This window comes from Bufo bufo, chromosome 3, assembly GCF_905171765.1.
Source record: "Bufo bufo chromosome 3, aBufBuf1.1, whole genome shotgun sequence".
Classification (NCBI taxonomy): Eukaryota; Metazoa; Chordata; class Amphibia; order Anura; family Bufonidae; genus Bufo; species Bufo bufo.
This window is the reverse complement of record NC_053391.1, coordinates 403,706,962-404,860,394: the sequence shown is the minus strand read 5'-3', so window position 1 is coordinate 404,860,394 and position 1,153,433 is coordinate 403,706,962. Positions and strand designations below refer to the sequence as shown.

General features: G+C 42.8%; 3 protein-coding genes, 2 long non-coding RNA genes and 4 other non-coding genes across 10 annotated transcripts; 2 read left to right on the top strand and 7 right to left on the bottom strand.

The window, feature by feature from the left end:
- Positions 1 to 95,155: 95,155 nt before the first annotated feature.
- On the bottom strand, positions 95,156 to 102,580 carry LOC120995554. Of its 2 annotated transcripts, XR_005777624.1 has the most exons (10): positions 102,518 to 102,580; positions 102,029 to 102,070; positions 100,168 to 100,228; positions 99,562 to 99,588; positions 98,321 to 98,352; positions 97,580 to 97,639; positions 97,354 to 97,390; positions 97,114 to 97,140; positions 96,817 to 96,836; positions 95,156 to 95,235 (listed from the first exon to the last, which is right to left on the bottom strand). It is a non-coding gene; the product is annotated as an uncharacterized LOC120995554 (long non-coding RNA). The 2 variants fall into 2 exon arrangements; XR_005777623.1 differs by lacking the exon at positions 95,156 to 95,235 and having other exon boundaries at positions 95,995 to 96,836.
- LOC120996835 lies at positions 97,192 to 97,329 on the bottom strand. The gene has a single exon (XR_005777934.1). It is a non-coding gene; the product is annotated as a small nucleolar RNA SNORA8 (small nucleolar RNA).
- LOC120996843 lies at positions 97,708 to 97,831 on the bottom strand. Its single transcript, XR_005777942.1, has one exon. It is a non-coding gene; the product is annotated as a small nucleolar RNA SNORA18 (small nucleolar RNA).
- On the bottom strand, positions 99,058 to 99,545 carry LOC120995555. Its single transcript, XR_005777625.1, has 3 exons — positions 99,391 to 99,545; positions 99,308 to 99,309; positions 99,058 to 99,126 (listed from the first exon to the last, which is right to left on the bottom strand). It is a non-coding gene; the product is annotated as an uncharacterized LOC120995555 (long non-coding RNA).
- Positions 99,640 to 99,777, bottom strand: LOC120996834. Its single transcript, XR_005777933.1, has one exon. It is a non-coding gene; the product is annotated as a small nucleolar RNA SNORA8 (small nucleolar RNA).
- LOC120996852 lies at positions 100,997 to 101,127 on the bottom strand. The gene has a single exon (XR_005777950.1). It is a non-coding gene; the product is annotated as a small nucleolar RNA SNORA40 (small nucleolar RNA).
- Positions 102,581 to 124,859: 22,279 nt separating the features above from the next.
- Positions 124,860 to 157,257, bottom strand: C3H11orf54 (chromosome 3 C11orf54 homolog). Its single transcript, XM_040424823.1, has 9 exons — positions 157,195 to 157,257; positions 150,311 to 150,440; positions 147,092 to 147,190; positions 144,714 to 144,787; positions 144,278 to 144,379; positions 131,471 to 131,647; positions 130,558 to 130,707; positions 129,553 to 129,669; positions 124,860 to 126,036 (listed from the first exon to the last, which is right to left on the bottom strand). Exons 2-9 carry the CDS (start codon positions 150,366 to 150,368, stop codon positions 125,863 to 125,865), a joined length of 951 nt encoding a protein of 316 aa, XP_040280757.1. The 5' UTR covers positions 150,369 to 150,440; positions 157,195 to 157,257; the 3' UTR covers positions 124,860 to 125,862.
- Positions 157,258 to 157,438: 181 nt separating this feature from the next.
- On the top strand, positions 157,439 to 172,179 carry TAF1D (TATA-box binding protein associated factor, RNA polymerase I subunit D). Its single transcript, XM_040424822.1, has 6 exons — positions 157,439 to 157,607; positions 158,691 to 158,844; positions 159,999 to 160,371; positions 164,462 to 164,637; positions 168,284 to 168,329; positions 172,053 to 172,179. Exons 2-6 carry the CDS (start codon positions 158,720 to 158,722, stop codon positions 172,134 to 172,136), a joined length of 804 nt encoding a protein of 267 aa, XP_040280756.1. The 5' UTR covers positions 157,439 to 157,607; positions 158,691 to 158,719; the 3' UTR covers positions 172,137 to 172,179.
- A 10,986-nt stretch (positions 172,180 to 183,165) lies between these two features.
- On the top strand, positions 183,166 to 768,747 carry LOC120993823 (dynein beta chain, flagellar outer arm-like). Its single transcript, XM_040422290.1, has 98 exons — positions 183,166 to 183,228; positions 203,378 to 203,486; positions 206,126 to 206,298; positions 206,465 to 206,652; positions 208,470 to 208,592; positions 211,970 to 212,188; positions 217,296 to 217,444; positions 218,294 to 218,402; positions 221,284 to 221,408; positions 222,499 to 222,684; positions 225,813 to 226,044; positions 226,325 to 226,444; positions 226,700 to 226,867; positions 233,686 to 233,789; positions 247,614 to 247,692; positions 249,312 to 249,437; positions 250,062 to 250,226; positions 251,128 to 251,363; positions 252,496 to 252,709; positions 255,376 to 255,546; positions 255,995 to 256,090; positions 264,604 to 264,749; positions 273,469 to 273,604; positions 275,045 to 275,185; positions 276,856 to 276,978; positions 283,465 to 283,677; positions 287,803 to 288,014; positions 288,648 to 288,867; positions 290,133 to 290,286; positions 291,032 to 291,186; positions 292,476 to 292,652; positions 297,626 to 297,835; positions 298,572 to 298,707; positions 300,310 to 300,453; positions 303,374 to 303,519; positions 307,881 to 308,073; positions 308,443 to 308,618; positions 309,699 to 309,825; positions 312,146 to 312,261; positions 315,342 to 315,446; positions 317,641 to 317,784; positions 318,124 to 318,253; positions 328,666 to 328,840; positions 331,301 to 331,437; positions 345,015 to 345,119; positions 345,226 to 345,324; positions 369,460 to 369,663; positions 394,323 to 394,513; positions 394,999 to 395,156; positions 401,699 to 401,798; positions 402,439 to 402,487; positions 408,904 to 408,968; positions 409,414 to 409,576; positions 418,899 to 419,026; positions 422,624 to 422,794; positions 425,009 to 425,137; positions 426,824 to 426,984; positions 438,604 to 438,730; positions 441,944 to 442,149; positions 448,191 to 448,263; positions 448,755 to 448,918; positions 463,054 to 463,225; positions 472,565 to 472,816; positions 475,657 to 475,899; positions 477,706 to 477,852; positions 483,097 to 483,281; positions 489,461 to 490,011; positions 490,143 to 490,315; positions 490,412 to 490,570; positions 503,706 to 503,921; positions 511,203 to 511,422; positions 512,923 to 513,015; positions 521,409 to 521,588; positions 523,271 to 523,430; positions 530,287 to 530,438; positions 532,610 to 532,827; positions 536,786 to 536,926; positions 537,294 to 537,497; positions 541,387 to 541,507; positions 591,147 to 591,276; positions 602,208 to 602,325; positions 621,887 to 622,085; positions 623,518 to 623,639; positions 629,354 to 629,534; positions 632,541 to 632,632; positions 637,307 to 637,403; positions 639,470 to 639,654; positions 642,383 to 642,560; positions 650,056 to 650,197; positions 679,839 to 680,022; positions 680,679 to 680,768; positions 698,775 to 698,976; positions 701,177 to 701,355; positions 708,146 to 708,279; positions 710,515 to 710,635; positions 744,459 to 744,616; positions 750,283 to 750,395; positions 767,936 to 768,747. Exons 2-98 carry the CDS (start codon positions 203,389 to 203,391, stop codon positions 768,565 to 768,567), a joined length of 15,834 nt encoding a protein of 5,277 aa, XP_040278224.1. The 5' UTR covers positions 183,166 to 183,228; positions 203,378 to 203,388; the 3' UTR covers positions 768,568 to 768,747.
- The last annotated feature ends 384,686 nt before the right edge of the window (positions 768,748 to 1,153,433 follow it).

Genomic DNA, 1,153,433 nt, shown 5'->3' with positions numbered 1-1,153,433 from the left:
CGTCCTTGAACACTTCAATGCAAAGTTTTCAGAAGTGTACACCCCAGAAAAAAGTGCGTAGGCAAATCCCTATTACTTTTCGAAGGGAGGATAAGATTCCGCCAGTACATGCGCAGCAAGCAGGAAAGGTATGGCATAAAAATGTAGAAAATCTGTGAGAGTAGCTCTGGGTACACTTACAAGTTCCGGGTTTACAAAGGGAGGGACACCCGGATTGAACCCCCAAAATGCCCCCCCGTCCTAGGAGTTAGTGGGAAGATAGTGTGGGACTTACTGCACCCACTGCTGGATAAGGGTTACCATCTCTATGTGGATAATTACTACATTAGTCTACCACTGCTCCAGTCTCTAGCTTCCAGAGGTACTGTGGCATGCGGCACAGTACGCAAAAATCAGAGAGGCCTCTCTAGATCCCTTGTAGGGCAACCACTAAGAAAAGGAGAAAGCCGTGAGAACATGAGAACAATGAGAACATGTTGGTGGTTAAGTACAAGGACAAGAGGGATGTCCTTTTACTGACCACCATTCACACTAACACCAGCTCCCCTACAGCTGTACGAGGTACCACAACCACTGTCCCCAAGCCAGACTGCATCCTGGACTACAATAAACACATGGGAGGGGGGGGGGGGTGGATCTTTCAGATCAAGTTCTAAAGCCCTACAGTGCCCATTAAAAATAAAAGTGTGGTACAAAAAGCTGGCCGTGCCCCTCGTACAGATGGCGCTGTACAATGCGTTTGTGCTTTTTGAATCTAGAGGCCATCCAAGAACATTCCTACAGTTTCAAGAGGTGGTGATAAAGGCCCTAATTTTTTCTAGCCAAGCAATCGAGGGCCCCAGTACTTATGCAAGTTACGGTGCCCGAGTTGTACCAGGGCAACATTTTCCTGGTGAAGTCCCCCAAACTGCGAGAAAGGAAAGGACCTAAAAAAGATGCAGGGTGTGTTTCAAAAGGGGGATAAGGAAAGACACCATTCACCATTGCGAAACCTGCCCTGAAAAACCTGGCCTGTGCATCAAGGATTGTTTCAGAATCTATCACTCATCCATGGAATAATTTCATCCTTGATGTATCCTGTAATTTTACCACCTCATAACTGATTTTGTCCACAGAGCTTACATATCCACTTTTCACAAAAAAAAGTGCCCTTTCAACCCCTTAAAATGTTCGTACGGGGGGGTGCTTTTTCCAAAACATTTTTTTTAATTTCTGGGGACCTCAGGAATTTTTTAACATGTGACATGGCACCTAAAATCCATGTCTGTTTATTCAGGCCTGCAAAACAGCAGGTTACAAGCACATATGGGGTGTTTCCTGAATAGGTAGAAAATGGGGAACACATACTGGGGTGCATTTTCTTCTTTAACCCCTTGTGAATGTGAAAATTTTGGGTCTGCTAGTAATTTTTTATTTTTACAAATGTGTGCTTTGAAATTCTTTCTCTAGAGGGAGACTTATGTGAGTCACCTGTTTGCTGAGAAGTACCCTTTCTACCACTTAAAATGTTCGTACAGGGGTGCTCTTCCCGAAATAGGGTCACTTCTTGGGGTTATTTATTTCTGGGGACCTCAGGAAATGTATTTAATGCGACATAGCACCTAAAATAAATGTCTGCCAATTCAGGTCAGCAAAATCCATATTTAGCTGTTTGACTCTAGAGCCCTGTTGTGCGCCCATACATAATTTTTTGAGCATATATAGGGTGTTGGCATATTTAGGGGGCTATGGGGAACAAAATGTGGGGTGCATTTTGTCCTGTTACCCCTTGTGAAAGTGAAAAATATGGTTGTAAAGCAACTTTTTTCTAGAAAAAAAATTACATTTTTCATTTTCACAGCCAAGCCTTTCCTAATTCTGTGAAACGCCTGATGGGTCAAAGTGCTCACTACACACCTTGAAATATTCCTTGAGGGCTGTAGTTTCCGAAATGGGGTCACTTTTTGGGGGCTTCCACTGTAGGGCCACCTCAGGATGTCTTCACATGCGACATAGCTCCCAATTACCATTTCAGCTAAATCCTCTCTCCTAACGCCATATGGTGCTCCTTCCACTCTGAAGCCTGCTGTGCGCCCATACATCATTTTTTGAGCACATATGGGGTGTTGACATATTCGGGGGGAAATGAGGAACAAAATGTGGGGTGCATTTTGTTCTGTTACTCCTTGTGAAAGTTAAAAAAAATGTGGGTGTAAAGCAACTTTTTATGGAAAAAAATAGAATTTTTCATTTTCGCAGCCAAGCGTTTCCTAATTCTGTGAAACGCCAGATGGGTCAAAGTGCTCACTACTCACCTTGAATTATTCCTTGAGGGGTGTAGTTTCCGGAATGTGGTCAGTTTTTGGGGGTTTCCACTGTAGTGTAACCACAGGGTGTCTTCATATGCGACATAGCTCCCAATTACCATTCCAGCTAAATCTTCTCTCCTAACGCCATATGATGCTCCTTCCACTCAGAAGCCTGCTATGCGCCCATACATTATTTTTTGAGCACATATGGGGTGTTGGCATAGTCGGGGGGGAAATGGGAAACAAAAGGTGGGGTGAATTTTGTCCTGTTACCCCTTGTGAAAGTGAAAAATTTGGGTGTAAAGCAACTTTTTCTGGAAATTTTTTTTTTTTTCATTTTCACAGCCAAGCCTTTCCTAATTCTGTGAAATGCCAGATGGGTCAAAGTGCTCACTACACACCTTAAAATATTCCTTGAGGGGTGTAGTTTCCAGAATGTGGTCACTTTTTGGGGGTTTGCACTGTAGGGCCACCTCAGGGTGTCTTCACATGCGACATAGCTCCCAATTACCATTCCAGCTAAATCCTCTCTCCTAATGCCATATGGTGCTCCTTCCACTCTGAAGCCTGCTGTGCGCCCATACATAATTTTTTTAGCACATATGGGGTGTTGGCGTATTTGGGGGAAATGGGGAACAAAATGTGGGTGCATTTTGTCCTGTTACTCCTTGTGAAAGTGAAAAATGTGGGTGTAAAGCAACTTTTTCTAGAAACAATTGTAATTTTTCATTTTCACAGCCAAGCTTTTCCTAATTCTGTGAAACGCCTGATTCGTGAAAGTGCTCACTACACACCTAGAAATATTCCTTGAGGGGTGTAGTTTCCGGAATGGGGTCACTTTTTGGAAGTTTTTACTGTAGGGCCACCTCAGGGTGTCTTAATATGTGACATAGCTCCCAATTACCATTCCAGCTAAATCTGCTCCCCAAAAGCCATTTGGTGCTCCTTCCACTCTGAAGCATGCTGTGCGCCCATACATCAGTTTCTTAGCACACATGGGGTGTTTCTGTAAACTCCAGATTCAGGGTAATAGATTTTGAGTTTTGTTTGGCTGTTAACTCTTGATGTGTTACAGAAAAAATTGATTAAAATTTAAATTCTGCTAAAAAAGTTACATTTTCTAATTTCATTCCCATTTTCATTTAATTCTCGTGTGGCACCTAAAGGGTTAACAAAGTTTGTAAAATCAGTTTTGAATAGCTTGAGGGGTGTAGTTTCTAAAATGGGGTGATTTATGGGTAGTTTCTAATATGTAAGCCCCAGAAAGTGACTTCATAACTGAACTGGTCTTGAAAAAATTGGGGTTTGGAAATGTTCTTAAAAATTTTAAGATTTGCTTCTAAACTTCTAAGCCGTCTAACATCCCAAAAAAATAAAATGTAATTTTCAAAATTATCCAAACATGAAGTAGACATATGGGGAATGCAAAGTAATAACTATATTTAGAGTTATTACTATCTATTATAAAAGTAGAGAAATTAAAATTTGGAAATTTTTCTAATTTTTGGGTAAATTTGGTATTTTTTTTATAAATAAAAAATTAAATTTAAGTAAAAATTTTACCACTATCATGAAGTACAATATGTGATGAGAAAACATTCTAAGAATGGCCTGGATAAGTAAAAACATTTAAAAGTTATTACCACATAAAGTGACACATGTCAAATTTGCAAATATCGGTAGTGAATGGGGTAAGGTCGGTCCCTTTACACTGACCAAATATCGGACAGATAATCACTAACAAGCATTCGTATAAATGGTCGTTAGCGATTATCTGCCGGTGTGAATGTGCTGCCGATTACCTGATAAATGTGCGAAAGACTTGTGCAGTCACCTAAAACATCATTTTCCAGCAGCAGATTGTGCTGTCTAAACACACTCTGCTGCCATCAAGCAATGATTCTGTTTGGGGACAAGTGATGGCAATAGCAATACAGCGGTCTTCTTCACTGACAAAGCCACATATAAAACAAAAAATAATGGAAAATCAATGGTAAAGAAAAATGCTTAAAGATTAATCTCTTGAAGAAAAGGGATAAAAACAATAACTTCATAAAAGGATGCCGGTATCCATTTTTCTTGGGAGATTACTTTTTAAAGGATTTGTCCACTTTTTTATATTAATGACCTACTGGGACTATTATCAAGAAACTTGCTGGAGAATAGTCCCAGTAAGAGGACTGAAACATCCCAATGTATGGTGAATAAAAGTACAACACTTTTTAACTACAATGAGAGTTCTGGAGAATTTCTTTAGATAGATTAGATAGATACCAGTAGATAAATAGATAGATAGCCAATGTCCTATTGACAGCACAATACACTGCACTACATAAGTAATACAGTTTATTACATGAGCGATCAAAGTTCCCTTGACAAAAAACACTACCAGATTTGCTGTTTATTCTTATCCGCCACAAAAAATACTGAATAAAAAGCGAAAATACCATGTCCCCCAAAATGATACCAATGAAAACTAAACTTTATCCCGCAAAAATTAAGCCCACACACATGTTCAGAGAAATGAAACTAAAAAGTAATGGGTCCTGGCATATGGCTATGCAAAAACATTTTCTTTTTTTTAAAGGGTTTTTATTTTTCATTATAAATTATATTATAAAACTATGTATATTTAATATTGCTGTAATCATACTGATCCATAAAGTAAAGTTATCATGTCACTTATTCATCTACCAGTGTGCTGACCTACTGGTGTATTTGAATCACCTACAGTTCTGTTGCCTTGGCCATGTCTACCAGTGCAATACCTTGCTGACGTAGACCTGCCTTGTGAAAAGGCTGATTGTTTGGATTGGAACCACAAGCCAGCATTATGACCATGCCTAACAGTTTGCTGACCCCGTCTACTTGTCTTGGCCACACTTTTTACTAGTTTGGCTCCAAGTACAACATGGGAATCCAGCCCTGCTTTCAAGTGAATGGGGCTGTCCAGAGTCTGTTCCCCAGCAACTGGGTACATTGGGTGCCAATTGCTCCAGCTCTGCAGAGGGTACGTGACATAGGTCTGAACATTGGCTAGCTGCTACTTTACTTGAGAGAATGAGCACTCTTTAGGGTTAACAGGGGCCTTTAACAGCTACATAAATCCAGCAGCTTAGTAATCAGAACTATTTTCAGTCCAGTACTTGTAACTTATAGGGAACCTGTCACCGGGATTTTGTGTATAGAGCTGAGGACATGAGTTGCTTGATGGCCGCTAGCACATATACGCAATACCCAGTCCCCATAGCTGTGTGTGCTTTTATTATGTAAAAAAACGTATTTGATACATATGCAAATTAACCTGAGATGAGTCCTGTACGTGAGATGATTCAGGGACAGGACTCATCTCAGGTTAATTTGCATATGTATCAAATCGTTTTTTTGACACAATAAAAGCACACAGAGCTATGGGGACTGGGTATTGCGGATGTGCTAGCGGCCATCTAGCAACCCATGGCCTCAGCTCTATACACAAAATCCCGGTAACAGGTTCCCTTTAAGGCTCCATTCACATGTCCGTGGTGTGTTGCGGACCTGCAAATTGCGGATCTGCAACACACCCGCCCAGCACCCCTATAGAAATTCCTATTCTTGTCCGCAGCTGCGGACAAAATTAGGACATGTTCTATCTTTTGCGGAGCTGCGGACCGCAAATGCGGATGCGGACAGCACACTGTGTGCTGTCCGCATCCATTCCGTCCCCATAGAGAATAAATGGGTCTGCACCCATTCCGCAAAATTGCAGAACGGATGCGGACCCATTTGCGGACGTGTGAATGGAGCCTTACTTGTAGGTGCTTGTGAGTTGTGGAAACACTCAAAGACTCTATGGATAACACTCTCAGTCTCTCTTTAAAGGGGTTCTCCAGGAATTAGGAAAGTGAAAATACGTAAATATTACTTTCTTATAAATAAATTCCCAAATACCTTTCGTTAGTTATAATGGCTTGTTTTCTCTGGGGAGCAATCATTAGGAGAAATAAAATGGCTGCCGTCCTATTAGTACATACAAACCTGTCCTAATCACACAGGAGGACAAGATACTTCAGAGCACTGAGGTAAAAAGCTGCCTCATTTTCTCTGCTCTGCTTGTCAGGAATCATGATCCTGAATACAGTTTAATATGATCTTCAGCTGAATCTCTGTAGGAATGGAGTTCATGAGGAGACATGAGTGCAGCGAGGATGTGGGGATGTGGCTGTGTCCTGTGTGATTAGGACAGGTTTTGTGTGTACTAATAGGACGGTAGCCATTTTATTTCTCCTAATGATTGCTCCCCAGACAAAATGAGCCATTATAACTAATGAAAGATATTTAGGAATATATTTATAATAAAGTAATATTTAGATATTTTCATTTTTTAATTCCCGGATGAACTCCTTTAATCCAAAAAAAGAAGGGTGGCGATTTTTTTTTCAAGCACACAGGTTTTTAGGTTCTCAGGGCTATACTTGTTTCAGGGTCACACTCTCAGACCCACTTCAGCACCTCTCATTTCACAGTTACTTCTTGGTGGTTATTTGGGCACAGACTTTTACCCAGTCTCACAGCAGGATTCATTGCATTCCATAGGCTCACTTGGCAAACACTTGCCAGGTTGTGATTTGCCTTTTTGAGCCAGCTCTCTGGGGTCTACAGTCTGCTATCATGAGCTATGCAGACTCCTCAGGCGCTTAATGTGGTCTCAACCATACACTTACTAACTTCCTGCGCTGCAACTCTTTTCCTAGACTATGCTAGTACAGTGGCATCTAGTGGCAGGACTTAAGTGTATAGTACAATACATAAAAGTACGAGAATATATATACTTTTTTGTATTGGGGCAGAGGGAAACGTGTGTTTGGTTTATTACTGATACAACTGGCAGGTTAAAGATGTCTTCTGTTTGAAGTATGTAAAAAACTTCAATGGGTATATACAGTCATGGCCGCAACTGTTGGCACCCCTAAAATTGTTTCCAGTAAATGAAGTATTTCTGTCAGAAAATAATTGCAATTACACATGTTTTGTAATTCCAGTCGAGAGGTGTAAGAAGCTTTTTGATGGTTAAAGGAGGCGATTGACTTCAGTTATTTCTTCCAAAGGGTGTGCAACCAAATATTAAGTTGAGGGTGCCAGTAAATTTGTAAGGCCGATTTTTGTAGTTTTGTGTGAAATTATATCATTTTTGTTTTTGTTTTTTCTGTTTTTATCCACACAAAGGAAATAAACATGTTTATAACAAAACATGTAATTACAATCATTTTCAGAGAGGAATACTACATTTTCTAGAAAAATGAGTACACCCCTCACATTTTTGTACATATTTTATTATATCTTTTCATGGGACAATACTGAACATATGACACTTTGGTACAATGTAAAGTAGTAAGTGTACAGCTTGTATAACAGTGTAAATTTGGTGGGCCCTTAAAATAACTTAACACACAGCCACCAATGTCTAAACCGCTGGCAACAAAAGTGAGTACACCCCTAAGTGATCATGGCCAAATTGTGCCCAAAGTGTCAATATTTTGTGTGGCCACCATTATTTTCCAGCACTGCCATAAATGGGTTGTCCGAGTTCACAGCTGAACCCAGACATATCCCCATTTTCACCCAGGCAGCCTCACTGATATGAGCATTAAACCATTTGATGCTTTTTTTTTTTTTTTAGATCCGGTGATGTACTGGGCTCTGCATGGGTAAACTAGACGGAGGCTTCCGCCTAGCAGTGAGCCCGGTGATGCCACTGGCACTAATGAGCAGGCTTTAGCGCTGCCCTAGTCTGTAAAACAGCTAGGGCAGCACGAAAGCCCGCTAATCAGTGTTGGTGACATCACTGACAACATGGCTAGGCAGAAGTGTAAAATATATAAACAAACAGTCCTTGCCCTGCACTATACAGTGCAGGGCAAGAGGGAGCATTGGGGGGCTGCCTGGGGGAAAATGGGGATATGTCCAGGTTCAGTTCTAAACCTGGACAACCCCTTTAACTCTCTTGGTCATGGAGTTCACTAGAGCTTCACAGGTTGCAACTGGAATCCTATTCCACTCCTCCATGACAACATCACAGAGCTGGTGGATATTAGTGACCTTGCTCTCCTCCACCTTCCGTTTGAGGATGCCCCACGAATGTTCAATAGGGTTTAGGTCTGGAGACATGCTTGGCCATTCCAGCCCCTTTACCCTCAGTTTCTTTAGCAAGGCAGTGGTAATCTTGGAGGTCTGCTTGGGGTCGTTATCATGTTGGAATACACCCCTGCGGCCCAGTTTCTGAAGAAATGGGGTCATGCTCTGCTTCATTATGTCACAGTACATGTTGGCATTCATGTTTCCCTCAATGAACTGTAGCTCCCCACAGCTGGCAGCACTCATGCAGCCCCAAACCATGACACTCTCTCCACCATGCTTGACTGTAAGCAAGACACACTTGTCTTTGTACTCCTCACCTGGTTGCCGCCACACACACTTGACACCATCCTAACCAAATAAGCTTATCTTGGTCTGATTAGACCACAGGACATGGTTCCAGTAATCCATGTCCTTAGTCTGCTTGTCTTCAGGAAACTGTTTGCGGTCTTTCTTGTGCATCATCTTTAGAAGAGGCTTTCTTCTGGGACGACAGCCATGCAGACCAATAGTTTTTTATAATATTAAAAATGGCAGCCTTAATACGTACATTAAACATCTAGTCACTCAATATAACCCCCTGCCAAATAGTGACCAATTCAAAAGCATAACCCCATAGTGGGGTGAGGTAAAAACCAAACAAAAAAAAGAAAAACCCTACAACCTTACAATCTACCATAAAGACCATATTTTGGACCATACTTCCAACTTATTTTGGGAGGTATATCTAATCTTTTCATATGCCTTCACTTTATTAACCAAGCTAACCCAGTTGTTAATATCAGGAGCGACTCTGGCCATCCACCCACGTGCTATAATCACTCTAGCCAACATAAGCACCATACAAATGAGTTTAAACTTGTACGCTGAATCCTTATCTTTCTCTATATCCCCTATTATAGCCACTTGAACATTAAAAGGCAGCTGTACCCCAATCCTATTTTTAATAATTCCATATACACCCTGCCAAAATACCTGAACATATCTACAATGCCAACAAAGATGCATGAACTCGGCAAACTCGTGGGCCCCCCTAGGGCAACCCGAGTTGGGCCCCCCATGCATCCTTGCTATTCGAGCAGCAGATAAGTATAACCAGTGTAGAAAATGGAATTGTATTATAGTATAGTTTGCATTCACTAGATATCTACTCATATTCCTATAAATCCTATCCCAATCTGCCTGTACTAAACCAGGACCTCGCGTCTCCATCTCACCCAACTAGGATACGACACTCTACCTGCCATGCCATGGATCAATCCCCTATATATATATACAGTACAGACCAAAAGTTTGGACACACCTTCTCATTCAAAGAGTTTTCTTTATTTTCATGACTATGAAAATTGTAGATTCACACTGAAGGCATCAAAACTATGAATTAACACATGTGGAATTATATACATAACAAACAAGTGTGAAACAACTGAAAATATGTCATATTCTAGGTTCTTCAAAGTAGCCACCTTTTGCTTTGATTACTGCTTTGCACACTCTTGGCATTCTCTTGATGAGCTTCAAGAGGTAGTCCCCTGAAATAGTTTTCACTTCACAGGTGTGCCCTGTCAGGTTTAATAAGTGGGATTTCTTGCCTTATAAATGGGGTTGGGACCATCAGTTGCGTTGAGGAGAAGTCAGGTGGATACACAGCTGATAGTCCTACTGAATAGACTGTTAGAATTTGTATAATGGCAAGAAAAAAGCAGCTCAGTAAAGAAAAACGAGTGGCCATCATTACTTTAAGAAATGAAGGTCAGTCAGTCAGCCGAAAAATTGGGAAAACTTTGAAATTAAGGGCTATTTGACCATGAAGGAGAGTGATGGGGTGCTGCGCCAGATGACCTGGCCTCCACAGTCACCGGACCTGAACCCAATCGAGATGGTTTGGGGTGAGCTGGACCGCAGAGTGAAGGCAAAAGGGCCAACAAGTGCTAAGCATCTCTGGGAACTCCTTCAAGACTGTTGGAAGACCATTTCAGGGGACTACCTCTTGAAGCTCATCAAGAGAATGCCAAGAGTGTGCAAAGCAGTAATCAAAGCAAAAGGTGGCTACTTTGAAGAACCTAGAATATGACATATTTTCAGTTGTTTCACACTTGTTTGTTATGTATATAATTCCACATGTGTTAATTCATAGTTTTGATGCCTTCATAGTCATGAAAATAAAGAAAACTCTTTGAATGAGAAGGTGTGTCCAAACTTTTGGTCTGTACTGTATATATGTGATAATTTAATCTTCCGCTCCTGTGCCTTAGTCAAAACATCTATTAGTCTATTATATTCTACTGTAAATAACGGAGATTGGCCTTTGAACGTGTAGGTGGAATATAGTTTCTATATCTAAACCAATTAATTTTACTAATACCTTCTAAATGAGAAATCTCATCTAATGTAAGAATAACCCCATCCCTAAAAAGTTGGGAGATATAATTAATACCCAGATTTATCCAAAACTTATCTTGTGACATATTCAGAAATTCACCCAAGTGAACATTTCCCCAAAGTGGCGTAAAATCTAGTGCAACAGTAACCTCTAATAGCGTCCTCATATAATCTCACACCTTAGTAAGAAGTTTCGCCATGGCACGGCAGGTAGGTCCCCCTTCCCCTGCTTCAATTGTCCAGATTCCAACAGCACAAATATATTTTTATATCCTGAGTTGTGAACCAAATTATTTAGCAGTGGGTCAAGCTGCCATTCCCTTATCCTTTGTAGCTGAGCTGCCAAATAGTAACCTCTAAAAATAGGTACACCCAGTCCTCCTGAACTAACAGGATAATGCAGATATTTTATTTTCATTCTGACATGTTTTCTCCCCCAGATTAGATAATTGAATAACTTATCAATAAGTGAGAACGTACAATTATTAATCCAGACTGGTGCAGCCATGAACAGATACAAAAATTGCGGGAGAATAATCATTTTAATAAGTGAAATTCTATCGGCCATTATTAGTGGTAATTTAGACCAGATCGCAATCTTAGCTTTTGTTTTTTTAATTAGCGGGTTGATATTAAGTGGAACAAAAACATCTGTAGAGGAAGAGACTCTAATCCCCAAATACTCAAAAGATTCCTGTGGCCCCAATATCCTCACTCCCCCTGTGTTAACCAACATCATATCCTCCAGAGCTAACAGAATGATCTTGCTCCAATTACCGTATTTTTCGCTTTATAAGACACACCTGATTATAAGACTCACCTAGGTTTTTGAGGAGGAAAATAAGAAAAAAAAAAATTTGAACCAAAAGGTGTGCTTTTGGTGGATTTTTAACTAATGGTGGTCTGGGATGACATTTTTATGGGGGACCTGTGTAGGACGCACTGTTATGGGGGATCTGTGGCTGACGCACTGTTATGGGGGATCTGTGGCTGACGCAATGCTATGGGGATCTGTGGGTGATACACTGTTATGGGGGATGTGTGCTGTGACACATAGGGCCATGAGGGGGACCAGCATAAGATGCTATATGTGTGGATGACACACATATAGCATCTTATGCTGGTCCCCCTCATGGCATTATGTTTCACAGCATTACATTAACATGTGTCCCATTACACTCTGCGCACAGCAGTTACAGTTTTGCGGGGTGGGAGTAGGGGCTGGAGGCTGGCAACTCGCGGCGGGGCCCAGTGCAGTCACTGTAATACACCAGGCACTATGCACAGCAGTCTCTTTGTATGTAAATTCTATTTCTTTAATGCTGAAGCAATCGCTCTGCTTTCATAAACTAGCCTAATCACCTGAAACAGTACTCATTCTATGAATGCAGCGGTCCGGCTGACGCTTGACGTCACTCAGTCAGTCACGCTCCTCCCACTTCATTAATGATGTCACGCGCCGGCCGGACCGCTGCATTCATAGAATGAGTACTGTTTCAGGCGATTAGGCTACTTTATCAAAGGAGAGCCATTGCTTCAGCATTATAGAAATAGACTTTACATACAAAGAGACTGCTGTGCGCGGGGCCTGGTGTAATACAGTGACTGCACCGGGCCTCGCCGCGAGTTGCCAGCTTCCAGCCCCTCCTCCCACCCCACATAACTGTAACTGATATATCGCCGGCCGCGCTGTGCAGCATACCGGCCCCTGCTACATCAGTGTCAGCCATGTAAAAATAACACTATGGCTTTATAATACGCACTGCCATTTCCCCCCACACACTTTTGGGGGGGGGGGGAAGTGCGTCCTTTAAAGCGAAAAATACGGTAATCTCTAACTCCAACATACCCCCGAACTCCTCCACACTGTGAATAATATTCGGGAATCACCCAAACAGAATAGAATATCATCAGCATATAAAGACACTTTTCCTACACTCCCATCTTCTCCAAAACCTCTTATTGAGCCCTCTTGCCTGATCTTTAAGGCCAAAGGTTCTAAAAACAGATTAAATAGAAGAGGAGATAGGGGGAATCCCTGATGCATACTCCTCGATAGTAAAGCAGAGGGGGGTTAAAACACACAAATTTAAGCCGTCGGGTTTATATATAGCATTCGTGTCAGATTAATAAAATAATCCCCAATTCCAAAGTGCCTCATTGTTGTCCAGAGGAAACCCCACTCCACCCTCTCACAGGCCTTAGTGGCATCCAATGACAGGATGCAACGAGGCCCCCCCCCCCCGTTACTTGCATACTAGAGAAGAGACGCCTTATGTTGTAGTGAGTGCTGTTCCCCGGAATGAAGCCACATTGATTGGGATTAGAGATGAGCGAATCGAAGCTGACGAAGTGGAATTCGTTTAGAATTTCAGGAAAAACGAAAGCGAATTTCCTCATGCTTCATGGTAACGAATTGCAATTTTCCTAAAATGGCTGCTACACGTGTGAGGACTGAGGACATGGGGCAAGGAACTCTGGGAAGGTGGGATCACCCATATTGACATTCCTGCTTGCAGCCAATCAGCAGCCAACCAGCCTTGTGATGTCACAAACCTATAAATACGGCAGCCATTTTAGATTCTGCCATTTTCCAGCATTTAGGGTGTAGGGACAGACGTGTGAAGGCGCTAGGGATAGCAACTGGAAAAACCTCATTGTGGAAAAAAAAAGACAGAAAAAATGATTTATAAGTGCAGAGAAAGGATAGGGAGGAATCATTTCAAAGCATCTTAGTGCAGTGAGAGACGTCAGAAGGAGCTAGGGACATTGATAGGAAAGTAATTTACAAGTGCAGGGAACGATTATTTGGGAATCCAAATAGTCATTAGACAGCTCTGTCATTCCAGCTTTTTGTTATTGGGCCCTTAGAGGCTTATATCTTAGTATCTTATTCAGTACTACAAGAAAAATATATACACATTTCACTTTTGCAGTTATTTCTGGTCAAAGCGTATAGGGGCGTATTTCAGTACAACAAGAAATATATATACGTACTGCACTGTTGCAGTTATTCCAGGTGAAAGCGTATAGGGGCGTATTTCCGTACGACAGGAAAATTATTTACGCACTTTACTCTTTATTTTTTTTCTGGTCAAAGCGTATAGTTGCCTATTTCAGTCCAACAAGAAATATATATTCTCAGGTCACTTCTGCAGTTATTTATGGTATATTTATGGTATAACGTAGAGTATAGGGGCGTATTTCAGTAAAAAAAAGAAAAATATATGGCCAAACTAGAGACCGAGAGATTAATTGTCATAGAGAGTAAAACTAACTGTAAAATGTTCTTTAATTATAGAAATGTTAAAAAGTATAAATCTGAAGGTGTCGGCCCTTTAAAGAGTAATGAAGGGGGAGTCGCAGAGAGCGACAAGGAGAAAGCAAAGCTGTTAAATATTTTTTTCTCCAATGTATTCACTGAGGAAAGTGCTGAATGTAAAAATAAATTCCCCATTAAAAGTGTCTTGTCTGACCCAGGAAGAAATACAACAGCGACTTAAAAAGATTAAAATAGACAAATCGCCAGGACCGGATGGCATACACCCCCGTATCCTAAGGGAATTAAGTAATGTCATAGCCAGACCCTTATTTCTGATATTTGCAGACTCTATACTGACAGGGAATGTCCCACAGGATTGGCGCATAGAAAATGTGGTGACAATATTTAAAAAGGGTCCAAAAACAGAACCTGGAAACTATAGGCTGGTAAGTTTAACATCTGTTGTGGGTAAACTGTTTGAAGGTTTTCTAAGAGATGCTATCTTAGAGCATCTCAACGGAAATAAGCAAATAACGCCATATCAGCATGGCTTCATGAGGGATCGGTCATGCCAAACTAATTTAATCAGTTTCTATGAGGAGGTAAGTTCTAGACTTGACAGCGGCAAATCAATGGATGTCGTATAGCAGAGCTAGAGAGGGTCCAGAGGAGGGCAACTAAAGTAATAACTGGAATAGGGCAACTACAGTACCCTGATAGATTATCAAAATTGCAGTTATTCACTTTAGAAAAAAGACAACTGAGGGGAGATCTACAGAGATCTATCCCATCATCTATTTATCCCCAGGACTGTGACGAGGGGACATCCTCTGCGTCTAGAGGAAAGAAGGTTTGTACACAAACATAGAAGAGGATCCTTTACGGTAAGAGCAGTGAGACTATGGGACTCTCTGCCTGAGGAGGTGGTGATGGTGAGTACAATAAAGGAATTCAAGAGGGGCTTGGATGTATTTCTGGAGTATAATAATATTACAGGCTATAGCTACTAGAGGGGTCGTTAATCCAGGGAGTTATTCTGATTGCCAGATTGGAGTCGGGAAGGAATTTTTTATTCCCCTAAAGTGGGGAAAATTGGCTTCTACCTCAGTTTTTTTTTTTTGCCTTCCTCTGGATCAACTTGCAGGAACTGGATGGACAAATGTATCGGCCTTATGTACTATGTTACTATATACGCACTGCACTGTTGTAGTTATTTCTGTTAAAAGCGTGTAAGAGCGTATTTCAGTAAAAAAATAAAAATAAATACGCACTGCACTGTTGCAGTTATTTCTTGTGAAAGCATATAGGGGCGTATTTCAGTACTACCAGAAAAATATATACGCACTTCAATCTTTAATTTTTTCCGGTCAAAGTGTACAGTGGCCTAATTCAGTCCAACAAGAAATATATCTTCTCAGTTCACTACTGCAGTTATTTCTGGTGAAAGCGTATAGGGGCGTATTTCAGTACTTCAAGAAATATATACACACAGTTTACTCTTAAATTTTTTTTTTCTGGTCAAAGCGTATAATGGCCAATTTCAGTTCAACAAGAAAAATATATTCTCAGGTCACTTCTGCAGTTATTTCTGGTGAAAGTGGGCGTATTTCAGTACTACAAGAAAAATATATTTTCACTTTACTGTTGCAGTTATATCTGGTAAAGCGTTTACTAGCGTATTGCAGTAGAAAAAGAAATATACCGTACATTGGCCATTCACTGGTGCACTTACATGTAGAAAAACCTTTATTGACGTATATCATTAGAAAAAGAAATATGCATTTGCCATTCGTTCCTAAACTCACAGTATATCTTGAAAAACCTTTAGTGATGTATATCAGTAGAAAAAGAAATATATATTTGCCATTCACTGCTGCACTTATATCTTGAAAAACCTTTAGTAGCGTATATCAGTAGAAAAAGAAAAAGATATTCGGCGTTCAGCGCGGCAGTTATATGCCGTAAAATCTTTTGGGACTTATTTTGGTGGAAAAAAAATTGTATTCAGCGCTGCAGTTATATGTGGTAAAGTCTTTTGTGACTTATTTAGATGGGAAAAAATTGTATTCAGCTTTTTGCGCTGCAGTTATATATGGTAAAATCTTTTGTGACTTATTTTGGTGGAAAAAAATTGTATTCAGCGCTGCAGTTATATGTGGTAAAATCTTTTGTGACTTATTTCGGTGAAAAGAAAAATTGTATTGAGCGTTCATCACTGCAGTTATATGTGGTAAAATCTTTTGTGACTTATTTCGGTGGAAAAAATTATTGTATTCAGCGTTCAGCGCTGCAGTTATATGTGGTAAAATCTTTTGTGACTTATTTTGGTGAAAAAAAATTGTATTCAGCGTTGCAGTTATATGTGGTAAAATCTTTTGTGACTTATTTCAGTGGAAAAAAAAATTGGATTCAGCGTTCAGCGCTGCAGTTATATGTGGTAAAATCTCCATGATGTCTCTATGATAAATCTGCAGCGTGGGGGCCCCTGTGTGGCTTCTATACACTTTCAAAATAATCCTTCAGCAGAGCGAATAGATGCCGGATGACCGGGACGCTCCATGACCTTCCCAGGAGCTTGTATTCAGCGATGCTGTTATATGTGGTGTAAGGGATCGCCTCTTATTCGGGGGTCATTCTCACAATGATCTTCATCGACCACAGGGTTAGGGGCCAAACATTGCTTTTATTTTGCCACCTCAGCAAAACCAAAACAAACAATACAAATAAAACACCTGCCCGGCTGGGCATGAAGTCTGGATCGCTCAGAAGCTGCAAGTTCCTCTTGAAGTTGGAGAATTTCCGCTTCTATTAGTGACTCTAGTTCCTTCAGTTCATTCATCTCTTTCTGTGACTCCTCTGGAGATTCCTGACAGTTGCTCTGCGAGAACCACTAGCCCCGTCTCTAGTGTATCTACGGACTGTGCAGAGCGAACGAAAACATCTTCAAGTTTGTAGCTGTACTGTCCTGTCAGGTCATCTACAACTGTCTGGATATGAGCTTCAGACACTAGGCTGTCACCTGACTGAACTCTCGTCTCGTCAGATATAACTGTCATCTGGTTACTACCCGTAACTACGTCAATTTGCCAAGAACTCGACATGGCAGCCTCTCTCTCTGAGTTGCTATTCTGCATTAAGCGCTGCACTTATGTGCGGTAAAATCTTTTTTGAATTATTTCGGTGGACAAAAAAATCTTGTATTCTGCATTAAGTACTGCACTTATATGCGTTAAAATCTATTTTTAATTATTTCGGTGAAAATACAAATTTCCACCTCCTCTATTAACTTCCTTATCTCTTCATTAGCATCGGACACACTAAATTTACCCCCCCCCCCCCCAGCTATATATATAAGTGGTGCAAATAAAGGTAAATGACACTGCCAGCCTGTTAAAGGGAATTACAGCATGATAACACAATACATTTGATATGATAGTTAGCAAGAGTTTAAAGTGCCCACATATAGCATATAGTGGGACAATGTATCAAGATGAATCAGGCATGGATCAGCCAGGATTTCCACACACCAATGCCTGTTGCATCAGACTAGATCATCCATGGTGACGCACCAACAATTTCACAAAAGAGACCGGTTTCTTCTAGCTACCTGCCTCAGCTACTATTCTGATGCTGTTACCCGCCTGATGCCACACATCTGATGCCAAGTGCTCCTTTTTTCACCCACCATCTTCAGCGGGTACTTGTATTGCCATCCACCTCCACAGTATGTCATCTGTCATTGTGCCACTCTGTGGCCTACTCATGCTGCTGTCACCTCCAGACTCTGTCATTGTGCTGCTCTGTGGCCTCCTCCTGATGCTGCTGCTGCCGCCACCTCCAGACTCTGTCATTGTGCCGCTCTGTGGTCTCCTCATGCTGCTGCCACCTTCAGACTCTGTCATTGTGCCATTCTGTGGCCTCCTGATGTTGCTGCCACCTCCAGACATTGGGCCACTCTGTGGTCTTCTTATGCTGCTATCACCTCACCACTATGTTATAGGTCCACTCTGTGTACTTCTCATGCTGTTACCACCCTCCCCACTTCATGACTGGTCCACTATTTTGGCTTTCGGCTTTGCTGACATCATCATTTATTGACACTTCTTCTGATCTGTCAGAAGGAAGGAAAAATGAGACGCACAACGGATCCTGTCTGTGTAGCAGCTTTAAGGCCTGTATGGTCCCATCAGAATTGGCTTATGATTTGGTAGCCAAAAGCAGGAGTGGGTAGAAAACACAGAAGACATGCAAATATTCCATTCACGTGTCATCTCTGTTTTAGATCCGCTCCGTTTTTTTTGCCTTTAGTAATACTGATAGATTATTGAGCAAATGCTGACCGAGTGAAGGCGTATGCTCCACAGACAGGATCCGTTTTTTCTGGGTAATTGTTCTGACGAATGGGGAAAATTAATCAGTGACGTCAACACAAACTTACTGCTGACACCCTCTCCACTGGCTCTATTTGTATAAGCGTTTAATAGAACAGGTTCTGTAGACATCTATGTGGAATCAACTATAAAAGGAGTGAGCTTCTTCTTGACGCTAACATCTACCTGTAAGGCTGATTTGATACTTGAGGTATTTGGTCAGTTTTGGCCCTTTGAATGCCCAAATAGGTGAAGTATGCTGTGATTCTAAGAGCGACGCCTGTCATCTGCATGTCATACGGACTCACAGTATTATTTCACTACCAAAGCAGACTCCCTATGCGTGTTACTACAAGGCACAGTGTTCTACACCACTATAAAGGCTCTCAGCAGCCAGGAAATAGCCGTTTTTTAACGTGATTCGCCGCAAATTTATTTGGATCAAACCAAATTTTTCCCGAAAAATTCGGTAAACCAGCGAATCTAATTTTCAAAACTTCACTCATCTCTAATGGGGATGTATAATATAGCTTTCCTAAGTCTAATAGACAATACCTTGGTAATGATTTTAATATCTGTGTTAAGCAAAGATATAGGTCTGTATGCACTGACCTCCAACAGATCTTTCCCCTTTTTTCCTATTAATAGCCTCCATGATAGATCTTGGGAATTCCCCCTCCCGCAATGAGTCATGAATTACCTCTACCAGGCAGGGGGGGGAGCAGCACATCCCGATACCTCCTAAAGACCTCAAATGGTAACCCATCTGAGCCGAGAGAAGTGTTACCTTGGATTGAATCCAAGGCAATTTGTAGGTCAATCAAAGAGATCGGTGCATCCAGAGTAGATCTCTGGTACTCAGATAACCTTGGAAATTCAACATGGCTTAGGTAGTCTTCTATCTCCTGTTCAGTTGCCTTGCTTTCAGTTCTATATACTGTAGATCTGCAAAATAACAATAAAAAGCATACCTAATTTCTTCCTGACTCTGAAGGATATTACCTTGTGATGAATTTGGGATATTTTGAATGGCAACCAGACGCGTTTTGGAGCTATGTTATGCCTGCTCCTTCATCAGTGGTATAACATAGCTTCGAAGGAGCAGGCATAACATAGCTCCGAAACGCGTCTGGTTGCCATTCAAAATACCCCAACATCTATCGGAGGACCGATTATATCATGCCGGCATAGATAATCTTCTCGAAAATCATAAAGCTATTACAACATAAAAGGAAATCAGCATATTCCTCCACTTCGCAGCTAATAGTGGAAAAACACAGAAAACCCCACGTGATGACGATGGGATCGTGAAGTCTTCATTAAAGCTGCACATCAGCGGTAATCCCACGAGAAATCATTGGGATCTCGGAGGTAAGTGTACACCAGCTGATTTACACGTGGGACGCCACACAGCATGGACTAACACCCAGAGAAACCCGACTACCAGTGAGTACCGCATAAATTTGTGAAGGTTTAAAGTAACGAAATCAAATTGTGTAAAGATGCTAAGAACGAATATGTTGGGATAATTTACGAAAAATCGCATGAATAAAAAAATCGCATTACCATCAATCAGACGAACATTACAAACAGCTCAATGCGATTTTCCTTCATTATCCACTCTATTAGTTATGTGGGACTTTGTACAGTGCTTTTTTGCTCAGCAAGCATCGCATAAATTTGTGAAAGTCTAACACAAGATCAAGTTGCACATATATCCCAAAACGAACATATTTGGATAATCCATAAAAATCGCATAAAAATAATCGGATGAATATTGCAACCATCTCAATGCGATTATTTTAAAATAGGTTCCATGTGGGACTTTGCTTAGAGTAAAATTACACAAGCGGTCCTTTGTAACGGTCTTTCGCACAGACGGACAAAATTGTACTAGTCCAACTTATGCGTAAAAGTGTATTAATATGCATTTTTATTTTTATTAGAATTCCGGATTTTATTATGTGTTTTAGTGTGAATATATGTAATGAATCGTATTTCCATTGTTTTATCTATTAAAATGCCTTCAGCATGAAACGGATATTGAGTGCCGATCGATTTTTCTACTATATTTTTTCACGTGATTGGAGGTGTCATATCGACCAGAGCACCAACCATTGCCTTTGGGTCAGTTGTGCCACCCTTTATACATAGATCTAAATTTAATAATACCAGCCCATAGCAGTACCCCATGGGGCTCTGTGACCGTTACTGATCCAGCCACGGACCCATCCATCTGGTCCGTTAAGAGACACTCTCATCTCATCAGTCCGTAAAATCTTTGAAAAATCTGTCTTCAGATATTTGTTGGCAAAGCCTTGATGTTTCAAGTTATGTGTCTTGTTCAGTGATGGTCGGGTTTCAGGATTCCTTCTTACCTTGGCCATGTCTCTGAGCACTGAACATCTTGTACTTCTGGGCACTCCAGGGAGGTTGCAGATTTGGAATATGACAATACTCAGAGGAAAAAAAAGCAGTCTGGTTTGAGAGCTGCATTTATACAAGCAGTCAAACAACGTGAGTTTATGAGCGTTCGTGTTTTTGAGTTCAAGTGTGTGCTTGTATTAAGAGTGTGACTTTAGATTACATGAATTTAGATTCAGGGACTTTAGGAGGGGACTACAGTAAGTTAGATTCTTATCACTGCATTGTATTGTATTTTTTCTCTTTTCTTGCGTAATCCCCATTTAGTATGTGTTCCATTATTGACAGTGCAGTCCACTGCACATCTTGTCTAATGTATGCAGTCCTGGAACAGCCGTTTGAGGGTGCTTATCTTTGTTCAAAATGTGAGCAAATTGCCAGTTTGGAATCGCACATCGAGTTTCTAACCGGGCAAGTTTCAACACTGAGAAGCGTTGACAATTTGGAAAAGAATTTGCTGCTCACTGAGCAAGGAAAAGTGAGGTAGCTAGCTGGATAACAGTTAGAAAACAGGGTAGAGGGAAGAGTGCGAGGGAGGCTAGCCCTGATCTGACACACCCCAACAAGTTTTCAAGGTTGGTAGATGAGGGGGATGTCAGTTCAGGGAGAGCACTGCTGCAGCCAGACCCTTCCTCTGCCAGTCAGGGGAATGTCAGTTCCAGTAAGCAGGGGACCAGGAGAGCAGGGCAGGCCAGACAGATGCTGTTAGTGGGAGACTCAAATATTAGGGTACAGATAGGGCGATCTGTTACAAAGACCGGGATCATCGAATGGTGTGTTGTCTTCCTGGTGCTCGAGTTCGACACATCGTGGATCGGGTTGACAGATTACTGGGAGGGGCTGGAGAAGATCCCGCAGTCATGGTCCATATCAGAACCAATGACAAAGTTAGAGGTAGGTGGAGCGTCATTAAAAATGATTTTAGGGATTTAGGTCAAAAGCTTAGGGCAAGGACCTCAAAGGTAGTGTTTTCCGAAATACTACCTGTACCACGAGCCACACAAGAAAGGCAGTGGGAGGTTAGGGAAGTTAACAAGTGGCTCAAGAACTGGTGTAGGAAGGAGGGGTTTGGGTTCCTGGAGGACTGGGCTGACTTCTCTGTCGGCTACAGGCTATATCGTAGGGATGAGCTGCACCTCAATGGGGAAGGGGCAGCTGAGTTAGGGGAGAATATGGCTAGAAGGTTCGAGGAGTGTTTAAACTAGGGACTGGGGGAGGGTAATTACGTTATAGGATGGGAAGATAGTGCAGATAGAGACTGGGGCAAGGTAATGGGACTGGTGGGGGAATGGAAGGAGGGACTAGAACAGTTCAGAAGGAAAGGTGTAGGGTAAAAAATATACATAAACCTCTTAATTGTATGTATACTAATGCCAAAAGCCTGACTAATAAAACTGGTGAACTGGAATTAGTGACGTGTGAGGAGGACTATGACATAGTGGGAATAACTGAGACATGGCTGGATGATAGCTATGACTGGGCGGTCAACATACAGGGTTGCAGTCTGTTTAGAAAGGATCGCAAAAACCGGAGAGGGGGTCTGTCTTTATGTAAAGTCCTGTCTAAAGCCCACAGTCCGAGAAGTTATCAATGAGGGACATGAACATGTGGAGTCACTGTGGGTAGAAATACATGGAGGCCAAAACAATAATAAAATACTAATAGGAGTTTATTATAAACCACCTAATATACCAGAGTCCATAGAAAATCTGCTACTATACGAGATGGACGAGGCGGCAGTTCATAATGAGGTCGTTATTATGGGGGACTTCAACTACCCAGATATAGACTGGGAAACGGAAACCTGTATATCTCATAAAGGAAACAGGTTCTTGGCAATAACTAAAGACAATTACCTTTCCCAACTGGTTCAGGACCCGACTAGAGGGACAGCCATACTGAACTTAGTATTGACCAATAGACCTGATAGAACAACAGATGTGCAGGTTGGGGGACACCTGGGAAATAGTGACCATAAAGTAATAACCTTCCATTTTTATTGTTCAGGGAGGAACAAAAATACCAAACTTCAAAAAAGCTAAATTTAGACAACTAAGAGAGGCCATAGGCCTAACTAACTGGGACAAAGTCCTCAAAAATAAAAATACAGCCACAAAATTGGATATTTTTAAAAGCATCCTAAAATCTAATTGTGAGAGGTACATACCTTATGGGAATAAAAGGTTAAGGAACAAGAAAAAAACAATGTGGATAAATAAAACTGTAAAGAAAGCAATAAATGGCAAAAATAAATAATTTAAATCACTAAAACAGGAGGGTAGCGAGGAAGCACTGAAAAACTATAAGGAAAATAATAGAATATGTAAAAAAACTAATAAAAGCAGCCAAACTAGAGATCGAGAGATTAATTGCCAAAGAGAGCAAAACTAACGGAATCGGAGGGCGGGCATATGCAGAGGCTGGGGCGGGGGAACAATGAAAAAAGGCAGGGCAGCCTGGGCACCAACACAGTGAAGGCCGCCCCTGGGCACTTGCGAGCACTCATTTAATTATCAATCAAAGTTCGTTTTTCCAGCTTCTGCAAGTGTAAAGACAAAGACAAAGGTACCATAACATTCATGTAAAGATTTGCTATAGGGCAATGTAAGCACTGTATATGGCCATATGGAGGTGATAGACTCCCTTTTAGCTGGGTGAGATATTAAAAGCTGGATAGTGTTGTTTTGTTCAGAAGACTAGTTTCTGAACTGTTGGTAAATGATAAAATCTGGACCGGCTTTGTTGGAGTGTTGAAGAGGTGGTGGTGGGACTCACCACTCCCACTCCCACTCCACTACAGAGAGTGTGGGAAACTCAGCATTTTCAGCTGAGGAAAAAGCATGTCTCATTAGAGATGTTTAAAAGCCTGAGTAAACCAGTAGGGCTTGCTGGGAGAAGAGCCTAGCTGACAGACACAGGCAGTCTGCAGGCTGGTAACAGGTCCGAGTCTTACCAATGTCCATGGGAGCGGGAGGCAGTAGTGCTCAGTTACTACAGGAGCCGAGCTAGGTGAACGCTGTTTGGTGCTGTTTCAGTTTTTTTTTCTGTCTAGCTCGCCTGGAGCTGAAATAAAGCTTTACGTTACTTTACTCGGACTGGTGCGTCTGTGTCACCGCCACGCGGCTCTATCATGCTTCCAAACCTTACAAGTGGTGGAGGATGCTGCCAGTGGAGCCGTGGGTAAGAGCTACAGCGTGACACGTATAGACGCTAAAAGATTCTCCTCAGCGGCTACTAGGACATTGCCTGTGAATCAGTAGGTCCACGAAATCTCTGTGGTTTTTCCAAGGAGCCTTGCCTGTGTACCGGCGGGTCCACGAAAACTCTGCGGTTACTCTGGGGAGCTTTGCCTGTGGATCAGCGGGTCCATGAAAACTCTGCGGCTACTCCGGGGAGCTTTGCCTGTGGACCGGTGGGTTCACTAAGATTCTGGCAGGAACTATATGGTGTGTTGTTGATGTCCTGGGTGAAATACCTATCTACCATGCAGTCACAAACCCACCCTATGGAGGAAGTGGTAAAAACTCTGGTGCAGGCCCAAGAACGTGCCTTGGAGCAGCAGCGCCAGTCCCAGGAACAAACCACCAGTCTAATGCTGGAACAGATGGCATTGTTTATTTATTTAATTTTTTTAAATCAGATAATTTTTATTTAACTTTTTGTAAATCGCAAAAATACAGAGAAAGAAAATAGTCTGTACAATATACATGCAGCAGTCAATAAAAGTATTACCAAAGCATTACATGATCGGTCATAGAATTAATTCCATGAATACAATATGTATCATCAAGCATATTAGAAGACGTACATGAGATCAAGTAATATGATTACACAGTATACCTTGTACAAACCAAATTTCCCACCCAATACGGTTTATAAACAAAAGACCGTCCCTCCCTACCCAACTAAAGCCCATTGCCCCCCACCCGAGTGATGGAACGGGTCCGACCTCCAAAATCGGTTACATTATCAATACTTCAAAAGAATAGCCATTGGTGTACTTCTCTTATCTGTTTAACAGGCCACTTCACACCCATCTTATGTCGTTCTAATCACCTTCAGACAGCACATATCCAAAGCTAAACAGAATAAAGGAGATAGAAAGCACAAAGAAACAAGGTCTTTGCTACTACCCACCACATAGCACAATTAGGGGAGGGAGCTAATCCGGGCACTGTATCCTAAATTTCTCCCAATTTTCCCATATTTTGTTAAACTTCGTTACACATTGTCTTTAAACATATACACCTTTTTCTAAGCGCAGTATATCTGACATCCTATTGACAAATTCTCCCCTAGACGGAGATTAGGGTCTAAGCCAATATCTGGCTATCAGTTTCCTAGCTTGAAATAACAAACGCTGTACTCCCAGACGATGATGACGATTTTTGATGTCCAATATCCCGACCACACATGCTCTTGGTCCAGGTGTAACCGTAATATTATATGCATCTTTTATAGAGGCCAGAACCGCGGTCCAGAAGCTCCGGAGCTCCGCACAGTCCCAGAACATGTGTAGCAAGGATGCAGGACTTATGCCACATCTAGGACAATCCGCACCTGCCCGAACACCTATCCGGCATAAAAACTCTGGAGTCCTATACACCCGGTGTAGTAAAAACAACTGGGACATACGTTGCCCCTCACAAACTGACAATTGCGGAGTGAGCGCTAAAAGTGACTTCCATTGCTCTTCTGAAATCGGCCCTACCTCATTTTCCCATCTAGATTTAACTGCTAAAACGTCTTGTTTCAGTGATTTCACATACAAGTTCCTGTAAGTAGATGATATCAGACCGCTCGAGAAACTGTTTGTAAGAAGTTGCTGAAACAACGGAACCATAGTACATTTCAACGATAAGGATTTAGCCTGTGTCTGAAAGGCATGCCGTAGTTGCAGAAATTGATAAAAGGCCGTGTGTGGGAGACCAAATTAATTTCTTAACTGTTCAAAGGACTTAAAAACATCAGCACTCTGTAGCTGACATAAATACCTCACTCCTTTGCGCTCCCAGGGTGAGAAGCCATCTAAATGGAATAATTTAGGGAGGTGCGTAAACCCTTTTATTGATAGCAGCGCCCGACATTTCTGCTAGACCTTGTGCATCATGAAAAGTGTGGGATGCCCTGTCAACTTGCCAACAAGTCCAGTATTTTCCAATAAAGCCACCGGAGAATTGTGACCAATAATGTGTGCCACCAATCTGGCTGAGGCAATATCCCCAGGAGTCCTCCCCCATCCCCTCAACTGTTGCAATTGAGCCAAAATGTAGTAGAGCCATGCATTCGGGACTGAAAGCCCACCCTCCTCTTTCCCTCTCTGCAGAGTATCTAGTCTAATCCGGGCTTTTTTATGGCGCCAAATCAGATCCCTAAATAACCTATCAATTTTTATAAATATCCTGCGAGGAATCCATACCGGGGAGTTATGCAAGATGTACATGAGTTTGGGCATGAGAATCATTTTAAGAAGGTTACTCCTCCCAATTTCAGACATTGTGATCAAAAGCGGCTCTATATTAAGTTTAATATAACTGTTAGGGTTTGCGGTAACTATTATCCCCAAATACTTGACCTGATGCGCAATTTGCAATGGACTAGACTTTGGGAGGAGAGTCATAGCAAATTCATCTAACGGTAGGAGAGTGGACTTATCCCAGTTGATACGGAGACCAGACCTATATCTAAATTCCCGTATAAGTGCCATGACAGGACCTAAGGACTGTTCCACATTACCCAAATATATTACCATGTCATCAGCATATAGGGACACCCTCTCAACCCAGGTCCCACAGGGAAATCCTATGATCCTATCAGATGAGCACAACAAGCAGGCAAGCGGCTCAATTGCGATAGCAAACAGAAGGGGGGATAATGGGGATGGCATTGTTAAAAGAGATGGTGTTGGCATGTTCTGTGACCCACATAGGGAGGGGTTCTGTGAGCTGGAGTGCCAGGGAAATCGTGCAACGCTCCCATCAGAAAATTACTCCCGAGGACGATGTGGAGACTTACCTTACTATATTTAAAAGGGCAGCCCAAAGGGAGAAACTTCCCCCGGAAGAGTGGGTAGCTGTACTTGCACCCTACCAGATAGGTGAAACCCAGAAAGCCTATCATAACCTCAGCGAGCAAGACGTTCGAGACTATGCAAAACTGAGAGCCGAAATTCTTGCTCGTTTGTAGGTCACCACAGCGGTATGGGGCCAGAAGAGTCAGGGCTTGGGTATACCAGTCGGACAGGCCTCCTCGTTCATAAATGTTTGATTTGTTTCATCTGGTAAACAAATGGCTGGAACCAGATGGCTGCACTCCAGCCCAGATTGTTGAGAGGGTGGTCGTCAACCTTTTTTCCCGGGCTCTCCCCAGTAAGCTGCAGCGTTAGGTTGGCCAGGGGGATCTCCAGGGGCAGAACAGCTAGTGGACCTAGTGGAGAGGTTTGTTGCCACAGAGGGAAATCTCCAGGAGGGGCTCACCGACCCGGGGACCTCTTGGAAAGGTAGGGCCACTATGGGCAAATGTCGTCCTGTGGCAAATGGGGATCACAAAGAAACCCCAGGTCCCAGGAGAGACTCCATGCTCCGGAATCTGGGGCAGGTCCAGTGTTGGAGGTGTCGGGAGTTTGGTCACGTCATGCCTCAGTGTCCACTGACCACGGAAGCTATGGAATGTAACTACAGCCAACATCAGTCCCTGTTTGCAGCCCCGTCATGTCTGGCTACCGTGGGCCTAGAAACTGAGCCACAAGTGTGCAAACTAGTGGTGAACGGATGCCCGGTCACATCGTTGCTAGACTGTGGTAGTCTGGTGACCTTGGTACATGCCAGTCTTGTTCCGGAACATATATATGTGATCGATTTGTGAATGTAATAAGTATTCATGGTGACACCAAAAGGTATCCTGTGGCCCTCGCAAAAATCGAGACGCCACAGGGAATAGTGGAATTGGAAGTGGGGGTGGTGAAAACCCATATGCATAGTGTAATTGTGGTGCGGGATTTCCCTCTGTTTTGGGAACTGTGGAAAAATGGGCCTGTAGCAAAGGAAGACCAGGAGCCTCCTCCGGACAATAGTGTTAAGGTCGACCTCAGAGGGAAGGAGGAGACTTCTCCGCTACAGGTCTTCGTGGGGAAAGATGAAGTTGACCCCAACCCCCAAGAAATGCCCGAGTTAGAAGTAAACCGAGATAACTTTGGCACAGCTCAGCTGAAGGATGATACCCTAAGACATGCCAGGGAAAATATAGGGGTTATTAATGGCGTTCTGCAAAGTCCAGGGGCTGATCAGCAATTTCCTCACTTCACTATAAATAATAATCTCCTATATAGAGTGGTCCTGGAAATTGTTGAGCAGTTGCTGGTTCCCCAGTCTTATCGACGTAAAGTGCTGGACATGGCACATAGCCATGTTCTAGGGGGACACCTGGGAACCAAGAAGACCCAAGAAATGGTTCTCCAGAGGTTCTATTGGATGGGGATCTATCGGGAAGTTGAGGAGTACTGTAAGTCCTGCCCAATATGCCAGATAACGGCACCGGTGAAGCATTTTCGCAGTCCCCCGATACCCCTCCCCATCATCGAGGTACCCTTCGAGAGGTTATGGATGGATTTAATTTGTTTCATCTGGTAAACAAATGGCTGGGCCTATTGTAAAGTCAGGCCGGGGACACTAGTACATCCTCGTGGTTGTAGACTATGCCACACGATATCCTGAAGCGGTTCCCTTGAGAAATATAGCTTCTAAAAATATTGCACGTGAGTTGTTCTTTATGTTCTCTAGGACGGGGATCACAAAATAAATCCTACCAGACCAAGGCTCCCCATTCATGTCCAGGGTAATGAAGGAGCTGTTCCAGTTGTTCAAAGTGGCGCACATATGTACCTCGGTGTATCATCCCCAGACAGATGGGTTGGTCGAGCAATTTAATAAAACCCTGAAACGTATGCTAAAAAAGGTAGTGGAAAAAGACGGTCGAGACTGGGACTGTCTCTTTCCATACCTGATGTTCTCCATTCGGGAGGTGCAACAGGCTTCTACAGGTTTCTCGCCTTTTGAGATGGTTTATGGTCGACACCCAAGGGGACTGTTAGATGTGGCAAAAGAAACCTGGGAAGCCAAGGACACCGGCACCCCATATAAAAGCGTTATTGAACACGTGGCGCAAATGCAGGAGTGAATCAAAAAGGTTTTGCCCATTGTTACACAACACCTGCAAAAGGCACAGGAGGCCCAACGTAGAGTATATAACCGGGCAGCGAAAATTAGGCAATTCAGCCCGGGCGACCGGGTATTAGTGTTGGTGCCAACAGTCGAAAGTAAGTTTCTAGCAAAATGGCAAGGCCCTTATGAAGTAGTAGAAAAGGTCTGAGAGGTAAATTATAAGGTGCATCAACCAGGAAGACGGAAAAAGTATCAGGTGTATCATGTGAACTTAATAAAAAGTTGGAATGATAGGGCGGCCTTGGTCGCTGCTAGTCCCAAGAGTAGCAGGTCACCACATCCAGCCCCCATAATTAAAGTAGAAGAGACCCTCTCCGAGACCCAACAGCAGGAAGTAAAACAGTTCCTGCAAAGGAACAAAAGAAAGTTCTCGGATTTCCCCAGGAGGACCCACCTGATAAAACAAGTTATTGTTACAGAGCCAGGAAAAAAAGTTAACCTAAAACCCTATAGAATACCGCAAGCCCGTTGGGAAGCAGTCTCGGCCGAAGTGAAGCGTATGCTGGAATAGGGAGTAATTGAAGTGTCGCAAAGTGAGTGGTCCAGCCCATTAGTGTTGATTCCCAAACCAAATAGGACATGGCGATTTTGCAATGACTTTAGGAAGCTAAATGAAATCTTAAAATTTGATGCATATCCCATGCCCAGGGTCGATGAACTGATTGATAATCTAGGTGGGGCCAGGTACATGACGACTCTGGACCTTACAAAAGGGTATTGGAAAATTCCCTTAATGGATAGAACCAAGGAAAAAAATGCGTTTTCCACCCGGAAGGTTTGTTCTAGTACAAAAACATGCCGTTTGGGTTACATGGGGCGCCAGCAACATTCCAGAGGTTGATGGATTTAATTTTGAGACCCCATAGTAGTTACGCAGGAGCTTACCTAGACAATGTGATTGTGTTTAGTGCAGACTGGGGAAGTCGCCTCCGTAAAGTACAGGCGGTACTAGATGCTATAGGTGACGCAGGCCTTACAATAAATGCAGAAAAGTGTGCCGTAGGACTGGAAGAGGCCAAATAGATGGGATATGTTATTGGCAGGCGTATAATTAAGCCTCAAGTTGAGAAAGTAGAGGCTATACGGAATCGGCCTAGGCCAGCAACAAATAGACAAGTGGCAGCATTTATAGGGATTACTGGATACTACTGAAGATTTGTACCAAATTTTTCGTCAATAGCAGCGCCATTGACGGACTTGACAAAAGGAACAAAGTTCGTAATGGTGTCATGGTCCCCAGAAGCCAAGAAAGCGTTTCTCTGTCTTAAATCGGCTCTGTGTGAACAACCGGCGTTAGTGACACCGGACTTCAGTAAGGAATTCTTGGTCCAGACAGACGCCTCTGACACAGGTCTGGGGGTAGTCCTATCGCAAATGGTAAATTGTGAAGAACACCCAGTTTTGTATTTAAGCAGTAAGTTGACGCCGGCGGAAAAGAACTACGCATTTGTAGAAGGTGAATGCTTAGCAGTGAAGTGGGCATTGGAATCCTTGAAGTACTACCTGCTAGGTAGAAAATTTAAACTGGTTTCAGACCATGCCCCACTAGTTTGGATGAAGCATAATAAGGAAAAGAACGCCAGGGTTACCAGGTGGGTTCTCGCGCTACAGAATTTGAATTTTCCCTGGAACATACAGTACAGACCAAAAGTTTGGATACACCTTCTCATTCAAAGAGTTTTCTTTATTTTCATGACTATGAAGGCATCAAAACTATGAATTAACACATGTGGAATTATATACATAACAAACAAGTGTGAAACAACTGAAAATATGTCATATTCTAGGTTTTTCAAAGTAGCCACCTTTTGCTTTGATTACTGCTTTGCACACTCTTGGCATTCTCTTGATGAGCTTCAAGAGGTAGTCCCCTGAAATGGTCTTCCAACAGTCTTGAAGGAGTTCCCAGAGATGCTTAGCACTTGTTGGCCCTTTTGCCTTCACTCTGCGGTCCAGCTCACCCCAAACCATCTCGATTGGGTTCAGGTCCGGTGACTGTGGAGGCCAGGTCATCTGGCGCAGCACCCCATCACTCTCCTTCATGGTCAAATAGCCCTTACTTTCAAAGTTTTCCCAATTTTTCAGCTGACTGACTGACCTTCATTTCTTAAAGTAATGATGGCCACTCGTTTTTCTTTACTTAGCTGCTTTTTTCTTGCCATAATACTAATTCTAACAGTCTATTCAGTAGGACTATCAGCTGTGTATCCACCTGACTTCTCCTCAACGCCACTGATGGTCCCAATCCCACTTATCAAACCTGACAGGGCACACCTGTGAAGTGAAAACCGGATTAATATATCGTCCAGTTAGTCATCGACAGATAGCGCCCATCCTATAGAAAGCCAAACCACTGAGGAAGGGGTCACCATCTTAAAACCCCGAAACTCGTCTGGTACTAATCCCCCCATCTGGAGAAAGGACATTGCCAGACTAGGGAGGCCTGGACACTATTGCACGAATAACGAACTGCCAAAGCGAGAAATTACCATTACACGAGAGATATCGAGACTACGTGTATTTAACAACCTCCTTTGGCGCCAAATTCGAATTTGAACAAGCAGCCCTTGAGAACGGAATCCCAAAGGAAAACACGCCGAGTCGAGGGCTTACAGTCCAGTAGCAAGACATCCTGGTAAGACTGCGCATATCCTACTTGAAACTAAGCGATCGCTTTCTATATAAATACAGCGGGACGCCGCTGTGCGTATGAGCAATTGAAACATTGTCTACATAAATTACCTAATGCTACATACGCGCTGAATTCTGGCCACTACAATGCATGTGTGTTAAAGGACTGGCCATGAGTCGACTATTCTAATTATTCGACAGAAAGCAATTATTCATAATATTTCGAATTGGAAAAACGCATCGAATAATTACCAGTGAAAAATATTCCTATGACCACCCTCTTTCGATTATATATCGAATATTCTAAACTATTGTCTTTTAAATTATTTGTATATTGGGATCTATATCTTGTCGATTTTACTATTTTAGGTTTTAATACTTTATTGAATTTTTATTATTATACTGACCAATGATTTTTACACTATTGCTGATTTTTACTATTAATGTGATATACATTGTTAATTTTATTGTTAATCTTGTTATGTTCAATAAAAGATCCCTTTACTTATAGAGAGTGCCCCACTTCTATTTTTCATTACCTATAATTTGTTGGGCACTGATATGTTGCAAGCCCTAGGGGTACGTATACATTTCAATGAGGACGGTACCACACGGGTAGATATAGGAGCCTTGGATGAGGTTCTGTGTCAAGTTATGGCTTTGTACCTAGAGCCCGAGACAGGATGTCAGTTACATTACAAGAATTGTGAGGAGTTACAGGTGATCCCAAACAAGTTGTGGGTATCCACAAAGTTGGACATTGGGAAACTTAATGTTACCCTTTTCATGGTTCATCTCAAACCAGGTTGCCAACCACCCCGTGTTAAACAGCACCCCTTAAGTCATGCCCAAGAACAAGCAGTAGCCTTACAGGTGAAGCAGTATGAGAGAATAGGGGTCTTAGTAAGGACCAGTTCACCAGCAAACACACCCCTGTTCCGAGTTAAGAAGAAGCTAGTAAAGGGACAACCAGTAACATACAGGATGGTTCATGATGATCTTAGGGAGGTGTTAGCGGTTTTTCTTCAGGCAGGTTTATGATGGTTATATGATGAGGCATCAGACCTCCATCCCGTGAATATTTCCCTGTACAATGAATATCCGGTTTGCTTCTGGCCAGGAGGTAAAGATCAGCCCAGACTGAACTTGGGTTGTCAATACCTGAAATCTTTATTTCACAGCACATACTTATAGGGGTTTTTGGGGGTGGGAACATAATGTTTGGCAAGATACAACTGAAACAATACTGGTATTCTTAGGAGGCCTTGGGGGTGGGAACATAGTGCTTGGCAAGATATAACTGAAACTTTGTTAAACAATACTGGTATCTGCAATATGCAATACATGAAAGGGTTATTTTACATATTGAACAGGTTTACTCTAAATGCTAATAAGTTGAATGACTTGTCATAGGTTGCTATCATTGTATGTGAGGTGTGATTTTAAATAGCCTTTTGTTAAGGGAGGCTGCTACTCTTTGGGGTACTGTATTCCACAAGAGATGAGGCTTGTATATCTTGTATAATCTATGATGTCTAAATAGTAAAATTATGAAAAATCCCTTTCAGGAGGTCAATAAGGTCACAATGCTGCAGACTCCCATTTTGCCAAACCCGCACACTTTGTTGTCCCATGTGCCACCAACTGCCACAAGTTTCACTGTGATAGACCTAGCAAATGCATTTTTCAGTGTTCCCCCCCTCCTTTCTGATTGTCAATATCTGTTTGCGTTTACATTTAAAGGTAATCAATATGGCTGGACAGTTTTACCCCAGGGAGCACAGAATTCGCCTACTATGTATATGCAAGCACTCCAGTCAGTTTTTAACTGGTTGGTCAATTCCTGATGATGTTGTGTTACTTCAATATGTTTATTATATACACCTGTGTGCAGAAAACTGGAAAAGCTGTAGGGAAGCCACGCTGTCATTGTTGATATTTCTTGCAGAAAGTGTTTGCAAAGTTTCCCGAGACAAGCTGCAATATTACCAATCAAGGGTCACATTTCTGGGACATTGTCTCTCAGAGAGTGCAAGGCACATTACTGAGGAGAGAAAACAAGCGGTGAAGGACATAATACTCCCTCAGGGGCCAAAATCCCTCAGGGTGTTTTTGGGTCTGGCCTCGTACTTCAGACCCCGGATAAGGCATGCATCCATGCTTATGCAATCTTTGTATGATTGTCTGTCATCAGAATCTTTTTGTCTGACGGAACATGCAATCGAGTCCTTTTTCACTCTGAAATTGGCAATATTGTCTGCACCGGCATTAGGAATCCCAAACTATGATCAACCGTTTAGTCTGTTTTGTTCAGAACTCCAGAGACACAGCATAGCAGTGTTAACCCAGAAACATGGAGATAGGCAGAGACCAGTAGCATACTTCTCTGCCAGACTAGATCCTGTATCTCGAGGAGCTCCTTCATGTGTCAGGGCTGTGGCGGCTGTCCAGCTCATGGTGGAAAAAGCATCTGAGATAGTCCTCGACTACACCCAAGTGGTACAAACACCACATGACATCCAAGGTATTCTTAGTCAAGTTCAGCCAAAACACATTTGCATGGCTAGACAACTCAGACTCCAATGTGCACTCCTCATGCCAGACAATATTTCCTTCAAAAGACGCACTACTCTGAATCCTGCTACTTTGTTACCAATTACAGATTCAGAAATGGGGGAGGGATTTGGCTGAAAATGATCCTCATGATTGTATACCATTGATGCAACAAGAAACTTCTGGATTTTCTTATGTGCATGAAAAACCTCTTGATAACCCTGATGTTGAGTATTTTGTAGATGGAAGCAGGTTTATGGGAGAAGATGGCCGTTTCCACACTGGATATGTAGTGGTCACACAGCATGAGGTAGCCGTTGCTGAACCACTCCCTCCGCACATGTCTGCACAAGAGTTGAAGGCACTCACTGAGGCGGGTAAAATGGCGGAAGGGAAGAAGGTGAACATCTACACGGACTTCAGGTATGCTTTTGGTATTGCACATGGCTACGGAGCCATATGGCAGGCTAGAGACTTTTTGACTTCTGCTATGGACCCATATGGCGGGTTAGAGAATTTTTTTACTTCTGCAGGTCAGCCCATTAAAAACAAAGACTCTGTGCTTGAACTAATGAACTCTTTACTGTTGCCAGAAGAAGTTGCTATTGTGAAAGTTAAGGCTCACACAAGGTGTACCACGGCAGAGGCAAAAGGCAATGACAGAGCTGATAAGGCAGTCAAGCTAGCTGTGCTCCGGCTACTGAATGCTGATGCCACCCCGGTAAGAGCCTTAAAACCTGTGAATATATCCAAAGACACTCTGATCAAATTGTCTGAGCAGGCCCCACCTGAAGAACTATGGACTAAACAAGGGTCTGGGCCAGATGACCAAGGACTATGGGGAAACAAAGACAGAATTTGTCTACCACGCCCTCTGTACCCAGCTATGACTCAGGAGGCCCATGGGCCTACACATCTACCGAAAGTTGCCATGGTAAATGTGGTAAATGAAGGGTGAATTGCTCCAGGGTTTTCTGCAGTAGCCCCTTGATTTGTACAAGGATGTATTGATGTGCATTGAACAACCCTGGCCAAGTGGTAAAGACTCCAAGTGAGCACACTCCAAGGCCATTTTACCCATTCCAGAGACTGCAGATAGACTATATTCAACTGCCTAAGGTAGGAGTATATGAGTTTGTTCTTCTGTGTGTTGATCTCTTTTCAGGGTGGCCGGAAGCTTATCCCGTGTCTAAGGCAAATGCAAAGAACGCCGCAAAGAAACTGGTCAGTGAACTGATATGCAGGTATGGTGTTCCTGAAGTTATGGAGTCAGATAGAGGTTCCCACTTTACAGGTGTAGTGATAAAAGAGGTTATGCAAGCCTTAGGGGTGACCCAAGCCTTCCATCTGGCATACCACCCACAAAACAGCGGCCGTGTCGAATGCTTGAATGGGACAATAAAACTGAAAATTCAGAAAGCCATGCAGGAAACAGGTAGACCATGGACAGAGTTTTTGCCTCTAGCCTTATATTCCATAAGAACCACCCCGAAAAAGAAGACAGGGTTGTCCCCCTTTGAGGTATTGTTTGGCAGTGCGCCAAGGCTAGGATTGTATTTTCTTCAACAGTTGCAGTTGCAGACTGATAGTATGGTCAGTTACATGAAGCCCCTTACTGAAAGGTTAGATCACACTCATAAACAAGTGTATGCTTCCATTCCAGACCCTGATTCAGTAGAAGGCACACACAGTCTTGAGCCTGGAGATTGGGTGGTGATAAAGAGGCACGTGAGGAAAACCTTTGAGCCCAGATTTGATGGTCCCTTCCAAGTCCTGTTGAAAACTGCAACCTATGTAAAAGGTGTAAGAAAAGCCTAACTGGATTCACGCCTCACATTGCAAAAAAGGTGCCCAACCCTGAGGATGGAGATCCTTGCACTGCTACTCCTGGGTCTGAGCATTCAAGCTCTACATGTGAACCTAAAAAGTGACTGGGACAATGCCCTTATTAGGCGTCATCAGGTCATGTCAAAAATATATGACAGATGCGGACAATTATAAAAATTGTTGGATCTGTACTCACAGTCCTGTGAGTTCAAAGACTATGCCTTATTTAGCGATTCGGGTACCATGGTTCGAACTTGCTGACATAAATTGTAGAGACTTCTTATCTATCTGAAGACCAGAAAATGAAAGTTTTAAGTTTAACTCCGCTGACCACCTAGATGACCAAATATGGGCTGTGTTAGGCCTTGTAAGCCAAACTAATGATGTACAATCTCAGTTAATCGTAGTTACTAACCAGCATACTCTAGTTTTAGACTATCTTACTGCTAAGGAAGGAGGAATGTGTCCAATATTAGGATCTGCTTGTTGTCATTATATAGATCCACAAGGTAACCTTCAAGTAAGAGCAGGTATCGAAAAAATGAAAGAAATCAGAGATAAATGGCTGGATGCACATAGTCCTGACAAGGACTCTTGGTAGTCAGATACCTTCTCTTTCTTGAATCCAGCAAACTGGTTTAAAAATGTTGGTGGGTGGCTTATGGGTATAGTACAGGGAATAATACAGATTTTGTTGATTGTTGCACTCATTTAAATTGTAATTACGTTCACATTGATGTGCTTGAATAAAATGTGTAACAGGGATCGAAACAGGAGAGATTATGAGACATGTTGAGATGATCCCTCACACAGGTGCAGATTTGCAGAATCTGGGAAACCAGCAGCAAGGGGAATGTCCGGCTGAAGTATGTGTATCTGACAACTGTGGTGAGTGAATATCTCAAAATGGGGATATTGTGAGGGTTAAGACTCCATGTTGTGTCCTGAGCCTCCATGTTTGTATTTCATACTGCCATTTTTTGTGTAATGAACTGTGAGCTTCTTGTGGAAAGTTACTGTAATTTCAAGGTCACTCTTTGCCCCCTCCAACGCTTGTTAGAAAGGAATCTTAACAAGCATCAGGAGTACTAGTATGTGGCTAGCACCCACAGTTAAGATTAGGAGACAGTCTAGTCGTATAGCCAAGAAGATACTCATTTCAGATCGTGTTTTTAATGAGTTAATGACGTAAATGTTTGACTGTCTTCAGTTGGAAATGATCCAGAAATTTGCTTTATAACTCTGCTTTCTTTCAGTAAACTCTTGAAACCCAGTTCTATGCCTGTGTTGGTTTTTCTCTATGGATATCCATAACTTCTAATTCAGAGTCCACCACTCATCCGGCATTGGTTTTTTTGCCCTAACAGAGGTCCATCAGTACCTGGCAAAGGTATCGGAGGTGACAATCAAAAGTCCTTTGAATACAGGAGGCGTCCCATTGCTGAATTTTTGAAAGCCATCAAGTAATTTGTCCGCCCATAAGCTCCAATGTCAATGGCGACAAACTGATAATCAGAATTTGAAGCCACTTCCAGAAGGTTTTACAATTCATATATGTTTCCCATCCACAGCTCGGACACAATTAGGGAATTGGCAGGTTTCCAGGAACTTGTCTCCAATCTGAAGCCACTGTTCTGTAGTTGGATGGCACGACAAGTATCGCGGACTATAATGGAGATTGTCGAAATTCCCATCCTATACTGGTAATGCAGTGATGACAGACTTTCTCCCGTAGCAAGAAACCTGTGACAAAATGAAAAAATATGAAAAAAAATCATATATACGGCTGTACCAAAAAACATTAGGACAATCCTTACCTTATTGTCACCATTAGCCGCTCTGCAGGAGAAATTGCCCTTCTGAAGCGGGTATCCTGTCTTTCGATGCGTGTCGAAATGCGCTGCAGTAGCTAGTCATTACTCTTGACAGTCATGCGCATATAGTTGAAATTTTTTTCTGGATGAGCACGAAGCTCTAAATACAGGACGGAAAAAACGCCTCTGGTCATCCGTTTGGAAGTTATCGGGTGGACCCAATACCAGTGTCTTCTTCTTTTCTGGGCACGTCTTCTCCATCTCACTTTCAGGATTAGTAACCTCAATCACAGATGTAAGTGTGCAGGCAACATGGTCCCAAAACACAAAGAGCCTAAATGGAGGTTTCCCTGCTTGAATACACTGTAAAAGTGGGTGTACACTTTGAGACACGCCTCTTCCTTAAAAACAGATCCGCTAAACGGAAGCCAAAACGGAAACAAACATGACGAACAGATCCACTTTACAGACGGATCCATTTAAATGGTTTCCGTTCGTCTCCGTTAATTCAAACGGATTCATGAAACGCAAGTGGGAAAGTAGCCTTAGAAAATAATACATTTTTCCAAAAAAAGGTAAAACATATTGACTCAAACCTACTGTTAAGGTGATGTACAATGTGTCACGAAAAAACTATCTAAAAATAGCTTGAATAAGTAAAGGCATAACGTGACACCTCCGATTTGCTAAATTAGGCTTGGTCAGGAAGGGGGAAAATGGCCTGGTCCGGAAGTAGTTAAGGGACAAAAGATAGATTAAACTTGGTACATTTACTATGTGCGACTTTTGCAAATGTTGCATCACCACGCAAGGCAATCCCCTGGTGTACTTTTACACATATAGGTGTGAACCACATTGCAATGACTCCAAATATATTATTAAGGTGCGCCATTTCATAAATTTGGCACAGACATACAAAGCAAAGCCAGAAAAAAATTACACAAAAACTTCTGCAAATGATAAATTTCCCCCTGAATTTATATTTTTATGTTGGTGTTTCCAGTGCTTGTATTTCTAGTGATCATGGTGCCCCTAGATTTGTGTTGGGAAGAAAAATAGATGTACATTAGTAGTGTTGATCGAGCACCAAAATGCTCGGGTACTTGAGTAAAACACTTTGGGATGCTCGGGTGCTCCTGAGCACAATGGAAGTCAATGGGAGAGCCCAAGCATTAAACCAGGCACCCCCTGCTCTGAAGAGGGGAGGGTGTCTGGAGGGTGAACTATGTTGTCCGAGTAGTACGCCACTTTTACAGACTGACAATAATACGCACCAAACCGAAGATAAAATGGATTTTAGAAGAAAAATTGTTAGGAAACATTCTTTCCTGTATATTTACTTGTATATAAAGTGCAAGTGCTGCCAAAAATTACAAGGAAGAGGCACTCCGATACAACCTATATATCACATAAAGGAGGGCCTCATTCACATTGTGGTACAATTGTTTAGGTAGTGGGACTCCTACCCTCATAAAGCCTATGCACTAAGTGAAAGGGCTGCCAAAAATTACAAGGAACTGGCACTCCAATACATCCTTTATTACACATAAAGGAGAGCATCATACACACCCTTGAAAAATTATGATTGATGGCCTGCTGGTGGCCCTCAAAAACATTAGAAGCAAGGGCCTGCTGGTGACCCTCTCAAACATTAGGGATGAGGGCCTGCTGCTTATCTGACCATCTAAAAAATTAGGGATGAGGGTCTGCTGCTGCGCTGACCATCTAAAAAATTAGGGGTGAGGGTCTGTTGCTGAGCTGACCCTCTAAAACATTAGGGGCGAGGGCCTGCTTCTGATCTGACCATCTAAAACATTAGGGGTAAGGGGCCAGTGCTGAGCTGACCATCTTAAAAATTAGGGGTGAGGGTCTGCTGCTGAGCTGACCATCTAAAACATTAGGGGCCAGGGCCTGCTGCTGATCTGACCATCTAAAAAATTAGGGGTGAGGGTCTGCTGTTGAGCTGACCATCTAAAAAATTAGGGGTGAGGGTCTGCTGCTGATTTGACCATCTAAAAAATTTGGGGTGAGGTTCTGTTGCTGAGCTGACCCTCTAAAACATTTGTGGCGAGGGTCTGTTGCTGAGCTGACCATCTAAAACATTAGGGGTGAGGGCCTGCTGCTGATCTGACCATCTAAAAAATTAGGGGTGAGGGTGTAAGCGCTGCTGCAGTGTTGCCAGACCGGCGGCAGCTGTAGCTGACTTTCGGAAATGGGCACACACGCGACACACCTTCACCAGTAGCTCAGGCAAGTTAGGGTAGGTTTTGAGAAACCGTTGAACCACTAAGTAGAACACGTGGGCTAGGCATGGTATGTGTATGAGTTTGCCAAACTCCAAAGCCGCCACCAAGTTACGGCCATTATCAGACACAACCATGCCTGGTTGTAGGTTGAGTGGTGAGAGTCCCTTATACCCTGCCACAGCTCTGCGGCGGTGTGCTGTTTGTCACCTAAGCAAATTAGTTTCAACACGGCCTGCTGCCGCTTCCCCACTGCAGTGCTACACTGCTTCCAGCTACTGACTGATGGCTGACTGGTGCTGCAAGATGAGACTTCAGAGGTGGAAGTGGAGGAGGAGGTGGAGGAGGAAAAGTGGGGGTTGCAGCCTCTAATGTAGGTGGTGGTGGAAATCCTGATGGAAGTAGGGCCCGCAATCCTTGGTGTTTGTAGCACCTGTGCCATCCCAGGGTACGACCCGCTCCCAGCCTCCACAATGTTCACTTAGGGTGCCGTCAGAGAAATGTAGCGTCGCTGGCCAAAAGCACTTGTACATGAATCAGTCGTTAAGTGGACCTTCCCAATAAACTTCGTTGGTCAGGGCACAGGTGATGTTACGGGACACATGCTGGTGTAAGGCAGGGATGGCACACCGGGGAAAATAGTGGTGGCTGGGGACTGAGTAACGAGGGACCGCCACCGCCATCAGGCTGCGGAAAGCCTTAGTGTCCACAGGCCTAAATGGCAACATTTCCAGGGCCAGCAATTTGGAAAGGTGCGCATTTAGTGCTATCGCCTGTGGGTGGGTGGCTGGGTATTTGCGCTTTCGTTCAAAGGCCTGGGGTATGGACATCTGCACGCTGCACTGGGACACAGAAGTGGATGTGCTAGCTGATGGTGCTTGCGAAGGTCCAGGTGCAGGGCGGGAGGCATCTGGGCCTGCGTCTTGGACAGGGGATTGGCCAGCACATAACACAGGGGAAGAGGAGGCAGTGGTGTCACCCGCAGACACTGATTGTGGACCCAGGCGTTCGGCCCACCTATTAGGGTGCTTTGATGCCATGTGGCGGACCATACTGGTGGTGGTGAGGTTGCTAGTGTTCACGCCCCTTCTCATTTTGGTATGGCACAGGTTGCAAATCACAATTCTTTTATCGTCCACACTTTCCTCAAAAAAAGCACCAGACTGCGGAACACCTACCCCTTGGCAAGGGAGATTGCAGCAAGGGGGTGCTCCAGGGAACAGTTTTAGGCCTGTTTGGTGTGGCCCGCCGTCTCCTTTTGCCACCCTACTGCCCTTTTCCAGCCTGTTGCGGTGCTGCGGATCCCTACCCCTTTGTACTGCTGTCCTCGCTCGGCTTGTCACCTTCCCAGGTTGGGTCAGTGATTTCATCCTCCACCACCTCCTCTTCCACTTCCTCACTCTGGTCATCCTACTGACTTGTTGACCTAACAACAACCTCAATTATTGACAACTGTGTCTCATCCTCATCATCAACCTCTTGAGACATTAATTGCCGTTGACTTATTGGCAACTGTGTCTCATCATCATCATCCACCTCGTGAAATACTCATCTTTTTCTGACTGTGGATGCTCAAGAGTTTGGGAATCTCTTCACATGATCTCCTCAAGTCCCTCTTCAAGCGGGCTTGGCGAGAGGGCCAAATCAAGGAATGGCGATGAAAAGAGCTCCTCGGAATATCTGAGTGTGGGATCACTTGTTTGCCAAGACAAGATCAGGATGAGGATTCTGTTGACCAGACTATTGGCTACTGAGACTGGACTTTGTGGAAGACAGGGTGGTGCTTAACAGACTGGAAGCATTATCTACTGCAATCACAACCGACCACCTGGTCGCACTGGTGTGACTTTGAGAGTGGTGTTCTGCGCCACCTTGCAAACTGGGACATGAAGCTAGGTATCGTGGATGAGTGTGTTTCTTGTGCTCTGGCAGCAGGCACAGTTCCACCGCGCCCAGGGCCACGGCCTCTGTGTGCACCATCAGCAGCATGGCCACTTCCCCGTCCCTTACTGCTTGGCTTGAGGATATTAAATGGTATATATGTTTGCAAATATGTCACATGTACAGTAGCGCAGGTTTTGTAAGTGTATGCGCAAATAAATTAAGCTGAATGTCACAGATATTTAGGATGCGCAAACGTTATACAGGAGTTATAGCGCAGGTAATGTCGCTGTCACCAGTGGCGAAAAAATTAAACTGAATGTCACTGATATTTAGGATGTGCAAACGTTATACAGGAGTTATAGCGCAGGTAATGTCGCTGTCACCAGCGGCGAAAAAATTTGACTGAATGTCACTGATATTTAGGATGGCCAAACGCTATACAGGAGATGTAGCACAGGTAATGTCGCTGTCACCAGCAGCGAAAAAATTTGACTGAATGTCACTGATATTTAGGATGGGTGAACATTATACAGGAGATGTAGCACAGGTAATGTCGCTGCCACCAGCAGCGAAAAAATTACACTGAATGTCACTGATATTTAGGATGCGCTAACCTTATACTGGAGATGTAGCAGAGGTTGTGTCACTGTCAGCAGCAGCCAAACAATTGTACGCAATATAGCACAGGTTGCTCTAATAATATATATGGCAGCCAGATAAAACAATAGTCATTAAAAGGACTTTTGGGCCTCTAACACCTTTCACCAGTAAACGCTGCCTAAAAAAAAATAACTATTCCTGTCCCTACACTATCTGTCCCTTCTGCTGCAGCTCTCCCTGACTAAGACTGAGCCGAACCACATGTCATCGGGTGCTATATAGCACCCGATGACGCGTTACGGCCAGCCAATTACTGTAATGCCAGTAACCAACATGGCTACAGCATGACAGTGAGTGCCAGTACCTCCACGCACGTTTATTGGCTGCGTAGCGTAGCAGCCAACTAACGTGCGGGGAGGAGACTCTAGTAAAAAAGTGTTCGGCCGAGCATGCTCGCCCAACACTATAAAAGAGGTTATCTGGGAGTTTGATATTGATGACCTATCCTCACGGTAGGTCATCAATATTAGATTGGCAGGGGTGTGACCCCTGAGACCCACACCCGTCAGCTGTTGAAAGCGGCTGCAGCGCTTTTACTAAGCCAGTAATGTCACCGTACATCATTCACATGGCCTAGGCATAACTCAGTCCCATTTAAGTGAATGGGGCTGAACTGCAATACCAAGCACAGCCGCCATACAATGTAGTGCGCTGTGATTGGTAATCTGTGAAGAAGCCACAGTGCTCACTCTTCAAATAGCTGATCAATGGGGGTTCCTATCTGATATTATTTACCTATCCTGAGAATTCCTAGATAAGCCTTTAAATCATAGCTTTTCCCTAACACAAGGATCACCCAGTGAACTTGCAATGACCGGGCTCTACAGCAAATTTTTGAATGGGGTTTCCATCCACCCCAGCAAATTCTTTACAACCTCCTCCTCCCATGCAACCCCCACTTCTGTGGCTATTCAAAATCTCTCTCTCAGATGAGGCCGGCAGCCATTCAGTCCATTTCCTATAGTGTCTCAGTATGTAATGTCATGTTGAGGAAGCCCTGACAACAAAATCTTTTAGACCTCCTCTTGGATGGGCCCCTTCTGATTTCGGGCCCCAAAGCAGCGGCTTCCCCTGTTTCCCCTATAGCTACGCCCCTGTGATGACCTATGAATTATCTCTTATAAGGAATTTCCATATATACAGTGAGGAACAGAAGTATTTGAACACCCTGCGATTTTGCAAGTTCTCCCACTTAGAAATCATGGAGGGGTCTGAAATTGACATTGTAGGTGCATTCCCACTCTGAGAGACAGAATAAAAAATAATAATCTGGAAATCACATTGTATGATTTTTAAAGAATTTTTTTTGTCTTGCACTGCTGAACATAAGTATTTGAACACCTGAGAAAATCAGTGTTAATATTTAGTACAGAAGCCTTTGTTTGCAATTACAGAGGTCAAACGTTTCCTGTAGTTCTTGACCAGGTTTGCACACACTGCAACAGGGATTTTGGCCCACTCCTCCACACAGATCTCCTCTAGATCTGTCAGGTTTCGGGGCTGTCGCTGAGCAACACGGAGTTTCAGCTCCCTTCAAAGATGTTCTATTGGATTTAAGACTGGAGACTGGCTAGGCCACTCCAGAACCTTGATATGCTTCTTACAGAGCCACTCCTTGGTTATGCTGGCTGTGTGCTTTGGGTTGTTGTCATGTTGGAAGACCCAGCCACGACCCATCTTCAATGCTCTGACTGAGTGAAGGAGGTTGTTGCTCAAAATCTCACAATAAATGGCCCCATTCAACCTCTCCTTAATACAGTGCAGTCATCCTGGCCCCTTCACAGAAAAACACCCCCAAAGCATGATGTTACCACCCCCATTCTTCACAGTAGGGATGGTGTTCTTGGGATGCAACTCATCCTTCTTTTTCCTCCAAACACGACATGTGAAGTTTAGACTAAAAAATTCTACTTTGGTCTCATCTGACCACATGATTTTCTCCCATGCCTCCTCTGGATCATCCAGATGGTCATTGGCAAACTTCAGACGGGCCTGGACATGTGATGACTTGAGCAGGGGTACCTTCCGTGCAATGCATGAGTTGAGACCATGACGGCGTAGTGTTCTACCGACAGTGACCTTTGAAACTGTGGTCCCAGCTCTCTACATGTCATTGACCAGCTCCTCTCTTGTAGTTCTAGGCTGATTTCTCACCTTTCTTATCATCAGTGATACCCCACGAGGTGAGATCTTGCATGCAGCCCCAGTCCGAGGGAGACTGACAGTTGTCTTTAGCCTCTTCCATTTTCTAACAATTGCTCCAACAGTTGTTCTTTTTTCATCAAGCTGCTTGGCAATTGCCCCGTAGCCGTTTCCAGCCTTGTGGAGGTCCACAATTTTGTCTCTGGTGTCTTTTGACAGCTCTTTGGTCTTGCCCATGGTAGTAGTTGGTGACTGACTGTGGGGTGGACAGGTGTCTTTAAAGAGCTCAGACAGGTGCTACTAAGTTAGATTAATGAGTGGAATAGAGGTGGACTTTTTAAAGGCACAGTAACAGGTCTTTGAGAGTCAGAATTCTTGCTGTTTATCAGGTGTTCAAATACGTATGTTCAGCAGTGTAAGACAAATAAATTATTTAAAAATCAAACAATGTGATTTCCTGAATTTTTTTTTAATTCAGTTTCTCAGAATGGGAATGCACCCACAATATGAATTTCAGACCCCTCCATGAATTCTAAGTGGGAGAACTTGCAAAAGCGCAGGGTGTTCAAATACTTCTGTAGCTATTATCTTTCTACGGTAAAGTGAACAGATAATACAGCAGCATAGCATAAAGTCCCATCCATGGTTATGAAACATGGTAAGCAGATTGCAGGCTGTCCTGGCTGCTGCCATTCTGTTTATGGTACACCAGACACAGGCTGTCATAAAACAGCCTTCCATGCTCCATTAGGCTACTTTCACAATACTGAAATACAAAACTGAACTGAACAGAACGGAACAAAACAGACCCGTCCCCCATTGACTTTCAATGGAGTTTATGACGGATCCGTCTTGGCAATGTTAAAGATAATACAACCGTTCATAACAGTTGCAGGCGTTTGTATTATTAGTAACGGAAGCAGTTTTGCTGAACCCTACCGGAACCAGCAAAAACGCTAGTGTGAAAGTATCCTAACTGAACTGCTCTTGCAGGTTCATTTCAGGGTCACCAAAGACAAGCTATGGGACTGTATGCTGTCATATATTTTTTCTATATTGTACTTGACCTTCATGGTCTCATTTCCCCTCAAGCCATCATTTCATCCACATGAACAGCTAAGACCTTTGTTACAGAAGCCTGGATATATGTTATTATGATATAGTATACACTTTAGACTTAACCAGCATGAGCAGATGATTCACTTACCTAAATCTACGATATACAGGAAGCAGTTAATGAAGAAGGAAGAATTTGCTGAATTAATGGATTTTAGTAAGAGTCAACATATCTGCAGAGGTCTATCTTTAGATTTACCTTCTTTTAATCTGCCTGTATGGTTGCTATGCTAAAGGTCACCTTTGTACCTTGAGGTATTTGTCTGTCCATATGCTTTTCTTGTGTTTTTCCAATATTTACTATGACAGGGGAAACGATTAAAGCTCATCAAGAGCAAACTCTTCGTAAACCAGATTAATGAGTCTGCCTAATGAAAAGTTAAACTGCATTACACTTGAGCGTGATGTGTATAATTGGTTTGTCTGTAATAATCTCTACAATGGAAATATTGCCAGTAGAGAATGAAATGAAAGCAGCCATGGGTGTGACTGCAATAGTAGAAGAAATAGCAGCTGCAATAAGGCTACTTTCACTCTTGCGTTTTTGCCTGATCCGGCAGGGATCAGTAAAAACACTTCCGTTACTTATAATACAACCGTCTGCATCCGTTATGAAAGGATCCGGTTGTATTATCTTTAACATAGTGCCAGAGAAAATGGATCCGTCCCCGTTGCTGCAGTTTGCTCTCCGGTATGGGAACGCAACCAAATGGAACGGAATGCATTTTGGAACATTCTGTTCTGTTCAGTTTTGTTTTTCCCCATTGACTTTATGACATCACTGCTTTATTCCTCAGCTTAAATTTTGATGAGTGGATTATTCTTGTATTGTGAAATTCCTGTGTGCATTAGCTCTATACAGTGATATCACTGCATGTACTATGCCTGTTCTGTACAAAAGGACAGTAGTTAAGTGCACCGAGGGTGGGCCCAGGCCACTCTGTTCACCCTTGCTCCTCTGCCAGCCCCTCCCTTTCTTTCCTGATTGACAGTTACAGGCGAGATTACTATGCAGGAACCTGGCCCTGTCAATTAATTTGACCATGGCATCTGAGGGGTTAAATGTATGTAATCAGCATTACCACTGATCGCAGACAATAGTTTGGGGCCTCTGCTGTTTGAAACAACATAAACCCGACGGTTATGATGCCTGCTGCACTGGTGAGTGGGCTCCATCTTTAAAGACCGGACTTCAGACATTTTTTGTACAGCAAAGATCTGGAAAGGGTTAAACAATAGGCCATTTTATCGTGAAACCTTCCCTTTAATATGTCTCTAAAGGTGAGCCTTGTATAGCATTTTCCTCATGCACTTGTTGCGCTAGGCTTACAACTTGGCTTTATGAAGCCAACGTCATGTTCTAGTGAAGTAATTGGTTCTAGGAACAATAGTAGTCCTTTATAATATGTATAATATGCAATTCTGGCTTAGCCATTGTTTCCTACATGTCTAGTTTCTTATATTTTTTCTCAAAATATCTATTAGTATTTTCATGAATTCATTGTTAGGTCAGTGGGAAATGAGATATTTTCTTTTCTGTCTGTACAGTGTATTTCATATGATTTTCATCTATGAAAAGTTACACCCTGGATTTATAACATGAAGTTAAGTCAAAGTTGTAAAATAATTGTAAATATCCATGTTAGCTAGTAGACATGTAGTGAAAATCTTGACATAACAAATGGTTCTGGGGCCTCAGGTTATTCTTTAGATGACTCAAACTCTAGGGTGATCATGTTGAGTATATCTAGAAATAACATGCACAAGCAAAATAAAATTGCTGAGCCCTATGGAGAACTACAGTAGATCAGCAACTTTGACAAAGATTTGTCAAATATATTAAGGCACAATTTTCTAATATTTTTTTGAGAGTATATTCATAATGTCAATCTGAAATGACAATTTGTCAAAATGATTTTCTAACATGCTCATAAATCATCTCTTTAGGCATAAACAATTAATTTTTGCCCATGAAATGGTAGAAATATTGAATGAAAACTCTACCATATGAAGCCCAACATCTCTTCATTCTATAAAGCAGACATAGCTACAAGAAAAGCTATCGCTGTGGATCGTGGCAAATTAAAAGGCCAGCCTTCACTGTTAAATGATCTTCATAATTGAGGGGGAAATACGGTATGGTTAGACCCTAAAGTGCTGAGAGGGCAAGAAAGGGAGGAAAAGACACAGGACACAAAGTGAGGCCTTGTTCCGATTCCAGTGTTAGTGTCACATCCATGAAAGAAAGTGTACGTGTTTCATCTGTGAAGATGTCCGTGAAGGATCCGTGGTTGATCCGTGTGTCCGTTTTTACCATACGTGTGTCATCCGTAATGCACTGACGTTGCTCAGCTGAAAATTTATAATTTCCAAAGAATCTCCTATTAGTCTTCAGTGCAATGTCGACGCAACATGGACACAACACGGATGCTATCTGTGTTGTGTCAATGATTATCAAGGACCCATATACTTCAATGGGCGTGCTTGGTATGTATCACAGATCAAAGTAGGACATGTCCCCGTGATGTTTTTACTGAACCGCGGTCAGAAAAAAAATACTGAAATGTGAACAGACACATTTAAATCAATGGGTACGTGTTGGTGTCCAGAGAAAATGCGGACAGCACACCTCAGTGAAAAACGGAAATGTTTACGAGGCCTGAAAACCATGGTCAAACTGGCTCATCAGCTCAGGCCTAAACATTTAGCACTGATCAGCACCATCTATAAAGGAAGTAAATGATATTACATAAAATTAAAAGGATAGATCTCACTTGTGCAGATCCTGAGAATTATAATATATATTATATAATAGGTGGGATAGTTGCTGAGGTAAAGTTTTAAATGCTAAATAACAGGGTAATACTTTGAATGATAAATAATTTTATAAAGGGCAATATTGGTCGTGTGCGCTGGTTCTTGTAGGGGAATTTATGAAGGGTTCAAGAGAGGGTGTAGATTCTATGTAAAACTATGGATTACATTTTATGATTGATTTGAAAAGAATCAAAAGCAGAAATGTAGGTCCAGCACCAGGTTCAGAGGTAAAGACAATCCTTGATTTAAACATGTTTAAAAATCTAACTATGTTTAAATCAAGGATCATTTTTCTGCGTTTTTTTACTTTTCTGCTTTTGGATCATGCACATGTGACTGACACAGTAACTGTGCGCAGACATCGAGGTCCTATAGAAGCAGGTGGGCTTGAACTACAATTACTTTTTGCTGATTTGAAAAGAATAAAATGTGGAGAGTGGACCTTCAGAAAAACTTTCTCTGGTGGTCCTATTCCAACACTGCTTTTTGTATTTAGACTTTTCCATTTGCTCATCATGTCAGTAAGCCCTGTTCTACAATTTGATATAAGTTGTTATGGTTACATGTTATGCTCATATAGAATTGGATTTGCACAGAAATCCAGCTAGACATAAATCCTGATTATCCATTGGCACATTCGTTTGAGCCAATTACATACTGGGATATTTTACTTGGATAGAAACAGGAAAAATAGGAAACATACAAGTAACCAACTATAACAAAGTATATATAACAAAGTATAAATTTGTGTTATCTTTTTGAGCTTTTGATGGTCTTATCACACAGTACAGCATTTTGCTATACAAGTATTAATGTTCTGTATTGCATTGTACCTTGTCATTTTAGGACAAAAGGAAATAATTGCTATTTGCGCCCCTTTGTTCAGAATGAAGTGCAGGTTAATAACAATGGTGTATGATATTTCCAACCTGTGAAGATTGTGCTAGCATCTCCACTCGGCAAAGCATTGCTGATGATATATTGGCATCCAGCTTGGAAACAGTTTGCCTCAGGGTCTTCTCAGTGACTCACTATAAAGACTCTGAAAATGATGTCAAGTCACACAGCTGTAGGAAAGATACTGAGTTAAAACATATTTTACTACTTATTTTTAGACTGGAGATTTATCATTGCATTTTATGGAAAAAAATGATTCAGGCTTCTCTTCATTATAGATTTCTAAAGAGCTGGTCTTCTGCCGTTTTTCTTTCTGGATCGCAAACCAAAGCAGGAAAACCTGGACCGGAATCTATTCTCACCATTAGGTCATGGAGCGATCCCTTGAGAAACCGAGCGCGTAGCCACCCGCTGCGACCTTCTGACCCCAGGCACAACAGGGTAAGAGATAGGTTGTGACACCCCCGTGACAGCTGAGGTCAGGGCAGGCAGAGTACATGCTATCCTTTAAAAAGCCTGAGGGTGGGCAGCTCAGAGTCATTATGGAGATCAGGCAGAGGTCAGGTCAGGCAGCGAAGGGTCAAATCCAGAAAACGAACAGAAGTCAATACAAGGGCAACAGACAGGATTATGACACACCTTTGCAGAGAACTAACAAGCTAGAAAACATATTGCTCATGCATCCTAAAATAGGGGAAGGTGCCATTGGGCCACAGCTTGCATGGATGGACAGAGCTTCCCTGTGCCTGCTGGGAAGAAGAGGAGAAGGGAGGTGGGTTTATGATCCCAGGAACGGGAACAAACATTTTTTTGAAGATCAAAAACTTTACAGTGCAAAGGGAACCTAAGAGGGTGAGGTTCAATAAGTTTTGGGGACACTGTATAATATTAGTAAATAGTAGAACTGCCTATATTGCAGATACTACAAAATAGGAGTAAATACTGATCCTAATAGATGCCATGTTGTAATGATTCTACAAATATCACTTTGGTGACAAGACCTCAGTGTGAAAATGTGGCATGAGTGTGTAAAATGTGACACCATTGTACTTTAGTTCATTTGTATCAAAATGACTACGAATAACCTCTGGTATCATGGGAATGTTGAAGTTTGTTGTTAAAACATTTGAGCAGATTTTCTAATGCAGTCTACTTTTAAAGGTCCTTTAACACGGACCGATATTTGGATCAGTTATTGGGGATAAACGTTGGTAGAAACACTAGATCCCAATAATTGTCCTGTGTAATAGTGGCAGCAATCAAACTCTTATTGGTTGGGTGATCATGTCTTTCAGCCGACACTAAAAATCAATGCTTCTGTGCAGCACATCTACCTATGTAAACAGAGATCTCCTGCCCAAGAACAATGATTCTCTTATGGGGACGAGTGATTGCGATCGCTAGTCCCCATACAGCATGTAAACGCAGCTCTCACCTTCTCATATGACCAGGCGATTTTCAAAAATGTTTGACTCATTCATGATAATTGTCTTGACCTTTATGCAGTGTGGGGGGAATTTATCATGAGGGCAATTTTTAAAGTCAGCTCTACAGGAGTATACATTGTTGTAATTTGTCGCAAATGTGCCAAATGTCACATAAGGTTGGATCATTTTGATGCATCTTTAAGCTTAACACCATCTTGAGACGTTACTTTAGTTTCTATACCACCTCTTTACTGTGGTATGAGTGAGACAATTTTTGCAACATAAAAAAAAAAGAAAAAAAAAGTCTTAGTTGACAAATCTTGAGTGAAACTAATTAGCATTGCTAACCATACTCTGTTTCTGTCACAAACGTACCTGTCTGGGCTCCAGTGGTGAGATCTCCAACTTTGGCGCAACTGCGCCAGGAGACACATGCTGTTAACCACTTAAGGACCACAGGTTTATACCCCCCTAGTGACCAGGACCTTTCTTACAAATCGGCACTTCACAACTTTAACGGTTTATTGCTCGGTCATGCAACTTGGCACCCAAATGAATTTTACCTCCTTTTCTTCTCACAAATACAGCTTTCTTTTGGTGGTATTTGATTGCTGCTGAGATTTTTAGTTTTTCTGATATTAATCAAAATAGACCGCAATTTTCTAAAAAAATGTGTATTTTTAACTTTTTCTGGTAAAATTGTTCAAATATAATTACATTTCTATACAAGTTTGTGTCAGAATTTATTGTGCTACATGTCTTTGATTAAAAAAAATCCAATAAGTGTATATTTATTGGTTTGCGCAAAAGTTATAGCGTTTACAAACTATGGTACAAAAATGTGAATTTCCGCATTTTGAAGCAGCTCTGACTTTCTGAGCACCTGTCATGTTTCTTGAGGTGCTAGAATGCCAGGATAGTATAAATACCCCCCAAATGACCCCATTTTAGAAAGAAGACACCCCAAAGTATTCGCGGAGGGGCATGGTGAGTTCATGTATGATTAAAAATGTTTTCACAAGTTAGCGGAAAATGACACTTTCTGAGGGGAAAAAAAAAAAAATAAAGTTTTAATTTCTGCTAACTTCTGGCAAAAAAGATAAAAAATCTCCCACGGACTCACTATGCCCCTCAGTGAATACCTTGGGGTGTCTACAGTTCTGGCATTTTGGGTGGGGCTAAATTGTGAGCAACCCTGTAAAGCAGGGGTGCACAACCTGCGGCCCGCGGGCCGCATGCGGCCCCAAGAGCCATAGTTTGCGGCCCCCGCCCTGCTGGGCGAGAAACACAGCTGATCCTGCAATCAGCTGTGTTTCTGCACAGAGCGCCGCACAGCAGATGGATCACAGGTTTTGCTCCTGCACTGTAGCAGGAGAGAAAAAGGTCCCTGGCTATTAGTGAGAGCGGGGAAGCCGAGGAGAAGACAGAAGCGCTTTATTAGCGCTTCTGCCTTCTCCTCTATGAGCGCTCTGTGTGGACCCGGCGATCACGTGATTGCTGGGTGTCTCGGGAACAGAGGAGCGCTGCCCTGGTACAAAGCCTCCGCAGCAGGCTGGTTTCCCTGTAACTGGGGCTCCTTTGGATGCTCCAGTTACAGTGGAAATAGTACAAAATAAAGTCACTTATTGTCTCCCAAAGGTCTTTCAGTGACCTCTTGGGGATAAATTGTGGTAAAAATATATATAAAAAAGTTACAAAATGATTTAAAAAAATTTAAAAAACTAAATAAAAAATATAATAAAATATAAATAAAAAAAGGGAAATAAAATATTATGTGGCACAAAAAAATTGAAAATGATTTAAAAAAATAAATAAATAAAATACAATAAAAAGGAAAAAGTGCTTAATAAAAAGTGTTCACTGTCCCACAACAGTCTTTTTATGACCCCTTTTTATATATTTTTACCACAATTTATTATTGTTTAGAATTTTACAATTATTTTTTTTTTTAGAATTTTCTATAATTTTTTTTAAATATATTTTTGCCACATAATATGTCCCATATTATGTGGCAAAAATATATTTAAAAAAAATTATAGAAAATTCTAAAAAAAAAATAATTATAAAATTCTAAACAATAATACAATAAAATATTAATAAATTTCAAATAGAAGTAAAAAATACATAAAAGAAAAAAGTGCAAAATTTAAAAAGTGACAATGTCCTCAAAGGTTTTTTTATGACCTCTTGGGGGACATATTATGTAGCAGAAATATATTGAGTAAAAAAAAATACATAAAAGAAAAAACACCCACACCAATCAAAACCGTCACCATTACCGCCCCATTCACGTGAAACTTTTCATATTATATAGCAAAATGACCTACACGAAATAGGGAACTAATTATAATAATTTATTTTGGTGTCAGTTTGCATATTTAAAGAATAAGGAGCTATAGTTTGAAAAAAATATACTTTTTAAAAACGTTTTGTACAGTTTCCCCCAAATAAAAATTGTTGCAAAAATTATTAGCAAGGTAATGTTTGGGATTACAAGGAAATGGTAATAACCAGTGAGCTCCGTCCTCTGCAGTGAAGGAAAACGATGATTTATAAATAGGAGGCAGGATGGAAGGAAATGTCGCCACTTTTCTGATAAAAATGATTTTTAACAAGTTCCTGCAGCATGGCCTCTGAAATAGAAGATTCATAATTACCTGCTCCACTCCGCTCTGGTCCTCTGCGCTGCCCCCGCTGCCTCCATCTTCTGATTCCTGCTCTGTTTACACCTGACAGTGCATGGCCATGGTCACTTGCATGGCTCCAGTCAATGACTGGCTTCAGCAGTGACACGTTGCTTGTGGCCACATCACCGCGTAAGCCAGTCATTGGCTGGAGTGGTGTATGACCATGTCCATGCACTGCCAGGTGTAAACAGCGGGGGCAGTTCGAAGGACCGGAGCGGCGGGGAGCAGGTAAGTATAACTCTTCGGTTTCAGGGGCTATGCTGCAGCACGATATTTGGGACAATTACTGGGAACAAGTGTTCATAGGAGAGCTCATATCTTATATCTGGCTGGTATAATTGTACAGCTGATCAGTCGATAAACAAAGAATCGCTCATTTGTCAGCTGATTTGCATATTTTATCAGGATGAAAGATGTCCGATTATCTGCAGCACATCTCCCTGTGTAATCTAAATGAAGATGGAACGACTGTGGCAGCGATCACTCCTCCCCAGTCACTTTGCACTGGCTTGTGTAATAGGCAGATGAGCGCCGATCAACATTTTTTATTTGCGGCCCCTTGAAATAGAGCGATGTGACAATGCGGCCCCCAGACCAAAAAAGGTTGTGCACCCCTGCTGTAAAGCCTAAAGGTACTCGTTGGACTTTCGGCGACTTTACGCCCCTAGGCTGCAAAAAAGTGTCACACATGTGGTATCGCCTTACTCAGAAGAAGTAGGGCAATGTGTTTTGTGGCGTATTTTTACATATACCCATGCTGGGTGAGAGAAATATCTCTGTAAATTGACAACTTTGTATAAAAAAATTAAAAAGTTGTCATTTTCAGAGATATTTCTCACACACAGTATGGGTATATGTAAAAATACACCCCAAAACACATTTCCCTACTTCTTCTGAGTACGGCGATACCACATGTGTGAAACTTTTTTGCTGCCTAGGTGCACAAAGGGGCCCAAATTCCAATGAGTACCTTTAGGATTTCACAGGGCATTTTTACACATTTGGATTCCAAACTACTTCTCACGCTTTAGGGCCCCTAAAATGCCAGGGCATTATAAATACCCCACAAGTGACCCCATTTTGGAAAGAAGACACCCCAAGGTATTCCGTGAGGGGTATGGCGAGTTCATAGAAGATTTTTTTTTTTGGCACAAGTTAGCGGAAATTTATATATTTTTTTTCTCTCACAAAGTCTCCCTTTCCGCTAACTTGTGACAAAAAGTTCAATCTTTCATGGACTCAATATGCCCCTCAGTAAATATCTTGGGGTGTCTTCTTTCCAAAATGGGGTCATTTGTGGGGTGTTTGTACTGCCCTGGCATTTGAGGGTCTCCACAATCATTACATGTATGGCCAGCATTAGGAGTTTCTGCTATTCTCCTTATAATGAGCATACCGGTAATGAGATTATTTTTTCCGTTCAGCCTCTGGGCTGAAAGAAAAAATGAACGGCACAGATTTCTTCATTCTCATCGATCAATGTGGATGAAAAAATCTCTGCCAAAAAATGTGCAAAAAAAAAAAAAAGAGGGGAAAGGCGTCTGCCAGGACATAGGAGCTCCGCCCAACATCCAAATCCACTTCAGCTCGTATGCCCTGGCAAACCCGATTTCTCCATTCACATCAATCGATGTGGATGAATAAATCATTGCCAGAATATATATTTTTTTTATACAAAGTGTTTGCCAAAGCATATGAACACCGCCACCTCCTCAGCTCATAAGCCTCGGTAAACGTATCTTTTTTACTGCAGAGGAGAAATCTCGTCTTGCAGCACCGCATACACCGACTTTGTGTAATCTGACAGCAGCGCAATGCTTCTGTCAGAATGCACATCAGTGCTGCAGCTGGTTGATCGCTTGGTCCACCTAGAAGCTAAAAAAAACAGGCAGCAACGCAATAAATTTATTAACATCAACTTTTATAAACTTTATATAACATTTGAAACAGAACATTAACTTTTTTGCTTACCTGTGATTTGTTTTTTGTTTTTTACCTTTAGAGGACAAACCTCTCCTTCCCCATGGGACAATGTGCAAAGCGCAAATCGCCCAGAGATGTGGCGAAGTACATTATGCACTTTGTCCCAGGTGAAAGGAGAGGTTTGTAGCAGCTCTGTGTGAAAGGGGCCTAAGACCCCTGTGTGACTGTCCTGTGTCACGCGATCCCTACACTAATAGTGTACCTGTGTGTGGTACTTGCGGAAACACTCCCCTATGCATAGGGCAGGCTGGTCAGGACAGTCAGCACAAAAAATGGTGGTGTCACAACTTATTCCAGCCCTGCTACAGACACGACATATTTTTCTTGGCGAACGCTGAGTTGGGGTACCAGAATAGACCCTCGGGAAGTGTCTGTCATGTAGCCGGCTAACTACATCAGGGACTTGGGGCACGGACCCTCCTGGATACAGGAGTTCCGAAATGATCTCTTCCTGGAATTTTAGGAAGGATCCCGTTCTCCCAGCCTTACTGTAGAGAACAAAACTATTATAGACAGCCAATTGAGGGAGCTAACATCTGGTCATTGAAGTCCACCCCTCCCATGTGAAGGTTATAGTCGTGGACAGAGAGGGGTTTCTCAATGACTCCAGTTGCCATTTCAATTTGTACTGTCGTGTCTGCGTGAATGGTGGACAGAAGGTAAACGTCCCTCTTGTCCCTTCACTTCACCGCGAGCAGTTCTTGGTCACACAAGGCAGCCCTCTCCCCCCGTGCAAGTCGGGTATTAACGAGCCGTTGGGGGAAGCCCCGGCGACTAGGTCGCGCGGTGCCACAGCATTGAATTCCGACTATATGTAAGTGCCGAAAGAGGGCCAAGCTAGTGTGAAAATTGTCCACGTATAAGTGGTACCCCTTGTGGAGTTAGGGTGACACCAAGTCCCAGACAACAGCAGCAGAGAACATGGGCATGTAATGTATTGGGTCTTTAGAACAATAGGACCGCAATACATTTTTTTTTTTAGACCCATGCTGAGGATAAGGCCCAAAAATTTAAAATTCGGAAACTGTGACTGCTTTCCACCGGAAAGGCTGGGCATAAAAGCTTTCCGGATTGGCGGTTATATACTGTGTGGCGTAGCGGTTGGTTTCTGCCACAACTAAGTCATAGAGATCAGCGGTGAATAACAGCTCAAAAAACTCAAGGGCTGATCCTAAATGAGCTGTCTCCATGCGAACTCCAGACTGGGCGGTGAAAGGGGGCAATACGGGTGCGGTGGAAGCAGGGGATTGCCAATTTGGGTTTGCCAGCACCTCTGGGAGACTAAGGGCTCTACGGGCCTGTGAACGTGGTGGCTGCAACGGGGGAGTTACTGCACGTGCCACCGTACCAGCTTGAACTGCCCTTCTGGTGCTCGCCACTTCACCAGGGAATACGGCAGTGCTGGTAGAAGGTCCAGGATGTGCTGCGCTGCTGGTGTATGCCGCACCATAAAAAAGATCTGCGCTAGAACCACTCTGCTGCAAATGAGGCTCATCACGCGGTTTATGCAGAACACTGACATAGGGTCGGGTACGCCTGACCATAGCAGGGACCTCAACCTCGTCATCTTCACTAGCGGTTAGAGTGCCACTGCTGTCTACACAGGTTCATATTCTGAACCACTGGATTCAGCGGGTGAGGCGTCCCCATCGCTTTCATCCATCAGGGCCAGAATACCCCTTTGACATTTTGGGCTAACTAAATTTAGGGGGTATTCCTCTGAGACTACCCAGGAAAAAGAGCACACCTGCCTAGTAAAAAGGAGTGCTTGTGAAGTAAAGCTGCGATCGCTAATAAAGATCCAGAAGCTCAAAAGTGATCTTTATAGCGCCGCAGCGATTTTATGTTGTTTTGTTAATATAATTTTGTAAAATATTTCTGTCACTGCGGTGGGGCGGACTGAACGCAAGTGTGGGCACAAGATCAGGCCTGATCGGGCGAACACTGCGTTTTTTGTAGAGCCTAAGGTGACCCTAATGTACTGATATAGATCTGATTGCGATCAGTCTTGATCACTTACAGATACTATATAGTACTAGTGCTGATTAGCGACAGCGATGACGCTAATCAGCGACTAATCAGTGACTGCGGTGCGGTGGGCTGGGCGCTAACTACCTAACAAGTAGCTAAGTAACTGGCGGTGATAAGGGACCCTTACAGGGGGGTGATCAATGACAGGGGGGTGATCAGGGATTCTATATGGGGTGATCAGGGGTTAATAAGGGGTTCATAAGTGACAGGGGGGGTGTAATGTGTGTGTGTGGTGTTTGGTGCTACTTACAGAGCTGCCTGTGTCCTCTGGTGGTCGATCCAAGCAAAAGGGACCACCAGAGGAGCAGGTAGCAGGTATATCAGACGCTATTTACAAAATAGCATCTGATATACCTATTTGATTGGTTATTTTAAAAATCTACAGCCTGCCAGCCAATGATCAGCTGGCAGGCTGTAGTTCAACTTGTTTACTGCGCGATCCTGTGAACGCGCGCTCCTGTGAGCGCGCGTTCACAGGAAATCTCGGGTCTCACGAGATGACGCCAATAGGTGTCGCTGAGACCTGAGAGCGCCACCGTCCTGACGCCTATCGGCGTTAGTGTGACGGTAAGTGGTTAAACCCCGCCCCTGGTGACGCAACAGGATACAATGCTCTTTCTCCCCACAGCTGGAGCAGACTAGCAGTGGGCTGATTGCTCAGCTGATCTATTCCTGTGTGCTAGGGTTCTGACTAATGGAGTGCCGAGTCATGACCTATCAAGTTCTGATCCAGGGACTAAGTGCTCTCACTATTTGTGTTCCTGGTTGCATATATTGAATTACTAGTGTTTTGACCTCGGTTTGTCATTTTGACCACTCTCTAACGTATTGGTACTGAATTTCCTGTTTGGTTCTGATCTAGGCTTGGCTATTTGACTACTCCCTGTCTCTCAATTTGGTACTTTTTGTCCTTTTGTTTCTGACCCATTTCAGGATGACTGTCTCTGTGGCTTTTTTTTGTCCTGTGGTGTTTGTCTCGCACCTTAGCAGAGTAGGGAACGTCGACCAGTTGCGGACTTTCTACTTAGAGCTTGTACTGCAAGTAGGCAGGGAAAGCGGGCGGGGTTCTAGTTAGACCTCACTGTCCATGTCCGGGATGGACATTACAGTTTCCCATCCACTTTTCAAAATTGGAGTGAGGGGTGTAAAAATTCCAAAAGTTGCAACATTTTTTCGCAAACAAACCCAATAAATTGCCCTTCTTCCTAATTTTTGAAGCTGAAGTTCTGGGTGCAGGGCGTGATAAATTTCATCCTGTAAATTTAGACTTAGACGACTTATACATATGTGGTAAAGGTATCTGGCACGCTGCTCCCACAGAGGAGAGGGGGCAAACAACACAGCAAAAAACAATAGTACAAAGGTGTGCCTCATTTATCATCCAGTATCACATTATTAGATTGACTAAGTCTAGTATAAAATGCACTGATTCTTGGTGGAAGCCAACTGAATCCCCGCCAGACCCTACTGACTATAATGACCCTTGCCTGCTCCATAGGAAACTAGTAAAATCATCATAGAGTATGTAACAACAGCAATCTAATGATTAATTGTTATAGTTACCTATGAGAGGCACAAAAAATGGAAAAAGGCAGAGTGGATCCAACATGAATGTGGGTCCAACACTCCCTGAATTTTATGGCGGTCATTATGGCGCATAACAGGTAGTATTTAGTGTTAGGACCCGTCTAACAGAGATCGCCTTGGCGTTCGGCAGACGGGCTTAGATGGTTTTGTACAAAATGCATTGTCCAAGCATCTCGCTTTTATATATAAGCGTAGTATTAGCACCATAATTTTTGTAAGCATTGTTGTACTTTGTCTGATTTGCAGAGTGCTGCTGCATTGTCTCTTTTTTTTCCTCTAGGTCTTTGCCATGGCAGCGTGCACCTGTGCACTGGGAGGTGCTGACTAACCCCCTTATTTTGCAGATTTACAATGTTGGGGTTGTGGCACTCCAGCGAGTCGTGCACTCCTGATAAGCCTGTCTGCCCCATAGGCTGATTTTAATTACTTTCAGTATAAAGCTGTAGCCTGTTTTCACTACATTCATTGGAAGCTGTCTAGCACCAGGAAGGGTATAGAGTGGGCTCAGCATGCATGTTGGTACCTGCATCCCTTGTAATGGAGGCCATTTTGGCACAAAAAATGGAAAAAGGCAGAGTAGATCCAACATGCATGTGGGTCCAACACTCCCTGAATTTTATGGCGGTCATTATGGCGCATAACAGGTAGTATTTAGTGTTAGGACCCGTCTAACAGAGATTGCCTTGACGTTCGGCAGACGGGCTTAGATGGTTTTGTACAAAATGCATTGTCCAAGCATCTCGCTTTTATATATAAGCGTAGTATTAGCACCATAATTTTTGTAAGCATTGTTGTACTTTGTCTGATTTGCAGAGTGCTGCTGCATTGTCTCTTTTTTTTCCTCTAGGTCTTTGCCATGGCAGCGTGCACCTGCGCACTGGGAGGTGCTGACTAACCCCCTTTTTTTGCAGATTTACAATGCTGGGGATGTGGCACTCCAGCGAGTCGTGCACTCCTGATTAGCCTGTCTGCCCCATAGGCTGATTTTAATTACTTTCAGTATAAAGCTGTAGCCTGCTCTCACTACATTCATTGGAAGCTGTCTAGCACCAGGAAGGGTATAGAGTGGGCTCAGCATGCATGTTGGTACCTGCATCCCTTGTAATGGAGGCCATTTTGGCACAAAAAATGGAAAAAGGCAGAGTGGATCCAACATGCATGTGGGTCCAACACTCCCTGAATTTTATGGCGGTCATTATGGCGCATAACAGGTAGTATTTAGTGTTAGGACCCGTCTTACAGAGATCGCCTTGACGTTCGGCAGACGGGCTTAGATGGTTTTGTACAAAATGCATTGTCCAAGCATCTCGCTTTTATATATAAGCGTAGTATTAGCACCATAATTTTTGTAAGCATTGTTGTACTTTGTCTGATTTGCAGAGTGCTGCTGCATTGTCTCTTTTTTTCCTTCGTTATAGTTACCTATGAGAACTATCAAAAAGTGTACAAAAAAAATAATGTTTTTATTAATAAATAAAAAAAATTAAAAATATTGCGGATGTCCAATAAGTGCCTTGGGAAAGGGTGTATCAGATGAAGGGAGAGTGCAAACCCTTTGTCTGCCACAATGACAAATCGGGGTTGGTTGTCCTGAAGAGCCAGGCAGGGGCTGGGCTTCAGGTAGGGACAGCTGGTTGTTATGAAGTCTCTCTCCCATTCTTGAAGCCTTTAAGATACCAGCATCTGCAGTGCTCCCATAAGCTCCAATATCCACACTCACAAAACTATAGTTTCTGTCTGCCAATGCCAGCAACACCACTTAGAAATACTGCTTGTAATTATAAAAACAGGCCAGACTTTGCAGGCTTCTTTACATGGATGTGCTTTCCATCTAGTGCCCCTATGCAGTTGGGAAACTGGGCAGCATCCTGAAACCCATCAGCTATTCAAAGTTGTCATAGATCAGCGGATGTGAACCCACCGTGCCACTGACTGGCTATACTCTGGAGGGGCGTGTTTAAGCAACTACCTGGTTTTCACTCAGATGGTGAGGATAGACTTGAGCCATTAGGGTAGTTGCCAGGGGCTACTCCAGAGCAATCCCCGAGTCAGTGGCAGCTGGTCCAGACGTTCCAGGAGGTACCTGAGTAGGTACCAAAAGTACAAGCGCAGTCAGGTGGGCAGAGACGTTACCAGGAGCAACAGTGCAGGACCAAAGGATGAGGCAGAGTTGTAGTCAGACAGGCAAAAGATCATGGCAGTCAGTACAGGAACAGGTCAGGCAATCCGGATCGGCCACAGGAGAGTCAAGGCAAGCAGGCATGGATCAGACGAGTAGCAGAATCCAGGAACAAGGTATAGGTCAGGAGCACACGTGTACGGCATACATATTAGGACATCATCAGACATCATCCACAACTCCATCCTCCGTCAGGCAAAACTCCATCAGACCTCAGACAAAACTCCGTCCTCCCTCATCCAAAACTCCGTCCTCCCTCAGGGAAAACTCCGTCGTCCCTCAGCCAAAACTCCGTCGTCCCTCAGCCAAAACTCCGTCGTCCCTCAGCCAAAACTCTGTCGTCCCTCAGCCAAAACTCCGTCAGACATCAGCCAAAACTCCGTCAGACATCAGCCAAAACTCAGTCGTCCCTCAGCCAAAACTCCGTCAGACATCAGCCAAAACTCCGTCGTCCCTCAGCCAAAACTCCGTCGTCCCTCAGCCAAAACTCCGTCAGACATAAGCCTAAACTCCGTCAGACATCAGCCAAAACTCCGTCGTCCCTCAGCCAAAACTCCGTCAGACATCAGCTAAAACTCTGTCAGACATCAGCCAAAACTCCGTCAGACATCAGCCAAAACTCCGTCAGACATCAGCCAAAACTCCGTCAGACATCAGCCAAAACTTCGTCCTCCCTAACTCAAAATATGCCCTACTACACACACTCTTCACCTGACAGAGCTGCTAGCTGCTGGAAAGGCAAAGGACCTGTGATGATGTCATGACCATGTGACGAGTCACGTGTGTGGGAGGGGTCAGATGTGCACAGCAGCTGGTAGAGTGTACAGAACTGTAGCCATCAAATAGAGCTCTGTACTAGAGATGTGTGTGTAACCTGCATGTAGCAGTGTTGTGTATTGTGTAGCAGGCTGTATGTGTAACCTGCATGTAGCAGAGCGGTGTACTGTGTAACCTGCATGTAGCAGAGCTGTGTACTGTGTAGCAGAGCTGTATGTGTAACCTGCATGTAGCAGTGCTGTGTACTGTGTAGCAGAGCTGTATGTGTAACTTGCATGTAGCAGAGCTGTGTACTGTGTAGCAGAGCTGTATGTGTACCCTGCATGTACCAGAGCTGTGTACTGTGTAGCAGAGCTGTATGCGTAACCTGCATGAAGCAGTGCTGTGTACTGTGTAGCAGATCTGTATGTGTACCCTGCATGTAGCAGAGCTGTGTACTGTGTAGCAGAGCTGTATGTGTAACCTGCATGTAGTAGAGTTGTATGTGTAACCTGCATGTAGCAGAGCTGTGTACTGTGTAGCAGAGCTGTATGTGTAACCTGCATGTAGCAGAGCTGTTTGTTTTACCTGCATGTAGCAGTGCTGTGTACTGTGTAGCAGAGCTGTATGTGTAACCTGCATGTAGCAGAGCTGTATGTGTACCCTGGCTGTAGCAGTGCTGTGTACTGTGTAGCAGGCTGTATGTGTAACCTGCATGTAGCAGTGCTGTGTACTGTGTAGCAGATCTGTATGTGTACCCTGCATGTAGCAGTACTGTGTAGCATAGCTGTATGTGTAACCTGCATGTAGCAGAGCTGTATGTTTAACCTGCATGTAGCAGTGCTGTGTACTGTGTAGTAGAGCTGTATGTGTAACCTGCATGTAGCAGAGCTGTATGTGTACCCTGGCTGTAGCAGAGCTGTGTACTGTGTAGCAGAGCTGTATGTGTACCCTGCATGTAGCAGAGCTGTGTACTGTGTAGCAGAGCTGTATTTGTAACCTGCATGTAGCAGAGCTGTATGTGTAACCTGCATGTAGCACAGCTGTGTACTGTGTAGCAGAGCTGTATTTGTAACCTGCATGTAGCAGAGCTGTATGTGTAACCTGCATGTAGCAGAGCTGTGTACTGTGTAGCAGAGCTGTATGTGTAACCTGCATGTAGCAGTGCTGTGTACTGTGTAGCAGAGCTGTATGTGTAACCTGCATGTAGCAGGGCTGTGTACTGTGTAGCAGAGCTGTATGTGTAACCTGCATGCAGCAGAGCTGTATGTGTAACCTGCATGTAGCAGAGCTGTGTACTGTGTAGCAGAGCTGTATGTGTAACCTGCATGTAGCAGAGCTGTATGTGTAACCTGCATGTAGCAGTGCTGTGTACTGTGTAGCAGAGCTGTATGTGTAACCTGCATGTAGCAGAGCTGTATTTGTAACCTGCATGTAGCAGAGCTGTGTACTGTGTAGCAGAGATGTATGTGTAATCTGCATGTAGCAGAGCTGTATGTGTAACCTGCATGTAGCAGAGTTGTGTACTGTGTAGCAGAGCTGTATGTGTAACCTGCATGTAGCAGTGCTGTGTACTGTGTAGCAGAGCTGTATGTGTAACCTGCATGTAGTAGTGCTGTGTATTGTGTAGCAGAGCTGTATGTGTAACCTGCATGTAGCAGAGCTGTATGTGTACCCTGGATGTAGCAGAGCTGTGTACTGTGTAGCAGAGCTGTATGTGTAACCTGCATGTAACAGAGCTGTGTACTGTGTAGCTGAGCGGTATGTGTACCCTGCATGTAGCAGAGCTGTGTACAGTGTAGAAGAGCTGTATGTGTAAACTGCATGTAGCAGTGCTGTATGTGTAACCTGCATGTAGCATTGCTGTGTACTGTGTAGCAGAGCTGTATGTGTAACCTGCATGTAGCAGAGCTGTGTACTGTGTAGCAGAGCTGTATGTGTAAACTGCATGAAGCAGAGCTGTATGTTTAACCTGCATGTAGCAGTGCTGTGTACTGTGTAGCAGAGCTGTATGTATAACCTGCATGTAGCAGTGCTGTATGTGTACCCTGGCTGTAGCAGAGCTGTGTACTGTGTAGCAGAGCTGTATGTATAACCTGCATGTAGCAGTGCTGTGTACTGTGTAGCAGAGCTGTATGTGTAACCTGCATGTAGCAGAGCTGTGTACTGTGTAGCAGAGCTGTATGTGTAACCGGCATGTAGCAGAGCTGTATGTGTAACCTGCATGTAGCAGGCTGTGTACTGTGTAGCAGAGCTGTATGTGTAACCTGCATGTAGTAGAGCTGTATGTTTAACCTGCATGTAGCAGTGCTGTGTACTGTGTAGCAGAGCTGTATGTGTAACCTGCATGTAGCAGAGCTGTATGTGTACCCTGGCTGTAGCAGTGCCGTGTACTGTGTAGCAGAGCTGTATGTGTAACCTGCATGTAGCAGTGCTGTGTACTGTGTAGCAGATCTGTATGTGTACCCTGCATGTAGCAGTGCCGTGTACTGTGTAGCAGAGCTGTATGTGTAACCTGCATGTAGCAGTGCTGTGTACTGTGTAGCAGATCTGTATGTGTAACCTGCATGTAGCAGAGCTGTGTACTGTGTAGCTGAGCTGTATGTGTACCCTGCATGTAGCAGAGCTGTGTACTGTGTAGAAGAGCTGTATGTGTAAACTGCATGTAGCAGTGCTGTATGTGTAACCTGCATGTAGCATTGCTGTGTACTGTGTAGCAGAGCTGTATGTGTAACCTGCATGTAGCAGAGCTGTGTACTGTGTAGCAGAGCTGTATGTGTAAACTGCATGTAGCAGAGCTGTATGTTTAACCTGCATGTAGCAGTGCTGTGTACTGTGTAGCAGAGCTGTATGTATAACCTGCATGTAGCAGTGCTGTATGTGTACCCTGGCTGTAGCAGAGCTGTGTACTGTGTAGCAGAGCTGTATGTATAACCTGCATGTAGCAGTGCTGTGTACTGTGTAGCAGAGCTGTATGTGTAACCTGCATGTAGCAGAGCTGTGTACTGTGTAGCAGAGCTGTATGTGTAACCTGCATGTAGCAGAGCTGTATGTGTAACCTGCATGTAGCAGGCTGTGTACTGTGTAGCAGATCTGTATGTGTACCCTGCATGTAGCAGAGCTGTGTACTGTGTAGCAGAGCTGTAGGTGTAACCTGCATGTAGCAGAGCTGTATGTTTAACCTGCATGTAGCAGTGCTGTGTACTGTGTAGTAGAGCTGTGTGTGTAACCTGCATGTAGCAGAGCTGTATGTGTACCCTGGCTGTAGCAGAGCTGTGTACTGTGTAGCAGAGCTGTATGTGTAACCTGCATGTAGCAGTGCTGTGTACTGTGTAGCAGATCTGTATGTGTACCCTGCATGTAGCAGAGCTGTGTACTGTGTAGCAGAGCTGTATGTGTAACCTGCATGTAGCAGAGCTGTGTACTGTGTATATAGAGCAGTGTGTCTAACCGCATGTAGCAGGGCTGTGTACTGTGTTACAGAGATGTGTGTGTAACCTGGGAACTATAAAAAAGTGTAAAAAAAAACCATAAAAATTCAGATCACCCCCCTTTTCCCAAAATGAAAATAAAATAGCTAAAAAAATACACATCATGGGTTTCACAATGTGTATAAACACCCATTGTATAAAAATATATTCCCCATACGTCAAACAGCAAAACAGAAAAAAAAAGAGTCCAAATGTCCGATTCGCCGTTTTTGGTCGCTTCATTTGCTACAAAAATTTAAATAAAAAGTGATCAAAAAGTCTTAAACACCCCAGAATGGTATCAGTGAAAAGTTCTGATTGCCCCGCAAATAATGAGCCCCCACCCAGCTCAAGGGCTCAGTTATAGGGCTCAAAATATGGCGACAAAAAAATTAATCAGATTTTTATTTTATTTTTCTATCACTAATAAAACGCAAGAAAAACTATACATATAAGGTATCGCCGGATTCGATCTGACCTGTAGAATAAAAGTAAGTCAGTTTTATCGCACATCGAATGTCGTAAATAAAAATCCTGTAAAACTGTGGTGGAATTGCTTTTTTATTTTCAACAGGAAGAATTGGCAGTTTTACCATCTGAGAAAATAAAGAGCCTCATCCACAACTACCACAAAAGACTTCAAGCTGTCATTGATGTTAAAGGGGGAAATACATGGTATTAAGAGCTGGGGTGTGTAAACTTCTGATCAGGGTCATTTGGGGAGTTTGTGTTGTGATTATGATTTATAAAGAGTAAACACAGTTGTTTGACATAAATGGCTTCAGCCGACCACTAACCATGAGCGAGAGACAAGTGTCCGTGTTAGCATTCATATTCTCTGAACAATGGTTAAAGGGGTATTCCCATCATATTGATCACTGTTAAATCTGTTAATGATTTGACAGTGATCATTTTTCTAAATACATTTTATTACCCAATTCCCACCCTTTTTTAGAAAATAAGTCACCTCTTACCTGATGTTGTCTTTGGTCTCCCCTGGTTACGGCCACCTCTCCTGTTGAATCCCGCCGGGCCGCGCAATGTCCTGAACACGCATGCCGCCGCGCATGCGCCATGATGACTTCTTCCTGGCCAGTATAGTACAGAGCCGCGAACGCGCACGCCGACTCTATACTATACAGGCCAGGAATAAGTCACCATGGCACATGCGCGGCGGCGTGCGCGTTCAGGACATTGAGCGCCCCGGCCGGGAGAAAATCTTCAGTCTTCTGCGCAAGCACGGCCCGGCCGGGAGAAGAATCCAGGAAGTCAACGTCGCGCTCAAGAAAGGCAAGTATAAAAAAGTGAAGATGAGAATACCCCTTTAAGAAATCATAAGTTCTGCAAGGGTATGTAAACTTATCAGCACAACTGTAAGTAGCTGTGTGATATAAATCTGTGGAATATGGGAAGCATAAGAGGATGTGCACCATAAATCCCATCTTTGTAAGGCCTCTTGCACATGGCCGCTGTGTGCCTGTGGTTGTATTGTGGACCACATACGGCGGTTCCGCAATACACAGGGCACCAGCCGTGTGCATCCCGCATCCGTGATGTCGACCCATTCACTTGAACGGAACGTAAACACGGATCGGATCCCCATAGAAGCACTACAGAGTGCTTCCGTGGTGTTTCTGGCCGTCCCACCGCACAGCAAAAAAGTAGAACATGCTCACTGACCCATTCAAGTTGAATAAGTCTGGATCTGTCCCAGCCGCTGCACGCACGTTGCCCGTGCATTGGGGACTGCAAATTGCTGTCCCTAATGCACGGAATCGACCAACAACGTTTATGTGTAAGAGGCCTAACACTTGTGATCTAGTTTTGTGTGAAGAGGCATATATACATTCATGTTGCATGTATTTATTAATTAGGGCTACCAATTCTGAGTAACTCGGAGTGACAGGAGATTTCCAGAATCTGATTTATTTATTTTTTAATTTAACCCCTATAACTTTTTTGTAATTATGTTTACGGAGCTGGGTGGGGCTCATTTTTTGCAGGGCAATCTGAACTTTTCACTCATACCATTCTGGGGTGTTTAAGACTTTTTGATCACTTTTTATAAAAAAAAATTGTAGCAAATGAAGCGACCAAAAACGACGAATCGGACATTTGGACTCTTTTTTTTTCTGTTTTGCTGTTTGCCGTATGGGGAATATATTTTTATACAATGGGTGATTTTACACATTGCGACACCCATGATGTGTATTTTTTCAGTTCTTTTATTTTCATTTTGGGAAAAGGGGGGTGATCTAATTATTATTATTTTTTTTACACTTTTTTATAGTTCCCAGGTTACACACACATCTCTGTAACACAGTACACAGCTCTGCTACATGCAGGTTACACACACATCTCTGTAACACAGTACACATCTCTGCTACACAGTACACAGCACTGCTACCTGCAGGTTACACATATAGCTCTACTACACAGTACACAGCTCTGCTACATGCAAGTTACACATACAGCTCTGCTACACAGTAAACAGCAATGCTACATGCAGGTTACACATACAGCTCTGCTACACAGTACACAGCTCTGCTACATGCAGGTTACACATACAGCTCTGCTACATGCAGTTTACACATACAGCTCTGCTACACAGTACACATCTCTGCTACATGCAGGTTACACATACAGCCCTGCTACACAGTACACAGCTCAGCTACATTCAGGTTACACATACAGCTCTCCTACATGCAGGTTACACATACAGCTCTGCTACATGCAGGTTACACATACAGCTCTGCTACACAGTACACAGCTCTGCTACATGCAGGGTACACATACAGCTCTGCTACACAGTACACAGCACTGCTACATGCAGGTTACACATACAGCTCTGCTACACAGTACACAGCTCTGCTACATGCAGGTTACACATACAACTCTCCTACATGCAGGTTACACATACAGCTCTGCTACATGCAGGTTACACATACAGCTCTGCTACACAGTACACAGCCCTGCTACATGCAGGTTACACATACATCTCTGCTACACAGTACACAGCACTGCTACATGCAGGTTACACATACAGCTCTGCTACACAGTACACAGCTCTGCTACATGCAGGTTACACATACAGCTCTACTACATGCAGGTTACAAATACAGCTCTGCTACACAGTACACAGCTCTGCTACATGCAGGTTACACATACAGCTCTGCTACATGCAGGTTACAAATACAGCTCTGCTGCACAGTACACAGCTCTGCTACATGCAGGGTACACATACAGCTCTGCTACACAGTGCACAGCTCTGCTACATACAAGTTACACATACAGTTCTGCTACACAGTACACAGCACTGCTTCATGCAGGTTACACATACAGCTCTGCTACACAGTACACAGCTCTGCTACATGCAGTTTACACATACAGCTCTGCTACACAGTACACCGCTCTGCGACATGCAGGTTACACATACAGCCTGCTACACAATACACAACACTGCTACATGCAGGTTACACACACATCTCTAGTACAGAGCTCTATTTGATGGCTACAGTTCTGTACACTCTACCAGCTGCTGTGCACATCTGACCCCTCCCACACACGTGACTCGTCACATGGTCATGACATCATCACAGGTCCTTTGCCTTTCCAGCAGCTAGCAGCTCTGTCAGGTGAAGAGTGTGTGTAGTAGGGCATATTTTGAGTTAGGGAGGACGGAGTTTTGGCTGATGTCTGACGGAGTTTTGGCTGATGTCTGACGGAGTTTTGGCTGATGTCTGACGGAGTTTTGGCTGATGTCTGACGGAGTTTTTGCTGAGGGACGACGGAGTTTTGGCTGAGGGACGACGGAGTTTTGGCTGAGGGACGACGGAGTTTTGGCTGAGGGACGACAGAGTTTTGGCTGAGGGACGACAGAGTTTTGGCTGAGGGACGACAGAGTTTTGGCTGATGTCTGACGGAGTTATGGCTGATGTCTGACGGAGTTTTGGCTGAGGGACGACAGAGTTTTGGCTGATGTCTGACGGAGTTTTGGCTGATGTCTGACGGAGTTTTGGCTGATGTCTGATGGAGTTTTGGCTGAGGGACGACGGAGTTTTGGCTGAGGGACGACGGAGTTTTGGCTGAGGGACGACGGAGTTTTGGCTGAGGGACGACGGAGTTTTGGCTGAGGGACGACTGAGTTTTGGATGAGGGACGACGGAGTTTTGGATGAGGGACGATGGAGTTTTGGCTGATGTCTGATGGAGTTTTGGCTGATGTCTGAGGGACGACAGAGTTTTGGATGAGGGACGACGGAGTTTTGGCTGATGTCTGATGGAGTTTTGGCTGATGTCTGATGGAGTTTTGGCTGATGTCTGATGGAGTTTTGGCTGATGTCTGAGGGAGGACGGAGTTTTGTCTGAGGTCTGATGGAGTTTTGCCTGACGGAGGATGGAGTTGTGGATGATGTCTGATGATGTCCTAATATGTATGCCGTACACGTGAGTATCAGGAGCTCAGCAAACACAAGGACCTTGCCACTGAGGCATCTGGGAAGGGGGATGAGTCACTTAAATACATGCAGGAGAGCCAGAGTTAGTCAGTGAGGTCACTTGACCTAACCCACACAGCCCAGGTAGTGATGCGCTCCGCCCTTAGAGCAGTGTAACACGAAACCAGCCAAACACGTGCTGTGTTCAGGGCTGAGTGGAAGCTGTGGAGCGGATTCCTCAAAAGCAAACACCTACAGAAACAGAGCCCAGGACCACAGCGGTGAAATAGGAAGCATCGGCCACATGTCACCGCTGAGCGTGGCGCCCGCGACCGCAGCGATAAGCGGGGGAACAGCGGCGTGAAGCAGCCGCTGTTACCGCAGCCAGTCTTAAGGTGTGGGTTGAGGTATCACCATCTCCTTGAGGGTCATCCAAATGAGGTGGCAGGTAGAACAGATAATCCCACCATTTGTAGATATTCCCAGCAGTAATTTGAAATGGAGAGACACAAAATGGAGTTTCTAGCAGTAAAAAATCTGCACAAATTGCAAAAAGTTAAATGAAAAGATCAGCATATAGTATAATTTTTTTATGCATTATACCAGTTTGATACAAATGTGTAGATCTCCACCGTATGGCAACAACTGTCATGGCCAGGAGTGCAGGGACATTGCAATGTAGCGTTGATACCACATTGAACTCTGGAGTCTGCTGGATTTTATGAGATTCAGGAGTCACCGCAGCCGTGTGATTTATGTTACAACCATGTAAACATATTAATTATAAACACTTGGATTTTAAAAGGGAAGATAGTAAAATTTCTTAGTTGTCCATCAGCTTTTACCTTTCACTTTCAAAAGGAGCTCTGAAAAATGAAAGGTGGAATCTGATTGGTTGCTATAGGCACCTAAGCCAGTTTTCCTTTACATCAGTTTTGAAAATCCTAGCCCACTATGTTTTGCTTACCTCAAGGCAGGGGCGTTGCTAGGTTAAAACATTCGGGGCCTGGGCCCCTGATGTTTTGTCCCAGCCCAGAATGTTCTGCCTGCCAGCTAGATACAACTGTATTGCCATCCTCAGGACGGCAATACAATTGAATCTAATGCAGTGGAAGGAAGTGATGTTATTTACAGTACAGACCAAAAGTTTGGACATACCTTCTCATTCAAAGAGTTTTCTTTATTTTCATGACTATGAAGGCATCAAAACTATGAATTAACACATGTGGAATTATATACATAACAAACAAGTGTGAAACAACTGAAAATATGTCATATTCTAGGTTCTTCAAAGTAGCCACCTTTTGCTTGGATTACGGCTTTGCACACTCTTGGCATTCTCTTGATGAGCTTCAAGAGGTAGTCCCCTGAAATGGTCTTCCAACAGTCTTGAAGGAGTTCCCAGAGATGCTTAGCACTTGTTGACCCTTTTGCCTTCACTCTGCGGTCCAGCTCACCCCAAACCATCTCGATTGGGTTCAGGTCTGGTGACTGTGGAGGCCAGGTCATCTGGCGCAGCACCCCATCACTCTCCTTCATGGTCAAATAGCCCTTACTTTCAAAGTTTTCCCAATTTTTCGGCTGACTGACTGACCTTCATTTCTTAAAGTAATGATGGCCACTCGTTTTTCTTTACTTAGCTGCTTTTTTCTTGCCATAATACAAATTCTAACAGTCTATTCAGTAGGACTATCAGCTGTGTATCCACCTGACTTCTCCTCAACGCAACTGATGGTCCCAACCCCATTTATAAGGCAAGAAATCCCACTTATTAAACCTGACAGGGCACACCTGTGAAGTGAGAACCATTTCAGGGAACTACCTCTTGAAGCTCATCAAGAGAATGCCAAGAGTGTGCAAAGCAGTAATCCAAGCAAAAGGTGGCTACTTTGAAGAACCTAGAATATGACATATTTTCAGTTGTTTCACACTTGTTTGTTATGTATATAATTCCACATGTGTTAATTCATAGTTTTGATGCCTTCAGTGTGAATCTACAATTTTCACAGTCATGAAAATAAAGAAAACTCTTTGAATGAGAAGGTGTGTCCAAACTTTTGGTCTGTACTGTACATAGGACTGTATATTGGAGGGGGCTGGAGAGATGGTGTGATGTCATTTACATGGGACTCTATGGCGGAGGGAGGGAAATAGTGTAATTTACATGGGACTGTATTTTGCAGGGGCTGAAGGGAGGGAAGTGATGTTATTTACATAGGGCTGTATTTTGGAGGGGGGGGAGATGCTGTGATGTTATTTACATGGGACTGTATGGTGGAAGGAGGAATATAACTACATGGGGCACTGCAGGGAGCATTAAATACTGGGGGCAATTCAGGGTGAGCATTTTAACAGTAGGGGGCAGTATAAATACTGGGGGCACTGTAGGAGTATTATAAATCCAGGGCATTCTTATTACTACTTATGGCTCTATAGGAGGGACTTATAGATCCACCTTATTTCTACAAAGAGCACTATGAGGGGTCTTATTACAACTACTGAGGGGTCTGTAGAAAGCTTTATTACCACTGTGGGAATAATAGGGGGCATTATTTCTACTGGGGGCTCTGTGAGGGTATTATTAGTACTGGAGGGCTCTTCTACTAATGGGGGTACTCTTGGGAAGTGTTATCACGGCTGGGGGCACTGTAGAGGGCAGTATTACTAATGGGGGCATTCTTGGGGAGCATTATCACTGTTGGGGGCACTGTAGGGGGCAGTATTACTAATCAGGGCATTCTAGAAGGGAATTACTATTGGTGGGACTATGAGGAGCACTATTACTATGGGGGCACTCAATTTTCTTCAGGATAGTATTTGGGGGTATTGAGGGGCACAGTGAGCAGCAGGATAACAGTGCTGGGACTCCAGGTTTGGAGATGATGATATAAATGTGAGTAAGCTGAGATGTCTGTGTGTCACACTCTGCACAGACCAGGCATGGCTGAAAGAAGTTGTATAGACCAAATGGAGAAGATAATGACAGAGAAGATCTACATCAGAGGAGATATCACCTGTGAGGCACTGGATGTGACAGGTATGTGCTGCTGTATTGCAAGTACAGCAAAATGCAGTGTGTGGGGGGAGGGGGGGAGAACTGGGCCAAATTCATTGGGGCTTCCACCCTGGATTTTTTGACACCATAGCAACGCCCCTGCCTCAAGGTAACGATGAATCGTTCATGTTGGTGTCTTCATACAGTACAGACCAAAAGTTTGGACACACCTTCTCATTCAAAGAGTTTTCTTTATTTTCATGACTATGAAAATTGTAGATTCACACTGAAGGCATCAAAACTATGAATTAACACATGTGGAATTATATACATAACAAACAAGTGTGAAACAACTGAAAATATGTCATATTCTAGGTTCTTCAAAGTAGCCACCTTTTGCTTGGATTACTGCTTTGCACACTCTTGGCATTCTCTTGATGAGCTTCAAGAGGTAGTCCCCTGAAATGGTTTTCACTTCACAGGTGTGCCCTGTCAGGTTTAATAAGTGGGATTTCTTGCCTTATAAATGGGGTTGGGACCATCAGTTGCGTTGAGGAGAAGTCAGGTGGATACACAGCTGATAGCCCTACTGAATAGACTGTTAGAATTTGTATTATGGCAAGAAAAAAGAAGCTAAGTAAAGAAAAACGAGTGGCCATCATTACTTTAAGAAATGAAGGTCAGTCAGTCAGCCGAAAAATTGGGAAAACTTTGAAAGTAAGGGCTATTTGACCATGAAGGAGAGTGATGGGGTGCTGCGCCAGGTGACCTGGCCTCCACAGTCACCGGACCTGAACCCAATCGAGATGGTTTGGGGTGAGCTGGACCGCAGAGTGAAGGCAAAAGGGCCAACAAGTGCTAAGCATCTCTGGGAACTCCTTCAAGACTGTTGGAAGACCATTTCAGGGGACTACCTCTTGAAGCTCATCAAGAGAATGCCAAGAGTGTGCAAAGCAGTAATCAAAGCAAAAGGTGGCTACTTTGAAGAACCTAGAATATGACATATTTTCAGTTGTCTCACACTTGTTTGTTATGTATATAATTCCACATGTGTTAATTCATAGTTTTGATGCCTTCATAGTCATGAAAATAAAGAAAACTCTTTGAATGAGAAGGTGTGTCCAAACTTTTGGTCTGTACTGTATGTCAAACAGCCCGCAGCAACATCAGCAGCCTGTCAAACGTTGGAATGGACATCTGACAGAATGCAATAAATTTGTCCCGATGCTGTCGCAGGTCCTAGTAGAGAGTGCTGAAGTGTCCCTTCCAGGCCGGTTGAGAGACTGCGGGGTGAACTCAGTAACACCGCCTTTTCTTCATGGGTTCTTCTTCAAGCATTTTCGGACGCTCTGCAAATTGTTTAGAAATCAGCCATAGAAGCAGCACACGGTCCATTGGTTGTGAGAACATGCTGCTCTCAAAACAATGCAATAAAGGTGCAAAAAAAAAAACACTGAAAACAAACAGAGAAATCCTACAGGCTCTCTATGCTCTTGAAGCAAGAGAAAATGGCTTCTGGGTTGATCACGTGACCAACCTGTGGGTGTTCTAAAAAGGGTGGGTTTAGAAATAACTTCCAATCAAATTTATCCATTTTTAACATGCGTTTTTAACGGACATTAAATACGGATGCAAAACGGATGAAAAGCGGACACATGGGCAGAAAATGGATGTACATACTGATGCAAAATGGCCATGAAAAATTTACAGTGTGTCCGTTTTTAACTGACTTTTTTTTCACTGTTATGTGCATGTAGCCTTAGGGATAAGTATATGCTAAAACCTATTAACATTTATGGGTATGCATTAAAAGGCAGTGTGGCTGGATCTGTCTGCAGCAGCATCACACCACACACTTTCTCTGTCTGCTTACCGCTGACAAGTGATCTGCAGGGAACTGCAATTTATAATCTCAGTCATGTGATCTCCATATTGCTTGAGTACTTGTAACATTAGATCATGTAAACAAAACTTCCTGTGCACCTAACAGCACATTATACAACAGCAATAACACTGTTGCCCACTAGGTGGCAGCATAACCACGTTGCTATTTACAAGGTTTACAATGTAGGGCCTAGTTCACACGAACTTGTGTGATCCGTGGCCGTATCACGGATGCGGACCCATTCACTTCAATGGGTCCGCAAATCCGGAATTGCGGAACGGCCGCACGGAACAGGACCCCTCGGAAGCACTACGGAGTGCTTCCGTGGGGTTGCATCCCGTACTTCCATTCCGCAAAAAGATAGAACATGTCCTATCTTTTTGCAGATCGGGCGGATCGCGGACCCATTAAAGTGAATGGGTCCGCGATCTGATGCGGCTGACCTACGGCCGGCGAACGTGCATTGCGGCCCGCAATTTGCGGGCCGCAGCACGGGCACGGGTCACACACGTTCGTGTGAACTCTGCCTAAGACATCATACCAATGAAACTTGGCCTAATACCGCAACAAGATCAGTAATTATGTCTAACTAGACACATGTCTATGGCATAGATCAACTATAAAACCTACAAAAAAGCTACCAGACCGCATGAAAATACACTGCTCAAAAAAATAAAGGGAACACTTAAACAACACAATGTAACTCCAAGTCAATCACACTTCTGTAAAATCAAACTGTCCACTTAGGAAGCAACGCTGAGTGACAATCAATTTCACATGCTGTTGTGAAAATGGGATAGACAACAGGTGGAAATTATAGGCAATTAGCAAGGCACCCCCAATAAAGAAGTGGTTCTGCAGGTGGTGATCACAGACCACTTCTCAGTTCCTATTCTTCCTGGCTGATGTTTTGGTCACTTTTGAATGCTGGCGGTGCTTTCACTCTAGTGGTAGCATGAGACGGAGTCTACAACCCACACAAGTGTCTCAGGTAGTGCAGCTTATCCAGGATGGCACATCAATGCGAGCTGTGGCAAGAAGGTTTGCTGTGTCTGTCAGCGTAGTGTCCAGAGCATGGAGGCGCTACCAGGAGACAGGCCAGTACATCAGGAGATGTAGAGGAGACCGTAGGAGGGCAACAACCCAGCAGCAGGACCGCTACCTCTGCCTTTGTGCAAGGAGGAATAGGAGGAGCACTGCCAGAGCCCTGCAAAATGACCTCCAGCAGGCCACAAATGTGCATGTGTCTGCTCAAACGGTCAGAAACAGACTCCATAAGGGTGATATGAGGGCCCGACGTCCACAGGTGGGGGTTGTGCTTACAGCCCAACACCGTGCAGGACGTTTGGCATTTGCCAGAGAACACCAAGATTGGCAAATTCGCCACTGGCGCCCTGTGCTCTTCACAGATGAAAGCAGGTTCACACTGAGCACATGTGACAGATGTGACAGAGTCTGGAGACGCCGTGGAGAACGTTCTGCTGCCTGCAACATCCTCCAGCATGACCGGTTTGGCATTGGGTCAGTAATGGTGTGGGTGGCATTTCTTTGGAGGGCCACACAGCCCTCCATGTGCTCGCCAGAGGTAGCCTGACTGCCATTAGGTACCGAGATGAGATCCTCAGACCCCTTGTGAGACCATATGCTGGTGCGGTTGGCCCTGGGTTCCTCCTAATGCAAGACAATGCTAGACCTCATGTGGCTGAAGTGTGTCAGCAGTTCCTGCAAGACGAAGGCATTGATGCTATGAACTGGCCCGCCCGTTCCCCAGACCTTAATCCAATTGAGCACATCTGGGACATCATGTCTCGCTCTATCCACCAACGTCACGTTGCACCACAGACTGTCCAGGAGTTGGCAGATGCTTTAGTCCAGGTCTGGGAGGAGATCCCTCAGGAGACCGTCCGCCACCTCATCAGGAGCATGCACAGGCGTTGTAGGGAGGTCATACAGGCACATGGATGCCACACACACTACTGAGCATCATTTTGACTTGTTTTAAGGACATTACATCAAAGTTTGATCAGCCTGTAGTGTGTTTTTCCACTTTAATTTTGAGTGTGACTCCAAATTCAGACCTCCATGGGTTGAAAAATTTTATTTCCATTTTTAATTTTTGTGTACTGTTTTCCCTCCTTGTAAATCTCACATTTGATGGACCACAGGTTCTCAATGGGGTTCAGATCAGGTGAACAAGGAGGCCATGTCATTAGATTTTCTTCTTTTATACCCTTTCTTGCCAGCCACGCTGTGGAGTACTTGGACGCGTGTGATGGAGCATTGTCCTGCATGAAAATCATGTTTTTCTTGAAGGATGCAGACTTCTTCCTGTACCACTGCTTGAAGAAGGTGTCTTCCAGAAACTGGCAGTAGGACTGGGAGTTGAGCTTGACTCCATCCTCAACCCGAAAAGGCCCCACAAGCTCATCTTTTATGATACCAGCCCAAACCAGTACTCCACCTCCACCTTGCTGGCGTCTGAGTCGGACTGGAGCTCTCTGCCCTTTACCAATCCAGCCACGTGCCCATCCATCTGGCCCATCAAGACTCACTCTCATTTCATCAGTCCATAAAACCTTAGAAAAATCAGTCTCGAGATATTTCTTGGCCCAGTCTTGACGTTTGAGCTTGTGTGTCTTGTTCAGTGGTGGTCGTCTTTCAGCCTTTCTTACCTTGGCCATGTCTCTGAGTATTGCACACCTTGTGCTTTTGGGCACTCCAGTGATGTTGCAGCTCTGAAATATGGCCAAACTGGTGGCAAGTGGCATCTTGGCAGCTGCACGCTTGACTTTTCTCAGTTCATGGGCAGTTATTTTGCGCCTTGGTTTTTCCACACGCTTCTTGCGACCCTGTTGACTATTTTGAATGAAACGCTTGATTGTTCGATGATCACGCTTCAGAAGCTTTGCAATTTTTAAGAGTGCTGCATCCCTTTGCAAGATATCTCACTATTTTTGACTTTTCTGAGCCTGTCAAGTCCTTCTTTTGACCCATTTTGCCAAAGGAAAGGAAGTTGCCTAATAATTATGCACACCTAATATAGGGTGTTGATGTCATTAGACCACACCCCTTCTCATTACAGAGATGCACATCACCTAATATGCTTAATTGGTAGTAGGCTTTCGAGCCTATACAGCTTGGAGTAAGACAACATGCATAAAGAGGATGATGTGGTCAAAATACTCATTTGCCTAATAATTCTGCACGTAGTGTATGTAAAGAACAAAGTATTTCAGAAGAATATTTAATTAATTCAGATCTAGGATGTGTTATTTTTGTGTTCCCTTTATTTTTTTGAGCAGTGTATAATGACAATTTATTGAGCATAATTTAAAAGACAATACACTGTAAAACAAACAAAACAAGTGCAGGGACAAGGCGACATCACCAGAGGAGAGCACACCGGCAACAATTCATACTGCTCCACATGATGAAAAAAAGATAAAGTGCAAACGCAATTGTGTCAATATAATGAATCATCAAGGCAGAATATATTATCCATGCTGTGCCTCCTCCAGGATGGCGCCTACCCCCACACGTGTTTCGGCGAACCTACAGCGACTATAAACTATAAATGAACAATAAAATATTTATTACACAATTACAAGTCTACAGTCAATTATTTACACTATATCTATATATATTGATATCAATGGTTATATAAATATTTATATATATATATATATATATATATATATATATATATATACGCACCCAGTACAACACTAACAGCACTCTAATAATACACACCTATCTACACTAACACAACACACTCCCAACTACAATTCCACCCCAAAATCTATCTAATTATACACTCTCACACACGTACACTATTAGCAGGGCCCACCCACCTGGCTATAAACTGCACAAATGCAGGGGTATTCAGGGGTTAATATTGATTGGTGGCAGTGGGAATGTAGGGGTTAATATTGCAGGGATCAGGGCAATATAGGGCAGGAATATTGCAGGAGTAAATAATAATGCTGGGGTAATTTAGGGGTACAGCAGGGGTTAATATTGTTGGGGTAATTCAGGGGTACAGCAGGGGTTAATGGATACTGCAGGGGTTAATGCCCGTTGGTTTAGGGGGTAGGGAAAGGGTTACTCAGCCAGTCTAGGATTCCAGGGGTTAATGCTTGTCTTTAGGGGAAGATCCTCGCTTGTGCTCGTCTTTCAGGGGTTAATTCCCGCTTGTTTGTTTTCTCAATGGGGCTGCTCGGCTCAACTGCTGAGCGATCCGCACGCCTGCAGGCAAGTGCACGTGGGCTGGCGCGGTGATATGACGTCACCGCGCCAGCCCACGCATACCAGCGCTTCAAGGCGGAGTATCGCTTTGATCCTCCTGCCTTTGAAGTGACCGCACATCTCCGGCACTGAAATTACAGTGCCAGAGGTTTGCGGCATACAGGGGCAGGGGAGCTCTTTGTTCCCCTGTCCCTGCCGGAGGTGTTAAGCAAAAGGAAGAGGATCTCTTTGATCCTCTGTCTTTTGATATGCCCGCAACTGGACACTTGTCCAGTTATCTGGGTGGCATCTCCGCCCCTGCGGATTACTCAGCTGGGGGGTCATATTGGCGGCATTTAATGATATAAGTATATATATGTATATAGATGCACGCCTAAACACATATCTACAGTCGTGGCCAAAAGTTTTGAGAATTACATAAATATTGGAAATTGGAAAAGTTGCTGCTTAAGTTTTTATAATAGCAATTTGCATATACTCCAGAATGTTATAAAGAGTGATCAGATGAATTGCATAGTCCTTCTTTGCCATGAAAATTAACCCAAAAAAAACCTTTCCACTGCATTTCATTGCTGTCATTAAAGGACCTGCTGAGATCATTTCAGTAGTCGTCTTGTTAACTCAGGTGAGAATGTTGACGAGCACAAGGCTGGAGATAATTATGTCAGGCTGATTGGGTTAAAATGGCAGACTTGACATGTTAAAAGGAGGGTGATGCTTGAAATCATTGTTCTTCCATTGTTAACCATGGTGACCTGCAAAGAAACGCGTGCAGCCATCATTGCGTTGCATAAAAATGGCTTCACAGGCAAGGATATTGTGGCTACTAAGATTGCACCTCAACAATTTATAGGATCATCAAGAACTTCAAGGAAAGAGGTTCAATTCTTGTTAAGAAGGCTTCAGGGCGTCCAAGAAAGTCCAGCAAGCGCCAGGATCGTCTTCTAAAGAGGATTCAGCTGCGGGTTAGGAGTGCCACCAGTGCAGAGCTTGCTCAGGAACGGCAGCAGGCAGGTGTGAGCGAATCTGCACGCACAGTGAGGTGAAGACTTTTTAAAGATAGCCTGGTGTCAAGAAGGGCAGCAAAGAAGCCACTTCTGTCCAAAAAAAACATCAGGGACAGATTGATCTTCTGCAGAAAGTATGGTGAATGGACTGCTGAGGACTGGGGCAAAGTCATATTCTCCGATGAAGCCTCTTTCCGATTGTTTGGGGCATCTGGAAAAAGGCTTGTCCGGAGAAGAAAAGGTGAGCGCTACCATCAGTCCTGTGTCATGCCAACAGTAAAGCATCCTGACACCATTCATGTGTGGGGTTGCTTCTCATCCAAGGGAGTGGGCTCACTCACAATTTTGCCCCAAAACACAGCCATGAATAAAGAATGGTACCAAAACACCCTCCAACAGCAACTTCTTCCAACAATCCAACAACAGTTTGGTGAAGAACAATGCATTTTCCAGCACGATGGAGCACCGTGCATTAAGGCAAAAGTGATAACTAAGTGGCTCGGGGACCAAAATGTTGACATTTTGGGTTCATGGCCTGGAAACTCCCCAGATCTTAATCCCATTGAGAACTTGTGGTCAATCCTCAAGAGGCGGGTGGACAAACAAAAACCTACTAATTCTGACAAACTCCAAGAAGTGATTATGAAAGAATGGGTTGCTATCAGTCAGGAATTGGCCCAGAAGTTGATTGAGAGCATGCCCAGTCGAATTGCAGAGGTCCTGAAAAAGAAGGGCCAACACTGCAAATACTGACTCTGCATAAATGTCATGTAATTGTCGATAAAAGCCTTTGAAACGTATGAAGTGCATGTAATTATATTTCACTACATCACAGAAACAACTGAAACAAAGATCTAAAAGCAGTTTAGCAGCAAACTTTGTGAAAACGAATATTTGTGTCATTCTCAAAACTTTTGGCCACGACTGTATATACATATAAATATACACATACACAACCTGGGGCAAATTAATGTATAAATAGATATGCACACAATACAGGGGCATACAGTCAGGTCCATAAATATTGGGACATCGACACAATTCTAACATTTTTGGCTCTATACACCACCACAATGTATTTGAAATGAAACGAACAAGATGTGCTTTAACTGCAGACTGTCAGCTTTAATTTGAGGGTATTTACATCCAAATCAGGTGAACGGTGCAGGAATTACAACAGTTTGCATATGTGCATCCTACTTGTTAAGGGACCAAAAGTAATGGGACAGAATAATAATCATAAATCAAACTTTCACTTTTTAATACTTGGTTGCAAATCCTTTGCAGTCAATTACAGCCTGAAGTCTGGAACGCATAGACATCACCAGACGCTGGGTTTCATCCCTGGTGATGCTCTGCCAGGCCTCTACTGCAACTGTCTTCAGTTCCTGCTTGTTCTTGGGGCATTTTCCCTTCAGTTTTGTCTTCAGCAAGTGAAATGCATTCTCAATCGGATTCAGCTCAGGTGATTGACTTGGCCATTGCAGAACATTCCACTTCTTTCCCTTAAAAAAACTCTTTGGTTGCTTTTGCAGTATGCTTTGGGTCATTGTCCATCTGCACTGTGAAGCGCTGTCCAATGAATTCTGAAGCATTTGGCTGAATATGAGCAGATAATATTGCCCAAAACACTTCAGAATTCATCCTGCTGCTTTTGTCAGCAGTCACATCATCAATAAATACAAGAGAAACAGTTCAATTGGCAGCCATACATGCCCATGCCATGACACTACCACCACCATCCTTCACTGATGAGGTGGTATGCTTAGAATCATGAGCAGTTCCTTTCCTTCTCCATACTCTTCTCTTCCCATCACTTTTGTACAAGTTGATCTTGGTCTCATCTGTCCATAGGATGTTGTTCTAGAACTGTGAAGGCTTTTTTAGATGTCGTTTGGCAAACTCTAATCTGGTCTTCCTGTTTTTAAGACTCGCCAATACTTTACATCTTGTGGTGAACCCTCTGGTGAAGTCTTCTCTTGATTGTTGACTTTGACACACATACACCTACCTCCTGTAGAGTGTTCTTGATCTGGCCAACTGTTGTGAAGGGTGTTTTCTTCACCAGGGAAAGAATTCTTCGGTCATTCACCACAGTTGTTTTCTGTGGTCTTCCGGGTCTTTTGGTGTTGCTGAGCTCACTGGTGCATTCCTTCTTTTCAAGAATATTTCAAACAGTTGTTTTGGCCACGGCATTTAATGATATAAGTATATATATGTATATATATGTAAATTCAGAAAAATGAGCGGCACTCCACGGATAAAAGCAGTGAACCCTTTATACACACCGGTGGTGCAACGTTTCGGCTCTAGTCACGAGCCTTCCTCTTGCTTGAGGAAGGCTCGTGACTAGAGCCGAAACGTTGCACCACCGGTGTGAATAAAGGGTTCACTGCTTTTATCCTTGGAGTGCCGCTCATTTTTCTGAATTTATCCATCAGGGAAACCAGTCCATTCCCTTTGGGACGTGCACCCGCCTTTTCCCTCTGGAGCCAGTGCCGCCATTTTTCTTTCTACAATTTTTCTTTCTGTATATATATGTATATAGATGCACGCCTAAACACAATTGCGTTTGCACTTTATCTTTTTTTCATCATGTGGAGCAGTATGAATTGTTGCCGGTGTGCTCTCCTCTGGTGATGTCGCCTTATCCCTGCACTTGTTTTGTTTGTTTTACAGTGTATTGTCTTTTAAATTATGCTCAATAAATTGTCATTATATTTTCATGCGGTCTGGTAGCTTTTTTTGTAGGTTTTATAGTTCATCTATGCCATAGACATGTGTCTAGTTAGACATAATTACTAATCTTGTTGCGGTATTAGGCCAAGTTTCATTGGTATGATGTCTTAGCAAAAACGTTTGTGTGAACTCGGCCTATCTCTCTGATGGGTTTGTTGTGTTTTTTCAGCCTAATGATGGCTTCCTTCACTGATAGTGACAGCTCTTTGGATCTCATCTTGAGAGTTGACAGCAACAGATTCCAAATGCAAATAGCACACTTGAAATTAACTCTGGACCTTTTATCTGCTCATTGTAATTGGGGGAAATGAGGGAATAACACACACCTGGCCATTGAACAGCTGAAAAGCCAATTGTCCCATTACTTTTGGTCCCTTAACAAGTGGGAGGCACATATGCAAACTGTTGTAATTCCTACACCGTTCACCTGATTTGGATGTGAATACGCTCAAATTAAAGCTGACAGTCTGCAGTTAAAGCACATCTTGTTCGTTTCATTTCAAACCCATTGTGGTGGTGTATAGAGCCAAAAATGTTAGAATTGTGTCCATGTCCCAATATTTTTGGACCTGACTGTATATGCATATCCATATATACATACAGTGCTGCCTAAAATTATTCATACCCCGGGCAAATTTTGACTTACAGTTACTTTTATTCAACCAGCAAGTAATTTTTTTGACGGGAAATGACATAGGTGTCTCCCAAAAGATAATACGACGATGTACAAGAGGCATTATTGTGGAAAAAAAAAAAATTCTCAGCTTTTATTTACATTTGAGCAAAAAATACAAGATGCTCCGCACTGTGGAAAATCTCAGAGGACGTGGTCGGAAGCCATAAGTGACACCTGTGCTGGCCAGGAGGATAGTTAGAGAGGTGAAAAAGAATCCAAGGATCACCACCAAGGCCATCCTGGTGAATCTGGGCTCTGCTGGTTTCAATGTCTCAAGGCAGACAATCCAACGGACAATGCAGACCAATGAGGACGCCACTTCTCCAGATAAGGCACACAAAAGCTCACTTGGCCTTTGCAAAAGCTCATCTGGACAAAGAAGAAGACTTCTGGTCTTCTGTGTTATAGTCAGATGAAACAAAAATTGAATTGTTTGGTCACAATGATGTTTCCTTCATTTGGCGTAAAAAAGGAGAAGCCTTCAACCCAAAGAACACCATCCCCACTGTCAAACATGGTGGTGGGAACCTAATGCTTTGGGTGTGTTTTTCAGCCAATGGACCAGGGAACCTAATCACAGCAAACAGCACCATGAAAAAAGAGCAATACATGAGGATTCTCAACGACAACATCAGGCAGTCTGCAGAGAAACATGGCCTTGGGCACCAGTGGACATTTCAGCATGACAATGACCCAAAACACACAGCAAAAGTGGTGAATAAATGGTTAGCAGACAACAACATTAACGTTTTGGAGTGGCCCAGCCAGAGTCCAGACTTGAATCCAATTGAGAATCTGTGGAGGGAGCTAAAGATCAGGGTGATGGCAAGAAGACCCTCCAACCTGAAAGATTTGGAGCTCATTGCTAAAGATGAATGGGCAAAAATACCTGTGGAGACATGCAAAAAGCTGGTCTACAATTATAGGAAGGGTTTGATTTCTGTAATAGCCAATAAAGGGTTTTCTATTGATTATTGAGAAGGGTATGAATTGGACTGGACACTTTTTGCTCAAATGTAAATAAAAGCTGAGAATTTTTTCCCCCACAATAATGCCTCTTGTACATCGTCTTATTATCTTTTGGGAGACACCTATGTCATTTCCCGTCAAAAAATTACTTGCTGGTTGAAAAAAAAGTAACTTTAAGTCAAAATTTGCCTGGGGTATGAATAATTATGGGCAGCACTGTATATCCATGTACTGGTATATATATATATATATATATATATATATATATATATATATATATAAAAACCTATACCCCTACTGACCATACAGGGCCAATATATATGTATATTATAATTGAGACATACACTCACCTAAAGAATTATTAGGAACACCATACTAATACGGTGTTGGACCCCCTTTTGCCTTCAGAACTGCCTTAATTCTACGTGGCATTGATTCAACAAGGTGCTGATAGCATTCTTTAGAAATGTTGGCCCATATTGATAGGATAGCATCTTGCAGTTGATGGAGATTTGAGGGATGCACATCCAGGGCACGAAGCTCCCGTTCCACCACATCGCAAAGATGCTCTATTGGATTGAGATCTGGTGACTGTGGGGGCCATTTTAGTACAGTGAACTCATTGTCATGTTCAAGAAACCAATTTGAAATGATTCGAGCTTTGTGACATGGGGCATTATCCTGCTGGAAGTAGCCCTTTAGAGGATGGATATATGTTCTCATTCTGTTTACGCCAAATTCGGACTCTACCATTTGAATGTCTCAACAGAAATCGAGACTCATCAGACCAGGCAACATTTTTCCAGTCTTCAACAGTCCAATTTTGGTGAGCTCGTGCAAATTGTAGCCTCTTTTTCCTATTTGTAGTGGAGATGAGTGGTACCCGGTGGGGTCTTCTGCTGTTGTAGCCCATCCGCCTCAAGGTTGTGACTGCCGCATACTGGATGTTTTTCCCTTTTCACACCATTCTTTGTAAACCCTAGAAATGGTTGTGTGTGAAAATCCCAGTAACTGAGCAGATTGTGAAATACTCAGACCGGCCCGTCTGGCACCAACAACCATGCCACGCTCAAAATTGCTTAAATCACCTTTCTTTCCCATTCTGACATTCAGTTTGGAGTTCAGGAGATTGTCTTGACCAGGACCACTCCCCTAAATGCATTGAAGCAACTGCCATGTGATTGGTTGACTAGATAATTGCATTAATGAGAAATAGAACAGGTGTTCCTAATAATTCTTTAGGTGAGTGTATATACATATATATTTAAATCTCCCCCTTCCCTCTACAATCCCCTGTTGTCGAGTACATGACAATAAAGTTTAAAGGGAAGGGTTGGGATGTATTTGCCTCAAAGGAAACTAAAGGGGCAGTAGACTAGTGTAAAAACATCGCTTTAATTAAATAGGAGATGTATTTGCCTCCTCAACCCCACTCACTGTTGGTAACAGTTCAGGAAGGACTGAAGTATAATCCGGCTTTTAGGTACCTAGACATCACCCCTTGTGGCTGTGACCTCTTCCCTGCCCTTCACCATAACCTAACGTCTCCATCCACAGAATACACCGTCTTCTCTCTGGATCTTGCTCTGGAACTTTCTTGGCTCCAAAATGAAGCTCTTTCATTTTTGCTGTCAGTGTCGATCTTCAGGTATCAGCCACTCCCACTGTCGTCTTTTATTGGTCAGACTCTGAGATGGCGTCACCCTCACAGTGTCTAGGTCGATCCACGTAGCACCTCCTTCTTTCTGGGGTATGGTCAACCGTGGAATGGCCTCCTTTCAGCATAGGCACGACTTTCATCCGACACTTCCATCTTGATTGAAGTGTTGAGATTCTCCCATGGACAGATACGTAGGTCTTTACAAGGCAGGTCAGACTTTCTTGAATAAGAGGTGATGTCATAGTACCTAAATTCTAACTGCGTGAAAGAACACTGCACTAATTGAAATTCAGTCCATCCCTTACGAACTTCACCGTTCTTAGGTTTAAAGTGGCAAATATCATAGTAAAGGAGGGGCCTGTCCCTCAAGTGCCCTATTCTTGTCCCCATTCATACAAATCCCATGTTTTCACACCCCCATTTTGCGGAATGGAACGTCCGGGCCATAATAGAAGTCCTGTCCTTGTCCGTAATGCAGATAAGAATAGGACATTTTCTATATTATTGCGGATGGCACGGAAAGGACATACGGATGTGGCCAGCATGCAGTGTGCTGTCCACATCTTTTGCGGCCCCATTGAAGTGAATGGGTCCAAATCTGACCCGCAAAAAATGCCAATCAGATGCGGACAAAAAATAAGTTTGTGTGCATGTGCCCTTAGTTTGAGACAAAATTTTAAATGTGGTGCCTCAGGTGGCGCCACCCATAGAAAAGTTGGGGTCAATGGCAGGACCATGAGGGCTTCCATTATGAAAGCGCTCATTTCTTGATATTCAACTGTATCTGTATCATCATCCTTTTGTATTGGCTAACATTTTCTTTTGTACTAGCACAAGTCAAAGGCACAATGGGGACATTGATTCTATTGGGGGCACTAAAAGGGTTATTTTTGTAATGGCACGAGTTATAAGGGACATTTTTGTGCTGGCAAACATTATAAGGGGGTATTTTTGTACTGGCACACATTATAAGGGGGCATTCTTTGTGCTGGCACACATTATAAGGTACCTTTTTTTCTACTGACACATTATAAGAGGTATTTTTGTACTGGCAAACATTTTAAGGGGGCATTTTGTGTACTGGCGTAAATTATAAAGTTTTTTTTTCTACTGGAATACATTATAAGAATTATTACTATTGGGGGACTATCAGGAACATGATTACTAGGGTGGGCACTATGGGGGCATTGTTACTTCGGGTAAACAATGGGGGACTTTATTACTACTGAGGGCACTGTTAACACTGGCAGAGAATTATGACGGTGGGACTTTGCAGAACACTTTTACTGTGGGGAGCACCCTGGCACAGTATAAGCTTAGCACAATTATTTTTGGGGGACACTATTAGCTGAGTGGTTATTTATTAGAGCACTGTATGCCAATAGTTATTGTGGGGGGCACTATCTGTGTGGTAATAGCATATCTACATCAGAAGAGACATCACTCTATGTAAGGCTACTTTCACACTTGCGGCAGTGTGATCCGGAGGGCAGTTCCGTCATCGGAACTGCCCGCCGGATCCGCATGTAACTGAAAGCATTTGTGAGAGGCATCCGGATGCGGATCCGTCTCACAAATGCATTGCAAGAACGGATCCATCTCATCCGTCCTTCCGGCCTGCGCAGACCGGTAAAAATGTGGAAAAAAAAACAAGACGAATCTGTCTGTCCGCATGACAAGCGGAGAGACGGATCGTTCTTGCAATGCATTTGTGAGACAGATCCGCATCCGTCTCACAAATGCTTTCAGTCAGCGGCAGATCGGCGGGCAGTGCCGTTTCCATTATCGCCTCAGGCAGCAGAAAGACCAGTTGATGATACATGTGACCTTTTCAATTTTTTTTTTGCAGGCTAATCCCACATCACAGTGCCGTAATAGTACATTGCTGTGTGCTACCTACTTGCAGTCGTTTACTACAGTATTACAGCACCAAGTGATAAGGGTTTAAAAGTATAGAAGTACTTGGCATTGCCACTAAAATGCTATATAAATATTCTAATTATTGTGATCATTTTAAAGTTTATTCGTTTTTTTTATATTTATTTGGTGGGCTTGTCTAATAGGCCACATGTTTTGCTATTCTCCCATAAAGCTAGAACTGTAGGACATCTCACATCTCAGCCACATAAGTATCTTGCTTATCTTTGGTCTGGTGGTGACATTCCTTGCAGTCATTCAGCCTGCGAGGAAATGCTTCTCCATTTACAACTATACCACATTTACGATGACTGACTCAGTGGAATATTTAAGGACGTGGAATTTGTTAGGATCTAATACAGGTTTTGGTCATATTGTGGATTCGTGAATTTCACATCAAAATCTGCACCTTGTGAATTATCGGCCCATAGTTACTAATATGAGTCCACTTAGATTTTGGCACAAATTGCGCCAAAATGTGGTGCAATTAGGGTTATAGAAATTATCTGCATGCAGCACAACTGATAACAGAGTTATCACTGTGTTATCAATGTCTTACATGGGACTGCAGGTGACATCTACTACATGATCTGTACTCAGAGTTGTCACTGTTAGGCTACTTTCACACTAGCGTTTTGGCTTTCCGTTTGTGAGATCCGTTCAGGGCTCTCACAAGCGGTCCAAAACGGATCAGTTTTGCCCTAATGCATTTTGAATGGAAAGGGATCCGCTCAGAATGCATCAGTTTGCCTCCGATCAATTTCCATTCCGCTCTGGAGGCGGACACCAAAACGCTGCCTACAGCGTTTTTCTGTTCGCCATGTAGTGCGAGCAAGACAGATCTGTCCTGGCACACAATATAAGTCAATGGGGACTGATCTGTTTTCTCTGACACAATAGAACATGGATCCGTCCCCTATTGACTTTTAATGGTGTTCATGACAGATCCGTCATGGCTATAGAAGGCATAATACAACCGGATCCGTTCATGACGGATGCATGCGGTTGTATTATGGTAATGGAAGCGTTTTTGCAGATCCATGACGGATCCGCAAAAAACACTGATGTGAAAGTAGCCTTATCTGTGGTGTTAGGACTGCATTATATTATGGAGGGGGTGGTCAACCCGTGGCTCGCGAGCCGCATGTGGCTCCTTGATTTGCGGTTCGCAGGGGAGCGGTCCGGCCAGCTCTTACTATCTAGGCTGCTGCGCAGTCTAGTATCTACTCATAACAGAACATGGCGTGTGCCGCGCTTAGCGCGTGCTATCTTCTCTATGGCCAGACAGTGGATAAGGAGGGAGTCCCTCCATCCTATGACGCAGACGCCACTGAGCCCAATGAAAAGAGCGGGCTCTGAAGCTGCCCGCACCACTGAATGGGCAGCTAATTTAAGCAGGAGGAGGGAATGAACTGCTGCGCCGTCTGAGCTAGTGAGCTCGGCAAACAGGAGCAGCAGCCTCCTGAGTGTCCTGTCCTCAGCCCCGGAAGTCAGTGTGCATTAGTGCACTGAGCAGCCAGCATAGCCGGGACCCCACCCCATACAGTGCAAAATAGAGGCAGGCAAAAAACATATGTATTGGGCAGCCAGTAAGATTGGGGTTAATGTGACATTAAAAATAAATGACCCCCATCATGTTTAAAACATGGCAGTGGCAAGATTGGGGTTAATGTGACTCATTAACCCCAATCTTGCCACTGCCATGTTTTAAACATGATGGGGGTCATTTATTTTTAATGTCAGTCTGGGCACATGCTTTTGGACTTGACCCTATGTGTCTCACATTAATAGTAAGTGACCTACAAAGTACCATTTCCCATAATTTGTTTGAAACCCCTGCTGGTGACAGATAAAGCAACTACTCAAATTGAGATGATTACTTACTGATGATTCTTACTGACACACGTTAGGCTACTTTCACACTAGCGTTTTTGATGGATCCGGCAGGGTCCAGCAAAAACGCTTCCATTACTGAGAATACAACCGTCTGCATCCATTATGAACGGATCCGGTTGTATTATCTTTAACATAGCCAAGACGGATCCGTCATGAACTCCATTGAAAGTCAATGGGGGGCGGATCCGTTTTCTATGGTGTCCGAGAAAACGGATCCGTCTCCATTGACTTGCATTGGGGGTCATGACTCCGCATCCCAGGACGGAAAGCAACCCGCAGCATGTTGTGGTTTTCTCTCCGGTATGGGAACGCAAAAAGACGGAACGCATTTTGGAGCATTCCGTTCTTTTCAGTTTTGTCCCCCAATGAATGGGGACCAAACTGAAGCGTTTTTTTGCGGTATTGAGCCCCTATGACGGAACTCAATACCGAAAAACTTTAACGCTAGTGTGAAAGTACCCTTAAAGAATTGCCTCGAGTAGCAACGACTGAATACAAGCCAGATTTGAAACACATTGTGAAAAACAAAGATTGCCAGAAGTCTCACTAAGGGCTCTTTCACACCTGCGTTATTGTCTTCCGGCATAGAGTTCCGTCGTCGGGGCTCTATGCCGGAAGAATCCTGATCAGGATTATCCTAATGCATTCTGAATGGAGAGTAATCCGTTCAGGATGCATCAGGATGTCTTCAGTTCCGGTACGGAACGTTTGTTGGCCGGAGAAAATACCGCAGCATGCTGCGCTTTTTGCTCCGGCCAAAAATCCGGAACACTTGCCGCAAGGCCGGATCCGGAATTAATGCCCATTGGAAGGCATTGATCCGGATCCGGCCTTAAGCTAACCGTCGTTTCGGCGCATTGCCGGAGCCGACATTTAGCTTTTTCAGAGTGGTTACCATGGCTGCCGGGACGCTAAAGTCCTGACAGCCATGGTAAAGTGTAGCGGGGGAGCAGTATACTTACCGTCCGTGCGGCTCCCCGGGCGCTCCAGAGTGACGTCAGGGCGCCCCAAGCGCATGGATCACGTGATCCATGTGATCACGTCATCCATGCGCATGGGGCGCTCTGACGTCATTCTGGAGCGCCCCGGGAGCCGCACGGACTGTAAGTATACCGCTCCCCCGCTCCTACTATGGCAACCAGGACTTTAATAGCGTCCTGGGTGCCATAGTAACACTGAAAGCATTTGGAAGACGGTTCCGTCTTCAAATGCTTTCAGTACACTTGCGTTTTTCCGGATCCGGCAGGCACCTCCGGCAACGGAAGTGCATGCCGGATCCCAACAACGCAAGTGTGAAAGAGGCCTAAAGCTGTCCACGTTACAGGTAGGAAAGGTGGTTTAAATACACTTTTAAATGTTTGAAAACTGCAGTAATACTGTCGTGTGCACGCATATTTGTGTAAACGGATAGCTTGTGGCTCCTGGCAGTCATACGTTTTCTTTTTCTGGCTCTATGTCTGTAAGGTTGGCCACCCCTGAATTATGGGATCAGCCAGACGATTGTCGGGAGGGAAGTGTTCCTTCCTGGCAATCGCCTGCTCATCAGCGGAGGAGACCACTGCTATTACATGCAGCGATCTCCTCCAGAGTACAGGGAGGAGCGATCACTAATGCCATCGCTCGTCTCCATACTGACTTGTTGCTTGCCAGCAGCAGAACGTGATTAGACATGCCTAAAAATCTTGATTGCGAGAAGAAAGAGCTCCTTCATCGGTAATCTGCCACAGCTAAGACTTTTATGGTAAATCCCCAGGGGTCCGATAAACCATTCTCAGATCGATGTAAATGGAGAGCCACCTTCCTATACATTGCAGTAGACAAATGAAGCTCTATTCTCTAGATAAAAGTCCGATTCTATCGGACTTTTATGGCATATCCACAGAAAAGTCAGGGATAGAAATATCCCTTTGAATGATGGACACACGATATAACCGTGTAGTTGCTACTTGGGGATGCACCCTTAACAGATTGCCCACCTTTCACAATGTTATCGCCCAGCTACCCAACTGCTGCACGCAGCAATTGCAGTCTTAGGCCTCTTTCACACTTGCGTTGTTGGGATCCGGCGTGCACTTCCGTTGCACGTGTAAGTGTACTGAAAGCATTTGAAGACGGAACCGTCTTCCAAATGCTTTCAGTGTTACTATGGCACCCAGGACGCTATTAAAGTCCTGGTTGCCATAGTAGGAGCGGGGAGCGGTATACTTACAGTCCGTGCGGCTCCCCGGGCGCTCCAGAATGACGTCAGAGCGCCCCATGCGCATGGATGACGTGATCCATGCGCTTGGGGCACCCTGACGTCACTCTGGAGCGCCCGGGGAGCCGCACGGACGGTAAGTACACTGCTCCCCCGCTCCCCGCTACACTTACCATGGCTGTCAGGACTTTAGCGTCCCGGCAGCCATGGTAACCACTCTGAAAAAGCTAAATGTCGGCTCCGGCAATGCGCCGAAACGACGTTTAGCTTAAGGCCGGATCCGGATCAATGCCTTTCAATGGGCATTAATTCCGGATCCGGCCTTGCGGCAAGTCTTCAGGATTTTTGGCCGGAGCAAAAAGCGCAGCATGCTGCGGTATTTTCTCCGGCCAAAAAACGTTCCGTACCGGAACTGAAGACATCCTGAACGGATTTCTCTCCATTCAGAATGCATTAGGATAATCCTGATCAGGATTCTTCCGGCATAGAGCCCCGACGACGGAACTCTATGCCGGAAGACAATAACGCAGGTGTGAAAGAGCCCTTAAGCCTCATTCACACGTCAGTGCTTCACGGACGCGTGATGCATGTGTTCTCCACGGACAGCACACGTCCCTATTAATTTAAATGTGCGTATTCAGACATCAGTGTTATAGCACGGTCCGTGTTTTTTTTTTATTTTCAGCTGTTCAGTGTCAGTGAAACACGGATGCATCACTGACCATCTGCTCACGGATCTGAGCACGGACATGTGAATGAGGCTTTAGAAAAAACATTGTTGTCAGGGTCTGCTCAGTGAAAAACTGAGTTTTTCTTGCAAGTTTGATCCGTTTTGTCTGCGACCGAGTTCAGGGTTTACGTTTTTTCCATCCAAGTTGAATCAATTTTTCACATGAGTGAAGAAAAACTGAAGAACACACAGCATCTGCTAGTAAGGCTAAATGCACACGACCGTTGTGTTTTGCAGTCCGCAAAACACGGATGGCGTCCGTGTGCGTTCCGCAATTTGGGGAACGGCGCGGACAGCCTTTAATATAACTGCCTATTCTTAATGGCACGTTATATTTTTTTTGCGGACCATGGAACGGAGTAACGGATGCAGACAGCACACTGAGTGCTGTCCGCATCTTTTGCAGCCCCATTGAAGTGAACGGGTCCGCATTCGAGCCGTCAAAACTGCAGCTCGGATGCAGACCACAATGGCCGTGTGCATGAGGCCTATCATTGAAAAATGAATTGCATCCGGGTGCCTTATTTTTATTTTACACAAGCCCCATTCATTTTGTGAAAAGCACACAATATAGAACATACTACTTAAAGTGCCCAGTAAGCATTAACCTCAGCAGGAGGCCAGGGCTTGGGCACTGGCAAGGTGTGTCTGGGCTCATTTTGCCAAGATCCACACTCATTGGGCACATTACAGGCTCATTTCCATTACAAAGTTATTTTTCTGAACATGGGAAACACTGACAGCTTAAAGAAAGCATCTTATTGATAAACGTGCTACTTTGCAATTCCTGTAGGTGACAGATTCCCTTTAAATGGCCAATGTTAATATGTATTACTCTTGCAATTTGTTACAAAAGTGCTTGTTACTCAATAGTCTCTTTACTTCAGTTTATGGGTGCACAGGTGTTTAGTGTGGTAACATGTACCCATGGAGCAGAATAAGCTTGATTGGCACCTGTTGTATGTTAGTTACATAAAAGGACCCCCCCCCCCCCAGTGCCAAGGAGAGCTGCAGTGGAATGTAAACACCACCTTGAATGTTAGCCTATTAGGGTACTTTCACACTAGCGTTTGTTTTCCGGTATTAAGTTCTATCACAGGAGCTCAATACCGGAAAAAAAAATAAAAAAATGATCAGTTTTATCCTAATGCAGGGGTAGGCAACCTCCAGCTGTTGTGAAACTACAACTCCCATCATGCATACTTGCTCTTCTAAAAACTCATAGAAATGAATGGAGCATGCTGGGAATTGTAGTTTCACAACAGCTGGAGTGCCAAAGGTTGCTGATCCCTGTAAATGCATTCTGAATGGAGAGCACTTCGTTCAGGATGCATCAGTTCAGTCCCTCTTACATTTTTTTTTTTTTTTTTTTGGGGACGGAGAAAATACCGCAGCATGCTGCAGTTTTTTCTCCGGCCAAAAATACTGATCACTTGCCAGACCCAGCATTAAATTACATTGAAGTTTATTAGTGGCGGATCCGGCATTAAGTGTTCCAGCAAAACAGATCCGGCTTTCCGGTCTGCAAATGCACAGACCTTTAAAAATGCAAAAAAAAAAGATGTTTTTCCAGATGACACCGGAGACAGATCCGGTATTTCAATGCATGTCAGACAGATCCATCTGACAAATGCCATCACTTCATGTCCAGATTGCCAGATCCAGCAAAGAAACTGGCTGCTGTAAGCCTCTGCCGCAAGTTCTGCTCTCACCAGTCATGGTGGCCCAGAAAACAAACCAGTGTTTGTACTTTAGCAGCAAGACTTGGTAAGTAATTAGCTTCTATGGACTTCATGAATAACTGATCTGGCACCATGTATCCACAGTGTATTCTGACAGCTTTATTGCAGAGAGCTAGTGTCTCACTATGTATTATGCAAGAAAGTTATGTAGCAGCAGCTGTTTGGAAAGTTGTACCTACTTACTACCTCCACTTTAGCCGCTGCAAGTTTCTTTTGCATTGAACATTTAAACAACACAATACAGTATTATTGTAGTTGTAGACCAACCAATGCAGGACTGTTCAGGAAAGAGTCAAACAGACTTTCTACATCACTGTTTATTAAGAAACCAGGAACAGCACAGCATAGAGTAAGGAATGCCAGGTAAGTCACCTCCACCCTAGAACCAAAGAAAATGTGTGAGCTATGTCCAGTTCCATAAAATGTCAGTGTTAGAGGGTTGTGCAGTGGCTTAAGATTGAGGACCCATCTTACTTATCAAAACCATTCTGAGATATTACTTAACATTCCACATATGTCTACTTTATGTTAGCATCATTTTGTAGTTTTCTTTTTAGGACGTTAGAAGCAAATCTTGAAATTAAGAACTTCCAAAAACCACTTTAAGGACCATTTCAGGTCTGAACTCACTTTGTGGGGCTTACATAGTAGAAATCCCCAATAAATGACCCCATTGTAGCCCCTCAAGTTACTCAACTAATTTCACAAACTTTGTTAACCTTTTAGGTGATCCACAAGAATTAAAGGAAAATGGAGATAAAATTTAACTTTTGCAGATTTTCCATTTTAAATTTTATTTAACTTATCAAGGGTTAACAGCCAAACAAAACTATTACCCCAATTTTGCGGTTACAGAAACACCTCATTGTGGTTGTAAACTGATGTAAAGGCACATGGCAGGGTGCAGCAGAAAAGGAATGCCATATGGTTTTTGGAAGGCAGATTCTGCTGGCCTGGCTTTTAGATGCCACATCCCATTTGAAGCCCCCTGATGCACCCTTACAATAGAAGCTCCTAAAAAGTGACCCCCATTTTTTGAAACTATGGATAAGGTGCCAGTTTTATTGGTACCATTTTTGGGAACATTAGATTTTTTTTGATCATTACACATTATGGGGCAAGGTGACCAAAAAAATTGTTAATTTTGGCAGTTTTTACAGCATTCACCCGAGGGGTGCAATTGCCCATATTTCCTGGATTCTATTCATTTTTCCATCACATTATACAATGTTTGTATCTATGTATGCGACCACCCTGCAATCCATCAGCGGTGGCTGTGCTTGCACACTATAGGAAAAAGCACCAGCTATGCATGCTCCTGGCCAGAGGTTGGCTCTGTTCCCTAGTGTTCAAGCACGACCACCACTGCTGGATTGCAGGGTGGTTGTAAACATGGAAATGAGCAGTATATAATGTGGTGGAAAAATTAATCCAGCCAGCAAAGGAGGCAATATGGACATTAGTAAGTGGCTTGTATTCACTTAATCTACTTAAATGCCATTTGCTGAAGTGAGACAACCCCTTTAAGGGTATTACTTGTCACCCCTGCCAGTCAGCCATTTGAAGGGGTAACAGGACTTAATTATTACTTCCTCTCCAAAACTGCCTTCACGCTCCTGCCACAAAGGAGATGGCACACAGGTAATTTTGAAGAGGCAGAAGCATTCAGCTGTTGGGCAGGGATGCCAGGAGTCAGGCCCCATTCATCCGAAGAGAGGTCAATAATAAGCCAGAGCATAACCCTACTTATCGTTCATACAATGCATTGTCCTATATATCCAATATGCCTTGTTAAGGCTGCTGGCTATCTCCTCTATAATAGACCACAGTACACACATGTAGTGCCCACAGTATCCTGTAGAGGATTTTGTTATTGGTCACAGCGTAAGGACAGCTGGTTTGCAGCCAGAAAAGCCCTCTTTGAAGTGACCGCCAAGTTGTGGAATCCTTCCATTCATACCTTCAATGGACACATTTAGCCTGCAAGAAAAGAAGCAGCAGGATTAGACTAGGTCTTTCATGGGGAAAAACACCTCAAATTGTAACAGATTTGTCCTTCAGAAGGCATATTGCTGTAACCACAGCATTTTTGGAGACCTTCTGAAACTTTACTTTATGGTCATGTCCACAGCAAACTACAAACCAACAGTTACAGCCGCTTTGGTAATGACCAGTAGCTTTGTACACGCTGTGCAGTGGAATTACCAGCAGGCATCTTGTACTACATTATCACTGCTGTGTACCAGTATATATTTACCTGATGTGATGGAGCGCCTCCAAATATCTGCAAGAAAAGCAACAAGTTAGCTTTGAACACCAGCATTTTACACTGAAATGTTGTCTCAGCCGTAAAACCAGGTTTACAGACACAAAAAGGCCTGGAAACCAACGATGCCATTTGCTGATTTAGTGTTGCACTGTTTAATGAACACCCCAACAGAAACTCCATTGAGTGCAGATACCGTTCAGTGCGTGAGGGACCCGACCACCAACTCACCTCAACTTCCCCATTCCAGCCTCTGTGGGAAGGGCTCCTGGAAAAAAGTTCATATGGGTTAACCAAGCCTGAAAACTAGGATGAGCCGCACTGTTCCATACACATCAGTTGTCAGATTTACATGCTTCGTTCACACTTTGGTCACACAGCAGTTGAACTTCAATATCATCACATGAACTAAAGTTAATCCCGTGGCCTACCATTATAGGGCTACTCCAGCACTTACTTGCAGCTTTGACTTTTACAACTCCTTATACTGCATGGCTAGACACCAATGGAGAGGCATCTAAAAAGGAAGAATGTAAGCATAAGTACCTGGCCAGATAGAAGAGCACAAGGTACAATACTAATCTCGTGTGTTATGCAGTCAATAACCTACTAATCAGAGTTAGCAGGCAAAGCTAACTGCAAGCTTTATCTCTGAGGCATTTCCAACGACGAGGGCATACTGCAAAACCCCATCGGGATAGACCTCAATCCAGCCCTATCACCCTCATCAGTGCCCAGTGACGTATTATATAGAATTGGGATGCATGTTCTGCACATCACAGCCCAACCCCATTCAAGTTAACAGGGCCAAGATGCAATACTGGACACAACCTGGTGCCATTTCTTGGAGAATAAGCCTGAGCACTTATACGGAATCATTTCTCATACACTATATAACTTTAAATCCCTGCTCATTCTAAGCCTTGAAGTCAAGACCATCCTATCAGTGACCTCCTTCCCTCTGACAGTATACACATATAGCCGCCAGTCACCGATAGGCCTGCCTCCTTGACTTCAAAGCCCAGAACATGCAGGAATATAAACTACAGGTTCTACGGAGTAGTTTCCCCTAAAACTCTCAATCTGCTCAGCTCCTCCTGCTCTATAACATGCTGCCTGTAGCTTACACTGCATTTTCATGGTGACTGTTCTGTTATAAACGTCAATAGAGTATATGGGCATAAATATAGCATTTTACCTTCATGTCCTACTTCATCTTCCAGTACCAAGCTTAAAAAAAAAAAAAAATTATTAGATTTGAAATGAGAACATCTTTTCCCATTACAGACATGTGAACTGTTCAGAAAGTCTTATGTCCTTCACCCTAGGTCAGAGCAGTTGAACATTGTTGGATCATCAGAACAGTCAGACAGGTGTTAGCTGGGACAGGAATTTGTTAGCTACATCTTAACCCCTTAATGACCGGACACAAGTAGCTCTGTTCCTGCAGCCTAGAAGCATGAAGTCCCATCCTTCATGTGCCCTGCTGCGCTCATTCACTGGCCTCAGCAGCACACAATTGCAGAGGTCACTGAACTGCTGCAGCACTGCAAATGACAGATGAGATGCACTTCCAGGTCACAGAGGTCTGGGACAGCCTGTGCTGGTGTGGAGCTGCCTTGTTGGAAACATTCTAGCTCTTCAGAGTTACCCACTTAAAGGGAACCTGTCAAAGGGATTTTGAGTATAGCGCTGAGGACATGGGTTGCTAGATGGCCGCTAGCACATCTGTAATACCCAGTCCTCATAGCTCTGTGCTTTTATTGTGTAAAAAACTGATTTGATAGATATGTAAATTAACCTGAGATGAGTCCTGTCCCTGACTCATCTCATGTACAAAACTCCTCAGGTTAATTTGCATATGTATCGAATCGTTTTTACACACAATAAAAGCACACAGAGCTATGGGGACTGGGTATTGCAGATGTGCTAGCGGCCATCTAGCAACCCATGTCCTCTGCTCTATACCCCAAATCCTGGTGACAGGTTCCCTTTAAAGAGGACCTTTCACTACTGTACAAACTAAAAACTAACTATATATTAGTGGGCAGAACGGCGCCCAGGGGTCCCCCTGCACTTACTAGTATGTCTGGGAGCCGCTCCGTTCGCCCGGTATAGGCTCCCTCTGACTGATTTTTTGTATGAGGCGTGTCCCTTGCTGCAGCGCTGGCCAATCGCAGCGCACAGCTCATAGCCGGCTGGGCGCCTTTCTGCCCACTAATAGTTAGTTTTTAGTTTGTACAGTAGTGAAAGGTCCTCTTTAAGGACAGCAATTTACCATTTGTTGACTCCTGCCCTTATTTTACCATTCACAGCTCTACAATGACTTTTTTGCAGGACAAGTTTTTAATTTCTAATGGCGCCATCTTATGTAATGGCAAACCAGAAGGAAAATGGAGCGTCCTAATATACTAGATTATTATACCAGTATATATTTACCTGATGTGATGGAGCACCTCCAAATATCTGCAAGAAAAGCAACAAGTTAGCTTTAGACACCAGCATTTTACACTGAAATGTTGTCTCAGCCGTAAAACCAGGTTTACAGACACAAAAAGGCCTGGAAACCAACGATGCCATTTGCTGATTTAGTGTTGCACTGTTTAATGAACACCCCAACAGAAACTCCATTGAGTGCAGATACCGTTCAGTGCGTCAGAGACCCTACTAGGGATCAGCGAAACGACTACGGATGAAACATCTGAAGTTGATTTGCATAAAACTTTGTTCTTATACTGTACGGAGCAGGAGCTCCATACAGTATTAGAATGTATTGGCTCTGATGAGCTGAAGTTATTGCTTTATGAAGTCTCACGGGACTTTGTCCAAATACTTCATAAATTAATTTTTACTGTAATTTATGAAGTAATTTGACAAAGTCCCGTGAGACTTCATGAAGCAATAACTTCAGCTCATTGGAGCCAATACATTCTAATACTGTATGGAGCTCCTGCTCCGTACAGTATTGGAACTAAGTTTTATGCGAATCGACTTCAGATGTTTCATCCGTAGTCGATTTGCTGTAGAGAAAGTAAAACAGCTTACCAGATCAGGGGACATGATCTTCCAGGACCCTCATATCATGGACAGCACACATGTAAGCCACCTGGAAGAAGAGGTGTAAATCAGATCACCTGATCTGTGTATAGACTTCACTCCTGGTTTTGACTCACAATAAGGGCTTGTTCACACAAACGTACGCGTTCTGTTTCCGTATTGTGGCCCGCATACGCAGATCCGCAATACACGGACACCGTTCCGTGTGAATTCCGCATCACGGATGCGGACTGATTCACTTCAATGGGTCCACAAATCCAGAGATGCAGAACAGAAGCACTTCGGAGTGCTCCCATGGGGTTCCATTCTGCAAAAAGATAGAACTTGCTCCATCTTTTGGCGGAACAGAAGGATGCAGACCCATTCAAGTTGAATGGTCTGGATCCTTCCAAGAGCCTGCACGAACGGTCGCCATGCATTGGGGAAATTGCAGTGCCCAATGCACAGAACACATACGTTCGTGTGGACAAGCCCTAACTGATGGAAATAACGGAACAGATAACTGATGTGTGAACCTGTTGACATGTCTGTTTTAGTAAATAATTGTATTCCAGAAACTGACAATTCTAGACCATTTTCTTGTAAGAACGCTCTGACAATCAGACTGCAGGGGCACTCCCAACCTGGTGACACCCAGCTGTATCTTTATTCATAAACACCTTGAGGTGATGAGGAACCACAACAGAAGAAACAGCTGCTTCAAAACTAATACATGGGAATGTAAGCAGTTACTAAAACAGACATGTCAGGAGACAGGTCCTCAATAGGTCTATTAACCTTGGAGCCTTCGATGGATGACAGGCAGATAGAGAAGTGCAGTGTCCCTTCCCATAAGTAACACAACTCCTACAAGTCAAGTAGTTGTGGGTTGCAAGAGAAGGTTTTAATCTTAGCACTTCTGCCAAGTTCACACCTAGAAACAGGCTGAACTGAAAAACAGCAAGTGCTGTTAAGGCTATAGACACCATCACCATTTTACACATTCCTGCATTAAAAATAAAAATGAAGTTAGATTAGTTTCACACTAGCAGCAGGGGACTCCGGCAGGTGAACAGCCTGTCGGATCCGTCCCCATTGATCAATGTGGACGGAGTTCCTGCGGCGGCAAGGCGAGAGGCAGCAGTACTCCAGAGCCGTCTCTTGCCATCCCGGCGGCAGAACTCTGCCCCCATTATAGTCAATGGGGACAGAGCGGTAGTCCAGGGCACACGTGAAATAGCGGCAGGATGGACCAGACAGGCTGTTCACCCGCTGGAGTCCCCTTACCCACCAAGTGTCAGGCTGCACACCCATCCGTTTTCAGACTCCTCCCGTTCACAGGCTGCTGTGGCCCCCATCATTACCCTGTGTACAAGCTGCTGATCACATGTGGCACACTGCTCCATGAAGCCCAATCACTCACCCCCCTACTACAGGTAATTGCTGACCAGCCTTTGTTTATGGATGTGTCCGGCAAGATGCTGCTCTCTTCACTAGCTCTCATTAGCACAACCTCATTCATGGTCCAACTTTCAGCAGCTTATAAGGGATCACCTCTCCTTTGTGCTGACAGTCACGGACACTGAAGAGTGCATGACTTCCCTCTACACAGCCTTTATGACTCCACGATTTCCTCCTCATCTTCAGAACTGCCATCTGCCCTAGATACTTCCTACACTACAGTTTTTGTCCAGCCACCTCTAGGCATGTTTGCCGTGCTGCAGCCACATCTCCCACCCATCCCCATTATAGTTTCCCTGCCTGACACTCCTAATGCCAGTGTGAAAGCAGCAAAAGATTTTTTTAATGAAGGCTACATAGAAGGGCAAAGCAGAGGGCATAACAGAAGATGCCATAGGTATTAACTTACCAAATCAGGGGACATGGTCGACCAGAAGTCAGACATGAACACCTAGGAAAGAGAAGAAGACTGTCACTAATGCATAATTCAGAAACCCAGGGAGCACCATCAGGAGGCAAGCAGCCCCCACAGAGCGCCATCATGAGGCGAATAACCCCTTCTTTGACATCTGATTAAACATTGTGCAGAGACAGCTCTGCCTGTACCCTCCATAATGTTGAACCTACACAGCCTTACACCAAAAAAAAAAAAAAAAATCAAGCAATGCCATTTACAGCGCCCGCTAGTGGCGGGGGTTACATGTGCCAGGTCTCATTGTCACCATTGCAATCCGGATTACATGATGGAAGCAAAACCTGCCCGTTCATATGGCCTCGCTGTAGAGACACAACCATGTAAGACTGCGCCCGAATCTAGCAAGGCCGTGTCAACCGCACGACTAAACATAGGCCAAGTAGAGACTCTCCGGCCCAAGCAGGCTAGCACACGCCACCTTACCTCTCCTCCGCAGGCCGAGCAATGAGACCGAGCATGGCGTGCGAGGGGCTTTTATAGCGCGAGAGAGAATCGCCCTCAGGACGTCCCGTTCTCGCGGGATTTCTCTTCAGCGCTTTGCGCGATAGTGACGTTTCCCCGGCGTGCTTCTTTTTTTTGTCGGAAATAGAACAGGATAATTACAGGATGCGGCGTGTATGTAGTTTAGTGGCTTATAGCTCAGTGTCACCAGCCTTTTGTCTCCTCACCCCTTGCAGGAGAGGAGGTCACTTCTAATGTGAAGCCCAGTGCTGATACATCCAGCTATAGGAAAAGGGAATGGGGTATCCTAAACAGCTCGTCAGTGTTGCCAACTCGAATTTTAGTTTTTTCTGCACACATTATCCCAAAATCACGCACAGCTACCTTTTTTTTATGGATAAATTGGAAAACCATAATGAATGGTAAAGATTATAAGGTGGATTTAGACAGGCGGATTCTCTGACCGCGTATCGGGAGCGAACATTCCTGCGAACACTCGTTCATGACAATCTGCCCGTGTAAATGTGCTGCCGATGAACGAGCGAAACTCTTGTTCAGGGGACGATCCTGTCGTTCGTGCAGGCACCTAAATTATCGTTTCTCAGCAGCCGATTGTGCGGTGTAAACTAGAGTTGTTGCGATACCAAATTTTTGATTCGATTTTGATACCATAAAAAAGTATTGCGATACTCGATACCATTCGATACCACGCAAAAAAATAAACCAAAAAAGCCACGTGCATTCCGCATTTTAAAAAATGGCGAATCGCGCACTTTTTATTTCTTTTTTCTGTTCCGACGTTCACCGCATAGACTTTTCTGACGTGGCGATATGTGATATGTTTATTTATTTATTGTTTATATATTTTATATGTGAAATTGGGAAAGGGGGTGATTTATACTTAAAATTTGTGTATTTTAATAATATTTAATAACTATTTTCCCCTTAGGGGCCAGAACCTGGGATCTTTTAATCCCTTGTCCTATTCACCCTGATAGATCTCTATTGGGGTGAATAGGACTTCACACTCTCCCTGCTGCCCTGTGCATAGTGCACACAGCATCAGGGATGTTACCATGGCAGCCAGGGCTTCAGTAGCGTCCTGGCTGCCATGTTAACCGATCAGAGCCCCAGGATTACACTGCTGGGGCTCCGATCAGAAGCTGCCACTGCCACCAATGATTTTAATACTGGGGGGGTTGAGAGGGGCGGGCGCACTGTGCCACCAATGATTTTAATACTAGAGGGGTTGAGGGGGGGGGGGGGGCACACTGCGCCATCAAGGATAATTAACCCTTAATACAGGAGGCGGGTACTGGCAGCAGATCAGCGGCAGTTAACCCCTCAGGTGCCGCACCTAAGGGGTTAACGGCGGCTGATCACAGCTTCCTGTCAGAGGCAGGGTGCCGGCTATGCGATTCTGCTGCCGGCACCAGCCTCCTGTATTATGTGTTAAAGACTACCTTATATGGGTCCAGACTTTAAGTAGCAGGCTACACAGAGCGGCGCCCAGAGATCTCCCTGCACTTACTATTATTCCTGGGCGCCGCTCCGTTCGCCCGCTGTGCCCTATTACTGTCTCCTGCTCCATATGCTAATTACTATCGGAGCAATGGGGAGGAGACATCAGCTTCTCTAGTGGGCGTTCCTTCTCCCTGCTGTATCGCTGTCCAATCGCAGCTCAGGGAGAAGGAACGCCCAGGAGAGAAGCTGATGTCTCCTCCCCATTGCTCCCATAGTAATTAGCATATTGAGCAGGAGACAAAAAATGGGGCACAGCGGGCGAACGGAGCGGCGCCCAGGAATAATAGTAAGTGCAGGGACATCTCTAGGCACCGCTCTGTGTAGCCTGCTACTTAAAGTCTGGACCCAGGAAAAGTCCTATCATTGGTGGCGCAGTGCGCCTGCCCCTCTCTCCGTTTATTGGTGGCAGCACAGCGGGGAGGGAGAGACTGCTTCCTTCTAGGGTTGGACGATATCAAAAATATTCCCACGATAACGATATTAAGAAATTTATCGCGATAACGATATAGATCGCGATAAATGCCCATTTAGAAGAAAAAAACACTTGGGTCCACAAGGAGACATTATACTGTATGGGGGCAGCCACAAGGAGACGTTACACTGTATGGGGCAGCCACAAGGAGATGTTACACTGTATGGGGCAGCCACAAGGAGACGTTACACTGTATGGGGCAGCCACAAGGAGACACCACTGTATGGGGGCAGCCACAAGGAGACACCACTGTATGGGGGCAGCCACAAGGAGACACTACTGTATGGGGCAGCCACAAGGAGACGTTATACTGTATGGGGGCAGCCACAAGGAGACGTTATACTGTATGGGGGCAGCCACAAGGAGACGTTACACTGTATGGAGGCAGCCACAAGGAGACGTTACACTGTATGGAGGCAGCCACAAGGAGACGTTAATTGTTATACTTTTATATGTCATTTTTCACCATTTCGGGTATCTGTAACTAGTCGAGCCTCTGATCAGCCCCCCAGCCTCTCCCTCTTATCAGCCCCCTCTGGTAACTCAACCCTCCCCCCCCAGTATTAATCATTGGTGGCAGTGGCCACAGGGTCCCCCTCCTCCCCCCCATCATTGGTGGCAGTGGGCAGTGCGCCCCCCCCTCCCTCCCCTGTATTAATCATTGGTGGCAGTGGCCACAGGGTCCCCCTCCCATCATTGGTGGCAGTGGGCAGTTCCGATCGGAGTCCCAGCAGTGTAATGCTGGGGCTCCGATCGGTTACCATGGCAGCCAAGACGCTACTGAAGTCCTGGCTGCCATGGTATGTTTGTGAGCAGCATTATACTCACGTGCGCTGTGGCCGCCGGGCGCTCCTTCTTCTGTCTGTGCGGTGCATTTCTAATGCTTATAGCATTAGCAATGCGCCGCACAGACCTATGAGAAGAAGGAGCGCCCGGCGGCCACGGCGCACGTGAGTATAATGCTGCTCACTAACATACCATGGCAGCCAGGACTTCAGTAGCGTCTTGGCTGCCATGGTAACCGATCGGAGCCCCAGCATTACACTGCTGGGACTCCGGTCGGAACTGCCCACTGCCACCAATGCAGAGACTGAAGAACATTCCCGGCACCCGACCTCTGAGAGGACTCTGTGATCCGCGCAATTAACCCCTCAAGTGCCACACCTGAGGGGTTAATTGCGCGGATCACAGCGTCCTCTCAGAGGTCGGGTGCCGGGAATGCGAGTCACAGAATTCCTTCCCCCACGCCGAACTGCTAAGCAGGTGTCGGGGACATTTGCACGAGTACAAGTACTCTGCAAATGTCCAGTATCGGTTCATGCTGGGGCGGGCGGACGCAGATTTAGAAGCGGTCAGCGCACATGACCGCTTCTATGATGTCACAAAATACAGCGGTAATTAGGAAACAGTGATATCGCCATATCTCCGTTTTTTTAATACCGCGGTATATAGTGATACCGGTATATCGCCCAACCCTACTTCCTTCTCCCCTGTGCTGCTGAGGGAACCAGCGCGCTCATGTTCAGAGATACTAGACTGCGCAGACCAGTATCGAAAAAAATGGAAATCCCGGTATCGTATCGATACCGGGACAAAAGTATCGATTGGGTATCGAAATTTCGATACCCGCAACAACCCTAGTGTAAACAGCGTTCTGCTGCCGGGAAACATTACAGCTATATGAGGACGAGGGATGGTGATAGCCATTGCTCATCATACTGTGGAGGTGATCGCTGCAGCTTCACCTCCATTTAACATAATCAACACAGGCAGGAGAATACACATTGCCCTCTGTCCTGAGACACAATCGAATTACAACTCGGTTGTCTCCAGGACAGAGGACAATCGCCAATACACACAGAGAGACAATGGAACAGACATCACTTACTCAAACATACAATGTCCCACCCTTTACAATACACATAGACATTTAACACATCCCAAAATGGCACGAATTAGACCAGGAATTCAAAAGTTAATACAAGTCTCTTTGGCCTGGCTGTACTCATGGCTTTTCTGTCCAAAACCGGTTCTACACACTCTTTTGTCCTGGAGACAATTGAGAAGTGATCCACTTATCTCCCAAGGACAGAGGCAAGACTACTCCCAGCGACCGTACCTTGGGCCCAATTCCATTCAAGAATACTCCAGGGAGAGGTCCTCTCTACCTGGGACAAAGATCACTGATCTTTAAAAGCCAGGATAGCTCTCTCAAACAGAGCAGTAGACTCCCTCTCCTGGTGGTTGGTAGCAGAAAATCTGTCAAAAGGTGTCTCCTGGAATATGATGCCTCTCAAAATAATAACTACAGACGCAAGCAGCCGGGTTTGGGGGGCTCATTTAAAGGACCAGTTCTTTCAGGGCAGATAGTCCAATACAGACGCCCTAAGATCCTCAAACTACAGGGAGCTGAAAGCAGTTTGGGAATCTTTGAAAGCCGCAGAACATCTCCTCAGAGGTCATCATGTCAGAGTCTTGTCAGACAATATGACGACAGTCTGCTACATAAAACGGCAGGGAGGGACAAAGAACCCTCAACTCCAGAGTCTGGCGGATCTGATCTTCGAGTGGGCAGAAGAGAGGGTCTTATCCATTACAGCTACGCACCTGAAAGGGACCCTCAACTCCACAGCAGACTTCCTCAGCCGGCACAGAGTCGAACCGGGGGAGTGGAAATTAAACAAGGAGGTGTTTCAAAAGATTTGTCAGGAATGGGGGAATCTGCAGGTGGATCTGTTTGCGTCAAGCCAAAATACCCAGCTGGACTGTTTCTTCTCGCTAGACCCAGGAGGGAAACCCATAAATGGGACATGAGTCTAGCTTATGCATTTCCTCCAGTTCCCCTCATCCCGATAATTCTGAAGAAGTTGAGATCAAGTACAACTACGCTGATTTTGGTGGCACCAGCCTGGCCCAAAAGAGCCTGGTTTTCAGTTTTGTAGATAATGTCTATCAAGGAACCGATGCCCCTTCCAAAAAGACAGGATCTCCTGTCGCAGGGGCCGCTTTTTACATCCCAATCTGGACAGACTGAATTTAACAGCCTGGATCCTGAGAGGCAAGGAGAAATTCAGGATAGGAGAAATTCAGGCTTTATCTATTAAAGAACCATACTTGAGGATTTTGGATGATCGCATAATCCTGAAGTTAGATCCAGCCTTCTTACCTAAGGTGGTCTCAACTTTTCATAGGGAACAAGTGCTAACACTCCCTTCATTTTGTGCCATTCCCAAAAATATATATAGGAGGAAAGATTCCAGTGCCTGGATGTTAGAAGAACGATTCTAGCCTATCTTGACAGAACAAGTACCTGGAGAAAATCAAATAATCTATTCATCCAGTTTGGTGGGAAAAATAAAGGCATGAAAGCTTCAAAACAAACTGTAGCAAACTCACCTTTTTGCCAGAGTTTGCCATGAGCTTTTGGAGGGGGCTGCGTGCCCGCCTCTTGCCCTGGGATTATAGTCCCTTAAATTATTGGGTCTTAAGGCACTTGGGACTGAGCCCTCTGTCCCTGGATTGCATCATTTGCCTTACTTGCTTGGATTTTACTATTCCCATGGTGAGAACAATGGATAAAGCACATGGTGAGAACAATGGATGGCGGCCATTTTAACTCACAGACACTGTTCTGACTTTTCTACACGGTGCTATCTTGCCTGTATTTGGTGCACAGAGACATCATTCAGTAGTTTAAAAACTACCAAACAGGGGACACATTTATTAGTGACTATTTTCTGTATAACTTGTGTATTTTCGGTGTAACTGGCATAAAACTGTATCTAGAAAACTACTGGACGGATCTGGGTGAATTTTGGATATGTGGTTCACCCAGATCCCCCGGTTCCGAGGATATACTGGTTATGGGGTTATTGCATGTTTTGGGGTTCCTGTGATATGTTTTATAAAACTGTATTTCTCTGCCTGTGATAATTATATTCGCCATTGTGTTCAGTAATCTTATCACAGGCCGGGAGGAGGATTTGGTGTGGGAGTGTCTGTGTTTATTGTACGGATTGATTGGTTGTATTTCAAACCCCTGTGGGCAGTACTATGTTTGTGGATTGTAAATAAAAGAGGCTGTATGCCCCAGGACAGGGAGTTCCTGTTTTAACCCTCAAGGTGAAGTGTCGTCTCATGCTTGGGGGAGGATTGATGGTATGCTGTCCCAGTTTGACTGCTAGGAGTGAAAACCTATTCGTATGGTTCCTATTCAACTGCCTACAGCATTCACATGCTTGAAGAGGATTTCTAGGCTTCTTCGGTTCGGTGATTGTGGTGTCTGCCAGAGTGCTTGGAAACCTCAGGAAAACGCTAGGCGCATCCGTAAACGGAGGTACTCAGTCGGGGTGCCAGGTGATCCGTTACATTGGTGGCAAGCAGTGGGATGGCGTCCTGGTGTGAGAGGAACAACACCCTGGAGACACAGGAATTATTATGGAGCGGCATAGAACCAGCGAGTCCCTGGACGACGCTCAAACGTTGGCACGGTGGATTAAAGAAACTATTAAAGAAGCGTACAGACTTCAGGAGAAGACCTGTCCTCTAATTCTGAAGGTGCATTCTACTAGAGCCGTGGCAACTTCCTGGGCAGAGAAGGCAGATGCCACGGTTGATCAGATTTGCAAGGCTGCAACCTGGTCTAGCTTCCTGACTTTTGCCAGATATTACAGACTAGATATGATGGCCAGCCAGGACTTGGCCTTTGGGCGGAAAGTCCTGCAGGCAGTGGTCCCCCCCTAAAAGAAATTAAGTTGTTAGTTCTCCATGGGTGCTGTCATGGAGGACGTCCTAGAAATACCCCATATTACCCTCCCTGGTATATTGGTTCCAACCTTTGATGGCAGTGTGAATGTAACATTGTTATTAATAAAAAGAGTTGAATCCTATCCGGTGTAGTAATTTAAAAAAAAACACTGGAGAGTGGGGTGGGGAGGTGCCTTTTAATCACTCTCGCTTCCTGTCCCTACAGAGACCAATAGGACAACCTCCATGGGTGCTGTCATGTCGGACTCCTGGAAAAGGATTTACCGGTAATCTAAACCAGTATTTTGATGCTTTTAATGCAGAAATACGCCTTGCCGTGGAAATTCTGACCCATGTGCAGTACTGACTCTGTATTCTTCATAATATTAATAAAATAAGTATTTCACCCAATTTTGTGGGCCCTATAAGTAGATGAAGAGCTCATTCACATTGGCGCTTTACTATTGCTAATCATTTTGCTTGCTCGGCTCTGTTAGGCCTCTTTCAGACAAACATGTCCTGTGTAGAAATCACGCAACATGTGGGAGCGTGATTTTCCATGGACACTGCTTGTTTCACAGGCTCTCACAGCCTTCTAATTTCTAATGCTGTGTGTCTCTGGCCAACCTTGCATCTACCGAATTATACTGACCGCGTTATGGGCTCATTTAGACGACTGCGCCTTGTTTTGCGGTCCACAAATTGTGCGTTCTGCAATTTGCGGAATGGAACGAGCCGGCCCATTATAGAAATGCCTATTCTTGTCCACAAAACGAACAAGAATAGGACATGTTCTATCTTTTTGTGGGGCGACAGAACGGAGCAACGGATGCGGACAGCACACGGTGTACTGTCTGTGTCTTTTGCGGCCCCGTTGAAATGAATGGCTCCTTTGGGTTTCTGTTCTGTTGTACATCATTTTATGCATGAAGTAATTTGGCATCAAATCTGCTGACATTCTGCATCCAGTACAAGTGAATAGGCGTATTTCATAAGAAAATCCATCTTCTAAAACACATTGCCGCTTTCAGTGTTTTGTGGCTCCGTGGATCCGCAAAACAAGTTGAGGACATGTGAATGGAGCCTCATGCTGGAAACCCAACGGATCCCATTATAGTGAATGGGAATTCAGTGGTGTCTGGCTATGTTGGATACGGTAATTCTGGTCTGGTAGCTTGGCAGATTTACCAAAAGCAGATGTGAAACTAGCTTTATTCCATACTGTAAAAAAAACTAAACAAAAAGAACCCCAGATGATACTCTAAAGTAAGTATAAAGGGATAGCTTCCCTTCCTTTCTTCATTACTAATGATAAAGGAACCATTTAATTCCCAGCTCTTGTTTTTCAAAGGCCATTTTGAGACTGACATGTAGAGGTAATCATTCAGTACTCCTGGGTTGCAGGCCCATACATCCAAGTAGAAGAAGTGGGACAGCACTCACTTTAATGCAAGACCGTCTTCACTTTATTGCCATAAACAAAATACAGACAGATGCGACGCGTAAGCCTTTTTCAAACAAGCGTGTCACTAGAGCTTGAAAGTTTGTGAACCCTTCAGAATTTTCTATATTTCTGCTCACATTTGACCTATAACCACTGAAGTCCTAAAAGTAGATAAAAAAGTCTGAAATTTATCGAGAAGAATGGTCCAATATCACAGGTCTGTGAGTGGGAAAAGTATGTGAACCTTTGCTTTCCGTTTGTGAGATTTGTTCAGGGATCTCACAAGCGGTCCAAAACGGATCAGTTTTGCCCTAATGCATTCTGAATGGATAAGGATCCGCTCAGAATGCATCAGTTTGCCTCAGTTCCGTCTCCTTTCCGCTTTGGAGACGGACACCAAAACGCTGCTTGCAGCGTTTTGGTGTCCGTCTGATGAAACTGAGCCAAACGGATCCGTCCTGGCACACAATGTAAGTCAATGGGGACGGATCCGTTTTCACTGACACAATCTGGCACAATAGAAAACGGATCCGTCCTCCATTGACTTTCAATGGTGTTCAAGACGGATCGGTCTTGGCTATGTTAACGATAATACAAACTGATCCGTTCTGAATGGATGCATGAGGTTGTATTATCTGAACTGATCCGTCTTGGCTACGTTAAAGATAATACAAACGGATCCGTTCTGAACGGATGCAGACGGTTGTATTATCTGAACGGATCCGTTTGTGCAGATCCATGATGGATCTGCACCAAACGCGAGTGTGAAAGTAGCCTTAGGCCCCTTTCACACGGGCGTTGTGGATTGGGGCCGGATGCGTTCAGGGAAAATGGTGCGATTTTGACACTAAAACAAGTCAGTTTTCACTGCGATTGCATTCCATGTTTGCTTTTTTTCCGCGCGGGTGCAAAACATTGTAATGCGTTTTGCACGCGGGTGAGAAAAATCGGCATGTTTGGTACCCAGACACAGAAGTTCGGGTTTGGGTTAGGTGTTGTAGAGATTGCTAGGAGACGATCGGGATGGGGACCCGATCATTATTATTTTCCCTTATAACATGGTTATAAGGGAAAATATTAGCATTCTTAATACAGAATGCATAGTACAATAGAGCTGGAGGGGTTAAAAAAAATAAAAATAATTTAACTCACCTTTATCCACTTGATCACGCAGCCCGGCTTCTCTTCTGTCTTCTTCTTTGAGGAATAGGACCTTTGATGACGTCACTGCGCTCATCACATGGTCCATCACATGATCTTTACCATGGTGATGGATCATGTGACGGACCATGTGATGAGCGCAGTGACGTCATCAAAGGTCCTTTTCCTGTGCACAGCAAAGAAGAAGACAGAAGAGATGCCAGCTGCGCGATCAAGTGGATTAAGGTGAGTTATATTATTTTTTTTTAACCCCTCCAGCCCTATTGTACTATGCATTTTGTATTAGGCCTCTTTCACACTTGCGTTGTTGGGATCCGGCATGCACTTCCGTTGCCGGAGGTGCCCGCCGGATCCGGAAAAACGCAAGTGTACTGAAAGCATATGAAGACGGAACCGTCTTCCAAATGCTTTCAGTGTTACTATGGCACCCAGGACGCTATTAAAGTCCTGGTTGCCATAGTAGGAGCGGGGAGCGGGGGAGCGGTATACTTACAGTCCGTGCGGCTCCCGGGGCGCTCCAGAATGACGTCAGAGCGCCCCATGCGCATGGATGACGTAATCCATGCGATCACGTGATCCATGCGCTTGGGGCGCCCTGACGTCACTCTGGAGCGCCCGGGGAGCCGCACGGACGGTAAGTATACCGCTCCCCTGCTCCCCACTGCACTTTACCATGGCTGCCAGGACTTTAGCGTCCCGGCAGCCATGGTAACCATTCAGAAAAAGCTAAATGTCGGCTCCGGCAATGCGCCGAAACGACGTTTAGCTTAAGGCCGGATCCGGATCAATGCCTTCCAATGGGCATTAATTCCGGATCCGGCCTTGCGGCAAGTGTTCCGGATTTTTGGCCGGAGCAAAAAGCGCAGCATGCTGCGGTATTTTCTCCGGCCAAAAAACGTTCCGTTCCGGAACTGAAGACATCCTGATGCATCCTGAACGGATTTCTCTCCATTCAGAATGCATTAGGAAAATCCTGATCAGGATTCTTCCGGCATAGAGCCCCGACGACGGAACTCTATGCCGGAAGACAAGAACGCAGGTGTGAAAGAGCCCTTAAGAATGCTATTATTTTCCCTTATAACCATGTTATAAGGGAAAATAATAATGATCGGGTCCCCATCCCGATCGTCTCCTAGCAACCGTCCGTGCAAATCGCACCGCATCCGCACTTGCTTGTGGATGCTTGCGATTTTCACGCAGCCCCATTCACTTCTATGGGGCCTGCGTTGCGTGAAAAACGCAGAATATAGAACATGCTGCGGTTTTCACGCAACGCACAAGTGATGCGTGAAAATCACCGCTCATGTGCACAGCCCCATAGAAATGAATGGGTCCGGATTCAGTGCGGGTGCAATGCGTTCACATCACGCATTGCACCCGCGCGGAAAACTTGCTTGTGTGAAAGGGGCCTTAGTGTTTTCAGTAATTGTTGATTAGTCCTGCACATCGGCTTGGAGGAATTTTATTTTAGCCCATTCCTCGGTACATAACAGCTTCAACTCTGTAATGTTGTTGGGTTTCCTCCCATGAACTGATCGCTTCAGGTCCTTCCACAACATTTCTGTTGAATTAGGCCCCTTTCACACGAGCGAGTTTTCCGCACGGGTGCAATGCCTGACGTGAACACATAGCACCCGCACTGAATTCTGACCCATTCATTTCAATGGGTCTGTGTACATGAGTGTTTTTTTTTTCACACATCAGTTCTGCGTTGCGTGAAAAACATAGCATGTTCTATATTCTGCGTTTTTCACGCAGCCCTGGCCCCATACAAGTGAATGGGGCTTCAGTGAAAAACGCAATGCATCCGCGGGCAAGTGCGGATGCAATGCGCTTTTCACTGATGGTTGCTAGGAGATGTTGTTTGTAAACCTTCAGTTTTTTATCACGCACGTGAAAAATGCATCAAAACGCATTGCATCCGTGCGGGAAAAACTGACTGAACTTGCTTGCAAAATGGTGTGAGTTTCACTGAACGCACCCTGAATGCATCCGGAGCCAATCCGTCATGCTCGTGTGAAAGAAGCCTTAAGGTCAGGACTTTACAGCCACTGCTACAGCTCAGGTATAAAGTGGCTGGGATAGGAGCTGTTGCTCATGCATGGCTCATGCACATTCTCGGCCACCAGAGAGACTGCTGCTTTTTCCTATATTGTGCAAGCACGACCACTGCTGCTGGATTGCAGGGTGGCCATTACTCATGGAAATGAGGAGTGTACGATGTGATGGAAAAATGAATCAAGCCAGCTTTGGAGGCAATATGGACAATCACAATACATTAGTAAGTGCCTTGAATTAACTTTATCTACATGATAAATGCCATTTGCTGAAGTGAGACAACCCCTTTAACTTTATTCTTCTTTAAAGGGGTTGTCTCAGGAGTTATTATGTAGAGAAAGTTAATACAAGGCACTTACTAATGTATTGTGATTGTTTATATTGCTTCCTTTGCTGCAATCCAACAGTGGTGGCCGTGCTTGTACACTATAGGAAAAAGTGCCAGCCTCTCTGGTGGCTGGGACTGCAGGAACACACATAGGCTAGTGCGTTTTCCTCGTGGTCAGGTATATCCATTGTTTCTGCCTGAGACCCAGGCTATGTCTGACTATATCAAAGAGAACTTGGAAAGGAGCTTTATACAAAATTCTTTCTCTTGTCATAAAGAAGGGTGGCTCTCTTTGGCTGTGCATCGACTTCCACTGTTTGAATAAAATAACGATCAAGAACAAGTATCCCCTGCTGTTGATGTTTCAGTTGTTTAACAGGATCCGTTGAGATGGATCTCTGTGAAGCTTATAATGTAATCCAGATATGTAAGCAAGACTAATGGAAGACGGCGTTTAAAGGGGTTCTCTGGGAATTAAGAAAATGTAAATACTTAAATATTATTTTCTAATAAATATACTCACAAATACCTTTCATTAATTAGAATGGCTCGTTTTGTCTATTGAGCATTCATTAGGATAAATAAAATGGCCGCCGTCCTATCAGTACATACACACAAAACCTGTCCTAATTACACAGGAGGACAAGTTACTTCACCACAATGAGCCATAATGCTGCCTCATCCTCGTCTCTGCTCTGCTTGCCAGGGGTTATGATCCTGAATAGAGGTGAATCTCTGTGGGAATGGAGATGATGAGGAGACATGAGAGGAGGGTGAGGTGTGGCTGATGAGCAGCAGCTCTTGTATGCAGTCTACATTACCACAGCCTGTCCTGTCCATCCTCTCTGTACTTCATGTCTCCTCATGAACTAAATTCCCCAGAAATTCAGCTTAAGTTCTTATCATCTGTATTCAGAATCATAATCCCTGACAAGTAAAGAGGAGGATGAGGCAGTTCTTTACCTCAGTATTGTGAAGTAACTTGTCCTTCTGTGTGATTAGGACAGGTTTTGTGTGAACAAATGGGACGGCAGCCATTTTGTTTCTCCTGATGATTGCTGCCCAGACAATACGAGCCATTATAAATAATGAAAGGTATTTGAGAATATATTTATTATAAAGTAATATTTAAGTATTTTCATTTTCTTAATTTCCAGAGAACCTCTTTAACATCCATGATGGCCACTATGAATATCTCATTATGCCCTTTGAACTGTGTAACGCTCCTGCCATCTTCCAAGAATTTGTTAATGACATCTTTCAGGATCTCCTTTGCGTTTGTGTTGTCTACCTGGACAACATCCTGATCTTCTTCCACCGATCTGACTAAGCATCACAGAGATGTTCACACGTCCTCCAGCATCTGCTTAGGAACTGGCTATATGCCTAATTGGAAAAATGTTTGTTCGAGAAAAGGCCCCCTTTGGAAAAAGGTATTTCTATGGATCCAGGGAAGTTGTCAGGGGTCTTGGAGTGGCCCCGTCCTAGTGGTCTGCGAGCTATTCAGGAATTCCTCAGGTTTGCCACCGATTACAGTTTATACCACATTTCTACTCCCTGACTGCTCCCATGACTTTTCTCACCTGAATGGGAGCGGATGCTAAGAAGTGAACTCCTGGAGCTGAGTCAGTCTTGCAGTCCCTTAGGGCTGTTTCAAATGAGCGAGTCCATTACAGGAATTATGCTCCGTGTGTCAGCGTGATCCTCCATTCTGGACCTACAGGAGCACACGGCATTATACTAATTTATAATGCTATGTGCCTCTGCTTGACCTTACTTCTACAGAATTATAGTGATACAAGGCTGTCAGTATGATTTTTTAGCAATAAGGTCAAGTAGAAGCACATAGCATTAGAAATCAGTATAATGCCGTGCGTTCCTGCAAGTCAAGAATGGTGGATCACACTCAAACAGCCATTAACTCCTTAAGGACCTTCATTTTCACCTTAAGGACCAGGCTATTTTTTTGCAAATCTGACCAGTGTCACTTTATGTGGTGATAACTTTAAAACGCTTTGACTTATCCAAGCTATTCTGAGATTGTTTTTTCGTCAAATATTGTACTTCATGACACTGGTAAAATGGAATAAAAAAAATTCATTTTTATTTTTTTTAAATACTAAATTTACCAAAAACTCCAAGTTTTAATTTCTCTACTTCTATAATACATAGTAATCCCTACAAAAATAGTTATTACTTTACATTTCCCATATGTCTACTTCATGTTTGGATCATTTTGGGAATGACATTTTATTTTTTGGGGGACGTTACAAGGTTTAGAAGCAAATCTTGAAATTTTTTAGAAATTTTCAAAAACCCACTTTTTAAGGACCAGTTCAGGTCTGAAGTCACTTTGTGAGGCTTACATAAAAGAAACCACCCAAAAATTACCCCATTTTAGAAACTACACCCCTCAAGGTATTCAAAACTGGTTTTACAAACTTTGTTAACCCTTTAGGTGTTCCACAAGAGTTATTGGCAAATGGAGATGAAATTTCAGAATTTAGATTTTTTGGCAAAATTTTTATCCATTTTTTCCAGTAACAAAGCAAGGGTTAACAGCCAAACAAAACTCAATATTTATTGCCCTGATTCTGTAGTTTGCAGAAACACCCCATCTGTGGCCGTAAACTACTGTACGGGCACTTGGTAGGGCGTAGAGGGAAAGGTGCGCCATGTGGTTTTTGGAAGGCAGATTTTGCTGGACTGGTTTATTTACACCATGTCCCATTTGAAGCCCCCCTGATGCACCCCTAGAGTAGAAACTCCATAAAAGTGACCTCATTTTGGAAACTACGGGATAAGCTGTCAGTTTTGTTGGGACTATTTTTAGGGTACATATGATTTTTGGTTGCTCTATATTAAATTTTTGTGAGGCAAGGTTACCAAAAATAGAAATTCTGAAATTTCATCTCCATTTGCCACAAACTGTTGAGGAACACCTAAAGGGTTAATAAAGTTTGTAAAATCAGTTTTGAATACCCTGAGGGTGTAGTTTCTTAGATGGGGTCACTTTTATAGAGTTTCTACTCTAGGGGTGCATCAGGGGTTCTTCAAATGGGACATCAAAATCTGCCTTTCAGAAACCGTACGGCGTTCCTTTCCTTCTGCGCCCTGTCGTTTGGTCATACAGCAGAGTTTACGACCACATATGGGGTGTTTCTGTAAACTGCAAAATCAGGGTAATAAATATTAGGTTTTGTTTGGCTGTTAACCCTTGATTTGTTACTGGAAAAAACGGATTAAAATGGAAAATTTGCCAAAAAATATTTTATTATTTTGACCGTATTCATCTGAGGGGTTAGGTCATGGGGTATTTTTATAGAGCAGATTCTTACGGACGCGGCGATACCTAATATGGCTACTTTTTTAAATTTATTTTAGTTTTACTAAGTAATATTTTTTAAAAATTTTTGTTTTTGTTTTAGTGTCTCAAGTCTGAGAACCATAGTTTTTTGGGGATTGTCAGTGGCTAAATTGAATTAAAATTGGTGAAGGGGATTATAAATTTTGTACTCCGCAAGCTGCAGCACCCCTGACTTCCCCCCCCCCCCTAAACTTTCCCTGACTATCCCTACCTATCTAAGCTCTCCCTAACCTGTCCCTATGTACCTTTTTAGTGCCAGATGGCCCTATGGTGGCTCAGTAGGGGTGCTGGGCTCACTGGGCTCCGGAGCTGGACGACGCAGGCTGCTCTCTCTCCTGGATCCCGACACAGAAAGGAGGATCAGGCAGAGCTGCAGTAAGTTTAAACCGCCCGCCCTGCAGCCAATCGGAAGCGATCCTCTCCTGGATCCCGACACAGAAAGGAGGAGGAGGCAGAGCTGCAGTAAGTTTAAACCGCCCGCCCGCCCTGCAGCCAATCGGAAGCGATCCTGAGAGGTGATGTCACCATCACATTCACAGAATGGGGTGGCTCTACCAATCCGTAGGATAGAAAGGTGCTCACCATCTAGGTGTTAACTCCAAAAACACCAGAAAGTTAATAAAATTGTAGTAATAAAGATATGGCACTCAGTATCTGGAGGACTGCTCAAAACAAATTACTTTATTATTTCTACTAATGCAATTCTCAAATGTTAAAAAATTTAAATGTCATACAAGATACGTAAATTGTACAGAAATTAAATAACAAAAGGATAAAACATCACAAATGACGATGGGATAAAAGTCACTCGAGGTATAAATGTATATGTCAGACAGCAAATAGGTGCTTTCTAAATTTCTGATTAGTTCACCACAGAAAAATTAGTTATCGATAATTTGGCACTACATAAGCTGTTTGTCGATAATTCTCTGAAATTTTCGATAGTCACCAATTCTTCAGTTAGTAAAATATTCGATTCTTGATACTATAACGCAATGATCGACTTTTCGATTTAATTATGAAATCTTAATTCGAATGTATTAAAGAGTCATGTGGCGAAACCGACCTCGCCACTGGGTTTTGGAGAGGACTGGCTGCTGGCCTCTTGCCCCAGGATTATGGGCCATATACTAACTTTTAAACCTCTGAACCGATTCAAGTGAATTTTGGATAGGTTTGTCCCCAAGTTAGGCTACTTTCACACTAGCGTTCGGAGCGGATCCGTCTGATGTTTCATCAGACGGATCCGCTCCTATAATGCAAACGCTTGCATCCGTTCAGAACGGATCCGTTTGCATAACAGTTTATTTCAGATCTGATTTTTCACTTCGGAAAACTCAGATCCGACAGTATATTCTAAACACAGAAGCGTTCCCATGGTGATGGGGACGCTTCAAGTTAGAATATACTGAGAACTGTGTACATGACTGCCCCCTGCTGCCTGGCAGGTGCTGCCAGGCAGCAGGGGGCAGACCCCCCCCCCCTCCTGTATTTAACTTATTGGTGGCCAGTGCGGTCCCCCCTCCCTCCCCAGTATTAATTGTAACCAGTGCGGCCCCCCTCCCTCTATATTCATCGGTGGCCAGTGCGGATATTAAATATGAGCAGTGCGGTCTCCCCCTCCCTCCCTCCCCAGTATTAAATATGAGCAGTGCGGTCTCCCCCTCCCTCCCTCCCCAGTATTAAATATGAGCAGTGCGGCCTCCCCCTCCCTCTATTCATTGGTGGTCAGTGCGGATTCAAAGTATTGTGATCAGTGCGGCCTCTCCTCTCCTCTCCCCCCCCCCCCCCATCATTGGTGGCAGCTGAGAGTACCGATCGGAGTCCCAGTTTAAATCGCTGGGGCTCCGATCGGTTACCATGTGCGGCGCATTGCCTATAGACCTGTCACTTACCAGTAGGAGGAGCTCCCGGCCGGTCACATAGATCGCAGCTCTTCAGGTAAGTATAATGCTGCTATTTGTTGCTAAGTAACCATGGCAGCCAAGACTGCAATAGCGTCTTGGCTGCCATGGTAACCGATCGGAGCCCCAGCGATTTAAACTGGGACTCCGATCGGTACTCTCCGCTGCCACCAATGATGGGGGGGGGGGGAGAGGAGAGGCCGCACTGATCACAATACTTTGAATCCACACTGGCCACCAATGAATAGAGGGAGGGGGAGGCCGCACTGCTCATATTTAATACTGGGGAGGGAGGGAGGGGGAGACCGCACTGCTCATACTTAATATCCGCACTGGCCACCGATGAATATAGAGGGAGGGGGGCCGCACTGGTTACAATTAATACTGGGGAGGGAGGGGGGGCCCGCACTGGCCACCAATAAGTTAAATACAGGAGGGGGGGGGGGTCTAGTGTGAAAGTAGCCTTATACTGTTTAAATTGATGTAAGTTATATGTATGGCCAATGTAAACTCACAAAGTTGTAACAATTTATAATAAGTGTAACTTGTCAGCTTGGGAGGAAAATGCTGGGTGTGTTTCTATTGTGCCATTGTCCCATTGTGTGTTTAAATGGTGATGTCTGTTCTGTTGTCCTCACATGTGTATTGGCGATCTCCCTTTGTCCTCAGAGATAATTGGATTGCTCCTCAGGTTGTCTCCGGGACAGAGAGGAGGAGACCATGATGCATTGTGGGGATATGTTGTATTTGTCCTATGTCACAGTCTTCATTCTGGTCCTCTGGGGGCGTGAATGATTGGTTGCTGTAGTTACATTGTATGTGTTGTAAATTACTGATTGGTTGTATTTCAAACCCCTGTGGGCAGTACTATGTTTGTGGTTTATGAATAAAAGAGGCTGTACGTGAAGTACAGTCAGACCACTGCTTGACCCTCAACACGGAGCCTTGTCTCGTTATTGGGGGGATCCGCTGTATGCTGTTAGAAGACCGATTGCCAGAAGTGTAAGCTGATCCCTGTTCGTCTGCTAGCAGCTATTCGTGAGGTTCCAGTTTGGAGTGCTATTTTGTATCCCGTTCGGGAGTTTGGTATTCTGCAAGTAGCTGTGCCTGTCTCTCAGAAAAGGGGCTTATCGCCTAAACGGATTTTAACCCCTTGTCTGCTGAAACGGTCCGTTACATTGGTGGCAAGCAGCGGGATCGTTCCCACTGCCCAGAAGAACAGCTACAGAGAAACATGATTCCCTGGAATTACAATTTGAGGGCAACGCATGTCCCAGTACAGCGACCCTGACAGCACCAGAATGGAAACAGCAGTGGAGTACGATGAGGGTGTCATGGATGACCGAGATGCAGTCCGCAAAGGCATCTGGTACCAGGTACTGGGTATTGTGGAGTATATGCAGGACGAGAGACTCCCCACGGAAGACCAGCGGTTGCAGAAGCGAGTAGCCCTGCGGATGCCCTTCCTGGGAGAGCAGCCCCGGGAGGAATGGGTAAAGGAATTGGAACTCCTAGCATGGCGGGAGCTGTGGCTGGAAGATGCCTACCAGGCGCTCTGGTGGTATGGGGCACAGTACCTACCCAGGACAGCTGAGCATGACAAGCCGGAGGGAGAGGAGTTTGATGGTCCTGGCTTGTTATGGTAGACTTTTTCAGAGCTGGAGTTTGGGAGCCCTACACAAGCCCGGTTCCATGATCTCTTGGAATGGAGGGAGAGCAGGTATGACTGGGACGACACTCATGAGATTGAGCAGGACCTGGTCCACCTGGTGACCCGGGAGATGGAGCTGGAACAGGGCTACCAGCAGCTGTTCCACGCCAGTGAGAAGGCTCAGCAGGACAGTAAGGTGACAAACCCAGTCTCCATTCCCCAGCGGCAGTGTGAAGTGCAGGGAGAGGAGAGCAGCGTCCTCCCTCCCCAGCGGCAGGCTGAGTTACAGGGGGCAGAGGTAGTTGTTCCTGCCCCCCAGCAGCAGAGTGATATGCCGGGAAGGCAGTGTGAAATGCAGGGAGAGGAGAGCAGCGTCCTCCCTCCTCAGCGGCAGGCTGAGTTACAGGGGGCAGAGGTAGTTGTTCCTGCCCGCCAGCAGCAGCATGATTTTTTGGGAATTGGGAGCCCAGTCTCCATTCCCCAGCGGCCGTATGAATTATTGGGGATTGGGAGCCCAGTCTCCTTTCCCCAGCGGCAGGCGGAGTTACAGGGGGCAGAGACAGTCGGTCCTGTCCCCCAGCGGCAGAGTGTCCAGCAGGGAATAGAGAGCCCAGTCTCCTTTCCCCAGCAACAGGACACTGTATTGGGAGCGGAGACGGTCGGTCGCCCTCCCCAGCGGCTGGAAGTATGTATGGGAGAGGAGCTTGTTACCCCCTCTCCCCAGCGGCAGCTTAACGCACCAGGGGGAGACAGTAAGCCCCACAACAGTGCAGATGGGACCGTGGTCTCTGCACTTACAGCACACGGGGTAGAGACAGTCGGTCTCCCCCTCCAACAACCAGGCTCCAACCAGGCTTCTTCCGTGGTAGCACTGGCACCAGGGCAGAGTACCGCTGATACCTGCCCACAAAGCAACCTCCACTCCAAGCCAGGGAGCAACACAGAGACCGAGAGTACCAGCTTCCAACATAACCTTGGTGGACTCACTGGACAGAGACAGGCTACTAAAGTCAACAGGTCCAGTATTTGGTTGTGGGTGGGCTGCCAGACTAACTCAGGTACCGACCGGCGTGAGGTCAGGTATCTGGTTAGTCTTCCCTGGGGGGGAGATGTGTGGCGAAACCGACCTCGCCACTGGGTTTTGGAGAGGACTGGCTGCTGGCCTCTTGCCCCAGGATTATGGGCCATATACTAACTTTTAAACCCCTGAACCGATTCAAGTGAATTTTGGATAGGTTTGTCCCCAAGTTATACTGTTTAAATTGATGTAAGTTATATGTATGGCCAATGTAAACTCACAAAGTTGTAACAATTTATAATAAGTGTAACTTGTCAGCTTGGGAGGAAAATGCTGGGTGTGTTTCTATTGTGCCATTGTCCCATTGTGTGTTTAAATGGTGATGTCTGTTCTGTTGTCCTCACATGTGTATTGGCGATCTCCCTTTGTCCTCAGAGATAATTGGATTGCTCCTCAGGTTGTCTCCGGGACAGAGAGGAGGAGACCATGATGCATTGTGGGGATATGTTGTATTTGTCCTATGTCACAGTCTTCATTCTGGTCCTCTGGGGGCGTGAATGATTGGTTGCTGTAGTTACATTGTATGTGTTGTAAATTACTGATTGGTTGTATTTCAAACCCCTGTGGGCAGTACTATGTTTGTGGTTTATGAATAAAAGAGGCTGTACGTGAAGTACAGTCAGACCACTGCTTGACCCTCAACACGGAGCCTTGTCTCGTTATTGGGGGGATCCGCTGTATGCTGTTAGAAGACCGATTGCCAGAAGTGTAAGCTGATCCCTGTTCGTCTGCTAGCAGCTATTCGTGAGGTTCCAGTTTGGAGTGCTATTTTGTATCCAGTTCGGGAGTTTGGTATTCTGCAAGTAGCTGTGCCTGTCTCTCAGAAAAGGGGCTTATCGCCTAAACGGATTTTAACCCCTTGTCTGCTGAAACGGTCCGTTACAAGTCATATTATTTCTTATGTCACAGTTCTTAAGCTTATCGAATTGTGGAAATTCGGGAGTTAATAGCTCTGGGTGGCGTCCCACCTATTATCGAGCTGTCTCATTCCCTTACCTCCAACCTCTGAATGCGGCTTTTTCGTTTGATCGCCGTTCCTTGAGCGTCCCACGTGTTCGGCTTCTCATTAACTTCGATTGGATTGAGAATGGAACTGTGTCCTTCCAGGAAGTTTTCGAGCATAAGTTCTTATATAGGACGAGTCAGTCACTTAAAGGGCTTCTGTCACCCCACTAAACCTTTTTTTTTTTTTTGCTTACTTATAATCCCCACACTGCGATTTATGCCTACATAATCAAATTAATCATTTTGGTCCTGTAGATTTTGTTTAAAACATGCTTTTAAAATATGCAAATTACCTTGCTACCAGCAAGATATCAAAATCTGGCGCCTGCACCTGTCTTCAATCGGCGCAGGCGCACTGAGAGGCGGCCGCTTGCTCGGCCGCTCCATCCTCAATGCGCCTGCGCCGATGACGTCACATCTACACCCGGTGCAGGCGCATTGAGGATGGAGCGGCCGAGCAAGCGGCCGCCTCTCAGTGCGCCTGCGCCGATTGAAGACAGGTACGGCGCAGGCGCCAGATTTTGAATGCTAACAGGCAAAGCCAGCAGAGAAAGATCCTGTCCGCTGGCCCTATCAATCACAATGCGGAGGGGGTGTCTTTAGGATCGGCGGTTTGCCGCCATCGCCGATATTGGGGGGGGGGGGGGGGTCCGCGCATTGTCCCAGGGTGCCTGCTGATTGATTTCAGCATGCACCCAGTTCCGATCACTGCCCGCCGCGCGGCAGTGATCAGAAATACACATGACGTACCGGTACCTCATGTGTCCTTAAGTACCAGGACATCATGACGTACCGGTACGTCATGTGTCCCTAAGAGGTTAAACAGGCCTTCAGCTCTGTGTCTATTCTTCATTGGTCGGATGTCAAGAGGTAATTTTATGTGAAAGTGGACGAATCCTCCATAGGGCCAAGAGCCAAACTCGCCCAAAAAGGGGATTCTGAGAAGATTTATACCTGTGGCTTCTTTTCTAAAGCCTTCTTCCCTGACGAATGCAACTACTCTATCGGTGAAAGGGAGCTGTTGGCCATTACGATCTGCTCATGTACCACCTTCTGCTGCCTGACCAGACCCTGCAGAAAGCACCAGTATTGATAAATCTCCTTTAATGTGTTTGGATCACAGGTTTAGATATTGTTTCCTTTTATGTTATTTGCTTTTGCAGCTGCAGCCTGGGTTCATTACCTTGCGTTTATCAATGTGGAAGCAACGGGGCACAGGCCTGCTTGACTGTTTCTGTAAGTCTGGCCAGTGCTTCGTCCAATCTAGCCATGGAAACAGCAAGATGGGACAACTCCATTAATTCTTTACACATGGACATCCTCCTCTGATCTCTGCAGATGCAATGTCCATACTATGCTATAGTGAGGTAAAGAATCATACCAGTATTTTGAAAAAATGATCACTTGAACAGCATTACCAACATCCAGAAGCAGATCAGGTTGAAGATGTATACATTATTACAATTCTTGCTTTACATACTGTATGTTACTGTAGAACTAGTAGGGTGTTGTCCTGGCCACCAAAGGTGGAACATGTGCAAATACCTCTGGCAGCAAAAGGATTAAAAGTGTAGCACAAAATACAATACACTCAAAGTCAATCATTTCTTTTCATTATTTAATGTTATTATACAATAAAGCCTATATTGCATACGAGCATTTATTTCTGAATACTGCTGATCATTTAAAAAATGGCATTATTAAGGGCTGTCTGCACATTTAAACATAATCATTCATCAGAAGATGGTATTAAATCTGCCACCCCCATTTTGGACTATTATCTACAGTAATACATGAACAGTAGAGCAGATAAGGAGTCCATATCACTATTTTTTATTTAGCTACTGCCCCCCTCCAGTGTCAGGACTGCTGTGAATGTGCACGAGTCCTCTCCCTTATGTTACAGCAGTCCAGATTGTGTATTTCATTGCAGCTTTGAGCACTGACAGCGAGGGAACAGGGGGCAGTAGGAAAAAAAAAATATAGTGATATGGACTCCTGTTCTGCAGTACTACTCATGTATGACTGTAGATAATAATACAAAAGCGGGTGACAGATTCCCTTTAATAGAGCCCATGACCTTCTAGTAAGAGCAGTGTCCCCTTAGCTTCTGTAGCCTGTCCGCAGATTTCTGAATAGAGCTAGCAGTACATTATAGTGCTATTCAAAAGGTTTTCCAGGATTTTAATATTAATGGACTATTCAAAAATAAATCATACGAAGCACAGCCGCTATCCAGTGGAAGGTGCTGTGCTTGGTAAGCTGTAAGGAGGCTGCGGCCCCCTAAAACAACTGATCGCCAAGGATTTGGACCCCCTTTCAGTCAGATACTGTTGACCTATCCTGAGGAGAGGTCATCGCTATTAAACACTCAGAAAACTGCTTTAATAATCCAATAACTCTTAGGAAATAATCATTTTAAGCATTAATAATACTCATTTATCATTTTGCATAGCTTCTAAAAGACATAGAAAATCTAATAAAATGATTTTTATATAGTCTGCCTATATGTTATACATTAAAAAAAATAAAAAATAAAAAGGATTAGCTGAATTTATCTGTGATTTTCCTTATCAACTTGACATCATCCTAATCCCGTCCAATCATGTGTGAAACAGCTGGTCTGTCGATGCGGTAGAGGTGCTCTGCTGGATGGAAATATCCAAGGTATTCAACGGAATCTGGTGTTGTGTCATTATGGTAGTGTCCTCCTTCACCATGATGACTGAAGCAATGGGTATGCTCAACACGCAGGTCAAAGCCCTATAATCAAGCATACATTTTTATAAATATATATATATATATATATATATATATATATATATACACTGCGTGCAGAATTATTAGGCAAATGAGTATTTTGACCACATCATCCTCTTTATGCATGTTGTCTTACTCCAAGCTGTATAGGCTCGAAAGCCTACTACCAATTAAGCATATTAGGTGATGTGCATCTCTGTAATGAGAAGGGGTGTGGTCTAATGACATCAACACCCTATATCAGGTGTGCATAATTATTGGGCAACTTCCTTTCCTTTGGCAAAATGGGTCAAAAGAAGGACTTGACAGGCTCAGAAAAGTCAAAAATAGTGAGATATCTTGCAGAGGGATGCAGCACTCTTAAAATTGCAAAGCTTCTGAAGCGTGATCATCGAACAATCAAGCGTTTCATTCAAAATAGTCAACAGGGTCGCAAGAAGCGTGTGGAAAAACCAAAGCGCAAAATAACTGCCCATGAACTGAGAAAAGTCAAGCGTGCAGCTGCCAAGATGCCATTTGCCACCAGTTTGGCCATATTTCAGAGCTGCAACATCACTGGAGTGCCCAAAAGCACAAGGTGTGCAATACTCAGAGACATGGCCAAGGTAAGAAAGGGTGAAAGACGACCACCACTGAACAAGACACACAAGCTGAAACGTCAAGACTGGGCCAAGAAATATCTCAAGACTGATTTTTCTAAGGTTTTATGGACTGATGAAATGAGAGTGAGTCTTGATGGGCCAGATGGATGGGCCCGTGGCTGGATTGGTAAAGGGCAGAGAGCTCCAGTCCGACTCAGACGCCAGCAAGGTGGAGGTGGAGTACTGGTTTGGGCTGGTATCATCAAAGATGAGCTTGTGGGGCCTTTTCGGGTTGAGGATGGAGTCAAGCTCAACTCCCAGTCCTACTGCCAGTTTCTGGAAGACACCTTCTTCAAGCAGTGGTACAGGAAGAAGTCTGCATCCTTCAAGAAAAACATGATTTTCATGCAGGACAATGCTCTATCACACGCGTCCAAGTACTCCACAGCGTGGCTGGCAAGAAAGGGTATAAAAGAAGAAAATCTAATGACATGGCCTCCTTGTTCACCTGATCTGAACCCCATTGAGAACCTGTGGTCCATCATCAAATGTGAGATTTACAAGGAGGGAAAACAGTACACCTCTCTGAACAGTGTCTGGGAGGCTGTGGTTGCTGCTGCACGCAATGTTGATGGTGAACAGATCAAAACACTGACAGAATCCATGGATGGCAGGCTTTTGAGTGTCCTTGCAAAGAAAGGTGGCTATATTGGTCACTGATTTGTTTTTGTTTTGTTTTTGAATGTCAGAAATGTATATTTGTGAATGTTGAGATGTTATATTGGTTTCACTGGTAAAAATAAATAATTGAAATGGGTATATATTTGTTTTTTGTTAAGTTGCCTAATAATTATGCACAGTAATAGTCACCTGCACACACAGATATCCCCCTAAAAGAGCTAAAACTAAAAACAAACTAATAACTACTTCCAAAAATATTCAGCTTTGATATTAATGAGTTTTTTGGGTTCATTGAGAACATGGTTGTTGTTCAATAATAAAATTAATTCTCAAAAATACAACTTGCCTAATAATTCTGCACTCCCTGTATATATATATATATATATACACACACACACACATACATACATACATATACACACACAATTTAAATGTGAACACAAAATGTTTAAACTTTCATTTATTGAAGAGAAACATTTATATAAAACCTGTACCCCATTGTCTTAGATGAGACAACCCCTTTTTTATTTTGTTTCCTTTGAGCAATTCAGAGTTGGCTTGTGTGCTCTGGATCATTGTCCTGCTAGCGTAACTCAACTGCTCTTGATCTTTCAGAATTTATTAAGGCTACTTTCACACTAGCGTTTTAGTTTTCCAGTATTGAGATCCGTCATAGGGGCTCAATACTGGAAAAAAAAATGCTTCAGTTTTGACCCCATTCATTGTCAATGGGGACAAAACTTAACAGAACGGAATGCTCCAAAATGCATTCCGTGCCGTTTAGTTGCGTTCCCATACCGGAGAGCAAACCGCAACATGTTGTAGTTTGCTTTCCGTCCTGGGTTGCGGAGCAAGACGGATCAGTCATGACCCACAATGCAAGTCAATGAATACCAGGGCTGCAGTAAACTATTATTTTAGTAATCAAGTATTCTACTGATTATTTTTGCGATTAATCGAGTACTCTAATAGGAAAAAATGAATTAATAGACTGTTCTCCTTTATAAAAACTGTCCCCAACACCCTTTGTGCATCAGTTTCCCCCAGTGCCATCAGCTCCGTTCCCCCAGTGCCTTCAGCTCTCCCCCACCCCAGTGCCTTCAGCTCTCCCCCACCCCAGTGCCATCAGCTCCCCCTCCAATGCCACCAGCTCCCCCTCCAATGCCACCAGCTCCCCCTCCAATGCCACCAGCTCCCCCTCGTCATCAGTTGCTCCCCCTCCCACTGCCCCTCCTAGCCATCAGTGCCCAGCCGCAGCGCCAGTGAACTAAAATGTTCTGACGATGTGTGTACGTCAGGATCCAAAGCAGCGTTGTGCGAGCAGGCGGGTGACCACGGAGCGTGAGTAATAGCAAGCTCTTCACTCACACTCTGTGGTCACATGGCACAAACGAATCATCGATTTGATTTAAACGATTCAAGGATTTTTTTGTGTCGAGTAACCGAGTTAATCGATTAATTCGAGTAATTGTTTCAGCCCTAATGAGGACGGATCCGTTTTCTCTGCCACAATAGAAAACGGATCCGTCCCCCATTGACTTTCAATGGTGGTTATGAATGATCCGTCTTGGCAATGTTAAAGATAATACAACCGGAGCAGTTCATAGCGGATGCAGGCGGTTGTATTATAATTATTTTTATTATATTTCTGCTACTGTTGTCAAAAAATGTGCACACAAGTAAAGAAGATTAGAAACAATGACATCACTCTTTCCCCATGTCTGTTCTGGGCGCTACCTGATGTTATACCAGTTTAATGCCAATCTAAGCCAATCAAAAGTCCTCAATTCTCTTTTACAGCATGCAGCCTCACAGACACAAAAAGAGAAAACTGCAGCTGCATACCACTCTTCCCTGTTTACGGTTTTATTGTACTACTGCAGACATTACTTTTGGGGGGACTGAGGAGGTTTCTAAATGTTTTCCGATATCTCATGGGCAGAGAAAAGGGAATTACAGGATGACTGAAGGTGAGGAAGATGTTTCTTACCACTCAAGATATTATAGAGATCTAGGTACAGTTTAATATGTCACCTTTGTTCTCCCGATTGGAAAGATGCACGTAGTGCATGCTGGCCAATATAGTTGGCAGAGTGACCATACATTGCCCAAGGAATCTTGTTAATTAGGATAGGACCAGTGCATAAGAATCCTCGAGTGGCTAGTAGTGTCTAGTGTGAACTAGTAACCCTCCACACCAAATATACGGAGAGGCAAAAGTACAGAAACTTAAAATGGAAAATAAAGAGGGACTTACAGGGTCATGAGAAACAAACACTGACTGGCAAATGAGAGGTGCCTTCATGTCGAAAAAATGCATCCAGCTTTCTACATCTTCGTCTGTGTTTAAGGGACAGGCAGAATATTCACGAGGCTGTGGAAAAGCACAGTTTAAAGATGTATAAAAACAGGTCTGCAGTGTCAGTGAACACAGGTTAAAATGTTAATATCTGTACAGTGATGAAAAGATGACACAGCAAAGGCTACTTTCACACTCGCGTTTTGGCTTTCCGTTTGTGAGATCCGTTGAGGGCTCTCACAAGCGGTCCGACACGGATCAATTTTGCCCTAATGCATTCTGAATGGAAAAGGATCCGCTCAGAATGCATCAGTTTGTCTCCGTTCCGTCTCCATCCCGCTCTGGAGGTGGACACCAAAACGCTCTCTGACGAAACGGAGCCAAACGGATCAGTTCTGACACACAATGTAAGTCAATGGGGACGGATCAGTTTTCTATGACAGAATCTGGCACAGTAGAAAACGGATCTGTCCTCCATTGACTTTCGTGTTCAAGACGGATCCGTCTTGGCTATGTTAAAGTCAAAGATAATACAAACGGATCCGTTCTAAACGGATGCAGATGGTTGTATTATCTGAACGGATCCGTCTGTGCACATCCATGACGGATCCGCACCAAACGCGAGTGTGAAAGTAGCCAAAGGCGAATATGCAAATGCAATCTTAACAGACTTTTTCTTCCCCTGGCGCTTCCAGTGTCATGTTCCGGTCCTACAGTGCTGACATCCTCTTCCTGGCTGCAGTGGTGATATCCCATGTATATCAGGTCAACGTGCAGACAATCACTGGCCTCTGCAGTATACGGCACGTGACGGTAAGGCCAGTGGTGACATGTGCATGGGACATCACCATTGTAGTCAAGAAAACAAAAGCACAATACTGGAAGCGTCAGCGGAGAAAAATGGTATGACTTCTTTTGTTATTTTCTCAAACTCCCTTTCAAGGCAGAAGATAAATGTCTCACCATTACATGGAGATTGGCTCTCCCCTCTTGTATAATAAAAGAACCTCCCATTCCAACAGATTTGTCTCCATAATGCTCCTTTAAAGATTTTCTCATGCAGCTCACAAAGTTATCGTTACCAGTCCTTCTTTTTAATTTGACTTCAATGACCTGTAAAACACATTCATCAATCAGTGGATTTTTCAGGGAGATACAAAAAATAGGCCAGATAGGATTAAATAAAAAAAAGCGCTTACTACTCAAATGTTACCGTACTCTCTTCTACCGATCCTTCAACACTGCTGAGGTCCTCAATGCTCTGCACTTCTGTTCTGGCTTAACGTGACAGGAAAGACCCTCTCAGCCAATCAGTGGCTGAGGTGGGTCACTACTAAGGCCAATGGTTGACTGAGCGGGCCTTTCCTGGCATTTTCACCATGTCAAGCCCCAGGACAGGAAGTGGAGAGCAGCGTGGACTGGAGTAGCACAGCAGCTATAAGGGGGAGATTGGTGGAGGTGGTTCTTTTTTTTATTTTAACCATTTCTGGCTCTTTTCTTTTCTAAATAATTATCTCCCTGAAAAATCCATTTAACTGAGCATAAAAATTCACCTTCTTATTTCAAGTTATTTCCTTCACTGGGCATGTACTTTCATTGTTTTTGTGCCAATGGTCTGATTGTGGCAGAAGTATTATTTTGAAAATTCCAGGGATGCTTTCTGCTCCGGTTATATAGCTCCTCTACAGAACAATGGCATGCAGAAAACCTCAAATAGAAGAAGCTGAATTTAAAGAATTACACAGAATCCTGGACCAGACCTCGGGCCTTAAAGGGGTTGTCCGAGATCAGAGCTGAACCCGGACATATCCCCATCTTCACCCCTCCAGCCCAACCCCCCTGATATGAGGATCAGATGTTTCAAGTTACTACTTACTTTTCCTGGGTTCCCCTCAGTGGCAAACAGGTTTGACAGAAGCCCAAAGTCATGGTCACTGTACTTTTCCCTGTATTTCTCCAAAAGACAGCTGTTATCTGCAGGGTTGAGGCTGGCCAGATAATTTCCATTCACAGCAGGTGAAGTGGGGCTTTCTGCTTTTATAGAAAATATCATCTGCAAAGTAAGCATAGGACAAATATCTCATATACTGTGTATGTATGTGTGTGTGTATATATATATATATATATATATATATATATATATATATAAAACAGTACAGACCAAAAGTTTGGACACACCTTCTCATTCAAAGAGTTTTCTTTATTTTCATGACTATGAAGGCATCAAAACTATGAACACATGTGGAATTATATACATAACAAACAAGTGTGAAACAACTGAAAATATGTCATATTCTAGGTTCTTCAAAGTAGCCACCTATTGCTTTGATTACTGCTTTGCACACTCTTGGCATTCTCTTGATGAGCTTAAAGAGGTAGTCACCTGAAATGGTCTTCCAACAGTCTTGAAGGAGTTCCCAGAGATGCTTAGCACTTGTTGGCCCTTTTGCCTTCACTCTGCGGTCCAGCTCACCCCAAACCATCTCGATTGGGTTCAGGTCCGGTGACTGTGGAGGCCAGGTCATCTGGCGCAGCACCCCATCACTCTCCTTCATGTTTAAATAGCCCTTACTTTCAAAGTTTTCCCAATTTTTCGGCTGACTGACTGACCTTCATTTCTTAAAGTAATGATGGCCACTCGTTTGTCACGGCTGAGGATGGGGGAAATCCTCAGCCGTGTGGAGCCCGGTGATGTTTCGGCTGCTTGGCCATGAAGACAGGATTAGGGAGCAGGTCACCTCCTAAGGCATCCCTAACCTGACCCTAGCTCCTAGCTGCATGGGCCAACCTTGATGGTAGGAGGGCCCATGCTCCGGAACCTAAAAGTCCCTGCTAGCCCTCAAGATGACCCTCACCTAGGAGCTAAGTAAGACAAGCCCACTCCTCCTAGACACGGAGGAGCAGGAGTCTCAACGGCCAAGCTGCAGGAAAAGGGGAGACATAAACAGCTCTATGGATATGGCAGGTGAACAAGGAGTTCCACCTACCTGCCACAGCCTTGCTGACTGGATCCCTGTGTTAGCAGGGTGCAGATCACAAGCGCATCCCTACACAGGGACCCAGATCCATAGCTGCACAAAATCACATATAAAACATCACACGGACATCACACATAACTGGAAATAACTAAAGCACAATATGGTTATGACATTAAGGTTTATGACCACAGGGGTGGCTCTTACTGGCAGGTAATAAATACATGAGGCTGCTCTCAGCTAAGCATGGCTGAAGCAACCTGAAGGCCTGCAAAAGCAGTGAGGCTTTATAGGCCAAGAAGCCACACCCCACAGTCGGACACACCCAGTGATCACACACACTAGGAAGGGGATTAACCCTTCCAACACCAGGGAAGGGAAAACACCACTTAAAGGGAACGTGCACACAATAACATAAAACACAGTGCACACATCCACACATCACACACAAAACCGCATGCGCAGGGTAGCGAGCTGCATGGCACAGCTCAGCCTGCTACGCTGCCACATACATACTGTTGCCAGCGGCAACCACAGGTGAGGCCAATACCACAGCCCTCACCTGTGATTGAACACCAATGAAAACCGCTGACAACCGCATGCGGTTCAGGAGTCACGGTCATAGCCATGGCCGTGACATCGTTTTTCTTTACTTAGCTGCTTTTTTCTTGCCATAATACAAATTCTAACAGTCTATTCAGTAGGACTATCAGCTATGTATCCACCTGACTTCTCCTCAACGCAACTGATGGTCCCAACCCCATTTATAAGGCAAGAAATCCCACTTATTAAACCTGACAGGGCACACCTGTGAAGTGAAAACCATTTCAGGGGACTACCTCTTGAAGCTCATCAAGAGAATGCCAAGAGTGTGCAAAGCAGTAATCAAAGCAAAAGGTGGCTACTTTGAAGAACCTAGAATATGACATATTTTCAGTTGTTTCACACTTGTTTGTTATGTATATAATTCCACATGTGTTAATTCATAGTTTTGATGCCTTCATAGTCATGAAAATAAAGAAAACTCTTTGAATGAGGTGTGTCCAAACTTTTGGTCTGTACTGTACTGTATATATATATAATTTTATTTTAATTTATTATTTTATTATTTATTTTCACTTTGGGTAGGTCTGTGCTGTATTTTAATTTGATATTGCCATAATTTATGTGATTGTAAATATACTATATTTGATCTATGTAAAATGGACTTTATGTATATACTTTATACCTGAATGTGTAACAGCGCTATGTACAACATATTTTATGATATATGCAGATGCATTGCATTTGTTTTATGTATAATAATATGCCCTTATGTATACATTGCGTTTCTTCATATACTTCACTACGGTATATGATACACTGTTTTATAATTAGATTATGCACCTTTAGTCTAGATTTCCTTGTCTGACATGGCGCGCGCAGTGTCACGGGGCCGCGCTCTGTGTCCTCCCACCAGACGTCTCCATGCCAACCGGGGGCGTCACGTGACTATTGTCATGTGACCCGCCGCGTCATGGCATGACCCCTTGAGGCGGGATCACGGAGCTCCGGCTGCCGCGCTCGGCGCGGCCACATATGTTCAGGTGAGGTAAATCACCATTAGAGCTTTGATTGGCCAGAGGCAGTTTAAATAGTAATCCCCACAGTGATGGCGTTACCCCCTGACGAAGGTAAGCCGAAACGCGCGTCGGGGTAACGCCATCCCAGGCACTCAGGTCTCCATTTTTTACTGGTGAGTCCTTGTTACTTCCATTCATGCATATGATTTGTCACATATAGTTAGGATACGGTCCAGAGGCTGCACACTGCAGCTTGTTGTTGCGTCACACTATACAGCACCTTCTGGGAGCATTGTTTGCAATTGAGTAGCTGTACCGTTTGGTATCCTTGCTGTGATGTTATTCACCTGGACTTGCCTTCTGTAAAATTATTGTGCATGTTATTTTGATATGTACAGGGAGTGCAGAATTATTAAGCAAGTTGTATTTTTGAGGATTCATTTTATTATTGAACAACAACCATGTTCTCAATGAACCCAAAAAACTCATTAATATCAAAGCTGAATATTTTTGGAAGTAGTTTTTAGTTTGTTTTTAGTTTTAGCTATTTTAGGGGGATATCTGTGTGTGCAGGTGACTATTACTGTGCATAATTATTAGGCAACTTAACAAAAAACTAATATATACCCATTTCAATTATTTATTTTTACCAGTGAAACCAATATAACATCTCAACATTCACAAATATACATTTCTGACATTCAAAAACAAAACAAAAACAAATCAGTGACCAATATAGCCACCTTTCTTTGCAAGGACACTCAAAAGCCTGCCATCCATGGATTCTGTCAGTGTTTGGATCTGTTCACCATCAACATTGCGTGCAGCAGCAACCACAGCCTCCCAGACACTGTTCAGAGAGGTGTACTGGTTTTCCCTCCTTGTAAATCTCACATTTGATGATGGACCACAGGTTCTCAATGGGGTTCAGATCAGGTGAACAAGGAGGCCATGTCATTAGATTTTCTTCTTTTATACCCTTTCTTGCCAGCCACGCTGTGGAGTACTTGGACGCGTGTGATGGAGCATTGTCCTGCATGAAAATCATGTTTTTCTTGAAGGATGCAGACTTCTTCCTGTACCACTGCTTGGTAGGTGTCTTCCAGAAACTGGCAGTAGGACTGGGAGTTGAGCTTGACTCCATCCTCAACCCGAAAAGGCCCCACAAGCTCATCTTTGATGATACCAGCCCAAACCAGTACTCCACCTCCACCTTGCTGGCATCTGAGTCGGACTGGAGCTCTCTGCCCTTTACCAATCCAGCCATGGGCCCATCCATCTGGCCCATCAAGACTCACTCTCATTTCATCAGTCCATAAAACCTTAGAAAAATCAGTCTTGAGATATTTCTTGGCCCAGTCTTGACGTTTCAGCTTGTGTGTCAGCCTTTCTTACCTTGGCCATGTCTCTGAGTATTGCACACCTTGTGCTTTTGGGCACTCCAGTGATGTTGCAGCTCTGAAATATGGCCAAACTGGTGGCAAGTGGCATCTTGGCAGCTGCACGCTTGACTTTTCTCAGTTCATGGGCAGTTATTTTGCGCCTTGGTTTTTCCACACGCTTCTTGCGACCCTGTTGACTATTTTGAATGAAACGCTTGATTGTTCGATGATCATGCTTCAGAAGCTTTGCAATTTTAAGTGTGCTGCATCCCTCTGCAAGATATCTCACTATTTTTGACTTTTCTGAGCCTGTCAAGTCCTTCTTTTGACCCATTTTGCCAAAGGAAAGGAAGTTGCCTAATAATTATGCACACCTGATATAGGGTGTTGATGTCATTAGACCACACCCCTTCTCATTACAGAAATGCACATCACCTAATATGCTTAATTGGTAGTAGGCTTTCGAGCCTATACAGCTTGGAGTAAGACAACATGCATAAAGAGGATGATGTGGTCAAAATACTCATTTGCCTAATAATTCTGCACGCAGTGTATATACTTGAATTTATTGATCTGTATTGCCGGGATGGTGTTTCTGCTCCCTATTCCCCCTTTTTTATGGTAATTTATTAACTTTCTATTTTGCAACTAATAAAGTATATTTATTTTTCATAATTGGATGTCTATGAGCTTCAGTTCTCTCAGTTTTTACAATGTTCATTAGTCAAGCTTGATCCTAGAAGTGGAGGAGGATCCTTCTGGTTGTGGAATGTGTGAACACTTCTTGCATCCCCTCCCAGAGGAAAACTAGACTGGCTAAGTTTGATAGGTCAGAAATATGATCTCCCTTCTTTCAAATTTACAGTAAGTGCCACCACAGCCTGGCATTTGTTCACCCATCCAATCTCATTTCTGTAAGATTTAACAGTTTCGCTGCCGGTAGCCAGGACAAATTTTATTCACACATTTGACATGTACAAATAAAACCTATATTACAAAATAAAAATCACGCTAAAGCTCATAACTATATATTTTCTGAAAGCAGACACCTGGTACATTGTCAAATTCTACTCAGAAGTTTATATACACAGACACATTCATACAACTTTACATGTACAATTGTGAGGGTTAAGACTCCATGTTGTGTCCTCAGCCTCCATGTTTGTATTTCATACTGCCATTTTTTGTGTAATGAACTGTGAGCTTTTTGTGGAAAGTTACTGTAACTTCAAGGTCACTCCTAGCCCCTACCAATGCTTGTTAGAAAGGAATCTTAACAAGCATTAGGAGTACTAGTATGTGGCTAGCACCCACATTTAAGATTAAGGAGACGTTCTAGGCGTATAGCCAAGAAGATGCTAATTTCAGATTGTGTTTTTAATGAGTTAATGACGTAAATGTTTGACTACGTCTTCAGTTGCAAATGATCCAGAAAATCGCTTAATTAACCTCTGCTTTCTTTAATAAAGTTTATAAACTCTTGATACACAGCTCTATGCCTGTGTCTGTTTTTCTCTATGGGTACCCATAACTTCAAATTCAGAGTCCACCGCTCATCCGGCATTGGGGTTTTTGCCCCAACACATATCTTCATAAAAGCACCAGAACAGAAAAGACAAAAAATCTGGTTTTAAAGAAGACTTGTCATCACAAAAATGCAATGCAATCTGAATGCCCTATAATAGAAATACCTATTCTGGGCCATAAATTTTACAAGAATAGAACATGTTCTCTCTCTTTTGCGGGGCTGTGGAAGGGACATACAGATGTAGACAGCACACGGTGTACTATCCCCATTGAAATTAATGCTTCCGCATTCGATCATTTAAAAATGCGGATCGGATGCAGATAAAAAATATGGTTGTGTGAATGGACCTTTACAGAGCAAGAAAAGTTGAGCAGATTGATAGATATTTTTGTGGGAAAAGATTCAGTAAAATGTTGGTCCTATCCTATATATACAGTGCACTTTTGGATTAATATAAATTTTTTGTAATTTTAAACATTTATATTGTTGCTTTTTGCCCCTCCTGTGAACAACTTTTGGTACAGGGAGTAGGTATCATCAGTGACTGACAGCTATGTCTGTATGCACACATACACACAATTCTATCAGTCACTGATAACCCCTGCTCCCTGTACCTACAGCTGTCCGCAGGAGATGGAGATAAGCAAAGATATAAAAGGTATAAAGTACAGGTTTTATTTAACCTTTTCCCATAAAACTATACATCAATCCACTCAGCTTCTCCTGCTCTATAACATGGTGCTTTCAGATTGTAATGCATCTTGTGGTGACAGGTCCTCTTTAAAGGGATTGTGCAAGAATGAAGCATCCCAGGGAAGATGACTTCCCTGCTTGCTTGTGCCAGCTGGGCTCCATCGATATAAACATCTGGTTTGACATTGCGGCAGCCAATCACAGGCCACAGCGGTGTACGGCTCTCTTTGTGTCATGCCCAATGGTCAGGTGATGCAAGAGGAGCTGGATGTTTATGTGGAAGTGCTAATCTTCTCACTTTTCTGGAAAAAAGTCCCCAATATTTGATAATCAGAGAGCAAGTATGCTCTCCGATCGATAGGGGAGGGGGGGGGGGGGGATTGATAGCATGCACAGAGGTCTATGCTATTCTCCCCCTGGGGACATATACAGTTTGATAGGAAGAGACAAGCTATGCTTCTCCCAGTGCAGCCTGTCATCACTTCTCCCCCTGCTGCCCCAACCTCCAGGCTGGGCGACATCTCAGCTGGCTAAAGGGGGGAGGAGCACTTTCTGCTGGTATAGCTCAGGCTATGTAACAGCTAGAGATTAATGGTGGTCTTGTTTTACTATAAAACCAAGTTCAAGTCTCTAGTCATGATATATTGCAAAGTTAGAGCACTTAGAAATTGGTTTGGGAAGGAAAGCTGATGGTAAATTCAGCTTTCACTAAGACCCGTCTGTCAAAATCCCGCCCATGACAGGGATCAGAAGATCTAGGAGACTGCCTGGACGTGATTGACAGCCTCTTTGGTTTCACTTGTCTGTGTTGTTGCTGGGGATGACCACACCCCTTGTCTCAGGAGTAGCTTAAGTGGTCATTCCTTCTCCTTTATTTAGTCTGGCCTCACCCATCATGCTATGCGGTTGATAGCGCCTTGTTTGCGGAAGTCCTGGTGTTGGTTCTCTCTGAGTTCCTGCTCGTTCGCATACTTTTGGAAGTTAAGTGTATCTTCTTTGTTGTTTTCCCCTACCTTCTGGTATTAGGCCTGAGGGAGTCTCCTATTCCTTCATCTGGGAAGGAATAGGCCATCCGTTGTCCTGACACTATCTGCAGGGCCCTGTTAGGGTGAGATAGGGCTTAGGTTCCTGCATATGAACATTCCTACAATCAAGGTCTGTTCATACTGATAGCAGTCAGGGCTCGGCATAGGGACTCTCTAGGTGTGACCATTCCCCTTTCTCTAGGTTCCAGGCCTAATACCTTTTCCCTTCCCTTCTGTGTTCAGTGTGGAGTGTATTTACCACACTGCGCCGTGACATTATCAACCGCCGCAAGCCGTCATTTTTTTTTTTGTGTCAGTGAGGCTATGGATCCTATTGCTGCACTGGCTGGACAATTGCAAGGTCTGTCTTTGGACGTAGCTGACCTCCGCATGCAGATCCAGGGATCACAGGCTACTGGTGCCAGTAGTACTTACCAGGCCTGTTCTGAAACTAAGGTTGCACTTCCGGTTAGTTTTTTTTGGGGGAAGTGACAACTTTATCTGGTGATGAGAGTCAAAGAGTTGGCAATATTATTTTGTTGCTTAAAGGGGACGCTCAGTCTTGGGCTTTTTCTCTACCGACCGGATCACAGTCCCTCCGGTCGGTAGATACATTTTTCAGAGCTCTGGGTCTTATCTACGATGACCCGGATCGGATCTCCCTGGCCGAGACCAAGTTACGCGGTTTACGGCAGGGAAAGCGCTCTGCGGAGATATACTGCTTTGAATTTAGGAGATGGGCTACGGATACAAAGTGGAATGATCCAGCTCTCTAAAGCCAATTCTGTCAGGGTTTATCCGAAAGGCTAAAGGACGCCTTGGCCTTTCACAAAAATCCTGATTATTTGGAAGTCGCTATGTCCCTTGCCATATGTATGGATAGATGCCTGGGAGACATCTAAGATCCCTCACTCCCAGGAAGAACTATCATATAACGTTGCGGCTTCCTCCGACACCTTGGGAGGAGAGACTCCCGAGTTTATGCCTGGTGACGAACCCATGCAGTTAGGGGAGGTTTGTGGTTGTGTATCTGGATGACATACTCATTTATTCTCCAGATATGAAGACTCATCAGGATCACGTGAGACAGGTGTTGCAGATCCTAAGAGAGAATAAATTGTATGCTAAGATGGAGAAGTATGTATGTGCAGTTCAGGAAGTGCAATTCCCAGGTTACCTACTCTCATCTTCAGGTTTTCGTATGGATCCAGAGAAGGTACGTGCTGTGTTGAACTGGGATCGACCCGAAAATCTAAAAGTGCTTATGCGGTTTTTGGGATTCACCAACTACTACCGTAAATTAATTTTGAACTACTCGACTGTGGTCAAACCTTTGACGGACATGACTAAGAAAGGTTCAGATGTCTCAGTCTGGTCTGACGCGGCATTACAAGCCTTTTCTGCGGTGAAGGAGTGTTTTTCTTTTGCTCCTATACTGGTGCAACCGGATGTGTCACAACCATTCATTGTGGAAGTTCACGCATCCAAGGTAGGGGTAGGAGCAGTTTTGTTGCAGGGTCCTTCACCTAGTAAATGGCGCCCATGTGCTTTCTTCTCTAAGAAACTCTTAGCTGCAGAAAGGAATTATGACTTGGATAATAGAGAGTTGCTGGCCATTAAGTTAGGTTTTGAGGAGTGGCATCATTGGTTGGAAGGAGCTATTCATCCTTTTACTGTGCTTCCAGACCACAAAAATCTGGCTTATCTGGAGTCGGCTAAACGACTGAACCCAAGGCAGGAGAGATGGTCGTTGTTTTTTACCAGATTTAATTTTATCGTCACCTATTGCCCTGGGGTTAAGAACGTCAAGCTTCCCGGGGGGGGGGGGGGTATGATTTGGAAGATCCTGGTCCGATATTGTCTGAAGGGGTAGTTATATCCGCCCTATATCCCGACCTTTGCGAACCACAAAACACACACAGCCATTTGCATGAGTCCTTATGGGCATGCTCTGTGACATGTGCAGTAACTGGTGAGGGAAAGGGGGGTGAGGAGTCCCATCACCTTTTGTCAATGGTATGATCCAGTGATATCTGCTACCATCCATAAAATAAAGATTTTACTTTTCTTTGCAATCTTGAAAGTATATGAATACACTCTGCTTAGCTCTCCAGGGAAATCCAATCACAGCCAAATAGGTACAACACTCAGATTTGTCTGCTTTGTTTCAGTGTTTGTAAGGGTCTCAACACCTGGACCCCAGGAATCAGAACTTCTGACATGTCATCATGACCTTCTGAAACTGGAGTTACACTTTAAATGGGTTCTCCGTGAATAAAGAAAATGAAAATACTTAAATATTACTTTATTTTAAATACATTCCCAAATATCTTTTATTAGTTATAATGTTTTTTTCTGTCTGGGGAGCAATCATTAGGAGAAATAAAATGGCCACCATCCTATTAGTACACAAAAAACTTGTCCCAATTACACAGGACAAGTTACTTCAGAACACTGAACTAAAGAGCTGCCATGTCCTCCTCTCCTACTTGTCAGGGATTATGATCCTGAATACATTTTAATATGTTCTTCAGCTGAATCTCTGCAGGAATGGAGTTCAGGAGGAGACATAAGGGTGGAGTGTGGTTAATGAGTAACAGCACTTGTATTCAGTCTCCATTACTACAGCAACATATTACCACAGGTCTGTACTTCATGTCTCCTCATGAACTCCATTCCCACAGAGATTTAGCTAAATATCTTATCATCCGTAATCCCTGACAAGCAGAGCAGAGGATGAGGCAGCTCTTTAGCTCAGTTAAGTAACTTGTCCTGTTGTGTGATTAGGACAGATTTTGTGTGTACTAATAGGACGGTGGCCATTTTATTTCTCCTAATGTTTGCTCCCTAGACATAATGAGCTATTATAATGAAATGAAAGGTATTTGGGAATATATCTATAGTAAAGTAATAATTAAGCATTTTCATTTTGTTAATTCCCAGAGAAACCCCTTTAACCCCTTCAACCCCGGGCCTGTTTTCACCTTCCTGCCCAGGCCATTTTTTGCAAATCTGACATGTGTCACTTTATGTGGTGATAACTTTAAAACGCTTTTACTTATACAGGCCATTCTGAGATTTTTCGTCACATATCGTACTTCATGACAGTGGTAAAAATGAGTTAAAAAAAATAAATTTTTTTTATTCATAAAAAAAATACAAAATTTACCAAAAGTTTTGAAAAATTAGCAAATTTCCAAATGTCAATTTCTCTACTTTAATAATAGATAGTAATACCTCCAAAAATAGTAATTACTTTACATTCCCCATATGTCTACTTCATGTTTGGATCATTTTGAAAATGACATTTTATTTTTTGGGGACGTTAGAAGGCTTAGAAGGTTGGAAGCAAATCTTGAAATTTTTCGGAAAATTTCCAAAACCCACTTTTTAAGGACCAGTTCAGGTCTGAAGTCACTTTATGAGGCTTACATAATAGAAACCACCCAAAAATGATCCTATTTTAGAAAATACACCCCTCAAGGTATACAAAACAGATTTTACAAACTTTGTTAACCCTTTAGGTGTTCCACAAGAATTAATGGAAAATGGAGATGAAATTTCAGAATTTCACTTTTTTGGCAGATATTACATTTTAATAATTTTTTTCCAGTAGCAAAGCAAGGGTTAACAGCCAAATAAAACTCAATATTTATTACTCTGATTCTGAGGTTTACAGAAACACCCAACATGTGATCGTAAACTGCTGTATGGTTTTTGGAAGGCAAATTTAGCTGAACTGGATTTTAGATGCCATGTCCCATTTGAAGCCCCCCTGATGCACCCCTACAGTAGAAACTCAAAAAAGTGACCACATTTTGGAAACTACGGGATAAGGTGCCAGTTTTATTGGTACCATTTTGGGGTACATATGATTTTTAATTGCTCTATATTACGTTTTTTGTGAGGCATGGTAACCAAAAAATGGATGTTTTGGCACCGTTTTTTTTTTTTTTACAGCGTTTACCTAAGAGATTAGGTCATATGACTTTTCTATAGAGCAGATCATTATGCACGTGGCAATACCTAATATGTCTACTTTTTCTTATTTATTAAAGTTTTACACAATAATACCATTTTTGAAACCGAAATAATGATATTTTAGTGTCTCCATAGTCTGAGAGCCATAGCTTTTTTATTTTTTGACCGATTTTCTTAGGTAGGGTCTCATTTTTTGCGGGATGAGGTGATGGTCTGATTGGTACTATTTTGGGGGGCATACGCATTTTTGATCACTTGCTGTTGCAATTTTTGTGATATAATGTGACAAAAATGTCTTATTTTTTTACAGTTTATTTTTAATTTTTTTTACATGTTCACCTGAGTGGTTAGGTCATGGGATATTTTTAAAGAGCTGGTTGTTACGGATGTGGCGATACCTAATATGTATACTTTTTTTTATGCATTTCATTTTAGCACAATAATAGCAGTTTTGAAACAAAAAAAATGATGTTTTAGTGTCTCCATGTTCTGAGAGCTATAGTTTTTTTATTTTTTGGGCGATTGTCTTAGGTAGGGGCTCATTTTTTGCGGGATGAGGTGACTGTTTTATTGATACAGTTTTGTGGGACATACGCCTTTTGGATCACTTGGTGTTGCACTTTTTGTGATGTAAGGTGACAAAAATAGCTTTTTTTTTTACACAGTTTTTTTTTTTTATGGTGTTTATCGGACAGGGTGGATCATGTGATATATTTATAGAGCAGGTCATTACGGACGCGGCGATACCTAATATGTGTGGATTTTTTTATTTTTTATTATAAAATAAGGGGAAAGGGGTGTTTTTTTTTCTTTTTTACTTTATTAATTTTATTACTTTATTAATTTATTAATTTTATTAAAAACACTTTTTTTTTATTTTTTTTCTTTACTTTATTTATGACATTCACTTTTGGGGGTCTGATCCCCTCTGCAATGCATTACAATACATCTGTATTGCATTGCCTGTTAGGGTATGACACTGAGTAATACACTAACAGGTTGCCTATGAGACCCAGCGTGAGGCTGGATCTCCCCGTCACCCGTAGAAGGCAAATCCAGATGCTGTGCAAGGCATTGGGCAGCCTCTGCACGGCATCGGGCCGCCTTGTGTCGCATCGGGTCCCCGCCACAGAAGCGCGAGGACTAGATGCGATCACTCACCCGACACAAACCCCTTCTATGTCGCGGTCAGCACGGACAACAGCGCGATACAAGGGGTTAATCCGCCGCGCAATCACTATGACGTACTATTACGTCAAATTGCGGGAACGCAGTGGTTCCCATGACGTAGTAGTACGTCATAGGTCGGGAAGGGGTTAACGATATTTTTGATCAATGAATATAGCTGGGTCCTACATGTTATGAGATCATTTTGGTGCCCTAGGCTCAACAGAGCCTAGTCTGTTTAGTGTACAGAGGTCGCCTTGTATGGGCAGATGACCACAGCAGCATGCTTCTGTTCAATAGTTTTGTATTTTACTTTGTTTGCATAGAACCTTATACAGGGTAAAAAAATAATAATTTAAGATTTACCAACCTCAGCATTCATCCCAACAGATTTATATGAAGATGCCCCAGCACCTAGCATGTAGGCTCCAGGTAGCTCAATCTTCTTTGCTACAGTGTTGATGCTATAAACCTTCAAACCAAACATGAAAATTATAAATGTAATACATATTTACAATGTAAATTACCTAACTATAAGGGGAGATCTATGTTTACAATATTTCTTGACAGGCCATTATTGTGCCCAAAAAGTGGGCATTACACAATGGTACAATTTTATCTAGAAACCTCTGAAGGACACAAATTTATAGGCTAAACTATGGGGCATGATAGTGGTTATTGCTGTGTTACTAATCCGAGGCAAATATTTCGGCATGAACATGAGCAACACATCTGTAATATTTATTTAGAAATAATGGGTGTTATTAAAGCATTTAAAAAATAAAATCTCTCTATTTATCACATACTTTATCAGGGTGTGCAATGGGCACCAAGTATGGAATGCCTCCGACGTCTGCAATTCTTGTCTTCCCACATAGACCTGTAAGTTTTACAAACAATCTAAGAGTAGTTAACAGCATCAGTGCAGCTCACCTGAAGGCACTTGAAAGCATGAAATGACCTGGATCAGGCTAAGGCATATAACAACATGTGAAAAGGAGGAACTCCAGCTTCCATAAAAATGTAACTTTATTTTGGCAAGAATATACCGTAAAAGCCAAATAAAGAAGACAAGCAGCAGCTACGCGTTTCAGGTCACCACATCAGACGCTTACTCATGACATATGCTGCATATGAAACAACATACCTATATAGTCAGGCACAGCCAATAAGCATGCATCATTAGTAATTCCAAAACACATGGACCGGATCATATACAGTATGGCAAAAGTAGAATACACATACGGTATATCATGATGAACATATACATGAATAAAACTGTTGCCCAAGACTAGGAACAAACATAAACCTATAATCAATAGTGTAAATTTAAATCGTGTCATTTATTGATGCCATGTGGTGCACATGTATTAAGTTGGAACATCCAGAAAGACTCCTTGTTCAGGAGCTTCCTGCGAGGATCCCCTCCTTTTGCTGGAGCTGTAAGGGTCACAAGGAGTTTTTTGGATGAGGTTTTGAAGCAGATCGATTCGAAAGGAATCGGAAATATAAATGAAGGACTTCTACTTCTCCATCTTGCTGAATCCACTTTGTCACAAAGCGCTCTCTATGACTGTATCCTTACAGCTCCAGCAAGAGGAGGGGATCATCTCAGGAACCTCCTGAACAGGGAGTCTTTTTTGGATGCTCAAACTAAATACATGTGCCCCAGTGGCAGACTGACCATATACTCTACAGAGAAATGTGCCTGAACCCCTCTCATGGCCATGGGCTAAGAACATAACAATCTGATGCTCTCAGCATTAATGCTAGGATCTTATGCATCTGGCCAGCAGCCACAAGTGCCCTCCTGAATCCTACTGTATCACCATCCTCAGTATGACCATAGGGCAGTATTTTATGCTGCACTGTGGTATTTGGTTTTGCTGGGGTGGTAATTTGTGCTGCACTATGGTATTGCTATCCCCGCCCATTTGTGTTGCCCCACCTTCTGTCAATTTGGACTCGCCTACAACTTGGGGCCACTTTCGGGTTATTTTCCAGGGCCACTTTAAGTTCCTGGTCCGCCCCTGATGTGCCCCACATAGCTTCAATAAACTCAGACTTGTAATATACCAAATCACTGGTGCAAATGCTGTGCCCCACATTTATTATGTCTTAGACATGTGCTCCTTGCCATCTCCAGCAGCACCATAGAGTTGCATAGAATGACAGCATGCATGTGTGTCTACCAGTCCATTCAAATGGGGGAACATGGGCTCCCGTTTTAGTGATCGCCGTGGGCCCCAGCAGTCAGACCCACGTCAATCAGATGCTTATCTCCAACCAAGTTATTGTAATAGGACAACCCCTTTAAATGAAGAGACAGCACCATAGTCTCTGTGGGGACAGACTTGCATATCATTTTTGAGCTCTTGGCTTATCATTGCCAAACATACACTATATGGACCTAATAGTACCTGACCATCACACCTATTTGAGTTTGTCGCGGTTTTCATTTTGAAATAAGAAAAGGGCCTTTACATTACTCGAGCAGACAGTTGGCATTGTACATGGTGATCTCAGCCATGGAAACCCATTTCATAAAGCTGCTGATGATACATCATGTGCTTCATCACTCGGTGGCACTGCTGTGTGGGTTTGCATGGTTCCTCCACTTCGTGGCTGAATGCTTACTGATCTCTTGTACTATACACTGGAATTCTTCTGTATTACACTGCATAATGATTCTGCCATGCAAGATGTAATAGCTACCCGGACATGGCAGGCCTAGGGGACTTCAGAATGCTGCCAACTGCCATGTCATTTGGAGGACAGAGGGAGCTCCGCTCAGATGCCATGGTTGCCATTGACCGCAGCATCTGAGAGGCTGAAATGCAGGGAATGGAGTTCTAGGAGTATAATACAGCTGAGCCCGTACCAGAACGTCATTTTATGGCATAAACCATTAACTACCAACGCTCTGTGACGTATTAGTACATCACAGAGTGGAAAAGAGTTAATGTATGTTTGTAGCCACTATTGAAATGATAAATGTGTTGTATTCCAGGTATTATTGTGGATGGCACACGCTGTAGCAATTTAACAGTGTGCCCCCATCCAAACAATGGTAGGTTATGGAGCTCTATTATTTACATTAACCTACTATTTTATTGTGGTATCTTGGTAAAATAATAATTAAAAATAACGAACAAAATCTTGTTAACATACAAGAATTAGTTACCTTTTACTGGAAATCCAAATGGATCCTGTGTAAGATCAGGGCAATCTACAACCTCAACGTGGACTTCTGCATAATTCTTTTTCAATCCTTGTTCCAGAACTAGAGTAAAAAAAAAATAATAATAATAACATTGTGTGAATAACAGCTTAGGTTTTTATTTCATGTGTATGGTCAGCCTAAAGGGGTTTTCCAGTACCTTAATATGAGATTGGCAGGGGTCAGACTCTCAGCACCAAGCCAATGGTAGACGGAGCTGTCTAGTTCCAGCACAAGAGCTACCGCAGAATAGCTGATGTGCGGGGTGTTGGATCCACGCTGATAAGATATTGATGGCCTATCCTGAAGGTGGGCCTACAATATTAAAGTACCAGAAAACACCTTTAATGGCGAATTGGCAGACTAGTACAATATTGGCTGCAGAGTCAAGTAAGTGGTCAACCAGTAGCACCCCTAGTCGTTGGAAACCATATCGTTTCCTTGCACAGGAACCCTTGCTGGCTGCGATCAACACATCTCCGCTAAAAAACTGTGCTAGGCATGAATTATAGGATGCTTTACCTGCCCCTATACAAACTTCTTTGTTGTAGGAGAAGGAATTTCACAAGTGGAATGGAGGAGGGGAAACATACTCATGAGGTTCAATATAGCATTAAAGGGGTTTTCTTGGTTAGTTATTGACAACTTATACTCGGGCTGGGTCATCAATATCAGATTGGTGGGAGGCCTACAGATCAGCTGTTATGGGTGCTGGACACTAAATGTGTATGGAGCAGAAGGCTACAATCAATGAGCTGCAGTACCCAGGCACGGCCACTACACAGTGTAGGATGCCGTTTGCCTTCAGTTCCATGCTCTATATCAGTGTTTCCCAACCAGTGTGCCTCCAGCTGATGCAAAACTACAACTCCCAGCATGCCCAGACAGCCTTTGGCTGTGCGGACATGCTGGGAGGTGTAGTTTTGCAACAGCTGGAGGCACACTGGTTGGGAAACACTGAAGTTTCTGGCACCATGGCAGCCCATAACAGCTGATCAATTAGGGTGCAGGGTGTTGGACCCTGACTGATCTGATATCGGTCACCTATCCTTAGGATACGTCATGAATATCTGTAGCCCGGAGAACCCCTTTAAGGTTGGAAATCTTTGTTATAACACAGAGATGTTTTCTGGAGAAGTATTGAATTTGTGTTAATGTACATGGCTAAGTGGAGCTACCTGTGAAAAGGGATGAAAATGGCTATGCACATTGGATCCTCCGAGGGTGTCGACTACAGCAGTCAGCAGTGATAAGTCTGTTTTGACATGACTGTTCTGACCAGGGGTTGAGCCAGCTGACATAAAAGAAAATCTGTTGGGGCAGATTTACTAATACTGTCAAAAAGTAAGACCGTCTAATCTAACACTAGGGGTTTTACGGGATTTTAACATTGATGACCTATCCTCAGGATAGGTCATCAATATCAGATCGGCAGGGGTCCGACACCCGGCACCCCCGCTGATCAGCTGGTTGAAGAGAAGGCCGCTCTCTGTGTGAGCACAGCCTTCCCTTCATGGTCTACCCCCTCGCTGTCGACATCGCAGTGGGGAGCAGGTGTAATTACAAGAAGCAATCCCATTTACTTCTATGGGACGGCTCCTTCCTATACACTTGTATATAGATAAATACTGCCCCCAAAGGTGTACATAGCCTTTAAGTCCTATTTCCGCTAACCATACCACCTATGACAATAAATTCCTATGGATTATTTCAGAGAAAAGGAAATGTTTTGACATAAATGGAGGTTCCTTCCACAGAAGTCCTTACACTGAATGAAACACCTGGTTTCCATTGGCAGGAGTGCGACTTTGTCTAATTGGCCATAGTGCAGGCAGCGCTCAAATAGTTACCTATAGCAGTGATGGCTAACCTCCGTCACTCCAGCTGTGGTGAAACTACGACTCCCAGCATGCTCCATTCATTTCTATGGAGTTCTGACAACAGCCAAGCAAGTGTACATCTTGGGAGTTGTAGTTTTATCACAGCTGGAGTGCCGGAGGTTAGCCATAACAGTCCTATAGAGTGTGACCTATTTCAGATGAGCGTGTCCACTGCGAGAATTGTGCCGCACCTGAGGGGTTAACTGCCACGGATCGCAGCTACCTCTCATAGGAGGTCAGGTGCCGGCTATATGATTCTGAAGCCAGTAGCTGCCTCTTGTATTTGAATTAATGGGCGAGTTATATTAATTGGTGGCACAGTGCACCCCCCCCTCCCCAACACCAGTATTAAAAACATTGGTGGCGCAGTGCGCCCTCCCCCCACAGCCCCAGTACTAAAGTCATTGGTGGTGCAGTGGCAGCTTCTGATCGGGGCCCCAGCAGTAAAATTGGTTACTATAGCAGCCAGGACGCTACTAAAGCCCTGGCTGCCATGGTAATCTCCCTGTTGCCGTGTGTACTATGCACAAGGCAGCAGGTAGAGTGTGAAGTCCTATTCCACCTAATAGAGATCTACTAGGTTGAATAGGACAAGATTCGCCATTTTTTAGTCACCTTGTCGTCCCCCAAAAATAGGATAGGACTGTTCTATTATGGGCCGGACATTCCATAAAATGCAGAATGCACGCAGCTTTTTTGGTGTTTTTTTTTTGTTTTTGCGTGGTATCGAGTATCGCAATACTTTTCTCTGTCCAACATTGCATCTACTGAATTGTGCTGACATAATGCAGTCACTACAATTCAGTAGATGCAAGGTAAGACTGGGACACACAGCATTATAATGGTACCTGCACACGAGTGCTGACTTCAAACAGAAAATCCATGTGTTTTTTCGTGCAGATTTCTGTGTGTATCCACACCAAAACCAGCAAGTAGTGTGTGCGGTTTTTAGTGCAGATTTGATACGGATTTTCTGCAGATCTTACCCTTGTTTTGGAAAGGGTGAAATCCAAAAAATAATTTAAAAAAATTGCACAAACAATTGATAGATAGATTTGTCTAATCCCATAGATTGCTGGTACTGTACTACGTTGCGGTTTTTCTGCATGTAAATCCGCACAGGAAAACAGGTAATCCGCATTGTGTGCAGGTATCCTAAATCATTATAATGTAATGCGGTCCTGTGAAAGGAGCAGTGTCCAAAACCGGAAATTACGCGTCCATGGGGAGTGCGTTTCCATTAGTGAACACGCTCGTCTGAAATTAGCCTATACTTGGGGAAAAAGATGTAATGATAACTCACCACCAGCAATTTCTTCTAGAGCCGGATAATAAAGAGGACAGCTTTCAGTATCTGCCATTTTTCTACACTGCAGCAGCAAACTGGAATATTTAATAGAAGACGGTTCCAGAAAAGACCAAAGTTCAGGCAACTGTGAAAGAATGTAATTAATGATTAAAAAAAATGAAACATCAGTAAATTTGGTTTTATTTGGGTCACTGAAATTCACAAAGCAAGTATAATATCGTGTGGCAGTACCATAATGGTGCCTTCACACATTGCAGAATTTTCAGCAACAAAATCTGCACCATAAAAACATCCCCTATGTTAGCCTATGGGGATGAAAAGTGTCAACACTTGCATACAAGTCCTGTGTCAAGTCCTGCATGCAGGACTTTTATTCTATCTAAAATAACGGATCTCAAAAGGAAATGGCTAAAACAGATGCCAAATGTGCATAAGGCTACATGCACACAAACTTATTTTGTTTCCGTGTCTGTTCCGTTTTTTTTGCAGATAGGATGCAGACCCATTAATTTCAATGGGTGCGTAAAGAATGCGGATAGCACACCGTGTGCTATCCGCATCCGTATGTCCGTTCTGTAGCCCCGCAAAAAAAATAGAACATGTCCTATTCTTGTCCGTTTTGCAGACAAGGATAGGCATTGTTACAATGGATCCACAAAAAAACGGACATCATTCGTTTTTTTGCGGTTCTGCAGTTTGCGGACCGCTAAACACATACGGTCGTGTGCATGTAACCTAACAGATGCTTTTCTTTATTTTTCTGCTCTTCTAACAGATCAGAAGAACAGAAAAATAAACAGTGATGTGAACCCGGACATAGTAGGATAGAGGTATTATCTTAAAGTGTGTGCCTATTGGCTTGAGGGTACCTGAGGATTACTGCTAACTAAAGAAAATTTCCAGACACATTGGTCCGTGTAAGGACCTTAAAGGGTTTATGCAAATATTTATATAAAATTATCACATTATTTATCCTGCTGAATGCTGTACAATAAATATACAATGCCAGAATTGCATTTTTTTTTTTTGCAAAACAAACTATTTTATAGAATTTTAGATGTTGAGCCAGATACAGTATTTATTGGTGATATGACCAATAACCCGGAAAGAATCATTACAAAATATGAATACCCTTTTTCTAAAATATGAGCCTTTTTCTAAAAGTCTCATTGACAATTTAGTTCACAAACATAAACAACACAATGATAATTGCACAATATGTCGTAAGATCGCACTTAAAGAAATAGCCAACATTCTGGTACTACATGGCAAAACCTGTGAAGATTTTGGATTGCCTTCCACAATGCCAACTACTGATCTACGTTGGAATATGTATGACAAGGAATTACAAAAATACACAGCTGAAGAAATGGAGAAAACATTAAACAGAGAACAAAAAACAGCTTTAAAAATTCTCCAGGCAAAAATGACAACCTTTGCAACCGTTGTTTTTTCTTAGATGGTCCAGGAGGTAGTGGTAAAACCTATCTTTACAAAACCCTTCTCAGCAAAGTTTGTGGAGAAGGTAACATTGCACTCCCTGTGGCTTCAACAGGTATAGCAGCAAATCTTCTTGAGGGTGGAAGAACATACCACTCTCAGTTCAAATGATCTGTTCCGGTAGTTGAGAACTCAATATCAAATATGCGTCTCAATTCTGCTGATGCTGAAAATTTGAGATCATCTACAATACTCATTACAGCGGTCGACAAACTGCTAAAAGAAATAATGGGTAAATAGAACTGTAAAGAAAGCAATAAATGACAAAAAGAAAGCATTTAAATCACTAAAACAGGAGGGTGGCGAGGAAGCACTGAAAAACTATAAGGAAAAAATAGAATATGCAAAAAACAAGCCAAACTAGAGACTGAGAGATTAATTGCCATAGAGAGCAAAACTAACCCTAAAATGGTTTTCAATTATATAAATGGTAAAAAGTATAAATCTGAAGGAGTAATGAGGGGGGATTTGCAGAGAGCGATGAGGAGAAAGCAAAGCTATTAAATATTTTTTTCTCCACTGTATTCACTGAAGAAAATAAACTGTCAGATGAAATGCAGAATGTAAAAGTTAATTCCCCATTAAAAGTGCCCTGTCTGACCCAGGAAGAAGTACAGAGGCGTCTTAAAGATTAAAATAGACAAATCGCCAGGACCAGATGGCATACACCACCGTATCCTAAGAGAATTAAGTAATGTCATAGCCAGACCCTTATTTCTGATATTTAAGAACTCTATACTGACAGGCAATGTTCCACAGGATTGGCGCATAGCAAATGTAGTACCAATATTCAAAAAGGGTCCAAAAACAGAGCCCGGAAACTATAGGCCGGTAAGTTTAAAGGGGTTCTGCAGTTTGTTTAAACTGATGATCTATCCTCTGGATAGATCATCAGCTTCTGATCAGCGGGGGTCCAACACCTGGGACCCGATCAGCTGTTTGAGAAGGCAGAAGCGCTCTAACAGCGTCGCGGCCTTATTACTATTTACCGCTGGCCCAGTGACGTCACGACTAGTATCAACTGGCCTGGGCGTGGCTAAGCTCTATTCAAGTGAACGGAGCTTAGCCCCACCCAGGCCAGTTGATACTAGTCGTGACGTCACTGGGCCAGCGGTAAACAGTGAGAAGGCCGCGGTGCTGCTATAGCTGATCGGCAGGGGTCCCGGGTGTCGGACTCTGGCCGATCAGATGCTGATGATCTATCCAGAGGATAGATCATCAGTTTAAACAAACTGCAGAACCCCTTTAACATCTGTCGTGGGTAAACTGTTTGAAGGTTTTCAGAGACGCTATCTTGGAGTACCTCAAGGTAAATAAGCAAATAACGCCATATCAGCATGGGATCGGTCATGTCAAACTAATTTAATCAGTTTCTATGAGAAGGTAAGTTCTAGACTTGACAGCAGCGAAACAATGGATGTCATATATCTGGACTTCTCCAAAGCATTTGACACTGTACCACATAAAAGGTTAGTATATAAAATGAGAATGCTCGGACTGGGAGAAAACGTCTGTAAGTGGGTAAGTAACTGGCTCAATGATAGAAAACAGAGGGTGGTTATTAACGGTACATACTCAGATTGGGTCACTGTCACTAGTGGAGTACCTCAGGGGTCAGTATTGGGCCCTATTATCTTCAATATATTTATTAATGATCTTGTAGAAGGCTTGCACAGTAAAATATTGATTTTTGCATTTGACACTAAACTGTGTAAAGTAATTAACACTGAAGAGGACAATATACAGCTACAGAGGGATCTGGATAGATTGGAGGCTTGGGCAGATAAGTGGCAGATGAGGTTTAACACTGGACCTAGGAATTTTAATAAACAGCAAACTAAGCAGTAAAAACCAGTGTCAGGCAGCTGCTGCCAAGGCCAATAAGATAATGGGTTGCATCAAAAGGGGCATTGATGCCCGTGATGAGAACATAGTCCTACCACTTTACAAATCATTAGTCAGACCACACATGGAGTACTGTGTACAGTTCTGGGCTCCAGTGAACAAGGCAGACATAGCAGAGCTGGAGAGGATTCAAAGAAGGGCAACTAAAGTAATAACTGGAATGGGGGGACTTCAGTACCCTGAAAGATTATCAACATTAGGGTTATTCACTTTGGAAAAAAGACGACTGAGGGGAGATCTAATAACTATGTATAAATATATCAGGGGTCAGTACAGAGATCTATCCCATCATCTATTTATCCCCAGGACTGTTACTGTGACGAGGGGACATCCTCTGCGTCTGGAGGAAAGAAGGTTTGTACACAAACATAGAAGAGGATTCTTTACGGTAAGAGCAGTGAGACTATGGAACCTTCTGCCTGAGGAGGTGGTGATCGTGAGTACAATAAAGGAATTCAAGAGGGGCCTGGATGTGTTTCTGGAGCGTAATAATATTACAGGCTATAGCTACTAGAGAGGGGTCGTTGATCCAGGGAGTTATTCTGATTGCCTGATTGGAGTCCGGAAGGAATTTTTTTTCCCATTAAGTGGGGAAAATTGGCTTCTACCTCAGAGTTTTTTTTTTTGCTTCCTCTGGATCAACTTGCAGGATAACAGGCTGAACCGGATGGACAGATGTCTTTTTTCGGCCTTATATACTATGTTAATTATATACTATAACCACAAACCCTTTGGAGGAAAAGTTTTATTACTTGGTGGAGATTTTTGGCAAATACTTCCAGTGGTTCCTCATGGTGACCGGACACAAATTGTAGAAGCATGTAGAAAGTATAATAAACTGTGGAAAAACTTCCAAATACTTAACCTTACAAACAATATCCGTTCAGTTGACACTGAATTCCGCAAATGGTTGACCCATGTTGGCAATGGTGATACACCACACATTGACGGTTTGCCCGAAGACATAATTGAAATCCCTTCAAAAATGTTATGTACAGAAAATATTGTCAAAGTCTTATTTGGAGAAAGAATTCCAGTTGCTGATGTCTCAAAGATAACAAAAAAATGTATTATTTGCCCAAAGAACTCTGAGGTTGATAGCATAAATGAAGAGGTGCTAAACATTTTGGAAGGAGATACTGTGACATTCCTCAGCTCAAACTCAATTGATGACTCAGCTGAGGAAGATATGCAGAACTATCCTATTGAGTTTCTTAATGAGCTAACTCCAACAGGAATGCAGACGCATAAACTGAACCTTAAAAAGGGAGCAATAATTATGCTCCTCAGAAATATAAACACTAAAAGAGGATTGTGCAATGGAACCCGCCTCTGTTAAAGACTTGAAAAGAAACCTCCTTATTGCTCAATCCTCTACTAATTTACCATTTACCTTAAAGGGAACCTGTCATCGACGTTATGCTGACCGTACTGAGGGCAGCATAAAATAGTGACAGAAATGCTGATTTCAGCGGTGTGTCACACATGAGCTAAAAGTAAGTGGTTGCCGAGAACCAACATCACAAACATTGCAGACTGGGCCTGGAAAAGAGTCCCGGCCACCTGAGAAGAGTCCTGGTTATTCATGAATTCCTGCTCTCCCTGCACATCTGCTGAAGATTGACAGTCTTCTATCTAGTTTTCTCCCTTTCTCTCTAGGAGATAACTGCCAATCATCAGCAGATGGGCGGGAGAGCAGGAGATTATGATAACCAGGACTCTTCTCAGGTAGATTTGACTCTTTTCTGGGCCTGGGATGCAATGATTATGATGCTGGTTCTCAGCAACCACTTACTATTAGCTAATGAGTGACACACCGCTGAAATCAGCATTTCTGTCACTACTTTATACTGCCCTCAGTGAGGTCAGCATAAAGCCGATGACAGGTTCCCTTTAAGGCGACAATTTCCAGTTACATTAGCCTTTGCCATGACAATTAATAAAGGTCAGGGGCAAACCTTAGAAAAAGTTGGCATTTACTTGCCAGAACCAGTATTCTGCCACGGTCAGTTATAGGTTGCATTATCAAGAGTTAGAACTTTTTCAGATGTGGTTGTAAAGGTTGTAGATGGCCCTGGACAAACTTTTGCCAAATTCAGAAAGAATATTTACAAGAAATGTTGTGTAGAAAGAAATTTTATAGAAGACTTTCAAGAAAATACATTTTCCCTGAATATCTGCTTCAGATGTTGTATATTGCAGATTGTTACAAAGTTTTACACTAAGGCAATAATAATTATACTTACTGTATTGTGACATATATATATATATATAAAAGTTTCCATTTTATTTTTATTATTATTTTACAATGTGGTCAAATTCCCTTGCCATTTAATATAGACTGTTCCTACTAATGTTTATGCACTACTGTTCTAGCGCCCGTTATTGTAACGGGCTTAATGTCTTGTAAGAATAGATGCCCCAGAATTGTTATTACACGGGGAATGCATGAAGCTATTAAAACAGGCCTGTCAGGAGGGGTGAATGGTCCTCTTTATTGTGCACCCAGTGTAAAATGGTAGAGGAGTTTTCAGTAGCCGATTTGAATAACGCTTGAGAAGTGACATGTTAGTTGTTGGAAGCAGATTTGATTGTGGATTTCATAGAAGTCAATGGGGGAAAAAAAGAAACCTCATCCAAATACTGTACTAATACCCTTGTATAAACTCCTCTAAAACCTCCAACAGATTAGAAATCTGCCACCAAAGTAATCTGCTACTGATTTATCTGCCGCTGATTCTGCCATGTGAAGATAGCCTTAGCTGTGAGAACATACCCTGTATCATTGTTTTGTTAATATTTGACTTTTGAGGTTTTTGTATAACAGGTCGTATAATCCATTACAGGGATACTTTGGTCCCAAGAAACTGTCCAACTGTCCACATATCACCGGTATAATGCTGAAACACACCGGCTCTGGATTGGCGGAGGATTCAGTGGTTCGATCCCCCAGCGGTCAGTTAGTTATCCACTGTCCTGTGGATAGGTGAGAACTTTGAAGACGTGGCACAACCCCTCTAAGGATGATATATACACAAAACTGGCATCACTAGGATTACACACAGGTGAGGAGCCATTTACCTTAATGATAATTACTTCCAGAATAAATAACCTATCGCTTATATCACACGGCGAACACTGTAAAAACAGCCCAGAAGAAGAACTGCAGTGGAGCATTTTTTACTTTCCTACTCTAACCCCCCCCCAAAAAAGAAGAATAATAAAAAAATAAGTTTTCAGTATATAGTGTAGGCCCCTCAAGATGGTGCTGAACCGACCCCCGAGGAGAGTCACACAGAAATCCTGTATGAGCACAGCATCGTTTTCCCTTTACACCTATCCTCCCTGGCTTACTTCCACAAATCAAGAGGTTTCATACAAAAAGTCACGTGTGACTCCAGCGAGCGCCTGCCATCCACCTGCCATCCCAGCACAATGCATTATTAGCACATAGAAGGCACGGACCTCCCTACCTGAGCTCCTGCAGCCAGGTACACCGAAGTACAGTACAGTAGTACACTTGTCTTGTGAGCCCCGCCCACCCACAGTCATGTGACAGGCATCAGCTGGTCCCCACATGACAAGGCCTCTTTGGTCTACAAGAAAATGTCTCCTGCGCGGAAGCCGGAAGTCAAGAGCGGCCTGAAGTCCAGTGCCATCAATCTGAATCAGGATGCGTGCGCTTTGCGGTCACGTGATGCCAGTATGTCACGTGCCTCCGTGACGTCAGAAGGTCCTTCCCGTTCATGGTCCTACCTTATGAAGAAGAAGAAGTAAAGGGAGGCGACTCGGAGCATATAGAGAGAGGAGTCTATACCTGCCCCAGTTTAGGCTATGAAAACTGCATCAGAACAGCCTGCGTGAATGCATCCTTTCAGCTGTCTAGGTGGGCTCAAGTACCATTAGGGGGGATTCATCTGCATACCTCAGACGTGTAGGATGGGAAATACTCCTGATGTAGACCTCTCTGATAGAGCAATGCAGAGGATCATTTAGTAAGTGTACTCTATAACAGGAAGCATGGCGGCCCCACTGTAAATCAATGGGGTCTGTTGGGTTCCAGTGGTATCACAGGGCAAATGTGAAGCGAGTCTTAGATGAGACTTCTAGGACCTGCTGTATAGCATTCGGCTGCTGACCTGTGCTTCTAGGAGGTGGGTTACTCTGTGATTACCCTGGTATAATGGTCCTGAGTAGTGTTGAGCAAACTTGCCGTCTAAAGTTCGGGTTATTGAAGAATCGCGTTATGGATTCTAAATTCCGTTATGGTCCGTGGTAGCGGAATCCATAACGCGATTCTTCGATAACCCGAACTTTAGACGCCGAACTAAAAACACAAGTTCGCTCAACACTAGTCCTGTTCTTTAGCTTTCCAAATAGCATAGTCCCCAGTCAGTATTAATCAGGATCCATTCCAAAGCAGATCTGTCATGAATCTGGAAGTCATGTGAACAGAGCTGAAAGGGGTTCTCCAGACATTTCTGAGAATCCCAGAGTGTTCAGATCCTGTGACGGAAGTATGGTTTCCTCTGTACCTACAACTCCATCACACCCGATGTTGACCGTGTTCCTGAGTCTTCCTGTTCAGCTGCTCTTCTACTCAGGACCCAAGGGGAAAAGCCCACAGCCAGTGGGACATGGGGCATCAGGGGCAAGTACACAGGAAGCAATCTTTACTCCACAGGGTCTGAAGGCTCTGGGATTTTCAGAAATGCCTGCGAACCTCTTTAAGGGGTTTTCCAGGATTACTATGTTTTTTAACAGACCTAGTCGTGTAGTTTCTTACCTCATGTACATCTTCCCCAAGCTTTTCCTTTTTAATTTGGACTCTTATGACCTGTTTTCACCATGTTTCCATCCTGTATGTAGCACTTCTTGTTGCTGTATCCAACCAAACCCATGATTCACCTCTCAAAAACATCAAGTCTGTGTGAAAGAAGCCTTGCCTTTTTCTGTGTCGTTTGCCCAGGCTTATAGTCGGAGTCCTGCAGTTCTCCAATGGATCCTTCTGAGGGTGAGCTGGACAGCGGATCAGCGGGGTGCAGTGTGCCGCTCATCCCTGATTCAGAACATAGACCTGAAAGGGAAAACCTCTCCTCCACAAGTGAAACCGACGAAAACTGGTAGGACCTTCTCATTCAGTTACAGTTTTCCACATCCTAGTTGTTACTAAAAGGAAATGATTTTAGTAGAACCCTTCATGGTCCTAGTAGGACACCATAAACGTGATTGGTCGGCCCCGTTTTTTCTCGTATGCTGAATTGCATCAGAAGTAAGCAATGTTGAAAAACCTAGATGGTTCTGAAATGCGTGGCTTGTGAACGTGAAACAAGTGCTGTCAACTCGTTTCACCGGTGGACGCTGTGCCCAAACGCCATGGGAAAGTGCATGCAGTTTTAGCTCCATGGTACTAGACCACTTGGCACACTGCAGGTGCCATTCAGCATGTGAGAATGCGAACATCTTAACCTTTTTCCGTTTATGCCATTTTTAGAAATGTACACACGTATATTATCACCTATGCTGATTCTGATAGATGCTCTCTGATGCCGTCACCTAAGTTTTCCAGATGTTAAGAAAAGGATTCTTTAGGTTTAATGCGCAGGCGGCTTATATTTTGTCTAGGAACAAAGATAAAGACATCTATCGAGATTTGATGTCCGTAGCACTGAAAGAATCCTTTTTATGTAGACTGCATGATTTGTTTTCTCCAGCCTGTTACCAGTTGACTTCAGTTCCTCTGACCAAGCAGCTCTAGAGAAAGACTTGGGTCACACATGCCCATGCTATGTATTGCTGCTAAGCACAACACGAGGCTATTTGTATGTATAGGCCTACTCACCACATTGAGCGGGACCTTACACTGATTTAGTCTAGCATCACATGGTAACCACTGCAACACAACGTATGCAGGTGGTGAGACCTGGCAGCCTTCAGCTTCCCTGCTATCAGGCCAAAGCCACTTGGCACTGGGCCACACCAACCCACAGATACCAGTGAACTGATTGCAAAAGTTTGACGTTTTATGTGGTCTCAGAAAAGAGCCAAAATCGGTATTGACCCTTATGGAGTCTCCTGCTAACTGAAAGCAATGCCTCGTTACCGTCATTCTCCATATATGCCCTCTTAGACAACTCTATGTGCGTTTTTCCTCTCTCCCTGCCTTTTAGTTTATGTATGTTTCATTATTTTAACTTCTTTCACTTTTTTAACTTATTTTTTATTTTTATTTTTCAAAACTGCCGGTTAAAAAAATAAAATAAATATCTTGTGCTAGTTTGTTCCAGGATGCAGTTAGTTATCCTCTTAGGAATACAAGAATACGAAGAGGTCAAAAACGGAAATTGAAGTCTTCATCTGCCTCGATTTCATCTTCTGACGACACTTTTAATGTTCTACCCTTGAAGAAGGAACTCTCAGAGTTTGTTAAACATCCCTTCCGTAACTGGAGGAAATGGAAACCAAGTAAGACAAGAAAGATTAGGTCTTTGGTGAAAGGTAAAGGGCCACGGAGAAAGAAAACCACTACCAAACATAAACAATATTCTGTTCCCTTGGAAGAAAGAAGGCGCCGACTGTTGGATCAAGGAATTAAATTTCCTTTTACACCACTCAAGTATCTTCCATTGAAGCTGTATTTTAAATATGAGGTAAAGCACTGGCTCCACACATGCACTCTCTGTTTCTTAGGGTTCATGCTGACAACCGTGATCGGCTTGGAGAACATGTGCCATGTGTTGGCCACACTTCTCGGGCCGGCTGCGGCTCCCCTGACCCCAACTGACTGCATCATAGTAGTTTATGAAACAGTCGGCCTCTGTTTGATCGCAGGGCTAGTGTAGAGTACTTTCATCTTCAAGTGAGCACACTGCAATAGCCCCACGATCAGATAGGAACTGACTGTAGTATAAATCAGTCGGCCTGGGAGGCACCAGGCCATGTTTCCCGGACCGATCACGGTCGTGTGCATATATTGCCTTTCAAAAAGTGGAGATTTTGGAGAGAGAGAAAAAATTGATTGCCGTTTCTTTAATGCCCCATGCGCGCGACCATATCAATTTTGCGGTAAGCAAAACACTGATATACTGGTTATGTGCATCCCATGTTTTCCCGTTCCACGTTTACCACTCTCTTACAAATGCTTTTTCTTGTCAGCAAAATGGACAAGAATTTCTATCTTTTTTTTTTGTGGGACAGCGGAACTGACGTACGGATGCGGACAGCACAGTGTGCTGTACTTATTTATTGTTGACCCATTGAAATAAATGGGTCCACATCTGATCCGCAAAAAATGTGGACTGGATGCAGACCAAAAATAGTCATGAGCATAGGGCCTAAGTCCTGGAAATCAGTTGCTGTCACTGGTGGAATCTGGCCAGAGAGGGCAGGGGCATGGGTGACTCAATTAGAGAATCAAATATTACACTAAGGCCTCACACGCACACAACTATTTTTGGTCTGCATCTGATCCGCATTTTTTTTTGTAGATCCTATGCAGACCCATTCATTTTAATTGGGCTGCAAAAAATGTGGGGAGCGCACCATGTGCTGTCCGCTTCCATATGTTCGTTCCGCCACCCCGTTTTGCGGACAAGGATGTTTTTTTTTTTTTTAACATGGCGTGGTAAGTGCAGAATGGGTAAAATGCGGGCCGCATACAGCCGGTATCCATGTTTTGCGGACCGCAAAATGGATACGGTTTTAGGCATGGGGCCTAATCAATGCAGTGCTCTTCTGTGGGCATCTTTTTCTAGGCTTATCAAGAGAACAATAAAGCTGTCAAACTATCATCCCAATTCTACACGTACTACAAACCGGATTCCAAAAAAGTTGGGACACTAAACAAATTGTGAATAAAAACTGAATGCAATGATGGGGAGATGGCAAATGTCAATATTTTATTTGTAATAGAACGTAGATGACAGATCAAACGTTTAATCCGAGTAAATGTATCATTTTAAAGGAAAAATACGTTGATTCAAAATTTCACTGTGTCAACAAATCCCCAAAAAGTTGGGACAAGTAGCAATAAGAGGCTGGAAAAAGTAAATTTGAGCATAACGAAGAGCTGGAAGACCAATTAACACTAATTAGATCAATTGGCAACATGATTGGGTATAAAAAGAGCTTCTGAGAGTGGCAGTGTCTCTCAGAAGCCAAGATGGGTAGAGGATCACCAATTCCCACAATGTTGCGCAGAAAGATGCAAAGTCTTTGCAATTTTTCGCTGGGTAGCACCTTTCTGATATTGCTCCACTATCTATCATCATCAACTGTGCATAACATCATCCGAAGATTCAGAGAATCTGGAACAATCTCTGTGCGTAAGGGTCAAGGCCGTAAAACCATACTGGATGCCCGTGATCTCCGGGCCCTTAAACGACACTGCACCACAAACAGGAATGCTACTGTAAAGGAAATCACAGAATGGGCTCAGGAATACTTCCAGAAACCATTGTCAGTGAACACAATCCACCGTGCCATCCGCCGTTGCCAGCTGAAACTCTACAGTGCAAAGAAGAAGCCATTTCTAAGCAAGATCCACAAGCTCAGGCGTTTTCACTGGGCCAGGGATCATTTAAAATGGAGTGTGGCAAAATGGAAGACTGTTCTGTGGTCAGACGAGTCACGATTCAAAATTCTTTTTGGAAATCTGGGACGCCATGTCATCCGGACCAAAGAGGACAAGGACAACCCAAGTTGTTATCAACGCTCAGTTCAGAAGCCTGCATCTCTGATGGTATGGGGTTGCATGAGTGCGTGTGGCATGGGCAGCTTGCATGTCTGGAAAGGCACCATCAATGCAGAAGAATATATTCAGGCTCTAGAACAACATATGCTCCCATCCAGACGTCATCTCTTTCAGGGAAGACCCTGCATTTTTCAACAAGATAATGCCAGACCACATTCTGCATCAATCACAACATCATGGCTGCGTAGGAGAAGGATCCGGGTACTGAAATGGCCAGTCTGCAGTCCAGATCTTTCACCTATAGAGAACATTTGGCGCATCATAAAGAGGAAGGTGCAACAAAGAAGGCCCAAGACGATTGAACAGTTAGAGGCCTGTATTAGACAAGAATGGGAGAGCATTCCTATTTCTAAACTTGAGAAACTGGTCTCCTCGGTCCCCAGACGTCTGTTGAGTGTTGTAAGAAGAAGGGGAGATGCCACACAGTGGTGAAAATGGCCTTGTCCCAACCTTTTGGGGATTTGTTGACACCATGAAATTCTGATTCAACATATTTTTCCATTAAAATGGTACATTTTCTCAGTTTAAACTTTTGTTCCGTGATTTATGTTCTATTCTGAATAAAATATTAGAAGTTGGCACCTCCACATCATTGCATTCAGTTTTTATTCACGATTTGTATAGTGTCCCAACTTTTTTGGAATCCGGTTTGTATTACCCTTCAAATAAGATAACATCTTCCTCTCAAAGCAACAGTAAACTGACAGTGGGTTACCTATCTTGGTTTCATCATTGCCTCTTTAAATTAGGAGTATCTTTGCCATCCACCAGAAACAGAAGTCTACGCCACCTAGGCTCTGGCATATACAGTACTTAAGCTTTAACTTACTCAAGTTTCTGGTGAAAGTTATAAGGGCCAGGCCACCTCTTCCCTGGCCACTTTGGAAAAGTGGCGAGAAGCTCAAAAAGTCTTAAATATGATGTGTGCCATAAGTTGCGACTTTGTAAGCCACAATTATGGCGTAAACTCTGTTTAGTAAATGCCCCTTTCTGTTGGAATACTCCTTTAAATGAATTGGATAACTGTGTGATGAATGGTCGTCCCTAGTCCAACAGTGTGAGAGCTCCTCTTTCTAGCATCTCTTTGCTCTGGTGCAGAGTGGGGCCCCAAGCAGGATATCCCTTCTGCGATGCCCACATGCCATAAAGAGGGACAGTAAGTTATCCGGACATGTCTGTTCTAGTAAATACTTGTATTCCTCCTGATATAACAATTATGGAACTTGTTTTTATTGAACTTTGTGTTTATGCAGTTACTTTGTTATTCCTATTAGAAAGTTATGAATACAGTTGTGGTGTGCCCACAATGTGGGGACTCACCCCTTTGACATATGGAGTGGTAACACCCAGTTACCAATTTATTTATACGTTTCTTGGAGATATACCAGAGGAACAAAGCCAAGTTATGAGTAAGGATGCTCCAGAATTGCTTATTCATGGGGAATGCAAAATAAAACAAAATTGTCAGGAATGGCGATAGGTCTCCTCTAAAGGGGTTTTCTTGGATTTTCATATTGATGGCCTATTCTCAGGATAGCTCATCAATATGAGACTGGTGGTGGTCTGACTTCTGGCATCACTTAAATGGGGCTGAGCCGAGCCTAGGCCATGAGACCGATGAATGTGATGTCCCTGACAATTACCTGGGCTCAGGTTTTGTACCAGAATCTTGCCAAAAAACTTTCCAAATCCAGTGTCATTTTATTCATCTCTTTCATATGCAGCGTAAGAAATGTCTGGAACTTGCATCATTTTCCAGATGAAAAGCTACAGATTTGCCTCTTTGACAGACGGTGTCATAAATCTAAGTGTCTGCCTAGGGTTTCTGCTATTATTCTCTGTAAAATACATGTCAGCATTTGCTATAGGTGTCACTGGCTTTAATGATGGCATTAATTATGTATTTAGGTTATCGTCAAATGATAGTGGTAGCTTGGCTCAGGCTCTCCTAATTATTATTTACTCATGCAGTGATTTCTTTCATGCAGCAATTCGTTTTGGGTGGATTCTTAAACCATGTAAAAAATCTTAAATACGAGCGTTCCTTAAAGCAGTCTCTGGAGGACATGGAAGGAGATGAAAATTTGAAGAATGAGAACTTTGGAATAAGGGAATTCTCCTATTTGGATGAAGATGAGTCTCTATCGCCCATTTCTGATCCTGGGTAAGCATAATTCCTGTGTTGTCTTCTCTGGATCCTCTTGAGCAAACTATATATTATTATTAGTGTTGAGCGAACCTGGGGTTCCGGTTATCTAAGAATTCCATTATGGATTCCGCTACCATGGGCCATAACTTATGGTCCGTGGTAGCGGAATCCTTAGATAACCCTAACCTTGTACTCCAAACTTGAGAACACAAATTCGCTCATCCCTAATTATTATATATTATGAATTATTTTTTTCCACATGTATTTTTAGGCTGCTGGCCATACACAATTGATAGCTGTTGGCCTGACCCATCTGTACACGTGCATGCTTTATTTGGCCAAAAAAAATCTGTCTTGTCTCTCAAGATGGACTTTAGCTGTGAATGATCAGTCCTGGAGATGGGGTGGGGGAAGATAGCTGAGTGCTTGTACTCTATCTCTGGCAATCCTATAGAGTTGAATGGAGGGACAGTGCTCACATGTGACAGCCTCTCCATTCATATTGGGGGACATGAGCTCCGTTTTCGTGTGCCAGCAGTAGAACCCATGTTGATCAGACACTTGTGGGTAGGGGATAAGTCTTTGTCATGGGACAACCCCATTAAAGGGGTATTCCGGTTGTTTGAAGTTATCCCCTATCCACAGGATAGGAGATAACTATTAGATCGGTGGGGGTCCCAGAGATAACTTCATGTTCCCCCATATGAATGGGACGGCTGGCACACATGAGCACTGTCCATACATTCATCTCTGTGGGATTGCCAGAGATAGAGTACAAGCACTCGGCTATCTTCCCCCACCCCATCTCCAGGACTGATCATTCATTCTTCATTCACAAATAAAGTCCATTTTGAGAGACCAGACTGATTATCAGCTCACTGAGAGATCTGGTTATATGCTGCCCATAGAAGTCTTTGGATAGTTAAGGGAGTGGAAGGAGGAGCTGCTGCTGGCTCTATTAAACAGAATCTTTCACCACACCTTGAAATCAATCCAGCTGGCATGGGAGCTGTGCGCGCGTCAGCAGATTCTAATGCTCTTGGTTCCATGTTGATACATGGCCCAGATTCAGAGGGGTAAGCCTTTTACATTTATGCAAATTAGACCCTTGGAGCAGCAAGGGTGTAGCTGATTACATTTTCTTTGCCAGTTGCACCCCCACTGCCTTGTCTAACAGGGCCTGGCAATGTAAACATAATCCCACCTGGACCTGAAATCTCACGGTTACGCATGCACCCTGTCACTCAAAGTGGTTGGCATCTCCAGCAAAGAAAATGAGCAGAGTCTCGGATGCAACAGGAACGTCCTTATTGCACCGAGGGGGTAATTTGCATAAAATAAAATACATTTATTTCTCTGGATTTGGGCCATGTATCAACATGGGACAAATAGCATTAGAATATGCTGACAAGTTTGCATCTCCCATGTTAGCTGGATTTATTTCAAGGTATGTGGTGACCGATTACCTTTAAGTTTTCTATCTCGCCTCAGTACTGGTTTCATAGCTACACTGCTCAGTACTTCTCTGTGTTCCACCATGCTGCTGCTGCTACTCCCACAAAGTCAGAAGAACATAATCTCCTGTTCTGAGTGCAGTGTATGGGAGATATCATAGCTATTTTTCACCAACTCTTTCTGGGAAAAATGACAAGTAGAGACTAGGGCTGCAGCTATCGATTATTCTAGTAATCAAGTATCCAACGATTAATTGAGTACTCCATTAAGAAAAATACTAATTAAGAGAACATTTTCCCTTATAAAAACTCATCAGCCCCCCCCCCGTGCCTTCAGTCCTCAGCGCCATCAGCTCTCACCAGTGCCATCAGTCCTCTGTGTCATCAGCACCCCCCCCATAGTGCCATCAGTCCTCTGTACCATCAGCACCCCCATAGTGCCATCTGTCCTCTGTACCATCAGCACCCCCATAGTGCCATCAGTCCTCTGTACCATCAGCACCCCCATAGTGCCATCAGTCCTCTGTACCATCAGCACCCCCCAGTGCCATCAGTCATCTGTACCATCAACTCCCCCAAGTGCCATCAGCCCCTCCATGCCATCATGTCCCCCAGTGCCATCAGCCCCTCCATGCCATCATTATAAAAAATAAAATGGCTGCACACCATTATACATACAAACAATAGAGCTAAGAAAGGGTCATTCTAAATAAAAGTGGTACAATACCGACTATAAATGAGTTAATGGAAGCTCTTAGCTCACATATTTGATCAAACGTGTCGGGCCCATCTACCAGGTGTCAAGGTGGCTTCCGCAGATGGGTCCCTAACACTAATATACTGCCTCTCTTTGGACTTACCTAAGCCTACAATATTCAGGGCAGTGTAGGAACCAGCTACATAAGTACTCTGCTCAGAAGCCCCAGGTAGATGGGCGTGTTCCGTCTAAAAGAGGCGCTACCCTCAATATATACTACAAGAGAATTTAGACTAGAACCTTCAGAATCACAAGTGCATATCCATGAAGCAAACATGATTATAAAAAATAAAATGGCTGCACACCATTATACATACAAACAATAGAGCTAAGAAATGGGGATCATTCTAAATAAAAGTGGTACAATACCGACTATAAATGAGTTAATGGAAGCTCTTAGCGCACATATTTGATAGATGGGCCCGACACACATTTGATCAAATATGTGAGCTAAGAGCTTCCATTAACTCATTTATAGTCTGTATTGTACCACTTTTATTTAGAATGATCCCCATTTCTTAGCTCTATTGTTTGTATGTATAATGGTGTGCAGCCATTTTATTTTTTATAATCATGTTTGCTTCATGGATATGCACTTGTGATTCTGAAGGTTCTAGTCTAAATTCCCTCCATGCCATCATGTCCCCTCTCCCCCAGTGCCATTAGCCCCTCCATGCCCCCCCCCCCCCCCCTGTAATACTTACCTTTCCTGGTCCGGTGCGTGGCTGGCCGATATGGAGTCCGCAGGAGAAGGACCGCAGCGTCGTCTTCCCAACGTGCACTGGGTCCTGACGTCGCACAGCGCCAGGCAGCGCACGCTGACGATGTGTGCACGCCAGGTCCAGGACAGTTCAGCACTGTGCCGTCAGGAGACCACGGAGCGGTGAGTGATAGCCGGCTTTACTTCACTCGTGCTCTGTGGTCACATGATCAAAACGAATCGAGGATTTTTTTGTGGCGATTACATTGAGTAATCGTTGCAGCCCTAGAAGAGACAAAAGCCTGCAGAGGAGAAAACTGGTGACAAATGTAAGATCCAAGTCATATAATGGCTACAGTGCGACTCCACATGTACGCACAACTGCTTTTTCTGAAGGTCACCTGAAATGACAGGTATGTTTTTTCCTTATGGCAGAGGATTGCGCGTAAGTGAGTGTCCATACACCAGCTGTAAACCAGTACCCACCTCCCATCCATCCTCAAAAACCCTCTTGGTTGAAGCCTCCTTGTCCATACTATTTGGAATTATTACAGTGGCCATATATTTCAGAAGCACTTAGTAACCCCAATTCCCCAAAGGATTTATTCATACAAGCAATGTAAAACTCATCCATGTTCTGTCTGCTAAAACTATTTTCCATTAAAGTTTTTTTTTAGTTTTTGTTTTTCCCCCAGGAAAACTGTATTTTCTCAAACAGTGTTTTTGGTAACATATTTGCATTAATTCTAGGGAAAACCTTAATGAAGACGAAGCGGAGGAAGAAGTAAAAGTTGTGGTGAGTGTCCTTGATAGTCTGTCTCAGCAGGACAGTGCCAGCGTGCCTCAGTTGAAACTACTCCTTGAGCAGTTAAAAGTCCATGTTCCTGAGATTTAGGTCTTGAGTGTGTAATCTACAGGACCATGCCGGAAAATAAAATAGATGATATGGATATTGCGCAATTTAATTACTAAACAGAAATAACAATGGCAGAGCTTGTTTAAAGAGCTTTTTGTACCTTCGGGTGAGGTTGGGGGTCCAGGAGGTGGCACTGCCATCTCAGACATTTATGGCATATCCTGTTTGGTTAATAAGTATCTGTGGGACAAGCATCCTTATTCTTAGAAAAATTACTATATTGCCCCCTACTCCTTAGCAGACAGTGCCAAAATGATGTAGGTCAAAGTAACTACTTCTTGCATAACTAGATAGTATCCCATACATAACTAGTGTTATCCCACTAATGACCACTGATACGTATTTTGGGGCAATCATTAATGCGCATTATGCTAGACTGTTGCCTTTTTGCGGCAACCTAGAAAAAAAGCAATGCATGGGTAACCAGTGCGGATGAGCAGGGGCTTGACTCTCCTAAAAGTGCCTGCATTAAGAGGAAAGGGGCTCCATCTGTCTGCAGGGTGCAGCTGGGAGCCTGATGAAGGCCCCAGGTCTATCTGCAGTATATGCAATCAGGCCTATTGCTGTTTTTTGCTTATTTCCCACCAATAACAGAATAAAAAGAGATCAAAAAGTGTTATGTACCTCAAAATGGTACCAATGAAAAGGGTTTTATTGTGCAAAAGTAGTAAAAAAAAAAAAAGTGTGTGTGTGTATATATATATATATATATATATATATATATATATATATATATATAAAGAATAAAGACACCGCAGCACATCCGTTGGTGAAAAAGAAGAAAGTGTGAACCTTTATTCACCCTTGCGACGTTTTCAGTCCACTTGCTGGGACTTTTCTCAAGCTGTCATTGAAATTACTCAGAAAATATTTATGACGCAAAGTGAACATAGCAAAATTTACAATGTAAAAACTCAGTGGCAGTATTGCTGTTTTTCTTCCCGTCCACCTAAAAAAGAGTTAAAGGGAATGGGTCATCAGAAAATGACCTGTTGTTTAAATCACTTTTTTATGTTTAACATATTGTTAAATAATTTTTAATGTTTTAAATTTTCTTTGTCACTTTTTATATTTAAACTAAAACCAGAAATCCTGCAGTTTTTGAATTAGCCACTATAACTAATAATTGGCGCCACTTCTTGCTTTGTACATAGATGATCCAGAGGAAGGCAAAAACAAACAAACTGTGAGGTAGAAGCCAATTTTCTCCACTTTAGGCCACTTTTACACGAGCGTGACGGATTAGGTCCGGATGCGTTCAGGGTCCGTTCAGGCAAACTTGCACCATTTTGAAAGCAAGTTCAGTCAGTTTTGTCTGCGATTGCGTTCAGTTGTTCAGTTTTTCCCGCACAGATGCAATGCATTTTGATGAGTTTTACACGCGGGTGATAAAAAACGGAAGGTTTACAAACAACATCTCTTAGCAACCATCAGTGAAAAACGCATCGCACCCGCACTTGCTTCCGGATTACAATGCGTTTTTTACTGAAGCCCCATTCACTTCTATGGGGCCAGGGCTGCGTGAAAAACGCAGAATATAGAACATGCTGCGATTCTAAAACAACGCAGAACTGATGTGTGAAAGAAAACACATGGGTACAGGATTCAGATGCGGGTGCTATCCGTTCACGTCATGCATTGCACCCGCGCGGAAAACTCGCTTGTGTGAAAGGGGCCTAAGGGGAAAGAAATTCCTTCCCAATTCCAATCAGGCAATCAGAATAACTCCCTGGATCAACGACCCCTCTCTAGTAGCTATAGCCTGTAATATTATTACGCTCCAGAAATACATCCAGGCCCCTCTTGAACTCTTTTAGTGAACTCACCATCACCACCTCCTCAGGCAGAGAGTTCCATAGTCTCACTGCTCTTACCGTAAAGAATCCTCTTCTATGTTTGTGTACAAACCTTTTCTCCAGACGCAGAGGATGTCCCCTCGTCACAGTTACAATCCTGGGGATAAATAGATGAAGGGTACAGATTACTTTACAGCAGTTAACTCATTCTAATCCTGCCTGTAATGATATCACCTCTGTGTATAGATAACACAAGATCCACCATTCACAATAGGTGATTGTCAAAGCTTATCCATTCTTCACTTGTACAATGACTTCTGCACAGGTCACAGAGCATGGCTAGAAGACTCTCCCATGTAAGTCCAATAGGGGCCCCTCCTGACCATTGTTTATATGGCCCATGGGGCTGCCATAAAGCATTTTCTTTAATGCTTTGTAAATGCTGTGAAGAAGAGCTCAGGCAAGATGGCTGCCCCCATAATAATGGTTTTAACTGGCATATACAATTTTTGGTGACACATTTCCTTTACCAGTAATTATGTGTATTCAGAAATGGTGCCATTAAAAATTACAATTTGTTCCAAAAAAACAAGTCCTCATACGGCTGCATCGATGGAAAAATATAAATATTATGGCTCTTGGAATGCAATGATGAAAAAAGAGGAATCCATGCAAGGGGGTTAAACGCGTCACATCTAGCATAATGCCCTGTACTGCAGTTAGCCTTGTGTGCTTTCCACATCCATGTGTCCGTTCTGCAGGCACCTAAATCATCGTTTGTTGGCGGGAGATCGTCCTGTGTAAACACGCTCTGCCGTGTTGAGTGATGGCGTTAGCGATTGCTCCTTCCCATACACTGCTTCCTTCCAGACAATTGCCTGCTCAATTGAAAAGTAGAAAGGGGCCATAAGACTGATGTTTGAAATGAGTCTCTAGTTACTGACCCCAACTGTGTGCTCATTTTGATTAGCAATAAGTTTTAATTAAAGGGTTTCTGTCATCAGAAAAATCGTTATGTAGCTGGCTGACATTGGCGATGTGCTAATGTCCGCAGAACATAACTGTATGACTTATATCTCCCTGCCTGTCGCCATTTGCGCTAAATAATGACTTTTATAATATGCGAATGAGTCTCTAGGTGCTAGTGGGGCGTTGCTGGAGCACCTAGAGGCTCCGTCCTCTCACCGTTTGGCACGCCCTTGTAAAGGTGATTGACATCCTCGGTCTCCTCCGTGCCCCGCAAATCCTGCGCCGTCCATTTTAGTATTAGGCACAGTGAGTGAAGGACGCTCGCCTGCTGTCGTCCTTCACTCACTGCGCCTAATGCTAAAATGGACGGCGCAGGTGCGGGATTTGCGGGGGCACGGAGGAGACCGAGGAGCTGCAGCAACGCCCCACTAGCACCTAGAGGCTCATTTGCATATTATAGAAGTCATTATTTAGCGCAAACGGCAGCAGGCAGGGAGATATAAGTCATACAGTTATGTTCTGCGGACATTAGCACATCGCCAATGTCGGCCAGCTACATAACGATTTTTCTGATGACAGAAACCCTTTAAATTCCCGCCATTTAGACTGGGTTTACACGTTGTGGAACAGTCGTCATAAAAAATAAATAAAAAATGCATTGTGAAAACTGCATGCTATTTTACCGTTTGCACGGTTTTGCAATGCTGTTTTTACAGTTGAAAGCATGTTAAATGTTTCACCTGTAAAAACCACGTGGACAGCTACTACATCGCAGAACCGTGGCATTTAGCTGCATTGTGGCTTTCTGGTGCTTACTGACATTTTTCCTATGTTTCAGGAGAACAGTGCCTTCATTTTGAACTGCAAAGTACCCAGCAAGCAAAACTGGCAAATGAAGAAGAAAAAATCGGCACATGAATAAAAGTTAATGTGGACTGACAAAGGCTAAATGTTTTGGTCGTATTTAAAATGCCTAGTTAATGTTCAGTTATTTTTTATTTTTTTATATATATATATATATATATATATATATATATATATATATATATATTTTTTTTTTATTAAATGATTAACTGCTATGAGAACATGGTTTCTGAGCAGACTGCACTGAAAGAGGGAACTGAGAAGTGGCGGATGCAGGGCCCTTTTAAAACTGCAGCCTGCGTTATCTGTCCCATCAGGGGCATTTTTTATAATGGTAAGGGTAGTGTCATATGTGGTAGATTTTGATGCAGGTTTTTTTTTTTTTTTGCGTAATTCAAAAGTGTATCCAGCAGACAGAGTTGGATTGGCCCTCCAGAGCACCAGAGGATCCTCCAGTGGTCACAGGCCCTGATACTATAGTGGGCCCCAAAGGTCCAGGAGAAGAAAAAACTTTTGCTTGCCTCAGGAGGCAATCAATTTCTTCTAGGGTCTGTTTATTGATTCAAAATCTATAAGGGCTGTTTCACACGAGCGAGTCCATTGCGGGAATCACGCTTGGTGTGTGAGTGTGATCCTCCACTCTGGACTTGCAGGAGCGCGCGGCGTTATCATGATTTCTAATGCTGTGTGTCTCTGCATGACCTTTTTACCACAGATTCACAGTGACATAAAGCTGTCAGTATGATTCTGTAGCAATAAGGTCAAGCAGAGACACACAGCATTATAAATCATGATAATGCTGTGCGCTGCTGCAAGTCCAGAGAGGAGGATCACACTCACACACCGAGCGTGATTCCCGCAATGGACTCGCTCGTGTGAAACAGCCCTAAGACTTTATTGATGATATTAGGGTAGGGCCTCCAGAATAATTTCCCCTGGTGGGCCTAAGGAACCCCAGTCCAACTGAAGAAGTAGCATAAATCCTTCCAAAAACTGTCCCAGAAAGCTGTGTGTGACACCGCTCTATTAGAAGCATTGCTTTGTAGCGGTAAGAAATTGAAATCATTTTTCTGAACTATTAAAGATACAGAGATTGTGCTGGTCATGTTCATCAGTGCTATGTTTCTCTGTTGGTGTTATTGACTTGTGTGTGTGTTTTTTCTCCTTTTGAATTTAGCCCTACTGAATGAATGAATGATCACCACATTAGTCTTGTATGGGCATCATCAGTAGTAATACACATATGTTGGCAAATAAATTCACCCACATGCTGCAACATTTTTGGACTTGCTGGTGGATGAGAAGCGGTAAAAATCCCACATCACTGCAATGTGAATATCCACCTTCTAGAACAATGTTTTTCTTAATCCAAAATTCTATGCTCAATTTCTTTGAAGCTGTAAACTGAGCTGTAAATCCACTACATTAGGCATGGCCAACCTATGGCTCTCCAGCTGTTGTAAAACTACAATTCCCACCGTGCCCTGCTGTAGGCAGTCTGGGAATGCTAAGGCCTCTTTTACACGAGCATGACGGATTAGGTCCGGATGCGTTCAGTGAAACTCGCACTATTTTGCAAGCAAGTTCAGTCAGTTTTGTCTGCGATTGCGTTCAGTTGTTCAGTTTTTTCCGCGCGGGTGCAATGCGTTTTGATGCGTTTTTCACGCGCGTGATAAAAAAACTGAAGGTTTACAAACAACATCTCTTAGCAACCATCAGTGAAAAACGCATCACACCCGCACTTGCTTGCGGATGCAATGCGTTTTTCACGCAACCCCATTCACTTCTATGGAGCCAGGGCTGCGTGAAAAACGCAGAATATAGAACATGCTGCGATTTTCACGCAACGCAGAACTGATGCGTGAAAAACATCGCTCATGTACACGGACCTATTGAAATGAATGGGTCAGGATTCAGTGCGGGTGCTATGCGTTCACGTCACGCATTGCACCCGCGCGGAAAACTCGCTCGTGTGAAAGGGGCCTATGAGTTGTAGTTTTGGAACATCTGGAGAGCCTCAGGTTGGCCATCCCTGCCCTACATGTCTGCAGCTGTCATTTGAGGGAGCTCCCTCTAGAGGTGGCTGCAGGTAGCCAGAGCATTATGTCATAAATCTATGACTATTTGGGCGATTTGTGGCTCTGCATTGGAAAATGAAAGCGCTTTTTACTATAAAGATATATTTAGAAATGGATCCACACCAAATTTTTAACATAAACTTACAAAAATGGTATTCATGGCTTTTTTTTTTTCCCTGAACAATTGTGTGAACACCTTTTTTTTTTTTTCTGGCGTTTTATTACTGTAGAGAAGATGTCAAAAGGCCAGAAAAACTAGCTGGAGAGCTTGACATGCTGCATTATTAAACAAATATTAGAGACCCAAAAATGGCAGTAGCAAAAAAAATGCTCGTGTGTCCCAGGTTTCATGTTTCCCATAGACAACTAGCACCAAAATTTGTAGGTGTCTTTTGGGTCACTTGAATTCTTTTAATTTTTTATATTTTTTTGGTCCCATAGGCATCCATTTTTTTTTGTAACAATGTATTTTTCCCATACTGTCTAGAGGGCTTGTGAAAGTACAGGGTGTACATACTTTCTTATATAAAAAGCAAGGCCTGCAAAAAAATTAAAAAAGCAGTGTGCTCAAACACACTAGAAATGACCAAAGATGCTGCACAAATCAGGTGGTTTTGGATGTGTTTATTTTGGGCCCCAAAAAATGACATTATAAACCTATGTCCCTTGAGCTAGCAGATTCACTTTTGGGACTCCCATCAATGTGGAGAATGTAGAAATGCAGTGACCGGAGGGAGCACACCGGTTCGTGGGTCCTGCCTGGTGTAGTTGGAGTTCCCTTGATGTTAGGTGTTGGGCTGAGTGCAAGTTAGGAAAGAAGGTTGAATGGTGGAGTCCGCTACCAGGCCAGTTGATATCAATAAATAAGTCACTTGTGTGCATGAGTCCTAAATCAGATGTCTTGTATTAGAAAATACAGTCAGGTCCATAAATATTGGGACATCGACACAATTCTAACATTTCTGGCTCTATACACCACCACAATGGATTTGAAATAAAATGAACAAGATGTTCTTTAACTGCAGACTGTCAGCTTTAATTTGAGGGTATTTACATCCAAATCAGGTGAACGGTGTAGGAATTACAACAGTTTGCATATGTGCCTCCCACTTGTTAAGGGACCAAAAGTAATGGGACAGAATAATAATCATAAATCAAACTTTCACTTTTTAATACTTGGTTGCAAATCCTTTGCAATCAATTACAGCCTGAAGTCTGGAACGCATAGACATCACCAGACGCTGGGTTTCATCCCTGGTGATGCTCTGCCAGGCCTCTACTGCAACTGTCTTCAGTTCCTGCTTGTTCTTGGGGCATTTTGCCTTCAGTTTTGTCTTCAGCAAGTCAAATGCATGCTCAATCGGATTCAGGTCAGGTGATTGACTTGGCCATTGCATAACATTCCACTTCTTTCCCTTAAAAACTCTTTGGTTGCTTTTGCAGTATGCTTTGGGCCATTGTCCATCTGCACTGTAAAGCGCCGTCTAATGAGTTCTGAAGCATTTGGCTAAATATGAGCAGATAATATTGCCCGAAACACTTCAGAATTCATCCTGCTGCTTTTGTCAGCAGTCACATCATCAATAAATACAAGAGAACCAGTTCCATTGGCAGCCATACATGCCCACGCCATGACACTACCACCATGCTTCACTGATGAGGTGGTATGCTTAGGACCATGAGCCGTTCCTTTCCTTCTCCATACTCTTCTCTTCCCATCACTCTGGTAAAAGTTTATCTTGGTCACATCTGTCCATAGGATGTTGTTCCAGAACTGTGAAGGCTTTTTTAGATGTTGTTTGGCAAACTCTAATCTGGCCTTCCTGTTTTTGAGGCTCACCAATTGTTTACATCTTGTGGTGAACCCTCTGTATTCACTCTGGTGAAGTCTTCTCTTGATTGTTGACTTTGACACACATATACCTACCTCCTGGAGAGTTTTCTTGATCTGGCCAACTGTTGTGAAGGGTGTTTTCTTCACCAGGGAAAGAATTCTTCGGTCATCCACCACTGTTGTTTTCAGTGGTCTTCCGGATCTTTTCGTGTCGCTGAGCTCACCGGTGTGTTCCTTCTTTTTAAGAATGTTCCACGCCTAATGTTTTTGCTATCTCTCTGATGGGTTTGTTTTGTTTTTTCAGCCTAATGATGGCTTGCTTCACTGATAGTGACAGCTCTTTGGATCTCATCTTGAGAGTTGACAGCAACAGATTTCAAATGCAAATAGCACACTTGAAATGAACTCTGGACCTTTTATCTGCTCATTGTAATTGGGATAATGAGGGAATAACACACACCCGGCCATGGAACAGCTGAGAAGCCAATTGTCCCATTACTTTTGGTCCCTTAACAAGTGGAAGGCACATATGCAAACTTTTGTAATTCCTACACCGTTCACCTGATTTGGATGTAAATACCCTCAAATAAAAGCTGATAGTCTGCAGTTAAAGCACATCTTGTTCGTTACATTTCAAATCCATTGTGGTGGTGTATAGAACCAAAAATGATAGAATTGTGTCGATGTCCCAATATTTATGGACCTGACTGTACATCTTCCTTCATCTCTGCAAGGATTGCAACTGCACTCTAAGGCCCCTTACAGTACATAACGCTGCCAGTGTTATCCAATACATTCCAGAACTGTAAGGGTTACATAGCATCATAAATCAATATAATGCTATGTGACCCCGGCAGTTCTGGGAGTTCAGGCCGGGAGCTGTGCTGCGGACACACTCTTGTTTGCAAGGGGCCTAATAGTGCAGCTGTAGGATCAGGTAGCAGGCTGTCCGTGCTTTCCATGAAGAAGGCAGCGACGTTTTTTTCACTGCCCCTGCCTTCCCTATTGGTCTATACCAGGGGGGCACAACCTGCGGCCCTTGATACCATTCTGTGCGGCCCCCATTCATCTGGTAACAGACCTTGTGGCTGCTTACATGTATTTCTGCCATTAGATGGGAGTCCTGGAAGTGTAACTAAACATTAATGGTATATAATGTGTGTTCAATATGCCATAAGTACAATATTTCAGTTGTTAATACACCTTTAAATTTTTATTTCGGCCCTCGTCATTGGTTCATTCTGGCAATGTGGCCTCCTACCAGGAAACGTTGTGCACCCCTGGTCTATACAGAACACTCAATGAGCGCTGTATATAGAGAGACCAGGAAGTGGTAATGGCACTTCCTGCTCCGGTCCCAGCGGTCATGTGATAGACGGGAGTCTGCTCTTAGCAGACCCAAATCAGTTCTTCACTGAGGTTGTACATCCTTGTACAACCTCACAGGGGGCTGTATTCCCCCTGTACTATTACTATTATATCCCAAGTCAAAGGAAAAATCTGCATGCACCGACTCCAGGCACCCCCGCCGATCAGCTGTTTGAGAAGGCTGCCATGATCTGGTGAGCGCCGTGGCCTCCTTTATAGGTACATCGTATAGCAGCTGTGCTTGGTATTGCAGCTCAGCCCGATTCACTTGAATGGGACTGAGCTGCGCCTAGGCCACGTGACTGATGAACGTGACATCACTAGCTTAGGAAGAGGCCTAAGCCCCGCAGCCTCTTCAAACAGCTGATCAGCGGGGCTGCCTAGAGTCAGACACCCTCCAATCTGATATTGATGACCTATCCTGAGGCTGGGCCATCAATATCAAAATTTCGGAAAACCCCTTTAAACAAAGACACAATTAATTAGTGTATTAGGGGAATTTACACAAGTTGTCTAAGATTTTAATACTGATGACCTATCCTCAGAATAGGTCATCAATATCTGATAGGTGGTGGTCCAACTACCAGCACTCCCAATGATTAGCTGTTTGAAAAGGGTGCAGCACTCCGGTGAGCATTGCAGCCTCCTCACAGCTTATCAAGTATGATGTCATCCATTGTATAGCTGCAGTGTTTGGTATTGGAGCTTAGGCCCTCATAGAACTGCACATAGGCCACATCTGATCAGTGGGGGTCCTGGGAGTCCACAGTGACTGTGGTTGCAGCTAACTACGAACTCTGGTTATTTAACTCCTCAGATGCCGGAATTAATAGTGACTGCCCATCTCACCTCCAACCCTCCCCCTGAAGCATAATCACCTTTGGCAGGACTTACTATAGGTAAACCGCAGAATCATATAGCCTGCAGTATTAATCTATTAACATACAGCCCAACCTTTGAAAATCATAAAGAGGGACAATGGCAGCAGTGATGCAAATTTTTAAATAAGCCATGCTTCTAACTCCACCCGGTGCATATCTATACACACCCAATCCCGCCCAGGCTCCTTAGTGCACCCACACAGAAGTCATACCTACATTGTGCCCCCTTTACAGCAATTATACCCACATTTTTCCCCTTCACAGTAGTAATGCCCATATTGTGCCCCCTTACAGTAGTAATGCCCACATTGTGCCCCCTCACAGTAGTAATGCTCACATTGTTACCCCTCCCAGTAGTAATGCCCTCAATGCACACCCACACAGTAGTAATGCCCACCTTGTGCCCCCTAAAAATACAAACCGGATTCCAAAAAAGTTGAGACACTAAACAAATTGTGAATAAAAACTGAATGCAATGATGTGGAGATGGCAAATGTCAATATTTTATTTGTAATAGAACGTAGATGACAGATCAAACGTTTAATCCGAGTAAATGTATCATTTTAAAGGAAAAATACGTTGATTCCAATTTTCACGGTGTCAACAAATCCCAAAAAAGTTGGGACAAGTAGCAATAAGAGGCTGTAAAAAGTAAATTTGAGCATAACAAAGAGCTGGAAGACCAATTAACACTAATTAGGTCAATTGGCAACATGATTGGGTATAAAAAGAGCTTCTCAGAGTGGCAGTGTCTCTCAGAAGCCAAGATGGGTAGAGGATCACCAATTCCCACAATGTTGCGCAGAAAGATAGTGGAGCAATATCAGAAAGGTGTTACCCAGCGAAAAATTGCAAAGACTTTGCATCTATCATCATCAACTGTGCATAACATCATCCGAAGATTCAGAGAATCTGGAACAATCTCTGTGCGTAAGGGTCAAGGCCGTAAAACCATACTGGATGCCCGTGATCTCCAGGCCCTTAAACGACACTGCACCACAAACAGGAATGCTACTGTAAAGGAAATCACAGAATGGGCTCAGGAATACTTCCAGAAACCATTGTCAGTGAACACAATCCACCGTGCCATCCGCCGTTGCCAGCTGAAACTCTACAGTGCAAAGAAGAAGCCATTTCTAAGCAAGATCCACAAGCTCAGGCGTTTTCATTGGGCCAGGGATCATTTAAAATGGAGTGTGGCAAAATGGAAGACTGTTCTGTGGTCAGACGAGTCACGATTCAAAGTTCTTTTTGGAAATCTGGGACGCCATGTCATCCGGACCAAAGAGGACAAGGACAACCAAAGTTGTTATCAACGCTCAGTTCAGAAGCCTGCATCTCTGATGGTATGGGGTTGCATGAGTGCGTGTGGCATGGCAGCTTGCATGTCTGGAAAGGCACCATCAATGCAGAAAAATATATTCAGGCTCTAGAAGAACATATGCTCCCATCCAGACGTCATCTCTTTCAGGGAAGACCCTGCATTTTTCAACAAGATAATGCCAGACCACATTCTGCATCAATCACAACATCATGGCTGCGTAGGAGAAGGATCCGGGTACTGAAATGGCCAGTCTGCAGTCCAGATCTTTCACCTATAGAGAACATTTGGCGCATCATAAAGAGGAAGGTGCAACAAAGAAGGCCCAAGACGATTGAACAGTTAGAGGCCTGTATTAGACAAGAATGGGAGAGCATTCTTATTTCTAAACTTGAGAAACTGGTCTCCTCGGTCCCCAGACGTCTGTTGAGTGTTGTAAGAAGAAGGGGAGATGCCACACAGTGGTGAAAATGGCCTTGTCCCAACTTTTTGGGGATTTGTTGACACCATGAAATTCTGATTCAACATATTTATCCCTTAAAATGGTACATTTTCCCAGTTTAAACTTTTGTTCCGTGATTTATGTTCTATTCTGAATAAAATATTAGAAGTTGGCACCTCCACATCATTGCATTCAGTTTTTATTCACGATTTGTATAGTGTCCCAACTTTTTTGGAATCCGGTTTGTAGTTATGCCCACATTGTGCCCCTTTAACTGTAGATATGCACACATTGTGCCCTCACAGCAGTTATGCCCACTTTTTAGTAGTGCCCCCCCCCTGTTATTAAAATAAAAAAGAAGGAAAATACTATGCGATCACACACTGCTCTTGCTAGGCTGTGAAGTAGGGGCACACAGACGGATTCCTGGACTTGCACACTCCTCCTACACAGCCCAGCAGCGTGATTTGTGAGTGACCACATCGTGCATACTGGTCAATTCACCATTTTTTTCCTCACTTCACCTCCCATGAAAAATTTATAAACCAAAACATTATACACTGCCCAAAATAGTACCACTAAACAGTACAGATTACCCCCAAAAAAAATGACCCCTCACACAGCTCCATATACACAAATATTAAAATGTTATGGGGGTCAGAATATGGCAATGAAAAGAAAAGAAAAAAAATTTATATATTTTTTCAGTATTAGGGCTCATGCACACAAACGTATTTTCTTTCCATGTCCGTTTCATTTTTTTTGCGGACCGTATAAGGAACCATTCATTTCAATGGGTCCACAAAAAAACGGAAGTTACTCCGTGTACATTCCGTTTCCATATGTCCATATTTCCGTTCCGCAAAAAAAAAAGTCCTATTATTGTCCGCATTATGGACACGGATAGCACTATTCTATTAGGGGCCAGCTGTTCCGTTCCGCAAAATATGAAATGCACACGGATGTCATCCGTATCTTTTGCGGATCCGTTTTTTGCGGACCACAAAATACATACGGTCATCATATGATTTATGCATGAAATGTTAAGGTTGGATTAACGGTTGGGAATGATAGGAAGAACACTGATGTATGCAAGTGAAAATGAAGATGTATGTAATATTGGGGAGTGATACAGTTGATCTATATAAAAAACACATAAAACGCATTGAAAACGCATGGGCGTTTTTTAAAATAAATTGTGATATGGAAAACGTAATAACATCATTGAGCAGTAATGTAAGTAATGCAGTGATGATACATATGCGTTATTTAATAAGTTGTGATGTGCAATTTTTAATACTCCATTTATAGTAATGTGCACTACAATTAAGAAAGCTTTTAATATGTTTATTTCTAAGAAGGAAAGGAAGATTAGATTTGATAGAATCCATAGTAGTCAATCTCGACTTTTACTACCATCTTTGACAGCAATTAAACTCCGACCATATAAAAGGAGGAACCGCCATTGCTGTAGTACCACTGAGGAAGGAGAAATTATCTCCGAAACGCGTTTGAGTTAATACAGCAATAATAATCACCAACATAGATATGGAAGATTGATAATATCGCTATTTTTGCAATCACTGCAACAGCTACTCCTCGAACTCGCTCTAGGACCGAGCGGTGATAATATACAACCGATTTCCTTATCACGTGGGACGCGGCGGGGAAACCTAATAGCCGCTGAGACGGATCCAGCACAGCTAGCGGAGTGAGAGAGGAGATTGCAGGCACAGACACAGGGGTGGGTAACGTACCGGAAGGAACGAGTGGGACTCGGACACTTTTATACTGTGAATATAACAAAAGTCTAACAGTATTAACCGGCTGCCAAGGTACCCATGTGTCTGATAGAGCTGCTGAAACAAACACCACCTGCACTTTCTGCACTATGTACTTTGTATGTAGTAAGGAGATTAACAATACTAACTGAGATCATGGATGCTAAATGACAAGGAGCCAACTAATGGAGTGACACCTGGTGGTGACATTGAATACTGCGCAGTATTGGATATTCTGTTTTATAGTATATTGTTGTTTATGAATGCATACAGTTTTAACAAATAAATAATTTTATAAATGGAGTGATCTATGCAACCCCTCATATTAAGTGCCAACCAGCCATAGTTTACAATATTTTTTCTATACAAAGACATAGGGGTGTGTCAGCCGGAGTGTGCGCCGTACTGTGCTGAAGTGAGGTTTGAGCCACTGGACAACACATATATATTGCTAAGATTAAATGGTGCCATTAGAAGGTACAACTTGTCCCGCAAAAAACCCTCATACAGCTAAGTGAACGGAAAAATAAAAATTCTATGGCTCCGGGAAAGCAGGGAGTAAAAACCGAAAATGGAAAATCGCTTGATACTGAAGGGGAAAAACAGTCAAACTACCCCTCCAAAACTAGTGAAGCATAAAGAAAGCGACATAAATGTTGTATCACTGTAAGGGTCCATTCACACATCCATGCGTGTTTTGCGTATCCACAGATCCGCAAAACACGGACAGCGGCAATGTGCGTTCCGCATTTAGCGGACCGCACATTGCCGGCACTAAGAGAATATGCCTATTCTTGTCCGCTATTGCGGACAAGAATAGGACATGTTCTATTTTTTTCAGGATCGGAATTGCGGACCCGGAAGTGCGGCCCCATAGAAATGTATGGGTCCGTAATTCCGTTCCGCAAAATGCGGAATGGAAATGCGGATGTGTGAATGGAGCCCTATCATACAGACTCACACAACACAAGTAACATCAGTTTTAGGGCACAGTGAAATTAGCAAAAACAAAACCCCAGAAATGATGTCAGAATTGATTTTTTCAATTTCACCCACAGATCATTTTTTCTCCTTTTTCTAGTACATGACCTGGCAAACTAAACATTGCCATTAACAATACAACTTGACCAGGGGGGAAAAAAATCCCCCATTGGAACACGTGAACGGAAAAGTAAAAAAAAGTTGTAGATTTTGGAAGGTAAAAGGAGGTAAAAATAAAAAAGGAAAACTGTTTATGGCAAAGTTGGGCTGACAACTCCGGTATATGAATCTCCTCAGTGCAGCAGGTGAGGAATGTGCACCTCCTCCCTTTCACCTGTAGGTGGCGCCAGACTACATGCTGGTGCCAGGCAACCAGAATACAACACTGACGCTGTGCCTGAGGTGAAACTGCTGAGGTGAGGGGCGCCGTGCTGCTGCTGTGGGTCCACTTCTGTTTATACCAGGTACATAGTCCTTTTCTGTGTGTGTAGATAGTATTATGTGTAAATCCTTCACATGTAGGTGACTAAATATGTGTGCTGCATCTCTGTGTACTAAACTGCATACATATATGTATCCCCTCATGTCTGTGTATTATATCATCTCATACATGTGTAACTAGCTGTATATAGGTATATCTGCATGGATATAGGTTATATCATTTCATACATAACTATATATAATATGATTAGAACTTCATAAATGTGTGCTTAGAACTGCATTCATAGGTATACATAACATCATCTATATATCTATACATCTTATCGCTTCATATATGTGGATGAAACGGCATGCATGTGGGTATATAACTGTATAGATGTAGGTATAACACCATGCACATGTGTATAAATGTATACATGTGCATATAGCAATATATCTGTGGATATAACTTCATACATGTGTATATAAATACATATATACATATGTACATACATGTGTGTATAAGTTTGGGTTTGCATAACTTCATGGAAGTGTATATATCAGTGTACATGTGTATCTCGTACACACATATATAAGTGTATACATGTGTACACAGATTCATACATAAAACGTGCATAGTTCTGCCATGGCATTGACTTCAAAGGGGGATAATGTGCACATGGAGACGTGCTATTTGCTTTAAAGACCCCTTGGATCCGGACTGCATTGCTGTATGAGTGGCGCTGCAGATAAGGAATCCAGAGCAGGATGTTTATTTTCATACTGCCCCCTGTTCTCCCACTATGAGCGCCCAAATCTGTGCTAAAATAGGTACAGGGACTTTTATCTACCCCTGTATTCCTGAAAACCTGCCTCAAATGTTCGCAAAGTTTGGGGGAAGCTCCGATTGCACAAAATTTTCTACCCATTTGAGGGTGTTGCACCCTGCTCATCAACTGACAGTGGACAGTGCAGGGCTGGGCCTGGCCGGCCTGGCATATCTGTACTATAGTCTATATGCCATCAAGCTGGTGTAGAGTATACCTGAAGTGTATCCCGGCTCCCTTGCTGGTGTAGATTTCAGATCTGGTGCACAGACCTGCACAGATGCTCCACAATACTTAAGAGGCATACACCTCTTAAAGGGGTTGTCCGGGTTCAGAGCTAAACCCGGACATATCCCCATTTTCACCCAGGCAGCCCCCCTGGGCAGTTCAGCGCAGGGCAAAGGCATTTTCAGAAGATCCAGTAATGTACCGACTCTCCTGCGGGCTGCCAGGTGGAGGCTTCCGCCCAGCAGTGTATTCGGTGACATCACCGGCTCTGATGGGCCGGCTTTAGCGCTGCCCTAGCCGTTTTACAGGCTAGGGCAGCGCTAAAGCCCGCCCATCAGTGCCGGTGACGTCACCGAATACACTGCTGGGCGGAAACCTCCGCCCGGCAGTGTATTATTGTAAATAAAAAAGCTAATATTACGCGATCAAAACAGGCGTGGGTCAAAAACGAATATATAGCACTATAGAATATATTCGTTTTTTAGAATATTTGTAATTTTTTCCATCTGAAGTCAGGATTCCTCCTTGCTTAAGGCCTCTTTCACACGACCGTATGGCTTTTTCAGTGTTTTGCGGGCCGTTTTTTCCGGATCCGTTGTTCCGTTTTTTTTGTTTCCGTTGTGTTTCTGTTTCGGTTCCGTTTTTCCGTTCCGTTTTTCTGTATGGCATATACAGTATACAGTAATTACATAGAAAAAATAATAGATGGTTCCGCAAAAACGGAACGGATACGGAAGACATATGGATGCATTTCTGTATGTTTTCATTTTTTTTTGCGGACCCATTGACTTGAATGGAGCCACGGAATGTGATTTGCGGACAATAATAGGACAAGACTCAAAATGAAGCGGAACGGAAATGCGGACATACGGAAACGGAATGCTCACAGAGTACATTCATTTTTTTTTGCGGACCCATAGAAATGAATGGTTTCGTATAGGAACGCAATAAACGGCCCGTATACGGAACGCAAAAAAGTTTGTGTGAACGAGCCCTAAGGAAGCCCCACAAGGAAGAAGCAGGGAGGAATCAAGACTTCAGATGGAAAAAATGACGAATATTCTAAAAAACTAATATATAGCACTATATTCGAAATATTCGCAAATTCTCGAAGTAGCGATATTCACGATAAAAATTAGCTTTTCGAATATTCGTGCTCAACACTAGTGACAGACTGCCTTTAATATGTGGCTATGTGCATATAGATTTCAGTAGGGAATGGGGATGTTTCTTTTTTATTTCAGTGGCATTTAGTATATAAAAACCGGACCGACAGGTTGTTTGTTTTCCTGGATGTTACTGTAGGGCAGTGGGGTAAATTTTTGGAGTTCATTGATTTTCATCCTAGAGCAGTTCCGTTAGGCTAGGGCTATATGGCGACAATAAGTCGCCCAACTACACTGTGACATGTGTCACAAGACACTCCTGTCGCGCAACATTTTTTATAATGATAGTTAATGGTGTCGCACTGCGACATGCTGAGATGCGACAGTCGCACAGAAATCCTGTTTGGATGGATTTTTTGCGACTGTCCTGTCACCATTGACTATCATTATAAAAAAAGGCCCGCAACTTTTCTGCGACAAGAAGTCACACGACATATGTCGCCGTGTAGCCCTAGCCTTATTGATCTAACAGCGTCCTTTGATAAAACTGTCATCAGCTTGTAGCAGATTGTATGGATTTCACCCTTTTCAGGTTTTTGGGGTGGAAATGCACTGAAAACTCATGGAAACCTGTTTGCATTTCCTGTTAGTAAACCTGCACCCGAGTGCTGCTACCCTTAGGCTAGGGCTACATGGCAACCAAAAGTCAGAGCACAATCATCGTCACGATGCCACTTCCGTTATTCTACAGTGGAAAAAAACACCCTTAAGTTTTTTTGTGTCTGGCCCTTGACCCTGATATGGTACCCCATTCAATTAAGGATATCACAGTAAGGCCTAGTTCACACGAACGTGTGTGATCCGTGGCCATATTGCGGGCCGCAATACACGGCCACAGTTCCGTGTGCATTCCGCATCACTTCAATGGGTCCGGAAATCCGGAATTGCGGAACAGCCGCACTACATAGTGCTTCCGTGGGGTTGTGTCCCGTACTTCCGTTCCGCAAAAAGATAGAACATGTCCTATCTTTTTGCGGAACGGGCGGATCGCGGACCCATTAAAGTGAATGGGTCCACGATCCGATGCGGCTGACCTACGGCCGGCGATCGTGCATTGCGGCCCGCAATTTGCGGGCCGCAGCACGGGCACGGGTCACACACGTTCGTGTGAACTCGGCCTAAGGCCTCATGCACACGGCCATATTTATTATTGAGGTCCACAAATCGCTGAAACTCCTACTGTCTGCAAATACGGACAAGAATAGGACATGTTCTATCCTTTTTGCAGGGCCACGGAACGGACATACGGAAGCGGACAGCACACAGTGTCTTTTGCGACCCCATTGAAACAAATTGGTCCACATTAAATCCGCAGAAAGTGCATATCTGATGCGGACCAAAACTACGGTCGTGTGCATGAGGCCAAACTGATGCAAACACAGCAGAATTGAAAAAAAACCAGAACTTTACTCCAGTTGGGGCAACAAATGGTTTCAGACTGTGCTGTGCTCCCACTGTGGAGTCCTCGTTATCCATGATCTACTGGGTCGCCCACCCACCCACGTGCTGCTGATTGAGAGCCTTCTGCCTGTGCACAGAATCAGTGGTACAATGGCAGATCCGCCACTCATGAATACAAGGACTCCTGGAGCACTCAAGCTAATTTTATGTGACACCGCTATAATCAGGATGTCCCTCTCTACTTCACATATTTCAGCTGGTGATAGAGTCCCTGGTGGATGCACACGCAGACCACGTGCAAAAAAAAACAAACGCACATAAATCAGCGCTATTTATCGCATGTTTGGTATGTTTTTAGTGCATCTTTTAGTGCAGATGTGATGTGGATTTTCCGCAGATCTCACCCTTCAATTGAAAAGGATGAAATACGCACAAGAAAAACACAACAATTGCTATGCTGCAGATTTCACAATCCGCACAGCAGGTCCCCACCTAAGAAAAAAGCAAAATGTACATGAAATTTGTCTAATCTCATACACTATGCTGGTACTGTGTTACGCTGCGGTTTTTCTGCACAAAATCCTCACGGAAGAACCACGTGTAATCTGCAGGAAGGTATTGGATTGGACTTCTGGATGAGGTTCTCTTGCTGCTCTGGTCATTTTTTTTTTACCTTTTACATCAGTTATAGTAAAAATGTCCCTAGAACTGCACCTACGGGAAACCAAGATCTCATTTTTCATATGCGTATTTCATTTATTTCTTACTGCAATTTTTGCAATTGAGATTTAAAATGAAACTGTTTCCATAGACACATAGCTGTGGTTGAGCTGATTAAAATGCTGTTGTTGAGTTCTGATACTTTTCTTAGGCCACTTTCACACTTGCGGTAGCCTTTTCCGGCGGGGAAACAGCCTGCTGGAACCATACTACTGCAAGTCCACCATGCCGCCGGAAGTCCGCTTTGGCCCCATTCACTATAATGTGGGCGGGCTGGAGGTCCGGCTGCAGCACGGCAAACATGCCGAGAGGCGGCCGGAATAAAACTACAGCACTCTGCGGTTAGCACGGATCCGGCAGGCTGCTCCCCCGCCAGAACAGCCAGCTGGAAAAGGCTACTGCAAGTGTGAAAGTAGCCTTAACCTCTTCCGGACATAGGGCGAACAGGTACGCCCTGGTACTTAAGGACACAGGGTGTACCTGTACTTCCTATGTATTTCCGATCAACGCCGCGCAGTGGGCGGAGATCGGAACCCGAGGCCTGCTCAAATCATTGAGCAGGCACCTGGGGACAATGCGCCGGGGGGTCCTGTGTTCCCCCCTTCCCCCCCCGTGTAGGCAATCACAGCAAACCGCAGGTCAATTCAGACCTGCGGTTTGCTGCGTTTCCGAGTTATTCGGGTCTCTGGGGACCAGATAACCCAGAACAGGATGGTGATCGGTGGTGTGATAATACACCACCAATCACCATCCTGCGATCCTGAGAGGTGATGTGACATCACCTCTCGGGATCGCCTCTCATTGGTTGGCTGCAGGGGCGGGCAGTTCAAATTACTGCAGCGCTCCTCTCCTCCTCCTTTTCAGTCCGGGAGCCGAGGATCTCCAACCAGCACCCCCATCTGTAAAGAGCTCAGGATCCAGGGATCGTCAGCCAGCACCCCATCTGTGCCCCAGCACCCCCATCTGTGCACCCAGGTATTTAGGGGAAGGTTAGGGAAAGGTTGGGTTAGGCAGGGATATTCAGGGAAAGTTAGTGAAAGAAAAAAATAACTGTTTGTGATTGCATCACCCTAAGGCCTCTTTCACACTACAGTATGTCGATTTCAGTGTTTTGCGTTCCGTATTTCACGGATCCGTTGTTCAGTTTTTTTGTTTCCGTTGTGTTTCCGTTTCGGTTCCGTTTTTCCGTTCCGTTTTTCCGTATGGCATATACAGTATACAGTAATTACATAGAGAAAATTGGGCTGGGCATAACATTTTCAATAGATGGTTCAGTTTTTTTTGCGGACCCATTGACTTGAATGGAGTCACGGAACGTGATTTGCGGCCAAATATAGGACATGTTCTATCTTTCAACGGAACGGAAAAATGGAAATACGGAAACGGAATGCATACGGAACGCATTCCGTTTTTTTTTGCGGAACCATTGAAATGAATGGTTCCGTATACGGACCGTATACGGAACGAAAAAAACGGCCCGCAAAAGGGAAACAAAAAACGGTCGTGTGAAAGAGGCCTAAATCGGGTGTCTGGGGTCCACAGCACAACTGTGTGACCCTAGACCCTCCAGGGGTGCTGCAGCTTGCCCCCCCTCCCCCCCACAACGTTTTTTGGGGTGCAAGCAGTTTTTCTTTTTTTTTTTTTTGTGCGTACGCTGACTGTGGCCGGCACTCTGTTAGTGCATCGCACACCCCACCGCTGATCAACTTCGGACGGTTGATTAGCGATTTTTTTATTTTTTTATTTCTTTTTTCACATTTTTTGGCCTTTTTTTTGTTAGTCTTTTTTTTTTGTCTGTTAGGTTTAGGGTAAGTTCGCGAACACCCGTGCCCCCACACACACGCACACCAAATAAAGTTTATCACGCACACACACGCACACACAAACGCGCACACACACGCACACACACACTCCCCTATGGCCCGCCGGATGCTCTCGGCCGAGGAGGCATACGCCCAGCTTGCCTCGGACTTCGAGAGTCCGAGTGAGGACGAGGATGACCCCACTTTCCTTTTGTCATCCGTGTCCTCCTCATCATCTAGCGATGATGATGAGCCCCCAAGGCTGCGGAGACACCGCCAGGCGGAGCAAGGGGACCGCCATGCTAGGGATCCTGTGGCCCACCCTAGTATGAGCAGCTCTGGGGCTAGTACTAGTTTTCCGGCCCACCAGTTGTCCACTGGAGCCCCCTGCCGGTGAACTTGTCTGGTATACCCCAGAGCGATTTGAGCCCGTGATTCCTGATTTTGTAGGCCAACCAGGAATCCAGATTTCCACAGTGGGCTTCACTGAATACGACTACGTCTTTTTTTCAGTGACCACTTTGTAAATCTAATGATGGAGCAAACAAACCTGTACGCCCAACAGTTTGTTGCTCAACTCCCGGGCTCCTTTTTGGCTAGGCCTCGTGCTGCACATGGGCCTAGTCAAGAAACCTAGTGCCAGGCATTACTGGAGTGGGGACGTCCTCTACCAGGCCCCACTTTACAGTACGGCCATGACACGCTCCCGGTTTAAGGCCATCCAGAAATGCTTGCATTATTCAGATAATGCAGCATGTCCCCCCCCAAGGTGATCCTGTCTATGACCGCCTGTACAAAATCAGGCCGGTCATCGATCACTTTGGGGCCAAATTAGGTATCGTCCATAAAAATCTGCTTTATAAAAATACCACATGACCTAACCCCTCAGATGAACACGGTAAAAAAAAAAATGGTGCAAAAAAAGGTATTTTTTTGTCACCTTACATCACAAAAATTGTAATAGCAAGTGATCAAACAGTCATATGCCCCCCAAAATAGTGCCAATAAAATCATCCTCTCATCCCGCAAAAAAATGAGCCCCTACCTGAGATAATCGGCTAAAAACTAAAAAAAAAATGACTCAGACTATGGAGATACAAAAATGTTTTTTTTTTGTTTATAAAAATATAATATAGTGTAAAACATGAATAAATTAAAAAAAGTAGACATATTAGGTATCGCCGCATCCGTAAGAATCTGCTCTATAAAAATACCCTATGACCTAAAACCTCAGATGAACACGGTCAAAAAAATTAAATAAAAAAGGTGCCAAAACAGCAATTATTTGGCACATTTTCCATTTTAATCTCATCTCCATTTGCCAATAACTCTTGTGCAACACCTAAAGGGTTAACAAAGTTTGTAAAATCAGTTTTGAATACCTTGAGGGGTGTAGTTTCTTAGATGGGGTCACTTTTATGGAGTTTCTACTCTAGGGGTGCATCAGGGGGGCTTCAAATGGGACATGGTGTAAATAAACCAGTCCAGCAAAACCTGCCTTCCAAAAACCACACGGCGCACCTTTCCCTCTACGCCCTACTGTGTGCCCGTACAGTAGTTTACGGCCACATATGGGGTGTTTCTGCAAACTACAGAATCGGGGAAATAAATATAGCATTTTGTTTGGCTGTTAACCCTTCCTTTGTTACTGGAAAAATTGATTCAAATGGAAAATTTGCCAAAAAATTGAAATTCTCAAATTTCATCTCCATTTGCCAATAACTCTTGCGCAACACCTAAAGGGTTAACAACGTTTGTAAAATCAGTTTTGAGGGGTGTAGTTTCTTAGATGGGGTCACTTTTATGGAGTTTCTACTCTAGGGGTGCATCAGGGCGAATCAACCTGCTAAACGCAATGCTGTCTTTTATACTCTACAAACGTATCAACCAGCAATTTTGTGCCTCTCAGAAACTCATCTTACTTCTGAGAGAACACATCTTATTCACAAGGCTTGGGTGGCACAGAAGTTCCATTCCTGACTATTCCACGCAGTCAAGAGGGGTGAGCGTGTTGGTACATAGAAATCTCCCCTTCATCTCAAGGGATGTACACGTGGACGAGGAGGGTCATTTTGTATGTATTAATTGCTCTGTGTTCCATTTCCAAATGGTACTAGTAGCCGTTTATATACCTTCCCCATATTCCTGTGAAGTCCTCAAAAAAGTATTATGTTTTACCTCCAAATTTCCAGATCTACCAGTTTTAATAGTTGGCGACTTTAACATGTTCTTGGACAGATCCCTAGATAAGTTCCAATCTGATAGTGGGGCCTCTGGCCCTTTTCTATCTTCACTGGCCAGGACTCTCGTTGAAGTAGACTTGTATGATTTGTGGAGGACCAGAAATCCTGGTGTGAAGCAATACTCCTGCTACTCGTCATCGCATGGCTCTCTCTCTAGGATTGATCTGGCTGTAGGATCTATGGGAGTGTTAGATACGGTTCAGGATATTAGATATTTACCCCTCAGTATTTCTGAGCACTCCCCGATATTGGTACTAATGGATTTACGGAAAGGGCTATTGGGTCCAAGACAGCCGTGGCGACTAAACCCGTTTTGGGTCCAGTTAGTTGATACTGGTACTGTATTATCTGCTGCTTTGACAGAATTTTGACAGCTAGCCACTCTGTTGTTTGGGACACAATGAAAGCTTATGTTAGAGGGATATATATTAAACGGATTAGCTCCCATAAAACTAAAAGCAGGGCACTCACAGCAGAACTGCTGGATAGAGTTCAGACTACAGAAGCTAAATACGTCTCTAACCCTTCTTTAGAGAATACTTTGCATTGGACGGAAGCGCAGGATCTACTAAAGGAACATTTGATCAGTAGAGCTGGGGACAAACAGTTTTTTAAAACCCAACATTATTTTATGGAAGGGGAAAGTACAGGTCACTTACTAGCTACTATTATTAAGACCCAATCAGGCCCATCTTGTGTGACGGTAATCACTAATACGCTGGGTGTTCAGGTAGCGGGAGATGATAACATAATAAATGTGTTCCATGAGCATTATGAAGATGTCTATAGGTCCAGGCTAAGGATTGACTGCAGAGAAAGGGAGCAATACCTGCACAATATCCAGATGCCCAGCCTGTCCAATGAAGAGAGGTTGTTACTAGATCGGAACATTCAACTAGAAGAAATGGTATTGGCGGTACAATCGCTTCCTAATGGGAAAACAGCTGTGGGAGACGGCTTACCTGGGGAATTCTATAAAAAACATCAAGAAGTTTTGCTCCCGCATCTCCTACAGGTGTTTAATGAATCCTATAGGACAGGTATTTTACCAAGCTCTTTGAGAGAAGCATTGGTGGTGGTGATCCCCAAACCGAATAAGGATCCCAATATGGTAGATTCATATAGACCTATCTCGCTTTTAACGGTAGATATAAAAGTGTTGGTCAAGATACTAGCTAATAGGCTCCTAAATGTTATCTCCCGCATTATTCATGACGATCAATGCAGGTTTATGCCAGGAAAAGCCACGTCATTAAACCTTAGGCGTTTGTTTCTCAATATTCAGATGGGGGAAAAGAATGGGATGTGGGATGCCCTGCAGTGATCTCCTTAGACGCTGCATAGGCCTTTGATAGCGTTGAATGGGAGTACTTATGGGCGGTCATGTCAAAGCTAGGGTTCGGACCTGGATACGTTAACTGGGTAAAATTGCTTTATAGCCAGCCGAGAGCAAGACTGCGAATAAATGGCAAGCTTTCCCCAATGATGACACTGGAGAGAGGTACCAGACAGGGATGCCCTTTGTCACCCCTCCTGTTTGCTATTGCTATAGAGCCCCTGGCTTGTATTTTGCGTTCTACGCCACTGATTCGAGGTTTGGGAAAGGGGGCAGTGGAGGAACGAGTCTCGCTATACGCGGATGATATGTTATTGTATGTGGGCGATCTGGCATCATCAATAGATCCCGTTATATCATTAATTTCAGACTTTGGAAAGCAGTCTGGCTTACTGATTAATTGGAACAAGTCAGTTGTTTTTCCACTGTCCCCTCTTCCGGAGTCTCTCTGTTTGAATCACATCAATTTGAAAGTAGTTTCTTCTTTTAAGTATATTGGAGTCAAAATTTCAGTTAAGCCCCGATCATATGTAGTGGATAACCTGGTACCGCTAATGGCTAAATTTAAACGGAAAGCGGTCACTTGGCATAAGCTTCCATTATCGGTGATAGGTAGAGGTAATCTTCTTAAAATGATCTGGATGCCGCAATTACTTTACATACTGCATAACTCACCAGTATGGATACCAATGCATTACTATTATAAGCTACAGCAAATATTTAGATCTTTATTGTGGAAAAATAAAAATAGTAGAATTCGGTATGAAACGCTACAGTGAGATAAAGAAGCGGGGGGACTGCCGTTACCTAACCCCTTCCTGTATTTTCTAGAAGCTTAGTTGCAACAGTTCAAAGGCTGGGGGTCCCCGGGAGGGATGGGAAGATGTGGAGAATTGGTGAAGTGGGCGTCTGGTTTTTGTCCTCCTATGTCGATCTTGGAGAAAGATTTATCTGATTCTTTTAAACCCCTCCCAGTAGTAGGATTAATGAGGAGGGTCTGGGGAAAAGCCAGGGAAATTCTGGGTGTTCCGGAATTATTAGACCTGTCTCCGGTCTGGACTAACTCTCACTTAATAGAACTGTCCAAGCTGCAGGGATTTTCTGATTGGGAGCGTAAGGGGTTATGGAGTATAGGTCAACAGTATTCCCAAGGCATCCTGAAACAATTTGCACAACTTTGTACTGAATATGGTTTAGTGTCTACCCATTTCTATAAATACCTACAGTTAAGGCACGCTATAAGTTCGCAAGATAGAGTGCGTCCTGTGCAGTTTGTATCTCATCACATACTCACCAGGCCCCGTAAAAGGAGCTATCTCAGGCACTTATAAAGCTTTGCAATATGAACAGCTGAAAAAATATCCGCTCAAGTTAAAGTTAAGTTAAAGTGGGAGAGAGATGTGGGTCCCATCTCAGACACCCAATGGGAGGACGTCCTTGCACTAACTCCTACTCTGACCCCTAGTGAAGCGGCTAGACTATCTCAACTCTATATGATACACAGGGTATATAGAACTCCAATTTTCTTATGGACAGTGGGTTATACGTCTGATTCCAGGTGTACGAAATGTGGGGAAGAAGGAGCTGGAATGTTTCATATGCTGTGGAATTGTAGTGCGCTGCAGGGTTATTGGACGGATATAATCAACTTGATAAAATTTATAGCGCTAAATATAAGCTGGATCCTAGATTATGCTTGCTTGGTATGTTGGATTCGGATAACTTGCAGCCGAATATTACAATTCGAATCAACAGAATCCTATATCAGGCACGTAAAACTCTAGCTGCTAAGTGGATACAGCCGCTTCCCCCAAATATATCGGAATTCTCTGCAAGAATGAATACAGTTATAAGATTGGAGAGGGGAGTATATATGAAGCGTAACTGCCTCTCGAAATATGACAATATTTGGGGCCCCTGGATAGACAGATCTGGAGTTTGTAGCTCATGGTTGACTTTGCAAAATAGTTTAAGGCTTTTTTCGGGCTAACTCTGGTGGGGAAAGGTGGGGCTGATGGTATATTGTATGTTGTATATATTCAAGCCTAATGCGCTGAACTTTATAATACGTAGGTGATATAATGGCCTGCTATTGAATTGAAACAAATAGGTCTTACACATGTTTGTGCTTATTTATTCTCACAGTGGGTGGGGGGGGGGGGGAGTTTGTGGGGTTCTTTTTGTCAAGGATCTTGTTTATTGGCTATTATGCTTTGTACAATGAGTATTTTTACACTGTATTGAACAAAATACGTGAGGAAAGAAATTTGTAATATGATACTGTTTATTTTTACAAATCTAAGGGTACTTTCACACTTGCGTTGTTTGATTCCGGCAGGCAGTTCCGTTGCCGGAATCAGTCAGAAAAATGCCTGATCAGTCAGAAAAATGCATTGCAATACCGGATCAGTTTTTCCAGTGTCATCAGGCAAATCGGATCCGGTATTTATTTATTTCTCATTTTTAACCACTTAAGGACCACAGGTTTATACCCCCCTAAAGACCAGGCCCTTTTTTACAAATCGGCACTACACTACTTTCACCGTTTATTGCTCGGTCATGCAACTTACCACCCAAATGAATTTTACCTCCTTTTCTTCTCACTAATAGAGCTTTCATTTGCTGGTATTTCATTGCTGCTGACATTTTTACTTTTTTTGTTATTAATCGAAATTTAACGATTTTTTTGCAAAAAAATGACATTTTTCACTTTCAGTTGTAAAATTTTGCAAAAAAAACGAGATCCATATAGAAATTTTGCTCTAAATTTATAGTTCTACATGTCTTTGATAAAAAAAAAATGTTTGGGTAAAAAAAAAATGGTTTGGGTAAAAGTTATAGCGTTTACAAACTATGGTACAAAAATGTGAATTTCCGCTTTTTGAAGCAGCTCTGACTTTCTGAGCACCTGTCATGTTTCCTGAGGTTCTACAATGGCCAGACAGTACAAACACCCCACAAATGACCCCATTTCGGAAAGTACACACCCTAAGGTATTCGCTGATGGGCATAGTGAGTTCATAGAACTTTTTATTTTTTGTCACAAGTTAGCGGAAAATGATGATTTTTTTTTTTTTTTTTTTTTCTTACAAAGTCTCATATTCCACTAACTTGTGACAAAAAATAAAAACTTCTATGAACTCACTATGCCCATCACGAAATACCTTGGGGTCTCTTCTTTCCAAAATGGGGTCACTTGTGGGGTAGTTATACTGCCCTGGCATTCTAGGGGCCCAAATGTGTGGTAAGGAGTTTGAAATCAAATTCTGTAAAAAATGACCTGTGAAATCCGAAAGGTGCTCTTTGGAATATGGGCCCCTTTGCCCACCTAGGCTGCAAAAAAGTGTCACACATCTGGTATCTCTGTATTCAGGAGAAGTTGAGGAATGTGTTTTGGGGTGTCTTTTTACATATACCCATGCTGGGTGGGATAAATATCTTGGTCAAATGCCAACTTTGTATAAAAAAATGGGAAAAGTTGTCTTTTGCCAAGATATTTCTCTCACCCAGCATGGGTATATGTAAAATGACACCCCAAAACACATTCCCCACCTTCTCCTGAGTACGGCAATACCAGATGTGTGACACTTTTTTGCAGCCTAGGTGGGCAAAGGGGCCCATATTCCAAAGAGCACCTTTCGGATTTCACAGGTCATTTGTTACAGAATTTGATTTCAAACTCCTTACCACACATTCGGGCCCCTAGAATGCCAGGGCAGTATAACTACCCCACAAGTGACCCCATTTTGGAAAGAAGACACCCCAAGGTATTCCGTGAGGGGCATGGCAAGTTCCTAGAATTTTTTATTTTTTGTCACAAGTTAGTGGAAAATGATGATTTTTTTTTTTTTTTTTTTTTCATACAAAGTCTCATATTCCACTAACTTGTGTCACTTTTTTGCAGCCTAGATGCGCAAAGGTGCCCAAATTCCTTTTAGGAGGGCATTTTTAGACATTTGGATACCAGACTTCTTCTCACGCTTTGGGGCCCCTAGAATGCCAGGGCAGTATAAATACCCCACATGTGACCCCATTTTGGAAAGAAGACACCCCAAGGTATTTAATGAGGGGCATGGCGAGTTCATAGAAATTTTTTTTTTTTTGCACAAGTTAGCGGAAATTGATATTTTTAATTTTTTTCTCACAAAGTCTCCCGTTCCGCTAACTTGGGACAAAAATTTCAATCTTTCATGGACTCAATATGCCCCTCACGGAATACCTGGGGGTGTCTTCTTTCCGAAATGGGGTCACATGTGGGGTATTTATACTGCCCTGGCATTCTAGGGGCCCTAAAGCGTGAGAAGAAGTCTGGAATATAAATGTCTAAAAAATTTTACGCATTTGGTTTCCGTGAGGGGTATGGTGAGTTCATGTGAGATTTTATTTTTTGACACAAGTTAGTGGAATATGAGACTTTGTAAGAAAAAAATAATAATAATTCCGCTAACTTGGGCCAAAAAAATGTCTGAATGGAGCCTTACAGGGGGGTGATCAATGACAGGGGGGGTGATCAATGACAGGGGGGTGATCAATGACAGGGGGGGTGATCAATGACAGGGGTGGTGATCAATGACAGGGGGGTGATCAATGACAGGGGGGTGATCAATGACAGGGGGGGTGATCAATGACAGGGGGGACATCTGAATGGAGCTTTACAGGGGGGTAATCAATGACAGGGGGGTGATCAGGGAGTCTATATGGGGTGATAACCACAGTCATTGATCATGCCCCTGTAAGGCTTCATTCAGACGTCCGGATGCGTTTTGCGGATCCGATCCATCTATCAGTGGATCCGTAAAAATCATGCGGACATCTGAATGGAGCCTTACAGGGGGGTAATCAATGACAGGGGGGTAATCAATGACAGGGGGGTGATCAGGGAGTCTATATGGGGTGATCACCACAGTCATTGATCACGCCCCTGTAAGGCTTCATTCAGACGTCCGGATGCGTTTTGCGGATCCGATCCATCTATCAGTGCATCCGTAAAAATCATGCGGACATCTGAATGGAGCTTTACAGGGGGGTAATCAATGACAGGGGGGTGATCAGGGAGTCTATATGGTGTGATCACCACAGTCATTGATCATGCCCCTGTAAGGCTTCATTCAGACGTCCGGATGCGTTTTGCGGATCCGATCCATCTATCAGTGGATCCGTAAAAATCATGCGGACGTCTGAATGGAGCTTTACAGGGGGGTAATCAATGACAGGGGGGTAATCAATGACAGGGGGGTGATCAGGGAGTCTATATGGGGTGATCACCACAGTCATTGATCACGCCCCTGTAAGGCTTCATTCAGACGTCCGGATGCGTTTTGCGGATCCGATCCATCTATCAGTGCATCCGTAAAAATCATGCGGACATCTGAATGGAGCTTTACAGGGGGGTAATCACCACAGTCATTGATCATGCCCCTGTAAGGCTTCATTCAGACGTCCGGATGCGTTTTGCGGATCCGATCCATCTATCAGTGCATCCGTAAAAATCATGCGGACATCTGAATGGAGCTTTACAGGGGGGTGATCAGGGAGTCTATATGGGGTGATCACCACAGTCATTGATCATGCCCCTGTAAGGCTTCATTCAGACGTCCGGATGCGTTTTGCGGATCGGATCCATCTATCAGTGCATCCGTAAAAATCATGCGGACGTCTGAATGGAGCTTTACAGGGGGGTGATCAATGACAGGGGTGTAATCAATGACAGGGGGGTGATCAGGGAGTCTATATGGGGTGATCACCACAGTCATTGATCACGCCCCTGTAAGGCTTCATTCAGACGTCCGGATGCGTTTTGCGGATCCGATCCATCTATCAGTGGATCCGTAAAAATCATGCGGACGTCTGAATGGAGCTTTACAGGGGGGTAATCAATGACAGGGGGGTAATCAATGACAGGGGGGTAATCAGGGAGTCTATATGGGGTGATCAGGGGCTAATAAGGGGTTAATAAGTGACGGGGGGGGTGTAGTGTAGTGTAGTGGTGCTTGGTGCTACTTTACTGAGCTACCTGTGTCCTCTGGTGGTCGATCCAAACAAATGGGACCACCAGAGGACCAGGTAGCAGGTATATTAGACGCTGTTATCAAAACAGCGTCTAATATACCTGTTAGGGGTTAAAAAAAACACATCTCCAGCCTGCCAGCGAACGATCGCCGCTGGCAGGCTGGAGATCAACTCTCTTACCTTCCGTTCCTGTGAACGCGCGCGCCTGTGTGCGCGCGTTCACAGGAAATCTCGGCTCACGCGAGATGACGCCTATTGGCGTTAGTGTGACCTGGGAGCGCCGCAGAAATGACGCCTTTCGGCGTTAGCGTGGCGGGAAGTGGTTAAAGGTCTGCGCATGCGCAGACTGGAAGGACGGATCCGGCATTACGGTATTTTGAATGCCAGATCCGGCACTAATACATTCCTATGGAAAAAAATCCGGCATTCAGGCAAGTCTTCAGTTTTTTTCGCCAGAGATAAAACCTCAGCATGCTACGGTTTTCTCTTTTGCCTGATCAGTCAAAATGAACTGAAGACATCCTGATGCATCCTGAACGGATTACTCACCATTCAGAATGCATGGGGATATGACGGATCAGTTCTTTTCCGGGATAGAGCCCCTGTGACGGAACTCTATGCCGGAAAAGAAAAACGCTAATTTGCCAATAACTTTTGTGCAACACCTAAAGGGTTAGCAAAGTTTGTAAAATTAGTTTTGAATACCTTGAGGGGTGTAGTTTCTATATTGGGGTCATTTTGGGTGGTTTCTATTATCTAAGCCTCACAAAGTGACTTCAGACCTGAACTGGTCCCTAAAAATTGGGTTTTTGAAAATTTCTGAAAGATTTCAAGATTTGCTTCTAAACTTCTAAGCCTTGTAACGTCCCCAAAAAATAAAATATCATTCCCAAAATGATCCAAACATGAAGTAGACATATGGGGAATGTAAAGTAATAACTATTTTTGGAGGTATTACTATGTATTATAGAAGTAGAGAAAATGAAATTTTGGTAAATTTGTTATTTTTTTATAAATAAAAATTATTTTTTTTACTTCATTTTACCAGTGTCATGAAGTACAATATATGACGAAAAAACCTTAGAATGGCCTGGATAAGTCAAAGCGTTTCAAAGTTATCACCACTTAAAGTGACACTGGTCAGATTTGCAAAAAATGGCCAAGTCCTTAAAGGGAGTCTGTCACCAGCATATGAACATATACAGCGCTTACATTGTCCTGTAGCACACCTATACATGAATGTAACGGTACCTTTGTTATTTTCTTTGCACTTGCAGAGGCAGGAAAAACGATGTTTAATTCATATGCAAATGAGCTCTCGCAAGTGCCCAGGGGCGGCGTTCAGTGTGTAGGTGCCCAGGCTGCTCTGCCTTCTTTTCACTTTACTCCTCCCCGCCCTCCAAGTCTCTTGCCTCATCGATAGGTCCGGCCGAGGGCATGCACACTAGGTGAAGCGATAGAGTGCCCACAATGGGCATCACCGTGCGCATGCCCCAGCCCAGCGAAGCAGTGCACAGGTATGGGATCTTGGCCGGACCTAGCGATGACGTAAAGGACTTGGAGGGTGGGCAAAGGAAGAGGCTGGGGAGGAGTACAGTTAAAGAAGACAGAGCAGCCTGGGCACCTACACACTGAACGCCGCCCCTGGGCACTTGCGAGTGCTCATTTGCATATGAATTAAACTTAGTTTTTCCTGCTTGTTCAAGTCTAAAGAAAAGAACAAAGGTACCGCTACAATCCTGTATAGGTGTTCTACAGAGCCATGTAAGCGCTGTATATGGCCATATGGAGGTGACAGACTCCCTTTAAGGTAAAATAAGTTAAAAGGGTAGATTTGTACCTCTAGAACTGGCTGACCTGGTACCCGCGCACTTGGCAGCTGAAGACATCAGTGTTGGTCCCATATTCATATGTGCCCGCATTGCTGAGAAATATTAAGACCATCTCTGCCCAGTACGCAATGGAAGGTCTGGCAATGGAGCTACTCAGAAACAGCTATTCGGAGAGAGCTGAGCATATGCCATCAATTTTAAAATTCTAGAATACCCCTTTAATTTCTTCTACTGCAGCTCCAGGCAGTTATCCTGCTAAATCAACTGTTTGCCCGGGTGTCAGAAGCCAGACCCACAACAGGTCTCTGTGGCAGGTCTCAGATTAAAAAGTTGTGTGTGATGATGCAATTTCTTTAAAGGGGCTGTCCAAGTTTTTATTTTACTTATTTTAGGCAAAATAGTACATGTAGAAACAAAATCGGGAACTCCTTTGATTTGTATGCTAATGTAGGGGCCTCAGAATTGTAATAAAAGTGTGAAATCTTGGTTTTCTTAATTCTATTGTTACTTGTAGCACACTTTCAGCAATACTGGTCCAGGCCATTTTTCAGTATATATGCTAAACGCGCAGGGGTATATAAGGGGTTGTCTGTCCCCCAAAATAAAATTTATTGACCCTCGGAATATATGCAAAATAAATTTAAAAACCACTCACCACTTGTAAGCAGCTCCATTCCAGCATCAAAGGTCCCATCCTCACTGCTTCTGGTCCCAGGAAGACCGTAAGTGTGATGTCCCATCCATGGTCACAGGCACCGCTGCAGCCATTCACTGACCTCAGCCCTGTTGTCATGTGCCACTTGGGGACATGTCACTGCTGAGGTCAATGAACAGCTGCCGCAGTGCTCATAACCACGGATGAGACATCGGACTTCTAGTCTGCCAGGTACAGAAGCGGGAGGGATGGGATGTTTGGCAGTGGAACGGAGGTGTTTTCGTGAGGTGAGTAACTTATTTTGCGGGGTTGATAGTTCGGCAAACCGTCTTAAAGGGGCTGTGTCACTTCAGCAAGTCCATTTATCATGTAGAGAAAGTTAGTACAAGCCACTTACTAATGTATTGTTATTATCCATATCGCCTCCTTTGCTGGCTGGATTCATTTTTCCATCACATTATACACTGCTCATTTCCATGGTAACGAGAACCCTGCCATCCAGCAGCAGTGGCCGTACTTGCATGCTACAGGAAAAAGTGCCAGCCTCTCTGGTGGCCAGGACCATGGGAGGCCACGTAGGCTGGTGCTTTTTCCTATAGTGTGCAAGCACGACCACCACAGATCGATTGCAAGGTGATTGTAACCATGGAAACGAACGGTGTATAATGTGATGGAAAAATGAATCCAGCCAGCAAAGGAGGTAATATGGACAATAACAATACTGTAGTAAGTGTCTTGTACTAAGGCCTCTTTTACACGGGCGTCATGTTTTTTGGCCAGATAAGATGCGGGTGTGTTGCGGGAAAATGCACGATTTTTCCGCACGAGTGCAAAACATTGTAATGCGTTTTGCACGCGCGTGAGAAAAATTGGCATGTTTGGTACCCAAACCCGAACTTCTTCACAGAAGTTCGGGTTTGGGTTAGGTGTTGTGTAGATTGTATTATTTTCCCTTATAACATGGTTATAAGGGAAAATAATAGCATTCTTCATACAGAATGCTTAGTAAAATAGGGATGGAGGGGTTGAAAAAATAAAATAAAATTTAACTCACCTTAATCCACTTGTTCGCGCAGCCCGGCTTCTCTTCTGTCTTCATCTTTGCTGTGCAGTAGGAATAGGACCTTTGATGACATCACTGCGCTCATCACATGGTCCATCACATGATCATCACCATGGTGATGGATCATGTGATGGACCATGTGATGAGCGCAGTGACGTCACCACAGGTCCTTTTCCTACTGCACAGCAAAGATGAAGACAGAAGAGAAGCCGGGCTGCGCGAACAAGTGGATTAAGGTGAGTTAATTTTTTTTATTTTATTTTTTTAACCCCTCCAGCCCTATTTTACTATGCATTCTGTATGAAGAATGCTATTATTTTCCCTTATAACCATGTTATAAGGGAAAATAATAATGATCGGGTCCCCATCCCAATCGTCACCTAGCAACCTTGCGGGAAAATCGCATTGCATCCGCACTTGCTTGCGGATGCTTGCGATTGTCACGCAGCCCCATTCACTTCTATGGGGCCTGCTTTGCGTGAAAAACGCACAAAATAGAGCATGCTGCGATTTTCACGCAACGCACAAGTGATGCGTGAAAATCACCGCTCGTGCACAGCCCCATAGAAATGAATAGGTCCGGATTCAGTGCGTTCACCTCACGCATTGCACCCGCGCAGAAAACTCGCCCGTGTGAAAGGGGCCTAACTGTCTGTACATGATAAAGGCCATTTGCTGAAGTGACACAAACCCTTTAAAGGAGTAGTTTTTACTAGACTGTTGTTTTCTTAGAAGGAAGAGGCCCAGCAATCAGCTGATCGCTGCAGGTCTGGCTTCTAAACCCCTTGGTGATTGGCTGTTCTAATGATTGTGGAATGAATTGCATTGTATTAGTTGATAATTGCTCTGTACGTGTTTATGTGCATTCCCCGTTCATATTGCATGTTTAATAGAAAAACATTTGTTTGCAGTTGTTGCAAGAATGGATGAACTACTACATTGGATTGAAATCAGGGTGACGTCATCTTTGAGACCACGGGCTGATGACCTGAAAGCTCTGCTTCTAGATCGCACATACAGGTATTAACATCACCAATGTATGTTTACACACAATCATTCATGACGAAGGGGGGAATTTGGAAATTTTTGAAGTTGTTATTTTTTTCTTGAATTTGCATTGCTGTTATTTGCATCACATTTATCAAATGTCAGAAGGTATTTGACATGTTTGGCACATCTTTAAAAATGTTTAGAGACATTACTATTTTATGCCATTTTCCTTACTTTTGTGACATTTGTGTGACTTTCTAATTTTCCATATGTGGCCCACACCTCGCTAACATAGCTAACCACAGCCACTTTTCAAATGTGGCGAGAGTGGTGTAAAATCACAAAGTATCACATTTTCTATTTTTGTTAAATAAGCCCAAAAAGTTGTGACAGTCTCGTTTTATGACTTTTTGAGGCCAAGATATTTTGGGAAATGTTCATCTTTAGGGAAAAATAGTGTTGTGAAATTTGTTTACACACAATGTACAGTCGTGAGGGGTCTTCTGGTGGTCCTCTGTTGTATATTGTTTTTTTCACAACCATCTTTCTGTACTCTTAAATGAGTGTTCCAGGATTCTCTTATTGATGGCCTATGCTCAGGATAGGCTATTAATATATTATCGCTGGAGGTCTGACACCCCACACCCTCACCGATCAGCTGTTTCAGAGTACTTCGGGCGCAGGAAGTCAGCACCGAATCTGCATAGCTTCATCCATTGTATAGTGGGCGGAGCTGGTACCTGCAGCATACTGCCATTGAATGCATGGAAGCAGTTCTGTTACCAGTTCCAGCCACTATACAATGGACTGAGCTGTACTATAAAACAGCTGATCAGCGGGGGGTAGGGTGTTGCACCCCTGCTGATCAGATAGTGTGAGGCCTCTTTCAGACTGGTGTCCCGGATTTTCTCCGGATGCGTCCTGGGTGCATTGCAGGAAACCCGCATGAGTGCACACACAATTTCAGTCAGTTTTGACTGCGATTATGTTGCGTTGTTCAGTTTTTATTGCGCATGATAAAAAACTGAATGTGGTACCCAGACCCAAACTTCTTCACTGAAGTTCAGGTTTGGGTTTCGTGTTGTGTAGATGTAATTATTTTCCCTTATAATATGGTTATAAAGGAAAATAATAGCATTATTAATACAGAATGCTTAGTAAAATGTTGCTTGAGGGGTTAAAAATAAAAAAAATTAACTCACCTCATCCACTTGATCGCGCAGCTGGCATCGTCTTCTTTCTTCATCTTTCAGGACCTGCAAAAGGACCTTTGATGACGTAATCGCGCTTCATTCTATCTTCATTCAGCAGGACCTGCGCTGACGTCACCACGCTCACCACGTGGTGAGCGCGATTACGTCATCAAAGGTCCTTTTGCAGGTCCTGAAAGAAGAAGCAAGAAGAGGATGCCGGCTGCGCGATCAAGTGGGTCAGGTGAGTTAATATATATATTTTTTTTAACCCCTCAAGCAACATTTTAATAAGCATTCTGTATTAAGAATGCTATTATTTTCCTTTATAACCATGTTATAATAGAAAATAATACAGTAGATTGACTTTAATCGATTTACTAACATCATCTCCTAGCAACCATGCGTGAAAATCGCATTGCATCCACACTTGCTTGCGGATGCTTGCGATTTTCATGCAACCTTATTCACTTCGATGGGGCCTGCGTTAAAGTGAAAAACGCAGAATATAGAACATGCTGCGATTTTTACACAACGCACAAGTGATGCTTGAAAATCACCGCTCATCTGCACAGCCCCATTGAAGTGAATGGGTCCGGATTCAGTGCGGGTGCAATGCGTTCACCTCACGCATTGCACCCGCACGGAATTCTCGCCCGTGTGAAAGGGGCCTTAGGCCATCAATATTAAAATCCTGGGCCTTATAACCTTAATAGCTCTTGACTGAAAGCGTTTCCTCTCGACCTCCCCATATACATGCACAGTTCAGTTGAGTGTGCATCTGTTGTGAATCGGGAGAGGGCAGTAAGCCACCGCCACTTCAACATGTCTGATTATGTTTTTCTCCAACATCTGCCAAATGAACTTCGTCTGAGCAGCAAATACTCATTAGATGGTCATCCACTCTTGACAAGACCGGCAGGTTCATCTGATCATATTCTAATGTGTATGGCAGGGATGGCCAACCTGTGGCTCTCCAGCTGTTGTAAAACTACATCTCCCACCATGCTTTGCTGTAGACTGATAGCTATAGGCAGTGTGGGCATGCTGGGAGTTGTAGTTTTGCAACAGCTGGAGAGCCTCAGGTTGGCCATCCCTGGTGTATGGGTTCCTTTACACTTGCTAGCAAAATGAAATCTCTGGCAGCCAAATGTGTCGCATAAGTGGTAATTGATCATCAACACTAATAGCCAAATGACTGGCTTTAATTCACCTTTCCACAAAATAATTGGGGAAAATAGAAAACTCATTGATGTTTCCTATCACATGCAAAAACGTAGCCCTAAAATAGTCTTTCTTTTCGAAAGTAGTATCTGAGCAGCTGAAGCTTGAGTTAAACTACAAGAGGCTGCCTATAAGATACAACAGGACGAAGCAAAGAAATAGTTGTACATGTACTTTACCATATCTAATGCAGTACACTACAGAAAGAAATATCCAATGTCTTTTTTCTTAACTTCTTAAATTCTTCTTCCTTAGGAACAACCTCTGTGAATTTCTGAAGAATGAAGATGTCCACACATTATATATTTTTTTCAAGCTTGAAAAGGCATCTCTTGCAGCCTCGGTTCGACCTCCTTCGACATTACAGAGTAAATGCATATGCTTTGTCAAGCTGGCATCTGCAATTACACTCACAACTGAAAACATAGGTAAGTGCTAGTAGTGATCATATTCTTAAAACAGCGGACTATGAGTGCCCCATGGAGGGGGTTAAAAGTATAACTATGTACTTATACTGGTTAAAAAGTCACAAGGCCATGTTTATATTACGGTATATGACGGTATATTAATCTTCTGTGTTCTGAATTACTTTAGGTAATCAAGTGATATCTGTGGACTGTGCTAAATTTCCTCTAAGGTACTTTGACTCGGTTCTCCATCAAGTCTTCCTGCCACTCCTCAGCAACGACAGTATTACAGTTGAATCACATAGCACTGATAAGATTATTGAAATTTTGCATAGGTTCACTGGAAACCTGGAAGTTATAGCAGGCCATGCAGAGGTAAGTTATATAAGCACTGGGAGATTTACAGATCAAGGCAGTTTTAACATGTACGTTCTACTCAAGACACCCAAGTGATGTTACCAGGCAGCATAATGTGGTCACAGACTCCCTGATTATTGCTGGGTGCCACTTGATTTTTTTTTTTGCAGTGGTTGAATAACATTCACAGCTTATCAGGTGCAGTGTTGGAATCTAAAAGGGGTTGTCTCACTTCAGCAAATGACGTGTATCATGTAGAGAAAGTTAATACCAGGCACTTACTTATGTATTGTTATTGTCCATATTGCCTCCTTTGCTGGCTGGATTCATTTTTCCATCACATTATAATTTCTCGTATCCATGGTTATGACGACCCAACTATCCAACAGTAGTGGCCGTGCTTGCACAATATAGGAAAAAGTGCCAGCCTCTCTGGTGGCCGGGACCGCAGGAGCCTACATCACTTACAGCACTACTGCTGGATTGCAGGGTGGTCTGTAACAATGGAAACGAGCAGTGTATAATGTGATGGGAAAATGAATCCAGCCAGCAAAGGAAGCAATATGGACAATCACAATACATTAGTAAGTGCCTTGTATTAACTTTCTTTACATGATAATTGCCATTTGCTGAAGTGAGACAACCCCTTTAATGATGTGTTCTCTGGAGTCCTCAATATTTCTGAGTTGCCGGCTCCGCTACCCATCAGCCGCTGATTGACAGCTTTCTTACCATGTACAGTAATAGGCAGAACGCTGGCATTCAGGAGAGGGTGGGGGGGGGGGGGGGGAGGGGGGGAGCCTGCTGCTCATTAACACAAGGTATCCTGGTTGAAAAACAAGGCCTCATTCATATGACCATGGGGCCACCGTGCCCGTGTTACGGACCGCAACCCACGGGTCCGCAGAACATAGGCACTGGCCATTTGCACTCCGCATCGTGGCGCAGGCCCATTGAAAGATAGAATATGCTTTATTCTTTGCAGTGCAGGTGCATGGACCAGGCCTCCATGTGTTTCCGTGGGCTTCCGGATCCGTACTTCCGCGCTGCAAAAGATAGGACATGCAACTCCAACATTAAACAAATCGCAGCCAATAATGTGTGATAATGCAACAACAAGCACTAATTCGAGAGCACACATATTCAAAATATCACATTTTATTATATACCATGATTACACTGTAGACACAATAAAACCCATAAGGGACAGATTATGCAGGAGAGAATATGGAGACAATGTGTGTCCCCGGATTACACTGAACTGGTGAGGACACAAAGGCAATAACATCAAAATATAACCATCATGGTTAAGTAACAAACCCTGCCCGAATCCTACACCCACCCAGCATCCATCAATAACGCTCCACCTCAGAGGGCACAATGCCTAACTGTGTAGTAGAGACAAGTGCCTGCACCCCCGACCTGGAATGCTGACAACAAGTCCCCAACACAATATTACTCTTGAGCAGCCTAATAGCATACACATACACGGACACAACTGTGGGAATACCAACCAGCGATCAGGAGACACACCACCCCGACGTACATTTCACCGTACGCCGGACATGCCCTATCTTTCGCTGCATCTTGCTGATCACGCACCACGATGCGGAGTGTACATAGTCGGTGCCCATGTTTTGCAGACCCGTGGTTTGTGGTCTGCAACACGGGCACAGTAGCCCCACAGTCTTGTGAATGTGGTCTAAGTGATACATTGCTGTAATCCAATTGTCTGTCACTACTTTATACTGCCCTCCGATAGGGTAGCATAAACCTGGAGAATTATATTTTACTGATGCGGTGTTAATATGTCTCTGTTTGGAAATGTTTCACAGGGCTCCATTGTGCTTCCCATTCCCTCAACTGAACTGCTACAAAACACTACATTACTCAACAAACAAGGAGCTGCAATACACATTATGGAAAGCACAGTAATTGGTTGGATAAGGCAGATCAAGGTAAGAAATACACTGCCAACCCACAGTCCAAATTAGTTAAAGGGATTGGCCAACTGTTGACAATTGTGCTGCTAGCATGACTATATAGCACTTACTAATACAGCTTTTGTTGAAATTCTGCACTATTTTCTCTATTTCATTACATATGCCCCCTTGTTTGCCAAGTCTTTTGTGCTGTCCACACAAAGGTCTTGTTCATAAATTGGCTGCTGATGGCATTGACCTGCATGCTAAGTCTCCTCCATTCCCATACACTGCACCTGTCATCTGCACTTGCATTGTTTGGCGTATAGTACAGGTGCAGTGTGTTAGAATAGAGGAGGCTAAGTCATACGTCTGGTCACGTGACCCTCACCGGCCATCTTATGGACAGGACCTCTATGTGGACAGCACAGATAATTTGCCTAACAAGAGGCAATGGCTAATGAAATATAGCAAATGGCACAGAATATCAACAAAGGCTATATTACTAAGTTCCATGTAGTCATCATACATACGCATTGGTCACCAGTAGCCAGAAAGTGGCCAGCCCCGAGAAATATAGATGAGCTTTTCATAGATTTATGTTACTGAAAATCTGACCCAGTGTATTGAGAAAAGTTACAAACCACTGATAATATTCGCAGTATGTAATGTAAAAGTTCTAGTAAATAAAAAATACAAACTGAGCTAAAGATGTTTGAAAGGCGACCTGTCATCATTATTTACACACCCCTTCCCTCCCAGCCTGCCGGCAATCAGCTATCCAGGAGGTGACAGCTTCACCACTATGTCCTTTTATCTTCATAGCATTTTGACATGTCAGAAAAGGCTTTTTGATTGCTAAGCTGCATCTTTTAATAGTTACACTGACTGGTCCCCCTCATGGCTTGATTGATGTCCTGTAGGCCAGGTAGACCTCTAGTGACATCCACAGCATGCCCCAAGCTCCTCAAGAGCCGGAGAGGAGGATGGGAATGGTAGTGGCTCTAGCTGCAAAAGTCTATCACAGTGGCTCTCCTGACACTGTCACTCCGTAGGGCCAGGGCAGTAAAAGCTGGGCGCATCGGTCCTTTCCTCAGGGCACGCCCTAATGTTGGGACTCCTTCCTGATGATCGTTGGGGGTGCCCTTGGTGTTAACGTTTTTGGTGTGGGTGCCAGACAGGAGATGTTGGTGAGGTGGCCGGCGGGTGGTGTTGAAGATAGTAACCAGGCCAGATGCAGAAAAGTAAAAGTCTTATTTTACTGAAGTGCAAAATGAGGGTCATAGTACATCCAACAGTCTCAAAACACAATTCCAAAAATTCACACTGCAGGTTTCCCTAAATGGGTTTGTGTAGTATAGACCAGATCTGAGAATGTGGTACCCCTTCTATCTTTCTCTACAGAATCTAAGGCTAGGACTAAAACTTTTAAAATGATAGCTGTGGTCCGTTACTGCTGCGTACAGTTTAAGATATAACTGGCCAGGTCATGTCTAAGGGTCCATTCACACGTCCGTGTGTGTTTCGCGGATCCACAGATCCGCAAAACACGGACACCGGCAATGTGCGTTCCGCATTTTGCCGACCGCACAAGGCTGCCACTTAATAGAAAATGCCTAATCTTGTCCGCAATTGCGGACCAGATTAGGACATGTTCTACTTTTTTTCGGGAACGGAATTGCGGACCCGGAAGTGCGGATCTGCATTTCCGGATCCGGGCAGCACATCGTGCGGCCCCATAGAAATAAATGGGTCTGCAATTCCGTTCTGCAAAATGCGGAAGAGAATTGCGGACGTGTGAATGGACCCTAAGGGCTGTTTCACACGAGCAAGTCCATTGCGGGAATCACGCTCCGTGTGTGAGTGTGATCCTCCGCTCTGGACTTGCAGGAGCGCACGGCATTATACTGATTTATAATGCTGTGTGCCTCTGCTTGACCTTACTTCTACAGATTCACAGTGACATAAAACTGTCAGTATGATTCTGTAGCAATAAGGTCAAGCAGAGGCACACAGCATTATAAATCATGATAACGCCGTGCGCTGCCGCAAGTCCAGAGCGGAGGATCACGCTCACACGCAGAACGTGATTCCCGCAATGGACTCGCTCGTGTGAAAAAGCCCTAAGTGTGGATGGTATCTTAGCAAATTCCCACTCACAACAGTAATGTGTTTGGCTTTTGATAGCTTTTGATGCTGACTCTGTTTGCTCGGCCGTTACACGTCCTGGAACTTCCAGCTCTGTCCTCTCTCTCCTTTCCTGGAGTACTGTATTGTGCAGGTGGTTCTCACTAGATGGTTCATACAGAGATGTTTAGTCTCTGTACCTTGAGGCCTAGTACTGAGGAATGAGGCAGAAAACAACCTCTCACTTCTTGAAACAGATTACAATACAGCAGTCAAGCAGTTTTTTCTGACTTGCGCTGAATCGCTCAGAAGATACAATGACATCATTGGGAAGCTGGAGCGATAGTGGAGAAGCACGCCATGTGTAGGGTGCGGTGCAACCAAAAAGGGTTCTACAACCAAATTCAAGTCTGATATACATTCAATGTGGATCAAAATTATATCTTGACGAGATGTTTGTACATAATTTCCGTTGTCTCAGCAAAAATTAAAAGAAAGGGAGAACATTCATGATTTAAAGAATCGTTTCTCAACATGATGATGATGACGACGTTTTGGCTTTTTCAAGTCTCATCGGTTGGTACGCATGTAGAGGGGATTGCCTATCGTTGGGAAGCTGTCACCATCCTGGATAACAGGTTGATGTCAGTTTGGGGCCCAAAATCCTGATGACAAGTTCCTTTAAGTTCTTTGTAGAGTCCTTTCATTCAGGAAATCAGTGGACTTTACCAGTAAGATCTTCCCATGTATATCTATAGAATACTGGATCATTTTAACTGGATGTCCCTTTAAACTGTGTCATGGAGAGTTCACATCACCGTTATTTTTCCGTTCTTTTGATCCATCAGTACTAGTTTTTGATTGCACCAATTACGCATTGAAAACAGTTTTGCACTTTGCAGAAACTTTCCACCAATAAATAGTTGTATAATTTATGAACTTAGTTACCAGAGATCCAGAGGTTTGCCAGGAGCTGCCAGAAAGATACATATATTTTGACCCTTACGATTTTACATTTGCTTCCTGTGAATTCAGAATAATGACTATATTTGTAGGCTTTGTAGCTATGAATCCCGTCATTTTACAATAAGCTACTGATGTAGATTTCTAGGGCATGTTCATGGAATTATGGCTGACATCTGCATATGCCTATACAATCGTTCATTTGACAGCATTGGGATGGGATTTAACCAGAATGCATGGTCTGGTTGAAAATGACAAACTACTGCAGTCTTCTTGAAGTTCTGACAAGAATATGTATTTCTTTCTTCATATATTTTAAACAGGTTGTACTTAAACATGACCCCTTTGCAGAGATCAAGTCCAAGGGGGTATTTGCAGGGATTTACCATGAAAAAGAAATGTGGGAAGTTCATATTCACAACCTAGAATCTATCAAAATGCAGTTAAATTCTGCTGAAGCCAAAGAAATCGTCTGCCACCTGGAGCAGGCAAAAAGTATGTATGGAAAATCCATTACATCGGTGACTCAGGATGTGAAGAAAGTAAGTACAAGCATCTTCACAGCTTAACTTCATGGGATTTGTTTCCTCCTAAACGACTAGTTGTGCCTTCTAGGAGTATCATTTGTCTTATTGGGGTCTACTGCTTGTTCAGGCAAGGACAGGCTTACAAGCTTAAAATATAAAAAATGTAAACCCATACAGAAAACGGCAAAACGGAAAAAAGTCAAAATGGCAGATTCGTAGTTTTTGGTCGCTTCTCCACCCACATAAAATGAAATAAAAAGTGATCAAAAAGTCGCGCAGGCCCCAAAATGGTAGCACTGAAAAGTACAGATCGCCCAGCAAAAAATGAGTCTTAACATAGCTCCGCATACATAAATACAAAAAAGTTATAGGGGTCAGAATATGGAGAATATGGAAAAAAAATATATTTTCAAGGTTTTTATTTTTTTATCAGTATATAAACGCAATAAAAAGTAAACATATGTGGTACCTCCGGATTCGTACTGACCTGGAGAATGAAACTAACTGGTCAGTTTTATGATATAGGGAACATCGTAAAAACAAAACTCCAAAAAACTGTTTTGGAATTGTGTTTTTTCCCCCCAATTTTACCCCATTTATAATTCCCCCCCCACTTCCCACCACATTGTATGCAACCGTCAATAGTGCCGTTAGAAAGGGCATCTTGTCTCGCAAAAAAACAAGCCCTCATACAGCTTTGTGAATAGAAAAATTAAAAAGTTATGGCTTTGGGAGGGCTGGGAGTAAAAAACGAAAAAAAAAAAAAAAAAAAATGAAAAATCGCCCAGTCATGAAAGGGTTAATTACAGTCTCAATGCTACCAGAGAAGACCCATTGTAGTGACTTAAATAGAAAGGTGCAATGATTTCCTGTGGGCATCTTTATCTTTTTGTTCTATTAGGCCCCTTTCACACGGGCGAGTATTCCTCGCGGATGCGATGCGTGAGTTGAACGCATTGCACCCGCACTGAATACCGACCCATTCATTTCTATGGGGCTGTTCACATGAGCGGTGATTTTCATGCATCACTTGTGCGTTGCGTGAAAATCGCAGCATGCTCTATATTCTGCGTTTTTCACACAACGCAGGCCCCATAGAAGTGAATGGGGTTGCGTGAAAATCGCAAGCATCCGCAAGCAAGTGCAGATGCGGTGCGATTTTCACGCATGGTTGCTAGGTGACAGTCTATTCACTGTATTATTTTCCCGTATAACATGGTTATAAGGGAAAATAATAGCATTCTGAATACAGAATGTTTAGTAGGTGATCAATTGAGGGTTAAAAAAAAATAAAAAAATGAACTCACTTACTCCTCTGGTTCGCGTAGTTCCCAGGTCTCTTCTTTACTTCTTAAAAGATGATGGACCATGTGATTGGAGCATGTGATCTGACGTCACCAAAGGTCCTTTAGCCCACAGCTCCCACAGCTCACACGGTCCACGGTGATGGACCATGTGATTGGAGCATGTGATCTGACGTCACCAAAGGTCCTTTAGCCCACAGCTCATCATTAAAGAAGTAAATAAGAGACCGGGAACTACGCGAACAAGAGGAGAAGGTGAGTTAATTTTTTTATTTTTTTTTAACCCTCAATTGATCACCTACTAAGCATTCTGTATTCAGAATGCTATTATTTTCCCTTATAACCATGTTATAAGGGAAAATAATAACATCTACACAACACCTAACCCAAGCCCGAACTTCTGTGAAGAAGTTCGGGTTTGGGTACCAAACATGCGTGATTTTTCTCACGCGAGTGCAAAACGCATTACAATGTTTTGCACTCTCGCGGAAAAATCGCGGGTGTTCCCGCAACGCACCCGCACATTTTCCCGCAACGCCCGTGTGAAAGAGGCCTTAAGAGAACAGAAAAGCTATCATACTGCCAATTCTTCACCTACTATTATCATTCATATCCATGAATAAGGCCTCTTTCACACGAGCGTGACGGATTAGGTCCGGATGCGTTCAGGGTGCGTTCAGTGAAAATCGCACTATTTTGCAAGCAAGTTCAGTCAGTTTTGTCTGCGATTGCGTTCAGTTGTTCAGTTTTTTCCGTGCGGGTGCAATGCGTTTTGATGCGTTTTTCACGCGTGTGATAAAAAACTGAAGGTTTACAAACAACATCTCTTAGCAACATCAGTGAAAAGCGCATTGCGTCCGCACTTCCTTGCCCTATTCACTTCTATGGAGCCAGGGCTGCGTGAAAAACGCAGAATATAGAACATGCTGCGATTTTCACGCACCGCAGAACTAAGGCCCCTTTCACACGGGCGAGTATTCCGCGCGGATGCGATGCGTGAGTTGAAGGCATTGCACCCGCACTGAATCCTGACCCATTCATTTCTATGGGGCTGTGCACACGAGCAGTGATTTTCACGCATCACTTGTGCGTTGCGTGAAAATCGCAACATGCTCCTCTTTTTTTTCACGTAACGCAGGCCCCATAGAAATGAATGGGGTTGCGTAAAAAATCGCAAGCATCCGCAAGTAAGTGCGGATGCGGACGGTTGCTAGGTGACGATAGCCGGCCCTGCGCCGGAAAGGAGGACAGGGAGTCTGAAAGCCGGACTATCCGGCCTAAAACCGGACCTCTGGCCACCCTAGGAGTTGGCTGCTGTGGAGGTCACAGTAAAGGGGACGGTCCGCTATGGAGGTCAGTGTTAAGGGCAGATTGCTGTAGAGGCCATTGTTAAGAGGACGGGGTGTTGTGGAAATCACTGTTAAGGAGATGGGGTACTGTGGAGGTCACTAATAATGGGGCGGGCTGCTGTGGAGGTCACTGTTAAGAGGGCGGGATGCTGTGGAGGTCACTGTTAAAGGGGCAGGCTGCTGTTGAGGTCACTGATAAGGGGGCGGGATGCTGTGAAGGTCACTGTTAAAAAGGCGGGCGCTGTGGAGGTCTCTGTTAAGAGGACAGGGAACTGTGGAGGTCACATTTAAGGGGACGGTCTGCTATAGAGGTCAGTGTTAAGGGGCGGGGTGCTGTAGAGGTCACTGTTAAGGGGGCCGGGTGTTGTGGAGGTCAAATTTTAAGGGAACAGAGCTCTGCAAAGGTCACTGTTAAGGGGGCGGGTTATTGTGGAAATCACTTAACGAGACGGAGTACTGTGGAGGTCACTATTAAATGGGCGGCCGCTGTGGAGGTCACTGTTAAAAGGGAGGGCGCTGCGGATGTTACTGTTAAGGGGGCAGGCCGCTGTGGAGGTCACTGTTAAAGTGGCAGGGTACTGTAGATGTCACTGTTATAGTAGATACTTGTAGATATCTTTTAACAACACACACAAACATTAAATGAAATAGATAAAATATACCTGAGCAAAGCCGGGTCCTTCTGCTAATATACACTGCTCAAAAAAATAAAGGGAACACAAAAATAACACATCCTAGATCTGAATTAATTAAATATTCTTCTGAAATACTTTGTTCTTTACATAGTTGAATGTGCTGACAACAAAATCACACAAAAATTCAAAAATGGAAATCAAATTTTTCAACCCATGGAGGTCTGGATTTGGAGTCACACTCAAAATTAAAGTGGAAAAACACACTACAGGCTGATCCAACTTTGATGTAATGTCCTTAAAACAAGTCAAAATGAGGCTCAGTAGTGTGTGTGGCCTCCACGTGCCTGTATGACCTCCCTACAACGCCTGTGCATGCTCCTGATGAGGTGGCGGACGGTCTCCTGAGGGATCTCCTCCCAGACCTGGACTAAAGCATCTGCCAACTCCTGGACAGTCTGTGGTGCAACGTGACGTTGGTGGATAGAGCGAGACATGACGTCCCAGATGTGCTCAATTGGATTCAGGTCTGAGGAACGTGCAGGCCAGTCCATAGCATCAATGCCTTTGTCTTGCAGGAACTGTTGACACACTCCAGCCACATGAGGTCTAGCATTGTCTTGCATTAGGAGGAACCCAGGGCCAACCGCACCAGCATATGGTCTCACAAGGGGTCTGAGGATCTCATCTCGGTAGCTAATAGCAGTCAGCCTACCTCTGGCGAGCACATGGAGGGCTGTGCGGCCCTCCAAATAAAGGCCACCCCACACCATTAATGACCCAATGCCAAACCGGTCATGCTGGAGGATGTTGGAGGCAGCAGAACGTTCTCCACAGTGTCTCCAGACTCTGTCACGTCTGTCACATGTGCTCAGTGTGAACCTGCTTTCATCTGTGAAGAGCACAGGGCGCCAGTGGCGAATTTGCCAATCTTGGTGTTCTCTGGCAAATGCCAAACGTCCTGCACGGTGTTGGGCTGTAAGCACAATCCCCACCTCCGGACGTCGGGCCCTCATATCACCCTCATGGAGTCTGTTTCTGACCGTTTGAGCAGACACATGCACATTTGTGGCCTGCTGGAGGTCATTTTGCAGGGCTCTGGCAGTGCTCCTCCTGTTCCTCCTTGCACAATGGCGGAGGTAGCGGTCCTGCTGCTGGGTTGTTGCCCTCCTACGGCCTCCTCCACGTCTCCTGATGTACTGGCCTGTCTCCTGGTAGCGCCTCCATGCTCTGGACACTACGCTGACAGACACAGCAAACCTTCTTGCCACAGCTCGCATTGATGTGCCATCCTGGATAAGCTGCACTACCTGAGCCACTTGTGTGGGTTGTAGACTCCGTCTCATGCTACCACTAGAGTGAAAGCACCGCCAGCATTCAAAAGTGACCAAAACATCAGCCAGGAAGCATAGGAACTGAGAAGTGGTCTGTGGTCACCACCTGCAGAACCACTCCTTTATTGGGGGTGTCTTGCTAATTGCCTATAATTTCCACCTGTTGTCTATCCCATTTGAACAACAGCATGTGAAATTGATTGTCACTCAGTGTTGCTTCCTAAGTGGACAGTTTAATTTCACAGAAGTGTGATTGACTTGGAGTTACATTGTGTTGTTTAAGTGTTCCCTTTATTTTTTTGAGCAGTGTATATATGGTGGTACATGTGATTCAATGATATGTGCATGTGTCAGTAGGCCGTAACTAAGGCTCCCATAATGTGGCAGGTTCACCACTGCTGGTATATACTGTATATGATGCCTTTTGTTGATTGCTCCTACTTTACAATGCATACAGTACATGATGTTTTTTTTTATAACTGTCTAATTTATATTTGTGTTAGGCACATAATGAAGCAACAGAAAATTTGGCATTTTTGAAAACCCTAACTCATTGTTACGATGAGCTGAAGTCTGCTGAGACTCCAAAAGAGAAGAAGAAATGCTTCTTTCTAATCTTACATAATTTATACTTGGTTTGGATACATTCAAGGTAGTCATTTTATGGGTAGCGCTGCAGTGTTCATTTCGGGGTGTTTTAATGTTTCAAACTACTCATGTAATATTTATGTCAGTGTTTTCCTCATCACTGAGGTAACTAACTTGTCTTTACATGGATCAAAGACCATGTCTCTGAGGCATTGTATTTGTTATTATATAATAGTATTGTTGTCATATATAGGTGTATAATTTTTTTTTATCCTTGTTGCTTTCAGCCCCCTTCTACCATTTTTCTAAGACCTCATGCACATGACCGTATTTTGAATCTGCGTCCGATCGGCATATTTTATTTATTACACACGGGTCCTTTGATTTCTAACGGTCCGCAAAAAAATAACAAAAAGGACAGCATCTACTTTTTTGACAAGAATAACCATTTCTATTAATGGGACTGAGAAAAATGCAGATTGCAAAACAAAAGTATTCGTATTTTGTGGATCATATTGGATTGTGGACCACTAAACAGATACGGCCATGTGCATGTAGCCTAATTATGGACATCTTGCAGAAAGAATTTAAAATTGGCATAGAAACTCAGTCTGCTTGTCTGAAAGTTATTTTTTAATACTTTGTGATCACTTTTTATCTTGGTAAAATAAGACTTTCCTATTCCCTATTTATGGTGTAGGTTCTGACACACAGTGTCTGTTTACACACAGTGGTTTAGATTGATATACTCTTATTGGATAGAAACTGAACGTACAATTGTGTTCATATTGGCACCTAATGGCTACAACACAGGGCCCACATATGTGTATGTGAACACTTCATTTTACCTTTATCTAATTTAACCTTCTTTTTATGATAAATAGTTTTCATTCTATTTCCTTCTATACTACAGATATTATCATCAACCCAAGGTATTTGCAAATCTTCTCAGGCTAATGTCTAATGAAGTGAGTGAGATAGCAAAGTGTCTCTTGGGAACTAATATATTAGACAGTCCTCAGGTAAGTGTCTATCTATCATATTTATATGTTTTGTCTATATCTATTGTGGCAATGTGAATAGTGATGTGTACGGTGAAGCCCTGAAAGGGGTGTATATCTCACCTAGGTGAGATAAGTAAAGTCTAGGAAGATGGCGCTGGCTTCAGCAAACCAAGTTGCTGAAGCTATTTTCTTTATTTGTTCAGGGCTGGATTTTATTGGATTGGGATGGTAGGTTTGGCAGTGGGAACTCCCAATCTACCCCCTCATTCCAGGGCATGTTTTCCTCTCACCTGAGGTGATCGCAGGTGAGGCCTGCTGTAATCAGGCCGACTTAAAGCACCACCCAGAGTGTCAGTCTGGGGAGGGAGAGAAAGAGTGTTTGTGAAGTACAATCCTGCTGAGATTCTGGGTGCAGTGGCGTCTCTAGCTTTCAAATTTTGGGGGGGCACACTGGGGGCCAGGACAAAAGTAGGGGGGGCAGCTATAACAACAATACATTTACACAAGTATGCTTAGAAATGATGCAATACTTTACCCAATACCTACAGATCCCCCTCCCTATAACAGTGTCATCTACAGATTCCTCCCCCCCCGTAACAGTGTCATGACATCGACAGACCCCCGATCCCCCTCCCTATAACACTATAACAGTGTCATCCACAGATCCCTCCCCCCCATATAACAGTGTAATGACTAATGACATCCACAGACCACAGATCACCCTCCCCACCGCTCACATTTGAACATGATTTCTCTAAAAGGTAAAGTAAACACTGTAATCATCCAGGCTGCACTGACAGTAACTTTAAAGGAGTTCTGCACTTTCATTTAACTGATGATCTATACTCTGGATAGATCATCAGCTTCTGATCGGCGGTGGTCAGACACCCGGGACCCCCGCCGATCAGCTGTTTGAGAAGGCAGCGGCGCTCCAGCAGCGCCGCGGCCTTCTCACTGTTTACCGCCGGCCCACTGACGTCACGACTAGTATCAACTAGCCTGCGCGCGGCTAAGCTCTGTTCACTTTAATGGAGCTTAGCCGCGCCCACGCTAGTTGATACTAGTCGTAACTCGTGACGTCAGTGGGCCATGTGATGAGCGCAGTGACGTCATCAAAGGTCCTATTCCTCAAAGAAGAAGACAGAAGAGAAGTCGGGCTGCGCGAGCAAGTGGATTAAGGTGAGTTAAATAATTTTTATTTATTTTTTTACCCCTCCAGCCCTATTGTACTAATCATTCTGTATTAAGAATGCTGTTATTTTCCCTTATAACCATGTTATAAGGGAAAATAATACAATCTACACAACACCTAACCCAAACCCGAACTTCTGTGAAGAAGTCCGGGTTCGGGTCTGAGTACCAAACATGCCGATTTTTCTCACGCGTGGGCAAAACGCATTACAATGTTTTGCACTCGCGCGGAAAAATCACGCATTTTCCCGCAATGCACCCGCATCTTATCCGGGCCAAAAACATGACGCCCGTGTGAAAGAGGCCTTACACTATCAAATTATCTATCTATTCATCTATCTATCTATCTATCTATCTATCTATCTATCTATCTATCTATCTATCTATCTATCTATCTATCTATCTATCTATCTATGTCATCTATCATATTTTTGATTAGAGCATACCTTGTCATTCAGTATCAGTAAGTATTAGAGAACTATCCAAATGCTAAGAAGCAGAATAAATGATACACCCCACGTCTTCTCTAGGTTCTTAAAATACCCTCTAAATCTTAAAAGCTTATGCATGTTTTATTCTGATAAGGTCAAACCTGCCACTACACATTTATTATGAAAGCTACCTGAAAACCTGTCATAGTAAATCTATCGTTACACCACATTTTATACTAGACACTAATATAATTTCATTCTTGTCATGTTGGATAGCTGTGGACAACTTTATCGATATTTTGTAACTACTGTATAATATTTACTTGCACTTTAAATTAAGATAAGGTAAATGGTATTTGTTGGTTGGATCTATAAGTTGCAATTTTGCGGAACAGATGTGGACCCGTTAATTTCAATGGGTCTGCAAAAGATGCAGACAGCACACCGCATGCTGCCTGCAGCCGTACTTCTGTTCTGTGGCCCCGCAAAAAAGATAGAGCATGTCCTTTTTTTGTCTGTAATTGCGGACAAGAATAATCATTTCTATCATTGGGCTGGCCATTTCGTTCCGCAAAATGCAGAACGCTCACGGCGGTATCCATGTCTTGTGGATCTGCAATTTGAGGACCGCAAAACACATACTGTCGTGGGAATGCACCCTTAGGGCTCATGCACACGGCCGTTGTTGTTTTGCGGTCTATTTTTCACGGATCCTTTGTTCTGCATCAGAGTTTTTTTTTTCTGATTTACGTCCTCTTCCGTTCTGTAATTGCACTAAACGTATTCGTATGGTTTCCGTATTTGATCTGTTTTTTGCAGATCGGAAACGAAAACAGTAACTTTTTAATCACCAAACACATGAGCAATATGGGCTGGGCATAGCATTTCTACAATAAAGATCCGCAAAATACGGATGACATATGGATGTGTTCCGTGTGCGTTCCGTATTTTTTGCGGACCCATTGACTTGAATGGGGCCTCGGACCGTGATTTGCTGACAATAATAGTGCATGCACTGCTTTTTTGCAGAATGGAAATACGGAAACGGAATGCACACAGAGTACCTTCCGTTGTTTTTGCGGACCCATTGAAGTGAATGATTCTGCATACGGTCCGCAAAAAAACCCGGAACGGAAGCGGAAAGAAAATACGTTCGTGTGCATGAGCCCTTAGGCTGATTGTGTAGCTTTCTGCCCATAGGCAGCTTCTCCTGTACCAGCCTTGCAAGAATTTTGTTTTCTTTGCATAACATTTAATGTTTTTTTTTTTTTTTGCAGGCTTACAGTTTGCTTAAGGAAGCTTTAAAAATATGTGCAACTTTCCGCGGAAATTATCTTGATGTAAAAATTAAGGCTGATGAAATCAATGTGAATAAGATGGAGGAAATTGCTTCTCTAAACAAGTATAGTAAAACATTTATATAGATTATGTATCCAAAACATTTTAGTCACTTGATAGTCTTGCCTGAGATGAGATTGACAAAATTTTGGCAGGCTTTGCATAGTTATTTTGCCCAAGCTTAGCTGGAACAGCACTGTAAACTTAAACTTCACCTTAAAGGGGTTCTGCACTTTCATTTAACTGATGATCTATCTGTGGATAGATCATCAGCTTCTGATCGGCGGGGGTCCGACACACGGGACCCCCGCCGATCAGCTGTTTGAGAAGGCAGCGGTGCTCCAGCAGCGCCGCGGCCTTCTCACCGTTTACCGCCGGGCCGCCGGCCCACTGATGTCACGACTAGTATCAACTAGCGTGGGCGTGGCTAAGCTCTGTTCACTTGAATGGAGCTTAGCCGCGCCCACGCTAGTTAATACTAGTCGTGACGTCAGTGGGCCGGCGGCCCGGCGGTAAACAGTGAGAAGGCCGCGGCGCTGCTGGAGCGCCGCTGCCTTCTCAAACAGCTGATCGCCGGGGGTCCTGGGTGTCGGACCCCGGCCGATCAGAAGCTGATGATCTATCCAGAGGATAGATCATCAGTTAAATAAAAATTGCAGAACCCCTTTAAAGGGAACCTGTTACCACGAAATTCAGTGCAATCTGCAGGCAGCATGTTATAGAGCAGCATTAGCTGAGCAGATTAATACATAGTTGTGTGGGAAAAGATTCAGTATAACCTGTCATTTATTCATTTAAATTCCTGCTCATTCTGGGCTTTGAAGTCAAGGATTTGATCCTATCAGTGAATGACAGCTATCTGTGTGTACACAGTCATAGAGGGAAGGCTGTCATCACTGATAGGACCGAATCCTTGACTTCAAGGCCAAAAATGAGCACAAATTTAAATGTATAAATTACACTGCTCCCTGTAGGCTACACTTTCATGGTGACAAGCTCCCTTTAAATTCTGACATGCATGAAAGCTTGTTTTCTCTGATTATCAGAGAAGAAGTAAGACATATTGATAATTGTATAACTTTGATTGGACTGGTCTTTAAGACCCTGTATCATGAGATTAAATAATTATACTGAAATAATTGTATTTGCCACAGAAACAAAAAGTCAATGGAAGCATCTCAGAGCGTTAAGATGTATGAAGTTCCAACTCCATGGGTGTATGGACGCGACCAATTCTCTGATTATAAGAAGCTGGAAAATGATGACTCTGTTTGGATAGATTCTCCCTGGCCTCTGCACAATGCTCCCTGTTTTCAGAATATGAACATGTTTATGGAACGGTAATATCGTGATCATACAGGAATTATAACAATGATAATGTTTTACTGTATTGCTACAGGAGAAGCACAGCCAAAGCAGCAATTAAAGTGGGGTGCAAGCCTCAGAAGGGCGAATTGCAAACTCCTTCAGATTAAACATATCTCCAGTGAAGAAGCAGCACTCCAATATCTTGATAAAGTCCAGTGATTTATTCACCTAATGAAGAGCTGTTCGTTGGGTGAATAAATTGTTAATTTTTTCAAGATATTGGAGTGCTGCTTCTTCTCTGGAAATATGTTTAATCTGAAGGAGTTTGAAATTCGTTTTACTGTCAGTGTTATGTTCATACATCTGGTATATAGCATTTATACACATTATAGTATTTATCTTCTGCAGTACTCGACTGTTCATAATTGTGTTTTTCATATTTCACTTATAATTTCTTGTGTTGCAATGGACGTTAATTACTAGCAATGCTGAACCTGTCCACGTAGACCTGTTATCAATTTATGACAAACCAATGCATCAGTATTAACACTTATACTTTCTTTTGGAACCAATCATTAACTTGTTAATATTGCAAAATACTGACTAAATATGCCTATGTGAAAGTAGCCACTGTACACATAAAAATTTTGCAAGTTTCTAATAGACTTTCAGCCCCACCATTTTCAAGATATTTGTGGCCATTATTGAGGGCATTCTTATTTACTTGGTTACTTATAATGGGTGGAAGCCCCAACAGTCATAAAGTTGTCGGTCAAATGCTTCTTTCCGAATTCCCAATACTCATGCCTCCTCGGCTCTGCTTAACGTACATGCATCCTGTCTTGATGGGGAGTCAACACACCCTCATACACTTTATATAGTCTAATAGACCAACTGAAATTGACGGATTTGGCCGACTTTACTCTTCTGTTTATGGGTACCTTTATATTTCTCACCGTTTTCTGATACATTCTAACCACACTGTAGGGGCAGAAGAGAGTCTTGTGCTGCTGATTTACTTAAAGGGGTTTTCCAGCTTTGGCAGCCTTTCTATCTGCCCCCCCAACCTTGCTTGACCTGGGTTCTGTTGCGATCTCATTGCTTTGGTCCCCATTTGTCAATTTCTGGCATTGACGGGGATCATATGTTCCGCTGCAGCCAGTGACTGGCAACAGTGGTGATATGCCCCCTAAAACCGCAGTGATGGGCCAAAGGAGCAGGAACTCAGTGGTGGGGAACAGGTAAGTATGCTTCCCTCTGCTGGTCTGGCGAGGTGGGGGATGGAGGGCAGAAAGGCTGCTAAAGCTGAACAAACCATTTAACTCAGAACTGCCTAAATTAGGTATCATTTTAGCAAACTCTCAGCTATGAGCAAGACCAGAATTATATGGTTATTGAGACATTTACCAATTTAACCATTTACCAAATTTACCATTTTTTCTAGGTATGTGGTTGGACAATGTTCAAGAAAACCATGTACCACCTTTGATAGATACAGTCCTGATCAAAAGTTTAAGACCACTTGAAAAATGGCAAAAAATCATATTTAGCATGGCTGGATCTTAACAAGGTTCCAAGTAGAGCAACAAGAAGAAATGGGAGTGAGACAAAACATTTTTTGAGCATTCAATTTAATGAAAACAACGAATAAACTGAAACAGGCTGTTTTTCAGCTGATCAAAAGTTTAGGACCACACTTTCAAAAAAAACTAAACCCCCCAAAACAGAAATCCAACTTCCAAACATGAACTCAGTAATGAGTAGCTCCGTTGTTATTGTTTATCACTTCCAAAATTCGTTTCGGCATGCTTGATGCAAGCGTTTCCATGAGGTGAGTGGGAACATTTCTCCAAGTGGTGAAGACGGCCGCACGAAGGCCATCTACTGTCTGGAACTGTTGTCCATTTTTGTAAACTTCCCTTGCCATCCATCCCCAAATGTTCTCAATTGGATTTAGATCAGGGGAACACGCAGGATGGGCCAAAAGAGTGATGTCATTCTCCTGGAAGAAGTCCCTTGTCCTGCAAGCATTGTGTACTGTAGCGTTGTCCTGTTGAAAAACCCAGTCGTTACCACACAGACGAGGGCCCTCAGTCATGAGGAATGCTCTCTGCAACATCTGGACATAGCCAGCGGCCGTTTGACGCCCCTGCACTTCTTGAAGCTCCATTGTTCCACTGAAGGAAAAAGCACCCCAGACCATTATGGCACCTCCTCCACTGTGGTGCGTAGAAAACATCTCAGGTGGGATCTGCTTGTCATGCCAGTAACGTTGGAAACCATCAGGACCATCAAGGTAAAAAATGTTCTCATCAGAGAATAAAACGTTCTTCCACCTTTGAATGTCCCATGTTTGGTACTCTCTTGCAAAGTCCAAACGAGCAGTTCTGTGGCGTTCAAGGAGACGAGGTCTTTGAAGACGTTTTTTGTTTTTGAACCCCTTCAGTCTCAGATGCCGTCTGATGGTTATGGGGCTACAGTCAGCACCAGTAAGGGCCTTAATTTGGGTCGAGGGTCGTCCAGTGTCTTGACGGACAGCCAATTGGATCCTCTGGCTCAGTGCTGGTGAAATTTTTTGGGGTCTTCCACTTGACTTTTTTGTTCCATAACCCTCAGGATCATTTAAGAAATTCCAAATGACTGTCTTACTGCGTCCCACCTCAGCAGCGATGGCGCGCTGTGAGAGACCCTGCTTATGCAGTTCAACAACCCGACCACGTTCAAAAAGGGAGAGTTTTTTTGCCTTTGCCATCACAACGTGTGACTACCTGACAGAAAATTACAATGAATCCACATCTTTGCACAGATTTGGTCTTTTAAAGGCATGTGGTCCTAAAATTTGGATCAGGTGAAAAACAGCCTGTTTCAGTTTATTCGTTGTTTTCATTAAATTGAATGCTCAAAAAATGTTTCGTCTCACTCTCATTTCTTCTTGTTGCATGTTGAAGCTCTACTTGGAACCTTGTTAAGATCCAGCCATGCTAAATATGATTTTTTTGCCATTTTTCAAGTGGTCTTTAACTTTTGATCACGACTGTATCTTAGATTAGTGTTTGAGATGTTTCAAATCGATGTATGAAAGAAGATTTGTTTCCCTTAGGGCATTATGTGATGACTGTAGAGTAATGTGCTTTTGTTATTTTTGTGTATTTCCTTCTAGGTGCAATGATGTTCTTGATGTGGTGGAGACAATGAAACATTTTGAGGCTTTAAGTGATGTAGCTGTGATAGGCGGTGCAGGAACCCCAAGTTATGATGCCATGTTACAAGAAATCTGGAGCTCATATTGCCAGGCCAAAGAATCTTTTATGAATCAAGTTACAGATGTTTTAACTGCTGGTAAAAACAGTACTTTTCAGAAAGCATTTTTTGACTTGAGAACTACAATAAAGGTACGTCACATTTTTTTTCTACTAATGTAAGCTTATTCATCTTGGATAGGCTTGCTTTCATAATACTAGTGTGCAGTAAATGTAGACCAACATCATGGTAGCCTGTTCCAAAAAACAAAGGTTACAGAATCAAAGTACTGTAAATATAATGCCAGCAACATGAATTGGACCCAGAAATAAATGCAATGATTCACATCTTTAACCAGCATCGTTTTCGGTCACACTATAAATTGTCCCTCTGGCAAATGTGGTATAATTGTGTTCATTCTTCTTTCTACAGAGCCTGGGACATCAGCTCGGAAATATTATTAGAAATAGTCTTGATCAGTGTCCTACTATGGCTTCCCAGCTCAAGCTGCTGGAATTGTTTGAAGGAGTCACCAGAAGAGATGTTGTTAAGGTAAGGCTTATAACTTGATATTCAATTACTGTGTTTCCATTGCTTATTTACAAGTGGTTGTCCTGCTATGTACGGTAGCTATGCTGCATTTCATAGCTTCTCTGACATGAAAATATATATGTGTACAGCTTGATTTATATTGTCCGTTCAGAAGAGGTTTTGTCATAGTAATTATTTGATAAAAAGACCCATACAAAAATACGATATATTTGACAGAAATTTCATCAGAATAATCTCTATTTTTATATTTCTCAGGATCATCTAAAGGATAAAGATCACTGCCTTCTTAATATGTTTCTAGAAGAACTCAGACAGGTGAAAGACATGTACCAAACAATGGCAAGCAATCCACCTTTGCATTTGAATATGACTCCCACTATCAGTAAACTCTTATGGATAAAGGGACTTCGAGCAAGAATCTATGTAAGTTGATACAGTATAGGCTGCTTTTAAAGCTATCCTGCAGTGGTATACATTATAACAGTAATGGTGGACTTAGAAATATTACCTTATCTACAACTACTACATTGCGCCATTCTATTCTCATCTCTTTAAGGTGAGCTACATGGCATAGGTTTTCTGGCCTATTGAAGCAGTATTTAGTATTGCATAAACCACTTTTGTTGATCTTGTATTGCTTTCATAGTTTTCAAATGAAAAAAGAAGGTGATTTGCCCACAAAGACAGCTATATACAACTGCTGTCAGTGGGAGTAATGTGCTTTAGGCCAGTGACCTTTACCGCAAAGAAACCCCTGGAAAACCCACTGTCATAGACTAGCAGTGTGAGGGCAAAAATCATCACATTGCTCAGGCATGAAAAATATTCCGTCCATCCTATGCTAAGCATTTTTGAATATGCTGAGGGTAAACAGATCATTCCTTCAATTTAACCCTTTTCCGACCACCCAATGTAAATTTACGCCAGCGGCCAGGCATTTCAAAATGGCAGCTGCTGGTGCGTGCAGTGGGCGCAATAGCTGCCGGATGCTTATACAGCAGACACCCGGCACTATTACATTACCACCGATTGTGAACTTTTAACCCTTCAGATGCCGTGGTCAAATGTGACCACGGCATCTGGATGCCCTAAAACCTAGAATCGTGTACTTCCGGGTGTGCTCTTGCTCCCCCTGGCGGGGATCAGGGGAGACGGAGCATGTATGCGGCAGCCCCTGTCCTCCCGTGTGACAGAAGGCTGCTGCATATTAGTTTCTATGGAGCCCCCTGTGGCATGGCTCCATAGGAACATAGTAAAATTCTCATTGACTCCAATGCTTATGCAAAATGTAAATAAAAATAAGTAAACAGTAAAAAAAATACACATCATGGGCATCGTTGTGTGTGAAAATGCCCATACTATTAAAATATAAAACGGAAAAACGGAAAAAAAGTCAAAATGGCTGATTTGCCATTTTTTGGTCACTTCACACCCCCCCCAAAATGGCATCAATGAAAAGTGCAGATTGCCCCACAAAAAATGAGCGCTCACACAGCTGTGTACACATACACTATTCACAAACAGTTAGGGATATTTGCTTGTGGGTGAAATTTTATGAACTTAAAATGCACTCTAACCTTTACAGGTGAACTTAACGTGACCTTCTCTAAACATTTGACTGTGAATGTCCAACTGTTCAGTGTTTCAGTACTTTTTGCACAATTTGCTGTTCTCTAACAAGGAGCTTAACGGCAAAATGCACAACAGGTGTTTGATCCCTGAATCCCCCAATTAATTTCCTGGTTTCAAATATAATTGGTATTTCAACAGTCCTCCTCATCATGCTGTTCACATTTTGACATCATGAGACCAAGACGACATCTAACAATTGAAAACAGTAACATTAACAGTACCTCGCCATTGTGAGGCTTCAAGCAGGATGTTCTTAGACGGAAGTGGCCACTGAGTTTAGAGTGTTACAGAGTGTCATCAGCAGGTTGCAACAGTGATAAAGAGAGACTGGAAGAGTCACAGAAAGGCATAGAAGTGGATGTCCTTTGACCACACTCCACACTTGGTGAATGGTACAGTGACAAGCTCATGCTACTTGAATAACATCATTAATACAGTCATTGTGCCTTTACATGAACAACACAGGCATCATTTCATCTACATGGACGAAAATGCGCCAGCTCATCGAGGTTGCATCATCAGGAAACGGCTGCTGGAGACTGGGGTACCTCAAATGGAGAGACCTGCACTTCTCCAGACCTGAATCCCATTGAAAACCTATGGGATCAGCCTTCACTGTGTAAAGGCTCGTAATTCTGTACCCCATAACCTCAATGACCTGAGGGATGCCTTTCAAGAAGAGTGGGATGCCATGCCTCAGCAGACAATAATTACAGTTGCAAGAAAAAGTATGTGAACCCTTTGGAATTATATGGATTTCTGCACAAATTGGTCATAAAATGTGATCTGATCTTCATCTAAGTCACAACAATAGACAGCCACAGTCTGCTTAAACTAATAACACACAAAGAATTAAATGTTACCATGTTTTTATTGAACACACCATGTAAACATTCACAGTGCAGGTGGAAAAAGTATGTGAACCCCTAGACTAATGACATCTCCAAGAGCTAATTGGAGTGAGGTGTCAGCCAACTGGAGTCCAATCAATGAGATGAGATTGGAGGTGTTGGTTACAGCTGCCCTGCCCTATAAAAAATACACACCAGTTATGGGTTTGCTTTTCACAAGAAGCATTGCCTGATGTGAATGATACCTCGCACAAAAGAGCTCTCAGAAGACCTACGATTAAGAATTGTTGACTTGCATAAAGCTGGAAAGGGTTATAAAAGTATCTCCAAAAGCCATGCTGTTCATCAGTCCACGGTAAGACAAATGGTCTATAAATGGAGAAAGTTCAGCACTGCTGCTACTCTCCCTAGGAGTGTCTGTCCTGTAAAGATGACTGCAAGAGCACAGACTGCTCAATGAGGTGAAGAAGAATCCTAGAGTGTCAGCTAAAGACTTACAAAAGTCTCTGGCATATGCTAACATCTTTGTTAGCGAATCTACAATACGTAAAACAATAAACAAGAATGGATTTCATGGGAGAATACCACAGAGGAAGCCATTGCTGTCCAAAAAAAACATTGCTGCATGTTTACAGTTTGCACAAGAGCACCTGGATGTTCCACAGCAGTACTGGCAAAATATTCTGTGAAATCACAGCAGTACCATCATTCTAAAATATAACTTTTAATAATAATATATAAAATATAAAATAGTCAATACATCCCTTTTATATAATTATATAATAGATAATAGAGTGAAAAAAGGAAAATAAATCAAAAGCTACGGTCAGATTGATGTTAACTAGCACAATATTAGCGATATAGTTAGTAGAGGTTAGTAGAACCTACTTAGGGGTAGTGACCCTACTTCTGACCCTAATGTAGTGGCCCTGCCTAATTACGGAATAGCCGCCCCGATAGGGGCGATCCCGTTTCTCGTGCCTCCTATTGTCCCTGGTTAACCCTGTCACGGGATGGATACCTATGTGATGAGGGACCCTATAGAATGACCTGGGCTAATCTACACACAAAAAAAGAAAAAAATATATTGAACGTATATAATTACCCAAGATGGGTGACAGACAACACCCTTTGTTAAGGTTAAATATATAAGAAAGAGATTATAGAATAGTAAAAGTGGAATGTCCAATTGTCCCTACGTGTTTCGCCTGGTTAGTGTCAGGCTCATCAGGGGACATATTTGACAAGGAGTACCTATCACCATAGAGTATTACAGATATTATTACATATATATAAATTTATTTTATTTTTATTTTTCCTTTAAAGATATACACACAGATGTTAGAATATAAAATCAGATAGGCCAATAGCTAGGAACAGTACTGATCAATCAATTCAATGAGATTATCAGACCACTTATAAACAGGCCAATAGCTGGAAAAAATACTGATCAATCAATTCAATGAGATTATCAGATCACTTATTATTAGCAGGAAATAATCAGTAAAGCAAGTGAATAGGCGTTTTCAATAATGATAGAAATAGAGAAAACCGCAAGTTGTTCAAATGGCCGCTCATCTGCCGGACGCCACTACTCTGGGTCACCCCGATGCTAACACTGCCACTAACATCTACGGACACCACCACTTATCTATCTAGCTACAAAAGGGCATGCAAGTATTATCGACGGACTCTGTCCGCCATCACTTGATATCGCACAGTGATTGGTGATACCCTATATGTTTAATTGTTGATGTTTACCGGTAGATGCTAGTGTGAGTTGACTAAACAGCTAACATCATGCTGCTATAATTGACAGATTTATTCATGTGTCTTATCTGACACCTGTCAGAGGCATTATCTTATGGTGTGGTTCTAATATATAGGCATAGCTCTTATTAAGGGACTGAGGATTAGATACCTAGATATATGATTTGGTATATCCCAGTCTGGCCACATTTTCAAGCGCGAGATATGTGAACAACTTGGGGTTTTCTCTATTTCTATCATCATTGAAAACGCCTATTCACTTGCTTTACTGATTATCTCCTGCTATAAAATAAGTGATCTGATAATCTCATTGAATTGATTGATCAGTATTTTTTCCAGCTATTGGCCTGTTTATAAGTGGTCTGATAATCTCATTGAATTGATTGATCAGTACTGTTCCTAGCTATTGGCCTATCTGATTTTATATTCTAACATCTGTGTGTATATCTTTAAAGGAAAAATAAAAATAAAATAAATGTATATATATGTAATAATATCTGTAATACTCTATGGTGATAGGTACTCCTTGTCAAATATGTCCCCTGATGAGCCTGACACCAACCAGGCGAAACGCGTAGGGACAATTGGACATTCCACTTTTACTATTCTATAATCTCTTTCTTATATATTTAACCTTAACAAAGGGTGTTGTCTGTCACCCATCTTGGGTAATTATATACGTTCAATATATTTTTTTCTTTTTTTGTGTGTAGATTAGCCCAGGTCATTCTATAGGGTCCCTCATCACATAGGTATCCATCCCGTGACAGGGTTAACCAGGGACAATAGGAGGCACGAGAAACGGGATCACCCCTATCTAGGCGGCTATTCCGTAATTAGGCAGGGCCACTACATTAGAGTCAGAAGTAGGGTCACTACCCCTAAGTAGGTTCTACTAACCTCTACTAACTATATCGCTAATATCGTGCTAGTTAACATCAATCTGACCCTAGCTTTTGATTTATTTTCCTTTTTTCACTCTATTATCTATTATATAATTATATTAGAGGGATGCATTGACTATTTTATATTTTATATATTATTATTAAAAGTTATATTTTAGAATGATGGTACTGCTGTGAATTCTTAAGTTGATAACCATTTTCTACTATAGAATCCCGTGAACAGGATTATGTTCAAATCTGTGAATACAAAAATATTCTGTGGATAGATGAAACCAAAGTTGAGTTGTTTGGAAGAAACACACAACACTATGTGTGGAGAAAAAGAGGCACAGCACACCAACATCAAAACTTCATCCCAACTGTGAAGTATGGTGGTGGGGGCATCATGGTTTGGGGCTGCTTTGCTGTGTCAGGGCCTGGACGGATTGCTATCATCGAAGGAAAAATTAATTCCCAAGTAAATCAAGACATTTTGCAGGAGAGAATAAGGCCATCTGTCCACTAGCTGAAGCTCAACAGAAGATGGGTGTTGCAACAGGACAACGACCCAAAGCATAGAAGTAAATCAACAACTGAATGGCTTAAACAGAAGAAAATACGCCTTCTGGAGTGGCCCAGTCAGAGTCCTGACCTCAACCCGATTGAGATGCTGTGGCATGACCTCAAGAAAGAGATTCACACCAATCATCCCAAGAATATTGCTGAACTGAAACAGTTCTGTAAAGAGGAATGGTCAAGAATTACTCCTGACCGTTGTGCACGTCTGATCTGCAACTACAGGAAACGTTTGGTTGAAGTTTTTGCTGCCGAAGGAGGTTCAACCAGTTATTAAATCCAAGGGTTCACATACTTTTTGCACCTGCACTGTGAATGTTTACATGGTGTGTTCAATAAAAACATGGTAACATTTAATTCTTTGTGTGTTATTAGTTTACGCAGACTGTGATTGTCTATTGTTGTGACTTAGATGAAGATCAGATCACATTTTATGACCAATTTGTGCAGAAATTTATATCATTCCAAAGGGTTCACATACTTTTCCTTGCAACTGTATATTGTGAACTGCATGAGATGTCATTGTCAAGCTGTAATTGATGCTCAAGTCCACATGACAAGTTATTGAGACATTGACATTTTTTGTGGAGGTATACCCACAGCTGTTGTTGGCTTTTGCTTTAATAAATTGTTTGACATGAGGAAATCATGATATATTATAACTGTAGCGTGAACTTTTTACGTTTTCCATAAATTTCACCCGAAAGCCAAGTAACTCTTTGTGAGTAGTGTAACTACAAAAAAGTTAGAGGGGTCAGAACATGGCGATGAAAAGAAAAAAACTGCATTAAAACACAAGAAAAACTATACATATGTGGTATCTCCGTAATTGTACTGACTTGGAGAATAAAAATAACAGGTCAGTTTTACCGCATAAGAAACGGCGTAAAAGAAACTCCATAAGACTGTGGCAGAATGGTGTTTTTTTAATAATGCCACCCCACTTGGAATTTTTTTTCCACTTCCCACCACATTTTATGCAACAGTGTATGGTGACATTAGAAAGTGCATCTTGTCCTGCAACAAAACAAGCCCCATAGTAACATAGTTTATAAGACTGAAAAAAAGACATTTGTCCATCTAGTTCAGCCTGTTATCCTGCAAATTGATCCAGAGAAAGGAAAAAATAAAACGTGAGGTAGAAGCTAATTTGTCTCATTTTAGAGGAAAAAAATGTCTTCCCAACTCCAATCAGGCAATCAGAATAACTCCCTGGATCAACGACCCCTCTATAGTAGCTATAGCCTGTAATATATTGTAGCGTTATGTGAATGAAAAAATAAAAATGTTATGGCTTTGTGAGTGCTGGGAGTAAAAAACCAACAATTTTTTTTTGAAAATTTCCTGGTCATTAAAGGGTTAAAGTGGGACTTTCTGTCAGGGAATGCTAGACTGAGTTCCAGGGAATCCTGTCTGGCATGCTCTGTTCTATGAATATGATTATTGTAGTCTGTTTGATCTTTCAGTTGTGCTTAATTAAATATAGCTAACTTGTATAAAACATTGACAAATGTCTTTCTTACTGGAGGATCCGATGGTGAAGTTGAGGACAGTGTCACCGTTAACTCTTGAAGGGGACAAGGGCTGGGAACTAAGACATCTCTATACTGAACTGTCCGATGAACTGGAAAGGTACATATGTTCTTACAACATGCCACCACAAATTGAACTGCTGCCGCGTACGATGCCATGAACTCCTCTTATTAACTTGACATGGACTGCTATTTATGTGAAACTATCCTTTCTAAGGGACGTGACATACTTATGATATGTTTATGTCATTTGTGTTCGTAGCACTGACTTTCCTATGGATAAATCTGCATAAGTTCTTCCATAGGCACATTTTACTAGATAATTCAAGGGGTTGGCCACCATAAGTAAAAAAAACAATAAAGTGCCCCAGACAGTAACTAAAGCCAAGAGGTATTTGTATCATGACAGATATACTGTGTATATATAATTTTTCTACCACATTCAGAATAGCATGTGCGGGAGGAGCAGCTGCAAAGTGAAAGTAAAAATCCCAGCATGCATCACAGAAAGCATCTTCAGAAGTGCATGACATCTCTGAATACTTGTGATGCCGTAGTGACAACAGCCCCTCAGGTGTCATCTCATCAGTCCTCCAGTGAAATAACTACACAGAGAAATCAACATAATGATAGCAATCCTACATTCCTAGCATTGAATGAAGGTTACTGCTTTTCCCACAATGTGATATACTGTTTTAAAATACATACATGTGTGTGGATATGTATATATGTGTACAGAGTGTGTGTTTGTATATATATGATATGTGTGTGAAGATCGAGAGATATTTATCATCGTTTGGCCTCATGCACATGGCCGTTGTTTGGGTCCGCATCTAAGCCGCCGTTTTGGCGGCTTGGATGCGGACCTATTCACTTCAATGGGGCCGCAAAAGATGTTGACAGCACTCCGTGTGCTGTCCGCATCCGTGGCTCCGTTCCGCGGCCCCGGTAAAAAAATATAACATGTCCTATTCTTGTCCGCGCTTTGCGGACAAGAATAGGCATTTATATTGCCGGCGCCTGTTCCATTCCGCAAATTGCGGACTGCAAAAAACGGCACGGCGGTGTGCATGAGGCCTTTACCGTATCTATTTACATCTCTATATCTATCTACTGTATATCTACTGTGGTAATGTGTACCTCAGCTGGGTGAGATAACTGAAATCCAGAAAGCTGCAGTGGTTTCAGCAAAGTGTAGTTTGCTGAGATAGGTTTGTTTAGATTCTGTTCTGGGTTTTAGTTTTAAGGGCTAATGTCTGTGATTGACCATAATGCCGATCGCAGACAGATGCCATGGTGTTTTGTAAACTCGGCATCTGAGGTGGCTTTCCCCAAGAGTACTGCGCCACAAATAGTGGTCCGCAATGCACAGGTACCAGCCGAGTGCAGGCAGTTTGTAGATGTGGACCCATTCAGTTCAATGGGTCTGCGATCCGCAAGATACGTTCCGCACCACAAAAAGATAGTACATTTTCTATTTTTTTGCGGTGCAGAGACATGGAGAAAAGTAGTGCTTCTGTGGGCTTCTGCTCCATGCCTCTGCTCCATACCACTCTGTATCTTGCAGATTGCTGACCCATTCAAGTCAATGGGATGTTTTCTGTCTGCAATACAGGCACGGGGCACACATGCTTGTGTGCATGAGCCCTTAGACAGCAAATGCTAATTCACAGCAGTCTACAGGAGAAGCAATCTAAAGATTGCATATTCAGATCACTCTTTCTCCAAAATAAAGATAAAAATAAATATAAATAAAAATATAAATGATCTTTGGCACCGCCGCTTTTCCAAAAAAGCTATCACTATTAAAATTCGGATCCCATAGGGTGAACGGTATAACGGAAAAAAAATCAAAATGGCAAATTAGACTTTTTTTATTGCTTCATTGAAAAAAAGAATAAAAAGTGATCAAAAACACACTCATGCACACACTCCAAAGTGGTATAAATAATAAAACTACAGATCACGATGCAAAAAAATGAGCCCTTAGTCATCAACGTAGACATAATTCTAAAACAGAAATGGGGATCTGAATATTTAAAAAATAAATAAAAAATTATATAAAAATATACTATATACCGTATATATATATATATATATATATATATATACTGTATATAGATAGATATATTATACTAATCTAGGCTCTGCCCACTTTTTGTTAACCCTGCCCATTTTCGGTTCGGGACAGTTCAGGGACAGTCCCTGCAAAGTTGAGACAGTGGGTATATATATATATACAGTACAGACCAAAAGTTTGGACACACCTTCTCATTTAAAGAGTTTTCTTTATTTTCATGACTATGAAGGCATCAAAACTATGAATTAACACATGTGGAATTATATACATAACAAACAAGTGTGAAACAACTGAAAATATGTCATATTCTAGGTTCTTCAAAGTAGCCACCTTTTGCTTTGATTACTGCTTTGCACACTCTTGGCATTCTCTTGATGAGCTTCAAGAGGTAGTCCCCTGAAATGCTCTTCCAACAGTCTTGAAGGAGTTCCCAAAGATGCTTAGCACTTGTTGGCCCTTTTGCCTTCACTCTGCGGTCCAGCTCACCCCAAACCATCTCGATTGGGTTCAGGTCCGGTGACTGTGGAGGCCAGGTCATCTGGCGCAGCACCCCATCACTCTCCTTCATGGTCAAATAGCCCTTACTTTCAAAGTTTTTCCAATTTTTCGGCTGACTGACTGACCTTCATTTCTTAAAGTAATGATGGCCACTCGTTTTTCTTTACTTAGCTGCTTTTTTCTTGCCATAATACAAATTCTAACAGTCTATTCAGTAGGACTATCAGCTGTGTATCCACCTGACTTCTCCTCAACGCAACTGATGGTCCCAACCCCATTTATAAGGCAAGAAATCCCACTTATTAAACCTGACAGGGCACACCTGTGAAGTGAAAACCATTTCAGGGGTCTACCTCTTGAAGCTCATCAAGAGAATACCAAGAGTGTGCAAAGCAGTAATCAAAGCAAAAGGTGGCTACTTTGAAGAACCTAGAATATGACATATTTTCAGTTGTTTCACACTTGTTTGTTATGTATATAATTCCACATGTGTTAATTCATAGTTTTGATGCCTTCAGTGTGAAGCTACAATTTTCATAGTCATGAAAATAAAGAATACTCTTTGAATGAGAAGGTGTGTCCAAACTTTTGGTCTGTACTGTATATATATATATATATATATATATATATACACTGCTCAAAAAAATAAAGGGAACACTTAAACAACACAATGTAACTCCAAGTCAATCACACTTCTGTGAAATCAAACTGTCCACTTAGGAAGCAACACTGAGTGACAATCAATTTCACATGCTGTTGTGCAAATGGGATAGACAACAGGTGGAAATTATAGGCAATTAGCAAGACACCCCCAATAAAGGAGTGGTTCTGCAGGTGGTAACCACAGACCACTTCTCAGTTCCTATGCTTCCTGGCTGATGTTTTGGTCACTTTTGAATGCTGGCGGTGCTTTCACTCTAGTGGTAGCATGAGACGGAGTCTACAACCCACACAAGTGGCTCAGGTAGTGCAGCTTATCCAGGATGGCACATCAGTGCGAGCTGTGGCAAGAAGGTTTGCTGTGTCTGTCAGCGTAGTGTCCAGAGCATGGAGGCGCTACCAGGAGACAGGCCAGTACATCAGGAGACGTGGAGGAGGCCGTAGGAGGGTAACAACCCAGCAGCAGGACCGCTACCTCCGCCTTTGTGCAAGGAGGAACAGGAGGAGCACTGCCAGAGCCCTGCAAAATGACCTCCAGCAGGCCACAAATGTGCATGTGTCTGCTCAAACGGTCAGAAACAGACTCCATGAGGGTGATATGAGGGCCCGACGTCCACAGGTGGGGGTTGTGCTTACAACCCAACACCGTGCAGGACGTTTGGCATTTGCCAGAGAACACCAAGATTGGCACTGGCGCCCTGTGCTCTTCACAGATGAAAGCAGGTTCACACTGAGCACATGTGACAGACGTGACAGAGTCTGGAGACGCCGTGGAGAACGTTCTGCTGCCTGCAACATCCTCCAGCATGACCGGTTTGGCATTGGGTCAGTAATGGTGTGGGGTGGGGGGCCGGACAGCCCTCCATGTGCTCGCCAGAGGTAGCCTGACTGCCATTAGGTACCGAGATGAGATCCTCAGACCCCTTGTGAGACCATATGCTGGTGCGGTTGGCCCTGGGTTCCTCCTAATGCAAGGCAATGCTAGACCTCATGTGGCTGGAGTGTGTCAGCAGTTCCTGCAAGACGAAGGCATTGATGCTATGGACTGGCCCGCCCATTCACCAGACCTGAATCCAATTGAGCACATCTGGGACATCATGTCTTGCTATATCCACCAACGTCACGTTGCACCACAGACTGTCCAGGAGTTGGCAGATGCTTTAGTCCAGGTCTGGGAGGAGATCCCTCAAGAGACCATCCGCCACCTCATCAGGAGCATGCACAGGCATTGTAGGGAGGTCATACAGGAACGTGGAGGCCACACACACTACTGAGCCTCATTTTGACTTGTTTTAACCCCATAGGGACACAGCCTTATTTCACCTTAAGGACCAGGCCATTTTTTGAAAATCTGACCACTGTCACTTTAAGTGCTGATAACTTTAAAACGCTTTGACTTATCCAGGCCGTTGTGAGATTGTTTTTTCGTCACATATTGTACTTCATGACACTGGTAAAATGAAGTCAAAAAAATATTTTTTTTTGCACAAAATAATACCTAATTTACCAAAAAATTGGAAAAATTTGCAAATTTCAAAGTTTCAGTTTCTCTGCTTCTGTAATACATAGTAATACCCCCAAAAATTGTGATGACTTTACATTCCCCATATGTCTACTTCATGTTTGAATTGTTTTGGGAATGATATTTTATTTTTTGGGGATGTTACAAGGCTTAGAAGTTTAGAAGCAAATCTTGAAATTTTTCAGAAATTTACAAAAACTCAATTTTTAGGGACCAGTTCAGGTCTGAAGTCACTTTGCGAGGCTTACATAATAGAAACCGCCCAAAAATGACCCCATCTAAGAAACTACACCCCTCAAGGTATTCAAAACTGATTTTACATACGTTGTTAACCCTTTAGGTGTTGCACAAGAGTTATTGGCAAATGGGGATGAAATTTGAGAATTTCATTTTTTTGTATAATTTTCCATTTTAACCCATTTTTTCCACTAACAAAACAAGGGTTAACAGTCAAACAAGACTGTATTTTTATTGCCCTGACTCTGCCGTTTACAGAAACACCCAATATGTGGCCGTAAACTACTGTACGGCCACACAGCGGGGCGTAGAGTGAAAGGTGCGCCGTTTGGTTTTTGGAGGGCTGATTTTTATGGACCGGTTTATTTACACCGTGTCCTGTTTCAACCCCCCTGATGCACCCCTGGAGTAGAAACTCCCTAAAAGTGACCCCATCTAAGAAAGTACACCCCTCAAGGTATTCAAAACTGATTTTACATACGTCGGTAACCCTTTAGGTGTTGCACAAGAGTTATTGGCAAATGGGGATGAAATTAGAAAATTTCATTTTTTTGCCTTATTTTCCATTTTAACCCATTTTTTCCACTAACAAAGCAAGGGTTAACAGCCAAAGAAGACTGTATTTTTATTGCCCTGACTCTGCCGTTTACAGAAACAGCCAATATGTGTCCGTAAACTACTGTACGGCCACACAGCGGGGCGTAGAGTGAAAGGTGCGCCGTTTGGTTTTTGGAGGGCTGATTTTTATGGACCGGTTTATTTACACCGTGTCCTGTTTTTAACCCTCCTGATGCACCCCATGAGTCGAAACTCCCTAAAAGTGACCCCATTTTGGAAACTACGGGATAAGGTGGCATTTTTTGGGGGACTATTTTTAGGGTACATATGATTTTTGGTTGCTCTATATTACATTTTTGTGAGGCAAGGTTACCAAAAATTGAAATTCTGAAATTCCATCTCCATTTGCCATTAACTGTTGAGGAACACCTAAAGGGTTAATAAAGTTTGTATAATCAGTTTTGAATACCTTGAGGGGTGTAGTTTCTTAGATGGGTTCACTTTTAGGGAGTTTTTACTCTAGGGGGGCATCAGGGGGGCTTCAAAAGGGACATGGTGTCAATAAAAAAGGCCATCAAAATCAGCCTTCCAGAAACCATGTCGGTCCTTTCCTTTTGCGGCCTCCCTTTTACTGATACAGCAGTTTACGACCACAAATGTGGCATTTCTGTAAACTGCAGTATCAGGGTAATAAATATTAACTTTTGTTTGGTTGTTAACCCTTGTCTTGTTACCGAAAAAAACGGATTGAAATGGAAAAGTTCCAAAAATTGTGTTTTTGGCACCGTTTTTTAATTTCTTTTTTAACCGTGTTAATCTGGGGGGCTAGGTCATGGGATATTTTTATAGAGGAGATTCTTACGGATGCGGCGATACCTAATAAGTCTACTTTTTTTTTTTTACAATTATTTAGGTTTTTGACCATATTATCCTTTTTGATACAAAAATAAAATTTTTGTATCTCTAAAGTCTAGGTGTCATTTTTTTATTTATTTTTTATCCGATTATCTTATGTGGGGGCTCATTTTTTGCGGGACGAGCGGCCGGTTTTAATGGCACTATTTTGGGGGCTATATGACTTTTTTATCGCTTGCTATTAAATTTTTTGTTATGTTTAGTGACAAAAAAAATCTTTTTTTGCAACTTTTTTTTTTTGACCGTGTTAATCTGGGGGGTTGGATCATGGCGTATTTTTATAGAGGAGATTCTTACGGACGCGGCAATTCCTAATAAGTCTACTTTTTTTACATTTATTTGGGTTTTAGACTATATTATCCTTATTGATACAAAAAAACAATTTTGTATCTCTAAAGTCTAGGTGTCATATATATATATTTTTTTATCCGATTATCTTATGTGGGGGCTCATTTTTTGCGGGACGAGCGGACGGTTTTATTGGCACTATTTTTGGGGCTATATGACTTTATGATCGCTTGCTATTAAACTTTTTGTTATGTAAGGTGCAACTTTTTTTTTTTTCCCTTGACCGTGTTAATCTGGGGGGTTAGGTCATGGGGTATTTTTATAGAGGAGATTATTACCGACGCGGCGATACCTAATATGTCTACTTTTAATAAATTATTTTCGTTTTTTTTGGGTGTCTCAAGTCTGAGAACCAGTTTTTTTATCCGATGTCAGTGCTAAATTGGGATATAAATTTAGTACTCCATGGAAGTGTGATACTCCCTGAAGCAACCGTCAATGCAGAGGCCCGGATGATCGGGGCACGTGTCACATTGAGTAGTGGTGTCCTTCCGTATCCCCCTCCTGTGACACACTCTGCACCTTTTTTGGGTTCGTCCCTTCTTTCCAGTATGGGGGACCACACCTGGAAAGTGTTGGCCAGGGACGATCCGGGCACCTACAGTTCCCGAGGTACTCCGGCCTGCTCTTTCCCGGTCCGAAAAGATCAGGGCCATGAGGACTGCCTCATAGAACTGGAGGAATGTCCCTGTGCTGCCAGCGCTTCGGGATAGTACAAAAGAGTTGTACATGGCAACCTGCACCAAGTAGACCGCAACTTTTTTGTACCATGCCCGGGTTTTGCGCATGGCGTTATATGGCTTGAGGACTTGATCCGAGAGATCAACTCCTCCCATATACCGATTGTAGGCGACGATACAATCGGGCTTGAGGACCGTTGCCGCGGTACCTCGCACAGGGACAGGGGTGATGCCGTACCATGAATTGTGGACAGCATAAGGACATCCCTCTTGTCCTTATACCTGACCAGCAACAGGTTTCCAGTGGTAAGGGCACGGGTCTCACCCCTGGGGATAGGTACCTGGAGGGGGAGGGCAGGGAGGCCGCGTTGATTTTTCCGAACGGTCTCACAAGCGAACGTGGATCTGGCGGCAAGGGACTGGAACAAGGGGATACTGGTATAAAAGTTATCCACGTACAGGTGGTAACCCTTATCCAGCAGTGGGTACATAAGGTCCCACACAAGTTTCCCGGTAACACCCAGAGTGGGGGGACATTCTGGGGGTTGAATCCGGGAATCTCGCCCCTCGTATATACGAAATTTGTAAGTGTACCCTGAGGTACTCTCACAAATTTTGTATAGCTTCATGCCATACCTCGCCCGCTTGGAGGGCAGATACTGGCGGAAAATGAGTCCCCCCTTGAACGCAATGAGAGACTCATCAACTGCGACCTCCCTTCCAGGTACATAGGCCTCCATGAATTTGGCCCCAAAGTGATCGATGACCGGCCGTATCTTATACAGACGGTCATGGGCAGGATCACCTCGGGGGGGACATGCTGCATTATCGGAATAATGCAGACATTTCCGGATGGCCTCAAACTGGGAGCGTGTCATGGCTGTACTGTAAAGTGGGGTCTGGTATAGGACGTCCCCACTCCAGTACAGCCTGACACTGGGTTTCTTGACCAGGCCCATATGCAGCACGAGGCCCCAAAATGTCCTCATTTCGGCTGCACTGACCGGCGTCCAGCCACCGGGCCTGGCCAAAAAGGAGCCCGGGTGTTGAGCGACGAACTGTTGGGCGTACAGATTCGTCTGCTCCACCATCAGATTTACCAGTGGGTCACTGAAAAAATGACGAAAAAAGTCATATTCAGTGTAGCCCACTGTGGAAATCTGGATTCCTGATTGGCCTACAAAATCAGGAATCACGGGCTTGTATCGCTCTGGGCTACACCAGACAAGTTCACCGGCAGGGTGCTCCGGTGGATTTAACTGGTGGGCCGGGAAACCAGTACGAGCCCCAGAGCTGCTCGTACTAGGCTGGGCCACAGGGTCCCTAACATGGCGGTCCCCTTGCTCCGCCTGGCGGCGTCTCCGCCGCCTTGGGGGCTCATCATCATCGCTAGATGATGAGGAGGACGCGGATGACAACAGGAAAGTGGGGTCATCCTTGTCCTCACTGGGACTCTCGGAGTCGGAGGCAAGCTGGGCGTATGCCTCCTCGGCCGAGAACATCCGGCGGGCCATAGGGGAGTGTGTGTCTGCGTGTATATGTGCGTGTGTGTAACTCTTTATTTTGTGTGCGTGTGGGCACGGGTGTTCACGAACTCACCCTAAAACTAACAGAAAAAAAAACAACAACTAACTAAAAAAAGGGCAAAAAATGTAAAAAAAAAAATTCAAAACCGCTGATCAACCGTCCGAAGTTGATCAGCGGTGGGGTGTGCGATGCGCTAACAGTGGCCGGACACTAAGTGCCGGCCACAGTCAGCGTACACCAAAAAAGAAAAAAAAGAAAAGGAAAAAATGCACCCCAAAAAAGGTGGGGGGGGGGGGGGGCAAGTGGCAGCACCCCTGGGGGGTCTAGGGTCACACAGCTGTGCTGTGGACCCCAGACACCCTAACTTAGGGTGATGCAATCAAAGTTCTGAAAAGTTCAGAAACTAACTTTCCCTTTTTTTTCCCTGCCTAAACCAAACTTTCCCTGTGCTGTCCCTATGTACCTGATGGGGGGTGCTGGGGCACAGATCGGGTCCTGGGGGTGCTGGCAGCGATGGCAGACACACGTGCAGGCAGCTCCTCTCTCCTCCGGCTCCGGAACACAAAAGGAGGAGGAGAGGAGCGCCTGCCTCTTTTGAATCTGCCGCCGGACCGCCCACAGACCAATCAGAAAGCGATCCTGAGCGGTGATGTCACCATCACCACTCAGGATCGCTGGATGGTGATTGGTGGAGTGAAATCACACCACCATCACCATCCTGTTCCGGGTTATCGGGTCTTCAGAGACCCGAATATCCCGGAAACGCAGAAAACCGCAGGTCTGAATTGACCTGCGGTTTTCCGCGATCGCCGACATGGGGGGGGGGGGGGGTCACAGGACCCCCCGGCGCATTTGCCCCAGGTGCCTGCTCAATGATTTGAGCAGGCACCGGGTTCCGATCACCGCCCGCCGAGGGGCGGTGATCGGAACCATTCATGACGTACCGGTACGTCATGTGTCCTTAAGTACCAGGACATCATGACGTACCGGTACGTCATGTGTCCTCAAGAGGTTAAGGACATTACATCAAAGTTGGATCAGCCTGTAGTTTGTTTTTCCACTTTAATTTTGAGTGTAACTCCAAATCCAGACCTCCATGGGTTAAAAAACTTGATTACCATTTTTTTTTTTTTGTGTGATTTTGTTGTCAGCACATTCAACTATGTAAAGAACAAAGTATTTCAGAAAAATATTTAATTAATTCAGATCTAGGATGTGTTATTTTTGTGTTCCCTTTATTTTTTTGAGCAGTGTATATATACACAGTTAAAACCAGAAGTTTACATACACTATATAAAAAGACACATATGCATGTTTTTCGCAATATCTGACATGAAATTAGAATAAACCTTTCCTGTTTTTAGTCAATTAGGATTACCATAATTAATATTATTTGCCAAATGCCAAAATAATGAGAGAGAGAGAATGTTTTAAGGCATTTTTATAACTTTCTGCAAAGTCAAACGTTTACATATTTCATTAATATTTGGTACCATTGCCCTTAAACTGTATGACTTGGGTCAAACGTTTTGGATATCCTTCCACAAGCTTCTCACGATAGTTGGTCAGAATTTGGGCCCATTCCTCCTGGCAAAACTAGTGTAACTGAGCCATGTTTGTTGGTCGCCTTGCTCGCCCCTGCCTTTTAAGCTTTGCCCATAATTTTTTTTAGAGAATTGAGATCAGGGCTTTGTGATGGCCAAAACATTGACTTTGTTATCCTTAAGCCACTTTGTAACCAGTTTGGTAGTATGCTTCAGGTCATTGTCTATTTGGAAGACCCATTTCCGCCCAAGCTTTAACTTTCTGGCTGATGTATTAAGATGTTGCTTCAGTATTTCCACATAATCTTTCCTCATGATGTCATCTATTTTGTGAAGTGCACCAGTCCCACCTGCAGCAAAACAACCCCACAACATGATGCTGCCACCACCGTGTTTCACAGTTGGGATAGTGTTCTTAGGCTTCCAAGCTTCTCCCTTTTTCCTCTAAACGTTATGATGGCCAAAAAGTTAAATTTTAGTTTCGTCAGACCACAGGACATGTCTCCAAAAATGAGGTCTTTGTTCCTGTGTGCATTTGCAAACATTAATCTGGCTTTTTTATGTTTCTTGTGGAGTAATGGCTTCTTCCTGGCAGAGTGGCCTTTCAGCCCATGTTGATACAGTACTCGTTTCACTGTGGATATTGACACAATCTTACCAGCTTCCGCCATCATCTTCACAAGGGTTTTTTGCTTTTGTTCTTGGGTTGATATGCACATGTCGGACCAAAGCATGTTTATCTCTGGGACACAGAACCCGTCTCCTTTCTGAGCGGTATGATGGCTGGACATTCCCATCTTGTTTGTACTTGCGTATAATTGCTCCTTCAGGTATCTTGAAATTGAACCCAAGGTTGAGCCAGACTTGTGCAAGTCCACAATTATTTTCCTGATATCTTGGCTGATTTCTTTAGACTTTCCCATGATGCTACACACACAAGCAGTGTGTTTCAGGAGTGCATTTAAAGGGAACCTGTCACCAGTTTTATGGTGTCCTAACTAAGGGCAACATAAATAAGTGACTGATTCTCTTAGCAAAATGTTGGGTCACTTTCTTTAATTGACCCAGTCAATCTGCCAACATCTTGTATTGAAAAGCTCCAGCTCATAATGATGAGTCCTGAATATTCATGATCTCCTGACTCTCCCTGCCTACCTGCTGCTGATTGACAGTTATTTTCCATATGAATCAGCAGCAGGTGGGCAGGGGAGTGGCTATAGCTGTTAATTAAATAAACGCTGGACTCAATGACATCACGCTGGACTCAAATCAGCTCATTAGCATGCGGCATGTGGCATCTTTGTGTGTATATTAAGAGGTAACCATCTGTCACACCAGTAAGTGAATACATCTAAGGCACTTTTTAGTAGTTAATGATTGTATATAATTAGTTCGATTATAATCAAATATCCACATGACAGGTTCCCTTTAAATACGTCCACAGGTGTGTCTCTAAATAATTCAGATGTTGCCAACAAACCTAACAGAAGCTTCCAAACACATGACATCATTATATGGGCAGTCCAGAATTGTTTAAAGGATAACTGTCATATTTTCATCAAAAAATAATTTTTTGCAGATGTTATTGCTGCTGCAGCATTATGCATAAAGCAATCTTTAGTTTCTTCACTTACCACTTTTTTCCTTGAGCTTTCCCCCTTAGTTACGGCACTTTTGAATCCTACATTATGAGGATCTTCTCAAGATGGCTCCTCTGCCAGTTCTGAGGCCAAAACTGCATTCCCTCAGGTCACATACAAACTTGCTATAGCCAGCAGCTTCCTGCCAGCCAATCAGATTGGATTACTGAGAGACACGCCTCCTCACTCTGAAGCCTAATGCAGCCATGCAGTGTGAAGGACCGCCCCTCCGACTTCCTGTCTTCTTAGCCAGAGACAGACAAGCCATAGCAACTGTCTTTTAAGGGAACAGTGGAAAGGGACATTAATGAAAGATATTTTGGCAATCATTGACAGACTAACTTAGGTATACATGCCTAGCTCTAATAAACTAACAAATAAATAAAAAATAAGACAGTTATCCTTTAAAGGCATAGTAATCTTAGTGTATGTAAACTTTTGACATTGCCGAAAGTAATAAAAATGCCTTAAAACAGTCTCTCTGTCTCATTATTCTGGCATTTGGCAAATAATAATAATTATGGTAATCCTAATGGACCAAAAACAGGAAAGGTTTATTCTGATTTCATGTCAGATATTTAGAAAAACATGCATATGTGTCTTTTTATATAGTGTATGTAAACTTCTGGTTTTAACTGTATATACTGTGACACAGTGAGGGGAATGGTCTGGGAAAACAAGTATTTTCCTCCCAGCGTGTGCTGCTTGGCTGATTTGCAGCCAGGTGGGGTCAAATACCAGACTGGATTTTAATTGCTGGTCCGGGTTTTTGGCAGCACCTGGCTGTCCTTAAATAGGCAGCTGGGCTCAGCAGCAGGATCTCTGTGTTGGGATCTCAGGCTTGGTGCCAGGTTGGAGGGCTGAGACCCTTAGGCCGAGGAAACAGGCCCCCTAAAGCCTGCCGTGGACTGCTGAAGGCAGAACTGACATCAAGGTGACTTGTCTTATATGAACTTTACAATTTGTGTGAAGTAACACCAAGATGTATTTTCCATTGTGTGTGAACACCAAGACTGCAAAGTAACGCATTGTTTTGTACATTTGCCTCAAGTGTGAATAAACACTGAAGTCTTGCGTTAAGAACTTGTCTTTTGCCACTGTACTGCGTCCGCGTACCCTATTTACCAGAGCGAAACCCCACAAAACACATAAGATATATATATATATATATATGCTGCATATACACACATAATATGTGTATATATATATATATATATATATATATATGTCAATTCCACAGTTCCCTATTTCTATATACTATACAAATTTATACAAGTGCCTTCTGTATACAGGGGCTCAGGAGGGTTTTATGGCAGGGAACTTCAGGGAAGTGCTTGTCCTCCTTCTCCACTAGCTGCTGATCTCTTATAGACTACGAAGTCATCAGTGAAAGGGACAGACTGTGTACATGCTCTGCTCTTACAGATGAGGGAGAAGAGCGCAGGCGCAGATAGACTGCACAGATGATCTGGCATGGACGAGCTTGTTGTGAAGCTCCTCCATGTCGCGTGCAGCCATGGACAAATTCGGCTGCAGGGCAGAGCGGCTCAGGGGGCGTGGCTTCAGATAATAGAAAACACAGTAGTAGCAAATACATGGAGAGTGGCCAACCCCTTTAAGAAAATTGCAAATTGTGACAAAGTATTTGCTCACCACAAGCTCACCACTTTCCTGTCTTAACCTTTGTTTTACCTTTACTTATGTCAATGTGAAAGATTTGAGAACAAACTGGTGACATCTTGGCTGTCTGCTGTGAACAAAGAACTGAATGACTCGTTAAAACTTCCATTACTTGTAAGTATGACATCTTCAGAAACTTCTGCTACTATGTTCACATCCTTATTGTGTTTTCTGTATTTCTCCTCTGCCGGAGGAGCAGTAAAATGGAAATAAACTCACACGTTTTGATCCCCATTTGTTTGAATGGATTATTTTGACCATCATTTGTGCTCAGTTTATGTCAGTTCTGTCAGGTTTCGTTTATTTTTACAAGTCCTATCTAAGTTCCTATATGTAGAAATTTCAGTATTCTTTTCTGGAAAAAAAAAACTGGAATTGCTAGATCCAGCGTATGCCGAACACCGCTGGCACCTGATGGATCCCATTGACTCTGGTTTTAAACATTGACACTGACATACTGGCAAAATACAGCTGCATGCAGTGGTGTCTCGTCCCTTTTTTTGTTGCCAGTATCCATGTCAGAGGCTCCTGCCGAAACCTCCACCACATATGTGAACCTAGCATCTGTTGTAGTTTTTCACCCATCAGAAATAATCTGGCACAAATGACGCAGCTGACAAAAACTGAGCACAATGGATGCTCAAAATAAAGCCGATCTGTTTCTTCTCATTTTTCTGTTCTCCTGGCAGAACAGAAATACAGAGAGCACAAAGCCAATGTAAACTTAGCCTTAAAAAGGTTCCCACATAAAAGAACCTTTATGATGCTTTCAACTTTATGTAACTCCCATTCATGCGTTTGTATGTCCTTACCCACCATTGCCTGGGACTAGAACAAGCCTGCACTCAGCATCAGTCTGGGTTCCAGGGGTCTAGTCTCAAAGATCAATGCTTTAAAGGGAACCTGTTACAATGAAAATCCAGCGCAATCTGCAGGCAGCATATTATAGAGCAGGAGGTGCTGAGCAGATTGATTTATAATTTTATGGGAGATTCAGTAAAAATGTCATTTTTTAATTTGAACCTCTCCACGTGCTTTGCTTAGAATTCATGTAAGCAGTCAGTGTAACTCGGTGATTGAGAGCCTTTAAAGGGGTTGTTCAGGTTCAGAGCTGAACCCGGACATACACATAATCTCACCTAGGCAGCCCCCATGACTTAAGCATTGGAGCAGTTCATGCTCCGATGCTCTCCCTTGCCCTAAGCAGGATCATGCTCTTTTATTTACTATAACGCACTGCCGGGCGGAGGCTTCCACCCGGCAGTGTGTTCGGTGATGTCACCGGCTCTGATGGGCGGGCTTTAGCGCTGCCCTAGCCGTTTTACAGGCTAGGGCAGCATTAAAGCCCGCCCATCACTGCCTGTGACGTCACCGGGCTCACTTTTAGGCGGAAGCCTCTGCCTGGCAGCCTGAAGGTTCGTCACAGGAACTCCACAAAATGCCTTGAACTGCATGAACTGCTCCAATGCTCTTGTCAGGGGGGCTGCCTGGGTGAAATTCTGTGTATGTCCAGGTTCAACCCCTTTAATGTATGCTTATTCATGCAGAGTTATCGGTCAGTCACTGACTGGACTGAGCACATGACTCCTAAACATAGACAGAGCATAGCCAGAGCACAGGTCTAAATGAATTGCAAGTTGTACTGAATGTTTCCACATAAACCTATATATTTCATTATTTTATGTTGTACTTAATATGTGCACTAGTTTTATTTTCTTTATTTTGTATTCCAGAAGTCCTCTGCTTCAAGCCATGATCCTGTAGAATATCTGTACGCAATAGAGGTCAATCTTAACTCCGATCTGCTGGTCTACCTACGTGAGGCAGAGTACTTTCTGAAACCTCCATTCACGTTGATGGTAGAGAATATTGATTATACTTTATGTGTGCAAATATGTCTTTAATAGAGGAAGCCATTCAGTGGTGTCCGCCTGTCATCGGATCTAGGCAATAATAATTCGAATATCAGTGTGGACAAACTCATTTTGGAGGGATCACTCAACATTCTGATGTGTATGGGTGGGGGTTATCTGTATATTATATTTATTAATTTCCATTTACAAAAGATACAGCTTTTTATGTAACCGGATTCCCCCTTTAACTTTCATATTAGTATAGAACAAGTCAGGCTTCATGTAACCATCTGTTGTAATTCATACATTCTCAGGAGACATTACGTACTTCTAATTGGAGTTACACGTTCAAAGTATATCTGTTCACCATGATTACCATGTGTGTAATCTGAACCAGCGTGTTATAGTCTCCTCCATCAGACCTGTTTCTTGTTAACCTACAGACAGTAGAGGAGGGGGGCAATACAAAGGGAGTAAACTTGACAGCAGGATCACACTAAACACTGGGTTTGCTATTAGTTTGTAACCATGGAGGCTCGTAGGTCTGCATAGGATCTGTTGGCACATAATGTGCTAAATTAAATATAAAATTTGGAACATTTAACAATATTTTGTCTTCTTTATTTTTAGCTCCCTGAATCAATTGGATGTCTTATCAGCCATATGAATAACAACAGGTTTAAAGTGCTTTGTACTCGCTTGGAAATGGTGGCATCCAAGTACAATGAAGTGCTAAAAACAATTTCTCATCACCAGAGGGCGCTGTTTGAGAAGAAATTACTGAAGATCTCTGAGGTATAGTGTACATGCTATGGTATTAACCACATCAGAAGAGCTGTTGGAATCTGTGACTCTCCAGATCCTGGAGTGTCACAGGGTATCCTGAGACTTCTCAGCAGCTGAACAATAAAGGTACATTCACACATGGCTGATATGCTGCAGATTTTTCTGCCCGCAATTTCAGTACCAGCAAAGTAGATGATTTTCAAATTTCCAAAATCTTATCTACATGCCAATTCTGCATTAGAAATTGACCTGCAGTACAGATTTTAAATCCACAGGATATCAATTTATGCTGCAGATATCACCCTTTGCAAACCAAAAATCCGCAACAAGATCAATCCTAAATCTGCATGTAACACTTGCAGATTTTGTTGCAGATTTGACATAGGCTGACAAAGAATCACGGCAAAGTCCACGGCAGAATATCTGTCTTGTGTGGCGGTATCCTTATATTTCATGAGTTTTGTTGGCCTTTAGTATCTATAGTACTCTAGGCAAACAATCCCCGCCTGATGATCTGAAAAGCATAACCTTTTACAAATTAATTTTACTTTTACTACTATAAGTGGATCAATTGTATCCAACATAGCTGGATATTGCCAAAGCACCGCCAGACCCCATTGGCTATAATGGGACCTGGTGGGGATCCAGTCGGTTTCCGCCATGAGTGTCGGGATTCGACTGTACAAAAACTGGTGCTTGCAGATATTCTGATTGCCTGATTGGAGTCGGGAAGGAATTTTTTTCCCCTAAAGTGAAAAAAATTGTCTTCTACCTCACAGGGTTTTTTTTTTTGTTGCTTTTTTTTTTTTGTTGTTGCAGGATATCAGGTTGAACTGGATGAACAAATGTATTTTTTCAGCCTTATAAACTATGTTACTATAATTTCACCATTGTTGTTTTTTCCCACTAGATTTTGAAAGATGGAATGAACGTTTTCACTTGGAGCATGGATGAGAGCATGGATTATACTGAACTTGCAACTTCCTACATTTGTACAGACCTCTATAAGAACTTCAGTATTGTTACAAATAATTACAAATCCATTAGCGAGATCACTGCAGCATGGTGCACAGCAAATCTTGATGTTTTTACATGCCGGGAATCCCACAGGAGCTATTCTATCAGTGAATTAATATCCGAGCAAAAGTATGTCACCTTTATATACAAAATGTTCATGTGCTTTATATAGTACTTCTGTAATAATTAACTATAGTTTCAACGAAATCACAACATTATTGACAGATTAACATTCAGATATAGAAAGGCACATACACACTCTCTTTAAGGCTTTATGCACATGGCCGTATTATGGCTCTTTGTTGCATAAAGTTGTAATAGGGCTTCCTGTATCTGTGTATGCCTGCAGTTTAAAAAATGTGGCATGCTATATCACATGCTGTATGTGTTTCTGCGCTAAGCTAGTGCAGTCTGTTGTTTTCTATACAGTAAAAAAAAAGTATGGCAGGGCATAGTACCACAGTCCAAAGGGGTCTATGTCTACATTCAGGGTATGCGCAAGAAGTTTTCTTGGTGTGTACCCCAAAGTGTGATCATAGTCTGTAGGTACTCTTCCATAGAATCATCCTGAACAGTATCATACAACACTACATGGAGGTTATATAACTCCATGCCAAAAGTTATAAAGCAGCAGGATGCTACTGTCTGGTGGCTGTCCCTGCATAAGAGAAGTAATTTGAAGTTGTATATAGTGTGGGGTTTCGCTCTGGTAGATAGGGTAAGCGGGCGCAGTACAGAGGCAAAATACAAGTTCTTAACTAAAAACTTCAGTGTTTATTCACATTTGAGGCATTTGCACAAAACAGCACGTAACTTTGCAGTCTTGGTGTTAATTCACACACAAAGGAAAGTTCATATAACACAAGTCATCTTGCTGGCAGTTCTGCCTCCAGTAGTCCACAGCAGGCTTTAGGGGGCCTGTTTCCCCAGTGTGCGGCTCTCAGCCCTCCAGCACGGCACAAAGCCTCAGATCCCCAAAAACAGAGACATCTCTGCTGAGCCCAGCTGCCTATTTAGGGACAGCCAGGTGCTGCCAAAACCCGGAACGGCACTTAAACTCCGGTCTGGTATTTGACCTCACCTGGCTGGAAATCAGCCCAGCAGCACATGCTGGGAGGAAAATACCTGCCTTGCCAGACACAACCCCTCAGTGTGTCACAATAGGCACGATCACACTACTGATATGTGAAAGCATTTACAAATCTTACGTTTACGTAAATTATAAATTATGTTGACAATCAATTGTTTTATGTGCTTTTAGGAAAATTGAATATGAGCTGGAAGCGTTACTCTTTCCTGATGGACAAAAAATTCACACCCTTGTTCAGCAGTCCTTTACAGCGTGTTGTATTAGTGAAGCATCACCTGCATGGCAGGAATTCATTATGCACATTGATGCCATCGTTCTGCAAGGTCTAAAGAAAGTTACTATATCTAGCCTGGCTGCACTGCTAAATACATTGCTGGACTACCATGTAAGAAGAATTAAAGGGGTTATGTTATGATTGATGTAAAAAAATGAAACTAAGACATCATATAGCACACAACAAATCTCTAAGAAAGCTAGAATCAGCACTTCAGCCCTGTACCTCACATGGATCCAGAGATACCCTTTTAATGATCCTATTGCTCTGTTAGATTTATTTCAAGCTGAAAGCTGAGGGTCTGTGTCCTTTCTGCTACAGGTCAGGGGCGTGTCCTTTCTCAGAGGATATGTGCTTTTTTCTGCAGCTCACTACTTGTAACTGTCACAGCATCTAACAGGAGATATGGCTGGTGGCAGTTGAAGGATGAAAATGAGCATGTGCGTCCACCTCAATGAGATGGACAGAGAAATAGGGAAAAGAAAAAATAGCAGGTGGTACTATACAGATAGAATTTGTTTAATAACTTAGGGGCACATTTATTAAGACCGGAGTTTTAGACTCCGGTCTTAATAAACCCCGAAGCTGGTGGTGGATCCGCCAAAGTTACGAAGAGACGCTGGCCTGTTCATAACTTCGAAGCCTCCAGCGCCAGTTCTAAATATAAGACAACTTCCTTGCTGTATTACATTTAGACCATTTTCTATGCCTAAAACAGGCGTAGAAAATGGTAAATGGGACGGGCCGGCCCACGCCATGCCCACAATTTTTGACCTGGCTTTAGCCTGGTAAAGTCCCAGATTCCAGAGCAACTAACCATTGCGCCGCAATCTGCGCCTGAAATACGCCTGATAAATGACGCCCTTAGTGGCTATACTAAGTTTTTCATTACATGCTATTACAAAAGTACTCAGATCCAGGTGCTGGTTTGTAAAATGTAGAATTTTTTGTTGTGGCACAACGAGTCCTTACTTTTATTGAACATCCCTCTGTCAGGCTACTTTCACATATGCGGTAAATCCGGCAGGCTGTTTCTGGAGAGGAACAGTCTGCCAGAGTTCATTGTATCCAGCATAGCCGGATAGGGCCAGAGCACCGCCAGACTCCATTGACTATAATGGGACCTGGTGGGGATCCAGTCGGTTTCCGCCATGAGTGTTGTGATTCGGCTTTACAAAAACTGGTACTTTCACTAGTTAATGTCCTGCCAAATGACTGTACTCATGCTGGAAATAACAAATCTGCAAATTGTGCCCTTCTGCAGTGGTACAGAGTGTACCTCCCGCAGTCTACCACACTGTAATCAACAATTGTATTGGAAGGGAGCAGTAGTGACTAATAAAACATAACTTTTAATAAATAAATGGTAAAAAGCGTAAGGGAATAACATCAAAAGTCCCTAAAACATCAAGCCCCAAAAGAAAACCAAACAAAGAGTTCTAGTGGACCCAAAAAGTACCACGTACAAATGCTTGACCCTTAGTAGGGTGTATAGGGTGGACAGGTAAATTGGTAAGTAGTTCTTACCCGTCCGGAGGTTCAGTAGCGCATGGACGTGGCTTTGCATCGAAGAAGGTGTATAGTGGCTCTGTCTTGTTGAGGTTGTGCCTCTGTCAGCACATCAGTCCATCTGGCTGGCAGGATATGGATACGGCCCAGGAAACACTTGCATGTGTTGTCATTCAATCATCTTGATAATGTAGATGCTGTGTTCACTCTTGACGCCACACCTGGCGGATAAAAACAGAGGGCCAGGTACTATTCTGACTCTAGTGTACCCTACTTCGGCTAACGGACCCTAATGACCTCCTAATACGGAGTCATCGCCCTGAAAAGAGCACCCCCGTCCGGAACCTTACCCTATTACAGGACCCTACACAACCCTATCACTTACAAAAAATATGTAAGGCTAAATGGGAAAGAGAACTGTGCTAAATACACTAAAAAACCTGCCACCAAAAAAAACAAATAAAAAAATAAAAATAAATAAATAGATGATATAGTATAACAAAAACTAGACAAACACGGTATTGTGTCCCACAGAGCCACTATACACCTACTTTGATGCAAAGCCACGTCCATGCGCTACTGAAGCTCCGGACGGGTAAGAACTACTTACTAATTTACCTGTCCACCCTATACACCCTACTAAGGGTCAAGCATTTGTACGTGGTACTTTTTGGGTCCACTAGAACTCTTTGTTTAGTTTTCTTTTGGGGCTTGATGTTTTAGGGACTTTTGATGTTATTCCCTTACACTTTTTACCATTTATTTATTAAAAGTTACGTTTTATTAGTCACTACTGCTCCCTTCCAATACAACTCATGGTGGAAACTAGCCGGATCCCTTCTGGGTCTCATTATAGTCAATGGGCTCCTGCGGTGAATGATAGTACTGTATCTGGCTATTTTTTGATATGGTGAACTCCGGCAGCTGTTCCCCTGCCAGAACAGCCAGCCAGATAGCTTTAACACATATGTAAAAGTAGTCTTAGTTATATTCCACTTTAAATGTTTATATGAAGTGAGATTACTTTAAGATGACATCTGGGTTATCGACAGATCTGTTATTGACTCACTATTCATGCCATGTAGTATTAAGATATTTACTCCTTATGTGAATATTAACATGTAATGAATGAGGCATTTTCTCAATGGCCACTTGACCAGTCACTTACCACTACAAGTGAAATAAAAGATCTGAAGATGCATACAGTATGCTGTTGCTTATTTATTAGATGGATGATTATGTAGCTAAAAGTTTTTTCTCTCCCACAGTATGTACCTGCTCTTAGCATCGACGTTGAATTGATTAATGGTGAAGTCGCCTTTAATCCACCACTTGATAAAAGCACTTCTGATACAAGTGTGATCGAGAATATAGAGGAATGGCTTAAAATGTTTCTCCTTAGAGGTTCACATATAAAGGGACTTTCATCTACAGTTAAGGTAACACAAAACGACACAGTATGATTAAGGCCACATCCAGCTGTATACTTAATGGCAACCGGATGGTTTTGTTTCGGGGGGTTTTGCCTATTTTGTCCTATTGGAATTATATTCCAGTCTTTGCACTAAATATTCTGCTCTCATACACTCATATTATATTACTTCTGTCTGAATGTTTTCTCACCTGAATGCAGATAGATTATGTACAAGCATGTAAATTAATCTGGCCTTAAACACATAGATTGATGAACATGTTAAATCATAGTTTTCTACCAGGTGAGATGATCTGTCCACCATGTGCTATATACTATGAACTGTTTCTAGATCTCATTTCATTATTCCCTTTAATCACAAAAATGTTTTAGTATGTGGCAATTAAACATTATTATCCAATATACAGTATATTAATTAATCATTGTAGTAAAAGTAAACCATGACTGTATTTCAGGGAGGATATCAAGTATATGTGTCAGAAGATGATGACGCTTTGGAGTTAGTTGGCCACATACTACAGCAAGTGGACAATGGTGTTATTGAGTGTCAGGTGAGAAATGTAATGATATAAATATGACCTGCACAGCCATGTTTTTGCCACCAGGTGGCAGTATTGCTCCATGAATTGCATCCCCACTCTACTGCATAGTTAAAAAAAAAGCAATTTAATTATATTAACATAAACAATGCTATAAGTCCAATTATAATATTCACCAAAATAATAATGGATGATACATTATTTAAATTGTGTATCCCTTGTCAGTAAACTAATGCGCAAGCTGAGTATTCTTGATGAGATTTTTTGTAATCTTTATTGGACTTATTAGTCAAAAAGTATTCTGCTAATTCTTTCAGCTCTTCTTCATTTTAGGTCTTTAGATCTTCTTCATAAACTTTTATGAATGTTAAAATTGATACTACTAATAAGAAAACACCAGAGAGAAGATCTGATCCATTGGGGTGCAATCACACGGCAAGGTCATACGAGCTGCAGTGGGCTCTGATTGAAGTGATGAGGACCACACTGTTAAGACAGTCTGCATTGTTAATGGCCGTGCAACACCCGACGGTACCGCACAGCCATTAACAATACAGACTGACTAAATACTTTAAATAAAGCTCGCCGAGTCTTGTATTGCTGAGCTGTACTCAATCACAGTACGGTAGCATCGAAACCACAATATGACCACACCATTTGGTCGTACCCTAATAGTGCATTAACTAGTCACAACTGATACAGATGCATATATAGCTGAGCTGAATTTTTCATTTACTTAGGTTATTGCTGTGCAATATTAAAACTCAGTGACCTAAACTCGTTCCTGATAACCTGGCCATCTAAATGTGCCGCCAATCATCTGATGAACAAGCGATGCTGTCGTTCATACGGGAACATCAATCATAATTTTTGGGCAGCAATTCATGCAGTCTAAACAGCGATCTGCTGCCTGGAAACAATAGTAACATAGTAACATAGTACATAAGGCCGAAAAAAGACATTTGTCCATCCAGTTCGGCCTGTCATCCTGCAAGTTGATCCAGAGGAAGGCAAAAAAAAACCTGTGAGGTAGAAGCCAATTTTCCTCACTTTAGGGGAATAAAAAATTCCTTCCCGACTCCAATCAGGCAATCAGAATAACTCCCTGGATCAACGACCCCTCTCTAGGAGCTATAGCCTGTAATATTATTACACTCCAGAAACACATCCAGGCCCCTCTTGAATTCCTTTATTGTACTCACCATCACCACCTCCTCAGGCAGAGAGTTCCATAGTCTCACTGCTCTTACCGTAAAGAATCCTTTTCTATGTTTGTGTACAAACATTCTTTCCTCCAGACGCAGAGGATGTCCCCTCGTCACAGTCACAGTCCTGGGGATAAATAGATGATGGGATAGATCTCTGTACTGACCCCTGATATATTTATACATATTAATTAGATCTCCCCTCAGTCGTCTTTTTTCTAAAGTGTTAACCCTAATTTTGATAATCTTTCAGGGTACTGTAGTTGCCCCATTCCAGTTATTACTTTAGTTGCCCTACTCTGGACCCTCTCCAGCTCTGCTATGTCTGCCTTGTTCACTGGAGCCCAGAACTGTACACAGTACTCCATGTGTGGTCTGACTAATGATTTGTAAAGTAGTAGGAATATGTTCTCATCACGGGCATCAATGCCCCTTTTGATGCAACACATTATCTTATTGGCCTTGACAGCAGCTGCCTGACACTCTTTTTTGCAGCTTAGTTTGCTGTTTATTAAAATTCCTAGATCCTTTTCCATGTCAGTGTTACCGAGTGTTTTACCATTTAGTATGTACGGGTGACTTGCATTATTTCTTCCCATGTGCATAACCTTACATTTGTCAGTGTTAAACCTCATCTGCCACTTATCTGCCCAAGCCTCCAATCTATCCAGATCCCTCTGTAGTAGTATACTGTCCTCTTCAGTGTTAATTACTTTACACAGTTTAGTGTCATCTGCGAAAATTGATATTTTACTATGCAAGCCTTCTACAAGATCATTAATAAATATATTGAAGAGAATAGGGCCCAATACTGACCCCTGAGGTACTCCACTAGTGACAGTGACCCAATCTGAGTATGTACCGTTAATAACCACCCTCTGTTTTCTATCACTCAGCCAGTTACTTACCCACTTACAGACGTTTTCTCCCAGTCCAAGCATTCTCATTTTATATACTAACCTTTTATGTGGTACAGTGTCAAATGCTTTGGAGAAGTCCAGATATAGGACATCCATTGATTCGCCGCTGTCAAGTTTAGAACTTCTCCTCATAGAAACTGATTAAATTAGTTTGACATGACCGATCCCTCACGAAGCCATGCTGATATGGCGTTATTTGCTTATTTCCGTTAAGATGCTCTAAGATAGCATCTCTCAGAAAACCTTCAAACAGTTTACCCACAACAGATGTTAAACTTACCGGCCTATAGTTTCCAGGCTCTGTTTTTGGACCCTTTTTGAATATTGGCACCACATTTGCCATGCGCCAATCATGTGGGACATTCCCTGTCAGTATAGAGTCCGCAAATATCAGAAATAAGGGTCTGGCTATGACATTACTTAATTCCCTTAGGATACGGGGGTGTATGCCATCCGGTCCTGGCGATTTGTCTATTTTGATCTTTTTAAGTCGCTGTTGTACTTCTTCCTGGGTCAGACAGGACACTTTTAATGGCGAATTTATTTCAACATTCAGCATTTCATCTGACAGTTTATATTCCTCAGTGAATACACTGGAGAAAAAAATATTTAACAGCTTTGCTTTCTCCTCGTCGCTCTCTGCGAATCCCCCCTCATTACTCTTTAAAGGGCCGACACCTTCAGATTTATACTTTTTAACATTTATATAATTGAAGAACATTTTAGGGTTAGTTTTACTCTCTTTGGCAATTAATCTCTCGGTCTCTAGTTTGGCCACTTTTATTTGTTTTTTACATGTTCTGTTTTTTTCCTTATAGTTTTTCAGTGCTTCCGTGCCACCCTCCTGTTTTAGTGTTTTATATGCTTTCTTTTTGTCATTTATTGCTTTCTTTACAGTTCTGTTTATCCCCATTGGTTTCTTTTTGTTCCTTAACCTTTTATTCCCATACGGTATGTACCTCTCACAATGAGATTTTAGGATGTTTTTAAAAATATCCCATTTTGTGGCTGTATTTTTATTTTTGAGGACTTTGTCCCAGTTAGTTAGGCCTATGGCCTCTCTTAGTTGGCTAAATTTTGCTTTTTTGAAGTTTGGTATTTTTGTTCCTCCCTGTAGAAACCCTCTTTTGAATGATAATTGGAAGGTTATTACTTTATGGTCACTATTTCCCAGGTGTCCCCCAACCTGCACGTCTGTTGTTCTGTCAGGTCTATTGGTTAATACTAAGTCCAGTATGGCCGTCCCTCTAGTCGGGTCCTGAACCAGTTGGGAGAGATAATTGTCTTTGGTTATTGCCAAGAATCTGTTTCCTTTATGAGATATACAAGTTTCAGTTTCCCAGTCTATATCTGGGTAGTTGAAGTCCCCCATAATAAGCACCTCATTATGATTTGCCGCCTTGTCTATGTCATTTAGTAGTAGATTTTCTGTGGACTCTGGTATATTAGGTGGTTTATAGTAAACTCCTATTAGTAATTTATTGTTGTTTTTAGCTCCATGTATCTCTACCCACAGTGACTCCACATGTTCATGTCCCTCACTTTTATCTTCACGGAGTGTGGGCTTTAGACAGGACTTTACATAAAGGCAAACCCCTCCCCCTCTCCGGTTTTGGCGATCCTTTCTAAACAGACTGTAACCTTGTACATTAACTGCCCAGTCATAGCTATCATCCAGCCATGTCTCAGTTATTCCCACTATGTCATAGTCCTCCTCACACATCACTAATTCCAGTTCACCAGTTTTATTAGTCAGGCTTCTGGCATTAGTATACATACATTTGAGAGGTTTATGTATATTTTTTACCCTACACCTTTCCTTCTGAACTGTTCTAGTCCCTCCTTCCATTCCTCCCCCAGTCCCACTACCTTGCCCCCGGTCTCTATCTGCACTATCTTCCCCTTCTATAGTGTAATTACCCTCCCCCCAGTCCCTAGTTTAAACACTCCTCCAACCTTCTAGCCATCTTCTTCCCCAACACAGCTGCCCCTTCCCCATTGAGGTGCAGCCCGTCCCTACGATAGAGCCTGTAGCCGACAGAGAAGTCGGCCCAGTTCTCCAGGAACCCAAACCCCTCCATCCTACACCAGTTCTTGAGCCACTTGTTAATTTCCCTAATCTCCCGCTGCCTTTCTTGTGTGGCCCGTGGTACAGGTAGTATTTCGGAAAATACTACCTTTGAGGTCCTTGCCCTAAGCTTTTGACCTAAATCCCTGAAATCATTTTTAAGGACTCTCCACCTACCCCTAACTTTGTCATTGGTTCCGATATGGACCATGACCGCTGGATCTTCTCCAGCCCCTCCCAGTAATCTGTCAACCCGATCCGCGATGTGTCGAACTCTAGCGCCAGGAAGACAGCACACTGTTCAGCGATCACAGTCTTTGTGACAGATTTCCCTATCTGTTCCCCTAATAATTGAGTCTCCCACTACCAGCACCTGTCTGGCCTGCCCTGCTCTCCTGGTCCCCTGCTTACCGGAGCTGACATTCCCCTGACTGGCAGAGGAAGTGTCCGGCTGCGGCAGTGCCGTCCCTGGACTGATATGCCCCTCATCTGCCAAACGTGCAAACTTGTTGGGGTGTGTCAGATCAGGGCTAGCCTCCCTGGCACTCTTCCCTCTACCCCGCTTTCTAACTGTTACCCAGCCAGCTACCTCACTTTCCTCAGCCTCCTCTCTGTCACCCTCCCCCTCATCTACCCCAAAGAGTGCTTGCTCGGTGAGAAGCAAACTCTTTTGCAAATTGTCAATGCCTCTCAGTGTTGCAACTTGCCCGTTTAGAGACTCGATTAGCGATTCCAAACGGGTAATTTGCTCACATCTTGAACAAAGATATACACCCTTGAACGGCTGTTCCAGGACTGCATACATCATGCAAGATGTGCACTGGACTGCGTTGTCAATTGTGCAACACATACTAAATGGGGATTACACCACAAAAGCAAAAAATACAATACAATGTAGTAATAAGAAACTGGCTAATTGCAGTCCCCCACTGAATTCCCTGAATCTAAAGTCACTTAATCTTAAGTCACACACTTACGCAACCACGCGTCGCGGTCAAACTCGCGTTATATATCTCCTTATATAAATATAAATGCAGCTCACTACACCAGCCTGGTTTGTTTCCCTCTGGATTCAAAAAGGGGAACATCAATCATAATTTTTGGGCAGCAATTCATGCAGTCTAAACAACGATCTGCTGCCTGGAAACAATGAATCTCATACTGTGAAGGAGATCACTGCATGTAAATACAGGGGTCTTCTTCACTGAGCGAGCAACCGACTGTCGGTAAGGAATGCCTCCTATCTGACATTTGGCCACGCCATGGGACCATCTAAACCCACCTTAATATGCTGCCAGACACTGCTCTTACCGGCTTATCTTCCTTGAGAACAAAATGATCAGGCATGTTAATATCCAGTTGCTCAATCCCTCTTTCCTCCCAACATCTACTGTCCGGGAAAAGTCTTGATGCCCACATAGACATTAAATAGCTGCCCGGTCCTGCACAAATCTGCAGGTTCAGCCAAAATTCATGTGATGTGTATTGCTGTGTTAGTGGAAAGAATGCAAATCATTTTATTAGGCGTCCATAAGAAAGTACTATAGGTAGCGGTAGAGTTCTTTTAGGATGAACATGTTGGTCAATTAAAGCATCAGAGTCAAAGAGTAGAAACTAGATGTAAGGGAATAGATTCAAGAGGATAGGTGGTTAGACAGACAGAGAAATGGAGAGATTTCATTCTTTATTAGAGGTATTCAGGAACTATGAAATATTTCACCTGGAAGAATGTGATATTATCTCTTCACAGATGTTTTCATTTTTAAAAGAGGAGGTAAGGTGAAGAGCATTGAGATTAGTGACAACTGTCTATTATTTTGGACCATCAAGGGAAGTTAAACTTTTAGGCCCCTTGCAGACGAGTGTTCCTCCCGCAGCGAGTCCGCAACGCAGCTCCCGGCCTGACCTCCCAGCGCTGCCGGGGTCAAATAGCATTATATTGATTTATGATGCTATGTAACCCTTACAGTTCTGCAATGTGTTGGATAACACTGGCATAATGCTGCCAGTGTTATCCAATACATTCCAGAACTGTAAGGTTTACCTAGCATCATAAATCAATATAATGCTATGTGAATCCCGTCCCTGGGAGGTCAGGCCGGGTGCTGCGATGCGGAATCGCTGCGGGAGGAACGCTCGTCTGAAAGGGACCGTAGAGAGGCATTTAAGTTTTCTTTTGGATTATCGAACAATCAAGCATAAGTTCTTAACGATAGAAGTCTGCTGACATTTATCACACCTAAACCATCTTTGTAGATACAGGTTTCAGCTATGAGTCAAGTCTGTATATTATGAAGATTTTTTATAAACTCGTAGGATACTTTATTAGATATCTAATCTGCCATTCTTCTGACACCAATGCAGTGCATAAAAACTTGCAGAAATGGTCAAAAAAATACAGTTTATGATCGCTTAAATCTCTAGAATTGGGAGACATGTAATTGCAGACCAGGACTATTGATGCCATACAGGGCGGCTTGAGAATCTTAGAAATGAGAGATTTTATCATTTGCAGAGTTGGCCATGCACTGTACTACATTCTCTACGCTTCTGTATGGTATTCCGTACAGAAATCAAAGGAATGCGGAGACACCTTAGAGGGATCCTGTCACCAAAAAATATTATGTAATCTGAAGGCAACCTGAATATATCCACACAGATATTTATCCACACAATCTGGAATCTGCTTTAGGTTCATCAGAATATTTATGCCACTTTTTACTTTCATTCTAAAATGCTTTCTGAAATGTAGCTGATAAAACAGTTCGGGTTTGTAAAGTATACAAACTCTACGTTGTACTGCTCAAACTATTTGGTGACAATTTGGCTGCCCTAGCCCTAGGCTCACAATACATTTGCACAATAAAAACCCCTTTAAGAGGTTGCGCAGCGGGTACCTGTTGATGACCTACCCCGACTGATGCCACCCCCATTGATCAACTGTTTGAAGAGGAGGTGGTGCTTGTACAAGTGCTGCTTCCTCTTCAAGATTACACCGCACGTCATCTCGCTTGCAGGGGCAGCACAATGTAATTAAAAGTGCTTGTTCCATTCAAGTGATTGGGATAAGTATTTGTAATTACATTGTGCGGGCCCTGCAAGCGAGACGACATGCAGTGTAATCTTGAAGAGGAAGCAGCGCTTGTACGAGCACCAGTTCCTCTTACAACATATAATCGGCAGGCGTGCTAGGAGTCGGACCCCTGCCGATCAGATATTGATGACCTATCCTGAGGTTGGGTCTCCAATATGTACTTGCAGCACAACCCTCCTTAAAGGAGTTATCCCAGAAATAAAGGAAAAATACAAATATCTGGAGTAATCACACCATTATTTTAACTATGGTGCACAGCAAATCTTCAATGCAAAAGTACTGTTCTCCAATGTGATTTTCAGTTTTTTCTCTTTTTTCACTCAAATTATCTGAAGGACTTCTCTCTTTCCTTTCTATTGGTGGACAGCAAGCGGTCAAGCACCTGCAGCCCCAGGAGCGCATTGCAAAAAGCTCTTGTTAACCCCTTCTCCCTTATGCATAAAAAGTAATCCCTCGCACACAGTACCAGAGATTCCTGTAATAAATAGCACTATGTAACGGATGTAATTTCCTTCTCCACTGTACGACATAGCTGTATATGTTGAATTTAGAAGTAAGGATGAATGACTGAATAGTGTCTGGGCAGCTTCACTATGTGATCATTATTAGTTCGACTCTGAATGCAGGAGAAGGGAGATTCGAATTTCGGCCATGTGAGAAACAGCAGGGGGCGCTGCCTGAGAATGTATTGTACATAAAAAAACATTACATTTTTATGGCGTGTATATTGAAATAATATTTCATTTAAAGTGCCCCGTTCATTCCATAGTAATACTGTTCATGGGGTAACACCTTTAAGGTGGCCATACACATTCAACAACTGTCAGCTGATAGCTATTCCCCCCAACTTGCCCATACACATGCTTGGTTTGAGGGAGTGTGCATCTATACTGAATTGGAAGAGGGGAGTAAGTTGCTACCAGATACTTTTGGCAGCAGCATATCTCCTTTAAGAACAAAGGATCCTGCATGTTGAAATTCAAGATCCATTTTTCTTTCCAAAACAGGCCAAACGAACATTGTTAGAATGCCCAATACACATTAGATGGTCATTTGGTCCCGCTGAATTTGGTGGGTTTGGCCAAACTTGGACCGCTTTACACTGAAAGCTGCTACTGTAGGTTGCACATTTAATATGCCCTGCACTTCTGTGATCTGGTGTCCCGAATTACATTATATTTCACTTGGTGATCATATTACAGGGTTACTTTTTTCTAATAAACTGTTATATTCTATAGGCATTTTTAAACGGTTTAAACAAATATTCCTATTTATGGAAGAAGGATGTTCATGAACAATTCCAAGATTTCCTGCATGGAAAGCAAATAGTTAAGACATTACCAGGACAGGAACATGCTGGGAATGAGCTACCACTAACAAACAAGTAAGTATATATTACTTCTCCCAACGTGAATTGTAACTTCTCCTGACTATAATAGTAAAATTCTGTTTAACAAGGCATATTCTTATTTGATTACCAGTAAGCAATTACTCTACAGCGTAAGGTTGGTAAGCTAACCCTAGTATGTGCAGTCAGGAGGAACCTGAGAGGTTTTACAAATTTGGAATATCTATCTATCTATCTATCTATCTATCTATCTATCTATCTATCTATATTGTGGGGTTTCGCTCTGGTAGATAGGGTAAGCGGGTACAGTACAGAGGCAAAATACAAGTTCTTAACTCAAAACATCAGTGTTTATTCACACTTGAGGCAATTGCACAAAACAGCACGTAACTTTGCAGTCTTGGTGTTATTTCACACACAATGGAAAGTTCATATAACACAAGTCACCTTGCTGGTAATTCTGCCTCCAGTAGTCCACAGCAGGCTTTAGGGGGCCTGTTTCCCCAGCGTGCGGCTCTCAGCCCTCCAGCACGGCACAAAGCCTCAGATCCCAAAAACAGAGATATCTCTGCTGAGCCCAGCTGCCTATTTAAGGACAGCCAGGTACTGCCAAAACCCAGAACGGCACTTAAACTCCGGTCCGGTATTTGACCTCACCTGGCTGGAAACCAGTCCAGCTGCACATGCTGGGAGGAAAATACCTGCCTTGCCAGACACAAAACCCTCACTGTGTCACTATACTATATATATATATATATCTATATATATATTTATATATATATATATAGATATATATATAATATAGAATAACAATGTACCCTAGTGGCCATGGTGGAGTTTAGTGACCATTTAAAAGTATAGGACCAAAGTTACATTATTTGTATAGAGATCACAAAACCTCATGGTAACTTCTAATATTATTCCTTTCTTTAGTAGGTGGTACTTTATTCCTGCTAGCACTTTAACTCAGCTGCCACAGAACCTAATTGATAGGCAGCAACCGTACCCTTATGGCAGTTATTTGAATGTCATGAATTGCCCTCTTCTTCTTAATAGACACACTGGCATGTGTATTACACTGGGAGGTACAGTGACCCCCTTACAGTGGCTGGCACTATTATGCCATCCAAACTGCGCCAGCTACAGTACCACTCTACAAGCAGGGTCAGTCACAGTGCCAGCCAAGGTGACTACCATAACAATGCCAGCTAAAAATACCCTACATGCAGCCATAATGCCTTTACACAGTGCCAGCCAAAAATACCTCAAATGTAGTCATAATGCCTTTATACAGTGCCAGCCATAGTTTCCAGTAAAAATTGCCAGGCACATTTTCCACCAAAGAGTGCCAGTCAGTCTGTAGAAACAGTGCCAGCTACAGTTGCTCTGTAAAGTGTCAATCTCATTCCCTATTCTCTCAACCACCAAGTCCATTAGTGTGTCCTCTAACTGAAAACTTACCTCCCACTTTCCCTTGCTGATGTTCTCATCCATATGAGTAGCCAGTCAGCAGCTTCTCATGTGTACCTCCTCCCTTCCCTTTTTCCTGTACCATAGCTTGGCACAAGAAGATAAACTCCTGGTGGCAGCAATCTGTGACTAATACATCTGTAGAGAGAGATAAATGGTGCCCATATAACTCTATATGATGTTTTCTAACTTCAGAATGTGCCAGTTATACTATTATTACAGTATTTGCATACAAGTCAGTGAAAAACTGCATGCATGTGTTTATTAATATGCATCTTTTTCTCATGAAACTAACATTATCTTTCAATGTGTGAGAAGAGAACAGTAACCTTTCCATTTTTGTTTTCACTTGTACTGTGAATCTTACAAAGCCTAAAGGGGTTGTCTAATTCCCAAGGTAAAATTAACTAAGGCCTGGATTGCGTTTAACACAACAAAAAGGAAGCCACTGACTTGTTCACCAGCACTCTTCTGTTCCAGCTCTGAGGATCCTGTCCCCACTACTTCTGGTCCCCTGTGGACAGAAGAGCAGTGATGGTCAGTTCACAGTGTAGCTGGACTGGAAGTGCACTATCCTGTGCATTGTCATGTTTATCACTGCAGCCATTCTTTGACCTCAAGGGTCAAATGTCACTTGGAGACACGTCACTGCTCATGCCAAAGAATAGCAGTGCACATTATGACGGGCAGGGTGTCACTCATCTGCAGTGATGGTCAGTCCGCAGTGTTCGCCAGCGAACACATGCGGGCTGCCATCTTGACTCACCCGTCCGGCAATGCACAGGTAAGCCCTTACCTGTGCCTGTGCCGGGAGCCAGTCTGAAATCAAATGCGGTCACCGGGAGCAGGCAGTTCCGAGAACAGCCACCGGGGGCCTTCATCGGGCTGTTCTCGGAAACTGCTTTCTCCCGGTGACCGCATTTGATTTCAGACTGACTCCCGGTACAGGTAAGGGCTTACCTGTGCATCGCCGGACGGGTGAGTCAAGATGGCAGCCCGCATGTATTCGCTGGCGAACACTGCGGACTGACCATCACTGCAGATGAGTGACACCCTGCCCGTCATAATGTGCACTGCTGCAGCTATTCTTTGGCATGAGCAGTGACGTGTCTCCAAGTGGCATTTGACCCTTGAGGCCAAAGAATGGCTGCAGTGATAAACATGACAATGCACAGGATAGTGCACTTCCAGTCCACAGGGTACCAGGAGCAGCAGTACGTCTGGAACGGAACACAGGTAAACAGGTCAGTGGTTTTAACTTACAGGTCGAACAACTTCTTTAAAGTTTATAGTTAAATCCAAGCCATAATTATGAACACTGTATATTTACACTTATTAAGAATGCTTATATCCCCACATATTCCATGAATATAGAATAGTGTCACCTGAGGTTTCAATTAAATAGCCTTTTTGTGTCCACTTCAGTAAATGCTTCTCATTCTGCTTTTTCAGGTACGCAAAGATCCCTGGTTTGATGAGCAGGCCGCTTCTATAGCTGGAGTATCTTCTCTACTTGTTAGAGGAGATACTGAGAAAGTAGTAAAAGAGTGAGACTGTTAATGTAATTGTACTTGCTCAGTAACTCTTCTGACAAGCAGAGAAGGCTCTGCAGCTTTAGATGCAGCAGACTTGCCACACCAGGAATCCCACACATACCTGAAGAAGTAAAGAGAAAAGCAGGACTGAGCATGTGCGTCCACCTCTGCATATTTAATGAAGTAGACACAGAAAAGTTGATTAATAGAAACAGCAGGTGACACTAGTAGTAATAGAGTAATGAGCGAGCACTCATACACTTGGCAACCAAATTGACATGTGCAGAAAATATTTATTATATCCCCATAAAATACAAGTAATAAAATTTATAAGAACAATGTAGCAATAATATACAACATTACAGTCACATATTGTGGTAGATATGATCAACACTATATTCATATGACTCAATAGTGTCGATAAATTCAATAATATATATCACACCAAGAAACTTCAAGTATATGCTGTTATTTGGGAAGAGGGGGTATTATCTTCTAGCGCTCTATCCCAATTTGGGAAACTGAATGTCACTGAAAATGTTGTAGGTGTATTCACTGGGAGCGCAATATGTTCATAAAGTGTCCACAGGAATCCTGATAATGTGAAAAGTCTCTTATAGCATATCCTTTTAAGCTCGATATGAGCTTTGGATTGGAGAAAACTTTAAATCGATGTTTGGCTTACCGTCTAGCGTCTGCTGTCTCCCTATTGCTTCAATGGAGCTTTAAATATTTGCCGGCTTATTCAGTCGCTCCATACAGCAAGCTGGTTTAAATTTCGCAGGAGTTCCAAAGATCGCAGGAGTTGCCACTCTGTTCCGCAATTTCCTTTGGTGCAGCTTTCGACGATAAGAATAGTTAATCCTTTACTGTAGAGATTTTCTTCTGTATGGCCATACAGTATTATCGGAGGCTTTTCAATGCAGGTACATCACTTGTTTCACCATACGCGTTACGGGTAGATTCACTCTCCCTTCCTCAGTGGTCAAGTGTCTGCCTGCTCTGCCTCCATTTTTATCCATTCCTTTGATTGCTTCCCAAATCTCGGACACCTGTTGTTCATGCTACTCCCAGTTTGCAAGGGAATCCTCCCACATAATCAAGGGATAATTCTATACAGCCTTGATTTAAAAAAAAAAAAAAAAAAAAAAAATAATTTTTTTTTTCTCTTGCAGTTTCCATGCGTTTTTTATGCGTTTTTTGGGGACACATGCGTTTTTTGGCCCAGATGTCCCAATTGGTGTGATATATCATTGTGTGAAATATAAACTTGATATCTGATTGCCAACACTTTTAAAATGACTTTTTATAATAAAATATTATTAAACAAATTTTCAAGATTAAAATATCAATATAAGAATATAAAACAATAAATAATAAATGTGAGGAATCTTGAAAGTTTCATAGGAATCCTAGAGTTTGATACAATTATTCGGATTTGATAGAGAAAGAAGGGTGGGTATCTCGGAGCCAAGGACACGTCGCAGCGCCGATAGACGGCCTAGCATGCGACGTGCCGTCGGCCTCGAGACATCCAACCTACATAAATCCAAAAATTTCCAACTCCGAATTAAGGCCTTTCGCATAAATGCGTCTGGATTCTATCCTAGACATTTGTCTGATAAAATCACCGCCTCTCCAGTGTTTCTCCACCTTCTCCAGTGCCGTAAACACCAGACTTGATGGATCCTGATTATGCATCTCTTTATAATGTTTAGATAGGGAATGTTTATCGTACCCCTTCCTGATGTTGGCAATATGTTCGGCCACTCTTTTTTTGAATGGCCTCTTGGTACGTCCTATATATTGTCTGTTACAGGGGCACTGGAGAAGGTAGATAACTCCACTGGAGTCACATGTAAGACAATCTTCTATCTCCCAATTATAGTTGTTCTGAGTCGAGGGGACATTAGTCGTCAGGCGGGGTTTTTTATTCATTCTACAACCCATACACCTTCCACATTTATAAAAACCCTTCAAACTCAGCCAAGTTCCTGAAAAACTCAACTTATTCTGTTTCCACGGTTTTACGGTAGGGGCCACCTTGATACCTAGATTGGGTGCCCTAGTGAAGGTAATCATCGGAACAGTCGGGAGTAAGTGTCCCACAATTTTGTCATTCAACACATGGTGCCAATGGGTTTTAATAATTTTCTGAATCTTCCTATAATTCTCATTAAATGGAAGAACAACTCTCATGGCTTCTTTATTTAGTGTTTTATCTTCCTCATTATCCATCTCATTTTTATCTTTATTGTCCTCCTTATTAAAGAACTCTCTTCTATCTAATTTCCTAATTTGGTTGAGTGACTCCTCCACTAAGTTTTCAGGATATTCCTTCTCAATAAATTGTCTTTTCATCTCAATGGCTTCCATCTCAAAAGTATGTCCCTCTGTGCAGTTCCGCTTAATCCTACGGAACTGACCAGAGGGAACATTTGTCAGCCATTTCGGCAGGTGACAGCTAGAAAAATCGATATAACTATTTCTAGCTGTGGATTTACAAAATGTCTCACATATATATTTATTACCAGATTGTGTGATTAATAAATCCAAGAATTCGGTGCTCTCCTGTATGTTTGAGGTAAAGACCAGATTTAAATTATTAATATTGATTGTTTCTAGGAATTTTTCCAATTCTTCTTTACTCTTTTTCCAGATGAAGATCACATCATCTATATAACGGCGCCACAGGGCCAGATCCGTCCCCAGCCTTGGCTTGATGTGGTTATATTCCCACTCGGCCAAGAATAAATTAGCATAGCTTGGGGGCGAATCTGGTCCCCATGGCGGTACCCCGCTTCTGCAGGAAGAATTCCCCCTCAAAAAAGAAGTAGTTGTGGCTCAGGATATACTCTATTCCTTTCGTTATAAACTCTTTTTTTTTTTTTTTTATTGCTCCATACGAGCCATCTCTTATTAATTGCATTTTTACAGCTTCAATTCCTTGCTGATGTTCAATCACAGTATAAAGTGACTGAACATCAAGTGTGCCCATAATCCATCCAGTCTGGACATCTAAGTTTTCCAGAATCTGTATGATTTGGGTCGTATCTTTAATATAGGAATTGGTTTTCTTGACTATTGGCTGTAACTGTACGTCTATATATTTGGACAGGTTGGATGTGATAGATCCAATCCCTGAGACGATAGGGCGTCCTGGGGGATCATTCGGATTTTTGTGCACTTTGGGCAGACAGTAGAAGCATGGTAGCCTCCTCTGCATGCCCAAAATGAAATCCAGTTCCTGCTGTGATATTGTACCATTATCCAATCCGTCCATACTGTATCTCCTGAGCTCCAACTCAAATCTCTCAAGGGGGTCTCCCCCCAATTTTTGATAGGTCTCCCCATCTGAGAGTTGTCGGAGACATTCCCTATTATAATTAATTGTGTCCATCACCACTACCGCACCTCCCTTATCCGCGGGGCGTATAGTGATGGAGTGGTTTTTTTGTAGTAGTTTCAATGCCTCAAACTCTCCTCTGGTAAGATTGTTTGTGGCTCTTGGTCTAGCTTTTAGTTTGCAAATATCTTCCTCTACACACTTCTGAAAGGCTCCTATTTCTTTACTGATTTCACTCCTTGGGAACATATTTGATTTATTTTTTAGGAGGTTTTTGTTCGGGTTTTTTGTCTTTTTTACGTTTTTTTCAACTATCACTTTCTCATTCCTCACAATTGGATTTTTGATAAAATATTTTTTGAGGCAGATATTCCTTATTAGTTTTTGTACTCCTATATACGTAGAGAATTTATCCATCCTATTGGTGGGGGCAAACTTCAGACCTTTCTCTAACAGATTATTTTGGGTTTTAGTCAGGGTGGTTGAACTTAAGTTAATTATTGCGCTGAGATCCGTTGCTAGTGATGTCTTTTGTGATATGTGTCTCTTCCTCTTACTTCGTCTTGTCTTTCTGACCCTCCTCTGTGCCTTGAGTGTTGGTATCTTACTTGTTCTATGTGGTTCATCTTTTGGGGTGCATGGTGATCCTGTCTCTGTGATATGTGATGTTGTCCCTTCCCTGTGTTCTGGTATTGATAAGTGCTCTTGGGTCTTAAATTGTAGTGATGTGTCGGTGATTCTAAACTGTGATTGGGAGGTGTCCTTTCTCTGTGCCGTATTCGTGCTCTGTGATGTGCTGGGGTATGATCTAAAAAATGCCGATCAGACAGCTCCTCATATCTGTTAGTCACAGAGATTGAGTAGCTGTCTGATAAGCCCTGCCGATCCCTATCCCCTTCCCTTTTCTTCCCTTTTGGGATCTCATTCTGTGATAACTGAATTTGTTCCCCAGATCTTTCACCCTGGTGATTTCACTGGGAGTAGCATGAACTGGGAGTAGCATGAACTGGGAGTAGCATGAACAACAGGTGTCCGAGATTTGGGAAGCAATCAAAGGAATGGATAAAAATGGAGGCAGAGCAGGCAGACACTTGACCACTGAGGAAGGGAGAGTGAATCTACCCGTAACGCGTATGGTGAAACAAGTGATGTACCTGCATTGAAAAGCCTCCGATAATACTGTATGGCCATACAGAAGAAAATCTCTACAGTAAAGGATTAACTATTCTTATCGTCGAAAGCTGCACCAAAGGAAATTGCGGAACAGAGTGGCAACTCCTGCGATCTTTGGAACTCCTGCGAAATTTAAACCAGCTTGCTGTATAGAGCGACTGAATAAGCCGGCAAATATTTAAAGCTCCATTGAAGCAATAGGGAGACAGCAGACGCTAGACGGTAAGCCAAACATCGATTTAAAGTTTTCTCCAATCCAAAGCTCATATCGAGCTTAAAAGGATATGCTATAAGAGACTTTTCACATTATCAGGATTCCTGTGGACACTTTATGAACATATTGCGCTCCCAGTGAATACACCTACAACATTTTCAGTGACATTCAGTTTCCCAAATTGGGATAGAGCGCTAGAAGATAATACCCCCTCTTCCCAAATAACAGCATATACTTGAAGTTTCTTGGTGTGATATATATTATTGAATTTATCGACACTATTGAGTCATATGAATATAGTGTTGATCATATCTACCACAATATGTGACTGTAATGTTGTATATTATTGCTACATTGTTCTTATAAATTTTATTACTTGTATTTTATGGGGATATAATAAATATTTTCTGCACATGTCAATTTGGTTGCCAAGTGTATGAGTGCTCGCTCATTACTCTATTACTACATTTGCCTTTAAGAGAGGGTGGGGTGATTCCCTCTATATGAGCTTGCAGCACCATACCTTAACTACTTGCTAGTGAGCCACCACAACCTACCACTATTTTTTGTAAGCAGGTGACACTAGTCTAACATTATTTCTTGAATATCTGGGGATATAAGTTTAAATACAAAAATGTTCAAAAATATGGTCTGGCATGTTCATAATTATGGTCTGGCATGTTCATTATTATGGTCTGGCTTTAACTTAACTATAAAGAATATTTTTGTGGGACTGTAGAAATCTGAGGATCTTCTAATAAATAGAATATCCTGTCTTGTATGTCTATGTAATAACATTGCCACGTACATTTATAAGAGAGTATAACAATTAAATTTCACACAGTAATCATGTTTCTCATTTGGTGCATTTAATCACTAAGCCAGTTTATTGCTATTTTCTGCTAATTTTCACTTCTAATTTAACACTTTATTTTGTTTACTATTTGAACCACGGGTTTGATCAGTAGATGCAAAATAGCTGTCATATCTTTACTAATATTGCCTCTTCTCATGCAGCAATGGCTCTGCAGATATAAAGTCTCACGCTAGTTCATTGATAGCAGCAGAAAGAGCATTTATTCTGCCTGCAGTTACAGCAGAGAGTGATGGACCACTGTTAGAAGACTTTGACTCTAAAATCTCTGCTTACAAGGTTTGTAGTTATCAAATTTACATTCCGTAGTTATAACCTATATGTGAAAGGTTTTCATGCACTAGCTACTTAAAGGATAACTGTCACACTTAGACCCTAATTTCAATTTTCATATATGTAGTTACTAATAACATGATATTCCAGAATCAGTTACTATTAGACTGACTTACCCCATATTTAATAAGATTCAGCCCTTAGCAACCAGTCTGCATAAAACTGCAGTTTCACTATTCAGTTAAGATGGCCGCCACTGCCCTCACCCTGAGGCTAATCCCGCCTACCCTCACTACCCACAATGCATTGAGCTCCTCACATGCACTAGCCAGTAACAATAGCACCCCAAAAGTGTCAGACACCAGAGCCCTCCCCCCTAAAGGGTTAATCTCCTGCAGCACAAAGGGGTCCTCTTACCACATGTTGCTTTCATTTATACACTGAGCAGATGGCAGATCTCCCTTCCCTGGTCTGTACTGCTCCAACTCTGCATTCTCCAGCTCTGCTGAGTGAGGGAGCGTCTGCCAAGTGCAGGGACAGGGAGAAGTGCACACAGCCCAGGCACTGTTATCAGCTGCTGGGGAGGACCTGGCTTTAATCATTTACTTACAGTCCCTGGCTGTCAGTAATCTGACCTTGCACGCAGCGTCCTCCGTCCTTCAACAGATAGACGGACCATGCCTAGCAACCCTATTTTAAGCACATGTAAAAGTAGGCAGTACAGGGAACAAAACTGTAGAATTATGGGGTAATTGAATACACAGTGAAAAATTGAAATAGGGCCACCAAGGTGATATTAATCACCGCAATCCAATACTCCAAAAAAAAAAAATATGACAGTTATACTTTAAAGCTTCACTGAGTTTTAGAAAACTTTTTATATGCCATAGAGACATATCAATGGTTTCGATCAGTGGAGGTCTGAGCACTGAGAACTCCACCTATCACTAGATTGACAAGGGAGAAGCGCTCACATATGGTGTTCTCCTCACTGCAGAGGAGGAAATCGATACGGGCCCCTAGACTTCTATTGAGCCTGTTTTCTGGAGTGAGGAGAGAGAACACGATATGCACTCACTTCTCTCTTCCTGTTCTAGCAGTGGGTGGGAGCCTCAGCGCTCAGAACCCTCAGGGATCAAAACTGTTGATATGTCTATATGACAACAAAAGTTTTACCAAAAGTCAGTGACCCGTTAATTGTTAGATGGCTCATTCTAGAAATGGCTGTTGGGTGGAGGAATGTTTTTAACATCAACCCGCCCTTTCTCTGCCACAATGTCAGTTGATCCCGAGGACACATAGCATCTGTAGGATAGAGCTAGACTGTTAATTCACTAAGGAACCATGTCCTCTATGTTTGTTTTTTTATTAGTCATAGCATATTTCCCATACACATTATAGTGCAGATTGCCAGAATATCCTATAATGTTATTTTCTTTATATCAGGATGCCAGAGACAGCATTCAAATACTCCCAGATCATCAGCAATGCAGATGGATTCTAGTGGATTTTCGTCCTATCAAGCAGGTTCTTAGTGCTTATGCCCTCCAGTGGATGTGGATCTTTACAAAGTACCTCATAGACCAGGTGACATGCTTTTCTTGGTATGATTGGTGATGACTTATTACTCTGAACGTAGAAAGGATTATCCAAATGATATCACATATGTGTACATTGGTGTATATTAGGACCTTGTGTTATATTCCCTAACAAGTAGCAGAGTGTGTAGCTACAAATGTAGAAGATGGCCTCTTGGAATATTAGCATGGTGGTTTCCTGTACATCATAATTGACCCAAGGATTTTCTTGTGGGTTTGCATATTTATACTTGTGTGCATCAAAACAAGGCAGACAAAATATGGATTTTGGACAGTTAAAGAAGCACTCCAGGATTTTTCTTTGGCCTATATAGTGTATGATAGGCCATTATTAAAGAACAGGAGAGAGGCTCTTGAATATGCCTTGTGTATACCTGGTTTATTTGATTTTCAGTGTGTGGGTTGTCTGCCATCTTGATTCCTTCCTCCCCTTTGATATGGCTTTCCCAATGAATCCTACATTTCCCAACACACCTGGCTTTGCAGAGACAGAGGGGATGGAGTCTCATCACAAGGCACTGCTCTGAGTCCTGTGTAAGGGCAGCCATATCAGACCAGTGACACTGAACTGCTGTCCCCTCACCCTGCAAGGTCTCCATGTTTTTCTTTCTGATGTAGAAAAGGGAAAGGCTGCCAGAGCAAAGTAGAGGAGCAAGGGTGCACAGAGTGACCCGGGCAGTTGTGCACTTAACTGTTCATATGCACGTGGTTTAAAAAGAATGAATCAATGGATCAATACGTGAAAGGTATTATTACAATTAGTGGAGCTAGCCCTACAAGACAGTATGCCTTGTTTAACAGTGAATTTCCTGGTGACAGGCTTCCTTTAAATTCAAGAGAAGATAAAAGGAGAAAATGAAAGGACATAGCTTTGGAGATTAGACCATGGACAAACAGTAGTTTTGAGTTTTACTTATTTCACATGTTAGCCAAGATTTTGAGGGAGATATCTTGTGATGTCTACCCTTTTCAGATTTTATTCCAGGGTCCCATCTGATCTGTTGTGGTAATTGTAATGCAGATATTGCAGATACCAAATGTTGAATCTTGCCATCGGCACAGATAAATGATATCTGCAAATAAATTTCCAGTGCATATATACATATCAGTTACTTGCAAATGTAGCACCTGCTGTCTTGAGATCTCCTAACCAGGCAAAGTTTGTTTCAGACACAGTTGGTTAAAATCTCTAAATGTGAAAAGGTTTAAAGATAATGCCCCTTACAACAATAAAATCGTATGAACAAAACTAGCTATGGCTAATTTAACATATGTGTGGTGAACTCCGGTAGCGTGTTCCAGAACAGACTGCCGGAGTTCACCGTATCGGCACAGCCGGACACAGATGCACACGGCTAGATCTCCATTGACCATAATGTATGCAGGAGTTTTTGTCCTACCAAAAGCTGGCATTTATGCCAGAAAGTGGCTGAATCCCCGCCAGATCTCACTATGGCCAGTGGAGATCTGGGGGGTGCACGGCCATACAGTATATGGTGAACTCCAGCAGTCCGTTCTTCTGCCAGAACAGGCTGCCTGAGTTCACAACACATAGAGTGTGTGAACTTTGCCTAACTTTACGCAGAAGAAAATAAAAAAGTAATTGAATGTCTTTTAGTAGTCCACCTAGTTATTCTTATCACATTTTCTTTATTGTAGACAACTTCTACATTAAAAAGCTTAGATTCTTTTTTGAGAAGTACTGAACCTCAGATAGAAAGTATAACAGGGGAAGAACGGGATACAGGATCTTTCATGAAGATGATGCGTCTTTTTAATGAGGTAACCACTTTCCTTTACACATACAGTATATTACTCATTTTCCTTCACCCTAACCATATGTCATAAGTATTCGTGGTGGGAAGACTCTGTTTCTCATACTTTTTCAGATTTCTGCCAGCGATTAGGAAGATTGTTGTTGACATCCAGAGGTGGAATACTTATAAAGACCTAGGGCTGTGATGGCTGACCTTCGGCACTCCAGCTGTGGTAAAACTATGACTCCCAAGATGTACGCTTGCTTGGTTTTTCTCAGAATTCCATAGAAATGAATGGAGAATGCTGGGAGTCGTGGTTTCACCACAGCTGGAGTGTCAGAGGTAAGCCTTCACTGACCTAGGGCGTCATTAATTAAAGGGAACCTGTCACCTGGATTTTGGGTATAGAGCTGAGGACATGGACTGCTAGATCGCCGCTAGCACATCTGCAATATCCATTCCCCATAGCTCTGTGTGCTTTTATTGTGTCACAAAAACGATTTTATATATATGTAAATTAGGCTACTAACGTTTCCAGAGGCCAGCCACGCCCACTGTGAAGGAGCCCAGCACCGCCCCACATACTCCGAATCTCCTCCTTGCTCCCTGACGTCACAAAGCTAGAGCACCGTAATCTCGCGATGCGCGAGCTAGCGCATGCGCAGTGTCGGCATAGTGTTCTTTCCCTGTGCTGGCATCAGCCTCAGGGAACGAATTGCGCATGCGCTAGCTCGCGCATCGCAAGATTACGGCGCTCTAGCTTTGTGACGTCGGGGAGCAAGTAGGCAATTCGGAGGATGCGGGGCGGTGCTGGGCTCCTTCACAGTGGGCGTGGCTGGGCTCAGAGTCAGAGAACGCTGGACTCATCTCTGAAGCATGGAGGAGACAGGTCTCATCTAAGGTTCATTTATATTTCTAAAAAATGTTTTTTTTTTTAAACAATAAAAGCACAGAGAGCTATGGGGAATGGATATTTTGCGGATGTGCTAGCGACCATCTAGCAGCCCATGTCCTCAGCTCTATACCCAAAATCCACATGACAGGTTCCCTTTAAGTTTTAAAGAAAATGTGCCACACAAATTTGTATCTGCCAGTTAAAACCAGATAGCAGCACATATCCATCAGATTTTATTTTCTGATTGCAGATTTATTTTTTCTTTTTCCTGAACATTATTATGGGTGCAGCCATCTTGCCTGAGCTGTTCTTAACAGCATTTACAAAGCATAAAAAGAAATTGCTTTACAGCAGCCCCCCATGGGCCGTAGACACAATGATCTGGAGGGGACCTCATTGACTGTTATGGTCATTTGAAATGATGAATCAGACGGGCTGCTGCCTAATATATGTGTATTTCTGATAGTAAATGACTAATACTTATGAAAGTTGAGAGTTTGCTACAGTGATATCCGATTCAGGGAATCCTCCATGAGCTAAGAAGTCTTGACTCAAGGATAATACATTTTACTTGCTATAATGAATTGTAAAAAAAAAACAGGCCAAGGAATTGATTTGTACAGTCAATGAGGCTCATTTATCAAGACTGGCATTTGTACAAGGTTATTGATATTTTAGATGTTGTTACACCTTGTGACACTCAACATATCTTATTCAGTATAATTATGGGATTCCTGCCACTCATCCTTCCGTATATTAAACTAATATTCCTTCCAGTATGTGTCAATAAAGCTATGAGCAGAGCGGCTCGATGGAGCATCTTTATTTTTGTTATAATTAAACAAATGAGGTATCATTTCTGTTGGCAGAAGCTTAAGAGTTCCTTTCTGTTGACCTGTTTTGTTTCTGCTAATGTGACCTATTTAACATAACTGGATGTGACTACAATTATTACTGGCTGGCCTTTAGTCCAGTCATACATCAAGTCTTGCCCTCAGCACACATTAATTAGAAGATAAATCCTTATGCAGGGAGGTTGTGCCAGTTCCCATGAGTGGCTAGTCCAACTATTTCACTCCAGGTCAGGGTTATTTGACATGCACACTTGCACATGAATTTTGTGGTGAACGAGCTATGAAATAACCATAAGTACACATGGTACAGAGTTGTATTGCATAAAATTCAGTATCTACAGCATGAGGTATTTGTTCCGTCTTCTAAAAAGAGCTCCAGAAGTCCCTTTCTAGTGTCCCTTTCTGTGGATGTCCCAGTTCACAGACTCCCACTTATCCTCAGATTTTAATATTTTTTTGGTAGATTGCATATGTTTAGCTGCCTCCATATACTCAAAACTCATGAGAAGTTGTGGAAAATGGAAGATAGGATTGGTCCAGAATATGCTCACGCTAATGGTTATATTTGTTTGAAGGTGTAAAAATATTATATTTGCCTTTTTTAAGAAACATCTTAATAAAACAAATAACCTTATGAAAAACAAACAAAAAAAAAAGCTAGGAGGAGGAAATATATGTATACGTTGAAGGTTAGGGCAATAGGGCATTTTATCCAACTACTGGTAATAACTTTGAAACAGATATTGTTTGTGCATTCATGTGTGAGGATAGTTTTTCTCATTTTTTGCTTTATGTGTAGAGCTACTTTATTTTTTTTATTGCAAGAAAAGGTCTGATGCCTGGCACCACAATGATGAGCTGTTTGAAGGGGCCACGTCGCTTGCACAAGCCCTGTGTCCTCTTCATTGTTTGCCAGCGCGCTGTCTAGATTATACTGCCATTTGAATGTAGACAGCATGTAAACAAGTAGTATAGCACCTTCAAACATCTGATAGATTAGAGTGCTGTGGGCTGTCCCCTCACCGATCTGGTATTGATGATGACGTATCCTGTGGATAGCTCATCAATATTACAAAACTCGAGTATTCCTTTAAATGTAGGCTATGTTGTTTTCTTATTAACCCCTTCCCAACATGTATATACAGCGCATCGGGAAGGGGTTAACGACCAGTGGCTTACTGTTACAGCATGCTGATTAGGCGGGCACAGGAGCAGTGCTTGCCCGATCAGGAACAGGGCCCTGGCTATCGATAATGCCCAGGCTGATGCTGTAAACCTCAGAGTTTTCACCGATGCTGGCGTATTCACCCCTTAAAAGCCTAAGCGCTTTACATCACTTCCCGCAATGCGATCATGTGGTGATAATGATTGCTATGGTAGCCTGAGGCCTTACAAAGAAAGAAAAAAGAAAAAACTTCTGGTTGTCAGCAGATAGCTGTAGTGGTACCCAAGAGGGAGCAACAGCAACATGGTGCCCATGTACCAATTTATCAAAATATGCACTGCAAAAGCCAAAAGTTGGTCTTTGCCTTCTGCATCCTACAGCTTACCCATACAGCAGCTTACATCCACATTTATGGCATTTCTGTACCCAGTAGAACCTGCCTATGAATTCAAGAAGTGTGATGTGAGTCTCAAATGGCACCAGCTGGGTACAACATATAGGGCACTGAAATGTGATATCTGTGGAAATATTGCAATTTTCAGCTGCGTGGTCCACTGCTCAGTAATTTCTGCAAAATACCTGTGCCAACAAAATGCAATCCATCCCTTAATATCTTGAGGTGTGGCACTGAAATGGCATATCTGTCGAAAAATGTTCACTTTGCACATTATTTTTTGCAAAACATTTGTGTGGTCAAAATGCTCACTCCACCCATTAATAAATACCCTGAGCGGTGTAGTTTCCAAAATGGGGTAACTTCTACAGTTCAAGCTGCGTAAAATATCAGATTGTGCAGCAAATGCACATAGTTCTCTTTTACTCCTAAGCCCTGTTGTATGTCCAGGCAAAAGATTAAGGCCACATGTAGGATGTTTCTAAAACCACAGCATAAGGCCCCCTTTACACTACAGTATGTCAATTTCAGTGTTTTGCGTTCCGTTTTTCACGGATCCGTTGTTCCGTTTTTTTTGTTTCCGTTGTGTTTCGGTTCCGTTTTTCCGTTCCGTTTTTCCGTATGGCACATACAGTATACAGTAATTACATAGAGAAAATTGGGCTGGGCGTAACATTTTCAATAGATGGTTCCGCAAAAAACGGAACGGATATTTCCGTATGCATTCCGTTTTTTTTGCGGACCCATTGACTATAATGGAGCCACGGAACGTGATTTGTGGCCAAATTTAGGACATGTTCTATCTTTCAACGGAACGGAAAAATGGACATACGGAAACACAATGCATACGGAGTACATTCCGTTTTTTTTTGCGGACCCATTGAAATGAATGGTTCCGTATACGGACCGTATACGGAAAGCAAAAAACGGCCCGCAAAACAGAAACAAAAAACGGTAGTGTGAAAGAGGCCTAATAGTAAGAGGGATAAGGCTAGTTTCTCACTAGCGCTTAAATCTTCATAATATACGGTGTAACCATATACTGCCTTTCCCCGCTAGAGCCCATTGACTGTAATGGGGCACAATGGGGATCTGGCCTGTTTCCTGCACTAGTGAAAAAAAACGCTGCTTGCAGCAGTATTTGTCTGGCCAAATCCTGGCACTAATGGCAGAAACAGGCTGGATTCCTAATTGGGACCCATTATAGTAAATAAAATGAACTCCAACAGGCTGTTCCTGTGACAAAACAGCCTGCCGGAAGATTTTAGCTCTACTGTGAAGCTAGCATTACTTTTAACAGTGGCACACACTGGATACAACCTACTGGTCATTGAAATTACATATCTGTGAAAAAATTGCAATTTTCACTTTGCACCATCTGCGGTACATTAAATTTTGCTAAGCACTTGTAGGGTCAAAATGATCACAACACCCTTTGGTACATACTGTAAGGGTGTAGTTTCTAAAATGGGGTCACTTCTTGGGGGTTTCATTTTTTTATTTCACCTCAGAACCTCTGCAGTTTTTGGCCAGTGCTGTATAAATCACCAGACTAGGCCTCAAATGTACAAAAAGCTCATTCTCTTGTGAACTCTGCAGTCCGCCTAAACAGCATTTCTTTACCACATAGAGGGTATTGTCGGGGAAAAGTTATGTAAAAAAATGGGGTGTTTTTTCTCCTATTACCACTTTTGAAAATGAAATATTTGAGGCTAAAACTACCTATAATTGAAATACAATGTATATTTTCTCAATCTTAAAAAAAATTGTGTGAAACACCTGTGGGGTCAAGGCAATCACTATACTCCTAGGTGAATTTACTTTCCAAACTGAGGTACATTTTTTGGGGTTTTACACTGTACTAATACCTCAGCAGCTCTGCAAATGTGACATGGCAACCATTCAAGCAAAATCTGCCCGCTAAATGGCCCTACTTTCCTTCTGAGCCCCGCAGTGTGACCATACAGCAGTTTACAACCACATATGGGGTGTTGCCATATTTAGGAGAAAATTGGTAACCAAATGTAGGTTTCTTTTCTCCTGTTACCACTTGTGAGAATGAAAAATGTTGGGCAAAGCAACATTTTATTGGAAAAATTAAGTTTTTTATTTTCACAACCAATTCTATGAAATGCCTGTGAGGCACTCAAAACACTCTCAGCACCCCTCGATAAATTCATTGAGGGGTGTAGTTTCCAGAATGGGTCTTACTTGTGGTCTTTCTGTTTTCAAAATGTGGTCACTTTTTCAGAGTTTGCCCGGGAGGGGTACCTCAAAGTTTCTTTAGGTCCGAAAACCAGTCCAGCAAAAACTGCCTTCAAAAAGCCAAATGGTGTTCTTTCCCTTCTGAACCCTGCAGTGTGCCTGTACAGAAGTGTACTACCAAATATGGGCTATTGCCATATTAAGGAAAAAATACATAACAAATTGTGGGGTGCTTTTTCTCCTGTTAGCCCCTATGAATATGAAAGAATTAGGGCTAAAAGTACATTTTATTGGAAGAAATGAAACTTTTCATTTTGTCTATAAATCCTATTAAATGCCTGTTGGGTCAAAGTGCTCACTGCACCCAATAAAAAATTTCTTGAGGGGTGCAGTTTCCAAAATTGGGTCATTTTTGGGGTGTTTTTCTACATCAGGGACTCTTAAAATGCGACAAAAATTATTCCAAATTCCAGTAAAATCTGCCCTTCAAAAACCATATGGCGCTCCTTCCCTTCTGAACCCAGCCATTTCCATGCAGCAGTTTATGACTTCATATGTGGTGTTTCTGTAAAGTGCAGAATCAGGGTAATATACATTGAGGTTTGTTTTGCTGTTAACCCTTGCTGTTTTACAGGTAAAATGGATTTAAATGGAAAATCTCCCAAAAAATGAAATTTTGAAATTAAATAATTGAATAATGTGAGGGGTATAATTTCTAAAATAAAATTACAGATAGTGGGGTGAATGTCTTAAAAGCTGAGAATTGAAATTTAGAAAATGGTGGCAGGTGGACCACAAACCACTTCTTTGTAGCTACAGGTACGATTCCTTAGCTGTGCAGACATTTACATGTTTTACTGGTATATGCATTCCCTATACTAAATGAACAGCTATTTAGTGTAATTTCAATATATTTCAAACCTCGTTGAGTGGTTGATAAGGCATTTGTTTTAATGTGTCTATGTATTGTCTAAGTATTTATTTCTTTACTAAACAAGGTTTCTTCCAAGCAAGTGGAAATGGAGGTGCAGTTCGCTGTGTTGCAGAAGACAGTGACTCTTTTAGGAAAGCATCTGATGTCTCTTCCAGCAGAGAGTGACGTTCTTTATAGGACAATGCCTGCACGCTGGAACAGTATGAAAACCAAGGTGTCACTTGCCAAGCAACGTCTGGGTCCTAGGATACAGCACGAAGCTGACATAGTCACCAGGGTAATTTCTCTGACTAATCCTCAATAATCCCTGTATTGATTGCGTTAATTTTAAGACAGTCTATATAAGATTGTTACAACTACTGAAAGCATTATAATCTTTATGTATTTTCAAGTGAGAACTCTTAGAAAGGCCTCTACAAAGCTAATTTTGCTAAAATATTTTTGCTGCCTTCTCACAGTTTTATTTTGGTGCTGAATTTCAACCTGTTGTGCAAATGCATGAATATTAAAATGTTTCATACATATTATTTGCATGTACAAGAAACATTTGTGAAGCAGAACAGTTGTTTTACTGAAACTGCTGTAATCTATTACTTCTTTATAGTTACTGGATCAGGAAATAGCAATTCCCCTGTGGGCCCCGGTGCAAGTGGCACAGAAAACTGACTGTACAACATTTAGCTAGATAATGTACAGCAGCTCAACCAGCCTGACATCAATAGTGGGGAAATTAATGGAAACCATACTTAAGGAGAGGACTGTGGAACATCTAAAATCCCATGGATTGAAAGATGAAAAACAGCATGGGTTTACTTCAGGGAGATCATGTCAAACTAATCTTATTGATTTTTTTGATTGGGTGACTAAAATAATAGATGGCGGAGGTGAGGTAGACATCGCTTATCTAGACTTTAGTAAGGCTTTTGATACTGTCCCACATAGAAGGCTTATCAATAAATTGCAGTCTTTGTGCTTCGACTCCCATATTGTTGAATGGATTAGGCAATGGCTGAGGGACAGGCAACAGAGGGTTGTAGTCAATGGAGTATATTCAGACCATGGTCTTGTTACCAGTGGGGTACCTCAGGGATCTGTTCTGGGACCCATATTGTTTAATATCTTTATCAGTGAAATTGCAGAAGGCCTCGAAGGTAAGGTGTGTCTTTTTCCTGATGACACAAAGATTTTTAACAGGGTTGATGTTCCTGGAGGGATACACCAAATGGAAAAGGATTTAGGAAAACTAGAGGAATGGTCAAAAATCTGGCAACTAAAATGTAATGTTGATAAGTGCCAAATAATGCACCTGGGGCGTAAAAACCCAAGAGCAGAATATAAAATCAGTGATACAGTCCTAATCTCAGTATTTGAGGAAAGGGATTTAGGGGTCATTATTTCAGAAGACTTAAAGGTAGGCAGACAATGTCATAGAGTAGCAGGAAATGCTAGCAGAATGCTTGGGTGTATAGGGAGAAAGAGGGAGGTGCTCATGCTGCTCTACAGAGCACTAGTGAGACCTCATTTGGAGTATTGTGCTCAGTACTGGAGACCATATCTCCAGAAGGATATTGATACTTTGGAGAGAGTACAGAGAAGAGCTACTAAACTGGTACATGGATTGCAGGATAAAACTTACCAGGAAAGATTAAAGGACCTTAACATGTATAGCTTGGAAGAAAGACGAGACAGAGGGGATATGATAGAAACTTTTAAATACATAAAGGGAATCAACAAGGTAAAAGAGGAGAGAATATTTAAAAGAAGAAAAACTGCTACAAGAGGACATAGTTTTAAATTAGAGGGGCAAAGGTTTAAAAGTAATATCAGGAAGTATTACTTTACTGAGAGTAGTGGATGCATGGAATAGCCTTCCTGCAGAAGTGGTAGCTGCAAATACAGTGAAGGAGTTTAAGCATGCATGGGATAGGCATAAGGCCATCCTTCATATAAGATAGGGCCAGGGGCTATTCATAGTATTCAGTATATTAGGCAGACTAGATGGGCCAAATGGTTCTTATCTGCCGACACATTCTATGTTTCTATGTTAATTTAAAAAAAAACTGTGTGGATTATTTAAGGAAGTGCCTAGTTTATTATTATAGATTCATTGGGTGGCTGAGGTAAATTCTAGGTAAAAGATCCTCTTTAATGAAAATGATGTGAGCATTGTATAAACATGTCACTGAAGTTAGGATCAGAAGCCACATTTGTATGTACCAGAGGAAACCAACTGATGTGTGGCCACTGATCAGCTGGGAGGAACTGGCTGCTCAGCATTACAATTGCCAATAAATATTGCTAACAGTTGATTGGTCATGCCCATTCTGCCAGAAGTATCAGTCTCATGGCATATAAGAGGCCCCACAATTTAAACTGTATATGTTTTATACTTGTTTTGCCAAGAGTGGAGTAGACAGGGTGCCTCCTGCTTCTGTGTAGCCCAAGGATGGTCATACACAAATTATAAGAAACTTGAGGAATGACTTACTGTGGGTTCCAAATGCGGCAAACACTGTATTTGGTTAGCAATGTGCATAGTGGAAACACTATTGTGTCATGTTTCATGATGGAAAATATTTTATCCTCTAGGCCTAATTCAGCTTTATCTATTTCAAATAAAGTGACTATAGCAACCTCTTCTTGTAATACTTTACTTTTTAGGGGTCAAAATTAATAAGTGAAGCTTAAAGGTTTAGAGATTCAGATGTTATTTTAATTTAAAATGTACATGGACAGAGGAGGTCAATCTAGTTTAATTACTAAAGTACTATTGAATTGAACTACTGCTTGCAAGCCAGTGTATTCACTTGTATGCTATTCTGTGCAGGTTAAGTGGTGTCACCGAAAATTACATGATGATTTTCCACTGATGTCTTGAGAAAAACATAGCTTTCTTTAGAGCTTAAAAACAAGAGCTTTTCTGCTTGTATAAACTAAAATGTGATAGCCCCTTTTAAAGACAGCGACAAAAAATATATTTAACAATGCATTAGACTGAGCTGCTGAGCATACATACACTGTACAATATCACACACAACACATACTGGTACACAAATATTAAAAGATCGGCATGGATCCCATTGAATTCTCCCAACAAAAAAAAACATTTAACTTTCTGCCTGTATAAACTAAAATGTGATTTTAAAGGGTTATTCCCATCGCAGACAATAGGGGCATAGAGCTAGGATAGATTGAGAAGTTGTGGATAGCGCACTGCGCGTAAGCAGCCGCCCTCTATTCATTTCTATTGGGGCTGCCGAAAATAGCAGAGAGCTGGATTTGCTATTTCCGTTGGCCCTATAGAAATGAATGGGAGAGGTGGCTGCGCAAGCGTGGTGCGCTGCCATTCACTTGTATGGGGAGAGCGCTTGTTGGTGGCCGGACCCCAGGAAACCCGGGGTACTCCAGCTACCACTTTCCCTGTAACATTCTTGGCTCCACTTCTGGGATCTGCACCTATCAGACAATGGGGGCATATCCTAGCCATATGCCTCCATTGTCTTTTGCTAGTTTATTAGAGCTAAACATGTATACCTGAGTTAGTCTGTCAATGATTGTCAATAGAACTGTAATTACTTTATAATAACAGTCCTGTGTCCCTTTCCACTGCTCCCTTAAAAGACAGTTGCTATGGCTTGTCTGTCTCTGGCTAAGAAGACAGGAAGACGGAGGGGCGGTCCTTCACACTGCATGCCTGCATTAGGCTTCAGAGTGAGGAGGCGTGTCTGTCAGTAATCCAATCTGATTGGCTGGCAGGGAGCTGCTGGCTACAGCAAGTGTGTATGGGAAGTGAAGGAAAGCAGATTTGGCTTCAGAGAACTGACAGAGGAGCCATCTTGAGAAGGTCCTCATATTGTAAATGTTTAAACAGCCGTAACTAAAGGAAAACAGTGGTATGTGAAGAAACTAAAGACTGCTTTACACATAATGCTGCTGCAGCAGTAACATATGCTAAAAAAAATTAGGTTTTTTTGATGAAAACATGACAGTTACCCTTTAAGGACTAATACACTTCTACAATTATTCACAATGCATTAGACAATACAATATTTTTCACACCCAACACATACTGGTACACAAATATTAAAAGATTGGCATGGGTCCCTGGGGTAGTCCCCCAACTAATTCCCCCTCAAAAAAAACATTTAACTTTCATGTCTTCATTTAGCAATTTTTTGTCTAACTGAAAACACTGCAAAAGTAGTAGTTAGTATCTTGGTGTTAATATTTGAACAATGGGGGAGATTTCAAAGGTGGTGCAAAGTAAAACTGGCTTTGTTGACCATAGCAACCAATCAGATTCCAACTTTTATTTGTCAGAGCTCCTTTGGAAAATGTCCTATGTCATTTGCTCCATTTTGAAATGTCTTTTTATTGTATGTTTATTTGATTTTTGTAACAGGATTTAGAACTGTTTCAACGTACGCTTGATGTTCTGGGCTCTGATATTGAGACTTCTGAGGTATACAACTATGAATGCACATCACGGGAAGCCTTTAGAATCATTTATAATTTCAACGCTCGGGTTCAAATCTTGCAAAACGAAGCAAAGGACCTAAAAGAACTTCAAGAGCTTCTGGAGGCTACGGTGGTTGATTTCTCCATTTTAAACAAGTATGTGTTATCTACATATTTTCTTTTTTTTTTTTTTTATAAAAGATTGTAAGATCTTTAGACTAAAACTATGTGGAGACTTTTGGACAGCAACTCAACGTGTCATCTGACTGCAGCTGTAGCTTGAAACTATAAAACCTCGAAAACCAGCCTACTGCTGTTGTCCAGTTAGAGATAATTTTTTTTCACATCTAATACTGAATCATCCCGGTTCTGGTAACTGCATGTGGATTGCCACCAGGTGCAACCCAGCAATTAGCGGCGGCAATCTGCATACAGTTACTGTGGCCGGACCCGCTCCATGTACCAGCACCCTCAGGGCTTATTCCAACACCGTTAAACCCTTCCATGATGTGACTACTAAACACAATGAAGTTTTGAAACTGGCCTCACTCAGATGGCGTCAGCATGCTGTCCAGTGTTTTTGCAGACCTAATGGTGAGTGAATGAGTCTTGAAGGAAAATTGGAGCTGGATTGTGCATGTTGTGATTTTCTTGGCAAGGACCGGAATGTAAAATTGGTTATATGAATTTGACCCATTTACTACCCAGATAGGAAAATCATTCATCTGAATGAGCCCTTATCTTTTCTGCCATGATTACTTCTGATATTATTTTTTTGACCTGTCTTAGCTGTGAAGACCTGCTGCAGAAACTCAGCCTTGTGTGGAAACATGTAGATTCAATTCTTCAAGAGCAGGACATATGGAAGAAGGAGTTGTGGCAGAATATGAACACAGATGAAATTTACAAAAGGACAAAAAAACATCTAGCTCTTTTGCAGTCTTTTCCTGGAGAGATCCAAGAATGGGATGTTTACAAGAAAGTGTTGGAAGTTGTCAATATCATGCATGTAAGTTCTTTTTTCTGACATTTTTATAAATGTAGTGTTTTCTTTTATGAGGATCCTATGTATTATAATCCAAACTGCTTTAAAAGGGTTGTCCTATTGTAACAACTTAGTTAGCTCCCACAGGATAGGACTTAAGGGGGTCAGCAAAGTACGCCACTTTTTGGCATACTTTTGTCGCAGATTCAGTTGCGAAAGGCATTTGCAACTGAATCTGCGACTTTTCCTCGCACACGCAACTTTACTGAGGTGGCGGAAAAAGGCGGTGTGGTGTGGGTGGCGAAGTGGACTGGCCGGCCTGCCCATCTCAATTATCATTTTCTATGCCTGTTTTTGGTATAGAAAATTACTTAAATCTCCACCAAGGTAGCTGATGTAGATTTATGCAAGTTGCACGGCCAGTGCCTAAGTTGTGTATAGGCTGGCACCTCTACATAACTTAGGCGCATCAAGCGCCAGCTCAGGGTTAAGACCGGTGTCTAGAATTCCGGTCTTAATAAATGAGATAGCCGACATAAACCATTTTTAAAGGGGTTGTGCAAGAATGAAGGGGGGGGGGGGGTAGGAGTTGGAAAACCCCCTCACTTGGCAGGGCCTGTAAAGGGAAGAATACATACCTGCTTCCCTGCCCCTCGCTGCTTTTCCTCCCAGCCTGTGATGCTCCTCTGGGCTCCCTCCCTGTCAACATGCTGTTTAACATTGCCACAGCCAATCAGAGGCTGCAGTGGAGACCGGCTCCCCTTACCTCATGACAAATGGCCACATGGAACAAGGGTATCCAGTCTCTGCAGCGGTCAGTGATTGGCTGCAGCGATGTCAAGCAGGATGTTGACAGCGAGGGAGCCCAGTGAAGCATTGCAGGCTTGGAGGAAAACGAGCTGGGAGCCAGAACCAGGAAGTCGTTTCAGTTAACTTCTATTTACAGGTCCTGCAAAGTGGGGGAGGGGGGTTTGCCTACCCTCCCCATTTCTTGCACGACCCCTTTAAAGTAATACTATGGCTCTGTGCAGACTGTATTCGAGTCTATGATTAGAGATATACATCGGCAAGATTTCCTTATGTATACCAGCAGAAGACTATGTCATATGCTACTGTATATGCATACAGTGCCATACTGTAAGTTGATTATTGACTCTAGTTCCAAAAAAAGCATATACAGAGATGTACATTTTTAGTGGTGACCCAATAATATATTGAAAGTGGTCTTTATTATTAGATTGCTATTCAGTCTATACCGTACCTAAAGCATTTGATTTTTATTATTCTAGATGACCTTGCCTTTAATAGAAGACCTCAGTAATCCTGCAATGAGGACAAGACATTGGAACCAACTTGTCCGCCAGACTGGGGGCATGCTTCGAGTTACTGCCGATAGCCTAAAGGCAATGACCCTGGGTGATCTACTTGCTATGGACTTACAGAGTATGTTTTACAAATAACTGGTTTTGTTAAGTTCATTTAAGGGGTTTGTTTTTTTCAAAAGACCAAATTTCCTAGTTTATTACATACAATGATACCATGATATCCAATAAAAAGAGCCCAAAATCGAATTCATTTGTCCTGTATATTTATCTTGTTAAATGGGTGAGAACTTGAGCAATAGAGTAACTGCCATGCTGCACCACAGTAGGGAGACTTTTTATGTGAGTGTTTCTGTTATCTTTTCGCCATTTTAATGAATAGGGTTGGGCTTCAGGTAATTTTCAGCTGAAGGTTGTGAATGCTATAGTCACAGCCAAACCATTATACTGGTTTCATCCTCGATAGTTTTACATACTGGTAGCCAGCAATATGTGCCAGCCTGAAGAAATCTGGAAAATAACTGCAAGCTCTTTGTTCTAACCAGCCCCTCATCCTCTCCATTCCAGCACATACAGCTAAATCTATTCCAACAACTTTATTGCATCTTGATGGCCTGTGATCTAGGCAAAGATATAAACTACTATGGATGATCCTTTATTGGAATCTTTTAATCTACAAAGTGTAGTTTGTAAAGAAAAAAAAGAAGAAATCATAGAAATATGTTTATGATTTACAATTGTGCTTAATTAATTTCGCCAAATTATCAGCTCCACTGTATAGTTGGACACCGAGAGATTAAAATGTTAACAATGGTGTATTGTATCAAGGCTAACAGACTGTTTCATTGCAATTTATGTTATATCAGAGCACATAGAAGATGTAAGGACAACTGTACAGAGAGCCATTCGAGATGTGACAATTGAAAGCTCCTTGAAGAACTGTGAAGAAGTCTGGCTAAGTAGAATATTTGACCTTAGTCCTCACAGCAGACTCTTATCACCCAGGAAAATGGAAAATGAGGTATGTGACTGAAGAGAGTCACAAAATGATATATGATATGCATTTCAGCTTAAGGAGTTTATGAAGGGCGAGGAGTTTACCAACAGTAATTATCACCAAATAAAACGGTTTACAAATGAATAGAACTACATCATATCTATGCTCTGTAGATTGTGAAAAGGTGTGATTTAAAGCTCTAGTGACCTAATGCAAAATCTCTAACATGGCTCTGCATCTGTCAGGTACCAAGTATATCACTGGTGCCTTCTTATGTGGCAAAGGGGCACTTGGGTCCCCTCATCTAACGGGGCTGGTTGTGACTCCTTATAGCTTCGTCCCCTCATGGGCTTAGAGGTTTATAAAACATTATAATCTTATAACGTAGTATAAATTTTTTTATGCATGGCTATAAGAAAGCATTGTGGGGAAGACGTACTAAAAGTGCACCAAAAAAATGGCGTACATGAATTATACCACATTTGTAAAATTTCTGCCTTGTATAATATGGGGGTGTCGCTTAGCTGTAAACATGCATACATGCCCCTTCTGAAAGGGCATGGCTTAAGATGTGACAGTTTGTTCCAAAAAATGAGCCAAAAGTATGTGCATTATTTTAGTGTAGAGCAGGCCAACTAAAAGACTAGACAGCCTAAAGGTGCACCAGATTTATCATCCAGCATCATCCACTGTGATAAATCTGGTGCAGTTTAGTCTAACTTTACAGGGAGTAATGTAAGAAAGTCTTTGAACCAGAAAAGTGAAATGTCTTTAGCTGTTTGTCTGTGACGTACGAAATGTGCAAATATAAAAAGTATTTGTGACATTTTAATGTATTTTGCACCATTCTTGTCACTCTATGTTTTCTAATGGCTGTGATGGTGTTTTGTACAAAGTTACATTTTAAGCCAGGTTTATCAATTTGAAATGTTACAAAAAAAAGTCACAAGTCCACTTCAGTTGGCATAGAAGCTGATGGAAAATAATAATAGGCGCGCAACATTTTTTACATTTGGCACAAAAACGAGACAGCCAAAAACAGAAAATCCAGAAAATGACTTCCTTGACCGTTACTCTCATGATAAATTACCCCCACACTGTCTAAATCTTAAACACTGTTAGTAAATCTGCCCCAGTGTGCATTTTGTTGTTTTAAAATTCAGAAAGTATAGTAATATATTATGGAAACCATGAAGAAATTTTTATTGTTATGTTTCCTTTTTCTGTCTTCAACTTAAATTTTTGTATTCTTATTCTTGTGCTCTTGATTTAAAAATTCACATAATCTCAAGTACAGATGTGATCTATTCCAGGAAATTACCAGTTCAATTTCTGGTAGTCACTACACCAAAGGAGACATAAACCGTAATACAACAACTGGAAAAGGCAGCCGAAGGCTTAGTAAGCAATCAGACCGTGGATTTCACCTTTCCAGAAAGACAGGCAGGGGTAGCACGCTGTCCTTATATGAGTCTCTGAAACATATAGAGGTAAGGAAGGGTATTCTGCTTTGTGTTTATTAAAGGGAATGTGTAATCAGAAAATGATCTAAATTACATTTTATGTTAAAAACATTTGAAAGAGTTTTTGGTGATGTCATTTTCATTTTTCATGTCACTATCGATGTTTATATAATATAACAAAAACAAAGACAGGTGCACTCTGCGGTCTTACTAAGCCCTCAAACTGGTGTTAAAATTGAGAGAATAGCCAACATGTCCTACATGAGGACATGTCTGAGCCCGAGCACCGCGCCAAGGTTTCTCAAGTAGCTCGGGACCTAACGCTAAACCTACCTGGGCCGTATGGGCAATACCAGGAGCCAGTGGGCGAATTACAGGAGCGCAAGGTCTGACTCAAAGCAATCTCCCAGTAACCTCCAGCATGTGACCATGCATACAATGGGAGGAGGCAGAGAGCTCTGAGCCCCACCCAAGACTGGCTGATATTGCCCGGCCCTCACATGTGCACCAGAATGCTGCCTGTAGATGGAAATAAAGGCTCATTCAGACTAGGAGTTTCTACACCTCCAAAAAATTCAAAATACAAACTACAAATTGGCGTGGTATTAAAAAGCAGGAGGTGCTCAACCCCATATGCAGTGGTGCATCTATACCGGGGGGCAGATCCTGCACTTGTGGTACGCTGCTAATTGCAATCCCCAGAAAAAATTCATACAATGGAGGATGCCTGCAGCGGACCACAAGTACCACAATGGACATCCTACACAGGATAGCAAATGTGTGGATGTGATAAACAGTATATATAATATAACAAAAACAAAGACAGGTGCACTCTGCGGTCTTACTAACCCTCAAACTGGTGTTAAAATTTAGAGATTAGCCAACATGTCCTACGTGAGGACATGTCTGAGCCAAGCTCCACGCCAAGGTTTATCACATCCACACATTTGTTATCCTGTGTAGGATGTCCATTGTGGTACTTGTGGTCCGCTGCAGGCATCCTCCATTGTATGCATTTTTGCTGGGGATTGCCATTAGCAGCGGACCACAAGTGCAGGATCTGCCCCCCCCCCCCCAGTATAGATGCACCACTGCATATGGGGTTGAGCACTTCCTGCATTTCAATACCACGCCAATTTGTAGTTTGCACTATCTATGTTTAAAATAATCCTGCAGTTTTTGCACTCACCACTAAATGCCCCCGACCTGAAGGTGAAGGAAGTCAGTGAAGGAGACCGCTGCAATTACATGCAGAGATTTCCTCCACTATGAGGAGGAGCGATTGCTAATGCCATCCCTCCTACCCATACGGAATCATTGTTTGCCGCCAGAGGCTGTTTAGACGGCACAATCTGCTTCCGGAAAGCAATGATTTAGGTGTCTGCACAGACAATCCTATTACCCAATGAACATTGTTTTGCTTGTTCATCAGGTAATCGGTGGCACCTTTACATAGGCATATGAAGGCTCATTAGTGATAATCTGCCCAAACATCAGGCAGTGTAAAGAGCCTAATAATGGGCACCACTTCTTGGTCTGTACAGATTACTTTTCACCATTATCATCATAGGCAGAATTCCAATGACAGTCACCTCTATAACACAGAATCCACCATGCACAATATGTTATTGTCAAAGCTTATCTGTTCTTTTCCTTATACAATGACCTCTGCACAGGTCACAGAACATGCCTAGAAAACCCTCCCATAGAGGTCAATGAGGTCCCCTCCTGTCCATTGTGTCCATGGCCCATAGTGGCTGCTGTAACGCATATCTTTTTAGACAAGGCAAGATGGCAGCCCAATAATCATGTCTAGGAAATACTGTAGAATAAACAAAATTTGCAAATAAACAACACATTAGAAAAAAAGATATGTCTCACTATTTGGTTTTAACTAGTAGAAAAAATTATAGGTGACACATTGCCTTTAATGTCACTTTTTATTCTGTTGGTGGTATTCTCTTGTTTAACCCCTTCAGGACACAGCGATTTTTCACCTTTAGGATGCAGACTAATTTTGCAAATCTGACATGTGTCATTTTATGTGGTAATAACTTCAAAACGCTTTTACTTATCCAGGCCATTCTGAGATTGTTTTCTTGTCACATATTGTACTTCATGAAAGTGGCAAAATTGAGTAAAAATATTTCATTTTTATAAAAAAAAAAAAAAATGTGGAAAAATTTCCAAATTTCAATTTCTCTACTTTTAGAATAGATAGTAATACCTCCAAAAATAGTTATTACTTTACATTCCCCATATGTCTACTTCATGTTTGTATCATTTTGAAAATTACATTTTATTTTTTGGGACTTTAGAAGGCGTAGAAGTTTAGAAGCAAATCTAAAAAAATGTAAGAACATTTCCAAAACCCAATTTTTTTAGGACTAGTTCAGTTATGAAGTCACTTTGTGGGGCTTACATATTAGAAACCACCCATAAATCACCCCATTTTAGAAACTACACAAAACTGATTTTACAAACTTTGTTAACCCTTTAGGTGTTCCTCAAGAGTTAAAGGAAAATGTAGATGAAATTTCAAAATTTCACTTTTTTGGCAGATTTTCCATTTTAATAATTTTTTTTCCAGTAACAAAGCAAGGGTTAACAGACAAACAAAACTCAATATTTATTGCCCTGTAGTTTACAGAAACACCCCATATGTGGTCGTAAACTGCTGTAGGGGCACACGGCAGGGCGCAGAAGGAAAGGAACGCCATATCATTTTTGGAAGACAGATTTTACTGGGATAATTTTATGTTGCTATGTCCCATTTGAAGACCACCTGATGCACCCCTACAGTAGAAACTTCCCAAAAAATGACCTCATTTTGGAAACGGATAAGGTGGCAGTTTTGTTGGTACTATTTTAGGGTACATATGATATTTGGCTGCTCTATATTACACTTTTTCTGAGGCAAGGTAACAAAAACAAAAGCTGTTTTGGCACCGTTTTTTTTTTTGTTATTTACAATGTTCGTCAGACAGGTTAGATCATGTGGTATTTTTATAGAGCAGGTTGTTACGGATGTGGCAATACCCAATATGACTTTTTTTTGTTGTTTGTTTCAGTTTTACACAATAAAGCATTTTTGAAAAAAATGATTTTTTAGTGTCTCCATATTCTGAAACCCAGTTTTTTGTTGTTTTTTTTTGGCGACTATGTAGGGGCTCATTTTTTTTGGTATGAGATGACGGTTTGATTGGTACCATTTTTGAAACAAATAAAATCATGTTTTAGTGTCTCCATATTCTGAGCCATAGTTTTTTTTGGGGGGCGATTGTCCTAGGTAGAGTCTAATTTTTTGCAGGATGAGATCACTGATTGGTATGATTTTGGGGTGCGTATGACTTTTTTATCGCTTGGTACACTTTTTGTGATGTAAGGTGACAAAAAATGGCTTTTTTTTACGGTGTTAATGTGATCATTTTATAGAGCAGGTCGTTACGGACGTGGCAATACCAAATATGTATATTTTTGTATTTATTTAAGTTTTACACAATAATATCATTTTTGAAACAAAAACTGCGGCATGTGAAAGGATGCAGCAGGGGATGGGCTATCAGTAATAGCCGGGCCCGTGCTCCGGATCGGGTGGGTGCAGACTCCTCCCTGGTGAACCGATAGTAGAAATTACCATACAGCGTGGGAGAAGGTAACGGGGCCACAGCGGGCGAACGGAGCGGCGCCCAGGGATGATGGTAAGTGCAGTGAGATCCTGCAGAGGGCATGGCAGTTGCAGAGAGAGCACAATCTCTAAGTGGAATTGCACCACCCCTGTTGCCCCCATTGCTGACAGATGCCCTTTAAATGAAATAACATATAAAGATCTAGGCTGTGACCGTAGTTGGTGAAATGCATACCAATTTTTTGAAGACCCACAAATAATGCAGTAGACCAACAATTAATAAATAAAATCATTACTTTTTAGATAAAAAAAGATAAAATACACTTAAAACAACATATCTAAAATTAGGCGGACATACCTAAAATAATACAGTGACAAAAAGGTACTAAATAATATATGGTAACCGGCTGGCTATTCCCACAACCATACCAACAATGAGGTCTCTGGACTTATCCTGGGGCCAACAAATAGGTAATAGCTAAGAGTTAATAAGTGACCAAAGTGGAGCACAGAACTTCCCGATGTACGTTTCGCACTCAAAGATTCTACTGGGGGGTTTCCTTTAATAGATGTAATACTAGGTACTTACAGGATTTAAAGGCCTATTACTTTTGTGTATGGTAGTACATTTTTCCTAAGGTTCAGACATAAGACTTCCTTATCCATTTCTAACACCTTTAGGGAGCAGGCGGTGACCTGCCCATGTCCTTCTTCCTCTGCTTCTCATTTCCCTTGGTCCCATATCAGGGGATTAGTTACACCCACAGGCTGGAACAGTAATCCATATGTACTATGCACTTGATATTATGTAACTCCCTTATATCTTGTGTACGTGAGATTTGTCTTGATGGTTTCTTTTTCTTTATTTACCTTCCTGAAAATACGTAAAACCCATTGAAACAAATACTCTGCCGCCTTGATTAATAGAACCTCATAAGGGCACCTTATTCCTTAGTGATAATAGTGTGACAATCACATTACTACATAGCAAAAATATAGCAAAGGCATTCACAACTGACTGTGAATGTATCCTAATGGTGGACAAAGGGAAAACAAATCTTAATGCATGTATCTTTGATGCTTCTGGAAGCTAACTGAATATAATTTTTACAAGCCATCAGCATAAGTGATTCATTTTTAATTGTGCCCTGTAGATATACGGTATGTAACAGTTCATTTGATATATATGCATTCTGAGTGCATATTTTTGCAGTGAAGTGATTTATAAATTACTATATAATCTCAGCTAGCATTTAGCATTTGTAGCTATATAGGTTTAACATACAGTCACTTGCTTTTCATTGACAAATAATGTACTGGCGCTTAGTGTAATAACCTGTCATGTATATTTGTGTGCTAATTATACCACTAGGAGTTTGGTAAAGTTCTGCTCATAAGAAACACAGACTCTATATTCGAGGAACTAGAACATCACCAGTTGGTGTTGACAAGCATACAGCCCTATGCAGAAGCTGGATCCTTCCTGGATGATGTGACCAAATGGCAGAAGAAGTTGCAAGTCATTGAGACAACTGTTCATCTGTGGCTGTCTGTTCAGGAGAAGTGGACTCAGATGGAAGAGGTTTTTTCATTATTTCTATTAATAGCAATATTAGTTTTGATCCATTGATTTCTATCATTCTCCTTAATTGAGGTTACCTGATTTTAAATGGAAGAGCATCCATAAGGATACACGTGTGCTTGTATGAAGATGCTCTACAATGGGTTTTGATCCATTGGTTTGCATCTGTCAGCAGCCATGTGCACTTGGTGGCTGAAGACATCTGTGTTGGTCCCAGGTTCATATCTGTCCACATTGTTGAGAAAAATGATATTTTGATTTATGCAAATGAGCCTCTAGGAGCAACGGGGGTGTTGTCGTTACACCTAGAGGCTTAGCTCTCTCTATAACTGCCGTGCCCTCTGTACTTTAATTGACAGGGCCAGGCAGTGGAAACTTCATAATGCTTGGCCCTGTCAATCAAAGTGCAGAGGGCATGACAGTTGCAGAGAGAGCACAGTCTCTAGGTGGAATTGCACCACCCCTGTTGCCCCCATTGCTGACAGATGCCCTTTAAATGAAATAACATCCATAATGATACACGTGTGACCGTATGAATGTACTCTATAATGATTGGCTTAAAAAAATGGTTTAGCAGTCTAATTAACCAAGAGTCTCAGAATACACCTAACATGCGGTCTCCAACCTGTGGCTCATATGTATGCGGGAATTTTTTCGTTTTACACCAGCTGTTGAGCCACAGGTTGGAGACCGGTACATTGCAGTGTTTTTCATTCTTTTATATTACTCCCTTCAGGTTTTCTCTACCTTAGCATTCCGGGTAGCCATGCCAAGAGAAGCCAATTTGTTTGCTGACGTCCATCACCATTTTTGTCGGCTAATGAAATCGGTTGAAGAGAATACAAACATCTTGCAGAACTGCACACGAAGAGGTGAGCCCATTAGTTATTTCATGTTGAAGTGCATAAAGAGACTTGTGATAAAGGTCTTCACCTCTGAAATTTGGTGTATAATTTACTTATAGAAATAGCTAGAGTTATAGCCTGTATTATAGTCCACAGCTCATTCCCAGTTCTGCTGTGCAGAGAGCTTTTCTTTGGTACTTTGCAGTCTGGCAATTATAGTCTTTTATCAGGATAACACAGGTACTAATACAGGAAAAAGAATCCGTCCAACTGTGTTATGTGCACATACTCTTTAAAGGGGTTGTCCTGTGTTTTTATATCAATGGTCTATCAAGGATTGGTCATAAGTATCTAATTGGAGGGGGCCGGCACTCCACACCCCCATGATCAGCTGTTCCAGCATAGCTCCAGTACCAGAACTGTACAGCTTCATTCATTGTATAGTAGATGGAGCTGGTTGCATTCACTTCAGTGGGGTATTGGAACTACTCAGGAACAGGCTGGACAACCCCTAAGGTTTCCTTCACACACAGTTCGGTATTTTAAAATGTAAAAAATGGAAAGCATTTTAAGTATTTCTAATGGTGCTGTTAATTGTTTAAGTATATATATATATTTTTTTTAATCTTTTCAATATTGTACTATAGACTTTTAGTCACAGGATTTGTGGTCCCTTGAAAAGCACACAAAAAAGGCAGCAAAAAACATCACCAACTGCGTGAAATCGGCCTAAGTGCAAGCTGGTATATATTGCACAATGCAAATATACAAAACTAAGTTATATATAAACCCCTAAAAATGCCAGTAGTGTGGCGAAACATGTCTGGGGGCTTTGAATTATACTTAGCCTTGGAACTGAGACCTAGTCAACTATGTCAGCATCAGGCTTCTGGTCCCCACCTGTAAACTTCTTGCATGGAAGGGGTCATGTGCGTCACTGCAGCCAATGAGTTGACTCAGTAGTAATGTGTCACCAATCGGCAAGTCACTGCTGGGTCACATGCTGCTTGGAGAGCAAGTAAGTATAACTCTTTTAAGGGTATGCTTACACGACTAAAATCTGCCACCAATCTGCCACTGATTCAGCAGCTGAAAATGGGTGTTTTCAGCTGCTAAATCCACAACCATAACTCACCAGCAGTATTCCCATCGACTTCAATGTTAAAGACTCCACCTTGTGCACAGTAGCTGATTTGAAAAACGCTTGAGAAGTGATGTGTTATTTCTTGGAAGCAGATTTGATTGTGGATTTCGTAGAAGTCAATACTTTTCTAATACTCTTGTAAAAACTCCACTTAAACCTCCAACATATTAAAAATCTGCCACCAAAAATGACCTGTTTTCAGCTAGTAACCTGCAACTGACCTGCTACTAGTTTTTCTGCTGCTGATTTTGCTGTGTGAATTTAGCCTGAAGCAGTTAATACAGAGAGTACTTCACAGTGTAGACCTGCCCTTGGCACTGCAAGCAGAATAGAACTTCATATTCACATTACTCCTGATGAAAATGAATTGCTTGAAAATGTCTGTACTGCTTTCCCCAGCCCCTGCCTAGTGCTGTCAGCAGTTTAGCTTGGTGCTGACAAACTCTACTGAAAGATAATATAAAAAATATTTTTTTTTTTACCAGGGTTGCAGTCTCTGCTAGAGATGATGAACTATAAACTTGAACGCTGTCAGCGTGCTGTTCGACTTCACTTGGAACAAAAGCGACAGGTTTTTCCAAGACTCTTTTTGTTATCCTTGGAAGATACTCTCAACATTGTGTGTTATGGTATGTATGCATGTCATTTCTAGTATTTTTATTTACTTATTTACTGTATTTTTGCAAAATCAACATGTTTGTGGTAACGATTATATCACATCCACATGCAGGGACCAATTTCATAGAAAGCCAGTTAACCCATTCTCTCTTTTTTTTTTTTTTTAAGTAAGAGTAACATCTATGTTGTATGTTTACTGAGAATTTTATTGATGGAAAGAAATTTTAGCCCCAGGGACCAGAGTAGAGGAAGAGGCCCAGCCCCAAACTTTGCAAGTTACATCGGCCATGGCTCAGTGTATAAAGTATCATATATATATATTTTTTTTATGTATTGCCTATGTTGCATGTTCCCATCTCATGCTACCCTCAAATATGGCAGAACGATCTTAATGACAGGTTTCATTTAATCTCTGCTGTCCTAAATTCATGTTCTTGTATTATGGTTAGTACCCGGTCTGAACACTAACCCATTATATGCAATAGGCCAATTCACATGTGTAATATGAGCAGTGAATGAGTCTGCAAGAAAAACGGACAGTACACAGACGCCATCTGTGTTCAGCGAATTAAAAAACATAGCTGTTTTTACACGCTGGGACACGGATGAGTTTCAAATAGGTCATCTGAAAGAGCTCTTCTGCATCTGCTATGTTCTGAAGAACCTCTCTCCAGGTTCTGAGGAGCTTCAGGGTTGGTTCATATGGAGTTTTTTGGAGGAGGAGGATTTAAGTCAGATTTTCCTGCAGTTTTTTTTCCAGCCCCAGCCAGCAGTAAGGAGAAGAATATACCCATCCTTTTATATTTCCATTTTTTTTTTTTAAATCCACTTCTAATGTTGGCTGAAAAGACTGCAGAAAAATCTGTCTCAAAACCTCCTCCAAAAAACTCCTTGTGAGCCTACCCTTATGGTTCGGAATATGAAATGGAAAGTATGTATCAAGTGTGAACAGACATAAAAAGAGAAAGTGAGTATTCTACGTACAATATGTCCTGCAAATTACAGGCCTGCTCTGAATCATCTAGTGGAATAGCGAATTCAGAAGAGGTAGTACCCCTCATTTTCTTACAAGAAGCACCCTGGACTATGTAAAAGTATTGCTACTCCGTGCTGATCATCTCTTCAGTAACCAATGGTAGCTTTCTGCTGTGACAGGTTCTGTCTACTATAGAAACTAGGCAATCTGTTAAATATGCAGACGATTCTGTTTTAAGACAGCACTTGCTTGTTGTCTCATCTCAGGCCTGTTTATTCTGGACGGAATGATCAGTCTCTCATATCAGTGAATGAAGTCTTTATATCCCAAGCCACCAGGTGCTTCCGAATTTGAGCTGACTATAAAGCCAATCTGCCTGTGATCCAATATCAGTGGTTTATTGTTCCGAGCAGCATGATCTTCATCAAAACGGCACATATTTTATTCCTTCTGTGGGATTTCCCAGCATTTAATTCTTTCTCGATCTCGAGCATGAGCATAAATAAAGCATCAGAGGCATCTCGGGTCACTCTGGAGTTACATATGTTCATTTGTCATTCAGGATGTTCCCTCCTCAGCCATTGCTGCAAATTCCCGCTAGCTTTTTCTGTTGGATCCCAACATCAAACTCCGCATATGCACAAACAACAGCTGATGGTGTCAGCGGGGCCTCAGAATGCTTCAGCGTGTTCACAGTGGTGATCTGTCAGTCACAATACTCTAGCTTTCCATCTAATATCATTATCAGCAATGGGATTCTCTCAGTTACTGTTCCATCTTTGTAATGGTATTAGGAACAATGGGACATCATGGGGTATGTTCCTGTTGGGATGGTGCTATACTTAACATGTGTTATTCATTTTCTACCTGCATGGAGCTGACTATATAATTATTCAATTTAAACTGATTTATTACAATATGACAATTTGAGGAAGGCATATGTCTCTGCAGTCATATTATATTACATTAGTTCATAAACTTTTGAGGCCAAATAATCTTAGTGTGCTTATTTACAGCTGATAAACTGCTGTGCCTGTGCCATGTTACATAGGACTGCCAAATGTATGCTTCCAATCAGAAATCCTTTCTCTGTGCTTTACAGTCTGATTTTCACTTCTTTCAGCTCTTCAGTATGGAGGACATTTATGTATTAAACACAAGATTTGACAAACTCCTGAGACTTTAACAGACCGTACCACCTATAGTTATTATTGTACCACATATGCCAATTGTAATAACATTACCTGAATTATTGCTGAATTTTTTTTACTTATTCAAGTTATCAATATAAAAAAACCTTTTTTATAAAGGATGCCAGATCCAGAGCCAACCATTAAACTTTTGGCCAATAATACACGTGGTTTCAATTTGAATCAATAAAGAATTGGAAAGTGATGTGTTTGATGGTAAAACGTAACTTCATTTTCTATATTGTATTTTATCTTTATAGTAATAAGAACAGTAAAACATATAATAATGTAATATGTAATAGGGCTGGGATCAGCAACCTGCGTCACCCCAGCGGTGGTACAACTAGGACTTTCAGCATGCACAGTTGCTTGGCTGCTCTCCTATAGAAGTGAACAGAGCATGCTGGGAGTTGTAGTTTTACAACATCTAGACTGCTGGAGGTTGCTGCTCCTTGATTTAGGGTTTTGTTCACAATTCATTAAGGGTTCCATTTTCACAAAACCCATTATAGATATGACAGTTATGCTTTGCTATATTTATAACAGATACTAATGGATCCCACTGACATATAATGGGCCCATCATGTTCTAATTTTTTTTTACTAGATTGGATAACATACCATTCTGCCCCTCAGGGACAAATGAAACCTGATGGATCAGAGTCATGTGAAAATAGAGCCTAATAAGTATAGAGATAGGCTGTATGCACGTAACATATTTGCCTAGTGCATCTAATGCAAATTAATTTGGCTCTGTTTATGACAGGATATGATCTGGAAGTTATAAGTGGCTATATTGTGAAGATATTCAGGCATGTGCAAAGTCTTATTTATCAAACAAACTCTCAAGAAGGTTGCCACCAGATTGTGGGTGTAAGAAGTTTTTTAGGAGAGGAGCTATATCTTACCAAGGTAAGCAGCGTAAACACTTTCTATCAATTTTAGATTTGAGTGTAAAAGAGTAAGGCCTCATGCACACGACCGTTGTTCGGGTCCGCATCCGAGCCACAGTTTTTGCGGCTCGGGTGCGGACCCATTCACTTCAATTGGGCCGCAAAAGATGAGGACAGCACTCCGTGTGCTGTCCGCATCCGATGCTCCGTTCCGCGGCCCCGCAAAAAAAATATAACTTGTCCTATTCTTGTCCGTTTTGCGGACAAGAATAGGCATGTCTTCAATGGGCCACCCGTTCCGCAAATTGCCGAAAGAAAACTGAACGGTCGTGTGCATGAGGCCTATCACTGTAGTTTAACAAAAATTGTTTCTGTAATACGATATGATGTGTACATGAATCAGGTGAATCAAAAACAGCCTATACTTCCTTGGATGGTGTCATTTCTCCTTGGCAGGCATTATCCATTTGTTAGGGCTTATCTAGATGATTTATGTTGTTTTACAGTGACAACTTTCTTTATCACTTTTTATTTTATTGAGTGTGGTTTTGACAGATTGTACAATGAGCTACTTTCACTCATGCAATGTAGTCTTAAAAATGTTATAAAAGCCTGCCTTGGCAGCAGCGATGCTGTACAAACTTTTACCACTAATGCACCATAAATACTAAATTCTAACTCATAGATTTTTTGTTGCTTTGATCTAATAAGGGGTTGCATTTCCCCAAATCGCCTGCATTGACATATAGTTCAGTTGAAAAATTCTCTCTGCTAGCACCTATCATTAGGGGAAGCTTACTGCATAAAATGTATATTGTCCTCAATAATATAAGAATATATGATAAACCCTATGGCCCTCTAGGGGTTGCCGCATCCAAATAGAATTTGTCTTTTTTATATAGTTTTGCACAAATCGATAGCACATCTGAATACCTAGAACTGTGTAATATATCTGATTATAGAAAAGTTTGATCTTAATAAGGGCTCATTCATACGGTCATTGCCCCTCCGTTGCCGTTTTGCGGCCCGCATACGGCGGGTCCGCAATACACAGGGCACTGGCCGTGTGCATCTGCATCATGGATGCGGACTCATTCACTTGAATGGGTCCCCAAATCCGGAGATGCGGTGCGTAACGTAACCCTACGGAGTGCACTACGGAGGGGTTCCGTTCCTCCGCACCGCAAAAAGATAGAACTTGGTCCACAGCACGGACAGGGGCAACGGTCGTGTGAACAAGCCCTTAGTTTCAAGAAACCTATTGTCCCCCTTTCCACTTCACCATAGGCTCTCAGTAAATGTTCTGAAACAGCAGGGTAGATTGATGAGCACACACAGCACAGCTCTCCATCACCACACATTTACCAAATATAATAGAGAAAAAAAATCTATGTAAATATAAAAATATATGTATATATACACACACACAATTGATACAAAGGGGAAGGGGAAAAAAAACAAGATCTTAAAGTATAACTGTCGTATTTTTTTTATTTTGGAGTATTGGATTGTGGTGATTAATATCACCTTGGTGGCCCTATTTCAACTTTTCACTGTGTATTCAATTACCCCTTAATTCCACAGTTTTGTTCCCTGTACTGCCTATTTTTACCTGTGCTTAAAATAGGGTTGCTAGGCATGGTCCGTCTATCTGTTGAAGGACGGAGGACGCAGAAGCACGCAGCATGCAGGGTCACATTACTGACAGCCAGGGACTGTAAGTAAATGATTAAAGCCAGGTCCTCCCCAGCAGCTGATAACAGTGCCTGGGCTGTGTGCACTTCTCCCTGTCCCTGCACTTGGCAGACGCTCCCTCACTCAGCAGAGCTGGAGAATGCAGAGTTGGAGCAGCGCAGACCAGGGAAGGGAGATCTGCCATCTGCTCAGTGTATAAATGAAAGCACCATGTGGTAAGAGGACCCCTTTGTGCTGCAGGAGATTAGCCCTTTAGGGGGAGGGCTCTGGTTACTGACACTTTTGGGGGGCTATTGTTACTGGCTAGTGAGGGCAGGCGGGATTAGCCTCAGGGTGAGGGCAGTGGCGGCCATCTTAACTGAATAGTGAAATTGCAGTTTTATGCAGACTGGTTGTTAAGGGCTGAATCTTATTAAATATGGGGTAAGTCAGTCTAATAGTAACTGATTCTGGAATATCATGTTATTACTAACTACATATATGAAAATTGAAATTAGGGTCTAAGTGTGACAGTTATCCTTTAAGACATATGATACATGATGATCTTGGATGGGACACCTGTCATGAAACCATAGATTATGTAGCATTACAGACATTGAACTGAATGTGGTCACAGTGTGGCTCAAAAGTAACCACAACCCTAGACACTGCTGGATTATTTAACAAAAAGAAAGAAATTACATAGCAAAAACACAGTTAATTAAAATAAAATAAAGCTTTATTGGGCAATAATTTTTTTTTTTTAAAAAGACACCACAAAGGTGGGAGGTCTCAAAGGTGTATATATGTAAGAACATCACCCCTCAGCGCAAGCACCTAAGAAAGAGGTCCAATAAACCAAATTAAATAGTACGGTATTTACTAAGAGATTTCATATATAGGCTCCAAATGGAGTTACAGAAATGGGTGACAGAATGGAAACTATTTAGACCACATAATATTCATAAGTAGATGAAACAAAACAAAAAAAAAAAAGCTCATAATAAAATGTGACATCGCATGAACGAAAACAAATAGCTGTAAACAGTGGAAATAAATACCATACGACCCGTTATGGTAAGGAGAGACCTCTTTCAAAGTGCTGTGGGACTGAGCCCCACGTGAATCGCTGACATACATTGTGCTGCTTTATGCTGGATTGCTAGCTATACAATCAGATATACAGGTATATGCAGTTCTCACTGGACCCATTTATAAAGGCTGTATCTCGGGCTGTAGCTCGCCTTAGAGATATGACCAGACTCTTTTTAAAACCTGCTAAGCAGCCTGAGATACGGCCATCAGTAACAAGCAGGTATGAGATATGTATTTTGCTACTGAAATGTCACCCTGCAAGGATGTATATGATATGTCCTTGGCAGGGAAATGGTCAAGAGAATGTGCCCGCCATGTGTGAGACACAGTGTAAGACTTGTGTACCCCTTCTAGAGAATGAACTACTTACAGTGACATCAATCATGAGTGTTGTGTTGTGCTTCTACCTGAGGAAATAAACTTGAATGATGTGGAAAAGCATAATTGCTACGGATGAGCAGGAAGACAGGGTTTTTGGTCATTAGGCAGTCTATCCCTAGCATCCAGACTGTGTGACCTTACTCCCCTGTTCAGTTAACAGCAGAGAAAAGCAGTTAGACATCATATTTTGCCCATTTAGACAAATGAATAGTGGCATCAATCATCAGCATAAATCTCTACAATTGTATTGTATTGAGGTTTTTCATGTGTATAAGCTACAGAAGAAATACCAACTAAATCTTAAAAATTCCAATGTGTGTACGTAGCATGATTTCTGGTCATTATATCACGTGTAGTCTGCATTTTTCAGTTTTTCCCTGTGCAAGCTCTACTGCTAATTGCCAATTTCCCCTGAGTTAGTGGCCAGAGGCTAGCTGCTTTGATGTTTCCCATACACATTATACAGCTGGAAAACTTGCTAGAGTTTGCACCAACAGTGCCCTTGTATCACTCTGCAGCTCACTCCTTCCCCTTCCCACTCCATAAACCGCTGTGGTACAAATACCAATCCACTCAGTGTCCACAGTGGATATTCACCGATAAAAGAAACCAGATAATACAGGAGGCAAATTACGGTAATCATTATACTACACATAAAGATGGTATAACCCCACTAGATAATCCTATAGAGGAATTATATACACACCAGTGTATTGTATGCATGGGCGGCATGTAACCTAATCCCTCAGTTTTGTCTCCCAGGATGGATTTAAACAGTGAAATGAGGATGAATGATCAGTTCAGGAAGTAGTGTGAGGAGAATAAGTGGAGAAAACTAATTTTTCGTTAAGATGTAATGCAACGTTTCCTATATTGGTTTGTAATATTGATTCTGTGCCTATGTAAGTACTGTAGGCTATGGCTCTACTGGGAAACCTTGCTGCAGTCAGGAGCCCTGGCCTAACAGACAGGATCTGCTATAACAAAGCACCCATTTCCAATACAAATAACCCCAGACAATATTCCTGCAGCTTTGTATTTAGAACTTTTGCTAGTTTCACTGCGTAGTGCAGATATTTTTATTAAAGACATCACTTCTATGAGATAACGTTATGCCGATCAAAGAAGTTGCCGATATGATTCCAAATAACTGACAAAAAACGTTCTGAGACCCTTGGAAAACCTCCTGACTGGTGCCTAGCTGGTAACCTGCTTTCTTTGTTATCGCAGCCTCTTGAATGTAGCAGCCCTGTGGAGAACTGGCTTCCACAGCTTGTAAATAGCATAAAAGAATCTCTTCAACATCATCTGTGGGCAGCAATGGAGAACACAACAAGAAGAAGAGAGATACACAGTGCAGGGGCCCGGCGGGTGGTGATAAACAAAACGGTCTCCAAAGAAGAAGCTGCAGAAGAGCAGAGAAGTATGCAATAGTTATTATATCTAAATTAGTTTCCCAGGTTTCAAGCAGTATAGTATATAAATGTGTGTACGCTTTCACCTGTCTGGTAGGCATACCAGTTTATAATGCTCAAACCAATGAAAGGTCCTTTTTAAAGGACGGTATCTTCATGAAAAATGCAGAGGGACACTATTAATTCTTTTATAAAGATGCATTGCATAATAGATGACAGTCAATGTTCTACCAGCAAAGAAGTAAAATATTGGGACAGATTCATAGGCAAGGTTGCTATTGCATATAGGACAATATATTTGTTTTATTACCAATGTGGTTTTAAAGTAATTTTTTCTGGATACGATTTTCTGTATTTAATAACTTTGTCATTTTCAGAAATGAGTCTGTCCCCGAAAGAAGAAAGTCTTTCCATAAAATCTCAAGGTGATGGACACCAGGAATCCAAGCATTGGCTCCTCAATACACTGAGTGATGTTGCATACCTTTATACTCAGATAAAATTCTGCCAAGAATTTTATGGAGACAGTGAACATAGTAAAGACACTGTCCAGGTACTAGTATTGGTCATTCTTCTGTTTACGCTTTGAAGCTTGGTTTATACATATATAATGGTTAAAGAGGACCTTTCACCACTCCTGACATGCCTATTTTAATAGCTCCATGCATTCCCCATGTAATAACAATTCTGGAGCATCTATTCTTATGTCTGTATGTTGTGCCATTTCTTTATTACTCCTACTAGAAGTTATGAATGAATTGCAGTCTGCAGTAAGGGTACAGAGGGGTAACCAGTTGGGGGGGTTCCTGCACAGGCTCACTCTATCCAGTCAGTGCTGCTATTGTCAAACTGTGCAGGAACACCCCCCCCCAACTAGTTAACACCCCTCTTTACATCGCCGTCACTTAATAGAAAATGCCTATTCTTGTCCGCAATTGTGGACAAGAATAGGACATGTTCTATTTTTTTCGGGAACGGAATTGCGGACCCGAATTGTCTGCAATTCCAGATCCGAGCAGCACATCGTGCTGCCCTATAGAAATGAATGGGTCTGCAATTCCGTTCCGCAAAATTTGGAACGAGATTGCGGACGTGTGAATGGACCCTAACAGTGGTGTGGTCTCCCTCCATGGTGACTAATCCACTACCCCACTTCAGGGGCCCATAGCACTGGTGCGGCCTGCTTTCAGGACAGGTAATGCCATTTGACTTGAAGTCATTCCTGTAAGGTGCTGTTTTATTAGATGGGAAACTGCATTTCGAGTTTGGGCTGATGCATATAACATTCTGCTTAGTGTACTTCACTATTATACCATAAGCCATTTGCAGTTTATGTGGAAGAAAATCGTGGTTTTGCCAACAGTATGAATGTGCATGATTGACCCTCCATAAAAATGAAAAGGAAGGTATACTGGTTTACAGTATGAGTGGGCTGATGGCCATAGTGGCCAGAGGTCACAGTGTGAGTATGATCAGATGCATGTGCTGCTGGGGACATGTGGAGAACATTACACGCTCAGAATTCACCAGCTGCCAATGAGGTAAGCATAATAAAGTGCTTTGAGTTAGGAGCTCATTGAACAAAATCATTTTGCTGACTCTAGCAATAAAATATTCTACCCTATATTTATAGGCCTGCCTTAAGATTCTGACAGAAGGAATTGAGCATGCTGCCAAGATATTAAATGAAATTCCCCAGAAAGACATTCTGCTGCATTCTGAAAGGACCTCAAAGGCAGAGTGGAAAGGAAATGGGCAAGGTAAGTCATACTTAATGGTCTTGGTTGGCGTCCATTGATCTGCTCCAGGATCCTCGGAGAGTTGGATATCTATAAAAGTCTTTTAAAATGGTCTGTATGTTCATTTTTAACATTAGCAAGTGCCATTGTTCATTTGTGTTAAAACACACTGGAATTTTCCGTGATCCAGCTATTTCCCAGAAATGATATAAAATGGCTTCAAAAGAGTAACACTAGAGAATAATCTGAAAAGAAAGCAATTGGCTTGTAAAGGCTTAACACGTGCCATGACTTATTTCTTACGTAAGTCACTTACTAGGCCATGTGCATGAGCTATCATTTTTTTTACCCTTGTGTTACTTGTTTGTGGAAATTGTTCACAAAGTCTTCAGATCTGTTTGATGGCAGGCGTATGACTGAAATGAGTTAGTTGTAAGACAGCAGTTGCTGGTTTGACTTTGTGGAGCATGCTGGGATAGAGTCTCACAGTGAGTTTCCTTACTGCCCGATATAAGTGAAGACCTCTTTTCACAAGTGCTATTTAAAGTGCAGTAATCTACATTGTGGGCAATGTAATAATATTCTACAACATTGGAAATATCGATTCCTTTGTCGAAAGTAAAAGCCGGTATACTTGTGTTTTTTATAAACAGGTTTGATGGATAAGTAAAGGCAAAAAGCTATTGATCCGCCATGATTTTTTTTATAAACCCATGTAACCTGTGCTCAGTGCTCATCTATTCTTGCTTAGGAATCAATAATTGCTTAACCCAGCACTTTAGAGCTGATTATATGCTTTCTAGTCAAGGCTTATGTAGCCTCCCTTCCTTTTTCAGATTTTGCTAGCCCTAGGTTACTGCTTTTTTTTTAAAATCAGGTGCAATATTTGTCTATGAAAGCTTTATATTAACATTTTTTTGTCAAAATAATAAAAATGTACAAAAATAATATTAAGGGGGTTGGCTCACAAAAGATATTCTACATTTTCAAACCAGCACCCGGAACTGAATACTGTTGTAATTGCATGTGGCCAAAACTTTAGTTTAGCCAATGATTTATTTAATAAAATGTATCTGTATAGTGCCACCTGCTGTTGGTTCTTTTTCTTATTTCTCTGTCCACCTCAGTAAAATCGCTGAGGTGGACACACATGTTCAGTTGGATCTTTCAACTGCTACTAGCTATACCTAAAAAGCTGTGACTGTTACAAGGTGCAGGCTGCAGCAGAAAACACACGCCCCCTGAAAAAGAACATATCCCCTGAGCTGCAGAAGAAAGGACACGCCAGCTGCCAGCTTGAAATCTAGCAGAACAGTTGGAGCAATGAGTAGGGAGAGCTCAGGCTCCATGTGGCTTATCGTTAGAAAGAGATTGCCTTGTACTGTATGTCTAATTTACATTTTTACATTAATCACAAGATAACCCATTTAACGTCAGGAAGTTTACAGTGAAAGTCCAGTCAACTTGAGTTCTCCCTTTGTCAGAAGCAGACCCAGTCAGTGCCTGAGTGCAGATGGAAGTCTTTTCAAAACAGCACCGATTATACAGAGTGTGGGGTGGGTCCCAGAGTCGGTGGGCCAGTGCTCCGTAGCTATAGCTGAGGAATACTGACTTCAGGGGAGGGGTTGGTTTTGAATCCCCTGCTACCACCTCTGAATCCTCTAGCAGTGGCGGCTACCCTTCAGAAGACGAAGCCATTTACTGGATTAACGTCTCAAACACTTGCGAGTTACTAGCTATATCTGTTGAATGCATAAATCAGTGGTTCAAAAACAAGATCTTGTTAGTGTCTTGTTAAAAATACACCTTAAAGGGGTTCTCCTGACTTTGGTAAAAATCTGAGTTCTGACCTGTGAAGGTAGGATGGCTCAGTACTTTCCACTCTGCTGCACTGCCGATTCTGCAGCGGGAGCTGAGTGGAAGAACCCGCGTCTAGTCTCCATGGTCACATCAGCACAGTGGAGACAGCAGAATTGGCTTTGAAGCGAAGGGATAAGTACGGAGCAAACTATATTTACTCCACAGGTCACTACACAGCAAGATTTTCAAGAAAGCTCACAGAACCCCTTATAAATATATTGTTTACATTATATCTAATAATTCCACTGCCATAATTTATTCATATGTAATGCAGATTATGTCAAATTGTGTAACTGGAACTCATTGCTCACTAGAAAATGCTAACCCATAGTGACTACTCTTCTGGTGACCACTTTAGTGTCAAGCATTAACTTCCAGTCATAATCACTAAAATACATACAAACTTCCATACTGTTTATTTAAGGAGCCAATTGTAATCCATGTTATAGCTTGTACCTATCTTTATGTGTATGTCTCACAGTTGGGGATACGAACTTGGGCAATGAGCAAGAAGATGGCCTGGTTTCTTTTAAACCTTCATTGTCTACAAAGGATGTATTGAACCTCACTAATCATATCCTGCTACTACTATATCAGGTAATCCTTATACACTATAGATGCCTGTGCAATCCTTATAGACTATTACAATATACATATATCTAATATACTGTATAAAGCTGAGTGTTTGTGTGTGTGTGTGTGTATGTATGTATGTCCGCTAAAGGAATCTGCACCGTTGCATTTACAGTCACAAAATTTGGCACACAGGTACATCAGGTGTCCGAGAAGGTTTTAGACCAGGTCTCAACTCTCGAGGATGTACCGTTCCTGAGATATTCCCAAAAAATGCATTAGCCAATAGAAGCTTGATCACATGACCCTTTATCAGGCAATAGAAGCTCGCAGGCCGTTAGCCTCCACATACACAGTTTTACTCCAGGTTTCCATAACAACCCAGCCATTTTTCTTCACTGCTGTAGGTGAGCTTTAAAGGAAATCTATCACCAGAATAATCGCTATTGAAGTAAAGCCATGGCCTAATAGCACTTAGTACCTTATTTCAAAATGTGCCTTTGTTACAACAATAGATGCTTTTATCCTCTGAAAATCCAGTTTATTTGGTATGCAAATGAGCCATTAAGGTGCCCAGAGGGGTGTCACTCTTGCAGGAAGGAGCCCAGACACGCCTGCCACAATGTGTCAACCCTCAAAAGACTTAAAACCCCGCCCCCAGGTCTAAGCCACGCCCGTGATCCAGTTAGGCCATGCCCCTCCCACTACTCAGCCAACTGAGATTGAAAAAATGAAGTTAAAAATCCACTTCTAGGTCCCGCTAAGCCACGCCTCGATCTTGTTAGGCCATGCCCCCTCCCACCCTTGAGCAGACGGGGATTAAAAAATAAAGGTAAAAATCTACTTCTGTCAGCTGCAGAGGTGGGAGGGAGGGTGACTTTCTCCCTGCAGCTCACACTCAGACAGTACAGTGCTGCTGTCTTAAAGTGAGCTGTTCAAAAGGACATGCCCCCGATTCTGTTAGGCCACGCCCCCTCCCACTCCTCATCCGACTAAGATTGAAAAAATTAAGTTAAAAATCAACTTCTATGTCCCGCTAAGCCACGCCCTGATTTGGTTAGGCCATGCCCCCTCCACTCCACAGCTGACAGGGATTGAAAAAATGAAGGTAAAAATCAACTTGTGTCAGCTGCAGAGGTGGGAGGGAGTGTGACTTTCTCCCTGCAGCTCACACTCAGACAGTACAGTGCTGCTGTCTTAGAGTGAGCTGTTCAAAAAGACACGCCCCCGATCCAGAAAAGGCCACTGTTAAGGGGCGGGCCCCTGTGGAGGTCACTGTCATGGGGGTGGTATGCTGTGAAAGTCACTGTTAAAGGGGAAGGCTGTTGTAAAGGTCAAAGTTAAGGGGGTGGGCTACTGTGGAGGTCCAATTTTAAGGGAAGGGGCACTAAGGGGGTGGGGGGCTGTGGAGGTTACTGTTTTGGGGGCGGGGTGCTGTAGATGTCACTGTTATAGTGGACAGTGTTGATATCTTTTAACGACACACACAAACATTAAATTAAATAGATTAAATATACCCAAGCGAAGCCGGGTCCTTCAGCTAGTTTCTCATATAGTATTCACATAAAGTATAAAATGGGAATATTGTTTGAAAGTTTCTATAAGAATAAAAAAGGATTTATCTGACTTAAATATGGATAACTCCTGGCTCCTCCGCTGATCAGCTTTTAAAAGGGGCTGTATAGCTTCAGTCTCTTCCTCAGTCTGTGATTTCAAGTCCATTGATCATATGGCCTTTGTGCAGCTCAGTCTCATTCAAATGAAAGGGTTTGAATTGCAGTACAAGCACAACCACTTTACAATAGTGCTGTGCAAAGCACACTATGAAGAGACTTCAATGCCCATCTAAGCAGTGTGGCCCCTCAAACAACTGATCGGCAGCAGTGCTTTATCAGTTATTGGTAGCCAATCCTGAGGATAGGTCATCAGAATTTAATTCCTGGAAAACCCCTTTTAAAAGTGGGGCTTGCAGTTCTAATGAAGCAGGTGATTGTCAGGAAGGAAGTGTTCTTTCCCTGAGGATCGGTCATTAGAAATGAAATCCTGGAAAACCCCTTTTAAAAGTGTATCTTGCAGTTCTAATGAAGCAGGTGATTGAACACTTCCTTCCCGACAAATATCTGCTCGTCTTAGGAGGTGAAGCACTACATTTTTATGCCTTGTGTGGGGCTTTACACTGTAAGGTGGCTTTATACTGCCTGATTGTTGGGCAGATCGTAGGGGTCAAATTTTCACACGTATGCTCGTTCCCGATATCTGCCCATGTAAATCTGCCGCCGAACACCAGATGAACAATCAAAGTGCTTGTTCATCGGGTGAAACAATCATTCATGTAAACACCTATCTTCTCATTTCTGAGTAGCAGATCGTGTTTGTCTAAACGGCACTATACTGCACAAAAAACAAAAGTCTGTATGAGGTCAAGCGACCTCATACTGTGGTGGGCATTACTACCTCCACTGACGAGCAGACATTTGTTAGGAAGGAACGCTTCCTTTCCGACAGTTGCCTGCATCATCGGCCCATGTTGCAAAGATTTCTCCAATAGTCTCCAATTTTTTCTAAAGGGGCTTAGAAAGATCCTTGTACACGCTGCAGATTAGAGATGACCAAATCTCTTGAAATTAGTTTCCTCCCTGAGTTAGCACATTTTTCAAAAAGTTCAGTTCATGTCCAAATTCAATTCTACCTGAATCAAATATGTTCCAATTTCACTGAAAATTGGTATATAAGAAGGTCTCCTACGACATATTTTTTTCTCATAGAAAACACGAGAGAGAGAGGGGAGTAATACTTCTCTTAGTGAGAGCCCATTCAGACAAGAGTACTGAATGTATTATGCATCTCTGACTGAAATATGCAGTGAGATACTGTTCCCTCCCTGCATGACACAAAGGTCAATTTTTACTAATCAAAGTGATTTATGGAAATATGAAAACATCCATACTGAGATTCTAGATGGTCATTTTAGAATGTGGACTGCGGTAGTTGGCTTAGACTTTCCTGTGATCTTCTTGTGTGTTTACAATAGTGTACGGCAACAACGATTGTTCTGAAATTATATTGATATATTGATAATGTGATATTTTTGACTGTAATTATAGCGTGATGTTGTAAAAGAAATACAGTTGGGAGCAACATCTGGATGGAAACAAAGCCTGGCACTTTGTTATGAACAGGATGATAACACTAAGGACATTACTGTAAAGGTGAGTAGGCTTTTATGTAATAAGGTATGGCAGTAATATTTTACAAATCCTTAAAAAAAAAAGTGAGGTAGATTTACTTATACTGTCTAGTAGTTAGATAATGTAAACTTAGACTACACAGATTTAGGACACTTTCAGACGAGCATGTCCACTGCAGTAAACGTGCCCTGTGAGGGAGCGTGATTTTCCAGGTTGGACACTTCTCCTGTGACAAAACCACATGGCATCCTAATGATTTATAATGCTGTGTGTCCCTGCCTGACTTTCTCTGTAATGATTTCTTGTCACGTAATGCCATAAGTCAGTCATTACAGCGGAGGTTGGTTAGAGACACACAGCATTATAAATAATTATAATGCCTTGCAGTCCTATCACAGAAGCAGAGGTTACTGTGGGAAATTACGCTCCACATGGAATGTGTTTCACGGAGTGAACATTCTCCTCTGAAATTAGCCCTAAAGGGGTTGTGCAGGCCATATATATTGATAACCTATCGTCAGGATATGTCTTCAATTTCTGATGCCTGACACTCAGCACCTCTGCCAATCAGTTGTTTGAAGAGGAGGCTTCAGTGTTGCTTCCTGTTCATTACACTACACGTTGTCTCCTCTGGAGCATTGGCGTAGTGTAATTACAAGTACGCTCTCCATTAAAGTGAATGGAGCAAGTACCGTACTTGTCATTACACTGCACTATCGAAGCTTCTGAGACGATGGGCAGTGTAATTAAGACAGACTCTGCCGATCAGATATTGATGACCTATCCTGACCATAGTTCATCAATTCTGCTTACCCTGACGAAAGGCCACTTCTTTTGTCCTAAAGGATTTATTTCATATGTGGTCATATACTGTATGTTCTAGAATGTACAGTAATGATCCCCTCACATTAGAAAACATTATACCATATTTTTCGCCCTATAAGACACACCGGCCCATAAGCCGCACCTAGGTTTTTTGGGGAGAACAATTATAAAAAAAATATTTTTTATTAGACCTTAGGTCAGACCAGCAGTCAGAACATCAATGTTAATGTTTTTTTTTTGCCTTCCTCTGGATCAACTTGCAGGATAACAGGCCGAACTGGATGGACAAATGTCTTTTTTCGGCCTTATGTACTATGTTACTATGTAATCAGACCTCAGCTCACAGCCCCTATCAGACCCCCAATGTTAATAACAATAAGACCTCAGATCATACCCCAATGTGAATGACCCCCAATTAGACCTCAGATAAGAGCCTCATGCCTCTCATGAGCCCCCATATGCCTCTCATGAGCCCCCATATGCCTCTCATCAGCTCCCATTGCCTCATATCAGACCCGATATACCTCTCATCAGTCCCTATACCTCTCATCAGCCCCCATATGAGCCCTCATGCCTCTCATCAGCCCCATATGAGCCCCCCATGCCTCTAATCAGCCCCCATATGAGCCCTCATGCCTTTGATCAGCCCCCATATGAGCCCCATGCCTCTTATCAGCCCCCATATGAACCGCCATGCCTTTTCTCAGCCCCCATATGAGCCCCCATGCCTGTTAGCAGCCCCCATATGAGCCCCCATGCCTCTTAGCAGCCCCCATATGAGCCCCCATGCCTCTTAGCAGCCCCATATGATTCTCCATTCCTCTTAGCAGCTCCAAAAGGAGCCCCCATGCCTGTTGGCAGCCCCCATATGAGCCCCCATGCCTCTTAGCAGCCCCCATATGAGCCCCCATGCCTCTTAGCAGCTCCCATGCCACAGAGAACTTAAAATAAAAAAAAACACTTACCTCTCCTGCTCCGGACACTGCCCCTCCTCACCCACAGCACGATCCTCTTCATCCTGCTGTCGGCTGTGCTGTGATCTGACGCGCACAGCGTGAGATCACAGAGCGCCCTCACGCTGTGTGCAGCCACTGCACAGCCGACAGCCGAGGACCAGGAAGCGGTGAGTACTGAACCTTCACCGCTTCCTGGTCCTCCCATACTAATGAGCGCTCATTAGTATTTGCCCCATAAGACTTTTGGGGGGGGGGGGGGAATGCGTCTTATGGGGCAAAAAATGCGGTAAATAGGAGGCACCCGTTCAGCTAAAACTCAACATTGTTAAAAATACTACTTGAAAGTTTACTTTTTTATAAATCATTTTGATTTACCGTTGGTGTTAATTTAGTCCTTTAGTAAACATTTCTTTTTATATTCTACTAATATTCAGATTGGGGATATTAAACTTCACTATGGTTATGAGTACCAAGGGTCAGCTGAGCATATGTTCATCACACCACTAACTGAACGGATCTTTCTAAGTGTTATGGGTGCAGTGTCTGCTGGAATTGATGCCATGTGTATCGGACCACAGGTAAGATTCACTGAAAGTAACCCATTTTCCTAGGAAGGTAGTAATGTTGTTATATGTAGTGTTTGTACACAATAGAGGGAGTATAACAGTTGTTGTAAGGGATACTGTTATGATGCACCTTGAAATGTGAACACATTAGAGAAGTTATTTAATCTTATGATGGATGACTCTAATGGTCCATAGTTGTGGGATACATCCCTCTAGAAAAGGGTATTCAATCAAATTATTTTTGACAGTTAATTTAGTGTGTACCCTGTAAACATATTATTACAAGGCATGTATGTACCAATATTACAAGTTTTTTGTCTTTGACTGTACTCTTAATTTTCTGTTTGTTAGGCCTCTGGGAAAAAGTCTACCATCCAAGAGTTATCTCTCGCACTGGGAAAACCTCTGTTCAGCTTTCATTGCACAAAGAACTCAGATCACAGCATTTTGAAAGACATCTGCAAAGGACTAGCTTCCTCGGGTACTAGTTTTTCTCATTGTCTGACATGTTAAACCCCCAATATTCACTGTTATCACTGTTATCACTCTGGGAGCCATATCTACCTTGGTTGACCGCTGTATGGGAATGGTTTGCGTGAATGGGCTGGGTGCATATGCACAAATCGCCTTTGAGACAACCCCTTTAATTAGACAGACTTTAAGGCAGATTTTTATGTGATAAATCTAATTCTCTTTATTCCTCCATATAAAATTGGGGGCATATAGAGACACAGAAAAGCCCTATAGACTTCTGGGGGTTCCATGTTATGGCTGTGTACAACTTTGAGGTTATACAAAGCCACAATAAAGTAGTATGATTGAGCAATAAATCAAAGTACGCACTCCACAGGATAGGGGCTAACTATTAAATCGGTGGGGGTTCTACCCTTGGGACCCCAACTGTTCACAAGAACAGGGACCCGTACCCCATGCAGCCCCTTTAAATGAACATAGCAGCCAGTTGGGCATGCGCGGAGTACAGCACTCCACTATCTCTGAAACGTCCAAAGAAATAAATGGAGCAGCCACACTCTTGCCTGACTGGCCACTCAGTTCATTTTGTGGGGCTCCATGGGGTACGAGGCCCCTGTTCTTATGATCGGTGGGGGTCTCAGTGGTAGGACCCCCACCAATCTAATAGTTATCCCCTATCCAGAGGATAGGGGATAATCTAATATAACTATAGTACCACTTTAAAAAAAGATAGTATTAGCATTTGTTGATTATGTTGCTAAGTGAGTTTTTCCTTAATCCTATCTAAGTGGAAAGCTCCCATCAAGGGCAGCATTTGTGCAAATTAGCATTTGCCCCTTGGGGTTGTCCCTTTGCAAACACTTATCTCCTATCCACAGGATACAGTGTTGTAATTGTCAGTGGGGGTGAACCCACTGTCCTACGTGACCAACCTCCTTAGAGGGGGATGACTAAGTGTACCCATCGTTTTTCACAATACCTCTGATGGTGAGGATAGACTTTCCCAAGGGGTACACCCTGCCCTACCTCTGAGGGCGGGCTGGAACACAAGGAAATGAGAACCTGGGTGTGGACCCACTGGACTGACCTCCAGATGGTACAGGACACCCAGGGGGCCACAGGCTGCTAGGGGGCCATAGGCTGATCAGACGGAGGGAAGGCAAGGTCGGGATACAGAGTCCGAGATCAGGGCAGGCAGCAATATGGCGAAGTCCGTAAACGAGGTCAGGGCAGGCATAAGACAAGATACAAGGTCAGGACAGGCGGCAGAAAGGCAAAATCTGTTAAACAAGATGCAGGGTCCGGAACTCACAAAACACCTTCGCTCACGGGAACTAGACAAGGCTAGGAATCAAAGTTGCTCAGGTGCCTTCCTGTAGAAGGAGGCACCTTTAAATACCTCCTGCAGACCAGCCTATACGCTGGGGAAGATAGGAGGCGTGCGCATGCTGACTCACATAAGCAGGAGAGATATACCCACACACACCCTTAATGCACACAAGGAACTTTGAGCCAGAGTGCAAGCTCTTCTCAGAGCCAGGAGGGAGATCCTAGTGGCAGGAGTGCAGACCACAGCTAAGAACCTTGCTGCCCACACCTGTCAGCACTGCGTGCAGCAGCGGGCAGGAGTGAGGAAGCCCAGTGCCTGTACTTGCGTGTGGGGACAGAATCACAGGCACGGGCAGCCGGGTAAACAGGTGTGTGTCTGACCGGCAGGGGTCCGGCTGCTAAAGCCCTGCCAACTAAGAGAACTCCAACTGGCCTGTCAGTTTTTGCGCCGAAGGATGACCCTTCTTGTATTCAAATAAGAGAACAGGGACCCTATATTCACCTGTTTGAATGGAATAAGTCTATGTAGTGGGACAACCCCTTGAACAGTTTTCTAGGCAAAAATAGATGGCTTGAAAACCTAATTGCCTGCAGCAGTAAATCTTTTGTAACATTCCTGCCATTGCTAAAATTAAAGATTGCATTATTCTATGTAGGACGTTTTTCCTGCTAGGGCCATGTCAATGGGCTAATTTGTAAATTCTCCTGCTACAGTGATTTAATGTTAAAGGGAATCCTTTCCATTACAGTAATACAATTTCAATTAGCTGTTACAGAACTACAAATAAGTCTTGTGGACATGTTGGCAGCTGTGGAGCGAGAGTGCAGATGAATTTTTTTCATAATAAAATAACATTTTAGATTGAACACGGGGGCTATGTCATGCTAATTGTGTACAGTGCATATCTGATTATCATGGAAGCACACAAGAAAAGCAGATGGTAATTTAAACATGCCTTTGATTGTCACTAGGATTAATTGATCAGAGGTTGTGATGCTTTATTACATTTACACCAGGAGACATTGTAAATTGGTGTTGTTTTAAAATCATTTACAATCTAGCAATTAAATCCTAATTGCCTTTTAGTTTCCAAATTCTAGTATGCTTTAAAATAAGGGGTTAAATGAATGTATTTTAGCCTAACTAGCATGTACTGTGTAACTTTTAAAAATACTTGCTAAATAGTAATAAAAGGTTATTAATTATTCCAACCTGACCTAACCCATTCCAGAAAGTTTATACAGTGACATTACCAATACATTAGTAATTGTCTTTTTTATTTGCCAAAGAAAGTGTTACACAATAGTACACACGTTCCTCAGAATGCCCTGAAAGTGGTAATGCGTAATGAAATACCTCGGTAATGCACCATTCTTCTATAGGCATGGTTGTATAGCTGGGGCATCATTAGCTGCCATATAGGTGCTGATCCCCAACATACACTAGGGTCACTTTCATAGGAAGTCAGATTACCTATTTGTATATTTTTGGAGTGTGGGAAGAAACAGCCGGACCTGGAGGAAACATGTGGAGAACATACAAACTGCATGTAGATTGTCCTTGGTGAGGTTTGAACCCAGGACCTCAGTGCTGCAAGGAACCACAGTGGAATATGCAGCACTGAGCCACTATGCTGCATTGTCACAATAATATTAATGACTGGTGTCAATGTCATTTGAGTCAGAAGTGAAGCAATTGTAACCAGTTGAGCTCTGTTTGTTTTGCGGTCAATGCATCTTCTGATGGTAAGAGCAGCCTGTGATCCTAGGTGACTCAGTGGTACCAGCAGTCTCTGGTATTCTGTTGGTATGTGCTCTATTTCTGCTTGGTTACTTTCTTATCTTGGACTAAAGGTCACTTTATAAGGGACGATATTACAGCGGATAGTGCTCCTTCCCAACAATCTGCTGATAGCTAGTGGCGGAGGCCGCTGTATTTACATGCAGTGATCTCCTCCAGAGTACAGGGAGGAGCGATCACTAATGCCATTGCTCTTCCCCATACTGATTCGTTGTTTGCTGGCAGATCGTGTTTACACGGCACAGTAAACAATCATTTATACTTGTGCACGAACGATCGGCTTACCTGATGAACGAGTGTTCCGCATGTTCAACAGGTAATCAGCAGTACATTTACACCACCCGATTAGATTACTATGAACGCTCATTAGCCATAATCTGTGCGATATTTGGCCCATGTAAAGGGCCCTTTAGAGATGGTTTTGACTTCCATTTCAATGTGAAAACTGAAGTAACATGACTCCTAAATCTAAAGTTTACATACAGTACTCTAACAGAAACATATTTAAAAAGTGTAAAGAAAGGAAACCTGAAAAGGCTGCTGCTCCAAGATACATTTGCCATACACAGACTATTTTTATAGAACTAGTGAATGCCACAAGTCTTTCTATCATTACTGCATCTGGCAATAACGAGACTATGAGGAGGGGGGATTTATCAACCTGTTTTCTGGCTGAAAAAAGCTACACATTTTGGTGTTTTTAAAAAATGGCAGCTTTTTCAGTTTTACACTGCACTCGCCTCTTTTGTAAAAAGCAGGCAGGGCTTGGTAGAGGGACAAGGCCTCCTACTGCTCAACAGATTTACTCTAATTTATGCCAGAACCTAGCATATAGCGCAGTTCTACACCTGCTCAAAGCTGCTGAAGATTGGAATGTCTGTCACACTGACAGGTGAGGATGTGAAAAACATTAAGAGGCTTTTGCCTCTTAAAGGGACTCTCTGGAAAGGATTTAAAATGACCACAAGCAACCTGTACTAGAATGTGAGCAGGACTGGTTGGTGCCACTTGCAGAGCTGCCTGGGCAGGTGAGGGGGTTGCGCCACACTACACACTACGCTTTTGCATTTGCATATACTACATATTCTTGAGTCTGTCAGGCTGCTCAGCCACGATGGCATATCATAGACAGGATCCCATAATTTCCATTTATTGTAGAGCAGTGTGTAGTGAGCTCCCCTTCCCCCCGGAAGCTCTGCAAGTGGTGGCAACCAGTCCTGCTCAGATTCTAGGACAGGTTTAACATTCCGGGAGAACCCCTTTAAAAAATTAGTTTTAGCTTAATTCAACACAGTGTGGACCATGGGTGGCATATAAAATGCAGGTCTTAGTAAATTCCCCCCTGTATGTTAGCATGCTAATATAATTAATCTAATATACAGGGTGGGCCATTTATATGGATACACCTTAATAAAATGGGAATGGTTGGTGATATTAACTTCCTGTTTGTGGCACATTAGTATATGTGAGGGGGGAACTTTTCAAGATGGGTGGTGACCATGGCGGCCATTTTGAAGTCAGCCATTTTGAATCCAACTTTTGTTTTTTCAATAGGAAGAGGGTCATGTGACACATTAAACTTATTGGGAATTTCACAAGAAAAACAATGGTGTGCTTGGTTTTAACTTTATTCTTTCATGAGTTATTTACAAGTTTCTGACCACTTATAAAATGTGTTCAATGTGCTGCCCATTGTGTTGGATTGTCAATGCAACCCTTTTCTCCCACTCTTCACACACTGATAGCAACACCGCAGGAGAAATGCTAGCACAGGCTTCCAGTATCCGTAGTTTCAGGTGCTGCACATCTTGAAGTAAAAGAAAATCCAGCACCTCGTATCTTTGCTTGACGGTGTTTATTCCACAATCCAAAATCTAAGCGGTAACGGAACCTTCAAAATACAAGCCCCAATGCGGTCTACATGTTTCGAACCAGATGGTTCTTAATCATGACCTCCACAATAAATTTCCAACACAGTATATATATAGACGTGAACTTAACAAATCCCTCCCCTATTAGGCCTCTTTCACACTTGCGTTGTCCGGATCCGGCGTGTACTCCACTTGCTGGAATTACACGCCGGATCCGGAAAAACGCAAGTGTACTGAAAGCATTTGAAGACGGAACCGTCTTCCAAATGCGTTCAGTGTTACTATGGCACCCAGGACGCTATTAAAGTCCTGGTTGCCATAGTAGGAGCAGGGAGCGGGGGAGCGGTATACTTACCGTCCGTGCGGCTCCCGGGGCACTCCAGAGTGACGTCAGAGCGCCCCATGCACATGGATGACGTGATCCATGTGATCACATGATCCATGCGCTTGGGGCGCCCTGACGTCACTCTGGAGCGCCCCGGGAGCCGCACAGACGGTAAGTATGCTGCTCCCCCGCTCCCCGCTACACTTTACCATGGCTGCCAGGACTTTAGCGTCCCGGCAGCCATGGTAACCACTCTGAAAAAGCTAAATGTCGGCTCCGGCAATGCGCCGAAACGACGTTTAGCTTAAGGCCGGATCCGGATCAATGCCTTTCAATGGGCATTAATTCCGGATCCGGCCTTGCGGCAAGTGTTCCGGATTTTTGGCCGGAGCAAAAAGCGCAGCATGCTGCGGTATTTTCTCCGGCCAAAAAACGTTCCGTTCCGGAACTGAAGACATCCTGATGCATCCTGATGCATCCTGAACGGATTTCTCTCCATTCAGAATGCATTAGGATAATCCTGATCAGGATTCTTCCGGCATAGAGCCCCGACGACGGAACTCTATGCCGGAAGACAAGAACGCAAGTGTGAAAGAGCCCTTAAACTAGCAGGGCGGTGCTGGTCATCCCAGGTGTTCTAATTAGAAGTGTTCACAGAAATTTAAGTGCACAAAAACACATTTAAAGTTAAAATCCGGAATAAGCCATTATAAACAGACATTCCATAGTATAAGGTCCAGCAGATAGGGAGGAAAAATACAGACAAAGACAGGTCAGGGATATAAAGAAATAATAATAATGAATAAATGAATACATGACTCAGTATAAATACACTGAGGGATCCCAGCATAAAAAAAACGCTCCGTCTGAATACTCCTCTATATCTGCTGGCTACAATACATCACAGTTCAATTAGGCTATATTTTCTTCAAAGTTGCAACATGGTATGATTTAATGCTATTAGTAAATATACATGAGTTCTTTTCTCTGATTTAATCCTGCAGGGGATCTGGAATTCAGTTTAAGAATCCAGAAAGCTTCTCTCTGGTATACAAGCCTTTGGAAGTCTCCACCTCTTGTGGGCAAAAACACTCTTTCAATGGCATAAGCTGTAAATGAAGATAAACTTCTATTGTGTGCCATGATAAAGTGCTTTGCCGCACTTGAGATGTTGACATATGCAGGATTTAATATATAGTTGATGTGTTCAAGCAACCTTACTTTAAATTTTCTGGTTGAACAACCAACATATATTAACCGGCATTCCTCACATTCGATAATATATATAATTCCTGATGTGTTGCAATTAATGTAGGTTTTAATATGATATTTATTAGTTCCATCTGAATCTTGGAATTGTTTTTTTGGAGTGACATAATTGCAAGCTCTGCATGGTGAGCTACCACATCGTGTGAAGCCTGTATACCGCAACCAGCATGTCCGTGATTTTCTCACTGGGTTTGAACTAAAAAATGACGGAGACAAAACGGTAGCCAAAGACGCAGGTCTCTTGGATACCACCCTGTGTCCTCCTCCTAATATTTTATATAATTGTGGGTCTTCATACAGGATTGGGATACATTTAGATACCACTTTTTCTATTGTGGAAAATTGATTACTGTAAGTTAATACGAGTGTTGGGATATTAGTTAGTTTATCCTCATGGTCTGATTTAATTTTATTTCCCCTCACCTGTCTATTTACAGCATTTTTTTCTTTATTATTATCATTTCTATTGGATTTTTTATAATTCAAGGGGCTTCCAAACAAAAGGTCTTGCCTTACTTTATTTTTGGCTATATTGGTTGCCCTTTCAGTCATCCACAGTGGATATCCTCTATCGTGTAATCTGTTTGCAATTATCTGTGTTTCTTCATGGAAATCAGTGTCCCTACTACAATTGCACCTGGCTCTAATCATCCCACCCACTGGGATGGCTTTTATCGTATGGAGCGGATGATGGCTGTCAGCTCGAAGTACCGTATTTTCCGCTATGGGTTTACGGTAGGTTCGGGTACATATTGTCTGGCCTGGAATACCAGTCAATGTTAAATCCAGGAAATTAATTGTGCAGCCGTCATGTGCTCCAACGAACCGCAAGCCATAGAGGTTATCGTTCAGATATTGCAAGAAAGAGGGTATGGCAGATATATCCGCAGACCAAATGAACAGCATATCATCGATATATCTGCCATACCACTCTATATGCTGCCCAAAGGGATTGTCAACATCATATATATAGCGCTCCTCCCAGTATGCCATGGTGACGTTTGCAAGTGACGGGGAAAATTTAGCTCCCATACTCACACCCTGTATTTGTAAATAAAACTGGTTGTCAAAACTAAAATAATTGTGTGTGAGTAAGAAATCTGTTATCTTTAAAACATAGTCAATGAAAACGTCACCATGGACACTGTAGCGATGTAAGTGATATTCTAATGCTGTAAGCGCTACCTGATGGGGAATAGATGGATAAAGGCTGACGACATCTGTTGTCAGCCATGTATAGTTTTGGGACCATTTTTTGTCATAAAAGCTTCTCAGTATATCTCCTGTATCTTTAATGTATCCTGGTGTTCTCTTAACAAGAGGTTGTAAGATTGTATCTAGCCATTGGCCTAATTTCTCTGTTAGAGAACCAATTCCCGAGACTATAGGGCGGAGCGGTGGTGGGAAAAGACCTTTGTGAACCTTATGTAAGGCATGTATAATAGGGGTAACTGGACATTGTACATTTAGATATTGGAAATCACTGTGGGAGAAGATTCCCAGATTTCTACCTCCTTGCAGAATATCCATTAACTCCCTGTGATAACCCTCCAAGGGATTGGAGTCCAACTTACAATATGTAGTTGTGTCCCCCAAAATTTGCAACATTTGTTGATGGTACACAATTTTGTCTAAAACCACCGCCCTTGTCTGCCATTTTAATGACGATATCTTCCCTGTCCTTTAGTTCCCCCATGGCGATTTTTTGCAATTTAGTCAGGTTGCTATTTCTTTTAGCATGATTTTTATTATCCGCCATATCAGCATTAATTTGCACTAATTCTCTCTCTATTATTTCTTGGAATGTGTCCATTCCATTACTGCGTGATTTAAGGGGATAAAAAGTCGGGTTTTTCACCTGAAAATTTACTGCATTTTGTTCACATTTATCTTCTGAAACTTCCTGCAAGCTATGCAATTGCAATAAAGTAACCTGTACCCGGAATGAGAAACCTGCATAATAATTTTGCTGATGTTCAGCAAACGCATCCGTCACTGAGTCTGAACTGTTCCCAACCTCACTGAAATGTTTTTTTACCGTAAGTAATCTGATGAATTTATTAATATCCAATAAGGTTGAGAACAGATCAAAGTCAGTGGCAGGGACAAAATTCAAACCCAAACTCAACAATTCCAATTGTGGTCTAGTTAAAACAGCAGCTGACAAATTAATCACTTCATGTATTTGAGTCACTGTTTTCTTTGGAGACGCGTAGCCATATTGTGTGCTTTTCTTGTTGTGTTTTCTTCATCCTCTTCTGACTCGTTTTTGGACTTCATTTTTGATTTTTTGTAATATGAGGACTGAGCTCTTGTAGAATTACTTTTGGTGTCCATTATTTCTATTGGTTGGATTTCCATGCTGGTCTCAAAGCCCTCGTAATCTGATGAGTCAAAACTGACAGTTGCGGTTTTTGTGCGTTTTTTTGAATGTTGCTGTTTTTTCTTTGTATTTTTCAATATGGATTTCGGGGTTTGGTAGGGATTCTCTCTACGTCCCCACTCATATACTTGATCCTTATCATAGTCGTATAGATCCCTTTGAAACTTTTTATGTTTTAGCTCAATGATATGTTCCTCAGCTTCTTTGAGGTTGTTATTAGCTTTCTGCAACAGTTCATCATATTTGTGGGTGGATTCATATTGAGACATGGATTGTTTGCATTTCTCTATTTCTGGTTGTATCAAAACCATTTTTTCTGCTTCATATTCCACTATCAATCTCATAAGTTTGAACGAACACTCATTGAGTATATTGTTCCATGTTTGTACAAAGGTATTCGAATATACAATAGTTGGAATCTTTTTAATTCTCAGACCTCTGGGTATCATATCTTTTTCCAGATATTTATTAAGGGTGGTATGGTCCCACCAAAGTCTCAGTTCTTGAGATTGCAGGTTTTCTAGTTGTAAAAACATGCTTTCCATATTATATGGATTATGGACAGATTGGTCGCTTCTTGAGAAAACCTGCTCCGCTTTTGTTAGGCGGTCCGGTCTTGTAGCAAAAGCCATGTGCAACAGATTGTGTTTGGGGCTTATTATGTAGGTAATCCGTTGTAACCGCTGGTTTGTGATCGTCTAGCACATTATTCCAAGCAGGGAGACACGGTAGCAAACATCTTGTATCATCTGAAGGCAATCGTCTATGCTGTGAAGATACGAGATGTGCAGCACCTGAAACTACGGATACTGGAAGCCTGCGCTAGCATTTCTCCTGCGGTGTTGCTATCAGTGTGTGAAGAGTGGGAGAAGAGGGTTGCATTGACAATCCAACACAATGGGTAGCACATTGAACACATTTTATAAGTGGTCAGAAACTTGTAAATAACTCATGAAAGAATAAAGTTACGTTAAAACCAAGCACACCATTGTTTTTCTTGTGAAATTCCTAATAAGTTTAATGTGTCACATGACCCTCTTCCTATTGAAAAAACAAAAGTTGGATTCAAAATGTCTGACTTCAAAATGGCCGCCATGGTCACCACCCATCTTGAAAAGTTCCCCCCTCACATATACTAATGTGCCACAAACAGGAAGTTAATATCACCAACCATTCCCATTTTATTAAGGTGTATCCATATAAATGGCCCACCCTGTAGTTTGTATGACAGTGAGCATCAGTTAACACTATCTTATGTTTGAATTACAAATGTAGGTTGTATTTTTGGTGAGATTTATTCCCAGCGGCTCCAACCCAACCACTGATAAGATCAGATACCCAGCACATATGAAATAAGTAATATGAAAAAATGGTTAGAGGAATGCTAATTCAGGCAATTTCGTAACTTGTAGTATTAAACAATTTCTATATTTGTTTTCAGGAGCCTGGGTTTGCATAAATGGAATTGAACAGCTACCTAAACCAAGCATGATGTTGCTAGCACAGTTTCTGACACAAATTCAATCAGCAAGACATTTTGGGAAAGAAGCAGTGACTTTACAGTTGGAAGAAGTCCCTTTAAACCCAGCAGGTGCATGCATTGCAATCATTAAAAGGTATGGAACCCTTGATAGGTATGATAATTGGGCTAATTGTAGAATTCTCACAGACGTATATATATTTGGCAATTACTTTGCTGAACACTGACTGATACTGCTATGAACTTTTGTTGACCATTCAATTCTCTAAATGTGTTGTTTGCATAACTGTATTACATAGTATTTTACCAACAAATGGTAGGAACATCTTAACACTCAGGCTACCTGTTGTTAAGGTTAGGCTTACATCTGCGTTGGAGATTCTGTTTTCCACCTCAGTTTCTGTCAAGTTTGCTGGAAAAAATAAGTGCACTATAAAAGACACTAAGACACTATAATAGAACCTGACGGAACATGTGAGAAGTCAAACGGAACCCTTCAGGCATGGACCAATTGCAGCATTGAATTCCATTTTTCTGTTCCTATGATTGAAAAAAACTAAATTCTTTTAGCAGAAGTGAACCCTACCTTAGCAACAGCAACAATATTGTCTTTAGCAATTGCAGCCATACTGTTCAGTTGCACAAAAGAAGTCCAATATGCAGACGCTTTTTTGTGAGTAAGGGTGCAGTCACATCACCGTTTAGCTTTCCGTTCTTCTGATCCATCAGAAGAAGAGAGAGAGAGAGAGAGAAAACAGGATCCTGTAAAAAAACAGATCTTGTTGCATCAGTAAGGGTGGGTTCACATCTGCCTTCTGGATTCCGTTATGGCTTTCCGTTATAACATGGTTATAATGGAAAATAACGGAATCCATAAGACGGAAGCACAGATCCGTTATGCTGCCCATAGACTTGTATTATGACGGAATGCCTTTAAAGGCATTACGTTTTGCTTTCCGTCTTAATCGAAGTTTATGGGGAAGCATAACGGAACTGTCTGGTTTCCGTTATGCAGAACGGAGAAAAAGTCCTGTCGACAGGACTTTGTTTCCTGTCTTGCATAACGGGACCCAGACGGATCCGTTATGATTCCCCATAGACTTCTATTAAGACGGATCAAAATGGAATGCCTCTAAAGGCTTCCGTTTTGACTTCCATCTTATGGATTCCGTTATTTTCCGTTATAACCATTTTATAACAGAAAGCCATAACGGAATCCAGGACGCAGATGTGAACCCACCCTTATGCATAGGATTGCATAGGATCCGTTTTTTTACAGAATCCAGTAAAAAAACTGATCCTTTTGTATCAGTTGTCATCCGTTTGAGCCATTTCTGTCTGAGATCCGTTTTTTTAGATGGAAACAAAAGTACTGCATGCAGTTTTTTCCAATGCAAAAAACAGATCTTAGACAGAAATGGCTCAAACGGATGACAACTGATGAAACAGGATCCGTTTTTTTTAATGGATCCTGTTTTTTTTTCTCTCTCTCTTCTTCTGATGGATCAGAAGAACGGAAAGCTTAGGGTACTTTCACATTAGCGGCAGGGGACTCCGGCAGGCTGTTCTGGCGGGTGAACAGCCTGCCGGAGTCCCCTGCCGCTAGTGTGAAACTAGCCTAAACGGTAATGTGAATGCACCCTAAACAGCATTTTGCCAATTGAAAATCATTGTGAGGTTTGGTTCACATATGGTTATATATTGTAGAAATGTTCCTGCATAGAGCCCTGATTTGGCACTGTCTAATTCCCATGTTTTCCCATATTTGATCGAATACCTTTTAAGGCTACATTCACGCGACCGAAGTGTGCGGAACGCACATGCCGCCACTACCATAGAAAATGCCTATTCTTGTCCTCAATTGCAGAAAAGAATAGGACATGCTCTATATTTTTTGCGGGGCTGCGGTACTTAACTACGGATGCGGACAACACACTATGTGCTGTCCGCATCTTTTGCGGCCCCATTGAAATGAATGGGTCCGCACCCATTCCGCAACATTGTGAAACAGATGCAGACGCATTCATACGGTCATGTGAATGTAGGCTAAGGCTAATGTTTCCAGTGTTATGTAGCAGAGATTTGATTCTCTAGTCTACTATATATAAAGATAATGAAATAGAGAAGGCCATTATGTTGAATATAATTAAATCTATTGTACATGAGAAGAACACCCACTGGTAACAAACGTAGAATTTTCCAAAATTACTCTCTACAAACAACAATCTGAAAACCACCACTTCGGTGTACATTTACAGTCGCTATAATGATGATAGTATTGCACTTTTTTAACATATGTGTTAGAGTCCATTCACACGTCCGCACACGACCCATTAATTTCAATGGGGCCGCAAAAGATGTGGACAGCACATGGTGACTTCTGTTCCATGGCCCCGCAAAAAGGATAGAGCTTGTCTTATTCTTGTCAGCAGCCACCGAAAAGAATAGGCAAAATGCAGACCGCACATGGCCGGTGTCCGTGTTTTTCAGATCTGCAATTTGCGGACCGTAAAACACTTGTAGACATGGGAATGGACCCTTAGTCATCATAGAAGTGTAACTTACTTTTGTTGCATTCTGTTTTATCTAAATCTAGGTCTTCTTGGGCCACTTTGCCTACAAACAACTACTGTAACTCATATCTACCTGATAAGTTTCTGAATTGTTTTCGAATAGTCGGAGTTGGTGAATTTCCTGTCAGGTTCATTCTTGAGGCAAAACTCCTTCTAAAAGGTATTTAAAACACACTTGCTAGCACAACAGAAACATAGAGATTTGAAGAACATAGCAGTATTCTGAGTTGCATTCACCATGTATAATTAGAGTTTTACTTGTCTTACAGTATATTTGAAATATTTCTTATTCTATATAATATTGAATGGCAGGTTATTATTATGATTTTATTTTACTGAGCATCTTAAAAGTATAAAAAGGACGATGCTGCTCCAGAAATCATTTATTTGTGATAAATTACATATTACTTGCTGTAAATTGCTGGCAAATCGAAGAACAGACTTTATGTGGTTCTTGGAGTTAGTGTTGAAAATGTACAGCTGAAAAGACCTGTAAACTATTTTTAATTGCAGTTCATTCTTGGCAGTTATACGAGACAGAAATAACAAAAAGAACTGCATTTGGCAGTCTCAGACAGCAAACAGCCTGTAAGCCGCCATAACAGATGGATGGTAGTACATTAAGCCAATAGAACATATAAATGTACCTCTAATGTGCGTATTGTGGAGAGCAGTCCAAGCCAAGGGATGAGGCGAAAGCACTCACCAAGCTGGTTGCTTCAGATTGACAGTTAGCTATACCCACAATATAACCATGTCATTGGTTGACAAGCCATCATTCCCATCCATAAAAAGGCTGCAGATGGAGAGGCATGTGACCATTCACATCACTAATCCTCTTCTACTGTGTCGGTGCTAGTTTCCTATGTGCACCGCATTACTATGGAGAATGTAAAGAGACATGTCTGGTCACATGCCCCTCCATTTGCAGCCATTTTATGGACCAGTGCAGCAGGTAGAGGGCAGAGGCTTGCCAACCAAGGACACTGGGCATCACCCTGGCAAATGGCGCAGAAAAACAAGTGGGATGTATGGTTCTTAAGCCCTTCAGGACCATACCAATTTTGACAATTACAATTAAAATTTTTCCTCCTTGCCTTCTAAGAACCATATTTTTATTTTATTTTTCCATTGATACAGTCGTATGAGGGCTTGTTTTATTTGCAGGGCAAATTGTAAGGTTTTTTTAACAACACCATTTAATGTTGGGGTGAAAAAGAAAACACTCAATTCTGCCATTGTTGTTTGGGTTTTGTTTTTGCACTTTTCACTATAGGGTAAAAATTGACACAATGGCCCAGATTCAAGAAGCACTTGCGCGGGAACAAGTGTGATTTGCGCCGCGCAAGTACTGATTTGCTCCTATGCAAATTTGCGGCTGATTCTGTAAACCAGTTAAGCCTGAAATGCGGCCATTTTTCCGCGCACGCAGCCTAGCTGTTCCTGCGCAATTTTCGTGCAATTTTGCGCGGGGTGTAAGTTGCGCCTTCATGGAATTCCCTCAGCGAATATGCAAATTAGGTACTGCCGATGATTCAGAAACATGCGCGTGTGATGCGCATCTTGCGCTGGAAGCGTGCAAGCTTTTTTCCCTGGGCAAACTTGCTCCTGTTAAAAGCAGGGGCAAGTTAGCAAAAGATGGCCAAATGTCATCTGAAGGAGCGCGCAACTTCAGCAGCACCTAGACAGACGATCTGAACAAGCAGAGCACCCACATTTTCGGGACCTCACATCTGTGCACCAACATGCCAGGGGCAGCTATGGTTCTTGATATTCTATTGACTGAGCCGACTCGTAGGAGGGCACGGGAGAGGATTTACAGAGGGCGCTACAACCTTTTTCAGATGACTGATACTGAGGTGTATCGCATGTTTCGCTTTAGCCCTGAAGTCATCCTTGAGTTGGTAACAATCCTGCAGGATGACATCAGCAGCCCGACCCATCGGGGACAGGCAGTGCAGCCACTGGTGAAGGTAGTGGCAACCCTTCATTTTTTGGCAACTGGCTCATTTCAGCGCACAGGTGGAGTGGTGGCGGGGATGTCCCAATCCAGCATGAGCAGGTCTGTGCACCAAGTGATCCCTGCAATACTCAGACGAATGGGCACACAATTTATCAAACCAACCACGGCTGACGTGCGGCAGAAGGCAATCAGTGATTTTTATTTATTAGCCAGATTTCCACGCACTGTGGGTGCAATAGATTGTACCCATGTGGCACTACGCCCCCCCCCCCCGGCACCTCGAGCATATCTACTGCAACAGGAAACATTGGCATTCGATAAATGTGCAGATGATTGTGGATGCACATGGCCTCATATGGCATGTCCGTGCCAAACACCCAGGGTCAAGCCATGACAGTTTTATTTACCGACACAGCCCCATCCCAACCGAGTTTGACCAGAACATGTATGGAGACAGCTGGCTGATTGGTGAGTGACATGGGTGTCAGGTATGACTGCCCCCCCCCCCATGATGCACACATCACAAGGGGCATATGCACGACTAACATCCTCCTGTCTTTTCCCTTCCAGGTGACTCTGCCTATGCCCTGGGACCTCACATGATGACCCCATTTCGTAACCCTCAAACACCAGGAGAGGAAAGATATAACGAAGCCCATGCACGTACCCGTGCGGTGGTGGAGCGCACATTTGGCATCCTTAAATCTGGATTCAGATGTCTGGATAAATCAGGGGGGACCCTATTGTATTCACCCAACTTTGTATGCCAAATCGTAGGGGCATGTAGTATTCTCCACAATTTAGCTCAAAGAAGGGGCATGCACATTGAGCTACGCAATGACCTTACCCCCGAACCACGCAACCCCCCCCCCCAAGAAACACTACCGGATCTTCTGAGGGAAGAGCAATCCGGAATGGTCTTGTGGAACGTCTCTTTGCACATTAAACACACCCTGATCTTGTCACAAGTATAATGCATGTATGTACACCACTGTAGTCCCTAGCACACACCCGACACATGCACCCCCAATTGGATTAGACCCAACAATACCCCATGGTATTAGGGAGCAGCAACGCCGCGTCAAGGCTCCAATTATGTTGCTGTCCATTCATACACCTTTCACATGGCAGAGGGTGACACCCCTTTTCCAGCAGGAGTGCCACCCCCCCCCCCCCCATTCACACACCAGTCACACTGTAGTATACACTCCTCACCGTGTGTAGGGACTACAAATAAATATAAAAACTCATATCCTGAGCATATAAAAAAAAAATTATCTCATACCCTGAGCATATAGAAAAATAATAAAAAAATCATATTGTGTTGAGCAAAAAAATGTAGACATAAAATTATTTTTTTGTTTTTTTCTTTGGGCCAAGGGTGCCCCGGCTCTGGCTCCTCAATCTCCGTGGTGCGGAGGAGGCATGGGGTGGGGATGGAGGGGTGGGGGGAGGAGGAGCATCAACCCCTACTTCCACACTCCTTGCAGGTGGTGGCTGCATGCCCTCCATGGCGTTGGCCAGGCGGGCAAGGATGGTGTTGGTCTGGGCCAACATCCGCATTTGGCGGGTGGTGGTATCCCGCTGATGCCGGCGGGTAACTCTCGCCTCCTCCTGCACTGCAGCGGTGTTGGCCTGCACCGCAGCTGTCATCCTGCTTAACAAAGCTGGTGTGGTCTCCAGAGCCACCAAGCAGGTGACTATGGCCTTAGAGTTGCCACTAATTTCCCCCAGGCTCTGTGCCACATGTTTGTCCCGGTCCTCATGCAGGGTGAGGGCATGCTGCATAGAGGTGGAGGTGGATGCCATGCTGTCCGCCAGACGACGCACCTCTCCCACCATGGCCCCTATATGGCGGGTCTGCAGGGCCTGCTCCTCCAGCAGACCGTCACGGAGGCTGGAGGATATATGCCTCGTTTTGGACAGAGCCTTCCTGGGAGGAGAGGCTCGGCCACGGACAGAGGGAGAAGGGGAGGGGTCCACAAGGGAGGGGCTTGCCCTGGAGGGGCTTGCCCTGGAGGGGGATGACGTGCTGGGCGGGGGGGGTGGTGGGTTGCACAGGGATGGTGGTATCCTCCTGGAGGGAGCCAGAGTCCTCCTGGATGAGGAAAAAGGAATCCTCCTCCAATACCACTTGCTCCTCCATACTTGGCCCCGGTATGATCTCCTCCTGGACCAGCATAGCCAGAATGTCCATGGGGCCTGACTGGACCCCTGGCTCTGGTCTGGATGGGCTGGGTCGAGCCGCAGCCGAAGACGGCCCAGCTTCTTCTTCCTCATCACCACCTGTGGATGACACCAAAACGACATATTTTGCTGGTGCAACACACTTCTCATATGTTCACTTGTACCCCCTCCCATGATGCACAGCAGATATGAAAGAAAAATAACTTACCAGTCCCCAAGTTCCCAACAGTGGAGTCGTACCCTTCAAGTCCCTCCACCTGCTCCTGCACGAACGTTTGTGCAATAAGCTGCTCCTCCTGATTGAGCCGGATCATACATCGCGGACCACCTCCCGTGCCACCGGTATGCTTCCTGATAAGAGCCAGTTTTTCACGGACCCTGCGCCTCATATCATTTAATTTCTTCTGGATGTCATCCCAGGTACGCACTTCATTACCCAGGGCATTGATGTCCAGGGCAATGGCTTCATATATAGCCCTCCTTTGGGCAATGGTGGTGTTTGCCCGCTGGGCACCATATAGGACTTCCTTATGCTGCTGGAGTGCAGCAATCAGGATGTCCATCTCTGCAGCCACAAAGTTGGGCTTCCTTTTTTTGGTCCCTTTGGGAGGTGCCATGTCTTGCAAAAGGGCTGAATTTCCTTGCTCAGGGGGGGTAGGAAAAAGCAGGATGAAATTCAGCAAAGAACCTGCGCAAGTCTGCTCCTATTTATTTGCTCAGTGCAAGCAGCTGAGCAGGATTTGCCCTGAAATTATGCTAGCAAACCTCTGCTGAGCCGAAAATTCCTCATTTACATAGGGGCACACCCACTTTGACTTGCACGGCCTTGCGCCCTCAGCTTTGCCTTAAACAGGAGCAAATTAAATGAACAAACGATTCCTGAATCAGGTGGCAATTTGGCAAAATTGCTCCAGCGCAGAGAAATTCAGCTGAGCGGCTCAGGTGTAAGTAATGGGCAAATCTACCTGAATCTGGGCCAATGACTTTATTCTGCATGTCAGTACGATTATGCTAATACCAAAAATTCAAATAGTTTTGTGTCGTCATATTCTGCCACCCATTACTCTATTTATTTTTCCTGTGGACAAAGGTGTGTGAACTTATTTTTTGTGGGCTAAGCTGTAATTTTTATTGGCAAACTTTTGGGGAAAATGCAGATTTTTGATAATTTTATTATTCCATTTTATTGAGGAGGTCACAAAAAATCCACAATTCTGGTGTTGGAGTTTTATTGATAACATTCACCACACAAGGTAAATTTAATGATATTTTAGTAGGTCAGACACTCGATTGCTTGTACCATACACTGCAATACTGCGATAATGTGGTGTATGATGATTTTACTACCATTTTATTACACCCTGCCAGAGACAGTTGAGGGACAGAGGGAGCCCTCGCCCTTTCAGAGAGGATTGAGCGAAAGAGGGAGCCCTGTCCTTCTTAGGCTACTTTCACACTTGCGTTTGGGGTTCCGTTTGTGAGATTCGTTTGAGGGCTCTCACAAGCGGCCCCGAACGTTCATCCCCAATGCATTCTGAATGGATAAGGATCCGTTCAGAATGCATCAGTTTGGCTCCGTTCCGCCTTCATTCCGCTCTGGAGGCCGTGCGGAGCCAAACTGATCCGTCCTGACTCAATGGGGACGGATCCGTTTGACGTTAACACAATATGGTGCAATTGCAAACGGATTCGTCCCCCATTGACTTTCAATGTAAAGTCAGGAGTCCCTATTAATACACCATCGGATCTGAGTTTTCTCCAATCCGATGGTATATTTTAACTTTTCTCCAATCCGATGGTATATTTTAACTTGAAGCATCCCCTTCACCATGGGAACGCCTCTATGTTAGAATATACCATCGGATTTGCGTTAGATCGTGAAAACTCAGATCCGACAGTATATTCTAACACAGAGGCATTCCCATAGTGATGGGGACACTTTAAGTTAGAATATACTAAGAACTGTGTACATAACTGCCCCCTGCTCCCTGGCAGCACCCGATCTCTTACAGGGGGCTGTGATCCTCACAATTAACCCCTCAGGTGCCGCACATGAGGGGTTAATTGTGTGTATCATAGCCCCCTGTAAGAGATCAGCTGCTGCCAGGCAGCAGGGGGCCAGACCCCCCTCCCTCCCCAGTTTTAAATTCATTGGTGGCCAGTGCGGCCCCCCTCCTTCCCCGGTATTAAATTCATTGGTGGCCAGTGCGGCCCCCCTTCCCTCCCCAGTATTAAATTCATTGGTGGCCAGTGCGGAACCCCCCCCTCCCCAGTATTAAATTCATTGGTGGCCAATGCGGCCCCCCTCCCTCCCCAGTATTAAATTCATTGGTGGCCAGTGCGGCCTCTCCTCTCCCCCCCCTAATTAAAATCCCCCCCCATCATTGGTGGCAGCGGAGAGTTCCGATCGGAGTCCCAGTTTAATCGCTGGGGCTCCGATCGGTTACCATGACAGCCAGGACGCTACTGCAGTCCTGGCTGCCATGGTTACTTACCAATTTTAGAAGCATTATACTTACCTGCGCTGTCTGTGGCCGGCCGGGCGCTCCTCCTACTGGTAAGTGACAGGTCTGTGCTATAAGCAATGCGCCGCACAGACCTTTCACTTACCAGTAAGAGGAGCGACTGGCCGGCCACAGACAGCGCAGGTAAATATAATGCTTCTAAAATTGCTAAGTAACCATGGCAGCCAGGACTGCAGTAGCATCCTGGCTGCCATGGTAACCGATCGGAGCCCCATCGATTAAGCTGGGACTCCGATCGGAACTCTCCGCTGCCACCAATGATGGGGGGGGATTTTAATTGGGGGGGGAGAGGGGAGGCCGCACTGGCCACCAATGAATTTAATACTGGGGAGGGAGGGAGGGGGGGGTCGCACTGACCACCAATGAATTTAAAACTGGGGAGGGAGGGGGGTCTGGCCCCCTGCTGCCTGGCAGCACCTGATCTCTTACAGGGGGCTATGATATGCACAATTAACCCCTCAGGTGCGGCACCTGAGGGGTTAATCGTGCGGATCACAGCCCCCTGTAAGAGATCGGGTGCTGCCAGGCAGCAGGGGGCAGTTATGTACACAGTTCTTAGTATATTCTAACTTGAAGCGTCCCCATCACCATGGGAACGCCTCTGTGTTAGAATATACTGTCGGATCTGAGTTTTCACGATAGTGAAAACTCAGATCTGAAAAAGCTGTTATGCAGATGGATCCACACTGAACGGATACCATCGTTTGCATTTATAGGTGCGGATCCGTCTGTGCAGATACCAGACGGATCCGCACTTAACGCAAGTGTGAAAGTAGCCTTACTTACCACTTAAATGCTATGGTCGCTATTTACTTTGGCATCTGAGGGGATAAACATCCAGGATGAGAGTTATCCTGGCCACAACAGGCGGGTTTCAAATGTATAACACAGCCGGCACCCGCGGTGTATGGAGTAGGCTAAGTTCCTGTAGCCACTTCATGCATCCTTCTCGCAGCTCTGACGAACATATACATCGGGATAGATAAAAGTAAACATTGTTCAACATAAGTCCTAAAGCAGCCAAACTCTTTAAAGGAAAACAGTGAATTATCAAATACCAAGATTGATAAATATTAGACAGTTTAAACAATGACTGTACAGTACATCTCAGGATTTTGCATACAAAGGGTCAGTCAAATGTATATAGATATCTATTTGGACTGCACTCCAGGCAATGGAAAACGTGGGTGTGTGCCTCCCATGGATAAGTTTCAATGCCCCCAAGCAATGAAAAATCTAAAGTGATAAAGAATGGAGACAGCACTCCTTTATGCAAGATTGGTGATCCACTAATCCAGATGCAACGTTTCAGCTAAAAGGTTGAAAAAGGCTTCTTTTAGCCAAAATGTTGTATCTGGATTAGGGGTTACCAATCATGCATAGCAGGAGGGCTGTCTCTTTATCAGGTTGGATTAATTGCATGGAAAATGTGTCATCACATGTAAATGTATTTTTATTTTAATTTTTACATTAAAATGACATAAGGATTGCACGGATTTGCACGTGGAAAACCCATTATGGAATATAGTTGCAGCAAAGTGCATGAGATTTAAACAAGAAATATTTCCATGTGTATATTAATATGCAGTTTGGATTTTAAATCCACAGCATCTCAATTCTGTGGATATTCGCTGCAATAGGAAGGGTTAAATTCACTGTTTGTTCTCTCTATGAGACTGAAGGAAATAGCTAAGAGCTTAAAGGGGTTTTCCAACTTTTTTACACTGATGTGACCTATCCTCCAAATAGGCCTTCAGTATCTGATCTTTGGATGTCCGACACACCCTGGACTCCCACTGGTCACCTCTTTGAGCAGGCTGCAGCACTCCTGTGAGTGTTACAGCCTTCTCGCAGCTTACTCTAGGCCAGTGACATCACCATACAGTCACGTCAGTCACATGGCCTATGCACAGCTCAGTCCCATTCAAGTGAATGGGGCTGAGCTGCGATACCAGCACAGCCGCTATACAACGTACATACTGTGCCTAGTAAACTGTGGTCTCCTTAAACAGCTGATTGGCAGGGGTCCGAAACCTGGGATCAGAAACTGACATTCTATCCTGAGGAGAGGTCATCAGAATAAAAAAGTTTTTCTCCTTCAACTGGATCAAAACAGCCTTGTGTTAACAAGGGTGTACCTCCTTAATATGTATATCAACAAAGAGAATCGGTACAACATATTTACCTAATAAAGTTACATTTTATTATGACATAAAACAACATACAAACATAAATGTAGAGACCATACAGCGTGCCTCAAGAGGCAGTCCACAATACATCCACTGCTGGCAGATTTAGATTATTTCAGTTTCCGCAATCACATTAAGGATGTTGTGGGTGCAGGGTCTAGATCAGCATGTATTATTCAAAGCTGCATCTAGCCATAATATCACAACTATCTCCGATGTGAGGCGGATTAAGCATAAGTGCATAACGGGCATGAGTGACATCCATATATTTTGATCATACCCATCCAAACAATTAAGTTACTCATAAATAGTCAAAATAAATGTATCGGATCGATCTGAATTGCTCACCTACCCGATATCCAGTGGCATGCGTGTGGGCTCTCTCTATCAGGCGTACTCCTCGACGTACGTTTCGCTAATGCTTCTTCAGGAGGATTCCTTTCTAATGGCTAGGGAGGTCTTTTTAAATGACTAGTGGCCAATGGCTGTTAATCCCTGCGTCATGTGATTCCATTGCTGATGATTCCTATAGCGGCGCATCCCGGAATCGCCGGATATGGGTACATATGGGACTTCCGCCCTTCCATCAGCGCGATCGAAGTCACCATACAGTCACGTCAGTCACATGGCCTATGCACAGCTCAGTCCCATTCAAGTGAATGGGGCTGAGCTGCGATACCAAGCACAGCCGCTATACAACGTACATATTGTGCCTAGTAAACTGTGGTCTCCTTAAACAGCTGATTGGCAGGGGTCCGAAACCTGGGATCAGAAACTGACATTCTATCCTGAGGAGAGGTCATCAGAATAAAAAAGTTGGAAAATCCCTTTAAAGTGGTTATCCCATTTTATAAAATTCATGTCTATCATTAGAACATGCCATTAATATTAGAAGGATCTGCAGCCTGCCAACCACCTTTTTAAAGGAGCCTTTTCAATGGTTACCTCTGTTTGCAGGCTGGTTCTTTCTCAGAATGATGTACTTTTTGTAGAAGCTGTTCTGTGTATTGCAGCTTTATCCAATTCAACAAACAGGCCACAAAACTCTAGAACCCCTTTAACCCATAGGTAGCCACCATCTGCATTTAGTACTCTCACTTTTTGTCCACATGCTGTTACTGTATTGTTGGGATGAGGTATAATCTGGGAATCTGTAACTGTCCATTTGCATTAGGAAATTTGGGAAGCCTATTTCCAGATATTACCAAGCTACTATTGCTAGGACATAAAAAATGACATTCACATGCATAGCCAAATGTCATCAGATAGCGGGATATTTACTGTATTAAAATTCTGTCTACAAAAGGCATATAATTCCCGCACAACCACCAGCATATCATAGATTTATTTTATATACATTACAATGGCGGAGAAAAGATTACAATTGAGTGTGGCCTTTAGTGCTTCAGGTTATTTGCCCTGAATCCTTATTGTTAGTAATCTGAAGTATTGCAATTTATTTAGCTGAAACTACCGCAGCCTTCTTTTACCATCCAGTCTTATTACCCTAATTTCTTACAAATAGAAAAATATATGAATACATCCTTATATATAATTGCAAATCATCATTAGGGTGTGCATGGTTTCCATTTCCCCAATGCCGTCCAATAAATCTTAGTGGATTTTAATTACACAGATCTATCACCATGCTTCACGGATAAGTACATCCATTATTATATATTGTAAAGCATTAAGAAACTTGAAATAAACTTATCAGTGCTTGTAATTTTCTTCTGCACGAAATGTGCCGAGAGAATGTTTTTTTTGTAAGATACCAGTTCTTCTGGTATCTCTGTATGAAAGGAAACTCATCTTGGCATAGAATCATAAATCTTCAAAACTCTATTAGCAAATGTGTTATGTTCTCGTCCAGCATGAGATAAAATAATTAGTCTACAAAGATGGGTAATTATTATAATTTAGACTGTTGCTTCTATTGATGTTGTTTATAGATGATTCAGACATACTGTATTTCAGAGGGGTGTTTGTTTTTGCTCTTCTTGCGTCCAAATGTGTCTGAATCTATGAACAGAATCAAGCAAGTTATGCCCATATACATGCTTTCTAAATTGGCAGAATTGTATGTACAGAGGATATAAAAAGTCTACATACCGCTGTTAAAATGTCAGGTTTCTGTAATGTCAAAAAATTAGACAAAGATAAATCATTCCACCTTTAATGTGACCTATAAACTGTACAACTCAATTGAAAAACAAACTGAAATCTTTTAGGTGGAGGGAAGAAAACAAAAAAAATAATAATAATAATGTGGTTGCATAAGTGTGCACACCCTCTTATAACTGGGGATGTAGCTGTGTTCAGAATTAAGCAAGCACATTCAAAATCATGTTAAATAGGAGTCAGCATACACCTGTCATCATTTAAAGTGCCTCTGATTAACCCCAAATAAAGTTCAGCTGCTCTAGTTGGGCTTCCAAAGCATCAGAGGAATCTCATTGTTAAAAGGTATCAGTCAGGAGAAGGGTACATAAGAATTTCCAAGGCATTAGATTACCATGGGACACAGTAAAGACAGTCATCAAGTGGAGAAAATATGGAACATTACCAAGAACTGGACGTCCCTCCAAAATTGATGAAAAGATTAGAAGAAAACTGGTCTGGGAGGCTACCAAGAGGCCTACACCAACATTAAAGGAGCTGCAGGAATATCTGGCAGGTACTGGCTGTGTGGTACATGTGACAACAATCTCCCGTATTCTTCATATGTCTAGGCTATGGGGTAAAGTGGCAAGACGAAAGCCCTTTCTTACGAAGAAAAACATCTAAGCCAGGCTACATTTTGCAAAAACACATCTGAAGTCTCCCAAAAGCATGTTGGAAAAGGGGTTATGGTCTGATGAAACCAAGGTTTAACTTTTTGGCCATAATTCCAAAAGATATGTTTGTCACAAAAACAACACTGCACATCACCAAAAGAACACCATACCCATAGTGAAGCATGGTGGTGGCAGCATCATGCGTTGGGGCTGTTTTTCTTCAGCTGAAACTGGGGCCTTAGTTAAGCTAGAAGGAATTATGAACAGTTCCAAATACCAGTCAATATTGGCACAAAACCTTCAGGCTTCTGCTAGAAAGCTGAACATGAAGAGGAACTTTATCTTTCAGCATGACAACGACCCAAAGCATACATCCATAGAAACATAGAATGTGTCGGCAGATAAGAACCATTTGGCCCATCTAGTGTGCCCAATATATCTGAATCCTATTAATAGTCCCTGGCCCTATCTTATATGAAGGATAGCCTTATGCCTATCCCATGCATGCTTAAACTCCTTCACTGTATTTGCAGCTACCACTTCTGCAGGAAGGCTATTCCATGCATCCACTACTCTCTCAGTAAAGTAATACTTCCTTATATTACTTTTAAACCTTTGCCCCTCTAATTTAAACCTTTGCCCCTCCAAATCAACAAAGGAATGGCTTCACCAGAAGAAGATTAAAGTTTTGGAATGGCCCAGCCAGAGCCCAGACTTGAATCCGATTGAACATCTGTGGGGTGATCTGAAGAGGGCTGTGCACAGGAGATGCCCTCGCATTCTGACAGATTTGGAGTGTTTTTGCAAAGAAGAGTGGGCAAATCTTGCCAAGTCAAAATGTGCCATGCTGATAGACTCATACCCAAAAAGACTGAGTGCTGTATTGAAATCAAAAGATGCTTCAACAAAGTATTAGTTTAAGGGTGTGCACACTTATGCAACCATATTATTTTATTTTTATATTTTTTCTTCCTTCTACCTAAAAGTTTTCAGTTTGTTTTTCAATTGAGTTGTACAGTTCATAGGTCACATTAAAGGTGGAAAAAGTTCTGAAATTATTTATCTTTGTCTATTTTTTTTTACATCACAGAAACCTCACATTTTAACAGGGGTGTGTAGACTTTTTAAATCCACTGTACCTTGATTAGAATAGGATTTTCCTTCCATGTTTGCACACCCCTTTTACAGTTCAACCGCTGGGTCTATTAGCTGATCACCCTAGGTCTTGCTGTTGGCACCCTTGGCTAAATCAGCCTGTCAACCAGGCATTTACCTTGCAGCGGTCTCTGCAAGGGAAATGTAGTATTAGTTGGTGGCAAATGAATGACAAACTCTGTTCTGGCTCTTAAAGGGGTCCCAAACAGGAGACCCCTCTGTATGATGCCTATATTCCCTAATTGGATATATGGATAGGGTTTGTCTTCCTGGGGTAAATCCTTCATGAGGGGCCAAAAAGCCCCTCTGCCACATAAAAAGGCTGCAGCATTATAAATGGTACATGGTAAGTGTCAGGCCTGTTACACAAATTGCATTGGTAGGTGTCAGGCCTGTTACACATTTTGCATCGGTAGGTGTCAGGGCCGTTACACATTTTACATTGGTAGGTGTCAGGCCTGTTACACATTTTGCATCGGTAGGTGTCAGGGCCGTTACACATTTTACATTGGTAGGTGTCAGGCCTGTTACACATTTTGCACTGGTAGGTGTCAGCTACTTCAAGGTAAGATTCTGACAGTAGTTATTTATTACCGAATGCCAAACTAAGTAGTCGCTGAACAAGTGTGGGCTGGCTGTCTAGCTCAAAGGACCCTCCACCAGAGCTGATCATACTGAAATTATACAACCTTGTGACCACTATACACTATACACCTAATGTAAACACATAAACAATAACTAGGACTTTAGCACCCTACACTTTAAATGATAAGATAGGCACTACTGTTTGCTGCTAATATATATTTATAAGTAGCGGTTGTATGTGGAACGAGGACTGTCAGCAGTACTTCATCAATCACCATTTTCTTTGGATAAATAAATAAGACTATACCAATATGTAAGATGACTGATTCGAATGATCTCTTCTCGCACCTTTACAGGATTTTCAAATGTTGCGGGTTTGGCTCAAAAACTCTGTGCCATATTGGATTCTTTCTCAAAATTATATAACGCAGATGTGATAGGATTTGATTCATCTATAAATGGTAGGCATTGTAAAGTATACACAATAAAGTTACAGTTTGTTATGTAATTTGTTTTTCCATTTTGCTGAATTAATAATATTTTCCCCTGTGCTTATTTTATTTTAAGGAAAAAAAGTTGGCTTTTCAATTTCTGAGCTCAACAATCTCCTTAATGAGGCCAGTCATACTCTAAAGTATCTGTGTAAATGCCACTCGGAGAACCAAGGTAATTGATGCTTTACAAATCTTTTACTTGCCCGTGTAGTAATTAGAGATGAGCGAATCGAAGCTGACAAAGTCGAATTCGTTTAGAATTTCAGGAAAAATTTGATTTGCAGCGAATGGGAATTTCCTTGCGCTTTGTGGTAACGAACTGCATTTTTCCTAAAATGGCGGCTACAGGTGTGAGGACTGAGGACATGGGGAAAGAAACTCTGGGAAGGTGGGATCAGCCAGCCCTATAAATACGGCAGCCATCTTAGAGTCAGACATTTTCTAGTGTTCAGAGTGCAGGGACAGACGTGTGAAGGGACTAGGGACAGCCATTGGAAAAACTATTGTGGAAAAAAAAGACAGAATAAAATATTTATAAGTGCAGGGAAAGGATAGAGAGGATTCATTTCACAGCATCTTAGTGCAGGGAGTGACAGTTATTGCAGTTATTTCTGGTGAAAACCTATAGGGGCGTATTACAGTAAAAAAAAGAAAATATATGCGCACTGCACTGTTGCAGTTATTTATGTTTAAAGCGTATAGGGGCGTATTTCAGTAAAAAAAGAAAAATATATACGCACTGCACTGTTGCAGTTTTTTCTGGTGAAAGCATATAGGGGCGTATTACTGTAAAAAAATGAAAATATATACTGTAGGGGTTCGCTCTGGTAGTTAGGCTAAGCGGGCGCAGTATAGAGGCAAAATACAAGTTCGTACTTCAAGCTTCAGTGTTTATTCACACATGATGCCAAAAACAGAACTTCACTTTTACAGTGTTGGTGTTACTTCACACCCAATGGCAAGCTAATATAAGAAATGCCACCTTGGTGGCAGTTCTGCCTTAGAAAGTTCAAATAGGCTTTAGACGGCCTGTTCCCCTGACACACGGGTCTCCACTCTCCAGCACAGCACAGGCCTCAGATCCTAGCACACAGACCTCCTGAGCTCCACTGTCAGACGGAGTTAATCCTCTCCACCTGGCAGTGCTGGCTGGTTTTATGCCTGGCAAAACCCGGCTAGGAACGTGGGGAATAGTCACCCACCCAGCACTTTGACTACTCCCAGTAAGAGCCATCCCGGATCAGCTATTACAGCCATGCTAAGTACCAAGGTGTCAAACAGCAACTGCTGCTGACACATAAAAACCGGCTCTTACTCCATCGAGGCCAGGAACCTCGGTGACACATACCTATCATCCACGATGATTCCTTGTACCTTCTTACAATATGCACTGCATTGTTGCATTTTTTCTGGTGAAAGCGTATAGTGGTGTATTTCAGTAAAAAAAGGAAAATATATACGCACTGCACTGTTGCAGTTATTTCTGTTAAAAGCGTATAGTGGTGTATTACTGTAAAATAAGGAAAATATATATGCACTGCACTGTTGCAGTTATTTCTGTTGAAAGCTAATAGTGGGGTATTTCAGTAAAAAAATAAAAATATATACACACTGCACTGTTGCAGTTATTTCTGTTGAAAGCTTATAGTGGTGTATTTCATAAAAAAAGAAAAATGTATACGCACTGCACTGTTGCATTTTTTTCTGGTGAAAGCGTATAGTGGTGTATTACAGTAAAAAAAAAGATATATATATATACGCACTGCACTGTTGCAGTTATTTCTGTTGAAAGCGTATAGTGGTGTATTTCAGTAAAAAAGAAAAATATATATGCACTGCACTGTTGCAGTTATTTCTGGTGAAAGCCTATAGGGGCGTATTTCAGTAAAAAAAGGAAAATATATACACACTTCACTCTTTAAATTTTTTATGGTCAAAGCGTATAGTGGCGTATTTCAGTCCAACCAGAAAAATAATTTTCTCAGTTCACTTCTGCAGTTAATTGTGGTGAAAGTTTTTAGTGGCCTATTTCAGTAAAAAAAAGAATAATATATTTGTCGCTTTTAGGGGTGTTTTTAATTTCCGTTTAAATTTGTTTAGTTCAGCTGCAAGTATGTCAGGCAGAGAAGTGCCAGGCCATGCACAGGATTGGCAGAAGCCTAAATGTTTCTGACGCAAGCAGAGGTCACAGCAGATTAAGGGGGCGTGACAGCAGGAGTCGCAGTGAGAGGCCTGAGCTCCCGGTGTCATCTAGCGGTCGTGTCTTGACCAGCAACCCTGCGGTTCTTGATTGGTTAACTCGGTCATCCACATCATCCCAAGTGACATCAGACACCCCCAGCAAAGAGTCGGTGGGTTTGTCAGACACAACCCTTAGTTGGCATGGCCCGGGAGCAGGCCCTGTGCCCTCACCTGTCCTCAACCTGCCTTTCTGTTCCCTCACCGCGAGAAGTACTACATGCTGTGGGCTCAGCTCCACTTTTCAGCGAGAAAGAGCTACTAGAGGACAGTCAGCAGCTACTGGCCACCCAAGATCTGGAGGAGACATCCGCCGCCTCCTCCACTAGGCGGGCAAGTAGTGATGAGGAGAGTGGCGTGGGAGGTGGTGTTGCGAGTGGTCAGGCTCCTGACCCAGAGACCGTTGAGGAGGACATCAGTGACGTGCAGACACTACTTGATGAAGCTGATCGCACTTGGGAGCCGGGTGCAGAAGGGGCTTCATCATTATCAGGAGAAGAGGGTGGTAGCTTGCCTGTGAGGCAGCGGCTGAGCCAGCAAGGTAGCAGTCACTCAGTACGGACTGTTGGGCGGAAACTAGGCGGTGTGACAGTTTTTTTGTGAAACCGCCAAAGGAGGTCAACATGGCCATATGTAGAATATGTGGGCAGAAGGTGAAGCGTGGCCAGGGTGCCAATGTTGGCACCACGGCCCTGCGTCAACATATGCAGCGTCACCATAAAGTGGCCTGGGAGAACTGTGGCTCCGGTGTGGTGGTCCAGCCTGCTGCAGCGACCGCTGCATCACCCAGTGGCACTCATCCGGTATCAGCCAGTCAAGGCTCCACCTCCTCAGCCGAAGGGAGCTGTCATTCCCTTCTTCTGCTGGTCCAAATGCTCCTGCTCCTACTCCTCGTCAGTCATCCCGTCAGCAATCGATAACCGAAGCGATTGCCAAGAGACAGCAGTATGCGTGCACGCATCCAACGGCGCAGAAGCTATACGTGTTCCTGTCCAAGTTGCTGGTGCTGCAGTCCCTCCCTTTCCAAGTGGGGGACTCTGCACTTTTCAGAGAACTGATGGCTTGTGCCGAGCCGAGGTGGAGAGTCCTAAGTCGTCATTTCTTTGCGAAAAAGGCAGTACCAGCCCTGCACAAATATGTAAAACAGAGGGTGGGCCAGTCTCAATGGCTGCTGGAGAGGGGTGGGGTGGCAGGAGCAGTACCAGCTCCATCAACATCAGCCTGAGTCTACAGTCGCTGATGAGTAGCTTTCTAAACCCGCATAATGAAGAAACTACTCACCAGCAGCAGCAGGTAGACCTGGATCAGGACCTGAACCAGCAGGTGGTGGCATACTTAGACAGCACCCTGCCACCCCACATTGAAGATCCGCTGGACTACTGCGTAGCCAAACTGGATTTGTGGTCACATTTAGCAGAATTTGCCATGGAAAAGCTGTCCTGCCTGGCCAGTAGTGTGGTATCAGAGCCGGTGTTTAGTGCAGTGGGGGCCATAGTTACCCCATGGAGAACTCGCCTGTCCGCCCAAAATGTGGAGAGACTGACCTTTGTCAAGATGAATCAGGCGTGGATCAGCCAGGATTTCCAACCACCAATGCATCAGACTAGATCATGCATGGTGCCACACACTTTGATTAAAGAGACCGGTTTCTAATGACTACCTGCCTCAGCTACTACTCTGTTGCTGCCACCCGCCTGATGCCACACATCTGATGCCAAGTGCTCCTTTCTTTCAGCCACCTTCATTAGTGGGCACTGGTTTTGCCACCCACTGCCCTACTCTGTTATCAGTTCACTTTGTGGTCTCCTGATTCTGCTGCTGCTACTGCCATCTCCACACTATGTCACATTGACACTCTGTGGTATCCTCTTGCTGCTACTGCTGCTGCCATATCCACATTCAGGGTCGTCTTTAACAAGGGGCAAAAGGAGCAGCTGCCCCGGGCCCAGTTGCTCCTGGGGGGCCCAAGGCAGCTGCCTCTTGAGCCCTGCTGGCCACTGCCCCGGGTGTCAGGCTGTCAGCTACACAGGGGGTGCTGCCATGCCTGCCGGCACTCCAGGCAGCGTACTGTGAGAGCTGTGATTCTCTAGGACCTTAGATGACATTATCACTATGTGACCAGTAACCTAGCAATATTACTGGTCACATGGCTATGAGGTCATCAAGGTCCTACCAGGAGTGTTGTGACAGAAGTTTGCCTTAACTGTGGAGCTTTTTTGTTGTTGTGAAGATTACATCAGAAAAAGGTGACAGAGGCTGTTATGCTAATATACTGTAAACTACTGTATAGTGAGGTGCTGTATAGTGTGGGGGCCTGTATAGTGTGGGGGCCTGTATAGTGTGGGGGTCTGTATACTGTGGGGGGCTGTATACTGTGGGGGGCTGTATACTGTGGGGGGCTGTATAGTGTGGGGGGTTGTATACTGTGGGGGGTTGTATACTGTGGGGGGCTGTATAGTGTATATTGTGGAGTGCTATACTGCTGTACTGTATACTGTGGGGGGCTGTATACTGTGGGGGGGCTGTATACTGTATATTGTGGAGTGCTATACTGCTGTACTGTATACTGTGGGGGGCTGTATACGGTGGGGGGGCTGTATACTGTATATTGTGGAGTGCTATACTGCTGTACTGTATACTGTGGGGGGCTATATACTGTGGGGGACTGTATACTGTGGGTGCTGTATATTGTGTAGTTCTATACTGCTGTACTGTATAGTGTGGGGGGCTGTATAGTGTGGGGTGCTGTATCATGTATAGTTTGGGGTGCTGTATACGGTGAGGTGCTATACTGCTCTACTGTATACTGTGAGGTGTTGTATACTGTGGGGTGCTGTATATTGTGGGCTGCTATACTGCTCTACTATATACTGTGGGGTACTGTATAGTGTGGGGTGCTATACTGCATACTGTGTGGTGCTGTATACTATAGGGTGCGATACTGCATACTGTGTGGTGCTGTATACTATAGGGTGCTATACAGCATACTGTGTGGTGCTGTATACTATAGGGTGTTATACTGCATACTGTGGGTTGCTGTATACTATAGGGTGCTATACTGCATACTGTGGGGTGCTGGGGCGCACTGTAACACTAGGGTGAGCCGAGCCCCGGTCTCCTTCCTGCAGAGCGGTGCCCACTTCCAGCCTGAGCCCAGCTGCCCAGAGCACTGATCCTGAGCCGCTGGAGTCTTCAGAACTGGAAGTATTTACAGTCATTCACTGTACTCTACTAGATGTGTGGATTTTTTGTGTGTGTTGTGGTGGAGGGCGTGATTGCCTGCTAAGGTGTGGGAAGGCGGGATCCAGGGGGCCTAAGTAAATTTTTGCCCAGGGTCCAATCAATATTAAAGACGGCCCTGTCCACATTATGTCACTTTGCCACTTTGTGGTATCCTCCTGCTGCTGCTGCTAGATCCAAATTTGCCAGTGTAGGGAGAGGTTGCTTTGTGAAGCAGGGACAGACTGTTAGGGACACCAAACGCTAGCTAATTGGGCCACAAAAGTCCTTTTAAGGACTGGGATAGGTGTGCTATCGATAGGTGTGATATAATGAGGGGTGTGATATACCTATAATATACTTTCTAACATAGAAAGTATATTATAGTGCATTTGTATTGTACAGCAGTTGTGTGCGGTTCTGCTGCGATACCGCAGCTATATAGAGGGACAAACGCTATTGGAACAACTATTTGCAATGGGTGTGATATACCTCTTGCCCCAAAAAAAAACGGATTGAGGGGTGCGATATACCTGCTTCCACCAAATATTGATTCAGGGGTTCTATATACCTGCTTCCACAAAATACTTATTGAGGGGTGCTATATACCTGTTTCCACCAAATATTGATTCAGGGGTTCTATATACCTGCTTCCACAAAATACTTATTGAGGGGTGCTATATACCTGTTTCCACCAAATATTGATTCAGGGGTTCTATATACCTGCCTCCACAAAATACTGATTGAGGGGTGCGATATACCTGCTTCCACAAAATACTGATTAAGTTCTGCTGCCATATCCACATTAAGTCACCTTGCCCCTCTAGTCTGATGATGCTGCTGCCATATCCATATTATGTCACCTTGCCATTCTGTGGTATCCTCCTGCTGCTACCATATCCACATTATGTCACCTTGCCACTCTGTAGTATCCTCCTGCTGCTGCCATATCCACATTATGTCAACTTGCCACTCTGTGGTATCCTCCTGCTGCTGCCATATCCACATTATGTCACTTTGCCACTCTGTGGTATCCTCCTGCTGCTGCCATATCCACATTATGTCACTTTGCCACTCTGTGGTATCCTCCTGCTGCTGCCATATCCACATTATGTCACCTTGCCACTCTGTGGTATCCTCCTGCTGCTACTGCTGCTGCCATATCCACATTATGTCACCTTGCCACTTTGTGGTATCCTCCTGCTGCTACTGCTGCTGCCATATCCACATTATGTCACCTTGCCATTATGTGGTCTAATGATGCTGCTGCTATATCCACATTATGTTACCTTGCCACTCTGTGGTATCATCCTGCTGCTACTGCTGCTGCCATATCCACATTAGGTCACCTTGCCACTCTGTGGTCTCCTGGTGCTGCTTCCACCTCACCACAATGTCATAGGTCCATTCTGTGGACTTCTCATGTTGTTCTCACCCTCCCCACTTCATGACTGATCCACTATTTTGGCTTTCGGCCTGGCTGACATCATGATTTGTTTGACCTTTTTTCTGATCTGTCAGAAGAAAGGAAAAATTTGACGCACAACGGATCCTGTCTGTGTAGCAGCTGTAATGCCTGTATGGTTCCATCAGAATTAGCTTATGATTTGGTAGCCAAAAGCAGGAGTGGGTACACAGAAGACATGCAAATATTTCATTCAGGTGTCATCTCTGTTTTAGATCCACTCCTGTTTTTTTTTGGCATTAGAAATACTGATGGATTACTGAGCAAATACTGACTGAGTGAAGGCGTATGCTCCCCAGACAGGATCAGTTTTTTGGGGGTTATTGCTCTGAAGGATCAGAGGAAAAATAAGCAGTGACGTCAACATAAACTTACTGCTGACACCCTCTCCACTCTGTCGGGGGGCTCTACTTGTATAAGCGTTTAATAGAAACAGGTTCTGTAGACATCTATGTGGAATCAGCTGACGAGGCTGTAAAAGGAGTGCGCTTCTTCTTGACACTAACATGGACCTGTAAGGCAAAGGTTTAAAAGTAACATCAGGAAGTATTTCTTTACTGAGAGAGTAGTGGATGCATGGAATAGCCTTCCTGCAGAAGTGGTAGCTGCAAATACAGTGAAGGGGTTTAAGCATGCATGGGATAGGCATAAGGCCATCCTTCATATAAGATAGGGCCAGGGGATATTCATAGTATTCAGTATATTGGGCAGACTAGATGGGCCAAATGGTTCTTATCTGCCGACACATTCTATGTTTCTATGTTTCTGAGTTGATACTTCACTTATTTGGGCAGTCACGGGGCCAAAACGGACCAAATAACTGAAGTGTGCAGTGATTCTAAGAGTGACGCCTGTCATCTGCATGTCATACAGACTCACAGTATTTCACTACCAAAGCAGACTCCCTATGCGTGTTACTGCAAGGCACAGTGTTCTACATCACTAGAAAGGCTCTCTGCAGCCAGGAAATAGCAGTTTTTTAACGTAATTTGCAGCAAATTTAATCAGATCGAATCGATTTTTTTCAAAAAAATTTGACGAACCGGCATCTCTACAAATAAAACAAACCATAAAATGTATTTCCAAAATAATAAAGCTGTTTTGATGTTTAGTATTTAAACTGTTCTTAAAGAAGTTTATACTATAAAGTGGATTATGCTAAGTATAGTAATTAAAGATATGCAAGCAATATACATTGAGATGTCAGTATATTTTAATGTTTGACATTTTTTGGAAACATATTTTTCTGCATACTGAAAACTTTATGCTGAGGACGAGGTGTTTGTCTGGTAGGGTCGATCCTGCTGATTACAATGAGATACCTGTCTTGTGAAAGATGTTTGCAGAGTTCCTGAGAAAAATAAACTTTATTCTTAATGCAAACAAGGGCTTCAGAACACAAAGGGGCAAGGACTAGCTCCTCAGTGCACCTCAGCTACTCAGCTTTCCAGTGCTGGCCATCAGTGCACTGAAGGAATAAAAATATTTTTTTTTGTGGCAACGCCGCAACCGGTTTTCACTTTTTTTAAATTACTATTGACTCTAATATCAAACCTTTGATATGGATACCAAGAAAGCCTGTAGTTTCTGACTAGGAGGTCTACTAGAGACAATTGAAAGCAAATGATACATGAAGAGAATTTATCATTTTTATATAGAGAAAGAAGTATTGTACTACGGCAGGATGATTTACAGATATAAGCTTACTGTATATCTCTGTAATGTATCCGCCAGAAAAAGAAATACCGGCACTGACTCGATTTCTAGCTGTTTGATGTAAACATAAATTGGTGACTTGTTTATATCTCAGTGCACATTTCCTAGAGACTACATCAAAAAAAGCTTTAAGGATATTATGTGACATATTTATGTTCTGCTTTGACCATTGACTTTGTTCTTGATGAACCAGAGGTATATCTTTGCAGATGACACATTGCTACATAACTTCATGCTCGGATGAATCTCTCTTTGCCTCCAATGAGTCACAAAACACTTTTCCTTACAGCTAAATAATTGCTTGTTTGTATTGCTGTATCTGGGTCTATTGTCTTAGCAGGAAAATCTAAACACGTATCTCTCTGTGAAGTGATGTAAGAAATATATTTCACCAGTACATACTAAATGGTAAAACACTGGTAACCCTGACATGGAAAGGGACTTAGAAATTTTTGTTGACAATAAACTCAATTGATTCTAGCAAACAGTGTCAGGTAGCTGTTGCCAAGGCAAATAAGATAATGGGTTGCATCAGAAGGGGCATAGATACCCGGGATGAGAACATAGTCCTGCTACTTTACAAATTACTAATCAGACCACACATGGAGTACTGTGTGCAGTTCTGGGCTCCTGTGAGCAAGACAGACATAGCAGAGCTGGAGAGGGTCCAGAGGAGGGCTACTAAAGTAATTACTGGAATGAGTGGACTACAGTATCATCAGCCTGATGAAGGTGGCGGCCTGCCACTGAAACGCATAGCTAGCCTTTTATCTTTATTTTACTATGTATGTTTTTAATAAACTACCAGTTTCTTAGTCAATCCAGAAGCACGCCTTTGATATTTTTCTCATCCCATTAAACATTTTTTCATTGCCTAACTGTAGTTGGGAAGGATTTTTTTCGCCCTAAATTAAGGAACTCATGGAGTTTTTTTAATTTTTTCTGGATCAACTTTGCAGGATAACAGTCTGAACTGGATGGACATATGTCTTTTCCAGCCTTACAAACTATGCAATTAAACTAAAAATAAAAATTATAAACATCTTTAAATGGAAATGTAAACTTTAATATGGGTAGCAGCAGTGATCTTATAAGGAGAACAGGTCTCTATGATAATATCATTGAGACCTGTGTTTTGGAACCACCATGATCAATAGTACTTCTTTTAGATCATAAATTTCTATTACTTACGGGTTGCTACTACTATAGTAGTCATATTTACTACTGGAATCACTGAAGCTGTATATTAGGGAGTATTTTCTACACAAGTGAGAAGCACAGTAAGGATTAACCCAGAGTTCATGTAATTAATTTGGCGACTACACGTGCTAGTAGGTTAACTAAATAAATAGGTGTCACTAAAATATAACTTTTATTGGATATATATTAAAATGATTGGGGAAGATTATTATCATAGAATGTAGTCCAATCCCCCTAATTTCTCAGGGATAATTCACCAGGGGGTAGCCAGCCAACTTGCAGGCACCTCTATCTCCCCGGGGACAAAGAATGTCCAATAATTCCTCACGACATTAAGTGTATAATAACACTATTGCCTAATGTGTGCCTGGACCTCAGTATGTCACTGATACTATTCACATTCAGTTAGTAGACAATGGCCTCTCCCACACACTTCCTTTTCCACTGCTCACCTCCAAAGATTTTCCCCACCTACTATACTATAGTGCTGGCTATGAACACATTAGCTCTAGCTGTCTCACTTTCGCTGTTACTAGCTCTGACTGTTAGATGCTGTCATACACTCATGCTGTGAACTGTGACATCTGTGCCACATCTTGTTTGTCAAGCTTGCATATAACATTTAATATGCGCAAGGCGAGCAGTAAGGGACGGGGAAGTGGCCGTGATGCTGATGGTTCACGCAGAGGCCGTGGCCCTGGGCGAGTTGAAACTGTGCCTGCTGCCAGAGCACAAGAAAAACAATCACCTAGCTTCCTGTCCCAGTTTGCTTGGCGTCGCAGGACAAAACTCTTGAAGTCAGACCAGTGCGACCAGGTGGTCGGTTGGCTTGCAGCAGATAATGCTTCCAGTCGGTTAAGCACCACCCTGTCTTCCACCAAGTCCAGTTTCAGTAGCCAAGAGCCTTGTCAACAGAATCCTCTCCCTGATCCTCCTTCCTCCCACCATGGAGAGTCTGGCCAAACAAGTGATCCCACACTCGAAAATTCCGAGGAGCTCTTTTCATCGTCATTACTTGATTTGGCCCTCTCGCTAAGCACGCTTGAAGAGGGACATGAGATCTTGTGCCCTGATTCCCAACCTTTTGAGCATTCACAGTCACAAAAACATGACGGTGGGGAACGGCAATTAGTGTTTAATGAGGTGAATGATGATGAGACACAGTTGTCAATCACTGAGGTTGTGGTTAGGTCAACAAATCAAGAGAATGATCAGAGTGAGGAAGTGGAAGAGGAGGTGGTGGACGATGAGGTCACTGACTCAACCTGCGAAGGTGGAAAGCCGAGCGAGGACAGCAGTACAGAGGGGGAAGGATCTGCAGCACCGCAACAGGCTGGAAGAGGCAGGGGGGTGGCAAAAGGGAGAAGGTGGACCACACCAAACAGGCCCACAACTGTTTCACGGAGCACCGCCTTGCGTAAATCTCCCTTGCCAAGGGGTAGGTGTTCCGCAGTATGGCACTTTTTTGAGGAAAGTGCAGACGACAAAAGAATAGTAGTTTGCAACCTGTGCCACACCAAAATGAGTCGGGGCATGAACACCAGCATGATCCGCCACATGGCATCCAAGCACTGTAATAAGTGGGACGAACGCCTGGGTCCACAATCTGTGTCTGCGAGTCACACCACTGCCTCCTCTTCCCCATGGTATGTTCTGGCCAATCGCCTGTCGAAGGTGCAGGCGAGGATGCCTCCTGCCCTGCACCTGGACCTTCGCAAGCACCATCAGCGACCACATCCACTTTTCTGTCCTAGCTCAGCATCCAAATGTTATTACCCCAGGCATTTGAACGCAAGCGCAAATACCCAGCCACCCACCCACAAGCCATAGCACTAAATGCATACCTCTCAAAATGACTGGCCCTGGAATTGTTGCCATTTAGGCTTGTCGACACTGAGGCCTTCCGCAGCCTGATGTCGGCGGCTGTCCCACGGTACTCTGTCCCCAGCCGCCACTATTTTTCGAGGTGTGCCGTGCCCACCTTACACCAACATGTGTCCCGAAACGTCACACGTGCCCTAACCACTGCAGTTACTGGGAAGGTCCACTCAACCACGGACACATGGACAAGTGCATTTGGCCATGGATGCTACATTTCCCTGACTGCACACTAGGGTTGAACGGTATACCGGTGTTCACGATATACCGCGGTATTAAAAAACGGCAATATCGCTATTTTCCTAATTACCGCTGTATTTTGTGATGTCATCGAAGCGGTCATGTGCGCTGACCGCTTCTAAATATGCATCCACCGCCCCTGCACCTTGCATAGCGCTGAGTATGTTTACTTCCCCTCCCACCACTCGCTTCTGGCTCCTTCTTGCTCCGCCTCCCTTATTCAAGTCTCCACACTCCACCCACCACCTGACATCACCGTCCGTCACCCACCCGTGCCGGTTCTATTGTATGTGGCGAGACTTTTCCTGCGGCTGCCTTGCTCGTGTGCTCTGATGACGAAATTACAAACGTATTACTTCCCGCAGCGGGCCGCCCCCCGACTCTCCCTCCTCCTTGCTTCCATATTCAAATCCCTGCCCACCGACATCTGATGTCAGAATCAGAGCACACAAGCGAAGCAGCCACGGGAAAAGTCTCTCCAGACTCCCTCCGCAGAAGAGTTCGCCACTTCGCCCGACTCCTGGCCTGCGAGGAGTGTCCAGGCAGAGGAACAGGAGGGAGTGAGAGACCCTAAAAAGCATAGAATAGTGTCAACACATTGATCTATAATAGCAGGCATTAGGGAATAATGAGTCACATGAGTCCCCCAAACATGAGCAACAAGAAGACATTACTGTATGTATGGTGGCCTGTGGCCACAAGACTTTATTATAACATCTCCTTGTGGCCCCCGCCCCCTACAGTATAACGTCTCCTTGTGGCCCCCATACAGTGTAACGTCTCCTTGTGGCCCCCCATACAGTATAACGTCTCCTTGTGGCCCCCATACAGTTTAACGTCTCCTTGTGGCCCCCCATACAGTATAATATCTCCTTGTGGCCCTCATACAGTATAACGTCTCCTTGTGGCCCCCCATACAGTATAACGTCTCCTTGTGGCCCCCATACAGTTTAACGTCTCCTTGTGGCCCCCCATACAGTATAATATCTCCTTGTGGCCCTCATACAGTATAACGTCTCCTTGTGGCCCCCATACACTATAATGTCTCCTTGTGGCCCCCATACAGTATAATATCTCCTTGTGGCCCTCATACAGTATAACGTCTCCTTGTGGCCCCTATACAGTATAACGTCTCCTTGTGTCGCCCATACAGTATAACGTCTCCTTGTGGCTGACCCCATACAGTATAATGTCTCCTTGTGGCTGCCCCCATACAGTATAATGTCTCCTTGTGGCCCTCATACAGTATAACGTCTCCTTGTGGCCCCCATACAGTATAACATCTCCTTGTGGCTGACCCCATACAGTATAATGTCTCCTTGTGGCTGCCCCCATACATTATAATGTTTCCTTGTGGCTGCCCCCATACAGTATAACGTCTCCTTGTGGCTGACCTCATACAGTATAGTGTCTCCTTGTGGCTGACCCCATACAGTATAATGTCTCCTTGTGGCCCCCATACAGTATAACGTCTCCTTGTGGCCCCCATACAGTATAACTTCTCCTTGTGGCCCCCATACAGTATAACATCTTGTGGCTGACCCTATACAGTATAATGTCTCCTTGTGGCTGCCCCCATACAGTATAATGTCTCCTTGTGGCTGCCCCATACAGTATAATGTCTCCTTGTGTTTTTTCTTTTAAAGGGGTATTTATCGCGATATATATCGTTATCGCGATAAATTTCTTAATATCGTTATCGTCTTAATATTTTTGATATCGCCCAACCCTACTGCACACTGGGTGAACATTGTGGATGCTGGGAGCGAGTTGTACCCTGGGATGGCACAGGTGCTTCCGATGCCGAGGATTGCAGGCCCTAATTCCTTCAAGGTTTCCGCCAGCACCTACGTTAGTGGCTCCAACACCCACTTCTCCTCCTCCGCCTCCTCCTCCATTTCCACCTCCGAATTATCCACGTGCAGCACCATCAGCCGGTAGCTGCAAGCAGTGCAGCAATGCAGTGGGGAAGCGTCAACAGGCCGTGCTGAAGCTAATATGCTTAGGGGCAAACAGAACACCGCCACAGAGCTGTTGCAGGGAATAAGAGACCAGACTGAGCTGTGGCTCTCGCCACTCAACCTACAACCCGGCATGGTTGTGTGTGATAATGGGCGTAACTTGGTGGCGGCTTTGGAGCTCGGCAAGCTCACACACATCCCATGCCTAGCCCACGTCTTAAACTTAGTGGTTCAGCGGTTTCTCAAAACCTACCCCAATTTGCCTGAACTACTGTTGAAGGTGCGCCGCGTGTGTGCACATTTCCGCAAATCATCGACAGCTTCAGCCGGTCTGTCAACGCTTCAGGAGCACTTGAAATTGCCAGCTCACCGGCTGTTGTGCAACGTGAGCACGCGCTGGAGCTCCATGCTCCACATGTTGGCCAGGCTTTGTGAGCAGCAGAGGGCAGTAGTGGAATACCAGCTGCAACATGGTCGTCGCCTTTCCAGTCAGCTTCCGCTAATCAGAAGCGAGGAGTGGGCATGGATGTCTGACCTCTGTGAGGTTTTAAGAAACTTTGAGGAATCAACACAGATGGTGAGCTGTGATAACGCTATTATCAGCGTCACCATCCCACTTCTGTGTCTACTCAAACACTTGCTGCTCACAATTAAGGACAGCGCTTTGCATGTGGAAAGGGTGGAAATGGGGGAAGAAGACATTACACAGGGTGATAGCCAGACCACCCTCCGTCCGTCTTCTCACCGCGAATTAGACGATCAAGAGGAGGAGGAGGAGGAGCAGGAGACGGTTGCCTCCGCTACAGAGGGTAGTACCCATGGAAGTTTAATTCCATCTGTTCAGCGTGGGTGGGCAGAAGAGGAGGAAGAGGATGAGGAGATTGAGAGTGATCCTCCTGATGACGACAGCAAAGTCTTGCCTGTTGGTACTCTGGCACACATGGCTGACTTCATGTTAGGCTGCCTTTCCCGCGACCCGCGCATTATACTTATTTTAGACAACACGGATTACTGGGTGTTCACCCTTCTCGACCCCCGCTACAAAGAGTACTTCTCATCTCTCATTCATGTGGTGGAGAGGACGAGCAAAACGGTGCAATACCAGAAGGTCCTTGTTGAAAAATTGAGAACGCTGGCGGCAGAGTCCGTAGTTCCTTGGCCAACCGAGGAGGGGAGACAAGGGGAACAAACAGCAGTTCCAACAGAGGCAGGGCAACACTCTTTAAGGCCAGGGACAGATTCATGACACCCCGCCAGCACCCTCACCCTGATGCGCTTTCTAGTGTCACAAGGAGGGAAACGTTTTGGAAGATGGTTAAGGAGTACGTAGCAGACCGTGTCAGCATACTCAGTGATCCTTCAGTGCCTTACAACTACTGGGTGTCCAAGCTGGACACATGGCATGAACTGGTGCTCTACGCCTTGGAGGTGCTGGCCTGCCCTGCCGCCAGCGTTTTGTCTGAGCGGGTATTTAGTTCTGCTGGTGGCATTATAACAGTTAAGCGTACCCGCCTGTCAACTGAAAATGCTGACAGGTTGACTCTTATAAAAATTAACAAGGCCTGGTTTGCACCAGACTTCTCGACTCCAACAGAGGAATGCGGATGAACAAAGGCACTTTAAATGTGTTGTTTATTGTACTCAATACACTGTATTCCCATGCACCCCTTCCACCACTAAAAAGGTTATATGGTTAAATCTTCCTTTTCTCATCCTCTTTCATCATATTAACATGCCTATTCGTCGCATATAATGCCCTCGCATATATGCCTTTGCATATAATTTTTTACAGGGTCAGCTCCACTGCAGGCCCTCGCATATAATGTTTTACAGGGTCAGCTCAACTGCAGGCCCTCGCATATAATGTTTTACAGGGTAAGCGCAACTGTAGGCCATCGCAAATAATGTTTTACAGGGTCAGCTCAACTGCAGGCCCTCGCATATAATGTTTTGCAGAGTCAGCTCAACTGCAGGCCCTTGCATATAATGTTTTACAGGGTCAGCTCAACTGCAGGCCCTCGCATATAATGTTTTACAGGGTCAGTTCGACTGCAGGCCCTCGCATATAATGTTTTATAGGGTTAGCTCAACTGCAGGCCCTCGCATATAATGTTTTACAGGGTCAGCTCAACTGCAGGCCCTCGCATATAATGTTTTACAGGGTCAGGTCACCTTCAGGCCCTCACCTAAACCTTCTACAAGGTCAGCTCAACTGCAGGCCCTCGCATATAATGCTTTAAAGGGTGAGCTCAACTGCAGGCCCTTACCTACAATCTTTTACAGGGTCAGCTCAACTGCAGGCGCTCGCATATAATGTTTTACAGGGTCAGCTCAACTGCAGGCCCTCACATATAATGTTTTACAGGGTAAGCTCAACTGTAGGCCATCGCATATAATGTTTTACAGGGTCAGCTCAACTGCAGGCCCTCGCATATAATGTTTTACAGGGTCAGTTCGACTGCAGGCCCTCGCATATAATGTTTTATAGGGTTAGCTCAACTGCAGGCCCTCGCATATAATGTTTTACAGGGTCAGCTCAACTGCAGGCCCTCGCATATAATGTTTTACAGGGTCAGCTCAACTGCAGGCCCTCGCATATAATGTTTTACAGGGTCAGCTCAGCTGCAAGCCCTCGCATATGTTTTACAGTGTCAGCTCAACTGCAGGCCCTTGCATATAATGTTTTACAGGGTCAGTTCCCCTGCAGGCCCTCACCTACAATCTTTCACAGGGTCAGCTCACCTTCTGATGATGACAGCGAAGTCTTGCCTGTTGGTACTCTGGCACACATGGCTGACTTCATATTAGACTGCCTTTCCCACGACACGCGCTTTATACCCATTTTAGACAACACGGATTACTGGTTGTTCACCCTTCTCAACCCCCGCTACAAAGAGAACTTCATCTCTTCATCTCTCATTCCTTTGGTGGAGAGGACAAGCAAAACGGTGCTATACCAGAAGGTCCTATACTAGAAAGTGCTATACTTGAAGTTATCTAGAGTCAACAAAACGGCAGCAGGCCCTCACCTACAAGTCCAGTCTCAGTAGTCAAGAGTCTGGTCAACACAATCCTCACCATGATGGCACACTGGGTGAACATTGTGGAGTTGTGACTGCTGGCCCCAGACTTGCCCTCAAATAGATCCTCGTTAACGGAAAGTGTACTCATTCCAATAACAGAGCCACTTAGGACTGCTGTATTGCTATTTATGTCACTACCTCCCCGATTCGGGAGTGGGTAATTGCCGCATGCCTGCTGCCTTCGTTGGATGCTTGTGCTTTAATATCTTGACCCACCCTCTATGGATGGTTCACAATTAGAAAAAAAAGGGGCAAGGCAACAACAGCCAATCAGATTTCAGCCTTTGACCTCCTTTGGATGTGGTAGCCCTTTCTCAGGCTCCCTCTCTGGCATCTAACCCTGATTGCCCGTGATCACAATGGTAGGCGCAGAAAAGAACATCGAAAGTTGATAGTGCAGACATCCGAATGGATCGTCGCCATCACGAGGACATACAATCGCCCAGAGGTTATCTAGAGTCACCAATGCGGAAGCAGACCCTCGCCCCTAATGTTTTAGATGGTTAGATCAGCAGGCCCTTGCTCCAAATGTTTTTGAGGGTCACCAGCAGGCCATCATTCATAATTTTTCAAGGGTGTGTATGATGCCCTCCTTTATGTGTAAAAAAAAAGGGTGTTTTGGAGTGCCGGTTCCTTGTAATTTTTGGCAGCCCTTTCACTTAGTGCATAGGCTTTATGAGTGTAGGAGTCCCACTACCTGAACTATTGTACCACAATGTGAATGAGGCCCTCCATTATGTGATATACAGGTTGTATCGGAGTACCTCTTCCTTGCAATTTTTGGCAGCACTTGCACTTTATATACAAGTAAATATACAGGAAAGAATGTTTTTTTTTTTCCCGGTTTTGTGAGTATTATTGTCAGTCTGTAAAAGTGGCATACTACTCGGACAACATGGTTCCCAGCAGTGACCTGGGAGTCCAAGATGCTTTGAGACATCCTCCCCATGCTGCTCCTGAACCATTTCGGTGGTGTTTCCATTAATTTCTGACCTTTTCCTATGAACCAGGCACCCTCCCCTCTTCAGAGCAGGGGGTGCCTGGTTTAATGCTCGGGTTCTCCCGTTGACTTCCATTATTATAGCATCCCGATATGTTCGGCCAGAGCACCCGAGCACTTTGGTGCTCGATCATCAGTGGTTCATATATATAATACAGATAGTTAGTGGGAGATAGTCAGTGTAGGTTACATAGTGATATAGTGTAGCAGATTCCAGTGCAGGGTGCTAGGTAGTGTGATATGAATTACTGTGCTGTGATAAGGATTAATGTCTCTGTTAGACATAGTGTGATGTCACAACAATACTTAGTGCACCAATCAGTAATATCTACTCAGACCTGATAAAATGTGAAGTTGCATGTATTGCGTAAAACAAAATGTGCATCAGTAGTGCTGACTGGAGATTGTGAATTCTAGAATTTGCAAATTTATTGCGAATATTATACGAAAAATTTGCAAAATATCGTGAAAATGAATATTGCCTATGCCGCTCATCACTATTCAGCAGCACAGGTTTTTTTGCTACTTTTATTAACAGAACAGTGTGACCTACATATTGCCCAAAAGAGTGTCATACACAGATCCTGCCAAAATAGTTTCATCCACAGATCCCCCCAAAAACAGTGTCATCCACAGATCCCCCCCAAAAACAGTGTCATTCACAGATCCCCCAATAAAGTGTCAACCACAGATCCCCCCTAAACAGTGTCATCCACACATCCTGCCAAAATAGCATCTTCCACAGTTCCCCCAAAACATTGTCATCCACAGATCCCCCCAAAAGAGTGTCATTCACATATCCAACCAAAAGAGCGTCATCCAGAGATGCACCCCCAAAACAGTGTAATCCAGAGATCGCCCATAACAGTGTGTCACTCACAGATCCCTATAACAGTGCGTCATCCACAGATCCCCCATAACAGTGTCATCTACAGATCCCCCATAACAGTGTGTCATTCACAGATCCCATAACAGTACATCATTCACAGATCCCACATAACCACCATTTGGTTCAGTTTAAAATATTTTTTTTCTTATTTTGCTAGTTGAGTCTTATGGTGTGGGAAATATAAAGTATATGATATGACTTACTAATTATAGTAATTTGCAGTTGCTTACAGTAACAACCCCTACTCCCCCCCCCCCAAAAAAAAAAAGGCTAAATAGCATATTATATAAACCATTGGACTAAAATGTTCCAATAATACTTCACGTCAAAGTATCACATCCAGTGAATGTTTGCATTGCTGTGCTATACATGTACATTTCAATTTGCTGCCAAGTCCCCAGTGATAAAGATGACAATCGTTACATGCCTTTTAGTTGGCCAAATTTTGCCTTTTTATGTAAACCATTCCTTTAAAAATGTTATTGACATTTTTTTTTGCACCATGGATCAATATTCCCTTGAAGGTTTTAGCTGCTAAATGTATGGGATCAATTCCTAAGAGGAAATGTATAAACAGCTAATGCTCAAGACTTCAGTGCAGGATAACTATAGTGTTTTCTCAAAGAGATGGCATATTGGAGTAATGCACAACTTATGTGTCTCTCTCTATACATCAAAATACAAGTGACAGAAGTGATTACAGCTTGTGAGTAATACTGCAGAGCTGGCTGCCTCCAGGAGACATGGCATCTCAGCTATTTTCCGTATTCTTTCACACACTTTAATAGACCTACTGAAAGGACCATCTTTCTTTCTGGAAGAGCAGTTATTAATCTCTGAGCAGTATATTTCCATATCATTTTGGACACTAATTTTCTCACTCTGGTATTAGGGAACCCAGAATTTGTGTCAGTTTTGATGCAGTGCGGCATGCCAGAATATGAAAAAGCCATAATTACTGCTGCTTTCATTTGAATTGCTAACCAGATACTGACATTTTGAAATCTGACCAATTTCTTTGTGATCCAGAAATTAGATGGAAAAATATGTGTGTTGAATTAGAATTCAAATGTTGAGACACTGAGGACATTAGGTAAATCACATCACCACAAAACAAGAAGGGCAACATAATGAAGTAGTATTGGATATTGGCTCAGCAGATGGATCAGATCTTCAGAGGAACATGATGCACAAGATGGTTTTCAAACCTTAACCATGTTACTGGCTGAATCATTCATTGTAACTGTTCTGCACAACGTTTAGTTCCCCTAAGTGCGTATGCATTTACAATTCTGTTTCCCTGGTTAAGAAATGCCATTGATTTAGTAGTCTCTCACCTGCTAGAAAGGGAAAATTGGTGACCTGGAATTTTAGAGAATTCCGTTCAGTATGCATCAGGATGCATGAGTTCAGTCCCTCTTACGTTTTTTGGCCGGAGAAAATACTGCATTTTTCTCTCTGGCCAAAAATCCTGAACACTTGCCTGAATGCCGGATCCGGCATTAATTTCTATTAAAATTGCCGCATTGATGGATCCGTTCTTCCGGTCCGCGCATGCGCAGACCTTTAAAAATGTGAAAAAAATTAATACCGGATCCGTTTTTCCGGATGACAAACGGAAAGACGGATACGGCATTGCAATGCATTTGTCAGGGGGATCTGCATCTGGATCCGTCTGACAAATGCGTCCGTTTGCGTCCGGATTTCCGGATCTGGCAGGCAGTTCTGGCGACGTAACTGCCTGCCGGAATCCTCTGCCACAAGTGTGGAAGTAGCCTAAGATAGTATATAAACATGCCCCCAACAACCATACACAGAGTATGGTTGTCGGGTGTGTGTTTATATACTATGTAAGTCATTATACTAATCATATGTTTGATCTAAGTGGGCGGTCCTAGTGGGGAGAATGAGGCAAGATTAAAGGGAACCTGTCACCGGGATTTGATGTATAGAGCTGAGGACATGGGTTGCTAGATGGCCGCTAGAACATCTGCAATACCCAGTCCCCATAGCTCTGTGTGCTTTTATTGTGGAAATCGTGAGATTACGACGCTCTAGCTTTCTGACGTCGAAGAGCAAGGAAGAGATTCTGAGAATGCGGGGCGGTGCTGGGCTCCTTCACGCTGGACTCATCTCACGTACAGGACTCATCTCAGGGTAATTTGCATATGGATCAAATCGATTTTTTACACAATAAAAGCACACAGAGCTATGGGGACTGGGTATTACAGATGTGCTAGCGGCCATCTAGCAACCCATGTCCTCAGCTCTATACATCAAATCCCGGTGACAGGTTCCCTTTAACCCTTCATGTACTGCCGAGGACGAAAAGGGAAACACACACAATGTTTAGTTCCCCTAAGTTTGCATGCATTTTCAATTCTGTTTCCATGTTTGCAAAAAAAAAGCCATTAATTTAGTAGTAACATAGTAACATAGTAACATAGTACATAAGGCCGAAAAAAGACATTTGTCCATCCAGTTCGGCCTGTTATCCTGCAAGTTGATCCAGAGGAAGGCAAAAAAAACCTGTGAGGTAGAAGCCAATTTTCCTCACTTTAGTCTCTCACTTGCTAGAAAAGAATATGTGTCTTTTAGACTTTTATGCGTTCTGTCTGTTCTGGCCTGACTTGAGCTGAAATCAGAGGATGGATTAATGCTGGTGCAATAGTTAGATAAATCTCTTCAGATAAATATCCAGTTAATCAGTTTTCCATTGTGTGAGGGAGCTCATAGTTTCACTACTTATATATGTCACCTACAGAAAAGTTGTTAACCCCTTAAGGGCCAGTTTTTTTTTTTAGTTTCTGCCTTCCACTGACAGGGCCATATGACGGCTTGTGTTTTGCGGGACAAGTTGTATTTTGTAATGGCATCACTTAAGTCACCATGTCTTTTATTGAAAAATGGAAAAAAAATATTTGTGGGGTGAAATAAAATAAAAAAAATCACAATTCTCTTATTGTTTTTTGGGTTTTGCTTTTACGACTTTCACTGTTCATTAAAAATGAAAGGAGAGCCTTTTTCTGTGGGTCATTATGATTAAAGCAATAACAAATGTATATAGTTTTTTTATGTTTTACAAAAAAAATATTGAATTTTTTTTTTTGCATTGCCTGTCTACATAGCTGCGTGAAGGCTTTTTTTTTGTGGGGCAAGTTTTACTTTCCATTCGTATCAGTGTGGAGTACATATTACTTTTTATCGCATTTAATTCATTTTTTGGAGGGGGGCAAGGAGACAAAAATTTGCTATATTACATTTTTTCTGTTATATCATTCACTGCACATTACAAATATTTCTATATTTTAATAGTTTGAACATTTTCAGATGTAGCAAAACCAGCTATATTTACTTTTAAATTTTTTTTGTTGCATTTTTTACATAAATTTTTAGTCCCCTCAGGGGACTTGATACTGTGATCATTCGATTGCAATTACCATAGACTGCACAGCATACTATTTTAGTCTAAGGGATTTTTACTGCCAGCCTACTGAGCCCTCCTGTAGGCAGAGCTTAATAGGCAGTTTATTATGGCAAGCCTAGGATACTATGCCATAGTAACCTGTCAGAACCCTGCGATTTTGCCAGGGACTCCGATTGAAGGACAGAGACCTCTTAGATGCCATAGTCACTATTGGCAGCAGCATCTGAGGGTTTAAATGACCAGGATCAGAGGTATCTTCAGATGTGTCAGCTGCATTACACAGTTGGTACCTGCTGCACATGGAGCTAGCTTAGCTTATTTACTATAACTGTCAGCAGAAAGTGACGGAAGTTATAGCTGAAGTCTGCACCAGCCCCTGGCTGACATAGACTTCAGTTTCAAGCACACAACAGATGCGCCTAAATGTGAGGTATCTGCCTCTTAATAAATTAGGCACATCTCACTCCAGTTCAGTGAGATCAAGACGGTATATGGGTAGTCCAATGTTTGCTATATTTTATCCAGGCTGACTATCACTTACTAAATGTATCCTAAACTCTGCTTTATCTTTATTTCCTTCTCACCTTTGCGTACCTTACTATCCTAAAATATAAATTCCATTTACCACTGTCTTACATTTTGAGTTATTTTGAGAATTGCAAAGGTATAATGTATTGACTTTTATCTTAAAGGATTTGGCCAACAAACAACATTTATCACCTACTAACTATGGGTGATAAATGTATGATCCCTGGGGGTCTTACTGCTCGGACCCTCACTGATCATGAAAGCAGGGGTCCTAGAGTCCTCTGTATAAAAATAAGCGATAGTTTGCATGTATACACACTGCCCTACTCACTGGGAAGGCTGAGTACAGTGCTTGTCCATCTCTGAGGCACTCCATACTTTATTTAGTGGCTGTGCCTGGTACTGCATCTCACAGCAGCTTAGGCCCACTTGATACCAGTGACAGCACTACCAAATGCACAGACCTGTGCCTAGTAAACAGTAAAGTAGACGGTGCCTTTAATCAGTTGAACAACACCCCTTCTAAACTGATCTGATTTTGATGATTAATTCTAAGAATAGGCCATGAATTTTGTAGTCCTGGGTATCCCCTTTAAAGATTTCAAAGCAGGTTTAGCTTACTAACATTACTGACTAAAACTTGTCTGAGGCTAGAGTTGTTTTATAATGTCTTTCTATATAATATATCCACTATTGGGTGACAATATAAGATCTCTATTGTCTTGTGTGATCTGCCTGTGTCACTGAGAAATTCCCCAGGCCACTACCTATTCCTTACATAACATATGACAATTACCACAACATCGCCTGTCTCCCTTCTTACAGAGGAGCTCTTGCTCCCATTCTAGAAATGTGGTTAGTCACCAAGTAATGACTCTGCCCTCTGCTTTCTTTTATGTGAGGCTATTGTAATTTCTGTAAATAATATGTGCCCAAAAGCTGGTTTGGAGAATTCCAATAGGTTACATTTGGCTTTAACAAAAATAAAATTATGATTTAGATTACAGGGGTTCCCTGAGCTTTTCTCAAAATCCTGGAGTTTTCAGATCCAGTGAAGGAAAGATTGTTTTGTGTGTACTTGCTCCGCCTTTGCCACCCAATGCGTCCAACTCCACTGTGCTTAGACTGTCAGACTTGGGTACATATTTGGTTGGGACTCGAGCAGAAGAGCCCCCAGCCAGTCCGAGTGCAGTGGAGATGGTGGCATCAGGGGGTTCCTCCACAGCGTCTGAAGACTCCAAGATTTTCAGAAATGGCATTGTTTTTATTTTAATGACATCAATTTATAAAATCAGAAAAATTTGTGATAGGGATTTATCATCCTGAATCTCAAAGTCTTTTTGTTTTATAAATATAGACGTGGACTTTCTAGACCTTTTCATGTCATGGTTCATAATGACACCACATTGTCTCTTTCTGAGAACATTTTTGAACTTATCAATGATATTCTTATTTTATTTCAGGTAAAGACTTGGAAAGTATGCAAGAAAACGTCAAGCAGACCCTTGAGGATAGAGCAGTGGTCGCTGCAATACAGAATTGCTGGTTATCAAAATTATCGAATAATGAAGCAAGTGCTTTAAGGTCATTTATGAGTGCAGAGTGGCCAAGCATCCTGAATTCCCTGAATGACTCATGTAACACTGTTATGTTTAATAATGAACCAGGTAAGTTGGTCAAAGGACTTTTTAACATATTTTTTCCTGTTCACATAAATATTATAATCAGTTAGAATAATTCATATATTTCTAGATCAAATTAATTTTTATAACATATTTGCCTTCCAATTTAACTTGTTATTCAATTTAAAGATTTGTACAATTTCTTTTAATAGAAATAACTTGAAATGCTAAATATGTAATATATATTTTGTGTGCAATATAATAAATAGTAAAAAAGGTTAAGACTCAAAAGCCATTCATATTACTGTGCACTACTTATATTCACCTATTCATCACATTGAGGTCAGTGAGACAAGCTCTGGCTTTTATATTCTTTTCAAACTAAAAAACTGAAATGTTTCCTGATAAAATGAATGTACGTTAAGCAAAAGCAAGAGCAAGCAGTGGCGTAACTATAGGGGTCGCAGTAGTCGCAATTGCTACCGGGCCCCTAAGCCAGGGGGGCCCACAGGGCCCTCCTTGCCAGTGGCACACAGCCAAGACGCAGTGCAGGGGGGAGGTGGCTTTGGGCTGTAGGACTGCACAGTGCGCATCACATTTTCCCCTTAAGGGCGCACCAGAGCCGATAAATACGGGCTGGAGGACTGGATGCTCTGTAAAAGAAGACACCAATGAGGATGTCTGCAGCTAGTCCCGCGCGCTTCAGTCTCCGACTTTATAGCAGCTGTTACCTTGCCCCCTCCTCCTCTGGTTATGAGGCCTGCTTCTGAGCTCCAGTAGTTGCGCCCATCCCCGACTCCCAGCATAACTTTTCAGAGCAGGAACCCTCAACTTTGAGAGACTGTTGGCTGACTTTCCAGCTGTTAGCTGGAGCCTGACAGGTCTGCTAGTCTCCTGTTACTGCATGCAGCTCTGCATGGGCAGGGAGTCTCCATCTACTTCAGAACTGGAAGAGAAGTCTGAGGAAGCAAGCTGGCAGCAGACTACAGGTGACACAGGAGAAGGGGAGGCATGTGTGGCTTCTCATATGAGGTGTGTCTGCATGTATGTATTTAAGCTTGTGACCTCAGTAGATGTGACCTCAGTAGAGTAATCAGGAATAGTATGGTTTCAAGGATTTATCCACTTGTTCCCATCTCTCAAACTGGCCCTCAAGGCAAAAAATACTGTATTCCCACACTACAACCTTCCTCGTGTGTATTATAGGTGTTTTTTTCATAAATGTGTAGGGCAAGTCAAGTGATTCTGATTAGTGAAGACCCCCGTGGCTCACTGTTGATGCACCTACTGCCTCCCTCCTATATCTCTGGCCATATATACTATACATATTCTGCCCTGTCTGGCTGACATCAGTACATCGTCTGTGGTGAGCGCTGACAGTGTATGATATGTGTGATCTGTCCAGGAAATGCAGGAGATCAGACAGTGATCTCATGCTTCTCCTAGGAGCTAATTAGGGTGCATTCACACGACCGTATGAATTTAGCAATCTGCAAAATGCAGATCTACAGAAGATACAGATGACATCTGTGTGACGTCCATGTTGCATCCGTTTTCCCCCAGACCCATTGTAGCAACGCCTATTCTTGTCCACAATAATAGGACATGTTCTATATTTTTGCGGAACTTTGGTATGGACAAAGGGATTTGCTGATTTTTTGCGGCCCAATTGAAATGAATTGTTCCACATCCCATTGTCAAAAAAATTTGGATTGGATGCAGACAAAAAATATGGTTGTGTGATTAGTCAGCAATACAGATCACACATAGGGCTTGTTCACACGACCGTTGCCCTCCATGCCCGGGCTGTGGACCACAAATTGCAATCCGCAATGCACAGGCATCGGCTGTGGGGCTGCCGCATGCGGATCGCGACCCCATTTATACGGCTGTTCCGTAGGGTTCCGTTCCATGCTTCCGTTCCACACCGCATCTCCGGATTTGCGGACCCATTCAAGTGAATAGGCCCGCATCCTTGATGCGGAATGCACGCGGCCGGTGCCCCGTACATTGCGGACCCGCCGTATGCGGGCTGCAATACGGCAACGGAGGGGCAACGGCCGTGTGAATGAGCCCATACTCTGTGAGCGCTCACCAGTGACAGTGTATAAAACAAACAAAGTATGTGGTAAAAATAATCAGAATCACTTGACTAGCCCTACACATTTAAGAAAAAAAAAAACATGAATAACAGGTACACTATAAAAGCCTAAGTGAGGTTATGAGCCTGTCGGTGCTCTGTGTATAAACATGTAGTATTACACTGTATTGGTCATCAGCAAGCAGATTGTTCTGATTTCTTATGTGCCTGCAGGTCACATTGCCACTGTAAGATCAACACCCAGAAATGCAGGTCGCAATTATTAGATAAACTCCGCCCCCCCCCCCCCCCCCACCACCACCACCATAATTCACTAGCAATTTGGCATTCCAAGGGTTTGGGGTCAATGACATTATTGGGTGTACGGAGTACGGTGACAGTGCAGCACAGGCCCGGAGAAAGACCAGGGAGCGCGGCTGGAAGAGAGGACGATGGACCTGAGGCATTGCAGCGGAGCAGGAGTTAATTTTATTATTTTAAGATCTGATTTGATATGGGCATCTGACATGGAGATCTAATGAGGGTCTGATCTGAGGTCTGATATGGGGGGTCTGACATGGAGACCTGATCTGAGGTTTGATGTGGAGGTTGACATTGAGGTCTCAAGGGGGAGCTGATCTGAGGTCTGGTGCAGCGGTCTGACATGGATGTCTAATGAGGGTCAGATCTGAGGTCTGATATGGGGTCTATGTCAGAAGAATCCAAGCAAACGCTCAGTGTTTCAATACGGTATTTTCTTTACTTCAGAAGATAAAAGATAAAAAGGATGTGTTTTGGTCTATCAAGCCTTCCTCAACTGCTCTATTAGGGCTCATGCACACGAACATATTTTCTTTCCGTGTCCTTCAGTTTTTTTTGCGGACCGTATGCGGAACCATTCACTTCAATGGGCCCACAAAAAAAATGGAAGTTACTCTGTGTGCATTTCGTTTCCTTATGTCCGTATTTCCCTTCCGCAAAAAAATAGAACATGTCCTATTGTCCGCATTACGGACAAGGATAGTACTGTTCTATGAAGGGCCAGCTGTTCCGTTCCGCAAAATACGGAATGCACACGGATGTCATCTGTATTTTTTGCGGACCGCAAAATACATATGGTCATGTGCATGAGCCCTTACCCTGTATGTTTCGTACAGCTGTAGGTAATGTTTTCCAAGTATATCTTCAATAGTAGGGCACCAGGCCCATGAGCGATTAGCTACGCCCTTGAGAGCAAGTCACCGTCCTGGTAACCTTCTATTGAGTCATTATAACCAAGGAATTAGGTTGAGAATTTGGCATGGGGGGTGCCATTTCAATTTTTATCTCAGGCAGAAAGGCAATGTGCTCCCCTGCCCATGGCCACAAAGGACTGAGGGACAGGGGGCCCAAGCTGAACTCTTGCACCAGGCCCATGAGTGATTAGCTACGCCCCTCAGAGCAAGTCACCGTCCTGGTAACCTTCTATTGAGTCATTATAATCAAAGACATGGATACTGTAAGAGCAGATTAATGAGTTCATTACAATTTCTTAAATTCCATGATAACATTGGAGATGTGTGACAAATCAAATTTTCCTGTCAATTTCAGTTACATGGGAACAGTAAATACTATATGGATGATGTAAAACATGAACTAATTAAGATAGCAAATATGTGCTGACACTCTGTATACAGAATATTTATAACAAAGAAACTGTAATATAAATAGTGATTTCCTTTCTGATTTATGTGGCTGCACAATCTGCTTTGTTCACTATTTGCCAATCTCTAGGGATACAGTGGTTAAAGGGGTTGTGCCACAAAATGTTTTCTACATTTTTCAAACCAGCACCTGGATCAGAATAGTTTTGAAATTGCATGTAATATAAAAAAATTAGTTTAGCCATTGAGCTTTTCTAAAAAGTTTCTCTGTATAGCGCCACCTGCTATTTGTCGTTTTCCTTATTTCTCCATCCACCTCACTGAGGTGGTTGCATGCGCTTAGTTTAAATCTTCAACATACAGTGGGGGAAATAATTATTTGACCCCTCACTGATTTTGTAAGTTTGTCCAATGACAAAGAAATGAAAAGTCTCAGAACAGTATCATTTCAATGGTAGGTTTATTGTAACAGTGGCAGATAGCACATCAAAAGGAAAATCGAAAAAATAACTTTAAATAAAAGATAGCAACTGATTTGCATTTCATTGAGTGAAATAAGTATTTGAACCCTCTAACAAAAAAAGACTTAATACTTGGTGGAAAAACCCTTGTTTGCAAGCACAGAGGTCAAACGTTTCTTGTAATTGATGACCAAGTTTGCGCACATTTTAGGAGGAATGTTGGTCCACTCCTCTTTGCAGATCATCTCTAAATCCCTAAGGTTTCGAGGCTGTCTCTGTGCAACTCTGAGCTTGAGCTCCCTCCATAGGTTTTCGATTGGATTAAGGTCCGGAGACTGACTAGGCCACTCCATGACCTTAACCACCTCAGCCCCCAGTGCTTAAACACCCTGAAAGACCAGGCCACTTTTTACACTTCTGACCTACACTACTTTCACCGTTTATTGCTCGGTCATGCAACTTACCACCCAAATGAATTTTACCTCCTTTTCTTCTCACTAATAGAGCTTTCATTTGGTGGTATTTCATTGCTGCTGACATTTTTACTTTTTTTGTTATTAATCGAAATTTAACGATTTTTTTGCAAAAAAATGACATTTTTCACTTTCAGTTGTAAAATTTTGCAAAAAAAAAACGACATCCATATAGAAATTTTGCTCTAAATTTATAGTTCTACATGTCTTTGATAAAAAAAAAATGTTTGGGTAAAAAAAAAATGGTTTGGGTAAAAGTTATAGCGTTTACAAACTATGGTACAAAAATGTGAATTTCCGCTTTTTGAAGCAGCTCTGACTTTCTGAGCACCTGTCATGTTTCCTGAGGTTCTACAATGCCCAGACAGTACAAACACCCCACAAATGACCCCATTTCTGAAAGTACACACCCTAAGGTATTCGCTGATGGGCATAGTGAGTTCATAGAACTTTTTATTTTTTGTCACAAGTTAGCGGAAAATGATGATTTTTTTTTTTTTTCCTTACAAAGTCTCATATTCCACTAACTTGTGACAAAAAATAAAAAGTTCTATGAACTCACTATGCCCATCAGCGAATACCTTGGGGTCTCTTCTTTCCAAAATGGGGTCACTTGTGGGGTAGTTATACTGCCCTGGCATTCTAGGGGCCCAAATGTGTGGTAAGGAGTTTGAAATCAAATTCTGTAAAAAATGACCTGTGAAATCCGAAAGGTGCTCTTTGGAATATGGGCCCCTTTGCCCACCTAGGCTGCAAAAAAGTGTCACACATCTGGTATCTCCGTACTCAGGAGAAGGTGGGGAATGTGTTTTGGGGTGTCATTTTATATATACCCATGCTGGGTGAGAGAAATATCTTGGCAAAAGACAACTTTTCCCATTTTTTTATACAAAGTTGTCATTTGACCAAGATATTTATCTCACCCAGCATGGGTATATGTAAAAAGACACCCCAAAACACATTCCTCAACTTCTCCTGAGTACGGGGATACCAGATGTGTGACACTTTTTTGCAGCCTAGGTGGGCAAAGGGGCCCATATTCCAAAGAGCACCTTTCGGATTTCACTCCTCATTTTTTCCTGAATTTGATTTCAAACTCCTTACCACACATTTGGGCCCCTAGAATACCAGGGCAGTATAACTACCCCACAAGTGACCCCATTTTGGAAAGAAGACACCCCAAGGTATTCCGTGAGGGGCATGGCGAGTTCCTAGAATTTTTTATTTTTTGTCACAAGTTAGTGGAAAATGATGATTTTTTTTTTTTTTTTTTTTTTTCATACAAAGTCTCATATTCCACAAACTTGTGACAAAAAATAAAAACTTCCATGAACTCACTATGCCCATCAGCGAATACCTTGGGGTCTCTTCTTTCCAAAATGGGGTCACTTGTGGGGTAGTTATACTGCCCTGGCATTCTAGGGGCCCAAATGTGTGGTAAGTAGGTAAATGACCTGTGAAATCCGAAAGGTGCTCTTTGGAATGTGGGCCCCTTTGCCCACCTAGGCTGCAAAAAAGTGTCACACATCTGGTATCTCTGTATTCAGGAGAAGTTGAGGAATGTGTTTTGGGGTGTCTTTTTACATATACCCATGCTGGGTGAGATAAATATCTTGGTCAAATGCCAACTTTGTATAAAAAAATGGGAAAAGTTGTCTTTTGCCAAGATATTTCTCTCACCCAGCATGGGTATATGTAAAATGACACCCCAAAACACATTCCCCAACTTCTCCCGATTACGGAGATACCAGATGTGTGACACTTTTTTGCAGCCGAGGTGGGCAAAGGGGCCCATATTCAAAAGAGCACCTTTCGGATTTCACAGGTCATTTTTTACAGAATTTGATTTCAAACTCCTTACCACACATTTGGGCCCCTAGAATGCCAGGGCAGTATAACTACCCCACAAGTGACCCCATTTTGGAAAGAAGAGACCCCAAGGTATTCGCTGATGGGCAAAGTGAGTTCATGGAAGTTTTTATTTTTTGTCACAAGTTAGTGGAATATGAGACTTTGTATGAAAAAAAAAAAAAAAATAAGCATTTTCCACTAACTTGTGACAAAAAATAAAAAATTCTAGGAACTCGCCATGCCCCTCACGGAATACCTTGGGGTGTCTTCTTTCCAAAATGGGGTCACTTGTGGGGTAGTTATACTGCCCTGGCATTTTCCAGGGGCCCTAATGTGTGGTAAGTAGGTAAATGACCTGTGAAATCCTAAAGGTGCTCTTTGGAATATGGGCCCCTTTGCCCACCTAGGCTGCAAAAAAGTGTCACACATGTGGTATCGCCGTATTCAGGAGAAGTTGGGGAATGTGTTTTGGGGTGTCATTTTACATATGCCCATGCTGGGTGAGAGAAATATCTTGGCAAAAGACAACTTTTCCCATTTTTTTATACAAAGTTGGCATTTGACCAAGATATTTCTCTCACCCAGCATGGGTATATGTAAAATGACACCCCAAAACACATTCCCCAACTTCTCCTGAGTACGGCGATACCAGATGTGTGACACTTTTTTGCAGCCTAGATGCGCAAAGGTGCCCAAATTCCTTTTAGGAGGGCATTTTTAGACATTTGGATACCAGACTTCTTCTCACGCTTTGGGGCCCCTAGAATGCCAGGGCAGTATAAATACCCCACATGTGACCCCATTTTGGAAAGAAGACACCCCAAGGTATTCAATGAGGGGCATGGCGAGTTCATAGAAATTTTTTTTTTTTGGCACAAGTTAGCGGAAATTGATATTTTTAATTTTTTTCTCACAAAGTCTCCCGTTCCGCTAACTTGGGACAAAAATTTCAATCTTTCATGGACTCAATATGCCCCTCACGGAATACCTGGGGGTGTCTTCTTTCCGAAATGGGGTCACATGTGGGGTATTTATACTGCCCTGGCATTCTAGGGGCCCTAAAGCGTGAGAAGAAGTCTGGAATATAAATGTCTAAAAAATTTTACGCATTTGGATTCCGTGAGGGGTATGGTGAGTTCATGTGAGATTTTATTTTTTGACACAAGTTAGTGGAATATGAGACTTTGTAAGAAAAAAAAAAAAAAATTCCGCTAACTTGGGCCAAAAAAATATCTGAATGGAGCCTTACAGAGGGGTGATAAATGACAGGGGGGTGATCAATGACAGGGGGGTGATCAATGACAGGGGGGTGATCAATGACAGGGGGGTGATCAATGACAGGGGGGTGATCAGGGAGTCTATATGGGGTGATAACCACAGTCATTGATCACGCCCGTGTAAGGCTTCATTCAGACGTCCGGATGCGTTTTGCGGATCCGATCCATCTATCAGTGCATCCGTAAAAATCATGCGGACATCTGAATGGAGCTTTACAGGGGGGTAATCAATGACAGGGGGGTGATCAATGACAGGGGGGTGATCAGGGAGTCTATATGGGGTGATCACCACAGTCATTGATCATGCCCCTGTAAGGCTTCATTCGGACGTCCGGATGCGTTTTGCGGATCGGATCCATCTATCAGTGCATCCGTAAAAATCATGCGGACATCTGAATGGAGCTTTACAGGGGGGTAATCAATGACAGGGGGGTGATCACCACAGTCATTGATCATGCCCCTGTAAGGCTTCATTCAGACGACCGGATGCGTTTTGCGGATCCGATCCATGTATCAGTGCATCCGTAAAAATCATGCGGACATCTGAATGGAGCTTTACAGGGGGGTGATCAGGGAGTCTATATGGGGTGATCACCACAGTCATTGATCATGCCCCTGTAAGGCTTCATTCAGACGTCCGGATGCGTTTTGCGGATCCGATCCATCTATCAGTGCATCCGTAAAAATCATGCGGACATCTGAATGGAGCTTTACAGGGGGGTAATCAATGACAGGGGGGTAATCAATGACAGGGGGGTGATCAGGGAGTCTATATGGGGTGATCACCACAGTCATTGATCATGCCCCTGTAAGGCTTCATTCAGACGTCCGGATGCGTTTTGCGGATCCGATCCATCTATCAGTGCATTCGTAAAAATCATGCGGACATCTGAATGGAGCTTTACAGGGGGGTAATCAATGACAGGGGGGTGATCACCACAGTCATTGATCATGCCCCTGTAAGGCTTCATTCAGACGACCGGATGCGTTTTGCGGATCCGATCCATGTATCAGTGCATCCGTAAAAATCATGCGGACATCTGAATGGAGCTTTACAGGGGGGTAATCAATGACAGGGGGGTAATCAATGACAGGGGGGTGATCAGGGAGTCTATATGGGGTGATCACCACAGTCATTGATCACGCCCCTGTAAGGCTTCATTCAGACGTCCGGATGCGTTTTGCGGATCCGATCCATCTATCAGTGGATCCGTAAAAATCATGCGGACGTCTGAATGGAGCTTTACAGGGGGTTGATCAATGACAGGGGGGTAATCAATGACAGGGGGGTGATCAGGGAGTCTATATGGGGTGATCAGGGGTGATTAGGGGTGATCAGGGGCTAATAAGGGGTTAATAAGTGACGGGGGGGGGGTGTAGTGTAGTGTAGTGGTGCTTGGTGCTACTTTACTGAGCTACCTGTGTCCTCTGGTGGTCGATCCAAACAAAGGGGACCACCAGAGGACCAGGTAGCAGGTATATTAGACGCTGTTATCAAAACAGCGTCTAATATACCTGTTAGGGGTTAAAAAAAACACATCTCCAGCCTGCCAGCGAACGATCGCCGCTGGCAGGCTGGAGATCAACTCTCTTACCTTCCGTTCCTGTGAGCGCGCGCGCCTGTGTGCGCGCGTTCACAGGAAATCTCGCGTCTCGCGAGATGACGCGTATATGCGTGACTGTGCGCAGCGCTGCCACCTCCGGAACGCGATCCTGCGTTAGGCGGTCCGGAGGTGGTTAATGTGCTTCTTCTTGAGCCACTCCTTTGTTGCCTTTGCTGTATGTTTTGGGTCATTGTCGTGCTGGAACACCCATCCACGACCCATTTTCAGTTTCCTGGCAGAGGGAAGGAGGTTGTCGCTCAGGATTTCACGATACATGGCTCCGTCCATTTTCCCGTTTATGCGAATAAGTTGTCCTGTGCCCTTAGCAGAAAAACACCCCCAAAGCAAAATGTTTCCACCCCCATGCTTGACGGTGGGGACGGTGTTTTGGGGGTCATAGGCAGCATTTTTCTTCCTCCAAACACAGCGAGTTGAGTTAATGCCAAAGAGCTCTATTTTGGTCTCATCAGACCACAGCACCTTCTCCCAGTCACTCTCTGAATCATTCAGGTGTTCATTGGCAAACTTCAGACGGGCCTGCACATGTGCCTTCCTGAGCAGGGGGACCTTGCGAGCCCTGCAGGATTTTAATCCATTGCGGTGTAATGTGTTTCCAATGGTTTTCTTGGTGACTGTGGTCCCTGCTAATTTGAGGTCATTAACTAACTCCTCCCGTGTAGTTCTAGGATGCTTTTTCACCTTTCTCAGAACCATTGACACCCCACGAGGTGAGATCTTGCGTGGAGCCCCAGAGCGAGGTCGATTGATGGTCATTTTGTGCTCCTTCCATTTTCGAACAATCGCACCAACAGTTGTCACCTTCTCTCCCAGCTTCTTGCTAATGGTTTTGTAGCCCATTCCAGCCTTGTGCAGGTCTACAATTTTGTCTCTGACATCCTTGGACAGGTCTTTGGTCTTTCCCATGTTGGAGAGTTTGGAGTCTGCTTGATTGATTGATTCTGTGGACAGGTGTCTTTTATACAGGTGACTAGTTAAGACAGGTGTCCTTAATGAGGGTGACTAATTGAGTAGAAGTGTCTAACCACTCTGTGGGAGCCAGAACTTTTAATGGTTGGTAGGGGTTCAAATACTTATTTCACTCAATGAAATGCAAATCAGTTGCTATCTTTTATTTAAAGTTATTTTTTCGATTTTCCTTTTGATGTGCTATCTGCCACTGTTACAATAAACCTACCATTGAAATGATACTGTTCTGAGACTTTTCATTTCTTTGTCATTGGACAAACTTACAAAATCAGTGAGGGGTCAAATAATTATTTCCCCCACTGTATGTTCTGTTAGAAGCTAGCTACAGCAGAAAGGTCATGCCCCCCTGTTCCCCTCTCAAAACACTGACTATGCGTGGTTCTATGCAATATTTTATTTTTGAATTTTTCAATAACAAGAACCAAACAGAGAGTTCAATAAAACATAAACATCTCTCCTATGACATAGAAGGATAAAAATGTAAATATCAAATACAAACTTGATTGTATACTAATAAAGGTACAGAATCAGTAAGGCTTACAATTCTTTTTCAAATAGGATGCTTTGTATCATAGGAAGGAAAACATAAAGAAAAAAAACAAAAAAAAAAACAAAGGGGTGTGAACCCAACAACAGAAGATAAGTGCAGAACTAGCCTTCAAATCTAGGAAGAATAGTAAGAACTATTACGCCATACGTCCCATCTAAAATGGTATATGTTAAGTTTGTCCTGGACCCTAGCTATAGACTATGCGTGGTTCTAAACGGACAGCTAAACACTTGTCCGAGACTCCAGTAAACAGAAGCCCACTGCTTGTGTTGTCTACAGAAGGAATCAAACTTTATTTTATTTTGTGAAACTGAAATACAATACAATAAAAACATATCAGTATACATAGAATAAACTAGTATAGCATAAATAACAGATAACACAACAGAAAGGCACTTACAGGTGACAATGTCTCAAGCCCCTTGGGAGAGAAGCAGACAGGCTGCATCCATAGAGAATAGCAATCTAAAATGACCAAGGGTCACTTCCTGCCTGAGTGATTTACATAACTTGGGTAAGACTGCCACTCACTTTTGCCACTAAATGGCAGTGATAAACTACACAGCCTATATAGATACTATAACTTAATTAGCCTGTAAAGGCAGCACACCCCCTGCCTGATATAATACATTATATCACTACCTATACATATCTACTGTACAGGGAAAATACACTAATAAAGAATACATTCCAGACTAGACTGGTAACATAAACTATAACATGAGTCTATAATGTCAGTGTCTCTTGACTGTGGTACTTCAAGCTGATAGCCCACATGAAGAAATAGTTTGGTCCATAACTTCTGCCATGAAAGTACTCAAAGTCTCATGAGTCAAATGAGTAGGTTTAGCTAGGAGTAACATTGCATCCAAAATGCACCTAGCTACACCTATTAATCTCTCCCAAGCACCTCCCATGTGAGATGAGTGTGGAGTGTTAAAGATCCATGTGCATCCTTCGTCTTCAAGATAGTCTAGAAGTTCTGCATCATTTGAGCATATATCCAGCTCCTTGCATGCTCCTACAAAGTTAGTACCTCTTTTAGAGAGAATCAACTTAGCCGGACCACGAACAGAAAATAATCTTCTTAGAGCATTGATAAAACTGGATGCTGACATGGACTCAATCAATTCTATATGCACTGCTCTTGTAGAAAGACGTGAAAAGAACAGCCCAGCATTTGCTGTCAGCGCTACCTCCTCTAGTGCAGCGTTTTACAACTGCCCAGGGACCAAACACATCAACACCCACACTAGTGAATGGAGGCTTAGGATTGACTCTATCTTTTGATAACTCTGCCATCTTTTGGCTTTCCAATCTCCCTCTGAGCTTACGGCACACAACACATTTGTGAATGATTGTAGACACTAGACGTTTTCCACCAAAAATTTAGAAACCTGCAGCTCTGATTGCTACTTCTGTTATGTGGCACCCTTGGTGAGCTATTTGATTGTGATAATATCTTACAATCAATGTGGTGATCATGAGGAATGATGACAGGCTACTTCTCCTCATCTGACAGAGTGGTAAAGGATAAACGACCACCTACTCTCAATAGTCCCTCTTGATCTATAAAGGGACTGAGTTTTGTAAGACGGCTCTGTTTTGGAATTGTCTTTTGTTGTTCAATACAGTCATATTCTTTCCTGAAATATGTGTGTTGTATAGAAGAAATTATAACTGTCTTGGCTTGTGAAAGTTCTTCTAAACTGACTCTTTCATGGAAAACTCCCCAGCTTCCAGGTCGATCATCATTGGTTTTCTTCTGGAAGCTTTTGGCAACATGAATTAATCTTGCTATTTTCCTGCTTAGTCTCTTCCAGTTAGAAAATCTTTCGAAACAATGTGGCCGCAGTCTAGTGTCAAAGGCTTTAGTACTGAAGCTTACTACTTCTGACCCAATTTCACGTTCAGCTTTAGGTTCCACTAAAGGGTAAACATTGGTGTCATCAGGATTATTTGCAACTGTCTGATACAGAAAAGGTGGGCCTGAGAACCATATAGAGTTCTAAAGGCAAGCTATCTGTGTAGGCCTGGTAGCATAATCTGCATGTTTTTGTTCTGAGGGCACATAGAACCATTGCTCTGGATGGATTATTTGTCTGATCCTATTCACCCGATTGGAGACATGCAAGAAGAATGTCTTTGTAGTCTTGCAGATCTAGCCTAGACCAGTTTTACTGTCTGTAAAGAATTTCACAGCATCTAGGCTTAGGTCTATCTCGTCTCTCACTAGCTCATACAGTTCAACCGCTAGTACAGCTGCACATAACTCTAGGCGTGGAATTGTATGTGCCAGCCTAGGGCTAAGTTTGGATTTTCCAATAACAAATCCAACATGGCAGACATTTCCTGCATCGCTTACCTTCAAGTAAATGACTGCACCTATTGCTATAACAGATGCATCTGAAAAAATGTACAGTTCTCTTTTGCAGACTTGTGACAATGAAACAGGAACATAACACCTGGATATTTGTAAACATTGTAAGGTTTGTAAAGACGCTGTCCATTGGACCCACTCATAGAGTCTCTCTTGTGGAAGTAAGGCATCCCACTCACTTTCTCCACTTAACAGTTCACAAACTAAGGCCTTACTTTTTATGGTGACAGGTGCTACAAACCCGAGAGGATCATAGAGACTGTTCACAGTGGATAGAATTCCTCTTCTTGTGAATTGCTTTTCTGCTGAAGAAACATGAAAAACAAAACAGTATTTCCAGGGCCGGATTAACGTAGGGGCTGATGGAGCTGCAGCTCCAGGCGCCTACCATAAAATAGGCCCATCCCCAGCCAAAAGGCCGTCGGGAGAGTTAAAAGTCCTCTGTTGTACACAGCGCAGCGTCACACAGTGCACAGACAATGCACTGACACTCACCTCACGCTGGCAGCAGGGAGCCTGAGGGAGGGACTCGGGAGGAGCGTAATATGATCCTAGAGTGGAAGCTGCTTCTGCCAGCCCCTCCCCTCCCCGCCCACCAACCAATCAGAGCTGAGGCAAGGCAACCCCTAGGAGCTCTGAGTCGTCTGAGTAGTACAGGGAGTCATCACAGGTCCTGTAAGAGAACTGCACAGTGTAAAGTGTAGTTCCCAGGTTAGAACAGTGCATCTGCCAGGACCTGTGATGACATCATCTTCAACATCACAGGTCCTGCAGAATCTAGCAAAGGAACTGCACCAAAAATGGTGTAGTTCCTAGGTTTGAAAGGTACATCTGCCAGGACCTGTGATGACATCATCACAGGTCCTTCAACCCCTAACAGCAAGTATTAGAAGTTCACAATCAGCTCTGCATTGATCCATACAGACTGGAATAAAGTGGTAAGAGGAGGTCCTCCACTTCTCATCATTTACCCCCCCCCCCTCCATGCCCTGTTTTTACTCATTGCTCACTCATGTATAATACTTCAGACAGGTACAGTGACCACTACCTCATGTACTTCACACACACAGTGACCATAATGTATAACTGACCACATATTTCTATAAACACTGCATCTACAGTATTATACCTTGTATGCCTCACACATATATATATATATATATATACACACACACACACTGCATATATTAAACAGTATTATAGATGCAATATGTACAGATATATAGTATATACAGCAGTGTACTGATATGTGAGGTACGAAGTATAATAGATGCAGTGTGTACAGATATATAGTATATACAGCAGTGTACTGATATGTGAGGTACGAGGTATAATAGGTGCAGTGTGTACAGATATATAGTATATACAGCAGTGTACTGATATGTGAGGTACGAGGTATAATAGATGCAGAGTGTACAGATATATAGTATATACAGCAGTGTACTGATATGTTAGGTACGAGGTATAATAGATGCAGTGTGTACAGATATATAGTATATACAGCAGTGTACTGATATGTGAGGTACAAGGTATAATATATGCAGTGTGTACAGATATATGGTATATACAGCAGTGTACTGATATGTGAGGTACGAGGTATAATAGATGCAGTGTGTACAGATATATAGTATATACAGCAGTGTACTGATATGTGAGGTACGAGGTATTATAGATGCAGTATACAGATATATAGTATATACAGCAGTGTACTGATATGTGAGGTACGAGGTGTAATAGATGCAGTGTGTACAGATATATAGTATATACAGCAATGTACTGATATGTGAGGTACAAGGTATAATAGATGCAGTGTGTACAGATATATGGTATATACAGCAGTGTACTGATATGTGAGGTACGAGGTATAATAGACGCAGAGTGTACAGATATATAGTATATACAGCAGTGTACTGATATGTGAGGTACGAGGTATAATAGATGCAGTGTGTACAGATATATAGTATATACAGCAGTGTACTGATATGTGAGGTACGAGGTATTATAGATGCAGTATACAGATATATAGTATATACAGCAGTGTACTGATATGTGAGGTACGAGGTGTAATAGATGCAGTGTGTACAGATATATAGTATATACAGCAATGTACTGATATGTGAGGTACAAGGTATAATATATGCAGTGTGTACAGATATATGGTATATACAGCAGTGTACTGATATGTGAGGTACGAGGTATAATAGATGCAGTGTGTACAGATATATAGTATATACAGCAGTGTACTGATATGTGAGGTACGAGGTATAATAGATGCAGTGTGTACAGATATATGGTATATACAGCAGTGTACTGATATGTGAGGTACGAGGTATAATAGATGCAGTGTGTACAGATATATAGTATATACAGCAGTGTACTGATATGTGAGGTACGAGGTATAATAGGTGCAGTGTGTACAGATATATAGTATATACAGCAGTGTACTGATATGTGAGGTACGAGGTATAATAGATGCAGAGTGTACAGATATATAGTATATAGCAGTGTACTGATATGTTAGGTACGAGGTATAATAGATGCAGAGTGTACAGATATATAGTATATACAGCAGTGTACTGATATGTGAGGTACAAGGTATAATATATGCAGTGTGTACAGATATATGGTATATACAGCAGTGTACTGATATGTGAGGTACGAGGTATAATAGATGCAGTGTGTACAGATATATAGTATATACAGCAGTGTACTGATATGTGAGGTACGAGGTATTATAGATGCAGTATACAGATATATAGTATATACAGCAGTGTACTGATATGTGAGGTACGAGGTGTAATAGATGCAGTGTGTACAGATATATAGTATATACAGCAGTGTACTGATATGTGAGGTACAAGGTATAATATATGCAGTGTGTACAGATATATGGTATATACAGCAGTGTACTGATATGTGAGGTACGAGGTATAATAGATGCAGAGTGTACAGATATATAGTATATACAGCAGTGTACTGATATGTGAGGTACGAGGTATAATAGATGCAGTGTGTACAGATATATAGTATATACAGCAGTGTACTGATATGTGAGGTATGAGGTATAATAGATGCAGAGTGTACAGATATATAGTATATACAGCAGTGTACTGATATGTGAGGTACGAGGTATAATAGAGGAGGTGTGTACAGATATATAGTATATACAGCAGTGTACTGATATGTGAGGTACGAGGTATAATAGATGCAGTGTGTACAGATATATTGTATATACAGTATTGGATTGATATGTGAGGTACGAGCTGTAATTTATACCTCATATATCAGTACACTGCTGTATATACTATATACCTGAACACACTGCATATATTATACCACATTCCTCACATATCAGTACACTGCTGTATATACTATATACCTGTACACACTGCATCTATTATACCTCATACCTCACATATCAGTACACTGCTGTATATACTATATATCTGTACACACTGCATCTATTATACCTCGTACCTCACATATCAGTACACTGCTGTATATACTATATATCTGTACACACTGCATCTATTATACCTCGTACCTCACATATCAGTACACTGCTGTATATACTATATATCTGTACTCTGCATCTATTATACCTCGTACCTCACATATCAGTACACTGCTGTATATACTATACATCTGTACACACTGCATCTATTATACCTCGTACCTCACATATCAGTACACTGCTGTATATACTATATATCTGTACACACTGCATCTATTATACCTCGTACCTCACATATCAGTACACTGCTGTATATACTATATATCTGTACACACTGCATCTATTATACCTCGTTTGTGTGCCAGGCCTGTTTTGTAATCCCAATCCGGCCCTGATGGCATAAATTATAAAACAGCAGCGAACATAGTTCATGGTACAAAGAGAGAGGCCTGGAATGGGTAGTGGGAGGGGCTATAAAAGGGGAATGGGGGCCCAATTTAGATTCTTGCTATGGGGCCCAGTGATTTCTATGTACGCCTTTGACAGGAGCAGAGAGATAAGAGACGTGACAGATGACACAGAGTTTAGATTACAGGTTGAATTAACCCTTTAGGATCAAATTGGCTTCTCAGGAGATATATATGTTAAAGGCATCTCGTTGAGTAGCTATATAACTAAGGGTGGGTTCACATCTCCTTTATGGATTCCGTTAAGTGGGGACTGTGGGGACTATTTTATTATCAGCCAGTGACTGTGTTACTGTAATACTGTTATCAGTTCAGCGCACAGTTTTTCCCGTGCATTCACATCTCACTTCACTTGGTTGGTTGTACTACTGTCAGTGTCAGACTGTTGTCACTGTGGGTAACAATGCACAACAGACAACAATGCACACCACAGGGACAGCTCCTGAGTCCTCCTGTCCGGCGTCAGCCTCAGCTTCCCTTCACTATCACTATAATCAATCCCTCTTCCTGATCCTGACTCACTCATTAGAGAGCTGAAGAGCCGACTGAGTCAGCAGCAGCAGCAAGTGAATCAGATGGATAGCATCTGCGCATGCGCACCGGCACCTAGAGTCTTCGGTTCACTTGCGAGTCAGCTCAGCAGTCAGTGACTCAGCAAGTGAACCGAAGATCCGATTCATGAACCGATTCATCTGAAAGATCCGAACTTCCTATCACTACTGAGGTCATATCCGGCGGGCCGCGGCATTACAGGAACAGCACCAGCTGCTCTGACGTCCTGCCGCCGGATATACGTCACAGGATATCCGGCGGCAGGACGTCAGAGCAGCTGGTGCGGTTCCTGTAATGCCGGCCCACCGGATATGACCTCAGTGCGCCCGCGGTTATCCCTCCTGCACGCTGCGCTGTGTACAACCTGCTCAGCAATTCCAACTAGCACACGGCCCACAGCGCTCAGCCACACCAGCCCGCGAGACAGCAGGAGCTTCTGGAGCAGGTATCAGATAAACTCATCCAGTTGGAAGGGAGGGCAATCATAGTGCTGTTATGATTTATGGACACAGCTCTCAGCATGCTCAGCCAGCCTTCTATCTGACTGTTTCTGAGCCTGTGGACTGTGACTCTCAAGAAGCACAGCCAGATAGAAGGCTGGCTAAGCATGCTGAGAGCTGTGTCCATAAATCATAACAGCACTATGAGAATTACTGACTGGCTAAGCATGCTGAGAGCTCAGTCTAAATAACATAACACATTAAAGAAAGTACTGTTTCTAGCTGCGAGTCCACAGTCCACAGCAGCTAGAAACAGTAATTTCTTTAAAGGGATTCTGTCACCAGGATTCACCCGTCAGCTAAAAATATGCTGATGTTCAGGGCGTCTTCACGATTCCTAATGTGGGCTTATAAATGTCATCTGTGGGCTTATTTAGCTAAAAAACAGCTTTTACTAACCTGTCAGTCAAACAAATAAGGTGCCCAAGGGGATGTTAATGGGTGCAAGGTGCCCGCCGCACCCGCCGCCGTTCGTGCCCAGCGCCGCCTTTCCGGACTTCTGCACCGCCTCCTAATCCTCTGTGCCGCCTCTCGCTCTCCCTCCCTCCCCCCTCCTTCTGCTGTAAGATCTCGCGCTTGCGCACAGGGCTCTGCCTGATGCGCCCGTGCGGACTTCTCCATTTGGCTTCTTACAGCGAAGTGCGCATGCGCCGGCACTTCGCTCAACCCCTGTATGCGCGAGATCTTACAGCAGGAGGACGGGGGAGGGAGGGAGAGCGAGAGGCGGCACAGAGGATTAGGAGGCGGCGCAGAAGTCCGGAAAGGCGGCGCTGGGCACGAACGGCGGTGGGTGCGGCCGACACCTACATCCCCTTGGGCTGTTTGACTGACAGGTTAGTAAAAGCTGTTTTTTAGCTAAATAAGCCCACAGATGACATTTATAAGCCCACATTAGGAATCGTGAATACGCCCTGAACATCAGCATATTTTAAGCTGACAGGGGTGAAACCTGGTGACAGAATCCCTTTAATGTGTTATGTTATTTAGACACAGCTCTCAGCATGCTTAGCCGGCCTTCTATCTGACTGGCTAAGCATGCTGAGTGCTGTGTCCATAAATCATAACACAGCTCTATGAAAATTACTGTTTCTAGCTGCTGTTGTCCACAGTCCACAGCAGCTAGAAAACAATAATCTTCATAGTCATGTTAAATGATCACTATAGTGTCAGGAAAACAAAGCGGTTTTCCTGACACTATAGTGCCCTGAGGGTCCCCCTCCCGTGGTCCCCCTCCATGTTGCCAAGATAGACGCCAAATGAAGGGGTAGTTGCAGGAACAAAATACTTTAATGGTATCGATAAAATATATATGTAATTAAGACACTGAGTGCAGTTCCATAAAAAGGCCCAGCAAAATCCTCAGCACCAGGCCCATGATGCTCTTAATCCGGCCCTGAGTATTTCTCTAGATCCCAGCTTAAGCCTAAACTCTTCTGTAAAGGAAGGGTGTCTGTTCCCAGTCAAAAGTTCTTTGAGATCTTTAGCTCTGTCTTCCGCGGTGAAAGCTTCCATGACTTGTTTGCTGTTAGAGGCAATCTTTTCTAGTCACAGATTAGACTCTGCCAGCATTTGTTTAGCTTTGTTGAGAATGTTGACTGCTCCTTGAGGTGTGTTAGCTGAAGCAAGTCCATTGTCTACATAGAAATGTCTTATCACAAAGTGTTTGGCATCTTGACCATAATGTTCTGCACCTTTCTGGGCTGCTTTGCGCATGCAGTATATGGCAACAGCAGGAGAAGAGCTGTTACCAAAAACATGCACTCTCATTCTGTACTCTGTTACCTCTTTATCCTTGCACCACAGGAAACGCAGGTAGTCACGATGGTCCTCTCTCACTAGGAAACAATAAAACATCTGTTGCACATCACCTGTGAAGGCAATAGACTCTTTCCTGAAGCATAAGAGGACACCCAGAAGTGTGTTGTTTAGATCTGGGACACCTAGTAGTACATCATTTAATAAAACACCTTCATGTTGAGCACTGGAATCTAACACAACTCTTATTTGGTCTGGCTTGTGTGGATGGCAAACACCAAACATTGGCAGATACCAGTGTTCTTTACCTTCATCCAGTGATGGTGCTACTTCAGCATGATTATTATCAAGCATCCTTTTGATGAATTCTGTAAAGTCTTTTTTCACTTCAGGTTTTCTTTGTAAAGTTTTACATAGTGTATTACTAGGTAAATAACACCTTGGTGTGCGAAAGGGTAAAGGAGCTACCTAATTGTTGTTTTCATCTTAGAAAGTGTCTTTATCCATGATATGGAGAAAGGCTCGATCATCTGTAGACATTGCTTGTTTGTTGTCATCTTTTGTTCTCTGGAATACTGAGTTCCCTAAAGTGTCAGACTTCATGCCACTATTAATGTCTCTATTGTAACTAGAAGGAAAGGCACAGTATGGTTTTAGGGTGTTAAGGATTTCTTTAACAACAAAGCTATTCTGGCATGGACTAAGAAGGGACGTGCGCCCATTCACTAGCACAGATGTCTTTGAAGTGTTGACACTGTAAGGCCGATGTGTTGCTCCCAGACAAACTTCTCCTACTATAACCCACCCAAGGTCAAGTCTTTGAGCATAGGGGGCATTAAAGGACCCATTAATTTGTTGACGTACCTTATGTACCTGTAGAATGTCTCTTCCAAGAAGTAGAAGAATAGAGGCATCTGTCTGGATTGCTGGAATAAGGTGAGATTTTGAATTGAGATGAGGATGATGAAGGGCCACTTCTGGTGAAGGGCTCTCTGATTTATCATCTGGTATCATATCACACTATCAAATTTGGAAGTGAGAGATGGACTCTCTTGTCAAGAGACTCAATAGTAAAGTCATTAGCTCTTCTTCCTGAAGTTTCTATCACTCCTGCACATGTCTTTAGGGTGTATGGGACTGCACTCGATGTAATGTTGAAGGCATCGACAAAGTCTGACCTTGCCAGTGACCTGTTACTCTGTTCATCCAGAACCACATACATCTTAACTGCCTTCTCCTTTTTCCCTGTGTGGTACACTGTTGCTAGGCAGATTTGGGAACATGAGTGTGGATTTGTACTGTCACCACAGATTTTAGTGCATTTGGACATTACTGGGGTAGCTGAATTATCTTTTTGCTCCCTGCCCTCATCTTTTGGCGCTTCAGTGATCTCTAGTGGTTGATACAATGTATCAGGGTGTAAAGCTATGATGTGTCTGTTACACAATCCGCTTGTATTTTGCAGTCTTTGGCTATGAGCATAGTAGATTCACAACACTTGAAGCAGATGCCGTTTTGTCTAAGAAAGGCTAACCTTTCCTTGATAGGTTTACTTTTGAACCCTTTGCACTTGTTTAGAGGATGGGGCTTTTTATGAAGTGGGCAAAGTCTGTCAGGGCCTTCAAAGGTGTTTACCTTGTAGCTGCTTAGACAGTCTGGGTCCTCAGAGGGAACCGTTGTCTTGTGGGCGATCACTGAAGTCCTATTGTAGGACCTTGGTGGCTTTTCTGCTTTCAGCAGTTGACTGCTGGTGATGAAGGAAAAGCTGGGATCACACCTGATCTTAGCTTGCTGCTGTACAAACCTAGAAAACACAAGGAAAGGGGGGAAGGGGACATCATGTTCTTCTTTGTATTTGGCTCCAACACTCACCCATTTTTCTTTTCTTGCAGGTTGTGAGGTAGTTTCTCCACTATAGGCTTAGTACTGTTGGCGGCATCTAAATGTGCAAGTCCTCTTAAATAGCCTTCTTCTTTGGCACACTGGACTTCCCAAAGAATATAACCCAGCTTTTGCAGTTTTAAATTGTCTTGGCTGTTTAGCTTAGGGAAAGACTCAAGTCTTTTCATTAGAGCACCTTCAGTTGCCTCTGGTGATCCATATCTTTCCTCTAGCCTTTGTCAGGCCATATCAAGTCCTGCTGAAGGCTTACATACCATTTTATCATCAGGTCTAGCATCTCAGCTGCTGATAAGTCTAAGTCTTTGATTGCATTCAGAAAAAAAGACTTCCATGCCCAGTAATTCTCGGGTCAGTCATCAAACTTGAGAAAGCCTGATTTAACCATTTCTTTACGGATAAGATATTTCGCAACATCTTGTGTACTCTGGTGTTTGGATAGCTGTAGTGAGGATTCATCTTTAATCGCTCTGGTACTGATGACCTCATGGGTTTGTTTTCGTACACTCAGGGATACTGCTGGTTTTGGTTTAAATTTAGCTGACTCTGGATTGGGGAACTGTTTTGTAGCATTGCTGCTTGAAAGTTTTTGGACATACTCCCTTGGGCGTTCTACTGAGGAAAGGGGTTTCTCAGGCACATTTGGGCCTTCGTAGATAGACCCACTTCCAGACCGCTCAATATCAGCATAAGCTGTGGCCTCTGCTGCTGCAGCGGTGGTTGCACACTGACGCTGAAGAATATGCAACCTTGCTTCCTTGTCTGATTTTTCTTTCATAATGGCGGCCTCTTTCTCAGCAAATTCTAGCTGAACACGAGCTGCTTCTGCTTTGGCGCGAGCCCTGACTAAAAGGGCACTTGCTGATGAAATCTGACTGGGCCTTGATGATCTAGACTGGTGTGAGCGTGTATTATCTTGCTGTACACTTGGCATGCTCTCCCTGCCTTGATGTGTCCTGGGTAGCTGATCTTCAGCCTTAGGCCTCCTGCACATGACCATATGGCTTTTTCAGTGTTTTGCAGTCTGTTTTTTACGGATCCGTTGTTCCGTTTTTTGCTTCCTTTGTGTTTCCGTTACCGTTCTGTTTTTCCGTTCTGTTTTTCCGTTTGGCATATACAGTATATAGTAATTACAAAATTTTCAATAGATGGTTCCGCAAAAACGGAACGGATATGGAAGAAGTACGCAGTACATTCCGTATGTGTTTCTGTTTTTTTGCGGACCCATTGACTTGAATGGAGCCACGGAACGTGATTTGCGGGCAATAATAGGACATATTCTATCTTCAACAGAACGGGAATACGGAAACGGAATGCTTATGGAGTACATTCCGTTTTTTTCTGAACCATTGAAATGAATGGTTCCATATACGGACCGTATACTGAACGCAAAAAAACGTTCGATTGCAACAGGCCTTATACTGTCTTCCTGATCTTAGACTCTGATCTTAGACTTCCTGATCTTAGACTTAGATTCTGTCTGTGCAGTGACTCCTATCTCCTTGTTGTGCTACACCTTTTCATTGTTCCGCTCTCAAAACACTGACTATGTGTGGTTCTAAACGGACAGCTATGTGTGGTTCTAAACGGACAGCTAAACACTTGTCCGAGACTCCAGTAAACAGAAGCCCACTGTTTGTGTTGTCTACAGAAGGAATCGAACTTTATTTTATTTTGTGAAACTGAAATACAGTACAATACAATAACAACATATCAGTATACATAGAATAAACTAGTATAGCATAAATAACGGATAACACAACAGAAAGGCACTTACAGGTGATGATGTCTCAAGCCCCTTGGGAGAGAAGCAGACAGGCTGCATCCATAGAGAATAGCAATCTAAAATGACTGAAGACACTTCCTAAACCAAGGGTCACCTCCTGCCCGAGTGATTTACATAACTTGGTTAAGGCTGCCACTCACTTTTGCCACTAGATGGCAGTGATAAACTACACAGCCTATATAGATAACTATAACTTAATTAGCCTGTAAAGGCAGCACACCCCCTGAGCTGCCATGCTGAAGATAATCTAGCAGAGCAATGATTGCGGAGATATCTTGACCTATGTGCAGTACAGGGCTGGTTCTATCTTTTTAGAAATAGATTTTCATGTACTGCATGATGTCTGATTAATTTTTTACATCAGTCATGACATACCTCTTTAACAACCACAGTTACTACAGTTTTTTATGTTTATGTTGGGCAACATGCCCTCAGCATCTGTCTCAGATTGCCTGGTTTAGAAAACTTTTTCAACTGCTCTATTGAGGACTTCTGTGTTAATAGAGGGGGAAGGGGTCCCTTGTTCATGTGTGTGGCTTCTAGAGCATCTCTCCTTCTGGAGACCCCAGGATGATGAATTGACTCTCAATCGACTTTAAGATGGTTATATAAATCCATATTTTCCCACAAACTGTATTAAGGGTATAAAAAAATAATAATCACATGGAAAATAGAAAGTGCATTTTTTCAATTTTCATGTGTTTCATGTATTATCCATCAGGTGACTTATTTTTGATTTCCCAAATGTGTATTTTTTGTTGTTTAAAGTTTTAGAGTCATGAATTTATGCGTTTTCACAAATTTGTTAGGAGCTGTTCTATATTTTAACACCATATGGCTTTTCATAACTGTAACAATTAATATACTTACAGTAAATGCACACATAAAAAGCAGGGGCTCTTCTCTGTAAATTCGTTATTTTTTTTTTGTGTATAGCAGTGTAAACTATTTTCTACTACTAAATCTGTTATGTCTTTGGCTCCAGATGGTCTGATCCCTGCAGTCATTGCTGGAAAATATGGTCCTGGACAGCAGGTTCCCTCATCTGAACGTACAGAAGAAACCAGCGTCCCGAGTGCCATAATAAAAGCTGCAGAAAAATGTCATATTTTTCCCAGTAACACATTTGTATCCAAAGTTTCCCATCTGGTTCAGCTGGCACCAAAATACCAAACAGTAAGTACAGATGTAGCTCATAATGACTAATTTGAATGCATCATCAAAGTTATTGGAATGATTGTGCTTGCTGCAGGCTACATATCCATGAAGTACAGATGCCTGGTAAACCATGGATATTTTCAGTCGACATGTTACCGCCATCCCTGAGCTAGCAAAGCCTTATAAACAGTGGCATGCTGGAGCTACAGTAACAAAAGCTCCAGATTTTCCTTAGTTAATTCTCCTTTTGGATAACATGTAATATGTAACACCTTTAATCTAAATTTTGATGCCAATGCAAATTGTACATTTTCATGCCAAGTAATTTAATTAATAATCTTTTCAGTTACATTGTCAGTTTATTATCACTTTATAGATGCAATAATACCCACTGCACGGAGTGTTAATGGTATAACCTAGATTATGCAGTATTGCAGATGCCTGAGATGAATACTAAACAGTAGAAAATATGGCTCACAATTCTTTTTCCTTTTTGTGCCCAGGTGGCAGTGACAGGGCCCGCTGGCTGTGGGAAGACTACATGTATCAAAATGTTCATGGAAACACTCTCCATGCAAGGCAAGATTGTTAAGGCAGATACGGTTTACACCAAAGCTCTTCAGACTGGCCACTTATTGGGGTTTATAAATAAAGTCAATGGGTAAGTGTCTGTAATTGATTGGGGTGCATAAGTAATCAGCTTTATTGTATTGTTGTATATGGACTGGGGCAAACGGTAAATGTTTCATTGCAATTATGATGTATTTCATATCTAGATAATACCCTACTTGTATTTCTATAACTGATAACATGGCGGGTGATTTGTTTAGTACTGATTAATGAATCTCCATATCTGAGTAATTGTTTTAAATTAGGTTTAAATGAACATGAATGAGCTAGTCATTAGAGATGAGCGAAGTTTTGAAAAATTCAATTCGGCAGCTCTGCCAAATTTTGACAAGAAATTTGATTTGTTACGAATTAATTTGTCACGAATCGCTATGTTAAAACCCTATTCAGCCTATCAATCAATGGGATCATTTTTATCGGCCGCTTAGACAGAAGTGCACCTGTCTAATGGCCGTTAAAAACGGTACTATGCTTTTGGGCTTTTGGGTTTAAAAAAATAAATAAATCACTCACCTCATCCACTTGCTCGTGCAGAGGCAGTCCGCTCCTCTCTTGAGTGAAAAAGTGAAAAAAGAGTGTGATGACATCAATGCACGCTCCCAGTGTGATCACTTGGTGATGTCATTAACTGTTGACGTTACCACGTGATCACTTTGGGAAGGCGCTGTGACATCATCACGCTCAGCGCAGGTCCTTCTGCAGGTCTTTTCCACTCAAGAGAGCAGCGGACTGCCTGTGCATGAGCAAGTGAATGAGTTTTTTTTTTTCTGTTCTTTCTAAGACAACTTTAGCTGCCACTTTAGGAAAAATTATCCATTACCACGACGCACAAGGAAATTCAGCTTTGCGGCAAATTAAATTTCTCCTAAACTTCCGAATTCCGCTTCGGCTGCTTTGATTCTCTGACCACTAATAGTCATACTACAGATGAACGGGCTAGCATGGTGTTCTTGTGACCTAAGCATTGATTCTCCTAGATCAGACTGCCCAGCTAACCAGTTTAGCTGAAACTCTCTGCATTTGTCATATCTCTGGTTGGAGGGGCTACAGTACATAATGAGCATCCTTAACACCCACTTTATGTTCACATTGTTGATGTCCCTGTTTATAATGCATTTTTACATGGCGTACACTACAAATGCTGGTTTCAGCATTTGACTTGTCACATTGGTAATAAAGTATCAAATATTTTTTGGTTGCATGCAAGTCATGAAATTATTTATCCAAGTAACTTGGAATAGAGGGACACTTGGAATTAAATGGAAGCTGACATCAGAATGGGTTACAGTATTTTTTTGAAAGTAAATATTCATAGAACATATTTCTTTTAGAATTATTATATTTATTTTTTATTTTTTATTTCACCAGTACTATTCCATTGAAAATAAAATACATAATAAGGTTCTTCTGTAGCAGTAGTATCAGAGAGATAAAAGTCCTGAATTAGACAACATCTCGGTTTACAACACTGCTGGAAATATATTACCTGCAGAGTAATCCAGATTAAAATAGTTGGTGAAGGATTGGAATGACTAACACAATGACAACTCTGTTGTTTATTTGATAGACCTAGATAAACATGCAAATAGAGTAGCAGTGCAATGATAATTGTAATCTGAGAGGCACTGACCTGCCACACTACTGGGATAGCGTGTGGTGCTCTAATCGAGTCACCACCTCAAATTCCTCCCTGGTCTTACTAATGATAACACCACGCAAAACAAAAAAAAAAAATTCGGCTGCTACTGGGCAAAAAAACATTTGTCCTATACTAAATCGAGTGTGCGGACAAATCCGAAGTCAGAATTGTTGTAACACGTCACAAAATATTGCTATGCATAAGGCTACTTTCACACTAGCGTTTTTCTTTTCCTGCCTAGAGTTCCGTCCTAGGGGCTCTATACCGGAAAAGAACTGATCAGGTATATCCCCATGCATTCTGAATGGAGAGTAATCCGTTCAGGATGCATCAGGATGTCTTCAGTTCAGTCATTTTGACTGATCAGACAAAAAAGAAAACCGTAGCATGCTACGGTTTTATCTCCGGCGAAAAAAACTGAAGACTTGCCTGAATGCCGGATCTGGCATTTTTTTCCATAGGAATGTATTAATGCCAGATCCGGCATTCAAAATACCGGAATGCCGGATCCGTCCTTCCGGTCTGCGCATGCGCAGACCTTTAAAAATGAGAAAAAAATAAATACCGGATCCGTTTTGCCTGATGACACCGGAAAAAAACGGATCCGGTATTGCAATGCATTTTTCTGACTGATCAGGCATTTTTAAGACTGATTAGGATCCTGATCAGTCTGAAAATTGCCTGATCAGTCAGAAAAATGACATGCGTTGGCAAACAGTTTGCCTGATCAGGCAAGCAGTTCAGGCAACGGAACTGCCTGCCTGAATCAAACAACGCAAGTGTGAAAGTACCCTAAGTATTCTTAAATGAATTAAGCACTTGGAAAGCATTGAATAATTTTGAACAGAATGAGTTTTACTCCAACAATTACCTGATCTACATAACAGTTTGCGTAGTAAACAGTGTATGAAAATGTAATGGAATAACAAAATTTCAAAAAGTCTAATTTTTCAGTTTAAAAGTCTTACTGGAGCAAGGCCCAGTACTGTTAAAAGTGCTTCAGGCATCTGCTTTTGCATTTGCAAAAACAAGTGGTAGTCCCCCATCATGTTGGGATTCCAGAGGCCTTGATACCTGTTCTCCATTGTAGAAATATCTTTATGGAACCTGTCTCCATGTTCGTCAGTTACGTGTCCCAAATTGGGTGGGAAAAAGTCAAGATGGGAATATAAGAAATGCACTTTCAATGACATTCTGCAGCCATGTTATTCATATGCTGTAAGCATGTTGTCTACTAATTCAGCATGGTTTGCAGCTCGTCTGTTCCCAAGGAAGTTCTGCACTACTAGCACAAATGCATCCCAAGCTACAAGACGCACTCGCTTTGTCAGATTCTTGCGCTGATCATAAGTAGTATATTTGCCACATACTGTATGTAGCAGAAATTGTCTGGATCGTTAACATATTTGCATTTATCCATCTTAAGTTTCAAAACTGATAGCACTATAACAGATCACTTGCCTTATATACTTACTGCTGACATCAGCCTGAGTGTGTCCGGACAGGTCTGGATATGTCCAATGGAATATCTCCAATATAATGCATTAATATTATAACTGAATAGGCTTTGCATGTATAACTTAAAATCTAGACGTGTCAGGCAAATTCCGAGTTCATATTTGAGCTGCATCTGCGATCACCCCCCCATCCTCCATACAGCTCAGTCCTGCTGTGTAGTGGGTAGCGTTAGCCAGGTCTGTACTGAACCACTTCACTGTGTCGTAGCTCCGCCTCCGTGTGGTAATGTCAGAAGATCCGCCCCCTGGTGGTAGCCCCGCCCACATGTGGTCCTCTCCTAGCGCTTCTGGTGCTTAATGTGTGAGGCCTGCAGCAACTTAGGAGGAAGTGAGTGAGGACCGGAGGCTTCCCCAGTGACCACTGTCTCTGCCAGACACTGAACTTGACTAGGTATGTATGTTGTTTTTTACCCCACCCATCCCACTTGTCCCCCTCTGGCCCTCCTGTGACTGTCCCTTACCCACATACTGTGAGGCTACATTAACAATGTATTTTGCGGTCCGCGGATCTACAAGATATGTATGCCGTCCATATGCGATCTGTATTTTTTTGCAAATTCATTAACTTAAATGGGTCTGCAGTCCGCATTTTGTAGAGAAATATAGGACACGTAACATTTTCCATCTTGTGCAGAACGGACATACAGATGCAGAAAGCACATGGAAGTCATTTGCTTTCCGCATCTGTATGTCTGTTCCGCAAAGGATAGAAAATGTGACATGTCCTATACTGGTCTGCAACATGCAGGCTAGTTAATAGGTCTGCAAAAAAAATGCAGATGGCACATGGGCGTCATCTGTAATTTGCAGATCATAAAATACATATGGTCCGTGTCGTGTAAATGGGTTAAAAGTGTTGCCCAGACATGCAGGGGGTCATTTATTAAGACTGGTGTTTTAGACACCGGTCTTATTAACCACCAAAACTAGAAGTGGTTCTGCTGATGTTATGAAGAGGCACCGGCCTCTCCATAACTTCAGCGTATCCAGTGCCAGTGTAAATGCATATCATCCAGACTGAATCCTGACCCGTTCATTTCAATAGGTCTGTGTGAGGCAGCATATGTCTGGCAATAACTACTGTGAGGGGCACATATCTGGCCATAGCTAATGTGAGGGGGCACGTATCTGGCCATAACTACTGTGAAGGGGGGGCAATATCTGGGCATAGCTACTGTAAAGGATGCACATATCTGGAGATAACTACTGTGAGGGGGCACATATCTGGACATAACTACTGTGAGGGGGCACATATCTGGACATAACTACTGTAAGGGGCACATTTCTGGACATAACTACTGTGAGGGGGGATAATATCTGGGCATAGCTACTGTGAAGGGGCACATAATTTGGCATAACTACTGTGAGGAGGCAAATATCTGGACATAACTACTGTGAGGGGGCACATATCTGCACATTACTGTGAGGGGAACATATCTGGACATAACTACTGTGAAGGCGGGGACAATATCTGGGCATAGCTACTGTAAAGGAGGCACATATCTGGCCATAACTACTGTGAGGGGGCACATATCTGGCCATAACTACTGTGAGGGGGCACATATCTGCCATAACTACTGTGAGGGGGCACATATCTGGCCATAACTACTGTGAGGGGGCATATATCTGGCCATAACTACTGTGAGGGGCACATATCTGGCCATAACTACTGTTAGGGGGCACATAATCTGGCATAACTACTGTGAGGGGGGCACATATCTGGCATAACTACTGTGAAGTTGGCACATATCTGGGCATAAATACTGTGAGGGGGCACATAATCTGTCACAATTACTTTGAGGGGGCACATAATCTTGCTTAACTACTGTGAGGGGGCACATATCTGGCATAACTACTGTGGTGGGCACATATCTGGGCATAACTACTGTGAGGGGCACATATCTGGGCATAATTACTGTGAGGGGGCAGATATCTGGCATAACTACTGCGAGGGGGTACATATCTGTCCATAGCTACTGTGGAGGGGGCACAATGTGGATATTACTACTGTGTGCTGACACAAAGGGGCAAAAATTACTATGTGGGAGCATTAGGAGGACATTAATACGCACCACAGTATCTGAAGGGTTTCCTCTATCTTTGATGCGACTGATCACCCCTTCCTCTCCCTGTAGGATTGGGGGAAGATGACAAATTGGGGTCCCTTCTGCTGCCACACCTCATTGTATTAATCTTTACCTATGGCCTATGTTTATTTCTATATGTGTGGTTGGGGGGGAGGGGCAGGCACATTCTTTGCACAGGGGCCCTCTGCTGCCAGTGTCCGCCCCTGGTGATGTGCATTGTTGATTTTTGCTGTTGTATTATAACTGGGTGTTGCTGTCCATGGTGCTAAACTGACTATTGAGTAGGCATACTTTATAGAATACTTTGGTTTTAGGTGTACTGGGTTAGTTACAGTTAGTCAATCTTTATGGATGCATTATATCTGGCTACTTTGCTTAGCTTAAGCTAAAAAAAATGTGCTTATAAAACAGAGGGGGACATTTATTAAGCCAGGCCCGTCCCCTTCCCCGCACTTGCCATGCCCACTTTTTTAGGCTGGGAAAAGTCTCATATTGCGGCACAAATAACTTTCACGCCGCAATCTGCACCAGTAATATGCCTAATATAGCCGTATTTCTGGATAGTAAATGAGTGCATATTTTAGAAGCTGTAAAAGGACAAATTTCATTAATGCTGTTATAATGTTTATTTTATCTAATTTTGCATTTCCAGGAATAAGACTGCATAATACATTTTACTTTTTAAAGGTGTTGTTCAGCTTTTTACCTTTTTAAATTTCAACCCCAGCTTGCTGTATCAACATACTCATCTGCTCACCACCTCTCCATTCTGTCTCCTTGGCTCTCTTCACTGGCCTTCTGGTCCCCATCCTGTTAGCTTCAGTATGAAAGGGGAAAGTCACTGCTAGGTCATATGCTGCTTGGGGATGTCACCGCTGAGGCTACTCATTGGGAACCCTGTCTGTCTGGAAGTCTGCAGGACAGGGGCCAGAAGACTATTGAAGGGAGCAGTAGTAACTGAGCGGAGCCGAAGCAGGTCATTGTGGTTTTTTGCACAGGTACAGCAGTAAAAAAAAAAAAAAGAAACAAAGTCTTAAGACAAATATATACAAAACTGTAGATAGTGTCTGTTCCATTGTAATCTTTCTTCTGCCAAGCTACTAGTAGGTAAATCTTAAATATTTGGATTTTTTTTAAGTAGTCAGGTATATTTCTAAAGATTTCTTCTAACATTTACTCCAATTACTGCAATTAATAAATGGTGCAAACATACATATAACAGCTTTATTCTGTGCTGAAAGCTAGAAGTCACATTGCTAAATAATAAATACTGATACTGTTAAAATAATGATACTGTTAAACCTAACAAACACCATTTTTTATCTTTCAGGTGGAATGATGGGTTGTTACCGCAGTTGTTAAGAACATGCTGTAAACCTTGTACAGTAACTGATACTAAGCAAATGAGCATTCTGCACTTGGATGGAGAGGTGAGGATAACACCTAACGTCATGTATCTGAAGTTGTTTTATTACTAATAGGTGATAATAAAGTGCGTGCTTGAATGGCTTGTTAGGTTGGTATATCATGTTCTCAGAAAGCTACCAGCGTAACATCATATCATACTTGCAGTTAATTAATTGATGCTTTTTAAGCTCTACGTGACTTTATTTGATTAATATAATATAATAGTTGCATTGATATGTTCTTAAAAGAACTGTTAGTACCTTTAATCAGAAAAACAACCAAAAAATACATTCTGTGCCCTAGCAAGTAGACAGAATATAAAATCGGATTTATTTGGAAATATACATTATATACATAATGCAAAAAAAAAGATATATAAATAGCTACAGTATAATAGCTTAAAGGGGTTGTACAGGATTAATAAAACATGGCTGCCTTCTTCTAGAAACTCCACTCCTGTCTACTGGTTGTATGTGGTAATGCGCCTCAGCACCATACACTTCAGTAAAGCTGAGGGGCAATATCAACAACAGCCCATGTTCAGATGTAGCTTTGTTTTTTAGAAGAAGAACCATATTTTTTTAGTCCTGGACAACTCCTTTAGGAATAATAATACGACACGGAATGGCTTTGACCTTAATCAGTAATGTTATATTCGTCCAGGTAAATGGTGCGGAAATGGAGATTATGCAGAACTTATTCTGTGGAGAAGGTAAGTCATTACAAATATAATATTCATATCCACCTTTTAACCCCACGTTGTTTTATGGAAATTGCAAACGCTTTCAACTGTTAGTACTGTTATTGGACTTTTTGACCTTCATGTTTTAAGCCTTTTCTTTTCAGAGTGCATATCATAGAAGGTCCACAATCTGTAATAATTAATTTCTTAATTAAAGGGACTTTCCCATTAAGACAACCTATCCGCTATCCACAGGATAAGGTATGTGTCTGACTGGTGGGGGTCTGACCACTGGGGCCCCACTGATCTTGAGAATGGGGACTCATGCTCCCCCATTTGAAAGGAGCTATGGTCACGGATGCGTCCAGGTGAGGCTGGCACACTTACTTTGAAAATACATGCCAGAATGGCTGTGTAATCTTCTTCTGAAAATTTCTGCACCTGATATTAAAATCAACAATTGATGAATGCAGCTAGAGAGTGAGAAAGGTGGGTGGAGACTGAGTTAAAGGGGTTGTGCAGTGTCATTATATTGATGACCTATCATCAGGATGGGTAATTAATATGAGATTGGCAGCAGTATCCCCACTGATCAGCTGTTTGATGGGGCCAAGTGAATTGGACAAGAACCTGTAATTACAATGCAACAATCCAGATGGCTTTTAGGTAAACATTGAAGAGGACGCAACACCCGCATGAGTGCTTTAGCCACATTAAACAGCTGATCAGTGGAGGCATCGGACTCCCACAGTTCTAATCTTGATGACCTATCCTGAGGATAGGTCATTAGTATCATGACACTGCAAAATCCCTTTAAGCTCATAAATACACTTGAACTCGTGAGTTCTGGGAGTCTAGAGCTGTAATGCTTATTAGCACATGAGGAGGGAAAACTTTCGAAAAATAATTACACGAACATTCTGACATGGAATTTTAAAGTAATTACACCAGCTTCATCAGGTCTATGAGATCTGGTGACAGGTCCAGCCTCAGTTAGCTGAAAAGCCCCCTCTAAGTAACTGTTGCGAGCCATAATGTTTTCATTGTAGCTCCAAATGAAGCTCAAGACACAATGAAGATACACTTCCCAAAATACCATTTATGCTTGTAAACAACAGCATAACTAATGCTGAATTCACGCTGCCTTTGCGTTGTTTATTTTCTGTATGTGGAAATTGCCATTGCATATATCAAACCTATCTATCCATAGGTGTCCATTCACCTGATGGAGGCCAAAAGAGTTTCCTTTTGACTCCATTTTAGATATACTAACAGCTCAGCATTACATAGATTTGGTTGAGGAATCAGTGGTAGAGTCATTTCTCCACAGTTTTTCAGAAACCGTTTGTCAACAGGACAGCCTATGTGACCTAAATGGGGTACCATGACCTGCAGCATCTATGGACTTATCTCCCATTGAGCATATTTGGGATGTCATTGGTCGGTAGTTGCAAAGAAAGCTGCCAGCAGTGGATCTTGATGATTTGTGTTCCAAGTGAATTCAGCATGGCAGAACACCCCTTAGTGCTATATGGAATGACAACTTGCCATGGCAGTTGTTTGGATTTGAAGGTTCATCACGTTAGGAAGTGAAAATTAAGTGAAATAATGCCATCTACAGGGTGGGCCATTTATATGGATACATCTTAATAAAATGGGAATGGTTGGTGATAATAACTTCCTGTTTGTGGCACATTAGTATATGTGAGGGGGGAAACTTTTCAAGATGGGTGGTGACCATGGCGGCCATTTTGAAGTCGGACATTTTGAATCCAACTTTTGTTTTTTCAATAGGAAGAGGGTCATGTGACACATCAAACTTATTGGGAATTTCACAAGAAAAACAATAGTGTGCTTGGTTTTAACGTAACTTTATTCTTTCATGAGTTATTTACAAGTTTCTGACCACTTATAAAATGTGTTCAATGTGCTGCCCATTGTGTTGGATTGTCAATGCAACCCTCTTCTCCCACTCTTCACACACTGATAGCAACACCTCAGGAGAAATGCTAGCACAGGCTTCCAGTATCCGTAGTTTCAGGTGCTGCACATCTCATATCTTCACAGCATAGACAATTGCCTTCAGGTGACCCCAAAAGATAAAAGTCTAAGGGGGTCAGATCGGGAGACCTTGGGGGCCATTCAACTGGCCCACGACGACCAATCCACTTTCCAGGAAACTGTTCATCTAGGAATGCTCGGACCTGACACCCATAATGTGGTGGTGCACCATCTTGCTGGAAAAACTCAGGGAACGTGCCAGCTTCAGTGCATAAAGAGGGAAACACATCATCATGTAGCAATTTCGCATATCCAGTGGCCTTGAGGTTTCCATTGATGAAGAATGGCCCCACTATCTTTGTACCCCATATACCACACCATACCATCAATTTTTGTTCCAACAGTCTTGGAGGGATCTATCCAATGTGGGTTAGTATCAGACCAATAGCGGTGGTTTTGTTTGTTAACTTCACCATTCACATAAAAGTTTGCCTCATCACTGAACAAAATCTTCTGCGTAAACTGAGGGTCCTGTTCCAATTTTTGTTTTGCCCATTCTGCAAATTCAGTGCGCCGATCTGGGTCATCCTCGTTGAGATGCTGCAGTAGCTGGAGTTTGTAAGGGTGCCATTTGTGAGTAGCTAATACCCGCCGAAGGGATGTTCAACTAATGCCACTCTCCAGTGACATGCGGCGAGTGCTACGCTGTGGGCTCTTGCTAAATGAAGCTAGGACAGCCACTGATGTTTCTTCATTAGAGACAGATTTTATGCGTCCACATTTTGGCAAATCCAACACTGAACCAGTTTCACGAAACTTAGCAAGCAGTTTGCTAACTGTAGCATGGGAGATGGGTGGTCTCGTAGGGTCTCTTGCATTGAAATCTGCTGCAATGACCCGGTATTCACCAGACATCAACACAATTTCTATCCGCTCCTCACGTGTTAACCTCGGCGACATGTCAATGGCTGTAAACAAATAGAAACTTGTAAATAACTCATGAAAGAATAAAGTTATGTTAAAACCAAGCACACCATTGTTTTCCGTGTGAAATTCCCAATAAGTTTGATGTGTTACATGACCCTCTTCCTATTGAAAAAACAAAAGTTGGATTCAAAATGGCCGACTTCAAAATGGCCGCCATGGTCACCACCCATCTTGAAAAGTTTCCCCCCTCACATATACTAATGTGCCACAAACAGGAAGTTAATATCACCAACCATTCCCATTTTATAAAGGTGTATCCATATAAATGGCCCACCCTGTAATTGGATTAGCAGCTCTGACATTTGCTTGAATTGCAGGCTATTCTGCAAATCCCATTTAAAATGGGCTGTAAAAAGTCATATGTATTTAGTGATTTAGCATGAAGTAATTAGCATATCAGGTCCAGCAGTGAACACTTTTAATCTTTCAGTGTTAATCAGAGTTGTTTACGCACCAAAATAGTTAGGTAATTAATGGTAATTAATATGTTTAAAATATGCTGCATGTCTGTACAACAAAACTAAGTATAATTATAGCAATTATTTATCGTTCTCTGCCACACATTCTAATTATACTATGGTCAGCAAGATGAGCAGATAACAAGATAATTACATCTTGCTACCATGTTTTACCGTGTGATTATGTAAGGTGTACATACTCTCTGTTTGTACAAAGTGCTTCCCACCTTCCTGGGACTTTTCATTTTTAATTGTGTAACAACTTTTTATCGCAGTGGATTTAATTAGGTTTTGACTGTATACCGTCAAATTGCTAAGACATACTCGTTACATTAATTAATCCTAAATAAATTGGATATATAACTATTCAGGTCTGTTACAATGAAATGCCTAAATCATCGCAGTAACCAGATAGTTGGTTTTAGCAGTCCCATAATTACTTACTCTCACGTGTCACCAAGGTCTGTCAGTTATTCTAGTGTAAGTACGACTGCTAATGAGAATTAATCTGCTGATCTAAATAACTCCCCGAATCACCACCCATCTCCATTGAACTAGTAACAGTAGCTTATAAGATTATTACACTCAAGAAAAGTGTTCAGGTTCCTTTTGAACTCTTTTAGTGAGTTTGCCATGATAACTTCCTCTGGCAAAAACGTCCATACTCTCACAGATCCTATACTAAAGAGCCATCTTCAATGCATTGCCGTTCTTTATCTGCCCAACGCTTTCCCTGGTTAGTTAGTAGGTGATGGGAAGTTATAGAACAGTGCTGCAGCAAACAGTAAGTGCTTATTAATGTATTGTTATTGTCCATATTGCTTCCTTTGCTGGCTGGATTAATTTTTCCATCACATTATACACTGCTTGTTTCCATGGTTACAGACTACCCTGCAATCCATCAGCAATGGCCGTGCTTCCACACTATAGAAAAAAAACACCAGCCTATGTGAGCTTCCACAGTTCTGGCCACAAGAGAGGCCAGAAGTTTTTCCTATAGTATATAAGCACAACCACCACTAATGGATTGCAGGGTGGTCATAACTATGAAAACAAGCAGTGTATAAAGTGATGGAAAAATAAATCAAGCCAGCGAAGGAAGCAATATAGATTTTAATAATACATTAGTAAGTGGCTTGTATTACCTTTCTCTACATGATAAATGCCACTTGCTGAAGTGACACAACCCCTTTAAGCTGTATTCAGTAGAATACTGAAGATGGATTCTTCTTAGTAAACTTGGTGTTGCTAAGGGGACACTTTAAAGACAGTTTTTAATAAAATTACACACCTTTCTCTAATAAAGTACTGTATATTACAAAAGTTATTTAAACGACTGTCTCTATACTTTTTTTTTTAGGGCTCTTTCACACTTGCGTTGTCCGGATCCGGCGTGTACTCCATTTGCCGGAATTACACGCCGGATCCGGAAAAACGCAAGTGAACTGAAAGCATTTGAAGACGGATCCGTCTTCAAAATGCGTTCAGTGTTACTATGGCAGCCAGGACGCTATTAAAGTCCTGGCTGCCATAGTAGTAGTGGGGAGCAGGGGAGCAGTATACTTACAGTCCATGCGGCTCTCGGGGCGCTCCAGAATGACGTCAGAGCGCCCCATGCGCATGGATGACGTGATCCATGCGACACGTCATCCATGAGCGTGGGGCGCCCTGACGTCACTCTGAAGCGCCCGGGGAGCCGCACGGACGGTAAGTATACTGCTCCCCCGCTCCCCACTACACTTTACCATGGCAAACAGGACTTTAGCGTTCTGGTAGCCATGGTAACCATTCAGAAAAAGCTAAACGTCGGATCCGGCAATGCGCCGAAACGACGTTTAGCTTAAGGCCGGATCCAGATTAATGCCTTTCAATGGGCATTAATTCCGGATCCGGCCTTGCGGCAAGTGTTCAGGATTTTTGGCCGGAGCAAAAAGCGCAGCATGCTGCGGTATTTTCTCCGGCCAAAAAACGTTCCGGTCCGGAACTGAAGACATCCTGATGCATCCTGAACGGATTTCTCTCCATTCAGAATGCATTAGGATAAAACTGATCAGGATTCTTCCGGCATAGAGCCCCGACGACGGAACTCTATGCCGGAAGAAAAGAACGCAAGTGTGAAAGAGCCCTTAGTTGAAATTACAATTACACTTTAAAGACTTAATCTTTTCTCAGTTTTTTTGCAACTCCAACAGCATAAAGTTTTAACAAGTGACTTAAGGAAATCTTTGCCAGGTTCGATTAATGCTAGGACTGATGTCAGGATAGGCTATCAATGTTTCATTTGTGAAGTTCTGACCTCTAGAACCCCATATAATATCACAATCATGAGGCTGTGGTGCTCCTGGGAGCACCATGTCCCCTTCATTATATGCACAAGCACAGCATCGCATCTGAACAGGCTGCTTTGCCTGGTACTGTAGTTGCAGCTGCAGCCACATTTGGCGGGGTTCTGGATCCAGACCCCCAGCAATCAAACATTGATGCCTTGTCCTGAGGACTTCTCCTATAATATTCGGAAGTGGTCAGAATTCAGGTTGACTTAAAATTTTTTATTCATATATACTGATGTGCTGTCTATCCACGTTATGCTTTTAATCATTTTGTATGTAGTAATTGTAATGATTATAAATAACTTTTTACATACTTGTAAAGTTATATTCACTCAGCCCCATTCACACATTGTTAAAATAAATTAGCATTGATTTTATGATGCTTACTAAAGCATTGTGTGGCAGTGTATGGGGTTATTTAGTTTTCTATAGTTAGCATTTTGTATGTAAAGCTCTTTCACCTACATTTGGTGCTCTTATTTGGGTCCTTTATAACATGGTTATTTCTGCACTGTATGAAAGTATACTATATTGTATATTGTGTGTGAGGGTAGGGGGCAACATAGTACTGCTCATGGCTTCATCCAACATGAGCCTGGTCCTTTCTGGGGTACAACTAAACCTTAATGTGTTTGAGAGAAATTAACAAACATTTGCCCTGTTTTATCAGAATTTTTTATCTCAGCAAACAATGAGCAGATAAGGATCTCCGACTCAGTTCTTGTTTTCTGGGAGGTAAGCAAAACTTTATTTTTCATGTTTTCTTTATTAAAACAATGTCAGTTGTTAATATTCTGAATGTTTTATTTTATGCTCTGCCTTTTCAGACATTTCTCATATATGTTGCTTTTTATTTTAGAAATTGATCTAGTTTTTGAAGGAGCTAATTGTACTATAGTAAATATTATCAATTGAAATTTAGTTGGTTGAAGCTCAGCCACTTTAATTAAGAATTACAAAACAAGATGTAAAGAAGATTTTGACTTGTTTTTCTATTTGCTGTATTTCTATTTGGAACTTAGATCCTGCTAAATGAAATACTGTGATTTGAACTCTTTTGAATTAGAAACTGAACAGAGGGTGGCACTGTGGTCACATGAAACATGCACAACCAAGACCCAACAAGATCAGTTGTTTTGTTAAAGATACCATATCCTCTCTTTTCCACTTTTTTTTTTAGCTTGAAACATTAGCTAATGTGAGTCCTTCAGTTTTGTGCTGTGTGGGCATCCTGGCCATGACAAGTGATGATATAGATTGGAAATTGCCTCTCAAAATGTGGATGAAAACCCATGCGGAAGACCGTCAGTTGCATCTACTCCAGCTTGCTGAGACATACTTAGGTAATTAAGTTCCTTCTCCTTATCACTCAAGTTTACACATCAAGGCATCACTTACCTTTAAATCAAATTTACATCAAATACATTTTTGTTATTGCTTTTATTACTGAACCATTTGCAACAGTAACAGGTCAAGTTGATCCTGTCCCTCCAGTGATCCACTTGGAAACCTATGTGGATATAGAGTACACCTCAGGGTGAAATTTCAAGTTTCCAATCTATAATTAAATTGTAGCTTTTTATCTTATCCATTTCAGTATAGGGCAGAGGGCAATGAAAGAGGAGCCTGACATTACTGTGACTGTTCTCTTCCTCCTGGTGCGATAGATAGCTAAATAGACAAAGCACTAGATACATAATCTAAAATAACTTGAATATCAGTGAAACTTGCAAGCTAATAAAGACATGTGATCACAGCAGCATTAGCACTGATTCAAGCAGGTAGTCTCTCCAGGCAGACAATGATAATTTCAGAAGACTTAAAGGTAGGCAGACAATGTCATAGAGCAGCAGGAAATGCTAGCAGAATGCTTGGGTGTATAGGGAGAGGCATTACCAGTAGAAAGAGGGAGGTGCTCATGCCGCTCTACAGAGCACTAGTGAGACCTCATTTGGAGTATTGTGCTCAGTACTGGAGACCATATCTACAGAAGGATATTGTTACTTTGGAGAGAGTTCAGAGAAGAGCTACTAAACTAGTACATGGATTGCAGGATAAAACTTACCAGGAAATATTAAAGGACCTTAACATGTATAGCTTGGAAGAAAGACAAGGCAGAGGGGATATGATAGAAAATTTTAAATACATAAAGGGAATCAACAAGGTAAAAGAGGAAAGAATATTTAAAAGAAGAAAAACTGCTACAAGAGGACATTGTTTTAAACTAGAGGGGCAAAGGTTTAAAAGTAATATCAGGAAGTATTACTTTACTGAGAGAGTAGTGGATGCATGGAATAGCCTTCCTGCAGAAGAGGTAGCTGCAAATACAGTGAAGGAGTTTAAGCATGCATGGGATAGGCATAAGGCCATCCTTCATATAAGATAGGGCCAGGGGCTATTCATAGTATTCAGTATATTGGGCAGACTAGATGGGCCAAATGGTTATCTGCCGACACATTCTATGTTTCTATAACAAAATCCTGTTAGATGGAGAGCTCTGCAGCACAAACAGCTGGAATTTGCAGTGGAAGGTATAACAGCTACTTTACAGGGACTGCACATGAGGTTCTAATAGTGCTTTAAGGTTTTTTATGTTTAACTCTAGGTATGTCTTAAACTCTCATTGCTCAATGGGATATCATGTTTTAGTTTTCATAGGACTGCAATAAGGCATTGGATTAGCACTGTATATTAATACTAACCATATATACCATAATATTACCAGAGTTCACATATACCAGAGGATCACATGCTCATAATATATCTGTCATAGTACTTCTGTATTAGATACAGATTCCTTAAAAAACTGTGAGTTGTAGAGTTGTAGTACACATCCAATAGTATCAGTATTAGTGCATATGTAATAGTGTCAGTGGTAGTGCACACAGAAATCAAGTTCATCCATAATAATGACAGCATTTTCACCTACAGTATATAATATAATATAACCATAATGTATATCTATGCCAGCATACTGTTATACATGCAAACAATAGAACTAGGGAATAGGGATTATTATGGATAAAGTGGTACTATACCTACTATACATGAAAAATGGAAGCTCGTTGGGCACATCTTTGATCAAACCTGTCTCAGGCCCGTCTACCAACGTCAAAGTGGCTTCTGCAGATGGGTACCTAACACTAACAGAACTGCCTCTCCTGGGCCTAACCTAAGCCTACAATCTTCAGGGCAGTGTAGGAACCAGCTATATTTATACTCTTAAAAAACTGTGAGTTCCTTAAAAAACTGTGAGTTGTAGAGTTGTAGTACACATCCAATAGTATCAGTATTAGTGCATATGTAATAGTGTCAGTGGTAGTGCACACAGAAATCAAGTTCATCCATAATAATGACAGCATTTTCACCTACAGTATATAATATAATATAACCATAATGTATATCTATGCCAGCATACTGTTATACATGCAAACAATAGAACTAGGGAATAGGGATTATTATGGATAAAGTGGTACTATACCTACTATACATGAAAAATGGAAGCTCGTTGGGCACATCTTTGATCAAACCTGTCTCAGGCCCCTCTACCAATGTCAAGTTGGCTTCGGCAGATGGATACCTAACACTAACAGAACTGCCTCTCCTCGGCCTAACCTAAGCCTACAATGTTCAGAGCTGTGATTAAAAATGTGCGCAAAGAACTACCACCTACAAAAATATTTAATTGGTTTCTTTAATAGCAAAAGTTTTCAGACAGACGTTTTTTGCAAAGATATCACATGAGCTTGGAAGTTACTGAACAGTTATTATTGAGTTTGACAAGAGTTGTAGTTTTCTGTCTTCAGTAAGCTGCCCATAGTGTTAGCTGTAGGTATTAAAAATGTTATCATTTAACTAGTAGTGTGGAGGGAATTTGGGCACAGTTTTTTAAAAGTCAGCTCTGACCCTAGGAACTTAAGACCACAATGCTTATAGTGTATCAAAATTCACCCAGACGTGGCAAATATCACTTATTATCGAAAAGGAATTATTTTTGTTAAAAACAATGCCTGATTACTATCATTATTGAACTGTAAGGCCACTTGCAGACTAGTGTTTGTCACTCTGCGAGTCTGCAGCACAGCTCCAGGCCTGAACTCTCAGCGCTGTCGGGGGTCACATAGAATTATATTGATTTATGATGCTATGTAACCCTTACAGTTCTGGAATGTATTGGATAACACTGACATAATGCTGTATAATGTATAATGTACAATATACTGACATAATCAGTATAATGCTATGCCACCCCGTCAGTGCTGGGAGGTCGGGCCAGGAGCTGCTCTGCGTAGTCGCAGCGTGATAAATGCTCTTCTGCAAGGGGCCTCATAACGAATATCTTCTCAAAGGTTTTTCTTATTTTTGTGGCTTCCAAGGTCCCTTGTACAGATGTTGATCAGAGCAATTGAGTAGGTAGAAACATAGAAACATAGAATGTGTCGGCAGATAAGAACCATTTGGCCCATCTAGTCTGCCCAATATACTGAATACTATGGATAGCCCCTGGCCCTATCTTATATGAAGGATGGCCTTATGCCTATCCCATGCATGCTTAAACTCCTTCACTGTATTTGCAGCTACCACTTCTGCAGGAAGGCTATTCCATGCATCCACTACTCTCTCAGTAAAGTAATACTCCCTGATATTACTTTTAAACCTTTGCCCCTCTAATTTAAAACTATGTCCTCTGGTAGCAGTTTTTCTTCTTTTAAATATTCTCTGCTCTTTTACCTTGTCGATTCCCTTTATGTATTTAAAAGTTTCTATCATATCCCCTCTGTCTCGTCTTTCTTCCAAGCTATACATGTTAAGGTCCTTTAATCTTTCCTGGTAAGTTTTATCCTGCAATCCATGTACCAGTTTAGTAGCTCTTCTCTGAACTCTCTCCAAAGTATCAATATCCTTCTGGAGATATGGTCTCCAGTACTGAGCACAATACTCCAAATGAGGTCTCACTAGTGCTCTGTAGAGCGGCATGAGCACCTCCCTCTTTCTACTGGTAATGCCTCTCCCTATACACCCAAGCATTCTGCTAGCATTTCCTGCTGCTCTATGACATTGTCTGCCTACCTTTAAGTCTTCTGAAATAATTATCCCTAAATCCCTTTCCTCAGATACTGAGGTTAGGACTGTATCACTGATTTTATATTCTGCTCTTGGGTTTTTACGCCCCAGGTGCATTATCTTGCACTTATCAACATTACAGTTTAGTTAAATCACCTGCGGTCATAATATAAACGGGCCACTCCCGTAACTAACAGAATAACATAACAAGAAAGGAGTGAAAACCACCAATATAAAGAAATAAAAATCAATTTTATTAAAGTATCAATAAAATGTACAAAATGCTTAATGTATATGGAAAATAAAGCAGGGACAGCCACAGTCCTACATCACCCTGTTATCAGCCCAGACATATAAAGTGTGAAAACAATATCTCAATGAATAAACATAAAATAAGAAACAATTCATCTGAAAGATGTAATGCCCAAATAGACAGGAGATATATATGATATGTATCTGAGCCCCAACACTATTCAACGGCAATGCGGCCTGGATCCTGAAGAAACAAGTGAAAATACCAGGTCATGCACTAAGTGGTGAGGCAACATACCTATGAGGCTGGGACTAAGGTCAAGGCAATGGCGCTCCTCGACGCGCGTTTCGCGTGTTGTTCGCTTCCTCAGTACATTTTAGTTGGCAGATTTTTGACCATTCCTCAAGTTTTCCTAAATCCTTTTCCTTTTGGTGTATCCCTCCATGAACATCAACCCTGTTACAAATCTTTGTGTCATCAGCAAAAAGACACACCTTACCATCGAGGCCTTCTGCAATTTCGCTGATAAAGATATTAAACAATATGGGTCCCAGAACAGATCCCTGAGGTACCCCACTGGTAACAAGACCTTGGTCTGAATATACTCCATTGACTACAACCCTCTGTTGCCTGTCCCTCAGCCACTGCCTAATCCATTCAACAATATGGGAGTCCAAGCTCAAAGACTGCAATTTATTGATAAGCCTTCTATGTGGGACAGTATCAAAAGCCTTACTAAAGTCTAGATAAGCGATGTCTACTGCACCTCCTCTATCTATTATTTTAGTCACCCAATCAAAAAAATCAATAAGATTAGTTTGACATGATCTCCCTGAAGTAAACCCATGCTGTTTTTCATCTTTCAATCCATGGGATTTTAGATGTTCCACAATCCTCTCCTTAAGTATGGTTTCCATTAATTTCCCCACTATTGATGTCAGGCTTACTGGCCTATAGTTGCCCGATTCCTCCCTACTACCTTTCTTGTGAATGGGTACATTTGCTAATTTCCAATCTTCTGGGACGACTCCTGTTGCTAGTGATTGGTTAAATAAATCTGTTAATGGTTTTGCTATTTCACCGCTGAGCTCTTTTAAAAGCTTTGGGTGTATCCCATCAGGCCCCTGTGACTTATTTGTATTAATTTTAGACAGCTGACTTAGAACCTCTTCCTCTGTAAAGACACATGCATCAAAAGATTCATTAGTCTTCTTTCCTAACTGAGGTCCTTTGCCTTCATTCTCCTTTGTAAAAACTGAACAGAAGTATTCATTGAGGCAGTCAGCTAGTTCTTTATCTTCTTCCATATACCTTCCTTCTTTTGTTTTTAGTAACATAGTAACATAGTTCATAAGGCCGAAAAAAGACATTTGTCTATCCAGTTCGGCCTGTTATCCTGCAAGTTGATCCAGAGGAAGGCAAAAAACCCTGTGAGGTAGAAGCCAATTTTCTCCACTTTAGGGGAATAAAAAATTTCTTCCCGACTCCAATCAGAATAACTCCCTGGATCAACGACCCCTCTCTAGTAGCTATAGCCTGTAATATTATTACGCTCTAGAAACACATCCAGGCCCCTCTTGAATTCCTTTATTGTACTCACCATCACCACCTCCTCACCATCACCACCTCCTCCATGTTTTAGTATCCTTTTTTCATTTATGTAATATCCTGCTACTTTAATACATTTAGCTATTGTTACCAAAAGCTAATATTTGGTTTTGTGAAGATACTCCATGAAGATCTGCTCAAGTCTGCCCATTCATTCTGAGTACAGAGTGCCAATTTAGACAATACATTATTTATCATTGTTGATAAAATGTAGCAACTTAATTTGAGAAGGAAATTGTATTGGATGAGAATTTTCTTTAGCACAGTAACTAAAACATGGTTTCCGTTTATTGAGTGAAATTGGTGTGATTGCCACCAAAGGCTGCATTACATTGGTGAACTGGAACCTTGATAAAGGAGTTTTATGTTGCAATGACAGGAATAGATTTCCAATTTTGTGTAGAATTACACTATCATTGCTCATGACTCAGGCAATTTAGCTTGCTTTACAGAACTCGTTGTGGGCTGTACATCATATTGACAGCCTGATCTTGTGCAGTGCATGGATTTTGATGAGATATTGCAAACTGCAATCATAATAAATTATTTTCTATTGTGAACTTGGGCAACGTAAACAGTGGCGTATATTCAATGGAGATATACCACGCGACGGCTATGGACCCTATGTTGGAAGGGGGACACAGCACTGATTTGGCTTTGCACTTTTCCAGCATAGTCAAAGGAATCTCCTGCAGCTGCCACTAGGAGGAGATCACTACATAGAGATTTATACAAAGGCTGATTTCCTATTGTGTTTTATTGTACCTGTATAAATTCATATATACCGAGCTCCCCTTAGTGGTGGCTGCAAGAATCCAGAACGTTATCATTTTCAATGGGATATGAAGCTCACTGAGGAAGATTAATCAGTGTATTTATGGCAGTTCTATAGCATAAATATATTGAAAAATATAACATTTGGGATCAAATGACCAATTTTTTTACATGTTCAACTGTCACACATAATATTGCTAATCTCCATCATTATAATTGTGGTTTAACCTGTCAGTGACCAGATCTTAGTGACAAAGCAGGGTTTTTTCCTAATTTTTTTATTGTATCATTCCGAGAGCTATAACTATTTTATTTTTCCATCGATGTAGCTGTATCAAGGCTTTCTTTTTTTTTTGCTAAACAAGAGGTAGTTTTTAATGGCACAATTTTGGGGTACACAAGTCATTGATTAATTTTAACTATTTCTGGGGAGGGATAGGAAAAAAACATTAATTCCGCCAAGTGTTTTTGTAAACATTACAACGTTCACTTTGTGGCATAATTAACATGATTACTTTATTCTCTGGGTCAGTATGAGTATAGCTATAAGAAAGATATATAGTTTTTTATGTTTTACTAATTAATTGCACACAAAAAAACACTTAAAATAAAATGTTTTTGCATTGCCACATCCCAAGACTCAACTTTTGTGTTTTTCTTTCTACGGAACTTTATGAGAACTTGGTTTTTGTGGGACAACTTGTCGTTTTCATTGGTACTATTTTGGGGTACATAAGGCTTTTTATTCCTATTTTTGTGGTGAATAAGCAAAATAAAATCAATTCTGGCTAAGTTTATCTAATTTCTTTTTTACGGAGTTCACGGTGCAAGTGCTCTTATACTCCTGAGCCCTCTTATACATTCAGGTAAAAGATTAGGGTTTTCCTAAAACTAGGAAGCACAGCATAATAATGAGAGGACTTACTTTTCACACTGTCACATGCTGGACACAAGATTTTGGGTACTGAAATGTTATATCTGAGTAAAAATTTCAATTTTCGACTTCACATTCACACCTGCTGTGAATTCACTTTTGAGCTCCTTCCCTTCTGAGCCCTGAAATTTGCCTATACAGTAGTTTATAACCGCATATGGGGTGTTTCTGTATACAGGAGAAATTGCATAACAAATTGTGAGGTGTTTTTCTCCTATTACCCTTTGTGAAAATGACATTTTATTAGAAGAAAATTGTTTATTTTCATTTTCATGGGCAAGTGTTTTTAAATTTTATGAAACGCCTGTGGGATGAAAGCACACAGCTCGATAAATTCCATGAGGGGTGAAGTTTCCAAAATAGGGTCACTTTTTGGGAGATTTGAGATTTTCACTGTAGGGGTACCTCAGAGTCTCTTCAAATGTCACATGGCACCCAAAAACCACTCCAGCAAAATCCGCCCATATGGTACTCCTTCCCTTCTGAACCCTATGGTATGTCCATACATCAGTTTAAGGCCGCATATGAGGTGCAGAATCAGGATAACAAATATTGAGGTTTGTGTTTCTGTTAACCCTTGCTATGTTACAGGAAAAAATTGATTTAATACGGAAAATCTGCAAAAAAAAAGTGAAATATAAAAATTCCACCTCCATTTTGCTTTAATTCCTGTGGAACACCTTAAGGGTTAACAAAGTTTGTAAAATCAGTTTTAAATAATTTATGGGTAGTATCTATTATGTTAGCCCCTCAAAGTCACTTCAGAAATGAATTGGTCCTTAAAGAAAAGTCAGTTTGGACATTTTCTTAAAAATATTAAAAATTGCCTCTAAAATTCTAAGCCTTCTAACATTCTACAAAATAAAATGACATTTACAAAATTATGCTACATAAAGTAGACATGTGATAAATGTTAATTAATAACTATTTTATGAAATATCATTGTCTTTCTTAAAAGCAGATGAATTCAAATTTAGAAAATGGCAAATGTTTTTCACATTTCTGTAAATTCTGTAAAAATTCTTTTTAGAAATAAAGGTAAATTTACCACTCTTATGAAGTACATTGTGTCATGAGAAAACAGAATCAGAGTCGGGTGGATAAGTAAAAGCATTCCAAAGTTATTACGACATAAAGTGACACATGTCAGATTTGCTAAATTTGGCTCGGTCCATAAGGTGTCCTTAAGGGGTTAAAGGCCAGGTAATGTATTTAGAATCAGTGCAGCAAACTATTTCCTAAAGGGCAGCATTTTTCTACTTGTAGCTCTCCTGTTGTAAAATGATAACTTCTGCATGCTTTTAGAGACTGTCTGGCAAGGCATGCTGAGAGTTGTAGTTTCACAAATATCAAAACTAAATCCATATATAATTGATATGTATTGATCAGCATGCGGTGAAGACACTGCTATTATCTATTTTTACAGTACAGGTGAAACTCGAAAAATTTGAATATTGTGCAAAGTTCATTTATTTCAGTAATGCAACTTAAAATGTGAAACTAATATATGAGATAGACTCATTACATGCAAAGCGAGATATTTCAAGCCTTTATTTGTTATAATTTGGATGATTATGGCTTACAGCTTATGAAACCCCAAAGTCACAATCTCAGGTATCCTTTGCTCAGGGAGTATGGATTAATTAGCTGACTAGAGTGTGACACTTTGAGCCTAGAATATTGAACCTTTTCACAAAATTCTAATTTTAAGCTGCATTAATGCAATTCCTTTTAATTTGCATTACTGAAATAAATGGACTTTTGCACAATATTCAAATTTTTTGAGTTTCACCTGTATGTCTGAGAATATTGTTGCTGGAACCATTAAGAAACCGAATACAGAAACATCCCAGCAGATAATATATTAAATTCATATGGCCATTTTATGTAATTCTTTCCAAATTGGTGGTCACTCAGAATGTTAACTGTTTTGAGGTGTTACATAATTTACAGTGGCTGAAGTAATTATAATGTTGTTACTGCTTGTCTTAGAGGGTACATATATTTTAATATTTTTTCTGTTATATTCTAGAGCCTAGCTTGCAGTTTCTCCGAGATCACAACATTTTTCATAAACTTGAAAATGGAAGCAGCGGGACACAAAGAGATGTTTTCCTTTGTGAAGCAAATGTACTAAGGACATTCTGTAGGGTCTCTGAGGTAATTCACATTTATACATATCATTTGTTTGGCTTATGTAAATAGAACTTAACCCCTTCCTCCTGTGTGCATTTTAGGGCTTAGCGACCAAGCAATTAGTTTCAGTTTTTGATCGTCGCCTACCAAGAGCTATAACCTTTTTTTTTTCGCGAGGGCTTGTTCTTTGCAAGTCGTAGTTTTTATTGGTGCCATTTTGGAATACATATAAATTACATAGTAACATAGTTTGTAAGGTTTAAAAAAGACATTTGTCCACCCAGTTCAGCCTGTTATCCTGCAAGTTGATCCAGAGGAAGGCAAAAAAAACCTGTTAGGCAGAAGCCAATTTTCCTCGCTTTAGGGGAAAAAATTCCTTCCGTCTCCAATCAGGCAATCAGAATAACTCCCTGGATCAACGACCCCTCTCTAGTAGCTATAACCTGTAATATTACACTCCAGAAATACATCCAGGCCCAGCTTGAACTCTTTTAGTGACCTCACTATCACCACCTCCTCAGGCAGAGAGTTCCATAGTCTCACTGCTCTTAACATAAAGAATCCTTTTATATGTTTGTGTACAAACCTTCTTTCCTCCAGACGCAGAGGATGTCCACTCGTCACAGTCACAGTCCTGGGGATAAATAGATGATGGGAGAGATCTCTGTACTGACCCCTGATGTATTTATACATAGTTATTAGATCTCCCCTTAGTTATCTTTTTTCTAAACTAAATAACCCTAATTTTGATAATCTTTCAGGGTACTGTAGTCCCGCCATTCCAGTTATTACTTTAGTTGCACTTCTCTGAACCCTATCCAGCTCTGCTATGTCTGCCTTGTTCACAGAAGCCCAGAATTGTACACAGTACTCCATGTGTGGTCTGACTAGTGTTTTGTTGCAGGACTGTGTTCTCATCCTGTGCATCTATGCCCCTTTTGATGCAACCCATCATCTTATTGACCTTGGCAGCAGCTGCCTGACACTGGTGTCTACAGTTAAGTTTGCTGTCCACTAAAAGTCCTTTTCCATGTCAGTGTTATCCAGTGTTTTACCATTTAGTATGTACTGGTGACTTGCATTATTCCTTCCCATGTGCATAACCTTACATTTGTCAGTGTTAAACCTCATCTGCCACTTATCTGCCCAAGCCTCCAATCTATCCAGATCCCTCTGTAGCAGTATAATGTCCTCTTCCATGTTAATTACTTTACACAGTTTAGTGTCGTCTGCAAAAAAATGATATTTTACTGTGCAAGCCTTCTACAAGATCATTAATAAATATATTAAAGATATTTTGGCCCAGTGCTTACCCCTGTGGTACCCCAACCAGTGACAGTGACCCAATCTGTGTACTATTAATAACCACCCACTGTTTTCTATCACTGAGCCAGTTACTTACCCATTGAAGCTCTGGTAAGCGATGCAGGCTCCCGACAGCTTTCCAAGGACAGTGCCATACATCGTATAGTGGCAGTGCTTGGTATTGCACCTCAGCCCTTTTGACTTGAATGGGGCTGAGCTGCAACTAGGCAGTGTGACCAATGTACAGTGATGTCACTGGCCTAGGAAGAGGTTGGGGCACTCAAGGCCTCCTTTAACAGCTGATTGGCGGGTGTCCTGGATGTCGCACCCTGACAGATCTGATACTGATGACCTATCCTGTGATTAAGTCATTTATATCTTTTCTTGGATAACTCCTTCTCCCCAGCTGCTAAAGCAGGCATTGTGAATAGAGATGGAGCTGCGATTAAAAGAACAACTAAGCTTGCTGTGATATTATCATAAATCCCATAGAAGTGTCAGCATTACGGAAATGATCAGCAAGCTTGGTTATTTCCATATTCCCAACCACCTTGCACTTGCAGCAGCCACTTCAGCATGTGTGTTGGTAGTTGATAGACACCTGTTCTGGAGATATGTGAAAGTACTAGAGTTAGATATGCCATAAATGCCTGTGGATGTACCATAACTGCAGAATACCTGTTTAAGTCTGCAAGGAACATATTGTTAGTGTTCTCATATCTATGAAGCAATCCATGCCATTTGCACTTCACTTTCATTTCAAGATGTGATGTACAGTATGCACGAATTGTTGAGTCACCATTCAAATAGTGTTGTACTTATGAATGCAACCTATATACTGAAAAAAGACAAAAAAAATTTTTTGCATCAATTTACTCTACACAAGGTGGTCTAAGAGAAATCCAGAGGCAGTACCATTATTATACAGTGAATTTTTATTCCATATTAGCATGCTCTCTTCGTTCTTCCCTGTGCAGATGGTTCATTTAGCTGCCAATTAATGTACCCTTCATAAATGTGAGAAAAATTATTCAACAAATGACATAAGATTTCCTTCTACTACATCTTATTAGGCCAAAAGCAACAATTCATACTCAGACAGTCTCTATATTACTACCATCTTTCAGTCTAAAAGCTCTATTTCTTTTGGATGAAGTACAATAATCAATAATTTTAATGGTTTTAAGTAAGTAGAAGGAAATGTATTTATAATACAATCTAGATAATGTCGGAAAATGTCCTAAATATTTCACATAATAAGGTAAAGTATGCTGTAGAAACATTGTATTTATTATTAATGCAGTATGACCACTCTCAGGCATTTATGATGCTCTAGGGGAGCAATCAAGATCTCATAATCTTAAAAGTCTGCTCAGAAAGGGGTGTTCTTGTAAATGTAATGATGATGAAATCTCATAGGGTTTCCAAATAATTTCAATTACATCATCAGTACTTAAAGCCTAATTCCACTATAGAAATTCCTAATTCCACTAAAGGCCAGTCAGATAATGAGAGAGACATCTTTAATATAAAATACAACAAGTCTAGTTGATCTGACCTATTATTACTTATATCTGTGTAGAGTATATTGTAATTTTTTCTAATAGTTCAAGCATGTGTTCTCCAAACGTATTGCAGGACTAGGAACCATCTTCTATTACTGTGTCCGTCTTCTTGTGTGGAACCTCGTTGTCCTCTCCCAGGACCTTAATTTATTTTCTTCAATGGATACATTTAAGTTTGTTAGAATACTAGATTCAATATGGTCACCAAGAAAGGAAGTGATATAATTTTGGGTGTGTCACACAGGAAACTGTACTATTCTGTTTTACATACAATTTATAGTAAATCCACATAAATTACAGTAACTTTCCCCACACTGTTCCATTATTAATTGTACTGGTCCTAATCTACAGCCTGTGTTATAATCCAGAACTGCATTCACAATTCTGAAGGCTTCAAAGCTGAACTTTTGTACTGTTCCTTGGTTGCCCAAGTACTCTGGAGATTCACTTTCTGGGAAGTGTAGCCTTTACACTTGTACCTTAATGTGGTGCCTGCAGTATGTAAGGGATTGCCTCTGATAACTTTTTGTTATGTCATGCTATAAATATTTCTTCAGTTTTAATAGAAAATGTGGTTCCCAGGTGCCATTTCGAAAGTGTAGAAAGTAGGACTGCAGATTCTTTGCAGAACAGTATTTTAAGTGTCTTTATGTATTTGGTATGTTATACATTGTCATTGTTCATTTTTTCAGGTTTGAAGCTAAATATAATATAATGTCCTTTATGCTTTTATCCATGCCTTGTATTATAGGCTTTGGCACAGCAAGTTCCTGATATGCTGGTTGAAGATATCAAGAAGTATTTCATATTCTCCTGCATATGGTCTTTTGGAGGATGGTTGGACTCTAATGAAAGAACTTTATTTAGCAACTGGTGGAGAAGGACATTCAGGAGCCATGCAACATTTCCTGCAGAAGGAGAAGTAAAGGATATTGTATTATATATACTAAAAGGATACATTTAATTTCAATTTTCTCTGATGAAGGCTGCTTCAGACTGTTTAGATCCATCGCCACTTCTAAATGTAAGACAGCTTCCTTGCTGTCTTACATTTAGACTATTTTCTATGCCTAAACCAGGTGTAGAAAAATGTAAATGAGACAGGCCTGCCGGCCCATCCCCTTCCCTGGTCACGCTGCGCCCATATTTTTAGGCCTTGAGCGAGGAAAAGTCGCTGATCGCAGCACAAAATACCTAAAAAATGTAAATTTTTTTAAAAAAAGGTAAAACTTTAATTTCACTTGGACCTAAGTATTCAGACCCTTTGAATTTTTGAGATATTTCTACTCCTTGATTGGAGTTTACCTGTGGTAAATTCAGTTGATTGGATATAATTTGAAAATACATACTCATGTCTCGATAAGGTCTCTCAGCTGACAATGCATATGAGAACAAAAACCAAGCCATGAGGAGAAAAGAACTGCCTGTTGTGCTCAGAGACAGGATTCTGTGGAGGCACCGATCTGGAAAAGGGTACAAAAAAGTTTCTGCTACACTGACAGTTCTCAAGAGCACAGTGGCTTCCATAATTCCTAAATGAAAGAAGTTTGGAACATCCAGCAAACTTCCTTGAGTTGGCTTCCCCACCAAACTAAGCAATCCAGGGGAATAAGGACCAAGAGAGGTGACCAAGAACCCAATGGTCCCTTGGCTGAACCGCAAAGATCCTGGGCCAGATTTATCATTACTCTGACAGCTCACTCCACTTTCACATATGGCTAAAGTCAGTTTTAGCCAAGTCAGATTTATGATCGGCCCTTTAAGACTGTAATAAATATGGTTTGACGGTAGCAGTTTATCCATCAGTAAGCAGCTTTACAAAAGTCGCACGTCTTTACGGAAAAGTCGCATGTTCTATTAAAAAGTCTCATAAGATAAGCATGGTCCTCATTGGAGTAAAATTGCGCATTTTTTTGCGACTTTTTAAATAGTCGCAATAGTAAATCTGTCTAGAGATTCATTTACTTAAGAAAACACGCCCACTTTCAGAAAACTGCCGAGCATAGTGCAGAGCAGAAAAAAGTTGCAAATTTTTGCGCACTTTTAGCGATTGCACAAAAATTGGCGATTTTTTCACTCCATTATTCTGACTTGAGCTAATGATAAATCTGGCCACCTGTGTGCAGATTGAAGAAACTTCCAGAAGCACCTTTCAGTCAAAAACAAGATTCGGTTATCTGATGAAACTTAACATTTAACTTTCTGTCCTCAATTATGTTTGGAGGAAACCAAGCACTGCTCATCACCTACCCAATACATCTCTGTAGTGAGGCATGGTGGTGCCAGTATCATGCTGTGGGGAAATTTTTTAAGCAGCTGGAACAGGTAAACTGGTCAGAGTTGATGGAAAGCAGAATGGAGAAAAATACAGAGATATTCTTAATAAAAAGTGATCCAGAATGCTCTGGACCTCAGACTAGGACAAAGTTTCACCTTCCAACAAGACAATGACCCTACGCACATAGCCAAGACAACACAGGAGGGGTTTAGGGACAACTCTGTGAATGTGCGTGAGTGGCCCAGCCAGAGCCCTGTCTTGAACCCAATTGAACATCTCTGGAAAGACCTGAAAATGGCTGTCCACCGACGGTCTCCATTCAACCTGACAGAGCTTGAGAGGATCAGCAGAGAAAAAAGTCAGAGGATCCCCAAATTCAGGTGTGCAATCCTTGTGGCATCATACCCAAGAAGACTAGAGGATGTAATCGCTGCCAAAGGTTCTTCAACTCAATACTGAGTAAAGGGTCTGAATACTTATACCAATGTAATATTTTAATTTTTCCTTTTCAACAAATTAGCAAAAATTTCTAAAAATTCTGTTTTCACTTTGTCTTTATGGGGTATGGAGTTCAGAATGATGGGGAGAAACTTGAATTTTGTTTAAAATTTGTGTGTGACTGTGCATTAAAGAATGAATGCATTGTAAGAGTTAATGAGCCATCTTCCTTAGCAGACAAGCATCATCTTTAGAAGAGACAATACAACTTGGCACTGCTTTTCTTCTGGCAAGGCCTGATCATGTTGAAATGATGTGCCTGCGAATAAGTGTCAGGACCTGTCATCACTACTCAGGAGCATAAATATTTAATCCCAATCAAACGTTTGTTGCTGACAATCCGTATTCCTTTTGCTGTAGGTCTGGGACTATCACATTGACACTGAGACGAGACATTTTGTCAGATGGCATGACATACTGTCCTCTTACGCCGTTAGTCATGGGCAAAGTGTGGCCTCTGAGGCGTTCGTTCACACAGTACACAGTGAGGTAACAATTGGTGCAGCACTTATTTTTTATACTATGATTTAAATAAAAATACTAAGAACAGTTGGCTGAAACAAAGGTTTGAAAAGAGTGCATAATGCATAAATGTATGGTGTATAAACTATGAGTATATATATATATATATATATATATATATATAAAATTATCTATCTATCTATCTATCTATCTATCTATCTATCTATCAGTGGGGAGATGGAGCATTGTAGTAGCAAAGGAAAAGCTACAGGCTACAGTAATTATTCAAAGAAAAGGAAGACAGATAGAGCCTAATTGAATACTGTGGAACAGGTTGCGCAGCCAGTACATATTGATGACCAACTGGCCTCCAATGAATTCAGGGCAAGCAGATTCCACATGCAGTATGTATGGGACCTACTCTGCATGCTACCCTCCCTGGTGCTAGCAAGCCTCCAATGAATACAGGAAGAGCTGGTTCCAGCTCTATACTACACTTAAAGGGGTTATCCCATGACTAATGTAAAAAATTAAAATCATAGACATCATATAGAACGTGACACCCTCTTTCTAACAAAGCTAGAACCAGCCCTGTACCTCACATGGATGAAGAGGTCTCCTCATTCATTGCTCTGCTAGATTTATATCAAGCTGAAAGCTGAAGAGGAGTGTCTTTTCTGCTGCAGGTAATGGGCGTGTCCATGGTCTCCCTATCACAGCTCAGAAGGCAGTTGAAGGATGAAACTGAGCATGTGCGGCCATCCCAGTATGCAGGTCAAAGAATTAAGAAAAAAACTGACATCAATTGGCGCTATACAGATACCTTTTTTTGAATAACTCAGTGGCTATGCCACCATTGATATTAATACAATAGAGGGGGGGCCGGGGGGGGGGGCGCCGCACACTGGTCACCAATGATAATACAATAAAGGGAGGGAGGGGGGGGCCGCACACTGGCCACCAATGATATTACAATAGAAGGAGGGGGTCCGGGGGGGGGCCGCACTGGCCACCAATGAAATTAAAACTGGGGAGGGAGGGGGGTCTGCCCCCTGCTGCCTGGCAGCCCCTGATCTCTTATAGGGGGCTATGATATGCACAATTAACCCCTCAGGTGCAGCACCTGAGGGGTTAATTGTGCGGATCACAGCCCCCTGTAAGAGACCGGGTGCTGCCAGGCAGCAGGGGGCAGTCATGTACACAGTTCGTAGTATATTCTAACTAGAAGCGTCCCCATCACCATGGGAACGCCTCTGTGTTAGAATATACTGTCGGATATGAGTTTTCACGAAGTGAAAACTCATCTCTGAAAAAGCTTTTATGCAGACGGATCTTCGGATCCGTCTGTATGAAAGTAACCTACGGCCACGGATCACGGACGCGGATGCCAATCTTGTGTGCATCCGTGTTCTTTCACAGACCCATTGACTTGAATGGGTCCGTGAACCGTTGTCCGTCAAAAAAATAGGACAGGTCATATTTTTTTGACGGACAGGAAACACGGATCACGGATGCAGCTGCAAAACAAAGTATTTTCCGATTTTTCCACGGACCCATTGAAAGTCAATGTGTCCGCGAAAAAAACCTGAAAACGACACAACGGCCACGGATGCACACAACGGCCGTGTGCATGAGGCCTTAGAGTGACAAAAGACAATAATTATAAAACTAGATTTTAAAATGTAAATGAAGACAAATTACTTTTCATTGCAGCAACTCCTGTACCTTTCAAGCTTGTTGATTACATCTGGTTGTCCTGTTCTATTTGCTGGAGATGGAGGATGTGGCAAATCCGCTATCAGTCAGGAGCTACTGAATGGTCTATGCTTGGGTGATGTTGCAGAGATGTCTGAGCTAAGAATTCCCATCAACAGGTAAAATAGTAACTTTACAAATGAAAATAAGAATTTTCATATGTTTCTGAAAAAACTCACATCTGGGTGCAGGAGAACACTAAGGGGTACACAGAATAATACATTATATTCCCTATTTAAATTTTTTAGACATTCATCTATATTTAAGAAACACTGTAGTCCAAAAATAAAATGTCTAACAGATTGTATTATGCACAGCTGATGTTTTAATGCATAGGAATAATGGCAACGCTCACATTGTTCTTGATGATATGAACATCGGGTATAAAACAACTAATAAGCAGAACAACATGTAATATGCTGAGCCTTCTTCTGTGTCTGGTCTGAGGTAGACCTCTGTTAAGAAGTAAGGATGTGCAGCATCATCATTGGATCATGTCCTGAATTGTCTCAGTAGTAAATACATTCAACCTTTACTTGAAGTATTTGGTCTACAGTCAGGGTATTTTTCAGAGAAAAGCACACGCGATTTCTGCATTTGTATTTGCTTACTTTGTGTAAAGTCAAATGCACATGGATCCTGTAATCTGACCAAAACCAAAGACGGCATTCTGTAAGCAAGCATAGGTTAAGCAGTAGAACATCTCCATGTTCAAGACATACTGGGGAGAATGTATCCAAGCCGTGTACTCTATTATTCTGGCTTTAAAAAGTCCAAAAATTGGGCTTTGAGTCTTTTTGGGCTTATTTGCTCCAGTCACTCCAGTTAAGCTGGTTTAAAAATTATTGTTTTCTGGCAGCAGATCGTGCCATCTAATCATGGTCTGCTGCTAGCAAATAATTATTTTGTATGGGGACAAGCGATGGCGTTAGTGATCGCTCCTCCGCATACAGTGGACGAGAACGCTGCAGGTAGTAGCAGCGGTTTCCTCCACTGATGAGCAGGCAATTGCAGGGAAGGAACGCTTCCTTCCCGACAATCGCCTGCAAAATGTTTAATTGTAACACAGACCTTAAAGGGGTTCTCCGGCCTAAACCTTTTTTTTGGTCATAACTTCTAACCTGTGGAGTAAAGATTATTGGCGACAAACTTACCTTCCACAGTGTAGCCGTTCCTGAGATCTGCCTCCTGGTCACGTAATCCCTCCAGATGGATTTTCTGTTCTTCCGTGCGAAGTCAGTCTCCTTGTCTTCCGGTCTTCTCTTCATGCCTTGAGCAGGAGACGGAACGTCATGAATGACGTCACCGCCTCCTGCAAAAGAAAGCTCTGCCCGACCGTCCTCACTCACCAAGCAAGCGCACTATGCTGAATGCTGGTGCGCATGCGCGGGATTGCCGTCTGTATCGTACAGGCTTCTATGTGAAGCCTGTACTAAACTCCTGCACAGCGCGATGTAAGCGCTGTGCAGGAGTGACAGCATAGCGATCAGCCACAGAGGCTGATCGCTATGCTGTCCATGTCCCAGGGGGCACTTTTGATGGCAATCAGGGGGGACTGGATATGGCAATCAGGGGGGACTGGATATGGCAATCAGGGGGGACTGGATATGGCAATCAGGGGGGACTGGATATGGCAATCAGGGGGGACTGGATATGGCAATCAGGGGGGACTGGATATGGCAATCAGGGGGGACTGGATGGCAATCAGGGGGGACTGGATGGCAAACAGGGGGGACTGGATGGCAAACAGGGGGCACTGGATGGCAAAAAGGGGGCACTGGATGGCAAACGGGGCACTGGATGGCACAATTGGGGCAATGGATGGCACAAGGGGGCAATGGATGGCACAAAGGGGCACTGGATGGCACAATGGGAGCAGTTGTTGTAACAAGGGGGCAATGGATGTCACAAGGGGGCACTGGATGGCAAACAAGAGGGCACTGGGTGGCACAAGGGGGGCAATGGATGGCAGAATTGGGGTACTGTGGATGGCACTGTTATGGATGCACTGTGGATGGATGCACTGTTATGGATGCACTGTGGATGGCACTGTTATGGGCGCAGTGTGGATGGCACTTATGGGAACGCTGTGGATGTCACTGTTATGGGAATACTGTGGCTGTCACTGTTATGGGGGCAGTGTGGATGTCACTTATGGGAGCACTTTGGACGTCACTGTTATGGGGGCACCGCGGACGTGACTGTTATGGGGGCGCCGTGGATGTCATTGTTATGGGAACACTGTTCATGACACTGTTATGGGGATATAAACCACAAAAGATATGACGGCAGCATCTCCAATCCAATAAGCCTTTATTCACACACGGTGCATGATACAGTACACACGGTCCAGATACAGCAACGTTTCGGCTACATTGTAGCCTTTATCAAGCTTGATAAAGGCTACTACCGTATATAGCCGAAACATTGCTGTATCTGGACCGTGTGTGAATAAAGCCTTATTGGATTGGAGATGCTGCCGTCATATCCTTTGTGGTTTATATCGTTATAACCCCCATGGATCAGGGGAATTGGACTGGCTGATGCATTCCTGATATTCCATATCTAAAGGTATTGTTGTACTGCTCTACTTATACTATATTGGGCACTGTTATGGGGCAGTGTGGACATCACTGTTATGGGGACAGTGTGGATGTCACTGTTATGAACGCACTGTGGATAGCACTGTTATGGACGCACTGTGGATGGCACTGTTATGGATGCACTGTGGATGTCACTGGTATGGGGGCAGTGTGGATGGCACTATTATGGGGGCACTGTGGATGACACTGTTATGGGAATACTGTGGCTGTCACTGTTATGGGAATACTGTGGATGTCACTGTTATGGGGCAGTGTGGATGACACTTATGGGAGCACTGTGGACGTCACTGTTAAGGGTGGCACCGTGGTCGTCACTGTTATGGGGGCACTGTGGATGTCATTGTTATGGCGGCACTGTGGTTGTCATTGTTATGGGCGCTGAGTATAAGTGATAGGGCTCTTGCACAGAACCGTTTCGGTTTTGCGGTCTGCAAGTTGCGGATCCACTAAATAAGGATACTGTCCGTGTGCGATTCACATTTTATTTTGCAATCCCATTGAGTTGTATGGGTTTTAGATCTGCATTATGAGGACCAGAATAGGACATGTTCTATCTTTCGCAGAACTGACATACGGATGTGGAATGCACATGGACGTCATCAGTGTGTTTTTTACGTCACTATGTCAGTTCCAGTAAAGACAGGACATGTCCTATTCTGGTCCTCAAAATGAGGACCTCAAATCCATAGAACTCAATGGGACTGCAAAAAATGTGGATCGCAAAATGAATACGATCGTGTGCATAAAGGTTTAGATACACAGTTCAGCAGGTTCTATGATACAAAAAGGGATTAGATACACAGCTCAGCAGGCTGTATCATAGAAGATGGGATTAAATACACACTTCAGCAGGCAGCATCGCACACAACAGGCTCTGTATCAGGCACACATACATGTTAGGATTAGATACATATGTGTTTGAACATGTTTGCCGATTCCAACGGTTTATCACACTCTGGAGATGGTGAGGGAAGAGCCTGCAGACGGTCAGTGATGGGATTAGATACACAGCTCAGCAGGCTGTATCACAGGATAGGATTAGATACAGATGTGAGGGCAGAGCCTGTGGACGGTCAGTGATGGGATTAGATACACAGCTCAGCAGGCTGTATCACAGGATAGGATTAGATACAGATGTGAGGGCAGAGCCTGTGGACGGTCATGATGGGATTAGATACACAGCTCAGCAGGCTGTATCACAGTATAGGATTAGATACAGATGTGTTTGGGTGTGCTTGCTGCTTCCAGCTGTTTATTACACTGGAGATGGTGAGGGCAGAGCCTGTGGACGGTCATGATGGGATTAGATACACAGCTCAGCAGGCTGTATCACAGTATAGGATTAGATACAGATGTGTTTGGATGTGCTTGCTGATTTCACCTTTTTTTACACTCTGGAGATGGTGAGGGAAGAGCCTGTGGACTGTCAGTGATGGGATTAGATACACAGCTCAGCAGGCTGTATCACACAGGATAGGATTAGATACAGATGTGTTTGGACGTGCTTGCTGATTCCAGCTGTTTATTACACTCTGGAGATGGTGAGGGAGGAGCCTGTGGACGGTCAGTGATGGGATTTAGACACTGAGTGAGAAGTAGAATCATGTCTGTGTGCAGAAAGATGGACACAGGAGTTATAGGAGTAGCTGCTGCAGGCAGAGCAGTGTGGGGGCGTGGCCAGCCTGTGACTCATCACTGTGCAGTGCAGCCAGGCTTGTGTATCAATAAAGTTATGTATTCAACAAAACAAGAAGGGAAGTAAGTAAACAGATCTCCCAGGATAATCTGATGTCTGCCAGGGGGCAAGGAAAGCTCAGACATGAAAAATTATATTGGGTGCATATGTATGCATGGTGAGGGGTGTTAGGAGCACATAAAAATAATTTTGATTTTGGGATTGGACAACCTCTTTAACCACCTCCGGACCGCCTAACGCAGGATCGCGTTCCGGAGGTGGCAGCGCTGCGCACAGTCACGCATATACGCGTCATCTCGCGAGACGCGAGACTTCCTGTGAACGCGCGCACACAGGCGCGCGCGCTCACAGGAACGGAAGGTAAGAGAGTTGATCTCCAGCCTGCCAGCGGCGATCGTTCGCTGGCAGGCTGGAGATGTGTTTTTTTTAACCCCTAACAGGTATATTAGACGCTGTTTTGATAACAGCGTCTAATATACCTGCTACCTGGTCCTCTGGTGGTCCCCTTTGTTTAGATCGACCACCAGAGGACACAGGTAGCTCAGTAAAGTAGCACCAAGCACCACTACACTACACTACACCCCCCCCCCCCCGTCACTTATTAACCCCTTATTAGCCCCTGATCACCCCTAATCACCCCTGATCACCCCATATAGACTCCCTGATCACCCCCCTGTCATTGATTACCCCCCTGTCATTGATCAACCCCCTGTAAAGCTCCATTCAGATGTCCGCATGATTTTTACGGATCCACTGATAGATGGATCGGATCCGCAAAACGCATCCGGACGTCTGAATGAAGCCTTACAGGGGCATGATCAATGACTGTGGTGATCACCCCATATAGACTCCCTGATCACCCCCCTGTCATTGATTACCCCCCTGTCATTGATTACCCCCCTGTAAAGCTCCATTCAGATGTCCGCATGATTTTTACGGATGCACTGATACATGGATCGGATCCGCAAAACGCATCCGGTCGTCTGAATGAAGCCTTACAGGGGCATGATCAATGACTGTGGTGATCACCCCCCTGTCATTGATTACCCCCCTGTAAAGCTCCATTCAGATGTCCGCATGATTTTTACGGATGCACTGATAGATGGATCGGATCCGCAAAACGCATCCGGACGTCTGAATGAAGCCTTACAGGGGCGTGATCAATGACTGTGGTGATCACCCCATATAGACTCCCTGATCACCCCCCTGTCATTGATTACACCCCTGTCATTGATCAACCCCCTGTAAAGCTCCATTCAGATGTCCGCATGATTTTTACGGATGCACTGATAGATGGATCGGATCCGCAAAACGCATCCGGACGTCTGAATGAAGCCTTACAGGGGCATGATCAATGACTGTGGTGATCACCCCATATAGACTCCCTGATCACCCCCCTATAAAGCTCCATTCAGATGTCCGCATGATTTTTACGGATGCACTGATAGATGGATCCGATCCGCAAAACGCATCCGGACGTCTGAATGAAGCCTTACAGGGGCATGATCAATGACTGTGGTGATCACCCCCCTGTCATTGATTACCCCCCTGTAAAGCTCCATTCAGATGTCCGCATGATTTTTACGGATGCACTGATAGATGGATCGGATCCGCAAAACGCATCCGGACGTCTGAATGAAGCCTTACAGGGGCATGATCAATGACTGTGGTGATCACCCCATATAGACTCCCTGATCACCCCCCTGTCATTGATTACCCCCCTGTCATTGATTACCCCCCTGTAAAGCTCCATTCAGATGTCCGCATGATTTTTACGGATGCACTGATAGATGGATCGGATCCGCAAAACGCATCCGGACGTCTGAATGAAGCCTTACAGGGGCGTGATCAATGACTGTGGTGATCACCCCATATAGACTCCCTGATTACCCCCCTGTCATTGATTACCCCCCTGTAAAGCTCCATTCAGATGTCCGCATGATTTTTACGGATGCACTGATAGATGGATCGGATCCGCAAAACGCATCCGGACGTCTGAATGAAGCCTTACACGGGCGTGATCAATGACTGTGGTTATCACCCCATATAGACTCCCTGATCACCCCCCTGTCATTGATCACCCCCCTGTCATTGATCACCCCCCTGTCATTGATCACCCCCCCTGTCATTGATCACCCCTCTGTAAGGCTCCATTCAGATATTTTTTTGGCCCAAGTTAGCGGAATTTTTTTTTTTTTTCTTACAAAGTCTCATATTCCACTAACTTGTGTCAAAAAATAAAATCTCACATGAACTCACCCTACCCCTCACGGAATCCAAATGCGTAAAATTTTTTAGACATTTATATTCCAGACTTCTTCTCACGCTTTAGGGCCCCTAGAATGCCAGGGCAGTATAAATACCCCACATGTGACCCCATTTCGGAAAGAAGACACCCCCAGGTATTCCGTGAGGGGCATATTGAGTCCATGAAAGATTGAAATTTTTGTCCCAAGTTAGCGGAACGGGAGACTTTGTGAGAAAAAAATTAAAAATATCAATTTCCGCTAACTTGTGCCAAAAAAAAAAAATTTCTATGAACTCGCCATGCCCCTCATTGAATACCTTGGGGTGTCTTCTTTCCAAAATGGGGTCACATGTGGGGTATTTATACTGCCCTGGCATTCTAGGGGCCCCAAAGCGTGAGAAGAAGTCTGGTATCCAAATGTCTAAAAATGCCCTCCTAAAAGGAATTTGGGCACCTTTGCGCATCTAGGCTGCAAAAAAGTGTCACACATCTGGTATCGCCGTACTCAGGAGAAGTTGGGGAATGTGTTTTGGGGTGTCATTTTACATATACCCATGCTGGGTGAGAGAAATATCTTGGTCAAATGCCAACTTTGTATAAAAAAATGGGAAAAGTTGTCTTTTGCCAAGATATTTCTCTCACCCAGCATGGGTATATGTAAAATGACACCCCAAAACACATTCCCCAACTTCTCCTGAATACGGCGATACCACATGTGTGACACTTTTTTGCAGCCTAGGTGGGCAAAGGGGCCCATATTCCAAAGAGCACCTTTAGGATTTCACAGGTCATTTACCTACTTACCACACATTAGGGCCCCTGGAAAATGCCAGGGCAGTATAACTACCCCACAAGTGACCCCATTTTGGAAAGAAGACACCCCAAGGTATTCCGTGAGGGGCATGGCGAGTTCCTAGAATTTTTTATTTTTTGTCACAAGTTAGTGGAAAATGCTTATTTTTTTTTTTTTTTTTCATACAAAGTCTCATATTCCACTAACTTGTGACAAAAAATAAAAACTTCCATGAACTCACTATGCCCATCAGCGAATACCTTGGGGTCTCTTCTTTCCAAAATGGGGTCACTTGTGGGGTAGTTATACTGCCCTGGCATTCTAGGGGCCCAAATGTGTGGTAAGTAGGTAAATGACCTGTGAAATCCGAAAGGTGCTCTTTGGAATGTGGGCCCCTTTGCCCACCTAGGCTGCAAAAAAGTGTCACACATCTGGTATCTCTGTATTCAGGAGAAGTTGAGGAATGTGTTTTGGGGTGTCTTTTTACATATACCCATGCTGGGTGAGATAAATATCTTGGTCAAATGCCAACTTTGTATAAAAAAAATGGGAAAAGTTGTCTTTTGCCAAGATATTTCTCTCACCCAGCATGGGTATATGTAAAATGACACCCCAAAACACATTCCCCAACTTCTCCCAATTACGGAGATACCAGATGTGTGACACTTTTTTGCAGCCGAGGTGGGCAAAGGGGCCCATATTCAAAAGAGCACCTTTCGGATTTCACAGGTCATTTTTTACAGAATTTGATTTCAAACTCCTTACCACACATTTGGGCCCCTAGAATGCCAGGGCAGTATAACTACCCCACAAGTGACCCCATTTTGGAAAGAAGAGACCCCAAGGTATTCGCTGATGGGCATAGTGAGTTCATGGAAGTTTTTATTTTTTGTCACAAGTTAGTGGAATATGAGACTTTGTATGAAAAAAAAATCAAAAAAAAAAATCATCATTTTCCACTAACTTGTGACAAAAAATAAAAAATTCTAGGAACTCGCCATGCCCCTCACGGAATACCTTGGGGTGTCTTCTTTCCAAAATGGGGTCACTTGTGGGGTAGTTATACTGCCCTGGTATTCTAGGGGCCCAAATGTGTGGTAAGGAGTTTGAAATCAAATTCAGGAAAAAATGAGGAGTGAAATCCGAAAGGTGCTCTTTGGAATATGGGCCCCTTTGCCCACCTAGGCTGCAAAAAAGTGTCACACATCTGGTATCCCTGTACTCAGGAGAAGTTGAGGAATGTGTTTTGGGGTGTCTTTTTACATATACCCATGCTGGGTGAGATAAATATCTTGGTCAAATGACAACTTTGTATAAAAAAATGGGAAAAGTTGTCTTTTGCCAAGATATTTCTCTCACCCAGCATGGGTATATATAAAATGACACCCCAAAACACATTCCCCACCTTCTCCTGAGTACGGAGATACCAGATGTGTGACACTTTTTTGCAGCCTAGGTGGGCAAAGGGGCCCATATTCCAAAGAGCACCTTTCGGATTTCACAGGTCATTTTTTACAGAATTTGATTTCAAACTCCTTACCACACATTTGGGCCCCTAGAATGCCAGGGCAGTAGAACTACCCCACAAGTGACCCCATTTTGGAAAGAAGAGACCCCAAGGTATTCGCTGATGGGCATAGTGAGTTCATAGAACTTTTTATTTTTTGTCACAAGTTAGTGGAATATGAGACTTTGTAAGAAAAAAAAAAAAAAAAAATCATCTTTTTCCGCTAACTTGTGACAAAAAATAAAAAGTTCTATGAACTCACTATGCCCATCAGCGAATACCTTAGGGTGTGTACTTTCAGAAATGGGGTCATTTGTGGGGTGTTTGTACTGTCTGGCCATTGTAGAACCTCAGGAAACATGACAGGTGCTCAGAAAGTCAGAGCTGCTTCAAAAAGCGGAAATTCACATTTTTGTACCATAGTTTGTAAACGCTATAACTTTTACCCAAACCATTTTTTTTTTACCCAAACATTTTTTTTTTATCAAAGACATGTAGAACTATAAATTTAGAGCAAAATTTCTATATGGATGTCGTTTTTTTTGCAAAATTTTACAACTGAAAGTGAAAAATGTCATTTTTTTGCAAAAAAAATCGTTAAATTTCGATTAATAACAAAAAAAGTAAAAATGTCAGCAGCAATGAAATACCACCAAATGAAAGCTCTATTAGTGAGAAGAAAAGGAGGTAAAATTCATTTGGGTGGTAAGTTGCATGACCGAGCAATAAACGGTGAAAGTAGTGTAGGTCAGAAGTGTAAAAAGTGGCCTGGTCTTTCAGGGTGTTTAAGCACTGGGGGCTGAGGTGGTTAATTAGCACTACAGCACTATGTAATTGCATTATAATTGTCTCACTGTGTTCAAAAGCGGCACAGTTTTTACAGATGAGCCTACTAAGAGATCATAAAGGCATCAGGGATGTTTGCACAATCTCAGTATAATGTAAATGTTGTTCATAGCCCATTTTCTAAACATATTATCTGGAGACATGGAACAATGAAAGTGACATTATGATTGTTTTTCAGCTTTTTTACATGGAATAAGAGCTGCAAATGTGAAAATGTTTTTCTTTTTTTTAAGATTCTGGAAGAGAATGGCCCACATTTACTAATGTGGGTGTATTTAGATTTTGATGTAAATTGCAAAAAAACAAACAAAAAAAAACCAACTTTTATTTTTCCATTCACATAGCCGTATGAGGGCTCGTTTTTGTGGGAAAAGTTGTACTTCATAATGGCACGGTTGCATGCCATGTAGTGGGAGGCGGGAATTTTTTTTTTTTCAAACAGTGTGAAATTATAAAACTACACCACAGTTTTAACAGCATGGGCGTAAGTGCCATCTTTAAATACATGACTTCCGACATATATTTACATTGGATGGTCGGGAAGGGGTTAAGGGGGCGTCTGCTTTAGATACCCATTTATAAAGATTTCAGAATGTGGGTGGTTTGTTTTGGGCTCCTATAAATCAGCCAAAACAGAGATTGATAACCAATTAATTTCACTAGCCAGTGGGTATTCCTCCTTTTACACTGTGGAGGTGCTGCAGGGTAATTAGATAAATGCGCCACTCAGGATTCCAGTAGAAGGACACTCTGCAAACAGCATCAACAAAAGAGTGCCGAAAACATACAAACACGTTAAACATACTTTTGTAATAACGTGGCCAGTACCATAAGGCTGGGTTCACACGAGCGTCACATTTTGGCTCCGGATGCGTCCCGGGTGCAAAGCGGCAAACCCGTGTTTGCACTGTGTTTGCAATGTGTTTTGCACGCGCGTGATAAAAAACTGAATGTGGTACCCGAACCCGAAATTCTTCACTGAAGTTCAGGTTTGGGTTCGGTGTTGTGTAGATGTAAATAGTTTCCCTTATAACATGGTTATAAGGGAAAATAATAGCATTCTTTAATACAGAATGCTTAGTACAAGATCAATTGAGGGTTAAAAAAATAAATAAAAAAATTAACTCACCTCCTCCAATTGATCGCGTAGCTGCCGGTCTCCTGTTCTTTCTTCAGGACCTGTCAAAGGACCTGTGGTGACGTCATTAAGCTCATCACATGGTCCAATCACATGGTCCATCACCACGGTGATGGACCATGTGATTGGACCATGTGATGTGACGTCACCACAGGTCCTTTAGCCGGCAGCTCATGATTAAAGAAGTAAGAAGAGATCGACAACTACGCGATCAAGAGGAGGAGGTGAGTTAATATTATTATTTTTTTAACCCTCAATTGACCTTCTACTAAGCATTCTGTATTAAAGAATGCTATTATTTTCCCTTATAACCATGTTATAAGGGAAAATAATACGGTGAATAGACTTTCATCTTAGCAACCATTCGTGAAAATTGCACCGCACCCGCACTTGCTTGCGATTTTCACGCAGCCCCATTCACTTCTATGGGGCCTGCGTTGCGTGATAAACGCACAATATAGAGCATGCTGCGATTTTCACGCAACGCACAAGTGATGCGTGAAAAAATCACTGCTTATGTGCACAGCACCATAGAAGTGAATGGGTCGGGATTCACCTCACGCATTGCACCCGCGCGGAAATCTCGCCCGTGTGAACCCAGCCTAAGAAGCTACCAGAATGTAGGTTTCATAAGATATGCTCTGAATAGGAAAATAAAATTTTACTTCTTGATAAATATATTTATCATTTAGTTTTTTTGTACCACTGAAACATTTAATATTTCCTTAGTGAGATCTTAGAAATAAAAAAAAAAGAAAATGTGTACATTAAATTTCGCATGATCCAGAAAAGTCTGTAAATCATGCAAATGTACTTTCAGGAATGATAGACTGCTGATAATTGCTGGCTTATTAGACATTGTTGTAATTGCAGACATATCCTTGTACTTTGCATATTTATTTTCTAGTTCTACGGATCCTCGGAGACTATGGGGATGTTTAAAAGACCGATTAGAATGGCGACATGGCACATTGCATACACCAGCAGGAAACAAGAAATTGTTATGTTTGCTTGATGACCTCAACCTTGCTAAGGTGATTACTTTATTCTCAGGAGACTAGACTAGGCTGCCTATTATTGCAAATTAGTTTGGAAGACCTGTCTTGCTGTGGCAAATCAAAAGCACATTTTATAAATGTGGTGCTTGCAAGGTTAAACACTGTGCGCAGCATGTACAGTAGGTGACTTAAGGCTAAGTGCATTGGAATGCATTAATTGTAGGAGGTTCGAAAGCTTAGCTTGAATGTCACCCTGTACAGCTAATGTATTTATATCTTTTGGAATCAGGTACATACATTGATGCCAGTATAATGATAAAAGAATAATGTATTTGGGAATTAAATAATAAAGCCTCATCTATAATTTAAGAACACATAATTTTTAAAGTGTTCTGGCATTGTATAAAATACAATGAGTGAACACCTTGTTGACTCTCTGGTCTCCTCCTTAAAGAGGACCTGTCACCGCTCGTGAGTCGTGACATACCTGTTTTAATAGCTTCATGTGTTCCCCATGTAATAATAATTCTGGAGCATCTATTCTTATGGCTCTATGTTGTGCCATTCCTTTATTATTTCTACTAGAAGTTATGAATGAATTGCTAGCAGTCTGCAGTAAGAGTACAGAGGGGAGGTAACCAGTTGGGGGGTGTCCCTGCACAGGCTCACTCTATCCAATCAGTGCTGCCATTTTCAGAGACACCCCCAACTGGTTACCACACCTCTGTACCCTTACTGCAGACTGCTAGCAATTCATTCATAACTTAGGGCTTGTTCACACGACCGTGTGAAGCCCGTGCCCGTGCTGTGGAACGCAAATTGTGGTCCGCTAAGCACGGGCACCTGCCGTGTGGCAGCCGCATAGAGATCGCGGCCTCACTTGAATATGTCCGCAATCCCTCCGTTTCCGCAAAAAGATAGAGCAAGCTCTATCGTTTTGCGGTGTGGAAGCACAGAACGGAACCTCAGAAAGCACTCCGTAGTGCTTCTGTAGTGTTCCGTTCCGCATCTCAGGATTCAATGGGATGGAATGGCCACGGAACGGGACCCGTGTATTGCGGATCCGCAAATGCGGTCTGCAATACGGGCACGGGCTTTACAAGGTCGTGTGAACGAGCCCTTATAGTGGAAATAATAAAGGAATGGAAGAACAGAGCCATAATAATAGATGTTCCAGAATTATTGTCACATGTGGCACATTTTGCAAAATTTCTGCGACTGAAAATAAATTCCATTCATTTGAATGGAGCTTGCAGAAGTGCATGTGTTTCTAACCAAAACAACACCATTGAGATGAAAGGAACCGATTTTTAGCTGCAGAGCTTTTCTGTAACACATGTGAAGGCCACTTTCACACCATCTGTATTTGGTCATTATTTTATTTGTTAGCCGAAACCAATGCAAATCTTATATAATTATACTTTTTTCTACCGTATTTTTTGCCCTATAAGATCCAGCTGCCCAAAAGAAGCACCTTTTGGTTTAGAGGAAGAAAATAAAGAAAAAATATATTTTTCATCAGACCTCAGATCAGACCCCCAATGTTAATAAGTCCCCAATCAGATCTCAGATCAGGCTACCAGTGTTAATAAGACCCCAAATCAGACCTCAGCTCAGACCCCCAATGTTAATAAGACCCCAAATCAGACTTCAGATCAGACCCCCAATGTTAATAGGACCCCAAATCAGACTTCAGATCAGACCCCCAATGATTATAAGACCTTCAATCAGACCTCAGCTCAGACCCCCAGTGTTAATAAGACCCCAATCAGACCTCAGATCAGACCACCAGTGTTAATAAGACCCCAAATCAGACCTCAGCTCAGACCCCCAATGCTAATAAGACCCCAAATCAGACTTCAGATCAGACCCCCAATGATTATAAGACCTTCAATCAGACCTCAGCTCAGACCCCCAGTGTTAATAAGACCCCAATCAGACCTCAGATCAGACCACCAGTGTTAATAATACCCCAAATCAGACTTCAGATCAGACCCCCAATGTTTATAAGACCCCCAATCAGACCTCAGCTCAGACCCCCATGTTAATAAGACCCCCATGTAAATCAGACATCAACTCAACTCATCTCTTCTGCTCTGGATGCTGACGCCTCTGCTCCTTAGATCCAGAGCTCTTCTTGCCACTGTGTGCTGTCACACAGCATGAGGTCACACTATGTGCAGGTCATAGCACAGTATGCGGCACCGCTGGCAAATGAAGACCAAGAAGCAGAAGTGAGAGGAAGACAATGACTAGGGAATGAAATTCCCTGCAGCTACTCTCCTGGTCCTGTCAGCCACTGTTTACACTACAGCCATGTCCTGATGCCTCTGTGCTCTCAGTTGACTATATTTGGGGCATTGTGCAGATATCAGCTATTAAGCTGGGTTTACATGTGTCAGGTGTTTCCGGTCCCTTGTTATTTTGTCGCGTCTATATACTACTAACATAGTTTGCACATCCATAATTCCCATAGTTGTGCACAACTATGAGGTCTGGGCATATGCAAAATATGCCTTACTCATCTTTATTACCTGAATTTCCCAATAAAGTAATCTGCTGTACGTGCAGGGTTACAGTTGCACAGCCCTGTTTGGTGCTTCCATGCATTTGTATATATGACAGTACTACAGCTTTCATCATGTAAGGCCTCATGCACACGACCGTTTTTTTTTGCGGTCCGCAAAACGGATTTCCGTTGTTCCGTGATCCGTGACCGTTTTTTCTTCTGTGGGTCTTCCTTGATTTTTGGAGGATCCACGAACATGAAAAGTGAAAAAAAAAAACTAAGTCAAGTTTGCATTGAAAATGATAGGAAAAACGGACACGGATCACGGACACGGATCACGGACGCGGATGACTATCTTGTGTGCATCCGTGATTTTTCACGGACCCATTAACTTGAATGGGTCCGTGAACCGTTGTCCGTGAAAAAAATAGGACAGGTCCTATTTTTTTCACGGACTGGAAAAACGGATAACGGACGCGGACGCCAAACGGTGCATTTTCCGATTTTTCCACGGACCCATTGAAAGTCAATGGGTCCGCGAAAAAAAAACGGAAAACGGAACAACGGCCGCGGATGCACACAACGGTCGTGTGCATGAGGCCTAAGACAGATAACTAGAGTTCAGATTGTTCAGAGTCTAGCAATACTAAGTAGAGACAATTCTGATTAGTAAAATACATGAAGAGCAGGTATGGGGCAAGCTTGTAACAGAACTGCGTGTTTTTAATGTGTCTTCATAGGTCAATGAGGATGGTTATCAGCCAGCTTGTGAGTTTGTTCGGCAGCTTCTTGACCAAAAAAGAATATTTGATCCCACCACTTTGAAATGGAAAACCATAGAAGGCATAATATACCTGGCAACTTGGAACACAGCAACAGTTTCCAGTTCACCAGAGCAAAGTCGTCTCCTCAGACATTTCTGTTCCTTTCACTGCAAGTACCCAAGGTTTGGAATTTCTGTACTACTTTTGTGTTTCGTTACTTTGTTAATTTTTTTGCCATGTCAAACTAATTCAGTTCTCAATAGGACTAAATGAGACCTCCCAAAAGAAATTCATAATGTAGATGTGTGTTTCCTTGATACTTTTCTGATTTCAGTCTGTTATGTAGTGACCATGTCTACATATTGAGTTGGATCCACACAAGGGGGAAATTACGAAGCCGTGTATGCCAGTTTTCTGCCATAAAAATTTTTGCTGCAAAAATTGTGACTTTTTGCATTTATGCACCACTTTTGCGACTTTTGAAAAGTGGGTAAAAATGGGTGTGGTTAACTAGTAGTTGCAAAAAATGGAATAACTAAACAGTTATTTGTAAAGATGTGTCAAATTTATCAAACAGCTAAAAAAAAATTCTGGTGTTTTAACACGTGTGCCACACACCCAAATTTCCCAGTCACATCTGCCAGAAAGTTGACAAGCATAAGTTAAGGTGGATTTACATGGGCCGATCGGGTAGAATATCGTGGATGAACATTCCTGCGAATGCTCATTCCCGACAATCTGCCTGTGTAAAGGCACAGTTTCATTGGGTGAAACTCTTGTTAGTGCTTGAAAGTAAATTATCACTTCTGAGCAGCAGATTGTGCTGTCTACACACCAACCATCACTTGTTCTCATACTGTGAAGGTGATCGCTGCATGTAAATGCAGCGCTTCACCACCACTGAATGAGCAGAAAGTTGTTCACCTCTGCACGTATGATTTTACCTTTAATGACAGCACTTTTGTACTGCTGAAGGTCTAGATAAGGCAAAATAGCAACAATATAAATGTAAATAATTTTCTGAATGCATCTACCTTGGTTTCTGGGGAAAGGGACTGTGTTTGATCACTTTCTGGAGACTGAAAAAATATGTGATGTTTGTCTGGCAATTAACATCCATTGATTTTAGCAACCATAAAGCCCACACATCCAGCTGCACTTTCTATACAGACAATACAGGGAGGAAGTGTGCATTATTAAACATTTCTCCAATTTGTACCCACAATTAAAAAGTAAACAGATAATGAGTAACTGATATTTAATTAAGTAAATATAGAAAGTTTGTAATATATCTTATCAGAAAAAGATGTTTCTCCATTTTCAGTCAGAATAGGCTGCTTGCTCATCGAAAGATTATATTTTGTAGAAGTGTATGAAGAGCAGGCTGGGGGGGGGGAGTAGAAGAGTGGGGCTGCTGTCGACAGTCAGAGACAGAGAAACAGACAGGCAGACTACTGCTGATTTGTAAGTGATTTATTTTCGTTATGAACTGTTGGATTTGCATCTAAATTGCTTGGTTCTGCTGTGTAATGCCCTCCATTACTGCTGCAGCTTTTAAAGGTGTGCTACAGAGAGTTAAAGCTGTATTAGACAGCCAGATCAGGCAGGCGATTGTCGGGAGGGAAGCGTTCCTTCCCGGGAATCACATGCTCGTTAGCAGAGGAAACTATTGCATGCAGCAATCACCGCCACAGCATGGGGAGGAGCGATCGTTATGCCATCGCTTATCCCCATACTGTCTAGTTGTTTGCCGGCAGCAGATCTTGATTAGACAGCACAATCTTCTGCCAGCAAACAATGATTTTTAAGCATGCATAAAAATCTGGATTGCCCAATGAATGAGCGTTTGCTCAGAGGCAGTATTAGACTGTCAGATCACCACTCATGAGCGTTCCCGCGAATGCTCATTAATGAACTGGCAGACAATTGGCCAGTCTGATATAGGCTTTAGGAAGCAGGATCCCCTGTCTCTTCATGTCTTGCACTTGTGCAGATACAATACCTGCTAGCCCAAAAAAATATTTGAATAGTAGTCAGACTGCAGAGAGAAAACCATTAAAGAAATACCAGATACAAGTTATATAATCAAAGGGTTTTGGAACCGCTCTGCTAGAGACTATGTCTCCCGGTCAACAGTGGATAGCATAGGGTATCAGCCCCTCTCCTCGACACCCAAAGGATCCGATCTTCCCCAGACCTCCTCCTCTACAGGGTTTAAAGAAGATAGGCAGAATAGTGAAGCACCCTTTGCAATCTTTTTATAAAAGGTTTTATTCTACTCACAAGAGTCGGTAGACAAAAAGCATATAGTACAAATCAATCGTTACGTTCCTGCCCAACCCGGGTTTCGCTGCCTCGCTTCTTCAGGCAGCGAAACCCGGGTTGGGCAGGAACGTGACGATTGATTTGTACTATATGCTTTTTGTCTACCGACTCTTGTGAGTAGAATAAAACCTTTTATAAAAAGATTGCAAAGGGTGCTTCACTATTCTGCCTATCTTCTTTAAACCCTGTAGAGGAGGAGGTCTGGGGAAGATCAGATCCTTTGGGTGTCGAGGAGAGGGGCTGATACCCTATGCTATCCACTGTTGACCGGGAGACATAGTCTCTAGCAGCGCGGTTCCAAAACCCTTTGATTTGCATAAACCAGTGTGAACGACCTACCACACTATTCCGGGACCAGCAGCAGCGCAAGTAATTGTCCGTGTTGGGACACAGGACTGACTTTTCGTTTTTGTATTTTACAAGTTATATAATGTTTAAAAATAATGTTACTCCTCATGTGCACCCACATGGCAACTTATTCCGAGAAATTTTCACATAAAAATTTGATCAGCACTACTCACTTTTAATTCCCGGGGGATTGGAGGCCATGCAGGCAATCTGTACAGATAGTAAGTGTCGTGGATATCGTTCTTGGTTTGGGTATGCCATATTTTTCTCTCTATAAGATTCTCCTGTCCAGTCCACTCAGTTCAGACCTCCAATCAGACCAAAAAATAAAAATGAACTCAGCTCTCCTGCTCCTGACTGCTATGCGACTCCAGAGATCACACAGAGTGAGGCCACAAAGCGTGCTTGCGTCCACACGCTGTGTCCAGGTCACAGCAGAGAGTGCAGCACCGGCAGGAGAAAACCAGGGAGCAGTGACTACTGCAAGCACTAGGAACACTGTACTAACTCCCCCTTCCCAGTCCTACTGTACTAATTATTAATTATTAGTATATTTATAAGTAGTATTTACCCTATAAGAAAGATACACTGCCATCCCCCTTCACACTCACACACACACACTTTTGGGGTAAAAATATGCATCTTACAGGGTGAAAAAGTACCAGTAATTAGTTTTCAGTTTTGAAATGAAAGTTTATAGAAATGTCTAATGTAATTAATATTCATGTACGTTATTATTTCTAGAGGGAAGAATTTTCTATTACATAGTTGTATTTTCTCATGTAGTGGAGATTCTCATCAATCGAGACTGAAATTTTTTCAGGCCTCCATTGTCAAATAATTTGGAAATAGAAACATAGAAACATATAATGTGTCGGCAGATAAGAACCATTTGGCCCATCTAGTCTCCCCAAATATGGTACTTTAGTAGAAAACTAACCGCCAGCAACCACCTACAAAGCAAGTTTTCACAGATTTGGCTGTTTCCAATTGAATACTCTACAGGGAGTGCAGAATTATTAGGCAAGTTGTATTTTTGAGGATTAATTTTATTATTGAACAACAACCATGTTCTCAATGAACCCAAAAAACTCATTAATATCAAAGCTGAATATTTTTGGAAGTAGTTTTTAGTTTGTTTTTAGTTTTAGCTATTTTAGGGGGATATCTGTGTGTGCAGGTGACTATTACTGTGCATAATTATTAGGCAACTTAACAAAAAACAAATATATACCCATTTCAATTATTTATTTTTACCAGTGAAACCAATATAACATCTCAACATTCACAAATATACATTTCTGACATTCAAAAACAAAACAAAAACAAATCAGTGACCAATATAGCCACCTTTCTTTGCAAGGACACTCAAAATCCTGCCATCCATGGATTCTGTCAGTGTTTTGATCTGTTCACCATCAACATTGCGTGCAGCAGCAACCACAGCCTCCCAGACACTGTTCAGAGAGGTGTACTGTTTTCCCTCCTTGTAAATCTCACATTTGATGATGGACCACAGGTTCTCAATGGGGTTCAGATCAGGTGAACAAGGAGGCCATGTCATTAGATTTTCTTCTTTTATACCCTTTCTTGCCAGCCACGCTATGGAGTACTTGGACGCGTGTGATGGAGCATTGTCCTGCATGAAAATCATGTTTTTCTTGAAGGATGCAGACTTCTTCCTGTACCACTGCTTGAAGAAGGTGTCTTCCAGAAACTGGCAGTAGGACTGGGAGTTGAGCTTGACTCCATCCTCAACCCGAAAAGGCCCCACAAGCTCATCTTTGATGATACCAGCCCAAACCAGTACTCCACCTCCACCTTGCTGGCGTCTGAGTCGGACTGGAGCTCTCTGCCTTTTACCAATCCAGCCACGGGCCCATCCATCTGGCCCATCAAGACTCACTCTCATTTCATCAGTCCATAAAACCTTAGAAAAATCAGTCTTGAGATATTTCTTGGCCCAGTCTTGACGTTTCAGCTTGTGTGTCTTGTTCAGTGGTGGTCGTCTTTCAGCCTTTCTTACCTTGGCCATGTCTCTGAGTATTGCACACCTTGTGCTTTTGGGCACTCCAGTGATGTTGCAGCTCTGAAATATGGCCAAACTGGTGGCAAGTGGCATCTTGGCAGCTGCACGCTTGACTTTTCTCAGTCCATGGGCAGTTATTTTGCGCCTTGGTTTTTCCACACGCTTCTTGCGACCCTGTTGACTATTTTGAATGAAACGCTTGATTGTTCGATGATCAGCGTTCAGAAGCTTTGCAATTTTAAGAGTGCTGCATCCCTCTGCAAGATATCTCACTATTTTTGACTTTTCTGAGCCTGTCAAGTCCTTCTTTTGACCCATTTTGCCAAAGGAAAGGAAGTTGCCTAATAATTATGCACGCCTGATATAGGGTGTTGATGTCATTAGACCACACCCCTTCTCATTACAGAGATGCACATCACCTAATATGCTTAATTGGTAGTAGGCTTTCGAGCCTATACAGCTTGGAGTAAGACAACATGCATAAAGAGGATGATGTGGTCAAAATACTCATTTGCCTAATAATTCTGCACGCAGTGTATAGACATATACAGTATACGCTCTTCATCAATGACAGCCTCACTGATTCCAAGGACAATTCATCGTATACACAGGTGAAACTCAAAACATTAGAATATCGTGCAAAAGTTCATTTATTTCAGTAATGCAAATTAAAATTAGAATTTTGTGAGAAGGTTCAATATTCTAGGCTCAAAGTGTCACACTCTAGTCAGCTAATTAATCCATACCCCCTGAGCAAAGGTTTCCTGAGATTGTGACTTTGGGGTTTTCATAAGCTATAAGCCATAATCCAAGTTAATGCAGTGGACTTTCATCTGAATTTCAGGAAAAATTAGATTTGTCACGAAGGCGAGTTTCCATGAGCTTTGTGGTAACTAATCAATTTTTCCTGAAATGGCGGTAAAAACCCACCAATAAACCTTACCTCATCTATTTGATTGCAGAGAGGCTGTTGGGGCCATCTTCATTTAAGAAAACGCACCAAATTGTGCGTGCTGACGAGTAACGTCACCACGTGATCACGCTGGCCAGACATGATGACATCTTCAGTGATGAAATCACCGCATCCATCCAGCGTGGTGACGTCATCTCATCAGCGCACGCAAGATTTGGCACATTTTCTTCAGTCAAGATGGCTGTGATGGCCTCTCCGTGATCAAGTGGATAAGGTGAGTATGTACTTTTTTTTTTAACCCCTGATTAACCCCTGAAAGGCCTCAATGTGACTCTCAGATACTGTGATCAGCGTTGAACATGGCATCTGAGGGGGATCAATGACAGGGTGGCGCAATCGCCATTCCCGGTCATTGCGCCCGCTACAAACAATGGAATGTGATTGGTGACAAAGCACTTTGTAACTACTCAAATTTCTGGTCTAAGTTTGGTGAAGCGGTCGAATTGAATTTTTGAAAACTTCGCTCATCACTAGTTAAATGCCTCTAAAATATAACTAGAATGTGAAGAAAAAGGTGGATTGATTTGTCTAATTTCTCATTCTTGCAGTCAAAGTGAACAGCTTGGGATATTCAGCAGCCTACTGAATGCTCACTTTGTGCCAGGAGTAACAGAACACAAGGTACAGTACCTGTCTTCTCTCCTTCATTACTGAAATGTTAAGGAACATGAACAGCGTCGCAGCAGCTCAGCTAATTGTGTGCTCGTTGTAAGCTTGTAGCCTACCACTTATTAGTTAATGGCCTGTCATAATGAAATAATTGCGGTGCTTCACAAGTGGCTGTAAAATTTAGTGACACATTTAGGATTTACCACAATCCAAGCACTCTTTAAAAGTAACAATTTAATATCTATACATCAAGGAGAGACAATTATAGAGAAATCTCTCGACTGCCAGTTTCCTTTTGTGGTTTGTCTCATTTGTTTTATTTTTATGTTCAGGAAGTCATTTTTATTATGCCACTAGTCATTGCACTAATTGCCAAGGATACGCTTATCAGCATCGTGTTTAACATTTCACATTTCGTTAAACGCGCTCCTATTCGAAGTATCTATTGATTTTTTTTTTCCCCTCATCTGGGTTGGCATTGACCCATTTTCTTGTGATTTCAGGTTGACAGTTCAGGCGCTGTGTCTACTAATCACCTCCAGGAATTAATTTTAGCCATTACAAAAGTTTCAGTAGAGCTACAGGAAAGACTGAGGACTGTGTTCCTGGGGACGTCTCAGCGATGTCACTACATATTTACACTTCGTGACCTTGCAAAAATATTCAGGTAACGGAGAGGAAAAGATGTTACATCTTTGTTGGACTCATTTAAAAGGACCATCAGTTCACTTCCAGGAACAGGTATTGCTGTGTCAGCTCTTTGTGCTACTTGTAAAAGCTGTTTAGGAACTGCTCAGTGACGGCATGTCATGATAGACTGTGATACATAAAGGTAAGAGATGCCAGTCTCACTATAAGTGAAAAAAAGTCAGTCCCATGGCTATATGTGACAGTGACTGGAAAAGGCTGACTTGAGCTTGTTTGCCCTATTCTCTGTATTTCAGACCCATGATCAATCACTACGATTTTGAGATGAACATGCACTTTTTGCCCTTGTTAGTTTAGTTCTGTCCAAATGTCCTTGTTTCATTGCCAAGCGCTCAGCCCTTTTGTGTAGGAATGATGAGCTCGTATATTTTCATTGTTTTAACTAGAGTTAGACTTGATGTACTTTTTGCTGGCATTACAAAAAATGTATTATGTATTAGTCGATGCACATGGTGAGCATAGTAATAAAACTGCAGACAAAAAAATCCTAATGTTTTTTTCTTTTTCTAAAAAGCAACTACGTCTCTTATTGTATATTTTATTTTTTTGGCAGGTAGAAGGATAAGTGAAAGCTACATTCATTTGTGCAAATTAAAACTGTAGAATAAGCATTGTCACTGAAAGAAAAAATACATATGATACAATACAGGGGATATGATAGAAACAATACATATGGTAAAATACAGGGGATATGATAGAAACTTTTAAATACATAAAGGGAATCAACAAGGTAAAAGAGGAGAGGATATTTAAAAGAAGAAAAACTGCTACAAGAGGACATCGTTTTAAATTAGAGGGGCAAAGGTTTAAAAGTAATATCAGGAAGTATTACTTTACTGAGAGAGTAGTGGATGCATGGAATAGCCTTCCTGCAGAAGTGGTAGCTGCAAATACAGTGAAGGAGTTTAAGCATGCATGGGATAGGCATAAGGCCATCCTTCATATAAGATAGGGCCAGGGGCTATCCATAGTATTCAGTATATTGGGCAGACTAGATGGGCCAAATGGTTCTTATCTGCCGACACATTCTATGTTTCTATGACACATTCTATGTAACTATGCAGTGTGTATGAATTTGTATGTTTGTTAGAAAAAAAATACATATACCATTCACATTGATGCTGTTCCTATTGATCGTACCCAGGCCTGACTTTCAGTCTAAGGCCTCATGCACATGACAGTATTTTTTCGCAGTCCGCAAAACGGGGTTCCGTTGTTCCATGATCCGTTTCCGTTTTTGTTTCCGTGTGTCTTCCTTGATTTTTGGAGGATCACCAGACATGAAGGAAAGTGAAAAAAAATCTAAGTCAAGTTTGCCATGCAAATGATAGGAAAAAAACGGATGTGGACACGGATGACAATCTTGTGTGCCTCTGTGTTTTTTCACGGACCCATTGACTTGAATGGGTCCGAGAACCGTTGTCCGTGAAAAAAATAGGACAGGTCATAGCCATTGACAGCACTAGCCATCCACCGCACCAGACGTATCCAATATACAGGCCGTGAACAAGGTCTCGAGATGAGACCGAAACGTTGGCCTTAGCCTATTTTTTCTGGATGGATAAATAAATAAAAACAACTATTTACTCAATTCGAGTGCCGCGGTCTTATATATTATATATTATATATTTTTTTGACGGACTGGAAACACGGATCACGGACGCGGATGACAAACGGTGCATTATCCGAGTTTTCAACGGACCCATTGAAAGTCAATGGGTCCGCAGAAAATCACTGAAAACGGAACAACGGACACGGAACACAACAACAGTCGTGTGCATGAGGCCTAAGGCTGGCCATACACATTAGATACCTGGTGGCTGAACACTAATTTGACTGACAGCTATCTCTTCTGACCTTCATACATAGCTCTGGCTATGGTGAATATGGAGAGGTGAGTAAGCTGTTGCCAGACACCTCGAAAAAGATCAGACATGTAGAATTCTAACAGCTTGATCTTCTTTGCCTTGACATCTGCCATCATGGGAGAGTCAGGAGGGCCCCATACCCACCGAATGGTTTGCCAACAATAGTCTAATGTGTATGGCAACTTTTAGCCCGCATGGAGTATGTATGAGGCAAACTTACCAGTTGAGATTGCTCCATATATGGTTGGTGCCAACTGTGTAATACAGCTGCCACCTGCTGACAGTGACCAGGATCAGAGACAATTCTGATCCCAGTCATTTAACCTCTCAGGTGATGCAGTCAATAGCAGTTTTACATATAAAAATAACCTATGCAAAAGTAACCATAATTGACATCGCCAAGTCAGAAATTTGTCCGAAATATTACATTATAGTATTTATCCCATACAGTCAAAGCCGTAATAGAAAAAACATTGAAATGGCTGCATCCACAGTTTTTGGTCACTTATCCCCCACAAAAGATTTATCAAAAAGTGATAAAAAAGTTGCATATATCCCAAAATGGTACCAATAAAAAGTACAGTTCACCCCACACAAAAAAATAAGTCCTAAGATAAATAACAATGGTGGAATTATGTTTTTCTTCTCTTTTTCACTCCAAAAATATTTTTTCTTTTATTTTGCAATACATAATATGGTAAACTAAATGATGAGATTAAAATACAACTGGTCCTGCAAAAAGCAAGCACTCATGTGGCTATGTGAATTTGAGGAGAAGCAAATAAAAACAAAAAAAATGAAAATTCACTGAGTCCTTAAAGGGGTTTTGCCACTTCAGCAAATAGCATTTATAATGCAGAGAAAGTTTCCATGGCTACGACCACCCTGCAGTCCAGCAGCATGGACGTGCTTGCACACTATAGAAAAAAGTATCAGCCTACATGATCTCCCACGGTCCCAGCCACCAGAGAGGCTAACATTTTTTCTTATAGTGTACAAGCACAGCCACCACTGATGGATTGCAGGGTGGTTGTAACCATGGAAATAGTGTAGCAAAGGAGGCAATATGGACAATCACAATACATTAGTAAGTACCTTGTATTAACTTTCTCTGATAAATGGATGCGAACAGCACACATATAACATTCGTGTGCTGTCCACATTTTTTTGCGGCCCCATAGAAATAATTATCGATCTGCATGAGGCCTAAGTGTGTATACACTGCGTGCAGAATTATTAGGCAAATGAGTATTTTGACCACATCATCCTCTGTATGCATGTTGTCTTACTCCAAGCTGTATAGGCTCGAAAGCCTACTACCAATTAAGCATATTAGGTGATGTGCATCTCTGTAATGAGGAGGGGTGTGGTCTAATGACATCAACACCCTATATCAGGTGTGCATAATTATTAGGCAACTTCCTTTCCTTTGGCAAAATGGGTCAAAAGAAGGACTTGACAGGCTTAGAAAAGTCAAAAATAGTGAGATATCTTGCAGAGGGATGCAGCACTCTTAAAATTGCAAAGCTTCTGAAGCGTGATCATCGAACAATCAAGCGTTTCATTCAAAATAGTCAACAGGGTCGCAAGAAGCGTGTGGAAAAACCAAGGCGCAAAATAACTGCCCATGAACTGAGAAAAGTCAAGCGTGCAGCTGCCAAGATGCCACTTGCCACCAGTTTGGCCATATTTCAGAGCTGCAACATCACTGGAGTGCCCAAAAGCACAAGGTGTGCAATACTCAGAGACATGGCAAAGGTAAGAAAGGCTGAAAGACGACCACCACTGAACAAGACACACAAGCTGAAACGTCAAGACTGGGCCAAGAAATATCTCAAGACTGATTTTTCTAAGGTTTTATGGACTGATGAAATGAGAGTGAGTCTTGATGGGCCAGATGGATGGGCCCGTGGCTGGATTGGTAAAGGGCAGAGAGCTCCAGTCCGACTCAGACGCCAGCAAGGTGGAGGTGGAGTACTGGTTTGGGCTGGTATCATCAAAGATGAGCTTGTGGGGCCTTTTCGGGTTGAGGATGGAGTCAAGCTCAACTCCCAGTCCTACTGCCAGTTTCTGGAAGACACCTTCTTCAAGCAGTGGTACAGGAAGAAGTCTGCATCCTTCAGGAAAAACATGATTTTCATGCAGGACAATGCTCCATCACACGCGTCCAAGTACTCCACAGCGTGGCTGGCAAGAAAGGGTATAAAAGAAGAAAATCTAATGACATGGCCTCCTTGTTCACCTGATCTGAACCCCATTGAGAACCTGTGGTCCATCATCAAATGTGAGATTTACAAGGAGGGAAAACAGTACACCTCTCTGAACAGTGTCTGGGAGGCTGTGGTTGCTGCTGCACGCAATGTTGATGGTGAACAGATTAAAACACTGACAGAATCCATAGATGGCAGGCTTTTGAGTGTCCTTGCAAAGAAAGGTGGCTATATTGGTCACTGATTTGTTTTTGTTTTGTTTTTGAATGTCAGAAATGTATATTTGTGAATGTTGAGATGTTATATTGGTTTCACTGGTAAAAATAAATAATTGAAATGGGTATATATTTGTTTTTTGTTAAGTTGCCTAATAATTATGCACAGTAATAGTCACCTGCACACACAGATATCCCCCTAAAATAGCTAAAACTAAAAACAAACTAAAAACTACTTCCAAAAATATTCAGCTTTGATATTAATGAGTTTTTTGGGTTCATTGAGAACATGGTTGTTGTTCAATAATAAAATTAATCCTCAAAAATACAACTTGCCTAATAATTCTGCACTCCCTGTACATATGTACATAGAAACTGTAGGAGAGTACCTGGGGTGGTGGTAAACGGGAGGTACGTGCCAGCGGGGGTCCTGGCCCCGCTGGAGTAAGAGCCGGAAAAGTGCATTTTGCAGCGGTTACGCTGTTAACAACGGATCCGGGCCGGCTCCTATTGGGAGCAGGCAGATATGCGGGCTGGTGCCTGTCTCCCCACGGTCCAGGCCAGGTTTTGCAGGGAAAGGTTAAAACCTGACCAGCAACAAGGGTGTGGTGCACAGTGTGGAGCTTCTGTGTTCTCTGGCTGTGAGAGTGAGGAGTGGAGGTGAGCTGGGCTGCGTGCTGAGGCCTGTAAAGGAGTGTGCAGGGACCCGCAGCTGAATCCAGGAGGGATCCATGTCCTGTGGCTAGGAGCCGGACTCATGGACTTACTTCACCAAGGAGAAAAGGTGACATTACTCCTGGCTTTAAATAGACTTTGCTTTATGTGACTGAAACAGGCCTCAAGTAGCCTGCAGCAGGGACTTGCTGTGTTTGAACTATTATTTTGCTGTGTGTGACCACCCTCCCTGTGAACTGCACCGTCTTTCACAAATATGCACCGTGTGAATAAACAAAGCATTGTGTTTTACACCAAGACCGGTCTGTGTTGCCTCTATACTGCACTCGCTACCACTGCCTACCAGAGCGGATCCCCACAATTGGTGGCTTCAGCGGGCAAACAGCAGTGAGGCCGAAAAATTGTGTTGTTTGGACTGTATGTCATATATTAAACCGGCAAGTTTTGTGGCTCCAGATAAGATGGAGGAAGCCATTAGACACTTGGTGCAAAGTAATGAGGAGGCTACTCGGAGACATGAGGAAGCCCTGAGAGACCAGCGGCAGTTGAATAGTCTACTGGCCCAGCAACTGGCGACTATGCAGGAGTCCATGCGTGTGTTACAACAACAAGCCGTCCCAGGGGGAACCGCAGTCCTACCTGCTGCCCGGGATAAGGTGCGCTCAGCGTTAAGAAAGATGGGCCCCGAGGATGATATCGAGGCGTTCCTGATGGTCTTCGAACGCACTGCGGAACAGGAAAGGTTACCTGCAGAACAGTGGGCCGAAGTAGTAGCGCCATTTTTAGTGGGAGACGCACAAAAGGCCTACTTCGACCTCAGTCAGGAGGAAGCCAAGAGCTATAAGAGGCTGAAGGGGGAGGTGTTGGCTCGTCTTGGGGTTAATACCTATGTGCGTGCACATCGAGTCTACCAGTGGGCCTTCTCTGAGTCCCGGCCTGCTCGGTCCCAGGCCTATGACCTGTTACACCTAGTAAAAAAATGGCTGCAGCCTGAGACATTGAGCCCCTCGCAGATGGTGGAACGGGTGGTGGTCGATCGTTTGGTGCGGACCCTGCCAAGGGCCATACAGCGCTGGGTTGGTCAGGGAGACCCCGGCAACCTGGATCAGTTAGTAAGCCTAGTCGAGAGGTATGTGGCGACCCAGGACTTGGTGCGGGACTCAGCGCAGGTACGGGAATCCCATTAGGCTCCCTCTCAGGCTAGGGATCCGGAAAAAGGGACCCAACCACAAAGGGGGGGGAAGGCTAGTCCTACTCCAGGGAAGAGAGACCGGGGAGGGACCACGGGGATTCAATGTTGGCACTGCCACGGCCTAGGACATAGGGCAGCGAACTGTCCTCAAACACCTGAACCCATGGACTGCGGGTTCGCTCGCCGGTCCTCTTTCTTTGCCCGGCCTGTATGTACTGCAGATGCCTGGCCGGACGCCGATATGCCACCTCTGTGCCAAGTCTTGATCGATGGGCATCCGATTAATGCTTTGCTGGACTCTGGGAGCCTGGTAACCCTAGTGCATGCGTCCCTAGTGTCTGAAACACTCCCAGAGAAGCAAACCCTGTCCATTGTCTGTATCCATGAGGATCGCCGGGAGTACCCCACTGCCAGGGTTACCATGTCCGTGTTGGGCAAAGAGGTGCAGCATGTCGTCGGAGTGGGACGCCAAATCCCTTATGCCGCCATACTGGGAAAGGATTTTCCTTTATTCTGGACTCTATGGAAGAGCGATATGCCTTCCCTTAGGGACAGACGACAATCTGGCCCAGTGCCTGACGATCCCGATGCGGGGATACCAGCCGTAGGGGTCACCACATCACCTGTAGAGTGTCATCCCGATAGGTTTCCCCTAGAGGTGTTGGCAGGCGAATCTGTGGAAACCCCGTCCATCCCGGACCTGGAGGTATCCCGTGACACGTTCGGGACCGCCCAGCTCCAGGATCCGACATTATTGCGGGCGAGGGAAGGGGTGACAGTGGTAAATGGGGTGGCTCAGCACCCAGGGGCCGACTCGGTGTTTCCCCATTTGGCTTTTAACCAGGACCTGCTGTATAGGGTGGACAAAGTGCAGCACGAGGTAGTGGAGCAGCTGGTGGTACCCCAGCCATACCGCCGTGTGGTACTGGACTTGGCCCACTCCCACGTGCTGGGAGGACATTTGGGCGTAAAAAAAAACCAAGAGCGGATTCTGCAAAGGTTCTATTGGCCCGGGGTTTATGAGGAGGTCAAAAGGTTTTGCCAATCCTGTCCAGTGTGTCAGATGACGAGCCCCCAACCCCACTATCGCAGTCCCCTAGTACCCATGCCCATCATTGAGGTCCCCTTCGAAAGAATAGGGATGGATCTGGTAGGCCCCATAAACAAGTCGGCCAGAGGGCACCAGCATATCTTGGTGGTCTTAGACTATGCCACCAGATATCCTGAAGCGATCCCACTACGTCATACTTCAGCTAAGCTCATAGCTAAAGAACTCATGGGCATGTTCGCAAGAGTGGGGATTCCAAAAGAGATCCTGACCGACCAGGGGACACCCTTCATGTCTAAGGTGACGAGGGAGCTCTGCAAGCTTTTAGGGGTTAAACGGTTACACACGTCCGTATACCATCCTCAAACCGACGGACTAGTGGAGCGCTATAACAAAACCCTAAAAACTATGCTTAAAAGAACCGTAGCCAAAGACGGAAAGGATTGGGACTTGTTGCTGCCGTACGTATTGTTCGCAGTGCGAGAAGTGCCCCAGGCCTCTACGGGATTCTCGCCCTTCGAGCTATTGTACGGTCGACGGCCAAGAGGGTTGCTGGACATCGCTAAAGAGGCGTGGGAGCAACAGCCCACCCCACACAAGAGTATTATAGAGCATATAGAAAAGATGCAGGACCGTATCGAGACAGTCCTACCAATCGTCCGGGAACACATGGAGGCCGCCCAACTGGCACAGAGCCGGGTATACAACCGGAGTGCCCAGGTCCGGACATTTAACTCGGGTGACCGGGTGCTGGTGCTAGTCCCCACCATTGACAGTAAGTTTTTGGCACGGTGGCAAGGTCCCTACGAGGTGAAAGAGAAGGTAGGGCCAGTGAATTACAAGATATCCCAGCCAGGCCGGCGGAAGCCAGAACAGGTATATCATGTAAATTTACTGAAATCGTGGAGAGATAGGGAGTGTCTCATTGGGGACGGCCCAAGCACTGTCTTGTCTGCGGGGAAGATCCCAGCTCCACCCGAGGTCCCGGAGGGCACCTCCGCGGTAAAGATAGCGGGTGGTCTGTCGACCAAACAAGCTCAGGAAGCCAAAGAGTTGGTGAGTCGAAATAGGGACGTGTTCTCTGAGCTTCCTGGTCGAACTTCGGTAGTCCGACATGACATCGTCACCGAGCCCCACGTCAGGGTACGGTTAAGGCCGTATCGTGTACCGGAGGCCCGGCGACAGGCCATTGCAGAAGAAGTAAGGTCGATGTTGAAGTTAGGGGTGATTGAGGAGTCAAGGAGCGAGTGGGCCAGCCCCATAGTCCTCATCCCAAAACCTGACGGTACTCTGCGCTTCTGCAATGACTTTAGAAAGCTCAACGAAATTCGATGCCTACCCCATGCCCCGGGTAGACGAGCGCATAGAACGGCTAGGGAAAGCTCGCTATTTCTCGGTCCTCGACCTCACAAAAGGATATTGGCAGGTGCCTCTCACGGAGGCGGCAAAGGAGAAGACTGCCTTTGTCACCCCCGAGGGGTTATTTCAGTACCAAGTTTTGCCCTTTGGCCTACATGGCGCTCCAGCCACCTTCCAGCGATTGATGGACGTCATCCTACGGCCCCATCGTCCATATGCTTCGGCATATCTGGACGACATCATCGTGTTTAGCCAGGACTGGGAGAGTCACCTGCCCAAGGTACAGGCCGTAGTCGATTCACTTAGAAAAGCCGGACTGACGGCCAACCCAAAAAAATGTTCGATCGGGTTCGAGGAGGTCCGGTACCTGGGATACGTGATTGGGCGGGGAGTTGTCAAACCCCAGGTAGACAAGGTTGAGGCGATCAAGAGCTGGCCCAGACCTCTTACCACCAAGCAAGTACGTTCGTTCCTAGGGATGATAGAATATTACAGGCGCTTTATCCCCAACTTTGCCACAGTGGCGGCCCCATTGACAAGACTTTTAAAGGGGAGGAAGACTGTGATGGTCCGCTGGGATGAGCAGGCGGAAGAGGCGTTCTCCCGTTTGAAGTCGGCTCTGTGTGGGTCCCCGGTTTTGGTGACACCAGACTTCACACGGGAATTTGTCGTTCAGACGGACGCCTCTGGAGTGGGCCTAGGGGCAGTACTCTCTCAGGAAATCAGTGGGGAGGAACACCCTGTTGTCTTCCTGAGTCGCAAACTCACCCCAGCGGAAACCAGGTACAGCGTGGTAGAGAGAGAATGCCTGGCCATTAAGTGGGCCCTCGAGTCCCTTAGGTACTATCTGTTAGGGAGAAGGTTCCGTCTGGTGACCGACCATTCCCCTCTTCAGTGGATGAGCCGGGCCAAGGAGGGGAGTGCCCGGGTCACCAGATGGTTCTTATCCCTCCAGAATTTTAAGTTCAGTGTCGAACACAGGGCAGGCCGCTTACAGGGGAATGCCGATGCCCTGTCCCGGGTACACTGTTGTACGTGTGTCCAACCTCTCAGGATTGAACAGGGTGTGCAACCCTTCAGGATTGAACAAAGGGGGGGATATGTAGGAGAGTACCTGGGGTGGTGGTAAACGGGAGGTACGTGCCAGCGGGGGTCCTGGCCCCGCTGGAGTAAGAGCCGGAAAAGTGCATTTTGCAGCGGTTACGCTGTTAACAACGGATCCGGGCCGGCTCTTATTGGGAGCAGGCAGATATGCGGGCGGGTGCCTGTCTCCCCACGGTCCAGGCCAGGTTTTGCAGGGAAAGGTTAAAACCTGACCAGCAACAAGGGTGTGGTGCACAGTGTGGAGCTTCTGTGTTCTCTGGCTGTGAGAGTGAGGAGTGGAGGTGAGCTGGGCTGCGTGCTGAGGCCTGTAAAGGAGTGTGCAGGGACCCGCAGCTGAATCCAGGAGGGATCCATGTCCTGTGGCTAGGAGCCGGACTCATGGACTTACTTCACCAAGGAGAAAAGGTGACATTACTCCTGGCTTTAAATAGACTTTGCTTTATGTGACTGAAACAGGCCTCAAGTAGCCTGCAGCAGGGACTTGCTGTGTTTGAACTATTATTTTGCTGTGTGTGACCACCCTCCCTGTGAACTGCACCGTCTTTCACAAATATGCACCGTGTGAATAAACAAAGCATTGTGTTTTACACCAAGACCGGTCTGTGTTGCCTCTATACTGCACTCGCTACCACTGCCTACCAGAGCGGATCCCCACAAAACATAGAATGTGTAGGCAGATAAGAACCATTTGGCCCTTCTAGTCTGCCCAATATACAAAATACTATGGATAGCCCCTAATACTAAGGATGGCCTTATGCCTATCCCATGCATGCTTAAACTCCTCCACTGTATTTGCAGCTACCACTTCTGCAGGAAGGCTATTCCATGCATCCACTACTCTCTCAGTAAAGTAATACTTCCTGATATTACTTTTAAACCTTTGCCCCTCTAATTTAAAACTATGTCCTCTTGTAGCAGTTTTTCTTCTTTTAAATATTCTCTCCTCTTTATGTATTTAAAAGTTTCTATCATATCCCCTCTGTCTCGTCTTTCTTCCAAGCTATACATGTTAAGGTCCTTTAATCTTTCCTGGTAAGTTTTATCCTGCAATCCATGTACCAGTTTAGTAGCTCTACTCTGAACTCTTTCCAAAGTATCAATATCCTTCTGGAGATATGGTCTCCAGTACTGAGCACAATACTCCAAATGAGGTCTCACTAGTGCTCTGTAGAGCGGCATGAGCACCTCCCTCTTTCTACTGGTAATTCCTCTCCCTATACACCCAAGCATTCTGCTAGCATTTCCTGCTGCTCTATGACATTGTCTGCCTACCTTTAAGTCTTCTGAAATAATGACCCCTAAATCCCTTTCCTCAGATACTGAGGTTAGGACTGTTTCACAGATTTTATATTCTGCTCTTGGGTTTTTACGTCCCAGGTGCATTTTCTTGCACTTATCAACATAAAATTTTAGTTGCCAGATTTTTGACCATTCCTCTAGTTTTCCTAAGTCCTTTTCCATTTGGTGTATCCCTCCAGGAACATCAACCCTGTTACAAGTCTTTGTGTCATCAGCAAAAAGACACACCTTACCATCGAGACCTTCTGCAATTTCGCTGATAAAGATATTAAACAATATGGGTCCCAGAACAGATCCCTGAGGTACCCCACTGGTAACAAGACCTTGGTCTGAATATACTCCATTGACTACAACCCTCTGTTGCCTGTCCCTCAGCCACTGCCTAATCCATTCAACAATATGGGAGTCCAAGCCCAAAGACTGCACTTTAGTAAGGCTTTTGATACTGTCCCACATAGAAGGCTTATCAATAAAGTCTAGATAAGCGATGTCTACTGCACCTCCTCCATCTATTATTTTAGTCACCCAATCAAAAAAATCAATAAGATTAGTTTGACATGATCTCCCTGAAGTAAACCCATGCTGTTTTTCATCTTTCAATCCATGGGATTTTAGATGTTCCACAATCCTCTCCTTAAGTATGGTTTCCATTAATTTCCCCACTATTGATGTCAGGCTTACTGGTCTATAGTTGCCCGATTCCTCCCTACTACCTTTCTTGTGAATGGGCACAACATTTGCTCATTTCCAATCTTCTGGGACGACTCCTGTTGCCAGTGATTGGTTAAATAAATCTGTTAATGGTTTTGCTAGTTCACCGCTGAGCTCTTTTAATAGCTTTGGGTGTATCCCATCAGGCCCCTGTGACTTATTTGTATTAATTTTAGACAGCTGACTTAGAACCTCTTCCTCTGTAAAGACACATGCATCAAAAGATTCATTAGTCTTCTTTCCTAACTGAGGTCCATTTCCTTCATTTTCCTTTGTAAAAACTGAACAGAAGTATTTATTGAGGCAGTCAGCTAGTTCTTTATCTTCTTCCATATACCTTCCTTCTTTTGTTTTTAATTTGGCAATTCCTTGTTTTAGTTTCCTTTTTTCATTTATGTATCTGAAGAATGCCTTCTCGCCTTTTTTCCCTGACTGAGCTAATTTCTCTTCTGCCTGTGCTTTAGAAGCTCTTATAACTTGTTTGGCCTCTCTCTGCCTAATCTTATAAATTTGTCCTTAATCCTCGTTTGTTTGTTTTTTATAATTCCTAAATGCTATCTTTTTGTTTTTAATGATTTTGGCCACTTCTGCTGAGTACCACAGTGGTCTCTTCCTTTTTTTGCTTTTACTGACAAGCCTAATGCAATTTTCTGTTGCCTTTAATAGTGCCACTTTTAAGTAGTCCCATTTCTCCTGGACTCCAATGAAACTGTTCCAGTCGGATAGGGACTCGTATACCACTAATCTAATTTTAGAAAAGTCAGTTTTTCTAAAATCTAAAACTTTTGTTTTTGTGTGGTGTGACTCAGTCACTGTACTTATAGTAAACCACACTGACTGGTGATCACTAGATCCCAAGCTTTCCCCTACAGTAATATCAGATACCAAATTCCCATTTGTGAATACTAAATCTAAAAGGGCCTCCTTCCGGGTTGGCTCCTCCACTACTTGCTGTAGAGATAATCCCAGTAGGGAATTTAGAATATCTGTACTCCTGGCAGAACTAGCTATTTTGGTTTTCCAGTTTACATCTGGAAGATTGAAGTCTCCCATAATGATAACTTCCCCCTTCAATGTCATTTTAGCTATTTCCTCAACTACTAGATCATCTAATTCTTTGACTTGGCTAGGTGGTCTATATATCACACCTACACGAGCTACCTTATGATTATCAAGCTGCACGGTAACCCAAACTGACTCTAAATTGTTCTCGCTAACTTGTATCAAATTAGTTTTTATGCTATCTTTCACATACAGGGCCAACCCTCCCCCTTCTTGCCTTCTCTGTCTTTCCTGTATGGAGAGAACCCTGGTATTGATATATCCCAGTCATTACTCCCCTTGAACCACGTCTCAGTAACAGCCACTACATCTATATTCTCGGATGCCATTATAGCCTCAAGTTCATTGATCTTATTCCCTAGACTGCGAGCAGCAGCATAGCTCTCAGTCACTGATAGTTGACCAGTGGTGGTCTTAAGGTGGTTGTCTGGTTGACTTCAACAAATGGTATTTATCATGTAGAGAAAGTTAACACAAGGCACTTACTAATGTATTGTGATTGTCCATATTGCCTCCTTTGCTGATTTGATTAATTTTTCTATCACATTATACACTGTTTCCTTGGTTACAACCACCCTGCAATCCAGCAGTGGTGCTCGTGCTTGCACACTATAAGAAAAAAATGCCAGCCTCTCTGGTGGCTGGGACCGTGGGAGCTCACGTAAGCTGGTACTTTTTTCTAGTGTGTGCAAGCACGTCCATACTGCTGGACTGCAGGGTGGTCGTAACCATGGAAACTTTATCTATCTATCTATCTATCTATCTATCTATCTTTCTATCTATCTATTATCAACTGTCTATATCTATCTATTGTCAATCTATCTCATATCTATCTATCTATTGTCTATCTATCTATCTATCTATTTATTATCTATCTATCTATTTATCTGATTTTAGTTTTATATGTGAACATTTCAGAAAATAAGTATATAAAAAGTGTAGTTTGTAACATTTACACCTGCTGTTGCTAGATTTGTCAGGCTGATGTCCTGGCCCCTGCTCCTGTCACTCCTCCCAAGTGTCGTACACGGCACTAAAAAAAGTCACAAATATGGGCTTGTGACTTTTTAAACACCAAAACAGGTGTAGTGCCATTCTTAAATGACCCCCATTGTGATAAAGCATGGAGGACCTTCTGATTGAATTGCTGGTGTTCCAGGGTACTCTTTACCGTCTATTATTAATCAATAAAAGGTGTACACAATTGTAACATTCCTGAAAGTATCACAACAATTTGCTGTTATGAGCGTGTAGATTTAATATTCTCCTCCCAATACTATACAAATTGAAATTTGTCATTGTGTATTATTAATTAGTGTAATGAGAATAAGGGCATATGTATATTTTACAGAAACATCTGCTTGTCTTTGGATGGAAAGACCACAAAGGAAAAGCTTCTGAGCCTTTGGAGACATGAATGTGATTGGGTATATGGCCACAGGATGTCTACTGCAGTGGATTATAGCAGATATGTGCAGGAGCTGACCATAACTGTACAGAAAGTTTTTATAATTGAAGAAGAGGTAAGACATGTTATGGCAGATTCTTTCTTTTTATGATGGTATTTTAAATTTTATGTACTGTAAATTCATGCAGTAATAGTGCAGAAATGCGTTCTGTTTATGGATACAGTGGGCTTATACTATGATGCTGTTGTGAGTTCTTTCAGCACAGTGTGCTGTTAAGGCTGCTAGTAGCATGGATCTATAGTTCTAATATGTTACTATAGGACAGCATATTAAAGGGGGTGTCTGGGTGACATACCCTTATTTTCACTCCGGCAGCATCCCTGAGGCTAGCCTCAGAGCATCTCATGCGTTAGATCGCGCAGGGAAAGGGGTCTTTTATTCTTCCGTCTGACAGTGTGTTCGGCTCTGATGGGCGGGCTTTAGCGCTGCTCTAGCCGTTTTACTGGCTAGGGTAGCGCTAAAGCCCGCCCATCAGTGCCGGTGATGTCACCGGGCTTCCTGGCAGCCCCATGGAGAGCCCCGGTACGTCACCGGAACTCCTAAAAATGCCTTTGGCAAAGGAGAGCATCGGAGCTAGGGTTGGGCGATATCAAAAATATTCAGACGATAACGATATTAAGAAATTTATCGCGATAATGATATATATCGCGATAAATAACCGTTTAAAAGAAAAAAACACAAGGAGACATTATACTGTATGGGGACCACAAGGAGACATTATACTGTATGGGGGCAGCCACAAGGAGACGTTATACTGTATGGGGGCAGCCACAAGGAGACATTATACTGTATGGGGGCAGCCACAAGGAGACGTTATACTGTATGGGGGCCATAAGGAGACGTTATACTGTATAGGGGCCACAAGGAGACATTATACTGTACGGGGGCAGCCACAAGGAGACGTTATACTGTATGGGGGCCGCCACAAGGAGACATTATACTGTATGGGGGCAGCCACAAGGAGACATTATACTGTAGGGGTCAGCCACAAGGAGACGTTATACTGTATGGGGGCCACAAGGAGATGTTATACTGTATAGGGGCCACAAGGAGACATTATACTGTATGGGGGCAGCCACAAGGAGGCGTTATCCTGTAGGGGGGCTGCCACAAGGAGACGTTATCCTGTATGGGGGGGCCACAAGGAGACCTTATACTGTACGGGGGCAGCCACAAGGAGACGTTATACTGTATGGGGGCCGCCACAAGGAGACATTATACTGTATGGGGCAGCCACAAGGAGACATTATATTGTATGGGGGCAGCCACAAGGAGACATTATACTGTATGGGGGCCACAAGGAGACGTTATACTGTATAGGGGCCACAAGGAGACATTATACTGTATGGAGGTAGCCTCAAGGAGACTTTATGCTGTATTGGGGCCGCCACAAGGAGACGTTCTACTGTATGGGGGGCCACAAGGAGACGTTCTACTGTATGGGGGGGCCACAAGGAGACGTTATACTGTATGGGGGGCCACAAGGAGACGTTATACTGTAGGGGGCAGGGGCCACAAGGAGATGTTATAATAAAGTCTTGTGGCCACAGGCCACCATACATACAGTAATGTCTTCTTGTTGCTTATGTTTGGGGGACTCATGTGACTCATTATTCCCTAATGCCTGCTATTATAGATCAATGTGCTGACACTAACTGCAGCTTGCAGGCAGGAAGGGAAGGACCAGGACAGGGCCACAGAAGACATAGACAGTCTGACATACCACCTTTATTTATGACACTATTCTATGCTTTTTGTATGGGGGCAGCCATAAGGAGACGTTATACTGTATAGGGGCCACAAGGAGACATTATACTGTACGGGGGCAGCCACAAGGAGACGTTATACTGTATGGGGGCCGCCACAAGGAGACATTATACTGTATGGGGGCAGCCACAAGGAGACATTATACTGTAGGGGTCAGCCACAAGGAGACGTTATACCGTATGGGGGCCACAAGGAGATGTTATACTGTATAGGGGCCACAAGGAGACATTATACTGTATGGGGGCAGCCACAAGGAGACGTTATACTGTATGGGGGCTGCCACAAGGAGACGTTATCCTGTATGGGGGGGCCACAAGGAGACGTTATACTGTATGAGGGGCCACAAGGAGACGTTATACTGTATGGGGGCCACAAGGAGACATTATACTGTACGGGGGCAGCCACAAGGAGACGTTATACTGTATGGGGGCCGCCACAAGGAGACATTATACTGTATGGGGCAGCCACAAGGAGACATTATATTGTATGGGGGCAGCCACAAGGAGACATTATACTGTATGGGGGCCACAAGGAGACGTTATACTGTATAGGGGCCACAAGGAGACATTATACTGTATGGAGGCAGCCACAAGGAGACGTTATGCTGTATTGGGGCCGCCACAAGGAGATGTTCTACTGTATGGGGGGCCACAAGGAGACGTTCTACTGTATGGGGGGGCCACAAGGAGACTTTATACTGTATGGGGGGCCACAAGGAGACGTTATACTGTAGGGGGCAGGGGCCACAAGGAGATGTTATAATAAAGTCTTGTGGCCACAGGCCACCATACATACAGTAATGTCTTCTTGTTGCTTATGTTTGGGGGACTCATGTGACTCATTATTCCCTAATGCCTGCTATTATAGATCAATGTGCTGACACTAACTGCAGCTTGCAGGCAGGAAAGGAAGGACCAGGACAGGGCCACAGAAGACATAGACAGTCTGACATACCACCTTTATTTATAACACTTTTCTATGCTTTTTAGGGTCTCTCACTCACTCCTGTTCCTCTGCCTGGACACTCCTCGCAGGCCAGGAGTCGGGCGAAGTGGCAAACTTTTGTGCGGAGGGAGTCTGGAGAGCCTTTTCTTGCGGCTCCCTCGCTTGTGTGCTCCAATTCTGACATCAGATGTCGGTGGGCGGAGATTTGAATATGGGAGCAAGGAGGAGGGAGAGCCGGGGACGGCCCACTGCAGGAAGTAATAAGTTTCTAATTTTGTCATCAGAGCACACGAGCGAGGCAGCCGCGGGAAAAGTCTCTCCAGAGACACCCTACTCACACAGAGTTCGCCACATACAATAGAACCCGGGTGGGTCATGGACGGTGATGTCAGATTGTGGGTGGAGTCTGAAGACTTGAATATGGGAGGCGGAGCAAAAAGGAGCCAGGAGTGAGTGGAAGGAGGGGAAGTAATGTGTTGTACTTCTCAGCGCTATGCAAGGTGCAGGGGCGGGCGGACGCAGATTTAGAAGCGGTCAGCACATGACCCCTCCTATGACGTCACAAAATATCGCGGTAATTAGAAAACAGCGATATCGCCATATCGCTGTTATTTAATACCACGGTATATCGTTGCCACTGGTATACCACTCAACCCTAATCGGAGCATGAACTGCTCCGATGCTCAAGTCAGGGGGGCTGCCTGGGTGAAAATTGAGGTATGTCCGGGTTCAGCTCTGAACCTGGACCCTTTAAGTTGACAGATCCACTTTAAACGAGGTGGCATCAAATTCTGCCTTGGTATTTTTCCATTTCCGCACTAATTGTGTTTACAAAGCCTAGATCTAACATTTTAAAATCTACAGTGTATAATTTGTTTGTGCGGATTTTCAGTGCAGATTTCATGTTTGCAATGCAAAGGGTGAGATCTGGAACAGTGGCATGCCTAAGGTGTTTGTTAGCACCCCCCCCCCCCCCCCATCACCAATCACTTTAAAAAAATTGTACTCCCTCACAGTAGTATTTCCCTCATTGTACAACCTTCACAGTAGTTTTGTCCAGATATGTGTCCCCTCACGGTAGTTATGCCCACACTATGCCCCCTCACATTATTTATGCCTTCACTGTACAATTTTCACAATAGTTATGCCCACATTGTGCCCTCTTAAAGTATGTATCCCTTTATTGTGCCCCCTTCTAAGTAATTATGCCCTCATTGTGCCCCATCATAGTAGTAATGCCCTATCTGTGCCCCATTCACAGTTGTAATGCCCTCTTTGTGCTCCCTCACAGTAGTTATGCCCTATCTGTGCACCTTTTACAGTAGTAATGCCCTCTCTGTGCCCCTTCAGAGTAGTTATGCCCTCACTGTGCCTCCATAACAGTAGTAACGCCCATTGTGCCCCCTTCACAGTAATAATGCCCACTGTGTCCCCTTCACAGTAATAATGCCCACTCTGAGCCCCATAACAGTTATGCCCATCCCCTTCACAGTAGTAATGCCTCCTTCACAGTAGTAATGCCCTCTGTGTCCCCTTCATAGTAGTAATGCCCATTGTGCCCCCTTCATAGTTATAATGCCCATTGTGCTCCCTTCATAGTAGTAACGCCCTCTGTGCTCCTTTCCAAGTAATAATCCCCATTGTGTCCCCTTCATAGTAATAATGCCCATGGTTTCCCCCTTATTGTAATAATGCCCATTGCGCCCCCCCACCACAGTAGTAATGCCCTCTGTGCCCCCTTTATAGTAGAAATGCCCATTATGCCCCCTTTGTAGTAGTAATGCCCTCTGTGCCCCCTCTATAGTAGAAATGCCCATAATGCCCCCTTTGTAGGAGTAAAGCTCTCTGTGCCCCCTCTTTGTTAAAAAACGAAAACACAGTAACTACTCACCTTGTCCTGTTCCTGAAGCTCAGATCCAGCTCTCCCCTGCAGACACAGATCGCTCTGCAGCCCTGCAGATTCCCAGGCTGCAGGCTCATCCCACACAGGCCGGTAGTGCAATCTGTGCCTGCAGCCTAAATGGTGGAGTAGGGAGAAGTCTTCCTGCTCCATCATTCAGTGCGCCGACATGAAGGAGTGCAGGGACCTGAGCGGTCAGTGAGTGACCGGACAGCAGCTACCCAGCGCTCCAGCAATGAGCGCTTCCATCTGTATTGATGGAAGCGCTCATTGCTTCTGGGCTCTGGCACATCTCTGATAGTGGGCACCCAGTGCGCACCGCCTCTACCCCTTAGCACGCCACTGATCTGGAGCAAATCCACTGCAAAATCACATGCCAATTTCGGTACAGATTTAGCACCGAAATGCAGCAAAGTTTAAGTGAAAATCTGTTCAGGAAAAGTTTCATAAACTTCACAGCCATGTGCATGTACTGTAAATATGCATTTTGGTAACTCCTGTGCTAAACTCACTACCTCAGAAGAGCACCGTACCAATCCTTTTTGTATTTATAGAAATATTATTAGGTAATGGTTAGCGATATTCACTGTCCTTGTGTTCACAAATATATATATATTTTTTTGCTAATTAGAATCCATTGTAAGGAAGTAGGAAAATGTTTCCTTTATTATTTCAGTTATAAGTTGCTGTTAGTGTAGGTGTTAGTGTAGGTGTACCAACCCTATACTCTATGGCAGTGCTTCCAAAGGCTCCTTTACACTAGCCGAGCACCAGCCAGATAATCGCTAACAGTAGAAAACCTGCAGCATTTATGCATCTAATCTGTACCAGAAAATGGGCATCAAATGGTGGATGTACAACCTGCGGATTTAGTTGCAGAAAAGCTGCAGATTAGGGCTCTTTCACACCTGCGTTCTTTTCTTCCGGCATAGAGTTCCGTCGTCGGGGCTCTATGCCGGAAGAATCCTGATCAGGATTATCCTAATGCATTCTGAATGGAGAGAAATCCGTTCAGGATGCATCAGGATGTCTTCAGTTCCTGAACGGAATGTTTTTTGGCTGGAGAAAATACCGCAGCATGCTGCGCTTTTTGCTCCGGCCAAAAATCCTGAAGACTTGCCGCAAGGCCGGATCCGGAATTAATGCCCATTGAAAGGCATTGATCCGGATCCGGCCTTAAGCTAAACGTCGTTTCGGCGCATTGCCGGACCCGACATTTAGCTTTTTCTGAATGGTTACCATGGCTGCCGGGACGCTAAAGTCCTGGCAGCCATGGTAAAGTGTAGTGGGGAGCGGGGGAGCAACATACTTACCGTCCGTGCGGCTCCCGGGGCGCTCCAGAGTGACGTCAGGGCGCCCCAAGCGCATGGATCACGTGATCGCATGGATCACGTCATCCATGCGCATGGGGCGCTCTGACGTCATTCTGGAGCGCCCGGGGAGCCGCACGGACTGTAAGTATACCGCTCCCCCGCTCCCCGCTCCTACTATGGCAACCAGGACTTTAATAGCGTCCTGGCTGCCATAGTAACACTGAACGCATTTTGAAGACGGCTCCGTCTTCAAATGCTTTCAGTTCACTTGCGTTTTTCCGGATCCGGCGTGTAATTCCGGCAAGTGGAGTACACGCCGTCTCCGGACAACGCAAGTGTGAAAGAGGCCTTAGATGCAGTTTCATTCTTTGCATTAAAAAGGGTCAAATCCGCAATATAAATTTACATGCTGCAGATTTCAAATCCGTAGCTTTTTTCTTTTTTTTTTTTTACACAGCATGTGGATGAGAATTCTGAAATTCTCATCCACTCTCATCTACTGTACAACGCTGAGGATTTGCAGCGCAAATCCGCGGCTAATCAGTCAAGTGTGAACCCAGCCTTAAAGTGAAACTGTCATATATATATTTCTTTGCTGATGTGTAGGGACAGAGATAGAAAACATTTTTTCTAATATACTTTATTTAGGGAAATTGTTTATTTATACTTGAAAACTTGAGCAGAAATGTACATCCATCTTCCTATCAGCGCAGTGCCGAACTGGCTAGGAAGAAGGGCTGGGATGGGAGCTGCTGGGCCATTTCTGCCCAAATTGTCTACTATAAATAAAGGTTTTCCCTAAATAAAGTATATTACAAAAATGTTTCATATCCCTGTCCCTACAAATCAGCAAAAAAAAAAACATGACAGTTACACTTGAAACTTTTAAGTTTCATTCAGACGTCTGTGTCCATGCTTAAATCTGTGAAACGGTGGTCAGTGACGCCTCCTTGAAGATGTCCGTGATAGATCCGTGTTGGGTCCGTGTGTTCGTTTTTTGCTGTCCGTGTGCCATTCGTGTTTCACTAACACTGAACAGCTGAAAAATAATTTTCAAAACATCTCTTCCTAATGATCCATGAAACACGGATGGCATCTGTGGCTTTCACAGACCCATAGACTATAATGGACGTGATGGATCCGTGAACATGGACAAAATAGAGCATGCATCCGTGCTAAAAAACACGGACCCACGGATCGTGCTAAAACACTTATGTGTAAATACACACATTAAAATGAATGGCACAAAACGAGTCAATTAAATTGCTGAACCTAGCATTTACATCAACAGATTATCTGACCAATATCTGTCCAATCAGACCGATAGTTGGTGTGTGTAAACGGTCATCTGAGCAGTGATTGGTCAGAAAGTCCGTGGTGAACACATACATCACACATCCAAGGGTTTAGGATACACCAGTTGTTGGTGAGGTGCAGCTGGGGAGGCAGTTTTAATGGAAGTAATGATATGCTGCACAGGTCTCTCTCTGACAGCAGAAATCTCAGGGGTCATTTACACCAACAGATTATCTAAGAGACTTTCTGACCAATCACTGCTCAGATGACCGTTTACACACACCAACTATCGGTCTGATTGGACAGATATTGGTCAGATAATGTGTTGATGTAAATGCCAGGTTCAGCAATTTAATTGACTCGTTTTGTGCTTATTGAATGGTACACTGGATTCAGGAGACAAAAAGGTAAATTAAACAATATTTTTAACCACTGGTGGTGAGTCACAATTATGACCATTTTGTAGCTGGTAAAGCCTGAGTAGCAGGTGTGGACATAAGACTTAGGCCTAGTTCACACGAACGTATGGCTTTTATAGTTTTTTGCGGTCCGTTTTTCACGGATCCGTTGTTCCGTTTTTGAGTTTCGTTGTGTTTCCGTTTCCCCGTTCCGTTTTTTCCGTATGCCATGTACAGTATCCAGTAATTACATAGAAAAAATTGGGCTGGGCATAACATTTTCAATAGATGGCTCAGAAAAAACGGAACGGATACGGAAGACATACGGATGCATTTCCGTATGTGTTCCGTTTTTTTTGCGGACCCATTGACTTGAATGGAGCCACGGAATGTGATTTGCGGGCAATAATAGGACATGTTCTATCTTTCAACGGAACGGAAAAACGGAAATACGGAAACGGAATGCATACGGAGTACATTCCGTTTTTTTTGCGGAACCATTGAAATGAATGGTTCCGTATACGGACCGTATACGTAACACAAAAAAACGGCCCGTACACTCGCAAAAAAAAACGATTGTGTGAACTAGGCCTTAGGCTGGGTTCACACGGGCGTTGCGGGTGACGTGCGGGAACAGATGTGGGTGCGTTGCAGGAAAATGCACGAAATTTTCCCCGCGAGTGCAAAGCGTTTTAAATCGTTTTGCACGCGTGTGAGAAAAATCGGCATGTTTGGTACCCAGACCAGGACTTCTTCACAGAAGTTCGGGTTTGGGTTAGGTGTTGTGTAGATTTTTATTATTTTCCCTTATAACATGGTTATAAGGGAAAATAATAGCGTTCTTCATACAGAATGCTTAGTACAATAGGGCTTGATGGGTTAAAAAAATAAAAAAATAATTTAACTCACCTTAATCCACTTGTTTGCGCAGCCCGGCTTCTCTTCTGTCTTCTTCTTTGATGATCTGTGAGGAAAAGGACCTGTGGTGACGTCACTGCTCTCCTCACATGATCCATCACCATGGTGATGGATCATGTGATGGACCATGTGATGAGCGCAGTGATGTCACCACAGGTGTTTTTCCTCACAGATCAAAGAAGAAGAAAGAAGAGATGCCGGCTGCGCGAACAAGTGGATTAAGGTGAGTTAAATTATTATTTATTTATTTTTTAACCCCTCTATCACTATTTTACTAAGCATTCTGTATGAAGAATGCAATTTTTTTTCCTTATAACCATGTTATAATGGAAAATAATAATGATCGGGTCCCCATCCTGATCGTCTCCTAGCAACCATTCGTGAAAATCGCACCGCATCCGCACTTGCTTGCGGATGCTTGCGATTTTCACGCAACCCCATTCACTTCTATGGGGCCTGCGTTGCGTGCAAAACGCACAATATAGAGCTTGCTGCGATTTTCACGCAACGCACAAGTGATGCGTGAAAATCACCGCTCATGTGCACAGCCCCATAGAAGTGAATGGGTCCGGATTCAGTGCGGGTGCAATGCGTTCACCTCACACATAGCACCCGCGCGGAAAACTCGCCCCCGTGAGAAAGGGACCTTAGAGTCCAGAAATAGCATGTGGTACGTTCGCTGCTACGTAAAAGCCTTGCTTTATGATATTCCGTTTTTGCCAGTTTTCCGGTTCCCACTCAAAAATACTTCCTTTATATACTGTAATTGTATTGCTTGAAAAAAATGTAGAACAAAAATCAAAACATATTATGAAATAATAACGGTTGCTATATTGTTTCTTCCAATGGTTTGCAGGTTCGGATCATTCTAAGTTCCCAGCAGCCCCTCTTCAGTAACATTGTGGAGGATGACGGTGGACTAATCACTACTGTAGCTAGACAGCAGGACACAAATTTATGGAGGCGAAGCGAGAAGGCCAGCAGCGCCAGTCATGTCCTAGACGGGTACCAGCAAACGTTTGATTTAGTCCATGTGAAGCAGTTGCTAACAGAGGCGCTGAGAGAATACAACAAAGTGAATCCCAGACTGAGCATCACATTTTATCAGGTCTGTTGCTGCGACTTGTTCAGCTGTCATTCATGGTCTCATAAATTATTAAGGAGATCATTGTGTGCTCACTGAACAGAACATCGAATGTCAGCAAAAGACATATTGATCTATTTCTCCTACAAAAATACTTTGTTAAATGAATTAACTTGGTGGAAAGAACAGGCTCATTTCAAGTGGATTTTCTGTTCCCGTCAGTTAATCTTTGGCAGTAATTGACCCAAGGCCTTTTTGTATAGGGCATTTGATAACTCAATGTCCGTTTTAAGAAAAAGGTCATTCTGTAAAATGTTATCTGACACACAGGATCTCCTGTTATTTCAAGACACTTTCTATAGTGGGCCATTTTTTATATTAATTTCTTGAGACAAACAGATGGAACACGTGCTAATAAAACTGTGGTAGGGCTCCGCTCTCTTCTCTGCCAGCAGGCATGGTGGTCGATAACCTGTTAAGGAATAATAAAAGCACACTTTTCTAGTAAGAGTCTTTGAAATTACATTACAACATGTTTGTATTAGCACGATATTTGCACATTTCTTTTCTTGCTGAAGTCAAATGTTTTAATGTTTTTTCTTCTCAGCCAATTATTCTATTTTGTTAGTATATAGACTAAGATCTTTATGCAGATAAACGATGAATAATACACTGTCTGTAAGGGATACTGATTATTTCCATAAGGCTAAGTTCACACGAACGTGTGTGATCTGTGGCCGTATTGCGGCCCGCAAATTGTGGGCCGCAATACACGGCCACAGTTCCGTGTGAATTCCGCATCACGGATGCGGACCCATTCACTTCAATGGGTCCGCAAATCCGGAATCGCGGAACGGCCGCACGGGACGGGACCCCTCGGAAGCACTATGGAGTGCCTCCGTGGGGTTACGTCCCGTACTTCCGTTCCGCTAAAAGATAGAACAAGTCCTATCTTTTAGCGGAACGGCCGGATCGCGGACCCATTAAAGTGAATGGGTCCGCGATCCGATGCGGCTGACCTACGGCCGGCGATCGTGCATTGCGGCCTGCTATTTGCGGGCCGCAGCACAGGCACGGGTCACACACGTTCGTGTGAACTCGGCCTAAGAGGTTTGCAACGTCATTATTAATTGCCTATACAAGTTCGGAAGTTGCGTAGAGGTTGGCAACATAAACAGCTGAGCTTTAAAGGGGAAATGCTCCATCAGCCATTGTGCATGAGAGTCAAACTTTCAGCACACATAGGGGGAGATTTATCAAACTGGTGTAAAGGGAACCAGGCTTAGTTGCCCTTATCATCCAATGAAAAGACAAATTCTATTTTCCAAAAGAGGTCTGAAAAATGAAAGGTGGAATCTGATTGGCTGCTATGGGCAACTAAGCCAGTTCTACTTTACACCAGTTTGAGAAATCTCCCCCATAGTCTGTTCTACAGCAACCTATAATATGGAGTGTAATGAAAACCTACAGGGGACTGTCCTGGATTTGAATAATTGATGCAACAATGTGGGGGGAATTTATTAAAACTGGCATTAATCAGAAGTGCACTGAAGTAAGAGGCTAGAGATGAGCAAATCGAATCGCACGAAGTGGAATTCGATCCGAATTTCAGGATAAATTTACTTTGCCTCAAAGCCGAATTTCCTCGTGCTTCGTGTCAGCGAATTGATTTAACCTGAAATAGTGTAAAAAACTAAAAAATTCATACTTACCTCCTCCATTTGCTCGCGACGGACCGCCAGCCTCCATCTTGATTGAAGATCTCAGCCGAAATCCCTTGCGTGGTGACGTATGACGTCACCACGCCGGCCGGTGTGATCACGTCATCTCTCACCACACGAGATTTCAATCCAGATCTTCAAGCAAGATGGCGGCGGCCAGCCCGTGGCGAGCAAATGGAGGCGGTAAGTTTGATTAAAAATAATTTTTATGTTAATTTCACACTGTTTTTACACTCAGATGCCACAATCATGTATGAACACGGCATCTGAGGGGTACAATAAATGGGGGGGCCGCTATCGCTGCTCCCTGTCATTGCACCTGCTACTTACAAAAAAATCATGACGTTTTTCGTCACAAAGCAAAAATTTTTATAAAATTCGGTGAATCAGCCGAATCGAAGCTTTAATAAATTCGCTCTTCTCTATAAGAGGCTCCAAATTTGGTAACAGGTGCCGGCCTCTTGAATATTGGCACAACTTATGGCTGTGCACCAGAAAAGCAAATCATAGTCGGTATAAAGTTGCGCTATCATTTATGTGCGTTACTGTGAAGTTCCACCTACTTTTTTAAAAAGTGTCAAGAACACAGAAAGAAAAAGAATATATTTGTGCTTGTCCAAGCCATTTACAACTTTTGTACGTCAAAAAACTGGTGTATGGTGTACAGGCTTTGATAAATTCCTCCCTATGTATACAATGTACTATGTATGCAATTTCCAGTATATTCAGTAAAGTAGGCTTGTTTATGGATGGGGCTTCACTTTCTTATATTATCACCTAGCGCAGGGATGGGCAAACTGCGGCTCTCCAGCCGTTGTAAAACTACAACTCCCAGTATGCCCAGCTGCCTACAGCTATCAGCCTACAGCAGGGCATGATGGGATTTGTAGTTTTACAACAGCTGGAGAGCCGCAGTTTGCCCATCCCTGGCCTAGCGGATAGGTTTGCTTATTATTTGGATATGGTAAAAAACATATTCTGTTCATTTTTATATAATACATAGACCTAATATGCAAGCTAAATCTAAAGAAAATAAACAGGAAGGAACTAGAGATGTGTTTCAGTGCTGCTTGGTATTTCAGCCATGTGAAAAATAATATGCTGTCATATGACATTGAATTCATTCTTCCAATTGTTTTACAGTGTGCAATTAATCTACTGTGCCGCATGGCACGTAATCTTTGGAGTTTCCACGGCAGTGCCCATACACTACTTTGTGGAGAGGGCTGTCCACGGTATAGCTATGCACTTGCCCGACTTGCAGGACATCTGTCAGGATTCAATGTAGTTCAGCTCGGCTCACACACTAAAATGGAGGATGAGGAACAGAGAAGTCGAATTCTCAAATCTCAACTTGTAGATTTGTATATAAAAGCTGGATTAAAGGTGAGATACATGAGGGACAAAGTCTTCAAATGCTGCATTTGATCTTGTTTTGATTAAAGGGCATCTCTTTTGCATGTGCGCTTGGCAGCTGAAGACATCTGTGTTGGTCCCGTGTCCATATGTGCCCGCTTCGCTGAGAAAAATGATGTTTAAATATATGCAAATGAGCCTCTAGGAGCAACGGGGGCGTTGTCATTACACCTAGAAGCTCAGCTCTCTCTACAACTGCCGTGTCCTCTGAGAGGGCCAAATTGTGAAAATGTGATCACGCCTGCCTGGCCCTGTCAATAAAAGGGCAGAGGGTGCGGCAGTTGCAGAGAGAGGTGTAACGGCAACACCCTCGTTGTTCTAAGAGGCTTATTTTCATATATAAAACTTCATTGCTCTCAGTAAGGCTGGGTTCACACGAGCGTGTCCGGATTAGGTCCGTATGCGTCCCGGTGTGTTGCGGCAAACCCACACGAGTAGGTGAGCAATTGCAGTCAGTTTTGACTGCGATTGCGTTCCGATGTTCAGTTTTTATCGCGCGGGTGCAATGTTTTTTGCACGCGCGCGATAAAAAACCTTCACAGAAGTTCGGGCTTGGGATCGGTGTTCTGTAGATTGTATTATTTTCCCTTATAACATGGTTATAAGGGAAAATAATAGCATTCTGAATACAGAATGCATAGTAGGTGATCAATTGAGGGTTAAAAAAAAAAATAATAATTAACTCACCTCCTCCGCGTAGTTCCCGGTCTCTTCTTTACTTCTTTAATGATGAGCTGTCGGCTAAAGGACCTTTGGTGACGTCAGATCACATGCTCCAATCACATGGTCCATCACCACGGTGATGGACCATGTGATTGCAGCATGTGATCTGACGTCACCAAAGATCCTTTAGCCGACAGCTCATCAGAAGAGACTGGGAACTACACGATCAAGAGGAGAAGGTGAGTTAATTTGTTTATTTTTTTTAACCCCTCCAGCCCTATTTTACTAAGCATTCTGTATTCAGAACGCTATTATTTTCCCTTATAACCATGTTATAAGGGAAAATAATACAGTGAATAGACTGTCACCTAGCAACCATGTGTGAAAATCGCACCGCATCTTCACTTGCTTGCGGATGCTTGCGATTTTCACGCAACCCCATTCACTTCTATGGGGCCTGCGTTGCGTGAAAAACGCAGAATATAGAGCTTGCTGCGATTTTCACGCAACGCACAAGTGATGTGTGAAAATCATCGCTCATCTGAACAGCCCCATTGAAATGAATAGGTCCGGATTCAGTGCGGGTGCAATGCGTTCACCTACCGCATTGCACCCGCGCGGAAATCTCGCCCGTGTGAACGCAGCCTAATGCGAACACATATGAACATAGGATTAACATAGATGCCTCCAGCTGCCAGGCGCACATGTAACAGGTCAATCAGTTTCATAGGTACAAACCTGCTGACAGATGTCCTTTACATCTAGTGTTAATAAAGCTTGAAATGAAACATTCAATAGCAAAATTCCCTTCTGATGGTGATGCTATTACCTAAAACGGACAAGCACTGACACCTCTGCTGTATAATAGTTCAAGGATTTGTATGAGAATCTACCGGTATTATGCCAAAGATGTCAACACTGCTGCCCTCATCGCCTACATGAATATATTGACTAAAACAGAAAATGTATGCACTTCTGCCATTCGCGAATATCGCCAGTCACAGCTATTCAAATGCATCGTCGCATTTTAACCAAGATTCAAATAAGCTTAGTTCATCCTAGCAAATTGTGTATGGTACCTCTAATCTTTATATTTATTCTTCACCTTTCCAGGGCCAGAAGACTCTCCTGCTTCTCACAGAAGAGCAAATAGACCTTACAGCACTAGTTTACATAACAGAATTTGTTGTATTTGGATCTGTCTCACATCTTTTTACACTAGAGCAACAGGCAACAGTAGCCAACGCCATGAGAAGCGAGGTATGGTTCATCGAAAAATCATAAATGTCAAGCATAAATACCGTGGAGGATCACTACTCCTTTATCTTCATCTAGGGCTGATGTCCTGTACTCCAGCTGTGGTATAACTATGACTCCCAAGATTCCCCCTTGCTTGGCTGTTCTCAACGAATGGAGCATACTGGGAGTCATAGTTTCGCCACTGCTGGAGTGCCAGGGGTTTGCCATCAATGATCTAGGGCATTTATCAAAAGAATTTAATACCTGGTTCAGCTAGTTTGGGATATGTTCAAACCAGGCATATACAATGTGGATTTTCTGTCTGGATTGTGTGGATTAAAAATCCTCAGCATCTTGTAGTAGCAGCAAAGTGGATGAGATTTCACCAAATCTCACCCACATGCTGTGGAAAACATTATACATGCAAACTGACCTCTGGTATGGATTTGTAATCCGCAGCATGTCGAAATGTGTTCCAGTTTTTCACCACATATTTCACAGCAGATTTCACCCTTTGCATTGCATAGGTTGACATCCACGAAAAATCCATGTTATGCCTCATTCACACGTCAGTGTTTGGTCAGTGATTTCCATCAGTGATTGTGAGCCAAAACCAGGTGCTGCTCTGAACACAGAACAGTTGCAGAGCTTTCCCTTAGGGTCCATTCACACGTCCGTAACGTGTTTTGCGGATCCACGGATCCACACATTGCCGGCACTATAGAATATGCCTATTCTTGTCCGCAATTGCGGACAAGAATAGGACATGTTCTATTTTGTTCGGGAACGGAATTGCGGACCCGAAAGTGCGGGTCTGCAATTCTGTATCCGGGCAGCACATCGTGCTGCCCCATAGAAATGAATGGGTCCGCAATTCTGTTCCACAAAATGCAGAACGAAATTGCGGACTTGTGAATGGACCCTTATACCTTCTCTGTGTAGCCTCCAATCATGGTTATAGCTCACAAACACTGATGGAAATCACTGACCAAAACACTGACGTATGAATGAGGCTTAAAGGGTTTCTGTCACCCCAATTTTCGCTATTAAACAGGCTGACATTATAGATGTGAAAATGTCACCTGAATTTAACTCTGCATTTCTTTTATTTAAGTATGCTCCCGTTTTCGTGTAATTTTAACTTTTATTATATGCAAATGAGCCTCTAGTAGAAGGGGGGGGGGGGGGCGTTGCACCTGCTCCTAGAGGCTCCGTTCGCCCACCTCATTTCCACGCCCTTCTGTCTTGATTGACAGGGCCAGGCCAGCATTGGTTCTCCTGCTGGCCCCGTCTGCCGTGTAAATCTCGCGCCTGAGCCGTCCTGTTCAGTATTCGGTGCAGGCGCAGTGAGAAAGCCGGCTGCCATAATTTGATTTTATTTTAAAAAAAGCAAGAGAGTATAGGGATAAAAAAGTTTTTATTTTTATTTTATTTTTTTAGTTTAAACAGTTTTTCTGACGTTACTGCAAACAATACTTATACGCCTAAGAAATCTGTCAAAAATCTGTTCAAACCAACCCCTACTGGATGTCTATGCTCTGTAATGTAGGTCCTTTTATTAAAATGTAGAACAGAAACAGTGAGACATATTGTATTTTTAGAGTGATATCCTTAGTGATGATACCAGCATGGAGAGATTTAATTATATGTTTTAGCTTATAAGAATGGGTATATTATTATTAGAAATAAGTTATCCCCCAGCACAATTTTCTGTATTTTATAGTTTTTAAATGCACATTAAAGTGAATCTTCACATTTTAAAACAAAATCCAGTACTTCCCTTATCCATGGGGTTAAATGCACCTGATGATAAGATGCACTAGGTTTTAGAGGAGGAAAATAAAAAAAATATATTTTCCTCAGCACAGACCCTCAGTTTTCATCAGACTTCAGATCAGACCTAAGATCAAACCTCACATCATAGCAGGCACCCATATCACGTCAGACCCCCCCCATGTCAGACCTCAGATCAGATCCTCATATCAGATCAGACCCCCATGTCAGAGCTCAGATCAGGACCCCATGTCAGAGCTCAGATCAGACTCCCATGTCAGAGCTCAGATCAGACCCCCATGTTAGACCTCAGATCAGACCCCCATGTTAGACCTCAGATCAGACCCCCATGTCAGACCTCAGATCCGACCTCCTATTAGATCAGACCACCATCAGACCTCAGATCAGACCCCCATCTGAGATAAAATATATACATTAACTTACCTCTCCTGCTCCGCGGCCATTCTGCAGATCCAGCAGTCAGACTTGGTTTTCTCCTGACCAACTCTGCACTGTGACCTGACTGCATGCAATGTCAGGTCACAGGGTGCGCACTACATCCTGACGCTGTATGCAGTCAAGACAGAATAGCGTGCCAACCGGAGGAAGACCAGAGAACGGTGAGTACAGCACATCACTCATTACTCCCTGCGCCTCCCTTCATAATGAAAGCACTCACTAGTATTCGCTTTATAAGATGCACTGACATTTTCCCCCCACTTTTAGGGGAAAAAAGTGCATCTTATAAAGCAGAAAATATAGTAAATTAGGAGAAAAGATGCATTGTTCTGCAGTTAGATATATTATAAGGTTTTTTATTATCACCACTTGAACTATTGATTTATGGTGGACAAAATGACACAAAAAATGATTCTTTAACTTTAGAAATGTGTGAAAGCAAGCAGAGAATATTCAACCCTGTATAAGTAAAATGGATCTGTGACACCTTTGAGTATATATTAACCATCACAGATTTTTAGACCAAACCATGAAATAATGTTTAATGGTACAAATTTGCTTTAAATCTCCAAACTGTCCAAGCCAGGGAAACTTGCTATTTGCAGCAATATAATTTGCCTCTTCAGATAGCTCAATATAGCTGTCAGTGTCACAGGTTTTAGAAATGTTTTAAAGGTTTCCTAATTAAGAAGCTTCCTTCGGATAATATTGTACATTTCATATTGCTAGCAGTAACATCAAAATGTCGAATTTTTGCCCTCATTTTATTATAGACGGTTATTATAGACAAGACCATAGCTTCTTCATGATGTGATGCCTTCTTTATCACAGCCTTGATGAAGGAGATGTCTTATGTGAGGACCTAAAAAATCATTAAAAAAACCCAGTCACCTGTCTGCAGTACCGCCACTGCTTTGTGTCCAGCCACTTCCAGTCCCCATAGGACCAGGAGGCAGCTTAACTTTGTGACCGCTGCGGCTAATCACAGGCTTCAGCGGTCATATGGGCTTCAACACTCAGGGGCACAGATTAAGTACCTAGGGGTTGTAGGCTCTAAGGAAACCCCTTTAAAGGGATTCTGTCATTAGATTTTACCCCTCTAACCTAAACATATGCTCATGTGCAGACTAATACGGAGAATCCTAAGCTGGCCTTATTAAACCTCACTGTGGCTCTATTTGCCCAAAAAACAGGTTTTTATAACCTGTCAATCACTTACTTAAGGTGCCCAAGGGGAGGTCCGTTAATACAGGGTGCCCAGCCGCACCCCTCGCCATCCGGTGCCCAGCGCCGCCTTCCCTGTCTTCAGCGCCGCCTTCCCTGTCTTCAGCGCCGCCTTCTACAGCTTAGCGCCGCCTCCGCAATCCTCCCCATCCCTCTGCCAGATCCCACGCCTGCGCACTAGGCTCAGCCTGATGCGCCTGTGCGGACTCCTGGCAGCGGCTTCATTGAGCGAAGTGCACATGCGCCGGCCTGATGCGCACTTCGCTCAACCCTGATATGACCTGCAGATTGGCTGAGCCTAGTGCGCAGGCGCGGGATCTGGCAGAGGGACAGGGAGGATTGCGGAGGTGGCGCTGAGCTGTAGAAGGCGGCACTGAAGACAGGGAAGGCGGCGCTGAAGACAGGGAAGGCGGCGCTGGGCACCGGACGGCAAGGGGTGCGGCAGGGCACCCTGTATTAACGGACCTTCCCTTGTGCACCTTAAGTAAGTGATTGACAGGTTATAAAAACCTGTTTTTTGGGCAAATAGAGCCACAGTGAGGTTTAATAAGGCCAGCTTAGGTTTCTTCATATTAGTCTGGACATGAGCATATGTTTAGGTTAGAGGGGTAAAATCTGATGACAGAATCCCTTTAACATACACCGTAAAACCATACGTAAAATGTATACTTATTTGTCCTTGGGAAAGTGTTCCAAATATGCAGCAGGATCCAAAACCGGGAATAGGTCTCACTTCCCTCCTTCAGCCACAATAAAAAATACGCCACTTTAGCGATTCCCAACCAACGAGCGGCAAGGATCTCTATGTATTGTGCCTCCAAAAGAACATAGCATAGATCCGCAAAAGCAAGTTCTATCAAGACACTATATTTACTCACAAGATAGATCTTTTTGATTACACATGAGGTGATTGGGATTTATTTAATGTGCAATCAAAGAAATCTATCTAATAAAGTGTCTTGGTAGAACTTGCTTTTGTGGATCTATGCTATGTCAATCTTCTTTTGGAGGCATGATACATAGAGATCCTTACTGCTCATTGGTTGGGAATCTCTGAAGCGGTGTGATTGGAGAGTGGAGATATTGGAGAGCTGGGCTTCTGGGATAAGTGAATTATTTGTTTCTAAAAAAAAAACCACACATTTGCTACACAAAGCGCGGATCTGGTATTGTTTATTGTGATGTAAAACTATAAGCTAATTATTTCCAAGTGATTTAGGAGATGTTCCACAAACATATATGCATGTCACGTCTGGTTGTCTGTATACTTTTGGCCATGTAGTGTGAAATCTCATACAGAAATGTGTCCTTTAAAGCATATGTTTATGATAAATCTCGACTTGAACGTTTGAATAAAAAAGTAGACACTGTTCATATCACCAGATTTTTTTTTTTAAAGATGCTTTTGTAGAATGGAAGGTTATACTAAAAATGGCCACACACAATGGACCAAACAGCCATTGGATTTTTATCAAATCATTTTGGTCTGAAGAGAAGTAAGCAATTTTAAGCAACTATCAGAGGTGTCTGGTAGTGGCCACCTCTCTGCATTGAGAATGCAAGTGCACTCTGCAGACGTTGCGTGTGTATGGATTGTCGAAAGGAATAGATATTGACCAAACTAGTGTTCAGCCGACAGCTGTCTAATGTGAATGATTGACCTTAGCTTGTATGTATCCTGAGAGTGATACCCTACAAATACAGTATCATAGAATATCAGTCAACATTATTCTTTTAAAGCAGTGTTTTAAAGTCAACAGAACTGCCTTAGAGTAAAAATGTGAAATGTTTTCATGACATGTTTTCCAGATAACTAATGCTGGGCTGACATACTCCAAAGAAAATGCTTGGAACCTCTTTTTGCAGTCTGTGCAGCTGAATATTCGCTGGCTTCTCATTCAGAGTGACACAGGCTCTACATTTTATAAATGGTGTACTGAATTTTCATCACTTTTTAATGCACTGAGCGTTTATTATGTCCCTAAATGGTTGCGGTAAGTGCACACTAGATTTTAGCTCTCATTCTGTATCACTGCTTATCTTTTATTTTGAATGTAAAAGATTCTGCACTACTTGACAAGTAGAGATGAGCAAAGTTTTGAAAAATTTGATTCAGCAGCTTCACCAATGTTCCCCAAGAAGTTTGATTTGTTACAAATTAATTCGACACAAATCACTATAAATCAGGTATACCCAGGCCACTGTGCTTTAGGGTACGGCCACACGGAGCGGCTGTGCTGCATTTAATAATGAAGACCGCACTGTATAGTTGGTCTTTATTGTTAATGACTGTGCGGCACCTTTAATGCACTTTTAACCCCTTCCAGACATGTGACATACTATTACGTCATGGAAGTCAGTGACATCCCGGATTTTGAAGTAATAGTACGTCATGGTGATCGGGCGGGCACCTGAGCGGTGACCATGATCACTGCAAGGGTCCGGCAGTCCATGGTAGCTGGGCCCCTGCTGTATCCACCGTCATCGCTGTTTACAGCAATGCCGGCGGATTAACCCCTTCCATGCCGCGTTCAACCCTGACCGCGACATAGTAGTGGTTTGCGGCGGGTGAAGGAGCGCATCGAGTCCCTGCACTGCTTTGGCGGGGACCCGATGCGTGACACGGCAGCCTGATGCTGTGCAGAGGCTGCCCAATGCCTTGCACAGCATCGGGACCTGCCTTCTACAGTGCCCAGCATCAAAAAATCATATGTACCCAAAAATGGTACTAATAAAACTGGCACCTTATCCCCTAGTTTCCGAGTTTCTACTGTAAGGGTGCATCAGGGGTGCTTCAAATGGGACATGGTATCTAAAAAACCAGTCCAGCAAAATCTGCCTTCCAAAAACCATATGGCGTTCCTTTTCTGCTACACCCTGCCGCGTGCCCTTACATCAGTTTACAACCACATGTGGGCTGTTTCTGTAAACCGCAGAATCAGGGTAATAAATATTGAGTTTTGTTTGGCTGTTAACCCTTGATGTGTTAAAGAAAAAAATGGATTAAAGTGGAAAATCTGCTAAAAGTGAAATTTAGAAATTTCATCTCCATTTTCCTTTAATTCTTGTGGAGCACCTAAAGGGTTAACAAAGTTTGTAAAATCAGTTTTGAGTAACTTAAGGGGTGTAGTTCCTACAATGGGGTAATTTGCGGGGGCTTTCTACTATGTAAGCCCCACAAAGTGACTTCAGACCTGAAATGGTCCTTAAAAAGTGGGTTTTGGAAATTTTCTTAAAAATTTCAAGATTTGCTTCTAAACTTCTAAGCCTTCTAATGTCCTAAAAAATAAAATGACATTTACAAAATTATGCCAACATAAAGTAGACATATGAGGAATGTTAAGTAATACATATTTTATGAGGTATCACTTTCTGTTTTAAGCAGAGAAATTGAAATTTTGAAAATTGCAAATTTTTCAAAATTTTTGGTAAATTTGGGATTTTTTTTTATAAATAAAGGTAAAATATATTGACTCAAATTTATGACTATCATAAAGTACAATGTGTCATAAGAAAACAATCTCAGAATGGCTTGGATAAGTAAAAGTGTTCCAAAGTTATTACCACATAAAGTGACACGTCAGATTTGCAAAAAATGACCTGGGCAGAAGGGCGAAAACTGGCTCAGGGTAGAAGGGGTTAAACAGGGGATGATATGGGGTTTGGCTGGTTAGATACGAGCACAATATTCTGGCATACCCACTTCTCCAGCCCTCTCCTGCCTTACAGGTGGGAGCCTGTCTTCTGCCATCTGCTTTTCCTCCTTTTCCATATCATCTAATATCGATGAGAATATGTCATCAGGACCATACAGCTCCTCCTCTCTGTGCATCTTGCTGACTTTTCTAGGAAGTAAAACCAGTGAAAGATGAGGATAGTCATCATTAAGACCTGGCCCCTGTCATGATCCGGGGGCCCAAGGCAGACCTCCGGGACGTCTTGCAAACAGGACACAGGCAAGATTTAGACCAGGGACCAACGGAGTACTTTATTACACATGTAATAAAGGAACATGACAGTAACATATGCAGGTTAGGCAATAGTGGTAGCACTACCACAGAACCAAGTACAACTGCAGACCAGAGGCAAAACCCAGTGGGTGAAGAGCCAGTAAGCCACATTCTTCACAGAGCACCTGGTGGTGGGGATGGACTGGGCCGAGGGCTCACCCAGGAACAGATCAGGCAATGTTAACCCCACCAGAACCAGGAGTACCAGAAGTACAGAACACACAATCACAAGTGTCAGTTCACACAATCACAGAATGCTGCAGCCAGCATGCCCGAATGACAACCAGCATATACAGGGTAATTGTAGCCAGTACGAGGTTACAGGCAGCCAGCCTACACAACAACGAGTAACAGAACCGCACTGTGATACAAACAGACATCCATACTCAGGTCATGTTCACACACAAGGCCGCAGCCAGCACGCATTGCAGAACCAGCATACATGGGAACACCCTCAGCAGTACGGCACCAGTGACAGGAACCACAGAGATATAGACACGGAAGCCACAAACACAAGCCACAGCTCACACACAAGACCGCAGCTAGCACGCAGCCCCAAGTAACCAGCATACACAGTTGTCAGCCTGCATCCAGTATGCGAGAGAGCCTGTGGCTGTGTAGGCTAGCTGCATGCCCTCTCACGTACTGGCTGCAGGCTGACTCCTGTGTATGCTGGTTGCTTGGGACTGCGTGCTGACTGCGGTGTCTTGTGTGAACTGTTGCACGTGGCGATCGCAGCAGTAGTAAGGCTTATGGATGCAGCTCCTTCTGCCTTCTGATCGGAGCCCCTGGGGCTCTGATCAGTTACCATGACAGCCTGAAGTCTGCTGAGGCTTCCAGGGCTGTCATAGTAGCCTCCCTGCTAAGCTGTACATGAGGCACAGCTCAGCAGGGAGCGTGTCAAAATCCTATTCACCCTAATAGATCTCTATAAGGTGAATGGGACAAGGGATCAAAAGATCCAAGCTTTTAGCACCCTAAGAGTTATTAAATAAAAAGGGGAGAAAAATGTAAAAAAATTAAACAAAAGTTTAAATCACTCCTTTCCCAATTTTACATATAAAAATATATAAACCGGGGGGTCAGCAACCTTTTTTGTATGGATTGCCGATTCAAAAAAAATAAAAATCAAAGCTGAAGCGCTAAGTGTGCCGAGCTATACGGGAAAGTAATATAACACAAATATGTGACATAAACCAGGTATTTACTAGCTATGTCCCAAAATTCTCAACAACACTGCCTGACCTGCACGGCTTAAAGAGGTTTACAACTTTTCAGAAAAATTGATAGTAAAGATTGTCACTGCTTCTCGGAATCCTCCTAAGGGGCTCACCAACCTCCCCCCACCCTCAATCTGGTCACAATGCTCATTCCCCCATCTCCCTAAGCTCACAATCCTGCCCCCCCCCATCCCAATCTGGCCATATGCTCATTTCCCCATCTCCCAAGTGCACCCCCCCAATCTGGTGACATGCTTATCTCCCCAAGCTCACCTTCCTGCCCCCAGTCCCAATCAGGTCACATGCTGGTTTACCCATCCGCTCATCATCTCCTCACCCCCAATCTGGTCACATACAAACTCTCAGTACATTTAAATACCTCTGGCAGCATTTCTGGCAGTCCTGAGGAGGAGGAGATGTGCAGCAGTGAGGTACAGTAGCAGCCAGCCTGTAGGGTAGCAGAGTGCTACTCTCTGCTATTGCTCCTCTGTGGAGTCCGGGGACGGGAAGCGTGAGGGGCGGGCCTAGCAGATGCGTCGTTCATGATGCATCTGAAGATCTTTATGTTCAGAGGTACAGTACGGCAGCGGGGCATCCAACAAATGACGACAAGACTGAAAAGTCTTGTCATCATTTGGTGACAGCTGGCGTGTCAGCAGATAGCGGTTTGCGTGTCACCTCTAGCATGCGTGCCGCAGGTTGCCGACCCCTGATATAAACAATAAATTATATATTAGGTATCATGTGTCTGAAAATGTCTGAACTATTAAAATATTAAAATTAATTTCCTGTGCGGTGTATGCTGTAACGAAAAAAAAAAAAAAAAAAGACACATGATTCGCCATTTTTTAGTCACCCCCCCAAAAAAAAATGGATAATGGTGATAAAAAGTCATACATACTACTAAAATGTTACCAATAAAAACTACAGTTTGTTCTGCAAATAAACAAGCCCTAATACAGCTCTGTACATCGAAATATAAAAAAGTTATGGCTGTCAGAAAATGGGGATGCAAAGAAAATTTTGGTTTTTCAAAGGTTTTTATTTTTTTGAATGTAATAAAACAAAATAAAAACGATACAAGTTTGGTATAGCCTAATCATATTAAGCTGCAGAACAAGGACATCATGTCATTTTTAGTGCACAGTGAATGCGATGATCTTAAAACCACAAAAACCTTGGCAGAATTGTGTTTTTTTTAATTTAATTTTACCCCAAAAAGGTGCATCTTGTTCTGCAAAAAATAAGCCCTCATATGGCTATGTGAATGAAAAAAATAAATAAAAATGATGGCTATTGGAACGTGAGGAGGAAAAATCAATAATGCAAAAAATTGAAAATAGGCCTGATCTTTAAGGGGTTAAGGATAGACAGCAGAAAGTCATCACTTCTCCACAAAAAGAAACAATGCCCTTCCCCATTCCTATTGCTTTAGTTATGGTGCTTATTTTTTTTTTTTCACATGGTTAATTATTTGCTGCCTAACATGAAGAGAGCAGCAAATCCTTCCCAAAGTCATCTAAATATAGAGTGAAGAAATGCCATACAAGATAAAATTCATCGCTGCTGTAATGCCTAAGCAAACAGGATTCTTGCTCCAGGTCTCTCAAGATTTTATTTTTTTATCTAAACAAACACACAAAAAAACAAGTGTTCAGGCATAAGCTTTTATTTTATTTAATAGCTAGTGGGAAATAAAAACATACACATAATATTCTCAATATGGTCTCTCTCTTCCAAAACCCATCGACCAGACTGAATCCATAGGGAAAGCTAAGAAATTAAATTCACAGTTCAGGCTGCAGCTGCGTTACCCTGGTTACCTGCCAGTCTTCTCCATAATTAATAAGGAAAATCGTTTGGTCAGGTCACATGATTGACTGGCATAGCAATAATACTAAAATATGTTTCATTGTTGTATTGTAGTAGGCTTACTAAATTAGTTGTACAAGTTTCTTGTTGGTGAGAATTTAAGAAATCCGCTGTGAAAAAGGCAGTGAAAGAGGGTAATTTGGTTTTATTTTCTGAGCAGAACTTCATATGACATTTATTGGAAATCTCACACTTCAGCCTGACTCTTGAGATTGATGCTTATAATAGCACCATTTTTCTTTCCAAGCATGTACACGTCTCAGGCAGAATTACCTTCTGTACTCCAGCCATATATGCTTCCTGGTAAATCTCTAATTTCTCTTATGGCCACTTAGAAATATCAGTAGTCCACCACTGCCTCCCTTGCCTCTAGACTAACTAGTAAAACCGGGGGTAGGGGAGGGGGCACAATCGCAATGGTTCTGCCTAGAATGTATAGGCTTCTAGCAGAATCCATTGAGTGTATGGGCCCTCAGGCAGCTTAGATCAGTCTGTACAGGTCCTCAAGCCACAGAAAAGTGCTGAAGGAGAAGGTTAGCCACTGTGTAAGCGTCTGGGGTTTAATGTGGGGTCTGTATTTGTTTTAATAGGTCCGTATTTGTTGAGAGGGTCAGGATCTGTATCCAGGGGTGTGGTCTGCTATTCTAAAATCCCATGTTAAAGGCATTGTTTAGCTATGAGAGCCTTTCTTCTAGACCCTTGCTGGTCTCAGAGGGAAACATAATTACCTGCTCTCTGCATCTCGATTCTCATTTTTCATTTATAATGTCTATTCTGTAGTCACTTATACAGTATATTGCCAATATTAAAAACAATGTTACATTGTGAGTCTTTCCTAGTAATAAAATACAGTACATGACTACATAGAGTCTGAAATTCCCATGCGTTACCTCGTGAACCTGTCAGCAGTGTTTTATAAGAGCATCTATTGATGGATTACAGGTTGCTGTAATTGGAAACTTATATTCAGCAGATGGATTGGCAAAATAACAACAGGAATTTGAAATCCATATCCTTTTACTCTTATGTTCTAAGATAAATGTGTCCTAATGTATCCCATTTGTCTTTTAGAGAAGACCTAGTAGAACATGCAAGCTATCATATTCAAGATTTGAGCATGTTGACCAAGCAGGAAATTGAAAATGTGTGTCATCTCTTATCATCCATGCATCTTTCTGTCACTGAGCATGCCAGGTCGACCGACCAAAATTATGGAAATCTAACTAATGCAAACTTTGAGAAATTTGTTCAGTGTTTCAGAGCCCTTCTACAAGATCAGTATGTCTTAATAAAGAAGGAGCATAAGATGGCTGTGGAAACTCTCAGCTGCATTGACAAAAAACGTAAAACGTATGAAAAACTGACTGATGAACTGACACATGAAAAGAATGTACTTGAACAACACAAAGAAGTAACATTGAAAATATTACACCAGATTGCTCAGGACAAGGCTGTGGTGGAACAGAAGATTCATGTTGTCTATCGACAGTTAGAGAAGATCAAAAAGTTCAAATTGCTGCTCCCAGAATATCAAGTTGCACTAGAGAAATCTGAATTCAAATGCTCTGCTTTAATAGTAAATAGTAAGGAACTGGTGCAAAACATCAATATAACAGCTTTAGGTAAGGACTAATGAGCAGAGTGTTCCAATGGCTATAGCAACTATGTGGGAGAATGGTGGTGTGTACTTTAGAGAAATTAGGCAACGTAGGGACAGTAAGAAAATCTTTTGATGCCATCATTTTACTTGCAGGAGAATTGCGTGCAATGCAGAAGCCAGGCGTAGACCTTGAAGAGCTGATGGCATCTATCATTATAATTTTGAAGTCCCCTAATGCTGATCTGACATGGGCAAAGGGAGCTAAGAGGCAGATGGCCAATATAGATCGCTTCCTGAATGAACTGTCTACTTTCCACACTTCACAGGTGAAATATATGTGGCTTTTGTGATTACCTATTTGACATTATTTACTGTATTTTGTATGGGATTCTTTTTGATGGCATGCCCATTGTGATTTTTAGCTATCTCAGTCTACATTGGAGCTCCTTGACACAAACACAAAGAAAATCCAGTTTACACCTGAGAACATGGAGAGGAAGACAGCTGGTAATGCAGCAGCAGGGAGTCTTATGAGATGGCTCCAAGGTGCAGTGCAGTATTACAGGATTCTGACTTCTAAGGTAGGTTTCATTTTTAATTATAGGAAATAAATATATATGCCTATAAATTTTAAGAGATCAACACTGTGCCAAGGGGAAGGGCAACAGATAGTAAGCAGAAGCTTGAAGGGGTTGTCCAGGATTTTGATATTGATGGCCTATCCTCAGGATTTTGCCTCAATATCAGATTGATGGGGGTCCGACATCCCACACCCCAGCTGATCAGCTCTTGCCTTGTAGCTTCGATGCCTGGAGCCAGCGCTCCAGGCATTGAAACTACACAGCTCTGTCCATTGTGTATTGGACAGAGCTGGTAACTGCAGTGCTGCTGACATTCATTTCAGTAGAAGCGTTCCTGCAGTTACCAACTCAATCCACTACACAGTAGTTGGAGATGTGTAGTTCCGGCAACAGCTGATTGGCGGGGTGTCAGAAAGGATATTGATGGTCTATCCTGAAGTTAGGAAATCAATATAAAAATCCTAGACATCCTCTTTAACCATGAACAAAATAATTTTCTGTTGCAGAATATATAGACATTATTTTACTACTGTAAATTAGTCTGAAAAAAATATGTTTTATTGTAATTAGTTTTTTTTATTGTAACTAAAACTAGTATTATAGCTGTGGCACCATGTATATTATTATGTGTGTAAGACCCTGACTTATAGAACTCATCTGGTTCTGTCCTGGGGTCTATTGTTTTTTTCTGAGCATATGATACAGATTTTAGCCATCACAATCCACTGTCGTCATCGATCCATGAAATAAATACTTCCTTGTTTTCCTAGAAAATTGAGTATTCATTTGTATTGTAGATTAACTGTAATTATTTAATTAGCAAAGAAATAAAATGACTATAGTATGTTTTTCTATTCCTGTAAGAATCACACCTTTGTATTGTAAAATGTATGCATATGGGTGACTGCTGAAGATTGGTAGATTAAAAGCAAAGCCTACACCCTAATCTGATTTGGTGCTTGTGTTAGTAGCTATTTATATTTTGCCTCAAGAATGTAAATGATTTCCATGATTAGAAAAAATGGGTTTGCTTTTCCCCATAAACGGCACTTCGCTGGCAATGTCGATCATCCTAATTGGAAATAAATGGGTTGGACCTGCTATACCAGATACATCCCAGGGACAATAGTGGTGCACGTTCTGGAAAGAATTAATTTTTTTTTCTATTTCTGGACAATCACTTTAACATAATTCTGGTTACTTTATGTATCATTAACCAGACTATTTTACTAACCTCTTAGTGGCCACCCATACGCCTTTTAACGGCAGTCACTAAGGTGCCTTAGGCTGGGCCACTGCCTTTTTACGGCTGCCCAGTCTAAGCACTGCACAGATCTCCCATGCAGTGGAGAGAGGGGGCTCGGCTCTCAAATGAGAGCCGCGCTCTTGCTCTAACGACCTGGACCAGCCGGAGCGCAGATCCGTGCCATTTAACTGCTTACATGTCGTGAGCAATAGCACCTGCTGCATATAAGTGGTACCTTGGAACCTAACCCGAGTTCGGGAAATGGTTTTTTACAGTATAAATCAATTTCTGAAGTTATTATGCGAAGTCTCACGAGACTTCGCAAAGTAATAACATCGGCTCATCGGAGCCAATACATTCTAATACTGTACGGAGTGCTCACTTCGTACAATATTGAAATGAAGTTTTATGCAAATCGACTTAGTAAACACCGTAAAATTTATAACGTAAAAACTCAGTGGCAGTATAGCTGTTCTTTCCTATCCCCCTCCCAGAAAAAGTTAATAAACATTAATCAGTAAGTTATATTACCCTAAAATGGCACGATTAAAAACTACAACGCAAAAAAGCTCCCTATAGTTACATAGACGGAAGACGACATTGTCTTAGAAGGCGACAATGAAAAAAATTGGTCAGTAAAAGGCCCAAAACAGGCTGGTCACTAAGGGGATAAGTATTAATTAGAGATGAGCGAAGTTATGGAAAATTTGATTCCGAATTTTACAAAGTAATTTGATTTGTGACAAATTACTTCATCACCAAGCGCATTCCTTTGTATGTAGCAGGCGCAATGATGGGAAACGGCGATCGCTTGGCCCACCATAATCAGGGTAAAAAACAAAAAACAAAAACTCACCATATCTATGAGGCCAGAGGCCGTCGCAGCCATCTTGATGGAAGACACCGAGCAAAATCATTTTTTAAATATCATTTCAGAAAAAAATAGATTCATTACAACGAAATGCGAGGAAATTTTGTGACGAATCAAATTTTTCCTTAAATTTGGATCAAAGTCAATTTGTTTGGCTTCAATTTGCTCGACACTAGTATTAATGATATATGATATGATATACAGTGGATATAAAAAGTCCACACACCCCTGTTAAAATGTCAGGTTTCTGTGATATAAAAAAATGAGACAAAGATAAATCATTTCAGAACTTTTTCCACAATTAATGTGACCTATAAACTGTACAACTCAATTGAAAAACAAACTGAAATATTTTAGGTAGAGGGAAGAAAAAATATACAAATAAAATAATATGGTTGCATAAGTGTGCACACCCTTAAACTAATACTTTGTTGAAGCACCTTTTGATTTTATTGCAGCACTCAGTCTTTTTGGGTATGAGTCTATCAGCATGGCACATTTTGACTTGGCAAGATTTGCCCACTCTTCTTTGCAAAAACACTCCAAATCTGTCAGATTGCGAGGGCATCTCCTGTGCACAGCCCTCTTCAGATCACCCCACAGATTTTCAATCGGATTCAGGTCTGGGCCCTGGCTGGGCCATTCCAAAACTTTAATCTTCTTCTGGTAAAGCCATTCCTTTGTTGATTTGGATGTATGCTTTGGGTCGTTGTCATGCTGAAAGATTGCTCAGCTTTCTAGCAGAAGCCTGAAGGTTTTGTGCTAATATTGACTGGTATTTGGAACAGTTCATAATTCCCTTAAGCCTAAGGCACCACTTCCAGTTGAAGAAAAACAGCCCCAAAGCATGATGCTGCCACCACCATTCTTCACTGTGGGTATGGTGTTCTTTTGGTGATGTGCAGTGTTGTTTTTGGGCTAAACATATCTTTTGGAATTATGGCCAAAAAGTTCAACCTTGGTTTCATCAGACATTAACACCTTTTCCCACATGCTTTTGGGAGACTTCAGATGTGTTTTTGCAAAATGTAGCCTGGCTTGGATGTTTTTCTTCGTAAGAAAAGGCTTTCATCTTGCCACTCTACCCCATAGCCCAGACATATGAAGAATACGGGAGATTGTTGTCACATGTACCACACAGCCAGTACTTGCCAGATATTCCTGCAGCTCCTTTAATGTTGCTGTAGGCCTCTTGGTAGCCTCCCAGACCAGTTTTCTTCTCATCTTTTCATAAATTTTGGAGGGACGTCCAGTTCTTGGTAATGTCACTGTTGTGCCATATTTTCTCCACTTAATGATGACAGTCTTCACTGTGTTCTATGGTATATCTAATGCCTTGGAAATTCTTTTGTACCCTTCTCTTGACTGATACCTTTTAACAATGAGATCCCTCTGATGCTTTGGAAGCTCTCTGTGGACCATTGCTTTTGCTGTGGGATGCGTCTAAGAACATTTCAGGAAAGACCAACTAGAGCAGCTGAACTTTATTTGGGGTTAATCAGAGGCACTTTAAATGATGGCAGGTGTATGCTGACTCATGTTTAACATGATTTTGAATGTGATTGCTTAATTCTGAACACAGCTACATCCCCAGTTATAAAAGGCTGTGCACACTTATGCAACCACATTTATTTTTTTATTTAATTTTTTTCTTCCCTCCACCTAAAAGATTTCAGTTTGTTTTTCAATTGAGTGGTACAGTTTATAGGTCACGTTAAAGGTGGAAAAAGTTCTGAAATGATTTATCTTTGTCTCATTTATTTACAGCACAGAAACCTGACATTTTAAGAGGGGTGTGTAGACTTTGTATATCCACTTTACTTCTTTGGGTAAATTTATCAAAACTGGTGTATAGGAAAAGTTTAGTTTCCCATCAAGCAATCAGATTCCACCATTAATTTTTCACAGCTCCTTTAGGAAATGAAAGGTGGAAGCTGATTGGTTGCTTTGGGTAACTAAGCCAGTTCTCCTTTACACCAAATTTGATAAATCTCTGCCTATTGTTTTATTTCTAGTGATGCCATTTGATTCTGTAGCAGCATACATTTATATCTATTTGTTACTGTGAGGCAAGTAAAGACTTAGGGGGGCAACTATGATCTGATATATGCCAGTTTTCTGGAGTATATCTGTCGCAGATTGTGGAGCCAGGCCCGTCTCATTTATCATTTTCTACCCTTGTTTTAGGTTTAGACAAGGAAGCTGGCGTAGATTTAGACCAGCGGTGGATGAGCCGAAGTTATATAGAGGCCGACACCCCTACATAACTTTGGCGGATCCACAGCCAGTGCAGGGGTTATTAAGACCGGCGCTGGTCTTAATAAATGACTCCCTTAGCTCTCCCCTATATTACTTAAACATTTTACAGACATTAACTTTAAATGGTTTGTAAATCTCGCTTTAAGATATCTATTAGGAAGTCATCAGGTTCAAAGAACTAATACACATTATCTAAGGAGAAACACATTCCGGAATCTATCTCAGTTCCTTAATGTGTTCAAAGAAACCAATTTAAACTAAATTTTACCAAGGCCAAATGTCAATCATAAGAAGAAATATATGTGAAATTTTAATTGCAAGATGTTCAGTGCAAATTTAATGAGTTAAATAAGAGAGTGGAGAATTCCAGCATGCTCAGCTCATGCATAATGTTGACTTAAATTGGTTCTCTAGAGGTGGCGAGAATTGCATTTGTAGAATTTATACACTGATAGAGCAAATGTACTGGGCCCTGTAGGTTAAGGTTATAAATCAGAACCATTTAACTTCCTTTGAGTGATTGCTGGAGAGTATAATGGTTCAGAAAGCTGGCTTGAGATATAAGTGATTATTCTGTCTAGATTATAAAATGCTGCTCAATATTCATAAATTAGTGATCATTAATCCCCCAAATAGTTCCTGTCAGCTACCTAAATAAATCTCCCTCCAGTTAATTGATATTGAAAGAGACTGTGCTTATTTACTTGGAATTAGGACAAAAGAAATGTTGTGTGTCATGTGGATGTAAACATGAATGATCTGTAAAATGATTTGCTTAATGCCCCTGATCGTTGTCAAATGTAGAGGAGTAATGGTTGTTAACACTCTTTATTCCTTAATTCAATCGACGCAATAGACATTTACCACTTGTTGCCATTCGTTCTCCAAACAACTGTCAGTTCAAATTGATGCCGAGATATATAACTAATGCATATGGATTTCCTTGGTGCAATTTATGAAGAGCCGTACTGGTACTGGTAGAAACTGGTATTTAATTTAACTCCATGGGTATTGGACAGAGTATTACTGCAACTACCCAACTGGCTGAGAAAGTTAACACCACTGCAGAGCTATAAGAATAGGCCATGTACAGATGTAGATGAGTCTATCAAAGCATCAGAGAGATTTGCCATGTGGCAAAACACACAGTAATCTATTTCATGTGCATGATTTTCCCATACAGGTTTATGCAAATGTTTTGAAACATCTTAAAGATACCCTCCAGAGAAAAGATGAAAAAACATCCTGGAGTGAAGGGAACCCCCACCCCCCAGTCGTACTTATTTAGTACCTGCCCATTCTGAAGATCTAATGTTTCCTGAAAAACCCAATAGATCTCCAAGACTACAGGATATATGAAAGTATAACTTGGGGGTGGGAAGACATGTGTCAGATGGCTATCCAAAGGTGGGCATGTCATATATATATATATATATATATATATATATATATATACACAACCTGTGCAGCTCCAGAGAGGCCGAGTTGGTAAGGAGACCCAATACCAATTTCCTCGTGTCTGTTAGATCGAATGTAAGGGGTTGAGCTAATGAGTTTCATGGCTTACAATGATCTATAGATTGTTACAGAAATGTAAGAAGGTTTTCTGTGATAAGCTATTGGACATCAAGGAGCTTATATACTGTTCTTGAACAGGGGCCCTCCACTTTTGTGGCTATCCTAAAGAAAAGCCCTGCATTTTCCATTTTTGTTCCAGAGAGTCACTTTGAGCTATCACAGTGCAAGAAGAGACTGCTGAACTACAGACTCTGCTACAATTTATTGCCATGTACAAACTGTGCAGTGCACCAATATTCAACTACTGACCCCATGAGTGGAGAGGGTGGCAGCAGTGGCAGTAACAGTGACAATAGTGGCCCCATGACAGAGTGGTGAGGGTGGGGGCAGCAGCAGTGGCATACAGCATAAGATGGTGGCAGAACATAGTAGTAGCAGAACCCAACAATAGCAGTGTAATAGCAAGGGCCAGTGATATGCATATCTTGTAAAAATGTAAAATGGGTATATGTCAGTAAGCCAAGAAGCCCCTTTGTAGGAATTGCAGAAAAGGCAGCAGGCACATGGCAGCATCAGAATGGTGGCAGCAGCACGTTGCCAGAAGCAGCGTCCCATTTTGCACAATATTCCAGCGTGCCAGCACACATAGTATGATCATTAGTGGCAGAATGATCTATTCTGTTGCACCAGGCACCGATGACTGGAAATCATGGTTGATCCACGCCTGAGTCATCTTTATGAAGGTTAGTCTCTCAACATTTTGGGAGGAAAGGAGAGTTCTCTTAGGGGTAACTATGTTCACCGCATGCAGGAAAGCATGCCCATGGCAAACTCGGCCAGTTGCGGCCACACTTCCAGTCTGCATGACCAGTAGTTCAGGGGATCTTGGATCATGGGTGATTGGGTGCAGTCCAAGTATGCCACCACCTGCTGGTTGAGGTTCTGCTGCATGTCCCACTGCTGCTGCTGCTGAATGGTTTCTTCAGAAGTCAGCTCAAGAACACTGCTCATCAGGAACTCCAAACTTAATTTGTTGCTTATTGAACTGGTGCTGCACCTGCCCCCCCTTCCCCCGCAGTCATGGCAGTGTAGTGCAAAGGGTCCACCTGTCAGACCTTCGTAAGGATGGGCGATGGTGCTTGTAGGCAGCGACCAACCGACTACACAGCATGTCTCTGTAGTACTCCAGTTTTGCATCCCTCTCAGAAGGTCTAGCAATGTGGATAGCCAGTAGTCATCCCTCTGTCGAATTCTGACAATGTGGCTGTCACTATAGAAACAAGAAAGCATGCATCTGGCCATTTGCGCAAGGGACTCGGAGGGCCTCCCTGCCTCCATCTCCACTGCATACTGCCACGGTCTGTTGGGGGTTATCTTCGTTGTCGCCCTCCAGCTCATCATGTTCTTTTGCTCCTTTACTCTGTTGCAGAAGAGCATTTTGCCTTTGCAGCTCAAGGAGGGCTTTTTTTGCACAGTAAGAGTGGCTGAAGTGCATGCACAGTTTCCTGGACATTTTTAACAGCTCTTGTAGTTCAGTGGAAGACTTGAGGAACCGGGTGACAACGAGATTGAAGACGTGTGCAATGCAGGGAGCATGGGTCAGGCGTCCCTGACGCAGTGCAGACAAATTGTTCTTCCTGTTATCAGTAACTATGGTTCGTATCTCCATTTGACGAGGAGACAGCCAGTATTGGATTTTTAAATTCATGATGCCGAGCAGTTCCTCCGCGGTGTGGCATTGTGAATGGCATATATTGTCCTTGACCATACTTACAACTCCATACGTCAGTGCTAGCGTGAACTCTACCAGAAACTGAGAGGCCCAAAAACTGGCCCAACTTTTGCTCAACGTACATGGCAGGGCTGGTACAGCTTTTTTGGAAAAGTAAGGTCGGCTTGGAATTCTCCACCTTGGATGGATGCAAGCCATCATTTCTCTGAGATGCTCTGAGTCCACAATATGGAAAGGGTGGGACTGTAGCACCAGGAAATTGGCCAGGTGCACGTTCAGATTCTGCACCTTGGATAAGTGCACACATACTGTTGTCTTTTTGTAATCTACTTGGTGATCGATTGCTGTTGAAACAAGTGACGAGAAGTAGGAGAAGCATCCGAAGCAACAGACGAAATTGAAGTTGATGAGAAGGAATTACAGCTTCCTTCTGCTAATGTTGACGAGCCTTCACTGCTGGAGAGGGGTTGTGGGCTGGTGGGAGATGCAGCGGTTGCTGCATTAGGCTGTAACACTAAATACGTTTTTATGGTAACTCTTCATGTGTTGACACAGGGCCATCATGCCAGCATTAACACCCTGGCGGCGCTTCACCTTCTGTCCGACATCCTGCATACTGCTATGCTAACATCCCCCTGTGACCTGGTGAAAAATCCCCACACTGTCGAGTATGGCATTTTCCCTCCACCACTGCATGATGCCCACCAGTGTGTTCCTCACAAGTGGTCTCACAAGTATCCGACGGTGTACCCTTCCTGCATTTGACTCCAGATCTCTCACTGCTTCCACACTGCGGTCTCATGGGCATGCTGCCACCCTCGTCCCCTGATGATGATGATGCCCCCTCTTTACCCGACTCCCACATGTGATCGGCTGTTAACCCAGCTCCCCATGCCTTTGATTTTGTCCCCACATGCAGGTACAGGTGTCGGGCTTCCTCACTCCTTCCTGCTGCTGCATGCCATTCTGAAAGGTGCAGGTTGTAGGGTTCTTAGCTGTGGTCTGTGCATCTGCCGCTGGCATCCCCTTTCTGGCTCTGAGCAGAGCTTGCGCTCTGGCTCAGAGTTCCTTGTGTGCATTATAGGGTATGTGCAGGTTTGTCCCTTCTCCTTATGTGAGGCAGCACTTGCATGCCTCCTATCTTTCCCAGCCTATGGCTGGTCAACAGGATGTATTTAAAGGTGCCTCCTCCTACAGGAAGGTGCCTGAGCAACTTTGGTTCCTAGCCTAGTCTAGTTCCTGTTTAGCAAAGGTGTTTCTTTCAGTATTATCATTACTGTGTACCAGACCTTGCATCTTGTTTAATCAACTCTGCCTGTCTGCTGTCTGTTCCTGACCTTGTACCTCATTTACAGACTATGCAATACTGCCACCAGCCCTGACCTTGTACTCTGACCTTGCCTTGCCACCGCCTGATCAGCCTCTGGCCTCCCAGCACCCTCGGGGTGTACCGTACCATCTGAAGGTCAGCCCAATGGGTCCACATCCTTTTTCCGTTCCCTCGTGTTATAGCCCTCCTCAGAGGTAGCACCTGGTGTACCCCTCGGGAAAGTCTATCCTCACCATCAGATGTATTGTGAAGAACAGGGGGTGCAATTAGTCATAGCCTTCTGAGGAATTTCGTCATGTGAGACAACCGGTTTACACCCGCTGATCAGATCTTAGCTTATCAGCGTGATGTGAATGTGCTCCTAAATGACTTGATGTCCACCAACCCTGCTACACCAGCTCCTGCTGCAGCGGCTAACCCGGCCCCCGCTCAGCCATCTCTCTATGTGCCAAGATATGGACTCACCTATCAGCCCCTCCACGCTTCAATGGTGACCCTAAGCAGTGTCGGGGGTTCATAAATCAATGCACCCTGGATTTCGAACTTTTGTCTCATGAATTTGCCTCAGACCGAGCCAAAGTGGGGTTCCTCATGTCTTACCTTACTGTAAAGAAACTGGCCTGGATCAATCCACTCTGGACCCAGTCATCATGGATCTTCAGGCATTCTTGGAGGCCTTCAGCAGGGTGTTCGATGAGCCAGGACGCACCACTTCAGCCACATCCTCCATACTAAAGTTGCGTCAAGGGAGTCAGTCTGTGGGTCAGTATGAAGTCCAATTTCGTATGCTGACCTCTAAACTGGGCTGGAACAACAAGGCACTCATGGCCCCCTTCTGGGAGGGCTTCTCTGGGAGAATTAAGGATGAGCTTGCCGGATGGGATGTTCCTTCCTCCCTGGATGACCTCATCTCCCTGGCCACACGGATCGATTTGCGGTTTCAGGAACGTGCCAGAGAGGTAGCGCGTGAAAGGAGATCTTTTCATCTGGTATCTTCTTCCCAGCGAGCTCCAACCCCTCAGCCTTCCACTTATTCTGTTGCTCCAGAGCCCATGCAGGTTTACCGAGTCAGGCTGACTGAACAGGACTGTGACAAGCGCCGTGCAAGAGTACTTTGTTTTTATTGTGGCAGTGTCAATCATCTCCTCTATTCTTGCCTCCTGAAGCCGGGAAAATCCCGAGCCTAGGGTCAGTTGGAGAGGCGACTTTAGGTGAAGATAATTCCTCTTCACCGCTGACTCTGCCGGCAACTTTGTCTTTTAGGCATAATTGATTCACGGAGGCAGTGCTTCTGGATTCCGGATTGGCAGGAAACTTACTGTAACAAGCATAGTGGATCGATATTGTATTCCAGTCCGACACTTACAGAGACCATTGATGGTGTCATCCATTGATGGAAGGGCTCAATCTGAGTCCATACAATTTACCACTGAACCTGTGAAACTGCAAGCTCTCCATACTGAAGAGTTTGTTCTTGATTCTTACAAGTCTGTCTCATACTCTCCTTTTGGGACTACCATGGCTCTGTATCCATGAACCTGTTCTTGATTGGAAGTCCCAAGAGGTGCTTTGTTGGGGATAGTCCTGTCTTGGAAAATGTATTTCTCCTGTTTAGCCTGCTCGGTCACCTCGGGTACCACCAAATCTTCAAGATCTGCCTGCTGCTTATTGCTCTTTTGCGGAAGTCTTTGATGAAAAGGAGGCCGAGACATTGCCTCCACACAGGCTGTTTGATTGTCCAATTGACCTAATTCCTGGTTCTACACCTCCTCGTGGCTGTATTTATCCCCTGTTGCCAGCATAGACTCAAGCCATGTCGGAGTATATTAAAGAAAGCCTAGACAAGGGGTTCATCATGGAAATCCAGCTCTCCGACTGGTGCTGGTTTCTTCTTTGTGAATAAAAAGGATGGAATACTCCATCCTTGTATCGATTACAGGAGTCTCAATAAAATCTAAATCAAGAATAAATACCCTCTACTACTTATTCCAGAGTTGATTTATCGCTTAAGACGGGCTAAAATCTTTTTAAAGCTGGACCTAAGGGGTGCATACAACTTGATCCGTATGTGTCAGGGAAACAAGTGGAAGACTGCATTTAATACTCGTGACGGTCACTATGAGTACCTAGTAATGCCCTTCGGGCTAAGTAATGCCCCTGCCGTATTTCAAGAATTCATCAATGACATCTTCCGAGACCTGATCCATTCCAGTGCTGCAGTTTACCTTGAAGATATTCTGATCTTGTCCTCAGATCTGGTCTTCCACTGAAGACAAGTCCACCTGGTCCTAAAAAGACTTAGAGAGAATGATCTGTACGCCAAGTTAGATAAGTGCATCTTTGAACAATCCTCGCTTCCTTTCCTTGGATACATAATTTTGGATACTGGCCTGCAAGTGGATCCCAAGAAACTGTCTGTGATTCTAAAGTGGCCTGGTCCTTCTTATCTGAAGGCAATTCAATGTTTTCTGGGGTTCGCAAACTACTACTGCCAATTCATTCCACACTTCTCTTCCTTGACAGTTCCCATCTCTGCCTTGACCTGCAAAGGAGTGAATCCCAAGAATTGGACAGCTGAATTGGAATCTGCCTTCCATTTCTTGAAACAGGCCTTCTCCTTAGCTCCATGTACAGCCGACATTTTAGGAAAACCCAATTTACCGCGAAGCGTGAGGAAATTCGGATTTATTGCAAATTGAAGTTTCCCTAATCTTTGGATTTAATTCCAATTTGAATGCTTAGCTTCGCTCAACACTACTCACAACCGTAGTAAATACTGATCATTGTGTATCATAATACCAAATAGAACCCAAAGCCATAATTTCCACAGTACTAGTACCCATAATGTCAGAAGCCACTGTGCCAACCATAATGCTCATAGCCATAGTGCTCACAGTCACCATGCCCCATAATGCCATACATATTACTCATAGCTACAGTGCCCATTTACTCAAGGCATGCTACCATCAGCATTGTGCATCCACACTCCTGCTTTGCTCTACACCACTCCATTTTATCTGTTATTTGAAAAAGGAGCTCTGAACATATTTTTGGTAGTTTGCACCCTCCATGGTGTTTCACATCCTATGCATGTGCCGCACAACCATATTAAGATCTGGACACCCGCAGCATCTACTAATATCCTCAAAGGTTCATTAGTAGTATCGAGCAAATCGAAGTCCACAAGGTGGACTTCAATCAGAATTTTAAGGAAAATTCGATTCACCACGAAGCCTAATTTCCTCGTGCTTCGTGGTAGAAAATCTATTTTGCCCGAATGGCAGTAAAAAATACAAAAAAAATCATACTTACCTCATCAGTTTGAGCGCGAAGAACTGGCCGCCCCATCTTGATTGAAGATCTCGCACAAAATCCTGTGCGCGGTGGAGGTATGACGTCTCCACAGGCCGCAGGAGATTTTGCGCTAGATCTTTAATCAGGATGGTGGTGGTTGCCTCTTCGCAATCAAATAGATGAGATAAGTATGATTTAGTTTATTTATTTTTTCATTATTACACTAATATTAATGTCAGATGCCACGATCAGCTATGAAACAGGCATCTGAGGGGTACAATGATGGTGATCGCTGCAATCGCTGCTCCCTGTCATTGCACCCACTACTTACAAAGAAATGTGCTTTGTAACAACGTAATTAATCACAAAGTAAATTTTTTTGTAAAATTTGGCAAAGCAGGCGAATCAAATTTTTTAATACTTCGCTCATCTCTATTCATTAGTGTTGTGCCTAATTACGCTCAACATATGAAGGTGAGCCTACTTGATACTACAACTTATCTGTATAATACATTTTTAAACATACACTATAAATGCCTTTGTTCCCTTTGTCTGCTACTATTGCCACTGGCTACTAATCTTAAGTGTGTAGTAAATCCACTGCTCTCTGTATGTTATCTTCCTCTGCTGACCACTGAATAGAGTTTGGCCAGAAATAGGAAGTAAAGACTTTTTCATTCTGACCACTCCTGCTGATACAGCTATATTGTCTAGTGTCACAGATACCAAAGGAAATTCCCTAAAATGTCTGTTTAATCTTTATTGTGAACATGTATTTTTTATTTTCTGCATTCATTGCTTAATAATACCAGTACTTGTATTACATTTACCAATATTTATCAGTCTCTGGACTCTTGACCAATCTCAATGTATAATATATTGCAGGTAAAACCGTTACGAAGCAAGGTGTCAGAAATGACTCTTGCTTTAGAAGAAGCAGAACAGAAAATGACAACTTTACAGCAGAGAAAGAAGTCTCTTCTTTTAAGACTGGCTGACCTGGAGAAAGGCTTTGAAGAAGCAACAATGCATAAAAACAAGCAACAACAACGAACTATGGAAATAGCCCAGAAGCTGGATCGAGCAGCAAAAATAGCTCAAGTATGTTTCATATAAATATATAGAGGCAGAAATATAACACAATATTCTTAAAACACAGCATCTTATGTGTGGACAGGAAGTCAGTTTCTCTATGTATTCCTATGGGAGCTTCAATGTCACTCTCATAGGAATGAATAGAGAAATAACTAACTTCCTGTCCTCTGGCAGTTGGACATCAGAGTGTTGGTCACATGACAGAGCTGAGGATCAAAAGGGAGGTTATAACTCACAAATATAACTCACAAATACATTCACTGGTAAGAAGATTACCTTCACAGCAGTTTACATCATGTATCTTTCTAACAGGTCAGAGAATAAAAATGTACGTATGAGTGCTTCTTTAAATGAGTTGAGGCTTGGGCCAAGTGTCTTTACCCCTTGTCTTCCTATGCTTACTATTAATTCTTTAACTGAAGACCAGAATCATCTGAAATAAATGAAGACTAGTTGATGTGGACACACTGGCTGACAAACACGTTTTAAAAAATATGTTATTGATATCAGTCTGTTCTTCTGATATGACTGGATTAACACGTTTCTGAGAGCTTTAAAGGGCAAAATCATTATCCCCCATTGCAAAAGCAATCCTTATATTAGGGTAGCTATAAGATTATAGCAAAAAATGGAAAACAGCGACTCCACCTATAGGCCGAATGGATCAGGGTGCTCACCTCCCGGTCCACCCAGACCATCTGGAAAAAATAGTAAGTAGCAATAAATGATGAGGGGCACTCCAAAATTCGGGAAATGACAGCCAGCGCTATATAAATAAAATATTTAATATGGTGAGCCAGTTAATACCAACAATAAAAATATACATGAAGTAAAACCTTGAGTCCCAATACACCTCTGATCCCAAAGATCGCAAGTGATATCTGCAATCTGTAGATGGCAGTCCTTGTCTATAGCTCAACAATGGGCTTCAATTGTCACGGCCTTTGGTTTGCGCTGTGACACTGTTGCCACACTTGCGGTTGCCCGCGGCAACGTGTTGCTGTGAGAGCATGCGGTGGCAGTGTCTTGGCCTTCTGGGTGATTGCCGTGACATGGTTGCCACGCATGCTGTTGCCGTGGTAACATGTGGTTTAGTATGCTTGTGTGTGCACTTCCCCTTTAAGTTGTAGCCTTCCCTTCTCTGGTGTTGGAAGGGTTAACTCCCTTCCTAGTGTTTTGTGAATACTGGGTTTATGTGTGTGTGGGTGTGGCTGCTTGGGCTATTTAGTCTCTGCTGGATGCTTGAAGCCCAGTGTTCCTCCAGCCTTGGTGTATGCTGGTGGTTCTCTGTTCCATCTGTCCAGTGAGGGCCACCCTTGTGGTCATCAATGTTGTCACGGTGTCTCCTTCCCTTCCTGTCCCTTTGTGTATGGAGTGGGTTTTGATCAGGGTGTTGGTATGTCTATTTTTGGTCTTGCATGTCTGGTAGTGTTTGGTTTCCAGCATGTTTTTTAGACATTCCCCTGTTTCACATTTATTGCAGCTATGAGTGTCCTGGGTCCCTGTGTGGTTCGTGGTGTGTGCTGTGTCCTTAATGTTTGTGTGGACACCAGCACTTGTGCGCGGGTTCCAGTCAGTGTGTCCGTGGCAGGTAAGTGTGTTAATGGTCTCGCTTGCCTGCCATCTCTATATCTGTATGTGTTCCCCTCTCCTTGCAGCCTGGCCTCAGATAGAGACTCCTGTTCCTCCATTACTGGGATGAACAGGTTGTCTCTCCCCTGCTCCTAAGTGAGGGATTACCAGGGCGACTTAGGGTCTTTAGGTATCCTGAGTATGAGTCGTCCTACCATCGGGGTCCGCTCATACAGTGAGGAGTCAGGGAGAGGATTAGGGACGCAGTAGGAGGTGACCTGCTCTCTTATTACTCCTTTTGGCCAGGCTGATCCCCTTTACCCTCTGACACCGCACGGTGGGGGGTTTCCCCCACTCCCTGCCATGACATCAATAGAACCAGATGAAAGGATAAACTCTTGCCGGCAATGTAATGTCGGCACTGCGCAATATCCCAAGTCTCCAGGATATGTCCTGCTTCCCCAGCAAGATGACCAGGTAGTAATAGTAGTGAAGGATATACCTTACCACCTTCCGTCACACGCTGGATCCTCAGCTCTGTTCTCCTGCCGTTCTTACCCAACGCGGCATCCCACGTGGTATAGAGTCTCTAACGTGACGTCTCACGTGACTCCTCGGCTTCACAGCGGTGTGATGTCAGACGCTTCCTGCGGTCCTGCCCCCTATCAGAGGATCGGACACAGCTTGAACGTTAGAGACTCCATACCACGTGGGACGCCGCGTTGGGTAAGAACGGCAGGAGAACAGAGCTGAGGATCCAGCGTGTGACGGAAGGTGGTATGGTATATCCTTCACTACTATTACTCCCTGGTCATCTTGCTGGGGAAGCGGGACATATCCTGGAGACTTGGGATATTGTGCAGTGCCGACATTACATTGCCGGCAAGAGTTTGTCCTTTCATCTGGTTCTATTGAAGCCCATTGTTGAGCTATAGACAAGGACTGCCATCTACAGATTGCCGATATCCCTTGCGATCGTTTGAGATCAGAGGTGTATTGGGACTCAAGGTCCAGATTTATCCGAGCTATAAGATTATGCAGAGACACTAGTGAATGAGTCTGTATACAGTAAAGATCCCCTTAAGTCTTGATCAGAGGGGACAGAGGGCAAGTTATATGTATAGTAGGGCATCCCTCCTGGCTAATGGATGCAGAGAGATGACCGGACAGGCTGCACAGCACCTCAATTAACCACCTCCGGACCGCCTAACGCAGGATCGCGTTCCGGAGGTGGCAGCCCTGCGCAGAGTCACGCATATATGCGTCATCTCGCGATGGGCGAGATTTCCTGTGAACGCGCGCACACAGGCGCGCGCGCTCACAGGAACGGAAGGTAAGAGAGTTGATCTCCAGCCTGCCAGCGGCGATCGTTCGCTGGCAGGCTGGAGATGTGTTTTTTTTAACCCCTAACAGGTATATTAGACGCTGTTTTGATAACAGCGTCTAATATACCTGCTACCTGGTCCTCTGGTGGTCCCATTTGTTTGGATCGACCACCAGAGGACACAGGTAGCTCAGTAAAGTCCCACCAAGCACCACTACACTACACTACACCCCCCCCCGTCACTTATTAACCCCTTATTAGCCCCTGATCACCCCTGATCACCCCATATAGACTCCCTGATCACCCCCCTGTCATTGATCACCCCCCTGTCATTGATTACCCCCCTGTAAAGCTCCATTCAGATGTCCGCATGATTTTTACGGATCCACTGATAGATGGATCGGATCCGCAAAACGCATCCGGACGTCTGAATGAAGCCTTACAGGGGCGTGATCAATGACTGTGGTGATCACCCCATATAGACTCCCTGATCACCCCCCTGTCATTGATCAACCCCCTGTCATTGATTACCCCCCTGTAAAGCTCCATTCAGACGTCCGCATGATTTTTACGGATCCACTGATAGATGGATCGGATCCGCAAAACGCATCCGGACGTCTGAATGAAGCCTTACAGGGGCGTGATCAATGACTGTGGTGATCACCCCATATAGACTCCCTGATCACCCCCCCTGTCATTGATCAACCCCCTGTCATTGATCAACCCCCCTGTCATTGATCAACCCCCCTGTCATTGATCACCCCCCTGTCATTGATCCCCCCCCCCCTCTGTAAGGCTCCATTCAGATATTTTTTTGGCCCAAGTTAGCAGAATTTTTTTTTTTTTTTCTTACAAAGTCTCATATTCCACTAACTTGTGTCAAAAAATAAAATCTCACATGAACTCACCATACCCCTCACGGAATCCAAATGCGTAAAATTTTTTAGACATTTATATTCCAGACTTCTTCTCACGCTTTAGGGCCCCTAGAATGCCAGGGCAGTATAAATACCCCACATGTGACCCCATTTCGGAAAGAAGACACCCCCAGGTATTCCGTGAGGGGCATATTGAGTCCATGAAAGATTGAAATTTTTGTCCCAAGTTAGCGGAACGGGAGACTTTGTGAGAAAAAAATTAAAAATATCAATTTCCGCTAACTTGTGCCAAAAAAAAAAAATTTCTATGAACTCGCCATGCCCCTCATTGAATACCTTGGGGTGTCTTCTTTCCAAAATGGGGTCACATGTGGGGTATTTATACTGCCCTGGCATTCTAGGGGCCCCAAAGCGTGAGAAGAAGTCTGGTATCCAAATGTCTAAAAATGCCCTCCTAAAAGGAATTTGGGCACCTTTGCGCATCTAGGCTGCAAAAAAGTGTCACACATCTGGTATCGCCGTACTCAGGAGAAGTTGGGGAATGTGTTTTGGGGTGTCATTTTACATATACCCATGCTGGGTGAGAGAAATATCTTGGTCAAATGCCAACTTTGTATAAAAAAAGGGAAAAGTTGTCTTTTGCCAAGATATTTCTCTCACCCAGCATGGGTATATGTAAAATGACACCCCAAAACACATTCCCCAACTTCTCCTGAATACGGCGATACCACATGTGTGACACTTTTTTGCAGCCTAGGTGGGCAAAGGGGCCCATATTCCAAAGAGCACCTTTAGGATTTCACAGGTCATTTACCTACTTACCACACATTAGGGCCCCTGGAAAATGCCAGGGCAGTATAACTACCCCACAAGTGACCCCATTTTGGAAAGAAGACACCCCAAGGTATTCCGTGAGGGGCATGGCGAGTTCCTAGAATTTTTTATTTTTTGTCACAAGTTAGTGGAAAATGCTTATTTTTTATTTTTATTTTTTTTTCATACAAAGTCTCATATTCCACTAACTTGTGACAAAAAATAAAAAGTTCCATAAACTCACTATGCCCATCAGCGAATACCTTGGGGTCTCTTCTTTCCAAAATGGGGTCACTTGTGGGGTAGTTATACTGCCCTGGCATTCTAGGGGCCCAAATGTGTGGTAAGGAGTTTGAAATCAAATTCTGTAAAAAATGACCTGTGAAATCCGAAAGGTGCTCTTTTGAATATGGGCCCCTTTGCCCACCTAGGCTGCAAAAAAGTGTCACACATCTGGTATCTCCGTAATCGGGAGAAGTTGGGGAATGTGTTTTGGGGTGTCATTTTACATATACCCATGCTGGGTGAGAGAAATATCTTGGCAAAAGACAACTTTTCCCATTTTTTTATACAAAGTTGGCATTTGACCAAGATATTTATCTCACCCAGCATGGGTATATGTAAAAAGACACCCCAAAACACATTCCTCAACTTCTCCTGAATACAGAGATACCAGATGTGTGACACTTTTTTGCAGCCTAGGTGGGCAAAGGGGCCCATATTCCAAAGAGCACCTTTCGGATTTCACAGGTCATTTACCTACTTACCACACATTTGGGCCCCTAGAATGCCAGGGCAGTATAACTACCCCACAAGTGACCCCATTTTGGAAAGAAGAGACCCCAAGGTATTCGCTGATGGGCATAGTGAGTTCATGGAAGTTTTTATTTTTTGTCACAAGTTTGTGGAATATGAGACTTTGTATGAAAAAAAAAATTAAAAAAAAAATCATCATTTTCCACTAACTTGTGACAAAAAATAAAAAATTCTAGGAACTCGCCATGCCCCTCACGGAATACCTTGGGGTGTCTTCTTTCCAAAATGGGGTCACTTGTGGGGTAGTTATACTGCCCTGGTATTCTAGGGGCCCAAATGTGTGGTAAGGAGTTTGAAATCAAATTCAGGAAAAAATGAGGAGTGAAATCCGAAAGGTGCTCTTTGGAATATGGGCCCCTTTGCCCACCTAGGCTGCAAAAAAGTGTCACACATCTGGTATCCCCGTACTCAGGAGAAGTTGAGGAATGTGTTTTGGGGTGTCTTTTTACATATACCCATGCTGGGTGAGATAAATATCTTGGTCAAATGACAACTTTGTATAAAAAAATGGGAAAAGTTGTCTTTTGCCAAGATATTTCTCTCACCCAGCATGGGTATATATAAAATGACACCCCAAAACACATTCCCCACCTTCCCCACCTGTCACAAGTTAGTGGAATATGAGACTTTGTAAGAAAAAAAAAAAAAAAAAAAAAAATCATAATTTTCCGCTAACTTGTGACAAAAAATAAAAAGTTCTATGAACTCACTATGCCCATCAGCGAATACCTTAGGGTGTGTACTTTCCGAAATGGGGTCATTTGTGGGGTGTTTGTACTGTCTGGGCATTGTAGAACCTCAGGAAACATGACAGGTGCTCAGAAAGTCAGAGCTGCTTCAAAAAGCGGAAATTCACATTTTTGTACCATAGTTTGTAAACGCTATAACTTTTACCCAAACCATTTTTTTTTTACCCAAACATTTTTTTTTTATCAAAGACATGTAGAACTATAAATTTAGAGCAAAATTTCTATATGGATGTCGTTTTTTTTGCAAAATTTTACAACTGAAAGTGAAAAATGTCATTTTTTTGCAAAAAAATCGTTAAATTTCGATTAATAACAAAAAAAGTAAAAATGTCAGCAGCAATGAAATACCACCAAATGAAAGCTCTATTAGTGAGAAGAAAAGGAGGTAAAATTCATTTGGGTGGTAAGTTGCATGACCGAGCAATAAATGGTGAAAGTAGTGTAGGTCAGAAGTGTAAAAAGTGGCCTGGTCTTTCAGGGTGTTTAAGCACTGGGGGCTGAGGTGGTTAAAAGGATATATAAAAAGCTTGGAGTTGTTCAGCATAGCTACTTTCCTTTATCTTATATGATATTGTATTATAAGGTGGTCAAACACATGCAGAGGAGTTACATATTTGAGACATGTAGCAATCTTTGTAAACTCATTATCATGACCACGTGGGAACAGTCATTGAATCTTTTAACTTTCTACAATAATACATTTTTGAAAGTTTTTGTGCGATTTCAAGTGCAATGATTTTTGACTGTGCAGCCATTGTCATAAGGTACATGGTGCTAGCTGCTACTGAAACTGTTATTGTGTTGATTGATATAGAACAAATTGAAATAATATAGCAGTGTAAATATTTCATCCAAAAATATAGGATAAAAGGTTTGAACACTGCTTTCTCTCAGGCACATCCAAAACAAGTTTTTGAAAGCTGCATAAAAAAGGATGATTTAGCTTTTGGTTTACTGCGCACAGATCTGCGAGCTGGAGATGAGTGATGTTCTAAGGCTAAGAAAATAACAATATAGAAGCCGCCTGTAAAGATTCCAGTCCTTTAGATAACCCACTCCAAGCTCAATCCTATGAAGTGACATATAACTTGACAACTCAATTTAACTGTCTATAATATCTTTAATCTCTTTGAAGCTTCTTGACGAGGAGAATAAGAGATACACTGCTATTGTAAGCTCCCTTCCAGACAGGCTCAGTGGGATCCCTGGAAGTACAGCCCTGGCAGCAGGATTAGTGTCGTACCTTGGTACTTACGAGCACCACTTTCGACAGCTCATGCTAACAGTGGAATGGCCCATGGCTGTAAAAGAGAGAGGTTTTCCATTCATGATAGACTCGATTGATCCAGACAAAGGTAATATAAATCTAATGAGGTATATATGTGCACTAAAATATATGTTGCATGGTTGAGTAAAACCTGGAAGTCATGGGATTCTATTTAGGACTACATATTGCAGAAATTGCATCTATTGTAGAATATTGGCCATTTTTCTGTCTGTCTGTAATTGTATTTTTCCATTATTCTTGTAGCTTTTACAACATTTGTACATTATTAAATGCTTCTGCCCATACTGAAAATGTTTCTTTTTGTTACGGAGTGTGGAACATGTATTCAGGAGATGCTCATTTAAACCAGGCACAATATTATGTAGGGCTAGCTCAGTGTAAAATAATCATACCTTTCATTTTGTTTGTGGATACTTCATTTTAGTGAAAAACTGCTTTAAATGAGCAGTTAAGTGCAGTATGGACATAAACAAACGAGTGCATCAGGACGGCTTGATAAAGGGCTTCCTCCACAAAGGGCCCGAAAGGTTGCATTATTCTGTCTGCCTCTTTAACGGCTGAATTAAATGAATTTAATTTAAAAAAAGCATTATTAAAAAATCTTGTTGGTGTGCTGTCTACAACCGTGCTTTATATCCATCTGTTGACGTGCACCCAGAAAAAGCCATTAGGATGAGTGCTGTGGTCACTACCTAATTAAAGGGGAAAAAAGAATATGTGTTGCTGTCTGGTGTTAATTGGCAGATTACATTTTTTTTGACACATTTCCTTTAAAAAAAAAAAAGAATAAGAAAGGAGAAGGAAATGCATTGTTGTCCCTTACTATGCATTTCCAATTCACCCTATCACCCCATAAAAATCAGTGCCATTCTATAACAACTTGTTAACAGCTGGGCCCAAGATTGGGCAGGAAATGTAGCATTCTATGCTTCTAGCAGCTACAATAAAAATGAATTGAAAAGGACAAAAAAAGAAAATATAGTAAAAAAAACTGAAGAAAAATATGGAACATCAGTCATTAGCTGTTATTGCTCAGGTTAACTGCCAACATCTAAATAACCCCACAAGGGAAATAGAAATTTTGCAGCAACTTTCCACCATGGCTAATAAGACGCAGTCCCATGCAGTGGAGCTTTAAGAAGTGTCCATATGCCCTAAATATGTCCTAAAAAGCACATGGACCGGACAACCTCTTTTAGACAATTTTTTCATAGCATAAACAAAATGATTCACTTCATTGTGAGAATGTATTCGGCTGGTAATGTCCATGCACACCGTACACATGAAGGTTTTGATTATATATCTCAGCATTGGTCATGCTTCATAATTGTATTGTTCCTCACAAATACTGTTTTGAATAAACTCCCTTTGAATGGGGCAAAAAAAACAACAATGAGCATTTTATAGGCTTGTGATGATCACGGTGCAGTTATTTCATAACCGGAAGATATCATCACAGTATTAGATACAAGAAACCATATAACGTATGGCCTCCTTCTGGAACTACAGTACTAGAGAACTTTTGTCACTCATCAGTCTTACAGTTTAGTTGTATATTGTTATATAGGACGCGTGATTGAGTTCTCAGTTATATTCGCCTGTGGATCTCCAGTGGATAATTCGGAAAGCACGTCAAGTGGTGGGCAACAAGAAGATGAAGGTATGTTATTCATTATAACAACCTATAGATATAAAAGCTAGTTACACATTTTGTTATAATAAAGAAAACAAGCTAATTTTAGAAATTGCTCCATTAAATTTATTTGAAAGATATTATGGAACAGAAGGCATGTTTCCCTGCCCCAGTTGCAGCATTGCCACTACTGTCATTAAGGGGGTTATCCAATCCTATAAAAAGCCCCCCCATATGCCAGGGTCCCCACTCCCTGCACCGCTCCTGGTCTCCGCCCTGACGCTGCTGCTTCTCCCCGTGCACGGATGAAAACATCCAGTGTCGGGGGGAGCAGCCAATGGCAGACGGGGATGGGGACAAGCCTCCCTAGCGTCACCTGCGACCCAGGTAAGTATATTCAGTCTGGGGGGCCCGGCATATTGGGTGGCTTTTTATGGGATTGGATAACCCCTTTAAGGCTGGCAGTGACTAATCTTGCTTTGTATGACTAGTCTTTGAAGTAAACTGGTAGAAAGTAATCAGGGATCTACCAAGCTATGTTGTACGTACATTACAGGTTTCATATACAGTAGGTACAAATATATCAGATGTTTGCTCTTGCCACCACAATGGGGATGACTAAGCAGTTTGCAGATGTAAACAATAGTCTAAACAAAGCTTAATCAGGCAGTAAAAAGTTCACTGTGTCTATTTTTTTCCTCCAAAAATTAAAGGGCTTATGCCAAGATGGATGTAAAAAATGACAATTAGACATCTTATAGTACATGACAACCACTTTCTAACAAAGCTAGAACCATGGATCCAGAGATCTCCCCATTCATTGCCCCAGGTGCTCTGCTAGATGTATTTCAAGCTGGCAGTTCAGGGAGTGTGTTCATTCTGCTGCAGTTCTTTCCCTGTAACTGACATAGCTTCCAGCAGAAGATATAGCCGTGACAGTTGACGATTTAAACTGAGTGTATGCGACCACCAAAGGGAGTTGGACAAGAAATTAGGGAAAGAACAAACAGCAGGGGATGCTATACAGTTACATTTTATTGAATACAAATTTTTTAATTACATGCAAAATATTCAGATCCAAATGCTGTTTTTAAAATTGTAGAATATTAGTTGTGGCACAACCCCTTTGACTCTGCATATTCACTTATTGTAACTGTGGAGATGCATAGGTAGAACGTCCCAAAGTCGTCTCTAAGTATTATCTGGCTGTGTATTAAACCTTTGTGCAATGCAAATACAGTGCAATAACAATTAAAATGAACAAGCTATATTACAACTAAGGCTACTTTCACATCTGCGCTTTTCCTTTCCGCTATTGAGATTCGTCATAGGATCTCAATAGTGGAGGAAAACGCTTCAGTTTTGTTCCCATTCCTTGTCAATGGAGACAGAACTAAAGGAAACGGAGTGCACCAGAATGCATTCCGTTCCATTTCATTGCGTTCCCATGACGCACACAAAAGCGCTGCAAACAGCTAACCCTTTCACTACCCTTGGACTACACCTTCTCAATGTTATAAAAATTCGAGTTTGGGGGCCCGCATACACAAATATTATGCATTTACAATCATTTGTAACATTTACCAATGGTACATAATCGCAAGAGACAGTCACTAGACAGGCACAAATCCTCCTTATAAAAGAACTTTGCATATTGAAAACCAAAATATAACTTATGTTGGCAAACACTGGAGATATGATACTCAGGTATCTAGCTTACATCTATCAATTACATCTATCAATTACCTATTCCAACAAAATTCTCTACTCTCTACTATTAGAAGTACAGAATTACTCAAAATTTACAATATCTTGGCTCAGCAGAATAGCCTCTTTCAAGATATTTTTAATGCCTAAATTATTTGTTCCGATCCATCCCAATAGTCATTCCAAAATCCTTCTTTGCACTAGCAAACATATGGAATGGGTAGAAATCTTGTATACCTTTTAGAATAATAACTCATTGCAGGAAAGCTGGAGAATTTTCCCAATCAATAGAAAGATAGGTCACAGTTCATCACTTACAGTTCAATGACATCAAGGATTATTACTCTACTATAGAAACTTCAAACAATGCCCTCCTACCTGTCTTCAATTCAGACAGATATTGTGGAAATTCTGTAACACTTCAGCTATAGAGTTCCCCTTAGGGTGCATTTACACGACCGTATGTATTTCTGCAGCCCACAAAATGCAGATACACCAAAAATACGGATGACGATTGTGTGATGGCCGTGTTGCATCCATTTATTTATTTTTTTGCTGACCCATTGTAACAATGGATATTCTTGTATTCTTGTCCACAAAACAGACAAGAATAGGACATGTTCTATCATTTTTTGCAGGGCTGTGGAACGGACATACGGATGCGGACAGCACACAGTGTGCTGTCTGTAATTTTTCCGTCCCAACTTAATGGATCTGCATCCGATCTGCAAAAAAATACAGATCAGATGCAGATCAAAAATAAGGTCTTGTGAATGGGGCCTTAATCAGATCCCCCTGGAATTTTCCACGGTAAAGGTGATTATATATATATATATATATATATATATATATATATATATATATATTTAGTGACACAGTGAGAGGTTTGGTCTGGGAAAACAGGTATTTTTCTCCCAGCATGTGCTGCTGGGCTGATTTACAGCCAGGTAAGGTCAAATACCGGACCAGATTTTAAGTGCCGGTCCGGGATTTGGCAGCACCTGGCTGTCCTTAAATAGGCAGCTGGGCTTAGAAGCGAGGTCTCTGTGTTGGGATCTGGGAGACTTGTGTCTGGATGAAGGCTTGCTACCTGTTTGGCGTGAAAACAGGTTGGTGCTACTATGCTCAAGGACTCTTTGAGGCAGAATTGCCGCATGGTGTGAATTACCACCAACACCGCAAGTGTGAATAAAACACTGAACTGTTTGATCCAAAGAACTTGTTGTTGCCTCTATACTGCGTCCGCTAATCCTCTCTACCAGAGTGAAACCCCACTATATATATATATATATATATATATATATATATATACACACTCACCTAAAGAATTATTAGGAACACCTGTTCTATTTCTCATTAATGCAATTATCTAGTCAACCAATCACATGGCAGTTGCTTCAATGCATTAAGGGATGTGGTCCTGGTCAAGACAATCTCCTGAACTCCAAACTGAATGTCAGAATGGGAAAGAAAGGTGATTTAAGCAATTTTGAGCGTGGCATGGTTGTTGGTGCCAGACGGGCCGGTCTGAGTATTTCACAATCTGTTAAATTACTGGGATTTTCACGCACAACCATTTCTAGGGTTTACAAAGAATGGTGTGAAAAGGGAAAAACATCCAGTATGCGGCAGTCCTGTGGGCAAAAATGCCTTGTGGATGCTAGAGGTCAGAGGAGAATGGGCCGACTGATTCAAGCTGATAGAAGAGCAACGTTGACTGAAATAACCACTCGTTACAACCGAGGTATGCAGCAAAGCATTTGTGAAGCCACAACACGCACAACCTTGATGCGGATGGGCTACAACAGCAGAAGACCCCACCGGGTACCACTCATGCCGGTCCAAAATTGGACTGTTGAAGACTGGAAAAATCTCCATCAACTGCAAGATGCTATCCTATCAATATGGGCCAACATTTCTAAAGAATGCTATCAGCACCTTGTTGAATCAATGCCACGTAGAATTAAGGCAGTTCTGAAGGCAAAAGGGGGTGTCACGGGGTTCCGAAGGTGCACTCGGTCCCCCATTGCCCGCAGAACTGTTGCTTAGCTTTTGGAATGAGGTTCTGTGTTTGACCTCATTCCCAGGGCGGCTTTACTAGCTGGGTGGCTCCCTGCTCCTAGTCTGCCTTGAGCGCCGAGCTGATCACTCGGTGCTCGACTGGTTGGTCTGTCGGTCATGTGACGCTGGCCACGTCACATGACCCTCACTCCCCACTATAAATACAGGCAGCCTGCTGGCTACAGGTTGCCTGTTAATTCCTAGGTTCCTGGCTATTTGTTGGACTACTGAATATTTACCTGATCCTGTTCCCTGACGATCCTCTGCCTGCTCCTCCTGTACTGCGCATACATCCTGGTATTGTGACCTCGGCTCCCACCTGACTACTCTCTTAGGACTCCTCTTGTACTTCGCTACTCTCCTGGTATTTGACCCCGGCTTCTCCTGACCATTCTTTGCTTAATCCGTTGTACTGCGTAGCTCTCTTGGTTCTGACCCGGTCCGTTCATGTTCCGTATTTTGTCTTGTCTGTCTTCCCTGCACATATCCTAAGTTAGGGACTGCCGTCCAGTTGTCCCCTGTCATCAGGACTCGTGAGGCAAGTAGGCAGGGCCAAGGGTGAGGGTGGAGCGCAGTGGTCACTACCCTTCCCCCTGTGTGTGTGTGGACGTGACCGTTACAGGGGGTCCAACACCGTATTAGTATGTTGTTCCTAATAATTCTTTAGGTGAGTGTATATAGTATACACACAATTTACTCATGTCAATGGATAGATTTTCATAGCAAAACGAGGAGCAAAATCCAAAATGTCCAAAAATGTATAGGAAGACCTAAAAATGAGTATTCCACTTTATAACTATATACAAATCAGTAAGATGCAGAACACAACAGTAGTCTGCTATTAAAACCTATCTGAGGTGTTACTACTCTCAGACTAGATTCAATCAGATCTTTCCAAAGTGTCTCTGCAAACCTTTTGGAGGAGTTGTAGAAATACTGGTTCACATTATTATATTGCCTGGTCTGATGCTGGTTGTAAGATGTTTTCACTGAATTCATGGAATATTTTGCTCTACCCTACTGTTACAGACAATGGATGTGGAACCACTGTGCCAACAAACTGGTTTGGCTTTGGACTATTTTTACTCTGGTTTTTATTCTTTAACCCCTATTAAGGGATCTAGTCTTTGCTGCAGGGGAGCCAACAGGTGGCTTCCTCTTGGAATAGTCCTGGTGTGATTGGCTGGTGACATACGGGGTTCAGAGACACTGGTGCAAAGCATCGAGGGATCAGACAATGCTCGTAGTCAGGAAACAGGCTGAGCTCAGGGCATGCAGAGTTCATGAAAATCTGTGAAACTAGTCAAAGATCAGGTAAACAGGCAGGGTCAGACTTGGTAGACCGGCAGAGTTTGGTACATGAGCAGACAGACACGAATAGCATGCCTTCACTAGGAAACTAGCAAGCTATGACAACCTAAAGCTCAGGCACCCTCCCACTGGGAAAGGTCCCTAAATACTCTAAGGGCTCTTTCACAGGAGCAGATGCCGTGCGTGGAATCCTCTGTGTGAAAGAGAGTCAAGCCCCACTCTGGACCGCAGGGACACGGAGCATTAACATGATTGATAATGCTCCGTGCCTCTCTGTGACCTTTTTACTACAAAATCATAGGGAGATAAAGTTGTCACCGTGATTTTGTAGTAAAAAGATCACAGAGAGGCACGGAGCATTATCAATCATGTTAATGCTCCGTGTCTCTGCTGTCCAGAATGCGGGCTTGGCTGTCTTTCATGCAGCAGATTCCACGCACGGCATCCGATTGTGTGAAAGAGCCCTAAGACAGCCAGCCATAGGTTGGGGAACAATAAGCACATGTGCACACTGGCCCTTTAGGAGCCAGTAAGTGTGATCATTCTACAGGTGGGGAGATCAGACTGGCCAGCAAAGTGCAGGCTTAGACCTACAGAAGGAGAACAAGGCTCTGGTGGCCAGGCCCGCTTTGTGTGAAGATGAGTAGTGGGTCTGGGCCACCTGACAGGACTGGAGGGGTGAGTAAGGCAGCACCTGTGCCTGCCAGGGACAGCGGGACAGTGGTGGGCACAGGCCACCATATTAGCACCTATTGGGTATCACTGTTATATTTGTTCTTGACACTATTGTGACGAATACCGTACCCCGACTGACGTTGGACGTCAACTAGAGTAGAGCCAGCGAGATACGGTATGGTCACTGGTTATCAGGGTGTGACATTACGCCCTCCTGGAGAAGCAGGTAAGGTCGGTCTTGGTACAGTTTTCACATACTCCTCCTGTCCACACGGGCACAGAGAGGCAACAAGCTGAGAGAGCCTTTTCACTGCCCCAGTGAAACAGTGCATTCTCAGCCCGGGAAGACTGCCACCAGTTTCTTGTTTGATATAAACCGGGTCCGCTATTGGGATTATATAGGGAAAGAAACCAACCCACGGTAGCGTATAACTAGGCCGAAACATGAACGTGGGGATTCGTGATCGAGATACAAGACAGCACAAGATTAAATTATATATTTAATCGCCTTAAGGGTTCACTAGAACTAACACTATACACACAAAGAATACACTCACCTAAAGAATTATTAGGAACACCTGTTCTATTTCTCATTAATGCAATTATATAGTCAACCAATCACATGGCAGTTGCTTCAATGCATTTAGGGGTGTGCTCCTGGTCAAGACAATCTCATGAACTCCAAACTGAATGTCAGAATGGGAAAGAAAGGTGATTTAAGCAATTTTGAGCGTGGCATGGTTGTTGGTGCCAGACGGGCCGGTCTGAGTATTTCACAATCTGCTCAGTTACTAGGATTTTCACGCACAACCATTTCTAGGGTTTACAAAGAATGGTGTGAAAAGGGAAAAACATCCAGTATGCGGCAGTCCTGTGGGCAAAAATGCCTTGTGGATGCTAGAGGTCAGAGGAGAATGGGCCGACTGATTCAAGCTGATAGAAGAGCAACGTTGACTGAAATAACCACTCGTTACAACCGAGGTATGCAGCAAAGCATTTGTGAAGCCACAACACGCACAACCTTGAGGCGGATGGGCTACAACAGCAGAAGACCCCACCGGGTACCACTCATCTCCACTAGAAATAGGAAAAAGAGGCTGCAATTTGCACAAGCTCACCAAAATTGGACTGTTGAAGACTGGAAAAATGTTGCCTGGTCTGATGAGTCTCGATTTCTGTTGAGACATTCAAATGGTAGAGTCCGAATTTGGCGTAAACAGAATGAGAACATGTATCCATCCTCTGATGGCTACTTCCAGCAGGATAATGCACCATGTCACAAAGCTCGAATAATTTCAAATTGGTTTCTAGAACATGACAATGAGTTCACTGTACTAAAATGGCCCCCACAGTCACCAGATCTCAACCCAACAGAGCATCTTTGGGATGTGGTGGAACGGGAGCTTCGTGCCCTGGATGTGCATCCCTCAAATCTCCATCAACTGCAAGATGCTATCCTATCAATATGGGCCAACATTTCTAAAGAATGCTATCAGCACCTTGTTGAATCAATGCCACGTAGAATTAAGGCAGTTCTGAAGGCAAAAGGGGGTCCAACGCCATATTAGTATGGTGTTCCTAATAATTCTTTAGGTGAGTGTATATGCAGTGGTCTGAGGTTACAAATACAGTTGATAGGGTACAACAGGGTTAAGCAGAACAAAAGTCAGTTTACCAGGTATATAAGTCCTTTGGGTTGTGATGAGTTCTTAGCTGTGTTCACATGGGAAGCAGTGATGTCAGCAGGTTGCAGGTCCCTCTAAACACATGGCACGATGTGACCTCCCTTCAGAGAAAAGACACGCCCGCTCGCTGGCACAAGCCTTTTAACCTGTAGCCGGCCCCTCCCCTCCTGGCCTCTGGTAGGGGGCCACTCCCGCTCTGCTGGGCTGGCAGCACATGAGCCACAAAACCGATTAGGGCTTATGGCTCCAGATCAGAATGTCGCAAGGAGGTGGTTTTGGGACCAATGGATCTGCCTGGGTTCCGGCTACCAGTAGAGTCCAAGCATGGTACCGTTATTTGGTTTCCGTGGGGAGATATGTATATCTCCTCTCCCTGGCATCCCACCACCAAACTATGACCATGGGCCTGTTCATTGTGGCCACAGGGACACAAATATGTATCTAGTTTATGTCTGTGATGGACGGGCAATTCATAATTCCTTATGAACCGCCGGTTCCATGATGTCTGATAATGTTCATTGAACTGGGGAATGGCCTAGACCCTCTGCAGGGAAGTTTTTCCTGTTCCATTAGCTGGGTTCCTGGCTGGCTGAATGGAGGTGAGAAATGTAAACTAAGGTGGACTGCTAGAGGCTCTCTGCCATCTGGCTAGCTTTGAAGCAGGGCCCCCGTGTGGAGCTCACTACCTCTGCTACCTTTCAGCAGATGGTTGGTGTGGGAACATGGCTGGCAGTAAATAATAATCCATATTCCTCACAACTATCCACTCCAAACTTGATAAATCCTATATATCAGCACACAGTACTCTAACTTGATCCCCTTTGATCCCTCTACTGTGTATGCCATGTGATAGATGTACACCCATGAAACCTGAGAGCTGTATAGTTCCATCATACAAATGTTTCATTATTTTTTTATCTTACTATGTTTTTTGTATGTTTTTCTTCTGACCTTAATAGTAATAGTATTTTTGTTCCACAGGGAAACATAATGTCAGTGTGGAGAATGGTAACAATCATACAGACCAAGTCTCTTCAAATCAATTGTCATTGCACAGACAATGTTCACCCATTATTACTGATGAGCTTTATATGGACTTTGTAAAAGCTCTAATAATGAGAATTGTAAAAGCTGATGACCTTCAAAAATGGTCCGCAAAAGGTAAATCATCTTCACAATGCCATTTTCTCAGTGAGCAGTAAATATGCTGCTTGCAGACTAGTACCAGAGCCTTGCATAACTTTACTTTTCATTTTAACGGGCAAGATGCAGGTGGTAAAAAATAAAAGAAAAAAAGACTTACATGCCAGCAGTGCTAGTCTACCAGCACTGAGCTCACTTCTCTTCCACTGAACCGGAGGTAAGACGTTCCATCCATACGCTTGTAACTTAAGCCAATCAGTGGCTTCAGTGGTGATGTGTGCAGGCATGGAACATGACCGCCATCACTGCTGGGGGGCCATTGGTGGTGAAGTGCATGTAGAAAGCACAACACCGTTCCAGTTCAGTGGGGACCGGAAGTGGAGCAGAAGGGTTTCTGGTCTTGGAGAACCCCTTTAAAGACTTGGAATTAAATGATAATGTTACTCTTTATTGTTATACAAAAGTAGGTTGGCACATTGACCTAAAATCATTGACATGGTTTTGTAATAATAGAGCATATACTGTATAAAGCTTAAAGGGAATATTTCATTAGAAATCATAAAATTACCTACTGATAACATCATGTTTTATGTTACAGTTTTAATAATTGTTGGAGTTTTTTTTAGTTTTCGTCTTACCTAGTTTTTATCTATTTTAGGTATTCTAACAATAGTCATGCCTGAAAATACAAGTTCATTTGGTCCATGTGACTGCTGCAAATCATATCCTTGAATATTGTTAACTTCAGCTCAAGCTAAATTGTTACTGAACCCAGACATACCTCCATTTTCACCCCGGCAACATCCCTGAGGCTAGCATCGGAGCATCTCATGCTCCGATGCGCTCCCTTGCGCGATGCGCTCCCTTGCCCTGCGCAGGGCAAGGGCTCTTTTGTTTATCATATCACACTGCCGGGCGTAAACTTACGCCCGGCAGTGTGTTCGGTGACGTCACCGGCTCTGATGGGCGGGCTTTAGCGCTGCCCTAGCCGTTTTACTGGCTAGGGCAGCGCTGAAGCCCGCCCATCAGTGCCGGTGACGTCACCGGCTTCCTGGCTGCTCCATGGAGATCCCCGGTACGTCACCGGAACTCCTCAAAATGCCTTTGCCCTGCGCGATTTAGCGCAGGGCAAAGGAAAACTACTCCGATGCTCAAGTCAGAGGGGCTGCATGGGTGTAAATGGAGGTATGTCCGGGTTCAGCTCTGAACCCGGGCAACCCATTTAATGATGTACAAAAAATAAAAACTTGACATCAGATATTAAAAATAGAAAAAAAAGAATACCAGTCTCTGGTTTTAAAAATATAGGTGATACCATTCTGTATGTTGTATGTACTGTGAAGACTGAATTGAACTTGAACATGAGTTCTGATGTATTTTACTGCAATCAATCCCTGAATTGAAGAATAATGGTTATGTTTTTTGAGAAATTTCCAATCATGCTAAGCTTTCCTTTGGTGTATTAATTGATATTTCAATTATCTATATTAATTGTGTACTTTTTTTGCTGTTGTATTTTATTGTAGCTGTAGAGTTATCACTTATCGTTAACTTTTTTTAAAATGTTCTGTGGTGTGAATTTAATTTAATTAGACGTCTGCATATCATTATTGTGCTTGGTTCACCTTGTTATTGGACAGGTGGTGACCTTGCTTTTTTATTGGACCTCAGCTCAACACAAATATGTTTTTCTCCTGCAGACTGGACTCCTCAGCAGATGGAAAATGCAGCTATACTTTACTTTTCTTGGCAGCGTCCGGTTATATTGATAGATCCATGTTTCAGTGGAGAGATGTGGGTTCAGGAAATCCTTAGGACATCCCTAGCAAAGCCATTATCTTCCATAAATCTCCAAGCACGGTAAAATACAGCTATTTGAGTAAAGAAAAATTTCAACAATAGCAATACTTACAATGCGTTCAGTTTCATTATTAAAACAAATTTCCCTAGGGAAAATGGATTTCTTAGAGCAGTAATGGAAAAACACTTGTTCTATTGAAGCCTCTTTTAACCTTGTAAGCTACAGACATTAGGATAGTAATATTATAGGGGATTTCAGACAAATTACTTTTAAAATTATCCACTGGATGGGCTATATACGGTACATTAGTGATGGTAATAAGGGGTGTACACTGATCCCTGGGAAATGGTCATGTCTGCACTGTCCTGATGAGGAAAATGCTGAGTGGTCGGGATTTTACTTTTACGGTGTGCCTAGTAGATATGCCATAATAATTATTTGTTATTAACCACTTCAGCCCCCAGTGCTTAAACACCCTGAAAGACCAGGCCACTTTTTACACTTCTGACCTACACTACTTTCACCGTTTATTGCTCGGTCATGCAACTTACCACCCAAATGAATTTTACCTCCTTTTCTTCTCACTAATAGAGCTTTCATTTGGTGGTATTTCATTGCTGCTGACATTTTTACTTTTTTGTTATTAATCGAAATGTAACGATTTTTTTGCAAAAAAATGACATTTTTCACTTTCAGTTGTAAAATTTTGCAAAAAAAACGACATCCATATAGAAATTTTGCTCTAAATTTATAGTTCTACATGTCTTTGATAAAAAAAAAATGTTTGGGTAAAAAAAAAATGGTTTGGGTAAAAGTTATAGCGTTTACAAACTATGGTACAAAAATGTGAATTTCCGCTTTTTGAAGCAGCTCTGACTTTCTGAGCACCTGTCATGTTTCCTGAGGTTCTACAATGCCCAGACAGTACAAACACCCCACAAATGACCCCATTTCTGAAAGTAGACACCCTAAGGTATTCGCTGATGGGCATAGTGAGTTCATAGAACTTTTTATTTTTTGTCACAAGTTAGCGGAAAATTCTGATTTTTTTTTTTTCTTACAAAGTCTCATATTCCACTAACTTGTGACAAAAAATAAAAAGTTCTATGAACTCACTATGCCCATCAGCGAATACCTTGGGGTCTCTTCTTTCCAAAATGGGGTCACTTGTGGGGTAGTTATACTGCCCTGGCATTCTAGGGGCCCAAATGTGTGGTAAGGAGTTTGAAATCAAATTCTGTAAAAAATGACCAGTGAAATCCGAAAGGTGCTCTTTGGAATATGGGCCCCTTTGCCCACCTAGGCTGCAAAAAAGTGTCACACATCTGGTATCTCCGTACTCAGGAGAAGGTGGGGAATGTGTTTTGGGGTGTCATTTTATATATACCCATGCTGGGTGAGAGAAATATCTTGGCAAAAGACAACTTTTCCCATTTTTTTATACAAAGTTGTCATTTGACCAAGATATTTATCTCACCCAGCATGGGTATATGTAAAAAGACACCCCAAAACACATTCCTCAACTTCTCCTGAGTACGGGGATACCAGATGTGTGACACTTTTTTGCAGCCTAGGTGGGCAAAGGGGCCCATATTCCAAAGAGCACCTTTCGGATTTCACTCCTCATTTTTTCCTGAATTTGATTTCAAACTCCTTACCACACATTTGGGCCCCTAGAATACCAGGGCAGTATAACTACCCCACAAGTGACCCCATTTTGGAAAGAAGACACCCCAAGGTATTCCGTGAGGGGCATGGCGAGTTCCTAGAATTTTTTATTTTTTGTCACAAGTTAGTGGAAAATGATGATTTTTTTTTTTATTTTTTTTTTCATACAAAGTCTCATATTCCACAAACTTGTGACAAAAAATAAAAACTTCCATGAACTCACTATGCCCATCAGCGAATACCTTGGGGTCTCTTCTTTCCAAAATGGGGTCACTTGTGGGGTAGTTATACTGCCCTGGCATTCTAGGGGCCCAAATGTGTGGTAAGTAGGAAAATGACCTGTGAAATCCGAAAGGTGCTCTTTGGAATGTGGGCCCCTTTGCCCACCTAGGCTGCAAAAAAGTGTCACACATCTGGTATCTCTGTATTCAGGAGAAGTTGAGGAATGTGTTTTGGGGTGTCATTTTACATATACCCATGCTGGGTGAGATAAATATCTTGGTCAAATGCCAACTTTGTATAAAAAAATGGGAAAAGTTGTCTTTTGCCAAGATATTTCTCTCACCCAGCATGGGTATATGTAAAATGACACCCCAAAACACATTCCCCAACTTCTCCCGATTACGGAGATACCAGATGTGTGACACTTTTTTGCAGCCTAGGTGGGCAAAGGGGCCCATATTCAAAAGAGCACCTTTCGGATTTCACAGGTCATTTTTTACAGAATTTGATTTCAAACTCCTTACCACACATTTGGGCCCCTAGAATGCCAGGGCAGTATAACTACCCCACAAGTGACCCCATTTTGGAAAGAAGAGACCCCAAGGTATTCGCTGATGGGCATAGTGAGTTCATGGAACTTTTTATTTTTTGTCACAAGTTAGTGGAATATGAGACTTTGTATGAAAAAAAAAATAAATAAAAAATAAGCATTTTCCACTAACTTGTGACAAAAAATAAAAAATTCTAGGAACTCGCCATGCCCCTCACGGAATACCTTGGGGTGTCTTCTTTCCAAAATGGGGTCACTTGTGGGGTAGTTATACTGCCCTGGCATTTTCCAGGGGCCCTAATGTGTGGTAAGTAGGTAAATGACCTGTGAAATCCTAAAGGTGCTCTTTGGAATATGGGCCCCTTTGCCCACCTAGGCTGCAAAAAAGTGTCACACATGTGGTATCGCCGTATTCAGGAGAAGTTGGGGAATGTGTTTTGGGGTGTCATTTTACATATACCCATGCTGGGTGCGAGAAATATCTTGGCAAAAGACAACTTTTCCCATTTTTTTATACAAAGTTGGCATTTGACCAAGATATTTCTCTCACCCAGCATGGGTATATGTAAAATGACACCCCAAAACACATTCCCCAACTTCTCCTGAGTACGGCGATACCAGATGTGTGACACTTTTTTGCAGCCTAGATGCGCAAAGGTGCCCAAATTCCTTTTAGGAGGGCATTTTTAGACATTTGGATACCAGACTTCTTCTCACGCTTTGGGGCCCCTAGAATGCCAGGGCAGTATAAATACCCCACATGTGACCCCATTTTGGAAAGAAGACACCCCAAGGTATTCAATGAGGGGCATGGCGAGTTCATAGAAATTTTTTTTTTTTGGCACAAGTTAGCGGAAATTTATATTTTTAATTTTTTTCTCACAAAGTCTCCCGTTCCGCTAACTTGGGACAAAAATTTCAATCTTTCATGGACTCAATATGCCCCTCACGGAATACCTGGGGGTGTCTTCTTTCCGAAATGGGGTCACATGTGGGGTATTTATACTGCCCTGGCATTCTAGGGGCCCTAAAGCGTGAGAAGAAGTCTGGAATATAAATGTCTAAAAAATTTTACGCATTTGGATTCCGTGAGGGGTATGGTGAGTTCATGTGAGATTTTATTTTTTGACACAAGTTAGTGGAATATGAGACTTTGTAAGAAAAAAAAAAAAAAAATTCTGCTAACTTGGGCCAAAAAAATATCTGAATGGAGCCTTACAGAGGGGTGATCAATGACAGGGGGGGTTGATCAATGACAGGGGGGTTGATCAATGACAGGGGGGTTGATCAATGACAGGGGGGTTGATTAGGGAGTCTATATGGGGTGATCACCACAGTCATTGATCACGCCCCTGTAAGGCTTCATTCAGACGTCCGGATGCGTTTTGCGGATCCGATCCATCTATCAGTGGATCCGTAAAAATCATGCGGACGTCTGAATGGAGCTTTACAGGGGGGTAATCAATGACAGGGGGGTAATCAATGACAGGGGGGTGATCAGGGAGTCTATATGGGGTGATCACCACAGTCATTGATCACGCCCCTGTAAGGCTTCATTTAGACGTCCGGATGCGTTTTGCGGATCCGATCCATCTATCAGTGCATCCGTAAAAATCATGCGGACATCTGAATGGAGCTTTACAGGGGGGTAATCAATGACAGGGGGGTGATCAGGGAGTCTATATGGGGTGATCACCACAGTCATTGATCATGCCCCTGTAAGGCTTCATTCAGACGTCCGGATGCGTTTTGCGGATCGGATCCATCTATCAGTGCATCCGTAAAAATCATGCGGACATCTGAATGGAGCTTTACAGGGGGGTGATCAGGGAGTCTATATGGGGTGATCACCACAGTCATTGATCATGCCCCTGTAAGGCTTCATTCAGACGTCCGGATGCGTTTTGCGGATCGGATCCATCTATCAGTGCATCCGTAAAAATCATGCGGACATCTGAATGGAGCTTTACAGGGGGGTGATCAATGACAGGGGGTGATCAGGGAGTCTATATGGGGTGATCACCACAGTCATTGATCATGCCCCTGTAAGGCTTCATTCAGACGTCCGGATGCGTTTTGCGGATCGGATCCATCTATCAGTGCATCCGTAAAAATCATGCGGACATCTGAATGGAGCTTTACAGGGGGGTGATCAGGGAGTCTATATGGGGTGATCACCACAGTCATTGATCATGCCCCTGTAAGGCTTCATTCAGACGTCCGGATGCGTTTTGCGGATCGGATCCATCTATCAGTGCATCCGTAAAAATCATGCGGACATCTGGATGGAGCTTTACAGGGGGGTGATCAGGGAGTCTATATGGGGTGATCACCACAGTCATTGATCACGCCCCTGTAAGGCTTCATTCAGACGTCCGGATGCGTTTTGCGGATCCGATCTATCTATCAGTGGATCCGTAAAAATCATGCGGACGTCTGAATGGAGCTTTACAGGGGGTTGATCAATGACAGGGGTGTAATCAATGACAGGGGGGGTGATCAGGGAGTCTATATGGGGTGATAACCACAGTCATTGATCACGCCCCTGTAAGGCTTCATTCAGACGTCCGGATGCGTTTTGCGGATCCGATCCATCTATCAGTGGATCCGTAAAAATCATGCGGACATCTGAATGGAGCTTTACAGGGGGGTAATCAATGACAGGGGGGTGATCAATGACAGGGGGGTGATCAGGGAGTCTATATGGGGTGATCAGGGGTGATCAGGGGCTAATAAGGGGTTAATAAGTGACGGGGGGGGGGGGTGTAGTGTAGTGTAGTGGTGCTTGGTGGGACTTTACTGAGCTACCTGTGTCCTCTGGTGGTCGATCCAAACAAAGGGGACCACCAGAGGACCAGGTAGCAGGTATATTAGACGCTGTTATCAAAACAGCGTCTAATATACCTGTTAGGGGTTAAAAAAAACACATCTCCAGCCTGCCAGCGAACGATCGCCGCTGGCAGGCTGGAGATCAACTCTCTTACCTTCCGTTCCTGTGAGCGCGCGCGCCTGTGTGCGCGCGTTCACAGGAAATCTCGGCCATCGCGAGATGACGCATATATGCGTGACTCTGCGCAGGGCTGCCACCTCCGGAACGCGATCCTGCTTCCTTTACTGGCTGGATTCATTTTTCCATCACATTATACACTGCTTGTTTCCATGGTTACGACTACCCAGTAATCCAGCAGTAAAGGGCGTGCTTGCACAATATAGGAAAAAGCACAGGTCTGTCTAATGACTGGGACTGTTGGAGTGCCCATGGTGCAGCACTTTTGTCTATAGTGTGCAAGCATGGCCATTGCTGCTGGATTGCAGGGTGGTCGTAACCATGGAAATAAGCAGCCAGGAAAGGGGGCAATATGGATAATCACAATACATTAGGAAGTGGTGTATATTAACTTTCTCTACATTATAAATGTCATTTGTTGAAGTGAGACAAATCCCTTTAACTTTTGTATTTTACAAAGAACAACCATCTTGCCATATCTGAAACATAAGGTTTGTAGGGCTACATTCAGGAGGATTCACAGATGTTGTGTTCACACCTGGTGAGGTGGGTCCTCTTAGTCGCTTGTCCAGAATAGCAAGTTTTGAGCCTCACAGATAGGCAGTGCTGGTGCAGATATAGCAGGGCCAGAGAACTGTCGGTCGGAATCTAGACCTGATTCAGTAGAGTGGAGTAAAAGTTGTGGAGTTGAGGTTGCAAAGTAGTAAAGTTGATGCTGTAGTGAGGTAGAGTTGATGTTGAGGTGTAGCAGAGTTCATATGGTAATTTAGTGGAGTTGATCCAGTGATGTAGCAGCGTTCATGATGCAAAGTAGCAGCTTTGATGCAGCATTGTAGCAGAGTGAATGCTGTGGTATAGTGGTAACAGTGGTAGATTGATGCTCTAATGTAGTAGAATTGATACAGTGTAGTAGCAAAAGTGATGATGTAGCGTAACATTGTTGATGTTGTGATGTAGTAGAGTTGAAGTAATGATATAGCAAGTTGAGTACAGTTAGAGTAGTGGCAGGATCAGTGGAGCAGAGCTAAATGAAGTAGGGCTGGAGTAGTGATAGGACCAATAGAGTAGAGTTGGATGAAGCAGGCTGGCGTAGTAGTAAGAATGATGGAGCAGAGCTGGACGTAGCAGGCTGGAGTAGTAGACTGTTTAGCAGGGATGCTGAACTTCCTGAATAGTCAGGTTGCCTCCCACTTTCTGAGATGGGTATAAATCACTGGCTGGATGATGTCATTGCTGCATGCTAGGTTGCCAAGGCAACCCAACTTTCAGGAGGAGCAACCAAGGAGGGCAGCAAGGTAGCATGCAGTGCCCGAATTGGGACAGGTGTGTAACAGAGTAATTATGAAATACATAGAATACATGTTATTTTGAGCTAATGAATTGGATTGTAAGACTTTTTGTAAATTGTATATATATATTTTCTATATTTCTATATTTTCTATTTTCATTTTCCACCTTTATTTGTCAGTAGTCAAGGAAGCAATGTTTTGGCACCAATTGAGAAGACAATTTCTTCTGGTGGCCCATTGATTTTAAGCAACTACTGCAGCAAATGGGATGACTTAATGATGCCTCTCATTGACCACTGTTACGCAGCTAATGACAAAAGCAGTCAACAAGGTAAGCTCTAACACTGAAGTCTAGAAGCCAATATAAATGGATGCTTAAAATAGGATCGAAAAATGCTAAGTGCATTAGGCAAAATAGTGTGGAGACAACTCACTTACGTTGCATTAAATGCATTTAAAAATCATTTTACAACAACAACTTTTACTATGACAGCTTTAGAGAATTGTATCTTAAATAGACATGTTAAAAATATTTGCCAGATGAAGGACATTTTGGCTTAAAATATTGGTGTGTACGTGAGCCAGCCTTCAAGATTGAATTGGCTCACCAGAGAACAAGGGGATCTTTCTTTAGGCCCTATTTCCTACTCAATAATGCCCCAAGGATCCACTATAAAACACAGTTGAAGATGATGAGGATGCAGCGAGCTGCAAGGGACAGTTCTTGTGGATTGACAAATAGCTTATCAGGGTTTAGTAATGACATAACCTTGTAGACAATCCCAACAGCATAATTTAGGATGCAGGTAATAGTGCACCCCACAGACACCATTGGCTGTAATTTAGATCATCTCATCATTCTGCCAGACAAAATAGTACAGCTTGCTGCGCTATTTTGTCCTGCATTTTCGCTGTCTGTCTGGAAACCTAGCCTTAGCTTATATACTGTCTATTTGGTATACTTCTGTACACTTAAATATCATTTAAATATTTAAATACCATTCCTTTTGGAGACAACTGCCTCTCCATATTTTCTGTTTCAAGAAATTGTTGGCACTGCAGTGTAAACGACATAAAAGCAGATATTTAGGAAGTAAAAATCCAATAGGGAGCTACATCATCTTTATTGCAATGATTACATTTTGATGACCTAATATGCGTTACAACTTTTCAGACAAGATTCTTTAATGTGCAAAATCAGCATTACTTCAAATAGTGTTTTGCTGCAGTTTACAGTGTCCTGGATGGTGCAGGTTCTTAGTGACATAACGGTATCTTTATATATATAATTTGCACCACACAAAACAGTTCCTTGTAATGTAGAATGTGTTTCTCCCCATGAGGTTTCTGCATGCTCTCACTCTACTAATAATAAGAAGATTTGCTAGGAATAAGGAATAAACGGGAAACAGTAGGATTGTGAACACATAGTGGCTTTTAAAAATCTAGTGTGAACTTAAAGGGGCTATCTGAGTTACAGATATTGATGACCTATCCTCTGAATACATCACCAATGTCACCTATGTTTTAAATCTCAACTCCCATTAACTTGAATGGGATGGGAGATGAGTGTCACGGCGCAGTGTGGGTAGTAAACTTCACATCGAACACAAGAGGGAAGGGAAAAGGTACTAGGCCTGGAAACTAGGGAAAGGTCACCACCTAGTGAATCCCTAAACCAAGCCCTGACTACTATCAGTATGAACAGTCCTCGATGGTAGGAATGTTCATACACAGGAACCTAGAGCCCTATCTGACGCTAAAGGGCCCTGGAAATAGTGTCAGGACAAAATATGACCTGTTCCTTCCCAGCTGAAGGAACAGGAGACTCCCTCAGGCCTAAAACCAAAGATAGGGGAATACAACAAACAAGAAATAGGGAAAAGACACTTAACTCCGAAGTACGCGGACGAGCAGGAACTCAGAGGAGAACCAAACACCAGCACTTCCACAACCAGAAAGGAGCTATCAACCGCATAGCAGGATGGCTAAGACCAGACTAAATAGAGGAGTTGGAATGACCACTTAAGCTACCCCTGAGACAAGAGGTGTGGTCATACCCAGCAACAACACAGCAACAAGTAAAACCAAAGAGGCTGTCAGATCACATCACATGCAGCCAGTCTCTTAGATCTTCTCACCCCTGTCACGGTAGAGACCGTGACAATGAGCTGCAGTACCCGTGCAATACTACTACACAGTGTATTGAGCTGTCTGCGTCCAGTTCCATATACTGTATAGTTTCTGGCACAGCAGTAGTCCAAAACAGATGATCGGTGAAGGTGACAGATGTCAAACCCCCACTGATCTTATATTGATGACCTATCTGCTTCAATTTGCTTCTTTTCTCCATACAGTAACAGTTGACACTCATGCTACAAGTACCTTGTTATCTGTTAAACTTCATTTACCAAGAAATGAACACAATCCTTGAAAAGGAAAGGATGTTTTGTCTTTACTGTTGCTGAATATTTATTGGATCATTGATGTTTTCTTTTTTAGGGTCTTCCTCAATAATCTCATTTAATGGACATAGACTTCTCTGTGCTGATGACTTCAAGCTCTACTTAACTGCCTGTGAACTGGAGCCCCATCTCAACACTACCATAAATTCAGGAACAACCATTATAAATTACAATTTATCTAAAGGAAGTCTGCTTGAGTTGCTTATTAGAAGAGCATTTGTAAAACTCCATCCTAATCTGTGCAACCAGTTTGTTGTAAGTTGTCAGTGGCTATAGAGATACGTTATCTGCCTGATTCTTAAAGAGGACCCGTCGGCTAGCCTGATATGTATGTTTTATGAAATATTGTACTTGTATTTTCCATAAGATGACAATTCTGGAGCGTGTTTACTCATACCTCTGTGCTGTGCTATTCCTTTCTTATTTGTACTAGACATTCGTGAGCAAATTGATAATTGGGTGTTACTTTTCCCTTGTCAAATGGTGTGTCCCTACAAGTCTTGCACAGTGAGAACTGATTTAACAGCGCCAGACTCATTCTTAGCTGGTAACACCCAGCAGTCCATTTATTCATAAATTGAAATGTTACATTATAGGGAATAATAGTATTTATTAAAACAGAAATGTCAGGAGAACTGAAAGGCCCACTTTAAATTTTGAATTTCAATTAGCTATGCAGTGTCGGACTGGGGTGTCAAGGGCCCACCAGTAGAAGTGACTCTAGGGGCCCACCCTATAGTTTCATACAAATATTGACACTAAGGCTACTTTCGCACCTGCGTTCGGGTGTCTGCTCGTGAGCTCCGTTTGAAGGGGCTCACAAGCGGCCCCGAACGCATCCGTACTGCCCCAATGCATTCTAAGTGGATGCGGATCCGCTCAGAATGCATCAGTCTGGCAGCGTTCAGCCTCCGCTCCGCTCAGCAAGCGGACACCTGAACGCTGCTTGCAACATTCGGGTGTCCGCCTGGCCGTGCGGAGGCAAACGGATCCGTCCAGACTTACAATGTAAGTCAATGGGGACGGATCCGTTTGAAGATGACACAATATGGCTCAATCTTCAAACGGATCCGCCCCCCATTGACTTTCAATGTAAAGTCTGGACGGATCCGTTCAGGCTACTTTCACACTTAGATTTTTTTTTAAACTATAATGCAGATGGATCCGTTCTGAACGGATACAAACGTCTGCATTATAGGAGCGGATACGTCTGAGCAGACATCAGACGGACCCGCTCTGAACGGTAGTGTGAAAGTAGCCTAAAGGGGGTTTTCCAATTTGCATCAACATTCTTTAAAATAATCCTTTATATAGGAAGCTGTAGTGTAATAGCGCACATGACCACTGCAGCTATTTACCGGCCTTGGTGCTGTACACCACTGAGGCCAGTGATTAGTTACAGCAGTCAGGTGCGGTACACAGGCATTTTACTGGGGCAGACAAAACATTATGTCCCAGCTGAAGCACGACGGAGAGAACAGGTTATTGGTGCTGGATCAAATAGTGATCTGGATGGTAATTTTAAGTGTTTTTTGTTTTTTTCATTTTTATTTTATTTTAACAGCATCTCTGTAGTTTGGCCTCACAAATTTGAATTTAGGCACCCCCTTTAAGTTCAGTACTTAGGTACCATAACAATACCAAGCTCTGTACTTAGATACAGCAACAGAACTCTTCTACACATGCCGCCACTATTTCATACACACACTGTCATACATGCAGGCACCCTTTCATACACACACTGTCATACATGCATGTACTCTTACATACACACACTGTCATACATGCATGTACTCTTACATACACACACTGTCATACATTCAGGCACTTTTACATATACACACTGTCATACATGCAGGCACCCTTACATACGCACACTGTTATACAGGCAAGCACCCTTTAATACACACACTGTCATACATGCAAGCACCCTTTAATACACACACTGTCATACATGCATATACTCTTTCATACACACACTGTCGTACATGCAGGCACCCTTTCATACACACACTGTCATACATTCAGGCACCCTTTCATACACACTGTCATATATGCATGTACTCTTACATACACACACTGTCATACATGCGGGCACCCTTTCATACACACACTTTCATACATGCTGGCACCCTTACATACACACACTTTCATACATGCAGGCACTCTTACATACACACACTGTCATACATGCGGGCACCCTTTCATACACACACTGTCATACATGCTGGCACCGTTACATACACACACTTTCATACATGCAGGCACTCTTACATACACACACTGTCATACATGCAGGCACCCTTTTATACACACACTGTCATACATGCAGGCACCCTTACATACACACACTGTCATACATGCAGGCACCCTTACATATACACACTTTCATACATGCAGGCACTCTTACATACACACACTGTCATACATGCAGGTACGCTTACATACTCACACTGTCGTACATTCAGGCACCCTTTCATACACACTGTCAAAATGCATGTACTCTTACATACACACACTGTCATACATGCATGTACTCTTACATACACACACTGTCATACATGCATGTACTTTTACATACACACAGTCATACATTCAGGCACTCTTACATATACACACTGTCATACATGCAGGCACTCTTACATACGCACACTGTTATACATGCAAGCACCCTTTCATACACACACTGTCGTACATGCAGGCACCCTTTCATACACACTGTCATATATGCATGTACTCTTACATACACACACTGTCATACATGCGGGCACCCTTTCATACACACACTGTCATACATGCAGGCACCCTTTCATACACACACTGTCATACATGCAGGCACCCTTACATATACACACTTTCATACATGCAGGCATTCTTACATACACACACTGTCATACATGCAGGCACTCTTACATACACACACTGTCATACATGCAGGCACCATTTGATACACACACTGTCATACATGCAGGTACTCTTACATACATACACTGTCATACATGCAGGCACTTTTTTAAACCAACTACAATACATGTAGATTCCTTCCTCACCTCATGGCCTTCTGTGTTGCTAGTTGTGTCCCCAGGCCCTGAGCCAGACTCGTCCCATTCGCCGCAGCAGGGCTCCAGACTGATCACACAGGCAGCAGTCCTTCTAGCAGAGCTGCCTCATTGAAGGACATCCTGTCAGTGCTATTGACTGACAGGTTTTAGTCCAATCAGCACTCCTAGTCAGAGTAAGGTTGTTTCCACATGATCTAATTTACATACAATCGCAGCAAAATGCCTCATTTTTTTGCTGCGATTTTATGTAAATTAGATCATGTGGAAACAGCCTTACTCTGACCAGGAGTGCTGATTGGACTAAAACCTGTCAGTCAATAGCACTGGATCTCCTTCAATGTACATTTTTTAGTCAAGGCCAGAAGTGGATCAAAAAAGGATAGGGGAATATTTAGGAAGGACTTATACTTCTCCTATACTTCTTTTTCCTTCTGTGTTCACATCCAAAACTGAAGTTTGCGAAAACTCCAGAACTTAACTTAACTTGTGAAACCAACTGTAGCAAAAAGATTTACATTAAATGAGAATCGGTTGTTTTGCTTAATGAAAGGAAAATCCGCCAATTTTATAACATAGATTTGAAGGGTTATTCCCATATTTTACTATTGATGGCCTATCCTTAGGATAGACCATCAATATCTGCTGTCCCATCAGAACTACACAGCTCTGTACATTGTGTGGTGGATGCTTGCTGCTGTGAACGGAAAAATAAAAAAGTTATAGATCTGGGAAGGCAGTAAACAAAAATTTAAAAACGTAAAAGATTAAGAGGTTAAAAAAAATTTAAAAATGTGATGCAGATAATTTTTTTCAAATGTTTAATTTTCACAGGTATTAAAATTAAAACCAATTTTTTTTTTTTAAATACCATAAAAATAAATCTATATTATCACCAAAAAAAAAAAAAAAACATGATGGCTTTTGTAGCTACATGTACTTAAAAAAATGCTAATATCTGGTCATGAGGGGGAATAAATGGCCTGGTCTTGAATTGGTAGCCAGAAAAATATAAAGATGGCCAATATTTCAGCCTAACACTTTATTGATCTCCAATGTGAAATAGGTTTTGGTGCAGAAATACAGTATACTAAAAATACACTAAACTAGAGCAAAGTTGTTAAATATCAATGTATATAACTTTATTTTTACAGGAAATGGGAAACATTATCTTGAAACACCAGCAAAGCATAAAGGAACTGGAGAAGAAAAGTAGAGAATGTTTACTCTCCTCAGAATTAAACAGTGGGCATGATGATGTCCATATTATTACACTTTTCGAAGAGAAGAATAAAGTAAGCCATAAGTTCCGCATGTAATTTACTACACAGAGTAATGGCTGTATTACACCAACAGATTATCTGACCAATGTCTGTCCAATCAGAGCAATAATTAGTGTGTATAACAAAAGATATGTGTGTGTAAATGGACATCTGACCAATGATAATCTGTTGGTGTTACAGGCCTTAGTCAGCAAGTTGTGAATAGACCATTATTATGCTTGCTGGTAAACACCCCCTCTCTTGTGTATAGATGGTCTGTTATTGCAGATCAGTCTATTTCAAGTGTTTGGGAATGAGCCATGGACAAACAGTGGTGTTGTTTGTGGAAAAGCAACTTTAATCTCATCTCCTCACCTTGGCTACCATGTGTGATTTCAAGGTTTCAGAAGAACTTGAAAGGGCTAAATCATGTCATAATGACCTGCTGAAAAAGAGAGATGAACTGTACCCGTTGGCACGGAGAGGAGCCCTATTTTATTCCATTTTGCAGTCTCTATGGACTCTTGCAGATGAATATTGCTTTACCTTAGATTTCTTCCTGAAGCTATTTGACTCCGCTTTTGAAACAAGTAAAGATACACAGGTATGGCACATATGTTTTTTTTTAATTTATTTTTTTACCTCAGCTGGAATTAATGTAGTGTTTGAGAAATGCAGTATAACAAAGCTAAGATCCGCCTTTATACATGCTTTTATGGCTCTGGGAAAGAAAATGAAAATTTATTAAAAAAGGACAAATACAGCTGAAGAAAACATTGATAATACTGTAATGTAATGTTTAAAATGAAGGCTGTGAGCACATCAAACACCCTGCATCCACTTCCTGCTCTGGTCCTAGCAGTCATGTGATTGTTGGGGACCAGGTGTCTGCACAGGCTGTTAGGTCTTAGCAAACCCAGATCAGCTTTGCAGTAAGGCTCAATATGCCAGCCCCAGTTACAGGAGAATTCAACTATAAAAATATATAGGGGGACATTTATTAAAACCAGTGTTTTCCATGCCAGTCTTAAGTACCTCAGCGCTGCAGGAGGAAGTGCCAAAATTATGTAGAGGCACAGGCCTCTATATAAGTTTGGCGCTTCCTCTAGCACATATGCAACAAACTAAAATCTACACCAGTTTTCTTGCTGGCTTAGATTTAAGCCATTTTCCACGCCAAAAGAGGCAAGGCAAAAGATAAATGAGCCGAGCCTGCTGTCCTGCCCACTTTCCCGCCCATGCTGTGCTCCCTTTTCATGCCACTTTGAAAAAATGCTGTGAGCAGGGAAAAGTTGCAGATTTTGCCGCAAAATGGTGTGCAACAAATTCCGCTACTTAAATACGACACTATTGTGTCATATATCTGTTAATTAATGCCCCCCATAATGTTAAATGCCCTGCCAAATGTTTTGTATGACCTTATAGGGGGGCACGCCTACACACCTCACACCACAGGGTTTCTAGCCCATCCCGTGACGACCAAACTTTTTACATTTCTTATATGAAAATGACTGTTATGAAATAGAGGACATATTTAAAAAAGTATTTTAGCTGCACATTGAGCTATTAAAAAATGAAAAAAATATGAAAAACAAGCTGTTTTTTTCAACTTGGTGAAAGGACCTAAGTGATTTGGAAATCTGATAGTGCCTCTGTTGCTCGGATGTCTTGGCCATTATGTGTACATTCAGCTGGCTAGGACGCTGTCATTCTTATTTTTTTTATACTGGATCTTTACAGAGCATAACTCTGATTCTTTTCTGCAAGGCACTTGTGATATACACTCACCTAAAGAATTATTAGGAACACCTGTTCTGTTTCTCATTAATGCAATTATCTAGTCAACCAACCACATGGCAGTTGCTTCAATGCATTTAGGGGTGTGGTCCTGGTCAATACAATCTCCTGAACTCCAAACTGAATGTCAGAATGGGAAAGAAAGGTGATTTAAGCAATTTTGAGCGTGGCATGGTTGTTGGTGCCAGACGGGCCGGTCTGAGTATTTCACAATCTGCTCAGTTACTGGGATTTTCACGCACAACCATTTCTAGGGTTTACAAAGAATGGTGTGAAAAGGGAAAAACATCCAGTATGCGGCAGTCCTGTGGGCAAAAATGCCTTGTGGATGCTAGAGGTCAGAGGAGAATGGGCCGACTGATTCAAGCTGATAGAAGAGCAAAGTTGACTGAAATAACCACTTGTTACAACCGAGGTATGCAGCAAAGCATTTGTGAAGCCACAACACGCACAACCTTGAGGCAGATGGGCTACAACAGCAGAAGACCCCACCGGGTACCACTCATCTCCACTACAAATAAGAAAAAGAGGCTACAATTTGCACGAGCTCACCAAAATTGGACTGTTGAAGACTGGAAAAATGTTGCCTGTTCTGATGAGTCTCGATTTCTGTTGGGATATTCAAATGGTAGAGTCCGAATTTGGCGTAAACAGAATGAGAACATCTATCCATCCTCTGATGGCTACTTCCAGCAGGATAATGCACCATGTCACAAAGCTCGAATCATTTCAAATTGGTTTCTTGAACGTGACAATAAGTTCACTGTACTAAAATGGCCCCCACAGTCACCAGATCTCAACCCAATAGAGCATCTTTGGGATGTGGTGGAACGGGAGCTTCGTGCCCTGGATGTGCATCCCTCAAATCTCCATCAACTGCAAGATGCTATCCTATCAATATGGGCCAACATTTCTAAAGAATGCTATCAGCACCTTGTTGAATCAATGCCACGTAGAATTAAGGCAGTTCTGAAGGCAAAAGGGGGTCCAACACCGTATTTGTATGGTGTTCCTAATAATTCTTTAGGTGAGTGTATACAGATCAGTTACAGAAGCAAAATGTCATCTATTGATGGTTATGCTACCTTATGGACATAAGATGGCATTAAGTTGTGCGCCAAGATTCTTGTGTTACCTGACAAGTAACTTCTCCATGCTAGCAAACCACTGAAATCTATATCCCCTTGTACTGCTCTCTCAAAACAGCAGGTTTATTGATTATATTGAACACTGGCTTGTTATGTACCCAGCAATTCCAATAGTTACCTATTTATTAGAAAAAAGTTCCATAGAAAAGCTCTCATTGTCTCAGTCAACAGAATTTTTCTTTGAATTTAGGGATGAAAAACGTTCTCTTAGCTTAGCAGAGCAGACAGAAGCAGGAGCCCGCTCCGCTCAGCTAATCCTGGCATAGTACTTGTGTAGAGGGTACCCATGTGCTATGCCAGGTGTTAGTAAACCTCCGGAGAGCACAGGCAGGAGCAGCAATATGCACTCCTGCCCGTACTCCCTGCGCTGCTGTGACCCCATTCATAAATTTCACAGCCGGTACTCTGTACGCCGCTGAGCTGTCAGCAGTCTACAGAGAACTGAGTTTTAAAGGGAACCTGTCACCGGGATTTTGTGTATAGAGCTGAGGACATGGGCTGCTAGATGGCCGCTAGCACATCCGCAATGCCCAGTCCCCATAGCTCTGTGTGCTTTTATTGTGTAAAAAAAACGATTTGATACATATGTAAATTAGCCTGAGATGAGTCCTGTACGTGAGATGAGTCAGGGACAGGACTCATCTCAGGTTAATTTGCATATGTATCAAATCGTTTTTTTTACTCAATAAAAGCACACAGAGCTATGGGGACTGGGTATTGCGGATGTGCTAGCGGCCATCTAGCAACCCATGTCTTCAGCTCTATACACAAAATCCTGGTTACAGGTTCCCTTTAAGCACACAGGGAATACTGCATTTTAGGTAGGGAAAAGGCTAAGCAAAATACAAAATTGATTAATAAAGTATATTAGAAAAAGTTTTATTAGGGCATTAGGGACATCATATTAATATTAGTTACAAAAATTAATGGTACAAATGATAGGAAAATGGCAATGATGAATGTGGTGTTACAGCCAGTTAAATTTTTAAATTTCTTGTCCCATGTACTTCAGTGTAATTTGAAGTGAACAATGGTTGACAACTGATAACAAATCATAATAATGCACATTTTTTCAAAAGCCCATCTATAGAATCTGAGAAAAAAAATTATGACAACTAAAGATGAGCTAATTTTCCAGTTATGAAATTTGTTTGCAATTTGTTTACTGGTAAAAAGTGAATTGCGTTATGAATTCCTCTAAAGGCATTCCGTTATGCATTCCATCATAGAATTGTGTTATGGTCCGTGTTAACGGAATCCATAACGCATTCACCTTTTACCAGTAAACGAAGCGTGAACAAGTTTCAAAATATGAAATTCGATCATCTCTAGTGACAACTGCTCATTTTTAGGTCAGTTTTGATTTCATGTAGAAAAAATTTAGCCCCATACAATTGAGCATAGTCTACAAATTATGCATTTTTAGAAAAGTACTGTGTATCCTAATAAAACTTGTTATAATCCTGTTGTTCAGTGAGAATTTATTTAAGCCTACAACTTACATACTTGAAGTACCTGAATAATCAGTTACTCTTTCTCAATTCTTAGATGAAGGGTGGCATTGTTCATGAAGATGCTCCAGTGGCAGCTCCACCTTTCAGTGATTATGAAACTGATGGTCCAGTCTTTGAAACAATGAATCACGGTGAATATGCAAAAGAGACTGAAGGTAAATGTATTTTTAGAAGTACCTTTCAGTAGATTATAGTAAGGCAGTAGTGCACATCTGATATTATAATACACTGACTCCATTGACTTATAAGGGGGATGTTGAGTTACCATCATGGCGTGTGACATTTTACTGGAAAGAAATAGAACTGTTTTCTGGAATTTATGGCAGAATCTGTGACAGAGGCTCCAAATAGAACCTCCAGTGCAGATGTGAACAGATCCTATGACAATGACAAACATTTGTTATGCAGTTTTCTCACTGTGACTCAAGCATAGGGATAGTTGTATGGCTGGGGCATCTCCCTGGGAAGTCAGTGGCAGCCTACGTTCCATTCATATAAGAACACCATAACCTTACTGGTGATTTATTTAATGTTGGCTCACATGCATTTTTCCTTTCACAAGCATACACACTAGGGTCAATTTTATATTAAGCCAATTATCCGGAATGAGTCCTTCTCAATGATCACTTCTGTATATACAGAAGTTCTGGTCCTAGTGATCAAGTGATTTCTGGGGGCTGGGTATGTGCACAAGCTGCTGGATCTTAGCAGATCCTGTTCAGCTCTGCAGTGAAGGCCCAGCTGCAAGCTCCCATCAACAAGAAAATTCTGAGAAGGTGGTTTGCACCTATCAGTGTCCCACCGTCTGAAGTTTCTTGTTGATGGAAGCTCACAGCATCATCCCCTGATCCTTTACCTTCATGTGGCTGGCAGCAAATTGTAGAGGGCTCGTCAGCAGCACCCACTAATACATATGATCATTACAGATTTTCACAACATTGGTTGAAGGTGAGTGTGGTACTATTGCAGGTCACAGTGGACCTTGCAATTCTTAAATATTTCTACCTTATGAACATGTTTCTTTCTTATTTCTTTTGCCATTATTGGTAATTACAACCTGCATTTCCCCTATAACTGGGGCTAGTATGTCACCCCCAGTTACAGGAGAAATTTGCAGTAAATTTTTTTACAATTTTAAAAGCCTCCCCAAAAGGTTTTCTATGACCTTATCCCCCATGTAAAATAAATATACAAATAAAGACAAACTAAAAAAAATAATAATAATAATAATGGAAAGGGTACATAATATATTTTATTTGTACTTTGTGCTATTAAAAAAAAAAATCCTTTTTTTTTTTTACATTTTCTTGGGTATAAAATATAAAGGCATTAAAAAATTACATGAATATAATCAAGTCCCATTTAGCACAAAGATTATTTGCACAACTAAACAGAAAAAACGTGATGGCTTTTATAGAGTCATGCACTAACAAACATGGAAGAGGCTTAAATAGCCCAGTCTTGGTGATGTCATTTTTAGCCCTACAATGAACCAGGGTATGGCCGCACAGTCAGGTTTCCCCATCCGATTTTTCACTCCAAAACCAAGAGTAAATTCAAAATAGAGGAGAAGTCATATCTGTCCTTTTTAAATCATCTCCATTTATGATCCACTCCTGCTTTTGCCTTCCAAAACTGTATCAGGAAACCTGACTATGTGGCCATACCCTGAGACTTTTGGCTACCATCATGATCTCTGCAGTAAACCCCAATGGTACAGTGTATAAAAGAGGAAATTCATGTTCAAAGACCACTGGTATTATGGTCTGTGGTTCAAACTGATGTTTAGTTATCTCTATATTATGTGGACAGGGGATAACATTTAACAACCAGAATACCCCTTTAACTAATGTACGGCTATCTCTCTAAAGGAGCTCCAGTTTTGATTTTTGACTCACCATCAAAACACAGAGCAGATACTTGGCACATTTTACACCATAGCTTCTACATCCAAATAAATAATGATCTAGGAAATTCAACACATAGAGTCTTTAAACAGAAAATTACTTCTGATATACAGTCACTCAAAGGAACATCTTGGATATAATTATAGACATGGTAGAAAATGCTGCTTGAAGACCAGGCTCAAGCTGAGTTAATAGTGTGCAGCTGCTGACCACTTCTCAATTCCTTGTAATGAGCCATTGTGTTTGTCCTGGAGACATGCTACCCAGTGTTTAGGAATAAGTTAGCCGAGAAAATGCTAGGGCGCTGACTGAACAAAGCAACTGTGGCAAATAATAAAGGCTGCCAATGTGCAGACATGTGTCTATTAGATTTTAACATCCATATATCAGATAGACCGTGACCGCCACTCCAAGCTTGGACCGTTTACTCGAGACATTTTGCAATTAGGGAAATAATCTGCTTTAACTCATTAGATCCTAAACACCCATGTGAAATCTATAGTTTTTGAGTTGTCCTATTTGTCTTTTTTATTATCTGCCCATGCTACATATATGTTTTAGGCAAAACATGGATGTATATTTTGAATTTTACATTTAGCACAGGTGATATGTTTTGGACCCAGTTTGTTTAAACTGGTTGTCCAGTGGTAAAATCTTGACGACCTACCTTCAAGATAGGACATCAATATCAGATTGGTGGGGGTCCACGTGCGTGCCATCTCCCTTCTCTCTTCCTGCTTGCCATAGACATAGCAGCGGTGAGCAGGAAGAGAGAAGGGAGACGACACACGAGCACTGTGCGCGCCTTCCTTTCATACAGCTGATCGGTGCGGGTGCTGAGTGTCGGACCCTTGCCGATCTGATACTGATGACCTATCCTGATGATAGTTCATCAGTATTTAAACCTGGAGAACCCCTTTAAGTGCACGCTGTCTAGATCATAGCAGCGGTGCAGTGTAATTACAACTGCTTGTCCCATTTAAGTGAACAGGACAAGCAGTTGTAATTACACTGCACCGCCGCTACGATATAGATGGCATGCACTTGACCAGTGGCCTCGGCCTCTTCAAACAGCTGATCGATGCAAGTCGAACCCCCCCAATCTGATATTGATTACCTATCCTGAGTAAACAAACTATGACAGATAACTGCCATAGATTGGGATATTTACCTGCTGTGTCACCATTGCATTTCTTCATAGAACGAGGTCTTGTACATCCAGTTGTCCATGGTTACGGCCACTGCTGCACTCCAGCAACAGTGGCATCTGAACGTCCTGTTCTGCTCTAATGTTTTAGCAGACGCAAGCTACCAGAGCCCTTATCACAGTGCTCTAGTCTCTGTGATTTCAGTGTGTTCTTTGGAGCACGGAAGTTCTGAAGTAAGGTCCTTTTCACATGAGCATGACGGATTGGCTCCAGATGCGTTCAGGGTGCGTTCACTGAAATATGCAACATTTTGCAAGCAAGTTCAGTCAGTTTTGCCTGTGATTGCGTTCAGTTGTTAAGTTTTTTCTGCGCGTGATAAAAAAAACTGAAGGTTTACATAGAACATCTCTTAGCAATCATCGATGAAAAATGCATATTTCTTTCCTCACATAGAGGCTAGGGCATGGCGTTGGAGAGCTTTACACAGACACTGCGACAAGAGTGGTGCGGGGAGAGGAATATCTGCATAGGTGAATTAGTTTACAGATGGGAGTCCTGCAGCCTTACTGCCATAAACTACAGGTACAGATTATGGTAAAGCTGCCCCTGCCTTGTGTTAACACCTTCCTTGCTAAATGAGTATGAAACAGCGTTATAAAGAGGGACTCACACATACACTTATATAGTGTGAAATGTACCTGCAGCTTTTCAAAGAGCCCGTTAACACAATGTTTTTTTAAATCATGCTGAAAAAAATGCAGAATTCACAATGATTTGAACTTCACTTCACTGGGAGAATCAGTGCGGATTCTGCTCCAAGACACAGCACACTGCTTCTTTCTTTCAGCTTTTTTAGCATGGTAAAAAAAAAAAGTTATGCCTCCCTTTGAAATGCATGGGAGGTATTTTTGGCACAAATTCTGCACGGAATATGTGTGAAAAACAGCACCAAAAAACGTTGTGTGTACAGGCCCTACAGTGCCGCCTCATGTACATGGACAGAAGCAAGCAGTGTACATACCAAGTGAATGTGCCCTGTCATCACTATGTTTGAAAACTTAAAATGTTGCAAACATTACTGTATAAAACCATTGGGAGGGCACACAGTGCCTGGCAGATATTCATGATTGTCATATTCCCGCCCACAAAGCAAGTACAGCAGTTAGTGATGAAGATGGAGGATAGGAATACCCCTTTAAGAGTACCTTCACATGTGTGTCATGAACCAGCGGGTGTGAACCCACTGTGCCACGTGTCCTACCTCCTCTAAGGGCGTTGTCTAAGTGAACACCTGGATCTTCACAGTACACCTGATGGTGGGGATAGACTTTCCCAAGGGGAACACCAGGTTGCTACCTCTTGAGGAGGATAGGCACAAGAAGCAGCTGGGCCAGGCAGACCAGGAGATACCTGAGAAAGGTACCAGAGGTGCAGGACCGAAGTATGAGGCAGAGGCGTAGTCAGACGGGCAAAAGGTCAGGGCAGGCGGCACAGGTACAGGTCAGGCAATCCAGGTCGGCAACAGGAGAGTCAAGGCAAGCAGGTAGGGATATAACAGGTAGCAGAGTCCAGGAATACAGATACGAGTCAGGAACACAAGACTACAAGCTAAAACCAGGAACCTTAGCAGGACACAAGGACCTTGACACTGAGGCATCTAGGAAGGGGGCTGAGACACTTATACAGTATATGTGAAGGAGGGATATGATAGGTCAGCGAAGCCACATGACCAAACCCATAAAGCCCAGGAAGTGACGAGCACCGGCCCTTAAAGGGTTTTCCCGTTTTCACCCAGGCAGCCCCCTCTGACTTGAACATCAGAGCAGTTCATGCTCCGATGCTCTCCTTCGCGCAGGGCAAAGGCATTTTTAGGAGTTCCGGGGCTGCCAGGAAGCCCGGTGACGTCACTGGAACTGATGGGCGGGCTTTAGTGCTGCCCTAGCCAGTAAAACGGCTAGGGTAGCGCTAAAGCCCGCCCATCAGTGCCGGTGACATCACCGAACAAGCTGCCAGGCGGAAGTCTCCGCCCGGCAGTGTGTTATGATAAACAAAAGAGCCCGTGCCCTGCGCGATCTAGCACAGGGCAAAGGAGCGCATCGGAGCATGAGGTCCTCCGATGCTAGCCACAGGGGGGATGCCGGGGTGAAAATAAGGGTATGTCCGGGTTCAGCCGCTGAACACGGCGCCCGGGATCCCGGCGGTAAGCAGGGGAACAGCAGTGCACAGCAGCCGCTGTTACAGGCAGATTTTGTTGTTACTGAAAATCTCAGTTCCATTCATCTAAATGGGGTAAATACAACCCCATTCAGAAATTTCTGCAACAAAATCTGCAGCATGTGAAGTCAAATAAGTGCAGTGGTCCCTCAAGGTGCAATATTAATTGGTTACAGGACAACCATTGTATGTTGAAACCATTGTACGGTGAGTAATCGGTTCCAAAGTCCCTGAGTGTCATCCAAGATAAAAGAAAATGAAGATTTAAGAAGAAAATAAGCAGATAAATAAGACAGATAAAACATGTCCTTACATTTAACATCAGGAATAGCTGCTAACTAGCAATTAATACACCTGTTATACCAGAGAAGTGGCCTTGATTGGTTGGATCTGAGTCTGAGGCATTGTACAGTCTGTTGAGTCTAGTTTCAACTTACGATGGGTCAGAAAAGACCACTGTATGTTGAAAATATTGTATCCTGAGGCCATTGTATCTTGAGGGACCACTTGTATACTCACAATGAAATACTAGAGAGAAAGCACTTTCCTTTTTCCTGGACCTTAAAGGGTTGTCTCATCTCAGACAATGGGGGCATATTGCTAGGATGTGCCCCCATTGTCTGATAAGTGCGGGTCCCATGGCTACATCAAGAACGGAGGCCTGAACATGTGCAGTCGCCCTCCATTCATTTCTATGGGGCTGAGCGCTGGCTCGGCTATTTCGGACGGGCCCATAGAAGTGAATGAGAGCAGTGGCCAGTCATGCGTGGTGCGCTCCCATTGACTTCTATGGGGAGAGCGCTTGGTGGTGGCCAGACCAGAGTCCTCCAGCCACCATAGCGGGGCTTTGTTTAGGAGACAGGTGTGTGGGTCCGGCACCTATAAGAGAATGGGGGCATATCCTAGCGATATGCCCCTATTGTCTGAGATGAGACAACCCCTTTAAAGTTCCATCCTTTAACAGTCTTCAGCCCTAGCTACTGTTACAGGTTGAAAGCTGTAGCAGAATAGACACACCCCCTGAGAAATGACACGCCCCCTGAGATTTTGAACTTGAATTAATTCTAGCTGAGCAATTGGAGAGATGAATGGGGTAAACTCTGGATCCATATGAGGTACAGGGCTGGTTCTAGCTTTGTAAGAAAGGGGTTAATCATGGGATAACCCCTTTAATAATAAAAGAAGGAACAAGCATTTAATTGGCCTGTCAATGCAAAACCTAGTCTTCATTTACAAGTGAAGCATTTGTACTAGGATGCAAGGACATTTCCTTTATGCCAGCTTTGTATGAAGGCGCTGGCCAGTTTCCTATATTGATGACCTATCCTCAGGATAGGTCATCAATATCAGATTGGCTGTGGTCCGACTCCTGGCACCCACGCCGATCAGCTGTTTGATGAGAACGCAGAACTCATACGAGCGCTGCCTTCTCTTCACTGTTTACCTGCTCGACATTGCAGCAGTGCGCAGGTGTAATTGCAGCTCCTCCATCCCCATTCACTCTTATGGGAAGGAACAGATGATGAAGTGTAACTGCTCCTTCTCATTGAATTGAATAGGGATGGAGGAGCAAGTAAACTGTGAACGAGCACTGCGTTTTCTTCAAACAGCTGATCATGGGGGTGTCGATAGTTTGACCCCCTCCAATCTGTCCAACCCCAACCATCAACAGCATAAGAGAAATGAGCACTATAAGCTCTGGGTTGATTAGGAAGATTAACTAAATACTGTATGTACTGTATTTTTTCATGTGCTGGATATGGATTGTACTGTTCTAATTTTTATTTTTTTATAAATCTCCTATGTACGTGTAATGAATATGGCTCCATTTTAAATGAATGTAGCCTGCCTTTCACCCCAGCATTCGTAGCTTGTTCTGGTTCTTAAGTCATGCAGGTGCGTCCGCCGAGAGCACACAGAGACTCTAGTCATCTGTGCGGTTATGATTTGCTTTTCTTTAATGTGTCGCTGATTGGCCCAACTTCTCCATTTCTACATTCCAGAGCACCAGTAACGCGGTTGATGAGAGTGCAACAATACACGTTTTAAGTTACAGATGGGGAGAAGGAATATTGTTTCTGCATGCGCCATAAACATCTGGGAAGGTTTTATCTGGGTTTGGAGTGCTTCCTAGAGCACGTGACATCCTCATAGTACAACTAGGAGTTTTTATGTTTTATGGAGTTGGATCACAAAAGGGAGAATTTTAAATGAGCCCCATGTAGAACTCCAGTATGAGGAAAGAAGAGGGCTGCATATGGTTAGTGGCTGTAAAGTGCAGCCTCGCAAGGATGTAGCATATAATAGAAAAGGTGCTATGTGTGCAGATTAGCTGGAAGTGTTGAAGTGAATACACATACAGTGGTTTTGCATAATGAGGTGTACAGGATCCCACGGGAGGTTGTTAAAACAGACAAGACAGCCTGTAGTAAACAACGAGGAAGGTAGGCTTTGAAAACAGATGGCTTTTGAAATCCTGGCAAATAGCTTTTTTATAACTAAAAAATCTGTTATTTCGGGACAAGGTTCACCTCCCCCTCCTTCCTCCTTTGCATATTTTAATCCTGCATTTTATATAATAAAATTCAGTTTCTAATTAAACATTAGTGGTGCGGCTGACTGTAAACATGTTGGAGGATGAAAGAGATTAGCACCTTAATTCACATGCTATATTACAAACAGAAGATAATGTCCCTGTCGCAGTTAGTTGGGCTGCACATATTTGCCACGTTTCTCCAAGGGGAATGTGGTTGTCAAAATATACTGTAATTTTGAATAGTATCTATTTGCATTCAGGGCATCGCGCAGTAGCTATGATGTGACAGCAGTTTGGATTACTTTTTCCATATGAAATTAATCTACTTCAGTGAATATCCTGAAGTGTCTGTGCTGTAATTTAAAATGAGAAGAATGACTGTGTACTTGGTTTTGCTTGGGGATGCGTTATATTGCAGATAACTGGGGTCCAGGTGGGTTAATGTCCTGTTTTACATACAGTAATTGTGACAGTATTAATTGTGACAGATAAAATCAGTACACATTTATTTGTAATCGGTACAGACACCCGGGTAATTCTAAAGAGTTCACTTACTTTTTCTTGCAAAAATTTGTTTTTTATAGGCTCCTTACAGACGGACTTAATATGGGTGCTTTTAATAGACATAACATTTTATAGTCCCCTTACAGACAGACTTAGTATGGGTGCTTTTAACATACATGATTTGTGACTTGTGTAGTAGTGTTTATCGAGCACCAAAGTGCTCGGGTGCTCTGGTAGAACACTTTGCAATGCTCGGGTGCTCTACAGAGCACCCGAGCACAATGGAAGTCAATGGGAGAAACCGAGCATTAAACCAGGCACCCCCTGCTCTGAAGAGTTCTTGGCTCTAATGTAGAAGGTTGTGAGTTCAAATCCCGTCAGAAACATTTCAGAAATAGAGGCTAAATGAAATTTATATATTTTATATATATATTTTTTTTTTAGTAATTGTAAAAAATGTATGCCACAAAATAAATGTGTAATTAAAATAAATAAATATATATATTTATATATATATATAAAATCATACTTCTGCTGATATATATGAATGCATAATATGTGGGAAACTACTACTGATGTTTTTAGCCATAATATACACTGCTCAAAAAAATAAAGGGAACACGAATATAACACATCCTAGATCTGAGTTAATTAAATATTCTTCTGAAATACTTTGTTCTTTACATAGTTGAAATATATTATGGCTAAACACACATATATATATATATATATATATATATATATATATATAAAATAAATATATGTTTAAATTCAATTTAGCCTCTATTTGTTAAAAGTTTCTGCTGGGATTTGAACTCACAACCTTCTACATTAGAGCCAAGAACCTTAACCACTACGCTATACAGCTACATGTTAACCTGCAGTGAAATATGAAATGATACTTCTGCTGTATATGAATACTTACTACATGACAAACTACTATGAGGTTTTTCTGACACAATTTATCATTCAGATTTATAGCTGAGTGGTTAAAGTCCTTGCCTCTAATGTAGAAGGTTGTGAGTTCAAACCCCGGCAGAAAATTTTCAGAAATAGAGGCTAAATTGGATTTAAATGCACTGACTTGAGCATTGCGCTGAAGCACACGAGGTATTCGACCGAGCATGCTCGCTCAACACTACTGTGCATGGGTCATTGTGTAGAATCGGGAGTTGATCTGTAACCATCACTGACTGTGAGTAGTGGATCCCTTGTTATCTGTCTCCAGCTTTATAACAGAGAGGTAGATTTTCATTGTCAGTTTGCCTGTGGGAATAACGATGTGACTGCCAAGAAGTGATCTTTACAGAACAGGAAATGTTAGTCTATTATGAGGCTCAGTAGCCACAGTGAAAAAGCTCAGGATTTTTTTTAACCCCTGGAAGATTTTCTCTAGTTTTATAATGACATTTTTATATGTCCAGAGTACCATAAACACTGCATATTTTTTGCCCATTTTCCATGTTCTTTATGTCAGCAATTTCCATCCCCTGTTCTCAGCTTCACTTTATCCTGACAGGATGTTTACATGCAGAACTTCCTAATTTCATCAGCTTCCTATTTGGTTTTTAACCAAACCCAGCATACTTTGCTCTGTAATGTTTATTAGGGCTTTCTCCGGCTACCTAGCATGGAGAGTGGAAATGTAGGGCATGGCTACTGCAGACAGAACAATGTGGCAGGCAGAGCAAGTTTTTCAATTTTCCATATGGCAGTCCTGCTAAACCCCCTGTGGTTTCCAGCGACGTCCTTGTGGACACTGCTCTAAGAAAGGACATGTCCTTTCTTGGCACAGTTGCAGAAGATAAACCCCAGCTGTATGAACAGCAGCATGGCCTCCCTTTGAAAAAAAATTGGAAGGGGTTTCTTTTTGGTTATCCCATGGTCAGGGGCGGATTGGCCATAGACCTTACAGTGAAATCTCTGGTCCCTCCTCATGGAAGTTTTTGGGGATGTATTTTGTGTTGCAGGAAGTATTTCATGATGGACTGTGTTTTTTGGCTCTGTTGAGGTGGTATAATGTACCACAATATGGTATTGCTGGCCCTGCTTTCCATCAATTTGGACCCAACTACAAAACGGGGCCACTTTTAGTATTTTTTCGAGGGCCACTTTAAGTTCCCAGTCTGTCCCTGCCTATGGTATCTTGCATGGAATCTGCACCACATTCAGCGGTCAATAAACTCACAGGGCCAGATTTATCATTAGCTAAAGTCAAATTTATGGCGTGAAAAAGTCGCAAATTTTTGCGCAAACTAAAACTGCGCAATCATTTGCAACTTTTTATGGCTCTGCGCTATGCTCGCCAGTTTTTTTAAAATGGGCATGTTTTCTTATGTAAATCAATCTCTAGACAGATTTACTATTGCGACAATTTAAAAAAGTCGCTAAAGATTGTGCAATTTCACTCCAGTGAGGACCATGTTTATGTTGGGAACGTTATATATATATATGTCCTGCGCTTATAACATTGGCATCAAACAGAAGACTCTTTTTACCTATTTTTATCTTTTAACCTTTAAAAATGTTGAATGTTAAATGTAAAAATGTTCATCAAAATAAATTAATTTGTTTTCATTATTTTACTAGAATTACTAATGTTTTATTTATTATTAATGTACAGTATATTTGGTTAAATATATCGTAAAATATAACCTAGTTGTTTTTTTTTTTTAAAGCAATTTTTTTAGTTTCATAAAAAAATATATATTCCAAAATATTTTGGGTTTTGCAGTTTAAAAAAAAAAAAAAAAGATTAAAAAAATTATTTTCTATAAATGTGGACAGTCGGGTGGGTATCGCAGACCACACTTAAAGTGAATGCATCCTATATCTGCATGTGGCGGTCCCACGAACAGATGACACAATGGATGTTAAAAAGGGACACACATAAAAAAAGAAAAAAAAATGCACTTCACATTCAAATATTACACTATACACACTTAGGCCTCATGCACACAGAGTTTTTTTTTTGCGGTCCGCAAAACGGATTTCCGTTGTTCAGTGATCCGTGACCGTTTTTTCTTCCGTGGGTCTTCCTTGATTTTTGGAGGATCCACGGACATGAAAAAAAAGTCATTTTGGTGTCCGCCTGACCGTGCGGAGCCAAACGGATCCGTCCTGACTTACAATGCAAGTCAATGGGGACGGATCCGTTTGACGTTGACACAATATGGTGCAATTGCAAACGGATCCGTCCCCCATTGACTTTCAATGTAAAGTCAGGAGTTAATATACCATAGGATCAGAGTTTTCTCCAATCCGATGGTATATTTTAACTTGAAGCATCCCCATCACCATGGGAACGCCTCTATGTTAGAATATACCATCGGATTTGAGTTAGATCGTCAAAACTCAGATCCGACAGTATATTCTAACACAGAGGTGTTCCCATAGTGATGGGGACGCTTCAAGTTAGAATATACTAAGAACTGTGTACATGACTGCCCCCTGCTGCCTGGCAGCACCCGATCTCTTACAGGGGGCTGTGATCAGCACAATTAACCCCTCAGGTGCCGCACCTGAGGGGTTAATTGTGTGTATCATAGCCCCCTGTAAGAGATCAGGTGCTGCCAGGCAGGAGGGGGCAGACCCCCCTCCGCTGTATTTAACTCATTGGTGGCCAGTGCGGCCCCCCTCCCTCCCTCCCCTATATTTAACTCATTGGTGGCCAGTGAGGCCCCCCTCCCTCCCTCCCCAGTATTAAATTCATTGGTGGCCAGTGCGGCCTACCCCCCCCCCCCCCACCTAATTAAAATCACCTTCCCCCATCATTGGTGGCCAGTGCGGCCTCCCCTCTCCCCCCTTCCCTAATTAAAATCACCCCCCATCATTGGTGGCCAGTGCGGCCTCCCCTCTCCCCCCCTAATTAAAATCACCCCCCCATCATTGGTGGCCAGTGCGGCCTCCCCTCTCCCCCCCTTCTAATTAAAATCACCTTCCCCCATCATTGGTGGCAGCGGAGAGTTCCGATCGGAGTCCCAGTTTAATCACTGGGGCTCCGATCGGTAACCATGGCAACCAGGACGCTACTGCAGTCCTGGTTGCCATGGTTACTTAGCAATTTTAGAAGCATTATACTTACCTTCGCTGTCTGTGACCGGCCGGGAGCTCCTCCTACTGGTAAGTGAAAGGTCTGTGCGGCACATTGCCTATAGCACAGACCTGTCACTTACCAGTAGGAGGAGCGCCCGGCCGGTCACAGACATCGCAGGTAAGTATAATGCTTCTAAAAATTGCTAAGTAACCATGGCTACCAGGACTGCAGTATCATTCTGGTTGCCATTGTTACCGTTCGGAGCCCCAGTGATTAAACTGGGACTCCGATCGGAACTCTCCGCTGCCACCAATGATGGGGGAAGGTGATTTTAATTAGGGGGGGGGAGAGGGGAGGCCGCACTGGCCACCAATGATGGGGGGGGGTGATTTTTAATTAGGGAGGGGGGGGAGAGGGGAGGCCGCACTGGCCACCAATGATGGGGGAAGGTGATTTGCATTAGGTGGGGGGGGAGAGGGTAGGCCGCACTGGCCACCAATGAATATAATACTGGGGAGGGAGGGGGGCCGCACTGGCCACCAATGAGTTAAATACAGGGGAGGGGGGTCTGCCCCCTCCTGCCTGGCAGCACCTGATCTCTTACAGGGGGCTATGATATGCACAATTAACCTCTCAGGTGCGGCACCTGAGGGGTTAATTGTGCGGATCACAGCCCCCTGTAAGAGATCGGGTGCTGCCAGGCAGCAGGGGGCAGTCATGTACAAAGTTCTTAGTATATTCTAACTTGAAGCGTCCCCATCACCATGGGAACGCCTCTATGTTAGAACATACTGTCGGATTTGAGTTTTCACGAAAAAGCTTTTATGCAGACGGATCTGCGATCCGTCTGTGTGAAAGTTGCCTACGGCCACGGATCACAGACGCGGATGGCAATCTTGTGTGCATCCGTGTTTTTTCACAGACCCATTGACTTGAATGGGTCCGTGAACCGTTGTCCGTCCAAAAAATAGGACAGGTCATATTTTTTGGACGGACAGGAAACACGGATCACGGCTGCGGATGAATAACGGTGCATTTTCCGACTTTTCAACAGACCCATTGAAAGTCAATGGGTCCACAGAAAATCACGGAAAACGGAACAACGGCCACAGATGCACACAACGGTCGTGTGCATGAGGCCTTATTACACTTTTTTAACTGATTCCTTTTTTTTTTTTACCTTTTAACTAATATTTTTTATTCTTCTGTAAAATTCTTCTTTTTCCTTTTTTCATCATAAAAAAAGATCTGTCATCAAAGATGGGTCCATGTTTTCTCAGGTACAACTGATAATGAAGTAAATCTTGCGTCTTTTCTGTCAGAAACCTATAAACGTGCAATTTTTTCGTAAAGACGTGCGACTTTTTTAAAGCCAGTTACTGAAGGATAAACTGCTACAGTCAAACCACATTTATCACAGTATTAAAGGACCATTAATAAATCTGACTTAGCCAAAAGTGACTTTGGACATATGTAAAAGTGGAGTAATTTAGTGTAATGATAAATCTGGCCCACAGTGTTTAATACAGTTTTGGTCAGAGTTTTTTTTTTCTTTTTTTTTTGTCGAACACAGGATCCAAAAAGAGGACACTTGTATACTTTCCTTCTTGTATGATGCACTCCTGGCTTTGGTTAGGCTATGAATCTAGCCTAATGATCCCATTTTTTTTTTACATATGCTGTATATTACAAAAGTCACCCATCCTAACACTTGTAGATAAATCGATAAAACAATCGCAAGTGAACATAGCACAGCTAGTAGTTTCCATGTAGCAATATGGGTCGCGGTTTTCAGTAATGTACCACGGTGGTCAGAATTGAATATCTTGTTTTCAATATATCTATTAATGACTTTGTAGTGGAATTGCAGATGAAAATTTCAGTATTTGTAGATGATACTAAACTCGCTATATTAATCAAAAGTAGGTAAAATTGATACCCTAATGGACTCAAGGATGTTGGTGGACAGCTACTCCTAGGCAAATAACATCATGGGATACATCAAAAGAGGCATAGATGCACATGGTAATACCATAGTTTTACTTTCATAAAAATCAGTACACAAACTACACATGGAATATTGTGTGCAGTTTTGTGCAAATATGTGTAAAATGTATATATAGCTGAATTGGAGAGGTTGCAGACGAGTGTGACAAAAGTAATTAAAGGGGCTGCACAGTGCTTTGATATTATCCTCAGAGCAGGTAATCAATATCAGATTGATGGAGGTCAGAATCCAAGGGCCCCACCAATCAGCTGTTTGAAAGGGTCATGGCGCTCGTGCAAATACTGCATCCTTTTCATTGTTTAACTGCACACTGTCTCCCTAGAGTGGTGTAGTGTAACGACAACTACTTATCCTATTCATTTGCAGTTGTAATTACACTGCACTACCTCTACAAGGGAGATGGTGTGCAGGTTTAACAAGGAAGAGGAAGCAGCTCTCACACAAACTCTATGACCCCTACAAACAATTTATCGATGGGGGTGCCAAGAGTTGGACCCTCACTAATGTAATATTGATTACCTATCTTGCAGATAGGTGATCAATATTATAGTACCTGAGTGGGACTAATGGTGACAAAAGTCCCACCGATATTTCAAGACTCAAAGCTGCCAGAGGCCCACAAAATGAAGTGTGGGGAAATATCCTTTTAAAATATAACCTTTATAAGATATACGATAAAATATACACCATAGGATGCATCAGCAATACAAAACATATATTAGGGGTTTCTGTGATAGATGCCCCACTGCTGGTAAAGCTAAGGTAAGCAATGAAACTGCTGCGTCTGTGTGGACGCACGCAGTCTTACCTAAAGCGAAGGTAAGTAATAAAGCTGCTGCGCCTGAATGGACGCAATCAGTCTTACCTGACCAACAACAATACAAGACATAAGATTAAGGGGTTCCGTGATAGATACCCCACAGCTGGTTGAAACAAAAGTAAGTATTGAAACTGCTGCACCTGTGTGGACGCAAGCAGTCTTACCTGACCAACCAGGTGACCAAGATCGGCGTGACGGGGAGTGATGCTTTGGTAAAGCTGGGTGTAGAACAGAGAAGCAGTCACGGGAGTATGGATACTGTGCCCTATATCACCCTATACACTTGGTAGGAAGGGGGCTGCTCCCATACTGCCTGTCTACACAGAGCACCCGCCCTGAAAGGACGACCCCGTCAGGATACCTGTCCCTAGTTATGGACCTGATCACTAGTCTATTAAACAAAAAATAATAATAACTACAGACCTCCCGACGTGGCACGTTTCTGTCGTGTCGACTCCTCAAGGGGATTCAGTACATGTAGAAAAGAAGAAACAATAGGTACCACATATAACTGCAGATAGCAGGTAAGCATATCCCGCAGTCAAATGGTTACACTAAAAAGGTAGGCTGAAACACTCAATATAAGAGCCTGAGAGCAGACATCCATGGTGCAGGATTGTCGTGCTGCAGAGGATAGATGCTCCTCCGCTTGTTGGTGTGTGAGGATATAGTGATCCCCGCTAAAGGTAATATCCCTATGGTTCAGGGGGTTCCTCAACCAAAACCAGCCACCTGGAGGAGGAGCTGTGAACCTTTAGGTGGGGAAGGCTTGAGCTTGGGACTTACTGTGCATAACAAATAAAGAATGTTTTATGCTGTAAACAAGTCACACAAATGCTAATAAAGATATGTTTAGAATGCTTATTTGGTGTCCAGCAGGACACTTCCTGAAGCGTGATAAGTGAAAATAAGAGATGACAAACTCCCATTTAAACTTGTGACATGGCTAAATATATTTCTTGCGTTAGTGACCTGGTTTGTCCCGCAGCTGTAATGTTTGGTGTCTGCTCCTACTTTTAAAAAGTGTGTACAAGTATGTATGTTAGACTAAAGCTGTTTTGTAGTTTGTTGTGTCATTAAGATGAAAGGTAGACTTTTCTGTCCACTGTCATTCAAATCTATGTCCTAAATTAACTGGACATTATTAATTTAGCTGAAACCTCCATTATATCTTAAATAACTTAAATTAGTTTTATACATGTAAATGTACTTCACTCCATCAAATATGCCTGGATAGTTAAAAAGGCATATACTGGAGAGTAATTGACATTTCTGAGGATGTGTGAAGATCAAGTTATCCTCCAGGGCTAAAATTGTTCTGAGAAAAGCAACTAAATGTGCACTTTTTAGCTCTTGGAGTTCATTATATCTTCTCATGATTATATGAAATATCAAATTTAATAATGCACTTTACAGTGGTTAAACATATTTAACAAAGAAAGCATGGATCCAGCAACTTCTCAACTTCTTCAGCAACATCATAATACCAACAAATTTTGTCACAAGAGTGCAACAAATAAAATCAGGATAGGGCAGCATTGTGTAGGAATTAACTCCTGTCAGGTCAACTCTGGAGCCCCCTAAACCCAAATCCAAAGAAAAATAGTAGTTTGAAGCGGCTCTCCAACAAATTAAACAAAAAAGATTGCTTGAGAATTACTCCATTGTGGGACTGAAATCTCACTACTGTTTTATGGGTGAATAAAGCCTATCTATTTTTACTGAATATGTTGTAGCGCCACTTTAAGCTTCTATCTACCTTGAAATGCAGTGTACTTCACAGTGTTTTGTGTTTGTTTAGATCCTAGTACTTAAAGAGGTCTTTTAGCTTTTAGAAGTCCAGATATAAAAAGGTAACTCCTAAATCCCCTTTGTTACAGTATATTCACATTCCATTATTCCATAATTTTTTCTATTATTATGGCTTTCCAGATGTACCCAATATTTCACATAAGTGGTTTTCGATTGCATCCATTGACAATAACATACACTGTTCCCTAGCCTTTAGTGCTTGGCACACCACTGTCCACAAGAGCACCCATACTGCTCTGCCAAGTCCTGATTGGGCATTCAGAAAACTGCAACTGACATAACTGAATTTACAATACATTTTAAAATAAGATCTTAACCTGTAGTATTTCATGATAGTGTCACGGCGGACAGGATCTAAGATACACAGATAACAAAACAAACAAGTATCTAGGCGAGAAGCTGGGAATAAGGTCACCTCCTAGCAAATCCCTAACAGCTCTCCCTATACTGCTAAGCCCACATTCAGACCCTTATGGTGGGAATAATGTGTCCTCGTGCCTGGGCTGAAAATACCCTAGAATCCCTGAGATGGTGAAAGGGGAAAAGGGGCAGCCTGCTCCCTCAGAACCAGGAGGCGACAGACGTCACTCAAACAGCCTAGACAGCAAACCAAAGAAATCAGAAACCAACTTATCTTATCAGAGCAGGTACAGCCAATCCTTCCTTTCTTGCTTCCACAGCCTGACAGAAGCTATAACCTGCACTGAACCCTGGGAGTGAGAGTAATTTAAACCAACGACCCCACCCAGAGCACCTGAAGGGAGGCGGGTCTAGCACGACTCCAAAACAAAACAAATGACTAGACACGTGCTGCTAATCTGGCAGACCTCCGCACATCGTCTGAGCAAGGCATGACAGATAGTTTGTTTGGCACTACTGATCCTGGACAAACTACATATCCTGTCCATAGAAACAGGTCAATTACCGTGTATAAACAGTCAGGACACGCTGAGAACCAAACATGTGCAATTGATCTATTTTGTTTTGACCTGCAGCATTTGGAAACTTGTTTGGAACTGTGCATTGTATTGTATTAAGGTATCATGAAATCTCCTTTAATAATCCTCAGCCATGGCCTCTTGCTTGGTTATGATACCCATAGAGTGAACAACCTGCAGGTCAATAGAGCGTTTACCACAGCAGTTTACTGGAGGAGATGCTTGTACATTATATTGTATAAGGCAGTGACTTGCACAAATTTTTTGTTTAAAAGCTAAGACTCGGCTTTATGTAGTAAAAATAGTGATGAAGGCAAAAGATAGAAGATAAACTGAGTCATAATACATTGTCAGTTTGAGTTTGTTGAAAAATAGACCACTACAATGTTCCTTGTAAAAAGAAAAGGCATATTAGGCTCTAAATTTAAAATTAATGTCATAGAATGACAATTATTGAGTTGGTGGAGCAGGAATAATACTGGCAGAGCCAGGGGCATACACAACTCTCATTTTGCCCCATAGCAAAATTTATATGGTTGGCCTTGACCTACCCAGTTTGCCAGTACAACTCCTTCAGGCAATGCAGAATGCAAAGCACGACGCCTCAGATTTCTGATTAATTTGTTTTTTTTTTTAACTGAGGGGAGGACATTTTTATTAAAAAGTAGCTTTCTGCCTCATCCACTTTATCCTATTTCTATGTCAGAAAAAGTGGAAAAGAAGCTTCATAAATATGGCACTCATTCTGAGCAGCAAATTTCTCAATGTATTTACATCATACAACTGGCATAATTGCCTTGATACATTTCTCCATATAGCTGTAAATCAATGCTTCCCTTCATATAATATATTAATAAACTACCTGCAGCCACCACTAGGGGAAGCTCAGTGCAGAGGAATTGATACAGTTGCTATAAAAATCTCTTTGCATTAAGCTCCCTCTAGTGGCAGATGGATGAAAATGCAGTGCTTTTAAAGAGGACCTTTCACTAGTTTAAAAACTAAAAACTAACTATATCAGTGGGCAGAGCGGCGCCCAGTATGTCTGGGCGCTGCTCCGTTCGCCCGGTATAGGCTCCGGTGTGTGCAGCTCCCTCTGTTGTACGGGGCAGAGTTTTTGTATTAGGGTTCTCCCTTGCTGCAGCGCTGGCCAATTGTAGCGCACAGCTCATAGCCTGGGAGTCCCAGCTACGATTGGCCAGCGCTGCAGCAAGGGACAACCCTAATACAAAAACTCTGCCCCGTACAACAGAGGGAGCTGCACACACCGGAGCCTATACCGGGCGAACGGAGCGGCGCCCAGACATACTAGTAAGTGCAGGGGGACCCCTGGGCGCCGCTCTGCCCACTGATATAGTTAGTTTTTAGTTTTTAAACTAGTGAAAGGTCCTCTTTAAGTGTGGAAGAGAGGAAGTTCAGTGCTGGGCCCCATAACAGTAAAATGGTCTGCCAGCAAGTAGAGCAGTTACGTGCTCGTACTGTAACCACAGGCAGATGAATATGTCAAATACACCTACATGATATATGCTAAATTAAATGCATTTATCATTGAATTTTTTGTAATAAAAGGTCAGTAATAATAATTTCAATCTTTATATAGGACCAACATATTCCACAGCATAGTCAAAGTCCATATTTACATTTTTTATATATTAATCTTTGAATTTTCTCCTGACAATAATTTAACATTAAATATGCAGAAAATGGTTCAGTTATGTTGCTAAATGAGAGCATGTTGCAGCCACAAAAATAACTTATTTTCCAGTCGCTCCTAAGCTATACCTGCTGACTGGGCACATCTGTTCCATGGTTTATTGATGGTACAGCGCCTGTGATCATCTGATTATAATAAAGAGACCTCTCATTGATCCTGTACTGTTGGCTTTGCGTAGTCTAAAATGAAAAAATGCATATTGTTTCATGCCGCATAAACATAGCAGTGCTCAGTGGAACTCTGTGAATGGCATTACATCATCCTAATGATGGCTTAGTACAGGACTGTTGATAGAGGAAAGAGCAAAATCAATAATAAAAGTACATTCAGAACATTATGTTATGTCCTACAAGTTTTCTTTTTTTCTGTAGAACCTTTTTAATTGGGCTTTACAATGTGTTCATATTACATTTGCTGTAAGAGCATCGCTCAGGAGGTAATGCGCTTGTACCCAAGGAATATAACATGTTCTCAAAAACAAATCAGATCCTGTATACAGATGAAATTTGCATTGATTTTGTCTTCTTGCATGTCAAAAGCTGTGAAAGATTGAACAGCTTCTTCCTGACTGTCTACCTGCTGACTGAAAAATGACATGTTTAATGCTAAGAGCCAAAAACAAATCTGGAAAAAGAAGAGGTTTGTGTGAACTATAAATTCTTCTTCTTTCATACAGTTGCAAGAAAAAGTATGTGAACCCTTTGGAATGATATGGATTTCTGCACAAATTGGTCAGAAAATGTGATCTGGTCTTCATCTAAGTCACAACAATAGACAATCACAGTCTGCTTAAACTAATAACACACAAATAATTAAATGTTACCATGTTTTTATTGAACACACCATGTAAACATTCACAGTGCAGGTGGAAAAAGTATGTGAACCCTTGGATTTAATAACTGGTTGAACCTCCTTTGGCAGCAATAACTTCAACCAAACGTTTCCTGTAGTTGCAGATCAGACGTGCACAACGGTCAGGAGTAATTCTTGACCATTCCTCTTTACAGAACTGTTTCAGTTCAGCAATATTCTTGGGATGTCTGGTGTGAATCGCTTTCTTGAGGTCATGCCACAGCATCTCAATCGGGTTGAGGTCAGGACTCTGACTGGCCACTCCAGAAGGCGTATTTTCTTCTGTTTAAGCCATTCTGTTGTTGATTTATTTCTATGCTTTGGGCCGTTGTCCTGTTGCAACAACCATCTTCTGTTGAGCTTCAGCTGGTGGACAGATGGCCTTAAGTTCTCCTGCAAAATGTCTTGATAAACTTGGGAATCATTTTTCCTTTGATGAAAGCAATCCGTCCAGGCCCTGACGCAGCAAAGCAGCCCCAAACCATGATGCCCCCACCACCATACTTCACAGTTGGGATGAGGTTTTGATGTTGGTGTGCTGTGCCTCTTTTTCTACACACATAGTGTTGTGTGTTTCTTCCAAACAACTCAACTTTGGTTTCATCTGTCCACAGAATATTTTGCCAGTACTGCTGTAGAACATCCAGGTGCTCTTGTGCAAACTGTAAACGTGCAGCAATGTTTTTTTTTGGACAGCAGTGTCTTCCTCTGTGGTATCCTCCCATGAAATCCATTCTTGTTTAGTGTTTTACGTATCGTAGATTTGCTAACAGTAATGTTAGCATATGCCAAAGACTTTTGTAAGTTTTTAGCTGACACTCTAGGATTCTTCTTCACCTCATTGAGCAGTCTGAGTTGTGCTCTTGCAGTCATCTTTACAGGACGGCCACTCCTAGGGAGAGAAGCAGCAGTGCTGAACTTTCTCCATTTATAGACAATTTGTCTTACCGTGGACTGATGAACAGCAAGGCTTTTGGAGATACTTTTATAACCCTTTCCAGCTTTATGCAAGTCAACAATTCTTAATCGTAGGTCATCTGAGAGCTCTTTTGTGCGAGGCATCATTCACATCAGGCAATGCTTCTTGTGAAAAGCAAACCCAGAACTGGTGTGTGTTTTTTATAGGGCAGGGCAGCTGTAACCAACACCTCCAATCTCATCTCATTGATTGGACTCCAGTTGGCTGACACCTCACTCCAATTAGCTCTTGGAGATGTCATTAGTCTAGGAGTTCACATACTTTTTCCACCTGCACTGTGAATGTTTACATGGTGTGTTTAATAAAAACATGGTAACATTTAATTCTTTGTGTGTTATTAGTTTAAGCAGACTTTGATTGTCTATTGTTGTGACTTAGATGAAGATCAGATCACATTTTATGACCAATTTGTGCAGAAATCCATATTATTTCAAAGGGTTCACATACTTTTTCTTGCAACTGTACATGCCATCATTTAGATTTATGAAGGTGTGCAGCTTAATGCTATTTAAATTGCGTAATCTATGTTTGATCCCATGGTCCATAATGTATAAAGAAAGATCTTAAAGGGTATGTGCTCACGGGCTACTTCCATTATGTTTTTGTATGCATATCATTATTCCTAACTAGCAGAAGGATCCGGCTTCGCATGGGTATATTTCATCTATTTCATTTAATGTTTGTGTATGTCATTAAAAGATATCGACAGTATCGACTATCAGTGACATCTACAGTACTCTGCCCCTTTAAAGCTGACCTACAGCAGTGAAGAAAAATGGCTGGGTTGTTATGGAAACCTGGTGTAAAACTGTGTGCATGTGGAGACTAAGGGCCTACAAGCTTCTATTGGCTGATAAGGTTTATGTGACAAGGCTTCTATTGGCTAATGCATTTTTTTTGGGAATATCTCACGTAGGGATGTCCTTTTTAACATCTCACTCTCAGACAGCAGCACTGTGCTGTCTGAGCGTGAGCTGCAGGGAGAAAGTCACTGTCCGTCCCACCCCTGCAGCTGACACAAGTTGATTTTTACCTTCATTTTTTTATTCCCTGTCGGCTGTGGAGTGGGAGGGGGCGTGGCCTAACCATATTTGGGGAGTGACTTAGCGGGTCCTAGGGGCGGGGTTTTTAAGTCCGTCTTTTGAGGGTGGCCTGAATGACCACCCTACCTGTCCCCTGAACTGTCACCTCCACAGCACTCCGCTCCATTAACAGTGTCATCCACAGCGCCCTGCCCCTTAAAAGCTGACCTACAGCATTGAAGAAAAATGGCTGGGTTGTTAAGGAAACCTGGAGTAAAACTGTGTGTATGTGGAGACTAAGGACCTGCGAGCCTCTATTGGCTGATAAGGGACATGTGACTGTATATCAGTTGGGATATGAAGAGAAAGACCTGCAGACTTCTATTGGCTAATGTAGGTCATGTGATATGCCATATTTGCATTTTTTAGGAATATCTCAGGAACGGTACGTGCTAGAGAGCTGTGACCCCCACAAGATTTCTTTCCAGGTAGCAATGGATGTGTATACCAAGTTTCGTTGACATCGATGGTTGCATTTTTGAGTGATCGCAGAACATACATATATACATACATATATACTTCCTTCTTTATATATATATAGTTATCTAGAAGGAAGCAGGATTCCTACATAGCTTCCATCTTCTCTAGAGTGAGCAACATTTGTTGAGCATGAAGTTGTCTTCAGGGCAGATGGTCACCTCTGTTGCACATACATACATGTAAATGGAAACTCTGCCTAGCTAGGACCAAGAAAAATAACAAGGGTTCATTGAAACCAATTGATAGGATCAAAAAGGCCTTATCATGGAGAAGAAATAATATGCCTTTTACAGTAGCACTAAATCCCATGGCCTGTGGGGATGGAGTTTAGGGGGTGCAGAGGTTGCAGTCATACGTCGGCCTGATCAGCAAGGAAGCCCAATGGATCCTCTGCTACATAAGAGATCACTATTACAAATGCACATCGTACATTTGGCTCTGGTTACAGATTTAGCATATGGTCTCAGGAGCTTCAAAGTACACCTTTGATTGCTTTCAGAGAAACAAGTGTTCTCGGCATGTGCCATTTTTTGATTTGTATACAGGGAATAATGTACAATCAATATATAGATAAGAAGATAATATAAAACTGTATGTGACTATAAAAAGCTCCATTCTCTCTATTCACTGTATTTCAATGCTGCTACTTTTATGAAGAACCTTAGTTTATTCATTCATACCTTCATTTGATGCAGATTATTTGTTTGGTTCTTTGTCTCCGATGCTGCACTAGGGGGCAGTAGCACACTACGAAGATGTTTATGCTTTACAGAACACAGAACCAAATTAATGGCTGTAGATTGTCTTCCATTAGTAAAATCCCACATTTGACAATACATCACTTACATCTAGAGAGACTGAAATAGATTAATGGTTTTGAACATATGTAGCATTTCATTTAAGCTTATCTAACATATTGCTTTTATCCTTTCATATACTATTAACATTTTAGCTTAATTTTAGGCTAGACTCTCTTTGATTGCCTTACAATTTGGTAATCAGTGCCATTGTTTCTGCCTCACCAGAATACAATAGGACATAATTTGGAGTTTTCTTAAAATGTTAGTCAGTTTTTAACAGTTTATTCAGAAAATAATTTCACAGATCTTTTTACAGTGGAAATGATGGATGTTCTTTACACAAAAAATCTCTTTGACAAACGCCTGCATCTTTTTAGTAATTATTTAAATATAGTTTCAGGTAACACAAAAAAGTCAACTAATTATTGTGTCTATTATGAGATATTATGCGACAGCTAAAATATATGTAGTTCATACTTATCTTATTCCATTCTTAGTATAGACAATAATATATTCCAGGAAACAGCTAGTGAGGAAGCATATCTAAACGAAAAGAACAAAAAAATAACATGAAAAGATAATTGTATTGTCTATACTTGATAAAAACATAACAAAGTTCCAGATTTTATTAAAATGCAATAAGGTTGCTTAAAGGCTTGCTCACTTTCCTAATCAACTTTTATTGTATGATTGTAAAGAGAAAATAAAATAACTTTGCACATACAGCTCCCATGCTGACCTATGTGTCTCCATGATAACAAACCAAAAGGAAACCATACCTAGTCTGCAGTCATATTCCTTTCAATCTGTCCCTATACATGGTCATACACAGTTTAAAGTTGATCAATATAGGTAATTTCAACCAGTTTAACAACAAACGATCATGCTAACTGACAGATGACAGACCATTATTATTGAAAAGAAGATGGTCACTTTTAACCCCTTAGTGACCAGCCTGTTTTTGGCCTTACTGACCAAGCGTTTTTCTTCCTTTTTTCATTGTTGCGTTCCAAGAGCTATAACTTTTTTTTATTTTTCCGCCTGTATAGCGATATGAGGGCTTGTTTTTTGCTGGAAAAGTTGTAGTTTTTAACGGCTGTCATTTTGCAATGCTATTCTGACATTGACCAGCAGGCTGCGCCAAAGAGGCGCAGCCTTCTTAAAGTTACTCAAGGCTGGTCTGGGGCCTACATGAGACCCCAGCCAACCTTCACACACATCAGCACCCCGCGATCACATTTGCGGGGTGCCAATGGGAGACATAGGGAGTCCGTTCCCTCTGTCAGCACTTTACATGCCGCGGGCAATGGCGCCCACCACATGTAATATGTTAAACAGCCCAGATCGGCACTCCTGCCTGTCCAGGCTCTTAGAGCAGGGCCACGGCTCTCATATGAGAGCCGGGTCCCCGCACCCTGCTGCACGGGGGACCAGTGCAGCTCTTAGACTGCGCCGCAGTACAAAAGTGGCGGCCCAGCTTAAGGCCCCTTAGTGACCACCGTAAAAACACAAATGGGGTTTATATTTTTGTCCAATAGTCAACCAAAAGATTTTTCGTTCAAGGAAAAATAATTTGTGAATTAAAGATCTTTCTTTGTAATTTTGCAAAAGTGCTTAATTCTCTATGTATATGCATTTGACACAACTTTTAAAGTTTTCAAAAAAGGTTTGCATAATGGCTGTGCTTCATTGTAGAATCATAACAAAGAGCAGGTATTTTTTGGGCTTCCCTAAAGTCTTCCTCAGCCATATTATTCCCTTTCACTTGCACAGCTAGATGCATTTCTCTCACAAGCAGTGGGTTATCCCTTCTTCAGTGACCTCACTTCACTTCCCACTATGTTTGTTTTATTCTAGCTAGCTGAGAAAGTTGATAGTGTTTTACTCCTTGGAGAAGGACAAGATGAGTTAGCAGTGTTGTCAGTCGATATGTCACCAGGTTGTGTGTGACTGATTCTGTGACACTTGTCATTGCTGCATCAGGACTTCATTGGCTGCATGGCTTCCGACTGTGGGTGAGTATCAGTGACTTGGCCACCACCCCCTGTCAGAAGGAGGAAGGTATTTTCTTAGGGTAGTGGGGACTGGGCGGTGAATATCACTGATTAGCAAACTCAGTCCTCCCTCCCCAGAGGAGATATGTGGCTGAGCTGCCTTGGTGAAAGCTTTCTTTGGCTGAGTGCCTTACCAAGGCTCTGGGCGTCAGACATTCCTATTTATCTTACTAGGAGGGTCTGGGAGGCAGCACAGCACAATCATGGAGAGGAGGGGTTAGGGAGCAGAGTAATCCTGATTTCGTGGCAGGACAATGTAACCCTAGTGTGGGAGAAGGATCTGTGAGGCAGCACTGCACAATCATGGGGGGTATAGTATAATATATATATATATATATATATATATCTGTATAGCATAATCCTGGGGTGGGTGGGGGTGCCCTAATGGCAGCAAAGCACAATCTTGGTGTGGGGAAGCTGGGAGGCAACACAGCACAGTCCTTGGATAGGATGTAGGCAACCAAAACATAATCCTGTACATCGGTGGGGGGGGGGGGGGGCACTAAAGTGCCTAGGGCAACAAGAACAATAAATACATAGATCTTTAGTAAAATATAAGTAGTAAACTAAGATTACAAACAGTAAAAATAGATATTGCTTTACTACAGACATGAACAGAATAATTATTTATTTACTAGATTAGATGTTGTAGAGCTCATTAGAAGAATGAAACAGGTAGGTCAGTCACAGGAAAAGATTATACAGGGAGTGCAGAATTATTAGGCAAGTTGTATTTTTGAGGATTAATTTTATTATTGAACAACAACCATGTTCTCAATGAACCCAAAAAACTCATTAATATCAAAGCTGAATATTTTTGGAAGTAATTTTTAGTTTGTTTTTAGTTTTAGCTATTTTAGGGGGATATCTGTGTGTGCAGGTGACTATTACTGTGCATAATTATTAGGCAACTTAACAAAAAACAAATATATACCCATTTCAATTATTTCTTTTTACCAGTGAAACCAATATAACATCTCAACATTCACAAATATACATTTCTGACATTCAAAAACAAAACAAAAACAAATCAGTGACCAATATAGCCACCTTTCTTTGCAAAAACACTCAAAAGCCTGCCATCCATGGATTCTGTCAGTGTTTTGATCTGTTCACCATCAACATTGCGTGCAGCAGCAACCACAGCCTCCCAGACACTGTTCAGAGAGGTGTACTGTTTTCCCTCCTTGTAAATCTCACATTTGATGATGGACCACAGGTTCTCAATGGGGTTCAGATCAGGTGAACAAGGAGGCCATGTCATTAGATTTTCTTCTTTTATACCCTTTCTTGCCAGCCACGCTGTGGAGTACTTGGACGCGTGTGATGGAGCATTGTCCTGCATGAAAATCATGTTTTTCTTGAAGGATGCAGACTTCTTCCTGTACCACTGCTTGAAGAAGGTGTCTTCCAGAAACTGGCAGTAGGACTGGGAGTTGAGCTTGACTCCATCCTCAACCCAAAAAGGCCCCACAAGCTCATCTTTGATGATACCAGCCCAAACCAGTACTCCACCTCCACCTTGCTGGCGTCTGAGTCGGATTGGAGCTCTCTGCCCTTTACCAATCCAGCCACGGGCCCATCCATCTGGCCCATCAAGACTCACTCTCATTTCATCAGTCCATAAAACCTTAGAAAAATCAGTCTTGAGATATTTCTTGGCCCAGTCTTGACGTTTCAGCTTGTGTGTCTTGTTCAGTAGTGGTCGTCTTTCAGCCTTTCTTACCTTGGCCATGTCTCTGAGTATTGCACACCTTGTGCTTTTGGGCACTCCAGTGATGTTGCAGCTCTGAAATATGGCCAAACTGGTGGCAAGTGGCATCTTGGCAGCTGCACGCTTGACTTTTCTCAGTTCATGGGCAGTTATTTTGCGCCTTGGTTTTTCCACACGCTTCTTGCGACCCTGTTGACTATTTTGAATGAAACGCTTGATTGTTCGATGATCACGCTTCAGAATCTTTGCAATTTTAAGAGTGCTGCATCCCTCTGCAAGATATCTCACTATTTTTGACTTTTCTGAGCCTGTCAAGTCCTTCTTTTGACCCATTTTGCCAAAGGAAAGGAAGTTGCCTAATAATTATGCACACCTAATATAGGGTGTTGATGTCATTAGACCACACCCCTTCTCATTACAGAGATGCACATCACCTAATATGCTTAATTGGTAGTAGGCTTTCGAGCCTATACAGCTTGGAGTAAGACAACATGCATAAAGAGGATGATGTGGTCAAAATAATCATTTGCCTAATAATTCTGCACTCCCTGTAGGTTTGGATCATTTCATGTCCCAAAGGTCTTACATGTTTAGTCTATAGGCGATTAGAGAAAAAGATCATAAATAAAGATCAAGACTCACTCAGGTGAAGAACTCTAGGTGATGGCAATGAAACAAGGACCAAATACAAGTATTTTATTAGTCTCAGAATAAAAGCAGATCTATATCTAAAAGAGTGCTAGCAATGGACAACACAGGAGACAGCTTTAATGTATTAAAGGGATTTTCCAGGTTCATGATACTGATGACCTATCCCCAGGTTAAGTCATTACTATCCGATTGGTGAGGGTCCAACAATGTACCGATCAGCGCTAGAACTTACACTGTGAATGGAACAGAAAGCACAGCTCCATTCAAAGTGTAGTGGCCATGTCTGGTTAGTACAGCTCAGCTTCTATTCACTTTAATGGGAGCTGAACTGCAGTAACCCAACATGGCTACTACACTTTGAATGGAGCTATGCTTCTTGCTCAATTTCAAGTGCTAGTTCCAGCCCTTGAGGCCACAGTGAACAGCTGATCGTGGGGTTTCAGAGTGCTAGACACTCACCAATCATATATTAAAGATCTGTCCTGAGGATTAATACCAGGAGCCGGGAAAGCCTCTTTAAAGTGGGCCTAAAATAAAAAATATGCATGAAATTGCAGAAAACAAAGCATTATGAATGCAAAATATCAAATTTCCTGTTTTTTAAATTTTATATAATGAGCATTTTAACCACCTCAGCTCCCCTAGCTTAAACACCCTTAATGACCAGACCACTTTTTACAATTCTGCACTACACTACTTTCACCGTTTATTGCTCGGTCATGCAACTTACCACCCAAATGAATTTTACCTCCTTTTCTTCTCACTAATAGAGCTTTCATTTGGTGGTATTTCATTGCTGCTGACATTTTTACTTTTTTTGTTATTAATCGAAATTTAACGAAATTTTTGCAAAAAAATGACATTTTTCACTTTCAGTTGTAATTTTTTTTTTTTTAAAAACTACATCTATATATAAATATTTCTCTAAAATTATTGTTCTACATGTCTTTGATAAAAAAAAATGTTTGGGTAAAAAAAATATGGTTTGGGTAAAAGTTATAGCGTTTACAAACTATGGTACAAAAATGTGAATTTCCGCTTTTTGAAGCAGCTCTGACTTTCTGAGCACCTGTCATGTTTCCTGAGGTTCTACAATGCCCAGACAGTAGAAAAACCCCACAAATAACCCCATTTCGGAAAGTAGACACCCTAAGGTATTCGCTGATGGGCATAGTGAGTTCATAGAACTTTTTATTTTTTGTCACAAGTTAGTGGAAAATGATGATTTTTTATTTTTTTTTTTTCTTACAAAGTCTCATATTCCACTAACTTGTGAAAAAAAAAAAAACTTCCATGAACTCACTATGCCCATCACGAAATACCTTGGGGTGTCTTCTTTCCAAAATGGGGTCACTTGTGGGGTAGTTATACTGCCGTGGCATTTTAGGGGCCCTAATGTGTGGTAAGAAGTTTGAAATCAAAATGTGTAAAAAATGCCCTGTGAAATCCTAAAGGTGCTCTTTGGAATGTGGGCCCATTTGCCCACCTAGGCTGCAAATAAGTGTCACACATCTGGTATCGCCGTACTCAGAAGAAGTAGGGCAATGTGTTTTGGGGTGTCGTTTTACATATGCCCATGCTGGGTGAGAGAAATATCTCGGCAAAAGACAACTTTTCCCATTTTTTTATACAAAGTTGGCATTTGACCAAGATATTTATCTCACCCAACATGGGTATATGTAAAATGACACCCCAAAACACATTCCTCAACTTCTCCTGAGTACGGCGATACCACATGTGTGACACTTTTTTGCAGCCTAGGTGGGCAAAGGGGCCCACATTCCAAAGAGCACCTTTAGAATTTTACAGGGCATTTTTTACACATTTGGATTCCAGACTTCTTCTCACGCATTAGGGCCCCTAAAATGCAAGGGCAGTATAACTACCCCACAAGTGACCCCATTTTGGATAGAAGACACCCCAAGGTATTTCGTGATGGACATAGTGAGTTCATGGAAGTTTTTATTTTTTATCACAAGTTAGTGGAATATGAGACTTTGTAAGAAAAAAAAAGAAAAAAATCATCATTTTCCGTTAACTTGTGACAAAAAATAAAAAATTCTAGGAACTCGCCATGCCCCTCACAGAATACCTTGGGGTGTCTTCTTTCCAAAATGGGGTCACTTGTGAGGTAGTTATACTACCCTGGCATTTTAGGGGCCCTAATGTGTGAGAAGTAGTTTGAAATCCAAATGTGTAAAAAATGCCCTGTGAAATCCGAAATGTGCTCTTTGGAATGTGGGCCCATTTGCCCACCTAGGCTGCAAAAAAGTGTCACACGTGGTATCGCCGTACTCAGAAGAAGTAGGGCAATGTGTTTTGGGGTGTCTTTTTACATATACCCATGCTGGGTGAGAGAAATATCTTGGCAAAAGACAACTTTTCCCATTTTTTTTATACAGAGTTGGCATTTGACCAAGATATTTATCTCACCCAGCATGGGTATATGTAAAATGACACCCCAAAACACATTCCCCAACTTCTCCTGAGTACGGCGATACCACATGTGTGACACTTTTTTGCAGCCTAGATGCGCAAAGGGGCCCAAATTCCTTTTAGGAGGGCATTTTTAGACATTTGGATTCCAGACTTCTTCTCACGCTTTAGGGCCCCTAAAATGCCAGGGCAGTATAAATACCCCACATGTGACCCCATTTTGGAAAGAAGACACCCCAAAGTATTCAATGAGGGGCATGGCGAGTTCATAGAAAATTCTTTTTTTTGACACAAGTTAGCGGAAATTTATTTATTTTATTTTTTTCTCACAAAGTCTCCCTTTCCGCTAACTTGGGACAAAAATTTCAATCTTTCATGGACTCAATATGCCCCTCAGCGAATACCTTGGGGTGTCTTCTTTCCAAAATGGGGTCATTTGTGGGGTGTTTGTACTGCCCTGGCATTTGAGGGTCTCCGCAATCATTACATGTATGGCCAGCATTAGGAGTTTCTGCTATTCTCCTTATATTGAGCATACGGGTAATGATATTTTTTTTTTCCGTTCAGCCTCTGGGCTGAAAGAAACATGAACGGCACAGATTTCTTCATTCGCATTGATCAGGCAAAGGGGAAAGGCGTCTGCCAGGACATAGGAGCTCCGCCCAACATCCAAACCCACTTCAGCCCGTATGCCCTGGCAAATCCGATTTCTCCATTCACATCAATCGATGTGGATGAATAAATCATTGCCGGGATTTTTTTTTTTTATATATACAAAGTGTTTGCCAAAGCATATGAACACCGCCGCCCCCTCAGCTCATATGCCTCGGCAAACGTATCTTTTACTGCAGAGGAGAAATCTCGTCTTGCAGCGCCGCATACACCGACTTTTGTGTAATCTGACAGCAGCGCAATGCTTCTGTCAGAATGCACATCAGTGCTGCAGCTAGTCGATCGGTTGGTCCACCTGGAAGGTAAAAAAAACAAAACGAAAAAGAAAAAACCAGGCCGCAACGCAATAAATTTATTAACTTTATAATAACATTTGAACGGAACATATAAACTTTAGTTAACTTTTTGAACAGAACGTTAACTTTTTTGCTTACCGGTGTTTTTTTTTTTTTTTACCTTTATATGACAAACCTCTCCTTTCCCATGGGACAATGTGCAAAGCGCAAATCGCCCAAAGATGTGGCGAAGTACATTATGCACTTTGTCCCAGGTGAAAGGAGAGGTTTGCAGCAGCTGTGAGTGAAAGGGCCCTAATAGCCCTGTGTGCCTGTCCTGTGAGATGCAATCCCTATGCTAAGTGTAGCTGTGTGATGTACTTCCGGAAACACTCCCCTAAGCATAGGGCAGGGTGGTCAGGGCAGTCAGGACTGAAATAGCGGGTGTCACGCCTTATTCCACTCCTGCTACAGACACGACATCTTTTTCGGGGTGACTGTTGGGTTGAGGTACCAGCAACGACATTGGGGAAATGTCGCTCGTGTAGACGGCTCACTACACTGGTGGATGGGGCCACGGAACCTCCTGGATACAGGAGGTTCTCGATGATCTCTTCCTGAAATTTGAGGAAGGATCCTGTTCTCCCAGCCTCACTGTAGAGAACAAAACTATTATATGCAGCCAATTGAATCAAATATACAGACACCTTCTTATACCAGCGTCTGGTGCGTCGGGAAACTAAATAAGGAGCCAACATCTGGTCATTGAAGTCCACCCCTCCCATGTGAAGGTTATAGTCGTGGACTGAGAGGGGCTTTTCAATGACACTGGTTGCCCGTTCTATTTGTATTGTCGTGTCTGCCTGAATGGAGGAGAGCATGTAAACGTCACGCTTGTCTCTCCATTTCACCGCGAGCAGTTCTTCGTTACACAAGGCAGCCCTCTCCCTCCTTGCAATACGGGTGGTTACGAGCCGTTGGGGGAAGCCCCGGCGACTAGGTCGTGCGGTGCCACAGCAACCAATCTGTTCTAGGAATAAATGCCTGAAGAGGGGCACACTTGTGTAAAAATTGTCCACATAAAGATGGTACCCCTTGCCAAATAAGGGTGACACCAAGTCCCAGACTGTCTTCCCACTGCTCCCCAGGTAGTCAGGGCAACCGACCGGCTCCAGGGTCTGATCTTTTCCCTCATAGATCCGAAATTTGTGGGTATAGCCTGTGGCCCTTTCACAGAGCTTATACAATTTGACCCCATACCGGGCGCGCTTGCTTGGGATGTATTGTTTGAAGCCAAGGCGCCCGGTAAAATGTATAAGGGACTCGTCTACGCGGATGTTTTGCTCAGGGTATACAAATCTGCAAATTTGGTGTTGAAGTGGTCCTTGAGGGGCCGAATTTTGTGGAGCCGGTCAAAAGCTGTGTGGCCTCTGGGATGAGAGGTGCTGTTGTCGCTAAAGTGCAGGAAACGCAGGATGGTCTCAAATCGTGTCCTGGACATAGCAGCAGAGAACATGGGCATGTGATGAATTGGGTTTGTGGACCAATATGACCGCAATTCATGCTTTTTGGTTAGACCCATGTTGAGGAGAAGGCCCAGAAAAATTTTAATTTCGGAAACTTGGACGGGTTTCCACTCGAAAGACTGGGCATAAAAGCTTCCCGGGTTGGCGGCTATAAATTGAGTGGCATACCTATTTGTTTCTGCCACGACTAAGTCCAAGAGCTCCGCAGTCAAGAACAGCTCAAAAAATCCCAGTGCCGAACCGATCTGAGCTGTCTCAACCCGAACTCTTCAGAAGAATACCCCTTGTTTGCCATTTGGTCAACTAAATTTAGCGGGTAGTCCCTGAGACTACCCAAGAAAAAAAGCAAGCCTGTCTTACAAATGGGAGGCTAGCGAAGTACCGGAGGCCGCTGCGATTGATAAAAAATATCAAAACTGATTTTTTTTATCGCCGCAGCGCTTGTAAAGTGATTGTGCAGTGATCAAAAAATAATAATTTTTTGTCACTGCGGCGGGGCGGGCATGGGTGAACGCACGTGTGGGCGACCGATCAGACCTGATCGGGCAAACACTGCGATTTGGGTAGAGGGCGAACTAAGGTGACACTAATACTATTATAGATCTGACTTTGATCAGTACTGATCACTTACAGATACTATAAAAGTACAAAAGCTGATTAGCGATACGCTAATCAGCGAATCAGTGACTGCGGTGCGGTGGGCTGGGCGCTAAACGATCGCTAACTACCTAACCAAGGGGCCTAAACTATCCTAAAACTATCAGTCAATACCAGTGAAAAAAAAAAGGGACAGTTTACACTGATCACTTTTTTCCCTTTCACTAGGTGATTGACAGGGGCGATCAAGGGGTGATCAAGGGGTTAATTGGGGTGATGGGGGGTGATCTGGGGCTAAGTGAAGTGTTTGCTGGCTACTCACTGTAATGTGTGCTCCTCTGCTGGGACCAACCGACGAAAAGGACCAGCAGAGGAGCAGAGAAGCCTTTTAACACCTTATATTTATAAATATAAGGTGTTAGATGGCTTCTGATTTGATTTTTTGAAAATCGCCAGCCTGCCAGCGATGATCATTGGCTGGCAGGCTGGTGAAGGAACGCTCCTTTAACTTTTGCCGGCCCGCAATGCGCATGCGCGGGCCGGCTCTGACCGAAATCTCGCGTCTCGCGAGATGACGCACGGATGCGTCCAGGAGGAATGAATCGACCGCCGCCAGGACGCATCCCTGCGTTAGGCGGTCGGGAAGCAGTTAAGAACTGCAGTCATAAAAATATCTTTTTGATATATTTTTTAAATATATTTTCATGTATTTATCTTTTTTTTATTTTTCTCACATTTGTTTTAGATCTTAAAAAAAAAAAAAAAAAGACAATGGCAACCTAAATTTATAAAAAGGGGTTAGGGTCCACGCTGCAATAAAGGAAAGCTTAGGGGTAACACAAAAATCACTAGTTCTTTTTATGTTGCTTCCTCCAATCTCCTCCTTATCCTTCCTCCTTCGCAACTTCTTAGTCTCTGAACCAATGAGCGGTAGTGGGTATGCTTCTCACGCCTACTGAGGACGCTCCCCTACAGTCACCTGACACTCCGTACAGCGTGATGACGTCAGACACAGACCTTTGCCCGACTACGTCTCAGTCATGTAGAAAGATTCAGTTTGTAAATTATTTTATTCAGAGGTCTTGTCAAAATGCAAGTTTGAATAGGCAGTGCATCACCACAATAAGGCTCTAGTGTGGTTAAATTAAAGGGGTATTCCCAACTTGGTTGTTTATGGCCTATACATGTAATATGCCATAAATGTCTGATACCCTCCTCGGGGATCCACACCTTTGTAGAAAACATGGGTCCCCTGACCTGCCTGGTGAGTATCAATAGAAAGCAAGCCCTGCATGCGTGGGGCTCTCACACCTGGCTTCACATAAGTGCAGGCTCCAGATGTGAGACCAGCATCTATCAGACATTTGTGACATTTCCTGTAGATATGTCATAAATAAACATTTAAAGCAGAAGTGGATAGGATTCATGCCTAGTGATGTAAAAGACTGATCTTCAATTATTTAATACCACCTACCAGCAGCTGCCTTTTTTAGTGACAGATCCACTGAACTATGAGATTGTACTGTTTCACTAATAGCAGCTAAGAGTCAATGCAGGGTTTCTCCCATTACATAATTTTATGGCTTATTGTTAGGGTATGCCATAACATTCTGATGACTGGAGATCTGACCACTGTCCCTGACCAATTGTTCTGCAGAATAGCACCTCCAGTCACCAGCTATGCGACAAACTACATTTCTGCTGTATCCAAAAGAGTGTCATTGTGTTTTTTTTCTCTTGCACAGTAAGTAGCCAGGAGCTTTCTTCTGTAAATCTGGGGGTTGTGAACCTCCAACAATGAATTGTATCATTAATAGAGATCAGCGAATTTCAAAAAAAATTTATTCGCCGGTTCGCTATTTTTTTGGGGAAAAATCTGTTTCGATCCGAATAAATTTGCGGCGAATTACATTAAAAAACGGCTATTTCCTGGCTGCACAGAGCTTTTATAGTGATGTAGAACACTGTGCCTTGCAGTAAGAGGCATAAGAAGTCTGTTTTGGTAGTGAAATAATACTGTGAGTCCGTATGACATGCAGATGACAGATGTCGCACTTAGAATCACTGCACACTTCACTTATTTGGGCAGTCACAGGGCCAAAACTTACCACATAACTCAAATATGAACTCCGCCTTACAGGTCAATGTTAGCACCAAGAAGAAGTGCACTCCTTTTACAATGTCGTCAGCTGATTCCACATAGATGTCTACAGAACCTGTTCTATTAAACGCTTATACAAGTAGAGATCCCCCTGACAGAGTGGAGAGGGTGTCAGCAGTAAGTGTATGTGTACATCACTGATTATTTTACCCTTCCTCTGATCTGTCAGAACAATAACCCCCAAAAAACGGATCCTGTCTGTGGAGCATCTGCCTTCACTTGGTCAGCATTTGGTCAGTAATCCATCAGTATTGCTAATGCCAAAAAAAACAGGAGTGGATCCAGAACAGAGATTACATGTGAACGGAATATTTGCAAGTCTTCTGTGTTTTGTACCCACTCCTGCTTTTGGCTACCAAATCACAAGCCAATTCTGATGGGACCTATGACATTGGTGAGGTAAAAGCAGCATGAGGAGACCACAGAGTGGCACAATGACAGAGTGTGGAGGTGGCGGCAGCATCAGGAGGCCACAGAGTGGCAAGGTGAAATAGAGTGGAGATAGGAGCAGCATGAGAAGGCCACAGAGTGGCAAGGTGACATAGTTTGGAGCTGGCGGCAGCATCAGGAGGCCACAGAGTGGCTAGGTGACATAGTGTGGAGGTGGCAGCAGCATGAGAAGACCACAGAGTGGAAAGGTGACATAGTGGTGAGGGGAAAGCAGCATGAGGAGACCACAGAGTGGCTAGGTGAGGGCAGCATCAGGAGGCCACAGAGTGGCTAGGTGACATAGTGTGGAGGTGGCGGCAGCATCAGGAGCCCGCAGAGTGGCACAATAACAGAGTGTGGAGGTGGCAGCAGCATGAGAAGATCATCATATTGGTGAGGTGAAAGCAGCATGAAGAGACCACAGAGTGGCCAAATCACAGAGTCTGTAGGTGGTGGCAGCATCAGGAGGCCACAGAGTGGCAAGTTAACATAGAGTGGGGGTGGCAGCAGCATGAGAAGACCACAGAGTGGCAAGGTGACATAGTGGTGAGGTGAAAGCAGCATGAGGAGACCACAGAGTGGCCCAATTACAGTGTCTGTAGGTGGTGGCAGCATCAGGAGTCCACAGAGTGGCTAGGTGACATAGTGTGGAGGTGGCAGCAGCATCAGGAGGCCGCAGAGTGGCACAATGACAGAGTGTGGAGGTGGCGGCAGCATCAGGAGTCCACAGAGTGGCACAATAACAGAGTGTGGAGGTGGCAGCAGCATGAGAAGATCATCATAGTGGTGAGGTGACATAGTGGTGAGGTGAAAGCAGCATGAGGAGACCACAGAGTGGCCCAATTACAGTGTCTGTAGGTGGTGGCAGCATCAGGAGTCCACAGAGTGGCTAGGTGACATAGTGTGGAGGTGGCAGCAGCATCAGGAGGCCGCAGAGTGGCACAATGACAGAGTGTGGAGGTGGCGGCAGCATCAGGAGTCCACAGAGTGGCACAATGACAGAGTGTGGAGGTGGCGGCAGCATCAGGAGTCCACAGAGTGGCACAATAACAGAGTGTGGAGGTGGCAGCAGCATGAGAAGATCATCATAGTGGTGAGGTGAAAGCAGCATGAGGAGACCACAGAGTGGCCAAATCACAGAGTATGTAGGTGGCGGCAGCATCAGGAGGCCACAGAGTGGCAAGTTAACATAGAGTGGAGGTGCCAGCAGCATGAGAAGACCCCAGAGTGGCAAGGTGACATAGTGGTGAGGTGAAAGCAGCATGATGAGACCACAGAGTGGCCCAATCACAGTGTCTGTAGGTGGTGGCAGCATCAGAAGGCCACAAAGTGGCTAGGTGACATAGTGTGGAAGTGGCGGCAGCATCAGAAGGCCACAGAGTGGCACAGTGACAGTGTAGGTGGCGGCAGCATGAGAAGACCACAGAGTGGCAAGGTGACATAGTGGTGAGGTGAAAGCAGCATGAGGAAACCATAGAGTGGCCCAATCACAGAGTCTGTAGGTGGCGGAAGCATCAGGAGGCCACAGAGTGGCAAGGTGACATAGAGTGGAGGTGGAAGCAGCATGAGAAGACCACAGAGTGGAAAGGGGACATAGTGGTGATGAAAACAGCATGAGGAGACCACAGAGTGGCCCAATCACAGAGTCTGTAGGTGGCGGCAGCATCAGGAGGCTGGCAAGGTGACAGAGTGTGAAGGTGGGTGGCAATACAACTACCCGCTGAAGATGGTGGGTGAAAGAAGGAGCACTTGGCATCATATCTACATTGTGTGCATTGAGAATTTCAAAATCTCATAGAATACAATGTACATGACCTACGGAGTGGATTTTCTGCACGCAAATCCGAGAGGAAAATCTGCACGCAATCCTGATTGTGTACATTTAGCCTTACAGGTCAATGTTAGCACCAGGTATAAAGAACCATGCAGAGGCCCGAGATCCTACTATAGCGTGAAAGAGTGCACTCCTTTTACACCAATTCACTGATTCTACATAGATTTTTACAGAATCTGTTCTATTAATCGCTTATGCAAGTAGAGCCCCCCAGACAGAGTAGAGTGGGTGTCAGCAGTAATGTGTTGATGTCACTGATTATTTTGCCCTTCCTCTGATCCGTCAGAACAATAACGCCCAAAAAACAGATCCTGTCTGTGGAGCATCCGCCTTCACTCGGTAAGCATTTGGTCAGTAATCCATCAGTATTGCTAAAGCCAAAAAAAACAGGAGTGGATCCAAAACAGAGATGACACGTGAAAGGAATATTTGCATATCTTCTGTGTTTTGTACCCACTCCTACTTTTGGCTACCGAATCATAAGCCAATTCTGATGCAAAATAGGGACCATGTCATGCAGGCCTTACAGCTGTTACATAGACAGGATCCGTTGTGTGTCTCATTTTTCCTTACTTCTGACAGATCAGAAGAAGGGTCACAAAAACTATGTCAGCCAGGCCGAAAGGCAAAATTGTGGCCCAGTCATGAAGTGGGAAGGGTGGAAACAACATGAGAAATCCACATAGTGGCCCTATGACATAGTGGTGACGTGGAAGCAGCATGAGGAGACCACAGAGTGGCCCAATGACAGAGTCTGGAGGCGGCAGCAGCATCAGGAGGAGGCCACAGAGTGGCTCTATGACAGTGTGGAGGTGGCAGCAGCATCAGAAGGCCACAGAGTGGCACAATGACAGAGTGTGAAGGTGTCGGCAGCAGTAGCATCAGGAGGAGGCCACAGGAAAGCAAAATGACAGTGTGGAGGTGGCAGCAGCAGCATCAGGAGGCCAGAGTGGCACAACCACAGAGTGTGGAGGTAGCGGCAGCAACAGCATCAGGAGGAGGCCACAGGGTGGCACAATGACAGTGCGGAGGTGGAAGCAGCATCAGGAGACCTAAGTGGTGAGGTGGCAGCAGCATCAGGAGACCACAGAGTGAACTGTTGACAGAGTGGGGAGGTGGGTGGCAATACCAGTACCAGCTGAAAAGCTGGTGGGTGAAAGAAGGAGCACTTGGCATCACATGTGTGGCATCAGGCGGGTGGCAGCATCAGAATAGTAGCTGAGGCAGGTAGCCAGAAGAAACCAGTCTCTTTTGTCAAAGTGTTGGTGTGGCACCATGGATGATCTAGTCTGATGCATCAGGAATTGGTGGGGTAACTATGGCCCCCGCCGCACTAAACACCCGCTCTGATACCACACTACTGGCCGGGAAGGACATCTTTTCTAGGGCAAGCTCTGCCAGTTGCGGCCACAAATCCAGTTTGGCTGCCCAGTAGTCCAGCGGATCTTCAAGGTCGGCTGGCAGGGTGCACTCCAAGTATGCCACCACCTGCTGGTTCAGTTTCACCTCTACGTCTAGCTGCTGGTGAGTAGCTTCTTCACTTTGAGGGTAAAGAAAGCTGCTCATCAGAATCAGGCTGCTGCTGATGGAGCTGGTACTGCTCCTTCCACCCCACCCTCCCCAGCAGTCATGGCAGTGGAACGTCAGCTCAGAGGGCCCACCGGTCAGACCTGCGAGAGGATGGACGATGGGGCCGATAGGCAGCGGCCGACCGACTACATAGGATGTCACTATAGTACTTCAGTTTGTCCTCCCTCTCAGCTGGTGTAAAAAAGGCCTTGATTTTGGACTGTTAGCGAGGGTCCAACAAGGTGGAGAGTTAGAAGTCATCCCTTTGCGAATGGTAACAATTCGGCTGTCACTACCCAAGAGTGAGCGGGCCATTTGCCCAAGTGAGTCGGAGGAACTCCCTGCCTCCATCTCCACTGCATATTGCCAAGGTGTGTCTGGGTCCTCCGCCTCATCTTCAACATCGGCTTGTAGCTCCTCTGGCTGCTCCTGTCACCTGTGTAGTGGCAACTGATAAATAACGTGGCATCCTCAAAGGGCCTGAGCAAACGACAGGTGTCACGCATAAGCTGCCACTGTCTGACATCGAAGTTACACAGGGGAGTACTCCTGTCCGCTTGTATCATCAGGAAATCATTGATGGCCTTTCTCTGTTCGTACAGTCGGTCCAACACATGGAGGATGGAATTCCAACGGGTGGAAACGTTGCATATCAGCCTATGTTGGGGGATGCTGTTCTGCCGCTGCAGCTCAAGGAGGGTGTGCTTTGCGATGTTCGAGTGGCTGAAGTGCATGTAAAGTTTCCTGGCCATTTTTAGGATGTCTTGCAGACGGGTGGAAGACTTCAGGAACCGCTTGACAACCAGATTGAACACATGTGCCATGCAGGGAGCATGGCTCAGCCCTCCTTGATGCAGTGCCGACACAATGTTCTTCCCGTTGTCGGTCACCATGGTTCTGATTTTCAGTTGTCACGGAGAAAGTCAGGATTCTGTTTCTTGCTGAAAGACATTAAGCAGTTCCTCCCCTGTGTGAGTCTTTTCTCCCAGGCAAATGAGGTGCAGAACAGCGTGACACCGCTGTGCCCTGCACATCTAGTATGCTGGAGGCACACTGTGCATTGTCCCTGCAGTGGAGCCTGAGGACAGGGTGGAGTATGAGTAGGCAGAGGCGGACCAATGGCATGGCAACGTGGAGGCGGAAGCGGCGTCACCTAGCCAAGTTGCTTGTGTGGCTGTGCAGGAACCACATTCACCCAGTGGGCTGTAAAGGACATGTATTGTCCCTGACCGAAGTAACAGCTCCACACGTCGGCACTGCCGGGCACTTTGGCAGACACTGTTTACGCATCGCTCTGGTGTCGTACATGTACGGCGCTGGTAGAGAAGGGGTTAAGAAGGATTTCCACAAATTTATAAAAATAGAATTACTGAAAATACCTACATATTACTTTATTATAAACACTTTTCTAAATAGCTTTCATTTTATAATGTTTTGTTTTCTCTAGGGGGTAATCACCAGGGGAAATAAACACAGTTGGACAGGTTACTTCTAGTGAGCTAAACTGCTGTCACAGCCCTCATCACTGCTCTGGCTATCATGAATTACGATCCTACACACAACTATTAAAATATCATCTGTGTAGGAACAAGCAAAGTGAAAGTACAGAGAGGACGGAAGGGTGGTGATGGATGGGAGGGGGGGTCAGGGATTATGAGTAGCAGCACTTGTATGCTCTAACAACAGTCTTGCCATCCTCTGTTCTTTCACTTTGCTTGTTCCTACACACAGAGCTGAAGATGTTATCAGCTGTATGTAGGATGGTAATTTATGCTCACTGCTCTGAAGTAACCCATCCTGTTGTGTGATTAGGACAGTTTTTATGTGTGCTAAGTGGTCAGTGGCCATTTTATTTTTTATGGTGATTTCCTCCTAGAGAAAACAAGCTATTATAAGTAATCAAAGCTATTGGGGAATTTGTTTATAATAAAGTAATATTTAGGTATTTTCAGTAATTTTATTTTATAAATTCTTGGTTCCTAATTCTTAAGTAGAAATCTTAGGCTACATGCACATGACCATATGTATTTTTCAGTCCGCAAACTGCGGATCCACAGAATACGGATACTGGCCTTGTGCATCCCGCACTTTCCTCGGTTCCTTTTATAGAACTGGCTGTTCTTTTCGGAAAACCAGACAAGAATAGTACCTTTTCTATTATTTGATGAATGGCCGCATGGATGCAGACGGCATATGCATGACATCTGTGCACTGTCCGCAGTTTTTGCATTCCCATAGAAATAATGGGTTTGCGTCCAAACCACAAAAAAAATCGGACATGGACCAAAAAATGAGGCCTTACACAAAGATAAAGACTTGTAGACTTTCTTAGAACAATATAATAGCCACTATAAGGGTGAATATGGCTCATGGTAAGTATCCTTTGGTTTAGCCTATACAGTCACACAATTCTGCTTTTGCCTCATAGGAAAATCACAGTTACACTGTGGCTTAAATGTTTCCAATTAGAATAAAGAAAAATTGCAATTTTACTATAGTCACCAATTTCCAAAGGGAAAATACAAGTCATGGCCCAATTTTACTATTTTACTTCAACTCAAGGATAAAATTTCGTTGATCTGTAATCTAGTCTTAGACATTTTCTTATGTAAGAAACAGATGCCTAAATTTACGAGAGAGAGAAACTGTACATAGCAGTGGGACTCCTAATGTACAGGAGCACTGACGTGTTTTGACATTTTTGTCTGGAGGTAGACTTTAGGCCAGCACTGGCAATCAATATAAAGAAGTTGGCTTATCCTACAAAACTACTTGTGAATCAGTTTCTCTCACAAAAAAAAATAAAAAAATGATTTGGAGGGCAATTTAAATGCTGCTCTAAACTGTAAGATTTTCATTTGTATTCTGACCTTATCTCTGAACCTGCAGTTTTCCTACAAGTGAAATAGCAATATGTCTTGTGAAAATGATTAACTGTATCTCTGGATTATTTATTCAGTAGACAATAAGGCTATCTGTTTACGGTTGGGCAAACAATGAGATCTATTTTTTTGCTATTCGATTTACATCATCCATGATTTATGGGCTTTCAGTATTTGCTGTTTTAATTACCATATGAATATAAAATGACACCAGGTAATTAGCTGTGCTATAATTGTAAGCTGGGAAACATTAATCTAAGGTACTACATAGGATTTCAGAGGATGTCTGTAAGCAATGACTTTGTGTAACACATAAGAAAATGACTTCCTATAACACATGGACAAAAGTCACACATTGGGGAAGATTTGCTAACCCTGTCTAAAAAGTAGATGGTGTAAATTTAGACAGGTTGTCTACAGATGCAAAACATTAATTTTTTGTGCAGTGTCTTGATAGACCACACCTCCTCGCTAAGTGAGGCGCAATGGATACTTCTTTTTACCTTTTTTTTAATAAAAATAACTAAGATTGAATGTGACATTTTACACCAAAATATGCCTACTCAGAATTTTACTGCATAAAAGGGTTGTCCAGGATTTTTATTTTTTTTATTCAACCCCAGCAGGGTGTGAAATTCCACCCAGCGGTTCCTATGAAGAAATATATAATTAACTGCTCCCTACTGCTCTGTTGTTCCCAACTGTCTTCACTAGGCTTTCGGCCCCCATCTGTCAACCTCTGCATGGACTGGGTCACACTTGCCGCTGCGATGACTTGTCCCCAGTGGTATGTCGTTGCTGGGTCACATGCCGCTTGGGGACATGTCACCACTGAGGCCAGTCATCAAATGCACATCCGTGTGGAAGTTGACAGAAGGGGACCGGAAGTCCAATGAAGACAACCGGGAGGCACAAAGCTGGAATGGAGCAGGTAAGTATAGATTTCTTCACAGGTATCGCTTGGTGGGATGGGGATTTATAAACAAAAATCCTGTACAAACCCTTTAAGATTTAATGTAATCTAAACATTAAACAAATTACAATTCTATACAAACTTGTTTCTGTACTTTGAATTTAAAGATATCAATTGGTACTCTGTACTGCTTTAACCATCCTTTCTTGTAACATCATTCAACTGATGCTCATCCAGGGACAGCAGGGCTTGGTGATATTGTAGAATAGAAGGCAATGGTAACTTTAGAACTGCCTTTCCTTCTCTTATTTCTCAAAACAATGCAAAGGGTATGTACACCCGTGCTACTATTTCATTTCTTTGCTCCATCTACAAGCATTCTCCCTTAAAGGGAATCTATCACCAGCGACCTCCCTATGGGACTATTTGCTTAAAGACATAGCTGTAGTTCACCTGATTAAAGGGCTGTTTTTCTGCAGTTTTTCGGTAGTTAAATAATGATACTTTATCTTAATATGCAAATGAGATGTTTGTGAAATGAGAAGTTACCATTGCTTTCATTGCACTCAAGTTCTGTTCCTTTCTGGGCTAGCACTTACCTCGCTGTTTTGCCACTGCCTGTCAATCAAAGCAGCAAGGAAGGGGCTGTACATAAGGTGAACTACAACCATGTGTCTATGAAAACAAATGGAGAGGTAGGTTGCTAGTGACAGACCTACTATTCAGTGTGTATAGGCAACATATACACAGCATTTTCATGGTGACATTAAAGCATTAAAGGTGTTAAACTCATAGCTACATATTCAGTATGGGAAAGTGTTAAGGGGAATATTCCTTATTGAAATTTATGCAAATTTCAATAATTAATATTCATAAATAGGCGTGAGTCTTCTAGTGATGCCTCCGCCTATTTATGCCTAAATTATAACTATGTTAACTAGCTATACTCTCTAGTGCATATACACTACCCTGAACTACACTACATGTGACTTACTATCACTATACTAGGGCGATGACCACTAATGACCATACACTGTACTATGAATAATAAAGTATTTATTATACAATACAATAATACAAGTCTAATTATACGCTATATCTATATATATTTATATCAAAGAAAAATGGCGGCACTGGCTTGGAGGGAAAAAAACGGGTGCACGTTCCAGGGGAATGGACTTCTTAGCCCAACCAATGGATCCAGAAAATGAGCGGCACTCCGATAAGATAAGAACAAGTGATTCCTTTATTCACCCATACGGTGCAACGTTTCGGCTCATTTTTGGAGCTGAAACGTTGCACCGTATGGGTGAATAAAGGAATCACTTGTTCTTATCTTATCGGAGTGCCACTCATTTTCTGGATCTATATATATTTATAGATATGGTTATAAATATATGTACATATAGACACACACACCACAGTACAGCAATAACACTACAGTAAACAATATTATTAAACACAATACAAACCTAACTACACTACACAATATAAATACCACCCACCAGTCTGGCTACTCACTGTCCCTACGGGGTAGAAAGGGTAAATGGTGGCACTGTAAGGGTTAATATTTGCAGGCCAGGGATGTAGCCATGAGTACTGGTTCAGGGAATACAGGGTCAATACAGCCCAGCAATGCAAGGGTTAAAGCGGGGCTGTAAACCACACAATCACTGCAATGTAGGGGTAATCACAGTGCAGGATATGATGGACATAAAGGGGTAAACCCAGGGTTGGACACCAGGGGTTACCTGGGTCAGGGGTATTGGGGCTATTGCAGGGGGTGAGGTTAATGCTGCAGGAGGTCAGCAGCAGGGGTAAATACTGACTGCAGGAGTTCAGCAGCCGGGGTTAGGGGATGGTTGGTGGAGCAGGGGTTACAGGTGGTATAGGGAAAAAGGGGTTAAATGCAAGGGTTAGGGTTAACCCAATGCAGGCCAGGGGTGAATAGGGGTAAATCAGGGCAGGGGTATTAGGGGTACTGCAATACTGGAGGGAAAGGGTTACTCAGCCATCTCCAGGGGCATGTGGGGCTCTGCCTCTCTTCCTTCCGGGAGCTGTTCCCATGTGTCTCTGTTTGCAGTCCAGTTCCAAGAGAGAGCGCCTTTGTCCTGGTTTGGGCTAATATAGGCCCAAAAGCAGCCCACCTCCCTCTTCCACAGGAGGGTGATGACATCATCATGGGCGTGTGACGGAATGCTTGAACAGCCAGTTGGCCACCTGAGGCTAGCTCAGGATCTGAATCAAAAGGACTTCCTGCCCAAGGTGTAAATGAGAGCATCCCCCCAGATGCCACACCATAACATCACACACTCCCACGTCATAACAGAACTAGGCTGATTAATATATATATATTAGACATATCTACATATATATATACAGTACAGACCAAAAGTTTGGACACACCTTCTCATTCAAAGAGTTTTCTTTATTTTCATGACTATGAAGGCATCAAAACTATGAATTAACACATGTGGAATTATATACATAACAAACAAGTGTGAAACAACTAAAAATATGTCATATTCTAGGTTCTTCAAAGTAGCCACCTTTTGCTTTGATTACTGCTTTGCACACTCTTGGCATTCTCTTGATGAGCTTCAAGAGGTAGTCCCCTGAAATGGTCTTCCAACAGTCTTGAAGGAGTTCCCAGAGATGCTTAGCACTTGTTGGCCCTTTTGCCTTCACTCTGCGGTCCAGCTCACCCCAAACCATCTCGATTGGGTTCAGGTCCGGTGACTGTGGAGGCCAGGTCATCTGGCGCTGCACCCCATCACTCTCCTTCATGGTCAAATAGCCCTTACTTTCAAAGTTTTCCCAATTTGTTGGCTGAAATGACTGACCTTCATTTCTTAAAGTAATGATGGCCACTCGTTTTTCTTTACTTAGCTGCTTTTTTCTTGCCATAATACAAATTCTAACATTCTATTCAGTAGGACTATCAGCTGTGTATCCACCTGACTTCTCCTCAACGCAACTGATGGTCCCAACCCCATTTATAAGGCAAGAAATCCCACTTATTAAACCTGACAGGGCACACCTGTGAATTGAAAACCATTTCAGGGGACTACCTCTTGAAGCTCATCAAGAGAATGCCAAGAGTGTGCAAAGCAGTAATCAAAGCAAAAGGTGGCTACTTTGAAGAAGCTAGAATATGACATTTTTTCAGTTGTTTCACACTTGTTTGTTATGAATATAATTCCACGTGTGTTAATTCATAGTTTTGATGCCTTCAGTGTGAATCTACAATTTTCATAGTCATGAAAATAAAGAAAACTCTTTGAATGAGAAGGTGTGTCCAAACTTTTGGTCTGTACTGTATATATATATATATATATATATATATATATATATTCAAATATCACCCTTCCCTCTACAGAAAGAATGATCAGGATTAGTCATACTCGCAATAAGGCAGTCAACACCTTCTAACATTGGCTGAATTCCGTTACTTTGTAGGGATTTGTCCCACAAATCACAGATATTTTGTCTGTTTTTCTAAGCCCAGTAAGTGCTAACCAATTGGGAAAGCAATTTGTCATTTGAAATTTTTTGGGTTGAGTTCTCTAAATCTAAAAAGTCACCATGAGAGGCATATATTGTAATATCTAGAATGATCATGTTTATAGTGAAGGCAAAGCATGTAACAACTGGTCATTTAGTTTGTCTGATCCATTCCCTCTTTTTACAAGCTTATTACTGGGAAATATAGACACTCCGATGGAAATGTTTAATTATTTATCTACAAGGAATTGTAATATTTTTTGTTACAGAAACTTGGCTACACATAGTCATACTCTACTCAATATAATTGAGTTTGAAGGGAATTTACACCCTTGTTCACATTTCTGTCTTTTGACATCTAATAGAAACATGCCAAGAAATACCGGTGGTGGTTGTCCAGATGCAGGTGGCACCCCCACCAATGCCTTTGAATTCCTCTGTGCTGTGCCTTTTTAACTTATAGCTCAGAGATTATTGTATCCCAAGTGATGATATTATGCTTTCCTACGACTCCAAGGTACCTCTCACATACACGCCCTAGGTGACCAGTGACTGAGAAAGTAAGACAACTGGTATATATGGCTGACAATAGCATCTGACAGATAAGGGGGTCTAGAAAAATGTTGAATTTTACCATTAATATCTGATAGTGAATGATACTGTAATAACAAAGTTCTTAGACATTTTGCTAAACATTATATTTGTTGCTGTGGTTCTGTGGATAGCTTTGCAGAGATTGTTATGGAAATATTATTCTGTAGAAAACTTAATGCACAGTACAGATAAGGGGATCAGGAAAATATTGAGGTTTACAGATAAGGAGAGAGTAGCAGTTTAAGCTCACGTCTCAAGGTCCAGTGACTAGAAGTTCATAGTATGAAAGAATATGCATGCCAAGTAAAGCTAAGATAAGCATGTGTCTCACTTGTACTTTTCCATAATTGTACATGCATTTGATATCAAAGTATGAACCATCCTTAACAAATCTCCTACATTGTTAGGCTACTTTCACACTAGCGTTCAGAGAGGATCCGTCTGGTGTCTGCACAGACGGATCCTCTCCTATAATGCAGATGTTTGGATCCGTTCAGAACGGATCCGTCTGCATTATAGTTTAGAAAAAATTCTAAGTCTGAAAGTTGTTCAGATGGATCCGTCCAGACTTTACATTGAAAGTCAATGGGGGACGGATCCGTTTGAAAATTGGGCCATATTGTGTCAACTTCAAACCGATCCGTCCCCATTGACTTACATTGTAAGTCTGGACGGATCCGTTTGCCTCCGCACGGCCAGGCAGACACCCGAACGCTGCAAGCAGCGTTCGGGTGTCCGCCTGCTGAGCGGAGCGGAGGCTGAACGCTGCCAGACTGATGCATTCTGAGCGGATCCGCATCCACTCAGAATGCATTGGTAGCTGGACGGATGCGTTCGGGGCCGCTTGTGAGAGCCTTCAAACTGCAGCAGCATTATGCATAAAGCGATCTTTAGTTTCTTCACATACCACTGTTTTCCTTGAGTTTTTCCCTTAGTTATGACTGTTTAAACATTTACAATATGAGGACCTTCTCAAGATGGCTCTTCTGCCAGTTCTCTGAGGCCAAAACTGCTTTCCCTCACTTCCCATACACACATTTGCTGTAGCCAGCAGCTCCCTGCCAGCCAATCAAATTGGATTACTGACAGACACGCCTCCTCACTCTGAAGCCTAATGCAGGCATGCAGTGTGAAGGACCTCTCCTCTGTCTTCTGTTTATACTAAAAGGAAGACAAAAAAGCCCTAGCAACGGTCTTTTAAGGGAGCAGTGGAAAGGGACAGGGGACATTAATGAAAGCTGTTATTATTAGGTAATTACAGATCTTTTGACAATAATTGACAGACTAACTCAGGTATACATGCCGAGCTCTAATAAACTAGTAAATAAAATATGACAATTACCCTTTAAAGGCTTAAAACGTTTAAAGGGGTTCTGCACTATGTTTTAACTGCTGATTTGTTTTAACTGATGATCTATCCTCTGGATAGATCATCAGCTTCTGATCGGCACCCGGGACTCCCGCCGATCAGCTGTTTGAGAAGGCATCGGCGCTCCAGTAGTGCCGCGGCCTTCTCACTGTTTACCGCCGGCCCACCGACGTGACAACTAGTATCAACTAGCGTGTGCGTGGCTAAGCTCCATTTAAGTGAACAGAGCTTAGCCCCGCCCAGGACAGTTGATACTAGTCGTGACATCACTGGGCCAGTGGTAAACAGTGAGAAGGCCACGCTGCTGCTGGAGCGCCGCTGCCTTCTCAAACAGCTGTTCGGCGGGGGTCCCGGGTGTCGGACCCCCACCGATCAGAAGCTGATGATCTATCCAGACGATAGATCATCAGTTAAACAAAGTGCAGAACCCCTTTAATGAAAATTAAATTTAGCACGAAAAAAAAATAAAAAATAAAATAAAATTGTTTTATGTGCAATGTAATCAAATTATTAATGGTGCATACTTAGGACATGCCAGACGGTTCAGCATATGTAAGGTGGAATTCCAGCAAGTTGGAACACAACAGATGAAGCAATGCAAAGGCAAAGTGGAAGTCCTGCAGGTTGCTGCAAGTCTAGGAGGGCGTTATTAACATGCAAGCCACAATACCTTAGAGTTGCACCTCTAAATTTATCATGTGTGCCACGCAGGGAGCATGTGTTATATCTATATGCTATGAATAATAAATGCATTGGTGAAAATAAACATATTTGTTTCTTACAGGTAGTGTACCTGCGTTCACTGGTCGACTTCCCTCCAAACTTGCAGACTCACATGACTCTATCATGTCTCCCCATGACATAAGTAAAATAATGGATTCATTAACCAAGACAATGTACCAAGCCATAATTCAGTGAGTATAGTAATACATCATAACAAATATTCTCAAATGTCGAAGATCATTGAGGTAAAGCATTGTGGGGGCCACTAGAATGCTTTATGGGAAAATCTGTGAATTACACAGTATGGTTATTTTTTTTATCTTGCATATTTGTTTTAATAAAGAGCAGTATTATGTATTCAGTATAAGAAATGGCATTGTGACCAGAGCAGACATGTTACACCTTTTATTCAATGAAGTTGGATGTGTTTGCAGTAGCACACTGCACATGCCTCATGTATGAAATAATTTTGCATAAAAAGTACACTGCAATACATGTGTGAAACGTATACCCGGTCACATCCAGCTTTAAAAAATCAGTGTGCTTGTGAAGTCATGCTGTGGATTTCCAAATGCCAGCTTGCTGTGTTTTTTATGGATTTTCTATTAACACAAGCAGATCCATCTGTTGATTTCAGGTCTGTTCTGCAGCAGGAAATATACTCAGTGTGTTCACATTGTTTAAAGATATGTATATTGACAGGCTTAAATGGGTTCTCTGAGAATGATTTAAAATGACCGCAAGCAACCTATGCTACACTATGAGCAGGACTGGTTGCCTCCACTTTCGGGACCACACTACACACTATGCTTTGGCACTTGCATATACTACTCACTGGTGAGAGTTCCTGTCAGGCTGCTCAGCCATGAGGGCATATAGTAGGCAGGATCACATCATCACCACCTATTGTAGAACAGTGTGCTTAGGAGGTACATACACACTGTTTTACAATAGATGGTAACAATGCGCTTTGAATTGTAGCGTAGTTCTTTCAAGCTCTTTAACCAAGTGGTGATTTCACCCATTCCTCAATTAGCCTCATTTCTAGAGCTTTCCACTGGCCAGGGCAGCTCCGTGATCAGAATCTAAGCATCTTCTAAAGGACTGTGGCACAAAGCCTGCCTGAATTTCAGGATACCCTCACCCACTTAGAGACTGTCGAGCATTGCTACTCCCTGGGCTAGAACTGTCAGCCAGTTAGGCAGGTACATTGATGCATGCTTCAGTTCGGGTGTATGCGAGCAGGGCAGTAGGAGGCCAATACATACAGCACAGTAGTCTATCACTTTTCAGAGGAATCGAAAGTGTTTTCTAAACCTGGGATGTGTCTTTTAGTCAGGTGCATGTTATTGTCCATAAAATACAGTAATTGAGTAGAATTTAGCAGTTTTTTTTAAGGGAAAGCTTAGCATAGAGAGTTAGTGAGGGACTGGTTACTGTCTTAGCTTGCTGGCAAGTTCTGCATTATAAAATCCTGAGAGAAACTATTTTTTTCTGTATGAACAGCCAGCAATCTTTTTTTTGTGAAAAAGTTTCTACAGTGCATAGGCTTATTGTCTGCACCCTACTAGCATACATTCTGTTGCAAACACTGAGGGACAGTTTCTATTTACTATTTGTAATTGGGCATTTCAGTGCATTATGCATGTTATTGAACACATATATTACTGCAGGATACCATTCAGTCTTACAACAAACTCATTTTACTGCAACAACGCAATTATTATACCCATGTTATTAAACGTGTTCTACAAGATACTGTACAGTGTTACAGCAACTGCATTTTACTGCAATAATGTCATTATTATACCCATGTTATTGGACGCGTTGTATATTACCATAAGATACCATGCAGTGTTACAGCAAACACATTTTACAGCAATAACGCAATTATTATACCCGTGTTATTGAATGGTTTGTATATTACTGCAAGATACCGTTCAGTGTTTACAGCAAGCATATTCTACTGCAATAACACAATTATTATACCTGTGTTATTAAACACATTGTATATAACTACCAGATTCCGTTCAGTGTTACAGCAAACACATTTTTACTGCAATAAAGCAATTATTATACCTGTTTTAATGAAAGTGTTGTATTACTGCAAAATACCATTCAGTTACAGCAAATGAATTTTACTGCAAAAACTGCATTATTACCATTACCATTGTAAATTGTCAATACCAGTGTGAAGTGTGATTGTAGAAGGGGAAGGCCATTTAATTGTGCCTGTCTTTAATCGACAGAAAAAACACTTGCAATTTTGCTTGTACTATTTAATAATCTGTGTACCAAAGCTTTTTCATTTATAGTCCTCATAATAAAAGTGTCATCATCAGAGATTTACAAAGTTGGTAGTACAGGGTGGCCCATGAAAAAGTAGCCTGCCTCCAGAGATAGTATTACAAGATAAATGAGCAAGTAGATTTTTTTTTATTTACCCATACGTCACAAAAGATGCTGAAAGTGGTCCCCATTCATGTCTATTCATTTTTGGTTTGACTATGTTGGCTAATACTGCTTGCAGCTCTTCAACAGTGATGCTGCAGAAAAAAAAATGTCCTGTTTTTTCCAACAAGATGGGGCAGCATGCCACACCTCACGGAACTCACTGGCATTAGTTCATGAACTGTTTACGGAGGAGCGACCTGTGAGCAAGGGGTTATGGCCACCACGTTCCACAGACTTGTCCACGTCTGTGGGGAAATTTAAACAGAAAGTGTCCACTAACAACCCACATACCGTGGGTTAACTCAAGGAAAACATCACAAACACTATCCACAGCATCACTGTTGTAGAGCTGCAAGCAGTATGAGCCAAAATGATCCAACATGCCCAAAGATGCATAGACGTGAACGGGGACCACTTTCAGCATCTTTTGTGACTTGTGGGTAATTAAAAAAAAATCCACTTGCTCGTTCATATTGTCATACTATCACTGGAGGTGGGCTACTTTTTTGTCAGCTACCCTGTAGTACAAATAGTAGTAGCAGCACCCACCATCCATTCATTAGTACTAGTAAGTTATAGTTCTCCATGACATTCGATCGGTGCTACATTATTATTGAGGACAAAGAGCATGACACTGTGGACTGAGTTGCTGACTTCTCCTCCCAGTCACAGCAGAGTGATGTGGATTTCACTTCTGACTCTGACACTGTGCCTTGGAGCCAGGGGTCACAGCATTCCTCCTGCTCCTCTTCCTTGCAACTCCAGAGAAGCCTTTCAGTTGCATCCTGTCTCCACTGCCCCCTCCTAGTGGAACACCTTATTTTTTGTAAGTTCTTGGGAGCAGGACCTTCACTTCTGTTGTTTTAATTGTTGACTTGTTTGTTGCTATGTAATTTATGACTCTGTACTTGAACCCCCTGATTATAAAGCGCTGCTGACTATTTTGAAGCTATATAAATAAAGATTATTATAAGCAAGAATACTGATACTCTCGGTGCAGGCTCAAAATGTGTCAAAGCTAAGCCAAGTTCGGCCGCTAGCTCTGTGGCTGTGCAAGTGCCTTCCGTCTGGCAGTTCTTTTCCACAGTGCCAGAAGACAAAAGCATCGCCGTAAGCAAGATCTTCAGAAATAAAATAAACCGTGAGCATTCAAACACAGATGTAGCCACTAGGTCTCTATTGCAGAACATAAAGCAGCAGCATCTGATCCAGTCAAGACTAGCTGCCAGCTAGCAGAACAAGAGTCTTCTCCTTTTCCTGGTCTTCTTTGCAGCCAGGCTGCATCCAGATGCAGTGCAGTGTCCTTATCATCATCAGTTACTGCTTCTCCCGCTCATGATTCTCCTCTTTTTACTCTGCTCTGTCATTATCCATCAATAAGGTAAAGTGTGGCCAGTAAACAGCTCTACATACCTATCAGTCCAATGATGTGCAAGCTTAACTCCCACCTGCCAGGTTGCTGGCGATGCAGTACTGCCTAACCACTTAGAGTGGATTCTTCTGCTTTTAGAGAACTGATGATGTGCAGTCAGCCATCCTGGAAGATATCTAGCCAGCATTATTTCTCCAAAAAAGCCAGCCCTGCCTTGTACTATCACGTGGCCAAGAACATGATGAGGCACTATCATGCTACTGCCATTGTATGCCTTTTCACTATAATATTCCGTACTATATGGCTTCTGCTGATGCCCCCACTGCTACAGCTGCTCCTTCCTGCTGCTAATCCACATACTGCCACTTCCTTACCCCAACTGCTACTGCAATCACTGCTACACATTCACCACTACGACTACCCCTACACAACCACAGACAAATCTACTGCCTTGTCTGTTTCATGCTATGCTGCCACTGCTGGTGCTCCTATTGCTGCCACTATTACACCTACACCTCCACACTGTATTGCTGCTGCTCCCAAACAAAAGGGATGCATTTTCCAGGCTTGTTCAACTTCAGAGCAAGTCACTATTTCTTCTGTCAATTAATACTTGTGTGTGTTTTAATATGGGCAGGCATTCTGTCCCTGTTAACACATAATTTTGTGTAAAACAAGCTACTGTTTCTTATGGCATTTACCTGTGTGTGTATAATCAGGAGCAGGGATCTGCCCCAGGCATACTTTTTGGACACTTGGTCCCAACAAGCCACGTTCTTCCCATAACATTGTGTGTTCTTAAACATCATCTGCATATATATATATATATATATATATATATACAGGGGCTTTGCTAGGGTCTCAAAAGATCCGGGGCCCAAGCCCCAATGTATATGGCCCAATTCTTTAAGTCGACCAACCGCTCCCTCCCCACCTCCCAAACACTAGCACTGAAGACATTTTACTGTACTTTCTATAGAGCTATACAGCTGCACGTACCTCTCACATCCAGGGCCTCCCAGGTGCCGTATTCTCTGATGTAGATCTTCTCTGTCATCATCTTCTCCATTCGGTCCGGACAACTTCTCTCAACTGCCTTGTCTCTGCGACATCTTAGCTTCCTCATTTTTCCATCATCATCCCCCAACCTGGAGTTCCAACAGTATTATCCTGCTGCTTGCTGTGCCCCCCAATACCCCCAAATACTATCCTGAAGGAAAATGAGTGCCATACAGATAATCTTCCCCATAATAATAGTGCTCCTCATAGTCCTACCGATAGTAATTCCCTTCTAGAATGCCCTCATTAGAAATACTTCCCCCTACAGTGACCCCAACAGTGATAAAGTTCCCCAAGAGTGCCTCCATTAGTAGTAGAGACCTCTAGTGTTAATAATGCCCTTACAGAGCCCCCAGTATAAATAAGGCCCCCTATTGTTCCCCCAGTAGTAATAAAGATCTCTACAGACCCCTCAGTAGTAATAAGGCCCCCCATAATGCTATTAGTAGAAATAATGCAGATCTATAGAGGCCCCAGTAGTAATAAGAATGCCTAATGTTTAAAATTCCCCCACAGTGCCCCTAGTATTTATAATGCCCCCTACTGTTACAATGCTCACCCTGAAGTGCCCCAGTATTTATATCGCCCCCTACTGTTATAATGGTACTACAGTGCCCCCAGTATTTATATTACCGCCTACTGTTATAATGCTCGTCCTGAAGCGCTCCCAGTATTTATAATGGCCCCTGCATTGCTGTCACGGTAAGGAAGGAAACAGAACACGACAAGGCAAACAAAACAACTGACTAGGCCCCAAATGCTAGGGAACAAAGGGGTCACCTCCTAGCAATCCCTAAAACACTTTCCCTAGGCTGCTATGCCCATGTGCATATCTCAATGGTAGATATGCACATGCCCACGTACCTAAGACTATAACACACTGAACCAAACTCTCAGCTGTAGGGAAGAGGAAAAGGGACACCCAGCTCCTTCAGCAACCGAAGGAGCTAGCGTCACCCTAGAGGCCTAGTAAAAACAGACACAGAAGGAAAAAAGGGAAAAGGACTTATCTAGAGATTTGTTGGAGCAGACGATCCACCAAACTTCCAGAGCTCACACAAGGCAGAACTATAACCAGCAAAGGCTATAGGGAGAAGGAGGAATAAATAGCCTCACCAATTACCTAAAGAACAGCTGGGAGGAGGTGGGATTCAGTTCAAACCCACAACAAAACAAACTGTCAGATCAAGTAACGTGCAGCAACTCTGACAGATCTCCTCAGGACACCCACATGGCAGGGCGTGACAAGTGCCCCCTGTAGTTAAATTCCTCCGTTTAGTGTCCTCAGAAATTATAATTCCTCAGGCCCTCAACCATACAGTCCCATGTACATAACATTATTTCCCTCCCTCTGTCATAGAGTCCCATGTAAATACCATCACACCATCTCTCCAGCCCCCTCCAATATACAGTCCCATGTAAATAACATCCCTCTCTATCTAAAGCCCCCTAAAAAATACAGTCCTATGTAAATACCATCACACCATCTCTCAAGCCACCTCCAATATACAATCCCATGTAAAGAACATCACCCCCTCCCCAGCCGACTTCAACATACAGTCCCATGTACATATCACCTCCTCAATATTCAGTCCCATGTAAATATCATCACTCCCCCCTGGACACCTTTAACATACAGTCCCATGTAAATTTAATCACCCCCTCCCCAGCCAACTCCAACATGCAGTCCCATGTAAATAACATTACCCCTCAACATTCAGTCCCATGTAAATAATATCACTTCCTGCCACAGCCACATTCAACATATAGTCCCATGTAAATAACATCACCCCCTCAACTTTCAGTCCCATGTAAATAACTTCCCTCTTTTCAGCCCTAACATACAGTCCCAATTAAATAACTACAACTCTCAACATTGATCTGTCTTTCACACTGAGTAATCTACCCCTTCACTTACCTCTCCTTATGTAGCAGACCTCACCTCAGCTTCTTCCCAGGACTTCTCTTCACTGCTGAGCCATCCTCTCCTGCACTGGTCACATGATGGTGACATCATTGCAGGTCCTTTTCAGCTACTGCATATAGAACTGGTCACATTACCCGTGATGTCATCACAGGTCCTTCATCTTTTGCAGGGCATTAGATTCAATTGTATTGCCGTCCTGAGGTCGGCAATACAGTTGTATCTATCTGGCAGGCAGTACATTCGGGCCTGGGACAAAACATTAGGGGCCCAAGCCCCGACTCTTTTAACCTTTTTTTAAAAGGAGAAAACAAAGAGATGTAAAAGACCCTAGGAGACCTCTGAGTCCTAAGAGATTAATTTGGAGCATATTTGATTTATGTACAATCAATTAGGGCACATTTAGACAAATTAGATCAGGGATGCTCAAACTGTGGCCCTCCAGCTGTTGTAAAACTACAACTCCTACCATGCCCTGCTGTAGGCTGATAGCTGTAGGCTGTCCAGGCCTGCTGGGAGTTGTAGTTTTGCAACAGCTGGAGGTCCGCAGGATGGTCATCCCTGAATTAGATAAATCGGACATGAAACAAATTTCAACACATTCACTCATCTCTAATTTGGCTCTCTCTGCTGGATTTAGATTACAACAGCGTCTGTGTATTATATCCCTGGTAATATGTCTCCCTTTATTGTTTCACATTGTCAGGGTGGCTATAGACAAAATAAGGCATAAATAGTCCAGCAGTCACATATTACTGTAAACTGTTATATAAACCAGTTTGTTCTTCAAATCCTGGGAGATACAAAATCACTATTATGCCTTACTGGAATTATTTAGATAATAACACCTGTCTCTCTAGTGAATGTTTGCTTTAGGTCATTAAATCATAATTCTAGTAGTCCAATGTGATAAGTCTGGTTAGTGAACATTATGTGGTTCCCTAGCATTTAGCTGAAGTGCACATTATATTTGTAAAAGCCAAACATACATTCTACTTATGACGCATGTGGGACTTAAAATGAGATTCATTTTTTATGCACTGTTTTATATAGCACTCAAGAGAGGAATAATAATTTTCAAATGAACTTCATCTCCAAAATTGTGCTTATAGTATTAGAGTAAATAGTAAAAACAGACAGTATAACATAAATTAGTCCTCAACTGGAAACATATCTGTTACACATTGTAGAACATATATTAAATAATAAATCTTATTAACAACAATTCTTAGTCAGTGACGGTACATACCAGTGACACACCACTTTCTACTTACACCCAAAAATTCCCTTACTCTTAATTTGGGGCAGTGAGTGACAGTGAGGGCCTCCTGCCTTGAGCACATTGTAAAAAAATAAAATTAAATAATGTAAAAAATTACTCACGTGTTAGACATCATTGCTTACATGTATTTATTAAATTCCTACTATATTATTTTTTTTGCTGTGCTAACAGGTCCTTCCTTATTATCACATGGTGACTGTAACAGTAAAACCTCTAATGCTAAAAACAAGCACTTTTAACAATTACATAAAAAAATAAAAAAAATTATTCCCTATCATTCTACTCCGAATATCCCATAATGACAAAGTGGAAAAAGTATGGGAGAGATTTATCAAACTTGGTTTAAAAAAAAAAATGTTGACTGGTTGATATGGTCAACTAAGCCATTTGTCCTTTACACCAGTTTTGATAAATGTCCCCCAATGTTTGAAATCCTTGCTAATTTATTGAAAAGAAAAACTTAAATATTGCATTGATATAAGTATTGAGACCCTTTACTCAGTACTTACAGCAATTACAGCCTTCAGTCTTCTTGGGTATGATGCGAGTCTCCCTGTCCCAGCTGCTGAAAAACATCCCCACAGCATGATGCTGCCACGGCCATGCCTCACTGTAGGGATGGTATTGGGCAACTGATCAGTAGTGTCTTTTTCCTCCTTACATGGCGAATTGAGGACAAAAAGTTCATTATTGGTTTCAGCAGACCAAGGAATCTTGTTTCTCACATGCTTTTTGGCAAACACCAAGTAGGCATTCAAGTGTCTTTTACTGTGGAGAGGCTTCTTTCTGGACACTCTTCTATAGAGCCCAGATTAGTGAGTGCTGCAGTGATGGTTGACTTTTTGGAAGGTTCTCCCATCTCCACACAGGATCTCTGGAGCTCAACTAGAGTGATTACCAAGGCCCTTCTCCCTCAATTTGTTTGGTGGGGAGACCAGATCTAGGAATAGTTTGGGTTCTTTCATACTTCTTTCATTCAAGGATTATGGAGACTCCTGTGCTCTTGTGAACTTTCAGTGCAGCAGAGACTTTTGTGTACCCGTCTCCAGTTCTACAGGCAATTATTTCCTTCTTATGGCTTGGTTTTTTCCCTGATATGTATTTTCAGCTTAAGATATAAGATCTATTCCAACGTTCGCAGGTTTCCATAAGTTTTGACATACATATATTTTATCCAACCTATTGACTGGTGGCAATTATTTTTCCGGCTGTCAGTATTTTTACTGGGCAACCTTGGTTTCTGAAATACAGTGCATATGTCTCTCCAGTTCCTATCTATTACAATTAGAGATGAGAAAATTTCCTCTTATGAAATTCGTTCACACTTCGTTTGGTGGTAAAAGGTGAATTGCGTTATGGATTTCGTTACCACGGACCATAATGCAGTTCTATGATGGAATGCCTTATGATGGAATTCCGTTACTCATTCTGTCATAATAGAAGTCTATGGGCTGCAAAACGGATCCCATTTCCGTTATGCAGGAGAGGACTCCCCTACATACGGGACGGATCTGTTTTGCAGCCCAAAATGCAGTTCTATGATGGAATGCCTTTCGATGGAATTCCGTTACTCATTCCGTCATAATAGAAGTCTATGGGCTGCAAAACGGATCCCGTTTCCGTTATGCAGGAGAGGACTCCCCTATATATGGGACGGATCTGTTTTGCAGCCCGAAGACTTCTATTATGACGGAATGAATAACGGAATGCCTCTAAAGGCATTCCGTTATGCATTCTGTCATGGAATTGCGTTATGGTCCGTGGTAACGGAATCCCTAATGCAGTTCACCTTTTACCACCAAATGAAGTGTGAACGAATTTCAAAATATGAAATTCGCTCATCTCTAATTACAATCATTGGTCCTTGGTACATAAGCAATTATATACTCAGCTTTTATGTTAAATGAGAATTGCATTTAAGCTTTTCTTGTTTTTAATGCATTCAGTCAACTTCTATTATTGATGAAATATGACAGTAGATGAAACAGCAAGCTACTTATCATAGCAATTTCAAGCTTGAAAATACTTGCTGAGCTGTTTTCATACTAATACTGTACCTTACATCTCAAGTAAAGATATTTGATATTACAAAGAAAGGAAAGTGGTGAATTTATAAATATAGGCATTTATAATTCCAATGTTGATCTACTTTGTGGTGGTGTGAGAGGTGCCAAATTTATTAATACAGTACTTTATTAAAAATTTTGACGCATCTCAGTAGGTCTATGAGCCAAAATCTGACAACCTTGCCAACTAGAAGGATGTGTAACTTCCTTCAGAAAAATGGCATAAGTAATTTTTGAATATGTAGGCCCTGCCCCTCCCAAACACTTTTGTGGTGAGAACCGTGTAAAAGGGCAAAAGGTTGAACATTTTTTATGAAAACTGGAGCTTTAATAAATTACCCCATAGTATTTTGTTCCATTGACGATGATTTTGAGATCCTATGATCCATAATCAATGTAAACTGGGCAGACCTTTCACAAAACAGAGAGATGAATCCAACCTGAAGACCTTGCTGCCCTTTTAACCTAAAAATAGTGAGAAGGAGAAGCAAACAATATTGGCCTGCAAAATGAAGTTTACATCATTTTATTTATTTGTATTTATTTATTATGAGACACACACCACTGGTGTGACTTACCACTTTTAATGCCACCATCTGGACCAGGGGTGCACAATGTTTTCTGGTTGGGGGCCACATTGTCAGAATGAACTAACATCAAGGGCCGAAAATTAAATTTAAAGGGGCATTAACAACTGAAATACTGTATTTATGGCATATTGAACGCACAGTATATACCATTAATGTCTAGTTACAGTTACAGGGCTCCCATCTAATGGGAGAATACATGAAAAATACACGTGAGCAGCCACAAGACACAGACATACATGTTTGTTAACAGATGATTGGGGGCCACACAAAATGGTAGGCTGTGCACCCCTGATCTAGATGCATGTGTTGTTCCTTTTTTTGTAAATATAGAATTGACTATCTGTATATAATTGAGGGATTTTATTTTTTGTGCAGGAGTCTTCTCCCTGAGCATTGTGTCCAGGCATGTGCCCTTCTTTTTCTCTATACAGAACACATGGAGAATAATAAAGTCATAACAGAGGAAGAGCTTGCTTTCTTCTCAAAAGGTACAGTTTATTAATTTATTATATATAAATGTTATATTTAATGAAGGGGTTGTCTTAGTTCAAAGCTAAACCCGGACATAAGCTCCCCTTCACTCATTTACTATGTATGAGTGTAGCATAAGAGCATTTCTTGCTCCAGTGCACCACCTTGCCCTGCCCTGCACAAGGGATTTTTCTTTACTACCGTTGATGTACTGGGCTTCACATGGACATGCTAGGCGGAGACTTCCGCACAAATGGGCAGTCTTTAGAGTGGGTAGGGAAGCTCTAAAGACCGCCCATTAATGCCGGTGACGTCATCGGGGGTCACTGCTAGTCCCTTCTGCCTAGCATACTGAGAAAAAAACTGGCACGTCACTGCCAATAAACAAACAGCCCTTGTCCTGCTCTATGCAACGCAGGGCAAGAGGGAATATCACAGCTAGAAATGCTCCAATGCTCCACTCATACATGGTAAATGAGTGAAGGGGAGCTTATGCACTGGTTCAGCTGTGAACCCGGACAACCCCTTTAAATATCCATGGTTAAAACATATTAAAAAGTAGTAAACAAACACACATAACACATACTGCTTTTTAATGTTTTTTTTATTTTTTATCCTGGATGTGTATTTAACAGCATCAAGCCCAGGCCTTATAATGCACTTCCTGACCAGGCACATTTTCATTTTTTATTTTTTTTGTACATGCATCTGTGAAAGTCATAACTTTTTGGATTGGTTGTACAAATAATTTTTACTCCATTTTTCAGTGATCCATGGGGATTTATTTTTATGTCATTATTATTTAAGCATTTTTATGTTTTGATTTTTTTTTTAAAAGGAAAAAAAGTATTTTCCAATTATTTATTTTTTGTTAATAGCGCATTGTGTAACTAAAATATGTTTTATTATGTTCCTTTTCCATAATGGTCATTTTGATATATGGGATGTATAGGTTAGGATTATGGTGGCTGGGGCTGGGCTAGAAGCTGCAGTGTGGCATGTGCTGGTATTTTCTTTTATTATTTTATACATTTTTTATTAATTTTGTATTTTTCTGGTATTTTTTCCATTTTGTGCAGCCCAGTCGGTCATACAAAACCTTTGGTGACATTTAACATTACATGAAAAAGGCAAAAAAATTAAAATAAATACTTCTGATTTCACTGTATCTGGAACTGACAAAGTATCCCCAGTTACAGGGGAATTCAGCCTCCAGAGATGTTGTACAACTTCATTGCAGAGTTAATCTGGGTCTGCTAAGACCCAGCAGCTCACGCAAACTCCTGACCCGGACAATCACATGACTTCTGGACCGGAAGTGGCAGTGCTGTGTATAGAGCAGTGGGGAAGGCAGGATGATGAAAAACCATCCCTGCCTTCTCTTTGGGGAACCATGCTGATTCATATCACTTCCAACAAGCCACTTTAATTGATTTCAAATGTGCATTTTCTATGTTGAACAGAATAGAAATAATACATTTTGGTGTTTAATAGAATCCATAAAGTTGCAAAAATAGAGCAAAAGCACCACTTCATTTGTACTATTGAAAGGGGCATTCCAGTTTATGTTTTTTTTTTTTTTTTTTTATAATAGGAAATTATACCATTTTCTAATATATACATATTTAAAATTCTGCATGCATACCATTCTTATATTAGATGGTTGACCCCTATATGCAGAAGAATGGTATAGCCCATGAATCAGTCCTATGTAATGCATCCATGGCCTAACTGAAACATGAGAATAGTGGTGCGTGAAACACGCTAAAAAAGACCAAAGGAGAAGGCGCCAGAATCCCTAGGAGCTAAGAAGCGGATCATAGAGACCCGTATAATATAATCTATATAAACTAGTTCAGTAGCAATACTTACACATATAGAAAAATGCGTGCACCATCAGAATAGATTCATATTTAATCAGATATTGATATAATATATTAAAATATAAAATCAAAACCAAAATGTTAGTGACTCACTTTACCCAAGAGGGTAATGTGGGATAAAGCTCAAGACACCCACACCACACCTCCTGCGCCTGGATCGCCTGTAAAAATGTCAGAATAGGACAGCAAACACTCGACAGTGTATCTTGAACTTTTTCTTTTATTCCAAAGCCAGGGTGGGGGAGAGGAAGCTTCCCTGAGTTCTAGGTTGAGACCATTGGCAGCCTGCCCACCTATGCTTTACTAAGAAACACATTTGTTTAATAGAATTTTCTCTTATTTTTCATACACTGTTCGTTTTTTTGCCTTCCTCTTGGCGCCCTGCGAAGTTATCCCGGGACCCTCTACCTGAAGGTCCAGTGACTAACACTCGCTTTTTTTCTCCCTGTCCCTGACTAACTGAAACATGGCATCAGTCATGTGACACTCTTTACACCCTGATATTTGGTAAGCAGTGCTACATGACATTCACGTACTGGGTCAGCACACAGGACATGTTTATGTGATAATTAAATAGGACTAGTGGTGAAATCATGATTTTTATTGTAGTTATTACAGTAACGATATCATTATGTGCCTGTCTGTAGTGATTTGTAAAATGGCTGAATAATGTTAAATGATGTTGTCATATTGTTAAACATGATGGATGACATGATGAGATGCTGCTCCTCAATACACTACTATTTACCTGACAGATACTGGGGCAGTTAACTGCAAGCCAGGCCACCTGATACTTGTGATGGTCACAATACTGATGCCATGTTTAGTCCTATCTAGCTCTCCTACGGATGCATTTTACAGGGCTAAAATGGACTGTAGGAAGAGGCAAATGCACAAATATAAACAAAATTTTACATAGATGTACTGCATTTTTCGCACGTAAGTGCCTTGTATTAACTCTGTCTACATGATAAATGCCATTTGCCAAAGTGAAACAACCCCTTCAAGCGCAAGAACAAATCTGAACACAAAACTACAATCAATACTCATTAAATCCATTTTTATATCTGCTTATTCCACATTGTCTTATGTAAGGTCACATCAGTCAAGACGGGATGGAAACAGAGAGTTTATATTTTACATTCACATACATTTATTATCATGTGTAAATGACTTTGTGTGACAGTGCATCTCCTGTACACATCTGCCATGCATTAAAAACACAATGAAGGAAAGGTTGAGCCCTAGGACTCCGAATTACTGTATCTACCCAGTCCACTTTACAATCCTAATGGATTCATTTATCATGTGTTCCTGGAGATATTTAAGTGGCATCCTTCAGAATGGAAATGCAGGAGGGACTGGGTCAAACTGTTTAAAGGTCTTCCAGGTTTTGTCAGGCATAAATGAACATCAGGTTACTCACTAACTTACTTACGGTAACTCCTTCAACACCAGAACTAGTTTGGTGCAGAGCTCTGACTACTTCTGAGACTTTATTAACATATTGTCCAGCCACCACTTATGTCTCAGAATGTAACAGCTCTGACTCCTCAACTTTCCAGTAATTTTGCAAAATTTTTGGTAAAACGTTGCAGTCTATAGTATGTGATTGAACAAATTCATGTTCAAAGGTTTTTAAAAATCCCCAAAAAACGATTAAAAAATAAACATAATTGGCATCGCCATGTCCAAAAATGTAGAAGCTATTAAAATATGAAAGTGTTTATCCTGTATGGCGAACACCGCAACAGAAAAATAAAATGCCCGAATTGCTGTATTTTGATCATGCTGCCCCCCTGATGAAATTGAATAAAAAGTGTTTAAAAGTTATATATACTCCAACATCGTGGCAATAAAAACTATAGTTCTCTCTGCAAAAAGAAAGCCCTCACTCAGCTCTTTAGCTGAAAATATATGTAAAGCTGTTAGAATATGGTGACACAAAAAAAAATATTCAAATTATTTTTATTTTTTTTAAATGTGTAAAACATAATTATATACATTTGGTATCACTGTAACTATTATTATTATTATTAATTATTAAAGCACCATTCATTCCATGGTGCGATACATATGCTAAGGTGTATACATACATAATACAGACAATTGCACTAAGCGTGAACAAGACGAGTTACAGAAGGAGAGATCATACTGACCAGCACAGTAAGCCCTGCTGGAACAACCCGTCAAATCCCTAGCGCTAGTGTGAAACTAGGCTAAAGGTACCATATTTTCTAGACTGTAAGATGCACTTTTTTGTCCCAAAGAAGGGGTCAAAATCTCAGTGCATCTTATGGTATGAAGCTGATCTTTTATCTAGTGCAGTGGTCTGCAGGAGCCTGGCCTCGCTTAACAATTTGCATCATTACAGAGCAGCAGGGTCTCTGCAATACACATTGCAGGCTGCCCTGCTGTGCTGGATAGAGATAATGGCTAATGGTCTGCGATGCACAGACAGAGTACATCTGGAGACACCCTCGCCCTCAGCCCCTGGTGCGCGAAAGATACAGTACCTCACATATCTTCTGTCTTCATTGCCACAGCCACGAGGTAGGAGGATTTCTGTGTCTGGTCTCAGCTTGTGCAGCTGGAGAACCATTGGTCAAAGATGCAGAGTGGGTGTTGGAGAGAGTGCTTTTCCCAGCTGCCCCACCTGGACCATGCCCATGAGCATAGAATACAAATGCTTAGGTAGCATGCTTTGTCTGTGGCTATATACATGTAACGGTCGCGTACACACACACACAGGGGGGAGGGAAGTGACCACTGCGCTCCACCCTTACCCCTGGCCCTGCCTACTTGCCTCGCGAGTCCTAATGACAGGGGACAACTGGACGGCAATCCCTAACTTGGAATAAGTGCAGGGATGACAGACAGACAAACAACAGGACGTGAACGGACCGAGTCAATACCAGGAAAGCTACAAAGTACAAAGGGAGCAAGCAGAGAATTGTCAGGAGAAGCCGGGGTCATAAATACCAGGAGAGACGTGAAGTACCAAAGGAGTCAGCAGAGGAGGCCGGGGTCAGAATACCAGGAGAGCAGCAAAGTACACAAGGAGCAGGCAGAGGATCGTCAGGAATTCAGCAGGAGGTAAGTACGCCAGGAAAGACCAAATCACAGGTGGAACCTAAATTAACAGGCAACCTGTGTCCAGCAGGCTGCCTGTATTTATAGTGGGGAGTGAGGTTCATGTGACGTGGCCAGCATCACATGACCGACAGGCCAACCAGTCGAGCACCGAGTGATCAGCTCAAGGCAGACTTAGGAGCAGGGAGCCACCCAGCTAGTAACGCTGCCCTGGGAATGAGGTCAAACACAGATCCTCATTCCCAAAGCTAAGCAACAGGTCTGCGGGTAATGGGGGACCGAGTGCACCTTCGGAACCCCGTTACAATACAGCTGTGTGCCATATAGATCCATAATGTGTATATGGATGTAATTAAAAAGGTTCCCTGCAATCAGGCAGAGCAAAGAGCTGCTGCAGCTCCCGAGCCTATGTAGCCACTGTTTTCACTGGGCACATTATGGCAGCACCCAGGTCTCAAAGTGATGGCAGCATAGGGTCCTCTCTAGAAATAAACTGAACTGATAACAATGTGCCATCTACAGATACCCCGATAATTGTGTGTCTTCCACAGATCCCTATAACAGTATGCCATCCACAGATTCCCCCCATAACAGTGTGTCATCCACAGATCTCCATAACAGTATGCCATCCACAGATTCCCCCCATAACAGTGCATCATCCACAGATTCCCCCATAACAGTGTGTCATCCACAGATCTCCATAACAGTGCATCATCCACAGATCTCCATAACAGTGCATCATCCACAGATCCCCCATAACAGTGTATCATCCACTGATGTTCTCAACTACAGTGCCCCATAACGTTGAAGGACACAGTGATGACAGTTCTCTCATTACTGTATTTTACTTTTTTGTTTACTTTTTTTTCCTCCATCTAAAACCTAGGTGCGTCTTATAGTCTGGAAAATATGGTAATTTTGAGCACACAGTGACTGCCCTAAGAACAAAATGTAAAAAAAAAGTCAGCATTACATTCTTTTTTATCCACAAAATAGTTTTCTACTTTTCAATACAAGATGTGGCAAATTAAATGGGGACATTAAAAAATACAACTTGTACTCTGAAAACTGTGTAGTGTGAGTTGAAAAGTAAAAAACTTATGGCTATTGGAAGGCAAGGAGGAAGAAAAAACAGGAAAATTGTTCCAATCCTTAAAGGGCTTCATATCACCAAGTGGCACATGACCCAGTTGTGACTGAATGGGGACAAGTCACTGCTGCGGCCATTCATTGGCTGCTGTGGCACACATGACCTCGTTCATGTAAAGATTGGGGCTGGAGGACCAGTGAAGTGAGCCAGGGAGCCAAAACAGAACAGCAGAGAACTAATGAGTAGGATTTTTACAGTTTGAAGCTCCAGACGCCATATTGTTTACACTGCCTGGCCCTGTCAATGAAAGTGCAGAGGGCATGGCAGTTGCAGAGAGCAGAGTCGCTCGGTGTACTGGAAACACCCCCCGCTGCTCCTTGAGGCTTATTTGCATATATTAAAACATTTTTCTCAGCAATGCGGGCACATATGAACATGGGACCAACATAGATGCCTTCAGCTGCCAAGCAGGTCAGCCAGTCTCCTATGTACAAATTTGGTTTTAAACAGATAAGGATAAAGTAAAATGTAAAAATAAAATAAATAAAAACAGAATATATAATATATTGTGATTTTATTGTTTTTATTAATTTATGTTAATTTATTCATTTTTTTTAAATTAATTTATTATTACATTTTACTTTTCAGAGTAGGACCAACCCCAACAGAAAAATTATGTTGTAGGCACTTGTCCTAAAGGTTGTATAGAACAGTAATTCACAACCCATTACGTTATATAGGGCCCTACAGTATCTCTGTCTTTCCCCCAATTTCCTACCGAGGCCTATACAGTTTTTTATGTTATATTTTGCCTGAATTCAAAAGGAACTTCTGCACAGGATCCATACATAGAGATCGGTTTTATGTGCAGCAGCATAGATTACTTCCTATTGTACAGTAACCCTCTGTCTATGCTATTTTGAAAATGATATCCCTGTCACCAGCAGGCAATTCCAGCTGCTTACATACTTTGTATAGCAAATTAATTACAATAATTTCTCTCTTTTTTGGATTCGGTAAGCCAAAGGCCTTTTAGTGATTTGCCACATATACAAATTAATTATTTCTTGTTAGCGTTGTGTATACACATCATTGCTAGCACCTAAAGCACACTTTTTCGCTCATATTTTAATGTAAAAAGGTGTTATTTCATGAAATGTGGCATGCAGGTGAGCAATTACTATAAGTTTTCTTTCAACCAGGAACTGATTCTTTTTAAGTTGTCATATACCTTGGTGTGAAAAGGTATTTGCTTCCTTCCTAATTTCTACTATTTTTCCATATTTGTCACTCTTGAAATTTCCAGATCATAAACCTACTTTTAGTATTAGACAGAGAAAACCTAATAAAATGCAAATGAATGTCTTTAAATGGTGATTTCATATAATAAATTAAACATGCTCTTCAGCCCTACCTGGATCTGTGTGAAAAAGTAATTGCTACTATATCAACCACATAAACCAATTCAATTAGCGATTGCGTTTCATTTCACTAGTCACACCCAGGCAAGACTACTGGCAGACCTGTAGAATCTAAACATCACTTATGTGGAACCTGTTTGGCAATAAGAGGCAGGCTAGAAGGTCTCAAAAAGCAGCATCTGATGTCACCTTCTGAACAGATTCAAATATGGATGCAAAACAAAGTCGTTGAGATCTACCAGTTTAGGGTTGAAAAGCAATTGGTTAAGAGCCATTATCCACAAATAAAGCCTTGGAACAGCAGTGAATTTTCCTAGCAGTGACTGGCTTACTAAAATTCACCAAGAGAGCATGTATGACTCCTCCAGTCTATCTTAAATAACTGCAAGCTATGCTTTCCTCAGCTAAGGTCAATATACTGTAAATGATTTCACAATGAGAAAGACACTGAGTGAAAATAAAAGTATGTGGATAGGATATCCCAGGGCGCAAAAATCCAATCCAAATGGTGATATTGAAGAGATACTTTTATTGCAGAAGTACAACGCGTTTCGGGGAATAGTTCCCCTACATCAGGTACATAACACTGCATATAGAATACGCAAGCATTTATATACACACAAAAAACCGCCAAAACACCAATTTAGGTGGGGCTAAAAGGGGGAGTGGTTAATGGGCATGTGTCCCCAGCAGATGTGTACAGATATTAATAATCAGAATATAATACAATAAAATAAAGTTTTGAACATGTTGCAGAGGTCATAAGTGAAAACAATTCTATAAAGAAAAGTGAGCCACGATTCCTCCACAGCAATGTAAAAGACAGATTGCAATTTTTTTTTTTCTTTACAAATGTTTGATTACAGTTTTTACTGCCAGTGGTAGCACTACAAGTTATTTGGACAATTTCGTTTTCAGATGGGAGATTGCGCGTTTTGTCTTTATCTTATATTAAAATTAGTAGGAATTAATGTAAATAGAAGAAATGGTGTGGGGGCAAATACTTTTTCACAGCACAGTACATGAAAACATTAAAGGGGTTGTCCGAGTTATGAAAAAAAAAATATAGCACTGAAAATCTGATGGGCAGCAATATATAACTGAGCTAAGCAAGTTTTATGCAAAAAAAATATATCTATTTCCTCATTTCCCTGGTTCTTTTCTGGCCCTTTGTTTACATGCAATAAAAACAATCTCTGCCCCTCCCCCTGCTCTGCTAAGGAAGTGGATACAAGTGCTGCCCTGAGTGACATGTCTGCCTCCTGGGAGACTCTGCAGCATGTTGTATGTGTAGGACTACAAGTCCCAGCTGTATAATGACACTGCTAAGGGAGTGGATACAAGAGCTGCCCTGAGTGCTGGGAGACTCTGCAGCATGTTGTATGTGTAGGACTACAAGTCCCAGCTGTACAATGACACTGCTAAGGGAGTGAATACAAGAGCTGCCCTGAGTGACATGTCTGCCTGCTGGGAGACTCTGCAGCATGTTGTATGTGTAGGACTACAAGTCCCAGCTGTATAATGACACTGCTAAGGGAGTGGATACAAGAGCTGCCCTGAGTGCTGGGAGACTCTGCAGCATGTTGTATGTGTAGGACTACAAGTCCCAGCTGTATAATGACACTGCTAATACACACAGGATCTTCCCCCTACCTTGTGCAATGCTCTTTCTAGTCCTTCAGCTCCTGTGCCCAGAATTGTCACTGCTGCAGCTACCCAGTGTGCAGCTGAAGGGGTTAAGAATCCTAGGAGAGAGCAGACAGCCCGGCAGTGAAGGGGGCGTGGCCAGCACAGTGACGTCCCGTTTACAGGCTGGTAAATGAACATTATCAGAGCAGGGAGAGAAGCTGACATCACAGGTCATGTGACCCTCAGTGAAATCTGAGAAACCAGCCACTGGAGATAAAGTGAGTGAATTGGAAAGCTGTTATATTTGCCTAGTTAGAAATATAGAAAGAACCAAAAAATAACTCGGATAACCCCTTTAATTGATATATAGTAATTTAGAAAAGGTCATCAAATGTCATTATTAACTTACTTTAACCACCTCCGGACCGCTGTACGCACAGACGCGTCCTGGAGGTGGTTGATTCATTCCTCCTGGACGCGCCGGCGCGTCCTCTCGCGAGACGCGAGATTTCCTGTGAACGCGCGCACACAGGCGCGCGCGCTCACAGGAACGGAAGGTAAGAGAGTTTATCTCCAGCCTGCCAGCGGCGATCGTTCGCTGGCAGGCTGGAGATGTGTTTTTTTTAACCCCTAACAGGTATATTAGACGCTGTTTTGATAACAGCGTCTAATATACCTGCTACCTGGTCCTCTGGTGGTCCCATTTGTTTGGATCGACCACCAGAGGACACAGGTAGCTCAGTAAAGTCCCACCAAGCACCACTACACTACACTACACCCCCCCCCCCGTCACTTATTAACCCCTTATTAGCCCCTGATCACCCCTAATCACCCCTGATCACCCCATATAGACTCCCTGATCACCCCCCTGTCATTGATTACCCCCCTGTCATTGATCAACCCCCTGTAAAGCTCCATTCAGATGTCCGCATGATTTTTACGGATCCACTGATAGATGGATCGGATCCGCAAAACGCATCCGGACGTCTGAATGAAGCCTTACAGGGGCATGATCAATGACTGTGGTTATCACCCCATATAGACTCCCTGATCACCCCCCTGTCATTGATTACCCCCCTGTAAAGCTCCATTCAGACGTCCGCATGATTTTTACGGATCCACTGATAGATGGATCGGATCCGCAAAACGCATCCGGACGTCTGAATGAAGCCTTACAGGGGCATGATCAATGACTGTGGTGATCACCCCATATAGACTCCCTGATCACCCCCCTGTAAAGCTCCATTCAGATGTCCGCATGATTTTTACGGATCCACTGATAGATGGATCGGATCCGCAAAACGCATCCGGACGTCTGAATGAAGCCTTACAGGGGCATGATCAATGACTGTGGTTATCACCCCATATAGACTCCCTGATCACCCCCCTGTCATTGATTACCCCCCTGTAAAGCTCCATTCAGACGTCCGCATGATTTTTACGGATCCACTGATAGATGGATCGGATCCGCAAAACGCATCCGGACGTCTGAATGAAGCCTTACAGGGGCATGATCAATGACTGTGGTGATCACCCCATATAGACTCCCTGATCACCCCCCTGTCATTGATCACCACCCCTGTCATTGATCACCACCCCTGTCATTGATCACCACCCCTGTCATTGATCACCCCCCTGTCATTGATCACCCCCCTGTCATTGATCACCCCCCTGTCATTGATCACCCCCCTGTCATTGATCACCCCCCTGTCATTGATCACCCCCCCTGTCATTGATCACCCCCCCTGTCATTGATCACCCCCCTGTCATTGATCACCCCCCTGTCATTGATCACCCCCCTGTCATTGATCAACCCCCTGTCATTGATCAACCCCCCTGTCATTGATCACCCCCCTGTCATTGATCACCCCCCTGTAAGGCTCCATTCAGACATTTTTTTGGCCCAAGTTAGCGGAATTATTATTTTTTTTTCTTACAAAGTCTCATATTCCACTAACTTGTGACAAAAAATAAAATCTCACATGAACTCACCATACCCCTCACGGAATCCAAATGCGTAAAATTTTTTAGACATTTATATTCCAGACTTCTTCTCACGCTTTAGGGCCCCTAGAATGCCAGGGCAGTATAAATACCCCACATGTGACCCCATTTCGGAAAGAAGACACCCCCAGGTATTCCGTGAGGGGCATATTGAGTCCATGAAAGATTGAAATTTTTGTCCCAAGTTAGCGGAACGGGAGACTTTGTGAGAAAAAAATAAAAAATATAAATTTCCGCTAACTTGTGCCAAAAAAAAAAAAATTCTATGAACTCGCCATGCCCCTCATTGAATACCTTGGGGTGTCTTCTTTCCAAAATGGGGTCACATGTGGGGTATTTATACTGCCCTGGCATTCTAGGGGCCCCAAAGCGTGAGAAGAAGTCTGGTATCCAAATGTCTAAAAATGCCCTCCTAAAAGGAATTTGGGCCCCTTTGCGCATCTAGGCTGCAAAAAAGTGTCACACATCTGGTATCGCCGTACTCAGGAGAAGTTGAGGAATGTGTTTTGGGGTGTCTTTTTACATATACCCATGCTGGGTGAGATAAATATCTTGGTCAAATGCCAACTTTGTATAAAAAAATGGGAAAAGTTGTCTTTTGCCAAGATATTTCTCTCACCCAGCATGGGTATATGTAAAAAGACACCCCAAAACACATTCCCCAACTTCTCCCGAGTACGGAGATACCAGATGTGTGACACTTTTTTGCAGCCTAGGTGGGCAAAGGGGCCCATATTCCAAAGAGCACCTTTCGGATTTCACTGGTCATTTACCTACTTACCACACATTAGGGCCCCTGGAAAATGCCAGGGCAGTATAACTACCCCACAAGTGACCCCATTTTGGAAAGAAGACACCCCAAGGTATTCCGTGAGGGGCATGGCGAGTTCCTAGAATTTTTTATTTTTTGTCACAAGTTAGTGGAAAATGATGATTTTTTTTTTTTTTTTTTTTTCATACAAAGTCTCATATTCCACTAACTTGTGACAAAAAATAAAAACTTCCATGAACTTACTATGCCCATCAGCGAATACCTTGGGGTCTATTCTTTCCAAAATGGGGTCACTTGTGGGGTAGGTATAATGCCCTGGTATTTTAGGGGCCCAAATGTGTGGTAAGGAGTTTGAAATCAAATTCTGTAAAAAATGACCAGTGAAATCCGAAAGGTGCTCTTTGGAATATGGGCCCCTTTGCCCACCTAGGCTGCAAAAAAGTGTCACACATCTGGTATCTCCGTACTCAGGAGAAGGTGGGGAATGTGTTTTGGGGTGTCATTTTACATATACCCATGCTGGGTGAGATAAATATCTTGGTCAAATGCCAACTTTGTATAAAAAAATGGGAAAAGTTGTCTTTTGCCAAGATATTTCTCTCACCCAGCATGGGTATATGTAAAAAGACACCCCAAAACACATTCCCCAACTTCTCCTGAGTACGGAGATACCACATGTGTGGCACTTTTTTGCAGCCTAGGTGGGCAAAGGGGCCCATATTCCAAAGAGCACCTTTTGGATTTCACTGGTCATTTACCTACTTACCACACATTAGGGCCCCTGGAAAATGCCAGGGCAGTATAACTACCCCACAAGTGACCCCATTTTGGAAAGAAGACACCCCAAGGTATTCCGTGAGGGGCATGGCGAGTTCCTAGAATTTTTTATTTTTTGTCACAAGTTAGTGGAAAATGATGATTTTTTTTATATATTTTTTTTTTCATACAAAGTCTCATATTCCACTAACTTGTGACAAAAAATAAAAACTTCCATGAACTCACTATGCCCATCAGCGAATACCTTGGGGTCTCTTCTTTCCAAAATGGGGTCACTTGTGGGGTAGTTATACTGCCCTGGCATTCTAGGGGCCCAAATGTGTGGTAAGGAGTTTGAAATCAAATTCTGTAAAAAATGACGAGTGAAATCCGAAAGGTGCTCTTTGGAATATGGGCCCCTTTGCCCACCTAGGCTGCAAAAAAGTGTCACACATCTGGTATCTCCGTATTCAGGAGAAGTTGGGGAATGTGTTTTGGGGTGTCTTTTTACATATACCCATGCTGGGTGAGAGAAATATCTTGGCAAAAGACAACTTTTCCCATTTTTTTATACAAAGTTGGCATTTGACCAAGATATTTATCTCACCCAGCATGGGTATATGTAAAATGACACCCCAAAACACATTCCCCAACTTCTACTGAATACGGAGATACCAGATGTGTGACACTTTTTTGCAGCCTAGGTGGGCAAAGGGGCCCACATTCCAAAGAGCACCTTTCGGATTTCACTGGTCAGTTTTTACAGAATTTGATTTCAAACTCCTTACCACACATTTGGGCCCCTAGAATGCCAGGGCAGTATAACTACCCCACAAGTGACCCCATTTTGGAAAGAAGAGACCCCAAGGTATTTCGTGATGGGCATAGTGAGTTCATGGAAGTTTTTATTTTTTGTCACAAGTTAGTGGAATATGAGACTTTGTAAGAAAAAAAAAAAATCATCATTTTCCGCTAACTTGTGACAAAAAATAAAAAGTTCTATGAACTCACTATCCCCATCAGCGAATACCTTAGGGTGTGTACTTTCCGAAATGGGGTCATTTGTGGGGTGTTTGTACTGTCTGGGCATTGTAGAACCTCAGGAAACATGACAGGTGCTCAGAAAGTCAGAGCTGCTTCAAAAAGCGGAAATTCACATTTTTGTACCATAGTTTGTAAACGCTATAACTTTTACCCAAACCATTTTTTTTTTTACCCAAACATTTTTTTTTTTATCAAAGACATGTAGAACAATAAATTTAGAGCAAAATTTATATATGGATGTCATTTTTTTTGCAAAATTTTACAACTGAAAGTGAAAAATGTCATTTTTTTGCAAAAAAATCGTTAAATTTCGATTAATAACAAAAAAAGTAAAAATGTCAGCAGCAATGAAATACCACCAAATGAAAGCTCTATTAGTGAGAAGAAAAGGAGGTAAAATTCATTTGGGTGGTAAGTTGCATGACCGAGCAATAAACGGTGAAAGTAGTGTAGGTCAGAAGTGTAAAAAGTGGCCTGGTCTTTCAGGGTGTTTAAGCACTGGGGGCTGAGGTGGTTAAGGAAATATTCACAATTCCAAATAGAACGATCAGAATAAAACCCTAGATCACCCATCTTAAGGCTGCATTCAGACGTCCGTGGTGTGTTGCGGACCCGCAAATTGCGGGTCCACAACACACCAGCCCGGCACCCCCATAGAAATGCCTATTCTTGTCCGCAAGCTGCGGACAAGAATAGGACATGCTCTATCTTTTTGCGGAGCTGCGGCCCCAAAATCGGGGCCGCGCTCCGCAATTGCGGCTGCAGACAGCACACTGTGTGCCGACCGCATCCATTCCGTCCCTATAGAGAATGAATGGGTCCGCACCCATTCCGCAAAATTGCGGAAAGGATGCGGACCCATTTTGCGGACGTGTGAATGGAGCCTTAGTGATCCTTTACAGAGAAAATATAAATTTACATCTTTCCAGAAAGTATCCAAAATACCTTCAATTAAGGCCTCATGCACACGACCGTATTTTGTTTCCGTGTCTGATCCGTTTTTTTGCGGATAGGATACGGACCCATTCATTTCAATGGGTCCGCAAAAAACGCGGACAGCACACCGTGTGCTGTCCGCATCATTATGTCCGTTCCGTTGCTCCGCAAAAAAAATCGTACATGTCCTATTTTTTCTAGTTTGCGGACAAGGATAGGCATTATTACAATGGATCCTCAAAAAAAAACAGATCCGCAAAAAAAATGGATGCCATACTGAACGTCATCCGTTTTTTTTGCAGACCTCAAAACACATACGGTCGTGTGCATGTAGCCTAACTGTCCAAAAATCCTCTGACACAGTTTAGTTTTACTTATCTTTAAGTGAAGAAACCCATTACTTACCTTTAGGCCTCTTTCACACTACCGTATGGCTATTTCAGTGTTTTGCGGTCCGTTTTTCACGGATCCGTTGTTCCGTTTTTTTGTTTCCGTTTCCATTCCGTTTTTCCGTTCCGTTTTTCCGTATGGCATATACAGTATACACTAACTACATAGAAAAAATTGGGCTTGGCATAACTTTTTCAATAGATGGATCCGCAAAAATGAACATTTACGGAAGACATACGGATGCATTTCCGTATGTGTTCTAGTTTTTTTTGCGGACCCATTGAAATGAATGGAGCCACGGAACGTGATTTGCGGGCAATAATAGGACATGTTCTATCTTTCAACGGAACGGAAATACGGAAACGGAATGCATACGGAGTACATTCCGTTTTTTTTGTGGAACCATTGAAATGAATGGTTCCGTATACGGACCGTATACGGAACGCAAAAAACGGCCTGCAAAACGGAAAAAAAAAGCGGTAGTGTGAAAGAGGCCTTAGTCAGACATAAGCCTCATTCACACATCCATGTCTGTGCTTAAATCCGTTAGCAGGCTGTCAGTGATGCATCCGTGAAGCTGTCCTTGAAGGATGGCATCCGTGTTGCATCCGTGGTTTTCACGGACCCATAGACTATAATGGACGTGATGGATCCGTGAACGGCCAAAATAGAGCATGCATCCGTGAAACACTGACATGTGAATGAGGCTTTACTCATAATGTTTTCTTAAAGAAGCTATCCTACAAATGTAAAACTCTATTTAAAACTCTTTTATTCACTTATCTGGAAGACTTTCTTTCCTTAAGGGTCCATTCACACATCCATGTGTGTTTTGCGGATCCGCGGAACCGCAAAACACGGACAGCGGCAATGTGCATTCCGCATTTTGCGGACCGCACATTGCCGGCACTAAGAGAATAGGGCATGTTCTATTTCTTTCAGGATCGGAATTGCGGACCCGGAAGTGCGGGTCCGCAATACTGGATCGGGGCCGCACGTCGTGCGGCCCCATAGAAATGTATGGGTCCGCAATTCCGTTCCGCAAAATGCGGAATGGAATTGCGGATGAGTGAATGGAGCCTTATGTGGGTGGGCAGCAGCTCATCAAGCCCCTGCATCTCCCAGGTGCATTGCAGTTAACTCTTGTTAACCCCTTCCTCCCCTGCATAGAAAATAGTCTCTCACATATAGCCCCAGAGATGCATATGATATATAATTCCCCTCAAATTCCTTCTACACTATCGGGATAGTGATATTTCTATGAATTAAGAAGTAGGGATCACTACCCCAGCACTGAGAGGAGGAAGAGAGCACGGAAGCTACTGAGCATGTCAGTCCACCTTGGAATGCAAGGGAAGGTGGACCAGAAGGATCAACAGGAGGGGGCGCTATCAGAGAGGAAAATATAATGTGCAAAAAAAGCAGAACAATATTTTTATTGCATGCATATTGCAATAATACTTCATTTGCAGTGCCCTATTCATTGCATAGGAATAATTTTTGTTGGATTATCCCTTTCATTTCTGTTTCCATCTCCTGATGTGGAACAAAGGCACACATAGCAAATTATAAATAAAAAGAGTAGGGCACACCTGCATTCAAATACACATAGGAGAGTTATGTAGACAGTAAATAAAATTTATTTATACCAGAAAAAATATGTAATACATAAAATATTATTAAACATATATTTACATAGTAACATAGTACATAAGGCCGAAAAAAGACATTTGTCCATCCAGTTCGGCCTGTTATCCTGCAAGTTGATCCAGAGGAAGGCAAAAAAAAACCTGTGAGGTAGAAGCCAATTTTCCTCACTTTAGGGGAATAAAAAATTCCTTCCCGACTCCAATCAGGCAATCAGAATAACTCCCTGGATCAACGACCCCTCTCTAGTAGCTATAGCCTTTAATATTATTACACTCCAGAAATACATCCAGGCCCCTCTTGAATTCCTTTATTGTACTCACCATCACCACCTCCTCAGGCAGAGAGTTCCATAGTCTCACTGCTCTTACCGTAAAGAACCCTTTTCTATGTTTGTGTACAAACCTTCTTTCCTCCAAACGCAGAGGATGTCCCCTCGTCACAGTCACAGTCCTGGGGATAAATAGATGATGGGATAGATCTCTGTACTGCCCCCTGATATATTTATACATAGTAATTAGATCTCCCCTCAGTCGTCTTTTTTCTAACGTGAATAACCCTAATTTTGATAATCTTTCAGGGTACTGTAGTTGCCCCATTCCAGTTATTACATTAGTTGCCCTCCTCTGGACCCTCTCCAGCTCTGCTATGTCTGCCTTATTTACAGGAGCCCAGAACTGTACACAGTACTCCATGTGTGGTCTGATTAGCGATTTGTAAAGTGGTAGGACTATGTTCCTATCACGGGAATCTATGCCCCTTCTGATGCAACCCATTATCTTATTGGCCTTGGCAGCAGCTGCCTGACACTGGTTTTTGCAGCTTAGTTTGCTGTTTATTAAAATTCCTAGATCCTTTTCCATGTCAGTGTTACAGAGTGTTTTACCATTTAGTATGTACGGGTGACTTGCATTATTCCTTCCCATGTGCATAACCTTACATTTGTCAGTGTTAAACCTCATCTGCCACTTATCTGCCCAAGCCTCCAATCTATCCAGATCCATCTGTAGTAGTATACTGTCCTCTTCAGTGTTAATTACTTTACACAGTTTAGTGTCATCTGCGAAAATTGATACTTTACTATGCAAGCCTTCTACAAGATCATTAATAAATATATTGAAGAGAATAGGGCCCAATACTGACCCCTGAGGTACTCCACTAGTGACAGTGACCCAATCTGAGTGTGTACCGTTAATAACCACCCTCTGTTTTCTATCATTGAGCCAGTTACTTACCCACTTACAGACGTTTTCTCCCAGTCCAAGCATTCTCATTTTATATACTAACCTTTTATGCGGTACAGTGTCAAATGCTTTGGAGAAGTCCAGATACACGACATTCATTGATTCGCCGCTGTCAAGTCTTTTGCATGCTATATAGACTTATAATCGCTTTAAAATTATTTAAATTTGCAAACATCAATAAAAAGCAACACTAAAATATAAAATATAAAATCATGTGGACGATCCTAGGGAAGAAGTGTCCTAATAGAATCTAAAATTTGTGTTCCTTTCTATTGCTCTGAGTGTCTGTATTATATTAGGCTAGTTTCACACATGCGGCAGGACGGATCCGACATGCTGTTCACCATGTCGGATCCGTCCTGCAGCTATTTCGCCGTGCCCCCGGGCCGCCGCTCCGTCCCCATTGACTATAATGGGGGCGGAGCTCCGGCGCAGCACGGCGAAAGCCGCCGGACTAAAAAACCTGACATGCAGTAATTTTAGTCCGGCGGCCTTTCGCCGTGCACCGCCGTGCTGCGCCGGAGCTCCGCCCCGTCCCCATTATAGTCAATGGGGACGGAGCGGCGGCCCGGGGGCACGGCGAAATAGCCGCAGGACGGATCCGACATGGTGAACAGCATGTCGGATCCGTCCTGCCGCAAGTGTGAAAGTACCCTAATTTGTCCAGTGGACCTGATATCCACGCTGTTTGGACACAGTCCTGACTTCGGCCACATTGAAACTTATCTGTGAACTCTCTAAAATCCTGATTACTACGGACTGTGTCCAAACAGCGTGGATATCAAGTCCACTGGACAAATAATATAATACGGACACTCAGAGCAATAGAAAGGAACAACAATTTTAGATTCTATTAGGACACTTCTTCCCTAGGATCGTCCACATGATTTTATATTTTATATTTTAGTGTTGCTTTTTATTGATGTTTGCAAATTTTATTAATTTTAAAGTGATTATAAGTCTATATAGCATGCAAATATATGTTTAATAATATTTTATGTATTACATATTTTTTCTGGAATAAATAAATTAAATTTACTGTCTACATAACTCTCCTATGTGTATTTGAATGCAGGTGTGCCCTACTCTTTTTATTTATACATTTCTTTTTGAAGATTGGGTATAATCTTCCTTGTAGGTGCACCCACTCCATTTTTTGTCTAGGAGGTGAGCCTTCCCTAAATACATTTTGAACATAGCAAATTATGACTGAAAGCAGTGATATCGACAGAATCATGTGATGTATCTATCATATGAATGCTCTGTCCATAGCACTCCCTGCATTTTCATGTGCAGACAAGACTTTTTCAAGCACCGGCATAGCTTTACTATTTCACGCCTATGTATAGTAATTATATAAAGTGCTAGGTAGGCCATACGATGGCTTTTCAAAATCAACTAAGTAGTAAAGGGGATTAATTACCAAGAAAGATTAGGAAAAGCAACAAATTAACAAAAGACAGTTGGCAGGGTACCCTTTGATGAAATTATAGTTTATACATCATTATCGAGTTACCCTTAAAGGGGTATTCTGGTAGGTAAATGTTATCCCCTATCCAAATGTGTTTTGCGACCCTGATAACCTTATGTTTGTATACATTCTACTCCAATTGCCAATACAATCAAAGATTCATTTGAACGGTACATAATATGTCATATGTTTTGCACAAAATACCAGGTGAAAGAGAGAACGGTATAATTCGTCTTCCTGCATGTGGTGATGTGGGATCTCCGTTGGATGACTTCCACTACTTACTGGTGATTCGTGCAGCTTGGCCAGACCGCTTTCCTGATGCTTTATGCCGATATGTTGAAAGATTGTCCAGTGACCTAGAATTTCATGATCTCTGCCCAGGCATTAATAACATAGCTGGTGAGTAAAGAAGAGCCCTGGAAGAGGTTAATTCCATATATTTGTTCTTGCCAGAGAATAACTATATTAATACTATTCTAGTCATTAAATATATGGAAGCTAGCAGCAAGATGACACCAATAATGGCATATTTCGGAGATACCTATAATTCAGCTTGCTTATTGTTAGTGTGTAAATTGAGTCTATTCATATTGTAGGATTCTAATACTTTTTTTTTACCAGAAATCTGTCTGTGCTCACCCACATTTATAATGGCCCCAAAACACTTTTCATTGCTAAACACGATTTATGATTGCTGTCAACAGATTTATATTGCAGTTTTCCACATAAGCAAATATAGATACTTCTGTAGATCATTAGCACCGCTGTATTCAGGATCTTCACAGTGTATCTAATGAGTACACACATTATACTGTAAGTGCAGAGGGAGTTGACCCTTATAAGGTATTGTTTCTGCACACCCACCAATATGCTCATACATGCACGTAGATACCTTTCAGTGTGCTCAGACATCCTTTAGTTTGTGCCTTATGTTATACAATATAGTGCACACATAATACAGTGGCCAAATAACTATACCAAATAGTTCCCAAATAGCACAGCCCATCCATTATCTATGCAGTGGCCTTTGCATAGTTTGGGATAGTGTGGGATTTGGGGTGCAAGCATGGTTGGCCAAGCTGTTATGGTTAGTGGTGCCTTGTCCAACTGTACAGATTGTACGCCTTTAAGGCCCCTGCTCCTATGTGCTTGCTCTCACACATCCACCCATGCGATCATTTATGTACTTAAACATCCACACATTTGCACATAATCATCCACCTGTGCACATTCATCTGTCTTGTTCTAGACGCTCACTAAAACAGTTAAACATGCCTTTGCTCACACAGAAATACATAAGCTTAGCTTTGGGGCTCATCACCGTATTTAGCTCTTTTGCACATAAAGGGTGCACTACTTGGCTGACCTCATCCGTCTTCCACCCTGCGGTGCCCGCCACAAACTGTCTGCCAGGTTAAAAAGTCTTTATTTGCATAATGTTTGTACTTATTTTACCAAGTGTAAAATACATCAAGCTCTCTCCCTGATGGCTCTGATGGATTTTAACACCGGAAAGTTAATATCATATAATAGACATCTCCTGTCGCATGTTATTAGCTTTAAAGTGCTGCATGCATCAAGTAGAGTATAAGATGCCACTTACACTTGCTGAAACAAGGACAAAAAGTTATTCCAATAAAAGTCTACATTCATAGAGCAACAAAAGGGAACACTTGGCCAAATGGCATCACCTTCTTGATGGGTGGGTGCAGCATCTGAATACTAAAGCCAGGCTGAATGGCAGACTTTAGGTTAGTTTCTACATTAATATACTCAATGGCAGTGATAAACATTATTGTGTTGAATACTTAAGTGCTGCTTTTCTTTTTAGTATTGGAGGAAAATACATTTGGTGTTTTAGTTCTTGAACCTTCTAACAAAGCCAACATGCATTCACCTGGTGGCGCTATAATGAGATGCAAAGCCAAAAAGGCAATTTGCCGTGCAGCAAAGGTAATGGATCCATGTTTTTTATTTTCTCACGGTTCATTGGTTATGACATCAGTAGGCACCTTCTTCAGATTAAGATGAATGTTGCAAATGCCACTTGATTAGGGTACTGTTAACTATTTACCATACTTTATATCTATGCAGTACTGGGGTAAGTTGACAAGACTGGTGAATCATTTTTATAGTTTAACTTATTTGTCATAAGGAAAAGACCTATTATTTATATCAGGTTTTTTATGTTAAACATATTTTTGTTAAATTTTTGGTGATTTATTTTCAATGTTACATATCCTTATCTGTATAAAAAAACTAAACAAAAAACCTTAGTTATGCAGTTTTCATACTGACCACTAGGCCTAAAATATGCTATGACTTCCTATTTTTTGAGAGCAGTAACATGGGCCATAAGCGCAGTGGTCAGGAGCTGACCTCACTGACTTTTATGGAAGATTTTTCTGGGCATGCTCTGTGACCTGTGCAGAGATCAGGAGGAGGTAGATAAACTGTGGTGTCACCTACTGCGAATAGTGGATGCTATGTTATCTATATATAGGTGATATCTGTCATTGTCATTCTGCCTATAATGATAATGCAATGGCTACTGAAAACTCTAATATTATTAGGCCTAGTGACCATTGCGAAAACTACACGATTTTAGGCATTTTTTTAAATATAGGGGGTCATTTATTATACTGAAAAATGCCTATACTAGGCTTATTTTGGGTGCAGATGGCAGCACTACAGTTGCGCCGCTATCTGCGACTTTGCCCTGCTCACACCATGTCTAAAATTGTGAGCGTGGCATGAGCGGGGAAGGGCACGCGCTGGCAGGCCTGTATCATTCATAACATAGTAACATAGTGTATAAGGCTGAAAAGAGACATCTGTCCATCCAGTTCGGCCTGTTATCCTGCAAGTTGATACAGAAGAAGGCAAAAAAAAACAAACTGTGTGGTAGAAGCCAATTTTCCTCACTTTAGGGGAAAAAATTCCTTCCCGACTCCAATCAGGCAATCAGAATAACTCCCTATAGCCTGTAATATTATTACACCCCAGAAATACATCCAGGCCCCTCTTGAACTCTTTTATTGTACTCACCATCACCACCTCCTCAGGCAGAGAGTTCCATAGTCTCACTGCTCTTACCGTAAAGAATCCTCTTCTATGTTTGTGTACAAACCTTCTTTCCTCCAGACGCAGAGGATGTCCCCTCGTCACAGTCACAGTTCTGGGGATAAATAGATGATGGGAGAGATCTCTGTACTGACCCCTGATATATTTATACATAGTTATTAGATCTCCCCTCAGTCGTCTTTTTTCTAAAGTGAATAACCTTTATGTTGATCTTTCAGGGTACTGTAGTCCACCCATTCCAGTTATTACTTTAGTTGCTCTCCTCTGAACCCTCTCCAGCTCTGCTATATCTGCATTGTTCACAGGAGCCCAGAACTGTACACAGTACTCCATGTGTGGTCTGACTAGTGATTTGTAAAGTGGTAGGACTATGTTCTCATCACGGGCATCTATGCCCCTATTGATACAACCCATTATCTTATTGGCCTTGGCAGCAGCTGCCTGACACTGGTTTCTACAGCTTAGTTTGCGGTTCATTAAAATTCCTAGGTCCTTTTCCATGTCAGTGTTATCCAGTGTTTTACCATTTAGTATGTACTGGTGACTTGCATTATTCCTTCCCATGTGCATAAACTTACATTTGTCAGTTTTAAACCTCATCTGCCACTTATCTGCCCAAGCCTCCAATCTATCCAGATCCCTCTGTAGCAGTATAATGTCCTCTTCAGTGTAAATTACTTTACACAGTTTAGTGTCATCTGCAAAAATTTATATTTTACTGTGCAAGCCTTCTACAAGATCATTAATAAATATATTGAAGAGAATAGGGCCCAATACTGACCCAATCTGAGTGTGTACCATTAATAACCACCCTCTGTTTTCTATCATTGAGCCAGTTACTTACCCACATACAGACATTTTCTCCCAGTCCGAGCATTCTTATTTTATATACTAACCTTTTTTTGCGGTACAGTGTCAAATGCTTTTTAGAAGTCCAGATATACGACATCCATTTATTCATAATTTTCTACGCCTGCTTAAAGCGTAGAAAAAGGCCTAAATGTAAGACAGCTAGGAAACTGTCTTACAATTAGAACTGGCGCTGTATGCGCCGAAGTTATGGAGAGGCCACCAGCTTAGGTCTTTATTAAGTTTTAGACACTGGTCTTAATAAATGAGCTGCATATTGTCATGGAAAATTAGAATAAATATCAAAAATTAAAAAAAATATATTCAACATAAAAAGATTTTCTGATGACACATTCCCTTTAATTACTTTAGCAAATCTTCTCACCCTTGCTTGTTAAAGGGTTATCCAAGCGATATAATTTTTTTTATCCAGCTCTCTTATTTCGAAAGAATAGTACAGATAAACACATTTCCTGAAATATTTTTTGTTCTCAATTCTATTGCTTTGACCCTCAGATTTGATTTGGTCGGAATAAATTTGACATGAATCAAAAGTCCTCCAACTGCACTGAAATTTGTGTATGACACTCCTAGAACTGTATCCAACCTCTTCCAAACTTTTTAACGGCAATACAGCGTTAGTACTATCAAAGTGGCAACAACATATATGGCTATGGGTAAACGCATGGTTGCCAGTGGTAACAACCTATAATAATCAGTCCTTTTTTGAGGACAGATGGCCTGCTGGTTTTTGTGCCCGCAGTGGTATTGGAAGAAGCAGTGGCTTGTTTTGAACATTGAAATTTTTTTATTTTTTTTTATTTTATTTTTTTAAATGGTCAACTGGACAGAGTTCATCAGCCTGCAGGCATGATCTGATGAAATCAAGATTTTTTTTTAAATAAATTTTGAAAAAATAATGAAGCCTAACTGATTGTGAATTATTTGATGAAGATTGGGGTGTAATACATTGAGTACTGTATCTTTAAATGCTGCCGCTAAAAGTTACACAATAACACACTCACTCATGTCCTGTCCCTAAAACCTATCTCTGTCTATTAATTATAAAATCTGACTAGCTTTTGTCTTCTCTTCACTGTGAAAGATCCTCACTGAACCTACACTAGCTGTATTCTCTGTTGTAAGCTCTCTTTCCTCTATCTAATAGCCATGTTATCCCACCGATCTTATATAGTGCCTATGACACATCCAATGACATCACAGCTATAGTCTTTTAGTCTGACTGCAAGGTATTATGGGCAAGCCCTCAACGGTCATGTGATCTTTCCTTTATCTTTTTTTTTTTTTTTTTTAGAAAAAGTCCCATCTATCACAGTGGCATTTAGGTTTTTACATGCTCCCCTTCTCCCCTTCCCTTATATCACTCTCTGTTTAACATGTAATTGAAATGCCTTCTTATTCCTTATGACTAAAAGATCTAAAAAAAAGCATACATCCTGAAAAAAAACTTTAAATTTTAATAGTCATGTAATTCTACATTATGCATAGATTAGTAAAGTAGATTCAACAACTGAGTGCCTTAAAAAATAAGAATACATTAATTTTGAATTGATCCAGTACATAGAAATTTGTAAGGTGCATCTTACCAATATGTAAGGTGCAATGTTCGGGGGTTACATTCAATATACTGTACATGCTCCTTAAAGTATTCCCCAGACATGTGCAATCACCTGCCATTGGCCCTCCTGCAAATGACCAAATACAGCAGAGAGGTTGTACATTGTAATGTAATGTTCAATCCTTTCTTAAACTGATTGCAGTATATTTCTCTTTTACCAGCATTCATTTTAAACATCACAGTGTGAGGATGTTTCTGCTCATAATAATTTTATGAATTTTTGCTATAGACTGTTGGAGGATCAATATTACGTTTATTTCACCGAGTTTCATATCATTCATTATAATGATCTGAAACGATGAATCCTTTTCCGTACGTTGTGGCAAGTAATAGATTAGACAGACGTACATTGTAGATGGGAACTTGCTGAGAAACAGCGTGAAGAAACGCTTCCTGTTAATCTGCAGTGTCTTGTTTTATTTAATTCTTTGCTTGGTATCCCGTGCCAGTATCTTGTGTGTCAAACAATGTGCTCTTGATTAAAATAACCACACCATGCAGGAGAATCCGTGTTAATCTTGCTGCTTTCAATCCTTGCTGATAAGATGCACATGACAAAAACACTTGTGCAGGATGTTACCCATTTATGGTGTCAACCTTTGACATTATCTTACAGCACTTGTTTACTACATAACTATAAAACATATTTTCTTTTTCTTTTTTTCTGTCAACTGTGACATATTTTTACATGGGATGCTATTACAGCAGATTGTCGGGAAGGAAGAGTTCTTTCTCGACAATCTGCTGATCGCCAGAGGAGGAGACCACTGTATTTACATGCACCGATGTCCTCCAGAGTATGGAGAGGAACAATCGCTAATGCCATTGCTCGTCCCCATAAGGATTTGTTGTTTGCCGGCAGCAGATCGTGTTTACACGGCATGATCTGCTGCCAGTAAACGATCATTTTTGTGTGTACACAAACGATCAAATTACACATTGAACGAGCATTTCGGTACATTTACATTCCCTGATCATCGTTAACGAGCATTACTATGAACGCTCTTTAGCATTAATCTGTGCAATTCTGGGCCCTTGAGTTTAAGCACCTTCTTTTTGAAACATGAAGCACTGAGATGTTATTGCTTCCAGTAGCATATTAAATAGACCATAGGCCTTGGGCTGTTTTCCAGACTTGGTTCCTATTTACCCACCTCCACTCTGCCATACCGTGTTTCTAGTCAACAGCATTTTTCTATTGCAGACATCAGACCATACCTAGAATTTAAGACCCCAGACTGGACAAGAAAAAATATTATTGCATTGTATTATTTTGAGCTAAAAATCTTTTTTTCATTTGGTCTTTATTGAACATTTTGAGCCCCTTTCTCTGTACAGACTTGAGATTCTGTAGTAGCAGGCTCTGTACCTTTAACTGTGTCCCGTCTGGCGGCTCAGCTGATGGCTCCTTATCACTTAAATCTGACCTCCTAAACACTTATTATAACTCAGTTCTTATCTTACTGATGAGAATGTGGCTTAAATATGTTTTTATGACCTTTTAGTAATTTAGAGATAAGGTTTAATACATGACTATGCGAAGTGAAAGTATGATTCACACAGCTAGACAAATAGTTAACCATTTGTGACAAAATGGCTGAATAGTTTTAACAAAGACCAATTGAAAAAAAAAAATTCAGCCCAAAATAAGTAAAATGCAATTACAAAAATTATCTGTTACGTCAGTCTTATGTTGTTTTGCCACTGAAGATAGGTTTCTGTGTGTCATGATACCTAGTTACCGTAAGTCTATTGCATACAGCAATATTCAAAGCTTAATTCAATTTAGGGTATAGATAAGGACATACTCAGAAAGCTACCACTCTGGTGAGGAATCCAGGTGCAAGTTACAAACAAGCATCCTATCGCTTCATGCTGAGCACAGCTGTCCCGAATGCACGTTACTTTTTATTATGCTAGCAAATGTGTTGTATAAGAGAGAAGAGAAAGCAAATGGCTTCACTCGTATGCCAACTGTGTTTAATCATAAAGGAAAACAGCTATGCTAATAATTGTAATATGAATGTATTCTCTATGCACCTTAAATATTTGTGTTTTTTTGTGAAGAAACATAATTATGCTTCCTTGTTCTTAGGAGAAAAGCATACCATTGTTCACAGTCGGTATGATGAATGGAAATGAGGAAGAGGTGAAAACGGCACTAAATGACACAATGAATCACAATGGCTGGCTCATTATAGAAAATCTTCATCTGGCATCAAAAGCCAGGCTGAAGAATCTCTCCAACAGCCTGAAATATGCTGCAAAAATGCGAGGTATGGTGACACATTTTGCTTGTCTTTTGTCATGATAGATTCGATTTCTGCCTAGTATTATAAGCAGCATTTAGAGACCTAGGCAGAATCTTTTTGAGAGCGTAAAGGAGTCTGCATTTCTAACAGATGTCCAAATCCAGAACAGCATTTCAAGCTCTTGCCCATGTAATACTAAAATTGACATTATAGCAAAGCGTTACATCCTCCTTTTTACCACTGAAACCCCAATATAATTTCAATAGTATATTGAATCAATTTGTAAATTCATTACTGATACAAAGTTACACTATCCTTGCTATCAAAAACACTGGAACCAAGATTTAATAAAATATAGTGGCAGTGTGAGCTGAGCCATAGGCTACATGCACATGACTGTATCCGCCTTGTGGTCCGCAAACTGTGGATCTGCAAAACACAGATACCTTCCATGTGCAATCCGAATATTTCTCAGACCTATTAATGGAAATGGTGATTCTTGTCCACAAAGCAGACAAGAATAGGACATGTTATGTAATTTGCGGGACGGACATACAGATGCAGACAGCACATGGATGACATCCGTCAGTTGTTGTTTTTTTGAGGACCCATAGAAATGAATGGGTCCATGTGCAATCTGCAAAAAATGCAGATTGGATGCAGATCCAAAATATGGTCATGCACACGAGATCTTATGCAAGGAAATGTGCCCAATGTGTATCCAAAGTTGTATAGCTTTAATCTACAGTGGATATAAAAAGTCTACACACCCCTGTTATAATGTCAGGTTTCTGTGCTGTAAAAAAATGAGACAAAGATAAATCATTTCAGAACTTTTTCCACCTTTAATGTGACTTCAGATGTGTTTTTGCAAAATGTAGCCTGGCTTTCGTCTTGCCACTCTACCCCATAGCCCAGACATATGAAGAATACGGCAGATTGTTGTCACATGCACCACACAGCCAGTACTTGCCAGATATTACTGATGCTCCTTTAATGTTGCTGTAGGTCTCTTGGTAGCCTCCCAGACCAGTTTTCTTCTCGTCTTTTCATCAATTTTGGAGGGATGTCCAGTTCTTGGTAATGTCACTGTTGTTCCATATTTTCTCGACTTGATGATGACTGTCTTCACTGTGTTCCATGGTCTATATAATGCCTTGGAAATTCTTTTGTACCCTTCTCCTGACTGATACCTTTTAACAATGAGATCCATCTGATGTTTTGTGGACCATGGCTTTTGCTGTGGGATATGACTAAGAAAATTTCAGGGAAGCCCAACTAGAGCAGCTGAACTTTATTTGGGGTTAATCAGAGGCACTTTAAATGATGGCAGGTGTATGCTGACTCCTATTTAACATGATTTTGAATGTGATTGCTTAATTCTGAACACAGCTACATCCCCAGTTATGCAACCACATTATTTTAGTTTTATATGTTTTCTTCAGTCCACCTAAAAGATTTCAGTTTGTTTTTCAATTAAGTTGTACAGTTTATAGGTCACATTAAAGGTGGAAAAAGTTCTGAAATGATTTATCTTTGTCTCATTTTTTTACAGTACAGAAACCTGACATTTCAACAGGGGTGTGTAGACTTTTTATATCCACTGTAGATATAAACTTTGAAATGGAATTCTTAGCTAAAGCCGTGGGTTTCTTTCAGTGATCTTTTTCTTAAACATAATATAAGTAGTACAGTAAACAATATGTTTTATAGTTGTTAATACTGTAGAACATGTAATGAACAGGTTATGAATTTGAGTAACAGTAGAATACATCAGTAATACCTCAATGAAGCCATGGTTTTTAATCAGACACTATTCAGGTGTTGCATAGATTCCCAACCTTTTTCGCTAGTGGTGTTGAGCCTGGAAAAGCTGTACTGACTATATGGCCAAGTGATAGGACTTTCATTTATTCTGGGACCCTAGTGCCAACAATCTGTTTTAGTAAATGTTTGTGTTTTCAGTGAAATAAAAAAAAGGAAAAATCAGGGGTCAGACAAGTCCTTGTGCTGAGAGAGAATAATCACCCTTCTGTCTTCAGCTTGTGACCTGGAAGGGTGTCTTGTGGCAGTGTTGGACAAAAACTATTACAGACATAAGTCCCTAATGTTGTGTTATAGAAAAGGTCCTCTTTAATGCTCTGACATGCCTGGTACTATTAGCATATTAAAGTGGATTTAGATTTATCAGGAATAACCGTTCCTGCGAATACTTGTTCCTGACAATCTGCCAATATAAATGTGCCACCGATCAGATGAACGATCAAAGCGCTTGTTCATTGGGTGATCCTGTCATTCGTGCAGACACATCATTCATCGTTTATGGGCAGCAGATTGTGCTGTATAAACAACGATCTCCTGCCCAGAAACAATGATTCTGTATGGGGACGAGAGATCGCAATAGCAATCCCTTGTCTTCATACTGTGAAGGAGATCGCTGCATGTAAATACAGAGGCCGATTGTCGGTAAAGAACGCTTTCTTCAAGACAATCGGTTGTAACATTGTGCGGTGTAAACCCACCTTTAGAGTCATATGCAGGGAGCCTGTGACCACTTGTGACTTCCAAGCTGCTGGTTCGGGAACACTGATATACTGTATATCTTATGTGCTCAACTCATACCTACAGACAGTGGTGTAACTAGAGACAACTGGGCCCCACAGCATACCTTTAAACGCCCCCCCCCCCCCAGCCCCTCATCCCTTGCAACCCTCACTCCTGTGGCTAGTCAAAATAGCTCTCTCAGACCAGGCCAGGTAGCCTCTCCGTCCATTTCCTACAGTGTCACTGTATATAATGTCATTGTAAAATGCTGTTGAGGGGTCCTGACAATAAAATCTTCCAGTCCTTCTCTTGGGCGGGCCCCTTCTGAGTTTGGGCCCCATAGCAGCTGCTTCCCCTGCTTCCACTATAGCTGCGCCCCTGCCTACAGATACCACCTACTAGTTGTTACACAACACATCATTTTCACACTGATAAAATGATACGCAATATAGCATTTGTTACTCATTATTAACCTGATTTCTACAGTTTCACAGAAAGAAGAGAGGCAGTTCTGTGTGTGGCTTACTTCTGAATTGGGGGCATCTATTCCACAGGACTTCCTAGCACATCTTAAAAAGGTAAGTAGAACAGAATTACTTTTTAGATCTGTTTTTCAATAAAAAAAAATCCTGAGTGATCAGTGTGAAATGCAGCCTCCAAAAATAGATTTGACAAAGACTCTAGAATCACTTGATATCATAGTTATAGACTGTTGATAATATACAGTTATGAGCACTATACATATGGAAGTGATTTTCACAGGCAGCGTGTTATTTATGCAGTTATGCAATGTATACAGTTTGCTTTATTAATATTTTGAGCTAATATATAAACATGTCCACGCACCTTATCTCCAGAATCTCCGGAGATCCAATCATATTGCTGAAGGATTCACGCAATCCACTTAATTGCAATTAAAGCCTACTCAACCCAAAGCATTATTCTTAATGCTTCATTCAACATGTAATTGGGGTCTAATACACTCAGTATAATCTTTTAATAACAACAAAATGGAGTTTCACACACATAAATACCAAGCTCGTGTGGTTCTGCAGGTTATTCATACATTATTTATGCTTTGTTTTAATCTCTATATTTATTGAAGTTAATTAGACATGTGAATCTCTAGTAGTGGGTGAAGTTTAATTGCTGTTTATTGCATTTTAATGATGTCTGTCATAAGGAGTTTTCTAATTTCAATTAGGTTTGGTAATGCCCAAAGCGTGTATGATAATTTAGACAGACAATGGCAATATACAGCACGCAGTGTAGCAATAGAGTTTCACAGGTAGCAGTTGCACCTGGGCCCTGTTACTGAGGAAGCCCAGTGGTTCATCTTGGAGAGAAGTATTGACTGAGCAAGACCCCTTTGGCTTTTTCTGGCCCAGGTCTTCAGAGTAATACATATAGGCTGTATGATTTTAAAAGAACTATCAGTATTTCAAGCTGCCAGCATAAATCGACCAACAGATTCCCTTTATTAGGCTATTCTCACTTTACAATGCTAAAGCATTTCTGGGATATGTTATATTAAGGTGGCACCGTATACTCATTCCCTGCACAACAGGTTGCTGGGAGCATAGTTATGCAGGGAAACACTGCACATGGGCCACAGTACTTAAGCAGTGCTACTGCTGGTTCATCCTGAATACATTGACGAGCAAAAGGGTAAAAATGTTTTGAACTTTTGACAATGATCTTGACTATCTCATACATAAATTGGACTTGCAACCATTTAACATATGATTAGTTATGCAGATTCTTGTCACAAAACTGAATTGTTACTGTATAGCTCCTAAAATTCTATTTTTTTATTTTATTATTTTGTTAGTGTTTTGTAAATCCACCTAAATCCTTCTGGGCATGCTCTTGTTCAGATTCAAGTATGTTTCAATCAAAATCTGTTCCCAGGTCTGTTCTATAGGTTCCCAATGTTGGTGCATACTGGTCGACTCACTTGGGTACAAATACAGCTTTTTCTTCAACTCCACCCACAAGTGTTTGATTCGGTTGAGGTCTGGGAAATGTGGGGGCCAGTCTTGCACCTCTACTTCCTTGTCACTGGACCATTTCTTTGCCAATCTTGATGTATGCTTCGGTTCGTTGTCCTGCTGAAACACTATGTCATCCTTTTCATACCCATAGTACTCGAGTATACAAAGTATCTCGTCTTGTAGGATACTCACATATAGCTCAGTATTGAGACCCCCATCGATCCTGGTCAAGTATCCAACGCCTTTGGCTATGAAATAACCCCATATCATCAAGCTTCCTCTCCCGAACTTAACAGTTCCTTCAATTTCTCGACCCGTTAGTCCCCATTTTCTTTGTTCCTTCCAGACCCATTTGCACCCATCAGAGCCCAGTCTATTGACTTTTGTCTCATTGCTCCAAATCACCCGTTTACAATCTTCTACTGTCCACTGTTCGTACTTTTTGGCAAACTCGAGCCAACGTTTCTTATGACGATATTGAAGTCGAGGGTTTTTCATCTTTTCCCAGACGTTTGTAATGTACGTAGCACGGTGCTTGCATGGACATCTGTGATCTCACTATTACAAAGCGTACGAGCCACCTCCACTACCATATTTGTCACTCCAGAACTGATAGACCTTGTGATGAGCCGACTTGTTGACTTCGATATTTTGCCTGGACTTCCACCTCTTGGCTTCGGAATGGATGGATGGACTTCATTTCATATTCTTCCAACTATCATGGCACTTACATGATGCAGTTTGGCAATTTTCTTGCCCGAGATACCGCTATCAATGAGCTGGATGATGCTCTTTCTCTTTTCTTCTTTATGGCTGCTCCTGGATTTGAACCAGTGACCCTTCACTTGGGAATCAACCTAATAACACACTGAGTTATTAGAAAAAGTGAGGACAGGTTGTAATTTGTAGTATACAAGAAGAAAAATAAATCATCTTATGATGAGTGAGATTTAATATGGCTGGGGCATGGCAACAATAATGTTGTATCAATGAATATGCTTTGCCATCTATTATCTAATGTAATAACAATCATATCCTACAGAGCAAAGCGGCTATTCTATTCTAAGTTTCTCATCTTTGAGATCAGATATTGTGATTGTAGTTTCCATATTTGCACTAGCTATGCTAATTCTTGTACTGAGGAGTGGACACAAAATATCTTTATTCAGGGACTGAGAGCAAGTATTTTTATACTTAAATCATCTTTTCATTGATGTTCATAGGCTGCCAGCATTACATGGACAATATGAGTATCACTGTCTCCAGATACCATCTGAAAGTAAAACCATGCATTATACAATTTGTATGTAAAATTCAAATCTTATGAAAGTACAGTACACCAATTTTCAATACCTTTATCCCATGCATTATAGGACAAATAGCAATGGCCGGACTGAAGAGGGGCAGAGCCCTTTAAGGGCAGGCCCACATGACGGGGGGTTTGGTTTAGGGAGCCCCAGGAGATATAGGATTGGTGGGGAGGGGGAGAAGTGGGTTGGTTAGGGGACCGTGGGGGAGCGGATTGGATAGTTTAAGCAAGGGGGAGGAGTGAAGGGGTTAAATACAGGAGGGAGGGAGAAGGAGGTAGCCATTTTGGTAAAAGAGAGAAGCTCCCTCCCACCCTCCCTATTTTGGGGAAATTGGAGATGGGGTGGACGTGTGTGTGTCAATGGGGTTGTGCATGTCATGGCGGCTGTGGCGTGGGGGGGTCCTTGGAGTTGGTTACATTGGAACTTGAGGACATTGGGAGGGCTCCACGGTTGGGGCTGGACTCCCATGGTGGGCGAGCTGTTGTGGTGGATCGAGGGGGCCATTCTGTGGTGCTTCTGAGCTGGGGGTAACGGCTGGAAGCAAAATGGCTCTCCCCGGTTCGGCAGCTCGGGTTTTTGGGGCTTCAAGGACCTCCCCCCGTTAGGTTGTTCTTGGTTGGGAAGTTATGGTTATTTATGTATTTATGTATTTATGTTAATAAACGGCTGCTGTTGCCAATACATTTCCAGTTGGTGGTCAGAGTCTTATTTGGGGCTTATGGGGGAGGAAGTGTATAAGGGGAGGCGGGATGTATTGGTGGTTATTGGTTAAGGTTAATAATGGGATGTGTAAGTAGGGGAAGGGGCGAGCGGCATATAACCAATACCCCCGTCATGTATTTTCTAGAATTCAAACTATTCATTAACTACATTTTCATAACAAAACATCAGGTATATGAATAGATATAATTATATATTACGCACTTTGCCTTAAAACTTTTTCTTATCTGTATAATTATGCCAGATATGATGAAATGAGTGAAGTTGTGGGAGTGAAAGTGAGAAATGAAATTATTCTGTTATAGCCGACAGTTCTCTTTATTAAAAAAATATATATATTCATATTCATTACATTAAGCTGGGGGGAGGGAAATCAAAATGTGATCTGTGAAATGAAGCATTACTAATGCCATAGATAGTCCTGTTTTTCAATACATCCCAAACTTTGACATTTGTATGCCAGAGAAATACTGTTCTACAGTATTTCATAAAATCTGTCTCATGCATTTACAGTAAGCTATAGAATTTAGGCTCTTAGCACCAGATGATTTTTCAAAGCGATGATTCAGCTGAATGGCTTGCGTCCACCTGAGTTTGTAAGTTGAAACCGGACCTTACCTATTTGTAGTAGTCAGTAGTAATAAGTGAAGTATTGGAAAATTCAATTTGGCTGCTTCACCACATTTTACAAAAAAATTTCTTTGTAAGTAGTGGGTGCAATGAGAGGGAACAACGATTGCGCCGCTCCCGGCCATTGTAACTCTCAGATGCCGCGTTCATAGCTGATTGCGGCATCTGACATCTATATTACATTTTAAAATAAATAAAATCATGCTTACCCTCATCCATTTAATCGCAAAGAGCCGGCCACCGCCATCTTGATTGTAGATCCAGCGTCAGCTGGCGTAGTGACATCATACATCACAGCGCACGGGATTTCGCACGGGATCTTCAATCAAGATGGCAGCGGCCGGCTCTTCGTGCTCAAATGGATGAGGTCAGTATGTATTTTTTATTTTTATTTTTTTACCGCCATTCAGGGAAAATTGATTCGTTACCGCGAAGCACGAGGAAATTCGGCTTCCTATTGAATCGAATTTTCCCTGAAATTCAGATTGAATTACAATTCATGGACTTCAATTCGCTCAACACTAGTAGTAAGTGATAAATAGCTTATTTGTATTGTTGATGATTAACACCAAAGTAATAAGATTTATCTTAATTCCAGGTGTCCTGGCATTTCCTACTGTTGAACCAGATGAACAGAAAACCATTAATGAGTGATGTGATATTTACTGATTCCCTGCCACGAGTACTATATTCAGGTAAAGAGTTTAATTTTAATATAAGGCAAGATAAACTTTTAGTTTATCTTGCATTGGACTCAAAGTGATGAGAATTTGTTTTTCATTTATTGCATCCAAGCTCCTTACCAAATGAACCGTTTTTGACCAGGCTGCCAACTGTGCTGCTATTACCTTCTACAATACTGCTTCCTGATTCCAGTTGGATTCCAAGTGAACTTGTGAACATCCAGTTTTTAAATGCAGTACAAAATGATGTGTTAATTATATTCTTCATATATGTTTATGCTGGCTGGAACTCCACTTACAAAGCGCCAATTCCCCTGCACACACCTAGATTTGAAACTTAAAATTCTGTGTGCCTGCCAGCAAACCTAGAGCGAGCTCAGAAGCTTCCTGCATCTTGTGTTATTATTGCTTCCGGTAAATGACCCCTCATATGCAGTGGTTGCAGTTGAACAGAGTCACCTCTAATCATGGACACTGCTGGTGTTGTCTTCTGTGTAACACAGCTGTCACCCTCTGACCATGACGCCTGCTCAGCTTCTGAGGGGGTGTTGGGTAGGTGTTAAGGATGGACATTCACTTTAAGAGTCAGTTTAAAGGGGTTTTCCAGGAATTTGATATTGGTGACCTATCCTCAAGGTAGGTCATCAATATTTGATTTGTGGGGGACAATCTCCGCCACCTCACAGCTTTCCAAACACCTTGCTAAACAATGTATACTAGCTGTGCTTGGTATTGCAGCTTAGGCTCATTCACTTGAATGGGACTGAGTTGCACCTAGGCCATGTGACTGATGAACATGATGCCACTGGCCTCCGAAGAGGCTGCTGTGCTCACCGGAGTGCCACAACCTCTTCAAACAGCTGATCAATGGCATTTTCGGGAGTCTGACCCCACCGATCAGATTGTGATGACTATCCTGAGAAAAGGTCATCATCAATATTGAACTTCCGGAAGACCCCTTTAAAATACATAATTATCCTTCAAAGGAACAGAAAAGCTGTTTCATGCTTTTACAAGTCATTTTTCTTACCCATCTCTAAAGCATAATACAGTATCTTGATATCATGATTAGCTGTGTCAGATGACAAAATCATTTGTATGTTTTTAGAGTGATTGTTTTACCAATCAAATAACCAGGAAATTAAAAAATTACAGCCTAAGTGCAAATTGAAATTGCCATCTTATGTTTTATCCCAAATGTGTGTACAAATTAAAGACTGTTTTGGCACATAGTGTGAACAGTGAGCTATAGTATCAACTGTGTTTGCACACTGTAATGGCCACTTTAGAAATAGACACTAGATCTAGAATAGATCCTCTTCTCAGGACCTTCCTCTAGAAGACCGACAAGAGAAACTCCACAGTCTGTATTACACAAATGTTGTTATGCTGGCGGTCCATGCCTGCTACTGCACCACTCCTCCATGTAGGCAGAGGTGCCACATTAATTACTAGGCCAGTTCATCTTCTACCTGACAGCCTGGACCACTTCTCATTCTTTTGCTGCTGGTAACGGACCAGGGCGCCAGCATACCATGTGCTCTTCCTGTGAACCACAGCCTGCTCCGGCTGCCAAACCTTCTTCCTCTATCCTTAGGGAGCGAATGCTCCTACTGGCTCCATAAGGGCCAGCACAAATGTTCCCTTATTTGTTATGGCCTATGGCTGGCCACCTATGTGTATAAAAGGCACCTTCCTCATGATCAATATCCCTTAGCCTTAGCTATTCTAGCATGTTAGTCCTAGTAAAGGTGTGCATTTCTGTTTCTGTTTATACTTTCACCCTCTGCTGCCTGTCCAGACTTCTGCCTGTTTACTGTATTGGTCCACAGCTGCCTGGCCTGACCTGTGACTTGTTTTACACATAAGTACAAACTTTGTCTACATCCTTGGGTCAGCTGCCAACTACATTGGGACTGTTCTACTGGGACTATTCTAAGAGCTAGTTGCAGGATTTCTGTTACTTCACATTCAGCAAGCCATTACAGAATCAATTTTAGAATAATACCTTTATGTAGTAGTAGAGTTTCAAGCTAAAATAAATCAGCATTTTCTTGAAATATGTTCTATTTCCTTAGCCATTCTATCAGCCCTGGATCAGATACAGGCAGAGACATGTATTAAAGTGAAGATGAGTCCCTTCACAATACAAAGACTTTTCTATGCAGTTTGCGTACTGCATGGATTTCTCCAAACGCAAAGAACATATCCCAAAACTGGTTTGAACCACTTACTAGAAACAAGTCCTATGCAACTACATCAGGTAATCTCAGGCTTTTATCATACCATATTGCTGTTATTCAGCTCATATTATTCTATTACCATTCCTTTTTTCTTTAGTTAAAATTTAATTAAAGGGATCATACTGAATCAAAATTATGTAATGAAATATTTAGTGGGTTGTAGTAGTCCAGCAACTATTCTACCCTTTTAAATAAGTTAACTTTATCCCAGGTCAAGCCTTTGTAGACCTTATATTATGTAAGTACCCTTTGTTATTACACAAATTGGATAGTGTACAGAATTGCTGTTAAAAGAGCGCATACCAAGTTAGAAAATATTATGTAACAAATTTTACATAATTTTAGAAAAATCTATACAGCTATTTTAATATGGGCACTTTTGCTCCCTTACCCATTTATGTGATACATTAAAGGTATTTTATAATTAGTCTTTTTTCATGGTAGCTCTGATTACCTCAATTTAATTTCCTACGTGACTTTCCTAGCTATATCTCAATTTTGATTTTCCCAACAGATCATTTTAGTTCATTCCAGAAAAAAATTCCCCAAAAACTTAGCGGTTGTCCAATCATTTGGTATTGTTGGCTTATCCTCAGGATAGGCCATCTCTGCCAGTCAGCAGTTCAGGAGTAGCTCCAGTGCCAAAAGTCTGCATGGGAACTACATAGCTCCATCCATTGTGCAGTGGATAGAACTTGTAACTATAGCACAGATCTCATTCATTTCAAAGGGAGCAGCACTACCATAACCAGATCCATCCACTACATAATGGATGGAGCTGTATAGTTCCGGTGCTGACTTTTGGTGCTGGAGTTACGCTGAAACAGATGATCAACGGGGGTGCGGGGTGTCTTCAATAGTAAAGGAATAATCAAGACTATTCATTCAGAATACATATTCTAGTGTCCAACTGACATCTCTACTTTAACCCCTTCCCGACATGTAATGTACTAGTAAAGAAGTCTGTAAAGATGCCGTCCGCTCCAGAGTAGAGCAGGCGCCATTGCAACCCGGGGCCTGCTGTTCCATACAGTAGACACCCGCAGTTAATGTCTGCAACCAGCAGTATTGCCGGTTACAGACTTTAAACCCTTCAGATGTCGTGGCCAAATGTGACCACGACATCTGGATTCGCTAAAACTCACCCCAGCAAGGATCGGGAGGGGGGGGGGGGGGGGGGGCAGAGTGTGTGTCTGACAGCCCCTGTCCTCCTGTGTGACAAGAAGCTTCTGCACATTAGTTCCTATGGAGCCCCTGCCTGCGGCCGTATAATGCAGAGTCTATGAAAGAACTATAAATAAGTGGAAAAAATATAAAAATTCTAATCACCCCCCTTTCCCCAAAATAAAAATATATAAACACTAGAAAATATACATCATTGGCATCACCACGTGCAAAAACACCAGTACTCTTAAAATATGCAAATATTTATCCCATACGGAAAATGGCAACACAGAAAAAAAGTCAAAATGGCCAATTTGCCGTTTTATGGGTTGCTTCACCTCCCGCAAAGAATAAAAAGTGATCAAAAGATCATACGCACCCTAAAATGGTATCAATGAATAGTACGGATTGCCCTGTAAAAATTTAACCCTCACACCGCTCTATACACATAACTACAAAAAAAGTTATAGGTGTGAGAATATGGCAAGCAAAAAAACTAAATTTTTTCAAGGTTTTTATTTTTTCAGTATTAAAACGCAAGAAAAACTATACATATGTGGTATTACCATAATTGTACTGATTTAGGGTACTTTCACACTAGCGTTTTTCTTTTCTGGCACTGAGTTCCGTCAAAAGGGCTCAGTGCCGGAAAAGAACTGATCAGGCATATCCCCATGCATTCTGAATAGAGAGCAATCCGTTCAGGATGCATCAGGATGTCTTCAGTTCAGTCATTTTTTAGTGATCAGGCCAAAGATAAAACCGCAGCATGCTCTGGTTTTATCTCCAGCCAAAAAAACATAAGACTTGCCTGAATGCCGGATCCGGCATTTTTTTCCATAGGAATGTATTAGTGCAGGATCCGGCATTCAAAATACCGGAATGCCGGATTGGCAGACCGAAAAAGGTGAAAAAAATAAATGCTGGATCCGGAAAGACGGATCCGGCATTTCAATGCATTTTTCTGACTGATCAGGATCCTGATCAGTCTTCCAAATGCCATTGGTTGGCATACATTTTGCTGAATCCAGCAGGCAGTTCCGGAACTGCTTGTCAGATCACTCTGCCGCAAGTGTGAAAGTAGCCTTAGAGAAAAATTGACTGGTTAGTTTTACAATATAGAGAAAACAAAACCCATAAAATTGTTGCGGAATTGTATTTTTTGCAATTTCACCCCATTTAGAATTTTTTTTACAGCTCTCCACTTTATCATGTGCAAAATAAATGGTTGAATTAGAAAGTGCAAAATGTCCCGCAAAAAAACAAGCCTTTATACGGCTATGTAAATGGAAAATTAAAAAAGTTATGTCCCCCCCAAAAATCAGGGAGTGAAAAGTGAAAACGCAAAAACGAAAAATCCTCTGGAGCTGAAAATGTAAGGTGCTAAGCTGAATGAGGCAGAAAACCACCTTTAAATTATATTCACTGTTCATTGTATGATGTACATTTCTAGCCTGTTAGACACTGAGATACATAATTTACATTTAGAGTAGTTCTAGTGCACTACTGTGATGGTTTCTTGCTATTATAATAGGATTTCTTTTGACAGAAAAGATTTATGAAAATGTTTACTTGTACAATTAGGCCCTGAATACAATCTTGTCTACCTATGACAAAATGAAACACTGTGATAAGAACTTTATTGAAGCAGTGATGGAAGAAGTAAACTTGGTATATGCTTGTCTTGCTCTGACGACGGACGACGCGGCTTATATTCAAGCTGTTGTGTATAAAATCCTATCATGCATCCTAGAGAAACAAGGTAAACTATATTTCCAGAAAATTAAACACGCTCCTTTTCTCTTTTGTTGATTTGTGACTCATGCACCACAAGCATATTTAGGACCCATGCAGGTGTCCCATATGAGCCCTAACACAGTCGTTATGCCTCCATATTGTCTCCTCACATTAAGGCCTCCTGCACACGAATGTGTGCGCCCTGTTGCCATGCTGCGGCCCGCAATGCACGAACACCGTCCGTGGGGCATCTGCAGCGGATCGCGGACCCATTCACTTTAATGGGTCGCGATCCGCCCGTTCCCCAAAAAGATAGGACATGTTCTATCTTTTTGCGGAACAGAAGTACGGGACGAACTCCGTAGTGCTTCCGTGGGTTTCTGTTCCGTGCCTCTGTTCCGCACTATTCCGCATCTCCGGAATTGCGGACCCATTGAAGTGAATGGGTCCGCATCCGTGATGCGGAATGCCCACGGAACGGCGCCCGTGTATTGCAGATCCGCAAATGCGGTCCGCAATACGGCAACGGGCAGCACACATTTGTGTGCAGGAGGCCTAAGAATGCCCCCTTTTGCTCAAACACAATAGTTATGCCACCTCAGTCCCCCTCATATAGTTATGCCCCCTTAGCTCCTCTTCCTATTGTGAATAGTGATGAGTGGCAGGGGCAATATTTGAATTTGCGATATTTCGTGAATATTTGGGCTAATATTCATCATATATTTTCTTAATTGCGAAAATCGGTGATGTAATATGTGCGTATTGCCTATGCAATACAGGCATGGGTCACTGTTGCTACATTTTTCAAGCTGCTAGAAGTTTCCTGAGACTGGAGCTTTATATGCAGATAGAGTGCTCCAATATATTCGAGATTGTGCAAATCGGCAATTAATGATGCGAATATTTTTGCGATATACGTGCAACTTCACATTTTAGCAGGTCTGACTACATATTACTGATTGGTGCACTAAGTATTGTTGTGAACTTGTGACATCACAGCACTATGTCTGTAGCATGTCTGTATGGACAGCAGAACCTATCAGCTACACTATATCATGATCTGACCTACACTGACTATCTCCACTAACTGTCTGTATTATATATATAAGCTAACTAACTATCTAATGTAATTAGGCTGTCTCTCTCAGAACTCCATAAAACTACAGAAAATGGCTGCTGGGGAGGTTCTTATATAGTAAGGGGTAGGCAACTTTCCTATTGGTTGCTAAAGATGTTGCTAAGCTCATGTTGCTAAGCTCAGACAAAGACATTACAGCCTTCTCATTGGCCCACAAGCAAGAAGGGAGGTTACTGATGAAACTTTTTTTTTTGGAATATTCGCGAATACGAATATACAGCACTGTATCTTAGCGAATTCTCAAAGTGGCGATATTTGCGATTAAAATTTGCGATTCAAATATTTGCTCCCAACACTAATTGTGAATGCCCTCTTAGTGTCCCCACACTGTAGAAAGTCCTATTAGTGGGCCCAACACAGCATGATGCCCCCTTAGTTCCCCTCCCAATAGCGTTGCCCCCCTAGTGATCCCTGTAGTTTTATTTAAAACAAAGGAAATCTCACCTAGCCCCGCTGATGAGTGGAGCACATCATTCCCCAGCTTTTGTTGTCCCCTGCTAAGCTCAGCAGGTGCACTGATGTCACTGCATCACGCTTGACTGTGGAGGAGAGCATAGGCAGAGTAGGGAGCTGACAGCTGCAGGGATGGTTTCAGGGACTTGCTGAAAGCCCTCTTGGTACTGAGGGACAGCAGTGATTGCCTTGCCAGATGCAGTATGGTTGAGAGGCAAATAAAGTAAACTCTATTTGTTCTGGTATAAAACTCAAGACTTATTTCTGTTTTGTCGTTGAAATGTGACAAAAATATAGACATCTGTAATTATGGGTGTATTTTATATATAGCTTTTAAAAACTGTAATTTCTCTTTGAAACAGTTCCACGTCTGAACATTTCTGAAATACATTTTCATGAAATCAATGCATATCTTATAGTTTATCTTCTTGCTTCTTATTGAAGCTTAGCTTAATTTACTAATGAGAATCAATAAAATATCAGAGTTACAGTTCAGTGGCTTTATCTTCATGTAACGTTAATTTCCCCATCAGTATTATGATCGCGGTCATCTGTAGCTTGATGTAAATGGTGGAGTCAGTCCACGGTCTATTGTAAATGGTTTGCTTAGTCAATCTATAGTGTAGTGTAAATGCTGCAGTCAGTCAGTTGTTTCACAGTGTAATGTAAATGCTGCTGTAAGTCCAGTCTAGTGTAAATGCTGCAGTCAGTCAGTTGTTTCACAGTGTAATGTAAATGCTGCTGTAAGTCCAGTCTAGTGTAAATTCTGCAGTCAGTCTACAGTCTAGTGTAGTATAAATGCTGTCTAGTATACATTTATACTATACTATATTATACTATACTATATTATATATATATATACTGTATATATATATATATTATATATAGTATACAAAAGTCCAGTCTAGTATAAATTCTGCAGTCAGTTTACATGCTGCAGTCAGTCAGTCAGTTGCTTCACAGTGTAGTATAAATGCTGCTGTAAGTCCAGTCTAGTGTAAATTCTGCAGTCAGTCTACAGTCTAGTGTAAATGCTGCAGTCAGTCAGTTGTTTCACAGTGTAATGTAAATGCTGCTGTAAGTCTAGTCTAGTGTAAATGCTGCAGTCAGTCAGTCACTTGTTTTACAGTATAGTATAAATGCTGCTGTAAGTCCAGTCTAGTGTAAATGCTGCAGTCAGTCAGTTGTTTTACAGTATAGTATAAATGCTGCTGTAAGTCCAGTCTAGTGTAAATGCTGCAGTCAGTCAGTTGTTTTACAGTATAGTATAAATGCTGCTGTAAGTCCAGTCTAGTGTAAATGCTGCAGTCAGTCAGTCAGTTGTTTTACAGTATAGTATAAATGCTGCTGTAAGTCCAGTCTAGTGTAAATGCTGCAGTCAGTCAGTCAGTTGTTTTACAGTATAGTATAAATGCTGCTGTAAGTCCAGTCTAGTGTAAATGCTGCAGTCAGTCAGTCAGTTGTTTTACAGTATAGTATAAATGCTGCTGTAAGTCCAGTCTAGTGTAAATTCTGCAGTCAGTCTACAGTCTAGTGTAAATGCTGCAGTCAGTCAGTCAGTTGTTTTACAGTATAGTATAAATGCTGCTGTAAGTCCAGTCTAGTGTAAATTCTGCAGTCAGTCTACAGTCTAGTGTAAATGCAGAGGTCAGTCAGTACACTGTCCTATGTAAGTACTTTGGCTCCTAAGTTTTTAGACTTAAATTTTTTAAGCATACCCATCATTACAACTCGAATTCTGTCATTTGAACCTATTTTCTCAATACATTTTGCAGTTTCATGTTTAGAGCCCCATCCCCACTGCATCATACTTGCCTATTACTTTATTTCAGAGGTTGTGTACATAGTCTTGGAGATTTTCATGCTCTTACTGTCCTTAATAACTGTTAACCCTACTGTTATTCCAGTCTGTGCTTTGACAGAGAAGAGTGAATGGTCATTCAGATGCAGCATGTATCATATAGTTATAGTTAGTGCTTCTCTGCCTATGAGGCTAATCAATAAAATACGGTATGGGATCCAAGAGAAGAGTTTTCTGTGCAATGGCAATGTGATGTTACATTTTTGCCACAATTTATTTGAAATCAGAAAATGGAGTGATTTTGGAAAAATGACGTGTTTTTAGTATAATTGTTTGCTGTAATTTCCCTCTATATGGAAAACTGTTTCCATCAGACCCAATGTTTGACTGATTGTGTACAGCTGTATAGAAAATGTGCAGAGAAAATACTGCTAGGCAATAGAGAGAGAGCAATGCTGGGTTGCAGGGAATCGGAAACAGGGTTTAGAGCAACTCTAATAGTGATGGAAACACAGTACCCAGTGTACCTGGTAGAGAATGAGGATCAAAAGACTAGCCTTGTATAGAGACTCACTGGAAGTGCTCCATGGGAAAAAATGCAAAGAGGAAAATAAAAGATCTCCCAAGGTAAGAGAAAGATCTTGTTAGCGCCAACTTGTGGAAGTGGCTCCCTATCAGTCAAAATCAGTCTTTTTACCAAGCCATGGTATTTGAGAAAGGGAAAATTGCAAAGCCAGATACCCATCTGTAGACAGCTGTTTCGGGTAGCCAGTAGGATTCTGGCTGGCTGGGTGCAGTGCATTGGATTCAGCTTATGTAGGGTATTGGCTGTCCTTAAAGGTTCCAGCCCTGTACAGAGACTCACTGGAAGTGTTCCATGGTTTGGAAACTTATTTGCAAATGTTTCATGGAACAACAATATACAAAGACATCTCCCAAGGAAAGAGAACCATCTCACTAGCACCATTTTGTGAAAGTGACTCCCTATAAGGGCTCATGCACACGACGTGTGCTGCCCGTGGTCATATTGAGGCCCGCTTACGGCTGGTCCGCAATACACGGGCACCGGCCGGGTGCATCCCGCATCACGGATCGCGGACCCATTCACTTCAATGGGTCTGCAATCCAGGAGATGCGGAACGGAGAGATGGATCGGAACCCCACGGAAGCACTACGGAGTGCTTCCATGGTGTTTCTGGCCGTGCCTCCGCACAGCAAAAAAGTAGCGCATGCACTATTTTTTCATTTATCAGCATGCGGCTGCTACACAGTCTGTGCCCATGCATTGCGGACCGCAATTTGCAGTTCATAGCACGGGCACGGAGCCCTTACGTTCGTGGGCATGAGCCCTTAGTCAAATTTTGTTTTTTAACACAGGGTTCACATCATGTTTTATGCCTCCATTTGACGTATACGTTAGGAAAATAAAGTATACAAAAACGCAGCACAACACGTTCTTGTATCCTGCAGTGTCTGAAAAAAAGCATACTTTTTTTAATTTTTTACAATTGAACTATGGTGAATGGATGCCACTGTATGGCATCAGTCTGAGGCATCCGATTAACATATACGTTCTTTGTATACGTTAAACAGATGGTAAAAACGCGATGTTAACCCAGCTTAAGTCCGAACCTGTTTCTCAAAAAAAATTATTTGACTTAGGAATGTGTCTATAGACAGAACTGGCTCTCTACAGTCAATAGGTAGTAAAAATGCTTACTTGTTGGCCCTTGTTCGGTTATTATTGCTCTAGTCAGAAATCCTGGAAGCCTTTACTTATTTTGTATACTAGATTTTCCCTTAATACCAGATTTTTATGACAGTATTCCATTTTATTTGTTTTGCTTATTTTTTTGGAGTCCGCGGTACACTGCTTGATATTACATTAAGGTCCCACAAGGAATATTGATTTAGCGGTGCAAAGTTTTGTCTTGTTATCATTAGCACAATTTATGCACCCTGCCTTGCAATATTCCATTGTTATTCTGGTAATATAGATATATTTCAAAATGAATAAGTACTTAACAAAATACATGGCAGATTTATTGGTCCTGTGTGATTCTGTCAGTCAGCATTTCTGCACACGTACAGAGAAATCAATTTTGAAATCAGTTTTGTGAAATAGAAAGCTGCCTGGAATTAAACATCGCTATCCACTCATCCTTCAGTTGTATCTTTCCTTTAAGGAATAACAAATTGTCCTTGCAGAGACTATCATTATTTTTCTTTAGAGTCATCAAATGAAATCTGTACTGACTTTGATTCATACTGCTGTAGTACTTGACGAAATTCAATGCTGCTCTCTTTCTCTGACAACATGGATGTTCTTTCACAATTACATAGTTACTATGTTGGAAAAAAAAAAAACATCCGTCAATTGAGTTCAACACTTTATACTTACAAACCGAGTTATTTATTGGTACCAAAAAACCCTTTGAATAGCATGGACCAAAATTGCAGTAGAGGGGATCCCCCCCACCAGCTTTTTAATGACATGTACATTGTACAGCTCTATAAACCAATATTCTTGCAATACCTATAACTTTGTATATTGCAATTCTTGGAAAATTTCTGAGGGTAAGTTAAAGGGGTTATCCAAGACCTGTAATGCCCCCCATATGCCGGGCCCCTCACACAGATTGTACTTACCTTGCTATCCGGCACCCACCTCGCTTGTGATACCGGCATGGCCACCGCTGCATCTTCCCGTCACGTGGATCAAAACATCCAGCGTTGGGGCGGGAGACAACAGCTAATAGCATGCTACAACGGTAACTAGCCTCCCTAGTGTCCCCCATGATGCTAGGGAAGCTCGTTCCCATTGTGGCCTGCTATTGGCTGCCCCCCCTTCCCTCCCATCGCCGGATGCCAGGGAGCAGGGGCGGATTGGCCATAGACTTTACATAGGCCCGTCCGGGCCCTCCTCCTGGTCTGCCAGTGGAAGTTTTTTGTGCTGCTGGCTGTATTTTGTGGTGGACTGTGGTATTTGGCTCTGTTGGGGTGGTATAATGTGCCACAATATGGTATTGCTGGCCCTGCCTTCCATCAATTTGGACCCAACCACAAAACGGGGCCACTTTTAATATTTTCTCCAGGACCACTTTAAGTTCTCAGTCCGCCCCTGCCAGGGAGCGAAGTAAGTACAATCTGTGTCAGGGACCCGGGCATATAGGGGGGCATTATAGTTTTTGGATAACCCCTTTATCAACAGGAAGTAGTAGAAAGGTCCCTAAAAAGGTGAAAAACCATGCTTGTGTAACTTTCTAGACCTGCTCTTATGGAAAATCATGTCAGGATAATACAACATATGTCTAAATAGTGTAGTTATAGTTTTTCCATCCTTTTTTTCCCCCATTTTTCCCCATTTGTGTGTGAATAAATGGCAAATACAGTGTTCACATTGTGAGTGAGATACAACAATTTTGATGCATGCAAAGTGTGACCTGTGTTCTCTGTGGGGTTCGCAAAGGTTTTAATACAAGGGTTTTATACATACAGAGTGTCCGATGAAAAAGTAGTCCGTCTCCAGCGATAGTATAACAAGGTGAACAAGCAAGTGGATTGTTTTTTTAATTACCCAGAAGTCACAAAAGATGCTGAAAGTGGTCCCTGGTCACATCTATGTCTCTTTGGGCATGTCTGATTATGTTGGCTGATACTGCTTACAGCTCTCCAACAGTGATGCTGCAGAAGATTAAATGACCTGCTTTTTCCAACAAGGGGCAACATGTCGCACCTTACAGAACTCACTGGCATGGGTTCATGAACTATTCACGGAGGAGCGAACTGTGAGCAAGGGGTTATGGCCACCATGTTCCACAGACCTGTTCACATGCGATTTTTATCTGTGGGAAAATTTAAAACAGATAGTGTCCGCTAACAATCCACATCTCCTGGATGATCTCAAGGAAAACATCACAAACTCTATCCGCACCATCACTGTTGTAGAGCTGCAAGCAGTATCAGCCAACATAAGTTAAGTCTTAAAAAAATAAATAATTGGCTTAAATATTTCTAGAGCCTCTATATAAACTCTGATTGAATTCTCCATGGGTGCCAAATATTACATATTTGTACAATAATTATCATGGGATTCTGGGTTTCTCATATGTTTTCATTGCCTTACAGAATATTTTGTCATCAACTGCCTAAGCATTCCTATTCCATCTGCTGATGTGGACCCTGCACAGTATTATAGCTGGTTAATAGACCACATGCCAAGAGAAGAGTCCCTTTTGTCAAAGACTTCAGAGGGAGTTGCTGACAGAAAGTATGTTACATTACCTGTGTGTATTCGTACCTGTAGAATGTCATGATAACTTCTTAATAGTATCAAGGTAAAGGTTTTTACTATGTTAATGCTTCTGATAGAGAAGGAGGCAATTGTATTTTTTCTGAACTGATCCATTACGTTAGACTGTATACAAACAGTGAATGATTTATCATTTATCATCTCTCTTGCGCCTGAAAAGTAGTGTTAAAAAGTAAAAAACTATGGGGGAGATTTATCAAACTGGTAATGAAAGGTGGAATCTGATTGGTTGCTATAGGCACTAAGCCAGTTCTACTTTACACTATTTTGATGAATCTCCCCCTATGTGTTTTCACTGCGACTTTTTAAAAAAGCGGTGCATCTCTCGGATTTTACACCACTCTCGCCACTTTCCCTAAAGGGGCATGGCAAGGGTGGGAAGGGGGCCTGCCCAGGCACCCCAATAATTTTATCTATTTACACCAGTTTTCTGGGGCAAATGAAGCCAGAGACACATGACAGCTCTGAGCTGTTTAGGCGGGTGGACTGCAGGAGGAGGTGTCTAAATTATGGTGAGGCATGCACCTTACCATAAATTATACTGTATATTCTCTCTATTGACCCACAGCATATTATTATTTACAATTGGTCTTAGACCACTAGTCGCCAGTTTCCACATTTGCTTCTAGTTCATGCTATTTAAAACTTCACTTTTATTACTAATACGGCCACCATCTTAGAGTCTGCCATTCACTATCGTACTTTGTTCAGAGACAGACGTGTATGCAGGCGCTAGGGAGAGTGAAAGAAAAACAAATTGTTAAAAAAAAAGGAAAGAAGTGATTTACTAGTGCAGGGAAAGATAGTGAGAGGAATCATTTTACAGGCAGAGAGAGACATGTGCAGATGCTAAGGAGAGTTATAGGAAAATCCTCATTGTGAAAAAAAAAGCAATTTACAAGGGCAGGAAAACATTACTTGGGGATCCACATAGTCTCATAATACAGCTCTGCCATTCCAGCAATTAGTTATTGGGGTGCAAGTGCTATGTTGAAAAGTCTTTAGTGGCTTTTATCTGTGGAAAAAGATAAATATATACGCAGTTCACTTTTGCTGTTAACTGCGCTGATATCATTTAGTGGCCTATTTCACTACAATACGAGAAATATTTACGCAGTCACTTTTGTTATTTGTGCTAAAAGCGTTTATTGCCATATTTCGAGAGAAAAAGAGAAAACTAGAGTTCATATTTGCTGTTATTTGCACTAAAAGCGTTTCTTGTCATATTTCACTACAATATGAGAAAAATAGACAGTTCACATTTGGTGTTATTTGCGTTAAAAGCGTTTATTGCCATATTTCTAGAGAAAAAGAGAAAAATAGACTTAGTTCATATTTGCTGTTATTTGCGCTAAAAGCATTTCTTGTCATATTTCACTCCAATACGAGAAAAATAGACGTTGTTCACATTTGGTGTTATTTGCGCTATAAGCACTTATTGCCATATTTTTTGAGAAAAATGAGAAAAATATGCTAAGTTCATATTTGCTGTTATTTACACTGTAGGAAACCGCAAGGGTCCGTCGTTGACGGAAGGTATGTGTGGAGTAAGAGACAGTTTTCATGTGTCAGCAGCAGTTGCTGTTTGACACCTAGCTATTTAGTATAGCTGATCCGGGACAGCTCTTAATGGGAGTTGTCAAAGTACTGGTTGGGTGACTACTCCCCACGTTCCAGGCCGGGTCTTGACTGGCCTACAAAAAACCGAGCCGGCAGTGTCAGCTGGGTGTGATTACCTCTCTCTCTGACAGAGGAGCTCTGGCTTTTGCTGGATTGGGATCTGAGCCATGTGCTAGGCTGGGGGCCTGAGTTTGGGAGGTATGATTTGTCCTGAGCAATGCCGATTGGGTGTAAACTAACACCTAGGATAACAGATGTCTGTGTTGCTGTGCTGTATGAACTGTATGAACTGTCAAGGTGTGAACGAACACCAAAACTGCAAATGGACTGTTGTACTGTTTTGTTGCCATAAGTGTGAATAAAACACTAAAGTTTTTTTGAGTTACAAATTGGTCTTTGCCTCTATACTGCGTCCGCTTGTCCTGTCTACCAGAGTGAATCCCCACAGCACTAAAAGCATTTCTTGTAATATTTCACTACAATATGAGAAAATAGACGCATTTTACATTTGGTGTTATTTGCGCTAAAGCGTTTCTTGTCATATTTCACTACAATACGAGAAAAATAGGCGCAGTTCACATTTGGTGTTATTTGCGCTAAAGTGTTTGTTGTCATATTTCACTCCAATATGAGAAAAATAGAAGCAGTTCACATTTGGTGTTATTTTCGCTAAATTTGTTTCTTGTCATATTTCACTACAATACGAGAAAAATAAACACAGTTCACATTTGGTGTTTATTACCATATTTCTAGAGAAAAATAGGAAAATATACTAAGTTCATATTTGCTGTTATTTGCACTAAAAGCGTTTCTTGTCATATTTTACTCCAATACGAGAAAAATAGACGCAGATCACATTTGGTGTTATTTGCGCTAAAAGAGTTTATTGCCATATTTCTAGAGAAAAATAGACTTAGTTCATATTTGGTGTTATTTGCGCTAAAAGCGTTTCTTGTCATATTTTACTACAATACGAGAAAAATAAACGCAGATCACATTTTGTTATTTGCGATAAAAGCGTTTATTGCCATATTTCAGTAGAAAAAGAGAAAAATATATACGCAGTTCACATTTGCTGTTATTTGTGCAGAAATAATTTAGTGGCCTATTTTAGTACAAAAAGAAAAATATATTCGTTGCTTTTAGGGGTGTTTTAATTTCCGTTTCATTTGTTTAGTTCAGCTACAAGTATGTCAGGCAGAGAAGTGCCAGGTCATGCACAGAGGAGTGTCAGAGGCATGAATATTTCTGGCGCAAGCAGAGGTCGCAGCAGAGTAAGGGGTCGTGGCACCAGTAGTCGCAGCGAGAGGCCTGAGCTCCCGGTGTCATCTAACGGTCGTGTCTTGACCAGCAACCCTGCGGTTCTTGATTGGCTAACTCGGTCATCCACGTCATCCCAAGTGACATCAGACACCTCCAGCCAACAGTCGGTGGGTTTTTCAGACACAACTCTTAGTTGGCATAACCCGGGAGCAGGCCATGTGCCCTCACCTGTCCTCAACCTGCCTGTGTCTTTTTCTGTTCCTTCACTGCGAGAAGTAGTATATGCTGTAGGCTCTGCTCCACTTTTCAGCGAGGAATAGCTACTAGAGGACAGTCAGCAGCTACTGCCCAGCCAAGATTTGGAAGAGACATCCGCCGCTTCTTCCGCTAGCTTGTGCTGCGAGTGGTCAGGCTCCTGACCCAGAGGCCGTTGAGTCAGTGCGAATTTTGGGGGGAAAATCACCTACTCGGCAGTGTGGCATTTTTGTTCCAAAGCGCCAGAGGAGGTGAACGTGGCCATATGTCGCATCTGTGGGCAGAAGGTGAAGAGTGGCCAAGGTGCCAATTTTACCACTACGGCCCTGCGTCAACATATGCAGCATCGCCATACAGTGGCCTGGGAGAACAGTGGCTCCGATGTGGTGGTCCAGCCTGCCACAGCAACCACTACATCACCCAGTGGCACGCACCCAGTTTCAGCCAGTCAAGGCTCCACCACCTGAGCCGAAGGCAGCTGTCTGTCAATCCCATCTACTGCTGGTCCAGATGCTCCTGCTCCTACTCCTTGTCAGTCATTCCGTCAGCAATCGATCAGCAAAGTGATTGCCAAGAGACAACAGTATGTGTGTACGCATCTAACAGCGCAGAAGCTTAACGTGCTCCTGTTTAAGTTGCTGGTGCTTCAGTCCCTCCCTTTCCAAGTGGTCTCTGCACCTGTCGGAGAACTGATGGCTTGTGCCGAGCCGAGGTGGAGAGTCCTAAGCTGTCATTTCTTTGCGAAAAAGGCAGTACCATCCCTGCACACAGATATAGAACATAAGGTGGGCCAGTCCTTGAGCCTGTCGGTGTCTGCCAAAGTGCACGGCAGCGCCGACGTGTGGAGCTGTAACTACAGTCAGGGACAAAACATGTCCTTTACGGCCCACTGGGTGAATGTGGTTCCTGCACAGCCACACCAGCAACTTGGACAGGTCACGCTGCTTCCTCCTAAACATTGTCACGACGTTGGTCCTCCGACAATGTCCGCCTCTGCCTCCTCATCCTCCACCATGTCCTCAACCTCCACTGCAGGGACAAGTCATAGTGCCCCTCCAGCATACCACATGTGCAGGGCTCGGCGGTGTCACACTGTTCTGCACCTGGCACACAGGGGAGCAACTGCTCCGTGTGAATCATAAAGAAATTGAATCCTGGCTTTCTCCCCGACAACTCAAAATCAGAACTATGGTGACCGACAACGGGAAGAACATTGTGTCTGCGCTGCGTCAAGGAAGGCTGAGCCATGCGCCCTGCATGGCACACGTGTTCAATCTGGTTGTCCATCGGTTCCTGAAGTCTTCCACCCATCTGTAAGACATCCTAAAACTGTCCAGGAAATTTTGCATGCACTTCAGCCACTCGTATACCGCAAAGCACACCCTCCTTCAGTTGCAGCGGCAGAACGGCATCCCCCTACATAGGCTGATCTGCAACGTTTCCACCCGTTGGAATTCCACCTTCCATATGTTGGACCAACCATACGAACAGAGAAAGGCCATCAACGATTTCTTGATGCAAGCGGATAGGAATACTCCCCTGTATAACTTCGATGTCAGCCACTGGCAGCTCATGCGTGACACCTTCCATTTTCTCAGCACCTTTGAGGACGCCTCGTTATTTGTCAGTCGCCAGGACTACGGGATGAACGTCGCCATTCCACTGCTTCATGTCGTGGAACAGATGGTGGTAACAATGGCTGGTCAAAGGACAGTAGACGTGGCGTCTCGATCTCATGGCCACATGAGCCCTGCAGGGGCTGAACTGGAAGAGGAGGGGGAGGAGTACATTGGAGCACAGGCAATGTGTAGCCAAATGGGTGGTTTTTCTACTCAGCTGACAGGACAGGAGGAGCAGGAGCAGCCAGAGGAGCTACAGGACGATGAGGAAGGCGAGACAGAGGACCCGGACACACCGTGGCAGTATGCACTGGAGATGGAGACAGGAAGTCTCTCCGAGTCACTTGCACAAATGGCCCGCTGCATGCTCACTTGCATGCGTAGTGACAGTTGAATTGTCACCATTTGGCAGAGGGATGACTTCTGGCTCTCCACCTTGTTGGACCTTCGCTACCGGTCCAGAATGGGGGCCTTTTTTACACCCACCAAGAGGGAGGACAAACTAAACTACTACAGAGACATCCTATTAAGTCAGTTGGCTGCTGCCTATCAGCCCCATCGTCCATCCTCTCGCAGGTCTGAATGGGGGGGCCCTCTGCGCTCATGTTCCACTGCCATGGCTGTTGGGGAGGGGTGGCGTGGCAGAAGCAGTACCAGCTCCATCAGCAGCAACCTGAGTCTAGAGTCGCTTATGAGTAGCTTTATTCACCCACATAGTGAAGAAACTACTTCCCAGCAGCAGCAGCTAGACCTCGAGCAGGACCTGAACCAGCAGGTGGTGGCATACTTGGACAGCACCCTGCCACCCCACATTGAAGATCCGCTGGACTACTGGGTACACAAAAAAGGCCATTCCGGATAGAAAATAATAAATACCTTTATTTATACATAATTAATATAATACAGGTGTTGGTGGTGCAGACGCACATAAGGCAGTAAAATGCCCTCACAGGAGATAACAAACAGTATATGTGCCAAAATATAGGTCGGTCATACATGAATAGGGTATAAATCCACCACATAAAGTTTCACAAGATCATCACATAAAGTGCCAAGTGCCTCACCACGAATGGATAGATAATCCTCACCTCCTAGATCCCCATATGGTCACATAGGTATACCTACAAGTAAAATCTGTATCTCCCCCATCCCGACGCGCGTTTCTCTCAATGCTTTATCAGGGAGTAGTGGCCGCAACTAGCAGAGTTTGCCCTGGAAAATCTGTCCTGGCCGGCTAGTAGTGTGGCATCAGAGCAGGTGTTTAGTGCAGCGGGGGCCATAGTTACCCCAAGGAGAACTCGCCTGTCCACCCAAAATGTGGAGAGACTGACCTTTTGTCATGATGAATCAGGGTTGGATCAGCCAGGATTTCCAACCACCAATTCCTGATGCACACCAACACTTTGATATAAGAGACCGTTTTCTCCATGACTGGTCCACTATTTTGGCTTTCAGCCTTGCTGACATCATCATTTATTTGAGCTTTCTTCAGATCTGTCAGAAGGAAGAAAAAATGAGACGCACAACGGATCCTGTCTGTGTAGCCAAGCACAGGTGTGGGTACAAAACACAGAAGACATGCAAATATTCCATTCACGTCATCTCTGTTTTATTTATTTTTTGTATATTCTTTATTTTAGGAGAATTTTCTAAATTAAGAGTACAATGATACATGAAATCATGAGCACATGAATGCGTGATTGAATAGGTACATGTACAGCATCACATATAGAGTTTTACAGAACGTCTGTCAACTGTTCATACAAAGATTAATCTTTCCACATTTAAGTAATAGACAGGGTTTCCGTAGGCAAAAGTTAGAAAGTTGCAAATTATAATAATGTACTTGTAGCTCGAGTATCAATCAGCAATAGGTAATAAGTGGATATCTCAGAATATATACTGTTCTTGTAATTGGATTATGACATGAAATCCAGATAAGCATCACGTACCATAGAAACATGTAAAAAACAAAACATGTAGTAACAGAATGGGAAAGAACAAGGGTCTGTACTAGATTCTTGGAACCTCTTCCCTGATGAGACAATTTAGAAGTTGTTATTGACCAGGAAAGGATAGTCATGTTGTGTTGGTACAAAAGTCATTTTCAGTGAAATGCATGGGCGGTAAGGGCGTAATTGTAATTAAACGCTTAGGTAAGTCTGAACAATGTCAAGGGGCACATGACTAAGTAAAGTAAGAAGTGTTAAGATGTAATAAGCATGGAAAGAGGGCAGAGATAATTCTGTCCCTTACATATTTTCGAATGCAAACCTAGGTGTCACGAGTTGGAGGTCCCAGGAGAGACCACCGCGTCGTCAAGCAATAAACGGAAATCAGGTACAGACACATAAGAGTTTATTGCACAAACAGAAACATGGAAAGCAGCACAGATAAAACATGAGCTCTATGTACCGTCAGCACAGTGGGAGAAAACCCCCACTGCGCCACTGTCTAGTAATACTCCAGAGGGGCGTAACTAAGCAACTCCTGGTTTTCACTAGAGCCCTAGATGGTAGGGTTAGACTTAGCCGCAGGAAGTTGCCAGGGTCCACTCTGGAGCGTGACCTAGACAGTGACAGCAGGAGCGAATGGACAACAGGTACCAGAAGGTACCGACGGCACATAGGCAAACATAACAGACAGGTAAATGCAAAACAGGGCAAATAATAATACAAACAGGAGTTCACGCAAGGGAGCAGGAGTGGCAATGAGCAGAGAAGGACTTGCTCCACCAGTAGTAAACTGCATGGCCTTGTCATGCCACTCTGCTGCAAAGGCTTGCTGAACACAGACATCAGAATAAACACAAAGTAACTAAAACATAACTGGCAGAACAGAAAAACAGGAAAAAGGACGCAAATGAACAAGTAGGGAAACTCACAGAGCACAGACAGACAGACACAGATCCCATGGGTCAGCAGCATGGGAGAGAGTACAAACCAGGAACAGGACAGACAACACACACCAGGAGAGCTGACACAGAACTGAGGAAACCTCAGCCTTATATACAGGTTCCATGGGTGCAGCAGAGAGACCACACCCATGGAGCAGACAGAGGATTAACTCCTAATAGGCACACAGGGGAGTTAACCCATAAAGAACCACAAATAATACACAGGAACAGAACTTCAGCGAGGAGCGCCGAATGAGCAAGAACGGAAGGTCACAGTCAAAGGTAACAACTGTGACACTAGGTCTGAGTTGCGGTTCTTTGAAAGTCCAACCAGGGTTGCCAGATTGTAAGAAAAGCACCCCTACTCCCTCTATCCCATCCCACCATTTATTCCATAAGGCAGATTTGTTAGACTTTATCTAACCACTCTTTGTTGGTTGGTGGTTCTGTATCCTGCTATTTGGTGGGGATGATATATTTTGCTGCAGTTATCAGATGTGTAACTAGGTTATTGGCCTTGGGTTTAAAATCCTTCTGGGGCCTCCATAGCAGAACAAGTTCTGGTGTGAGGGTAACAATACTCTTGCAAATTTTGTTAATAGTGCATTCGACCTCTTTCCAGTAGGGGGCAATTTTATTACATAACCACCAAATATGAGATACAGTTCCTATTTCTTCTAGACACCTCCAGCATTTATCAGTAGGAGACAAACGTATGCTATGTAGGAAGCTTGGAGTTCTGTACCAGCGTGAGATGGTTTTGAATGAGTTTTCTTGTAGGCGGACACACCTAGGGAAACCATGTGAGTGTTTAAGTACAAAGTTGGTCTCCTCATCCGACAAGGTAATCTGGAGCTCCCTTTCCCACATCCTAAGATAATATGGTCTAGTTGTGGAGAAGCCGAGCACTAGTTGGGAGTATATGCGGGACAATATCTTGGGCGGAGAGGATGAGAGTAAGGTACAGTTTTCCAACCATGTTGGGTCAGGGAGATTTGCATGAAGCTTCTTAAACTTCCTACATGTGAGTTTGATGTCCAAGTCTACTAGGTCTGTCCGTATATGATTTGGGATGTGTAAAATAACACTTTGAAGGAATTCCGACAGATCCGTGGCCTTTTCTAACTCAGTGATTCTAACATTAGATAGATAAAGCCATGATCTATGGAAGCCTCTGCCGTTCGGATTAAGGAAGTACGTGAGAACCGACAAGGGAGCTATAGGGGACAAAGTATTTGAGGATAGGTGTAGGTCTTTGGTTTTCCCACAGTATTGTAGCATGCAGCGGGTAATGTCACTGAGTGGGCTTTTTTTACTAAGAGAAGGTGGTTTAACCCATAGATGGTGCAGGGTCTCTTCCCCCATTAATGCTTTTTCTATATCAGCATATAAAGACTTGTTCTTGGCTCTAGCCAGGTCTATCCACCTCTCTAATTGTATAGCATGTAAATATGATCTTATATCTGGCAGTGAAAGGCCTCCCTTTGTAGATTTTCTTATGACAAGGGAATACGCCAAGCGTGGACTTTTGTTCTGCCATAGAAAAGTGGTGAAAAGGCTATGAAAATCTGATAAGTATTTATTGGAGAGGTGAACGGGAATGTATATAGTATTTGAGGTAGCACATATGTGGTGAGTAAATTTTTTCTACCCATCCATGAGAGAAATGGAAGTTTAACTGAGTTTAGGAAGGATTTTATTTTGGTGAATAAGGGGGACATAGTTTAGTCTAAAAAGATTTTTCGGGTCTGCTGGTATCATAATTCCCAAATGTTTGATAGCTTCTGTTGGCCACTGGAATGAGGTTAGAGATTTAATCTCAGCCATGTGGTTTTTGTTAGTAGTGATATTTAATATCTCTGATTTGTCATAATTGACCTTAAAATTAGAGATTTCTCCATATTCTGTTAATATCCTCAATATTTCTGGAACTGCTTCTTTGGGGTTTGTTATAAACAATAGCAGGTCATCGGCAAAAGCTGCCAGTGAATGAGACCTCCTATTAACCTGCAGACCTTTAATCACACTGGAGGATCTAATTTTACTCAGAAGTATCTCCAGGGTTAAAATAAATAAAGTCAGGGATAGGGGGCAGCCGTGCCTTGTCCCGTTAAAAATATTGAATGCGGGTGACAGTGTGCCATTTACCAAAACTCTCTACATAGTGAGAAAATGGCTGCAATGAGCATTGGTGGGAAGCCAAAGTGTCTTAAGGTGCTTTCCATGACGACCCAATTGACCCTATCGAAGGCCTTTTCTGCATCAGTTTCCATGAGTGTCAAAGGGATATTATGTTTTTTTGCAGAATAAATAGTGTGAAGGACTCTACTTACATTGTGTTTCCCCTCCCTGCCTTTAACAAAACCAACTTGTTCCTCACCTATTAATCTGGGGAGGAGTTTCGCAATACGATGGCTTAAAAGTTTGGCCCAAAGCTTAATGTCCACATTAAGCAATGAAATTGGCTTATAGCTGCTACATTTGGTGGGGTTTTCCCCTCTTTAGGACTAATTGAAATATGGGCCATAAGTGATTGTGGGGGGAGTGAGCTCCCTTTTAGCAGAGAGTTGCACATATTCACAAATTGTGGGATGAGGGTTTTCTGAAATTTTCTGTAATAAATGATAGGGAGTCCGTCTGGTCCTGGGCATTTTCCTGGGGGGACACTTGCCAATATCTCTGTAGCTTCATTTTCAGTTACCGGTGATAGTAATATATTTTTGTCTGTTTCAGTTAATTTTGGGACTTGAACAGAATCCAAGAATGATTCTATTTTCTTGACCATCTGGGAGGGATCATTCGGCTGTAAATTGTAAAGTTCTGAGTAGAAGTTAGCAAATTCTTTAGCTATAGACGGGGTGTTGGAGATGCTAAGCCCATTTTCAGCTTTTACAGTTGCAAAAAAAAGTATGTGAGCCCTTTGGAATTATATGGATTTCTGCACAAATTGGTCATAAAATGTGATATGATCTTCATCTAAGTCACAACAATAGACAATCACAGTCTGCTTAAACTAATAACACACAAAGAATTAAATGTTACCATGTTTTTATTGAACACACCATGTAAACATTCACAGTGACATCTCCAAGAGCTAATTGGAGTGAGGTGTCAGCCAACTGGAGTCCAATCAATGAGATGAGATTGGACGATCTTGTTAAGTGGTAATGTCGGTTTATATTTGCCATTAGTTTGAATTGCTTTCTTGAGGTCATGTTGGTTACAGCTGCCCTGCCCTATAAAAAACATACACTAGTTCCCGGTTTGCTTTTCACAAGAAGCATTGCCTCATGTGAATGATGCCTCGCACAAAAGAGCTCTCAGAAGACCTACGATTAAGAATTGACTTGCATAAAGCTGGAAAGGGTTATAAATGTATCTCCAAAAGCCTTGCTGTTCATCAGTCCACGGTAAGACAAATTGTCTATAAATGGAGAAAGTTCAGCACTGCTGCTACTCTCCCTAGGAGTGGCTTTCCTGTAAAGATAACTGCAAGAGCACAGTGCAAACTGCTCAATGAGGTGAAGAAGAATCCTAGAGTGTCAGCTAAAGACTTACAAAAGTCTCTGGCATATGCTAACATCCCTGTTAGCGAATCTACGATACGTAAAACACTAAACAAGAATGGATTTCATGGGAGGATTCCACAGAGGAAGCCACTGCTGTCCAAAAAAACCACTGCTGTACGTTTACAGTTTGCACAAGAGCACTTGGATGTTCCACAGCAGTACTGGCAAAATATTCTGTGGGCAGATGAAACCAAAGTTGAGTTGTTTGGAAGAAACACACAACACTATGTGTGGAAAAAGAGGCACAGCACACCAACATCATAACCTCATCCCAACTGTGAAGTATGGTGGTGGGGGCATCATGGTTTGGGGCTGCTTTGCTGCATCAGGGCCTGGAGGGATTGCTATCATCGAAGGACAAATGAATTCCCAAGTTTATCAAGACATTTTGTAGGAGAACTTAAGGCCATCTTTCCACCAGCTGAAGCTCAACAGAAGATGGGTGTTGCAACAGGAAAACGACCCAAAGAATAGAAGTAAATCAACAACAGAATGGCTTAAACAGAAGAAAATACACCTTCGGGAGTGGCCCAGTCAGAGTCCTGACCTCAACCCGATTGAAATGCTGTGGCATGACCTCAAGAAAGCGATTCACACCAGACATCCCAAGAATATTGCTGAAACTGAAACAGTTCTGTAAAGAGTAATAATGGTCAAGAATTACTCCTGACCGTTGTGCAGGTCTGATCTGCAACTACAGGAAACGATTGGTTGAAGTTATTGCTGCCAAAGGATGTTCAACCAGTTATTAAATCCAAGGGTTCACATACTTTTTCCACCTGCACTTTGAATGTTTACATGGTGTGTTCAATAAAAACATGTTAAAATGTAATTCTTTGTGTGTTATTAGTTTAAGCAGACTGTGATTGTCTATTGTTGTGACTTAGATGAAGATCAGATCACATTTTATAAAAAATTTGTGCAGAAATCCATATCATTCCAAAGGGTTCACATACTTTTTCTTGCAACTGTATGTTGGGGATGAAAGCTTTTTCTCTTTGTCCTTTTATCATCCGTGAAGGTAGTACTTAAATGTGACTGTTCTAAGGGCTTTAGCTGATTTAATATTTAATAGATCTTTCAATTGGCTTTTAAGCTTAGTAATATCAGTATAATTAGTTTCTGTTGGGGAAAGTTTGTTGATATTTTCTAGAGCAGAAATTTGGGCAATTATGGAGTCTATTCTTGCTGTTCTTTGTTTACGTACCCAAGCTCCCAGGGCTATAAGTTCTCCCCTTATATAGGCTTTGTGTGATTCCCATATGATGGTATTATCTATGGGGGGGGGGGGGGGGGGGGGGGTCGTTTAGCTCAAAGAAGATTTTTAGTTTCTCCTCCAGCCTAAGTCTTTCTTGTTCATTCTCCAACAAGGTTTCATTTAGTCTCCATTCTTTGGGGGGAATACCTTTCAGCTGAATTTCTAAGGAGACCGGGGCATGGTCTGAAACCGTGATCTGGCCTATAGCGGACTGCTTGACCCTCTCAATTATGTGATTGGAGATGAACAGGTAGTCCAGGCGCTGGTAGGTTCTGTGTACCGCTGAATGGAAAGTGTAGTCCTTATTACTGAGGTGTACTATTCTCCATACGTCTGAAACTTGGTGAGAAGCCAGTGCTCTTTTTAATTTACAAATGTTTGGCTGTGAATTTAGGGGTAACTGACGTAGAGTCTAAAGGATGATCCAACACTAAGTTTAAGTCACCTCCTATCATTAGTATTCCCTCTCTAAAATCATGTAAAGACTGTAGTAGCTTAGTAAGCCATGGTATTTGTTTGGTGTTTGGGGTGTATATATTAACAAGAGTGACCTTACTGTCATATAATGTTCCCTTCAAGAATATATATCATCCCTCAGGGTCTAGATAATGAGCTTGTGCTTTGAAGGGAACATTGGTTCCTATTCCTATAGAAACCCCTCTGGAAGCTGAGAAATGCGTGCTGTCGTACCATTTTTTATAACGTCTGGTGAATAATGCAGGGACATGGTTATGTTTAAAATGAGTTTCTTGTAGAAACAGAAGATCTGCTTTTTCTTTTTTAAGTAAATGGAAAACCTGGCTCCTCTTTTGGGGGATGTTGAGTCCCTTGACATTAAATGAGACTACTTTTAGAGAGCCCATTGTTTCATAAGAAAAGTTGATGTTGTGCGATTTTTACTCGTACCACCTGGTAGAACAATGCATAAGACCCAATTATAGAACTAACATACTGTATAAACAACCGAAAAGTGAAACTAATGGCAATATAAACCGACATTACCACTTAACAAGATCGTTTCACTATCAATGGTATACCTTAACCAACTATTTGATCAAGGGTGAAGAGTGGGTAGTGTAAGGGAGAGGGGGGGGTTTAGATGTAGTTAAGAGGTAAATGAGTGAGAAGAGTATAAGGGTGAGTAGAGAGAAGGAGGGGAGGGAGGAGAGACTGTGTGTTACACAAAGCCTATGTGCATTCACACAGCGCAGTTTAAATGTGGATGTGCTGGTTGAGGAGAGCGGGAAGCTTTTTCATCTGTAAACTTAAATTATCTCAATCTCCCCACACAGCACCTCCTCGTACTTTCCCTTAAAGACGATTACTTAAGTTATAAGCATAATCGCTCAGGGGTGTCACAGGGGGAAAGGCCATGAACCATGAGACAGCACAGTGCGAAAAGCAAACACTTATGTACCCAGAAGTAATAGCATTATGAAGCACATTACATTGCAAGATGAACCCTGATGTTTGCTCATCACACAGCGCCGACCGCACGCCTCAACTCCTAAATCAATTCTAATAACAGCTCATGAAAATTAGTTAAGTTCAGTTATGGGAGCTGCTTAGAAGACAGTGAGACATGGGCTCTAGCAATGTCCCATGCTGCAGCATAATCGAGCATAACAGAGTGGGGCATTAATTCTAATAACATCTCAAACTACAGTATTTAAGATCAAAACCAAATAGTGCAAGGATTTCAGCGACATCTCCTACACAGTATAATTGTGCGACTCAAAAAAACAAAAAACAAATGGAAAATAGAAATAACAATCGGTATGAGCATCTGGATGTGCCTGAGAGAACAAGTGTTGTGTCGCTAAGTATAGCCTAGTGAGGCATAAAACAAATGCAATTTTACCAAGCTCCCTGTACGGAGAGAACGGTTTAGAGTTTACTCAGAGAGAGACTCTATGTTTAGGTGTCTTTTAATTCCGCTTGGCGCTTTTTCGCTGGAAGCAACTTGAATTTCCTGACGATCTGCCAGTCTTCCACCGTGGGTATTGGTGGTATTTTCGTTCCGCCAGCTAGAGGCAACCAGGAGGGAATATCCAGAGGCTCCATTTTCAAGATGTTCCACACCTTGGTAAGATCAGTCGGATGTCGAATTATGACTTACTTGCCATTAATAGACGTGTACAGTCCGAATGGGTAGAGCCAGCGCAGAGGGTGTTTTCTCGCTCTAAGTAGGTCTGTTAGCGGTTTCAGTGCTCTGCTTTTGGCCAGCGTACTTTCCGCCAGATCTTGAAAAATCTGGATTTTGTTATTATCAAGGAGTATTTCTCCTTTTTCTCGGGCGGCATTCAGTATGGCAGCTGTATCAATATAGCTGAGCAGTCCGCAGATAATGTCACACGGTGGGGCCTCTGGTTGAGGCTTTGGCCTTAGGGCTCTATGAGCTTTCTCAATAACCACCCTGGAGGCTCTCTCCTGACCCAATATAGAGGAGAAAATCTGACTGACCGTGGTGAGTATCGCCTCCATTTGAATGTCCTCAGGAACACCTCTGATACGGATATTTTTTCTCCGGCTCCTGTTTTCTTGATCCTCGAGGTGTAGAAAGGCTGTATTTAACGGCTCTTGCATTTCCTCAATGTTAGTTTGCAGGGCTCCGCTGTGCTTGGTAATCGCCGCTTGTGTCTCTTCTAAAGCCGCAACTCGGTGTCCTGTTAGCTTAATATCTGCTTTTATTGCGGACAGTTCTTTCATAACTGGCTCGAAGGCAAGGGCCAGCGTCTCTTTGAGAAAAGCCCTGGTGATAGGCATAGAGTCTCGCTCACTATGCGCTTCTGACATGGCGCAGGAGCCTTCATCATCTGAGTCTTCTGTATAGCTCTGTGCAGTGGCGGTATCCGGCGCCATCTTGGATCTGCACGCCGGAGAGGACATCTTCTTTTTTAGATATTTATCCATGTCCGATTGTCCCCTGCTGTGTCTGGGGGTCCCCTGGGTCTCTCTGGCTTTATCTTTTGTTGGTTTCCCCATATTTGAACGTTGTGGGAACACGGAATCAAGCTATAGTGTGCGCTGTGATCAGGAGCACTCAAATCAAGCAGCCATCTCCTGACGCGGCTAGCCCTGCCCCCCTGTCATCTCTGTTTTAGATCCACTCCTGTTTTGTTTTTTTTGGGCATTAGCAATACTGATGGATTATTCAGCAAAATGCTGACCAAGTGAAGGCGTATGCTCCACAGACAGGATCCATTTTTTGTGGGTTATTGTTCTGACGGATCAGAGGAAGGGCAAATGAATCAGTGACGTCAACACAAACTTACTGCTGACACCCTCTCCACTCTGTCGGGGGGGGGGGGGGCTCCACTTGTATAAGCGTTTAATAGAACAGGTTCTGTAGAGATCTATGTGGAATCAGCTGATGAGGGTGCAAAAGGAGTGTGCTTCTTCTTTACACTAACATCGACCTGTAAGGCTGAACAAATTTAATTATTTGGTCGGTTTTAGCCCCGTGACTGCCCAAATAAGTGAAGCGTGCAGTGTGATTCTAATAGCGACGCCTGTCATCTGCATGTCATACTGACTGACAGTATTATTTCACTACCCCAGCATACTCCCTATGCATGTTACTGCAAGGCACAATGTTCTACACCCATATAAAGGCTCTATGCAGCCAGGAAATATAATTTTTTTATTGCGATTCGCCGCGATTATATTCGGATCGAAGCTAATTTTTTAGGAAAATTCGGTGAACCGGTCGAATCGAATTTTTGAATAATTCGCTCATCTCTACTAATTCTGTAAAATAAAATAGACTTGCTTTCAAAATTTGCCAGTTGGGTTGTGCAGCGGCAGATTCCCAAACAGCAAGATAGACTTTAATAAATACAATTTTGCAGGGATACTAGCAACAACACTGCTAACATTATAACAGTGATGAAACACAGAACACCCCAATTGGCAAATTTTTTAAGCAGTTCCCGGTTTATTTTATTTTAGAGAATAAGTAATAAAAGTTTTCCATAAATTAGGTGCATCCTCCAGCGGAGCAGTGGTCTTTATAAATCTCCAACTATATGGGCAGAATAGTGGCCACTGTTAATGTTGGCTAACCACTGTATCACCTTAGACTGAATACTACTACTTACAATACTTGCCTACCGGACTATCAGGAACAAAGCCTTTGCCCTCTGGGTTTCCAGGTAGATATAATTTTCCTCTGCGGGAAGACAAGAAAGTCCTACTGGGCCTCTTGGTCAGGACAAGAACCAAGTCTTTCTGTTACTTTGCTTCCAGGGACATGTCTACTGTATAACAAGGAACATATACAATTAAAATGTATAGCCTATATTTGTAATCCTTCCCATTTGAACTGTTTAAAGCGTACATAACTTATTGATAGGAATACAGTGTAGAATATAGCACAGTATTACCATGGAAAAAACATAACGGGATATTTTGCAAAGACTTGATTACTGCTCAATGGTACAAAGTTGGATGAATTAGTATAGTATAAACTGTATCCTACATTTTGTTGAGGAACAGGTAATATACTACTTTTATTGTAACAATATTTTGCATAACTGGGTTATATATTTGAATGACCCATAAGAACAATCATCTTACCCTTTATTTGAATCTGATCTCTCGCACAATATGTTTTTTGGCGTCTTACAAATTGTATTTGCAAGATACTCATCATGCTGTACCTGCTGTAATCCTAGTGATGAGCATTTCTTGTACACATTGTTTCTGAGGCTGTTAGCATCTCTCAAGAGAAATAAACCCATTTGTACTTATCCATTCTGAGGAATGCATGGCTGGGTGAGCATTACATTGGTTTCAAGATTCAATAATAGGCGCAGCAGACACAAGGCAGCATGTTTAATTTAAAACTATGTCATTGAGGTGAACATAAACTCACAGCACTTACTTTACCAGAGATGAGTATTAGATACTTGTGAATATACCTTGATAAAAAACCTTGTTTTGCAATTATGTATAGATTGAAAATGCAATTTAACACCAGTAAAGTGTATTCTCCTGCCTCACCTATGCTTCAGGAGAAGCTGAAGAATGTGACTGTTTTAGCCAACTGGTATAAACAGACGCTACTCATACATAACCAATGTCTTGAGGTGTGTTCCTTGAATTGTGTTCTTTCCTGAAGTTTCTTCTAAATAATTTATATTTTAACCGTTCTTAAAGGAATTGTTTCATCTCACTGTTTCCACGGCAAGATTTGACTACTGTTTCTGTTGCTCCTATTGTAGTGAATGGGAGCTGCACAAACAGTGTAACAGAAGAAGCTATGCTATGGTAACATGAGACATCCTTTTTAAAGGAGTTATCCCATGATTAATGTAAAAAATTTAAATCAGACATCATAAAGTTCATAACAATCTCTTTCTAAAAAAGCTCGAATTAGCCCTATAATTCACATGGATCCAGAGATCTCCCTAGTCATTGTTCCAATTGTTCTGCTTAAAAATTTGAGAATGGCAGCTCTGGGGGGCATGTCCTTCTCTCTCTGTAATGGTCACAGCAGATAGGGCTGATGGCAGTTGAAGGATGGGACTGAGCATGTGTGACCAAATTAGTCAGGTAAACAAAGAAATAGAGACAAGAACAAAAGACAGGTAGTGCTATACAGATACATTTTATCGAGTAACTCAGTGGCTATGCTACGTTTTTTTAATTACGGTACTTGCAGTTACAAAAGCATTTAGTTCCAGGTGCTGGTTTGAAATACTGTATGTAGAATATTTTTTGTGAGACAACCCCTAAAATGTTTCTTTCAAAGTTGAAACCACAGATGTTATAGATCCTACAGTCAAGTCCATAAATATTGGGCTGTCGACACAATTCTCAAATTTTTGGCTCTATACACCACCACAATGGATTTGAAATGAAACGAACAAGATGTGCTTTAACTGAAGACTGTCAGCTTTAATTTGAGGGTATTTACATCCAAATCAGGTGAACGGTGTAGGAATTACAACAGTTTGCATATGTGCCTCCCACTTGTTAAGGGACCAAAAGTAATGGGACAATTGGCTTCTCAGCTGTTCCATGGCCAGGTGTGTGTTATTCCCTCATTATCCCAATTACACTGAGCAGATAAAAGGTCCAGAGTTCATTTAAAGTGTGCTATTTGCATTTGCAATCTGTTGCTGTCAACTCTCAAGATGAGATTCAAAGAGCTGTCACTATCAGTGAAGCAAGCCATCATTAGGCTAAAAAAAACTAAACAAACCCATCAGAGAGATAGTAAAAACATTAGGCATGGCCAAAACAACTGTTTGGAACATTCTTAAAAAGAAGGAACGCACCGGTAAGCTCAGCCACACCAAAAGACCTGGAAGACCATGGAAAACAACTGTGGTGAATGACCAAAGAATTCTTTCCCTGGTGAAGAAAACACCCTTCACAAGAGTTGGCCATATCAAGAACACTCTCCAGGAGGTAGGTGTATGTGTGTCAAAGTCAACAATCAAGAGAAGACTTCACCAGAGTGAATACAGAGGGTTCACCACAAGATGTAAACCATTGGTGAGCCTCAAAAACAGGAAGTCCAGATTAGAGTTTGCCAAACAACATCTAAAAAAGTCTTCACAGTTCTGGAACAACATCCTATAGACAGATGTGACCAAGATCAACTTGTACCAGAGTGATGGGAAGAGAAGGGTATGGAGAAGGAAAGGAACTGCTCATGATCCTAAGCATAACACCTCGTCAGTGAAGCATGGTGGTGGTAGTGTCATGGCGTGGGCATGTATGGCTGCCAATGGAACTGGTTCTCTTGTATTTATTGATGATGTGACTGCTGACAAAAGCAGCAGGATAAATTCTGAAGTGTTCGAAAGCCCAATGCTTTTCGAACTCATTGGATGGCGCTTCACAGTGAAGATGGACAATGACCCAAAGCATAGTGCAAAAGAAAGCAAAGAGTTTTTTTAAGGGAAAGAAGTGGAATGTTATGCAATGGCCAAGTCAATCACCTGACCTGAATCCGATTGAGCATGCATTTCACTTGCTGAAGACAAAACTGAAGGGAAAATGCCCCAAGAACAAGCAGGAACTGAAGACAGTTGCAGTAGAGGCCTGGCAGAGCATCACCAGGGATGAAACCCAGCGTCTGGTGATGTCTATGCGTTCCAGACTTCAGGCTGTAATTGACTGCAAAGGATTTGCAACCAAGTATTAAAAAGTGAAAGTTTGATGTATGATTATTATTCTGTCCCATTACTTTTGGCCCCTTAGAAAGTGCAAACTGTTGTAATTCCTACACCGTTCACCTGATTTAGATGTAAATACCCTCAAATTCAAGCTGACAGTCTGCAGTTAAAGCACATATTGTTTCATTTCAAATCCATTGTGGTGGTGTATACAGTAGAGCCAAAAATGTTAGAATTGTGTCAATGTCCCAGTATTTATGGACCTGACTGTATATGGGTTATTCAATTTTTTACACTCCAAAATGGTAAATATGATCTACAGTACTGCAGGACTATATTTCCTTTTGTCCCTTTTGTAAAATCAAGAAAAAAGAAACAGTAACTAAGAAATGGACAAACAAAATATATATAAACTTGAGAGAAAAGAGTAAAGCAAGGTCTACGATTTTGCCAACAATGTTGATTGTGTACATGCATTATATTATAAAAAATAAAAAAAACACCTGGAGCTGAGATTGACAAAGTATACATTTCTAGTGGTGCTTGGTCAATGATCACACAACCGATGTGGTGCACCCTTTATTTTGGGTTCTGTAGCAGGGTATATATTGAGACAGGGTCACATTAATACTGGGTGGCATCCCCCCTTTCTGCAATACAGGCTGCCACTCTGGCATGGTAATGGTCATACAGATGCTGGATATCCTCTTGTGGTATGTCTTATTTGGAACCTGCCCCACTGCTTTTTTTTTTTTTTACTCAAGAGATGTAGTGTTGCAACAAGATAACATCCACACACTTCCCATGCTACACAGCATGTTTTTCAGCTTATCCAGCAGCCAGATCTCTCCTCCGTTGAGAATGGCTGGGACTGGATGTAGTGAAAGATCCACCATGCAGAGCAGCCAACAATCACCTTGGCTGAACTACAAGTTGAAAAAGCTTAAAATGACCACATATAAGACAGGAGGATATCTAGCATCTGTATGACCGTTATGATGCCAATGTGGCAGCCTGTATTCCAAAAAGACAATATTCTGTCCTTCATTAATGTGATCCTGCTTCAGCATATACACTGCTGCAGAAATAAAGATAAATGCTGCACAACCATGGTTGTGTGATCATTGACCAAACACTAGTGTTGATCGAGCACCAAAGTTCTGGGGTGCTGGGGTGCTCAAGTAGAACACCTCGGGTTGCTCGGGTGCTCTACCGAGCACAATGGAAGTCAACGGAAGAACCCGAGCATTAAACCAGGCACCCCCTGCTCTGAAGAGGTCTGGTTCACATGAAAAGGTCAGAAATTGATGGAAACACCACTGAAATGGTTCGGGAACAGCATAGGGAGAATGTCTGGATGCATATTGGACTACCAGGTCGCTGCTGGGAACAATGTTGTCCGAGTAGTACGCCACTTTTACAGACTGACAATAATACCCACAAAACCGAAGATAAAATCGATTTTAGAGGAAAAATTGTTAGGAAACATTCTTTCCTGTATATTTACTTGTATATAAAGTACAAGTGCTTCCACAAATTAGGATAAGGAAGAGGCACTCCGATACAACCTGCATATCACATCAAGGAGGGCCTCATTCACATTGTGGTACAATTGTTCCAGTAGTGGGACTCCTATACTCATAAAGCCTATAAACTAAGTGAAAGGGCTGCCACAAATTACAAGGAAACGGCACTCCAATACACCCTTTATTACACCAAAAGGAGGGCATCATACACACCCTTGAAAAATTATGATTGATGGCCTGCTGGTGACCCTCAAAAACATTAGGAGCAAGGGCCTGCTGGTGACCCTCTAAAACATTAGTGGCAAGGGCCTGCTGACGATCTGACATCTAAAACATTAGGGGTGAGGGTCTGCTGCTGAGCTGACCCTCTAAAACATTAGGGGCGAGGGCCTGCTGCTGATCTGACCAATGAAAACATTAGGGGAGAGGGCCTGCTGGTGACCCTCTAAAACATTAGGGGTGAGGGTCTGCTGCTGACCTGACCCTCTAAAACATTAGGAGTGAGGGCAGCCTAATAAGCATGTTGATATGATGGAGGAGGAGGACGAGAAAAGGAAGATTGAACCATGTACCATTTTTTGTGGTGGAAAGGGTGCATGGGAATACAATGTATTCAGTACACCATAAAAGCCACATTTAAAGTGACTTTATGCTCAGCCGCTTTTCTCTGGTGGGGTAGAGAAGTCAGGGGCAATCCAGGCCTTGTTCATTTTTATAAGAGTCAACCGGTCAGCATTTTCAGTTGACAAGCAGATGAGCTTATCAGTTATTATGCCCCCAGCAGCACTAAATACCCGCTCTGACAAAACGCTGGCGGCAGGGCAGGCCAGCACCTCCAAGGCGTAGAGCGTAAGTTCATGCCCTGTGTCTAGCTTGGACACCCAGAAGTTGTAAGGCACTGAGGGATCATTGAGGACGCTGACACGGTTTGCTATGTACTTCTTCACCATCTTCCAAAATGTTTCCCTCCTTGTGACAGTAGGCCACGCATCAGGGTGAGGGTGCTTGTGGGGTGTCATGAAACTGTCCCAGGCCTTGGAGAGTGTTGCCCTGCCTCTGTTGGAACTGCTGTGTGTTCCCCTCGTCTCCCCTCCTCGGTTGCCCAAGGAACTACGTATTCTGCGGCCAGCGTTGTCAGCTGGAAATTTTTGGAGCAATTTTTCCACAAGGACCTTCTGGTATTTCACCATTTTGCTAGTCCTCTCCACCACAGGAATGAGAGATGAATAGTTATCTTTGTAGCGGGGGTCAAGAAGGGTGAACAACCAGTAAACTGTGTTGGCCAAAATGCGTACAACGCAAAGGTCACGGAAAATGCAGCCTAACATAAAGTCAGCCATGTGTGCCAGAGTCCCAACAGACAAGATTTTGCTGTCCTAATCAGAAGGATGACTCTCTATCTCCTCATCCTCTTCTGCCCATCCACGCTGAACAGATGGAATAAACCTGCTATGGGTACTACTCTCTGTAGCGGAGGCAACCGTCTCCTGCTCCTCCTCCTCCTCATCCTCTTCCAATTCGCGCTGAGAAGAATAAATGAGGGTGGTCTGGCTATCACATTGTGTACTTTCTTCCCCCATTTCCACCTCTTCCACATACAAAGCGTCCGCCTTCATTGTGAGCAGCGAATGTTTCAGTAGACACAGAAGTGGGATGGTTACGCTGATAATAGAAGCATTGCCGCTCACCATCTGTGTTGATTCCTCAAAGTTGCGTAAAACCTCACAGAGATCAGACATCCATGCCCATCCATGCCCACTCATTGCTTGTGAAGAGCGGCAGCTGACTGGAAAGGCAACTACCATGTTGCAGCTGGTATTCCACTACTGCCCTCTGCTGCTCACAAAGCCTGGCCAACATGTGGAACTTGGAGTTCCAGCGCGTGCTCACGTCGCACAACAGTTGGTGAGCTGGCAATTGCAAGCGCTGCTGCAACGCTGCCAGACCGGCGGCATCTGTAGATGACTTTTGTAAATGGGTACACACGCGACGCAGCTTCACCAGTAGCTCAGGCAAATTGGGGTAGGTTTTAAGAAACCGCTGAACCACTAAGTTGAATATGTGGGCTAGGCATGGTATGTGTGTGAGCTTGTTGAGCTCCAAGGCTGCCACCAAGTTACAGCCATTATCAGACACAACCTTGCCTGGTTGTAGGTTGATCGGCGAGAGCCACAGCTGTCTGGTCCCTTATACCCTGCCACAGCTCTGCGGCGGTGTGCTGTTTGTCACCTAAGCAAATAAGTTTCAGCAAGGCCTGTTGCCGCTTTCCCACTGCAGTGCTACACTCCTTCCAGCTACTGACTGATGGCTGACTGGTGCTGCAAGATGGCAATTCAGAGGTGGAAGTGGAGGAGGGGAGGAGGTGGAGAAGGGGGGCTGCAGCCATTATTGTAGGTGGTGGCGGAAATCCTGATGGAATTAGGGCCCGCATTCCTTGGCGTCGGTAGCACCTGTGCCATCCCAGGGTACGACTCGCTCCCGGCCTTTTACAACGATTACCCAGTGTGCCGTCAGGGAAATGTAGCGTCCCTGGCCGCAAGCACTTGTCCATGTGTCAGTCGTTAAGTGGACATTCCCAATAACTGCGTTGGTCGGGGAACGGGTAATGTTACAGGACACATACTGGTAAAATAGTGGCGGCTGGGGACTGAGTAACGAGGGACGGCCACCGCCATCAGGCTGTGGAAAGCCTCAGTGTCCACAAGCCTAAATGGCAACATTTCCAGGGCCAGCAATTTGAAAAGGTGATCATTTAGTGCTATGGCCTGTGGGTTGGTGGCTGGGTATTTGCGCTTTAGTTCAAAGGCCTGGTGTATGGACATCTGTGTTCACGCTCCTGCTCATTTTGGTATGGCACAGGTTGCAAATGACAATTCTTTTATTGTCCGCACTTTCAACAAAAAAGTGCCAGACTGCGATACACCTACCCCTTGACAAGGGAGATTTACGGAAGGGGGTACTCTGGGGAAAAGTTGCGGGCCTGTTTGGTATGGCCCGCCTTTTCCCTTTTGCCACTCCACTGCCTCTTCCAGCCTGTTGCTGTGCTGCGGATCCCGCCACCTCTGTACTGCTGTCCTCGCTCGGTTTGCCACCTGCCCAGGTTGGGTCAGTGATTTCAACATCAACCACCTCCTCTTTCACTTCCTCACTCTGGTCATCCTCCTGACTTGTTGACCTAACAACCTCACTTATTGACAACTGTGTCTCATCCTCATAATCAACCTCTTGAGACACTAATTGCAGTTGACTTATTGGCAACTGTGTCTCATCATCATCATCATCCACCTCATGAAACACTAATTGCCGTTTACCACCGCCATCTTCTTCTGACTGTGGATGCTCAAGAGTTTGGTAATCAGGGCATAAGATCTCCTCATGTCACTCTTCAAGCGGGCTTGGCAAGGGGCCCAAATTAAGGAATGGCAATGAAAAGAGCTCCTCGGAATATCAGAATGTGGGATCACTTGTTTGCAAAGACTCTCTATGGTGGGAGAAAGGAGGATCAGGGCGAGGATTCTGTTGACCAGACTCTTGGCTCTTGGAGACGAGACTGGACTTTGTGGAAGACAGGGTGGTGCTTAACAGACTGGAAGCATTGTCTGCTGCAATCCAACCAACCACCTGGTCGCACAGGTGTGACGGCAAGAGTGGTGTCCTGCGCCGCCTTGCAAACTGGGACATGAAGCTAGGTATCGTGGATGAGTGTGTTTCTTGTGCTCTGGCAGCAGGCACAGTTTCACCGTGCACAGGGCCACGGCCTCTGCGTGCACCATCAGCAACACGGCCACTTTCCCGTCCCTTACTGCTCGCCTTCCGCATATTAAATGGTATATATGCTTGCAAGTATGTCACACTTACAGTAGCGCAGGTTTTGTAAGTGTATGCGCAAATAATGTAGACTGAATGTCACTGATATTTAGGATGGGTAAACGTTATACAGGAGATGTAGAACAGGTAATGTCGCTGCGACCAGCAGCGAAAAAATACACTGAATGTCAGATATTTCGGATGCGCTGTTATACTGGAGATGTAGCGCAGGTAATGTTGCTGCCACCAGTGGCAAAAAAATTACACTGAATGTCACTGATATTTCAGATGCGCTAATGTTATACTGGAGATGTAGCGCAGGTAATGTCGCTGCAACTAGCAACGGAAAAATTAGACAGAATGTCACAGATATTTAGAATGGGCAAATGTTATACAGGAGATGTAGCACAGGTAATGTCGCTGCCACTAGCAGCGAAAAAATTACACTGAATGTCACTGATATTTCGGATGCGCTAACGTTATACTGGAGATGTAGCGCAGGTTATGTCGCTGTCACCAGCGGCAAAAAAATTACACTGAATGTCTCTTATATTTTGGATGTGCTAACGTTATACTGGAGATGTAGCGCAGGTAATGTCGCTGCGGTAATGCAGCGGACAAACAGTTGCTCGCAATTTAGCGCAGATTGCGCTAAAAATATATATTGCTGCCAGATACAACAATAGTTCTTAAAAGGACTTTTGGGTCTCTACAATAGTACGCAAATTAGCGCAGGTTGCACTAAAAATATATATTGCTGCCAGATACAACAATAGTCCTTAAAAGGACTTTTGGGTCTCTACAATAGAACGCAATTTAGCGCAGGTTGCGCTAAAAATATATATTGCTGCTAGACACAACAATAGTCCTTTAAAAGGACTTTTGGGTCTCTAAAACCAACCCTGCCTAACAAAAAAATTAAATTAAATTCCCTACACTATCTGTCCCTTCTACAGCACAGCTCTCCCTAACTAAGACTGGCCGAAGCACGTGTCATCGGGTGCTTTATAGAACCCGATGACGCGTACCGGCCAGCCAATCAATGTAATACCAGTAACCAACATGGCTATGGCAATAACAGTGAGTGGCAGTACTTACCTGCACGTTTATTGGCTGTGTAGCAGGCAATAAACGTGCGGGAAAGAGACTTAAGCCTCGCGCTCGAGCACACACGGTATTAGGCCGAACACTGTGATGCGCCGAGCACTGCGATGCTCGAGTCGAACTGGTGTTCGACCGAGCATGCTCGATCAACACTACCAAACACCACTAGCAGTCTATTCTTTTTCAATCTCATTAAGCTTTCCTGGTTTTCTTCTTTCCTTTTTCTTAGTGTATATTTACATTCCATGTCTTCATTGTGCAAGAAATTGAATGCAACATGAAATACTCCATACAAGATTGTTTAAATATACAATTGGATATCAGTTCCATCCATAAAACATATTAAGAGTACCTAATTGCTTCATCATTAATCATAACTAGCAGCTGTAATGTAAAATCATTATAGGGACTCACCAGTCTGAAAGATCCGCATAAAACCAGCATAGTACACGTACCTAAACCAAAGCATGTAGGCAAGAGTGTTATGCTGGCACCATGCAGATCTTTCAGTTTGGTGAGTAGCTATAAGGATTTTACATAACAGCTGCTAGTTATGTTTATTGATGAAGCAGTTATGTAATTTTAGTATGTTTTATGGATGCACTTGATATCCAATTGTGAATTTATGCAATCTTGCACTGAGCATTTTATGTTGAATGAAATGTCACTCACAAATTTCAGATATGATATTGCCCAATGAAGATATAGATTGTAATTATATCATGATTCACATTATCATAATTATATATCACATGGTATAAATATTTTACTGAGCTGTTGTGCATTTGCGTAATAAAAAACCTCCAGTTGGAGTTAAAGCATTGTAACATTAGTAAATAAAGACACAACTTTATACTTTTGAGTGGGAGATTGGCACTTTGGACTGTTTTGCCTAAAGGTGCATTTAGATGAGCCGATGAAGAGCAGATTGTCAAGAAGGAAGCGCTCCTTCCCAACACTCAGCTGCTTGTTCTGTGGGGGTGCAGTGATCTCTATTGCGATCGCTTGTCCTTATACAGCTGCATTGTTTCTAGGTAGCAGATCGCTGTTTAGACGTCACGATCTGCTTCCCAGAAATCCACCTTAAATCCGGTTGGTTTGCACGCATTCATAAAGTACACAGATTAGTGCTGCTTGTTTTCTCTTTGTTTAATTAAGATTTTTGTTTTACATTGTTATATGCCTCAGAATGCCAACTGATTAACAATAGTCCATTAGTCCATTAACTGTATTCCCAAGGATGTTGGTTGCAACCCAAGACAGTTCACTTGTTCTTAAAGTATACACTAGTAATGTGATGTCTTCTTTGTTGGCTGAGATTGTTAAAGACACTACTGTTCTGGCAAGGCTTACCATCAGATTTTGCAACATGCCTAAGGGAATTCATCTTCATTCAGCCAAGTGAGAATTACGGGAATTGGACACTCATGTTTAGCCATAGGACATGATGGCTATACCTGTTCCACTCAAGATAGACTATTGGTCTAAGGAGATTGGATTTAATCACTAAAATATGTTTTCATATCTGTTATAGCATTGGTTGCACCTGTTAAAATCAAACTCAAACTTAAATAGAGAAAATATATTTGTTGTATTTTTTTTATTTTAATTTTGTATAAAACTTTTGTACATAAAGAAGAGAAAGGGAGGTTAACATGTTTTAGAGTTTGCCAAACACAATAGTTTTAAATCCAGTCCTGCCAAGGTGACCATGTTTCCACTATTGTTTTATGTTTTTTTTAGATCATTTTGTAACACACGTTAACCTATTTTACTTGATTGTCTATTTGTAATATATATTTGCATCCCTATCCTGAAGATCAATAATCTGGGATTATGTAATGTCATTATTAAAATAGCTGATCCCTCCAACATCACAGGAATGTCCCTTCCTGCTTCCTAACCAGCAGCTATGGCATTGAACTGTCTTGTTTATTTGCATAATTCATAATTATCTTGACTCTTCAGAATGTAGATGTATATTTAAAAGCATGATTCAATCTGATTTGATTGCCACAGCTTTGTGTTCAAAGCAATTACCATTCATTTGGCTTTTGAGGCTGGTGAATGAATTTTCCACATGAGATGTCTTAATTTGTACATGTTTTATTGCAGCAAAGTAGGTGTTGGCAAACTGCCTGAAACTCGAGCAAAGAATTTGGTTGCTATGTAATAAAACAATGGGCCAGACGTGAAATTATAAAAAAAAAAAGAAAATTTATTAAATTTAATTTGTTGGTTGTCAGATTTATCCTGCTGATGAAAGTAGAAAATAGAATTAGAGGTGGATTCCTGCACTCTGATCTGTGGCTGGGTTTCTGTACTTATGAGTATAGAACAACTTGTAGTATAGTACCCTGTACCTATATCTCAGGCATGCTCAATCTGTGGCCCTCCAGCTGTTGTAAAACTACAACTCCCACGATGCCCTTCTGTAGGATGATAGCTGTAGGCTGTCAGGGAATGATGGGAGTTGTAGTTTTGCAACAGCTGGAGGGCTGCAGGTTGAGCATGCCTGCTATATCTGGTGTAAGCAGGGGCATAACTAAAGGTTCATGTGCCCTGGTACAAGAATTCAACTTGGGCCCCCCTTCCCCCAATGCTTTGTGGCCAGGGGCAGGGAAGCATATAGCCCTCGTAGTGCCTGAGGCAAAAATTGAAACGGCACCCCCCCCATTCCAAATTCTTGACCTAACCCCTTCCCTCCAGCCAGAAGTGTAACTTGACCAGCTTTACTTTCTATAATACTAGTGTTTTCTTATGCACCACAAGGGTCTTTGAGCCCCCTCAGGCTTTTGGGCCTGGTAGCGACTGCTACCCCCTACAGCTACGTCCCTGGGTGTAAGTACATATACTGTATCCACTTCATTTTTTGGGTCGCACAGTAATATGCAACTGCAAATATTTGTGTTAATTGGTCTCAGGGTTAGAGATCCTAGGATACATATTCACCACATCAAGGTGGTGGTGTAGTGACAATCTGTATGCACTGGCAGCCATCTTTGGTATGTCTTAGATTCATTACAGGTATCAACAAAAAAAATGGAGTCCAGAATACTTCCGGTCCTTGCTCCTTCTGGATCTGTGTCTTCAGTCTTGCACAGAGACGCTGTGAGGGCTCTGGGCCTGGACCCCGGTGTCACTATGAGATATTGTACTGGTCTGGATTTATGCCATTTTACCACAAAGCACTTTGTAAATGCACTTTTGTATGTGCAGTTTCAATCTTGATGTGTAATTGATTATTGGATTAAGTCTGCATACTGTATATACTTGCATTAGCACCTGAGTAGTTCCTCTGAGGGACTAAAACATGACTATTTAATATACCACTGAACTTTTGAGATATAATTCAGAGTGCTGGTTCCTTTCAGTGGATATTGTTATTTGAAGGTTTTTCCAGTCTTCTCAGGTTTCTAGCCAACTATTTGGAAGCTTTTTGCAGTACTGCTCCACACCTCTATTTTCTGTATGTAATATTCTGTTGTGTCTCATATGCCTAATGTATGAAGTATGCTCTGTATTTCATGATTGTTTTGATTTTCGTTTCAGTGCATCACATTTTCTGCAGGACCTGTCGGGATTGTATGATGCACTAAGACGTTCGCCATCAAACATCCTTGAAGATGGTCATTCTGTACAACAGTTGGCTGATTTGCGTGCAGTCATTGATACAGTGTTAGAGAAACTTCCTCCATTGATACAGGTCTGTCAAGATACTGAAAGTTATAAAAATGTAAGCTTTTTATCAATTATGTCTTGCAGAGACGCAACAAATAATTGTCAATTTAAATCCTATTTTTTGTAATTTAAATTTAAATTTTAAATCAATTTAAACGCAGAATATAGAACATGCTGCAATTTTCATGCAACGCACAAGTGATGTATGAAAAACAACGCTCATGTACACAGACCCATTGAAATAATTGGGTCCGGATTCAGTGCGTTCGTATCACGCATTGCACCCGCGCGGCCTAAGGGGGGTGGGTCACTTATCAAACTGGTAAAGTAGAACTGGCTTAGTTACCCATAGCAACCAATCAGATTCCTCCTTTCATTTTCCAAAGGAGCTGTCCAAAATGAAAGGTGGAATCTGATTGGTTTCTATGGGCAACTAAGCCAGTTCTACTTTACATCAGTTTGATAAGTGACCCCCTAAAGTTTCAATTTTATCTCACCACTTACAGCAGGAGCTATGGAGCTTATGTTATTTCCTTATGCTGATTACTGTGCAGCCTAAGAGAATGGAAACATTCATGACCAAGTGGGAGTTTTGGGCAGAAGGTGCTAATTGTAGATTATTGTGCCAGTCACCTGAAGTAAATAGGTATTATTTATAGCTTTATATATTTTTGTAACAAATATTGTTACCCAGTCTCTTTATCTTTCCAGATTGATGGTATTGATGAGTCTCTCAAAGGAGGAGTTTCCATACATCATGGAGCTGCCTGTGAGCAAACAAGTACCTTTGTTCTTTTGCAGGTAAAAATGCAAAGAATGCCTAACCTATATGTAAATGCAGAGCATGTTCTGTGGACCGGTACACATTAGTCTAAAGTTGATTAAAATGGACAATTATAGCAGATGAAGTCCAGCAATGAGCTTTCATTTTAGCCAACTGATCACAGGCCATCATTGTCTGAAAAGAAGTCAACCATGATTTCAATTTTCATAGTTGGATGATCTTCCTTTTAAAGAAAGATTGTAGATGAAATATGTTTTAAAGAGCACCATATAATATCTATCTAGTTCACCCACACAATATGATTTTGATAATAAAGGGTTTATTAAGAACACTTGGCACATGGCATCTCTGTATTTCATTCAAATAACGTTATTCTTAATCTCTTCATGGAGCCCTCTTAGATGCAATATAATGGGTAGGTTTTATCTTCGGTATTAGATATACATTTGTGGCAGTTTAATGGTGAAGTATCATCACGATTACAGTGAGTAAAGGTGCTATTCTATTTCTTGGTGTTCTGCTTGACATTGAGAAGACTTGTGTGCCTCATAAGGGCAGCGGAGAACATCAATTTCATTCAAATATTTATTATCATCAGAATATAACAGTTAGAGCTGACACTGCTGAATTAGCTTGTAGCAGTCATGATAATATAAAGCTTTCTGCACCTGCTTCTCTTGGCACTTTTCTTTGTGGACTCTTCCCGCTTATTGGCTATTAATCATTTGCAACAAGGAAGTTGCAGACTGATGCACTTTGAATTGCTGGCATAATAGAAAGACCATAGCTCTCTGAATGTCTTTATTGTGATGAGCAGTTTCAATTGACCATAATGGTATTATGGTTAACCACTTAATTGGGAAGTATTCCCACATTTCTGTAATGAAGCATGAGAGCATTATGAAAGGAGGCTTATACAAGAAGTTATACTTTCTGCAGTGTTAAAATGTACCTTTGCAAAGTGTGACAATAAAAACCCATTTTGCAGAATTCAAGAAGTATCTTCTGATTAAATATTTGACATGTCAAAGTAAAATTTCACCAGTGTCCTATATTAACACACAGAGCATGCAGTTACTAAAGATATCTGAAAAACAGCCTACTTTCAGGATTTCCCATTTTTAAAGTCTGTGATGATTACATGATGAACATCACAGCTTATTCTAATAATCACCTTACATTGTATTCATTACAAAAAACAATAGAGAGCAATTGTATGAAGATTTCTGAGCACCAAGTAGAATGAGTCACTCATATATTTTGACTTATTAAAGGTTTTGTTCAGTGGGGCAATATTTTAAGTAATTGTAAGTGTTGTCCAAGTAGCTAAAAGAAGAAAAAAAAATCAATTCTTACCTTCACTAATCCTCCACCGCTCACATTGATACATTTACCACTGGTCTCTATTTCCTGGTCCTGTCTTGACACACAGGAAATCCTATGAAAACATCTGCTAAGCCAGGCCATAAGTAATGCAGACATGATTGGCTGGGCTGGCCTTTTCTGTCATTTACTGCCTCTATAGATGGACGAGGAAGTAGAGACCAATAAGGTGGCAGTAAATTTTGAAATGAGAGCATTGGGGGATTGGTGACAGTGAGTATTAATTTTATTTATTTTTTTAAACCACTCTAAACACTTTACTAAAAACGTTGTCCATAACGTTTTCCTGATTTTTGTTCTACCAGCCGAGATATGTCAGCTGTTCCAAAAAACATTAGATTATCAGGGGAAGCTTTTTCAAAACATATGTAAAGGAAAACCGATTTAGTTGCCCATAGCAACCATCCAGATTCAATATTTCATTGTTCAGAGCTCCTTTGGAAAATAAAAGGAAGAATCTGATTGGCTGCTATGGTCCAGCCAATTTTCCTTTGCACCACTTTTAATAAATCTCCCCCTTAGTGGATTATTTTGAGGGTGGAGCAATCCATGAACAAACTATAACAATATAAGCTTAGCCTTGCACTCGATGACCGTTACTGGAGATGGTGTCCCCACCAACTGCTATTCTTGGGTAGTTTTTACTGTTTTGCTTCTATCTAGAATAGCCCACTAGATCTGTACATTTGTCTTTCTAACCTTGTTTTCCATGTTTAATTGTGTTGTATTTTATCAAACAGGCATCAAATTAAAGCTTTCTTGGCAATCACAGACATGTTTTACTAAACAAATCAAGTAAATGGAATTTATTGAAGATTTGTACAAGTAACCGGACATGAGTTATTTGATTAGCAGATCATATGTCAAGTTTATATTATCCTACATTATTTCGTATTATGTAGGTAAAATAACTGCTAGAAATGAATAATCAATTCATAAATAACCCTTTAGATTCACAATTATTGTCAATCAAATTGGTCGATTAAAGGGGTCATTTTGTACATTTAAAAATCTCTCGTAAAATAATGATTGTGATAAAATAATTATTACTTACCTGGAAAAGCACATGTAGCTCTACCGCCGCCTCTCTTGTGCTCCCTTCTGTGTCGCCGTTATACAGTTATAGTGTTGTGATCACCCAGAAGAGTCTGCTGTGGCCAATTACCAGCAGTTATTGGCTGCAGTGAAAATTGGCTATATCATAGTTGTATCTAGCCTCATAACCATGTTGTCAGTCCCTTCCACCATATAGTTTAAATGGGATTTCTACCCCAAATTGTGATCTAAAAAAAAAAAAGGATTTTGTAAATGTTTTAATGAATATATTTTATTTTTATTTATGTATTTATTTATTTTATGGCAGTCAGTTTTGCAGAAGTGACAACATGAGATGCTGCCAGATTGTTTGGCAAAATATTAACATGTGAACTTGGGTTCTGCCAATACTGTAAATTGGTTGTCACCTTTTTATTAGATTACCACAAGCTCTAAACATACTGATATAATCAGTTTCTGAGCAGCTAAAAAAGAAAATTTAAAATTGACTACAAACGTGGCTGCATTAACTGTTCTTACTTTGGCAAAACATGGTTGTGCAGCTGAATAGAAAAATGGCAATATCTTTATCTACAGTGTATATATAAAAAAGGACGTATATATGTGTGTGTGTGTATGTATGTATGTTCCGCGATGACTCAAAAACACAACCATCGATTTCAACGAAACTTGGTATACACATCCCTTGCTACCTGGAAGAAAATCTTGTGGGGGTCACAGCTCTCTAGGACGTACCGTTCCTGATATATTCCCAAAAAATGACCTGCCTTAGCCAATACAAGCCTGTAAGTCTTTCTCTTCATATCCCAACTGCCATACACACGGTCACATGTCCCTTATCAGCCAATAGAAGCTTGCAGGGCCTTAGTCTCCACATACACACAGTTTTACTCCAGGTTTCCATAACAACCCAGCCATTTTTCTTCACTGCTGTAGGTCAGCTTTAGGCTAGGGCTACACGACGACATGTGTCGCACGACACATTGGGCACAACTACACTGCTACATGTGTCGCGCGACATTGATGTCGCACCCATGTCGCGCAGCAATTTTTATAATGATAGTCTATGGCAGTGGTGGCGGACCTTTTACAGACCGAGTGCCCAAACTGCATGCCAAAACCCACTTATTTTATTGCAAAGTGCCAACACAGCAATTTAACCTGAATAGCAATATAGTATATCTTCCATGTACTTTATCATTTAGCTATACTAGTCTGCCTACATTCAGTGCGCTGCCTGTGCTGTTCATAGTGTTCCCTGTGCTGATGAATGGCAGTCTAAGGTATATTGGTATACCATAGACTTTTTTCAGGGCACGGGTGCCCACAGAGAGGGCTCTGAGTGCCGCCTCTGGCACCCGTGCCATAGGTTCGCCACCACTGGTCTATGGTGTTGCACATGTGACAGTCGCAGAATAAACAATCTTGGATGGATTTTTTACGACTGTCATGTCGCAGTCACAGCATGTCACATGTCGCAGTGCGACACCATAGCCTATCATTACAAAAAATTTTGAGAGAAAATGTCCTGCTACACATGTCGTCGTGTAGCCCTAGCATTAAAGGGGAAGGGCGCTGTGGAAGTCACTGTTAAAGGGGCAGGCACTGGGGAGATCACTGTTAAAGAGGTGTTCACTGTGGATGTTACTGTTAAGGAAGAAGGCTGCTGTGGAGGTCACTTTTAAAGGGGCGGACACTGTGGAGGTCACTGTTAAGGGGCAGGGGCCACTATTAAAGGGGCAACTGCTGTGGAGGTCACTGTTATGGCAGCAGGGTACTGTGAGGTCACTGTTAAGGCAGCGGGGTACTGTGGAGGTCACTGTTAAGGGAGTGGGGTGCTGTGAAACTCACTGTTAAAGAGGCAGGCTGCTGTAAAGGTCAAAGTTAAGGGGATGGGCTGATGTGGAGGCCCCTGATGTGGAGGCTGATGTGGAGGACTGTGGGGGGGTCAGTGTTAAGGAGTGGGGGACTGTGGAGTTCACTGTTAAAGAGACAGGGTGCTGTAGAGATCACTGTTATGGGGGATACTGTCGATATCTTTTAACGACACACAGAAACATTAAATGAAATAGATGAAATATACCAGTCGAAGCCGGGTCCTTCTGTTAGTATATATATCTCTTTTAATATATAAAGCTGAGTGTATGTATGTGTGTGTGTATGTATGTATGTCCGCTAAAGGAATCCGCACCGTCGCATTTACAATCACGAAATTTGGCACACAAGCACATCAGGTGTCGAGAAAGGTTTTAGACCGGGTCTCAGCTCTCTAGCACATATCGTTCTTGATATATTAAAAAAAAATGCATTAGCCAATAGAAGACTGGTCACATGACCCTTATCAGCCAATAGAAGCTCACAGGCCCTTAGTCTCCACATACACACAGCTTTAAAGGGGCAGGGCACTGTGGATGATACTGTTAAGGGAGCGGAGTGTTATGGAGGTCATAGTTCAGGGGCAGGTAGGGTGGGCATTCAGGCCACCCTCAAAAGACTGACTTAAAAACCCTGTCCCCAGTCCCGCTAATCCACACCCCGACCAAGTTAGGCAACGCCCCCTCCCACTTTGCAGCCGGCGGGGATTGAAAAAATAAAGGTAAAAATCAACTTCTGTCAGCTGCAGGGGTGGGAGGGAGGGGGACTTTCTCCCTGCAGTTCACGCTTAGACAGCACAGTGCTGCTGTCTGAGAGTGAGCTGTTCAAAAGGACACCCCTGTGTCCGTACAGGCCCTGCGCCGGACGGAGGAAAGGGAGTCTGAAAGCCAGACTGTCCTCCCTAAAACCTGACCTCTGGCCACCCTAGGGGCAGGCTGCTGTGGAGGTCACATTTATGGGGATGGTCCGCTAGGAAGGTCAGTGTTAGAGATTTCTGTAGAGGCCACTGTTAAGGGGGCTAGGTGTTGTGGACATCACTGTTAAAGAGACGGGGTAATGTGGAGGTCACTAATAAAGGGGTGGCTGCTGTGGTGGTCGCTGTTAACCCCTTAAGGACTCAGCCCTATTTCACCTTAAGGACTTGGCCATTTTTTGCAAATCTGACCAGTGTCACTTTAAGTGCTGATAACTTTAAAACGCATTGACTTATCCAGGCCGTTCTGAGATTGTTTTTTCGTCACATATTGTACTTCATGACACTGCTAAAATTTGGTCAAAAAAGTTAATTTTTTTCCATAAAAAAATACCATATTTACCCAAAATTTTGAAAAATTAGCAAATTTCAAAGTTTCAGTTTCTCTACTTCTGTAATACATAGTAATACCCCCAAAAATTGTGATGACTTTACATTCCCCATATGTCTACTTCATGTTTGTAGCATTTTGGGAATGATATTTTATTTTTTGGGGATGTTACAAGGCTTAGAAGTTTAGAAGCAAATTTTTCAGAAATTTACAAAAACCCGATTTTTAGGGACCACTACAGGCCTGAAGTCACTTTGCGAGGCTTACATAATAGAAACCGCCCAAAAATGACCCCATTCTATAAACTACACCCCTCATGGTATTCAAAACTGATTTTAAAAACTTTGTTAACCCTTTAGGTGTTGCACAAGAGTTATTGGCAAATGGGGATGAAATTTGAGAATTTTTGCCTAATTTTCCATTATAACCCATTTTTTCCACTAACAAAGCAAGGGTTAACAGCCAAACAAGACTGTATCTTTATTTCCCTGACTCTATAGTTTACAGAAACACCCCATATGTGGCCGTAAACTACTGTACGGGCACACAGTAGGGCGCAGAGGGAAAGGTGCGCCGTATGGTTTTTGGAAGCCAGATTTTGCTGGACTGTTTTTTTGACACCATGTCCCATTTGAAGCCCCCCTGATGCACCCCTAGAGTAGAAACTCCATAAAAGTGACCCCATCTAAGAAACTACACCCCTCAAGGTGTTCAAAACTGATTTTACAAACTTTGTTAACCCTTTAGGTGTTGCACAAGATTTAATGGAAAATAGAGATACAATTTCAAAATTTCACTTTTTTGGCAGATTTTCCATTTTAATATTTTTTTTCCAGTTACAAAGCAAGGGTTAACAGCCAAACAAAACTCATTATTTATGGCCCTGATTCTGTAGTTTACAGAAACACCCCATATGTGGTCGTAAACCGCTGTACGGGCACACGGCAGGGCGCAGAAGAAAAGGAATGCCATACGGTTTTTGGAAGGCAGATTTTGCTGGACTGTTTTTTTTGACACCATTTCCCATTTGAAGCCCCCCTGATGCACCCCTAGAGTAGAAACTCCAAAAAAGTGACCCCATTTTAGAAACTACGGGATAGGGGGGCAGTTTTGTTGGTACTAGTTTAGGGTACATATGATTTTTGGTTGCTCTATATTACACTTTTTTGTGCGGCAAGGTAACAAGAAATAGATTTTTTGGCACTTTTTTTTTGTGTTATTTACAACATTCATCTGACAGGTTAGATCATGTGGTAATTTTTAGAGCAGGTTGTCACGGACGCGGCGATACCGAATATGTATACAATTTTTTTATTTATGTAAGTTTTACACAATGATTTCATTTTTAAAACAAAAAAAATGTTTTAGTGTCTCCATAGTCTAAGAGCCATAGTTTTTTCAGTTTTTGGGCGATTATCTTAAGTAGAGTCTCATTTTTTGCGGGATGAGATGACGGTTTGATTGGCACTTTTTTGGGGTGCATTTGACTTTTTGATCGCTTGCTATTACACTTTTTGTGACGTAAGATGACAAAAAATAGCATTTTTTACACCGTTTTTATTTTTTTTACGGTGGTCACCTGAGGGGTTAGGTCATGTGATATTTTTATAGAGCCGGTCGATACGGACGCGGCAATACCTAATAGGTATACTTTTTGTTTATTTATTTAAGTTTTACACAATGATTTCATTTTTGAAACAAAAAAAATCATGTTTTAGTGTTTCCATAGTCTAAGAGCCATAGTTTTTTCAGTTTTTGGGCGATTATCTTGGGTAAGGTATGATGAGATGATGGTTTGATTGTTACAATTTTGGCGTACATACGACTTTTTTGATCACTTTTATTACCTTTTTTGGGAAGTAAGGTGGGCAAAATTTCAATTTCATCATAGTTTTTTATTTTTTATTTTTATGGCGTTCACCATTCGGGTAAAGTAACATGACCATTTTATAGATCAGGTCGTTACGGACGCGACGATACCAAACATGTGTAGGGAATTTTATTTTTTTCATTTTTAATCAGTGATAAATGTGTTTTTTGATTTATACTTTTTTTTTTACCCAGACCCACTTGGTTCTTGAAGATCCAGTGGGTCTGATGTCTGTATAATACAGTACAGTACAATATATATTGTACTGTACTGTATTTTACACTTTTCTGAATAGATCTATGCCTTTTAGCACAGATCTGTTCAGCACCATGGACAGCAAGATGCCTGAGACGGCGTCCTGTTGCCATGGGAACCTTCCCCGTCTGCTCAGTACTGGTCAGAACTTCGCAGACGGGGAAGGGTAAGGACGGGGCTGTCGGGGGGCTCTCTGGGGGCTCTCTCCCTCTCCATCGGGGGGCTGCAAAGGCACTGCAGCCCCCCGATGGGAGAGGGAGCTCCCTCTTACTGTTAACTTTTTTCATACAGCGGTCCGTACGGACCGCGGTATGGAAAGGGTTAAACGGCTGACATCGCATCATCGATGTCCGCCGTTTATACCAGGGTGCCAGCAATGTGCTGGCACCCTGGTATACCCACTGTACACCAACGATTTATTCAAGGGGAGGCGGGCGGGGGATCAGGATCCCGCCTGCCGCACCGCCCGCCTCCCGCACCGCCCCCACCGCCCACAACTCCCGCCGTTTATACCAGGGTGCCAGCAATGTGCTGGCACCCTGGTATACCCACTGTACACCAACGATTTATTCAAGGGGAGGCGGGCGGGGGATCAGGATCCCGCCTGCCGCACCGCCCGCCTCCCACACCGCCCCCACCGCCCACAACTCCCCCCCCCTGCACCACCCGCCGGCAAAAAATCATGCAGGGGTGCAGGGGGGGGTGTAAAATCCATATTTTAGGGACACTAAAGTTTCTGACGCGGGGATCAGAAACTGCAGAAAGCGCAGCAAACCGCGGGTCTGAATTGACCTGCGGTTTTCTGCGATCGCCGATACGGGGGGGGGGTCAAATGACCCCCCCCCTGCATTGTTACGGGATGCCGGCTGAATGATTTCAGCCGGCATCCCGTTGCGATTAACCCTGCGTCCTTAAGGGATTAAAGGGGAGGGCACTGTCGAGGTCTCTGTTAAGGGGGCAGGGAACCTTGGAGGTCACAGTTAAGGGGACAGTCCGCTATGGAGGTCAGTGTTAATGGGCGGGCGGCTGTATAGGTCACTGTTAAGGGAGCGGGGTGTTGTGGAGGTCACATTTTAAAAGAACGGAGCTCTGTGGAGGTCACTGTTAAGGGGGCAGGATATTGTGTAAATCACTGTTAAGGAGACGGGGTACTGTGGAGGTCACTAATAAAGGGGCGGTCACTGTGGAGGTCAGGGATCGCCCCGGAAGGGATCTGTGGATGTTACTGTTAAGGGGGCAGGCCGCTGTGGAGGTCACTGTTAAAGGGGAGGGCACTGTGGAAGTCACTGTTAAGGGAGGAGGGGACTGTGGAGGCCACTATTAAAGGAGCAGCATGGTACTGTGAGGTCACTGTTAAGTCAGTGGGGTACTGTGAGATCACTGTTAGGGTAGAGGGGTACTGTGGCAGTCACTGTTAAAGGGGCGGTCGCTGTGGAGGTCTCTTTTAAAGCGGGCCAGGAATGGTGGAGGTCACAGTTAAAGGGACAAGGGACTATAACATATGGTCAGTGTTAAGGGGCGAGTGCTGTAGAGGTCACTGCTATTGCGCGGGCCCCTGTGGAGGTTACTGTCAAGGGGGTGGGGTGCTGTGGAACGCACTGTTAAAGGGGCAGGCTGCTGTGAAGATCAAAGTTAAGGGGGTGGGCTGCTGTGGAGGTCCCATTTTAATTAGATGAGGCACTATGGGGGGGCAGTGTTAAGGGGTGGAGGCTGTGGAGGTCACTGTAAAGGGGGCAGCTACTGTAGATTTCACTGTTCTAGTGGATACTGTTGATATCTTTTAATGACACAGACAAACATTAAATGAAATAGATGAAATAGCTGGTAAGCAAATAAAACATAGTTACCAAATTTTAGCTATGATTCTGTGTGGCCAATTTTAGGCTTTGGAAGGAAATCCTCTTTCCACCTGTATGGTTAATTTTGCTTATTTTGCTTTGTGTTATTTGGGTATTTTGCATAGTAATAATAACATTTACATACACATAGATTATATAAAACATACAAAATAAAAGTAGAAGCCCTGTAACAGGTCTTCATACCATTGCAACCAAAGATATAATCACTATTGGGGTCATTTCTCAAACTAGTGTAATGTAGAACTGGCTTAGTTTCCCATAGCAAGTAGCAACCAATCAGATTCCACCTTTCATTTTTCACAGCTCCTTTGGAACATGAAAGGTGGAATCTGATTGGTTGCTATTAGGCCAGTTCTACTTTACACCAATTTGAGAAATTACCCCAACAATGATTATATCTTTGGTTGCAATGGTAAATCATTGTAGTCTATGGGTTAAGCAATCAGGAAAAAAATACAAATAAACATTTTTAAAAATGTAAAAAAAAAAAAGATTAAAAAGTTCAAATAATCCCCTTTCCACATGTAAAAAGAATTCAGATAAATAATAAAAAATAAAGACCATCAAGTTTTCATCACATACTAAACTGTCCATACTGTTAAAATATAAAGTATCCCATATGATCAACAGTGTAACAATAAAACAAACAAAAAAAATGGTGGATTTGCCATTTATAGCTGCTTTATGTCCCAAAAAACTGAATAAAACATGATCAAAAAGTCATACACACCCTAAAATGGAATCAATAAAGAAATAAAGATTGATCTGCAAAAAATCAGCCCTCCCACATCTCCATAGGTATACATATAAAAATGTTAGGGGTCAGAATACGGTGGTGCAAAGAAAAAGATTAATTTTTCAAAGTTTTTATATTTTAAAACATATTCAAACACAAGAAAAACTACAAAATGCGGTATCGCTGTAGTGGTACTGACCCACAGAATAAAGTTAATGTCATTTTTTCCACATAGGGAACACCATAAAAATAAAACCCATAAAAACTATTGGAAATTGTCCAACCCATTTGGAATTTATTCCAGTTACCCACTACACTATACACTGCGTGCAGAATTATTAGGCAAATTAGTATTTTGACCACATCATCCTCTTTATGCATGTTGTCTTACTCCAAGCTGTATAGGCTCGAAAGCCTACTACCAATTAAGAATATTAGGTGATGTGCATCTCTGTAATGAAAAGGGGTGTGGTCTAATGACATCAACACCCTATATTAGGTGTGCATAATTATTAGGAAACTTCCTTTCCTTTGGCAAAATGGTTCAAAAGAAGGACTTGACAGGCTCAGAAAAGTCAAAAATAGTGAGATATCTTGCAGAGGGATGCAGCACTCTTAAAATTGCAAAGCTTCTGAAGCGTGATCATCGAACAATCAAGCGTTTCATTCAAAATAGTCAACAGGGTCGCAAGAAGCGTGTGGAAAAACCAAGACGCAAAATAACTGCCCATGAACTGAGAAAAGTCAAGCGTGCAGCTGCCAAGATGCCACTTGCCACCAGTTTGGCCATATTTCAGAGCTGCAACATCACTGGAGTGCCCAAAAGCACAAGGTGTGCAATACTCAGAGACATGGCCAAGGTAAGAAAGGCTGAAAGACGACCACCACTGAACAAGACACACAAGCTGAAACGTCAAGACTGGGCCAAGAAATATCTCAAGACTGATTTTTCTAAGGTTTTATGGACTGATGAAATGAGAGTGAGTCTTGATGGGCCAGATGGATGGGCCCGTGGCTGGATTGGTAAAGGGCAGAGAGCTCCAGTCCGACTCAGACGCCAGCAAGGTGGAGGTGGAGTACTGGTTTGGGCTGGTATCATCAAAGATGAGCTTGTGGGGCCTTTTCGGGTTGAGGATGGAGTCAAGCTCAACTCTCAGTCCTACTGCCAGTTTCTGGAAGACACCTTCTTCAAGCAGTGGTACAGGAAGAAGTCTGCATCCTTCAAGAAAAACATGATTTTCATGCAGGACAATGCTCCATCACACGCGTCCAAGTACTCCACAGCGTGGCTGGCAAGAAAGGGTATAAAAGAAGAAAATCTAATGACATGGCCTCCTTGTTCACCTGATCTGAACCCCATTGAGAACCTGTGGTCCATCATCAAATGTGAGATTTACAAGGAGGGAAAACAGTACACCTCTCTGAACAGTGTCTGGGAGGCTGTGGTTGCTGCTGCACGCAATGTTGATGGTGAACAGATCAAAACACTGACAGAATCCATGGATGGCAGGCTTTTGAGTGTCCTTGCAAAGAAAGGTGGCTATATTGGTCACTGATTTGTTTTTGTTTTGTTTTTGAATGTCAGAAATGTATATTTGTGAATGTTGAGATGTTATATTGGTTTCACTGGTAAAAATAAATAATTGAAATGGGTATATATTTGTTTTTTGTTAAGTTGCCTAATAATTATGCACAGTAATAGTCACCTGCACACACAGATATCCCCCTAAAATAGCTAAAACTAAAAACAAACTAAAAACTACTTCCAAAAATATTCAGTATTAATATTAATGAGTTTTTTGGGTTCATTGAGAACATGGTTGTTGTTCAATAATAAAATTAATCCTCAAAAATACAACTTGCCTAATAATTCTGCACTCCCTGTATACAATATTAAATGGTGCCATTAGAAAGTACACCTCGTTCCACAAAAACAAGCCTTCATACATTTATGGGAACAGAAAAATAGAAACGTTATGGCTCCTGGAAGGCAGTGAGTAAAATAAGAAAACAAAAAAAAATGGAAAATCACTGTAAGTTTCGATTTACTGCACTATTCAAAATGATTTAACATACTAGTATATCTGTTAAATTGAATGTTTACAAATCCTGCCTAGACTTTAACATACAGTACAGACCAGAAGTTTGGACACACCTTCTCATTCAAAGAATGTTCTTTATTTTCATGACTATGAAGGCATCAAAACTATGAATTAACACATGTGGAATTATATACATAACAAACAAGTGTGAAACAACTGAAAATATGTCATATTCTAGGTTCTTCAAAGTAGCCACCTTTTGCTTTGATTACTGCTTTGCACACTCATGGCATTCTCTTGATGAGCTTCAAGAGGTAGTCACCTGAAATGGTCTTCCAACAGTCTTGAAGGAGTTCCCAGAGATGCTTAGCACTTGTTGGCCCTTTTGCCTTCACTCTGCGGTCCAGCTCACCCCAAACCATCTCGATTGGGTTCAGGTCCGGTGACTGTGGAGGCCAGGTCATCTGGCGCAGCACCCCATCACTCTCCTTCATGGTCAAATAGCCCTTACTTTCAAAGTTTTCCCAATTTTTCGTCTGACTGACTGACCTTAATTTCTTAAAGTAATGATGGCCACTCGTTTTTCTTTACTTAGCTGCTTTTTTCTTGCCATAATACAAATTCTAACAGTCTATTCAGTAGGACTATCAGCTGTGTATCCACCTGACTTCTCCTCAACGCAACTGATGGTCCCAACCCCATTTATTAGGCAAGAAATCCCACTTATTAAACCTGACAGGGCACACCTGTGAAGTGAAAAACATTTCAGGGGACTACCTCTTGAAGCTCATCAAGAGAATGCCAAGAGTGTGCAAAGCAGTAATCAAAGCAAAAGGTGGCTACTTTGAAGAACCTAGAATATGACATATTTTCAGTTGTTTCACACTTATTTGTTATGTATATAATTCCACATGTGTTAATTCATAGTTTTGATGCCTTCAGTGTGAATCTACAATTTTCATAGTCATGAAAATAAAGAAAACTCCTTGAATGAGAAGGTGTGTCCAAACTTTTTGTCTGTACTGTATATTCTGTACTTCGCATACAGCAATAACCTTGTATACGCTGTTTACATAGGAAAAGGTCTCATTAAGCTACATTCACACGACTTTATGTATTTCGCGGTCCGCAAAATGCAGATCCTCAAAAAATACGGATGACGTCCATGTGTGATCCATGTTGCATCCGTTTTTTTGCGGATCTATTATGCCAATGCCTATCCTTGTCCGCAAAATGGACAAGAATAGGACATACTCTATATTTTTTGCAGGGCTACGGAACGGACATACGGATGCTGACAGCACACGATGGGCTGTCCGCATTTTTTGCGGACCCATTGAAATGAATGGGTCCTCATCCAATCCGCAAACATAACAGAACGGACACGGAAACAAAATACGTTCATGTGAATGTAGCCTTAACAATAAACATTCTGGAAAGAACATAATACATCTTTGAGACTAGGATGCGCGCATGTCAGAAAGATATGGAAAACTATTGAAATCATATTGCTTTACTACTTGAAGGGATTTTTGTGCTGGGTATAACATGGTGGTATAAACTAATAGAAAATCTCAAGACTTGTGACTCTTTCTAGTTCAAAAATATTCTTCTTATATTCTGCTTCTGTCAAATAAAGCTCAGCTGGACAACTAAGACAGCTCCCTGAACTGAACATAGATAATCAATATTATTATTCATCATTTTAAATTCATTTTCAGAGGCAGGAATATGAATAAGCTTGTCTGACAAGCCATGCTCCATGCCAGCAGCTGTGACATACTGTATTTTTAACCTACAGTGTCAGATAATAAAAATATGGAAATCCTGGGTTCTTGGAACTGTAACAATGTCTTAAAGAATCTGTGGTTATATTTCTACTATGCTGCATTTATATAATTATGTTAACTTGTGCATTCTATATGATATTTCTGCAGTTCTGCAGACCCCAATCAAATTGTAGCAATATGGCATTTAATGACAATGTTAGAAATATAAAGCACATTTTTATAATACAAAGGACACCTAAGGTCCTCCACTGTCTTCTCTATATGCAAGTCCTGACAATTCATCTGAGCCAGTAGGGGAGAAGCCAGAAGGAAGCTGACCGGCAGACATATGCACTAAAGTCTATCAATCTACTGGGCAGATTTACTATTGAAAATGTGCCAGAATTTGTTGCTGTTTGTGCCAAAAACCTGGCATACATGGCGTGCACCACATTTATAAACCATTTTAGACACCTTTTCTTCCTCGTGTGACAAGTGGCCGTGGCATAGCTCAAGGGGTATGGTGTCACTGAAAAAGGGTGTGACAAATTCACCATTGTGTACCAAAAGTAAATGGAGTAATCTAAAATGTATGATATAAAGTTAGTCTAGACAGTCTAATGATGAGCCACATTTCTCAGCCAGCATCACCCCTGTGATAAATATAGCACATACGGTCATAGTATAAAATTAGTAAATCTGCTACTATGTTTTCTCTGAACATCACAGCATTTCATAGTAAAACAAACTTCATTATAATTAGGGATCCTGATGATAATTCATATTGCCTGTTAGGGCAGCACAAGTCTGCTTACAGATTTCCTTTAAGGGCTGATACAAGCTTGCATAGTGCTCTCACTTTCTCTTTCCTCAAGTAAAGTGACTATTGCATATTATATGATGTGTTTAAGATAAGGAAACAAATCCAATATGTAAACTATCTATAACTTGCTATCTATAAAATGCTGGTTTGTAGTAGTCATGGTATGCAAATCTGTCCCATTAAAAAATATACACATATATGGAGGAATTTATCATGAGGGTAATATTTGAAGTCAGTTTTGCTTGAGTCTGCATTGTTGTGCTTCATGACAAACATCACTTGGCACATGTCTGTTAAATTTGGTGCATCTTTAAGCCTAACACTTTTGTCTACAGAGTCTACTCCAGTTTTTCTATGCCATTCCCCTACTGGGGTGAGTTTTCTACATTTTTTGCAACTTTTTAATAAAGTCTCAGTGATAAATGTGCAATTAAGCTAATTAAAGGGAATCTATCAGCTCCAAAACACCCCCCCCCCCCCCAAACTGGAGTAGGAGGTGTATAGTGTAAGTGAGAACGGTTATGTAATTTTTATCTACTTCATTTTATACTTCATACTAGTGTTGATCGAGCACCAAAGTGCTCGGGTGCTCTGGCCGAACACATCGGTATGCTCGTGTGTTCTACCGAGCACCAAAGCACAATGGAAGTCAATGGGAGAACCCCAGGCACCCCTTGCTTGGAAGAAAAGAGGGTGTATGGTTCACAAAAAAAGGTTAGAAATTGATGGAAATCCCATCAAAATGGTTTGGAAACAGCATTAAGTTGGATGTGTCTTGGACTCCTATTATCTATGACATGTAATAGACAACCACACAAAGGCTATATGCCAAAATCCACGTATGTGCAAGCCATCAATGTATCCATGAGACAGATAACAGGCTTAGTAAGCATACCTTACAATGGCAGCTTTGTGCACTATGAGACATTCCAAACCAGCTCTCATCTGACTGAGAGCCAGTAAGCCTCAAAGTTACTTCAGATCTGTTGGATGGCTTGGGTGGACTTGTGCACCTAGATCAATATCATTAGGGAGAAAAAGTTTTCTGATTGTCCTAACGTAATATTCAATAACCTTTCTATACAGTTTTGTCATGTAAAAACTCATTTGCATAAACATGGGCATATGGGAAAGACATGCAAATAAGCAGAATCTGCCTTGTTTTTCAGCTGAAAAACTATTTGCATGGAAAATTTGCGATCTACACTACTCATGAACAGTGCCATCTATTGGTTTCATAGTCTTATGACAAGAGTAATAGTCTTGTCATAAGACTATGAAACAATAGATGGCACTGTTCATGAGTCATGAACAGCGGCATCTATCGGTTTCATAGTCTTATGACAAGATTATTAGTGTAGCCTTTTGCATGGAAAATTCGCTATAAAAATTCGCGATTAGAATATTCGTTATCTACACTACTCATGAACAGCGCCATCTATTGGATTCATAGTCTTGTCATAAATCATTATTATTGGATTCATAGTCTTGTTCATGAGTCATTACAAGCAGTCCAATAGATACACCCTAGCAAGCTTATATTACTGCAGATAAAGTGCTAGAAGATGTGTGAATGATAGCAGCAATCCAATATGCACCTCAGTGTTAGCGCAGGCTATTATAGGCTGAGTGCTACACGGTGTGTGGACTCTATTGAGCAGTGTGCCCCACTTATTAGCGCCCCAACAAGATGAACAGCGCCATCTATTGGTTTCATAGTCTTATGACAAGAGTAATAGTCTTGTCATAAGACTATGAAACCAATAGATGGTGCTGTTCATGACTCATGAACAGCGCATCTATTGGTTTCATAGTCTTATGACAAGACTATTACTCTTGTCATAAGACTATGAAACCAATAGATGGCGCTGTTCATGAGTAGTGTAGATCACGAAAAAACAAGGCAGATTCTGCTCATTTGCATGTCTTTCCCATATGAGAAAGGTTATTGAAAATTATGTTAGGACAATCAGAAAACGTTTTGTCTCCCTAATGATATTGATCTACGTGCGCAGGTCCACCCAAGCCATCCAACAGATCTGAAGTAACTTTGAGGCTTACTGGCTCTCAGTCAGATGAGAGCTGGTTTGGAATGTCTCATAGTGCACAAGGCTGCCATTGTAAGGTATGCTGACTAAGCCTGTCATCTGTCTCATGGATAGATTGATGGCTTGCATATACCTGACTTTTGGCATATAGCCTTTGTGTGGTTGTCTATTGTATGTCCAAGATGTATCCAGCCATCCTCTTAATGCTGTTTCCAAACCATTTTGATGGGGTTTCCATCAATTTCTAACCTTTTTTTGTGAACCAGACACCTTCTCTTCTTCATAGCAGGGGGTGCCTGGTTTGATGCTTGGGTCTCCCATTGACTTTCATTGTATTAAATTGTACTCGAGCACCCGCAGTATTCGGGCGAGCACTCGGATGTGCCGAGCATAGCGATGCTCGAGCCGAACAGCAGTTCGGCCGAGCATGCTCGCTCAACACTACTTTATACATATTCATACTTGTATTCTGATGCTCTGCTCCCACAAACCAGCAGTAAAATACATTGAGAGAACTTCTCTTTGCATCCTCTCCATTATGTGCGTGAGCTGGGAGTCCTCACAATGCCTTTTACCACTGTTTTGTCAGAGTACAGCATCAGAATGCAAGTGAGTATGAAAATAGAAATTACATCATACTATACACGGCTTACTTTTGTTTGGGGGTGTTTCGAAGCTGACAGATTCCCTTTAACTTAGCTAACCATGGCAACTTTCCCACTCACTTTTCAAAACAGGAGTAACAATGTAAAAAGTCAGTGACCCCAAAAAGCCCTATTTTGTGATATTTTGATGCCAGAATTCTGGATAGCAAGGCTTGATAAATTCCCTCCATAGTGTAGTATGAGTAAGCTAGGTATATACAATCAAATTCAATACAGGTGTTATATAAACTAATATGAACTCTGTTTCTGTATGTTCTTCTGTTACTTTTTCTTTAGAAGATATACTATTGTCTAAAATGTATACATTAAATAAATCCCATTTTGCGTCTTTGTTTCAGGAGTGCAATTGGATAAATACAAACCTTAAGCAGATTATAAACGCGGTTTCTGTACTATCACATTGTTTACTGGGAGGTGTGACAGCAATACCAGAAAATTTGAGAGACACTGCTGAGGTTTTAGCGAAAGGAGAGGTTCCCAATTTGTGGCTTCCCTCACATAGCTGCCACATGGCTCATAACATTGTCCCCTGGCTGGAAGGCAAGTCATGTACCACACAGGTTTTTTAGCAGCTCATTCTTATTCCATACATAAGTTACTAATTTACTGTTCAGTGTTTCTGGTACTCTTCATCACGTTTTACTATAGTGAGATATGGGTAATGATGTATCTACTGTCAGGAAGATGAATTACAAGAGTAGTGATTGGCCTTATTGGCTTATCATTTTACCTTAGCTCCTTTTGTCCATTGGTGTTTTAAATTCATCTGTGGGGTAGCACATGACTGTCTCTACACATAGTACCACTTTCTCTATATTATCTTTGCATATAATCATGATAAAATAGCAACCTAAAGGGCCCTTTACATAGGCCAAGCAAAGATAATCATTAACAAGTGTTCCTTAGCAATTATCTGGCGGTGTAAATGTACTGCTGATTACCCGATGAACGAGCGAAGAGTTTGTTCATCAGGTAATTTGATAATTTGTTTTTCACACAAAAATCCTCATCGTGTAAACACGATCTGCTGCTGGGAAACAACAGGTCAGTATGGGATGGCGATGGCATTAGGGATTGCTCCTCCCCATACTCTGGAGGAGATCGCTGCATGTAAATGCAGCGGTCTCCTCCACCAGCGAGCATCAGATTGTCGGGAAGGAATGTTTCCTTCCCGACAATCGGCTGCCAGTCGTCCCATGTAAAGGGACCTTAAGAGATGCTGGGTAAAGTGGATAAATGTGTCCTATTTAAAAATAAACAACTTCAGGTTGAGATTTGAGCAAACCTTAAGTTTGTACCGGGTATCTGTTTTAATATCTCTGCAATTGATGCCCGTTCTCTAATTTTAAAACTGTTGTCTGTTACGAATTGTAACCAACAGAATTTTGAAAGCAACTTAGTATATAAATTGAGAAAAAAGAACCTAGAAACAGTAGTTAAGCATATGTGAGGTACTCAACATTTTCTGTATAATTGATTTTAACTGTGTGATGTTTAAAAAAGCAAAAAAGAATGATCAACATCCAAACTGCAAATTATCACAACTCTAGACCTACCAGGTCAGTTGCTTGTCACTGTGCCTAAATGCTTGTCAGAATGCCTACTGAGCACATATGACCACATTTCTTAGTATTCCAGCTGTTTAGCAGTTGACCTCAACAATATGATTGCTTGTCCAGCTCAAGGATGTAAGTCATAGGAAAATAGGTCACTTAGTGTAGTTTAGCATTTTCAAATGCAGAAATACATATTTTGGCTTGGGGTTAAATAGGATGGGTACACACAGACGATATTAGTTAGACAAAGAGCATACAATGTGCCCAGTATACTACCAACACTATGTGAGTACTGTTGTTGAGGGTCCATTCACACGACTATGTATTTTGCTGTTCGCAAAATGCGGATCTGCAAAAAATATGGATGACAACCATGTGACCTCCGTCTTGCATCTGTTTTTCTTGCTGATCCATTGTAAGAATGCCTATTATGACAAGAATAGGGCATGTGCTATCTTTTTTGCGGGACTGCAAAACAAACGAACAGATGTGGAGAGCAAATGGAACGCTGTTTGCATTTTTTGTGGACCCATTGAAATGAATGGGTACGCATCCGATTCACAAAAAAATGCGGATTGGATGTGGACCAAAAATATTATTGTGTGAATGGGGCCTTAGGGACAAAAATCTGGTGTATTAGGAAATACAGAAAATTTTGAAGACCTGAATGCACAAAATGCTACAACAAGCGTGCAAGCTATACTTTGTATATTTATACTTGGACACAAAAATAGTATTTCAAGTATTTTCTAACATTTTCACCTTGACAGCTTTTAGTGTCGTTTTAAAGACTTGGAAAAGAATTTAAACAAACAGATGGACCATCTAAATGCCAACCTGTTAGCTTGGCTGGACACAACACTGAATTGAACATGGGAAATTCTTTGCCAACATGTCAACAAAGCTGCTGTGTAGTCAAGAAATATAGATTTCTCCCGTTTGTATTTGCCTGAAATAACTGGACTACTGTAGTCTTAGAGAAAATAAAAAAGTGAAAAGAATGGCCGTAGAGACCACAACGCCATTCAGTGTCCATTGTGTAACATCTACTTTTCGCTGTCTAATTTCTAAATGTCTATAAATCTTTCCCAAACTGAAACTAAAGCACATTAAAACTTTTACTAGTCTGGATACATCAGAGTTTGTATTTGCTGTGTCTTTTCTGACAATTTTATATTATGTAGGTCTGCACAGAAAGCATGGACAGCTGAAACAGTGGGTGAAGAAAGGACTAATGCCATTTGCCAATGATGAAAAGGAAGCACTAACCTCCATAAACCTTGGAGGACTGGTCAACCCAGAAGCCCTGCTTCTGGCACTGAAAGTGGAGTTTGCACTTCATCATGGATATTTATTGCATGAGGTATAACCTTTGGTGATGTGTATCAATGTGAAGTATTTAGTAAGCTTATGATGCAACATACTTCTACATAATTGTTTTTTCTTAGCCCCTTCATATTGTACATGTTTTTACCATATTGCAGACCCTTAAAGTAGAATGTATATTCGTGTTTGATATTGTCAAATATTTATTTAGATCAATAACCTGATCTACTTAGTGAAATTGTGTTGAGGCCCAATCAACCATAATATTAAGACCGTAATCACATGTTCAGGTTTTTTTAAATGTAGTTTTTAATTTTTTTATGTGTGTTTTTAGTTTCCGATATGTTCCTGGATTTGGTTCCAAAAATTGCACCAAAAACCTGAATGGGTAACCCTAGTGTTAATCCACTGACAGGTGAAGTGAATAACACTGATTGTCCCCGTACCATGGAACCTGTCAATAGATGGGATATATTAGGCAGCAAGTGAGCAGTTAGTTGTTTAAGATGATGGGTTGGAAGCAGAAAAAATGAGCAAGCGTAAGGACCTTAGCAACTCTGCAAGGGTCAAATGGGAATGGCCAGATAACGGGGTTAAAGCATCTCCAGAACTGCAGGACCTGAGGGCTGTTCAGAACCAGCAACTGTATTTGGGTACCCAAGACTCATGGATGCACATCGAGAGTGAAAGCTAGCCTGTCAGGTTTATTCCCACAGAAGAGCTACTGTAGCACAAATTACTAAAAAAGGTGAACATACAGTGGATATAAAAAGTCTACACACCCTTAAACTAATACTTTGTTGAAGCACCTTTTGATTTTATTACAGCACTCAGTCTTTTTGGGTATGAGTCTATCAGCATGGCACATTTTGACTTGGCAAGATTTTCCCACTCTTCTTTGCAAAAAACACTCCAAATCTGTCAGATTGCGAGGGCATCTCCTGTGCACAGCCCTCTTCAGATCACCCCACAGATTGTCAATCGGATTCAGGTCTGGGCTCTGGCTGCGCCATTCCAAAACTTTAATCTTTTTTTGGTGAAGCCATTCTTTTGTTGATTTGGAAGATTACGTTGTCATGCGGAAAGCTTTCTAGCAGAAGCCTGAAGGTTTTGTGCCAATATTGACTGGTATTAACTAAGGCCCCAGTTCCAGCTGAAGAAAAACAGCCCCTTGGCATGATGCTGTCACTACCATGCTTCACTGTGGGTATGGTGTTCTTTTGGTGATGTGCAGTGTTGTTTTTGCGCCAAACATATCGTTAGGAATTATGGCCAAAAAGTTCAACCTTGGTTTCATCAGACCATAACACCTTTTCTCACATGCTTTTGGGAGACTTCAGATGTGTTTTTTTAAAATGTAGCCTGGCTTGGATGTTTTTATTCGTAAGAAAAGGCTTTCATCTTGCCACTCTACCCATTGCCCAGACATATGAAGAATACGGGAGATTGTTGTCACATGTACCACACAGCCAGTACTTGCCAGATATTCCTGCAGCTCCTTTAATGTTGCTGTAGACCTCTTGGTAGCATCCCAGACCAATTTTCTTCTTGTCTTTTCATCAATTTTGGAGGGACGTCCAGTTCTTGGTAATGTCACTGTTGTGCCATATTTTCTCCACTTGATGATGACTGTCTTCACTGTGTTCCATGGTATATCTAATGCCTTGGAAATTCTTTTGTACCCTTCTCCTGCCTGATACCTTTTAACATTGAGATCCCTCTGATGTTTTGGAAGCTCTCTGTGGACCATGGCTTTTGTTGTGGGATATGACTAAGAAAATTTCAGGAAAGACCAACTAGAGCAGCTGAACTTTATTTGGGGTTAATCAGAGGCACTTTAAATGGTGGCAGGTGTATGCTGACTCCTATTTAACAGGATTTTGAATGTGATTGCTTAATTCTGAACACAGCTACATCCCCAGTTATAAGAGGGTGTGCACACTTATGCAGTTTTTTTAGTTTTCTTTCCTCCACCTAAAAGATTTCAGTTTTTCAATTGAGTGGTATAGTTTATAGGTCACATTAAAGGTGAAAAAAGTTCAGAAATGATTTATCTTTGTCTCATTATTTTACATCACAGAAACCTGACATTTTAACAGTGGTGTGTAGACTTTTTATATCCACTGTAGGTGCAGAGGTTGTGACCTTTGTTAGAAAATGGTATAGGATTTCCAGAGCCAAAATAGGGCTTTGTAGCTTTCAACGTGTAATTATGGTATTTCAAGATACTGAAGAACATAGGGATCTTTTTAAATACACAAACCAACATATATTTTACAGTATTAATGATTATTTTGGTTTTAAGACAAAGATCAATATTTTATATTATATGTATATACCCTGGAGAAAAATGAAACCGTGGAAAGATTATAGAAATTGCCAGTCTTAACCCTTTCAGGCCTGGGCCATTTTTCATTTTCATTTTTCACTCCCCGCCTTCCCATCGTCCTTTTTTATTTTTCCTTTAACATAGCCCTATGAGGACTTATTTTTTGAGGGACAAGTTGTACTTTCTAATGGCACCATTTACGGTTGCATACCATGTAGTGGGAAGTGGAAAAAAAAATCCAAATTAGGAAAAAACACAATTCTACATAGTAACATAGTACTTAAGGCCTGTTATCCTGCACGTTGATCCAGAGGAAGGCAAAAAACTAACAAACTGTGAGGTAGAAGCCAATTCCCCCCCTTTTTAGGGGAATAAAAAATTCCTTCCCGACTCCAATCAGGCAATCAGACTAACTCCCTGGATCAACGACCCCTCTTTAGTAGCTATAGCCTGTAATATTATTACGCTCCAGAAATACATCCAGGCCCCTCTTGAATTCCTTTATTGTACTCACCATCACCACCTCCTCAGGCAGAGAGTTCCATAGTCTCACTGCTCTTACCATCAAGAATCCTTTTCTATGTTTTTGTACAAACCTTCTTTCCTCTAGACTCAGAGGATGTCCCCTCGTCACAGTCCTGGGGATAAATAGATGATGGGATAGATCTCTGTACTGACCCCTTATATATTTATACATATTAATTAGATCTCCCCTCAGTCGTCTTTTTTCTAAAGTGAATAACCCTAATTTTGATAATCTTTCAGAGTACTGTAGTTGCCCCATTACAGTTATTACTTTAGTTGCCTTCCTCTGGACCCTCTCCAGCTCTGCTATGTCTGCCTTGTTTACAGGAGCCCAGAACTGTACACAGTACTCCATGTCTGGCCTGACTAGCGATTTGTAAAGTGGTAGGACTATGTTCTTATCACGGGCATCTATGCTCCTTTTGATGCAACCCATTATCTTTTTGGCCTTGGCAGCAGCTGCCTGACACAGTTTTTTGCAGCTTAGTTTGCTGTTTATTAAAATTCCTAGATCCTTTTCCATGTCAGTGTTACCAAGTGTTTTACCATTTAGTATGTACGGGTGACTTGCATTATTCCTTCCATGTGCATAACTTTACATTTGTCAGTGTTAAACCTCATCTGCCACTTATCTGCCCAAGCCTCCAATCTATCCAGATCCCTCTGTAGTAGTATACTGTCCTCTTCAGTGTTAATTACTTTACACAGTTTAGTGTCATCTGCGAAAATTGATACTTTACTATGCAAGCCTTCTACAAAATCATTTATAAATATATTGAAGAGAATAGGGCCAATACTGACCCCTGAGGTACCCCACTAATGACAGTGACACAATCTGAGTGTGTACTGTTAATAACCACCCTCTGTTTTCTATCATTGAGCCAGTTACTTACCCACATACAGACGTTTTCTCCCAGTCCGAGCATTCTCATTTTATATACTAACCTTTTATGTGGTACAGTGTCAAATACTTTGGAGAAGTCCAGATATACGACATCCATTGATTCGCCGCTCTCAAGTCTAGAACTTACCTCCTCATAGAAACTGATTAAATTAGTTTGGCATGACCAATCCCTCACAAAGCCATGCTGATATGGCGTTATTTGCTTATTTCCGTTGAGATGCTCTAAGATAGCATCTCTCAGAAAACCTTCAAACAGTTTACCCACAAAAGATGTTAAACTTACCGGCCTATAGTTTCCAGGCTCTGTTTTTGGACCCTTTTTGAATATTGGCACCACATTTGCCATGCGCCAATCCTGTGGGACATTCCCTGTCAGTATAGAGTCTGCAAATATCAGAAATAAGGGTCTGGCTATGACATTACTTAATTCTCTTAGGATACAGGGGTGTATGCCATCCGGTCCTGGCGATTTGTCTATTCTGATAAAGTTTTTTTTTTTATTACACTGTGCACTATGCGGTAAAATTTAACTGTCATCTTCATTCTTCAGGTCAGTACGGTTCTAACGATACCACACTTGTATAATTTTTCTTGCGTTTTAATACTGAAAAATAATTAAAACCTTTGAGGGAAAAAAAATACATTTCATAAACATATTCTGACCCCTATAACTTTTTTTGTAGTTATCTGTACGGGGCTGTGTGAGCAATCATTTTTTGCGGGACGATCTGTTCTTTTCAATGATACCAATTCGAAGTGTGTGCGACTTTTTGTTCACTTTTTATAAAACAAAATATTGGGTAGTTGAAGTGACAAAAAATGGCAAATTGGCTCCCCCCCATTATGCCATTTGCTGTATGCCCCTAATATTGTTATCTTTTCATAGTATGGCCATTTTAGCACACGGTGATGCCCATGATGTTTATTTTTTTATTGGTTAAGTATTTTTATTTTTATTTTAAGGAAGCGGGGTGATTTGAACTTTCATGTTTTTTTATGTTTGTAAAAACTTATTTTTATTTTTATTTTACTTTTTTTAAGTCACCTTGGGTGACAATAACTGGCAATCATTTCAGGAATATACCAATACAAGCCACTAGGTGGCAGCATTGTATTGTTATATTCCAAATTAAGCATTCAATGATGGTTTTTTAGCCATCAGTGAACACAATGTTCACTGATGGCTAAAAAAACATCATTGAATGCTTAATTTGGAATATAACAATACAATGCTGCCACCTAGTGGCTTGTATTGGTATATTCCTGAAATAGTCACTGAAGCCTGCTTGAGGCTTTGGTGTATTTCATCGAAGTAACAGGTTCCCCCATCTCAACCGGGAAACGTGGTAACCAGAGCGGAAGTGCGCAACTTCCGCTTCCGGACTGTGCAGACGGCATCTGAAGGGGAAAATTTATGCAATCAGCCTTATGGCTGATCGCATACATGTGCCGCGGGTCTCTGCTATTTAAAATAGAAACCCGGCGGCTATGGCGCCCGCTGCGCGTGCGAGCGGGCTTCATGTTTAAAGACCGGCCTGATGACGTACATGTACGTCATCAGGCGTGAAAGCGTTAAAGCATACATTAATTAAATTTTACAGCCGGTACCTAATAAAACTATGAGCTCAGTCAGCCTGACAGTTTCCCTATAAATAGAGACTCTCCCAGAATCAAAACCAGAAAAATCCCTAAGGTACATTCTGCTATTAGACAGAACCTGTTCAGAAAATATATCAGTATCACGTAATAGTTATTGAAATGATGCTGATGATATACACCTTCAACTTTTCTACTTATCTGGCTCAGGCAGTTTTGGCACTATACATGCTTTGGTATTACAACAACTGGTCCTTATTGGCTGCCTTTCCCAAGGCTCATACAAATGGTAGCATAGGGTCTCAGTAGTTAGTACTGTTGTCTTGCAACAATGAGATCCTGAGTTTGAATATACCTAGGGCAACATTTGCATGGACTGTATATTCTCCCCATGTTTATGTGGGTCTCCTCTGGCTTCCATACTTCTAAATATCAAACTGATACGTTATTTGACTTGTTATAAAATTGGCCTTAAAGGGCATCTGTCAGCAGATTTCTACCTATGAAATTAGCTGAGCTGTTGCATGTTGGTTTGGCAACTGAAGGCATCTGTATTGCTCCCATGTTCATATGTGCCCAAAGTGAAGTTTTAATATATGCAAATTAACCTATAGGAGTAATGGTTGCATTGCTGTTACACCTAGAGGCTCTGATCCCTCTGCAACGGCCGCATCCTCTCCACTTTAATTGACCTTAGGAGAAGTCATGGCCAGGCGTTATAATGTTTACACTGCCTGTCCGTGTCAAACAAAGTGCAGAGGGCACGGCAGTTGCAGAGAGAGCAAAGCCTCTGGGAAAAACGGCAATACCCGCATTGGACCTAGATGGCCATTTTGATTATGTTAAAACTTCATTTTTCTCAGCAGTGTGGGCACATATGAACATGGGACCAACAAAAATGCCTTCAGTTGCCAAGTGCACATGTAACAGGTCAGCCAGTTTCATAGGTACAAATTTGCTAACAAAAGCCTTTTAGTTTGTCATACATGTGACAGTTGTTGGCTTAGTGCTTGTTTGGCAGACAGCTATATCTCCTGATCCCTGCAGGCATGCTCAGCTTAGGTGAGCATGGGTATGTATTGAACTGGTAGAGGAGATAAATCTGCTGCCAAACATGTTTGGCACTGGGTTATATATTTAGGCCAAAATTATCTTGCAGTTGAAATCCAACATCCTTATCTTTCTCGACATCTGCTGTTGGGGAAGAGTCGGGAGGCCTCTATACCAACTAAATGCTCTGCTGAACCCACCGAAATTGGTGGGTTTGGTTGACTTGCTACACATCAAATGTGTATGGCCGACTTTGGCATGCATGTTTATTTCAGATTAAGACTAATGAAACCTAATCAAATTTGAATAGGTCAAGAACTGAATCTGGCTGATCAAGTAATGCAATTTGATAAATTTAGCCAAAATAGTAACCGAATTGTAATTGGTATTATAAAGTTCCTGAATTCATTTGTTTGCCTGCAGGTTGATCTCCTGTGTCACATTGTAGAATCTCCAGAATGTAAACCTGACACTGAGTTTTATCCGCTCTGCCTCAAGGGACTTGTTTTACAGGGTGCAGCCTGGGATTTCCAAAATAATCTCCTGAAAGAATCAAGGTACTGAATGGCAGGTTATTTCATTGTTCTATAATAAGCTGCTATAAATGTGGATTATTTATATGTCAGGATGAATAGAGTGAAAGTCTTAAGGAAGCCATACACATTAAATGAACATCGGCTGAACCCAACTTGGCAAACATCTAATGACTGCACACGATTGATTGCACCATGCCTGATCCTTTGTTTTCACAGGAGATATGCTACTACCAGAATCTTATTCCACTGTCCCCATCAGCTGAGCATGCATATGTACGGAGAGTTGGGAGAAGTAGCTGTTGGCTAAATTAGTGTATGGCCACCTTAAAGGGATTTTAACATTAAAAACATTTATGATCACTGTAGGTCTACTGGAGGTCACACATGTGCAGTAGTGTGCATGTTCGACTGACATCGGTTTACTTCTATGGGACTGCCCGAGATAGATGAGAACTATATTTGGCTGTCCCAAAGCAATGAATGAATTGTGTGGTCACTCATGTACACCAGCACTCTATTCATGCAGGTGACTTTAGGAGCTCTGTTCTCTTGAATGGTAGGGGTGCTTCTTTTGTTAGATGCTTAGTAATCGTATATTTACCAACTATACTATCCACCCCTGCTAGGGGCTGGCGTAGACTGGAGCTGAAACGTACGTTAGTTTCTGGCATAAGTTATAGTAAATCCGTCAGGCTGTGGTTATCCCACCATGAAGCCCCACCCATTTTATCACTTTAAAGGGAACCTGTTACCGGGATTTTGTGTATAGAGCTGAGGACATGAGTTACTAGATGGCCGCTAGCACATCCGCAATATCCAGTCCCCATAGCTCTGTGTGCTTTTATTGTGTAAAAAAAACGATTTGATACATATGCAAATTACTCTGAGATGAGTCCTGTACGTGAGATGAGTCAGGGACAGGACTCATATCAGGTTAATTTGCATATGTATCAAATCGTTTTTTTTACACAATAAAAGCACACAGAGCTATGGGGACTGGGTATTTCAGATGTGCTAGCGGCCATCCAGCAACCCATGTCCTCAGCTCTATGCCCAAAATCCAGGTGACAGGTTCCCTTTAAGGTTTTGGGTGAAGTATTTTAGAAATGCCCATATGACATGGAAAGGGATTGGACCTGTTGCATATACTTTCTCTACAGTTGCACTGAGGACATTAGAGTATGTAGGCCCAATGCTTATTGAGAGGTTTCTGCCTTGGAAAACCATGTGATAGGCCAAAATTATGATACATTACATAATATAAGCCTCCAACATTTAGGCTTGCTTCTCTAAACAGTGCAGTACCACTGCTAATATCAATGAAGGAAATCATGAGAAAATTATAGAAGTGGCTGCTTTGTTTTGTCAACAGGGACCAGCGAAAGAGCAGGAGCATTTGTGACTAGCCTTAAAGACCACCTGTCAGCAGGATCAACCTTATTAAATGCAGATACTGCTGATTTTAATAACACCTGACTTGTGAAAATTGGTTGCTGCGTTCCTGATGAAAAAAAAGGCTTTTATTATTTATGCAAATTAGGGATTTAGTGCTTCGAGAGGCATGGCCAGCACTGGAAAGCTGCAGAGTTGAAGTGCACTGAGGGGTTAGGGTGGGCACCTTGGTGAACTTTAGCCCTCATTTGCATAAAGAATTAAAGTCTTTTTTCTCTGGAATGCCACATCCAGTTTTCACAAGACAGATATCATTTTGATCAGTAGGATCAATCCCATCAGATTATTTGCTTGGTTTAATATAGTTTATCCTGCTGAAGGGTGCTTCTTAACCATGGTTAAAAGGCATAGACTAAAGCAACAAACCAATGCATACCAGCTACTGGCCCCCAAAACCTCTTGGTGCCTAAGATTACCACTTTGCTTTCAGCAAGTCAAGTACCAGAGTAAAAGGGTCCACCTACTACCCCTGCACAGTGACCCATTTCTGCCTATAAAGGAATATAGTAGACATCACTTTATAACTATGCATAAATACCATATGGTATGTATATATCAGACTTTATATCAAGTATTGTTTAATACCACCAGCATTTATTTCATAGTGTCTATAACATTTACTCTCAGACTTAGTTCTTATGATTTTATTTTCACAAGCAGAAATGTTATTACCTGTGAAATTGCATGTCTATACAGTTGAACTGCAGCATAACATTAACAAGATGACTGGATTTTAATAAAAGTATCATGGGAAAATAAATTCTAAGTAAAGCTCTTTACTATGTCTTCTTCGTTCTGCTATAGGAACACAATGCATCCATTACCATATGTCATAATAACGCCTATACGTCTTGGGAATATAAAACCCAAGGAGGATGGTACTGGAATTTATGACTGTCCCGTGTACATGGACCACACAATGCAAGTAAGTGACTACTGTGTAATATAGACCACAATCATTCTGAAATTCATGTAGAGCAGCTTGTACACTGCTTCTGTCATCCACTCACTCAAGTTGCAAATAAAACCACTCAAACCATCCAAAGCGAGAAGGGACAATAAAAGGTGAAGATGTTAGCTACAGTAGTTACTATGTCTACTTGAGGAAAGGCAGCTTCATAAGAATGTTCACTGCTATATTGACTAATTTGTTATTTATTCCGTCGATCAAGTTAAGTTTCATGCTGTGACATTCTGTTATATTATTTACTATAACCTAAAATCCAGCAGTTTTCGCATCGGCCATTAAACCTAATAGTAGGCGTCACTTCTTGGTCTGTCCAGATCACTTGTCAGCAGTCATTTTAATTTAATAGGCAGGGATAGAATGATAACGACATCTGGAACACCCACCAATCAGCTGTTTTTGGCAGCCGCCCGCCTCAGGAACAAAAAACAGTTAGCACAGCCAAATGTATAGAGCTCAGTCAACTGTGTAGAGGTTGCGTTGGCGTACTGCAGCTCAGTTCCCATAGACTATGTATTATAAATGTCAAGGATTGGTTAACCAAGAATTGGTTAGATGAGAGTAAATAAAAGGAGAAATTTATGCCAGTTTTCTTTCTGTTATAACTTGTTGTGCATAGTGCACTTTACTTATTATATATATATATATATAAAGTTTATTTGCAACATAATGTTGATAACATTAAACAACAATATTATGTTGATATTATTAAAACAATGTAAATTTGTGATAAAAACATTGATATTCATATATGTACTCACTATTTTCTGTATTTATACTATATGATATAGTATTACTTCGTATATGTTTTGAATATGAAAACCCAATAAAAAATACCTTAAAAGAAAAGAAAGGGAGCTGAGCTTCAGTACACAGTAGACAGAGCCAGAAGCAGCCCTGGTGGCCGCTGGTATCCGCTGGTTGGTGGGGGAGACTGGTGTCGGACCCCCACCTATATGATATTGATGTTTTATCCTGATTATAGTTCATCATTATCTACAGGTTCTAAAACCCCTTTAACCACCTAACTGTTTTTCCCGAGTACAGCTCGGGCAGCGGGAAAAGTACTTAAAGGGAACCTGTCACCGGGATTTTGGGTATAGAGATAAGGACATGGCCGCTAGCACATCCGCAATACCCAGTCCCCATAGCTCTGTGTGCTTTTATTGTGTAAAAAAAACGATTTGATACATATGCAAATTAACCTGAGATGAGTCCTGTCCCTGAAATGAGTCATAACTAATGACAGATGCAGATCAAGGAAAATGATTAATATTATCAATAAACTTTGGCAACTATAAGAAATAGGCAAAACAATGATGGGTCTTGGAAAGCACAAAGAGCACATTAAGAAAACTGTACGGTACATAGTGAGCAGCTGGTATATACAGGACATTTACATTTTACTATCTGGAGCACAACTTCGAATACAGTACATTGACTTAATATTTACTATGAAGTATAAATGAACAGTAATCTAATTAGACGTGCTAATCTTAGCATTCTAATTAGGCTTCCTCCCCAAATGACTCTGAAATGTCCATGTATATTACAACTCCTTGAATCTATCCTTAACAAGATTAGATATTGCTCAGCAACTGCAGCTCTACAAAGATGTGGAAGAAATCACGCAGGGCTTTCTACTCATAAGGGAGCTGTAACACATAGCAGGCAATAATTATATGCCCTAAGCTTTGGGGTTGTTAAAGATGGAATGTGAACTCCATTAACTTTTATATACATCTGTATAGCAGGGGCCTTTTTTCAATGTAAAATGTTTGAGAACTTGCAAAATAGTCAATGTCTAGCCTGGCAGAGGGAGATTAGAATTCTATATCGCTGTAATGTCCGCATGAGCAGTGGCACAGAGCAACTTACATGTACAAACCTTAGTATAATAATGAATAAATTAGAGTGCACTGTTCAGAGGGCAGCTATGTAACAGAAACATTCTCATATTTCTTTTTTTTTTTTTCTATTTCCACTTCACTGCTAGTAATGGTAGGTGAAATTGGTGTAGTGTACAGAATTTACAAAACCATACGTGGGTATTCCCATGTTGACACATCCACTAAATATACTATAACTGTTTCATAGATGAAGGTTCCACCTCTGAGACCCACACATATCTCCAGAATGGGGACTCCTGTCCCCCTCTCCACTCTACAGCCTCTGTGAATAGAGAGACTTGCTCAGCTGTTTTTGAAACTCCCATAGAAATGAATAGAGAGAATTGTGCATTCACTGCCATCTCTTCTTTCACACTATGTACTGTCCGACTTGATGACTGCAGCCCCACTCCTCTCACTATCCTCCCAGCCGTAACAAGAGACACACTAGAAAGATAAAGATGCAGCGATCAGCACAGACAATAAAGGGCCCTTTATATGGGCCGACAATTGAATAGATAATTGCTAACCAGTGTTACTAGTAATGCTCGTTAACGATGATCTTGCAGTGTAAATGCATGGCTGTTACTATCTTTTGAACAGCACAAAAAACTTGTGTAAACACGATCTGCTGCGGGGAAACAACGACACAGTATGGGGAAGAGCAATGTCACTAGCGATCGCTCCTCCCAATACTCTGGAGAAGCTTTAGGAGATCTGTGCATGTAACTAGCAATCAACAGATTGTTGGGAAGGAACGCTTCCTTCCTGACAATCTGCTAGATATTCATCCCGTGTAAAGGGACCATAAGTGTACTATGTTTCTGAATAGTTACTATCATTGCTGATTGCTGCAGCCCTACTCCTGTCCCTTTCTTCCCAGTGCTGGCAAGGTAAAGGTGAGCACTGCTCACAACGATCTGTGCCGTCAGGACATATAGGGCCAGATTTATCATTAGCTCAAGTCAGAATAATGGAGTGAAAAAGTTGCAAAAAAATGCGCAAACGCTAAAACTGCGCACAAATTTGCGACTTTTTACTGCTCTGCACTATGCTCGCCAGTTTTCTGAAAGTGGGCGTGTTTACTTATGTAAATGAATCTCTAGACAGATTTACTATTGGGACTATTTAAAAAGTCGCTTATCTTATGAGATTTTTTAATAGAACATGCGACTTTTTTGTAAAACGTGCGACTTTTTCGTAAAGATGTGCGACTTTTGTAAAGCTGCTTACTGACGGATAAACTGCTACCGTCAAACCACATTTATTACAGTCTTAAAGGGCCGATCATAAATCTGACTTGGCTAAAACTGACTTTAGCCATATATGAAAGTGGAATGAGCTGTCAGAGTAATGATAAATCTGGCCCATAGTGTCTGTAGGGAAGAATGTAAGTGACCAGAGGAAGGCTGATAAGCTTGTCTGTGCATCATACAGTTAGCCTGCATCTTCAGCGTTCAGTAGAATACTGAATACTCACTTAGAGGCTTGCTAAAGGGAGACTCTGCATACGGTTTTGTAATAAAAAATCAACATGATTCCTAATAAAGTGTATTAAAGTACACACTCACTTTCCATACATTAATTGTATTTATTTTTTGCTAATTACAATAAAGTGTAGTTTCATACTTGAAAATATTTGCTGTATGACATATAAAATTAATTCCATGGATCAATTTCTCATCATTGAGGTTCTCCAAGAATATCTATAATGGGTGGCCAACAGATCTCAATAAAGAGTAGCAGCCACTTATTCTTTTTATCCCACGGTTCCACTCTCACTGATGTGTCAAAATTGCAACACCGCGTGTGCGGCAGATCGCCCCACTTTCCTCTTTGCTCAGTGCCCCTTTTTCTTTAATACTGTCCACCCCAATATATGAATAAACTTAAACAGTCTACAGTTAACAGAAACCTACAATTACTTTTCATTCAATGATCTGGTACTAACCTAGACCATTTGTATTGTAATTTTCTTCCAGGAAGCAGAACTTAACAGCTGACGTTATACTCTGCTACACTGATATTAACTCTGCTTTATTTGCGTCTAGTGTGTCTTGTTTCACTGCTGCTTCCTGGAGCTCAGCCTGTCAGTCTGTTCTTTGCTTTGAGCTTTTCCATATCATGCATAGAGATATCTGGGATGCCATAGCTGTATAATCTTTTCCATCAGTCGCTGTTCTACTAAAATACCCATCTGTTAGCTTCTCTATCAACAAACAAGCAGAAGTAGTGCATGCATTATGAAAGATAATGCTCGTGTTTGTACACATTTAAACTAAGTAATTGGGCTTTTGGGCGAAGTATGGAAAAGAGCAGCATTTCATGTGTAAATAAAGTGCTTGCTTTTAAGTAAGATTCTAAAATTACGCCTCAACTTTGAACAAGGTAATTTGCAATGCTGTCTAACCAAAGAGAACTTATTTCATGTAGAGCAAACAGATTGATTTTATAAAACCCTTTTATTATTTTTTTTACTGTACAATTAATATTTTCATTCTACATGTACACAGCCGGACAGTAAAAATATTTAGTGCAGTCCTGTACACACATTGACCCAATTTTATAATACCATACATTAAAGGGTTTCTTTAAAACCAGAGACCCCTTCTCACATGTACAGGCAGGGTGCAGAGTTAAAAAAAGACTCACCTGTCACTGGTCCTCTTTTTCTAGAGCTGAACTCCCTTCCAGTCCTCACTAACCCGCAAGTGTGATGCTTCATCTGCATGCACATACCTGCAACAGGCCATTCAATGGCCTCAGTCACATTCCCTGTCTGCATATGTCATATGCCATTGATTGGCCTGCGTGTTGATGGCATTTACTGTCTACCAGGGACTAGAAGTGGAGGCGAAGGGAACTTGGTGCAAAACTAGAGCCCCAATGACAAGTTTTTATTAACCCCTGCACCCTGTCCGCACATAAGAAAACAGGCTCTTGGTCTCAGAGAATCCCTTTAAAGAGAATCTGTCACCAGTCACATACTGCCCTCACTAAAAGCTCCAGCGCCTGCCAATGAGTTGCCATATTCATGATCTCATGGCTATCCCCGCCCACTTGCCTTTGATTGACATTTTTTTCCATATGAATCAGCAGCAGGTGGGAGTGGAAATCCAGAAGTTAATGAATATTCACGACTGGAGATGTTCAACATATAACTTCAATAGTTCAACATTTATATGTTGTAAAGCCCTTTTTGGCGTGCATTAGTGGCAAAAAAAATATATCTGATTTGCCGTTCAGCAGTGCAGTAATATGTTCACATCACGCGCCTGCGCCGCCCACTTTATGAATGAAGCAGGCGACGTGGGCGTATGACTCACGCTGCCAGTGCTCGTCCTCCCGGCCTGCCTCCTCCCTCCTCTCTGCTACGAGCGCTTGTTGTAAGTGGGGGACCTAAATGTTTCTGGCGCAGGCACAGATCGCAGTAGAGTAAGGGGGTGTGGCAGCAGGAATCGCAGCGAGAGGCCTGAGTTCCTGGTGTCATCTAGCGGTCGTGTCCTGACCAGCAACCCAGCGGTTCTTGAATGGTTGACTCGGTCATCGACTTTGTCCCAAGTGACATCAGATACCTCCAGCCAAGAGTCGGTAGGTTCGCCAGACACAACCCTTAGTTAGCTTGGCCCAGGAGCAGGCCCTGTGCCCTCACCTGTCCTCAACCTGCCTCTGTCCTTTTCTGTTCCCTCAGCCAGAGAAGTATTATATGCTATGGGCTCAGCTCCACTGTACAGCGAGGTCGAGCTACTAGAGGACAGTCATCAGCTACTGGCCAGCCAAGATCTGGAGAAGATATCTGCCGCTTCCTCCAGTAGGTGGGCAAGTAGTGATAAGGAGAGTGGCGTGGGAGCTGCTGTTGCGAGCAGTCAGGCTCCTGACCCAGAGACCATTGAGGAGGACATCAGTGACGTGCAGACAGTACTCGATGATGATGATGTAGCTGATCGCACTTGGGAGCCGGGTGAACTGAGTGCTTCATCATTATCGGGAGAAGAGGGTGGCAGCTTGCCTGTGAGGCAGCGGCGGAGCCAGCAAGTAGCTATCATGGCCGGGAGTCAACAGGGTGGCAGCAGTGGGAGTTCAGGAGCCAAATGTGCCCAGGGTAGACCAACAGCTTTGCAGAAGCCTATCTGGCTGGAAAGTAGTGGTGCAGGGGTTCACAGAAGCAGCGGCGGTAGCAGTCCTCGTCAGTCATTCCATCAGCAATCGATCACTGAAGCGATTGCCAAGAGAAAACAGGATGCGTACACTCATCCAATGACAGAAGCTGAATGTGCTCCTAGCCAAGTTGCTGGTGCTGTAGTCCTTCCCTTTCCAAGTGGTGGACTTTGCACCTTTCAGAGAACTGATGGCTTGTGCCGAGCCGAGGTGGAGAGTCCCAAGCCGTCATTTCTTTGCCAAAAAGGCAGTACCAGCCCTGCACACATATGTAGAACAGAAGGTGGGCCAGTCTTTGAGCCTGTCGGTGCCTGCCAAAGTGCACGGCAGCACCGACGTGTGGAGCTGTAACTACGGTCAGGGACAATACATGTCCTTTACGGCCCACTGGGTGAATGTGGTTCCTGCACAACCACACCAGCAACTTGGCCAGGTGATGTCGCTTCTGCCTCAACGTTCTCATGTCATTGGTCCTGCGACAATGTCCACCTCTGCCTCCTCATCCTCCACCGTGTACTCAGCCTCCACTGCAGGGACAATTCGCAGTGCCCCCCCAGCATACCACATGTGCAGGGCACGGCGGTGTCACGCTGTTCTGCACCTCGTTTGCCTGGGCGAACGGAGTCACACAGGGGAGGAACTGCTCCATGTCCTTCAGCAAGAAATTTAATCCTGGCCTTCTTCGTAACAACTCAAAACTGGAACCATGGTGGCCAACAAGGGGAAGAACATGGTGTCGGTACTGCATCAAGGAGGGCTGAGCAATGCGCCCTGCATGGCACATGTGCTCAATCTGGTTGTCAATTGGTTCCTGAAGTCTTCCACCCATCTGCAAGACATCCTAAAAATGGCCAGGAAACTTTGCATGCACTTCAGCTACTCGTACACTGCAAAGCACACCCTCCTTGAGTTGCAGCGGCAGAACGGCATCCCCCAACATAGGCTGATATGCAACGTTTCCACCCATTGGCATTCCACCCTCCATATGTTGGACCGACTATACGAACAGAGAAAGGCCATAAACGATTTCTTGATGATCCAGGCAGAAATGAGTACTCCCCTGTGTAACTTCTATGTCAGCCAGTGGCAGCTCATGCGTGACACCTGCCATTTGCTCAGGCTCTTTAATGAGGTCACATTATTTGTCAGTTGCCAAGTCTATGGGATGAACAATGTCATTCCACTGCTTCATGTCCTGGAACAGATGCTGGTAAATATGGCTGGTCAGGGGACTGGAGACGTGGTGTCTAGATCTTGCGGCCACATGAGCCCTGTGGGGGCTGAACTGGAGGAGGACATTGGAGCACAAGCAATGTGTAGCGAAATGGGTGGTTTTTCTACACAGGTGACAGGAGAGGAGGAGCAGGAGCAGCCAGAGGAGCTACAGGGCGATGAGGAAGATGAGGCAGACACCCAGATACACTGTGACAGTATGCAGTGGAGATGGAGGCAGCAAGTCCCTCCGAGTCACTTGCAAAAATGACCCGATGCATGCTCACTTGCTTGCACAGTGACAGCCGAATTGTCACCATTCGGCAGAGGGATGACTTCTGGATCTCCACCTTGTTGGACCCTTGTTACTGATCCAAAATGGGGGCCTTTTTTACACCTGCTGAGAGGGAGGACAAACTGAACTACTATAGAGACGTCCTATGTAGTCAGTTGGTTGCTGCCTATCTGCACCATTGTCCAACCTCTCACAGGTCTGACCAGAGGGGCCCCCTGCGCTCACGTTCCTCTGTCATGGCTGCTGCGGCAGAAGGGGGGGGGAGTAGGAGCAGTTCCAGATCCATCAGCAGCAACTTGAGTCTACAGTCACTGATGGGCAGCTTTCTTCACCCTCCTACTTACCAGCAGCAGCTAGACCTAGAACAAGACCTGAGCTAGCAGGTGGTGGCATACTTGGAGAGCACCCTGCCACCCCACATTGAAGATCCTCTGGACTACTGGGCAGCCAAACTGGATTTGTGGCCATAACTGGCAGAGTTTGCCCTGGAAAAGTGGTCCTGCCCAGCCAGTAGTGTGGCATCAGAGCGGGGGTTTAGTTACCCCAAGAAGAACTCGCCTTTCCACCCAAAATGTAGAGAGATTGACCTTTGTCAAGATGAATCAGGCATGGATTAGCCCGGATTTTCACCCACCAATGCCTGATGCATCAGAGTAGATCATCCATGGTGCCACACCAACACTTTGACAAAAGAGACCGATTTCTTCTGGCTACCTGCCTCAGCTACTATTCTGATGCTGCCACTCACCTGATGCCACACATGTGATGCCAAGTGCTCCTTCTTTCACCCACCAGCTTTTCAGCTGGTACTGGTATTGCCACCCACCTCCCCACTCTGTCAACAGTTCACTCTGTGGGCTCCTGATGCTGCTGCCACCTCACCACTTAGGTCTCCTGATGCTGCTGCTGCTGCCACCTCCGCACTGTCACTGTGCCACCCTGTGGCCTCCTCCTGATGCTGTTGCTGCCGCTATCTCCGCACTCTGTGGTTGTGCCACTCTGTGGCCTCTTGATGCTGCTGCTGCCACCTCCACACTGTCATTTTGCCTTCCTGTCCTCCTCCTGATGCTACTGCTACTGCCACCTTCACACTCTGTCATTGTGCCACTCTGTGGCCTTCTGATGCTGCTGCCACCTCCACACTGTCATTGTGCCACTCTGTGGCCTCCTCCTGATGCTGCTGCCATTTCCAGACTATGTCATTGGGCCACTCTGTGGTCTCCTCATGCTGTTTCCACCTCACCACTATGTCATAGGGCCACTATGTGGATTTCTAATGTTGTTCCCACCCTTCCCACTTCATGACTGGACCACTATTTTGCCTTTCGGCCTCGCTGACATAATTTGTGACCCTTCTTCTGATCTGTCAGAAGAAAGGAAAAATGAGACACACATTGGATCCTGTCTATGTAACAGCTGTAAGGCCTGCATGACATGGTCCCTATTTTGCATCAGAATTGGCTTATGATTCGGTAGCCAAAAGTAGGAGTGGGTACAAAACACAGAAGATATGCAAATACTCCGTTCACGTGTCATCTCTGTTTTGGATCCACTCCTGTTTTTTTGGGCTTTAGCAATACTGATGGATTACTGACCAAATGCTTGCCGAGTGAAGGCGGATGCTCCACAGACAGGATCTGTTTTTTGGGCGTTATTGTTCTGACGGATCAGAGGAAGGGCAAAATAATCAGTGACATGAACACAAACTGCTGACACCCACTCTACTCTGTCTGGGGGGCTCTACTTGTATAAGCGATTAATAGAACAGATTCTGTAGAAATCTATGTGGAATCAGTGAATTGGTGTAAAAGGAGTGCACTCTTTCACGCTATAGTAGGATCTTGGGCCTCTGCAGGGTTCTATATACCTGGTGCTAACATTGACCTGTAAGGCTAAATGTACACGATCAGGATTGCGTGCAGGTTTTCCGCTCGGATCTGCATGCATAAAATCCACTCCGTAGGTCATGTACATTGTATTCTATGAGATTTTGAAATTCTCAATGCACACGATGCAGATATTTTTCACGCAGATTTTGACCTGCGGTGCAGATTTTTTAATTTTTTTACTGACCGGATTTTCTTTATTCACTAAAATCTGCATGCAGAAAATCCGCACCAAATCCGCATGCAAATCCTCACCAATTGATGAGGATTGACCGCACGGACTTTCCTGCGAACACCTGGGGATTTCAGTGCGGATTCTCCGTACATGAATCCTGAACGTGTGCATGTACCCTAAGGGCTTGTTCACACGAATGGGGTCCTCGATCCGTCCGTTCCGCAAAAAGATAGAACAAGTTCTATCTTTTTGCAAAACGAAAGTACGGAACGGAACACCACAGAAGCACTTCATAGTGCTTCTGTGGGGTTCTATGCTTCCGTTCCATTCCGCACGGCATCTCCGGATTTCCGGACCCATTCAAGTTAATGGGTCCACATCCGTGATGTGGAATGCACATTGCTGGTGACCCGTGTATTGCGGAGCCGCCATATGCGGTCCGCAGCATGGACACGGAGCCCTTACATTCGTGGGAACAAACCCTTAGGCTGAGTTCACACTTCACTTATTTGGGCAGTTATGGGGCCAAAACTGACCAAATAACTTAAGTGTGCAGTGATTCTAAGAGCAACGCCTTTCATCTACATATCATACTGACTCACAGTATTGTTTCACTACCACAGCAGACTCCCTATAAGTGTTACTGCAAGGCACAGTGTTCTACACCACTATAAAAGGCTCTCTGCAGCCAGGAAATAGCAGTTTTTTTTAACGTAATTCGCCACAAATAAAATCAGATCAAACCAAATTTTTTCGGAAAATTCAGCGAACCGGCCGAATCAAATTTTTTAGAAATTCGCTCATCTCTAGTAGTTAGCATGTGCTGCTCTGGAATGCTTTGTGAATGGTGCAAGCTCAGTAGCTGTGCCCGCTCCATCAGTTGCAGTTACCAACTGTATTGTATGGCTGACACCATGCTGTCACTGTCAGGATCCAGCAGTTAAACTCTTTAGATGCTGCTGTTAATGCTGACCATGGCTTCTTCTCTCACCCCATCATCTCCCCCCACAATACATTGCCAAATTGCCATGGCCTGTCATGTCAATACCTACTCACCCTTTCCTTTGGCATGGCTGAATAGGCATAATGACAGTTATTACATTAACTAAAATAATACACTGGAATACAGAAGTATTCCAGCTTATTATTATGTGAGTGGTCATGTTCAAGTCCCCTAATGTCACCTAGGGAAAAATAAAGTAGAAATAAAATTTTTTGGAAATATAAAATTTTTAAATTAATTTATAACTGAGAGAGGGAAATGTGATAAAACACTATTTTATAAGAGATAAGTCCATTACTTAAATAGATTTTTCTTGGCAGATTTTGTAATCAACAATTGAATGTCTAAGTTGATGGACACATGGATCAAAATGGTTGTTGCCTGTTTAATCCTTTCTCCCTGAGATAATCTGGGAGATGCATATTTTCTCTGCATCTATATCTTATAAAAATCAATATCTATCCGTCTGTCCTCTATAAGCATCCAAACGCCTGAACTGTTGGATACCAAATTTGACACATAGGTACATCAGGAGTTTGGGAAGGTTGTCATAAAGGTCTCAGCTTTCCAGGACGTGTTGTTTTTGAGATAGTCCCCAAAAATGCAAATATGGCACCATCACATGACCCTTATTAGAAGCTTGCAGCTATTACACTTATATCCTGTGTAGGTCACTGTTAAGGGAGCAGAGTGCTGTAGGGGGCACAGTTAAGGGGTGGGGCACTGTGGAGGTCACTGTTAAAGGGGCATAGTGCTGTGGAGGTCACTGTCAAGTGGGTGGCGTGCTTGTGGAGGCCACTGTTAAGGGGGCAAGTCGTTGTGGAGATCACTGTTTAGGGGGTGGGGTGTTGTGGACATAAATGTTAATTTCTTCGGGACACAGACAGTTTTTCCTTCCTGACCAGGCCATTTTTTGCAAATCCGAAATGTCACTTTATGTAGTAATAAATTTGGAACGCTTTTACTTATCCAAGCCATTCTGAGGTTGTTTTTTCATGATACATTGTACTTCATGACAGTGGTAAATTTGAGTCGATATATTTCACCTTTATTCTTATAAAAATCCAAACTTTACCAACAATTGGGAAGAATTAGCAATTTTCAAAAATTTTATTTCTCTGCTTTTAAGACAGATAGTGATAGGGTGGGCCATTTATATGGATACACCTTAATAAAATGGGAATGGTTGGTGATATTAACTTCCTGTTTGTGGCACATTAGTATATGTGAGTGGGGAAACTTTTCAAGATGGGTGGTGACCATGGCGGCCATTTTGAAGTCGGACATTTTGAATCCAACTTTTGTTTTTTCAATAGGAAGAGGGTCATGTGACACATCAAACTTATTGGGAATTTCACAAGAAAAACAATGGTGTGCTTGGTTTTAACGTAACTTTATTCTTTCATGAGTTATTTACAAGTTTCTGACCACTTATAAAATGTGTTCAATGTGCTGACCATTGTGTTGGATTGTCAATGCAACCCTCTTCTCCCACTCTTCACACACTGATAGCAACACCGCTGGAGAAATGCTAGCACAGGCCTCCAGTATCCGTAGTTTCAGGTGCTGCACATCTCGTATCTTCACAGCATAGACAATTGCCTTCAGATGACCCCAAAGATAAAAGTCTAAGGGGGTCAGATCAGGAGACCTTGGGGGCCATTCAACTGGCCCATGATGACCAATCCACTTTCCAGGAAACTGTTCATCTAGGAATGCTCGGACCTGACACCCATAATGTGGTGGTGCACCATCTTGCTGGAAAAACTCAGGGAACGTGCCAGCTTCAGTGCATAAAGAGGGAAACACATCATCATGTAGCAATTTCGCATATCCAGTGGCCTTGAGGTTTCTATTGATGAAGAATGGCCCCACTATCTTTGTACCCCATATACCACACCATACCATCAATTTTTTTGTTCCAACAGTCTTGGAGGGATCTATCCAATGTGGGTTAGTGTCAGACCAATAGCGGTGGTTTTGTTTGTTAACTTCACCATTCACATAAAAGTTTGCCTCATCACTGAACAAAATCTTCTGCGTTCCTGTTCCAATTTTTGTTTTGCCCATTCTGCAAATTCAGTGCGCCGATCTGGGTCATCCTCGTTGAGATGCTGCAGTAGCTGGTGTTTGTAAGGGTGCTATTTGTGAGTAGCTAATATCCGCGGAAGGGATGTTCGACTAATGCCACTCTCCAGTGACATGCGGCGAGTGCTACACTGTGGGCTCTTGCTGAATGAAGCTAGGACAGCCACTGATGTTTCTTCATTAGAGACAGATTTCATGCGTCCACATTTTGGCAAATCCAACACTGAACCAGTTTCACGAAACTTAGCAAGCAGTTTACTAACTGTAGCATGGGAGGTGGGTGGTCTCGTAGGGTGTCTTGCATTGAAATCTGCTGCAATGACCCGGTTACTGCGTTCACCAGACATCAACACAATTTCTATCCGCTCCTCACGTGTTAACCTCGGCGACATGTCAATGGCTGTAAACAAAGAGAAACTTGTAAATAACTCATGAAAGAATAAAGTTACGTTAAAACCAAGCACACCATTGTTTTTCTTGTGACATTCCCAATAAGTTTGATGTGTCACATGACCCTCTTCCTATTGAAAAAACAAAAGTTGGATTCAAAATGGCCGACTTCAAAATGGCCGCCATGGTCACCACCCATCTTGAAAAGTTTCCCCACTCACATATACTAATGTGCCACAAACAGGAAGTTAATATCACCAACCATTCCCATTTTATTAAGGTGTATCCATATAAATGTATAAACCAACCACGTTTCCCTATTTTAAACAAATAAGTGATCCATAATCACACATAGCAAGAACCAATAAAGAATATATGGATCTATGGGTTCCAAATCACAACTCAAGCAACGAAATTTTATACAAAATCACAGATGTTTTATTGGTACAAAATAAAGTTGTGACCACTGGCCACACAGACATTTAAGAACACTTAAAATGCCATACAGATCGCAAATGTGTGGTAGTTACAATGATTATGCGTAAAGTGCAAGTGCTAAATTACTTTACAGCAATGAAATAAGTCAGTGCCTATACCAGAGTGTAGTCCTGTCTATGATATAACATCAACAGGTCAACAATGGACCCTAGACTAAATGGACCCAATACTCACACCAATTGATATAAACAAATAGTAAAAAGTTGATGAGGCATACTGACCAAGATCTCTACCACAGCACTAACAATCCGTGCCCCGACGCGCGTTTCGCCATCAGCTTTTTCAAGGGGTAATGACATACAACTTCCCAGCCGGGTATATATAATCCACAAAGTGGGCGAACACATATTCACCTAACCAATAGATGAGGAGCACAAAGACAAAGAGGCAGGATCCCCAGGGTTGCTCACCTGTATGGTATAATGTACCCGCCTCATGTGTTATGGCGCACGAACCGCCGCACACCGCCGATGCCCGCGTACCCGGCCGTAGCGATGACGCAGGACGGCTACGCTCATTAGAGCACAGAGCGTCTCACGTCAGAGCCAGGACCGCGTCAGCGCGCCCGCGGTTGCGCAGAGGGACGCGCGCACTACGAGCTCCATACTGGTTAAGGGCAACACAGTGTCATAGATCCGTACTTTGTCAATGCGCTCTCCATCTTACAGAATACACATGCAGGTATATTATTGCCTTCCTACACATTATTTGATGCATCATATATCTAAAAAAGACACATATACATCTATATATATCAACATGAATATGCATACATTTTCCACATTACAAAGTGAATCCTGAATAAACCACACAAATATAAAGGTGTAAAAACCCTCAGCAGTAGTGGCAAATGCCACTAGTGATAGTACTATAAGACATATATATAATATATACATATATACTGTGAGATAATTTATTATTATATAAATAGTTTCCCTATATGATTGCCATTACATATGACAAAGGTACAGATAGACTTAATCAATACAAAAATAAATAGCATTGTGCCAAGATACAAATTGACATGATCTAATATAAACAAATAAACTTGTGCAAAAAAAATATATATATATATAAATAACACCTTGCAAAGATACAAGTGGACATGATCATTTATCTAAATGAATACAATCGTGCAAAAATAAAGAAATAATAAATAAAAAATGTTGTCCCTCATGCCTGATCAGGGTACGAAAGCACCGGCATGAATGGACAGTACATGTGTAAAGATGAGAAACATATACTATAAATCAGAAGACATGATTATACCAACACCTATCTATACCATACAAACATAAATGCATTTCATAATATGATACATATACAAGATCATAAATAATTGATCGCAGTTCACCAGATAGTCCAATGGTCTATAGGCCCTATGTGTGATTATATCCTTATGGAGGGAAAGATTTTCCAATAGAACGGCCTCAAAATATGTGTATCCTACATATCTAAATAAAGAAAAAATCAAATTAGTGAACATAGTTCCAACATCTCACTTTATGAACCCGGCTGGAGAAACCTAAAAACATAGACATCCTAAATACTTAAAACACCACATATCAGGGATGATGCTGCACACTAAAAAAATGAAGCAAATGGAATTTTATCATTCAGGCCAAATGGCACTTGAGTGTTCAATTTAACAATCTACTTGCTTTCGACCTGCTCCAACCGTTTAAACAAATCACCGCCGCGCGCACCAAGGGAGACCCTATCTATCCCCCTAAATTTTAGATCTTGCCAACAGTTATTATGTTTCTGACGGAAATGCTTTGCAATAGGTTTTAGTTTTACAAGTTTGTCTCTTTCTCCATCCATAATTTTGGCAGCTGCCCGAATGTCTTTTTGATGTTCCTGTATGCGAACCCGAAATTCACGGGTCGTCATACCGATATATATCAGGCCACATGGACATGTGGCGTGATATATAATTCCTGTGACACTACAATTGATAAAATGAACAATATTGTAGCTCATGTTGCCTGAGGAATCCTCAAAGGTCTTGGTTTTAGTGATTAATTTACATGTGGTACAATGCCCACATGGTACGCATCCCCATTTGGGACCTTTGGATTCAAAAATGAATCCAGATTTAGGTTGTATATAGTGACTCCTCACCAAAATGTCCCTGAGGTTCTTACTGCGTTTAGCCACAAATAAGGGAGTAGATGTAATTATTTTCCCCAAATCCACATCCGATTTAAGGATGGGCCAAAATCTTTTAAAGATTGCTCTCATATTGTGCCATTGTGTATTGTAGTTGGTTATCATACGTGTGACAGGAATTTCTGGGTCAACCCGAGACCTAGGGGATAATAGAGATTCCCTTGATGCGGCGGCGGCACGCATATACCCGCGTTGTATATCACTTTGATTATATCCCCGCTGTGTGAATCGGTTTTTTAGAGTTACTGATTCCCTTTCAAATTCGCTTCTTGAAGTGCAGATCCGTCTTGCCCTCAAGAATTGGCCGATCGGTATTGAATTTTTTTGATGTTTGGGGTGGAATGATGTCGCATGAAGCAGGGAGTTGACGGCAGTTGATTTCCTATGGATCGAGGTTTCTAGGTCACCATTAGTTGTAACTTTAATGTTGATGTCTAGGAAATCAATCTCTTTTTGACTTACCACTTTAGTCAGAGTGATATTCCAATTATTCGCATTCAGTTTCTCCAAAAATAAATCCAAAGACACCATATAAACAAAACATCGTCAATAAATCTCATCCATGATATTACCTCCCCATCAACTTCATCCATGGATGCCTGCACACATTGTCGTTCCCAATTCACCAAAAACAAATTTGCATACGAGGGTGCGCATTTCGCACCCATCGCCACTCCTCGCAGTTGTAAATAATGTTGGTCTTTAAACAAAAAATAATTATGCCTCAGTATGTAATCTAGAAGCTTCATCAGGAGGTCGATCAAATCCAGTGGGAGATTTCTTGTGCGCAAGAAGAAACAGGAGGATTCCAAACCTATATCGTGTGTTATGCACGTATACAACGATTCCACATCACATGTTATTAAAAACATGTTATCCTCCATTTTAACGTTCTCCAGACGTTTTAACACGTCTGTCGAATCGCGGATATAGGAGGGTAAGCTCTCCACGCATGGTTTTAGATAGAAATCCAAAAATTGACACGCTGGTTCATTCAGACCACCACAGCCCGAGACAATGGGTCTCCCAGGAGGTTTGGTGGGGGACTTATGTACTTTCGGTAATAAATATAAGGTCGGGATGACCGGATGTTTAATTATAAGGCTCTGACATACCGTTTTGGTAATAATATTGTCTTCCACCCCTCTTAATAAGATGTCTTCCAATTGAAGCTTAAAACCAACTGTTGGATTGGTTGGTAAGCGTTCATAACACAACCTATCCCGCAATTGCCTGAATACCTCAGTTTCATACATATCCGTAGGCCAAATGACCACGTTTCCAACCTTGTCAGCTGGTTTAATCACCACATTTTTCATATTTTTTAATTCTCTTATGGCCAGTCGCTGGTTTTTAGACACATTGTCATAGGGCCTATTAGCAGGTAATCTGTACAACTCCTGCACCACCATCTTAACGAAAGTCTCTATGGCGGAATTGCATGACAAGGGTGGAAACGTGGTCGACCGACCACGGGTGAAGGGCGGGAATTTGGGCATGCCTACCTCTTGTTCCAGAAGTAGAGATTCTAGCGCTCGAAGCGCCTCCAATTCCTCCGGGGCTGAAAAGACATCAAAGTCATTTTTAGAGAAGTGTTTCTTATAGATTAATTTGCGTGCAAAAAGGAAAGTATCCCTTATTGCCGCAAAATTGTCATAGGTGGAAACCGGACTAAAGGTTAGTCCGAGTGATAACACCTCAATCTGTGCCACAGTGAGTGGTATGTCAGATAAATTAATTACCTTTAGTTCCCCACCATGATCCTCCTCAGGCTTGTATTTACGTTTCGCAGGTGTTCGTGTGTGGTATTGTCTCGACACATCCTGGGGTGGAATGTCTGATCTTTGTCCATCCTGTGATCGTGTTTGAGATCTTGTTTGGGATCTATGGGATTGTTGTGATATCCCACTATTTATGGATGCTGAGGAGCTATTGCCAGAGGTTCCAAATCTACGTTTGTATTGCCAACGGAAAACCCGTTATCTATATAAATGGCCCACCCTGTAGTTATTACTTTACATTTCCCATATTTATATACTTTATGTTGGCATCATTTTGTAAATGTTATTTAAGTTTTTTTGGATGTTAGATGTTAGAGTACAATTTTGGATACAATTTTTTTAAATTTGTAATGAAATCTCCAGTACTCTCTTTTTAAAGGAACAATCAAGTTGTGAAGTTATTTTGTGGGGCTTACATAATAGAAACCACACATAAATGACCCATTTTTAAAAACGACACGCCTCAAGTTATTCAAATATGATTTTACTAACTTTTTAACCCTTTGTGTTCCACAAGAATCAAAGAAAAATTGAGGAGACATTTCAAAATTTCACTTCTTTTTGCAGATTTTCCATGTTAATCTATTTTTCCTGTAAGGCAGCAAGGGTTAACAGCAAAACAAAACTCGAAATGTATTACCCTGATTCTGCAGTTTACAAAAACATCCCATATGTGGTCGTAAACTGCTGCATGGACACACGGCAGGACGCAGAAGTGAAGGATCAATATATGGATTTTGGAATGTAGATTTCACTGGGATAATTTTAAGTTGTATAAATATTGAAGATTGAAGGGCACTAAATTACCTGACATCATATAGAGTACTTCAATACATATGAACACATTTATTGATCACATATAAAATTATGTACATAAAACACAATATTCTAGCGACTAATTAGAGTTCCACTCTTATAACCACACGTTTAGTGTTTGTGATAACCTACATTCAGTTTCCTATATAAATGGTTAATACCATCTCAATGATGGAGAGGATTCTGAATATTGGTTCGTGGATCCTCAACAATAATTCACATTACCATAGCTGATTCATATAAAATAGAATGTATAAAAATCTAAAATAGTAAAAATAAAACAAACATAAAATCCCCAAAAAAGAAGAAATGATGAAATGACATCTATTCAGTTTCAGATGTATACGTATAAAGTCACCCAGACTAGATGTTGCACATAAATTGCATTCCTAGATAACAGGCAATAGATCAGTCTCTGATAGTGCTGATTAAAGTTGAAATATCCCACTGTTCGTGAGTTATAACTCATATAGTATATAGTCACAGCTGTTATACATGGATTGCTGATATATAGCAACTATGTGGTTCATTGATATGTCTGTAGTATATCAGCAATAATATTAATATAGACTTGTATATAACAGACCGTTATATGACCGTTGTTATAAGGAGGTTACAGTCTTTATCATGTCAAGTCCTTGCTGATCGCAATCACTGTTATATCAAATAAACATTGATTAAGCAGGAGTTGTAACTATATATATATATAATGATACTTTGATGGTAATTTTGAATATAGGAGCATTCATTAATGGTAATGGTTACGTTACCACTCTCGAAGGGTATCCGCTGTGAGAGTGTCCAAATTGGAGACATTTCTCTCTGGTAGCTGGGCATGGTCTGTGCACTTTTGCAGCGTCCCACGTGATCGGGAGCTGATACTTTGAATCCCCGCGTGGTGTCCTAGATGCAGCCTAGCATAGAATGTTTGGCTGTAAAGGAGCATTATATACGGTTTGTTGTCACACTGTGAAAGTAGACAGGTATCCAAATTGACAATATAACAAAATAATAGCAAAGACAGGTGCACTCTGCGGTCTTACTAAACCCTCAAACAGATTTTAAAATTGAGAGATTAGCCAACATGTCCTACGGTGTAGGACATGTCTGAGCCCGAGCACCGCGCCAAAGTTTCTAAAGTAGCTCGGGACCTAACACTCACCTACCTGTGCCATGTAGGCAATACCAGAAGCCAGTGGGCAAATTACAGGAGCATGAGGCAAACTCACAAACAACTCACCAGTTACCTCAAACATGTAACCATGCTAGCAATGGGAGTAGGACATGTTGGCTAATCTCTCAATTTTAAAATCAGTTTGAGGGTTTAGTAAGACCGCAGAGTGCACCTGTCTTTGCTATTATTTTGTTATATTGTTATATTGATTATCACATCCACATAATTGCTATCTTGTGTAGGATGTCTATTGTGGTACTTGTGGTTTGCTGCGGGCATCCTCCACTGTATGCATTTTTGCTGGGGATCGTCATTAGCAACAGGCCACAAGTGCAGGATTTGCTCCCCTGTATATATATGCACAACTGCATGTGGGTTTGAGCACTTCCTGCTTGTTTAATTCCACGCCATTCTTTTCAGTTTGTATATATAGGTATCCAAATTGGAAATGTATGGATACAGTTAATCTCTGACTGTTCCAGTTGATGGCTGCCGGAGAAATATTATTTAGGATTACATATGATTTTTGATCGCTCGATATAAAGTTTTTTGTGAGGCAAAGTAACAAAAAAATGTAATTGAAACAGGGATGTTTAAGTCCCTGTACTGGGACAAAAATAAAATGTGTCTGTTCTGGCACTGTTTTCATTTTTATTTTATTTTTTTTACAGCATTCACCTGACAGGATAGATCATGTGTTATTTTTAAAGAGCAGGTAGTTTTTAAAAAAAATCATGTTTTTGTGTCTCCATTTTTTGAAAGCCACATTTTTTTTATTTCTCTGCCGATCATCTTGTGTAGGGGCTCGTTTTTGTGGGAAGAGTTGACATTTTTATTGCTACCATTTTTGGGTACATAACATTGTTTGATCGTTCAAGATTATACTTTTTTGGGGCAAGGTAACCAAAAAATTGCTGTTTTGTCACACTTTTTTTTTTCACCTTACGGGGTAGGTTATGCTTTGATATTTTTTATAGATCTGCTCGTTGCAGATGTGGCAATATCTAATATGTCTATTTTTATTATATGTTTAATTAAAAATCACTTGATGAAGGGAAAGGAGCACTTTTTTAGGGTATTGTAACAGTCACGTACACACACACACACAGGGGGAGGATAGTGACCACTGCGCTCCACCCTCTCCCCTGGCCCTGCCTACTTGCCTCACGAGTCCTGATGACAGGGGACAACTGGATGGCAGTCCCTAACTTAGGGTACGTGCGGGAAGGACAGACAAGACAAATAACGGATAGTGAACGGACCGGGTCAAAACCAAGAGGACAACGCAGTACAGAGGGATAAGCAAAGAATGGTCAGGAGAAGCCGGGGTCATAAATACCAGGAGAGTCGAAGTACCAAAGGAGTCCGCAAAGAATAGTCAGGTGGAAGCCGAGGTCAAAATACCAGGAGGGATGCGCAGTACAGGAGGAGCAGGCAAAGGATCATCAGGGAACAGGATCAGGTAAGTATACAAGTATCCTACAAATGCCAGGAACCTAAATTAATTATTTATAGTGGGGAGTGAGGGTCATGTGACGTGGCCAGCGTCACATGACCGACAGACCGACCAGTCGAGCACCGAGTGATCAGCTCGGCGCTCAAGGCAGACCTAGGAGCAGGGGGCCTCCCAGCTAGCAAAGCCGCCCTGGGAACGAGGTCAAACACAGATCCTCACTCCCAAAGCTAAGCAGCAGGTCTGTGGCTGATGGGAGACCGAGTGCGCCTTCGGCACCCCGTTACAGTACCCTCCCTTTTACGAGGGGCCACCGGACCCAAGACTTCAGGCGATGGCCTTTCAGGGTTTTTGAAATGAAATTTTCGAACAAGTCTAGGAGCATGAACCTCCCTGGCAGGTACCCAAGATCTCTCTTCAGGTCCATACCCCTTCCAGTGAATCAGGTACTGCAAGAAATTACGCACCTTCCTTACATCCACTATTTTAGACACCACATACTCGACAGCATCATTAACAAGAACCAGCAGAGGCGAGGCTTTCGATGGTACTACCGGTTCAAAGTATTTTTTAAGTAGAGATTTATGGAACACATTATGAATGTGGAATGACTCGGGCAGCTCCAACCTAAATGATACCGGGTTAATCACCTCCGTGATCTTATATGGTCCAATAAAATGAGGAGCAAACTTTTTAGAATCTACCTATTCTTGGAGGACAACCATACCTTATCCCCAACCTGAAAATTCACAGCCCTTGAACGTCTCCTATCGGCCTTGAGTTTCTGAGAACTTTGAGCCTTTTCTAAGTTTGATTGAACCCGGGCCCAAACTGTGCACAGTTCAGAGGAGAGCCTATCCGTCTCAGGGTTAGAGGAGAAGACGGATGACCCAGAATGAAAACGGGGATGGAAACCATGGTTACAAAAGAAAGCTGAAGCCCCAGCAGAAGAATTGACACGGTTATTCAAAGCAAATTCAGCCAATGGAAGAAATTTAACCCATAATTGCTGGTCATCAGCAACATACAACCTCAAGAATTGTTCCACAGACTGATTATGGCGTTCAGTCTGCCCATTACTCTCAGGGTGGTAGGCAGAGGAAAAAGACAATGAAATTTGACATTTTTGACAGAAGGCCCTCCAGAATTTGGACACAAACTGCACACCTCTGTCAGAAACAATATTTTCCGGGATACCATGCAATCGAATAATTTCTTTCACAAAAATAGACGCCAGGGTTTTGGCATTCGGGAGTTTAGACAGGGGAATGAAATGGACCATCTTGCTAAACCTATCGACCACTATCCAAACCACAGTCTTACCCTCCGCCGGCGGTAGGTCAGTTATAAAGTCCATCGAGATATGGGACCAGGGTCTACTAGGAATGGCTAGGGACGTAAGTTACCAGCAGGGCGAGTCCTAGGTGTCTTGGACCTGGCACAAACCTCACAGGCTGACACGTAGGACTTGAAATCCCTAGTTAGAGTGGGCCACCAATAAGATCTAGAAACCAGATCCTTAGTGCCCTCAACACCCGGATGTCCACAAAAGGCAGAATCGTGACACTCACCCAACAGCTGGAGATGAAATTGTACGGGAACAAACAACTTATCTTTTGGGGAGGATACCGGTGCCAGATGTTGTTCAGACCTAATGCGAGCCGAGATATCCTGGGTTAGAGCTGCTATGAAGATTTTTGCTGGTAGGATATATTCAGGTGGCATGGAAGCTCCGGGATAATGCGTTCGCCTTCACATTTTTACTTCCCGGCCTGAACGTAATGGAAAAATCAAAACGAGTAAAAAACAGAGCCCATCTGGCTTGACGGGGATTCAACCTCTTAGCAGACTCGAGAAACATAAGGTTTTTATGGTCAGTGACAACAGTTACACAATGTCTTACCCCCTCCAGAAAATGCCTCCACTCCTCAAATGCCCATTTAATGGCCAGAAGCTCCCTATTCCCTATGTCGTAGTTTCTCTCCGTGGGAGAGAATTTCCTGGAGAAGAAGGCACACTGTCTCAGGTTAGTGAGGCTAGCAGGACCTTGTGAAAGGACTGCTCCTGCGCTGTCCTCGGACGCATCCACCTCCACAATATAAGGTCTCTCCTGATCAGGCTGGATCAGAATGGGAGCGCTACTGAATGCCTTTTTTAATTTTTCAGATGAAGAAATGGCCTCAGTAGACCAATTCTCCAAATCCGCCCCTTTCTTAGTAAGGTCGGTCAACGGTTTAGCAATTCCAGAAAAATTCATAATAAATTTACGATAGTAATTGGCGAAACCTAAGAACCGTTGTAAGGCCTTTAAGGATGAAGGTATTACCCATTCCTTAATTGCTAGTACCTTACCAGGATCCATCTTGAAGGCGTGAGGAGCCAGAACATGCCCTAGAAACAGAATCTCCTGTACACCAAAGACACATTTCTCTTGCTTAGCGGATAGCTGATTCTCCCTCAACACCTCTAATACTTGTTTAACATGAGACACATGGGATTCGAAGTCAGGAGAGAATATCAAAATGTCGTCAACATAGACAATAACAAATTTACCTAAGAACTCCCTAAGAATGTCATTCATAAAGTTTTGGAACACAGCTGGGGCATTGCTGAGTCCAAAAGGCATCACCTGATATTCAAAGTGTCCTGCCGGAGTATTGAACGCCGTCTTCCATTCGTCTCCCTCCTTGATTCGGATTAGATTGTATGCCCCTTTCAGGTCAATCTTGGAAAACCAGGCTGCCCCCAGAACCTGGTTAAATAAATCCGGAATCAATGGGAGGGAGTATCTATTCTGCACAGTGATTTTATTTAATCTCTGGCAATCGATACATGGCCTAAGACCACCATCTTTTTTCTTAAAGAAGAAAAACCCCGCCCCCATAGGAGAAACAGAAGGTCTAATATGCCCTTTACCAAGGCTCTCCTTAATATAATCTTCCATGGCCTTGCGTTCGGCCTTAGAAAGATTATAAATTCGCCCCTTAGGAAACTTGGCCCCCTCTACTAGCTCTATAGTACAATCATAAGGTCTATGGGGGGGGGGGGGTAGAACCTCTGGGGTTGGTGATGAGAATACATCAGAATATTCCCTAACAACAGTGGGTAAAGTATCAGACTTTACTGAGACCCCAGCCTGTACCACGGACAAGCGCGAGTCACACTTAGGCCCCCATCTCACCAATTCCCCCTTGGACCAATCTATAGTGGGGTTAAGTAGTCGGAGCCAAGGCAACCCTAGTACCACCTCAACCGGTAGGTTCTCCAGGACTAAAAGGGAACATCTCTCTGAGTGGCACACACCCACGGTTAGAGAAATCTCTGAGGTACCTGAGCTAACCGTACCACCAATAAGAGGAGTAGCATCAATAGCCATGACATGGATAGGAGTTGGTAAAGCAAACATTGGAATACCCAATCTTACAGCATTCTCAGAGTCAATAAAGCTGGCCTCTGAGCCAGAATCAATAAAGGCCTTACAGCGTTGTCTCTGGGATAGGCCTCTGGCTGGACCACCATCTGGGAAGAGAATTGTCGTTCCTGCCGTCTCTCTCTAACCCGCCAGTCAAGTCGGACAACAAGGGTCATCATATCCTCTAAGGTCTCTGGAAGTTGATAACTGACCAGAAGATCCTTTAATTTATCAGACAAACCTGACCTGAACTGAATTTTCAGGGCTGGTTCGTTCCATCCTGAAGGGACACACTACCTTCTTAATTGGGTGCAATAATCCTCTGCAGGTAGATTGCCCTGCAACTCTCCTTAAAAGAGAGAAACTTCTTCCGGTCTCCACAAAAGGGTTCTGGGAGCTTAATCTGGGGATCAAAATGCGGACTGGAGGCCTGAGGAGTGGAAGGACCTTGCCCTAATTCAAAAGAACTAAGTTATTCCCCTAGTTCCTGCACCATCTGCATCAGATTAGAGACATGGGCAGTCAGGGTCACCAGAGGATTCATTATACAGTGGTTATTGGGCCTGTTAATCTGTAACGGTCACGTACACACACACACAGGGGGGAGAATAGTGGGAGAATAGGGGGAGAATAGTGACCACCCTGCCTACTTGCCTCACGAGTCCTGATGAGAGGGGACAACTGGACGGCAGTCCCTAACTTAGGGTACGTGCGGGAAGGACAGACAAGACAAATAACGCATAGTGAACGGACCGGGTCAAAACCAAGAGGACAACGCAGTACAGAGGGATAAGCAAAGAATTGTCAGTAGAAGCCGGGGTCATAAATACCAGGAGAGTCGAGAAGTACCAAAGGAGTCCGCAAAGATTAGTCAGGTGGAAGCCGAGGTCAAAATACCAGGAGGGATGCGCAGTACAGGAGGAGCAGGCAAAGGATTGTCAGGGAACAGGATCAGGTAAGTATACAGTTATCCAACAAACTCAAGGAACCTAAATTAACAGGCAAGCTGTGGCCAGCAGGCTGCCTGTATTTATAGTGGGGAGTGAGGGTCATGTGATGTGGCCAGCAACACATAACCGACAGACCGACCAGTCGAGCACCCAGTGGTCAGCTCGGCGCTCAAGGCAGACCTAGGAGCAGGGAGCCTCCCAGCTAGCAAAGCCGCCCTGGGAATCAGGTCAAACACAGATCCTCGCTTCCGAAGCTAAGCAGCAGGTCTGCGGCTGATGGGAGACTGAGTGCACCTTCGGCACCCCGTTACAGGTATACTTTTTTTTTATTTTTTATAAAACACTTTTTTTTTTTCACTTTTTTTTCACATTTTATTTTTGTCCCAGTACAGGGACTTAGACATTTCAGGGTCTGATCCCTGTTTCAATGTAGCACAGTACATGCTGTATTGTACTACATTGACTGTCAGTGTAATAATCTGACAGTGTGCCTAGGTTTCGAAGGCTTCCATACAAGACAGACCCCTGAGGCCTTTGCAAGGCTTGGGGTTAACATGGCAGCCATCGCCCCCCCGACCCCCTTGTCACTGCAGCGTGGGGGGCGATGGACAGGCAGAGAGAGCCGCCTCCCTTAGCGATCCTCTTACATGCCGCGGTCAGCATTGATTGTGACATATAAGGGGTTAATCCACCATCGGCTTTTACAGCGATGCCGGCAGATACCAGCAGTCAATCACAACCGGGCCCCTAAAATGATCAGTCGCGCACAGCTCTGGTACCCACTTGATCATCATCACATACTGCTACATCAATTTGTTGGGAGTCACTTCTTGCTGTGGCTGTGACAGAGTAGTAGGGGTTAGGGGGGTGGAGCGCAGTGGAGGTCACTGTTAACCCCTTAAAGGGGTTATCCCATCATAATGATCACTGTTAAATCTGTTAATGATTTGACAGTGATCATTTTTGTAAATATACTTTATTAACAAATTCCCACCGATTAGGAGAAAATTCATCCCCACTTACCTTATTGTTGTAACTCGGTCTCCCCTGGTTACGACCACCGCTCTTCCGCAAGATCCCGATGGTCGCGCTTGCCCAGAAGACTTCTTCTTTTCTCCCGGCCGGGCCACTCGCTGTCCTGAACGCGCACGCTGCCGCGCATGCGCGACGGTGACTTCTTCCCGGCCAGAATAGTACAGAGCTGCGAACGCGCACGCCGGCTCTGTACTATACTGGCCAGAAATAAGTCACATTGCGCATGCGCGGCAGCGTGCGCGTTCAGTCCAGCGCGCGGCCCGGCCGGGAGAAGACTTCAATCAAGATGAAGCCCGCCCCCAGCCAGAATCCAGGAAGTGAACGCGCGGTGGCAGCAGGTAAGTATGAAACTGCTAAGTGGGATAACCCCTTTAAGGACTCAGCCCTATTTCACCTTAAGGACTTTTTTGCAAATCTGACCAGTGTCACTTTAAGTGCTGATAACGCTTTGACTTATCTAGGCCATTCTGAGATTGTTTTTTCGTAACATATTGTACTTCATGACACTGGTAAAATGAAGTCAAAAAAATTAATTTTTAATTATAAAAAAACACCAAATTTACCAAAAATTAGTAAAAAAAATTGCAAATTTCTAAGTTTCAATTTTTCTACTTCTATAATACATAGTAATACCTCCAAAAATAGTTATTACTTTACATTACCCATATGTCTACTTCATGTTTGGATCATTTTGGGAATGATATTTTATTTTTTGGGGATGTTACAAGGCTTAGAAATTTAGAAGCAAATCTTTCAAAAACACAATTTTTAGGGACCAGTTCAGGTCTGAAGTCACTTTGTGAGGCTTTCATAATAGAAACCACCCAAAAATGACCCAATTCTATAAACTAAACCCCTCAAGGTATTCAAAACTGATTTTACAAACGTCGTTAACCCTTTAGGTGTTCCACAAGAATTAATGGAAAATAGAGATACAATTTCAAAATTTCACTTTTTTGGCAGATTTTCCATTTTAATAATTGTTTTCCAGTTACAAGTCAAGGGTTAACAGCCAAACCAAACTCAATATTTATGGCCCTGATTCTGTAGCTTACAGAAACACCCCATATGTGGTTGTAAACCGCCGTACGGGCACAAGGCAGGGCGCAGAAGGAAAGGAATACCATACGGTTTTTGGAAGGCAGGTTTTGCTGGACTGGTTTTTTTGACACCATGTCCCATTTGAAGCCCCCCTGATATACCCCTAGAGTAGAAACTCCATAAAAATGACTCCATCTAAGAAACTACACCCCTCAAGGTATTCAAAACTGATTTTACAAGCGTCGTTAACCCTTTAGGTGTTCCACAAGAATTAATGGAAAATAGAGATACAATTTACACCCCTAGAGTAGAAACTCCAAAAAAGTGACCCCATTTTAGAAACTACGGGATAGGGTGGCAGTTTTGTTGGTGCTAGTTTAGGGTACATATGATTTTTGGTTGCTCTATATTACACTTTTTGTGAGGCAAGGTAACAAGAAATAGCTGTTTTGTCACCGTTTTTATTTTTTGTTATTTACAACATTCATCTGACAGGTTAGATCATGTGATATTTTTATAGACCAGGTTGTCACGGACGCTGCGATACCTAATATGTATACTTTTTTTTATTTATGTAAGTTTTACACAATGATTTCATTTTTGAAGCAAAAAAAATCATGTTTTAGTGTTTCCATAGTCTGAGAGCCATAATTTTCTCAGTTTTTGGGCGATTACCTTGGGTAGGGTATGATTTTTGGGGATGAGATGATGGTTTTATTGGTACTATTTTGAGGTGCGTGTGACTTTTTGATTGCTTGCTATTACACTTTTTGTGATGTAACGTGACAAAAAAATGGCTTTTTTAACCCTTTTTTTTTTTTTTTTTACATTATTCACCTGAGGGGTTAGGTCATGTGATATTTTTATAGAGCAAGTTATTATGGACGCTGCGATACCTAATATTTATACTTTCTTTTTATTTATGTAAGTTTTACACAATGATTTCATTTTTGAAGCAAAAAAAATCATGTTTTAGTGTTTCCATAATCTGAGAGCCATAATTGTTTCAGTTTTTACCTTGGGTATGGTATGATTTTTGCGGGATGAGATGACGGTTTTATTGGCACTATTTTGGGGTGCGTGTGACTTTTTGATCGCTTGCTATTATACTTTTTGTGATGTAAGGTGACAAAAAATTGTTTATTTAGCACAGTTTTTATTTTTTACGGTGTTCATCTGAGTGGTTAGGTCATGTGATATTTTTATAGAGCCAGTCGATATGGACGTGGTGATACCTAATATGTTTACTTTTTTTTTATTTATGTAAGTTTTACACAATAATATTTTTGAAACAAAAAAAAAATCATGTTTTAGTGTCTCCATATTCTGAGAGCCATATTTTTTTCAGTTTTGGGGCGATTATCTTAGGTAGGGTCTCATTTTTTGCGGGATGATATGACGGTTTGATTGGCACTATTTTGGTCTGCATATGACTTTTTGATCGCTTGCTATTACACTTTTTGTGATGTAAGGTGACAAAAAATGGTTTATTTAGCACAGTTTTTATTTTTTACGGTGTTCATCTCAGGGGTTAGGTCATGTGATATTTTTATAGAGCCGGTCGATACGAACGCGGCGATATCTAATATGTATACTTTATTTTTATTTATGTAACTTTTACACAATAACAGCTTTTTTAAAACAAAGAAAATTATGTTTTAGTGTCTCCATATTCTGAGCCATATTTTTATTTTATTTTTTGGGCAATTGTCTCAGGTAGGGGCTAATTTTTTGTGGGGTGAGGTGACGGTTAGATTTGTACTATTTTGGTGGGCAAACGCCTTTTTGATCGCTTGCTGTTGTACTTTTTGTGATGTAAGGTGACAAAAAAATGGTTTATTTAGCAGTTTTTATTTTTTATTTTTTACGGTGTTCATCTGAGGGGTTAGGTCATGTGATATGTTTATAGAGCCGGTCGATATGGACTTGGCGATACCTAATATGTATACTTTTTTTTCCCCCCTATTTTTTACCAATTTTTTTTTACTTTGTTTGGGGAAAATGACGTTTTTGTCTATTTTTACTTGAAACTTTTAATTTTTTTGGGGGGGAACTTTATTTTTTCAACTTTTTTTTACACTTTATTTTAGTCCCACTTTTGGACAAACTTTTGGGGGTCTAATCCCCTTTACAATGCATTCCAATACTTCTGTATTCCAATACTTCCGCCGCACCATGGAAAAGCCGCAAAGCGCAGGTCTGAATTGACCTGCGGTTTGCGCTGATAGCCAATACGGGTTGTCACAAGACCCCCCCCTGGCGTTGTGACAAGATGCCCGCTGAATGATTTCAGCGGACATCCTGTTCCTATTAATCCCCGCCACGCCGCAAGCTAGTTTTAAAGTTATGACGTACCGGTACATCATGGGTCCTTAAGGACTCGGGAAACATGCCGTACCGGTACATCATAAGTCCTTAAGGGGTTAAAGGGGTGGGGCACATGACTGATGCATGAAACGTGCAGATGTTTAAATGTATAACTTACAAGTTTTACTGAATCTTTTCCTGCAAAACTATATATCAGTCTGCTCAGCTTCTCCTGTTCTAGGATGAATTGCCTGCAGATTACACTTTAGATTCTCATTTGTTATAATAGTCGGGACTAGGTGTTACAAGGGTATATAATATATCCAGATCTGGTTGTACAATATTTCTAAGGATTAGTGCTCTTATGGATATTATGTTTTATTGTGTCAGTGAAAACTGATCCGTCCCCACTGACTTACATTCTGTGCCAGGACAGATCCTTTTGGCTCAGTTTCATCAGACGGACACCAAAGCGCTGCAAGCAGCATTTTGGTGTCCGCCTCCAGAGCGGAATGAAGACGGAACGGAGGCAAACTGATGCATTCTGAGCGGATCCTTTTCCATTCAGAATGCATTAGAATGCAAACTGATCCGTTTTGGACCGTTTGTGAGAGCCCTGAACGGATCTCACAAATGGAAAGCCAAAACGTGAGTGTGAAAGTAGACTTTTCCTTGAATGTATACTTTCTGTCAGACATAAATTATGGACACATTGGCAAAAAGTTGTGAAAGAAATGTGACTTTCCCCTTACAAATGAGTAAAATAATCTACTTTATATAGAGCTATATTCTAAAATCCTATGCGATAACACTACATGTCATTGTTTTTATCCTGTTCATCTAAGCATGCATGGTGTATATTTTTCTTTGCTAACATACAGCAAATGAGAGTTGGGAGCCTGTGGGTTGAATGCTAAGCAATCACTGCCATCCAGAGAGATTATGTTCAGTGCTGTAAAGGGATAATGTTCAATCATGCAACAACTGCCTTTAGGCCTTTAGTGCCCCAAGCAGCATAAACATAACCCTTTGGGAAATGCTGTAGAGAGCAAAAAATGATCAGCTCGGCTGAATAAGAGAAATGCTAATCTGTGCTCCTGTTGACATCTGCAGTGGTAAATGGGGCATATATGTACTGCTTTACATTCTAATGTATTTTATGTATCACATCTTCACTTAAAATGAAAGTGTTCATTACAATCTTAGATAAAGAAACTTTGACTGCATCTCATTGCATGTAATAACTTACACTATTAAATGCTGCAGCTAAATCAATTATGAAATGCAAATTATATTCTGTACTTTTACAGACTATAAGCCTTAGTGACAGTAAACCTTCAAAAATCATCTGCTCTACTGACAATTACTCAAATATGATTTTCTTTTTTTTTTCACTTCTTTTACTCGATTTCTTTTAATTTCTTTGCATTTTATTTTGTTATTTATAGTTTATTACAAAAAGATTAAGCTTCCACAAAATAATTAAAAACGAATTCGTTTTTATGTTTGTGGTAAAATATATTTTACATTTCATCAGCAGCTTGTATTGTACCTGTAGGCAGCAGCATGTATTGTGCGTGTCACCAGAAACCTATATTGTAACTTCATTGTACTTATATTCTACCTTTTCATGCAAAAAATAAAGTTGGTAATGTAGGTTATGCTTAATTGCTCATTAATTGAAGGGTACATATAATAACATAGACGTTGTTATGTCCTAATAAAAAGTATAATAGTCTAATTAACTAGTTTATATTCATGATGAAATTCAGCTAGTAGTTCATATTAAATTAAATTGTGGAAGCCATAACATGTTTAAAGATCATTTAGTGGCAAAAGCCATGCTGACCAAGTTGTAATAATTTTACTAGCTGTGGCCATTTTACCATATTAACAGTGCAAAGATTTAGTTAACTTGGAGGATATTAAGAGAAATCTACAAAACAATGACCTTCTGACATGTCAGAGATAAGATACATAGGGGGGACATTTATCAAACTGGTGTAAAGTAGAACTGGCTTAGTTGCCCATAGCAACCAATCAGATTCCTCCTTTCATTTTCCAAATGAGCTGTCTAAAATGAAAGGCAGAATCTGATTGGTTTCTCTGGGCAACTAAGTCAGTTCTACTTAAAATAAATTGCTCGAATGTCAGTGAATAGCCCAGGGAGTAGAGGGTATTGTAGACAACAACTGGGACCTCCTTCTAAAGTGTTTTACTTTTACTGTAACAATTAAAATCTTCAAATAGAGTCATATTTTGTGCTAGCAGATCATGAAGGGTTAATTGTCAGGTCTCAATACAGATAACATGAACTGGTCTGGGTCAATATAGTTTTAGTAGCGGTTCATCATAACAAAGGCAGTGCTATTGGTATGCTAGCCTACTTGTGCTTTCCCTATTTAAACCCTAGTCTAGCAAGGAGGAGCACTTCAAATTGGCTGTAGTTGGAGCACCCGCCGTGAGAAGAGCGACCCCCAGCCAGTTGGAACCTTGGTCCTGTTTAGAAAACCCTCATAGAGTATAAGCCCTAATTCACCCAACGTGTTTCGCCGGCTAAAACCGTCTCTTCAGGGAGCAGCTTGGCAGGCAGTCAAATTATAGAGTGGCAGTGGCAAACTCTGAGTGAAATCGGGATTTATTTCAGCACAGAGTACCGCCCAGTCAGGGGGCTCAGCAACGCAGTTAGCCAGTAGCAAGCAGAGGGAGAGGCTGGCTAATCTACCAGCATATTCCAGCATATGAACCTCCCAAGATGTGCCGCAATTAGGTGTGTGCCTTCTAATAAATTTGAGCATCTTACACCAGGGGACTTTGTACTAAATAGTCGGCATACACATTCAATAGATGTTTGTTGGGCTGACAACTTCTCTCAATTTCCTCCCAGCTCTCCCATACACATACACATTCAGTTCGGCCGAACGTGTATGTGTATTCAATACGGAGAGAGGAGAACGATGTGGCCAGACCCATTCTTGGGGGTTTTGGTGGTCATTGCACTAATGTGTATGGAGACCTTAAAGGGGTTCTCCGGTAAATCATAAAATATAATGACTGAAAATACTTAAATATTAGTTTATTATAAAGATATTCCAAAATATACTTCATTAGTTACAATTGCTCATTTTGTCTAGGGAGCAATCATCAGGAAAATAGAATGGCCGCCATCCTATTAGTACACATACAACCTGTCCTAACCACACAACAACACAATTTACTTCAGAACACTGAGCTAAAGAGCTGCCTCATCCCATTCTCTAGTCTGCTTGTCAGGGATTATGATCCTGAATACAATTTAATATGATCTTCAGCTGAATCTCTGCAGGAATGGAGTTCATGAGGAGACACGAAGTGCAGATAGGATGGTGGGGGTAATGAGCAGCAGCACTTGTATGCAGTCTCCATTACCACAGCCCCACATTACTACAGTCTGTCCTGTCCATCCTCTCTGTACTTCAGCTGTCTCCTCATGAATGCCATTCCTACAGAGATCCATCTGAAAATCATATCAGCTGTATTCAAGATGATAATCCCTGACAAGTAGAGCAGAGAGGAAGATGATGAAACTCTTTAGCTCAGTTTTCTGAAGTAACTTGTCCTGGTGTGTGATTTCGACAGGTTTTGTTTGTACTAAAAGGATGGCAGCCATTTTATTTCCCCCGATGATTGCTCCCTAAGCAAAACAAGCCATTATAACTAATGAAAGGTGTTTGTGAATATATTTATAATAAAGTAATATCTAAGTATTTTCAGTAACTTTATTTTCTTAATTTCCAGAGAACTCCTTTAAGACTGTATATGGAACTAAAGAACTAAAATGTTGTGCCATAGATTTTCATGCCAGAGATTTTAAGTATTTTCAAAAGGTTTGGGCACTTTTTAGTTCTGGAAATAGAAACAAAACAAAACATTTAGTTTTAATGGTGTTTCCCTAAGATGGCATTCACTCTTGTATCTGTTTTTTTATTTTATTTTATTCATTCTTATTTATTGCATTTTTAAGCATTTTCAACAAGCTGTTGATGTTATCTGCTTGATACTTACAGAATTGTGTGATGAGAATCCCCATGCCATGCGCCCAGCCAGTAAGACAATGGCATCTAAGAAGGGTGGTCATAATCTTAAATTCAGACCTTGGCATCACAGTGTCAGGAAGGTCTGTATTAGCAATGAAACAAATGCCAAGAAACAAGCCAATAATAAAGTAAGTTCTTGCAAAATTATGTGCATTGTGTGAGATAAATAAAAGACAATCTGTGTGCTATTGTGATTAGATTATACTCCAAAAGTTTATGTTGCTAATGTTGTGTACCATTCAGTTCTAAAAATTCACTTGGTGTATACAAATATTTACATACAGTTTTACAGCCCAAATTTCCTCTTTCCTACGGATGTAGCAGGGTTAACACACATGCTTTATGAGACATGTTATCTAAACGAAATGCAACTAAATGCGTTAAGCAATTGCTTTTCAATGGCTTTTGTTTCAAGATAACGCGATGAGTTAAGAAATTTGAGTTAAGAGTGTGTGTGTTACCCTTGCTACATCTGTACTGATCAGCAAGTGGGTACAAATGTGGATTTAACTGAAAATTCATGAAAGTATCACTGCACTTTACAATGGCTATTGATATTTGTTAGTTGCATATTAGACCCTAACTAATCAATATAGCGTGGAGAGATAAGCGCTCACATAGCGCATTCTTTCTCCTCGCTGCAGGAGGTTGAATTGAGTCAGGTCCATAGACTTTTTTATTGAGTCCATCTTGTATCTGTCTCATGCATTGAAGAAAGTGTGCTATATGAGCGCTTCTCTCTCCTCATTCAAGCAATCAGTGGAGATCTCAGGACTCGGACCCCCACTAATCAAAAGCTTTGATATGTTACAGAGTACCTAACCTTTTACCAAACTTTGCATTAATCAATAGGACATTGTGTGTACTTGAGGAATAACACTATTTCTGGCCATTATATCTAGTATTATTTAACATTTTCCCTGTGCATGCTGAATGTCTACTTTGCAGTTCTCCTAGAGATGGCGGTGGAGACCAACTCTAATCCACTGCACACAGAAAGTAGAGGACACTGGCTTGTTTGACTGTGGATAAAGCACTTTGATATGCATATCTCAGTCCATATAGCTACAGCACTCTGCTTGTCTGTGTGCTCTCATTCAGTTCCTGCTCACTCTCCCCCCTCTCCATAGACTTGCATTGCCATGCTGTCATCTTGAATGGATTTTTCAAAGCGAAAAACAATTAGCAGGGTGGACACAGGTAAACAACTGATAACATGAGAACTAGGCATTTCTCACTGATAAGAAATATTACAAAATTTCCTGTGGTCGCTTGTGCTATTGATTTATGCAAAATTGTGTGAAAAGTTAGTGACCTTTTAAGCTTCTGCAAAGGAGTACATATTCCCTGCAGATCAAAAGTTTTCCATTGGTATATGTACTGAAAATATATTCTTCAGCACTAAAATATTGAGAGCTTCTTGATGATGGGTGTCATTTAGTCAACATACAAAAGATTTGTATTTAGTTAAAGACTATGTACACCTTTGGAGGCATTTATTTTGCATTGTACTCATTTTAAGCTAAAATCATTTTTTCAAATGGTCTTTTAAAAAATGTTGAGCCCCGTACAGACCGATTTCACTGCTTAATGCAGATGTAAAGCTCCTTGCAAGGATTTTGGCCACAAGACTCTCTAGGGTTATTTCCTCCATTGTCCACCCAGACCAGAATGGCTTTATTCAAAATAAGGGCACGCACCATAATCTGCATCGGCTCTTGGCCAATATACAAGCCCCCGGGGGGACTACCCGCTCCATCCTGTCATTGGATGCCTCTAAGGCCTTTGACAGGGTGTAGTGGCACTTCCTCTGGAGGGTTCTGATAAGGATGGGCTTTGGGGAAAGATTTATAAACATCCTTAAATTACTGTATAGATCTCCCACGGCGAAACTGAGTCTTAATGGGATCTTGACCACTAGCTTTGATTTAAATAGAGGTACGCGGCAGGGTTGCCCACTATCCCCATTGCTATTTGATATTTACATTGAGCCCCTAGCTCTGGCCATTAGACAGGATGATCAGATTTAAGGATTTGGAACATTAGGAGCGCAAGACCATATCTCCTTATATGCGGATGATGTTCTTTTCTTTATAGACCATACGAATACAACTCTCCCCAGAATTATTCAAATGGTTAAATCATTTGGTGAGGTGTCTGGTCTTCTTATAAACTGGTCCAAGACCAGTTTGATGTTAATAGACCCGTTACCTCAGAAGGAGGCCCTTGTGACTCAGTTGGACATCGTTGACACTTTTCAATACCTGGGCTTGATTATATCGCCCAGGGTTGAAAATTTTTCCCAACTCAATCTGATCCCCCCAATAACAAAAACTAGAGCAAAAATAGGGATATGGTTGAGACTTCTCCTATCCAGAGCGGACCGAGTTTCATTGGTTAAAATGGTGATACTACCACAATTTCTGTATGTGCTTAGGAATACACCTACCTGGATAGAAGATAAATATTTTAAACTCATGGAAAGAATAATTAATGATCTAGTGTGGGAAATAAAACGAGTTCGGTTAAAACTGGAACATTTATATAAACCACTGGAACATGGGGGTCTAAATCTCCCCTATCTCAAAGGGTATTTTATTGCTGCCCAGCTACTGATGTGTTATGAATCAAAAAACAGTGCACTTCTAGGGAGCTTAGTAGGGAGTTATGCCCATAATAATATATTTACCTTCTGGAATCTGGGCTACTGAGTAGCCAAGAGCGGGGTTATAGAGAGATTAAAAAATTACTTTTGAAAGTGTGGGCCACTACTAGAACATGGTTGAAGATAAAGGGCTCACTTACATTCATGCCTCTTTGGCACAATGTACACTTGCAGATGTTAGATGGTATTGCAGCAGACACATTTTGGCAAAAGAATAGGATTTTTTATATTTCACAAGTAGTTAAGAATAGAGAGATTAAGTCATTCACAGAGTTATCACATAATGTAGAAAACCTTTCATGGTTTAGGTACCTTCAGCTGCGTTCAGCACTACTTAGTCTGGATGATAAATCACTGCTGGATATAGATAGTTCATCTTTTTTAAATGATTGGATAGGGAGGACACCTTTAAGAATGAAGATTTCAAATATATATAAACTATTAGTTAAGACACGGTTTTATGATACACAGTCACCAGGACAAAGAGCCTGGGAGTTGGATTGTCCGAATATACAATTAGAAGGATGGGGGAATATTTTTGCTAACTTAGGCTCACTCTCCCAGAACTTTAACCATGTTCTAGTACACTTTAATATCTGCCATAGATTATATGTCACCCCTACATGGCTAAATAAATGTGGGCTAAGAGATTCATCCAAGTGCCCTAGATGCGACACCTCAGGTGTGGACTACCTCCATATGATCTGGACCTGCCCAGAGCTCATAAAATACTGGAATAGTATTAATAACTTCCTTATTTATAAACTTAAAATACGAATACCTTTTGAACCACAAGTGTTCCTGCTTAATGAGTTTTCCACAATGAGCACCCATAACTATCAAAAGATTCTCCTAGGCAGGATACTGCTGTTAGCTAGAATTTTGGTTAGTCGGACCTGGTTTGCTCGGCACAGTCCAGAATTAAATACATGGATAAATTGAGTTAACAAGGTAAAAAACTACGAGCAAATTGTGTATAGGCAGAGAGTTGTGGATGAGAAGTGGAGTAAGATATAGGGTGGCTGGAAGATCTGATTGATTGTAATAATTTATAATTATATATTTTTTTATTTATTTTTTCTTCTCCCCTCCCCCCCTGTCTCTCCCCCCTTTTTCTTTGGGGGGGGGGGCAGGGGGTAGAGGAGGGCGGAAGCATCACAGGTTCAGGGTGGGGGGAGGGGGTTGGTCTGGGGGTAATAGGGACAAGGGGAAAACATATTGAATATGTAGAGTGCCTACTTACATTTCTTGTTCGTTGTGATATGTTTTGATATATTAATAAAGATAATTAAATAAAAATAAAAATAAATGTTGAGCCCCTTTCTCTGTACAGTCTTGAGATTCTCTAGTAGCAGGCTGTAGTTGATATCGACTTATCTCTGGTCTCTGACCTTAAAAACACTTATTATAGGTCAATTCTTACTTTACTGATAAGAGTGTGGCTTAAATAAGTGTTTATGACCTTTTAGTAATTTAGAAATAAGGTTTATTAGATTATGGCACAAAGTGAAAGTACAATTCACACAGCTAGATAGTTAACCTTTTGACCTTTTGTGACAGAATAGCTGACTATTTTAATAAAGACCAATTGAAAAAATTATTTTTAGCCCATAATTAGTAAAATGATATCATAAAAATTACAAAGCCTTTAATGTACACTTTTGATGTATTAATAGATGAAGATCCAGCACAAAATCATTCATGCTTTTTTGTGTAGTTTTATACGCCAAGGGGTAGAATTCAGGGATTAACAGAACATCATTTCATCTGCATGTTAGTGTGAAAATCATTTTATGATTTCCAGCTTGATGCTTAATGGAACATTCATATGTTGGTCAGATAACTATGTGGAACAGCAATGATAAGGCTACATTCCCCTATTCCTATGAAATGAATATACTTGGTAATGGGCTAGTTGGTAAAGATGTTAGTATGATGTTTCCATGGTAGAACAGCTTGCAGCACACCTGTGAGAAAATGCATTGCTGATTAAGAATATGCTATTTCTGTTTAAGATGGATAAAACCTAAAATGCATGTGTTACATATTTGAATTTAGTTAAAGAAGCACTGGAAGTATTTTATATTTTCCTCCATTTCTAATGTACATCAGGTAAATAGTAATGTCATTCATTTTCTCCATTACTCATGCCACTGTACCACCAATTTAATTCCTTCTAAACATAGTTGTAAATCATTGGTGGCAGTTTGTTCAAGCAAATCATACATTTCACTAAAAATGCATGATTTTGTTAATGCTCTACGGACTATTTGATTGCTGGCACTCATTGGTGGCAGTGGAGCTTCTGCAGAGGGGAGCGTCTCGGAAGTGCAGTGTAATGCGTTGGACCCTCACCGATATGATATTGATGACCTATCCTGACAACCCCTTAAAACTACCATGCAGCCAAGCTTTAGACATTAATAATAAATGTTCCCTAATTGAAAAGAGCTTAAAGGGGTTGTCTGACCATTAATATTGATAATCTGTCCTCAGGATAGGTCATAAATATCAGATTGGTGGGGTTCAACACCCGGCACCCCCACTGATCAGCTGTTTGCGAGGAGGCGGTGCTCCATGCAAACACTGCTTCCTGGTCTTTACACTACACCTCGTTTCCTGTGGAGCGGTGGCATAGTGTAATTCCAAGTACTCGCTCCATTCATTCGAATGGAGGGAGTACTGTACTTGTATTGCACTGCACTTCCTAGATGAAGAGGAAGCAGCGCTCGCTCCTCTTTATGGCTGGACAAACCCTTCAAAAGAGCCAGCACTGAAGAATAATAAATAGCAGCGCACATGGGATATTGGCTTACGTATATTTTTTACAGTTGTGCCAGAATACAGCTTAGTAGTTGCTCCCATTTTTTATTTTATACATCAAAAGAGTAGTACCTTTTTTAACACACAAAATGATTCTACAGTTACATCCCTGTCAATATCAAAGCAAACAAAAAAGTGAAAGCCATCCTACTGCTTTACATTGCTCATTTGTCAAGAACAGGCCCCTTTGATAGCAGGAGGCACAAATCGTACAGTATGTACTTCTCTATATGCAATTGTTTCCCAGGCAGAATGTTTGAGAAAATGTATCATTCCCCTGAGTCACCATTTCTTTGTGTTTTCCAGCTCGCTGACAAAAGTGGATAAATCATTACACTCCAGAATTTTCAACAGACCAGACAAGAATGGGGATTGTCTGTTATCACCGGTGCAAGAACAGGAGAAATTTAAACAAACTGGTAAATATGTGATATATCATTGGTTATTCCTTAATACAATAGTACCTTAAAATGCCATTTTTGTGTGCTTTTATATTAAATCCTTTTACTTTTCTTAGTATTGGGTCAGATTCACTTGTCAGATTTTCTGCGGATTTTACCTTTGGATTTACATAGGCAAATTTTGCTGTGGATTACAATACAAGCCAAGTGACTGAGATTTTAAAAATCTCATTTACAGATTGTGGACAGTTTCTGAGGGGAGAATTGAGCACACTGTGGATTTTCAAATCTGCCTCATGCTCTTTCTGTTATGGAATATATTTTAACCATTGATTTCATCACTTTCAGTATACCCAAGGTTAATAGGTAAATAGAAAATATATGGGAGAATTGAAAATCAACCCAAACACATGCAAAAGCTAAATTTTAATTTAGTTCAGATGCAGTTGAAGGGGTTGTCTCAGTTCAGTAAATTGCATTTATCGTGTACGCAAAGTTAATACAACTTACTAATGTATTATGATTGTCCATATTGCCTCTTTTTGATTGCATTATACACTGCTTGAATCCAGGAGTTACAATTAATCCTTAAAGGAGTATTCCAGTTCATTGGATTGGGTCTGCTTTGAAAGCATTGCGCAGGTTTTACAAATATCTAATACACTGTAATAAAGGTTTATTCACTGTTCTCTAATAATACTGACTTACTTCTTAGTCTCCCTTAGACCTGTCTGCTCTCTCCTGCTGCTGGTCGATCATGATCAGTTTCTCTGCTCTGTGTCTAGTCCCAGCTCTGTGAAGTACATTCTCTTGCACCTGGGAGTAGCTCTGGACAGCGCTTCTATGCTCTGAACTTCCTGTCTGCAGAGAGAGAGAGCTGTCTGCTGATTCCACAAGGCATGTAAGGGAGCTGTGCTCTACATCACATGAAGTTGACTTGCTGAATAATCCTGACATGTCCTCACAAGGTTTTGTTGTAGCTTTTTCTGTTTCTTTTTTTCACTTGCCTCTGTAGAACTTGCTCAGTGTCACTTGGTCTTTCCCTATCTGCATCATCTGTTGCTTGATGTTTACACTGCTTTCTGTGTGTGTATTTGTCTTTTTCTGTATTTCTGTGTGTCTGTCAATCTGTCTGAGCCTGGAAGAAGTGGTTTTCTTAATTTATAAACAGTCACTTCAGAAGCTGATATGTATCAGGTTAATTTATGTGCTAAAGGAGTAAAAAAAAAAAGTTACATAACCGGAATACCCCCTTAAGCTCAGATACAAATTGGCTGGACAGGAGCTGCTGTGGTTGTACGCCTATGCAAACTCCCAAGGTCCACCAGAGAGACCAGGACTTTTGCAAAGTAGGCAATATGCACATTCACAATACATTAGTAAGTAGCTTGTATAAACTTTGTCTACATGACAAATGTAATTTGCTGAAGTGAGACAAACCATTTAAGTATATTTAATATACTGTATTTTTTTGACTATAAGATGCACTTTTCCCCCCAAAGGGGGAATATAGCAGATAACTGGCACATCACATGTGAAAATTGCAGCCGTGCCCTGCAGCATGTGGAAAGCAGCCTGCAATGTATGCCTGCAATGTACTGGCATGCAAAGTATGTGATGCACCGGCATGTGTACTAACCTGGTTCTCCTCCTGTCCCCTGCACATCAAAGCAATGATATCTTCCTCCTGTCCCCTGCCCTAGAGTGAGCAGGAAAAGCTCCTGGGTGGTCGTGCTGCTGCCAGAGGGAGATGGTGGGTGAGTGCAGGCTTTCCTTCTACATAGTGTTCCTGCTGTGCCTGTACATGCCTCCCCACTTGACTGCCAGGAGTTTTCTCTAATAAAGCATCCCCATAACAGTGTATCAGCATCATATCCCCCCCATAACAGTGTGTCAGCCTCAGACCCCCTCATAACAGTGCATTAGCAGCAGATTCCCCCCATAACAGTGTGTCAGCATCAGATCGCCCTCATTACACACACCGATGAGACCCCCATCTGTTTTACAATAACCACACACAACTATAGCACTAGAATTAAGTTAAGCAGGAAGGAATCATAACTTCAGATAGAAAAAAATGCGAATATTCTAAAAAACTAATATTTTCGATATAGTGCTATATATTTGTTTTTTAGAATATTCGTAATATTCTAAAACAAGAATATATAGCAATATAGCGAATATTCGAGATTTTTTTTATATCAGTACACATGATCCCTCCCTGCTTCTAGCTTGTTGGCCAATAAGAAGGCTGCAATATCTTTGACTTTAGGAGTAGTGTTGATTGCGAATTTTAATAATTATAATTTTTGTAATGAGAATTTTCATAATGCGAATTTTTGTAATATAATAATTTGCTATATTGCTATATATTCTTGTTTTACAATATTACAAATATTCTAAAAAACGAATATATAGCAATATAGTGAATATTTGGAAAAAAAAATTAATATAGAGCAATTTAGCTAATATAGTGCTATAATCTTCTTTGTCTAATAGTTGTAATTTGTTTCTCATCTGAAGATCAGTTTGGAAAAAAATTACAACTATAAAAAAAAGATTATAGCACTATATTAGCTAAATTGTTCTACATTCGTTTTTTTTTTATATTCGCTATATTGCTATATATTCTTGTTTTAGAATATTAAAATATATTTGTTTTTTAGAATATTCGTCTTTTTTTTTTTTCATCTGTACAGTTGTTCCACTTTGGCATACTCCTCCCCGACAATCGTCCCCGTCACCATGGGAACGCCTGGGGGTTAGAATATACCATCGGATCGGAGTTTCTCATTGATTCTCATTACAAAAATTCGCATTACGGAAATTCGCAATCAACACTACTCCTAACGAATATTCAAATTCGCAAATATTCTACGAAAATTCTACGAAATATTCGCGAAATATCGCGAATTCGAATATGATCCCTGCCGTTCATCACTAGTGAAGATGGTTCCACTTCTATTTTGTTAAAGGGTATGTCTTCTTTGGACATTCCCTTTTTATTCGAAGAGTCGCTGAAGATAATTTGAGTAAAGGATGTCCATCTACAAGTCCCCAAGCAATCAGCTATAAACTACCAGGAAATGTCACTACAATTGATAAAACACAGGTGAAATAAACAATTTACATGGTACACATTTTAATTGAGTTATTTTTGTATATATTCCATTCACATGCTGAGTCCTCCAGAGTGAGAGACATCTAACTTAAGCCAGAATTCCTTAATAGGGAATCTAAGAATGTTCTTAAACTAAAGGTCCCTTTACACGGGACAATCTACAAACAGATTGTCGTAAAGGAAGCATTCCTTCCTGACAATCTGCTGATCGCTAGCGGAAGAAACTGCTGCATTTACATGCAATGATCTTCTCCAGAGTATAGGGAATATAATGCCATCGCTCTTCCCCATACAGACCTATTGTTTCCCGGAAACAAGAATTTTATGTGCTGCACAAATGATCCAATTACCTGATAAATGAGCGTTCCGCATTTACACCGCCAGCTCATTGCTAACAAGATGAAAGCTCATTAGCGATGATCTGTCAATTCTCGGCCCGTATGAATAGTGTGACAATGCCAGTAATATATCCATTAAATCCCTATAACTCCCTTGGTAAAATGAAGCTTGGACTCTTATATTGAGCTAGCAGTTAACATCATATTATTTCACGGGCATTTTATACTCTTTCAATCCTTGAAGGAAACAATTCATTTGATACAGTGTCCCCCTAGAAAAGTAAAAAAAATTGAACTGCAAGAGTGAAAGAACGGTTTATGTTTTCAGCCTTATTAGTCCTTCAATATGAACTTTGCTCAGTGAAGTTTTTCTGACTGCAAGGATTTTACATGGATAGCAAGGTCATTTGAAAAACAGCAGTGTTTTGCTGACACTTTTGACAGCAATACAAGTCGCTTATTACATCTTGGCAATACTAGTATGAAAGCATTGCTACTTACAAATAAACCCAGTGAGCTTTCAGACAGCAACAGTTATTTACAAAGGAAATACCAGTGCTAAGCCTTTACACACAGGTTTATATTTGCAGTCTGACCCCAGAAACAGCATATACAATATACAATATTACAGGAGGGTTCTGGCAGATAAAAATTGGGTTAACTTCTGACATTAATGGTGACATCACATATTATGAAATGCATAAAAAAACTAAGGCTTCATTTACTTTGCCTAATACCATATTTTTCAAACTATAAGACCCACTTTTTAGCAAGAAAAAAATCTTGCTAAAAAGTTCCTGCGTCTTATAGTCTGCAGTCACTGTGTTTATGTACTGACCCTATGTCTTTTTCATAAGCCGGGCCCCTCAGGGAATGATGGCAGGTAAAAGTGAAAGCAAGTTTCTCCTGCTTTCACTCCCGACCTGATTTCTAAAAGCTATATCTCTTAGTGTTATTTAACTTTTTTTTTCTTTTTTCTTCTTTTTTACTTTTGCAAGCATGATTTTTTATTTTATTTTTATTAATCATATTATCCACCTTTGAAAAGTTCTATTACATTGTGCTTTCTTGAAGGAACTCAATCACCCCAAAATTTCTGTAAAATTATGCAGAATATGTTGGTGACTGAAATTTATTGATGAATGCTGTTGGTGGAGGTACCGTATTTTTCGCTTTATAAGACGCACCTGATGATAAGACACAACTAGATTTTTGAGGAGGAAATATGAAAAGAAAATATTTTGAACCAAAAGGTGTGCTTTTGGTGGGTTTGGAACTAATGGTGGTCTGTGGATGACACTGTTATGGGAGGATCTTTGGATGACGCACTGTTATGGGTGGATCTGTGGATGACACTGTTATGGGGGAATCTGGATGATGCACTGTTATGGGGTATCTGTGGATGACACTTTAATGGGGTATCTGTGGATGACACTGTTATGGGGGATCTGTAGATGATACACAGTTATGGGGAGATCTGTGGAGGACACTGTTATGGGGGATCTGTGGATGACGCACTGTTATGGGGGATGTGTGGATGATACACTGCTATGGGGAATGTGTGGATGACACACATATAGCATCTTATGTAATGGGGGTCACTATTCACACAGGGACAATATACTGTGACACATATGATACTGTGACCAGCATAAGATGATCTTATGCTGGTCACAGTATCATATGTGTCACAGTATATTGTCCTTGTGTGAATAGTGACCCCCATTACACCACTGGGCCTCGCTAACAGCAGTCTTTATATGTAAAATTATTTTATGTAATGCTCCAACAATGGCTCTGCTTTCTTCAGTAACAGTACTCACTATCAAAGCAGTGGTCTGGCCGGCGCATGACGTCACTTACTCAGTCAGTCACGCTCCTGCCAGCCTTATTAATGAAGTGGGAGGAGCATGACCGAGTGAGTGACGTCACGCGCCGGCCGGACCGCTGCTTTGATAGTCAGTACTGTTACAGAAGAAAGCAGAGCCATTGCTGGAGCATTACATAAAAAGTTTTACATATAAAGACTGCTGTGAGCAGGGCCCGGTGTAATGGAGTACAGTGACTGCACCGGGCCCAGCTCACAGCAGTTTTCATATGTAAAGTCCATTCATGTAATATTCAAGCAGTGGCTCTGCTTTAAACTAGCGCAATCCTCTGTAGTAGTACTCACCATCAAAGTGGCAGGCAGGCCAGAAGTGTAACGTCACTCACTCATTCACGCTCCTCCCACTTAATTAATGAAGCAGGAGCGTGAATGAGTAAGTGACGTTACACTGCCGGCCTGCCTGCCGCTTTGATAGTGAGTACTACTACAGAGGATTGCGCTAGTTTAAAGCAGAGCCACTGCTTGAAGATTACATGAATGGACTTTACATATGAAAACTGCTGTGAGCGGGGCCCGGTGTAATGGAGTACAGTGACCCCGGGCGCTGCCGCAAGTGAAACAGCAGTTGCTGGCCTCCAGCCCCTCCTCCCTCCCCGCTGATACATCACAGGCTGCGCTGTGCAGCATAGCGGCCGACGATGTATCAGTGTCAGACATTTAAAAAGCGCACCATTCGCTTTATAAGACGCACTGCCATTTCCCCCCCAATTGGGGGAAAAAGTGCATCTTATAAAGCGAAAAAAACTATTTTAAGTTAAATGTTGTTGACCTGATGTTAATAAACTGTTATTTTTTAATTCATTAATATATAATGTCCCATGGTCCTTTTAGACTGGGAAGACTGACAATATAGGAAGTTGATTGGTGCTTGTTTACTTTCATTTACTTTCATTTTCAGTCCTGGCAATTATTGAGAAGTAGAAGTATTCCAACACTTGGATCTAAAATAATCTCATTTGTTATTTATCCATTAAAATGTAATGTAAATGACTGCAACTACATGATCCGTAGGCATATGGATCATGGAGTTATAAGCATTTACATGATGTTTTTTTAATGGATGGCTAATAAACAAGAAGATTTTATATCTAAGTGCGGAGTCTTTTAGTTTTTATTGGTGATGCATTCACTACTGAGCCTGCCGCTTTTCTGGACACTGGAACATACAGGTGACCAGTGATCTTGCTGTGTAAGTGGTAAACATTACCTTATCTTACCATTGGGGCTCATTTACATGTCCGTATTTTTCTGTCTGCATCTGTTCCACAATTTGAAAGATTGGATGTCTTTTCCTGACACTTTTAATTACCTATATCCTGGACTTGTTGGAGTTGGCTGTCTTCTCCTATCTTTTTGAAATATGGGTTGACTTGATGAAAATTTTATATAGCGGCTTTGATGCTTGGCATCGGAACTTGTATATTTCACTTATCTAAATCCATGAATAACTATTGTTTTGAAATAACATCTACTCTTCTCAGAAATCCTATTAACATAAACTTACTTCAATGTTTCTGTACCTTCTACAATACCTTCTAAATGATAAAATACATGGTATAACATACAGGGAGTGCAGAATTTTTAGGCAAGTTGTATTTTTGAGGATTAATTTTATTTATTATTGAACAACAACCATGTTCTCAATGAACCCAAAAAACTCATTAATATCAAAGCTGAATATTTTTGGAAGTAGTTTTTAGTTTGTTTTTAGTTTTAGCTATTTTAGGGGGATATCTGTGTGTGCAGGTGACTATTACTGTGCATAATTATTAGGCAACTTAACAAAAAACAAATATATACCCATTTCAATTATTTATTTTTACCAGTGAAACCAATATAACATCTCAACATTCACAAATATACATTTCTGACATTCAAAAACAAAACAAAAACAAATCAGTGACCAATATAGCCACCTTTCTTTGCAAGGACACTCAAAAGCCTGCCATCCATGGATTCTGTCAGTGTTTTGATCTGTTCACCATCAACATTGCGTGCAGCAGCAACCACAGCCTCCCAGACACTGTTCAGAGAGGTGTACTGTTTTCCCTCCTTGTAAATCTCACATTTGATGATGGACCACAGGTTCTCAATGGGGTTCAGATCAGGTGAACAAGGAGGCCATGTCATTAGATTTTCTTCTTTTATACCCTTTCTTGCCAGCCACGCTGTGGAGTACTTGGACGCGTGTGATGGAGCATTGTCCTGCATGAAAATCATGTTTTTCTTGAAGGATGCAGACTTCTTCCTGTACCACTGCTTGAAGAAGGTGTCTTCCAGAAACTGGCAGTAGGACTGGGAGTTGAGCTTGACTCCATCCTCAACCCGAAAAGGCCCCACAAGCTCATCTTTGATGATACCAGCCCAAACCAGTACTCCACCTCCACCTTGCTGGCGTCTGAGTCGGACTGGAGCTCTCTGCCCTTTACCAATCCAGCCACGGGTCCATCCATCTGGCCCATCAAGACTCACTCTCATTTCATCAGTCCATAAAACCTTAGAAAAATCAGTCTTGAGATATTTCTTGGCCCAGTCTTGACGTTTCAGCTTGTGTGTCTTGTTCAGTGGTGGTCGTCTTTCAGCCTTTCTTACCTTGGCCATGTCTCTGAGTATTGCACACCTTGTGCTTTTGGGCACTCCAGTGATGTTGCAGCTCTGAAATATGGCCAAACTGGTGGCAAGTGGCATCTTGGCAGCTGCACGCTTGACTTTTCTCAGTTCATGGGCAGTTATTTTGCGCCTTGGTTTTTCCACACGCTTCTTGCGACCCTGTTGACTATTTTGAATGAAACGCTTGATTGTTCGATGATCACGCTTCAGAAGCTTTGCAATTTTAAGAGTGCTGCATCCCTCTGCAAGATATCTCACTATTTTTGACTTTTCTGAGCCTGTCAAGTCCTTCTTTTGACCCATTTTGCCAAAGGAAAGGAAGTTGCCTAATAATTATGCACACCTAATATAGGGTGTTGATGTCATTTGACCACACCCCTTCTCATTACAGAGATGCACATCACCTAATATGCTTAATTGGTAGTAGGCTTTCGAGCCTATACAGCTTGGAGTAAGACAACATGCATAAAGAGGATGATGTGGTCAAAATACTCATTTGCCTAATAATTCTGCACTCCCTGTATATATAAATCGATACATTGTTACACATAGATAATACATTATATGAATTATTGATTAACATATGTTGTAAACTAAATATACTATACAGAGATATATAATATAATTATGAATATATAAATTGAACCTCATACAGCAGGTGTGCCTCAACGATATGAATCCTTATCAAGACATTGCTTATCCACCAAATAACCTTGTTCCCTCCAGACAGACATGTCTTAAGAAGTTGGCATACTCCTTACAGATAATCCCATATCTTTAGCAATAACTTTTAAATACAATGTCCGTTTATGTTCACAATTATTTTTATATAAACTGAACTTGCCATGAACTCATCTTGGCTTCCTCAGCCACATAATAGAACTTTGGTTCAGGCTGATTTTATACTTAAAGGCAATGAGATGAGCATACATTTTGATTATAATGTCATTAGATAATATTGTATACGCATGAAAATGCACAACAACATTGATTGGCCTTACCACCAAATACCAATAAATACAGTACATTGACTAACACCACCATACAATGACTAAATAGTAACACCAAACCGTCACTGAGTAACACTGCCATACAATGACTAAATAGTGCCACCATATCATGACTGGGTAATGCCACTGTGCCATAACTGAATCAACTGCACCATACTGTGACTAAATATTAAGTGACTGGTGGAAGGAAGGGTGGAGAGGGTAAGTGGTGGCTGCTCTGTGTTTGGGGACGCTGTCTCCTGGAGCTGTAGGGACTATATCTCTAGTATCTCTGGGCAAAGAATGACAGTTTCTATATTTGTAGTGCATATGTGAACAGTGTGACTTTTTGGATACACTACTTAGGCAAAGTATGCAACTCTTGTGAATTATTTTGCTCTTTGTCCATTGTTTGGTGGTATGTTGATACTGCTTGGCTTTATGATTTACTGATCATTTGGGCAGGGTGATAAACCAAGGTCTTTAAGTTCTGTCCCTCTCAGTTTGCAAGAAGTGGTGATAACTGGCACTCAACGAACAGGACGCGTTGTATAATGATCCCACACAACTTGATTCCATTTTTGAGGTTTCATGTGGCTAAAAAACTTTTCTTGTTATCTGGCTTTTTTGCCCCTCCCAAATACCGCAGATTGGAACCAGGTGCTTGAAAATGTGATAATCTGCAGATTTTATTGACACTGGCTACTTGCTCATTTTGCATAACCTTAAGGCTTGTCATTCTTGGTGTTGCAGTTTCAATGATAAAGATGTATGTCCAATAAATTAAGATGTTCAATGAATGTGAAATAGGAGAAATTGTTGTGATGGTGTATTGTTATTGAGGCACACAATATATCTTTTCACTGGACAGTTTTATGCATTATCAGGCATGACTGTTTCCTTTTCACTCTTCATTGATGTGACCCTCCATTTAAATACACAAAGATGATATAAACCTTTGCATCCTTATTTGATTATCTGCAGATAAATCCAGTTTTCCACCACTCATCTGCTACTATATGATCCAAATCAAATGTGCCTGCGGGTGTTCTCTTCCTTCTGTGTTTATGCTTTTATTCTATTTACAGTCTTTACATTTGATCTCTATCTGTTTCAAGCTCCACAGTGCAGACAATCACCTCTGTAAACATGAGCGAAAATGTCAGTGTTTTATCGATACACATGAAACTGAACATTCCTGTTTACAACTCTGGTCGGTTTACTTACATCACTCATACGTGTTTACACAGGTTACTTATTGATAATAATTTTTGGGATATGGCAGGATTCCTCTCGGTAGGACTTGATTGCGACCTTTGGCTCAATGAGGTACAGGAGGTCTTTTCAGAAGGGACATTCACACAGAAACGCTACACCCTCACATTCAGGGCAGCTTTTAAAGAACTTACCAAAACTTATAAAGAAAATATATCTTCCTGGTGGGAAGTACAAAGTTTAAGTAATTGCATCAAACAGGGGATAGTCCCTAGGGGCCTTCATATCAACCTGGCCTCTGTTAAACGATGCAGGACCCCCACACTTATGAACAAATGGGAGAAAGAAGCAACAAGTAGCTCGATTAGATTTATGCAGTTACTGCTAGAGGAAGGAGAAAAATACATTAGAACATCTTGAAAACAAATAACAAGAACAAATTGAAATAAAAAAGATCAGTCAGGAAGCAGAGTTCTCTAATAAAGAAAAACAACAGCAAAACACAGTAGAGCGTTTTCAATTTCACATAAAAAACAGAAATCATAGACAATTCGCAAGAGACCTGCAAGACTTTAAAGATAATAAGGCCTACTTCTTCCTGAGTTCTGAACCTCCAAGGGATCGGGAGCAAGAAGGCTCCTCAACGGAAGCAGAACTGTCAGACTCAAAAAGAGACAGATCTAATAGGGGGAAAAGTAGAGGCTGTGGTGGGAGATCCAGAGGTAGAGGGGTCGGCAGACAGGGAGAACTACCCCCGCTACGCATTTTTTTGAACAAGAAAACCCATTACGCAACAGGAATACAACCTCACAACAGAGTTGAGATCATCTGAATCAGAGACTCAAGTGATTAATCTGTCTTCACGTGGTCTCACTGATTTAGAGATGTCAATTCTAAAACGAGGATTATCTTTTGTACCCACCTCTCACTTAAACTTATTCAATTGGGTGAAGGATTTGAATCTTTTCGCCAGAAAATTATGCTGGCACAAACATTTCCAAACCTAAAAAAAAAAAGAGAGCAGAGAGTTGGGTGTACCAGTCGAGATATTGGATGATGTCAAGTTATTATACAATCTAGACAAGACCCCTGGGGATTTACGTGGTGAGGGCCCTTTCACAGAAGCCCAGAAAATGCCCCCCCCAGAGTGATATCTCCTGTGTTGATGTGTTTCTGAGGAATGTCATAAGGGAACTTAAGAAGTTAAATCCTTCCCCTATCTTATTTAGCATTAGCCGGAAGGAACAGAGAGCTCTTGGTGCACTTGAAACTGACAGATCCATCATCATTAAGCCCTCTGATAAAGGGGGCAATATTGTGGGGATGGACATAAAAATGTACATTGAGATGTGTAAAGCCATACTTGATGATGGAAGTGGGTATGAATCCCTACAGGTAAATCCCACATCTAAATATAGTGAGGAACTAAAGGAGTTACTCCTTAAAGCTGATGATTTCTTGCTCCCCATTTACCCGATCATCCCAACCTTTTATTGCCTCCCAAAGGTCCACTAGGGGACGTCCCCCCTCAGAGGCCGTCCAATCATCTCAGGGGTGGGAGGTCTATCTCAAAACTGTGGTATCTATGTCAACACTATCCTAAGACCTTTAGTACTAAGTCTCCAATCATACATCCAAGACACAGGCGATCTACTACTGCGCCTTGAGGGGCTGACGATGGAGGAAGACTGGTGGCTCATGTCTATTGACGTAGAGGCCTTGTATTCCTCCATACCCCATGATGTAGGTTTGGGGGCAATTGGTTACTTTCTAAAGGCCAGGGGACAGCATTTATGAGCACATAATGCATTTACTGTGGATCTGTTGAAATTCATCCTGACACAAAAAAAAATTCTTTTTGACCAGCGTTTCTGCCACCAGCTCAGGGGCACCCCGATGGGTAGCTCATGTGCCCCTCGTCGTATGCTAATTTTCTCCTAGGCTGGTGGGAAGAGACTGTAGTGTTTGGTGAAGAACCATTACCAGGCTCGGCTGACATCGTCCTTTGGACCCGCTTCATAGATTATATATTTGTCATATGGAGTAGGTTAAAGAAGGACTTTTGTGAATTTGTGCACAGACTGAATAACAACTCCATCAACCTCAGATTTACTTTTGAGATTGTGAAAGATCAACTGCCCTTCCTAGACGTTTGCATTAATAGTTCTATGAACAGTGGTCTGACGACTACCATTTATAGAAAACCCACGACCACTACGGTGGGAAAGTAATTATCCTACCCCTTTGAAACGAGGGATACCCACCGGCCACTACTTACGGCTCCAACGCAATTGTTCTGAGGAACAGGAGTTCACCAAACCAGGCTAACCAGTTGAGGAACCAGATTTCGTGACAGAGGTTACCTGGACAAGATCTTACGTCCTGCTTATCAAAGGACACGTAATCACGAACGTATTAGAATATTGCAGCCTAAGAACACCAAAGAGGAGTCCCAGAAGCTAATCAGAGTCATAGGCACACATGACACCACACACAGAAAGGTGAGAGAGATTATCTCTAAACACTGGGATGTCCTTCGCATGGACCCTGATCTGTGCATGGTGATTGGACCAGAACCGTCCATCACCTATAGACGAGGAAGGAGTTTAAGGGACCACCTGGTGCACAGTCATCTTGAGCGTAAACCTATGAGGGATGCAAGAATGTGGCTGAAGGGTCCCAAAGCAGGGTGCTAACACTGTGGGAACTGCAGCTTCTGTGGGATGATACAGACAACCAAATTGTTCAATAGTAACATTGATGAATACACTTTTAAAATCCGGCAATTCATTAATTGTCGGTATATAGGAGTGGTCTACCTGGGCAATTGCGTCTGTGGGCTCCAATACGTGGGTAAGACACTGAGAGAATTTCGGCGACGTATTGGAGACCACATTGGCGAAATTCGTAACGAGAGAGATACTGCAGTTGCGAGACATATTGTGGAGACACATAGTGGTGGCAAGAGTATCAGCTTTGTAGACATTGAAAAGGTCCCCTACCCACCGAGAGGGGGAGATTGGGACAGAAGGATCCTCCAGAGAGAGGCATTCTGGATTTTTTAATTACAGACCTCGAGTTCACTTGGACTCAATGAACAATTGAACTACGGTTGTTTCTTGTAATATGGTTCCCATTGAGTTGGATGATATACAGTGACCCTGCATCTAGTTGTATCACACACTGCTATTCTCATTTAAGTACCTCAGCAATTATTATATCTCACCTTAAGTCCCTCTTTTGCCAGCCGATGGTACCCTGTACTTAAAATATTCCCTGGTGTAGTATGTATTAGTTTTGTTAACTTTGGTAAGCATACACTGCTTACTATCTGTGGGGTTATCGTCGGTGCTGCGTTGGCTAGCGTTCCCCGCTGCCTAGCAACACTGTCGCTATACTCACACATTCCCCTGGGCACTTTGGTTAGACATTTGTATTTTTCTTTTTTGATTTTAGGCAAACCCCTGTCCCCTGATGATTCTGGGGTGATATCTTTAGGATGAAACACGTCGGGACATTTGGTGTTGAAGACATCTATCTCTCAATTTGAGTTGAGTTAGATACTTTCAACTAGATAGATAGCCTATAATTTCCCCTTCCCCTGACAGGGATGTGCAGGGACTAATAATAGGGACAGGTTACAGGCAGGGCCGCTCTTCTCAGGGTGATGACTCTGCATTAGTTAGGACATTCAGGGTGTGATAGTACTGAGAGGACCACATAGCGACAGGATACCTATCACATCGTATACCGTACCTTCCCCTTCTGGCCCATGTCCCCGTCTGCCCTTGTCTCTGTTAGTTGTGGACTATACCCGACCATCAGGACACCAAGTGAATTATCCATGCGGTGTCAACTATCCGGTTGTGTAGGGTCCATTAAATAAGCACCACACCAGTAAGACTGTTCCTAATATTTTTTGTAGTGTGTTAAGTGATCCATTATTTTAGATTATTCTAATAAAAGTGAAGTTTTAAGTTCTATATTCTTTTCCCTTTCATATACATTTTGGTCTAAATTCAAAGGGATCAGTATGAGTGATTTTTTGTACTTACATCACTCATATGTGTTTACACAGGTTACTTATTGATAACTCTTGTCGGTTTCCATCATTCTTAGCAATATAATCATTCAGACTACAGTAGACCATGAAAACAAATAGAATTATACCAGTCTATCAAATATGGCTGTAATTATAGCTAGGTAAATACTCTTATTTTCCTCCCACTATTGGAATAAGGAAAAAATATGTTTTAAGTAATGTTCATGTCATTCCCATTTAATTGAATTATGCAACTTGTTTATGATATGTCAGCTGTGGCAATTTACCTATTACATACACAGCAATAATCAAATCTCGCTAATACAACAAGAAGCACTGCCACATCTAACCATTTCATATGAATATGAAGATTTGTTATCAGGACAGGAAGGGCTTATTTTATTTGTATGATGCACTAAACTAAACAATTACACTAGATGCAATTGCAGCTACTGACTGGCTCCCAGAGTGCCTAGTGGGATTTCAGTAGTGCTTTACTCTAGGATCCCTAAGAAACCAGTCTGTGACTACTCTTAGCTGTGCCTATTGTCTGATAGAACTCAGTGATGGCACATGCTGTACAAGTAAGTTATTTTCCAACCTTCTGGTCAGTGTTTTGTTGTGAGCTGTAATCAATTTTTAGAATTGTAATAAATGTGTAGTGGCTGAATATGCTGACAAGTTTCCCTAATACATCCTGCCATACATTGACCATGAGTTGTAGACTATCACCAGAGCAATATAAATATTCAGTTCCTTATGTGCCAGTTCCTTATGTGCAGTGTGCATCCTTTTGTCATGAATGTATATCCTTTTGTCATGCATATGATGTGTGGTTTTGTGACTAATATATACAATATTGCTGAAGTGATGAGTAAATTAGTAATGATACGGTCCATTGCCATACTAGTGCAGCTGTAGGAAACTTTCCTGCTACTTCTGCTTGTTCTTCACAACTGCAGTACCCCACTGTCCCTACTATAGCTGTATTTGGTTGTACCTTTTTATAGACCATGAGACACAGTGTTGCCATTGTTTTCATGTAACCTTAATCCTCATTCACATGACCATCGCCATTTGTGGATCACAAACAGTGGAGCTGCAAAATAGGGGCACCCGCTACATCACGAAATAGACCCATTTACTTTAAGGGGTCAACGATCTGCAAAATGCAGCCAAAGATAGGACATATCCCATATTATGGAAGGGCTTCTGTGTGATTCTGGGTCCATGTCTCAGTGCCGTAAAAGCTAGGACATATCCTATCTTTGGCTGCAACTGGTGGATCGCTGACTCATAGAATCAATGGGTCCCCACAGCAATATGGGGTGCACACGGCTAGTGTTCGTGTTTTGCTGATCCGCGATTTGCAGTCTGTAAAATGTACACGGTCATGTGAATGACGCCTTAACAGTAATGGAAGAATAAGAAAGCTCGTTGTGTGAGTAAGCATGAAGGTAAAAGTTTTCCCCTTGAAATGCCTTGTCTTCAATAAATATCACTATATGTGTTATTCTAAATTTATGTTCATGAGGTAGGAAACTAATTTCTTATCAGTGATGCCCTTGTTCTTTCACTTAGGATTTTTCAATATGTATTTCAGTACAGTCCTTTTTTCATCTCATCTGCATTTTGTCACTTGCGTATGAAATATTTGACTTGAAGTGGAAAAAATGAAAAATCTGTTCTCATGATTTTAAAATGTACACATACATTCTTATGAATATTTCTTTAAAATATCTACATGATGAGGATTAGTATACTTGTGAATCAATGGCTGTTACCTTGTACATTTTATATTTTGTATGCTCCTTGTGTTCTATAGTGTCAATGACTATATGTCCACAGTACTATGTGTACCATCACCTGAACAGTTTTTATAGCCTCTCACTGTAAACAGATATTAATAGTGATAGATTAATTAATGTTAAACTTGAAACCAAAACAATTAACATACAAATTACAATTTTTAATTGTGGTCTACTAAGAGTGTAGCACCTCTCCAGTATATCCTAAATTCTGCTGCATGACTCTTCTTCTACTCCTTTCCATTATTATACCAGACTTTGTGATTGCCTCCGTTGACTGTCCATTATGCAGATAATCCAATCCAAAATCATTACTTTAACCTCAAAAGCTATATGCAACTCTCTTATATTTCTTCTCCAATTCACAGATGCCCTGCCACAAGCACCCTCCACACTACCAATGACAACTCCCTCTCTACCACTTAAATCACTATGCCCTCCCATACAATATTTTTCTTGTACCTCCATCTCATCTGAAATACTTTCCTACTAACACTCAGCAACCCCACAAACCTTAAAACGTGCACTGGAAAATTACCTCTCCTAACAAGCATATAACTGGCCTAAAGAGTCCCCAACCAGTATTCCTATAATGCCACCACCTGAAATAGCTAAATCAGTTTATTCAGTTCCCTGAGCTCATACAGGTAGTGTGTGCAATTAATGTATCTTGTAAACACAGTTTTTTTGCGATTGTAAGAATTAGAAATGAGCAAAGTATTGAAAAATTAGATTCGGCTGCTTTGCCTCATTTTGCAAAAAAATTGCAAATATGCGGCCTGTGATGACTAATGTTGAGCGCGAATATTCGAATAACAAATTTTAATTGCGAATATCGGCACTTCGAGAATTCGCAAATATTTAGAATATAGTGCTATATATTTGTTATATCAAATATTCGTCATTTTTTTCATCTGAACACGTGATTCCTCCCTGCAGAATATGCTAAAAAACTAGTATATAGCACCATATTGAACATATTACGAATATTCTAAAAAACTAATATATAGCACTATATTTAATATAGTGCTATATATTCGTTTTTTAGAATATTCATAATTTTTTTCCATTTGAAGTCATGATTCCTCCCTGCTTAAGCTGCTTGCGGGCCAATGACTCATTGGCCCACAAGCAAGAAGCAGGGAGGAATCATGTGTTCAGATGGAAAAAATGACGAATAATCCAAAAAACAAATATATAGCACTATATACTATAGTGCTATTTATTCATTTTTGACCAACGCTTGTATTGAGCGCATAATATTCGTATATTACGCGATCATTACCTTGCCGATTTTTAAAAAAATGGAGAATATAACGAATATACGAATTTGAGAATATATGATGAATATTCTACAAAATATTTGCGAAATATCATGAATTCGAATATGACCCCTGTGCAATTTTTTTTTTTTTACTACTATTCAGGAAAAATGTATTACTCCAGATAAAGTATTGCAAAATGGCACTATATAAATAATAATGTTGTTAGCAAATGAGGAAGCTTGTGTAATTTAACATATACTGATTTCTATTTTATTTTTACAGATATATTTTCTACAGATAGCACTCCAACCTCTGATGTAATAGTTGAAAGGATAGACAAGTCTAAAGAACCTAAGAAAAATTTGGAAATTGATGTTAATAATGAGGAAAAAATTAGTTTGGTTTCTGGTAAAATTGTAGAATCCAGTCATGAAGATGAGCAGCTCATCAGAGAAGATGTAAGTAATGGACATCAGAGAAACTCTGAGCCAGGTTCAAAAGATGACAGCAAGGACCCGAACATAGGGATGTCAGAAGAAACAGGTTTCATGGACTCTGATATAAATGCAGGGATTGAAAATGAGCTCTTCATTAAGGAAAATGTAATGGTGCATAGAAATAATCATGATTACGAGGACTCTGATAATGATGACCATGGCTATAACAATGGTAACTTTCATGAGTCAGAAAATATGGAATACAGAGGAAACTTTGACAAAAAACAACTAGATACCTTTCTTGAAAGTTTGGAAAGCAGTAATGATCATGGACTCGCTGGAAATCAAGTAGGATTCAATTACGAAGAGGATTCAATAAAAAATCATGAAGAAGACCTAGATTATAAAAATAATAGTAAACATATTAATACTAATGATGACACAAGGGAGCATGATGATTATCAGCAAGAGATGTAAAATATAAAATAAGTCTGCAAAGGAGAAAATTTGAAGTCCTAAAGTAAAAGAAAATGTAATGTAGTTCACAACTATAAATCAGATTAAAATGCTTCCTGTTGTACATGTATTGGACAAGTGCACTATTTTCTAGTGATACTTTTGCAAAATGACAAATAATATTCCTTTGCTATGAAATATTAAAATGTTAAAGTTACTCTGGAACTTTTTTGCCTTTTATATTTATGTGTCAAGCTCTACCTCAGTATGCATCCAATCCTGTATAAGAAAGCAGCAGTGATGAGGTACATGAACTTATGTTAACCCCTTCAGGACTGCTGCCGCACATGTACGGCAGAAGTCTGGGGTTTAAAAATGGGGCCCACTTGTGAGCGGATTGGGAGCCATTACTGTCTGGTTTCTTTTAAACAGCAGATCTCTGGTGCTTATGTCTCAGATTAGCGATAATATCGATCGCAGACACTTAACCCCTCAGATGCCTGGTGGAGATAGCCTTGGTGTCTCTGAATGATCAGAGAATATCACAGCAGCAGCTCCAATGGAGGACTACAGTTGGCAGGGCTTCGTAGGAACATAGCGCATAGGTTGCAATGGTAATTCATTGCAGTTTAGGGGCAAGCAGTATAACAATTACTTGTTAAAGTCCTTTAAGGGGACTTAAAATATGTGTAAAAAATAAATAAACAGATGTTTTAAAAAATATAAAAGAATAAAAATTCTAATCACCCATTTCCCTATAATAAAAATAAATAATAAAAAATAAAGATCATATGCACCTTCCTGTCTCAAAATATTCATGCTATTAACATATACATTTATTTATCCCATATGGTGAATGCCATAAAGGAAAAAGAATCAAAATCGCTTATTCACTTTTTTTTGTTGCTTCACATCCCAAGAAATTAAAAAAAGGTGGTCAAAAATAAGACACACTGCAAAATGGAATCAATAAAATATATGGATTACCCTGCAAAAACGAGCACTTACGCAGTTTCATAGTTATAAGAATATGGCGATGCAATGAATAAAATAATTTTTTGAAAGTTTTTATTTTTTTCAGTAGTAAAACACAAGAAAAACTATATAAATGTGGTATTGCTGAATAAATACTGACCCAGAGAATGAAGAGAACTGGCCAGTTTTAATGCATATGGATCGCTGTAAAAATGATTCCAATAAAACTATGGCAGAATTGTTTCTTCCAGTTATTAGAAAGTACAAAAACAAGCCCTCGTATAGCTATGTAAATAGAAAAATAAAAAAAAGTTATGGCTCCAGGAAGGTAGGGAGTAAAAAATGGAAACAAAAAAAATTTGAAAATCACCTGAACCTGAAGTGAATTCCCTCTAGTAGTGGCTGCAGACAGCAAAATTATAATTTTATTGTGGGAAGGAGTTGTGGCTTTGATTTGTGCCTTTGTATCAATAATCTCACTTACCTGATTATAAGTAATCATCTTGTAGTTTTCACCTTGAGCACCAACACGCTTAGAAACCTTTGTTATAAAATGTTGTATTTGGCAATGAGTAATTCTTGTTTAAGGTATATATCCTATATAATATGACGCAATGCCATATAGTAGTAAGCAAAGATTGCCCTTGTGTAGCCCTACTGCCCAAAAACTCCAAGGTTACTGTACCATAAGAGCTGTGAAACTGTGGAATAGTCTACTCCAGGACATGGTCACAGCAGGAAAAGTTGGTGGTTTTAAATAAGGCTTAGATAAATGCTTAAAATGAAATAATATTAATGTTTATGTAAGGATGCAGACTTTGTATTATCAGTAACGGAAGCCTTTTTGCTGGACCCTGCTGGATCCAGTAAAAACGCTAGTGTGAAAGTACCCTAATTCACTCTAAATTATAAGACTTTAGGTTATTAGGGTGTCTACATTTCTAAAAGTAGGTTTTTATATTCTCTATCCAGATAGCCAATAATTGGTGTCACCTCAGCATCATTTTTTTTTAAATATTGTCATGTCACTGGATTATTTGTCCTAATCATTTCTTCTAATTTTATTTCTGTTAAAATATCAGCACACAAAGGAATCTGCAGTATTTGATTGTCTAAAAGTCTACAGTGTATCCCAGGAGATGGAAGGAATAAATTAGCTTCTATTCACTCACATGAGAGTTGGAGAATTTTATAGCATTTCCAGTATTACTAACGACATGCTGATTTACAGTAATTCTTTCCATTTCATTTCTAAATGAACATTTCCCACAGGATTGACTCTGACAGTGTGATCTGAGGTCTGTAGTTTAAACTAAAAAGCAAAGCAAATTGCATGACTTCAAGGCAAAGATAGAGACATTTTTGGAAGGGAATTGGAAATCAATACATATCCTCCCTATGCACTGAACTCCATTTAGCTGTGCTGGTTGTAAGGGAGATTTCTGTAAGCGCATGGAGAGCCGACAAATTTGGCAGAAATGCAAAGTACAATGACAGCCCATGAACTTATTGCCATTTTATGAATATTAATGTCAAGCAAGATTATGAAGAAGTGCTAAATTTTAATGCAGTCAAAGACAAGATTACTGCAGTATTCAAAATTGAGTTTCCAAGCACTCATCTACTTTAAGAGGTCTAATGTATAATATGTCTTAGATACTGGCAAGCATTCCCTTTAGAATTATTTTAACTGACCTCCAACATGCATAAGTATATTTAACAGCCACTGGAAAGAGAAGATGATTTTTATACTTATTTTGTAGGTTTTGATTTGATGTTCACTGGAGTAGTTATTAGAAGGAAGTATATTTTTTAGGCAAATACTTATTTTTGAATTTGAAATCATAGGAGATACTTATTTATCGATCGTAGAATTTTTAAATACCATGGCTAACACTATGTCAAAAGAAAATGATTAATATGGTTTCAACAGTTATAATGAAAATATATATTATTTTCCAAAGTGCAATAAGTCCTCACAGTTGTTAAAAACTCTGTTTTATTCTATATATAATTTTTGCTTCTAGTGTAATGTGAGTGCTATTTTCTGTGATTTTTTTTATTTAAATGTGGCCATGTAGTTCAGTGTATTTGTTATATCATACAGGATGTCTTTATCCTTTTCAGTGATTTTTTTTTGTCTGAATATATATCGACATGTTAAAATTTTACTGGTTGCGGGACACACTTATGAGATAACTACAACTAATAGATATTCCTGAAGCAGTTTAGTTCTGGTTAACTTTCAAAGAATACCCCTTATCAGCAACGTATGTGTGTGAATATGCTAATTTTCTCACATCATGACAGCAATTGGTTTCATGATAATGCCTGATATTTTCCCAATGTCAAATCAGTTTTATCTCCCTTCATGAAGAGGTCAACATTCCCCCCCCCCCCCCAAGACTAATTTTTATTGTTTATTGATTCCCAATAATGCACATGTTAATGTTAAATTATAGTAAATGTTATAGTAAAGATAGTTTCAAACCTAAAAGCCAAAGCAAGGGTTGGTAGATGTAAACTAACTTGGATAAGAAATAGCAATTGGCCTGTAACAGAAGCTATGTGGAGAAATTGCCAATTTAAAACTTTTGAATAGCAGTGCTCTATGAAGCTTTTGAAGCTTTTGTCAGGAGGTTCAAATCAGGATACTGTGAGGTATTTGATGCCAGGGGAAAAAAGAATAAAAGGGAAAAATGAACATTGTAGCTTCTATGCATAAGCTTTGCTTATTCAGGATCAATATCATAATACCACAAAATCACTGTATGATCTGTGGTGTTAAATAGGACTGCAGGTAACTTCTCCTTTCCCCACTTCCTCTACATTGCTGTATCCCTCAACTTTTTATCATGCTGCCTGTGTTGTGTTGGAAACTGGTCAGAGTAACAGGAGACTTCTTTAGACAACTTCTTCTTGAGAAGATTCATTTATTCAGAAAACATAAATTCCAGCTTACCGTATATTCCCTGTGCACTGAACAAACCAGGCAAGTCCTCCACTCATGTACAAAGGAAGAAAAGTTCCAGCACTTGGTGTTCTTATCGTTGCTTTGTCTTTATTTCATTTGCAGTTACAAATTACATCTCGTGGTCACCACTTCCACCCACCACAGGTTGACATGTTTCGAAGTGTAGCGTTAGGTTACGACTATGAACTCTACAATTCGAAACATGCCAACCTGCGGTGGTGGGAGGTGGTGACCACAAGATGTAACTTGTAACTGCAAATGAAACCAAGATGAAGCAACAATAAGAACACCTAGTGCTGGAACTTTTCTTCCTTTGTTCATTCAGAGTCAAGAGCAGCAAGATAACGTTGAAATAAATATAAACGTCAGGCAGAATATGGCATGAGGTAGATGGAAGTGTGAAGCAGCAGTACAAAAAGACTGAGCTTGGTTATGTCCCTAAAAACTCTCTTTTATACCCCAGGAGCATGGTGGCTCAATGGTGCCTTGCAGCACTGGGGTCCTAGGTTTGAATCCGACCAAGGGCAACATCTGCATGGAGTTTGTATGTTCTCCCCGTGTTTGCGTGGGTTTCCTCCGGGTACTCCAGTTTCCTCCCATACTCCAAAGACATCCTGATAGATTGCGAGCCCCTTGGGGACAGTTGGATGATAATGTAGTAATATAAGTGCATAAAATAAATAAAAATAAATAATAAATAAATACCCCAGAGAACAAAGGAATAATTAGTATTATAATACTACAATCCATGTGAGTGAGGGTGATCTTAATACTACAATCCGAATGAATGGTGACACACCTAAATTACAGTATATCGTTACATAGATATTATACATAACATGTGACCTCACAAATCCTTTACAATTCATAACTACTGATGTACATAAGCTACATCTCGACCATCTTTTAATTGGACAACAGTTTTGTGTCACAACCACGTTGTCATGGCGGGGAGTGGGGGAAACCCCCCACCGTGCGGTATCAAAGGGATAAAGGGTAGCTGCTAGGCCAGGACGCCGGGATCGGGGAGCAGGTCACCTCCTATTGCATCCCTAATCCTCTCCCTAGCTCCTAACCGTATGTGCCAACCCAGATGGTAGGAGGGCTCATACTCCGGAACCTCAGGGCCCTACTAACCCTCAAGAAATCCCTGGACTAGGAGCAGGGTAAAGACGACCTGTTCCTCCACAACACGGAGGAACAGGAGTCTCTAAAGGCCTAGCTGCAAGGAAAGGGGAACACATACAGCTATAGAGATGGCAGGTAAGCGACACCCATAACACACTTACCTGCCACAGACACACTGACTGGAACCCGTGAACAAGTGCTGATGTCCACACCAACATAAAAGGACACAGCACACACCACAAACCACACAGGAACCCAGGATACCATAGCTGCAATAACGTGAGACACCACAAGAACATCTATGACCACAAGGGTGGCCCTCACTGGACAGATGGAATATGAAGACCAGGAGGATAGCTCCAGCATACACCATGGCTGGAGTACCCCTCAGCTTCAGGCATCCAGCAGAGGCTAAATAGCCAAAGCAGCCACACCCACACACATAAACCCACTGTTAACAAAACACTAGGAAGGGAGTTAACCCTTCCAACAGCAGACAAGGGAAGGAAGCCACTTAAAGGGGAAGTGCACACACAAGCATAGAAAGCTACAACAACATGCGTGGCAACCATGTCACGGCAATCACCCAGAAGGCCGAGACACTGCCACCGCATGCGCAGACAGCAACACGTTGCCGCGGGCAACCGCAAGTGTAGCAACAGTGTCACAGCACACACCATAGGCCGTGACACACGTCATGCATAGATACTTCATTCCCTTGGGTCATTCATTAATATTCACTTTCAGTCGAGTCTCCATTCTCCTTTTCCAAGGAGAAATATGATGGAACATTAGCACTTAAGGCTACTTTCACACTAGCGTTCGGGGCTCCGCTTGTGAGTTCCGTTTGAAGGGGCTCACAAGCGGCCCCGAACGGATCCGTCCAGCCCTAATGCATTCTGAATGGATGCGGATCCGCTCAGAATGCATCAATCTGGCTCCGTTTGTCCTCCGCTCAGCAGGCGGACACCTGAACGCAGCTTGCAGCGTTCAGGTGTCCGCCTGGCTGTGCGGAGGCAAACGGATCTGTCCAGACTTACAATGTAAGTCAATGGGGACGGATCCGTTTGAAGTTGACACAGTATGGCTCAATTTTCAAACGGATCCGTCTCCCATTGACTTTCAATGTAAAGTCAAAACGGATCCGTTTGCATTATCATGAACAAAAAAAATTTTTTTTTTTTTTTTGTTCATGGTAATGCAAACGGATCCGTTCTGAACGGATCTAAGCGTTTGCATTATAGGTGCGGATCCGTCTGGGCACATACCAGACGGATCCGACCTAAACGCAGGTGTGAAAGTAGCCAGTTGGTCATCTTTATTTATTACCTATCCCAACACCAAGGCTCAAACATAATCATAAACATGTCAATAAGACTCCATGATCTCACGGCTAGCTCCTCCTAATCAGAAAAACATGTATTTAATCAATGACATGGGAGCTCTTTTTTTAGCAACAGTAGATCATTTAAATTGAACTATTTAGCTAAGCTTTAACCCCTTAAGGACTTAGGGCGTACCAGTACGCCCTGTTTCCCGAGTCCTTAAGGACTCAGGGCAAACCGGTACGTCCTAACTTTAAATCGCGTTTGCGGCGTGGCGGGGGTTAATCGCAGCAGGATGTCTGCTGAAATCATTCAGCGGGCATCCTGTCACATTGCCGGGGTAGGTGTGACCCCCCCGTGTCGGCGATCGCTGCAAACCGCAGGTCAATTCAGACCTGCTGTTTGCGGCTTTACCTTATCCGGCGGGCAGCGGGCGGTGGTGCCATCGGGTCCCCATGCGGCTGTAGGGGGGACCCGATGGCATGGAAGACAGCTCGATGTCTAAGGAAGGCATCGCGCTGCCTTCCGGTGACGAGCCTGTGAGATCCAGCCCCCTGGATCTCACAGGCCGGAAGCTGTATGAGTAATACACACAGTATTACTCATACAGCCAATGCATTCTAATACAGAAGTATTGGAATGCATTGTAAAAGGGATTAGACCCCCAAAAGTTCAAGTCCCAAAGTGGGACAAAAAATTAAGTAAAAAAAAAGTTGAAAAAATAAAGTTTTCCCCCCCCCAAAATTAAAAGTTTCAAGTAAAAATAAACCAAAACGTCATTTTCCCCAAATAAAGTAAAAAAAAATTGGTAAAAAATAGGAAAAAAAAAGTATACATATTAGGTATCGCTGCGTTCATATCGACCGACTCTATAAACATATTACAGATGAACACTGTAAAAAAAAAAAAAAACTGTGCTAAATAATCCATTTTTTTGTCACCTTACATCACAAAAAGTGCAACAGCAAGCGATCAAAAAGGCGTTTGCCCACCAAAATAGTACCAATCTGTCACCTCATCCTGCAAAAAATGAGCCCCTACCTGAGACAATCGCCCAAAAAAACTATGGCTCAGAATATGGAGACACTAAAACATAATTTTTTTTTGTTTCAAAAATGATATTATTGTGTAAAACTTACATAAATAAAAAAAAAAAGTATACATATTAGGTATCGCCGGGTCCGTATCGACCGTCTCTATAAAAATATCACATGACCTAACCCTTCAGATAAACACCGTAAAAAAAAACTGTGCTAAATAAAACCATTTTTTGTCACCTTACATCACAAAAAGTGTAATAGCAAGCGATCAAAAAGGCGTTTGCCCACCAAAATAGTACCAATCTGTCACCTCATCCTGCAAAAAATTAGACCCTACCTAAGATAATCGCCCAAAAACTGAAAAAACTATGGCTCTCAGAATTTGGAGACACTAAACATGATTTTTTTTTTGTTTCAAAAATGATATTATTGTGTAAAACTTACATAAATAAAAAAAAAGTATACATATTAGGTATCGCCGCGTCTGTATCGACCGGCTCTATAAAAATATCACATGACCTAACCCCTCAGATGAACACCATAAAAAATTAAAACTGTGCTAAATTTTTTGTCAGCTTACATCACAAAAAGTGTAATAGCAAGCGATCAAAAAGTCATATGCACCCCAAAATAGTGCCAATAAAACCGTCATCTCATCCCTCAAAAATCATACCCTACCCAAAGTAATCGCCCAAAAACTAAAAAAATTATGGCTCTCAGACTGTGGAAACACTAAAACATGATTCTATTTGCTTCAAAAATGAAATCATTGTGTAAAACTTACATAAATAAAAAAAAGTATACAAATTAGGTATTGCAGCATCCATAAAAACTTGCTCTATAAAAATATCACATGACCTAACCCTTCAGGTGAATACCGTAAAAAAAAATAAAAAAACGGTGTAAAAAAAGCCATTTTTTGTCACCTTACATCACAAAAAGTGTAATAGCAAGCGATAAAAAAGTCACACGCACCCCAAAATAGTGCCAATAAAACCATCATCTCATCCTGCAAAAATCATACCCTACCCAAGGTAATCGCCCAAAAACTGAAAAAATTATGGCTCTCAGACTATGGAAACACTAAAACATGATTTTTTTTGTTTCAAAAAAGAAATCATTGTGTATAACTTACCTAATATGTATACTTTTTATTTATTTATGTATCGCCGCATCCGTGACAACCTGGTCTATAAAAATATCACATGATCTAACCTGTCAGATGAATGTTGTAAATAACAAAAAATAAAAACAGTGCCAAAACAGCTATTTCTTGTTACCTTGCGTCACAAAAAGTGTAATATAGAGCAACCAAAAATCATATGAACCCTAAACTAGAACCAACAAAACTGCCACCCTATCCCGTAGTTTCTAAAATGGGGTCACTTTTTTGGAGTTTCTACTCTAGGGGTGCATCAGGGGGGCTTCAAATGGGACATGGTGTCAAAAAAAAACAGTCCAGCAAAATCTGCCTTCCAAAAACCGTATGGCATTCCTTTCCTTCTGCACCCTGCCGTGTGCCCATACAGCGGTTTACGACCACATATGGGGTGTTTCTGTAAACTACGGAATCAGGGCCATAAATGTTGAATTTTGTTTGGCAGTTAACCCTTGCTTTGTTACTGGGAAAAAAGGATTAAAATGGAAAATTTGCCAAAAAATTTAAATTCTAAAATTTAATCTCCATTTGCCAATAACTGTTGTGGAACACCTAAAGGGTCAACGATGTTTGTAAAATCAGTTTTGAATACCTTGAGGGGTGTAGTTTCTTAGATGGGGTCACTTTTATGGAGTTTCTACTCTAGGGGTGCATCAGGGGGGATTCAAATGGGACATGGTGTCAAAAAGACGAGTCCAGCAAAACCTGCCTTCCAAAAACCGTATGGCATTCCTTTCCTTCTGCGCCCTGCCGTGTGCCCGTACAGTGGTTTACGAACACATATGGGGTGTTTCTGTAAACTACAGAATCAGGGCCATAAATATTGAGTTTGGTTTGGCTGTTAACCCTTGCTTTGTAACTGGAAAAAATTATTAAAATGGAAAATCTGCCAAAAAAGTGACATTTTGAAATTGTATCTCTATTTTCCATTAATTCTTGTGGAACACCTAAAGGGTTAACGACGTTTATAAAAACAGTTTTGAATACCTTGAGGGGTGTAGTTTCTTAGATGGGGTCACTTTTATGGAGTTTCTACTCTAGGGGTGCATCAGGGGGGGTTCAAATGGGAAATGTTGTAAAAAAAAACAGTCCAGCAAAACCTGCCTTCCAAAAACCGTATGGCATTCCTTTCCTTCTGCGCCCTGCCGTGTGCCCGTACAGCGGTTTACGACCACATATGGGGTGTTTCTGTAAACTACAGAATCAGGGCCTTAAATATTTCATTTGGTTTTGCTGTTAACCCTTGCTTTGTAACTGGAAAAAAATTATTAAAATGGAAAATCTGCCAAAAAAGTGGAATTTTGAAATTGTATCTCTATTTTCCATTAATTCTTGTGGAACACCTAAAGGGTTAACGACGTTTGTAAAATCAGTTTTGAGGGGTGTAGTTTCTAGAATGGGGTCATTTTTGCGTGGTTTCTATTATGTAAGCCTCGCAAAGTGACTTCAGACCTGAACTGGTCCCTTAAAATTGGGTTTTTGAAAATTTCTGAAAAATTTCAAGATTTGCTTCTAAACTTCTAAGCCTTGTAACATCCCTAAAAAATAAAATATCATTCCCAAAATGATCCAAACATGAAGTAGACATATGGGGAATGTAAAGTAATAACTATTTTTGGAGGTATTACTATGTATTATAAAAGTAGAGAAATAGAATTTTTTACTTCATTTTTGGTAAATTTGGTATTTTTTTTATAAATAAAAATGATTTTTTTTTACTTCATTTTACCAGTGTCATGAAGTACAATATGTGACGAAAAAACTATCTCAGAATGGCCTGGATAAGTCAAAGCGTTTTAAAGTTATCAGCACTTAAAGGGTTTCTACCACCAGAAATACTGTTATTAGCTGACTGACATTAGCGATGCGCTAATGTCAGCACTACATAACAGTATGTTTCTAACGTTAGTCCCTGCAGCCGTTTTTGTTAAAAAAGCACTTTTATTATATGCTAATGAGCCGAATTGCTGCCGAAATCCCATCGCCTGCGCCGTTCACTTCTGTCTTCGGCGCAGGCGCAGTGAGTGAAGGCCGCTCTCCTGATGCCGGCTTCCTCACTGTGACGTAGTCGGCGCAGGCGCAGTGAGGAATCAGGCACCAGGATCGCATCATTCACTCACTGCGCCTACGCCGAAGACAGAAGTGAACGGCGCAGGCGTGGGATTTCGGCAGTGATGTGGCGGACCGTGCCATCAATCAAGAGGAGCGGGGCGGGCTCAATACTGGACCTGGGCGGGATAATGGGTGAGTTGACGGAGCCTCTAGGTGCTGATTTTACGCCCACATAGCACCTAGAGGCTCATTAGCATATAATAAAAGTGCTTTTTTAACAAAAACGGCTGCAGGGACTAACGTTAGAAACATACTGTTATGTTGTGCTGACATTAGCGCATCGCTAATGTCAGTCAGCTACATAACAGTATTTCTGGTGGTAGAAACTCTTTAAAGTGACACTGGTCAGATTTGCAAAAAATGGCCAAGTCCTTAAGGTGAAATAGGGCTGAGTCCATAAGGGGTTAGGGTAGAAATATAAGATGTCTGACCAAGACAACATGGCGGACCCACAGATAATATTTTACATGCTGCATATAAATTTCCCAAGTAATTTTTGCCAAAAATGTCTGATTAGTGAAGGTCCAGTACCCCCATTGATAATCATACATGGCACTTCTGTGAGTTCTGCATCCCCTTCATCCATAGGGTGTATCTGTGCTTTTTCACATAAACAGGAAAAGATGCTGTGTTTGGCAAAACCTTCATATAAAGGATTTATTGTGCCTGTGTAAATAAAAAATACCGGGTGTATGACTTGCAGGAACGTGGAACTTCTTTCACTGTGATGATTGGTGGAGAATCATCAGTATTCATAGCGTACAGGGATCAGCAACTTCCAACACTTCAGCTGTCCAGAATATACAACTCCCAGGATCCTCCTTTCACTTCTAAGAGAGCTACAAGAACAGCTCAGTAAGTGTACATGCTGGGAGTTGTAGTTTTAAAGCAGCTGGAGTACCGGAGGTTGCTGATCCCTAGCCTACAATATTGTTGTATGGCAGTGCACAATACAGTTCTGTTTGGTGCAATGTTCATGTGTGTTAGGCCTCTTTCACACGACCGTATGGCTTTTTCAGTGTTTTGCGGTCCGTTTTAAACGGATCCGTTGTTCCGTTTTTTGTTTCCGTTGTGTTTTCGTTTTCGTTCCGTTTTTCCGTTCCGTTTTTCCGTATGGCATATACAGTATACAGTAATTTCATAGAAAAAATTGGGCTGGGCATAACATTTTCAATAGATGGATCCGCAAAAAACGGAACGGATACGGAAGACATACGGATGCATTTCCGTATGTGTTCCGTTTTTTTTTTGCGGACTCATTGACTTGAATGGAGCCACGGAACGTGATTTGCGGGCAATAATAGGACATGTTCTATCTTTTAACGGAACGGAAAAACGGAAATACGGAAACGGAATGCATACAGAGTACATTCAGTTTTTTTTGCGGAACCATTGAAATCAATGGTTCCGTATACGGACCGTATACGGAACGCAAAAAACGGCCCGTAAACGGGGGAAAGAGGCCTTAGGCTGGGGCTAAACAGTGATCTTGGGCACAACAGCAGATGCACATACAAGGATCTCAGTGTAGCAGTGCAGCCATAGAAATGAATGGAGTCATAGCACAACTTGCAGGTTGCCGTGACTGTAACCCCAGAACTGCAAAAAATATAACCCTGCTGGTTATTTTTATTTCTCAGTTTTATATGATCGAGTTGGTGGAGGGTTGTATGGAGAGTGAGGGTGATCTTGATTAGCTGCAGGAGTGGCGGTTGCCTGGGAGAAGGGGGTTGTGGAGAAGTAGCTGTGGGGGGGGGGGGGCATTCAAAAATTTGCTATGGGGCCCAGTCATTTCTAGTTCTGCCTCTTTTGGGTAACTCAATGCAGTTTTTTTTCTAAAGAAATTGTTTAAAATTGATGAAAATTTGCCTCAAATTTTTTTTTAAGTGTCTTGTCCTTGAGTTCCAGGTCTTCACCAACGTTTTTAAAGTTGTCTTGTCCTCCATTTACAGGTACCCACCAAAATTGTTGAAAATAGTTTTTCTCATGGACTTCCAGGTTCTCACCAAAATTGTTTCAAATTGTCTCAAAAAGTCCTCCAAAAATTGAAGGGTAGGTTTACACATGACTGATTCGCTGCAGAATTTCTGCAGCAGAAAATTTGCACCATTTCAGCATGCAATCTGCAGCAGAAACAAAACGCACCAAATGGTGTTCTTGTCACTGATTTTGTTTCTGAAATGCTGCTGATTAAATGCAGATTTCAGTCTTTGTATTGGGAAGGGGGAAATCTGCTATGAAAATACGCATTATAAATTGATGCCGCAGGTCAGTTTCAGCTGCATATTTTTTGTAACATGTGAATGAGAATTGCTACATAGTTCATTTACTGTACAATACTGCATATTTGCTTAAAAAAAACCTCAGCAATGGCAAATCCAGACCACGAGTTCCTAGTGTTCACCAAAATTAATAAAAATTGTCTTCCCAAAAAATTTATTCTCTCCAGTGTCCTTGCAAATACTAAACCATTGCCATCTGCAAGCTGCACATTGTCTAATAGAGAATGTTTTTCCCAAAGATTGCCTTGCCTTCCATTATTTCTCCAAATAAGTGATCCCTGCCTTGTTCTCTCATGTGGAAGAGAATGTGGGTCATTCCTGGGAATTGTCACTGTGCGGCAAGGTGCATGCCACTGTTGACACCTTGAGCAGCAATTATGACCATAGCCAGTACGTGTCTTTCCCAGACCATTGGGTTGATTCAATTTCAAAAACATTAACAGTTTTTTCATTATAAACTGGTGCACATCAGTAAACAGATATCCACTGCCTGAACCCTCAGGTTCAGTCATACCTGGACTGTGCCTTTTCTCTGCCACATTCCCTGTTTCCTGACCCCAAGGACTTCTGGGTAAGCAGATTAGAACAGTGTCCGCAACTAGACTGGTTTGATATCAGTTTGCTGTCTTGTTCAGCCTTCAGTGTACTGTCAGGGTAGACATTTTTCATTTTCACATTCTGTATTACATGGCTCTCATTCTAGAAGGCAATTAAAGTATCTCATTGTTAGATAGCATATCATAGTATAGTACTCTAACTAATGTTCACAATCACATACTTGAATATCTTTAACTAATGATAAACATTTAAGGCACTTATTAAATATTGGTCTTCTTTTACTTCCAGCCATAACATTTTGGAGTCCATTCCTGATTATAGGCTGTTGTAGCCAGAATAATATATCGGTTAAGATGAAAGCTTTATACATACTGTGGCAATGTGAATATTGACGTTTTGTTTGTTTGCATTAGGAGCGTGTCACCAAGGGGCCCGGCCTTAAAGAGGACCTTTCACTAGTTTAAAAACTAAAAACTAACTATATCAGTGGGCAGAGCGGCGCCCAGGGGTCCCCCTGCACTTACTAGTATGTCTGGGCGCCTCTCCGTTCGCCCTGTATAGGCTCCGGTGTGTGCAGCTTCCTCTGTTGTTGTATTAGGGTTGTCCCTTGCTGCAGCGCTGGCCAATCGTAGCGCACAGCTCATAGCCTGGGAGTCCCACTGATATAGTTAGTTTTTAGTTTTTAAACTAGTGAAAGGTCCTCTTTAATGGAGTAAAAGCCCTAGTCCAGGAGTCCACTAAAGTAGTTGTGGGACACCATATAGATAGTGTAGCTGGTTCAGCTATTTCAGGGCGGGCTTTTACTGGGAACAGGCAATGCATTGGTTGGGTGCCTGTTCCCCATGCTCCAGTCCGGGACTTAGGGCATGCTCACGTCCAGGTATTCCATTTAATCTGGTTTCTGGAATTGGGTGTGGCTCACTCTGGAGTGTTTTGTGAAACAGAGTCCTGGTGAGGCTCTGTGTGAGTGGTCTCAGCCGGGTGGCGGGGCCACGATGCTAGGCAATAGCCTGAACTTTGGGGGATGCAGTGACGCCTGTGAAACAAGGATCACGATGAGGCCAGAGTCGGGAGGACTACTGGGCCACAATCCCCCAAAAGGTATTGAAGTGTCACAGCCTGGAGGTTTCTGGACTGTATGGCTGAGGAAAGCCGCATTTGTGTTCCATGTGTGAACAGGGCTCTCTAGGTGAGTCAGGGATACACTTATGTGTTTAATTAGAGCCTAGCCGGGCAAGGGTTTGTTATTTTGTGTGGATGAAACACGCGATAAGTTGAAGCTGCGACTTCATAACCTGTTTTGCTGAAGCGTCCGGAATAAAACACGAATTTGGACATTCTACCCTTGTCTGGTGAAGTAATTTGTGATGGCGACCCCTTAAAAGTAAACGATCCCTTACAATACATACATTTCAAAGAAATGGTTAGTAAATACCAGGTAAATGCTATGTGTGTTAAACTAGTATTTGCAAAGAGACCATGAATCATTTTGCTCAATTCAAAGAAATGAAAGTGTATCATGCAATTGAATAAGATAGAGACTTACTAGGCTGCACTAGTAAAAAATTACTGCATTCAAAGCAGACAAATGGATTTGTATTTAACAATGTCCCTAAAAGAATCAAACATATCTCATAGATATGAGCAAAGCATTTGAAATTTTGTCTCTTTCTCTGTGATGTTGCCACTTGCCACACTCTGTAGGCTGGACAAGACCATACAGATTTGGCAAACTAGAACAGTTCCTGCCTACTGGTTCAGTCTGCTGTCTCTAAAGTTCTTGGGGTCAGGGCTCAGGGTATGTGCCAGAGAAAGGGCAGTCCAGTTACTACTAAACCAGGTTGTCCAGGCAGTGCGTATCTGTTTGCACATGTGCTTCAAGTTGAAGTAGCCCTTGAAAAAAAATTCCATCATGTTCAGAAAACTGAATTGGCTGCTGCAGCTTCTGCAACTTGTTGTAGCAGTAGCACGGGCAGAGAGGACATGAGGTGGGTTACTCTGTGGGGGATGGAGAGGGGACTCAGAGAAAGGTTTGGCAAGCTTTGTACAGAGCATATTCTGATAATATTTTTTTTTTACCCCTATTCCTAAGAAGCAAAACAATCCTCCATTTTGCTTTTACAGTGAGGGTTTAAAAGCATGGTTAGTCAGTAGTTATCACTTTGCTTGATGCTAACAATACGCTTGTCAGTACATAAACGGACAAGCATGCAGCTTTTCCATCTGAACAAAGTGCCTGAAGACCCAGTTGTTTCAGTCTCTGCCCTGCGCTGTGATGGTTGGTCAGGTTGGTCATAGCCAGTGTCATTGTCATCATCAGGTCTGCCTTAATGAATCTCAACCTTTTCCTTTCACTGTGTCTGTGAAGACTCCATTTTCCCATGCACCACCAACTCATTCTTTTACTCCTCAAGTCATATCTCCTCATCTTCCTCCAATTCCTCCCACATGCAACATAATTTGTGCAGGTCAGCAAAAGTCAGGATATACTTAGAAATTGTTCTTATGCCTCCATCCATTCTTGCATCAGCGTGAGTGTTTCCTCCAATATAAATAATAGGGGGATGCCATATTTGATACCGCTGTTCCCTATTAACAAACCTGTTGGCTTTCCTTATGATCTGCCACTGCCTGAGTTCAAAATAGAAATTTATAGACTACATTATGCTGCTAGTACAGACATTCCAGAATTTGCAAGGTGGCATTCTAGTGAGTTGGAACAGTGCATATCATGCAATGCACAGGCAGAGCATTCTGTTGCTGCAAGTCCGGGAAGTCTTTCTAAGGCTACTTTCACACTAGCGTTCGGAGCGGATCCGTCTGATGTTTCATCAGACGGATCCGCTCCGATAATGCAGACGTTCGCATCCGTTCAGAACGGATGCGTCTGCATTAAAACTTAGAAAATTTTCTAAGTCTGAAAGTAGCCTGAGCGGATCCGTTCTGACTTTCTATTGAAAGTCAATGGGGAACGGATCCGCTTGAAGATTGAGCCATATTGTGTCATCTTCAAGCGGATCCGTCCCCATTGACTTACATTGTAAGTCTGGACGGATCCGCTCGCCTCCGCACGGCCAGGCGGACACCCGAACGCTGCAAGCAGCGTTCAGGTGTCCGCTCACTGAGCGGAGCGGAGGCTGAACGCTGGCAGGCGGATGCATTCTCAGTGGATCCGCCTCCACTGAGAATGCATTGGGGCCAGACGGATGCGTTCGGGGCCGCTCGTGAGCCCCTTCAAACGGTGCGCACGAGCGGACACCCGAACGCTAGTGTGAAAGTAGCCTTAGCCAAATAAGAATAGATGAAATGCACAAAGACTCTTTTACACATGACCAGAACCTTCTGCAAGCCACAACACGGAGCATGTGTTATTTCCCCCAAATGCAGCACAGCCACAATATTTTTGCCATATTCTCTGATCACATTGCCCAGTTGTAGTTTGGTGGGGTGATATCCAGTGAAAAATGTGCTGCTTGATGCAAATAAGCAATTGATCTTCTTTGTGACTTCTGTCCCTCAGGTGCATCAGTTGTAAGACAGCATGACTTTGCATCAGTTTACACACATATGAAAGGAGGGAGATGGTGTTTAAAGGGTTTCTGTCACCCCATTAAACCGTTTTTTTCTTTTCTTTACTAATATTCCCTATAGTGCTATCTCATGATACATAAGCAAATTAATCATTTTGGTTCAGTAGAATTTGCTAAAAATCGATTTTTAAAATATGCTAATTACCTTGCTACCAGCAAGTAGGGCGGCTACTTGCTGGTAGCAGCCGCATCCTCCGATGGTAATGACGCCCCCTCGGCATGCTGATTGACAGGGCCAGGGAAGGGAATCGTTCTCTGCTGGCGCTGTTAGAATTTGAAATCTCGCGCCTGCGCCGTACCTGTCTTCAATCGGCGCAGGCGCACTGAGAGGCGGCCGCTCTCTCGACCGCTCCATCTTCATTGCGCCTGCATCGATGACGTCATCAAGTACACCCGGAAGAGATTTATTATTAATAATCGTTGGTGGTATAGTGTTAATAACTGTCATTTTTATAAAATTATTTATTCCCATTTCGTTGGTGGTTTTTGTGGCAGCATGCTTATTATGTACATACTTACCTGATTCGAGCATCCAGCGACGTCACCAGACTCTCCGCCTCCTTCCAGCGATGCCGGCGTCTTCTCTTCCGGGTGTACTTGATGACGTCATCGACGCAGGCGCATTGAGGATGGAGCGGTCGAGCGAGCGGCCGCCTCTCAGTGCGCCTGCGCCGATTGAAGACAGGTACGGCGCAGGCGCGAGATTTCAAATTCTAACAGCGCCAGCAGAGAACGATTCCCTTCCCTGGCCCTGTCAATCAGCATGCCGAGGGGGCGTCATTACTATCGGAGGATGCGGCTGCTACCAGCAAGTAGCCGCCCTACTTGCTGGTAGCAAGGTAATTAGCATATTTTAAAAATCAATTTTTAGCAAATTCTACTGAACCAAAATGATTAATTTGCTTATGCATCATGAGATCGCACTATAGGGAATATTAGTAAAGAAAAAAAAAAAAAACGGTTTAATGGGGTGACAGAAACCCTTTAACCACCTCAGGACCGCCGTACGCAGGATTGCGTCTTTGCGGCGGCCCTGCTCTTCTGGGTGGACGCGCCGGTGCGTCCTCTCGCGAGACGCGAGATTTCCTGTGAACGCGCGCACACAGGCGCGCGCGCTCACAGGAACGGAAGGTAAGAGAGTTGATCTCCAGCCTGCCAGCGGCGATCGTTCGCTGGCAGGCTGGAGATGTGTTTTTTTTAACCCCTAACAGGTATATTAGACGCTGTTTTGATAACAGCGTCTAATATACCTGCTACCTGGTCCTCTGGTGGTCCCCTTTGTTTGGATCGACCACCAGAGGACACAGGTAGCTCAGTAAAGTCCCACCAAGCACCACTACACTACACTACACCCCCCCCCCCGTCACTTATTAACCCCTTATTAGCCCCTGATCACCCCATATAGACTCCCTGATCACCCCCCTGTCATTGATTACACCCCTGTCATTGATCAACCCCCTGTAAAGCTCCATTCAGATGTCCGCATGATTTTTACGGATCCACTGATGGATGGATCGGATCTGCAAAACGCATACGGGCGTCTGAATGAAGCCTTACAGGGGCGTGATCAATGACTGTGGTGATCACCCCATATAGACTCCCTGATCACCCCCCTGTCATTGATTACCCCCCTGTCATTGATTACCCCCCTGTAAAGCTCCATTCAGATGTCCGCATGATTTTTACGGATGCACTGATAGATGGATCGGATCCGCAAAATGCATCCGGACGTCTGAATGAAGCCTTACAGGGGCATGATCAATGACTGTGGTTATCACCCCATATAGACTCCCTGATCACCCCCCTGTCATTGATCACCCCCCTGTAAAGCTCCATTCAGATGTCCGCATGATTTTTACGGATGCACTGATAGATGGATCGGATCCGCAAAACGCATCCGGACGTCTGAATGAAGCCTTACAGGGGCGTGATCAATGACTGTGGTGATCACCCCATATAGACTCCCTGATCACCCCCCTGTCATTGATTACACCCCTGTCATTGATCACCCCCCTGTAAAGCTCCATTCAGATTTCCGCATGATTTTTACGGATGCACTGATAGATGGATCGGATCCGCAAAACGCATCCGGACGTCTGAATGAAGCCTTACAGGGGCGTGATCAATGACTGTGGTGATCACCCCATATAGACTCCCTGATCACCCCCCTGTCATTGATTACCCCCCTGTAAAGCTCCATTCAGATGTCCGCATGATTTTTACGGATGCACTGATAGATGGATCGGATCCGCAAAATGCATCCGGACGTCTGAATGAAGCCTTACAGGGGCATGATCAATGACTGTGGTTATCACCCCATATAGACTCCCTGATCACCCCCCTGTCATTGATCACCCCCCTGTAAAGCTCCATTCAGATGTCCGCATGATTTTTACGGATGCACTGATAGATGGATCGGATCCGCAAAACGCATCCGGACGTCTGAATGAAGCCTTACAGGGGCGTGATCAATGACTGTGGTGATCACCCCATATAGACTCCCTGATCACCCCCCTGTCATTGATTACACCCCTGTCATTGATCACCCCCCTGTAAAGCTCCATTCAGATGTCCGCACGATTTTTACGGATGCACTGATAGATGGATCGGATCCGCAAAACGCATCCGGACGTCTGAATGAAGCCTTACAGGGGCGTGATCAATGACTGTGGTGATCACCCCATATAGACTCCCTGATCACCCCCCTGTCATTGATTACCCCCCTGTAAAGCTCCATTCAGATGTCCGCATGATTTTTACGGATGCACTGATAGATGGATCGGATCCGCAAAATGCATCCGGACGTCTGAATGAAGCCTTACAGGGGCATGATCAATGACTGTGGTTATCACCCCATATAGACTCCCTGATCACCCCCCTGTCATTGATCACCCCCCTGTAAAGCTCCATTCAGATGTCCGCATGATTTTTACGGATGCACTGATAGATGGATCGGATCCGCAAAACGCATCCGGACGTCTGAATGAAGCCTTACAGGGGCGTGATCAATGACTGTGGTGATCACCCCATATAGACTCCCTGATCACCCCCCTGTCATTGATTACACCCCTGTCATTGATCACCCCCCTGTAAAGCTCCATTCAGATGTCCGCATGATTTTTACGGATGCACTGATAGATGGATCGGATCCGCAAAACGCATCCGGACGTCTGAATGAAGCCTTACAGGGGCGTGATCAATGACTGTGGTGATCACCCCATATAGACTCCCTGATCACCCCCCTGTCATTGATCACCCCCCTGTAAAGCTCCATTCAGATGTCCGCATGATTTTTACGGATGCACTGATAGATGGATCGGATCCGCAAAACGCATCCGGACGTCTGAATGAAGCCTTACAGGGGCGTGATCAATGACTGTGGTGATCACCCCATATAGACTCCCTGATCACCCCCCTGTCATTGATTACACCCCTGTCATTGATCACCCCCCTGTAAAGCTCCATTCAGACGTCCGCATGATTTTTACGGATCCACTGATAGATGGATCGGATCCGCAAAACGCATCCGGACGTCTGAATGAAGCCTTACAGGGGCATGATCAATGACTGTGGTGATCACCCCATATAGACTCCCTGATCACCCCCCTGTCATTGATTACCCCCCTGTAAAGCTCCATTCAGATGTCCGCATGATTTTTACGGATGCACTGATAGATGGATCGGATCCGCAAAACGCATACGGACGTCTGAATGAAGCCTTACAGGGGCATGATCAATGACTGTGGTTATCACCCCATATAGACTCCCTGATCACCCCCCTGTCATTGATCAACCCCCTGTCATTGATCACCCCCCCCTGTCATTGATCACCCCCCTGTCATTGATCACCCCCCCCTGTCATTGATCACCCCCCTGTCATTGATCACCCCTCTGTAAGGCTCCATTCAGACATTTTTTTGGCCCAAGTTAGCGGAATTTTTATTTATTTTTCTTACAAAGTCTCATATTCCACTAACTTGTGTCAAAAAATAAAATCTCACATGAACTCACCATACCCCTCACGGAATCCAAATGCGTAAAATTTTTTAGACATGTATATTCCAGACTTCTTCTCACGCTTTAGGGCCCCTAGAATGCCAGGGCAGTATAAATACGCCACATGTGACCCCATTTCGGAAAGAAGACACCCCCAGGTATTCCGTGAGGGGCATATTGAGTCCATGAAAGATTGAAATTTTTGTCCCAAGTTAGCGGAACGGGAGACTTTGTGAGAAAAAAATAAAAAATATCAATTTCCGCTAACTTGTGCCAAAAAAAAAAAATTTCTATGAACTCGCCATGCCCCTCATTGAATACCTTGGGGTGTCTTCTTTCCAAAATGGGGTCACATGTGGGGTATTTATACTGCCCTGGCATTCTAGGGGCCCCAAAGCGTGAGAAGAAGTCTGGTATCCAAATGTCTAAAAATGCCCTCATAAAATGAATGTGGGCCCCTTTGCGCATCTAGGCTGCAAAAAAGTGTCACACATGTGGTATCGCCGTACTCAGGAGAAGTTGGGGAATGTGTTTTGGGGTGTCATTTTACATATACCCATGCTGGGTGAGAGAAATATCTTGGTCAAATGCCAACTTTGTATAAAAAAATGGGAAAAGTTGTCTTTTGCCAAGATATTTCTCTCACCCAGCAAGGGTATATGTAAAATGACACCCCAAAACACATTCCCCAACTTCTCCTGAATACGGCGATACCACATGTGTGACACTTTTTTGCAGCCTAGGTGGGCAAAGGGGCCCATATTCCAAAGAGCACCTTTAGGATTTCACAGGTCATTTACCTACCTAACACACATTAGGGCCCCTGGAAAATGCCAGGGCAGTATAACTACCACACAAGTGACCCCATTTTGGAAAGAAGACACCCCAAGGTATTCCGTGAGGGGCATGGCGAGTTCCTAGAATTTTTTATTTTTTGTCACAAGTTAGTGGAAAATGCTGATTTTTTTTTTTTTTTTTTTTTTTTATACAAAGTCTCATATTCCACTAACTTGTGACAAAAAATAAAAACTTCCATGAACTCACTATGCCCATCAGCGAATACCTTGGGGTCTCTTCTTTCCAAAATGGGGTCACTTGTGGGGTAGTTATACTGCCCTGGCATTCTAGGGGCCCAAATGTGTGGTAAGGAGTTTGAAATCAAATTCTGTAAAAAATGACAAGTGAAATCCGAAAGGTGCTCTTTGGAATATGGGCCCCTTTGCCCACCTAGGCTGCAAAAAAGTGTCACACATCTGGTATCTCCGTACTCAGGAGAAGGTGGGGAATGTGTTTTGGGGTGTCATTTTATATATACCCATGCTGGGTGAGAGAAATATCTTGGCAAACGACAACTTTTCCCATTTTTTTATACAAAGTTGGCATTTGACCAAGATATTTATCTCACCCAGCATGGGTATATGTAAAAAGACACCCCAAAACACATTCCTCAACTTCTCCTGAGTACGGAGATACCAGATGTGTGACACTTTTTTGCAGCCTAGGTGGGCAAAGGGGCCCATATGCCAAAGAGCACCTTTCGGATTTCACAGGTCAATTTTTACAGAATTTGATTTCAAACTCCTTACCACACATTTGGGCCCCTAGAATGCCAGGGCAGTATAACTACCCCACAAGTGACCCCATTTTGGAAAGAAGAGACCCCAAGGTATTCGCTGATGGGCATAGTGAGTTCATGGAAGTTTTTATTTTTTGTCACAAGTTAGTGGAATATGAGACTTTGTATGAAAAAAAAAAAAAAAAAAAAATAATCATTTTCCACTAACTTGTGACAAAAAATAAAAAATTCTAGGAACTCGCCATGCCCCTCACGGAATACCTTGGGGTGTCTTCTTTCCAAAATGGGGTCACTTGTGGGGTAGTTATACTGCCCTGGCATTCTAGGGGCCCAAATGTGTGGTAAGGAGTTTGAAATCAAATTCAGTAAAAAATGACCTGTGAAATCCGAAAGGTGCTCTTTGGAATGTGGGCCCCTTTGCCCACCTAGGCTGCAAAAAAGTGTCACACATCTGGTATCTCCGTACTCAGGAGAAGGTGGGGAATGTGTTTTGGGGTGTCATTTTATATATACCCATGCTGGGTGAGAGAAATATCTTGGCAAAAGACAACTTTTCCCATTTTTTTATACAAAGTTGTCATTTGACCAAGATATTTATCTCACCCAGCATGGGTATATGTAAAAAGACACCCCAAAACACATTCCTCAACTTCTCCTGAGTACGGGGATACCAGATGTGTGACACTTTTTTGCAGCCTAGGTGGGCAAAGGGGCCCATATTCCAAAGAGCACCTTTCGGATTTCACTTGTCATTTTTTACTGAATTTGATTTCAAACTCCTTACCACACATTTGGGCCCCTAGAATGCCAGGGCAGTATAACTACCCCACAAGTGACCCCATTTTGGAAAGAAGAGACCCCAAGGTATTCGCTGATGGGCATAGTGAGTTCATAGAACTTTTTATTTTTTGTCACAAGTTAGTGGAATATGAGACTTTGTAAGAAAAAAAAAAAAAAAAAAAAAAATCATCATTTTCCGCTAACTTGTGACAAAAAATAAAAAGTTCTATGAACTCACTATGCCCATCAGCGAATACCTTAGGGTGTGTACTTTCAGAAATGGGGTCATTTGTGGGGTGTTTGTACTGTCTGGGCATTGTAGAACCTCAGGAAACATGACAGGTGCTCAGAAAGTCAGAGCTGCTGCAAAAAGCGGAAATTCACATTTTTGTACCATAGTTTGTAAACGCTATAACTTTTACCCAAACCATTTTTTTTCTACCCAAACATTTTTTTTTTTATCAAAGACATGTAGAACTATAAATTTAGAGCAAAATTTCTATATGGATGTCGTTTTTTTTTGCAAAATTTTACAACTGAAAGTGAAAAATGTCATTTTTTTGCAAAAAAAATCGTTAAATTTCGATTAATAACAAAAAAAGTAAAAATGTCAGCAGCAATGAAATACCACCAAATGAAAGCTCTATTAGTGAGAAGAAAAGGAGGTAAAATTCATTTGGGTGGTAAGTTGCATGACCGAGCAATAAATGGTGAAAGTAGTGTAGGTCAGAAGTGTAAAAAGTGGCCTGGTCTTTCAGGGTGTTTAAGCACTGGGGGCTGAGGTGGTTAAGCAATGCTCTGTCATGTTTCTGATGGGGATGGGAAGAAGTCCATTGAGAAGGGTGTGAAGGGAGGATGTCACGGGGCGCCGACGGCAGGTTCCCCCTATTCACCGCCATCGGCGCTCTGCGGTTCATACGGAGCAAGGACGTGCGCTACGCCCCCTCGTCTCCAAAGTAACGAGGGACGGAGAGGATCTGGCCGCGCGTATTCCCTTGGCGCAGTCACCGTACTTCCTGTCCATGGCAACTGCGGTAGGCCTGAGCGCCGAGCTGATCACTCGGTGCTCGGCTGGATTCAGGAGAATGAGTCATGTGACGCTGGCCATGTCACATGACTCCTCTTCTCCACCATTTAACAGACAGCCTGCTGGCCACAGGTTGCCTGTGAATTCAGTCTCTCCTGAACTTGTTCTGTGTGACATGTGGCTAGATTCCCGGCTGCATTCCCGACTTCGTCCCCGGTTGCTCCCTGCATTTATTGGCTTCTCCTGGTTTGACCTTTGGCGTGGACTTGACTTCTCTTTAATTATCCTTTTGTACTTTAGCGACATCCTGGTTCTGACTCGGCTTGCTGACATATCCGTTGTTTGTCTTGTATGTCCCTCCGCACTTACCCAGGCTAGGGAACGTCGTCCAGTTGTACCTCGTTGCCTAGGACGAGTGGTGCAAGTAGGCAGGGACAGGTGTGTGGGTGGAGCCAGTGGTCACTACTCTCTACCCCTTTTTGTGACAGAAGAGTTGGATAGGCAGCAATTGGTAATATGTCAATAGAAAGAATGAAAAGTTAGTTTACCGCTATAGGTGTAAAGGAAAACACAGTCACATGGAGTATTCCATAAGGCTCAGTACATGGACAACAGAAACACCAGGCAGATCCCTGTGCAATAGGTGAAGATTTAATCCAGTACTGAAGAAAACTTTAAAATCCTAATTTTATTTGCAATCTAGGTTAAAAACATGGGGGAATGCATCTACTGGTGGGTAACATCCCGCTTACGTGTTTCAGGCTTCTGAATGGATTCTTAGTCATAGCATGACTACCAAGTTCATACTACCAATATATTCAAAGACAGTCACCGGAAGGTGGAACAGGTTCTTGTCTGTCAGAATTTCATCGGAGCATTCATTAGAAATGAATAAAAAACAGTATATGCCGAATGTTTTCCCCCCCAAAAAAATAAAAATTATAAAAAAAATAATAAAAAAATAAATAAAATAAAAAATATATATATATATTACACAAATAATCATAGAAGAGCCATAAAAATAATCAATGTAAACAAAACAAATCTGTCCAATAAATTAAGACAGAAGATGCAATAAAAATATCTGTAAATTTGTCATCCGGTACAATATTGACACCACATGTAATACAATACTGCAGAAGATTTTTGTTTGTGATTTTGATTTTTTAATTGGGTGGATAGCTGGCTGATGCAAAATTGAGTACTGCAGATTTAAATTTTGATGTGCAGTGGAAGTGGAGCCTCACTGAATGGCTGCAACTCAATATCACACAATACACTACACTGAGTCTGACTCTATCCTCTCCCAAGACCTGTCTTTGTCTTTCAATTAATTAAATCCAACTGCTATATCTTATCTTAAACTGTCTCTGTCCTATAAAGTGCCTATAGCACATATCAATACCGGCCCTCCAAGACATTATGGGCAAACCTTCTGGCAGGAGCCAAGTCCCTGGTAATTTGATTGTACTATATTTTTCTTGCCATGCTTTGTTATCTTCGAATCTGTAAAGTCACAAATACTGTGATACTGTGGACAACATAGAGGATCTGCCTGCAAAAAAAAGTGATCATTACTTACCTGGCAGATCGTGTCAGTGTCACTGCTTCGGTTTCTCTGGCTGGGATCTGGTTACACACCCTGGCTCAAAAATATGCCTGATGGACCGTTCAAACTCATCCACAGAATTTGCTCGAACAATGACATCTTCAAATAACAGACCCTAATCCTCAAAGACCGATTCAGAGAAAAACATTACCAACAGAAACGCATAAAAAATGCTGTCTCAAAATGTTCCAACCTTACTCAGGCAGACTGTCTCATAACCTCCAATTCGAATTCAGATTCTGAATAAAACGGGCTTCTCGTCCCTTAAAGGATAACTGTCACACTTAGACCCTAATTTAAATTTTCATATATGTAGTTACTAATAACATGATATTCCATAATCAGTTACTATTAGACTGACTTACCCCATATTTAATAAGATTCAGCCCTTAGCAACCAGTCTGCATAAAACTGCAATTTCACTATTCAGTTAAGATGGCCGCCACTGCCCTCACCTTGAGGCTAATCCCGCCTGCCCTCACTAGCCAGCAACAATAGCCCCCCATAAGTGCCAGTAACCAGAGCCCTCCCCCTTATGGGTTAATCTCCTGCAGCACAAAGGGGTCCTCTTACCACATGTTTCTCTCATTTATACACTGAGCAGATGGCAGATCTCCCTTCCCTGGTCTGCGCTGCTCCAACTCTGCATTCTCCAGCTCTGCTGAGTGAGGGAGCGTCTGCCAAGCACAGGGACAGGGAGAAGTGCACACAGCCCAGGCACTGTTATCAGCTGCTGGGGAAGACCTGGCTTTAATCATTTACTTACAGTCCCTGGCTGTCAGTAATGTGACCTTGCACGCAGCCTGCTTCTGCGTCCTCCGTCCTTCAACAGATAGACGGAACATGCCTAGCAACCCCATTTTAAGCACAGGTAAAAGTAGACAGTACATGGAACAAAACTGTGGAATTAAGGGGTAATTGAATACACAGTGAAAAGTTGAAATAGGGCCACCAAGGTGATATTATTCACCACAATCCAATACTCAAAAACCGTCACTGGTTACTAGCAAAGAATAACATAAAAACTCAGATGAAGAGATGTAACTACAGCCCAGCTAAATAGGGAGACTGATCAGCAACTTAACCAGCACCTGGACAGGTGCAGGAGAAAATAATTACCTCTCTCAGTGCTGAAGGAAAGTTCACTGAGCTCTAATCCCAATTTACAAAGGGAGAGCAGAGCGGTGTCTGTGCATGCCAGGAATTTCTTCAGGATGATTGGAGCATTGATGTTCTCTGCAGGCTCCCAAGACCTCTCCTCAGGACCAAAACCCTTCCTATCCACAAGATAAAAGGTCTTGCCATTGACCTTCTTCATATCCAAAATATTGCTGACTTCAAATTCATCTTCAGCACCAACAGGAACAGCAACAGAAGACTTAGAGTAACTGTTTAATACCAGTTATAAACTGTGAAACCAATACATAAAAGGCATGGGGAATGCAGAGAGAAGGCGGCAGCAAAGCTTGTAACAGACAGGGTTGGCTGGAGATATAATTTCGAAAGGTTTCAAAAATCAAGGAGCAAATTTGTAAGATGGCATCTTGAGGTAAATATTTCATGATGAGGACCGAGAAAGGGAAACCTTGGTCTCCTGCCAGATCTGGAGAAAGTCCCTGGCTGTGGTATCCGGATAAGGTTTAGGCACCCAAGGATGTTGACCATAAACAACAAAGAAAAGAATCTTGTCAGTAGATTCACTAGAGTGATTGTTATGGCAGAATTCAGCCCATGGTAGCAGAGAAACACAGTTGTCTTGAAGAAAAGTTCACCAAGCTCTAATTCCAATTCACACAGGGAGTGCAGAGTGGCATCTGCCCCTGCACGAGACAGCAAGACCAAGGATGGCATGAACTTCCAGCGTGACAACAGCATTATAAAAGTTCTCCAATGTCATTTGCATCTGTTACTCCGTGACAGTATTCTTGGCAAAGAACTGCCTACCACACCAAAAATTACCTACAGGCAGTTTGGCCCCAAGTCGATTACGTAAAACCAACATCAACAGACCATTGAACCCCTTTTCTACCACCACTGGAGCCTATAGGTGTGGATCCAAATGTTGTCTCAGCTGACAAACCTTACCCAACAAAAGAAAAACCTTTCCATCATCTACAATATAATCCTTTCCCATCAAATCTAAATAGCAACTATGATTATGTAATTTATCTACTATTGTGCCTGTGCAAACTACAATACATTGGTCGCACTTCATAACCACTCCATTGTCGTCTGAACAAACACAGATCAAATTTTACAAATAACTATCCCAAACACACTGTCTGCCGAAATTATTATCAGGTGCACAATACAGTAGCAATTTTAATTCCGTAAGTGCCTTTCCAACTGAACACATTTCCAGTGATAATCCTAACAGACTAAAAAGATTAGGGTACTTTCAAACTTGTGTTTGATTCCGGCAGGCAGTTCCGTTGCCTGAACTGCCTGCCTGATCAGGCAAACTGTATGAAACCGCATGTCATTTTTTCTGACGGATCAGGCATTTTTCAGACTGATCAGGATCCTGATCAGTCTGAAAAATGCCTGATCAGTCTGAAAAATGCATTCCAATACCGGATCCGTTTTTCCGGTGTCATCAGGCAAAAAGGATCTGGTATTTATTTTTTTCACATTTTTAAAGGTCTGCGCAGACCTGAATACAAGATCCGTCAATGCCGCAATTTGAATGCCGGATCCGGCACTAATACATTCCTATGGAAAAAAATGCCGGATCTGTTAACCCTTTAGGGACCGCAAAACACATACGGTCGCGTGCATGTTACCTTACTCACACTATAAGCAGTGTGGAAGGTCATAAGGAACTCCCTAACCACTCACTCGAGAACTGCTTATATGTAATCACCTTAGCATCCTAAAGGTTCAATAGTGCAAAAACACTAGCAAGCAGTACAACTTTCCTTATTTATGTAACATAGTAACATAGTAACATAGTACATAAGGCCGAAAAAAGACATTTGTCCATCCAGTTCGGCCTGTTATCCTGCAAGTTGATCCAGAGGAAGGCAAAAAACCCTGTGAGGTAGAAGCCAATTTTCTCCACTTTAGGGGAATAAAAAATTCCTTCCCGACTCCAATCATGCAATCAGAATAACTCCCTGGATCAACGACCCCTCTCTAGTAGCTATAGCCTGTAATATTATTAAGCTCCAGAAATACGTCCAGGCCCCTCTTGAATTCCTTTATTGTACTCACCATCACCACCTCCTCAGGCAGAGAGTTCCATAGTCTCACTGCTCTTACCGTAAAGAATCCTCTTCTATGTTTGTGTACAAACCTTCTTTCCTCCAGACGCAGAGGATGTCCCCTCGTCACAGTCACAGTCCTGGGGATAAATAGCTGATGGGATAGATCTCTGTACTGACCCCTGATATATTTATACATATTAATTAGATCTCCCCTCAGTCGTCTTTTTTCTAAAGTGAATAACCCTAATTTTGATAATCTTTGAGGGTACTGTAGTTGCCCCATTCCAGTTATTACTTTAGTTGCCCTCCTCTGAACCCTCTCCAGCTCTGCTATGTCTGCCTTGTTTACAGGAGCCCAGAACTGTACACAGTATTCCATGTGTGGTCTGACTAGCGATTTGTAAAGTGGTAGGACTATGTTCATATCACGGGAATCTATGCCCCTTCTGATGCAACCCATTATCTTGTTGGCCTTGGCAGCAGCTGCCTGACACTGGTTTTTGCTGCTTAGTTTGCTGTTTATTAAAATTCCTAGATCCTTTTCCATGTCAGTGTTACCGAGTGTTTTACCATTTAGTATGTATGGGTGACTTTCATTTTTCCTTCCCATGTGCATAACTTTACATTTATCAGTGTTAAACCTCATCTGCCACTTATCTGCCCAAGCCTCCAATCTATCCAGATCCCTCTGTAGTAGTATACTGTCCTCATCAGTGTAAATTACTTTACACAGTTTAGTGTCATCTGCGAAAATTGATACTTTACTATGCAAGCCTTCTACAAGATCATTAATAAATATATTGAAGAGAATAGGGCCCAATACTGACCCCTGAGGTACTCCACTAGTGACAGTGACCCAATCTGAGTGTGCACCGTTAATAACCACCCTCTGTTTTCTATCAGCCAGTTACTTACCCACATACAGATGTTTTCTCCCAGTCCGAGCATTCTCATTTTATATACTAACCTTTTATGTGGTACAGTGTCAAATGCTTTGGAGAAGTCCAGATATACGACATCCATTGATTCGCCGCTGTCAAGTCTAGAACTTACCTCCTCATAGAAACTGATTAAATTAGTCTGACATGACCGATCCCTCACGAAGCCATGCTGATATGGTGTTATTTGCTTATTTCCGTTGAGATGCTCTAATATAGCATCTCTCAGAAAACCTTCAAACAGTTTACCCACAACAGATGTTAAACTTACCGGCCTATAGTTTCCGGGCTCTGTTTTTGGCCCCTTTTTGAATATTGGCACCACATATGCCACGCGCCAATCCTGTGGGACATTCCCTGTCAGTATAGAGTCTGCAAATATCAGAAATAAGGGTCTGGCTATGACATTACTTAATTCCTTTAGGATACGGGGGTGTATGTCATCCGGTCCTGGCGATTTGTCTATTTTAATCTTTTTAAGTCGCTGATGTACTTCTTCCTGGGTCAGACAGGACACTTATAATGGGGAATTTATTTTTGCATTCTGCATGTCATCTGACAATTTATTTTCCTCAGTGAATACATTGGAGAAAAAAATATTTAACAGCTTTGCTTTCTCCTCGTCGCTCTCTGCGACTCCCCCCTCATTACTCTTTAAAGGGCCGACACCTTCAGATTTATACTTTTTAACATTTATATAATTGAAAAACATTTTTGGGTTAGTTTTACTCTCTTTGGCAATTAATCTCTCGGTCTCTAGTTTGGCCGCTTTTATTTGTTTTTTACATGTTCTATTTTTTTCCTTATAGTTTTTCAGTGCTTCCGTGCTACCCTCCTGTTTTAGTGTTTTATATGCTTTCTTTTTGTCATTTATTGCTTTCTTTACAGTTCTATTTATCCACATTGGTTTCTTTTTGTTCCTTAACCTTTTATTACCATACGGTATGTACCTCTCACAATGAGACTTTAGGATGTTTTTAAAGATATCCCATTTTTTGTCTGTATTTGTGAGGACTTTGTCCCAGTTAGTTAGGCCTATGGCCTCTCCTAGTTGGCTAAATTTAGCTTTTTTGAAGTTTGGTATTTTTGTTCCTCCCTGTAGAAACGCTCTTTTGAAAGATAATTGGAAGGTTATTACTTTATGGTCACTATTTCCCAGGTGTCCCCCGACCTGCACATCTGTTGTTCTGTCAGGTCTATTGGTTAATACTAAGTCCAGTATGGCCGTCCCTCTAGTCGGGTCCTGAACCAGTTGGGAAAGGTAATTGTCTTTGGTTATTGCCAAGAACCTGTTTCCCTTATGAGATATACAAGTTTCAGTTTCCCAGTCTATATCTGGGTAGTTGAAGTCCCCCATATTAACCACCTCATTATGATTTGCCGTCTCGTCTAGCTCGTTTAGTAGTAGATTTTCTGTGGACTCTGGTATATTAGGTGGTTTATAGTAAACTCCTATTAGTAATTTATTGTTGTTTTTAGCTCCATGTATCTCTACCCACAGTGACTCCACATGTTCATGTCCCTCACTTATATCTTCTCGGACTGTGGGCTTTAGACAGGACTTTACATAAAGGCAGACCCCTCCCCCTCTCCGGTTTTGACGATCCTTTCTAAACAGACTGTAACCTTGTACATTAACTGCCCAGTCATAGCTATCATCCAGCCATGTCTCAGTTATTCCCACTATGTCATAGTCCTCCTCACACATCACTAATTCCAGTTCACCAGTTTTATTAGTCAGGCTTCTGGCATTAGTATACCTACATTTGAGAGGTTTATGCATATTTTTTACCCTACACCTTTCCTTCTGAACTGTTCTAGTCCCTCCTTCCATTCCTCCCCCATTCTTATTACCTTGCCCCCGGTCTCTATCTGCACTATCTTCCCCTTCTATAGTGTAATTACCCTCCCCCCAGTCCCTAGTTTAAACACTCCTCCAACCTTCTAGCCATCTTTCTCCCCAGCACAGCTGCCCCTTCCCCATTGAGGTGCAGCCCGTCCCTACGATAGAGCCTGTAGCCGATAGAGAAGTCGGCCCAGTTCTCCAGGAACCCAAACCCCTCCTTCCTACACCAGTTCTTGAGCCACTTGTTAATCTCCCTAATCTCCCATTGCCTTTCTTGTGTGGCTCGTGGTACAGGCAGTATTTCGGAAAATACTACCTTTCAGGTCCTTGCCCTTAGCTTTTGACCTAAATCCCTGAAATCATTTTTAAGGACTCTCCACCTACCTCTAACTTTGTCATTGGTTCCGATATGGACCATGACCGCTGGATCGTCTCCAGCCCCTCCCAGTAATCTGTCAACCCGATCCGCGATGTGTCGAACTCTAGCGCCAGGAAGACAGCACACTGTTCGGCGATCACGGTCTTTGTGACAGATTTCCCTATCTGTTCCCCTAATAATGGAGTCTCCCACTACCAGCACCGGTCTGGCCTGCCCTGCTCTCCTGGTTCCCTGCTTACTGGAGCTGACATTCCCATGACTGGCAGAGGAAGTGTCTGGCTGCAGCAGTGGTTGGTTGCATATTCTAGGGAGCTAACCATGTCTTGGTCCACATGTACATATCAAATAAAGGGTAGAATGGCATTTCCTTATTGGTCTGCTTCAAGTGATTTTTATATATCCACAGATTACACTGTGCATTACATATAGTAATGGTTCAGGTTGAAACTCTTCATCAGGTATGAGGCCATATCCTGATCACTACATACACTGCTCAAAAAAAAATAAAGGGAACACTTAAACAACACAATGTAACTCCAAGTCAATCACACTTCTGTGAAATCAAACTGTCCACTTAGGAAGCAACACTGAGTGACAATCAATTTCACATGCTGTTGTGCAAATGGGATAGACAACAGGTGGAAATTATAGGCAATTAGCAAGACACCCCCAATAAAGGAGTGGTTCTGCAGGTGGTGACCACAGACCACTTCTCAATTCCTATGCTTCCTGGCTGATGTTTTGGTCACTTTTGAATGCTGGCGGTGCTTTCACTCTAGTGGTAGCATGAGACGGAGTCTACAACCCACACAAGTGGCTCAGGTAGTGCAGCTTATCCAGGATGGCACATCAATGCGAGCTGTGGCAAGAAGGTTTGCTGTGTCTGTCAGCGTAGTGTCCAGAGCATGGAGGCGCTACCAGGAGACAGGCCAGTACATCAGGAGATGTGGAGGAGGCTGTAGGAGGGCAACAACCCAAAAGCAGGACTGCTACCTCCACCTTTGTGCAAGGAGGAACAGGAGGAGCACTGCAAGAGCCCTGCAAAATGACCTCCAGCAGGCCACAAATGTGCATGTGTCTGCTCAAACGGTCAGAAACAGACTCCATGAGGGTGATATGAGGGCCCGACGTCCACAGGTGGGGGTTGTGCTTACAGCCCAACACCTGGCAGGACGTTTGGCATTTGCCAGAGAACACCAAGATTGGCAAATTCGCCACTGCCGCCCTGTGCTCTTCACAGATGAAAGCAGGTTCACACTGAGCACATGTGAGAGATGTGACAGAGTCTTGAGACGCCTTGGAGAACGTTCTGCTGCCTGCAACATCCTCCAGCAAGACCGATTTGGCATTGGGTCAGTAATGGTGTGGGGTGGCATTTCTTTGGAGGGCCGCACAGCCCTCCATGTGCTCGCCAGAGGTAGCCTGGCTGCCATTAGGTACCGAGATGAGATCCTCAGACCCCTTGTGAGACCATATGCTGGTGCGGTTGGCCCTGGGTTCCTTCTTATGCAAGACAATGCAAGACCTCATGTGGCTGGAGTGTGTCAGCAGTTTCTGCAAGATGAAGGCATTGATGCTATGGACTGGCCCGCCCGTTCCCCAGACCTGAATCCAATTGAGCACATCTGGGACATCATGTCTCGCTCTATCCACCAACGTCACGTTGCACCACAGACTGTCCAGGAGTTGGCAGATGCTTTAGTCCAGGTCTGGGAAGAGATCCCTCAGGAGACCGTCCGCTACCTCATCAGGAGCATGCACAGGCGTTGTAGGGAGGTCATACAGGCACGTGGAGGCCACACACACTACTGAGCCTTATTTTGACTTGTTTTAAGGACATTACATCAAAGTTGAATCAGCCTGTAGTGTGTTTTTTCACTTTAATTTTGAGTGTGACTCCAAATCCAGACCTCCATGGGTTGAAAAATGTGATTTCCATTTTTTTATTTTTGGGTGATTTTGTTGTCAGCACATTCAACTATGTAAAGAACAAAGTATTTCAGAAGAATATTTAATTAATTCAGATCTAGGATGTGTTATTTTTGTGTTCCCTTTATTTTTTTGAGCAGTGTATTAGAACTGGACTGCTGGGGTCCTGTATGCAGAAGACCTGGCTTTCAAAGGGAGTAATCATCATGTAGTAAAACAAGCAGTGTTATTTGTGGATCTGAATCGCAGCAATAAAAATTATTTGAAGCAAATCAAGGATGAGTATGTTGTAGTGTTCATTTTGGCCAAAGTCACCAGATGGACCTTGTTGCTCTTCACAAGATAAACACCATCTCAATCTCCTGATGAAGAAAATATGTTGTTGAGTGAATAAATATGTGGGGTCATTTATCAAACTGGTGTAAAGTAGAACTGGCTTCATTGCCTATAGTAACCGATCAGATTCCTCCTTTCATTTTCCAAAGGAGCTGTCAAAAATTTAAGGTGGAATCTATTTCGTTGCTATAGACAACTAAGGCTACTTTCACACTAGTGTTTTTGCTTTCCGTTTGTGAGATCCGTTCAGGGCTCTTTTTTTTCTTCACTTTTTGTAATTGTGTTACAATTGTGTTGCTGTGTATGCAGTTTTGCATTTTGTCCTATCTTGTACCCTGTAAATCTGTTCCATCCCTGCACCCCTCCCGTTTCCACAGATAATTTCTTCTATAAATACAATTTGTAACACTATGTAGGGCAGCCTATCAACAAGCTTTTAAGCTGTGGGCACTTTGAAGCCATCACAGCCATGCCTAGTAATGGCATGACTGTGATTGGCCGATACATTATGTGACCCAGCCTCTATACAAGTTGGAGCACCGCCCATCAGCTCTGAGTAGTGCAGGGACAGGAAGTAGGCAGCTGAAGTGTAGGAGACTGTTAGAAATTTCATCTGGCTATTTATTCTGTGGGTGATCTATAGTGATTTTTTGTGGGTGCAATACACCAGTTTTGTACCCATGACACTGAAATATAATAATTCATCTGGCTGTTAATTCTGTGGGTGACCTATAGCGATTTTTTGTGTGGGTGCAATGCACCATCTTTGTACCCCTGACACAAAATTATAATAGTTCTGTCTGTAAATCTGTGGTGACATATACCCATTTTTGGTGTGAGGTACACCTCCACTGCATACGTGACAGGGGAAATTAATATAGTTAATCCGTCTGTTTGATCGGTGGGTGACATATACACATTTTTGGTGTGAGGTACCCCTGCACTGCATACATGACAGGGAAATTAATATAGTTAATCTGTCTGTTAGTTCGGTTAGTTTGGTCCAGCAAAATCTGCCTTCCAAAAACCGTATGGCATTCCTTTCCTTCTGCGCCCTGCCATGTGTCCGTACAGCAGTTTACGACCACATATGGGGTGTTTCTCTAAACTACAGAATCAGAGCCATAAATATAGAGTTTTGTTTAGCTGGTAACTCTTGCTTTGTAACTGGAAAAAAATTATTAAAATGGAAAATTTGCCAAAAAAGTGAAATTTTGAAATTGCATCTCTATTTTCTATTAATTCTTGTGGAACCCCTAAAGGGTTAACAAAGTTTGTAAAATCAGTTTAGAATACCCCGAGGGGTGTAGTTTCTAAAATGGGATCACTTTTTTGGAATTTCTATTCTAGGGGTGCATCAGGGGGGCTTCAAATGGGACATGGTGTCAAAAAACCAGTCCAGCAAAATCTGTCTTCCAAAAACCGTATGGCATTCCTTTCTGCGCCCTGCCGTCTGCCTGTACAGCAGTTTACAACCACATATGGGGTGTTTCTGTAAACTACAGAATCAGAGCCATAAATATAGAGTTTTGGTTAGCTGGTAACCCTTGCTTTGTAACTGGAAAAAAATTATTAAAATGGAAAATCTGCCAAAAAAGTGAAATTTTGAAATTGCATCTCTATTTTCCATGAATTCTTGTGGATTACATAAAGGGTTAACAAAGTTTTTAAAATCAGTTTAGAATACCCTGAGCGGTGTAGTTTCTAAAATGGGGTCACTTTTTTGGAGTTTCTACTCTAGGAGTGCATCAGAGGGCTTCAAATGGGACATGGTGTCAAAAAAACAGTCCAACAAAATCTGCCGTCCAAAAACAGTATGGCATTCCTTTCTGCGCCCTGCCGTGTGCCCGTACAGCAGTTTATGACCACATATGGGGTGTTTCTGTAAACTACAAAATCAGGGCCTTAAATATTGAGTTTTGTTTGGCTGTTAGCCCTTGCTTTGTAACTGCAAAAAAATTTTTTTATGAAAATCTGCAAAAAAGTAAATTTTTTAATTGTATCTCTATATTTCATTAATTCTTGTGGAACACCTAAAGGGTGAACAGTTTGTAAAATTAGTTTTGAATACCTTGAGGGGTGTAGTTTCTAGAATGGGGTCATTTTTGGGTGGTTTCTATTATGTAAGCCTCACAAAGTGACTTCAGACGTGAACTGGTCCTTAAAAAGTTGGTTTTTGAAAATGTCTGAGAAATTTAAAGATTTGCTCCTAAATTTCTAAGCCTTGTAACGTCCCCCAAAAATAAAATGTAATTCCCAAAATGATCCTAACATGAAGTAGACATATGGTGAATGTAAAGTAATAACTATTTTTGTAGGTATTACTATGTATTATAGAAGTAAAGAAATTGAAACTTGGAAATTTGCAAATTTTTCAAAATTAGGTATTTTTTTATAAATAAAAATGAATTTTGTTTACTCCATTTTACCAGTGTCATGAAGTACAATATGTGACGAAAAAAAAAAGTCTTAGAATGGCCTGGATAAGTCAAAGCGTTTTAAAGTTATCACCACATAAAGTGACACTGGTCAAATTTGCAAAAAAATGGCCTGGTCCTTAAGGTGAAAATTAGCCCGGTCCCTAAGGGGTTAAGTCATTTCCCTATCCACATTTGTTTGCAGGGCAATTCTCCTGCTCTTACCCCCATTTTGGTTCCTTTTGCAGCCTTCTAGCCCAACTATTTTACAGCCATTTTAGTGCACCAAAGTTCGGGTCCACATTGACTTCAATGGGGTTTGGATTCAAGTCAGAGTCAAGTTCGGGTCCCGAATCCGAACTTTGACCTGAAGTTCGGCCGGACCCGGTGAACCCGAACATCCACGGATCCGCTCATCCCTACTCCCCTCCCTTCTCTTGAAGTTAATGCCCAAAAAAACTTTGTTAGGCTACATGCACACCAATGTTGTTTGTTTCCGTGTCCGTTCAGTTTTTTTTTGCGGATAGGATGCGGACCCAATCATTTCAATGGGTCTGCAAAAAAATGCGTACAGCACACCGTGTTCTGTCTGCATCAGTATGTCCGTTCCATTGCCCTGCCAAAAAAATTGTGCATGTCCTATTTTTTGGGGGTTTGTGGACAAGGATAGGCATTATTACAATGGAGCCGCAAAAAAAATAGATGCCATACGGAACGTCAGCCACTTTTTTTGCGGATCCGCAATTTGCGGACCGCAAAACACATACGGTCGCGTGCATGTTACCTTACTCACACTATAAGCAGTGTGGAAGGTCATAAGGAACTCCCTAACCACTCACTCGAGAACTGCTTATATGTAATCACCTTAGCATCCTAAAGGTTCAATAGTGCAAAAACACTAGCAAGCAGTACAACTTTCCTTATTTATGTGGTTGGTTGCATATTCTAGGGAGCTAACCATGTCTTGGTCCACATGTACATATCAAATAAAGGGTAGAATGGCATTTCCTTATTGGTCTGCTTCAAGTGATTTTTATATATCCACAGATTACACTGTGCATTACATATAGTAATGGTTCAGGTTGAAACTCTTCATCAGGTATGAGGCCATATCCTGATCACTACATACACTGCTCAAAAAAAAATAAAGGGAACACTTAAACAACACAATGTAACTCCAAGTCAATCACACTTCTGTGAAATCAAACTGTCCACTTAGGAAGCAACACTGAGTGACAATCAATTTCACATGCTGTTGTGCAAATGGGATAGACAACAGGTGGAAATTATAGGCAATTAGCAAGACACCCCCAATAAAGGAGTGGTTCTGCAGGTGGTGACCACAGACCACTTCTCAATTCCTATGCTTCCTGGCTGATGTTTTGGTCACTTTTGAATGCTGGCGGTGCTTTCACTCTAGTGGTAGCATGAGACGGAGTCTACAACCCACACAAGTGGCTCAGGTAGTGCAGCTTATCCAGGATGGCACATCAATGCGAGCTGTGGCAAGAAGGTTTGCTGTGTCTGTCAGCGTAGTGTCCAGAGCATGGAGGCGCTACCAGGAGACAGGCCAGTACATCAGGAGATGTGGAGGAGGCTGTAGGAGGGCAACAACCCAGCAGCAGGACTGCTACCTCCGCCTTTGTGCAAGGAGGAACAGGAGGAGCACGGCCAGAGCCCTGCAAAATGACCTCCAGCAGGCCACAAATGTGCATGTGTCTGCTCAAACGGTCAGAAACAGACTCCATGAGGGTGATATGAGGGCCCGACGTCCACAGGTGGGGGTTGTGCTTACAGCCCAACACCTGGCAGGACGTTTGGCATTTGCCAGAGAACACCAAGATTGGCAAATTCGCCACTGCCGCCCTGTGCTCTTCACAGATGAAAGCAGGTTCACACTGAGCACATGTGAGAGATGTGACAGAGTCTTGAGACGCCTTGGAGAACGTTCTGCTGCCTGCAACATCCTCCAGCAAGACCGATTTGGCATTGGGTCAGTAATGGTGTGGGGTGGCATTTCTTTGGAGGGCCGCACAGCCCTCCATGTGCTCGCCAGAGGTAGCCTGGCTGCCATTAGGTACCGAGATGAGATCCTCAGACCCCTTGTGAGACCATATGCTGGTGCGGTTGGCCCTGGGTTCCTTCTTATGCAAGACAATGCTAGACCTCATGTGGCTGGAGTGTGTCAGCAGTTTCTGCAAGATGAAGGCATTGATGCTATGGACTGGCCCGCCCGTTCCCCAGACCTGAATCCAATTGAGCACATCTGGGACATCATGTCTCGCTCTATCCACCAACGTCACGTTGCACCACAGACTGTCCAGGAGTTGGCAGATGCTTTAGTCCAGGTCTGGGAAGAGATCCCTCAGGAGACCGTCCGCTACCTCATCAGGAGCATGCACAGGCGTTGTAGGGAGGTCATACAGGCACGTGGAGGCCACACACACTACTGAGCCTCATTTTGACTTGTTTTAAGGACATTACATCAAAGTTGGATCAGCCTGTAGTGTGTTTTTCCACTTTAATTTTGAGTGTGACTCCAAATCCAGACCTCCATGGGTTGAAAAATGTGATTTCCATTTTTTTATTTTTGGGTGATTTTGTTGTCCGCACATTCAACTATGTAAAGAACAAAGTATTTCAGAAGAATATTTAATTAATTCAGATCTAGGATGTGTTATTTTTGTGTTCCCTTTATTTTTTTGAGCAGTGTATTAGAACTGGACTGCTGGGGTCCTGTATGCAGAAGACCTGGCTTTCAAAGGGAGTAATCATCATGTAGTAAAACAAGCAGTGTTATTTGTGGATCTGAATCGCAGCAATAAAAATTATTTGAAGCAAATCAAGGATGAGCTGTTGTAGTGTTCATTTTGGCCAAAGTCACCAGATGGACCTTGTTGCTCTTCACAAGATAAACACCATCTTAAACTCCTGATGAAGAAAATATGTTGTTGAGTGAATAAATATGTGGGGTCATTTATCAAACTGGTGTAAAGTAGAACTGGCTTCATTGCCTATAGTAACCGATCCGATTCCTCCTTTCATTTTCCAAAGGAGCTGTCAAAAATTTAAGGTGGAATCTATTTCGTTGCTATGGACAACTAAGGCTACTTTCACACTAGTGTTTTTGCTTTCCGTTTGTGAGATCCGTTCAGGGCTCTCAAAAGCGGTCCAAAACGGATCAGTTTTGCCCTAATACATTCTGAATAGAAAAGGAATGCATCAGTTTGCCTCTGTTCAGTCACCATTCCGCTCTGGAGGCGGACACCAAAACTCTGCCTGCAGCGTTTTGCTGTCCACCTGACGAAGCGGAGCCAAACGGATCAGTTTTCTAGTATGCATTTTCTCTGACACACTCTAGCACAATAGAAAACGGATCTGTCCCCCATTGACTTTCAATGGTGTTCAAGACGGATCCGTCATGGCTATCGAAGACTTAATATAACTGGATCCGTTCATGATGGATGCATGCGGTTGTATTATTGTAACGGAGGCGTTTTTGCTGAACCCTGCCGGATCCAGTAAAAACGCTAGTGTGAAAGTAGCCTAAGCCAGTTCTACTTTACACCAGTTTGATAAATGACCCCAATAGTGTTTTTCTTATCAATGTGGTCCACATGGCCACTTGAACCTTTATCCAGTTATGGCTATTGAATAGAACTGGTTTTAGACTGAACGTTTAGGGATTTACTTCCACTTCCTTATGGTGTAACTTCATGTTTTTGTTTTTATTGTGCCTATCCAAATAATTACTCAGGTGTTTTGAGTTTCTTTCTCGACAATGTTGCTTTACCTTTCCTTCTTGCTTTGTTCCACAGTTATGGGCTGTTCTCACTTACTCAGACAGTGTATTTTTGTTGAGGATTGCTGTCCACATAAGACAGTGCCAAGTGCCAAGCCGTTATTGTTTTTTAGTGCAGTGTCAACAGAAACTGCCACCTGGTGGGTCTGCCTAATTATTTTTTTCAAATTCCAAAAATGTGTTTCTATATCAAATTATTCCCTTGGCGCTTTTAGATAAAAGAGACTCCAGTGGCGTACCGCCAATATAGGCAGACCACGCCGTTGCAATGGGGCCCTCGGCACATGTGGGCCTGGAGCACACAGAAGGCCCCCCCCCTCCTTCTACTCAACACAGAGAGTTTCTGAGAAATGAGAATCACACTTAATATGCGGGTAAGCCGGCTTGCGGCACTTGTCGGACTCCCTCCCCCTGTCCGGCGTTGAAGCGACCGCTCCCAGACAGTCTAACCTAGTCTAATGATCCAGGCTGTAGGCATGCTGTATTTCACACTGGCCAATCAGCAATTCACAGCACAGTGTATCGCTGGCAGGCGCAGTCACCGCTCAAGTACCTGTGTGCGTGCACCAGCATAGAATCTGTGACTGTCTCTGAGTCTGACTCTCTGCGCTCACGTCAGAAGACTGCCGCGCCACCTTCAAGTCATCATCCCGGGCCATGGCAGTCAGTGCAGCCCCCCCTCCCGCCGGCTCCGGACCAGTCTATGTTGGTTGGTTTTTGGATATGATATGGGTATTCTGAGGGCAGCAGCCAGCAAGCAGTGGGGTTTTGGGGGGAGGAGGGCTCATATAGGACTCAGGGGGGCTCATAGAGGACTCAGGGGTGCTGGGGGGCTAATACAGGCTTATAGAGGACTCAGGGGGGCTAATAGAGGACTCAGTGGGGACCCGGGGGCTCATAGAGGACTCAGGGGGCTAATAGAGCCTCATAGAGGACTCAGGGGGTACTCATAGAAGCTCATAGAGGACAGGGGGGGCTCATAGAGGCTCAGGGGGCTTAGGGGGGCTCATAGAGGACTCAGGGGTGGTTAGGCTCATAGGGGCTCGTAGAGGACAGTATGGGGCTCATAGAAGACTCCGGGCGGGCTCATAGAGGACTCAGGGGGAGGTCAGCGGGGCTAATAGAGGCTGCTAGAGGACTCAGGCGGGGCTCATAGAGGACTCGGGGGGGGTGGGGGTTGGGCTCATAGAGACTCGTAGAGGACAGTGTGCTTTCCTCCTACTCCTCACCCTCACATTAGGGGTTAGATAACCCCTTTAACTACTTGATGCTGATGCCGAGTGTGCAAATGGGGGTGTGGCATGGGAGGGGCCATCGGTGGGTAGTGGGCGGGGTTATGGGGACCTAATTCAAATTCTTGCTATGGGATTTCTATGTATGCCCCTGAGAGACTCATTTTTGTTTTTTTTCTGTTTGCCTTTAATTTATTGAAAAATCTCATTTTATGTTATCCTCTTGTCCCAAATGGTGTAATATATCTAATATTCTGGTTAGAAGATTGATTGCAGGTCAGAAATGTTTCATTTAACCACTTATATGGGAATAAACTGTCCCAGTCTCACTAAATCAGGTCAGATGCCTGCTTTTAGAAACCCTTTTTACTGTGCTCTAACGTGAAATATATCAGCCAGATCTGCTTATCATACTGTAGCCAGAAGCACAAGAAAGAAACAAGCTGAAAAATAGCATACTATGATACTCTTTCACTACAAAACAGCTTTATTTAGTAAAAAAATAATTTGGTTTATATACAGTCCTGATCAAAAGTTTAAGACCACTTGAAAAATGGCAAAAAATCATATTTTACATTGTTGGATCTTAACAAGGTTCCAAGTAGAGCTTTAACATGCAACAAGAAAAAATGAGAGTGAGACAAAACATTTTTTGGGCATTCAATTAATTGAAAATAACGATTAAACTGAAACAGACTGTTTTTCAGCTGATCAAAAGTTTAGGACCACATGCCTTTAAAAGGCCAAATCTGTGCAAAGATGTGGATTCATTTTTTGAACGTGGTCGGGTTATTGAACTGCATAAGCAGGGTCTCTCACAGCGCGCCATCACTGCTGAGGTGGGACGCAGTAAGACAGTCATTTGGAATTTCTTAAATGATCCTGAGGGTTATGGAACAAAAAAGTCAAGTGGAAGACCCAAAAAAATTTCACCAGCACTGAGCCGGAGGATCCAATTGGCTGTCCGTCAAGACACTGGACGATCCTTGACCCAAATTAAGGCCCTTACTAGTGCTGACTGCAGCCCCATAACCATCAGACGGCATCTGAGACTGAAGGGCTTCAAAAACAAAAAACGTCTTCAAAGACCTCGTCTCCTTGAACGCCACAGAACTGCTCGTTTGGACTTTGCAAGAGAGTACCAAACATGGGACATTCAAAGGTGGAAGAAAGTTTTATTCTCTGATGAGAAAAAATTTAACCTTGATGGTCCTGATGTTTTCCAACGTTACTGACATGACAAGCAGATCCCAACTGAGATGTTTTCTACGCGCCACAGTGGAGGGGGCGCCATAATGGTCTGGGGTGCTTTTTCCTTCAGTGGAACAATGGAGCTTCACGAAGTGCAGGGGTGTCAAACATCCGCTGGCTATGTCCAGATGTTGCAGAGATCATTCCTCATGATTGAGGGCCCTCGTCTGTGTGGTAACGACTGGGTTTTTCAACGCAACAGTACACAATGCCCGCAGGACAAGGGACTTCTTCCAGGAGAATAACATCACTCTTTTGGCCCATCCTGCGTGTTCCCCTGATCTAAATCCAATTGAGAACCTTTGGGGATGGATGGCAAGGGAAGTTTACAAAAATGGACAACAGTTCCAGACAGTAGATTGCCTTCGTGCGGCCGTCTTCACCACTTGGAGAAATGTTCCCACTCACCTCATGGAAACGCTTGCATCAAGCATGCCGAAACAAATTTTTGAAGTGATAAACAATAATGGTGGAGCTACTCATTACTGAGTTCATGTTTGGAAGTTGGATTAATGGTGGAGCTACTCATTACTGAGTTCATGTTTGGAAGTTGGATTTATGTTTTGGGGGGGGGTTTAGTTTTTTTTTGGAGGTGTGGTCCTAAACTTTTGATCAGCTGAAAAACAGCCTGTTTCAGTTTATTTGTTGTTTTCATTAAATTGAATGCTCAAAAAATGTTTTGTCTCACTCCCATTTCTTCTTGTTGCATGTTGAAGCTCTACTTGGAACCTTGTTAAGATCGAGCCATGCTAAATATGATTTTTTGCCGTTTTTCAAGTGGTCTTGAACTTTTGATCAGGACTGCATGTAGAATTATTTACTTTATTGGGGTTGACAGAATATGTCTAAGTAGACAGTTTCCAATTTAATATGATCTAAGGCAGCAGTTTGATCCAAGAATTAACACTGTTGTCTTGTATGCACCCAATGGGCAAATGTGCATTTAGTTTGCATTCCTGTGTTTGGGTTTCCTCCCACAATTCTAATCAAAATCAGCAATGAGAAATTAATAAATCTAGTAAGTGATTTTTAGGTTTGTCTGTTTCTCACATCATTCACTCTATAGCAAAAGTTATTTTAAAAGCTAAAGAAATGAATAGGTAATACTATCACCCAATAATTACTTCAAAAAGTCCTCTTTTAGGAAAAGAACAGCACCCATCTTGAATATCTACAATATCACTTAAAGGTCACAGGTTTACATTAAATATAACCTTTATTTAATTTTAATGTAAATAATTATAATAGACAACACTTTCATAATTTAAAACCATTCTGCAGCTCAGGTGTTATGATCCTGTCTTAATCTTCTTCCTAATAAATTGCACAGGTACAGCAGATCTGTGCCTCACTACCCCTTAGGGCTCATGCACACAAACATTTTTATTTTCCGTGTCCGTTCCATTTTTGCGGCACATATGCGGAACCATTCACTTCAACTGGGCCGCAAAAACACCCAGAAATGACTGTGTGCATTCCCTGTCCGTATATCCGCATGGCCATTCAGCAAAAAAATAGAACATGTCCTATTATTGTCCACATTACGGACAATAATTACTTTAAGAAATGAAGGTCAGTCAGTCAGGCGAAAAATTGGGAAAACTTTGAAAGTAAGGGCTATTTGACCATGAAGGAGAGTGATGGGGTGCTGCGCCAGATGACCTGGCCTCCACAGTCACCGGACCTGAACCCAATCGAGATGGTTTGGGGTGAGCTGGACCGCAGAGTGAAGGCAAAAGGGCCAACAAGTGCTAAGCATCTCTGGGAACTCCTTCAAGACTGTTGGAAGACCATTTCAGGGGACTACCTCTTGAAGCTCATCAAGAGAATGCCAAGAGTGTGCAAAGCAGTAATCAAAGCAAAAGGTGGCTACTTTGAAGAACCTAGAATATGACATATTTTCAGTTGTTTCACACTTGTTTGTTATGTATATAATTCCACATGTGTTAATTCATAGTTTTGATGCCTTCATAGTCATGAAAATAAAGAAAGCTCTTTGAATGAGAAGGTGTGTCCAAACTTTTGGTCTATACTGTATATATATATATATATATATATATATATATATATACAGGGAGTGCAGAATTATTAGGCAAGTTGTATTTTATTATTATTGAACAACAACCATGTTCTCAATGAACCCAAAAAACTCATTAATATCAAAGCTGAATATTTTTGGAAGTAGTTTTTAGTTTGTTTTTAGTTTTAGCTATTTTAGGGGGATATCTGTGTGTGCAGGTGACTATTACTGTGCATAATTATTAGGCAACTTAACAAAAAACAAATATATACCCATTTCAATTATTTATTTTTACCAGTGAAACCAATATAACATCTCAACATTCACAAATATACATTTCTGACATTCAAAAACAAAACAAAAACAAATCAGTGACCAATATAGCCACCTTTCTTTGCAAGGACACTCAAAAGCCTGCCATCCATGGATTCTGTCAGTGTTTTGATCTGTTCACCATCAACATTGCGTGCAGCAGCAACCACAGCCTCCCAGACACTGTTCAGAGAGGTGTACTGTTTTCCCTCCTTGTAAATCTCACATTTGATGATGGACCACAGGTTCTCAGATCAGGTGAACAAGGAGGCCATGTCATTAGATTTTCTTCTTTTATACCCTTTCTTGCCAGCCACGCTGTGGAGTACTTGGACGCGTGTGATGGAGCATTGTCCTGCATTAAAATCATGTTTTTCTTGAAGGATGCAGACTTCTTCCTGTACCACTGCTTGAAGAAGGTGTCTTCCAGAAACTGGCAGTAGGACTGGGAGTTGAGCTTGACTCCATCCTCAACCCGAAAAGGCCCCACAAGCTCATCTTTGATGATACCAGCCCAAACCAGTACTCCACCTCCACCTTGCTGGCGTCTGAGTCGGACTGGAGCTCTCTGCCCTTTACCAATCCAGCCACGGGCCCATCCATCTGGCCCATCAAGACTCACTCTCGAGGCTTGGGAAAACCTTCCTTTAACTCTGGTTGGGCGTATCAATGTGGTAAAAATGATTCTTCTCCCAAAATTGCTATACTTATATAGGGCTGCCCCAGTGTTACTCCCCAAGAGACATTTTGCTACTTTGGATAGAATAATCGCTCCCTTTCTATGGAATAAGTCTTCTCCCAGAATAGCGAGATCCACCCTCCAGGCGTCTTACCTGCGGGGGGGTCTTGCCTTGCCAAACCTGTACATGTACTATGTAGCGGTACAGCTGAGCTATGTGGCGTTGTGGGTACGGGCTGACTCAGGTAACCCGGCGGTAGTGTTGGAGGCAGCTTTATTGGGTTCCTATGAGGCACTTCGAACTTGGCATATAGGAGGGGGGCTAGGTCTACAGTACACTACACCCAATCGATGGCTGCTGCAGTACAGATGTGGGTCAAATGGGGTCAGAAATGTAACCCTGATGAGAATGATATTACTTGGTCGCCATATTTGCCTTTGTGGAGAAACAGAGTGCTTCCGGAGCTGTTCTCATTACTGGAGTTTGAATTTTGGCCTCAGAGGGGGGTGCGCTATCTTACCCAACTATATGATAAGGGCCTTTTTAGAACCTTTAATAGTTTGAAACAGGAATTTAATTTGCCCCAGCGTTGTTTGTATAGATATCTTCAACTCAGGCATGCCTGTCAGGCTCAGTTTGGTAGAGAACCTTTAAAACTGGAGTGCTGTCCAGTTGAGGCAGCGATTAGAAGGGTTCCGTTGGTCAAACCAGTGTCGACCCTGTATGCGTCGTTGATGGCGTTGCAGGACTCCCCCCTAGACAGGGCATTTGTTAGGTGGAAAAGGGACATTGAAGGTTTGGAAGATGTTCATGTTAAAGAATCTAGCTGTACATGGAGATCTACAGTGGTAAGTGCTAGGGATCGGTTGATTCAAGTTAAATGGTTTCATAGGATTTATTATACTCCTGTGAGGCTATTTAAAATGGGTAAATTGCCGAACCCTCATTGCACAAGATGTGGACATGAAAACGGTTGTCTTATACACATGGTTTGGCAGTGTCCGATTATTCATGGCTTCTGGGAAGAGATCCATAAATATTTTAATGACAAACTAGGCTTTCCTAACGTCTGTACTGAGCTCACTAGTCTGTTGGGAGTAGCCAACGAGATTGTTTCAACCAAATTTGGCAGGAAGCTGTATAGAATACTCTTATATTATGCTAGGAAAACTATCCTTCTCAACTGGAAACCTCCTAAGAATCCTACTGTGCAACAATGGGTACATCTAGTTAATGCTGATCTTGAATTATACAAGTTTGTGTATGAGAGAAGAGGGACCCCTGATCGCTTCATGAAGATATGGGACCCCTGGATTGGAGCCCAGACTCTAGTACCATAGATGACTGAAGGACTGTTCTGACCAATGAAGGCGTGTGTGAATGTGTGTGTGTGTGTGTGTGCAGTACTTTTAATCTTCCTTAGGATTGATATGTTGGGTACTGTTCATCCTGAAAGTGATATCTTTTTCTTCTGTCCTGAACTTGGGTCATGAGAAACTGTTATGATTGATCCCATGTATTTGATTTGTACTGGACTCAATTGATGATTGTCTGTATTTGATGTGTTTGTTATGCATTTTGCTAAATTAATAAATAAAAAGATACTATTAAAAAAAAAAATCAAGACTCACTCTCATTTCATCAGTCCATAAAACCTTAGAAAAATCAGTCTTGAGATATTTCTTTGCCCAGTCTTGACGTTTCAGCTTGTGTGTCTTGTTCAGTGGTAGTCGTCTTTCAGCCTTTCTTATTTTTTTTACTATGTTAATTGTTATAATAATTAGGGATGAGCGAACACGAACTGCAAAGTTTGGGTTTGTACAGAGATACTCTGACCCGAACCCGAACTTTTTCACTGAAGTCCCGGTTCGGGTTCGGTGTTTGGGTGATTTTATTATTTTCCGTTATAACATGGTTATGTCAGAAAATAATAGCATTCTTAAGACAGAGAGCAAAACAATATGGCCATTTAGGGGTTAAAAAACAAAAACAAAACTCACCTCATCCACTTGATTGCGCTGCAGCAGCTTCTTCTTCTAAACAAGACCTGCCAACGGACCTGCGATGTGCGTGATGACGTCACCTCGTTCTCCCACATGGTGATGTCATCACGCATATCACAGCTCCTTTGGCAGGTCCTGTTCAGTGAAGATTGAAGAAGCTTCTGCAACACGATCAAGTGCATGAGGTGAGTTTTTTTTAAACCCCAAAATAGCCATATTGTTTTGTATTCTGTCTTAAGAATGCTATTATTTTCCGATATAACCATGTTATAACTTAAAATAATAAAGTAAAGTTCGGGTACCCATTGACTTCAATGGGGTTCAGGGTCAAGTTCGGGTCCTAAACCCGAACTTTTTCCTTAAGTTTGCTGGAATCTGACAAACCAGAGCTTAAACGGGTTTGCTCATCCCTAATAATAATATTTTATTATTTCTTAGACTAATATTTTTAGAATGAATAATTTTGGCGATTGTCTTTATTTATTCACTGCACTTGCCTCTGTGAAATTGAAGAGAAGCGCCGTAATCTCGCACAGGCGCACTGGCAGAGGCATCGAAGTGCGCATGCACCGTCTTCCTGGCCTCTGCCAGTGCGCCTGTGCGAGATTACGGCGCTTCTCTTCAATTTCACAGAGGCAAGTGCAGTGAATAAATTAGCTAGGAAGCGGCTCTGGGTGGGGGGATATCTGTGGAGGACACTGAAGGGGGGGAACTGTGGACGACACTGAAGGGGGGGAACTGTGGACGACACTGAAGGGGGGGATCTGTGGAGGACACTGAAGGGGGGATCTGTGGAGGACACTGAAGGGGGGATCTGTGGAGGACACTGAAGGGGGGATCTGTGGAGGACACTGAAGGGGGGATCTGTGGAGGACACTGAAGGGGGGATCTGTGGAGGACACTGAAGGGGGGATCTGTGGAGGACACTGAAGGGGGGATCTGTGGAGGACACTGAAGGGGGGATCTGTGGACGACACTGAAGGGGGGATCTGTGGACGACACTGAAGGGGGGATCTGTGGACACTTAGGGGGATGTTGGGGTGGGAGGTCCTGGAGGGGTGTTTGGGTGGGAGCTCTTGAAGGGGTGGGAGGTCCAATAGGTATGTGGGGGTGGGAGATCCAGGAGGGGGGCCCATAATTTTTTTGCTATGGGGCCCAGTCATTTCTAGCTACGCCCCGATTAAGATTGGGCGGGCACTGGGCGATAGAGCGCCCTGCTGTAGGAGAAGCCGGCGGGAGATGAAAGGAGGAGGGGCCACCTCCTGGTGGTGTCGGGCACACGGCGCAAGCATGGCGGTGGAGGATCTGACTGAAGCCTAAAGACCAGACATCAAGGTAGACCTGCAGAAGAAGGTGACAGCGCAGTATGTGATGTATACATGTGTGTAATGTACACTCACCTAAAGAATTATTAGGAACACCATACTAATACGGTGTTGGACCCCCTTTTGCCTTCAGAACTGCCTTAATTCTACGTGGCATTGATTCAACAAGGTGCTGATAGCATTCTTTAGAAATGTTGGCCCATATTGATAGGATAGCATCTTGCAGTTGATGGAGATTTGAGGGATGCACATCCAGGGCACGAAGCTCCCGTTCCACCACATCCCAAAGATGCTCTATTGGGTTGAGATCTGGTGACTGTGGGGGCCATTTTAGTACAGTGAACTCATTGTCATGTTCAATAAACCAATTTGAAATGATTCGAGCTTTGTGACATGGTGCATTATCCTGCTGGAAGTAGATAATCAGAGGATGGGTACATGGTGGTCATGAAGGAATGGACATGGTCAGAAACAATGCTCAGGTAGCCGTGGCATTTAAATGATGCCCAATTGGCACTAAGGGGCCTAAAGTGTGCCCAGAAAACATCCCCCACACCATTACACCACCACCACCAGCCTGCACAGTGGTAACAAGGCATGATGGATACATGTTCTCATTCTGTTTACGCCAAATTCGGACTCTACCATTTGAATGTCTCAACAGAAATCGAGACTCATCAGACCAGGCAACATTTTTCCAGTCTTCAACAGTCCAATTTTGGTGAGCTCGTGCAAATTGTAGCCTCTTTTTCTTATTTGTAGTGGAGATGAGTGGTACCCAGTGGAGTCTTCTGCTGTTGTAGCCCATCCGCCTCAAGGTTGTGCGTGTTGTGGCTTCACAAATGCTTTGCTGTATACCTCGGTTGTAACGAGTGGTTATTTCAGTCAACTTTGCTCTTCTATCAGTTTGAATCAGTCGGCTCATTCTCCTCTGACCTCTAGCATCCACAAGGCATTTTCGCCCACAGGACTGCCGCATACTGGATGTTTTTCCCTTTTCGCACCATTCTTTGTAAACCCTAGAAATGGTTGTGCGTGAAAATCCCAGTAACTGAGCAGATTGTGAAATACTCAGACCGGCCCGTCTGGCACCAACAACCATGCCACGCTCAAAATTGCTTAAATCACCTTTCTTTCCAATTTTGACATTTAGTTTGGAGTTCAGGAGATTGTCTTGACCAGGATCACACCCCTAAATGCATTGAAGCAACTGCCATGTGATTGTTTGACTAGATAATTGCATTAATGAGAAATAGAACAGGTGTTCCTAATAATTCTTTAGGTGAGCGTATGTAGTGCAGTGTGTGATCATCACATACTGCACTACATACATTACACACATGTATACATCACATGCCCCCTCACAGTAATAATGCCAAGATATGTGCCCTCTTCACAGACTTAATGCTCACACATGCCCCCTCACAGTAGTTATGCCCAGATATGTGCCCGCTCACAGTAATAATGCCAAGATATGTGCCCTCTTCACAGATGTAATGCTCACACATGCCCCCTCACAGTAGTTATGCCCAGATATGTGCCCCCTCACAGTAGTTATGCCCAGATATGTGCCCCCTCACAGTAGTTATACCCAGATATGTGCCCCCTCACAGTAGTTATACCCAGATATGTGCCCTCTTCACAGTAGTTATGCCCTGATATGTGCCCTCCTCACAGTAGTTATGCCCTGATATGTGCCCTACTCACAGTAGTTATGCCCTGATATGTGCCCCCTCACAGTAGTTATGCCCTGATATGTGCCCCCTCACAGTAGTTATACCCAGATATGTGCCCCCTCACAGTAGTTATACCAGATATGTGCCCTCTTCACAGTAGAAATGCTCACTCATGCCCCTTCACAGTAGTTATGCCCTGATATGTACCCTCCTCACAGCTCACAATAGTTATACCCTGATATGTGCCCTCCTCACAGTAGTTATACCCTGATATGTGCCCTCTTCACAGTAGTTATGCCCAGATATGTGCCCCCTCACAGTAGTTATGCCAGATATGTGCCCTCTTCACAGTAGTAATGCTCACACGTGCCCCCTCATAGCGTTTGCATTTCTTTCTGGCAAAGCTACCGGGTTCCGGCCCACGAAATTTATACCAAGTCTAGTGGGGCCCTCAGATGAAAAATGGTTGGGCACCACTGACCTACAGTATATGCAGATATCACAGGATCCACCATTAACAATAGGTGATGTTTCAGCTTTTCTATAGGCTAGAAAATATAAACATATTAGTAAAAAAAAAAGAATATGTGTCACTATCTGGTTTTAACTGGCAGAAAAAATTATAGTTAACACATTCTCTTTAAGACAACTAACTGAAGCAGGAGCCTACCCCCTCTGCCCTGTCTGTAGTAAGATTGATAAACTCCACCCCTCTACAAACGCCACCCCTTTGCGATTATTCAGGCAAAAATGGAGGAGATAAGCAGGATATTACCCATTTGCATTCTTGAAGGATTCCCATCAAACTGTTTGTTTGAGTAATGTAGAAAATTCTAAAGACTGATAGTGGGGGCAAGATCTCCTGTTAATTTTATTATTCATTTCTAGGTTTGGTGTTCCTTTAACCTCTTCCCCTGCACCTTAAGCTAATAAAAGCCAATCCCAAACCTCTACATCCTTGGCTTTACCTTGAGGTTTCCCATTTGTTGGGTGGACTCTGGAAGAGTACCTGATAGGCCACTATGAACTTCACAAAAAAGTTCGAGTTCGGGACTCAAACATGACCCGAATTGGACCCCGAACCCGAACCCCATTGAAGTCAATGGGGACCCAAACGTTTGAGCACTAAAATGGCTCTAAAAATGTCACGGAGAGGGTGTCACGAGGGTGTCAAGAGCCACGTCTGACTCCGTTATACCCGGGGTCAGGAAGTCGCAGCGGGTGGCTGCATGCTCTATGTCTAAAGATCGCGCTGTTACTTAATGGTAGCTTTCTGTGTTTGCCTTGCAATCCTTTTTGTCTCACTCAGGGATCTGTTGTCGCCCACCTGGGATTATATGTTTCGTCAGTATTGTCTGTCCTCTCCCTGGTGTTTTCCTTTAGTGTTAGTGGTGCGGACTAGTGTTCCCACTGCCCTATTCACTACTTAGGGCTCAGCAGCGATCAGGAGTCAGTTGGACTATTATAATGCCTTGTACATGGGACTCCCTAAGAAGAACTTGCATAGACTTCAACTTGCGCAGAATGCCGCAGCAAGGCTACTAATGGGTGTTGCCCGCCGAGAGCATATCACTCCCTCTCTTAATGCCTTGCACTGGCTCCCCGTCCAACAACGAGTGATGTTTAAGATTGGATGCTTCATGCATAGGGTATTCCATGGTGTGGGGCCCTTGTACCTGTGACGTAAATTCACCAGGTACGCCCCGTTGAGGACATTGAGGTCTAGTAACTCTGCGAATTTTAAAATCTTAGTCTATAAATTCACGGTTGGTAATGTCCCTCCTTTTTTAAAGATACTTTTTCCTTACGTTTATTAATTTTATTCTCTTCACATTCTCTATATCTCGCCCGAACCCTCTGAACCTTGAGATCCCTCTACCTTCCCTCCCTTTTTCTTGATTCTCTATTTTGATAAGTGCTAGGAAATTGGTCTCTGGAATAGGTGCCTTATCCTCTAGGCCTTTGCGGCCCATGGTAAAGTGTCATGCCTTCTTCTTTTTCCTCCCTTGTTGAATCAGCCAGCTAAGCTCATCGAGGCCCTAAGGGTAAGACTGCGTGTACACAAGACTATACATCATCATCATCTTAAGGAAAGCCAGGGTTTAGGCACGTGATCGGCGTATGGGTGAAAAACCCATCTAGGGACGTCAGGGCAGTCAGGTGCCAGCCTCAAGGTGAGTTAGGGGTCGCCATCTTTCCCTCTCACTTGGACAGGGCCTTCCCTTTTCCCTCCCTTTGCGTCACGTATGTGATCGGCACGCCGGTCGTGATAGAGGTCTAGAGGGCTGCAAATGCCAGCAAAATGCGGTTAAGAGCATGGCAAGTTCTCTGTAAACAAATATGGATAGGAAATGACTTCAAATAACATAAAATACATAAAAATTAAAACTAATAATCTTAATCTAGGAGGACGAGGTCCATATGGAGTAGGAGGTTGAGGAGGCGGTGGATGTGGCAGTGTAGGTGGAAGCAGCGGTGGAGGAGGTAGCCTACACTGCTTTTTTGTTTTCAATTTATTTATATTTTTTTAAATTCGGGTACACCCCAAAACATTGGGAAGTATAACCTGTGATAACCCCCTCCAGTCGTGCTAAACACACGTTCAGACAATACACTGGCTGCAGGGCAGGCCAGCACCTCCAAAACGTAAAGGGCAAGCTCAGGCCATGTGCCCAATTTGGAGACCCAGAAGTTGCAGCGGGCAGAACCATCAGTCAGTTCGTGTAGGCATGTGCAAACATACTTCCCCACCATGTCGCCCGCCCCGTGATGTTCACGATCCAATTGGATATCTGCTCTATCAACTTTCAACGTCCTTTTCTGCGCCTACCATGTTGATCACGGTTAGTGGCGAATCAGAATTCCACCCCAGAGAGGGAGCTTGAGAAAGAGAGACCACATCCAAGGGAGATTAATGCATGAAATTTAATTGAGATCGAGCGGAAATGTGGGAGAAGCTATTGAAACTGAAGAATTGAAGGAAAGGAGGGGGCGCGTGGCAATTACTCTCTTCCGACTCGGGGAGGTAGTGACGATAAATAACAATACAGTACTCTTAAGATGCCCTGTTGTTGGAATAATTAATAAAAAAATTATAGGGAATGTCATTGTGGTATTTTGAATTTGGAAACGTTAGCCAGGAGAGGCCCTGCTGCCGCTTTGTTGACTCTAGATAACTTCTGCCCTGTGACGTCCACCATCCATTTGGATATCTTCTATATCAACTTTCGATGTTCTTTTCTGAGCCTACCATGTTCATCACGGTTATCGCCGAATCAGGGTTCCACGCCGGAGAGGGAGCGTAAGAAAGAGAGACCACATCCAAGGCAGATAAATGAATGAAATTTTATTTTGATCGAGCGGAAATATGGGAAAAGTTATTGAAGCGCAAATGTGGGACAAATTATTGAAGCGCAAATGTAGGACAAATTATTAAAGCGCAAATGTGGGACAAATTATTAAAGCGCAAATGTGGGACAAATTATTGAAGCGCAAATGTGGAACAACTTGTTAAAGTTTAAGCATTGAATGAAAGGAGGTGGCGCGCATCAATTAAAGAAGAATTTCTGAAATTTTATTCCCTGTCACCTATGCAGGGCAGGGGTTTATTCACATCCAAAATTGTAAAATGTCAACCCAAGAATGTAACAGACAAATTTGTGAATTTTTTTAACCTGTCTACTAGGTATAGCAGTGGTACATCACACCCAAAAATTGGTGAATTTCACCCAAAAAGGTAACAGACAAATTAGTGAATTTTTTAAACCTGTCTATTAGGTATAGCAGTGGTACATCACACCCAAAAATTGGTGAATTTCACCCAAAAATGTAATAGACAAATTAGTGAATTTTTTAAACCTGTCTACTAGGTAGCACAGTGGTACATCACACCCAAAAATTTGTGAATTTCACCTGAAAATGTAACAGACAAATTAGTAAATTTTTTAACCTGTCTACTAGGTATAGCAGTGGTACATCACACCCAAAAATTGGTGAATTTCACCCGAAAATGTAACAGACAAATTAGTGATTTTTTTTAACCTGTCTACTAGGTATAGCAGTGGTATATCACACCCAAAAATTGGTGAATCTCACCTGAAAATGTAACAGACAAAGTAGTGAAATGACATAAAATAAAATACGTACAAATAAAAAAAAAATATAAATTTAGATTTATGAGGTGGAGGTCCATATGGAGTAGGAGTTTGAGAATGCGGTGGACGTAGCGGTGTAGGTGGAAGCAGCGTTGGAGGAGGACGAGGTAGCCAACACTGGTTTTTGGTTTTAATTTTTTTTAATTAGGGTATACTCCAAAAGAGTGTGAAATATCCAAAATACAAGAATGAGCAATTGCGCTGTAGTATAACAATGGCTGGTTAAGGCCGGTATACATGTCTATTCTGCACAAGGTACTGACAAGTCCTGTGGGATCCATGTCTGGTTCATTTTAATGAACGTGAGCTTGTCCACATTGGCTGAGACAAGCGGCTGTTCTTGTCTGTGATAACGCCCCCTGCCGTGCTAAACACACGTTCAGATAATACACTGGCTGCAGGGCAGGCCAGCACCTCCAAGGCGTAAAGGGCAAGCTCAGGCCATGTGCCCAATTTGGAGACCCAGAAGTTGAAGGGGGCAGACCCGTCATTCAGTACGCGTAGGCGTGTGCACACATACTGCTCCACCATGTAGGTGAAATGCTGCCTCCTGCTAAGACGTTCCATATCAGCTGGTGGTGCTGGTTGTTGTGGCGTGCTGACAAAGCTTTTCCACATTTCGGCCATGCTAACCCTGCCTTCTGAGGTGCTGGCAGTGCCCCAGCTGCTTTGGTGACCTCTTCCTCCTCCTCTGCCTTCACCTTGTGCTTCCACTGTGCCCCCGGAGTCAGGTGGGAATGCCACCAGCAGCGCGTCTACCAGCGTGCGCTTGTACTCACGCATCTTACGATCACGTTCCAGAGAGGGAATTTAGGATGGTACGTTGTCCTTGTAACGGGGATCCAGCAGCGTGGTCACCCAGTAATCAGCACAAGTTAGAATGTGGGCAACTCGGCGGTTGTTGCGGAGACACTGCAGCATGTAATCGCTCATGTGTGCCACGCTGCCCAGAGGCAACGTAAATCTGTCCTCTGTGGGAGGTGTATCGTCTGTGTCCTCTGTATCCCCCCAGCCATGCACCAGTGATGGCCATGAGCTGGTCTGGGTACCACCCTACTGTGAACAAGGTTCCTCCATCTCCTCCTCCTCATCCTCCACCTCCTCATCCTCCAGAACTGTGCCCTGGCTGGAAAATTGTGTACCTGGTGTTTGTGGGTGCAGGAACCCACCCTCGGAGCCACTTGTGAATGACTGGCCGCAAACCCTACGAAATGATCCCTCTTCCTCCTCCTGTGTCACATCCTCTTCCATCATCGCCAGCAGCATTTTTTCAAGGAGGCATAGAAGTGGGATAGTAACACTGTGAACAGAGTTATCGGCACTGGCCATGTTGGTGGAGTACTCGAAACAGCGCAACAAGGAACACAGGTCTCGCATGGAGGCCCAGTCATTGGTGGTGAAGCGACTCACCCGTGCATGCTGCAGCTGAAACTCCACTATCGCCTGCTCGCACAGTCTGGCCAGCATGTGCAAGGTGGAGTTCCACCTTGTGGGCACGTCGCATATGAGGCGGTGAGCGGGAAGGCTGAATTTACGCTGCAGCGCTGAAAGGCGAGCAGCAGCAGGGTGAGAACTCCGAAAGCGCGCACAGACTGCCCCATAGCAGCTCTGACATATCGGGGTAATTTTTAAGGAATCTGCACCACCAAATTCAGCACATGTGCCAGGCGAGGGATGTGCGTCAAACCGGCTAGTCACAGAGCTGCCATGAGATTTCGCCCATTATCACACACTACCAGGCCGGGCTTGAGGCTCACTGGCACAAACCACTCATCGGTCTGTTGTTCAAGGCCCGTCCACAGCTCCTTCGTGGTGTGGGGTTTGTCCCCCAAACAGATAAGTTTTAAAACTGCCTGCTGTCGTTTACCCCTGGCTGTGCTGAAGTTGGTGGTGAAGGTTTTACGCTGACCGGTTGAGGAGCCGGTAGAGGATGAGGGAGCGGAGTAGGAGGAGGAAGCAACAGGAGACAAACTGAAGCGCCCTGCAATCCTCGTGGTGGAAGGACATGCGCCAAACTGCTATCCGTCTCAGGCCCAGCCGCCACTGCATTTACCCAGTGTGCTGTTATGGAGATATAACGTCCCTGACCGTGCTTACTGGTCTACGTATCCGTAGTCAGGTTCACCTTGCCACAGATGGTGTTGCGCAGTGCACACCTGATTTTGTCCCCCACTTGGTTGTGCAGAGAAGGGATGGCTCGCCTGGAAAATTAGTGGCGGACGGGGACAACGTACTTGTGGGACAGCCACCGCCATAAGGCCTTTAAATCTCTCCGTCTCCACCAGACGGAATGACAGCATTTCAAAGGCAAGTAATTTAGAAATGCTGGCATTCAGGGCTAGTGATCGCGGGTGGGTAGGGGGTACTTCCTCTTCCACTCCAGTGTTTGGGCAATGGAGAGCTGAACGCTTCCATGGGACATTGTGGATATGCTTGGTGACCCAGGTACGGCCGCTCCGCTTTTGCACCCTGCTCCCTCTTCTGCTGTGCTGTGTGACCACCGCCTCTTCCTCCGAACTACACAGGTAACTCGCATGACCTTGATTCCATGTGGGGTCGAGGACCTCATCGTCCTCCACATCATCTTCCACCCTGTCCTCACCCCTGCCCTCCTTGTTAGTCGGCACACTTTCGATAGCGCCAGCAGTTGGCTTCTGTATTTTATCATCATCCGAGACGTGCTGCGATGGTCCTCATCTTGAAACATAAGTGGTTGGGCATCAGTGCACTCAATCTCTTTCACATCTGGGGCAGGGATAGGTGGATGGCCCTGTGAAACCCTGCTAACAGAGTCATCAAAAAGCAGAAGAGACTGCTGCATGACTTGGGGCTCAGACTGCTTAGCTGATTTGCAAGGGGGTGAGGTGAAAGACTGATGGACATCGGCTGCAGGTGCCAACTCTGATCTTTCAGTAGGAGACTGGGTGGGAGACAATGTGAAGGAACTGGAGGCACTGTCAGCAACCCAATCTACTATCGCCTGTACTTGTTCAGACCTCACCATTCGTAGAGCCGCATTAGGCCCGACCAAATACCGCTGCAGGTTCTGTCGCCTACTCGCACCTGCGCAAAGGGCTTCACTTGTGCGTGTAGATGGCACAGATCGACCACATCCTCTCCCTGCAACAGGAGCTTCACCAGCAGCACCACGACCTGGGCCACGTCCCTTATTTGACGCTCTACTCATATTTCTCTATTTTAGGATCCTGCCCTATATGGGTGTTTAATTAATAGCAGAGTAGAACGACAGTATGTAAAGGTTGTATCTCACACGTACAGATGCAGACTAGGCCGCAATTAAAGTTTTTTGCCCAAAATAGGTGTTTGTTTAATAACAGAATATGACAGCAGTATATAACCCTTGAATTTCACACGTGCTGATGCAGCAAGGGCTGTAAAATTGTGTATTTTGCCCAAAAAGGGTGTTTTATTAATAGAAGAATATAACCACAGTATGTAAAGGGTGTATTTAACACGTACAGATCCAGACTAGGCCGCAATTTAATTTTTTTTGCCTAAAATGGTTGTTTTTCAAATAACTAAATAGAACCACAGTATGTAAAGGGTGTATCTCACACGTACAGATCCAGAATAGGCCGCAATTAAAAGTTTTTAGCCCAAAATGGTTGTTTTTCAAATAACTGAATAGAACCAGAGTATCTAAAGTGTGTATCTCACAATGACATATGCAGCAAAGGCTGCAAAATTTAGTTTTTTGCCCAAAATGGGTGTTTGTTTAATAACAGAATATGACAGCAGTATATAACCCTTGAATTTCACACGTGCTGATGCAGAAAGGGCTGTAAAACTGTGTATTTTGCCCAAAAAGGGTGTTTTATTATTAGAAGAATATAACCACAGTATGTAAAGGGTGTATCTCACTCGTACAGATCCAGACTAAGCTGCAATTTAAGTTTTTTGCCCAAAATGGCTGTTTTTCAAATAACAGAATAGAACTACAGTATGTAAAGGGTGTATCTCACACGTACAGATGTAGACTAGGCCACAACTAAAGTTTTTTTTCCCAAAATGGGTGTTTGTTTAATAACAGATTATGACAGGAGTATATAACCCTTAAATTTCACATGTGCAAATGCAGCAAGAGCTGTAAAATTATTAATTTTGCCCAAAAAGGGTGTTTTATTAATATAAGAATATAACCACAGTATCTAAAGTGTGTATCTCACACATACAGATCCAGACTAGGCCGCAATTTAAGTTTTTTGCCCAAAGTGGCTGTTTATCAAATAACTGAATAGAACCACAGTGTCTAAAGTGTGTATCTCACAATCACAGATGCAGCAAGGGCTGCAATATTAAGTATTTTGCAAAAAAATTGTGTTTTTTTAATAACAGAATATGAAAGCTATATATTACGCTTGAATTTCACACGTGCAGATGCAGCAAGGGCTGTAAAATAGTGTTTTTTGCCCAAAAAAGGGTGTTTTTAAAAACCCAGAAAATTATAGCTATTTTTCTAGCTTAAATTGCACACTGATGTTGGATATTGCTGAAAATGGGTGTTTTTTCAAAGACAAAGCCTGATTATTATTGCAGTATTTCAAGCTTGGATTTGAATGTCACAAAAGCACAGATGCAGTGCCATTAGTAGGCATGGCTGTGATGGCTTTTAAGGTCACACAGTTAAACGCTTGTTGATTGGCTGATCTGCAGCCTTTCAAAAAGCACTAAGAAATCGCTGAACACCGAACCTGAACCTGAACTTTTACTGAAATGTTGGTTCCGGGGTCCAAAAATCCTAAAGTTTGGTACGAACCCGAACTTTACAGTTTGGGTTCGCTCAACCCTACACATGATCTAACCCCTCAGGTGAACACCGTAAAAAAAAAAAAAAAAAAACTGTATAAAAAATGCCATTTTTTGTCATCTTACATCACAAAAAGTGCAATACCAAGTGATCAAAAAAAATCATATACACCCTAAAATAGTACCAATCAAACCATCATCTCAAACCGTAAAAAATGACCCCTACAGAAGACATTCGCTCAAAAAAATAAAAATAAACTATGGCTTTTAGAACATGCTTTATTATGTAAGACTGAAACAAACAACCCAAAAAAGTTATCATATTTGGTATTGTCGCGTCCATAACAACCTGCTCTATAAAGGTTTTCCTTTTTCTAAATTTTTCTCTAAATCCCCCATATAGTGATAGTGTCTTATTCAGCTGTTGGATACCTGACATTATTTGGCAACTTTTAATTACACATACAGTTGTGATCTGATAAATAATGTTACATCTTGATACTAATGGTATGTATGCCCAATTATAATCTGTCAGGCCCATATGCCAATAGTAAAATTAGTCACTATCTTGCAACAACTGTGATCAAGAACAAACTCGAAAACAATTCGGCAAATAGTAATATAGGTAACTAAGAATAAGTACACGGAAAATATGAGCCACAAATATATAAATAATAAAAAATGAGAAACTAATAATAAAGCTAAAATCACAATTAAATACTAAACCATAAGGAGAATAATATCCCAGAGAGCTATGTAAATCATAATCATCATAAGTACTGAGGCAAAATTTTATGTAACCATTTTTCCATTTTCTGTTCTCAAAACCTTGGTCCCAATTCACACTATATTGTCTTTGTGAATATCAAAGCAACGGCCCTGAGAGGATCTTTCTGTGTAGCAGGAGAAAAATACTATGAGGTGTGGCAGTCAATTAAACTCATGCCGGCCACAACCCTTTGACTGCCGGATAAGCGCCGATTAGGGCATGAATTCACACCAGGCGACTTTTAGGATTGTCTGGTGTCTTTCGATTGTCATCTTTCACTAATAAAATCTTTTCTATACATGTTACTTTTTCCTTATTTAGGGAATATGAACTTTTAGAACTATGGCTACTTTGAAACAAGGATCTGTATTTTGAAACAGAAGGGTTGTGATTTGCTATGGTGCACTGGATATGATATGGCTAAATATACAAGGGAACATGCACATCTATGATCTTCTTCCCATGGTCATATTCGTGTATTTTTGTATTCTTATGTTTTTGTGTTTTCGTATTTTTGCTTCTTTGATTCTGCTTTTATTTATCTATTTTACTATTGGTCTTCTTTGCTGATATTGACACTTTTCATTGTGTGGGGCTTATACTTTATGTATTGATAGGTAAAACCATATGATTTTAAATTGTTAAATTGTAAGTTTGCTTAATGTTAGGTTGTATGTTTTATGCCACGGGTGAATATGTTTGTACAGGTGTCTCACATGGACCTGATTGCTTTTGTGTCCAACCCACTTCTCCAAAACTCCTCCTGGGGGGCGGAGTGGTGGGAGTAGGACCCTATTTCAGTGTCGACCATGTCAGACACCTCAGATCATGACTAAGAACACCACTGTTGGAAACGCGTTGATTTCCTGGGATTAAGCGGGAGCTGGTGCCACTGATTGCTGTATATTTATGGAACATTGCTGAATAAAGATTGGGATTTTTTAAACGTCCACGCTTGGTGCTGGAGCCTTCCTTTCTACTTGAATTCATCATACGGACTGACTTGTGTCCGCCTCGTGCACCGCTATATTGGACATCGGAGGTGAGCTGGCTATTTTCCCTTTTTTTCTCAAGCACATGATATAACCTGTCAGATGAACATTGTGGAAAACACAAAAAATAAAAACAGTGGCAAAACAGCTATTTTTTGTTACCTTGCCTCACAAAAAGTGTAATATAGAGCAACCAAAAATCATTTGTACCCTAAAATAGTACCAACAAAACTGCCACTTTATCCTGTAGTTTCCAAAAGGGGCCTTTGTTAAAATTATCCCAGTGAAATCTGCCTTCCAAAAACCATATGACGTTCCTTTCTTCCTGCACCCGGCCGTGTGCCCGTACAGCAGTTTACGACCACATATGGGGTGTTTCTGTAAACTATAGAATCAGGGCAATAAATATTGAGTTTTGTTTGGCTATTAACCCTTACTTTGTTAGCTGAAAAAAATGTATTAAATGGAAAATCTTCCAAAAAAGTCAAAATTCTGAAATTCCATCTCCATTTTTCATTAATTCTTGTGGAACATCTAAAGGGTTAACAAAGTTTGTAAAATCAGTTTTGAATACCTTGAGGGGTGTAGTTTCAAAAATGGGGTCATTTTTGTTTTGTTTCTATTATGTAAGCCTCACAAAGTGACTTCAAACCTGAACTGGTCCTTAAAAAGTGGGTTTTGGAACTTTTCAGAAAAATTTAAAGATTTGCTTCTAACCTTCTAATGTCCCCCAAAAAATGTAATTCACAAAATTATCCAAACTTGAAGTAGACATATGGTGATGTAAAGTAATAACTATTTTTGGAGTTATTACTATCTATTATAAGAGTAGAGAAATTGAAATTTGCTCTTTTTTTCCCAATTTTTTGTAAATTTGGTTTTTTTTTATAAATAAAAATGAAATTTTTTGACTCAATTTTACCACTGTCATGAAGTACAATATGTGACAAAAAACAATAACAATAATCTCAGAATGGTCTGGCTAAGTAAAAGGGTTTTAAAGTTATTACCACATAAAGTGACACATGTCAGATTTGCAAAAAATCACGTTGTCAGGCGTTGTTTACTAAATAAACAAAGAAAAGGCGCACCATAGGGTAAAAACGTATGCGGAATTAGAGAAAGTACTCCAACTGGAAGCTCATCTTAAAGGGTTGTGCAAATAATAGGCACAACACTATTGTAGTCATATTGGGAATAAATTTAGTCCCCAGAAAACGGTCGATGTGCAGCCACGAATGTAAATCTCCTTAAATGAGTGTGCCTGGGACCTCACAGAGAATTATTATGCAGATAAAGGAACAACCATCTTTTGGCGCAAACGAACCGACAAGTTAGAGGTAGTAGTAATCTTCAAACGTTTTTATTGCAGAGTCACTTCATAACGCATTTTGGGGAACACTTCCCCTTCTTCAGGTGAAAACAGTTGCTTACATACAGCTATATATACACACACAATCACAAAAAGCGCCTGAAACAGAGGTCAAAAAGGGGTGTAGGGGCGGTCCCAGGGTTCAGGGGCAACCCCAGGACCAAACCCTTAAAATCAACAAAAATTACATATTAAATAATAAAGATAGAAGTCTCCTAGACAATCAGATATTGTATGTCTATTTAGGCGCAATTATTTCAAAGTTTAATAGGTGGAAACATCTTATTTTCTGCCTCTGCAAATACCGGGATTTTTTTTTGACAAAGCAGGGGTCACGTGATCGCACTTGTGGGTCACGTGACCGCGATGCAATCACGTGGTACCGCCACCTCCATGGAAACATGACGCTCGAGCGCCGGCAGGCACGGAGAGCCCGGTGCTCGAGTGAAGCCAGCAGCAGAAGCTGCCTTAAGGACAGAATGTTCTAGGAAGCAATTATGCAGCTAAAGTATATACATAATTATCATTATGTGGAACTGATGAAAATATAAAAAATATAAAAATAAAGTAACACAGGCGTGACACCAGTTCCATATTAGAGCCCCTACATATTAAAATGCCACCACATATAATTGGTGCAAAAAAAATTCCATACAATCATATTTTAACAAATTACAATATATATTATTATAAAAATGAATTATTATGGAAATATGATTGTATGAATAGACAACTGATGATTTAATTACATAAGTAAAAATTAAATAAGTAGATGATTTAATTACATAAGTAGAAATAAAATTACATGAATAAAAAATGGCATTAATAAATATATAGTAATGTCCATTAATTAGATGATTAAAAAAACTGATAAATAAGCACATGTATAGTACAACAGATGCTTTCCGGTGGGATCCAAAATATACCACATAATATAAGGACCGAAAAAAACACCCACTCACCTAGCAGAATATAAAAAATAATTAAAAGCAAAAGCAAAAATTTTAAACAAAATTTTTGGGGGCATGGGACCCAAAGTATGTGACACATACTGAAACAGATTATAACACCATTCAAAATCGCCACTAAAGATCAAACGATTTTGTTAATATTTATTCATCCCGACCCCATTGTCACAAATTTATTTCAAAGGCTTCATTCAGGCCATTTGGATTCAAACAATTCAGCTTGAAAATCCAAAACATCTCCTGTCTCTTTAGGGTTTTGCTAATATTATTACAATCATTCACTATTTGTTCAATGGGCTTCACTTTGAAACCCAAGAAACTCCCCTCATGTTGTTCAGCAGCGTGGCGAGAGACACTATGTTGTAGAAACTTTTTCTTGATGTTAGACCTGTGTTTGTTCAGCCTATTTCTAAGGGTCTGTATCGTGCGGCCTATATATTGCAAACCCCACGGGCACTCTAATAAATTTATAATATTTTGTGACCCGCAATTAAGGTGATTTTTGAACGGGAAGGATTATCCAGTGGATTTTTATTGTCTTTATGGATCTTTGGTAAGTGATAAAATAACGCCGTTCCTGGATCAGGTATTAAAATAAATTATTTAAATTTTTTATTTAATATATGGGAAGCGGATTGAATTATAGCCTTAAATTCAGATTTATATTGTTTTGAGGAGTCAAATTCTAAAGGTAATTCTCCGTATCAGATAGAATGCGAGTAGCTTCCCTGATATAGTCCACCCTATCTTGAATCATTATCCCCCCTCCCTTGTCAGCATTCCAGATAATAAAACTGGTGTTTTCTTTGAGTTTTCTGATCGCTGTTCTCTCCTTCTTATTCAGATTACCATTGGGGATAGGTTTCTGATGAATACTGCGAAATTCATACATCACCACATTATAAAAAGTGTCAATAAAATTTTGCACAGGATAATAGTTAGAAGGTGGTTTTAAACCCGTGTGTGTACACATATGGGAGGTGGAGATTATCAGCAGTGTCTACCGGATCAGGGGTTTTCTCTTTTCTTTGAGATTTCTCCAGTATTCCAAAATGCCTTCTTAAAGTCAGCTTTCTGATGAAATTATGGAGGTCCAGAAACAGATCAAAACCTCTGGTTGTGGTGGAGGGGCAGAAAGATAGGCCCTTAGATAGAAGAGAGGACTCCTCAGGAGTAAGTTTATAGGAGGATAGATTAAATATTTGAATTTCTTTAGAGGTTCGTATGGGGTGGCCTATATCTTTCTTTTTGCTTTTGCCCCCTCTATAGCCTCTCCTGTATTTTTTATTTTTGTTTGTCTTGGGCAAAAAGGGTGAAAGTAGTTGGTAATTGTTACAGTGTTTGAGCTCTTTAGTATTGGATACGCAAAAAATGGCCTGGGCAGGAAGGTGAAAACTGGCCCGGGGTAGAAAGGGTTAACTAGGGAGCTAGTGGGATGACTGAGCCACAGACTCTGGGCCACCAGCCCCTCATCCAGGATACCAGTTGCCTAAGAAAGAGAGGGACAGCTAGCTCAGGTCTTTTCTCAACACAGAACCTTCTGCTACCAGAAGCGTACCTGAACCCAGCTCAGTGCATTGTCCGTATCAGTGGCGTAACTACAGGGGAAGCAGGGGAAGCAGCTGCTTCAGGGCCCGGGCTGACAAGGGGCCCGGCGCCCAGCAGCGTGAGGCACAAAGTTTCCTAATTATCTAATAGTTTTTTAGGCTAGGCCCCTTCACATACAGTGTAGCTCCAATTAGGGGCCTGTCCTGTCCATCACCAAACACCGCCCCCTGTGTGACCAAATGTGAGCAGCAACACAGTCTCTAGCACAGCCCCAAGCATGACTCCGCCCACTCATGTGACTGATCACGTGCTCCTGACATCATGAAAGGTCCTTTTGCTCACTATGAACTCGCATCTCCTGAGGTAGAACATGTAACTGAAATAGTATACAGCCAGTTCACAGTGAGTTGGTCCCCCCCACACCTCAGTGTACAGTCCCCCCCCACATCTTAGTGTACAGTCCCCCCACATCTTAGTGTACAGTCCTCCTAGACCTCAGTGTACATTCCCCCCACATCTCAGTGTACAGTCCCCCCATACCTCAGTGTACAGTCCCCCATACCTCAGTGTACAGTCCCCCCATACCTCAGTGTACAGTCCCCCCACATCTTAGTGTACAGTCCCCTCCATACCTCAATGTACAGTCCCCCCACATTTCAGTGTACAGTCCCCACATACCTCAGTGTACAGTTCCCTACATCTCAGTGTACAGTCCCCCCACATCTCAGTGTACAATGCCCCCACATCTCAGTGTACAGTGCCCCCCATACCTCAGTGTACAGTCCCCCCCACATCTCAGTGTACAGTCCTCCCACATCTCAGCGTACAGTCCCCCCCACACCTCAGCGTACATTCCCCCATCATCTCAGCGTACAGTCCCCCCCACACCTCAGCGTACATTCCCCCCTCACCTCAGCGTACAGTCCCCCCCACATCTCAGTGTACAGTCCTCCCACATCTGTGTACAGTCCCCCCCACATCTCAGCGTACAGTCCCCCCCACATCTCAGCGTACAGTCCCCCCCCACACCTCAGTGTACAGTCCCCCCCACATCTCAGCGTACAGTCCCCCCCCCACATCTCAGTTCAAAATAAGTTACTACATGAGTAGGTTCCGCATACTTCTCCCGCGCTGCTGACACTCGCAAACTCCATGATCCATGTGAAAAAGCACGTTACTCTCCTGTTTCTGATTTACGTGATCTGGGAGTGCCACGTGATGTTGTGACGTCAGTAGGTCCTTGCCAAGTATAGTATTTAGCCGTTGCCGTAGGACATGTGAATGGAGCATTTCCAGCACTGATGTAGATACGGGGGTCGCAGAAAACCAGAGCCCCCCGCCTTTCCTGTAGTGCTTCTGGGGAACTACAAGTCCCAGAATATTAGTTCTTGCGATAGGTGTAAATCCATTGAAACCTGGCTACTTGTAGGCTTCCCTTATGTATGGAGACAGTGAGCTGTGGTTATTAGGGGCTCAGACCATTGGGACAGTCGGCGTCAGCCCTGCAGCAATACAGCAATCCATAGAATGGGCACCTATCCTACAGCAGGGGTCATACTGTGCTGTACATACAATGTAGTGTGATGTCATATTCACCTCTTCGGTTATATTACACAGGAAATCACAATTCTGCAGCAACCCCCCCCCCCCTTCCCCTAGCCCTTGTTTTTATGCTGCCCTGGTCTGTGCCCCCCTGGCACCTGAGTTGCGAAGTGCGCGGGGTGGGGGGCCCCATACAAAAAATTGCTGTGGGGCCCAGTCACTTCTAGTTACGCCCCTGGTCCATATTGTTTTGTACTTCAGCTTACTTGGACTTATTTCCTATTGGGGTACACCACACCTTACCATCCTCTCTTGACAGCAGTAACACGTGGTGACACCCTGATGGTGTCCGGGGGCCCAGCTTAGTGTTGGGGGGCCCATTTTAAAGCAGGTCACTGAGCCTTTTACACTTTTTTGGACATGGAAATTGGATAAAGTGAGTAAGGCTAAGGGTGAACTTTTTATTACAATTTTTATTATTAAAATTTCGGTTTATTAAAAAAATTATATTTGTCAGAAATCTTGAGCATTGTGCTTTGCATTCTGAATGGCTTAGGAACATTTGATGCACGCATACTGGGAAACTGAGTGGGGCAGGGGAGGAGTAAGTTTTGCTATCGGCGGCCTAGAAGATCTTTTGTACACTCCTGCCCAAGCAGTAACAATGTCTCCCTTTGTACCCCATACAGCAATAATGTCCCCTTTTGTACCACCTACACAGTAGTAAAAGCCATTTGTGCCCCCTATATAGTAATGCCCCTTAAAAAAGTGGTAATTTAGCTTTTAGCAGTCCCAATAGACATAATAACTAATAAATAAAGATACTATAGATCAACAAATGGATAGATAGATAGATAGACAGATGAAAATGTACAAACTAGAACCGAGGACACATTTTGTGCAGCACTGTAAATATCTAATAAAGTGCAGCAAATAATCATATTCACCAACTAAAGCAGATGTATTAAAAAGACATTTAAGAGCCATTTGCTGCATTAGAGGATATGCGATTTAATATCCTTATACTAAGACAATAATTTTATCATTCCTCATGGATGATATAATGTAGCATTCAGATTATGCCTATCTGACAATTAAGGAAATGTTCGACAGTACCTCTTGACTGACATTTCAAGGGCATAATCGTGTGTATTCATTCTTCCAGAGAATGCTCCAGACACTGTGTATTTAGATAGGTTGACGGATGCGTTTATTAAGAACATGCTTTGGGCCATATTACCTCGCCTTCATTTTCATCATCAATCCCATCCTGCTGCAGCTGGAAAAATTCCCCATGGTAAACGTTGCCTGCATTATCGCTATATTTTATAGTGGCTCTGCTGCAGGGTGCACTTTAAGAATACTAATGTACTTGAGAAGGAAATGTTCTTTGTGTTAAATGGCTGCTCAGTATATTTCTGTACATTTTCACTAATACATTATATATGAAAAAGAATGGCAGCTGTGGGGGGGTTAGCTCTTCTCTGGGGGTCATTCACACAAGTATCTTCGCCAGACAGCAAGTTTCAGGTCCAAACATTGCTTTATTTGGCACCTAAAGCACCGTTCACACACGGTCATAACATGCAGCTTTCCCAGCCCAATGTCCATCAGCCTCCTGGCTGTACAGAGCACCGTTCACACACGGTCTAAAGTCCAGTGCCTTTATGGGGGAGTGTGGCCCAGTAGTCCTCCTGACTTTGGCCTTGTGACCACTTGCTCCCAAGCGTCACGGCGTCCCCCAACAATCAGGCTAGCACCTAGCCCCGTGGCCCCTCAGCCAGCCCAGCTGAGACCACTCTTCCAGAGCCTCCAGCAGGACTGTGTTTCACAAAAACTCTGTCTCCTTCCCCAGACTGGGAGCCACACCCAAGTCCAGCAACAGGATTAAATACCATCCCTGGACATGGGCATATTCCAAAATCCCGGACTGGAGCATGGGGAACAGGCACCCATCCAACACATTGCCTGTTCCCAGTAAAAGCCCACCCTGGACTAGTTGGAGCCAGCTAAGCTAAGTAGCTTGGTGTCCACCAACTAGCTTAGTGGCCACCTATATCTAGGGCCTTTACCCACCAAGGTCGGGCCACTTGGTGACACACTCCTGGTGCAAACAACACCCCTTTTTCATGCTTCCCCGGGACTTTACTGCACCCCTCACTATTCAAATTGCCACATATCCCCCTCCTGTGTTCAACCCTGTGGGGGTGAACACATGTACCAAACAGATGATTTTGATAGGGCATCTGCATTAACCTGCCATCTTCCAGCTCAACATTCCCCCTGGAAGATGTGGCCAGCATCACAGTTTTCCCTTTATTCTGCCAGACTCAGGACAACAGCGCTTGGTTTGTCACCCTTATGAGTTTATTACAGAGCTGACAAGGCCTCTGGAATTTTATTGCCCATCTCATGAGCAGGTACTCTCTTTTTATATTTCCTGGCTTTTGCACAGGTCCCTCACATCCTTTCTTGGACTGCAGCAACTCTTGACTGAACTGGTCCCAGTCATAGTCGTGTCCCGACCGTTTCTCTTTTGCCTTGCGCGGCTCCTTCAGCAGATCAGGTTTCTTACGACTTGCTCCTTTTCCACGCATCTGGACCCCTTTCCCATCATTCTCAGCAGGAGTTTCTTCGGGTTTGGGGCCAGCTTCAGAGTCTTCTGCGTCTTCAGTGACTTTTCCCACTTCGGCAGTCGCTCCTTCCGCCCTAACCTTGGTCTCTGGAACATCTAAGGATTTCTCCCATTTCAAGACCTCGGCCTTAGCTTCTTCGGCCTCAGTTTTTTTGGCGTCTCCATTCACTTTATTAGCCTTTTCATCCCTCACGGACATGGCATCATATCCTTGCCTTCTCAACTCCTCCTCCTTTTTCTCATCAAGGTTGGAGGCACTGGGGACATCGGGATCTTCACCAGACTCGTCGTCTTTTGGCAATCCCTCCAGAGGTTCACCCAGGATATTGTTCCCCAATCGTTTAGGCTCTAGGAGAGCCAACTAACAGTAGCAGACAGGATCCGCATACTGGTCGCCCATCTTCTCGTATTCCTTCCCCAGCAGGCTGCTGGCTACTTGGACGGCTTTGCAGGCGGAGGGGACGTCTTTCAGGACCAGGTCCTGGCTACCCCCTGCCATGTGTCTCTTGGCCTCTGCATTCACATCAGCCCCATCAACGGGCTCAGCAGAAAGGTCTTCCGTTTTCTCCACCTCGGTTGACACCATGGGGCCACCATATCCAGAGCCATTCTTAACAGGCTCTGTCTTAGACTTCTTAAACTCATAGATGTTTTTTGCCTATACACACTATATAGGCACTTTGTTTGTATCTACTGCAGTCTTCTTCGGTGACTCTGTGAAGACAGCTAGTCCCTTCTCTATCATATCTAGGGACCGTGGGGAGAGAGAAAAATCTTCAGGATTGCAGCTGTACTGACGTGTCAGGTCATCTACCCCTGCCTGGGTATGGGTCTCAGACACTAGGCTGCCGTCTCCCCACTCAGCTCTCGTCACATCAGGTATAACTGTCGTCTGGTCGCTACTAGTGACCGCCTGAATTTCGCAATACCTTGACCTGGTAGCTTCCCTCTCGGAGTTGCTAATGGTCACAGTACATACATTGCCTATGTCACTCATGTCATTATTAACGCTGACCTGTAGGGGCACTGCCGAGTTAATCCCTACCTGGGACATTACTTTATTGACCATAAAACACTGAATGTCCACCTCTGGTACGTGTAATACACCCTCTAGGACTGCTACCATTTCTTGCACGTTCACCAGACTAGGATTGCTCCACTCAGTGCTCACAACATTTATCTGCACTTCTGCATCCTTCACATGTTTTCCACCCCTGACCACCTCCTGCAACGGAAATTTCATGTCATCATCACATATTTCACCTGTCATCACCTTTTCATTATGCCTTTCCGCAAACTTGGCACAATCGCTTTGCACCTTATCAGCACCATTGTTTTCAATAGGCAATATTCTTTCCCCATGGCGGTCAATGTGCAGCTCCCTTAGACCTTCATTTAAACGGGGAAGTACAGGTTATGCAGGAGTTTCGTCACTATCTGAAGAAGTGTCTACCTTACCCCACAACAACAAAACGATATCACAGCCAAACATCACATCATATATGAACATATTTGTAACAACAGGTCCACAAGACCCAGTTCTCACTGGAGACTCCCCCTCAGTGTGAACCACTTGCACTTGCTCAGGCTCTCTTTCAGGTGCCTGGTTCACATTATAGGTCACGCCACTTTCATCTATCTTGCACCCGAGCTCACTAACCATAGAACCCTGTGGAGACTGCTTATCTGCACCTAGTACATGTAACATAGTAACATAGTACATAAGGCCGAAAAAAGACATTTGTCCATCCAGTTCGGCCTGTTATCCTGCAAGTTGATCCAGAGGAAGGCAAAAAACCCTGTGAGGTAGAAGCCAATTTTCTCCACTTTAGGGGAATAAAAAATTCCTTCCCGACTCCAATCAGTCATCAGAATAAATCCCTGGATCAACGACCCCTCTCTAGTAGCTATAGCCTGTAATATTATTAAGCTCCAGAAATACGTCCAGGCCCCTCTTGAATTCCTTTATTGTACTCACCATCACCACCTCCTCAGGCAGAGAGTTCCATAGTCTCACTGCTCTTACCGTAAAGAATCCTCTTCTATGTTTGTGTACAAACCTTCTTTCCTCCAGACGCAGAGGATGTCCCCTCGTCACAGTCACAGTCCTGGGGATAAATAGCTGATGGGATAGATCTCTGTACTGACCCCTGATATATTTATACATATTAATTAGATCTCCCCTCAGTCGTCTTTTTTCTGAAGTGAATAACCCTAATTTTGATAATCTTTGAGGGTACTGTAGTTGCCCAATTCCAGTTATTACTTTAGTTGCCCTCCTCTGAACCCTCTCCACCTCTGCTATGTCTGCCTTGTTTACAGGAGCCCAGAACTGTACACAGTACTCCATGTGTGGTCTGACTAGTGATTTGTAAAGTGGTAGGACTATGTTCATATCACGGGAATCTATGCCCCTTCTGATGCAACCCATTATCTTGTTGGCCTTGGCAGCAGCTGCCTGACACTGGTTTTTGCTGCTTAGTTTGCTGTTTATTAAAATTCCTAGATTCTTTTCCATGTCAGTGTTACCAAGTGTTTTACCATTTAGTATGTACGGGTGACTTGCATTTTTCCTTCCCATGTGCATAACTTTACATTTATCAGTGTTAAACCTCATCTGCCACTTATCTGCCCAAGCCTCCAATCTATCCAGATCCCTCTGTAGTAGTATACTGTCCTCATCAGTGTAAATTACTTTACACCGTTTAGTGTCATCTGCGAAAATTGATACTTTACTATGCAAGCCTTCTACAAGATCATTAATAAATATATTGAAGAGAATAGGGCCCAATACTGACCCCTGAGGTACTCCACTAGTGACAGTGACCCAATCTGAGTGTGTACCGTTAATAACCACCCTCTGTTTTCTATCATTGAGCCAGTTACTTACCCACATACAGATGTTTTCTCCCAGTCCGAGCATTCTCATTTTATATACTAACCTTTTATGTGGTACAGTGTCAAATGCTTTGGAGAAGTCCAGATATACGACATCCATTGATTCGCCGCTGTCAAGTCTAGAACTTACCTCCTCATAGAAACTGATTAAATTAGTCTGACATGACCGATCCCTCACGAAGCCATGCTGATATGGTGTTATTTGCTTATTTCCGTTGAGATGCTCTAATATAGCATCTCTCAGAAAACCTTCAAACAGTTTACCCACAACAGATGTTAAACTTACCGGCCTATAGTTTCCAGGCTCTGTTTTTGGCCCCTTTTTGAATATTGGCACCAAATATGCCACGCGCCAATCCTGTGGGACATTCCCTGTCAGTATAGAGTCTGCAAATATCAGAAATAAGGGTCTGGCTATGACATTACTTAATTCCTTTAGGATACGGGGGTGTATACCATCCGGTCCTGGCGATTTGTCTATTTTAATCTTTTTAAGTCGCTGTTGTACTTCTTCCTCGGTCAGACAGGACACTTTTAATGGGGAATTTATTTTTGCATTCTGCATGTCATCTGACAATTTATTTTCCTCAGTGAATACATTGGAGAAAAAAATATTTAACAGCTTTGCTTTCTCCTCGTCGCTCTCTGCGACTCCCCCCTCATTACTCTTTAAAGGGCCAACACCTTCAGATTTATACTTTTTAACATTTATATACAGGGAGTGCAGAATTATTAGGCAAGTTGTATTTTTGAGGATTAATTTTATTATTGAACAACAACCATGTTCTCAATGAACCCAAAAAACTCATTAATATCAAAGCTGAATATTTTTGGAAGTAGTTTTTAGTTTGTTTTTAGTTTTAGCTATTTTAGGGGGATATCTGTGTGTGCAGGTGACTATTACTGTGCATAATTATTAGGCAACTTAACAAAAAACAAATATATACCCATTTCAATTATTTATTTTTACCAGTGAAACCAATATAACATCTCAACATTCACAAATATACATTTCTGACATTCAAAAACAAAACAAAAACAAATCAGTGACCAATATAGCCACCTTTCTTTGCAAGGACACTCAAAAGCCTGCCATCCATGGATTCTGTCAGTGTTTTGATCTGTTCACCATCAACATTGCGTGCAGCAGAAACCACAGCCTCCCAGACACTGTTCAGAGAGGTGTACTGTTTTCCCTCCTTGTAAATCTCACATTTGATGATGGACCACAGGTTCTCAATGGGGTTCAGATCAGGTGAACAAGGAGGCCATGTCATTAGATTTTCTTCTTTTATACCCTTTCTTGCCAGCCACGCTGTGGAGTACTTGGACGCGTGTGATGGAGCATTGTCCTGCATGAAAATCATGTTTTTCTTGAAGGATGCAGACTTCTTCCTGTACCACTGCTTGAAGAAGGTGTCTTCCAGAAACTGGCAGTAGGACTGGGAGTTGAGCTTGACACCATCCTCAACCCGAAAAGGCCCCACAAGCTCATCTTTGATGATACCAGCCCAAACCAGTACTCCACCTCCACCTTGCTGGCGTCTGAGTCGGACTGGAGCTCTCTGCCCTTTACCAATCCAGCCACGGGCCCATCGATCTGGCCCATCAAGACTCACTCTCATTTCATCAGTCCATAAAACCTTAGAAAAATCAGTCTTGAGATATTTCTTGGCCCAGTCTTGACGTTTCAGCTTGTGTGTCTTGTTCAGTGGTGGTCGTCTTTCAGCCTTTCTTACCTTGGCCATGTCTCTGAGTATTGCACACCTTGTGCTTTTGGGCACTCCAGTGATGTTGCAGCTCTGAAATATGGCCAAACTGGTGGCAAGTGGCATCTTGGCAGCTGCACGCTTGACTTTTCTCAGTTCATGGGCAGTTATTTTGCGCCTTGGTTTTTCCACACGCTTCTTGCGACCCTGTTGACTATTTTGAATGAAACGCTTGATTGTTCGATGATCACGCTTCAGAAGCTTTGCAATTTTAAGAGTGCTGCATCCCTCTGCAAGATATCTCACTATTTTTGACTTTTCTGAGCCTGTCAAGTCCTTCTTTTGACCCATTTTGCCAAAGGAAAGGAAGTTGCCTAATAATTATGCACACCTAATATAGGGTGTTAATGTCATTAGACCACACCCCTTCTCATTACAGAGATGCACATCACCTAATAGGCTTAATTGGTAGTAGGCTTTCGAGCCTATACAGCTTGGAGTAAGACAACATGCATAAAGAGGATGATGTGGTCAAAATACTCATTTGCCTAATAATTCTGCACGCAGTGTAATTGAAGAACATTTTAGGGTTAGTTTTACTCTCTTTGGCAATTAATCTCTCGGTCTCTAGTTTGGCCTCTTTTATTTGTTTTTTACATGTTCTATTTTTTTCCTTATAGTTTTTCCGTGCTTCCGTGCTTCCCTCCTGTTTTAGTGTTTTATATGCTTTCTTTTTGTCATTTATTGCTTTCTTTACAGTTCTATTTATCCACATTGGTTTCTTTTTGTTCCTTAACCTTTTATTACCATATGGTATGTACCTCTCACAATGAGATTTTAGGATGTTTTTAAAGATATCCCATTTTGTGTCTGTATTTGTGAGGACTTTGTCCCAGTTAGTTTGGCCTATGGCCTCTCTTAGTTGGTTAAATTTAGCTTTTTTGAAGTTTGGTATTTTTGTTCCTCCCTGTAGAAACGCTCTTTTGAATGATAATTGGAAGGTTATTACTTTATGGTCACTATTTCCCAGGTGTCCCCCAACCAGCACGTCTGTTGTTCTGTCAGGTCTATTGGTTAATACTAAGTCCAGTATGGCCGTCCCTCTAGTCGGGTCCTGAACCATTTGGGAGAGGTAATTGTCTTTGGTTATTGCCAAGAACCTGTTTCCCTTATGAGATATACAGGTTTCAGTTTCCCAGTCTATATCTGGGTAGTTGAAGTCCCCCATAATAACCACCTCATTATGATTTGCCGCCTTGTCTATCTCGTTTAGTAGTAGATTTTCTGTGGACTCTGGTATATTAGGTGGTTTATAGTAAACTCCTATTAGTAATTTATTGTTGTTTTTAGCTCCATGTATCTCTACCCACAGAGACTCCACATGTTCATGTCCCTCACTTATATCTTCGCGGAGTGTGGGCTTTAGACAGGACTTTATATAAAGGCAGACCCCTCCCCCTCTCCGGTTTTGACGATCCTTTCTAAACAGACTGTAACCTTGTACATTAACTGCCCAGTCATAGCTATCATCCAGCCATGTCTCAGTTATTCCCACTATGTCATAGTCCTCCTCACACATCACTAATTCCAGTTCACCAGTTTTATTAGTTTATTAGTCAGGCTTCTGGCATTAGTATACATACATTTGAGAGGTTTATGTATATTTTTTACCCTACACCTTTCCTTCTGAACTCTTCTAGTCCCTCCTTCCATTCCTCCCCCATTCTTATTACCTTGCCCCCGGTCTCTATCTGCACTATCTTCCCCTCCTATAACGTAATTACCCTCCCCCCCAGTCCCTAGTTTAAACACTCCTCCAACCTTCTAGCTATCTTTCTCCCCAGCACAGCTGCCCCTTCCCCATTGAGGTGCAGCCCGTCCCTACGATAGAGCCTGTAGCCGATAGAAAAATCGGCCCAGTTCTCCAGGAACCCAAACCCCTCCTTCCTACACCAGTTCTTGAGCCACTTGTTAATCTCCCTAATCTCCCATTGCCTTTCTTGTGTGGCTCGTGGTACAGGCAGTATTTCGGAAAATACTACCTTTGAGGTCCTTGTCCTCAGCTTTTGACCTAAATCCCTGAAAGGTGTGGTACACCTTCTAGCACTGCCTCACTTTCAATCAACATCCCTACCACATATACAATTAAACCAGCAGGGGTAGCTTTTTCCTGATCACAGCCTGCAAAGGAAAAGGGGTGTTATCATTATCACTTAATTTACATAACTTTACATTTTCATTAGACAATGCAGATAACTTGGCACCATTGGTTTTAGTTGTCACTTAGTCCCGGCTGTTACCATAGTCCCACGTCTGGTGGGAACTATCTGACAGTCCTTTTTAATCGCATGTCTGTCCAGCATCATCACTATCTTCATCACTATACCAGTCTTAGTTTTCAGTATTGTGCTACTCCTTACCCGGGCTAGCATAGGGTCTCTAACTTTCACAACCCGAAGCCTAGCCTTGGTCTTTGTCATTTTGGGCCGCACAATACCCTTCTCCCCTGCGGATTCCCGCGAGGGAGCAACCGCAACAGGCTTACCCGCCTGTTCAGACGCTGCGATTTCCACAGAGACACATCCCCTTACGACAGTTCCTTGCCTCTGGGACTTACCACCTGCTGGCTCAGCAGGTAGCAATTGTCATCAGCATACTGTCCCGGGCTCTGCCAGCCCACTAATTACAGGAACGTTAGCCTGACGTTGCAGATTCTGCAGTCTCTGGAGATGAAGATATCCCAAGATCATCTCTCCTTACTGAAATCGTTGCCACCGGAAACCACATGGCCTGAAGTCCAGACCTCTCCCGGACGATCACTCCAGGCACACCCTTTAGAATCTTGTACACCAGGCACTCCTGAGAGCCGCACCGCTCTCCACCTCTTTGTCTTCCCGACGGTTGCCCTGGGCAACTGCATAGATCCGCTTTTCCTCGGGAAATCCAGGCTCACTACTGACACCTTGGACGTCTGCAAAGGGTCCATACAGCGTTGGAGAATTGGTCTCGCGGGCCCACTGCAATTAAGCCCTCAACGCCTCAAGCTCTACATCAAAGCACGCCATTTCACTGGGGCCCCAACCCAGCTCCTTTGCCAGGTTTTCTTGCCGTTTAATATGCTGCCACCGTATAGCATATTCCGTCTGGAAAGTCACTTTAACAGACATTTCGGCAACCAAGTCCGCTTGGCCAGTCAGTCAGTCTCTCTCACCAGGCTTCTGGCCCTTTAACACAGCGACTTTTTTGCAACCCAGCAAAAAAAATGTCCAGAACAGCACCTGCTTCTTTCAGCAATGACGTTGCCCCTTGCAACGACTTTGCCTTCTTCAGCAGGGACGCCTGCCCGCATCCGACACCAATTGTGGGGGGTTAGCTCTTTTCTGGGGGTCATTCCCACAAGTATCTTCGCCAGACAGCAAGTTTCTGTCACGGATGGTGTTGCAGAAAGCTGGAACTTATAAATAAACATCCGACTGGCTTGATCACAAACTAAGGAGCAAATGGGTGAGCCCTATAAAACCCCGAGAGCTCTCCCTGACTGCTATGCCCATGCAAAGGTCTTTATGGTAGACGATTGCATGCCCACGTACCTTATACTGTGTGACACCTGAAAACCCTATAATAGTGAGGGGACACGACCACCGGCTCCCTACACTTAATACGGACGGAGTCAGGGTCACCTAGAATCAAGCCAGCAAGGAAACACAAATAAAGGAAAAGGACTTATCTGAGGAATCAGCAGTAGCAGCCTCCAGCAGTGAACAACTCATCCAGGAAGAAGTATAAACCGCAAAGTGAGGCAGTATGGGAGGGAATATAAAGGGAGACAATTAGTGTAAATAGGTGACAGCTGGGAGAAGGAAAGGAGATGACAAAGTGAAACCAAAACAAAGAACATCATGCAAGAGGTACAGAAGAAAGTCTGCCAGACCTTCTCAGAGAGCTGGCGGTGACAGTACCCCTCCCTCTATGGGTGGACTCCGGACACTCAGAGCCCACCTTCTCAGGATGAGACCTATGGAAAGCCCTGATGAGACGAGTAGCCTTATTGTCTGCCACTGGGACCCACATCCTCTCCTCAGGACCATAACCCTCCCAATGAACGAAGTACTGGAGAGAACCGCGGATAATGCGAGAATCCACAATCCTAGAGACCTGAAATTCAAGATTACCATCAACAACAATCGGAGGAGGAGGCAAAGAGGAGGGTACAGTAGGTTGGACATAAGATTTTAATAGGGACCTGTGAAAAACATTATGGATCTTCCAAGTCTGAGGAAGATCAAGACGGAAGGCAACGGGATTGATGACGGACAAGATCTTGTAAGGCTCAATAAACTTGGGACCCAACTTCCAGGAGGGAACCTTCAGTTTGATATTCTTTGTAGACAACCACACCAGATCACCCACATTCTGTCTACTACCAGAATCACAGTCTTTCCCAAGGAACGAGGCAGGTCCGTAATAAAGTCCATGGACAGATGCGTCCAAGAATGGGAAGGAATGGGTAACGGGAGGAGAGAACCCGATGGCCGTGAATGAGGGACCTTGGCACGAGCGCAGGTCTCGCAGGCTGCCACAAAACCCTCAACCTTGCCCAGCAAGGACAGTATCGTGGTGCTCCTTAAAAACCTTGTGTCGTAAAACGAGAGGCACAAACAACCTCCCAGGGGGACAAAGTTTAGGAGCCTCTGCCTGGGCTGCCTGAACCTCTGCCTCCAAATCAGGATAAAGAGCAGAGACGACCACTCCTTCAGCCAAAATGGGACCCGGGTCTTCAAAGTTCCCCCCTCCCGGAAAACAACGTGACAGGGCATCCGCCTTCACATTTTTAACCCCAGGGCGGAACGTAACAACAAAATTAAATCTAGAAAAGAACAAAGACCATCGCTTGGCCGATTCCAAGTAGGCCAGATTCTTATGGTCTGTAAACACGGTAATAGGGTGTCTGGCTCCCTCTAACCAATGGCATCATTCCTCAAAAGCTAATTTGATGACCAACAACTCCCTTTCTCCCAGATCGTAATTTCTCTCTGCAGAGGAAAGTTTCCTTGAAAAAAAGGCACACGGTCGCCATTTGGCAGGAGAGGGACCCTGAGATAAGACCGCACCCACACCCACCTCAGAAGCGTCCACCTCAACAATAAAAGGTAGAGAGACATCAGGTTGTACCAAAATGGGAGCGGAAGGCTTTAAACGCATCTACCGACCACGAAGAAATATCTAGCCCATTTTTTGTCATATTAGTGAGTGGCTTAACAACAGAGGAATAATTCAAAATGAACTTTCTTTAATAATTGGCAAAACCCAAAAACCGCATCAGCGCCTTCTGATTCTCAGGAAGCTCCCAATCAAGAACAGCGCTGACCTTCTCAGGGTCCATGCGAAAACCAGAAGCGGAGAGAAGAAAACCAAGAAATTGAATCTCCGGAGCCGCAAACACACATTTTTCCAGTTTAACATACAATTTATTGTCACGCAGAATCAGCAAGACCTGACGTAGGTGGAATCAATGAGTCTTGAAATCAGGAGAAAAAAAATCAAAATGTCATCTAGATACACCAGTACAAATTTCAACATTAAATGATGAAAAATGCTGTTCACAAAATGTTGGAAGACGGCCGGAGCATTCATCAAACCAAAGGGCATAACCAAATTCTCAAAATGACCCTCAGGGGTTTTTAAGGCCGTCTTCCATTCGTCCCCTTCCCTGACCCTGACTAGGTTGTATGCCCCTCTTAAATCCAACTTAGAAAAAACCTTAGCCCCAACAATCTGATTAAACAGGTCTGGGATCAGAGGAAGCGGATATGGGTCACGAATCGTGATACTGTTCAGCTCCCTGAAATCCAGACAAGGTCTTAAAGAACCAAATTTTTTCTTTAAAGAAAAAACAGGGTCGGATGTGTCCCTTTCTCAGGCTCTCAGAGATATAAGTACGCATAGCGACTCTTTCAGGTTGGGAGAGATTGTATAAACGTGATTTTGGCAGTTTGGCGCCTGGGATGAGATTAATAGGGCAGTCGTACTCCCGGTGCGGGGGCAACTCCTGGACACCACTCTCGGAAAACACATCCGAAAATTCAGAGAGAAAAGATGGCACAGTCTTGGTAGAAACCTCTGAAAGAGACGCCGTGGGGCAATTCTCTCTGCAAAACTCACTCCAACCATTTATTTGCCTTGCTTGCCAATCAATGGTGGGGTTATGTTTAGTGAGCCAGGGTAGCCCCAACACTAGAGGAGTAGGTAATCCGCTTAAGACGAAACATGACATATCCTCAACATGAGCGTCACCCACAGTCAAACGGATATTGTGAACTATGCCCTTTAACGATCTTTGAGAAAGTGGAGCGGAATCGATAGCAAAAACAGGTATATCCTTTTCCAAAGTGCATACCTGGAAACCATGCGTTATTGCAAATTGATTATCAATGAGATTGACAGCTGCTCCACTATCTACAAAAATCTCACAAACAATGTTCTTGCTGTCTAGCGCCACCCTGGCAGGTAGGAGAAAACGGGAACTACAAGTAAATGGCAAACCTTCAATTTCCGCATCAACCTTGCCAATAGTAGCAAATGGAAAGTTTTTAGAGGTTTTTTTTTTCTTTTTCTTTTTGTTTTTTTACCCTCAGAAAACTCCATGAATCTCCTAGAGGGGCAAACATTAGCCAAATGATTTATACCCCCACAACAGAAACAAACCCTCTTCTGAGAGCTGAATCCTCTACTATCAGAGGCAAGCAAACCCAGTTGCATGGCCTCCTCCTCAGAGGGGATTGAGAGAGACTGAGACCCCTGCACACTGATTGAGACAGCCCCACTGTCCTTGGAATGAATATGACAGGAAGGAGTAGTCTCCTCTCTCTCTAAGACGCCTGTCAATACAAACAGCTAGAGACATGGCAGATTCTAACGAGGCTGGTCTCTCATGAAAAGCAAATGCATCTTTCAATCTTTCCGAAAGACCATGGCAAAATTGACTTCAGAGTGCAGCATCATTCCAACCAGTATCAGCTGCCCATCTCCAAAATTCTGAACAATATATCTCTGCGGACTGTTTACCCTGGCATAAAAGACGCAGTTTAGATTCAGCAAGAGCAATACGATCTGGTTCATCATATACAGTACAGACCAAAAGTTTGGACACACCTTCTCATTCAAAGAGTTTTCTTTATTTTCATGACTATGAAAATTGTAGATTCACACTGAAGGCATCAAAACTATGAATTAGCACATGTGGAATTATATACATAACAAACAGGTGTGAAACAACTGAAAATATGTCATATTCTAGGTTCTTCAAAGTAGCCACCTTTTGCTCTGATTACTGCTTTGCACACTCTTGGCATTCTCTTGATGAGCTTCAAGAGGTAGTTCCCTGAAATGGTTTTCACTTCACAGGTGTGCCCTGTCAAGTTTAATAAGTGGGATTTCTTGCCTTATAAATGGGGTTGGGACCATCAGTGGCCTTGAGAAGTCAGGTGGATACACAGCTGATAGTCCTACTGAATAGACTGTTAGAATTTGTATTATGGCAAGAAAAAAGCAGCTAAGTAAAGAAAAACGAGTGGCCATCATTACTTTAAGAAATGAAGGTCAGTCAGTCAGCTGAAAAATTGAGAAAACTTTGAAAGTAAGGGCTATTTGACCATGAAGGAAAGTGATGGGGTGCTGTGCCAGATGACCTGGCCTCCACAGTCACCGGACCTGAACCCAATCGAGATGGTTTGGGGTGAGCTGGACCGCAGAGTGAAGGCAAAAGGGCCAACAAGTGCTAAGCATCTCTGGGAACTCCTTCAAGACTTTTGGAAGACCATTTCAGGGGACTACCTCTTGAAGCTCATCAAGAGAATGCAAAGAGTGTGCAAAGCAGTAATCAAAGCAAAAGGTGGCTACTTTGAAGAACCTAGAATATGACATATTTTCAGTTGTTTCACACTTGTTTGTTATGTATATAATTCCACATGTGTTAATTCATAGTTTTGATGCCTTCATAGTCATGAAAATAAAGAAAACTCTTTGAATGAGAAGGTGTGTCCAAACTTTTGGTCTGTACTGTATCTGCCCCGGGGCTACAAAAAATTCATCCACCGATCGGAGGGGCCGTGCCCCGATCAGCAGCTAAAAGGCCCAAGACTGAGCGTTATCCCTGAGCAGCGAGATGATGATCCCCACCCTCTGCTCCTCATCACCAGAGGAATGGGGAAGTAGGCGAAAATTGAGTTTGCAAGCCTCTCTAAAGCGAACAAAATTCTCACTACCCCCGGAGAACGTATCCGGAAGCGAGATCTTAGGCTCGGAACAAACTCCATGAACGCAAGCAGAACCGGTCACCTGAAACTGAGACACAGTTTTACGGAGATCTGCTACCTCCAGTGAAAGACCTTGCATGCGGTCAATCAAGGCTGAAACCGGATCCATGCTTAAGACGGTTGTGGCGGTTTATAATGTCACGGATGGTGTTGCAGAAAGCTGGAACTTATAAATAAACATCCGACTGGCTTGATCACAAACTAAGGAGCATATGGGTGAGCCCTATAAAACCCCGAGAGCTCTCCCTGACTGCTATTCCCATGCAAAGATCTTTATGGTAGACGATTGCATGTCCACGTACCTTATACTATCTGACACCTGAAAACCCTATAATAGTGAGGGGACACGACCACCGGCTCCCTACACTTAATACGGACGGAGTCAGGGTCACCTACAATCAAGCTAGCAAGTAAACACAAATAAAGGAAACAGACTTATCTGAGGAATCAGGAGAAGGAGCATCCAGCAGTGAACAACTCATCCAGGAAGAAGTATAAACTGCAAAGTGAGGCAGTATGGGAGGGAATATAAAGGGAGACAATCAGTGCAAATAGATGACAGCTGGGAGAAGGAAAGGAGATGACAAAGTGAAACCAAAACAAAGAACTTCATGCAAGAGGTAGCGAAGAACGTCTAACAGACCTTCTCACAGAGCTGGTGGTGACACATCCAGGTCCGGACCAGGCACACGTCTCTTATCTGCCACACGCTTATATCTCTCACACATCCTCTTCAGATTACCCTTAATCTTTTGCCAAAGAAATGACAAAGACGAGCAAAATCTCTCCTCATCAGGTAAACCAGAAGACCCCTCTCCAGAGAATGTCCCAAACTGCGGATGAAACCCATATGCACCAAAAAATGGTGACTTATTAGAGGACTCCTGGCAACGGTTATTTAAAGCAAACTCCCTTTATATACCAGTATTCAGAAGCTTTTGGGTGAGTCCCAGGTACGGCAAAGCAAAAAATGAAGAAAGCGGCTTCGGAATGCAATATTCATCCTCTTAAAAACTTCTCCTTTATTTCATAATATTTGACAGCAGACACATTCACATCATATGCAGTGTTCGTTAACGCGTTTAAGACATATCATTCTTATTCGTAACACTGTATTACGATGGAGAGCTTTATTTAAATGTTAACTAACCCCTCCTCCCAAAACGAGGGGAGTGGAAGGAATGTTCCATTGGTCACTCCATCATGATAACACCTGTTACCCATATACACATTAAATTTCACGTGCCTTTCACACAAAAGCATCAACTTTTTGGATTTAACACTAACTGGCCATTCAGGGGAAGCAGTGAGTACACAAACCTTTAGAAAGGATACAGCTGGTAATTCCATTCTCAATGCCAAAAGTCATCATCCAACACATGTCATTAAGGCGATCCCTGTGGGTGAATATATTCAGGCTTTGAGAAATTGTAGTTCTGTATCCGCATTTGAGGAAGAGTGTCTGTTGATTGACAGCAGACTAAAAAGCAGAAATTATCCAGATTGGATGATCCGTAGAGGTAAAAGTATAGCATCGCAGAGAACGAGATTTAATATGCTTTTTGGTAGTGTCGATGGTCACAAACATAAGAAGAATCGGGTGAAGGGAAGAGAGAAACAGGGTCGTGATAAGTAGGATAGGATGCCCACTCTGGTACTAACATACAGTAAACAATTTAACAAAATACGAAGTATATTAAACAACTGTCTGCCAATTCTATATGACGATCAGATATTATATGATGCGCTGAAATCTGGATGTCATGTGGTTCCAAGAAGAGCTCCGACCCTGTCAAATACCCTGTCACCTTCTCTCTTCTCTTCAAAAGTGAATGTTAAAAATAAGGGGAGCAGCTGCTTGAGTTACAGGTAGGGATGAGCGAACCCGAACTGTATAGTTCGGGTTCGTACCGAATTTTGGGGTGTCCGTGACACGGACCCGAACCCGAACATTTTCGTAAAAGTCTGGATTCGGGTTCGGTGTTCGGCGCTTTCTTGGCGCTTTTTGAAAGGCTGCAAAGCAGCCAATCAACAAGCATCATACTACTTGCCCCAAGAGGCCATCACAGCCTTGCCTACTATTGGCATGGCTGTGATTGGCCAGTGCAGCATGTGACCCAGCCTCTATATAAGCTTGGGTCACGTAGCGCTGCACGTCACTCTGCTGATACAAGTGTAGGGAGAGGTTGCAGCTGCGACGTTAGGGCGAGATTAGGCAGTGATTAACTCCTCCAAAAGACTTCATTCAGTGATCGAACTACAGCTGTGGATCATTGAACTGCTGCTATTCAATTGCTCAGTGTTTTTAGGGTGCCCAGAGTGTTTTTCAGTCACTTTTTTCTGGGGTGATCGGCGGCCATTTTGTGGCTTGCTTGTGCGCCAGCACAATCTGCCACCAAGTACATTTAACCATCAATAGTGTGGTTATTTTTTGCTATATCCTACATCAGGGTCAAGCTTTCATCAAGTGCATTTAACCATCAATAGTGTGGTTATTTTTTGGCCATATACTACATCAGGGGCAAGCTGACCTTGTCACCCAAGTACATTTAACCATCAATAGTGTGGTTATTTATTGCTATATCCTACATCAGGGTCAAGCTTTCATCAAGTGCATTTAACCATCAATAGTGTGGTTATTTTTTGGCCATATACTACATCAGGGGCAAGCTGACCTTGTCACCCAAGTGCATTTAACCATCAATAGTGTGGTTATTTTTTTGCTAAATCCTACATCAGGGTCAAGCTTTCATCAAGTGCATTTAACCATCAATAGTGTGGTTTTTTTTTGGCCATATACTACATCAGGGGCAAGTTGAGCCTGTCACGAAGTGCATTTAACCATCAATAGTGTGGTTATTTTTTGGCCATATACTACATCAGGGGCAAGTTGAGCCTGTCACCCAGCGCCTAAAAAATAGGCCTCACATTTATATTAATCCAAATCTGTACTGTTTTAGCTGGTCAAGTTATTTTTACTGTCCGTCAAAGCACAGTTTTTGGTCTGGGTTGAAAAACAATTCCCAAATTTGCAATTCTCAAAATTAGTGGTTTCTGCTGTATCAGGCCTACTTTAAATCTATCCCTAAAAGGGTATATTAGATTCAAGGTGCTGATAGGGTAATTCTTAAGTACTTCACACACACGCTACAGTGCAGATCCAAGTCTAATTCTGTCCGTAAACGTATACCTGTCACCCAGCGCCTGAAAAATAGGCCTCACATTTATATTCATCCAAATCTGTACTGTTTTAGCTGGTCAAGTTATTTTTACTGTCCGTCAAAACACAGTTTTTGTTCTGGGTTGAAAAACAATTCCCAAATTTGCAATTCTCAAAATTAGTGGTTTCTGCTGTATCAGGCCTACTTTAAATCTATCCCTAAAAGGGTATATTAGATTCAAGGTGCTAATAGGATAATTCGCAAGTACTTCATACACATGCTACAGTGCAGATCCAAGTCTAATTCTGTCCGTAAACGTATACCTGTCACCCAGCGCCTAAAAAATAGGCCTCACATTTATATTCATCCAAATCTGTACTGTTTTAGCTGGTCAAGTCATTTTTACTGTCCGTCAAAGCACAGTTTTTGTTCTGGGTTGAAAAACAATTCCCAAATTTGCAATTCTCAAAATTAGTGGTCTCTGCTGTATCAGGCCTACTTTAAATCTATCCCTAAAAGGGTATATTAGATTCAAGGTGCTGATAGGGTAATTCTTAAGAACTTCACACACACGCTACAGTGCAGATCCAAGTCTAATTCTGTGATTAAACGTATACCTGTCACCCAGCGCCTAAAAAATAGGCCTCACATTTATATTCATCCAAATCTGTACTGTTTTAGCTGGTCAAGTTATTTTTACTGTCCGTCAAAGCACAGTTTTTGGTCTGGGTTAAAAAACAATTCCCAAATTTGCAATTCTCAAAATTAGTGGTTTCTGCTGTATCAGGCCTACTTTAAATCTATCCCTAAAAGGGTATATTAGATTCAAGGTGCTGATAGGGTAATTCTCAAGAACTTCACACACACGCTACAGTGCAGATCCAAGTCTAATTCTGTCCGTAAACGTATACCTGTCACCCAGCGCCTAAATAATAGGCCTCAAATTTATATTCAGCTAAATCTGTCATTACTGGTGTGCGTGTATTAGTGTAATACGGTACCTAAATAGATAGCCAGATAGACTTAGTGTTAGGTGTCTGTAAAAAAAGGCCTGAATTTTAATTCAATACATTGGCCCGAATAATATTTTTCTTATTGTGGTGAACGGTAACAATGAGGAAAACATCTAGTAAGGGACGCGGACGCGGACATGGTCGTGGTGGTGTTAGTGGACCCTCTGGTGCTGGGAGAGGACGTGGCCGTTCTGCCACAGCCACACGTCCTAGTGTACCAACTACCTCAGGTCCCAGTAGCCGCCAGAATTTACAGCCATATTTGGTGGGGCCCAATGCCGTTCTAAGGATGGTAAGGCCTGAGCAGGTACAGGCATTAGTCAATTGGGTGGCCGACAGTGCATCCAGCACGTTCACATTATCTCCCACCCAGTCTTCTGCAGAAAGCGCACAGATGGCGCATGAAAACCAAGCCCATCAGTCTGTCACATCACCCCCATGCATATCAGGGAAACTGTCTGAGCCTCAAGTTATGCAGCAGTCTCATATGCTGTTTGAAGACTCTGCTGGCAGGGTTTCCCAAGGGCATCCACCTAGCCCTTCCCCAGGGGTGGAAGAGATAGAATGCACTAACGCACAACCACTTATGTTTCCTGATGATGAGGACATGGGAATACCACCTCAGCACGTCTCTGATGATGGCAAAACACAGGTGCCAACTGCAGCGTCTTTCTGCAGTGTGCAGACTGAACAGGAGGTCAGGGATCAAGACTGGGTGGAAGACGATTCAGGGGACGATGAGGTCCTAGACCCCACATGGAATGAAGGTCGTGCCACTGACTATCACAGTTCGGAGGAAGAGGCAGTGGTGAGACCGAGCCAACAGCGTAGCAAAAGACAAAGAGGGAGCAGTGGGCAAAAGCAGAACACCCGCCGCCAAGAGACTCCGCCTGCTACTGACCGCCGCAATCTGGGACCGAGCACCCCAAAGGCAGCTTCAAAGAGTTCCCTGGCATGGCACTTCTTCAAACAATGTGCTGACGACAAGACCCGAGTGGTTTGCACGCTGTGCCATCAGAGCCTGAAGCGAGGCATTAACGTTCTGAACCTTAGCACAACCTGCATGACCAGGCACCTGCATGCAAAGCATGAACTGCAGTGGAGTAAACACCTTAAAAACAAGGAACTCACTCAGGCTCCCCCTGCTCCCCCCTGCTGCTGCCGCCTCGGCCTCTTCTGCTGCTGCCGCCGCCTCGGCCTCTTCCTCCGCCTCTGGAGGAACGTTGGCACCTGCCGCCCAGCAAACATGGGATGTACCACCAACACCACCACCTGCGTCACCAAGCATCTCAACCATGTCACACGGCAGCGTTCAGCTCTCCATCTCACAAACATTTGAGAGAAAGCGTAAATTCCCACCTAGCCACCCTCGATCCCTGGCCCTGAATGCCAGCATTTCTAAACTACTGGCCTATGAAATGCTGTCATTTAGGCTGGTGGACACAGACAGCTTCAAACAGCTCATGTCGCTTGCTGTCCCACAGTATGTTGTTCCCAGCCGGCACTACTTCTCCAAGAGAGCCGTGCCTTCCCTGCACAACCAAGTATCTGATAAAATCAAGTGTGCACTGCGCAACGCCATCTGTGGCAAGGTCCACCTAACCACAGATACGTGGACCAGTAAGCACGGCCAGGGACGCTATATCTCTCTAACTGCACACTGGGTAAATATAGTGGCGGCTGGGCCCCAGGCGGAGAGCTGTTTGGCGCACGTCCTTCCGCCGCCAAGGATTGCAGGGCAGCATTCTTTGCCTCCTGTCTCCTCCTCCTCCTACTCAGCTTCCTCCTCCTCTTCTTCCACCTGCTCATCCAGTCAGCCACACACCTTCACCACCAACTTCAGCACAGCCCGGGGTAAACGTCAGCAGGCCGTTCTGAAACTCATATGTTTGGGGGACAGGCCCCACACCGCGCAGGAGTTGTGGCGGGGTATAGAACAACAGACCGACGAGTGGTTGCTGCCGGTGAGCCTCAAGCCTGGCCTGGTGGTGTGCGATAATGGGCGAAATCTCATTGCACCTCTGGGACTAGCCGGTTTGACGCACATCCCTTGCCTGGCGCATGTGCTGAATTTGGTGGTGCAGAAGTTCATTCACAACTACCCCGACATGTCAGAGCTGCTGCATAAAGTGCGGGCCGTCTGTTCGCGCTTCCGGCGTTCACATCCTGCCGCTGCTCGCCTGTCTGCGCTACAGCGTAACTTCGGCCTTCCCGCTCACCACCTCATATGCGACGTGCCCACCAGGTGGAACTCCACCTTGCACATGCTGGACAGACTGTGCGAGCAGCAGCAGGCCATAGTGGAGTTTCAGCTGCAGCACGCACGGGTCAGTCACACTGCGGAACAGCACCACTTCACCACCAATGACCTGTGTGCCCTGTTGCGCTGTTTCGAGTACTGCACCAACATGGCCAGTGGCGATGACGCCGTTATCAGCGTTACAATACCACTTCTATGTCTCCTTGAGAAAACACTTAGGGCGATGATGGAAGAGGAGGTGGCCCAGGAGGAGGAGGAGGAAGAGGGGTCATTTTTAGCACTTTCAGGCCAGTCTCTTCGAAGTGACTCAGAGGGTGGTTTTTTGCAACAGCAGAGGCCAGGTACAAATGTGGCCAGACAGGGCCCACTACTGGAGGACGAGGAGGACGAGGATGAAGCAGGTTCACAGCGGGCTGGCACCCAACGCAGCTCGGGCCCATCACTGGTGCGTGGCTGGGGGGAAACGCAGGACGATGACGATACGCCTTCCACAGAGGACAGCTTGTCCTTACCTCTGGGCAGCCTGGCACACATGAGCGACTACATGCTGCAGTGCCTGCGCAACGACAGCAGAGTTGCCCACATTTTAACGTGTGCGGACTACTGGGTTGCCACCCTGCTGGATCCACGGTACAAAGACAATGTGCCCACCTTACTTCATGCACTGGAGCGTGATAGTAAGATGCGAGAGTACAAACGCACGTTGGTAGACGCGCTACTGAGAGCATTCCCAAATGTCACAGGGGAACAAGTGGAAGCCCAAGGCGAAGGCAGAGGAGGAGCAAGAGGTCGCCAACGCAGCTGTGTCATGGCCAGCTCCTCTGAGGGCAGGGTTAGCATGGCAGAGATGTGGAAAAGTTTTGTCGCCACGCCACAGGTAACTGCACCACCACCTGATACGGAACGTGTAAGCAGGAGGCAACATTTCAATAACATGGTGGAACAGTACCTGTGCACACTCCTCCACGTACTGACTGATGGTTCGGCCCCATTCAACTTCTGGGTCTCCAAATTGTCCACGTGGCCAGAGCTAGCCTTTTATGCCTTGGAGGTGCTGGCCTGCCCGGCGGCCAGCGTTTTGTCTGAACGTGTATTCAGCACGGCAGGGGGCGTCATTACAGACAAACGCAGCCGCCTGTCTACAGCCAATGTGGACAAGCTGACGTTCATAAAAATGAACCAGGCATGGATCCCACAGGACCTGTCCATCCCTTGCGCAGATTAGACATTAACTACCTCCCCTTAACAATATATTATTGTACTCCAGGGCACTTCCTCATTCAATCCTATTTTTATTTTCATTTTACCATTATATTGCGGGGCAACCCAAAGTTGAATGAACCTCTCCTCTGTCTGGGTGCCGGGGCCTAAAAATATCTGACAGTGGCCTGTTCCAGTGGTGGGTGACATGAAGCCTGATTCTCTGCTATGACATGAAGACTGATTCTCTGCTGACATAAAGCCTGAATCTCTGTTATGGGACCTCTCTCCTCTGCCTGGGTGCCTGGGCCTAAATATGTGACAGTGGCCTGTTCCAGTGGTGGGTGACGTGAAGCCTGATTCTCTGCTATGACATGAAGACTGATTCTCTGCTGACATGAAGCCAGATTCTCTGTTACGGGACCTCTCTCCTCTGTCTGGGTGCCGGGGCCTAAAAATATCTGACAGTGGCCTGTTCCAGTGTTGGGTGACGTAAAGCATGATTCTCTGCTAGGACATGCAGACTGATTCTCTGCTGATATGAAGCCAGATTCTCTGTTACGGGACCTCTCTCCTCTGCCTGGGTGCCTGGGCCTAAATATCTGACAATGGACTGTTCCAGTGTTGGGTGACGTAAAGCATGATTCTCAGCTATGACATGCAGACTGATTCTCTGCTGACATGAAGCCAGATTCTCTGTTACGGGACCTCTCTCCTCTGCCTGGGTGCCTGGGCCTAAATATCTGACAATGGACTGTTCCAGTGTTGGGTGACGTAAAGCATGATTCTCTGCTAGGACATGCAGACTGATTCTCTGCTGACATGAAGCCAGATTCTCTGTTACGGGACCTCTCTCCTCTGCCTGGGCCTAAATATCTGACAATAAACTGTTCCAGTGTTGGGTGACGTAAAGCCTGATTCTCTGCTATGACATGCAGACTGATTCTCTGCTGACATGAAGCCAGATTCTCTGTTACGAGACCTCTCTCCTCTGCCTGGGTGCCGGGGCCTAAATATCTGACAATGGACTGTTCCAGTGTTGGGTGACGTAAAGCATGATTCTCTGCTATGACATGCAGACTGATTCTCTGCTGACATGAAGCCAGATTCTCTGTTACGGGACCTCTCTCCTCTGCCTGGGTGCCGGGGCCTAAATATATGACAATGGACTGTTACAGTGGTGGGTGACGTGAAGCCAGATTCTCTGCTATGGCATGAAGAGACTGATTCTCTGCTGACGTGAAGCCAGATTCTCTGCTATGGGACCTCTCTCCAATTGATATTGGTTAATTTTTATTTATTTTATCTTTATTTTAATTCATTTCCCTATCCACATTTGTTTGCAGGGGATTTACCTACATGTTGCTGCCTTTTGCAGCCCTCTAGCTCTTTTCTGGGCTGTTTTACAGCCTTTTTAGTGCCGGAAAGTTCGGGTCCCCATTGACTTCAATGGGGTTCGGGACGTAGTTCGGGTCGGGTTCGGATCCCGAACTCGAACATTTCCGGGAAGTTCGGCCGAACTTCTCGAACCCGAACATCCAGGTGTTCGCTCAACTCTAGTTACAGGTGCTTCACCAAATGTGGTGGTAGCCCGTGTAAGACATGCAGCTATGTTGTCTCAAAGAAATATCTCGATAATTTTGATCATTCTCTCACCTTTGTGATAAAAAGTTATATCAACTGTAACACCAAAGGTGTGGTTTACGTCATCTGCTGCACTGAATGCAATCTAATGTATGTGGGAAGCACTATACAAAAATTCAAAAATAGAATACTAGAACATCTTAATTATATTGCAAATCCCACTGCAGTGAACATTTCTAATGTGGCCAGACATTTTGTTCAGGTTCATGCCCGCCGAACTAGATCCTTTTGTGCTTTTGCGGTGGAGAGAGTAAGTGTACCAACACGTGGAGGAGACCACCGCAAGAAACTTCTCCTCCGCGAAGCATATTGGATCTTCAGGCTTAACACGAGGGTTCCTGCGGGCCTGAACCTGAAGAAAGGACTCATGTATGTATATCAATAACTGGAAATTTATGCCATAGATTCAGCCCAAAATTACTTATAGGGATCCTGATGTAGTCATGTATAGCGTGGTTCTAGGCCATTAGTGGTTAGTTACCATGTTTTGATTTTAATATAATGTAATATGTTGGCGTTCACACTGTGCATTTTGTTTCTTAGCCATGGTATTGAAGCCCGTATATGAAGCTGTTTCATTGTGATCCAGAGTTCTAGAATTGGTAAGGGTTAACCGGGTGGGAGACAAAATCCCAGTGTGAAAGGCACGTGAAATTTAATGTGTATATGGGTAACAGGTGTTATCATGATGGAGTGACCATTGGAACATTTCTTCCCCTCCCCTCGTTTTGGGAGGAGGGGTTAGTTAACATTTAAATAAAGCTCTCCATCGTGATACAGTGTTATGAATAAGGACGATATGTCTGAAACGCGTTAACGAACACTGCATATGATGTGAATGTGTCTGCTGTCGAATATTATGAAATAAAGATGAAGTTTTTACGAGGACGAATATTGAATTCCGAAGCCGCTTTTCTTCATTTTTTGCAGTGCCCCCCCTGTCTGCCAGTATACAAGATTGGGCCCCCCATAGTGCTCCTCCCCTCTATAGTGCCCCTTATGTGTGCCAGTATATAAAATAGGTCCCCAATAGTACTCCCCCTCTATGGTGCCCCCCATGTGTGTCATTATTTAAAATAGGGCCCCCATAGTGCTCCTCCTCCTCCATAGTGCCCCCCATGTGTGACAGTACATAAGATAAGGCCCCAGTAGATGCCCCCATGAGTGTCAGATAGGGCCCCTAGCAAAGTGCAAATAAAAATTAAAATAAACACATATACTTATTACTTACCTCCTTGCTGCTTTCAGCAATGCGATGCAGGCCTCTTCCGGCCTGTGTCCCGCACTGTACGGCTCAGACAGCACGATGATGTCATTGAGCTGCCTGCGCCGGCCTCTGATAGGTTGCAGGCCTAGCGCCTATAGCCTATCAGAGGACTGGAGAAGGGAGACACCTCTCCCCTGCCCGGCTGCAGCATCCATCTGTATCGCCGTCCTAAGGACAGCGATACAGATGAATAGAGATGAGCGCTTCCACAATGGAAGCGCTCATCTCCCCCTGCTGCTGTTAAAAAGGGACTCCCTTCTGCTCTGGGCCCCTGTGCAACCGAACCGGCTGCACATGCAGTATGTCTGCCCCTGATTCACCTGGCAGAAAGGAACAAGGGATTTTGATGGCTGGAGGTACATTAGGTGGTCACTGTATAAAAAAAATTCTGTAGGCCAGTGGAGTACAGGCCCCAAAAATTAAACATTTACCTGACAGAAAAGAACAAGTGATTTTGTGGCTGGAGGTATATTAGGCGGTCAGTGGATAAAAATTTTAATGTAGGCCAGTGGAGTACAGGCGCCAAAAGTTATGCATTCACCTAACAGAAAAGAACAAGTGATTATGTGGCTGGAGGTCCATTAGGCGTTCACTGGATAACAATTTTACTGTAGGCCAGTGGAGTACAGGCCCCAAAAATTATGCATTCACCTGACAGAAAAGAACAAGTGATTATGTGGCTGGAGGTATATTAGGCGGTCAGTGGATAACAATTTTACTGCAGGCTAGTGGAGTACAGGCGCCAAATATTAGGGATTCCCCAGACAGAAAAGACCAAGTGATTATGTGGCTGGAGTTACATTATGCCGCTGAATATACATAAGACAAGGACCATTCTTTGTTCTGGGTGGTGGCAGATATGTGTGGGCTGGAATGAGGAAATTCAATTACACGTGGTCATCACAGTTATTAAATTCCTCCGATATCCATGCCTCATTAATTTTTAGAAATGTGAGGTAGTCCACACTGTCGTGAGCTAGGCGAATGCGCTTAGCGGTCATGATCCCCCTGCTGCACTGAAAGTCCTTTCGGACAGGACACTCAACAAGGGGAAAGCCAAGAGTTCCATGGCAAATTGTGCCACAGATAAAGCCTGCACACCCAGTAGTCCAGGGGTTCCTCGCTTCTCAGAGCATCCACATCGGCCGTTAACCCGATGTAGTCGGACACCTGTCGGTCTAAGCTTTCCCTGAGGGTGGATTCAAAGGGAGGCTGTCGATGGGTTGGTTGCAAAAATAATCTCATATCTGAAGTGAACAACACATCTTCAAACCGCCCTCTTCTTGCAGGCGCGGTAGGATTGGTACCCGCACCTGTTTCGCTGTGGTTGGAAATTCCTCTACCAGCGCCCGCTACAGCAGAATGCAGCATCTCTCGCAGCAAGGCCTAGAAATACTGCATTCTGCCAACCAGCGATGCTGGTAACATGTCCGCTATTTTATGTTTGTACTAGGGGTCTAAGTACATTGCCACCCTGTACTGGTCCTTGCCCTTTATGCTTTTTATATGGGGGGTCCCTCTTCAAACACTGGAGCATGAAGGCCCCCATTTGCACTAGTGGAAATTGGAAGTGGTGGAGCGCCCTGGCTCCTGCTCATCGCCCGGGAGAATGTCGTCCTCGGTCTCCTCCCCCCGACCACGGACAACACCAGGGATCCCCTAAAAGTTTAAAGTCCCCCTCAAAGCCTGCTCTTCTTGCTCCTCCTCCACCCCCCAGCAACCATCCTCCTCTGACTCCTCTTCAGATCCTGCTGACTTGTCTCACATGGAGTAGCCCCCCCCGTGGGAATTCATTCAGCATTGCGAATTCCCCATCTTCCAGCTCCTGCTCCTCGACAGCTTGATCAATGACACGACGCAATGCACGCTCCAGAAGGAAGGCATAAGGTATGATGTCACTGATAGTGCCCTGGCTGTCACTGACCAGTTTGGTGATCTCATCAAATGGCGGCAGAAGTCTGCATGCGTCGCGCATGAGCAGCCACTGGCACGGTGAAAAGAAACCAAGCTCCCCAGAACCTGTCCTGCTGCAGAGTTCGTACAGGTAGTCATTAACGGCATGTTTCTGCTGGAGCAGCCTATCAAGCATATGCAAGGTAAAGTTGCAGCGCGTCGGGCTGTCACAAATCAAAAGTCTGACGTGCAGGTGGTGTCACCGCTGAACGTCAGCAAGGCAAGCCATGGCCTTGTAAGATCTTCTAAAATGGCCAGAGATTTTCCTGGCCTGCTGTGAGACTTCCTGGACCCCGGGGTATTTGGCAAAGAATCGCTGCATGACTAAGTTCAGGATGTGTGCCATGCACGGAACGTGTGTCATTTTGCCCTGTTTCAGCACGCTCAGCAGATTGGCACCGTTGTAACACCAAATCAACACGGGTGCCACGGGTTACATGCTTGACGGCCGTCAAAAGGTTAACCCAGCGGGCAGTAAAAGTTATATACCTTCCCTGCCCGTGTTTGCTAGACCACCTTTCTTTGGTCAGATGTATCTTGGCACCGACACTGTGTGCCAGAGATATAGTCAATTGCCACTGAACGTGGCCATAAAGCTCTGGGATGCCCTTCTGGGAGAAATATTTCCTTCCAGGAACCTTCCATAGCGGTGTGCCAATGGCCACAAATTTGCTAATGGCCTCAGAGTCCACCAGTTTATATGGCAGTAGTTTGCGGGCTAGCCGTTCCGACAAGCCAGCGGTCAGCCGTTGGGCAAGAGGGTTATCCGGCTTCATCGACTTTTTACGCTCGAACATTTGGGCCACGGAAGCCTGCCTTCTGCCAGATGAACGCAATGACAGCACGGTGGAAGGTGGAGTGGAGGACAAATGGGAGGAGAAGGAGAAGAGGCAGGACTTGGAGCGCCAGGAGTGTTGCTTTGTGGGTTCTGACGGCGTTGCTCCCACTTGGCTCGGTGAAGAGAGGCCGGGTGCCTTCTTAAGGCGGTAGTCCCTAAGTGAGTGTTAGGCTTACCGTGACCTATGCATTGACAGCACAGGCTGCAGATGGCAACACTATTGTCAGCAGCTAACACGTTAAAAAAAGCTCACACTGCGGAGCCATGTGCCGGCATCCTGGGAGCGCAAGATGTGATCGTGCATGGTGGATGGCTCGCTCCAGATACATTTGCTGTCTGCTTTTTGCCTTCTGTGCACTGCGAGTTCTGCCTGCTTCTCCTCCTTCTCCTCCCTATCTGCTGCTCTGTCTCTCCCTCTGAACTCCCCTCCTCTTCCTCTCTTGTGGGCACCCACGTGACATCCACCGACACGTCATCATCGTCACCTTCACTGACATTAGAGATCTCGGAGTAGGCAGCAACAGCTGGGACCACTCTCCTTGGGTGGATCTGGGTACTGTCGTCAGACTGCAGGGTGGATGCCGTTGCTACCTCCTCTTCCTCATCCGATGCCAAGAATTGCTGCGCATTGATAAGGTATGGGAATGGATGGGAAAATAATTCCTCTGACTCGAGTGGAGGGGCTATGTTGTTGGTGGTGTCTTTGGCGGTGCACACAGCAGATAGTGAGGAGGGTGCACATACAGAGGATAAGGAGGGTGCCTAACGCGGAAGGCTGAGTGAGCCACTCAACCAACTCTGGTGCGTCCTTTGATGTAATCGCATGCACCTTCTCCAACTTCCCACTTAGGCTCCAGCCTGGTGCACCTGCCCGACCCCTACGACCCCTGCTGAACCTCCTGCCTCTTCCTGTCATTTTCAAAATGACCCTGTGCCAAAGTCGCTAGAGAAGAGCAGTATTTGTGGAATCAGGTATATCGCAGGCCTCAATCAGTATTTAGTGGAAGCTGGTATATCGCACCCCTCAATCAGTGTTTTGTGGAAGCCAGTGTATCGCAGGCCTCAATCAATATTTGGTGGAAGCAGGTATATAAATCCCCTCTGTCAGTATTTTGTGGAAACAGGTATATAGAACCCCTTAATCAGTATTTTGTAGAAGCAGGTACAGTATCTCGCACCCCTTAATCAGTATTTTGTGGAAGCAGGTATATCAAATCCCTCAATCAATATTTTGTGGAAGGAGGTATATCGCACCCCTCAATCAGTATTTTGTGGAAGCCGGTGTATCGCAGGCCTCAATCAATATTTGGTGGAAGCAGGTATATCAATCCCCTCAATCAGTATTTTGTGGAAGCGGGTATATAGAACCCCTTAATCAGTATTTTGTAGAAGCAGGTACAGTATCTCGCACCCCTTAATCAGTATTTTGTGGAAGCAGGTATATCAAATCCCTCAATCAATATTTTGTGGAAGCAGGTATATCGCACCCCTCAATCAGTATTTTGTGGAAGCCGGTGTATCGCAGGCCTCAATCAATATTTGGTGGAAGCAGGTATATCAATCCCCTCAATCAGTATTTTGTGGAAGCGGGTATATAGAACCCCTTAATCAGTATTTTGTAGAAGCAGGTACAGTATCTCGCACCCCTTAATCAGTATTTTGTGGAAGCAGGTATATCAAATCCCTCAATCAATATTTTGTGGAAGCAGGTATATCGCACCCCTCAATCAGTATTTTGTGGAAGCCGGTGTATCGCAGGCCTCAATCAATATTTGGTGGAAGCAGGTATATCAATCCCCTCAATCAGTATTTTGTGGAAGCGGGTATATAGAACCCCTTAATCAGTATTTTGTAGAAGTAGGTATATCACACCACTCAATCAGTATTTTGTGGAAGCCGGTGTATCGCAAGCCTCAATCAATAATTAGTGGAAGCACGTATATCAGTCCCCTCTATCAGTATTTTGTGGAAACAGGTATATAAAACCCCTTAATCAATATTTGGTGGAAGCAGGTATATCGCACCCCTCAATCAGTATTTTGTGGAAACAGGTATACAGAACCCCTTAATCAATATTTGGTGGAAGCAGGTATATCGCACCCCTCAATCAGTATTTTGTGGAAACAGGTATACAGAACCCCTTAATCAATATTTGGTGGAAGCAGGTATATCGCACCCCTCAATCAGTATTTTGTGGAAGTTGATATATAGAACCCCTTAATTTGTATTTTGTAGAAGCAGGTATATCGCACCCCTCAATCAGTATTTTGTCCATGTGCTGAAATGTCTCAATTGGCTGTCCTGTCCCACCTGATGGATGCGTCATCGGTCAACGTTCAGCGCAATGTAAAAGAATATGACACATGTGAATATCGCCATATGTTCGCATGTTCGGTGAATGAGAAAAATTTGCCGCATAACAACCGCCAGGTGATCCGTAAGGCCATCTCTAACGGCAATTATCAGACACAACCATGCCTGGTTGTAGGTTGAGTGATGAGAGCCACAGCTCAGTCTGGTCCCTTATACCCTGCCACAGCTCTGCGGCGGTGTTATGTTTGTCACCTAAGCAAATTAGTTTCAGTGCAGCCTGTTGCCGCTTCCCCACTGCAGTGCTACACTGCTTCCAGCTACTGATTGATGGCTGACTGGTGCTGCAAGATGAGTAATCAGAGGTGGCAGTGGAGGAGGAGGTAGAGGAGAAGAAGGGGGGGTTGCAGCCACTAATGTAGGTGGTGGCAGAAATCCTGATGGAAGTAGGGCCCGCAATGCTTGTCGTCGGTAGCACCTGTGCCATACTATGGTATGACTCGCCCCGGCCTCCACAACGTTTACCCAGTGTGCCGTTAGGGAAATGTAGCGTCCCTGGCCAAAAGCACTTGTCCATGTGTCAGTCGTTAAGTGGACCTTCCCAATTACTGCGTTAGTCAGGACACGGGTGATGTTATGGGACACATGCTGGTGCAAGACAGGTATGGCACACTGGGAAAAATAGTGGCGGCTGGGGACTGAGTAACGAGGGACGGCCGCCGCCATCAAGCTGCGGAAAGCCTCAGTGTCCACAAGCCTAAATGGCAACATTTCCAGGGCCAGCAATTTGGAAAGGTGCGCATTTAGTGCTATGGCCTGTGGGTGGGTGGCTGGGTATTTGAGCTTTCGTTCAAAGGCCTGGGGTATGGACATCTGTAAGCTGTGCTGGGACACAGAAGTGGATGTGCTAGCTGATAGTGCTTGCGAAGGTCCAGGTGCAGGGCGGAGGCATCTGGGCCTGCGTCTTGGATAGGGGATTGGCCAGCAGTAACACAGAGGAAGAGGAGGCAGTGGTGTGACCCGCAGACACTGATTGTGGACCCAGGCATTTGGCCCACCTATTAGGGGGCTTTGATGCCATGTGGCGGATCATGCTGGTGGTGGTGAGGTTGCTATTGTTCACGCCCCTGCTCATTTTGGTACGGCACAGGTTGCAAATTAAAATTTTTATATCGTCCGCACTTTCCTCAAAAAAGCGCCAGACTGCGGAACACCTACCCCTTGGCAAGGGAGATTGCCGCAAGGGGGTGCTCCGGGGAACAGTTGCGGGCCTGTTTGGAGTGGCCCGCCTTCTCCTTTTTGCCAGCCCACTGCCTCTTCCAGCCTGTTGCGGTGCTGCGGATCCCGGCTTGCCACCTTTCCAGGATGGGTTAGTGATTTCATCGTCTATCACCTCCTCTTCCACTTCCTTACTATGGTCGTCCTCCTGACTTGTTGACTTATCAAGAACCTCACTTATTAACAATTGTGTCTCATCATCATCATCCACACTAATTGCCATTCTCCACTGTCATCTTCTTCTGACTGTGGAAGTTTGGGAATCAGTGCACAAGATCTCCTCATGTCCCTCTTCAAGCAGGCCCAAAATAAGGAATGGCAATGAAAAGAGTTTGCCAAGACTCTCCATGGTGGGAGGAAGGAGGATCACGGTGAGGATTCTGTTGACCAGACTCTTGGCTACTGAGACTGGACTTTGTGGAAGACAGGGTGGTGCTTAACCGACTGGAAGCATTATCTGCTGCAATCCAACAGACCACCTGACCGGCTAGTCCCAGAGCTGCAACGAGATTTCGCCCATTATCGCACACTACCAGGCTCACTGGCACCAACCACTCATCGGTCTGTTGTTCAAGGCCCGTCCACAGCTCCTGCGCGGTGTGGGGTTTGTCCCCCAAACAGATACGTTTTAAAACTGCCTGCTGTCCTTTACCCCTGGCTGTGCTGAAGTTGGTGGTGAAGGTGTTACGCTGACCAGATGAGGAGCTGGTAGAGGATGAGGAAGCAGAGTAGGAGGAGGAAGCAACAGGAGGCAAACTGAAGCGCCCTGCAATCCTCGGTGGTGGAAGGACATGCGCCAAACTGCTATCCTCCTCAGGCCCAGCCGCCACTGCATTTACCCAGTGTGCTGTTAGGGAGATATAACGTCCCTGACCGTGCTTACTAGTTCACGTATCCATAGTCAGGTGCACCTTGCCACAGATGGCGTTGCGCAGTGCACACCTGATTTTGTCCCCTACTTGGTTGTGCAGGGAAGGGATGGCTCACCTGGAAAAGTAGTGGCGGCTGGGCACGACGTACTGTGGGACAGCCACCGCCATAAGGCCTTTAAAACTATCTGTCTCCACCAGACGGAATGACAGCATTTCAAAGGCCAGTAATTTAGAAATGCTGGCATTCAGGGCTAGGGATCGCGGGTGGGTAGGGGGTGCTTCCTCTTCCTCTCTAGTGTTTGGGCGATGGAGAGCTGAACACTTCAGTGGGACATTGTGGAGATGCTTGGTGACCTAGGTGGTAGTGTTGCTGGCAGATCCTCTGTTTGCGGGGTGTCAGGTGGCACTGTCACTCCAGAGGTGGATGAAGAGGCCGAGACTGCAGCAGAAGAGGAAGCAGGAGGAGCCAGAGACCTTTCTTGGTTTTTAAGGTGTCTACTCCACTGCAGCTCGTGCTTTGCACTTAAATACCTGGTCATGCAGGTTATGCTCAGGTTAAGAACATTTATGCCTCGCTTCAGGCTCTGCTTGCACAGCGTGCAAACCACTCGTGTCTTGTCGTTAGCACATTGTCTGAAGAACTGCCACGCCAGGGAACTCCTTGGAGCTGGCTTTGGTGTGCTCGGTCCCTTGCTGCGGTGGGCAGTAGCAGGCGTACTGTCTAGAGTATGGCCGCTCCGCTTTTGCACCCTGCTCCCTCTTCTGCTGTGCTGGTGGCTCTGTGTGACCACCGCCTCTTCCTCCGAACTACATAGGTCACTCGTATGACCTTGATTCCATGTGGGGTCGAGGACCTCATCGTCCTCCACAGCATCTTCCACCCAGTCTTCACCCCTGCCCTCCTTCTTGGTCTGCACACTTTCGAAAGCCCCAGCAGTTGGCACCTGTGTTTCGTCATCATCCAAGACGTGCTGCAATGGTCCTACCATGTACTCATCTTGAAAGATAAGTGGTTAGGCATCGGTGCACTCAATCTCTTCCACTTCTGGGGCAGGGCTAGGTGGATGGCCCTGGGAAACCCTGCTAACAGAGTCATCAAAAAGCAGAAGAGACTGCTGCATGACTTGGGGCTCAGACTGCTTGGCTGATTTGCAAGGGGAGGAGGTGAAAGACTGATGGACATAGGCTGCTGGTGCCAACTGTGATCTTTTAGCAGGAAACTGGGTAAAAGACAATGTGAATGAACTGGATCCACTGTCAGCAACCCAATCTACTATCGCCTTTACTTGTTCAGGCCTCACCATTCGTAAAGAGCCGCATTAGGCCCGACCTAATACCACTGCAGGTTCTGTCGCCTACTCGCACCTCAGGAAGGGGTTTCACTTGTGCGTGTAGCTGGCACAGATCGACCACATCCTCTCCCTACAACAGGAGCTCCACCAGCAGCACCACGACCTGGGCCACGTCCCTTATTTGACGATCTCCTCATATTTCTCGAATTTCGGATCTTGCCCTAAATGGGTGTTTAATTAATAGTAGAATAGAATGACAGTATGTACAGGGTGTATCGCACATGCCCTGAACCAGACTAGGCCTCAATTAAATTTGTTTGCCCAAAATGGCTGTATTTCAAATATCTGAATAGAAATCGTGTATTTAAAGGGTGTATCTCACAATGACATATGCAGCAAAGGCTGCCAACTAAATATTTTTTGCCCAAACGGGTGTTAGTTTAATGACTGAATATGACAGCAGTATAAGCGCTGTATATACAGGGTGTATGTCACATGGCCTGACCCACACTAGGCCGCAATTAAAGATTTGTGCACCAAATGCAGTATTTCAAATACCTGAATAGAACCACACTATGTAAAGGCTGTATCTCACAATGACATATGCAGCAAAGGCTGCAAAATAAACTTTTTTTCCCCCAAACGGGTGTTAGTTTAATAACTGAATATGACAGCAGTATATAACCCTGTAATTTGAAACGTCTTGATGATGTAAGGGCGCAACAATTGTGTATTTTGCCCCAAAAAGGGTGTTTTATTAATAGAAGAATATAAGCCCTGTATATACAGGGTGTTTCTCACATGGCCTGACCCACACTAGGCCTCAATTAAAGATTTGTGCACCAAATGGCGGTATTTTAAATACCTGAATAGAACCACACTATGTAAAGGCTGTATCTCACAATGACATATACAGCAAAGGCTTCCAACTAAAACTTTTTTGCCCAAACGGGTGTTAGTTTAATAACTGAATATGACAGCAGTATATAACCCTGTAATTTCAAACATCTTGATGATGTAAGGACGCAACAATTGTGTATTTTGCCCCAAAAAGGGTATTTTATTAATAAAAGAATCAAACCCCTGTATTTAAAGGGTGTATCTCACATGCCCTGAACCAGACTAGGCCTTCTTTTAATTTTGTTTGCCCAAAATGGCTGTATTTCAAATACCTGAATAGAACCCCTGTATATACAGGGTGTATCTCACACGCCCTGATCCACACTAGGCCGCAATTACAAACCGGATTCCAAAAAAGTTGGGACACTATACAAATCGTGAATAAAAACTGAATGCAATGATGTGGAGGTGCCAACTTCTAATATTTTATTCAGAATAGAACATAAATCACGGAACAAAAGTTTAAACTGAGAAAATGTACCATTTTAAGGGAAAAAATGTTGAATCAGAATTTCATGGTGTCAACAAATCCCCAAAACGTTGGGACAAGGCCATTTCCACCACTGTGTGGCATCTCCCCTTCTTCTTACAACACTCAACAGACGTCTGGGGACCGAGGAGACCAGTTTCTCAAATTTAGAAATAGGAATGCTCTCCCATTCTTGTTTAATACAGGCCTCTAACCGTTCAATCGTCTTGGGCCTTCTTTGTTGCACCTTCCTCTTTATGATGCGCCAAATGTTCTCTATAGGTGAAAGATCTGGACTGCAGACTGGCCATTTCAGTACCCGGATCCTTCTCCTACGCAGCCATGATGTTGTGATTGATGCAGAATGTGGTCTGGCATTATCTTGTTGAAAAATGCAGGGTCTTCCCTGAAAGAGATGACGTCTGGATGGGAGCATATGTTGTTCTAGAACCTGAATATATTTTTCTGCATTGATGGTGCCTTTCCAGACATACAAGCTGCCCATGCCACACGCACTCGTGCAACCCCATACCATCAGAGATGCAGGCTTCTGAACTGAACGTTGATAACAACTTGGGTTGTCCGTGTCCTCTTTGGTCCGGATGACATGGCGTCCCAGATTTCCAAAAAGAACTTCGAATCGTGACTCGTCTGACCACAGGACAGTCTTCCATTTTGCCACACTCCATTTTAAATGATCCCTGGCCCAGTTAAAACGCCTGAGCTTGTGGATCTTGCTTAGAAATGGCTTCTTCTTTGCACTGTAGAGTTTCAGCTGGCAACGGCGGATGGCACAGTGGATTGTGTTCACTGACAATGGTTTCTGGAAGTATTCCTGAGCCCATTCTGTGATTTCCTTTACAGTAGCATTCCTGTTTGTGGTGCAGTGTCATTTAAGGGCCCGGAGATCACGGGCATCCAGTATGGTTTTACAGCCTTGACCCTTACGCACAGAGATTGTTCCAGATTCTCTGAATCTTCGGATGATGTTATGCACAGTTGATGATGATAGATGCAAAGTCTTTGCAATTTTTCGCTGGGTAACACCTTTCTGATATTGCTCCACTATCTTTCTGCGCAACATTGTGGGAATTGGTGATCCTCTACCCATCTTGGCTTCTGAGAGACACTGCCACTCTGAGAAGCTCTTTTTATACCCAATCATGTTGCCAATTGACCTAATTAGTGTTAATTGGTCTTCCAGCTCTTCGTTATGCTCAAATTAACTTTTTCCAGCCTCTTATTGCTACTTGTCCCAACTTTTTTGGGATTTGTTGACACCGTGAAATTTTGAATCAACGTATTTTTCCTTTAAAATGATACATTTACTCGGATTAAACGTTTGATCTGTCATCTACGTTCTATTACAAATAAAATATTGACATTTGCCATCTCCACATCATTGCATTCAGTTTTTATTCACAATTTGTTTAGTGTCCCAACTTTTTTGGAATCCGGTTTGTAAATTTGTTTGCCCGAAATGGCTGTATTTCAAATACTTGAATAAAACCCCTGTATTTAAAGGGTGTATCTCACACGCCCTGATCCACACTAGGATGCTATCAAAGAATTGTGCCCAAAATGGCTTTATTTTAAATAACTGAATAGAAAGACAGTATGTAAAGGCGGTATCAGCAAAGGCTGGCAACTAAATTTTTTTTGCCCAAACGGGTGTTTATTTAACCCCTTAGGGACGCATGATGTACCGGTACGGCATGTTTCCCGAGTCCTTAAGGACCCATGACGTACCGGTACGTCATGAGTTTAAAATGAGATTGCGGCGCTGCAGGGATTAATCCGAACATGATGCCCGCTGAAATCATTCAGCCGGCATCCTGTCACAATGCCGGGGGGGGGGGGGTCCCCCGTATCGGCGATCGCAGCAAACCGCAGGTCAATTCAGACCTGCGGTATGCTGCGTTTTCTGCCGATTCTGATCCCCGCGGTCCCTGACTGCGGGGATCAAACTTTAAAATGCCCCATATAAAGTTTTTTTCACCCCCCCTGCACCTCTGAATGATTTTATGGCGGCGGGTGGTGCAGGGGGGGTGTTGCGGCAGGCGGGATCGCGATCCCCCACCCGCCTCCTCTTGAATAATCGTTGGTGGCCAGTGGTTATACCAGAGTGTCAGCACATTGCTGACACTCTGGTATAAACGGCTGACATCTGTGATGCGATGTCAGCCGTTTATACCTTTCCATACCGCGGACCGCGTTATGGAATAGCAGAGGTTAACAGTCGGGAGCTCCCTCCCTCTCCCATCGGGGGGCTGCTGTGCTTTTGCAGCCCCCCGACAGGATGGGGTGACAGAGAGAAGGAGCTCCCCTCCTTACCCTTCCCCGTCTGCGAAGTTGTGGCCACAACTGAGCAGACGGGGAAGGTTCCCATGGCAACAGGACGCCTTCTCAGGCATCCTGCTGTCATGGTGCTGAACAGATCTGTGCTAAAGGCACAGATCTGTTCAGACAAAGTGTAAGTAAAATACAGTACAATGCCCTATATAGTGTACTGTACTGTATTATACAGACATCAGACCCACTGGATCTTCAAGAACCAAGTGGGTCTGGGTCAAATTTTTTTTTTAAAAAGTGAAAAAAGTTAAGATAAAAAAACCACATTTATCACTGAATAAAAATTAAAAAAATAAAATACACTACACATATTAGGTATCGCCGCGTCCGTAATGACCTGATCTATAAAATGGTCATGTTACTTTCCCCGCACAGTGAACGCCATAAAAATAAAAAAATTAAAACTATGAGGAAATTTCTCATCCCGCAAAAATCATACCCTACTCAAGATAATCGCCCAAAAACTGAAAAAACTATGGCTCTTAGACTATGGAAACACTAAAAGATGATTTTTTTTGTTTCAAAAATGAAATCATTGTGTAAAACTTACATAAATATAAAAAAAGGTAAACATATTAGGTATCTCTGCGTCCGTATCGACCGGCTCTATAAAAATATCACATGACCTAACCCCTCAGGTGAACACCGTAAAAAAATAAAAATAAAAACTGTGTAAAAAAAGCCTTTTTTTGTCATCATACGTCACAAAAAGTGTACTAGCAAGCGATCAAAAAGTCATATGCACCCCAAAATAGTGCCAATCAAACCGTCATCTCATCCCACAAAAAAATTTGACCCTACCTAAGATAATCACCCAAAAACTGAAAAAATTATGGCTCTCAGACTATGGAGACACTAAAACATGATTTTTTTTGTTTAACCGCTTTACGTTCGCCCATAGGATATAAACGTCCTATGGGTGGACGTCTATTTCAGAACGGACGTTCCAGAACATCTTTTCAGAAAGTGCATCTGCACGCTAATCGTGCAGCTGCTGATCGAGTTGCCCGCTGTCAGTGACAGCAGGGCAACCCTAAGACAAGGCAGGGACAGTGCCCAGGTGTCCCTGCCTTCTAGATCGCTGCAGACACAGCGCCCACCGAGCGCTGTGTCTGCAGAGAAGGAAGCCCTGTGCGCTTCCTGTTTCGGCCCGGCGGTCATGTGACCGCCGGGACCGGAGAGTGCAGGGGCTGTGTGAGGTCTCTCAGAGACCTCGATCAGCCCTGCTCTGAGGCTGTACAGCGCTGGATTGCTGCTGTACAGCCTCTCTAGGGGTGCATTTGTCCTGTAACTGGGGCTACTATGTCAGCCCCAGTTACAGGAGAAATCAACAGTGAAAAAAAAAAGTGAAGCAAATGTCCCCCAGAGGTCTTGTATGACCTTATGGGGGACGAAAAGTGTAAAATAAAAAAAATAAAAATAAAAGGTTGAAAATAAAAAAATAAAAAAAAGTTGCACATGAAAAAAAAAAAGTCCCCAAGTAAGGAATGAAAAAAAAAGTTAAAAATAGAAAAAATAAAAAAAAGTATACATATTAGGTATTGCCGCGTCCGTAAAAACCAGCTCTATAAAAATATCACATGACCTAACCCCTCGGGTGAAGACCGTAAAAAAAAAAAAAAAAAACTGTGTCAAAACAAGCAATTTTTGTCACCTTGCATCACAAAAGGTGCAACACCAAGTGATCAAAAACGCGTATGTCACACAAAATAGTACCAATAAAACCGTCACCTCATCCCGCAAAAAAATGAGCCCCAACATAAGAAAATCTCTCAAAAAATAAAAAAAACTATAGCTCTTAGAACATGGAGACACTAAAACATCATTTTTTTGGTTTCAAAAATGCTATTATTGTGTTAAAGTGAAACAAATAAAAAGAAGTATACATATTAGGTATTGCCGCGTCCGTAAAAACCAGCTCTATAAAAATATCACATGACCTAACCCCTCGGGTGAACACCGTAAAAAAAAAAAAAGAAAAACTATGTCAAAACAAGCAATTTTTGTCACCTTGCATCACAAAAGGTGCAACACCAAGTGATCAAAAACGCGTATGTCCCACAAAATAGTACCAATAAAACCGTCACCTCATCCCGCAAAAAATGAGCCCCTACATAAGAAAATCTCTCAAAAAAAAACAAAACTATAGCTCTCAGAACATGGACACATTAAAACATAATTTTTTTGTTTCAAAAATGCTATTATTGTGTAAAACTTTAATAAATGAGAAAAAGTATACATATTAGGTATCGCCACGTCCGTAACAATCTGCTCTATAAAAATGTCACTTGACTGAACCCCTCAGGTGAACGCTGTAAAAATAAATAAATAGAAACTGTGCTAAAACAACCAATTTTTTGGCCACCTTGCCCCATAAAGTGTTATAATGAATGATCAAAAAATCATATGTACCCAAAAATAGTACTAATAAAACTGGCACCTTATCCACTAGTTTCCAAAATGGGGTCACTTCTTGGGAGTTTCTACTGTAAGGGTGCATCAGGGGGCTTCAAATGGGACATGGCATCTAAAAACCATGTGGAGTTCCTTTTCTTCTGCGCCCTGCCGTGTGCCCATACAGCAGTTTATGACCACATGTGGGGTGTTTCTGTAAACCGCAGAATCTGGGTAATAAATATTGAGTTTTGTTTGGCTGTTAACCATCGATGTGTTAAAGAAAAAAAATTGATTAAAATGGAAAATCTGCCAAAAAAGTGAAATTTAAAAATTTGATCTCCATTTTCCTTTAATTCTTGTGGAACGCCTAAAGGGTTAACAAAGTTTGTAAAATCGGTTTTGAATACCTTGAGGGGTGTAGTTTCTACAATGGGGTCATTTATGGGGGCATCCACTATGTAGGCCCCACAAAGTGACTTCAGACCTGAACTGGTCCTTAAAAAGTGGGTTTTGGCAATTTTCTTAAAAATTTGAAGAATTGCTTCTAAACTTCTAAGCCTTCTAACGTCCTAAAAAAATAAAATGACATTTCCAAAATGATGCCAACATAAAGTAGACATATGGGGAATGTTAAATAATAAATATTTTATGAGGTATCACTTTCTGTTTTAAAAGCAGAGAAATTGAAATTTAGAAAATTGCGAATTTTTCAAATTTTTGGGTAAATTTGGGATTTTTTCATAAATAAAGGTGAAATATTTTGACTCAAATTTATGACTGTCATGAAGTACAATGTGTCACGAGAAAACAATCTCTGAATGACTTGGATAAATAAAGGCGTTCCAAAGTTATTACCACATAAAGTGAGATATGTCAGTTTTGCAAAATTTGGCCTGGTCAGTAAGGGGGCAAATGGCCCAGATGGCAAGTGGTTAAAAAATGAAATCATTGTATAAAACTTACATAAATAAAAAAAATTGTATACATATTAGGTATCGCCGCGTCCGTCACAACCTTCTCTATAAAAATACCACATGATCTAACCTGTCAGATGAATGTTGTAAATAACAAAAAAATAAAAACGGTGCCAAAAAAGCTATTTCTTGTTACCTTGCCTCACAAAAAGTGTAATATAGAGCAACCAAAAATCATATGTACCCTAAACTAGTACCAACAAAACTTCCACGCTATCCCGTAGTTTCTAAAATGGGGTCACTTTTTTGGAGTTTCTACTCTAGGGGTGCATCAGGGGGGCTTCAAATGGGACATGGTGTCCAAAAAAACAGTCTAGCAAAATCTGCCTTCCAAAAACCGTATGGCATTCCTTTCCTTCTGCGCCCTGCCGTGTGCCCGTACAGCAGTTTACGACCACATATGGGGTGTTTCTGTAAACTACAGAATCAGGGCCATGAATAATGAGTTTTGTTTGGCTGTTAACCCTTGCTTTGTAACTGTAAAAAAAATATTAAAATGGAAAATCTGCCAAAAAAGTGAAATTTTGAAATTGTATCTCTATTTTCCATTAAATCTTGTGCAGCACCTAAAGGGTTAACAAAGTTTGTAAAATCAGTTTTGAATACCTTTAGGGGTGTAGTTTCTTAGATGGGGTCACTTTTATGGAGTTTCTACTCTAGGGGTGCATCAGGGGGGCTTCAAATGGGACGTGGTGTCAAAAACCAGTCCAGCAAAATCTGCCTTCCAAAAGCCATACGGCGCACCTTTCCCTCTACGCCCTACTGTGTGCCCGTACAGTAGTTTACGGCCACATATCGGGTGTTTCTGCAAACTACAGAATCGGGGCAATATATATAGCATTTTGTTTGGCTGTTAACCCTTGCTTTTTTACTGTAAAAAATGGATTAAAATGAAAATTTACCAAAAAATTTAAATTATCAAATTTCATCTCCATTTGCCAATAACTCTTGTGCAACACCTAAAGGGTTAACAAAGTTTGTAAAATCAGTTTTGAATACCTTGAGGGGTGTAGTTTCTAGAATGGGGTCATTTTTGGGTGGTTTCTATTATGTAAGCCTCACAAAGTGACTTCAGACCTGAACTGGTCCCTAAAAGGTGGGTTTTTTGAAAATTTCTGAAAAATTTCAGGATTTTCTTCTAAATTTCTAAGCCTTGTAACATCCCCCAAAAATAAAATATCATTCCCAAATTGATCCAAACATGAAGTAGACATATGGGGAATGTAAAATAATAACAATTTTTGGAGGTATCACTATGTATTATAAAAGTAGAGAAATTGAAACTTGTAAATTTGGTATTTTTAAAAAAAAATTGGTAAATTTGGTATTTTTTTATAAATAAAAAAGATTTTTTTTTACTTCATTTTACCAGTGTCATGAAGTACAATATGTGACGAAAAAACAATCTCAGAATAGCCTGGATAAGTCAAAGCGTTTTAAAGTTATCACCACTTAAAGTGACACTGGTCATTTAAGGTGAAATAGGGCTGAGTCCTTAACCGCCTCCGGACCGCCTAACGCAGGATCGGTTTCCGGAGGCGGCAGTCCCAGGTACAGTCACGCATATATGCGTCATCTCGCGAGACGCGAGATGACGCGCTTAGCCGGCCCGCGCATGCGCATCGCGGGCTGGCAAAAGTTAGAGGGGGGTCACGTCATCAGCTTGCCAGCCAATGATTGTGGCTGGCAAGCTGATGATTTTAAAAAAATCGAATCAGAAGCCAGTAAACACATTATATTTGTAAATATGATGTGTTAAATGGCTTCTCTGCTCCTCTGCTGGTCCATTTCGTCGGTTGGTCTCAGCAGAGGAGCAGGCATCACAGTGAGTACACACCAAACACTTCACTTAGCCCCAGATCACCCCCCATCACCCCAATTAACCCCTTGATCACCCCTTGATCGCCCGTGTCAATCACCTAGTGAAAGTAAAAAGGTGATCAGTGTAAACTGTCACTTTTTTTTTCCACTGGTATTGACTGATAGGTTTTAGGATAGTTTAGGCCCCTTGGTTAGGTAGTTTAGCGATTGTTTAGCGCCCAGCCCACCGCACCACAGTCACTGATTCGCTGATTAGCGTATCGCTAATCAGCATTTGTACTTTTATAGTATCTGTAAGTGATCAAAACTGATAATAGTCAGATCTATAATAGTATTAGTGTCACCTTAGCTCGCCCTCCACCCAAAACGCAGTGTTTGCCCGATCAGGCCTGATCGGTCGCCCACACGTGCGTTCACCCACGCCCGCCCCGCCGCAGTGACAAAAAATATATCTTTTTTTGATCACTGCACAATCACTTTCCAAGCGCTGCGGCGATAAAAAAATCTGTTTTGATATTTTTTATCAATCGCAGCGGCCTCCGGTACTTCGCTAGCCTCCCATTTGTAAGACAGGCTTGCTTTTTTTCTTGGGTAGTCTCAGGGAATACCCCTAAATTTAGTAGTCCAAATGTCAAACAGGGGGTATTCTTCTGAAGAGGCCTACAGGATTCTGACACAGTTGGATGAGGAATGGGAATCCTCATCTGATGAATCTACCGGATCAGAATATGAACCTGTAGAAAGCAGTGGCAGTCTGACCCAAAGTTCGGACGAGGAGGTTGAGGTCCCTGATAGCACCAGGCGTACCCGGCCCCATGTCGCTAGACCACAGGTTGCGCAGGATCCGTTTCAAGGGCAGCAGAGTGGGGCTGGCGCTGTCAGATTACGTGGTGAGGCATACACCAGCAGCGCAGCCCTCCCTGGACCTAGTACCAGCACTGCCGTACAACATGGTGAAGTGGCGAGCACCAGAAGGGCAGTTGAAGCTGGTACGGTGGCACGTGCAATAGTTACCCCGTCGCAGCCACCGCAAAGACAGGCCGTAGACCCCCTAGAGTCCCTGAGGTGCTGGCAAATCCTGATTGGCAGTCCCCAACTTCAGCCGCACCATTAGTTCCCCCTTTCACCGCCCAGTCTGGAGTTTGAGTTGAGACAGCTCAGATCGGTTCGGCCCTGGGATTTTTTGAGCTGTTCTTGACTGCGGAGCTCTTGGACTTAGTCGTGGCAGAAACAAACCGGTATGCCACTCAATTTATATCCGCCAACCCGGGAAGCTTTTATGCCCAGCCTTTCCGGTGGAAACCAGTCCAAGTTTCCGAATTAAAAAATTTCTGGGCCTTCTCCTCAACATGGGTCTAACCAAAAAGCATGAATTGCGGTCATATTGGTCCACGAACCCAATTCATCACATGCCCATGTTCTCTGCTGCTATGTTTAGGGCACGATTTGAGGCCATCCTGCGTTTCCTGCACTTTAGCGACAACACCACCTCCCGTTCCAGAGGCCATCCAGCTTTTGACCGGCTCCACAAAATTCGGCCCCTCATAGACCACTTCAACCAGAAATTTGCAGATTTGTATACCCCTAAGCAAAACATCTGCGTAGACGAATCCCTAATACATTTTACCGGGCGCCTTGGCTTCAAACAATACATCCCAAGCAAGCGCGCCCGGTATGGGGTCAAATTGTATAAGCTCTGTGAAAGGGCCACAGGCTATACCCACAAATTTCAGATCTATGAAGGTAAAGATCAGACCCTGGAGCCAGTTGGTTGCCCTGACTACCTGGGGAGCAGTGGGAAGACAGTCTGGGACTTGGTGTCACCCTTAATTGGCAAGGGGTACCATCTTTATGTGGACAATTTCTACACAAGTGTGGCCCTCTTCAGGCATTTGTTCCTAGAACAGATTGGCTGCTGTGGCACCGCGCGAACTAGTCGCGCGGGCTTTCCCCAACGGCTCGTTACCACCCGTCTTGCAAGGGGGGAGAGGGCTGCCTTGTGTAACGAAGAACTGCTCGCGGTGAAATGGAGAGACAAGCGTGACGTTTACATGCTCTCCTCCATTCACGCAGACACGACAATCCAAATTGAGCGAGCAACCAGTGTCATTGAAAAGCCCCTCTGTGTCCACGACTATAATTTGATCATGGGAGAGGTGGACTTCAATGACCAGATGTTGTCTCCGTATTTAGTTTCCCGACGCACCAGACGCTGGTATAAGAAGGTGTTTGTATATTTAATTCAATTGGCTGCATATAATAGTTTTGTTCTCTACAGTAAGGCTGGGAGAACACGATCCTTCCTCAAATTTCAGGAAGAGATCATCGAGAACCTCCTGTATCCAGGAGGTTCCATGGCCCCATCCACCAGTGTAGTTAGCCGTCTACACGAGCGACATTTCCCCAGTGTCGTTGCCGGTACCTCAACCCAACAGTCACCCCGAAAAAGATGTCGTGTCTGTAGCAGGAGTGGAATAAGGCGTGACACCCACTATTTCTGTCCTGACTGCCCTGACCACCCTGCCCTATGCTTTGGAGAGTGTTTCCAGAAGTACCACACACAGGTACACTTAGCATAGGGATTGCATCTCACAGGACAGGTACACAGGGCTATTAGGGCCCATACACTCACAGCTGCTGCAAACCTCTCCTTTCACCTGAGACAAAGTGCATAATGTACTTCGCCACATCTTTGGGCGATTTGCACTTTGCACATTGTCCCATGGGGAAGGAGAGGTTTGTCCTATAAAGGTAAAAAAAAAAAAAAAAAGCACCAGTAAGCAAAAAAGTTAACGTTCAGTTCAAAAAGTTAAATAAAGTTTATATGTTCTGTTCAAAAGTTATTATAAAGTTAATAAAATTTATTGCATTGCGGCCTGGTTTTTTCTTTTTTGTTTTGTTTTTTTTACCTTCCAGGTGGACCAACCGATCGACTAGATGCAGCACTGATGTGCATTCTGACAGAAGCATTCCGCTGCTGTCAGATTACACACAAGTCGGTGTATGCGAGATTTCTCCTCTGCAGTAAAAGATACGTTTGCCGAGGCATATCAGCTGAGGAGACGGCGGTGTTCATATGCTTTGGCAAACACTTTGTAAATATAAAAAAATAAAAAATCCCGGCAATGATTTATTCATCCACATCGATTGATGTGAATGGAGAAATCGGGTTTGCCAGGGCATACGAGCTAAGTGGGTATGGATGTTGGGCGGAGCTCATATGTCCTGGCAGACGCCTTTCCCCTCCTTTTTTTTTTTGGGCAGAGATTTTTTCATCCACATTGATCGATGCGAATGAAGAAATCTGTGCCGTTCATTTTTTCTTTCAGCCCTGAGGCTGAACGAAAAAAAAAAAATCTCATTACCCGTATGCTCAATATAAGGAGAATAGCAGAGACTCCTAATGCTGGCCATACATGTAATGATTGCGGAGACCCTCAAATGCCAGGGCAGTACAAACACCCCACAAATGACCCCATTTTGGAAAGAAGACACCCCAAGGTATTCCGTGAGGGGCATATTGAGTCCATGAAAGATTGAAATTTTTGTCCCAAGTTAGCGGAAAGGGAGACTTTGTGAGAAAAAACTAAAAAAAATCAATTTCCGCTAACTTGTGGCAAAAAAAAAAAAATTCTATGAACTCGCCATGCCCCTCATTGAATACCTTGGGGTGTCTTCTTTCCAAAATCAAAATGGGGTCACATGTGGGGTATTTATACTGCCCTGGCATTTTAGTGGCCCTAAAGCGTGAGAAGAAGACTGGGATCCAAATGTCTAAAAATGCCCTCCTAAAAGAAATGTGGGCCCCTTTGCGCATCTAGGCTGCAAAAAGTGTCACACATCTGGTATCGCCATACTCAGGAGAAGTTGGGGAATGTGTTTTGGGGTGTCATTTTACATATACCCATGCTGGGTGAGATAAATATCTTGGTCAAATGCCAACTTTGTATAAAAAAATGAGAAAAGTTGTCTTTTGCCGAGATATTTCTCTCACCCAGCATGGGTATATGTAAAATGACACCCCAAAACACATTTCCCAACTTCTCCTGAGTACGATCACCAGATGTGTGACACTTTTTTTGCAGCCTAGGTGGGCAAAGGGGCCCATATTCCAAAGAGCACCTTTAGGATTTCACAGGTCATTTTTTACACATTTTGATTTCAAACTACCTACCACACATTAGGGCCCCTAAATTGCCAGGGCAGTATAACTACCCCACAAGTGACCCCATTTTGGAAAGAAGACACCCCAAGGTATTCCGGGAGGGGCATGGCGAGTTCCTAGAAATGTTTATTTTTTGTCACAAGTTAGCGGAAAATGATGATTTTTATTTTATTAATTTTTTTCTTACAAAGTCTAATATTCCACTAACTTGTGACAAAAAAATAAAAACTTCCATGAACTTACTATGCCCATCATGAAATACCTTGGGGTGTCTACTTTCCAAAATGGGGTCACTTGTGGGGTAGTTATACTGCCCTGGCATTCTAGGGACCCTAATGTGTGGTAAGTAGTTTGAAATCAAAATGTGTAAAAAATGACCTGTGAAATCCTAAAGGTGCTCTTTGGAATGTGGGCCCCTTTGCCCACCTAGGCTGCAAAAAAGTGTCACACATCTGGTATCGCCGTACTCAGGAGAAGTTGGGGAATGTGTTTTGGGGTGTCATTTTACATATACCCATGCTGGGTGAGATAAATATCTTGGTCAAATGCCAACTTTGTATAAAAAAAATGGGAAAGTTGTCTTTTGCTGAGATATTTCTCAACTGAAAGTGAAAAATGTAATTTTTTTGCAAAAATTTTGTTACATTTCGATTAATAACAAAAAATGTCAGCAGCAATGAAATACCACCAAATGAAAGCTCTATTAGTGAGAAGAAAAAGAGGTAAAATTCATTTGGATGGTAAGTTGCATGACCGAGCAATAAACGGTGAAAGTAGTGTAGGTCAGAAGTGTAAAAAGTGGCCTGGTCATTAAGGGTGTTTAAGCTAGGGGGGCTGAGGTGGTTAAGGGGTTAATAACTGAATTTGACAGCAGTATATAACCCTGGAATTTCACACGTGCTGATGCTGCAAGGTCAAAGAAATAGTGGAATCTGACAAAAAAGTGTGTTTTTAAAAATCCTGAAAATTATGGCTGTATTTCTAGCTTAAATTGCACACTCACTAACCCAGATATTGTATATTGCCAAAAAAGTGTTTTTTTTGGTAACAGAATATGAAAGCTTTATATATTAAACTTGAATTTAACACTTGGAGATTTGGAAAATAGTGTTTTTTGGCAAAAAAAAGTGTATTTTTAAAAACCCTGAAAATAATGGCTGTATTTCTAGCTTAAATTTCACACTGACTAATCCTGCAAATGCACCAGATGCTGTAAATTACCAAAAAAAGGTGATTTTTTTTTACAAACAGATTATTTGTGCTGTTTTTAAAGCTTGGATTTCAATGTCCCAAAAGCTCAGATGCAGTGCTGGTGCACTGAGCTTGCATAAAATGGCCGCCGCCGCCCACCTAACTGACTTATAAAAGTTATTTTTTTTTCGGTCACTGGTCTCAGCGCAGAATAAAAAAATTGTGTTCTGCACCCACTCAACACAATGTATGTAGATCTCTGAGTTAGATTCACGTTTTGAGCATAGATTCTCTCCTATTCTCTCCCTGAAATCACCAGCAGCATCCTCTCTGTACACTAAGCACAGCAGAGTGACGTGCAGCGCTACGTGACTCCAGCTTATATAGAGGCTGGGTCACATGCTACACTGGCCAATCACAGCCATGCCATTAGTAGGTGATGGCTTCTAAGGGCACAGAGTTAAATGCTTGTTGATTGGCTGCTCTGCAGCCTTTCAAAAAGCGCCAAGCAAGCGCCGAACACCAAACCCGAACCCGAACTTTTACTGAAATGTTCGGGTTCGGGTCCGGGTCCAAAAATCCTAAAGTTCGGTACGAACCTGAACTTTACAGTTCGGGTTCGCTCAACCCTAATTATGATGCAAGCATAGATTTCTTGACATGTCAGACAATCTATGAAATTCAGGACCAAGCCAGTTGTTCATATTTTCCTCCCCACATTCCAAGATCCATAACCTTAAAAAATAATATTTGAACATATGAATGTTATGTTTTAATGATATATGATGTTCCATATTCTATATATTGTAATATTCTACGGCTGTAGAAAATTTTGTATGATCGAATAGAAAAAATCACATTAAGGCCTCATGCACATGACCGGTTTTTTTTGCGGTCCGCAAAAACGGGTTCCGTTTTTCCGTGATCCGTGACAGTTTTTTCGTCCGTGGGTCTTCCTTGATTTTTGGAGGATCCACGGACATGAAAAAAAAGTCATTTTGGTGTCCGCCTGGCCGTGCGAAGCCAAACGGATCCGTCCTGAATTACAATGCAAGTCAATAGGGACGGATCCGTTTGACGTTGACACAATATGGTGCAATTTCAAACGGATCCGTCCCCTATTGACTTTCAATGTAAAGTCAGGAGTTAATATACCATAGGATCGGAGTTTTCTCCAATCCGATGGTATATTTTAACTTGAAGCGTCCCCATCACCATGGGAACGCCTCTATGTTAGAATATACCATCGGATTTGAGTTACATCGTGAAACTCAGATCCGACAGTATATTCTAACACAGAGGCGTTCCCATAGTGATGGGGACGCTTCTAGTTAGAATATACTACGAACTGTGTACATGACTGCCCCCTGCTGCCTGGCAGCGCCCGATCTTTTACAGGGGGCTGTGATCAGCACAATTAACCCTTCAGGTGCCGCACCTGAAGGGGTTAATTGTGCGTATCATAGCCCCCTGTAAGAGATCAGGGGCTGCCAGGCAGCAGGGGGCAGACCCCCCTCCCTCCCCAGTTTGAATATCATTGGTTGCCAGTGTGCGCCCCCCCGGCCCCCCCTCTTTTGTAATATCATTGGTGGCCGGTGTGTGGCCCCCCCCCTCCCTCCCTCTATTGTAATATCATTGGTGGCCAGTGTGCGGCCCCCCCGGCCCCCCCTCTATTGTAATATCATTGGTGGCCAGTTTGCGGCCTCCCCCGGCCCTCCCTCTATTGTAATATCATTGGTGGCCAGTGTGCGGCCTCCGTCGGCCCCCCTCCCCCCCTCTATTGTAATATCATTGGTGGCCAGCACTCCTGTCCGCCCTGAACGCACAGGTGGATCAGTGGCTGACTCCGCACCAACTGGAGAGTAGGGGACGTAACAGGGATTAAACTGATAGGAATAGTACTACTTAACACATCTTATAATAAGGGCTCTTGCACACGACCGTATGCCCTCCGAGACATACGGTCCGTGAGCGGGCCATATGTCCCGGAGCGGCATACATCGTACGCACGGGAGTGCACTGCATCATAGGTTACTATGATGCTGTGCGCATCGGGCCGCCCGCCAGACTATTGTCCCGCACTCATATGATATTATGAGTGCGGAACAATAGCCCCGCGGGCGGCCCGATGCGCTCAGCATCATAGTAACCTATGATGCTGTGCGCTCCCGTGCGCACGATGTATGCCGCTCCGGGACATATGGCCAGCTCACGGACCGTATGTCTCGGGGGGCATACGGTCGTGTGCATGAGCCCTAACGCAGAGAGAGGCAACGCAGAGAGAGGAGTCTGAAGAAGAGGAGTCAGAGGAGGAAGGTGGCTTTGAGGAGGTGGAAGACCAAACACAGCAGGCGCCCCAGGGGGCTTGTTGCCACCTTTCGGGGACCCTTGGTGTTGTACGTGGCTGGGTGGAGGAAGAGACCTTCAATGACATCAGTGAGGACAAGGAACGGGACATGGCTAGCTTGGTATCCAACCTTGTGCAAATGGGGAGTTTGCGGTTGTGCAAATGGACTGTTTGCGGTTGTTTGCGGTGCGTTAAACAGGGAGTTTGGTCTGTCACTGTGAAGCTGGCGTAACCGTTACACTACCTGATCGATACAACATCATACCTGATGTTTTAAAGCACGTTATTCCAAACAATTTAGGAATGTTAGGTGATTTATGCCCTTTATGGCTTAAAACCCGACTCTGCGTCAACTACGTAATTTTCCATGGGAGTTTTGCCATGGATCCCCCTCCGGCATGCCACAGTCCAGGTGTTAGTCCCCTTGAAACAACTTTTCCATCACTATTGTGGCCAGAAAGAGTCCCTGTGGGTTTTAAAATTCGCCTGCCCATTAAGGTCAATGCCGGTTTGCACGGTTCGCCCGTTCGCGAACATTTGCGAAAGTTCGCCGTTCATGAACGGAAAATTTTATGTTTGCGACATCTCTAGATGTCACAGCACTATATTCTAATATACAGCATGAACTGGGGATCAATTGCATCAAGACAGTACTAGAACAAGACCACACACTGAAACCACCATAAACTCAATTTCTGCTCGACAGCTTACGGTTTATCCTGGAAAACAATTACTTCATATATAATAATACCACATACCATCAATGCAAGGGTACCGCGATGGGGACGCAGGTAGCGCCGTCTGTCGCTAACCTGTTTATGGGCGAATTTGAGAAAACACATATTATGGACCATCCAACATATAAGGATAAAATAGTGTACTTTAAAAGATACATAGACGATATCTTTATAATTTGGGATGTAAATGAGGTATCGGCCAAATCATTCAGTGAGTCTCTGAACGGCACAGACTGGGGGATCACTTTTACCCCTATGTTCAATAAAAAAGAAATAGAATTCTTGGATATTATTGTTACAAATACCAACAACTCCTTATCTACCAGAACTTATTTTAAATCAGTTGACACCAACAGCTATATTCACTTCACCAGTTTCCATCACAAAAAAAGGTTAAAAAACATCCCATACAGCCAGTATAAAAGAATCTGGCGTAATTGCACCAACAAGGATGACTTTTTAACACAGGCCAAAATACTCAAAAAAAGATTTGCAGAAAAAGGATACCCAAAACAATTAATCAAAAATGCAGTGGATAGGTGTAGGTCAAAAACACAGAAAGAACATTTAAATACATCCCCCAAAGAACAAGAAGGATTTGACCATGTAAACTTTATCACCCAATATAGTACTTCAAACAAATATATCCAGGCGACAGAAAACACTGGCACATATTACTCCATGATCCATACTTGGCAAAGCACCTACCAAAGACGCCGAGGATTACCGACAGGCGGGCACCCACCATAAAGAGTGTCCTGGCCCCTAGCAAACCAAAACAGCATAAAATAAGACGAGATGAGGGTAAGACACCAACATACAAACCCCTAAGAACAGGAAGTTTCAGATGTGGAATAAATAGATGCCTATGCTGCAAAACAATTACACACAATTAAACTACGTTTACAACTAAACATAATGGCGCAACATTCCCCATCAAACAACGCATGTCCTGTCAAGCAAACTGTCATCTACATGATCGAATGTAGTTGCGGCCTACAATATGTTGGCCGCACTACACAACCATTACACTGCCGGATGAATCAACATCGTTACAACATTCAAAGACACTGTCCAGATATTATGCGTCTACCTCAGAAAAAGAAAAACACCCAATCCGAGTGACACCCATTGAACAAATACCAGAGAATCCCTTCAATAGATTTGATAACCTTCGAAAGAGAGAAGTTTTACGGATCTATCAACTTGATACGTTAGCCCCATACGGGCTAAACGAAATGAACAAGACTATACTATGAACCATTCCTGATAAACCTGTATACCTCCTGAAGATTACTAAAAAACTAAAAAAACAACACAAACAATCATCTAAAATAATAATAAAGAAATATATGACCAACTAGGGTATAAGCACCTATAGGTGCCTGACATATGCCTCTATCCCTTATCAGGGTCAGGCGTTTTTATATAGACCCCTTAAATATATAATTAAATATAACTTGCATTTTAATTTACATATATATATATATATATATATATATATATATATATATATATATACCTTTTATTATGTACCTTTACTTTTTATTATGTTTAATTTTGCGTATTTTTATAATCACCTTCTACTTAGGTTAATAATAATATTTGTCCCCCTTCTATATTTTTAAAACCGCACCTGTGGCAATGCCAAACCTACAAAAGCACCCCAGATATGCGAATGAATCATACCAAACATCACGCAGGTCCATGCATATGAAACATTCACGAAGTGTCTCCTGTGACCCAATCGGTGCATTACCCAATCAGCCCATATAATATGGATTAAAAATACCAACAATAAGGTAGTTGTTATATTATAATGAATTTAATAGTAGGGACTATCACATCCCTGCATTTTATTGAACCTGTCTATCAACCAGGGATGGACTGGGACAATAAAGTGGCCCTGGACTTCAGCCAGACCGGCCCACTTTATTTTTCCCAAACACACTCAAAAAAAAACATAAGTAAAAACATTCCACTGTAAGTATAAGTATGTTTCCATCTCCTCTGTCATCTACTATCTCATGCGTTATGTCTTCTCCTCTCTCTAATCCTCTGTCTTTTTTCTGAACTTCTCTCTCTTGTCTACACTTATGTTCCTGCTCATCTCCTCTATCGTCTTCACATTCATCGCCTGCCTCATGCTCCCTCTCCTCTCCACTCTCCTCTATTGTGGACCCAGCCTGAGAATAGACATATAGTAAGTCACAACTGTAGGCTAAATATGTTCCATAAAGTCCACAAATCTGTATGTGGTTTAAGAAGGAATAAATAATAATGTCTGACTTACCATAGCAGTCAGGCCCGCACTGCTCTCAGCTTTTGCGGATGTTCCAGCAAATAATGCATCTAATTTTACACATTTAGTGGCATCTGCCTCAAGTGCTTGCCTTTTTTTGTCTCTTAACTTCTCGGCTCCTCCCTTACGTTTAGTCTTGTGTTTTAACATGTTTGTTGTTGCAAGTCACACCTAATGGCAATAGGTAACACTTGTTGTTAACCTTACTTGCTGACGCTGTGGTGGTGGCACTGAATTATCGCTGTACTCGTACACTTTCTCGTTCAACTCGTTCCTCCTCGGCGGCGCTGGCTCCGCCTCCTCTTGTTGCTTGAACGGGCTCGGCTCCTCCCATACTCCTCCTCTCCTCCCGCATACAGCCGTGAGCGTGACCCCTGAGATACCTCACGTCGCTGGGAGGTGATCAGGGCCGCTCTAAACATAGGAGGAGGCGGAGCCGGAGGGAAGTGGCAGGCCAGCGCAGCTTGATGGACGCCGGTCATTGGCTGACGGCGCCGCCGACGCCAGCCGCCAGGTAAATGAATCAAAATCACACAGAAAATGACAGTGATTGACAGCCGGCCCATAATTCGATCGGCCCACCGGGATTCTCCCGGTACTCCCGATGGCCAGTCCATCGCTGCTATCAACAGAAATATATAAAACATCAACGGTGCACCCACTGTGACTTTGAAGGCTCCGCTTATGAGGTAGGTGCAGGTTCCAGAGTTGAGATCTGTAGCTATCAGACTAGTGTTGGGCGGGAATATTCTAATCGCGAATATTACACGCAAATATCGGCACTTCTAGAATTCGCGAATATTTAGAATATAGTGATATATATTCATAATTTTAAATATTCCCCCAAAATTTTTTTCATCAGTAACCTCTCTTCTTGCTTGTGGGCCAATGAGAAGGCTGCAGTGTCTTTGTCTGAGCTTAGCAACATCCCTAGCAACCAATAGGAAAGTTGCCTACCCCTTACTATATAAGAACCTCCCCTGCAGCTATTTTCTACAGTTTTTGTACAGTTCTGAGAGAGACAGCAGTGTCATTGCTGTGCTCTGTGCTTTCCACACTACATTAGATAGATAGTTAGATAGCTTATATATATATAAAACAGATCGTTAGTGGGACATAGTCAGTGTAGGTTATATCCTGATCTAGTGTAGCTGTAGCAGTGCAGGGTGTTAGCTAGTGTGATAGGTTCTGCTGTCCATACATACATGCAGACCTGTTAAAATGTGAAGTTTCACATATTGTGCAAAAATATTCGCATCATTAGTGCCGATTAGCGCAATCACGAATATATTGGAGCATTCTAACTGCATATAAAGCCATTTTTAATATTCTGCCATGCCAACCATTTTCTTCAGTCTCAGGAAACTTCTAGCAGCTTGGAAAATGTAGCAAAAGTTACCCACGCCTGTATTTCACACGCATTACTCGAATATTACATTGCCGATTTTTCGCAATCAAGAAAATAATTTGCCCAAATATTCATGAAATATCGTGAATTCAAATATAGTCCCTGCGGCTCATCACTATATCAGACAATCGGGGCATATCCCAGCAATATGCCCCCATTGTCTGAGATGACACAATACAATACAAATCTACAATGAAGAGATAAAAAAAATATGAAAAAACAAGAAAAACCATAGAATAAAAAGTTGTGTCCAAACTTTTGACTGGTACTGCATATCATGCTGTAAATCATGCAATACACAATTGTCCTATGCTTACATATTCTTTTTAGAAACAAGGTATCATAAAGAAGAATTATAATTTTATCCAATGTATGCTAATCGAGTCCTTGGTATGTAGTTACATGCCACTAACATATTATTCATAAATTCAAGCAATCAAGAAAGATGTAAATGATGTTATTCTATTATATAGCCTTGCTTAGACGCCTTGGAAACAAAGGATGGCAGAAGAGAGCTGCCAAACATATTCTTGCAATGCATTCTCATATCTAGACATCAGAGTTGTTTGGAAAATTTGATGCAAACCAGACAGCTTAGATGAAGTGAGAGGGGAGACGTCTTGTCTATTATACATTATCTAGTTACACTAAGCAGGGCTCCAATTCTTTTAAACAAGGTATATGACTTCCTGTTATATAGTCACAAATTGCTAAGCTTTTAGATTGCTTCCTCAGGCAATAACTAATAACTACTAACCCTGGACAATACATTAAGATCTGTTTTCCAGCAGGATTTTAATCTTCTTAGGAAGCTGAAAATTTATTATCATTATCAGTGCATGTCAATACAATAAAGTCAATCACGCTGTGTCTTGATCTGCAGCTATAATCATGGTTATTAAGTAGTTTATGAGTTTGTTAAGATACTATTGGCCCCATTAACCTATACAGCACATTGATTCTTCAGTAAGTTATCATGCTGCTGAATCCATTTACTGACTCTGGGGATAATCTCATTGATCGATGCTTGCAATGTTTCAGTAACAATGCACTGAGAGAAGGACTCGTCAAAGCAAATGGCAAGCAACTGCATTTCAGGGTCTCATAGTAAAGAACGATTAAGGATATCTGTCGAAAGTGTTATTTATTTGATTCCTTTCAACAGTGAAAAAGGACTAGAATGGCAGTTTTTATTTCTGCTGAAATAAAATCCTTAGAAGGAAACCCTTGGTTAGTCAACACCCTATAATAACTATTGATTGATAACCTGCCACAATCAATAATAAATGTCTATGCATAAATTTATTTTTGAAATAGGAATACAAATTTTACATTGCAGCATTATATATGAATGTTCTGTTTTCCATATGCTGAACCATTTTATTACTATAAATATTATATGTGTTGTGCAATTTGTGTTACAAATATGCTGGGTCATTGTGACCCACCAAAGTAGCAGAGGATCCTTCGATTGACCCAGAGTCAGACTCTGACATAATCATGAATCCAAAGGTCAAGCAGGAGAAAACCAACAATTAGGATTTTGGAACCAATTTTATAATATTCAATGAGCAGCCGCACTATGAAAATTACTGTATTTGTAATTATGTCACTATTATTATATACTTGACCATTAACCCCTTCAACCCCGGGCCTGTTTTCACCTTCCTGCCCAGGCCATTTTTTGCAAATCTGACATGTGTCACTTTACGTGGTGATAACTTTAAAACGCTTTGACTTATCCAGACCATTCTGAGATAGTTTTTTCGTCACATATTGTACTTCATGACACTGGTAAAATGGAGTCAAAAATTTTATTTATAAAAAAATACCAAATTTGCCAAAAATTGGGAAAAATTTGCAAATTTCCAAGTTTCAATTTCTCTACTTCTATAATACATAGTAATACCTACAAAAATAGTTATCACTTTACATCTCCCATATGTCTACTTCATGTTTGGATCATTTTGGGAATGACATTTTATTTTTTGGGGATGTTACAAGGCTTAGAAGTTTAGAAGCAAATCTTGAAATTTCTCAGAAATTTTCAAAAACCCACTTTTCAAGGACCAGTTCAGGTCTGAAGTCACCTTGTGAGGCTTACATAATAGAAACCACCCAAAAATGACCCCATTCTACACCCCTCAAGGTATTGAAAACTGATTTTACAAACTTTGTTAACCCTTTAGGTGTTCCACAAGAATTAATGGAAAATAGAGATACAATTTCAAAATTTAACTTTTTTGGCAGATTTTCCATTTTAATAATTTTTTTCCAGTTACAAAGCAAGGGTTAACAGCCAAACAAAACTCAATATTTAGGGCTCTGATTCTGTAGTTTACAGAAACACCCCATATGTGGTCGTAAACCGCTGTACGGGCACACGAAAGGGCGCAGAAGGAAAGGAATGCGATACGGTTTTTGGAAGGCAGATTTTGCTGGACTGTTTTTTTGAAACCATGTCCCATTTGAAGCCCCCCTGATGCACCCCTACAGTAGAAACTCAAAAAAGTGACCACATTTTAGAAACTACGGGATAAGGTGCCAGTTTTATGGTACTATTTTTGGGTACATATGATTTTTTATTGCTCTATATTACGTTTTTTGTGAGGCAAGGTAACCAAAAAATTTATGTTTTGGCACCGTTTTTATTTTTTATTTTTACAGCGTTTACCTGAGGGATTAGGTCATGTGAATTTTTTATAGAGCAGATCGTTACGCACGTGAAAATACCTAATATGTCTACTTTTTCTTATTTATTAAAGTTTTACACAATAATAGCATTTTTAAAACCGAAATATTGATATTTTTGTGTCTCATAGTCTGAGAGCCATAGCTTTTTTATTTTTTTAACCGATTCTCTCAGGTAGGGTCTCATTTTTTGCAGGATGAGGTGACGGTCTGATTGGTACTATTTTGGGGGGCATACGCCTTTATGATCACTTTCTGTTGCAATTTTTGTGATGTAATGTGACAAAAAAGGCTTTTTTTTTACACAGTTTTTTTTTTTTTTACGGTGTTCATCTGAGTGGTGAGGTCATATGATATTTTTATAGAGCTGTTTGTTACGGACGTGGCGATACCTAATATGTATACTTTTTTATATATTTTTTACTTTAGCACAATAATAGCAGTTTTGAAGCAAAAAATAATCATATTTTAGTGTCTCCATAGAAAAAGGGGGTCAGTCAGCACATCCCAAAGCGCAGGGGCACGTATGGCTGAGAAGAACACTGTAAAACAAAACATGCAATGCAACAGCTCTCTGCAAACCAAATAAAGTACAAAATTACATAATAATTGCAAGTGCTATACTAATAAGTTAGAGATGCTTGGCAAATCATTATGTACAAAATTATTTGAGCCCGTCTTCCGCACGTCAAGGCGATCTCTGTAAGACGGGTTCCTAACACTAAATTCTACCTGTTATGTGCCATGACGGCTACCATATAATTCAGAGAGTGTAGGTTCCACATGCATGCTGGGCCTGCTTTACTTTCTGTCATTGCAGTCTTTGGTGGCCATTTGGCACCAGGAGTGGTGTGGAGTGGGCCCGGCATGCATGTTGGTACCTGCATTCCTTGGATATAATGGAGACCATTTTGGCACCAAAAAGGACAGAAAGTAAAGCAGGCCCAGCATGCATGTGGAACCTACACTCGCTGAATTATATGGTAGCCGTCATGGCACATAACAGGTAGAATTTAGTGTTAGGAACCCGTCTTACAGAGATCGCCTTGACGTGCGGCAGAGGGGCTCAAATAATTTTGTACAAAATGATTTGTCAAGCATCTCTAACTTATTAGTATAGCACTTGCAATTATTATGCAATTTTGTACTTTATTTGGTTTGCAGAGAGCTGTTGCATTGCATGTTTTAGTGTCCCCATAGTCTGAGAGCCATAGCTTTTTTATTTTTTGACTGATTCTCTCAGGTAGGGTCTCATTTTTTGAGGGATGAGGTGACGGCCTGACTGGTATTATTTTGGGGGGCATACACCTTTTTGATCACTTGCTGTTGTAATTTTTGTGATGTAATGTGACAAAAATGGCTTTTTTTACCATTTTTTTTTTTTTTTACGGTGTTCACCTGAGTGGTTAGGTCATGTGATATTTTTATAGAGCTGTTTGTTACGGACGTGGCGATACCTAATATGTATTTTTATTCAGTTTTTTCACTTTAGCACAATAATAGCAGTTTTGAAGTAAAAAAAAAATCATATTTTAGTGTCTCCATAGTCTGAGAGCCATAATTATTGTATTTTTTGACCGATTCTCTCAGGTAGGGTCTAATTTTTTGCGGGATGAGGTGACGGTCTTATTGGTACTATTTTGGAGGGCATACGCCTTTTTGATCACTTGCTGTTGCAATTTCTGTGATGTAATGTGACAAAAATGGCTTTTTTTTTTTACACATTTTTTTTTTTTTTTATGGTGTTCACCTGAGTGGTTAGGTCATGTAATATTTTTATAGGGCTGTTTGTTACAGATGTGGCTATACCTAATATGTATATATTTTTTTATATATTTCACTTTAGCACAATAATAGCAGTTTGGAAACAAAAAAAATGATGTTTTAGTGTCTCCATTTTCTGAGAGCTATAGTTTTTTTTTTTTTAGGCGATTGTCTTAGATAGGGGCTCATTTTTTGTGGGATGAGGTGACGGTTTTATTGATACCATTTTGGGGGGCATAAGCCTTTTTGATCGCTTGGTGTTGCACTTTTTGTAATGTAGGGTGACAAAAATGGCTTTTTTTTACACTGTTTTTATCTGTTTTTTTTAATGGTGTTTATCAGACAGGGTGGATAATGTGATATATTTATAGAGCCCATCATTACGGACGCGGCGATACCTAATATGTTTTTTTTTTTTCTGTTATTTTATTATAAAATAAGGGGAAAGGGGCGTTTTTTTTTTCTTTTTTACTTTATTAATTTTATTAAAAACCCTTTTTTTTTACTTTACTTTATTTATGAAATTCACTTTTGGGGGTCTGATCCCCTCTGCAATGCATTACAATACATCTGTATTGTAATGCATTGCCTGTTAGTGTATGACACTGAGTCATACACTAAGGCCTCTTTCACATGGGCGTTGCGGAAAAATGTGCGGGTACGTTCCGGGAACACCCGCGATTTTTCCGCGCGAGTGCAAAACATTGTAATGCGTTTTGAACTCGCGTGAGAAAAATCGCGCGTGTTTGCTACCCAAACCCGAACTTCTTCACAGAAGTTCAGGCTTGGGATCGGTGTTCTGTAAATAGTATTATTTTCCCTTATAACATGGTTATAAGGGAAAATAATAGCATTCTGAATACAGAATGCATAGTAAAACATCGCTGGAGGGGTTAAAAAATAAATAAATTTAACTCACCTTAGTCCACTTGTTCGCGGCCCGGCATCTCCTTCTGGCTTCATCTGATCTCTGTGCAGCAACAGGACCTGTGGTAACGTCATTCCGGTCATTACATGGTACGTCACATGATCTTTTACCATGGTGATTCACCATGGTAAAAGATCATGTGACGTACCATGTGATGACTGGAGTGACGTCATCAAAGGTCCTTGACTTATAATTAATGCTCACCACAGGTCCTATTCAGTAAAGGGGACAGAAGGAGATGCCGACATCGCGATCAAGTGGATTAAGGTGAGTAAAATGATTATTATTATTTTTTTAACCCCTCCAGCGCTGTTTTACTATGCATTCTGTATTCAGAATGCTATTATTTTCCCTTATAACCATGTTATAAGGGAAAATAATAATGATCGGGTCTCCATCCCGATCGTCTCCTAGCAATCATGTGTGAAAATCGCACCGCATCCGCACTTGCTTGCGGATGCTTGCGATTTTCACGCAACCCCATTAATTTCTATGGGGCTTGCGTTACGTGAAAAACGCACAAAGAGGAGCATGCTGCGATTTTCACGCAACGCACAAGTGATGCGTGAAAATCACCGCTCATGTGAACAGCCCCATAAAAATGAATGGGTCAGGATTCCGTGCGGATGCAATGCGTTCACCTCCCGCAACGCATCCGCGCGGAAAACTCGCTCGTGTGAAAGGGGCCTAACAGGTTGCCTAGGAGACCCAGCCTGAGGCTGAATCTCCTTGGCATCCGTAGAAGGCAGTTCCCGATGCCGTGCAAGGCATTTGGCAGCCTCTGCACGGCATCGGGCTGCCTTGTGTCGCATCGGGTCCCCGCCACAGCAGTGCGGGGACTCAATGCGATCGTTCACCTGACACAAGCCTCTTCTATGTCGCGGTCAGCGCGGACCGCGTCATAGAAGGGGTTAATCCGCCGGCATCGGATTTTACAGCGATGCCGATGGATACAGCAGGGACCCGGCTACCACGGACTGCCGGGCCCCTGCAGTGATCGCGCGCGCACGACTCCGGTGCCCGTGCGATCACAATGATGTACTATTACGTCAAATTGTGGGAACTCAGTGGTTCCCATGACGTAATAGGACGTCAAAGTTCAGGAAGGGGTTAAAGGAAATGTGTCATCAGAAAACGACCTATTGTTTAAATCGCATTTTTATGTTTAATATGTTTTTAAGGAATTTTTGATGATGTTTATTTTAATTTTCCATGTTACTATCTATATTCAAACAAAAAAACTTAAAATAATGCAGTTTTTATACTGGTCACTAAGCCTAATAATAGGTGCCACGTCCTGGTCTGTACAGATCACTTTACTGCAGTTAGTTGCTTATCTATACACAGAGGTGATATCATTACAGGCAGGATTAGAATGACAGACAAGACAAGATCCACCATTCACAATAGGTGATTGTCAAAGCTTATCTATTCTTCCCTTGTACAATGACCTCTGCACAGGTCACAGAGCATGGCTAAAAAACTCTCCCATAGAAGTCAATGAGGTCCCCTTCAGTCAATTGTGTCTATGACCATGGGGCTGCTGTAAAGCAATCTTTTAAATGCTTTTTAAATGCTGTTAAGAAGAGCTCAGGCAAGATGGCAGCCCCAGTAATCATGTTCAGAAAACAGAATAAAAAATCTGCAATCAGAAATTAAAAAGAGATTTAAAAAAAATAAATGTGTTACTGTCTGGTTTTAACCTGCAGAAAATATTTTTGGTGACACATTTCCTTTAAGGCTGGGTCTACTTGGGTTGGCCGTGATATGGCAGTCGCAACCTTACTGACCCACGGGACCAATTGCAATACAAATTTCTTAATGGAATTATTACCTTCATATTTATGCGGACCTTGGCCTTAACACATGGGCATGCTTTAGGCCACAGCATGTTGGCCACCCCATGGGGACCCAGCTTTATGAAATATATATATTTATACACTTATTTATTGTAATTTTGTAATGCTTTGTTGCAATTGACAATTGCCCTACATGCACTAAATATATCTGTGTAAATTCATTCACATACCACTTGAAAAGAGACAAAGATGGCAGGCTGAAACATCAAATGCGAACATATAAGTGATTAACTGAGCTTTTTTTCCCCCTGTCTTTTGGAAAACATATAATTTTTTTTTACATATCTGCAAAGGTAACAGCTGGACAAGCCACAGCTTGTTGGAACCAGCAATTTGTTGTCCCTTCACTGGTATAAGACCTAGGAGAAAAAAAATGTTTCCAAATTACATGGCTCTCATTGCTACACACTTAACACCTGGTACAAATACTTCAGAGAGCATATAGCCTTGGCACAGAATTGGAATGTGTTTTCTTATAATATTTGAGATTTCCTGATTTCTGTATAACATTTGAATAGCCACATTGCAGAAATCTTGTTTAATTATAGTACACTTTTGCTTATGAACAGATTCAGTTAAGAGAATTTTGCATGCCGTAAGAAATTCTTTCTATGGGTAGGTTTTTGATGGTACTGTATGAGCTTTATGGTAACTTGTGGCATACAGAGTGGTGTTACCTGAATACGTCTCCTGGAGACTTTTGTTCATATTGCACCATTATCTAGATCCCCTATCAAAAGCATTTCTAGGAAGGGCATGGTGTGTTATAGTAGTCAGTGGTACATCCTAAGCTTTAGAGGGTTAGAACTAAAACAGTAAGTAAAGCTTGTGAGGTGATCTACGTTAGATTGCATACCAGAAGGAGGTTATCTATATAACGGCAATACAATTAAATACAACCATGGTATGGAGTGTTGGCCGCATATTGTAGAAGACAATCCTCTCGGTAGACCATGTACAGGTTTGTCCATTGTAGCGCCCATTGGTGCTTCATGACATTTTATTGAGGTCCACTATGGAAATATGAGTAGGTTACAAGTTGTTGTCCTGGAAGAAGTCAATGGATTCGCAAGTGGAAGTGATTTGATAAAAAGACTTCTAATATAAGAGGTATTTTGGATCCTTAATCTGAATACTACGATTCCAGGTCTTCTTAATTATAGATCGGCTCTAATGCATCTATACTGCTTGTTTGTATTTAAATTGCTGTTAAAACAGTATCATTGTTTTATTTTGCAATGTATCTGCTAATTTTGCCTATTTCATCATACTGATGTAGCTAGGATGAGCCTTGTATTGGATGGAACCTATATTTCTACCTGAGGAGAGTCTTCTTTCTGGCCACTTTGTCATAAAGAAAAATCACAGAAAAAACTAAGATAAAAACATCCTACACGGTATGATATACAAATGTGCGGATGTCCCTGGCCATATTAATGAAGAAAACCACAGAAATAAGATAATAATGCACTTAGTAAAGTAGATGCAAGCATTATATATGGACAAAGTCCTCACTCTGATATGATAATATCTGAGACACTTAGTCAATATATTTTGATCAAAACACATCTAAGCCCGCTTACCAAGCGCCAAGGTGGTCTTTGTCATAAAGCCCAGTTTGGTAGACAGCTGCAGTGATCTTTGACCTTCTGGAAGTTGTCCCATCTGCACAGGATCTTTGGAGCATTACCATTGGGTTCTTGATTAGTGATGAGCGGAATAGGCAATAATCGAATTCGCGATATTTCGCAAATGTTTGGCCAAATATTTGCCATGAATTCGCAAATTCAAGAATTCGTGATCTCTAGTCATTATTTACTTGATTGCAAAAATCGGCAATGTAATATAGTCGCGATAAAAATTTGCGATTAGAATATTCGCGATCAACCTTTCTATTGGTTGCTAGAATGTTGCCAAGTTCCGATATTCGCGATAAATTTGTGAACAATTCGCTATATTCACAGTCAAAACTATTCGCAAATATGAATATATAGCACTATATTCTAAATATTTGCGAATTCTCAAAGTCGCGATTAAAATTCGTAATTCGAATATTTGCGCTCAACACTATTCTTGATCACCTCTCTAATCAAGTCCCTTCTACCTTGATTACTTAGTTTGGTGGGGTGGCCAGCTCAAGGAAGAGTTGTGGTTATTCCAAACGTCTTCCATTTAAAAGTTATGGAGGCCATTGTGCTATTGAGAACGTTCAGCGGACCAGAATTTTTTTTGTACCCATCTCCAGATTTGTGCCTTCACACAATCCTGTCTCAGCATTCTACTGGCAGTTCTTTCTTTTGCGCTGATATACATTGTCAGTAGAGTTGAGCGAACACCTGGATGTTCGGGTTCGAGAAGTTCGGCCGAACTTCCCGGAAATGTTCGGGTTCGGGATCCGAACTCGACCCGAACTTCGCCCCCGAACCCCATTGGAGTCAATGGGGACCTGAACTTTTCGCCACTAAAAAGGCTGTAAAATAGCCCAGGAAAGGGCTAGAGGGCTGCAAAAGGCAGCAACATGTAGGTAAATCCCCTGCAAACAAATGTGGATAGGGAAATTAATTAAAATAAAAATAAAATAAATTAAAATTAACTAATATCAATTGGAGAGAGGTCTCATGGCAGAGAATCAGGCTTCATGTCATAGCAGAGAATCAGGCTTCACGTCACCCAACACTGGAACAGGCCATTGTCAGATATTTAGGCCCCGGCACCCAGACAGAGGAGAGAGGTCCCATAGCAGAGAATCAGGCTTCATGTCATAGCAGAGAATCAGGCTTCAAGTCATAGCAGAGAATCAGGCTTCATGTCATAGCAGAGAATCAGGCTTCACGTCACCCACCACTGGAACAGGCCATTGTCAGATATTTAGGCCCCGGCACCCAGACAGAGGAGAGAGGTCCCATAGCAGAGAATCAGGCTTCATGGCATAGCAGAGAATCAGGCTTCACGTCACCCACCACTGGAACAGGCCACTATCAGATATTTTTAGGCCCCGGCACCCAGACAGAGGAGAGAGGTCCCATAGCAGAGAATCAGGCTTCATGTCATAGCAGAGAATCAGGCTTCAAGTCACCCAACACTGGAACAGGCCATTGTCAGATATTTAGGCCCCGGCACCCAGACTGAGGAGAGAGGTCCCATAGCAGAGAATCAGGCTTCATGGCATAGCAGAGAATCAGGCTTCATGTCACCCAACACTGGAACAGGCCATTGTCAGATATTTTTAGGCCCCGGCACCCAGACAGAGGAGAGAGGTCCCATAGCAGAGAATCAGGCTTCATGTCATAGCAGAGAATCATGCTTCATGTCACCCAACACTGGAACAGGCCACTGTCAGATATTTTTAGGCCCCGACACCCAGGCAGAGGAGAGGTTCATTCAACTTTGGGTTGCCCCGCAATATAATGGTAAAATGAAAATAAAAAAAGGATTGAATGAGGAAGTGCCCTGGAGTACAATAATATATGGTTAAGGGGAGGTAGTTATAAATGTCTAATCTGCACAAGGGATGGACAGGTCCTGTGGGATCCATGCTTGGTTCATTTTTATGAACGTCAGCTTGTCCACATTGGCTGTAGACAGGCGGCTGCGTTTGTCTGTAATGACGCCCCCTGCCGTGCTGAATACACGTTCAGACAAAACGCTGGCCGCTGGGCAGGCCAGCACCTCCAAGGCATAAAAGGCTAGCTCTGGCCACGTGGACAATTTGGAGACCCAGAAGTTGAATGGGGCCGAACCATCAGTCAGTACGTGGAGGGGTGTGCACATGTACTGTTCCACCATGTTAGTGAAATGTTGCCTCCTGCTAACAGATTCCGTATCAGGTGGTGGTGCAGTTAGCTGTGGCGTGGTGACAAAACTTTTCCACATCTCTGCCATGCTAACCCTGCCCTCAGAGGAGCTGGCCGCGACACAGCTGCGTTGGCGACCTCTTGCTCCTCCTCTGCCTTCGCCTTGGGCTTCCACTTGTTCCCCTGTGACATTTGGGAATGCTCTCAGTAGCGCGTCTACCAACGTGCGCTTGTACTCGCGCATATTCCTATCACGCTCCAGTGCAGGAAGTAAGGTGGGCACATTGTCTTTGTATCGGGGATCCAGCAGGGTGGCAACCCAGTAGTCCGCACACGTTAAAATGTGGGCAACTCTGCTGTCGTTGCGCAGGCACTGCAGCATGTAGTCGCTCATGTGTGCCAGGCTGCCCAGAGGTAATGACAAGCTGTCCTCTGTGGGAGGCGTATCGTCATCGTCCTGCGTTTCCCCCCAGCCACGCACCAGTGATGGGCCCGAGCTGCGTTGGGTGCCACCCCGCTGTGAACATGCTTCATCCTCATCCTCCTCCACCTCCTCCTCATCCTCGTCCTCCTCGTCCTCCAGTAGTGGGCCCTGGCTGGCCACATTTGTACCTGGCCTCTGCTGTTGCAAAAAACCTCCCTCTGAGTCACTTCGAAGAGACTGGCCTGAAAGTGCTAAAAATGACCCCTCTTCCTCCTCCTCCTCCTCCTTGGCCACCTCCTCTTCCATCATCGCCCTAAGTGTTTTCTCAAGGAGACATAGAAGTGGTATTGTAACGCTGATAACGGCGTCATCGCCACTGGCCATGTTGGTGGAGTACTCGAAACAGCGCAACAGGGCACACAGGTCTCGCATGGAGGCCCAGTCATTGGTGGTGAAGTGGTGCTGTTCCGCAGTGCGACTGACCCGTGCGTGCTGCAGCTGAAACTCCACTATGGCCTGCTGCTGCTCGCACAGTCTGTCCAGCATGTGCAAGGTGGAGTTCCACCTGGTGGGCACGTCGCATATGAGGCGGTGAGCGGGACGGCCGAAGTTACGCTGTAGCACAGACAGGCGAGCAACGGTAGGATGTGAACGCCGGAAGCGCGCACAGACGGCCCGCACTTTATGCAGCAGCTCTGACATGTTGGGGTAGTTGTGAATGAACTTCTGCACCACCAAATTCAGCACATGCGCCAGGCAAGGGATGTGCGTCAAACCGGCTAGTCCCAGAGCTGCAACGAGATTTCGCCCATTATCGCACACCACCAGGCCGGGCTTGAGGCTCACCGGCAGCAACCACTCGTCGGTCTGTTGTTCTATACCCCGCCACAACTCCTGTGCGGTGTGGGGCCTGTCCCCCAAACATATGAGTTTCAGAATGGCCTGCTGACGTTTACCCCGGGCTGTGCTGAAGTTGGTGGTGAAGGTGTGTGGCTGACTGGATGGGCAGGTGGAAGAAGAGGAGGAGGAAGCCGAGTAGGAGGAGGAGGAAACAGGAGGCAAAGAATGTTGCCCTGCGATCCTTGGCGGCGGAAGGACGTGCGCCAAACAGCTCTTCGCCTGGGGCCCAGCCGCCACTACATTTACCCAGTGTGCAGTTAGGGCGATATAGCGTCCCTGGCCGTGCTTACTGGTCCACGTATCTGTGGTTAGGTGGACCTTGCCACAGATGGCATTGCGCAGTGCACACTTGATTTTATCGGATACTTGGTTGTGCAGGGAAGGCACGGCTCTCTTGGAGAAGTAGTGGCGGCTGGGAACAACATACTGTGGAACAGAAAGCGACATGAGCTGTTTGAAGCTGTGTGTGTCCACCAGTCTGAATGACAGCATTTCATAGGCCAGTAGTTTAGAAATGCTGGCATTCAGGGCCAGGGATCAAGGGTGGCTAGGTGGGAATTTACGCTTTCTCTCAAATGTTTGTGAGATGGAGAGCTGAACGCTGCCGTGTGACATGGTTGAGATGCTTGGTGACGGAGGTGGTGGTGTTGGTGGTACATCCTCTGTTTGCTGGGCGGCAGGTGCCAACGTTCCTCCAGAGGCGGAGGAAGAGGCCGAGGCGGCGGCAGCAGCAGAAGAGGTAGCAGGGGGAGCCTGAGTGACTTCCTTGTTTTTAAGGTGTTTACTCCACTGCAGTTCATGCTTTGCATGCAGGTGCCTGGTCATGCAGGTTGTGCTAAGGTTCAGAACGTTAATGCCTCGCTTCAGGCTCTGATGGCACAGCGTGCAAACCACTCGGGTCTTGTCGTAAGCACATTGTTTGAAGAACTGCCACGCCAGGGAACTCCTTGAAGCTGCCTTTGGGGTGCTCGGTCCCAGATGGCGGTGGCCAGTAGCAGACGGACTCTCTTGGCGGCGGGTGTTCTGCTTTTGCCCACTGCTCCCTCTTTTGCTACACTGTTGGCTCGGTCTCACCACTGCCTCTTCCTCCGAATTCTGAAAGTCAGTGGCACGACCTTCATTCCATGTGGGGTCTAGGACCTCATCGTCCCCTGCATCGTCTTCCACCCAGTCTTCCTCCCTGACCTCCTGTTCAGTCTGCACACTGCAGAAAGATGCAGCAGTTGGCACCTGTGTGTCGTCATCATCAGAGACGTGCTGAGGTGGTATTCCCATGTCCTCATCAGGAAACATAAGTGGTTGTGCGTTAGTGCATTCTATCTCTTCCACCCCTGGGGAAGGGCTAGGTGGATGCCCTTGGGAAACCCTGCCAGCAGAGTCTTCAAACAGCATAAGAGACTGCTGCATAACTTGAGGCTCAGACAGTTTCCCTGATATGCATGGGGGTGATGTGACAGACTGATGGGCTTGGTTTTCATGCGCCATCTGTGCGCTTTCTGCAGAAGACTGAGTGGGAGATAATGTGAACGTGCTGGATCCACTGTCGGCCACCCAATTGACTAATGCCTGTACCTGCTCAGGCCTTACAATCCTTAGAACGGAATTGGGCCCCACCAAATATCGCTGTAAATTCTGGCTGCTACTGGGACCTGAGGTAGTTGGTTCACTAGGACGTGTGGCTGTGGTAGAACGGCCACGTCCTCTCCCAGCACCAGAGGGTCCACTAACACCACCACGACCATGTCCGCGTCCGCGTCCCTTACTAGATGTTTTCTTCATTGTACCGTTCACCACAATAAGAAAAAAATTATTTGGCCCAATGTATTGAAATCAAATTCAAGCCTTTTTTTACAGGCACCTAACACTTTAGGTACCGTATTACACTAATACAGGCACAGCAGTAACGACAGATTTAGCTGAATATAAATTGTAGGCCTGGTATTTAGGCGCTGGATGACAGGTATCCCTTTTACGGACAGAATTATACTTGGAAATGCACGGTAGCGTGTGAAGTTATTGAGGATGACCCTATCCGCACCTTCAATCTAATATACCCTTTTATGGATAGATTTAACCTTGGCCTGATAGAGCAGAAACCACTAATTTAGGGAATTGCTAAGTTGGGAGTTGTATTCAACCCAGAACAAAAACTGTGCTTCGGCAGACAGCAGACAGTATTACAATTGGCTAGCCACAGCTGAAACACCAGATTTAGGGTACTGCTATTTTGGCAATTGTATTTTACCCCTCAATAAAATAGCAAGCACAGCCAAGCCCCTGATGTAGGATATAGCAACAAAAAAAACAACACACTATTGATGGTTAAAAATGGACTTGGTGGCAGCTTGTGCTGGCGCACCACAAGACACAAGATGGCCGCCGATCACCCCAGAAAAAAGTGACAGAAAAACGCTCTGGGCAGCCTTAAAACAATGAGCAATTGAATAGCAGAGGTTGTATGATACACAGCTGTATATCGATCACTTCAGTAAATAAATGCCTGCCTAATCTCGCCCTAACAGCAGCAGCTGCATCCTCTCCTTACACTAATCAGAGCAGAGTGACGTGCGGCGCTACGTGACTCCAGCTTAAATAGAGGCTGGGTCACATGCTGCACTGGCCAATCACAGCCATGCCAATAGTAGGCATGGCTGTGATGGCCTCTTGGGGCAAGTAGTATGACGCTTGTTGATTGGCTGCTTTGCAGCCTTTCAAAAAGCGCCAAGAAAGCGCCGAACACCGAACCCGAACTTTTACGAAAATGTTCGGGTCTGTGTCACGGACACCCCAAAATTCGGTACGAACCCGAACTATACAGTTCGGGTTCGCTCATCCCTATTGATAACAACAAATTGTGATGTGATAGCAGATAGATTCTTTCCTATTCTCTCCCTCACAGCAGCAGCATCCTATCCCTACACTAGTAAGAGAAAAGTGACTTGTGGCGCTATGTGACTCCAGCTTATATAGAGGCTGGGTCACATGCTGCACTGGCCAATCACAGCCATGCCATTAGTAGGCATGGATGTGATGGCTTCTAAGGGCACACAAGTTAAACGCTTGTTGATTGGCTGCCCTGCAGCCTTTCAAAAAGCGCCATTAAATCGCCGAATACCGAACTTTTACTGAAATGTTCAGGTTCGGGTCTGGGGTCCAAAAATCCTAAAGTTTGGTACGAACCCGAACTTTACAGTTCGGGTTCGCTCAACCCTACTAACAAGGCAAAATGGGGGAATGTTTTCCTTTTATTGAAAGGCTGGTAAAACAGTTGTACTACCAGAATATGCTTGGCAAATCTTTGACCAAGCAAATTCCTGCCACCCACTTGTCTGACCAGTTGGCCCCTCTCTGTCTTCCATTAAGTCACTGATCTCTCCATTTCTGCCACTGATTTTATGCTATAACAAGCTACAACAACACCAGCAGCAGCCAATTCAGTTTGACAAACACTGGAACAGTTTTTCAAGCGCTGAGCCAACCTGACCCACATCAGAAAACAGATATGCACTGTCTGAATAACCAGGTTCAGTCATACCTCGACTGTGCCCTTTCCCTAGCACATACCCTATTCCCTGACTCCATGGGATGCAGATTGGAACAGTGGCTGCAATTGGCCCAGTTTTCTATTGGTGTACTGTCTTGTAAAGCTTCCGGTGTACTGTCAAAGACTGTATTCGGTGAAGTTATAGCACCAATGTGGATACAATTTTCTCCAAGTGTAAAAAACATTAAATTTGTGAAAATGAATTAGGCACAGATGCTTTAGGATTTTCATACACCTCTGAATAGATTTTCATACATCTAATGAATACAGGTGAAACTCGAAAAATTTTAATATTGTGCAAAAGTCCATTTATTTCAAATTAAAAAGAATTGCATTAATGCAGCTTAAAATTTGAATTTTGGGAAAAGGTTCAATATTCTAGGCTCAAAGTGTCACACCCTAGTCAGCTAATTAATCCATACCCCTTGAGCAAAGTATAGCTTAAAATTGTGACTTTGAGGTTTCATAAACTATAAGCCATAATCATCCAAATTATAACAAATAAAGGCTTGAAATATCTCGCTTTCCATGTAATGAGTCTATCTCATATGTTACACTAAAAAATATAAATGCAACACTTTCGGTTTTGCTCCCATTTTGCATGAGCTGAACTCAAAGATCTGAAAATTTTTCTACATACACAAAAAAAACATCAAATCACAAATCTGTCTAAATCTGTTTTAGTGAGCACTTCTCCTTTTCCGAGATAATCCATCCCACCTCACAGGTGTGGCATATCAAGGTGCTGATTAGACAGCATGAATATTGCACAGGTGTGCCTTAGACTGCCCACAATAAAAGGCCACTCAAAAATGTGCAGTTTGATCACACAGCACAATGCCACAGATGTCGCAATGTTTGAGGGAGCATGCAATTGGCATGCTGACTGCAGGAATGTCTACCAGAGCAGTTGCCCGTGCAATGAATGTTTATTTCTCTAATATTAGCCATCATCAAAAGCGTTTCAAAGAATTTGGCAGTACATACATAACCGTAGACCATGTGTAACCACACCAGCCCAGGACCTCCACATCCAGCATGTTCACCTCCATGATCGTCTGAGACCAGCCACCCAGACAGCTACAGCAACAATCGGTTTGTATAACCAAAGAATTTATGCACAAACTGTCAGAAACCGTCTCAGGGAAGCTCATCGGGGTCTGGACCTGACTGTAGTTCATCGTCATAACCGACTTGAGTGGGCAAATGCTCACATTCGGAGAGGCACGTTGGAGAGGCGTTCTGTTCATGGATGAGTCCTGGCTTTGACTGTTCAGGGCAGATGGCAGACAGCGTGTGTGTTGTCGTGTGGGTGAGCGGATTGCTGACGTCAACGTTGTGGATTGAGTGGCCCATGGTGGTGGTGGGGTTATGGTATGGGAAGGCGTATGTTATGGACAACGAACACAGGTGCATTTTATTGATGGCATTTCAAATGCACAGAGATACCGTGACGAGATCCTGAGGCCCATTGTTGTGCCATTCATCCACGACCATCACCTCATGTTGCAGCAGGATAATGCACGGCCCCATATTGCAAGGATCTGTACACAATTCCTGGAAGCTGAAAACATCCCAGTTCTTGCATGGCCAGCATACTCACCGGACATGTCACCCATTGAGTATGGTTGGGATGGTCTGGATCGGTGTATACGACAGCGTGTTCCAGTTCCTGCCAATATTCTGTAACTTTGCACAGCTATTGAAGAGAAGTGGACCAACATTCCACAGGCCACAATCAACAACCTGATCAACTCTATGCGACAGAGATATGTTGCACTGCGTGAGGAAAATAGTGGCCACACCAGCTACTGACTGGTTTCTGACCCCCCTCCCAGTAAGGCAAAACTGTGCACATTTCAGAGTGACATTTTATTGTGGGCAGTCTAAGGCACACCTGTGCAATATTCATGCTGTCTAATCAGCACCTTGATATGCCACACATGTGAGGTGGGATGGATTATCTTGGCAAAGGAGAAGTGCTCACTAACACAGATTTAGACAGATTTGTGAACAATATTTGATGGGTCTTTTGTGTATGTAGAAAATGTTTCAGATCTTTGAGTTCAGCTCATGCAAAATGGGAGCAAAGCCGAGTGTTGCGTTTATATTTTTGTTCAGTGTAGTTTCCCCTTTTAAGTTGCATTACGGAAATAAATGAACTTTGCACGATATTATCATTTTTCAAGTTTCACCTGTAGATCTGCTATTGCTGACAGTGATTACTTATTGCTGGCCCAATGGTGGCCACAGCCACTGTCTGCCTGTTCATCATGTTCCATACTGTATTTTTACTGCTGCTGCTCCCTCTACTGCCACTATTAACCATACATAGCCACACTTCTACTGCTTAGTCTGTCAGGTTTCATAATGTGCTGCTACTGCTACTTCTGCTGCTGCTACTACTCCCCCTACAGAGGAAAACATCTCCTGCCTTCTCAATCAGGTTCCTTATTATATTATTGCTACTCCTGAAAAAGGAAGAATATTTTAGACTGCTTGTTCAGAACAAACAATGCTTTTTCTGATCCTACTGTGTGTATATAAACATGATAAGCATTATTACTAATGCTGTCATTGTGTTAAAGAGATTATAAAGGGAGGTAGTGAGAGAGAGCTAAATATTTATAAGAACATTTAAAAAAAAGAAATACAATAGAGAAAAAAGATGAGCCCTACAGATCTCATCATCATACACAAATTTTCGAATTTATTTGGAATTTTCATTTTTTTATTGCCTGATTTCCTAGAGCCATAACCTTTTTATTCTATTGTTCATATATTCATATTGCTGGACAAGTTGCATCTTCTAATGGTACCATTTAATATTGCACACAATGTAGCTGGTTTTATGGGTTTTGTTTTTACAATGTTTCCTATGTGGTAAAACTATTAACTAATGTTAACTTCCTTCTCTGGGTCAGTACTATTATAGCAATACCACATATTTATAGTTTTTCTTGTGTTTTAATACAAAAACAAAATTTTGAAAAAAAATAATTCTTCCATATTTTTACCCACATACATTATTTTTTTATAGTTATGTCTTTGGAGCTGTACAAGGGCTCATTTTTTGTGGAGTGATCTCTAGTTTTTATTGATAAAATTTTGGAATGTGTATGATTTTTTGATCACTTCAATTTGAAGCCAATGATCTTTAATTTTTAATTTATCGTTCATTTAGAGAGAGGGGGTGATTTTATACTTTTATATTTTTTTAATATATATATATACACTGCTCAAAAAAATAAAGGGAACACTTAAACAACACAATGTAACTCCAAGTCAATCACACTTCTGTGAAATCAAACTGTCCACTTAGGAAGCAATACTGAGTGACAATCAATTTCACATGCTGTTGTGCAAATGGGATAGACAACAGGTGGAAATTATAGGCAATTAGCAAGACACCCCCAATAAAGGAGTGGTTCTGCAGGTGGTCACCACAGACCACTTCTCAGTTCCTATGCTTCCTGGCTGATGTTTTGGTCACTTTTGAATGCTGGCAGTGCTTTCACTCTAGTGGTAGCATGAGACGGAGTCTACAACCCACACAAGTGGCTCAGGTAGTGCAGCTTATCCAGGATGGCACATCAATGCGAGCTGTGGCAAGAAGGTTTGCTGTGTCTGTCAACGTAGTGTCCAGAGCATGGAGGCGCTACCAGGAGACAGGCCAGTACATCAGGAGACGTGGAGGAGGCCGTAGGAGGGCAACAACCCAGCAGCAGGACCGCTACCTCCGCCTTTGTGCAAGGAGGAACAGGAGGAGCACTGCCAGAGCCCTGCAAAATGACCTCCAGCAGGCCACAAATGTGCATGTGTCTGCTCAAACGGTCAGAAACAGACTCCATGAGGGTGAAATGAGGGCCCGACGTCCACAGGTGGGGGTTGTGCTTACAGCCCAACACCGTGCAGGACGTTTGGCATTTGCCAGAGAACACCAAGATTGGCAAATTCACCACTGCCGCCCTGTGCTCTTCACAGATGAAAGCAGGTTCACACTGAGCACATGTGACAGACGTGACAGAGTCTGGAGATGCCGTGGAGAACATTCTGCTGCCTGTAACATCCTCCAGCATGACCGGTTTGGCATTGGGTCAGTAATGGTGTGGGGTGGCATTTCTTTGGAGGGCCGCACAGCCCTCCATGTGCTCGCCAGAGGTAGCCTGACTGCCATTAGGTACCGAGATGAGATCCTCAGACCCCTTGTGAGACCATATGCTGTTGTGGTTGGCCCTGGGTTCCTCCTAATGCAAGACAATGCTAGACCTCATGTGGCTGGAGTGTGTCAGCAGTTCCTGCAAGACGAAGGCATTGATGCTATGGACTGGCCCGCCCGTTCCCCAGACCTGAATCCAATTAAGCACATCTGGCTCATCATGTCTCGCTCTATCCACCAACGTCACGTTGGACCACAGACTGTGCAGGAGTTGGCAGATGCTTTAGTCCAGGTCTGGGAGGAGATCCCTCAGGAGACCGTCCGCCACCTCATCAGGAGCATGCACAGGCGTTGTAGGGAGGTCATACAGGCACGTGGAGGCCACACACACTACTGAGCCTCATTTTGACTTGTTTTAAGGACATTACATCAAAGTTGGATCAGCCTGTAGTGTGTTTTTCCACTTTAATTTTGAGTGTGACTCCAAATCCAGACCTCCATGGGTTAAAAAATTTGATTTCCATTTTTTAATTTTTGTGTGATTTTGTTGTCAGCACATTCAACTATGTAAAGAACAAAGTATTTCAGAAGAATATTTAATTAACTCAGATCTAGGATGTGTTATTTTTGTGTTCCCTTTATTTTTTTGAGCAGTGTATATACTGTGTATATATATATATATATATATATATATATATATACATATATATATAAACAAAAAGGTTTAGTGGCAGCACCGTCAATGGTATAGATGCGGGTGCAACTGGCCCAGTGTGGATATAAGCCAATCCAGATAGATATTAAAATTGCAAAAAAGGGCAGCACTCCAGAAAGTAAAAAGTGAATAAAATGCTTTATTCACCCATATGGAACATGCGACGTTTCGGCTCTATGCAGGAGCCTTTCTCAAGCAGTGAGTACAGACAAAATACTGAGTTTATATATCATTATACTAAGTCATATCAATATACAAAACAGGTGTGATCAATTCATAATATATATAACAATTTAACAAAAAGTGCAGTACAGATGCCTACTTTACAGTGTAACACCGACATCCACTGATGCATAATCATACAATAAATATTCAATTACTAGACTGTGTACATTATTCTGTGAACTGTAAAAATTCTCATATAAATTCATAATTATCAATCATATCATTAACAGTGCCAGCTGTGTGTAATAATAAAGTGCTGAGTGCTTACTACGTAGGTAATGCAGACGGAGGGTGAAGGAGGAGGTAAAACATAGACGGCTGCCATAGTTCATGCGGTCCGGCGTGCCTGTAGCGCAACTGCGCATGTCTCGATGACGTATATTTCGCACTTCCGGGTTTCGATATACTCGCAGTGCCGCGACTGCGTATTGCCGTCCTGATGTCACCTCGGCCATTTTTATTATGGGAACAATATCTTTATTGCCAGGCGCTTCTAGTGGCAACGTTCGATGTAAGCAAAAGCAAGGTGGTAGCACATATTAGTGCCATATAACCTATATAAGTGGCTAAGTGGGTTCGGATGCGGGCCACAACCACACAAGAGGTGAAGCCCCCATCCGGGTCCCCAGATCAGTTGCGCACCAGCACGCTAGTGCAGGGTCGCCCTGTGTCTGTGATCCAAGCCCACCCATCACCACCTGTTAAAGAGGGTTCTCCTCATAACCACCTACTATGCAAACAACGGACTAAAACTCCAAAGATCCTAGATATAGACAAAGATAGATCAATCCTCATAACAGCACGCCGTCCACAGTTACAGCCTTAAACTTCCTCACTCCATACTCCGTGGCATACCTACTGTAGTAAAAAAGGAGAAACAGAAAAAGAAAAACAATAAATTATTATCAGAAAATATGAAAATTCATAAAGAACATATAATTTTTGTCCAGTACAAATAATCACACAATATACACAGGAGCGGTCGAAATCATAATACGCAGCGAAAAGGCAAACCACAATCCTAGCCAACCCCAATTTTGTAGTCCACATTTAGACCATGCGGTTTAAGGGAATTCTGTGTGTGAATCCACTTCAACTCCCTTTTTTTTTAAAAGATTAACTCTATTCCCACCTCTCCTAGGCATTGGTATAAAATCAATAATGCAGCATCTCAAATCCCTTTCTGTATGTTTAAGGTCAACGAAATGTTTTGACACAGGCAGATCAAGCCGTTTTTTTCTTATGCTTAAACGGTGATTGTTAAGCCGTGACTTGAAGTTGGTGGTTGTCTCGCCGAAGTAAATCAATTTACATGGACACGTAAGCGCATAAATGATGTAACTGGAATTGCAGGTCAAATAATACCGTATCCGATATGCCATCCCAGTCTGTGGATGCACAAAATTTCTACCTTTTAAAATGTGTTTACAATTAACGCATGATAGACACGGAAAACATCCTGTACTGCTTGTTGTCAGCGTTGTCTGTCTTGCTGTTTTTAGTGTACCTACATCGGCCTTAACCAATTGGTCTTTAATACTTTTGGATCTACGATAAGACATTAAAGGTGGGGAATGAAATTCCTTAATGGCACTATGGCACCCACCCAATATATTCCAATGACGAACGAATGATGTTCCCTATCTCTGTACTTTGTTCCGAGTGCATCGAGATAAAAGGGATCCTGACTGATTTAGTTTGTTGTTCCTTCCTTTTAAGAGTGTCACCCCTGTTTAGTTTCCTAACTAATTCTTTTTTCTCATGAAGTAGTTTAGAGGGATAACCCCACTTCTTGAACTTATTTATCAGCACATCCAGAGTGTCATCAAACACATCTGGGTCTGAGACTACACGTCTCGCCCTTAAATACTGAGAGTAGGGTAAGGATCTGACCATAGTTCTAGGGTGATTGCTACTATATGTCAATAGTGTGTTCCTGTCGGTCGTTTTCGTGAAGAGTTGAGTCTGCAACTCTCCTTCCGCCAGGATCACACGTGTATCAAGAAACTGCATTTCGGTATGGGAATGCACTAGAGTGAATTGAAGTGCATTATCAATTCCATTGAGAAACCCATGAAAATCGCAAAGCTGCTAAACGGTGCTAGTCCAGATGAGGAAGATGTCGTCTATGTACCGCCACCACGCCCTCACATGTTGGAAGTGGTGACTTCCATAGATGACATCCTCCTCAAATCGACGCATAAAAATATTAGCGTAGGATGGGGCCACAAAATTGCAAAAAAGGGCAGCACTCCAGAAAGTAAAAAGTGAAAAAAATGCTTTATTCACCCATATGGGACATGCAACGTTTCGGCTCTATGCAGGAGCCTTACTCAAGCAGTGAGTACAGACAAAATACTGAGTTTATATATCATTATACTAAGTCATATCAATATACAAAACAGGTGTGATCAATTCATAATATATATAACAATTTTACAAAAAGTGCAGTACAGATGCCTACTTTACAGTGTAACACAGACATCCACTGATGCATAATCATACAATAAATATTCAATTACTAGACTGTGTACATTATTCTGTGAACTGTAAAAATTCAGATATAAATTCAGAATTATCAATCATATCATTAACAGTGCCAGTTTGGTTGTGGCCCGCATCCGAACCCACTTAGCCACTTATATAGGTTATATGGCACTAATATGTGCTACCACCTTGCTTTTGCTTACATCGGACGTTGCCACTAGAAGTGCCTGGCAATAAAGATATTGTTCCCATAATAAAAATGGCCGAGGTGACATCAGGACGGCAATACGCAGTTGCGGCACTGCGAGTATATCGAAACCCGAAAGTGCGAAATATATGTCATCGAGACATGCGCAGTTGCGCTACAGGCACGCCGGACCACATGAACTATGGCAGCCGTCTATGTTTTACCTCCTCCTTCACCCTCCGTCTGCATTACCTACGTAGTAAGCACTCAGCACTTTATTATTACACACAGCTGGCACTGTTAATGATATGATTGATAATTATGAATTTATATCTGAATTTTTACAGTTCACAGAATAATGTACACAGTCTAGTAATTGAATATTTATTGTATGATTATGCATCAGTGGATGTCGGTGTTACACTGTAAAGTAGGCATCTGTACTGCACTTTTCGTTAAATTGTTATATATATTATGAATTGATCACACCTGTTTTGTATATTGATATGACTTAGTATAATGATATATAAACTCAGTATTTTGTCTGTACTCACTGCTTGAGAAAGGCTCCTGCATAGAGCCGAAACGTCGCATGTCCCATATGGGTGAATAAAGCATTTTTTTCACTTTTTACTTTCTGGAGTGCTGCCCTTTTTTGCAATATATATATATATATATATATATATATATATATACAGTACAGACCAAAAGTTTGGACACACCTTCTCATTCAAAGAGTTTTCTTTATTTTCATGACTATGAAAATTGTAGATTCACACTGAAGGCATCAAAACTATGAATTAACACATGTGGAATTATATACATAACAAACAAGTGTGAAACAACTGAAAATATGTCATATTCTAGGTTCTTCAAAGTAGCCACCTTTTGCTTTGATTACTGCATTGCACACTCTTGGCATTCTCTTGATGAGCTTCAAGAGGTAGTCCCCTGAAATGGTTTTCACTTCACAGGTGTGCCCTGTCAGGTTTAATAAGTGGGATTTCTTGCCTTATAAATGGGGTTGGGACCATCAGTTGCGTTGAGGAGAAGTCAGGTGGATACACAGCTGATAGTCCTACTGAATAGACTGTTAGAATTTTTATTATGGCAAGAAAAAAGCAGCTAAGTAAAGAAAAATGAGTGGCCATCATTACTTTAAGAAATGAAGGTCAGTCAGTCAGCCGAAAAATTGGGAAAACTTTGAAAGTAAGGGCTATTTGACCATGAAGGAGAGTGATGGGGTGCTGCGCCAGATGACCTGGCCTCCACAGTCACTGGACCTGAACCCAATCGAGATGGTTTGGGGTGAGATGGACCGCAGAGTGAAGGCAAAAGGGCCAACAAGTGCTAAGCATCTCTGGGAACTCCTTCAAGACTGTTGGAAGACCATTTCAGGGGACTACCTCTTGAAGCTCATCAAGAGAATGCCAAGAGTGTGCAAAGCAGTAATCAAAGCAAAAGGTGGCTACTTTGAAGAACCTAGAATATGACATATTTTCAGTTGTTTCACACTTTTTTGTTATGTATATAATTCCACATGTGTTAATTCATAGTTTTGATGCCTTCATAGTCATGAAAATAAAGAAAACTCTTTGAATGAGAAGGTGTGTCCAAACTTTTGGTCTGTACTGTATATATATACACATATATATTTATATAAATAAAAACTTTCTAAAAATGTTTCACTTTCTTTAGGGGACTTTAACATACAATCATCTAATCACTTCTCCTATAGACTGCAATGAATTAACATTGCAGCATATATGAGATTCACTATGTTCTTATGGAGCCCTGCCATAACAGCCAAATGGCTTCCTCGATCTCGGCACGGGGAAGCTGGTCGGGCCTTGGGAGAGCAGCACTCCCTGAATTGCACCATTCAGATGTCATGGTTACAATTGACCATGGCATATGAGAGGTTAAATGTCTATGATCTGTGTTATCACCAATCATGAACAATGGACTCCAGGTGTTTGCTGTGTAAAACCTCAGCAACCCGGTGGCTATGGTGCCCACTAAGCATCTGAGCGGGAGCTATCTTTAAAGACCCATCTTCTGCAGTATATGTATGGAGGAGGTCACCCGCGAAGCCAGGGAGGCTCGTCCACGTCCCCTCCTGCCATTGGCTGCTCCACACTGTATGTTTTCATCCGTGTACAGGGAGAAGCAGCGGTGGTGGTGCGGGGAACAGGAGTGGCGCCGGGAGCGGTGCAAGTATATTACATGTGATGTGCCTGGCAAATGGGGGGCTTTTGGAGAACTTGGATTACCCCTTGAAGTATTAAAATAATTATGTAATCATAGTAAATAACATAAATGACATTAACCAATAAATTCATAATGAAATATAATACATTTTGCTTTAAAAATATATATTTTTAACAAAAACAGAAATATTAGTTCCAGTAATGAAGTTATGCCTTTTATGTAAGAAATAAGGTGCATAAATCATTTAGAGACTAAGCAGCTTTAGTGCAGAGCTGTCACAAATCCTTCTTGATGCCTTTTAGGGGGCTAATTCGAATAGAAGCAAATTGTTCCTCTAATGGCAGAAAAAAAAATTGCCTTATCAGTTATGTTATAAAATTCTCCAAATTATTTATGCTGCTGGTTTCTAAGGAAATAAAAATCTTAGCATTATGGGTACATTTTGAAATTTGGTCTATAGTCTTTCTTCTGCAGCATAATAGGATTTGTAATTTAAAATACTATACGTTGCACCTATATTTTATTTACAGTATCATTACATTAAGAATCACTAATACACTCACCAAGGTTGGGTTCACATGTCACAGATGCATTGCAGGCGTGCACCTGAAATTGTGCAGACATGTAGATTGGCATGGTCAAGGGTGTAGCAAGGAGTCATGGGGCTCCCTAGCAAAAACTGTAATGGAACCCCATTTCATCATGATTTCAGCAACATGTTCAGAAAATCTTCAGACTGGTCTCTGTAATGCACAGGGCTAAGGCACACACTGATATCACAGTGTAGGGATTATGTTCATAGGAATGTAATAATTGTGGATTAATGTGCATAGTGAAGTTACATTAATGTCACAGTATTGGAATAATGCACACAGTGATGTCACAATACAAAGATAATCTACTCAGTGATGCTGCAAAACTGGAATTATACAGTGATGTCGGTTGCAAGTATAAGGCATGTATGATGTCACAGTATACAAATAATGTAGTGATGTCACGGCACAGCAGAAGGGATAATGCAAACAGAAGTAATCATGAGGTTCCAGAGTAAAGCTTAGAATAGAATCCTATTACATTTTCCAGGGCACCTTATATACATTTTACCACAAGCCGCACCTTATGTCTGGGTGCAAATGGGCCCACTTAGTTGCTGGGTCCCATAGCAGATGCTATGCCTGGTTTTATATTTTAAATGAAGTTTCAGTCTTAATGACCTGGCAAGGTGGAGGTAGCACACTGGACAGGTTCTTTTTATAAAGCAGAATAAACACACGAACATAGAAACATAGAATGTGTCGGCAGATAAGAACCATTTGGCCCATCTAGTCTGCCCAATATACTGAATACTATGAATAGCCCCTGGCCCTATCTTATATGAAGGATGGCCTTATGCCTATCCCATGCATGCTTAAAATCCTTCACTGTATTTGCAGCTACCACTTCTGCAGGAAGGCTATTCCATGCATCCACTACTCTCTCAGTAAAGTAATACTTCCTGATATTACTTTTAAACCTTTGCCCCTCTAATTTAAAACTATGTCCTCTTGTAGCAGTTTTTCTTCTTTTAAATATTCTCTCCTCTTTTACCTTGTTGATTCTCTTTATGTATTTTAAAGTTTTTATCATATCCCCTTTGTCTCGTCTTTCTTCCAAGCTATACATGTTAAGGTCCTTTAATCTTTCCTGGTAAGTTGTATCCTGCAATACATGTACTAGTTTAGTAGCTCTTCTCTGAACTTTCTCCAAAGTATCAATATCCTTCTGGAGATATGGTCTCCAGTACTGAGCACAATACTCCAAATGAGGTCTCACTAGAGCTCTGTAGAGCGGCATGAGCACCTCCCTCTTTCTACTGGTAATGCCTCTCCCTATACACCCAACATTTTGCTAGCATTTCCTGCTGCTCTATGACATTGTCTGCCTACCTTTAAGTCTTCTGAAATAATGACCCCTCAATCCCTTTCCTCAGATACTGAGGTTAGGACTGTATCACTGATTTTATATTCTGATCTTGGGTTTTTACGCCCCAGGTGCATTATCTTGCACTAATCAACATTAAATTTTAGTTGCCAGATTTTGACCATTCCTCTAGTTTTCCTAAATCCTTTTCCATTTGGTGTATCCCTCCAGGAACATCAACCCTGTTACAAATCTTTGTGTCATCAGCAAAAAGACACACCTTACCATCGAGGCCTTCTGCAATTTCGCTGATGAAGATATTAAACAATATGGGTCCCAGAAAAGATCCCTGAGGTACCCCACTGGTAACAAGACCATGGTCTGAATATACTCCATTGACTACAACCCTCTGTTGTCTGTCCCTCAGCCATTGCCTAATCCATTCAACAATATGGGAGTCGAAGAACAAAGACTGCAATTTATTGATAAGCCTTCTATGTGGGACAGTATCAAAAGCCTTACTAAAGTCTAGATAAGCGATTTCTACTGCACCTCGGCCATCTATTATTTTAGTCATCCAATCCCAAAAAAATATAAGAGTAGTTTGACATGATCTCCCTGAAGTAAATCCATGCTGTTTTTCATCTTTCAATCCATGGGATTTTAGATGTTCCACAATGCTCTCCTTACGTATGGTTTCCATTAATTTCCCCACTATTGATGTCAGGCTTACTGGCCTATAGTTGCCCAATTCCTCCCTACTACCTTTCTTGTGAATGGGCACAACATTTGCTCATTTCCAATCTTCTGGGACGACTCCTGTTACCAGTGATTGGTTAAATAAATCTATTAAATGGTTTTGCTAGTTCACCGCTAAGCTCTTTTAATAGCTTTGGATGTATCCCATCAGGCTCTTGTGACTTATTTGTATTAATTTTAGACAGCTGACTTAGAACCTCTTCCTCTGTAAAGACACATGCATCAAAAGATTCATTAGTCTTCCTTCCTAACTGAGGTCCTTTTCCTTCATTTTCCTTTGTATAAAACTGTACAGAAGTATTCATTGAGGCAGTCAGCTAGTTCTTTATGTTCTTCCATATACCTTCCTTCTTTTGTTTTTAATTTGGTAATTCCTTGTTTTAGTTTCCTTTTTTCATTTATGTATCTGAAGAATGTCTTGTCGCCTTTTTTCACTGACTGAGCTAATTTCTCTTCTGCCTGTGCTTTAGAAGCTCTTATAACTTGTTTGGCCTCTCTCTCCACCAAATCTTATACATTTGCCTGTCATTGCCTCATTTTGGTTTACTTTATAATTACTAAATGCTATATTTTTGCTTTTAATGATTTTGGCCACTTCTGCTGAGTACCACAGTGGTCTCTTCCTTTTTTTGCTTTTACTGACAAGCCTAATGCAATTATCTGTTGCCTTCAATAGTGCCACTTTTAAGTAGTCCCATTTCTCCTGGACTCCATTGAAACTGTTCCAATATGATAGGGACTCGTATACCACTGATCTAATTTTAGAAAAGTCAGTTTTTCTAAAATCTAAAACTTTTGTTTTTGTTTCACTGTACTTATAGTAAACCACACTGACTGGTGATCACTAGATCCCAAGCTTTCCCCTGCAGTAATATCACATACCAAATTCCCATTTGTGAATACTAAATCTTAAATGGCCTCCTTCCGGGTTGGCTCCTCAACTACTTGCTGTAGAGATAATCCCAGTAGGGAATTTAGAATATCTGTACTCCTGGCAGAACTAGCTATTTTGGTTTTCCAGTTTACATCAGGAAGATTAAAGTCTCCCATATGATAACTTCCCCTTTCAATGTAATTTTAGCTATTTCCTCAACTAGTAGTTTATCTAATTCTTTGACTTGGCTAGGTGGTCTATATATCACACCTACACGAGTTACCTTATGATCATCAAGCTGCAAGGTAACCCAAACTGACTCTAAATTGGTCTTGCTAACTTGTATTAAATTAGATTTTATGCTATCTTTCACATACAGAGACAATAAATTCTCTTTGCAGCACATAACAAAATTTTACTGTACAGTGCATGCAGTAATGTGCAAAAATTTTAGTCAGGTGTGGAAAAATGCTGCAAAATAAGAATCATTTGCAAATGGATTGCTTTTATCAATTAATAAAATGCACAGGGAATTAATGAACAAAAGAGAAATCTGAATCAAATCAATACCCTTTGCCTTCCAAATAGCATAAATTCTTCTAAGTACACTTGCATACCGTTTTTGAAGAAACTTGGCAGTAAGATTCTTCCAAACATCTTTGAGAACTACTGTGGATATAGGCTTGCTCAAATCCTTCTGTCTCTTCGGGTAAGAAGACAGACTTGATGTTGAGATCTGTGTGTTCCAAATCATCACTTTCAGGACTCCTTGTTCTTCTTTAGGCTGAAGATAGTTCTTAATGAACTATCTTATCTACTTGCATTTCTCAGCATGACCCTCAGCATTTCTCAGCAATAACCCTGACCAAATCCCAAACTCCATTTGCTGAAATGCAGCTCAAACTTGCAAGGAACCTTGCAAGGATGCTTCATTGTTGCCTGCAGACACTCATTATTGTACCTTTCTGTAGCCCTTTGGTGAACTGCTTTCTGTTACAGCCAAATAGTTACATGTTTTCAGAACCTGTTACTATTTATTTTTTCCCTTTGCCTTGTTTTCACATATGGCTTTTGGCAGCAATTCTTCCATGAAAACCCTTTTAGTTCAGACTTCTCCGAACGTTACATAGATGTGTCTGGTCCCACTGGTTTCTGCCAGTTCTGAGCTGATCACACTGCTGGAAACCTTCTGATTTTCAAGGGAAGTAAGCGTGATGTGTTATCTGCGGCAATAAGTTTCCTTGGCTGATCATTGTGTCTACGGTCCTCAATGTTGCCTGTTTCTTCATGCTGAAAAATACAGGCAGATAATTACCCATAATGAAATACCATCAGGGAGGCATATGAATGGCTATAGCAGAGCAGTGACCCCAAACATACAGCCAATGAAAAAGAACAAAGAGTGCTAGAAGTGATGATATGGCTCCCAAAGAGCCCTGATCTAATCATAATTGAGTCTGTGTTAGCATACCTAAATTAATAGATGCTGTTTTGAATGCAAGGGGTAGACACATCAACTTTTGATTTGAGTAAGATGTTGAAATATCAGGCCATGCCTGCCACTGCTCCACTGCTTTGACAAGCACAGGCTCCATGTTACTTATCCTGCTCTGCTTTGTACATAACCCAGAACACTGTATTATTTTTTTACATATAGTGCTGGATGACCACCAATATTCTAGCAGTGTAAACAGTTTCATTGCAGCTCAGTTGCATCAATACTTTTTGAACCATATGATTATGGGTATCTGGTCATATGATTTCCAGTCTGACCTCCAGTCCAGAGCTTATTCTCCTGTGTAGACGGCAGGGGTCATTCTCTCTTGTGACATACTGTGAACTACTGGGTGATATTGGCACCTATCAAATCCTTCCTGACTAGGGTTGAGCGAACCCGAACTGTAAATTTCGGGTTCGTACCGAACTTTACGGTGTTCGGCACCCGAACCCGAACATTTCAGTAAAAGTTCGGGTTCGGTGTTCGGGTAATATTAGTATACCATCGGATCGGAGTTTTCTCCAATCCGATGGTATATTTTAACTTGAAGCGTCCCCATCACCATGGGAACGCCTCTATGTTAGAATATACCATCGGATTTGAGTTAGATCGTGAAAACTCAGATCCGACAGTATATTTTAACACAGAGGCGTTCCTATAGTGATGGGGACGTTTCAAGTTAGAATATACTGAGAACTGTGGACATAATGGCCCCTGCTGCCTGGCAGCACCTGATCTCTTACAGGGGGCTGTGATTCTCACAATTAACCCCTCAGATGCTGCACCTGAGGGGTTAATTGTGCGGATCTCAGCCCCCTGTAAGAGATCGGGTGCTGCCAGATCTCAGCCCCCTGTAAGAGATCATTGGTGGCTAGTGCGGCCCCCCCACCCACACCCACCCACTATTAAAATCATTGGTGTCCAGTGCGGCCTCCCCTCTCCCCCCCCTAATTAAAATCATCCCCCCATCATTGGTGGCAGCGGAGCGGCAGTTCCGATCGGAGTCCTAGTTTAATCGCTGGGGCTCCGATCGGTTACCATGGCAGCCAGGACGCTACTGCAGTCCTGGCTGCCATGGTTACTTAACACTTTTAGCAGCATTATACTTACATGCGCTGTCTGTGGCCAGCTGGTGCTCCTCCTACTGGTAAGTGAAAGGTCTGTGCGGCGCACCAGTAGGAGGAGCGCCCGGCCGGCCACAGACAGCGCACGTAAGTATAATGCTGCTAAAAGTGCTAAGTAACCATGGCAGCCAGGACTGCGGTAGCGTCCTGGCTGCCATGGTAACCAATTGGAGCCCCAGTGATTAAACTGGGACTCCGATCGGAACTGCCGCTCCGCTGTCACCAATGATGGGGGGAGTTGTTAACCTGTGGCCACTGCCACCAATGATTTTAATTAGGGGTGGGGGGAGAGGGGAGGCCGCACTGGACACCAATGATTTTAATAGGGGGGGCCCGCACTAACCACCAATGATTTTAATAGGGGGGGCCGCACTGGCCACCAATGATTTTAATACTGGGGAGGGATGGGGGTCTGGCCCCTGCTGCCTTGCAGCACCCGATCTCTTACAGGGGTCTGAGATCCGCACAATTAACCTCTCTGGTGCGGCACCTGAGGGGTTAATTGTGCGGATCACCTGTAGATTTAGAAAACAGCTGACCACACTGTCTATAATATCTGTGAATCAGCTGGTTTATAATTATACAGGTAATCATTGTATGGACTCATCTATTACTGTATATACTATCTGTGAGTGTTGTGTGCAAAATATCCAGAATAATTCTATGTCTGCGTCTACGCATGCACTGCTCTTCCTGCCTCCTGCTTATAAGATCTGACAGGGAAGAGAGAGAAGGATTTACATTCGTATAGGATTCAAAGAGACTCTTCAGTGTGAGGGGACAGTTCTATGTCACTGAGCAGTGGAATGAAACTCAGTTCCTTAAGGGCTGAAACGACTGAGACATGAAGGGAGTTGCACGTTGCATTATGAAAACCATACCTGAGTGCAAGAAGGAATCAAGATGGCATATGACGAAAGGCATATCAAATAAAACAGGCATAACAAACTAAGACCCTGATTTAACCCTGATACCTTCACTCCAGAATTCTTGAAGCAAAACGTTGGCAAAATATGGCTTTTGAGAGTTTTTGCACTTTTTAACCACCTCAGCCCCCTTAGCTTAAACACCCTTAATGACCAGGCCACTTTTTACACTTCTGCACTACACTACTTTCACCGTTTATTGCTCGGTCATGCAACTTACCACCCAAATGAATTTTACCTCCTTTTCTTCTCACTAATAGAGCTTTCATTTGGTGGTATTTCATTGCTGCTGTCATTTTAACTTTTTTTGTTATTAATCGAAATGTAAAGATTTTTTTGCAAAAAAATGTCATTTTTCACTTTCAGTTGTAAAATTTTGCAAAAAAAACGACATCCATATATACATTTTTCTCTAAATTTATTGTTCTACATGTCTTTGATCAAAAAAAAATTTGGGTAAAAAAAAATGGTTTGGGTAAAAGTTATAGCGTTTACAAACTATGGTACAAAAATGTGAATTTCCGCTCTTTGAAGCAGCTCTGACTTTCTGAGCACCTGTCATGTTTCCTGAGGTTCTACAATGGCCAGACAGTACAAACACCCCACAAATGACACCATTTCGGAAAGTAGACACCCTAAGGTATTTGCTGATGGGCATAGTGAGTTCATAGAACTTTTTATTTTTTGTCACAAGTTAGCGGAAAATGATGATTTTTTTTTTCTTACAAAGTCTCATATTCCACTAACTTGTGACAAAAAATAAAAACTTCCATGAACTCACTATGCCCATCACAAAATTCCTTGGGGTGTCTTCTTTCCAAAATGGGGTCACTTGTGGGGTAGTTATACTGCCCTGGCATTTTAGGGGCCCAAATGCGTGCGAAGTAGTTTGAAATCAAAATGTGTAAAAAATGGCCGGTGAAATCCGAAAGGTACTCTTTGGAATGTGGGCCCCTTTGCCCACCTAGGCTGCAAATAAGTGTCACAGATGTGGTATTGCCGTACTCAGGAGAAGTTGGGCAATGTGTTTTGGGGTGTAATTTTACATATACCCATGCTGGGTGAGAGAAATATCTTGGCAAAAGACAACTTTTCTCATTTTTTTGTACAAAGTTGGCATTTGACCGAGATATTTATCTCACCAGGCATGGGTACATGTAAAATGACACCCCAAAACACATTGCCCAACTTCTCCTGAGTACGGCAATACCGAACCGATCTGAGCTGTCTCAACCCGAACTCCAGACTGGGCAGTGAAAGGGGGAACTAATGGTGCGGCTGAAGTTGGGGACTGCCAATCAGGATTTGCCAGCACCTCAGGGACTCTAGTGTTGGTACTAGGTCCAGGCAGGGCTGCGCTGCTGGTGTATGCCTCACCACGTGATCCGACAGCGCCAGCCCCACTCTGCTGCTCTTGAAGCGGATCCTGTGCAACCTGTGGTCTAGCGACACCGGGCCGGTGCTATCAGGGACCTCAACCTCCTCGTCCGAACTTTGGGTCAGACTGCCACTGCTTTCTACAGGTTCATATTCTGACCCGCTAGATTCGTCAGATGAGGGTTCCCATTCCTCATCCGACTGGGTCAGAAGCCTGTAGGCCTCTTCAGAAGAATACCCCCTGTTTGACATTTGGACTACTAAATTTAGGGGTATTCCCTGAGACTACCCAAGAAAAAAAGCAAGCCTGTCTTACAAATGGGAGGCTAGCGAAGTACCGGGGGCCGCTGCGATTGATAAAAAATTTCAAAAACAGGTTTTTTGATCGCCGCAGCGCTTGGAAAGTGATTGTGCAGTGATCAAAAAAAAAATAATTTTTTGTCACTGCGGCGGGGCGGGTGTGGGTGAACGCATGTGTGGGCGACCGATCAGGCCTGATCGGGAAAACACTGCATTTTGGGTGGAGGGCGAGCTAAGGTGACACTAATACTATTATAGATCTGATTGTGATCAGTTTTGATCACTTACAGATACTATAAAAGTACAAATGCTGATTAGCGATACGCTAATCAGCGAATAAGTGACTGCGGTGCGGTGGGCTGGGCGCTAACTGACGCTAAACTACCTAACCAAGGGACCTAAACTATCCTAAAACCTAGCAGTCAATACTAGTGAAAAAAAAAAGTGACAGTTTACACTGATCACTTTTTTCCTTTCACTAGGTGATTGACAGGGGCAATCAAGGGGTGATCAAGGGGTTAATTGGGGTGATGGGGGGTGATCTGGGGCTAAGTGTAGTGTTGGTGGGTACTCACAGTGATGTCTGCTCCTCTGCTGGAACCAACCGACGAAAAGGACCAGCAGAGGAGCAGAGAAGCCATTTAACACATCATATTTACAAATATAATGTGTTAACTGGCTTCTGATTCGATTTTTTTAAAATCATCAGCTTGCCAGCCACGATCATTGGCTGGCAAGCTGATGACGTGACCCCCCTCTAACTTTTGCCGGCCCGCGATGTGCATGCGCGGGCCGGCTAAGCGCGTCATCTCGCGTCTCGCGAGATGACGCATATGCGTGACTGTGCGCTGAGCTGCCGCCTCCGGAGCGCGATCCTGTGTTAGGCGGTCTGGAGGCGGTTAAGCAAAATATTGCGCAATTGTGAAAAATGTGGCTTTTTTGCATATTTACACCACAAACTCCAGTTTTGTAATGTGGGTGGAAAAATAGGTGTGGTTAACTATGTTAATGAGTTTCACTGCAGATTTATCATTGAGACTTTTTTAAAAAGTCGCCAAAAAGTCGCAATCTCATTCCAGGAGGGGGGTGGAGTAGTAAAACTGGAGTAGCTTTTATAGACCAAAGTGTTAGATCAAGTAACATGAGACATTTCATAAATGTGGCATAAAGTACTCCAATGTAGACTCAAGCAAAACTGACTTCAAATTTCCCCCTAATGATAAATTCCCCCCTAAATATTTTTCTTTAGTAATAGCCTTAATTGCAATATATAGGGCAAAAAAACTTGCTGAAGTGCCTACTTAATTTTTCAGGCTATATTAATAAACAATAATAAAAGTTACATTTACAGTTTACTGTATTACACAGTCCTATGTAGACTCCTCAATATTGAAATTGCAACACCAGGAAGGAAAAGCTGTGGAGTTATGGAAATCACTGGATCAATGGCTATGTTAATGATATGCATAGGATAGAAAATGGGAGAAGTTGCTGACCAATGATGTCCCAAATGTGCTAGATAGGATACATGTCTGGAGACGCTTCATGCCATGGCACCACATTTAGGCTATGGAAGCTGCTTACAGTAGCACAAACATCAAGCGGCCTGGCTTTGTGCTATTGAAAAATGGCTTCTGGGACACTTTGAAGAAAGGGACATTGGTTCCACAAACAAATCAATGTAACCATGAGCTGTTATTGTAACTGAAATTAACACTAGAGGAGTCTGGCTATCATACATTATGTCATCCTACACCATAGTCCTGGTAGTAGGACCGATTTAAAATTCCCTTGTGAAGGTCTCTTTATGGATTTGCCCACATGGTCTCCAGACCAATCTCCAGCTATTATTGCGTCCTATTCAAAAGCGAGACTTATTGCTAAAGAGGATAGCCTCCATTCCAGCATCCATTGCCGTCTTGCTGTGGACCATGATAGTCTTTGAGACTGGTGGAATGATGTCAATGGAACACTTGTAGCTGGAAATCTGTTTGTAGCCCAATGTAGTACAAACTACATGGTTTGTGTAGACACTGTATGCCACCCTGCGCTTGGGATGTCACATCCTATAGTATTTTCTTCCATTACAGAACAGGGCTCCAGATGGCGACCAAAATGGTCGCCAATGCGACTTAGAATTTACAAATGGAGACAAGACTTTTTAGTCTTGTCGCCATTTGCGACTAGACCCGCCGCCGCAGCTCTGCTCAATACAGCGGCGGGCACAGGAGCTGATGATCGTTCTCAGCAGCGCAGGAGGAGTCTCTCCCTCCCCCCTGTGCTGCTGCTGCCGCCGCCTCCACCAATAAGAAGAGACGGGAGGAGGAGGGGAGGGGCTGTGGCCACTGCGCCACCAATGAAGAAAACTGACCTGTAATACAAATGCAGGAGGCGGGTGCCGGAATCAAATAGCCGACACCCGACCTCTATGACAGGGAGCTGCGATCAGCTGCAGTTGAGTTAACCCTTCAGGTGCGGTACCTGAGGGGTTAATTGTAGCTGATCGCAGCCCCCTGTCACAAAGGTCGGGTGCCGGCTATTTGATACCGGCACCCGCCTCCTGTATTTGTATAAGAAACGTTGGTGGCACAGTGCGCCCCCCCCCTTCCCCAGTATAAGAAACGTTGGTGGCACAGTGCCCCCCCCCCAATATAATAAACATTGGTGGCTCAGTGGGAAGTGCCAATGAGGGTTAAAAATAATAAAAGAAAATTTACTCACCTCCTCCAGTTGATCCGTAGCTGCCGGTCTCCTGTACTTACTTCTTTCTTCAGGACCTGTGGTGACGTCACTGAGCTCATCACATGGCCCATTACCATGGTGATGGATCATGTGATGAGCACAGTGATGTCACCACAGGTCCTGAAGAAAGAAGTAAGTACAGGAGACCGGCAGCTACGGATCAACTGGAGGAGGTGAGTAAATTTTCTTTTACTATTTTTAACCCTCATTGGCACTTCCCACTGAGCCACCAATGTTTATTATATTGGGGGGGGGCACACTGCGCCACCAATGTTTATTATATTGGGGTGATGGGGGGGCGCACTGCGCCACCAATGTTTATTATATGGGGGGGCGCACTGCGCCACCAATGTTTATTATATTGAGGGGGGGCGCACTGCGCCACCAATGTTTATTATATTGGGGTGATGGGGGCGCACTGCTCCACCAATGTTTATTATACTGGAGTGTTGGGGGGCACACTGCGCCACCAATGTTTATTATATGGGGGGGGGGCGCACTGCGCCACCAATGTTTATTATATTGGGGTGATGGGGGGGCACACTGCGCCACCAATGTTTATTATATGGGGGGGCGCACTGCGCCAATGTTTATTATATTGGGGTGATGGGGGGGCGCACTGCGCCACCAATGTTTATTATATTGACCTTCTACTATGCAGTCTGTATTCAGAATGCTATTATTTCCCCTTATAACTATGTTATAAGGGAAAATAATAATCATCGGGTCTCCATCCCGATTGTCACCTAGCAACCGTGCGTGAAAATCGCACCGCATCCGCACTTGCTTGCGATTTTCACGCAGCCCCATTAACTTCTATGGGGCCTGCGTTGCGTGAAAAACGCAGAATATAGAGCATGCTGCGATTCTCACGCAACGCACAAGTGATGTGTGAAAATCACCGCTCATGTGCACAGCCCCATAGAAGTGAATGGGTCCGGATTTAGTGCGGGTGCATTCCGGTATTCTGAATGCCGGATCCGGCACTAATACATTCCTATGGGGAAAAATGCTGGATCCGGCTTTCAGGCAAGTCTTCAGTTTTTTTCGCCGGAGATAAAACCGTAGCATGCTGTGGTTTTATCTTTTGCCTGATCAGTCAAAATGACTGAACTGAAGACGTCCTGATGCATCCTGAACGGATTGCTCTCCATTCAGAATGCATGGGGATATGCCCGATCAGTTCTTTTCCGGTATAGAGCCCCTGTGACGGAACTCAGTGCCGGAAAAGAAAAACGCTAGTGTGAAAGTACCCTAAAATATTAAGTATAAATCCCCCTTTCCCAATTTTACATATAAAATATATAAACAATAAATAAATAAACATATTACATAGCGCTGCGTCCGAAAAGTCCAAACTATTAAATTATTAAAAAATATCTCCTATGCGGTGAGCATTCGCCATTTTTTAGTCACCTTGTCACCCCAAAAAATAGCATAGGACTGTTCTATTATGGGCCGAACGTTTCATAAAATGCTAAATGCACGCAGCTTTTTTTGGTGTTTTTTTTTTTTTTTTGGCGCGGTATTGAGTATCAAAATACTTTTTTATGGTGACGAAAGCGAATCAAAATTTTGGTTTCAAAACAACCCTACGCCGATCTGATCAGCGTACCGTTGTCACGATAGCAAAATTTTGATTCAGTTTCGATTTGGCGACTAAAAATTTGATTTGGCTCCTAAATTTTTCAGTTCAGGAGCCAATGGCTACTAGGTATTTTTTTTAGTCTGGAGCACTGAGGATCACTCGTCCAATAAGACGATCCATCTGTAAAGAGATGTGCCCCTGTGCACCTCTTGCTTTCATTCCAGTTTGTTGTTGTTCTCCCAACCACCAGGACACACAACATTGATCAGGTCTGCTGCTGAAATCTTGGCCTACTCGATCTACTGGAGTGATAAACCAATGCCTTTTAGTTTTAGTTTTATGAATATATAGAGATATATATTTACTGATCTATATCTCTATACACATATATATCTATATATATAATCGATATATGTACAGTGGGATGCGAAAGTTTGGGCAACCTTGTTAATCCTGTATAAATCGTTGGTTGTTACGATAAAAAATGTCAGTTTAATATATCATATAGGAGACACACACAGTGATATTTGAGAAGTGAAATGAAGTTTATTGGATTTACAGAAAGTGTGCTATAATTGTTTAAACAAAATTAGGCAGGTGCATAAATTTGGGCACCACAAAAAAGAAATTAAATCAATATTTAGTAGATCCTCCTTTTGCAGAAATTACAGCCTCTAAACGCTTCCTGTAGCTTCCAATGAGAGTCTGGATTCTGGTTGAAGGTATTTTGGACCATTCCTCTTTACAAAACATCTTTAGTTCATTCAGGTTTGATGGCTTCCGAGTTAAGTCACACCACAGATTTTCAATTATATTCAGGTCTGTGGACTAAGATGGCCATTCCAGAACGTTGTACTTGTTCCTCTGCATAAATGCCTTAGTGGATTTTGACCAGTGTTTAGGGTCGCTGTCTTGTTGAAAGATCCAGCCCCGGTGCAGCTTCAGCTTTGTCACTGACTCCTGGACATTGGTCTCCAGAATCTGCTGATACTGAGTAGAATCCATGCGTCCCTCAACTTTGACAAGATTCCCAGTCCCTGCACTGGCCACACAGCCCCACAGCATAATGGAACCACCACCATATTTTACTGTAGGTAGCAGGTGTTTTTCTTGGAATGCTGTGTTCTTTTTCCTCCATGGATAACGCCCCTTGTTATGGCCAAATAACTCAATTTTAGTTTCATCAGTCCACAGCACCTTATTACAAAATGAAGCTGGCTTGTCCAAATGTGCTTTAGCCCACCTCAAGCGGCACTTTTTGTGCTGTGGGCGGAGAAAAGGCTTCCTCTGCATCACTCTCGCATACAGCATCACCTTGTGTAAAGTGTGCCGAATGGTTGAACGATGCACAGTGACTCCATCTGCAGCAAGATGATGTTGTAGGTCTTTGGTGCTGGTCTGTGGGTTGACTCTGACTGTTCTCACCATTTGTCGCTTCTGTCTATCCGAGATTTTTCTTGGTCTGCCACTTCGAGCCTTAACTTGAACTGAGCCTGTGGTCTTCCATTTCCTCAATATGTTCCTAACTATGGAAACAGACAGCTGAAATCTCTGAGACAGCTTTCTGTATCCTTCCCCTAAACCATGATTGTAACGGACCGTTTCAGCAGACAAGGGGTTAAAATCCGTTTAGGCGATATGCCCCTTTCTGAGCGACAGGCACAGCTACTGAAGAACACCAATGTCCCGGACTGGATACAAAGTAGCACTCCAAACTGGAACCTCACGAATAGCTGCTAGCAGACGAACAGGAAAAGCATACAATCCTGGCAATCGGTCTTCTAACAGCATACAGTGAATCCCCCCAATAACGAGACAAGGCTCCGTGTTGAGGGTCAAACAGTGGTCTGACTGTACTTCACGTACAGCCTCTTTTATTCATAAACCACAAACATAGTACTGCCCACAGGGGTTTGAAATGCAACCAATCAGTAATTTACAACACATACAATGTAAGTACAGCCCATCTGGTGTACACGCCCTTAGGGGACTAGAATGAAGACTGTGACATAGGACAGATAAACAGCACTTAGGACACACAGACACAACACATCCCCACAATGCATCATGGTTTCCTCCTCTCTGCCTTCGAGACACCCGAGGCGTAATCCAATTATCTCTCAAGACAAAGAGAAGTCACCAATACACATGTGCAGACAACAGAACAGACATCACCATTTAAACACACAATGGAACAATGGCACAATAGAAACACACCCAGCATTTTTCTCCCAAGCTGACAAGTTACACTTATTATAACTTGTTACAACTTTGTGAGTTTACATTGGCCATACATATAACTTACATCAATTTAAACAGCATAACTTTGGGACAAACCTATCCAAAATTCACTTGAATAGGTTCAGGGGTTTAAAAGTTAGTATATGGCCCATAATCCAGGGGCAAGAGGCCAGCAGCCAGTCCTCTCCAAAACCCAGTGGCGAGGTTGGTTTTGCCACACATCTCCCCCCCCCCCAGGGAAGACTAACCAGATACCTCACCTCACGCCGGTCGGTACCTGAGTTAGTCTGGCAGCCCACCCACAACCCAATACTGGACCTGTTGAATTTAGTAGCCTGTCTCTGTCCAGTGAGTCCACCAAGGTTATGTTGGAAGCTGGTACTCCCGGTCTCTGTGTTGCTCCCTAGCTTGGAGTGGAGGTTGCTTTGTGGGCAGGGATCAGCGGTACTCTGCCCTGGTGCCAGCGCTACCACGGAAGAAGCCTGGTTGGAGCCTGGTTCTTGGAGGGGGAGACCGACTGTCTCTACCCCCTGTGCTGTAAGTGCAGAGACCACGGTCCCATCTGCCCTGTTGTGGGGCTTACTGTCTCCCCCTGGTGCGTTAAGCTGCCGCTGGGGAGAGGGGGTAACGAGCTCCTCTCCCATACATACTTCCAGCCGCTGGGGAGGGCGACCGACCGTCTCCGCTCCCAATACAGTGTCCTGCTGCTGGGGAAAGGAGACTGGGCTCTCTATTCCCTGCTGGACACTCTGCCGCTGGGGGACAGGACCGACTGTCTCTGCCCCCTGTAACTCCGCCTGCTGCTGGGGAATGGAGACTGGGCTCCCAATTCCCAAAAAATCATGCTGCTGCTGGGGGGCAGGAACAACTACCTCTGCCCCCTGTAACTCAGCCTGCCACTGAGGAGGGAGGACGCTGCTCTCCTCTCCCTGCATTTCACACTGCCGCTGGGGAATGGAGACTGGGTTTGTCACCTTACTGTCCTGCTGAGCCTTCTCACTGGCGTGGAACAGCTGCTCGTAGCCCTGTTCCAGCTCCATCTCCCGGGTCACCAGGTGGACCAGGTCCTGCTCAATCTCATGAGTGTCGTCCCAGTCATACCTGCTCTCCCTCCATTCCAAGAGATCATGGAACCGGGCTTGTGTAGGGCTCCCAAACTCCAGCTCTGAAAAAGTCTCCCATAACAAGCCAGGACCATCAAACTCCTCTCCCTCCGGCTTGTCATGCTCAGCTGTCCTGGGTAGGTACTGTGCCCCATACCACCAGAGCGCCTGGTAGGCATCTTCCAGCCACAGCTCCTGCCATGCTAGTAGTTCCAATTCCTTTACCCATTCCTCCCGGGGCTGCTCTCCCAGGAAGGGCATCCGCAGGGCTACTCGCTTCTGCAACCGCTGGTCTTCCGTGGGGAGTCTCTCGTCCTGCATATACTCCACAATACCCAGTACCTGGTACCAGATGCCTTTGCGGACTGCATCTCGGTCATCCATGACACCCTCATCGTACTCCACTGCTGTTTCCATTCTGGAGCTGTCAGGGTCGCTGTACTGGGACATGCGTTGCCCTCAAATTTTAATTCCAGGGAATGATGTTTCTTTGTAGCTGTCCTTCTGGGCTGTGGGAACGATCCCGCTGCTTGCCACCAATGTAACGGACCGTTTCCGCAGACAAGGGGTTAAAATCTGTTTAGGCGGTATGCCCCTTTCTGAGAGACAGGCACAGCTACTGCAGAACACCAATGTCCCGAACTGGATACAAAGTAGCACTCCAAACTGGAACCTCACGAATAGCTGCTAGCAGACGAACAGGAAAAGCATACAATCCTGGCAATCGGTCTTCTAACAGCATACAATGAATCCCCCCAATAACGAGACAAGGCTCCGTGTTGAGGGTCAAACAGTGGTCTGACTGTACTTCACGTACAGCCTCTTTTATTCATAAACCACAAACATAGTACTGCCCACAGGGGTTTGAAATGCAACCAATTAGTAATTTACAACACATACAATGTAAGTACAGCCCATCTGGTGTACACGCCCCCAGGGGACCAGAATGAAGACTGTGACATAGGACAGATAAACAGCACTTAGGACACACAGACACAACACATCCCCACAATGCATCATGGTTTCCTCCACTCTGCCCTCGAGACACCCGAGGCGTAATCCAATTATCTCTCAAGACAAAGAGAAGTCACCAATACACATGTGCAGACAACAGAACAGACATCACCATTTAAACACACAATGGGACAATGGCACAATAGAAACACACCCAGAATTTTTCTCCCAAGCTGACAAGTTACACCTTTTATAACTTGTTACAACTTTGTGAGTTTACATTGGCCATACATATAACTTACATCAATTTAAACAGCATAACTTTGGGACAAACCTATCCAAAATTCACTTGATTCAGGGGTTTAAAAGTTAGTATAGAAAATAGAATAGGCACTCTTATATCTGGTTCAGTAGGTAGGCAATGCGACTCAAACAATATAATAATACTGGGTGGATTTATTGATAGCAGTATATAGCAATATGCAATTGATAATGAAAACCTAATACTTCAATACTCAAATTAAATAGATAAAACACACTTAAAATTGATATATAAAATACACATAAAACCATCCACTGTTATAGCTAGTGGACAGCTAGAGGTCCAGTCCAATGATAGGAGGGGCACGGTGTTAGTCCACTATCTAAAGCAGCGGCTAGCAGCAAGTAAACTACCAGAGAACCATGTGAATAAATATATGTGCAAATACATATAAATAAAAAAATTCCTAAAGTGACGTGTTGAGACTGGTGACTAAGTAGCCAGTGTATAAAGGTGACAAGGTATATAAAACATATGATGAAAACACTAAAAGTGAATTGATATATAATAAATATAAATAAATAGGTAAGTATCTCTGGTAAATCAATATAATTGCTGACTCCCGCTTATAATGGTGTTCCACAAAGATGTCACTATCAGTTAGAAAGTGTGTGGTCTGGATCACTCTTTCATCCACATAGTTGTCCGCAAATAGAATATGTTCAAGCAGGTAGGCTGTATCTATAAACGGCCACGGCAATAGTATAGATGTATCCAATGGTATGGCAATTCAAATAGAGCAATAATGTCAATGTGGCAAACAATGTAACGGAATACCTGGACAACAGTGCGTATATATCCAGCTATATTGTATCAATCCACATATGTCGGAGCTGCTAGCTTTTACTCACATATGTTCCCACCGTGGCGTCCCACGAGGTATAAGTTCGGGTAAGCTTGTTTCTCTATAGCGCAACTGCGCTTAGACGCTTGTAGTGCTGTCTCTCTCCGGCTGTGAATGCAAATGCTGGTTATGTCGCAATATCAGTCCACGTCCGGTTTCCTTGGTTGAAATCAGTGTTCCACCTGTCTAGGTCAATGCTAGTGCCGGAACATCAGATGCATCAATCAATTTCTGATGGCTCCAAGTAATTTCGCAGCTCAGTTTTCTTTCAGAGCTGCATTCCTGGCATCCTTAAGAAAGCGCTTTCTCAATATCATATAAGATTATTACCGGTATGTTGTCAGGTCCAAATGTCCTTTGCCAGACGCGTTTCAAAGGCTTCCTGCCTTCTTCCTCAGTGGCTCATTTGGAACTGACTCGCTGGCCGGCTTTTTATCCTCCATCAGGTTCTTTAATAAACCTGCAATGGACCCAAATGGATCTGGGTTTCATAGGCGCATTTAGTTGGTATTGCGGTAGTCATGCGGTATATATGCGGTTTCTTATACAGCCGTGCGTTTTTTGTACAGCATTGCGTTTTTTTGTCTTCTGTGTCGCTATATTCGCCTGTATCATTCTACATAACAAATATTTAATTTTTCTAATTGTGGTTAGATCTTATATGGGAAAAATCCTAATATAAAATATATTAGTATCATTTGACTCACTAAAATACAAAATTTGTACATCTTTATTATATTAAAACCATATTAAATAGTTAAGAGCTTCTGTATTAGGTCTAAAATTTATGTAAAAGAGCTAAAAATATAAATAACAATATAAATAAAAATTAATATAATTAGAGTAGAAATCCATATAATTCAAATAAAATGGTTCGGCATTATATTCAACAATTGCATATGTGAATCTTCATTTGCTGTACAGCAGATTATAACTTGTGGGGCTCATCAGCAATGGCTAGGGCAGAGCATATGGGGAAAAGATGGAAGAATTGGGGTCGGAGATCTCCAGCGCAGGGGGGGCCATAGTGCTGCTAAACAGCCCGACTAGTGCCCCCCATGGGCCGAAGACACCCGACCCGTCATAAAAACCCGAATATTTCCAACTCGGCATTGAGTCCAGCCGGAGCCAAACTGCCGAATTCAAATATCTTCCTAGATTCTGCCCTAGACATTCGGGCAATGTGATTGCCCCCCCTCCAATGATGTTCTATTTGTTCAAATGCTGCAAAGGTTAGGAATTTTGGATCTTGATTGTGTGTTAGTTTAAAATGTTTCGATAATACATGTTTATCGTACCCTTTCTTAATATTATTAATATGTTCCGCTATTCTAACTTTTAATGGTCTTTTAGTCCTGCCGATATATTGTTTCGCACATGGGCATTCAATAATATAGATTACGTTTGAGCTGTTGCAAGTGAGAAGATCTTTTATCTCAACTGAAAAATTATTTTGTGTTGAGGTCACTCGCACAGTTTTTTTCGGAAAAGAAGTATTCCTACAATTAATACAGCCTCCGCATCTATAAAACCCACTCATCCTTAACCATTTATTACCAGAGCCGTTTTCTTTTTTCTTATTTTTGATAGACGGTGCTATTTTCAGGCCTAAATTGGGGGCCTTTGTATAGACTATCACCGGTAATGGTGGGATTAGGGGGCCTATAGTTTTATCTTTCTGAATCAGATGCCAATTCTTTTTAATGCTTTGTTCTATTCTTTTATGTTGTGCGTTAAACGGCAGTATTATTCGGAATTTATTGTCATCAATGGGTTTATCATCTTTCTTTTGTTTGACTTCAAAAAACATTTTTCTGTCCATTTTTCTAACTTTGCATAGTGCTTTTTCGACAGCTTTCTCTGGATAATCTTTCTCCAAAAATTTATTCTTCATAATTACAGCCTCATCCTCAAATTCTGTCTGATTCGTACAGTTCCTTTTTATTCTACGGAACTGTCCCGTAGGTATGTTCAATAGCCATAAAGGCAGATGACAGCTAGAAAAGAGGATGAAGCTGTTCTTAGCTACTTCTTTCTGGAAAGTGGTACACACAAAACGGTCTCCCTGGATGGTGATCCGAATATCCAAGAATTCTATATAATCCTGATTAATATTGGAGGAGAATTTAAGGTTACATTGATTATTATTTATATCTTCCAAGAAGGTGTAAAGGCTAGACATATCTCCCTGCCAGACAAAAATAATGTCATCTATGTAGCGCTGCCAGAGCACCAGGTCCGACCCCAGCCTGGGCAAGATGGTATCTTGTTCCCACTGGGCCATAAACAGGTTGGCATAACTGGGGGCGAACCTGGTGCCCATGGCAGTGCCACATGTCTGCAGGTAATAAGCCCCCTCAAAAAAGAAATAATTATGTGTTAAAATGTATCTAACACCTTCCCCTAAAAATTCTATTTGTCTCTCTCCAAGATTACCATCATTCCTCAGCTGTGATTTCATATTATTTATGCCCTGTTCATGGTCAATCACGGTATAGAGCGATTGTACATCCAATGTGCCTATAAGCCAGTGGGGCTCCACTTTCAGATTCTCCAATATATGGACAATCTGTGTGGTATCTTTCAAATATGATGGAGTATTCCTCACTGTAGGCTGAATTAATTGATCTATATATCTAGATAGATTGGATGACAAAGACTCTATACCCGAAATTATGGGGCGGCCTGGTGGATCCGACATACTTTTGTGTATCTTAGGGAGACAGTAAAACACAGGTAGTCTATGCTGTGTCCCCAGAATAAAGTCAGATTCCTGTTTAGAGAGGAGTCCATCCTCCAACCCTCTATCACAGTATTGGTTCAGTAGTTCTGAGAATTCTTCTATTGGATCCTTACTCAATTTCTTATATGTTGTTGTGTCCGCAAGCTGTCTTAAGCACTCTGCATTATATTTAATAGTATCAAGAAGTACAATAGCTCCCCCTTTGTCAGCAGGACGGATAGTAAGATTATTAATTTTTTGTAATTCTTTAATTGCATTTATCTCCTGTACAGTCAGATTATTTCTCCTTAGCTGTTTATCAGATATTTTCCTCAAATCTGTCTCTAAATTTTTTCTAAAAGTCGCTATCTCTACTCCAATTTCCTGTCTAGGGAATTTTTTAGACTTTGGTTTCAAGGTTGTGTGTTGGATTTCACCATCTACATATTCATCTATGTTTGCCAATATCGGGTTTTTTAAAAAATATTTCTTCAAGCACAGTTTCCTCACAAATTTTTCTATCCCTACATACGTGTCAAATTTATTCAATTTTGCTGTAGGTGCAAATTTGAGACCCCTGTTTAGCAGTCTTTTCTGAGACTCAGTCAAGACAGCCGAACTAAGGTTCACTATAACATCTGAATTGTTTACCTGTGTCTGTTGTGAGTCCCTCTTTTTTCTTTGGGATCTTCGTGTCTGTCTTTTGGGTCTGGGTTCTGTGGGTATCTGTGTGTCCCCTCTCTCCGATATTTAGGTGTATGTTGCGATCTGTAGTTCTGGGGGGGGCGGGTCCTCTGTTGTGACTCGTAATCGTCTATTTGGTGATTGAGTCTGGTCCTCAGATTGTACGTGTGTGGTTGTTCTCTTATTAATGACCTCGATCTGTGTCTGGTTCTCATGTTGTGGCCCGTGTCTATCTGTTGGTGTTGAACATATGTATTGATTGGTGTCTGTGATCTCTGTCTGATTCTTGTCTTGTGGTGGGGTGGAGTTCTGTCTAAAAAATGATTATCATTCAATGCCTCAAATCTATTGTTCACAGGTATGTTGTATCTGGGAGGATATATATCATCATTGTGATGATCTAATGGTCCAATATTTGAATCACCTTCTTGTGAATCATTTCTATGTTGATACCCTTCCATTGGTTTGGCATTAAATCTATATTTTTTTGTTTTCTTATATATTATCTCTGATTCCATTTTGTCTAGACTCCTACATATGCGTGCCTGCCATATAGCTAATTCCTCATTGGCAGGTAATTTTTCAACAGAGATTTTTATTGTATTAATTCTCTCAGTTAGTTCTTCCAAAAGTTTACTTCTCCTTTTTATAATAAGTTGTATTAGCATTATTGATTGGGAGAAGAGCAGAGCTTCCCACTCTTTATTAAATTCCTCATTACATAGATCTAGTGCAGGGATCTTAGATATCCTTAACCCCTTGGGGATTTTTTTGTCCTCAATACATAATTTAAGTGACTTGATTTCCCACTGTTGTCTTAATTGTTTTAACAACAATGGTTCAAGTTCCCTAAAAATTTCTTCTATGGGTTTCTCTCCCCCAGTAGCATTGGCATCATGAGTAATATCTTCAAATCTATATGTTTCTACTTTGAGTCGCTTGCTTTCCATGTGATTCCAGATATCCATCCTTAAAGCAGGGGGAGCTCTGTCCACAGTGGGTACAAATGGGAATAAATGTAAAAGAGAAATAAGGGACGGCTCACCTCTGATTTTATGATGGAAAGGTGCACCAAACTGATGTTGTACCCAATCACCAAAAAACGAATGTATAGAAAATAGAATAGGCACTCTTATATCTGGTTCAGTAGGTAGGCAATGCGACTCAAACAATATAATAATACTGGGTGGATTTATTGATAGCAGTATATAGCAATATGCAATTGATAATGAAAACCTAATACTTCAATACTCAAATTAAATAGATAAAACACACTTAAAATTGATATATAAAATACACATAAAACCATCCACTGTTATAGCTAGTGGACAGCTAGAGGTCCAGTCCAATGATAGGAGGGGCACGGTGTTAGTCCACTATCTAAAGCAGCGGCTAGCAGCAAGTAAACTACCAGAGAACCATGTGAATAAATATATGTGCAAATACATATAAATAAAAAAATTCCTAAAGTGACGTGTTGAGACTGGTGACTAAGTAGCCAGTGTATAAAGGTGACAAGGTATATAAAACATATGATGAAAACACTAAAAGTGAATTGATATATAATAAATATAGATAAATAGGTAAGTATCTCTGGTAAATCAATATAATTGCTGACTCCCGCTTATAATGGTGTTCCACAAAGATGTCACTATCAGTTAGAAAGTGTGTGGTCTGGATCACTCTTTCATCCACATAGTTGTCCGCAAATAGAATATGTTCAAGCAGGTAGGCTGTATCTATAAACGGCCACGGCAATAGTATAGATGTATCCAATGGTATGGCAATTCAAATAGAGCAATAATGTCAATGTGGCAAACAATGTAACGGAATACCTGGACAACAGTGCGTATATATCCAGCTATATTGTATCAATCCACATATGTCGGAGCTGCTAGCTTTTACTCACATATGTTCCCACCGTGGCGTCCCACGAGGTATAAGTTCGGGTAAGCTTGTTTCTCTATAGCGCAACTGCGCTTAGACGCTTGTAGTGCTGTCTCTCTCCGGCTGTGAATGCAAATGCTGGTTATGTCGCAATATCAGTCCACGTCCGGTTTCCTTGGTTGAAATCAGTGTTCCACCTGTCTAGGTCAATGCTAGTGCCGGAACATCAGATGCATCAATCAATTTCTGATGGCTCCAAGTAATTTCGCAGCTCAGTTTTCTTTCAGAGCTGCATTCCTGGCATCCTTAAGAAAGCGCTTTCTCAATATCATATAAGATTATTACCGGTATGTTGTCAGGTCCAAATGTCCTTTGCCAGACGCGTTTCAAAGGCTTCCTGCCTTCTTCCTCAGTGGCTCATTTGGAACTGACTCGCTGGCCGGCTTTTTATCCTCCATCAGGTTCTTTAATAAACCTGCAATGGACCCAAATGGATCTGGGTTTCATAGGCGCATTTAGTTGGTATTGCGGTAGTCATGCGGTATATATGCGGTTTCTTATACAGCCGTGCGTTTTTTGTACAGCATTGCGTTTTTTTGTCTTCTGTGTCGCTATATTCGCCTGTATCATTCTACATAACAAATATTTAATTTTTCTAATTGTGGTTAGATCTTATATGGGAAAAATCCTAATATAAAATATATTAGTATCATTTGACTCACTAAAATACAAAATTTGTACATCTTTATTATATTAAAACCATATTAAATAGTTAAGAGCTTCTGTATTAGGTCTAAAATTTATGTAAAAGAGCTAAAAATATAAATAACAATATAAATAAAAATTAATATAATTAGAGTAGAAATCCATATAATTCAAATAAAATGGTTCGGCATTATATTCAACAATTGCATATGTGAATCTTCATTTGCTGTACAGCAGATTATAACTTGTGGGGCTCATCAGCAATGGCTAGGGCAGAGCATATGGGGAAAAGACAGCTTGCGGACACAACAACATATAAGAAATTGAGTAAGGATCCAATAGAAGAATTCTCAGAACTACTGAACCAATACTGTGATAGAGGGTTGGAGGATGGACTCCTCTCTAAACAGGAATCTGACTTTATTCTGGGGACACAGCATAGACTACCTGTGTTTTACTGTCTCCCTAAGATACACAAAAGTATGTCGGATCCACCAGGCCGCCCCATAATTTCGGGTATAGAGTCTTTGTCATCCAATCTATCTAGATATATAGATCAATTAATTCAGCCTACAGTGAGGAATACTCCATCATATTTGAAAGATACCACACAGATTGTCCATATATTGGAGAATCTGAAAGTGGAGCCCCACTGGCTTATAGGCACATTGGATGTACAATCGCTCTATACCGTGATTGACCATGAACAGGGCATAAATAATATGAAATCACAGCTGAGGAATGATGGTAATCTTGGAGAGAGACAAATAGAATTTTTAGGGGAAGGTGTTAGATACATTTTAACACATAATTATTTATTTTTTGAGGGGGCTTATTACCTGCAGACATGTGGCGCTGCCATGGGCACCAGGTTCGCCCCCAGTTATGCCAACCTGTTTATGGCCCAGTGGGAACAAGATACCATCTTGCCCAGGCTGGGGTCGGACCTGGTGCTCTGGCAGCGCTACATAGATGACATTATTTTTGTCTGGCAGGGAGATATGTCTAGCCTTTACACCTTCTTGGAAGATATAAATAATAATCAATGTAACCTTAAATTCTCCTCCAATATTAATCAGGATTATATAGAATTCTTGGATATTCGGATCACCATCCAGGGAGACCGTTTTGTGTGTACCACTTTCCAGAAAGAAGTAGCTAAGAACAGCTTCATCCTCTTTTCTAGCTGTCATCTGCCTTTATGGCTATTGAACATACCTACGGGACAGTTCCGTAGAATAAAAAGGAACTGTACGAATCAGACAGAATTTGAGGATGAGGCTGTAATTATGAAGAATAAATTTTTGGAGAAAGATTATCCAGAGAAAGCTGTCGAAAAAGCACTATGCAAAGTTAGAAAAATGGACAGAAAAATGTTTTTTGAAGTCAAACAAAAGAAAGATGATAAACCCATTGATGACAATAAATTCCGAATAATACTGCCGTTTAACGCACAACATAAAAGAATAGAACAAAGCATTAAAAAGAATTGGCATCTGATTCAGAAAGATAAAACTATAGGCCCCCTAATCCCACCATTACCGGTGATAGTCTATACAAAGGCCCCCAATTTAGGCCTGAAAATAGCACCGTCTATCAAAAATAAGAAAAAAGAAAACGGCTCTGGTAATAAATGGTTAAGGATGAGTGGGTTTTATAGATGCGGAGGCTGTATTAATTGTAGGAATACTTCTTTTCCGAAAAAAACTGTGCGAGTGACCTCAACACAAAATAATTTTTCAGTTGAGATAAAAGATCTTCTCACTTGCAACAGCTCAAACGTAATCTATATTATTGAATGCCCATGTGCGAAACAATATATCGGCAGGACTAAAAGACCATTAAAAGTTAGAATAGCGGAACATATTAATAATATTAAGAAAGGGTACGATAAACATGTATTATCGAAACATTTTAAACTAACACACAATCAAGATCCAAAATTCCTAACCTTTGCAGCATTTGAACAAATAGAACATCATTGGAGGGGGGGCAATCACATTGCCCGAATGTCTAGGGCAGAATCTAGGAAGATATTTGAATTCGGCAGTTTGGCTCCGGCTGGACTCAATGCCGAGTTGGAAATATTCGGGTTTTTATGACGGGTCGGGTGTCTATCTCCGACCCCAATTCTTCCATCTTTTCCCCATATGCTCTGCCCTAGCCATTGCTGATGAGCCCCACAAGTTATAATCTGCTGTACAGCAAATGAAGATTCACATATGCAATTGTTGAATATAATGCCGAACCATTTTATTTGAATTATATGGATTTCTACTCTAATTATATTAATTTTTATTTATATTGTTATTTATATTTTTAGCTCTTTTACATAAATTTTAGACCTAATACAGAAGCTCTTAACTATTTAATATGGTTTTAATATAATAAAGATGTACAAATTTTGTATTTTAGTGAGTCAAATGATACTAATATATTTTATATTAGGATTTTTCCCATATAAGATCTAACCACAATTAGAAAAATTAAATATTTGTTATGTAGAATGATACAGGCGAATATAGCGACACAGAAGACAAAAAAACGCAATGCTGTACAAAAAACGCACGGCTGTATAAGAAACCGCATATATACCGCATGACTACCGCAATACCAACTAAATGCGCCTATGAAACCCAGATCCATTTGGGTCCATTGCAGGTTTATTAAAGAACCTGATGGAGGATAAAAAGCCGGCCAGCGAGTCAGTTCCAAATGAGCCACTGAGGAAGAAGGCAGGAAGCCTTTGAAACGCGTCTGGCAAAGGACATTTGGACCTGACAACATACCGGTAATAATCTTATATGATATTGAGAAAGCGCTTTCTTAAGGATGCCAGGAATGCAGCTCTGAAAGAAAACTGAGCTGCGAAATTACTTGGAGCCATCAGAAATTGATTGATGCATCTGATGTTCCGGCACTAGCATTGACCTAGACAGGTGGAACACTGATTTCAACCAAGGAAACCGGACGTGGACTGATATTGCGACATAACCAGCATTTGCATTCACAGCTGGAGAGAGACAGCACTACAAGCGTCTAAGCGCAGTTGCGCTATAGAGAAACAAGCTTACCCGAACTTATACCTCGTGGGACGCCACGGTGGGAACATATGTGAGTAAAAGCTAGCAGCTCCGACATATGTGGATTGATACAATATAGCTGGATATATACGCACTGTTGTCCAGGTATTCCGTTACATTGTTTGCCACATTGACATTATTGCTCTATTTGAATTGCCATACCATTGGATACATCTATACTATTGCCGTGGCCGTTTATAGATACAGCCTACCTGCTTGAACATATTCTATTTGCGGACAACTATGTGGATGAAAGAGTGATCCAGACCACACACTTTCTAACTGATAGTGACATCTTTGTGGAACACCATTATAAGCGGGAGTCAGCAATTATATTGATTTACCAGAGATACTTACCTATTTATTTATATTTATTATATATCAATTCACTTTTAGTGTTTTCATCATATGTTTTATATACCTTGTCACCTTTATACACTGGCTACTTAGTCACCAGTCTCAACACGTCACTTTAGGAATTTTTTTATTTATATGTATTTGCACATATATTTATTCACATGGTTCTCTGGTAGTTTACTTGCTGCTAGCCGCTGCTTTAGATAGTGGACTAACACCGTGCCCCTCCTATCATTGGACTGGACCTCTAGCTGTCCACTAGCTATAACAGTGGATGGTTTTATGTGTATTTTATATATCAATTTTAAGTGTGTTTTATCTATTTAATTTGAGTATTGAAGTATTAGGTTTTCATTATCAATTGCATATTGCTATATACTGCTATCAATAAATCCACCCAGTATTATTATATTGTTTGAGTCGCATTGCCTACCTACTGAACCAGATATAAGAGTGCCTATTCTATTTTCTATACATTCGTTTTTTGGTGATTGGGTACAACATCAGTTTGGTGCACCTTTCCATCATAAAATCAGAGGTGAGCCGTCCCTTATTTCTCTTTTACGTTTAAAAGTTAGTATATGGCCCATAATCCAGGGGCAAGAGGCCAGCAGCCAGTCCTCTCCAAAACCCAGTGGCGAGGTTGGTTTTGCCACAATGATGGTGAACAATCTTTGTCTTCAGGTCATTTGAGAGTTGTTTTGAGACCCCCATGTTGCTACTCTTCAGAGAAAATTAAAAGAGGAGGGAAACTTACAATTGACCCCCTTAACCCCTTAGGGACGCATGACGTATCGGTACGGCATGTTTCCCGAGTCCTTAAGGACCTATGACATACCGGTACGTCATGTGTTGTTCCGATCACTGCCGCTCGGCCGGCGGTGATCGGAACAAGGTGCCTGCTCAAATCATTTAGCAGGCACCTCGGGTAAATGCGCGGGGGGTCCCGTGACCCCCCCATGTCGGCGATCGCAACAAACCGCAGGTCAATTCAGACCTGCGGTTTGCTGTGCTTTCTACAGTTTCTAATCGGGGATCAGAAACTTTTATATGCCTAAATGATATATGTGTCACCCCCCCTGCACCCCTGAATGATGATATGGCGGTGGGAGGTGCAGGGGGGGGTGTTGAAGGCGGTGCGGGAGGCGGGCGGTGCTGATCACGATCCCCCGCCCGCCTCCCCTTGAATAATCGTTGGCGTCTAGTGGGTATACCAGGGTTTCAGCACATTCAGCACCGTACGGTATGGAAAAGCACAGGTTAATAGTTGGGAGCTCCCTCCCTCTCCCATCGGGGGGCTGCTGTGCCTTTGCAGCCCCCCGACAGGATGGGGTGACAGAGAGAGGGAGCCCCAGTCCTTACCCTTCCCCGTCTGCGCAGTTGTGGCAACAACTGAGCAGACGGGGAAGGTCCCCATGGCAACAGGACGCCTTCTCAGGCATCCTGCTGTCCATGGTGCTGAACAGATCTGTGCTAAAGGCATAGATCTGTTCAGACAAAGTGTAAGTAAAATACAGTACAAAACACTATATAGTGTACTGTACTGTATTATACAGACATCAGACCCACTGGATCTTCAAGAACCAAGTGGGTCTGGGTCAAAAAAAAGTAAAATAAAGTGAAAAAAAAAAGTAAAAATCTTTTATCACTGATTAAAAATGAAAAAAAAAAAAAATTCCCTACACATATTTGGTATCGCCGCGTCCGTAATGACCTGATCTATAAAACGGTCATGTTACTTTACCCGAACGGTGAACGCCATAAAAATAAAAAATAAAAAACTATGATGAAATTGAAATTTTGCCCACCTTACTTCCCAAAAAAGGTAATAAAAGTGATCAAAAAAGTCACATGTACGCCAAAATTGTAACAATCAAACCGTCATCTCATCCCGCAAAAATCATACCCTACCCAAGATAATCGCCCAAAAACTGAAAAAACTATGGCTCTTAGACTATGGAAACACTAAAACATTATTTTTTTTGTTTCAAAAATGAAATCATTGTGTAAAACTTATATAAATAAAAAAATATATACATATTAGGTATCGCCGCATCCGTATCAACCGACTCTATAAAGATATCACATGAGCTAACCCCTCAGGTGACCACCGTAAAAAAATATAAATAAAAATGGTGTAAAAAAAGCAATTTTTTGTCATCTTACGTCACAAAAAGTGTAATAGCAAGCGATCAAAAAGTCATATGCACCCCAACATAGTGCCAATCAAACCGTCATCTCATCCCGCAAAAAATGAGACCCTTCTTAAGATAATCGCCCAAAAACTGTAAAAACTATGGCTCTTAGACTATGGAGACACAAAAACTTTTTTTTGTTTTAAAAATTAAATCATTGTGTAAAACTTACATAAATAAAGAAAATTGTATACATATTAGGCATCGCCGCGTCCGTGACAACCTGCTCTATAAAATTACCACATGATCTAACCTGTCAGATGAATGTTGTAAATAACAAAAAAAAAACGGTGCCAAAAAAGCTATTTCTTGTTACCTTGCCGCACAAAGTGTAATATAGAGCAATAAAAATCATATGTACCCTAAACTAGTTCTAGAGAGCTGCTCTGCCTTCTTTTTACATTACTCCTCCCCAGCCTCTTCCTTGGCCTGCCCTGCAAGTCCCTTGCGTCATCCACAGGACCGGCCGATATCCCGCACCTCCAGTCCTCCTGTTTGCTTCTGGTCCGCCCCCTAGTCACTGGTTTCATGCCTGTGCTGGCGCATGTGCACTACATGGAGCGATGCCGTGCCCACAATGGCCATCACAGTGCACTTGCCCGTGTCGGTGGTGCACTGCGCACGCGCGGGATATCGGCCGGTCCTGTGGATGACGCAAGGGACTTGCAGGGCAGGCCAAGGAAGAGGCTGGGGAGGAGTAATGTAAAAAGAAGGCAGAGCAGCCTGGGCTCCTACACACAGAACGCCGCCCCGGGCACTTGTGATCCCTCATTTGCATATGGATTAAAGTGCGTTTTTCCTGCTGGTGAATCTCAGAAGAAAATTACAAAGGTACCATTTGAATCATGGATAGGTGTTCTAGAGAGCCATGTAAGTGGTGTACAATGTCATATTTCGGTGACAGACTCCCTTTAAATACTCTTTCTCATAATTGGATTCACCTGTGTATGTAGGTTAGGGGTCACTGAGCTTACCAAGCCAATTTGAGTTCCAATAATTAGTTCTAAAGGTTTTGGAATCAATAAAAATTACAACAGTGCCCAAATTTATGCACCTGCCTAATTTTGTTTAAACAATTATAGCACACTTTCTGTAAGTCCAATAAACTTCATTTCACTTCTCAAATATCACTGTGTTTGTCTCCTATATGATATATTCAACTGACATTTTTTATCATAACAACCAACGATTTATACAGGAAAATCATGACGATTAACAAGGTTGCCCAAACTTTCGCATCCCACTGTATATATAGATATAGATCCGTAAATATATATGCACACTATATATGCACACTATAGGAAAAAGCATCAGCCTCTCTGGTGGCCGGGACCATGGGTGCGCACATAGACTAGTGCTTTTTCCTATATTGTACAAGCACGAACACCACTGATGGATTGCAGGGTGGTCTGTAACCAAGGAAACGAGCAGTGTATAATGTGATAGAAAAAGGAATCCAGTCAGCAAAGGAAACAATATGGATAATAACAATACATTAGTAAGTGGTTTGTATTAACTTTCTCTACATGATAAATACCACTTACTGAAGTGGGACAACCCCTTTAAGTTCACCTGTAAGAGCTCTTTCACACGAGCGGATCCTATGCGGGTAATCTGCTGCGTGAAAGAGAGCCAGGCCCCGTTCCGGACAGCAGAGACATGGAGCATTAACATGATTGATAATGCTCTATGCCTCTTTGTGATCTTTTTACTACAAAATCACGGTGCCAACTTTATCTCACTGTGATTTTGTAGTAAAAAGATCACAGAGAGGCACGGAGCATTATCAATCATGTTAATGCTCCGTTTCTCTGCTGTCCAGAGCAGGGCTTGGCTTTCTTTCACGCAGCGGATTACCCGCACGGCATCCGCTCGTGTGAAAGAATCCTAAGGGTTGGAGTGCGTTTTAGGTTAATCCTGAAATGTCAACCACAAGCCAAATATCCCTAACTTTTTGTGAGTAGTGTGTATTTAAACACTTGCATACATGAGGTTTTTCATTTTTGTGTTTTCATTTTTCTTTCCTGTCTTCATGGAGCCATAACTTTTATCTTTTTCTGTTCACATAGTCATACAGTATGTGGGCTTGTTTTTTGCACGACAAGTTGTACTTTCTAATGGAGACATTTAATATGGCATACAGTGGGAATGGGAAGCAAGAAAAAATTCCAAATAGGGTGAAATTAGAAAAAAAACGCAATTCTGCCACGGGTTTTGTCCCTACGGCATTCCCTATGTGGCAAAACTGACCTGTGCTCTTCATTCTCTGGGTCAGTATGATTACAGATACCACATTTGTATATTTTTGTTTGTGTTTTAATACTGAAAAAAAATATATATGTTTTTACATTACCATATTCTGACTCTCAATACGAGTTGTAGTTTTTATGAATACCATTTTGGAGTGTGTGTGACTTTTTGATCACATTTATAACATTTTTTTGGTTAAGTGAAGAGATGAAAAAATGATGAAGAATGATTTGGAAGAAGTAAAACTAGCAAAATATGAGGATGGTCATCATTAAGACCTGGCCCCCCTAAGGAGTGCAGACTGGATGCTATTGGTTGGCAGTCTGGCACCGAAATAGTAAAGGCTTCCATCTTATTGGTATTGAATTACATTTACGGCTGATGTTGGAATAAGTAAATGTAGGAATAAATAAATTAAGCTGAGTCTCCTTGCACTCTCCCTCTACAATATTCTTCTATAAATCCTTTTCATCAACACTGGCACTAGCGCATGAGCGTTTGCCACGTCTGTCCCTATGCTCACCTCACAGGACAATGGTGGAGACTGCGCGGAATGAGTGATTTATAGGGCTATGACATCACAGACAATGGCTATCTGCGGATTGGCTGGCTGCACAGCATTATGGGTGATCTTGCGTTCCCGGGTTTCTTACTTTCACTTTGTAATATGTGCAGCAGCCATTTTAGGAACAACTCATTTGTTACCACAAAGTGCAAGGAAATTCAGATTTGTTGCGAATTGTTTCCCTAAACTTCGGACCAAATTCCGCTTCTAATGCTTCACTTCACTCGTCATCCTTAAATATTATCTATCCTCAAGCAGGAAAGAATTTATCTATTATATACAATATGTATTAAACTAAGTAAAACTAAAGCCATCCCTTGGTGCAGGTAACTAGTGAATATTTGTAAACTTTTCTTAGTTCTGTGACTTTAAATACAGTGAATAGCTGGCTGCAGCCATGGAAGGATGTGTTATCGCTGCTGTAATCACCAGTGACATCTCTCTGGCGGTGTCTATCAGGACTGAAAGACCAATTCATCATTTTTCTTTATTGCAGATTCTCTTTCCTCATCTCAGAAGGCCTTTGTAAAGGGCATCTGGGCATGATTCCTTTAGACTGATATAAAAGGGAAGAAAAATATGCCTGCCATTCTGCTTATTTGCTTCGGAATACACAAGAAGATATGGCACAATGTAATTAACAGGACTATGTTGAATGCTTGCTTCCTAAGAGCTGTACTGCATATCATTACTGACATTGCTGTCTCTTTTATGGTTCATACTCTAATTATGTGCCGATAACAGTTATAAATTTACTTGGAGTGCATATGGCATGCTGTAAACAGTAAAAACAGAATTGCCAGCTTTTTTGCTTTATAAGATGCACCTGATGATAAGACGCACCTAGATTTTTGAGGAGGAAAATAAGAAAAAAATATTTTGAACCAAAAGTTGTGCTTTTGGTGGGTTTTGAACTAATGGTGGTCTGTGGATGACACTGTTATGGGGGATCTGTGGATGACACTGTTATGGGGTATCTGTAGATGATACACAGCTATGGGGAGATCTGTGGAGGACACTGTTATGGGGGACCTGTGGATGACACTGTTATGGGGGATCTGTGGATGATGCACTGTTATGGGGGATGTGTGGATGATGCACTGCTATGGGGGATGTGTGGATGATAAACTGCTATGGGGGATGTGTGGATGACACACATATAGCATCGTATGTAATGGGGGTCACTATTCACACAGGGACAATATACTGCGACACATATGATACTGTGACCAGCATAAGATGATCTCATGCTGGTTACAGTATCATATGTGTCATAGTATATTGTCCCTGTGTGAATAGTGACCCCCATTACACCACGGGGCATCACTCAGTAAGTCATGCTCCTCCCAGCTTCATTAATGAAGTGGGAGGAGCATAACCGAGTGAGTGACGTCACGCGCCGGCCGGACCGCTGCTTTGATAGTGAGTACTGTTACAGAAGAAAGCAGAGCCATTGCTGGAGCATTACATAAAAAGATTTTACATATAAAGACTGCTGTGAGTGGGGCCCGGTGTAATGGAGTACAGTGACTGCACCGGGCCCCGCTCACAGCAGTTTTCATATGTAAAGTTCATTCATGTAATATTCAAGCAGTGGCTCTGCTTTAAACTAACGCAATCCTCTGTAGTAGTACTCACTATCAAAGCGGCAGGCAGGCCGGCAGTGTAACGTCACTCACTCATTCAAGCTTCTCCCACTTCATTAATTTACGCTTCTCCCACTTCATTAATGAAGCAGGAGCGTGAATGAGTGAGTGAGGTTACACTGCCGGCCTGCCTGCCGCTTTGATAGTGAGTACTACTACAGAGGATTGGGCTAGTTTAAAGCAGAGCCAATGCTTGAAGATTACATGAATGGACTTTACATATGAAAACTGCTGTGAGCGGGGCCCGGTGTAATGGAGTACAGTGACTGCACCGGCCCCCGTCCCGAGTCAAACAGCAGTTGCCGGCCTCCAGCCCCTCCTCCCTCCCCGCTGATACATCGCAGGTCGCTCTGTGCAGCATAGCGGCCGGCGATGTATCAGTGTCAGACATTTAAAAAGCGCACCATTCGCTTTATAAGGCACACCTACTTTTAGGGGGGGGGGAGTGCATCTTATAAAGCGAAAAATACGGTAATTGATTTAACTTCAGAAGTCATTTATTTGAAGAGCCTTTAATATTCTTGCTATGCTTATCTAACTGACCGTAAAGAGGATATTAAAGAGAGTCTATAAAAACATATACAAATATGTGTGTGAATGCTCACCATGTGAAGCCAACCTGGATCAAAATAACTATCATTTTTATAATCTTGCCCATCTTGGTGCTGCATCTTTGTTTTCATGCTGCCAGGGCTTGCTTTGGGTGGGATTTACATATAAAGAACTACAGTTCCCAAGATTCCTTTCCCCAGTTACAGACACTGCCTCTACTTACTGCTAATGGCATGTCCGTCTATTAGAATGTGTTAGGTAGGGAGGTAATTAATTGCTTTACACATAACATAGATCTGAATGTAAGTAGTGTCAGACCTTACAGATAAAGATCTTTATGTCCTCGAGTCATATGCATGTCTCCCAAATCTAGGGTGATGTCACGCTCTAGTGTGGGAGGCAAACCCCCACACTGAACATAGGATAGAAAGGGAAAAGGAAGTAAGGCCTGAAAACTAGGGAAGGAATATAGACACCTCCTAGTGAAAACCCTAATCAAAGCCCTGACTGACTACCAGTATGAACAGACCCCAGAGGTAGGTGAGTTGATACACAGGAATACCTAAAGTCCAATCTAACCCTAAAGGACCCTGTGTCACGGTCACTCCCAGGCTAGTAAAGACCCCTGTTCCTTCTGCTTAAGGAACGGGTCGTCTTTGGGCCCTATCACTATCTCAGGGCATTACAGGGTAAGTCAGGCTTTAGGTTCCAGTGAATGAACGGTCCTACCACTGTGGTCCGTTCATTCGGTTAGCAGTCAGGGCTAGGGTTAGGATTCATTAGGTGGTGACCTTTTCCTCTCTCTAGCTTCTAGGCCAGATACCCCCGCCTCTTGTGTTTGGTGTGGTGTTCGCTCCCACACCTCGTCGTGACACTCTGGTACTAATGACAGGAATGAGACATTCTGTTCCTCCAAAAGGAAGGATGAATGGGAGTCTCCCTAAGTCCTAATACAAAACAACTAAGAAATGCAACACACAGAAAAGCCAAAAGTGAAAGGTAACACTTAACTTCCAAAAAGTTATGGCAGCACCAGGAACTCAGCCAGATCCAAACACCAGCTATCCACAGGTCCAACTGAAGCTATGAACTGCACAGCATTGTGGGAGAGACAACTATAAATATGGAAAGTTAAATGACCACAATAGCAACATCGGGAGGATAAGGGTGTGGCCAGTACCAGAAACAACACAGATGCCTAATGATCCACAAGGTAAACATGTCAAACCGAACCATGTGTTCGTCTCAAAGATCTCCTACCACTAACTGTTGCGGGGACGTCCGTATGTCTCGGTATGTCCGTGACAGGTTGTGAAAGGAATCAGGTGGACCCAAGATGGGTAACATGCATACAGTTACAATAGCCTTTAGATACTTAGGTATATAGTTAAATAGTTATTAAGGTTGGAAAAAGACAAAAGTCCATCAAGTCCAACCTGTAATCCTGCTATATTGATCCAGCGGAAGTAAAAAAAATAAAATCCTTATAAGTGAAAAAAAAATCCTTCCCCACTCCATATGTGTCAATCAGAGCAAATCCATGAATCAATTTCCATCTTCCTTTTAAGGAAGTGTTGAGCCAAAGGGAAAGGCTGTGTAGAACAAGATTTCTATACATTTTCATAAGCCTCAATGTTATTTCGTTACTACTAGTGATGATCGAGCATGCTCGGCCGAACACTTGTTCGGCTCGAACATCTCGACGCTCGGCACACGGCGGTACTCCGAGTACCGCATATGCTCGAGTGCAATGCTCGAGTCCCCCGCCGCACGTTTCTTGCAGGGAGCTACTGGCATGGAATGTAATGCCATAGCCATGTTGACTACTGGCATTACAATGATTGGCTGGCCAGAACGCGTCATTGGGTGCTATAAAGAACCCGATGACGCGTGTTCGGCTCAGTCTTAGTCAGGGAGAGCTAAGCATAGGAAGGGAAGGACAGTGTAGGGAGTGTTATTGGACGGTTTTTTATTACAAAAACTTTTCAGAGACCCAAAAGTTTTTTTAAAGACTATTGTGTGTGACAGCAGCAATATATGTTTGTAGCGCAACCTGCGCTAAATTGCTCAGTCTTAGGGAGAGCTGTGCATAGGAAGGAACAGAGTGTAGGGAGTGTTATTAGAAGATTTTTATTACAAAAACTTTTTAAGGACTACTGTGTGTGACAGCAGCAATATATATTTTTAGCGTATCCTGCGCTAAATAGCATACACATCCAGTGTACTTTTTCAATAGACAGTGTTTGCTGCGGACAGTGAGATTAGCTGCATGACATCTCCAGTGTAAAGTGTACGCATCCCTAAAATATCAGTGACATCCAGTGTTACTTTTCTGTAGACTGTGTCCGCTGTGGACAGTTAAATTATCCATGCCACATCTCCAGTGTACAGTGTGCGCATCCCAAAAATATCTGTGACATCCAGTGTACTTTTTAAATAGACGGTGTCTTCTGCGGACAGTGACATGAGCTGAGTCACATCTCCAGTGTAAAGTGTGCGCATCCCTAAAATATCAGTGACATCCAGTGTACTTTTTACGTAGACGGTGTCCGCTGCAGACAGTTAAATTATCCGTGCCACATCTCCAGTGTAAAGTGTGCGCATCCAAAAAATATCTGTGACATACCGTGTACTTTTTCAATAGACGGTGTCTGCTGCGGACAGTGACATTACCAGTGCCACATCTCCAGTGTAAAGTGTGCGCCTAAAATTTTTAGCTGTGACATACAGTGTACTTTTCACGTAGACGCTTTGGACAGTGACATTACCTGTGGTACCTCTCCTGTATAACGTTTCCTCATCCCAAATACCTGTGACATTCCTTGTAATTTTTTATTAGCCACTGGTGACAGCATTGACATTATCTGTGGGATATCTCCTTTGTGACATTTCCATATCCCAAATACCTTTTTAAATTTTTTTGCGCATACACTTCCAAATCCTACGCTACTGTACGTTTGACATACTTTCAAGCATATATCACATTTAAAATAAAGAAGGTGGGGCGTGGCCAACAGCCGAACAGGGAGGAAGCGTCTACCCAGAGCTCCTGCGATTGAAAGTTTATCCCAAGACATCCAGGCAATATAAAGGTTATAAGACGCCTCAAACCTGCCTTGATAGACTACATATGTCAGCTGGATCATTTTAAGCCCTTTCTCGGACTTCTATAGCACAGACAGCTGGCAATCCATCTGCGGCCTATCCAGAGCACCGAGCCTCACACTCAATTTGCAGTCACTGTTCACACGGAGGCCCGCGCTAACCTGACAACAAGGTCAGCTACAAGGGGTACACTCTGTAACAGAGGAGAACGCAATACCGGTAAGAAGACTTACCCTCTCCTTGCCTTGCTGAGCCAGGCAACACGCCGCCCCCGGGCCCTTGGGACATTTTCACTGCATCGATGCCTGCAACTGGTTAACCTTAACTGCCTCAGAGCCAAAACGGTTATTACTCCAGTGGGACTTGAGTTACACCCTATAGCCCTGAACACCGCCCGATCTCAACCAAACGGGTGATATAAACATTCTCAGCCAAGCGATCGCAACACAGCCCGTGCTCAGGATTTGATGCGACACGGCAGTGGTCCGGAGCAACATGCTTCCATTACCCCCCCTGAGCGCTTCACCGCAAAGAAACCAGAGTGATCTAACGCAAGTTTCAAGCCATAAATTGGAATATACAAGATCTGCAGTCACTCTCCTTTGCACCCCCCCTTCACCCTTTCCTCCATACTACCACCTGCACGCAAGTACTTAATTTTAGACCTTCACTACAGGTCTCCTGTAACTTATTGTGATTTTCAAAAGAAGATCTATCTTTGAAGCTATTTAAAGGGCCAGTGACCCAATTTTTTCTTACGTGGAAAGCAACACTATTACAACTTTGTAAGCTAATACAGCTATCTACGAAGCTCTGCAACACCTCAACACCCACAAGTGGACAATAACACACCTAAAGTTCATCCCAACTGATCCACTGACTTTTAAAGTCTGATAGCCAGGGAAGGCTTGAATATGTACTAACTGTCACATACCACTTGATACAGGCACAGGTGTCACAATTTATAAAGTGGTCTCAGACACAAAGCACTTATGGTAAAAGTAGGAAGATACAGAGGCACCAGCCAAGAATACCACAACCCTGCAAAACTTCCACATCTGTCTCAACCAGGTCTGGACAAATTCATAATGAAGAAATCTCATGCTTCCTCAGGGGCGCAAGTCTCTACTCCTAAAGGAGCTGTACCAAAAACAACAACACACGCACAAGAAGGAGACAGTGAATATGAAGATGTCACAGAACCCATAGCTGAACTCCCATTATCCAGATCCTTCATCTCCAGAGCCTTGTCAGATGCACTAAACCCAGTACTGGAGGAACTGTCCGAAATCAGAAGAGAAATTAGATAGATTGGTAACAGAGTTGAAGTTCTTGAAACCACCCAAACTGCCATTACTAACTATACTAAACAAGCATCTGAAGCTCTCTCTAAATACCAACAACACATTAACCATCTTCATGATTACATAGAAGACCAAGATAACAGAGGCAGGAGGAATAATATCCGCTTCTGTGGAATTCCTGAATCCGTTGCAAATGAAGCAGTACCAAAAGCAGTAGAGGAGATCTGCAAGTCTCTGTTAGAAGATAACACATCTAACTCTATAATCATCTAAAGGGCTCACAGAGCATTACGCCCTAAACCAAAACCTGGTGAGCCTCCAAGAGACGTAATTTGCAAACTTTTGAACTTTGCTCAGAAAGAGGCAATAATGAAAAAAGCCAGAGAAATGGAACGTATTGAATATGAAGATGCAACAATTCAACTCTTCCAAGACATAGCGCCTGTTACCCTAAATAAAAGACGCATGTTGAAACCTCTAACAGATTATTTAAGACACAAGAGAATTGCCTTTAGATGGTTGTTCCCTTTTGGCATGCTAATAACCTGGAGAGAGAAAAGATACACCATAAGAACACCAAAGGACCTACCAGATGTCCTTGCTGCCTTGAAAATTATGGACATAGACATCCCAGACTGGTCTATTGCTACAGATGTCCTCATACCACCAGAGGTCTCACCCCCCACCACATGGGAAACTGTCCTTTACATCAAAGCCCAGAAGAACAAGAGAAGACAAGGGAAGATGACTCTAAGACGTCTTATTGCAGATGATGATTGAAGCTACCCAGGATAGCTGTCTTGACCTTTTTCTTCTTTAAGGGGTATTATTGTGATAACTGGACCTTCTCCTCCCTCACTTACAATGAGGATGGACATCAGGTATTAATGGTCTTGATCTGCAGCACAAGATCCTTCCTTCCCCTTTTCCTGTCCTCCTCCTCCTCCCATTCCTCCCATTTACCCTTTTTCCATACCTCCCCTACTACCACAGCCTAACTTAACAATTGTCTTATTCATTTACATAAGTTGTAGGTTGGACACTCCTGCTGCACATCCAGATCATCCCCTTGGGCCACCTGGCAGGGCCCACCTTTCTTGTAATACTGTTACTCTTTAGATTAATAGTTGTTAGTATAAATAATACATAACACCACCTGTGCCGTACATGATATGTACTGAAAAGTTTTTTTATTTATAACATGTTACACCACTTTGTTTTTAGGTCTCTTTTTCTGACCTATAAAAAATCCTATGTTCCCACACATTCTCACATAGGAGATATGTCCTTCTGGGAATGGTTGCTAAAGTCACTGTTATTGGCTAATCCTTATATTGTTTTTTACTTATTTAGACTGGTTTTATCCTATCCTTCCTCACCTACTCCTTTACCCAAAGTACCATCGTATGATCTCAGACGACGAGACTATCTATCTAGAACACGCTGGAGCACCTCATCAGTGAGTAATTGTCACGAGGGTATCAAGAGCCACGTCTGACTCCGTTATACCCGGGGTCAGGAAGTCGCAGCGGGTGGCTGCGCGCTCTATATCTAAAGATCATGGTGTTTCTTAGTTATTGTTTTCTGTGTTTGCCTTGCTATCCTTTTTGTCTCTCCCAGGGATCCGTAGCTTCTCCTCCTCAGCTGTTTCGTGTCTGCCACTCCCTACCTCCTTATATTCTCCCCTCACACTTCTCTAGTTGCCAGTTATAGAGCTTCCTGCCTGGACATCTATACTGACCCACTGGAGTGGTTAATCCTGGTTGTTGTTCCTGTGTGCTACCCTCCGGATCCCTGTTTGGCTTATTGTTGTCTCCTGTTGTCGCCCACCTGGGAATATATGTTGAGTCTGTGTTGTCTGTCCTCCCCTTGGTGTTTTCCCTTAGAGTTAGTGGTGCGGACTAGTGTTCCCATCGCCCTGTTCACTACCTAGGGCTCAGCTCAGGGAAAGCCAGGGCTTTAGGCACGTGATCGGCGTACGGGTGAGGAATAGTGTTGAGCGCGAATATTCGAATTGCGAATTTTTTTCTCGAATATCGCAATTTCGAGATTTCGCGAATATTTAGAATATCGTTCTATATATTCGCGAAATCGAATATTCGTTTTTTTTCTTTTTTTTTTTATTATATTTTTTTCTTTCCCACTTCCCTAAAATTGTTCTTACCTGTCCTTTGGATTCCTGGCTTCCTGGCTGCTCCAGTCAGTGGCGTTTTCAACTTACTGCTATATTCCATATTAGCTAAATTACAATCTAATCTATATGTGTATTTTACGAAATTTCGCAATAGTCGCAATTGCGATGCGAGTAATATAACACGAAATATTCGCATGAAGATTTCAACTTAGCACTGCTATACTCCATATTCTAGCCTAATATGGAATATAGCTGTGCTAAGTTAGCACTGCTATATTCCATATTAGGCTAGAATATGGAGTATAGCAGTGCTAAGTTGAAATCTTCATGCGAATATTTCGTGTTATATTAGTCGCATCGCAATTTCGACTTTTTCAAATGTTCTTAATATTGCTCTAACTTCGTCTTTTAGAAATTTCGTAATATTGCTCTAACTTCGTCTCTTAGAATATTACGAATATTCTAAAAGATGAAGTTAGAGCAATATTAAGAAATTTCGTAAAATACACATATAGATTGTAATTTAGCTAATATAGTGCTATAATCCCTTTTTTTTCCTGTAATTTTTTTTTGCCTCTTCTGAACCTAAGTTTTGTAAAATATGTACACTATTAAAAATTTTTACTATAGCAGTATATTAGCTTAAATACAATCTATGTGTATTTTACGAAATTTCGTAATATTGCTCTAACTTCGTCTTTTAGAATATTACGAATATTCTAAAAGACGAAGTTAGAGCAATATTAAGAACATTTGCAAAAGTCGAAATTGCGATGCGAGTAATATAACACGAAATAGTCGCATGAAGATTTCAACTTAGCACAGCTATATTCCATATTCTAGCCTAATATGGAATATAGCAGTGCTAATTTAGCACAGCTATATTCCATATTAGGCTAGAATATGGAATATAGCAGTGCTAAGTTTAAATCTTCATGCGACTATTTCGTGTTCTATTACTCGCATCGCAATTTCGACTTTTGCAAATGTTCTTAATATTGCTCTAACTTCGTCTTTTAGAATATTCGTAATATTCTAAGAGACGAAGTTAGAGCAATATTACGAAATTTCGTAAAATACACATATTAGCCTAGCCATAGTCATTAGCATAGGAACGTTGCCTTATACTATCAAGATAAATTTTCGCAATATGCGAAAAAATAATTTCGCGATAATTGGAATAATTGCGAATATTCGATTTCGACGAATATAACACGAATATTCATGCGAATATTCGCGAAATATCGCGAAATCGAATATGGCACCTCCCGCTCATCACTAGTGAGGAACCCGTCTAGGGACGTCAGGGCAGCCAGGTGCCAGCCGCCAGGTGAGTCAGGGGTCACCATCTTCCCTCTCACTTGGGCAGGGCCTTCCTCGTTCCCTCCCTCTGTGTCACGTATGTGATAGCCACGCCGACCGTGATATTATAACTGGCCCTTACTTTTTGAGAAAAAAAAAAATTGAAAAAATATACATTTTTTGTTTGTTGTTTTTTTTTCTCTCTCTACTTAGAATCCAATATGGATCCTATTGATGCCTTGGCAGAACAGCTTCAAAGCCTGTCTTTGGAGGTGGCAGGATTGAAGGCGTCTGTTCTCCAACAACAGCAGCAAATGCAGCAGACCGCACCCGCAGCGGTTGCTATGGGTAACCAGGTTGTCACTGAACCCAAGGTTGCTCTTCCCGACAGATTTTCTGGGGGAAGGGACAAATTTGCAACGTTCCGTGAGGCCTGCAAATTATATTTTAAGTTGCGCCCTTACTCCTCAGGTCATGAAGAACAGCGGGTTGGGATTGTCATTTCCCTGCTTCAGGGGGATCCGCAATCCTGGGCGTTCTCGTTACCCCCTGGTTCTCAGGCTCTTCGGTCAGTGGAGGGATTTTTTGGGGCTTTGGGTCTCATATATGATGACCCTGACCGAGTCGCCCTGGCTGAGTCGAAGTTACGGAGACTCCTACAGGGAGATCGGTCAGCAGAGGAATATTGCTCAGAGTTCCGTAGGTGGGCTACGGATACTCAGTGGAACGACCCGGCTCTCAGGAGTCAGTTCTGCTCTGGGTTATCTGAAAGGGTTAAGGATGCACTGGCGCTGTATGAGACCCCCCTTTCCCTTGATGCTGTTATGTCCCTCTCTATCAGAATAGATAGACGTCTTAGGGAGAGATCGAAAATTCCGGAGCAATTGGTTACCTCTCCCAAGCAACAGTCAGCCTGTACTGACTTAGATGAGCCTATGCAGCTAGGCGGAACTTCTCGTCAGGTCCGTCCTCCCGAGATTCGCCGTAGGGGGGGGGGCTTGTTTTTTCTGTGGGGGGAGGGGTCATTTCATTAATGTCTGTCCCTCCTTTCTCAAAAACAAAAGATCGTCGGAAAACTACTAACCCCGGGCTGTGCGGAGGATGTCAGCCGGGGGGTATACGTTTCCTCCATACGAACATCTCAATTTGTGTTACCAGCGGTCATTGTTTTTGGTGTTAAGACGGAGTCTATTTCTGTTTTTCTAGACAGTGGAGCAGGGGTAAACTTGATTGATTCCCATTTTGCCCGCACTATGGGTTTGTCTCTCTGTACGCTGCAGAGACCTATTCCCGTATTCGCTATAGATTCTGCTCCTCTGTCTCAGAGAAACCTCACCCACATTGTTCGTAATTTACACCTTCGGGTAGGGGACCACCATAATGAGTGTCTTTCATGTTACGTTCTGGAGGGCCTTCCCTCTCCGGTGGTATTGGGTCTTCCCTGGTTGGTAGCGCACAATCCAGTGGTGGATTGGCAGGCCAGGGAGATATTGGAGTGGAGTGAGCATTGCAGAGAGAATTGCTTAAATAACAATTGCTTAATCGCCTCCATAGCTTCCCTACCTACATTTATTTCGGACTTTGAGGACGTTTTTTCTGAAAAGGGTTGTCAGAAACTACCACCTCATCGTCCTTATGATTGCCCGGTTAACCTGATTCCCGGGGCAAAATTACCCAAGTCCAGGTTGTATAATCTTTCGGGTCCCGAGAGACAAGCCATGAAAGATTATATCTCCGAGAGTCTGGCTAAGGGACACATCAGACCCTCTTCTTCACCCGTGGCTGCAGGGTTTTTCTTTGTTAAAAAGAAAGATGGGGGCCTGCGTCCTTGCTTAGATTTCCGTGAGTTAAACCAGATAACCATCCGTGACCCATACCCTCTTCCTCTCATTCCTGACCTTTTTAATCAGATTGCGGGTGCTAAGTGGTTCTCCAAACTTGATCTTAGGGGGGCCTACAATCTGATTCGTATCAGGGAAGGGGATGAGTGGAAGACAGCTTTTAACACCCCTGAGGGGCATTATGAAAATCTTGTTATGCCTTTCGGTCTGACCAATGCCCCTGCTGTCTTCCAACATTTCGTTAATGATATTTTTAGTCATCTCATCGGCAGGTTTGTAGTCATATACCTAGATGATATCTTAATTTATTCGGCTGATCTGAAAACACATGAGGTGCATGTCAGGCAAGTACTGCAGGTCCTACGGACGAATAAATTATATGCGAAAATTGAAAAATGTGTCTTCGTTGTTCAGGAATTACAGTTCCTGGGATATCTATTATCTGCTTCAGGTTTCCGCATGGATCCTGGGAAGGTCCAGGCAATTTTAGATTGGGATCTTCCTGAGAACCTTAAAGCCCTACAACGGTTTTTGGGTTTCGCTAATTTCTATAGAAAGTTCATTAAAAATTATTCAGTGATCGTTAAACCCCTTACCGACATTACTAGGAAGGGGACGGATTTTTCCAAATGGTCTGACGCCGCTAAAGATGCATTTTCCTCTCTAAAGGAGAGGTTTACCTCGGCACCTGTTCTAATTCAACCTGATGTCTCCCAGCCTTTTATTGTCGAGGTAGATGCGTCAGAGGTGGGAGTGGGAGCTGTATTGTCTCAGGGTCCGTCTCCTGGCAAATGGCGTCCTTGCGCTTTCTTTTCCAAAAAATTATCTTCTGCAGAGAAGAATTATGATATTGGAAATAGGGAACTGTTGGCGATTAAACTGGCGCTTGAAGAGTGGCGTCACTTCTTAGAGGGAGCAATCCACCCCGTCACGGTGATTACGGATCACAAGAACCTTCTGTACCTAGAATCGGCTAAACGTCTCACCCCTAGACAAGCTAGGTGGTCGCTATTCTTTACCAGATTTAACTTTGTAATCACCTATCGTCCTGGGGCAAAAAATACCAAGGCAGACGCATTATCTCGTAGTTTCCCTGGAGGGGGTAATGTTTGTGATCCGGTACCTATTTTACAAAGAGGAGTGGTTGTCTCTGCTGTACACTCTGTTCTAGAGGGAAAGGTGTTAGAGGCTCAGGGGGACGCCCCGGCCTCTTGCCCCTCAGAGAAATTGTTTGTACCGTTAAACCTGCGTCTTGAATTATTAAAAGAACATCATAATTCGGCACTTGCTGGACACCCGGGTAGTAAAGCAACCTTGGAGCTTTTATCTCGTCGTTTTTGGTGGCCAAGGTTGCGTCAGGATGTAATGGATTTCGTGTCTACTTGTTCTACTTGTGCACGCGCGAAAGTCTCTCATACACGTCCAGCAGGGTCTTTATTGCCACTTTTCATTCCCAATAGGCCATGGACACATCTGTCTATGGATTTCATCACTGACTTACCGTTGTCGGCGGGTAAAACAGTTATCTTGGTAGTAGTAGACAGGTTTAGCAAAATGGTACACTTTATTGCGCTACCCGCACTTCCTAATGCTAAAACTCTCGCTCAGGTGTTTATCAGTGAAATCGTGAAGCTTCACGGGGTCCCTTCCGATGTGGTTTCGGATCGGGGAACCCAGTTTATTTCTAAGTTTTGGAAAGCTTTTTGTTCCCGTTTGGGGGTTCACTTGTCCTTTTCCTCAGCTTTCCATCCTCAGTCGAATGGACAGACTGAGCGTACCAACCAAAACCTAGAAACATATTTAAGGTGTTTTGTGTCTGAAAACCAAGAGTTGTGGTCATCATACTTACCGTTAGCTGAGTTTGCCATAAATAATCATTATCAGGAGTCCACTGGCAAGTCACCATTCCTTGGTGCATACGGTTTTCATCCCCAATTTTGTACTTTCAAAGAGGGGGGGTCTTCTGGGGTTCCCGAAGAGGAAAGGTTTTCTTCATCTCTTTCATCGGTATGGCAGAAGGTGCAAGTTAACTTGAAAAAGATGAGTGGTAAATATAAATGCATGGCCGATAAGAAACGGTCGCCAGGTCCGGACCTAGGAGTGAATGACTATGTGTGGTTGTCTACTAGGAATATTAAGTTGAAGGTTCCTTCTTGGAAACTGGGTCCTAGGTTCATTGGTCCCTATAAAATAGTAGCCGTCATTAACCCTGTGGCTTTTCGCCTGGAGCTACCTCAGACTTTTAAGATCCATAACGTCTTCCATAAATCGTTACTCAAGAAGTATGTTCCACCTCTAGAACCATCGCCGCTGCCACCTCCTCCTGTTATTGTGGATGGCAATCTGGAGTTTCAAATAGCCAGAATTGTTGATTCTCGTCGGGTCCGCCGCTCTCTTCAGTATCTTGTGCATTGGACGGGTTACGGTCCCGAGGAAAGAATGTGGGTTCCAGCGTCAGAGGTAAACGCCAACAGGTTAATTCAGACTTTCCATGCCTCTCATCCGGAGAGACCTGGTCCTGAGTGTCCGGAAGCCCCTCGTGAAAGGGGGGGTACTGTCACGAGGGTATCAAGAGCCACGTCTGACTCCGTTATACCCGGGGTCAGAAAGTCGCAGCGGGTGGCTGCGCGCTCTATATCTAAAGATCATGGTGTTTCTTAGTTATTGTTTTCTGTGTTTGCCTTGCTATCCTTTTTGTCTCTCCCAGGGATCCGTAGCTTCTCCTCCTCAGCTGTTTCGTGTCTGCCACTCCCTACCTCCTTATATTCTCCCCTCACACTTCTCTAGTTGCCAGTTATAGAGCTTCCTGCCTGGACATCTATACTGACCCACTGGAGTGGTTAATCCTGGTTGTTGTTCCTGTGTGCTACCCTCCGGATCCCTGTTTGGCTTATTGTTGTCTCCTGTTGTCGCCCACCTGGGAATATATGTTGAGTCTGTGTTGTCTGTCCTCCCCTTGGTGTTTTCCCTTAGAGTTAGTGGTGCGGACTAGTGTTCCCATCGCCCTGTTCACTACCTAGGGCTCAGCTCAGGGAAAGCCAGGGCTTTAGGCACGTGATCGGCGTACGGGTGAGGAACCCGTCTAGGGACGTCAGGGCAGCCAGGTGCCAGCCACCAGGTGAGTCAGGGGTCACCATCTTCCCTCTCACTTGGGCAGGGCCTTCCTCGTTCCCTCCCTCTGTGTCACGTATGTGATAGCCACGCCGACCGTGATAGTAATATAATAGCACACGACCTCATACCCACATCTCCTCATGGCAGAACTTAAGGTAGCTACCTATAATGTTAGAGGCTTTAAGTCTCCTATGAAGAGAAGTCAAATCATTAATCAACTAAATAAGGAGAAGACCAACATAATATTCCTACAAGAAACTCACTTTAAACATAACAAAACACCAGAGCTATCTAGGACCAAATACAACCTCTGGTTACACAACTCTTCGTCAGCCTCTAATAAATCTGGAACCAGATCCACAGAAATACGGACTTCCTACATATACATACTATGTCAGATGAGGAAGGAAGATATTTAATGGTTAAAGGGAGAATTAATACTCAATTATATACTTTAGTCAATATTTATGCCCCCAACATAGCACAAAAAAAATGGTTTGATAAATTCTGGCTAGAGTTTGAATCCTTCCGAGAAGGGTTAGTCATAGCAGCGGGAGACCTCAACAGGACCCTTAACCCACGTGTAGATTCCTCAACAGGTAAATCAGCAATCCCAAATAGATCCTTGACGTCCATAAAAAGATCCTTACACAAAAGCTCCCTGGTAGATGTGTGGAGAGCACTCAACCCAAAAGAAAAAGACTTTACTCATTTCTCAGCCCCACACAAATCTTACCAAAGATTAGACTACATCTTCCTCCCCACTAACATCCTACATCTCTGTACAGCAATTAAAATAGGTTCCCTTATACTGTACATTCAGATCATGCACCAGTGTTCCTCACTTTCAAACCCCCTAACTCTTCACCTAAGTACTTTAACTGGCGTCTGAATGAAACATTACTTAGCTCCACAGATATACAATCAGCCATAAATAAAAAATTAAAAGATTATTTCATAGTCAATAATCAAGGAGAGACATCCCCACAATTTGTGTGGGAAGCACACAAAGCAGTAGTCAGGGGAGAATTTATCTCTCTTGCATCAAACTTAAACAAAGAAAGGCAAAAAAAGACAAATGAACTACTCTCCAAGATCTCTAAGCTAGAGTGCTCGAACAAACGTCTTAAGAAAAGTGACATCTTAGACAATCTCAATACAGCTAGAGAGGAGTTAAAGACTCAACTCAATGCCCAATCAGCAAAACTATATCTAGCATTGAAACAAAAATTCTTTGCTCATGGCAACAGATCCTCCAAATTCATGCTAGCGTTACTACGCCAACAAAAGCGTAAATCTAGGATCATGACTATTAAGACGTGTGGAGAACAACTACATAGAGATGACACTTCCATTGCTCAGGCTTTCCATGACTTCTACTCAGAACTTTACAATATTAAGGCAGCAGAGACGGACGAGACTAAACAGGAAAAGAACAAACTTACTTCTGATTTCCTGAGAAAACTAAAACTACTGACTATTAATGCAGATCAAAAACTCAGATTATGCGCACCAATATCTGATAAAGAGGTCATGGATACCCTGAAAACAATCGCCAAAGGGAAGTCCCCAGGCCCGGATGGCCTCCCAGCCATATATTACATGACTTTCAAAGATATACTTGTCCCTCATATAGTCCAAGTCTATAATGCAGCATTGGAAGGAACACCTTTTACCCCCCAAACACTGAGTGCCCATATTACACTGATCCCCAAACCCCAAAAAGACCAAACACTCTGCTCTAGTTACAGACCCATTTCTTTATTGAATCTAAATCTTAAAATCTATGCTAGAATTCTCTCAGCCAGAATAAAACCCTTGCTTCAAGACTTAATTCATCCAGACCAATCAGGTTTTGTCCTAGGCAGAGAAGGAAAAGATGGTATGTACAAAATTATTAATGCTATCACTCTTGCCAAATGTAGTAAAACCGCTATTGTACTGCTCGGGACAGATGCTGAGAAAGCGTTTGATAGAGTGGCTTGGCCCTTTATCACTAGTACCCTGCAAAAATTTGGATTCCCAAATACATTCATTAAAGCAATCTTTTCAATGTATATTTCTCCTTGCGCCTATATAAAGGTGGATGACACTCTGTCCCGAGCGATACATATCAACAATGGAACTAGTCAAGGCTGCCCATTATCCCCTTTATTATTTATTCTATCAATGGAACCCCTGTTACAATCTATAAGGCAAAATCCCGGAATTAAAGGTCTAAGCTGTTGTGACTTGGAAATAAAACAAGCTGCATATGCAGATGACCTTTTGATGGTTGTCTCAAATCCCAAACAAGATTTTCCCCATTTAATTGATACCTTAGACAGGTTTGGGGAAATATCCAATTTTAAAATTAATATCTCGAAGTCACAAGCGATGGGCATACTTTATTCCCATAAAGCTCTCAAATACCTAGAAAAAGGCTCCCCCTTTCAATGGACCAAAAGTTCCCTGAAATTCTTGGGAGTTAATATCCCCCCTGACCTCAACAAGTTATATAACTTAAACTTCACTCCACTTCTAAATTCCCTACCAGATATGCTGAGTTCTTGGAAACCCACCTTTATATCATGGCTGGGACGCAAAAATATGTTCAACACCCTAATCCTACCTAAACTTACCTACCTCATACAGGTGCTCCCAATCAAACTCCCGAAACATTTCCTAAAAACGTTCAGAAAAATATGCTCCAATTACTGTACATCTGGGGCAATATAAAACCAAGGATCTCCCATAAAATTATTCAACTACCTATAACTAGAGATGTTGCGAACATAAAATTTTCCGTTCGCGAACGGAGAACGCGAATTTACGCAAATGTTCGCGAATGGGCGAACCGGGCGAACCGCCATAGACTTCAATAGGCAGGCGAATTTTAAAACCCACAGGGACTCTTTCTGGCCACAATAGTGATGGAAAAGTTGTTTCAAGAGGACTAACACCTGGACTGTGGCATGCCGGAGGGGTATCCATGGCAAAACTCCCATGGAAAATTACGTAGTTGACACAGAGTCGGGTTTTAATCCATAAAGGGCATAAATCATCTAACATTCCTAAATTGTTTGGAATAACGTGCTTTAAAACATCAGGTATGATGTTGTATCGATCAGGTAGTGTAAGGGTTACGCCCGCTTCACAGTGACAGACCAAACTATGATAGACCAAACTCCCTGTTTAACGCACCACAAACAACCGCAGACAGTCCATTTGCACAACCGCAAACTCCCCATTTGCACAAGGTTGGATAGCAAGCTAGCCATATCCCGTTCACTGATGTCATTGAAGGTCTCTTCCTCCACCCAGCCACGTACAACACCAAGGGTCCCCGAAAGGTGACAACAAGCCCCCTGGGACGCCTTGGTCTTCCACCTCCTCAAAGCCACCTTCCTCCTCTGACTCCTCTTCTTCAGACTCCTCTCTCTGCGTTGCCTCTCTCTGCGTTATTATAAGGTGTGTTAAGTAGTACTATTCCTATCAGTTTAATCCCTGTTACGTCCACTAGTAGTATTATTATTATTATTATTATTATTATAAGGTGTGTTAAGTAGTACTATTCCTATCAGTTTAATCCCTGTTACATCCCCTAAAAGGGGACGTGTATATGGAATAGATTTTAGGAACCGGGAGATGGAAAAAGATGCTTGGTCGGTCCTCCTACTTCCAATTTCGGGCATTGCGCGTGCAATCTACTGTGCCACCAGATAGGAGTGGTGTGTTAAGTAGTACTATTCCTATCAGTTTAATCCCTATTACGTCCACTAGTATTATTATTATTATTATTATTATAAGGTGTGTTAAGTAGTACTATTCCTATCAGTTTAATCCCTGTTACGTCCCCTATCAGGGGACGTGTATATGGAATAGATTTTAGGAACCGGGAGATGGAAAAAGATGCTTTGTCAGTCCTCCTACTTCCAATTTGGGGCACTGCGCGTGCAATCTACTGTGCCACCAGATAGGAGTGGTGTGTTAAGTAGTACTATTCCTATCAGTTTAATCCCTGTTACGTCCCCTATCAGGGGACGTGTATATGGAATAGATTTTAGGAACCGGGAGATGGAAAAAGATGCTTGGTCAGTCCTCCTACTTCCAATTTGGGGCACTGCGCGTGCAATCTACTGTGCCACCAGATAGGAGTGGTGTGTTAAGTAGTACTATTCCTATCAGTTTAATCCCTGTTACGTCCCCTATCAGGGGACGTGTATATGGAATAGATTTTAGGAACCGGGAGATGGAAAAAGATGCTTGGTCAGTCCTCCTACTTCCAATTTGGGGCACTGCACGTGCAATCTACTGTGCCACCAGATAGGAGTGGTGTGTTAAGTAGTACTATTCCTATCAGTTTAATCCCTGTTACGTCCCCTATCAGGGGACGTGTATATGGAATAGATTTTAGGAACCGGGAGATGGAAAAAGATGCTTGGTCAGTCCTCCTACTTCCAATTTGGGGCACTGCGCGTGCAATCTACTGTGCCACCAGATAGGAGTGGTGTGTTAAGTAGTACTATTCCTATCAGTTTAATCCCTGTTACGTCCCCTATCAGGGGACGTGTATATGGAATAGATTTTAGGAACCGGGAGATGGAAAAAGATGCTTGGTCAGTCCTCCTACTTCCAATTTGGGGCACTGCGCGTGCAATCTACTGTGCCACCAGATAGGATTGGTGTGTAAGTAGTACTATTCCTATCAGTTTAATCCCTGTTACGTCCCCTATCAGGGGATGTGTATATGGAATAGATTTTAGGAACCGGGAGATGGAAAAAGATGCTTGGTCGGTCCTCCTACTTCCAATTTGGGGCACTGCGCGTGCAATCTACTGTGCCACCAGATAGGAGTGGTGTGTTAAGTAGTACTATTCCTATCAGTTTAATCCCTGTTACGTCCCCTATCAGGGGACGTGTATATGGAATAGATTTTAGGAACCGGGAGATGGAAAAAGATGCTTGGTCAGTCCTCCTACTTCCAATTTGGGGCACTGCGCGTGCAATCTACTGTGCCACCAGATAGGAGTGGTGTGTTAAGTAGTACTATTCCTATCAGTTTAATCCCTGTTACGTCCCCTATCAGGTGACGTGTATATGGAATAGATTTTAGGAACCGGGAGATAGGGGACGTGTATGGAATAGATTTTAGACAACCGCAAAGAGTTGTCAATAGTTGAGACACTCATGACAAATTTTATTCCTCTATGCGTCAATCTTGGTGTAGTAATGACTGTGCTCGTGCGCACGTTTGGGAGATTGCAGGCGATGGGGTTTTTTCAAAGCCTATGGTTGTGCTGAGGTAGTTCAATGACAGTTAAGTGACCCAGAAAACAATGATTCTGCAGTGTGGGCCCATTGTTGGCCTAGTAGGCTTTAATGATCACCTTAGATCATCACAAAGAAAATTTATGTTTTTTCTATGCAAAATTATCCAGCCGATCGCTTTTGGTCTGTTCACAATGAAGCAACGACCTTATCATCTGGTTCACAATGAAGCAACGACCTTATCATACGTGGCCTCTGAACACTGGGCATTATTCTAGGACCAAAGGGAATCACAGCACCACGACCACGGCGGCCCCTGCGGGGTGGCCTGCCTCTGCCTGTCATTTTTTTTTAGATTAGTTAAGTTGTACTATGCGTGCAAGCTACTGTGACACCAGTTACACGTGTGTGCAACTGACTGCTATTTATTCACAGTCAAAATTGTTGTTTTTATTTAAATGTAATCTACTGTGACATCAGATATGAGTTGCGCTTGTAACACTATGCACTTGCAGCTGTGCCTTAAACACACAAACACATGTGTGCAACTGACTGCTATTTATTCACAGTCAAAATTGTTGTTTTCTTTAAATGCAAGCTACTGTGACATCAGATATGAGTGGTGGCACTGGGCAAGTGGGCACAGTATACGCTGTGAGCCTGACACACACACTGGCAGGAAACTGCATTTAGATTATACAGAAAAAAAAAAAGCAGACTGATATTCTAGCCCTAAAAAGGGCTTTTTGGGGTGCAGTCCTTACAGCAGAGATTAGATGAGTCTTTCAGGACTGTAGTGGACACTGAATACACTAGCCTAGCTATCGATTTCCCTATTAAATCAGCAGCAGCTACACTGTCCCTCCTCTCACTAAGAATGCAGCTTCCGAATGAATCTAAAATGGATGCTGTCCAGGAGGTGGGAAGGTCTGGGAGGGAGGGTATGATGCTGATTGTCTGGAATGTGTCTGCTGACTGTGAGGTACAGGGTCAAAGTTTACACAATGATGACGAATAGGGGGCGGACCGAACATCGCATATGTTCGCCCGCCGCGGCGAACGCGAACAAGCTATGTTCGCCGGGAACTGTTCGCCGGCAAATATTTTGGGACATCTCTACCTATAACCAAAGGAGGGATAGGTATTCCTTCTTTAGATAGATTTATCACAGCTGTCCACCTTAGTAGAATTATTGATTGGGTAAGACACCCAAAACACAAAATTTGAATCACACTAGAAAAAGAAATAATTAGATACCCACTAAGAGGTCTAGTCTTTACAAATCCACTAAATACTCCCACTATAAATAAAGACAACATCCTAGTCCATGCCACATTATCCACCTGGAAATCAAAGTCCCTGAGAGACGTTTGTTCAAAATTTCCCTCACTCTTACTAAACCTTAGTGACTGCCTTATCACAATCGGCGAAGGCTATACATCCTTAACAACACAAATACGTAATAGAAATTTAGCTCCAGCAGACCTTTTAGACCCAGATGGGGGCATATTAGACTTACAAACTATGAGGGAAAGGTTCGAAACATCTCAACTCAATAGTCTTCATCATAACATTATATCAAAATCCCTAAAACTAGCTATATCCCCAGATTTCCTGATAAGGGAACCCTCATGGTTTGAAAAACTAATATCTCAGTTACAGACACCTAAAAAACTTATACACACTATATGTAAGAATCTACTTCAAAATGAAACCCCGAGCTCCTTATACTTTTTAAGAGAATGGGAAAGAGATTTAAACATCAAATTCACATGTGAGGATATCAAAGCTATATTACTATCACCAAAATTATCCTCAAGATGCTCCAACATTCACGAAAACACTTATAAAGTAATATCCAGGTGGTACCTTACACCTGTCAGATTAAGCCAGATGTATAGTACCACATCGGATTTGTGTTGGAGATGCCTCAAAGAGAGGGCCACCGTCCTGCATATCTGGTGGACATGCCCACTTGTACAAACATTTTGGACCCAGGTTTTTGACAATATTAACTGCATCCTAAATAAAAAAGAACATATGAGGACCACCAGCGGCAGCTAGGCAGGTAGGCTTCTCATAGCCTCAAACTGGAAAACGCAATGTCCTCTGTCTGGCACACAATGGCTAAATAGAGTTACCTCTATTTCCAGACTGGAAGAGCTATCCCATTGGGAATTGAGATCACATCATAAATATAAGAAAATCTGGTCCCCGTGGATCAACTGGAGATCCTCAAAACCTAAGACATGAGCTGTTCTTTCATCTCCTACTCCAGGATTTCATACACATCCGCTATCTCTGAACTGGAACCAGTTTAACACTTCCGCTCCAGTTTCCACATATATTCGTAACTCACAACTCACCTTATCTTTCTTATGATGGTACTGTCTACTATCCCCCCCTCCCCCCCCACCTTCTGTCCTATTCTCTTAATTTATTTGTTTATTTGGTTTTAGATACTTCGATATAGACTAAGGCCTTACAGAGCTAGCGATGACGAGTGGAGGCCTCTCCCTCCTGTTCCTTCTGACCTTCCTCTCTAAATAGCGACCTTTAAAGGACTTCACTGCATTCTTAACTTAAGAGGGGGAGGTCATTAGGGATTTCAGGTTTTGGAGGTGCCCAGTATACAGGATTCAATGCAACATATAACCTTAATGGTAATATCAGAACACTCTCACTTAAACATGTACAAAGCTAACGTCGATATAGCTCTTGTTCAGATTTTTTTTTCTTCTTTTTGAATCCTCTTAAATAGAGTTCTTTCTCATTGAGGGCGTAAAAGTCCCCACTCTCGGATATTCAGAGGACCTCTTTTTTCTTGCCATTCCTTGATTTGGCCATCTCGGCAAGCATGCTTGAAGAGGGACAGATCTTGTGGCCTGATTCCCAAACTCTTGAGCATCCACAGTCACAAGAAGATGACGGTGGGGAACGGCAATTACTGTTTAATGAGGTGGATGATTATGAGACGCAGTTGCCAATAACTCAACAGCAATTACTGTCTCAAGGGTTGAGGAAGAGGATGAGACACAGTGGTCAATCACTGAGGTTCTGGTTAGGTCAACAAGTCAGGAGGATGAGCAGAGTGAGGAAGTGGAAAAGGAGGTGGTGGAAGATGAAGTCACTGACCCAACCTGGGAAGGTGGAAAGCCGAGCAAGGATAGCAGAACAGAGGGGTAGGGATCTGCAGCACCGCAACAGGCTAGAAGAGGCAGTGAGGTGGCAAAAGGAAGAAGGCGGGCAACACCAAACAGGCCCGCAACTGTTCCACGGAGCACCCCCTTGCGGAAATCTCCCTTGCCAAGGGGTAGGTGTTCCGCAGTCTGGCGCTTTTTTGAGGAAAGTGCAGAATTGTAATTTGCAAACTGCACCATACAAAAATGAGCAGGGGCGTGAACACTAGCAACCTCACCACCACCAGCATGATCCGCCACATGGCTTCAAAGTACTGTAATAGGTGGGCCGAACGCCTGGGTCCACAATCTGTATCTGTGGTTCACACCACTGCCTCCTCTTCTCCTGTGTTACGTGCTGGCCAATCCCTTGTCCAAGACACAGGCCCGGATTCCTCCCACCCTGCACCTGGACCTTTGCAAGCACCATCAGCGACCACATCCACTTCCGTGTCCCACTCCCAGCCCAGCGTCCAAATGTCCTTACCCGATGCATTTGAACCCAAGCGCAAATACCCAGCTACCCACCCACAGGCCATAGCACTAAATGTGCAGCTTTCCAAATTACTGTCCCTGGAAATGTTGCCATTTAGGCTTGTGGACACTGAGGCCTTCCGCAGCCTGATGTCGGTGGCCGTCCCGCGTTACGCAGTCCCCAGTCGCCACTATTTTTCAAGGTGTGCAGTGCCCGCCTTACACCAACATGTGTCCCATAACATCACACGTGCCCTGACCAACGCAGTTAGTGGGAAGGTCCACTAAACCACAGACACATGGACAAGTGCATTCGGCCAGGGACGATACATTTCCCTGACAGCACACTGGGGGAATGTTGTGGAGGCCAAGAGCGAGTCGTACCCTGGGATGGCACAAGCGCTACTGACAAATCCCACGTCGATCAGGGTTTCCGCCAGCACCTACGTTAGTGGCTACAACCCCCAATTCTCCTCCTCCGCCTCCTCCTCCACTTCCAACTCCGATTTATCCGTGTGCAGCACCAGTCAGTCATCAGTCAGTAGCTGGAAGCAGTGTAGCACTGCAGTGGGGAAGCGGCAACAGGCTGTGCTGAAGCTAATATGCTTAGGGGACAAACAGCACATTGCAGCAGAGCTGTGGCAGGGGATAAGAGACCAGACTGAGCTGTGGCTCTCGCCACTCAACCTACAACCAGACATGGTTGTGTGTGATAATGGCCGTAACTTGGTGGCGGCTTTGGAGCTCGGCAAGCTCAGACACATCCCATGCCTAGTCCACGTCTTAAACTTAGTAGTTCAGTGGTTTATCAAATCCTACCCCAATTTGCCTGAGCTACTGGTGAAGGTGCACCGCATGTGTGCATATTTCCGCAAGTCATCGACAGCCGATCTGTCAATGCTGCAGCAGCGTTTGAAATTGCCAGCTCACCGGCTGTTGTACAACGTGAGCACGCACTAGAACTCGACGTTCCACATGTTGGCCAGGCTTTGTGACCAGCAGAGGGCAGTAGTGAAATACCAGCTGCAACATGGTAGTCACCTTTCCAGTCAGCTTACGCTATCCACAAGCGAGGAGTGGCCATGGATGTCTGACCTCTGTGAGGTTTTTAGAAACTTTGAGGAATCAACACAGATTGTGAGCGGCAATAATGCTATTATCAGCGTAACCATCCCACTTCTGTGTCTATTCAAACGCTCGTTGCTCACAATTAAGGACGACGCTTTGCATGTGGAAGAGGTGGAAATGGGGGAAGACATTACACAGGGTGATAGCCAGACCACCACCAGTTCCTCTTCTCAGCGCAAATTGGACGATGAAGAGGAGGAGGAGGAGTAGGAGATGGTTGCCTCCGCTACAGAGGGTAGTACCCATGGAAGTTTAATTCCATCTGTTCAGCGTGGGTGGGCAGAAGAGGAGGAAGAGGATGAGGAGATTGAAAGTCATACTCCTGATGACGACAGTGAAGTCTTGCCTGTTGGTACTCTGGCACACATGGCTGACTATATGTTAGGCTGACTATATGTTAGGCTGCCTTTCCAGCGACCTGTGGGATATACGCATTTTAGACAACATGGATTACTGGTTGTCCCCCCTTCTTGACCCCTACTACAAAGAGAACTTCTCATCTCTCATTTCTCTGGTGGAGAGGACGAGCAAAATGGTGCACTACCAGAAGAACCTTGTTGAAAAATTGCTCCAAAAATTTCCATCTGACAACGCTGGCGGCAGAGTCCGTAGTTCCCAACCGAGGAGGGGAGACAATGGGAAGACATAGCAGTTCTAACAGAGGCAGGGCAACACTCTCCAAAGCCTGGGACAGTTTCATGACACCCCACCAGCACCCTCATCCTGATGCGCGGCCTATTGTCACAAGGAGGGAAAAGTTTTGGAAGATGGTGAAGGAGTACGTAGCAGACCGTGTCAGCATCCTTAGTGATCCTTCAGTGCCTTACAACTACTGGGTGTCCAAGCTGGACACATGGCACGAACTGGCGCTCTACACCTTGGAGGTGCTGGCCTGCCCTGCCGCCAGCGTTTAGTCAGAGCGGGTATTTAGTGCTGCTGGTGGCATTATAACAGATAAGCGTATCCGCCTGTCAACTGAAAATGCTGACAGGTTGACTCTTATAAAAATGAACAAGGCAGGGATTGACCATGACTTCTACTCCACCAGAGGAAAGCTGATGAACATAAAGGCACTTTAAATGTATTGTTTATAATGTACTGAATACACTGTATTCCCATGCACCCCTTCCACCCCAAACAAGGGTATATGATCTTTTTCTCATCCTCCTCCTTCTCTTCCATCATATCACCATGCTTATTCATCGCATATAATGCCCTCGCATATACGCCCTTCGCATATAATGTTTTATAGGGTCAGCTCAGCTGTAGGCCCTCTCATATAATTCTTTTAGAGGGTCAGCTCACCAGCAGGCCCTCACCCACAATGTTTTACAGGGTCAGCTCAGCTTCAGGACCTCGCATATAATTTTTTAGAGGGTCAGCTCACCAGCAGGCCCTCACCTACAATGTTTTACAGGGTCAGCTCACCAGCAGGTCCACGCATATAATGTTTTACAGGGTCAGCTCACCTGCAGGCCCTCGCATATAATTTTTTATAGGGTCAGCTCACCAGAAGGCCCTCACTAGTGTTGAGCATGAATATTCAAATTTTTTTTCACGAATATCGGCACTTCGAGAATTCACGAATATTTAGATTATAGTGCTATATATTGTTAATGATGATTATTCTGTTTTTTTTTTTATTTATTTTTTAACACAGTACATATCAGGTGATCATCCCTCCCTTGTTCTAGCTTGTGGGCCAATGAGAAGGCTTTGTCACAGCTTAGCAACCCCACGCCAGTATTTCACGAGCATTACGCGAATAATATATTGTCGATTTTCGCAATCAAGAATATAATCTCGAATTCACGAATTCACGAATATATGACGAATATTCTACTAAATATTCACAAAATATTGCGAATTCGAATATTGCCCCTGCCGCTCATCACTAGCCCTCACCTACAATCTTTTACAGGGTCAGCTCTCCTGCAGGCCCTCACCTAATTATACCTAATAGGTAATTTGAGCGCATGCTGCCTTGCTTGGAAGTGGTAGCCGTAGCTGTTTCTCAGGCTCCCTCTCCGGAATCAAACCCTGAGTCCCCATTACCCATGGTCACCGTGGTTCGTGCTGAAAATAACATTGAAAGTTGATAGGGCAGACATCCGATCGGGCCCAGGTTATCTAGAGTCCCCAAAGCGGCAGCAGGCCCTCGCCCATAATGTTTTAGATGGTCTGATCAGCAGGCCCTTGCTCCTAATGTTTTTGAGGGTCGCCAGCAGGTCATCAATCATAATGTTTCAAGGCTCTGTATGATGCCCTCCTTTATGTGTAACAAAGGGTGTATTGTAGTGCCGGTCCCTTGTAAGTTTTGGCAGCCCTTTCACTTAGTGTATAGGCTTTATGAGTGTAGGAGTCCCACTACATGAACAATTGTACCACAATGTGAATGAGGCCCTCCTTTATGTAATATAAAGGTTGTATCGGAGTGCCTCTTTCCTGTAATTTTTGGCAGCACTTGCCCTTTATATACAAGTAAATATACAGGAAAGAATGTTTCCTAACAATTGATATTGTTATAGTACATTTGTATTGTGCAGCAGTTGTGTGCGGTTCTGCTGCGATACTGCAGCTACACAGAGTGTCAAACGCTATTGGAACAAATAATTTCTACTCGTGTCATATACCAGTTTCCCTCCAAGAAAACTGATTAAAGCAGGGGTGTGATATACCAATAATATACTTTCTATATAGTGCATTTGGGTAGTGCAGCATTTGTTTGCGGTTTTGCTGCGTTACCTCAGCTACGCAGAGTGACAAACGCTATTAAAACAAATAATTTCTACTGGTGTGATATACCAGTTGATCTAAAAAAAACTGATTAAAGCAGGGGTGTGATATACCAATAATATACTTTCTATATAGTGCTTTTGGGTAGTGCAGCATTTGTTTGCGGTTTTGCTGCGTTACCTCAGCTACACAGAGTGACAAACGCTATTGGAACATATCATTTCAACTGGTGTGATATACCAGTTGCTCCCCAAAATAACTGATTAAAGCAGAGGTGTTATATACAAATAATATACTTTCTATCTAGTGCATCTGGGTAGTGCAGCATTTGTTTGCGGTTTTGCTGCGTTACCGCAGCTACACAGAGTGACAAACGCTTTTGGAACAAATAATTTCTACTGGTGTGATATACCAGTTGGCTCAAAAAAAAAACTGATTGAAGCAGGGGTGTTATATACCAATAATATACTTTCTATATAGCGCATTTGGGTAGTGCAGCATTTATTTGCGGTCTTGCTGCGTTACCTTAGCTCACAGAGTGACAAACGCTATTGGAAGAAATAATTTCTACTGGTGTGATATACCAGTTTCACCCCCAAAAAAAATGATTGAAGCAGGGGTGTTATATACAAATAATCTACTTTATATATAGTGCATTTGGGTAGTGCAGCATTTGTTTGTGGTTTTCAGCTTCACAGAGTGAGAGACGCTTTTGGAACAAATCCTTTCTACTGGTGCTATATACCAGTCGCCCCCCAAAAAAACTAATTGAAGCAGGGGTGTGATATACCAATTATATACTTTCTACATATTGCATTTGGGTAGGGAAACATTTGTTTTTCAGTTTTGCTGCATTACCTCAGCTACAGATAGTGAGAAACGCCATTGTGACAAATAATTTCTACTGGTGTGATATACCAGTTGCCCCCCCCCCAAAAAAAAAACTGTTTGAAGCAGGGGTGTTATATACCAATAATATACTTTCTATATAGTGCATTTAGGAAGTGCAGCATTTGTTTGCAGTTTTGCTGCGTTACCGCAGCTACACAGAGTGACAATCGCCATTGGACCAAATAATTTCGACTTGTGTTATATACCAGTTGCCCCCGAAAAAAAATGATTGAGGGGTGTGATATACCTTCTTCCACAAATACTGCTCTTTCATAGGGACTTTTGGCACAGAGTCATTTTGAAAATAACAGGCAGAGGAAGAGGCAGCCCATTCCACAGGGGGGGTAGGAGTCGGGCAGGTGCACCAGGCCGGAGCCTAAGTGGGAAGTTGCAGAAGGTGCATGCATTAACGTCAAAGGACACACCAGACTTGAGTTGAGTGGCTCACTCAGCCTTTCGCTTCTGCACCCTCCTCATCCTCTCTATGTGCACCCTCTTCACTCTCTGCTGTGTGCACCCCAAAGACACCACCACCACCACCATATCCCCTCCGCCCGAGTCACAGGAATTATTTCCCATCCATTACAAGACCATAACGATGCGCAGCCATTCTTGGTATCGGATCAGGAAGATGAGGTATCAACGGTCACCACCCAGCAGTCTGACGACAGTACCCAGATCATCCCAATGAGGGTGGTCCCCGCTGTTGCTGCCTACTTCGAGATCTCTATTGTCAGTGGTGGTAAAGGGGACGATGATGACGTGTCTATGGATGTCACCTAGGTGCCCACAAGAGAGGAAGAGGAGGGGAGTTCAGAGGGAGAGACGGAGCAGCAGATAGGGAGGAGAAGGAGGAGAAACAGTGAAAACTCGCAGTGCACAGGAGACAAAAAGCAGACTGCTAATGTATCTGGAATGAGCCATCCATCATGCACGGTCACATCTGGCGCTTCCAGGATGCCGGCACATGGCTCCGCAGTGTGGGCTTTTTTTTTACGTGTCCGCTGCTGACATTAGTGTTGCCATCTGCAGCCTGTCCTGTCAATGCATAAGTCGTGGTAAGCCCAACACTCACCTAGGGACAACGGCCTTAAGAAGGCACCTGGCCTCCCATCACCGAGCCCAGTGGGAGCAACACAGTTAGAACCCACAAAGACACACTCCTGGTGCTCCACGTCCTGCCTCTTCTCCTTCTCCTCTATCTTCCTATTAGTACTCCACTCCACCTTCCACCGTGCCGTTGTCAAGTTCATCTGGCAAAAGGCAGGCTTCCGTGCCCCAAATGTTTGAATACAATGATGACCGCTGGCTTGTCGGAACTGCTAGCCCGCCAAATACTGCCACATAAACTGGTGGACTCGAAGGCCTTTAGAAAATTTGTGGCCATTGGCACACCGCAATGGAAGGTGCCCGGCAGGAAATATTTCTCCCAGAAAGGCATGCCGGAGCTATATGGCCATGTTCAGAGGCAAGTGAATGTATCTCTGGCACACAGTGTCGGTGCCAAGATACATCTGACCACAGACACGTGGTCTAGCAAACACAGACAGGGAAGGTACATAACTTTTACTGCCCACTGGGTGATCCTTCTGACGGCCATCAAGCATGCAACCTATGGAACCCATGTGGATTTGGTGTTACCACCACGGTTTGCATGCAGGCCTGCCTCTTCTTCTTCTCCTCCCACTCCATCCTCTGTCTCCTCCTCGGCTGACTCCTCCTTTTCTGCTGCGCCCCCCAAGCTCCCCAGAACCTATTCGACGTGCCAGGTGAGACGTTGCCATGCTGTGCTGCGGCTGTTGCGCCTGGAAGCCAAGAGCCACACTGGTCCTGCACTCCTATCAGCTTTGCGGTCACAGGCCGATCAGTGGCTAACCCTGCTCAATTTGACATTTGGTAAAGTGGTGTGCGACAATGGTTCCAATCTGCTGAGCACGCTGAAGCAGGGCAAAATGACACACATGTCGTGCATGGCACACATCCTGAACTTAGTCGTGCAGCGATTCGTTGCCAAAAAACCCGGGGTCCAGGATGTCTTGCGGCAGGCCAGGAAAATCTCTGGCCATTTAGAAGATATTACACGGCCATGGCTCGCCTTGCTGACGTTCAGCGGCTACACCTCTTGCCTGTCAGACGTCTGGTTTGTGACAGCCCAATGCGCTGGAACTCCACCTTGTATATGCTTGATAGGCTGCTCCGGCAAAAACGTGCTGTTAACGACTACCTGTACGAACTCTGCAGCAGGACTTCTGCAGCAGGTTCTGGGAGCTTGGTTTCTTTTCACCGCGGCAGTGGCTGTTCATGTGCGACGATGTTCATGTGCGACGATGTCCGTTTGATGAGATCGACAAACTGGTCAGTCGCAGCCAGGGCGCCATCAGTGACATCGTGTCATTGAACAAGCCATCGAGGAGCAGGAGCAGGAAGATGAGGAAGTCGCAATGCTGGATGAATTCCCAGGGGGGCTATTCCATCTGAGACAAGTCAACAGGAGTCTGAAAAGGAGTCAGAGGAGGATGGTGCCAGGGCGGAGGAGGAAGTAGAGCAAGAAGAGCATGCTTTAAACTTTTCAGGGATCCCTGATGTTGTCCGTGGCTGGGGGGAGGAGACCAAGGATGACATTATCCTGGAGGATGAGCAGGAACCAGGCCACTCCACTGATTCCAGTTTAGTGCAAATGGAGGCCTTCCTGCTCCAGTGTTTGAAGAGGGACCCCCTTATAAAAGTATAAAGGGCAAGGACCAGTACTGGGTGGCAACGTACTTAGACCCTCGGTACAAACACAAAATGGCTGACATGTTACCAGCATCACAGAGGGCTGTCAGAATGCAGCACTTCTAGGCCTTGCTTCGAGAAAGGCTGCATTCTGCTTTTGCGGACGCTGGCAGAGGAATTGCCACTCACAGAGAAACAGTTGCGAGTACCAATCCAACAGCGTTTGCAAGAAGAGGGCGGTTTGAAGATGTGCTGGTCACTTCGGATATGAGATCATTCTTTCAGCCAACCCATCAACACCCTCTCTCCGGATCCAGCCTCAGGGAACACCTAGACCAACAGGTGTCAGACTACATCGGGTTAACGGCCGATGTGGACGCTTTGAGAAGCGAGGAACCCCTGGACAACTGGGTGTGCAGGCTTGACCTGTGGCCAGAGCTGGCACAATTTGCCATGGGACTCTTGGCATTCCCCTCGTCCAGTGTCCTGTCCGAAAGGACAATCAGCGCAGCAGGGGGGATCGTGACCGATAAGCGCACTCGCCTAGCTCACGACAGTGTGGACTACCTCACATTTCTAAAAATATATGAGGCATGGATCTCGGAGGAATTCAACACCTGTGACAACCACGTTTAATTGAATTTCCTCATGACAGCCCAGAAATATCTTCCACCACCCAGAACAAATATTGGTCCCTGTTAGGTAAATACAGTGGCATAAAAGGCCTTTTCTGTCCGTTGAATGCTTAATGTTTTGGGCCTCGGAGGAATTCAACACCTGTGATGACCACGTGTTTCAACTATTATCATTTGTTTTTTTTTCAAGAGGGGGGATTTCGTTAGCCATGTTTTTAATCCAATTTTATATGTTTAGTTCTTTTAACCATATGTATTTGACCTCTATTTGTACTGGCCTTCAGTAAAATTGATATCCATTGACCGTCTAATAGACATCCAGCCACATACTTACTTGTTCTTTTATGTATGCTGAATGCATAACTTTTGGGGCTTGTAGTACACTGGCCTGCTGTGAAATTGATATCCAATGACCATGTAATCTACCTCCAGCCACATACTTACTTGTTCTTTTCTGTATGGTAAATTAATAATTGTTGCAGCCTCGGAGGAATTCAACACCAGTGACGACCACGTGTTATCGAATTTCAACTATTATCATTAGTTTTTTTTTTCAAGAGGGGGGATTTCGTTAGCCATGTTTTTAATCCAATTTTATATTTTTAGTTCTTTTAAACATGTATTTGACCTGTATTTGTACTGGCCTGCAGTAAAATTGATATCCATTGACCGTGTAATATACCTCCGGCCACATAATCACCTGATCTTTTCTGTCCGGTGAATGCCTAATGTTTGGGGCCTGTAGTCCAGTGACCTACAGTAAAATTTTTATCCATTGACCGCATAATGTACCTCGAGCCACATAATCAGAAATTCTTTTATGTCAGGTGAATGCCTAATTTTTAAGGCCCGTACTCCCGTGCCCTAAAATAAAAAAAATTCTAGGCTCCAACAGGGCACATTTCTGAGAATTTCCATTTAAGACGCATAAAAATGTCCCCTGATTAAGATACATATTTTTTGTTCGAATTTTTGTCATTGACCCCCCTCTAGTATGTCACTGTCCATGTTGTGGGACTATTTGTACCTTCTCCTAAGTATTTGGTGGCTGCAAATATGAGCTGAAGATTTTTCAGGTTCTCCTGCCATTAAAGTGAAAGGGCCCCACCGTGAACTTGCGGTTCGCGAACATTTGATCGTGTCCGCGTGATCGCATTCGCGAACCGTCCCGGCCGATGTTCGTTTATCACTACCAGGCACCCTTCCCTCTTCAAAGCAGGGGTTGACTGGTTTAATGCTCGGGTTCTCCCATTGACTTCTATTATACTCGGGTGCTCGGTATCCCAATGTGTTCGACCAGAGCCCCCGAGTCCCGAGCAGATGGTGCTCGATCAACACTAGTTAATACCTTTTTTGAAGCCATCTACTGTTTTTGCTATGACAAGCTCTTGTGGCAGGCTATTCCAGAGATTCACAGCCCTTACTGTAAAGAATGATTGTTGTCTCTTATGACAAAATCTTTTTTTCTCCATGTGTAGTGAGTGACGCCCGTTTTTTTAGGGGGTTTAACATAGAATAGGTTCTCTCCAAAAAAATTATATGGTCCATTTATATATTTGAACAGGTTAATCATCAACAGGTTAATAATCATGTCCCACCTTAGACGTCTTTTTTCAAGGCTAAACAAATGCAGTTCTTTTAATCTTTGCTCATAGCTAAAATCTTCCAGGCCCTTTATTAGTTGTGTTGCTCTTCTTTGCACTTTTTTTTTAACTCCAGGGCATCACATGCTGTTATTTTGGTTATAATCTACTAATACACCCAGATCCTCTCAACAAGTGACTCTCCCAGTTTTACTCCCCCTAGGACATATTCTGCATGTAGATTATTAGCCCCCAGGTGCATAACTTTACATTTATCTATATTAAACCTCATTTGCAGAGTCTAGGCCGTAGCCTTCAGATAAATACACAGCAGCCTTTTTTCAGTGAAAATGAAAGTAATAAATGTCTTTTATTGTTGCCACACAACAAGTCAACAGGCGGCAGTGATCGGCTTACTCCACCCGACACTTAAAGAAAAAACTATTCAGTCCCGTATCTGGTGACATCACACTGGTATGATTAAGGCACAGTACCGTAACCCCCATGGAGTGGAGGGGAATCTTGCTTTATCCTCCGTCTCTCGGCAGAGACCCTCTGGCTATCACTTAGCTAAAAAAAAAAAACACACAGCTATCCAGAGCTCCACCGTCAGCCAGGTAATCACACACACCACCTGAACCTGCTGGCTGACTTTTGTAAGCCAGTCCAAACCCGGCCTGGACCGTGGGGAGTAGTCACCCGCCCAGCACTATGGCTACTCCCAGTAAGAGCTGCCCCGGATTAGCTTTTAACAGCTATGCTAACTACCAAAGTGTCCATCAGCAACTGCTGCGGACATATGCACTACTGGATCCTACTTCACCAAGGCCAGGATCCTTGGTGACACATATCTTCCATCTATGATAGTCCCTTGTGCCTTTCTACAGCCCAAACAATAATTTTGTCAGCTTGTAACCTTTTAGCATCTTTCATAAACTGTACCGTATTACAAAGTTTGGTGTCATCTGCAAAAATAGAAACAGCACTATTAGTTCCATCCTCTATGTCATTAATAAATTAAATAATAGCGGACCTAGCACAGAACCTTGGGGTACACCGCTTAGAACCGGGGACCATTTAGAGTAATAATCATTGACCACAACTCTTTGGATACATCCTTGAAGTCAATTTTCAATCCAATTACAACAAAGTTTGATTTTCTAAACAGTAGACCTTAATTTACCCATTATTCATCCATGTGGGACAGCGCTGAATGCCTTTGCAAAGTCCAAAAACACAATATCCACAGCCTTCCCTCTTTCCAGGCTTCTACTCACCTCTTCATAAAAACAAATCAGGTTAGGCTACTTTCACACTGCCATTTCTGGGTCCGCCTGTAAGATCCGTTTCAAGGCTCTCACAAGCGGCCCAAAACAGATCAGTTCAGCCCCAATGCATTCTGAATGGATAAGGATCCATTCAGAATGCATCAGTTTGCCTCCGTTCAGCCGCCATCTGATGAAACTGAGCCAAACGGATCCGTCCTGATTTACAATGCAAGTCAATGGGGACGGATCAGTTTTTACTGACACAATATGGTGCAATTGAAAACGGATCCGCCTCCCATTGACTTTCAATGTAAGTCAAAACAGATCCGTTTGCATTATTCATGGTAATGAAAACGGATCCGTTCTGAACAGATACAAGCGTTTGCATAATAGGTGCGGATCCGTCTGTGCAGATACCAGACGGTTCCGCACCTAAACGCAGGTGTGAAAGTAGCCTTAGTTAGTAAAACCATGTTGGCTATCACTTATTATATTATTTACAGTGACATAATCCTGTATGTATTCTCATATAAGCCCCTCAAACATTTTTCCCGCTATGGATGTTATTCTTACTGGTCTATAATTACCTGGTGAAGACCTAGCATCATTTTTGAAAATGGGCACCACATTCACCTTGCATCAGTCCCTTGGTACAATGCCTGTCATTAAAGAATCTGTAAATATTATGAACAGAGGCAAAGCAATAACTGAACTGAGTTGTTCGATGTGAGCTTAATTGGTGGCAGGGCAGATGTCTAGTGGGTAGTCCAGTTCTGTCCAGTCATGTTCCAGCATATCCTTAGATATGGACTCCAATTTTTCAGTGATGCGTCATCTCAGGTGATTCGGATACTGTGGGGGCAGATATACTGAGTTCTTGATATAACCCACAGAAAGAATTCACATGGTATTAGATCTGGTGATCATGAAGGTCAACTCAACATTGGTGGATTGTTTATTCTGGCACAGCAGATCCAATGGTCCAGTAGGGTTTCATTCAGGTATTGCCAAACATCCAACAGGAAATGAGGTGGAGCACCATCCTGCTGATAGACTACATTTGGCAGACCTTCCTGTATCTGTTGCATAAGCAATTTCCTTAACATTTCCAGGTAGGAGTGGCACTGGCCAGTGACCATAGACTTTGCGCCTGCTCGTTGCACAGAAAGCATTTACTTTGGATGTGTCCCTCATGTGCTTGATAAGGGAATGTGGGTTTTCTGAATCCCAGATACTAACATTGGGGTGATTGACCTTCCCACTAAGGTGAAAGGTAGCAAGCATGTTAGAGAATTTGTCCTCTTTCAATTGGCCCTGCAAGTCAATTACAAAAGTCACGGCATTTCAGCTTCTGAACAATTTGTAATCTGCATGACTTACAACCCAGATGTTTTTGTAAGATACATCATACAGTGGTTTATGGCACCTGTAGTCCATAACAGTCAGACTTTCTCGGACTATGCTTGAATCCTGCTCACTGTCTCTTCAAAAGTCTTTGAGCGCCACAGACTTTTCTCATAACATAAACAACCATTGGTTTCCAATTGCTTCACCCAACATGAAATGTAGTTTCTCAGCGGAGCACATTTACCAAATTTATTCAGAAAAAAGTTCCTTTTACTGTTACAAAAGATCTCATTCTTCCACATTCCAACATGTAAAAATGTTTTTGTTGCTGCAATGTTGCCATCTTAACCCCTTCCCAGCCGTACAGGTATGGCATGCTAATCGGGCAGGTGCAGGAGCTGCATCTGCCCGATTTGCAGCAGGGGCCCAGCAGTCACTGACAGCTGAGCCCCTGTTGTATACGCAGGCATCAGTGAAAACACAGATACCGTCACTTTAATACTTTGCATGCTATGGTCAGCGCTGACCGTGGCATGTACGGTGTTAGTGGAGGAAAGGGGCTCCCTCCCCATCTCCATCGAGTCCTCGCACAGTGGTGATGGGTACCCGATGGCTGTGAAGGCAGCACGATGCCTTCCATAGGCATCATGGCTGCCTTCTACGGAAGCCTGTAAGACCCAACCCCCTGGGTCTTACAGGCAACAAGGCTGTATTGTAATGCAACAAGCTACACATGTATTGTAATGCATTGTAGAGGGGATCAGACCCCTAAAAGTTGAAGTTTCACAGTTGGTCAAAAAAAAAGTTTTTTACATAATAAAAATTAAAAGTTCCCAATAAAAAAGCAACCTTTTCCCATAATTAAGTTATATAAAATAGTAAAAACAAGAAAAGAAAAATAGACATAGCCACATCTGTATCGACTGGCTCTAAAAAAAAAAATCACATGATCCACCCTAATTAGTGAACGCTGTGAAAAAAAAAACCAATCCATCAAAATCTGTTCTGCAAAAGCTATATGGCTCTCCTTCCCTTCTGAATCCTGCCATGTGCCACACCATATATGGGGTGTTGCCGTAGTCAGGAGAAAATATATGACAAGTTATGTTGTGCTTTTTCTCCTGTTACCCCTTGTGAAAATGAAAAATTTGAGGCTAAAGCAATATTTTATTGGAAAAAATGAAACTTTTCATTTTCATAGCCAAGTGTTTCTAAATTCTGTAAAATGCCTTTGGCTCAAAGTGCTCAGTAAATCCCTTAATAAATTCTTTGAGGGGTGTAGTTTCCAAAATGGGGTCACTTTTTGAGGGTTTCCATTGTAGGGGTACGTCAAGTCTCTTCAAATACAAAATGGTGCCCAAAAAACATTCTAGCAAAATCTGCTCTCCAAAAACCACATGGCGCTCCTTTCCTTCTGACCACTGCTATATGCCTATATGTCCCTACAGCAGTTTACGACCATACTGTATATGGGATATTTTTATAAACAGCAGAATCAGAGTAATGCATATTTTGCTATTTTGTTAACCCTTGCTGTGTTGCAAGAAAAAATTGATTGGCATAAAACATCTGGAAAAAAATGCAATTTTGAAATTTTACCTCCATTTTCCTTCTTTTTCACCTCAAGGTTTAACAAAGTTTGTAACATCAGTTTTGAATAATTTGAGGGGAGTAGTTTCTAAAATGGGATCATGTATGGTTGGTTTCTATTACATAAACCCCTCAAAATCATTTTATAACTGAATTGGTGCTTAAAAACATTTTTGAGAAATTTTTTAGAAAGTTTGAAAAATGTATTCTAAAATTCTAAGCCTTCTATTGTCCTAAATAATAAAATGACATTTACAAAATGATCCCAACATAAAGTAGACATATGGTTAATGTTGATTGATAATTATTTTATGAGGCATTACTATCTGTCTTAAAAGTAGAGAAATTAAAATTTAGAAAATCATAAACTTTTCCAAATTTTTGGTAAATTTTGGATAAAGCGACTTTTGCTTGTAAAAAATATAATTCACGGTTTCACAGCCAACTGTTTCTAAATATTATGAAATGACTGTGAGGTCAAAGTAGTCAGTACACCCTTCAATAATTTCTTTGAGGGGTGTAGTTTCCAAAATGTGGTTATTTATTAGGGGTTTCGACTGTAGGGGTGCCTTAGTGTACCTTCAAATACGAAACACCCAAAAACCATTCCAGCAAAATCTGCTCTCCAAAAACCATATTTTGCTCCTTTACTTCTGAGACCTGTTGTCTGCTCATACAGCTGTTTGCGAACATAAATGGGGTGTTTTTGTAAACTGCAGAATCAGGGAACTAAATATTGAGATTTACTTTGCTGTTAACCCTTTTCCTTTATTTATTGTGGAACACCAAATGGGTTAACATAGTTTGTAAAACCAGTTTTGGATAATTTGAGGAGTGTAGATTCTAAAATAGTGTCATTTATAGGTGGTTTCTATTATGTAAGGGCCTCAAAGTGACTTCAGAACTTCATTGGTCCTTGAAAAAGTCGGTTTTGAAAATTTTATAAAAAAATTTAAAAATTGCATCTTAAATTCTAAGTCTTCTAACGTCCTAAAAAATAAAATGTAATTTTCAAAATTATGCCAACATAAAGTAGACATAGAGGGAATTTTAAGAAAAAACTATCTAATGAGGTATCACTATATGCCTTTAATGCATCGAAATTCAAATTTCGAAAAATGAAAATTTTTTCCCAATTTTCTGAATTTTTTGTAAGTATAAAGGTAAAACATATTGACCCAAATTTACCCCTAATATCAAGTATGAGATGACAAGAAAACAATCTCAGAATGGCTTGGATAAGTAAAAGGATTCCAAAGTTATTAGTACATACTGTAAAGTGACAGATGTCAGATTTGCTAAATTAGAGTAGGCCTGGTCACGAGGTGAAAAATGGCTTGATCTGGAAAGGGTTAAAGTACAGTACTGTGCAAAAGTTTTAGGCAGGCATGGGGGAAAATGCTGCAAAGAAAGAATGCTTTCAAAAATAGACATAGTAATAGTTAATTTTTATCAATCACCAAAATGTAAGGTGAATGAACAAAAGAGAATCTAAATCAATATTTGGTGTGACAACTTTGGCTTTAAAACAGCATAAACTCTTCAAGGTACACTTGCATACAGTTTTTGAAGGAAACTGGCAGGAAGGTTGTTCCAAACATCTTGGAGAACTAACTATAGATTTTCTGTGTATGAAGCCTTCATCAAATTCTTCTGTTTCTCCATGTAATCCCAGATAGACTCGATAGTGAGATCGGGGCTCTGTGGGGGCCATATCATCACTTCCAGTTCTCCTTGTTCTTCTTTACCAATAAAGAGGTTGTCTGATCTGATTAGCTGAATGAAGAGAAAGCAGTGCTCGTACGAGCAATGCCTACTCTTCATTGTAATTACAACTAAGCTGTTCAATTCACTTCAGCCCCCAGAAGTTGCCGTCCCATTGAAGTGACGTCAAGCTGGTAAACAATGAAGAGAAGGCAGTGTTCCTATAAGCACTGCTTTCTCTTCAAACAGCTGATTTGCAGGGAGTTGCCCCCCCGCCAATATAATATTGATGACCTATCCTAAGGATAGATCATCATTATAAAAAAAGAGGACCACATCTTTAAGACAGTTCTTAAAGGGAACCTGTCACCGGGATTTTGTGTATAGAGCTGAGGACATGGGTTGCTAGATGGCCGCTAGCACATCCGCAATAACCAGTCCCCCTAGCTTTGTGTGCTTTTATTGTGTAAAAAAAACTGATTTGTACATTGGCTGTATGTTTAATGTTATTGTCCTGTTGTGGAATAATTTTAAATTTTAAAAATTAACACTTGCCACACCTGTCTAAAACTTTTGCACGGTCTTGTATTTCAACATAAAGAGAGCACATGAAACTGCTGATTAACACAAGATGTACATGGATTAAAACAACAACTCTCTAAATGTGTAGAAAATAATGGAAGGCAAACAGCTTGTCATTTTGAGTAAAGTGTGTCTGTTTTGTTATTCCCTCATTTACTGTCCCTGAATGTAATTTGCCAATTCCTGCAGACCTTGGAAATTTGTGCAAGCGACAAATTACTTGATCACCAAGCATGAACTGCTTCTTAGCCTAATTTAAAAATATGAAGCTGCTGTTCACTTGAACAGCTATACACTCTTATGGATATATTAGCAAAAATTGGATGTTTGTGATGGTGGAAAAGATCACTCTTAAAGGGAATCTGTCACCAGCATATTATCAATTTTTTTTTTTTCATGAATCCATGTGTAATAAACTACCTTATATCCAGATGTCTTGTTCTTTTTATTGCGAGTCTTGTCATTTCTTCATAAAAAGGCTTTTTGTGATATGCAAATCAAGCTGTAAGGAGCCCAGAGGGGCGTTCTTCTTTCTCCACGGTGCCCAGGAACGCCCCTCTGAAGTGCCGTGCCCGCCGAAAATTGAAAACGAATACCTCCTACAAGTTCAGCTAAATCGCCTCCCAGAGGCGCGGCTGAGTGCTCAAACCCCCTCCCCCCCAGCGCCGCGCTCTGCGGCAAACACCCCGAACCTCCTCTCGCCGCATCCTAAATCCCGCGCAGGCGCAGTGCCGGCGATTTCCTGCGCAATGATAAAAAGACTGAGGGCAACAGCTTCAACAGCGTCACTGGGCATGCGCTGGTCCCAGTGACGCTGTTGCCCTCAGTCTTTTTATCATTGCGCAGGCGCAGGAAATCGCCGGCACTGCGCCTGCGAGGGATTTAGGATGCGGCGAGAGGAGGTTCGGGGTGTTTGCCGCAGAGCGCGGCGCTGGGGGGGAGGGGGTTTGAGCACTCAGCCGCGCCTCTGGGAGGCGATTTAGCTGAACTTGTAGGAGGTATTCGTTTTCAAATTTCGGCGGGGACGGCACTTCAGAGGGGCGTTCCTGGGCACCGTGGAGAAAGAAGAACGCCCCTCTGGGCTCCTTACAGCTTGATTTGCATATCACAAAAAGCCTTTTTATGAAGAAATGACAAGACTCGCGATAAAAAGAACAAGACATCTGGATATAAGGTAGTTTATTACACATGGATTCATGAAAAAAAAAATTTGATAATATGCTGGTGACAGATTCCCTTTAAGGAGCATTCTTAAAACAATATACAGTGTTTTATTGAATTTGAGGTTTTGCATACATTCACAATTTAAGTAAACTATATTGTCATGGTCTTACCTGCTTGCTGCTCTCCTTCGTTTGACATGTGCTGGCGGCCATCTTGGTTTCTGAGTTTCTTGTAGCCTTCCACCCTGCGGCTCCTCCTTCCCCTGGGAGGAGCTGGATGCCTAGCTCATATATATAGGAGGTCTGTGGCTTCAGTTCCTTGCTTGGTCCTCTTGTGTTCACATGCTTCTAAGACTGCTGCTGCTTCTGGTTCCTGATCCTGGCTTCGTCTGACTACCCTTCTAATTCCTGATCCTGGCTTCGTCTGACTACCCTGCTGGTTCCTGATCCTGGCTTCGTCTGACTACCCTGCTGGTTCCTGATCCTGGCTTCGTCTGACTACCCTGCTGGTTCCTGATCCTGGCTTCGTCTGACTACCCTTCTGGTTCCTGACCTCTGGCTTCGCAAAGACTCTGCTCGGTTTCACCATCCGTTTGGACTTTTGCTTTACAGCTTTATTTTCAATAAAGCCTTCTTATTTTCACTTATCTCTTGTTGTACGTCTGGTTCATGGTTCCGTGACATTAGGACCAAGCCATGAATTCTGACGGTACAGGGCCATCCTCGCTACCCACGGTGGTTGCCAGACTTGATCAGCAGGATCACCTGTTGGGTCGGTTCGCTGTGGCGTTGCAAACCCTGCTTGAACGCACGGCTCATTTCGCTCCCGTTGCCGATGGGTCGGTTGTCGCTCCTGGGCTCGCTCCTACTGCCGCTCCGGTTGTTGCGCCAGAGTCTACCCCGACACCTGTTGTTGCGCCTGCGGTGTTTCGGGGTATGACCGGTTCTGCCCCTCTTCCACAGCGCTTTGGGGGAGAGCCAACTCAGTGCCGAGGTTTCCTTAACCAGGTGGGCATTTATTTCGAGTTGCTGCCACATGCCTTTCCTACTGAGAGATCAAAGGTGGGCTTCTTGATCTCGCTGCTCTCGGACAAGGCCTTGGCCTGGGCCAGCCCTTTATGGGAGAACAACAATCCGGTGGTTGCCGAGTTTTCCGGTTTTGTTGCTTCTCTTCGGAAGGTATTCGATGTGCCGGCTCGTGCTGCCTCTGCTGCGAAGCTCCTTATGTCCATCAGACAGGGTTCACGATCAGTAGCTGAATACGCCATTGAGTTTCGTACCCTGGCAGCAGAGGTGGGCTGGAATAATGAGGCTCTGGTCGCTGCTTTCTCTCATGGTCTCTCGGATGCCTTGAAGGATGAGGTTGCAGCTAAGGACCTACCAGTTGAGCTCGAGTCTCTTATTTCTTTCCTGATTTTGATTGACACCAGACTCAGGGAGAGACCTTCCTTTAAGGAGAACCTGCGGAGGTCTTCTAACAGATTGGTGCCTACGTTTGCTGTCCCACCCGTGCCTCCCTCTCCTCCCACGCCTCCTGGGGATGACTTGTCTGGGGGTGAACCCATGCAGCTGGGGTTTGCTCGCCTGTCCGAGGGGGAGAGGGCACTCCGGAGACGTGAGGGCCGATGCATGTACTGTGGTCTCGGTGGGCATTTTCGGTTGGCATGTCCGAACCGTCCGGGAAACGCTCGTACCCTGAGATCCTGTCGGGGGCAGATCTTGGGTGGAGTCTCCTCGTCCCCGGTTTCCCGTGTTGACAAACCACTGATCACTGTTGTCCTCTCCTGGGTCGGGGGCTCGGTGACGACCCAGGCGTTGGTGGACTCTGGTGCTGGTGGTTTGTTCATTGATAGTGTGTCGCCAATTCCATTCCTCTGCAGGCTCGAGGTTCCCCACTGGCTCTTGAGGCGATAGACGGCAGACCCCTTCTGCCGCCACACGTGACTCATGAGACCCTTCCAGTGGGGATAGCCATTGGTGCCGTTCACAGAGAGTCGGTCTGCCTCCAGGTTATTTCGTCTCCACACTACTCGGTGGTCTTGGGGTACCCCTGGCTCCAGAAGCATAATCCGACTTTCGATTGGAGATCGGTCGAGATCCTCTCGTGGTCACCGCAGTGTGGGGCTAGTTGCATCCATGGGTCTGTCAAGTTGCTGTGTACTTCCTCGGACTCTCTGTTGCCTCCTGAATATGAGGAGTACCGGGATGTATTCGATAAGGTGCGCGCGGTTGCCCTACCTCCGCACCGCCCATATGATTGTGCCATAGAGTTACAATCTGGTGCCGTTCCTCCTCGTGGCAAAGTCTATCCACTGTCGGTAGCGGAGAATGAGGCCATGGAGGAGTACGTGAGGGAGGCACTTGCTCGAGGGTTCGGTGGTTCCGGTTCTCATCCTGACGGACCACAAGAATCTGACCTACCTTTCTGAGGCCAAGAGATTGACACCACGTCAGGCCAGATGGGCTCTGTTCTTGTCACGTTTTAATTACGTGGTCTCCTACCTACCCGGTTCCAAGAACATCAGGGCGGATGCCTTATCACGGCAGTACTCCGAGCTGTCCAGGGAGGAGTCGATTCCGACTTCGGTCATACCTCCGAATCAGATCCTGGCCGCCATTCGCACCAGCCTGACCTCTCCCCTGGGTGAGCAGATTTTGGCGGCTCAATCTGGTGCTCCCTCTGGGAGACCCAACGGCAGATGTTTTGTGCCTGAGGAGTTGCGCACTCGGTTGTTGCGAACCTACCATAACTCCAAGACCGCGGGGCATCCTGGAAAGAATCAGCTGTCCTGGGCTGTTTCACGTCTGTTCTGGTGGCCTTCCCTACGTTCCGACATCGCCGCATATGTAGCGGCATGCTCCGTTTGTGCCCAGAGTAAGTCCCCTCGGCACCTTCTGTTGGGCCTTCTGCAACCCATAGCCACCGGGGAGCGTCCATGGTCACACCTGGGGATGGATTTCATTGTGGACCTCCCTGCATCCCGAGGCCATACGGTCATTCTCATGATTGTGGATCGGTTTTCCAAAATGTGCCACTGTGTTCCTCTCAAGAAGTTACCCTCTGCACAAGAGTTGGCCACGATTTTTGCCAGGGAGGTCTTCCGGTTGCACGGTTTGCCTAAGGAGATTGTGTCGGATCGGGGGAGTCAGTTTGTGTCCAGGTTCTGGCGCGCCTTTTGCTCCCAGTTGGGGATTCATCTCTCCTTCTCCTCGGCCTACCACCCTCAGTCCAATGGGGCCGCAGAACGATCCAATCAGGCCTTGGAGCAATTCCTTCGTTGCTATGTCTCCGATCACCAAGACAATTGGGTTGACCTCCTGCCTTGGGCTGAGTTTGCCAGGAACACGGCGGTGAACTCTTCCTCTGGGACGTCTCCCTTCATGGCCAATTATGGGTTCCAACCTGCCGTGTTACCGGAGGTATTCTCTCCCCAGGATATTCCGGCTGTGGAGGATCACCTTTCCGTCCTACGTGCTTCTTGGGTACAGATCCAGAAGTCCCTTGAGGTCTCTGCGCAGCGCCAGAGACTCCAGGCTGATCGCAGACGAGCGCCTGCTCCTTCCTACCAGGTCGGAGACCGTGTATGGTTGTCCACCCGCAACCTCAACCTTCGAGTGCCCACTCCCAAGCTGGCGCCTCGCTTTGTTGGTCCCTTCCGAGTGCTTCGCAGGGTAAACCCGGTAGCCTATGCCCTTGCGCTTCCTCCTGGCATGCGGATCTCCAACGTGTTTCATGTCTCCCTGTTGAAGCCACTGGTGTGTAATCGTTTCACTTCCTCGGTTCCTCGGCCTCGTCCGGTCCAAGTGGGCAATCGTGAGGAATATGAGGTGAGCAATATCCTGGACTCACGCCTGGTCCGTGGTCGGTTGCAGTTTTTGGTCCATTGGCGTGGTTATGGTCCAGAGGAGCGTTCCTGGGTTCCCTCCGCAAATGTCCATGCTCCTGCCTTGCTCCGAGCCTTCCACGCACGCTTCCCTCAGAAACCGTTTTGTGCTCCGCGGAGGAGGGGCCCTTGAGGGGGAGGTACTGTCATGGTCTTACCTGCTTGCTGCTCTCCTTCGTTTGACATGTGCTGGCGGCCATCTTGGTTTCTGGGTTTCTTGTAGCCTTCCACCCTGCGGCTCCTCCTTCCCCTGGGAGGAGCTGGATGCCTAGCTCATATATATAGGAGGTCTGTGGCTTCAGTTCCTTGCTTGGTCCTCTTGTGTTCACATGCTTCTAAGACTGCTGCTGCTTCTGGTTCCTGATCCTGGCTTCGTCTGACTACCCTTCTGGTTCCTAATCCTGGCTTCGTCAGGATTAGGAACCAGAACCAGTGTGCGCAAGACAAACCTTGGGATAGAAATACAATATAAACCCTAGAATTCACCTGGGTATCTATCCCAAATGAAAAATTTGTAATTTTTCATTTGGGATAGATACCCAGGTGAATTCTAGGGTTTATATTGTATTTCTATCCCAAGGTTTGTCTTGCGCACACTTTATTTGGGAAATATTTTTATCCGCATTATTAATAAATGTTAAATTTTAGATTACCCACCTTCTGAATTATACATTCCCAATTTGCCAAAATTTTCTCTTACTTTGTTTTACATTTTTACATTTGCTTTTTTTATATTCATTATTTTTAGCAATTACTTTAAAAGTGTCGAATTAATAGCCTTGTGTACAATCAGTGATAAATGGGGATCTGGTGATTGTACAAGTATTATAGGGAGTTTGTCATCCATAGATGACCTATTGGTTTTTTGTTAAACATGTTTCTTAGAATTGTTTTTATTTTTATTTTATTTCCATGTCTCTATTTAAAAAAATAAAAAAATAATTATGCAACTTCCACACTGGCCACTAGGCCTTAAAGGAGTTTTCTCGCTTCAGCAAATGGTATTTATCATGTACAGAAAGTTAATACAAAGCACTTACTAATGTATTGTGATTGTCCATATTGCCTCCTTTGCTGGCTTGATCGATTTTTTCATTACATTATACATTGTACACGATAGGAAAACGCTTTTTCCTATAGTGTGCAAGCATAGCCACTGCTGCTGGATTGCAGGGTGGTTGTAACGCCTGGAAATGAGCAAAGGAAGCAATATGGACATTGAAAATTAGAGTCACCAAAAATTTGGAAAAAAACTAAATAGATCATTTTCTGACACATTCCCTTCAATGACTTTTCTGAGGGTTGGCTACCATTAGGAAATACAAGTACTGTATTGGTACATATGAATAAGTACCATCAGTGTTGGACTGGTACCGCATTCCTCGTGTTCACTAGAGAAAATTATTTGAAGCCTCAGCAACCATTTATTTAGAATATGCTCAGATCTGCTTTTTATTGCATTGAACTGTGTTATCATTTCTCACAGAACATATACATATCAAATAGGTCTATTTGGTTATTCCTGAATCAACCCATTAGGAATGGACTCGACAGGCAAGTTACTGGCTTGAACGGCAACTCCAAATGGGATTGCCTTCTGCTGTGTTTTTCAGGCCCATTATTGTGGCAAAGACTGAGTGCACTGAAACATTCTCTGGTTTTTCAGTAGACCAGGCTGACCCAGAATGCCACTTGTCCTTCTGCACGCCAGCTTTTGAATTTAACCCCTCTTAATCTCCACAAGAACAAGGAAATCTCGCTTGCAGTTGCAGAAGTTGCTATGCAACATCCTGAAATGTTAATACTGCCAAAGAACAGTACTTTCAAAAATGATTCATTATGGATTATCTTAGTAAATAGCTGCAAAAGTGCCATTTCCTTACTGTGTCATGAACATTTTGCTTCAACTCCAAATTTCAATAGTAAAATAATAAAGCTAAACAAACTTATAAGTTTATGTATACAGTATCATAAAAATAAATTTCAGCTACAACCTTGTTTCCGCTCAATGTTCTCACTCTTTTTCAAATTTCAATTGAATACAAGTTAAAAGTAAGGTTTTATTGTAACTTTCAGATGTAAATCAAATGGCGTCAATAAAAAAAATGTTTAAGTATTGCATGATGATTAACAAAGCAACGCTGGAAGGATATATATGAGAATTTAATTATGATATACAGTCTATAAATTAGGATACGGTATGTAAATGATCTGGCCATATTAAAGACCTAACTTGGTTCTGCCAAGTTATAGTCATGGACAATTGAAGATCTCCCAAAAGCATCTGCCTGCTGAAAATGCCAAGGAAACTAAATGCCAGCAAGTGGCTGGTGAGATATAGCACTTAGAGTTTGTGTCTACAGATGAGTAACATTCATCACTTACACACGGTGGATGACAGACGGGAAATACACTGGAGGGAGCATGACTGTAGATGCCAAACTCAAAAATGGTCCCTACAGCATCTGTGTTGGCATATGAAGTCTTGGCATTCATTTGCCTACAAAGTTTTCAATATGTGTGGCAAGGATAGTTTCTAAAGACAGTTTTAAATGAACAAATAACAGAAAGCTTCTGCCAAATTGGTCATTATTTGATTTTGGCCATCAGTGTACGAGCCTGGTCCCTTTAGACTCGTAAATACCACTTTGTATAGAATGCTATTTTAAAGGGGTTGACCAACAAAAAATATTGTACAGTTTTCAAACCAGCAAGTCGATCTGAATTCTTTTTAATTGCATGTAATTAAAAATTTTGCATAGCCACTGAGTTATTCAATAAAATGTATCTGTTCTATTTCTTTGTCCGGCTCACTGAGAAGGCCGTACATGCTCAGTTTCATCCTTCAACTGCCTCCTGAGTTGTGATAGGGAGAGAGCTGAGTAGAATGGACTCACCCCCTGAGCTGCAGCAGAAAAGACCCTCCCCTTGAGCTGTCATCTTGATATAAATCTAGCAGAGCAATGGATGGGGAGATTTCTGGATCCATGTGAGGTACAGGGCTGGTTCTAGCTTTGTTAGAAAGAGATTGTCATGTACTATATGATGTCTCCTTTTCATTGTTAACATTAGTCATGGGAAAACCCCTTTAATCAGTTTATAAAGTAGATCACTTGCAAAATGTTGTATTTCATCCATTATTAGGCTTTCTAGGTTGGACCTTGTTTTATTCATCTAACATGTTAATTGTTTTAAGAACATCAGTGAAGTTGGTGTAAATCTGACATAATTAAACATATAATATTTGTGACAGATTTCTGCAGTAAGTTGTTTGGAGATGGGCTGGTATGATGAAGTGTGGAGGTGAAAGCATTTTGATTAACAGGGGCACTTTAAGTTGCTGTATTTGTTGCGACTGGAATAGGGTGCTCTGCTATAAGTGGCACTGTGACAGTTTAGTTTATTGTGGTCAGCATTATTATAAAGACACTATGAAATTAATGGAAATGGTGCAGAACTAGGAGGATAATAATTTACAATGCAGATCCTAATGGGGGGTTGTCCAACACACTGCTTAAAATGTAACTGTTTCACATGACTTCAGAAAAAGCTGCCGTGTGTACACAAGGGGTAACACTATCTTGCCATTATATGACTTGCATGTGACATTTTCAGCAGCTTCCTCTCCATGGGCTATATTTATCAATTTTCTCTGAGCTAGTGAATGGAGACGAGCAGCAGTGATGTCTCCCATAGACTGCATACAGCAAAAACAGATGATTCTGCTCCACATTCTCTCTGAAGCACAACTTCATAAGCTCTAGCAGTAAAGTAGGACAGTATGCAGCAGAACTAAGCAGTTTAGATTTGCATCAAGCACCATCTCTGTCTGTTTTTCTTCCTCCGCTTCTCTCCAGCAGGCCCCTCTTCTTTCTCATCCTCTTTAACCCTCCTCTCTACATAGACTTTTATGTGCTGCAGATGTAATCTGATCCTTCAGTGAACTGCTAACTCCTCATTTGAACAAATAGTTAAACTGGACAAACACAATAGTCTTTTGTCATTTGACATACTAATGTGTGTGAGAAGCTCCTCACTCTCCCCCAACAGATGATGTTGGGGGAGACAGGGATCGGGCAAAATTAATATTTTCATTCTCTTCTTTTGTTCTCGCGGACAATATGCAGCTGCCAGAAATATCTGGCATTGGCTTTCTCTGCTCTCGGCATAGAATACACATACATGTTCAGCCAAGCCGAATGCGTATGGGGAAGCCTGAAGGGAGTCGGGAAAGATAGCCTTCGGCTGAACGATAACTTGGCTAACAGCTATTGAATATGTATGGGCCGCTTTAGTGAAGAGGGGAGAAGCTTATTAAATGGGGAAATTTTAATTCTTTTCTATGATAAGTTTAATTACAAAGTTTCCATTACTTACCTATATTATTATAAAAAATAGTTTACAGCCTATTATCTTAGTTGGGTGCCATTGTTGCTACTGAATGCCCAGGATTGAAGGTGTATGATTGTAGACACTACAGTGGCATCTAGAATTCAATAACCAGTCTACCACAGTACAGTACTCATATGGGCATAACTCACGTGCACTTGTAAGGTGCACAGGGGTAGGAGACAGGCACACATACAGGTTGTTTGGATTTGTGCAGAATAATGAAGGTGAAGGCTCATGAATTATTTGCAGCAAACAAAACATAACTGTATATACATTAACTTCACAGGAGACCACAGTGCTTTTACAAGGTACACAGGCTTATGGTTGCAAACACTTGATATTTAGAGGCTCACATGTTTGTCAGTGGTATTCTCTTAAAGGAACAGTACATATAATGATTTTCCTCAGAGCTGCAGCTTTAATATTGCACAGGGGTAGGAGACAGACACACATACAGGTTCTTTAGATTTGTGCAGAATAATGAAGGTGAAGGCTCTTGAATTATTTGCAGCAAACAAAACATAACTGTATATACTTTCAATGAGGATGTTGTGTCTGGAAGCTAATAGCCACACCGGTCCTGCACTGCTTTCAGCTCTGCGGTCACAGGCTGATCAGTGGCTAACCCCGCTCAATTTGACAGTTGGTAAAGTGGTGTGTGACAACAGTGCCAATCTGCTGAGCGTGCTGAAACAGGGCAAAATGACACACGTTTCGTGCATGGCACACGTCCTGAACTTAGTCATGCAGCGATTCGTTGCCAAATAACCCGGGTCCAGAACGTCTTGCGGCAGGCCAGGAAAATCTCTGGCCATTTTAGAAGATCTTACACGGCCATGGCTCGCCTTGCTGACGTTCAGCAGCTACAGCACTTGGCCGTCAGACGTCTTGTTTGTGATAGCCAAACTGGTTTTTGATATCACCAAACTGGTCAGTCTCAACCAGAGCGCCATCAGTGACATCATACCTTATGCCTTCTTTCTGGAGCATGCATTGCATCGTGTCATTGATCAAGCCGTCGAGGAGCAGGAGCAGGAAAATGAGGAAGTCACAATGCTGAATGAATTCCCAGGGGGGATACTCCATCTGAGACAAGTCAGCAGATGTCTAAAGAGGAGTCAGAGTAGGATTGTGGCTAAAGAGAGGAGGAGCAAGAAGAGCAGGCTTTGAGGGGGACTTCAAACTTTTCAGGGATCCATGGTGTTGTCCGTGGCTGGGGGGAGAAGACAGAGGAAGACATTCTCCTGGGCGATGAGCAGGACCCAGGGCGCTCCACCACTTCCAATTTAGTGCAAATGGGGGCTTTCATGCAGTGTCTGTAGAGGGACCCCCGTACAAAAAGCATAAAGGGCAAGGACCAGTACTGGGTGGCAACGTACTTAGACCCCCGGTGCAAACACAAAATGTCGGACATGTTACCAGCATCACAGAGGGTTGTCAGAATGCAGCATTTCCAGGCCTTGCTGCGAGAGATGCTGCATTCTGCTGTTGCGGGCGCTGGCATAGGAATTTCCTCCCACAGTGAAACAGGTGCGGGTACCAATCCTACCGCGCCTGCGAGAAAAGGGCAGTTTGAAGATGTATTGGTCCCTACGGATTTGAGATCATTCTTGCAGCCAACCAATCGACAGCCGCCCTCTGGATCCAGTTTTAGGGAACGCTTAGACCTACAGGTGTCCGACTACATAGGGTTAACGGCCGATGTGGACGCTCCGAGAAGCGAACCCCTGGACTACAAGGTGTGCAGGCTTGACCTGTGGCCAGAGCTGGCACAATTTGCCATGGAACTCTTGGCTTCCCCTCATCGAGTGTCCTGTCCGAAAGGACGTTCAGTGCAGCAGGGGGGGATTGTGACCAATAAGCGCACTCGCCTAGCTCACGAAAGTGTGAACTACCTCACATTTCTAAAAATAAATGAGGCATGGATCTCAGAGGATTTCAACACATGTAATTGAATTTCCTCATGCGAGCCCTCACATATCTGTCACAACCCAGAACAAAAAATGGTCCTTGTCTTATGTATATACAGCAGCATAAAATGTATTTTCTGTCAGGTGAATGCCTAATTTTTGGGGCCTCTACTCCAGTGGCCTACAGTGCAAATTTTATCCAGTGACCTCCTAATGTACCTCCAGCCACAGAATCACAAGATCTTTTGTGTCAGGTGAATGCCTAATTTTTGGGGCCTGTATTCCAGTGGCCTACAGTTCTATTTTGATCCAGTGACCTCCTAATGTACCTCCAGCTACAGAATCACAAGTTCTTTTCTGTCCAGTGAATGCCAAATTTTTGGGGCCTCTACTCCAGTGGCCTACAGTAAAAAATTGTATCCAGTGAACGCCTAATGTACCTCCAGCCAAATCAGCCAAATTTCTTTCTTGTCAGGTGAATGCCAAATTTTTGGGGCCTGTACTCCTTTGGCCTATAGTAAAATTTGTATCCAGTGAACGCCTAATGTACCTATGGCCACAGAATCACAAGTTCTTTTGTGTCAGGTGAATGCCAAATTTTTGGGGCCTCTACTTCAGTGGCCTACAGTAACATTTTTATCCAGTGACCGCCTAATGTATCTCCAGCCACAGAATCACAAGTTCTTTTGTGTCAGGTGAATGCCTAATTTTTGGGGCCTCTACTCCAGTGGCCTACAGTTCTATTTTTATCCAGTGACCGCCTAATGTACCTCTAGCCACATAATCACAAGTTCTTTTGTTTCAGGTGAATGCAAAATTTTTGGGGCCTCTACTCCAGTGACCTACAGTGCTATTTTCATCCAGTGACTGCCTAATGTACCTCCAGCCACATAATCACAAGTTCTTTTGTTTCAGGTGAATGCCTAATTTTTGGGGCCTGTATTCCAGTGGCCTACAGTTCTATTTTTATCCAGTGACCACCTAATGTACCTCAAGCCACAGGACCACAAGTTCTTTTGTGTCAGGTGAAAGCCTCATTTATGGGGCCTCTACTCCAGTGTCCTACAGTAAATTTTTTATCCAGTGACTGCCTAATGTACCTCCAGCCACATTAGCCAAAGTTCTTTTCTGTCCGGTAAATGCCCAATTTTTGGGGCCAGTACTCCAGTGGCCTACAGTAACATTTTTATCCAGTAAATGCCTAATGTTCCTCCATCCACATCAGCCAAAGTTCTTTTCTCTCCGGTGAATGCCACATTTTTGGAGTCTGTACTGGCCTACAGTAAAATTTTTATCCAGTGACCGCCTAATGTACCTCCAGCCACATAATCACAAGTTATTTTCTGTCAGGTGCATGCCTAATTTTTGGGGCCTTTACTCCAGTGGCCTAAAATAAATTATAATAAATGACCACCTAATTTTATTATTATTTGGGGGTAGGGCTAATATCTTTATATTATAGATTCTAGTGTATTATACTGTGCCCTGTATTTCCCAGTAAAAAATTATCCTTGGGAAACACAGTCCTCATCCCTGACCACCAGGACCAGGTAGCGCTCTGTCAGTACATAGCGGCCTCCCCTCTCCTCCACGCTGCTCCGCTGTGTACTGGTACTTATTCTAACACTAGGGCTGGGTTCACATCTTATTTTTGCCATCCATTTAATGCATACCAAAAATGTATCCGTTAACAGATGCCTCAGACTGATGTAGTCATGGTAGAAAAAAAATGTATGTTAACGTATGCATTTTTTTTATGGACTCTGCAGGATACAAAAATGAGGAGTGCTGCACAGTTGTATACATCAAACCGATAGGAAATAAAATTTCTCTAGGCTCCAGCAGGGCACATTTTTGAGAGTTTCCCTTTAAGACGTAAAAAAATGGCCCCTGATACAAATACATATTTTTTGTGGAAATTTTTGCCAATGATCCCCCTCTGGTATATCACTGTCCATGTTGTGGGACTATTTGTGTACTTCTAGTAAGTGTTTGCTGGCTGCAAATATGACCTGAAGGTTTTTCAGGTTTGCGTGCCATTAAAGTGAATGGGGCCCGCTGTTCGCAAACATTTGATCAAGAAAGCGCGTTTGCGAATCGTCGCGGCCGATATTCATCCATCACTATTTGTCAGTGCCATTCTTTTAAAGGAACAGTACATGTATTAAGGCTGGTTACAGCCTGTATTTGTGGGCGGGGCTGCTGACTATATCTTCCCTCGCATACTCACCCTGAGGACGGTCGCTTCATGCAGGTACCTCCAGCCCGTTCCGTCACTTCCGGGGTTCCCAGCCTACGTCACTTCCGGGTAAGGTACGGCTCTCCAGCTTCATCGGCTGGGGGCAGCGTCTGCCCGGCCTGCCCAGCTGGGCTCGGCCGGGGTTCCCTCTCTCCGGCCGGGGCTCCCTCTCTCCTTCAGCTCCTGGGAAGCCTCCTCTGCAGCGTGCAATCCTCTTTGTCTGTTTGGGCCCTGTCGGCAGGGCCGGCGTCCTCGGCGCTTCAGGTAGGGCTGACTGCTCTCGCACGTCAAGTCTTAAAACCGCATGCACAGCAACGCCCGACCGGGTTTCGCTCTCGCGTTTCTTCAGGGGCGTCAGTCAGCGCACATAAATGCGAGTTTTATCATAGATAAAATGTATTTGCATCGGAGCTGTGTAATGTGTCAGCTGTGCATGCAGCAATACTGAGTGTGTGTATTTAATATGTGTTTGTGTGCATGTACATGATGTGTGCTTCAGAGCTGTGTGTGTAGCATGCGTTCTGCACTGCTGAGTGTATATAGCATGCTTACTGCAGGGCTCTGTCTATAATATGCATACAGCAAAGCAGTGGCATAAATGAACTTAAATGTGTCAGCTGCCCTCTAATGAGGTTATCTTCCAAACAGTTTCGTTATCATTGCAGGTGTTCTTACATTCTCATTATTCTTATTCAGTATCTGGCATGTCGATGTCAGTGGACAGTCATCAGAAGCCCTGTGCAGGGTTCTGCCTTCATGTGTGCAGGTGCAACCAGAGTGTAATTACTAGGTGAAGGGTTCCCCTGTGTCATAGTCATTACAAAGCTTTTCAAGAGGGCTTTACAGGTTTTCCATTGTTTGCAGGGGTATTCACCCATAGAGCAGTGTGCTCTACATATATTATTTATTTTTAAAGGGGCTTTACTAGAGTTTTCATGGATTGGGTCCTCAGCATTGCTCCGGTGGTTCTCTGACCCATCCCATACTGGGCCTGGGCTCAGGTGAAGGTGCTGCCGTACACTTCAGGGAGTTCTCCGGTCGCCTGGCGAGCAGCATCTCCGCTTGGCTGACGCATATGCGGGGGATGGGATGTCCCTTAAACAGGTCCTTCTCTTTCCAGGTTGGGGGAGATGCTGTTTTTCCGGTTGTCTAATGTACCATTTCGGGCTCAGAACTTAATTTATTAGCTTGTTGTCTTTATTTAGGTGCTGATAAATTTTCCGATATGAACAGGCCTGCAGTACCGTCTGATATCCAGTCTTCCCGTTCAGCCAAGTAGCTGCTCAGCTTCCTGAATTTCTTCAGGTATCACGCACACGTCTTTTTGGTCTGTTTTCCATGCTTCCCCAGGTACACGCTGCCTCTGTCATCCTGGATCGCCCAGGCTCATTCTGCCTCTGTCATCCTGGATCGCCCAGGCCCATTTTGCATCTGTCATCCTGGATCGCCCAGGCTCGTTCTGCCTCTGTCATCCTGGATCGCCCAGGCTCATTTTGCCTCTGTCATCTTGGATCGCCCAGGCTCATTTTGCCTCTGTCATCCTGGATCGCCCAGGCTCGTTCTGCCTCTGTCGTCCTGGATCGCCCAGGCTCATTCTGCCTCTGTCATCCTGGAGCGCCCAGGCTCATTTTGCCTCTGTCATCCTGGATCGCCCAGGCTCGTTGCCTCTGTCGTCCTGGATCGCCCAGGCCCATTCTGCCTCTGTCGTCCTGGATCGCCCAGGTTCACGCTGCCTCTGTCTCCCTTTATTGCTCCCCATCCACTCGATTCACTCAGGTCCACCTAATTGGTACAAGTACTTCTTCAGTGCACCGGACCTGGGGGTATCTACAACTGTAATTAGGTATAATTGCATGTATTGTTTTCTATTTTTGTTTTATTTTGCAGTACATTCCAGCCGAGAAGCCATGGTCGGCAGGCACGGGGCTTGCCGGCCTGTGTCTCCATTCAGGTAAAAAAGAAAAAAAAAAAAAAAAGTACGCAGCGGAAGGTCCAGACACCAGTGTGATCAGTAGGGTGCTGCCTTGCGGACACTGCTGCGGGGTCAGGGACTGCTGCTCGGATTCTCATCGCCTGTGCCACCGCTAGCCCAGGTTGAGTTTAGGTTGGAGCCTTCGGTGGACCCCTATACCCACGGGTGCCAATCAATTGCTGCACAATCGCTCTATGCCTCCTCGACTGGGGCCAGAAACTGCACCTTCCACTGCTGCTAACAGGTGTTACACAAGTTATCCCCTCCAGTGTAGCTAACTCCATGAATGTTGTTTTAGTAGTGGGGTTTTGTTGCTGTGCTATTTTCCGGTTTCCTAATGTGCAATTTTGGGCAATCTTTTCTTAAGATATTCAGTCCTCCTGATCAGCCAAGTTGCTGCTCATTTGCTTCCCGAATTCTTCAGGTATCATGCATACGCCTTCTGTCTGTCTTCCCTGCTTCTTGACTCACTCTCACGTCACCTGAGGTCCCTGTCATCCTGGATCGCCTAGGCTCGCTCTGCCTCTGCCATCCAGGATCGTCCTGGATCGCCCAGGCTCGCCCTGCCTCTGTCTTCCTGGATCGCCCAGGCTCTCTCTGTTTCGTTATCCTGGCTGGCCAAGGCTCGCTCTGTCCCTATCATCCTGGTTCGCCCAGGCTCGCTCTACCCTTGTCATCCAGGATCGCCCTGGCTCGTTCTGTCATCCTGGATCGCCCAGGCTCGCTCCGCGCCTGTCATTCTGGACCGCCCAGGCTCGCTCCGTCTCTGTCATCCTGGATCGCCCAGGCTCGCCCTGCTCCTGTCATCCTGGATCGCCCAGGCTCGCCCTGCTCCTGTTATCCTGGTTCGCCCAGGCTCGCCCTGCTCCTGTCCCCCTGGATCGCCCAGGCTCGCCCTGCTCCTGTCCCCCTGGATCGCCCAGGCTCGCCCTGCTCTTGTCCCCCTGGATCGCCCAGGCTCGCTCTGCTCCTGACATCCTGGTTCGCCCAGGCTCGCTCTGCTCCTGTCATCCTGGATCGCCAAGGCTCGCTCTGCTCCTGTCATCCTGGAACGCCCACGCTCGCTCTGCTCTTGTCATCCTTGAACGCCCAGGCTCGCTCTGCTCTTGTCATCCTGGAATGCCCAGGCTCGCTCTGCTCCTGTCATCCTGGATCGCCCAGGCTCGCTCTTCTCCTGTCATCCTGGATCACCCAGGCTCGCGCTGCTCCTGTCTTCCTGGTTCGCCCAGGCTCGCTCCATCTCGGTTATTCTAGGTTGCCCAGGCTCGCGCTGTCTCTGTCATTCTGGATCGCCCAGGCTCGCTCTGCCTCCGCCATCCTGGATCGCCCAGGCTCGCTCTACCTCAGTCGTCCTGGATCTCCCAGGCCCGCGTAGCCTCTCTCACCCTGGATCGCCCAGGCCCACGTTGCCTCTCTCATCCGGGATCACCCAAGCTTGCTCTTCCGCTGTCATCCTGGACCGTCACGTTACTAACTACCCAGTGCCTTCCCGAATCACTCAGGTCATTTAACAACCCAGCTCCGGCCTGAATCCCTCAGGCCCTTGTTATCTCCCGTGTCGTTCGGTTCAATTAACTATTTCCCTCCTACAGCGTGAGTAGTCTTCTTGCCCACTTATTCAGGCCTACCCCGCACTGGCTCCAGGCACAGTTCAGCCAGATAGATCTTGGAGGGTGATAGGCATCCCTCCCGACTCCACGCCAATGTACACCTCAGCCCCTGCCACAAGTATTAAGGCTGGTTACAGCCTGTATTTGTGGGCGGGGCTGCTGACTATATCTTCCCTCGCATACTCACCCTGAGGACGGTCGCTTCATGCCCCACCCTCCCGACCCTTCTTTCTTTCATTCCACTCTCTTGGGTGGCCCACTTATTCAGGCCTACCCCGCACTGGCTCCAGGCACAGTTCAGCCAGATAGATCTTGGAGGGTGATAGGCATCCCTCCCGACTCCACGCCAATGTACACCTCAGCCCCTGCCACAAATAATGATTTTCCTCAGAAATGCAGCTTTTATATTGTATAGGGGGTCACTTACTAATCTTAAATATGCCTAAATTAGGCCAAAATTAGGCATATTTCAGGCCCAAATGGCAGCGCTGCTATCTGTGACTTTTCCCCGCTCATGCCATGTCTAAAATTGTGGGTGTGGTGTGAGCGGGGAAGAGGATGAGCCGGCAGGCCGGTCTCATTCATCATTTTCTATGCCTGTTTTAGGTGTAGAAAATGGTCTAAATATAAGACAGCTCGGAAGCTGTCTTACATTTACAACTGGTGCTAAATGCGCCGAAGTTATAAAGAGGCCTGCACTTCTTCATAACTTCGGCGACAGCTATGGGCCTTTATTAAAACCGGTGTCTAAAACGCCGGTCTTAGTAAATGTGCCCCATTGTGTCTATATATACAGTACAGACCAAAAGTTTGGACACACCTTCTCATTCAAAGAGTTTTCTTTATTTTCATGACTATGAAGGCATCAAAACTATGAATTAACACATGTGGAATTATATACATAACAAACAAGTGTGAAACAACTGAAAATATGTCATATTCTAGGTTCTTCAAAGTAGCCACCTTTTGCTTTGATTACTGCTTTGCACACTCTTGGCATTCTCTTGATGAGCTTCAAGAGGTAGTCCCCTGAAATGGTTTTCACTTCACAGGTGTGCCCTGTCAGGTTTAATAAGTGGGATTTCTTGCCTTATAAATGCGGTTGGGACCATCAGTTGCGTTGAGGAGAAGTCAGGTGGATACACAGCTGATAGTCCTACTGAATAGACTGTTAGAATTGGTATTATGGCAAGAAAAAAGCAGCTAAGTAAAGAAAAACGAGTGGCCATCATTACTTTAAGAAATGAAGGTCAGTCAGTCAGCCGAAAAATTGGAAAAACTTGAAAGTAAGGGCTATTTGACCATGAAGGAGAGTGATGGGGTGCTGCGCCAGATGACCTCGCCTCCACAGTCACCGGACCTGAACCCAATCGAGATGGTTTGGGGTGAGCTGGACCGCAGAGTGAAGGCAAAAGGGCCAACAAGTGCTAAGCATCTCTGGGAACTCCTTCAAGACTGTTGGAAGACCATTTCAGGGGACTACCTCTTGAAGCTCATCAAGAGAATGCCAAGAGTGTGCAAAGCAGTAATCAAAGCAAAAGGTGGCTACTTTGAAGAACCTAGAATATGACATATTTTCAGTTGTTTCACACTTGTTTGTTAGGTATATAATTACACATGTGTTAATTCATAGTTTTGATGCCTTCATAGTCATGAAAATAAAGAAAACTCTTTGAATGAGAAGGTGTGTCCAAACTTTTGGTCTGTACTATATATTATATTGATCCCAAAGGGAACTTCCCTGATCCATGGGAAAATATTAGCTACTTCTTAACACAGGTGGGGGGGAAGGTAACAGCCGTGCTAATGAGCGCTCCACAATGGAAGCACTCATTGGTAACAGTCCTTATAGGAAAATACTGGCAATTGATATTGCTGGGAGAAAAATTGTACCAGCAGCTGCAGGGGTGCTTAAATACCATCTTGGTCGGTGAGATACCGGCCGGGTGGCAACCCTATCAAGCATGGACCAGGATATTGGCATTCTTTTTTTTTTACGTGCCATGGCACTAACTGTCTCTTCTTTTATGAAACCTGCTTCTCAACTTGCACTTTATTCAGACTAGTCACACTGGCCGTTGGCTGTCATTGCAGTCATTGCATCAATAGCTGTATTCCTCTCTTTCTATGCTGTACCTCCAGTAGCTGCTCACATCATGGGCTACTCTGTCACTGTAATAAGAGAAAAAATACATACATAACACATCAAACATTGAAACACGCTAGGATAATGGGAGACAAGTGGGGCTCAATTATTTGCAAGTTAGGCACAACACTGAATGGACTTGTAGAAATAGTATAACAGCTTTAGCCAGATCAACACCAGAGCATCTGACAAATCAGTGAAAAAACAGAAGATAAGCGCTGCTGATGAGGTGAATGATGATTTATTGAGAAAACAATAAAATGTAGATGCATTTCAATGTGGGCATCACATGTTCATTAGGCCATGTAAAAACCTGTGCTCCTTAAAGTATAACTGTCGTATATTTTTTTTTGGAGTATTGGATTGTGGTGATTAATATCTCCTTGGTGGCCCTATTTCAACTTTTCACTGTGTATTCAATTACCCCTTAATTCCACAGTTTTGTTCCCTGTACTGCCTACTTTTACCTGTGTATAAAATAGGGTTGCTAGGCATGGTCCGTCTATCTGTTGAAGGACGGAGCACGCAGCGTGCAAGGTCAGATTACTGACAGCCAGGGACTGTAAGTAAATGATTAAAGCCAGGTCCTCCCCAGCAGCTGATAACAGTGCCTGGGCTGTGTGCACTTCTCCCTGTCCCTGTGCTTGGCAGACGCTCCCTCACTCAGCAGAGCTGGAGCATGCAGAGTTGGAGCAGCGCAGACCAGGGAAGGGAGATCTGCCATCTGCTCAGTGTATAAATGAAAGCAACATGTGGTAAGAGGACCCCTTTGTGCTGCAGGAGATTAATCCTTTAGGGGGAGGGCTCTGGTTACTGACACTTTTGGGGGGCTATTGTTACTGGCTAGTGAGGGCAGGCGGGATTAGCCTCAGGGTGAGGGCAGTGGCAACCATCTTAACTGAACAGTGAAATTGCAGTTTTATGCAGACTGGTTGCTAAGGGCTGAATCTTATTAAATATGGGGTAAGTCAGTCTAATAGTAACTGATTCTGGAATATCATGTTATTAGTAACTACATATATGAAAATTGAAATTAGGGTGTAAGTGTGACAGTTATCCTTTAAAGTGACTCAACCCATTATTAACCATCAATGAATAAAATCACTTAAAATGGACAAAATACTTAATAGATTATAAAACATATATTGAAAAAATGCAATAAATATATACATATATATGCATGTTCAAATAAACAGAAAAAATTGTGATAAAGATGATAATACAAGGAATGATAACATAATAAAAATAATAATTAATTTTAAAGAAAATGTGAACACTGTTCCATAGGAGAGCCCCAGAACAAATCAATATATAAGAAGTTGATATTGACAATGAGATTAAATTAATAAAAAATAATAATGATAAAAATTAACAACATAAAAAGAGGCCTATAGTACCACACAATACTAAAAAGATGAGTCTACCACATCATTAAAATCACCAGGCTGCAAGCAGCATCATTTATTAATCCAAAAGTACTCCTGCTGTCTTAATCTCAAAAATCTATCGGGGACAGTTTTAGCAATCTGTTCAATATGTGTGATTGTAATATTCTGAAAGCTGTGGTTATGCTCTATCGTACAGTGTCTGGACACTATGGGGGAGATTTATCAAGACTTGCATTTTCTGCACCGTCTTGATATCCTCTGTCCTGCCGGAGGATACGCCTAATTTATGACTAGGCGCACGCCTCCTGCATCCTCCTTCAGTCCATGCACCTAACCATAAATCTATGACAGCTCATAGTTGCCGTAGATTTCTGGCTTCATTTATGCTATTAAACTGGTGTAAATAAAGATAACTTTGTTGTGGCGGCTGGCCACGTCCCTTCACCGCTTTTGTCATGCCCCCTTTATAAAAGTGGCAAGGATGGCGAAAAAGCGGAGATGCAACAATTTTGTGAAAAGTCTCACCTTTTCAGGCGCACAGGGAATGATAAATCTCCCCCTATGTTTCAGAAACCCATTCTGCACATTGGGTCTATGTTTGCTAACCTTATTGCGTAGTGGCTGAATGGTACATCCCACATATTGAAGACCACACTGGTACTGTAAAAAGTAGATCACACAATCAGTGCCACAGTGTCACGGATGGTGTACAGGAAACAAGACAATACCATATAAACAATGTCTCTCTGGATCCACAACTAAGGAACAAAGTGAGACCCCTGCAATAGACCTGCCGCTCTCCCTCACTGCTCAGCCTATGCGAACACCCCAAAGGTGGATGGCCGCATATCCACGTACCTCGGCTATCTATTTCCTGAAGACCCTACAATAGTGAAGGGACACGACCACCGGCTCCCTACACTGACACGGAGGGAGTCAGGGTCACCTGGATCCAGAAAAGACAAAATCATAAATACATAAACAGCACTTATCTTGCAGACGACTGAGGACTGGGAACTGGGAACTGGGAACAGCATGCACACACACTCCAGGAAGTTGTATCAGCCGCACACTACTGCATTATGGGGAGGAGCTTAAAGGGTAGCAATCAGTCCAACTGCATGACAGCTGAGATAGACTAACGAGATGAGAAACTAAACCAAAACAAAGAAATTCAAGGAGGAGGATCTGAGAAGCTCCTGTGAGCGCTTCTCAGCTGTCTGGCTGTGACACACAGTTAAGGAAAACATTACTGTCAAAGTTTTCTTTTGTTACAGTAGATGTAAAAGTGCTGCTCTTGTGGGAAATATTATTACAACATAAACACTGCGAGTCCCCACATTTAAAGGAAGCTTTTATGTCGGGAAAAAAAGCTCACAGTTGTCGCCAGGGGACGCCTGAGCCTACTAGAGGCCAAAATGTTACCCAGCGTGGTTGGTCTCCTAAAAGTAATACTAGGTTTGCATGGCAGCCTATCCTTAAAATAGGGTTCATTCAAAAAAGTGACAATGGCATTGGAGAATTCTAATGATCTCCCAAGTCCTTAATTAAAGGTGGTGATGAAGCTATGTCTAAACCTGTCTTGCTGTGGGACTGGCTTCGTGGAGGGTTGAAGGCAATCAGCTTTACTGTTAGGGAAGCACTAAACTGCCTAAGCTGTCTTTTCTTGGGGACTAATTGCAGGCCATTAGAGATATACTCCACACTACAATAAACAAGGAGGAGTTTTCTTTCATTGGCCTAGCAATAAATTCAGTAGTGACAATTAGCCCCATATGCCTTTTGCTCTATATTGAATATAGGGGTTCGCCCATTGTTTTTATACTACATTATCAATAATGCTTTGTTTTATTTTAACCGTCCATTACAGTTTCCAAACTGCTAGAAACAGTATCAATATCACTCCTCTTATTTAGTACCCTCTGCATCAAGCCCACCTCACATGTCTCTAAATACAGCTCCCATTCATTAGAAAAATCTGTGTCCGAAGCGAAGGAGGATTTGGATGTTAATCTCAAACCCCTAGGTGAAACCTCCAACAGATATACCTCAAGAAAGGGGCAGACAATATTATCAGTAGCCTTTGTCCACTGGCTGTCTTCAGGTCTTTGCAGCCATGGAGACCATTATTTTCCATCCTCAGTCAGAGAATACAGTCCAGATTTGGTATCTGGTTTCATCTTTGGGGCACCCATGACAGGGAAATTCATGTAGCATTTGGCACCACTCTATCACTGTTCTTCTGTGTAAGCTACACCTTGTAGCAAGTAGCAGCCTCTCTGCTAGAAGAAGAAGCACTCCATGCAGCTTGTGCCACAACAACTCTTAAGGCACCATGTTGGGCACTTATATTCAACACCTTCTATTATCCTCCATGAAGGGGTGGTGGTTTAGATGGCAGAGAGTTGTAGTCATACATTATTGGTGCATGCTGGTACATCCTTCCTGTAGCATGGAAAAGAAGCAACCGCTGCCTAGAGGGGTACATTAGAACAGCAGTGCCACTTATTTCCTCAGCGCAATGCTCCTCAAGAGGAGTTTAGACCCCCACCTTAAACACTCAAAGTATTCAGTATGTAACTTTATATCCAACTGCGGTTTTAAGTCTACAACGGAAACGTACAGTATACCGGTACCTACAAATGCGTGAAGAAATTTATCCAATCATACTAACATACAAAGCCATCACATAAGCCCATTTTCTGTCCTTGCTGACAGGGTCCATTAACACAAAACTATGTGTGCTTGAAGACCGTGGGAAGTCACTGCTGGTATTATTACTGAAGAGTATCTAGTATTAATAAAGATGGTCTACATTTTTATTCTTTCTAAATTTGGCTGGGCGTATTGCCTGGATTTAATATTAGGATGGTTGAAATATCTCTCTCTGCTAGACCAAAACATTGGTGCTGAGTGATGATTGAGATATTATTGTAACTACTGTGAGAGCAGTGAAGTATGCTAAAGCAATTCTAACAAAGGATCTGTGCTTTTAAGACCTGTTTCCAATAAAAAAAAAAGTCGACTCCTTTGAGAATTATATTCTAGATATGACAATCGGCAATGATAGCTTTTTCAGGTGTGAAGAAATTGAAATTCAACTCTAATAGATCTGAAGCATGAACAGTTCCTTGATTGTTGTATGGTGGTGATGTATAGATATATAAATATGTAAAACTCGCTACAATATGCAAAGATTAGTTAACATGAATTGGCATATTGTCCATTGAATGATGGGAGAGATTATTTCATAGAACCTGCATGAGATCAAAAATTTTCGAGATTTGTAACTGAAAAAAAGACTGTGTTAAATGTGAGTTTGAGTTTTTGCACAATTTACTTATTTTCATATAGATATAAAATACATAAAAACTAGCCACAACAATCGTTGCTCAACCAAAGACCACTGTGTATCAGTTCAGCCATTGAACTGAATGTGTTTGGAGTGTGACTCTCAGGTTGCTGCAACTGTAACCTCAGAATTGCAAAAAATCCAGGAGGGAAGGAGTTTCTTTGCGATTTTGGGGTTGTGGTCATGGCAGCTTGCAAGCCAGCTACAATTGCATTCACATCAGTAGCTGCACTGCTACATACTGATCTATGGTTGTGTGATTGGTGTTGCTGCCAAGATCATCGCTTAGCCCTAGCCTTACGGTGTATAAAAGCTAGAGTTGTTAACACTCTTTAGATTCATGTAAGTCCATTAAATGTTTTGCCCAGTGATTATGGAGTGTCAAATGAAAAGGTGTCTGTAATTTTTTATGGTGATGTTTATGCTCATTCACACTGCTACTATGTTTGATAAATGTCCGTGAAACAGGTCCAAGGTCAGGACAGGCAGCTAAGAGACAAATGGTATTCAGGTACAGGTCAGGAATTGTGTGTGTGTGTGTGTGTGGGGGGGGTTCAGAGTCAGGAATCAGGCAGAATCTGGTATATGAGCAGAAAACCAAACACTACGCCTTTGCAGGGCCTTAGTACAATAGAACACCTATTGCTCAGACACCTTCCCCCAAGTACCCTGAGGTGACAAGCCTTTGGCTGGTAAAGAATAGGATGTGCACGCTGGCCCTTTAAGAGCTGCAGGTCGTGCATGCCCTAGGGACAGATCTGAGAGCATGTTGGACATCAGCAGCCGGACTTGCTGCTGGTGGGCAGAGGAGGGCAAGCAGGTCTTGACCACCAGGATAACAGGGAGACCACCTTGGCGAGTAACGTGGCACCCATGCCCGATTGGAACAGTGGTGGGCATGGGCCACCAGCTTGACAGTCATATTTTAATATGTAATCTAGTATATGTAGCTATTTCACATGACTGCTCTATAATAATAATTATATGAAAATAAACATAGACACTTCTATGAAGAGCTCAATGACACTGTCATCAGTGGCTTTATCCGCACATGCCCCTACTTTTTGATGTACTAAACTAAAGACTATTCTGCTCTTAAAGAGACTGTTAGGAGGTACAGTATGCAATGCCTGGGGCCCTAATAGCTCTTTTTATATCATAAGTCCTATAAAATGACCTATAATTACAGTTGAGCAGACACCTGGATGTTCGGGTTCGACGGGTTCGGCCGAACTTCGGAAAAAAGTTCGAGTATGGGACCCGAACTTGACCCCGAACCCCATTGAAGTCAATGGGGACCCGAACTTTTGAGCACTAAAATGGCTGTAAAAATGTCATGGAAAGGGCCAGAGGGCTGCAAATGTCATCATGACTTTAAATAGCCGAAGTTACGCTGCAGCGCTGACAGGCGAGCAGCAGCAGGGTGAGAACGCCGAAAAACGCGCACAGACGGCCCGCACTTTATGCAGCAGCTCTGACATATCGGGGCAATTTTTAAGGAATCTCTGCACCACCAAATTCAGCACATGCGCCAGGCAAGGGATGTGCGTCAAACCGGCTAGTCCCAGAGCTGCTATGAGATTTCGCCCATTATCGCACACCACCAGGTCGGGCTTGAGGCTTACTGGCACAAACCACTCATCGGTCTGTTGTTCAAGGCCCGTCCACAGCTTCTGCGCGGTGTGGGTTTTTTCCCCGAAAAAGATACGTTTTAAAACTGCCTGCTGTCGTTTACCCCTGGCTGTGCTGAAGTTGCTGGTGAAGGTGTTATGCTGACCGGATGAGGAGCTGGTAGAGGATCAGGAAGCAGAGTAGGAGGAGGAAGCAACAGGAGGCAAACTGAAGCGCCCTGAAATCCTCCGTGGTGGAAGGACATGCGTCAAACTGCTATCCGCCTCAGGCCCAGCCGCCACTGCATTTACCCAGTGTGCTGTTATGGAGATATAACGGCCCTGACCGTGTTTACTGGTCCACGTATCCGTAGTCAGGTGTACCTTGCCACAGATGGAGTTGCGCAGTGCACACCTGATTTTGTCCTCTACTTGGTTGTGCAGGGAAGGGATGGCTCTCCTGGAAAAGTAGTGGCGGCTGGGCAAGACATACTGTGGGACAGCCACCGCCATAAGGCCTTTAAAACTATCCGTCTCAACCAGACGGAATGACAGCATTTCAAAGGCTAGGGATTGCGGGTGGGTAGGGGGGTACTTCTTCTTCCTCTCCAGCGTTTGGGAGATGGAGAGCTGAACGCTTCTGTGGGACATTGTGGAGATGCTTGGTGACCCAGGTGTTCGTGTTGCTGGCAGATCCTCTGTTTGCGGGGTGGCGGGTGGCACTCCAGAGGTGGATGAAGAGGCCGCGACTGCAGCAGTAGAGGAAGCAGGAGGAGCCAGAGACCTTTCTTGGTTTTTAAGGTGTCTACTCCACTGCAGCTCGTGCTTTGCACTTAAATGCCTGGTCATGCAGGTTGTGCTCAGGTTGAGAACGTTTATGCCTCGCTTCAGGCTCTGATTGCACAGCATGCAAACCACTATTGTCTTGTCGTCAGCACATTGTCGGAAAGAACTGCCAGGCCAGGGAACTCCTTGGAACTGGCTTTGGTGTGCTCGGTCCCTTGCTGTGGTGGGCAGTAGGAGGCGTACTGTCTAGAGGACGGCCGCTCCGCTTTTGCACCCTGCTCCCTCTTCAGCTGTGCTGGTGACTCTGTGCGACCACCGCCTCTTCCTCCGAACTACATAGGTCGTTCGCATGACCTTGATTCCACGTAGGGTCGAGGACCTCATCGTCCTCCACATCATCTTCCACCCAGTCTTCACCCCTGCCTTCCTTGTCGGTCTGCACACTTTCGAAAGCCCCAGCAGTTGGCACCTGTGTTTCGTCATCATCCGAGACATGCTGCGATGGTCCTTCCATGTACTCATCTTGAAAGATAAGTGGTTGGGCATCGGTGCACTCAATCTCTTCCACTTCTGGGGCAGGGCTAGCTGGATGGCCCTGGGAAACCCTGCTAACAGAGTCATCAAAAAGCAGAAGAGACTGCTGCATGACTTGGGGCTCAGACTGCTTGGCTAATTTGCAAGGGGGTGAGGTGAAAGACTGATGGACATCGGCTGCAGGTGCCAACTGTGGTCTTTCAGCAGGGGACTGGGTGGGAGACAATGTGAAGGAACTAGATCCACTGTCAGCAACTTAATCTACTATCGCCTGTACTTGTTCAGGCCCCACCATTCGTAGAGCATCATTAGGCCCGACCAAATACCGCTGCAGGTTTTGTCGCCTACTCGCACCTGAGGAAAAGGTTTCAGTTGTTCGTGTAGCTGGCACAGATCGACCACATCTTATCCCTACAACAGGAGCTCCACCAGAAGCACCACGACCTGGGCCACGTCCCTTATTTGACGCTCTCCTCATATTTGTCAAATTTAGGATCTTGCCCTAAATTCGTGTTTAATTAATAGTAGAATAGAACGACAGTATGTAAAGGGTGTATCTCACACGGCCTGAACCAGACTAGGCCTCAATTAAATATTTATTTGGCCAAAATGGCTGTTTTTCAAATGGCTGTATTTCAAATGCCTGAATCCAACCCCTGTATGTAGAGGGTGTATCTCACACGGCCTGAACCAGACTAGGCCTCAATTAAATATTTATTTGCCCAAAATGGCTGTATTTCAAATGGCTGTATTTCAAATGCCTGAATCCAACCCCTGTATGTAGAGGGTGTATCTCACACGGCCTGAACCAGTGTAGGCCTGAATTCAATATTGGTGCACCAAATGGCGGTATTTCAAATGCCTGAATCAAACCCCTGTATGTAGAGGGAGTATCTCACAGGGCCTGAACCAGTGTAGGCCTAAATTAAATATTTCTTTGCACAAAATGGCTGCATTTTAAATGTCTGTATTTCAAATGCCTGAATCAAACCCCTGTATGTAGAGGGTGTATCTCACACGGCCTGAACCAGTGTAGGCCTGAATTCATTATTGGTGCACCAAATGGCGGTATTTCAAATGGCTGTATTTCAAATGCCTGAATCCAACCCCTGTATGTAAAGGGGGTATCTCACAGGGCCTAAACCAGTGTAGGCCTAAATTAAATATTTCTTTGCACAAAATGGCTGCATTTCAAATGGCTGTATTTCAAATGCCTGAATCCTACCCCTGTATGTAGAGGGTGTATCTCACACGGCCTGAACCAGTGTAGGCCTGAATTCAATATTGGTGCACCAAATGGTGGTATTTCAAATGCCTGAATCAAAGCGCTGTATGTTGAGGGAGTATCTCACAGGGCCTGAACCAGTGTAGGCCTAAATTAAATATTTCTTTGCACAAAATGGCTGTATTTCAAATGCCTGAATCCAACCCCTGTATGTTCGAGGGGGTATCTCACAGGGCCTGAACCAGTGTAGGCCTTAATTAAATATTTCTTTGCACAAAATGGCTGTATTTCAAATGGCTGTATTTCAAATGCCTGAATCCAAACCCTGTAAGTAGAGGGTGTATCTCACACGGCCTGAACCAGTGTAGGCCTGAATTCAATATTGGTGCACCAATTGGCGGTATTTCAAATGCCTGAATGATACCCCTGTATGTAGAGGGAGTATCTCACAGGGCCTGAACCAGTGTATGCCTAAATTAAATGTTTCTTTGCACAACATGGCTGTATTTCAAATGGCTGTATTTCAAATGCCTGAATCCAACCCCTGTATGTAAAGGAGGTATCTCACAGGGCCTGAACCAGTGTAGGCCTAAATTAAATATTTCTTTGCACAAAATGGCTGTATTTCGAATAGCTGTATTTCAAATGCCTGCATCAAACCCCTGTATGTAGAGGGAGTATCTCACAGGGCCTGAACCAGTGTAGGCTTAAATTAAATATTTATTTCCACAAAATGACTGTATTTCAAATGGCTGTATTTCAAATGCCTGAATCCAACCTCTGTATGTAGAGGGTGTATCTCACACGGCCTGAACCAGTATAGGCCTGAATTCAATATTGGTGCACCAAATGGCGGTATTTCAAATGGCTGTATTTCAAATGCTTGAATCCAACCCCTGTATGTAAAGGGGGTATCTCACAGGGCCTGAACCAGTGTAGGCCTAAATTAAATATTTCTTTTCACAAAATGGCTGTATTTCAAATGGCTGTATTTTAAATGCCTGCATCAAACCCCTGTATGTAGAGGGAGTATCTCACAGGGCCTGAACCAGTGTAGGCTTAAATTAAATATTTATTTGCACAAAATGACTGTATTTCAAATGGCTGTATTTCAAATGCCTGAATCTAACCTCTGTATGTAGAGGGTGTATCTCACACGACCTGAACCAGTGTATGCCTGAATTCAATATTGGTGCACCAAATGGCGGTATTTCAAATGCCTGAATCAAAGCCCAGTATGTTAAGGGAGTATCTCACAGGGCATGAACCAGTGTAGGCCTAAATTAAATATTTCTTTGCACAAAATGGATGTATTTCAAATGGCTGTATTTCAAATGCCTGAATCCAACCCCTGTATATAGAGGGGGTATCTGACAGGGCCTGAACCAGTGTAGGCCTAAATTAAATATTTCTTTGCACAAAAGGGCTGTATTTCAAATGGCTGTATTTCAAATGTCTGAATCAAACCCCTGTATGTTCGAGGGAGTATCTCACAGGGCCTGAACCAGTGTAGGCCTAAATTAAATATTTCTTTGCACAAAATGGCTGTATTTCAAATGGCTGTATTTCAAATGCCTCAATCAAACCCCTGTAATGTAGGGTGAGTATCTCACAGGGCCTGAACCAATGTAGGCCTAAATTAAATATTTCTTTCCACAAAATGGCTGTATTTCAAATGGATGTATTTCAAATGCCTGCATCAAACCCCTGTATGTAGAGGGAGTATCTCACAGGACCTGAACCAGTGTAGGCCTAAATTAAATATTTCTTTGCACAAAATGGCTGTATTTCAAATGGCTGTATTTCAAATGCCTAAATCCAACCCCTGTAAGTAGAGGGTGTATCTCACACGGCCTGAACCAGTGTAGGCCTGAATTCAATATTGGTGCACCAAATGGCGGTATTTCAAATGGCTGTATTTCAAATGCCTGAATCCAACCCCTGTATGTAGAGGGAGTATCTCACAGGGCCTGAACCAGTGTAAGCCTAAATTAAATATTTCTTTGCACAAAATGGCTGTATTTCAAATGGCTGTATTTCAAATGCCTGCATCAAACCCCTGTATGTAGAGGGAGTATCTCACAGGGCCTGAACCAGTGTAGGCTTAAATTAAAAATTTATTTGCACAAAATGACTGTATTTCAAATGACTGTATTTCAAATGCCTGAATCCAACCTCTGTATGTAGAGGGTGTATCTCACACGGCCTGAACCAGTGTAGGCCTGAATTCAATATTGGTGCACCAAATGGCGGTATTTCAAATGCCTGAATCCAACCCCTGTATGTAAAGGGGGTATCTCACAGGGCCTGAACCAGTGTAGGCCTAAATTAAATATTTCTTTTCACAAAATGGCTGTATTTCAAATGGCTGTATTTCAAATGCCTGAATCCAACCCCTGTATGTAGAGGGTGTATCTCACACGGCCTGAACCAGTGTAGGCCTGAATTCAATATTGGTGCACCAAATGGCGGTATTTCAAATGGCTGTATTTCAAATGCCTGAATCCAACCCCTGTATGTAGAGGGAGTATCTCACAGGGCCTGAACCAGTGTAGGCCTAAATTAAATATTTCTTTGCACAAAATGGCTGTATTTCAAATGGCTGTATTTCAAATGCCTGCATCAAACCCCTGTATGTAGAGGGAGTATCTCACAGGGCCTGAACCAGTGTAGGCTTAAATTAAATATTTATTTGCACAAAATGACTGTATTTCAAATGGCTGTATTTCAAATGCCTGAATCCAACCTCTGTATGTAGAGGGTGTATCTCACACGGCCTGAACCAGTGTAGGCCTGAATTCAATATTGGTGCACCAAATGGCGGTATTTCAAATGGCTGTATTTCAAATGCCTGAATCCAACCCCTGTATGTAAAGGGGGTATCTCACAGGGCCTGAACCAGTGTAGGCCTAAATTAAATATTTCTTTGCACAAAATGGCTGTATTTCAAATGGCTGTATTTCAAATGCCTGCATCAAACCCCTGTATGTAGAGGGAGTATCTCACACGTCCTGAAGCAGTGTAGGCCTGAATTCAATATTAGTGCACCAAATGGCGGTATTTCAAATGCCTGAATCAAACCCCTGTTTGTAGAGGGAGTATCTAACAGGGCATAAACCAGTGTAGTCCTAAATTAAATATTTCTTTGCACAAAATGGCTGTATTTCAAGTGGCTGTATTTCAAATGCCTGCATCAAACCCCTGTATGTAGATGGAGTATCTCACAGGGCCTGAACAAGTGTAGGCCTGAATTCAATATTGGTGCACCAAATTGCGGTATTTCAAATCTTTAAATGTAACCCAAATGTATTAAGGGTGTATCTCACAATGACATCTGCATCAAAGGCTGCCAACAATTTTTTTTGTGGCCAAACGAGTGTTTGTTTAACAACTGAATTTGACAGCAGTATATAAGCCCGTAATTTCACACGTGCTGATGCTGCAAGCCCTGAAAATAGTGTTTTTTTTGTCATAAAATGTGTGTTTTTCAAAGCCCAGAAAATTATGGGTGTATTTCTAGCTTAAATTGCACACTGACTAATCAAGATGTTGTAGATTGCCAAAAAAGTGTTTTTTGGTAACAGAATATGAAAGCTGTATATATTAAAATACATTTTTTTAAAAAAAAAAATTATTTATGTTTTTCAAACCCCAGAAAATGATGGGTGTATTTCTAGCTTAAATTGCACACTGACTAATACAGATGTTGTAGTTTGCCCCCAAAAAATGGTGATTTGCAATGTCCCAAAAGCTCAGATGCAGTGCTGGTGCACTGAGCTTGCATTAAATGGCCACCGCCACCGCCCACCTAACTAACAGAATTATAAAAGTTGTTTTTTTTTGGTCAATTGCCTCAGGGCAGGGTAAAACAATTGTGCCCTGCACCCACACAACTATTTGTCTGTAGATCGCTGAGTTAGATTCTCTCCTATTCTCTCCCTGAAATCACAAGTCCAGCAGCATCCTCTCCCTACACTTGTAATGCAGAGTGACGTGCAGCGCTACGTGACTCAAGCTTATATAGAGCCTGGGTCACATGCTGCTCTGGCCAATCACAGCCATGCCATTAGTAGGCATGGCTGTCATGGCTTCTACGGTCAGACAGTTAACCGCTCTGCAGCCTTTCAAAAAGCGCCAAGAAAGCGCCGAACACCGAACCCGAACTTTTACGGAAATGTTCGGGTCCGGGGTCCAAAAATCCTAAAGTTCGGTACGAACCCGAACTTTACAGTTCTGGTTCGCTCAACCCTACCTATAATATTATACATGATAACAAAGCAAAACATTAGCCATCTAGGAAGGTAAAATAGCAACGTGACAAATAATATTAACAAGTACACCGAACATGCAAACATATGACGAAGTCCGCACTCGCCATATTCTTTTGCATTCTTTTGCATTGCGCCGAACTTTGACCCATGACACATCCATCAGGTGGTACAGGACAGCCAATTGAGACGTTTTAGCACATGGACACCCCCCAACCCTATAACAGAACCCGATCTGGCAGCCATTTTACATGATGTGTTTTGCCAGTATAGGGAGAGGTTGCATTTTGGAGCAGGGACAGGCTGTTAGGAACTTTAGGGACACCAAACTCTAGCTAATAGGGCCACAAAAGTCCTTTTAAGGACTGGTACTGTTGTGCTATCGATAGGTGTGATACACAGAGGGTTGTGATATACTTATAATATACTTTCTAACATAGAAAGTATATTATAGCGCATTTGTATTCTTCCAGAAAATACTGCTTGAGGGTGATATACCAGCTTCAACTAGCAACTGATTGAGGCCTGCCATATATCAGCTTTCAGAAAATAGTGATAGAAGTTTTCCATATACCTGCGCCCTCTAAATTACGGCACCAAACTCTAGCTAATAGGGCCACAAAAGTCCTTTTAAGGACTGGTAATGAAAAAAATATAATAATTAAAGGTACATATGATATGATACAATGGTATGATAAATACATTAGCTATTCATTGACCATAAAATCCCACAATGATAGTAGTTTGCTATTGTACTATTTGGTGGAAATTTTTAATGTATGTGGTGGAAAGACAGATGTGATATCTAAGATTTTTAAAATGTCACATACGGTGGGGAACAGTTTTCAGAATTATAAATCACCCATATTGTGAAGGCCGGGCAGAAATAAAAAGATAAAAATCTGATAAAGCCTCCTGTAGGTAAAGACATGGCATATTTGAGAGCAGATGAAACACATTTAATTTTCAGGAAAGGGGCTGCTGTGATAGCAGCTGGGGGAAATCAAATGCACAGCAGGATAGTATAATTCACAATAATTTTGTATGGCAGTTTTGATGACATGATGGCAGGCAAAAATTTTCGCTGCTTCTTTTGCTGTTCACCACTGCTTTATCACTCTAGTGTGTGCATCTGATGTTATTCAATCACTATGAAAACCTCTGACTCTCAGGCAGATGAGAGTGAAAGAATTCCTTTATTCTCAAAAGATGATTATTTTAAGAAAAGATCCTAACCATACTGGAAGCCAAGCATCTGTTTACATATCTGCCAGGATTATCTGTAATTAAATCCTCGGTATCCTACTTTATTACACAGGCGCTTCCACCTCTCAAAAACTGACGCTGCGGTACCGCAGCGGTATCGCCGCCGCTGCTACCCACAGGTGTAGTAATATAAAACATACGTGTAATTAAATCCTGATAATAAATTAGGGAGAAAGAAGAAGTGTTCTAACATGAGCATGAGAGGAAGTGGAGAGAGGGGGAATGCTTGCCATAATTGGCTCCCAGTGCTGTATCAGGCAGGGAGGTGCCCTACCAGAATGAGCAGAACGCCATTCTGTGCTGGGTTGTGAATGAGGGTTGTTGGATATTACAGTGGATATTACGTTTTTAGGGAGTAAGGGAGAGTGGAAAAATAATCAGGGATAGTCAGAAATTGATTAAGCTTATTGCCAGGGACAGTGAAGGTAAAAGATAGGATTACAAAGAAGAATAATAATTGTGTGTAGAATAGGGGGGCAGGGAAGCTGTCAGCCAGGGAGGAAGTAGTGAGGAGCTGTGGCCACTCTGCTTCCTAGCAGAACTGCAGCTGCTGCATTGCAGTCCTCAAAAGCAGCTGCCTGCAAGAAAATACTTTAATTTTCTTCCCCTATTTACACAGAAATCCTTTTTATGTAGGGTTCAATTTAATATAGCTGTATATATGGTATATACAGTCAGGTCCATAAATATTGGGACATCGACACAATTCTAACATTTTTGGCTCTATACACCACCACAATGGATTTGAAATGAAACGAACAAGATGTGCTTTAACTGCAGACTGTCAGCTTTAATTTGAGGGCATTTACATCTAAATCAGTTGAACGGTGTAGGAATTACAACAGTTTGCATATGTGCCTCCCACTTGTTAAGGACCCAAAAGTAATGGGACAATTGGATTCTCAGCTGTTCCATGGTCAGGTGTGTGTTATTCCCTCATTATCCCAATTATAATGAGCAGTTGAAATGTCCAGAGTTTATTTCAAGTGTGCTATTTGCATTTGGAATCTGTTGCTGTCAACTCTCAAGATGAGATCCAAAGAGATGTCACTATCAGTGAAGCAAGCCGTCATTAGGCTGAAAAAACACAACAAACCCATCAGAGAGATAGCAAAAACATTAGGCATGGCAGAAACAACTGTTTGGAACATTCTTAAAAAAAAAGAACTCACCGGTGAGCTCAGCAACACCAAAAGACCCGGAAGACCACGGAAAACAACTGTGGTAGATAACCGAAGAATTCTTTTCCTGGTGAAGAAAACACCCTTTACAACAGTTGGCCAGATCAAGAACACTCTCCAGGAGGTAGGTATATGTGTGTCAAAGTCAACAATCAAGAGAAGACTTCACCAGAGTGAATACAGAGGGTTCACCATAAGATGTAAACCATTGGTGAGCCTCAAAAACAGGAAGGCCAGATTAGAGTTTGCCAAACAACATCTAAAAAAAGCCTTCACATTTCTGGAACAACATCCTATGGACAGATGAGACCAAGATCAACTTGTACCAGAGTGATGGGAAGAGAAGAGTATGGAGAAGGAAAGGAACTGCTCATGATCCTAAGCATACCACCTCATCAGTGAAGCATGGTGGTGGTAGTGTCATGGCGTGGGCATGTATAGCTGCCAATGGAACTGGTTATCTTGTATTTATTGATGATGTGACTGCTGACAAAAGCAGCAGGATGAATTCTGAAGTGTTTCGGGCAATATTATCTGCTCATATTCAGCCAAATGCTTCAGAACTCATTGGACGGTGCTTCACAGTGCAGATGGACAATGACCCAAAGCATACTGCAAAAGCAACCAAAGAGTTTTTTAAGGGAAAGAAGTGGAATGTTATGCAATGGCCAAGTCAATCACCTGACCTGAATCCGATTGAGCATGCATTTCACTTGCTGAAGACAAAACTGAAGGGAAAATGCCCCAAGAACAAGCAGATACTGAAGACAGTTGCAGTAGAGGCCTGGCAGAGCATCACCAGGGATGAAACCCAGGGTCTGGTGATGTCTATGCGTTCCAGACTTCATGCTGTAATTGACTGCAAAGGATTTGCAACCAAGTATTAAAAAGTGAAAGTTTCATTTATGATTATTATTCTGTCCCATTACTTTTGGTCCCTTAACAAGTGGGAAGCACATATGCAAACTGTTGTAATTCCTACACCGTTCACCTGATTTGGATGTAAATACCCTCAAATTAAAGCTGATAGTCTGCAGTTAAAGCACATCTAATTTGTTTCATTTCAAATCCATTGTGGTGGTGTATAGAGCCAAAAATCTTAGCATTGTGTCGATGTCCCAATATTTATGGACCTGACTGTATATATATATATATAAATATATATTATAAATCTAAGTCCTTAGGTCTTTCAGACCTTGATCTTTTCAATGCAACACCTTTTAAGTGAATTCTTTAAGTGCACAAACCAAATTATACCAGAATTGGACCAGAAGGGGACCACAGGTGATTACAGACATAGTTACTGCAAACAATGTTTCAATATTTCATCTAAGGCTACTTTCACACCTGCGTTTAGGTCGGATCCGTCTGGTATGTGCCCAGACGGATCCGCACCTATAATGCAAACGCTTAGATCCGTTTTGACTTTACATTGAAAGTCAATGGGAGACGGATCCGTTTGAAAATTGAGCCATACTGTGTCAAATTCAAACGGATCCGTCCCCATTGACTTACATTGTAAGTCTGGACGGATCCGTTTGCCTCCGCACGGCCAGGCGGACACCCGAACGCTGCAAGGACAAACGGAGCCAGACTGATGCATTCTGAGCGGATCCGCATCCATTCAGAATGCATTAGGGCTGGACGGATCCGTTCGGGGCCGCTTGTGAGCCCCTTCAAACGGAACTCACAAGCGGAGCCCCGAACGCTAGTGTGAAAGTAGCCTTACTCTTCCCACTTTTCCAAACCTCCTAAAATACCTCCACATCCATTCACCCAGCAAGGAACTATTCATCTCTTCCTCCATCTTACCTTCTCATCTGACCAATTGCACAAACCTGTTTGGCAACTTAAAACACTTTCTTCCCAAACACACACAGATACCTCATGCCCTCTCTTATTTTCATCTATGAACACTTTCTATGCTTCTCCTTACTGCTGGTGATATCTCTCCAAATCCAGGCCCCCCTCAACAAATCCGCACTATCACCTCCATGTTCCAGTACAAATCTCCTTCTACAAATTTCTGCAACCCCTAAAACCTAATAACCATTTTTCTGACCCCTGCTCCTTTGGTTCCTCTTGCAGGAGCATTATGGAATGCACACGCTGTCTGTAACAAACTGTCCTACATTCATGATCTTTTCATCTCTCAAAAACTTTCCTTTCTGGGTCTCACAGAAACATGGCTGACACCCTCTGACACCTTCTTCCCTGCTGCACTCTCATATAGTGGATTTCATTTCACTCACACCCCCTGCCCTGGCTGAAAACATGGTGGGGGAGCTGGTCTTCTCCTATCAAACACCTGTTCCTACAGCCCAACTCCACTGCCACCCTCCATTACGCTCACCTCATTTGAAGTACACTCTGTTCGCTCTCCCTCCAACCTTCAATTAGCTGTCATTTACCACTCCCCAGGCCCAGCCAGCATCTTTCTTGACCACTTTAACACCTGGCTACTATACGTTCTTTCTGCCGACATACCCACTATCATAATGGGTGACTTCAACATCCCTATTGACACCTGCCACTGAGCCGCCTCTAAACTCCTATCACTCTCTTCCTCCTTCGGCCTCTCACAGTAGTCTTCAGCTCCCACCCACAGAGATGGTCACACTCTGGATCTTATCTTTACCCGCCTCTGCTCCCTATCTAAACTTTCTAATTCGCCTCTCCCCCTACCCGACCACAAACTACTCACCTTCTCTTCATTGGTCTCTTCTGCTGCTCCCCCGGTGCACACACTAGCACACCCCTGTTCTCCCACGCTCTACCATCTGTTCGCTCCAAGACCCAGATGCTGCCACCACCCTACATAACTCCAGAATAAGTACAGCTCTGGACACTGTTGCCCCCTCACACACAACAAAACCCGAAAAATCAACCCTGGCACACCAACCTGACCAAAAAACTCAGACAAACTTCCAGGGCTGCTGAGTGGCGATGTAAGAAATCCCATTCTAAAGATCAATTCACCGAATACAAGCAATCCCTCCTCATATTCAAATCCTCACTCGCTGATGCAAAACAGGCCTACTTCTCATCCCTCATATCTTCCCTGTCCCACAGCCCTAAAGAACTTTTGAACACTTTTAGCTCCTTTCTACACCCCCCAGCGCCCCCACCCACTCCTCTCATCTCAGCTGGGGAGTTTGCCACATACTTCACAAAAAAGATAGTCAACATCAGAGATAGCTTCAGTACACAGTCCCCACAGACCCTCTACACAACTGCTTGGTCCTCTGCTACCAAAACCCACTTCTCCACCATTACAGAAGAAAAACTCTCCACTCTACTATCTTGATCACATCTCACCACCTGTGCACTTGACCCAATCCCATACCACCTCATCCCTAACCTCACCACAGTGTTTATCCGAGCCCTAACTTATCTCTTAAGCCTATCACTAACCTCTGGTGTCTTCCCCTCTACTTTTAAACATGCTACCATTACATCCATCCTCAAAAAGCCTTCACTTGACCCATCTTGTTTGTCCAGTTATCACCCCCATATCGCTTCTTCCGTATGCCTCAAAGCTACTTGAACAACATGTCCATTCGGAACTGTCCTCTCACCTCTCCTCCTGCTCCCTCTTTAACCGGCTACAATCTGGCTTCTGACCCCACCACTCGACTGAGACTGCCCTTACAAAAGTCTCCAATGACCTACTAACAGCCAAAACCAAAAAACATTACTCTGTCCTCCTTCTCCTTGACCTGTCCTCTGCCTTTGACACGGTCGACTACTCCCTTCTGTTGCAAACTCTCTCATCTCTTGGCATCACTGACCTGGCCCTCTCCGTGACCACATCATACCTCACAGACCGGACGTCTGAACTCGCTTTCTAAAACTTAACATGGATTAAACAGAATTCATCATCTTTCCCCCATCTTGCTCAACCCCCCCAACAGACCTATCTATCACGATCAATGGCTTCACACTCCCCCGGCCAATCAAGTCCGCTGCCTTGGAGTGACCTTGGATTCTGCCCTCTCCTTTCGACAACACATCCAAGCCCTTTCCACCACCTGCTGCCTCCAACTCAAAAACATCTCCCGCATCCGCGCTTTCCTTAACTTTTAATCTGAAAAAATGTTTGTACATGTCCTCATCATCTCCCGCCTAGACTACTGCAACATTAACCTCTGTGACCTTCCATCTAGCACTCTCGCACCCCTCCAATCTATCCTCAACTCTGCTGCCCGATTAATCCCCCTTTCACCCTGTCAATCCTCTGCCTCTCCCCTCTGCCAATCCCTTCACTAGCTCCCTATTGCCCTGTGAATTCAGTTCAAAATACTAACAAATACATACAAGGCCGTCCACAACCTGTCCCCTACCTACATCTCTGAGCTACCTTCCCGATACATCCCCACACGCAATCTCCGATCCTCACAAGACCTCCTTCTCTCCTCTCCTCTTATCACATCTTCAAACAATTGCCTCCAAGATTTCTCCTGTGCATCCCCCACACTCTGGAACTCGCTACCCCAACATATCAGACTCTCACCTACAGTGGAATCCTTCAAACGAAACCTAAAAACGCACCTCTTCAGACAAGCCTACAACCAGTGACCCTGCTGCCTCTATACCGCCATGACCAACTTCACCCTCACCTACTGTGTCCTTCTCCCATACCATGTAGATTGTAAGCCCTCACGGGCAGGGCTCTATCTCCTTCTGTACCAGTTTGTAACTCATCTTGTTTATGCTTTGTGCAATTGTCTGTATTATGTATGCATACCTCTTTTCATATGTACAGCGCTATGGAATGAATGGCACTTTAATAATAAATAATAATAATATATACGTGATTAATGCAGCAATAGCCAAGGTGTGGCAGCAATCTAATTGTGTGTATTAAGGTGAAATTGAGCATCGAGCCTCAATAGTTCATTTACGTATATTCAGTTGCCATACAGTCACAATTAATTTTATTTTATTTTTTGGGGGGGTTCAATTGAATCATGCTGCATATATATGTGATTACCGCAGCAATACCCAAGGTGTGGCAGCAATGTACCTGTATGTATTAAGGAGAAATTGCGCTTCAAGCCTCAATCATCAATTTACAGATATTCAGTTTCCACATGATCACAACTGAAATTGAGCATCAAGCCTCAATCGTCTGTTTATGTGTATTCAGTTTCCATAAGGTTGCAATTAAAATTTTTGTGGGGGACTTCAATTTAATTAAGCCGCATATATATATGTGCTTACTACAGCAATACCCAAGGTGTGGCAGCAATTCACCAGGTTATATTAAGGTGAAACTGAGCATCAAGCCTCCATCGTCCAGTTATGTATATACAGTTTACATGTGATTGGAAATTATATTTTTTGGGGGCTTTTTAAATTTAATTAAGCTGTATATACAGTACAGACCAAAAGTTTGGACACACCTTCTCATTCAAAGAGTTTTCTTTATTTTTATGACTATGAAAATTGTAGATTCACACTGAAGGCATCAAAACTATGAATTAACACATGTGGAATTATATACATAACAAACAAGTGTGAAACAACTGAAAATATGTAATATTCTAGGTTCTTCAAAGTAGCCACCTTTTGCTTTGATTACTGCTTTGCACACTCTTGGCATTCTCTTGATGAGCTTCAAGAGGTAGTCCCCTGAAATGGTTTTCACTTCACAGGTGTGCCCTGTCAGGTGTAATAAATGGGATTTCTTGCCTTATAAATGGGGTTGGGACCATCAGTTGCGTTGAGGAGAAGTCAGGTGGATACACAGCTGATAGTCCTAATGAATAGACTGTTAGAATTTGTATTATGGCAAGAAAAAAGCAGCTAAGTAAAGAAAAACGAGTGGCCATCATTACTTTAAGAAATGAAGGTCAGTCAGTCAGCCGAAAAAATTGGGAAAACTTTGAAAGTAAGGGCTATTTGACCATGAAGGAGAGTGATGGGGTGCTGCGCCAGATGACCTGGCCTCCACAGTCACCGGACCTGAACCCAATCGAGATGGTTTGGGGTGAGCTGGACCGCAGAGTGAAAGCAAAAGGGCCAATAAGTGCTAAGCATCTCTGGGAACTACTTCAAGACTGTTGGAAGACCATTTCAGGGGACTACCTCTTGAAGCTCATCAAGAGAATGCCAAGAGTGTGCGAAGCAGTAATCAAAGCAAAAGGTGGCTACTTTGAAGAACCTAGAATATGACATATTTTCAGTTGTTTCACACTTGTTTGTTATGTATATAATTCAACATGTGTTAATTTATGGTTTTGATGCCTTTATAGTCATGAAAATAAAGAAAACTCTTTGAATGAGAAGGTGTGTCCAAACTTTTGGTCTGTACTGTATATATACTGTATATATATATACACTCACCTAAAGAATTATTAGGAACACCATACTAATACGGTGTTGGACCCCCTTTTGCCTTCAGAACTGCCTTAATTCTACGTGGCATTGATTCAACAAGGTGCTGATAGCATTCTTTAGAAATGTTGGCCCATATTGATAGGATAGCATCTTGCAGTTGATGGAGATTTGAGGGATGCACATCCAGGGCACGAAGCTTCCATTCCACCACATCCCAAAGATGCTCTATTGGGTTGAGATCTGGTAACTGTGGGGGCCATTTTAATACAGTGAACTCATTGTCATGTTCAAGAAACCAATTTGAAATGATTCGAGCTTTGTGACATGGTGCATTATACTGCTGGAAGTAGCCATCAGAGGATGGATACATGTTCTCATTCTGTTTACGCCAAATTCGGACTCTACCATTTCAACAGAAATCAAGACTCATCAGACCAGGCAACATTTTTCCAGTCTTCAACAGTCCAATTTTGGTGAGCTTGTGCAAATTGTAGCCTCTTTTTCCTATTTGTAGTGGAGATGAGTGGTACCCGGTGGGGTCTTCTGCTGTTGTAGCCCATCCGCCGTAAGGTTGTGCGTGTTGTGGCTTCACAAATGCTTTGCTGCTTACCTTGGTTGTAACGAGTGGTTATTTCAGTCAACGTTGCTCTTCTATCAGCTTGAATCAGTCGGCCCATTCTCCTCTGACCTCTAGCATTCACAAGGCATTTTTGCCCACAGGACTGCCGCATACTGGATGTTTTTCCCTTTTCACACCATTCTTTGTAAACCCTAGAAATGGTTGTGCGTGAAAATCCCAGTAACTGAGCAGATTGTGAAATACTCAGACCGGCCCGTCTGGCACCAACAACCATGCTACGCTCAAAATTGCTTAATCACCTTTCTTTCCCATTCTGACATTCAGTTTGGAGTTCAGGAGATTGTCTTGACCAGGACCACACCCCTAAATGCATTGAAGCAACTTCCATGTGATGAGAAATAGAACAGGTGTTCCTAATAATTATTTAGGTGAGTGTATATATATATATATATATATATATATATATATACATATACAGTACAGACCAAAAGTTTGTACACACCTTCTCATTCAAAGAGTTTTCTTTATTTTCATGACTATGAAGGCATCAAAACTATGAATTAACACATGTGGAATTATATACATAACAAACAAGTGTGAAACAACTGAAAATATGTCATATTCTAGGTTCTTCAAAGTAGCCACCTTTTGCTTTGATTACTGCTTTGCACATTCTTGGCATTCTCTTGATGAGCTTCAAGAGGTAGTCCCCTGAAATGGTCTTCCAACAGTCTTGAAGTAGTTCCCAGAGATGCTTAGCACTTGTTGGCCCTTTTGCCTTCACTCTGCGGTCCAGCTCACCCCAAACCATCTCGATTGGGTTCAGGTCCGGTGACTGTGAAGCTCATCAAGAGAATGCCAAGAGTGTGCAAAGCAGTAATCAAAGCAAAAGGTGGCTACTTTGAAGAACCTAGAATATGACATATTTTCAGTTGTTTCACACTTGTTTGTTATGTATATAATTCCACATGTGTTAATTCATAGTTTTGATGCCTTCAGTGTGAATCTACAATTTTCATAGTCATGAAAATAAAGAAAACTCTTTTAATGAGAAGGTGTGTCCAAACTTTTGGTCTGTACTATATATATATATATATATATATATATATATATATATATACAGTTGCAAGTAAAAGTATGTGAACCCTTTGGAATTATTGGATTTCTGCACAAATTGGTCATAAAATGTGATCTGATCTTCATCTAAGTCACAACAATAGACAATCACAGTCTGCTTAAACTAATAACACACAAATAATTAAATGTTACCATGTTTTTATTGAACACACGATGTAAATATTCACAGTGCAGGTGGAAAAAGTATGTGAACCCCTAGACTAATGACATCTCCAAAAGCTAATTAGAGTGAGGTGTCAGCCAACTGGTGTCCAATCAATGAGATGAGTTTGAAGGTGTTGGTTACAGCTGCCCTGCCCTATAAAAAACACACACTAGTTCTGGATTTGCTTTTCACAAGAAGCATTGCCTGATGTGAATGATGCCTTGCACAAAAGAGCTCTCAGAAGACCTACGATTAAGAATTGCTGACTTGCATAAAGCTGGAAAGGGTTATAAAAGTATCTCCAAAAGCCTTGCTGTTCATCAGTCCATGGTAAGACAAATTGTCTATAAATGGAGAAAGTTCAGCACTGCTGCTACTCTCCCTAAGAGTGTCCGTCTGCACTGTAAAGTGTAAAGATGACTGCAAGATTACAGTGCAGACTGCTCAATGAGGTGAAGAAGAATCCTAGAGTGTCAGCTAAAGGCTTACAAAAGTCTCTGGCATATGCTAACATCCCTGTTAGCGAATCTACGATACGTAAAACACTAAACAAGAATGGATTTCATGGGAGGATAACAGAGGAAGCCACTGCTGTCCAAAAAAAACCCATTGCTGCACGTTTACAGTTTGCACAACAGCACCTGGATGTTCCACAGCAGTACTGGCAAAATATTCTGTGGACAGATTAAACCAAAGTTGAGTTGTTTAGAAGAAACACACAACACTATGTGTGGAGAAAAAGAGGCACAGCACAGCAACATCAAAACCTCATCCCAACTGTGAAGTATGGTGGTGGGGGCATCATGGTTTGGGGCTGCTTTGCTGCATCAGGGCCTGGACGGATTGCTATCATCAAAGGAAAAATGAATTCCCAAGTTTATCAAGACATTTTGCAGGAGAACTTAAGGCCATCTGTCCACCAGCTGAAGCTCAGCAGAAGATGGGTGTTGCAACAGGACAACGACCCAAACATAGAAGTAAATCAACAACAGAATGGCTTAAACAGAAGAAAATACGCCTTCTTCAGTGGCCCAGTCATTGTCCTGACCTCAACCCGATTGAGATGCTGTGGCATGACCTCAAGAAAGCGATTCACACCAGACATCACAAGAATATTGCTGAACTGAAATAGTTCTGTAAAGAGGAATGGTCAAGAATTACTCCTGACCGTTGTGCACGTCTGATCTGCAACTACAGGAAACGTTTGGTTGAAGTTATTGCTGCCAAAGGAGGTTCAACCAGTTATTAAATCCAAGGGTTCACATAGTTTTACCATCTGCACTGTGAATGTTTACATGGTGTGTTCAATAAAAACATGGTAACATTTAAATTATTTGTGTGTTATTAGTTTAAGCAGACTGTGATTGTCTATTGTTGTGACTTAGATGAAGATCAGATCACATTTTATGACCAATTTGTGCAGAAATCCATATCATTCCAAAGGGTTCACATACTTTTTCTTGCAACTGTATATAAAATCACTGCAGCAATACCAAAGGTGTAGCAGAACCTGTGTGTATTATTTTGATTTTTAGATTTTGGATTATGATTAAATTGGAACTGGCAAATGGTTGATGAGCCCTTACCATCCCAAAACTCTTCATGGTTGACATCCAAGGGAACGAGTACGTCTCAGCTTGTATGCAGAGTGTGATAGTGGAGAAGGGAGCTATGGATGATCTATAGAGAGCGCATCCATAGTATTTGCTGTGGTCCTGCTGCTCAACATGTTCACTGTGAATTTCTATGTCTTTTTTTATATATAACAATAAGAGTCATGTCAGATGAAAAATTAATAGGAAATCCTTAGGCCAAAAATAATGAAGCTATCTATACATGCTTCCAAAGTTTCATTCACCTATTGGTGCCATTGCAGAGAGCCTCTACAATGCCGCAACTGACAACTATGCTGCCATAATAACAGAGCAGTGTTGTCCTTATATAAATATAAGCATACAGCATCATATAATGTTACAGTAAAGACAGGTGAGTGTTGTGCAAACACAATTACTTGATTATAGTCCTGACATTCAGACCCCATTCCTCATAAGACCTCAGCTCAGACCCCCATGATACCTCAGATCAGACCCCCATTCATCATTAGACGTCAGACACACCCCATTACACCCCATCAGACCTCAGATTATTCCCATAAATCAGACACTCATTCATTTTTGGACCTCAGATCAAACCCCTATCAGAACTCGGATCAGGCGCCATCAGACCTCAGATCAGACCCCCATTCCTCATTAGACCTCAGATCAGACCCCATGAGAAATAAATAAAATAAATTATGTTATGTTCACTTCCATGTGACTTATATAGTATTATTGCATAAACTATTCTCTGAGAAATCCAAATCAAAATGAACTAGATGGTGTCGTTTCTGAAGAAACCACAGGATGTTGGCTTGAAATCTGTTTGTGGCTCCACCCACTTTTTACAATTTGAACCCAAGTCACTCAATGACTGACTGTTACAAATTTAAGGACCCTGCCATTAACAGTCAAAGAGCAGAGGTAATTAAAATTTTCCCATATAAAACAAATGGCTGAAATGTGATTGGCTGTTAAAGGCTCCACCTACTTTTCCTAAATTCTAACCACACTCACCCAGTGACCTATGGTGCCAGTTTGGGGAATCTGACTTTTATATTGTAAGAATAACAGCTTTTTACATTTTCTCATTGAAGTCAATAGGGAAAATATGATTGGTTGTTTGTGGCTACACCCACTTTTAAAATTTTAATTCCCCTCACCCAGTAACCGAATGTACCAAGTTTGAAGACCCTGCCATTAACAGTGTAAGAATGGCAGCAATTTAAATATTCCCATTAAATAACACTAGGTAATATTTGATTGGCTATTTTAAGCTCCGCCCAGTTTTCAAAATTTTAAGCCCAGTCACCCAGTCATGGTCTGTGCCAAGATTGGGGCCTCTGGCTTTAAAACTGTGAGAATGATAGTATTTGAAAGTTTTACATTGAAGTCAATAGGTGAAATCTGATTGCCTTTTTTAGGCTCCATCCACTTTTCCTAAATTTTGACCGCAGTCACCCAGTGAGTAAGTTTTGCTAACTTTGGGACACTTAGCATTTAAACTGTGATAATAGCAGCAATTTATGTGCTTTTCATTAAGGTCAAAGGCTGAAATCTGATTGGCTGTTGTTGGACCGCCCCTTTTTTTCCTAATTGTGAACCACAGTCACCCAGTGACTAAAACTTTAAGGTTCGGGAATTATGGCATTTAACGTGTAAAAATGGCAGCAGTTTTAGGGTAAGTTCACACGAACGTTTGTGATCTGTGGCCGTATTGCGGCCCGCAAATCGTGGGCCGCAATACACGGCCACAGTTCCGTGTGAATTCCGCATCACCGATGTGGACCCATTCACTTCAATGGGTCCGGAAATCCAGAATCGCGGAACGGCCGCACGGGACGGGACCCCTCGGAAGCACTACGGAGTGCCTCCGTGGGGTTACGTCCCGTACTTCCGTTCCGCTAAAAGATAGAACAAGTCCTATCTTTTAGTGGAACGGCCGGATCGCGGACCCATTAAAGTGAATGGGTCCGGGATCCGATGCGGCTGACCTACGGCCGGCGATCGTGCATTGCGGTCCGCTATTTGCGGGCCGCAGCACAGGCACGGCCTTATTGTTTTCTATTGAAAATCAATTAGTGAAATTTGATTGATTGTTGGTGGCTCTGCCCACTTTTTCTAACTTTGAAGTGGAAACACCTAATGACCACATTTGTGATATTTGAGGTCCATGACATCAATAATGTGAGAATGGCAGCATTTTTAGTTTTTCCCATTTAAATCAATCAAATAAATCAAATAGCTGTTGCTAGCTCCACCCACTTTGGGCTGTCCCCTCAACATTTACCCTTTTATTCGGGTTGACACCAACAATATGTGGTCCGAGTTTGGGGAGTGAAGCTTCAAAACTGTGCAAGTGGGAGCGAATTGAAATTTTTTTCCTGTTAAAGTCAATGGCAAAAAAGGGATCGCTTATTAAAGCAGAAGCAACTTACCTCACTATAGGTCAAAGAAGTGTGGAAAGTTTGGCATTTGTAACCCCAAAACTGTAGGAAGAGTAGCGTATAGAAAAGGGGGGGGGGGGCAGAGAATAATAATAAAACAGAATAATAAGCTGAAACAATCGAATAACAAGATGTTGGCCTTTCAAGCCAACATAATAAACTTGTTACTTCAGTTACAAAGAAAATATTATGTTTTAGGCAACAATGGAAGTAGTTGGAAATATTTTATAATGCAATATATTTTATAGTTCTCTTTCAACTTACATTTTTTTTATCTGTTGCTATTACCTAATTCATTATTGAATAGAGTGAAGCAGAAAATACAACACTGCTGAGAAATAGGCTTCTACCATGCTAAATATGTTCTACTTCAGGAATGTAAACACATATTAAAGTTTGGCTTTAGAAGGCTGTAACATAATCCATGCTAAAATCTAATTTACTGTCCTCTGAACCAGCAATAACATTATTAATACCGTATGTAAAAGTAGGCAGGTAAACTAAAATTGCATTTTACTGATACATTATAAATGGAAAAAAACTAATTTGTTTTATTAAAAATACAGTATAAGTCTCCAATTTTAAGTTCTGGAATGCAGAACACTGAACAGTAAAATTGTTCTTGATCTGCTTAGCTCAAGTATGGATTAGTCATGAGTGAACATATACTGTAGGTGATGGTTCCCAATTACAAAAAAATGTACCTGAGGGTTCCTAATAATGGTGAAAGAACCTGGTAACAACTGTTCAATTTCTATGGCATGCCATCTCAAAAAAATTAACAGCTTCCATTCAAAACATTGGGACATCTGTGTAATGCTTGGACGTGCTCCAGTCCTCTAGAATAGGGTTGAGAGAACCCGAACTGTAAAGTTCAGGTTCGTACCGAACTTTAGGATTTTTGGACCACAGACACGGACCCGAACATTTCAGTAAAAATGCGGGTTCGGGTTCGGTGTTCGGCGATTTATTGGCGCTTTTTGAAAGGCTGAATCAACAAGCGTTTAACTCTGTGCCCTTAGAAGCCATCACAGCCATGCCTACTAATGGCATGGCTGTGATTGGCCAGTGTAGCATGTGACCCAGCCTCTATATAAGCTTGAGTCACGTAGCGCTGCACATCACTCTGCTGTGCTTAGTGTAGGGATAGAATGCTGCTGCTGTGAGGGAGAGAATAGGAAAGAAACTTTAATCAGAACTGCAATTGAACTCAGCGATCTACATAGATTTTGTTGTGTGGGTGCAGTGCACAATCTTTTTACCCTGCCCTGAGCCCAGTGACAGAGAAAAATAACTTTTATCCGTCTGTTAGTTAGGTGGGCGGCGGTGGCCATTTTATGCAAGCTCAGTGCACTAGCACTACATATGTGCTTTTGTGACATTGAAATCCAAGCTTGAAATACTGCAATAATAATCTGAGTTAAAAAAACACAAATTTTTGGCAATATCCTACATCTGGTGCCTTTGCAGCATTAGTCAGTGTGCAATTTAAGCTAGAAATACAGCTATAATTTTCTGGGTTTTAAAAAACACCCTTTTTGGGCATAATACTCAATTTTACAGCACTTGCTGCATCTGTACGTGTAAAATTCAAGCGTTATATACTGCTGTCATTTTCTGTTAGTAAAAAAAACACCCATTTTGGGCAAAATACTTAAAGGGGTTGTCCGGGTTCAGAGCTGAACCCGGACATACCCTTATTTTCACCCCGACAGCATCCCTGAGCCTAGCATCGGAGCATCTCATGCTCCGATGCGCTCCCGTGCCCTGCGCTAAATGGCGCAGAGCACGGGCTCTTTTGTTTACAATAACACACTGTCGGGCGGTAACTTCCGCCCGGCAGTGTGTTCGGTGACGTCACCGGCTCTGAGGGGCGGGCTTTAGCACTGCCCTAGTCATTTTACTGGCTAGGGCAGAGCTAAATCCGGCCCATCAGTGCCGGTGACGTCACCTTGGTTCCTGTCAGCCCCATGGAGAGCCCTGGTACGTCACCGAAACTCCTAAAAATGCCTTTGCCCTGCGCGATTTAGCGCAGAGCAAAGGAGAGCATCGGAGCATGAACTGCTCTGATGCTCATGTCAGGGGGGCTGTCGGGGTGAAAATGGAGGGATGTCTGGGTTCAGCTCTGAACCCGGACAACCCCTTTAATATTGCAGCCTTTTCTGCATATGTGATTGTTAAAAACAAGCTTGAAATACTTCAATAATGTTCTTGCTTTTAAAAAACACCAATTTTTGGCAATAACCTCCATCTTGGGCCTCTGCAGCATTAGTCAGTGTGCAATTTAAGCTAGAAAATACAGCTATAATTTTCTGGGTTTTAAAAAACATCCTTTTTGGGCGAAATACTAAATTTTACAGCCCTTGCTGCATCTGTACGTTTGAAATTCAAGCGTTATATACTGCTGTCATATTCTGTTAGTAAAAAAACACCCTTTTTGGGCTAATTACTTAAAATTGCAGCCTTTGCTGCATCTGTTATTGTTAAAACAAGCTTGAAATACTTCAATAATTTTCTGGGTTTTAAAAAACACCCATTTTTTGCAATACACTCCATCTGGGGCCTCTGCCACATTAGAAATACAGCTATTATTTTCTGGGTTTTAAAAAAACACCCATTTTGGGCAAAATACTTAATTTGCAGCCTTGTCTGCATCTGTACGTGTGAAATTCAAGCATTATATACTGCTGTCATATTCTGGTATTTAAAAAAAACACATTTAGGGCAAAAAACTTAATTTTGCAGCCTTTGCTGCACATGTCATTGTGAGATACACCCTTTAGATACTGTTGTTCTATTCTGCTATTAAAAAACACCCATTTAGGGCAAAAATCTTAATTTTGCAGCCTTGTCTGCATCTGTACGTGTTAGATACACCCTTTAGATACGGTTGTTCTATTCTGCTATTAAAAAAACACCCATTTTGGGCAAAATACTTAATTTGTGGCCTTGTCTGCATCTGTACGTGTGAGATACACTCTTTAGATACTGCTGTGCTATTCTGGTATAAAAAAAAAAACACGCATTTAGGGCAAAAAACATAATTTTGCAGCCTTTGCTGCATATGTCACTGTGAGATATACCCTTTAGATACTGTTGTTCTATTCTGCTATAAAAAAAACACCATTTTGGGCAGGATCCTAAAGTTGAGAAATATGAGGAGAGCGTCAAATAAGGGAAGTGGCCCCGGTCGTGGTGCTGCTGGTGGAGCTCTGGTTGCAGGGAGAGGACATTGTCGATCTGTGAAACACCTTCCTCAGGTGAGAGTAGGCGAAAGAACCTTCAGCGGTATTTGGTCGGGCCTAATGCGGCTCTACGAATGGTAAGGCCAGAACAAGTACAGGCGATAGTAGATTGGATTGCTGACAGTGCCTCCAGTTCCTTCACATTGTCTCCCACCCAGTCTCCTGCTGAAAGATCAGAGTTGGCACCTGCAGCCGATGTCCATCAATCTTTCACCTCACCCCCTTGCAAATCAGCCAAGCAGTCTGAGCCCCAAGTCATGCAGCAGTCTCTTCTGCTTTTTTATGACTCTGTTAGCAGAGTTTCCCAGGGCCATCCACCTAGCCCTGCCCCAGAAGTGGAAGAGATTGAGTGCACCGATGCCCAACCACTTATGTTTCAAGATGAATACATGGGAGGACCATCGCAGCACGTCTCGGATGATGACGAAACACAGGTGCCAACTGCTGTGGCTTTAGAAAGTGTGCAGACCAACAAGTAGGGCAGGGATGAAGACTGGGTGGAAGATGATGTGGAGGACGATGAGGTCCTCGACCCCAATTGAAATCAAGGTCATGCGAGTGACCTGTGTAGTTCGGAGGAAGAGGCGGTGGTCACACAGAGCCACCAGCACAGCAGAAGAGGAAGCAGGGTGCAAAAGCGGAGCGGCCGTCCCCTAGACAGTGCGCCTGCTACTGCCCACTGTAGCAAGGGACGAGCACACCAAAGCCAGCTCCAAGGAGTTCCCTGGTGTGGCAGTTCTTCAGACAATGTGCTGACGACAAGACACGAGTGGTTTGCACGCTGTGCAATCAGAGCCTGAAGCGAGGCATAAACGTTCTCAACCTGAGCACAACCTGCATGACCAGGCATCTAAGTGCAAAGCACGAGCAGCAGTGGTGTAGACACCTCCAAAACCAAGAAAGGTCTCTGGCTCATCCTACTTCCTCTTCTGCAGCAGTCTCGGCCTCTTCATTCACCTCTGGAGTGACAGTGCCACCTGCCACCCCGCAACCAGAGGTTCTACCAGCAACACCACCACCTAGGTCACCAAGCATCTCCACAATGTCTCACGGAAGCGTTCAGCTCTCCATCTCCCAAAAACTGGAGCGGAAGAGAAAGTACCCACCTACCCACCCGCAATCCCTAGCCCTGAATTCCAGCATTTCAAAATTACTGGCCTTTGAAATGCTGTCATTCCGTCTGGTGAAAACGGAGAGCTTTAAAAGCCTTATGGCGGTGGCTGTCCCACAATACGTCGTGCCCAGCCGCCACTACTTTTCCAGGCGTGCCATCCCTTCCCTGCACAACCAAGTGGGGGACAAAATCAAGTGTGCACTGCGCAACGCCATCTGTGGCAAGGTGCACCTCACTATGGTTACGTGGACCAGTAAGCATGGTCAGGGACGTTATTTCTCCATAACAGCACACTGGGTAAATCCAGTGGCGGCTGGACCTGAGGCGGATAGCAGTTTGGCGCATGTCCTTCCACCACCGAGGATTACAGGGCGCTTCAGTTTGCCTCCTGTTGCTTCCTCCTCCTACTATACTTCCTCATCCGGTCAGCGTAACACCTTCACCCCCAACTTCAGCACAGCCAGGGGTAAATGACAGCAGGCAGTTTTAAAACTTATCTGTTTGGGGGACCAACCCCACACCGCGCAGGAGCTGTGGACGGGCCTTGAACAACAGACCGATGAGTGGTTGGTGCCAGTGAGCCTCAAGCCCGGCCTGGTGGTGTGCGATAATGGGCAAAATCTCGTAGCAGCTCTGGGACTAGCCGGTTTGACGCACATCCCTTGCCTGGCGCATGTGCTGAATTTGGTGGTGCAGAGATTCCTTAAAAATTACCCCGATATGTCAGAGCTGCTGCAGAAAGTGCGGGCCATCTGTGCGCGCTTTCGGCGTTCTCACCCTGCTGCTGCTCGCCTGTCAGCTCTGCAGCATAACTTCGGCCTTCCCGCTCACTGCCTCATATGCTACGTGCCCACAAGGTGGAACTTCACCTTGCACATGCTGGCCAGACTGTGCGAGCAGCAGCAGGGGATAGTGGAGTTTCAGCTGCAGCACGCACGGGTGAGTCGCTCTGCGGAACAGCACCACTTCACCATGAATGACTGGGCCTCCATGCGAGACCTGTGTTCCTTGTTGCACTCTTTCGAGTACTCCACCAACATGCCAGTGCCGACAACGCCGTTCTCAGCATTACTATCCCACTTCTATGCCTCCTTGAAAAAACGCTGCTGGCGATGATGGAAGAGGATGTGGCACAGGAGGAGGAGGAGGCAGAAGGATCATTTCATAGGGTTTCCGGCCAGTCATTCACAAGTGACTCCGAGGGTGGGTTCCTGCACCCACAAACCCAAGGTACACAATTGTCTAGCCAGATCACAGTTCTGGAGGATGACGAGGTGGAGAATGAGGAGGAGGAGGAACCATGTTCACAGTAGGGTGGCACCCAGACCAGCTCATGGCCATCACTGGTGCGAGTCTGGGGGGATACAGAGGACACAGACGATACACCTCCCACAGAGGACAGTTTTTCGTTGCCTCCGGGCAGCCTGGCACACATGAGCAATTACATGCTGCAGTGTCTCCGCAACGACCGCCGAAATGCCCACATTCTAACTTGTGCTGATTACTGGGTGGCCACGCTGCTGGAACCCCGTTACAAGGACAACGTACAGTCCTTAATTTCCTCACTGGAGCATGATCGTAAGATGCGCGAGTACAAGCGCATGCTGGTAGACTTGCTGCTGGTGGCATTCCCACCTGACAGCGGGGGCACAGTGGAAGCACAAGGCGAAGGCAGAGGAGAAGGAAGAGGTCGCCAACGCAGCTGGGGCTCCGCCAGCACCTCAGAAGGCAGGGTTAGCATGGCCGAAATGTGGAAAAGCTTTGTCAGCAAGCACCACCAGCTGATATGGAACGTCTTAGCAGGAGGCAGCATTTCACCAACATGGTGGAGCAGTATGTGTGCACACGCCTACACGAACTAAATGACAGGTCTGCCTCCTTCAACATTTGGTTCCAAATTGGGCACATGGCCTGAGCTTGCCCTTTACGCCTTGGAGGTGCTGGCCTGCCCTGCAGCCAGTGTATTATCTGAACATGTGCTTAGCATGGCAGGGGGTGCTATCACAGACAAGCGCCGCCGCCTGTCCACAGCCAATGTGGACAAGCTCACGTTCATTAAAATAAACCAGGCATGGATCCCACAGGACCTGCCCTTACCTTGTGCAGAATACTACATCATCCATAAAAAGAATTGATAAACCCACTACATGAAACAAAGAGAGAAGTTACAAGGAGAAACTGACCTCTATTAGGACTCCAAGTTTACCACATTCAAATCACCATCATACTAACAAAGCTCCATATGCGCCAAATTTACAAAGTCCTATATGCGCCAAACTTTGGACGCTCCTATCACATTGACCCCATACTGGACCTATAGGTTAATATATGTCATAAATCTTATCAGACATCTTTCTCCCTCTCGCCGTACCCTGTGTTGCATCCTCTCCCTCCCCCCTACCCCCCTGCAAACATACAGGGAAGGTAAATCCGGGTGGTCACTGGGTCTTTCATATTACGGACCAGTGATACAATGGATACCTTCCACTGTGTGTCGGTGGTCGGGGGGCGCCAGGATTTACCAATGACACCACAATGAAAACATACGGTGTCATTGGTGAATTATCAATTATAGCTTGTATCAACAACCACTACTTCCCTACCAGAACTAGTGAACATATATATAAATAAATTATCTTTCCACATTGCATAAATCTACAATATTAAATTCCAGTGCTTTACTATGGCCCATTGGCCCATGCTGTTCCTCCAATTGGTACATACGGAATGATGAACCCAAAAGATTTGCTGGGTCTTTCACACTACGGACCAGCAACATAAGGGGCTCATCCTACCATGTACCTACAACCAGGAAACATCAGGACCATTGCACGCTCACTATTAGGATACACTATATACCCAGTTTACATCAGGAATTAAAACAAGTACCACAAATACTATTAAACACCCACACTATAGAAACCCACCTGAGACATATCCAACCAAATAAGCTATTAGTCCCTGACACCACCAAAAGAAAGGTGTTTGACCTACGAAACAGGTAAAATAAAGACAAAATCGGAATACCGATGGAATCAACTGATTTACAAATACAATCACCTCATCATAAGGAGGGATTGGTCCCAATCAAGCATCTCTACCTATGTTTTTGTGCCATTCCTATTCTTATACAGAACATCTATATATATTTTTTGACTCTTCCAGTCTAATTTTCATTTCATTCTTACTATATTTTTTCACTTCACCATTTTCACCTCTTTCAAACCAATTGTGCCAAATAAAATTGCTATAAAGCAACTAATTGAACGCATTAACTTTATTAGTAATGATAATTAGCCTGATCATTGCCGCCCTATAAAAATACTACAGCACCCACCATAATCCTCCACTTACTGATGAAGGGACCAGCGTCCCGAAACGTGTTTAAGCAGCTGAGGATTATTGGATCATTCACTTGAAACAGAGCAGGAGGAATACGGAGTACAAACTCTGAAAAGTCCGCGATCACGGGACCGCTGACGTCATCCACCAGACGTGCGAACCACGCCCCCCCGCGTCCTAGGCAACACGAGGGACGCTATCGACTCTGAACAGGACTGAACCAACACAGCCTTCCAGGAACCGCCGATCACTGCCGGAGGATTACACATAAGCAGCGCTAGGAAGGGTAAGTGACCTCTGCAGCCAGAGACAGTGCGGGACGCCGCACTCAGGCTCAGAGCTCCTTTTTCCCCCCACAGCTCGGCATATGAAATTCAAAGTACATATTGTCTAAAGTATTGAAGTACAACTACATATACATGCCTGCTGCTTTATTAGAAATATATTCAACCAGTGCAATATTTATCCCAAACTGTGCGGCAACTGACATCTACATAAACTATTTATACAGAGCCATCATCCTCTGCTCAGCATTTCTTCACCTTCATAAAGGACTACGCTATCTTATAAGATATCTTTTATTCAATTTTACCTCTAAAACAGTGGCCACCATCATATGCATAACAGTATATGAAAGACTTTAAGATCTCCTTCTTTTTTCCAGATTTTTCTTCATATATTTTTTCCAGATATTTTACAGGGTATTCTTTACCCAGTGGTGATCACCCACTACTCATATTTTTCTACTCATATTTTTCTACCAAAAGACTACCTTTTTTATATATTTTTCCACTAAAAGACTATCTTTTTATATATTTTTATCTCCACCATCTCTATATTTACTAATTTTATATCTCGACCCATCTTATTTTACTACAAATAAAATACTTGTTTGTACCCAGATTAGAGTGTGCCTGCTTACCCTTGTTTTTCCAGAATAGACATTTATACCGGCCTTAACCAGCTATTGTTATACTATAGCGTAATTGCTCATTCTTGTATTTTGGATATTTCACACTCTTTTAGCGGGTACCCTAATTAAAAAAATTAAAAAGTAAATAAAACCAGTGTTGGCTACCTCGTCCTCCTCCACTGCTGCTTCCAACTACACTGCTACGTCCACCGCCTCCTCAAACTCCTACTCCATATGGACCTCCACCTACTAAATCAAGTTTTGTTTTTATTATTTGTACGTATTTTATTTAATTTTATGTAATTTCACTAATTTGTCTGTTAAATTTTCAGATGAAATTCACCAATTTTTGGGTATGATATACCACTGCTATACCAATTAGACAGGTAAAAAAAAAACACTAATTTGTCTGCTACATTTTCGGATGAAATTCACCAATTTTTGGGTGTGATATACCACTGCTATACCAATTAGACAGGTAAAAAAAAATCACTAATTTGTCTGTTACATTTTCGGGTGACATTCAACAATTTTTGGCTGTGATATACCCCTGCTCTACCTAGTAGACTGAAATTTTTCAGTTACATTCTTGGGTGACATTTTTAATTTTTGCCGTGAATAAACCCCTGCTCTGCATAGGTGACATTGGTGGGTGACATTAACCCATTTCTGGCGATGAAAATCCCCTGCTTTGCATAGGTGAGAGGGACTTAAATTTCTAAAATTCGTCTTTAATTGGCCCTTTCATTCGATCCTTCTGCTTTAATAACTTGTCCCACATTTCCGCTTCATCCCATTGCAGCCATTGACCTCCCTTGGATGAGGTCTCCCTTTCTCACGCTCCCTCTCCGGCGTGGAACTCTGATTAGCCGATAACCATGATCAACATGGTAGGCTCAGAAAAGAACATCGAAAGTTGATAGAGAAGATATCCAAATGGATGGTGGACGTCACTGGGACATGCGATGAGGCAGAAGTTATCTAGATTCAACAAAGCGGCAGCAGGGCCTCTCCTGGCTAACGTTTCCAAATCCAAAATACCCCAGTGACATTCCCTATAATGTTTTATTAATCATTCCAATAACAGGGCATGTTAAGAGTCCTGTATTGTTATTTATCATCACTACCTCCCCGAGTCGGAAGTGGGTAATTGCCACGCACACCCTTCTTTCCTTCAATTCTTCCGTTTTAATAGCTTCTCCCACATTTCCACTCGATCACAATTAAATGTCATCCATTTATCTCCCTTGGATGTGGTCTCTCTTTCTCATGCTCCCTCTCCAGCGTGGAACCCTGATTCGCCGCTAACCGTGACCAACATGGTAGGCGCAGAAAAGAACATTGAAAGTTGATAGAGCAGATATCCAATTGGATCGTGAACATCACGAGGACGTGCGACATGGTGGGGCAGTATGTTTGCACACTCCTACACGAACTGACTGATGGTTCTGCCCCCTACAACTTCTGGGTCTCCAAATTGGGCACATGGCCTGAGCTTTCCCTTTACGCCTTGGAGGTGCTGGCCTGCCCTGCAGCCAGTGTATTGTCTGAACGTGTGTTTAGCATGACTGGAGGGGTTTATCACAGGTTATATTTCCCAATGTTTTGGGGTGTACCCTAATTTAAAAAAATATAAATAAATTTAAAACCAAAAAGCAGTGTAGGCTACCTCCTCCTACTCCACCGCCACTTCCACCTACACCGCCACATCCACCGCCTCCTCAGCCTCCTACTCCACATGGACCTCGTGTTCCTAGATCAAGATTATTTATTTTTATTTTTATGTATTTTATGTTATTTGAAGTCATTTCCCTATCCACATTTGTTTGCAGAGCACTGGCCATGCTCTTAACCACATTTGGCTGGCATTTGCAGCCCTCTAGCCCTTTCCATGACATTTTTACAGCCATTTTAATGCTCAAGAGTTCAGGGTCAAACTTTTTTGTGAAGTTCGGCCGAACCCATCGAACCTGAACATCCAGGTGTCCGCTCAACTCTACTCCAGAAGATAAGATGCACTTTATTGTTGGTCTTTGCTCTGGTTTGAGAGCCCTGAACTGGAGATCCCCTTCTATTAACTCGATTCCCTAATAGGGTGTTTTGAGTTTCTAAACCAGACAAGCCACATTTTTTGCATATGCATTTATACTTCCTAAAAATGCTTATGTCACCAGATATTCCAGGAATAATGGTAGAATAGCACCAACTTCTGTTTCTTTTGAACAGCTTTTCTGTGTTCACCTCTGCTGAAGTGGACAATCATATTAAATATTTGTTTCTCTCTCTGTGCCACTTGTTAATGTCCTCTTTAAGTTGCACAGTTGTGTGGCCATGCAGCTTCCATGTTGGTACAGCTGTACCAAAAAAGTCAGAGATGGGAATAACCCTTTTTAAATGATGGTCACATGGTATTGCAGGTTTCCTATGTGGCTGCTAAATGGGAATGCCCACTTTTTACAATGTATCACCTGGCTACCTAACTGCTCAACCCAGCAACTGCAAAGTTTTAGGGCTCATGCACATGACCATATTTATTTTGTGGTCCGCAAAACAAGGATCCGCAAAAAATACGGATGATGTCCATGTGCACAAAATAGGAAGAGGAATAGAAAAAGCAGCACTCACCGGCGTGGTTAAAAATCCTTTATTCGCACAAAAAGGTAAAATCTTCGGGCTGGAGCGTATGGTGTGACACAGCTGAAGTCAGCGGCGACAGCCGTTTTGTGCTAACTTGCGCTTCGTCAGGCCATGTGCATTCCACATTTCGCGGAATGGAACAGCTGGCTCCTAATAAAACAGTCCTATACTTGTCCGTAATGCAGACAATAATAGGACATTTATTTATTTTTTATTTATTTGTTTGCAGAACGGACATACGGACACGGAATGCACACGGAGTAACTTCTTTTTTTTTTTGTGGACCTATTGAAATGAATGGCTCTGCATAAGGTCCGCAAAAAAAAGCAAAAAACGGAACGGACACGGAAATAAAATACTTTCGCATGCATGAGCCCTTAGAGGGAACGCTTCCATAGTGTATGCAAAGGGATTCCTGGTATAATACAATTCCTCCTCTGCAGCATGTTTGTGTCACGACCGCTATCCCAGCAGCAGTCGTGTCGCACCAGACGGAGGGGAAGGGGGACCCTTATCTACGGATGGGAAATAGAATGGCCACCCCTGACTAACCCTAAGCTGGCACCTGTCTGCCCTGATACCCTAGACGGGGTGTGAACCCATGCGGCGAGCAGGATGCCTAAACCCTCAGTCGCCCTAACAAGACTGGACTGGGGAAAGGCCGATGGGAGCGCTAGTCACCATCACTCACGTCTAGGAAAACAACAGGGGAAGACAGCAACAAACAAACAACAGCAGAGATAGACTTATCCAGTCACGAGCAGAGAAGGCGATCCCAAACACGACAGTCCACGCCGGACAAGAGCTCCACAGCAACACAATCAAACGATCTCCTTCAAAGGTCAGAATAGCACTGGAAGTAAGGACTATATCTGGCAATGACTGCAAGTGAAACTGAAACTAATATAGTATCTGGGAGTGGCAGACAGGACTCACCTGAGAAGGATGCCTACAAACTCCCAGTCAGGACAAAAAGGTTCACAAGGCAAAACCTGGATGACATACCCTGAACCACGGAGCAAACTCACAAGCTATCGCGAGTAGCAAGTCGCTGCGACCTTCTCCTCCCAGACCTGTCTGGATCAGTCACAGTCGTGTCAGTTTGTTTCTCTTATAAAAGCGGCCAAACTAGAGACCGAGAGATTAATTGCCAAAGAGAGTAAAACTAACCCTAAAATGTTCTTCAATTATATAAATGTTAAAAAGTATAAATCTGAAGGTGTCGGCCCTTTAAAGAGTAATGAGGGGGGAGTCCCAGAGAGCGACGAGGAGAAAGCAAAGCTGTTAAATATTTTTTTCTCCAATGTATTCACTGAGGAAAATAAACTGTCAGATGACATGCAGAATGTAAAAAGTGTCCTGTCTGACCCAGGAAGAAGTACATCAGCGACTTAAAAAGATTAAAATAGACAAATCGCCAGGACCGGATCTCATACACCCCCGTATCCTAAGGGAATTAAGTAATGTCATAGCCAGACCCTTATTTCTGATATTTGCGGACTCTATACTGACAGGGAATGTCCCACAGGATTGGCGCATGGCAAATGTGGTGCCAATATTCAGAAAGGGTCCAAAAACAGAGCCTGGAAACTATAGGCCGGTAAGTTTAACATCTGTTGTGGGTAAACTGTTTGAAGGTTTTCTGAGAGATGCTATCTTAGAGCATCTCAACGGAAATAAGCAAATAACGCCATATCAGCATGGCTTCATGAGGGATCGGTCATGCCAAACTAATTTAATCAGTTTCTATGAGGAGGTAAGTTCTAGACTTGACAGCAGCGAATCAATGGATGTCGTATATCTGGACTTCTCCAAAGCATTTGACACTGTACCACATAAAAGGTTAGTATATAAAATGAGAATGCTCGGACTGGGAGAAAACATCTGTATGTGGGTAAGTAACTGTCTCAGTGATAGAAAACAGAGGGTGGTTATTAATGGTGCACACTCAGATTGGGTCACTGTCACTAGTGGAGTACCTCAGGGGTCAGTATTGGGCCCTATTCTCTTCAATATATTTATTAATGATCTTGTAGAAGGCTTGCATAGTAAAATATAAATTTTCGCAGATGACACTAAACTGTGTAAAGTAATTAACACTGAAGAGGACAGTATACTACTACAGAGGGATCTGGATAGATTGGAGGCTTGGGCAGATAAGTGGCAGATGAGGTTTAACACTGACAAATGTAAAGTTATGCACATGGAAGGAATAATGCAAGTCACCCGTACATACTAAATGATAAAACACTCGGTAACACTGACATGGAAAAGGATCTAGGAATTTTAATAAACAGCCAACTAAGCTGCAAAAACCAGTGTCAGGCAGCTGCTGCCAAGGCCAATAAGATAATGGGTTGCATCAGAAGGGGCATAGATGCCCGTGATAAGAACATAGTCCTACCACTTTACAAATCGCTAGTTAGACCACACATGGCGTACTGTGTACAGTTCTGGGCTCCAGTGAACAAGGCAGATATAGCAGAGCTGGAGAGGGTCCAGAGGAGGGCAACTAAAGTAATAACTGGAATGGGGCAACTACAGTACCCTGAAAGATTATCAAAATTAGGGTTATTCACTTTAGAAAAAAGACGACTGAGGGGAGAGCTAATTATTATGTATAAATATATCAGGGGTCAGTACAGAGATCTATCCCATCATCTATTTATCCCCAGGACTGTGACTGTGACGAGGGGACATCCTCTGCGTCTGGAGGAAAGAAGGTTTGTACACAAACATAGAAAAGGGTTCTTTACAGTAAGAGCAGTGAGACTATGGAACTCTCTGCCTGAGGAGGTGGTGATGGTGAGTACAATAAAGGAATTCAAGAGGGGCCCGGATGTATTTCTGGAGCGTAATAATATTACAGGCTATAGCTACTAGAGAGGGGTCGTTGATCCAGGGAGTTATTCTGATTGCCTGATTGGAGTCGGGAAGGAATTTTTTATTCCCCTAAAGTGGGGAAAATTGGCTTCTACCTCACATTTTTTATTTTTTTGCCTTCCTCTGCATCAACTTGCAGGATAACAGGCCGAACTGGGTGGACAAATGTCTTTTTTCGGCCTTATGTACTATGTTACCATATTACTATGTTACTTGCTCAGCATTTCATTTGACAAGCAGAGAAAATGTTGTAGTTTTGGAGGCATTTGTCACACCATACCCAGTATCCCTCTGCATATTAGGTAGATCAGAGACTGAGCACAAGACTGAACACAAGACTGAGCAAGTACCGGTATGTTCACTATGATACATTTTACTGAGGTTAAGGGCTCGTTCATACGACCATGCCGTTTTTTGCGGTCTGCAAATTGCGGATCAGCAAAATACGGATGCCGCCCGTGTGCCTTCCGCAGTTTGCGGAACGGAACAGGAGGCCCATTATGGAAATGCCTACTCTTGTCCGCAAAACGGACAAGAATAAGACAGGACTCATAATTTTTGCGGGGCCACGGAACGAAGCAACGGATGCGGACAGCACACAGAGTGCTGTCCGCATCTTTTGCGGACCCATTGAAATGAATGGTTCTGTATACGGACCGTATGCGGAACGCAGGTGACATTATTAGAACCTCGTTCTAAGAATATCTGAAGCTATAAGCATTTTTTAAGGGAATCTCTCACCAGGAAATTCACTGTTAAACCAGGCACACTGCCTTGTAGGGCTAGTTCAGCTGGACGTAAAAAATACCTTTCACTTAGCTATTACATTCTCCCAATGTATGTGATAAACATAGTCCCATAACACAGTCTGAACTGAGCCTAAGGGGTGTAGTTCTATTTAAAAGTTTTCTTCCTTTCTTCACACCATCAGTTATTTACAGTATGTCTAAAAATGCATGTGATGTAGAAAGCATGGATGGGGAGGCTGGCATGAGCTGTTGTATAGCATCCTATATATTTTTTAGGGAAATTACATAAAAAATGTTTCACATGTATTCCTGCAATTTCCCAGGTTCCTCATAAATGTTCAATATTAAATATCACATTAAGTATTTTTAATTAGTCAGTCTCAGATTGCAGTGTAAATAAAATTATGAATTTCAAAACAAATAATTCTTGACTATCAAAGCTGGTAGTTTCTGTAGCACATGCCAAAAAAACACTAATTACTCTGAGTTTGCCATAATAATTATAATCATATTCCCTAAATAATGAATGTGTTCTTTTAAACACACTAGCAACTAATCAAATGGCTGAAGGTGTATTATGAAGTCCAAGGCTTAAATCTTTTTACAGATATGCAAAATGCACCCATCTATTAGATTCAAAAGGCAATATAAAATATTCATAGGCACTTCTGATAAATAATTTATGTGGGCTGAAATGCACCTTTTTATAGACAAATAACTAAAGCAAATCAAATATATAAAAATAACCATTTAATTGAAAGATTGATCATAACACCGCACAACAATGATTTTGCTAATGAGAGAAAAACATGTGATTTATACTAAAATGAGCATGCTGATTCCATATACAGTATGAACTCAGAATTTGCCTGGCACATTTAGATTATAACCCCTTAAGAACCCTGGGATTTTCCATTTTTGCGTTTTTTGTTTTTCACTTCCCGCCTTCCCATAGTCCTAATTTTTTTATTTTTCCATTCACATAGCCTTATGAGGGCTTATATTTTGCGGGACAAGTTGTACTTTCTAATGGCAGCATTTACGGTTGCATACCATGTAGTAAGAATCGGGAAAAAAAATCCAAATGGGGTAGAATTAGGAAAAAACGCAATTCTGATAAAGGTTTTTATTTTTTACACTGTACACTATGTGTTAAAATTGACCTTTTATCTTCATTCTCCAGGTCAGTACGATTACAACGATACAACACTTGTATAATTTTTCTTGCGTTTTAATACAGAAAAAAAAAAGTAAAACCTTTGAGGGAAAAAAAATAAAAATTATAACCACATTCTGACCCCTGCAACTTTTTTGCAGTTATGTGTACAGAGCTGTGTGAGCGCTAAATTTTTGCGGGACGATCTGTTCTTTTCAGTGATACCAATTTGAAGTGTGTGCGACTTTTTGATCACTTTTAATTAAAAAATTATTGGGTAGTTGAAGTAACAAAAAATGGCAAATTGGCTGTTTTAATTTTTTTTCCCGTTACGCCATTTGACGTATAGATTAATATTGTTATATTTTAATAGTATGGGCATTTTCGCACGCGAAGATGACCATGATGTTTATTTTTTTATTGTTTAAGTATTTTTATTTTAAGGAAAGGGGGGTGATTTGAACTTTTTTTTATATTTGCAAAAACTTTTTTTACTTTTCTTTTATCTTTTGTAAGTCACTTTGGGTGACAATAACTGGCAATCATTAGATTGCCTATTGTGTTCATTGATGTCTATATATACACCATTGAACACTTCATTTGCACTATACCAATACAATGCTGCCACCTAGTGGCCTTTATTGGTATAGTCATCTAATAGGCACCGAAGCCTGCTTGAGGCTTCAGCCTATTAGATCAATGTAACAGGTTCCCCGATCTCAGCCGGGGAACGCTGTTACTGGAGCGGAAGTGCGCGACTTCCGCTTTCGGACTGCGCAGATGCCGTGGTGACATTTGACCACGGCATCTGAAAGGGAAAATGTATACGATCAGCCTTATGGCTGATCGCATACATGTGCCGAGGGTCTCTGCTATTTAAAATAGCAAAAACCCGGCGGGTATGGCGTGTGCTGCACGTGCGAGCGGGCGCCATTTTGGGGACCGGACTTCCGCCATACATGTACGGCGGAGGTCCTTAAAGCGTTAAGTTATACATGCAAAGCCTATTCAGTTATAATATTAATGCATTATATTGGAGATATTCCAATGGACATGTCCAGACCTGATCGGACGTCAGCAGTAAGTACAGTATATAAGGAAAGCTGGACAGATTTTGATAACGTGATCTGTAAGGGTGGGTTCACACTAGCGTTAGGGATTCCGTTATGGCTTTCCGTTATAGCGGAAAATAACGGAATGCCTTCAAAATGCATTCCGTTTGCTTTCCGTCCTAATAGAAGCCTATGGGAAAGCATAACGGATCCCTAACGCTAGTGTGAACCCACCCAATTTCTGATTCATATGTGGCAAATACACTACTTATGATCAGCGCAAGAATCTGACAAAGCGAGTGCGTCTTGCAGCTTGGGATGCATTTGTGCTAGTAGTGCAGAAATTCCTTGGGAACAGACGAGCTGCCAACTATGCTGAATTAGTAGACAACATGCTTACAGCATATGAACAATTTGGCTGACGAATGTCATTGAAAGGGCATTTCTTATATTCCCATCTTGACTTTTTCCCACTCAATTTGGGAACGCGTAAGTGACGAACATGGAGAGCGGTTCCATAAAGATATTTCTACAATGGAGAACAGGTATCAAGGCAGCTGGAATCCCAACATGATGGGGGACTACTGCTGGTCTTTGCAACGGGAAAATATGACTGTTCACAAACGCAAAAGCAGATACCTGAAGTTTTAACAGTACTGGGCCTTGCTCAAGTAAGACTTTTAAACTGAAAAATTTGACTTTTTGAAGTTATTCCATTACATTTTCATACACTGTTTACTACGCAAACTTTGATGTAGATCAGGTGATTGTTGGAGTAAAACTCGTTCTGTTCAAAATTATTCAATGCTTTCCAATTGCTTAAAGGGAGTCTTTCACGCAGATTCACCCTATTAACCTAATAACAGTGTTATGTCCACGGCAGCCCCCATATTAAAACTGTGCTTACCGTTAGTACCCTGCTAGCATCGTTGTGCAGAAAAACACTTTTAATCCGTATGCAAATGAGGCTGTGAAGGTGCCCAGGCATTACAACGGCCGGTGCCCAGGCCCCTGGGTCATTTTCATACGAAGCCACTCCCCCTCCGCCGCGTATTCCCGCCCTTAGTCTCTGCTCTAACCTCCCTCCTCCCGTCCGTAATCCCGTGCATGCGCCGATGAACGCGATATCGGAGCGTGCGCATTGAATGAGCACAGTGCGTTATCGTGTTCATCGGCGCATGCGCGGGATTACGGACGGGAGGAGGGAGGTTAGAGCAGAGACTAAGGGTGGGCAGATGCGGCAGAGGGGGAGTGGCTTCGTATGAAAATGACCCAGGGGCACCTTCACGGCCTCATTTGCATACGGATGAAAAGTGCTTTTCTGCACAACGATGCTAGCAAGGAGCTAACGGTAAGCACAGTTTTATTAGGGGGGATGCCATGGACATAACACTGTTATTAGGTTAATAGGGTGAATCTGCGTGAAAGACTCCCTTTAATTTATTTAGGTATACTTATGCATACATTTTGTGACGTGTTTCAACAATTCTGACTTCGGATTTGTAATCGGCACACTCCATTTAGTATAGGACAAATGGTTATTGCCCAGTAGCAGACGAAAAGTTTTTTGTTGTTGCGTGGTGGTGAAGCGGGCTTATAAAAGATAGTGCAAATAAAAACAGGATTGTTGGTCATGGCAACTAATAAAGTTGCAGCTTCTACAGGTAGAAGAGCAAAATAATTACGTTAATGGTTGCTATGGGAACTATTGTATACATTTTTTTGACATTTGAAAACAGCAGAAATGACTGTGTTGCCCAAAGCAACTAATCACTGTAACACATTTACTTATTCACAGCAGTTTTGGAAATCAAAGCTAAACTTTAAATGGTGGATATGGGTGATGAGACCAGTAAGGGGGAATTCACATCAGCAATTTTTTTTTCCATTATAGCATTCCGTTCAAATGCAATTAAAATGAAAAAATTATGGAATTTCAATAACGGAAAGCCAAATGGAACACTTTAAAAGGCATTCCGCTTTAATCTGTCCTAATAGAGTTGAATAGACAAAAAAAAAAAAACGGGAACCAGAATTCCGTCACGGTTCTGTTATTTTGGACTGAAACAAAAGTACTGTCTGCTGGTTTATGTTTTCTGAGAATGAGAAAGAGACTAATAAATTCTGTAAAAAGATAATAAACAATAATCTAATAATAAAGTAAAAGTAATAATAAAAATAATAATAATAATAGATAATGTAATACAAAATGAACGGCAGGTACGTAAAGTACATAGATGCCAGAAAGACCTAGGTCAGAACAAATAGATAAATGATGCTACAGTGTATAATGTTTTATCTTTTAATACCTTCCCTGTCTTTCACCATTATTTACCCTTTAAAGTCTATAGGTTTAGAAAGTATAGCTTGGAATTGGAATGAAAACCTGCTCAAGTATTATATGCAGTGAGCTGTGGTCAATGATTCCTATTCTGAATGGTCCCCAGCTATAAAAGTCGTGTACCCCAAGGTTCAGTGCTGGGTCCACAATTATTCAAATTAATAATGATGTATTTTTATGCATTGTTACTACATGACCTTAACCATGGGTCTCCTGTGCACTGGAGAGCAGGAGCTCAGTCTCTCATGACAGCTGGGCTCTAAAGGCCCGGTTGGCCAGAAGTGCAGACCCGGACCGGCTAACACCTTAGATGCAGCAATCAATAACGACTATGACATCTAAGTGATTTAGAGGGAGGAGGCTCAAGAATGAGATCACAGTGTGTCGATGTCTTATCATGGCAGTCAGGGGCCTAATCAAGGCCCACTGCTCTGTCTGCAGTGTATGCGGAGATGCAGCCTGTTAGTGCCTGTGCAGTGAATCTGTAGGCGGTATGCTGTTAGGAGGATGGTAGTGGATATGCTGGTGGTAGTAGTACACATGGTTAATAGTGACAATCTTCCCCTCTGGCTCTCCCTGGTGCCGTGCAGAGACTGGAGGGAAAATCCTTTCTTCCATTAGGGAACTCACTGGACCTGGGGATCCTGCCTGGTGTTAGGTACGGTTCCGTTGATGTAAGGTGTTTGTCTGGGTGCAAGGCAGGAGTGGAGATAAACTGACCCGTGGATGATGGAGTCAATAATCAGGCCGGTTGATTGTAGCATATAACAGTCTCTATACAGTTTTGAAGGGTGGAATAGTAATAGGACATATAGCAGCAAAATACACAGTTCCAAAGCATGTCAAAGTGCAATCTTCTCTCAATAGCAGTGTAGATGCAACAATGAGTTGTAGTACTCCCTGAATCTCAATCCAAACACTTTGCTATCTTTTCGTAGAGCAAGGTCCTTAAAAGAGATGTTGGCACCATCTTGCCCCAGACTTAGACTATCGACCAACACCACTATTGTACCTAGGAGCTTGTTTAAATGTGGGCGTAAACGCTGTAAATGCTGTTCTATAATAAGCGATGAGTTGAAAGAAGTGGAGATTACAACCTCAGGTGAAAAAATTAAAATTAAAATTAAAATCACACTTCGTAGCCACATTTAATATAGTGTACATGCTGCAGTGCCCATGCGTACTTCAATATGTGGGCCGCACCACTCAGAACCTGAGGGACCGTATGAACTCCCACCGTTCTAATATCACGAAACAATACATGAAACACAGTGTCTCTAGACACTTTGCACAAGTCCATTCCGATGATGCATCCCTCCTGAGCTTAACCCCTGTAGAATGGGTCCCTAAATCCTTTCAACATTTATGCCGAAAGGAAATGTATTGGATTTTTCGTTTTAATTCCCTCATTCCCTTTGGTCTTAATGAATCTCTAGAACATAATAACTACTAATGACCCTCCTGACTCATCTTGGCCACCTACTATATATAGAAAAACTTTCTAATCCCCAATATATTTATAGTTTGATATAATACGTAGTGTTGATCGAGCACCAGAGTGCTCATGTGCTCTACCGAGCACCCGAGCATAATGGAAGTCAATGGGAGAACCCCAGGCACCCTCTGCTCTAAAGAGAAGGGGGTTTCAGGTTCACAAAAAAAGGTTAGAAATTGATGGAAACCCCATTAAAATGGTTTGGAAACAGCATTAAGAGGATAGCTGGATGCGTATTGGACTCCTATTATCTACGACATACAATAGACAACCACACGAAGGCTATATGCCAAAAGCCAGGTATGCCAAGCCATCAATCTATCCATGAGACAGATAACAGGCTTAGTCAGCATACCTTACAATGGCAGCCCTGTGCACTATGAGACATTCCAAACCAGCTCTCATCTGACTGAGAGCCAGTAAGCCTCAAAGTTACTTCAGATCTGTTGGATGGCTTGGGTGAATCTGCACACCTAGATCAATATCATTAGGGCGACAAAAAGTTTTATGATTGTCCTAGCATAATATTCAAAAAGCTTTCTATACAGTTTTGTCATGTAAAAACTCATTTGCATAAACATGGGCATATGGGAAAGACATGAAAATGAGCAGAATCTTCCTTGTTTTTCAGTTGAAAAATCATTTGCATGGAAAATTTGCAATCTACACTACTCAAAAGTCTTGTCATAAGACTATGAAACCAATGGATGGTGCTGTTCATGAGTCATGAACAGCGCCATCTATTGGTTTTATAGTCTTATGACAAGACTATTAGTTTAGCTTTTTGCATTGAAAATTTGAGATAAAAATTTGCGATTAGAATATTCGTGATCTACACTACTCATGAACAGCGGCAATAATAGTCTTGTCATAAGACTATGAAACCAATAGATGCCGCTGTTCATGAGTCATTACAAGCAGGGAAATAAAGTCCTCAGATACACACTAGGAAGCTTATAATACCGCAAATAAAGTGCTAGAAGATGTGTGAATGATAGCAGCAATCCGATATACACCTCAGTGTTAGCGTAGGCTATTATAGGCTAAGTGCTACACGGTGTGTGGACTCTGTTGAGCAGTGTTCCCCACTTACTAGCACCCCAACAAGATGAACAGTGCCATTTATTGGTTTCATAGTCTTATGACAAGAGTAATAGTCTTGTCATAAGACTATGAAACCAATAGATGCCGCTGTTCATGACTCATGAACAGCGCCATCTATTGGTTTCATAGTCTTATGACAAGACTATTAGTCTTGTCATAAGACTATGAAACCAATAGATGGAGCTGTTCAGGAGTAGTGTAGATTGAGAATTTTCCATGAAAATTGTTTTTTCAGCTGAAAAACAATGCAGATTCTGCTCATTTGCATGTCTTTCCCATATGCCCATGTTTATGCAAATTAGTTTTTAAATGACAAAACTGTATAGAAAGGGTATTGAATATTATGTTAGGACAATCAGAAAACTTTTTGTCACCCTAATGATATTGATCTAGGTGCGCAGGTCCACCCAAGCCATCCAACAGATCTGAAGTAACTTTGAGGCTTACTAGCTCTCAGTCAGGTGAGAGCTGGTTTGGAATGTCTCATAGTGCACAAGGCTGCCATTGTAAAGTATGCTGACTGTTATTTGTCTCATGGATTGTTGGCTTGCATATACCTGGCTTTTGGCATATAGCCTTTATGTGGTTGTCTATTGTATGTCATAGATAATAGGAGCCCAAGATGCATCCAGCTATCCTCTTAATGCTGTTTCCAAACCATTTTGATGAGGTTTCCATTAATTTCTAACCTTTTTTTGTGAACCAGACACTCTCTCTTCTTCAGAGCAGGGGGTGCCTGGTTTGATGCTCAGGTCTCCCATTGACTTTCATTGTATTAAATTGTACTCGAGAACCCAAAGTATTCGGCCGAGCACTCCAATGTGCCGAGCATAGCAATGCTCGAGTCGAACAGCAGTTCGGCCGAGCATGCTCGCTCAACACTAATAATACAGCTTTTATTGAGATCTATTAATATTCACTGGGTATATTCATATTTTTATATGTATGTGTATTTTTATATTTTTTTTATGTGTAATGGATTTCTCTCTCTCTCTCTCTCTCTCTCTCTCTCTCTCTCTATATATATATATATATACATTTATTGAATTATTATATTAATATATCTTTGTAGGATAAGATTTCTTTTATCACTATCATATATATTTTCATACCTTTATATCATTTATTACCATTTATACATATATTCTTATACCTATATATCTATTACATGATTGTACTATACGATCAGATTTCTTGTTGTCTATAGATCATTATCATTTAACTAAAAAGCTTATATGAACTACTGAAACTATATATTTATATTTTGTGGCCAATATATATATATTTTAGTATATGATTTCATCATTATGACTCTTCTGGTACTCGTGCGCTCCTGTGGAACTCGGCCAGCTGCACCCCTCCCACCTCGTATTGCGTTCCACAGTGGAATGCTATACACGTTCACTACTAATCTTAGCCACGCCCCGGATGTGCGTTCCACTTTGCAGTCATCCATTCAATTATTTGCGCCACTGGCAATGCCCCGTAACTAAGCGTATGCGTTCCACCCTGGAACCCTTGCTTATCCTAAACCTCCCTACCGTGTGAAGTAAGTACCCCATTCGTTATAATACTTTAACTCCTTCCCGAGCTTTGACGTACAGTTACGTCATGGGAACCACTGAGTTCTGCAATTTGACGTATAAGTACGTCATAGTGAACGCGCGGGCACCGGAGGTAGCCAGGCCCCTGCTGTATCCGCCGGCATCGCTGTAAAAGCTGATGCCGGCGGATTAACCCCTTCTATGCCGCGGTCCGCGCTGACCGCGACATAGAAGAGGTTTGTGTGAGGTGAACGATCGCATCGAGTCCCCGCACTGCTGTGGCAGGGACCCGATGCGACACAAGGCAGCCCGATGCCGTGCAGAGGCTGCCCAATGCCTTGCACGGCATCGGGAACTGCCTTCTACGGGTGCCGAGGAGATTTATACACTAACTAACAGGCAATTCATTACAATACGGATGTATTGTACTGCATTGCAGAGGGGATCAGACCCCCAAAATTTAATGTCATAAATAAAGTAAAAAAAAGTAAAAAGAAAGGGTTTTTAATCAAATTAATACAGTAATAAAATTAATAAAGTAAAAAAGAAAAAAAACACACCCCTTTCCCCTTATGTTATAATAAAATACAGAAAAACAAAACCCACACATATTAGGTATCGCCGCGTCCGTAATGACCGGCTCTATAAATATATCACATGATCAACCCTGTCCGATAAACACTATAAAAAAAATAAAAGTAAAAACTGTGTAAAAAAAAAGAAGCTATTTTTGTCACCTTACATGACAAAAAATGCAACACCAAGCGATCAAAAAGGCGTATGCCACCCAAAATGGTATCAATAAAACCGTCACCACATCCCGCAAAAAATGGGCCCCTACCTAAGACAATCGCCTAAAAAATAAAAAAACTATAGCTCTCAGAACATGGAGACTCTAAAACATAATTTTTTTGTTTCAAAACTGCTATTATTGTGCTAAAGTGAAATACATAAAAAAATATATACATATTAGGTATCGCCACATCCGTAACAACCAGCTCTATAAAAATATTACATGACCTAACCACTCAGGTGAACACCGTAAAAAAAAAAAAAAAAAACCTGTGTAAAAATAAAAAAAATTTGTCACATTACATCACAAAAATTGCAACAGCAAGTGATCAAAAAGGCGTATGCCCCCCAAAATACTACTATCAGACTACTATCAGACCGTCACCTCATCCTGCAAAAAATGAGATCCTACCTAATAGAATCGGTCAAAAAATACAAAAACTATGGCTCTCAGACTATGGAGACACTAAAATATGATTCTTTTTTTTTACATCAAAACTGCTATTATTGTGCTAAAGTGAAAAAAATTAAAAAGTATACATATTATGTATCTCCACGTCCGTAACAAACAGCTCTATAAAAATATCACATGACCTAACTACTCAGGTGAACACCGTAAAAAAAACTAACAAAAAAAACGGTGTAAAAAAAAGCCATTTTTGTCACATTCCATCACAAAAATTGCAACAGCAAGTGATCAAAAAGGCGTATGCCCCCCAAAATAATACCAATCAGACTTTCACCTCATCCTGCAAAAAATGAGACCCTACCTAAGAGAATCGGTCAAAAAATACAAAAACTATGGCTCTCAGGCTATGGAGACACTAAAATCTGATTATTTTTTTTTACTTCAAAACTGCTATTATTGTGCTAAAGTGAAAAAAATAAAAAAAGTATACAGATTAGGTATCGCCACGTCCGTAACAAACAGCTCTATAAAAAAATCACATGACCTAACCACTCAGGTGAACACCGTAAAAAAAAAAAAAAAAAAAATCTGTGTAAAAAAAGCCATTTTTATCACATTACATCACAAAAATTGCAACAGCAAGTGATAAAAAAGGCGTATGCCCCCTAAAATAGTACCAATCAGACCGTCACTTCATCCCGCAAAAAATGAGACCCTACCTGTGAGAATCGGTCAAAAAATAAAAAAGCTATGGCTCTCAGACTATGAGACACTAAAATATCATTATTTCGGTTTCAAAAATGCTATTATAGTGTAAAACTTAAATAAATAAGAAAAAGTAGACATATTAGGTATTGCCACGTGCGTAACGATCTGCTCTATAAAAAAGTCACATGACCTAAGCCCTCAGATAAACGCTGTAAAAAGAAAAAATAAAAACGGTGCCAAAACATACATTTTTTTGTTACCTTGCCTCACAAAAAACTTAATATAGAGCAATAAAAAATCATATGTACCCCAAAATAGTACCAATAAAACTGGCACCTTATCCCGTAGTTTTTAAAATGTGGTCACTTTTTTGAGTTTCTACTGTAGGGGTGCATCAGGTGGGCTTCAAATGGGACATGGTGTTAAAAAACCAGTCCAGTAAAATCTGCCTTCCAAAAACCGTATCGCATTCCTTTCCTTCTGCGCCTTGCCGTGTGCCTATACAGCGGTTTACGACCACATATGGGGTGTTTCTGTAAACTACAGAATCAGAGCCATAAATATTAAGTTTTGTTTGGCTGTTAATCCTTGCTTTATAACTGGAAAAAAATTATTGATATCGAAAATCTGCCAAAAAAGTGAAATTTTGAAAATGTATCTCTATTTTCCATTAATTCTTGTGGAACACCTAAAGGGTTAATAAAGTTTGTAAAATCAGTTTTGAATACCTTGAGGGGTGTAGTTTCTATAATGGGGTCACTTTTTTGGAGTTTCTACTCTAGGGGTGCATCAGGGGGGCTTCAAATGGGACATGGTTTAAAAAAAACAGTCCAGCAAAATCTGCCTTCCAAAAACCGTATGGCATTCCTTTCCTTCTGCGCCCTGTCGTGTTCCCATACAGCGGTTTACAACCACATATGTGGTGTTTCTGTAAACTACAGAATCAGAGCCATAAATATTTATTGTTGGTTTTGTTTGGCTGTTAACCCTTGCTTTGTAACTGGAAAAAAAATATTAAAATGGAAAATTCTTGTGGAACATCTAAAGGGTTAACAAAGTTTGTAAAATTAGTTTTGAATACCTTGAGGGGTGTAGTTTCTATAATGGGGTAATTTTTGGGTGGTTTCTATTATGTAAGCCTCACAAAGTGACTTCAGACCTGAACTGGTCCTTGAAAAGTGGGTTTTTGAAAATTTCAGAAATATTTCAACATTTGCTTCTAAACTTCAAAGCCTTGTAGCATCCCCAAAAAATAAAATGTCATTCCCAAAATGATCCAAACATGAAGTAGACATATGGGAATTGTAAAGTAATAACTATTTTTGTAGGTATTACTATGTATTATAGAAGTAGAGAAATTGAAACTTGGAAATTTGCAAATATCTTTCCAAATTATTTTTTTTACTCCATTTTGCCAGTGTCATGAAGTACAATATGTGACGAAAAAACTATCTCAGAATGGCCTGGATAAGTCAAAGCGTTTTAAAGTTATCACCACATAAAGTGACACATGTCAGATTTGCAAAAAATGGCCTGGGCAGGAAGGTGAAAACAGGCCCGGGGTTGAAGGGGTTAATATTCTAACATCATATCACTACAGTTTCATCATTCACTTGGTTGAAATACATAAAGTTCACATTACAAAATAGTTTGGTTGCTGACTTAAGTGTTTTACTTTTAACTATTCTTTTGACTATACCGCTCTCTTGGCACCCCTGTAACAATCCACTTCCCTCCTCTGACACCACCTGAGCTATATAGGGGAATACAAGCAATTATTTTTGTTTTTCCTCATTTCTGCACAAACTCTGCAGTGTACTTCTGTACACTGCTGTCTAAAGGGTGCGGCCTCGGGAACGGTACTCAAACTACCCTATATCCATCTCCTTTTAACCATATGTTCCTGCCCATTAATAGTCTCCTTGGCGCTTCTTAACCCATCTTTTTTCCACTTCCCATTCTTTTTTTTCTTTTTTCTCTTTCATCAATATTCCCAAGAGAAACACAGGCATGCTATAACTGTTCTTCTGTAGTGATGATTGAGCACCAAAGTATTCGGGTGTTCGGTCCGAACACATTGCTATATTCGTGTGCCAGCCAAGCACCCGAGTATAATGGAAGTCAATGGGAGACAACCAGGCACGCCCTGCTTGGAAAAGGTCAGAAAGTGACAGAAACACCACCAAAATGGATTGGGAACAGCATGGGGGCGACGTCTGGATGCATCTTGGACTCCCAGGTGGCTGCTGGGAACCATGTTGTCCGAGTTGTACGCCACTTTTACAGACTGACAAAAATACGCACAAAACCCCCCAAACAATCTATTTTACAGGAAAAATTGTTAGGAAACATTATTTCCTGTATATTCAATTGTATATAAAGTGCAAGTGCTGCAAAAAATTATAAGCAAAAGGCACTCCAAAACAGCCTGAATACCACATAAAGGAGGGCCTCATTCACATTGTGGTACAATTGTTCAGGTAGTGGGACTCCTACACTCATAAAGCCTATGCACCTAGTGAAAGGGCTGCCAAAAATTACAAGGAACCGGCCCTTTAAAACACCCTTTGTTACACATAAAGGAGGGCATCTTACACACCCTTGAAAAATTATGATTGATGGCCTGCTGGTGAATCTCAAAAATATTTGTAGCAAGGGCCTGCTGATATGACCATCTAAAACCTTAGGGGCGAGGGCCTGCTGCCGCATTGGTGACGCTATAACTCTTGGGTGATTGCACGTCCCCATACCGGCGACGATCCATTTGGATGTCTGCTTTATCAACTATCGATGTTCTTTTCTGAACCTACCATGGTGATCACTGGTAATGGGAAATCAGGGTTCGATGCCAGAGAGGGAGCTTGAAAAAAGGGATACCACATCCAAGGGAGGTCAATGGCTGAAATCTGATTGGCTGTTGTTGCCTTGGCACTTTTTTTTTCTAATTGTGAACCACCCAGAGAGGGTGGGTCAATTTTATTAAAGCACAAAATTTCAAGGAAGGCAGCAGGCACGCGGCAATTACCCACTCCAGACTCGGGGAGGTAGTGACGATAAATAACAATACAGCACTCCTAAGCGGCCCTGTTATTGTAATGAGTACACTTTCAGTTAACAAGGATCTTTTGGAGGGCAAGTCTGGTGCCAGCAGCCGACTTGCTCCCGGCCTCTACAATGTTCACCCAGTGTGCCATCATGGTGAGGATTGTGTTGACCAGAATCTTGGCTACTGAGACTGGACTTGTAGGTTGAGGACCTGCTGCCGCTTTGTTGACTCTACAGTTATGTAGATAACTTCTATGCGATCGCACGTCCCTGTGACGGCGACAATCCATTTGGATGTCTGCCCTATCAGCTTTGGAGCAATTTTTCAACAAGGACCTTCTGGTATAGTACCGTTTTGTTTTGCTTATCCTCTCCACCAGAGGAATAAGAGATGAGAAGTTCTCTTTGTAGCGGGGGTCGAGAAGGCTGAACAACCAGTAATCCGTGTTGTCTAAAATGCATATAATGCGCGGGTCACGGGAAAGGCAGCCTAACATGAAGTCAGCCATATGCGCCAACCATGAGTACCAACAGGCAAGACTTCTCTGTCATCATCAGAAGGTGAGGTGACCCAGTAAAGGATTTTAGGTGAGGGCCTGCAGGTGACCTGACCCTGTAAAACATTATATGCGAGGGCCTGAAGTTGAGCTGATCCTGTAAAACATTATATGCGAGAGCCTGCAGGTGAGCTGACTCTGCAAAACATTATATGCAAGGGCCTGCAGGTGAGCTGACCCTGTAAAACATTATATGTGAGGGCCTGCAGTTGAGCTGATCCTGTAAAACATTATATGCAAGGGCCTGCAGGTGAGCTGACCCTGTAAAACATTATATGTGAGGGCCTGCAGTTCAGCTGACCCTGTAAAACATTATATGTGAGGGGCTGCTGCTGAGCTGACCCGCCTCTAAAACATTAGGGGCGAGGGCCTGCTGGCAGGGGCGGACTGAGAACCCTCAGGGCCCCCGGGCAAAATAAATCAAGGGCTCCCTTTCAGGCCCCACTCATGTTCCGCCTCCAGCCACCCCCATGTTCCACCTCCAGCCACGCCCATGTAAATATACACACACATAGATATAGATATAAACACACACACATGGATATATACACACATAGATTTAGATACACACACAATGTGTCAGTATTTGGATGCATTGGATGGCAGCAGGCTTTGCACAGAGGAGACACGTGGTGGTGATCAGATGTGTAGATGCTCCTGATCTGTGTCCTCACTATTATATGTACAGGAGGCTACAGAGTCTTACCTTACCAAAAAAGATGTATGAGAAGAGAAACAATAGGATTAAATATATATATACAGTTGCAAGAAAAAGTATGTGAACCCTTTGGAATGATATGGATTTCAGCACAAATTGGTCATAAAATGTGATCTGATCTTCATCTAAGTCACAACAATAGACAATCACAGTCTGCTTAAACTAATAACAGACAAAGAATTAAATGTTACCATGTTTTTATTGAACACACCGTGTAAACATTCACAGTGCAGGTGTAAAAAGTATGTGAACCCCTAAAATAATGACATCTCCAAGAGCTAATTGGAGTGAGGTGTCAGCCAACTGGAGTCCAATCAATGAGATGAGATTGGAGGTGTTGGTTACAGCTGCCCTGCTCTATAAAAAACACACACCTGTTCTGGGTTTGCTTTTCACAAGAAGCATTGCCTGATGTGAATGATGCCTCACACAAAACAGTTCTCAGAAGACCTAAGATTAAGAATTGTTGACTTGCATAAAGCTGGAAAGGGTTATAAAAGTATCTCCAAAAGCCTTGCTGTTTATCAGTCCACGGTATGACCAATTGTCTATAAATGGAGAAAGTGCTGCTACTCTCCCTAGGAGTGGCCGTCCTGTAAAGATGACTTCAAGAGCACAGCGCAGACTGCTCAATGAGGTGAAGAAGAATCCTAGAGTGTCAGCTAAAGACTTACAAAAGTCTCTGGCATATGCTAACATCCCTGTTAGCGAATCTACGATGTGTAAAACACTAAACAAGAATGGATTTCATGGGAGGATACCACAGAGGAAGCAACTACTGTCCAAAAAAAATATTGCTGCATGTTTACAGTTTGCACAAGAGCACCTGGATGTTCCACAGCAGTACTAGCAAAATATTCTGTGGACAGATGAAACCAAAGTTGAGTTGTTTGGAAGAAACACATAACACTATGTGTGGAGAAAAAGAGGCACAGCACACCAACATCAAAACCTCATCCCAACGGTGAAGTATGGTGGTGGGGGCATCATGGTTTGGGGCTGCTTTGCTGGGTCAGGGCCTGGACAGATTGATATCATCGAAGGAAAAATGAATTCCCAAGTTTATCAAGACATTTTGCAGGAGAACTTAAGGCCATCTGTCCACCAGCTGAAGCTCAACAGATGATGGGTGTTGCAACAGGACAACGACCCAAAGCATAGAAGTAAAACAACAACAGAATGGCTTAAACAGAAGAAAATACGCCTTCTGGAGTGGCCCAGCCAGAGTCCTGACCTCAACCCAATTGAGATGCTGTGGCATGACCTCAAGAAAGCGATTCACACCAGACATCCCAAGAATATTGCTGAACTGAAACAGTTCTGTAAAGAGGAATGGTCGTGAATTACCCCTGACCGTTGTGCACGTCTGATCTGCAACTACAGGAAACGTTTGGTTGAAGTTATTGCTGCCAAAGGAGGTTCAACCAGTTATTAAATCCAAGGGTTCACATACTTTTTCCACCTGCACTGTGAATGTTTACATGGTGTGTTCAATAAAAACATTGTAGCATTTAATTCTTTGTGTGTTATTAGTTTAAGCAGACTGTGATTGTCTATTGTTGTGACTTAGATAAGGATCAGATCGCATTTTATGACCAATTTGTGCAGAAATCCATATCATTTCAAAGGGTTCACATACTTTTTCTTGCAACTGTATATATATATATATATATATATATATATATATATACACAGTACAGACCAAAAGTTTGGACACACCTTCTCATTCAAAGAGTTTTCTTTATTTTCATGACTATGAAAATTGTAGATTCACACTGAAGGCATCAAAACTATGAATTAACACATGTGGAATTATATACATAACAAACAAGTGTGAAACAACTGAAAATATGTCATATTCTAGGTTCTTCAAAGTAGCCACCTTTTGCTTTGATTACTGCTTTGCACACTCTTGACATTCTCTTGATGAGCTTCAAGAGGTAGTCCCCTGAAATGGTTTTCACTTCACAGGTGTGCCCTGTCAGGTATAATAAGTGGCATTTCTTGCCTTATAAATGGGGTTAGGACTATCAGTTGCGTTGAGGAGAAGTCAGGTGGATATACAGCTGAAGGTCCTACTGAATAGACTGCTAGAATTTGTATTATGGCAAGAATAAAGCAACTAAGTGAAGAAAAACTAGTGGCCATCATTACTTTAAGAAATTAAGGTCAGTCAGTCAGCCAAAAAATTGGGAAAACTTTGAAAGTAAGGGCTATTTGACCATGAAGGAGAGTGATGGGGTGCTGCGCCAGATGACCTGGCCTCCACAGTCACCGGACCTGGACCCAATCGAGATGGTTTGGGGTGAGCTGGACCGCAGAGTGAAGGCAAAAGGGCCAACAAGTGCTAAGCATCTCTGGGAACTCCTTCAAGACTGTTGGAAGACCATTTCAGGGGACTACCTCTTGAAACTCATCAAGAGAATGCCAAGAGTGTGCAAAGCAGTAATCAAAGCAAAAGGTGGCTACTTTGAAGATCCTAGAATATGACATATTTTCAGTTGTTTCACACTTCTTTGCTATGTATATAATTCCACATGTGTTAATTCATAGTTTTGATGCCTTCATAGTCATGAAAATAAAGAAAACTCTTTGAATGAGAAAGTGTGTCCAAACTTTTGGTCTGTACTGTATATATATATATATATATATATATATATATATATATAATGCATGTACATAATACAGGGAACATCTCACTTTTTCAGGATTCATTACTTTTGAAGCTATTCACATATTATCATTACCTCTGGACGTCCCTGCACTTTACACTGCCAGGTTCTTCATTGTAATCCACACCAGTAAGTAGACAGAACCCTACAGAGCTGCTAGTAACCGGGAGTGGGCTTGTGGCGTTAATATAAATGGATCTGCATCAGTCATGTCCGTGTATAATGGATGACGTACTGATGATGGAAGCAGTGCTGCCAACATACATACCTGCTCTCTTATCTGTACTAGCAACTGCTAATGATAAGAGGAGTAGTGCTGCATACGGTGCCTGGTGCCCCACTTTCTGGAGGGGTATAGGTGCTGCCGTCCTATGGGTGCTGGTACTGAGGCTGCCGTTCTATAGTTGCTGGTGCTGAAGTTGTGGTTCTATAGGCGCTGTGACTCTGCCCCTCACCATAGGCAGCCTGTGCCCCCAGCTCTACCTATAGGCTTCCGGTCCTCCTGTCCACCTGCTGACCAGTCCCACCTGTACACATAAACCATCCCGCAATAATCCCTATATTACTCCAGCCTCCTCTCCTACATTGGGAATACTTCAGATTTGGTTGATTTCATTGGTAATCAACAAAATCCTGTCGGTTGCTGCACTTTTAGTAATTTACACTGTAGGGCATTAATTCCCAGTACAGGATTGATACGTTAGTAGACGATACAGTAGTAAGATTCGATATACCTTGTCCATGGGGCTCTGGTCAACCAATCAGGCTGCTCAGATGCAGCTCCCGCTGTTTGCACTGCCAGTGGCGGCACAGGCAGCTGAAAAAAAAATCCGGCCTCAGCGCGACCTGTGGAGGCGTCGCACGTCGACGCCAGTACAGGACTTCAGTGCGCGGCGACAACGGTGCGCCTCCACCCCGCACAGGACGCCATGGCCGGGCCCCTCCTCACATGTAGCTCCGGCCGCCGGGCCCCTCCTCCCACGTAACTGACGTGACGTGAAGTAAGTAGCTCTGGCCGTTGGGCCCCAATGCCTGCCTACCTGATGTTGCGGGTGGGTGAAATAATTTGCTGTACTGGGCGGTGGCGACGACCGCTCAGTCCGCCCCTGCCTGCTGGTGAGCTGACCCTGTAAAACATTATATGAGAGGGCCTGCTGCTGAGCTGACCCTCTAAAACATTAGTGGCGAGGGCCTGCTGGTGAGCTGATGCTTTAAAACATTATATGCAAGTGCCTGGTGGTGAGCTGATGCTCTAAAACATTATATGCTAGTGCCTGCAGGTGAGCAGACGCTCTAAACATGTGCACACACCTACACGTACTGAATGATGGGTCTTCCCCCTTCAACTTCTGGGTCTCCAAATTGGGCACATGGCCTGAGCTTGGAGGTGCTGGCCTGCCCTGCAGCCAGTGTATTGTCTGAACGTGTGTTTAGCACGGCAGGGGGCGTTATCACAGACAAGCGCAGCTGCCTGTCCACAGCCAATGTGGACAAGCTCACGTTCATTAAAATGAACCAGGGATGGATCCCACAGGACTTGTCCGTACCTTGTGCAGAATAGACATGTATACCGGCCTTACCCAGCCATTGTTATACTACAGCGCAATTGCTCATTGTATTTTTTATATTTCCCACTCTTTTGGGGTAAAAAAAATAAAAAAAACTGTGTTGGCTATCTCATCCTCCTCCACCGCCGCTTCCACCTACACCGCTACACCGCATCGTCCACCGCCTCCTCAACCTCCTACTCGATATGAACCTCCACCTCATACATCAAGATTTTTTATTTTTTTTTACGTATTTTATTTTATTTTAAGTCATTTCACTCATTTGTCTGATACATTGTTGGGTTACATATCCCAAATTTTTGGCTATGATATACCCCTGCTCTACCTAGTGGACAGGTTAATAAATTTCACTTATTTGTCTGATACATTGTCGGGTGACATTTACCAATTTTTGACTGTGATATACCCCTGTTCTACCTAGTGGACAGGTTTATAAATTTCATAAATTTTTCTGTTACATAGTAGGGTGACATTCAGCAATTTTTGGTTGTGATATACCCCTGCTCTGCCTAGTGGACAGGTTAATACATTTCACAAATGTGTCTGATACATTGTCGGGTGACATTTACCAATTTTTGACTGTAATATACCCCTGTTCTACCTAGTGGACAGGTTTATAAATTTCATAAATTTTTCTGTTACATAGTAGGGTGACATTCAGCAATTTTTGGTTGTGATATACCCCTGCTCTGCCTAGTGGACAGGTTAATACATTTCACAAATGTGTCTGATACATTGTCAGGTGAAGTTTACCAATTTTTGACTGTGATATACCCCTGTTCTACCTAGTGGACAGGTTTATAAATTTCATAAATTTTTCTGTTACATAGTAGGGTGACATTCAGCAATTTTTGGTTGTGATATACCCCTGCTCTGCCTAGTGGACAGGTTAATACATTTCACAAATGTGTCTGATACATTGTCAGGTGACATTTACCAATTTTTGACTGTGATATACCCCTGTTCTACCTAGTGGACAGGTTTATAAATTTCATACATTTTTCTGTTACATAGTCAGGTGAAATTCACCAATGTTTGGCTATGATATACACCTGCTCTACCGAGTGGACAAGGAAATACATTTCACTAATTCATCTGTTACATTCTTGGGTGACATTTTACCATTTTTGCCGTAAATAAACCCCTGCTATGCATAGGTGACAGGGACCTAAATTGTAAAAAATTGTCTGTTACATTGTCAGGTGACATTTTACCAATTTTGCCATATGCAAACCCCTGCTCTGCATGGGAGACTGGGACCTTATTTTTTGTAAAATTGTCTGTACAATTGGGGGGTGACATGAACACAATTTTGCCGTGAATAAACCCCTGCTCTACATAGTTGACAGGGCTTAATTTTTTAAAAATCATCCACGCGCCCCCTCCTTTACTTGGAAGCTTCGGCTTCAATAATTTGTCCCACATTTCCACTCGATCACATTTAATTTCATACATTGACCTCCCTTGAATGTGGAATCCCTTTCTTACGCTCCCTCTCCGGCGTGGAACCCTGATTCGCCGCTAACCGTGATCAACATGGTAGGTGCAGAAAAGAACATCGAAAGTTGATAGAGCAGATATCCAATTGGATCGTGGACATCACGGGGACGTGCAACATGGTGGAGCAGTATGTGTGCACACGCCTACACGTACTGATTGATGGGTCTGCCCCCTTCAACTTCTGGGTCTCCAAATTGGGCACATGGCCTGAGCTTGCCCTTTACGCCTTGGAGGTGCTGGCCTGCCCTGCAGCCAGTGCATTGTCTGAACATTTGTTTAGCATGGCTGGAGGGGGTTATCACAGGTTATATTTCCCAATGTTTTGTGGTGTACACTAATTTAAACAAAAAAAATAAATAAAAGACAGTGTTGGCTACCTCCTCCTCCTCCACTGCCGCTTCCACCTACACCGCCACATCCACCGTCTCCTCAACATCCTACTCCATATGGACCTCGTCCTCCTAGATCAAGATTATTCTTTTTTTGTATTTTATGTTATTTTAAGTCATATCCCTATCCACATTTGTTTGCAGAGCACTTGCCATGCTCTTAACCAGATTTTGCAGCCCTCTAGCCCTTTCCATTACATTTTTAGAGCCATTTTAGTGCTCCAAAGTTCAGGTTCCCATTGACGTGGTTCTGGTTCGTGTTCGGGTCAAGTTCGGGTCCCGAACTCAAACTTTTTTGTGAAGTTCGGCCGAAGCCGTCGAACACGAACATCCAGGTGTCTGCTCACTTCTAATTATGGACACTTTATTACGCCCAGATTATTGGAATTTGCAATACAGACACTGTTTTCTGATGTAGTACAGTATTGGTTACAGAACACCACAGATTATGGACACTATTTTATGCCCAGATTATTAGAATTTGCAATACAGACACTGTTTTCAGATGCAGGACAGTATATGTCACAGAAACTCACAGAATATGGACACTATATTAGGCCAATATTATTGGAATTTTCAATACAGACACTGTTTTTTGATGTAGTACAATATTGGTTACAGAACACCACAAATTATGGACACTATATATTAAGCCCAGATTATTGGAATTTGCAATACCGACATTGTTTCCTAATGTAGTACAGTATTGGTTACAGAACACCACATAATATGGACACTATATTAGGCCCAGACTATTGGAATTTGCAATACAGGCACAGTTTTCGGATGCAGGATAGTATATGTCACAGAAACCGACAGAATATGGACACTATATTAGGCCCAGATTAATGGAATTTACAAAACAGACACTGTTTTCTGATGTAGTACAGTATTGATTACAGAACACCACAGATTATGGACATTATATTAGGCCCAGATTATTAGAATTTGCAATACAGACACTGTTTTTTGATATAGTACAGTATTGATTCAGAACACCACAGATTATGGACACTATATTAGGCCCAGATTATTGGATTTTACAAAACAGACACTGTTTTCTGATGTAGTACAGTATTGATTACAGAACACCACAGATTATGGACACTATTTTATGGCCAGATTATTAGAATTTGCAATACAAACACTGTTTTCTGATGTAGTACAGTATTGGTTACAGAACACCACAGGATATGGGTACTATATTAGGCCCAGGTTATTGGAATTTGCAATACAGACGCAGTTTTCGGATGCAGGACAGTATATGTCACAGAAACCCACAGAATATGGACACTATATTAGGCCCAGAATATTAGAATTTGCAATACAGACACTGTTTTCGGATGCAGGAAAGTATATGTTACAGAACACCACAGTATATAGACACTATTTTAGGCCCAGGTTATTGGAATTTGCAATAGAGACACTGTTTTCTGATGTAGTACAGTATTGGTTACAGAACAGCACAAATTATGGACACTATATTATGCCCAGATCATTGGAATTTGCAATACAGACACTGTTTTCTGATGTAGTACAGTATTGGTTACAGAACACCACAGATTATGGATACTATATTATGCCCAGATTATTGGAATTTGCAATACAGACACAGTTTTCGGATGCAGGACAGTATATGTCACAAAAACCCACAGATTATGGACACTATATTAGGCCTAGATTATTGGAATTTGCAATACAGACGCAGTTTTCGGATGCAGGAAAAGTGGAGGGCACTTAAGTCCTTAAGGACCGGGCTCATTTTCATCTTAAGGACCAGGCCATTTTTTGCAAATCTGACCAGTGTCACTTTATGTGGTGATAACTTTAAAACGCTTTGACTTATCCAAGCCATTCTGAGAAAGTTTTTTCGTCACATATTGTACTTCATGACACTGGTAAAATGGAGTATAAAAAATCTTTTATATTTATAAAAAAAATACCAAATTTTCTCTACTTCTATAATACATAGTAATACCTACAAAAATAGTTATTACTTTACATTCCCCATATGTATACTTCATGTTTGGATCATTTTGGGAATTACATTTTATTTGTTGGGGACGTTACAAGGCTTAGAAGTTTAGAAGCAAATCGTGAAATTTTTCGGAAATTTTCAAAAACACACTTTTTAAGGACCAGTTCAGGTCTGAAGTCACTTTGTGAGGCCTACATAATAGAAACCACCCAAAAATGACCCCATTATAGAAACTACACCCCTCTAGGTATTTAAAACTGATTTTTACAAATGTCATTAACCCTTTAGGTGTTCCACAAGAGTTAATGGAAAATGGAGATAAAATCTCAGAATATCGATTTTTTGGTCAATTTTTCCATTTTAATAATTTTTTTTCTAGTAACAAAGCAAGGGTTAACAGCTAAACAAAATGCTATATTTATTGCCCTGATTCTGTAGTTTGCAGAAACACCCCATATGTATCCGTAAACTACTGTATGGGCACTTGGTAGGGCGTAGAGGGAAAAGAGCGCCATGTGGTTTTTTGAAGGCAGTTTTTGATGGCCTTTTTTTTGGCACCATGTCCCATTTGATACCCTCCTGATGCACCCCTAGAGTAGAAACTCCATAAAAGTTACCCATCTATGAAACTAAGCCCCTCAAGGTATTCAAAACTGATTTTACAAACTTTGCTAACCCTTTAGGTGTTACACAAGAGTTATTGGCAAATGGAGATAAAATTTAAAAATTAAAAATTTTTGCCAAATTTTCCATTTGAATCCATTTTTTCAAGTAAAGCAAGGGTTAACAGCCAAACAAAACTCAATATTTATTGCCCTGATTCTGTAGTTTGCAGAAACACCCCATATGTGGCCGTAAACTACTGTACAGGCACACGGTAGGGCATAGAGGGAAAGGTGCGCCGTGCGGTTTTTGGAAGGCAGATTTTGCTGGACTGGTTTATTTACACCATGTCCCATTTGAAGCACCCCTGATGCACCCCTCTCCATAAAAGTTACCCCATGTAAGAAACTACACCCCTCACCTAATATACCTAATATGTCTATATTTTTGTGATGTAAGGTGACAAAAAAAAACTTTTTTTTGCACCGTTTTTATTTTATTTTTTTGACCGTGTTCATCTGAGGGGTTAGATCATATTTTTATAGAGCAGATTCTTACGGATGCGGCAATACCTAATATGTCTACTTTTTAAAATTTATTTTAGTTTTACAAAATAATATTGAAAAAAAAAATTTGGGGGGGTTTTTGTGTCTCAAGTCTGAGAACCATATTTTTTTTTTCCGATTGTCAGTGGCTAAATGGAATTAAAATTGGGGAAGGGGAATATAAATTTAGTACTCCATGGAAGTGTGGTACTCCCTGAAGCAACCAATAATGCAGAGGCCCAGATGATCAGGGCACGTGTCACACTGAGTGGTGGTGTCCTTCCGTATCCTCCTCCTGTGACACGCTCTGCACTTTTTTTGGGACCGTCCCATCTTTCCGGGGACCACACCTGAAAAGTGTTGGCCAGGGACGATCCGGCACCTCCAGTTCCCGAGGTACTCTGGCCTGCTCTTTCCTGGTCAGAAAATATCAGGGCCTTGAGGTCTGCCTCATAGAACTGCAGGAATTTCCCTGTGGGACAGCACAAAAGAGTTGTACAAGGCAACCTGTACCAAGTAGACCGCAATTTTTTTATACTATGCCTGGGTTTTGCGCATGGCATTATATGGCTTGAAAACTTGATCAGAGAGATCAACTCCTCCCATATACCGATTGTAGTCAACGATACAATCGGGCTTGAGGACCGTGGCCGCAGTAACTCGCACAGGGACAGGGGTGATGCCGTTACCTTGAATTGTGGACAGTACAAGGACATCCCTCTTGTCCTTATATCTGACCAGCAACAGTTTTCCACTGGTAAGGGCACGGGTCTCACCCCTGGGGATAGGTACCTGGAGGGGGTGAGTAGGGAGGCCGCGTTGATTTTTCCGCACGGACCCTCTAGCGGATGTGGATCTGGCGGCGAGGGACTGGAACAAGGGGATACTGGTATAAAAGTTATCCACGTACAGGTGGTAAACTTTATCTAGCAGTGGGTGCATAAGGTCCCACACAAGTTTCCCGCTAACACCCAGAGGGGGTTGAATATGGGAATCTCGCCCCTCGTACCCACAAAACTTGTAAGTGTACCCTGAGGTACTCTCAGAAAATTTGTACAGCTTCACGCCATACCTCGCCCGCTTAGAAGGAACATACTGGCGGAAAAGGAGTCTCCCCTTGAAAGCAATGAGAGAATAATCAACCGCGACCTCCCTTCCAGGTACATAGGCCTCCAAAAATTTGGCCCCAAAGTGATCGATGACCGGCCTGATTTTGTACAGGGAGGGACATGCTGCATTATCTGCATAATGCAGGCGATTCCGGATGGCCTCAAACCGGGTACGTGTCATGGCCATACTGTAAAGTGGGGTCTGGTAGAGGACATCCCCACTCCAGTAATGCCTGACACTAGGTTTTTTGACTAGGCCTATGTGCAGCACGAGGCCCCAAAACATCCTTAAAACGCAGCACGAGGCCCCAAAACGCCACCGGCACTAGCCAAAAAGGAGCCCGGGTGTTGAGCAATGAACTGTTGGGCATACCGGTTTGTTTGCTCCACCATCAGGTTCACAAAGTAGTCACTGAAAAAAAGACTAAAATAGTCATATTCAGTGAAGCCCACTGTGGGAATAGGGATTCCTGCTTGGCCAACAAAATTAGGAATCACAGGCTCAAAATGCTCTGGGGTACACCAGACAAGTTCACCGGTAGGGGGCTCAGGTGGACTTATCTGGTGGGTCGGAAAACTAGTTGCTCGTACTAGTGTGGGCCACAGGGTCCCTAGCATGGAGGTCCACTTGCTCCACCTGGCGGCGTCTCCACCGCCTTGAGGGCTCATCATCATCGCTAGATGATGAAGAGGACACGGATGACAAGAGGAAAGTGGAGTCATCCTCGTCCTCACTGGGGCTCTCGGAGTCGGAGGCAAGCAGCGAGTATGCCTCCTCGGCTGAGAACATCTGGCGGGCCATAGGGGAGTGTGTGTGTGGAAATCTTTATTCAGTGTTCGTGTTTGTGGGGGACGGGTGTTCACGGACTTTGCCATACACCTAACAGAAAAAAATTAATAAAAAATAACGAAAAAAATTAGAAAATCCCAAAAAGTGTAAAAAAAAAAAAAATATTCAAACGCGGTACGAAGCTGATCAGCAGTGGGGTGGGCGATGCGCTAACAGTGGCCGGATGCTAAGATTGCCAGCCACAGTCAGCGCATGCAAAAAAAAAAAAACTTGCGCCCTAAAAAAAGTGTGGAGGGGGGGGGGGTGGGGGTGCAATCTGCAGCACCCCTGGGGGTCACACAGCTGAGTGCTGCGGACCCAGACATCCGATCTGGTGCTACACCACAGTAAAAAAAACTTGAATTTTTTTCCTAACTCTCCCTCACTATCCCTGCCTAATATACCTCTCACTACCTCACCAAAAAACACAGATTTGTGCCTGATGGCACAAAAAAAACCTCACAAAACAGCCGGGCTCCTCTCTCTGCCGCTCCACGGACCGGTATGACCGGTTCAAATCTGCCGCTCCACCCGCCCACGTGCCCAGCCGACCAATCAGCAGCGATCCTGAGAGGTGGCGTGATTGGTGGTGTATTATCACACCACCGATCACCGTCCTATTCCGGGTTATCGGGTCACCAGAGACCCGAATAACCTGGAAACGCAGCAAACCGCAGGTCTGAATTGACCTGCGGTTTGCTGCGATCGCCGACACGGGGGTGGGGGGGGGGGGTCGCAGGACCCCCCTGGGCATTGTACCAAGGTGCCTGCTAAATACACAGGGCGTACAGGTACGACCTGTGTCCTTAAGTACCAGGACATCAGGGAGTACCTGTACGCCCTGTGTCCATAACAGGTTAAGCATGATGAACTAGCCAGGGGCACTTTCAACTATGATCAGCAGCACCCATGGCATATTTTAAATGTGTTCCCCGTAACCCATATACTGCTGTCAGCCGTTTTAAGAAGCCTAGCCAGCTAAGGCTACTTTCACACTAGCGTTCGGAGCGGATCCGTCTGATGTTTCATGCAATGCAGACGTTTGCATTCGTTCAGAACGGATCCGTCTGCATTATTACTTAGAAAATTTGCATTATTACTTAGAAAAGTCTGAAAGTAGCCTGAGCGGATCCGTTCAGACTTTACATTGAAAGTCAATGGGGAACAGATCCGCTTGAAGATTGAGCCATATAGTGTCATCTTCAAGCAGATCCGTCCCCATTGACTTACATTGTAAGTCTGGACGGATCCGCTCACCTCCGCACGGCCAGGCGGACACCCGAACGCTGCAAGCAGCGTTCAGGTGTCCGCTCACTGAGCGGAGCGGAGGCTGAGCGCTGGCAGGCGGATGCATTCTCAGTGGATCCGCCTCCACTGAGAATGCATTGGGGCCAGACGGATGCGTTCGGGACCGCTCGTGAGCCCCTTCAAACGGAGCGCACGAGCGGACACCCGAACGCTAGTGTGAAAGTAGCCTAACAAACGACCATTACAGCTATTCTATCCATGCTCTATCTAGATTTTTTAACAATCTGCTCAGAATACTGAAATTGCTGATAATCAGTTGCATCATTAACCCTTTCATGACCACGGGTCATTGATGCCCCAGTGTCCAGGTCAAAATTTACAAATCTGACATGCGTCACTTTAAGTGGTAATATCTTTGAAACACTTTTACTTATCCACGCCATTCTGAGATTGTTTTCTCGTGACATATTGTACTTCATGACAGTCATAAATTTGAGTCAATATATATCACCTTTATTTATGAAAAATCCCAAATTTACCAAAAATTAATAAAAATTTGCAATTTTCTAAATTTCAATTTCTCTGCTTCTAAAACAGAAAGTTATACCTCATAAAATATTTATTACGTAACATTCCCCATATGTCTACTTTATGTTGGCATCATTTTGGAAATGTTATTTTATTTTTTTAGGACGTTAGAAGGCTTAGAAGTTTAGAAGCAATTCTTAAAATTTTTAAGAAAATTTCCAAAACCCACTTTATAAGGACTAGTTCAGGTCTAAAGTCACTTTGTGGGGCCTATATAGTAGATACCCCCATAAATGACCCCATTGTAGAAACTAGACCCCTCAAGTTACTTAAAACCAATTTTACAAACGTTATTAACCCTTTAGGTGTTCCACAAGAATTAAAGGAAAATGGAGAGGAAATTTCTAAATTTCACTTTTTTAGCAGATTTTCTATTTTATTAAATTTTTTTCTTTAACACATTAAGGGTTAGCAGCCAAACAAAACTCAATCTTTATTACTCTGATTCTGCGGTTTACAGAAACACCCCACATGTGGTTGTAAACTGATGTAAGGGCGCACGGCAGGGCGCAGAAGGAAAGGAACACTGTATGGTTTTTGGAAGGCAGATTTTGCTGGATTGGTTTTCTGAACGCCATATGTTTTTTTTTTTTCTACCGATCGTCTTGTGCAGGGGCTCATTTTTTGCAGAAATAGTTGAGGTTTTTATTGGTACCATTTTTGGGTACATAGGATTTTTTGATCATTCATTATTACACTTTATGGGACAAGGTGGCCAAAAAATTGGCTGTTTTGGAACAGTTTTTTTTTTTTTTTTTTACAGCGTTCATCTGAGGGGTTAGGTCATGTGACAGTTTTATAGAGCAGATCGTTACGGACGTGGCAATACCCAATATGTATACTTTTTCTTATTTATTTAAGTTTTACACAAGAATAGCATTTCTGAAACCAAAAAAATGATGTTTTAGTGTCTCTATAGTCTGAGAGCCATAGCTTTTTTATTTTTTGGGCGATTGTCTTAAATAGGGTATCATTTTTTTGCGGGACGAGGTGACGGTTTGATTGGCATTATTTTGGGGGTCATAAGCCTTTTTGATCGCTTGCTGTTGCACTTTTTGTGATGTAAGGTGACAAAAATAGCTTTTTTGGCACTGTTTTTTTTATTTAATTTTTATGGTGTTTATCGGACGGGGTCTATCATGTGATATATTTATAGAGACGGTCGTTACGGACGCGGTGACACCTAATATGTGTATTTTATTTTTTTATTTTTTTATAGGAAAAGGCAATTTCTTTTTTTAATTTACATTTTTATTTATTTATTTTTACTTTTATTATTTTCACTTTTTTTTTATCAGTTCCCTCTTGGATCTTGAAGATCCAGTGGGGCTGATAGTTGTACTATACTTTGCAATGCTCTTGCCGCCAATATTGAGAGAGGCTGGGGCAGGAGAGACTGAATGCGTGGGGCGGGGAGGGGGCGGACCGCATCAGGGCAGCTGCCTCTAGGAATTAGCTGCAGGCAGACACAAGGGGGGGCACAGCCACAGATTGGGGGCACAGATCAGGGGGGGGGGGTATTACGAAGACGCTACCTGATTTCATGCTCTGATCTGCAGAGCGCAGATCAGAGCATGAAACCGGCATTTTTTTCACTGCCGCGATCCGATTGGTTAGTCTGCACAGACTAACCAATCGGATCGATTGTCGGCAAGGGGCCACTCTGATTGGTCCCTTGCCGGCATTACTGGCCTGTATGCTGTCCGTGACAGCAGCAGGACACGGGCAGAAGCTTTAATCCAAGCGCTTTGCAGCGCTTGGATTAAAGAGCTGGCTTGACGTCTATATACGTGGTAGCTGCACGGGGTATGTGCAGCTATCACGTATATATACAGATTGCGGTCGGGAAGGGGTTAAATTATAGTTCAAGGGAACCTGTCACCAGTTTTATGGTTTTATGGTGTCCTAACTAAGGGCAACATAAATAAGTGACTGATTCTCTTAGCAAAATGCTGGCTCACTTTCTTTAATTGACCCAGTCAATCTGCCAAAATCTTGTATTGAAAAGCTCCAGCTGATAATGAGTCATGAATATTCATGAGCTCCTGACTCTCCCCGCCTACCTGCTGCTGATTGACAGTTTGTTTCCATATGAACCAGCAGCAGGTGGGCAGGGGAGTGGCTATAGCTCTGAATTAAAAAAAACGCTGGACTCGAATCAGCTCATTAGCATGCGGCATGCGGCATCTTTGTGTGTATATTATGAGGTAACCATCTGTCACACCAGTAAGTGAATACATCTAAGGCACTATTTAGTAGTTAATGATTGTATATAATTAGTTAGATTATAATCAAATATCCACATGACAGGTTCCCTTTAAGTATCAGACGATGATGCCCAAACTTTGAACAAGATTTTACCTTCTGTAATATTTAGCCATATTGCCAATCTGTCAAAGTGTATAAGTTCCCATACTAACTATTGACTACTGGTGATTTTAGTAGTGGAAATTCAAAGGCTTTAGGCAGGGTATGGTAAATGTTCATTTTGTAAATGGTAGCAGCTTCAGAAGAATTAGATTTTAACAATCAAATATAATAATTACAAGCTACCTGGAATGATCACCTCTATAAATCCAAATGTTATATATGTTAATACATACCACGTTGTTTTCACAAATATATCCCATTTTATGTAATTACCATAGCTTAGTAGCTTGCTGGAGACATCAAGTGAGGAAAGTAAAACATTGTACTTACACAGCCCCAGCGATTTCAGTAGCAATCATTGTAGGATTTAGCTAATGGCAGGGTTTAGAGGCCCAGCTCCTGCTGTGATTCCATTACCCTGTAATTTTCAGCTTGTTCACTTTTGCAATAAAGATCCTGTGTCTTGTAATTCCTCCAGCATTCACGTCTTATCTTCTCAGAACTTGAAAAACATAAGATGCATTCTGCTGGGGATTTATTGAGATAAGTTACTTGAGTCAAGCAGTGAGGCAAGCACAGAATATTATACTATTCAGTTGAATTATTATTATTTTTTTTGCAGTTGTCTTTGAATGCCTAATGTGAACGCAAACAATGTGTTTTGTAGATGTTAAAAAATTCATCACTTTCCTACAAAATGAAGAAAGTGATTTTAAGAAAATCTTACTTTTCTTTGATGTCTACAAAATGGCAACAACCTAACACATGCTTTTGGAAGACAAACAGCAATATACTATAAGCAAAACCTCATTAAATGTATGAAAAGGTCAGATAATACATAATATTTTCCTAAATGAAGGTAACTTTAATATGTATGTGTTGTGGGAATTAGCTCTGGTAGAGGCAGGATTGACCGCCTTGCGGACAGTCAGAGACAGTGACACACAGGATGAAGTCACTTTATTGTGGTTTCAACAGCAAAAATAAATGGCCTTTACATTTCAGGCAAAACACAAAACCAAATCCTGCTGTCACGAGGGTATCTAGAGCTTCCTGCCTGGACATCTATACTGACCCACTGGAGTTGTGAATCCTGGTTGTCGTTCCAGAGTGCTACCCTCCGGATCCCTGTTGGGCTTCTTGTTGTCTCCTGTTGTCGCCCACCTGGGATTATATGTTGAGTTTGTATTGTCTGTCCTTCCCTTGGTGTTTTCCTTTAGAGCTAGTGGTGCGGACTAGTGTTCCCACCGCCCTGTTCACTATCTAGGGCTCAGCTTAGGGAAAGCCAGGGCTTTAGGCACGTGATCGGCGTACGGGTGAGGAACCCGTCTAGGGACGTCAGGGCAGCCAGGTGCCAGCCGCTAGGTGAGTCAGGGGTCACCACCTTCCCTCTCACTTGGTCAGGGCCTTCCTTGTTCCCTCCCTCTGTGTCACGTATGTGATAGTCACGCCGACCGTGATACCTGCTTGTCTGAGCACTACTTAAACAGTGTTTCACTAACCATCCTATACACAGTACTGTCAGCCCTGAAGTTCCTCTCACAGCAAGTTACTCACAAGCACCAGCCTATCAGTCCCAGCTCTTTTCCAGCTCATAGCCCAGACTCTTTTATGAAAGTACTGCAGGTGCAGCTAGTCAGAGACAGCAGGTTAGAACTCTTACCAGAAGTGGACTGCGGATTGGGGAACCCGTCCAACTCTTCCCCAATCCAAAACTCCAGGCCCTATGTTGGCTTTTTACAAAGCCACCTCAGGAAAGCTTGGGCTTTCCACTACATACTGGCCATTCCCTGGAGTTTAAGCTGCATATGACAGGATTCTGGGGGAAAAATACCTGCCATCAATCACTCTACCTGTCACTGTTTTACAGTGTATACTGTATATGTATGTTTTATGTATGTTTTATATGTGAACTGTTTAAGTGCTGCTGGGGTAAAAGTGTATTGTGAGCGGACAAATGGCACCATTCAAATAAGTGATGTGGGAACTCCTTAGCACCACGTGCCAATGATGTGAAAGCTGAATGTCGGTTACGAAGGTGCACAAGGGTGGCCCAGCAGGCTAGTGAAGCAGCTCATAACCAAAATGAAACAGGGGGCTACCAGACATGTATCTAAAACAACAGCTCAGCAATCCCTACTGCGCATGGTGCTCTAAAGTAGATGGATGGTCACTGCACCTCAGCTAATGAATTTGCATGGCATAAAATGCTTCAATTTTCATGGCAGTTTCTGAATTGGACCTCCACTTATTGGCAAAGAGTTGCCTTCTCTGATGAGTCATGTTTTCTGCTTAATCGAACGGATGAACATTACCGTGTTAGGCAAGATAAATCAGAGAGCAAACACATTGCAATCATTGCTGGAAGAACACAAGCTAGTGGTGGTGTTATGGTGTGGGGAATGTTTTATGACACCCATCTATGTGGATCTCAACTGATTAGGCTATGACTCCATGCTTGCAGATCATATATACCCATTCATGCTAATTGTCTTCTCTGGGGCATATGGGATTTTCCAGGGTGTAACAGTGGTAGCAATTTCAGACACAAGCCACTAATGTAGTGTGATAGGGAAAATATAAACAGAGTATAGGTAGAGAATATGAATATATAATTTGGAAGATTTTAGGGACTTTCTTTGGGGAATGCTCTGAGGGAGTGAGGGACTGTCACCTAGCTGTGTACTGGCAGCTACCTGTAGTTCTGCATTACAAAACCCTATAAGAAACAGATTTTTCCTGTATATGAACATTCAGCCTTAAAAAACTCAATTCATAGGCTTTATTGTCAGTAGCACTCTAATAGCATTGTGCTACAAACGCTGAGAAATTTCACTTCTTTTTCTAAGCACAATTTTAGTGTACAGCCATGTTATTAAATGCATTGTATATTACTGAAAGATAACAGATAGTTACAACAAAAGCAATACTGCAATAACACAATTTTTATACCTGTGGCATGTTATTAAATGTGTTGCATATTTCTGCAACATAATGGGTAATTATAGCAAAAGCGATACTGTAATAATGCAATTTTTGTACCAGTGACTTTGATGGCATAGTTCAGACATTTTGCCTCAAACATTACATTGTTATATCCATTTTAGCAAATGTATTACTGTACCAAACGGTGCAGTGAAAAGACATTTCACTGAAAAAATTGTAGCTCTTTTTACCTAAACCATTGCATTGTGAGATCTGTCTTAGAGAACGCTTTACTTCATCCGACCATGTAGTTCAAACACATTTTACTACATAAATTGCATTGTTATATCCATGTTATATCCATGTTAGCGAACTCCTTACTGTTTCAGACTGACTGTTTTTACTCTTTTATTAACAAACAGGACAAAAGAAAAAGCATTGATATCTCACATTCCATTTTTCATATCAGAATACAATCAGAAGTATAGTATACATTTTCTTTAACCATTACACTGTTGCCAAAACAGTATCCTGATGTTAGAAATTGCAGTATAAATTACCTTCATATGGCCTCATTATACAGACTGAGCAGCGGAGCTACAGTGCCTTGCAAAAGTATTCACCCCCTTGACTTTTTCTTATTTTGTTACATTACAGCCTTAAGTTCAATGTTTTGATAATCAGAATTTTATGTGATGGATCAGAACACAATAGTCTAAGTTGGTGAAGTGAAATGAGAGAAATATATAAATAAAACTATTGTTTAGAAATAGAAAACCGAAAATTGACATGTGCGTATGTATTCACCCCCTTTGTTAGGAAGCCCATAAAAAGCTCTGGTGCAACCAATTAACCTTCAGAAGTCACATAATTAGTGAAATGATGTCCACCTGTGTGCAATCTAAGTGTCACATGATCTGTCATTACATATACACACCTTTTTTGAAAGGCCCCAGAGGCTGCAACACCTAAGCAAGAGGCACCACTAACCAAACACTGCCAAGAAGGCCAAAGAACTCTCCAAACAAGTAAGAAACAATGTTGTTGAGAAGTAGAAGTCAGGGTTAGATTATAAAAAAATATCCAAATCTTTGATGATCCCCAGGAGCACCATCAAATCTATCATAACCAAATGGAAAGAACATGGCACAACAGCAAACCTGCCAAGAGACGGCCGCCCACCAAAACTCACGGACCAGGCAAGGAGGGCATTAATCAGAGAGGCAGCACAGAGACCTAAGGCAACCCTGGAGGAGCTGCAGAGTTCCACAGCAGAGAATGGAGTATCTGTACATAGGACGACAATAAGCCACACGCTCCATAGAGTTGGGCTTAATGGCAGAGTGGCCAGAAGAAAGCAATTACTTTCAGCAAAAAACGAAAAGGCAAGTTGTGAGTTTGCGAAAAGGCATGTGGGAAACTCCTAAAATGTATGGAGGAAGATGCTCTGGTCTGATGAGACTAAAATTGAACTTTTCGGCCATCAAAGAAAACGCTATGTCTAGCGCAAACCCAACACATCACATCACTCAAAGAACACCATCCCCACAGTGAAACATGGTGGTGGCAGCATCATGCTGTGGGGATGTTTTTCAGCAGCCGGGACTGGGAAACTCGTAAGTGTTGAGGGAAAGATGGATGGTGCTAAATACAGGGATAATCTTGAGCAAAACCTTTACTATTCTGTGCGTGATCTGAAGCTAGGACTTAGGTTCACCTTAAGGGGAAACATGTAAATGTGTTGGACCGGCCTAGTCAAAGCCCAGATCTCAATCAAATAGAAAATCTGTGGTCAGACTTAAAGATTGCTGTTCACAAGTGCAAACCATCCAAGGAGGAAAGGGCAAAAATCCCAGTGGTAACATGTGGCAAGCTCATAGAGACTAATCCAAAGCGACTTGGAGCTGTGATTGCCGCAAAAGGTGGCTCTACAAAGTATTGACTTTAGGGGGGTGAATAGTTATGCAAATTGACCTTTTCTGTTATTTTGTCCTATTTGTTGTATGCCTCAGAATAAAAAAAACAAACATCTTCAAAATTGTGGGCATGTTCTGTAAATTAAATGATGCAAATCAATCAAACAATCCATGTTGAGTCCAGGTTGTGAGGCACCAAAATACGAAAAAAAAGTCAAGGGGGTGAATACTTTTGCAAGGCACTGTATGTACAGATGACAGGGCTTGGCGCATTCTTGAAATTGAGTACAAAATGTGGGGTGACCCACACCAAAGCCCCCAGACCCTGTCAAAATTCAGAGGTTTATTTTGGTGTTTAAACACCAACACTATATATGGTAAGATCTGATTTATCTGTGATTTCCATGTGCTTAATGTCGGTGTGCCTGGGCTATACTATCTCAGAGTAATACACTTACATGCCATGAGCAATGATTCCCTCAAGAATGTTGTCATATAGTGATTCCAAACTATCGTCGCTCAGGATTCCTAGGAGGCAAATTTCAGAAGTGCATACAGGGCCGTCTATAACAAGGGGCAAAAGGGGCAGCTGCCCCGGGCCCAGTTGCTCCTGGGGGGCCCAAGGCAGCTGCCTCTTGAGCCCTGCTAGCCACTGCCCCGGGTGTCAGGCTGTCAGCTACACAGGGGGTGCTGCCATGCCATGCCTGCTGGCACTCCAGGCAGCGTTAGAGCTGTGATTCTCTAGGACCTTAGATGATATCATCACCATGTAACCAGTAACCTAGCAATATTACTGGTCACATGGCTATGAGGTCATCAAGGTCCTTTCTACCAGGAGTGTTGCAGGAGAAGTTTGCCTTAACTGTGGAGCTTTTTTGTGTGAAGATTACATCAGAAAAAGGTGACAGGGGCTGTTACGCTAATATACTGTAAACTACTGTATAGTGGGGTGCTGTTTAGTGTGGGGGCCTGTATACTGTGGGGTGCTGTATACTGTATACTGTGGGTGTTGTATATTGTGGGGTGCTATACTGCTGTACTGTATAGTGTGGGGGGCTGTATACTGTATACTGTGGGTTCTGTATATTGTGGAGTGCTATACTGCTGTACTGTATACTGTGGGGGGCTGTATAGTGTGGGGGGCTGTATAGTGTGGGTGCTGTATATTGTGGAGTGCTATACTTCTGTACTGTATACTGTGGGGGGCTGTATATTGTGGGGGGCTGTATACTGTATACTGTGGGTGCTGTATATTGTGGAATGCTATACTGCTGTACTGTATACTGTGGGGGGCTGTATACTGTATACTGTGGGTGCTCTATATTATGGAGTGCTATACTGCTGTACTGTATACTGTGGGAGGCTGTATACTGTGGGGGGGCTGTATACTGTATACTGTGGGTGCTGTAAATTGTGGAGTGCTATAATGCTGTACTGTATAGTGTGGGGGGCTGTATAGTGTGGGGTGCTGTATTGTGTATAGTTTGGGGTGCTGTATACGGTGAGGTGCTATACTGCTCTACTGTATACTGTGAGGTGTTGTATACTGTGGGGTGCTGTATACTGTGGACTGCTATACTGCTCTACTATATACTGTGGGGTACTGTATAGTGTGGGGTGCTATACTGCATACTGTGTGGTGCTGTATACTATAGGGTGCTATACTGCATACTGTGGGTTGCTGTATACTATAGGGTGCTATACTGCATACTGTGGGGTGCTGGGGTGCACTGTAACACTAGGGTGAGCCGAGCCCTGGTCTCCTTCCTGCAGAGCGGTGCCAACTTCCAGCCTGAGCCCAGCTGCCCAGAGCACTGATCCTGAGCCGCTGGAGTCTTCAGAACTGGAAGTATCTACCAGATGTGTGGATTTTTTGTGTGTGTGTTGTGGTGGAGGGCGTGATTGCCTGCTAAGGTGTGGGAAAGCGGGATCCAGGGGGCCCAAGTAAATTTTTGCCCAGGGTCTAATCAATATTAAAGATGGCCCTGAGTGCATACCACCTGGATTGGCAACAGAGTGGAGAGAAAGACTGTCACCTATCTCCAGAAGGCAGCAATCGAGCTGCATCTCCACATCATGTGCTAGAAGTCCGCCTCCAGTTGCCCACAACGTGGACATGCTATGGATGATGATCTGCCCATTCTATTAAGCCTGACCGGTGAGAGATATGCCTGGTGAATAATATACAACTGTATTATTTTATTATTGACTGCTGGTGATACTTATAAATGTGATTCCAATAAATTCGCTATTGATTCCTCTGTAAGTGTGGGTATCTGTCTTTTTTTCTGTCCCAATATTTATGGACCTGACTGTATGTACAGTTTTTACTTCATGGTGCAGAGACCAGACAACTGCTGACTTAAGAATATTAGGCTAGGATCACTTGTATAATGTACGGAAAATGGTCTTGGAAGTCCAAGGAGTGCTGTCCTATGATGCAACATTTAATAAGTACCGATGAAAAAAGTTGTTATTCTAATCAAGGGGGGAGCATGAAAAAAAAGTCAGATAACCCCTTTAATGCTTGTTTGTGCATGTAAATGCCTGTGAGGCATATGTAAAAATCTGCATGGAAGGCCTCATACACACAACCATATTTTCCATTCGTGTGCTATCCGCATTTTTTACAGAATGCACACGGACTCATTAATTTCTATGTGTCAGCAAAAAATAGCACACAAATGTCATCTGTGTGCTGCCCATGTCCCTATATCTGTTCCACAAAATGTAAAACATGTATTCTTGCCTATTTTGTGGATAAGAATAGTAATTTCTAGTGATGGGAGTCAGAAATATGGATAGCAAACGCAAAATATCCATATTTGCGGACAGGGATGGACTGGGACAATAAAGTGGCCCTGGACTTCAGCCAGACCGGCCCACTTTATTTTTCCCAAACACACTCAAAAAAAAAACATGTGAATGGCGCTGTTATGGAGGGGATCTGTGAATGGCACTGTTATGGAGGGGATCTGTGAATGGCACTTTTATGGAGGGGATCTGTGGATGGCACTGTTATGGAGGGGATCTGTGGATGGCACTGTTATGGAGGGGATCTGTGGATGGCACTGTTATGGAGGGGATCTGTGGATGGCACTGTTATGGAGAGGATCTGTGGATGGCACTGTTATGGAGGGGATCTGTGGATGGCACTGTTATGGGGGGATCTGTGGATGGCACTGTTATAGAGGGGGATCTGTGGATGACACATACCGTATATAGCATCTTATGCTATGTGTCATCCTCAGATACCCCTCCATAACAGTGCCATTCACAGATACCCTCCATAACAGTGCCATCCACAGATCCCCCCCATAACAGTCATCCACAGATCCCCCCATAATAGTGTCATCCACAGATCCCCCCATAACAGTGTCATCCACAGATCCCCTCCATAACAGTGTCATCCACAGATCCCCCATAACAGTGTCATCCACAGATCCCCCCATAACAGTGTCATCCACAGATCCCCCCCATAACAGTGTCATCCACAGATCCCCCCCCATAATAGTGTCATCCACAGATCCCCCCCATAATAGTGTCATCCACAAAACACTGTTATGGAGGGGGATCTGTGGATGACATTGTCATGGGGTGGATCTGTGGATGACACATATAGCATAAGATGTTATATACGGTATGTATCATCCACAGATTCCCCATAACGGTGCCATCCACAGATCCCCCTCCATAACGGTGCCATCCACAGATCCCCTTCCATAACGGTGCCATCCACAGATCCCCCTCCATAACAGTGTCATCCACAGATCCCCCTCCATAAGTGTCATCCACAGATCCCCCTCCATAACAGTGTCATCCACAGATCCCCCTCCATAATGGTGCCATCCACAGATCGCCCCCATAAGTGTCATCCACAGACCCCCCCCCCCATAAGTGTCATCCACATGACAGACCCCCCCCCATAACAGTGCCATCCACGGATCCCCCTCCCTATAACAGTGCCGTCATCCATAGATCCCTCTCCCCGCCACTCACAGTAGTATACATTAATAAATCGGTATCCTGCAGGCTGCAGACAGTAACTTTAATTTTAACACAGCGCTCATCTCTTTACTACCTTACATTCAGCTCCCTCCAGCCTCCAGTAACAAGTGCGGGCGGCAGCGCTCACTCACTGACGTCACGCGCCTGCGCCGCCTAGTGGGAGGAGCAGGCGTGTGACGTCAGTGAGTGAGCGCCGCCCCCACACTGCCTGCTGTTACTGGAGCTGAGTCAGTGTAAGATAGTAAAGAGATGAGCGCTGATTTTAAAGTTAACACACTGACAGCAAAAAAATTAAAATGGCTCGGGACCGGCCGGGCCCCCCCGGGGTCCGGGCCCCTTACTGGGGTATCGGCTTTACCCCCCTGATGGCGGCCCTGGCCGGCCCATAATTCGATCGGCCCACCGGGATTCTCCCGGTACTCCCGATGGCCAGTCCATCGCTGTTTGCGGATCTGTAGTTTGACAACTGCAATACAGACACAGATGCATCCCTGAGGCCTGAAAGTGTTCTAGCATGTGTATAAATATGCATGTAAGGCCTAATTCACATGGCCATATATTCGGTCCGCATCTGAACAGCATTTTTTGCTGATCTCACTCAGACCCTTTTATTTCTATGGGGCTGCAAAAATGTGGACATCACTCGGATGTTATCTGTGTGCTGTCCGCATCTGTGTGTTCATGCCGCAAATTATAGAACATGTTCTATTCTTGTCTGTTTTGTGGAGAAGAATAGGCAATTTTACAAGGGGTCCTCCAAAAAGTGCAGATGCACTCGGACTGCATCTGTATTTTGTGAACCACAAAACAGATAAGGTCACAAGCAGGAGGACTAAAACTGATATGTGTATGTGTGTATAAGACAGCCAGCATGTGTAGAAGAATTTGTGTAAAAGAGTGTTGGCATGTGTACAAGTATGCATGGACAAGAATGCAAGCATTTCTAGAAGTATACGTGTAAAGGAGTGTCGGCATGAGTAGAAGTATATGTGTAAAAGAGTGCTGACATGTGTATAAGTATGCGTGTAAAAGAGTGTAGAAGTAAAGGTATAAAAGAGCGGGCATGTGTAGAAGTATAAGTGTAAAACAGTGCTGGCATATGTCGAAATGTGTGTAAAAGAGTGCCAGCATATGTAGAAGTATACGTGTAAAAGAGTTCCGGCATGTGTAGAAGTATGCGTGTAAGAGAGTTCCGGCATGTGTAGACGTATACATGTAAGAGAGTTCCGGCATGTGTAGACGTATGCGTGTAAGAGAGTTTCGGCATGTGTAGAAGTATGCATGTAAGAGAGTGCCGGCATGTGTAGAAGTATGCATGTAAGAGAGTGCCGGCATGTGTAGAAGTATGCATGTAAGAGAGTGACGGCATGTGTAGAAGTATGCGTGTAAGAGAGTTCCGGCATGTGTAGACGTATACATGAAAGAGAGTGTCGGCATGTGTAGAAGTATGTGTGTAAGAGAGTGGCGGCATGTGTAGAAGTATGCATGTAAGAGAGTGCCGGCATGTGTAGAAGTATGTGTGTAAGAGAGTGGCGGCATGTGTAGAAGTATGCATGTAAGAGAGTGCCGGCATGTGTAGAAGTATGCATGTAAGAGAGTGCCGGCATGTGTAGAAGTATGCGTGTAAGAGAGTTCCGGCATGTGTAGACGTATACATGTAAGAGAGTGTCGGCATGTGTAGAAGTATGTGTGTAAGAGAGTGGCGGCATGTGTAGAAGTATACGTGTAAAAGAGTTCCGGCATGTGTAGAAGTATGCGTGTAAGAGAGTTCCGGCATGTGTAGACGTATACATGTAAGAGAGTTCCGGCATGTGTAGACGTATGCGTGTAAGAGAGTTTCGGCATGTGTAGAAGTATGCATGTAAGAGAGTGCCGGCATGTGTAGAAGTATGCATGTAAGAGAGTGCCGGCATGTGTAGAAGTATGCATGTAAGAGAGTGACGGCATGTGTAGAAGTATGCGTGTAAGAGAGTTCCGGCATGTGTAGACGTATACATGTAAGAGAGTGTCGGCATGTGTAGAAGTATGTGTGTAAGAGAGTGGCGGCATGTGTAGAAGTATGCATGTAAGAGAGTGCCGGCATGTGTAGAAGTATGTGTGTAAGAGAGTGGCGGCATGTGTAGAAGTATGCATGTAAGAGAGTGCCGGCATGTGTAGAAGTATGCATGTAAGAGAGTGCCGGCATGTGTAGAAGTATGCGTGTAAGAGAGTGGCGGCATGTGTAGAAGTATGCATGTAAGAGAGTGCCGGCATGTGTAGAAGTATGCGTGTAAGAGAGTTCCGGCATGTGTAGACGTATACATGTAAGAGAGTGTCGGCATGTGTAGAAGTATGTGTGTAAGAGAGTGGCGGCATGTGTAGAAGTATGCATGTAAGAGAGTGCCGGCATGTGTAGACGTATGTGTGTGAGAGTGGCGGCATGTGTAGAAGTATGTGTGTAAGAGAGTGGCGGCATGTGTAGAAGTATGCATGTAAGAGAGTGTCGGCATGTGTAGAAGTATGCATGTTAGAGAGTGCCGGCATGTGTAGAAGTATAGGTGTAAAATAATGCCGGCATGTGTAGAAGTATGCGTGTAAGAGAGTGTCGGCATGTGTAGACGTATGGATGTAAGAGAGTGTCGGCATGTGTAGAAGTATGCATGTAAGAGAGTGGCGGCATGTGTAGAAGTATGCGTGTAAGAGAGTGCCGGCATGTGTAGAAGTATGCGTGTAAGAGAGTGCCGGCATGTGTAGAAGTATAGGTGTAAAAAAATGCCGGCATGTGTAGACGTATGGATGTAAGAGAGTGTCGGCATGTGTAGAAGTATGTGTGTAAGAGAGTGGCGGCATGTGTAGAAGTATGCATGTAAGAGAGTGTCGGCATGTGTAGAAGTATGTGTGTAAGAGAGTGGCGGCATGTGTAGAAGTATGCATGTAAGAGAGTGTCGGCATGTGTAGAAGTATGTGTGTAAGAGAGTGGCGGCATGTGTAGAAGTATGCATGTAAGAGAGTGTCGGCATGTGTAGAAGTATGCATGTAAGAGAGTGCCGGCATGTGTAGAAGTATGCGTGTAAGAGAGTGCCGGCATGTGTAGAAGTATGCGTGTAAGAGAGTGCCGGCATGTGTAGAAGTATGCGTGTAAGAGAGTGCCGGCATGTGTAGAAGTATGCGTGTAAGAGAGTGCCGGCATGTGTAGAAGTATGCGTGTAAGAGAGTTCCGGCATGTGTAGACGTATACATGTAAGAGAGTGTCGGCATGTGTAGAAGTATGTGTGTAAGAGAGTGGCGGCATGTGTAGAAGTATGCATGTAAGAGAGTGCCGGCATGTGTAGAAGTATGTGTGTAAGAGAGTGGCGGCATGTGTAGAAGTATGCATGTAAGAGAGTGCCGGCATGTGTAGAAGTATGCATGTAAGAGAGTGCCGGCATGTGTAGAAGTATGCGTGTAAGAGAGTTCCGGCATGTGTAGACGTATACATGTAAGAGAGTGTCGGCATGTGTAGAAGTATGTGTGTAAGAGAGTGGCGGCATGTGTAGAAGTATACGTGTAAAAGAGTTCCGGCATGTGTAGAAGTATGCGTGTAAGAGAGTTCCGGCATGTGTAGACGTATACATGTAAGAGAGTTCCGGCATGTGTAGACGTATGCGTGTAAGAGAGTTTCGGCATGTGTAGAAGTATGCATGTAAGAGAGTGCCGGCATGTGTAGAAGTATGCATGTAAGAGAGTGCCGGCATGTGTAGAAGTATGCATGTAAGAGAGTGACGGCATGTGTAGAAGTATGCGTGTAAGAGAGTTCCGGCATGTGTAGACGTATACATGTAAGAGAGTGTCGGCATGTGTAGAAGTATGTGTGTAAGAGAGTGGCGGCATGTGTAGAAGTATGCATGTAAGAGAGTGCCGGCATGTGTAGAAGTATGTGTGTAAGAGAGTGGCGGCATGTGTAGAAGTATGCATGTAAGAGAGTGCCGGCATGTGTAGAAGTATGCATGTAAGATAGTGCCGGCATGTGTAGAAGTATGCGTGTAAGAGAGTGGCGGCATGTGTAGAAGTATGCATGTAAGAGAGTGCCGGCATGTGTAGAAGTATGCATGTAAGAGAGTGCCGGCATGTGTAGAAGTATGCGTGTAAGAGAGTTCCGGCATGTGTAGACGTATACATGTAAGAGAGTGTCGGCATGTGTAGAAGTATGTGTGTAAGAGAGTGGCGGCATGTGTAGAAGTATGCATGTAAGAGAGTGCCGGCATGTGTAGACGTATGTGTGTAAGAGAGTGGCGGCATGTGTAGAAGTATGTGTGTAAGAGAGTGGCGGCATGTGTAGAAGTATGCATGTAAGAGAGTGTCGGCATGTGTAGAAGTATGCATGTAAGAGAGTGCCGGCATGTGTAGAAGTATAGGTGTAAAATAATGCCGGCATGTGTAGAAGTATGCGTGTAAGAGAGTGTCGGCATGTGTAGACGTATGGATGTAAGAGAGTGTCGGCATGTGTAGAAGTATGCATGTAAGAGAGTGGCGGCATGTGTAGAAGTATGCGTGTAAGAGAGTGCCGGCATGTGTAGAAGTATGCGTGTAAGAGAGTGCCGGCATATGTAGAAGTATAGGTGTAAAAAAATGCCGGCATGTGTAGACGTATGGATGTAAGAGAGTGTCGGCATGTGTAGAAGTATGCATGTAAGAGAGTGTCGGCATGTGTAGAAGTATGTGTGTAAGAGAGTGGCGGCATGTGTAGAAGTATGCATGTAAGAGAGTGTCGGCATGTGTAGAAGTATGTGTGTAAGAGAGTGGCGGCATGTGTAGAAGTATGCATGTAAGAGAGTGTCGGCATGTGTAGAAGTATGCATGTAAGAGAGTGCCGGCATGTGTAGAAGTATGCGTGTAAGAGAGTGCCGGCATGTGTAGAAGTATGCGTGTAAGAGAGTGCCGGCATGTGTAGAAGTATGCGTGTAAGAGAGTGCCGGCATGTGTAGAAGTATGCGTGTAAGAGAGTGCCGGCATGTGTAGAAGTATGCGTGTAAGAGAGTGCCGGCATGTGTAGAAGTATGCGTGTAAGAGAGTGGCGGCATGTGTAGAAGTATGCATGTAAGAGAGTGCCGGCATGTGTAGAAGTATAGGTGTAAAAAAATGCCGGCATGTGTAGACGTATGGATGTAGCAGGTATTAAAGAAATGTTCATTGAAGATAACAAATATTCATTTGGCCACAGCACACTATGCTATTTGCATAATACAGTCAAAGTAATGTAATGTAACTGAGCGGTGCTCTACACAAATAGCATATGTGTGTTGCTATATGATCGTAGTGTAGGTTTGCTTGATGTCGGCTACAAATGTATGCATGTCAAGGAATGCAGGCCTGCATGGGTAAAAGTATGAGAATAAGGCCACGTTCACTTCTTAGTTTGGTGAGCCGGCAGGCTGTTTCATCACAGAACAGCCTGCTGGATCTCCCAGATCCGATGTTGCCGTATCCTCTACTTCAACACCAGATCCCCATTGACTGCAGGGTCCGATGGTAATCCTGTCTATTTCCAGCAAAAATGCCAGGTTTCGGCTGGACATAAACTGTTGCATGAACGCGCACAATTTTTAGACATGGTCTCCCGTGCTGAAAAACGCAGAGTAGTACAGTTCCAGCAAAGTTTATAGGAAAAGATAAATCTCATATACACGTTGCAGATTTTTTTGTGCAAGCAAACTAACCTGCCATGCAGATTTCAAGATCTACAGCATGTCAATTGTGATTGCGGTTTCAACTGCGTATTTCACCATTTTCAAAAGAAGGGTGAGATCTGTGGCAAAAAGCCTGGATCTGTTACTGTATCTATACACGGAGCTTGGTTCTGTTATTGTATCTGTACACACAGCTTGGTTCTGTTACTGTATCTATACACACAGCTTGGTTCTGTTACTGTATCTATACACGGAGCTTGGTTCTGTTACTGTATCTATACACAGAGCTTGGTTCTGTTATTGTATCTGTACACACAGCTTGGTTCTGTTACTGTATCTATACACACAGCTTGGTTCTGTTACTGTATCTATACACGGAGCTTGGTTCTGTTACTGTATCTATACACAGAGCTTGGTTCTGTTACTGTATCTATACACGGAGCTTGGTTCTGTTACTGTATCTATACACGGAGCTTGGTTCTGTTACTGTATCTATGCACAGAGCTTGGTTCTGTAACTGTATCTATACACACAGCTTGGTTCTGTAACTATATCTATACACACAGCTTGGTTCTGTTATTGTATCTATACACACAGCTTGGTTCTGTTACTGTATCTATACACACAGCTTGGTTCTGTTACTGTATCTATACACACAGCTTGGTTCTGTTACTGTATCTATACACACAGCTTGGTTCTGTTACTGTATCTATGCACACAGCTTGGTTCTGTAACTGTATCTATACACACAGCTTGGTTCTGTAACTGTATCTATACACACATCTTGGTTCTGTAACTGTATCTATACACACAGCTTGGTTCTGTTACTGTATCTATGCACGGAGCTTGGTTCTGTTACTGTATCTATACACACAGCTTGGTTCTGTAACTGTATCTATACACGGAGCTCGGTTCTGTTACTGTATCTATACACACAGCTCGGTTCTGTTACTATATCTATACACACAGCTTGGTTCTGTTACTGTATCTATACACAGGTTTGGTTCTGTTACTGTATCTATACACACAGCTTGGTTCTGTTACTGTATCTATACACACAGCTTGGTTCTGTTACTGTATCTATACACACAGCTTGGTTCTGTTACTGTATCTATGCACACAGCTTGGTTCTGTAACTGTATCTATACACACAGCTTGGTTCTGTAACTGTATCTATACACACATCTTGGTTCTGTAACTGTATCTATACACACAGCTTGGTTCTGTTACTGTATCTATGCACACAGCTTGGTTCTGTAACTGTATCTATACACGGAGCTTGGTTCTGTTACTGTATCTATACACACAGCTCGGTTCTGTTACTGTATCTATACACACAGCTTGGTTCTGTTATTGTATCTATACACACAGCTTGGTTCTGTTACTGTATCTATACACGGAGCTTGGTTCTGTTACTGTATCTATACACGGAGCTTGGTTCTGTTACTGTATCTATACACGGAGCTTGGTTCTGTTACTGTATCTGTACACAGAGCTTGGTTCTGTTACTGTATCTATACACAGGCTTGGTTCTGTTATTGTATCTATACACAGGCTTGGTTCTGTTACTGTATCTATACACACAGCTTTGTTCTGTTATTTTATCTGTACACACAGCTTGGTTCTGTTACTGTATCTGTACACACAGCTTGGTTCTGTAACTGTATCTATACACACAGCTTGGTTCTGTTATTGTATCTATACACACAGCTTGGTTCTGTTACTGTATCTATGCACACAGCTTGGTTCTGTAACTGTATCTATACACACAGCTTGGTTCTGTTACTGTATCTGTACACACAGCTTGGTTCTGTTATTGTATCTATACACACAGCTTGGTTCTGTTACTGTATCTATACACACAGCTTTGTTCTGTTATTTTATCTGTACACACAGCTTGGTTCTGTTACTGTATCTATACACACAGCTTGGTTCTGTTACTGTATCTATACACACAGCTTGGTTCTGTAACTGTATCTATACACACAGCTTGGTTCTGTAACTGTATCTATACACAAAGCTTGGTTCTGTTACTGTATCTATACACACATCTTGGTTCTGTAACTGTATCTATACACACAGCTTGGTTCTGTTATTGTATCTATACACACAGCTTGGTTCTGTTACTGTATCTATGCACACAGCTTGGTTCTGTAACTGTATCTATACACACAGCTTGGTTCTGTTACTGTATCTATACACACAGCTTGGTTCTGTTATTGTATCTATACACACAGCTTGGTTCTGTTACTGTATCTATACACAGAGCTTGGTTCTGTTACTGAATCTATACACGGAGCTTGGTTCTGTTACTGTATCTATACACGGAGCTTGGTTCTGTTACTGTATCTATACACGGAGCTTGGTTCTGTTATTGTATCTATACACACAGCTTGGTTCTGTTACTGTATCTATACACACAGCTTGGTTCTGTTACTGTATCTGTACACACAGCTTAGTTCTGTTACTGAATCTATACACACAGCTTGGTTATGTTATTGTATCTATACACGGAGCTTGGTTCTGTTACTGTATCTATACACACAGCTTGGTCCTGTTACTGTATCTATGCACACAGCTTGGTTCTGTAACTGTATCTATACACACAGCTTGGTTCTGTTATTGTATCTATACACACAGCTTGGTTCTGTTACTGTATCTATGCACACAGCTTGGTTCTGTAACTATCTATACACACAGCTTGGTTCTGTTACTGTATCTATACACACAGCTTGGTTCTGTTATTGTATCTATACACACAGCTTGGTTCTGTTACTGTATCTATACACACAGCTTTGTTCTGTTATTTTATCTGTACACACAGCTTGGTTCTGTTACTGTATCTATACACAGGCTTGGTTCTGTTACTGTATCTATACACACAGCTTGGTTCTGTAACTGTATCTATACACACAGCTTGGTTCTGTAACTGTATCTATACACACAGCTTGGTTCTGTTACTGTATCTATACACACATCTTGGTTCTGTAACTGTATCTATACACACAGCTTGGTTCTGTTATTGTATCTATACACACAGCTTGGTTCTGTTACTGTATCTATGCACACAGCTTGGTTCTGTAACTGTATCTATACACACAGCTTGGTTCTGTTATTGTATCTATACACACAGCTTGGTTCTGTTACTGTATCTAAACACAGAGCTTGGTTCTGTTACTGTATCTATACACGGAGCTTGGTTCTGTTACTGTATCTATACACGGAGCTTGGTTCTGTTACTGTATCTATACACGGAGCTCGGTTCTGTTATTGTATCTATACACACAGCTCGGTTCTGTTACTGTATCTATACAAACAGCTCAGTTCTGTTACTGTATCTATACACACAGCTCGGTTCTGTTACTGTATCTATACACACAGCTTGGTTCTGTTACTGTATCTATACACACAGCTTGGTTCTGTTACTGTATCTGTACACACAGCTTAGTTCTGTTACTGAATCTATACACACAGCTTGGTTCTGTTATTGTATCTATACACGGAGCTTGGTTCTGTTACTGTATCTATACACACAGCTTGGTTCTGTTATTGTATCTATACACACAGCTTGGTTCTGTTACTGTATCTATACACGGAGCTTGGTTCTGTTACTGAATCTATACACGGAGCTTGGTTCTGTTACTGTATCTATACACAGGCTTGGTTCTGTTACTGTATCTATACACACAGCTTGGTTCTGTTATTGTATCTATACACAGGCTTGGCTCTGTTACTGAATCTATACACAGGCTTGGTCCTGTTACTGTATCTGTACACACAGCTTGGTTCTGTTACTGTATCTATACACGGAGCTTGGTTCTGTTACTGTATCTATACACGGAGCTTGGTTCTGTTACTGTATCTATACACGGAGCTTGGTTCTGTTACTGTATCTATACACGGAGCTTGGTTCTGTTACTGTATCTATACACGGAGCTTGGTTCTGTTACTGTATCTATACACACAGCTTGGTTCTGTTATTGTATCTATACACAGGCTTGGTTCTGTTACTGTATCTATACACACAGCTTTGTTCTGTTATTTTATCTGAACACACAGCTTGGTTCTGTTACTGTATCTGTACACACAGCTTGGTTCTGTTATTGTATCTATACACACAGCTTGGTTCTGTTACTGTATCTATGCACACAGCTTGGTTCTGTAACTGTATCTATACACACAGCTTGGTTCTGTTACTGTATCTATACACACAGCTTGGTTCTGTTATTGTATCTATACACACAGCTTGGTTCTGTTACTGTATCTATACACACAGCTTTGTTCTGTTATTTTATCTGTACACACAGCTTGGTTCTGTTACTGTATCTATACACAGGCTTGGTTCTGTTACTGTATCTATACACACAGCTTGGTTCTGTAACTGTATCTATACACACAGCTTGGTTCTGTAACTGTATCTATACACACAGCTTGGTTCTGTTACTGTATCTATACACACACATCTTGGTTCTGTAACTGTATCTATACACACAGCTTGGTTCTGTTATTGTATCTATACACACAGCTTGGTTCTGTTACTGTATCTATGCACACAGCTTGGTTCTGTAACTGTATCTATACACACAGCTTGGTTCTGTTACTGTATCTATACACACAGCTTGGTTCTGTTATTGTATCTATACACACAGCTTGGTTCTGTAACTGTATCTATACACACAGCTTGGTTCTGTTACTGAATCTATACACACAGCTTGGTTCTGTTATTGTATCTATACACACAGCTTGGTTCTGTTACTGTATCTATACACACAGCTTGGTTCTGTTACTGTATCTATACACAGAGCTTGGTTCTGTTACTGAATCTATACACGGAGCTTGGTTCTGTTACTGTATCTATACACGGAGCTTGGTTCTGTTACTGTATCTATACACGGAGCTTGGTTCTGTTATTGTATCTATACACACAGCTTGGTTCTGTTACTGTATCTATACACACAGCTTGGTTCTGTTACTGTATCTGTACACACAGCTTAGTTCTGTTACTGAATCTATACACACAGCTTGGTTCTGTTACTGAATCTATACACACAGCTTGGTTCTGTTATTGTATCTATACACGGAGCTTGGTTCTGTTACTGTATCTATACACACAGCTTGGTCCTGTTACTGTATCTATGCACACAGCTTGGTTCTGTAACTGTATCTATACACACAGCTTGGTTCTGTTACTGTATCTATACACACAGCTTGGTTCTGTTATTGTATCTATACACACAGCTTGGTTCTGTTACTGTATCTATACACGGAGCTTGGTTCTGTTACTGAATCTATTCACGGAGCTTGGTTCTGTTACTGTATCTATACACGGAGCTTGGTTCTGTTACTGTATCTATACACGGAGCTTGGTTCTGTTATTGTATCTATACACACAGCTTGGTTCTGTTACTGTATCTATACACACAGTTTGGTTCTGTTACTGTATCTGTACACACAGCTTAGTTCTGTTACTGAATCTATACACACAGCTTGGTTCTGTAACTGTATCTATACACACAGCTTGGTTCTGTTACTGAATCTATACACACAGCTTGGTTCTGTTATTGTATCTATACACGGTGCTTGGTTCTGTTACTGTATCTATACACACAGCTTGGTCCTGTTACTGTATCTATGCACACAGCTTGGTTCTGTAACTGTATCTATACACACAGCTTGGTTCTGTTACTGTATCTATACACACAGCTTGGTTCTGTTATTGTATCTATACACACAGCTTGGTTCTGTTACTGTATCTATACACAGGCTTGGTTCTGTTACTGTATCTATACACAGGCATGGTTCTGTTACTGTATCTATACACACAGCTTGGTTCTGTTACTGTATCTATACACTGAGCTTGGTTCTGTTACTGTATCTATACACAGGCTTGGTTCTGTTACTGTATCTATACACAGGCTTGGTTCTGTTACTGTATCTATACACAGGCTTGGTTCTGTTACTGTATCTATACACAGGCTTGGTTCTGTTACTGTATCTATACACACAGCTTGGTTCTGTTACTGTATCTATACACTGAGCTTGGTTCTGTTACTGTATCTATACACAGGCTTGGTTCTGTTACTGTATCTATACACAGGCTTGGTTCTGTTACTGTATCTATACACAGGCTTGGTTCTGTTACTGTATCTATACACACAGCTTGGTTCTGTTACTGTATCTATACACGGAGCTTGGTTCTGTTACTGTATCTATACACAGGCTTGGTTCTGTTACTGTATCTATACACACAGCTTGGTTCTGTTACTGTATCTATACACGGAGCTTGGTTCTGTTACTATATCTATACACACAGCTTGGTTCTGTCACTGTATCTATACACAGGCTTGGTTCTGTTACTGTATCTATACACAGGCTTGGTTCTGTTATTGTATCTATACACGGAGCTTGGTTCTGTTACTGTATCTATACACAGGCTTGGTTCTGTTACTGTATCTATACACACAGCTTGGTTCTGTTACTGTATCTATACACACAGCTTGGTTCTGTTACTGTATCTATGCACAGAGCTTGGTTCTGTTACTGTATCTATACACACAGCTTGGTTCTGTTACTATATCTGTACACACAGCTTGGTTCTGTTACTGTATCTATACACACAGCTTGGTTCTGTTACTATATCTGTACACACAGCTTGGTTCTGTTACTGTATCTATACACACAGCTTGGTTCTGTTACTGCATCGATACACACAGCTTGGTTCTGTTACCGTATCTATGCACGGAGCTTGGTTCTGTTACTGTATCTATACACGGAGCTTGGTTCTGTTATTGTATCTATACACGGAGCTTGGTTCTGTTACTGTATCTATACACAGGCTTGGTTCTGTTACTGTATCTATACACATAGCTTGGTTCTGTTACTGTATCTATACATAAAGCTTGGTTCTGTTACTGTCTCTATAAACATAACCTGGATCTGTTACTGTATCTATACACACAGCTTGGTTCTGTTACTGTATCTATACACATAGCTTGGTTCAGTTACTGTATCTATACACATAGCTTGGTTCAGTTACTGTATCTATACACACAGCTCGGTTCTGTTACAGAAACTAAACATACAGCTTGGTTCAGTTACTGTATCTATACACATAGCTTGGTTCTGTTACCGTATTTGTACACACAGCTTGGTTCTGTTACTGAATCTATACACACAGCTTGGTATTGTTACTGAATCTATACAAAGGTTTTGGTACTATAGCTAGAGTTGGGCGAATCTAAGTATTTTAAGGTAACAAATAAATTTTCCCTGAAATGGTGGTAAAATCAAAACAAAAAAAAGATTCCATTGATTTGAGATACCGTGCGAAATCTCGTGGGATCTTCAATCAAGATGGCCGCTGCAGCCTCTTCGCACTCAAATAAAAAGGTTGAGTATTATTTTTTAACTGATTAACCACTGAAAGCCCTCAGTTTTGATCTCAGATGCCACAATCAGCATTGAATGGGGCACCTGAGGGGTTCAATGATGGGGGGGCGGCACAATCACTATTCCCTGTCATTGCGTCAGCTACTTACAAAGAAATACACTTTGTGATAAAGTAATTTGTCACAAAGTGATTTTCTGTGTAAAATTCAGTGAAGGAGACTAATCAAATTTTTGTAAACTTCACTCAATACTAACTGTATATAAGCACGCAGCTTGGTTGTTACTGTATATATACATGCAGCTTGGTTCTGTTACTGTATCAATACACATAGCTTGGTTCTGTTTAGTGATGAGCGGCATGGCCAATATTCGAATTTGCAATATTTCACAAATATTTTGTAGAATATTCTTAGAATATTCGCGAATTTGAATATTCGTTATATATTACACATTCTTTTTTTTTTTACTCGAAAATCGGCAAGGTAATGATCGCGTAATATGCGAATATTACGCGATCAATACAGGCGTGGGTCAAAAACAAATATATAGCACTATAGAATATAGTGCTATATATTCTTTTTTAGAATATTCGTCATGATTCCTCCCTGCTTCTTGCTTGTGAGCCAATAAGTCATTGGCCCAAAAGCAATTTTAACTACCTCAGCTCCCCTAGCTTAAACACCCTTAATGACCAGGCCACTTTTTACACTTCTGCACTACACTACTTTCACCGTTTATTGCTCGGTCATGCAACTTAGCACCCAAATGAATTTTACCTCCTTTTCTTCTCACTAATAGAGCTTTCATTTGGTGGTATTTCATTGCTGCTGACATTTTTACTTTTTTGTTATTAATCGAAATTTAACGAAATTTTTGCAAAAAAATGAAATTTTTCACTTTCAGTTGTAATTTTTTTTTTTTAAAAAACGACATCTAGATATAAATTTTTATCTAAATTTATTGTTCTACATGTCTTTGATAAAAAAAAAATGTTTGGGTAAAAGTTATAGCGTTTACAAACTATGGTACAAAAATGTGAATTTCCGCTTTTTGAAGCAGCTCTGACTTTCTGAGCACCTGTCATGTTTCCTGAGGTTCTACAATGCCCAGACAGTAGAAAAACCCCACAAATGACCCAATTTCGGAAAGTAGACACTTTAAGGTATTCGCTGATAGGCATAGTGAGTTCATAGAACTTTTTATTTTTTGTCACAAGTTAGCGGAATATGATGATATATATATTTTTTCCTTACAAAGTCTCATATTCCACTAACTTATGACAAAAAATAAAAACATCCATGAACTCACTATGTGTCATGGTCTTACCTTCTTGCTGTTCTCCTTCGTTTGACATGTGCTGGCGGCCATCTTGGTTTCTGGGTTTCTTGTAGCCTTCCACCCTGCGGCTCCTCCTTCCCACTGGGAGGAGCTGGATGCCTAGCTCATACATATAGGAGGTCTGTGGCTTCAGTTCCTTGCTTGGTCCTCCTGTGTTCACATGCTTCTAAGACTGCTGCTGCTTCTGGTTCCTGATCCTGGCTTCGTCTGACTACCCTGCTGGTTCCTGATCCTGGCTTCGTCTGACTACCCTGCTGGTTCCTGATCCTGGCTTCGTCTGACTACCCTTCTGGTTCCTGATCTCTGGCCTCTCAAAGACTCTGCTTCGGTTTCACCATTCGTTTGGACTTTTGCTTTACAGCTTTATTTTCAATAAAGCCTTCTTATTTTCACTTATCTCTTGTTGTACGTCTGGTTCATGGTTCCGTGACATTAGGACCAAGCCATGAGTTCTGACGGTACAGGGCCATCCTCGCTACCCATGCTGGTTGCCAGACTTGATCAGCAGGATCACCTGTTGGGTCGGTTCGCTGTGGCGTTGCAAACCCTGCTTGAACGCACGGCTCATTTCGCTCCCGTTGCCGATGGGTCGGTTGTCGCTCCTACTGCCGCTCCGGTTGTTGCGCCAGAGTCTACCCCGACACCTGTTGTTGCGCCTGCGGTGTTTCGGGGTATGACCGGTTCTGCCCCTCTTCCACAGCGCTTTGGGGGAGAGCCAACTCAGTGCCGAGGTTTCCTTAACCAGGTGGGCATTTATTTCGAGTTGCTGCCACATGCCTTTCCTACTGAGAGATCAAAGGTGGGCTTCTTGATCTCGCTGCTCTCGGACAAGGCCTTGGCCTGGGCCAGCCCTTTATGGGAGAACAACAATCCGGTGGTTGCCGAGTTTTCCGGTTTTGTTGCTTCTCTTCGGAAGGTATTCGATGTGCCGGCTCGTGCTGCCTCTGCTGCGAAGCTCCTTATGTCCATCAGACAGGGTTCACGATCCGTAGCTGAATACGCCATTGAGTTTCGTACCCTGGCAGCAGAGGTGGGCTGGAATAATGAGGCTCTGGTCGCTGCTTTCTCTCATGGTCTCTCGGATGCCTTGAAGGATGAGGTTGCAGCTAAGGACCTACCAGTGGAGCTCGAGTCTCTTATTTCTTTCCTGATTTTGATTGACACCAGACTCAGGGAGAGACCTTCCTTTAAGGAGAGCCTGCGGAGGTCTTCTAACAGATTGGCGCCTACGTTTGCTGTCCCACCCGTGCCTCCCTCTCCTCCCACGCCTCCTGGGGATGACTTGTCTGGGGGTGAACCCATGCAGCTGGGGTTTGCTCGCCTGTCCGAGGGGGAGAGGGTACTCCGGAGACGCGAGGGTCGATGCATGTACTGTGGTCTCGGTGGGCATTTTCGGTTGGCATGTCCGAACCGTCCGGGAAACGCTCGTACCTGAGATCCTGTCGGGGGCAGATCTTGGGTGGAGTCTCCTCGTCCCCGGTTTCCCGTGTTGACAAACCACTGATCACTGTTGTCCTCTCCTGGGTCGGGGGCTCGGTGACGACCCAGGCGTTGGTGGACTCTGGTGCTGGTGGTTTGTTCATTGATAGTGTGTTCGCTGCCGCCAATTCCATTCCTCTGCAGGCTCGAGGTTCCCCACTGGCTCTTGAGGCGATAGACGGCAGACCCCTTCTGTCGTCACACGTGACTCATGAGACCCTTCCAGTGGGGATAGCCATTGGTGCCGTTCACAGAGAGTCGGTCTGTCTCCAGGTTATTTCGTCTCCACACTACTCGGTGGTCTTGGGGTACCCCTGGCTCCAGAAGCATAATCCGACTTTCGATTGGAGATCGGCCGAGATCCTCTCGTGGTCACCGCAGTGTGGGGCTAGTTGCATCCATGGGTCTGTCAAGTTGCTGTGTACTTCCTCGGACTCTCTGTTGCCTCCTGAATACGAGGAGTACCGGGATGTATTCGATAAGGTGCGCGCGGTTGCCCTACCTCCGCACCGCCCATACGATTGTGCCATAGAGTTACAACCTGGTGCCGTTCCTCCTCGTGGCAAAGTCTATCCACTGTCGGTAGCGGAGAATGAGGCCATGGAGGAGTACGTGAGGGAGGCTCTTTCACGCGGACACATTCGCAAATCCTCGTCCCCGGCAGGGGCTGGATTTTTCTTTGTGAAAAAGAAGGGCGGTGAGTTGAGGCCTTGCATCGATTACAGGGGTCTCAATCGCATCACGATCAAGAACGCTTACCCGATACCCTTGATTTTCGAGCTGTTCGATCGCCTTAAAGGGGCCACGGTCTTTACCAAACTCGACCTGAGGGTGGCATATAACCTGGTAAGGATCAAGGCGGGCGATGAGTGGAAGACCGCGTTTAACACCAGGACCGGTCATTATGAATCCTTGGTTATGCCCTTTGGGTTGTGCAATGCGCCTGCAGTCTTTCAGGAATTCATCAACGATGTTTTCCGTGACCTGTTGCAGCAGTGTGTGGTGGTCTATATGGATGACATCTTGGTATATTCTGAATCCATGGAGGCCCACATTCTGGATGTCAGACGAGTGTTGCAACGGTTACGAGAGAACAAGCTGTTCGGTAAGCTTGAGAAATGTGAATTTCACCGATCCCAGGTAACCTTCTTAGGTTACATCATTTCCGCTGAGGGGTTCTCCATGGATCCTGAGAAGGTTTCGGCTGTCTTACAGTGGCCCCAGCCCAGTGGTCTTCGTTCCCTGCAGCGCTTTTTGGGCTTCGCCAATTATTATCGGAAGTTCATCAGGGACTTTTCCATGCTGGCCAAGCCTCTCACGAATCTGACCAGGAAGGGCAGTAATTCCCAGGTCTGGCCGCTCGAGGCCATCCGAGCTTTTGAGGCCCTAAAGTCCGCTTTTGTGTCGGCTCCGATTCTGTCGCATCCCAACCCTGGGTTGCCCTTTGTCCTCGAGGTGGACGCGTCTGAGACGGGAGTAGGCGCCCTTCTGTCTCAGCGTAGAACACCAGAGGGTCCTCTGCTTCCTTGTGGGTTTTACTCCCGGAAACTGTCTTCCGCGGAGTGCTAATATCAGATTGGTGACAGGGAGTTATTGGCCATCGTGCAGGACCTTAAAGAATGGAGGCACTTGCTCGAGGGTTCGGTGGTTCCGGTTCTCATCCTGACGGACCATAAGAATCTGACCTACCTTTCTGAGGCCAAGAGATTGACACCACGTCAGGCCAGATGGGCTCTGTTCTTGTCACGTTTTAATTACGTGGTCTCCTACATACCCGGTTCCAAGAACATCAGGGCGGATGCCCTATCAAGGCAGTACTCCGAGCTGTCCAGGGAGGAGTCGATTCCGACTTCGGTCATACCTCCGAATCAGATCCTGGCCGCCATTCGCACCAGCCTGACCTCTCCCCTGGGTGAGCAGATTTTGGCGGCTCAATCTGGTGCTCCCCCTGGGAGACCCAACGGCAGATGTTTTGTGCTTGAGGAGTTGCGCACTCGGTTGTTGCGAACCTACCATAACTCCAAGACCGCGGGGCATCCTGGAAAGAATCAGCTGTCCTGGGCTGTTTCACGTCTGTTCTGGTGGCCTTCCCTACGTTCCGACATCGCCGCATATGTAGCAGCATGCTCCGTTTGTGCCCAGAGTAAGTCCCCTCGGCACCTTCCGTTGGGCCTTCTGCAACCCATAGCCACCGGGGAGCGCCCATGGTCACACCTGGGGATGGATTTCATTGTGGACCTCCCTGCATCCCGAGGCCATACGGTCATTCTCATGATTGTGGATCGGTTTTCCAAAATGTGCCACTGTGTTCCTCTCAAGAAGTTACCCTCTGCACAAGAGTTGGCCACGATTTTTGCCAGGGAGGTCTTCCGGTTGCACGGTTTGCCCAAGGAGATTGTGTCGGATCGGGGGAGTCAGTTTGTGTCCAGGTTCTGGCGCGCCTTTTGCTCCCAGTTGGGGATTCATCTCTCCTTCTCCTCGGCCTACCACCCTCAGTCCAATGGGGCCGCAGAACGATCCAATCAGGCCTTGGAGCAATTCCTTCGTTGCTATGTCTCCGATCACCAAGACAATTGGGTTGACCTTCTGCCTTGGGCTGAGTTTGCCAGGAACACGGCGGTGAACTCTTCCTCTGGGACGTCTCCCTTCATGGCCAATTATGGGTTCCAACCTGCCGTGTTACCGGAGGTATTCTCTCCCCAGGATATTCCGGCTGTGGAGGATCACCTTTCCGTCCTACGTGCTTCTTGGGTACAGATCCAGAAGTCCCTTGAGGCCTCTGCGCAGCGCCAGAGACTCCAGGCTGATCGCAGACGAGCGCCTGCTCCTTCCTACCAGATCGGAGACCGTGTATGGTTGTCCACCCGCAACCTCAACCTTCGAGTGCCCACTCCCAAGCTGGCGCCTCGCTTTGTTGGTCCCTTCCGAGTGCTTCGCAGGGTAAACCCGGTAGCCTATGCCCTTGCGCTTCCTCCTGGCATGCGGATCTCTAACGTGTTTCATGTCTCCCTGTTGAAGCCACTGGTGTGTAATCGTTTCACTTCCTCGGTTCCTCGGCCTCGTCCGGTCCGAGTGGGCAATCATGAGGAGTATGAGGTGAGCAATATCCTGGACTCACGCCTGGTCCGCGGTCGGGTGCAGTTTTTGGTCCATTGGCGTGGTTATGGTCCAGAGGAGCGTTCCTGGGTTCCCTCCGCAGATGTCCATGCTCCTGCCTTGCTCCGAGCCTTCCACGCACGCTTCCCTCTGAAACCGTTTTTTTGCTCCGCGGAGGAGGGGCCCTTGAGGGGGAGGTACTGTCATGGTCTTACCTTCTTGCTGTTCTCCTTCGTTTGACATGTGCTGGCGGCCATCTTGGTAGCTTGTAGCCTTCCACCCTGCGGCTCCTCCTTCCCACTGGGAGGAGCTGGATGCCTAGCTCATACATATAGGAGGTCTGTGGCTTCAGTTCCTTGCTTGGTCCTCCTGTGTTCACATGCTTCTAAGACTGCTGCTGCTTCTGGTTCCTGATCCTGGCTTCGTCTGACTACCCTGCTGGTTCCTGATCCTGGCTTCGTCTGACTACCCTGCTGGTTCCTGATCCTGGCTTCGTCTGACTACCCTTCTGGTTCCTGATCTCTGGCCTCTCAAAGACTCTGCTTCGGTTTCACCATTCGTTTGGACTTTTGCTTTACAGCTTTATTTTCAATAAAGCCTTCTTATTTTCACTTATCTCTTGTTGTACGTCTGGTTCATGGTTCCGTGACACTATGCCCATCACAAAATACCTGGGGGTGTGTTCTTTCCAAAATAGGGTCAATTGTGGGGTAGTTATACTGTTATAGAAGTTGGGCAATGTGTTTTGGGGTGTCATTTTACATATACCCATGCTGGGTGAGATAAATATCTCGGTCAAATGCCAACTTTGTATAAAAAAATTGGAAAAGGTGTCTTTTGCCGAGATATTTCTCTCACCCAGCATGGGTATATGTAAAAAGACACCCCAAAACACATTGCCCAACTTCTTCTGAGTACGGCGATACCAGATGTGTGACACTTTTTTGCATCCTAGGTGGGCAAAGGGGCCCACATTCCAAAGAGCACCTTTCGGATTTCACAGGGCATTTTTTACACATTTTGATTTCAAACTACTTCTCAAGCATTCGTGCCCCTAAAATGCCAGGGCAGTATAACTACCCCGCAAGTTACCCCATTTTGGAAAGAAGACACCCCAAGGTATTTCGTGATGGGCATAGTGAGTTCATGGAAGTTTTTATTTTTTGTCACAAATTAGTGGAATATGAGACTTTGTAAGAAAAAAAAATCATCATTTTCCGCTAACGTGTGACAAAAAATAAAAAATTCTAGGAACTCGCCATGCCCCTCACAGAATACCTTGGGGTGTTTTCTTTCCAAAATGGGGTCACTTGTGGGGTAGTTATACTGCCCTGGCATTTTAGGGGCCCAAATGCGTGAGAAGTAGTTTGAAATCAAAATCTGTAAAAAATGCCCTGTGAAATCCGAAAGGTGCTCTTTGGAATGTGGGCCCATTTGCCCACCTAGGCTGCAAAAAAGTGTCACACATCTGGTATCGCCGTACTCAGAAGAAGTAGGGCAATGTGTTTTGGGGTGTCTTTTTACATATACCCATGCTGGGTGAGAGAAATATCTCGGCAAAAGACAACTTTTTCCATTTTTTTATACAAAGTTGGCATTTGACCAAGATATTTATCTCACCCAGCATGGGTATATGTAAAATGACACCCCAAAACACATTGCCCAACTTCTCCTGAGTACGGAAATACCACATGTGTGACACTTTTTTGCAGCCTAGATGCGCAAAGGGGCCCAAATTCCTTTTATGAGGGCATCTTTAGACATTTGGATCCCAGACTTCTTCTCACGCTTTAGAGACCCTAAAATGCCAGGGCAGTATAAATACCCCACATGTGACCCCATTTAGGAAAGAAGACACCCCAAGGTATTCAATGAGGGGCATGGCGAGTTCATAGAAATTATTTATTTTTGGCACAAGTTAGCGGAAATTTTTTTATTTTATTTTTTTCTCACAAAGTCTCCCTTTCCTCTGACTTGGGACAAAAATTTCAATCTTTCATGGACACAATATGCCCCTCACGGAATACCTTGGGGTGTCTTCCTTCCGAAATGGGGTCACATGTGGGGTATTTATACTGCCCTGGCATTTTAGGGGCCCTAAAGCGTGAGAAAAAGTCTGTAATATAAATGTCTAAAAATTTTTACACATTTGGATTTAGGGAGGGGTATGGTGAGTTCATGTGAGATTTTATTTTTTGACACAAGTTAGTGGAATATGAGACTTTGTAAGAAAAAAAAATATAATAATTTCCGCTAACTTGGCCAAAAAAAAGTCTGAATGGAGCCTTACAGGGGGGTGATCAATGACAGGGGGGTGATCAGGGAGTCTATATGGGGTGATCACCCCCCTGTCATTGATCACCCCCCTGTAAGGCTCCATTCAGACGTCCGTATGTGTTTTGCGGATCCGATCCATGTATCCGTGGATCCGTAAAAAAGATATGGACGTCTGAATGGAGCCTTACAGGGGGGTGATCAATGACAGGGGGGTGATCAGGGAGTCTATATGGGGTGATCACCCCCCTGTAAGGCTCCATTCAGACGTCTGTATGTGTTTTGCGGATCCGATCCATGCATCCGTAAAAAACATACAGACGTCTGAATGGAGCCTTACAGGGGAGTGATCAATGACAGGGGTGTGATCAATGACAGGGGGGTGATCAGGGAGTCTATATGGGGTGATCACCCCCCTGTCATTGATCACCGCCCTGTAAGGCTCCATTCAGACGCCTGTATGTGTTTTGCGGATCCGATCCCTGTATCCGTGGATCCGTAAAAAACATAGGGACGTCTGAATGGAGCCTTACAGGGGGGTGATCACCTCATATATACTCCCTGATCACCCCCCTGTCATTGATCACCCCCCTGTAAGGCTCCATTCAGACGTCTGTATGTGTTTTGCGGATCCGATCCCTGTATCCGTGGATCCGTAAAAAACATAGGGACGTCTGAATGGAGCCTTACAGGGGGGTGATCAATGACAGGGGGGTGATCAGGGAGTCTATATGGGGTGATCACCCCCCTGTCATTGATCACCGCCCTGTAAGGCTCCATTCAGACGTCTGTATGTGTTTTGCGGATCCGATCCATGTATCCGTGGATCCGTAAAAAACATACGGACGTCTGAATGGATCCTTACAGGGTGGTGATCAATGACAGGGGGGTGATCAATGACAGGGGGGTGATCAGGGAGTCTATATGGGGTGAACACCCCCCTGTAAGGCTCCATTCAGACGTCCGTATGTGTTTTGCGGATCCGATCCATGTATCCGTGGATCCGTAAAAAAGATATGGACGTCTGAATGGAGCCTTATTGGGGGGTGATCAATGACAGGGGGGTGATCAATGACAGGAGGGTGATCAGGGAGTCTATATGGGGTGATCACCCCCCTGTCATTGATCACCCCCCTGTAAGGCTCCATTCAGACGTCTGTATGTGTTTTGCGGATCCGATCCATGTATCCGTGGATCCGTAAAAAACATACGGACGTCTGAATGGAGCCTTACAGGGGGGTGATCAATGACAGGGGGGTGATCAGGGAGTCTATATGGAGTGATCACCCCCCTGTAAGGCTCCATTCAGACGTCCGTATGTGTTTTGCGGATCCGATCCATGTATCCGTGGATCCGTAAAAAAACATACGGACGTCTGAATGGAGTCTTACAGGGGGGTGATCAATGACAGGGGGGTGAGCAGGGAGTCTATATGGGGTGATCACACCCCTGTCATTGATCACCGCCCTGTAAGGCTCCATTCAGACGTCCGTATGTGTTTCGCGGATCCGATCCATGTATCCGTGGATCCATAAAAAACATACGGACGTCTGAATGGAGCCTTACAGGGGGGTGATCAATGACAGGGGGGTGATCAGGGAGTCTATATGGGGTGATCACCCCCCTGTCATTGATCACCGCCCTGTAAGGCTCCATTCAGACGTCTGTATGTGTTTTGCGGATCCGATCCATGTATCCGTGGATCCGTAAAAAACATACGGACGTCTGAATGGATCCTTACAGGGTGGTGATCAATGACAGGGGGGTGATCAATGACAGGGGGGTGATCAGGGAGTCTATATGGGGTGAACACCCCCCTGTAAGGCTCCATTCAGACGTCCGTATGTGTTTTGCGGATCCGATCCATGTATCCGTGGATCCGTAAAAAAGATATGGACGTCTGAATGGAGCCTTATTGGGGGGTGATCAATGACAGGGGGGTGATCAATGACAGGAGGGTGATCAGGGAGTCTATATGGGGTGATCACCCCCCTGTCATTGATCACCCCCCCTGTAAGGCTCCATTCAGACGTCTGTATGTGTTTTGCGGATCCGATCCATGTATCCGTGGATCCGTAAAAACATACGGACGTCTGAATGGAGCCTTACAGGGGGGGTGATCAATGACAGGGGGGTGATCAGGGAGTCTATATGGAGTGATCACCCCCCTGTAAGGCTCCATTCAGACGTCCGTATGTGTTTTGCGGATCCGATCCATGTATCCGTGGATCCGTAAAAAACATACGGACGTCTGAATGGAGTCTTACAGGGGGGTGATCAATGACAGGGGGGTGAGCAGGGAGTCTATATGGGGTGATCACACCCCTGTCATTGATCACCGCCCTGTAAGGCTCCATTCAGACGTCCGTATGTGTTTCGCGGATCCGATCCATGTATCCGTGGATCCATAAAAAACATACGGACGTCTGAATGGAGCCTTACAGGGGGGTGATCAATGACAGGGGGGTGATCAGGGAGTCTATATGGGGTGATCAGGGGTTAATAAGGGGTTAATAAGTGACAGGGGGGGTGTAGTGTAGTGGTGTTTGGTGCTACTTATTACTGAGCTGCCTGTGTCCTCTGGTAGTCGATCCAAGCAAAAGGGACCACCAGAGGACCAGATTTATTAGACGCTGTTATCAAAACAGTGTCTAATATACCTGTTAGGGGTTAAAAAAATCGCATCTACAGCCTGCCAGCGAACGATCGCTGCTGGCAGGCTGTAGATCCACTTGCTCACCTTCCGATCCTGTGAACGCGTGCGCCTGTGTGCGCGCGTTCACAGGAAATCTCGCGCCTCGCGAGATGACGCACGGATGCGTCCAGGAGGAATGAATCGACCGCCGCCAGGACGCATCCGTGCGTTAGGCGGTCCGGAGACAGTTAAGAGGACCTTTCATGGGTCCAAAGAATATGAACTTAGTAGCAGGCTGCATTGAGCGGCGCCCAGGGATCTAAGTGCACTTACTATTATTCCTGAGCGCCACTCCGTTCACCCTCTGTGCCCCCCCCCATATTTTCAACATTCAGAGCAAGGAGGAGGAGACGCCAGTGTCTCTCCTTCTCCCTGACAGCAGCGCTGTCCAATCACAGCGCAGAGCCAGGGAGTTTTTTTTTCTCCCTGGCTCTGAGCTCTGCTGTAATGACCGGCATCACGCAAAGGGAGGGAAATGGGAAGGCCCTGTTCAATGGAGAGGGAAAGATGGTGACCCCTGACTCCCCTTGCGGCTGGCACCTGACTGCCCTGACGTCCCTAGACGGGTTCCTCACCCGTACGCCGATCACGTGCCTAAACCCTGGCTTTCCCTAAGATGAGCCCTATGTAGTGAACGGGGCGGTGGGATCCCTAGTCCGCACCACTGACACTAAGAGGAAAACACCAAGGAGAGGACAGACAATATAGACAAACATATAATCCCAGGTGGGCGACAACAGCAGACCACCAAGGCCCAACAGGGATCTGGAGGGTAACGTTCTGGAACAACAACCAGGGAACACAGCCACACAGCTCCAGTGGGTCAGTATAGAAGTCCAGGCAGGAAGCTCTATATCTGGGAACCAGAGAAGTGAGAGATGGGAATATAAGGAGGTTGGGATTGCTGGACAAGAAACAGCTGAGGAGGAGAAGCTACGGATCCCTGAGTGAGCCAAAAAGGATTGCAAGGCAAACCCAGAAAGCTACCATTAATAAACAGCACTGTCTTTAGACATAGAGCGCGCAGCCACCCGCTGCGACTTCCTGACCCCGGGTATAACGGAGTTAGGCGTGGCTCTTGACACCCTCGTGACAGTACCCCCCTCTCTACGAGGGGCCTCCGGACACTCAGGACTAGGTTTCTCAGGATGAGAGGCATGAAAAGCCCGAACTAACCTGTCGGCGTTTACCTCAGACGCTGGAACCCACATTCTTTCCTCGGGACCGTAACCCCTCCAATGCATCAGATATTGAAGAGAGCGGCGGACCCGACGAGAATCAACAATTTTGGATATTTGAAACTCTAGATTACCATCCACAACAACAGGAGGAGGTGGCAGCGGTGACGGTTCTAGAGGTGGAACATACTTCTTGAGTAACGACTTATGGAAGACGTTATGGATTTTAAAAGTCTGAGGTAGCTCCAGGCGAAAAGCCACGGGGTTAATGATGGCTACTATTTTGTAAGGGCCAATGAACCTAGGACCCAGTTTCCAAGAGGGAACCTTTAATTTAATATTCCTAGTAGACAACCACACATAGTCATTCACTCCTAGGTCCGGACCTGGCGACCGTCTCTTATCAGCCATGCATTTATATTTACCTCCCATATTTTTCAAATTAGCTTGCACTTTCTGCCATACAGAAGAAAGAGATGACGAAAACCGTTCCTCTTCGGGAACCCCAGAAGACCCCCCCTCTTTGAAAGTAGAGAATTGGGGATGAAAACCATATGCACCAAGAAATGGTGACTTGCCAGTAGATTCCTGACGGCGATTATTTATGGCAAACTCGGCTAACGGTAAATATGATGACCACACCTCTTGGTTTTCAGACACAAAACATCTTAGATATGTCTCAAGGTTTTGGTTGGTACGCTCAGTCTGTCCATTCGACTGAGGATGGAAAGCTGAGGAAAAGGACAAGTGTACCCCCAAACGGGAACAAAAAGCTTTCCAAAATTTAGAAATAAACTGGGTTCCCCGATCCGAAAAACATCGGAAGGGACCCCGTGAAGCTTCACGATTTCACTGATGAATACCTGAGCAAGAGTCTTAGCATTAGGTAGTGCGGGTAACGCAATGAAGTGTACCATTTTGCTAAACCTGTCCACTACTACCAAGATAACTGTTTTAACCGCAGACAAAGGTAAGTCAGTGATAAAATCCATTGACAGATGTGTCCATGGCCTTTTGGGAATGACTGGGAATAAAGACCCTGCAGGACGTGTATGAGAGACTTTCACGTGCGCACAAGTAGAACAGGAAGACACAAAATCCATTACATCCTGACGCAACCTTAGCCACCAAAAACGACGAGACAATAGCTCCAAGGTTGCTTCACTACCCGGGTGCCCAGCAAGTGCCGAATTATGATGTTCCTTTAATAATTCGAGACGCAGGTTTAACGGTACAAACAATTTCTCCCTGGACCCCTAACACCTTCCCCTCCAGAACAGAGTGTACCACAGAGACAACCACTCCTCTTTGTAGAATGGGTACCGGATCACTCACATTACCCCCTCCAGGGAAACAACGAGATAGTGCATCTGCCTTGGTATTTTTTGCCCCAGGACGATAGGTAATAACAAAGTTAAACCTGGTAAAAAATAGCGACCACCTAGCTTGTCTAGGGGTGAGACGCTTAGGTGATTCGAGGTACAGAAGGTTTTTGTTGTCCGTAATCACAGTGACGGGGTGGATTGCCCCCTCTAAAAAGTGACGCCATTCTTCAAACGCTAGTTTAATAGCTAATAGTTTCGTATTGCCAATATCATAGTTCTTCTCTGCTGCATATAGTTTTTTAGAAAAGAACGCACAAGGACGCCATTTGCCAGGAGACGGACCCTGAGACAGCACAGCCCCCACTCCCACCTCTGATGCATCAACTTCAACAATAAAAAGGCTGGGAGACATCAGGTTGGATTAGTACAGGTGCCGAGGTAAACCTCTCTTTTAGAGAGGAAAAAGCAATTTTAGCGGCGTCAGACCATTTAGAAAAATCAGTCCCCTTCCTAGTCATGTCAGTAAGGGGTTTTACAATCACCGAATAATTTATAATGAACTTTCTATAGAAATTTGCGAAGCCCAAGAACCGTTGCAGTGCTTTGAGGTTCTCAGGAAGATCCCAATCTAAAATTGCCTGGACCTTCCTAGGATCCATACGGAAACCTGAAGCAGATAATAAATAACCTAGGAACTGTATTTCCTGAACGGCGAAGACACACGTTTCAATTTTAGCATATAATTTATTCGTCCGTAGGACCTGCAGTACCTGTCTGACATGCACCTCATGTGTTTTCAGATCAGACGAATAAATTAAAATATCATCTAGGTATATCACCACAAACCTGCCGATAAGATGACTAAAATGTCATTAACGAAATGTTGGAAGACAGCAGGAGCATTGGTCAGACCGAAAGGCATGACTAGATTTTCATAATGCCCCTCAGGGGTGTTAAAAGCTGTCTTCCACTCATCCCCTTCCTTGATAGGAATCAGATTGTAGGCCCCCTAAGATCAAGTTTGGAGAACCACCTAGCACCCGCAATCTGATTAAACAGGTCAGGAATGAGAGGAAGAGGGTATGGGTCTTGGATGGTTATCCGGTTTAATTTGCGAAAATCTAGGCAAGGACGCAGGCCCCCATCTTTCTTTTTAACGAAGAAAAACCCTGCAGCCACGGCTGAAGAAGAGGGTCTGATGTGTCCCTTAGCCAAGCTCTCGGAGATATAATCTTTCATGGCTTGTCTCTCCGGACCCGAAAGATTATATAACCTGGTCTTGGGTAATTTTGCACCGGGAATCAGGTTAACCGGGCAATCATAAGGACAGTGAGGTGGTAACTTCTGGCAACCCTTTTCAGAAAAAACGTCCTCAAAGTCCGAAACAAATGTAGGTAGGGTAGCTATGGAGGCGACTAAGCAATTGCTATTTAAGCAATTTTCTCTGCAATGCTCACTCCACTCCAATATCTCCCTGGCCTGCCAATCCACCACTGGATTGTGCGCTACCAACCAGGGAAGACCCAACACCACAGGAGTGGGAAGCCCCTCCAGAACATAACATGAAAGCCACTCGTTATGGTGGTCCCCTACCCGAAGGTGTAAGTTATGGACAATGTGAGTGAGGTTTCTCTGAGACAGAGGAGCAGAATCAATAGCGAATATGGGAATAGGTCTCTGTAGCGTACAGAGAGACAAACCCATAGTGTGGGCAAAATGGGCATCTATCAAATTTACTCCTGCTCCACTGTCTAGAAAAAAAGAAATAGTCTCCATCTTAACACCAAAAACAACAACCGCTGGCAACACAAATTGCGATGTTCGTATGGAGGAAACGTTATACCCCCCCGGCTGACATCCTCCACACAGCTGAGGTTAGTAGTTTTCCGACGGTCTTTTGTTTTTGAGAAAGGAAGGACAGAAATAATAAAATGACCCTTCTCCCCACAGAAAAAACAAACCCCACGCCTACGGCGAGCCTCAGGAGGACGGACCTGACGAGTAGTTCCTCCTAGCTGCATAGGCTCGTCTAAGTCCGTACAGACTAACTGCTGCTTGGGAGGGGTTACCAGTTGCTCCGGATTTTTCAATCTGTCCCTAAGACGTCTATCTATCCTGATAGAAAGGGACATAACCACATCAAGGGAAAAGGGAGTCTCATACAGCGCAAGCGCATCCTTAATCCTTTCGGATAACCCAGAGCAGAACTGACTCCTGAGAGCCTGGTCGTTCCACTGGGTATCCGTAGCCCACCTACGGAACTCTGAACAATACTCCTCTACCGGCCGCTCTCCCTGTAGGAGTCTCCGTAACTTTGATTCAGCCAGTGCGATTCGGTCAGGGTCATCATATATGAGACCCAAGGCCCCAAAAAATTCATCCACTGACCGGAGAGCCTGGGAATCAGTGGGTAAAGAGAACGCCCAGGATTGCGGGTCCCCCTGAAGCAGGGAAATAACAACCCCCACCCGCTGTTCTTCATTACCAGAGTAAGGGTGCAGTTTAAAATATAATTTACAGGCCTCACAAAATAAGGGCCAGATATAATGTAATGACTGGCGTCACGCAAAGGGAGGGAAATGGGAAGGCCCTGTTCAATGGAGAGGGAAAGATGGTGACCCCTGACTCCCCTTGCGGCTGGCACCTGACTGCCCTGACGTCCCTAGATGGGTTCCTCACCCGTACGCCGATCACGTGCCTAAACCCTGGCTTTCCCTAAGATGAGCCCTATGTAGTGAACGGGGCAGTGGGATCACTAGTCCGCACCACTGACACTAAGAGGAAAACACCAAGGAGAGGATAGACAATATAGACAAACATATAATCCCAGGTGGGCGACAACAGCAGACCACCAAGGCCCAACAGGGATCCGGAGGGTAACGTTCTGGAACAACAACCAGGGAACACAGCCACACAGCTCCAGTGGGTCAGTATAGAAGTCCAGGCAGGAAGCTCTATATCTGGCAACCAGAGAAGTGAGAAATGGGAATATAAGGAGGTTGGGATTGCTGGGCAAGAAACAGCTGAGGAGGAGAAGCTACGGATCCCTGAGTGAGCCAAAAAGGATTGCAAGGCAAACCCAGAAAGCTACCATTAATAAACAGCACTTTCTTTAGACATAGAGCGCGCAGCCACCCGCTGCGACTTCCTGACCCCGGGTATAACGGAGTCAGGCGTGGCTCTTGACACCCTCGTGACATCTGCACTGTGATTGGACAGCGCTGCTGTCAGGGAGAAGGAGAGACACTGGCGTCTCCTCCTCTTTGCTCTGAATGTTGAAAATACGGGGGGCCTCAGCGTGCGAACGGAGAGGCGCCCAGGAATAATAGTAAGTGCACTTAGATTCCTGGGCGCCACTCTATGCAGCCTGCTTCTAAGTTCATATTCTTTGGACCCATGAAAGGTCCTCTTTAAGCAATGAGGAATCGTGACTTCAGATGGAAAAAAATAGTTTTTTAGGGCAGGAGGTCATTCTGGCTTTTATTTATATTCCCCCTCCATTTAATGCAACGGTGTTTGCACTGCTAGTGCAATATATATCTACAAAAAATCAATGTGCGCTTTTTGTGGCAGGTGATTTTAATGCAGTACCGGATCCTGAGTTGGATCGGTTCTCGTCGGTCTCCGGGCGCGGCCGCGCAGGATCCCCCTTGACTACTATATGCCAGGAGTTGCGCTGGTTGATATCTGGCGCCACCTATATGGCAATAAAAAAATCTTTTCATGTTTTAGCCAGTCATTCGGGTCAATGTCCCGTATAGATTTGGCGTTCGCAAGTCGTGATCTGTGCGGACGAGTCCTGAGAATGAGATATGAACCCCATGGAATCTCGGATCACTCCCCAGTCTTTGTTGTGTTTAAGGAGGCTCCAAATACAGGTAGAACTTTTAAACTGAACCCGCACTGGTTCGATGTGATAGGGGAGCAATCCCGAATAGACCAGGATATTCGGGAATTTTGGGATCTTAATGTAGGATTGACACATATTCACTATGTATGGGATGCCTTGAAGGCTTATATAAGGGGCCTATACTTTAGTAAAATTAATAGGTTTAGAACGGAAGCACGCCATAGTGAACAACAATTGACACACTTAATAAGGAGTTTACGATCCGCATTAAATGATTCCTATACGGAACAATCTATTAAAGAGTTAAAAGAGGCCAAGTTACAGCTCAAGACGCTACTATATAAAAAAGCACAACATAAGCGTCTATTTCAAGGCCAGAATCGTTTTTGCGAATCTGGTAAAACGGGTCGGTTTCTGGCTCGTTTGGTGGCCAACCAGAGGGAGTCTACCAGTATAAGAGAAATTAGGAATCTACAGGGGGCTGGTGTGGACTCTGCAGAGGAGATAAGGGAGGAATTTGTGAGATATTACTCTACCCTCTATAAATCTGAGTCTAAGTGTAGTCGGACTGTTATGGATCAATATCTTCAAAAATTAGAGCTCCCCCAGTTGGGCTCTCAAGATAGAGAGCGTCTGGACTCCCCCATTCTTTTAGAGGAACTCCAGGCGACTCTTCCCTCTCTAAAATATAAATCAGCCCCTGGACCAGACGGATTGCCGTTTGATCTATACAGGTTTCACGCTAGCGTACTCTTGCCGATTCTGCTTCTAGTCCTGAATGAATCTTGTGGATGCGGTGCTTTACCCCCATCATTTGGGGAAGCAGTGATTACCTTGGTTCTGAAAAAGGACAAAGATCCGTGTGATATGGGATCATATAGACCCATATCACTTTTGAATACGGATTATAAGATCTTTGCTAAGATTTTGTCTAACCGTTTAAAGAAGGTCATAGCGGGTTTGGCAGTGGCGTACCGCCAATAGAGGCAGGGTACGCCACTGCTATGGGGCCCGCGGCACCGGGGGGCCCGGAGTGCTCGGAAGGCCCCGCCCCCTGCAACTGCGCTCACTGCAGGGCCGGCTCAGAGGCGGTCTGCACACTTATAATTAGCTCCGAGTCCCAGCGCCGCCGATAATACACGCCGCCCCCCCCGTCTGACTTCTCATTGACTCACTGACACTCCCTAGGACCCAGCCGCGCTCCCTCGGCTCGTGCGTCTGCTGCGCCTGCACTGCTTCACATACTGGGCCAATCAGCATTAGCAGTGTGTTAAGATCCTGCTGCTGATTGGCCCAGCCAGTGCAGGCAGCAGGCGCGTACCCAGCAGCATGGGAGAACTTTAGAGTGAGTTGTGCTGCCCGGCCGCGACAGACGCCAGTGCCTTTTCCATCATCTCACAGCCAGTCCGGACCTGTGCCACTGCCAGCCGTCGTCCACACAGTAGGACTATCTTTACAACCGGGATCATTAATGAAAAAAATGTCTGTAGTGTACTAATAACAGTCTGTACTAATAACAGTCTCCTAGCACTGGCGTAACTAGAAATGACTGGGCAGTGGGCCCCACAGGAAATTTTTGAACGGGCCCCCCCCCCAGCTGTTTGGCACCTCTGACCAGCAGAGACACTTGACTTCTTCCCTAATACAATCCAAATTCTAATTATCGTCCAAAAGACAAGTCATGGAAATATATGTATACTGTAGTATGATATTTTGACAGTAAAGGTAAGAATAAAGGTCTTCTGGTTAGTACAGTATACTTTCTATATTTCCATGACTTGTCTATTGGACGATAATTGGACTGTATTAGGGAAGTCAAGTGTCTCTGCTGGTCAGAGGTGCCGGACAGCTGGGAGGGGGGCAATTCAAAAATTTCCTGTGGGGCCCGTTCAAAAATTTCCTGTGGGGCCCAGTCATTTCTAATTACGCTAGTGCTAATAGAGACTGTATAAAACGTTCCAGTTCCAGAACTTCATGTAAAGGACTTTCTGAGGGCAGCAGCAAGCAAAGTTCCTGTGGGGGTGGGCGGTACTGTAGGCTCATAGAGGACTCAGGAATGTGCCCTCCCCCTCGCCCCCCCATGAACTCTGCTTGCTGTTAAAGGGAACCTGTCACCTCAAAAACACAAATAAAACCGCCAGCATTAGTCGTCCCCAGTCTGTTCATAATTAGAGATGAGCAAATTTCATATTTTAAAATTCGTTCACGCTTCGTTTGGTGGTAAATAGTGAATTGCATTATGGATTCCATTACCATGGACCATAATGCAATTCCATGACGGAATGCAGAACGGAATGCCTTTATAGGCAGCTTTATAGGCATTCCATTATTCATTCTGTCATAATAGAAGTCTAGGGCCTGCATAACGGATCCGTCCGGTTTGCGTTATGCTGGAGTCCTCAGTAGGTCATGTACAGTATACGTTTCTTTATTGGCAAATGGGGGTGTGGCAGGGGAGGAGCCAGGGCAGTAGGTGGGATGGGCCAAGGTAGTGGGCGGGGTTAAGGGGCCCAATTCAGATTCTTGCTATGGGGCCCAATGATTTCTATGTACGCCCCTGGGGTTTGGTACACCCTAATCAGACGGGTTTTATTCCGGGACGACAGATACAGATGAGCCTATATAGGGTTTATCTGAATCTGTCTGTTGGGGGTAGTATGGACCACTCCATTCTGTCCTTAGACGCTGCAAAGGCGTTTGACAGGATGGAGTGGCCTTTCCTGTGGGCTACAATGTTTCACTTTGGCATCGGGAAGCCCTTTCTGGAAATGACTCAAATGCTATATGCACATCCAGTTGCATGTATTAGTGTCAATGGTATTAGATTTTCCCCCGTTATGATGCGGAGGGGGATGCGACAGGGTTGCCCCCTGTCTCCTCTCCTCTTTGCTCTCTTTATTGAACCGTTGGCTTCTCGGATTCGCTTAGACAGACGTATAGACGGCTTTGGAGTTGAGGGCGCGGGCGATAAAATAAGTCTATATGCCGATGATGTGATTCTGTTCTTGGACCAGGGGTGGAAAATTCTCCCGTATGTTATAGAGGTAATAGAAGATTTTGGTAAACTATCAGGCTATAGAATTAACTGGTCAAAATCATCGCTTCTTCCGCTGAACCGCAAGGCTGTAGATGAGGGGAGGCGAGTTCGTGTTTTGGTCCCCAATGATACTTTAGACTATCTGGGGGTTAAGATTGGGCTCCCTATAAATAGGTTTTATGATCTTAATCTGGCCCCGATTCTGAATAAAGTTAGGGACAAAATCTGTGCTTGGCGGAAGCTGATATTGGCACAGACGGATAGAATAGCTTTGATCAAAATGATTATCCTCCCGATAGTTTTATTTCCGTTGTGTGCCTCACCCATCTGGATAGACGATATCTTTTTTCATAGGTTGGAGGCTATGATTAATGACTTAATTTGGGGAAGGAAGAGAGTGCGTATAAAGCAGAGGTATCTATGGTTGTCGGAGGCAGATGGTGGGCTGTCACTACCCTTTTTCCAAGGTTATTATTTGTGTGCACAGATTCAGCGTTGTCGCTGTTTCAAGGAGAGTTTACTTTCGCGATATTTAACAAAACTTTTTGATAAACCAGTGGATAATATTTTTGCATGCCTGGAGAATGGGTCCATGGGAATGAGGAGGTCCTTGTTGATCCCGTGCTCTCTGCAGAGGGTTTGGAACAAACTGAAGAAGACCCTTAAGTCTTCCGGTCCATTTGGTTTTACCCCTCTGTGGGAGAACAGGGAACTGGAGGAGTTCTTCAAAATTACAGATTTTGGTTATTGGGTCCGTAAGGGTATTAACAGGGTGTCTGACCTTTTTTATATGGGTCAGTTTAAATCACTATCGGAGTTTGGTTTTACTGATAGTTCACCATTAGATTTATTTATGTACTCACGTTTGAAACATACATTTAATTCCTCTAGGAATAGAGGCTCTTTTTTTCCACAAGAGAATATATTTTTTGATTTTTGTGACGCTCAGAAATACGAAAAAGTGAAATTATCCAGACTGTATGGAAAACTCCGAATCGCACTGGCAACTGTAACACCTTTCAAGAGCACAGTTAAGTGGGAGCAGGAGCTGAATTGCCCCCCACTACAGTGGTCTACTATTTATAGGAATGTGAGAAGGGTGTCGGTTTCCAGTGCGCATAGGTTAATCCAATTTAAGATCCTTCATAGACTTTACTATACGCCTAAAATTCAAGGAAAATTTCCCCAAAATAAAGAGCGGGATTGCTGCTGCTCCAAATGCGGATACATTAATGCGGATTATGTCCACTTGCTTTGGAGCTGCAGCAAAATAAGAAGTTACTGGGATGAGGTCTTCGCTACCCTACAAAGGGAGAGCTCAACGAACTATAACCCAGGGATTCTGATAATGCTCTTTGGAGAATGTGGGTTAGAAGGGGAAGTCCCGGCCCAGGTTAGACGGATTTGGATGCGGGGTTTGATGGTCGCTAAAGCTATATTGATGAAGTATTGGGGCTCCTGTCCTCCCCGCCCTCAATAAGGAGTGGGGTGCATACCTTCAAAAAAATTAATGTTTATGAGGACATCGAAAGGAAACGGAGAATTGCACGCAGATCTACATAGCTATAAAGTGTTATTATTGTAAACATTAAATGATGGAGTGGACGGCAGCCAATGGGGAGGGGGGGGGATATAGTTATCAATATTTTATTATTGTGAGGGTGTTCTTGGGATGCTGTATAGAACTTTTCTATATGTAAGGATGTTTGTGTTTACCATCTCAGGCATACCGTTATGATTATTATTGTCTTATGTACAAACACCATGTTTTGGAAAATAAAAATATATATTTAATTTAAAAAAAAAAAAAAAAAGAATATTCGTCATTTTTTTCCATCTGAAGTCATGACTCCTCCCTGCTTAAATTGCTTTTGGGCCAATGACTCATTGGCCCACAAGCAAGAAGCAGGGAGGAATCATGTGTTCAGATGGAAAAAATGACAAATATCCGAAAAACTAATATATAGCACTATATTCTAAATATTCTCTAAGTTGCGATATTCGAGATGTATCTGTACACACATCTTGGTTCTGTTGCTGTATCTGTACACAAAGCTTGGTTTTATTACTCTATCCATACATACAACTTGGTTCTGTTAATATATACACTCACCTAAAGAATTATTAGGAACACCATACTAATACGGTATTGGACCCCCTTTTGCCTTCAGAACTGCCTTAATTCTATGTGGCATTGATTCAACAAGGTGCTGATAGCATTCTTTAGAAATGTTGGCCCATATTGATAGGATAGCATCTTGCAGTTGATGGAGATTTGAGGGATGCACATCCAGGGCACGAAGCTCCCGTTCCACCACATCCCAAAGATGCTCTATTGGGTTGAGATCTGGTGACTGTGGGGGCCATTTTAATACAGTGAACTCATTGTCATATTCAAGAAACCAATTTGAAATGATTCGAGCTTTGTGTCATGGTGCATTATCCTGCTGGAAGTAGCCATCAGAGGAAGGATACATGTTCTCATTCTGTTTACGCCAAATTCGGACTCTACCATTTGAATGTCTCATCAGACCAGGCAACATTTTTCCAGTCTTCAACAGTCCAATTTTGATGAGCTCGTGCAAATTGTAGCCTCTTTTTCCTATTTGTAGTGGAGATGAGTGGTACCCGGTGGGGTCTTCTGCTGTTGTAGCCCATCCGCCTCAAGGTTGTGCGTGTTGTGGCTTCACAAATGCTTTGCTGCATACCTCGGTTGTAACGAGTGGTTATTTCAGTCAACATTGCTCTTCTATCAGCTTAAATCAGTCGGCCCATTCTCCTCTGACCTCTAGCATCCACAAGGCATTTTTGCCCACAGGACTGCCGCATACTGGATGTTTTTCCCTTTTCACACCATTCTTTGTAAACCCTAGAAATGGTTTGTGCGTGAAAATCCCAGTAACTGAGCAGATTGTGAAATACTCAGACCGGCCCGTCTGGCACCAACAACCATGCCACGCTCAAAATTGCTTAAATCACCTTTCTTTCCCATTCTGACATTCAGTTTGGAGTTCAGGAGATTGTCTTGACCAGGAGCACACCCCTAAATGCATTGAAGCAACTGCCATGTGATTGGTTGACTAGATAATTGCATTAATGAGAAATAGAACAGGAGTTCCTAATAATTCTTTAGGTGAGTGTATATATACATATAGCTTGGTTCTGTTACTGACTTTATCACACAACTTGGTTCTGTTACCGAATCAAAGCATGCAACTTGGTTCTGTTGATTCTATGCACAGAGCTTGGTTCTGTTTCTGAATCAATACATGCATCTTGCTTCTGTTACTGTACATCTATGCACATAGCTTGGTTCTGTTACTGTATCTATACACATAGCTTGGTTGTGTTACTGTATCTATATACCGTACTTTTCACCCTATAAGACGCACCGGCCCATAAGACGCTGTTATGGGGGCATCTGGGGATGGCACTGTTATGGGGGCATCTGGGGATGGCACTGTTATGGGGGCATCTGGGGATGGCACTATTATGGGGGCATCTGGGGATGGCATGACACTTCTATGGGGGGGGGATCTGTGGATGACACATCTTATGCTATGTGTCATCCACAGATACCCCCTATAACAGTGTCCCTGTGTAGTGAATGACCCCCAATACAGGGGGTGTGGGTCGACACCTGCTTCATTCATAAAATGGGCCGAGCAGGCGCGTGACGTAGTGAGTTACGCTGCCGCCTCCCGTCCGCTATGGAAGTTAGTAGTAAGTACCGTACTACAGCCTGGATGAATGAATTTACAGTTTAACATTGCCTATATGATTACTACAGTGAGCGGGGCCCAGTGTAGTAGAAAACAGTTACTGCACCGGGCCCCGCTGCCATTACAAAACAAAATGCCGGCCCCCAGTCCCTTCTCCCTCCCGCTGATACACACGCCGGCCATGCTGTGCAGCAACGCGGCAGCGATGTATCAGTGTAAAATTCCAGCTTTCGCCCCATAAGATGCAGTGCTATTTTTCCCCCCACTTTTGGAGGGGGGGGGGGGGGGGGGCGTCTTATAGGGCGAAAAATACGGTACATAGCTTGGTTTGTTACTGAATCTATACACATAGCTTGATTGTGTTACTGTATCTATATACATAGCTTGGTTTTGTTACTGAATCTATATACATAGCTTGGTCCTGTTACTGTATCTATATACATAGCTTGGTTTTGTTACTGAATCTATATACATATCTTGGTCCTGTTACTGTATCTATATACATAGCTTGGTTTTGTTACTGAATCTATATACATAGCTTGGTCCTGTTACTGTATCTATACACACAGCTTTGTTCTGTTACTGAATCTAAACACACAGCTTTTTTCTGTTAGTGAATCTATACACATAGCTTGGTTTTGGTACTATATCTAGAGTTGAGCGAATAAAAGGGCTTCATGGTAACGAATCAATTTTCCCTGAAATGGTGGTAAAAATAAATAAAAAAATCCCATTGATTTAAGATACTGTGCACAGCACGAGATTTCACGTGGGATCTTCAATCAAGATGGCCGCTGCAGCCTCTTCGCACTCAAATGGATAAGGTAAGTATAATTTTTTTTTTTACTGATTAACCCCTGAAAGCCCCCAGTTTTCATCTCAGATGCCACAATCAGCATTGAACGGGGCACCTGAGGGGTTCAATGATGGGGGCAGCCAAATCGAATGTTTGTAAACTTCCCTCAACACTAACTGTATCTAAGCACGCAGCTTGGTTCTGTTACTGTATATATACATGCAGCTTGGTTCTGTTACTGTATCTATGGAAACTGGTTCTGTTAATATATTTAATGATACAGCTTGGCTCTGTTACTTTATCTATACATACAGTATAGTTTTGTTACTATATCAATACACACAGTTTGGCTCTGTTACTGTATCTGTACGCACAGCTTGGTTCTGTTACTGTGTCTATATGCATAGCTTGGTTCTGTTACTGCATCTGTACATACAGCTTAGTTCTCTTACTGTATCTATGTGAACCGAGAGTAAGGCAGGTGGTTTGACTCCGCCACCAGAAAAGAGCGCGTACGCAGAAGTCAAGATTAATAAAATTGCATTTACTATAAATTAATAAAAGCAGGTTAACAATGCAGTTACAGAGGTAAAGACAAGCAAAATCTTCAAAACAGTACAAGTTAAACACTGCAACAATTTTCACCTTTGCTGTGTCTGTATTCGCAGTGCGGACACTAAGAACTAATAGTCCCAGAAACTATCCCTAACTGACCCTAACTTACCGCTTACAGTTTGTGGAAGTGCACGGTGGGGCCCAATGTCGTCCTTTTCTTTAATCAGCACAGGATCCACAGCAAAGAAGTCCTTCTCAGCAGGCCGGAAAACCAGTTGAATATAATCCAGGATTATTACAGTTACTGTCCGGTACCTCGACAGCACTGTGAGTCTCTTTACTGTTTGGTGCAAACCACACAGCCCGATGTCGGCTCCACAGGTTAGTTGCTGAACACAGTCCTTTTAACTTGGCTTCACTAAATGCACGGTTTCTTTGTACTCCATCCGTCTCTAGACCGAAGTTCACACAGCTTGGCTGTACAGGGAAGTCCTTTAGTATCTCCACACACGTCTTACACAACACAGAACTTGTTTTCTAGCTTGCCAATATGGCGGCAGCTGCAGTTCAAGTCTCTCTTCCTCCTTCTTCCTGCTCACACTGAGGCAGGCTGACATCATAAGGGGCGTGTCACTTCAACACTTAGCTGCTGCCTTAAAGGACCAGTATCACATTAATACACTTTCTCTATGGTAACCTCAAATGCAAATTGGTCCTATGCTGCCATCTACTGACCAAACAAATACTGCAGGCATTTTACATAAAATTTTAACACAGTTTACCAGGATAATGAAACTTAGAGACATTACATGACTGTTTCTTACATCTATACATACAACTTGGTTCTGATACTATATCTACAGTCGTGGCCAAAAGTTTTGAGAATGACAAATATATTAGTTTCACAAGTTTGCTGCTAAACTGCTTTTAGATCTTTGTTTCAGTTGTTTCTGTGATGTAGTGAAATATAATTACACGCACTTCATACTTTTCAAAGGCTTTTATCGACAATTACATGACATTTATGCAAAGAGTCAGTATTTGCAGTGTTGGCCCTTCTTTTTCAGGACCTCTGCAATTCGACTGGGCATGCTCTCAATCAACTTCTGGGCCAATTCCTGACTGATAGCAACCCATTCTTTCATAATCACTTCTTGGAGTTTGTCAGAATTAGTGGGTTTTTGTTTGTCCACCCGCCTCTTGAGGATTGACCACAAGTTCTCAATGGGATTAAGATCTGGGGAGTTTCCAGGCCATGGACCCAAAATGTCAACGTTTTGGTCCCCGAGCCACTTAGTTATCACTTTTGCCTTATGGCACGGTGCTCCATTGTGCTGGAAAATGCATTGTTCTTCACCAAACTGTTGTTGGATTGTGGGAAGAAGTTGCTGTTGGAGGGTGTTTTGGTACCATTCTTTATTCATGGCTGTGGTTTTGGCCAAAATTGTGAGTGAGCCCACTCCCTTGGATGAGAAGCAATTCCACACATGAATGGTCTCAGGATGCTTTACTGTTGGCATGACACAGGACTGATGGTAGCGCTCACCTTTTCTTCTCCGGACAAGCCTTTTTCCAGATGCCCCAAACAATCGGAAAGTGGCTTCATCAGAGAATATGACTTTGCCCCAGTCCTCAGCAGTCCATTCACCATACTTTCTGCAGAAGATCAATCTGATCCCTGATGTTTTTTTTGGAGAGAAGTGGCTTCTTTGCTGCCCTTCTTGACACCTGGCCTTCCAAAAGTCTTCGCCTCACACCTGCCTGCTGTCATTCCTGAGCAAGCTCTGCACTGGTGGCACTCCGATCCCGCAGCTGAATCCTCTTTAGGAGACGATCCTGGCGCTTGCTGGACTTTCTTGGACGCCCTGAAGCCTTCTTAACAAGAATTTAACCTCTTTCCTTGAAGTTCTTGATGATCCTATAAATTGTTGATTGAGGTGCAATCTTAGTAGCCACAATATCCTTGCCTGTGAAGCCATTTTTATGCAACGCAATGATGGCTGCACGCGTTTCTTTGAAGGTCACCATGGTTAACAATGGAAGAACAATTATTTCAAGCATCACCCTCCTTTTAACATGTCAAGTCTGCCATTTTAAACCAATCAGCCTGACATAATGATCTCCAGCCTTGTGCTCGTCAACATTCTCACCTGAGTTAACAAGACGATTACTGAAATGATCTCAGCAGGTCCTTTAATGACAGCAATGAAATGCAGTGGAAAGGTTTTTTTGGGATTAAATGGCTTCTGTCCATAGGGTCTACAAAACACCGTTTTTTTTGTTCCGTATAGGGTTCAGACCCACGGATGAGTGTCCAAGATGCTCTGTGGTGTCTGCAGATTTGTTGCATATGATGTGGACGTGCGAGAGGTTAGGGAGATACTGGGAGTTGGTACGTCAGACAATACAGGATGTTTACAAGGTACGAATACCCTCTGACCCGAAAGTGTGTGTGTTAGGATATGTCTCTGAATTGGCCACTGGGCAGGTGCATAAAATAGCTATAGGGAGAATGTTATATGTCGCTAGGAAGTTAATAGCCCTACATTGGATACAGACAGCGCCGCCAATCCTAGGCGAATTCCTAAGTGCGGTTGACACAATGCTGAGCTATGAACGGATGGTGTACCAGAAGCGTGGATGCCCAGCGAAATTTGAAAAATTGTGGGATCCATGGCTGTCGTTTCGACGTCTGAATAGAAATGTTTAAAAATGTGCCTTTGTATTTTGTAGGTTAGGGTGGGATGGGGGGGGGGGGGGAGGCTGGATTGGAACTGGATTAATACACATAGTTTGGTGCCCTTTTTGTTATTAATCCTATGGATAATATGTCTCTATGTCATCCTTGTATGTATTGTGGAAAAACGTGTATTTACACTGTAAAATGTTTAATAAAAATGATCTGATTTAAAAAAAAAAGGGCTTCTGTCACCCCACTAAACTAATTTTTTTTTTTTTGTGTACTTATAATCCCTATCCTGCGATATTGCTATACATTATGTTATTAATAATTTTCGTTCAGTAGATTTGGCAAAAAACATACTTTTATGATATGCTAATTACCTGTCAACATAACATAATGTATAGCAATATCGCAGGATAGGCATTATAAGTAGACAAAAAAAAATTATGAGTTTAGTGGGGTGACAGAAGCCCTTTGTCACGAGGGTATCAAGAGCCACGTCTGACTCCGTTATACCCAGGGTCAGGAAGTCGCAGCGGGTGGCTGCGCGCTCTATATCTAAAGATCACGGTGTTTTTTTATGATTGTTTTCTGTGTTTGCCTTGCTATCCTTTTTGTCTCTCTCAGGGATCCGTAGCTTCTCCTCCTCAGCTGTTTCTTGTCTGCCACTCCCTACCTCCTTATATTCTCCCCTCACACTTCTCTAGTTGCCAGTTATAGAGCTTCCTGCCTGGACATCTATACTGACCCACTGGAGTGGTTAATCCTGGTTGTCGTTCCTGTGTGCTACCCTCCGGATCCCTGTTTGGCTTATTGTTGTCTCCTGTTGTCGCCCACCTGGGAATATATGTTGAGTCTGTGTTGTCTGTCCTCCCTTTGGTGTTTTCCCTTAGAGTTAGTGGTGCGGACTAGTGTTCCCATCGCCCTGTTCACTACCTAGGGCTCAGCTCAGGGAAAGCCAGGGCTTTAGGCACGTGATCGGCGTACGGGTGAGGAACCCGTCTAGGGACGTCAGGGCAGCCAGGTGCCAGCCGCCAGGTGAGTCAGGGGTCACCATCTTCCCTCTCACTTGGGCAGGGCCTTCCTCGTTCCCTCCCTCTGTGTCACGTATGTGATAGCCACGCCGACCGTGATATTATAACTGGCCCTTACTTTTTGAGGAAAAAAAAAATAAAAATAAATTTTTTTTTAAATTTTTTGTTTGTTGTTTTTTTTTTTTTTTCTCTCTCTCTACTTAGAATCCAATATGGATCCTATTGATGCCTTGGCAGAACAGCTTCAAAGCCTGTCTTTGGAGGTGGCAGGATTGAAGGCGTCTGTTCTCCAACAACAGCAGCAAATGCAGCAGACCGCACCCCCAGCGGTTGCTATGGGTAACCAGGTTGTCACTGAACCCAAGGTTGCTCTTCCCGACAGATTTTCTGGGGGAAGGGACAAATTTGCGACGTTCCGTGAGGCCTGCAAATTATATTTTAAGTTGCGCCCTTACTCCTCAGGTCATGAAGAACAGCGGGTAGGGATTGTCATTTCCCTGCTTCAGGGGGATCCGCAATCCTGGGCGTTCTCGTTACCCCCTGGTTCTCAGGCTCTTCGGTCAGTGGAGGGATTTTTTGGGGCTTTGGGTCTCATATATGATGACCCTGACCGAGTCGCCCTGGCTGAGTCGAAGTTACGGAGACTCCTACAGGGAGATCGGTCAGCAGAGGAATATTGCTCAGAGTTCCGTAGGTGGGCTACGGATACTCAGTGGAACGACCCGGCTCTCAGGAGTCAGTTCTGCTCTGGGTTATCTGAAAGGGTTAAGGATGCACTGGCGCTGTATGAGACCCCCCTTTCCCTTGATGCTGTTATGTCCCTCTCTATCAGAATAGATAGACGTCTTAGGGAGAGATCGAAAATTCCGGAGCAATTGGTTACCTCTCCCAAGCAACAGTCAGCCTGTACTGACTTAGATGAGCCTATGCAGCTAGGCGGAACTTCTCGTCAGGTCCGTCCTCCCGAGGTTCGCCGTAGGGGGGGGGCTTGTTTTTTCTGTGGGGGGAGGGGTCATTTCATTAATGTCTGTCCCTCCTTTCTCAAAAACAAAAGACCGTTGGAAAACTACTAACCCCGGGCTGTGCGGAGGATGTCAGCCGGGGGGTATACGTTTCCTCCATACGAACATCTCAATTTGTGTTACCAGCGGTCATTGTTTTTGGTGTTAAGACGGAGTCTATTTCTGTTTTTCTAGACAGTGGAGCAGGGGTAAACTTGATTGATGCCCATTTTGCCCGCACTATGGGTTTGTCTCTCTGTACGCTACAGAGACCTATTCCCGTATTCGCTATAGATTCTGCTCCTCTGTCTCAGAGAAACCTCACCCACATTGTTCGTAATTTACACCTTCGGGTAGGGGACCACCATAATGAGTGTCTTTCATGTTACGTTCTGGAGGGCCTTCCCTCTCCGGTAATATTGGGTCTTCCCTGGTTGGTAGCGCACAATCCAGTGGTGGATTGGCAGGCCAGGGAGATATTGGAGTGGAGTGAGCATTGCAGAGAATTGCTTAAATAACAATTGCTTAATCGCCTCCATAGCTTCCCTACCTACATTTATTTCGGACTTTGAGGACGTTTTTTCTGAAAAGGGTTGTCAGAAACTACCACCTCATCGTCCTTATGATTGCCCGGTTAACCTGATTCCCGGTGCAAAATTACCCAAGTCCAGGTTGTATAATCTTTCGGGTCCCGAGAGACAAGCCATGAAAGATTATATCTCCGAGAGTCTGGCTAAGGGACACATTAGACCCTCTTCTTCACCCGTGGCTGCAGGGTTTTTCTTTGTTAAAAAGAAAGATGGGGGCCTGCGTCCTTGCTTAGATTTCCGTGAGTTAAACCAGATAACCATCCGTGACCCATACCCTCTTCCTCTCATTCCTGACCTTTTTAATCAGATTGCGGGTGCTAAGTGGTTCTCCAAACTTGATCTTAGGGGGGCCTACAATCTGATTCGTATCAGGGAAGGGGATGAGTGGAAGACAGCTTTTAACACCCCTGAGGGGCATTATGAAAATCTAGTTATGCCTTTCGGTCTGACCAATGCCCCTGCTGTCTTCCAACATTTCGTTAATGATATTTTTAGTCATCTCATCGGCAGGTTTGTAGTCATATACCTAGATGATATCTTAATTTATTCGGCTGATCTGAAAACACATGAGGTGCATGTCAGGCAAGTACTGCAGGTCCTACGGACGAATAAATTATATGCGAAAATTGAAAAATGTGTCTTCGCTGTTCAGGAATTACAGTTCCTGGGATATCTATTATCTGCTTCAGGTTTCCGCATGGATCCTGGGAAGGTCCAGGCAATTTTAGATTGGGATCTTCCTGAGAACCTTAAAGCCCTACAACGGTTTTTGGGTTTCGCTAATTTCTATAGAAAGTTCATTAAAAATTATTCAGTGATCGTTAAACCCCTTACCGACATGACTAGGAAGGGGACGGATTTTTCCAAATGGTCTGACGCCGCTAAAGATGCGTTTTCCTCTCTAAAGGAGAGGTTTACCTCGGCACCTGTTCTAATTCAACCTGATGTCTCCCAGCCTTTTATTGTCGAGGTAGATGCGTCAGAGGTGGGAGTGGGAGCTGTATTGTCTCAGGGTCCGTCTCCTGGCAAATGGCGTCCTTGCGCTTTCTTTTCCAAAAAATTATCTTCTGCGGAGAAGAATTATGATATTGGAAATAGGGAACTGTTGGCGATTAAACTGGCGCTTGAAGAGTGGCGTCACTTCTTAGAGGGAGCAATCCACCCCGTCACGGTGATTACGGATCACAAGAACCTTCTGTACCTAGAATCGGCTAAGCGTCTCACCCCTAGACAAGCTAGGTGGTCGCTATTCTTTACCAGATTTAACTTTGTAATCACCTATCGTCTTGGGGCAAAAAATACCAAGGCAGACGAATTATCTCGTAGTTTCCCTGGAGGGGGTAATGTTTGTGATCCGGTACCTATTTTACAAAGAGGAGTGGTTGTCTCTGCTGTACACTCTGTTCTAGAGGGAAAGGTGTTAGAGGCTCAGGGGGACGCCCCGGCCTCTTGCCCCTCAGAGAAATTGTTTGTACCGTTAAACCTGCGTCTTGAATTATTAAAAGAACATCATAATTCGGCACTTGCTGGACACCTGGGTAGTAAAGCAACCTTAGAGCTTTTATCTCGCCGTTTTTGGTGGCCAAGGTTGCATCAGGATGTAATGGATTTCGTGTCTACTTGTTCTACTTGTGCACGCGCGAAAGTCTCTCATACACGTCCAGCAGGGTCTTTATTGCCACTTTTCATCCCCAATAGGCCATGGACACATCTGTCAATGGATTTCATCACTGACTTACCGTTGTCGGCGGGTAAAACAGTTATCTTGGTAGTAGTAGACAGGTTTAGCAAAATGGTACACTTTATTGCGCTACCCGCACTTCCTAATGCTAAAACTCTCGCTCAGGTGTTTATCAGTGAAATCGTGAAGCTTCACGGGGTCCCTTCCGATGTGGTTTCGGATCGGGGGACCCAGTTTATTTCTAAGTTTTGGAAAGCTTTTTGTTCCCGTTTGGGGGTTCACTTGTCCTTTTCCTCAGCTTTCCATCCTCAGTCGAATGGACAGACTGAGCGTACCAACCAAAACCTAGAAACATATTTAAGGTGTTTTGTGTCTGAAAACCAAGAGTTGTGGTCATCATATTTACCGTTAGCTGAGTTTGCCATAAATAATCATTATCAGGAGTCCACTGGCAAGTCACCATTCCTTGGTGCATACGGTTTTCATCCCCAATTTTGTACTTTCAAAGAGGGGGGGTCTTCTGGGGTTCCCGAAGAGGAAAGGTTTTCTTCATCTCTTTCATCGGTATGGCAGAAGGTGCAAGTTAACTTGAAAAAGATGAGTGGTAAATATAAATGCATGGCCGATAAGAAACGGTCGCCAGGTCCGGACCTAGGAGTGAATGACTGTGTGGTTGTCTACTAGGAATATTAAGTTGAAGGTTCCTTCTTGGAAACTGGGTCCTAGGTTCATTGGTCCCTATAAAATAGTAGCCGTCATTAACCCTGTGGCTTTTCGCCTGGAGCTACCTCAGACTTTTAAGATCCATAACGTCTTCCATAAATCGTTACTCAAGAAGTATGTTCCACCTCTAGAACCATCGCCGCTGCCACCTCCTCCGGTTATTGTGGATGGTAATCTGGAGTTTCAAATAGCCAGAATTGTTGATTCTCGTCGGGTCCGCCGCTCTCTTCAGTATCTGGTGCATTGGAGGGGTTATGGTCCCGAGGAAAGAATGTGGGTTCCAGCGTCAGAGGTAAACGCCAACAGGTTAATTCCGACTTTCCATGCCTCTCATCCGGAGAGACCTGGTCCTGAGTGTCCGGAGGCCCCTCGTGAAAGGGGGGGTACTGTCACGAGGGTATCAAGAGCCACGTCTGACTCCGTTATACCCGGGGTCAGGAAGTCGCAGCGGGTGGCTGCGCGCTCTATATCTAAAGATCATGATTGTTCTTTATGATTGTTTTCTGTGTTTGCCTTGCTATCCTTTTTGTCTCTCTCAGGGATCCGTAGCTTCTCCTCCTCAGCTGTTTCTTGTCTGCCACTCCCTACCTCCTTATAATTTCCCCTCACACTTCTCTAGTTGCCAGTTATAGAGCTTCCTGCCTGGACATCTATACTGACCCACTGGAGTGGTTAATCCTGGTTGTCGTTCCTGTGTGCTACCCTCCGGATCCCTGTTTGGCTTATTGTTGTCTCCTGTTGTCGCCCACCTGGGAATATATGTTGAGTCTGTGTTGTCTGTCCTCCCCTTGGTGTTTTCCCTTAGAGTTAGTGGTGCGGACTAGTGTTCCTATCGCCCTGTTCACTACCTAGGGCTCAGCTCAGGGAAAGCCAGGGCTTTAGGCACGTGATCGGCGTACGGGTGAGGAACCCGTCTAGGGACGTCAGGGCAGCCAGGTGCCAGCCGTCAGGTGAGTCAGGGGTCACCATCTTCCCTCTCACTTGGGCAGGGCCTTCCTCGTTCCCTCCCTCTGTGTCACGTATGTGATAGCCACGCCGACCGTGATACCCTTTAACTTTATTTTCATGGCAAAGAAGGACTATGCAATTCATCTGATCACTCTTCATAACATTCTGGGGTATATGCAAATTGCTATTATAAAAACTTAACCCTCCTCTTATGTTAGCTTTCGGTTACTATCCCGATCCCATGTCAGTGTTCTGCATATCCCACGTGATGAGCCTCATTTGCAGCAGAGTGGTGCTAGCGCTCATCTTTTTTATGGTGCGGCATACACCAGCAGTGCAGCACATCCTGGACCTTCTACCAGCACTGCCGTATTCCCTGGTGAAGTGGCGAGCACCAGAAGGGCAGTTCAAGCTGGTACAGTGGCACGTGCAGTAACTCCCCAGTCCCAGCCACCACATTCACAGGCCCGTAGAGCCCTTAGTCTCCCAGAGGTGCCGGCAAACCCAAATTGGCACTCTCCTGCTTCCGCCGCACCCGTATTGCCCCCTTTCACCGCCCAGTCTGGAGTTCGCGCGGAGACAGCTCATTTAGGATCAGCCCTCCAGTTTTTTGAGCTCTTCTTCACCGCGGATCTTTATGACTTAGTTGTGGCAGAAACCAACTGCTATGCCACACAGTATATAACCGCCAATCCAGAAAGCTTCTATGCCCAGCCTTTCCGGTGGAAACCAGTCACAGTTTCCGAATTAAAAATATTTTTGGGCCTTATTCTCAGCATGGGTCTAACTAAAAAAAATGTATTGCGGTCCTATTGAATTCAATGCTGTGGCACCGCGCGACCTAGTCGCCGGAGCTTCCCCCAACGGCTCGTTAATACCCGACTTGCACGGGGGGAGAGGGCTGCCTTGTGTGACCAAGAACTGCTCGCGGTGAAGTGGAGGGACAAGAGGGACGTTTATCTTCTGTCCACCATTCACGCAGACACAACTGTCCAAATTGAAAGGGCAACTGGAGTAATTGAGAAACCTCTCTCTGTCCACAACTATAACCTTCACATAGAAGGGGTGGACTTCAATGACCAGATGTTGGCTCCCTATTTAGTGTCCCGCCGCACCAGACGCTGGTATAAGAAGGTGTCTATTATAGACAACCAATTGAATTAAATAAACAGTTTTGTTCTCTACAGTAAGGCTGGGAGAACAGGATCCTTCCTATAATTCCAGGAAGAGATAATTTCGGAACTCCTGTATCCAGGAGGGTCCGTGCCCCAAGTCCCTGATGTAGTTAGCCGGCTACATGGCAGACACTTCCCGAGTGTCTATCCTGGTACCCCAACTCAGCGTTCCCCAAGAAAAAGATGTTGTGTCTGTAGCAGGGCTGGAATAAGGCGTGTCACAACCGTTTTTTGTCCTGACCAGCCTGATCTATGCATAGGGGAGTGTTTCCGCAAGTACCACACACAGGTACACTATTAGTGTAGGGATCGCGTGACACAGGACAGGCACACAGGGGTCTTAGGGCCCTTTCACACAGAGCTGCCACAAACCTCTCCTTTCATCTGGGACAAAGTGCATAATGTACTTCGCCACATCTCTGGGCGATCTGCGCTTTGCACATTGTCCCATGGGGAAGGAGAGGTTTGTCCTATAAAGGTAAAAAACAAAAAACAAATCACAGGTAAGCAAAAAAGTTAATGTTCTGTTTCAAATGTTATATAAAGTTTATAAAAGTTGATGTTAATAAATTTATTGCGTTGCTGCCTGTTTTTACCTTCTAGGTGAACCAAGCGATCAACCAGCTGCAGCACTGATGTGCATTCTGACAGAAGCATTGCGCTGCTGTCAGATTACACAAAGTCGGTGTATGCGGCGCTGCAAGACGAGATTTCTCCTCTGCAGTAAAAAAGATACGTTTGCCGAGGCTTATGAGCTGAGGGGCGGTGTTCATATGCTTTGGCAAACATTTTTTATAAAAAAAAAATTCTGGCAATGATTTATTCATCCACATCGATTGATGTGAATGGAGAAATCGGGTTTGCCAGGGCATACGAGCTGAAGTGGATTTGGATATTGGGCAGAGCTCCTATGTCCTGGCAGACGCCTTTCCCCTCTTTTTTTTTTTTTTTTGCACATTTTTTGGCAGAGATTTTTTCATCCACATTGATCGATGCGAATGAAGAAATCTGTGCCGTTCATTGTTTCTTTCAGCCCAGAGGCTCAAATGCCAGGGCAGTATAAATACACCACAAGTGACCCCATTTTGGAAAGAAGACAACCCAAGGTATTCCGTGAGGGGCATGGCGAGTTCATGTAAAATTTAATTTTTTGTCACAAGTTAGTGGAATATGAGACTTTGTAAGAAAAAAATAAATAAATATCATTTTCCGCTAACTTGTGCCAAAAAAAAAAATCTTCTATGAACTCACCATGCCCCTCACGGAATACCTTGGGGTGTCTTCTTTCCAAAATGGGGTCACTTGTGGGGTATTTATACTGCCCTGGCATTTTAGGGGCCCTAAAGCTTGAGAAGTAGTTTGGAATCCAAATGCGTAAAAAATGCCCTGTGAAATCCTAAAGGTACTCATTGGAATTTGGGCCCCTTTGTGCACCTAGGCTGCAAAAAAGTGTCACACATGTGGTATCGCCGAACTCAGAAGAAGTAGGGCAATGTGTTTTGGGGTGTATTTTTACATATACCCATACTGTGTGTGAGAAATATCTCTGTAAATGACAACTTTTTTTATTTTTTTATACAAAGTTGTCAATTTACAGAGATATTTCTCTCACCCAGCATGGGTATATGTAAAAATACACCCCAAAACACATTGCCCTACTTCTTCTGAGTACGTCGATACCATATGTGTGACACTTTTTTGCAGCCTAAGTGAGTAAAGGGGCTGAAAGTCCAACGAGTACCTTTAGGCTTTACAGGGTTGCTCACAATTTAGCCCTGCCCAAAATGCCAGAACAGTAAACACACCCCACAAATGACCCCATTTCGGAAAATAGACACCCCAAGGTATTCACTGAGGGGCATAGTGAGTCCGTGGGAGATTTATTTTTTTGGCCAGAAGTTAGCAGAAATGGAAACTTTATTATTATTTTTTTTTCCTCAGAAAGTGTCATTTTCCGCTAACTTAACTAACGAAAAAAAAAAAATCATACATGAACTCACCATGCCCCTCCGTGAATACTTTGGGGTGTCTTCTTTCTAAAATGGGGTCATTTGTGGGGTATTTATACTATCCTGGCATTCTAGCATAATAAAGTTTCCATTTCTGCTAACTTCTGGCCAAAAAAATAAATCTCCCATGAACTCACTATGCCCCTCAGTGAATACCTTGGGGTGTCTATTTTCCGAAATGGGATGGGGTCATTTGTGGGGTATTTATACTATCCTGGCATTCTAGCACCTCAAGAAACATGACAGGTGCTCAGAAAGTCAGTGCTCCTTCAAAATGCGGAAATTCACATTTTTGTACCATAGTTTGTAAACGCTATAACTTTTGCGCAAACCAATAAATATACACTTATTGGATTTTTTTTAATCAAAGACATGTAGCACAATAAATTCTGACACAAACTTGTATAGAAATGTAATTATATTTGAACAATTAAAAATACACTTTTTTTTGAAAATTGCAGTCTATTTTGATTAATATCAGAAAAACGAAAAATCTCAGCAGCAATCAAATACCACCAAAAGAAAGCTGTATTTGTGAGAAGAAAAGGAGGTAAAATTCATGTTGGTGCCAAGTTTCATGACCGAGCAATAAACCGTTAAAGTTGTAAAGTGCCGATTTGTAAAAAAGGGCCTGGTCACTAGGGGGGTATAAACCTGTGGTCCTTAAGTGGTTAAACAGAAGAAAATACGCCTTCTGGGGTGGCCTAGTCAGAGTTCTGACCTCAACCCAATTAAGATGCTTTGGCATGACCTCAAGAAAGCGATTCACACCAGACATCCCAAGAATATTGCTGAACTGAAACAGTTCTGTAAAGAGGAATGGTCAAGAATTACTCCTGACCGTTGTGCATGTCTGATCTGCAACTACAGGAAACGTTTGGTTGAAGTTATTGCTGCCAAAAGAAGGTTCAACCAGTTATTAAATCCAAGGGTTCACATACTTTTTCCACCTGCACTGTGAATGTTTACATGGTGTGTTCAATAAAAACATGGTAACATTTAATTCTGTGTGTTATTAGTTTAAGCAGACTCTGATTGTCTATTGTGACTTAGATGAAGATCAGATAACATTTTATGACTAATTTGTGCAGAAATCCATATCATTCCAAAGGGTTCACATACTTTTTCTTGCAACTGTACATAGCTTGCTTCTGTAACTGTATCTATGGACAGTGCTTGGTTCTGTTTCTGAATCAATGCATGCAACTTGGTCCTGTTACTGTATCTATACAAACAACTTGGTTGTGTTACTGTATCTATACACACAGCTTGGCTCTGTTACTGTATCTATACACACAGCTTGGTCCTGTTACTGAATCTAAACACATAGCTTGGTACTGTTACTGAGTCTATATACACAGATTTTTTTCTGTTACTGAATCTATACACAGCTTGGTTTTGGTACTATATCTAGAGTTGAGCGAATCAAAGTGCTTCATGGTAACAAATCAATTTTCCCTGAAATGGTGGTAAAAAAATAAATAAAATCCCATTGATTTAGGATACTGTGCGAAATCTCATCTGCAATGACGTCATCATGCACCGCGTAATATTTTGTGTGGGATCTTCAATTTGTATTATTTAAACTGATTAACCCCTAAAAGCCCCCTGTTTTCATCTCAGATGCCACAATCAACATTCTGTATAACTGTATCTAAGCCTGTAGCTTGGTTCTGTTACTGTATATATACATGCAGCTTGGTTCTGTTATTGTATCTATACACGGAGCTTGGTTCTGTTACTGTATATATACATGCAGCTTGGTTCTGTTACTGTATCTATAGAAACAACTTGGTTCTGTTAATAAATTTAATGATACAGCTTGGTGATGTTACTTTATCTATACAAAAAGGTTAGTTGTGTTACTCTATCTATACACACAGTTTGGCTCTGTTACTATATCTGTACACACAGCTTGGTTCTGCTACTGTATCTGTACATGTAGCTTGGTTCTTTTACTGTATCTATATACACATCTTGATTATGTTAATGTGTCTATACACACAGCTTGATTCTGTTACTGTATCTGTACATATGGCTTGATTCTTTTACTGCATCTATATACACATCTTGATTCTGTTAATGTGTCTATACACACAGCTTGGCTCTGTTACTGTATCTGTACATATGGCTTGATTCTGTTACAGAATTTGTACATACAGCTTTGTTTTGCTACTGTATCTATACACATAGCATGGTTCTGTTATTGTATCTATAAACACAGCATAGTTCTGTTACTATATCTATACACACAGCTTCATTCTGTTACAGAATATGTACTGTGACACAGTAAGAGGTTTTGTCTGGGAAAACAGGTATTTTCCTCCCAGCATGTGCTGCTGGGCTGATTTATAGCCAGGTGAGATCATATACCGGACCGGATTTTAAGTACCGGTCCGGGTTTTGGCAACACCTGGCTGTCCTTAAATAGGCAGCTGGGCTCAGAAGCCAGGTTTCTCTGTGTTGCGATCTGGGAGCCTTGTGTCAGGATGAAGGCTTGCTACCTGTTTGGCGTGAAAACAGGTTGGTGCTGCTATGGTCAAGGACTCTTTAAGGCAGAATTGCCGCATGGTGTGAATTACCACCAACACTGCAAGGTGACTTTTTGTTTGATTATGACTGCTTGTTTTGTCACTTGCCTAAAGTGTGAATAAAACACTGAACTGTTTTGATCCAAAGAACTTGTTGTTGCCTCTATACTGCGTCCGCTAATCCTGTCTGCCAGAGCGAAACCCCACAATTGGTGGAGGATGAGTGCATAAGCAGTGAGGCTGGCGTAAACGCAGATTTTTTGGGGTTTCTGCATTTTTCACGCGAGGTTGTATGTCGTACATTAAGCCAACTGTATTACAACCAGTGCCCCACGACAAAATGGAGGATGCTAGCTTATGGCCAAATGCTAGCTAATGGCCAAATGCTAGCTAATAGGGCCACAAAAGTATTTTTAAGGACTGGTATAGGTGTGCTATCGATAGGTGTGATACACAGAGGAGTGTGATATACTTATAATATACTTTTATAATGAGTCAAAAACACATAGATCTATATAGTGATCACCTGGAAGTCAGGGGCCTAGAGGCTAGGGGCTTACTAGGGCCATTTTTATGTAGGGTAAGGTTCTGGACCGGGTCGCTCTTATCAGGGCGGGTGGTCTGTGGTTAGGCTATCAGGGCCAGAATAGCACCCCCTGTAGGGCAATATCAGGGACAGTGCAAATTGCGGAATGCACATTGCCGGTGTCCGTGTTTTGCGGATCCGCAAAACACTTACGGAAGTGTGAATGGACCCTCATATTAACATTATTAAAGGTTATGTTTTATCTCTATGTATATTCTAATGGATTGCCTTCCTTGTACAATGTTATAATATACTTTCTATGTTAGAAAGTATATTATTGTGCATTTGTATTGTGCGGCAGTTGTGTGCGGTTCTGCTGCGATACTGCAGGTATATACTGCAGGTATATAGAGGGACAAGCATTATTGGAACAAATAATTTCTACTGGTGTGATATACCAGTCGTCCCCCAATAAAAATGATTGAAGCGGGGTGTTATATACCAATATACTTTCTTTATAGTGCATTTGGGTACAGTATAGTGCATATGCGCATGCGCGTATGCGAAAATTATATTTCAGATATTTCGCATTGAAAAAAATAATGAATGGAGATCGCAAATTCGAATAATACATCTGGTATGTCACTGTCCATGTTGTTGGACTATTTGTGCACTTCTAGTAATTATTTCTTGGCTGCAAATATGAGCTGAAGGTTTTTCAGGTTCGTCTGCCATTAAAATGAATAGGACCCGCCGCAAACTTGCGGTTCACGCGATTGCGTTTGCGAACCGTCCCGGCAGATTTTTCGTCCATCACTAGTCAGGAGGCTGTGTGCAACAGGTTCTAGAGTCTCTAGAGTCCGGTGACCCTAGTAAGGGCTACCCTGGTGCGGTCCCGTGAGTATACTGGCCGGAAAGTCGGGGTGATGTGCATCCACGGAGATTTAAAAGACTACCCCACCGCGCTGGTGTCTCTAACTACGGTGGCCGGTAGATTGACCAACGAGGTGGCTGTCGCCACAAATCTACATTATGAACTCATAATAGGGAGAGACTTCCCGGGCTTCCCGGCACTGTGGCCTGCTATGAGAGTGACTGATACCCATGAGACAGGGGCAACCCTAGCAGAGTGGCCCGGCTCAGGGGGGAGACCAGAACCCAGGGAACCTGAGACTGAAGGGCCAGCGGTAGGGGCGACCACTAGAGATGTTGCGTACATAAAATTTTCCGTTCGCGAACGGCGAACGCGAGTTTACGCAAATGTTCGCGAATGGGCGAACCGGGCGAACCGCCATAGACTTCAATAGACAGGCGAATTTTAAAACCCACAGGGACTCTTTCTGGCCACAATAGTGATGGAAAAGTTGTTTCAAGGGGACTAACACCTGGACTGTGGCATGCCGGAGGGGGATCCATGGCAAAACTCCCATGGAAAATTACGTAGTTGACGCAGAGTGTGGTAAGTTGAATTCGCAATGCAATTAATATAACCTGCATTAATCGCATTACGATAACAACTTAGATCTGAGTTCCTAATGGTTGTATTGCTAGAATTGACGAATATAACGAATATAGCACTATATTCTCAATCTTCGTTATATTCTAGCAATACAACCATTAGGAACCCAGCTCTAAGTTGAATTCGCAATGCGATTAATATAACCTGTATTACAACTTAGTCAAATTTGTGACACTGCAGCTTCAGAATGAATCTAAGATGAATGCTGTCCATGCTTTTTGATAGGAGGTGGGAGGGTCTGGGAGGGAGGGTATGCTGATTGGCTGGAATGAGTCTGCTGACTGTGACGTACAGGGTCAAAGTTTGCTCAATGAGGATGTATAGGGGGCGGATCGAACATTGCATATGTTCTCCCGCCGCGGCGAATGCGAACAAGCTATGTTCGCCGGGAACTGTTCGCCGGCGAATAGTTCGGGACATCTCTAGTGACCACCACTTCGGTGGAAGAGGGGGAGACAACCCCGCTAAGTGTGATGGTGGGAAATGTGGAGGACTTGCTGCTGGGTCCTGAATTGGCAGACCTCAATGTCTCCAGGGATAATTTTGGTACCGCCCAACGTCGGGACCCAACCCTATCCCACGCCTGGGAGAATGTGTTAATAGTAGATGGTGAACCACAACAACCTGGGGCAGAGTCAGTGTTTCCCTGTTTTGTGGTTTATCAGGATATGTTGTATCTTAATAGTCTTATCACAAGCTTGTGTTAGATCTAGCCCACCAACACGTTCTCGGGGGTCACCTGGGGCTGCAGAAAACTCAGGATCGTATTCTACAGCGGTTTTACTGGCCCAGCATATTTTAAAAGTGGAAGAGTTTTGTAAGTCTTGCCCGACCTTCCAGATAACTAGATCCCAGCCACATTTACGTAGTCGTAAACCTACAAAACCTCTCTGTCTACCGCCGACAGCACAACACTTCACCTGGGACAACACACAATGTCATAACAAAAAAGCCAGTGGAAATAATATATCAAAAATAATATCAACTTTATTACATGATATGTATAAAAATATGAAGGAAAAAAAGCAAGATGAAAAGGATATACAGAAAAGCGAAGGGCATTCCCTCAACTGGACAACCATGTACCCACATGGAGCTAGTAAGCACTTACCGGGTACAAGGCCATACGCTGTATCTCACAACAGCCCGAATTATGCACCACAAAAATGGTGATATAATATGTCACACACCCCTATAGGGGATTACACACAGTGGTACAATTGTGTCAGAAAGTAGTCCTTTGGACATTTGTGAGATCCACAGCCTACGCCCTTGGTAACCATGAACAACAATGTATATTGGTAACACAAAAGTTGGTATACTCACAGCCTAGTCTACATCATAGGCCTAATATGGATACTGTAACATGGCAGTGTCTTAATAGACACACCTAACCGGGGACGTACCTGAATACATGATCTGGCCCAAGGGAGGTAAGGAAGCCCTAAGCGCAAGACCTTGACGCGCATTTCACCTCAATAGCTTCGTCAGGAGGTATGAAAGTGTGCAGGACGTGATGAGGACAGGGAGCACGTCAAGACGGAGCCGGGCAGCGCATGCGCGGGACCACGACCCAGTGGAACGCACGTGACCCGCATATATCGGCCATAAGCGGAGGAGCCTGGACTAGCTGGACGGGTAAAATAACATCTCGGGGGATAAATTAATTAGACCTAATATCTGACAAAAACGTACTAAAATCCAAAATACCATCCATACTAATATGTAAGGGGATAGCAATAATAAGAGAAATTATACAATTCATCTATCCCAGATCTAGATGATTATCTTAAAGTGCCAGTGCATACATTAGTGCAATTATCATACCCAATTAAAAATAGTCGCAAACACAATCTATAACATGAGTATATTGAGAAACATTAATTATTAAAAATTATTACATGATTTATACTATACTAGATCTACACCAAAAAAACTGTGATCATAAGTGCAAAATGAAGAATAAAAAATTAAAAAATTTAAAATAATAGAAAATAAAATAATAAAATGAAAATGAAAATTCATATAAAAAAAATTACATAATTCATAATATGCCGAGTCCACATAAAGACCCGGAAACGTGATAATAAGTGCATAATAATATAAAGTGCATATATTGTCAATTGTAAAACATTAGTGCCAAAGATGGCCATGCATATGTGGGGTCCGTCCCTACTGCGGTCGGGGTAATGGCCAGTCTATCTCGAAAACTAGAGCAGAATAAACCCTAAGCGGATTTTCACCCATGCAGCCACCTATGGTACTAATGGACTGTCCCCCATAGAGTCGTTTGATGGCCCACAGGTCACCATCCATCTCACCTATATAGTGGTGACCTACTAATGCATATGAATAGGTCCTCCCCTAAACAATTCAAATATAGGGGGATGGGGCCACAACCCCATTGGAAAACTATCTCAACAAAAGTATTGTACTACGAGGTTTGCGTGTTCAAATATTTCCCACTCTAGAAGGTGAAGACCCCACCTTTATGAGTAGGTGGGAGGATACTCTGACCAAGTGCTCACAGACCCTGATTGAGCTACTGATTGGAGCAGATCGCAGAGCATTGGAGATTGTGGAGAAGGATATTGACAGCCATAAGGAAAATATCCAGCAGCTCCTAACCAAGGAGGAATTGGAGGTATTTGATAAAAGCCTTGAAGAAGACCTGGCTAAGTGGGAAAGAGAAATACAATTTATGAAATCCAAGAAATTCCAGAGAGATTTGGGTTATTATCAACAAAACAAGATATTTAGGTGGCAGAGAAGTAGTACGAGGCCAGAATCGCGCTCACGTTCCCAATCAATAACATCATCAATATCAGAGGAGAAATGTGGAGCTTCTTTTTTAGACGGGCGCTCAGCCATTGAAAGAGGGCCGGACTTGGAAAAGGTGGGCTACAATCTGTGTACTCCTGCACAGAAGAGGAAATACAGAAACGGGAATGGAGGAGGGAAGAGATCCAGGAATTAAAGGTAATTAACCTCTCAGATATTCAATTAACTGTGCCTCAGCAACAGGTGTTACAGAAGGGTTTATCCTTCTCCCCAGCAGGTAAATTTGATTACTTTGAAACCATCAAAGATCTGGAGTTATTTGCCCGTAAACTCCTGTTCAAAAAATATTTTAGTCATGGCCAGGATACGGCACTCCTAACATCACCCTCTGAGAGGCAAGCATTAAGGGATTTGGAGTCTCTATTGGGGGATCAGAATGCGACTAAGACAAATTGATTTCCCGTTCACCTAGTCGAATTTATTTTGGCCCTGTTAGAGTTCATGTTAACTCATAATTATTTTCTTTTTAAGGACTGCCTCTTCCTGCAGCTCCAAGGAACAGCAATGGGGGCGTCTTGTGCGCCCTTGTATGCAAATTTTTTCCTCGGGCTGTGGGAGAGAGAGACAGTCCATAATATTCCAGTGTATGATGCCGCACTCCTATGGTCGAGGTATATAGACGATGTGTTCTTCTTGTGGCAGGACTCTGAACCTGCCCTAGAGGATTTTCTGGCAAAATTGAAAGTGAATGATCGTAACATAAAACTGACTTGGAAATATAGCCAGACCAAGATTTATTTTCTGGATATTATGATTGTGAAGGGATCTGATGGATCTATATCCACTAACCTTTTTAGAAAAACGACGGCTGTCAATTCCCTTCTGCATGCTTCATCTTCACATAATCCGAAAACCATACAAGCGATACCAATGGGACAATTTCTGAGAACACGCAGGATCTGCTCTAATGATAAGCACTTTGAACAACAGGCATCGCTCCTGACACAACGATTTTTGGAGAGAGGTTATCAACCAAAATATGATTCGGCAGGGTTATGAAAGAGCAAAAAAGACCTCGAGAGACTCTTTGTTGGTAAGCAAAGTTAGACGAGATAACAGTAGAGATCCAGGGGTGAGATTCATCACTCCATTCAGTAGTAAATGGCGATTCATTCAAAACATTATACGAAAGCATTGGCCGGTTCTCCAAACAGATGGTGATTTGGCAGCTTCTTTGACCCCTCATCCCCAGATTATATGGAGGAGATCTGACCAACAGCCATTATGTAACACAAACATCAGGGAATATTTTTGGTAGTAGGGGTCCTAGATGGGGATAATTCTCGTGTGTATCATGCGTGGCATGTAAGTATATGGTTCGTTCCACTGCCTTCTGTGACTCCTCAGGGAGAAATTTTTTTAAATAGTTCAGAACATCACATGCAACACACAGGCAGTGATATATCTGATTACATGCCCATGTGACCTTATCTATATTGGGATGACCACAAGGGCCTTGAAGGTCCGCGTGTTAGAGCACGTAAGTAAGATCCATGCAGCTTCTGAGGTACCGGAGAAAGATCTTGACACATTACAAGCTGTTCCACTGCATTTTCATAGGTATCATGCGTCGGACCCACGGGGTCTCAAAGTAAGAGGCATAGATAGAATTAGATTGGGGTCTAGGGATGGTAACATTAAACAAGCCCTGCTTCATAGAGAAACTAGGTGGATAGTAATTCTGGACAACATAGCCCCGTGCGGTTTGAACGAATCCAAAAGCTTCTCCTCCTTCCTATAAGGTAGCGCAAATTTTAATTGCAGGGTATAGAATCTAATTTTATTTTAGGTATTATTGTTATTTTTATTCTGTCATATAATTTTCTCTTTCTCTTTATTGAGGTTATTTCACTCTACCTCTCTGTTTGGGACAAAGTGGGAACGGTTCTACAAAGTGGCCATGAGAAGGCGATCTTTGAACATGAAAAGGAAGAAATGGAGCCAATATGGACTTATCTTATAAGTGATTGCGGGATTCTTTCTTGGGGGGTTATGGCCCCATCCCCCTATATTTGAATTGTTTAGGGGAAGAACTATTCATATGCATTAGTAGGTCCCTGTTATGTAGGTGAGATGGATGGTGACCTGTGGGCTATCAACCGACCCTATGGGGGACTGACCATAGGTTGCTGCATGGGTGAAAATCCACTTAGGGTTTATTCTGCTCTAGTTTTCGAGATAGACTGGCCATTACCCCGACCGCAGTGGGGACGGACCCCACATATGTATGGCCATCTTTGGCACTAATGTTTTACAATTGACACTATATGCACTTTATATTATTGTGCACATATTATGACGTTTCCGGGTCTTTATGTGGACCTGTAATTTTTTAATATACATTTTTTTCTATAATTTTTTATTTTTATTTTTTTATTCATTTTGCACTTATGATCACAGTTTTTTTGGTGTAAATCTAGTATAGTATAAATCATGTAATAATTTTTAATAATTAATGTTTCTCAATATACTCATGATATAGATTGTGTTTGTCACTATTTTTAATTGGGTATGATAATTGCGCTAATGTATGCACTGGCACTTTAAGATAATCATCTAGATCTGGGATAGAAAAATTGCATAATATCTGTTATTATTGTCATCCCCTTACATATTAGTATAGATGGTATTTTGGATTTTAGTACGTTTTTGTCAGATATTAGGTCTAATTAATTTTGAAGTGTGTCAATTGTTGGTCTAATATGGATTACTGTTATACATAGACGAAGTAACCATTGCATTGTATTGCCACTATCCCCCGAGATGTTATTTTAGCCGTCCAGCTAGTCCAGGCTCCTCCGCTTATGGCCAATATTTGCGGGTCACGTGGGTTCCACTGGGTCACAGTCCCGCGCATGTGCTGCCCGGCTCCGTCTCGACGTGTTCCCTGTCGTCATCCATTGCACAGTGTGGTGGCGCGAACGCGCTGAGAGACTGTGACGTGCATCATGGCGGTATCGCGCCCACTTGGCTGGAACGCAGGTGTCCGCAATCCAGGTATTTTACCCACTTACTTGACCCCTATATATACCCTGCTTCTTCACACTTTCATGCCTCCTGAAAAAGCCATTGAGGTGAAACGCACGTTGAGGTCTTGCGCTTAGGGCTTCCTTACCTCCCTTGGGTCAGATCATGTCTTCAGATACATCCCCAGTTAGGTGTGTCTATTAAGACACTGCCATGTTACAGTATCCATATTAGGCCTATGATATAGACTAGGCTGTGAGTATGCCAACTTTTGTGTTACCAATATACATTGTGTTCCATGGTTACCAGGGGCGTAGGCTGTGGATCTCACAAATGTCCAAAGGACTACTTTCTGACACAATTGTACCACTGTGTGTAATTCCCTATAGGGGTGTGTGACATTCTATCACCATTTTTGTGGTGCATAATTCGGGATGTTGTGAGATACAGCGTATGGCCTTGTACCCGGTAAGTGCTTACTAGCTCCGTGTGGGTACATGGTTGTCCAGTTAAGGGAATGCACTTTGCTTCTCTGTATATCCTTTCCATCTTGCCTTTTTTCCTTCATATTTTTATACATATCATGTAATAAAGTTGATATTATTTTTTATATATTATTTCCACTGGCTTTTTTGTTATGACATTTACGTAGTCCCCTACTACCTCTCCCAATTATCGAAGTACCGTTTGACAGAATAGGTATGGACCTCATAGGCCCAATACAGAAGTCGACCAGAGGGCATTAACACATATTAGTTTTTCTAGACTACGCCACTCGGTACCCAG

Bases quoted from the DNA above. Each gene is read 5' to 3' on its own strand.
- C3H11orf54 (XM_040424823.1), bottom strand. From the start codon at position 150,368: ATGGCAGATACTGAAAGCTGTCCTCTTTATTATCCGGCTCTAGAAGAA. The intron at 147,191-150,310 runs GTGAGTTATCAT...TTTTTACTCTAG, and splicing joins TCTAGAAGAAATTGCTGGTG to TTCTGGAACAAGGATTGAAA. The intron at 126,037-129,552 runs GTAAGTCCCTCT...GCTTGATTATAG, and splicing joins TGTTTGTTTCTCATGACCCT to GGCTTTGACCTGCGTGTTGA.
- TAF1D (XM_040424822.1), top strand. From the start codon at position 158,720: ATGGATCCTTCTGAGGGTGAGCTGGACAGCGGATCAGCGGGGTGCAGT. The intron at 158,845-159,998 runs GTAGGACCTTCT...ATCTTGTGCTAG, and splicing joins AGTGAAACCGACGAAAACTG to TTTGTTCCAGGATGCAGTTA. The intron at 168,330-172,052 runs GTGAGTGTCCTT...CCTATGTTTCAG, and splicing joins AGGAAGAAGTAAAAGTTGTG to GAGAACAGTGCCTTCATTTT.
- LOC120993823 (XM_040422290.1), top strand. From the start codon at position 203,389: ATGGATGAACTACTACATTGGATTGAAATCAGGGTGACGTCATCTTTG. The intron at 208,593-211,969 runs GTAAGAAATACA...TATTTTAAACAG, and splicing joins GTTGGATAAGGCAGATCAAG to GTTGTACTTAAACATGACCC. The intron at 401,799-402,438 runs GTGAGGATAACA...ATATTCGTCCAG, and splicing joins TTCTGCACTTGGATGGAGAG to GTAAATGGTGCGGAAATGGA.